Raw genomic sequence first — 1,141,406 nt, forward strand, 5'->3', positions numbered from 1 at the left:
CAGGGATGGTCTAGGAATTATTGGTCCTGTTTGAGCACTGGGAGCTGGACTAGATGACCTCTTGAGTTCCCTTCCAGCCCTGTATTTCTATGACTCTCTATAGAGCCTCGAGGTTTCCCTTGTATTTGGCATGCTGTAGTCAGACCTCAGAGCAGTGGGGAATGGATCTTTGTCTCTGTCTTTTGTAAGAGTTCATTAAAATAAGATGCTTTCCATAAATCAGTCTTTACTTTCTGTAAGCCCAGCAGCTTTACCACTGTGGAGGGAGAAAGCAGGCATTTTAGAACTTAGAGCCTGGCTCAGGAAAAAATGAGATCCATTTTCTGGGGTGTCATTCTACCTTTTTAATTCCCTGTGAACTAGGGTAGTACCTAAAGGTGTCCTTCAGCAATTCATATGCTCAAATAAATTTGTTAGTCTCTAAGGTGCCACAAGTACTCCTGTTCGTGTTGTTTTTTTTAAAATGGGATTGTGGAGTGCAATAGATCACAGTACCCAACCACAGCTATTAATCAGGCTGCAGCACTGGGGGAGCAGTAGCACTCTGCAGTTCTGAGCTCCATCCTGGACATGTTTGCCAGGCCACCAGCTGAAATCATGCCATGGAACACTCTAGATGCCTTTTTGAGTCGGTCAGATATCACTGTGGAGACCCTCACTTCCACTGTCGGATGTTAAATTATTTTCTTCCTTGGGTAGTGATTCCACCATAGAGAGGATATTCCTCTTGTCAATGGAAAGGACCATGTTTATTCAAAGAAAGAAAACAAAATAAGACTTCTCACCTGCCGAATTTCTGATGACATACAAGAGTTGTTTGTTAAGCCTGGCTATGATCCATGCTTTGACACATGCAAACAGTCAGTTTTGCAGACTATTGAGAGAGTTTTCACACTAATCAGAAGCCCACAGCCCATTAGCTTAAGCTCAGTTCCCTCGCATACATATTAATAATAACAGTACTATGTAACAAGATGCACTGTCTGGTGCCTGAAGAGGAATTGAAGTGATCTCTTTTCTACTTCCTCTTCTCCATATATCAGAAGGGCTGTTAAAGCATCCGCTTGAGAAAGAGGAGCGGAGAATGACTTTGGGAAGGACAGCCTTCACTGAGGGTCATAGGCCTGGGTAGAATGCCAAGCTGGAAAAACTTGGCTGTTTGCTGCTCATGATTTCTTAAGGAAGTTGCTTTCCTGATGGCAGCTCTTCTCTGCTGCCTCTTCATCACTTTAGTCCCATATGATACTGCAGGTGCCTAATTTTTGCATGCAAATATTATGACTACAGGCAGCAGTTGTATGCAAATGAGGTTTGTGTACATGTAAAGACTCTAATTATGCAGTTTTGAAAGTTAGCACACGAACAGAAAGGTTTGTATTATCACACATGTATATATTTGTGCAGTACTGGATATAACTGGGCAATAGGGCTGAAAGGGCATGTCAAAGGATTCTAAGTAGAACTTGGGAAAGGGAAAAGGGAACTTTGAAAATGCCTCCATGGTTTTGAAAACTAGGACCTAGGAATGTAGCAATATGTACTTGATGAGCCCATTTAAATGAAAGCTAATCATATATATCACCAATCCACCTTTTTGCAAATGAAATTATTGCACTCCCTGATCCATAGATCTGACATTAATACATATTTATACTATTCCTTAATGAATACCTAATTAAGGAATACAGCTGCCAAGTGAATGCATTTGTTGCTAATCAAATGGTACTATTAAGACAGATAATCAGACCTATTAGAATTTATACATTCAGCAGAGAAACCTTTATACCACAGTCTGTTAATACAATGTATAGTACAAATAAAATTAATCTGAAAAAGTGAAGTCCTGAGTTTGTCAGAGCTTTGCCAGGGTAAATAGTTTGCCCAGGGGTAGATTTCACCTCTGGGCAAAATCCTACAGTTCTTACAGAAGACCAGTAAACACTGTCCACTAAAGTCCTAGCTTAAAGGTGAATTTCATGTATAAGGCTGTGCAGTGGAGATTTCACTGGGGTATATAATTGCCCATCTTTTTTACTAGTGTATTTAATTCAGCTTTATATATTACAATGTTAAGTAGGTTGTTGGGGGTGAGGTGTACATTTTGTGATGTATTAATTCTAGAACTCCTATTCAGAAGAATTAACTGGCATTTACTGTTTATAAGCCATTTATAAACAGTAACAGCAAGGAAAATCTAACAGCAAAATTGGTCTAATTGCTTTTTTAAAGGATTACAACAGGCTGGAAATGACAAGGTAGCCTTTTGAATAACTGCAAAATTGTCTTTACAAGGGACCTACAAAATATTCACAATAATGTTCAAGAGCCTTGAAATGTTATAAGGCTCACTTTGATTTTAATTTTGCAAAAATTTACTTTTTTTTTTCTCTCAAGAGCAGGACCATTTGCATGCAAGCCTTAATGTGTAGCATTTTGAAATTCACAGTTGAAATATTGTTCTGATGAAGATTCACTTTCACATCGAGACATGAAGCATTTATGACTTTTGTGTGTCTCAGGCTGCAAACCATCATTTATGAAAGTTTTACACAGAGGAAATATGGGGCCATGAAATGGTCTATAATGAAAGGGCAAGAATTTTTCTCCAAAAGGCCCTGATTCAGCAAGGTACATAAGCATGGGAATAGTCCCACTGAAGCAATTAGTTACGCACATGCTTAAGTACTTTGCTGAATCGGGGTAATTTGATGAAAAATTCAGCATTTGCACACAGCCAAGTGTTAAGGGTTTTAAACTCAACATGTATCTCTTTATGCAACAAACCCTGTTCCCTTGCATAAACTATTGAATCAGGCAGAGGGGCCACTTTGCCTCCTACTCATCTCATACTCTTTCACCTGATATGTATTTGCTGATGGGAATAAAGGGAAATATTTATGCTTCAGAGTGTATTCACTGAACATGTCAGAATAAAGCAGCCCCTGCTGGGTTTACTTGCATCTGTCAAGCAGGACGAAAAACAGGAGGGGAAAAAAAGGAGAAGATATCTGCTTTTGAGAGTTTCAAGTTTGTGACTGATCAGTGCAAGATCTCATCTGACAGGGGATTTGAGTGGCTCTGCTCTCTGCTTTGCATCCGCTTAGCCAGTACCCACTCCACCAACCAAGTGTGAGACTAGGGATGGAGAAGGGCAGGAGTGGATGGAGCCTTGACTTCTTTTCTCTCCGCCTGTGGGGCTCAGCAGGTGAAAGGGAGGGCAGGAAAATTCAGATCCTTCCAGTGGAGGGTTGCAGTGAATTACTTACCCCCAGTGTAAATAGGGGAAGGAATCCTGTCTATCAGTTCTTTCCCACAGCTGCTCCGGGCATAAAATAGCAGGGCCACGCCTGTTCCACACAACAGAATATGAAGGCTTAATCAAGCCCACTAGGAACTGCATTTGACCCCCTCACCTGCAATCTGCCCATTAATCCATTGCTGCTGGATTAGTTCTAAGAAACCTCAGAGCAGCTTCAAAGACCTGCTTGGGAAATGTCTTCTCCATGTGCCCTTCCCAGACTGAAAATTTTCCTGAAATTATACTGGGTCTGAAGCACAGGATTTTAATCCTAGATCAATGATAGGTTTAATGTCCAATATCACACATCCCATAAGGGGCAGAAGTGGGAGCGTTATCCCATTGGCAAGTTAAGGTTCCCAGGGGGCCACACTGGCATGATGTATCAGACCCTTAAAAATCACAACATGATTCTGTAATGAAAAACTATTTGGAAGGATTTTTAAAGTGGGATCAAGTTATTTTCCCAACCCCCAACAGATCTGTACTATTGGACTCTCGGTAACTAAGGGAATCTCCCTTTGTGGGTAGAGGGCTAGGAAATATACTGTAACCCCCAGCTGAATATCCAGCCAGCAGAAGGCTCCATAATGCTGAGAGAACAGGGAAAAAGGAAGTAATGTCCTGCAGTCATAGAGACCATCCTCAGGAGAGAGCCAGAGGTTGCCTGAGCAACAGGCCAGAAACAGCCACCTGGGAGCTGGTTGCAGAGGGAGGGCTGGATAGCAGGCAGCCTGGAAGCCGAGACTGAGAGCCAGGTGGTGAAGCAGCCTTTTGCTGGCAGAAAGCAAGCAGTAGGACACAGAGTAGCAGACCAAGGAGGCCCCCCAGGATGCTGTTACCCTTACACTTTGTACTGGCCTGTCCTTAGGGGTTACGAATCCTTGGCTTGAGCTTATCTATAATTACTGAAGCAACTGTGCCTAGGGCATTTGCACCTTTTATTTCCTGGCCACCCGACTACAGCAATCATGTGTTACCGTAATGGAATGGAATTTTTATCATGGGCTTGCCCACCCCTGCCTTCTACAGGATTGAATCAGAACTGCTCACTTGTGTGTCATAATGGCTACCAGGGCCAAGCTAATATGTGGCGTGGGCCTGAATCTCTTGCCTCACTTTTCTGATGGCCTTGAAAGGAAGAAAATGCAAGTTGTTGCCTGGAGAATTTTCAGATTACGCTGTGTTGCCGCCAGCTCCAAGTACAGCTGCTCGTGTGCTCAGCAGGGGGCTGTGCAGGCTGTATGCTGCACCAGGAGCACTGTGGCAGGAACACTGAAGGCAGGTCAGCCATCTCTCCTGTGCTCTGAACGCTCTCCGTCCTAGCACCCACCAATTTGAAGCTGCCAGGGAGAGGAGGCGGTGATTGCAGCCAGTTACTTCAGGACCTTACCAACTGAGAGGTGAAACAGAGTGGGATGCAATGGGCAGGAATACAGGCAGGGGGTAGGTTGGTTTTCCTTGATCTTTTACTTCTCAGCCTTATCACTCTTGAGTGCACATGTGCTTCCCCCCACACTCTGTCTTTGATCCCCTTTGAGCTGCTGGGGATGCTCCCAGTGGTCACTCCCCAGTTGCAGTTTAGCTCAGTCATTCTACTCCTGGATAAACTCTGTGCACAGAAACAAGACACTTTGCAATAAGACAAATGGACAAGATAAGCCTTTCACATTCTAGCTGTTCATTAATCTCTGTGCCTGTTTCCTGTAGCACACATGAAGGAGGTGCCTATGGCAGGTCAGGATACTCTTCCCCATTAGCAGTAGAAGGCTTATGACACACAAGAGAGCAGTTCTGGTTCAATCCTGTAGAAGGCAGGGGTGGGCACTATCATGAGAACAATTCCGTTACTTAATGGCAACACATTATTGCTTCCCCCGATTCTCCCCAGTGAAATATTTTGTTTTTCAGGTTCAGTTGCTGAAAACCAAAATGTGTCCAGTTGCTGAAAACCTGAATGTCTGTCCTGACAAAATCCCAGAAGTTTAAGAAATATGGATTCTTCCGGTCCCTCCCCCCACTCCCAACTTTCAGTTTTTTGTCAGTCATTTTTCATTAAAAAAAAAAAACTGGCTCTATTTGGTTTGAGTACAGTGTGGCCTAATGGGAAGAGGTTTGGGAACCAATGCTTTAGCTCAAGTGTCACCGGTGGAACAGGAAGACCTGCATTCTGAAGGTGTAGGGAGAGGAGCAGAGGTTTTGTTCTTTAGAGAAGCTGGCAGAGGTTGAAAGAGAAAACACACAGGAACAAGCAGAGGAGTGAAAAACAGCACTAAAGAGGTTATAAATAGTTTTAAAATGTCTGAGCAAACAAGCTGTACTTATATCGTTAGGTTATGTAACACCAAGATATCATTACCCTCAGCCTCTCTCCTTTCCATTGGTTATGTCCACTTGTGCTGTCTTAAAGTAAATGCAAGCCCTTTGGGTCAGAGACTGCCTCTTGCTGTAGGTTTGTACAACACCTAGTACCATGAGGTGCAGATCCCAAATAGAGCCTTTGGCTGCTACTGTAATACAATTTCAGGCTCCATGTTCCAGTATGCTAGAGTCAATTTTCATATAGATTAGTGTTCTAGTTTTTCAGGAGAGTATATGCAATTAGAGAAGGTTAATAGTTTCAGTTCAATTTTCAGTTTCATTTTAGCTCAATCATTTGTTATCAGCAGGTCTCATTGTGCAGGATCATTACAACTGTCAGGTTACTAGATGAGCACAGATTTGTAATAACTCTCACACTCCTGGTCTGAGCAAATAGGTGCAGTTTTGCCTCCCTGGAGCCTACAGAGTGTATTTCAATTGGTTGTCTCCCATGGAGGAGAAACATGCAAGATAGGGCCTACAAAACTGCATAAGTAGCAACTTTGTGGAAGTTATTAAATCCAAAATGATGATCAGCACAGCTTTAGCAAAATGACTAAAATGAATGCACCATCTAAACAGTTTGCTCTGCTCTGCATTGACGCTCCTAACGTGAAATGAATCTCTGTAGACCTGAAGGCTATTTAGAAACAGCTGATGGTGCCAATAATGAGGCTTCCAATCTTAGTCTCCAAACTGAAATTAGACATATGTTTTGACATGTTGACATTAATTTGAACTGTTGTAGCTGCTAAAAGGGTTTATTTTTCAAGCATTTTTAATAGAATTTCGTGGGAGATGGTCTCTCCGGTTTCAGAAGAGCTAGAGAGGGGCTGCTGAGCAGCCGTCATGGCAAAGGTTAATTTGCAATTGCTTTTCTTGTCAGAACTTTTCCTGAATTGCATTGCTACTTGCAAACTAGATATTGCAATAGCTGATACTACACTGAGAGGTGGAGGGCTGGCTAATGCACTAGCTTTTCATTTTTGGAGAGCAATGTTCAAATCCTGTTCAGCTCAAAAGCAAATGAATGTAATGCTTTCATCCTAGACCCTGCATTACACATTTAGGCTTGTTAAAAAAGCCATTGCATAAAGTGCAGTTTCTGCGACAGACATCTTTGAACTCAAGCTAGAATAAAAGTGTTTGGCGTATTAACACAACTGCCCATATTTGTAGTGTTTTGTTCTAGCCAGTCCCTGACAGAAATGATTGCAAAATTCATCAGTATAAAGTAACTAGAATACAGTGGTGGATGCAGACACGAGCAATACAGTAGCTGCAAACTAGGGGGCTCTAGCTTGCTAACAGCACTACTTACTTGGTTCTACAAAAGGCCGGCACCAGCCGACCATGGGGCGGCACCTTGGGGCGGGGCGGCGCTTGGGTGTGTTGTTGTGTTTGGTTTTTTTGGGGTGGCAAAAAAGTGAGAGCCAGCCCTGGTTCTACAGTATGCCGGTGGGGCAGTTCATGGATGGATCCTGGGGAACCGAGTACTAGTAAATCCTCCAGTGTTATTTGAAATTCCACTTTGGCAGGGATTGGGTTGGAAAATATCCCACGAAGTGTTATGACCAGAGGATGGGCATCCCCTGCACTGAGCGGAGGCCAGCCTCACAGATGATCCCTGTCTGGCAGCATGAAGAGGGTGGGTGCAGCTAGATCACGAGACAGGGTCAGCAGATGCTCTGCTGCTTAGGCCTTCTGGATCTGCCTCCTGCAGCAGGGTTGCCAAGGGTTACTTCAGTCAGGGAGCTAGAGTAACCTCAGTGAAGGGGTTCCACTGCCACTCCATACTCTGGGGAGTTTGCCTCCCTGCCCTCAAAAGATGCCCACCCCACTGCTTGGGATGGAAGTGGAGTCTTGGGGACTTGATCTGATATGACTCACTCAGGCAGTTCAATAGTCAACAGCCAGACTCTGACATTTTTCCGTTGAGTTTCATAAGTTACATGCTACTGTTTTTGCTCCCTGACAGGCATAACTAACCAGCACTCTTAGGTTATAGGACAAACCTATCTTTCTCAAGCAACTGCTTAACTGATTAACCATACAACCTACCTTAGGGTTCCTTTAATTTTGATTGCTTAATGAAAGAAAAGGGCTCAAGATTTGAAATTAGTTTTATACCAAGCAGCAGAGACCCCCACCCAAAGCAAATACAGTACAGTACTGTGTTAAACATAAATTAAGAAAAAGGAAAGCGGCATTTTTCTTCGGCATAGTAAAGTTTCAAAGCTGTATTAAGTCAATGTTCAGTTGTAAACTTTTGAAAGAACAACCCTAACATTTTGTTCAGAGTTACAAACATTTCAGAGTTATGAACAACCTCCATTCCTGAGGTGTTTGCCCCTGCTCTGACCCTTGGTCCTGACTGCTTGTTTTGGGATCCTGACACGTATTCAGTTTTAAAGCTACTTTTCAACCATCTTGATTGGAACCTCTTCCAAAGACACTAACAGTAACTCTGTGACAATCTTTAGAGCCCATACACAAGCATGTACGCTTCCTTACTAATTAGGAACTCAGTTTCAGGAAGTGGTCAGTTGATTCATTTGGGTAATCACTCAAGAAAAAATCTGTGTGCCCCTTGTCACCAGATGTTTGCTCAGCTATTGTTCACAGCAGGAGCTGACATTGCAAACACAGGTGGAGCCAAGGATGGACATGACTCTAGTCTTTTCCTGGTGCACTAATGGGAACCCAAATTGCTGGTAAATAGAAAGAGACAGTTATCTCAGGCTGGCACCTTTAAGTACTCGATGTCACCAGTAGGAGTCCCAAGGAGCCAGCCCAGGACCTCAGTCTTCTACCTTCCGGGTATCTTTGTTTTCCGGAAATGATGTGTTGAAGAAGACAGGCTGCTTTATCCTATTCCTGCTATGAGGTCCAACTTAGGCCTGGTCTACACTAGGACTTTAATTCGAATTTAGCAGCGTTAATTCGAACTAACCGCTCAACCGTCCACACCAGGAAGCCATTTAATTCGAACTAGAGGGCTCTTTAGTTCGAATTTGGTACTCCACCCCGGCAGGTGGAGTAACGCTAAATTCGACATGGCTAGTTCGAATTAGGCTAGGTGTGGATGCAAATCGAACTTAGTAGCTCCGGGAGCTATCCCACACTGCACCACTCTGTTGACGCTCTGGACAGCAGCCCGAGCTTGGATTCTCTGCCCAGCCACACAGGAAATGACCCGCGAAAATTTGAATTCATTTTCCTGTCTGGGCGGTTTGAATCTGACGTTCTGGTTGCACATCGGGGCGAGCTCCGCAGCACCGGCAGCAATGCAGAGCTCTCCAGCAGAGGAGTTCATGTAATCTCTGAATAGAAAGAGGGACCCGGCATAGACTGACCGGGAACTCTTCGATCTGATCGGTGTGTGGGGCGAGGAGTCTGTGCTTTCGGAGCTGCGCTCCAACGAACGGAATGCAAAGACCTACGAGAAGGTCTCCAAAGCCATGATCCAGACAGAGGATACAGCCGTCATGCAACGCAGCGCCGCGTGAAAATCAAGGACCCCAGACAAGCCTACCAAAAAATCAAAGCGGCCAACGGACGCTACGGAGCCTGCCACCACTGCCCCACCAGTGACCATGGACTCTGATGATGGGACAGTGTCGACGGACAGTTCCTCGACGATGTTCACGGACGGGGAAGATGAGGAAGGGTTTGTGGAGGACGAGGCAGGCGATAGCGCTTACAACGCTGGTTTCCCCGACAGCCAGGATCTATTCATCACCGTCACGGAGATCCCCTACCAACCCTCCCCGGCCAGGAACCCGGATCCTGAATCAGGGGTAGGAGCAGTCGGTAAGTGCTTTAACCATGTTAACTTTTATTCTTAATATAACAGGAATCTGAAGTGTGTGAAAAGGAGGTCTCTGTATATATGGTGATAGAACAGAAATCCTCCTGGGAGAATGCCACGAAGCTCTCCTGCCGTTAATCGATAAGCATCAGCAGGAGGTTCCTGGGGAGAGCTGCCTTATTGGGTGCTCCGTGGTAGCACACTTTTCCGCGCGAGGCTTTCACGCGGTATTCAGGGAGCACTGCCTCCCAGAGCACGGCTGCATAGGTCCGTGGTTCGTGCTAGATTTCACGCAGCATGCGCTCTCTATCTCCTTCAGTGCCCGTCCTCACGGTGATCTCGCTCGGAGACTCCTGCATCTAAGTAGGGGAAGAAATGTTACGTTACGCCTGGTCCAAAGTATTTTTAATAAATAAACGGACAGACGGCATAGCACAGACTCAGCACGCAGCTGCGTGACGAGCGTAACGGAAAGCCAAAGAATCAAATGGACGCTCATGGAGGGAGGGGGGAACGAGGACGCAAGGTATCCCACAGTTCCTGCTGTCTCCGAAAAGCATTTGCATTCTTGGCTGATCTCCAAATGCTTCTAGGGTCAAACACAGTGTCCGCGGTGGGTCGGGGCATAGCTCGGCAATTTACGCAGCCCCCCGACCCCCAGAAGTTAAAGGGAAAACAATCCTCTGTTGACTCTTTTACATGTCACCGTATCTGTACTGAATGCTGCAGATAGACGCGATGGTGCAGCACTCAACACCAACATCCTTGCTCCCCCACGCTTTGGATGGCTGATGGTACAATAAGATGGAAATCCATCCTCATCATCAGCCTATTGGCACATGGGGCAGTGCAAAAGGACTGGTAACCATAACGACCGTACCAACTTGCTTGGAACAGGTCGGTCAAGGCCGCCTGTTGCTAATTTTTCATGGTAGATGGTGCAGTATGGCTGGTAACCGTCCTCATCATTGCAACAGGGGGCTGAGCTCCATCAGCCCCCACCCTTCATTGTAAAGAAAAGATTCAATTGCCCCTGGACTAGCAGAGGGATGAGTGGCTCCCTCCTCCACACCCCTTAATGTCATCTCTGGACTATCATTGCAGCTGGAGGCTTCCTTCCACTCATTTCTCACAAACGACTACCTGTGTCTTATTCATGCATTCTATATTACTTCATCACACAAGTGGGGGGACAATGGTATTGGAACCCAGGAAGGCTGGGGGAAGAACGGAATGAACAGCTGGGGTTGTTTCAGGAGCACACCCTGTGAATAGCGTTCAGCTCAAAATTTATGCAGGATTGGACAGAGAGCAGCTGTGGTCTCTGGTTGTATGATACAGTGGTTCTCTAGTACACTTGCCCATAATCTAGGCAGGACTGATTCTATTTTTAGATACCCAAAAAGGAGGGATTGACTCGGGGAGTCATTCCCAAATTTTGCTTTTGCGCCCCTGGCTGATCGACCAGGGGCACTTATGACAGCACCAAATGGCGCAGTGCAAAAGGACAGGTAACCATGACCATCTTATTACCGTCTTCTTACCAGTTCATGGTATGGTAGACGGTGCAGTATGCCTGGTAACCATCGCTGCTGTCATGCAAAAGCATAAGCATGCTGCTGTGTAGCGCTGCTGGTCCGCCTCTGTCAGCGGCATCCAGTACACATACGGTGACATATACAAAAGGCAAAATAGGGTCCATTGTTGCCACGCTATGGCGTGTGCCAGGGCATTTCATGGAAAACGTGCTCGAAATGATTGTCTGCCATTGCTTTCCCGGAGGAAGGAATGACTGGCGACATGTACCCAGAATCCACCGCGCAAATGATTTGTGCAACAGCAGGCACAGGGGTCTCAACAAAAAATTCACAGAGACAGCCTAGACTCAGTTAATTGTTCGCAAAAAAGTATCATTGCAAGGAATTAACTAACTGTTTCCCATCTCACAGCTTCCACTGTCTCCAGACCTGCCACAGCATCCACCTCGCAGAGGCTGGCGAAGATTAGGCGGCGAAAGAAAAAGACAAGGGACACGATTTTCGATGAATGTGTGGGCTGCTACCTAGCCGAGGCGGACCAGCAGAGGCAGTGGAGGGAGAAAGTCTCTCTGTACCAGCGCTCACACAGCGAATGGGAGGAGAGGTGGCGTGAGGAACACAAGCAGGCGACTCAAGCAATGCTTGTACTACTGAGGGAGCAAACGGACACGCTCCGGCGACTTGTGTATGTTCTGCAGGACCGCTGCAGGACAGAGCCCCCGGCAGTATCTCTGCAACTGCCCTCCCCCGCCACAAAGTCACATTCCCCCCTCACCTCAAATAACCAGGAGGATGCCCGCCCTGGGCCGTGAATACTGTCACTGCACCCCAGCAGAGTTCTCAAGTAACCAAAAGCTCTCCTACCCTACATTTGCATAAGTCCTTCCCTTCCGGACTCAAACAAGTCCCAATCCCAGTCCCATCCCATAACTGTGTACTTAAGTAATAAAAATACTTTGCTGTTAAGTACTGTTTCCGTCATGTTTCTTCACTGAAGACTGTGTTTGAATGGGGTGCGTGGGGAAGTGCGTTGCTAATTGCATAGGACAGGCACCTTTCGCAGGGTACAGACACGGGGGCCGGATCAGCAGCGGGTAACACACACAGTGCAGTCAGCAGGCACCGTGGTCGGTATGGGAGGTGGTTTCCAGGTTCTGTGTGGGCGGTGGGGATGTGACTTTTTAGCGGGGGAGGGCAGGTACAGATCTTATACAGCGGTCCTTGTCGTGGACCGCTGAGTCACGCAGCAGAGGAATCTGTATCCGTCCTCCTCCGCCACAAGGCCACATAGCCCCCCGCACACAGAATCCCAAAAAGGAGGGATGGCAGGCTCCGTTGAAACAAGCAGTCCGGCAATGCGGACCGCTGTAGGAGCAGGAGCCTGTCATTCCTTGAGTTTAGAGGCGGTCTTTACATCAGCGCACACCCTATCCATCGCAGTCTGCGTTCCAGTTTCGACCCTTTAACGAAAAGTCATGAATAAAGAAACCTCTCCTCAGTAACAGTGTGACATGTATTTTATTTTTACACGTGTCTTGGAAGTGGAGGAAACGGGGAGAACGGGGTATTTAACCGAAGAGGAGAGTCAACAGTAACTGGGTAAAGAAACAGGGGCAGGTTCAGCTTCTCTGTAAAGAAACTGAACAGTCACAGGTCACGCTGCTCGCTGGTATTTAAAGAGTTCCTTGTCGCTGTCCCAGGCACCTGTATAGGGCTTCATGAGCAAGTGCATTAGCGGGCAGGCTGGGTCACCGAGGATCACTATAGGCAAATGCACATCCACAACAGTTATTTCGTGGTACGGGAAGAAACTACCTTCCAGCAGGCGTCTGAGCAGCCCACAGTTCCTGAGAACACACGCATCAGGAACCTTGCCCGGCCATACGACGTTCATGTTGGTAAAACGTCCCCTATGGTCCCCCAGTGCTTGCAGAACCATTGAAAAGTAGCCCAATTTCTCAGCAGCTGAATGTGGAAGAGGTGGACGATAAAGTGCGAGGAGGAGAAAACGGCGAGGATCGCAGCGGGCTCCATGCTTGCAGTGCTGTGGCGTCCACGCTGTCACTGACCAGAAAAGTGCACGAACAGATTGCCCGCAGGCGCTTTCAGGGAGGGAGGGAGTGAGGGCGTGATTGACGGTTCAATGACGACAGTTACCCAAAACCACCCTCGACACATTTTTTCCCCCAGCAGGCATTGGGGGCTCTACCCAGCATTCCAATGGGCAGCGGGGACTGCGGGAACTGTGGGATAGCTTCCCACAGTGCACCGCTTCGAAAGTCGACGCCGGCCCCGTTAATGTGGACTCAGAAGTTCGAATTAGTGTATTTAGTATGGATACACAAATTCGACTTCATAAGGTCGAATCCACAAATTCGAATTAAGTAGATTCGAAATAGTCCTGTAGTGTAGACAAGGCCTTAGAATCATAGAACTTAAGATCAGAAGGGACCATTATGATCATCTAGTCTGACCTCCCGCAAGATGCAGGCCACAAAAGCTGACCCACCCACTCCTGAAATAATTCTCTCCCTTGACTCAGCTGTTGAAGTCCCCAAATCCTGATTTAAAGACTTCAAGTAGCAGATAATCCTCCAGCAAGCGACCCCTGCCCCATGCTGCGGAGGAAGGCGAAAAACCTCCAGGGCCACTGCCAATCTACCCTGGAGGAAAATTCCTTCCCGACCCCAAATATGGCGATCAGCTGAACCCCGAGCATGCGGGCAAGACTCTCCAGCCAGACACTCAGGAAAAAGACTTTCAATATCCCAACATTGACCCTCGGTACTAATTACCAGTGGTCGCACGTTATTGACCTATTGACTAAATCACGTTATCCTATCAAACCATTCCCTCCATAAACGTATCAAGCTTAATCTTAAAGCCAGAGAGGTCCTTTGCCCCCACTGTTTCCCTCGGTAGGCTGTTCCAGAATTTCACTCCCCTGATGGTTAGAAACCTTCGTCTAATTTCAAGCCTAAACTTCCCGACTGCCAATTTATATCCATTTGTTCTCGTGTCCACATTAGTACTGAGCTGAAATAATTCCTCTCCCTCCCTGGTATTTATCCCTCTGATATATTTAAAGAGAGCAATCATATCTCCTCTCAACCTTCTTTTGGTTAAGGAAAACAAACCGAGCTCCTCAAGTCTCCTTTCATACAACAGGCTTTCCATTCCTCGGATCATTCTAGTGGCCCTTCTTTGTACCCATTCCAGTTTGAATTCATCCTTCTTAAACATGGGAGACCAAAACTGCACACAGTACTCCAAATGAGGTCTCACCAACGCCTTGTATAACGGCACTAGCACCTCCTTATCTCTATTAGAAATACCTCACCTAATGCATCCCAAGACTGCATTAGCTTTTTTAACGGCCACATCACATTGCCGACTCATAGTCATCCTGCGATCAACCAGGACTCCGAGGTCCTTCTCCTCTTCCGTTACTTCCAACTGGTGCGTCCCCAGCTTATAACTAAAATTCCTGTTAGTCATCCCTAAATGCATAACCTTACACTTCTCACTATTGAATTTCATCCTGTTACTAATACTCCAGTTTACAAGGTCATCCAAATCTCCCTGGAGGATATCCTGATCCTTCTCCGAATTGGCAATACCTCCCAACTTCATGTCATCCGCAAACTTTATCAGCCCACTCTTACTTTTGGTTCCAAGGTCAGTGATAAATAGATTGAATAAGATTGGACCCAAAACCGAACATTGAGGAACTCCACTGGTAACCTCCCTCCAACCCGACAGATCACCTTTCAATACGACCCGCTGCAGTCTCCCCTTTAACCAGTTCCTTATCCACCTCTGGATTTTCATTTCGATCCCCATCTTTTCCAATTTAACCAGTAATTCTTCATGCGGTACCGTATCAAACGCCTTACTGAAATCAAGATATATTAGATCCACCACATTTCCCTTGTCTAAAAAATCTGTTACTTTCTCAAAGAAGGAGATCAGGTTGGTTTGGCACGATCTACCTTTCGTAAAACCATGTTGTAATTTGTCCCAATTGCCATTGACCTCAAGGTCACCATTGACTTGGTTCCTCTTCTTGGAGGTGCTGGCATGGACTAGTCAGATGGTGACTCATACCTTTGAAGTGTCCAACTGTAAGGATAAGGCCTTTGTCTGCAGCCATATTGTAAAGCCTAATACCTAAGGCCTTCGTCTGCAGTCAGATTAAAAGAGCAGCCAAGCAGCAGCCATTGGCTGAGAAGCAGGAAGTCACATCCTCACATTCCATCTAAATTACATTAAAACAATGTAATATCAGGCTGTTAAGAAGCAGACCCTGTCCTAATGGCACCCACTATCACTAGGTAAGGAAACAGATCTTAAGATGGTTAAAGAAAACTGTCAAGAAATCACTTATCAATAGTTGTGGTTGTGAAATCCTCATTTCTTTATTGTTTTGTCATTCTGGTCCCCACTTCCCTATTGTTTATCTGTATGTTCTCTGTCAGGTTCTTTAATTGTTTCTGTCTGCTGTAAAATTAATTTTGCTAGGTGTAAGTTAATTAGGGTAGTGGGATATAATTGGTTAGAGAATTATGTTAGGATTGGTTAGATAGATTTCAACCAATGATTGCTTAAGGTATAGCTAAGCAGGACTCAAGTTTCACTATATAAACTGGGGGTCCAAGAAGGAGAACAGTTGGGAAGAGAAGGAGAAGGAGGAAAGTCCTGGAAGAAGAACTCACCCCCAAGACTCAGCCTAAGATCAGAGCTGTTAAGAATCCTCCGCACGACCATGATGTGCAGCAACTAGGACCCAGAGGAGACCAGCCTTGCCTGGCCAACAGTTGGTTAAGGACTGGATGAGTAACCAGATAAAAAGGTGATTGAGCTAGTCAGCTGAGGACAGTTAGAAGAGAAGAGGAAAAAGAGGGAGGGGAAGGCCAGAGAAGTCCAGGCTCTTAGGGAAGTGAGATCTTGCATCCTATGCCTGTGGAGAAGGTAAAAGACTTATATGCAGTGGGATAGATGAGGAGTTTTATAGCACACTGTAAATAAAGCACTTGGTGTATGTGTGGACTGTTTGCAGAGAGGAATGCAGGATGAGGAAGGCTGCCCTGTGCACCCTCCATATTCTTTGATGCTCTTTAAGCTTGTTTTAACAGTCCATTTATATAATGCAAAGTTGTTTCAAGAACTGTTTTCTCCAGCAGGCCAGAACAGCTGTAAAATCTTCCATTTCTGTCCTTCTTGCTTTAACAACAATGGTGCAACCTTGGTATGTATGGCTGAGTTGAGTCTGCGTGTTAACCGAACACTCTGACTCTTTCCACTTTGTTGTCAAGTGTCCCTTAGAAACATGTATTTGGTTTCAGTTCCTTTTATTTACTGCTGCTTTCAGACCAAGTGAATTTCACTAACTTGATATGATAAGCATGTTTGATTGCAAACATTGACTTTACTACTTCACTTTAGCACTTAAACTAAAAGAAATCAATATGAACAGACCGCCTTTTTTTCTTAAAAGGATTGCCCATGGTTCGGATTTTTATTCTGTTAGACCTCTGTTTTATCTCTTCGAAAAGGCCTTGATGACTGGGCAATTCTCAAATATACTAACAGTTCATAACTGTAGGGCGTTAGTTACTACAACTACCTGAACTCCAAATACCTTTGTAAAATCTGCAGTTCAGCTTTGCTTCCAGCAATCAAGTATTTGCAGTTAAAACTCACTTTTCATTAGTATTTGTGCCAGTACGTGTCAGTGGGAAGCAAAAATGGTTGCGTACGTGGCTGAATTACATTTGTTTTAAATTTGAATATTTGTGGAATGTTGGTTTGACTTTCTCATGGGTCTAATAATGGCAGATAATTGGGTTTTTTAATTAGCAGTGCATAGCACTAAAGTTAAAGGGGGAAAAAGGGACTGAAAAGGAAGGGTTCTATCCTAGACCTGTCACCTTGCGCCCATGTGGAGCGCCATTGATTTCAATCTGAATCCACCCATGTGCAGGCATCTGCTTATGCAGATCAGATTGCAGGTTTGGGGCATATACTATTTGCCTGGATTGAAATTTCAGACATATGGCTCAAAATTCTCCAGCTAGAGCAGCAGCAGATTAGAGACAGCTTAGACCAATCATCTTTTTGGTCAGAGTGATGCAGGGTGCCGCTCTGACAGCTCTTAACACAATATAAGAATGGATTTATGTGAATGGGATTTGGCTCTTATTTTTGAAGTGTAAATTTCACCAAGTGAGGATTTTTAATCATATACAGTTCAGCACATGTTCAATAGCTTAACTATTCAATTATTTTGATTTTTTTATAGGTTAGACCACTAGATACTCTACATAAGTTAAGCAATACCCCATGCTTCAACTAAAACCAGTCACTTATTTATAGGAGTCCCAATACTCCCACAAAACAAGCACACTAGGTGACAATAAAACCTTACATCAAATTCCCCTGTGTCTCCATCCCCTCAACCTAGCTGATATTCTGGTGTATCTGTATTCTCAGACTTTACACCATAATCTGATTAATTCTGAAAAAGAAAAACAATCGTCTTGACCAAAGCATAGATGGATGAGCACTCCATAGGTGGATGTGAGTCACGCCTATACATAATATTGTAAAACCTAACACTGTTGAACAGGGTTCCCCGAGACACCATCTCTCTTTATGAGGGAGGGACTGGTCTGGCAGCATTTAGGTAATCTGCTGGTGTTCAATGGGCCAATTCTGCAGCAAGGCAAGAAGTATGTCAGGAGATCAAAGCCAAGCAGCAGTTTACCTTGGTGCTTTCACCAGCCCCATTAAGACTGCTAGGATTTTTTGGGAGTACTTGTAGCCAGTAGTCCTATTCCCTTCTGTACAGAGGCAGATGCTTGGGAGGCACTGTTCCTACATGGGTAGGTCGGGTGCTATTTTGTGGGGAAAGGGAGGGCATAGGCCAATCATTCCCTGTAGAGTACCCTTGAGAGAGGAGGGTGCACAAGTCTGTATACTTAATACAGAACTCTGGGAGGGGGTGGATCTTGATCCTGCCTGTCCCTCATTCTGGCAGTAGGGATCCCCCTGTTCTACTCTCCTTTGCGCCATAACTTCCCCATAGCTGTAGCCTCCTCCTCATACTGTTGTTGACCTTGCTTACCTCCTCTTAACAGCAATGCTAGTGCAACTTAGCTCTGTTGGTGCACCATGTTCCTTTTGGGATTGAAGGCTTTCAGATGGCAGATCAATGTGGAATTCTGCAGCTGGGAGCCAGGTCTGATACTAGCTCTGTTGAAGCGAGACTGCCTCAAACCTCTTCCCTTCTAACAGTTCCCTTTCCCGCTCCATCAGCCCCAAGACACCCTGAGAGTTTAATTTCGGGCTAGTAATACAAAGAATGATTCATATAATATCCTGCATTTCTAACAGTATTCATTATCCCCAAACACTTTACAAACATCACATACTCCTCTCCAGCTATATGCCGGGATCACTTAACCAATTAGTGATATACAGCCACCTCCATGTGGAATGGAACAGCTGGTCATTAGTGCATGACAACACTATACAAGGCCAGAAGGGACCATTATGATCATCTCATCTGGCCTCCTGCATAACAGGCCATAGGTTTCACCAAGTGACGATGCCAAGAATGCTATGTCCAATTAGTCCTAAACAGGAATTTGTGGAGAGGGAACGTGGTTGGCCAAGAGACAATTTAGGCAGGATTTCAGGGTTTATGCCTCTGCTTTGGCAGCAAAAATGTTGCAAGCGTCACTGCTCTTTCATTAAATGCTGCAAACAACTGAACTGTTTAGCTGTGTTCAGGACAACAGGTAATGCAGCATCTACCACTTTCTTGGTACTGCTTGGTTCAGTACTCAGAGCAGCAGCACCTACTAAATCATCTGCACCGCTTGTGATTTTTATGCCAAGTCTCTCAAACTTTTATGTTTTACCAAGTACCGAGCTTGTGATTCCCCTCAGTTTTCATGAGACTGGCTGGGATGGTCCCGGGCAACTAGACTGTGAATTGTTCTGCCCCACCTTACTGCCACACAAGCTCTGTCATGGCCTTTTCACATGCTGTATGTTTCTCTGCCCTTCCCTGTGTTCCCTGCATAACATTAATACGCTGGGCAGAGTAGAATGCATTACTGCTTGGTGTCCAGAGGTTAGGTCAAACCTGCAAGACTAGCAGCAGCAGCAGAGAGGTGGGGGAGAAATAACCACCCTTCTCCTGGCCAGGAAATTGAATAAACATGACTGGGAAGTGATAGGAGGAGAAATGAAAATAGATGCAACACAAATTGTCATTTTGCAAAATGACTTTTCACCAGGGGACTGCTCTGAATACATAGCGACACTGTGCAGATGATTCTTGGCCGGTTAAATAACAGTTTTCTTTATATTTATTGCTCTTGAGTTGAGCATGACCGTTTTATTGCGTGCAAACTGGCACAGTATGAAAAGAAAGTAAATAGGTCTATGGAATCATGGCCACTGTATTCCTGCTTAGGGGGAAAACAGCCTTTCGGTTTGCCACATGTCTGAAAAGAAGAGACAGTTCTCACTCAGTGTTTTAGGGCAGTTCTCCCTCCCCCCCCCCTCCACCTTAAACAGTCTGGATTTGTTTTGCTTGTACAATTAGGCAATCGCAGTTGATCAGATTTGCATCCAGGGGCGGCTCTACAAATTTGGCCGCCCCAAGCAGTCATGCCCGGGAGGCGCCCCCGAGCCGCGGGAGCAGCGGACCTCCCGCGGGCATGACTGCGGAGGGTCCGCTGGTCGCGCGGCTCGGCTGGACCTGCCGCAGCTGTGGGCGGTTCGCTGGTCCGGCGGCTCCGGTTGAGCTGCCGCAGGCATGCCTGCGGGAGGTCCAGCCGAGCCGCGGGACCAGCGAACTGTCCGCAGTCATGCCTGCGGGAGGTCCGCTGCTCCCGGGGCTCCGGTGGACCTCCCGCAGGCATGACTGCGGCAGGTCCGCCGGCCCAGCCTGCCGCCCCCCCGGGAAAGGGCCGCCCCAGGCGGGTGCTTGCACCGCTGGGCTCTGGAGCCGGCCCTGTTTGCATCAACTGCATGATATCTTCTAAAAGCTAACTCAATTGATGGACAAGGGAGGGAACAGCCTGTTTATCTGTAGAAGCTGTAAAATAGTCTGCCTGTGCCATACACGCTGAAAAAGTATATTCGAGTTGGCTTTTTTTTTTTTAAATTCTTTGAGAGTAGATATATGGCTAAGGCACTTGACATTATAATAGAGTTCAAGCTTCTGCTATTTTCTATTATCCTTGGGACAAAAGCAAACACAATCCCTTATATGGCCTCATGCAAGAATGTATTCCTCTGAAGTAATTGTGTGCATTTCTTCTATGTACCCCCCCCCCCGCCCCTCCAACCTATACAAATTAGAAGAACAATTGCCAAGGTTTCTATGGCATTTATTTAGACGAAGCCATTTCTTTCTTGACAAATAAATGCAATTATGGTCACAGCAGCATTGCAGAGGACCCATGTTACTGTCTTATTTACTTTGTTACAAATCCCTCAAGAACAGATAACACTATCTCCTTTTATTGGTTGTGATTTGAATTTAATGAGTTGGTTTTCCCCTCATTTCCTGTTGGTCAGTTAAGAGCAGAAGTGATTTTTTCCCCCCCTGATATATACTTGCCCTCAATTTTTTCTTTAATCTCCAGCTGTGAACTTCTTACAGCCAGTATTTCTCGGTAGGCCAATGAGTGCAAACAATATCCCTGTGATGGAAGTAGCCGGTAATGCTGCCAATCTAAAGAAGTGGAATCTCACAAAGCCAATACTTATCCATCATCTTACCAGCGGCTGAGTGGCACAGCTAGTTTGTGGATAAAAAGCCATTTCTAGTTCCAATGTGCCCTTTCCAACAACACAGTACTTTTGAGTCAGTCCTCTGAAAATCTTGTAGAACTAGGATGGAATTACCTGCGCGAAATACAGCAGCCAAGAGTATGGGGGACTTGCTAAGTAATAATAGCAAGACTATTTTCCCATCTGTGCTACTAATAGTCAACAAATTTAATTGATGAAAACCCTATCCCAGCTTTTAAAGCTAGATGATAGTCTGTAAGAGGTGAGGGTTTTCTCAGTAGCTATCTAGTTATGCAGATATTTGAACATGTTCCCTATTCTACACAGCTTCTCCTTTCTTCACAGGTCATTGCATGTCTATACACATAGCCCACATAACTAGAACGGGTGGGCAGAATGAAACACATCTTTGAAAGCAAGCTTCTGTGGGCCAGGTGGCACCATGGGTCAGCGTTCTTCTGTTTTATCTCTGGAGTCCTAGGTTCAAATTAGGGACGGCTCTAGGTATTTTGCCGCCCCAAGCACAGCAGGCAGGCTGCCTTCGGCGGCTTGCCTGAGGGAGGTCCCCGGTCCCACGGATTCGGCGGCGCGCCTGCGGGAGGTCAGTCGAAGCCGCGGGACCAGCGGACCCTCTGCAGGCATGCCGCCGAAGGCAACCTGCCTGCCGCCCTCGCGGCGACCAGCAGAGCGCCCCCCATGGCTTGCCGCCCCAGGCACGCGCTTGGCGTGCAGGTGCCTGGAGCCACCCCTGGTTCAAATGCTACTCTGGTCTCAATTAAAAATGATTTGATGGATCTTATCCAGGGGCGGCTCTAGGAATTTGGCCGCCCCAAGCACGCTGGTCCCGCGGCTCTGGGGAACCTCTTGCAGACGTGCCTGCAGAGGGTCCGCTTGTCTCGCGGCTCCGGTGGACCCTCCACAGTCATGCCTGCGGGAGGTCCACCCGAGCCGCGGGACAAGCGGACCCTCCGCAGTCATGCCTGCGGGAGGTCTGCTGGTCCCACGGCTCTGGTGGACCTCCCGCAGGCATGACTGCGGAAGGTCCGCCGGAGCCGCCTGCCGCCCTTCCAGCAAAATGCCGCCCCCAGCGCGCGCTTGGCCCGCTGGGGTCTGGAGCCGGCCCTGATCTTATCCTCATCTCTAGTTGGATACTTGCTCATATCCCTGAATAAGCTGGTACAACTGGCAGGCTGTACTCAGAAGAGGTTTGCAGGGCTTAGCTGGTAGGTGTGTGTCTCAGATCACTGACAAAATGCACTATGTGAGAGATACATGCAGGAAGGCAACATTTCTACAGGTTACATTACCAGCTACACACTGCCTGGTTTGAATGGGGCTCTTGGTCTCATTTTCATATGTCACCAGATCTATTGTGACATAGAGCAAGCATTTCTCTTGTGTCAGAAGAGGAAAAACCAATCCAAATAATAGCAGTCAGCTCAGGGGTCTCTTTCCAGTAGATTGTGAAAAAAGGCCATGTTGCCACACTTGTAAATATGAGTGAGAATACTATTTATTTATATTCTAGAAGCCCCTGTCCTGGATTTGGATCCCATTGTTCTAGGTGCTGTACAAAGACAAAACAAAAAGACAGTCCCTGCTGCAAATAGCCTGTGATCTAAGTATAAAAGACAGGAGGCAACAGATGGATACGGACAGGTTGAGGGGAGAGTGCAATGAGACAATATTGATCAGCAATTGTCTCAGCGCACCAGCAGCCCAACCAGGGTCAAATTTTCTGTAGACATCATGGGAGAGGAGAGTTTTAAGGAGGGCGATGAGTTAGTTTAGAGGCAAGGGGTAGTATATAGTGCTCACCAGCCTGTTTCAAAGTTTTGGTGCCTCTCAGTTTGCTGTCTTTCAATAACATTTGAGTTTATTTTCAGTCAAGAAAGAAAGGGAGCTCATTTTCCTTATCTCCTGACACATTACTTTCAATTATTTAAAACACGGTGTTTGCTTAAGAAAGGGTGATGCTGTAGCCAAAGGTATTACTTGAATAAGTATTTCGTCCTTTGTCTCACTGCATTAGTTGATTTTAAGGAGTAAAGGAAACTTCACCTTGATCTTTGCAGGGGCTAATGCAGGCTCATTTTGCTGCTTTTTATGCTATGACTTTTCTAACCTCTATTGCTATTTCTTGGCTTTAAAAAAATTACAGTATTACCAGCCCCAAACATTCAAAAGTCATGAAAGGCCCCCAAATAATGAGATTGATGGGATGTTTTAGAAAGTAATTTTTTTTTCTTTTATATGCTTCCTGGTTTGAGCCTTTTGGATGCACTTGGGATGCATTTCCAAGTACTCCTCAGCAATCATGAGGGCTAGAATCTTTTTACAATGAAAGCTGAGATTCTCATGCAGTCTGTCTCCAGGAACTGGGGATTGAAGTCAAATACCCATTATCATGGGGCTCAATAAAATCGAGACGGTTGGTACCACAAAATTATTTCCAGCTAGAGGCGAGATTCAGCATAGGTTTACACCAGTGTAGGGCTCCATGAAGAATAGACCATTGATAAGGGGGAGAAGTAAAGCAATTGCAATCCCCTTCTGCTTGTGGGGAGATTTAAGAGTTCAGGGATGCTCAAAGGGTAGGGGCCCTAACCAGCAAGGGCACGGCCATGTCAGCTGGGGGATGTGCCAAATTAGAACATCCTTTCATCAGCCTCTGCTATGGGCTTCTATAAAACTGCAGGTGAAAACTAAAGTTTGTACCACATCTGGCAGTAATAGCTTACAGTGACTCTACTCTAGGTCATGATGGACCTTGGTGGTGTGGAGAGGTGCAATTTGCATCTCCCCGAGCGACTACTAGAGAATCTGTTCCCAGATCTGCAGCTGTGTGGTATCAAAATAATGAATTAGTCAGTTCCTTTTGTTATCTGTGCAAGCACTTATTGAGGAAAGCGCTTCTGTCCCCAGAGAAAGGATCGTCCTGCTCTGCACAGGTCAGGCTGGGCAGGAGCAATTTAGAATTTCAGTCACATTGACGGAATCCAAGAGATCAAATCCAACAGCTTGCTGAAGGGATGCAGGGAAAACGCAAAAGCAACAGAAGACGGTCTGTTTCAGAATCCTCATCTATTTTCAGACCTGCTAGACAGGAAACATTCCAGGATAGAATTCTTCTCCCCTACATACTAGAGCTGCCATGGATTCATGGAGAGAGAGATTGTGGATGTGAGAAGAAGCGCAAAGAACAGAGTCCTAAAAGCCCATCATCCTTTCCTGCTGCTAGCTAGTGAATATGTTCTACTGCCTTCTAGACACTAGCCATCCCTGTTTCAGCATGAGACTCATTTTTTTCTGATCATTTTCAGCCACCTGTATTGCTGGATCTTTTTAGTTGTAGATTCAGTGCAATAGTAAGGGTGATGGTCTATAAATATTACTCAAGGGTAGAGTTTGACCCCAAGCACTCTGACGTTTATTTGGAATATTTTCCAAAAATAAAAGCGGATTAAAGCTATTGGGTGGGAATTTTGCAGGCCTTTACCTTAGCAAAGAATTAATCTGAAGGGAGGAAAAGGGAGTGTTGCCATTATCTCCTTTGTCCTCCTTACCCATTGCACATCCTGGTTTTGATACCAGTGCCCACAGTGTTGCCAACTCACAACTTTAAAAAAGACACCAAATTATTGTGAGACTCGCCATAAAGATCCAATCCCCAGAGTTTTGTGACAGTGAGAATTTCAGCTTGTATTTGAAGAAATACTGTTAGTTTCTACCCTCTTCGTAATGGAGAAAAACTGGAAAACGTGACTTGTGTACATCCTAAAGGTTCAAAAACCTGAAGGTAAATAAACTCAGTGTTGTTTGTTTGTGCGTGTGTGTTAAGTTTTCTCACAATTTTGTGAAATCTGACTCATGATTTTTTAATGCTTGCAGTTGGCAAAATAGTTGATCATACACCAGTAAAAACAAATAACACAACTTATATCAATCTTATCATTATGCGTATTCCAAAACAAGTATGTAACTCACATGCTTGTATTGCAGCAATTGTCTTGAGGTTTTCAGTCTAACAGGGAGAGAAACAGTGGGGAGGAGATGTGGATTTTTGTTGAATCCTGTGCCTCTCCATGTGTGCAGAGAGTGCGGCAGGACACTTAAAAGGGTCCTGAGGCATAGAATGGAGAGGGTGAGCGGGGTGAGGAAGAGGGTGATGATTACTGGGCATGCTCAGTTGCTGTTTCTGAAACTGCAGAGGGTTTCCAGTAAGGGTAACCAGTGTAGCAGGGATATAAATATAGAACAAATTGGAGACAGACCTGTGGACTCAGCAGCTGAACAATTCAAGACTAAGGTGTGTGTGCGGTGAGAGCTGTGTCCCAGAGCCTATGCTAATTTGGATACAGGTTACACACTCCTTATTTTACTGGATGCTGAGGAGATGACCAAGTATTGACTCTGGGACCAGAACTGATGCTGTCTGTAAGGCTCTTCAAACTGCTTTCACTGAGGAGGCTCTAAGGAGTTTGGAGGGGAAACTGTTGAACTGCCACTCTCTTCTGCATCTGAGCAGTCCAGGTGACACACATGCATTTTTGATGCCATGCTGCAGGGACTGAGGTCCTATCTGTGAAGATCAGAGAGGGGTGTGACTGTATGGATGCTAAGATGTACTTTGCACTGAAAGCTATGTAACAGCAACCAAATGAGAGAAGCTGTATGGGAAAACAGTGTTACCACATGAGCGTTTACAAGAACTTTTCCCAAGTATTCCAAGTGCTGGCTGCAGATGTTTGTGTAACTATAAGATGTTATTCCATAAGAAATTGTAGGCACTTCTCTTGGTGGCTCAACTCTGGGTAATACTATTTTTCAAGTCTGGAAAGGACTGAGCCCTGGGCTTCTCCGATTCAAGCCTGTGCTTCAACGGAGAGTAGGCTGAGGTGCATTAAAAAGGGGAGTGTATTAGTTATACGTTATTTACATTACCTTTTCACCCCGCAAACTCATTGTGTGCCCACTCAGACTTGCATCAAAATACGATTGCAGCCAATTTAGTTACTTTGCTTCCAGTTTCCATGTAGACAAGGTCATATCAAAGTGAGAGAAGTATATTGCTGAGATGTGTAGTATTGGAGCCTATAGAAGTTCTACACCAGCATAACTAAATTGATGTCACTGGAGTTACTGCTGATTATTCCCGTATAAAAAGGATGGATAATCAGGCTTCAAGTTTAACCAGTAGGGTCTGGACAATAAGTTTGCTGTATGAGCATTGAGTATAGGAATCTATATCCTGATCCTACGAGGAGATGGACTTAGTGATGCAGTAGATGTTCTCCACGTCTGCTATAATTTTATGTTCCAAGCTAAGAGCCAAATGCTCCTCCCATTTATGTAGTCGGTATTCCTCTATAAGACCATTATGTTGCTGTAATTTGATGAGTTCAGTACTGCTTATAGTGGAGTCTAGAGCAAAAGCTTGGAGAATCACAGGCTAATAGCTACTGCAGATCTGCTACAGATATTAAACTTACACCTGTCTGAGAGTGGATTTGCCTTCTGCAGGGTGGTAGATCTGTGGTAAAAATACTGAAACTAAAGGAGGTAAAGTCATCTTAGAACTCCTTGTCTGCAAGGGGAGTGTTCTTCTTGGCCAGCTCGGTGTTCCAGCAAAGAAGGAGATTATCTCCACAACCCCTATCCCTTGCAATACCCTATGGGATATCTGTGTCCTAGGGAGCACACTAAAACACAGACCTAGTTGTGGCCTGCTGTTATGCAGCCGGAAGAGGGAGTCTCCTTACACATGCTCTCTTATGCACCTGTGAAGCAGCCTGATGCTATCAAATCTTAAATGCAGAGTTTCAGAATGGATAGTGCACTGCCATTTCCAACTATAAATGTGGCTGGAGGGAAATGTGTGGCAGCTTATCATTATTGTGGGCAACTGTTTGGAAGATTTTAACTTTAACAACTATTAATACTGCAACAACTCCAGCCAGTCAGTGGGAGTAGCAGGTGCTCAGCACTTCTGGAAGTCAGGCCATTTAAAGCTCTTGAAGGACCTGATCTGAAGATCACTGAAGTCTGAGCGAGTCTTTCCATTGATTTCAATGAGCTTTGGCTCAGACCCAGAATCTGTAGCAAGAAAGGTACAGAACTTTACAGAAAAGACGCACCAATCAGATAGCTGTGAGCAAATAAAACTGCAAAGGAAAAAGGTAAACAAAAACCCAATGGCATGTCATTTGCATTGCCAAAATTATCACTGATTAATAGACTTGAGGATGCAGCAAATGCCCAGCAGTGTCAGAAACAGACTAAGATGCTTCAGACACATTTTGGATGCACTTGCTAGTGAGAAACCTAAAAGCAAGTCATATTATTGCTACAATGTGGGTGAGGTGGTAAGTGACACTGAGGATTCATTGCCCAGCCAAATTCTGGCAGGCATGGTCCCCCAGAGAAAGCCCTTAGTGTTTTGGCTGACCACTTCCCTCTCAAAAGCAATATATGGAATTTGGATCATTTATCTTCATGCAATCAAGACAGGCCCCAGATGAGACATTAAATGATTTTTATGCCGAATTAGGCCAAGTAGCACTGGCGTGCAATTTTTCTGACTTGGATCTTGAGAGCAAACCACAAATTGTGCAGTATTAATCAAATAAGCTCTGCAGAAGAGCTCTTAACAAGCCACATTGGGCGGACTTTTCAGCAGTAGGTGGGCATTGGATTCTCTGGTTTGCTACGGCCGCTCTGCACCAGTGGCAGAAGTTGGAGCAGCAGAGGGCCTATTTTGACCTCCAATGGGGAGGGGCTACCAAAGATCACCAAGCCACAGCCAATTCCCTGCAGCCACCATGCGCCACTATGGCTGTGTGAAGAAGCGTATCCGGAAAGTGACAGAGCCACGGGTCCTGCGCGTGGAGAGCTGCATACAGCCTGTGTACGCTAATTGGCACACAAACTTCCAGTCAGAGTAGACTAGACCTCATGAAGTAAAATTTGGGTTAGAAAATATTTGCTGAAAGTATAGTGGGATTGTGTCCCCCACCACCTGGGATATGGCTCATTTTATCCAGCAAGTTTGGGGGAGAGTCAAGTGTGCTGAGGAAAACCACATCATGGCACAATGCCTAATCTAGAGGACAGAATTCAAACCAAGACAGGAAAACTAACATCCATTCATCAGGAACTAACCAGATGCGCAGACATTGTGCTTGAACTCCCGGTTGGTTAGGCAACGGCTGTAAGAGATGGTGATACTCACTCTGAGGGAGCTTTTTGCCCCTACAGATTTGGAGGAGCTAGCCTGCAATCAAAACAGTACGGGCAGCAGCAGGTCAAGCATTTTCAAGTTAGAAAATGGCAGGATGAACATAGCTCATTCCCTCTGAAGCATCTGACACCGACCACTGTCAGGAGACAGGATATTGGGCTAGATGTACCATTGGTCTGACCTAATATTGCCATTCTTATGTTAAACTTAATTCAGACCCTTTCTGTATTATGATACTGCCTTTAATTATATGATCCCATAATCTTTTTTTACCACGAGACCCTTACCTCATTCAGGGCACAGGACTGATCTGCTCTTGGGATGAGTCAGGGTTGTATACAGAAGGAATTGGTTTTTATGCCTCATTTATTGCACAAGTTGGATGGTTTGTAGTGGATGAGGAAGGGGATGGTAGGAAGAGAAAGGATGGTCTTGTAGTTAGAGCATTTGAATGGATTCAGTCCCTGCTTCTATCATCAAGTTACTTCTGGGCAAGTCTTTTTCACCAAACTTTTCACAGGTAGACCCTTCACCATAATACATGCACATGAGGGGGCTGAATTAGGTTTGTGGATGGGCAACATTTAGTCCGGTATTTCCTAAATCGTGAGTGATTGGTTGGGGTTTTTTTTGTTTGGTTTTTTTTTGTGTGCGCAACTTTTTAATTCTTCAGAATCACTAAATTTGTATTTATATTTATATATATGTGTATGTATATATGTGTGTGTGTATGTATATATCTATCTATCTCAGATAAGTGGTGGTAGGTAGTTCATTTATTCTTGTGTATTTGTATGAGGAGATTTTGGCAAACCAATAAAGTGCCTGAAACCACTATTGCTTATTGCTAAAAGTAGCCAAGTCAGCAGGCCGTAAATTGGCTATGCAGCGGCCTTAGCTTAACCAAGACAAGAGAGGAGGGGGTTTTGGGTGCCACAGACAGGGCAGCTTAACCCCGCATCCTTCCTGCTAAGAATGTTGAAATTGCTGATATAGGTATTTTAGAAAAACAGGAAACGATCTATAATGTCCCCTTAGGAATGTGTCTGTCCGGGTCCCAAGGCATGCACACTCTGGAAGAAAAAATCTGGTTAATTGACGACCATAAGAAAACCTCTTGCTTGACCTTTAAAAACTGCTTGCTCAGCAAGTTTTCTTTATTATAATAGGATAATAATAGACTTTAAGGTCAGAAGGGACCATTATGATCATCTAGTCTGACCTCCTGCACAACGCAGGCCACAGAATCTCACCCATCCACTCCTATAATAAACCCCTAACCCAGTGCTTCTCAAGCTATCTGATGTGGGGGACCAGCAATTTTTTTTCCAATGTGACAGGGACCAGTCCCATATTATTATCCTATTCAATGCTCTTATAAGGAAACTCGCCGCAGACCGGCAGCCGATGGCTCGCGGACTGGCACTGGTCCGTGGACCACCACTTTGAGACGCACTGCCCTAACCTATGTCTGAGCTAATGGAAAACCTGTCTTATGAAAGGAGACTCAAAGAGCTTGGCTTGTTTAGCCTAACCAAAAGAAGGCTGAGGGGAGATATGATTGCCCTCTATAAATATATCAGAGGGATAAATACCAGGGAGGGAGAGGAATTATTTAAGTTCAGTACCAATGTGGACACAAGAACAAATGGATATAAACTGGCCATCAGGAATTTTAGACTTGAAATTAGACACAGGTTTCTAACCATCAGAGGAGTGAAGTTCTGGAACAGCCTTCCAAGGGGAGCAGTGGGGGCAAAAGACATATCTGCCTTCAAGATTAAGCTTGATAGGTTTTTGGAGGGGATGGTATGATGGGATAGCCTAATTTTGGCAATTAATTGATCTTTGACTATTAGCAGTAATAGATGGGGTAATAATTAGCGGGATGTTAGATGGGGTGGGGTCTGAGTTAATACAGAGAATTCCTTCCTGGGTGTCTGGCTGGTGAGTGTTGCCCACATGCTCAGGGTTTAGCTGATTGCCATATTTGGGATTGGGAAGGAATTTTCTTCCAGGGCAGATTGACAGAAGCCCTGGGTTTTTTTCTTTCCTCTGCAGCATGGGGCACTGTTCACTTGCTGAAGGATTCTCTATGCCTTGAAGTCTTTAAACCATGATTAAGTGATATTTATACATTAGTAATACGATGACATAAGGGGGAAAAGTTTGAGGTAGGTGGACTCTTCGGAGGGTTTCTTCAGGGATGTTCCCTTTGGACGCATCTTGGGGTCCCCACCGGCAGATTGAAGTTTGGCCAATGGAGGCCTGTTGCTGTGCCACTCGAGAGCCACACTCCGCTTCAGTAATTATCAAGGGTTGGAGGTATTTTACTAACCTGTTGCAGACGTGTGTAAGTGCTTGAGACTAAGTAAAGTTTAGCTTTAAGTGAAAGCTCTCTTGTGTTGTCCTGTTTGTGCCAGCCATCTATCGGTCAGACAGCCGTATCTCCCTTGATTTATTTCCTGACACCACCTCGCACAGAGTAAAAGTTACCAAGAGCTTTGGGTTGAAAGAACAGATTGGGAGTGCTTGTTTTTTAGGGCTAGTTTATTGAAATAGTTTAAATGTGACAATAGATCAGCTGTTTGGCAGGGTTATCAAAATATTCATTTCTTGATCTGATATGTGCTAAATATTGATCTTTCTTGATGTTATGGCGGCAGTAGTTTACATTATTCGCTATGGAAACAGAAATAACATCACGTCATTTTATGTAATAGAATACAACAATATGAATAGTGATTTTTAAAATCCAATTCACTTTTTAGTGACTAGCTCAGTAGACTTATGTCTTCTCTCATTCATGCATACTGAAAGTAATCAAAGCTGCTTTTGCACTCATTTTCTTTTTATGTTGAAGTTTAAAAGAGTTTTGGAGTGTAATTTACAGCACAGCTCCTATGCTCTATTCCAGTCTCAAATAATTAAGAGATTATTATGGTCAATATGACTGTACTATGATTGAATACATTTCTGTGGCTAGTTGCATTAGTGATTCTTTAAGGATTAGAAGCCTAATGAAATACATAGATCAGGGCTATGATTTAATCTTTTTCTTGTAAAAAAAATCTTAGGGTAGTAAACCTCAGAAACAAAATCATTTTGACAAACCTGACTAGCTCTCATATTGTGTTAAGTTTGAGACCATTATCTATGGGACACTGCTGTGATACTGGGGATAGTTGAAAAGGCACCTCTATATCTGAAGTTTAAGGCTTGGAACTGAGTAAGAAACTTTTCCTCTTTGTTTGTTTGAGTGCATCCCAAATGTACTAACTTCAGTAAATCTACCTGTTAACAAGTCAATTGAATCATCTGAGAATCTCTTTTATGAAGTCAGTGTACATCTGTCTCAGCCACTGTGCTGAAATGGATTAAGTTTGTGACTATCTTCCAGCTCTCACAATGGAATTACAGTATGCATCAGCACTTTTTTTCAAAAGAAACCAAAAAGTGATATTAGCAATAGAACTGAATTTGGGGTGAGGTATGGGGAGTGGAATCTTATGTCAGTGGCTGGGAAAGATCTTTAAAGCAGGTTTTTAATTAGGTCAGAAAAAATAGCCTTATCATTTCTAAGTTTCCTTCTTGAATCTGTCCAAGACTGGTAGCAATTGAAAGATCTTAACTGATAGCTTTTTTCAGTGGGCTATGTGAAATGAGTTGGTGGTCTCAGTCAAGTTCCTAATGGAGAGGTAGCTGCTACATACTGGTAAAGTCTTATGACCTCCTCTGGTGGCTTGGGAGATAAATCAACTCCTAACAAAGTTATCCCTTTAGCTCAGGAGTTAGGTGGTCTGAGCCATGGTGCTGCAAGTACAGGGTATGTACCTTGATAATGAGCCATGTGAAGAGTCATTAAATCAGTGGTACAAACCTGCTGTAATGTTTGTTACTAATTCACACTCTTATTGGTAGCCTCTTTTTTGAGGCTAAGGGTATGTCTACACTATGGGATTATTCCAATTTTACAGAAACCGTTTTTTAAAACATTGTATAAAGTTGAGTGCACGCGGCCACACTAAGCACATTAATTCGGCGGTGTGCATCCATGTACCGAGGCTAGTGTCGATTTCCGGAGTGTTGCACTGTGGGTAGCTATCCCATAGTTCCCGCCGTCTCCCTCGCCCATTGGAATTCTGGGTTGAGATCCCAATGCATGATGGGTCAAAAACAGTGTCGCGGGTGATTCTGGGTAAATGTTATCACTCAATCCTTCCTCTGTGAAAGCAATGGCAGACAATCATTTTGCGCCCTTTTTCCCTGGATTGCCCTGGCAGACGCCATAGCATGGCAACCATGGAGCCCATTTAGCCTTTTTTCACTCTCACCGTATGTGTACTGGATGCTGCTGACAGACGCAGTACTGCAGTGCTACACAGCAGCATTCATTTGCCTTTGCGAGGTAGCAGAGACGGTTATCAGCCCTATTGCACCATCTGCAGCTTTGGAAATTGGCGATGACAGTTACCAGTCCTATTGTACCGTCTGCTGCTGTCATGGGTGCTCCTGGCTGGCCTCGGCCAGGGGTGCATGGACAAAAATGGGAATGACTCCCCAGGTCATTCCCTTCTCTATGTTTTGTCTAAAAAGAGTCAGTCCTGCCTAGAATATGGGGCAAGCCTACTAGAGAACCAGAGAGCACAGCCGCTCTGGGTCAGAGCCCCAGAGATCCCGCAGAAATGATGAGCTGCATGCCATTCTAGGGGGTGCCCCTGCAACAACCCCACCCATTGCTTCCCTCCTCCCACACCCCTCCTGTGCTACCGTGGCAGTTATCCCCCCATTTGTGTGATGAAGTAATAAAGAATGCATGAATAAGAAACACTGACTTTTTAGTGAGATAAAATGAGGGGGAGGCAGCCTCCGGCTGCTATGATAGTCCAGGCAGGACAGAATCTCCATTACTCATTAAAGGGTGGGGGGGAGAGGAGCGCAGCCTCCTGCTGCTGTGATGATCCAGCCAGGACTGAATCTCCATTAGACATGAAGGCGGGGAGAGAGGCGCGCAGCCTCCAGCTGCTATGGTATTCCAGCCAGGACTGAATCTCCAAGAGACCAAGCTTAAAGAAGGGAATGACTGGGAGTCATTCTCATTTTTGCTCAGGCGCCCCCGGCCAACCTCACTGAGGCCAGCCAGGAGCACTCATGGGATGATGATGACGGTTATCAGTCCTATTGTACCGTCTGCCATCAGGGAGAGGAGGGGAGGGGATACTGCTATTTAGCGCTGAAGCACCTCGTCTACCAGCAGCATCCAGTAGACATACAGTGACATTGAAAAGAGGCGAGAAACAATTTTTTTTCCCTTTTCTTTCACGGGTGTGTGTGTGTAAATTGATGACACATACCCTGAACCACCCGCGACAATGTTTTTGACCCTTCAGGCATTGGGAGCTCAGCCAAGAATGCAAATGCTTTTCGGAGACTGGGAACCGTGGGATAGCTCGAGTCCTCAGTCCCCCCTCCCTCCATGAGCGTCCATCTGATTCTTTGGCTTTCCGTTACGCTTGTCATGCAGCACTGTGTTGAGTCCCTGCTGTGGCCTCTGCCTATCATAGCCTGGAGATTTTTTCAAATGCTTTGGCATTTTGTCTTCTGGAACAGAGCTCTAATAGAACAGATTTGTCTCCCCATACAGCGATCAGATCCAGTATCTCCCATACGGTCCATGCTGGAGCTCTTTTTGGATTTGGGACTGCATGGTCACCCGTGCTGATCAGCGCTCCACACTGGGCAAACAGGAAATGAAATTCAAAAGTTCGCGGGGCTTTTCCTGTCTACCTGGCCAGTGCATCTGAGTCCAGATTGCTGTCCAGAGCGGTCACAATGGTGCACTGTGGGACAGAGCCCAGAGGCCAATACCGTCAAATTACGGCCACACTAACCCTAATCCGACATGGCAATACCGATTTCAGTGCTACTCCCCTCATCAGGGAGGATTACAGATATTGGTATTAAGAGCCCTTTATATCGATATAAAGGGCTTCGTTGTGTGGACAGGTGCAGGGTTAATTCGGTTTAATGCTGCTAAATTCGGTATAAACGCGTACTGTAGACCAGGCTTAAGGTACAGAAACAAAACTGCCTTTTCCTACCCAAGAGGATCCCTCTGAGGCATGATGAGGACACTGGTAATGAGTGGTAGGGCACCTCTTGTAACTCTGCCTATGATGGCTGCCCTCTGGATACTGGGGTTCATTTTCCAGAGCTGTCTGGCAACTTTTACCAGTATTTAACTTGCCAGCACTGTTAGTTGGGGGAACTTGCTACCAAAAGGAAAAGGAAGCAGTATCTGTCCCAAAGGATTGAATTTCTAAACTCAAGACAACTTTCTCATGATGGCTTTGACGGTTTCTCTGGGGCTGGAGCCAGACTCTCACTTGATTGAGAAACTCCTGCCCTCTTGGGAATTTCAGATGTGCCTGAGGGGAAACCCTCCCTGAATGGCTGCCTTCCTCACTGTCCTGGCTTCTGGGGAAGAGAGCCCATCAGAGCTGCTGTAGGAAACAGGCAGAGATCTCTCCCCTCCCCTCAGGAACAGACACCATTGTCACAGGGAGAGAGGAAGTAGCAGAGGGAGGCCTGGGAAGGGGAAGAGAGAGGTGAAGAGGCCCTGGTGATGACCCCCAACCACATCACCAGCTGAAAGGGGAAGAAGGTAACCCTGCTGCAGCCCTCTCCTCCTGCCTCCTAGGTCTGGGAGAGGAGGGCGAAGAAACCTAGGAGAAACAGAGTGAATCTAGGGGCACAAAACTGACGTGCCGTTAGAATTAATTGCTGGGCAGGGGAACAATCAGATGTGGAGGAGAAAGTGTCTGCAGCAAGGGCCGAAATCACTTTAGTACATTTGGGAGCACTGGAAAAATGAATTGTCCCACATACTGGGGGTGGGCCAAAAATCAAGACAAACCAAATATACAATTTTTAAAAGTATGATTGGCGGGTGACAATCATGATTTTTGAGGTCCGTTTCCTGATATTTGAACCTTTGAGGTTGGCAATGCTGCAGACATGTCATTTTACTTATCCGTTTTGCCAAAGATAGAGTAGGGTTTCAATGAGGAGCTACCTCAAGCCTTGAATATGGAACAGTGCATGATGGCCCTGTCCCAGAGCAAAGCAAAAGCATCGTGCCTCAGTCACCATTTGGTCCCTGGTTCCCCTCTTGCTTGAAGGAAAAAATAATCTTTACATGCCCTTTACCTGGCACGGTTTTCTTTTCCTTTGTGTTGATAGAGTCACAGTTCTGCCCGCTCCATATCCTTGCTCCTCCACCTGTGTATGTGTGGTGAGAAAGCATAGCAGCCTCACAGGCCTGCCTCCCTACCAGGTTGTAACCCATGCTATGGACACATATGGTAAGCCATGATCTTACCTCATAATAAGGAACACTTACAGAAAAGAAAATAGACAGTAGACCCTAATCTATTGTTACTGAAGTAATTAATTGTCAAGATTCTACTGACTTCATCTGCAATAAGTTTGGACCAACAATCTAACGATTCTGAAGTAGAGCTGGGCACATAATGGATTTTCTCAGTTCATTTGCAGTTCTGGAGAAGAAAAAGTTTTGGAGCTAACAACCCTCCTCCCCCCCCAATTCAGAAAATCAAAGTCTGGTGGGGGGAACTGTTTCGGGTTGAATGAATCCTTCCATTCAAACAAACAAAATGTTATTTTGAGAGTGTAATTTCTAACAGAAAAAACAATTTTTTAAAAAAAATATAAAGCTTATTGTTAAAAAAAAAACCATAGGGGTGGATGTGGGGTAGTTTGTGCTTTATCTGGAACTAGTCAACAAAAGACACTGAAATGTTCTGGTGTAAGCCAATTCTGCCTTTTTTTTTTCCTCCAAAAAGTATTCTGTGAAAACTTTTTGCCCAGCTCTAGCCAAAATTGATAAATAAAAAAAATTCTAATCTGTAGAAAACTCTATTGAGCCAAAACACAATCAAACATTTAAAACATACACTAATGAGAGAGAGAGAGAGAGAATGAATTGCTGTATGGTATAATATATCCACACAGGAAAGCAAATATTGCACTGTGCACAACATACTGCAACATTAGGAGCTTGCAAGTCTTCTATTTCCAAGAAGCAGAGAGACAGTTAAATTTTACAAATAGATATATAAGGAAAATAAGAGATGGAATTAGTTTCTCATCAAATCTTCTTCTGAGCCTTGCACAGCGTTCCTCTTTTGGCCCTCCCTTTGACTCTCCTATTGGCACCAATGAATTGCTTTGAATGATTTTAAAAAGAGAAGTGCCCCTTGGACAGAAAATGTCATCTTGCCAAAGATAATATGGACACACAATTTAAGGGGAACATAATCAGTTTTTTACAGTTAAGTCTCTTCCTGAGTTTTTGTAGCTCTAGAAATATCAGGAAAGATAGGTAGCAGGAGTGTGGGGGGAAAGGAGGGAATCTACTCTTTCATTACCTCATTTTCTCATAGTGGCTACTTTTAAAGGATCTGGACTCTTAGTGGGTATGTGAGAAGGTTGAATACATCTTCAAGGCAGTTGAAATTTATTTCCTAATGGCAGTAATAAGACTTTTGAGACTTTCCTAGGGTGAGACCTAGCACCCGGAAGCTGTTCTCACATTTCTGTCTTCCTGGGTAGTGGGGTTTACCTTTTATCACTTCACATTTTAAGACTGTGGAGCTACCAAACATAGTCTGTAACATTTGAGTGTCCCTGGGGAATTTCAAATGGTCTTATTCACTATGCATGTCTGAAGTGTGCTTTAAATAAGGCAGACAAGTAACATATGAATCAATTTTTACCTCCAGCATCTGGATGGCTTGTAGAACGGACCCCACTTAGATATCAGTGTCTTCAGAGAGCCCTGAAGATGACTATCTCTTCCAGGGAACTGTGGGAGTATTTGAATATGCCACCATATTATTAACTTGCTGTTGTTACTTTGGCTCTACAAGAGGCTGCTAATGCAGTCTCATCTTAAGTTTCTCCTAAGGGTTCAGCACTTGGATATTATGGTAATGAAGTCCATCAAAGTACCTGGACCAGTAGATGATGGGATCAGCTTCTAACAGGCTCCAGCTGGCTTTCTTAGAGGTACTCCTTTGGAAAGAATAGCATCAGGTGTCAGAAATCGGCCTTGGCAAGCTCAGAGCTTTATTAATAAATGAAGACAAATCCACTGTTAAGAAAGCACATAGAAGGGGCAACACACAAGAGTGATAAGCAAACAGCAGGTGAGCTGATATAGACAGAGAGAGAGATTTAAATAGCATCAACCTAAGCAAATGGAAAAAGAAGCTTGTTTACACAGAGTGGGAGCCTAGCAGTAAAATCACACAAAAAGGCCAGCTTCCACCAAGCACCAAGGGGCAGATCCTTGGCTCCTCGTAAGTCCCCTCTGTGCCATTGCAGTGGTGACTTGAAGCTGCTTTACAACAGATTCCCCAAGCAGGACACAGGGCTGATGTTAGCTGCCCCAACTAGCCTCCCATGTCCCTGGTCTACTGTGTGGACTGGAGGGTGGGGGAAATTGTGCTGAGATGAGAGGGTACATGGCCAGAGTGCAATGGTGGGTAGCAGAGCAGCTTGTCCAGCACTTCTGAAGTCAGGCCGGTATTCCAGCTAAGTTGCTTGATGCACTGATCCAAGAAAAAACACTTCCAGGGAAGTAATTCCGATTTTGGTTGCCATCCACTATGGCACCACCTGCTGGTTTGAAATGCAGATCTGGTAGTAAGTCACATCATAACTCTCTGAAAAGTGGAGATGTCATGGGTTGGCTCCACCTAGAGCATCATCTTGCAGCAGGCTGCAGCATGACTGCTACATCTGCCTCTGTTTTCCCTTGGAGAGTTCCCAATAATTCCACCACAAGCTTTCTTGCCTTCATAATACCCCTCCTTGGGGTTCATTTATTACCAAAACATAATGTAAAGAGCTCAAAACATCATCCCCAACATAAAGTCTATTTATCACTCCTGTGAATATACTTCTTAAAATCCCAGAATATCAAGTTCCTCAGTACTTCACACTCCATTGTCTTCCACTAGCCCTGGCTTTTCACTGGTCCTCTGCCAGGACAGCCTCCCAAGTTCTACCAGCTAGATTACAATCCTGGGGGGGAACCGCTGGTCTCTCTGTTAAGAGATCATCCTCACCAAGGGAGCATCCACCACTCTATGTGCCCTCTAACTGTTCCCCTGGGTCCAGTGCTCTAATGTGGAGATGACAGCAGATAAATCCCTCTGCTGCTCCCCTGCCTTCAGCCCTTTCCAGTCCTTCGCTGCACCTCCAAAGTCAGACAACCCCCTCTGCTGCTCTCCTGCCTTCCCCAGGAACTTCCTACAGTTTCCTTCAGGAAATCCTCCAGTCTCCTGGCCTCTAGTAGCTCTGACCTGCCCATCTCCTGACTTTCTCCCCTGCCCATCTCCTGACTGACCAGACAGCTCTCACCTCCCTTTTTCCTGACCAACTCTGGCAACCCAGAACTGGGTCTCCCTTCCCTCGGGAGCACAGCTGGAGTGAGCCACTGGCCCTGCTCCCTCTTAAAGGGCCAGTGTCACCTTGTGACAGGAGGGTTACCTTTGCCAGCTGTTTTGAGTGTGTTGTAAGTGTGATTCAGTGTGGTGCACACTGACTTCAGTGCACAGTTCAGAGAGGAAAATTGAAGGCATGCTCTGATAGGTTTTTTTTCTTCTTCACCAGCGATTAAAAAAGTTTTCTACATTGATGGATGTCTCTATTCTGAAATATTGATTGGATGTGTTTAAAACAGTCAAATAAAATGAAGTAGCATTGGGTTTGGTACAGATTGAAAAATTTGTCTCTGTGATCAGATCACACTGCATTTTCTTTACCGTTTTGGTTTGACCTGGCATTTAAAACCCCTTAAATTCCTTGGCTAAAAGGCCAGAGCACATAGGCCAGATGTGTTCCTGAAAGTCTTTAAACAAACTATCACACATGGCAGGAAATAGGCATCGCAGATACCCTTCCATGATCAGAGGTGAAGTTGTCAGTGGAGAAAGGGATGTTGTCTCAAGAAAGTGGGGATCAAAATGTTTCTGGAGAATAAAAATGACCACCATTTCCTGAGAAATGTATCCTGTTTACAGAGCTCTTAATCTTTACCTTCACTCACACTCCTGAAATAATGTGTGTAACTTAAAGGAGGTGCCATTCCTAATGAAAGAGTTCCTGGGGAATTGGGTGAATAATAGTAACACTTCCCCGTATACTAATACCAGGGCTATGATGTAAAAGCATTTTACAAATATGAGAGAATTAGGACTCATAACATCCCTGAGAGAGGTATTATTCTTGCTCTACAGGTTAGCAAATTGAGGCATAAGAAGGTTAAATGACTTTGTCCAAGCTGGACTGTTAATGAAGAGGTGCCTTGTAAATAGGGTTGCCACCTTTGAAATGCAGCCTCCCCCCAAAAAACCCAACACCCATCCCTGCACAAGGCAAGCCAGCTGTAACCCAACCCCCAACCACAAAGCAACTGCACAACCTCCCCACCCCTTCAAAAGCCATTTATAATATGTAGAGAGAGAACCTATAGATAAGCTTGATAACATCATTTGATAACAAATGGGCATTTGTTTTAGCAGCACATTTTGCCAGCGAGTCTTTGTAGCCTGTTTTGTTTAGCCAGTTATCATCGAATGTGCAGTTTCTGATGCGAGTTGTGGTTTTTTTTTTTTTTACGGAGTGTAGTAGGGTCACTTGTGCCATCGCCCTCGTCGTCCATTATTTAATATGCCTCACACATCTCACTCTTGCATGACTCAAACCCTCTCTCACACAAATGCGTGATGCACTTGCATGTTGGTGGGCAGACTCTAGCTGCTGTATTTTCAACAGTTTTGATGTGTTGTCGCTTAAAGTATGGAAGTGGGAATAGTGCAGCCTCTTTAGCTGTACACAGAAACTTTTAATATTAGATATCCCAGTGTATTATGATAATAATGCAAATCTTTTGACCCATGTAAAAAAACCTGGCAGATCTAAATTATTTGTCTGGCAACTGGCAAATCCATAAAAAAAACAGCCAGGTGGTAACCCTACTCATAAAGTCCTGGCCCTTGAAGGCAAGGAATTTCTGGGAGTTGTGGTCCCCAAGTGGGTGAGGTTTTAGAATGACCCAGGAGAGGAGTGAAGCAGAAAAAAGAACCTGGGGCAATACTCCACGGGTGTAAGTAGGAAGTTGGTACCAGTCTCTGTTTAGTGGCTTCAAGCTGGGGATTGCAGCAAGGTATCCTGCCTTTAGTCCCCATATCAACAAGGGGAAGACTGGGGCAGATCCATAAGCTGGTGGGCTTCAAAGGACTATCAAGTGACCCTGCTTGGCCCATTGAAAAAACTCTCTAGCTTAGGAAGAGCAAATTCTTTCCCCAGTTGACACAGGACTGCTCAAATTGTTGAGCTGGGGTAGAGCGGATGAGTGCTGCTGAGAGAGGTAGTGTGGACACCTCTGCATCAAGAGGTTCAAAGAAACTTCTGGAATCCAAAGAGAGGAAAGACTGTTAAGCTCAAACCTCACTGGCCGGCTTTGTTTTTTTGTCAAAGGTTTGGAACTGTGTTTGCATTCTGTTGGCCTTGAACGGGAAGGACACTTACTGAGGTTTGGCTGCAGGGCTAAACCCCAAATCACCAAGCCATTGGCAGATACTTCAGACCACTAACCAAAGAAGGGGAAAGTGAGGCAGCAGTGCCAGAAAGATAAGAACCTGTTGCAGTCAGTTACTGGTACAGAACAATGGAGAACTGATTCCCATTTCCTGGCTGTTAATATTTAACCTATGGAATCCTTCTGTAGTATTGAGGCACTAGATACAGAAATAAGACTCATATAGCAAATTGTCCTCAAGGGACCCTACTTTCTTGATTCAGCTGCTGTTACTTAGTGGGTTAGAATGCATGTTGCTCTTTTTTCTATTCTGGCACACCAGACCACAGCCTCTGCAGAAGGCTCACCCTCAGAAGCCCATGTTGTTACCTGTGCTAGAAAGAAACAGGGGAAAAAAGTGCTGCTTTTTTTTTTAATGGAGCCTGAACTCTCTGCTTCAATAGCCTCTCTAGTTCACTCATGCTTGAAACATATAGGCACGGAGGAAAGGCAGGAGTCTGCACTGCTGCTATTCCTCTGCTGTGGCTCAGAGGACTCCAGGGCTGCCAGTCTGATGCCGTCTACCATTATTACTAACTCCACGCTGAAAACGCAATTAAATATTTTTGGCAAACATTTCATGTGAACACCAAAAGTTGCTAACAGTTATGAATTTTGATAAGGGAGGAATCCAGGGTGAAGGAGTGGGGTGCGGGACTCTGTCTATGCATACCTGTAACAAACGGAAAGGTACAACTTGTTGATGGAGCACCACAAATCATCATTCACACCCAGTGTTTTTTATACTAGATGGGATAGGTACTAGACAGCTAGGTGGCTGGACTGCTGACCTTCTTATCCCTCATTTGAGAAACAAGCACAACAGCAGAAATGGTCACTGGATGCTGAGCTTATGCTGCATAAATGCTGAGGCACACCCAGGATTTACTTACAAAAGGATGGATGTCTGGCATGCGTCTGACGAAGTGGGTATTCACCCACGAAAGCTTATGCTCCAATACACCTGTTAGTCTATAAGGTGCCACAGGACTCGTTGCTTTTTACAGATCCAGACTAACACGGCTACCCCTCTGATACTTTACAAAAGGAGTAACTGATCCTGTGCCATTGCAAAATGATTGTTTCTTGTGTATAAATTTAACTATAGTGGGGAATTGCAGGTAGGTGAAAAGTTTGTCATCAATAGCGTATTCATCATGGTTAACACTGCTACTCTTGCAAATAGTGCCTGGAATCTCTTATGGCCAGTGACGTGATCTCTCATTTGAAAGACTGCCAGTAGCACATTGCCTATTCATGTAACGCTAGGCTATCACTTCAGTACTGACTCCAAGGGAAGAATGTCCAACGCTATGGTAATTCCGATAGCACCTAAGAGTTCCTTTGAGATCTCATCCTAGCCTTGACCTGCCTACCCGTGATTAACCTGTAAATTGAGGGATCACAACATGTGGTGGCATGGCTGCACTTTATGTTAAAGAACAGAATTACTCTTTTCTAGTTACTTAGCACGTCGTGTAGCTTGACTAATCTTTCTATGGCAGCCAATACTGTAAATACAGCATTCCATTCCTCAGTGTGTGAAATAATTGAAGATTTGCCTTTAAGATTAGCTTCTTTGCTACAACAACGTGTAACGTTTTTCTTTCTAATGGCCATGATGTCCTTGGAATGGATCTTCTAGAATAAGCAAGGATCTGAAATTAATCAGCTGAAAAAAGTAAGATCTCCTGCAAACCTTTTAAAAGGAGTAGTTCACCAGTCCAGCTTTGGGGTGGATTTGTAAGACAGCAGAGGTTACTATCTGCAATAAGGGTATCTATATGTGCAACAGTCCATTATAGTCTTGAAATATGTCTGAATGTTGGCACAATAGTGACGATTCCTGATAGGTGAATTTATCCCATTGCAGAGAGTGCACTAGGCTCTAAGCCCTCCTTGAGCCCCACCTCAGGGCTTTGAATAGGACAGTGATCTCAGGCTTAACACAGCTGTATTCACAGAATGTTCCTGGAAACCATCAGTGGTCAGAACCTTGATTTTATACCACCTGCTAGTTACAGATTAAAAAAAATTTATCAAATACAACTTCATTTAATCAGCAACTTGGTTGTTCCTAATAGGCAAGTGTAGGATATAAACTGGACACTAGGAAGGTTAGACTTGAAATTAGATGAAGGTTTCTAACCATTAGAGGAGTGAAGTTCTGGAACAGCCTTCCAAGGGGAGTAGTGGGGGCAAAAGACATATCTGGCTTTAAGACTAAGCTTGATACGTTTATGGAGGTGATGGTCTGATGGGATAGCCTAATTTTGGCAATTAATTTGGCAATTGATCTTTGATTATCAGCAGGTAAGTATGCCCAGTGGTCTGTGATGGGATGTTAGATGGGGTGGGATCTGAGTTACTACAGAGAATTCTTTCCTGGGTGCTGGCTGGTGAGTCTTGGCCACATGCTCAGGGTTTAACTGATCGCCATATTTGGGGTCGGGAAGGAATTTTCCTCCAGGGCAGATTGGCAGAGGCTCTGGAGGTTTTTCGCCTTCCTCTGCAGCATGGGTCACAGGTCACTTGCTGGAGGATTCTCTGCAGCTTGAGGTCTTCAAACCACAATCTGAGGACTTCAATAACTCAGACATAGGTTAGGGGTTTGTTACAGGAGTGGATGGGTGAGATTCTGTGGCCTGCATTGTGCAGGAGGTCAGACTAGATGATCATAATGGTCCCTTCTGACCTTAAAGTCTATGAGTCTATAGTCCGCAGGCAGCAATGAGTGACTGTCTCTCTTCTGCACTGACAGTCGAATGACTGGCTCTACACTGCTTGTTTGCTCTAACATATTGTCATTGTAATAGGGCATTGTCACTAAAAACTCGTTCTTTAAAATAAATAGTTTGCCTTCACTGCAGCATTAACTTCCAACAACTTAGCACTTAAATAGTTGCAATTTTTTATCCAAGGCCCTCAACACAATGTACAGATACTAAAAGTAGTTCTTCAGCATTGGACAGGGGAAAGTAGTATAAGCATTTGACAGGAGAGTAAACTGAGGCAGGTATTAGCATCTATTACTTGTCCTGTCTCTGGCTCCTTGTGGCCTTAAACAAGCTAAGCATCCTGGCTGACACCTTGACCTCTGCTCACTCCATTTTCCCAGGCTAAATAGCAAGGTGGCCCTGTTCTTGACAGTGGGTTGGATTTAATAAAAATGATCTATAGGTGTGAGGAGCACCTGAATGGGCTGCAGGCCTTGAAACTTCCACCAAAGCCCTTGTGACAACGTTTTATGGATATGATCCCTTAACTATGGTGGGTTTAATACACCTACATGGAGAAATTAACAAATATGGATGAGGACTAAAGACTCATAACAAATTTGCAGAAGTGACTGATCCAGGAACAATAGATTTTTCTCTATCCAGTACAAACAATACAGTGTTAAGGCCAATGTTCGCTGACTTGGAGTTAATGTTAAATATGCAGCCACCACTCTGTTTATTAAGGAATCTGTTTTTATTCAGCAGTATTGTGTAAATGCTTGAGCTCCCATGGGCAAAGGGGTGGGGTGGGGAAAGCAGCATAATCCAGGTCAAGAGCTTTCTTGTTAAGTGCACTCCTTTACTTTTGTCATAATGAGAGGCAAACTGGCACATGCAGGTATCTTGAGTGCTTCAGTTACTCTTCAGATTCAAGTTGCCTGGAAAGAAAGTAGTTATAGCAGACAGAAATGTTCATCATCAATAACTTCCTGTAGTGTGCAAATCTCCTGATGGACTATTTGGTTGCATGGAGTGGAAAGTGTTTAGTTTTCCCCTCAGTTATGCAGCATCAAGTCACACAGGGGAAAGTGGCTACTCTATGTTCAGATCAGATGGATGTTGTTCATACCTCTACAGAGTTAGGCCTTGTCTACACAAAAAAGTCAAGATGCCCCAGCTCTATCACTCGGGGTGTAAAAAATCTGATTTACCCGTATCAAAACATCAGAAGGGAGCGCACACACACACACACACACCAGGGAAAATGAGTCGCAGGTCCACTGTATACAACAGTCTGCTACCCCTGCAATAGGCTGAACTCTGTTAAGTACACGTCTACTTTTTCACACCAGTTCGTTAGTGTGCTAAACTGACACTTTGATCAGCCCCCACCCCAAAAATTGGGGTGTGCTTGGTTCTGGATCTGAGTTTTACGGCTTGGGTCCATTTAAAAAATGGTCCTTTTTACTGCCTTTGGGGGGGTTTATCTATGTTCTCTGTGTTGCAATAATTGAGGTTGCACATTTGGTAGCAATTCACGATAGCAGGAGATAGAGCTATTCAAAATGATCGCAATGACATTTAAAATCAGGTGAAATTGACTCCACTTTCTCATTACAGCTAGAGATCAAGGCCCCACTCTTGAAAACAATAAGCACGTGCTTAACTTTATTTACATTAGTGGTTCTCATCTCAGGGGCACTATTTGGCTCACTTGTACAGGAGCAGGAATTAGGTGATAAACTTGTGTCAGAGACCGGAACTTGGGTAGTCATGCCTAGTGGTAGGGGATGGAGCAGGAGTCAACCAGGATTAGGAGCCCAGGATCAGAAATTAGAGCTAAGAGTCAAAAGCAGGTTACCTGGAGTGAGGCAAGGCAGAAGCAGAGCAAGAAACAAACAAGCATAGAAACTAATACAACCATGGGCAAATGCTTTAATCAGCCAGCCCCCTGCTGCTCGTCTGAAGAGCAGGTCTGCTGATCCCCCTCAGCCAGTTGGGTGGTCTGACCAATCAGGTGATTCTGCAGCAAGTCTTCAGTTGTGCACTAGGGAGGTGGAGCTAGCTGGTCCGAGGCTCAGCTGCAACCCCTGACTCCTGACCCATGAATGTTCTCAATCTTGTGTGCAGTTTAACTTTAGTTTCAACATGTAATAATCAATTAGATGATTTAGAGTGAAGCATCCATAGTGTGCTGTGTAAGACAGATATGTTCCCTGCCTCAAGGAACACACAACCTGAGTAAGATCCTACAGGATTTGAAAGAACTCTTCTTGTCCTGGCTGTCAGCTAGCAGCACTGTGTCACACCTCAGCCAGACAGACTAGATACACATTCTTCATATGTAGTACAGTAATAATTATCTTGTTGTAAGGAGCCCTGTGACAAATTGTATTTATCATGCACTGTTGACTTCCTCACTAGCATTCCACTGCCCAGTAATCCATTTCCACCCAAGCCATCTGTAACCTTCCAGAATATGTAGTTAGGTGTGTATTGTTGGACACCTACAAATTCTGTGGGTGCAAAAATTGCCTATGTCAATTGCTCCCATGAAATGGAGTTTGGCTTCTGAAAATGTAGGCCTGGGAGCATAAAATAAACAATCTGAACACCCCAGAACTTTTTGGGGGGGCAGGTTGAAAATTCAAATGTACCGAGAGTCCATGTCATCTCGTTCTAGGGTTCATCTAGGTCAAGGTTTCTCAAACAGGGGGTCGTCACTTGTGTAGGGAAAGCCCCTGGCGGGCCGGGCCAGGCCAGTGTGTTTACCTACCCCATCCGCAGGTCTGTTTCATCAGAAAGTTCCCGACCACCTCTAGGATCTACAGCCTTATTGCACACTGCTTACCCTCCCCTCTTCTATGGGCCTCCTCTTTTGTACTGAACTGTTGATCTTTCTCAGATGTTCCCAAGCTATAAATTATGGACTACTGGTGGTCCATGAAATGTTTGCTGATGGGATGTGGAGGGTTGCATGACCACATGCTACTGATTCCTTTTTTCCAGGGGTGATCAGTACCATTGGGAGTGGAAGGGAATGTGCCCCCATGCATCTCTATGTTAAATATGCTCCACACTATCCAAAGTTTGGGAACCCCAGTCGAGCTGTTTTCTGTACAGTAATTGGAACTAAATAACTGAGAGGGTTGTGGGAACTGTGCATGAGCCTTGTGGGCACAGGGGAATTCTCCAGAGTGAAAAATATTTTGACCTGTTGGTGCTTTCCAAAAGGCAAAAAATATTTTCAGAAGTACATTTATAAGTCAGATACTAATCCTCCTTGGAGGGGAAGGTTCATTTGTATGAAAGAGGGACACATGCTCTAAATTTTGAAGTGAAAAATGCATTACAAATGGGACTAAATGGCTGGTAAGATTATTCTCCCATCCCCCCTCAGTTTGAACTCTGTTAAGTACGCGTCTACTTTTTCACACCAGTTCGTTAGTGTGCTGCTTCCTTCTGACTGCTCAGAGGGCAAGGGAACCTGCCATGATTTCTAATGAGATCTCACATGATTAGAAAAAAATTACTTATTTGGGATACATACGTGAAATGGGGAAATAACACATTAGTGTTTCTAAAGATGTGAAATCATCAGGAAAGATCCAGTGATCAACCTATTCTTCTCTATCTTTTGTATAGTATATTTTTACCCAAAGGCACTCTAAAGAAATGTTAGTACCGTAGTCAGGTTTTACACTAGAGCAAGCAGTTGGAAACTTATACATTCCATTGCCATTTTCAATTAAAGGTAAGTTTCTTTCTGACTACCTCTGCCCATGGGGGAAAAGAGATTTACTATAACGAGATACTAGGAATCTTGTTTAATCTAATTAGACTTCCTTTAAAAAAAGCAAGAAAAGGTCTTTCAGTAGCATTAAAAAGAACTAAAAATGAAAATAGAACTATAGACCAAATTCAACGTCGGTGTAATGACATGTCACTTCACTGATGTCAAAGGAATTTCACCAAGGCTAAATTAGTCCCTCTGTCTTATATCCAGCAATACCTCCAATTAGTTATTGAGGAAGCAGTTGCAATTTCCCTACACTGCACGAGGCTGCTAAATGTCTAGATCACTGGGCTACCAAAGCTGAGATGAAGGTAGAGGAATTAGAATTGGACTGTCTGAAGTAGGACTGAGTGCCTCCATTAGTGCTGTATTATGGCAGTGTCTAGAAGCCCTGATCAGGAGTGGGGTCCTGTAATCCCGGGCACTGTACAAGCAAAGACATTCCTGGATAGGCAAATGTATCTAAGGGCTTGTCTACACTATCTGCGGGATCAGTGGGCAGCGATTGATCCAGTGGGGGTCGATTTATTGCGCCTAGTAGCGACCGCTGAGTGCTCTCCCGTTGACTCTCGTATTCCACCAGAACAAGAAGCACAAGTGGAGTCGATGGGAGAGTGTCAGCTGTCAACTTACCTCAGTGAAGACACCGCGGTAAGTAGATCTAAGTACATTGACTTCAGCTATGCTATTCATGTAGCTGAAGTTGCACATCTTAGATCGACCCCGCATGGTAGTGTAGACAAGCCCTAAGTTTGATTTATCTCTGCATAAGTGTATGGTGTTTGGATCTATATTGCATGCCTTTTATACAATGTTATGTCTCTTCTGTGGTTTTCTGCTAAGGGTACGTCCAGACTACCCACCAGATGGGCGGGTAGTGATCGATCTATCGGGGATTGATATATCCTGTCTCATCTAGACATGACATATCGATCCCTGAATGCACTCCCGTTGACTCCGGAACTCCACCAGGGCGAGTGGCAGAAGCGGAGTCGACGGGGGAGCTGTGGCCATCAATCCCGTGAGGACGGGAGGTAAGTCGAAATAAGATATGTGGACTTCAGCTACGCTATTCCCATAGCTGAAGTTGCATATCTTACATTGATACCCCCCCAGTGTAGACCAGGAATAAGTCTAATCAACAGTGTAATAGAATGCTAAACTGTATTATACTGTTCAGCCACTAGGTTATGCTGTGTGTAACATACCTTATTTAAGCTAACCTCAGCTTTGCCTGGCAGTACATTAAAAGATCTTATACTGAACACATCTGGCATATACTTCCCAGAGAAAGCAGCTCTGTAATCAGTCCATATCAAATACAGAAGCCTGATGTGCCAGTAACAGTCCTTCAACTTATTGTGTAGAAGGCATACATGACATGGTGTCAGGAGTAAACTAGTGCCAGAGAACAACAGAAACTGAAGGAACAAAGCAACAAAGGCTGCAGGATATCGTCAATATGTCACTCTTCAATGCCCCAATGAAAGTCAGCTTTGACAAATCTTCATAAGCAACAGATTGAAAGCCGTACTTTGCAAGATTTCAAATGGCTACAAAGCTCCATAAGGAAACTTAAGATATATAGGTATGCTTCTTCATTTATCCTATGGGGAACCACACAGAGTGTATCTTTAAATCCTTTACTGAAGTCAGTCCCAAAGATGACCATGAAAAGGTTCTGGCTACTTTTTATCTGAGTAATGTTGTTTTTGAAAATGTGTGTTTTCACTGGAGAATTCAAAGACCAGGGGGAAATGTGAAATATTTCTAAGAACTCTGCATGCATTGGCTGAAAACTGAGAATTTTTTTTTGAACTGCAAAACATGAAGATATCAGAGACAGGTTGGTTATTGGGTAATCTTTGACAGCAGCTACAATTAAAAACAGACTTAATCCTACACCCAGCTATTCAAGTAGCACAGCAGTCTGATCAGGTGAGACAGCAAAATCACAAGCAACTTGTCAAACCTGAAAAACAAGAAACTAACTTAGAAGCTGTTAACAGACACAGCATGAATGCTACTAGCCATTACCATAAAACCTCTGAAGCCAGAAGAGAGAACTCCTAGGCTAAAAGAGACAAATTCCAGTCAAATATCAAAACCTTTCAGTCTAAATTCACAAGGTGTGGAAAAACTCATAGTGCAAGAGATGTGTGTCCAGTCAAAGGTGAAAGGTGTACTAAATGCACAAAATATGCACATTATTGCAGCTGTTTGCCACACCAAAGCAGCCAAGGAATTGACTCATATTACAGACAATCAAGAGCCATTGATTCTGAGATCATCACATGTGATGAGACAGAGCCTACTTGAAGAGAGAAACTGAATATTCATGGAAAGACACAAACAACTGAGAAAAATAGAATCTATACATTTCAGGTGACTGAATCAAAGACCAACAACCTTCTAAGCTGCAGTGTGCTGCACTATATGCTGAATCATACAGTGTACAAACACCTCTACCAACAGAGCTTGGATGTGATTAGCTGCAGATTTATGCAAACTCAGAAGACATATTTACTTGATCATAATGGATGATTTTTCTGGGAAATAGTGAACTTGAAAGACATAACATGTCTGACGAAGTAGGAATATTCTGTAATTTTATTTAGTCCTGGTGGCTTTTTGGGTAGACTAAGAGACAGAGGTGTGAGTGTCACCTAGTTTTCTGGACCTTAATCCCCATGTCAATGAAGCATCTGAGAAGACAATGGCAAATCCAATCTCCCAGATGTTGACACCTAGCAACCAACAACCCAGAGAGATATGGACTTCACCACCTCTCCTTAGGGAGACTGAACAGCATTTCTCCAACTCGAGAAAAAAGGACTGGGAAGGTATGAGGTGGGGGAAATATGGCTGCTGCAAGGAGGCAGGGCTCTCACCTGGAGTCAGATGAAGGGGCAGATACAGCTTGAACCAAAGGGTTTGCTACAGCTTGGCTGTGTTCTTGGCTAACCAGAATGGACTCTCTCTAAATCAGTAGTTTTCAAATGGTGGTATGTGTACCCCTACGGGGTATGCAAGAAAATTTCTGTAATGGCAGACAGCATGCTTTATTTAGTAAGACTTGGTAATCTAATCATAGCTATATTAGATGGGAGTATGCGGTAGACTACATTATTTGGAAAGGGGTACACGGCCTAAAAAGTTTGAAAACCACTGTTCTGTACTACCCTAAGAAATTCCTATGCTGTCTTCCAGTTAACTAATAAACCTACTGTTTTGACAACGCTGTCTGAGTGACACTGCAAATGCTTGGCAAGGTGCATTAATCCCAGAACAGTGGACAAGTCTCCATTAGGAGTCTGTCTCAGATAGACTCACTGAACAGAGCTCAAGGTGTGAAGCAGGAGTGCTGCAGGCCTAGAGGTCCAGCCTAAGGAGGCAATGAAGCCATGTGGATTACCCTGGAGGAAAAGTGAGACCCCTAGGGCATCTGGCACACTGATGGGGTTTCTCCTAGGAACCGTTCCAAAGTAAGGGCCATAGCACCGATCCTGTGGATCTGTGATAACATGTTGCAGTGTTATCAAGAAACTGAAGCTCACTTTGTATTCCAAAACAACTAGTGATGGACAATGGACCACAATTCATTGCGGCAGAAATTGGCATTCTGAATTAAATATGATTTTGATCATATTACTAGCATCCCACAAGTGAATGGAGTGGGTCAGAGAGCTGTGCAGGCAGCTAAGAAAATCTTACAGCAGGAAGATTCATTCCTTTCTCTTCTGAGTTAGAGATCAATACCAACAGCAGCTACTGGATATGTCCAGCACAAATCCTGATGGGAAGACAATTCAAAATTACTGTTCTGACTCAGATTCTTTTCCAATCTCCAAGTGGTCAGACATGAAGAAAGTAGCCAAATTGGCACAAATAAGGCCCAAAGAGCTTATGAACACTTTTACAACAGATGATTCTCAGAGAACTGCTACGTCTAGAACTTGACAGTGTTTGTGTCAAAATGGTTTGAGAAAAAAGATGGACAACTCCATCTGTTATAAAGAAAAATTAATCACCCAAATCATATGTGAGCAAGACATATAGTGGAGAGTTTGACAGAAACCATCTACATCTACAGTTTTTTCCTCTGAAAGAACAATCAACAGAGCAAACTCTACAGATGGCAGATGAGGAACAAGAAGAAGACTCAAAGATGCCAGCCACAGCCAGTTGTTGCAATTAATGGACATCCAGATGACCAAGTTGCTACATGGTCAGGTTGTGTAATTAGAAAACTAGTACAAGCCAGAGACACTTAAGAGACCGAACTGTACTTTTCAGGGCTGATTCCTTACTCTGGCACTTCAAGTGCAGAAGGTGGGGGCCCGCAAGGACTTTAAAAATGAATACTGGCCACTCCAGGCTGGTATTAAACTCCCAAAGTCATAGCTTCTCTCTGACCTTGGTGGCAGCATTTATCCATCCACCCAAGTGCAAAGAACCCCACCCCCCCTTTGGGAACTCAGGAAGGAACACTTGGGAATTCCTTCCTGTGGGGTACCCTCAAGCCTTTCACCCCCCCTCTGGGGAAGAGCTGAGAAAAAAACAAAGGAAATCAGCTGTTGCCACCAGCTAATTAAACAACATATGCACAGACCTCTTAGGGACACAAAAATCCAATCCTGTTCTTCAAAAAGGTAAACTTTATTAAAAACAAAAAGAAAGGAAATACATTTGGAACTTAGGCTTTTGCTAGATTTTAAAAGAGCAATTCCAGAAATTAAGTACCCAAAATAGCTTTCTTGTGGGTTCAGCTTAAAGGTTACAAGCAAACAAAAGCATCTGGGGTTAGCACAGAGGAGTCCACAGCCAAGAAATAAACAGAAATAAATCTAATCGCGTCTTTCTAAACATTCCCTGTCCCAATGAATCCTTCTAGGTATGGATGATGAATTTTCATACCTGGTCCAAACTTTACACAGCATTTCAGCTGCCCCCTTCCCACGTCTCTTCAGCCCAGAGAGAGAGCAACAGAGAGACAAAGCGAAAGCCTTTTCCCCATTTAAAAGAGTTCTAGCCTTTCCACTGGCTCTCTTGGTCAGGTTCAGACTCCCTTTTCTTTGCCTGGGGACTTTTTAACCCTTTACAGGTAAAGCAAGCAGCCACCAAGAGGGACTTTAGAGCTACCTGACTGGCTGTGTGTCCATAAAAGGGAGCTCCCCACCCCTTCATTTATCACAGTACTGAACTTCAAACGATAGTGAACATTTGTAAATGGTAGGACTGTAGAACTTAATGGGGGAGATGTAATGAAGTGCTAAATTGTATTATGTTGTTTAGCCACTAGGTGGCACTGTAGGTATCATAACTTTTAAGTTACCTCAGCCATACCTGACAGTACATTAAAAGATCTTATACTGAGCACATCTGATGTGTGTCTATATCTCTGAGAAAGAAGGTCTGTATTCAGTCTGTATCCGCTAGTAGCAGTCCTCCACCTACCACGTACAAGGTGTAATGACAAACTGTGTGTGTGGTGGGGGGGAATACTTTTCGTATATTAATACTGGAAAGATTTAAAAAGTAATGATCACTTACCGGGGGCCAATCTAAAGCTTTTTGAAGTCAGTAGGAGACTTTCAGCTGACTTTAATGCGATCGGCATCCATCCCAACATCACAAACTTGACTGTGAGCTAAAAACTGAGTAACTACCTGCATTATTTGTCCAATGTTAATACGCTAAAATAGTAGGAGGCTCTCCTATGTCTGTTCTCTAGATGGATAATGCTCATGTGATCGTCAAACTTTTAGTTATAAATGATAATGTATCGTGTTTCTTTAGCAACGGAATCAGGCTATAATGCTGGTGGTGGAATACATACTCTGAATTATATGGATTGTATTTCAGCATCTCTTGTTTGTAATTATTAGGGCAGCTCAGTACTGGAGTACACCAATCCCTTACGGTACCAGTAGTGTGTCATCTGTGCCACAACATGGAGGCAAGGACTGTAGCTGCTTCAGCAGCTAGGCCTTTTAGGTGCTAATGCTGGTGGGTCCCAATAACACAGGGGTTCTCAAACTGGGGGTTGGGACCCCTCAGTGGGTCGCAAGGTTATTACATGGAGGGTCACGAGCTGTCAACCTCCACCCCAAACCCCGCTTTGCCTCCAACATTTATAATGGTGTTAAATATATTAAAAAAGTGTTTTAATTTATAAGGGGAGGGAGGGGTTGCACTCGGAGACTTGCTATGTGAAAAGGGTCACCAGTAAAAAAAGGTTTGAGAGCCACTGCAATAACTCAGACACAAAGGGAAAGGGTCTTTTACTAGGGCTGGCAGGAAAGGGAAGGATTGGGGTTGGGAAGGAATTTCCCCCAGGTCAGGCTGGCAGTGACCTGGGGCAGGGACGGGTGTTGCCTTTCTCTGCAGCATGTGGGCGCGGGTCACTTGCCAGGTTTATATGCATATATCTCACTTAATCATTTCCCTGCCATAACAGAGGCCTTAGGTGCTGGTGTATCACATCCCCTCCTACTCCCTCTTCCTGTGGCACATGTAAAGTCTCCTGTGGGCTGTAATACTTTGGTCTTATTTTGGTTGTTGGATTTAGTGTGCGGGTGCTGGGTAGGTTGGTGGCCTGTGATACAGGAAGTCAGACTGGATGATCTGGTGAGTCCTTCTGGCCTTCAACTCTGTGATAAATACCACAGATACAGAGATTTATACTGTTACAGTGTGAAATAGTGGTTCTTGGACCCCTGGAGCAGTCCAGTCGAGGTTTAGGGCTTTTCAGGCCTTGTGCATGATGTCCCCTCTCCATCTCAGTCTCTATTCAAGCTAATAGGAGCTTGTGAGTTTCCAGGCCAGGCTCAGTTTGAGTTTCTGTAGTCGACTACTTGGACTGCATCTACACTTGGAGCTGGGAGTGTGATTCCCAGCTTGCACAGACATACTCACACTAGCTGTCATCGAGCTAGCTCTCTAAAAATAGCAGTGTAGCCATGGCGACATGGGCAAGCTGCCCCGAGTACGTACCCACAAGACTAGGCAGATTTGTACTCAGGGTGGCTAGTCCATGTCACCGTTAGCCGCTACTCATGCTACTGCGGCTACACTACTCGGTTTAGCATACAAGCTCAATGAAAGCTAGCATCAGTGTGTCTGCTGATGCTCCAAGTGCAGATGTAGCCTTAGTTCATGGCAAGGTGGAGTGTAAATCTACCCCACACTAACCTGCCTGCACCATCCCACTTTGAAACTGGAACAAATAAAAGTACACTAGGGAACTTCTAGTGCGTGGCAGCAGAGTCCACACAGAAACGTAGTTAAGGCAGGCTACTGTGGAGAAGACTTATACCCCAACTTGCCACAAACTAAGTGTTTGTGTAGATAAGTGCTTAGTGTCTCTCACTGATGCCCCTCTGCACTGGCTCTCTGCCCTGTTGCTGCTGCTACCCCATAAACCGCACACAAAGCTCCATCCAACTGTAACATCCGTCAGTCACAGCCTGTTCCACATGTGGCTGTGTATGCAGCTTCTTGGGGTTCCTCTCTGCATCTGGCTTCTCTGCAGTTCCTGGCTAGTTATGCGGCTGCTGCTTTTCCAAACGTGCCCTAGTCATGCCGTGGTTCAGGACCCTTCCTTCTACTTTGCCAGGGGCAAAGACAAGAGCAGTGGGGCCCTGGCTGACAGAAAAGTTAGTCCCTGCTTAGCAGATCCATCCCACTCTGAGGGACACACAGAGCTCACTCACGGCAGCAGCAAAGGCTTTTCCAATTTTAACTGCTCAGAGTGGTGGGCTGTTTGGGGAATCTGACCTCATTAACTGCTGCAGAGCTATGTCTTTCTCTGCGGCATTGTCCGCCGTTTCAATTAGAATTCAGGCTGATATGCCGGTGGAGTTTTTGCACGGTTTCCTACTAGTTAAGATGGTATAGTTACCTATACTTGAGGATTAATTCCTGGTGATGGACATAAGGAAAATGCTCTCATGGCTTGTTAGACTTTTTCAGAGGCTTTATTGCTCTTGCCTAATATTTTGACGTGTGTGTTTCTTACTCTTAGAATTCCAAGAGGTGTGACTGGCTCATGGCTACTTGCTTGAGCAGTAATGACATTCTGCTTGGCACCATACAGTAGACAGATAGCTCTTGTGCTGAAGATTGTATTGTCAAAGCAGGCCCAGAAGATGGGACGCCCTGGGAAACCAAAGAGGGACGGCTGATGGGCAGGGTGGCTGATCTGTCCTTGAGTTAACAATCGACTCTTTTGTGGGCATTGCCAAAGAGATGAGATTTTAAGGACTTAATCAGAGGTTGCTAGTTTAGAGCTGGGGTGGTTTAAATAGCCTAGTCACACACAAGTGTTGTTTCGGCTCAACCAAAACTAGTCACAAATGCTGGTTGAATTCAGCAAAAATGTGAAAAAATATTATTATTTAAATCTACAAGCTTGGTTTTTACATTTTCATAACAAAATGTTTTGACTCTTCATCTGGAAATAATGTTTCATTTTGAAACTTAGCTGGGTTTATGTAAAAAACAAACAAACCCCAAAGCCACAAAAACACCTGGAACCTAAAGAGAAGGTTATGTGTGCATTCAAGCTGGAGGTGTAATTTCCAACTCTAGTAGCTGTCCATGTGTTTGCTTTATTCAAGTTACTGCCCTAAAAATAGAAGTGTAGCCGCCCCAAGTACAATCCCACTTGGGAGTCTAGGTACTTACTTGGGCAGCCAGCCCATCCTGCCATCTGCACCGCTGCAGCTACCCTGCAAAGGCAGTGCACATATACCTACCTGCATTGGGTTTTCTTTGTTTGTTTGCCCCAAATGAAAATGTTACCTGGCTCAATTCACATTGGAGACACAGGTAAACAAGTGAAAAAACATTCTTTTGTCTAGGACAGGCTGGGCTTATGCAAAGAAAAAATACTACAATAGGTTTTTTAGTTTGTTATAGAATTTAATCACACCTGTAATACTTCCATTAGAGAGTTAAGAATATGAAGGGTCCCAATTGGATGCTTTTTCTGAGGGACCCTAAATTTCAACCCTCAGAAATATGCATTCCTCTAAAGATATTGGTCCCAATTCTCTCCTGGGTTAAGGCTGCTGCGTGCCATTCTGTCAGGGTAAACACAGCCCTAAAGCTGGGGAAGCCAGCCACGAAGGAAGACCCCAGTGGAGGGGATCCTTTGACATAGATTGTGGAAAGTGAGCTAGAGAAGGTGATGTGGCCAGACTGTATCCAGGCTAAACTTGGCCGTCATAATGGTCGTTTGGGATCATTGGAGCTGGTCTAATTTAATAAGGCCTTCAGGCTGTGCTAAATTATGCCAGGGACTAGATCATTTTTCAGCTAGCCTACAATAAAGGTAGTGCAGTAGCAGAATCCTTGCACCTTTTTGCCGAGTTGAGCAGAGTGTGCCTCTGTGACAGCTAAAGATCTGGGCCATTGCTTGGTTGGCTTGTTCCCATTACCCTAGCCCCGTTTCCTGTATCATTTGATGTGAGTACCGAATGCTTCTTTAAAGTGACTCTAGCAAGCTTTGTTGTACACTGAAGGCAGACACCAGGTGTTATTTGAATGGATCTCTATACTTGATTTGCACTTGGACTAGTGCTGTTCCTGCATCCTGCCAGAGGGCAGCACAGGGCCGCTGAGATCTTTCTAGTACCCTTGAAACCAGGCATGAATGAGATCTCCATTCCTAATATTTATTAGTGTGCTCTATTCCAGAATATTTTATAGCCTTTCCATCAGATATGTTTCAAATGATTCTGCTTCAGCCAAACAAATTGTCCAGGCTTAATTTCCGAGAAATCATTGTCAAAATTGCTGAACCAGTTTAATTCTAAAGCATATATTTATACGGAGCTGCACAAATCACATCACCAAGTAAGATTACAAATGGGAGGGAGAAAAAAATTTAATCAGAAATGAGATTAGATTTGAAAATGGTAGTGTTAGTGATTGCTGCCGAGGCTCAGAGAGACTGTAAAGTCATATATTTTGTTAGCAGGTCTCAGAATAGTTAGCTTGAGGAAGCTCCAAAGAGCACATATGCCCTTGTGCTGAGGGTGGGAGAATGTGGAGGTGGCTGAATACTGGGAAGTTGTTATTTCTAGCAAGATGCTGATAAAATTGTGTCGCGGAGTGAAGCAGAGGCAAGAGCAAGGAATGACTCAAGGTGTGTTCTGGGGACAAGTGGGAAGATAGGATGGGATGGAGGGGGAGGAGTTAATTCATTTTAAGTGATGTGCCTGCATCTGGTGCTTGGGGGTGAAGATGGACTCTCTCCTCTTTTTATTAGTGAGTAGACTCCTGGTAAATGTGCCTCCAGGGTGACCAGCAGCGGGCCCTGCTTTCTGAACTGATGACTCTCCTCTGAGGGACAGGTGGCCTGCAGTAATAGAAGGAAAAGGGAGGTCTTAGCAAAAGGGTGTTTCACTACGCTTTTTTCAAGAAGAGTAGGGATACTTCAGTCCTGGCTAAATTCCAATAGTAAATCTGATCTATACCTAAAAGTCCCCAGGCAGTTTCAGTTGGACAGAGTCTTCTCCTTGACTTCCTGCTCTCAGCTGTTAATAACTTACATTGTGGCAGCACCCTCAGTTGCGTTTTGGAACCCTGTGTGGCTGGGCGGTGTACAAATGCATAGGAGCTCAAGGTCTCCTGCACATTGACCAGCCTGTATGGAGGAGGATGGTTGGCCTGATGCAGGAAGTGGGAGGGGACCTGCCCCCACGCTGATGTCGGGTGCTGTGGAGCAGCTAGGAATTAAGGAATTCATGTAAATGTGCTGCCCACTCTCACATCCTCCAAGGTTTATGATGCATCATGGAAAGATACAGTAACAGCTCAGAATGGAGAACTGAGCAGACTTTTTTCCTAAACACTTTCAAGCCAACGTCTAATTGATGTAAGCAGCAGAGGGGGAAGCAAGGCAGAGTAGCATGTCTTCTTACTATAGACGATTCGTGTGTGCTTGAAATGCACCCAGCCCCAGATCAGACCTGGCAGTCCTCTTTTACAATTACAGGATGGCTAAAAGCACAATCCAGGTGCAGAGCTGCCACCACCTAAGAGGTTTTGCCAGCCATTACCGAACCAGTAGTGTAGACTGTAGTCCAGATTGCGATGTGGATCAGGTGGTCAATTCTGAGGCTGAGTCTCCTCTTCTTCTACACCAACTTGATTCAACTTAAGCCAATGGAATCACTCCGGCTTTAGCCCTCTTGCGTATGCCTGGGTGCCCCAGTGTGTTAGCCCTGCTGGGATTACTTTCTCCTCCTTCCCTTCTATTTTGACCCTTTTTGTTTTCACCTCTCCTCTTGTCCTGAGTCCTTCAAGCCGCTCATTCGTTCTCTCCAATGACTGTTTCCCCTTACAAAATGGACTGTGCACAGAGAGAGAGAGAGTGAGGTCTACACTGAAAAGTCTATGGGCCTAATTTAAGGGGAATCCCCAGGTGGCATAGAGCCGCTACAGCACCAGTGTAGGGGGCATCCTCTGGAGAAAGGTCCCTGGGTAAGGCATCTTTATTGCTTGTTGATCCCTGCCTGCAGCAATGCCTTTTGGGCCTATGAGCAGCTGGGTGCAAGTTAGAATGTGAGAATATGAGTATGACCTGTGGTCCAACTAGTCGGTATCTTTTCTAAGGCTGTGGCCAGCAGCAGATGCCTGGGGGAAAGAGCCAAGAACCTTGCGAAGGTCAGATGTGGGATAATCTGGCCCCATGAAGTTCTCATCCTAATACTTAATAGTTATTTTGTCTTAAATCCTGAAGCATGAGGCTTTGCTCTTCCAAAGTGCAGCCCTGAGACAGCCCACGCTGTCGGATTGGACTTGCTCCAGGATCAGGGAAATGCAAAAATAGAGACACCTTTGCCTCAGCATCTCAGCTGAAGCTTGATGATTTAACACAAACCTAGATTTCAGCTCCCCCAAAATGTAGGGGTTCATCTTGGGCTAATCTCTAATATATAGATAGCATAGGGCTTGATTTAAAAAAAAAAGTTAGCCGTGCCAAATGTCTACAATTGCACACACAACCTGCTGATGCAGTTGCGTTGGTTGTGCATTAAAATAGGTAGTCTGCCACGCAGATGATCACAGTGCATACCAAGGTAACTGCATGCACAAATGAAGCATGCAATGGCATACTTAATATCTCTGAAAAATCAGGGTCATGGTATACATGATGATTGTGACAATTTGGGGACTCTGTCTATGTACGGCTTATGAATTCTATTTAATACTGGGAATCCACTGAGTCTCTGTGTCAGACTCTAAACTCCATTTTGAATGCGGGGCTTGTTTGCCTTGTCTGCCATGGGCCTCAAAGCTCCCTGTTGTAGACACGTCATCAGGCTGCTGTATTTGGGCCAATGTATCCTTTAAGCTTCCTTTGTCTGAGTAGGCTGAAGCACTGTCTCTTTCCTTGGCTTTTCTGGCACATTTCCTGGGAACATGCTCTCTGTTACCAGTTCACAGAAATGGGTTCTTCTGGTCCAGTGACCTCCTTCACCAATGTTGACTGCTAACCCAGACTTCCCAGTAGCTTAAGCTTGCTCTTTCCCAGAACTCCAGCCTTGTTAGTGCTCCTCTTCAGGGACATGGGATGATGCAAGCAAACAGACACATGGGCTTTGCAAGGGATCCAAAAACCAATAATTATTTACTGTAGTTAGCATGAGAAATATACTGATTTGGAGAAAACAATAGAACACCAACATGCATTTCCCTGCCTCAATTTCTTCATCACTCTTAAGTATTCTTTGGGCTTAGGTCAAAGCCCTGTAAGGAGGCCAGAATCCCCTCAACCTGCTTCTCCTCTCAATCATGGAGTGTCTCTTTCTCTGTCCTCTGCAACCAGTTTCCTTTTTCCTCAGCTGGACCTGCAGTTAAACATGACACCTCTGCTACAAAAATGTCTCTCGCTTTCCCCCTTTTCTGCCTTCCTGCACATGATTTCTCCTTCGGAAGATGGAGCCTCACTAGACTCTTCTCCCTGTCTTTCTACCTAAAATAGCTGGGGAGAGATCATTACGTTTATAATGGAGTGGCCAATACTGACCCTCCGAGCCTCATACAACAATCTTCAGAAGTTTGAGAACTGGGGAACATCTGCCGGGGCTCGGGCCTTCAACCCTGTGGGAAGCTCCTGCCTTGCTGAAGCCCTGAAACTCGCCCCCATCCCGCTGGGCAAAAGTCCCTAACCCACCAACCCACTACAAGGCAGAGGTCCCAAGACACGCCCCCCCCCCCCAGTCTGCTAAGTGGAGAATGGGTGAGATGGGGGGGGCAAGAGCTGCACTTTAGTGGTAAAAGAGCAGCATGTGGCTCATAAGTCACAGTTTGTCCACCCCTACTTTATAATCTCCAGACCCCTTTGCTAGACAACCCTCTGAGAAACCTCCTCAGATGATCAGTCCTGCACAAAGTGATCTGTTGCTTAGTTACCACCCTCCCCTACCTACAGAGTTCAGGGTTGGAAAAACTGGTTTGGCCTGGCCATTAGCTAGTGTTGCCAGGTGTCAATGGGAGCTGCGGCGGGGGGGGGGGGGGGGGCGGGGGGGTGTGCCTGCAGGTGCAAGGGCAGCATGCTGAGCATCCCTGGCTGCCCATGTGAATAGGAGCCACAGGGACCTGGTGGCCAGCTTCCTGGGAGTCACAGTAAGCACGGCCAGGATCCCGAATCCCATCCCATGCCCAAGCCTGGAGTCCCCTCCCGCACCCAAACTCCCTCCCGGAGCCCACCCGCTCCTACATTCCAAACCCCTCATCCCTGGCTTTCCTGCTGCTGTAAGCATTTAGTGGGTGGTATTCCCATTTAAAATGTTCCCCTATTTGCAAACACTTGTGTCTATATTTTGGTAGGAGGCAGATAAACCAGCTAGTTTGCTGATCTGCCATTAGGAATAAACATATTGCAGTGGGTCTTAGAAAACCCAAACAGGTTTTTTTAAATTATATTTACTGACTTTCAACGTAATAGAGTTAAAACCAATCCAAGGATTATATTGTCACTTGTACTTAACATGGGGTTATTTAGGCATTGAAGGACCAATACATCATGCAATAGACTTTGTGTTAGGCCACGAAGAGAGAGGTGCACATGAAGGTCTAGGTAGATTGGTTACAAGTAAACAAACCCAACTCTCAGCAGCAAAACTCAACACTAACAATGAACAATAGCTTCCAATTAGCGAGGGCTACAGCTCTTGTGGAGGAGAAGGAAACAGGCCAGCAGTAGCAGAACACAAGCTGTGGGAGGCAAGGGATATGGGTCCAGCAGATAGGAACTTGGAGATATGGGGGTAGAGCTACATTCGTCCCAAAGAGACCTATTAGGCCATAAACACTATTATACAGATGTCTTGCACTGGAAAAGTTGTGTGAGAGAAAATATGGGGCACTCATCTCCTTCACAGTGCAACTTTAAAGTCAATTATTGCTAAAGTTTTAAGGTAAGGTGCATAGCATTCGTTCTGATGTACCATATATACTTTCTCTGCAGCCGTAAAAAAGATGTACTGTCCACACACACACACAAAGGAAGAATTAAAATGTTACGGAAATTCTGAAGTGCTATTGCTTCTTAGTAAAATGAGTAGCTGTATGTTGATTGAAAGAGGAGATTTCTTCCATTGCATGAGAATGGACCCTTTCCCAGCTGTTGCCTTTGGCTCCCAAAAATAACACCACAGAAAGGTAGAACCAAATTCATCCCTATTTTCCACAGAGTTATAGCTGGTAGGAATTTGATGTCTAAGTGTGCAATATTGTGAAAGGGTGTCTACCCCACACAGGACTGAGCAGGGATAAGGTGCCAGGTAGGCCAGTTAATGCCACAGGCTGCATCTGGAGCAGGAGCCAGGGAGCAGGAGATTAATTAGGAACAGGTTCACCTGTGCAGAAACTGGCAGGGCCTATAAAGCCAGATAGCAAGCTACAGATTGGGCTGCCTCTGAGAAAAGGGCAGTCACTCCTTGGAAGATGGAGGAGCATTGGGGGGGCTGCTGGGAAAGGCTGAAGGAAAGTGGTCCGCAGTCACTCCCTGGGACGAGGGAAGAGGGTTTTGGAGCTAGGACACCCAGAGAGAGAAGGGGAACCAGGTATGGTAAGCAGGGGTGAGGGCTAAGAGAGAAAAGCCCAGAACTGCAGAGCTGAGGGTCCCTGGACTGGAACCTGGAATTGAAGGTGGGCCTGGGTTCCCCTGCCAGCCACTGAGGGAGTGGCATGAAGGGGCAGTGGAAGGGAAGATTGCCTAGGACTGCAAGGGTGAGGGAATTCTGCTACCTCGGAAGGAGGAACATTGAGTGAGCTGGCTGGAGGGCTTAATCACAAAGAGGACACTGCGGTTCCTGGGATGAGAGAGGAGCAGCAGATGAGTCAGAGTGTCGGTGTGCAAACATGGGTGGAGGTGTTGGCCGTGACAGCTAATCCCCACAGTGACCAAGAGGAGGCGCTAGACTGGTGGGACGTGGAGCACCCCAGGACAAATACAATTAAAAATCAGGCAGGAGTGAAATACCTGGCCTACTAGCGTTGGGTGTATATACTAATTGGTCATCCAAATCATTAAAAATTACGCTATGTGTCATGCTGCTAATCACTTAACAGGAAGGACATTTATCCAGTTGCCTTCTTCCATTCCTGTCTCCAGGAATATAGTGATGAAAAGAGGAGGAGTGAGACAAATCTTGTTAAGATGTTCTGGGGCTCTCACTTTCTTGGATCCTCTGCCTGTTCCCCCTAAACATTTTATTTTTAAAAATGACTTTTACCCCAGATCACTTTTTCAGTTACAAACAAACAGCACCACAGAGATGCATCCACCTCTGGGGGTAGAGAATGGTAACCCACCAACCAGTAGCCAGCCAGCTCTACAGAAGGAAAGGAAGTTTTGGCCAAGGATACCAAGATAAACCTTCATCTTTACAAAAATAAAACTAATACTTGGACCTCAAAGAATTCTACCAAGCAGGGTAAGGATAGTTATACCTATATTACAGATAGGCAAACTAAGGCACAAGGAGATGGAAGTGACTTGCCAAAGGCCACACCAAAAAATTACTGGTCGTCTGGTCAGGGCTCCTGATTTCCATATCAGTTCACTGGATCAAGTATCAGGGGATCTTTAAAATGCACACAGAACAGATAACCGCTCTTTTAAAACCTCATTAGGCAGACTCCAGCACATGAAATTATATGGAGCTCTGCTAATTTACCTTACAAGGAAGAAGTGCTGAATTGACCTGATGGGAATTGAATCTGTGGTTCCACAGAGACTAGCTATTTGAAAGCTAGATGGCTGGGCCACGCAGCTAACAGAACATAGTCTGTTCTGCAGATGAGTCACTACCAGCATCCTGCAAAGAGATGTGCTCTTGTGGCACAGAGTTCCCACTTATTTTTGTCAGGCAGCCAGAATGAGATTATTTTAAAGGCCCAAGAGACTGGACTCTGGGGTTTGTCATCAGTGTTGCTGTGTTTCTTTGTTTGGCAGCCAGCCACTAGCGCTGAAACTACACGGTTCCTCAGCTGGTGTTCTTCAGACGAATTAAACAGCAGGCAATGAGAGAGAAAGTAGAAGCAGCAGTATCAGGTAGGTGGCCCTCTGATTCTGGTTTGCTTGGTGAACCAGAAGATCCTACAGAGTCTTATGACAGTGGAAGTAGCTGTGATCAGCTCTGTTGAGACACTGTTTCTCCCCTCCCTCCCCCTTTCCCATTATGTTTGAGATGGGAACTGGGCTGTGTTCCAGACCTGTAGCCTGTGGCAATGGGCTGAGGAGATAAGAATTCACTGAAATATAAACACAACAAAGTGTGTAGGAAAAATTGAAATGACAAACTTCTTAAAGTGGAACTTTCATTATTGGAAACACTTCAAACTGTATCGTCTTTTCAGATAAATCCAGTCACTTTCCACACTCCTTTCCTATCTTCTCTTGGCATGTCTGCACTTATCAAAGATGTTTGTTTAAAAGCAAAGGTTTTCTTCTTCCTCAGCAAGTCCTCTCATTTTACTTGATTTTTTTCAGGAAAGTCTTAGAGCTAAACTTACAAACACAGTCACTAAGTATCCAGACTTCTGCATGCAGATGGCACCTGAGTTAGTTACTTAGAGCTCCCTTCTAAAATGTTTGCACGTCATACAAGTTGTTACCACTCCTATTGCACCATACATCTGCATGGTGTTTTACAGGCAAATGCCTTACTGTCCATATTTATGGTAACTGTATATGCATACATTAAATATGCAATTGTACTCATTTAAAAATGTGTTTGCACTGTTGTGGCTATGTTGGTCCCAGCCGGTTAGAGAGACAAGATGGGTGAGGTCATATCTTTTATTGGACCAACTTCTGCTGGTGAAAAAGACAAGCTTTTGAGCTACACAGAGGTCCCTGAAGCTCAACAGTTTAAGCTTGACAGTTTGTTTCTTTCATCAACAGAAGTTGGTCCAAGAAAAGATACTACCTCACCAATCTTGCATTAAAAATTTGGCATTTAGATACCTCACTTGCACATACAAATACTATTTGCAACTGCAGATTTGGGATTTTGCACATGCACATTATTTTGCATCTACAACAGCATGTTAAAGGTTCAATTAGTTGAGCTTTGAAAATTTCAGTGCTGAAAATGTGGTGTCACAACTGCTTCTAGGCCAACACTTTCATATCTACGATGAACAGAGAATTGGCTAGGTAAATGGTGAGCTGAGATCTCTGCTTATTTTATAAAAACTTGCTTGCTTTGTGTCCCCCCTCCTTCCCCATCCCTCCAATTTGTTTCTCTTCCAGCTATTTTGTCATAACCTTGATTGTGGGCTCTATGGGACAGAGATTGCGCAAGGTGCTGCACACAATGCAGCAGACAATGAGGACCTGATTTTTTTACTAGCACCTGCAGCCATGTAATAGCAATAGCAATGATGACTTCATTGCTAGGTACTTTGTGTTATAGGTACAGCCTTTTATGTAAGATCATCTATAGGGGCCCGAACTGGTAGGTGAGTCTGAGCATGCTTACCGGATCCGGTGAGTTAGGCAGAGGAACACTTATCTTTCCCCAGTTCATTAATCAATCCGGGGCATAGAAGTCTGGGTGCCTGGAGTAGGGCTACAGCACACACATGTAGAGGCAGAAACATCATGCATCTGACGAAGTGGGTATTCACCCACGAAAGCTCATGCTCCAATACATCTGTTAGTCTATAAAGTGCCACAGGACTCTTTGCTGCTTTTACAGATCCAGACTAACACGGCTACCCCTCTGATACTTGATCAACACCATGGGAACTTTTACTGCAAATATGGAAGTGCAAAGTGAGTTTGGGCACTTCTAGCATTCAGTGGCACCTGAGCTGGGCTTTCATGAATCCCGGAGGTGCCTAAAGTGGCAGTGAGGCACCTAAGCTCTTTTATCAGAGGGGTAGCCGTGTTAGTCTGGATCTGTAAAAGCAACAAAGAATCCTGTGGCACCTTATAGACTAACAGACGTTTTGCAGCATGAGCTTTCGTGGGTGAATACCCACTTCTTCAGATGCAAGTGGTGGAAATTTCCAGGGGCAGGTTTATATATGCAAGCAAGAAGCAAGCTAGAGATAACGAGGTTAGATCAATCAGGGAGGATGGGGCCCTGTTCTAGCAGTTGAGGTGTGAAAACCAAGGGAGGAGAAACTGGTTCTGTAATTGGCAAGCCATTCACAGTCTTTGTTTAATCCTGAGCTGATGGTGTCAAATTTGCAGATGAACTGGAGCTCAGCAGTTTCTCTTTGAAGTCTGGTCCTGAAGTTTTTTTGCTGCAGGATGGCCACCTTAAGATCTGCTATTGTGTGGCCAGGGAGGTTGAAGTGTTCTCCTACAGGTTTTTGTATATTGCCATTCCTAATATCTGATTTGTGTCCATTTATCCTTTTCCTTAGAGACTGTCCAGTTTGGCCGATGTACATAGCAGAGGGGCACTGCTGGCATATGATGGCATATATTACATTGGTGGACGTGCAGGTGAATGAACCAGTGATGGTGTGGCTGATCTGGTTAGGTCCTGTGATGGTGTTGCTGGTGTAGATATGTGGGCAGAGTTGGCATCGAGGTTTGTTGCATGGGTTGGTTCCTGAGCTGGAGTTACTATGGTGCGGTGTGCAGTTACTGGTGAGAATATGCTTCAGGTTGGCAGGTTGTCTGTGGGCGAGGACTGGCCTGCCACCCAAGGCCTGTGAAAGTGTGGGATCATTCTCCAGGATGGGTTGTAGATCCCTGATGATGCGCTGGAGGGGTTTGAGCTGGGGACTGTATGTGATGGCCAGTGGAGTCCTGTTGGTTTCTTTCTTGGGTTTGTCTTGCAGTAGGAGGCTTCTGGGTACACGTCTGGCTCTGTTGATCTGTCTCCTTATTTCCTCGTGCGGGTACTGTAGTTTTGAGAATGCTTGGTGGAGATTTTGTAGGTGTTGGTCTCTGTCTGTGGGGTTAGAGCAGATGCGGTTGTACCTCAGTGCTTGGCTGTAGACAATGGATCATAGCGGTCGGTAGGTTTTCGGTATAGGGTGGTGTTAATGTGACCATCAATTATTTGAAATCGTGGTGGATTTCAACAGCTTCCACCCCACCATCAACCTCAGCCTGGACCAATCTACACGGGAGGTCCACTTCCTAGACACTACGGTGCAAATAATTGATGGTCACATTAACACCACCCTATACCGAAAACCTACCGACCGCTATGCCTACCTTCATGCCTCCAGCTTCCATCCCGGGCACACCACAAGATACAGTCCCCAGCTCAAACCCCTCCAGCGCATCATCAGGGATCTACAACCCATCCTGGAGAATGATCCCACACTTTCACAGGCCTTGGGTGGCAGGCCAGTCCTCGCCCACAGACAACCTGCCAACCTGAAGCATATTCTCACCAGTAACTGCACACCGCACCATAGTAACTCCAGCTCAGGAACCAACCCATGCAACAAACCTCGATGCCAACTCTGCCCACATATCTACACCAGCAACACCATCACAGGACCTAACCAGATCAGCCACACCATCACTGGTTCATTCACCTGCACGTCCACCAATGTAATATATGCCATCATATGCCAGCAGTGCCCCTCTGCTATGTACATCGGCCAAACTGGACAGTCTCTAAGGAAAAGGATAAATGGACACAAATCAGATATTAGGAATGGCAATATACAAAAACCTGTAGGAGAACACTTCAACCTCCCTGGCCACACAATAGCAGATCTTAAGGTGGCCATCCTGCAGCAAAAAAACTTCAGGACCAGACTTCAAAGAGAAACTGCTGAGCTCCAGTTCATCTGCAAATTTGACACCATCAGCTCAGGATTAAACAAAGACTGTGAATGGCTTGCCAATTACAGAACCAGTTTCTCCTCCCTTGGTTTTCACACCTCAACTGCTAGAACAGGGCCCCATCCTCCCTGATTGATCTAACCTCGTTATCTCTAGCTTGCTTCTTGCTTGCATATATAAACCTGCCCCTGGAAATTTCCACCACTTGCATCCGAAGAAGTGGGTATTCACCCACGAAAGCTCATGCTGCAAAACGTCTGTTAGTCTATAAGGTGCCACAGGATTCTTTGTTGCTTCTAAGCTCTTTTGTGAATCTAGCCCTTAACCTCTCCATGCCTCAAATTTGCAATCTATCAAATAGGGTGGGTGGGTGATAATTTATCCACTTTTAACTATCCAAACTCTTTGCGGCTTATCCATACCTACTAACTACCCCTTTTTTTCCAGGTGGCCTGTACTGAAGAGAGCAAGCTTGTTCATACCGAAGTACCTCTTAAATATATTTTTTAAGTCTGGGAGTAGTTCATGTAATAAATATTCTCCCCTCCCCCCACCCCATATGCTTCTCCTTCAGGACTGGTTCAGATAAGCATCTCTGAAAACTACAGAACTCCATTAGGGCGGTGGCTGCAGCAGGACACAGAGAACAGAGTACTTTCCCTAGTCAAACATTGGAGATCCATATCCCTTAACTGGGATGTATTCACACGTCAGTTACCTCATTGCTGTTCCCTTGCATACCACCACATAGTGTTCAGTGGGATCAGAGGTGGTTGAGATGATTCACTTGTTCAAGAAAATTTATAATACACACCAACCAATGTTCTGTTGCTGGGGGGTGGGGGGATGGGGGGAAAGAGGTGTGAGTGTGTGTATTTGCTTGATCATGCTGATTTGATGGAACATCATCAGCCTGACAGAGTTCTTTATGACAAGTCAATAGCTGGAATAGATTCAGTAAATTTTCCAAGTCCTGTTGCCGAGAACGCATTATATACTCATCTATTGTTAGACTCTCCAGGTTGTAAGTATTGCCAGTTGTGCAAAGCAGGTGACCCTGTGTAGTTCTGTAATCTCATTCCATGCTGTTGCGATTTACATATACCAGGTGTAAGTGGTAATATCTGTTAGAGATACAATGCAATTTTTGCTTTTATATCAGAAGAAGAATAAATTTGACATCCATTAAAGGCTCTGTTACATATATACCTTGCCATTGTAGAGCAGGAAGGCACCTTATTTAAATTGTACAGAAATCATACAGCCCAGGTTCAGTAGGCACAGCCACATTTTTGTTGGGAGAGAAATGAGAGGGTGAAATAACACTGACATTTTATGAGTGGATAGACAGTAATAAATGTATGTTATAACAAGAGCACACTGATACTCTTCTCCTCTTGCTGACATTCAGCGATGCTTTGAAGACAGCAGAAAGCTTTGCTTTGAATCCCAAGCATATCAAAATTAGATAATTTTTTTTAAAAAAGCCTCCAGATATACCTTATCCTCAAGCAGTTTTTATTAAGGATGCTAATTGCCCAGACCTTGACTAATTCGGGCTGTGCTCAGCTGCCGGATTAGTCTCCTTTGCATCTTCTGAAGTAAAGCAAGGCAAAAATTAAAGCAGAAGATGTAAGTACTCCTTGAGTGCTTTATATTGCAAATGCCATTGGAAATCTGATATAGCCCCGAGTCATGGCATGGATGGATATTTACATATAATAGTGTTTGTAACTGTATGCTCATATTTGTACCTATGTATGTATGAGTCCATAGACACAGAACACATGTTTATATGATGTATACTGAGACGTTGCACTCCATATGATTCTATGAAAATATGCTAATGAGTGTGAATATAATGTAACTGGAATATGCTTCCTGCAAAAGGTCTCTTGTAAGGTATCATTACAAAGCTTATAATCTACTGAGTGTGGCCATCCAATTTGTATAAATGTATCATTCTTGTATCTGAAACTAGAAATATGAAATATAACTCTGAGGTCCTACTGTAATTATGCAAAGTGTGGGCCATTAATGGTGGTTTTGGAATCTTGATGGCTCCCATCAACTAGGACAACTGACTGTAGATGACTTTGTTTACTTGCAAGCCTTCTTGTGAGTCAGGCTGGGAAGAATGAAGGCTTGGGGGTCTCAAAGGACATGTGACCATGTCACCTGGTACTGGAATCCATCTTAAACCTGGGACTTTTCCATTTAGAAGGAGGGGTGGGGACCCAGAGAGACAAAAGATTTCCACCTTATACCAAAGAGGGTGGAACAGAACAAAGGGGGGTGCAGTCATGAGAAATCCCCTCGTTACCACCGGAGCTGGAACAAGGACTGTACCGCGGAAAGGATTGGGCCCAGACTAGAAAGAAGTCTACTCTGTGAAAGAAGCTTATTGGAACATCTCTGAGGGTAAGATTTCATCTGTATTCAGTTTCCTACTGTATTAGGCTTAGACTTGCATGTTTTATTTTATTTTGCTTGGTAATTTACTTTGTTCTGTCTGTTATTACTTTGAACCACTTAAATCCTACTTTTTATATTTAATAAAATCACTTTTTCCTTATTAATTAACCTGGGGGAGCAAACAGCTGTGCATATCTCTCTATCGGTGTTATGGAGGGTGGACAATTTATGAGTTTGCTGTATAAGCTTTATATAGAGTAAAATGGATTTATTTGGGGTTTGGACCCCATTGGGAACTGGGTATCTTGGTGCTGGAGACGGGAGCACCTCTTAAGCTGTTTTCAGTTAAGCCTGAAGCTTTTGGAGGACTTGGTTCAGACCTGGGTCTGTGTTTGCAGCAGGCTAGGGTGTCTGGCTCAACAAGACAGGGTACTGAAGTCCCAAGCTGGCAGGGAAAACAGGCTCAGAGGTATTCTCAGCACATCAGGTAGCAGTCCCAAGGGGGGTTTTGTGACCCAACCCGTCGCATATACAATTTATCTTTATGCCATATTGCAGCTTTGTATATCTCTCACATACAGATATCCATTATTCATACGTTTATATACAGTACATAGTTAACATAGGCATCACTGTACCTTTCAGTCTTACTACACTATATACATCTAAGTGTGTAAGTAAACCAACATAACCATTCTCTGATGTATGAATATGCAATGTCATCAATATGTACATGATATGTATATACTGGCAATTCTAGAATACACAAACTGCTTACTTGTGTGTAAAGTATATGTATGTGAACCTCAGATAAAAGGGACTCTTAAGTGTATATGACTCTCGCCAGATATTTTTCTTGCTTTATTTCCTTAAGGTAGCCTTCAGCCTCTACTATTAACATCTTTGATTGATTAGTGTCTTGCATTTCTATATCTAGTATTTTAATATAGAAGATTCATTTTCAGTTGATATTTCTCAGCCTCAAACCAAACCTGGTCACTATATAAACTTCCCTGGAGTCCTACAGCTTCAATTTTGGATCTGTTTCACATAATTTATTAAATGTTTCTTTGGAGAATAACCCTGACTACCAGACCCTTTTCAATTGCATTAGCCTTTAATGGAGGAGGAAATATCCTAGAAATCTTCAGCTGAAAACAGTCTCTTATTACCTCATGCAAATAATCCAAACCTGGATTCTGGAAAACCTTACAGTCACAGTCATTATAGAGATTACTAACTACTAACATATTGCTGGCCATGAATTTTATCCAGGTTTCTCTCTTCCTTGTTCTTTAAATGCTTATTTAAGTGGATAGTTTTTGGAAGACGACATGATTCCAGAGAATGTGCTATATATTATAAAGTTTTTGTAATTTATATTTCAATTTTAATTCTGCTCTAAGCTCTATCAATTTAACTGGTGGCATATATTGCTACTTTTTTTTTTATGGAGAAGGAACTAATTAAAGATACAGCACAAATTCAATTCATTGTCCACTGATCTGCACTAACTTTGCTGGGCACCCACAGCATCTAATCTGGATTCCATAGGCAATTTTGTCTCCTCACTGCTTGGATCAATGCCAGCTGTGGCACTTTTTATTTTCTGCAATCCTCAAAGGCATGTTTCTCTTCTCTTACTATTTGCAGTACACTGAGGTATCTCATCCACTTTAGCATCCTGGTGGCTTTGGGGAAGGGTCTGCAGGGGAGGAAATTCTGCTGTGTGATACATAATGCTGGGTATAACAGAGAGTAGAATTGATATGAAGGTGAAGATGTGAAAAGCCCTTAATATTTTGCCCTTGCAGGAGGATGGATTTGTAGCCCCCTGCATTAGAGGGCAAATACAGTTTCATCTTGTCTAAAAGCTCAGACATCCTCCCAAGTTAGGACGCAGGTGAATTATTGAAGAATAATTATCCTTATCCTCCTCCAATTCAGCAGCATATAGGAGAGTGTCTTACAAGCTTCAGGACATGATAGGCTGTTTAAAGGAAATATGGGCTCCTTATATTGCTTACTGAGGCACAGTGAGAGCTCACTGAGTTGATTTATTCTGAAGGGATTGTGAGGAAGATAAAAACATTAATGTCGTGCTTATTTGTACTGCCTCTGTGCATGTGTGCGGAGTGAGTGACTCATGGGAATGGAGAGCTGTCAATCTGATATACTAGAGTAGGTCCAGTGGGACAAGTTTACAGCCCAGCCCTAACAGCTCACCCATTTATGCAGGTGCAAATTTGCTCCTGCAGCTTGTCATTTTAGTCCCTGATTTGCTGATAGACATAAATGACTGAGAGGATATAGAGATATGGGTGTGCCCCTAGAGAGGTCCCAAAGCCATGATGCACCCTGCCTCTTGAGTGCCTATAGCCAAATGGTGAATTTTGGGGGGGAGCTTTTGAGTGAGTGCAGGATCACCATCTCTGCTGGGATGGACTCGTGTATTGTTGAGCTTGGTTATCTTCAGATCCATAAGAGGCCGAGCTACTGTGAGGAGAGTTCTACTCTGTGTATACTCAATAATTATACTGTAGTTGGTTCTGTTTGGTATTGCTAAACAATCTCCATGGAGGAATTGTCCTTCAGGACAGATGGACATTGGTATATTGGTTTTATGGCTGCAGAAGAACCCTACAGAAATAAACCTGGAAGCAGAGAGGCCTCCCTAACTGTTTGTTTCTGCATTTGTGCATGCCCTGGTTCTACCACAGTGACCTAGAGGGTATGACAACAGGTACCATTTTTTTTAGTCAAATTTATTTTTATGGGTGCAAATAGTTCAGTGTCACCTAGTTCATCTTCAGCTGGAGAGGCAGGTCGTGGCTTCTAATATGTAGTAACTGAAACCATTTTTTCAAGGAATACCCACCTGCTTTAATTGCCAAAACACACTTCTAAAAAATACCAATCTTCGATCAAACCTACTTCTGCCGCTAAAGAACCATGCAGGAAAGGGCCTCACAATTCTTGAGCATGGACACGTGCACGCAAGCGACAGTTTTCTCATATGTAAACGCCATTCATGCATGTAAGCTGACCAGCACACAAATGACAAAATCCATATCTGTGAACACCCAATGTCATAGGTGCACAGAGGCCACCTTTTGCAAACATGGTACTTAACGCTTGTATTTTATCAGCTTCACAAAAAAGATGAAAAGTGATCCTTTATCAGCAGCACAGTCTGTTGATGGCAAAAGATTGAAACAACTGCTTGTCTACAAGCTGAGAACAAACCTTGTGTAGTATCACAGCTGAGGGATGAGGGGTGAGAGGAGAAGTTGTTGTAGATCTGAGGCAAAATTCCATTAGGAGCACATTTTTACCCACTGAAATCTACTCCTGTTACAATGATCCCCTTCTTCAGTCCTGCTCAGAAAGGATAAGCGTTTAGGGAATGAGGGAACATGAATGGACATCTCTGAAATAATCCTTTGAGAAATTAATTAGTCAGTGTTTGTAATTCACTTGAGCCACTCTCAGATGAAAGGTGCCATGGAAGAGTAAAATATTATTATAGGAAATACCCTGCATGGAAAATATTGTGTATATAAATGACTGATTTACATTGATTTACATATGATTTGTTCCTTGTTTATTTAGTTTAAAGGCTGTTTAAGCCAAGATTTAAAAATCACTTTACATGTGTAAATTAGAGCTGACCAAAATATGCACTGAGAATAATTTATCCAATTAATTGAGTCCTTCCCCTTCCTTCCCCCGTTCATGGGTTATCTGTGAACAGACACTGGACTTTACAAATTTATCCATTCTTCATAATTAGCTGAACACCTTGGGATAGATCCTCAGTTGGTATAAATGTGTGTGGTTCCAGTGATGTCAATAGAGCAACACAATTAATACCAGCTTAGGATCGGTCCCTTTCTGCAAATAAATTTCAGCCTCTGGGTTTGAAAACTCTTACCTTCATCTCTTTGCCACTGGTTATTTACAAAGTGTGATTAGTTATCTAAGCCACTTGGTATTCTTCTGGCTCCTAGAGATTAGTCAATAACTAGAGGTGTTTTCTGGAATGGCTGAGGATGTCAGATGAGAAGGCCTGTGGAAAGGAAGAGGTCCAGAGTCAGGTGTTGCCTGGATTGAACCTCAAGATGGGGAATGAGCTTTTGAGTTTGGATCCCTGATTACTGCCATCTTACTTCTGGTGAGCCAGCCCCCAGTTTACCCAGGATTAGTTATCTACTTACAGCAGAGGAACACATTTCATTAGAGATAGGAATGAAACAAAAATGACTGTGGCCATGGAGCAGCAGCAATTGTACATAGAATATCAGAGTTGGAAGGGACCTCAGGAGGTCATCTAGTCCAACCCCCTACTCAAAGCAGGGCTAATCCCCAGACAGATTTTTGCCTCAGATCTTTAAATGGCCCCTTCAAGGATTGAACTCACAACCCTGCATTTAGCAGGCTAATGCTCAAACTACTGAGATATCCCTCCTCCCAAGATTGATGTTACAGAAGAGTAATTTTCAAACCCCACTTTCAGTTTCCCTTAATAAACATTGCATATCTCATCCCAGGGCATGATATCAAGTTTGGAAAATGTCTGTCTAGAAAGCAGTTTTAAGACCTCCTTTGGACCATTCCCCCGCTGCACTAGAAACTGGGTTCCATATGTTAGTTGCTTAAGACTGTAATTAATATAGTTCAAAATAACAAATTAACAAAGACTATTTATACTTAAATAAACCCACAGCACAATGTAATCAGCACTTTCCATAATACCAAACATATCAATCATTCCAGTTCTGTTCATAAAAATACTCACCACCAACACAAGCACACTGAGAAATATGTGCAACTGACACCTACCTCAGTAGTCCCAGGGACTATGTTCCTTTCAAAATCTTTAGTACACAGTTAACAAGAAATATACAACATCAACAGTGCACATCCAAAACTATATTTATATTACAGGAGACAATGAGGTGAGAGGTGGGTGGATGGCGCAAGTGTGGTGTGGTGATAGTTGGGGATAAAGAATATGCTTTCTCCTTAGGGCTTCTCCAGTGGGAGAGAAAGGGGAGAAAATACAGAGCCGTCCCGTTGCTCATTCCTTATCTCTGCAAGATGGCTATTGTCCTTTCAATCTGGTTTTCACTTTCTGTGCATTAAGACTCCCCTCTTTGGAATTATACACTTAATCTATGTGGTCCTTGCCCACATTTTCTCACGCTGTGCTAGTATAAACCCAAGTGCCTTTGAGCCAAACATTTGCCCTCTCTAGATGTTAGTAAAACTCCGTTGCTTTGGGATTTTGTAACTCTTCCTTTAAGTGATGGTAGGAAAATTTGGTGAAATACTTTTCATGTGACTAAAAATGTGGGTAAAATGGTAACATTAGTGAATGCAATATACTGTTCAGACCTGCAAGATTTTGATGAGGAAAGTGATCTTTCATAACAGGTCTGTATCACTTTAAAAACTAAACGTGAAGCTGGATTATGCCAGGAAGAATATAGAGGGGTTTGGTCTTCCTTTATATCAGTGTAAATAAGGAGTAGATCCATTGACATAATCCGGGTAAACTGGTATAAGGGAGACAAGACTGAAGCAGAGAAAGAGGGTGATATATGTGGTGCCAAACTGTAGTCACAAAGTTCAGAACCTGATCCAGGATCAGAACTTTTTTCAAAGTTTGGAACTGTTATGAGCTAAACCAAAACCAAATCCTCACAGATGGACTTAGCTGTGAATTTTGGATCTGAATCTCCCTGGTGTTTTTAAGCATATTTAGATCCAGAGTTCTGTTCCACCGCTACCAAACCATGTTTCTCTCTAATTAATAGATTCATAGAGTTTAAGGACAGAAGGGACCCTTAGATAATCTAATCTGGTCTCCTGTATATCACAGGCCATTACATTTCACCCAGTTGTCCCCATTTTGAGCCCCATAACTTGTATCGGATATTGGCATCCGATATTGATTAGCTTGTTCCAGAGGTTAATCATTCTCACTGTTAAAAATGTGTTCCTTATTTCTAACTTGAATTTGTCAGCTTTCAGTTTCCACCCATTGGTTCTTGCTATGCTTTTCTGCACTACGAGTCCTTTAGTACTGGTATTTTTCTCCCTGTGTAGGTACTTATACCCCATAATAAAGTCGCCACTCAATCTTCTTTTTATAAGCTAAACAGACTGAGCTATTTGTCTCTCACTATATAAGGCATTTTCTCCATCCCTCAAATCATTTTTGTAGCTCCTTTCCTGCACGCCCTCCACTTTTTTCAATATCCTTTTTAAAATGTGCAGACCAGACCTGGATGCAATATTCTAATATCTGTCTCACTAATGCTGTATGAAGAAATGACATCTCCTCCCTGCTCTACTCACTCCTCCCCTGTTTATGTATCCAACAATTCCATTAGGTCTTTTTGTCATGGTGTTAGTGTGCATTCATGTTCAGTTGCTTGTCCACTATAACCCCTAGATCCTTTGCCACAATTGCTTTCCAGGGCACAGTCCCCTGCATTTCTTCTACCTCATTGTATAACTTTGCATTCGACTGTATTCGGTTGCATTTAGTTTGAATGGGCCCACCTTACCAAGTGATCCCTCTGATGACTGCCCTGTCCTCATAATTAATTATCACTCCACCAGTCTTTGTACCACCCATGAATTTTCTTAGCAGTGTGTTTATATTTACTTCCAAATCACTAATGAAAATGATGAATAGCATTGGACCTAATATCCATCCCTGCAGAACCTCACTAAGGGAAAAAACCCTTTGATGATGATTCCCGATCAATGATTACTTTTTAAGATCTGTCAGTTAGCCAGTTCTTAATCCACTTAATGTCTGATTTACTGATAATGTGTAGCACCAATTTTTTAATCAATGTTGTGCAATACCAAGTCAAATGCCTTACAAAGTTCTAAGTATATTACATCTACCCAATTACCTTTATCAACCAAATTTGTAATCTCCTCAAAGAATGAAATCAGGTTTGTTTGACAAGACCTATTTTCCATAAAGCCTCATTAATTATATTCTTATCCTTTAATTCTGTTTTCAGTTGAATCCTACCAGCTTTTCCATTATCTTGCTTAGGATTGATGTCAGTCTAACCAGTCTGTAGTTACCCAGATCATCTTGTTTGCCCTTTTTGAATACTGGCTCAACAGTAAGGCCTGGCCTACACTAAGGGTGGGGGGTCGAACTAAGGTACGCAAGTTCAGCTACGCGAATAGCGTAGCTGAACTCGAACTACCTTAGTTTGAAGTACTCACCCGTCCAGACACTGCGGAATCGAAGTCCGCAGCTCCCCCGTCGACTCCGCCACCGCCGTTCGCGGTGGTGGAGTTCCAGAGTCGACGGAAGCGTGTTCGGAGTTCGATATATCGCGTCTAGATTAGACGTGATATATCGAACTCCGAGAAGTCGAACGCTAGCCGCCAACCCGGACGGTAAGTATAGACGTACCCTAAGACTCTCAATCTTCTGGAATTTCCCTGTGTCGTGGCTACAGGGAAACCTGCACCACAGACCCCTTTTAGTCCCTTTTGAGTACACCCCTTAGATGATCAGACTGGCTTCCTGTACCTCATTCTGCGTGAAATCATGTAATCTTAGACTGGATCTCTGCCCTCATTCTGGGTGGAATCATGTGGTCCAACCACTCTTAGGGTAGGTCCATATTTACCCGCCGGGTCGACGCGGAGAGTTCGACATCTCGGAGTTCGAACTATCGCGTCTAATCTAGATGCGATAGTTCGAACTCCGAACGCGCTCCTGTCGACTCCGGAACTCCACCACTGCAAACGGCGGTGGCGGAGTCGACGGGGGAGCCGCGGAGTTTGATCCCGCGGCGTCTGGACAGGTAAGAAATTCGAACTAAGGTAGTTCGACTTCAGCTACGCTATTCGCGTAGCTGAAGTCGCATACCTTAGTTTGACACACACACACACACACACACACACACCCCCCGTAGAGTAGACCAGGCCTTAGACTGGATCTCTGGCACCCTCCACCCCATTTCCCAGCCATGTTATCACAACAGATCCAAATATGTTGCATACCTGAAAACCCTTTCACGCCAGGGTTCTGTGACCAGTGAACTGATTAAAGTGACTCCAAAAAACAGCATCTTCATAACAACACATTATTTATTCATTTCCCTAAAGGTGCAAAGCCCACATAGCAAAGGGTAAAAACAATAAAAAGCCCAGATGCATAAGTCTAACTCTTTCTTGCCAGCTCTTGTAAGTTCCCCTTAGCCAGCCAACCCCCATCTCTGTCTGGGATAAGTAGAGTGTCATGTTCACAGCATCCTCTGTCTGTCTCTGTGTATCACTGCATGCCCCATATTCATAAAAATAAGACAGATATTTCCCAGTTTGTCACAGCCTGGCATTATAAGGTTTATTAATTCAGATCAGCAGACCAGATAGTGCCTCAGCTAACTGATTATCTCTAGTAGATGTTTAGCATTCTGGCAGGGTGGACTAGATCCGGTGGCCCCCTGCTGGAGGCTTCGTGGCCCAGCGTCACCCTGCCCCAGAATAGAAGTCCTCGAGGCAGCCTAGAGTGGCTACAGAGGAGTGGCCAATCACAGGGGCTGCTGGAGTAATCAATAAGGGGCCAGAAGTGCCAGATAAAAGGTAAGCCGTGGAGCAGAGCCTTCAGTTGATGTGTGGAGCTCAAGGCATGAAGACTGAGTGACTGACTGGCTGGCTGGAAGAGCAGCAGTACCACAGGCAGCTCACTGTGGAGCACTCACTGCAGGTAGGACTGAAGCCAGGTAAAGCTGCTGAAGACCCACGGAAGGGGAGGCAGAGGCCGAAGGAGGGCCAGAGACAGAAGTTGGGGGTGGAGGAGCACTCACAAGAGGTGAGTGCTGACCCCATTACAAGCATCCTCTTCGGTTATTAATGGACTGGCAAGTATTTCATCGTCCTCATGTGATAAGAGTACATCACCCTGCTTCTTTCCAAAAAAGAAATATTTATTGAACACTGCTGTCTCTTTTACATCATTATTAACAATTTTACCATTTCCATCTTGTAATGGACCTGTATCACTGCTAGGATTTATTTTGTTCCTAATACACTTTTTAAAAAGTTCTCAGTCCTGCCAGCCATGTCTTTTGCTTCCCTTACCAATTTTCTATACTTAAGCAATATAAAGTAGATGTTATCTGTTTTTCATATTTTTTTCACTTCTTCCATTGCTTTTTTATTTTTAATTTCTGTCTACACTGAAGAAGATGGACTTGTATGCAAAGTTCTCCTCTTTCTTGAATAATTTACAATGTAACCATGTGAAGGAAACTAATGAAGTCACTCATATGGGAGGGCAAGCAGAATATGGCCCAGTATCTATAAAGTATCTTGTACACTTAAGAGCTAAATATTGATAGGCACCATTGAAAATTTTACCCAATATCTGTAGTAATATGTGACCTAGGAACTTAAGGCTGGGATTTTGAAAGGAGACTAAAGGAGTCAAATGCCCAACTCCCATTGGAATTTGATGGACATTAGATGCTTAACTCCTTTGAAAAACTTGTCCTAAGTCCTATTTCTGGGTTCTAGTCACAATTCTGCCACTGACTCCTAGTGTGATCTTGGAGAAGGAACTTAACTTCTGACTGTCCCAGTTGCAGGGGAAGTACAATATACCTGCCCTACCAGGAGGTTGTGCAGCTTATTTCATTAATATTCCTAAAGTGCTTTGAGATCCTTGAATTTGGGGTGCTACATGAGTATAAAGTATTGCCCTAGATAACTAGATTTTTGCCCTCCATAAGAAGCGGCTCTATAAATGGACTAGTGGGAAGGAATCTCTCCCGCTGGCTGAGGCAGTGGGAACTGTGTGAAATATTCCTCAGCTGGAAGCCACTCTTACACCTATTACTGTAAGTTTGCAATGTTCCCAGCTGGGAGATCCCTGATTATACAGCTTTTGGATGTTGTGCTTTTACAACTTCACTTGCCAAGCTATCGATTTTTACCGCAGAGACATAACAACAGGTTTATTTTTGGCTTTAACTAAAAGCAATTACTGCAGCTACCAAAACACTGTGCACTGAATTCAAACATTCTACTTCAGCATTTGTGGGCTAAATTCATCCCCGGTGTAGCTGAAGTCAGTGGAGTTACACCACAGGTGAGTTTGACTATGTATGGTGGATGCCTGGTACCTGCGTTTGTGAGAGAAGGGGTGGGATGTTCTGCCTTGGGTGTGCACTGTAGCTCGTGCTTATTGCTTAGGAGATTCCAGTAACCGCATGTGTCTTTCATCCAGGGTGTCACGTTTACAGGACTAGATGCATCTCTGTCCCCTTCCTGCTCTTTCCAAATGTACCTACTCACATGCTGGGCTTTGTACCTTTACCTACCCTGAGATGGAATTCTGCAGTTATCCACTCTTGGACAAGGCCCTGGGTTACAGTACCTTGCGTACCAACCCTGCTTACTCAGCAGGTCCAGTTCTGGCACTTGTGGTTCTTCCCTTTGGGAGTCTGTGAGCACTGGTGTACAGTGACAAAGCAGTCTTCCTAACCAGTGTATCATTTTCTTTAACAGTAGGAACAAAACATTTAGAAAGGGAAGGATTTTAAAATGGTCCACATGTCTGTCTATCTTGCCTAAAGGGTCATCCTTGCCTGATGGTCATTTAGGCAGGTCTAACTTCTTCAGAACCCTCCAGTGGGGTGTGATGTGTAAAAGTAGGTTCCCTGAACGAAAGAGAGAGACAGAAACACCTTTTTTACCCCTGATGTAGTGCTTTTGATCTTGCATTCCCAGGCCTTTTCCTGTCCTTTCACTGTCTCTTCACAACTCATCTCTTTACAGAGAACAGGTTTCAGAATAGTAGCCGTGTTAGTCATGTACATTGGCCAAACCGAACAGTCTCTACGCAAAAGAATAAATGGACACAAATCAGACATCAAGAATTATAACGTTCAAAAACCAGTTGGAGAACACTTCAACCTCTCTGGTCACTCAATTACAGACCTAAAAATCGCAATACTCCAACAAAAAAACTTCAAAAACAGACTCCAACGAGAAACTGCAGAACTAGAATTAATTTGCAAACTGGACACCATTAAATTAGGTGTGAATAAAGACTGGGAGTGGATGAGTCATTACACAAACTAAAAACTATTTCCCCCATGTTAATTTCCCCCTACTGTTACTCACACCTTGTCAGCTGTTTGAAATGGGCCATCCTGATGATCACTACAAAAGTGTTTTTTCTCCTGCTGATAATAGCCCACCTTAATCAATTAGTCTCATTAGAGTTGGTATGACAACACCCATTTTTTCATGTTCTCTGTGTATATATATCTTTCTACTGTATTTTCCACTGCATGCATCTGATGAAGTGGGCTTTAGCCCATGAAAGCTTATGCTCAAATAAATTTGTTAGTCTCTAAGGTGCCACAAGTACTCCTCGTTCTTTTTGCTTTACAGAGAAGTAACTTATATGAAGCCATTCTCTTTTCTTCCTGCTTGTTTTTCCTTACAGCCCCCTCTTAAACTATCCCAATATATTCATACAGCAAACTATCTCAATAACGAGGTCAATGTTCAGTATTAATAAATGATTATGGAACAGCTCCAATGGCCAAGGATTCTTAAACGTCTTCATAATGTGGGCAGCCTCGTCAAAAAGAAATTGTCTTATGGACATTTCTCGTCCCATTAGCAATCACACGGACAACTTATTCATAGTACTCTATGATTTCTGTGGCAACTACAGCAGTCGCTTACATGGAAAACTATTGCTATATATTTTTATCTGTCTTGATGAAATTTAGCTGTTTTGGAAGAAAGGAAGGAAGGATGAGAGCCAGCACCCTGTGACCAGCTGGCCCTCTGTGGAAAGCCAACAAGTGCTGTGGGCCTCAGGTACTAAAATTATCTTCTGTAGGTTCTCACACTGCACTTATCACTATAGCACAGGGGTCTCAAACTCAAATGACCCCGAGGGCCGCATGAGGACTAGTGCATTGGCCCGAGGGCCGCATCACTGACACGCCCCCTTGCTGCCCCTGGCCCCACCCCCAATCCACCCCTTCCATGAGGCCCCACCCCTGCCCTGTCTCTTCTCCACCTCCTCCCCTAAGCGCGCGGCTCCCCGCTCCCCCCCCCCTCCTGGAAAGTGCTAAGCGCCACCAACAGCTGTTTGGTGGCTTGGTGGCGGGAAGCGCCTGGAGGTAGGCAGAAAAAAAATGAAGAGTAATATAGTAGTATAGTATTAAAATATAGTATGCTATTAAAAGTCAATTTATTAACTTTTTTATTAACTTCTTTAACTGTAATGTGAAACGTCAGTGCTAATTTTGACAGTCATTTCATTTTTGCCCACTTAGCTGGCAGCGTTTTGCATCAACCAGAGCATCAATATTAGGTTTGATATCCTGAGACTAAACCAATCTCAGTGTTGCTTGCAAATGTTCATCAGTGAGCCTTGACCTTAACACAGATTTGTTAATCTTCATGGAAGAGAAAAACTGTTCACATATATATGTACTTCCAAACATTGCCATTATCCTTGCAGAAGCAGAGAATAACATGGGAAATCTTTCTTGTGAAAGAAACCTGTAGAATTCTGGAATTCCAACATCTGTATACTTCTGCTTCAAAATCGTGTCACACTGAAGCTCCACTAACTCCATCTGCATTTCCTCTGCAACATTGTCAATTTCAACAGCAAATGGTGATGAAAAAAGTTGAAAATGTGGTTCAAGTGCCTTGAAATCTTTAAACCGCACATCAAACTGTTTGTGTAAGTTAGAAATGATCTCTGCATATTCTTTCAAGGATTTGGGTTCAACTTTTCCTAAGGAATTCAGAGTTGAGAAATGGACCAAATTGCCAGCAGTCAGCTGTTTCCCCCATAAAGTAAGCTTGACTTTGAATGACTTAATACTGTCATACATCTGTGTTATCACCTGTTTTCTACCCTGAAGTTTCAAGTTCAGTGCATTCAGGTGATCAGTTACATCTGTTAGAAAAGCAAGGCTGCAGATAAAAGTGGAATCAGCAAGCTGTGGAACCTCCTTGTTTTTCATTTTCATGAAGGAATCAATCTCCTCTTTAAGTGCAAAAAAACGCTTCAAAACATTTCCACGACTCAGCCATCTAACTTGAGTGTGATACAGAAGTTCCCCATATTCACTGTCCATACTTGCTAGAAAAGAAGTGAACTGTCTGTGATTCAGCCCTCGTGCACGTATAAAATTAACAGTTTTAACAACTACATCCATAACTTCTTTCATTTGTAGACTTTTACTACACAGGGCTTCTTGGTGCAAAATACAATGTATACTGGTGAAGCTAATTCCTGGTATATTGAGGCTGTTCAGTTTGGTCTTCAATAATCCAACCACACCAATGTTTTCAGAGCACATTGATGGCACACCGTCCATAGCCAAAGATACAAGTTTGTTCCATGACAGCGCAGCTTTTTCAATGCACTCTTTCAATCCTTGAAATATGTCACGTCCCATTGTGGTACCCTTCAGTGGCATTAAGTCTAGCAATTCTTCAGTTATATTCAAATTGCAGTCCACACTTCTAATGAACACTGCACACTGTGCGGTATCTGATACATCTGTACTCTCATCAAGAGCAATTGAAAATACTTCAAAGTCTTTTGCCATTTGAATCAATTGTTTTTGCACATTATCAGCTAAATCTGTTATCCTGCAGGCAACTGTATTTGCAGACAAGCTTATGCCTTCAAAAACTTTCTTCCTATCAGGACATAAAATTTCACTGGCCTTCATAAGACATTCTTTTATGAATAAGCCTTCTGTAAAAGGTCGCGATGATTTAGCTATCATTTCGCTTATCACAAAACTTGCTCTTACTGAATCTTCGCTAGACTTGTTAATCCCTGAAAATAAATTTCTTTGCTTGGCAAATGCTGCTTTAAGTTGCTGAACTTTTTCCTCTCGGATTTTTCCGGTGAATGCATCATATTTTTCACGGTGCATCGTGTCATAGTGCCGACGCACGTTATACTCCTTGGGAACAGCAATCGTTTGCTGACAAATAAGGCATTGAATTTTATCTTTTACCTCTGTGAAAAAATATAAATTCTCCCATTTGTCTTGGAAAACTCTCTTTTCTTCCATGAGTGTTCTTTTTTTTGACGAAGTCATTTCCAAGCAGTTTTAATAAATATATACACTCAGTAATGCACCTCACTCAAAGGACAAAACTCGCACTTAGATTTACTGCCTAAGGCTCTGGGAGGGAGTTTGGGTGGGGGAGGGGGTCTGGAGTGCAGGCTCTGTGCTCGGTGCAGGCTCCAGGCTGCAGCAGGGGGTGGGGGTGCAGGCTTTGGGACGGAGTTTGGGGATAGGAGGGGGTGCAGGGGTGAGGGCTGTGGGGCTGAGGGTGAGGGGTTTGAGGCATTGGAGAGGCTCGGGGCATTGGAGAGTCTCAGGACTAGGGCAGAAGTGCAGGGGAAGGGCAGCTTGCCCTGGCCCTAGTGTAGGGGGGCGCTAGGACCCTGTGGCAGCAGGTGATGCCGGAAGCCGGCATAGCGGAGGAGTGGAGTCAGCGTGAGCTCCCGGGCGGTGAGGGGGCAGCAAGAGGGGGCCGGGAGACACTGGGGGGAGGCGCGTGGGGGCGGCAGGTGGGGCCAGGAGAGAGACCCGGCCCCAAACATTGGGGAGCAGCGCGCGGGGAGCTTAGGCACAGAAAATAACTCGGGGAGGGGGGCGGGGGTGAGGGGAGTTTGGCGGGGACAGGAAGTAACTGGGGGAGCTCCGCGGGCCGCATGTTTGAGACCCCTGCTATAGCATCTGCATTCTTCTCTGGTGCACTCAGGACAGTTCACTCATGAAGTAAATGCATGAGAAGATGATAAGCATACCCAGCATGCATTCGTGCCCCTTTCTTTTTCCTTAGGCATCCAGTATGCAAGCATGTCCTTGCTCTGCTAGCACTTTGTAGGCAAATAGATATATTTTTCCACAGCCAGTTTCACTTCGCAAATGACCACCCAGGATATTCATGATATAGACTTCCTTTAATTGCAAGCTCCCTGCCCCCACCACACTTTGTTCAATCCCATCCTTTCTTATCCTAAAGCAGCTGTGGGTGCTGCACTTACCCTGCAGCCTTGAAGGAGGCTATTCCAGATTCGTCTAAGCGAACAGCCTTCTGCACAAGTTATGGTCTCTTCTGGTATCTCTGTAACACTAGCTACTGTATCCAACTTTCCCAGCCCTCTCGAATCCAAAACGCAAGAACTTGGAGGTCTCCCTTATCAAGATGGCATCATGTGAGGCCGGCCCTGATTCTTTCCCCTCTTCCCGTCTCACTGTTGGCATATCTGAGGTGGAACTGCTTCTAGAAAATACAGCAAGTAAAAGGAATTACCCCTACTCTCCACCTCCTGTTGCTGCTCTTATACTTGCCTGGATGTTTGCAGGCAACACTTGCATCATTTTGTAAAGGAGATGAGAATGTGACCTAGGCAGTTCCCAGTTTGCTTGATGATGGCACTGGTTTATGGTACTGAATTGACAACTCTCATGACTTTATTGTGATGTTTGCAGTGTTTGGTATCTTTGTTAAAGCCCCAGCTCCTGGGATCACGTGATGACCCCCCGGATCTGAGCTTGCTTGCTTGCTTTCTGTACACTTCTAGCTCAAGCCAGAAGAAATAAAATTGATCTTAAAATCATTTTAATAATAATCTTACCATTTGGAGGTCTGGCATGATTTTTGAAGGCTTGGAATTGGCAATACTGAGGGTATGTGTTTTTTGGACTCTGTGTGTGTGTAAGTGTAAATGTCTGATACACTAGTATGTAGTGTTCTTGCCCACGATGGCAGGAAGCCTGAAAGGATGTATCATTTTTTCTACTTCTGATGGCTACTTCTGGAGAATCAATGATAGCACTGTCACTTTTTGGATCAAAGTATCAGTGGTCAAATCCAAGGTGAGGGCACATTCTGTATCCTGGTGTCCCATTAGGACTCCATTCCATACTCATTGGTATCACTGGCAATACTCCCATTAACTTTTCTAGTGCAGACTCAAGCCCTTTGTGGTTTGAACTGCAGAGTAGCCTGAGGCTGCACACACAGGAATATACACATTGCTAATGTTTGTTGGAAGTCTTGAGAATTCATCCAACTTTATTTGCTGACATTTTTAAACAAACTGATTGAAGATTGCATTTGCAGTGTGACTGTTCCAGCTTATTGTTTCATTAAATATTCTAGTTTGCTGGAGTTGTCTGAGAAATAGCAAATTTTAAGCAATTGTTTATTTGCAAGAACCAAATTTTGAACTTGGCAGCAAGTATTCATACCTGCTGTGTGATTCAAATTATGTCCATCCGATCCAGGAATAAACACACTCTATGACCTCTATGCAATTAAAATTAACCAACGGAGTTGAACTTCAGATAGCCAAGACTCACAACAAGCTGCTCTCAAACAACCTGCAGAACTGTTATTGACAGAACTCACTCACTGAATAATTTAAAAGAACAAAATCCTGAAAATGGTCAGTTGCTCGTGGACAATTCAAACTGAGGCAGAATATTTCGAATTAGCTTGGCTCTGCTGGTCTTATGGCTTCAGAAGAAGAGAGAACTATAAGTGTGGTCAGTGGTTTGTGTGGGATTCTGGATTGGGAGAGAATTAATAGCACTGAAATAACTGAAGTTGTCATGCTTTCATTCTAACCACAATTTCATGGAATGGGGCACTGAGAGATCTTGGGAATATTTTCAGGTCTGCCACATACTTCATTGGTGACCTTAGGCAAGTCACTTAACACCCCCCCCCGCCTGTTTCCCCATGTAGCAGGGTGCTCCCCTGCTCCTGCCTTGAAGGGCTTAAAGCAGCCCAGGAGGAGGGCTGTGGCTGGAGCAAGAAGCCTGGGATGACTGGGGAAAGTAGGCTCATCTGGGGCCATGCCCCAATCAGGCCCAGCTGGCCCCTTTAAGAGGCTGTGAGCCAGAAGCCCCAAAAGTCTCCCTCTGCCTGTAGAGGGAGAAGGGCCTGGCTGCAGGGAGCTAGAGACTGGGTACCTGAGTGGAGCAGGGCTGGGGAAAGGCAGAGGAGCTGGGGCGCTCCAGCCTGGAAAGCCCCAGGCTGTGGCCTAGCACAAGGCCAACAGGTACTGGGGGTTGCCGAGGGCAGCCCAGGGGTAGGCCAAGGCAGCAGGTCCAGACCCAACCTTGCCAGTGATGAGTGGCTGATACTGCAGTCTGCCCCAGGGCGTGGGGGCTAGACGATGACTGGCAGTAGCCTGATACTGAGGCAAGGTGGGGATAGTGGGTGGGGGTTCCCCTAGGTAAAAGGGCACCGGATCCAGGGAGGGACACGGGGCCAGAGGACAGGCGGATCACCGGCCTGTAGAGGGTGCTCCGGAGCTGGAACCGAGCTAATTCCCAGAATTCACCAGCAGGCGGCGCCGCAGGGATGAGTCCGCTGCTCTACACCCCACCTTTGAGAAAGAGATAATAGTACCAAGTATCAGAGGGGTAGCCGTGTTAGTCTGGTTCTGTAAAAGCAGCAAAGAATCCTGTGGCACCTTATAGACTAACAGACGTTTTGCAGCATGAGCTTTCGTGGGTGAATACCCACTTCTTCGGATGCAAGAGATAATAGTACTTTTCTCTCCCAGGCAGGGTTATGGTGAGCATAAGGGCATTAATGTATGTCAAGGGCTTAAGTTCAGAGGAAGGTGATATATTAGTGCAAAAGACAGGTAGGTGGATATGCAAGGTAGGGTGCTGAAAGAGAATTTGAGTGCTTTGTTTAAAAAGGGGAAAGTGTAATGGTCACACCATCTAGTGGCTGGAGGCCTGAGAGAAGAGATCAGCTGCTGCTACAGAGAGCACATACAATTTATTTTCTATTAAGCCTGATGCTTTTGGATACAAAGATCTCTACTATGGTCCCAGTAGGAGACCGAATCTTCACACACCTTTTGAAAGCTCAGCTACTTAGTAACTTCCCCAGCTAAAATCTCTGCTTCCAACTTCCAACTGCTTAATTTCATTTTTAAAAAATGACCCTATGCAAATGATACAGAAATTTCACCAGTATCTGTGATTCACATCAAATTCCTGCGGCTAATTACATAGGCTTTTTGCTACAAGTTCTGATTAGGAATCATTCATACGTCCTTAGAGGTCTCAGAAACATTTAGTATTCATGGTAAATATATCAGTGTGCATTATGAAAGAATCATTTTAAAACAAAGTCCGGTCAGCTGTTTAATAATTTAGTGATAGCGAGGAGAATAGCTAATTACTAACGAGACTGGCTTTCAAATAGAAAATGAATTCAGGTAAGAGGAGTTTGGTTTTTTTAAATGAATCATAATTAAAATTAGAGAAACATTTGGTTATTATGGCAGTTCTGGATTGCTTTACAAGTACTTCTGAAGTCAGACTTTTTGTGTGATTCTTTAGTAAACTGTATAGCCCAACTCACTTATTACACAGCTCAGACTTAATATGAGCAATTCTCTTTCAATATTTGAATGGAGTCAGCCCTAAACCAAGTATGTTTTACAACTATTTCTTGGCCAAGTGAAGTGAGGTCTAACATGAAACTCAGTGGCATTTATCTCTGTGACTCTAATGCGAGAACTTTTGAAAACTGTCTGATCAATTCTAAATTGCAGGGCATGTCCCATGCATTGGTGGGAAGAATCCAATTGATTCTGGTAATAATTGGAGAACTAAAGAGGCTGGATTTCCACACAGTGACTATTGGGTGCTGCAGGAACATTGTAACATCAGAGGTAATTCAGCCAGTCATCATGCCCTCCCTCCATTTCATTTGCATACTTCAATTCCATTCGTTGAAATGAGTCAGCAAATGAAGCTGCAGGTCAGGACTGAGATGCTTTGACAGACTTGGTGGAGAGGCCCACAGGCATTCAGTGCTGGAATAGCAGTGGTTGCTTTAGATCAGCCGCTATATTGGCTGAGTGGGAGTGAGGAGGAAGATTTGCTCTGTGGCTCCCTCCATATTATTTCTGGCTCAGGCAATATCACTTTACCTTTGCCCAGTCAAAACCATGAACTCATCTAAACAGGCCCATTTGGCTCTGCAGGTAGAGAGATTCATCTGCCTGCAGCACAAATGGGCACTGTCAGTGGGGGAGAGATGACCAAGTGCCAGAGGGTGATTGTCCCTTTAAGGGGAGTAGAGGTCAGTCTACCCCAGTTCCATGGTGTGTCCCTTTAAGGTTCCCAGGACTTTTAGAGTGGACAAAGGTCTAGGGAAGGTATTTGCCCTTTTGACCCAAGCGGCTAATCAAAAATTCCAATCTAGTAGGTTGTTCCCATTAGGAAGAGAAATTGGTGATAGGCATTTCTTTGTTTTGTTTATTTACAAAGAATATACAAAGTTCTGTGTCTCTGAACACAGAAGTTATCAAATAGTGGGAAACAGCTTCTTTTGCTGACAGGCCCAAGCTGCTTGTCAGCCAGCATCCTTAACTCAAAAACCTCTCCCTGGATTCTTCCAGGGACATACACTGTGCTTTCAGCTGCTCCTTCGGGCTGTCTGTGTGGCTTTCTTGCTCTGCCCCTGAGTGTCTGTCTGGTCTGTCTCTGTTTCTGTGTGTTTTCCCTACATGCACACCCCTCAGCAAACCCTCACCCACCCACTCAGTCCAAAACTCCAGGATGGGTTCACAACCCCTTTTGTCTTAGCTGGGGGGCTTAGAATGAACTTAACCTGACAGTTATGGTAATTGAAGGGTGCATTCACATCCAGTGTCAGAGGTTTGTGGATCCATGCAGTCACCAGTTCCTCTCAGCATAACACAAGGGCAGAAGCAGGTGTTGCAATGGCTCAGGAGCGTGAGTACTAACCTCTGGGCAAACTGCTAAAAACCAGGGCACAAAACCCAAACTGGTTGTGAGTTCTGAACTGAGATTTCACCAACCAAGTATCAAGTGTGAACTCCTCAAGCTCTATTACAGCCTATTCCTGGAGTCACAGACAGTCCTCTTGGGCATTTCAGACTATCTTGCCACCCAGGCTAGCCTGTCTTTGTGATAGATGGTCCCTGACCCCCAAAATCACAATATTCAGGTTACTCCCAGACCCAAAGGGCTAATCAATTACCCCAGGTCAATTGCACCTTAGATCCTATACCAAAGACAACACATGTAGCCAATCCTGTAATAAAGTAACTAAAGATTTATTAACTAAGAAAAAGAAATGTGAATTGTTTACAAGTTTAAAGCAGATAAACACACACACACACACACACAGAGTTATAATCTTAGGTTCCAAAATGTAAGAGAGGCTGATATATCGAGCTTGTTTATTACATCCTGTAAGGGTAAGCCAGTCTAAGCAGCTGGGGATCCCTTGCTTATGCTTAGAAATCTTGCCCTCCCGAAATCCAAACAGCACAGAAATCCAGTTTCTTCCTGTCCTGGATTTTTATTCCCTTCCCCCAGAGTTCAGGCTGATGGGATGAATCCACATGCACTCCTCTTCATGAGTTTGGGGGGAACAATTAACAAAGTCTTTTGTTCTTTGATGTTTCACAATAGTTCGTTTGGTTTCAGCAGGCCTTCTTGGTGGGCAGGACCTAACTCCTTCTGTAGGAAGCCAGCATTTTACATCAATTAATGCTCCTTTCTTGTTTGTTTGACTTAAACATTTACAGAGGTTTATAATGCAAACACTCAATATAACCTTATACTATGGGTTACAGATGTTATAAGTGAGATTACTACATGCATTTCATAAAGTCTGAATATATTCTTATAAACCTAACATCTATTTTAACAATGCTTACACACAGGTGAGTCAGACCGGTTTCCAGCTACAAATTTTTCAGTGTTCAGTTGAGGTCTAGGAGGCCTTGGCATGAGCTGGTACCTGGTCTGCTAGTGTCATACCCACACAAGGGGGAATTCTGGTGTGGGAGTAAGTCATTGCAAGGAAGTCAGAAGGAACAGGGAGCAAGCTGCCTGCAGAGCTACCTCAAGTCACAGGGCAGCAGCCAGAGATGCTCTGGGGCAGCACCCATTGACACTAAGGCAGGCAGAAGGCTTAGGGCTTAAGGTTAGGGTTGTTGGAGGGAGTAAATGATGATTGGCTGAGTTGCCTCTGATGTCAAAATGCTACTACTCAAGCTCCTCTGTCTGTAGCATCAAATGGGCAACTGTCCAGCGGAAGTTGTTGATAAGAAACTGATAAAACAATAAAGAGAAGAAGGAAAGTGGGTTAGATGACTTGACAGTAATGTAGTAGGAAGAGGGCTTGAAACATAAGCTCATGAATCAGAGGCCTGGTATGAGGCCTGAGGCCTGAGCTAAAGTAGTCAAAAATTTGCTGATATAAAGCAAAGTTAAGTTGTGAGGAAGAGGCAGGCTCTGCTCACAGAATTTGGCAAGCAGAGGGCTGATACTGCAAAAACACATATTCCTAAGAGGTGCTAGGCATAAAGCACTCACGCAAGCACATCCCAGAAGGCTGGTACCAGAACACCCCGATAAACACATTCCCCAAGGATAGCAGGAACATTCTGACACATCTTAAGGATAAGGTCAGGATAACAGCATGATGAATAAAGATGTTTTGATTGAACCTACAATGTACGAGCCAATGGGTGGTGCCCTAATATGTCAGAGGGTGACACCCTGATATGTCCAGGGTGATACGTAACTTGTTTGTATTAGTGTATAAAGATGTAGCTCAGAGGGAGTGTCTTTGTCCAGGTGAGGGAGCAGTAGAAAGTCCTGCCACTGACTGAGCTGCATCCATTGTCACAGGCATACATGTGCTAGTGTATCTGTAACCATTGAGCCAGGGCATTAGCATTGTGCTTCGTTAGCAATAAACCTGGCCGGGTGCCATCACTACTACACCAAGTCTGGTGGTCTTATTGGGCAGTTTGATCAGAGCCTGCTGTACAGGCTATCTGGCCAGAGCCAGTGCAGCACGCAGCCGAACATCTAACCACAAGTAACCGTGCCGGAATCCTGCAAAATTGCTACAGAGGACTGAATTTCTGCCCCTCCCACCACCTGCCAACTCTGCCTGCCTAAGCAATAAAATATCTGATTCTCTAGTCCTCATAGGAAAATATGGCCCTGTTGGAATTTAAGTACACTGAAGTATCTTGTAAGCATATCACTAAATAATTCTTAAAAGGGAGGGTGAAGGGGGGAAGCAAATAACAATAATGCTGATGCATATGGTACTCTACAATTGCAAAGTGATGTATAAAGAGAATCTTGATCCTGTATAGAATATCAGTGTCTGTCAGAAGGGACCTGAGGAGGTCATCTAGTCCAACCCCCTGTTCAGGGCAGGACCAATCCCCAACTATTTTTTTTGCCCCAGATCCCTAAATGGCCCCCTCAAGGATTGGGCTCACAACCCTGGGTTTAGCAGGCCAATGCTCAAACCACTGAGCTATCCCTCTGAGGTCCTATATTAGTATACATTAAGAAAAACAAATATTTCATACCATGATGTCTACTTACAATAGATTCTATAGGGAAATTTACATCAGCTTTGGGAGTCTTCCATTAAAAATGGATCTTCTAGGATCCGGCAAGTCCCTTATAAGCATTCCCATATGCTCCTGCACTTTCTTGAATGTGTATATAATGTATGTGATACATTAGTCATAATTCACTGGCAAACTGTCATTCTAGGGTTGGTATTTAGCATGCTGTATAGTGGAGAAGACTTGAATCTCCTATGAAGAGTCAACTATGCCTTCCTTATGTAAAGCCAAAAAGTATAAGTATAAGGGATGTTTTAGAAATAGGCGAATCACCTAGAATAAAATAAAAGCTGACATGGGCCCTCACAATACATTTGAACAAGAATATTTTAGGTTTAAAAGGTGGAGTGTTTTGTTTGTTTGTTTTTTCATTTCACTAATGTCTTAGGGCTTGCACTTGACCACTACATTTCTTTTTTCCAGGCAAATCTAAAAAGCAGTAGCACAAAAATTTTGAACTTGTTTACATGGTATTTCCAGAGTGTCTGGAAACAGGAAGAAAGCCTGCTCTTGTATCTGAGAAACTGATCTCAAAAACTTGCAAGAGGATTGGACACTTTAAGGTAAGATTCAGAAGATCATCCAAAGTCTGTCTGGTGCTTCTCTGAACTATTCCAGTAAACCTTGATTTTGTGAATTTGGTAACTTGTGAATGTTAACACAATTTTTTGTGACCTACAATGTGCAGATATTACAATTTATCTTGAGTACCATCTACTGGTAGTTTTAATTCTTATCAGAACTGGAAATGTGTGAACTACGCCATACAGATGCCTTATCTGGAAGTTAGGTATGTGTGCTCAAAGAGTGAAAAATAAACCGTTGTTCACAGTTAGCTGCAAACCTCTAGGTTTTTGTCTTTCTTTTCCTTATATGAATGAGAATATCATCTTCAACTACAGTAGGTAGGACTAAAATTACCAGGATTCTTAATTCTCTTGCCTCAAAGAATAAAAAGGGGAGTAAGCTGGAAAATCCCCAATGACCTAGAGTTAACAATGAGATCCCCTATAGGGGTCTAGTCTGACAATCCTTAGGTCCTTGTGATCCTATATTTCTCCTGCTTCCTATTAAACGTCTGCCATACACAAACATGTTCTGATGTTGTCCTCCTAGTATTTGGCTTGTAGGAATGAGGACTTTGAGGAAGCTTTGCTGGTGCAATGGAGTACAAGTTGTAAGCACTGCATTAATGTGCAGCTGGTACCAGGCAGGAAGGATTCATCCTAGAAAAGGCTGGTGCTCCTCGTTCTCCTGTCCTACAGTGGTCTGCCAGATCCTGCAGGTTTTGAGCAGCTGTTTCCTATTTTGGGACCTTATTGCCCCCCTCACCATGGTATCTGAGTGCATCACATTGTTTAATGTAGTTGTCCTCATAGCCAGTCTTTGTGATAGGGGAACACCATTCCCATTTTACAGAGAGACTAATGTGACACAACACCCCATATTCTTCATAGAAATATTGTTAAGATATGAATATGGCATAACTAAGATATATTTTATGCAGGATGGGTCATGTAAGGTATCATTGGAAAGGTTATAATTTGCTGAATGTGATTATCCAATTTGTATACATATATCATTTCTGTATCTGAAGTTGGGAATATTGACTATGTAACAATTACAATTGTGTGTGTACTTGGGGAATGCCCACCAGACAGTAGGCAAACAGCCTAAATGGGCCATTTAAGAAAGACCATAGAACTTTGAAGATGCTAATCCCCCACCTTCCTGGAAGCTTTCTGGGTTGTTGCTTTGACACTGCAGGGTCATCTGATGATGTCACCTGTTAACGGAGTACCATCTTGGACAAAGTTGGTATTTTTCCACTGGAAACAAAGGATTCCTGCCTTATGTAAATCCTGCTTAAGGCTGGGAAATGAGTCAATCAGGGCTCTTTTCCATTGCCTCTCCGCCCAAGAATGAAGACTGCTGAAAGCACCTGAGGAGACAAAGGAACTAAACTGGAGAAGGGCAAGCACTGACTCCAGGCTGAGACAGGGGTCTAGTCTGTAAAGAGAAATAACTGGAACTGTAAGCTGCAGAAACTCTGAAACCTGTCTAAAACAACATTTAGGGTGAAAAAATTACACTTTGTAACCTGTTTCTTTAATGAATTAAGTTTAGGTTGCGTGTTTTATTTTATTTGCTCAGTAATCTGCTTTGTTCCGTTTGCTATTCCTTATAATCACTTAAGTTTATTAACTACAAAAGGTAAATTTTATTTCTTCTTTATATCAAAACCCAGCTTGTGCAATTCATATCTGGGGCTGGGGGTGGGGTTGGGGGGAAGCTGTGCATATCTCCATCCACATTGAGGGAAGGAGCAATTTTATGAGCTTACACTGTACAGATCTCTCTATACATTGCGAGACAATATAATTTTGGGTTTACACCCCAAAGGAGATGTGCACATGAGTGCTGGCTAAAGTCCCGAGATGAATCCTTCCACACAGCTGATTTCAGTCTGTTTCTGAAGCTGGGTGTGGCCTTACCTGTATGTGTGCACTAGAGAAGGCTTGAGGGCCTGGCACAGCAAGGACAGGGTGGGGAAGCCTCGTCTGGTGGAACAGATGGGCTCAGTGGAACGCCAGAACATCTGGTGGCAGCCCGAAAGGCCAACCCATCACAACTAAGACCCAGATCAGAAAGTTAGGAGCCTAAATACCTTTGAGGATGTGGGCCTCAATGACTTGCTAAAGGTCAGTCTGTGGTGCAGCAGACAACCTACACTTGTTTTTTCAAGTCCCAGGTTAGCATCCTAAATGCTGTATCATCCTTATATGGATGACCTCTGCCTATGGGCATGTCCTCTCTGGCTGCACACCTAGGGTCACCACAAACCCTGGGTAGAAAGTGGCATAACCCTGTACTAAACCAACCCATTCTGAGTTCCTGATGTTTGATTGATATTGTTGTGGCAGAGTTTGATATCAATTCACCATCTGTGCCCTACATAAAGCATTCAGATCAATAATTTTGGGCAGACAAAATTACTCTGAACTTTTTGGGCTCACAACACTCTTTTGAGCAGGTGCAGTCTAGTACAATTCTGAGAACAGCTATTTCTCCCAATTGTTCCACTGCCCACAGAACATTGTGATAGTTAATGTCCAGAAATGTCAAGCATGGCCTAGAAGGAAATGCATCATTCTAAGAGTTTGTGGCTGATAGAGAAGCTGCTAACAGCCCACACTGTTTTGGGATTGTGTCTTCACTGTACTAAGTCTTCAACAGCAGTTGATCAGGCTGAAGCATGGAGATGAAATTTCTCCTTAGGATTCCTGATGCAACAAGTGACTGAGGAGGAACCAGATCCTATCATGTTTGCTGAGCGTCCCGTGAGCATATGGCATTGTGCTGCCCATCTATCACCTCACAGGTGCAATGGCAGGAGGACCAGAGAGGGGACAGGATGAACGAACTATGAAGAACACAGGCACAAAGAAGTGCTTGGGCTGATGAGGAAGATCAGATATTCAAGAGAGAGTCTCATCTACAGATATGAAAACTATTCTACTCCTAAACAGGTGACTTCAGCATCCTGAGCTGCCACTGAATGTAAAAGGCCATCAGCTGTTTTAGTGAAAGCCATTTGACAATGAGTTGAAACGAAAAAATGAATGGCTGACATATTTAGTACCATCTGATATAATAAAGCTGAATAATTTTACCACTGCCAATAACATTTGTACTTACATGATCTGAGATAAGATAATCAAATCACATGCTTCAGGGCATAAACTGATCACCTGAGAAGCTTGGAGAAATTTATTCCCTTTTCCCAGCTACAGCATAGCATATTAGGTGTTGTAGGTGCATTATGGAGAGTTTCTACCTTCCTCTAAAGCAATGCTGAGCAGTTGCCAAGGGTAGATACTGAACTAGATGGGACAAATGGTCTGACCCAGTCATGCTAATCCTATTGCTCTAGTATGGGCCTAAGCTTTCTAATAGTAGAGTAAGCCTGGGCCTTAGATGGAACACAATTGCCAAGACAAAAATGTTTAATCTGAACAATAGACCCTTTTAATGATGGAAAAATGAGACAAAAGTCTCTCATCCATATACATCTAGAAGTGTGCATTAACCGCTATATCTACCAATAGGGACCCGCACAGGAATTCTGCTTTAGCTCCTAGGTAGCTAGGTCAGAATTCCCAGTTTTGAGATTGTTGTTCATATATGTGATGAAATCCAAGTATAAAAGGTTAGAAAACATGCCTTATAGTGACAGACTCAAGAAGCTCAATCTAGTTAGTTTAACAAAGAGAAGGTTGAGTGACTTGGTTACAGTCTATATGTATCTACTTGGGGAACAAATATTTAATAATGGGATCTTCAATCTAACAGGGACAGCTATAACACAATCCAGTGGCTAGAAGTTGAAGTAGACAAATTCAGACTGGATATAAGGCATAAAATGCTAACAGTGAGAATAATTAAGCATTGTAAAGATCTACCCAGGTTCAGGGTGGATCTTTCATCAGTGATCATTTTAAAATCAAGAGTGGATGTTTTTCTAAAAGATCTGCTCTGGGAATTATGTTGGAGAAGTTCTATGGTCTGTGTTATACAGGTCGGCCTCGTTGATAACAATTGGCCCTTCTGGCCTGGGAACCTATGAATATTTCCTCAGCTACCTGTTTGATTACATTGATACCAATACAGGTAAAGTTATTTTCAGTCTTCTCTCCGTGGTCTCAGTGATTCAATTTTGGGGGCAGTAGTGGTGTGAGGCAGACAGTGAGCAAACCAGGTTCATTACCTAGAGGTCCCCATTCCTTTTGGTTCAGGTCAAAGTGACCATGCATCCCAGTTTAACCCAGCTAGTCCCTATTTCACACTTGGTGACTCAGAAGCTTCTTTCAGAACACCTGAAATGTCGTGAGCTTACATTCTAATAATCTAAATTTTTATAGCTACAAAATGTCTGTTATATTGAGCAGAACTTGCTCAGCAGTCACCAGAAACCTAGCGTCCAGTGGGGTGAAGTTCAGTGATGAACAGTGCTTGGAGTAAGACATCAGCTGTGAAGAAGCAATCAAAGCTGTTGCTGACTTCCTCAACTCTTGCTCGGTGTTTTGTAAGGAATGCAATCTGAACTGTACAAACCTCTCCATAGCATATGAAGGTGAGATTGTAGCATGGATAAGCATACCCACATTAATTTACTCTAGCTAGCATGGGTACCAATAGTAATGAAAAGGTTGTGATATGGATTTTAGTGCAGGCTAGCAACTTGAGTACATACCTGGGGTCCCCAGAGGCTTGAATTGAACCAGCTAGCTCATGCTGTCATGTCTTCACTACTATTTTTACCTACCCTAGCTAAATTAAATCTAGCGTGGGTATGGCTACCACACTACGATCTCACCTTTATCTATGTACCCTAAGTTCCTGTGAAAAAATCCTCCATGCAAAGAAAAATGCACATGGCGGTGGTGGTAAGTCAGAAGATGGTAGCAATGATACCAACATGCATTTTTTAAATGTGTTTTTAAATGAATACTTTAAGTCATGGTTTTTGAGTTTGAAAATATGCTCTTCTGAATTAATTTTCTGACCTTAGCTTAAGTCAGGGGTCCCCAACGCGGTGCACGCGGGAGCCATGGTGCCTGCGGGGGCATCTAAATGCACCCGCATCCTGGCCGGCGGTGGAGCACCTGCCGAAATGCCGCAGAAATTCGGCGGCATTTCGGCAGGTTCTCCACCACCGCCACGGTCCTTCGTCTGGCGCCTGCCAGATGAAAAGGTTGGGGACCACTGGCTTAAGTGGAAGCACTTAGGGAGCGGTGCATTTTTTTCCCCTTTGCTTTTGCTAGTGTCACAGAACCACAAAGCTATGCAAGAGTAGATTGTTTTGTGCATCATCAAAAACATTAACCAAATTCCAGATGCAGAATCTTTATTATTTATTAATATGCAGGAACAATAATGAACCTACTCTAACATCCTGATCCCAGGATAAGTTTGTATGTGCCTGTGAATGGGATACCTGAACAATATTTCTCTACTTAGATCAAATTTTATCTGGAAATACTTGAGGGGCAATCACAGAACCCCTCAATGCTGTATGCACAGAGCCAGTATGCAAGAAGACCCTCTTTAAAGTCTTGAATTCACCACCTAGAAAAGAATTTAGATTCTGACACTTTGATTATTACCACTGAGTATTTTGCAACTAGCTAACTTAATTCTGGTTTGCCATGCATTAATCTATTGCTATTTCTGCTACACAGCATTGTCCAAGACTAATGACTAGATCTGAGTTATTTGGCATTCCATGTAAAGAGGCACTGTGTTACTCTAAAGGTGAACTTGTATTTCTGAATTATTGATGGTTGATTATTAACTCCGCCCTCCCCCCCCAAAAGGAACTTATTAATGAAAATGATACATAAAAGATCAATGCAATACGTCTGACATCTATTAATGATTTCATCTCAGATTAAAAGAGACAGCTGGTATCTGTATTTATGCACATAGCTGCAAACACGCTGACAACTGTGTGGGAGTGGAAGACAGAGAAGCAATGACTAGAAGGGTGGTGGTTGCAGGCAGCTGGTCAGAGGTCTTCTCCCTGTTGATATTCACACTGTTGGCTCCCTGTGAACTGTGTAATCGTGAGCTTTTCCTTTATATGGTGTGTGTATGTGTGCGTATGAACAGCTTAGCCTTTGAGATGCCTTGGAGAGTCTGAAGCCAATACTACATGGGGACCAGGATTTTCTGAATTTATTTTTAAGTTAAAAAAAAAAAGGAAAATAACTGTAATAAAAGCAAGTAGGAGTTTGGAATGTTACAACTGATGCAAGGGAAATGGTGCTGGGTTTAAACTCCCCAAAGAATATGCACAGGTAACATGCTAAATACAAGTGTGAAGAGACTCAACTTACAATTTATAGAAGGGGCCCAATGTCAGAAATTGTAGTGTACTCTGAACTCTTGCAGTGTGAGGGGAAGTCTGCCTACACCCTCCCCCCCCCCCCCAAAATCTAGTGATCTAGTTGAAAAAGAGACACTGGATGCAATATAGTGCAAAAATGAAAAATACAAGCTGTATCTATCTCTTTCAGTGCAAATAGGATGATACAGAGGATTCCACATCCTGAATCAGACAATGGTTAGAGGTCCAGTATACTGCCTTTAATGAATGCTACGTGCATCAGTGGAAGATGAAAACCTCTCTTCAAACACCTGGTCCAGTTTGCATTGTAAAGGTGGGACAGAATTCCTTTTTGGCATCTGGAATTTTGCCATGAGATCTGATTATCCTCTTACAAGGCAAAACCCAACTCTGTGATGTACTAGTTAAGGAACAGATAGGGAAGCCTTTCCCCTTTCTCTTGGCCATATAAAGTAATCAGCAGGGTGTCTCTCTAATACTGAAAATTATTAGGAAAAGGAACCATGTCCTGCAGTGGCTGGGAAACCAGTGTCCAGTCCCCTCCACCAGCCAGTTTGCACACATGTTGCTGCTTCACATCTGTTTGTAACACACAATATTTCGGATGAGATGAATCTGATAACATTTGAACAGACTTTGATTTTTGCAGACTTTAAAAAAAATATTAAATGTTTCATGCGAACACGTTTCAGGCACTGGGTTGCTTGCTAAATGTAGTGTCTGCCATGGATATTTTCTGTTACCTCCACTGTGTGAGAGTCCCTTCAATCACCTGGCATTGTGTCTGTTCCCTGAGCGTGTGCAAAGTGTGGGTGAGTAAGTTATGAAAAGAAGAGTGCCATCACATCCCTGGGACTTAGCTTCTCATGGAAAAGGCGGGAGCCATTTGTGGAGTCAAGGGGGGTTAAGCCAACAGGATCAGGAATATTTTAAGGACTTATTTTTAATCTTTTCCTTTTTGAGCTACTTAAGCAATCTCTTGCCTGAGCCATTGCTGCTAGAAAAGTTAGGCTAATGTAATATATTATGGCATGATAGGGTCAGATTTAAAACTACTATTTTGGGGGTCATAGTCACAATTTTAAATTTCCTGTATGGTAGGTCAAGACCCTAACTGCAAAGGATACAGTTGCATATCCTTATCTGTCTTGATGTTTTAGTCAGCATTAGCGGCAGGACTCTGCCCTGGGGCTTGGGAACATGACCTTTCACCTTGCACTTTAGTGGTAAGCACTGAGGTAGATCATCAGCTGGTGTAAACTGCTGCAGTTCCATTGACTCTAACGAGCTATGCCACTTTGCACTATCTTTTGATCAGTTTCTATGTTCCATTACATAGTAGACGTTGGTGTGCAAATACATTTACTGAATTTACTTACCTCCAATTTCCTTTCACATGTTACTGTGGAACATAACTTCCAGAATATTTGCCAAAAGAAAGAGGGAAGTGATACAACCTACCAGTAGACTCATAGACTTTAATTTCTGAAGGGACCATTATGATCATCTAGTCTGACCTCCTGCACAACGCAGGCCACAGAATCTCACCCACCCTCCTGTAATAAACCCCTAACCTATGTCTGAGCTATTGAAGTCCTCAAATCATGGTTTAAAGACTTCAGAGTGCAGAGAATCCTCCAGCAAGTGACCCGTGCCCCACGCTGCAGAGGAAGGCGAAAACCCCCCAGGGCCTCTGCCAATCTTCCTGGGAGGAAAATTCCCTCCCAACCCCAAATATGGCGATCAGTTAAACCCTGAGCATGGGGGCAAGACTCACCAGCCAGACACCCAGGAAAGAATTATCTGTAGTAACTCAGATCCCATCCCATCTAACATCCCATTACAGGCCACTGGGCATATTTACCACTAATAGTCAAAGATCTGGAACCGCGGGACCAGCGGACCCTCCGGCATGCTCCGGCAGAGTGTCCCCCGCGGCATGCTGCCCCAAGCACACGCTTGGCGTGCTGGGGCCTGGAGCCGCCCTTGCTTGTGAAAGTTGGGTTCAAATCCTCATTCTCCTTCAAACTTCCTGTGTGACTCGGAACAAGCTATTTATGCACCATTCAAGGACTTCAATTGAACTAATCACATGCTTAGTTCAACACTTGTTCATAGAATCTGGGCCTTAATCTCTCTCTGGGTCTCAGTGCCCCATCTGGAAGGTGGAAATAATACTTCCTTTGTTTGTTTTGTTACGTTAGACTGTAAAATCTCTGGGACAGGAACTGTCTCTTACTGGGCATATCTACAGCACCTACTACAATAGGGTCCTGTTCTTGGTTTCAGCCTTTGGCTGCTACTGTAATACAAACAATATGGATCTGTCAATAAATTGCCTATTTCTTCAGCCTATCGGCCTTCTTTAACTTTTAAAACAATTCTCTGAAAAGGTGACATTACTGAAATGTAGTAAACAATGTTTTTAACCATAAACTCTGGATGTCTTTAATGAAACACTGTAGAGTTTGGCAAAATGAAGGATTTTTTTTCTTTTTAAATTCTAAAGCATGAGACCAATAAAAATGTAACCTATTGAAAAATTCCAATGAGCATAACTATTCTTAAATGAACAAATGTTCCCTTGCAGCACTAATGAACCTAAAAGTGAAACTGACATCATGGAGTGTTTTCTTTAAAATGAGGAAAATGCAGAAAGTAAACAGCCTAAGCAATAACAAGAAAATTGGAGTTTTAAGATTTTCCTACTTAATCTAAAACTGCATTAGTGCTGGACAAATATGCCTGACAATATCTGAAATGGTCTCTGTAAAAAACATTTTCTAAATTATGTGGAAGTTTTGCATTTATTCAGCTACAACTGTACATAGACAATCACTACAATTATTTAAACATCCACTTTACTTCCTCCATGTAGGGGTTTTGCAACCTCAGAATAGTGGCATGACAAGTAGAATCACAGTGCTTCTTAAGCAGATCTTTACTAAAGAAAATATCTGTTGCTATAGGCAAACAGATTTCCACACAACTTGACTTCCAGCTTTGTCTTCCTTGCTTGCTAAGCACCACACTCTGATTTGAGCTCTGTGCAGCTGATAGTGGCCGAATAATATATGGCAAGAAAACAATCATTACAAGAAGGAATAGTTGGAGGTGAAGTTTGAGCTAGAGGGGGCTGGCTGCATTTCTTATTGCGCAAAGAGGTATGGTAATAGGAGAAGAGATGGCCTGGGAGAGAGAGAAAAGTACTGTCTACTTCCTAGGGAACTCCCCATGTCTCTTCCTCATTTAAAGCCAGGCTCTGGGCCAAGGAGCTCCTATTCCCCTAGATGCTGCTGCTATGGCTCTTCTTGCTGCTTTTCATCCTCTTACTACTGCTCCTAGTGCAGATGCTGCTCCCTCTCAGGCTGGGAGGCTTTCCCCATCAGCCTCTTCCGTTTCTGTGGTACTGAGGTGTCCACTCTATCCTCATCAGGAAGGTGGCTCACCTGCCTCTCACAGTAGTTCTGGCCCCTACCTCCCAGCATCTACCTATCTGTTAAAGCCATGAGTTTGGACACTAAATTATGGGGTGTCTTAATTTGCACATACATATGCATGCATTTCACTTACATAAAGCATGCTAGGAAATCCTTTAGTTCCTTGTTCCTCCTCCCTCCCAAAACCCCACTACTTCTGCCCTTGAATCTAGCCCCCATTCCGCTCCCAGTACTCTTTGAACTGGTGCCCCCAGGGACCTTCCCCCACAACCACCTCCCCATCTCTGTTCCCCAAGTTCTCCCTTCAGATGCTCGCCTTTGCTTTATGTACACCTCTGAGTTCCAAGTCAAGGGCAGCGTACCATTCTCCTGGATCCAGGGATGGGATAATCAGAGCCCAGTGTGCCATGCAGAACTTCATATCCTTGAGCTATTTGTTGAGTGTCTGGAGGTGGAGGGTGAGTCTGAGACCTGCCCTGGCTTTGGTATCTGAAAGTATCAGGAATAAAACTTGCACCAACTAGCGGAAGGGGATATGGGTAATTCTGCCAATGAGTTACATTTGCAAATATTCCCTGCCTGCCTTTTTGCCATCTTGCTTTGTAGCAGCGGAGGGCTCTCTACTTCACTCCCACTGCAAAGCCTTCTTCAATGAGGGCAGGATTTTCCCCTTCCTGTGCCCACAGCTTCCAATATGAGTCCTCGTGTAATTGTGCAGAAGCCTTTTAAACCCCAGATCCAGTATGTGACTCTCTCAGCCACCTGCTCTGAGTTCCTTACTATACCCTGCTGTGTCAGTTATGTCCTTTGAGTTGTTTAAAAGTTCACTGGTATCAATTCAATTGTTCGCTCCCTTTGTTCTCTTTTGGGATGGGCCAAAAAAGGAAAGATCATTTCGAGCTGTGCTCACCTGGGAAGATCCGGTACAATTAGCTAAAGCTATTGTGCCTTCTGTGCATTAAGGTATGTTGTTAATCCAGGTCCCTGGCTAAATGTCTGCAACCCTCCCAGAGAGGTGGCATGCAAGTGAATGGGGGTGAGGAGGGAGGCTACATAGAAATGTCACTACTGATGCAATTCTACCCCCTACTGGTTATCCATGGAGTGGTACAGCCTCTTGGCTGCTTGCCTGAGTATTTGATTAAAAGAGCTGTGTCAGAATCAAGAGAAAACAGGTTGTTCGGCAGGGGGAAACCAGAGAGGGGGATAAAGGACCTGGGGAGGGGGTAAGCTGAACAATTAACAGCATTCGTGGAAGCAGAGCTCGACTGAACCTGGAGTGTTTTGACTCCACGCGCACACACAGGCACCACACTGGAGTTTCTTGGGAAAGTTCAGTGACCATCCAAAGGACTCTCCTGTCGCGTGCGTGATAAAACAGTCACTTCACGACGGGCGCGACTCCTCATCGCTTTCATTTGCTTTGCCAAGCCCCGATCGGATGGAGGGTCAATAGCCACGTGTCTTTTAGGTCCCGTCTCCGCCGATGCAGGGGATCGGGGGAGGGGAGGAGACACCTACTTTTTTCATTTACAAAATGAAGGGAGACGGGGGAGGTAATTTGCAGAGTCATGTGGAAGCAGAGTCACCGTTTTAATTGCGTGTGTGTGTGTGTCTATAAAGCGCGTGTGTGCAGCAGTACGTGGTGTGATTAGGGATTTAGCAGCCAAGTCTATCCTAAGTTAAGTGAATAATGATGAAAATTACTGTTTCCAGCTGAAAATGCCTGTGAGGCATTCATAAGAGCTGATCCAATAATGGACCCCCTGAAACCTGCAGTTTTGCTCACTCTTCTCGCCCTAGCAGGGGGTCTCCTCTTCACTTCCCATCTCAGGGCTGGCTTCACGGTTAACCACCGTCCCAGTTCTTTTGCTCATGGGAGATATTTTGCATTAACCCCCAGAAACAATGCACGAGCTGGAAACCTAATTTGATTGCAACATGTTGCCCCTAAGTCCCTGCAAATAGGACACAGCTGAGCAGCAAAATGGATCAAACAGTTTGATTCAGGAAAAATACCCTCCGATTTCTCCTGCCCTGTATTTATTGTTGTCAATTCCTAACCCCGGGTTGGTGCAGGAGTTTTGCTGTTCCTTCAGGGCAGAAGGTTCTTAATTACACTGATTTCCCTGTGGGCAACCCTCCTATCAGAACAAGAGCCTGGAGTGCAGAATGGGTCTCGCTAGCCGAGGTCGGCTGAAGTCTGGTTAGTGACGGTCTGGAGATGTCTGAGAAAAGGAGAGGAAGAGGCAGGCGTTAGGACTCAGGGGAAATCTCTCGTCTCTGTCTCTCTCCCCCCTCCCCCTGCTCTCCCTCCCCCTTCTTCAATCAGTTTGTGCTACTCATCAGATCAGGATAGCAGCTTCAGCGTGGAGATACATCTCCAACTCTCTGATGTACCAATGCAGGGGATATTTGCCAGGCACACAGAGAGCCAGCTGCACTGCTACAGCGGGAAGGGAATGTGAACTCAAATAAAGAATGAACCGGATTGCCACTATTGTCTTTCTGGTGCAGCTGTTGCAAAAAGCAGAGGGGCAGGTCTTCCCAGGTGAGTTCATCCATTCTTCACTTGTTCTATAGGCAGCTCTCGCGAAGGCTTTCAACTTAACCGGGGGCAGGGAGTGAGCCCGCGATGAAGGGGTGGCAATGCGCTGCAATGTGTCTGCTGGGGGCTGGATTGTATGTGGACCTTCTGCCCGGGGTTAAGTTTGCCTTTTTGCAGTGATTTGCCAGCTTTGCTCTTCGCCTGCATCTTCTCGGTGTAGTGGGTTAAATACAAAAGCCGGAAGAGAGCTGGATGCAATATATTGAATTATGTGGGCTCTGCCCTACCCTTTCTTCTACCCTTTTCCACCTCGAGCTTTTTTTCTGAAGGATCTTGGGCTGCAAAGAATAGATTTGTCTCTTCAAAGCCCAATGGATGGCAAGGAAAAGAGCAATCTTATGAAAAGTCCTTTAGAATGAGGGTTGTCTTCAAAGTCATAATAGTGCCTCAGCACTAACTCGCCCTTTAAAGGGTTTATTTCGTTTGCTTGCGTCCACGGGAGATGTGGGTTCAATATACATGTGTATTTTCTCTCTCTCTCGGGGAGGGGTATGTTTCTTTAAAAGTTGTGGCTGGTGTGAAATGAAAGCCCCCCCCCTTCATGCTTGGAGTCAAGACAGTTGAGTCCTTTATATAGTAAACAGTTGTTCTGAATCAAAGGCAGGGGTGAGCCTTGGGGGGAAACGTGCCCCCTCGCTGTAAGGCACTAGACAGTACCTTTAAACCAAAGTCGGGCAACACTTTTAAGAAGTTCAATGGCAGCTTTGCTCCCTGCCCTGCAGAGTTTGAATAACTTTCTCTTGCTGGGTGAGGTACTTGGACTTCTTCTTTCACACTTATCAGGGATGTCGGTTATTTGAATCTGTAGGGAGAGTGTTTTAGAGCAGAGACTGTGTGTAGCCTAATAGTAGCTATCTATCTCCCCCGCCCCCAGTTCCTTAGGTACACCTGGAATTCCTTCAAGGTGATAGGTGTCCATTGAGCTAGTTTTCTGTCTCTTTCTCCATTTTGCAGGTGGATCAAAAGTGTGTGGGGGGGAGTGATTTCTGCTTTCCCTGGTGATGTGGAATCAAATTTCTTTGGCTTCGGTTAACAAATCTTTAAAACAAACGCGCACACCCTGCCCCTCACCCTGTGTTTACTCATCTTAAAGATTAAATACAACTTCCCTGCTCCTAATTGCCTGTGTGGACTGGAGATGATACATCTCACCCATTGAGGCTTGGCTATTTGCATTCCAACCCTTCGGCAGGGGTGCCCAGGACGCTGGGGTTTAGTACTCCTTACATGGTGAGGAATTAAGATGCTAAGAGAGATCAAATGACTTTTATCCGGCTGCTTTAAGATATAAATATTGGGCAGCTCAGCAAATGGGGCCGCTGCAATCAGACCCATGTGTAAAGCTGAAATGCATGGGTTTTTTTTCCACTGCGAAATCGTTTTAAAGAAAGTTTGGCGTGAGGGTGGGTGAGTCGGTAGAAGAGCTCCCATTCAGCTCTGAGGTACAGGAGCAAATCAATCCCATGCTGTTTAATAACAAATGTATATTTAGATTGCTAGGCAACGGCACATGTTATCAGATTTATTAAAAACCACTGGGAAATGTAACCCTGCTAAATAGCTCCTTTTATGAGTAAAACTATATATGGAGCTTATGGTATTTTTTCTGTTTTTGAAATACCCATTTTTAATGACTGTTCTGAATATGATATCAGGATATATAGGATTGGGGTTGACATAAACTGGGGCTAGACCCTAGGCTTGCGTTCCCCTTTGAATCACTTAGCTCCCATGCTTAGAAAAAAAATCCGTCTTTAAGTAAAATTGCAAACTTTTTCGTGGAAGGGAGACGTAGGTATTGGAGCGAGTACATTATACCATAAAAGGCGCAGAGCAAATGCAAGTGCACTGAAAGCAAATGGCTAATCCTTTCCAAAGCAGGATGGAAATATTCCATTATCATTGTTAGCTAAGTGGGGAAGCTAGTGTTTGATCTGCCTGATTGTTAATGTCAACTTTCACCTCTCACTTTAATGCCTGCCTTGCTGTTCAGAATGAGAAAATGATCTTATTTATACATAGAAATCTGACTGCCGAGCCACTTCTATGAATGAGGTTATATGGAAAGTGTTGCCTCTTTTTTGATTACATTTAACGGCTGAGTTCTTAATGCCCTGTAACCAATTTGCACAGCTAATATTCTGACAATAAAAGCAAATGTGCAGAATGTCCACGCACCCTGCCCCTCTGCTGGATTTCAATTAAGGATCAAGTTCTGTGAAAGATTCCGTCTGTTGTATCCAATGCACTTTTGCTGCCTTCCATCAGATGGTGCTGTCTTCATAACTATTCGGATGCAAATACCGCTTGACTACTAGCTGATGGAACGATTTTTTTAATGCTTAATGTGTTTATTCAGCAGCCTTTTGTTAAACATTCTGAAAAGTCATTGTGCAAGAAATGGGCAGCTTTTGTTTGTTTTCCTGTATGGGAACACATGTAAAAAGGGGGAAGCCAAGAGTCCAGTGTTCAAGGCAAAACAACACTGAATCCCTTCCTGTCGTGCCCACTTGCTTTCCAGTGCTGCACCATAAAACTTGGTATCAGAAATACTGGTGGAAATATAACACATGGTTACTGGTTTCCTGCTTGTCCACTTGTTTGATACTGAGGGACGTTTCAAATCCCTTTGTTGGCCCTTCTCCTTAATACAACTGTTGGGTTGCGCTATTTGTAACATTTTTCCTCCTCTTCTCTCGCCAATTATTTTTAGTTGCACACAATTTCGAACACATTATTTTATTTATAACACTGCAGATCTGCTCTTGAGGTTTTAAACTCTCTTCTTGCTATAGGTTCCAAATCTAATTAATTCTACCTACTTTTCACTAGAATACACAGCAGTAAAATCCCAAGTGTATCTAGCAACTGCTGATCCTCATTTCAGAAGATAAGGGACTTTCCTTATGGGGAAATACTTTCCCGTAAAATACCTGTGCGTGCATGGCACATTTTCTTCTTCCTTTTGACATAGGAATTATCTCTACAACTGTCTTGTGCTCTTTGATATACTCTTCTTATTGCCTGTGGAACCCTGCAGATTTACAACCTTGAAATAACATTCATGGAAAAACTGGGACAGTAGGTTGCATGGGGATTGTTCCCCTGAACACAATGGCCACATTAGTTTGACACTATTGTTTCTCTTGATGGCAATCTTGATTATATCACAGATGTCCTACCTTTTACCTTGCTTTGCTATAGTGGAGCTCTTGAGCATTTGGACATGTATGAGGTGGATGTTTGCAAAGATTGATGTCAGATCATAAAACCAAAACAACAAATGATGTATTAGAACATGGTGTATGTGGGGAAAGTGAAAAGGGGGGAGGCTGGAGAGAGATTTAGGGGTGATTAATTCATTTACTAGCAGATATGTAAGCAGATTAGTAAATTGGCAGCGAAAAATGGATTTTACAGCATAAGCTACTCTATGTGGCAATTGTTAACAATGTAGCCATTTAACTCACTAATCACTTCCCACTCCCCCTGGGGAACTGTTAGCAGCACAGTTCAACTTTATTTTCCTTCCTGCCTGGCTTGATTTCTCCCCCGCCCCCCATAAATGAACAATTTATATTAAACAAGGTGCTTTTTCTACAGCCACAATGAAAAGTCTTTGTGTGGTAAAGCCAAGCTAGTTCTCAACCTCCAGGTCAGAACCCATTGTTTCTTTTGCAAATGCCCAACCTCATCTACGCTCCACTCCAGCCTGTTTCATTCATTTTAAATTTTAATTGTGGAATCCTGCAGTGTCCTCTCTGTATAGTCCCAAATACCTACAGTTTACAGTAATGTTTTGGGAATGGTTTTGGACTATTACTGTAGAATACTGTAGTATCTTCTTTAAATAAGGCATTGTGATCTGCTACTCCCAAAACAATGGTGGTGCCGGAGATGTAGATATGAAGCTTTGTGGAATTTATAGAATGGGGTTGGGACAAGAATAGTTTCTTATGGGAACAAGTATTCATGTGGTGTATAAACCTGTTAACTAAAGAGAAGAAAGGAATATAAATTGATCTGTTCAGTCTACTTAGCCTTGAAGGATTATTCCCTAGATCAGTGTCTCTTCATAATTTTCCCTGTATTGTCTTTCAATGCTCATTATTTTTTTATTTATTATAATTATTAGGAGTGTAATGAGCTGTTCTGACTGGTATCTGCTTTGCTGCTGTGGTTATTTTATTATCTCATTAATAAAGAGATAATGAAAAGAACAATTGGTGAGTGTTGCTTTTGGGCTGAATAGGATGCACTGAATATAGGGAAGAGTGTGGTTTTATATGGCTCTGGATACTGATGTTTGAACATTTTAACCCTAGGGGCTAAGTAAACACCTTTAATTCTGTTTGAAGTCAGCATAATTTGGCATTTCTGAATATCCGGCAAAAGGTGTCTAAAATCAAGCACCCAAGATCTGAGGTGATTTGAATTAATTATCTCTGGGATTATTCACTCATCTGAAAAATAAGAATAATACTTGCCTACGATACTCCAGAGAGAGGTGTTCTGAGATCTGATCAATATTCCAATGCCTTCTGTAATCTGTGGCTGAAAGGAGGTTAGGGAGTGTGTATGCTTATGCAAAGTATTTGTACTATCTATAATAGGAAGCAAGGTGATGCATTTCCCTGTAATTCTTTGGATGCAAGCAGCTCCAAAACTGCTGCCTCAACTTTCTGTAATCAAGTGGTTTTGAAATCTTGCATGTCAGCATAACTGTAGATGAGGACTTTCTTACTGAAAATCTGAAGAAGAGGGCCAGGTTCTCAGTCCATGGAAGTCCGCACACAACTGAAGGTCTGGTCTGGATTGCCCAATGTGAGATTCCCTTCATATTTTTAATGCTGGCTTGGAAGTTGTGAGTTTCACCTCCGTGAAGTGTACAGCTCTTATATTGAATATGTTTGGCATTAGCCAGCCTTCAGTTCTAATTCCAGAGTAGACTGCAGTGTGTCCTGATTTTACTGTACATCATAACATTGATACTGGGCAGCACAGATTGGCTCATTTAAACTGGAGGACTTGAACCAAAGAATTCCTTTTCCCATTGAAGCATTCTTCTCCACCAGTTCTATAACCTTTGCTAAACTTTCCCTGTGGTAGCTTCTGACAGCACATCTCATCACCATTTAAACTCTACTTGGGTAGAATTTCACCTGGTTGGCACCTGCTCCTTTCAAGATGACATTACTTTTCCGTTTATGCATCCTCAGCCTTTCTGGATATAGGCCTTCATTTTCTAAATGCCATTCACCCTCCACCTCCTTGGTCACTGCCTTGAAACATTGTAGAGCCCATACTCTCGCTGGTGAAGACTTACATACATGGTGAATGGGTCTGTGCCCATGAGTAAGGGCATCACAATCTGTCCCTGTGTCAGGGTGTAATTATATGTGTGGTGTAATTCTATGATAAACTGCTGCTGTTCATTATTGCAAACTCTCGAGATTTGTTTCTTCATGGTAGTGAGACAATTCCTCTGTCTTAATCAGACCATAATTTTTTTTTAATTAGCCCCACTTGTTTTTTATGTCTGATCAATGCATGCTATCTATCATATTATTGTTCTGAAATATCGGATAGACTACGGTCTGGCTCTTGGGGCATTATGCATTTTAGAAGAGAGATTATGATGAATCAGTTAAGATATTTAAAGTCCTTTTGAAGATCTGAGGCACTAAAGAAGTAAAGTGTTATTTATTATCTAGCATAGCACTGGGGAACCAGAAAAGCAAGGGCAGCATGGACCTTTATGCACCTGTGAGGAAGGCTTAGCAAGCAGAGAGGCAGAAAACCCCAACGAGAACGAGCCCGACACCCAGTCTCCTCTGTGTTTCTCGTTCTTTTTTAATTAGTCCCTATAAATTAATCCAGGTCCAGCCACTTGGTTTCTTGTTTACTGCTGGGACAGTGGGCTTGGGACTACAAGTAGAATCCAAATGAATTGTCTCACAGTTCAGAATGGTGCAGTGGTTATAAAATGACTGAGATTCTGAACTAGTGCATGGATTATAAGAAGGTAGAGTCTGGCTCTATCCCTTGGTATTTTGAGTTCCATCTTCCAGAAAGGCTGTGGAATTTGATGGCTGATGATGTGTGTGGCATGTACAGTCCAGCGAGGCTGCCTGAACAGCCTACAGTTCCTGGCTGAATAAAGATGTTCGAGGATGTTACTTTGAGCGTTCTCCTTACAAAAAGTATCCCATGCTTTGTACTTCGCTGTCAGATGAAATTTCTTCAGATCTGACTTCACAAAGGAAACAGTGGAGTTTACCATGGCTGCTTCTCATTAACAGCCTTGTCATGATCTTGGATTCACACCAAGATAGTGACGGTATGTAAAATCTCAGGGAAGAGCTCCTGGCTGCAAGTGAGTTGGCGGCTGCAAGTGAGTTGGCTGCAACCGATGCTTTTAAAGGTGTACATGGAACAAAGGCAAATTGCTAGCCTGCCTGCCCTCCATAATGTTGTAACGCAAAGCTTACTGTACTGTTATCTTGGGCCCTGATCCTTCTCTCCTCTCCTTGAAGTTGGGGGCGGGGGAAGAGGGGAATTCCATTAATTTCAAGGGGAGCAGGCCTCTGAATGGTACTTTGGATATCTTTGCTGGAATTTCATGCTTTTGACTCTTGCAATCCCACAGGGTTAGGATTTGTTGTTATTTAATTGCCTCATGTCACAATTCACCAGAATTAAAGCCAGGCACTCTGGTAATGCCAGCAGAAGACCCACAGATGTGCAAACAGAGCAGCTATATTTTGCACATTCATGTTCAGGGTTGTCTCTTATTAGTCAAAGCAGTGGCGTTATTAACATTTTTTTTCTTTATTAAAGGAAAGGATGAAAGGGGTGAATTCTCATAGGGAGTGTGTGAATGGTTGAGTCACCTAGCGAAGGCAAGAGGAGAGGGGATTGAAGTAACTGACATCTCGTAGACGTATGTTGGATTGGCATCACAGCAACATTCACTATGTGAGCAAAGAGAGTGTTCCCATTAGCCAGATGGGAAATTGTTCTCCATGACACTTCATTTCTTCAGGACACGGATTTTCTGTCAACATTCACCCACTTACATGGTAACAGCGTAGAGTTTATTTTGTTTTTCCAATATGGTTTGACGTGAATTAAATGCTTTGATAGGAGTAATTATTACTTTCAAAGTTGTTTTGGAGGCCCTGTGACAGAGTCATGTACACCTGACACATCTGTTGTTCAAAAAAATCACTTGCTTCTTACTTTGAATCAAGGTATACAACCATCACTAAAGCCTAAAATATATTCTGTAGTTAGATGGTATCTGAATGTGCTAATCTAGCAAGTGGAGTTGCTACCTTCCTCTCAACACAGCATGTGTATGTGCATATCCCCACCCCATCCACAATAAGTTAATGCTCAAAAGTTTCCTTGCTGTGAGTTTTATTTTGCTGCTTAAGAACAATGGAGCACAAACATTACCTTAAACTGGCTATTTTTAGATTTTGCAGGAAAGCCTTCCTGACTTATTCACAAGCCCCTTTTGATTTGGAGAGTCATACAAATCGGTGGTTGGATCTAATGAGACCTACCTGCTCTACTTGACAGGCTGAGCCTAGTATCTCTTCCCCCCCCCCCCCCCAAGTCCTAGAACGTGACGTAATGACAGTACCATGTGATCGTCCCTCTCTTTTACAGCAAGAGCTGAGTGAACATTCATAGCAAATAACTTATTTGGTATACATCTCCTCTTTTTCTGTGCATGAATAAGTCACAAACAGAATGTAGTTGTCCATATTTATTTAATTATCCCAGAGTCATTGCTGGGGTCCCATTGTGTTAGGGGGCTGCAAAAACATGTAAGAAGACCCAGTCTCTGCCTTGAATTGTGTATGAGCTAAACATACATCAGAGACAAAATGCGGAAGAAGGAGGAGCAACGTACCAGAAAAACAATCTCTATCTTCTTCTTCCACATGGCAACTTGAAAAGCCACTTTAAAGGTCAATATACAGGTTTGTCATCCACTCTATGGCTTCCGGAGACATGGAATGAATCAAAGTGGTCCCTCTGAAGAAAGATCTTAGATGGCAGCAGTACTCTGGTTCGGCTATCTTCTCTGCATTGACATATCAGGCTGTCTTTCATTTTCCATTTATGTAGTAGGTAATTACAGTGTCCAGGTGAGGTTCTGATGTGGTTGGCTGTGATCCGTATCTTAGGTGGCATGGTAAAGCTAGATGGTTGGTTTGTAGGATCTGTAATCAGGTCTTAATTCTTGACTTTATTTTCCCAGAGGCTCCTACCATCACACATTTTTCCCTGTTAAGTGCTTCTGCACACCCAATGCCATCAACGTGGCAATTGAATGCTGATTGACAGCCTTGCAGTCTAAAAGGCATCTCAAGCAAAGTGATAAGGGAGGTTCATTGAGGAGATAACTAATAGGAAAATGGAAGGAGCAAAGGATACTGAATGTGGTGGTCTGGAAAGGAGCATAGAAGGCAGGGAGGATGAGGCTAGAAGCAGAGAGAATGTGAGGGAGGAACAGTCATACTGGATTAGACCAATGGTCCATCTAGCCCAGTATCCTGTCTTGACAGTGGCCAATACCAGGTGCCCCAGAGGGAATGGACAGAACAAGTAATCGTATTTGTTTGAATATTCATGAATGTTCATGACGAGCAAAGAAAAGAGCATCTCGAGCACCGCCAAAGCGAATTGGCTTCTTGTTTTTGTTTTGGTGTTTGCTCAGCTCTGTGAATACTCCTATACTTTACTCTGTAGTTGCATGATATTTATTTTCCAGGAATGATTAAGCATGAGCATGTAAACAGCAAGGAGTTGATTCAGTATTAGCACTCTTTGAAATTTGGTATTATCCAGTTCCTTTCTGTACCCAAGTAGGTCATTGTAATAGTAGCAGAATTGAAAACCTCAATGGATCTTCCTGTTCTGTTCTCTGAGGTCAATGCTAGGCAGCCCAGGTGTGGGCATATAGCATCGGACGGCAGCCCAATAAAATTGAACATCTAGAAGATGCTCTGCCTGTCACTGAGCTGAAGGGGACTGCTTTTTTCCTTCTCCCTAACCTCAGCCCCCACAAAATATCAAAATATTAACTTTGAGACAGACACTTTTGTTCCCTCCAGACCTTGGCTAACCAAGGGAAAACATTCTGATCAGAAACACCCATTGGTCAGTGACTTCTAGTTTTTTGCCCTCTGCCTCTGTGTCCTGACCGCTTGTTGCCAGCACTGACTCATTCTCTTTAGGGGGAATGGATGTTGCTGAAGCAGCGCTAAGCCTATTGCTTTGGTCCAGCTTGTGAAAGCACAGAAGGTAAACAGACAGCAATGGTTGTTTTGCTTGCTAGAAATCCAGACATATTGCATATGACACACACACACAGAGAATTATTGCCAGAGATGCTGTCTACTTGGACGCTTCCTAGTTAAAATGGACCCAGCGTTAAACTTTTGTGAAAAACAAGCTTTTATAAAAACCTAAGACCAATAGAAATGTTCCAGAAATGAAATAGTTTTCTTTTCACTGACATTTCCCCTGCAATGACTAAAATCAAAACATTACAGCACCAAGAATCTGACCCTTATGGAAAAAAGACCCTGTAGAATCTAGTAGGAAAAGATAAGCTTTCCTATTGATTTTATTTTAAGCTAGCCTATAGCAAGTCTTGAGAGAATTTGATTTGTATTTTTTTATAATTTTGATGGATAATATCAATGTTTATCGTTAAGTATTTTTTTAATTTTTATTTACATTTTCACAGTTGTGGGGAATTGTGGGGGGTCAGATAATTATTTAATGACCATATATGTTGAGATTTAAAAAGTTAAACCTTCATAATTGTTAAGACAGAAATTGTCAATATCATATGTCAAAATCTACATAAATCAAACTCTAATCAATTTTCAAGCAGCATTTTTTCTGACTTTGCCTAGCTGTAAATTTTGATGACTATCACAAGAAATATTTTTCTTTGGGTTGTGTGTGAATGGTGAAATCATCATTCACCAACAAAAATCTAATCCTTCCAAGCATACTTACAGAACTTATTAAGCAATTTCATCCTGCTATGAAACTCTGTGCTGGCTCAAAAACTTACACAAATGAAACAACATGAAGAGAAATGTCTATTACAGAAACCTATTAACTTTCTATAGAACCGTCTTGGGGTCACCACTACTAAACTCTGCAGGATTTAGTCCCATAACAGGAACTTGAAACTGATTATAAATTGTGCATAGTTTTATATGTAACTATGTTGGAGCCCTATTGGGCTAGGCCAGTGTTTCTCAAACTGGGGTCGCTGCTTGCGTAGGGAAAGCCCCTGGAGGGCCGGGCCGGTTTATTTACCTGTCCTGTGCGCAGGTCCGGCTGATCGCAGCTCCTACTGGCCGCGGTTCGCCGCTGCAGGCCAATGGGAGCTGATGGAAGCGGCGGCCAGTATGTCCCTTGGCCTGCACTGCTTCCAGCAGCTCCCATTGGCCTGCAGCAGCAAACCGCGGCCAGTGGGAGCCTCGATCGGCCGGACCGATGGACGGGGCAGGTAAATAAACCGGCCCGGCCCACCAGGGGCTTTCCCTACGCAAGCGGCGACCCCAGTTTGAGAAACATTGGGCTAGGCGCTGTTTTTTAAAAAATGACAGTCCAAGTCTTAGAGTCCAAGCTGAAAGAAATGCTAAGAGTAATCAAAGTGCATAAATGATGACAAGTAGATTGAATTTTAGATTATTTAGAAAATAAGGTCTTACGAGTAACAAGTAAAATATAGCTTTGTGTTTTACAACACCTGATTTTAAGCTGAAAATGTCTCTTTAAAGCAAATATACCATTTTATTTATTATTTTTTCCTGGTCAGTCTGACTCCTTAACGCCACTCTGTCAGCTCATTGAATTTTTTTTCCTTGTTACTGGTTCAGGTTTTGAACACTCTGGTTTGGATTCTGTGATTTCTCTGTCTATTAACATATGTCTCTCCTAAACTCCTTGCAAGGACTCAGATGGCATTCATATCTGGGGGTCACTGTGCATATTTGCAGAGGTCAGCACATGGTGGAAATCAGCAAAGGGGTGGCAAACTCACAAATAAGGAAACATGCTGGCCCTACTGACACAGATTAACCCTAGATGCTAAGAAAATCAGACATTATAGAGGGGAGAGGGAAATACTCTGCATAATTAATTGCCCTTAAATGAACTTACAAAGCAAAAAATATCCCTCCTAGAAGAATGTGTTGGGGTTTTTTAATATAACATTTACAGATGTTTTATGTGTGCAGTAATATTCCTAGTCTGAAATTACATGCTGTCAGGGTTCCCTCCCAACTCTGAACTTTAGGGTACAGATGTGGGGACCTGCATGAAGACCCCCTAAGTTTATTTCTACCAGTTTAGGTTAAAAACTCCCCTATTCCTTGGATTAAGTAACACTGCCACCACCAAGTGATTTAAACAAACATGTAGGGAGGGCCACTTGGAGCCCTACCTTCCCCAAATATCCCCCCAAGCCCCTACACTCTTTTTCCAGGGCAGGCTTGAGGATAATCCCCCAAGCCCCTACACCCCCTTTCCTGGGGAGGCTTGAGAATATCATCATCACAAATTGGTACAGGTGAACACAGACCCAAACTCTTGGATCTTAAAATGATGAAAAAACAATCAGGTTTTTAAAAGAAGAATTTTAATTAAAGAAAAGGTACAAGAATTACCTCTGTAAAATTGGGATGGTAAGTACTTTACAGAATAACAAAAGACTCAAGAACATAGAGGATCTCCCCTCTAGGCAAAACCTTAAAGTTACAAATCCAGGGATAAATCTCCCTCTAGACATGGAAAATCACAAGCCAAAATAAAATTAAGCTAGAACATTCCCTTATTATTACTTACTAATTCTAATTGAGTTGGATTGCTTGCCTTCTTGATCTGTCTCCGGCAAGTACACACAACAGACAGACAAAGAATAGACAAAACAAAGCCTTTTCCCCCTCCCCAGATTTCAAAGTATCTTGTCCCCTTATTGGTCCTTTTGGTCAGGTGCCAGCTAGGTTACCTGAGCTTCTTAACCCTTTACAGGTAAAAAGATTTTGTGCCTCTGGCCAGGAAGGATTTTATAGTACTGTATACAAAAAGGTGGTTACCCTTCCCTTTATGACACATGCACATTTAGTAGAACTACAAAAGTGAACAATGGGTACTGGGCTAGATGAACAATTAGTCTGACCCAGCATGGCCATTGTTATATTCTTGTTCATGATGCAGTTCTAGCAAATATACAAAATGTTTAGATGCATGCTCAAAAACAATACTGTGGGACACAGTATTGATGCTATTTGGAGGTTTGTCAGCATCTAAACAAGATCTCCCACTTTTTGAGGTTTACATAAGTCAGATGCTGTCTGTACTGATGAGAGGCACCGAAAGACTGGAGAAAAGCAAACATGGTACCAATTTTAAAAAATGAAAGAAGATTGATGCTCACAATTAACATCCCATAAAGCTAACTTCTATCCTCAGAATAATACTGAGAGGGGGAAAAAAATTCAGTGCTTTATTGTGCAAGGTACCGAGTTCTGCTGTGAGATGCTGACTGTACCCTCAGCTCTCACTGACTTCAATATAAATTTCGGGTACCTGCCACCTTGGAAGATTGAGCCCCTTGAGAGTATTAGCAATAAGCAGTGTGGGTTTTGAATAAATCTTGTAAGGCAAGCCTGATTGTCGACTTTTTTGTTTTAAAGTACAAAGGCAGCACAATAGGTGTATTTGGATTTTAGTGAAGAATTTGATTCTTTCCCCCATAACAATATTTTCAATTGTGTGAAGCTGTCTATTGGAATGCTGCAAAGAATACACATAGGTCCAGGTCCTATGTATCATCTTCGTTAATGCTCTGGAAGAAGTAAACAGCATGTTTCATTAATTTTGCCAGATACTTAATTGGGAGGGTTGCAAACACTGATGAGGATGGAGAAATAATAACAAGGTACCTAGAGAGGTTGGAATCATAGATAGAAAATAACTAAATTAGCTTTCATTTCCCCCAGCTAGAGCTACTGTAATGTATCCATGGGAAATAAACACACACTTATATTCAATGTGTGGGTGGGAACCTGAAAGGTGTTAGTGCTGGGACTTAGATGTGAGAGTGCACAGCAATTTAGACATGACTATGCAATTCAATTTAGCTGCAAAAAGCAGCCTATACAGTTTTAAGCTACATACCCAAGAGGGAAAAATAATCCTCTGCTACGTGATGGTTGTGTCACTGCCTCTGAAAACATTGCCTTCAGCACTGGGAACCATGTTACCATAATGAAATTGACAAATTAGAAGCTCGGAGTATGTCAAAATGATCAGGGGGCTAGACATTTGAGGAAAGAGTAAAGGAACTAACTGTGTTTAACCTGGCTAAGTAATAGCTGAGGGTGGGATGGAGGGGGAATAACTTGACAAATATTTGAAAGATCTGAATACCAAGGAGGGGGGGAGAGAGAGAGAGGAATTATTTAGTAGGCATGTAGAGTAATGGGAGAACATTAAACAAGGGAAAATTTACGCTGAGCATCAGGAAAACCTTGACACTGAGGTGGGTGACGCTGAGGTAGTGGCAACCCCATGGCTTGGGCCATTTAACTTTAGAGTGCTTGAAAGAGTAGAATACGTAATACAGGGAACAATTCTGCACTTACTGGGGAATTGGGCTGAAATATCTAATGGGTCTTTGTTTCTAACCTTATGCCTCTCTAATAATACTAGCTGGCCCCAATGCTAACCTGTCTTTTAGTCATATGTTTCCATGCTCTCTCTATGTCATTCTTCACATGCTCCCCCCAAAATAACAGCCACTCACCCTTCTTATTAAAAGAGCAAAACAAAATATAAATATAAAAGCATCCCTGTCTTCTTAATAATAACCCTACAATAACAAACTAGCATGGTTGAACCATGAATAGAGAAGGCAAATTTAATGAAGAACTCTTCAGTGTCATTCTGATGATTAAGGGGGATTAGGAACAGCAAGAAAACAAAATAGCATATAACAAATATGATGATGAACAACATCTTCCTGCTGTCATTTCAACTGTTTTAATTCACCTGATCTGAAGTCCACAGAGGGGACAGTGGGAGTGTGTCCTTTGACATCAGTAGATTTTGCATCAGGCCAACAATTTCCTCTGTTTATCCACTCATGCAATATGTATCCTACATACACAGACTATGTTAAGGGAACATGTACACCCTTAATTCAGCCCCCTTATGCATATGCATTATTACAATATCCTCTTAATTACATGAGTACATAGTATTTTTTCCCACAAGCCCCCTGCCTCATTCAGTGCATTGGATGGACCTACTGTAGCGATGAATCAGGGTTGTGTAGTGAAGGAGGCTATTGTCTGTAAGACCCGTTTCATTTGTTGCAAACCGTGAAAGCTGTGTAGTGAATGCGGCGATGATGGCAGGAAGAGAATGGAGAGTCCTTGTGTGATGCCTGGCAAGTCACTTAAACTAAACTTTCCATGGGTGGTCACTAATTGCGCGTTCCTCATTTTCTGGGTGCCTGGTTTGATACCTTGAGAGCTGATTTGCAGAAGTGCTGAGCACTCACAGCTGTAACTGAAGTCAATGGGAGCTGGGTTTGAACATATAAATGCTATATAATGCAAAGTCCTCTGAGGAAACCGAGGTGCTTCAAATTGGGGATCCAAAATTAGTGGACAGTTTTGACTTTTGTCTCTTTGTGCCTCAGTTCCCAGTCTGTAAAATGGGGATGGTAATGCCTCCCTCCTCAGAGGAGTGTCATGCAAATAAATTAGTGAATGCCTGTGAAGCAAGCACCCAGGATAAACCCAGGAGGAAACGAATTATTCTGTCTTCAGAGCAGGGTTTGAATGGTTTGCGATATATAAGGCACATTAAACAATGAGGATAAACCAAGATATTGAATAGCTGCTCTTTCAATGAGAACAGTCCATCCTGTACACTGAATGAGCAGGGCTCCTGTGGAAAAACTAGCAAGTGAGCATGTAATTAAGTACTGTATTAATGCTATGCATGTGGTGGGGATGGAGCAGGGGGGTGGTTTAATTAAGATGACATCTGAAATCTTAATTCTGGCATTTCCTAATTTTTGAGTGCTCAACTCTGCAGCCTTAACTTTCTTTTAACATAGTGTTTTTGTGTTTTTATTTATTTATAAATATATTTATAATATATGATACAGAAAGATCCTGTTTGTTCTTTAACTAAGAATTTTCTACATGACGCCTCATGGTGTGACCGTTTTATATCCTTTGCCAACATCTTGCATGTAATTAATGTCATCCTGTGTTTTGTTCACCTTCGCTGCAATTGTAGAAAGCTGTAGGGAGAAACCAGGGCTACTGCAATTAAATTGAGTAATTGATTATTCAAATCCCATTAAAGAACAAAAAAGAAGCAAGAAAACGGATTGTGTTGTTTCATCAACTAATTCAAGGGGACTCAGGTCTTCAGAAAATTAACTCTAATTCTATTCCTTTTCTGTTATTGTTTTGAGCATTTAAATTATTGCCACAGTAAGGAGTGCAAATAATGAGTTCTTTCCAAACTTGTTCTTTCTTTTTATATTCTCAGGCTCCCAATTTATTTCCTTTGTTCTCTTATTTTATTCTCTTTTACGACCAATATGTAATATCCATCCCTTCCTCCCTCCCTCATCCAGTGTGTTTCGTGTAATGCCCGTTGATTGCTACCATGTTATGTTCTAGAAAGGATCTGTGTTATAGCAGCAGTGGGATGTGCCTGGTACTCTTATCACACGTACCTAATAAATATATAAATAAGTCCATGTCCTAGGGCCATAAAGGTGGTTGAATTTATTTAAGTATCCCTTCAAATTCTCCTATTCGCTGCAACAACAGCAGGGGGGCTGGGGTTGGGGGAGGGAAGAGTAGAATGGATCTGAATTCAACAATTAAAGCATTTGTCTGTAACTCTTTTTTTTCCAAGCAAGATCTACTGCTAGATCTAATTTCTAGTGACTCCTTCACTAAAACCATATTTGTTCAGATGCTGGGCTGTGTTGTACCTCCTTTGTGCCACACTGTCAGTTCAAAGCGGCATTAAAGCTGGCATGACTAGCCATGGGAGGAGCCGCTGATGTCATAGAATTGCTGTAGCAGCTCTTACGCTGCTTCACTACTCCGTGTTGGACCTTAGCTGCCACAGTTGCTGCTTGGAGTTTTTGTTACAAGTTAGAGAACTCTCTAGTGAAGATGTGGGCCAGTAATTTTGGTAGCTTGTCTGATGCTTGCAATAGAGTAGATCACTAAGTGTATATCTACACTGCACTAAAAGATCTGCAGCTGGCCTGTGGCTTTAAAATTGCGGTGTAGATGTTCAGGCATGGGTACAAGCCTGGGCTCTGGAACTCTGCCAGGCAGTGGTGCAAGTAGATTTTTAACTCTTACTGGTACAATACCGCGCCCCCGCCCCCATCTCGCCTCAAAAAAAAAAAGTTCTGGGAATGTTCACAAAAAATGTTCCCTGTCATCCGGTGGGGCTGTACAGACTGCAGACAGGAGACGTAGCCGCGTGGAAGGGCTGGGGGGCGGGGCTGGTGGTGGTACAGCTGCGTCAGAGGAGCTGCCTGCATGGGGCGCTGGTTCCTGGGAGCAGCGGCCCCAAGCTCTGTTCCTTTCGCTGCTGGGGTTCCCGGGAGAGCCCTGCGGTTCAGTGGATACTGATTTCTATCTGCATCCGCAGGTATAAATTTGTATCTGTGCAGGGTTTTGCAATTAATTCTTGAAAATGTGTCTTTCTGGTATGATGTACCGGCAATAAATGTCTTAATGGTATGGAGTACCTGACGTACCAGCTTACTTGCACCACTGCTGCCATGTGGGAGTGTCCCAGAGCCCAGGCTCCAGCTCGAGTCTGAATGTCTATACTGGAATTTTATAGCCTTGTAGACTGAGCCTCCATGAGCCTGGGTCAGCTAGCACAGGCCAGCTGCCAGGTGTGTTGTGGTATAGGCATACTAAGAAATTGCAGTGGGGTAATGCAGTCTCACCTCCGCAGATCTGGATTCAGCTATGATTTAGGTCACAACAGAAATAAAGGATGTGGTGGTCTGGAGACTTGGCCACATCAGAACAAGGACAATGCAACAACATCCATTCCTATATGCTTGATTGTCTTTCCATTCTGGAGGCCCGGGGTTGAAACAGAGAATGGTGGTGACTGAGAGGTACTAGTAGTCTTACTCTGTGCCCTTGAGAGACAAAGGAATGGAATAGCGTGGGGAAACGCAAGTTAGGATAGGTGAAATTTGGGGCATTTATAGGGTGCTTGACCTTGACCCCCCCGTTTTAGTCTCATTATCAATACCTTTTATGTTTAATTTTAACAGAATAAATATTGACTTGCTTCTGCTGTATTAAAATATTGTGCACCATGAACACCTCTCTCTTTTAGACCAATTGCCTTAATTCCAAAGAGATCCTGGGGGAAGAAGGTAGCGTTTACACCAATATTATGTATCACAACTAATCAAGTTCAAGCACATTATCTATAATATATGTAATTACATGGGGGACAACGATTAAAGAGTAATGCATTCCAGATGATCATGAATCAAGATTCCTCCCCACCTCGCTTTTCCCAAGTCTCACTTTATAGTACTTCCCCATTAATTAGTCTTTCAGAATTAAGTCTATTACATCCTTCTCTGTGTTTCCAGTTTACTTAGGAGGATCAAAGATTTCTCTGACTTATAGTGCTTGGGTTTTTGTAATCTCACGGGTGAAAATGAAACCTGGTCTTTTTTAGCTGACTTCTTAGGTTTTGAAAAAGCAGCCTATTGAACATGGCATATACAAACTGGATGAGAAGCATGCTTCTTCATAAGACTTCCTGTTTAAAGGAGTTTCCACACTGTGTGAAGCAAACCACAGTTGCATAAAGGTAAGCAATGTTTAGAATTGGAAGCTCAAGTTTCTGCCAGTCTCATTACCTTCAGCAAGTAAATCTTTTTGCACCTTGGTTTAGCCTTTTGGAAATAGGATATGCATTGCTGGGACTTCTGTTTTTATTCTCCAACAGTGGAAAATGCTGCTTCTTCAGAAGAAGTTACAGGGTCTCTGCTGATGTCCATGGGCACAGATCCAATGAAATCAATGGCGCTGAATCCATTGTCACTAGTAGAAAATTTGGCTCATGAGACCCACACGGGCGGCTCTAGGAATTCTGCCACCCCAAGCAGGGCGGCGCGTCGTGCAGTGCGCTCTGGTGGTCGCCGGTCCCATGGCTCTGGGGGACCTCTTGCAGACATGCCTGCGGAGGGGCCGCTGGTCCCGCGGCTCTGGTGGATCTCCTGCAGGCATGCCTGCGGATGCTCCACTGGAGCCGCGGGACCAGCGGCCCCTCCGCAGGCATGTCTGCGGGAGGTCCACCGGAGCCGTGGGACCAGCGGACCCTCCACAGTCGTGCCTGCAGGAGGTCCGCCGGAGCCGCCTGCCACCCTCCCGGCAAAATGCCACCCCAAGCGTGCGCTTGGCACGCTGGGGTCTGGAGCCGGCCCTGGACCCATATAATGCATCTAATCGTGCCATATTTTGTGGTGATGTGGGTTGTTTTTTTTCCCTCATCTCAGCTGGTGATCAACTTATACATTGAAGCATGAAGGTCCTGTAACTCTGTCTTGGTGCTAGCATGGGCTGGAAGTTGTCTGCCCCAAACATGGTATCTATAAAACTACAGAGAACTGGGAGGGATGTTTGGGGCTCGTCCTGGAATTTGAGGGTGGTCTGTGTACTTTAGGAACATGCCAATAGTGCATGCACACATGGCTCCCCCTTGTCTCTGTGGCCCTCAGAAGGCCAAAGCATCTGAGGTCAGAGTGACAATGATGTCTGTCAGCTCTTGCTTTTCAGACAAGTGGAAGATGGAAGGGAGGAAAACAGCAAGAGCCACATTGGGAGCCACTGGGGGAGCAGTGGCAACTTCACAGGAAGCCTCATTGAATGGGGAGCAGTGGAAACCTGTTAAAGAGGGGGGTGAGCACAGGAGCTTCACTGAGGGAACTCTGTGGGGTGGGAGAGTTGAGCACAAGTGTTTTGGGTGGGAAAGTGGAGGAGGGGGACTGAAGGAAATGAAGCTCTCCCATCCCCAAGAGGGGATTCTTGCACTTCCTCTAACAATGTTAGACTGAGTTCTTATGCGTAGGACCCTGAACTGAGTGTGTTGTGTAGATGCATTCCCTCCCTCCCTCCCTTGGTGCAGAACTGTCATTCACTTTGTGGGTCTGGGCTGTATATGGCAACCGCTGCCTGCAGGAACAAGTTGAGTACAGGCTCATGCTGACTTTGCAACATGGATATATGCCCATGCTGGGGACACAGTTTGGGTAGGTGCTGGAGTCCATCTCATCCCAAGGATGATGTATAGCAGGCAGCAGATGTGTGTTGGCAGGGCAGATTTTGACTTTCAATAGGTTTGCAAGATGTCCTTTTAAGAAGGATGCTTTGATTGCAAGCACACGAGTGCTGGTAAATGGAAGTTTTGAAAGGCTGTTGAGAATGGATTTTAAGGTGAGACCATGCCTTTAATTTGTGCCTAACATACTTCTACTCTGCAGCCGAGAAAAAGGTTAATGCATTTCTTCTGGACGTTGGGGGCACTTATAATGGACCAAGGTTATTCTTCCCTGTTTTGTCACAAAATAAACATCTACCACTTTATTCAGAGACACTCCCCTTCAACTCTCCGAATAAATGAAGTGTTCATCTGACATCTGAGCTGCCTCCTTTCCCCTCCTCCCCCAAATAACTAGGTGGCTTCTGTTATCTCTATATTTCCATCATCTATATTTTATGTGGCGTGGTAGAGATGCCTATAATTAAAGCTGGCTAGTGCTTTCTAAAAGTACAGATCGCTAACATTTGTAAAGATAGCTATTTCTCTCAGGGTTGTTGGTAATAGAATATTTATATTTTATCTACACACACACATACACACACATGTACTTTTTTTTCCCTGTAGATCGATTGATCATGTATATTTAGTCGATATAAAAAAATATATATTTTTTCTCTTGGATTATAGTTGGAGACAGTCGATGTGCAGGACACTAATTCCCAGATGTTTCGTGTCTTGCTAGATTTCAGTGTGTTTTGTCAAATATTTGGCTTTGCTGAGCAAGTTGGCATATTCTATTAGCTCAAACTGATTTACTGTCTCAGTGCCGTCCGCTTGGCACAGAAAGGTAATATTCAGTGTGTCTGTGGGGATTATGTTAACATCTCAGGAAAAATACATTTCGTTTTTTGGTGGTGGTGGAAATAAACAGGAAGGAAAAACCATTTATTACTGAAATGCTGACATTTCTAGTCAATGTTAGTTCAGAGACCATAGGACAGATTTTCAAGAGAGCTGGGCACTCCCAGTCTGGGGGAGATTTTCAAAAGAGTTGAGTTTTTTTTTTGAAAATCTTACTCAGTTATGGATGCTCAACTCTTTTACCAATCTAGAGCTTAGTGTCCAGGTGGCTTTTGTTGGTGGAACTACATTGTGGATACATATGTGAAAATTCTGCAAACAGAAAAATTTAATCAACGATCTCAGCTGGTCTATGGAATGTTGAATTACTTAGTGTTGGCTGCCGTTCAGCTTCTTCACCACACTCTTTTATTGCAAGTGCTTCTACAAGGCAGGGGAGGTTATTTGCTACATACAAGGGGAAAAATTGTAGAAAAACGGTTTTGCTACAGTATTGCTGGGGTTTGCCTTTATTTTATTTGCTCATGACCTAGAAACAGTGGAGGGACTTTTAAAGGGGAAAAGGAGCATGTTCTTTCAGTCCCAGATTTAGAATTAATGAGGGTAAAACTTAGGGTACGTCTTCACTACCCGCCGGATCGGCGGGTAGCAATCGATTTCTCGGAGTTCGATATATCGCGTCTCATCTAGATGCGATATATCGAACCCCGAACGTGCTCCTGTCGACTCCGGAACTCCACCGGAGTGAGTGGCAGTAGCGGAGTTGATGGGAGAGCCGCAGACGTCGATCCCGCGCCGTGAGGACGGGTAAGTAATTCGAGCTAAGGTACTTTGACTTCAGCTACGCTATTCACGTAGCTGAAGTTGCGTACCTTAGATCGACCCCCCCCCCAGTGTAGACCAGGCCTTTGAAAGTGTAAATTACTCCATATTACCTATTGGCTGTCAATCCAAGACCATTTCTCTTCATCCCAGATCCAGCTTCCATATAGTTGCATTTGACTGCACCTTGTTCTATTCATGCATGACTTCGTTTGTACTTTTTGTTCCCCGTACTTTGTTTCTATTACATATTGTCTTTAATTGAAACCGGCTTTATTCTCTGAAACATCTGCAGTATCTTCTAGCTCTCGTCTGCTTCCCCTGCTTGATACTATTTTATTCAATTTTGGTTTGCTAAACTACAATCCTGCGAGCCGTGGTCTGCACAGAACACATTTAGTAATGCTTTTGCTATGCACATTGAACAGTGGGAAGGAAATCTATTTGAAGACCGGCCAGGCATTGGCCTAGCTTCACTGCTGCTACTGTGGCAAGCGTTGGGATCTGTACCGGTGATTCTTCTCTTTTTGTTGATGAGTGGGGTTGGGTGCCTCTGTGCAGGTCTGAATATATAGGAGCTGTCATATAATATCACATCAGCGGTCCATCTAGTCCAAAATCCTGCCTGTGAAAGTGGCCAGTATTGGATGCTTTAGAGCAGTGTTTCTCAACCTTTTTTTGATACCTGAGGCCACCTTGCTGCCTTCCTAAACTGTGTCGGGGACATGGACCAGCCGTTGAGAAACACTGCTTTAGAGGAAGGTGCAAGAAACCCTTAAGAAATTTTCTCACTGGAGTTAACGGAATATTCCAGGGCTTCCCAGAGTGGGGGGCACGTGGGGCAATTTGCCCTGGGCTCTGCAGGGGTCCCCTTGAGAATATAGTTTTCTATAGAATTGCAACTTTTTTTTAAGGAAGGGGCCCCCAAAATTGCTTTGCCCCAGGCCCCCTGAATCCTCTAGGCAGCCCTGGAATATTCTAGCTACAGTGCTACTCCTTCATCCCTGGAGCCTACCACACATTTATGAGTGTTCTTCAGGTGTTTGGTTTGTCACTTTTCCCTATATGTGATCAAGGACCCTGGCTAACCTGCTTCCAGTACTCTGGAAGAATTTAACACAACATCACAAGCTTTGTTCCTCACCCAAGTTTGAAGCATCTCCAAACCAGAGCTAAGCAAACTAGTCACTGTCAATAATTTATGCAATGAGTTTTGCCTTTTTTTTTCTGTTCACTGTTCATCTCCAAGCAGACTTAAATATTTTTTACAAAATAATTTCTATTTGTAATTGTTCGCCAAAGAGTTTATGCAAACAGATTTCAGCCTGTGGGTTGTTTGCAAGCAGTTAACTCTGATCCTTTTGGGGTGCTGTAGTTACCTTAGTCACATGCTATTGTTTCTGCTCTCTAATCGGATGACTAAGAAATATTAAATAAAACTCTTACTTGTGGGCAAATACCCTTGTTCACCTGTGAATATGGATACTTGTAGAAATAATAGTCATTCTGAAAACACTTATGCAAGCCAAAAGTTGCTGTAGGCCAGCTAGTAGACATAGGTCTGGACATGGTCAAAACCAACTGGAGTTTGAAATTTCAATAAATGTTTGCGATCACCATGTCACAGCTTGCACCTAGCTCTAGCCCAGATGTTGGCTACTCTCTATTTGTAACACTCTCCCCTTTCTATCACTCGCAGAATCAGAAAACAGCTTATCAGTATTTCCCAAACTGGGGGAGCTCCAGATTAGTCTAGGAGAAGCACAAAGCAGAAGAGGCCTGGGTCTGCATGGGCCTGGGTCTGTCCCTCTTCTGTGCAAGTATATGATCTTGGACCATGGGTAAAGCAGGAGGTGGCTCTTTAAACACTATCCACCTTCTGTCCCTGATTGCATTGGAGCACCTAATGAAGTTGGCCACAGAAGTATTTCATCTGTACAGGGCTGCAGGATCAGGAAGCAACCCATAGGCCCAAGCTGCTTCAGTTTTCTTTCATGGCTCTCTGCTCCCCTGGAAGAGCATGTGTTTGCTTCTCCATGCAGCCACCAATGGTGAGTGGTTTGTAGCTTCTTCCTGCATGGGGAAAATGGATGGGGCAACCACAAAACAAAGGATTAAATATTAGAAAGAGGAAATTGAGAGAAGCTGAGCAGAGGTAGAAAAGCACAGGAGAGAGTAAGTGAACAAGAAAATAATGATGGCAGCAGCTGAAGTGGGGCATAAGATGGGGAGACACTGACCCACCAGTCCATCCCAAAGGTTGGAAATCACTGCCGTACACTTTGGGCTGTGTGCTTTCATAAAGGGCCAGGAAAGGAATGGACTTTATATCTCTCTGAAATTGGAAGAGGGCTGGGACTAGCATTAGTTAACTGTGCTGCTTGGTGACTTGCTGCTCCATAGCTAATTTAAGACCTCCTCCTTCAAAGATTTGGTGCTGCAAGCAGCATTTGTACAGACTTTAAAGGAAATACTTTTCCTCAGTTGAAAACTGCTGTGCTGAGCATCTCACTTTTCCCTAAATGAGTTTTGAAAGCTGCCCTGGTTTTGCACCTCCTGTCCGAGCGGCGTGTTTGGCGATGTCCTCCTCGTTGATAAATGGACTGAGACTGAATTTATCTGTAAAGCCACTGCAGCGAATCCTAAATCTGGTGGTTGGTAGAGATGGAGGAGGTAGCAGGGAAACAGGAAAGGTTGTAAAAATGAGAGAGGAGGGAAAAAGCCAGAGGGAAACTAAATGTATTGGATGCACTGGATTGGATAATTGAGAACTGGAGAGCTATTTATTTGTGGTCTTGCTATTTTACTTTGTGATTCTGGTTGTTACTAGGAAGGGACATGAGTTGTGATTACCATTATATTAGGAGGAGGATAGTGCATGTCTTGCATCCAGTCTAAACATAAATTTGAGGTGTCTCTCGATTTTAACAGAGTAGAGGTAGAGAGTCAGTGCAAAGAATACACCTGGGGTGAAATTTTGACCCCATTGTGGTCAATAGGAATTTTGCCATAGACTTCAATAGGGCCAGGGTACGTCTATACTACCCCCATCAACCCTGATTGGTGGGTAGTGTTCGATGTATCGGGGATCGATTTATTGCATCTCGACGAGATGCAATAAATCGATTCCCGAATTGATGCCCGTACTCCACCTCAGCAGGAGGAGTAAGCGGAGTCGACGGGGGAGCCGTGGCGGTCACCTCGTCACCATGAGGATGGCTAGATAAGTCAAACTAAGATACTTTGACTTCAGCTATGCAAATAGCGTAGCTGAAGTTGCGTATCTTAGTTCGAACCCTCCCGCTAGTGTAGCCCAGGCCTCAAAGTGCTTTATACAGCACCACCTCCAAGGGATAGCTTTCCAAAGTATGGTGGTAGTCAATTCACCAGCTTTTAAAAGAAGGATTTACCACAGACTCTTCTTTTGTTTTTTTTTCCTCCTTCTGGTAGGTTTATTTCCTGTGGTTGTTGCAAAAGGTAGAGGAAAGTCTATCTTGTGTTTTTATCCACACAAGGTGTTGCAGCTTACTATGGCAGCATTCTTGAAAGCCAAATTCTGTAAGAATTATGTAGCAGTGTGATACCAGGTGATTATAATGGGCTATATCTTTTTTGTTTATAGGTCAGTGTGTCTGAGATTCCAGTTGTAAAATTGCTTTAAATTATTTTTGCCACTTCTTAATAAGAAGCCCAGAGATACAGTACTTTTGTTTAATGACCCCTGACCTCTGGTAATGCCCCTTTCCTGAATTAGGGGCTCATGTACATTCCCTGCAGTTCAGACTACGGGGATATGAATAGAAGTGCGCACCAAAGTACTGCGCTGTAACTCCTCCCTCTGGATGCTGCAGGTGCAAACTAAAAGATTCCTAGTTGTTGTCTTCTTCTAACAGGGTACTCTTATTCAAACAGTAGTCTGAACTCAGGGGCAGTGTAGACATACTCTAAATCTCTTTAGCAATTGATATAAATTGCTGCAACACTCTTTTGTGTGCATATGATCATTTTAGTTGGAGTGACTTATATCTAGAGCCAGTTGGAGAAATGTTGGCTGAACCATATTCTGTCAATTGCAAAGCTTAGTGAAATCAAATTGATTTCACTGGAATTTCATATTGGAAGAAAATGGGAGGGGGGAGGGAGGAGAGGCATTCCAATGATCTTGAAGCATCTCATTGAAATGTCTCGTTCCAAAAAGTTTGAGCTTTTGAACTTTGAAATGACTTTTGTATTATTATGTTTATATACAATAATACAATAGAAAATAAAAAGTTAAAATGAACATGAACCTATTTTGTCAAAATGAAATGGCTTGATTGACCTAAAACAATTTTTCTTTTCCAGAACTTCCCTTTGCATGGAATTCTGAAATTTTTGAGTTTTGTTCCGAATGGAACAAAGCCAGATTTTGAAATCTCAAAATCCTTTGCAAAAGGTAACTTCTGTCCTCTGCACAGCTCTGCTTATCTCAGGTTAGCTTAACTTGATAAGGAGTTCAAATCAGAATGCCCACAGAAGGGCTTGCACTGATTTAACTATATCAGTGTCTACACCAATTGAGTTAAATTGGTACAATTTTCACATGCAACTAAGGCATTAGATTTCTAGGGCTAAATTTTCAAAAGCACTCCTTAATTTTGTCCCCAACATTTTCAAGTGCATCTACTGCATGTCCAAAGCCTGAGAATGGGTAACTGGGCATGCAGATTGTTAAACTGGGTGATGTTACAGTTAACTGCTTTATGCATGCTAAATGGATATATTTGCATAAGCAAACAGACATATTTGTAAGTATGGCAGGTGCAGATAAATGACCTTTTGAAAGCGTGCCCTTGGAATGGGGAAATAGCCCCATAATAACAACAATAATAATAATAAAGAGCAGCACCCTATTTTTCAGATTCCTCAGTGGGTTTGGGGGCGGGCAGACTGAACTGGACACAAACTGGGCTTTAAAAACAACTTGGTTGTGAATTTTGGGTTGTTTCCTGAGACATCGCTCACCCCCCCCGCATTCTCATCTCTTACCCAAAAAGAAAAATTTTCAAATTCTGTGTAGAAAATCAAAAGTAGCAACTTTTAGTTTCTTTTTGTTGCTTGAGGATAGTATTCCACACTAATGAGCTTCTACATAAAAAATATCGATCCCCCTGCTCAGAAAACAAGGCCACAATTAAAAGAAACACCCTGTAGCCAATTCTGTGCTTCGTCTTTCTCATTCCCCTCCTTTCCCAAAAGCCAGAAGTGATTTGAACCAAATTTTCATTTTATTTTAATGTAATGAAATTTAAAATGCTTGGACTGTTCAGGATCCCCAGAATCAACTGTATTTATTTTCTTTGGCTTTTTTAAAATCCCCTTTGTCTTTGTTAATTTAGGAAAGAGAAAGCAAAGCTGTGATTTTGTGTGTGTACATAGTGTAATGCAGAACTGATTGTTGTGTTGAATGGGGGTGAAAGGGAGGGAAGGCACTGAAGCCCCTGGGAGGTTCTTAAGAGGTCATTTTAGTTCTAATGGAGTTTTTTAATTGATTTAAAGACCTCTTAAGTAAGCTAAATGACTGCATTTTGAATTCCTTTTATTATTAATTATTAAAGGTAAATTACAGTGCTTGAGAGGCTGTGGAGAGATAATTTAATGAAATAGACCAGAGTCATTTTGGGCAAGGTAATTATTTAAGGAGGTTGGGACACTTAGTTAGCATTCATTTAAAGTGGATTAATTAAACTGAAATCTGCCTTGGCCTGTCTTGCCCTTTTGGTATTGCTTGAAAATAAAACTCAAGTGGAACTTTGGGTAGGGTCAGCTAGTCTCATAGGAAGTGCTGGCCGGTCTCAGTTCGACTCATTTAAAGGTCTTATCTTTTTAGTTGCTGGGATGTTCAAGGGTTTGATCCAAAGCTCCTGTTGACTTGCATGAGCACAATCGGTGTGGATGCTACTACACCATTTGCGGCTTTGGTTAACATAGATGAGTCCTAGTAGTTTTTTTGTTTTGTTTTTCCAATCACTCTTTCAGGGTCTTCTATCATGAGCCTGGTGTCTTTGTTTAGAGACAGCAGCTGGAATTGTTATCAATAGCTGAACAGGTAGCCCGTGTGCTTCTCAATGTAAAGGTCTCCAGTTCAACTCCCAGCAAGAGATGCCTTGTAGTGTGTGGATTTGTGATTCCTCATGCTCTGTCAATATTTGTTTTTTTATTTTTCATCTGTTGGATTATCGGCTTTCTAAGAAAAATAAAGATTTGTTCTTCCACATGTGTGTTGTGAGAGCGGCTGTGATTGTTTTTTCAACCAAGCACCCTAAATGCATTCATCGGTGCTTTTCAATTCATTTGATGATACTTTTTGTATATTAAATACCAATGTATTACTAAGTGTTTGGATTTTGACAAGAGGGTATGGATTAAAGTGTAGGTGTTTCTACCACGTCTGTAACATATACTGATTTAGGCCCTGATTCTGCAAAGATTTAAGTATATGCTTAACTCTAACCATAAGAGCAATTTCATGGGTGTCATTGTGTCATCTGCTGGTTGTAAAGTTATGCATGTGCTTAAGTATTTGAAGGGCCTGAGGTTTATTTGGCAGCCACGATAATCCTATTTAGGCTATATTTATAGTCATTGCAAAAATGAAAAACTGTCAATATCTCTTGCTAACTACTATGGCAAGGAACTGATTATCCTGCACTGCTTCCATCCCCACATGTGCGCAATAACAAACACCCACTTAGCTATGACCCGATTCAACTCTAAGCTAGATGAAACAGATGTGTCCTACAGGCTGCCAGACTTGGACTGTAGTGAGCCTCACAATGACTTTGTTTATTTGGCTCTATTAAAGTGCCTAGCTAAGTCTGTAGGCATTTTACCTTTTTAAAAATATATAATACACTGCATGAGTTGTGAATTGTTCTGACTGCCCAAACCTTAACAGTATTTACCCACCTCATAAATAAGCCCTAAATTGACCACGATAAAAATCCTTAACCCTTTCTCTCCCCCAAATTGCTGGGCGTTGGTGCTGGTGGTGATGACCGAGACTGAATTCCAGAGCGGTGAGGTGCATGTATGTGTATATCCAACCTCTGCTACATGAAGCTACATATCCAAAACAGTGTCAGCCCTTCAGGACCAGTATTGGGCTTCGTGTGTGTGGAGGGGGGAAAGGAGGGAGACAGACAAAAGGAGCCTTCCTTTCCATTTGTTACCCCTATAATACTCAGGGTCTGGCAAAATCACAGACCCCATGGACTGCTGAGCACATGGACTACTCTATTCTAGTGCCTCCTTGAGTGTAAATCACCACAAAGCAGCTGTGAACGTGGAGAAGAGAGCCAATATTACTAAAGGGAGGGTACTGCATGAACACTCCTCTTGTCTGTCTGGGAGCTCCATGATGGTTTCTTGCCTCTCTGAGGCACAAGCCTTCTCACGGCTTTCCTAGGGGTATTACATTTTTGCCTGGCCCCAAATACAGGTCAGTGTCTGCAAGGCACAGCCAGGCTCTCAATGTCTATTAACTGATGAAGTTGCAGTAGAATTATCAGACCATGTCCCCTGTGCCATTTAGATACCCTAGGCCATGCTGTGTAGAATATTACTGTATATTGATTATTAGGGCTTGTCTTCACTACTGTGCTACATGTAGTGTGTCTAATGAAGATGTGCTATGTTGACAGGAGACCACTTTCCCGTTGACATAGCTTCCACCTCTTGTTGAGGAGGAGTGATTGTCAGTGAGAGAGCATGGTGTAAACAGTGCTTTAAGTAGATGTAACTTACATCACCTTGGAGTGTGTGTTTTCACACCCCCTGAGCATCATAAATAACATCGACCTAAGCGGTAGCATAAACAAGGCCATAGGAACACAGATTCAGCAGTTGATTAGTGTGCGTATGCATGTGTGCATGTTTGTATACATCACATTTAAATAAAGAATTAATGTCAGGTAATAACTTACCTTACTGATTCTGAGGATGGTAGATCTACTTTATATGGAGCCCATCACCGTGTCTCTGGGCACCGTGTTTACATTGTAAACAAATGTTTACAAATGACAATGATGTAAATTATGCTGGGCCCAAAGACCCAGAAATAGCAGCTGCTCCAGTAACAGAAAGGAAAAGCGAGAATCCAACATGGAAGATCTGTCAGGACAAGTGTAACCACAATGAAATAACACAGACAGGCCGTATCTTGGCAGCTACAAACAGTCTTCTCCCAATGTTAAGAATTTCCCTAGAATGAATATGAGAAATTTGGGGGTTGCTCTGGGGCTTGTGGGTCATGTTTGTCCTGAGGAACTCCTAGGTGATCTTAATATAAATACCACAAAAGGGAATGGGAACTAAGCAGCCAGGACCCACGCAGGCACTGCCTCCCTCAGCAGGTTGCCCTTTACCTGTAGTTGTCGTCTTCTGGGTTTAGGGGGCAGTGGAGGTATGCATAGGTACACATCATGTCTGGAAGGGCACTTGCTATCACAAGTCATTGAGAGCTTGAATCAATTGGATTTTTTCAATCTGTGCAGCTGTACAAAATCAGAACTTTTTCTCTTATTTGCAGATTATCAGTCTTCCCTCTTAGAAAATAGGGCCAAGATTAAAAGAAGCATGCGTGGAAAATATCTTTTTAGTACTCAATGGATACAAGTGAGTTCCAGGACTTTTTGTTTTTTAAATAGTGCAAGAGCTCAAGATGTTTCTACTACCCCACAGCTATTTTGCCCACAGTGGACTTCTCAGTTTGTACCTCTGGAGTAGCACTACTGTTCACCAAGTGAAGAGTTGCTTTTCAGTCCAGGACAAGACCACAGCCTGGAAGGACACAATTGTTCTCCAGACTTGGGATAAACAGTTGTGGCTACATACTTCAGAATGGAGAAAGCATTTCTGTGTATCTGCCTTGGAGTACAGCACAAGAATAGGTGTAATGAAAATTACAGCCCAAACACCGTGGCATAGTTAGGGGAGACACAGCACTGTTGGTACTTTCACTGCTGTTAATCCCAGTGGTTCCATTTTCTAGTGTAAACACAGTTTTGAGTCAGTAGTCTGAAGGTACCACACTTCATCCCCTTCTGGGCATCAGTTATTTGCTTAGAGCAGTTGTCACCGTGCCTCTGTGGGTCACAACTGAGAATACCAAATTCAGGACAAGCTGCTGGGAAATAGGGCAGACACACCTCAAAGCGGGTGGTTATTCTCTCATGAGATATACCAATCCAGCAAAAGTAAACTTCTGTCTCCCCTCATTGGCTAACAAGAAGTCAGAAATGCAGCCTCCTTAGGTATTCCAGTCCTGGATTCAGCACCCAGACACTAGATTTAATAAGTGGTTATTTAAAACCAATTTAATCAAACAAAAGGTTCTTCTGATCCCAAAGGACCAGCCACAAACCCAGGTCAATATATAACTCAGATCTTACCCAATAATCATGCTGTTGCCAATCCTTTAGTATCTAAAATCTAACAGTTTATTTAAAAAAGAAAAAAAGGTGAGAGTTGAAATTGTATGTATTTGATTCCTTAACCAATCAAGGCAAAGTTCTTGGATCAGGCTTGTATCAGTGATGAAATACATTGCTGGCTTGTTAAATCTCTGATTGCTTCCAAATCATTGGAAGGTCCTCAGTCCTTTGGTTAGAATGTTCCCGTTAGTATAAGTTCATAGTCCAGAGGTTTGAGCAGGAAAGAGGGAAAATGGAGATGTTTCCAGAGCCTTTTATAACTTCTGTGAAGTGAAGGAAAAACCATTGTTCTCACTGTGGAAAATGACAAGTGATAAGATGGTGTTTGGAGGATAGGCGTCTTCCATTGTAAATTAAGTGTCCATTGATGGGTCATTCAACTTGAATAGTTCCTTTACAGTGTGCTGGCTAAACACCTTGTTGGTGTTACCACAGGAGCAAACATTTGAAATACAGGTACATGGTTAATAATCATAACTTCAGATACAAGAATGATGCGTGCATACAAATAGCATAATATTCAGCAATCATAACCCCTCCATAGACACCTTACTTGGCGTACTTTGCACAAGATTTGTTGCAATTATATAACAGTGGTAGCAGCAATGATGTATATGGTCATATTTTAATCCAATAACGTCACAGCAGTCAAGAACAGGCATGCCCTTGTTTTATGTTTAGCATGTGTAGATGTTAACGGGAGTGATGCAGGAGTCTCTGCTGGAATAGGAAAGTGGGGCCTTGGAAGCAGAAAAGGCAGCTTCCCAGAGACAAAGTTGGAGATGTTAATACAGATGATGGCCTCCATTTTTAACCATGTGAATTCAGGCTGCTGCTGAGATGGAGGCGTTTTTAATTCATTCCCCAAAATAGGGAATCCATTGCTACAGAAAACCTAATTTGTTTAGAGAACATAGCAAATCTTGTTTAGACACATTTTGCTTTGAGTAGCAGATGAGAGAACTTTCTTTTTGTAGTTTTGGATGAAACTTCAGTGCTTTTAAAAGACTGAGAGCTCTCAATAGAGCCAAGGAGAAGGTGAAAAAGGGCAGTATACTTAGACTGTGATAACATTTCTGCCTCAGTGCTCTATTTATTCACCGTAATGCAGCCCTGTGTTTCATGGAGAGCTGGGTTAAAATCTACGTCTCTTGGCCTGCATTAGTTACCTAATGGATATGTAAAAACTAGTCCACAGAGTAACGTAAGGTTGGTGATCCTCCTCCAAACAATATCACCAGCCTTATTTTAGCATGTGGGGTAGTTTTTACACATCCATTAGGCAAGCAGTGCAGGGCAAGAGATGCATTACTCTTAAAAAATTTAATGTAGATTTTAACTCAGCTCTCCACAGAAGAAAAAATTGTGCTTTAACAATCTGACTCCATTTAGCACCTATATCCTTGGCATCTCAGCCAAAATCTAGTTTGTACAATCACATTCTGCTTGCACACATTCTGGTTTTTGATCAGATACGGTATTCCTCCTCAATCACTGTCCTACATTGGTGCAGCGTAGTTGTGCACTGTTAACTGCTGCTTTCCGCCCTAGATGTGGCTGCATTTTAGTAGAGGCTGAATTGATTCTATTGTGGCATGTTTTGTAAAATGCTTTGAGATATTTTGAGATAACTATTTAAAAATTGCCTGTCATTTTTTAGTCTAATTAAATCACAGACCTATTCAAATGTGTAACTGCTGCGCCAAAACTTCAGCTTTTAATAGGTTTACTCCTTTGATAAATTTGACGTTTGTTCTTTTTCATGGCATGTAGCGAAGGCCCTAAATTTTAATTTATATATTTATTTAAGGTTTTGTAAAAACCAATATTGATAAAAATGTTTTCCATGATTTTAAAAATGCATTCAATCGTAATTCTCCCCAACTCCCAAATTAGGCATTAAGCTTAAATTTAATTTAAGCATTAGCCCAAACACTGCACCTTTTATGTGAGCATTTGAAAGATGACTTGCTTCACTTTTGCAGTAAGGGCTTGTATTTGACTTAATATCTTGACTTCATGATGATTTGGCCATTGTAGGATTAGCCTGCTCTTGCTTCCCTTGGAATCGATAAGCCTTTTGCCACTGACTTTAATGGGAAGTAGGCCAGTGCATAAATACAGAACACCTGTTCCCTGATGTGTATCTATACTTATGAGAATATCAGTATCTTAAGGACTGCCTTCCTTTTGCTCCCCACTCTCCTCATTAATGTGAACAGAAGGTACAGTAATAACTAAAATTAGCAAGATTTAGTGAAAGGATTTTATCCTTTGCAGCCCCCTGGTCATACCCAGCAATCTCGCAGAGATCTAAATAGGAAAAAAGCAAAATGTTCTCTCTGTCCCAGCTGGACTCCTACAAAACAATGAAAGAGGTGAGGATATGCCCCCAACTGTCTCTGCTTCTGAAATCTACTTCTTTTAGAGGTTCACTCTCTCTTGTATTGTACCTTCTGGGGCACTGTAGGGTATATTTTACAACTTAGATTGTACGGTCCTTGGGCTGGGGCAAAGACTGGCTCTACACTTATCTTCAGTGTGCCAGGCTCACCCGGGTGCAGAAATAGCAGGAAGTATTGTAAGTGATGATTGCTTCCTGTAAGTTTTCAGAGCAACAGTGTGACGAGTGCTCCTGGTTTGTGATGTGGTTACCTAATTTCATTTCAATTTGGTAGGAACTAGTGGCCGCCTCCTTCTGTATAAAATGTTACTGGGTTTATGTCTTTATCAGGTGACCTTTTCAAAAAGCCTTAAAATTGTACTACTTCTCTGAAGGCCCCATCCTTCGGGGTGCCATGTACCCTCAACTTCTACTGACTTGGGTTGACTTCCATGGGAGTTTTGGAAGTGCCCAAGATTTCCCAGAAGGTGCTCAGCACCTAATGGAATCAGGCTTCAGTTAATTCCAGTAAAAACATATTGCTTTAAAAGGGAAGATTTTCTCAGGCTGCAGTCTGAAAATTGACAGGGCTGAGAGTACTTGTCACCATTTTTTTTTTAAAGTGAGATCTTGATTTAATCAGTGAAGTCAATCTGTCCTCTAGAACCTTGGTACCCAGAGATTGGCGTTCCAATCTCACTTGCTGCCTTGCTTCTTGAATGAGCAGGGCAGCATTTCTGGGTAAAGCTCAACTGTGCAGAGAGAGAGATTTCTCATGGGTAGATAGGGGAGGGGTGGGGCTGGTCATAGAGCTGTGGAACAAACTCCCACAGGAACTGAGGAACATCACAGACCTGACTAACTTCTGCCGCAAGTGCAAGGCAGGCTTATGCAACCTACCTTCTCTAATACAAAGATCCTTAAAAAAAAATCGCCCCCCCCCCAATGAAACCCTAACAAAACAGAACACGCTGCTGTATGCACAATTCTCCCCCTGGGGAGAAGCTGAGAGAGAACAAATCGTGCATAAGACGTTAGTCACATCACTTAATGCTCTATTGGAGGGTACTCAGACACTATGGTGATGCAGGCAGGGCATTATAAGAACCTATATAGAATATAATTGCTGAGAGGGGTGACGTACAGTATTTACATATTTATATTTATAATCCTGTTGAAAGATCTCTTCTAGACTGTGAGGAATGGCCTTATTTGGGTTCAGAAAGGAGCTTTGCTTGAGTGTCCCTGGCTTTGTGAGGTTTGTGGATGAAGATGGTTCATAAGACAGTGGGAGGTGGACAGAGCTTTATGAAAGGAGGAGGAAGCATCCCTCCTTCCCACATGTTCTGCTTAGGATCCTGGATTTTACAGTCTAACTAGTCTTGGGGGGTATAGAATAGAGTTGAAAGGTAGCTATGTAAAGTCTGGTGAAATCTTTTTTAACCTACCGTACACTGGCCAAAAATAAGGCAGGGATGGCTGTGCTAGAAGTGATTCAGCTGTATGCATGTATACAGCTGAGGCACAAACGGGATTCAGGTAGGTTAGCTCTGATTGTTCTGACTGTTTATATTGTAGTCTCTACGTTAAACACGGTAAACTAACATAATCTGCACATCTTTTGCACTGAGGGACACTTTATGGCATCACAGACAACTTGGTCAACAGAACAAGAAATGTGAAGAGATCAATAACTGTAGACAATTCTTCTGATCCAGGCAGAGGAAAGCATTGATTGTTTGTTTAAGAAGAAGAATATGGACACAGCAGTCGAGATATGCTCTGCTTATGCACATTAGATAATAAAGTAACGTGAAATGTCCTTTGCCTGAATCAAAGGCAAACAGTAAATCAACAAACTGTGGCATGAATCTCCTCTAAAGGAGGCTGTGAAGCATGCAAGTGAATATCGGAGTCATGCAAAATAAGCTGTCTACACAAGAGATAATAAAACCAGTGATCTTAATCAATCAAAGAAATGAAGTGTCTTCAATCTCCATTGTGTACTTGGCTTGCAAGATATCACATAGGAACCAGGAATGCCAGAGCATGACAGTGGGGGGGCGGGGGGAAGCATCTCCGCTAGTGCTGGGGCCACCTCAGAAGCATTGGCAGTTGAATGCAGACAAGTGCCTTACATTCTGGATGCTTATCAGGGCTACTTGGGCCTCTGATGTCTGCAAAATTCCATTAGAGGCTTTCTCCTGATGTTTGTGGTACATGGTGGTGCTTGTCAGGCTAGAGATACTACATGAGAGAGGCTATTTTCATAGGCTGTCATCATCCTGCCACTAAATCGGAGAATTTTGTAGTTGACTTAAGGACACGCAAGATCAGTTCCAATACTGTGACATTTCCATTTCCAGCTGGAAGTGGAGCAAGATAGAAGAGGACAGGAAGCAAATGCAGCTAACTGAAATTGTGTGTGAACATCTTAACATTTTTTGTTGTTTTGGTTTAGTTTTGCAGTTTGTTCTAGTCATCTTATATCAAAATTAGTTTGGCTATCCCATACAGAGCACAAATGCTTTGTCCCACCCAAACCAACATGTCAAAGTCTACTCTCAATGGGGATGTGAAGCAGAGGGACTCACAAAGAAGACCGATATTACAGAATCCAAACACCTGCCTTTAAAAATAAAGCAGGCAAGGGCAATATGGATGCTTTATGAAAGAAATCACAGCACCTGCTCTTACGCAGTGTTAAGGCACCACCTATGCCAGAGCTGCCAGTCCTGTGCTCTCATGCCAGTGCAACTAAATTCTGACCTGCAGCATCCTCTGGGCCTCTACTTAGTTAAACTGCATGGCATATTTTGTGGTGTGGACTGACATCCAGGAGGAGTTAGAATAAGCCCAACCTACTTATTTCCCTTTTTGGGGAAACAAAATTTGAACCCAGGTCTCTGGGCATCAGTACTGATCACTATTGGATCTTGGCCATAACTTTATCCCATTGCACCCATTGTAGTTGGATGTTGATGGTTAACAATCAAGTTCCATGTATACATTTGTGACTTTTAATGTTACTAGTTTGGTTTAGTTTAATTTTGAGGGCTTTTTGGAGGCAGGGTCTAGATAATCCCATCATGCCTACCTAAACTGCCTCTGCAACTTGACTTGAATATGGTATTTTTTACTTCCATATCTGTATAGTCATGTAGCGTTGCTGTGCACAAAACCAGGGGGTTTCCACTCCAGAGGCAGCTGTGCTTCTGTGATGGGCAAAGTGATTCTTATGTATGTGGCATATTTCTAGAGCTCTTTGTTATCCTCTGCAATGAAAAACACTATACATATATATTACTGTACTGTTATGTAGGTGTGTTATGCGGCACTATGTGTGTCTAATAGTATGACCCACCCAACCATATACTGCAGCCTTGGAAAAACATTCTATTTGCCCATTTGCTGAAGGCTAATGCGTTATTTTAAATAAAGCAAGAAAATAGGTATTTTCATTATTATTACCATCCATGGAAAAGACAGATGAGTAGATTTTGTTTGCGTTGACAATTTGTTGTGACATTTTGCATGGCTGATAGATGGCCCACTCCTGAAATCTTTACTCAACAAAACTTGAATAAGTGGAATGCTTGTCTACGTAGAAGTCTGGTACAGACTTGAGGATTTGGTCCACAGTATATAAGCATGTGCTGTTGTGTATTTACAGATATGAATGTGTATACTAGTGTGCAGGAAAAAAAACATTCCCAGATAGTTAAGTTTAGTGCTATATGATCTCACTCTGCATCTAAATGATTAGCTGTCAAAACTGATGATGTAGAGACAGGCTGCAGTGTAATAAAAATGTTGTTGAATTAAAACACAAGCAGGATTCAGCATGAGTCATTCTATAAATAACTTATTATGAAAGGTGCAAAGATGTTTCTCTTAGCAAATTTAAAATAATCATTAGAATCCTTCAACAGATTGCTGTTAATTGGATTGAGAATTAAACAGCTTTGTATGAGTGCAAAGTTAATTAATAGCTCATTACTTTTTTAATAAGGCAAATTCATTTGGAAATAAAAGAGATGCCATGGTGTTTATCACAGATTAGATGTTAGATTGGGAATATTACTCGTTTTGTCATGGGGTGTTTTTAACTAAAACTCATAAGGAGCGGACAGTGTCAAGGGAGACTAAAATAACCTCATCTCATCCAAACCCTCAAGGACACCGTGATGGGGGAGCGCATGCTCCTTAACACCATCTTTTGTTGATGGTGATTTTAGCACTTATGAAAGTGATACGCCGAAGAAGGCTGTGTGCATCTCCGAAAGCCGGACGTTTTGTGGCAGGTAAACTCTTGAAGAACAGATGCTTTCCCAAAACCCCATCCTGTTTGTTCGGTGCAAGTTCTTCTTTCTCCTTCCTTGACCAGTTGTTGTGCCCCTTCCCTATATTTCTAATATAGATAATACATTGTTGTCCCAACCCTCCTACCTAACAGGTCCTCTCATTGCCTGCTCCCTCTCCGCTCAGGGGTGCCTGATGGGAGATTTGGGAAGAGAAAGATGGGGATGGGGTTTGGTCTGAGATTTGGACTAAGCATCAAATCTTGATTGGCATTTTTGCTCAGTTGACCCACTCCTAAAGCTTCTGGCATTAGTTGATGTCAAGCAGACTGCAAGGGGAGGCTCTGTGCAAGCATATCCCATATAACTTTTTAAATGAACTTCTGTCCTAACCTGTGCAGTTCCTACTAATCGAGTTCTGGACTTCTCTAGGGAGGAATTTCATCAAATTGTGAAGTGAGAAATAGTCTTGTGACATGGATAAATGCCACCAATTGCTTAGGTATACAAAAGTGAATGATTGATTGTTGTGTTAACAATTGCACTTCCTACCTACTATAGATCAGACTTATTCTCAGTATTGTATGGGCTATGAGTTTTATTCAAGACACACAACCAACCCATACTCCCTAAAAGATGGGCATTTGCTTTGTGATGCAGAGATCTTGGTATGCATGTAACGTCTATTAACTGGAGATGAGTGTCACAGTTACAGGGAACTTCGTCTTTTTCCCCTCTCCATGGTCCATTCCAGGAGGGTCCAGTCAGGTCTCCAGCTCTCACCTGTCTCTGGGTAAGGACCATTGTTCCTCTCCCTGCTGACCGGGGTTTAAGGCTGCACAGCTCCCTGCCTTACACTGTGATATCCCCAGCAAGCCCGTCTATCGAAAGGTGAGCACCTGTCCTTTGCTTTCTCTCCAAGAAAAAGTATATTACCAGCAGTTAGAAGTTGCCACCCAGCTCTTAGTATCGTCGGCGATCCCTTGAGGTCGAGGATATTCTCTTTCACAGGTTTTATTTTTCATGGGTCCTTTGGTGACTGAGGAGTCCAATCCTTGAGCCACAGGCTGGTTGGCAGACATTGCAGGTGGTGGTGGAAGACAGGGTTGGTCCGCAATTGCTGCATGACCATTGTCTTTCCTTTCTTTTCTGATTTTTTTTTTGTGACCAGGGCAAGGCAATTTTCCTCAAAAGTGGACATTCCCTCTCTGACAAGTCTTCGCCAGTTACCCCTATCTTGGGGTTCCGTCTCTCTGTGTGTGTTGTGAATGCCACATCTCTTGATGTTTATCCTGAGCGTGTCTTTAAAGCACTTCTTTTGGCCTCCCCATTTCCTTTCTTCTGTGGTGAGTTGGGCATACGGCAATTGTTTTGGTAAGCGTACATCAGGGGTACACATACAGTGCCTGCCCCACCTCAGCTGGTGCTGGATAATCAGGGCCTCAACACTGAAGATGTTGGCCTCTGTGAGGACACTGACATTAGTGCGATGATCCTCCCCCTTTATGTTGAGGATCTTCTGAAGAAAGTGCTGGTGCTGGCTTTCCAGGTTTTTTAGGTGTTTTCTATAGGTCACCCAAGTCTCACAGCCATAGAGAAGAGTTGGGATTACCACTGCTTTATAAACTAAAAGTCTAGTATGTGTTCTGATGTTGTGATTGTTAAACTCCCAATGAGACAGTCTGCCAAAGGCTCAGTTTTAAGTCAGCCTTTTCATACCAAAAGCCCTTTCTTTGTTTGAATCTTTGGAAAACCCAGTTTGGGAATAGTACATGCAAATATCTGCAAGGAGTGGTACCTCTCTAGAATTTAATCTGTTACCTTAATTTTCCCCTCCATCCACCTTTTGGGTTTTTTTGGTTCCTGGAGGAGCTGTAGTAACCCTTCCCCTGGAGTACAAAATAGTTGTACCTAAACCATTCATAAATGTAATACAATGGCCCCCGAAGATACTGCATGGGGTTGCAATATTTCTCAATGACTCCATCTCAGAATCCTGGATCTGACCAACTCCAAGCTGTGGGTGGTTTTGCAGCATCTAGTTTTTAAGGCAACTAATAATAACTATTACACTTTAACTACTTTGTAATTCTGCCATAGCAGAGAGGAGTATATACTATCTAGCCTGGTGCCAAATGTCTTTCCATATGGGCAAAGTATTTTTTTTGGGGGTGGGTGGGGGGGAAGAAAGATTTTTAGATATACACCAGATCCAGAAACACCTGGATATTTCATTTCATGAGTGTCTTCATTTTCTTCTCTGGGTGTAGTTAGCAAAGTCAGTTTCCAGTCACGTTGAAAGATGCTTTGTATAATTCATTAATATTAGTTTGTTTTTTAAAATCCATTTTAATTCTTTTTTTCCCTAGTGAAGTCACAGATACAATCACCATCTGCTTTCTTCTTCCTATTTTTTTCCAGATTCCAAGAAATACAATACGCACAGAACCCAACCAGGTGAAAACTCCATTATGATAGTTTATTTATGGCCATTACCTCATGTCATCCTTGAGAGAAAGGAAATCCCCTTATGTCATCTTAACGTAGACTGCCCTACTGTCTCTTACTTCATGGGTTTCATCTACATAGCAGGAGCAACCAATCAGTTATAAAGTTGCTCTTCACAAATAATAAGTAGAAGTGGGCCGAGAGAGTGGCTACGGGTGCCCTATTGGAGAATAGCGCACATTTGGGTTCCAGGTTGATTGGGGCGGGAGAAGGGTTCTTGATCGCTGTATTTTGAGCATTCTTCTTGATGGCCAGTATACAGAATGGCACTGGCATCTGCCTTTGAGAGCACTGTCCCCTGGCTTTCCAGGATAAAGCATGGCCATGGGCTATGGCTTTTGGAAGGAGTGAGGCATTCAGTGGTGATGAATTAGAAGTGTTGGTGAAGGGTTGCAGGCCTAACATCTTTAAAGAGCAATAGGAGTCTAGGAGGAGAATAAGAAGCAGTGGCCAAAGAAACAAAGATCCTATTTTCATGCAAAAGTCTCAAGTAAAAACGAGAAAAGACATGCCCAAACAGAAAGAGATGCAGCTCTGTCCCTGTATTGACTCACACCTCATTGAAATCTCTAGAAAGACCATGGACCTTTCATTCTTGGAGTCCTATCAGCTGATAAACATGAGACACTATATGTTTAAAATGCTTTTGTCATCTGCACTATTCAGGATTTCCTCTGCCACAGATTTACTGCCTCCCAGAGTGAATCAATTTGTCCAGTGACCTCATAGCTCCCTAGTGACCAGTAGTTTGAATTTCAAACCTTGGCACTCAAAAACCCCTCAGACAGAACATTTACAAAGGAAACTTACAAAAAATACTCCTGAGATCTGGAGTTTAGTAGTTTAAAAGTGCTTAAAAACTCCCAAGACTTTCTTATTTTAATAAAAGAAAAAGAAAAGTCAGGAAAAGTGGCTGAAGCAAGGGCTCAATGATGTGGAATATAGTTTTCATACTTTCCTTTCCAAAGGAGAACGTCCACGCCTTTGCACTTTCCTATACTGGTCTAAGGCCTGCAGCACAAACCCGTCAGTATTGGAGGTGACCCTGATTGGGACTCTGAGTGTAGCGCATCAGAAATCTTAGCTGGGTTCGCATCCCAGTTTGATCCAGTATCATCACAGGCTACTAACCAGCGTTGATCTCAATGGCAGCAGGATCAGGGTTATAGGGAGGGTGATATGGCTTGAAGATCCAGATTCCTCCAGACTGGTGTTCAATCCCTCATAGTTTAAATGACCCCTGTAAACACAGTGTGTCCTTAACATCTTGAACTCTCTGGAATCCTTTGACTCATCACCCGCCACATAGTGGCCTGAGGAGCTGTGTTATATCCTGATATGATAATCCACAGGACTAATTGCCCTCTAATGTGGCTCCATTTTTACCCATTAATTTGTTTTACTTCACGGGTAGAGAAAGAAAATAGTTCAAAGAATTGAGATGCACCTTCAGGTATGACTGTCCAATTAGAGCAGGGAGGATTGCAGCTTGGAATTAAAAGTGAATGTATCCCTGATTGGTACTGGAGGCAATAGCAAAGCAAGCACCAAGGAGCTGGGTAATGCATTTCTTACTGCTTTAAGAGAGACAGTAAGGGGATCGAGATCATTTGAAGATTCAGATCTGGGCTTCAGTTAAACAATTTGCTTATTGCCATGAGACTTACAAACAAAACAGAATAAATCCTTTTGATTGGATGGTCCCATTCCAAGGTGCAGGGGTGGGATTTAAAGGAGTTTAAGCTGAAAGTATTGGTTTGTGTTAATGTTGTGAACGAAATCATTTGGGGGTGGAGTCTTGCATCTGGGAAAATGGTGGCCTTAAAATGGCCAGAGATAGCCACTGGAGAGTTTTCCTTGTGTGGGGAAACTCTGCTGGTAGAAAGCTGGTGAAAGAGGGTCTATTGTTTCCTATGCCAGCTGTACCTCATGCCCTAGTGCCAAGAGTGGGTAGGGGTTTGTCAGGTATTCTGGAAGTGGGCCGTACATGATGGTGTGGAGTTCTTCTATGCCTGATCCTCCATTGGCATAAGATCAATGGTCTTTACACCAGTGAAGGAAGTTAGATTAGGTCCCTGCTGCTTTGATGTCTGCCAGGGCCAGGTGGCTAAGGAAATGCAACAGGAAATTTCTGGTCCATTGGCTCCCAGCTGGCATGGCACTCGAGAGCATGCAGCATCCTCTCGGGAAGTGTTCGGCATGCCATGGGAACCACCCCTTTCCTCCTAGGAAACCAGGGGCTGTTTTAAGCAGAAATGAAAGTGACCTTTGTCCTGTTTCACTTTCTGACATGAGGCCTTGAAGGGAAGAAGGAAGCTAGACTCTGCCTAGGCAAGTTAACGGGTAAAGTAACTCTGATTGGCAGGAAAGTTGGAAAATACCTATACGGGGTGACCAGTCTGCTTCTGTGAAGTCTCCCACTACTGACTCATGATTGGAGAAGCAGCCTGAAATAAAAGTCTGAGTTGCAATCCAAGTAGCCTGTCAATTTAGGGTCCGAGAGAGACCTTCCCTTATGACATCTTAAAGGGCAAGATGATTACCGAAATAAGCAAAATATCATGGTGCAAAAACTATTTGCAGTAAAGTATCAGAGGGGTAGCCGTGTTAGTCTGGTTCTGTAGAAGCAGCAAAGAATCCTGTGGCACCTTATAGACTAACAGACGATTTGCAGCATGAGCTTTCATGGGTGAATACCCACTTCTTCAGATGCAAGCAGTGGATGCCACAGGATTCTTTGCTATTCTTACTGCAAATAGAAGCAGCAGATTTTTGTAAGGTTTTTTTTGTTTCTCTTGCATTTTGTAATTAAGAGTTAAAACTGTGTTCTAAGAGCAATACATTGGGTTCAATCCATCAATTCCTACATATGCAAAACTCCCATGGGTTTCAACAGGGCTAGAGACTGAAAAAAAGTGTGTGAAAATGTCGTCCTATAAGTGTAAATCACTTTAGTTGCATATGCTGTTTTTAAATGGGAAAATTGATGTATCCTATTTGAAAGTAGCAGCTAGTGTTTCCATTCTATGACTGCTGTACCCCATGGAACCTGTTGGAAGGGAGCAGATCTAAGCTGAGAGCATGTGTGTTTGTTTTTTGAAAAGCTGCTTGCTTTATGTATTTATTTATTTATTTGCACACAACTATATGACGTGTGTGCAGGCTCATATTCATAATATACGTTTTGTGTTGGTGCAGATACTGCAATATCTATTTCATTCCTTTTATTTGGGAGAATTTCATTTTCCAAATTTTGTTTCAACTTTTCAAGAGAAATTGGTAAAGAATTTGTAATGTATCTCTGTGCCCAGAGCAAGCATCTTTTAAGATGATGAATAACTGGGAAGATGAAATTTGCACCCTCTGCAGACTCTTCCGCCCACGTATCTCCAGCTGCACATAAATCTAAGCATATCTTCTCCCCCTCCAGCCTTGCTTCAAGATGATTTGGTAGTTTAGCTGGCATCTTTACCCTTTTTAGAAATGCTTTAAAACAATCCTATTTTATGTCGGTGAATGTAGCCAAAACATGGTTTGGTCATTAGGTAAAAGTTTTGCCCTCTGTCTCTCTGAATAGTTTTTTCACACACAGTCAAGGTCCATTCACAACTCCAGGGATTTATAATCTGCCGTTGAAAAGGAAGACCTAAAACTGTTGCTACTGTTGTCACATACACAGACAAAAACTCAGTGAATTTAAAGTAGGGCTGTGTCCTTACTTCACATCACAGAGGGAGTTAGAGGGGATGGGATCAAGTGTCGCTTTAACTTTGATTTCTCTAGTTTATTTTGTGTCACAAAGCAGATGCTATTTAAATGTACATTTTATTTATGGCAAATGTCTTTTTTTTTAAAGCAATAGTTTACAAAAGAAAGTAAAGAATAATAATTAGTGATGGATAATGATAGTGATCAGAGTTTCAACTTGGATAAGCAACCAAAAGTTCAAAGTTGAGATACTTTTCTGAAGGTTATCCCAATCTCTCAGGACTGCAAAATAGGACTGAATCAGTAGGCATAAATAACATTGGAAGTTGCCCCATGGCCCTTTTACGACATTATTACAAGTTCTAGCGAATGAACTATATAGGCCGTTAAATGTTGGAAATGTTTATCATCAGTTATGATGCTTTTGTTTTAGAAGAGGAGTATACTGCCAGTAAAGATGCTCTCTGTCTGAGCTGCCATCCTCTTCAGGTTATCACTGTGCAAGCAAACTAAAATGGTACACAGTGTCCAAACATTCTAGAGTAGACCTGATTGTCAGCAGTACGTCCGCGAGTGCTTGCAGGATTGAGCCAGAAGGTGACAATGGAGGGTGAAGGTTGTAGAATGGCATGCAAGCAAAAGTAAATTGTCAGTTCCATAATATGTGTTCTAAGCAGGGGCGGCTCTACACATTTCGCCGCCCCAAGCAGAGCGGCATGCCGCGGGAGGCACTCTGCAGATCGCCGGTCCGCGGCTCCGGTGGACCTCCCGCAGGTGTGCCTGTGGAGGGTCCGCTGGTCCCGCGGCTCCACCGGACCCTCCGCAAGCACGCCTGCGGGAGGTCCACCGGAGCTGCCTGCCACTCTCCCAGCGACCGGCAGAGCGCCCCCTGCGGCATGCCGCCCCAAGCACGCGCTTGGTGTGCTGGGGCCTGGAGCCACCCCTTGTTCTAAGATCTGTTTTGTTGCGGTGAGGGTTGATAGGCCCTGTGGAAGATTAAAACAAGTTGTATTTTCAAAGGGAATTAAATGGCTTAGAAGAGGGAGAGAGGCACTTTGCCTCAAGTAAATACTTATTTAGGTTTGGTTAGATACCAGCTTAAACATTTTTAAAAGATAAATTATTCAGCTGCTTAGCATACGTACTTTGGGATGTTTCAGATGCATATTTTAGTCTATATATTATTTACCTGATAAGTCACAACAGTTTAATAAGCATTTCAAAAACAAGTGCTATGCCTGCTCTTCCTGCACACAAGAGACTGTGTTTACTCTTTGAAAACACTTCTTCTGGTTTTGTCTAATATATATTTATTAGTTAGGCTTTTTTTTAAAGTATGGATTTTTTTTTTTAAAGGGAAAACATCTCATTGGTACCATGCAGATAGTCTGGACAGTGAAGTCTTTGATTAACAGGTATGGCCTGGGCACTTCTCGCTGCCTTGCCAATATGTCTCAGACATGAACTGGAGAAACATGAACTGTGGCCGAGTGGGGTATTAAGTCTATCAGATCCTTGGCCTCCCTTCTGAGGCTTACCAGCAAGTGTAGCGGATTTTGTGCTGTGGACCCTTGTCCACTAGAAAGTCAGCTGAGACCATCAACACTTCTCATGTAGGTCACCCATCAGCCCTTGGATGGCAGTAACTAATGACCTGAGTTGGATTTGAGCCTGAGATGAAAGGCTACAAAACCACTGCTAATCTTTTGATCATATCTACCTATTTAAGGTACTTACATGGCCCCATCCCTGTAGTAGCTGAGCAATTCACGATCTTTTCATTGTATTTATCCTCACAGCACTCTGTGAGGTGAGAATTACTATCCCCATCTGAACTAAACCACAGAGAAACTAAGTGACTTGCCCAAGGTCTCACAGGAAGCTTGATGTAGAGCAGGGACTTGAACCCAGGTCTCTTAAGTCCTAGACTAATACCCTAACCCCTGGACCATCTTTGATCTGAGAAACCTCTGTATAAAGATTTCCTTGTTTATGGATTATTGTCTGGCTTCTTCTTTCTGTCTGTATAGAACAGCAGACCTGCATGTTCGAAAGTCCTCACAAATTCTTGTGGGGGGAAGCAGAGGAGACTTCTATTTGTACTTTTTTTAAGTCACATTTTTACAATGAAATACTCCAGTCTGTTTTGGGGGGAAGGAGGAATATGGCAGTTCAGCTGTTTCTCCTTCTAAACATCTGCAAGTGAATTTCTGGTTTGTGTTTCCATTCTTTTAACTGAAAAGGAAATGTCTGTTTCTACCTCCTAGGTGTATTGTCACTTGATCTGTTGCTCAGCCATAACCATCTACTCGAAAGTCAGCTTCTATATGAGGCTTCTTCCAGTAAGGTTTCCCTGTGCCCGGGGCACAGAGTGAATAGAGGCACAAATGATGACATTAGTCCCTGCGCAGAGGGCTAGTGCAAAGCATCTGCACCACCCGAGACCTCAAGCCATGGCGTAAGTGGGACTGTAGTGATGCACAAGTTTTGCATAGGGTGAATTTCATGCAAATAGAAGAATTGTTCATGATATTATTCACGTTTGGCATTAGCACATCTTCAGTATCAAAAAGGCATTATGGTCTCCATTATGGATAGTGGCAGCTCTCAGTGAAAACTGTAGGTGGACACTATAACTTTGCAAATGCCCATTACCTTGTGCACTTTCAGAAGTGCCCCTCGGTGCTTGCAGATGCTGGCAGGCTGTTCAATTATGTCCTGCTACTGTTGCTACTTTGGAGTTGCTACCTGAACGTGAACATTTTATACTGTGCAATGAGGGCCACTGGACCAGCTGCTGTACATGGAAGAGCTATTGTGTTCAATTCTTATTTTTCTGAATGGGGCAGTGCCCAAGTGATGACAGAGCCTCAATGATTGTGGGCCAAACCCTGGACACATTGGAATTTAAGATAACGGATAAGAGAATTGCTTGATATACGTTTTACTTTGCTCCCTTAGAGAGTGTGTGGGGGAGAGGAGGGGGGAAGTGCTTCTCCTCCTTAAGAAAGTCACTCTGAAGGAAAACCCAGCCAAGCTTTTGCATGATAAGGTACAGCAAATTTGCATAACTGAGTTATAAAACTTCTGTAAAATAGGGGGCTGTATTGGAAAAGCTGGCATAAAGTTGGCCATAGCAAAGCAAGTGGTCTTGTCCAGGCATTGAGGGTGCTTGTAAAGAATTACTTATCCTTTCACAAGCTTTCTCTTTTCAATTTATCCTCAAAAATGTTTGCCATTTGGTGTAACAGGCCCTCATGGCTTCAGTCGTACAACCCTTCTCCTGTGTGATTTTTGTTTAAAATGCATTTGGGCGTTCAAAGCTGAGAACAAAACAGATGCTAATTTATCCCGTCTGGAAGGGGAACTGCCTCCCTCCCTCTTCTCCCACACTGAATTCCCCACACTGCTGTCTATGCCTGAGTGAACATGTGCATTTATACCTATTTAGTGCCACTGACAAGATGGCTAACCTGTGTTTGATGAATCTTTGACATTCTCTCTGCCCTCCGCAGGCATCCGGTTCCTTCTGGAGCATCGGATGATTTAGGGATTTAAGCTACCTTGTCTCTGCATCTGGAGAAGCTCCATTGCAATTCAGAGCAGGTGCAGCCAAGGCTCCCTGCATTTTTACAAATAGGAACTACACAGCTGAGTGGCACAAACAGGCCAATTGATATAAGGCAGCTCACAGCAGGGTGGTGGTGGTGGGGAGTGCTTAATGGTGTCGTCTTATGGAAACTATTTATTTCCGCACAGAGCAGATCTGATCACCTCATTATAAGATGGCTGATTTATTTATTTATTTTTCACATGGACTTTCTCAGGGTGGTTGCTGCAAAGCTTGTTTCAGCTTTGTATCTAGTTTCCAAAGGGTAATCTCTTGCAGCAACTTGACCACCTGCTGTGATCTTGTTCTGGAAAACACCAAGCTGCTTTATATGTCACTGAACAGTGAAGGTATCCTAAGCAAGCTTGCAGCCCTCGCTGTTCCAATAATGGGAGCAGTAAAAGGGAAATGTGTGTGCAGCGTTGGAGTTCCCAGGGGAAGGTTCAGTTCTATGGAGTGTGTGTCTGAGGGGGGCATACAGGTGCTAAGTAGATCTTGAATCCCGAGCTGCATTTCTGAGAAAACCCAGCTTACCTCTGACTAGGCCCAGACCCCTTGGTTCTCTCCTGTAACCTTTTGAGGAGGCAGGAGCTAACGCCAGAAGCAAATGCTGTGCTCAGCAATGAACCAAAACTATGATCTGAGTAGAGACAAACCTTTCAATCAGTAATGGGGGCGATTCAGGGCCCTCTGGGGAGTCACTCCTACCCACCACTAGCAATAGCACAATGCACCCAGCGCCAGACATCTAAACATATAGGTGAATACTCTCTAAACCAATCAGAGTCCAAACAGCCCCACAACCCGTCTCTCAGTCCCAAACAAGGCAGCTTCTGCCCCTCGTGCCAGGTGCCTGGTGCTTGAGCATGGCACAAGCTTAGCAATTGATCTTTGATTATCAGCAGGTAAGTATATGCCCAGTGGTCTGTTAGATGTTAGATGAGGTGGGATCTGAGTTACTACAGAGAATTCTTTCCTGGATGCTGGCTGGTGAGTCTTGCCCACATGCTCAGGGTTTAACTGATTGCCACATTTGGGGTCGGGAAGGAATTTTCCTCCAGGGCAGATTGGCAGAGACCCTGGAAGTTTTTCACCTTCCTCTGCAGCATGGGGCACGGGTCACTTGCTGGAGGATTCTCTGCAGCTTGAGGTCTTCAAACCACAATTTGAGGACTTCAGTAGCTCAGACATAGGTTAGGGGTTTGTTACAGGAGCGGGTGGGTGAGATTCTGTGGCCTGCATTGTGCAGGAGGTCAGACTAGATGATCATAATGGTCCCTCCTGACCTTAAAGTCTATGAGTCTATGAGCAGGGGAATCAGTTTCTGCTGCATTATTTGGCAACTGTCACTGGGCTAGTCAGGGCTCCTCTGCTCCATCAAGGATGCTCCTGTCGCCTGGCTGAGACTGTGCCCTGGGGCCGCTCCACTAACCCCAGATTCCTGCTGACCTTGGTCCTGCTCCTTCCAGCCATAGCAATGTTCCAGCTTCACCATGTGTGTCCTTTGCCTCGCCTCGACCCAGTCAGTGAGGGCCAGCTTCCATTTCTGCCCCGTTCCCCCATCAGTCATGGCTCCTGCGGGGAGAGCTGATCCCTCCACACTGTGGCTACTGAACATATGTAAGGACGATATTTTTTCAGGCAAATGTTCGACCTTTTAAACAACAGAAGTCTCACCAAGATGGCCTGGTGTGCTTTGGCCATCTTGATCAGCTTGGCTCACGTTTCACTGTGCAGGGGAGGAAGGGATGGTCTTGTAATTAAGGCTCGGGGCAGGGAGACAGAAGGTTTAGATTCTATAACTGGTTCTGACACTGACATGCCACATGCATTTGGGAAGTCACTCTTGCCCTAATTTTCAGCAGTGGCCTCTAATGCGAGTCTCTCTTCTCAGTGCTCAACTTTAGTCTCAGGTAGCCTGATTCAGGTTTATCTAGAACTAATGTAAGAAAAAATGTGAAACTTTTTTTGTTCTATTTGTTAAAATTCAGAGGTTTTTATGTGTGTTCAGACAGGCTTTAGGGTTTTCTGCTGATTTAACCTGACAATGTAGCGGTTCAGCACCTCTGAAGCTCAGGCTCTAAGGCCAACATATTTGGATTTGCTTTTGCTCCTGCATTTCGATGCCCAACTGGAAACTCCCTATTTTCATAGAATCCCAGGGTGGGAAGGGAACCTCAGGAGGCCATCTAGTCCAACCCCTTGTTCAAAACAGGACCAATCCCCAGACAGATTTTTGTCCCAGATCCCTAAATGGCCCTCTCAAGGATTGAGCTCACAACCTTGGGTTTAGCAGGCCAATGCTCAAACCACTGAGCTATCCCTCACTCCCTCCTTTTTTTTTAAAATAAGGAAAAGAAGAAACATTCCTGAAGCCAAACTTTACAAACGGGGGGCAGTGATCAAACATGGACAATTTCAGCCCAAAATATGAATATTTAGGACACTTCAAGCACATAGAAATGGGTTTCCAACTGAAATTCTTTTGCAACCTTATCTATAGCAGATGTTCAGAAGCCTACTCAGTAGAAGATCAAGCTTTAGTGTGATGTTTGCTGAGCAGTAATAAGAAATATTAGTAATGTCATCTTCTTCAATTATGGAGTGCACACGCATTCTCAATCAGAGAAGCCAATTTGATGAAAAAATCTTTACTTAAAAAAGGCCTCAGTAAAGTGCAATTCTCTTGTATTTAGATTTATTTCACATTGGCCCAAATCCTGCAAATACTTGTGCACTTTAGTACTGAGAGTGGTCCCATGAAATTAATGGGGCTGCTCATGGTAGCAAAATTAAGTGTGTGCGTAAGTGTTTATAGGACACTGGACATCCCTGGGGCCTAAGACCAGTCAACCACAGCTTTTGTCCTTCAGCAGAATTTGTAGTGGAGTAAATAGACTAAAGTCTGGGAAGTTAGATAGACTAATTGAGTCAGTTGCTGGCAGGGGCAGCTCCAGACCCCAGCACGCCAAGCGCGTGCTTGGGGCGGCATGCCGCGGGGGGCGCTCTGCCGATCGCTGGGAGGGCGGCAAGTGGCTCCAGAGGACCTCCCACAGGCGTCCCTGCGGAGGATCCGCTGGTCCCGCACGGCTTCGGTGGAGCCGCGGGACCAGCGGACCCTCCGCAGGCACGCCTGCGGGAGGTCCTCCGGAGCCACGGGACCAGCGACCGGCAGAGCGCCCCCCACGGCGTGCTGCCGTGCTTGGGGTGGCGAAATGTCTAGAGCCGCCCCTGGTTGCTGGGGATGCTGTGTCTTCTCTCACGCGAGAGTGTGTTGCTGCTTCTTTTGTTTGCCCCTTTTTTTTAACTGCAAACAAATTTCATCTGGAATTTTGGCTGCCAACTTATAAATAAATTAAAGATTATACTTATTTTAAAAATACTACTTATCTTTCTCCATCTATTGCTGTCTTAGAGTAAACTAAATTTATGAGGTTTATAGCCTTGCAGTTATAAAGCATCAATAATATTTCCCTTGCCAGACAAAAGTAGGGCAGAGCTTACTGTGTGTGTTGAGTGTGTGTGTGTGCGTGCATGTGTCTTGTGGATAGAGGGAAATGTAATCTTCACATTTTCAAACTGTTCTGTTGTGTTCTTCTGAACTGAGAAAAATCCAAAGGAATATTTATGCCCCTTCCACACCTTATTACTGCAAAATTATATGTACCGTATATTTTGTAGCTGAGGAAATAAGTTGTACTTTCTATATAATAAACAAAATAGAAATATGACACCTTATAATGGCTTTTTCATTAAATACTTTTGGGCTTGCTTCATCTGTATAGTTCTTTGCAGTGCTTTCCCCTCTTTTGCCATGTTCCTGACACTGGTACTGCTTAAACATTTCTTTAGGTCAATCTCTTTGTTTTTCTTCAGCTGCAGCATTGTGTAATTTGGATGCACCTGTTCAGTTCCTTTGCAGCGACCTCAGAGCTGTCGCTACAGCTGTGGATGTGTGTGAAAATAGATCGACCCTTAAAGAAAATACGCGGGTTAAGATAGAAAGAGAGCCAAGTGCTCTTTAATTTAATTAACAAATTTGGGGCCTGATTCGACAAAGTACCGAGCACCTTCAAATCCCAGAGACTTCACTGGGAATTGAAAGAGCTCACCATATCCTAGGGTCAAGCCCATAAACAGCCAATGCCTTGCATTTTTTTTTTTTTTGGCCAGGCTTTTCCTTCCTGAATCTATATATTTTTCTCTGTGTGTGGGTTTGTGTCTGTCAGTCTCTATATGGAAGGATGACCTAATAAGGAAGTCGCTAGCCTTGGACTTGTGGGAGCTGGGATCAGTTCCCTGATCTGTCATAGATTCCTTGTGTGACCTTGGGCACGTGTTTCTGTGCCTGAGTTTCCCCACCTATGAAATCACTTCCCTACCTCAGGAGTGTGGTGAGGATAAGCATAGCAAAGATTGTGAAGCACTCCGACATGCGTGGTCCTGCATTAGATAGATGCTGTATTCCATGTGTGGGGCATTGGCTAGCACCATGAGGGACAGGACTCAGAGGGACTGCGTATGTTATCTTTCACTTGTGATGTACACCAGAATAATTGAGATCAGGACCATGCTCTTGGAGATTGGGCTGTTGCCAGCCTAGAAGCTTCAGCTTGACAGGTCGGTGCCTGAAATGGCAACTCTATGCCAGTGGAAAGAGACATGAGCAGTCGATAGAGGTGTATAAATACACAGGTTCCCCTCTTCTTATTGGAGTGTCGCTGTTTGAAGTAAAAAGTGTATTTATAAAATTAGTGCAATGGCAGGGAAAAGCTATTTATTTATTAAGGCAGACCCCAGTGTTAACTTTCCCAGGTTTTAGAAAATATTCCTGCACTCAAAGGCAGTCATGGTTAATTGCATTTTTGTACCTGTGCAGGCGAGAGAGAAAATAAACACTCTATACTATCAAGTGAATGTGAGAAGCCATCAGAACACCTGACAGACAGATCCGAGTGGTGTTCCACTGCTCTAGCAGCTACACTGGGAAGTGCCTTTTTCCAGGGTCCTGGAAAACTGATACAATAGGGGTCTCTAGCACTTTGGACTGTTCCTTCCTTCATTGAGAAAACAGCAAGACACAGAACTCAGGCTGGCTGTAAGTTTCACAGGGCCTCATGCAAAATTAACATAAGGTATTTATTCCCTACCTATGACTGGGTTCCCCCAACTTGTGTGTATGCATCACATTGCCGCTTACCACCAACACTCTTACTTGCCTCTGCTCAGGCTGTTGTGATTGCCCAGCAATGCCTGTCTGAGGTGAGGGCCAAGTGGCAGAACTGAATTATAACTTGCCAAATTGGGGAAGTCACTGACTGGCTGGCACTGGAGTCTAGACACTATGCCTAGATATTACAGTGATTGGTACTTTGGAAACATTTGGTAGGTCCTCAGCTGTGGCCCAGGCAAGCACCTGACGGAGCGAGCAAGGTGATTTTTAAATTACCTTTGTGATATCTTGATCTAGGAGGCCTGCAAGCTATCTGCCTAGCAACTGGTGTAAAGTAGAGTAGCCTTGGGGCAGCTCTAAATTATACCCAGCTCTCGATGGCCCTCATGAATTCCTCTAGCAGTGAGAGATTACCTGCATTCACCCCCAGGAACACCCACCACTTGCTAGCTAAGACTCTCTCTACAAATCTTATTTTAAGCACCTTTCCTCCAAAGAATCCCCCAACACTTTACAAACTGCTGCATATATTTGTGAAGCTCACTTCGAGCATCACTGAAGTAGGAGCCATCTCTGAGTGAAACATAGCTCCTGTTTTGGCTACCTAGAGCAGCACTACCCAACTAACTAGGACAAGCAGATATGAACATGACAGCATAACTGAAACCATGGGGGGAGGGGGGATTTGAGGGGGTTGTATGTAGGGTTGGCACTGTCTGGGATTAACCCGGGCAGTGCGACTTTTGGCTTGTGTGTCAGGGTGCCATTGAGTGTGGCCAGGGGCCCAGTTTTCAACTGGAAAGTCCAGTAAAAAAGGGGACCTGGCAACCCTAACAAACCAAAAGTCTGGTTACCTCAGGGCAGAGGGAGGCACCAGGTCATTAACTTGTGCCAACTCCTCCTCAGTCAGGGCCGCTTCCGACCTGCAGGCAGGCTCCTTGAGATGATCCAGTGAGTGACAGGGGAAAGAAGGAGAGGAGGGATGAATAGAGGTGGTGGTCTTGGGGAGGGGGGCAGGGCCTTGGGGCAAAGAGGCAGGGCAAGGACAGGGGCCTCTAGGGTCTGGTTACTAACAATTAGAAAGGTGTCAACCCTCATTGTATGTAACTATTCAAATGAATTCAGCAAGGACTGACATGGTGGCTAACATCACTACTTTCCCAAAAGGAGAACTAGAGGATATTTTAATGGCTTCAAGTGATTAGGACCCCTGCCTTGCCACTCATCTGAAGTATGATGGTTCGGTCGTTTTAATTATGTGTTCCCTTACGACTGCCTTTTGCAATCTGCTTTCAAACTGCCTGCCCCAGCCATTGCATTGGCTAAATGTGTCCTTCCATATTCCCTTCTGTCCCGAGGCCCTCAGTCCCAGAGGCTGCACGTCTATGCAGTCATGTTAGCTGGGTGGCCTATGCTTACTGCATAGTGTGGGTGAGCGTGGATGCGAGTTCCAGAATTAAGTACTAATTAAGTTCCTGGACACGAATCACTTCACAAACTCCACTTAGAGGATTTGTCTAATTGACTGAGGAAATAGTTTGAAATGGAAGAACATTTCTTTTCATTAGTCTTCAAATGAAGTGCAAATTATAGAACTTTGAAGCCTCCATATTTCCTAAAGATAAAAGCTTTAAAAAAAAATTGGGAGCTGAACTTTGTTTTAAATTGGAAACAAATGCATTTTTACGTGGGGGAAAAAAGTTTGGGCAATTTTCTGCATGGATAATTTGAAAGTGGCCAACAACTGGTTTAGTGAAGGCAGGCGTTCACAATTCAAAGTCGCAGCCTGGGGAGTTTTCTTTTTTCTTCTTCTTTTTATGGAGATGGGCCTGACTCGGGAAGGGGGAAAAGAAACTCTCTGGACTCAGTAGACACCTTGGGAACTGAGCTGAGATTTGCAGCCCCGGGACTCTGCCAGCTCTGCCCTCCTTTCCATGTTGTGGGAGGGCCCTTTGCAGGGGATCTGTTGTGATACGAGTGTGGGGTGGTGGGTTTAGTGTGCAGGGCCACTGGTGATAGGCCAGTAGAAGAGCTAAATCAAATAGATGATGGGTGTGTATCCCGTGCGTGGCAACATGTCATACAAGCTGGAGAGTGGCTGGATATGGGTTGGCTGTAGAAAGGGTGGGGCAGGACCATCAGCTGCTGTGACTATTCCTGCCCCCCTGTTATCTTTCCCTCTCAGACATTGGAGAAGCATAGAAGACCCTCCAAAAGCTACTCATGTCATGGGGTTAAAGTAGTCTCCTTAGAGTTGCCTCATAGTCACTCTGCTACCTGGAAAATGGGTGGGTTCCCCCACCACCTTTTCATACCTCTTACATGTCTTCCCAGTCCCCATCCTAGTTATGTGGGTTGGGGTACTGGGTTCTGGACTTGACCCCTAATATAAATTCAGGATCGCACTGGCAGCTCTGTTGTGTAGTACTATCTGCCCTGTGCTTTGGGGCAGGTGTGTGCACACTTTTCCTTCCATGTGGGCAACTTGCCAAGAATCAGAGAACCATATCTAAATTTCATATATGTTCACTTCGATACTTTCCCTTGGATTAGAATTGTGTGTGCTTTCCCTCGGGTTATCTGTGTGCTTTTACATTATTAGAGCACCATCAGTGCTCTTTGCAAGGATCTTGCAATGTACATATTCCATAATGTGGTGGACATCAGGTAAGAAAAAGACACCACACTCAGTGGGTTCTCTTGTTAAGTTGTGTAACGTACTGGCTTGTACACTATTTGAATGGTAATCGACCTTGTGCTAATATATTCAGTACTACACCTGTTAATAATAAAGCACTTTCGATTAAAGGCACTGTACAAACAAATAGAATGCGTCATAACAGAACTAGCACAGTGAGGTTTATAAATTAATCCGATTTGTACAAAATGAATGAACAACAGGTGCATTTTCCTACAGTATTTACCTTTTCTCTCACATTTTGGCCATTGCACATGGAAGAGTCTCCTGAAACTGTTCGATCACAAAAGTATAATCAAGCCAAGCAGTGTGCAGGACTGAGCCTTGTTCATGAAGCTGTTTCTTAGCCCCAGGGATGAGATTAACAGTCCTGATCACAGCAGTAAAACCTTTAAATGAAAACCTGAGACCAAGGAGTGTGGTGAGGGAAGATACAGAGACCTCCTCTTGGAAGAATGAACTTTGAAGAGGAGTGAGCACCCTAAAAACTATTAATCCTTCTGAGGAAAGAGATCCAATAATATATATAGAAATATTTTGGGTCAAAATATCCGTTGATGTAACTCAGCTGATTTTTGTGGAGTGACTTCAGGGCTTAATTTTGGCTGTATACCTCTATCTCCCCACGATGTGCACGGTAATAGGGTGGCTTACCTGTAGACTGGAGAGCCTGGGGCTAAGCCGGTCCCGGTTACGGGATGACCCCCGCCTGAGTGGGATCAGGTGATGCCCATATGAAAAGAGCAGGAAGTACTGTAGAGTGACCTCTGGCCATGAGGGGGCACCCAGGTTGCAGCCAGCTGTATGACATGCACACACAGATCTAGTGCATACTTTAATAATATATTTTGAAAATACCATTCTTTGTGATAACGTCTCGTCCCCTTGTCCCCGATTCCCCTCCCTTGTGGCATGCTCGCAAAGAAGGAACTCAAACAAGAGAAGTCTGACATGTAAACGTTGGTCCATACAACAGGAGATGATCTTTGCTGACGGGTGGGGGTATATGCTTTCCCATTCCAAGACCATACTGCACAAGTGACAGAGTGAAGCTCTGTGAAAATAAATATTTTGCCACCTTCTGACTATCCCATTCCTGGCTTGAGATGCCATGTGCAGAGCATCCCAGGTGTAAACATTGTTTTTTCACCTGAAGTGTGTACATTTGGGTAACTGTAAAGATAATGATTTTTTTGCACCTTTAAATTTCCACAAGGAACAGTATGTTTGTTTGATTAAATCCCACAGACTCTGGAAAATCTGCATCCACCTTGGTAAAAGCCAGACTATCTGCTTACTGTATTGATGCATCCATTCCATACAAATTATATTTCTGTACAGTGCCATAATATGGTGCTGCATATGGAGTACATTTGTAACCTATAGCTAAACCTCTCGGGGGAGGATATAAATCCTGTGGGGTTTTTCTCCAGAAAATGATATAAATTGACACACTGATCATCTTTAATTTGCTACTCTCAGCAGCTGGAAACCTCAGCTGGTCTGACTTCACTGAACAATGCCAATATGACAAGCACAGGTGATGGGGGAGCCTTCTGAGTGGCACTGGTATTTTATGGAGGGAGGATCACTTTTGAAGTAGACTTGAACTTGGGGGCTGGGAGGTGAGTCTGGTAATCAACTTACAGAATAGCTTACAGAACCCAGGGCCTCCTAACAAATAAGTGCAGAAGCTGAAGATGGAGTATCATACTGTGCTTTCCAGCAACATTTGTTATCCTCCAAAGACTATGAAGCCCTCCTCCTGACTCTGGGCCCCATAATGTAACATGTTCATGGGCACTCAGCATTTGCACCAGCTCTCATGTATTGCCTTAAAGCAAAGATGAAAGGTACTTCCCATGGAGAACAGGGCTGCAATATTTGACTTGGCACAGATAAAAGGGAACACTTTGTTCTTTCCCCACACTGTGTGGTGCTGCTTTTTCTTGAAGAATGGTCAAGGAACCGAGCTGTTCAAAACAAGATCTTGGGAAAGGAAAAGCAATAGGGCCTGATTCACACTGCGTTTATACTGGTTTCACAGCACTGCTACTCCTTTGATTTCAATGGTGTTGCTGCTTCTGGTTTATGTCAGTTGCAATTGAGATCAGAATTAGGCCAATACGTTGTAAATCTGAAGTACATACTTAGTATGCGTCTTGTGATTTACTGTTAATTCTGTTGAGACCAAACATGATTTCAGTACTCTGATTCTAGGACTTCTCTTTTGTGATAATGACTTGCATTTATTAACTGCCTTGTATCCAAGAACTGGGTATGCCCGTTCACTATCTGTGGGTTAACTTCATTTCCACTGTCAGCTGGTGCAACTCTTTCAGTTTCTGCTGAGATAGATCTGTTTGCATCAGCACTGATTTAGTGCACACATGAGCACACACATCTATCATATAAAAATATACACCATATCTATGCAGGTGATAGCCATGTGATACATTTAACCAGGGCCGCCCAGAGGATTCAGGGGATCTGGGACAAAGCGGGAGAGTGGACATGTACTCACCGGGCGGCACTCCGAGTCAGCGGCGTGACGGCGGGTCCTTCACTCGCTCCGTGTCTTCGGCAGCACTGAAGGACCTGCCACCGAAGACCCGGAGCGACTGAAAGGCCCCTCGCCACCGAAATGCTGCCAAAGACCCGGACCGCTGCCGGGTGAGGAAAGGGATTCTTGGCCAGGGCTTGTGGGGCCAGGGCCTGGGGCAAATTGCCCCACTTGCCCCCCCTCCAGCCGGCCCTGCATTTAACACATGCCTGTGCAATGTGGCTCATAGCAGTGCAATTCATCACAAGTTATGTGACCTACTCCCGGGGACCTATTCTAATATTCCAAATCCCTGAGCAGCTCCAGGCAGCTGCCATTTAACAACAACAAAATTCCTCCTCCTTCAGTCCACCCAAAAATGGAATCTCCCTTGAATTACACCTAGCCTGAGACAGGCAAGATTCAATCCTGGGCCAATGACAGCTTTGGTAGAGATGATGATGTTACCCAGATTTGATATCCACATTTTAGGATGCTGTAGAGCTAGAAACAGCACAAGGGGGAGTCCTAGCTTCCTAACAGAACACCACACTTCATTCTAGCTCTGAAAGGGCCTGAGGTACCGGATTTGAAAGTTTGTCACCACTTCACCCATCAGTGACATGAAGTCACCCTGGGATGTAACATGGCAGCTATTCACCGGTGCCTAGTAATCCTAGTGCTAGAAGCTTTGTGGTATGTTTTGCAAGTCCCTTTGTACCCATTCCAAATGGGAAAGAGGGCCTCCAGTTTTTCACTTCTAGAGACTTTAGATTATGGTTAATTTTGCCACATTTCTCTAGCTGCATTGCTGGGTTACTCCTCAGACTAGATGTGACATAGCTGCTATAGGAGATTATGGGTGCTCTGTAGAGAGATGCAAGGGAGTAGCCTTTTGGTATGCACGTCTCAAATTGCAAGTAACGCCTTGTCTGGAGCAGGTTGCATATTGCATGTTGAGATGAAGATTTGTGGGCAGTTTTGTGATAGGCTAACAATCTGAAAACCAGCAGGGGAAAAACTCCATAGCTTGGGGATCAGCTTAATGCGACGACCCTGGGCATTGGAGCCTGACCTTCCTAAAGGCATTATCCTTCCTCTCCTATGCAGCTACTCATATAGTCCTTCCCCATAGCAGCTGAGGACAAAGTTGTGTTGGACTTGACTTAACTCATTCACCAGGAACCAGATAGCGTCATTGCATCCTGCCCGAGGGGTTTAATTAGGTACAGTGAAATAAAATAGAGCAAAGGACCGTTAAGACTGAATAGTAAGGGAAGAGCTGTCTGTGTTGAGACCTAGAGGTGGTGGACTAGTCTTCCAAGAGAAGTGTGGGGGAAGTCCTATTTCCTGAGTCATTTAACACTGAAGCAGTCAGAACACTACAATTTATTCTGTAGGGAAAACCCTGAGCATGTACAGAGATGGATTCTCAGTGTCCGGCATGTGTAATGTCTTTGGTTCATCCATCTCTCAAAGTGAAATGGATACCCCAGATCCCAAATGTCCTTATGAATCTTTGCTTAGTCTCTGCACAAGTACAAAAACCCCCTGACATTACAGCAGGGCTGTGGAAGAGAAGCCCAAATTATAAACTTGTGAAGATACTGTGAAGAGCTATTGATTGTCTTTTGGAGCGGTAACTTTTAAATAAAAAGTTGATGTTGAGGTTGAATTTTTATTTATTTTTCATATGAATTTAACTGACGCCAAACTCTTGTGTTCCTGAGAAGTAACAGATGATATGAAATGCCTGGGTCTTTCCATTCTATCCAATAAATATGCTATGGGTGTCTTAGGGCCTTTTCCAGCCTTGAGAGAGCAGCTGTTAGTCCTCTGTAGTGCCATGAAAATGTAACATGGTAAATGAGTGCTAATTGTTTGTTTATTTTATTTACAATTGGGCAAAAATTAGTAAGTTTTCATCCTATGATGATGCTATTCAGAGAGAGAAAACTGCTCTCAGAGGAACTCTTAAAGAAATAACTACTCCGTGCATTTTTGTTTCTCCTCTCATCATGCAGTCTTTAAAATATATGATCATATAACTCTGGGTAATGTGACATGTCATTGAACCACTAACATACTGTAATAAAGGAAAGTAAGTACCATTTTAAAATCTTCGGATGTCTATATGCAATATTGTGTATGTATATTGTGAGACTTTAAATGAAAGTGTGAATGCAGAGGAGAGGCAGAGTTAAGTTTGAGCATCTGGAGAATTTCTTCTTTATCCAAAGTGTATATTTCAGCATTGTGACATTACCCAATCTGGACTGATAAACAGCTGTGTTCCCTCAATTCTCCAATCTAGGGTGCTTCTAACACTGCTTCCGTGTCAGAGCAACCACTCCTGGTCTGCTTACACTCAGCCTCCATCATGCAAGTTACTCCCAGTTATATTGTATGGGTAATATAGCTAGCCACCATTGAATTACGCTGCAGAGTAACACCAGCAAAATCCCAGTCCCTGACTTTCCCCCAGAAATGTACATCTTGTACTGCCCAGCTCTCTCCTGGACAATACAAGCTCATACAAAGACTGTCATTTTATTAATGGGCAATGATATGCACAAATCCTGTGATCCCAAATGGAGTTTCCGAAACACTTCAGTTCAAACACGCTCGTTTAGATAAAACAATAAAACCAGTTTATTAATGACAAAAGTTCGATTTTTAAGTGACTACAAGTAATGAGGCATAAAAGTCAGAACCGGTTACAAGAAAATAAAAGTAAAATGTAACTAATGTCTAATTTAACAAGCTAAGTGAAGCCAAAGCAAAGGTCTCTCTCACCACGTGTTTCAGAAATCTTACTGACCGAACTTCTTTCAGTCAGGATCCCTCCCCTAGTCCAAAGCTGTTTCTTTTGTTCTTCAGGTGTTGTGGATGCCCTGGGTAGAGAGACGGGAGGAATAATTTGGGGCATCTCCTCTTATCGTTCTTTCTCTTCTTTGAGAATCTTCTCCAGCTGAGCTTCAGGAGATTAAAAACTTTGTGCATGGGAACCCCCAGATATTTTTGTCATGATGTAGATTTTCACCCACATCCTCCCTCCTGCCAGAGAATGGGCACCGTAACCAGGTGATGGTCATTTGATTTTGTTGCGAGCTGGCTGAGGCATTGGCTAACCTTTTGTCTCTGGGGAATTGGTTTGTGGCTGCTCCCCCCAGACTTGGAACATGTCTTAGTAATAACATACGGAAGAATCTTGTAACTTTACATGCAGTGTTGGCACACACATTTTACCAGGAAATTAATGATCAGCAAATTGAGCTTTCAAATGAAACCTCACAAGGCATACGTTGAACAAAATTTATCATAGTCTTGTAAAAAGGAATGAACATAAGGGTACAGACTGTCACAAGCATCCAAAAGGCCCGCAGTGGGGCCAGCTCGTGTGACTTTATCGCAAGCTGCATGATATTTCATAGTTTTTCTTAATTATATGGCTCCAAGAGCCATGGTTTCATTTGAGAATATCTGTTTTCGTAGTTTTTTTTCCTCCTATGCAAGTTTCTAGACCTCATGATTGTGGAGAAAAAAGCTTGAAAACATTACTCCTAAAGGTTTTCAAAACAGAAGACATATAGACATTTTAAAATAAATAAATAAAATAAAATATTTTAGACTGTAAGTTCTTTGTGGGCAGGAATTATTATGCTCTCTGGACAGTGCTCGGCTCCATGGGGCCTGACCAGGTGGAGTCCTCTGGGTTCTACCACAGTATAACTGTTATTAAATTTTAAAATGTGTTGTTGTTTGTTTAAGATAATCTCATTATTTTCGAGTGGGCTCACTCATGCTGTTTGAACACTTGGGGTTGGGAATATAGGGGTCTGTCTCAGTATAATAGAGAATAGGTGCCTTAAATTCAGCGACCTTTGCTGATTCAGTTGTAGGCAATGTGGAAAAATTAGGCCTTTGGACTTATTGTGATAGGAGTTCTGGAATCCTCTGGTGCCCATCTCTCCCTCACTCCCCTTGCATCTAGGGCTGCCAACTGTCTAATCGCACAAACCCAAACACCCTTGCCCTGCCCCGCCCCTTCTCCAAGGCCCCGCCCCACTCACTCCCAGCCCCCCTCCCTCCATCGCTCGCTCTCCCCCACCCTCACTCACTTTCAATGGGCAGGGGGTTGGGGTGCAGGAGGGAGTGCGGGCTCTGGGAGGGGGGTTCGGTGTGGGAGCGGGCTCCAGGCTGAGCCTGGGGCAGGGGTTTGGGATGTGCGAGGGGGTGTGGAGTGCGGGCTCTGGGAGGGAGTTTGGGTGCTGGAGGGGGCTGGGGCAGAGGGTTAGGGTGTGGGAAGAGGTTCGTTGTGCAGGCTCCGGACGGGTGGCACTTACCTTGGGTGGCTCATGGAAGCAGCAGCATGTCCAACAGCAGCTCCTAGACTCAGGGGTGGCCTGGTGGCTCTGCATGGCGTGTGCTGTCCTTGCCTAGGACCCACTGCCAGACATGCTGGCCGCTTCTGGGAGTGGTGCGGAACCAGTGCAGGTAGGGAGCCTGCCTTAGCCCCACTGCGCCACTGGACTTTTAGCAGACTAAAATCTCCCAGATTGGCTTCCGTTGCCTCCGGGAGATCAAGCCCAATTCTGGGAGGATTGGCAACCCTACGTGCATTGGCTTCAATGGGAGTTAATTATACTTTGTGAGTGGGAAAAATCAGGCACCAGAAGTTCAAATAATCATAACAATTAGATTGTAGACATATGTGCCTATAATTATATAATATTCAAAGGCAAACTGCATAAAGATGGAGTTCAGGTTGAATGCATGTATCAGTAACTTAGGGGTAAAACCCCATAAGGATGTAATTACCCTGACAAACCCTGGAAATTCAAACCCTGGAAATTACAAACCCTGGAAATTCAGAGTGAAGGTTGCACTTGAAAGAAATCCGGAAACGTTAAGGTGAAGAAATGCACAATTGCTGCACTGTAATGTTAGGTTCCTGGTGCTGTGTGTCTCATCAGTATAAGGCGAGATGAAAGAAACGCTAGTGTTCCTTTACCGAAATGTTCAACTGTCACTCTGTGTTCCAGCTTCTGCCCACTGAATGGCTAGATTGTTGCAAACAAACACTGCTTGTCTCCAAGCCATATTTTAAAGGGTAGCACTGGAAGCTCTCCTGACTTCTGGTAGCTGTGAGGAAATTGCAGTGAATTGCCTTCAGTTCCATTCAGACCGAGATAGGTTCTATAGGTGGTGCTTCATGTTCTGCTCTGGGGGCCTGGGTATGCAATTGCAGCAGGTTATGAATGGCCTTTGTTGATGTTACAATCTGCTTACATGGAGTCTGTCCTGTTAACAAGACATAATTACACATTTTGTTCTTGTATGGCTTCATGGCAGAAACTCAGTCCTTATTCGACACATGTCCTTTCTGTTTCCTTAGAAGCTCAAATCTTGTTTTTTCTTCTCTTATAATACAAAGAAGCTCTCCCTTTCTTTGGATCTACAACCAGAATGAGACGACTATAATGCAAAAACTACTGTGAGGTTGGATATGGGTGTATTTAATGTACAGAATTTACTTTAATCTTGCAAGGATTGGGTTAATTACAAGGGGGAAAAAATCCTTTAAAAATATTTGTACTTACAGTATGCACTACAGCACTTACGTTTTGCAGTAGCATAAAAATGTGACCATAATATTCCCACAGAGAAGCTGTTTTGTTTACTGTACATACAGTCAGAACATACAATGTAGGTGGCCGTATACCTACACAGACGCAACTGTTAATCACCTAACCCACGTACAGGAACATAACGTGAGACCTTCTGCTTTAGAAACACAGGCCTCTGCAATGTGAACTAAAGGAGACGCTCCATTAGTTGCTGGTAGTTTTAAAGTTTATGATGCTGTCTTTGTATGCCTGTAGCCATTGACAATCTCATTGATCAGACCTGATTCAGTGTGTGGCGTTAACACCATGAAGTTTGTGGTCCTCTGTAGGAATTGGAGGACCAATACGTGTAGCAAGATGCACTTTATTAAAGTTCCAAGTTTAGAGGCTCTTTCTATAAGTCTGGAGTCTGTCTATTGTTCTCTGCCTCCCAACATAACATCAGAAGTGCTTCAGGTCCCTTTCTGCAACATGTGAGTACAGAAAATTAAAAAAAAACAACAACAAAAAACACCCCATCATACTGTGAGGGGAGGTAAGTTAGTGGAAGTTTTGAAAATAAAGAAAGATTTCACTGATGGTAAAAACAAACAAAATATGAGCGATGAATCCAAGAAGCCTCACAGGGTTCAGAAGTTTACAGGGGAGTTACAAAATAAGACTGTTAACATCCACAACTCCCTTTGCATTCCTAGCTCCATGATGTGCCCTGATACCCTTGGTGGGGAAAGTGAAAGAAGAATAGAAGATGCGGGGATTATTTCTGACTGGTATGAAGTAATGGTTGTGATACCCAAGCCCAGTAGCAAAATTCTCATTGGTATGAACTTCACACAACTTAATTAGAAAGAACACATGGAGAAAGACGCATGCTTCCTGCAGTCAACAAGAAGTTAGTTTTACAATTCGGAGGCCAAAATATCCTCAAAGTTAGATGCCAAAGCAGGTTTCTAGCAAGTTTCTTCTGCAAAAGAAAAATAAAATTGTATAACTAACTATACTCTTCACCCTGGTTAGAGGGCACTGCTTTAATCTACTCCTATTTGGCATATCTTCAAACCCAGAATGCTTTCAAAATAAGATATATTTTATTGTATCTGGTTTGTCTGGAGTCCTTGCCATGCAGATAGAAGGTGGAGAAAAGAAGATGGAACATGATGAATTACTATGTGTGGTTCTGAGATGCTTCCAATAAGCTGACTTCACCCTGAAATGAGAGAGAAACAATCGGGAAGGAGCTGATAGTATTTGTAAGGAATAGACTTACCAACAGCAGATTCAGGCTGATCCAGATGAACTGAAGGGGCTGCCTGCTATACTTGTGCTCCAGGACATTTCCAGTTGAACACCATTCCTTTTACAAGTTAAAAGCATTGAGATCTTTTAAATGGTTATAATTACATCCCATGGAGTCCACAACAGAAAATCTTTGAGAAGAAAGAATTGGTGTCTTCACCTGTTTTGACTCAGTACACTCTCCAATAACAGTGGCAACTGGTGGATCTTCATTTTGGCTTAGGAGCATTGTTTCTACAGAAGCAACCAGTAGGAAACCAGACACCTGTTGCTTTTATAGCAAGAAGACTTGCAGAACAGAGCTATGGCCCAGAGTACATTATAGTAGTGAGTTGGGTCTGTGAATGGCTAAGGACATTTAGTTTAGGCTTCTTAAAATAGAAACAGACCATAAGCACATAGTGAATGGCCCTCTTGGGTTCATATCCCGCAAATGGTGGCCTTTCCCACTGCCACTCCCTCCTGAGACAAAGGTTATAATTGTCTGTTGCAATTTTCTTTCAAAGTCAAATACATCCCAGGAAAGGCACTTGCAGCAGCAGCAGGCATTGGGTCCAGAGCCCTGAATGAACTTTTCATTATCCTTGAGAGAGAGAAATCCAGGTCTACAATGACTTTGTGTAGACAACAATTCCAGCATCATCCAGACAACTTCAGCAAAGTAGAGATGCACAACTAAAGAGCCTTGCCTGAAATCTGTCTGACTCTGCCAAACAGGATGGAGTCAAAAGAAGAAACCTGGTACCATATAGTATTCTGGTGGTGATCAGATCAGTATCATGACACACACTCCTATTATGAACAGGAACTGTGTGCAGAAATATAGCAGTAACACTTCCTACTGCTCCGTATAGCTGTAGCCTGTGACTGTTCTGTCCTGGGCTTCCTTGTTTTTCCCCTAGCAGTAAGTGTGTCCCAGGAAACTGAAGACTGCATCTAGAGTGTACAGGATGTGTGGCATCTCTACACATCCTAACTTATTCTGTAGCATAGCAGCTACAGTGCCTGTCAGTTGAGCTCAAGCTGTAGAGACTTATGCTTCTATCTGTTCAATTGCTTTGTCTGCCAAGATACAGCTGTCACAAGAATGCTGCTTGGAAGACTGGTAATTCTGATTAAAATACATGATAGCCCCTTTTCTAACTATCTATATTCAAGCACTGAAGAGAGATAAGTTTAAATAGTTTTGAGAGCAAGATTTCATTGAAGCTGAAAATATCTATAAAGCCTTCGATCCTCCACCTGCTAGAGAAATTCAGGAAGCATTGTAATGAGGATTGGAACAAAAGTCTAGAGGGGGGAATGCTGGATTCAGGGGGTTTCTTTCCTAGGAGCCTGGTGCTGAGCCCATTGTTCTCCCTCGCCACCAAGGGAAGGGATAGCAATAGTACACAGGCCAGCACAGCTGGGCTGCACTGTATGAGTTGAGGACTTGGATATGTGCAGTCTCATTTCTCTTACTACAGGGTGAAGCAGCTTGCCTAGCTGATGCTTGTGACTTCGTAAGACAGGACATTAACCCCGAGGCCACACGTTGTTGTTAACAAAGACAAGGAGCCAATGTAATTTAAATACATTCCCAAGAGCACAGTGTGTTCAAATAAATGGTATCTAATAACATATAACATGCTTAAGCATAGCATGACCTTTATCTTCACTCCAAGCAAGCTTGCCTGCCCTATGGTTGTTCACTGTATTCCTTACTCGCCTCTCTTTCAGTCTTTCTTCCTATTGGCTTTTTTTAACATCCTCTCTAATTAGCATACACTTAACATAGAGAATAACATTCTCATTATAGTGCTGTAGCTGTGCATAGCACCTTATAGACAGAAAAAGACATGCTGCTACCCAGAGCAGCTTGCAATCCAAGTGACCATTAACAATGAACTCTTGGACATGCTTTTGTGCAAGATGACCCACAGAGTATTTGTCATCACTGAGAAAGGTGAGGGCTTAGCGGTCAGAATGGAAAAATGACATTGCCTAGAATAGAGTAACAGAGAGAGCACGGTACATGGGGCAAGGTTGAGCAAAAGAGCCCACATAGTACACCTGCATCAGATAGATTGCTAATTATGGTACTAAAGTAAGTGTGTGTGTGTGTGTTACCCACGCACACAATCAAATCTGCCAAAATTAAATCCAATCATTCTTCCAAAGTGATGTCTTGTCTTGCCTTCATTAGAGCTGTGAGATTTCCTAGTTGACTGGGAGCTGGTTGGTTTTTAAATGGGAGCTGAAAAAATATTTTATCCAAGCAGACATGACAGCCAGGCAGTGAGTTATTGAAGCATTTAGACAGCCACAGCAAAAGAGATGTGATCTTCCTGTCTGACACAGAGAAATGGCACTGCATGGTATGAAAGCAACTTGGCAATGTATAACGACTTAAAACCCTTGGTGTCAATGATATCAGTTTAGAGAACTAGTGCTGGCTTTTCCAGACCTTGGAAATCGCTAGTAGAAGTTGTTTTTCAGAAGGCCTATGTCAGGGGACTGTAAAGAAGTAATCTGTTTTGAATAAGCAGTTTTTGGATGGTCTCATAATGGCTGCACACCTGGGAAATGTTCTCTCTGTGCATATTGGAAGCTAGTCTGCCAATGCTTTTTACAGCAAATGATTCAACAACGTTAGGAACTATCAGGAAAGGGATAGAAAATAAGTAGTATAATGCCAATCTATAAATCTCTGGTGCACTCACACCTTGAACACTGTGTCCAGTTCTGGTTGCCCCCTCTCAAAAGGGGTATATTGGAATTGGAAAAGGTTCAGAGAAGGGCAACAAAGATGATCAAGTGTATGGAACGGCTTCCATATGAGGAGAGACTAAAACTAGGGCTGATCAGCTTAGAAAAGAGACGACTAAGGGGTGGATGTGGTAAAGTCTATAAAATCATGAATGGTGTGGAAAAGACAAATAGATCCGTGTTGTTTAGCTTTCGCCGTAATACAAAAAACAGGGGCATTCCAATGAAATTAAGTGGCAGCAGGTTTAATACAAACAAGAGCAAATACCTTTTCTCACCATGCACAATTAACCAGTGTAACTTATTTACATGGGATTTGGTGATGGCGAAAAGTATAACAGGGTTCAGAAAAGAACTGGATAAATACATGGAGGATAGGTCCATTAATGGCTATTAGCCAGGATAGGCAGGGATATAACACCGTGCTTGAGGCGATCCTAAAGGTGAATCACTCCAGGTGCCCTGTTGTATACCCTCTCCCTGAAGCTCTAGTACTGGCCACTGTAGGAGACAGGTTGCTGGGCCAGATGGACTATTGGTCTGGTTTAGTATGGCAGTTCGTGTATTCTCTCTTTGGTGGTGGTTGTGGAAAAGGGGTGAAAACCTCATTTTAACAATAGCTTTATGATCTTTTAGTGTTATGGGCTACGGGGCTGTAGGCCTGGCAAGCTGGATTTTAATGTCTATCAGAGGAATGGATTGAATCATCTAATAATACTTTCCCATCTCTAATAGCTATCATCCCACAGTGTTTTGTAAACACCTTTGTTTACAGTGGTTACCATTTTAAAAAAAAATCAACAGTTATCAACAATTAACACATTGTCTTCATCGTGAAGAGCTTATAATACAGTCTCTTACTATGTTTTTGTACAGCGCCTACCATAATGGGACTCCAATCTTGGTTGGGGGTTTTAGATGCTAACATAACACACACAAATAATGATGATAGTCACATTATTCTCTACACTCAAGTGGATAATAATTAGAGGCATCTCATGAAATTTGTTGCAAAACAATCTTTTTTTAAATAATAAGACCACCGTACAGCACATTCTTTAAAATAACTTGCATGCTGTATAAACTTAGCACTGAAGATTATCAGTTAATTTATTTCTTCTTCCTGCTTAAATATGCAAAGCTGCTAAAGACTATCTTTGCCTTAAATATCCCTGGGCTTCTTTTGTCCTAATTTATTCCATATTTTCAATTAGGCTGCAGGTTGTCAGAAGAGAAAGTTACATCTCTCTCTCTGCTCTGTTTAGGAGTAAAACAGCCTCCTTCCCCAGATCAGATAAAAGCCCCTATTGTGGCATGGCAAATCCCATAGGTTCTCATCTCACAGTTCTTACTGAGGCAAAACTTCCACTGACTTCAGCAGGGTAGCAGGATCAATCTCTGAGTAATGGGATGCATGAAGGGGCCCAGAGGGGTTAGCCACAGATGATCATGGGTATTTGGAATCCTGGGTTGTTTAGATTTTTTCAAGCAACAGAAAATACAATACCGAACCTGAGAGGGGCAAAATGAAAGAAGGAAGAGAAGAATAGAATACTGGGCTTGATTCCACTTGCTTATGCCAGTAACTCCACTGGAATCAGTGCAGTTAAACTGGGGTAAGTGAGCACAGAGTGAGACCCTTGCTATCGAGAGATCCCTTCAGCTCCCAGAAAGCCTGCTAAGAAATTCCAGTACAAGGAAACTGTTTTGCATTCTGGGAACTGAAGGAAGGATCAGTTTAAGGCACTAAGCCTGTCTTGGCCTTCAGATGTAACCCTACTGTGCATTATTTCAGGTTCACAACTCATTCATTATTGCTTAATCTTCTGTTTGAGTTGTAACTCTGGGAGATGAGGATTCATTCGAATTCTTGAAAAATCCTCATGGCTGATTCACTGTCACCCACACCAGCTATTGATGAATTAATTATAAGCTGAGATAATGGATAAGAACAGTGTGAAATGCAGGGATAGAGTCCCTAAGGGGGGCGGGGGAGGGGAGGGAAGAAAGGGAACAGGAAGCAAATGAAGACTGATATAAGATCTAGTCAGAAGTACAGGCCTATGTTAATTCCTGGATAGATATATTTCTTAAATTGAGTAGATCCCTAGTTCCCGATCCTACATGGTACTAAGTGCTCCCTTCTAGGCGTGGAGCGTTCTCAGTTCTCAGTGACTTCCAGGTGATGATACTCAGCCCTTAGCTGTTGATAAATGTCCAGTCATTGGAGAGCCAAGAAACTGCCTCTTCACAAGGGGCTGAATTTTTTCACTCTGCAGGCTGACTCTCATGATGTGTCTCTTGATATCTCTGCAGTGGCAGATATTCCCCTAATTTATATAGGTAAAGCATTCCCGTGAGATGCTAAGTGGCCTGGACTCTCAGTGATATGAGCAGGATTTGAGGGTAGTCAGCACTGCACAGAAGTACTCGGCATCTTGCAGAATCAGGCCTATAGGGAGCACAGAACAGACTCGAAGGCCAACATTTTCCATCAGGGCCACTGACTCCGAGTGCCTCACTTTTCAGGAACCCAACTTGAGACTTTTTAGATTTTTAGAAAGACTGAGCACTTTTGACTCCAGCTGAAGTCAGAGGGAGTGTCAGGTCCTTGGAAAATCAGGGATGCAGTCTAAAAACTGGACACTTAAAATTAGCAGCTACTTTTAGAAAATTTGTTCACAAGAGATCTGTGGAGAGGAGAATTTAGCCTTAAATTTAGTAGGCTTAAAATTTTTGTGGGTTTTTTTTTGTGGTGTTAAAGAGTGACCGTGAATGTCTTTTGTTTATATAGGCAGCAAATGGGGTTTCAGATCCTGGTGGGTCATGTATTATAACAAACTACCAAACATCTATATTCAGCCTTTAAAAATTAATTACCGCATATAGTATTTACTATGTGAAGGCAGGGAACTTGCATGGTAATCACAATATCACTGCAGAGTAAATGCATCTGTCTTTGGTGTACAGTACATTAATAACACTTGTTGAGCTATCTGCCTGCTGTACTTAGTTATTATTGCAGAAACTGTTGGGTTTTTTTTTTTGGTTTTTTTTTGAGGTGCTAGCATCAGGATATCCTGTGACTGCAACTGGAGTTGTGGGGACTCAACACCTCTGAAAATTAGTCCTGCAGTATCTAGAATTTAATAAACTGGTATATATATTTTCCCACCTCACTGAGGAGGTGTTGAATTCAGGAAATTGGGATAAAAGCAAAGCCCCTTTTGCAATCCCCTGCTCCATCAGACGGGGAGAGAAGCAGAGAACACAAATCTCCAGCTTGGGCTTTTGGTGCCAGGTTTTTTGACAGTTTAGTCATGACTCATAAATTCAACCGTTCTGATAAATAATTTACTGTGAGGACTCAGAGTCTAGCCTTGCTGCTCTGAAAGGGCGTGCTGCCTGGATTAAATTCTGAACATGTCACCGGAGGCACAAATAATCTCTCCCCTCTCTTCCTCCCTCCTGCCATTCTATTTTGAATGTTGCAGATGTCTGGTTTTCCAGATGTCAGAGCATGAGCCTTTACCATCTCTCTGTCCAGTCAGTAGTCACACTACATCTTTGTCAGTCAAAGTGACAGCAAGAGGCAGCTAGTGTGAGGAGCTTGCTGATTGCTACTGTTCTTAGATCTTGGGAAGAGAAGGAAAAAACCTTGCTCCTGTCTTTTCAGTGGTTTATATTTCTCTGTGCTGTCGTCTTCACTGACAGGGCCTGAAAGAGAATTGGACAAACTGCTATGGTCCACAAACAAGGACCTGTATTTCCTTTATTTTGCAATTTCTTTTTCCCTCCAATCATTCTCCTCCCCGCCCACACACACATTTTTGCTCCTAAATATCATCAGAGGTGCAGTTGAGAATGCCTTTAATGCTTTGGTGGCCAGGCTTGCGTGGGACTGTGAAACTTTGATGGTATTAATTAATATCATTAAGATGATATTGCCTCATCATTTTTAATGTTAAGCCTAAGGTAATAGTTAATGGTGCTGCACTGTATTTTCATAAAATTACTTGTAGTAATTAAGGAAGAAATGTGGAGTGTGTGGGGAGTTCAGATGTGGAAAGCTACAAAGAAATCCAAACCTAGCTTCAGTGCAATGACTCCGTTGGGGTTTGGTTTTTTTTTTGGTTGATCATCCTCTTCATCACCATTATCTTCATCCTTGGTCATGTGGTTTGATAAGTCTGTGCATTAGTGTTTTCTAGCTCTTACACCTTAGCCCAAGAGACCAATTCTGCACTTTAAGTACACAAGTGTCGCTCCAATCAACTCTGAGGCAGTAGCATTGATGTAACTGAGCACAGAATGGGTCTGTAGGTGTTAAAAAAGAGCAGAATGGGTCTGATTCCCCCTTCTCAAAGAACAATGAACCCTAACTTGTTTGCAGTATTTTGTTGTGGTGGTGAACAACACAAAAATCTGAGGATTGGTTTTCCATTCCCATCCCTCTTTCTCAGCAACTCTCTTATTTGCATACAGATGCTAATACAAGTGTGTGTGGGGGAAATGTCCCCCAGACTTGCAAGAGATATTGTGTATCATTCCTTTTTGGATCCATAATGAGAATGGAAACTCACATATGAGCTGTGGCATGAGATGGGAGGGAGGGGGCAAATTTTTGGCCTGAATCACATTTGAAATTATTTATGGAGCTATTTGCTTCTGGTCTTCCTCTTGCTATTCCAAAATTGGGTCATTGTAAAGATTGGATCATCACTTCCTCTTTGTAACACTGATCCCCATTCCTTCTACAGGCAGTTGCTGTAATTTTGCAGACTCCTAGACTGATCCGACGGTGAATGGCTTTGTCACACTGTACAGATTGGCCAGCAGGCAGCATATTTTTCTTTCCATATCATTTTCCTGCCAACGCATCCATGTTAGCAGCCATGCACACATCACTACCTTATCTATCTAGGTTGGATGTTACTATGCCCATGATTTCTTGTGCCACCTGCTCTGCATGAGGAATATTGGCTTCACTTTGGGTCACAATGCTACAAGGCAGCATGTACTAAAAAAACAGAGCATTTTTCCGAAGCCCTTGTTTATCCTGGGTCTGATCCTCCTCTTGCTTATGATGGGGTAAATCAGGAATAACTCAAGTCAATGGCATTAAGCTGGTATAAGTGCATATCTGACTCATGTATTTCTCTGCTGTGAAGCCTCTTTTTTTCACACTGGAAAGATCTATATGAAGTGGAGGAAGATGGGTAGAAAAAAGAAGATTCTCCAATTTGAATCAGGATAGTTAATACCAAGCAAGGAGGCCAGTGGAGATGGAAAGAGTCATATTCCCCTTCATTTCCGTCCCCACCCCAAATATTAATGCAAGTACCGCCACCTACTCCTTATCCCAAAGCTGGAGCTCTAACCATCCTGCTTCATTTCAGTGCTGGTGCCTCATAACAGAAGATGCACCTCTCCCAAAGTGATCTCTGCTCATTTGTGGGCACATAAGTTTAGGAAAGGAACATAAGGTCTCTCATGCCAGATCAAACCATTGCTTTCTCCAGTCCAGTATCTTGACAGAGTGTGGCCAAAATTTGAGGACATGAAGAGAGGCAAACAAACCTCAGTAAAAATTAGTCAGTTGTATAATATTGTATGTGCTTGGTATATGTTGTCCTGACTCCTCTTATAATCATCATGCCCTAAATGATGTCTCTGTTGGTATTTAATTGGAGGATATGGCACAGTCTCCATTGGTAGACACCACTCAGAGTTGCTCGGCCTTTTAGCTTAATTTTGGAAGCGTGAGATACTACTGGGCAAGGAATGGGTAGTTGTGCCTTTTGGATCTCTCCTCTTTTTAAAGTAGGATGTCTGCTTCAGAAAAACAAACTTTAACAAACTCCAATAGCTGGTAGATAAAGTCCTTGAGAAGAAAAATCTAAGGGAAAAATGTTTTCAGGAGAACTTGCAGTTTCTCAAGGACACAATATTAAAGGTACAACTGCAAACTATTTCAATGCAAAGGAAATATAAGAATAGTAAGAGGCCAATATGGTTCCATCAAGAGCTCTTTATTGACCTAAAATCAAAAATTAATCCTACAAAAGTGTAAATGTGGGTGAATTGCTAAAGACGAGTACAAACAAATAGTACATGCATGTATGGGGACAAAATCAGAAAGGTTAAGGCACAAAATGAGTTACACATAGCAAAGGACATGAAAGACAACGTTCTATAAGTACAATACACGCTTTTTTTAATCCGGCATGTTAGGGGAATGAAGGGTGCTGGTAAGTGGGAAAAATTCCGGTTAACTAAGAGGGAGCGAGTGTGGGTATGGGAGGGGGTGCAGGGTTGGGGCGTGGGAGGGGGTGTGGGAAGCAGACTCTGGGAGGGAGGGAGTTTGGGGTGCGAAGGGGCTCGAGGCAGGAGGTTGAGGCATGGGAGGGGTTTTGGAATGCCAGATCCAGGGGGCACTCACCTCACGCAACCTGTCCCTGCCGCTCCTAGGTGGATGCGCAGCAGACAGGTCTGTGCGCTGCCCCCACCCTGTCCCGAGCACTGGCTCCACAGCTCCCATTGGCTGGGAACCATGGCCAATGGGAGCTGCGGGGGCAGCACCTGTGGGTGGAGGCAGCACACAGAGCTGCCTGCTGCGCCTCTGTCGAGGAGCAGAAGAGACAGGTTGCCACTTGTGGGGAGCTGCCTGAGATGAGTGCCCCCTAGATCTGGTACCCCAAACCCACTCCTGCACCCAAACTCCCTCCCAGAGACTGTGCCCCACATACCCCCCCTCCTGCACTCGGAACCCCTCATGGCTGTTCCTCTGCCTAGAAGCAGCAGGGACATGCCGCCGCTTCCAGGGAGCCACGCAGAGCCAGGTAGGGAGCCTGCCAGCCCTGCGCCAACTGAACTATAAACCGGACTTCCTATGAAGATGAGAAAAGCTGGTTTATAGCTTTCTGGTTGGTACAGGGCTGGATAACACAGCTTTTACTGTACATTGGGAGCAACAGGATGATGAAGGAAAGTGTAGAGGTTCTTTATTTAGGGAGGAAAAGAGATCGTAACAGACATCTAGAAGGCAGATGTGTTTAATGCCTATTTTGCTTGTCTTCACTAAAAAAGGTAAATTGTGACCACATACTTACCCCAGTTAAGGTTAACAACAAGGAAGAAGGCCAATGGCAAGCCAAAATAGGGAAAACAGGTAAAAGAATATTTTGATAAGTTAAATGTATTCAAGTTGGCATGGTCTGATAAAATTCATTTAAAGGTGTGGAAGCAATCTTGAAACCATTAGCAATTATCTTTGAGAATTTATGAAGGATTTGTGAGGTTCCAGAAGACTGGAAAAGGGCCAACATAGTTCCTATCTTTAAAAAAGGGAACGAAGAGAACCCAGGGAGTTGTAAACTAGTCAGCTTAACTTCAGTCCTGGAAAGATAGTGGAACAAATGATTAAATAATCAGTGTGTAGGCACCTCGAGGATAATAGGGTGGTAAGTAATAGCCAATGTGGATTTGTCAAGAGCAAGTCATGTCACATCCAACTTAATTTTCTTCTTTGACAGGGTTACTGGCCTAAGGGATTGGGGGAAGCTGTAGAAGTAATGTATCTTGATTTATATAAGGCTAGTGACATTCTCATAAGCAACCATGGGAAATGTGGTCTGGATGAAATTACTATAAGTTAGGTGCAAAACTACACTTAAGAAGGAAAAATCAAAGGCACAGCTACAAAATGGGGAATAACTGGCTAGGCAGTAGTACTGCCGGAAAGGAGTTGAAGGTTAAAGTGGATCACAACTTGAATGTGTCAACCATGTGATGCTGTTATGAAAAAGACTAATGTTGTTTTAGGAGTGTTGTGTATAAGACATAGGAGGTCATTGTCCCACTCTACTCAGCACTAGTGAGGCCTCAGCTGGAGTATTGTGTCCAGTTCTGGGCACCAGACTTTAGGAAATATGTGGACAAATTTGAGAGAGTCCAGAGGAGAGCAACAAAAATATAATAGGTTTAGGAAAACTGACCTATGAGAAAAGGTTTTTAAAAAACAAACAAACAAAAAAAACCACACAACCCAACTCTGGGCAAGTTTAGTTGTGAGAAAAGATGACTGAAGAGGGACCTGATAATATTAAAATATGCTAAGAGCTGTTATAAAGAGAATGGTGATCAATTGTTCTCCATATCCACTGAAGGTAGGACAAGAAATAATAGGTTTAATCTTCAGCAAAAGAGATTCATATTAGAGATTAGGGGAAAAACTGTCTAATTATAAGGATAGTTAAGCACTGGAATAGACTTCCAAGGGATGGTGTGGAATCCAGCTCTTTAGAAGTTTTAAGAACAGGCTACACAAATACCTGTCAGGGATGGTCTAAATATATTTGGTCCTGCCTCAGTGGAGGGGGCTAGACTAGGTCCCTTACATCCATAATTTTTTATGATCCTGTGCCCTGGATTCCATGGGAATTATAAACCTGCAGTGTTGTACATCTCCTGTCCTCATTTCCTTTCAGCTTCCATTGTTCCCCATAATACATCACTGTGTACAGTAATAACTTTGAAAACTGCAATGGTTAAACAATATATTTACATTTACTGTGGAGGCTTTCTGGGTCAAGAATTTTCAATGCTCTGGAATGAGATTGCTCTTTTATCCTTCTGTAACAGGAAGGAGAAACAGGGAGCACCTGCCCAACCTTGAGAGAAACTGCACTTGTTGAATATTCAAACCTTGTCTCTTTGCTTTGTTTTGGAATCACTTATTGGTATTTACAGATTCATCAGATGTTCTCACTGGCTGCTTCAGCACTGACAGTTTTTGGAAGGGAGGGCAAAGAAGACAATGAAAGGCAATGTTGTCCTGCTTGGTGCATATCAACCAAAACAGGAACCAATATAATCATCAGAAAGGACATGGTCATTCAAAAGCAGCTTCCAAAATACAAGTTGTGACTGAGTGCCTGGGATAAACCACACTGATAATGGCAAAACTCAGGGCGCAGACAACAAGAAGTTGAGCAGACAATCCCCAGATCTGGTATTTTACTCTATAATTAGATTCACCAAACTGGTAACAAAAGAGTTTCTGCTGTACCACACTGGTGAACCAGAAGCCAAACACAGTCCCCTGTAGGTATTCTAGCCCTAGGCTCCCATCCAGGTAACCCAATCTAATATAGCAAGAGGTTATTGAAAATCCATTTCACCATATGTGAGGTTCTTTCTAATCCCAAAGGATCAGGAACATATCCCCAGATCACTATGAATCTCAGATCTTACCCAAATATTACGCTGTCAGCCAATCCTTAATAACTGATGAAAGATTTATTAATGAGAGAACAGAAGAGTTATAAATGGTTAATAGATCATATACCTACAAATGATTGTAAAGTCCTTGTATAAGATTTGTAGCAGTGATGGAATAGACTGCTGGCTTGTGAAGTCTCTCTCTGGTAACTTCCAAAAGATTGGAAGGTCTTCAGTCCATAGTTCAAGATGCTCCTTTCTGTTGTAAATCCACAGTCCAGAGCAGGAAAAGAGGCAAAATGGAGATGTTTCAGGTGTCTTTTGACATCCTCTGCCATGTACATAGAAATGTACTGTCCCAAACAAAGCCCACAGACCCTGTGGAAAGTTACTGGCCAAGAGAGAGTCCAGGGTCAGATGAGTATATCACATACCCCTACGTGTTTTGCCGAATCACAGGGGATGGCTATTGGTTTCTTGCTGTCTGAGGCATCTGCAGGAAGACCTACTGGGAGGGATGAGTTTCTTCAAGAGTCCATTGTGAGAGTGGAGTGTGACTGATAGGCCGTCAGCACATAGCTGTCTAGCCCTAATGAAAATTCTCTCTGGTGGGTGTCACTCAGGGATACAACACAGGTTTGAGATGTAAGTACATAGCCAATATTCATAACTTCAGATACAAAGATGATACATGGATTTAACCAGGATAATCGTACTTGATAGATTGTAACTTTTCCATTGACACCTTATATGATATACAATTACTGTAAATCTTGTAAAAAGTGTAACAGTGGTGTCACCTTTAATCAAACAGCGTCACCCAAGTTACTTTACGATTGTTATACTAGAGCTGGTCGGGGATTTTCTGTCAGAATGTTTTCTGGTGGAAAATGCAGTTTTTGCTCAATCAAATTGTTTGCTGGGGAAAATCTTAATTTTGCTAAAATCTTAAAATTTAAATTTAGGTTGGTTCAACCCATATTGGAATATTTCATTGTGTTGAACTGACATGAAACATTTAGTTTTTTAATCAGTTCAATAAGGCAATTAAATTGTATTTATCTAACAGCTTGCTGTCTTAAGGGAGTTGTAATTCAGGCTCCCATTTCCCCCTATGGGCTGAGCTCCATGGAGGATTACATCTTCCATAATGCAATGCATATTTCCCTGTGGTCAAGCTCTTCATAGAAATCACACAAGTGTCGGCCATTATGGGAGATGTTGTCTGACCAGGGAGCCAACCAATAGAGGAGAATGAGGCATCAAGCTCCAAAACTACAAGTCCCATGAGGTAATGTGCCACAATGGGGAAATGCTGTTTTAATGTTGAATTGACATGAAACAAAGCATTCTGAGTCAGTTTAACAAACCCAAATCAAACATTTTGATTTTGGGAATGTTTAAATGTTTCCTTTTTCAAAATCTCAAAATGTTTTGAAACTTATAAATTAGTGAGTTTTTTGTTTTGTTTTGTTTTTGGAAATTCAGTTTTTCATCCTGGCTTGGATGAAAACAAATTTTGAAATATTTAAATTTCCCATGGGATGGAAATTCCAAATTTCAATGAGTCCTACTTATAACCTGGCAGAAAATGCCCTCATCTTTGTCTGTCTGTTTTAAATAAACTCACATGATTAGTGAGAAAAGTAAACTAGAGATGAAAGTGGCCCCTTATTAAATGTTGATCCCACATAAATAAATAGGGAACAAACTCTGGCTTATTATTATTATTATTATTATTATTTTTTGAAAAAAGAGCCTCTTTCTTTTCAAACAGAAACCAAGTCTGAACATTTATCTGCATTTTTTTCAGAGCTTACTAAGTTTCCCTTTATTATCAGGAGTAATATGAGGAGAAGGCACCAGATTGAGAGGCACAAGAAGTGGGTTCTGTTACCAGCTCTGCTAGCGTATGCTGTTTGACTTTGGTCATGCTACTTCTTCATTTCCCTCCTCTATGAAATGGGATGATAGTACTTACCTCAGAGGAGTGCTAATTTGTTAATCTTTCTAAAGTGCTTTGAAATCTGCAAAATCTGCTGTTGAAGTAGAAGGAATGCTAGTGCAGTGTATTTGTTTCGGGTGGGATTTTCAAAAAGATTTAGCAGTGGCTTATTTCTGTTTCACTTTAAGAAGATAGCAGAACTCCCATTGACTTTAATGGGACTGGAATTCAGTGTATTTTGAGCTTTTAAAAAAAAAATTCCACCCCTAATTTCTATTAGATACACAATAAAATGTAATCTTTAACAAATAAGATAAGTGGAAGGGAAAAGCATTTTCATCTCAAGTTTCTAAGAGTATTTCACACACTAGAGGGTAAGGAATAATTGACAGTGTCCCTTTAAGTTTTTGAGTTGGCTTAGACATCAACAACACAGATGGGTCAGACTGGGTCAGGAAAATGCTGTCTAGGCATATTGGGAATGGTTTTAACATTCATTGCACTGATCACAAAGTCACATCTCCTGAAATTAACATAAAGGTAGAAAGCTGACCCAGACAGCCTCTCTTCACAGTCAGTGAGTCAATAGGTGAGTCAATAACAACGTGTCTGACACATCACCTCTGGCAGGTTTAAGCATGGCGATGGGATCTGTGAAGAGACAGATATGACTAATATTGCCATGCTTCCTGCTCCACATCTTGTCACACCCCCAGTTGCCTGGGGAATGGCCAAAGCCTTTGCCACGAGGCCAGGAAAAGTTCTGATTAGATTCCCCCTCCTGCCCCCCTGAAATGAATGATGCAGATGGCATAGGATGTAAATTAAAAGCCCATTGCCATCTCTCTTGATTACTGGCGAGTCTCATCTTATGCTGGGGTTATGTTCCACTGTCAGTGCGTAAAATGAAAATCGCATATAGTCAAAATTACATTGAGTGTAATGACGGGTGGAATTGCCCGCACTACAGATACAGTATTAAATTGTTGTTTTTCTCTTTTGTTGTTGTTGTTGTTGTTTTTGCTGACCGCGCAAAGCTGAATTCACGCATGTTAAATGTACTTAAGATGAGACTCGGCTGTATTGCAGCTGGGGATGAGATATGGAGACTTGTGTCTTTAAATTCAAAGTCTCTGTCTTGACTCTAGACTAGCTTGGTAACATCTGAAAGTCATTACAATCTGACAGCTCTCTGGTGGCCTATGCAAGAATTATTTATTGACTCATTTATTTTGATTTTAAAAAATGCACCTGTTCAATGCTCTGTTGTTCTGGTGCATTCACATGTAACTGCGAATTTTTTTCTTTTGTGCATATTGCACCTTTAAATTGCTAAGAACTCTGCTGTTTGTGGAAACAAGCAACAATTTTGAGAGGCAGAGTATCTGAATCCTATTACAAGGGGGAGAGAGAAGTACTGGTGCTCTTGTAACCCACTGGACAACGTGCATTGCAGGTCTCTTGCTGTGCCCAATCAGCAGAGGATGTGAGTTTCACAGTGCTAACTAGGGAGCTGTGGTTCTTTAGCTCCAGTTGTAGCAGTCCGTTCTCTTAGCTCTGGACGTCTCCAATTCAAGTCCTGGTGTTTCATCCATGATGGTGACTCTCTTATGGAGAATTTACTTCATTTATTTTTGTTGCTTCTCCTTTCATCTGAAACATGTCATTTTATATTGAAAGTAAGCTTTGCTCCTTGTGTGTGGTAACCTAACACAGACAAGTGATCATATCATATATCAACTGGAACTAATTGGCAGTGTCAAAGGAGATGTCATAGACTGAATAGACTCAGAGAGAGTAAACTCCAATATAAGTTTAACCTCAGTTGCAGGTCACAATTGAGACACATTGGTGAAGCTCCATGGAGGAGCTTGTACTGCCCTTTACGCTTCACGCCTTTTCAGCACGTAAGTAGAGGATGTTAGTGCTTAGGTTAGTCAGTGTCATCACAGCACCTTCCATCAGCACTAATTCATCTTGAGCAAAAATAGCCTGATATAGTTTTGTGTGTTTGCCTGTTGGATGCATCGTAAGTGTGGGTCATGTATAGTGAATAAATTTGGACAGGCCAGGATGATACTTACGCTAAACTGGCTGGCTTCAGCCTTGTCTTTGCTCATCATGGGTGTTGCCTTGCTGACTTCTCCTTATGTGAACGTGCTTAATAACGTTTACAGCTATTGTGTAGGATCAAGGTGAAGAGTTGTTCATGGAATGTACTGAGTTGAAGGCTATTACATAGATAACTTCCTTTTATCATTACAACAGACACACAAAAGATATGGCCAAAAAGTCTCTTTGGGAAAAACAGGAAAGCCCCTGCATTGAGTAAGGGATGAAAGGCCTGCTCAGTCATTATAAACCAGTTATGAAAAAGATGGAACGTGCAAACAGAGTGGGCAGCAAAAGTTAAGTAAACTGAAGCATGTGCATACTATACGGATTAGGTAAAACTTAATGCTGAATGTTGATTGGATGGTTATACAATGTGGAAAGTGCGTGTATGTCAGAGTGTAAGGGGATACTTGGACCCTTGTAGGAGAAACCTGTTGTGACCTGCCTATGCGTCAGGAGAAGGTAACTGATCACTATCTCTGCATATATCCGTCATTCATTGCTTTTATAGTAATAGTAACTGCAAGGCCATATTTTTAGTTCTAATAAAGGTTTAGATTAATAAACCTAAATATCTGAGCCCCGAGTGTGCAGTAAATCTCACTCAACATTTCTGAGAGGCCTGAAGTACAGATGCTCATTTCATTGGTAGCACATGACAGAATGCCAGGATGATGTCTGTAATACAAAATAAAGACAATGGGTCAAATCCTGGGGTGATTGTGTGAGATGGCTTTAAAAGTAATAGGAATCTAAACAGCTGTAACTGACACAATAAGTTGTTAAATGAATGTGTCTCAAGGTCATGGTCATGTTAAAAGTTAGCATGGATGTTCATTCCACAGACACCTAGCTCACGATTTTCACAATACTATAAATGATCAGTGTCATTAGTTTACTCCATATTTTTGCTTTTGGAAGGAAGGTAGGGTGAGGAACTCTACAGAACTAGTGAAAAACAGCAGAGAGTCCTGTGGCACCTTATAGACTAACAGACGTATTGGAGCATGAGCTTTCGTGGGTGAATACCCACTTCGTACATGCATCCGACGAAGTGGGTATTCACCCTCGAAAGCTCATGCTCCAATACGTCTGTTAGTCTATAAGGTACCACAGGACTCTTTGCTGCTTTTACAGATCCAGACTAACACGGCCACCCCTCTGATAGTGGAAAAACAGTCTTCCAAGTTCAGGAAAATCTTCCCCAAAAGCTTTCTCAGGAATTCTATAAATAGATTAAATCTGTTTAAAATATTCAAAACAAAAGTAAAAGCTCTCTCTTCTCTAAAAGTACTGTATAAATAAACCCAGAGTGTTGCAGAGCTGTGACATTGCTAAGAGATTTTAATGTATTATCTTCGTAACCTTTATGAGCTGTCATCAACTGAGGAGCACATATTCCCAAGGCATTATCTGTACAGTTCTTGAGGGCAAAAAAAGAAAAAGAAAATGAGGGGAAAAAATACAAAATAAGCCTAATCAGAATAAAGAGGAATATGTTAGATGAGTTATTGAATAAGTGCTGGAGCTGCCAGAAGTTCACTGTTAAGAGGAAAATACCCAAATGGAATTCATGTTTATTTTTAAGGAACCCTGCAACCTGTTTTCTTCTACAGTGCCGTACATACTGTACAGTACATATGCAGCATCTTGCTCTTCATCAAAAGTAGTCTATAACAGAGCCTCCTTTTAATACGTTGTGACTTTTTTCATATTAATTTCTGGTATGGTCCTAAAGTGTAAATTTCCCCTCTGCTGAGTTGTCCTCTCTTGACCCCTCCCAGGCCTGTCAATTTTTCAGATGAATTTAGTGCTAATTAAATGTGGTAGATTGAAGCCCTGGACACAGACAGACTGAAGGATCTGTTTGTCTGCATAACAGGTACAGCAGGGACAGAAGCACTGTTCTTCCCCACCAGACCAGTGTTACATCCACCCTGAGCTGGGTCACCCACGGCTGACCTGCTGTAATTGTGTTTAGTTGACTGTTCTATCTAGTGATTCGCTTGATGGCACAGAACAGGCAAAGTGTTTGTCACCTTCAGAACTGAACCAGGAACATTCTAAGAGTTTCTCTTTTTGTTTGCATGTACAACTTGCATGCTCAAAGCTAGCATTTGGGTGTGGAAATGGGCAGCTGCATGTGCAGTTAGGTAACACCAGAGCATCCAGTTTACTCTAACAAATGCTGCTTGTCATGCACAAATGTCGGTTATTCCCACTGGATAAATGCAGACCTATTCGGTGCTTGCAAAAAACAGAGACCCTTTAAACTATGGCCATCTATGTTATGCCACTTCACTGATCAACAAGTTTCCGTTTTATTTATTACTTGCTGTCTTGTCAATTGTATCTTAACCCAGGGATTCCCAAACTGTGGGCCATGGCCCAAAAGTGGGCTGTGAAACAGTCCCGAGCAGTCCGACAGCACAGTCATGGGTGGCTTGGGTGGGGGCATTGCAAAGCATACAGCAATGTAGTGTCAGCCAGCAATGGCCCTGCCCAGGGCCGGAGGAGCCTAGCGCCCCTGGAAGGTGCCAGAGGGTGAAGCAGAGCCACTAGGTGGGTGGTGAGTGAGGAGAAGGTGGTGGCTCCCAGGGTGGCTGGAAGGTTCACAACTGTTCCTGCTTCAAGTGGCTGCACCCCACCATCCATGGCTGTTAGGCCCTGTGATGACCCTCCCCCATTCCCCCAGGAACCGGTGCTCACTGGTGCTGCTCTGTTTCTGCCTGGACAATGCCGTGATCAGGACCACCTCTGCCCAGGACTGGGTGGCCCCTGAGCCCTTCCCTCGTTCCTGGGCAGGGTGTGCTTGGACGATGGGTGGGGCCGCAGGTGAAGAGCTCAAGGCACTCAGTGGGCTGCTGAGGTGGAGGGTGTCAGTGGGGGCTGGCTGTTCGCCCTCTTGCTGTCCCTGATCCCTGCTGAGGTGAGGAGCCATTCATGCCCGTACTACCCTGACAGATATGTGGCAGCTTGGCAGCAACTTGCCTGATTTCCCATTTGATCAGCCTGAGGGGGACGATAGCTCACCTGCCTGGTGGGCAAGTGGGAGGGGGCACTATGAAACTGTACACATTTTAGAGGTTTGGCTGCCCCCCCCACCCCGAACAACATGAGTTATGCCCCCATCCCTCCTAGGCAGACCCCCCTCTTTTATCCTCAGTCTCCCCTCCCGGAAAGCATTGGAAATAGTGGGCTGGAGAGCCTATTGCAGCTGCACAGGTGGGCCTCAGGGGAAAACATTTGGGAACCTTTGGGAAATTAACCTCCAAGTTCCAGGAGCCAAGAACAGCAACATCAGTAGCATCTAGCTGTGGGAAAAATAGACCCAAAGCAGAAACATAGTATTTGCCATAATACTTCTAATACACTAGAAGTCAATTGTGCAAAATAATTCTTCCCTAACCCTTCAGTGATCACTTTCTTCCCAAAACCATGAATAGACTTTTCTCAGTATATAGAACTATAAAATTTGATGGCCATAACATTATCCAACCCAGCCAAGGTATTAGACACAACCAATTATTTCACTTGATGGATTCACTTATTCTCTAGAAGGTACAGCTACTACTTTGATATCTTATAAAAGTACTTAGCACTTATAGCACTTTACATCTTCAAAGCCCTGTATAAACATTAATATGAAAGCCACTAAGGATGGAAAATAAATGAAGTACATACAAACTTTTACTTACAAGGGTAAAAAGCCTTTCATGGGCTGATGGAAAGTTAGGCTTATTTACTCAGTGCATCTTTTATGACAGCACAAGTTTGTCCCACACAGACAATTTGTAGGATAGTCTTTTCAAATAAGCAGAGATCCATGGATCAAACCTCTTTTTTTCCCTTTGGCAGTATTTGTAGGCTCTTTTCTGGTTGATCATCCTATACATGCTAACTCATTGTCAGTACCACCAAAATTTAATCTGATGGGGCAGGTGCCTATTTTGGAGAATGCCAGCTGTAACTAACAGAAACCAGAACTCAATTCTTATCATTCCATCAAAGGCCTTTGTTACTGAAGAAGAAAGGATAAGAATTGTGAGGTTGCTTGCTTTTTTAACGTTCAATGTCAAAGGAGGAGGCAGATGATGTTTCTCAATTACTCACAGATTATCCATCACAGTGGCTTGGCAGAGAGTTACATAATCTCCTTCTGGACCACTCTCTGTCATGAATCAGTTACTTCAGAGACTGTTGCCTTGGCATCATCCCAGAAAGTGAGATAGGCTGAGCTAGAGATCTCAGCCTAAGTCTGGAAGTTCACTTCATTCCAGTGCTGAGCCAGTGTTCTCTCAAAGGTTCTCCTTGAAAAGCCAAGCACCTCACAGAAGTCTTGGACTTTGCAAGCACCTAACAGTTCATAAATGCTGATCCAGTGATGTCCTGGTGGCCTGTACCTTGACATATGACAAGCAAGCTAAGGAGCTGATCTAGTCCTCTCGCAAAGACGTGTGCCATGGCATAAGCACATTGTGTGAACTGTGCATACAATTACAGGATCCAAGGAGACATCACTAGCCAGCTAAATCTAGGGGTTGTACTTGGAGACTATTGGTCATGGAGACCGCTACATCAGCTAGTTTATTTGCCTTTCTCCTGTTTGCAGGTCTCCCCATTGTCTTACAGAATGGCAGTTCTATAAATTCTTCATGGCACTAAAGGCTAATATACCCATCTAAGTGTTTTTACCTTGCACACCACTATGATAGATCATAAGTTCTCTGCCTTGACCATGAATCGTATGTGGGCCAGTTTTCTAATTCTTGTGGGTACAGACTCGGAATTTGAGGGCATAGGGTTTAGTTTGGGGGATGGAGGCTAAGTTCATGTGTGGTGCTAGGTTACATTGGTATTGCAGCTTAATAAGCACTATAGGTAAATAGTCCCTGCCCCATCAACCTTCCCTACCTATCTTCCATGGAGTTTTGAGCCATACCAAGTGTAATGTTGCCTTGTGTGTGATACATCTGAGAACGCCAAACTCAGAATAGACTGATAAAGACAGGACAGACACACCCAAAACTGGTGGTTATTCTAACATTAGATTCACCAAAGCAGTAACAAGAGTGAGCTCTTGTGTCACCACACTGGTTAACAAGCAGTCATAACACAGTCTCCCTTAGGCAATCCAGTCCTTCTCACCACCCAGACACTTGGTCTTTATGATGAGAGGTTATTGAAAACCAGAGTTGTCATGTGTAAACTTCTTCTAATCCCAAAGGATCAGCCACTTCCCTAAGTCAATGTATAACTCAGATCTTACCCCAAAATCACGCTTGTAACTAAAAGCTAAAGATCTAATTATATAAAAAGAAGAGCGTTATTAAACGGTTAAGAAATCTTATACATTACAATTGATTTTTAGAGTTTTCAGGTCAGGAGCATAGCAGTGGTGTTAAATCTGCTAGCTTTCAAAAAGTCTCTCTGGAAACTTCCCAAGATTGGAAGGTCCACAGTCCATTGTTCAAAATACTCCTTTTAGTTAAAAATCCACTGTCCAGAGGATTGAAGCAGTAATGAGGCAAAGCAGTGATATCACAGCTTGCAATTTATAGTTCAACTCATGTGCATGGAAAGTTACTGGCCAAGATGGAATCTTGGTTCTCATATCATCGTATGTCCTTACATGTTTTGCTGAATTACAGGGGTAGCCATTGTCTGCCCATTGTCTGAGGCATCTGTAGGAAGAGCTCACTGAAGAGCGGGTTTCCTTTCAGTGGCCCATAGTTACATGGATGGCCTGTCCACCAGTGATGGTTAGTCTGAAAGTAAATTTGGGTGGAGGGCTGGGAGGGGGGTGTCACCCAGGACAGTGTGTTTGAGATACAAATACATAGCTAATATTCATAACTTTAGATTCAAAGGTGATATATGCATGTAAACAGGATTATCATACTTAGCAGGGTACAACTTTTCCATTGATATCTTACATGACATACTTTTGTATCCATTTTAGTAAAACTTTGTAATATTGGTGGTACATTAATATATACAGTATCTGGTTATCGTTCCTTCTGTGCATAGTCACATCAAGTGCACTATCAACACTTTAACTAATAGGCCTTATTTAGTAAGAAACAGAGGCTTTTCCCTAACAGCACTCATAAGTTAATCATCACAGACTAAATTTGGTTGTCCCTTCATCCTCCCACACACTCTGTCATTCATAGAAATAGCTTCCAGCAATGTCTTGGGACTTCTAGAATGGCCAGAGCTATCCAATGTAGTATGATGTAAAGAGGGAAAGGGGTTAGAGAGGATATGGAGAGAGACACAAGCTGTGCAAAGTCCATAAGGTGGGGATCTGTAAGCTCTGTCCATCTCTGGCCACACCACTTTTGTTAACAGCAGGTCACAGAGAATGAAAGTGTTACACCAACTAGATTAATTAACTTATATCAAGGGATCTTGCCACCTGTGCAAACTTTTAAGAGCAGGGACCCTATATTTTTAGCCAATTCCTTATCACTTTTTACCTGGTGCCCATCCAAAGGTGTTATCTAATCCAAAGGATTTCACAGGAGTTAAATTAATGCCACCAAATCCTCCTGTGGATGACCCCGGTTCATGAATGCTGTCAGTCATGTTGCTTCACACCAACTGAGTTCCTGAGACATTTTTCACAGCTAAAGGTGGTCATGTTTAAAAGTGAATCAAGGAGGGTCAAGACATGCAGCTTTAAATCCACGGCCTGTGAACCTGACAGCACCAATACTACACACTGTTATTACCAATACACCCTGTTTTGCTGCCTTTGACTATCAGGGGTCATTTCCCCCAGCCTACTTAAGGTGTTCAAATGCTCATGATCCAGAAAGGAATTGAAATGTGTCTCTTCCCTTCCCAAATGCAACATATGCTGAATTCCTCATAGGTTTGTTTAGTTAAAAAACAAAACAAAATACAAATTAACTCATTAATCTTTCTTTAGTAAATACCACTGTAAAAGAAGCAAATAACATATTCACACATAGTTTCATTATTATGGTAATGACTTTCAATTTATAACTAATTAATGCTGCTCAGTACCTAACATACCCTTTATTAGCAGTAGCAAGTAGGGAATTGCTGAGTGTATGGTTGTTGCTGGTCCTGGTATTGACAGATGAACTACCTGGCAGCTGCTGTTTTGGTGGGGGCGGGAGGGGAAAAATGGGGGGATTGTCACATTTAGGGCTCTTCTAAGCTGCGATGGATATAGCAAGTCTCGTGTTGCTGTGATTTGTAGGGACGAATGTGGGTAGCACGAATGTCTGGTAGTAATTAAGAGTAACAAAATCTAACAGAGTGATCTGAATTGGAAACGGGACATGTGGAATGAAGAGGTTGAAAGGAAGGTGGGTGGGAGGGAGGAGGAAATATGATAATGCCATGCATAGACACTCTTTGATCTTGGGTATAATTCAAAGCAGGCTAGTCCCACTGCAGGTGGCATTAGATAAGAGCATCATATTCCCAGGGTGGATTTTACTGGCACTACAAAGTAATTAGCTTTTGCCTGTTTGTAATGTGAACATAAACAGGTACCCATTAATTAATTAATTAAAGATCCCTGTCTTCCTCCTGGATTAATTAGGGATTCATCTCCCTCCTGGATCAATTACAGACTCATCTGCCACTGGATTAGCTGAGGGGGGTTTCTTTTTTTCTTCTTTTTTCATCATTGAGATGTGCTTGAACTGAAATGTTTGGCATTGAATGTAGCTCGAAAGGCTTTGAGGCCCACTTTCATTCAAATGACAATCAGACATTTGGAAGATTATTGTTTAAGGGCTGGATGGTTCCTTCGAGGCACCAGCTGGTGTTGAGGGGCCTTCACACTGCCCTATGGAGAGATGCAGTAGACATTTGCATCAGGGATACGCAGTTGCTCCCTGGAGAGCAGAAAGTGGACATGCTTTGTCAACACTTGGAGGGTGAATGCCCATCTCTACTGGCTGGTGTAGAATGGGAATCCAGACTATAGCCACATTGGCATGGCTTGTGTCTCTGCAAGGCCCCAAGCAGAGAGCAATCATGCTCTCAGGAGAGCTCAGGGACTGTAATTGTACCTGTGTGCTGGGCGACAGCACAGGAAGATTTCATAAACTTGTCTGTCCACTCCTGCGCACCTGGACAAAGTTGGGCAAACTTGGCTCTAACGGTCCCTTGGCCACACTAAACTGGGTCAGAAATCTCCCATGAAAAGACTTGTTTCTGAGATTTTTTACTACTTGCTAATCATTTTTCAGCTGGACAATCAAGGCTGTACATGTTTCTGTAGATATGACTTGTTGAGAAGTGTCATGATTTCATTTGATTTGACACACTTTGCTTTACTTACTTGCCAGCATATTCTTGGCTGTCTTTGCTGTAGCCAATTGCTGTACTTCTAATGTTCTTTCCTGATACATTTTGTTAGAGTTCCTAAATGTGACTGTCCCTGTACAGTTTTGTGGCTGGAAAAACAACTTTAATCTTACACTAGTGGATTGTCATCTTGTATGTTTTCAAATACCAGCAGTGGTTTGGGAGGGAAATTGTCCCAAGCAACCAGGAGGAATAAAATGATGAAGGAAGAGGGGGGAGGTGGATTAAATAATCCACTAAAGGCCTTTCTGGATGTAACATAGGTTTTGACCCCCTGTGGCTACTTTTGGTAGGTGGAGACAAAGGAGGAAACATCGAGGGCAAAGCAGAGAAGAGAGAGAATGATAGAAAAGAGATGCGTCAAATCATTGTTCTGCAACAAAATGGCTATTTGTTCACATGCCGTGTTGAGAACCACTTGCTGTTGGCCACCCCTTGGGGTAAATGGAAATTCATCTGGGGGAATTGATTGCTGTATTGATGTGCCTTGGCCATTTGTTTGCAGGTGGCTGCTCTTGCTCTGTTATTTCAAAGGCTGTGCTGCAGGTGTCAGTAATAACGCCATTCCTTTTTTAGGGCTGTAATAATAGGCTAGTGGCCATTAAAACACTGAGTGGACTACATGCTAGCTTGGTAATAATTCACTAGAAGGAGCAAGCATGGCTCAGCGAGAATTGATGGATAGGTGAGAATTGATGGATAGATGCTTAGTGTGATTTCCTGGCATGTACCTTGTTTTGAAGTGTCAGAGTGTGACAGTAAGACTACAGAATGGGGCTCCTCTAACGGCTTTCTGAAATGCTTCTTTCTCGTGTGCGCACTTTCCCAACCAGTCACAAGATGGGGGATTATGGAATTATTGGGAAGTGGTGTGATTAATCTGGCTGGAAGGACGGCTAGGGAACTGATATAATCCTTGGTGTTTGATGTGGGGGATGCATGGATTAGAGGCCTTGGGGAAAACAGAAAGGGAATCAGAGAAGATGGCTCATTTGTCTCGTAATCCCCCCCAAACTCTTGGCCTCAAACGCACAGTCCTTGATTTTAGTTGCTCCTTCAGTCAAAATGATGATGCTCAATAGTGATATGTGTTGCTCTTAACTTTACAGCTTGTGCCATTGTAACACTAATGTAAAGTGTGTGTTGTGCTCTCCTCTAGAGGCTGATCTACACAGACAATTATAGCCTGCTACTGATGCCTCTTAATAGCACAAATAGTAGAGGTCTGTGCTATGATGCTGCAGGTCCTGTATTTAAATTAGGGCTGTCAATTAATCGCAGTTACCTCAAGCAAGTAACACAAAATAAATTAACTAGATTAAAAAAAAAGTCACAATTAATGACAGTTTTAATCTCACTGTTAATAGAATACCAATTTAAATTTATTATAAACATTTGAGGATGTTTTTCTACATTTTCATATATATTGATTTCAATTACAACACAGCATACAAAGTGTACAATGCTCACTTTACATTACATGCCATGCAAACGCCTGTTCTCACTTTCAGGTGACATTGTAAATAAGAAGTGGGCAGCATTATCTCCTGTAAATGTAAACAAACTTGTTTGTCTTACCGATTTGGCTGAAAAAGTAGGACTGAGTGGACTTGTTGACTCTAAAGTTTTACATTCTTTTGTTTTTGAGTGCAGTTCTGTAAAAAATAAATAAATAAATTCCACATTTGTAAGTTGTATTTTCATGGTAGAGATTTCACTACAGTACTTATTTGAGGTGAATTGAAAAATACTATTTCTTTTCTTTTTTTTTTTACAGTGCAAATATTTATAATAAAAATAATATAAAGTGAGCATGGTACACTTTGTATTCTGTATTGTAATTGAAATCAATATATTTGAAAAAATAAATAAAATTTAAATTGTTATTCTATTATTGTTTTGCCATGTTTATTACACTGTTATTGATCACAACTATTTTTTATTTCACAATTAATTGTGATTTTTTTAATCATCAAACACACCTAATTCAAATCCTACTGAAGATCTCTAGAGCGGAGAGATTTAAATTTGCACTGAAAAGTTACATCCACACAACACTCCCTAAACTCCCATAGTGCTGTCCCAGCAAGCCCCTAGGCTGATAGCAAAATCTGGCCAATCAGAGAAATATGGGGCTGGAAGGGACCTTGAGAAGTCAGCAACTCCAGCCCCCTGTGCTGAGGGAGGACCAAATTAACCTACGCTACTATCCTTGACAGATGTTGGTCCAATTGTTGTTTTTTTTTTAAACTTCAAGTGACTGGTATTCCAGAACCTCCCTTGGAAGCCTATTCCAGAGCTTAACTATCTTTATAACTCAGTTTTTTCCTAATATCTAACCTAAATCTTCCTTGTTGCAGATTAAGCCCATTACTACTTGTCCTACCTTCAGTGGACATGGAGATCGATCACCATCTTCTTTTGTAACAGCCCTTACTATAGACTCATAGAAGTGTAGGACTGGAAGGGACCTCAGCAGGTCATCTAGTCCAGTCCCCTGAACTGAGGCAGGACTAAGTAATAACTAGACAATTCCTCAGGTCTAATCTGTTCTTAAAAACCTCCAATGACAGAGATTCCACAGCCTCCCTAGGCAATTTGTTCCAGTGCTTAACTACCCTGACAGGAAGTTTTTCCTAATGTCCAACCTAAACGGTCCTTGCTGCAATTTAAGTCTATTGCTTCTTGTCTTGTTCTCAGAGGCTAATGAGAACAATTTTTCACCTTCCTCCTTGTAACAACCTTTTATGTACTTGAAAACTGTTATCAGGTCCACCCCTTAGTCATTTTTTCTCAAGAATAAACATGCCCAGTTTTTTAACCTTTCCTCCTAGCTCAGGGTTCTGGCAGTTAGGAGGCCAGAGTTGTAATCTCAGCTCTGGCAGGTGACTCTGGGCAAGTCATTTTACCCTCTCTGCCTGAACTTCGAGAGTTTGACTTTGATTTGATTCACGTTGGGGTGCATCCATCCGATTGCTCCCCCTCTTTCATCTTTGAGTTTGATTTGGGCTTGATAAATTTGGGCTAGAGTCACAAAAGATCTGATGCCTGGTGATGCTCAGTATCACTGTGCCTCACTTTTAGGCACCTAGAAAATCAAAGTGATTCACAAAGCCTGAGTTTGGTGCTTAGGCTTCCTATCCAGCGAAGGGGGAGTGAGACAGGTGCCCCAGAATGGGAATCCCAAAAGCCAGCATGTGACCCAGCTCTCTGCCTAAGCTAGACAATGGGATGCCAAGGTGCACTGTCTGTCCAAGGTGCCTATCCTGAGTCAAGGCTCCAGGGAGATACCTCCCTTTGCTTGGGATACCCAGCTCTAAATCCTCTCTTGGGCGCCTATGCTATTCTAGCAGCAGCAGCTCTTGTTCCCTCATAGCTTTTGGCCCAGTGATGAGAGTGCTCATGTGGGAAACCCCTGGTTCAAGTCCTTTCTGCGCCTCAGTGGGAGAAGCCATTTAGACAGGGATCTGCTCCATCTCAGTTGAATGCCTTAACCACTGGGCTGTGGCATATTCTGACCTGGGGTTCCCTTGGCCTCTCCTTTTGAAGCAACTCCACTGTGAATAAATAATGAAAGAATCACTCTGCAGCCTGGTGGTTGGAGCACTCACCTGGGAGGTGGGAGACCCAGGAGCTGCCCCTCTCCTCCCATAATTTTTGAAAAACATTTATCCACAGGGCAACAGCTTCAACAGGAGAGATTGAAGAAGCCCCCATTGGAATAGCCCAGTAGTTAGAGAACTCCCCTGAGAGGTGGCAGCTCCCTCTTACAATCCCTTCTCCCCCCTCAGGTGGAGGGGGGACAGGAACCAGGCACCTCCCACATCCCAGGTGTATACCCTATCCTCTTGGCTAAATGCTGAGGGAGCTCCTCTACCCTCACCTTGTTCCCACACAGCCACTTTGTGTTAGTTTGTCTGTAGGGGATTGACCTGATAGGCAAGCTGCAAGCATGCTTCACTGGATCAGGTCCTGCAGGTGAGTTAGATGGAGAGACACCTACCTTTCCTGGTTTGTGCAACACGCTGGGTCTTGGGCATCTGGCCTGGGGCTGCAGTGAGCATGCACTAGGGAACTCTTCCTGCCAAAATTTAGGCACCAAGTGAGTTTTGGGGCCTGACTTTGGGATTTAGGCATCTACAGTGAGAGTGAACATAGCCCATTGTCACTACTTCTCACTTGCTATTGAGGAGGGAGGAAGGGGAAAGGACTCTAAGTTGCAGGCTGAAAACTTTTAACAGAATGTCCTAAAGGAAGGCCAGGTTCCAGGACTCCTGACCTGGAGGTGGTGTGTGTCTCTTTAAGGCGCTGCATTTCAGATAAAGGAGAGGTTTCTTTTTCACACAATAAGATACAGAATTGGATGCATTGGAGTGGACCCAATTAACATGGCTCCTGGGATGAAAAGGCTGCCTTCTGAGCCAATCAAAGAAATCTGTTCTTACCGCAGTGTGTAGATCCAACTATCTGTTCCTTTATGCTCACTTCTGATGGAAAATCACAACACCTGGACTTGTGCACGTCAGAGATTCTGGAACAAATTCAGTTGTTGAAATGAAAGTGCTAATTGAGTGAACTTACTGGAAGCCATCTCTGAAGATTCTGCAATTATACTCGGCAAAGGAATCCTACTTAGAAAGGACACAGCCAAGGGTGGATAGGCCAGAAATTTGACTTATTTTACAGGGAGAGTGGTCCCATAATAATGCTTTTTTTTCCTTAACCTTGAAGAGAGTTTCACTAGTTACATCTTAATAGATTTCTTAATGCAAGTTGTATATTAGGATAAATGTCAGTTCATCTGAAGTGTAAGTGTAGCCTGAGTGTTGGTGTTCTTATCACTGTGTCACTTAACCCAGCTTAGAGGCAGTCTTGACCGCACTGTGAATGTGCCCTTTCCGTGGTAGTGCTACCACTGGTATAACAACAAGAATGGGAGAATTTTACAAAAGCTGGGTGTGAGCCAGGCACGAGATTGTGTGGCCAGGCACAATCTTGCAGTAGGGAAATGGGAAGTCAATGAGGTTGCTGCTGCTTCTCTTTTGTTGAGAAACCCCAAATGTTCTTTTTTTTACTTGTGACCTGATGTAATGAAGACATGAACCTAGGTATCCCAAGGTATAATGGCTATCAGGTTTAGGCCACTGTTTCACCCAGTTCCTGTGTGGCTGTATCTTGCAACATTTTTATCAAGGTATGTGAACAGGACCTTCTAGATCCCTATACACATACAAAGTGGTGTTGTCCTGGATTGACCTCTGGGAGTTTTTGACTTCACATTTGGAGTCGATGCTTGGCCAAGTTCTTATCTCCAGGAATTAATCTAACAAATCAGTTTTTGCAGGCTCCTTAGCCATTTGCTGCCTCACAGTGTAATTGTGCATGACTCTCCCTCATTAGACAGCAATATTTACCTCTGGGAAATGGGGCTTTGAAGCACAAGATGAATTAAATTGAAACTTTGGCAAATGTCACTGCGTTTAGCAGCTCTGAAATAAGAGCTCTTTTCTCCGTAACTAGGAGTGCATGTAAGTAATGGGCAACATCTGGGCTTTGTGTCATAGGCTTGATGCTGTGATTTACATCAGGAGGAAATGGCAGATTTGGCTGCAAGGATTTGAGGGAGGAAAGAGTTTGTTTCAATAAGAATTAAATAGAGTTTTAATAGCTGAGTTGCAGTCTACCATACAGGAGCTGCATAGCCCCGGCTGGGTGCTTTTGAGATGCAAAGAAGGTATTTTGGCAGGAAGATATAATAATGCTTGTTTGCAGGTCCAGACAGGCACCTGAGGTTGTGTTTTAAGGTGTACACATCTGTGATTCTGACTCCTACGTGACCAATGAGCTCATCTATGCATTAACCCAGGAAGAAATCTCTAATTTTAAACCTTCACGACACGGTTATAGTCTTTTCTCTACCCCAGCGTTGGAATAATAAAACGTAGTATTTGGAGGGGAAGGAAGGGAATTCCCCCTCCTCTAAAGTTTTGGAAAAGTCCTTGCTTTGCTCACCTCATGGCCTATTAATTTTGTTTTGCTGTCTCTGTATATTTCTCCTGCTTGACACACTGGGTTCCCATCTCCAGAGTCCAGGCCTGACAAGTTAATGAACCGTTTGAGCTCCAGTAACCAACTATCTCCGTTTAAGCTGAATAATGCAAGCCACAGCTGTCTGTGTTCCTGTAATCAGCGCAGATTGGGTGGGGAACTGGAGAAGTTAAATTTATAGAAATGAACAGGCCTAGCTTGTCAGCAGAAGGCTTGTAAGACTGATGGGTTTATGTACAAGAGTGTGACTGATAGTTCTTATATTCCAGTCTGTTAATACCTCTCTTCACCCTGAGCTGCTGTCTGTAACAGTGCTGGGGCTGTGGGCACTGGAGGGAGAATGGGACATGGAAAGAGGAGGAAATTTCCTCTGCAAGTCTAACAGCTGCTCCATGTTAGCGCTTCATATGCAGCTCTTGTGATGTTGGTTTTTATTTTATTTTTCCAACCCTGATATTTTTTTCCTGTCATCCGGAGTTGCCACATTTATCTAGGCGGGGAGAAATAAAAGCAGAAGGGCCATGGGTGAGCCCCTTTACAACTTACAAAAGAACTTACTGCTATAGGGGTGGGTGGATGTGGGGGGAAATACACTTTAAAAAAAGCAAGGATACATGGAGACAGGAGGTTTGAAGTGCAGCCTCCAAACTGGGGAGCTGCAAATATTCCGTTTTGACTATCTGCAGCGTGGTGTCTGTTCTCTGCCTCGAAACTGCGTGTTGTGGGACAGGTGCATGGAGATGTCCTGTTTAGTAGAAGCTGAACTCCGGTACCAACTTAATACTGTTTATTAGCAGAGTTAGAGTACCTAACAGCACGGGCATCCAGCGTACCATACTGTACTCTGTCATTGCTGGGGTTCTCAACATGGCTGTGGTCCTACAGCCGCACCCCACTGCAGAGGACTGGCCTTAAGGACTGATGGATAATGCATAAACAGATGCAAAAGTCTTCCTGATGGACGATGCATTCATTGATATGCAAGTCTACTGTGCACTGGGAGTGCTCTCTTTTTTTTTTAAGTCACTGGTACTAAATCTTTCAATTTAATCAAGGCAAAGATTTAGCTTCTGATTCCTATGGCTGGATGTTTAATCACATGTCTACTTCCCAATTAGAGAATTGCAACAGGATGCGCAAGCCCTTTGGAAACCCAAGTGGGGAACTCTCCTGGTCCAGAAACTCCTTCACTGTCTCTGATGACCCTATCCCCAAAGATGGGGAGGGGGAAAGAAGCCACCTGCAGAGGTTAACTGGACTCAGCTGCTTCCCTCCCTCTGCTCTGATTATGTGAGAAGGGAAGGCAGTTGGGCCTGTGGCTTTCTTGAGGAGGAGGAGTGTTGGGGAGAGAGACTGAGGAAGAAGACAGGTTTGTGTAGCTGGGTTACTTACTACTGGGGCAAATAATTCTGGTTTCTTATGTCTTATTCTTTATTTAGAGTTGAGGAAAACTGGGAATAGATTCTCTGAGCCATGCTCCAGCATCTGTGGGACCTTATTGTTGTTTTATTTGCAAAGCTGAGGTTGCTGTAAAGTAACTAAATAAAAACCAACCATGGAAAGGGATGTTTTACCTCTTATTCGTGGTAACATTCATCTCATTGATCCATTCCCCATCTTCACTCTTATCAGAACATTTCTAATTTGGGCAGACAAAGAACTGCAAGCTGCACTAACAAAACTTTCAGCTTTAGGCGCAATAGCTTGTCTGTCGGCCTGTAGATAAGTTACCTCAAGTCTTGTCATCTCACTTTTGCTTTCATGTATAGTACATAAAATTAATCAGGCAAATACTGTATTAGTATTAGTCACTGAACTGCCCTTGTGGGTCAGCAGACATCTCCATTTTGCTTTCAGTGTTCCAAAAACACTCTCTACCGGTATCAGCCACTCTCACTACCCTGCTAAGTTGAAGCCTAAGTGTGGTGCAAGGAGGCACTGTATAGTGGAAGAGGTTGGAGTTTGGATGGATATAAAATCGAGGCTCTGACTACAACTTCTGCCAATTGACATGGTTTCATTGAAGTCAATGGACCTATGCTGGTTTATAACAGCTGGTCTTTAAAGAACAGTGACAGTTTTCATGATAACTGAGTTGATGGATTTAATGCTTTGGCCAAATTTCAGTGTGAGTAAATAGATTTTTGCTACTGTAGGGTCCTGATCCCTGAGGTGCCTGTTCTTAAATGCCCTCAATACTCACTGAAGTCAATGGGATTCAAAGCACTCACCTTTTTGCAGGGACTGCTCAGCACTTCACAGGATCAAGCTTAATGTCCCTGCTGTTGATATGACAATCTTCTTCACTTCTTATCCTAAGCTGCTGTGGACTGTTAATAGATCATTTTATAAAGCACTCTGAGATCCTTTCAGGTGAAAAGCATTATCAGTGTGTACCACAATTGTAATGTAATATTTTACTGACGCAAGAAGGAAGCATAATTTGAAATTGAGATTTGAAGTGAGCCAGTGTCCACGAGGGATCCAGCATGCTTCAATAAATCAGCTTAAATATCTGAATATACTCACAAGTTTCTGAAGCTCTCACTTTGTTTGTTACACTCATTTTAACACTCTTCCAGGCCAATGTGCATTATTATGTTTCTTGCATTTTAGATGCAAAGCATCCTGTTTAAATACAAATTAGTCTGAACACAATCCTCTTTTACCCTTTTTAAAATGTTTAAAGCCCGGATTTGGAATTTAGGCTCATTAATATTCACAAACACTGCTTAGTTAAGCCTGCTTTAATTTCTCTGTGTGCTTTGTAAACACGGATTACAGTGATGTTTGAATTTGCATGCCAGATTTTTGAGTATTGTGTAAATTCTGGTCATTATCATGGAAAAATAAATAACTAAAAAATGCGTAATACCCACCTCACTTCCCCCCACCCCAACCTTTCCCCAAGCTCCTAGGCTTCATTATGGCATCGTGGGAATGTTTAATACCATTTTAGCAGGTGGGATTTCCGATTTCACTGTGCAGAGATATTTCTTGGTCTTGGAATCCCAAAGGAGGAGGAAGCTTTTTGGTCTCCAGGTAAGGCCTTTGGCAGGTTTTAATGATAGGGGAATGAAACCTTTTCAATATGGAAAGTGAAGCCAGCCTTGGAAAAGTCCCACGGTTGTTGAATCTTCCACTAAACTCTGTCACTTGTAGGTATTCATTACCAACCTCAGTTACCCTGGCCAAAAATGTAGCAGCCTTTTCTAATTACATTCTGATCCCAGAGGTCGTCTTTCAGCAAACACCTTTAGTCACAGCCAGTGTCTGGATGCAGACTCAGGTAAGCATTACAGACGGATAATCCGTAGTTCTTTTTCTGTTTAATTTTCAGTGAGTTGAGCGTTCCTGACAAGTGGCAGATTAAACAATCCTGGAGATTGCAGCCCACTATTTATCCTTAGAAAATGAGCAGCTTGGGCAGCTGGAGCACTGAGTCTGGGAGCTGCCCTGTTGATGTGCCTCAGACCAGGCCTGCTAAGTAAATCACCATGAAATAACTCTTTGGTCTTTGATTTCTCTCTTATGCTGCCAGCTGTGAAGTTGGGTATTTACCTTCTAGGAGAGGGACTGAGACTACTGGCTCATTTCAGATAGGCACCACCTCCAGATAGTGACCAAAAGCCATTACTGTTGATAGGGTGACCATACGTCCCATTTTGGCTGGGACAATCCCTTTTTTTTTTTTAAAGCCCTGTCCCGGCCATCATGACTTTTGGCAAAGGTGGGCTTTTGTCCTGTTTGCTCTTGCCCACATGATCAGTAGGGAAGAGCAAATGGGACAAATGTCCACTTTTAATAATAAAAAAAAGGGGTGTGTGTGGAGGAATGTGTGTGGGGTGAGCAGAGATGCCAGGGTTCCAGCACATGAGGGCAGGCAGGGTTCAAGTGACAGCCTCAAGAGTGGGGTCTTGGATGAGCAGCTGGGGCCAGCCCTGCGGAAGGGGCGGGGAGTGGCTCGGGCCAGCCCTGTGCGGTGTGCAGTTTTTTCCCTTTGGGAATTATGGTCACCCTAACTATTGATCCAGGCTGATTTGAACTCCTGATTGAAAGGTGTGAGGCTCTGAATCCATTTTTTACTCCCTATAACCATCTGGGCTCCCAAGCCGTAGCTTCAAGGAAAAACCATTTGTTTTTGACACTGGCTCACACATTGACCTGCAGAATTTCTCCCAAGTCAGATGTGTGTATGGCTTTAGTAATTCTGGCTTTTGGGCTTATGTTTAGTTTCCCATGTTCTGTCTCCTCTTTGCTAGAGATGTGGAGGCCCTAATATTGCATTTTATTCTTGGCAGGAAAGACAGTCCATGCCATTGCTAGTTTCCACAGGATTGGTCTGGAGACAGCTCTGTAAGGTTGAGCCACTCAGTAAACAGCCTTGCATTCTCTGATATAGCCAATATTTGTGATAGACTTCTGTGTCTTGGGAGTGTAGCATCTAGGAGACTCCCATAACCAGGTCAGCTGATGCTGAATAAACAGCAGAATTGGAATAGTTAATTTTGCTGGAACCAGACCAGATAGGCACCGTCTCGATTCCTTCCTCCCCATGCATGTCTTCCAGCATGGTTGTTATTCCAGTCAATAGTTCCCCAGCTGCATCACCACCCATGACCTACTAATAGACTCTCTACCTGCTCTGTGTCTTTCTAACAAATTTGTAGCACACTCTGCTGCTGACCGTTCAGTAGGTTTTTTTTCTCTCTCTCTCTCCTCTTCATGACCAACCTGAGTGTGAAAGCCAAATCATGGGGTTTAACCAAAGAACATTGTAAATGTTAATTCTACAGTGGTAGGACCCAGTAGACAGACTATTGGCACTGCTTGCCCTTGAAATGAGATCTTCATGGAGAATTTGGGAGGACAGTGACAGGAGAGCCATGGCATCGCAAAGAGCGAGCAGCAGGGAGCTACTTATACTCCAGCTCGAGAAAGGTTTGGATAAGTCCTTAGGGCCACATCTTGACCTAGCATAAGCTGATGTTCCTCCATTAATGTCATTGGAGCTGTGTTGATTTGCAGCAGAGGAGAAATCTGGCTTTGAAACTTCTAGATGCTTATGTGAACCTCTGTGCCCCTTGGAATTCACTTCTATGAGTCGTCAAAAACACTAAGCCTGCTACTGGACAGAATTCTGTACATTAAAAAATAACTCTCAGCCAGTCCTAGGAGAGGGTTCTTGTTCCTTCTCACTGGATGTCTCAGATGTATAAAATTGCACGTTCCTCTAAGAGCTTTGACAAGACAGCTCCTGTATCCCATAATTTCATGCATTTCCTGATTTATCTCTCAGCTGCATTTCAATTTAGCTAGCAGAGGTAAGGAACAAACCTGTAAAACAAGCCTAGCATCTTCCCAGACGATATTATTATGCCAGCATAATAATAAGCATCCATGTTTATTTTGTAATATGCTTTCAGAAAATAGTTGTGTATGTATATCTATATATAGATACATGTGCACACATAATGTGTAATTTTTCTAGCAATCAAGTATGGCAGCTGGTGCATTTAGACAATAGAAAACAATTCATAAGAACATATGAATTGCAGACCAGTAGTTCTAGTGCAGTATCCCGTCACTGAGATTGACCAGTGTCAGATTCATCAGAGGAACACGCAAGAAACTCTGAAGTGGGCAGTTATAAAATGAATCTGCCAATAGGGGAGGTTTCTGCCTGGCCCTTGTAAGTTAGAGATTGGTTAATGATTGTCCTGAAGCATCTGTGTGTATATATCTTTGAAATGTCTTAAAAATCCTATCTAATGGAACTATGGATTTTCTCATTATCCATGTAAGTATCTAATCTTGTTTAGAATCAATGGCAGTATTCAGTCTTTGTTCATATTCGGATTTAATAAATCATTGGGAATGGGAAAAAAAGCAATACCAGTTTATTTGAAGTGCATCTGCTCAGCATTAAGGCTTCCAAGTTTTTGTATTAAGGGATGCTCTCTCAAGATTGGTAAAGCAAAAATTTGGCCTGCTTTGAAAGTGAGGATAACTTGCATGCAGGGTTCTGATCATAACTTCATAGTTTTAAAGACAAAGAGTGAATACAAATAATTGACTTGTTGTAAAATAAGCCATGCACCAGTTAAACCCTAAGTGGCATGAAATTTGTTTCTCCAATCGCAGATGTTCTGCCATCCAAGAAATGGTGGTTGGGTTTTTTTGCTCACCCTGTCCACTTTGTTACTCTGAACAAATACATTTACAATGTATTCTGCTCCCTAGGGATTCCTGAAATACTCGAGTTCTTGTAAATTTCAATGCAATGTCTGTTCATATGAATGAAGAATGTGGGCACAAGTGGTGCACCTTGAGACCAATATTTCTGGTTATGTCCCTTAACAGATTTCCTTTTAAAGTGATTTGTTTTTTTGCTACTGGAAAATAATTGCCAATTTCTTCACTGGAGTCACCACTGAGACCCTAATCCTGCAAGCCACTCTGCAGAGGCAGACCTCCTGTGCCTGCATTGAGACCCACTGACTGCAATAGGGCCCTGTGGGCTACCCACGTGTTGCAACTTTAGGATCAGGGCCTAAATATGGAAAACAAAATACATTGAAAGGCAAATTCCCCATCTCTGATTATACAAAAACTCAGCCTCTCGAAGCTAGTCTCCGAGGGGTGAGCCATTGTGTGCTGATCACCCATTACATGAGGTCAAGACCAGTGACTCAAGGTGTATAAAGGAAAGAGTGGATTATTCATGGTGGTTCTGGTTCTGCATCTGAGTCAGTTATGAACTTATAACCATGGGGAAAACCCAGTTGTGGGTTTTGTAGAGTTGACACCCACCAGAGCCTGAGGCTAGAGTTAGGGTGACTTTGGGCAAGCTCTTTAGTATGTGTGTAGGTTCTTTTTTTTGATTTTTAATAGATTTCCCCTGTAATGCTTTCACCTTAAAGATAAATGTGCTTGCTCATAAAGAGCTGAGTGGTAACTTGTAGTTGCAGGTCATTATGGGTTTGTAACCTCTGCAGTGAAAGCAAAGGGCAGATGCAGTCTGGCTTGCTGGGCATATCACAGTGTAGGCAGAGAGCTGTGCATTCTGAAAAATCCCTGATCAGGAGGGAGAGATCTGTGGGTCTCTGCCTAAGAGAGGTGATGGCTGGGGAGCCGGGACTCTAGAGTAGGTGTCCTTGTGGGACCACAGAAGGATAATTCAGGTGCAGTTTCCATGAACTTCAACACTTACTTACAATCTAAGGTCCCAGTCCTACAAACACTTATAACTTAACTTTAAACATGTGAGTAACCCCATTGCCTTCAATAAGATTACTTACATGCTTAAAGTTAAGAGTGTGAATAAGTGTTTGCAGGCCGGGGGTGGATTCCTGCTCCTGCTGGTTGAACTCTAAGGCTTTGATGCTGCATTCTCACATGAGTGATTTCTGATGCTATATTCACCGAATATTGTGCAAGAGAAAATAAAGTTCAAGGAAAATGATTCCTATGGTTCTTATGGGATCATTGGCCATTCAGTCGCTTAGATGAGTGGGCTGTAATGCTGAACACAGTTTGCTTTTGAAACAACGATAGACCCTCCATATCCTCCCTCAGCTAAAGAAGATAAGAACTACTCAGTTAAGAAATACTTTTAACAGTGTTCTGCCAGGGCTTTTCTGGCAAAGTAGGACAGTAATTTCAGAACCAGACATTTGAGAGAACCCATTTTATTGATGACACCCCCCCCCTTTAGCTTAAGAACCACTCTTTGCCTTGGACGTACTTATATGTATTTATGCAAACCTCTTATTTTGAAAGTTTTAGTCCCCAGCCATCCTGATCCAGTTTGCTTGATTCACGTCTTGCAGCTTTAAACTAATGATGTCCCTTAAGATGGTCAGGCTTCCTAAACGCTATCATCAGAGCAGTATTTCTGCTCATGAATTCGCCTTATCGGGGATTGTCAAACCCTGACCAGGCTGCATTGGAGATGAGAATGTTGCCTGGATGGAGGGGAAGTTGGGAGGTGTGAGACTGAAGTGATTAATTTTTGCATGAGCCAGTCACAGAATCGTAAGACTGAAGGGCCCTTGAGAGGTCAACCAGGCCAGTCCCCTGCACTCATGGCAGGACTAAGTATTATCTAAACCATCCCTGACAGGTGTTTGTCTAACCTGCTCTTAAAAATCTCCAATAATGGAGATTCCACATCTCCCTAGACAATGTATTCCAGTGCTTAACTACACTAACAGGAAGTTTTTCCTAATGTCCAGCCTAAACTGCCCTTGCTGCAATTTAAGCCCATTGCTTCTTGTCCTATCCTCAGAAGTTAACAAGAACAATTTTTCTCCCTCCTCTTTGTAGCAACCTTTTATGTACTTGAAAACTATTAGCACATCCCCTCTCAATCTTCTTGTCTCCAGACTAAACAAACCCAGTTTTTTCAATCTTCCCTCATAGGTCACATTTTCTAGACCTTTAATAATTTTTGCTGCTCTCTTTTGGACTTTCTCCAATTTGCCCACATCTTTCCTGAAATGTGGCACCCAGAACTGGACACAATACTCCAACTGTGACCATATGAATGCAGAATAGAGCAGAAGAATTACTTCTGATGTCTTGCTTACAACACTCCTGCGAATACGTCCCAGAATGATTTTTGCATATTTTTTTTGGCAACAGTGTAACACCATTGACTCTCATTTAGCTTGTGATCTGCTATGCCCCTGCCCTCTCCCCCGCCATCCCTTTCTGCAGTACTCCTTCCTAGGCAGTCACTTCCCATTTTGTATGTGTGCAACTGATTTGTTTCTTCCTAAGTGGAGTATTTTGCATTTGTCCTATTGAATTTCAGACCGTTTCTCCAACTTCAACAGAAGTTGGTCCAATAAAAGATATTACCTCACCCACCTTGTCTCTCTAATATCCTGTTACCAACATGTCTACAACAATATTGGTAGAGTTATTCCTAGTCAATATGTTCCTAGTGATCAGTGTCACTCCAGTCAGTCAGTTGAGCCCAATTATTGCTTCATTAATGTTTCCTTTTCAAATAGGGTGACCAGATGTCCTGATTTTATAGGGACAGTCCCGATTTTTGAGTATTTTTTGTATATAGGCTCCTATTACCCCCCACCCCGATCCCGATTTTTCACATTTGCTGTCTGGTCACTCTATTCTCAAATGGCTGTCTTTCTCCTCCCAAGTCTTCTCACTAATACTCAAGTCTCAAGGAATCACTTATTTCTTTTTCTTTTCCTCTTCCCTCTACCATTCTACTTACCCATCATTTCTGTTAACTATGAACCTTTGTCTCAGGTTTTAAAAACTCCCCCTGCCCTTCTCTCTACCTGTTCAAGATTCCAACAAACTTCTTATTTTCTAGGTTTTACCAAACTCTGAGTATTTGCACTGTTGGCCATTGAAACTGTCTTTCCAAGTCCCTGTGGCTTTCCTAATATTTCTATCAAGAAATTGGATTGATGTCTTTCCCGAGCTTGTTGTTTTTAAACCTCAGTATTTTGTTTTATGATTTCACATGGATTCACACAAGGCATTGTGCTCAGCAGGTTGTCCTCTCTTTTTTTAATGCCCAGAATGTTTATAAATTGACAAATGGATTTGGGCACCAGAATAGTCACTATGAATTCATAGTTTAAGGCAAGAAGGGATGATTAGATCTAACCAGACCTCCTGCATATCACAGGCCTTGGTCCTACTTACATGTACTTCACAGAAATCTTGTTTTCACCCAGTTTACCCCTCCACTGAGCCCAAAAACTTGTTTGACTAAAACATAATCTGGGTTTGGCTAAAGCCTATCTTTCAGAAAAGCATCCTGTTTTGATGTGAAGATTCCAAAAAAATGGAGAATCCACCGCTTCCCTTGGTAGTTTGTTGCAGTAATCACCCTCACGGTTTAAAAAAAAAAATGGCGCATTACTTCTAATTTGAAATTGTCTGACATTCCAGTGAGCAGCAGCTGTGGACTTGACAGAATAGTGTTTCATGAGCTTTCCCTGAGGTGTTGCAATAGCATTTAACATCTGTGGACCACTCCAGGTTGCCAAGATCTTACAAGCACACAATGAGAGAGTGTGTATATAACGCATACGCCATTTTTGTACCAGAGTCGATGAATTGCATGACGATGGGGTTTTTTATAACATGGATATTTTGGTATCCCAGTAGGTAGCAGTTTTACTATGACTTAGAAATAAGAATGAACACTTATTATGGTTCCCCTTCTCTGATCTTTCTTTGCCCAGGCATCCAGTTGTGTATGTGTATAAATATACTGATGTAGGTTTGTTGCACCTTTCACTGCCTTTTCCATTCTGACTGACTGACTCAGCATCAGGCGATCATTCTGTGCTATGGCCCGGAAAAAGCGATTGGAGAAGTAGCACTAGACTCAGGCAAACGCTATGTGCACCTGTGGGTCCAAGAATGGAGGGACATAACTGAGCACTGATGGAATGTTAATTTAAAAGCTCGTTACAGAATTATTGACTTAATAAATGCAAAATCTGCAGTTGAGTGGCTTTGGGGGATCCTTTGGATTGTGCGTTAATTGTGTTAGATGCTAAAGCTGGTAAAATACTGGAAAAACCTGTGATAAAAAAGTTGTTTATTTTAATCACGTTTGTACTACTTTTTTTAATTTATGCACGTTTTTTTTTCTCTTATGCAATTTGAGGGACGGGTTGCTCTTCATACGACTGCCAAAATTTGGAGGCAGTCAAGGGGATTTTTGCAAGATTATTCACCTATCCTTTTTTCCATATGGTGGGGCTGAGAAATGCCCAGCAGAGCTACTGAGGAAAGCCAGTTAGTGCTGAAGGAAGGCAGTGAAGTGTTCACAACTCCTGTATTCTTTTTTGTAAGCAGCATCAGAAGTTGCAGGGGAGCCAGCAAGCTGGAGAAAAGAGCACCCTGATCCAAGTTCTGGGGGAGATGAGACAGCAGACCAGATGGGTGAAAAATGGTGCAAAAATTAGTCAAAAATTTTTTAAATTGAAATATTGGGGGAAAATATTTCAATCAGTTTAGGCAGCAGTGCCCGGGAGAAAGACAGGCCTGAACAGAGTGAGGGTGTGTGTGTGTGTGTGTGTGTGTGTATGTAATATGTTACAGAGTGATGTTTTGTTTTTATTTTCACAAAGTACAATAAGCACCTTATTCATGGGTGGCAGAACAAATTGATTCATATCATCATGATTATTGAAGAGAACGTCTACACTGCAGTCAGGAGGTGTGATTGCAGCAGGCGTGGCCAGACCCAAGCTAGCTTTAATCAGGCTACCTTGGGTACCAGTGGTAGGAAAGCTGCAGCAACATGGACATCAGCACAAACTAGCCACCTGAGTAAATTCCCGAGGTCCCAGCTGTGGGTGTACAGCCCATTCTGAGGCCTGTGCTGCCGTGGCTTCAATGCTATTCGTACTCATGCTTGTTTGTTTAATGCTAGCTCAGGTATGCCATCACGTGCTACCCATACACGCATTTGCAGTGTAGATATACCCTAGGAGGAAAAGGCAAGTTCTATGCCTACCTGCATGGTTGAACACTGACTAAGGTATAGGGGTCACAGCCCTGGTTGGGGCATTTGCATCCTGCTGCAATACAAATAATATCTTGAGGAACAGATAGGAGAGGGTAATGATTCCCCAAACCTTTGAAAGCTGAGCCCCCACTTCATGAAAGCAAAGCTACGGGGTTGTCTTAACTTGAGCTAACACTCGCTGTGATCTACACTCCTCTAGAGAGAACCTACCTCAAGTGAGAGCAGCCACACTGCAAAACAATATTCAAGCTGCAGAGCATTTGTATTAGCAGCCCAGAGTAGCTATGTCCCCACTGCATTACCAGCTTCAGTTTCAGCAGCAGTCACGCTTCACCTCCCACCCCCTGACAATGGTTAAGTTTAAAGCATTACTTAATTTGACTTCTATCAGAGGGGTAGCCGTGGTAGTCTGGATCTGTAAAAGCGGCAAAGAGTTCTGTGGCACCTTATAGACTAACAAATGTACTGGAGCATGAGGTTTTGTGGGTGAATACCCACTACGTCGGATGCATGTTGGATTAATTTGACTTGTGTGTGGACGGGAGTCAGATTAGGGGCAACACATGTTGTACCTTGAGCAAGCACTGCAGTGAAGACAAACCTGACAGTGCCCCTCCACAATCCTGCCATGTGCTACTAGGGTATATCTACAATGCATTGTGAACGTGGGTCTGCAGGGCATGGGCTTCTGGAATGTGTTTCCAAACTTGCCCTTGAGTGTCCACATTGCGTTGTAATACTGGGCTCACAATTTTGGGACCCAGGGCTCACAGCTTTGCTAATGAGTCCATACTGCACTACACAGATCTTCTGACTCAGGTCTGCAGGTTGTCATGCAGCTACACTGCCAAATGACAGCACTTTGGATGAGGATCACAGCAGAACTCAGGCTTTGATCCACTCTCCTAGCAGGGTTGTAGGATCTGAACCCTGAGTGATGCTGACTTGAGTTAGACTCATTTGTGTGTGAATGGAAGAGGGGATTTGGCTCAAACCTGATTTAGAGCCCAGGATTTATGTGCAGTGTAGACATACCCTTAAAGGCTAACCTGAAGTGAGTAGTCTCTCAGAGTAGATTGTATAGAGGTTCGCAGAATTTAAGGCCAGAAGGGCCATTGATTTCAATGGGAGTTAGGCACCTAGGTTCTTTTGAAAATCCCACTAGGTGCCATCTGTATCTTTAGACAACTAGTTCCCTGTAAAAATCTGACCCTTAGCCTTTCTGTGCTTCAGTTCCTCACTTGTAAATAGGGATAATGGCACTTCCTTACCTCACAGAGGTGTTCATAGGATAAAGAAAGTGTGAGATGGTGAAATACTACTGTAATGGGGGGCACTTGATGGAGCAGTTCACAATTCAGAGCTATTGTTTCAGGCTCTCTACAGACTCAAGCAGTCAACATCGCATTGGTCATACTTGGGCCATATTTTCCAGATTTTTTTCTGCAACCATCACAGCTAGAATCTTATTCATTTTTTAAAATGAGAGTTGAGATTCTGGAGAGAAATTGAGAGGTCTGTTTTCGCCATCCCTTCTGGGAGTGGACATGCCTCCCATTTTGTGAAACACTGGTATAGAGAATGTTTTTGAGGGATGGAGTCGGCATAGGAAAATACCCACAGAGTATAGAGCAGTTGGGCTTATTTTGTTTCATGGGAATGTATGTCACCATATCCTGCCCCACTGAAGTCATTGAGGGTTTGCCACAAACTTTACTGGGGACAGGATTGGAAGAATAGTAAGTAAAATCACCCTGTCCATTGAATAGTTGCATGTCCGTATGTACTCTGTATATGTCAACATTGTATTGTGCTCGTATCTTGTTGTATCTGACATACCCTGAGATGGGCTTCTCACTGTCCCACTAAAATAATTGGGAGCCACAGGGAGGTTCCCTCAATATCACAGACAAACTCAGTAATAGTCATTAGCTGCCTCTGTCTGTCATTTTGTTTGTGCATGAGACAGAATCTCTCTGTATGTTGGGTATGGGTGACAGCTGTGTATCTTATGTTACTGGCCTTTTCAGGAAATATTCTGGTCCATTCCTACTTTAAATCCTTCTTGATATTACCTGAAGCGGAAGTATATTTTTCAAACATTTTGAAAGCACTTCTCTTTGTTGGATATCAGCCCATAATGTGTTTAAGTTGAAGTTATGTTGAAGCTATCATCTCTATTTATATTTCACCTGTCAGTCAAATCAACATCCTTAATCTACTTGCCCATAGGAGGCAGAAAAAGGAATCAAATTGCTTCTGCGTAGGTGTTACTGACTTGATTGGCACATATAATGGAAACAGACAGGTGGTGTTCTTTTTCTGATAAAGAACTTTGCCAGTATGATCTCAGGTAGTTCACAGAACGATGCAATTTCCTCTTTCAAAGGGCACACACCCCATCAGATTTTATTTATTTTGTCGTTGTTATTGTCAGAAGCAACAAGAAGGTTGGCTCCTGTTAAAATACTTCAGGAGCAGATGCTACTGTTGCTATTTCAGTTGTCAGTCTTCCCGGTACTATCGTTGTAATGACACAGTTGACTTCTCTGGGAACTAAAAGGATGAGGTCTTTTCCGGAAAAGAAAAATTTCGTGTGGCCTAGAAGTTAGATCATATTACAGATATGAAAGAACGAATGCTTGTTCATTAGTAATCTTAAGAAACAAAGACAAAAGCAATTTCTTTTTAAAATCTTTATCTCCCTGTTGACTCAGTTTAAGACTTAAATGTGACAGTGATGAGTGCTACTGAAAACACTAAAATAGAGTGGAAACTAGGAAAAGACAACAGAGTGAAAATTGAATGTCTGGAGAATAGTTATAGTATGCCTTTCAACAGCCCTTCCTGTGCACCGAATGGAAATAGCAACCAGGGGTAGGATTTTCAAAAGCACCTAATACTGTCCTACTGAAATCCAGGATAAAACTTCCATTGGTCTTACTGAGAGTAGAGTCAGGCCAGTGATGAGCACTTTGAAAATCCCAGCCTGAAGGTCTCTGGGTATGTGGAGAAAGGAAATTTAAGCCCCTTGTTTTTATAGTGGTTCACTTTATTCAAAGGCATAACATCCGTTTCTCAATCCATCATACAGGCAACCAATTCTACAATGTTCTTCCTCTATCTGAAATCAATACCTGGCACAGATTCCTTATACAAAAGGTTCATTCTGAACTTCATTATTCTTCTTATTACATTCTTAAAAGGTCACTGTTATTCCTTATGTATCCAATATTATACCACAGAATAGGCACACAAATACAAAGAGTTGATCGTAAAACAGAACTTTTTTGAGTAGTGAAACCTAGACTGCCAGTTCTCAAAGTGTGCTCAATGGAGAGCAGTCCGTTCACATGGCATGCTCTCTCTCTCCTTGTTTTCATCTGCTAAACTATATTAACTAATAGAAAAGTGTTCAGTGGATTTTTCACTAACATTGACTTTCTGGTCCAGTATTGGACTGGCTGGCTGGGGTTCAATTCCTGGTTTCCTGTGTAGTCTTGGGGAAGTCAGGCCCAGATTTTGAAAGGTATTTAAGCTTTGCTCTGCTCAGTGTTGCAATGACTAGCAGATTTAGGAGCTTAAATCTAATTTTCAAAATGGATTTAAGCACTTGAGTCTAAATTCTATCCACAGCCTAGGTGCCTAGGTGCTTCTGAAAATCCCACTAAGTGCTTATCTGCATCTTTAGACACCTAAATACCTTTAAATTTGGTCCTTATTCTCTCTTTATCCGAGTCCCCCATCTGTAAAACGAGGATAATAGCACGTCCTCTGCCCCTCAAGGGGTGTGACGATAAATATATAGTGTAAGGCACCCAGGTACTAAGGTAATGGGAGCCATATAAATACCTACATATCATCAATAGATTCTGTGTATACAATGACTACAATGACTGCAAGCTGCCAGAGGAATGTGACTGGGTCATGAATGAGAGGAGGTGGTCTTCACAATCAGGAACTGGAGGAGAAGTGTCTATGAGACAAGCTTTCATTAGAATGTGATCCATGCTATGGAAAAGTTTGACAATCCTCTGCTCTAGGCAATCCTTGTGTTCATCCAGCTTCTGTTGCCTCCACTGTCTTGAGTAGAAAGACTAAGGTCCTGATCCTGCACTAAAAACTGCATGTGGCTAGACCACCTGTGCTTGAGTGGATCAGTCCCTGTAGTAACAGAGGTAGAGGTAGATACGACTCCGATCATATCCTTTATGAAGCTGCAATCCTTTCAGTGATGTCCAGTGGTGTAAGCTGACCCGTTAAGATGCAGTTTCTAACTTTACATTCCTTCAAAAAAATCCTTTACAAAATTGTTGCTTCTAGAATGAAGTTGCAGAACGTTAAAAATATCAGCAACACGATAAACATGAACATCCTCTTCCATAAGCCTCCAGTCAGCCAATCTCCATGAGTGCTTTGAAAGTAGGAAGAGGGTGACTTATTCAGGCTGTGAAAATGCAGACCAAGAAGTAGGAGGCAGAAGCTGGGGAACCGAGCTGCTAATGGGCAGGAGAATGAAGATTGCGTAGTTGGGGCCCAATCCAATTCCCACTGAAGTCAGTGGGAATCTTCATGCTGACTTGAGTGGAATTTTTGAATCAAGTCTTTACACAAGGGGTTATTTTCAAGAAGATGCTATAAAATTCCAGTTAACATAGGGTCTGATTTACTGGTCAACTTGCTTCTAGCAAGTAGTTCCATGTGCATTCCTGGGGCTACTTGCGTAGGCGAGATGAGCAGAATGAGTCTTCTAATCTTTTGAGAATATTCCCACTCCAAGGCTATCTTAATACACTAGGATGATTCCCATAAATGTGAAGCTGGAAAAAAGACATCAGTCTTTGATGGCTTGGGCTGTTAGTGAACCCCAACTGATTATACTTCTCCATCCTCTTATGCTAAGATTTTAAGGGGCAGGGGGAGGGATAGCTCAGTGGTTTGAGCATTGGCCTGCTAAACCCAGGGTTGTGAGTTCAATCCTTGAGGGGGCCATTTAGGGATTGGTCCTGCTTTGAGCAGGGGGTTGGACTAGATGATCTCTTGAGGTCCCATCCAACCCTAATAATCTATGATTCTATGAATGGCTTGGTTTTGTTTCTGCAAATTTTACATGGATATCTTAGCAGGTAAACCATAAAATTGTTTGATAACTTTATGGAATTTTTTACAAGTTAGAGAATGTGTGTCAGAAATCAAAGATGACCATGAGCACACTCAGAGGCTTGCTATGTGAAAGGGGTCACCAGTAAAAAAGTTTGAGAACCACTGAACTAGACTATCATCAGCCCTTTTACACTCTTTCTATGTTGGTAAATTTCTCCTATCAACCCACAATGCCTTTACTATACTATGTCCTCTAGTATGTTCTTAATATAAACCCACACTTTAGATTTCTTCCATTATTCCTGCATTTTCATTTTTTACAGGCTTCCTGATCATCACAAATCCGTCTTAGCCTAGTGTATTGTGAATACAGAAAACTTTTTTTAATGTTTCTGGATCAGTACGAACATAATTGTGTTTATCTATTTCATGAAAAAAACAGCTTTAACACCACATTAAATATGAGAAATCAAACATTTAGAAAATCCAATATTAAGGCTGAACAGTTAATCCAAATTCTGCACTTAGTGATACTCCAGTAGTCACCTACTGTTGACAATCCCTCCCCCGCCTCCCTTGTGATCTGATCAGCTCAACCTAAATGACTTTTCTTTGAACATTGCTACAAGCAGTTCTACTTTATTTCCTTCCCAAATTACTGTTCTGACTATGAGTCTGACCCTGTAATGAACTCTGCATGAGCAGATCCCTGCACCTGAGTGGAGTCTCATTGGCGTGAATGGATTCATTCATTGTGGGATCACGGCCTCTGCTGGGAACTTTCTTTGATGGGACCCTCTCTCATACTCCAGGTTCTAGAAGACTCTGGAAATACAAGCAATATATTGGCACAGATTGGATTCACCTACCGCATCCTATAAGAAATGAAAAAATTGACGTTACACATCACTGTCCCTTCTTTTTGAATACACTTCCTGCTCTTCCTATGCTGACATCAGTGTTCTTTTCACTATGGTTAAGTGTGCAGCTGTAATAAACTCTCAGATAAAACAAGACACACCAGCTGCTGCTAAGCGATACACTTTTCAGTGGATTTTTTTTTTAACAGAGAAACTGACTTAAGATGACTGTTGCCAGACCATAAATTTTAATCTAGACCAGCATTTCTCAAACCGGGGTCTGCAAAGGTACTCCAGGGGGTTCCTGGGAGCCTTCTGATCAACTCCTCCCCCTGCCTCCCTCAACTTCTCCCCCTCCCTCCCATGTCCGGCACTGGGAGGGAGAGGGAAGAGCGGTGATGGGGTGTGCTTAGGCAAGGGGGCAGAATCATGTCCGGGGCTGCCGTCCCTGGTGATGAATTCCTCCCCCATCCTCCCAGTGCCTCCTGCATGCTGGGGAACAACTGTTCAGCAGTGTGCTGGGAGAGAGTGGAGGAAAGAGGACGGGGCACACTTGGGGGAAGGGGTGGGAGGAGGGGGAGGGGTGGCGCAGGGACAGGAAGAGGTGGGTGGGGTTGGGGTCTTGGGGGAAGGGGTGAAGTGGGGGCAGGGCTTGGGGCTGAGCTGGGGGGCTTTGAGGTCTGAAAATTTTTAAATCAAAATGGGGGTCCTCAGCTTGCTCAAGTTTGAGAGCGGCTGATCTAGATTAAGTGCATCATTTTATACTCTGAAAAGCCAAATAGAATCCCAATACTTAACAGGATTGAACTGAATATACAGCGCTCATATTGGCTTTAGAAAGCTGGTGAATACCCAAACAGTTAAAAATAATTGCAAAACAATAGACCGATATTTTGCAGACGGACTCACAAAATCCTAACCAGCCACTGCTGATCCATAAATGCAAGTGCTGTCAAGGGTTGAGTTGAATGTTTAGTACAGCTGTGTATGTGTATATAGTCTAAAATATGTGTCAAGGAGCAGAGAGGTCTTACGAGATGTTACTGGGATCTCAGGCTCATGCAGGTGTTCCAGATTTTGGTGATAAAATGTACTCAGCTATTCTGGGAATGGGAAAAGGGAGACTGCCAGGAAGAAGACGATTGTCCAAACCCAGGGCTGCGCATCTGGGTGAGAAACCCTTCACGGTAGAATATTGTGGTGGTGGTGGTGTGTGTGACGGGTTGGATCACAGAAACCCCCTTGGGACTGCCACCTTATGTGCTGGGACTACCTCTGAGCCTGTTTTCCCTGCCAGCTTGGGACTCCAGTACCTTGACTTGTTTGATCCAGGCATGCTAGCCTGCTGCAAACACAGATCCAAGTCTGAACCACGTTCCCCACAAGTTGCAGGCTTAACTGAAAACAGCTTAAGAAGTGCTCCTGTCTCCAGCACTCAGATACTCAATCCCAATGGGGTCCAAACCCCAAATAAATCTGTTTTACCCTGTATAAAACTTATACAGGGTAAACTCATAAATTGTTCACCCTCTATACACTGATAGAGAGAGATGCACAGCTGTTTGCTCCCCCACGCCCAGGTATTAATACATACTCCAGGTGAATCAATAAGTAAAAAGTGATTTTAGTAATACAAAATGTAGGATTTAAGTGGTTCCAAGTAATAAAAGATAGAACAAAGTAAATTACCAAGCAAAATAAAACAAAAACACTCAAGTCTATGCCTAATACAGTAGGAAGCTAAATCTCACCCTTAGAGATGTTCCAATAAGCTTCTTTGACAGACTAGTCTCCTTCCTAGCCTGGGCCCAATCCTTTCCCCTGGTACAGTCCTTGTTCCAGCTCAGGTGGTAGCTAGGGGATTTCTCATGACTGCAGCCCCCTTTATTCTGTTCCACCCCCTTATATATCTTTTGCACAAGGCAGGAATCCTTTGTCCCACTCTGGGTTCCCACCCCTCCTTCTAAATGGAAAAGCACCAGGTTAAAGATGGATTCCAGTTCAGGTGACATGATCACATGCCACTGTAAGACTTCCTGTATACCTGTGTGCTGGCAAGTGGGTAGTGAAGACCTTACAAGTAAAACAGAACCATCTACAGTCACTTGTCCTGGTTAATGGGAGCCATCAAGATTCCAAACCATTAATGGCCCACACTTTGCATTATTACAATAGGACCTCAGAGTTATATTTCATATTTCTAGTTTCAGATACAAGAGTGATACATATATACAAATAGGATGAACACACTCAGTATATCATAACCTTTGCAAAGATATGTTACATGGCATATCTAGCATAAAACATATTCCAGTTATATCATATTTACACTCATAAGCAGATTTCTATAAAGCATTATGGGGTGCAACATCACAGTGTGTTTGTGTTGCAGTACTGCCCAGGACTCCATTATGCTAGGCACTGTACAAAGACAAAACAAAAAGAGGGCCCTTCCCCAAGGAGCTTACAATCTAAGTAGAAGACAACAGGTAGATGCAGACAGATGGGTGACACAAGGAAACAATAAGAAGTATTGGTCAATATTACATCTTAGTGTGTTATTTCTGTGACTGAGATAACAAGTTCTCCCTATCCCAGAGGATCTTGCAGGAGGCTGTCCTTCTCCTTTTTCTGCTGAACTGCTTAAGCAATGCATATGTGTGAATGAGTTTAAGATGCAGTGAGTGATGGGAAAAGTGCATGAAATTCTGTTCCCTGTGAAATTCCTATTTCATTTATCTGACTCTCTCTCTCTCAAGACTATGAATTTTATCTTTTCTGAAGACAATGTGTTTCTGTACAGGTTTGGGGAAAACAATAGGCCATGCCTGCCCCAGAATGTTTGTCTGGAAAGCTGTCCCTTTAACTGCAGATGCTTGTCTCTTCAGCCTTACAGTCAAGGTTAAGCAGCTAGTGAAACTCCCAGGGCTTCCCTGGCCATGAATGAATGTATCTGTACTTTCTGTGGCGGGTATATATTTTCTTTTGCTGTCACAGGCATGCCACTTCCTGCTTTATGTATAGCAAAGCTCCGGATGGTTATAGTGGGAGAAGGAGAGGAGGACAGGGAGGGATAAAGAGGACAGAAAACCAAAAGCAGCTAGAGTTCTCCTATTTCACATACCAGTTCTCTTCTTTGGGGAGAGCAGCACATTTTAAAATGTGCAATATGATATTCTTCTTATAACCATGTGAGCAGAATGCCATGTCACTGGGTCAGCTGCCATTTGACTGGTCCCATCCTCAAAATGGAATTCTATTTTGTTGTCACAGTTAATAAGGTATTAGTTAGAGATGGGTGAAGTGGCTTGGGGGGGGAAAATAACCCTGTTCCCTCTACATGTATAATCATTCTACCCCGGACCTGTTCCACATTCTTCATACAAACCTTTATGAAGTCAATAAGCTGTTTAGGTATCTGCTGTGACCCATTTCCCTCCTGCAATTATTTAAATTTTTTGGCTCTGCCTTTGCCCACTTCTGTGCCCCAAAGCCAAAATGCTCCAAGGCAAATTCACAAATAATACAAAAATATCTGTGGTGAAGGTGTTTCCTGGATGTGGGAGAACCTATCTCATAAAATTACCAGCTAAACTTCTGACTCAATAAATAGGTTTGCCAGATTCAGACACTTCACCAGTGACAGTCCCCTCAGGGAGGCTGGACTCAATTGTGTTTATTTCTAGAAGGTCACCTCAGCTTGACAACCTACCCTCTTGATTTGATTTCAGTAGCTTTACAAGGTGGGGTGCTTCTGTCTCATGGTTCTTTTGAAGACAAATACATTAGACCTTGTGAGGCACTTAAATACTATGGGAACAGGGTATTTCATCTGAAGAATGATACCAAGGGGTTTCTCCAGCTTGTGGAGCAGTTGTCTCAGCAGAAAATCCTCCTTTCCATATATTACAGATGATGGAAGATTGCTCTTAACAGTGTCTTGAAGCCAAATTCTTCTCTTTAGGTAGACCGGGTGCAAGATCCAGAGTTACTCTAGAAAAATGGAGTTATTCTGGAGTTGTAACAAAGAGCAGGGTTGGTCCCTCCCAATGTGTACAAGAAACTTACACATTTTAGACTTATTGTTGAAGTTTTATGATTTTGTTTTAAAGCAGCCATTTAACACAAGCCAACCATGAGGAAATGAGAGAGTGGCTGCTGTTTTTGTTTGGTTCCTAGGGAAAGAGTCCATTGACATGCAGGGAGAGCACTCGACAGCTCACCTCGAGACTTAGGAGCTCGCTAGTGCGGCATGTCTATAAACCCCCCAATAACTGTATCACACAGCTATCAAAAATGACTTTCACTCTTCTGGCTGCATTTTTGTCACTCATACTCTTTGAATCAAAGGCCTAGGGACTGAGAGCTGTCTGTATTGCTGCTGCTGCTATATCGCCTTACGTTTCGGTTTGATCTGATGCACTTTCTGTTCCCATTACATGGATTTCATGTCTGTTACGGACATGGGGGTAAGTGGAATAGAATTTACATAATATTGTGTTCAAGGGATTCTGCATTCTGATTCTTTGTGGTAAAGTTTGGATTTATTGGTGTTTAGAATAATAAATTGTGTATTAAAATAACAATGATAAATGTTGATACAGCAGCTCCCCTTTTAATTTCCTGCGCTTTTCTAGCAACCTCAGTGTCAAAGAATGCTCTTCCCCTTTGCCACACTGGTTCTTGACCTGAAGACCTTTCCCAATTACATTCTCTGCACCTGGATGTTCATAGTTTTCCCCTTGGTATTCTACACACACTGACAATGTTTCTTTCCAGTATTCAACCTCACTGCATTCTCCCACCTTGGCTAGGGTGCGTATTGATATACTTCCCAGGAGCATGATTCCAGGCTTGCTTGAGATTCAGCTAGCAAGAGGCTCTAACAAAGTGAAGGCCTTCCATTTGCACACTCAGGGTAAATGTCCATAGATCCTATGCAAAGCACGCTGAATTAAAATATTTCTCTGCAATATGAGATGAGCCTTCCTTTCTCTAATCCCCTGGCTCATTTATTCTCCTCTTTGGAGGTGTCCTAGTTCTCAGTGAGACTGTCTCTTGGACTCCTGTAAATTATGCCTCAAGTGTTGGGGACAGCTAGGATTATGTTAGGACTGTAGTCAGCAAGTTCTGTTGCTTTGGAGAGCACGGTCCCTTCCCTTACCTCTTCAGAACTCGTGTCTTCTATAGCATGTCCAGAATTCTCTGTTGCTCTGAAGAAGTCTTGAGGAGCAACCAGTCCTGGGCTTTTCTTTATTTCATCACATACAAACAAAAAAGTACAGCAGGAGACCACTGGAGATACAGGTACCTAATGAAACTCTGACAATTCCCCACCAAATATCACTCTGTGTCTCTGGGACTCAAACCCACCGCCAAATGGATCACGTGTGCTGTTCGTGCCTAGAAACCAGGCCATAAATAATTAATAAACAAAATGGATGACCTTTTTGAAATTTTGGAACTGCCAGTACTTTTTATATTGTAATTCTATAGCTGTGGGCTAGAGTGGAGACTAATGTTGAGGGAGGACTAGTTACTTTAAACAGCTGCTCAGCAGAATGTTCAAAACTAACTTTTCTCATGACCGGAATCGCTTTTTTTACATTGGAATGACCAGACACACCACCTGTCCTCAGTGTATTATCTCATAATGTCAAACAGCAGGTGAGACCATAACTTAGTGCATTTAACTGTGCTCCTTTGACATGTGATGGTATCTTTGACACTTTCCAAGCTCTAAGTATCCTTCAAGTGGTGTAACTTGTGTTGCTATTCCATTTCTCTTCCATTTAATTCGGAATGCCCAGAAATACTGGTTTGCTTTTTATTTTCCCTCTACCCACTGTTTTTTTGGGTGTGATGTAGGGTCTCAAGAAAATGAGGTCTCAATAACAGGAGACTAAAGTATAATAGAGGCTGAGAGGCCACCTATGCAGGTCTGTCAGTACATCTCAGTCACCACCTGCAACACGCTAGTTTCTACTCTCATTTTGGGCTTGATTTATCAAAAATGCTAAGCTCTGATTAAAGTCAATAAGAGCTTCAGGAGCTGATTTCCTTAGGAAATAAAGCTACCTGTGGATGTAGACTGTCCATGGTGCTGAATTGTCTGGGAGTTTTAGACTGCAGACCTATATATCCGGCAAAGCTAGGAACATCCAACTTGTTCTACCTGTGACTTCTCTCAGACCTATAGATGAGAGACTAATCCTTTAATAATTTTCTTAGCCTTTTAGCCCTCAGTAAATAAGGTTATTTATGTGACTTATGCAAACTCACTGGAGAAATTTTGCTTCAAGATGATGCAACAGGCATTTTGATTTCTGCTATTTTAAATCCTCCTTTTGAGATGAAGCAGCTCAACATATTGTGCCCTGGAACATAGCAAATATTATGAAGTAGCCACTGGGACATATTTGGGTGAAGACTTTCTGGCTTCAGTAACCATGTAAGGTTTTTTTTCTTTTCTTTTCTTTTTCTATTCTCTTTTATTTCAAGGCTTACTGAGTTTTTCAGTCAGTTTAGCCTAAAGCAGAAAATCTATTAATTTAAATTACTCAGTTTGGAAATAGAAGCTTGAATAATAATGTTGCCATTTAGAATTGCTTTGATTAACTACATCACCATTTTGCAGTTTGGGATATAAAAAAAATCACTTCTTTTGTGATGAGAATTTTAATTATTTTCTATCTCTTTGGGGAAAATGCTGTAAGTATTGGAGATCTGCCTGTCAGGTTACATGTACCTGGAAATACTCTGACAAAAGGCATAGGTGGGAGTTAAATATAGTTTTGGGGGAACATTTGTTTACACACTACCCATAAACATCATCTCATCCCAGAAAAAAAAATCCAGTTTGAGGTTTCTTTTGGACTGTAGAACAGTAGGGTTTAAATATTATGTTCTTTAGATTGTTGTATATTTTATATAAAACCTTCCTTCCCAAAGTGCCCTACAAAAATGTATTACATATAAGAGTTCTTTCACCCCCTACTGTGCTACCGGCACCCCTTGTGTTGAAAGCAGTATCCAAACAACAAATAGCAAGTGAGCGAGGGTTAAAGTTGGCCAGGGACACTGGAACAAAGCTGTACTCTTTCAAGATACACAGTGTTGATATTCAAGGACAAACTTGAGTCCTTCGCTCAGATTCTTTTTATGCCCATCTTTTTGCATTGGTTATGGAAAAGTTTTATGTGCAGTTGAATGCACATGCATCTTTTTGTCTGGAAATCAGGTGGTAGGGTACCCAACTCCCTGACGTCTGCACAGATGAAGATATTGCACGTAAAAAATAGGCATATGGCCATTTCTGCATGCATAGACTCTAATGCAGGCTAAAAACAATATGTTAATATCAATGCAGAACAAGCAGGATGGCTTTTAAGGTCTGAACTGGAAGTCACCCATGTAGTAAAACTGCACTGGACTCTCTTTAACTATTTCAAAAGATTCAGCACTGAAGCTGAATTGGACAAAACTTAAACTTCTGGTTTCTGGAATCTTAGACATTTCTCATCTAAAGCCATTCCCTCCAGTTTAATGAGATCTGTGCTACTTAAAAGTAAAGGACTCATTCACTAAGTGGATTTCATCATCTTGTATGAATGAGAATTGGTGGCATTACACTAAGCTAAGATGGAAATTTTGCATCCTCATTTCCTTGAGATCACTTCCTGTCATTTATATGCAGTTTCTGAAGTCAGGGACCAGAGTGTTCTCTTTTGCCATGTTTTTTTTTTCTTTTCAATTTTTCTTTTGTTGCCTGTACTGACATTTACAAACTGATGTCACGATCATGATTTTTTTTTCAGATTTGTCTGTATATGTGACTATAGTAGCAGTTCAAGAAAGCTGTAAATTTTCATCATCTCCCAAAATGTTTGGAGCAGACTTTTGCTCTGTCTTTCTGTTTTGTCCATTTCCACTGTTTACGTGTGTCAATGTGTTTGATCTTTCTTTTTGCTTACCTCTCAGTTCCCATGTTATACCTTTTTATTTAAGTAACTACATTGGCTACCTGTTTTCATCTAAAGATGATGTTTAAACTCTAATCACAATGTTCTTTATTCTACACCTCCCTCTTAACTTGACTCAAACTGCACAGGTTACGAGCTCACTCATTTCTGACTTTGGATCAGACTATCTTCCTTCTATGTCATCTGTGTCCTGTGCTATTTCCAGGAAAGGGCCTTTTTGCATCTGGCACCAAGCTGTTTGAATGACCTTTCTTTGGATCTTCATATACTCTTGTTATTTTTAGGGTCAGATTTGTAACTTTTCAGGAGTCCATATTAGGTGGTTGTCATACGTGTATCAGGTTTGCTGTTCGGCTTGTATAAGTCCCCAATCTTGCAAGTACTTTGATGTGCATTACTTAACTTCAGTGGGAACATGCACATGAATAAAGTTACATAAAAGATTGTGTTTGTAGGATCAGGCCTACTGCTGATTAATAATTTCCATAGGTAAGAGTTTGTGTGTGTGATTGGTCAGGTTATTTTTATTTGGATTACTGCAGCACCTGTAAGGCCCCAACCAAGATCAAGGCCCCAATGTGCTACACATAATGAGAAACAGTCCATCTCCTGAAGAGCTTCCAATCTAAGTAGACAAGACAGATAAAGAGTAAGAGGGGAAACTGAGTAGAATGACTTGCTAAAGGACACAGAGCAGATCTGGGAATAGAACCCAAGTCTCCTTTGTCTCAGCTGAGTCCCCTATCCCCTGGACCACACTGCTTCCTGTGAGAGCTCACTACCAGGTGAAACTAGATCTGGATTGATTCTGGACTCTTGTGAGGACACTGGCAGGAATAACCATTTGTGACATGCAATTGTTCTGAGGCAACCAACATAATGAAAGGTAGAGAGGATTTTCCCATTTCTGCAGATTGTGGAGCCTGAAGTAAGGCAGCAGGATTGGAGAAGGGGAATAATTTTACACTAAGTGTTACTTCTGCTGAATCTTCTGGAGTCTACCTAGCACTTAGAGAAAATCTAAAAGAAATCTTAAGTGGCAGTCATAGCATCTGCCAGAAAATAACACTGTTCACGAGGCACTCAAGAGGAAAAGCAAATATACTCCATGCTGCATTGTACTGGTGTGGAGTGAAAAGAACTGCAGGAGGCTTGTGGCTGTATCTTTCTGTAGAGTGAATAAGGATCTTTGATAAAAGGAAGGTGTGTGTGTATATAGAAATGTTACAGAATAAAATATTACCTGTGGAAGAGAACTTCTCCATTCTTTTTACAAAGGATTGCGGCTTGGGAGATGGATAGCAGCTCAGGCACTGAGGCATGGATTGGAAGGCTTCAGATGCAGCATTATTTGCCTCCAGCTGTATAACAGCCAGTGACCAAAGAAGAGTTCAGGGTTACCTTCCACTGAGGGTAGCATACATACAGGTTATACAAGTCAGCTGGCTCTTACTATAATGAGCATTCTTCTCTTTAGACTCATAATGTTCTCCAGCTTACACAGACCTTGATTTTTATCCTACTTTCATTGCATAACTTCTTTACGTGAGAAATGCTGCATTAAATTAAACTCTTGGAAAGTGCTATATATTTCAAAGAGAAATTCATCCCACCTTTGTTTTTAGCATCGAGCACTGTTATTGCTTTTCCTCATTTTGGGTCATAGGTAGTAGAGAGAGAGAGAGAGAGAGCACCTGTTGCTGTGGGTTATCTTCTCCATCCTGTGGCCAATACCAGATTGCTCTTTATATATTCTTCAGTGCTTTGTCCAGCCTAGTTTTAAACAACTTGAGCAATGGGGCTTCCACTATTTTCCTTTGGTGATCATTTTTAAGGTGCTGAGTCATCCCTTAACTAGAGCCTGATTAAGCCACGTGTGTTGATGAGCCACTTCTGTGCTAGACTCCAGCCAATCTACAAGCCAGGAGCTGGTCTGGTGACTGAAAGCAGGTATGAAAGTCCTCATAGAAAACACAGTAGCTCAGTCTTCTCAATGTCACTTTGTGGCTTGGAACTCTCCCCTGCCTAAGAGTGGCAACAGATGCCACAAGCCTTGGCCTGCTCCAGCCTTGCTCTTGCTCCAGCCATGTTCCTAGTCCTTGTTCCAACTCCACTCTGAACTCCTGATTTTTGGCTCTGGCAGCTGGCTCCGACCACTAGGCATGACCATCCCCATCACGGTTTCTGACACTGTTCCACAGTCTAACAGAACTTTCCTCTCCCTCCATAGTGTTCACACCTTTCCACATCTGTGTTGCAAAACAAAATTGTGCTGCAGGAGAGGATGACAGAAAGAGCAAAGCTCCCGTGGCAGATGGTGGTCACATCACTTAAGACACTACTGGAAGGTGCTCAGGTACTATGCTGATGAGAACAGTATAAGGTCCCATATAGACCAGAACATATTCTCCTCTCCGGACATCAGTGTGACTCATTGATCTCAGTGGGGGTGATTCCTGATTTACACTGATGTAACCAAGTAGAAAATCACACCCATTGTCACATTTAAAGCTTGGCAGGTTGAAAACCCCAATGTGACTATAACAGGGTTCAAAAAAGGCCTAGATAATTTTACAGGGGATAGGTCCATCAATAGCTATTAGCCAGGATGGTGTCCCAAGCCTGTGTTTGCCAGAAGCTGAGAATGGGTGACAAGGGGTGGATCACTGGATGATTACCTGTTCTGGTCATTCCCTCTGGGGCCCCTGGCATTGGCCACTGTTGGAAGTGAGGATACTGGGCTGGATGGACCTTTGGTCTGACCCTCTATGGCCGTTCTGATTTGTCACTGTAATGAGCAGCTGCGGCACCAAAGGGGAATCCTGAAGCTTCGTTGCCACTGCTTTGTCTCTCCCCCTCCCTTTTAAATGCACAGGAGTCTGTGAGGGGCCCTTTTGTCCCCTAATTGAAGCAAGAAAGCACTTTTTTGTTCTGAATTATCTAGCTTTGCTGTCTTAGTTTTCTGCTCCAGGCAAAAGTCTGTGTTATGCTCCATTAAGGACAAGCAACACTTCCTTCCTCCCTCCCTCCACCCACATTCAGGAGAAATCAGCAACAAACTTAAATTAGCCTGTTTTGCAACGCTCTACAAGTGGCTGGTGACTTGTCAGTTTCCATCCATATATTGTGTGAGAGAACTCCAGATAGAAACAAAAAATCTGTATTTCCCTATAGTGAATAACATACACATTTAGGGGGAGATTTTCAAATGAATCTAACAGAGATAAGCACCCAAATTCTTAACTGCCCGAACTCCCTTAGGTTCTATAGAAAATCTCCTCCTTTGGTTGTTGGGGAGATACAGACTGTACTCTATGGCCTCACCAGGATAAATTGTCTTCCTCTATAACCTTGTCTGCCTTCTAAAATGTTACCATAGCTGAACATATCTGTTGGCTGATATGATGCTGACCACATCTTACTGATCAGTGCAGATTAGGACAAATTGTGGTTAGCGTCATCTCAGTTAATAAGGGTTAGACCCATTTTAAACATGGAAATGTTTTGTAATGTAGACCAGGCCTAAAGCATCACAAATGAAAAGGGCTCTCTGTGTTTTTTTTGCATGGGGGGAGGAGGGAGAGAGAAATAATTATTTAAAGGACCAGCGGAGGTTGGTGTCCACCCCCACTGATAGCCACAGACTCAAAGTGATCTTATCATGCCCACACTGATAGGGTTGGGCTGGTGCATCAGACCCTTAAATTTCATCACGTCAGAGCTGTGAAGTCCTGCCAGATCTAAAAACCACCACTCGTATGTAATGCAGCTGGGAGGAAAGCATTCCTGTTTGGCTGACTGCTGAGAAGGCTTAATTAGCGCAATTTCTTTGTCAAGGCTGTTACTGCTTTCTGCACAACACATGCTCCATGCTCTCATAAATCATATTTGCAACAGCAGCATTTGCAGAGCTGGAATTGTTCTTCTGATGTCACAGAGCAGAAATTTCTCCCGAGGCGGGTTTCTTCTGCCAAACCTGCAAATAACCACAGTACAGGAAGACCAGATTTTCAGGCCATGCTCCTTCCTTTCACCAAGGTCCAGGAGGGCAGTGATGGGCAATCACTCCTTCCCATGAGTCATCATATGTAGGATCTTGCATGGTTCTTTCTGGGAGGAGAGTTGGGGTAGTAAACAGAAAATACCAGTAGAACTATGTCTACACCAGGGGAATGTACCACTTTAATCATATGGTATAGCTAAAGTGGTACGACTTGTATACATAGACAAAGCCTAATTATAACGCTATATTGAAGCAAACATGGCTTTAAGAGCCTAATTTTAGGGATCTTAGCCAGGTTTGAAAATGTTTGGCTATGATCTGTGTGCTATATATAGCCCAGTGTCTAGTTCCAGTGATTGTTTCATTTGCAGGCATGTGTGTGTGACGTTTCGGGCACTCTCATACTATGCATCCATCTCAATCTCTAGGCACATCTGCAGTTTGAAAACCACAACCAGTCCCGAAATCTGAACCATAATAAAAGGCTCCCTCCTCACCTTTCCACACACCCAAGCTTCACAAAAGCAAACCCTCCCTGCTCAGTCCCGCCCACCCAGGAAAAGGTGTAGCAAATGAATAAGCCATTTCGGGGGCAGCTGAACCATAGGAGATGTGAATTCCACAGCTGAGGACCTTAGCAGGAGAATGTTCGGCACTGTGCCCTTGATGTACACATCCATGGATTGTCAGTTTGATCGCCTTTGCTCATCTCAACTACCAGGTGACAGTCATGGCCGGCCTAAGAAAAAATGGCACACTGGATGAACTTGTATTTTGTCACCTCTGATCCCTCTGGGTACAGCACCTCCCCATTTCCCCTGGCACCTGTGGGTGCTCCTCATTGCCCCTGGCCCCATGAGCTCCCCAGGCTCCTCACCCCTCTTTGCCCCAGCCCCACACTGTGCCCCCTTTACCCCTAACCCCTGCACCTCCCCCCTCCTGTGCCCTCGTGGGGAAACTGACCTGGATCCATGGAGCAGCTGGAATTGTTGCTTGTTCCCCTCCTTGGAAGCTGCACCTTTGTGCACCCATAAGGGGCTGTGGGATGGGGAGCAAAGAGTGATGTCAGGGCTCTCTACATCTAGGTCACTTTCTGCACCTGGGCTGCATAAAGGGAGGACAGGAGAGCAGCAGCCCAGACAGGCACCCTGTCTCTGCATTACAAAAGAGGAACATGGTATTACTGAGAAATGAAGTGAGTTTTTATTAGTGTGGGGAATTCAGGCTCCTCCTTAAGGATTCTCCAATAGTGGAGTGGGCCCTTTGTCTTTGCTAGCAGGACACTCTCCTGAAGGTGATGGTTCTAGTCCTGTCCCAGATGTCTCCCTATAAATTAGATGGATAGTGTCTGGGCTTTTATTTATAGCTTTAATTTTCAATAAAATCCCTCTCTCCTGACCAGTTTAGCCCATTTCCATTTGGATGGTACTGATTTACTCCTCCCCTTTCCCGGCTCTTATTCTGTGACTTAGGGAGCACAAGAAAATGTGTCTGAGTTGTTTACTTTACCTTTGTGTGCCAGCTTCCTCAAGGAGAGAGCCTTGTCCAGAAATGAATGTCAGGCCTGCACAAAGTTCATTGCTTGTGGGTTTTTGAATGTTTTCCACTACCCCTCTAGAAGTATTTTTGAACAATATTTATAATGTATAGAATTCAGAGGATAGGATAGCTCTATGATGAGCAGTCTCTCTCTTTTTAGGGCTCCCATAGCCATGCCCCTTCTCCATTGCCCTGATATAATGAAATAGCATCAAACTAAACAGCGGGACAGAAAGGGCACCAGGGTTCAAGAAAATTGAGAGAAGGTAGAAGGATCCCACTGGAGCTTGATTTGCTGGTGGGAATTGCACTTGTAGCTAATGAAGGATTCTGTAGAAAGATGGCAGCGTCTGAGAGGAGAGGGTGCTGGAGAAAATGTTCTCCCTTTCTCCTGAAATTTGTGTGTGTTGGGTGGGAGGGTTCTCTTTCAGCAGTCTGTTTGGCTACTGTTTCGTTTACATTGGGTAGCCAGCACTGGGTTTGAATTCTGACAACTGGGTTTTATTTTGCTTTATGGATTTCCTGAACAATAAAAGTGGATTTTCATTGTGGCTTATTGGAACCTCTGCTGACCCGTGGGAGGGAACTGGAACCAGGAACTGGAACCTCTGGCATGTCTTCCCTACAACCTCTTCCTCTATGGCCTTCCTGGCTCTCATCTCTGTCCCCATCCAGTCTATTTAGATTGCTACCACAAAAGGCGACGTCTTCGCCTACTATTCTGACCAGATCAGACCTCTCTTCATAATCCCAATTGCCTTCTGCTTCAAACACAAGTTGCCAGGCCCATACCCCAGCTGATATTTTTGCATTCATTTCTCTTCCTTTCTTGTTGCCTACACTATTCCAAAGCTTCCTGTCAACCCCTTAGTCCTTTTCCTGCTTCCAGCATCACGCTTTTTCTGTATTATCCCATTCACTCACAACTCTCTCCCTAGCCCTGTTAACCAAGCATCGTCCCTGGCCTCATCCAGGTCCCTTCTTCAAACTCCTTTCTTCTGTGCACTCTTGTTACTGATTACACATTGATAAACCAATCCAGTATGAAAAAGCAAGCAAGTGATCTATTCTTTGTTTTACATATCTGAGTTGGAATACACAATGCAACATTGCGAATGGAAGGCACCATCTGTGCACTATTTAGTTCTTCATGAGCTGCTATTTACCACTACTCACTACAAGAACAAAGAGACAGCCACAAAAATTAGAAGGCAATGCATTTAGAACTGATGAAAGGAACATACAATTAGCTTGTGCAATGTCACAAGATATATTTGGGAAAGTGTTTACTAGGACTGAAAGGATTCAACATTTATATGAATATACAGAGTTAAAATATCTAGGATGAAATTCTATATGGAATATAAACCCTTTGTTCTTTAGGACATCAGCCAATCATTCGCTGCTTGGGGTTAGGAACAGACTTCTTCCCCATGGACCTGTTATTGCATAATTTTCCTTTGCAAGGTTTCCTACACCCTCCTCTGAAGCTGATCCCTGCTGGAGGCAGGATACTGGACTAAATGGTTCACTGGTCTGATACGCTTATTTTAGTTTACTTAAGTACATTAATTAATTGGTCATAAAATTACCTTTTCATCAGTAGGGAAACATGAGTGATTTACAATCCATTGGAATAATACATCACATGTACTATGGAATTTGATCTAGTTTCTCGCTTTCTGAATGACTCTCTATGGTTACGCCACTTGCATAGCAAAGAGCCCTTGGGGTAGCCTTTGCTATTCAGGGAGCACTATCCAAAGGGAATTTTTTAAACTCATTATGACGCATTTTCCTCTTTGGTCAGCAGCTGGGCCTCTTGCTGATTTTGATGAGGACACATGCCATATATATAAAACCCCTATTCTCACCTCACTCCCCCTCATTGTCATGGCAGCAAAGGGAGATTGCTGCTAAGAAGGGGTGAAGGTTACTAGATCACAGTGCTTATAAATATCAGATGAGACCAGAAGGGTAGGAATTGAAGCTGAGACTAAATAACACAAGGCCCGGCATGTGTGCTACGCGCACAACCCCCAAACATCAATCTTTGTACACTGACAGAATTTAATATTTTTTTTCGCTTTTCACTACAGTATTTCTGTTTCTATAGAAACCAGGGATTATGCAGGCCAATAAACTACCCTGGAGGGAATTGGAGACAGAACGAAGCTGGCGCTGACGGCACCATAAAACAAATTTGCATACGATTCTCGAGTTCTGCACTCTAGACTAGGATATTAGGCCTCAGTTCTACAGGTTACTCCATGCAGGTGGTTCCCTGCAATTAAGTAGGGTATCTTTAAAGTGTGGTTATTTCACTGTCTGGGTAACAAGTTCCATTGACCAAGAACCATGTCGCTTGGGATCTAAAGTAAGGTAATTGGTGCTTCTGCTTCGGAGTAAGCTGAATAAATGGAGGGGGGCAAAGAGCAGTGTCCTGTTAACCCTACGATATTGCACAAATGGTTAGGTCATTGGAGTGAAAGCGAGTGGGTGTTCTCTCCTGAAGCGCTAGCTATTACATACTATGGATGCAGACTTGGTCACAACTGTCTGCTCACTTATAGTAAATCTTATGTTCTTCAGACTGATCCTTTGATCAAAATCTAATAAATTATGCAAGGGCATCCGTTCCCTGCTAATGTTGCATATTAACACTGTCCTCAGGCCTTAAAAAGAGTAGAAGCAGGCTAAACCTAAAAAATTGTGCTCCCCGTTCCACCACTGCCGTCATCAGGGTCCCTGCCATTTACATCAGAGCTTCACCCTCCCAGATCAATGGATTCTTATGTTATCTGTTGAGCTAGGGGAAGGAAAATGGCTACACTTTTTCCTTCTGATGATTACTGTAGACAGCCAGCGAGGTGCTTTGCTGCTGATGTTGTTGAGGGGAAAACTTTTCATGAGAATGACTTTGTCAGCATTCAGACTGGGTATCACAACTGCCCCAGTAGATCTGGGCTGTCAGCATTGGGATATATTATCAGATTTTTTTCTCTCTCGCGCTCTCTCTCTCTCTGTTTGTTCTTCTTTGCATGTCTCCCTAGTGGTCTTAGCATTTCTTTCCAGCATCTCATCATCTTCCTGACAGTTCCTTTCAACAGGAGACTGGAAGAAAGGGAGAGGAATTTTAGAATGTGAAATCAACAAATTTTACCCTTGGCTCTCATATTATTCTGGAAAGAACATACAGCTCTGCTGTTTGTTTATAGCATGAAGGAGTGGCTGGGATTTTGCAAGTGGTGTGTTCTTATACTGATGCTGTATTTACAGATTGTAGTTTCCCCCATGTGATTGGGCGTGGCATCAAAAGTGGGATTTTCTTGTTTGGCTTTTGTTTTTATTGTCTGTGCATTGTGAATGAGGTGTAGAATGCAGTGCCTGGCACATTAGTCTGCCTGTAGACAGGAGACTGTGGTTTTGGTAGAAAATGAAAACCATGTCATGGTCAGGCTTTCCTGCTGAGGAAAGGAGGAAAAGAACCCAATTAGAGAGTGAGATGCAAAGATATGCTACCAGAAGCAAGATACAGTAGCAGATCTGAGAAGATGAGCTCACATGGTCTTCACAGCTTCACTACAGCAAAGCTGGCTACATAGCAGCACTGTCGCAACATGCCTCTGTATGTTATGTAGCATTAATCTTTCATTTTTTAGTGAGAGGTGAACCTCAGGAAGTTTTATTCTAGCTAAGCACCTGAAGTATTAGTGTAGTACCTGAATCTCTTCAAAGCTGGGCTACAAATTTCATGAGATCAGACTTCCTGGCTCTGGTGGAGCTGCAGATACCTTGAGAACCAAATTCATCAGGTAGAATTGGTTTGTCCGTTTCCAGTGCCAGACAAATTCTGAAGGCACAGAGGACAGTATGAAATGTCTCTAAGTAACACTACCAAACGAATAGAGATGGAGTGGTCGTGGGCAGTGGGGACCAGGGCAAAATCTCCTTACCCAACACTTGGGCAGACTTCATCTGTGAACACTTCTCTGCTACTGTTTCATTGTCCTGGGTCCAGACTAGATATTTGGGTTCCTTCCAAAACTAGCTAGAGCAACAGTCTCTGGCCCTCTGCTCATTTCTTCCTCTCAGGTGGGGGGGGGGGAAACCTTATTAGACTCCATATTCTGTCCTAGGGGCATGTTCTCCTAAGGCTACATCTACACTACAAGCTAAGGGTATGATTCCCAGCTTGCGTATGCGTACTATCACTAGCCCCATGAGAACTAGCGCAAGTATAAATAATAGTGTAGCCACGGTAGCACGGGCAGTGGCAGCAAAGGTACGGCTTACCTGTGCTGAGTACAAACCCTCCTCAGCACTGTGGGTACATACTCAGCAACCCTGCTATTGTGGCTACACTACTGTTAATACGTGCACTAGCTCTTACCGAGGCAGTGCATATCTGTGTATGCAAGCAGGGACTATCACCTTCTGTTTATGCTGCTTTGTCACATAACCATAGTATAAGGGGATAATGATTGACTTGAGCAAATGGTGGAAAACTTTGTGGTGAAGAAAAGAAATGGGAATCTGGTACTTTTCTAATTAGTGCAGGATCAGTTGACCAAATAACCCCTTTCACTGCCCACCTCTCCACCCCCACATGTTCAAGGCCTTGTGTATGGGTAAAGCTGACTATCATTGCTCTCAAAAGCAAGAGGTCACTGATCCAACAGAAGAGAGACATGCAGAGAAGTTACAGTTAAGTGAGTAAAAGGTGAAACAGTGTCTTAAATATTTACCTACGTCTCCACTATGTACTTGACAGTTCTCATGTGCTTTTTGACCCGTACTCAGCCGGAAAACCCCCTTTGCTGCCGGTTGAAAGTGACATGGTGTTGAAATGGCTGGAATGCCTTTGCAAGCGTTAGCTGTCCATGTGAATTTGGGAAACTTGTCTTATAAAAGGTCTTAAACTGTGCAGATTTTTTCAAGGTGCGGTATGGGCCTTAAATCTCTTGTGGATTACACAGTGAAAGTGACAGGCTAGGAGTAGACCGGATTGCTAAAATAGTGTGCTGAGATGAAGTGCTAAATGCCTTCTTTATCACTAGCCTCTCGAAAAGCCTTCTCTTTAAGCTGCTGGGAGATAAGTGCAGGTTATACCTGGGAAGCTATGATAAACGCTAATTAGGAATTTTTAAAATTTGCTGCTCTGTTTCTAATGCAAGAAGAGGAAAGCAGATTTGTGCTTGTTTAATAGAGGAGACTACTTTGCATGGTGATGGAGCCAGTAAGCAAAATGCAATATTAGTCTGCCTACAAGAGGGGGAGAAGTCTTTCCTTGCTTCCTAAAGGAGCTGTCTAAAATGTGCATCTCGCATTAACACACAAAAGCTTTGTTTAGCCACAGTTAAGGTTGCATCAGGATGCACTTTGCTCACCTACCTTCTGTAAGGCATGGAAAAGTCTCCGGCATTCTTTGCCACCTTCATGTTGCCTCCAACACTAAATTAATTCACCCTAGGAAGTGCACTCACCTCTGTCTCCAACACATACCAAAAAGCAAATACTTATGCCAACTTCATCCAATTCACTTCTTTGTGCAAATGCTTGGTGACCTCTGTCACAGTTCAGGGTGGACTGCACTGATGTCCCCTGTCTCGGTCTCTGCATTCCCATAGGAAACAAGCACCCAAGCTTCTGACCTCTTTTGGAACAAAATCCTGTGATTCTCTGACTCTTAGACCAAGCTCTGGATTACAGACCCCTGTGTACCTCAGCCAGCCCAATTTAGGTTCAGTACCTGCAGGTTTGCCCTCGGAGAGCTTTGACTAGTGGTATATACAGAGTGACCAAGCATTCTTTTCAAGGCAGTATTCTTTGTTGAAAGTTGAAGTGTTCTCCGACTGGTTTTTGAATGTTATAATTCTTGACGTCTGATTTGTGTCCATTTATTCTTTTGTGTAGAGACTGTCCGGTTTGGCCAAGGTACATGTACAAAAACCAGTCGGAGAACACTTCAACCTTCCTGGTCACTCAGTTACAGATCTCAAAGTCTCAATACTCCAACACAAAAATTTTGAAAACAGACTCCAACAAGAAACCGTAGAATTGGAATTAATTTGCAAACTAGACACCATTAAATTAGGCTTGAATAAAGACTGGGAGTGGATGGGTCATTATACAAAATAAAAACTGTTTCCCCATGCTATTTTCCCCTACTGTTACGCACACCTTCTTGTCAACTGTTGGAAATGAGCCATCTTGATTATCACTACAAAAGTTTTTTTCTCCTGCTGATAATAGCTCACCTTAATTAATTACTCTTGTTACAATTGGTATGCCAACACTCATTTTTTTCATGTTCTCCATGTATATATATCTTCCTACTGTATTTTCCACTGCATGCATCTGATAAAGTGGGTTTCAGCCCATGAAAGCTTATGCTCAGATAAATTTGTTAGTCTCTAAGGTGCCACAAATACTCCTCGTTCTTTTTGCTGGTACAAACTAACACTGCTACCACTCTGAAACCCGTTTTCATACAGTACATATTTCAATAACCTAAACATACTTATCACAGATCAGTTTCAGAAGAACAACCATTACTGTACAGGTAAGTAATCATTTTTTGTGATCTAGTGGCTTCACTGGGGCAAACAGCATCACTGTTTTAATGTTGGTTACAATTGTGTCATCTGGAAATCCTGGCTTGCAGCCTTTAGTATCTGATACATTGTCAAGATAATTCCATCACTATCCTTAGTTTGTCTTCAGCAACATTATGCTGACCTAACTCTTAGGCTACAATTATGCTTTGTGATCAGTTACAATATCAACCTTCTCAGGAACAGTGCAACAATATTGTTCAAAACTAACATCTTAAATCTTAAATAACTATTTATGCAAGCAGAGTTGCAACTTTTAACAAAAAATCTTTCCTAGGAGTAGACTGGAAGAATCACATGTATTTAATTTCATGCTTCAGACTGTCACGATGCTTTATGAAGGAAGACAACAGAAAAAAACCTAGTCAAAAGGCATGTTGAAATAGTCAAAACTGACTTATTTTATCAGATTGAATTCCCATAGAAAATTCAGGCAGTTCATAAACCACAATAGGCATTTGCAGTTGATCTTCTAATTCAAAATACCTTTTATAAACCTTTTACACCCCATTAAAATGGAAATCCTGCTCAGCCTCAATTTTGGCAGTGGTACCACCCACTATCATAAGGGAAGATTTTGTACAAACTGTCCCATCAAATGGTTTACTTTGGTGGAAAGTTTGGCCTTGACAGCTGGAGAACTGGATTAGGGCACAAGCTAATAGAGGAGCATTTGGAACATTTTCAATGTTTTGAAATTGACAAGATAGGGAGATTCCAAACTTCTCTCTCTCTCTCTCTCTCACTAAAAATGGGAGCAAGAATGACTCCTAAGAATATAATTTTGCTCTAGAATGCTAGGATGGTGCATATGTTCTGTTGCTCAGAACACACATTGAGATGGTTTTAAAAGCAGCTCCAGGAGCTGACATGTAACATCAACTGTTGTTGTTTATTATTATAGCAGATGCTGAATCCTCTTGATTTTTTTCATTAAAAAATGAGATATGAACGTATTTCTATAGCTTGGTTCCCAAAATCCAAATTACCCACTAATTTCACACTTTTCAATTCTACACTCAAAATCTCATGCAAAAAGACAATGAGCCATCTTTATATTCAAGGTTTTTGAGAACATAATGGCACTCTCACATAGTGGCACTCCTACATTATAATATAATCTATGCACATGAGGTTAGGCACCGAGAAGCCAGGTATAATACACAGTCTGAGTCCACCTACTGAAGGCTAATGGAGAACTACACCAGGTTCTGCACCTAAATCTACCACCGTGTGGTGCAGTCAGGGCACATGGCCAGCTGAAGGTGCCAAAGCATTGACAACTGCAGTTGTTTAGCATCAGGGAAGAACTGTCGTACCTTTATTAGAGCAGTGGTTGCTCTCCTTGAGCATAAATGGGTATCTGGAGGAGGGAAACATGAGCTGGCCCATGATGACTGAGCTCTTGCTGCTCATTGGGAGACAGGCTCATCCTGCTGATGTCCTGCATATGGTTGGGCTGCCTACAGAGGCAGCTGATGTTTGAACTTCTGCTGCTCCATAACAAGTGAGCACCCACTCTGACTTTACTATTGACCTTGCCAGGTTCTAGCATAACATTTCTGTGCAATTTCACATGTAAACTAGCTTAGATATAGCAAAACTGCAACAGGCTCTGTAGCCAGATACTTAGGGGACCTACTGGAGATTAGAGACCACCACTATTCCATGCAGCCTTCAGGCCCCATACACTCAGCCACCCAACAACCACCTCAAAGAGGTACCTCATGTTGTCTACTTATAGACAAGAGACTGTTCAATTGCTCCCTCCCTACAGTAAATGGTAGTGCTTGGTCTACGCTGGCATTTCCATCATTGCTACTGCTGATGGAGCATGACTGGTGTGATGCTGTGGAGGTTCACCCAGACCAGTAAGAGGTTGTCACCATCTGCCCTGTAATCCTGGGTGCGTCTATGCTGATCAGCTTTGTCTCAGAGGCCTGACACCAGTTGCCCACTTGCACAGCACAACAGCATCTCCCTGGCTTTCACCAGCCTGGTCACTACTTGCAGGGTGTCACCAACAGTCCTGTAGTGCCTACTCCCTCTCACTGGACCCTTACAGAAGTTATCTAGTTTGCTGCTTCCAAGGAGACAGTGTACACCAGCCTGCTAGATTAGGTGATGATTTTATCCTTTTATAAAACCAGCTCAGTGGTGTATATTAAAGTAAAACATATTTAATAACAATAAAACCTCAATGTAAGTGATAGGGAGTAGAAGGAACAGGGATAAAAATCGTTACAAACACACACAAGTAAAAATACCCTTCTAAGACTAAAGTCTAATTTAAAAAAACGAGAGTCTTTTGTTCAAAGTAGTTTTCTCAACACAGTCATTACTCCAGCATGGCTGGTCAGGCTTTAGCTAGGACCCAACACAGAGCCAAAAGCGTTTGGTTTCTTTGTCTCCTCGGGTGAAGGATGACGACAAACTTGGCTCCCCTTCCCCACACTTATATTTTCCCAAAGTTCATTGGTCTCATTTCAAGAGGCCGGAAGGCTTCCTGAGGGTGCAGTCTCCATCCCTCATGGAGATTAAGTGGTCATCTTCCCCCACTTGCTTGCCTGATGACTTCGTTTACCTTGAATGCAAATGTGCTTGTTTTTGTCTTAGATCCGCTGTACTTAATTTACACTGGAGAGACCATCAAGCCTGCAAAACAATAGTCCAGTGTTTCTCAAACTGGGGTTGCCGCTTGTGTAGGAAAAGCCCCTGGCGGGCTGGGCCGGTTTGTTTACCTGCCCTGTCCGCAGGTCCGGCCAATTGTTGCTCCCACTGGCTGCGGTTCGCTGCTGCAGGCCATTGGGAGCTGCTGGAAGCGGCGCGGGCCAAGAGCCATACTGGCTGCTGCTTCCAGCAGCTCCCATTGGCCTGCAGTGGCGAACTGCGGCCAGTGGGAGCCGCAATCAGCCGGACCTGCGGACGGGGTAGATAAACAAACTGGCCCGGCCCGCCAGGGGCTTTCCCTACACAAGCGGCGACCCTGGTTTGAGAAACACTGCAATAGTCCTTTGTCTAGGACAGGCTGTGCTTAGGCACTGGCTGCCAAACACATTTGAGGAACATATTTCCAGCACAAATCTATAATTCTTTATACACTGCCTGGACATATCCCACACTGCTCATGAGTATTATTGTGTGTTACCAGTTTGCACGAGACACACCTTACACAACACCTGGTAGATACAGATTATGATGGCACTGAGTTGAGGCAAATGAATGTGTCAGGCTCGATGAGAGTTATGGTGTGGGGCACCCTCTGCCAGTTGGCATTCAGGGGCTCCCTGGGTCACAACTAGTAATGTAGGGAATCTTTTGCTAGTGACTGCAGGCCCAAAGGTGCCGTAAATTTGTTAGGCTGGAACTAAGTGCTCTGCTGTCTGTAAGCTCCAGCACCCTTTTCATTTCAGTTGTGCTGCTTGAGTTTGAGAAACCACCTCCCACTTCAACAGCTGAGGTTATAGGATTGCAAAAATCAACATAGCTGCATGGTTGTCTCTCTATGGAGGTGCAATGTATCCTGTTTTCCAATGTACATGCTCCCTCCCGCATTTTTATATGGTTGTGAGTTTGCTTTTAAAACCATTTTTTCCCTCCCAAGCTTAACTGCATATTTACATGCTGAGCTTGTTTCAAAACTGAGCTGTTTAGGGGAGGAAGAAAAGGCTTTTAAGAACATCCTCCAACTGGATGGATTTTTGTACAAACTTTCCAACAGAGTTCATCTTTTGCTAGAACACAATTAGTAATACGTTTAGGCTGAGAAGTGACTGCTTTGAGTGCATGAAACTGTCATTTCAGAACTGAAAATGTTTTGAAACCTTAGTATTAAAAACCAGTGTGACCTCCAATATATGTGTGTTACTGGTAAAGCTCTTCTCTTTACGGGCCTGATCCAAAATTCACCAAAGGCAATGACAAATCAATGGAGTTTAAATCAGATTCTTGAATAAGATGTCTAACCTCTAGTAAATCATTGTTTTTCCCTTGAATTACACGATCCACAACCCACTGAAATCAATGGCAGTCCTACAGATGCAGTCTTTCTGTTGACATCAAAAGATTGGTGATTTAGTCCTTAAAAATGATTGAGGAGGGTTTCTGTAGCTCTCCTTTTCCTCTGCTGCATCTGCTGTTCCCTGGTGCTTCTGCTTTTCTGTTCTCCTTTCTTAGCGTGCCGGGCAGCTGCTGCTTTTGTTTTTGGTATATGGCTAATACAATCTTGCATTAGTGCTATGATCTATATCTAGTCTTTGTGCATATAATAGTACCATGGATATGAATAATTTTCTGTAACAACCTCAAGAAATACAAACAATAAAAATGCAGAGAATATCAGCTTTGTCAGAATGTTGTTGTTTGCAAGAGAGTGACCTTGATAGTCTTCGCTCATACAACTCCTGAATAATCCCACTGATTGGAGAGAGAGAGAGAGACTTTTAAAATTACAAGAAAAGTACTCAATTGACAACCTTGGAATAGGTCTGAGCACATGCTTTGCAACAAAAGTAGTTGATGAATTTTGTCTTTTTCTCTGAGTTGTCTACAAAGAGATCACAACATTCGCAATGTTTTTGCTTGAGAATTGGCATGTTTGTTCAGCTAAAAATTGTTGCCGGCCTATATTTCACAAAAGAAGTTTGTATTTGCAATCTTAAATTTTCACCAAGTTGATTAGTCACATGGTATTATTTCCCTGACTGAATGAAAACCAGTACAGCCAGTATTGTAAATTGAATTTTTATTTCAACTGAACATACATCCTGAAACAACATCCTTTCAGCAAATATTTGTGCATTAGAACTTAACATTTTCTTCTAATGAGCAAAGTGTGCCAGTGATAATAGGGTTAGACAATGCCATGCCTGGTATCAGTGAAATTAGAATCAATATTGCTGCCAAGATTTTACACAGTATATGACACTGTTTGCTTACTTGTTACAGTGGAGAACTCAGAAATATTTTATGTATTATAAATAACATATGCCCCTCATTATATCTGTTGGATATTACCTTGCCTGAATGCATAGAGCTAGATCAAAAGGGGTTGTTAAAGGAGCCACAAAAGGCAAAACTATGGCCTAGATAAGGAAGTCTCCTCAAACAATAGCCAGGTTTATAACCATGAAAAGTGATTCCTCAGCCCTGACTCTGGGCACAGTGCTGTTTGCAAAGGCTGAGACTCTGGACATCAAAAAGACATTGATCTGTTAAAGGTGCCCCTGGCAGAACAGGAGGGGGGAAGTTGTCGGCTCAGCTGGAAGCTGATATAGCGATACACACAGAGAGTAGGCTTCAGTCTGACCCAGAGACCGAGAAACATGGTTTGCAGGAAGCAGTTTACAGCTTGGTCCTAGAGAGAACGGGGCAGACATCAAGGCTAAGCCATGTCTACTTTGCGTTTGAGAGGCATAGGTAAGACAGTATGTGTGTAGGACTCCGTTACTTTTAAACAGAATGGTTGGACTGTGGGGCTCTGTCCCAAAGAGAAGTGGGGACACAGCCTGCCACTTGAAAGGGGTACACTTGGGGTTCTGGAAAAGGGGTGTCAGAAGGGGCAGCCTACCCAGGGACCATGACAGTTACCATGGTGGTAACAGTTTTGCTTTATTAAGTTTTAGTCTTAGTCTCTACAAGTCCTGATGAGCTGCTCTGGGAGGGTGCAGATTTTGCCTGGGTTCTCATTTCTCAATCAGGCAGGTCTAAATGCGCTGTTGAAATAATTAAGAGACAAATATAGAACATGCTGGTTTAACAACAAAAATTGTTCAAACAGTCCTCAGAGAATCCCCAGAATGAAGTCCACAACCATAACACAAGCTCAGACTCAGCCTGGTCCTTCTGCCACACACGGAGCTCTTCTTCTGTCCTAGTTTGTCCATCCAAAGCCACCAGACCCAGCCCTTTCTGGCTGGAGCTTGGAACCAGTCTTTTTTCTCCTATCACTGACACCCAACAGTTTCTGCAGCTCTTTATAAGGAATCTCCCGATCCAACACGGGGTATACACAGGTTCCAGAATTCAGGGCAGCTTTCCTTACCTTGATTATTGGCTCCAAGTCCTGTACTCCTTTCCATCTCCCCAATCCCTGTAGAGATGAAGGTAGATGGTGGCAGGTCCATTTCTTCCACTTTCCAGTAATTGGAGGTTGCAACTGCAGATTGTCTCATCCTCTCCTACCAGAGGGGATGTGGAGAGCTGGTTGGTGTATGCTCTCTTTTCACTCCCAAAGGTGCAGTATGCATTAAAGCCTTTATTCCCATCCATCCTCATGCCATCAGGAGCTGGCCCATTGGACTGAGTGATAGCATCCATTTGCAGATAGTAACTCTGCTAGTTTTTGCTACTCAGAACTGATGTTGGGCACCTCTCCAAACACATTATGGTGGAGCATTCACAAAGTATATTTTGGAGGGAATCAAGCAGAACTGAGTCATGGTAGCACTGACCAAACTTACCAGTGTCACTAGAAATATTTAAAGGGTTGCCATTAGTAGTGAAACCCATCACAGTGGCTTTATGCAAACACTTTTTTTAAAAAGTGTGTTGATTTAAATTTATTTTGGATGTATCAACAGTAGCAGTGCATGTCGATTTTTACCTCAGTGAGGTACCAAGTTGTGATGCTTACTACTTGGATTTGCTTGAGATTTCTGTGGATAATAGTAAAGTGGGACCAAAGATCATTTTGGGTTGCTTATATTTCCTGCACTACTGGAAAGAGATTTCCCCTATAAGCTACCCACAGGCCATGCCCAGCCTTGCCTCTGGTTCTCTTTAGGCTTAAAGAGCTTGAAGCTGTTTGCAAAACAGATGAGAGAAAAGCTGCTGATGCATATAGTTTTTCTTTCTTTTATGCAGACTGGGAAGGTTTCTAGTAGCATTTGGGTATTTGTAAAGAGCCCTCTGCTGCTGTGGAGGATTGCCAGAAACAATGCAATTCAGCTGAAAAACAAATTGGAGAATTTCCCCTTAACTTGTGTTTTTCTTTTGCATACAGGCAGAATACACCTGTGCAAACTGCTAAATCCTGAGCAGCACTTTGCAATTCTCACAAACCCAGAAATGAATGTTCTTGGTGCTTTCAGAGATCCTCAGAGCATTTTTCAAACTCTCATGTATTAAGTCTCAAAGCACCCCTTTTACAGGTGGGAAACAGAGGCAGAGAAGTCTTAAGTGATTTAACTGCAAGATTATCCTTCTTCTCAGCAACTTGCTATTTAATCTCTGGTTTTAGCAAACCAAACCATGTCAGAGATGTTGGGTTCAGGGCCGGTGCAACCATTTAGGCAACTAGGCAGTCGCCTAGGGCACTGGCATTTGGGGGGGCGTCATTATCTTCGGCAGCGACTGCGGCAGCCGGATCTTCGGCCACCCCGGTCGCTGCCGGCATTTAGGCGGAGGGCGCTGGGGCAGGGGAGTGCGGGGAGGGCTGCCTGCAGCAAGTAAGGGAGGTGGGCGGCATGCAGGGGAACTCTCCACCCCAGCTCACCCCTGCCCTGCCTCCTCCCCGAGCACGCCGTGGCTTAGGTGCCGCAAGCCTGGGAGGTGGGAGAAGTGAAGCAGCCACGGCGTGCTTGGGGTGCTCGTGCGCGGAGCAGGGGTGAGCTGGGGCGGGGGGGGGGTGCCTCAGGGTGGAGGATGGGGAGCTGCTGCGGGGTGGGGGGGAGGGTGCAAGGTGGAAGTTTCGCCTTGGGCGCAAAACATCCTTGCACCAGCCCTGGTGGGTTACTAGTTGATGTCTTCTTCAGAATGCACAGAATGTTTTAGTGAGAGTCTTTCCATACCAAGTGTTTTAGGAATCTTCATTTCTCTTTCATGACTTACTCGTAGTCACTGCACTAAGTAATCGACCCAGTCGTGCAAACCCTTGCTGACTTGAGCAGTTGCTACTCACGCACATAAAGATTTGCCGATTGGGAAAATGCAGTCTATAGCCACACTGCAGCTTGGAACACTTTTTCTGTTGCAACTTTATGCAGAATCACAGCAAAGTTTTTGCAAAAAGATTGTGCGGAGAAAAAACACTTTTGGGCATGCAGTCGTGCTTGCTTTCTATTTGGCAGTCGCTTGTTGACTTTTATCCCTTGCATAATATAGCAGATGAAACCTCACATAATATACCTTTCACAAACAAATAAGCTTCTCGACCATACCCTGGGATAGGTAAGTATTCTATTTTACACATGGATAATCTAAAGGCCCAGAAAGACTAAATGATTTGATCAGAGTTGTACAGCAAGCTAGTGGCAGAACCGTTCTCTCCATTCTAGAGGCAGACCACGGCATGGCATTGTTCATACATGCAGTGTTGTGACATTTTGTTTTCTGGGGGAGGAGGGGAAGAAATTACCCCTGCATCATACTTCCTGTGCTTTGGACTGGAGAGACATTGGCTGTACAATAATTCTCTGTAACACTCTGGATCAATTTCTTCCAGCCCGCTGGGGAAAACTGATGCTATTTAATTTGGAAGACGGTGGTTTAAGGTCACTTGTTTTCCTTCAGAACAATAAAGTTCCTCCTCAGAGAAATTCGTGAATCACAGGATCAACTCCTTGCTCGAGTGCTCCAAGTGTAGGGGAACATTTCTACAGATGCAAAGGCTTCATGTAGTCCAGGAATATAGGGGAGAGGAGGAGTAACTTGTTTCCATATTGCAGCTGGAGTAATTGTGGGGAGGTGATATGATATTCCTGAGAACTACAGTTTTCTTAATTTCATGCCGGGGCTGGGAATGGTGCACCGGGTGTGAATGGACAGTGATTATTTCCCAGCATCTCTCTCTCCCCCTCTTTTCTTTCCAACTGATGCTAAGAGTTGTAGGTGCCAGTGGCATGAAGTGAGCTCCCCTAGTAACGGCAACAGTCCAGATCAGTGTTTTACACTCATTCTATGTCTTTGCATCCCAGTACCACATGATGGATGTCTCCAGGGGGGTACTCACTGACAGCAGCTGTTAGTTGAAATTTTTATCGGGCCTTTGGTAATTAAAACTCAAGGATCGTCAGATATTTAAGATCCATTAAAATGAAGTAACAGATGTTTAGATTGGCGCAAGGCAGGGAAGAGGGAGCGTGAGAATTGTAAGTGAGCCAGTGTTGCAATAGGAGCAGAGGATGGTTCTGTTTCATACCACTGTCTCAATTACCTTCATGAGATTCACACTTGCATAGGATCTTCTCATTACAGCCCCAAATCTGGCCAGAGTCAGTTGTCCTCAGATTCACTACAAGAACCCTTAGTGCTGGTTCCCACAGCACATCCAAAGAGGTGCCAGTGGAATTGGTGCAGTGGTATTCTGGGCACTCTTGCAACCAGTTCCTCTACATATGTCAAGTCATTGAGCAAATCCACTTCAGAAGAACGGAGTTCATTCTCCAGCAGCTATCTTCCAAGGGCGGCTCTACCTTTCAAGTTTTACTGGCATAACTACGTGTGTTGGGGTATGAGTTTTTGCCAATAGTTATGCTCCTAAAAGCTGAATGTAGTTGCAGTTATCAGTATAGCTTATTTCAGTTTCTGAAGTCAATTAAGCTATGCCGGTATAACTGTCTACACAAGGGGGTATTGCTATTTTAATTAAAGTGCCAAGAAGTCCAAGTGTATGTAAGACCTAGGTATTTTTAGTGTGTGTAACACAGTGAGGACCAGATTCAGACTGGTGCTTCTGGACTCTTCTAAGATAGACTAAGTGACCGTGGAAGCTAGCACTGCATTGTCCTATGGACCAAGTGTTGGAAACTCCCTTAATACTTTGTTAGCGTTTATCTGACATGCCTAAAGTACTTTACCAATATCTTTAAGCACCATTAGCCCCATTTTATGGGCAGGGATACTAAGGATATGCAGGAAGTCTTAAGCAGAGCCAGAATAGAACCCAAGTCACCTGAGTCTCAGTTCAGTGCCCTGTATCCTCTGTACTATGCTAGAGCTGTTTGAAGCTGGAACACTTCCTCTACAACTTCTTGTAGAAATAGTTGATATTTCTGATTATTTTGCACCCCTTGAATAGGAATATCAGAAAGTATTGCTGTTCAGCAATGGAATACTGTGTGTGTGTGTGTGCGCGCGCGGGGCGAGGGGACAGCATACAGACAGCACATGTGGTTGAAGGTTAGGGTTCATGTCCATTAACTAAGCTGTATGGTCCAGGACTGGAATAGGGAGTTAGTGCTGCAGTTCAATCTCTGAAGTGCTTAGACAGCTGTGTGTGGGGAAACTCACAACACAGTGTGTGCCTGGCTTTCTACTACTAAACCACACTTTCCCAGGCATTGAAAGATCAAACTGAAACACCCTCCCCCCTGATTTTAAAGCAACAGCTCACAGAGTAGAAAAAATGCAATTAAACACCAATTTTTAGTAGGGCATGTGCACACTGGGAACATTTGTTCATTTACAGCAGTGACAAAGCCACTGGCCTCAAACTCACTGCAATCTAATTTCTTCCTCTATTAACTGTTTCTACAGTTGACTCTTCAGCTGAACTTTGCAGCTCCTTTCAATTACATTAAATTCATGGTCGTGATTTTGCAGCTGAGAAATGCCTGCTAGAAAATTGCAGCACACCCAAATGTGGCAGTTCACTGAAGTCTCACAGCTTGGCTTCTGCACTGTAGAGGGGTATTTGAGACAGACCAGATGGAGTATGGAAATCCAGGCCTTGGAGAGTGAGGAGCAGTGCATTGTCCCAAGAGCTCCCTCTCAGTGCAGATGTAGCAGGGGAGATGGAGGTTGTATGCTCTTGGGGCTAACAAAGAGAATAAGGGATGATGAAATCATTGTCATTTCAAGTTTCAGCCATAAGGGATCCCATCAAAAGTACATTAATTTAACTCTAAGTTCCAATAAGTCAGGTTAGAGTTATCCCTTCAGAAAATCCACCTAAAGAGTAAAAAGTCATCTGGCTGAAACCCTGGGGTTGAGATCTAAACAAACTACTCAGTTATGAAAGGGACTGAGCACTATAGCTCAGTTCTATGGTCACTGAGTTACCACTCACCCCTCTTCTTGCCAGATTTACACAAAGGGAGGAAGACTACCCTGTCCACTTCACTTCCTCTGGCCAGTAGCAAGTGAGAAGAAACCAAAAACCCCACATTAAAAACCAGACAGTATTTAGCGGTTTCCAATTCTTTAATGGAAAGCTCCCTTGCTACCTGTGTTGCAGTAGCATGTTCCTAATGCCAGACAATGCTATACAAATATATAAAAAACTACACTTATAAGCTCCTTTCATGTGACCTAAAATTGAGCCTGCTAGTGGCCAGAAGGGTCCTGTGACTACTTCTGATTCCAGAGAAAGTTTTTCCAGAAAAACTGCCCTGAGTTTAGAATAGCCAACTTTCTACTCTGAGACCAGGGAAACTGAAAGGAGGGAAGCAAGAAGTTAATTCTTCAGTGTGCGGCCTGTGGCTGGGTGTTTTTCTGTTGAGGTTTTGTATTAAAATACCTTATTGATTTACATGTAAGGATACATTTAAGTTAGCCTTCAAACATATCTATGTAACATAACATATGGTCAAACATACTCCCTGAGTTCCTGCATTGTGGTAGCTTGCTCCATTCTTCCTGTGTCTACCCTCTTCCTTTAAGGAATTTAATGTAAGCCACTAATCAGAGTTTTGTAGGTGCAAGCTCTAAACACTTGCTCACCTAGACAGAAATTGGCCTTTGAAGTGCGTGCATTTGTTTGCATCTGTATAATACAGGTGCATGTATGTACATCTGAAACTTTGCGGCAGGGCTGGATGCTGCATATGTACTCCTGTACACGTTAGATGTATGCAAATGGCTGCACATTATTTAGAAGCAAAGTTAGACCATATGTCTCACTCATGTGAGAATGACAGAAGCAGCAAGACAGCTTTACTGTTTTGGCACCTATTGGTGGGATGCTTTCGTGTAGTCTGAAGAAACCAGTGGTATATTTATACAAATGCACAGTTGAGCCTCATAAGGACAGAAATTGATACATCCTTCTATAAGACAGTTGATGTTTCCTAAGAAAAAGTTGGGAAAACTAACCAATATTGAATATGGGGTTAGAGTTCCTTTGACAGAAGGTGGATGTTTGCTACTTGGAAGAGGGGAAACAAAATCTGTGACCTCTGAGGTGTTTTTCTCTCTCTCTCTCTCTCTCTCTCTCTCCCCCCCCCACCCCCACCCCCGCGAATGTCTGTTCAGTGCAGCACATTAAACATTTGGGACACAAAGGGAAGGCAGTTTATCCATTAGCTTCTGATTTTTCTTCAACAAAACGACTTCCTATTACTGTTTTTCTAGCTCAGCTTTAGTGACATTATGGACCTTATTGTCAGCCTACTATTCAGCAATCCTTTTTAAAATCAAGTTTGGGTTGTAACAATTATTTGCTTAGTTATTAGGGGGCACAATGTCATCCTGACATCTGGATGTCTATTTTGAAGAGGTATTAAAATTCTTAGAGGCTTAAATGACATGAATTTTACCCAGTTCTCTGTGAGGGGAAAAGAGATGCCAGTCTGAAGGCCCTGTAGCAAAGCTGCAACTCCAGCATATAGTTCTGCAACAACTTCTGCTTCAGTTTTCCGCACAGTCCTTTGGCCTTCTCTGGTCACAGCAGTGACTTGGCCCTCTGGCTGGGCCACGTCACAAAGTCCAGCCTCTTTCTAGGGCCTTAGAGCCATTCACCAAAGTATAACAAATGTGTTTATAAAAATAATCCCCAACCTTCACCTAGGTAGGCTCAGCTGGCAGCCATCTTGTCGCAAGCCTGCCTCCACTGCTCTAGGCTGCCCTCCTGTCTAACCACAGACTTCCGTGCCTTGATCAGCTCCACAGTGCAGGACTGGCACACTCCTTGCCTCACTCACAGGTTCAGGCAGGCTACCGCACATCAGGGCTCCTGTCTCCAATCAGGCTTCCAACTCACCACTGGAGAAGCAGCTCTCCTCCGCTCTGGTCTCCTTCCTCCTTCTCAGCCTTCTTTCAAGCTGCTTCTTGGAGAGAGGGAACTCCCTGGCTCATCTCTTCTGGTGTGCCCCCTCCAAGTGGACACACTTCTGGTGTGCTCCCTCTTCTTTATGGAACATCCAACTACCCCCCAGCAGGGCTTTGCTTCTAATAATGCCTGGCCCACTTTCCTGGTGCCATCAGGCAGATTAATTGGTCTTTCAAGTTCATATTAACCCTTTCATGAGGTGTGTAGGATAAGCACCCCATCTCAGGTCCCTTAGTAGTTTATTAATCTGGGAAGGGTAATACTGCCCTTTAGTGCATCAATGTGCTTTGCAATGGACAGAGTGCAAGGAACAGGGGAGATCAGTTAGATCCATGCATTCGAGATTCCTGTGACGTTCTTGGATACCTGGGTGTGACACAGCTGATGGACAGTAAATTAAAAATGCATGCACACTTGTCAGCAATTTTCTGTGTATTCAGTATTGGTTTGCAGCTAACTCTAACTTTGGTTGTTTAGCTCCACCATTTTAGAATGCTGATGTACCAGTCATGGACTTCACTGTTAAAATTACATTTCATATTAGATTTTCTTTTAAATGGATTCCATCAACGTGCTACATAGCCTTATTACCGTAATAAGACAACCCTAGGGGGCCATTGTTGGGAATGTAATTGCAGAGCAGAGGCACTCTCATATTTGTGCATAACCTCTGGCTGGTTATCTGTGATCTCGTGCCCCATGGTGTACTATTGCTTTGCATAGAGCTGGCACAGAAACCTAACACACTGACATTGGTAGATTTGCTTTTCTGTATTTTGGCCGGTATAAGTCATTCAAGTATAGCTTCAAACATCTAGGCATATGTAGCCATTTGATGCACGAAGACAGATATTTTGCCTTTCTTTGCTCTTCTTGAATGGGGGTTTATTTCCATTTCACAGGGAGTGCCATGAGTAATGTTCCAAAATGTGTGAGGAAGGGGTTGTTCTTCTGAAAAGTTGATAAATCCTTAGCAATTCTCATAATTTCTCCCCTCCTTTTTGTCTAGCTGGTCCAAAGACTGTCCATGTGAAATGCTAGGAAAATATGCTATAAGAGACAATCCTACACAAGAAGTGGGATAGATTAGATGATCTCCCAGGGCTAATTTCTATGGATTTTCAAAAGGGCAGAAGGCCAGAATCATGTACTTAAACTGCAGTTTTTGCACAAGACATGTCTAGCTGTCTGTCTGGCCATTTGTGCCTATAAATATCCCATTTGCAAATGGTTACAGTATTTATGCAGGTGCTCCCAGGGAGACCTAGGATAAGACTGCTCTGTTTCCCAGAGATGTATATGCAAACTTGAGGGAAGGCAAAGGTGGCTTTAAGTAACTTTTGTGTGCTCTCTCTCTCCTGGATGGGTGCAGATCCAAGGATAATTTACAACAGATACTGATCTGTAGCCCTGAAGGCTTTCCCCCTCCCACTCTCAGCACTCCCCCACACCAGGGCTTGCGAGCCTGGGCATCTGGACAGCATATGTGCAACTCTTCCCCTGCTGGGGAAGCCCATCCCAGGGCTTGTATAATTTCCATGTGCTGCACCTGTTCACATTTATATAGTGCTCTTTATCTCAGTCAGTCTATAGCTCTCAGCCCTAGCAATAACTTTTCATTAGTGCAGAGTAGTATGTAGTTGTGCAAGTATGGGAGGAATTTGGAGGTACTCATCTGAAAATCATGAAATCAGCCTTTGGGGGAGTTCCATGTGGAATTGTCCACCCTAGGGTTCCCTTAAGAAACCAGCATTACAGTTGCCCAAAATTGTCTTAAGTACACTTCAGAGAACTTTTCATGAGAAGTGAAGTGTGCCTTGGTTTATTTGGGGATAGATTTTACAGCCATACCTTCTCACACACTTCACTCCAGAGGATTTTCTCTGTCTCAGAAGGATGAAGGGCTAAGTCAACATGGCTGGCATGCAAAGGTGTAGGTCCAAGAAGCATAGTTTGGGAGAGAAAGGAGACTTTTAAGTGCAAAGTGGATTTTATCCTGAAAATTTCTAAACACATTTGAGAAAATATGGAAGGGCTTAACCCCTTTTGTAAAAAGAGAACTCAATCTTAGATTAGCAACAAAATTCAGTTTAGAGGCTCTTTAAACTGGGATGCAGTCAATCTGCTGACACTTAACCAATATTGAAGGAACATATTCTGATCCTCAGTATAGTCACTAATACCACACCAGTATCTTTCATTATGAATTTTGCGTTTCCAGGAAATGCACGTTTTAATCACAACAATGTAAACTGTTTAAGGAATGCTCCCTATTTCGGGGCTTCCCTTGCAGGTGTCTGTGCTACTCTCAGTATCTCTATCTGTTATCATAGCTCTGGGCTTCTCTCAGCTCTGGTCTCCTCTGCTGTCTCTCCACAACTGAGTTCCTTCATTCTACTTATTGTGGCTAAGCTTTGCCCCCTCTGACCAGGTGCCAGTTAGCTACTCACCTCCCCACATGCAGAGCATGTCTAACTGGGTGCATTTGCTACCCTTGCATGTGATAGGGGTTAAGCCCCATCACAATTGGATGTAGGATTTTTGCTAAAGGTATGTAAATCCTGTTCAATCTATCATAGATACCTCTGCCCATTTCTACTTGGGTTATGTGACCCTAGCTAGTTTCTAGGAAATTCACTAACTAGATAATGATTGTTTCGAAAAAGGTCCAAGCAAGCTTCTTTTCTCTGTGAAGATCTCTGCTTTCAGATAAAGCTTTAATTAAATTAAAGGTAGTAGTAGAAATCTTTCAAATTTACTAATGGAAAATCTGTAATAATTAGAAACAAGATAGGATGGTTACTTATACAGAAATGTAGTCCTGGAATGCCAGAGTATATCACAGTTGGGAAGGTGTTATCTAAGGCACCAACGTTGTTAAATGTTGTGCCTGTCAAAAGAGGTTTTCTAAAAATTTAAATAGCTTATCCCTTTTTTGAAAACAGCAAGCATGTGAGCCAGCGTGATCTTGAGCTTAATGTACATGAACAGGATTGTAAAAATCTCTCAAGATTCAGTGGAGGCAAAGACAAGCTTGTAATAACCCATCATTAATTAGTTTTATTAGTAACTCATGTCTTCATCACTGAGGTTTCATGTCCACAATAGTTATTTTAAATCTGATCAAGTCAGCTGGAGACTTGCCTGAGGAAAGACTTTAGAGCCATTTATCCTGATTATATTTTTCTCATCCTTTCTTCTCTCTCTGTAAACACCATTTCTGTCTGCAAACACATTGGAGATCAAATCTAGTTTAATGATTGCCCAGTTTCATTAAACGGTCCTGATCTTAAACATTATCCGTGTGATACTGCAGTGATTGGTGCCCTTGTCTGGACATTAATATCAAAGTGCACTTTCTAGGAGAGGGGTGTGTGTGTGTGTGTGTGTGTGTGTAAAACAAAACAAACAAAAAACAAAGGGAAAATTGATCCCTATTTCAAATACACCCCCATTTTAATTATCCTTGAAGTACAGGACCAAGAGCTATAGCTGGCTTTTGGAAGAGTCCCTGCTATATTGCATTGTGTGCTGATAGGAGGGGATGAGTTCTAGAGCCAAGTTACTGTAGAATTTTTGCATCCACACTATGGAATAATGTAGGATTTGTAGCTGGGGCAATAGATGGGATTAGTTACAATCCAACATGTTTTTAATACATACGGAAATGGGCCCTGAGTGGGAGGGGGAATATGTTTTCACTTGGGCCAAAGCCCAACCTCTTAATTTGGCCAACAGATTGCTGGTAGCCAGCCCCACCTAACATGAGCTGTGTAGAATCCTAGAGTTAGACCAGTGGTTCCCAAACTTGTTCCCACCGCTTGTGCAGGGAAAACCCCTGGCGGGTCGGGCCGGTTTGTTTACCTGCCGTGTCCGCAGGTTCAGCCGATCGCGGCTCCCAGTGGCCACGGTTCGCTGCTCTAGGCCAGTTGGAGCTTCTGGAAGTGGTGCGGGCCGAGGGATGTACTGGTTGCCACTTCCAACAGCTCCCATTGGCCTGGAGCAGCAAACCTGCGGACGCAGCAGGTAAACAAACCGGCCCGGCCCGCCAGGGGCTTTCCCTGCACAAGCGGCGGAACAAGTTTGGGAACCAGTGAGTTAGAAGGTACCACAAGGGTCATCTAGTTTAATCCTCTGCCCAGATGCAGGATGACGCTTTCAGATTCTTTATAGCTTTTGGTGTAGAGCTAGGGAATAGAGGAGGGGAAGAATCGGAGCAGTGATGGGAGGTTGCAGCAGGGCAGGAGTTGGGAGAGTATTCTGCACCCTGTGCCAACCTTTGCCACTTAGGGCTGTATTCCCTGGCGGGAGGGTCCAAACAGGGAGGACTAGGCTGTGCCGGACAGACTGGGAGTGGATGCAGGGATAGGGAAGGGACTAACATGCAGCCAGTGCTGTCTCTGGCTGGTTAAATGATTGTCAAGGAGCCAGAGGCAGTGGAAGGGGGCGGGGGAGAGCAGGGCTGTAGAACCTGGGTGCTGTGAGAAATAATTTTAACAGAGGAAATAAACTGCATCAAAACTTCCTCAATGCAGAGTTCAGCTACACTCAAACCTTTGAAAACCAGGAAATGAAGAATTAAGGTACACACCAGCCCCGCAATGCAGCCTTAAAATTGTCCTATTTGAGTAATGCCTCAACTTTGCAATAACATGCCTGCTAACCTCTGTACCCTTATAGATGCTACAAGCCTCTCTGGGAACAGATCACATGAGCGCTGTAGGAAGAAGTCTGTCCTCATCTTTGCTATGGCTAAACTCAGGGTTAGGTCCAGATGTAGCGAACAGGAGATGCCCTGTGCCCCAACCCTGAGCCTACTCCACACAAATCACCTAAGACTTGTAAAATGGTACCACCCTTATTAGCCTTGCCTGGAGGCTTCCTCCTGAGACATTTTCTTCGATACCTCACTGACTCCAGACACCAGTCATATATACCACTGAGCCGACAGTCCCGTGACAAGATGATCCCTGTGTGCTGCTACTGACACAACCTACTTGCCACTGAAGTGAGGCCTTGATGGTACGAGTGCATCCTTTGTCATATCAGGGTCCCAGATCTGCCAGGCTGCTCCAACTGATTCCTCCCCCATTCAGTACAGCTACACTAACACAGCAAATGCAGCTGGAGTGCATGCAGATAAATGCTGCAGTTCAAATCTGTGGGACAACACAAACAATGGCATCTTCTCATAGTCCCCCATGTCTATTTATGAAACCAGCATAACTGGTTTCCCGGTGGCTATTGCCAACTCCAGGGGAAGAGTTGAGGTTGTGGTACTGGGGTGGCATATACCTTTATTTTCATTTCCTAGCATTCAGAGTTTGTGTAGCAGAAACCTCAGCACTGGAAGTAAATGAGCTTTAATGACTTTGTTAACCTAGAAAGGGGACCATTCCAAAAGAATGATTACTGAGATATATTTGGCCTGATTTTTATTTTAGAGGTTAGAATAACTAATGTATTCACTAAATCAATGTGCATACTTTTCTTGCATTTGAGTACAGACGAGTTGCTGTCTGCATATATTTTTCTTTCTCCTCCCTATCCTGAGGAAAAACTGAAATGGAAAGGGAAAATGTACCACTGAAGCAAAACCCGGGCTGCACAGTTTTCTCCAGGCTAAACTTAACAAAATATAACTCCCTTGCAGTTTTCCAGGTCTCTGTGTTTATTCTCTTTACTCCTTATGCTAACAAGATCAGAATTCCCAGTTAAGTATAGCCTTTCCTTTGTCCATATTCATCTTATTCACAGTTCTGAGAAATATGAATTCTTGTCACAGGTGAGTGTTTCCACATGCAATTAAATTAAAATTTTAACCCAACTGGGACCTGAGCTTCAGGTTTCTGTTCAGTTATCCTATTTATCTAATCTTAATATAATCCTAAAGGACTCTAATATCATCATGTGTACCACACTCATCTCTTTGGTATCAGATAAGAGAATGCTCACGTCTCCCACCCCTCAAATGAAATCCTAAAAAGAGTGGGGTTTCCTCACTAACATTTGGCTGTTCAGCATTCTTGGATGTGGTATTTCAGTCATTTAGCTTTTAGATTCTTCCCCTGTTTCCCTTCAAACCTACCACCGACACTAATACCTTGTCTACATTAGAGGGCTAAGCGAATGTAAGTTACGCAACTAAGTTACGCAACTTACATAGCTAAAGTCAATGTAGTTTATGTTGACTTAGTGCAGTTTAGACACCGCGTAATGTCGGTGGGAGATGCAGTCCTGTCAACATAGCTTCTGCCTCTTGTTGAGGTGGAGTACTGAAGTCAACGGGAGAGTGCTCTCTCATTGACTTATTGCATCTTCACCAGACCCACTAATGCTGCTGGATTGATTGCAGCAGTGCCGATTTAGCCTGTAGTGAAGACAAGCCCTGAGGCCCAGCTCCTCAAAGGTATTGAGGCTCCTAACTTCCATGAATTTCAGTTAGGCCTGTGGATTTCAATGAAAGTTAAGAGCCTCAGTACCTTTGAGGATCTAATTCTCCCAGTACGGATAATTTACATGCAAAGTTTCAAAGCTGACATTTTAAACTAAGATTTAAAATGGTGATCAGAAAATGTATTAAAAATTGTAGAATCCTAAAATCTTCCTTCAAAAGTCACTTTTTGGACTGAAATTTAGCATTAGAAATTTGAGGCCCAAAAGAAAAAATGCCCTAAAGTAGGGAATTTCAAATGGGAAACTTTTTGCAAGCTCGGCTATATATTTTGCTACCCAGTGTGTGTTGTAATACACATGCAGCATGGACAGAACTGTCATGATCAGTTTCTAAGTGAAGTCTAAGCTGAACATGAATTGTAAATAAGCAAATACATTTAAAAATGTGAATGACTTACTGTAAATTTAAAAACCTGAGCAGATAGTGTTGAGTTGTGCAAAACACACCAATTGATGGTTGCTTCTTGTCAGCATAAATGGATGAAGGCAAACATCCTCAAACTCCTTAATAACTGAACAGCAGGATTGCAGCTGTGAAATGGCTGGAATTAGCCTGACGGTCATGATTGTAAATTTGTCACTGGCCATAGCCAGCTGAGGGCATTTCAAATGGATGGATAGAAGGAACAGAGGGGAATAGAGGAAGCATGATCAAGACTATCTGGGTTTGAGCATGTGTCAGTAAACTGGGCAGAGGTGCAAATTGTTGCATCTTGCTCTGTCCATTGACAATACACCTTTACCCCGATATAACGCGACCCGATATAACATGAATTCAGATATAATGCAGTAAAGCAGCGCTTCGGGGGGGTGGGGGGGCTGCACACTCTGGTGGATCAAAGCAAGTTCTATATAACACGGTTTCACCTATAATGTGATAAGATTTTTTGACTCCCGAGGACAGCATTATATCAGGGTAGAGGTGTACAAATGTTTCCTCTACAGTTATTGGATTTTTTTTTCTTCCCATTGCAAATTTTGAGATGTCTCTATAGAAGTAATTGAATTTTTCTTAATGTTATAGTATGCTTTCCCCCCCTTTTTCTTCTCCCAGCTGCTGCCATGCTTTAATATAAAGTTTAAGATAAATTAGCATCCAGGTCTCTTCTGAACATGTGCCATGGATCAAACATTTTAGTGGGAGCTCCATGGTTGGTTGTACTTAAACACTCTCTGTTGCCTATCTGAGCTCACTTGCATATCACAAGCAGGGAAGTTTGTTCAACAGGAAAGAAGCTCGCTGTATTTTGAAGAGTTGATATCTACTGTTAGATTAGGATCTATTTCTTTTCTCTTGGCACATATTGTAGTTTGTTTGTTTGTTTTGCTACTTTCCCCGGGGAATTTGCAAACCATCCACAACACACAAGTCTGGAGGCCAAAAGTGAGCAGAGCTTTCCATCATTCCCATGTTCATGCCATGCTGCAGAAGTGACCTGGGCTCTCAGCTCACCCTACTTCTGCTGTGATCTCCGAAAAGCATTCTGGGTAGTGCCATGCAAATGGATGTTATGGGGAGCGAGGAGGCACAAATAATGAAAATATGATGGAACAAATGAGCTAAAAAAATCAGGATGCCAAGATAGCAGAGCTTGTCTCTGGCTCCTTTTTGGTCCCTCACTGTCTGACCTGCTGTGACCAGGTGGCATTCTAACTCCCTTAAGCTTTGCAACGTTTGCTGCAGAGCCTGGCCCTTGACCTGCTGCCAGTCCAAATTAGCCAGTGCATGCCCAGAGTCTCTGAAAACAAAACAGCTGGTAAACCAAAATCCTTTCAGGGTCGACTTTCTCTTTGTACATTGAATAAAGATCCTAGCTTACTTGAGAACACTTAAAAATGTGTCTTTAAATACCCTTCAGGCTGTACTTAATGTAAATTCAATAGCAAATGTTAGATAAGTACCAGCAATGAGTACAGGAATATTTACAGAGGCTTAACAACCCTGTAATAAATAAATGTACAAACCTGTAGCTATAACAGTTGTTAAACTTCAATAAATATATTTTATACAGCCACCCACTAGGATTAGCTTGCAATAACCACTTTATTAAATCGAACAAGATGCAATAAACATCGCAACTCTGTGTGTGTTATTAAAAACTAATTGACTAATAAAATCACATTGTTGATATTCAACAACGGATGCTGGTTATATTTTTAAACAGGCTTCAGACATTCGACTGGTACGTAGCTAATATTTGATATTTGCATTACTACAGCTCAAACTCAGTCTGTTGAGACTTGTACAGTGCTGGAGCCCTAATGACACCTGCTCTTCTGAATTTAATTATTTTTAAACCCTCAATATTATTCAGTGGATTTCAATTTGCGGTATGGAAGTCTTCATCAGGAAGAATTTAAGGCATTAGGATGGCAAGTTAAGTGTGGCTGAGTTATTGGCTGTGTTGCGAGCTGCCATTCACCCAGAGCAATTCAGTCAAGTTCAAGAGAGACTAGGTGGATTTTAACCTTTCGTTGAAAACCACAAGAGAATCCATAAACTCACTCCCTTCTCACTCTCTGCTGGGTGGTCCAGCAAGACAGACCAGTTGCAGGAAGATAAATCTTTCTTCCTGTTTACAGTCCACCAACAGAGAAGCTCTTAACATTCCCTTCTATACGCTAGGCTATTCATGCACCCTGTGACATGCATGTACACAGCATGTCCAGACAGGCCCAACAATGGCTCCCCCATTGCCTACTGGAGAGCCCCGAGACAGGCCCACACCCTTAGATGTTCCTGTGTCCCCAGGGTGAGGCACATCTAAGGGTGTGGGCCTGTATCGGGGCTCTCCAGTAGGAGTAGGTGACAAGGATCATCAAGGATCTTACATTTTTACTTCCCTTCTGCAAACCTCTGGATCTTTTTGTGAGCAAAAGTACAGAATTGTATTGCTAGCATGGGGAACAGCCATGTTAGTATGGATTTAACTATGCTAATACCGTTGTTTAAACTTCAGGGAATGCTCAGTCTAAGCTAGAGGTTTCCAAAAACCTGAGCAGACAAAGGCTGAGTGGAAACCTCCTGAAATAAATGGGTGGCTTTTTCTAAAGGCCTCACCATATTGGACTAACCCTGCTCATGTTGACATTAATGGGAGCAGAGTTAAGCCCATGCTGTGCACTTTTGAGAGAGCCACAAAGCACTGTGCTTCTCTGCTAAGAAACCTAACTAGATCCCTTGTGAAGCTTTCATGTCAGAAGATAAGACCTCAAAAGAAGAGAACTTGTTTCTACCATGTCTACTAGATTTCCAGAAAAGCCTCCTGGAAATGCCCCCATTTTAAGCAATCAACTGCATGCTCTTCTCTGAAGCCCCCATGGTAAAGCACAACTAATACAAGAAAGACTGTTTTCCATGTGGCAGCCCTGGCTGCGTTGCAAGAATACTGCTTTTTAAAGGTGAGAAGAAAGAAGGTAGAGCTGTGACAGGTTGATGCATACGTTTTGGAATCACTGAAAGTGTTCCTTATGAGAGAATTTATTTTATTCATAATCAAGGGCTATATGAATACATCAACACCAGGGCGTCTTGCTTAAAGTTCAACCAGGTAATTTTGTTGCTCCTAACTAAAATAAATATAATGTATAGAAACCTCAGAGCGGTAAATCTAGCTATGGGAAGTTGGTTTAACAGCAGCCCAACTCAAGGAAATTAGCAAGAATGATAGTTGGGATTTAAATGACAGTGCAGAAGGGGCAGCTAGCTCATGTAGCATCATTACATAAAGCGAAAATGAAGAATTACCATAGGAAATATTGGCAAAGATCCCTGTGCACCAGATGCTGTCAAAAAGTCCTTCTGCATTTGGTCGAAAACACCACAAGTGTAATGTGGTAAAATTATCATTTCTAGGGTATGTTGCACCGTCAAAGCCAAAAGTTTCCACATCTTTAGAGAAGAGCAAAGCTTGGGTGCAGATCTTGTAGGTACAGTGACTGTGCAGCAAACTGCTTTGGTTAGGCCAATACAGTCAAACATTAATTGGCAACTCTATTTAAACATAAAAACTATAAAGTGGATACTAGAGCACAGTCCAGCATTATTCCAAGAAAAGTATGTATAGTAATATTATAACTAAGGAAAGGATACAGAAATGTAAGGAAAGCAAGACTTATTCTCATAGTTAGGGCATAAGAATAGTAGTAAGCAACTGGTGTAAAGTTTTTTAAAACCACTATTATTTGACTATCCATTTAGTAAATGCAGAAGTACCACCTCTTTTAGAGAACACGTTTGCTAGCTGTAAAATGTTACAGAATCAAATGGAGACTGTTAGGGAGAATTCTCAGATGTTTTCCAAGACCCAGGATGGCTGGATGGAGGCCACCAGATTGGGATGGACAAGTCAGTAACTTTAGTTGTCCATCTACCAACAAAATTCCATTTGCTTTAATAGTTAAAGTGAAAACTGATCTTAATATGGAAAAATAGGTTCTACCTTTTCAGTAATCCTACCACTGAGTTATATGGATGTGCATAAATCCCCACATTTAAATAAAGCAATAAGATGTTACCATTGAACCACTAAGGCAGTGACAGCTAAGCTGTCAGAAGCAAAGATATTCTTAGTATTAGAAGCAGGGCGTGCATTCTGGCAAGTGAAGTAAGATGAGTCGTGCTCTAAGTTTGTCACTTGGACATTATACATTTAAACAAATGACATTTAGTATTATGCTCCTGAGGTGTTTGAAAGTAATTTGATAGATTCTTGATGGATTACTAGGTACTGGAGTTGTAATGGATAATGATTCAATTTGAACTAGGACTCTCAAAGAATACAATGAAAGACCTAGGGAAGCTTTGCAGAGAAAGAGAGTGAGACCCCTAACAATGAATTGAAGAATTAAAAATTGGTCTAACCAGACATAAACGGAGCATAGCTTAATTGCTTGTTCAAATATAACAATAATAGCTATAAAGTGGATCTACATAGATTTGATGACGATCAACATTTTGGCAAAATCCATTCCAAATCTGTGGTCAATAAGCTCTCAAGGGAACTGCTGGAATAGGACCTTGCCTGTCATTGGGAAGACAAAAAACAGGCATTTGAGCAGGTCAAACACTGTTTGACAATACACTAGTTTTAAAATAAGATTTAACTAAGCCAGGCACCATATCAGTAGATGCATCATTCACTAGGTCAGGGGTTGGCAACCTCTAGTACGTGGCTCGCCAGGGTAAGCACCCTGGCAGGCCGGGACGGTTTGTTTACCTGCCGTGTTGGCAGGTTCGGCCAATCATGGCTCCCACTGGCTGCGGTTCACTGTCTCAGGCCAATGGGGATGGCGGGAAGCAGCGCGGGCCGAGAGATGTGCTGGCTGCGGCTTCCCGCCACCCACATTGGCCTGGGACGGTGAACTACAGCCAGTTGGAGCCGCGATCAGCCCGAACCTGCCGACGCAGCAGGTAAACAAACTTAAGTCCCCTAGTTCCCTTCTGAAAATTTCAGCCTAAATTATGGATGGCTTCCTATTAATAAACCATGCAATAAATGGGTGATTATGACCCATAGCAAATTGCTGGGCATGGAAGACCAGATTTCTGATCGTTGACATCAAACCCTTGTTTGTAAGTGTGGAATGTCATGAACATGCCAATACCTGTGGTACGAGTTTGAGCACATAATTTCCTCATCAAAATAGTCTGAGCAATATGATGGCCAAAAGAGTTCTTCCGACAGCAAAAACAACAAAACCTATTACATTAAGCTAACTGTGTGACAATAAAAATACATATCTAGCCTAGTGGTAGTTCTAGAAACACATCAGGAGGACTGCCTCATCACTGACTCTGGACAGTTGAAGAGTTTTACTTCTTACATTCCCTCAGTCATACAAGCCTACACTCCATATCTGGCTTAAAAAAAAACAAATGAAAGAGAGGCAAACGAAACAAAGTTTACTAAGGCAGACAGGCAAACCGTGACCAGACTGACAGCTGGGCAACCAGTCCCGCTGAGAACTAGTGATCGCAGCCAAGAGCCAGCAAGAGTCATCACTGCCAAAGAAGAGCCATGATCAGACTTTATCATAAGTGGATGGTCAGGGGTACTGGAGAAACCATTGAGATTTACTTCAAACATCATAGTGTACTGGATACCTGGAGAAACAGGTGACTGCTAAATTCATCAAGGAACAAGTAGTGAGGGAGGCAACAGGTATCTGTTTCTTTGGGACGATTGTGGACTCCAGAATTGTTGAGATCACCAAATGCAGAAAGATTGGAGACTACATCAATGCTTAATTTGCCAAATAGCCCAGCCAAAGCTTCAGTATAATTTGCCTAAAATGAGCCATTAACGTGGCCAGAAAACCAGCTAGATACCTACGGGGCTTAGATAGACAGATCTTGAAACAGAGTTCAAAGTACATCAGAGGATGTAAGAATAGATATCTGGTTACTACTAGGGAACTGATTGCTGATATCTATGTTAAGCCTGTGAGCATGCCAGTGAACTAGATGTGTCCACACATCTGAACAGACTCTCATCTGAGTGCTTTTTGCAGCCCACCTGCAGCCCATGTGCTTCCTGAATAGTTATGCCTGGAATTTTCAGAACAGATTAAGGGCGGTTAAGTGCCCAGCTCTCACTACGTCTCACTGGGAATTGGATATCTAACTGCTTTAGGTCCCCTTGAAAATCCCAGCCCCTGGTGTCAAGCTGAGGAGGGCTGGATAGAACACATCAATTCTGTATTTAGGGCACTATTTGAGAATAACAACCCCTTTCCCCCCATCCCTAGATGCTTAGTGTATTCACTGCAGTATCATGATCATCAAGAACTGAGCCTAAACCTATATGAACTGGTCTAGCAACAGCAAAAACAAGTTAGAACCATTTTGAACCAACCTTTGGAAGTTTGCATTGTCTTTGGAAATCTTTTTGCATAAATTGCTGTATAAAATACATGGTTTCCTGAAGGTGCTTTGATACCATACAAAAACATGACATGCTCTTACTTAGGGTATTTAAAATAAATTTAAAAACAAAACTGCCATTAATGACCTTAATATTAACCTACTGCTACCTGGATTGTTCTCCCATTTGATAGCTCTTGAGTCAAATTCCCCTTATAAAACTTTTGATTTTGGGGAAATCACTGCTACTATAAATGGCTGCTGCTTCTCTAGCTTGTTGGTAAGATGCCTTTTATCCTCTCCAGGAAGTCGGCAGATCTTCCTTGTCCCTACCTTGACCCTGCCTCTACTGAAACTTTTGTTTTGAAATTTTTGTTTTTGAGGGAAAATTCCCACTCACTCCTCCTTATGAACTTCAAAATAGGAGGCAAGAGAAAGTGTTTCACTAAAACAAAATGTTCCTGTTCCATCTCTACAGAACTCCGCACGCCCCATTCTCAGATAGTTGCTCATTAATTTCTTTAAACCTCTTCCCTTAAAAGCCTTGCTGTTTGTTTTAAGCTGTGACTGACTGTACTTTGAATCCAACTCCCCCACTATTGCTGACTTTCGTTCTCCTTGTGACGTTACTCTTCAAGAAATGAAGACTTCCTTTCGGCATCAACTCAGTAATGTACGTGTTCGCTCAATCGGTCCATGAAGATAAACTTACTAACAATACTTTATTTACCTGCCAAAAAAAAGTCCATTAGCTGTGATGAGTAAACAAGTAGAATTATGCAAGAATGAGTCGCCAGCCTATTTTAAAATCTTAGTACTGTTTGCAGGAACATAAAATTTTCCTCTCTGACTTCGGTCACAGGTGCATCAGATCTCATATTTTGTCCTTGCAGTGGCCATTATGTGACTTTTTAGAATGAGATGAGTGCCTGCCCCTGCCCTATAACACACTTGGGGCCTGAACCAAACCCTTTAAAATTCAGTGGAAATCTTTCTATTGATTTCAATGGGCTTTGCATCCAGCACTTAGCCTATTGGTCTGACTCTGTATAGTGGTGTCAAAGGGGAAAATAAAACATTCATCCTGATGCCAGCAGTCATAGGTACACTCTGGTTTTCTTCTTCTTCCTGAATGGAAGGAGAGGACAATAAGGTCAATTTTCCCATCCCTGGTGGAATCCATCCCCCTTTCTGGATATGGTAAGTCATCTGTGCTCAAGAAAGATATTACCAGAGAGAATACTTTGTTTGGGAACTGGAGATGCAAGTCAGATCGACATTCTGAACATGCCCAGACTTTAGGTATGTTCAGATGTAGGTTTCTGGCTCAGGTCCATCTCTTTTTGGAGTACCCTAGAATGCATATGCAGGATTAATTACTCTTCCTAGAGGAGGATACACTGGGCTCTCCTCCAGGGATTTGTCCCGTATATGCTCTAAGTGACTTAGGTCAAACACTCTATCCATAGTTCCAAATTCAACTCTTTTAAAGCCTCTTCTTTATTCTACAATCCTATGGCTGTCTATGTTGCATGAAGGATTCTGTATCAAATATAAATTGTCTAAAGTCCCTGAAGTGACTCATGGAATAAATTTGTATATATTAAAAATAACAAAAATCTCTTCCAATAGACGTTATTGCTCTAATAGCCCAAGTACATCTCCTCTGGCTCTGTGAACATGAGCATGTTGGGAGGAGACAAGAATTAATGGTTAAGGAGAACAATCCTATTCTTGTTCTAAAAGTCCTATGGTACATCAGCAGTACCTCCCTGCTACAGGATTCACCCCTTCCTCTATCCTCATCCTCTATGCTCTTGCAAAGCTGTGGAGAGCAAAAATCCCATTTTCCTCTAGGGAAAGCTTAACACTTGTACTCCAGGTAAATTGTTCCCTTTTAGATCTGCTCTGTGCATTCATATACTCTTAATATTTTTTTAAAAGGAGGAAAAAATAAAGTAAATAAGTGTTTATCCCCAAGAGGAAAGACTTGAAGCAGGAACAACGAGACTGCTGATGCTCTTTCTTTCTTTCTCCACTGGGGATGATGCAAATGCTTGATCAAGTGATGCCTGATCCCGTGTTATTCCTGTGTGCATTAAGATACCCTGTAGATCCAATGAGCCTTCCCCTTGGCTTTTTTTTTTAATCCCTTTTAAAAGTATTGTTTCTATCTGGCGAGTCCATGACTGACATTGGATGACTTTATAAAACATTCCACTAATTGGATTTGTTAAAATAAATAAATCAAACACTAATTGGAATGTGCCCTGCCATTATTTTTGCTTACTGAATTAGATATAATGGCGTGAAGTCCTTTTTATCGTATTTGTGCACTTATTTAAACACCCCCCTGGCACACACTTCTGCAAATTCAATTATATATTCAAAGAAAGCATTCAATTTATGCAAGGCTGGTTTACATTTAATCCAGAGGCAAGACTCAGTAACTGATGATAGGTCTGCTCAAAATTAATTAGCATCACTCAGATGAGCAGTGGCATTGTTACTAGCCTGCAGTGTAAAACAAGGGGTTATTTTATCCTTCCTGTGTGTGCCATTATTTGCTTCAATATGACCCCTTTTGAATCAGGAAGGCTGTTTCATTGCTTGTTTGGGTTTCTATTTTTGCTAGCAAGCGGTCACTCATTGCACATGTTGCATCTGGCCAAGTTGAAATCATCTCAGTTTCCTTTTCCCCTGTCCCACTTTTGAGCCACAACCTCCAGTGTTACTTTTTAGCTGATTGGAAGAAGGGACGGGTAGAACCAAAAGCTGCCTTTGCTCTTCCTGAAATCCTCACCATTTTTACCACTTGGCATGAGCTTTCTGTCCACGTGGATATTTTCACCTTTTGTGAAATTACTTTGTGGGGTTTAGCCCTGTATCATAGTTAAATTCTTACTTGGATAATTCTGACTTTCTAAATTCCTCTCTCAATGTGGTGAATCTAATATTCTCCACTTTAGCTGTTCACTTGTGTGATTAATTTCACTGTGGCTGTTAGGGAGATGCTCTGTTTCACCTCTGAGCTAGTTACACTTCAGTGAAGGGTGACAGTGTGTCTATAGAGGGATCATGCCTGTATGTGGCCTTATAGACCAATGTATTTAGATGTGGCTAGCTGAAGTCCATGTTTAGGTGCTTACACAATTGGCCTGGTTTTCAGAAGTGCTGTGTTCAGAACTCCCACTGACACCTGTATAAATCAGGGCTGAAATTGGTCTGCAGCCTGCATTTCCATGGAAGAGTCCTAATCTGGGCAGAGATTTTTACCCTTCTCTTCCCTCAACCTTTTCTCTAGGAAACCCAAGCATATTATTCTTTCTGTGGTATAATGCTGAAACCCACCACCAGTGGGGTTTGTTGCCAGGGGATTTAACCTGCAGATAGTGGGTTGGTGTATATATTGTGGCAACTCCAAGAACCACTCACGTCAGCACTATGTCTGTTATGCTTATCTAACAGGATTTTTAAAAAATCATCTTATTCTCTATTATTTTAAATCATGGAAACGTACTGTATAATCCTGCATCCGACGAAGTGGGTATTCAGCCACGAAAGCTCACGCTCCAATACGTTTGTTAGTCTATAAGGTGCCACAGAACTCTTTGCCGCTTGTATAACAGGTTTATTTCCTTTGCTTAGGCACACATATTCAAGACCACTTTAATCTATTGGGGAAGTATACAAAACCTCACAAAATAATAATAAGAAGAATAAAATGCTTTTATATAGCACTTTTCACCAGTAAACTCAAAGTGTTTTAACAAAGGAATTAAGCATCATTATCCCCATTTTACAGATGGGGAAACCAAAGCAGAGGCAGGAAGTGACTCATCCACAGTCACTCAGCAGACCAAGCCAGGAATAGATCCCAGTCAAGTGTTCTGTCCACTAGGCCACCCTGCCTCCACTCTCCCAGTACATTATTCCAAGCCTCCTTCCTTTCCCCCTCACCCAAGAGGTCTTTTCCTTTAGGACAGGTATTTTGAGGGTCTGATTCTATTCCGAGGATTGAGGATTGACCACATGAAAATTCTTATTCAGAGCTGCTTCCTGTCTGTAATGTTCACCACTGTAGTTATGAAAGTTATTTTATTGATTTTTGGGGCTATAAAGCCAACACCAGTAGGAGAGCGTGAGCTGGACTGTTTTGTCAAAGGCAATGCAGTTACAGAGCTGTCATGGGGGGCATAAGTTGAATGTTCTAAGGTTGTATTGGCATAACTGAGGATATCATTTAGCGTGTGGAATTTTTATTTCAAGTGATTGCATGGGAAATGAAAGCCAGCTAGATTCCAATCTCAGGTTGAATGTGCAGGGCTGGCAGTTAGAAAAAGACATTTGTACTTGTAAAGAACATATTGAATCTGGAATTACTGAGCTGCAATAAGCGTCATGCCACTTTCCAGTCATGGTTCAGAGATTTGAGTTGCAATGTAGTTCCACACACAGAATTCTCTCTTTCAGACAAGGAAGCCCCACCCTCTAACTTGCAGATCTAAACTAGGACAGCTACAACTATTAAATACTGCAGTGTTCTATGGTGACTGGTCCCAACATTTTAGCATCCCTCTCCTCATTCTCTGGCTGTGGGATTGCTCCTTCATCCCTTTCATTCAATGGATTCTCCTTTCCTCCCTTTGGTTCAGTGGGAGTACCAGAAGGCTCTGTCCTTGTTTTCCTCCTCTTCTCCCTTTACAAGCCATATCTGGATAGTTTAGTCACAGAAACAGTTCTATCAACTTTATGCTGATCACAAAGCTGCTTTTTTACCTGAAATCTGCCTTCCTCCTTCCAAACCAAAACTACAGTCTGTTTTTCTGACTCCTCTTGGATGTTCAGTCACCAACTGAAATTTAAACGTAAATGGTCAAAGTGGAACCTCGTGATCTTTTGCCCAACAGCCCTCTGCTCTCTCTTCTCTAACATACTGGACCCCACCAACCTCTGTCACTCAGATCCATAGTCTTTGCTCCATCTTTGACCTTACCCTGTTTTGACCCATACATACAGACTGTCTCTGTCTTGCCATTTCTTCCTGTGGAAGATCTCCAAGATCCAATCTTTCTTCTCTACCCATACTGCCAATCTCTAGTCCAAGTCCTGATCTTGCACATTGATTACCGTAATATCTCCTCTGGCCTCATTGCCTGGAAATTCACCCCGTGAAGTCCATTCAAGATGCTTCTACTGCTAAATTAATCTTCCTCACTCATTTTAGCAATCTATGTTATGTTATCCCATCTTTTCAGATCCCTGCAGGAGCATCTGCCTCTTCAAACACAAATGTCTTATCACCCTTACCTATCCAACTAGCACTTTCAAATGTCCTCTCATGCTGCTGTTTGAGTGGAAAAGTTCCTAGTTAATTTCTGAGAAGTCATCACCTTATCCTCCTTGGAGTTCCTCCTCAAAGTTCACCTCTTCCACAATACATACAGTCAGATACAGCCTGATCATGACAAGGCAGTTAGGCAAATTGGAACTATTGCTCCTGTTGAGTAAAACTTGCACACATCGTGTTTTGCACCTTCTCCCATCCTCCCTCCCTGAGCTTTCTCATTTGCCTTATCTACATGCCGTCTTTTTGGATTTTGGGGCAGCAACTGTCTTTTTTTTTTGTATGTATGTATTTGTACAGCACCTGATAAAATAGAGTCTATGCTGATTGAGGGATCTAGGCAATATTGAAATAACTGTCTAGCAACACCATTGCTATTTTAAGATTTCAATCAGCTTGGACAGTGAAATGAGACCAGTAAGTTTCTCCTTGTGCTCCTCTTTTGCTAGCACAGTGCTGCTGTGTTTGAGATGCCCTATGCTATAGGAGAGTTCTAATTGCTCCCCTTCCCCCATCATAAAAAAGTAATTGGTTCATATTAGGTTTTGTAGATTTTTTTTTTAATTACAAAACATGTTACCCCTTAACATACTTTGGTCCTTTAATACAAAATAATGGGTTGATGCTCATTATAGTCTGTCATCAAGATCAACAAAGATGAAAATCAACAAGATGAAATTCAGGAAAGACAAGTGCAAAGTACTATGCTTAGGAAGGAAAAATCAAGGAAGGAAGGAGTCAGGGAACATCTCTATGTAACAAATTCTTCCAGGCGAGGTAGGGTACAACTGGCGGGTTGTCTTGCAGAACAAGTTTAATATGGTTCTGAATAGCACTGGGTTACTCTACACATCCTCTGAACTACAGAGGTGTCAAAGGAGCACAGCTGACTGGAAGACCAATGTCAGCATAGCAACAAAGCCAGCCTTGCTTGCCTGTGTGGTAGAGAAAGCCAAAGCAGTGCAGAGTCAATGTTACTATGGGTAAGGCCTACAATCCATGGGACGTTCTAATGGATTCATTGCTGACACATATTTGGCAGGCCAAGTAGGGCGTGGGTTCTGAGAAGGGGATGTGCATGGGAGCAATGTAACTGGGACAAAATAAAGCTCACGCTCCAATATGTCTGTTAGTCTATAAGGGGCCACAGGACTCTTTGCTGCTTTTTTTGGGACAAAATAGTGATTCTCTAATAAGGTGGGAATTCTCCATCAGGACCTCATCAGGGCTGGCCTCTGCTTGATCCTTCTGCAGCTGACAGCTGTCAGGTATACAAATCAGGAAGATGCTGCACAACTGTAGCCTTTCCTAACATTCAAATTCTTTCCTCTTGCATACCTCTATGAATATGGGGAAATATGGCTCTTTGTTTACTCGTCATTAAATAGTTAATTTTGCAGCTACATCTAAGCTATTCTCTCCATTATTCTTTCTTGTTGAAGGGTTCACATGTTTTCATATTTTCATGTTACCTTTTCAATGGGAGAATGGTTGGCTGATTTGTACAATGACTGTCCAGCTCTTCTGGTATATAGAAAGAGAAGAAGCTCAATTGAGGGAGATCTGGGAATTGCTGTAATTAACCAGAACAGATGTAGCATTCCCAGAGAGAGAACCTTGATGAGTGGAAAGATAATATTCTGTTGAATGTGGAGTCCTTCTTGTAGGTATAAATTGCCTATTTGTTCATAGAAATCTAAGGAATGAATACGCTTTTTGCCTAAATAGAATATATGCTAATTAAAGTCTAAGTGATTATTTTCAGAGTGGTAAGTGATTATTGTGAGTCATGATCTGTAGGCCATCTAGAAGCCTCCTCTTCATAAATTCATTCCCAGCATTTCATTTTGCAATGCTGGCTAGTGCTGGTCAAATACCACACATGTTATTTCTGTTCAGGCGTGGCAAGTTCATTCCATTATTCATGGGGGTCTTTTTAATTCACAAGTGTTCAGACAGCTGCCAATTTATTTACGACAGTTAGCCAATTCCAAGAATTTTACAGATTGCACTATAAATGATCATTCAGCCAAATGTTTGCACTGGATCATCTGCTATTTGCTTGTTGTTTGTTTGCCATTTTCTGTTTGTTGTTCTCTCATTTTTAAAAAGTTTCAGTCCATCAGGAAGTAGAAATACTTGTGACTTAAATGATGAGTAATAACATGCCGCAAACAACAGAATGCAAATAATCCAAGTGAACAATTCAAAGAGGAAGGCTGGACTTGTATATATGGCACCAGACTGAGGTTTTGGAGATCTGGGTTCTGTTCCTGGCACTGCCACCTAGGGCTGAGCGTTAAGAGAAGCCAGTTTGCTGAAGCTGTGAGTGTGCCATGTGCCAACAGCTTTATAAGTGAATGCAGAGATCAAGGACCGCATAAAGACACAATACGATAAGAAAACTATATTCTCTATAAAAGATAGAGAAACTGGAAATCAAGAATTTATATTATTTTTATTCAAATGCAAAATTTGAAATGGATTCTTCTGAAGGTTACCCCCCAAAGGAAAATTAATTCATGCTGTGAGGATGATGAACTGGTGAAGGAAGCCTCATGCTGGTTTATTCCCCTGCTGGTGTTTGTTTAAATGCAAATTGATCTGTTTCCTGTAATCTCTTCCCCTTGCCATGATGCTGAGTGATTATCTCCTCCCCTTGTTGGCCTTATACTCCTATTTACCTTCTGTGTAAATTGCATTCCCATTGTCTCTTAATGTACCTTCAAAATATCTTCCAGAAACCACATTCCTTTGTCTTGGGTGAGGTAACTTTAGCCCTGCGTGGCGGACACACTTTGATAACATAATGTCGAATATGTGTGTAATTTTGAATTTCTCCTCCATCCGTGATGCAATAATTAAGGCTGAGAATTTGTCACAGAGGTCACAGAAGTCAAGGATTCCGGATTCCTGCACCAGGAGCACTGTCCGCTGCTGGGGCAGTCTCAGGTCCCCACACCTCCACTGCATGACCCCACCGGAGGCATGGCCAGGCAGCTCTGTGCGCTGCCTCTGCCCAGAGCACTGGCTTTGCAGCTCCCATTGGCCAGGAACCACGGAGCCTGCAGGCGGAGGCAGCACACAGAGCTGCTTGGCCACACTTCCACCTAGCAACTGAGCAAGGGGGATGTCGCTGCTTCTGAGGAGCCCCCCAAAGTAAGCGCTGCCCAGAGCCTGCTTCACCCTGTGCCATGCCTCAACCCCCTGCCCCTCCCACACCCAAACTCTGCTGCTGCTGGGGCGGGAGGGGAGGCGCGGAGCCAGGTAGGGAGCCTGTTGGCCGCTGCCCTGCCCCCGCTCCCCCAGCACCAGCGGGGGTCTCGGGCCGCGCACTGCCATCCTCCCCAAGCAGCCATGCCACCCTCCCCCAGCACCTGCCAGGACCCTGGGCAGTCCCCCGTCCCCCCCGCCAAGTTTTATTCATTGGTATTTTTAGTAAAAGTCATGGACAGGGTCATGGGCCGTGCTTTTTTGTTTACTGCCCATGGCCTGTCCCTGACTTTTCCTAAAAATATCCATGGCTGAAACATAGCCTTAACAATAATATCAGTGATCAGTATGGTGTTAGCTTTCTATGTATATCTTACATGACACCTTCTAGATACAGGTTATGACATTAGTGAGTTGGGATACATTGAATGGGTCGGACCAGCTGAAATTCAGTACCAAATAACAGTGAGTCCCTTGCCCTCTTGCACTGGGATGCTGTTAAGGTCACAGTATGCTGCAGCAACAACAACAAAAAATGTGAAATTTACAATGGTAATACCTTGCTGCAGCAAAGAGGGGATATACCAGGGGTAGGCAACCTATGGCACGTGTGCCGAAGGCGGCACACAAGCTGATTTTCGTGGCACTCACACTGCCCGGGTCCTGGCCACTGGTCCTGGGGGCTCTGCATTTTAATTTAATTTTAAATGAAGCTTCTTAAACATTTAAAAAACCTTATTTGCTTTACATACAACAGTAGTTTAGTTATATATTATAGACTTAGAGAAAGAGACCTTCTTAAAAATGTTAACATGTATTACTGGCACGTGAAACCTTAAATTAGAGTGAATAAATAAAGATCCGGCACACCACTTCTGAAAGGTTGCTGACCCCTGTATTATACTGTGCCATGGTAAGGGTTGACTTTCATGGGCTCCCACTATACAAATTGTTACTTCTTGGTATTGGGTCAAACAATTGACTCATCACATCCTTACCTATGGCACTAGAAAGTTGAAAAGTAAGTGACTGTGAGAGATGTAGTCGTGAAATCATCTATTAACCTTGTACTACTGAATGTTTTTAAAAGTGTAAATGAAGGGAGGGCTTGAGAGTTTGCACAGTGAAGCCATGGTTAACATTTGCCATATGAATTTCTATTCCTCCCTCCTATCTGAACATCTGGTTTTCAAGCTCTGTAGCTAGGAAACAGTTACTGTGGTTCAGACCTGAATCCTCATGCTCATGCCTGAAATGCCAGACTGCGGTTTAAATTCTTAAGTCATGAGACTGAATCTAAGGTAATAGCCCTAACTAACAGCAGCACAATCAGAGAGAGAGAAAATAAGATCTCCCCTCCCCCCCCCCCCAAAAAAAGTGGGTGTTTGATATCCAGAAGTCTTTCCTGGATATCCTAAAGCAAATACAGAAATCTAATGTGCCAGAAATTCATTTTGCATTTTGTTTTTCCTTCCAGAGTTTATGTAAAAGCACTGATGTAAATGAAATAACATAATGAGACAGAAGTAATTAATAGACAGAAGTATTTATTCAGCTCTCTTGCCCTCAGGTGGTTGTTCCTTTGATGAACACTACAGTAACTGTGGTTATAGCGTGGCACTGGGGACCAATGGATTTACCTGGGAGCAGCTCAACACCTGGGAAAAGCCAACGATGGATCCTGCTGTCCCAACTGGTATGTATGGAGCATGCAGAACAGGGAAGGCCATTAACAGAGTGTTCGTATTTGGATGGGATTTCCTGTGAGAATTTTTCTACATGTGAGCTCTGTGCTGACTTGTATGGGTTGGAATTCATCCATTTATATGCAACTGGCTTTTGTGTTAAAAGTAACCAAGTAGAGAAATGCATAACAATTAGAAATGGGAAAAAAACTGGGGCAACTTGGCAAAACATAGACATTTGCCATTATTTTGTCAGACCATGAGTGAAGTGCGTTGGATCCATTTTATTTCAACCCTCACTTGTGGAGAGAGGTGAGTTTCAGGAAAAAAAATGGCCCAGGTTTGGCCAGTCTTTGGACCTGCTCTGGAGAGATGCAAAGTGCTTTTTTTTCCAGGTGAAGCCAGGGGAGATGAAAGTGCTGAACATGTCACTGGAGGTGCTTAACACCTTGCAGGATTGGTCTCTTCGGGAAGTTCAGGGATGTCAGACTTTCTGACAGCTCATTACACTTTAATGTCAGTGCTGTGAACTAGCAATCTGTGGTGTTTGGGTATACAGTATAAAGGTGACAAATGCTGGTTCCCTGTGAAGAATGAACTAATGGGAGAAACTGGACCTGGACCCACCCTTACTAGTCTTGGGTTCCAGGAGACAAATTATGTTCCAGTATTTGAGAATACCTGCAGAGATAGAGACTAATAACATAAGTTAATGATTTATTAGTGGGTACAGACATTTAAGTCCGCTGTTTTTGAGGATATCTAAACTGGAAGTTCTTCTCTGGAAAGTTGTCTGATGCTTCAGCATCACTCCCAGAAGTACTGCTTCCTCTTGGCAGTTAGAATCTGGTAAGCTAGGCTGTCAAATAAGTACTTTCCCAGGTACTAGTGATTTTGAGTGTTCAAATAGACATTTATAAAGGTACCTGATTTTCAGGGAGTGTTCTGCAGCCACCTTCTGAAAATCAGCCATGTTAGAGGTGTAACACTTGACACCCAAAATCACTGGTCACTTTTGATGATTTTGGTCTCTGATCCATTTTGCCAACACAAGAGGTCGTTGTTTCCACTTACTGCATTGTGTTGTGACAAGGTAGGCATGAGGAAAATGGGCAAAACTAATCCAGAATGTTGTCCAATAGGGATTTTTATCCCTGCCGTGATTAGAATGAGGGGGACCACTGCTCCCACTCCTCTGCTAGGGGAAGAGCAAGGTCCTCACCAGCTCTTTTGCTGTTTGGTACAGTCCTAGTGCCTCATCCTGTTTCAGTCTACTTCAGTCATTGGTGCTGAGGCCAGTTCTCATCTCTGTGCACCGCTATTGCCATTAGAAAGTAAACATGCCACAGCAGCCCCAATGACTGAGCAATTCCTCCGTTGCTTCTAGTTTTCATTTATGCCCTGGTTGCGTCTTGTTTACAGTTTAGATTTAGTGTCTGTACAGCACTCACCACACCTGACCTGGGCATGCTACTGTAGTACAAATAAATTGTGATACCAGATACAGCAGTTCTCCCATTCTAACTGCAAGGAAATATTGCTTTATTTGGATATGACTATGCATAATTGTTAGTAAAAGTAGTTAGTAACTTTCTCCTGGTAAGCATGCTATGCAATCATGCAAGACCTATTTTCAATCTGGGACGCTTAAGCTTTGACACCCGAAGTGGGACATCTTGTTCTGTACTCATGCTGGAAAAGTTGGGCCAAGTATCTCTCTACATTTAGACTTATACACATTGGGGTCCTATATAAATCTATTTATAGATAACATAACCCTCAATGGTGCATGTGTGTCCATGCACACATACAAACTAAACCATGGTATTTTTAATAGCAGAAGAAAAATTAGTACTACATCATTGTATTTTTTGTTACCATGATGGTATTTTAGGCTATATCCTAGCTTTACAGCAGGAGGAACCACATTGTGCAATCTTTGGTGGCATCCAGAGTCCATGGAAAGAGTGACTTTTACCAGATGGGTATAAGATTTGTTCATCAATAGTACTTTTTATGTCTGCTCTCATGCAGTGGCAAGGTGTAGCACCACTCTAGTGCAGCCTGCATCAGCATTTCCGTGATCAATACTGTTTTTATGTACAATCTGTGTCTGGTTTCCCAAACACCAGCAGACCCCACTGACTTCAGCTGGAGCTGCGAGTGCTCTTCTGAAACAGATGCTTAATCTATTGTGATTTTTATTTCCATGCTGAGACTCTGCTACAAGGATCTCCATCCAAGGACAACTTTCTGCTCTTTATTCTTTGAATCAAAATGCCTGAAAAGATTCAAACACTCCATCATCAACATTAAAGATTGTGGACATTTTATTTTTGATCATTACTAGCAAATAATATTGTTTGCCATGAATTCTGTGATAAATTGCCCAGGACAGGAAACAAAGGGCTAAGGTAATTGGAGAATTAAGATCCCAGATGTCAGTTGTTTTATTAAATAAATAAATGTTATCTTTTAAAAATCTGACAGAGATAAGTCATGGGCTACCCATCCACTGATTTAGGTAGGACTTCTAGTCCACCTCCTTGCGTTGTAGCAGGAGAGATTATAACAGAATCTTCCTTAACAGATGGATGTCTAATCGAGCCTTAATATCCCCAGTGAGGGGGATTTTGCTACCTATTTGAGTTATAATTTTTTTTCCTACTTCTTACCTTCAGTTTTACATTTTGTGTCTCCATCACATTATTTCTTCTTCTGTTCTTGTTGACTAGTGAGAACAATCAGTTGCTGCCCTCTTTATAACCTCCCTTTATGTACTATAGACAGTTAAGCCTTGTTTCTCAGGACTCAATGTGACCCAGTCCTTTTAATCTTTCCTCACACGGTATGTCTTATTTCCCTCTCTATGCCCCCAAGCCTGTTTCCATTGCTCTTGCTTTCCTCTCAGCTCTCTCCAGTGTCTGTGATGTCTTTTTGGAGTCGATGCCCAAAACTGAACCCTGCATTTACCAGGCATTGATTCAATACCCCATAGGGGAGCACTGGCAGGACAATGGTTTCAACTCTATTCTACGTGAACTGGCCACAGAAAACAAGCCTATTAAATTGCTTCTCCTTCTCCTCCAATACAGGGTGACATGCAGTCTGGAGGAATACAGTCCTTGAGCTTATGAGACGCATGTGTACACCTCTCTGTGTGTGTTTCTTAGAGGCAAACATTTCTGTAAGAAAAGTATCCTGCATTATGGTCAGCCAGGCAAAAATAAAAGCCTTTTACCAGACTGCGACACTTGCAGCATTCCCAGCACCTTGGACATGTCTGGCCTAGTAGCAGCCGAATCATCATCATAATGAAAGTATTTAACATTTTGTGGGTTCAAAGCGCTTTACAAGCATTAACTAATTAACTCCAGAGAAAACCTAACCAGGGCTGATTAGAGTGGAGTAATTACTTTAATTGTATTACATACGATTCCACTATGAATACAAAATCAATACGGCATGCACTTTTTGCAGCAGTGTCACATTGTTGACACTGATTAAGTGTTAGATTTGCTATTACCTCCGGTTCATTCTGTGGAGCTACTGCATTCTCCTTTGAGTGATTGTGCACATATGCATTCCAGTACTGGTGTGTGTGTGCACCCAATGCACAGGTCAGAGACTTTTGCCAGAAGTACCAGTAGGCGGTATGTGCCCCAATCTCTTCGTGTGCCCATCTGAGGGCATAAATGGACAAGTTTGCCACCTTCTTCTCAGTTCCTTCCCACTGCCTATTACAAGAGCTGGAGTTCCCCATGGCGTTTGCTTCAATTAGCCAGCATTTCAAATTTCCCCACCAGGACTAAAAATCAGAGGGATTTATGCCTGAAAATTCCCCTTCTGAAAGAGGCGTTGCATCCCATGTCAGAACTGAGTCCTAACCATGAGGTAGCGGATTCTGAGTCCATGACAAGCACCCCCCCACAACTTCCTACAATTCAAAGTGACAGTTTGATGCTGACAAGCACTTAAAGCCTGGGTCTTCTCCTATCAAGACTTCCAGTAAGCCCTCTCGTACCTTTTCAAGGCACCACAGACAGCATTCGCCAGGCCTGTCTGAGGTTTCACTGTAGACTCAGGCTCCTTCGGGGCTATCAAGACCAGTTTATTCACCTTTATCAGATACTTCATCATCATTCCAGCCAATCGAGTCTATTTCAGCATCACCAGATGAACACTTATCTGTTTTGGTGCTCTCTACTCTGTGGGCTTTCTTGCTTGCAAGAGATCTTCTGTGCCTTCCCCTACCAGACTCTCCATTGCTACGATCGACTTTGGTTAGGGGAACGTCAGTGTCTTCGGCACCGCCTGCGTGAGCAGCACCTTTGGCACACGTGTGTTGCTGGCGTCTTTGGCATCATCCGCAGCTGACTGCTTCGACCTTTGCTTTCTTTGGATCCCTGGGTGTCTCCCAAAGCCATATCACCTCAGAACCATAAGGGGACCTCTCCTCCCTTTTCTGAAGAAACTTACATTTCTTCTTTGGACTCTGAAAGGGAGGAATCTGCATCACCTTCATGATCTTTTAAATCCTCTTACAGATCTCGTACCCAGGTTACAGGTCCTAAGGATCACTGTGGGTGTCTCAGAATTGCACTATCCCCCATGGCCTTATTGGTTTTGGGTTGCGCCGAGGCTTTCTAGACCTCCATCACAATTTCAGTCTAGGAGGAGGTTTCCTCCTTGGGTTCAGATTTCTGCCATCATTCCTCCACCCACTGAATTGGATCCTGTGGAGGAAGGAGAAATAATGGAGGAACCCCTAGAGGTTCCCCCCTGTAATTTTATCTTGGACAAGTGAAGCTCTCACCCTAGAATTGACATCTGCCCTCCAGAGGACTTCAGCGTTTTTCAGGACCTGATGCGGAGAGTGGCCACTTCTCAGCCTGCGCTCTTAGGGCTTGTGCAAGAAAACCTGCACAGCTTCTGTGTTGTTGTACAGATCCCTGCCCTGGGAAGGGTTGCCCACCCCATTAATAAAGCTTTGTTAAAGCTGGTGAAAAGTCTCTGACCCCAACCTCTGTACCACCTATGGCCAAGTAGGTGGACACAAGTTGCTCAGCAGCACTTTGATTTTTAACCAATCAGTTTCTGATTTCTTGGTGGTTACAGCTGCTAATGAGTGATCTGAACAGTTCTATCCTAAAGCTGCTCCCAAAGACAAGGCTTACAACAGACTGGATTTACATGGCCAAAAGGCATATTCCACCACAGCTTTTCAAAGAAGAGTGGCCAACATCAAGTAGTCTTGTCTAAATATACCTTTTATTAATTTCTTTGCAATTTCTAAACATGCTGAGACATGTTGAGAAGAATGTAGGGAACAGTTCCTGGCTCTGGTTTTGGAAGGGCACCTGACAGCCTGAACATCCCTTCAGGCAGCTATTGACAACACTGATACCAGGGAGGGAGAGGAATTGAATTATTTAAGCTCAGTACCAATATGGACACAAGAACAAATGGATATAAACTGGCCATCAGGAAGTTTAGACTTTAAATTAGATGAAGGTTTCTAACCATCAGTGGAGAGAAGTTCTGGAATAGCCTTCCAAGAGGAGCAGTGGAGGCAAAAGACGTATCTAACTTCAAGACTAAGCTTGATAAGTTTATGGAAGGGATGGTATGATGGGATAGCCTAATTTTGGCAATTAATTGATTTTTGACTATTAGCGGTAAATATGCCCAATGGCCTGCGATGGGACGCTAGATAGGGTGGGATCTGAGTTACTACAGATGATTCTTTCCTGGGTGTCTGGCTGGTGAGTCTTGCCCACATGCTAATCATCATATTTGGGGTCGGGAAGGAATTTTCCTCCAGGGCAGATTGGCAGGCTTTTTTGCCTTCCTCTGCAGTGTGGGGCATGGGCCACTTGTTGTAGGATTCTCTACACCTTGAAGTCTTTAAACCACAAGCTGAGGACTTCAATAGCTCAGACATAGGTCAGGGGTTTGTTACAGGAGCGGGTGAGTGAGATTTTGTGGCCTGCATTGTACAGGAGATCAGACTAGAAGATCATAATGGTCCATTCTGACCTTAAAGTCTATAAGTCTATGATATGACTTTGCATTCAGAGGCCACCACCGTCTTCATGGGCTTGGAGCTGCAACTGCAAAAATGTTTTAATTTCTTTTTGTCACACTGCAAAAATAGTGAGCTGTTTTGTTGTCTGTCACTTCTGCTCCACGCTGGGCTTCATTCATCACATTAGTGCAGAGTGAGTCCCCCTACAGCAGTGGCAGCTGCTTCACCCAAGGGGCAGATTCATCCCCATAGAACAGCACATAGTGTTTGCTGTGCCATCTTCCCCTTTGGATCCTGATGGAGAAGGTAGCTTTAACGTGAGACTAGGTCTCTGTAGAAATGCTATTATTGGGAGCTGCCTGGAGGATACTCTGATTCGCTGCAGGACTAGCTTAAGGCAAGCTAGGGTACGGCTATGCTGCAGTTAAAAACCTGCAGCGCTAAGTCTCAGAGCCCAGGTCAGCTGACTCCGGTTTATGGAGTTTGGGCAACGGGGCTAAAACTTGCAGTGAAGATGTTGCAAGGTGTCAGAGCCAGGGCTTCAGCCCAAGCCCAAATGTCTACACTGAAATTTTAGAGCCCTGCAGCCTGAGGCCTGAGAGCCAGAGTCATCTTACTTGGGCCAGCTACAGCCATGCTGCAAGTCTTTTACTGCCATGTAGTGTACCCCTAGGTACATCATCATATGAGCCCCCTATGCTTCGCGCCTCGTTTGGAGCGGCAGAGGCCACCCAAACAAGCTGCTGTGTGGCACAGCCTGCCACTGTTCCTCTTTGGTCAGATTGGGCCTCTCTTCTGTGAGAGGTAGAGACCGGAGAAAGAGCTTCCTCTCCTCAGGTGTGGCAAAGATAGGGCAGGGGTACCTCTCTCCTCCCAGAAGGACAGTTCTCCCATTTGAGTGACAATAGATGACTTTCTGGGCTTCCACAGGGAAAGCACACATCAGGGCGATCATTCATTATTGCTGCTTGAGTGATTAATCACCCAGTCTGAACACTCAAATGTGCATCTCACACATGTGATTACATACCATCACATGCATGATTTAGAGCCAGCAGAGAAAATTTTCCATTGACTTAAACTCCACTGGCTTCACTAGCACTGAGTGAGGTTTAATTTAGGAGAGGGTTTGGCCCACTAAGTCGTCATGCCTATCCCCTTGTAGAAAGTCCAATCCATTGGATTCTGGTGGAATATACCATATCTTTTGAAAGCTCCCAGCCAGCCCTTCCTGCTGAGGTTATCACTTCACACTGGTGTCCACTGTCAGATGAGGAGGATGTTCTTCAGTGGATGAGAAACTGGTGCTAGGCAAACTAAACACATTGTACCTCTAAGCATAGTTCATGCATTTGTTTTTGCCTTTTTTCTTCAGGCTGGATTGGATGCCAACAGGAGTTCGACACAACATTTGTACTTTTCAAAAGCAATGCAATATAAATTTACATTTTTTCATGTATTAATTCTTGCTTACAAGGAATTACACAAACAAACTTGTTAAAAGAACAAATTAGAATCCTACTGTGTATATGATGAATCATGATGCAATTTCTCATCTGCAATGGAGAAAGAAATCTGCCTCAGCTGTCTGTATGTGGTGTGTTTTTTATTATTATTATTATTTATCTTTTTCAAGGGAAATTACTCAGAATGAGTCAATTTTCCCCCTACCAAGTAAATAGATTAGTTTACAGTTTTGATATTGAAATAAAAATTCTCAGCCTTGGAATTCCAAGCTGAATGAGATTTTTCTGGAAGCACACAGCATTCACTAATAAAGGGACAAATTCTCTGCTGAAGTAATTTGGCACAGCTCCATCTAAATGGATGGAATTGTGGCAATTTACTTCAACAGATAATTTGCATTGTACTGTCTGTTACCGGAGTCCCATCACTCTCCCTGTAAACCTTGTTTGTTTTCTCTTAGTGCCCCACCTCCCTTTACTTCCAGCTGGGAATAAAAACAAGTGGCATTTAATTCACAAACATCTTCATTAGCTAACATTAATGGGTTGTCTTAAAATTTCAGAAGGAAAATCCTCTTGTCTCTTCATCCTGTTGTGTTTAAGCATTACAGACATTCCGAATGAATGCCTGCTGAGCCCTTTCTCTTTCGTACTGTGTGCGCTGCAATAAGTACAACGGGCCAAATTCACAGCTGGCATTTAAGTCATTGGCAGTGTGCATGTTCTTGCCAGCAGTGAGTTTAGTTCAGTGAGTGCCTGAGAGAATGAGCAAACGTGATTGTGTGCGGTGTTAAAGGCTTTACTGGCATGGATTTCAGATGACCAAAGGAGTTTCAATAAAAATTTGTGTGCCAGTTTACCAGACATTCTATTTTGCATCTCTTGGAAAAAATACATCTTTACGATGTTTTTAGATATCTCCCCCTAAATACTGGTACTTTATGTATTCTTCACTCTCTAAAGCCAGGCTCTTCTAATACGTAGAGTTCAGTAGTGCAGATCCTAGAGGAAAGGAAAAAAACCTACAATATATTGTAGAAACAATATTGTTTGATTAACTCTCAACCACATTAATGGGATAATATTATACCCAGCGAGCAGATATGTAACCATAACTCATGAATGAGCGGCCCTCCAACTATGCTGTTTTAGGACATTGCCACTGAGGCACGTGTACACAATTCAGAGAGAGAAATTAGCATGAAAGATATTTCTGTATTTAAAAGGTATGTGGGGTACATTTGTACAAATGTATTGCACTGTTAGCTAGTATTTTTAGTAGTTCTGTTTACACATTTGCTTCTAGTGAGAGTATCTTGTATAATAATTGTGGTAACTATGTCTCCTTCACTAAACAAAAGCTGTTTTTTTACATAAATGTAATTTGCATATGCTAATGTATTTGTGGGGTAATCCTCAGGAGCATACACATTACAATAAATCATGGATTAGTGGCCATCCAACTCGCTGCTTTAGCACATTGCATATATTAATTGATAATGCATTGCGGTGACAGTGCTTGCTGCATACAGTCACCCTAAGGTACAAGGTACTCCAGAGAGCTTGGTACCTTAAAATCCAGGCTTGTTAAGTCTTGCTGCATCTCTTGCCTAATATTCTTGAAGGGATTTTCTATCTAGATATTGTGCTCCAAACACTGCAGATGCAGGAGACTCTTAAGGGGATTTGCAGTGTTGCACAATTCAAGATGACAAACAGGCACAAGATTCTGCTTCTGACCTTATAAAAATGATTTGCTGTTCTGAAAGTGAGTCATCCTGTAATGACAACGAATTGGATGATAGTGACTTTGTGCTAGATCATGTTGAGAGTTGCTTTGAGAAGTAAGACCATGTTTCCATTGATTGTTCATCTTCAATAATGAGGAGCTCATATTACCAGCACAGTAGCTACGTGGAGTAAATGTATCCTGCGGCCTTCATAGAGTAAGGAGGACATGCGGCGGCAGGAAGCATAGCACTGCAGTACTGGGTGAACTGAACCAACTTGCCACTGTCCCCAGCATGGACTGTGATTCCATGAGTGGCAAGAGTGGTAGAATGTGGGGTTTGTCTCTGCGAGCGGTTCATTGCAGACCATGCCGGGACGTTATCCATGAACAGTCAGGAGTAAGAGGTGATGCTCAAAAAGATACATTGGTAAAAACATTGGCACTTTTCCTCACAGAATACATTTTCCACATTGTGATGAGAGAGATTTAAAGAGGCAGATTGCATATGCTGAGAATGGAATGACGGCAATCCAGACAAAAACAAGGAATGGAAACTGCTCAACAAAACCAAGGTGAAAGCCTACACTGACCTCCTAATTCTGGCTGATGTGTATCAGGGAATCATAAAGGCCTGGAGGGATTATGGAATCCGCACTCAGAACCCTTTCTTCCGGGCAACAATGAGCCTGTAGCTATTCAGACTATCGCTTGACACCTGCAATTTGACAACAAAAACATGAGAGAAAAATGGAGATCATCAGCCAATCTGGCTACATTTTGTGATGTATAGAGAGTGTCTGTACAGCAATTGATAAAGTTTTATACTCCTGGAGCAGACATAACTGTTGATGAGTACCTGGTGCCAAAAAAGGACATTGATGTCTAAAACATAGTATATACCAACATGGCAAAATGTGGTATCAAGACCTAGTGGTGGTGTGATACTGTGACATTGTATCCTCTGAATGGAGAGGTATTCCTTGGAAACAACCTACATCACAAAGAGAAATGACCTAGGTGACTGCATTATGAAGGAGATGGTTTAGCCCTGATTTAAGACTGGAAGAAACATGGTTGCGTATACCTTCTTCACCACTATTTAGCTTGCTAAAGATCTACTCAACGAAAAATGTGACCAATGTTGGAATACTGTGATGAAAGAAGTCAGTATGTTCAGTGAGATGCAGACACATTGAAGCTGAGAAAAATTGTCATCAGTGTTTGGGTATGTGGGCCATTCACCTGGTTTCCTGTGTTCCAAAGAAGGGGAAGTCAGTGGTAATGCTATCAATGATGCATCATGACAAGATTGTAGAAGGAGACAAAAAGAATCCCCACATAATTCTCCACTACAATGACACTAAAAGTGGTGTCAATAACATGTACCATCTTGCAAGAACGTACTCCTGAGGGGCATGATGAGTAGATGCCCAATGGCTCTTTACTTCAACATACTTAATGTTGCTGGCATTGCAAGTTGTATCGTCTGAGTCAACAACAATCCTGCTTGGCACCATGTTGACCAAGACAAACAAGGCTCTTGTTCCTTGTCAATCTAGGAAAAAGACTCATAGATGCACATATAAAGAGAAGAATCCTTGATACCCATCATCTCACCAAGCCAACAAAGTAGCACTCAAATCCTTCGGCTACCATCGAAAACCAGCCACCATGGGACCATTTAGCCAACTTGGCAGTGGATGTTGCTACATTTTCCCAAGGTCAGCTGACTGGAAGGAACCACAAGCAATGTGGAGAATGCAATGAATCAGTATGCACTGACCATTTCACATTGATACTGGTGTGCAAAAATTGAATATAGGCTCTCACTGAATGATACTTCTGCTAGTTCTTTCAATTTGCTAGTTAGTTTTTTTTCATCTAAAAACATAAAATAATTTGTTCTTGGTTTCTTAATGCATTTGGGATACAAACTTCCCTCACAACACAATAAATGGAACTTTTTTCTTGACACTGGATGAAGGTTAAGGTATTTTATCTCATATATAAGTGTTTAAAAGCCTATACCAATGGAAGAGGCAATTCCTCATTTTGTTTCTAGGCCGATAGGTTGAGAAATTAGATCTTAAATTTTTTTACTGGTCCAGGATCATGGGTGGCAAGTTTGTAAAAATTTTGGTGGGGCCCAGAACCCGCCCCCAACTCCGCCCCCCCAACTCCGCCCCCACCTGCCTACGGCTCTGGGAGGGGGCTCGGCGGGGGAGGTCTGGGGTGCAGATCCTGGGCTGGGGATTAGGGTGCAGGAAGGGTGCTGGGTGCAGGCTCTGGGCTGGGGCAGGGGGTGGGTGTGCAGGAGGAGGTGAAGGGTGCAGGCTTTGGGATGGAGTTTGGGGTTGGGAAGGGGTGTGGGATGGGGGAGGGAGTGCAGGGTGAGGACTGTGGGGCTGAGGATGAGGGGTACATGATGCAGGAGGGGGCTCAGGGCTAGGGAAGAGGGTTGGGCTGTGGGGTGAGGGCTGTGGATGAGGGGTTCATGATGCGAGGGGGCTCAGGGCTAGGGAAGAGGGTTGGGCTGTGGGTGAGGGCTGTGGATGAGGGGTTCATGATGCAGGAGGGGGCTCAGGGCTAGGGCAGAGGTTTGGAGTGTGGGGTGAGGGCTGTGGATGAGGGGTTCATGATGTGGGGGCGCTCAGGGCTGGGGCAGAGGATTAGGGTGCAGGGGGATGAGGGCTCTGGCTGGGGCTGAGGATTAGGGTGCAGGGGGATGAGGGCTCTGGCTGGGGCTGAGGATTAGGGTGCAGGGGGATGAGGGGTTCATGATGTGGGGGCGCTCAGGGCTGGGGCAGAGGATTAGGGTGCGGGGGGATGAGGGGTTCATGATGTGGGGGCGCTCAGGGCTGGGGCAGAGGATTAGGGTGCGGGGGGATGAGGGCTCTGGCTGGGGCTGAGGATTAGGGTGCAGGGGGATGAGGGGTTCATGATGTGGGGGCGCTCAGGGCTGGGGCAGAGGATTAGGGTGCGGGGGGATGAGGGCTCTGGCTGGGGCTGAGGATTAGGGTGCAGGGGGATGAGGGGTTCATGATGTGGGGGCGCTCAGGGCTGGGGCAGAGGATTAGGGTGCGGGGGGATGAGGGCTCTGGCTGGGGCTGAGGATTAGGGTGCAGGGGGATGAGGGGTTCATGATGTGGGGGTGCTCAGGGCTGGGGCTGAGGATTAGGGTGCGGGGGGAATGAGGGCTCTGGCTGGGGCTGAGGGTTTGGGGTTGGAGAGGCTCAGGGTAAGGGCAGCCTGCCTTGCCAGTACTGGCGGAGGGCAGGCACTAGGACCCTGCGGCAGCAGACAGCAAATCTGCTGGGAGCCCTCCGGGCAGCAGGCAGGGGAGAGGCGCGCTGCGTTCTGTCAGGCAGGGACGCAACACAATGCGGCGGAGGGGGGGGAACACGCGGAGGGGGGGTGGCAGGCGGGGGCTGGGACCTGCTCCAGGCAGGGTCGCGGTGGCGGGGGGAGACCTGCGGTGGCCGGGGCCGATCCAGGCAGGACCGGGGGGGCGGGAAGAGACCCAGCTCCAACTATTGCTGGAGCAGGGCGCCCAGCCCTGAATATTGCTGGGGCCCGGGCCCCACACAAATATATAACCTGCCGCCCATGTCCAGGATTGAATATTTTTTCTGGGTCTTGGACCAGTGTAAATTTAGAGCGAAATTCCATAATTTGGGAAAGGTGAGAAGTGGTAAATAATTCACTGGTAGTTTGCAGCTATCAGGCACTTTCTTAACTGTATTGCCTTCACTCTGCTCAATGAGCAATCTCATCAGGACTGTTCCAAAACTCTGAGCAGATCTCACCAACCTGTTTTTTTTTTCTACAGAAAGACCAGCTCACATCACATAAGTTGAGGGGGATGTCCATGTGCTAGATCAGTGGTTCTCAAAGCTGGTCCGCCACTTGTTCAGGGAAAGCCCCTGGCAGGCTGGGCCAGTTTGTTTACCTGTCGTGTTCACAGATTTGGCCAATCGTGGCAGCGGTTCGCCGCTCCAGGCCAACGGGGGCTGCGGGAAGGGCGGCCAGCACATCCCTCAGCCTGTGCCACTTCCCACAGCCCCCATTGGCCTGGAGCGGCGAACCACGGCTAGTGGGAGCCACATGCGGATGCGGCAGGTAAACAAATTGGCCTGGCCCACCAGGGGCTTTCACTGAACAAGCAGCGGACCGGCTTTGAGAACCACTGATCTAGCACATGGACATCCCCCTCAACTTATGTGATGTGAGCTGGTCTTTCTGTAGACGGTCCAGTGTTCTCTACCCCCATACAAGCGAAGGTCTTCTATGCTCTAGTCACACCCCTCCCCTTTGCTTTTTGTGTACAATTAAAGATGTTTTAGTTTATTTGTTTTTTAACTTTACAGATTCATGAGTGAGTGTAGTGCTACACAGGGAACATAATGACAGGTTTCAGAGTAGCAGCCATGTTAGTCTGTATCCGCAAAAAGAATAGGAGTACTTGTGGCACCTTATAGACTAACACATTTATTTGAGCATAAGCTTTCGTGGGCTACAGCCCACTTCATTGGATGCATGCAGTGGAAAATACAGTAGGAAGATTATATATACACAGAGGACATGAAACAATGGGTGTTACCATACACACTCTAACGAGAATGATCAGTTAAGGTGAGCTATTACCAGCAGGAGAGAGAGAAACTTTTTGTAGTGGTAATCAAAATGGTCCATTTGCAGCAGTTGACAAGAAGGTGTGAGGAACAGTGTGTGTGTGTGTGTGTGGGGGGGGGGAATAAACATGGGGAAATAGTTTTACTTTGTGTAATGACCCATCCACTCCCAGTCTTTATTCAAGCCTAATTTAATGGTGTCCATTTTGCAAATTAATTCCAATTCAGCAGTCTCTCGTTGGAGTCTGTTTTTGAAGTTTTTTTGTTGTAATATTGCAACTTTTAGGTCTGTAATCGAGTGACCAGGGAGATTGAAGTGTTTTCCAACTGGTTTTTGAATGTTATAATTCAAATCAGACTCACCTTAACGGATGACTCTCGTTAGAGTGTGTATGGTAACACCCATCGTTTCATGTTCTCTGTGTATATATAATCTTCCTATTGTATTTTCCACTGCATGCATCCAATGAAGTGGGCTGTAGCCTGTGAAAGCTTATGCTCAAATAAATCTGTTAGTCTCTCTTAAGGTACCACAAGTACTCCTGTTCTTTTTACAGGGAACATAGGAGGTTTTTTAATGTTATGTCAGGCATTACCAGGTGGCACTCTTACACATATTCTTCCAAGTTTTTCTTAATGTGTGAGCAAGTTTTGATGGTTGGGAAGACGAGCTGTGTTAGTTTTGGATTATGCAGAGTTATGTGTCAAAGCAGCTTTTGGGGAGAGGCTGCTTTGTGAGCAGCAAGAGAATTTGCTGTATTCCTCAGGCTCTGATTGTCTCAGCTGACCAGAGTTGCCCATGGGAAACCCAGCTTTAGTGTTAGGCTGATATTCCTTTAAGAATAGATTGTCCTGCATGCTCTTTGAACATCTCTTGTCAGAACTGGTGTATCCATCAATAAAACAAATTACATGCAGAGCATTCCCAGATTGTCACTGATTTCCCTTGAACTAAAAAGCCAACATGCAAATCCCCAAACCTCAGCTACTGCCCTGAAGAGCAACACTGGTGTCAGAACTGAACAGTGGTGTTAGAGGAAGGGGAAACATCTTCATATGGACCAAGCTTAGATTTATATAGGAGCTAACTTTGCCCAGACCCCTCACTCCCACCAAGTAATACCTTATTCTGCAAATAAGCCAGTTGATATTAAACAAACTATCCACAGAGTAACATAATACTTGACATGAGTGAGGGTGTTAGACCCTTTAGGGTACATCTACACTGCAATAAAACCCCTCAACACTGAGTCTCAGAACTTGGGTCAGCTGGCTCATGGGGCTCGGGCTGTGGGGCTAAAAGATGCAGCATAGACATCTGGGCTCGGACTGGCACCTAGGCTCTGAGACCCTCCTCCTGGGCTCGAGCCTGAGCCTGAACATCTAAATTACAACTTTTAGCCCCATGTGCCCAACTCAGCTTTCCTGGGCCAGCCACAGGTCTTCTACTGTAGTTTAGACATACCCTTAGATTTTTTTGTGAGTGTCTCATAGGAGCTTCCAGTATTAAAGGCAGACATTTATTACAGAAGATGAGATATCAGAAGAGCTGGCCATTAATATTTCAGTGCATTTAAGATGCACTCTGGTGAAGAAGGGGAATTACATTTGAATTTTCACTAGTTTGCAGTTCTCACACTAATTGTAAAATTAAAATGTCCTCTTACACTCCCTGAAGAGAGGTCAAGGTCAATACATGTCCTGTGTATACTTCAATGGCACTTTGGTAATTAAGTCATACTTCACCCAGAGTACTGTGCAGACACTCAATCAGTCTGCCCACTGATAATCTCCCAGAATGTGTGGGAGATACAGAGATGTATTGTCAAAGGAGTCTGAAAGAAAGGCTTCTGGGGAGGTTTTAATGGCCCAAATGAATTGCTGTCCTCAGGGGTCCATACAAGCACCATATCCTAGCTGTGCTAAATGGTGCATTTGAACTATTGTCAGTCTGTTTCTTCCCTCCTCCTCTGTGAACACTATCAGGAACCCAGCACCCCTGGCTGTGAACATTAACACCTTACCATTATCACTATTAGCCAGACCCTAACACTCTGAGGGGCACTGCTGTAATGACATGACAGGGCTGGGAGAGAAGACATGAAAGCCACACACCCCATATATTGTTCCTTTATGGGTCCAGTCCTTTAAGGTGCCAGTTTCCCTCAAAAAGAACAGGAGTACTTGTGGCACCTTAGAGACTAACAAATTTATTTCAGCATGAGCTTTCGTGAGCTACAGCTCACTTCTTCGGATGCGCAGAATGGAACACACAAGCAGAAGATATTTATACATACAGAGAACATGAAAAGGTGGAGGTATGCATACCAACTGGAAGAGTCCAATCAATTGAGATGAGCTATCATCTGCAGGAGAAAAAAAACCCTCAACATCCATTGACTCCAGTGGGAGCTGAGGGCTTTCAGCACGTCACAGGCTAACCTCTGCACCTCTCTAAAGCAAGCTCCATGAATCTAATAGCAGCTATTTCACTGTCCCAATCCCAATGCTCCTTTGGAAGAGCTTGAGTTTGCTGTATATATAGAACCAAGAAATGGTGTCATTCAGGCATATAGAGAGGTGTGAACACTTTGGGTTTCTAATTAAATTCTCCATAAATGATTTGGGGTGGTGTGTGTGTGGAGGGTGGGGGGGGCTGGGATGAGAGAAGCCTTTTGTTTTATTTCCATATGAAGAAATTATTTTAAGAATCTTCAGCAAAGTAGACCTGATTTGCCACTTTTATTCTAGCACTAAACCTATGTAATTGCATTGAAATGAATAGGGTTTCTCTGGTATAACACTGAAGCAACATATCAGTGAATGAGGCCTCTCTTTTAAATACTTATCCCCAAAGTCCCTTTACAATAGAGGTAAGGTTGAGAATAGTATTGCCCTTTTGCACACATTAATATATTATCATTGACAGCAACAGAAACCTTAGCTGCTGGAAACTCAGGTAATTCACAATTCATTTAGCAATGGTGGCCTCAGTTCTGCCTGTAGACACTTTCATCTATAGTCTGGAGATTTCTCCAGTTACCAGGTTAAGGGCCTGATTTTGGTATCAGCTGCATACCCACAACTCCAACTGAAGACAACAGAAGCTCAGCACTATTGAAAATCAGTACCCAAGCTTGCATGTTTGAGTGCATGAATTACTGTACTCTATTCTCTATGTATTTATTTATTATCAAGTCATTTATAGTGTACAGACCAGAGAGGTTCCCTTTTCTGAAGGGATTCTAATCTGATCTGGATGTTGTCCTAGATCATCCTGACTAAGGGAAGTTGAGAGAACTGTTGATGAGAAGGAAGAAAGTGCTATTGGAGGCAATGGGCCTGAAGGAGGAGTATGCAAGGCAGACATGGCCTGGTGGATGAGGGCAGTTGACCGTTCGTTGACAAAGCTGTAAAGCAAGAGGGCTGGAAAGAGTGTAAAGAACAAAAGAGGGAGTAGATGCAAATGAGACTTTAGCTAGAGCAGCAAGAGGAGGACCATTTACTTAGCTAAAACATGTTGGATAGACTTGAAGAGGTAGAGTGGAGAGGCAGGAAGGCCAGGGAGAGGAGAAGGTTATAGTTGTTCATGCAAGTAATGACTACGGGAAGGATAAGGGTTTTAGCAATGAGGAACAGGCAGATTCTAGTGATATTGAAGAGGAGGAGTCAACAAGAAGGGGAAGAAAGAGAGAGCATCAAAGGTAACCAGAGGCTGTAACCTCAGAAAATAGAGAAGTGGATTTGGATAGAGAATACAAGTAGGAGGAATAAGCAGCTGAGTTATGGAGGAGATGTCAGTGTTGGAGATACATACCTGACAGAGGCATGGCTGAAAATAGAGGTCTGGGGGATATCTGTACAACGGTGGTTGCTAAAACAAAGGCAGCAGATCAGGTTTTTGATAAAGTAAAGTGAGGAGAGAATCCTGGGGGACACTACCAGATAAAGGGGGAGAGGAGGATGAGGAGCCGTGAAAGGAGATGCTGAAGAAACAGTCAGTAGGGTCATAGGCGGCAGGTTTGTATAATTTTTGGTGGGGCCCAAAATGGTGGTGCCCCCCCGCTCCCGCCCTGTAAGCCGATATAAAATGAAGCTACAACGCGTCAGTGCCACAAGATTACAAGGGTCAATTAAAAGTGGAAAGTCAGAAGCAGCACTTGCCTACTTCAATATACAGTATTATATTTTGTTGCATCTGTTGTGATGAAGTGGGAATGTTCTTAATATTTTCTCTGAATACTGTGTGGGTGCCTCAGTTTCCCCTGCAAGATGCCAACTGAAGGTGTTGGGGACAAAGAGATCAGGTGGCCTCCTTGTCCAGAAGAGACACAGAGGCCAGAGGAGGGAGTGTCAGTTTGGAGCTGGCTGGGGAAATGGGGAGAGACCCAGAACTTGGTTCTGGGCTCCCTACCCCCCAAGATGGACCTGACAGAGGGGTTCTGTTTTCTGTACCAACAAGCTCTGTTTAAACTGTGTTCCCGTCATCTAATAAACCTTCTGTTTTACTGTCTGGCTGAGAGTCACATCTGACTGCAGAGTTGGGGTGCAGCGACCTCTGGTTGCCCCAGGACCAGCCTGGGCAGACTCACTTTGGAAAGTGCATGATGTGGAAGGGCATGCTGAATGCTCCGAGGTCAGACCCAGGAAGGTGTAAACTTCTTGCCCTGGAGACAGTATGCTCCGAGAGAGGAGGCTCCCCCAGAGTCCTGACTGGCTTTGTATGGAGATGTTCCAAAGCATCACAGCATCCCCTTCCACACCGTGCACTTCCCAGAAGTCCGCACAGGCACTGACACTCCCTCCTCCGGCCTTTGTCTCTTTTCCAGGCATTAGGAGGCCACCTGATCTCTCTGTTCTCCAACACCTTCAGTTGGCACCTTGCAGGGGAAACTGATTTGGGAGAAATGAAGTAAAAGCTGCCCAAACCGAGCTTGAGCACTCCTGAATTTTGAGGTGTTCAAATCTGGAAGGCAGGTGCTGGGGGTGGGAGAGGGCTGTGGGCTCCATGGGGGAGCATGGCAGCAACTGTCTGGAGCTGCATGGAGCCAGATACGCTGGTCTGAGTGGCACAGTAAGCGGTTTGGGGGTTGGTGAAGAGGTAGGGAGTTCCGGGGGGCAGTCAAGGGACAAGGAGCAGGGGGAGTTGGATGGGGCAGAGGTTCGAAGGGGCAGTCAGGGGACAGGCAGCAATTGGATAGGCATGGGAGTCTAAGGTTTATCAGGGGACAGGTAGGGGGTGCGGTCCTGGGGGGGGGGAAGTTGGGTGGGGTCTCAGGAGGGGGCAGTTGGGGACAAGGAGAAGGGAGGCTTAGATAGGGGCTGAGGTCCCAAGGGGCAGTTAGGGGCAGGGGTCTCGGGAGGGGGTAATTGGGAAACAAGGACCAGTGGGGCTTAGATAGGGGGTGGAGGTTCTGGGGGGCAGTTGGGGCAGGGGTCTGGGGAGGGGGCAATCAGCGGACAGAGGCTGGGATTCAAAGGGCTCTGGGCTGCTGGCAGCCGCGGGGATCCCAGAGCCCTTTAAATCCCAGCCCCGGCTGGGAGTCAGAGGACTCTGGGCTGCCTGCAACCGCAGGGAGCCCAGAGCCTTTTAAATCCCAGCCGGGGCCGGGAATCAGAGGGCTCTGGGCTGCCCGCTGCGGCGGGGAGCCCAGAACCCTTTAAATCTCAGCCGCGGCCGGGAATCAGAGGGCTCTGGGCTGCCTGCAACCGCGGGGAGCCCAGAGCCTTTTAAATCCCAGCCGGGGCCGGGAATCAGAGGGCTCTGGGCTGCCCGCTGCGGCGGGGAGCCCAGAACCCTTTAAATCTCAGCCGCGGCCGGGAATCAGAGGGCTCTGGGCTGCCTGCAACCGCGGGGAGCCCAGAGCCTTTTAAATCCCAGCCGCGGCCGGGAATCAGAGGGCTCTGGGCTTCCCGCTGCAGCAGGCAGCCCAGAGCCCTCTGATTCCCGGCCGCGGCTGGGATTTAAAGGGCTCTGGGCTGCCTGCAACCGCGGGGAGCCCAGAGCCTTTTAAATCCCAGCTGCAGCCGGGAATCAGAGGGCTCTGGGCTTCCCGCTGCGGCGGGGAGCCCAGAGCCCTTTAAATCCCAGCCGCGGCCGGGAATCAGAGGGCTCTGGGCTGCCTGCAACCGCGGGGAGCCCAGAGCCTTTTAAATCTCAGCCGCTGCTGGGATTTAAAGGGCTCTGGGCTGCCTGCAACCGCGGGGAGCCCAGAGCCTTTTAAATCCCAGCCGCGGCCGGGAATCAGAGGGCTCTGGGCTGCCTGCAACCGCGGGGAGCCCAGAGCCTTTTAAATCTCAGCCGCTGCTGGGATTTAAAGGGCTCTGGGCTGCCTGCAACCGCGGGGAGCCCAGAGCCTTTTAAATCCCAGCCGCAGCCGGGAATCAGAGGGCTCTGGGCTTCCCGCTGCAGCAGGCAGCCCAGAGCCCTCTGATTCCCGGCCGCGGCTGGGATTTAAAGGGCTCTGGGCTGCCTGCAACCGCGGGGAGCGCAGAGCCTTTTAAATCCCAGCCGCGGCTGGGATTTAAAGGGCTCTGGGCTGCCTGCAAACGCGGGGAGCCCAGAGCCTTTTAAATCCCAGCCGCAGCCGGGAATCAGAGGGCTCTGGGCTGTCTGCTGCGGCGGGGAGCCCAGAGCCCTTTAAATCCCAGCCGCGGCGGGGAATCAGAGGGCTCTGGGCTTCCCGCTGCCGCCGGCAGCCCAGAGCCCTCTGATTCCCGGCCGCGGCTGGGATTTAAAGGGCTCTGGGCTGCCTGCAACCGCGGGGAGCCCAGAGCCTTTTAAATCCCAGCTGCAGCCGGGAATCAGAGGGCTCTGGGCTTCCCGCTGCGGCGGGGAGCCTAGAGCCCTTTAAATCCCAGCCGCGGCCGGGAATCAGAGGGCTCTGGGCTGCCTGCAACCGCGGGGAGCCCAGAGCCTTTTAAATCTCAGCCGCTGCTGGGATTTAAAGGGCTCTGGGCTGCCTGCAACCGCGGGGAGCCCAGAGCCTTTTAAATCCCAGCCGCAGCCGGGAATCAGAGGGCTCTGGGCTTCCCGCTGCAGCAGGCAGCCCAGAGCCCTCTGATTCCCGGCCGCGGCTGGGATTTAAAGGGCTCTGGGCTGCCTGCAACTGCGGGGAGCGCAGAGCCTTTTAAATCCCAGCCGCGGCTGGGATTTAAAGGGCTCTGGGCTGCCTGCAAACGCGGGGAGCCCAGAGCCTTTTAAATCCCAGCCGCAGCCGGGAATCAGAGGGCTCTGGGCTGTCTGCTGCGGCGGGGAGCCCAGAGCCCTTTAAATCCCAGCCGCGGCCGGGAATCAGAGGGCTCTGGGCTTCCCGCTGCAGCAGGCAGCCCAGAGCCCTCTGATTCCCGGCCGCGGCTGGGATTTAAAGGGCTCTGGGCTGCCTGCAACGCAGAGCCTTTTAAATCCCAGACGCGGCTGGGATTTAAAGGGCTCTGGGCTGCCTGCAAACGCGGGGAGCCCAGAGCCTTTTAAATCCCAGCCGCAGCCGGGAATCAGAGGGCTCTGGGCTGTCTGCTGCGGCGGGGAGCCCAGAGCCCTTTAAATCCCAGCCGCGGCCGGGAATCAGAGGGCTCTGGGCTGCCTGCAACCGCGGGGAGCCCAGAGCCTTTTAAATCTCAGCCGCTGCTGGGATTTAAAGGGCTCTGGGCTGCCTGCAACCGCGGGGAGCCCAGAGCCTTTTTAATCCCAGCCGCAGCCGGGAATCAGAGGGCTCTGGGCTTCCCGCTGCAGCAGGCAGCCCAGAGCCCTCTGATTCCCGGCCGCGGCTGGGATTTAAAGGGCTCTGGGCAGCCCCGGCGGCAGCGGCGGGGGGCGCTCCAAGCAGGGGAGAAAAAATATTGGTGGGGCAGAGCCCCTGCTTGGGATTTATTCATGGGGCTAAAGCCCCAGAGCCCCATAGCCCCATATAAGTCGGCGCCTATGAGTAGGGTGAGAACCACCAGGAACAGTCGTGGAAGGCCAGGGAAGAGAGCATCTGAGGAAGACAGAGTATTTAACAGAATTGAAAGCAGTAGTTGGACAGAAATGCAAGGTCCACAAAGTGCTCCTTGGCTATAGCTAGGCACCCCATTAATTTCATTGGGTGTTAACTCTGAGCCTAATGACAACACTTGAAGTATCACCATTAGCCACTTCATTGCTTATCATTTTAGCAGATAGGATGGGGAACGGGATGAGTATGAAAACAGGGATGAGTTGGGAGTTGCTGTGGGGAATGAAATGTAAAAGGGGGAAAGTGGAGAGAAAAAAGTTGACAGGACAGGGAGAGTAACAGGCCAGGAATGCTGAGTGTGATAAAGAGGAGCACATTTTTCCCACTGAGATGCTGAATGTGACAATAAGGTACATGCATAGCTAAGTTTAGTTACTGCATAAAGAGCTTATTCTATCCTTGGCCTCATGCAAGGTTCACATTGACATATGTGGGAGATGAGTTTTGGATTACATAATGTCTTCAATCAGAATTATTTGCTGTAGACCACATGCAAAAGTGGAATTTACCCCTGTACAAGTGTCTGACATCATGGACCAGAAGACAATGCAATCATCTGTTTCATATCATACATGATCTTGAGAAGTTACTAAGCATGCTTTAAAGCGTCATATGAAACTATCAATGGCACTTTAATATAAAGGAAGGTAACGTTTCCATGTCATCTGTATGAGATCTTCTCTGCTTTGGATCTTTAGTACATTGGAGAAAAACTTAGCTGCACGAGAGAGCCCTATGCTCAGGATATGCTGTGTTATTTTCACTTTTCCACCGATGCCCTTGTGGCTGTCGGTACTCTCTGCAAAACAAGCTTCATGATGTGAGGTTTACATGTTGTTTCATGGGAGCTATGCAGGAGCAGGGCTTATAGGAAGGAGTGATGAAGGCAACTACTTTGCAAATTGTCACCCCTGTGACTTTGGGGCCAGAGTGTTGTGGTTTAAATTCACATTTCTCTTGGCAATGGAAAAAGTGCTGCTGCTGCTTAACTGGCAGTGACAGGATTATTGGCTTCCCAAAGACCAGGGATTCTGGGATAACAGCGCAGGCTGCACAGGACCAGGGAACAGGAATCCACATCCCAGGTCTTGTAGGAGAAACTGGGATTCTTTCAATGTCTACAGTACTAAATTCACTGCAGTACCTCAAGTCTGTTCGTATCTGTAATATTTATAGCATAACTTGCACCAAGGATTAAGTAACACGCCTCACCATAAAAGAGTAAAATCTTCCTAGTACGTAGGGGCAAATTTCAACACCCTTAGCAGATAGCATTTATATTTAGAAGCCCATTAAAGTCACTGGAAGCCCACAGAAACCCTTTGACTTCAATGGGAGCTGGATCTGGCCTCGAACAAGAACTCTTTCCTGCAATGGACTGGTTTGGTTAATAATGTAGATCTTTTCCCCTCTGGAGATGAGAGATGACCCTGTGACCTGCATCAAAACCACCACTCAATTTGGCAGCATGATGCCAATTAGGACTGGTGTAGTGGCAAGTGCTGTAGTACCTAACTGAGATGCAAGCTTTACACAATATTTATCCTGGCACTATAACTTCCTCACTATAGAATTGATTCAATGTCAACTGAAGTCAATGGGAGTCTTCATTGACTTCAAAATGCATTGGATTGGGGTCTGTAACAAGCCCAAAGTTTTCAAACACTCCATTATTTATTTAAAAGGATTCGTTTTGGCCTGATTTCAGTGGTACTGAGCGCTCTCAGCTCTTTGATTGCACAAGGAAACTGTTCAGAACCTCTGAAAAATCAGGTCAGTTGCAAATAGCAAACTAAAATATTTCCTATGCTAGATACTTAGTTTACAAGTCTTCATTGTATTTGTGCATGTTTCTTTTGGGCATATGGAAGATATATTGTTTTAGCAAGACTGTTTTCCAGGAGTTATTGGTATGTGTAGGAAAAAAAGCTTATAGCAACAATGCTCCTATTTCCTCAAGGGAAAAAAAAATTGTATGAGTTTCCTGCAGTAGGCAACCTACCCACTTCTTAACCGTGCACCCCTTTCATAAGTGTTCTGGAACTGTTGTGGCTATAATCCTCTGAGATGGAGGTTGTAATATAGTAAATTATCACTTATTTTGCAGTCTTGACTAGAAAAATAAATGCAATTATGTGTGTGAATGTTGAAAAATGAAGCCAAGTAAAGCAATTCTGTATATTTGAGGGGAGTTTTCAAATGAAAAGCTGTATTCAATGAATTCCAATGGACTCTTTCTCTAGCATATGTTTCATTATGTGATCTTTCTGAATTAAGTGAACAGCTGTAGCAAATGGCACTAGCCAAATGAGAGATGGAATTTAAAGGCAAGGCACATTTTCAGGCTGTGAGCATAATCCCAAGTGGAGCTGCTGGCTGTGCCTCATTTTCACTGGTTGATTGTTCTGGAGTCTTGTAGCAGTTTGTGTAGCATGTGACTCATGCAGAGGGTTGATGTCACAGGCCATCACTATTAATTATTTATTTGTATTAGCATAGCACCTAGATGTCCTGATTATGGCCTCTGACCCCATTGTGCTAGGCTCTGTACAAACACAGAACGAAAAGGCTGTCCCTTCCCCAGAGAGGTTACAGTTTAAATCCAGGGAAGCAGCATTTTCTTCTGGTCACTTCAGCATTATTTGCAGCTTTGGTATAGATCTGGTAAAGTCTCTCATATATTCCTTTTGCAAGGGATGCTGTGACTAAATGCTTCATGTCCTGCCTGAGTTAGACTAAACAAAACAAACTGTTCAACATCTTTTAAAAGCCAACTTTATATTTTTTGTGAAGTTTGCTCAGAAAAATTATGAAATTCCACTCCTGAAACAACACCTGGTGACCGTTTATTAGTATTTTCCTTGCCTTTTGCACACTGGAGATGAAATCATTTTAGCAGAACCAAGTTTAAATATGAGCCAGGTAAGCAGTGTTTTATCCCTGTCTGAACCATTTGGAAACTAGCATAGGTTTAAGACTTTATGCAATGTAATCTTAAAATGGTTTAACTCAGTTTCTGTTAACACAGTTTAATCCCCAATGTAGATAATTCAGGATTCTGGGTAATATATGTAAAAGTTTCATATAAAGGTTTGTCTCATATTTCTTATGTGGTATTACTATTGGTTCATTCTATGCATTTCCCAAAGATCAGGATTTTGTAATTATTATAGAGATTTTTCTTTAGTTAATTATAGCTGATAGGGCTGCTTTGAAATGTTTGTACGTGTGCAATATGGAGAAAGATTGGTGTGAACATTAGAGGTCCGGTAAAAGTTTACTTGCAGCTTTGCATTTGTATGTTTCCTCCTCTCCTACTTCACAGCTGTGACTGTGTAGAAACCTCATCCACCACTCTGTGCCTGAAATCACCCTTCATCCTCCACAACATGTGATGCCCCTGTTTTGGGAGTCAGTGGTTTCTGCACTCAGCTGCTGGAAATACCCCCTGGGGGCCACAGGAATCCCCACACTGTCTTCCTCACTTTTCAAAATATGCTGATCACTCTGAGTGTAACAGGTCTGCGCTAGCACAATCAAAAGGTTAGAATGGAGCTACTGGAGTAAATGCCAGCATATACCATGTAGAATACACAATGGAGAGAAAAGACCTCCTGGTTCATACAGCCTCTCTTGCTTAAATGCAGGACTATCCTTGCACTGAGAGCCTAACCAAATTCCCCTTGGATCACTGCAAAGACTCCCACTGACTTTTATTGGTGTAGGTTTGGGCCCTGAGGTGTTTTATCTAGTCTGCTCTTCAACACCTTTAGTATGGACACATCGGAGGATGGGCGGGGAGAACAAAATTAAAGGCAGGTGCCCCTCCTGGAAAGTCTGGATTTAACGGATGTAATTCTTGCACTTCAGTGTATTTTAAGATGTATCAGAACAAGTGCTTTATACATTGAACATTAGTGTGTTTGGAATTCTGCTACACTATCCTATATGTGTTCTTTTACCACGTTCATCACCATGGTATCTGAGGCCCAGATCCTCAAAGGCAGAGTCACCCAGCTCTCTGATTTCAATGGGATTTAAGTGCCAAAATACTGTTTAGGGTGTGGGCCCAAGTGCCTTCCAGAGTTGCAGTAAGCAAAGTGACTAACATTTCCATTGGGTAATTGCCAATGGCAAGTTACCTCCCCTTAAAGTAAACAAGTGTGCCCCATAACCCAAAGGATTTACACATGTTTGTAGATTCCCGCTTCTGACACACGGGAAAACTGTGATTTTTTTTTTTCTGTTTCCAATGTCCTGCTCACTCTTTTCTCCTTTCTTTCTAAAGTATATCTTGATAACTTTCATTCTTGTGTTTTCCATGCCTTTAGTTTTTGTCTCTTAATCTGCACCAGTGATCTGTGCCAGCGACCAGGCCTCAGATGCTAAGCATTGAGAGTCTACACCTAAAACTTAAATCAACTTACCTATGCTGTTCAGAGGTGTGAAAAATTCACCCCCCTGAGAGACATAGTTAAGCCGACCTAAGTCCTAGTATAGAAACCGCTGGGTCCACAAAAGAACCCATTCCTTGGCAGTAATAGAGTGTCTATACTACAGCGACGCAGCTGTACCTGTGCCACTACAGTGTTGCTAGTGTAGCCATAACCTGAGAAATTAAACTTGATTGCCACACTAGCCACACTGGGGTGTGGGCAACAGACATTAGTTTTTACAATAGTTTTAAAAAGTGATTGTTTCCACTAAATCCCTTTGTGGATTCTGGGATTGTTGGAGACACCTCAGAGTTCAGATCATAGAATCATAGGACTGGAAGGGACCTCAAGAGGTCATCTAGTCGAGTGCCCGGCACTCAAGGCAGGACTAAATATTCTCTAGACCATCGCTGACAGGTGTTTGTCTAACCTGCTCTTAAAAATCTTCAATGATGGAGAGTCCACAACCTCCCTGGGAAATTTATTTCAGTGCTTAACCACCCTGACAGTTAAGAAGTTTTTCCTAATGTGCAACCTAAACAGTCCTGGATGCAATTTAAACCCATTGCTTCCTGTCCTATCCTCAAAGATTAATGACAACGCTTTTTCTCCCTCCTCCTTGTAACAACATTTTATGTATTTGAAAAGTGTTCTCATGTCCCCTCTCAATCTTTTCTTCTTCAGGCTAAACAAACTCAATTGTTTCAATCTTCCCTCATAGGTCATGTTTTCTAGATCTTTAATCATTTTTGTAGCTCTTCTCTAGACTTTATCCAGTTTATCCACATCTGAAATGCAGTGCCCAGAACTGGACACAATACTCCAGCTGAAGCCTAATCAGTGCAGAGTAGAGCAGAAAAATTACTTCTCATGTCTTGCTTAACACTCCTGCTAATACACCCCACAATTATGTTTGCTTTTTTTTGTAACACTATCACACTGTTCACTCATATTTAGCTTGTGATCCACTATAACCCCCAGACCCTCTGCCGCAGTACTCCTTCCTAGACAGTTATTTCCTATTTGTATGTGTGAAACTGATTGTTCCTTCCTAAAAGTGGAGTACTTTATATTTGTCCTTATTGAATTTCATCTTATTTTCATCAGACCATTTCTCCAGTTTGTCCAGATCATTTTGAGTCTTAATCCTATCCTCCAACAATTGCAAACCCTCCCAGCTTGGTATCATCTGCAAACTTTATAAGTATACTCTCTATGCCATTATCTAAATCATTGATGAAGATATTGAACAGAACTGGACCCAGAACCGATCTCTTCAAGACCCCACTCAATATGCCCTTCCAGCATGATTGTGAACCACTGATAACTACTCTCTGGGAATGATTTTCTAACTAGTTATGCACCCCCTTGTAGTAGCTCCAACTAGGTTGTATTTTTCCCTAATTTGTTTAAAAGAAGGTCATGTGAGGCAGTATCAAAAGCCTTATACTAAAGTCAAGATATACCACATCTACCGCTTCTACCCATCCACAAGGCTTGTTACCCTGTCAAAGAAAGCTATCAGGTCGGTTTGACATGATTTGTTCTGGACAAATCCATACTGATGGTTACTTATCTTCCAGGTGTTTACAAATTGATTGTTTAATTATTTGCTCCATTATTTTTCCAGGTACTGAAGTTAAGCTGACTCATCTGTAATTCCCTCATGTTGTCTTTATTTCCCTTTTTATAGACTATACTTCCCCTTTTCCAATCCCGTGGAATCTCTCCTGTCTTCCATGACTTTTGGAAGATAATCACTAGTGGCTCAGATATCGCCTCAGTCTGCTCCCTGAGTATTCTAGGATGTATTTCATCAGGCCCTGGTGACTTGAAGACATCTAACTTGTCTAAGTAATTTTAACTAGTTAGATGTCTAACTGCAATATTGCAGTCCATATCAGACATTCCTGACTTCCCCCACTGCCACGTCTATTTTGTTGGTTTAAGTTTGTTCTTGTTTAAATTTATAACCTTATGGGATATTTGAAAAAGGCGCCACAATCAGAAAAAGTGTTTTATGTAAGCCCTTACGAGTCAGAATGCCTCATTTTGGAGAACCTATAGTTATCCAACATGGAGACTGATGGGGGACAGATTTTTTATAAGGTGTTTAAATTAATTTGTGCTGACTGACTGACTCTACAGCTTGGTGAGTGGGGCTCTTATGCCCGCAGTCCTCAGTTTCTAAGTCACCTTTTAAATGTCTCATGTTACTCTTAGTCCATTTTATGATTTTATATGGCAGCTGCTATCGTTGTGGTATCTAAGCCTAACATCCTTCCCCCTCTCCCATTCATGTCTCTGTGTTCTCCTTCAGTCAGCTTTTCCTTTTCTATTCAGCCCTGTTTGCTCCTTCCTCCCCTTTTCCCTATGCCCTTTCCTTCTCATTCCCCATCACTTTGTGCCTCAGCTGCTGCCTCTCATTTACTGTACACATCTTTCTTCCTATTTCTTCTGTATGTCAGGAACCCAGTTTCTTCCTCTAGTCCACAGGAACTAACAGCTAGCAACCAATGGCCAGATTTTCAAGATTGCTCAGTGCCTGGATGCCCCATCAACTCCCATTGGGAAGCCCCATCTCTCCTTCCTTCCTCATACTTCAAGATCCTTTCTGCCTCGTTTCCTCTAACCCCTCATTCCCCTCATCTTCACGAGTTCCATCCCTCATGAATCTCTTTCCCACTCATTTCCAAGTCTTTGCTCCCCAGTCTCAGGAGAGACATTAAGGGGAGGATAATCATATTTATCTCAAGTTTCCAAGAAATCATAATCATACCATTATAGTGCAGCTGCATTGGTGCAGAAGGCATCCTTTAAATGAGTAATAGAACCAGGATTTCAAAGTCAGTTTGCTTGTTTTCATAACATGATCTTAATTCTACAAGGGGGAAGAAAAGATGATTTAATCTAATTTAATTTTGCTCTTTGAGAGAAAAAAAAGAGAGATCACTTGGCCAGCTGCTGCTCTGAGCAAACACTGGAGCATGCAGGCTACAAGATAAGCTTTGAACTTTATCAAATCTCTTGGCCGTGCATGCTAATGAGTGCTGCTGGGAGACTTCTGAAACTTTTGCCCCTGATTGTATTAATTAGTGTGCTGCTTCCCAAGTAGCAAAGCCTTTGAGTGAGCTGTAACTACAAAATTAAATAAGTACAATTACACAGAGGGCCTCCTGCAACCCCACTGCTATTGTTGTATTATAGAGCAATGTGGACTCCAAGGTTACGAGTCTGGCCTAGCTAAGGCTTTGTGCAAATGAAAGTAGTTCCAAGGTTTTCTAAAAATCTTGTAGCAGTGGGAAATCTCTTCTGTTCTGTCTGCTTATTTGTAATAGGAGGAGAGAGCTTTGAAAAGAGGGCTTCTGCTCAGTATACAGGAGCCTCTCTCACAAAAGAGAGGTCCTTCAGGCTTGGGGATTCCCTCAGTGCATCAGTCTTCATGAGACTTCCTCCTGTCGCGATTTATTTTTGTTTTACAGAAGAATTCTGCCAAAACCCAGCCCAGTCCCCCTCTCTGGAAAAAGAGAGCAGCATGAATCCAACCGCTGGATGCCATCTTAAGCCAACCACATCTAGGCAGAGCTAGGTCATTTGGGCACACTCCCAGGCCCAGGTGCAGGTCCTCCCTATATCTGACACCCTTTGGGGGCAGTGGACCCCTGCAGTCTGGCCATCTCTACCCTGGAGTCAGTGCCTCAGCTCTCCTGAGCCCCCAGTTGTTTACACAACAGAGTCCACCTGCCTGTGGGAGCTCTGGTTTCTAGTTCACTCCTTCAGGGACAATGGCAGGAAAGCAATGAGCACAGGCTTAGTAAAGGAGTTTCTTAAGAAGGCACACTGAAGTGTCTGACTCAGAGTAGCGTTACAAATCTATGGAAAACAACCAACTCTTGAATGCACCCCTCTGATCTTACCCACTCTGGGAGTCCTGGGCTTGGTCAGCATCCTTAGGCTAGGCCCTTCCTGCCTTATTCCTCCTTAGCCTGGACTTCTTGCGTGTGAGAGTGATTTGGCTCATTTCTCCGACAAGCACCACCTTTTAAACCAGTCCGTTCCTTTGGTGCCCATTTGCTTTAGCTGGGAAATCCAGACTCTAGCCCATGTCGTCAGGCTTCAAGAGGGTCATTCAGAGTCAATGGTCCTATCAGTAGAAAACCCATTGGTCAGCAGGGGTGAGTCATTCTACCTTGACGCCTTTCATTGTTAGCCCTCTTCAAGCTGTCTCATACCCCAACATGAGCAGGACAGTGTCCAGAAGAGATTGGCCTCGTCAGGGCCGACTCTAGGTTGTTTGCCACCCCAAGCAAAAAAAAAATTGGCTACTCCCCACCCCAGCCCTGGGCTCTCACCCCCCTCACTCCCTGCTGCCCCAGCCCTGGGCTCTCTCTTCCTCCCCCAACCTGCACCCAAACAGTTGCCTTCTGGACATTGGGAATAGACTCTTTTTTTACTCTGATACAGAATTTGAACCAGAGAAAAGGAGAAAAACCTTACTATCAAGGTGAAAAAAATACCATTTTTGCTGGACATTTCCTTCAAATTCATTCATCGATTCCAGGGCCAGAAGGGACCATTGTGATCATCTAGTCTGACCATCTGTATGACACGGGCCAGAGACCTTTCATCAAATAATTCCTAGAGCAGCTCTTTAATAAAACTTGTCAGTGATGGTAAATTGTTGCAATAATTAATTACTCTCACTGTTAAAAATATACACCTTATTTCCAGTCTGAATTTGTCTAGCTTCCATTTCTAGCCACTGGATCATGTTATACCATTTTCTGCTACATCGAACAGCCAATTATTAAATATTTATTCTGCATGTAGGAGATACTTAGACTGTAATCATGTCACCCCTTAAACTTTTCTTTGTTAAGCTAAATAGATTGAGTCTATCACTATAAGGAATGTTTTTGGGTTTTTTTTTTTCAAATCCTTAAACCATTCTCATGCCTCTTCTCTGAACCCTCTTCAATTTATCAACATCCTTCTTGAGTTGTGGACACCAGAACTGGACACAGTAGTCCAGCAGTGGTTGCACCAGTGCCAAATAGAGGTAAAATAACCTCTCGACTCCTACTTGAGATTCCCCATTTTATGCATCCAAGGGCATTAGCCCTTTTGGCCATAGCACTGGGAACCTGTGTTCAGATGATTATTCACCACAACCCCCAAATCTTTTTTCAGAGCACAGCTTCACAGGAGAGAGTCCTCCATCATGTAAGTATGGCCTACATTCTTTGTTCCTAGATGTGTACATTTACCCATGTTAAAATGCATATTGATTGGTTGCAGTGAGTTTGAGCGCAATCTAGATTGCTTGGTAATCTGTGACGTGTGCTCTCCATTATTTACCAATCCCTGGATTTTGTGTCATCTTCAAACTTCAGAGATTATTTTATGATTTCTTCCAAGTCATTAATGAAAGTGTTCTATAGCAAAGGGCCTGGAACCGATCATTGCTGGACCAGACTACAAATGCACCTGATCAGTGATGATTCCCCATTTACAATTACATTTAGACCTCTCAGTTAGTCATCTTTTAATCCATTTAACGTGTGCCACGCTAATTTTATATCTTTCTAGGTTTTTTAATCAAAATGTCATGCGGTATTAAGTCAAATGACTTACAGAGTCTAAGTATATTACATCAATATTATTACCTTGATCAACCAAAATTGCAATTTCAGCAAAAGAAATATTGTTAGTTTGACAGGATCTACTTTGCATAAACTCAGGTTGATTGGCATTAATTATATTACCCTCCTTTTAATTCTTTATTAATTGAGTCCCATATCGGCCGCTGCATTATCTCGCCTGGGACTGATGTCAAGCTGTGACAGGCCTATAATTGTCCAAGTCATCCTGCTTGCCCTTTTAAATATTGGCACATTAGCTTTCTTCCAGTCTTCTGGAACTTCCCCAGTGTTCCAAGACTTTTTGAAAATCAAGAGTAATGGCCCTGCAAGTTCCTCTGCCACCTTTTAAAATTCTTGGATGCAAGTTATCTGGACCTGCTGATTTAAAAATGTCTGTGACATTATTGATATAATCTGGGACCATATAGAACATGGTTGCAACCAAGCTCCTGTAGTGGCACCAAATCTTATGTAAAGGGAGTCATGTAAGGTGTCTAAGACCAGGTTCTGGGTTGCTGGTTATGATTATGGTGTCTGTATGCATGTGTCATTTTTTAGTTGAAGTTATTGGCTCTATACTGTCTGTATTTCAAACTTATGCTATGCTTCTGAGTGACATCCAGACAAGTTGGTGTTAGCTCTGCCTAGCCTGCTTGATGGCCCATTAAGGGCCATCAGCTATACAATTGACCCATTGAGAGAAGGCAGATATGCCTTGTAACTCAGCAAAGTATGCAGGAACTTGCCCATGTGACTCCAGACTCCATTTTGCTGTAATTTTCCACAGTAAGAACAAATAGGTGTTCTTACACCTGGAAAAGACTATAAAAGGCTGATGCCTCATCTCCATCTTGTCTTCAATCCTGCTTCTTACCTCTGGAGGGACTTTGCTACAAGCTGAAACTCTGAACAAAGGACTGAGGACCCATCCCAGTGGGGGTTGTACTCCAGAAACTTGATATGAACCTGCAGTTTACTCCATCACTGCTATAAGCCTGAACTAAGAACTTTGCCATTACTGTATGTAATTGATTCCATTTAACCAATTTTAGCTCTCATATCCTTTTCCTTTTATGAATAAACCTTTAGATTTTAGATTCTAAAGGATTGGCAACAGTGTGATTTGTGGGTAAGATCTAATTTGTATATTGACCTGGGTCTGGGGCTCGATTCTTTGGGATCGAGAGAACCTTTTTCTTTTATTGGGGTGTTGGTTTTCATAACCATTCATCCCCATGACGAGTGGCACTGGTGGTGATACTGGGAAACTGGAGTGTGTAAGGAAATTGCTTGTGTGACATGGGGTGAGACCAAAGTCCTCTTTGTCTGGCTGGTTTGGTTTGCCTTAGAGGTGGAAAAACACCAGCCTTGAGCTGTAACTGCCCTGTTTAAGCAATTTGTCCTGAATTGGCACTCTCAGCTGGGTCCTGCCAGAACCGGCTTCGTTACAGTCTCTCTTTGCTGTTTCTTCTTCAAGTGTGTGCTCATGTGTATTCCATTCTAGGTGTGCGCATGCCCACATGTGTGGCTGTCAGAGATTTTTGCCTTAGCAGTATCTGTAGGGTGGGCTGTGGTGCCCTCTTGAGTGCCGTGCTCATGCGACGGTCTGTTAGGCACTGCCAGCCCTCTCAGTTCCTTCTTACTGCCCCTGGTGGTTAACTGCAGTGCCTTTCCCTTGCGTTGTAAGGGCTAATGGCTCTTCTACTTTGTTCTTCCGAGCCTTAAGGCCCTGTAAATTGTTTACTGTAGTTAGTAAGTAGTTAAGTAGTGTCGTTAGCAGGGGCGGCTCCAGGCCCCAGCACGCCAAGCGCGCGCTTGGGGCGGCATGCCGCGGGGGGCGCTCTGCCGCTCACGCCTGCGGGAGGTCCACCGGAGCCGCCTTCCGCCCTCCTGGCGACCGGCAGAGCGCCCCCGCGGCATGCCGCTGTGCTTGGGGTGGCGAAATGTGTAGGGCCGCCCCTGGTCGTTAGAGATAGAGTCCCTGCTGGGACTCTGCCCCAGGCAGGGCATTCCCCAGTCTCCGGGTTTTGAGCCTTGCTCTGACTGTAACAGGCCTATGCCTGTTAGTGACCCCCAGAGCAGCTGCCTCAAATGCTTGGGGGTATCACATGTGATGGAGATGTGTCGCATCTGTAAAAACTTTCATCCCAGAATGCAGAAAGAGCAAGACTTCTGTTTGAGAGCCCTCTTCATGGAGGCTGCTCTCTGCCCGCTGTCCCAGCCAGACTCTGCCCCTAGCACCTTGGCCTCGGTGCTCAGTACACTCCCAGCACCGGGCTTTACCCAGCAGCGCTCCCCTTTTTCGGTGCCCAAGAAGAGGTAGAAGAAGAGTGACTCCCCGGCACCGAGCAAGGAAGGCAAATGACTCTGTTCAGGCCGACAGCCCACACCGGAGTCACATGGGGCTCCATAGCCCCCCAGTGGTCTGCCACCAATTCCAGGGAGCAGTAGGGGTCCCAGCCTGTTGGCAGTGCCGATGCCTTCCCAGGCTTTCCGGGTGTCCAGAAAGCAGAGGCCTCTACCGGTGCTGCCAGCACCATGAGTGTTGCAGGTCACAGCAAAGGCTCGCAGTGAGGGCCAGCCAGCCGTAAAGTCATCATTACTATAGTATGATCCTACTGTACTTCTTTCAGGAATGTGGATGAGAATAAAACACCTTTTTCCTTTTAAAAGCTCCAGCTCATTTAATTAATTGAATTAATCTTCAAGGTGCTGTCTTGATCCATTGCAGGAATAAGCAATGGGAGAGGAAAAAAGTAAAATCTGTAAATTTCATCAGTAGTCACAAGAGATAGTGGTTTACTAATTGCCCTTTGCTGTTTCCTGACAGTTTGCATCACTTATTAGCAACACAATCTGTCTCGAGACACTAGCGCTGTTTGTATGTAAAGAGGTTGTAACAAGAATGCAGTGACAGCAAATAAATCATCAATAATAAAGATGTTTCCTATGACACCTGGAACTTTTGAATATATTTTTGTTATCGAGCAGACCTTATATTCCTGCCTCCCTTCCTCACCACGTTTTGGATTACAATGTGTACTGAGAAAGGAGATTTTAAGTACTAATCCATTAGAATAAAATGCAATGTGGAAAAAGGTCTGTAGTGGTACTGGATGGAACAGAATAGAGTAATGCCACAGGGTAGCTAGTGTCTGAAGATACTGAAGATAGTGTCTGGGCCTGAGCAGGTGAGTCCAATCCAGCCATTTGATGAGGGCTTGGCTACATCTGGGCCTACAAAGGTTTGCTGAGGTTAGTTGGAAGGAGGGATTGATTGAGACAGGTTGTGCTTGGGGAAATAAAGGAATAGTGGAGTGGAGGTAACTCCTGTGGTGTCTCCCCTGTAGCCAGGTGATAGCCCTGAGGCTGCTGCAGAGCCGGCCAGAACTGGGAACCTGGCAGAAGCCCCTGATGGGGGGGTGGAGCTGAAACCTGAAAGTAAGGACTGAGTTAAAAGATGGGGTTTTTTTTGTTTGTTTTCTGGCTTCTGTCAAGAAAATAAATCTCCTTGCAAGACTGGGTGTGGTAGCTTCTATTTTGGAGCTGCGGAGAAGCTAGGCTCGGTGACCAGTAGTGTTGGGTTTTCTTTCTGTCATGTTTCTAGCTCCAGAATATTGTTTAAAAAAGGCAGTGGTAAAGGCCAGTCATGCCATGAGCGTGTAGGCAGCAGCTGCAGGCTCAGTATTTATTTATACAGTTTAGGACACTAGAAGCCGTGTGGTTGCCTTTAGTTAGGGTCTCTGCTCCTAGCCTGTGTAAAGATTGGTTGTAATTCTAGCAGCCCCTCTGCTTGAGGGAGAACAAGGGTTGCTTCTAACTTGCAACTATAGGATACATCCACCCCAAACAGGAAGGGAAGAGGGCATGATACTTGGAAAGATACTGGAACCTATTATTAAAGAATCAGTTTGTAAGCACCTAGAAGATAATAAGGTTAAACAGAGTAGCTAGCATGGATTTGTCAAAAATAAATCATGCTAAACCAGTTGTTCTCAAACTGTGGGTTGGGGATCCCAAAGTGGGTCATGACTCTGTTTTAATGGGGTCACCAGGGCTGGTGTTAGACTTGCTGGGGTCCGGTGCCCAAGCTGAAGCCAAGCCCCACCGTCCAGGGCCGAAGCCTTTGGTATGATACATTCATGATGCCACAGTATTCCAGGGTCACGGGGCTCAGGCTTCAGTCCCTCCTCCTGGAGTCATGTAGTAAATTTTGTTGTCAGAAAGGGGTAATGGTGCAATGAAGTTTGAGAACCCTTGTGCTAAACTACCCTAATGACAGGGTTACTGGCTAGTGGAGGGGGATGATGAGATTTCAGTAAGGCTCTTGACAGTCCCATATGACATTCTCATAATCAAATGAGGGAAATGAAGTCTACATGAAATTACTGTAAAGTGGGTGCACAACTGGTGAAAGATTGTATTCAGAGAGTAGTTATCAATGGTTTGTCGAACTAGGAGGCCATATCTAGTGGGGTGCTGCAGGGGTCAGTCCTGGCTCTGGTACTGTTCAATATTCCCATTAATGATTTGGACAATGAAGTGGAGAGTATGCTTATAAAAATTGTGGATGACACCAAACTGGGAGGGGTTGCAAGTACTTTGGAGGGTGGGATTAGGATTCAAAACCACCTTGACAAATTGGAAAATGGGTCTGAATTCAACAAGATGAAATTCTATAAAGACAAGTCAAAATACTACACTTATGAAGGAAAAATCAAATTCACAACTACAAAACGGGGAATGGCAGGCTAGGTGACAGTACTGCTGAAGAAGATCTGGGGGTTATAAGGGCTCACAAACTGAATATGAGTCAACCATGTGAAACAACTGCGAAAAGGGCCAATATCATTGAGGCGTGTTAACAGGAGTGTTGTATGTAAGACATGGGCGGTAATTGTCCTGATCTATTTGTTGCTGGTGAGGCCTCGGCAGGAATATTCTGTCCAATTCTGGGCACCATACTTTAGGAAAGTGTGTGTAAATTTGGGGAGTCCAGAGGAGAGCAACAAAAATGATAGGTTTAGAAACTTGACCTATGAGGAAAGCTTAAGAAAACTAGGAAAGTTTAGACTGGAGAGAAGAAGACTAAGGTGGGACCCAGTAAGTCTTCAAATATGTTTAAGGGCTGTTATAAAGAGGATGGTGATCAATTATTCTTCATATCCATGGAAGGTAGGACAAGAAATCATGGGCTTAATCTGCAGCAAGGGAGATTTAGGTTAGGTATTAGGAAAATCCTTCTAAATATAAGGGCAGTTTAAGCTCTGGAATAGGTTTCCAAGGAAGGTTTTGGAATCCCCATAGGTTGGACAAACACTTGTCAGGGATGGTCTAGGTTTACTGGGTCCTGCCACAATGCATGGGGCTGGACTTGATGTTTTCTCAAGATCCCTTCCAGTCTGACATTTCTATGACTATGCACCACTCCTGCGTTGACTCCTGGAGAGGAAACAACACTCATAGTAGCACCTATCTCCTTTGGGGACACAGCAAGCTGGGAAGTGCCAACATAATTTCTGTATTCCTGAAGTAGAATTCTTCCCAATCCTCATGCCCCTCAGGACAGTGTGGCTTCACGTCACCCATGTGGTTTGACAAGAACACTAGTCTAAACACACAATACTGTGGGATTTATAACTTCCACCCTGTCACCCCTCTTCTCCCCAGAGACAAATGGACAAGATCTTAGCTAAGAATATCACGTGTAGTGCTTGATTTTTCTCATATCACGTAGTAGGAGGAGCACGGGGCCTGTGACTCCCATCCTGCAATGGAATTTAACTCCCACAGTCTGTAGTGTCGATATCAAATGAATGCATCACCAGCAGAGGCATGCTGATGTGGCCAAGATTTTTTAGACATAGGTGCCTAAAGGTCAGCTTCTCAATGAGTTGCTTGATTTTCAAGAGTGCTGAGCCCCCAACAATTTCAAAGTCAATGGGAGCTTCTGGGTGCTCAGCATTTTGTAAAACAGGCCACTTATGTAAAGCCTAAATGTGGCTTGAGGCTTCTATTTTTGCCAGCCTTCACCTAAAGCTCAGGCTTTAGGAGGGCAAGCGAGATTGACAGAGAAGAGAGAGAAGACAAAGCTCACTATCACCGAACTGAGAATATTTGCAGCTGGAGTTCTAAGGACATTCTCTGGATTTATTTTGTACACCATGCCAGTTTTGGCGCACAGAGCCAGTAAGGCAAATACGGTATATTTCTTTATCTCTGCACAGAGCCATAGTGGAATGAAATAAATGGAGAAAAATTGTTATTGCTTTATAGCTACGTGGTAAGCCACAAAATGAGTCAGGATGCCAGCCCTACCCAGTACCTAACTGAGAAGAGTACAGCAAATTTGTTCTTTGCTATGCAGGTGTGCTTATTATACAAGCAGACACTGTTACATGTCATAGAGTCTATCTCCAAGTGCTTAGCAGTAAAATCATTATTGCTTTCCCCTCCTTTTTTTTGTCCCTTAAGAGTCTACACACGTTTTCAAACAGAAAAGCTTTTACCTGCAATTCTCCAATATGTTACCTTATTCAAGGCTCTGAGGATAGCACCCTCTGTTCTGTAGCTATTTTCTCCACTACTAACAGAGACAGAAGAGCCTGTGTTATATAGCCCCCCAGACTCCAACCATTCTCCCAGCATGGCCTCCTAAAAGGTAATAAAGAGCCCTGCTTCCCCTTATTTAATTGTTTCAGTGGGACAGGTCTGCGTTACCCCATGTAATAGCCTCTGTTTTTCTTTGAAGTAAAGAGGAACTTTTTAAGGTCTCTCTCTTTCTTTTCTGGTTTTAGTTTTCTTGAAAGAAATGTTATGTGAAATTAAAGACAGGAGTTGTGATTTTTCCTGTTTGTTGGTTGGCTGGTGTGTGGAGGTTTTTTTGGTGGTTTTTTGGTGGGGGGGGCAGGGGGGGAAAGGGGCATTCTAGCCTTGGAACCTTAACAATTAGTGAATAAATCCAGCTCTTTAAAGTATATGGGCTTTCTTTCCCTGAGGCTCTTTCCTTTCCGTTTGGTGCATTGGAGCCTAGCATTTTATCAGTTTATTTTCCATTAAAAATCACTGAACATATTGATTGCAAGCAAGTGCAGAAAGTTCTGCCTGTCCTGGTTGTTAATGGCTGAAGGTATTACCACAGGGTTGTTTGACTATGTATTGGTTGTCATACTCTAATTCCTAGCAGCTAAGTGTTGTCATCATAGTTTTGCATGTAAGCAGTTGTATCTTGATCCAGAGTTGAGATGTATCTCTGGGATAATGAGGGAGAAACTCTGCCTTACTGCTGACTGTGCTATAATTAAGCAGAGAACTTTAGTCCTCCTGGCTCTTAGTTCAGCAGTTTTCACTAGTTCATAAGAGACCACTAAAATATAGATAGCAAAGGGATGCCAGCTAGTTTTCCAGCTTTCTTTACCGTGATCTCCATTTGCTGTTGCCTGTCATTGCCCACTACCAGTTGTTTTTTTACAGAAGGATTGGGTTATTCATTTTATTGTTTAAAAACTAAAAAAGTTTTTAGATCTTCCACTGAACCAGCAAATAGAAGCGACTTTTTTTTTCTTTTTCTTTTTTTTTTAAACTGGTCCCAGCTGTAAATAACTTTAATTGCCAGCCAACATTCAATAAATGCTGGAGGAGGTGATACCCTACATGGAGACTTTAATCCAATCCAAGAGTTTACAGGCTGTGTGGATGCCTTATTTAAGTGACACTCACTGCCTGATCTTAAGGTCATAAAAGCAAGTTATAAAAATCCAAATCTGCAGAGACTGATTTTATTACAGCTAACCTTGTATTCTTGAAAAGTTCTACCTCTGAGTTTATAAGGTTTTGAAAAGCACCTTTAGGAACAAGAGAAATTCTGAGAGCTCAGCTTATAGCAGGTTTTCTGAAGTGTTTGCTTTTCTGTATCTTAATACAACCGGGCTGGCCTAGCTACAAAACATAACTGACAATTCTCCACTTCCTTGCACCTTTTTGTAGTCACTTGCACTTGTGCAAAGTCAGTGTAAAACACCAGCATGGTAGCCCTGTGCATACATTTTGCACAGGGATAAATGACAACACAAAATGTGAGGCAGTGGAGAATTAGGGTCTACATGTACAACACAAGAGATCCTCTTTTTGGGAATGATCCTGAGGTTACTACAGGCAATAGGAGTTTTGTTATCAATTCCATTGAGCATAGGATCAGTCACCTAAAGAATAGCCATTGTGAATGAGCTGCATGAGGTTTAAGGACATAATGCTCAGATCCTCAAAAGGAGTTAGGTTCCTAACTTTCACTGATTTCAGTGGAAGTTCTGAGCCTACATACCTATGAGGATCTGGGCCTATAGTCTCTTGCCAGTAGAGTTCTATTCTGTGGCCATTTCAATTTTAACATAGTTTAAATATATGTGTGTGTGTATATATATATATATATATATATATATATATATATTTGATGTTTAACCTTTGCAAAGAAACACGTTAAGAATTAGTAATAGTGCTTTGCAATTCTATAATGTTTCCCATCAAAGGAGTACAAACGAATTTACATACAATAATACTGCAGCAGAAGAATTTCATTTTACATAGTCCCCTTCCATCAAGGCACTCAGGTGGCCATGCAAGAGAATAACAGGAAATCCATTATAATTAAACACATCCCTGTACAGTAGAATTACACAAACCAGGGAAGGCATCAAGTTGTTAAAAAGGTAAAGGAACTGAATAAAAAGAGAAGATGGTAAACATAGGGTCAGCAATGGCCGAGAAGGGAATAAAGGAGTTTAAAAAAAATAATTAAATGAATTAGATTTTAAGGGGCAGGCATAGTTCCATGCTTAAAACTTCACAAACAAAACATTTACGGTTCCTGTTAGTAGGCAGGCTTTTGGGGATGTGGCCAGTCTTTTTGTTCTGTGCTTGTTCAGTGCCTAGCGCAACGTGGTCCTGGTCTGTGGCTAGGGCTGCTAGCCAGGGGCGGCTCTAGCAATTTCGCTGCCCCAAGCATGGTGGCACGCCGCGGGGGGTGCTCTGCCGGTCGCCAGTCCCGCGGCTCCGGTGGACCTCCTGCAGACGTGCCTGCGGAGGGTCCACTGGTCCCGCGGCTCCCATGGACCTCCCACAGGCATGCCTGTGGATGTTCCACGGGACCAGCGGACCCTCCACAGGCACACCTGCGGGAGGTCCACCGGAGCCACCTGCCACCCTCCTGGCGACCGGCAGAGCGCCCCCCGCGGCGTGCCACCCCAAGCACGCGCTTGGCGTGCTGGAGCCTGGAGCTGCCCCTGCTGCTAGCTGCTACAACAATACAAATATTAAATAACTGGTTTCACATATGCAAGTAATAACAGTATTGTCCCTATTACGGCTGAAGAGACTGAGGAAGGGGGAGGTTAAATAACTTGCCTATGAGCCTCACATCTCCTAACTCCTATTACTGTGGCTAAACCTCAAGACCATCCTTCCTAGCATTTACTAGACAAAACTGAAAATAAAAGATTAAGATCTTTTTATTTATTGATGGGAAATTAGCAAGATCACAGAGAGACTGACCATAGCATCAGAATGCCAATCATGGAACTCAAAAGATACAAAAATTAAAGACAGGAAAAAGCTATATGGTGAGGATAATTTTACTTAGCATGTGTATTTCAGGTTAAGGATTAGCATTTCAGTGTGTGTCAAATTTTCCAGGTTAAGCTGTTGGAGTAACAGCAGGTTTTAGTTTGGGGGAAGAACTAAATTTGAGTTTGGAATGAGATGAGCCGAGTAACTAAGGGACAGCTGAGATGTACTAGTGAGTCTCCGACTTCAATGCCCTCCGGCAACTAAGTTTCATACACACATGGAAAATGTGTGGTTGGCCTAGCGACCTGAATGCATTGGCAGCTTTGGATCTGTGATCTGATGGAGTCACTGAGGCAGAGACACCCTGCTAGTGTCAGCAGCAACCCAATTCCAGGGCGCTTGACAAAGCACAACAGGGGCCTCTAGGAAACATCAGTAGATAAACAGAAAATATCAAATACTGAATTGAGAATGAAGGGATGGACAGTGTGAGGGAAAAGATCACAAGCTGCACTAGTCGGCCTACTGAGGCTTAAATCATTCCCTTGGTCTGACTCCGCTCCGGGCTGTCGGAGACAATACTGCGTACTACAGGACTGGTTATTTCTGCAGTAAAAAAACCCCATTCTCTCGGTTCTTTCCTTAAAGATTTTTTAAACTAAGATCAATACAAACAGGCAAACAAGCATAGCAGTAACGGCCATTAAATGAGGGAGCACTGGGTAACAGTAAAAAGATCTGTGCAGATGTCAAGTCTGCCTCTATATACCTAGAATAATGGTAATAACAGGCTACATTTCTATAGTGGCTTTCATCTCAAATTATCTCACAATGCTTTGGAAATGGTACAGTAATAAATACTGAGGATTTCTAAACATCAGAGTGATTTCACAACAAATCCTCACAGCCACTTTGTAGCATACCTAAGTATTTTCATTCCCATTTAGAGAAGGGGAAACTGAGGCAGGAGAGGCTAAGGGATTTGCCCAAGGATATAGGACTGAGATGGGAGCTAATACACTTCGATAAGTTTGACTTGCTCTTCATGTGCCAGTGATTTCTCCTAGCATTCCAAACTTCTGAATGCAGTGGCTATTAAACAAAGACACCAAACAACCAAGAAACAGCCTCCAAAATAAGTATATCCCCTGAAATTAACACTAATCTGAGCTGTAGGATGCACAGGACTCAAATGTTAAAATAGATGGCCATTGTCTTGAATTAGTCCCTTCTTTGCAATGTTTGTATCCTTTATATTTTCAGAAATGTTCTGGCTAGGCACTTGGTCTCATTTAGTTGTAACTGGTACAATGAGTCACATATTTCTTCTACCTGACAGAGGGGGAAAATCAAGACATCCTTGTGAGGGTATTTGAGTGACTTGGGGGTCAATGGGATGTATGTATAGAGTGGACATAGTTCGTTTCTGGTCTGTATGTGGGGCATGAAGGGGTCTCTTACCGAGGGTGAATGGGAGTATTCAGCTCATAGTGGGCGATGTCATTGTGCTGACTTCCCTCCCCCCACCCCCCATGTTCAAACAATAATCCACATGGGCATTTCAACCCAAGTGCACATTGGTTATATACCATACTCCTTGGCTTTTCAAACTCTTTTTTCTGTTTGAAGTTTAGTTTCCAGAGCCATAACGCAGCATGCTTATGTGAGAATTGACGGGGCCTGGAGATGGAGTGTGGAGCCTGCAGGCTCTGAAGTTGTCTTCTTTGGAGGCTTTGATCCTCTTCTCCACCTCCCCGCTACCACCTTCAAACAGGAGAGAGAATTTCCCCCTAGTAAATCTTAAGATACTGAGTGTGTTTTATTTTCATGTTTACAGTCAGTGCACTTTAAACTAGAGAAATTGGAATAAAAAAATGGATTATTTTGATGAGAATATAAATTCTAGGAAGCAGAGGGTAGGGGATCGGAATATTAAAATCCAAGGGACTGTATAGTCGCCTTCCTCAGGGGAAAGGAATCTAGTGGATCTGGATTAGGAGATCAGGGAAGGAAGTGAGACCTCAACTTCAAAAGTATTTAGGCACCTAACTCCCATTGGGAATTACTTCCTGCCTCTGCAATATTGTTTCCCCACTTATCAGCTCTTCCATGTTGACTCTGTGGGGTTTGAAATGCACGAAGAGGGTGGGGAGGAGAGTAGTTACACTCCATGATATCTATCAGAGTTTCTCCAACTTGTGGAACTTTGGTAGGTAAATTAATGCTGACACCTGTAATATTAACTTACCCATTTCACACCTGTTCCCTGGAATCACCCCCGGGTGGCTGTCCCAAGGGAAGCATTTCGTAGGGGATCTTTTCTGTAAAGAGGTAAGGCGGGCTAGGAGCTATTGTAGAGGTCTGGGGCCTCTGTACAGATGACTCTGCTTTCACGGATACCTAGGGAAAGCTCCTTGCTCTCAGAGCTGATAACCCTATTAATTCTGCATGTGGCAAACTTGCAATGCTTCCCGTCCTCTCCATGTGAGTGGCCTGTGCCAGTGTTGGGCCGCACAATTGGGACGCATGCGCTCAATTAATTCAAGGAAATGTGAGCCCTTATTCTGTAAGGTTCTGAGCACCTTCCAGTTCCATCCAAGTCTATAGCACCAAAGGGCCCCTTTACATCCCCGAAGAGACGTAGTCCGTATTAAGCACTAGTACTGTGTACTCTAAATAGGAGTTCCTGAGAAATGAGTACAGCAGTAGTGTGACTGCTTCGGACTATCAAACTACAGCTGAAGGGATTGTTTTGCCACAGACTTGTTGAGAGAAACCCTGGGAAAGAGCTCTGCAATAATAGTACTTTGCATTCCCTGCTAAAAGGGAGACTGGCAAGCAAGGAAAAAAGTATAGATGCTAAAGCATGAAAATTGGGTGCATTCATGGGGTTGTTTCTGCTCTAAGTCTAAGGCAAAACTTTCATTGATTTAAGTGGGTGAAAGATTAAGCCCATAATCTCTCCAGCTATCAATTCACAGAGATTTTGCTATCTCCAAGGTAAAGCAGATTTTGAAAAAAAAGTGATTTATCAAGGGTATAGAAGACATTAATTCCTTGATCTAGTTCAGGTCACTCAATTGTGTCAAAGATTTATGCATTTGAAAAAGGAATTCAAAGGATGAAAGTGGCATTGCTTCTACTCTTCACCCTGCTTAATTGTGGTTTCAGATTTTTCTTGTCCTGATTGTGATGAGGCAGAGGTCAGGGAGCTATCTGATCCAGTTCACAGAGAATGAGACTGTTCACGAATCCCTTTCAATTGATCTGCATGCAATAAAGTCTGTCTAATCCTCTGGTAGTTGTTTAGACTCTGGGTTAGAATTTTTTTTCTCCCCCGTCTTGTTCTCAACATAGAACGCAAGGACTTCACAAGAAGTCTATTTATAATCTGATATCAATTGATTCTTCATTTTTGAATAGCTGTATTGTAACATTGAATTTGTCTGTAGCTTTGCTTTAGCACCTTTGAGGAAGTTAGAAAGGAGGTCAAAATTAGACTTGCCTGTTAACATTTCCAACAGTGCTTAAGTGATGTGGGCTCTTAAATCCCATTTTCAAAGGTCACTTAGGTCCTTAAGAATTTAAGCCAGAATCATGTAGGTACTCTTGAAAAATCTTACCCATAAAGTAGAGATTTAAAACCCTATGGAATCTGTGTTGAGGGGCTGAGCACATCCAGCGAGGTGTAGGCATTACAGCAAGAGGATACTAAAGGTGTTCACCATGTCACAGGCCTAGGCTAACAGACAACAACCCTGGGATTAAGCTCCGCAAGTTGATTTCAATAGTTTGATGTAGAAGAGAGCAGTAGATACAAAAGCAAAATATCTGGAGGTAACAATAATGAGTAGATTCCTTCCCCCACCCACATTAAGTGGATGAGTAAATCAAGCATCGAGTTTGGCGTTAAATCTAGATGGATTCATTAGGCAACAGAAAATTTTTATTTAAATTGAATTTAGTGATTTTGTATTAAACTACAATGGGTTAAGCTCCTGTTGCTACAGTTTCAAGTGAAAATCGCATCTATTGCTTTTCTCAAATTTGGAGACTCCAGGAACACAGGAAGAACAAGGATAGAGACCGCAGATACAATCGCAAGTACAAAGTCTTATCTGTACTACACATTTTATTAAAGCAATAAGTAAAGTTTCAATCACCCATACATATAGAAATCCTACAAAAAACAATGCAATGACTATTATGGTAGTTATAGTCACAGCCTCAAAGATATTCTAGGATAGATCTCTCAACAGATGATCATTGATAGAAGGGTGGTTCCTGCTGGGGTTTCCTGTGGGTCTTCCCTTGGGGCAGTGGTCTCCAAACTTTTCAAGGTCATGTCCCCCTCCCCCCTTACCCTTGGGGCCAGGAGTGGGGCTATGGCTGGGGGTGGGGTTGGGGCTGGGAACAGAGCCATGGCCAGGGGCCAAGGCTGGGACCAGGGCCAGGAGTGGAGCTGCAATCGGGCTGTGGTCAGGGGCCGGGGCTGAGGGCAGGGCCAGAGCAGACTTGGTAGTGGAGTGGGGCTAGTTGGTGCTCTCTCTCTGCCCCCTGTGGGGGCTGGCCCAGGCCCTGCTGTGCTCCCCGAATGTTCCTCCGTGCCCCCCTAGGGAGGCGTGCCCCCACAGTTTGGGGATCTCTGCCTTGGGGTCTTCTCATTTTACCCAGACAGGGAACCTCTTTTATATTGTTGTTCTGACCACACCGAACACCTTGTGCAAATACGTGAGGGTTTCAACCCTCTTTTCCTTATCTGTACTTCCACGCGTCATGAATGTTACGGTGCCCCATTTTTTTTCATAAGTTGTTTTCTTAGTTCACCTTCTCATTAGCATGTGTGCACAATACATGTCCATGGTAGCGTGCGGTCAAAGCAGAACTTTCCATGATGTTATAATCTGGTGCTTTATGGTCTATTGCAGTCCATTTTTCCGTAACATCACCTATTGGCACATTCTTTCCAGTAGTATTCCAACCTTAACAGCATAGGGTTATGCCTAGGTCACCCATTCACATCACACATTTTTAAGCCTATGGCCTAACATGACTAAACTAAACTCTTACAGGCCTCAGCCCATAGGCCTTGTATTTCATTCTGTGCTTTACTTATATACCTAATAAACACTCATCAATCCTACATACTTGTCAATCTTATACTGCTATATATAAAATAGCATGTGAGTTGACCAAAGCACTAAATAACACAATGATAAATGGATGATAAAATGAACTAATTGGCTACATAAGAGAACCAAGGATACTACCCCCTGAGAACAGAGATGATATTTGCATTGCTATGAAGAGCTATTTTAACATCTACATTTATGAAGGGATCCATATGAAGTCTTTAAAATATAGACCTGTAAAAAAAATCTGCAGGGTCGGAAATGATTGTTAGGTGAACTAGTAAAGAACAGACTTTGATATCAAAGACAGTGTCTAAATATACATAGTATCAGAGGGGTAGCCGTGTTAGTCTGGTTCTGTAGAAGCAGCAAAGAATCCTGTGGCACCTTATAGACTAACAGACGTTTTGCAGCATGAGCTTTCGTGGGTGAATACCCACTTCTTCGGATGCAAGCAGTGAAGAAGTGCTTGCATCCGAAGAAGTGGGTATTCACCCAAAGCTCATGCTGCAAAACGTCTGTTAGTCTATAAGGTGCCACAGGATTCTTTGCTGCTTAAATATACATAGAAGCAGTTTGGGATGAAAGGAGATGATTACTGTGGTGTCACAAGGAACATTCTGAGGACTGATTGTCCGATTTTTGTAAAGCAGTGACTCAGATGAGAAAAATCTGTAGCTAGGTGATGAAAATACAAAATTTAGATTTCAGGGGACAGGCAGTAAAATCAAAGGAGGAAAAACAAAATAACTTGTGTAGATGAGCAAATGACTTGGACAATTCTAGAGAAAGAAATGTAAGAGAATAAGGCTGTAACAAACAGAAAAGCAAACAAGAGGATACAATCTTAGTTGTACAGTAAAAAAAAAAAAAAAAAAAAAAGGTTTTCAGTGCATTGTTTGGCACCATTAAACCATAATACAAAGCCAGCATTCTGGAATGAATGAACAGATCTAGCGAACATAAGCTGAGGGTGGTTATTCTAGGTCTGTCTACAGGGCTGTTGAAGTCACTGTGATCAGTTGTGCTCACTCTTATGTAGAAGGGCTACTGTAGAAGCGGGGATAGAATGGAATGATTTAGGGTCTTGAGGATCTAAGGTTATTTGGGAAGGTTAGGGAACTTCTTCATAGTGGCTTAGGTGGAAGCTGAGAGGACAACCAAAAACATAGGGAAAGTATTCTAAAGAGAGGGTAGAAGTGGTAGCATTTGCACTAGAAAACCAGAACGTGCAATGGAAGAATCCCAGTGACCAAGGACTAATTGTGAGCCCCCTGCACCAAGGTGTGAAGATTTGTTTGGGACACAGGTGAAATTCTCTCTCAGCTCCAGCACTTCTGTGCAGGGTAAGAGGGCTGGAATAGTGTAAACAGCCTCTAAAATCCCTGGATCCAGCTAGGGGAGAATCCTCCCAGCTCATGCGTTAAGGAAGACATGAGGACCCCTTGCAAGCCCTGGTGTGGTGGTGCTGCTACCCACAGGTAGGTAGGAAGAGGCTGCTGTGATTTACATAGCCTTGAGGGATTATCCAAGGCTGTGTCTGCACTTTGAACTGAGATTGCAATTCCCAGATTGAGGAGAAATACTCATGGAGTCCGTGCTTGGGATGCAAAGACCCCCTGGACACACCTCCTCCTAGGAGCCGCTGCTGGACATGTCGGTGCTTCCGGGAGCGGCATGGGCCAGGGCAGGTACTAGGAAGCCTGCCTTAGCCCCACTGTGCTGCTGGACTTTTAGTGGCCTAAAGTCTCCCGGATTGGCTTCAGTAGCCTCCAGGAGATAGGGCCTGATTCTGGGAGACTCCCAGCCAAACCGGGAGGGTTGGCAACCCTACCCTGCAGCCAAAGGGGTAGACTTAATCCAGGGTGGGGTATGAACTGGTAGCAACCCCTGTGGTCCTGGGAAACTTGGGGAGGGTTGAAGATTCTTGTTTGAGACTCTTGTTTGTCCTGGAAGGCCCAGGAGAGACCGTCTTTTAGGGTAACAAAGGCAGTGATTACATCCTGGTTGTGGATCAGTTTTTTAAACGTCTGCTAGACTTATGCTGACTGACTTCTTGTTATAAGGGATAGGCCAGATCCTCAGCTGGTGTTAATTGGTGTAGCTCCACTGATTCCTTTAGATCCATGCCAGCTTACATAAACTGAGGATTCAATCTGTCGTTCTTTAAGAGCATGATTTTGCTGACTGCAACTGTATTTTCACCCTCAGGGAAGTTGTTGCCCCAGCTTTGCACCCCTTTCTCCATCTTGCTGTTCAGAGGCCATCACTTTCTAAAATACAAGCAAATAACTTAAATAATGATACCACTTCACTATATAGTACATAACAAACAACTGTTCTAAACATATAAACAACTCTAAACCAACTGTATGACATGGTCAAGCCAAAAAGTAAATAAAGAAAAATAGTTTATTTAAAAAGTGGAGTTAGTGAAATAGTAAGATGAAGAAAACAAATGCAGTTTAAATATTTGTATCAAATGATTTGACTGATTGCATTGCCCAAGAGAAATTAATGACTTTAGTGGTCAGCATATGTCCCAGTTTTACTTAACTTTGTGTAATCTGCTGCTTTGTTATGTTTGTTTGTGTTTAATATCTACATATACTATATGTAATATACAGTGATTGGAACTGATCCTTAAATAATTAATTTGGTAGTACTATGTGCACATTCAGAAGACAACCCATGATTCAATTGTTTGTGGTCAAAGACCCTTTCATAGACTCATAGACTTTAAGGTCAGAAGCAACCATTATGATCATCTAGTCTGACCTCCTGCACAACGCAGGCCACAGAATCTCACCCACCCACTCATGTAACAAACCCCTAACCTATGTCTGAGTTATTGAAGTCCTCAAATCGTGACTTAAAGACCTCAAGGTGCAGAGAATCCTCCAGCAAGTGACCCGGGCCCCAAGCTGCAGAGGAAGGCGAAAAACCTCCAGGGCCTTTGTCAATCTGCCCTGGAGGAAAATTCCTTCCTGACTCCAAATATGGCAATCAGTTAAACCCTGAGCATGTGGGCTAGAAAGTTAGAGGGGGAAAGAGAGTTTCCTTTCCTTTACCCAGAATACTTTTACTCTAAATAGAAGGGATTATTCATTAAGCACTCAAACATAAGAGTGAATTACTTGGGGCTAGTTTGTGCGACACATTCTCTTCAGTGGGGCTATTTTTGTTAGAATATCTAATCCTTACTCAGTTTGGTAAGCAGTATTTAGTCCTTACATTGTTATCATTTATTTATTAAATAAAAAAAATCTTTACAATTTCTACTTTTGCTATAATTTGAGGGACCAGTATTTCTAATTACCTTTCTGAACTGTGCCCTGAGGATTTGACTGAAAAAATCCACATTGCACAAATGCTCCCTGGAGTGTGCCACAGAGACCTGGGATTTGTGAGCACAGCTGAGTGCTCTTGCACATTTGCCATGGATAGTTTAAGAGGTTGCTATGAAAATTTGTTCCAAGTGTGGAAAAAGTCTCAGAGGAGTACTGGGACTGTGTTTAAGCAACCTGTGGTGATGGAGTATGTTATAGGGTGAGACCACCAAATTCCCATTTGCTTGCAACCCACTGCAGGTGTGTGGAGTTAAATAAGCTAGTACCCTGATTTACTGAGCCACCTGGCCACTCTGACTTTATATTTTCAATGGAAAATATTTCATTATTTGGAGCTCTTTGTCCTCCAGATCTGTGTTGCACCAGAAACTGCACAATAAGATGTCCAAGATAATGACTTGGATGTGTGCTGTACTGGATTTGTATATTCAGCTGAATGTCCTTTTACTTAACTTGTGACTTTTTATTGCTCCAATCAGAGCAGTATTCACTTTCTTGCAATTCTGCACAAAAGGTAGAAATGCGGTGTGTAGTTCCTCTTAATCATCTCATCCGTTCAGCCTGTTGAAGTAAGCTATCAAAGGCTGAATTCCATTTCCAGCGGCAGGAATTAAGTTTCTTTAGGGGTTATGGTTTACCACACACAAGTACGCTATATTGCTTCATTCAGATTAGACTTGCATAGATTTAATTGAACTATGTTGCTCTTGGGGTTTTCCTGTGCTGTTTGATATCACGTTATTGGGAACTCAAGCTACAATAAAAAAAATCTCCAAACGTTGAGTGGAAAAACAGTTGCATCAGAAAAATAAAATGTTACATATGAGATGATACATTCTATGAGTTTTTCTGAAAGTGGGAGTTGGAAGTTACTAATTAATCCTTTAGAGCCAGCTGGGATATTATGGAGGCATTGGTAGTATCTCTACCAATGGAAATAAGGTGGAAACTTAACAGTGATTATAATTTACCATTGGAACAACTTACCAAAGGTTGTGGTGAATTCTCCACCACTGGCAATTTTTAAATCAAGGTTGGATGTTTTTCTAAAACATATTTTCTAGGAATTATTTTTGGGATGTTCTCTGGCCTGTGTTATCCAGGAGATCAGACTAGATGATCGTAGTAGTCCCTTCTGACCTTGGAATCTCTGATCTATAGCTAAAGTTGGATTCAGTTTTTCACTTAAAATAGACATGAAATCACAATGACATCATTGTCTCTAAGGGTAGAGATTTAGTCCTGGACTGAGACATTTGGCTTAGAACTTAAGTAACGTGTACAGTAACTGTGCTTCCCTGGGAAAGAATCGTCACCAAGAAGTAAAGCCCTGCTGTAGCAGATAGTGTGCTAAAGTTAACAGAAAATCACCTCCTATTCAGCATATCTCCTAAAATGAGCAGGAGAGCAGCTAATGCGGGATCAAAGAGACATTAAACTGTTGTTAACCCTAGCCTGGAGAGGAAGAGGGTGAGCAGACAACAGTGACTGGACACTGTGAATGCTTCAAGGGCTGTCTGTTTCTTCCAGGCCAGGAGCAGGGGTGTCTGGGTTGAGTAGAATTTACAAGGACTTTCAAGGAAATAAAGTTTAGGTAAGACCTAGGCGAACAGCTCTGTAGTGGGGCTCTGCCCCAAAGCATGTCCTCTTGTATCTCTGCAGGTGCATTTTGCTCAGCATCCGCTCAGGTTCTTTCAGTCAATTACCCATGCCACATTGGTTCAAAACACATGTGTCCTTTGTTGAGGGCCTAGTTCATTAACTCTTTCCACAGAGTGTAAACTAACCTCTTTAGCTGCTCAAGTTTATGCCCACTGTGGGTCAGTATTAAGACTCCTGGTAGGCTTTCCTTGCACCAGCCCTCCTCCCAGAGCTGAGTTTTACTTCTGAGAATCCCTGTCTCTTAAAACAGGAATCTCCAGTTTTCCTCCTTGGAGCTAGAGTTGTAACTTAGGCTAGCTGTAGAGCCTCAGACAGGTCTTCCTACTGCTGTGTCTCTTCCCCAATTAGGGCTTTCACCTTCCATCTAGGAGAATGCAGCAAACAGACCTTCTGCAGAAGCAGCAAAGAATCCTGTGGCACCTTATAGACTAACAGAAGTTTTGCAGCATGAGCTTTCGTGGGTGAATACCCACTTCTTCGGATGCAAGCATCCGAAGAAGTGGGTATTCACCCACGAAAGCTCATGCTGCAAAACTTCTGTTAGTCTATAAGGTGCCACAGGATTCTTTGCTGCTTCTACAGAACCAGACTAACACGGCTACCCCTCTGATACTTGAGACCTTCTGCAGGCATTTCTCCCTAATATAAAAGATGAAGCAACATATATGCTGGTCCTCTTCTCAAAGCTCATTCTGGTTGGCTGGGAGAGTGTGGAACATTGCCCCATCCACTCTGTAAGGATCCTGATCATGGGCCTTTAAAGAAACAATACTGGGTTTTCCTTCCAAGCACTACGTATTCCTGGGACCGCTTCTGCTCTACCAATGCCTTCTATTTCCTAGGTCCTTCCTTACTCCTAAACTCTTGAAGGGGCCACACTTTGTGGGTGAATACATAAATTGTGTTTTGAAGAGGCTGTTTGTGAGTCGCTTTAATCAGCTACTGGTCATAGGCTCCTGGAGGGAAAATTGTTCACAGGTGCCAGGTGGAGTTGGACCTATCATGTTATTGAGGTTGGTAAATAGGGGGACTGCAGCCCAAAGATCTGGTCAGAGTGGTAAGACCACCTGCTTCCATCCAGAGAGGTGTGAGGGTAGCAAAACTGGTCACCAGAGGGGTGTACTGAGAGAGATAAAAGGAGTCTAAAGCACAGCTTACCCTGTAGCCATGACACAGGTAAATGGCTACGAGACTCAAGAACCAGGTAGCTACTGGTTCTCGTCTTAATGTCATGTTAGTGTCAGACATTGATGGGACAGATGCTACGATTTCAACATGCTATGGGCCAAACTCTCAAAAGGGACCCAAACATGCTCTCCAGTTTTACAAGTACAGTGACTTGCAGGTGTGAATGTTAGTTTTCAGAATGTTAGCTGCCTGCTTCAGTGACTTGCAAAAGCACTTGTAGTAGGCCATGTTTTGAGTTTAGGCAGTTAAACATAATTTCAGTGATACCAAGTAATATTTTTATTTACTTCTGCAGGCACTATTGCCATATACTACCAGCTTCCAGGCATTCCACTGAGTAATATGAACAGGTCTCCTGGCAAGAAGACCTTAGCAGCTCATTGGCCTCTCAGATACCTCCAGGTGGTATATAGGGTGCACCAGTGCAAAGAGGACAGTATGGAGAGGTTTAAAGGGGTTCTGTAAAGGAGGTTTTAGACCCAACATGTTAACCTATATTAAGGTAGTGGGGAATATTCTCCAAATATGACATTTTTAAAAAGCCAGTCAAAGCACCAGTCTGATCCAGAATTTTTAGTTAAAAAAAAAATATCCTTAAAGGCAACTTCATACAGTCAAACATCGCAATAATGCGCCCCGCCATAACGTGAAATCGCATATAACGCGATCATAAGCTGGCTCCCCTTTAAGGCCTAATACCAGTGGTCCCCAATACCATGGCGCCCGCTGGGACATTGATGTGCCCCCGCCTAGCCCCCAGCAGGGGATAGTGAGCACCGCGCCTGCCGGGGACAGTGAGCACCGGCACCTGCACTCTTAGAGTTCTCTGTCCCCGGCAGACGCGGGGCCGCTGCTTCTCTTCCCTGCTGGGCACTAGGCAGCGCACATCAATGCACCACGTTGGGGACCACTGACTTAAACTGACCAGCTTGAAACCCTGCTATACCGCAACCCCGCATTTATCGCGATGGAAATTTTGGACCCCAAACATCACGTTATAGAGGGGTTTCACTGTATGTGATGTCCAAGTGATACATTTGATGTGCCTTTGTTTTCTGTGCAGCAGTAGTTAACTCCCTGTACATATTAGTCCTAGAGCAGGGCCAGTATCTATGATGGTGTTGATATACAGTACAAGAAAGAAAGAAAGCCATGCCTATTTCACACATGGAAGCATACTCCTAACTCCTGTGAGCATCTGTTGCAGTTATGGTACACATATGTATAGAAAGAAAAACATATCTAGAGTGTCCACTGTCCAAATATTTCTGTGGTCACTCTTGTGTCAGTGACCCTGCATTTGACCTGTATACAGTTTCTGTAATGTTAATCACTTTTGGTGTATATGGAATATCATCAAATTGGGGTGCTGTCAAAGTGTAAATATCAGAACTAGAGATGGGTAGACAGTGGGAAATTATTCACAGCCATTTTTCTTGAGTATTCATTCATTTTTTATTTTTTTTTTATTTCACCCTGATCAAGCAAATAAGGTGCATATTCATGGACATTTGCAACAATGAGTTTATCTTTGCCGGAAGGCTGCATAATGGCTTTTTCTTCAAAAATAATTCCTCTACTTGCATTTGAATATCAGTATTTGCTATTCATCCTAGAAGTAATTGTCCCTTGCTCATAAAGGTTGCATCATCCAATCGGAGCAGGAATTATATTTTGTTACTTAGGTAACCAGACACTCACCACCCTGACTAACAGAAACAAACAGTTATAAGCAGCCTCTGGGCTGAAACATATACAGGATTCAAACTACTACAAACGCCAGATAAATTCACAAATGTCAGTCTGGCATAGTGGATAATTCACAAATGGGGAAAGCCTGCATTTGTTGGATAAACAGTTGGCTATGAGTAGCTTGCCCAGTTCTAGTCACAACACACTCACAATCTTGTATAATTATCTCTTTTTTAAAAATTTTTTTAAAACAAATGACCTTTTTTTTGTTTTCATTTAATTGAACAGACAAGTCAGGAATTCAGCTGGCAGTGGCACTCCTCTGCCAGTATTTTACAAAGAATAGAAACGCTGACCGCTGCTCTGTTTTGTTCAACAGATGGTGTAACATCAACAACAACAACAAAAAAGGAGATAGTTAATGTCACTGTAGCCATTGACGTTGGTTCACCAAGATCCTGCTTCCATATGTGCAGATGAAAAGGAATGCAAAGCATTTGCAAACCGATTCATTACAAGAGTCTGTGGCGCAATATGGCATGGAAAGCCAATCTGGCATGGATAACGGGGCAGACTGCAGACTTTTTAATGCTTAAATGCTTTTCTGTGCAAGTTGTTTCTCTCAGCAGAGAGAATCAATACAGACTGTTCCGACCAGGAAAGATACACATAATTTATTCATCTTTCCAGGTGTGGGCTCCTTCTAGCCAAGGACATCAATGCCTCTATAAAATCTGAAGTGGCTACGAGCTATGTTTGTTCTTTGCACTCATTGTGACAAGCAGAAGGATGGAAGCCTGGAGGAAGAAGAAAAGCAGCTGTCAGCAGAGAGCATAGAACTAGCAGGAGTATTCAGGTGGCTGAAGCATTTCTAATGCCTTACCACATGCTTTATGTTATTATATCAGAGTATTTATCAAGATAGAAGGGCCCAGGGTTTTTTTTTTTCCCCCTAAGTCTCCTTTGAGCTGCATCTGTGGTACAAACCAGACTTGCATTCCATACCAGCAGAGGGGGCATGATGGCGCAGAGCTGGAGGACAGTGTGCTCTGAAGTCTCTGGCATATGGCTCCGGCCAGTGTAAATTAGAGCAGTCACACACCTGTTCTAATTTACAACAGGGGCCAGTTTGAGCCCAGGATCGAGCATGGTGGAAAAGCAGTTTGGAAATGCCTTTACCACTCCACATTCACCAAGTATGAACACAGTGCATGTGAGGATGCAGCCCTAGGTATTGGAGAGGGACCACATTAACATATGACTTGTGTAGGGCAAAATGCTGAGGAACAATCTGGTGTATTAATTTGGTTGGAATAAATAGACTCAAAGAGTTAAAGACCCTATCACTGTACAGGACTACACAGTTCAACGTGGTTGGGATTTTGGGTATAGAAACCTTGACCTGCTTAGAATCATAGAATATCAGGGTTGGAAGGGACCTCAGGAGGTCATCTAGTCCAACCCCCTGCTCAAAGCAGGACCAATCCCCAACTAAATCATCCCAGCCAGGACTTTGTCAAACCTGACCTTTAAAAACCTCTAAGGAAGGAGATTCTACCACCTCCCTAGGTAACCCATTCCAGTGCTTCACCACTCTCCTAGTGAAAAAGTTTTTCCTAATATCTAACCTAAACCTTCCCCACTGCAACTTGAGACCATTACTCCTTGTTCTTTCATCTGCTACCAGTGAGAACAGTCTAGATCCATCCTCTTTGCAACCGTCTTCCAGGTAGTTGAAAGCAGCTATCAAATCCTCCCTCATTCTTCTCTTCTGCAGACTAAACAATCCCAGTTCCCTCAGCCTCTCCTCATAAGTCATGTGCTCCAGCCCTCTAATAACTTTTGTTGCCCTCCGCTGAACTCTTTCCAATTTTTCCACATCCTTCTTGTAGTGTGGAGCCCAAAACTGGACACAGTACTCCAGATGAGGCCTCACCAATGTTGAATAGAGGGGAATAATCACATCCCTCGATCTGCTGGCAAAGCCCCTACTTATACAGCCCAAAATTCCATTAGCTTTCTTGGCAACAAGGGCACACTGTTGACTCATATCCAGCTTCTCATCCACTGTAACCCCTAGGTCCTTTCCTGCAGAACTGCTGCCTAGCCATTCGGTCCCTAGTTTGTAGCAGTGCATGGGATTCTTCCGTCCTAAGAGCAGAACTCTGCACTTGTCCTTGTTGAACCTCATCAGATTTCTTTTGGCCCAATCCTGTAATTTGTCTAGGTCCCTCTGTATCCTATCCCTACCGTCCAGCGTATCTACCACTCCTCCCAGTTTAGTGTCATCTGCAAACTTGCTGAGGGTACAGTCCACGCCATCCTCCAGATCATTAATGAAGATATTGAACAAAACTGGCCCCAGGACTGATCCTTGGGGCACTCTGCTTGATACCGTCTGCCAGCTAGACATGAAGCTTAGCTCCATAACAATTGCCATTAAAAAAATTATTAAAGATACCTTTCAATAAAGATACACCAAAAGAAGAAAACCTGTTAGAGCATTTAAAATGTAAAGTATTAAGTAAGGCTTTTCTTTTAACAATATTCCTTATTCCTTTTAGCTGTAGAATTATGAGAAGGGAAAATCCTCTGTTTGACAGTCTTTTAGATGGTATTAACTGAGATTTTGGGGTAAAAAAGAAAGTAATTTGAGATGGACAGGAGCTGTTGTTGATTTGTCTTCAAGAAAATGGGATTGGACTTTAACAACAACAAGACAAACACACACAAGGGGACAAAAATTTAGCGAAGAGAGAAAATGTAGTTTCTGTGTTTGGTGCTGACCCTTACTTGTAGCTTCCTGCTGGAGAAACTTTGCGACCTGGCAAACTTGTACCAACATCGGGCTGTTTAGGACATTGCTTTATCAGCCTTTTTGGTCAAGGACTCATAGCAGTGTTGCAAAATATGCAGTCTTGGATGGCTAAGCCAAACTGTTTACTGAACAAGAGAAAAAAGAGAGAAAATCAGGTGAGGAAGACACACAAGGGAGGGGGTGATAGCATGAACCCAAGTCTCACATTCTGGGTGCTGTGTGAGACCTAGCTTAAGCCAGTGGAAGTGGTGGTTTCACTGGTTTCCTCTTTCTGATCCAGTGTGGTCAGGATGCCTTTTAATATCAGGATGGATGGTGTTATGGTGGATCCTGAAGTATCAGAAGATGGTGACAGACATGATGGTGAAGCTCACTCCCTCCATTCAGCTCATCTCTACCATTTTGACCCCCTCCCCCGCAGCAACTTTTTTAAAGACCCCAAAAGGGGTCTTCCCTTCATCGCTCGCTCTTATTTCCGACACACCAATTTTGATTCTTTAATTTTTTATTCTGTTCTCCTTTTGTTTACTAGACATGATTTTAGTACAGTCCTCGGGATGTATCGATTAACCTTTTACTTTGGACTAATTCAGTTTTTTTGCAACTTTTGCTGATTTTTATAAACAATTTTACATAACTGCTAAATTGGACTTCTGTTACTTTGGACAACTTGGAGCCCAGGTCTCTGTGCAACAAATCCCACATATGATGTTAGAATTGGTGTATTGATATTCCAGTGGCATCCTTGACCAGGATATTCTATTGCTAATCTAAAGCAGCTTTGTTGCCACTATTACTAACAGCCCTGTTCTCCAAATATGTAAAAATCCCCATAAACACAACAAGACCAACATCTATACCTACACAAACCTTCACTGCAGCACATACTTGAAAAAAAAAACCAATACCAATACTCATACTAATTATGCCTGTAAATTCAACCCTGGGGTAATGTGCATGGGCAATTCTGACTCTCGAACACTGGTCCTGCCACACAGTCTCCATTATTTAAGGCACCAGAAATGTACACTAGGTGTAAATGTACATTTAGGGCAACTGTACACTGCATCACCTAGCTTACGGTCAGTGAAGTTCCCATGTACTGTTGGATGATTTTAGGTGGAAGAGACAGTGTTTTGTGGTGAACGTGTTGTCTGTTTGCTTGCTATTTTTAGGGCATTTACTGATAGCGGAAAGGCTGTCCCCTTAAATGATGTACCAGCACAATAAACCATCAGGGAAACATCTCTAACTGCATATTAGAGGAAAGGAAATGCTGAAGTTTATGGGGATCCAGGTGGCCTTCAGACTCTCTGCTCATTTAAAACATGTTGCAGCAACAAATTGTCCAGTGCTGCATCTTCAGAAAGGTGGCAAATCTATGCTGAATACTCAGTAACTACTCAGTTTCTCTCTCTTAGGAATACCACTCTCTAATTGCACATAAGGGATATAAATCCTCATGTTTCAGATGGTACCATTAGCCACCTTGCTTTAAGAAAAAATGTCTTCCTAAGAGCAATTTATTCTATGTTTGTTATAAAGTTTCTTGTACTTTCTTTGGAAGTATCCGGGATTGATCATTTCCATTGGTCTAATCTGGTATGGCAATTCCTGTGTTACCACATTAATGTAGGTAGAGTGTAACTGTAGCAGCTTTAAATGGAGTAAAAATAATTCTCACCTGGTCTTAATACTCACCCCGTCTTTTTCTCATATACATTGCATTTAAACCTTTGCAGCTTACAGAAGAATAAAGTTATCAGGGGACTTCCAGGAATGGACACCAATGGTGTGTCCTTCAGCTTTGTGATTTATACGTTATAATCTGAGGGACTTGCATTGCTAAAATGACAAGCTTTGTGCCTAATGCATGAAATAGTTTTAACATTTCAGGTAACTAAAAGCTCTGTATCTCAGCTTTCCATATCTGGAGAGGCCCACATCCCCCCAGACGAGGGTACGCACTCCTACCACGTTTAGAAGGTAAGAGTGGAAATTAGAAAGAGAACTGTAGGCTCTATTTTTTTTTCTGCATGCAAACCTGAACACACTTCAGTTTCCCCCTAGAAACAGACAGACGTTTAGTTCACTAGAATGCATTGATTCAAAAATATAAGTTGTGTAATGCACTCTTTTAGAGTGGTCTTTGTGCAATTTATGTCATGCACAGTGTCTGTCTTTCAGTGTCTTTATTTCCTCCTTTTTTGAATAATTTGTGGTCCACTTCTGTTTTGATACCAGATACATAAGTAAAGAAAGTGGATATTTTTATGTGTGTGAGCCCTGTAGCTAGAATTTTATAAATCCTCTTAGATTTCCTCTACATTGTATCCTTACGTGCCTATACAGCACCAGGAATATCAGTGGTATTAAATATTAATATCAGCACAGTTGAGTATAGATTTAGGATTTGATTTTGAAAAATGCACTCTAATTTTACAAGTGCAAATATGCACTTACAAGTAATTGGTTTATTTTTGCACATATTTTGAGCACAATTGGTGGGATTTTTGCCATCTAATTATCTGATTATGTGTATTAATTGGGCATATGGCCGAACCCTATCATGCTCCATTTGCCCCCCAATTAACTGAAGGAGCAGAAATGTGGAGACAACTGACCACAGCGTCAATTTTTTGTGCTTGCAAAACTAGAACTGGGTTGAAGACCTCTGCATAATTGAAATAGAATAGAAGCCATATTTAAAGATAATTCTTGTCCTGCTCTAAATAGTATTTGGCAAAGGCTTTGGGTCAGTGTGGCTAGAACCACAGGAAGTACACCCCTGCAATCAGTTCTGAGTTCCATCCCAGCATCAGTGCATGTGCATTGTCTGACTGCCTAGATATTTATTCTACCTCTTTGTGAAATGTGGTGGAGCTTTCCAGTTACTGGTACCTGTGTTTTCCAGCTTCCTGAATGTTTGATCTCTAACATTGATATATTTATGAAGTGGACCCGTCATCCTTTTGGGTTCCTAAACCAGATAAACAGCAGTTGGGTTGAGGAAATGTGTTTTACACTGAACAAATACTAAGTGGAAGTATGTAGGAGAAACTAAGTACTCTAATGACCCAGATAATTCAGATAAGATTAAGGATATACCACTTGGTAGAAACCTGGGTCTTGCATAGTAATTTGATGGGCAAACTGCTGCATGTGGAGTCTAAACCATTCTGCAAACAATATATCTGTACTCTGCTGTTCCTCCAAATTAGTCCCCCTGATATTAGCTGTGAGACAGGAGAATAAAAACTGTTTAACAGGGGAAAAATTACCTCTGTCTTTGTTCAGTTCCTGAACACTGAGCTGACTAAAAAGTCTGCATGGCTGCTTAAAATAAAATTGTTCTAATGCTGGATCTGAAATTTGTAGGAAGAGATTAGAATATCATAAAAAGTCTGAAGAGATCTGGGAAAATCTTTTTTGGTGTTGTATTTAGAGTGTACAACACTTTAAGACCAGGTCTAATAAGGAAGTCCATGTTGAAAATACAACCCCAGTGAATGTTACCAGCCTTTTTAGTGGAATATTCTGAGCCTTTGCCATACCAAGAAGAAGCATAATTGGATGTGCTCTAAGCACGAGCCTCAAGCAGCGAGTGTTTAAAATGGAACGATGCATTTTAAATGGACTGCCTGTAGGTTTGGAAATTGGATTTTTCCTCACAGTATAAGGAGGCAAATTTACAAAGTAAATTGTGAAAAGGAGCCTGCTCAAATTCTATCCCTCCAGTGGCTTGTATCATGATGCCCCATATGGCAAAAGTAATAAACGAAATGAAGGGAGAAGAGCTTTGGTTTTTTAAATGTAAAAATTACATTTATATCTACAACCAACAGTGATCCACCCTGAGTAAATCCCCTACTCAACCACTGATAGTGTTGTGTTTTTATAGAGCCATTCAGGGGTTATGATTTAGAACATTAATATTTCAATTATACTAGACAAAGCATCTCTCAGCATGTTGTGTATAATATTTGAGTGTATTGTGAACAATGTAGCTGATTGCTCACAGAAAGGGAATTTTCCATCCATATACAGAACATCATTGCCTGGTTAGCTATGGGTATTGTATTGGGTTTATTTTATCCACCTTCCTGGGAAGTTCAAAGGATCAGTGACCTGGTTCAGGGAGCAGGTTCCTTGTTCCTATGCAGCCTGCCACTTCATAAAATAACTCTATTAACTGAAGATAGCATATGTTTCCTTATGTTGTCTTTGTAGGAAACATTTGAATTGTCCCAAACGCTGGATTGTGTCACCACTGAATCTGACAGGCTGATTGTTAAGGTGGATGTGATACAGCATCCTATTATTATTATCCACTCACATTCATTTAGGGCCTGTGTGATGGGTGAGGTGGAATAAAGGCGTTATCACAATCAATCTGGAATGATTGCATTCCTCAAGGGCCAAAGCCATGAATCAGCTATGCAGGAAATCCCAAACCAGTGCCTATAAAGCGTCTAAGAAACAACACTTTACCATATTCTCAATGTGCCACAGATGCTGCAAGGAGTTGGGCAGGGGAGAGGAACAACAAAACAAAACATCACCTTTAGGAATTGTTTAGGTTTAAATTTTCTAATTTGGGGTTTATTATACCTTCCTCCACCTGTTGTTAAACCTGGTTCCTTATTCCCCCCAGCAATTCTGGTGCTGACAGCAAGGATCCTGGCCCTAATGTGATAATGTAGCTGGAGCTTTGTTATTAGCAATTAACAAACCTGATAAAGTGGACACCATTTAAAAGGTCAACACTAGTCTTTTTAGAGTCCTCGGTTAGTTCTCTAAACTGTGTGACTAACAGGAAATACTTGGGTGGACAATCTATGGTTATACAATGGCTAACTCTTTACTGGTGACCAATCTACATGTATCTCTAACCAATTCCCAATCAATAAAATGATTTGAAATGAATGTATTTAATTGACAGACACTAGCTACATCATGAAATCTAATTGTCTCAAATATACATTCAATTCTCATCATTTCCTCTGACTTCTTGTCTCCAAGGCTGCCTTGTTGCATGTGATCAGAAAATGAAAGCAGTGCTAAGTCTGGCTTAAGATATGGATGTGGGACATTCTGAGCGGCTTTCCCTAGGCAAAGGTGGTTCAGGTTAAAGTAACCTGCTGATGCTAGTGTTACCTATCTTCTGCGGAGAGCAGGAAATATTGCTGAACAGAGATATTTGACAAATGCTTTAAAGATTTTGGTTTTTTAATCTGAATTTTGCTGGATAGCTTTTGCATGAAGAAGTCTCAAGGCTATAATTACTCTGGGGAAATATCAGCAAATCCATCTGTATGATTTACATTTTTTAATAAATAAAGCTATATTTGCGCTACATTATACTAACAAGTTGGGTATCTTTTTTGTTTAATATTTGGTTTAAAATGGAGAGGACAACTTCAAAATGTTAAAGGAACTAATGTCAGCAATTTACAGATTCCATCAGCAACAGTAGAGGTAGGATATTAAAGAAACCCAGTCTCCCTTCACATGTAGAGAGAATGTGATCTCAGTGTAAATCTGGAGTAACTCCACTGAGGTCCAGTGATTCCAGAACTCTTGCATCTTCAGAACTGGACCGGAAACCTTGTAAACAGGATACCCAATTTTCTGCTTCCACTTCTAGCTGGGACCCAAAATGAAAAGCCAAACAAAATCTTTCCCAACTTGTCAGAGCCCCGATCAGTTGTTTGAATAGGGTTCCAGAAGTGGACAAATATTCAAGATTGGGGAGGTGGGACTTAATTGGGACTAATGATAAATTATTTGTTCCCCTGGTGTCAAATTTACAATAATATGTTACATGAGAGCCTAACTCCAAAATCTGAGTCAGAATATCTTTGGCCGTGGGAGCTATCTGCAATGCAGACATGGATTTCACAGGTAGCTTCTGATTTTTTTATAACAGGATAACAAAACTCTAGATTTGAAAACTTTAAGGGGAGTTGAAATCTGAATCCCAGTCTAGACTTTACCACTAAGGCTTCTCTGTAACACAAGCGTATGAGTAAATGGAAAGATTGCTGCCAGAGATTCAGAAAGTTAGTCATGGTCTACATGAATTATTGATGTTTTCTAATTAATCAGAAACAAAACATATACAATGAATACTAGTTTATTCGAAGAATGTAAAGGATGTGTTTTACTCAAATATAGTTAATCCTGGTGGGGAACACTTGGATTTCTCTCATTTGGCATCACTCTGGAACTAATGGGAGCTTTATCAGTTGGTTTCAATGAGAGCAGGAGCAGGCTCCGAGAAAGCCATTCCCTGTGAGTATTTTAGTTTGAGCTCATTCTACTCAAACTGTTTATGAACTTGTCTCAAATGCAGCATCTCATAAAATAGTGGGGAAAAGTCTGACTACATGATTGCTTTCCTTGGGATACCCCCCTGCCCATTCCTTTTTTGAATCTGTCGTAATTCTGATTCCAAAAACACTACTGAAGTTCTTGAGTTTACCCGTTAGCCATCTTTCATTCTTATCTTTAATTACCTCAAAACCCCACTCAAGTATTCTGTAGTTTAAATTGTTATGAAACATCATAGTTGGAATTATAATGTTTGTGCCAGAGCGTACAATGAATATGGATCATCAAATATTTCTTATCTGATTGTGATTAAAATGTATAACCTCCAAAAGATGTCTAACAACTGTTTATTAAATGAGTAAGTGTCCAGACAGCGAGCGTCTTACCACTGGCTTCAGTGGAAGCGGAATTGGGCCTGTACAATAACTTTGACCAGGGTCCCAGGGGGGCCACACTGAAATTGCTCAATTAGGACAAACTGCAAAGAATGGGGCAGACAATCCCCAGAACTGATGGTTATTCTAATACTTAGATCCCACCAAGTTAGTGACAAAACAGCTTCTACAATACCTTACTGGTTACACAGAAGCCAAAACACAGTTCCCTTAAAGCAACCCAGACTATGGGCTTCCACCCAGACAGCCAAGTCAAATGTAATGAGGATTATTGAAAATCTTGTTTCTCATATAAAAGGTTCTACCAACCACGAAAGATTGGACACTTTACCCACCAAGTTAACGAATATGCCAGATTTTACCTAAAAACATGCTTACGGCCCCTCCTTTAGTATATAATAACTAAAGGTTTATTTATAAAAAGAAAGAGGTGAGAGTTAAAATTGGTTAAAGGAATCAAATACATACAATAATTACAAACTTCTTGGATCCGTCTTGAAGCAGTGATGGCATAAATTGCATAAATCTGGTTAAGTGTCTGGTTGCTCCCAGTTAATTGGAAGGTCCTAAGTCCCTTAGTTAGAATGCTCCCATTAGTATAAGTCCATAGTCCAGAAATCGGAGCATGAAAGAGACAAAATGGAGATGTTTCCAGGGCCTTTTATAGCTTCTGCCATGTGGAGGGAAACTCATTGTCCCAAACAAAGCCCTTAGCATAGTTTGTGGAAAAAGTACAGACACACAAGATGGAGTTTGTGTCGCAGGGTCTAATCACATGCCCTTACATGCTTTGATGAGTCAGGGCAACCATACCCATACTCTGGCTAGAACATCCTCAGGAAGGTCCATCAAGTCTGGATAAGCTTCTTTCATTTCCATTGTGAGTTAAGTGTTCTTTGATGGGCCATTCAACTTGAATAGTCCCTTCACAATGTGCTGGCCAGACTAGAAGCAAGCTGCCTTGTGGGTGTAACCACAAGCAAATACATTTGAAATACAGGTACGGAGCCAATATTCAAAACTCCAGATACAAAAAGGATACATGCATACAAATAGGATAATCATATTCGGCAAATATAACTTTTCCAAAGACATCTTACATGACATACTTTTTGTACAAGATTTGTTGCAATTATATAACAGTGGTAGCAACAGTGACTTACATGGTCATATTTTAACTAGATAATGTGACAACAATACAAGGGAATCCACACTATGATATGAGATCGAGGCCAGGATTAGATGCCTTGTGTGGCTGATCTAGGAAGCACAAGCTTTTTATCCATCTGTGAGCTAAAGAGCCAGAGCTGCATTAGCTGCTTATGTCCTGAAGCTTCATTCAAGGCTGTAGAGAGCTGCACCGCAAGAGGGACCTCTTGGGAGAGATTTCATGGTCCATAAAGGGTGACTAATGGGAGTTCATTTTGGGGGGAGAGACCTGTATTCTAGCCAAATAAGTGTCATTTGAAATATGAAAATTCAGTCCAAGTGAAGCTGATACAAGAGGATGTAAAGTGAGCTTGAAACGGGGGCTAAGAGGTAATATGAGGAGCAAATGAGACCCAAACATTAAGGCACTCCTAAGTATATTGGAAACATGAAACCCGCAAGAGAATTGGTGGGTCAACAGGACCATCAGGGAATAAGGATCCATGAGCAAGAATATGGATTCTGAAGGAAAGTGAACTGTTATTCATCACTGAGAGTGTTAGTCCTACCCTGGACCTACTCTTTTAAGGCTGTCAGGGTGAGGCACTGTCAGACTGAGGTGTCACGATGTTCTTTAATACAATGGTAAAGAACAGCAAGTCACTGGAACCAGATGTTTTATATGAGTTCTGAAAGAACTTTAAAAGAAGTGGCTGAACTGCTAACTGAGATAAATCATTAATCTGCTGCTAAATGAGAGGGTTGGTGGGTAGTGAATGTTGGCCCTAACTTAAAAAAAAAAAAAAAAAAAAAAGTGTGATCCTGGGAATTGCTAGCCTGTAAATCTTACTTCAGGAGCAGGTGAATTGGTTGAAACACTGTAGTATCATACAATGATATGAAAGACTAACTAGCACAACTTCTGTAAAAGGAAAATCATGCTTCTCTAATCTGCTAAAATTATTTGAATGTCAGTAACATAGTGGATAGAGAACTAATAGATTTATTTTGGACTTCTAGAAAGTCTTTGAAGTCCCTCACAAGAAGCGATTAAACAAAGTAGTCATGGGGTAAAAGGTAAAACTCTGTTCAGGATTAGAAACTGCTTAAGAGACAGCAAACAGTCAGACAGGAAGTAGTCAAATTTTAACCTGGCAAAAGATTAACAGTTGGTGCCATGGAACATCAGCTCCATACTAGAGCTGATGTTTCATACGTTAAACAATGATGTGGGAAAAGATAATCAGCAGTGAGGGGGGAGATTTTGCAGCTAATGCCAAATTACTTGAGAGTTACTCTCAAGTTCCTCAAAGACTTGCATCTCTAGTGCAATAAAAAGCATAAAGGTGTTGATATTGGAAGGAATATGTTGAGCGGCTCGTACACACTGCTAGGTTCTAAATTAACTGCAGCCACTCAGGAAAAAAGATTTATGTGGACAGCTGAGTGAAAATCTCTGTTCAATGCCCAGTGATGTTCAAAAAACAAACAATGTTAGGATCTTCTTATAGAGAGAGGAAAAAAATGGGGCTATTTAATTTGAAAAAGTCTGAGGGAACATTATAAAAATAGGCAAAATTAACATATAGAGAAGGCAAATTGGGTACACCTGTTTATGTATCATACTAAAACAAGGGGATAGACCATGGATCTGAAAGGCTACAGATTTAAAGCCAGCTAAAAAAAATACTTTTTCATAGCACATACATAACTTTGGGAATTTATTGCTCCCAGTTTTCACTGACTAAATGTATGTAGATAGCAATTGGATATATGAATGATAATGGATTTATATGATCACTTACAACTGAATAGATTTTAAAAAACAATAAAGTTAAGGGATATAAATTCATATTTTTAAGGGCTTAAGCCTATTGCTAAATGACTTGATAGTGTGGGGAAAAACAAACCCGATGGCAACATTGGCTTAGTCTCTTATTTTTAAAAAAGTGATTTTCCTTATCGGGGATGTGGAATTGTTAGTACTGATCAGAGCTGGTAAATATGTGAGCAGATACTATGGAAGCTTCTTCCTCTCGTGATTTTGCAATGCAAGTAGCCCTGGCCTGCTTTAGCCTCTGCTTTTGCGGCCCTGGGTTGCTCTTCTGAAGAAATTGCTAGTCATGTCATGTTGTGAGGTGGCTTGTTCTGCAGACTACTAAAGGTGATGGATGAGAGCTCTGTCTTCCTGGAGCCAAATGCTGTTCTCTGTTACGCTGTTGTAAATTCAGAAAGCTACAGTTGACTTCAAGGGCGACCGAGATAATGCTTTGGCCCATTTTCACTTTAACTGAGCTCAGCAGAGTTGAGACCCTGATTTGGACACTTTGATGTATAGCCCCCCTCTTCGTTTTGAATTTTGGGCCTTTATGCTGTTCTGTTAAATGTGGTAAAATATCCGTGACCCATAGCTGCAAAATCTGAATCAGATTTAAGAGGTAAAATCTGTTTCCTTTTATGAGACTTGGCCTGTTATAGTTTCCTTTTGCCATGTTTAATATGCTCTCCTGTCACAAACATAAAAGTAAGAATCCATCCAGCATTTTGTATAAAGCACATAAAGTGCTCCAGTATGACAGATTTGAGCATTTTGCAAGGGAAAATGGACTCATAAATGTAACTCCTCAAAATAGCATTGTGCCATCAACAAATATGTAAAAATACCTGAGAAATCTGCAATTTTATCATTAAAATACTCATTCCATTTTAGTTTGACTTTCTAAAGGAGGTCCAATATGTTGACAAAAACTTGGGAACTGAACAAATTGCAGTCCGGCTGTGGTATTTTCCACTGTCACAGGATCATAAACAACTATAAGGTAAAATTTGCACCACAATCCACCTCTGGTAGGCATCCCCTATCACTAATGACTACTTTTGAGGTATTCCTGTACTTCAGAGTACAAATTAGTTCAACCTTTAGGGACAGTATCAGGTCTAATCTAGCTGCACAACTTCAGTTTTAAATTTGTTTAAGTGTAAAGTCAGTAATAAGGTAACCATGTTTTCCTGTAACTTTGGGAGGAGAGAGAAATTTTAAGAAACACCGTTTGTGCAACAACTAAACATTCCAGTGCACTGTTTGACACACAAGCATTCTAGAATTCTACTAGTGAACAAGAACCTAAAACTGAATTTGAGTATGAATTGCTTATAAACAGTGAATCTTAATAGCCTTATTTTCATCATTTAAGTTGGGGAAAATGAAAAAGGGAAGCTCAATAAAACAGAGAGCATAGATTTTTTAAATTAACTTTAACCTCAAGAGGTATTAAAATAGGTTAAGTAATTTATTTGTTTCTTTAACAAAATTATCAGTGCCTTTAAAGGCCACTTCTTATTAACTAATTCTTTATAGTTAACGACTTGTCATATAAACTGGATGTTACTATAGCATCTTGTCTTTATATTGAGCTCACCACAGCACTATTTGAGTATTTTGATCCCAAATGTCCTAAATTTTTCACAGTCTGTATTCTGCTGGGTATGTACACAAACCAATCACTTCACCAACCACTGAAATGCTGCCACTTCTGCTGTCAGCTGATGTTTTCCACCATGGCACTACACAACAGTTTAGGGCAGGTGATACAGATCACCAAAGGAAATGTCACTCTTTTGAATCATCTTTCCAATTAAACATCCAAAAAATTACACATAATTATTATGGAGCTATGGGTTGTCAGAAGCTGTGAAAGGAGACTGAGTCAATACCTATCCATCTCACTTGTGTCAGCCTACCCTTTATGGCCCAGGTTCAACAAAGCACTTAAATATGCTAAGCATATGAGTAGCCCATTGACTGTAATGGAACTTGTAATGTCTCTAAAGTTGTGTGTGCTTAATGTGTAAGTTATTTTCAGGATGAGGGCCACAGTTCCAATATTTTGTTTGCTTTATGGTTTCATCACCTGGACAATATTTAAATGTAGTTTTTGTTGTGTGAATTAAAAAAAAAACTATTTAGGCAGCATAAAATTTTCAGAAAATGATTGATAAGGCAAATAACTGTTTACCTACTGGAATCAAATAGCAACAAAACTGTACAGGACTTTCATGGTTCAGTATGCACTTTATCCTTTTTTAAAGCACCACTAATCTATAATTAAAGCAACTAAGCTGTTCTGGTCTATTGGGTAGAAAGAGACTATGTTTTTTTATAATGATACTTTACCTGATAGACCGGAATAGGTCCTTGGCTAATGAAGACATTAGTCTATTATGTAAGCCTCTCTTTAGCACTGTATTTATCAATCTGAAGTAAGGACAGTCGAAGTACAGTTCCTTCGTGACCAGGGTATCATTAACTGCACTTAGTGAGTGCAGCAGAGCTTTATTTAAAAGTTCTTCGTTGCTGAGATCGGTAGAATTATTGGTCATTACAGCTACCCATTGGAGCTCTTTCAGTAACCCCCCTTCTTATTGCTGTGGTATAGAGGAGAGACTTGCAGTGAAGAGAGAGGGAGAGGGTAAAGTCTAGATGTATCTGGTGCCTATGGAAACGTTAGCATATGCTGCATGGAGCCAGTGCCAGTACTATTAGCTATTTGAGTATTGGAAGCTATTCAGAGAATCAGAGAATCGTAGGACTGGAAGGGGCCTTGAGAGATCTTCTAATTCAGTCCCTGCACTCAAGCCAGGACTTAGTATTGTTGATCCCTCTTCTGAGACTTTTTGGGCTGTAAACTTTGTTTTGCAAATCAAGGAATATGTGTGAGATGGTGAGTGAGAGGAAGAGGAGTGGGGACTGGCCATTAGTGTTGTCCAAACAAATATTATTCTCAGACATGCTCAGATGCATTAGATCATTTATATGGACAAAGAGGGCAATACTGTACATGGGCATGCATTCCTATTGTTGGACAGGGGTGATATGTCCTGATTAGTGACTCACATTGGCTCTGAACCTGCACTGCTGAAGTCAGCGTGGAATTTTTTTCATTGACTTTGAGTCAGATATTGTTCAGATTGAAGTCCTACCTCCTTGCAGATACTCAGCACCTGTCAGGATTTTGTGTAGTGCAAGTGACATTCACCCCTCGACAGAGGGCCATCACAAGCCATTTTGGGAATTTAAGTGAGTTATGCATAGTTGTGGGCTGACCCTCTCTTCAGTGCTGAACTAAACCCTATATGAATAGATCATCTGAATGAACCCTAATGGAAGCTACACATGTACATTGAGATGAGGCCATTAGTGACATCCTAGGGTATTCACTGAATGGTAGCACACATCAGAGGGCAAGCTTTTCCTGTGCTGAACATCCTAGCTACTTTGCTTCTGCCATCTTTTACTAGGCACCAGAGCTTCCTGCTGCTATTTCTGCCTTTAAACTCCACTTTTATTTTCTTTAGATCTACCCTTCAATGTCATTGATAAAATTATTACCATGTTAGACCTTGATATTACACATTTGCCTTAAACCGCAAATGTCAACCAATAGTGCTGTCTATCCTAGGTAAACACTACTAGAAACACAACCTCTAGCATTGCCTGGATGATGTAACAGTAAAAGATAAATACTTATTACTTGAGGATTTCCACACAACTCACATTCTATTTTTGTAAGGCTCAGAGCTGTCTCCATGTGAGGTAGAGACACACCTCCATTGTATAGGTAAGAAAACTAGGCTATAGAAATGTAGGGGCTGATCCAGTCAGACCCATGTGTGTGCCTGTTTTGTGGGCCCTCACATTGTCGTGTGTGTGTGAGAGAGAGCAGAAAAGCAGGGAAATGTTTTGGATCACACATCACATAAACCACATCTTGCAGAAAATCTGTCAATCAAAAAGTGAGTCTGGGTCTCCAGGCTACAAGTCCTGTGCCTCAGCCAGACCATTCTGTCATTAAGAATGCCCATGATTTCGCTCTTTTGGAATGGATAATATCTTTGTGATGTCATTGACAATGCTTGATGTTCCCTTTTGGTCACAGTAAGTCATTCCCATCTGTGGAAAGCCTTTGAGAACATCCACATGCTGGATCACAGGAAATTTGTCAAAATGACTTATCTGAATACACATCCTCTGTTGTGTCCCATTGTACACTTCTAGCCAGTGACTGTAATGCTTGTTCTTTCTGTCTGGTTATTCTTGCCCATGGTGCAGACAGACCCCCTGCACTAGACATTATTTAGTTCAAGACTTAGTGAAGGGAAACTATCAGTTGGGTGGAAGCCATTGAAAGATGCTGATAATCTAACAGTATCTGTGGGCCACCATTATCCAACCCTTGTAAACCATTTAAAAAAGGAGTATAGTTTAATAATACCTGTGATTTACCACTGTCTAGTCCTGGGATATCATTGAAAATTTCTGCAGTCAGCTATTGCACAAGCAGCAGAATCTAACTGAAGAAGTCTATGGTTCACAATTAGGAAACTGGGGAAATCTTCATTCCTAGTTCTGGGTATTGCATCCCATAATTCTTTGGGTTTATATAATGCAAGATAGCTGCTGACATTTTTCCCCCCAAAGGACACTGGTATACAAACTGGAACTGGTACAAATAGTTGTCACAAATTTAATCCTTACTTTCTTCAAATATTTAGTTCAGATATCTGGTATTTGTATCATAGGGTTGGTAATTTAAATAATATGGTATCAAGTCCTTCTTCCTGATAGAATTTCTGGAACAGGAGAAAAATGAATCACACTTTTCATGGTATAAATTTACACAAGAATAATTGTTTTCTAAAATTATGATACTCCTTAAATTTCTTGTGTGACTCTCTGGAAGTCATCCAAATGAATGAATATGACCCCATGAATCCAAATGAACTGAAGTTGCTGTTTATATGCATGGAAATGTTTGTGACTCTAGCTTTTTTCTTACTTGACTAGTTCAATAAAATGCATGCTTGCCAAATAAAACACATGGGCCTGTTTTTGCCCTAACAATTGTCAGGGGAATAGTAACTGTAAGAAATGTCTCAAATAACTTTGAATTTCTATGTGCACACCTGCCTTCATTCCCCCAGCCAGAGGGGAGCAGATTTCTGAGGATGTGCACAAGTTCTACATGGTGTAGTAAAAAACCAGTTTAGATTATTTTCATTTTCCAATACCATGTGTCGTCATGCTCACCATAGACTGTTTCTTAAATGATGATTTGTAACTGTGTGCCCTACTAAGATACGTGCAAACAACATGGCATTTGAGGCACATACCTAAAATAACCAGGGCAGGTTAAAATACATGATTGGTTTGCTCTACTTTGGTGTAGAAGAAATGTACTGCAGTTCATACTTTCCTTCACTAGTGTTAACCTCCAGATCATGTCACAAGGTCAATTTGTTCTTCCAGACTTCTTTGTTAGAGGGAAAGAGTGGCTTGGTTTGGATGATGGGAGAATTTTGATGGGAGGAGGCACAGGTGAAATTTGAGTCCATACTGTGTATCAGGTGCATTGAGAGAAATTCGAGGCCCCACTCCTCCCATTTAACTTTATTTACACAGATGTGACAGATGTTTTGAGCTCAGGGCCCCAGTACAATTGTCCCCATTTCTCCTCCCCTCTCATCATGGACATTGGCCCAAGTTGTTGCTGTTCAATATTTTTATATATGCCCACATGTTGGGAGGAATGTTTTTCCGAATAACAACCTACAACCCTGTTCCCCTTAACCTTACTCTATTTTGCACATTATCCTCAGCCCCCACATTACAAGCCTGCCCCACTTTCTTGTGTAAAATTACCATCAAATTTTAGAACACACTTTCTCCTATACATATTCCCTTGCAAACCCCACATATGCATATTCATTCTCATCTGTTGATTACGTTATAATTCCCTGTTAGAATATTTAAAATAACTATCTTCCCAAAAATATTTAACTTTCCTATCCAGTTGGACAAACATTGCTTTCCCCCCCCCATACTTTCTGATCAGATTTGAAATTAGCATTGCTCTTTTTATACCCTGCTTGCACATCATTGATGCTAGTGCTGCAGACCTGTTGGCTACTGATGCAGGACAAAACTTTGTACATGTGTAGGTTCTATTTCAAGTGTTTTGTCTTTTAATTTCACATTGTGGTGTGCTTTTTTTCCTCTTTGAAATGGTTTCGGGCAAAATTCTGCCCAGGAACATGTGCACAGAGCTTCTGCTGGTGCTACTGGAAGGTACATTCATGTGTTCAGGGATTGAACTTGGCCCTAAGAACAACATTCCCATTGGATTATAATACCTTTAATGTCAGACTTTGCAATCAAGCAATTTCTTAGAATCATAGAATATCAGGGTTGGAAGGAACCTCAGGAGATCATGTAGTCCAACCCCCTGCTCAAAGCAGGACTAGTCCCCAGACAGATTTTTGCCCCAGTTCCCTATATGGCCCCCTCAAGGATTGAACTCATAACCCTGGGTTTAGCAGGCCAATGCTCAAACCACCGAGCTATCCTTCCCTCTATCGGTTTATTTTGCACTCATTCTTTATTGACAGCAATATTTTTCACTTCTAAACAGCGTGATTGTACAAAGCCAGCAGTGAAATGGCATTAATGGAGGTCTTACTCTAGTGATCACGAGGGGCTGTCAGTGGCTCATTTCTTCAGCTGTCATTTGTCAGAACACACTCATGTAATCTTAATGAACAGTGTGCAAAGCCATTAAAAACTCAATTACTTCTTTCTTTTTACTGCAGACGTGAGACAATGCAATCATAAAGTGCTGATGTGTAAACACAATAGCCACCATCTGCTACATAGTAGCATTTCAGCTCTGCAAAGAGGATATACGTTGCAGATGCATCAATAATAGGAGGCTTATCAAGGCATCATTATACACCAAGAGGGGAATTTTTTTTTCAATTTTATGGCCAGCTAGAGAGCACTTCATTGTTTAACTCACCAATTTTCAGTGGTATAGTTGTTAACTATGAAAGAGTGTTCAGTGTTTATGTTCACTGTTATTCTAGTGGATTTTTTAAAAATCATTTCATTTACCACCTTCCTTTCCTACTTGTTCCTGACTGATCTGAACATAAGTTCATTTTGTGATTTTTCAGGACACTAGCAGTAACAGAAAGATATTGTTTAAGATAACCTGTTGATCAAAGAATATTAAATTAAGTTCAAGCTTGTTTAGCAAACACTCGTATCTGATAAGTATGAAGACATGTTCTTTTGCACCACCCACAAAACTTTTTCTTGAGCTCTTGGTGTACAGTTCACTACATATTTTTTGTTGCTGTCTTAAGATGTTTAATTTCCCACAAGAAAGTAGAAAACTGGGAGTGTGAGTGGTATGATTTTTATTTTTCACAACCAGATATACAGTGGTCAAGTTAAAAAAAAAAAAAAAAAAAAAAAAAAACTTGCCAGTTTTACCTAAGATTAATACCGTTTTTAGTTATGTTTTTTATACCATTGTAGCTGTATGTCTTTCAATGATTTGTTGAACAATGTGGCTTGTATGTCCTACATGTTAGTTCCTTCTATGTTTCTCTGACCTCTGATCAGTGTCGTGTCTCCTAACCATGGATGAGCCCAAGTCACGAAGCTTGAATCCAGGTTTAAACTTCCCCAAATATAGGATTGTTTGAGTGGGATTTTCAAAGGGATTCAGCATTGGCTTCATTCTGCTCTCATTTCACTCAATGAGAGATTTACTCTCAGGGTGGATATGATTTAAATCAAATTGATTTAAATCATGATTTAAATCACTAGTCAGGGAGACTCAAATTAATCATGGATTTCTACATAAAAGTGCATTATTGTTGGTTGCTATAACCTTAACATATATTCTTCACAAATCAGAGATAGATAGATACACACTATACATTTTTAAGTGATTTGTTTTGAAAACTTTTCAGATTAGTTTTATAGCTATATCAGAAAATGAATGATTGTTTGGTTATTGCATTTACCAAAGATAATTGAAACAGATAGTTCACCTCCCAGTGGTTTCATAAATATCTCCAATTCAACAAGTTAATCATTACTATTTGGAGGATTTTCCTGCCATGCTGTATTAGGAGGAGAACATCACCATACAGACATTTAAATTGTTTTATTTAACTAAAACAACAATGTTATGTATTCTGGATTTTTTTCTTCAACAGTAAACATATAATATTTTAACAAAACAAGCATACAATTTTTTGAATTTAGTCAAAGATTCAAGTTTTTAAAATCAGATTTGTTTTTGCTAAAAAATTTAACTAAAATAGTTAAATGAAATGTTAAAAAAAATTAAATCGACTGTCAGCCAGGTCAACATGAGAAACTTAAAATATTAGTTTCTGCAGCTAACTCAGTCATCTTTACCTTCATTTTCCTGTTTGTTCATAATCTGGAAAAGAAAAACAAGCTTTCCTGCTTTTTCAGGTCCCAAATGATTTCTCAATTTGGAATGAATTAGTCCAAAGGAAGAAAATATTCTTTCTACACCGGCAGAAGAAGCTACTGCTGTTAAAAGTGAGATTATTACTTCAACAGTCTCTGAATCCAAGTGCTTAAGTGATTTCCACCAGTTCGCTGGTATGACTTTCTTTAAAACATCATCAGTAAACATATATTTCTTGAATGATTTACTCTTAGCTCTGAAGTTTATTATATTTGGCATTATGGAGGGATGGTTGCTGGATGTCCATGTCATAGCCAACTCCTCTTCTTCAGCTGTTAAGGTTTGACCCTGGTACCGAGTATTGAAAATACCTGCAAGAAAATGAGCTGGAGATAGTGCTTGTCCCATTCGGTTTTTTTTAATGCTTGTAATTTAACTCTGTCATTGACTATTTCTCTTTTTTTAAGATCTCACTCAGTTCTGTCCAAATTTCAACAGTGTCAGCAATAAAACAGCTATTTCCCTGCACTTTGTTCAAGGCTACAGAAATAAGCTTCAGGGTACTCGGCATGTGTGTAGCATTTCTCTTAAGCCCAATGTTGAGAACTTTGGCTGTGATAATGCCATCTATTTTTTCATTATTTTGTTCACAAACTGTCATCAAGTTAGGCCAATTCTTGATATACTGCTCAAAACAGTCCACTACTGAGTTCCATCGCACGTCTTATGGGAGAGTGAGCTTGGTTCCTCCCACCTTTTTCAGAGCAGCTGCTGCAAAGTGGTTGTTATGGAAGTATTTTGCATTTTCAACAATATTAGCCTTTATTTCTGGAACGCTGAAGTCTATAGGCTAGGAGGTGTATCAAATGAGCACTGCAACCATATATTATTAGCTTGAGACTCTCTCTTCTAAATTTCTTCTCATCTTGGATACATTTGCAGCATTGTCTGTGACCAAACTGCATACTAGACATTTAATTTTTTTTCACAGTTTGTTATAGCTTTTACTGCTACTTTTTGTAAGTATTCTGCTGTGTGTGCATTTCCTGATGTGTCAATTGTTTCTGTAAGGAAGACATTCCCTTCTTTGGTTATCACACAAGCACATACAACAGGAGCATTGTGGACATTGCTCCACCCATCAAGACTCCGGTTAACAATTTCACTCTCTAGATCTTTTGCACACTGCTCAATTTTTCTTTCATACACTTTATCCAGCAATTTGCCTGCGACATCTGCTCTGTTGAGTGGACTCTATTCTGGTCTTAATGACTGAACCATGTTAATGATGTGTGGGTTCTCAATCACATGGAAAGAAGAGTTTTTGCATAACCAAACCAGGCAATTTTTTCATCAATTACCTCTTTTTGTAATCTGCTGGTTCTTGTCACAAATTTATCTATGGTTATTTCTGGATGTTGGAGATTTTTTTTCTTTTTGATACAGGTGATATACTATGACTGTAGCCATGTTAGTCAGGATCTGTAAAAGCGGCAAAGAGTCCTGTGGCACCTTATAGACTATCAGACGTATTGGAGCATGAGCTTTCATGGGTGAATACCCACTACTTCGGATGTGACTGTGACATACATGATGTGACTGAAACACTATCTTTGGCAGATAACTCTGAAACTATAGAAAATGATGGTGATCTTGAAGGTGGATAATCTTCAGAATCCTGTATGTTGAGGATGGATTCTCCTAAACAAAATTAAGTCAATGCAGTTATTTAATTATTATTACCATACTGCTCATTTAGTATTACTCATTGCATTCACCGACTCTCAGTACTATTTTAAAAGTGAAATTGTAAATGGAAGATCTGCCTATTTCAGCTATTTATTTTTTATCACAACTGCATCTAAAATGATAGTACCACAGAGTAACAACTATGTTTTTTGCTCAAACATGAGAATTCAAGAATAGTCCAGAAGGAAGACAGGCAGTCCTTAAGAAAAACTATGAAATAAAAAAGTTTACCAGCCTGAGGATCCTGCATGTTCAGACCTGTTCCTTTCATCATTTTCAGCACAGCTTGCTCCTTAGAAGGCACACTTCTCATGATGTTGTTTCATACTGGTAAGGAGGCCTTACATTTCTTTGTTGCACTGTTTGCATTTTGCACACATGCCTGTCTTACCCACAGGTAGAGGAACTTCATTAAAATATTCCCAAACTGGGTCTCTTTTACGGACTGCTGACATTATAGGTTTTCCCTTCTAGTGACAGAATAGTATGGTAGATCTCAAATCAATGAAGGCTACACTCAGAAAGACCTCAAGACTTCTAGAGTATGCTGCTCAAACAGTTTAACTTTTGTTGCTACTGCCTGTCCCTCCCTTCTCATATTTATCTCCAGACTTCTGCTTCTTGTCCAAATCTATTCCACCCCCAACAATCTTCTATTCATTGAACTTTTTGAAACTGTGCACTTTTAGAGAGAGGTACGGGATTAACTCTGTGTACACACATTGCTGAGGGACAATAGAGTTGAGGTCTGTTATTTCTCACCACTATATATTATTTATTTATTTATTTGAAAACATTGTTTTGCTGTTAACAAGCATGTTATCTCTGGAGACACAAATCCACAGTTTGAGAACTGCAAAACTAAGTATCTCTGATGGTATCTTCTAGACTGAGCACTGAACCCCATTGGTTAGATAGAAAGATTAACCTAAATAATCTATACAAAAGCTCCTGGAACCCAATAAGATTGGGTCCCTAATCCATGAATTATTGGATCACATTTACAAAACTTTTCTTAAATGTTACATTAATAGATTGTCTCATACTGTAGAATTAGAATTTATAATCCCTATTCCATGATGATATATCTTTGAGCTATAATGTATCTTAGTTTTTTCCTCAAAAAGCATCTGATTTAAATAAAAAAGAGTTGATTTTTTTTTTTAAATTATGGATTTTTATCCAGCCTGTTTACTATTACATTTGGTGGGAGCAGAACTGGGTCAACAGTGAACACTTTTTAAAATCCCAGCATTTGACCTTGTGCTTTGGCATGGTCTTCCGATTGTAGAGAGGGATCAGCTGCAAAGTTTGGATTCAGATCTAAAATTTCTGAAAGTCCAAGGGTGCTTGAATTTGAAGTTTTCTTAGGTAACATCCATTTCTATTTCTACCACATTGACATGTAGGTTAGAATAGCCCTGAAAGGATCTGCCTGTCACTTTTCTTGTTGCTCAGTGCAATCGTTTTCTCATCTTTACTTATATTGTGGTTGAATTTCCTAAAGTCTCGAGACTTTTTTTTCCCCTTTAGTATAAAAGACTTACTTCCTTCTGCATCCTTGCCTCTCTTGATCCTTTATTGAGAGAGAGAGAGAGAGAGACTGCGTATGAACATGGCGGGGAGGGGGAAGGTTTTGTGGGAGAATGCTGCCCAGTGTCCGTTGATTATAAATTTATAGCATATGGCTGTTCACTGAGCAGACTTGATCAAAATGTTTATCTGGCTCATCTGGGTGTCTGTCACACTGTTGCAGCGTGGTTTAGAAAGGAAAAGGGAACTTCTATAGGTTAGAACTGAAGTGAGCCTTTCCAAACTCAATCTTCTGTGAACTGCAAAAGGCCAGCAGAGAAATACATTTGTAGCATGACTTGGCAGCAGTATCAGAACTGAGAATGTCAAGAGGGTTGCGTTTGATTAAAAATTATCATGCCTGGCTGCTGAAACACAGAGATTACTTTCCTCCTCTCGATAGTTTTTTTTCCAATTTTCCTGCGTGTGCCCACACTGAAAGTTGATTCTTTGAATAGAATCGAACCAAATAACTCCCTTAACGGCTTTCTCATTGCTAATGTGTTTTGTCACCTTGATGCATCTGTGAAGAGACAAGTTTTAAACCAATGTGTCTCAAAATAAAATGCTTGGTGTAGCAAGCTGTGGGTTCCTCAACACCCACTGCTGTGGTTTATATAAGGTAAGCTCCAGGGTAAACAAGCTCATTAATCCCTTCTAATCTTACACCACTTCCCACTCCAGCATTTTCACTCTGAATGCTACTTGTGTCCAGTTCCTCCCATGAGTGGTTTAACTGTCCTTATTGCATTGTTTCTAGCTGGGATGTCACTGTTACACTCACGCGTTTAATTCTTCTGGGCTCTGGCAACCGGGGGTGCTGTTAATGCAGGGGAGTGTTTAGAGGCTTACTATGCAGAGATGTTGGGTTGTATCTTATGCTGGTGTAAGCTGGCACAGGTCTGCAATGGTGCTACACTAACTTATGGCAACTGGGGGCCTCACCCACTGCATCTTTTTATTTTGGGCATGCCATAGGGGGAGCCAGGTATGCAAGGGTGTACACACATTGTGTAGGGCTGGTTACTACATGAATATGGTACTACCAAATTCATGGTCCATTTTGGTAAATTTCATGTTCATAGGATTTAAAAAATCTTAAATTTCACAGTTTCAGATATTTAAATCTGAAATTTCATAGTTCTGTAACTGGGGGGGTCCCGACCCAAAAGGAGGTGGTGGGGCGTTCACAGGGCTATTGTTGGGGGGTTGTGGCATTGCCACCCTTACTTCTGTGCGGCTGCTAGTGGTGGCACTGCTTTCAGAGCTGGGTGCCCAGCCGGCAGTGGCCGCTCTCCAGCAGCCCACCTCTGAAGGCAGTGCAGAAGTAAGGGTAGCAATACCGTGACCCACTTACAATTGCCAGATTTCATGGGGGAGTCCGTATTTCATGGTCCATGATGAGTTTTTCATGGCCATGAATTTGGTAAGTCCCTGTACATGAAACCTGGACCAAAAAGATGTATGTTAATTTTAACTCCGAAGGAATATTTCCGTCTCCTGTTATATAAAATGAGATTCACAGAAGAAAATTCAAAAATAAGAACTCTTATAATACTCTGGTGTTATCAGGCCCAAAATCTACTTGTATCTCTACCTAGTAAGTTTAATATCCATAAAATAGGAGGCTTCAGCTCCATGAAATGAACATTTTGTTTTCTGACTGCTGCGGATCATGTAGAATCATTTACTTTTCTGATACAATTTCTCTGAAAACCCAAAACCAAACCCCCTCTTCTCTTCCCTTCCCCTTTTCCCTTCTTTCTCTCTAGGTTCCTTCATGATGGTGAATAGCTCTGGCCGGGCCTCTGGGCAGAAAGCTCACTTGCTGTTGCCCACCTTGAAGGAAAATGACACTCACTGCATCGACTTTCACTACTACCTGTCTAGCAGAGACCGCTCCAGCCCTGGCTCGTTGAATGTCTACGTCAAGGTTAATGGTGGACCACAGGGCAACCCCATCTGGAATGTGTCGGGGATTGTTACTGAAGGTTGGGTGAAGGCAGAGCTTGCCATCAGTACATTCTGGCCACACTTTTATCAGGTATGTGTTTGTAATATTTCCTCCACCAAAGATTTGCTCTGTTGCTCTGAGTTTGGGGCTGGGCTATTGTTAGCCAAGGAGGTCATGAATGTTAGTTCTGAAATAACAATACTTACATTTTTTTCCTGTACAATATTGGAGCAATTGTGATAATATGTCATGAGCTGTCACCCCATCACAGGCAAGAAAGGGTTGAAGTCCCAGTTAGTCATTCACTTCACCTGGGTGGTAATGAGGTAGTTTCTTGTCAGTCAGCGGAGGTGGGACTAGGGAAGGATCAGGTAATAACCGGCATCTGGGCCTTACAAATAGGTTGAGAATCAAGCAGAGAGAAGCTTCTGGCTGACTGGCTTGCTCGCTCCCGTGAAGGGGTAAGGTGCTGGAGGCCTCAGGAAGACTTTAGCTGGGCAGAGCAATACTCAATAGCAGAGCTGGAGAAAGGCAAGGGGATGAACACAGGGTCCAGAGGATAGTTACTGAGTCTTTGGGACTACACCTGGACATTTTGTCACCTTGGAAGTGAGCTGAAATATCCACTTTTCAGCTGGAGAGCTGACTGGCATGTAAAGGCAGATGGCCTAAAGGTGGCACAAGAGAAGAAGAAACTCTGCAACACTGCATGCAGACATGAAGGGAGAGATTGATAGGACCTGCTGGCAAGAGACAGTTTATTCTAGCTGTTTGACTGAGGGACAGGATTCCTGGATCCTGGTCCTGCCTCTGCTCCTTGGTCTCTTTCTGAATCTCTTTGGGGCAACCTCTCTGCCTTAGTTTCCCCATCTGTAAAATGGGGGTAAACACTTACCTACCCAATTAGTGCTGTGAGGCTTCCTTTGCTGATAGCTGATATGCTTTGATATCCTCTTATGAGTGGTGCTTATACAAGTAAAGAGTCTTAGTTTTAGAACTGGGCTTGTATGTGGTGATTTTGTATGGTGGGAGCCTCCAGGTATCTTGAAGCATGCTTCTTTCTTAAGAACATACGAATGGCCCTACTGAGTCAGACCTAAGGTCCATCTAGCCCAGTATCCTTTCTTCCGACAGTGGCCACTGCCAGGTGCCCCAGAAGGAATGAACAGAACAGGTAATCATCAAGTGATTCATCCTCTGTCGCTCATTCCTAGCTTCTGGCAAACAGAGGCCAGGGACACCATTCCTGCCCATCCTGGCTAATAGCCATTGATGGACCTATCCATGAATTGATGGACCTATCCTCCATGAATTTCTTCAGCACTCTTGCTTCTAGAAGGCTTTCAGCTTCTGGAGGGAGGGCTTTATTGAGCCAGTTGGTGGTCAGCACTTATGTGTTCTGAGAATAAGGATGTGTAAACCCTTCCACTTGCATTTACCATGGCTCTGCATAAAAATGGGTAAATATAAATTTATCTAGACATTTAACTAACTATCTGCACATACTTAACCCAGTCTGCCCATGCACCCCAACTGATTGCATGAGCAAGAGCGCTTGACATTTGTTCACTCACCTTTGCATTTGGGCGGTTGCTCTGTTTTTGAAAGCTTGGCCCAGATTCCTAATCCGAGTGGGCTCTTCATCTGTTTGCTTTTTCTCCTGAGTCCTCCCTTCCCCTGCTGGAGTTACTGAGTTGAACTTAACACCAGCAGCCTGGCATCTAATAGGGCATCTTTGGATCGATTTTTGCCATCTTGTAAGCTTGCTAAATAAATTGGAATATGTTTAGAGTAAGGGTTGCTCGTGGAACAGTTTTGCCTCTGCTGCCTAGCTGACTCCTTCCCTGAGTCTTAGAGTAACTTCCTCTCTGGTGTCTCAAGCTCTTCTCCCTTTCCCCCAAGAGCGGGAAGTAGGTCAGAACTACATCCGCTGGAACTGCACCAGCCCCCACCAAGATTGATAGTCCTGCTAGTTTAAAAGCCCAGGCCCCTTTCAGATTGGAGGGCATGCTGAATGAAAGTTAGCCCATCTGAATTCCAGTGAGTGCCGATGATGGTGATTTCTGTGGTATGGACACCTGTTCACTTGGAACAGGACTAAGAGCAGCAAGCCCATTGCATCCTGTCTCAGTCCTGGTTTCTGAAAAGAGTAAGAACAGACCCTTCCCAGCAGTCAGCCTCAAATGGGCAGGGAAGGAATTAGTGCTAGGGAAGAATAGTCAAGTTTCTTAAGTCTTAGACTGTGAGGTGCTTCATATACCAATCCTGAACTGAAACTACATGCTTTGACCTTCCGGCATTCCATGCAGATTGTGGACATAACAGTGGGCACTCCTAGCACAAGGAGCAAGCGGACAATCTCGTTCTGCTGCTGTTCAAGTTCCTGAATCAATTTCACTCAAGTAGGAGCACATGACAGTAGCCTAATCTGGGCCATGGCCCTTTCATATAGTGCTGAGCACTCATTCAAGAGCATCCCCACCAGGAGCTACTGTCTTGTTGCCAACATCTGAGTGTATCCAGGGGTACTGGGGGATTTAATGTAGTTTTTGTTTGCTGCCAGCAGGACGTCATCAACCGTTAATCAGGGGTTTTTCAGTGACATCAGCGAGTTGCCTCAGTGAAAGATGTTAGAAATGCCGATCAAGTCCAGATGTGGCTGGAATGTCATAGTGGTTGTCTCATTATTAGTCTTTCCCAAACAGAGGCTGGGCTTCAGTTAGCTAAGCCGGATTTCACACCAAGAGGACTATTTTTAAGCAGCAGATAAATTCTAAATACTCAAGTGCAGGTAGCACTCTACTCTTCTGGAATGGTTCCCTAGAGGAAGAAGGGAGGTGGGTGGTTCAGGACTATTTAGCCTGAAGAAACTGTTCATCCAAAGAAGGGAGGCAGATGTAGAGAGCAGCTGCAGTGCTGTCTGGTGGGGAGTTGGGAGTCAGCTGGCTTTGTGAGATCAGGGAGTAGCTGTGCTGTGCAAAGGGACCGCTGCAATTTTATTTATGCAGAAGCACTACTATGCCACTTTAGGGGCTAAGTGAAGTGAAACTTTATTAGGAATGTGCATACCATGCTTTGGGCTCTTGCTGACTTTTCCAGGAGAAACTCATTATAGTTGAAGGTTTCAATTATATTTTACTACATTAATTTTGCAGCCACCTGTTTACTGCACCATCATGTGGCCTGTTCCAAACTCCTTTCTATGCACTTTCTTGGTCTTAATTCAGTAAATGAGTGCACTTTCTTTTCATGCAGGACACTTTTACTGTTCTATTAGAGACAAAAAGGAATGGCAAGGAACTGCCCACTACACATTGTAGGAGAGGTGCATAAATTGCTGATCAGAGGCACAAATGGGATAGGAATTACTGTGGATGACATTCCACAGCTGAGTGGAATTTCTCTCCCGCCCCCCCTCACCCCCCTGCTTTTAATAACTGGATGGGATTTTTGTTTTTTTTTTTAAATCTGAACCATGGTGACTCCTTCCCTTCCTGCCAAAAGCACTTTGGTTCTTGTCCTGTTTTTTTCTTTCTTTCTTTTTGTTTTCTCCTGGTGGTTGGTCCTTCCAGACGTTCCCACTCTGCTCAAACTTTCATTTTTCTAAAGGTGGCTTTTAAACCTGACAGATTCACCAGTCTCTAACTGTATAAACTGTCTCCGTATGATGGCCTGTAAACCAATGGTCATCCCAGGTCTTGCTACATTCAACCAAGACAGTGGGGAACAGACTGAGGGAAATTTGCGAGAAACTTTTGTCCCCATTCACTCTTGTTGGTGACCTCATGGAATACCTGAGGCTATGGGCAGACTGAGCTCAAAGATGGCTGTAATCTGGGTACCTAGATGCCTGGTGGGCTCCTCATCTCCCAATTGTCAGGAGGTGGCACATCTTGATCCTGAGCCATAGAAATATTCCTGGTTTTAAAAGCCTTTACACTCTGTCAATTTTAATCTAGTAGTGAATGCCAGGGAAATGCAGACTGATTCACTGAGGCCTGGAAGCATGTTCAGTGTTTCACAATGAACTCTTAAGATAGTGTTTCAAAAGTAATGGACAACCAGGAAAATTTGTCTCCACATCAAAACAAAGAATTCGTGTCGGACAAAATGTGGAGGATGTTCTTGATGCACAGATGCGCCTCCGGAGTCGTCAGCAGGAACAGTGTTGTGTTATTAGGCTGGGAAATTGGGCCTCTAACTCCTCTAGATGCTTTTCAAAATCCCACTGTTAAGAAATAAATGTCCAGAAACATCTGTCTTGTTGCCTGACCCTCCCAGGAAGCTTCAGCTACTACTCAAAGCTATATAGAGTCTGGCTATCTGAATACTGGTAACCCAGCCAATTTCCTGAGGTCATGTTTGCAATGCTGGCAATCCTGCACAAGATTCACATGAGTTATCCAGTTATAGAGGCATTCTGTTGAGACATATATATATATGGATGATGGAGATTTATAATGGCTACCCCAGAATTTGTCACACTTGGATTCCCAGCCTGAATAGGTGTTTAGCATAGTGAGGAAAAGCGGTAAAAGGACTGGGAGAGAGTTTATACATGTAATCACTGAATTATTGTGTGCCATAAAGATGAGCTAAGCTCCAGAATGCACCAAGCGCAGTACTGGAGTCTGCCAGTAAAAGTTAGTGTGATGTACAGCAAGGAACATTATTGATCTGTGCCTTAAGAAAACAGTTGTAGTACAACAGATGAAGCAGGCTACTTTGCTAACACAGACACTGTTTGTATAAAGTAGCAGTAACATGTAAGGGTTGTTTGTTGGGAAAGAAACATGAAATGGCTTGGATTTTACTATTCTCAAAGGTGTTTAAGAAGGTTCCAAAAGTGTAAAGCTTTGCATTTTCTCTGTTTCCCTGTTAAGCTTTGAGCGGTTTGTTAAAATGCAGAACAGTATTAAGGGCCGAAATCTGCAACTTTCAGAATGAGTAAGGAGTCCCATTGGAGTAAAACATGAGCGTCACATATATAGAATTGGGCCTTTAAATTAGCATACATCTCAGCTTCCTCCAGGCCCTGAGCCCCAATTCTCTGCCTCCCAGAAAATCTGGTCTGCTGTCATGGTGCTGGGGTCTAGGTTGGTGCAATGCAAAGGGAGAAGGAAGTTCTGTGAGCTTGGATTGATGGAAGAAATTAGAGCATGAAGAGTTCAGGGTGGCAAGGAGGCAGAGCGTGAGACGTCTTCTGAAGCAGGCTTGCCTACAACTGTTCTGCAGATTCAGATAATTGAGAGGAGTGGAAAACATGGGGCCGAGGGCAGTTCGTGTGGGGCTGATTCTCATCTACTAACTCAGTTAGCAGTGGTTGCCCTGAGCCATCTGTCTCAGTCCTTGTCAGTCCAGTATGCCATAAAGGACATTACATTACACATTAGATAGTCAACTGAAGTGAACAGAAGCTTCTGTGGTCTAGCATTTGCTTTTGCCAGCTACTGATAGTTAAGGGCAATGCCTAACCCTTCTCAGAAGAGTTCTCTTGAAGGTGAGAAGTCTGGGCTCTGAAGAAATTTCCTTGAGTGGAAGATATGGAAGCTGATAACATGGTTTAAGATGCCTTTTGGGCAGACTATTTTCCAACTGAACCTTCCTTCCTCATGTATTCAAAAATTAAAACAATATTAAGGTTACAGTTTGCAACCTAAGTTTGAAAGGAGCTGCAGCAGTAATTTCTCAAATCATCTTCCTGATCTCTGCAATGTGTTTCTCGAACGACTCGCTCATTTTAAAGACCGTAAGCAAGAGGTTCCTTACATGACACTATAGCACTAGAAAGCAAGTAGGTGGCTCATGAAGAACCCTTTCCTTTTTCAAAGCTGCATGTGGTTTTCTTTCTCAGATATTCGCCTAACTCTTCAGTAACTGGTTTACCAGTTTCTCCTGTTGCTGCTGTACCTTGGGTAGTCTGTTCCTTAACTGCTCTCCTATGTATTTAAATTCCATTCCTAACTTTATTCAGTACTTGATCTTTCCTTATCTTAAATCCTTTTCCCCCTTTGTTCTTCTATTTCACACAATTTCCAATGCTTTTGCTGAATCTATCTTTTCAGGACTCATTTCAAAAGGTCTAATTTTTGTGTGTTCTTGGTATACTAGGAGTAGTACAACTTCAGGGTTTTCTTCCATAAAAAAAGGAAGTAGATAAACTTGAGTAGAAATAAAGTTTTGGAAACCCAGATGCAACACAAACCAACCCTGTTTGATTACAGAAAGTCTCTTGCTTTAATTGACTGTCTTGGGTGTTGCCAGTGCATAGAGACCAAGTATTGACCAAATGGGGTAGTTTATCTTTCTATCAATAAAACTGTTCTCTGTGGGTGAACTTTAGCTCTGTGCAGGGAGCCAGCTGAACGGCCACTGATATTCTGCCTGCATTTTCCTTTATCTTTATCCCAGTCGTACCATGCTAAATTTCTCCTTATCCTTATTGTTTGCACCATCCAAATATTTCCAAGCAGTTCTGTTCTGCCCACCCCCATCCTTTAGCAGTTTGTTACACAAATTGCACATATTCAGTTCTTCTCTCTAAACAATTGCATTGGCTTGTTTTTCTTTTCTGGAGCTTTTCTCTGAGCTCCTAGTCTCTCTATCCTTCTCTGATAATGAGGTGCCCAAAACTGAGAACAGTATTCCAGGAGCAATCTCTGCGTTACAGCAAAAGCCCATTATTGCTCTGCTGTGTAACTTGATGTCTGTGTGTGTGCAGCCCCAGATTGCTTGGGCATGTTCACTGCCATACGGTATAGCACTCTTAAACAGCTCTTCTGAATACATCCGCTCCTCCATGAGGATAGATTTTTTAAAAAAAATTAACATACAACACGTGTAGAGATACTACATATCATATTTTTTTAGAACAGTATTTCATTCTCCATTTCTGTTGGTTTGATTCAGAAAGGGTAGAAACTATCCTGTATAGAAGACTCTTCTTGAAATCCAGCAACTGGAGACTGGGATGCATTGCTGTGATTTTACAGCGGTCTTGCTTGCACAGATATTGTATGCAGGGCCGCCCGGGGAGGGGCAAGTGGGGCAATTTGCCCTGGGCCCTGCAGGGGCCCCGCGAGCCCTGGCCCAGCGGCGGTCCGGCTCTTTGGTAGCATTTCGGCAGCAGGGGGCCCTTCAGTCACTCCAGGTCTTTGGTGGCATTTCAGCGGCGGGGGGCCCTTCAGTGCTGTTGAAGACGTGGAGCGACTGAAGGTCCCCCCGCCGCCGAAATGCCGCCGAAGACCCGGACCGCCACCAGGTGAGTACAAGCGCGGCAGCTCCCCTGTTTTGCCCCAGGCCCCCTGAATCCTTTGGGCAGCCCTGACTGTATGTAAGCCATTCCCCAGCTGTGGTGCATATGAAAGACAAGGTGTCAACTGTGTGCTGTGTCTTAATTGGGACTCTGTACAATTTATGAATTCTGGTTGAAATGGTGATCTTGTATTTTGAAAAACTGCTGTATCATGAATGCCTCTATGTTTGTGGATCTACCATTGCAGACAGGTCCCATAGCAGGTAGTCACCCCAGACAATGTGGGTGCTTAGGGCTCAGTGACCCTATTCAGATGCAAACACTTGGGAACAATGGGTGACCTGAAGCCTTGGAAATCCAGTCCAGTTTATCCCTCAGAAGGGAGCAAGGAGGCTAGGAGCAATGGAAACTTACCAGGACAAAAGAGGCCCAATGACCAGGAGGGGTTTAAATAGAGAAACACACAGGAACAGGTAAGCCAGACAGGAAGAGGAAGCGTGGATCAGGAGAGAGCAAGGTCCTGCAAGCTGGATGAAGGAATCCATGAGGGAGAGAGGCCAGTCAGTATGGAACAGCCTGAATAAGGCATGAGATGCTCTGTTTGCCTTCCTGGACCCAGATAACATAAGAACATAATGCTGATGATGAAATGCTAAGGGAAATTAGAGAGGCTATCAAAATTAAGAACCCAATAATAGTGGGGGATTTCAATTATCCCCATATTGACTGGGAACATTTCACTTCAGGACGAAATGCAGAGATACAATTTCTCGATACTTTAAATGACTGCTTCATGGAGCAGCTGGTACGGGAACCCACAAGGGGAGAGGCGACTCTAGATTTAATCCTGAGTGGAGCGCAGGAGCTGGTCCAAGAGGTAACTATAGCAGGACCGCTTGGAAATAGTGACCATAATACAATAGCATTCAACATCCCTGTGGTGGGAAGAACATCTCAACTGCCCAACACTGTGGCCTTTAATTTCAAAAGGGGGAACTATACAAAAATGAGGGGGTTAGTTAGACAGAAGTTAAAAGGTACAGTGACTAAAGTGAAATCCCTGCAAGTTGCGTGGGCCCTTTTTAAAGACACCATAATAGAGGCCCAACTTCAATGTATACCCCAAATTAAGAAAAACAGTAAAAGAACTAAAAAAGAGCCACCGTGGCTTAACAACCATGTAAAAGAAGCAGTGAGAGATAAAAAGACTTCCTTTAAAAAGTGGAAGTCAAATCCTAGTGAGGCAAATAGAAAGGAGCACAAACACTGCCAACTTAAGTGCAAGAGTGTAATAAGAAAAGCCAAAGAGGAGTTTGAAGAACGGCTAGCCAAAAACTCCAAAGGTAATAACAAAATGTTTTTTAAGTACATCAGAAGCAGGAAACCTGCTAAACAACCAGTGGGGCCCCTTGATGATCAAAATACAAAAGGAGCGCTTAAAGATGATAAAGTCATTGCGGAGAAACTAAATGGATTCTTTGCTTCAGTCTTCACGGCTGAGGATGTTAGGGAGATTCCCAAACCTGAGCTGGCTTTTGTAGGTGACAAATCTGAGGAACTGTCACAGATTGAAATGTCACTAGAGGAGGTTTTGGAATTAATTGATAAACTCAACATTAACAAGTCACCGGGACCAGATGACATTCACCCAAGAGTTCTGAAAGAACTCAAATGTGAAGTTGCGGAACTATTAACTAAGGTTTGTAACCTGTCCTTTAAATCGGCTTCGGTACCCAATGACTGGAAGTTAGCTAATGTAACGCCAATATTTACAAAGGGCTCTAGGGGTGATCCCGGCAATTACAGACCGGTAAGTCTAACGTCGGTACCGGGCAAATTAGTTGAAACAATAGTAAAGAATAAAATTGTCAGACACATAGAAAAACATAAACTCTTGAGCAATAGTCAACATGGTTTCTGTAAAGGGAAATCGTGTCTTACTAATCTATTAGAGTTCTTTGAAGGGGTCAACAAACATGTGGACAAGGGGGATCCGGTGGACATAGTGTACTTAGATTTCCAGAAAGCCTTTGACAAGGTCCCTCACCAAAGGCTCTTACGTAAATTAAGCTGTCATGGGATAAAAGGAAGGTCCTTTCATGGATTGAGAACTGGTTAAAGGACAGGGAACAAAGGGTAGGAATTAATGGTAAATTCTCAGAATGGAGAGGGGTAACTAGTGGTGTTCCCCAAGGGTCAGTCCTAGGACCAATCCTATTCAATTTATTCATAAATGATCTGGAGAAAGGGGTAAACAGTGAGGTGGCAAAGTTTGCAGATGATACTAAACTACTCAAGATAGTTAAGACCAAAGCAGATTGTGAAGAACTTCAAAAAGATCTCACAAAACTAAGTGATTGGGCAACAAAATGGCAAATGAAATTTAATGTGGATAAATGTAAAGTAATGCACATTGGAAAAAATAACCCCAACTATACATACAACATGATGGGGGCTAATTTAGCTACAACGAGTCAGGAAAAAGATCTTGGAGTTATCGTGGATAGTTCTCTGAAGATGTCCACGCAGTGTGCAGAGGCGGTCAAAAAAGCAAACAGGATGTTAGGAATCATTAAAAAGGGGATAGAGAATAAGACTGAGAATATATTATTGCCCTTATATAAATCCATGGTACGCCCACATCTCGAATACTGTGTACAGATGTGGTCTCCTCACCTCAAAAAAGATATTCTAGCACTAGAAAAGGTTCAGAAAAGGGCAACTAAAATGATTAGGGGTTTGGAGAGGGTCCCATACGAGGAAAGATTAAAGAGGCTAGGACTCTTCAGTTTGGAAAAGAGAAGACTAAGAGGGGACATGATAGAGGTATATAAAATCATGAGTGATGTTGAGAAAGTGGATAAGGAAAAGTTATTTACTTATTCCCATAATACAAGAACTAGGGGTCACCAAATGAAATTAATAGGCAGCAGGTTTAAAACAAATAAAAGGAAGTTCTTCTTCACGCAGCGCACAGTCAACTTGTGGAACTCCTTACCTGAGGAGGTTGTGAAGGCTAGGACTATAACAATGTTTAAAAGGGGACTGGATAAATTCATGGTGGCTAAGTCCATAAATGGCTATTAGCCAGGATGGGTAAGAATGGTGTCCCTAGCCTCTGTTCGTCAGAGGATGGAGATGGATGGCAGGAGAGAGATCACTTGATCATTGCCTGTTAGGTTCACTCCCTCAGGGGCACCTGGCATTGGCCACTGTCGGTGGACAGATACTGGGCTAGATGGACCTTTGGTCTGACCCGGTACGGCCTTTCTTATGTTCTTATGACCCAGATGGTCCCCCAAGGGCTTACAACGGAAGGATGAGCTAATGAGGCACCATGTGGTTTAAGAGGCTGCTTGTTGTGTATGATCTGTACTTTTGTGCTTTACAGGATGAAGTATAAAAGAGCAAATGTGTTAGACTCAGTGCAAGGAGTAAGTGTGTTGACTGCTTCATAACTGCTGCATATCCACACAACTCAGAAGTTTCACAGCTCTGAGGTGGAGTTCTGGGAGAGGGTGTGTTTTAAGGATGAGAGAGTCTGAGGGGTGACTTCTGTTCCCAGATGGGCTAGGCGGCTGGACAGTGGGTTCCAGTTCTCAGGGTGGGCTTCTAGACGACAGATCTGTGCCCTGAGAGTAAGTCTAGGGACCTCGAGATAGGGGAAGTGGATGGACTCTGTTCAGGATCTAGGGGTTTAAAACAACCCTGGGAATCCAGACCACAGAGGGTTGGATTCCCCTCACATCAGTCCTAGTGAGTAGTCATGAGGGGCCACTTAATAGGATCTGTAACAGGCTCATAGAATCATAGAATATTAGGGTTGGAAGAGACCTCAGGAGGTCCAATCTCCTGCTCAAATCAGGACCAACACCAACTAAATCATCCCAGACAAGGCTTTGCCAAGCCGGGCCTTAAATACCGTAAGGATGGAGATTCCACCATCTCCCTAGGTAACCCATTCCAGTGCTTCACCACCCTCCTAGTGAAATAGTGCTTCCTAATATCCAACCTAGACCTCCCCCACTGCAACTTGAGACCATTACTCCTTGTTCTGTCATCTGCCACCACTGAGAACAGCCGAGCTCCATCCTCTTTGGAACCCCCCTTCAGGTAGTTGAAAGCAGCTATCAAATCCCCCCTCACTCTACTCTTCTCCAGACTAACACCCTCCACTTCTATTGACTTCCCAGAGTGGGCCTCAGATCAGCACAGAATTTCAGCTCAGGTGGGTCTTTATTCTAAATAAAAGGGTTCTCTGTTCCTGGTAACAAGGTAAATTAGGTTATCACAAATCTCTAGCAATTTCTGTACCAAGTGGAGTTGAAATTCAATCCAAAACCTAGTTGAGAGAACATCTTGATATGCGTGCACACACTTGAACAGATCTTTAGTCCCCACAAGAATGACAGAATCGTAGAATCCTGAATGATTCAGGCACTTGGGTTGGGTGGGAGGGGGCAAACGTTAAAATGATTCCTGCAGCTAGTGTTTGTAAGAAAGGCTTTTCTCACTGTGTTTCAGGTGATATTTGAATCCGTGTCTTTGAAGGGACATCCGGGGTACATAGCTGTGGATGAAGTCAGAGTCCTTGCCCATCCATGCAGTAAGCACTCTTTCTTTCTCTAGCCATGTTAATGTGTTATACCAGGCTTTGCAGTCTGAAGGAGCAATTCACCCAATTCAATCAGCTCTAAAACATCATCTTTTATCCTTCCAAAATGCTTACAGTGTGAAGGCAATCAGCCTGGAATAAATACATAATTTTGCAAGTCGTGCAACAGGCAGCAAAGCTCTGAATCTACAGCCAGTGCCAAAATGTCTGTTTAAATCTTTCTCTATTATTAAAGCAATATAAAGCTCTGATTGTTTGTTAGCTCTTATTCAGACCATTCAAGGAGGAAGAATGAAAGGTTTTTTTGATAGTACAGTTAACTTTTAAAAAGTTCATTTGCACACATTAGTGCAACATTCCCAAATACCCCAAAGCTATCGTCTTTAACAGAGTGTAAATCCACTCAGCAGTTCCATGAAAGTATTTAAAAAATATGTATCATTTTTCAAAACGTTCAACTTCCTGTGGACTGGAGACAAGGTGGGTGAGGTCATATCTTTTACTGGACCAGCTTGTTGGTGAGAGAGACAAGCTTACACAGAGAGTTTAATACAAGTCCATTTCACTGTGCAAGCTGGCTAGTGCTGTATTTGTTCCCCCCAGTTTTATCTATATGTGATGTGTCCTATTTGGATTTTTCGACTGGATCTGAACTTTCCCCATGTTTGTATAGATCCGGGGTTTTAGTTTGGCTATTTAAGTGAAATACAGTTTTTAAAAATCGCTTTTTTAAACATTGTAAGAGACTTCATGCCCTTTAATGAGTCTAGCCGTGCCTCGTGCTCTTCCCCTTCAATCAATTCAGTTACCTGAGCTGAGAGTCATGCTCTCCTGAGCAATCCTCAGCTGCTCCCAGGCCCTTTAGAGTTTCAGTAAATGAAGAGTTTGGGATTGAATTGCACTGTGGGGTGACACCTCAGGTCTGTTAGTCATGATCTAATGTTGCATATACAGCACCTACGGTAGTGTCTTCTATCTGCCCAGTCATACTTGGAAAGGCAGCAAACCATCCACTCCATTTACTGTGCTTTACATCTCTCCGCTCACCAATTCACAGCTCCAGGTATATTAGTACAGCTGCTACACTTCCCGAAATTACATTGATCATGTATCTATTTACTGTAACCTCAGTGAGCTGCATACAACAGGGATTAATTACAACTTTTAAATAGTGGCTTCCTACAGTTAACATTTAATGTGATAGACGTCAGGGGACATGAACCAGTTTAATATAACAGGGCAGTTCTGATAACTGAGGTATGGATAATCACCATTATTACTTTATTATATGTATATTTATGACATGTGCCCATTGTCTATGCCTTTGGGTGCATTTACCTCATTAAGATATAATTACTATCAATATTAACCACATGCTGCAGCTGATTGGCAGCATCCAAACAAATCCCCCAAATGGTGTGCTTACGTGGAGTAACACTTTAGCTGATACCTCTCGGTAGCAAGGATTCTGCTTACCCAGTCACGAGGCAGCGACTGGGCAAGAAAGTTATTGGCTGTAAAAAGGGAAAAAGAGGACACCGGCTCTGGATGAAATTCAGGAAAGCATTTAAAGTGGTGCCTAATCCCATTAATCCCATTTCTTGAGTATGTGTGCATGCCCCAAATTGAAGTTCAGCACATGCCTAAGTATTTTTTATTGAATAGGGATGATTTCCTGATTTGACACCATTATGTATGAAATCTATGTAGAGAAACAGCAATGCTGCTAATATCACACTTCACTGATCTGACTCATGTATTAAGCATCAGAACTTCAAAAAGGCACAGCTCCAATTCTCCGTGGGAATTGCTGCCTGCTGAGCAGCTTGGAGAATCTGGCCCTAAAAGCTTAATCACTTTCTGAGCCTTCTATTCCCCTCATATTCTGGAAACTTATTTATTGTCCACAACTGACTGCTAAAGCACTTTGTGCCTTGAGAAATGTAGAAGGGAAAAAAATTCCTTAGAAATATTCAGAAAGAATTGGACTTCAGCTGCCTCCTTCCTTTTAACTTTAAACAGAGCAGTATAGTTACCATGCATCACAACTTGGCTAGTACCAGTTGACAAATCCTGGGTTCTTAATTGGAGAACTCCCATTCCTTTCAGTAATTGTAGGATCTGGCTGCTAGAATTGTATTGATGGAGTTGAGCTTGTATGGCAACCTGTTCTCTGGGTTTCCCTAAACCCCTAACTGCAAAAAGCTGGGACTAGACGATGGGGCATGGATCACTCAAAATTGCCCTGTTCTGTTCATTCTCACTGAAACATCTTGCACTGTCCGAGGTCAGAAGATGGGGTACTGGACTAGATGGACCATTGGTCTGACCCAGTATGGCTATCCGTGTGTTTTTAAGTTTTCCATACAGCTCAAGCTTAAAAAGGAGACTGATAGCAGTATAAAGTGGCCCAAACCATGTGCATCATACCCTGTTTTGGGGGACTTTTTCAACCTGTGTGGTATAGTGTTCCATATAAACTATAAATCCCCTGTAGTCTTTCCTAATGCTTCACCCCTCTACTGCTGAGGGTCCCATGCAGAGGTCCAAGAATGAAAGCCACCTTGAAATATCAGTGACTTGTTATGTGAACTTTTATGGCTTTCACCCCTCACATTCATTTTACAATAGTGATTACTAAGAACACTGCTGGGAAACTCGTGCTGAGGAGGGGTTTGACATTATTAGCCCTTATTTTCACCTAATTTTTGCTTTTTTCATAGCTTAAGTGTGGCAGACAAGCTTAAAAATCAGTAGACGTGCAAAGAATTGGCCCCTACGGACGCACAAAAGGGAAAACTAGATGTCTCAGTTCTCCAGCCACTTCAGCTGTTATAACTTCTGCTGCAGCACATTGTTCATTTGTGCTCAGGCCTCTGTTTCAGGTAACAGGGCTGCATAATCCACCTTCAGCCAAAGGCTGGTTTCTCAATAGATTTTGCTAGAACTACTGACCAGCTATAAAGATCATAGTATAGGGATACGTTAGGTCAGCTGGTTGGGCTGTTTGCAATCCAAGTGAATGGCAAACACTATATTATACAGTACAGACATGTACATAAATTGGACCAACTTTTCAACTTGCCTCTGTTAATGTCCGCCAAACTTGTTTGCACCAGCATATGTGCATGTAAATAGGTGTCTAGACGCTGTTACCTGTTCTGCATATATAAAGGCTTTCTAGGTACTTAATGGCGGTTGCCTGGGAATATAGTTGGATATAGTCTATGGCTTTGGCTACACTTACACTTCAAAGCGCTGCCGCGGCAGCGCTTTGAAGCGCTAAGTGTAGTCAAAGCGCCAGCGCTGGGAGAAAGCTCTCCCAGCGCTGTCCGTACTCCACCTCCCTGTGGGGAATAACGGACAGCGCTGGGAGCCGCGCTCCCAGCGCTGGGGCTTTGACCACACTGGCGCTTTGCAGCGCCGCAATTTGCAGCGCTGGAGAGGGTGTGTTTTCACACCCTGCTGCAGCGCTGCAAATTTGTAAGTGTAGCCAAGCCCTATGAAATGACATGGCCCATTGACGGTCTAGTCATAATAATGTGCACTGATCTGTCAGGATTTTTTTAAAATCGTCCTAAATCTAGTAATAAACTCAGAATAAAATTCAAAACAGCACAAGGCCTAGGGATAGAAGTAGCATATACACCTTGTGCTGGCAACCTGCACAGGTGAATTTCACTTAAAAATGGTCAGCTGGATATTATAAAGTTCATAGCCTTGTATGCTCATCTTGTAATGCTTTATTTTCCTCTCAGTTAATTCTCAGACATGAAACAGCCTGGCTTTGTTGCTTAGTTCTAAAAGTCAATGGTCTGTTGTGGTATGTGTGTGCATGGTATGTTTGTTTTGTTTTTGGTGAATGCGGGAATGGACATTTAAAATCTAACAACAAAATGATATAGAACTGAAACTCCAGGGTTTTGCTTCACAATCAGTGAACCTGAAAAAGCCTTAGGAAAACTTGTGTCTATCACTCACTGCAAATTCACTATTTGAATGTTTGACCCTTTAAATTGTGACATTTTCCCATTCCACAGAATAAAATTGTTCTTTGCTTATAGCAAACAGTAATGAAACTGTGCTGGTTAGAAATAACTGTGAACTTCTGTTGTACAGCTGATACTTAGCACACTTTCTTATTGTGCCAAAGGGTTACATGAGCCATCTGGCCTTCCCGCATAAGATCAATCTCCCCATGTTAAATAATTAAACAATACTGCTTGGCTTTGCTTTGTGAAGTCACTGTGTCAATGGGGAAGCCTGGCATTCTCCTCTGATCTGCTGAGCCTGGATCTTCCCGTGGCTACATGACACCATCAAATACTATCATGCTCTACCTGGGTAATACTTTGAATTTTTTTTTTTTAGGAAAAGCGCCTCACTTCCTGCGGCTGCAGAATGTGGAGGTCAATGTGGGACAGAATGCAACATTCCAGTGCATCGCCGGGGGGAAGTGGTCTCAGCACGACAAACTCTGGCTCCAGGTAAAGTACCATGAAGCTTGGGCTGGTGGTCTTTCCTTCTAACCATCTGTCAGGTTCCTTCCCCACTCTGAACTCTAGGGTACAGATGTGGGGACCCGCATGAAAGCCCCCTAAGCTTATTTCTACCTTCTTAGGTTAAAACCTGGTACGCTGCCACCACCAAGTGATTTAACAAGAAACAGGGAAAGGCCCACTTGGAGTTCCTCTTCCCCCAAAATATCTCCCCAAGCCCTTACACCTCCTTTCCTGGGAAGGCTTGAGAATAATATCCTAACCTATTGGTTACAAAGTGATCAAAGACCCAAACCCCTGGGTCTTTGGACTATGGAAAAATCAGTCAGGTTCTTAAAAGAAGGATTTTATTAAAAAAGAAAATGTAAAAATCATCTCTGTAAAATCAGGATGGAAAATAACTTTACAGGGTAATCAGATTCAAAGAGCCCAGAGGAATCCCCTCTAGCCTTAGTTTCAAAGTTACAACCAAACAGGGATACCTCCCTCTAGCAAAGGTGAAATTCACAAGTTGAGAAAACGAAGATAAACTAATACCCCTTGCCTGGCTGTTACTTACAAGTTTGAAATAAGAGAGACTGGTTCAGAAAGATTTGAGAACATGGATTGATGTCCGGTCCCTCTTAGTCCCAAGAGCGAACACCACCACCAAAGAAAGAGCACAAACAAAAGCCCGCCCCCCGCCCCCCGCGCCAAGATTTGAAAGTATCTTGTCCCCTTATTGGTCCTTTGGGTCAGGTGTCAGCCAGGTTACCTGAGCTTCTTAACCCTTTCCAGGTAAAAGGATGTTGGTGCCTCTGGCCAGGAGGGATTTTATAGTATTGTATACAGGAGGGTTGTTACCCTTCCCTTTATAGTTATGACACCATTCATAGTCAAAATGAATAGCGGTGAGGAAGAAGGGATTCCAAACTGCTTTGTTTAAAGTTGCAGTTCAGAGTTCAAGGTAACTGTGTGGGGCCACCATAGAAAATGTAACAAATCTGTTATGTTCATAGTAAACCTGTAGCCTGATTCTGCAACCTTTATTTGTATGAGTAGTACTTATTCACATTAGTCAAAGGTTGCATGACTGAGCCCTAATACTAACCTCTAGGCATTTCCACAACACTAAGCATAAATCATAATCATGCACCTTTGATCATCTCACTTGCCCTTTGCCCCCTAGCAGACTCGCCTGAAAGTTATCCTACCAGATCGAATGCCCAAGCTGCTTCAAACACCTGCCATTATAATACATCCATTTTAAAAAATCAAGAATGTTTCCACCTTGTGTGGAATCATCTCTTCCCTCCCACTCCCCCAAAGCACATTGATCTCAGGCTCAGGACCGGCAGACAAAGCAGTTGGAAAAATGCCCTAAAGAGGCAGCTAGTGATTTTCCTTAGGTTGAATACCCAGGTGGTACAAAGCTGGCTACACCTTTTGCTCCAACCCCTCCCCCCACTTGCCAACTCCCCATTGCTCTGTGTTACTGTGGGGTTGAGCCAGTCCACAATTGGCTCTAGGATCAGGGGAGCAAAAGGTCTTATTCCTCCATATGTCCTGCACCATAGCACGGCTTGCCTGCACCAGAAGTCTGGGTACAGTAACAGACTTAAGATCTGAGCTTCACAACCTTATAGGGTTAGAAATGGAAGCTTTAACAAACTGGAAAGGGGAGACTTCCAGCTTCTCATTGAGGGACACTAATTTTTTCTAGCCCTCAAAGTGCTCCAGATCTTAAAATTACAACTTTTTTGTGCATAGAGGCTTTAAATACTATAATTCTTCTCTTCCTTTAAACTCTGTAGTGTTAAACTACTAAGTTCCCAATGAAGCCAATAAGACTTCCTTTTGCTGTATGTACTTCAAATGCACACAGGGTCAAAATCTGCTTTTGTACTTACGTTAAGTCTGAGCAAGGCAACTGTACTTAAAAATGAGTTGTACACTGGTGCAACTGAGGTCTGGATTCAGCAAATCACGTGTGTAAGGTCCATCAGTGGCTATTAGACCGAGTGGGCAGGGATGGTGTCCCTAGCCTCTCTTAGCCAGAAGCTTGGAATGGGTGAGGGGATGGATCACTTGATGATTACCTGCTCTGTTCATTCCCTCTGAAGCATCTAGCATTGTCCACTGTTGGAAGACAGGATACTGGGCTTGATGGGCCTTTGGTTTGACCCAGTATAGCTGTTCTTATGCAAGGCTCATTTAAGACAACTGAACTTAAACTTTGCTGCATTAGGGTTTTAAGAGCAAAATTTAGTCCCTATTCTTTATTATTATAAAGCCTACAGAGAACAATATTTCTAGAACCTTCTGCTTCTGCAGACAGGTACGCACCATTGCCAGAATTGCCGTGATATTCGTGATTTAATAACAATGGGGTTTTGGTAGCCTAAGGAATTAAGTTAAAACTTTTAAAACAAATTTAAATACCAATTTCATTCTAAACATGGGAAAGAGATGGGGATAGGAATCAGTTTGTCTAATGCTGAAAAGATGAAAATCAGTATGGGAGAAACTTGTAATGTTTTATACAAAATAACTTAAATCTCTTTAACTGTGCTGCTGTCACACACCTTCATAGCCTAGCAGTTCTATTTTGTCTGAATTTTTTTTATGTTGTAATCTAGCCACCCTCTGAGATGTGTAATTGCTTAAGCATTAACTTGCTTGGATTCTTGCTGCCAAATGCATCTGCCATTATGATTAGAGGTGTGGAAAAATGTTTCTGACCTAAGTAATGTGAGAATATGCCCACCCGCCCCAGATTCAAGGGTTTAGGGGGATGCATTTTTATTGCTAGTGAGAAATTGTTTACCACTCTTCAAACTTGGAGCATTTCATGAAAGTAACATCACCCAGAATGTCTGGAATCACCCAGAATCACTGCTGGAAATTGGCAAAATGACACTACATTTTCACAGCCTTACTCTCATATCTTACTCTCATAGTTCTTTCGCCTACCTCAGTTCCAGTTGTTGTGGAGAATAGGTAATCCAGATTAGCCAAAATGAATGTTAACCAAAATCCAGGAAGGTCTGAACATCTTCAAAAATTGGAAGTGTTCAAAATCTAAATGTGGATCTCAACCCAAATTTTGCAAATGGTCTGTCTTCAAATTAGTCTGAAACAAACTGCCACATCTGAACATCCACAAATAAAAGGCTGTACAATACCTGTTCATTTGTAGTAGTTGCACATGCTAATTAAGCATGCAAATACATTGTATATGAACATCTCTGGAAGTCTGGATCATCTTCCTACCTAGACATTGCTGTATGTATAATGAGTCAAACTGTTAGATGCAATCCAGAAACATACCCGCAAAACTTGAAAGCATATACAACCCCCCACATCAGTATGCAAGGGTACTAGTGCATGTCAGTGCACACAAACAGGTATCCAGTACATTTTGTGGGTACACATTTGGAGGTTTGTTGGAAACTTGCACCCATGTAAATTCTATCATGGTAGATTCAGGTAAATAAAAAAGTGTAACTGTGTTACTATGAAATATAATAACAAAAATTGGTCAGTAGCTTTAAAAAAAGCCATGTTTTACAGCCACATCCTCATCACTTGTTTTATTCTTGATTTCCCTGGCAGCAGTGGAATGGAAGGGACACCGCGTTAATGGTCACCAGGGTGGTCAACCACAGACGGTTTTCTGCTACAGTCAGCGTAGCAGACACGTCTCAGCGCAGCATCAGCAAATACCGGTGTGTCATTCGCTCGGATGGTGGCTCTGGCGTTTCAAACTATGCGGAATTAATTGTGAAAGGTAGGTGGCAAGAACCCAACAACACATATATCATGCAGTGTGTGTGTGTGTGTGTGTGTGTGTGTATATAGATATTGTACCTTTTTCTCCCAAATGGCAGCTGTTCTGTGTGTAATATTTACAATCTTAAATATCTGCCTCCTTCATTAGTTTATAGCACTTTAAAGTTAAGCAAAATATAGGGTATAAACTACAGAAGAGTTTGTCCTCTTTTTAAAAACTGAATGAAGAAGGGAAACTTTCTCTGGCTACCACCCTGTTTATCAGTCCTTTAATTATGTCTATTATACATAGGTATATCTCCATATTTATCTCATGGAACTGGAAGGAATCCTGAAAGGTCATCAAGTCCAAGTCTATCCCCCTGCCTTCAGTAAGCAGGACCAAGTTCTGATTTTGCCCCAGATCCTTATGGGGCCCCCTCAAGGATTGAACTTATAACCCTGGGTTTAGCAGGCCAATGCTCAAACCACTGAGCTATTCCTCCCCTTAAAATTTATAAGTATTTTTAATGATACTTAAATTTTTTCCATGAAACAGTTTGACCACCTCTAGATTGAAGCTTTGTTCCCTAACAGTATTTTATAAGGTACAAATAATCCTGTCAAGGTGCCATAGTGTGTTCTATGCTGCTATGTAAATGGCGTCAGGGTGGGCTCTTCTGCTGCCCTGAGATGCCAAGTGAGCAACAATACTAACTGAGGAGGATTGCAGCTAGGTCTTTGTTCCAGTGCTATCTATTATCACTCCTGTGTCAGTGTGGCTGAAACTGCCCAAGAATTATTTTTTTTTTTTTGCAACTACCAAAAAAATAGTCAGCCTTTGCCCAAAAAGCTTGGAACGGGGTAGGTTCAGAGCGCACAGGATTCACTGAGTGAACTGTCATTTATCATGCAAACTTATTTTTTTAACAAACTCCCAAATCATTAATTGTCTATTCGATTTTAACTTACTTCGACGAGGGAAAGGGGGTTTCTAGTCAGGCTCAGATCTTGAGCGGCACCTGAGGAGAGATCAGGAGGGGAGAGTTCAAAGTTGTCTTTAAGTCACCTTTATTGTCCCCTGAATCTGGGTTGATTGCACTGATCTGACCACAGCTACAATATACTACAGATCGACACATGTCTTCAGTCTTTGGCAGTGTGATGTGTAGGAAGGTAAGATGATTGGAAGAGCAAGTTGTAAATACCGATGGATGAAGTGTCCAGCAGAAGAGCTGTTGATAAATTTGTTGCTAGGGTTACACAGGTACCTAGACACCTAGATCATGAGATAGTAGAAGAACTAATAAAGAGAGATAGTTAAGCGTTAATAAAGTATTATTTTGCCAAATCTTGCTCCTTTTTTTTAAACAGGTACATTTTTCAGTGGTTGATTTGAGATTAGTCCCATGCACCAGTGGTGTCACTTTGGGATTGCACGGATCAGTGCTTCTGAAAGAATCTGACTAATTTTGGTGTGGATAATAACAAATTCTAAATGCGTGCACACAGCTGAAATGAAAGCAAATTGGAATCGTTTATTTCTAAAGAGATGTTTATTGAATTGCAATAATGTACTTGGGTCTACATTAAATTAGTCTGTAATTGAAGTTTTGCTCAATTGACCGTCTCGTCCCTAAACTCGCTAGATTTGGGCTAATGCTCTGTCTCTCGTTCTTTCTCTTTCACACGCAGTCATGTGGTGTTGCTTGAACAAAGAGCAAGATTTAAAAGTTGTTTTTTTTCTTCTGGCAGGACTCAATTTACCTCCCTATGAATAAGATTTGTCAGATTGTTTTGGCAAGGAAAAGAAGAACTCATGTTTCTCTGCAGCATATGCATGTAATCTGATAAATACAGAAGGACAGATTCTGTTTTTGAATACATTTACTAACCCCATTGACTAAAATGGGAATGGCAGGCTTTCATCTAAGGAAATAAATTGGCCAATGAAATTAAATAAAACACTCTGTGTGATATAAGAACTCTTGCAATCCCAGGTATCTAACAAAATTAGAACAACAGTAAAATAGTTGCAATCCTTAGTGATAAGCTTATGAAACAAATGTCTGAGTTTAAAATTATGGCAATAATTTTATACTCAGATGATACCTTGCTTTTACTCATAAAAACCCTTTCTGCAATCCCATCACTGATTATGCTAATACTTGTAGAGATATCCCAGGCTTCTGTATCAGTTGGCATAAGTCTTGGGTAACTGACAAAACACATACATGCTCTCTTCACAGAAACAAAACAATCGAAGAAGGCTAACGTATATCATTCCATTATACACCTTTTATGGAGTGTTGGTGTTTCCATGGGATTAGGGTGCTCTTCTAGTTCTTAACTCAAGGTCTATCACTGTTACACATGTAATATATTGCTAGAATTTAATTGCCTTGTATATTTACTCTGAATGGAATAGAAGCAAAACTAACGAAAGGAAAATGAAGTCAGTGGGAGTTTTGCCTGAGTACGGCAAATTTGGTGGTGGTGCGATTATTTTTCCTTGGGTCTTGTACAGCAGAATATGAATAATTTTATAGCGCATAAAACATACATGGCAGAACAGTTTGATACAGATTTCTCCTAAAATCTTAAGGACCTACAAAATTTTGCATAAGCTGGTAGCTATGTTGGAAAGACACTTAAACTACATTGTTACCACTTACCTTAAATAGTGTGAATTTTGGCCAGTTTCATAATATTTCAAATACCCCGTATTTTTCTGTATATAAGACGCCCCCATGTATAAGATGCCCCCAACTTTTCTAACCCCAAATTCAGGTTTTTTGTTTTGTTTTGTTTCCTTTGCCGCTCCAGCCGCGCTTCAGCTGTCCCCCCCCCCCAACTTTGCCGCTCAGGCACAGGAAGAGAACGCCGAGGTAGGGGTAGAGGGGCCGAGGAGGGCCATGCGCCCCGGCTGGTCTCCGGCGGCGGCCCTGCCCGGCTCCTGCCACATCCCTCCCCGGCCGCCCGGCTCCTGCCCTGGCCCCGCGTCCCCGGCCGCCCGGCTCCTGCCCTGGCCCCGCGTCCCCGACCCCCCGGCTCCTGCCCTGGCCCCGCGTCCCCGACCCCCCGGCTCCTGCCCCGCGTCCCCGGCTCCCCGCGTCCCCGACCCCCCGGCTCCCCAGCCCCCCGGCCCCAGCCGCCCAGCTCCCCGCGTCCCCAGCCGCCCGCTCACCGGCCGCCCAGCCCTGCGTCGCCGGCCCCCCAGCCCCGGCTCCCCGCGTCCCCGACCCACCGTGTCCCCAGCCACCCGCTCCCCAGCCGCGCGGTTCCCCGGCCGCCCGGCTCCCCGGCTCCCCAGCCCCGCATCCCCAGCCGCCCGGCCCCGCTTCCCCAGTCCCGCCCCGCCGCCCGCCCGCCTGTCCCCGCTTCCCCGGCCCCGCCCGGCCGCCCGCCCGGCCCCGCTTCCCCGGCCCCGCTTCGCCGGCCGCCCGCCCGGCCCCGTTTCCCCGGCCCCGCTTCGCCGGCCGCCCGCCCGGCCCCGCTTCCCCGGTCCCGCTTCGCCGGCCGTCCGCCCGGCCCCGCTTCCCCGGTCCCGCTTCGCCGGCCGCCCGCCCGGCCCCGCTTCCCCGGCCCCGCTTCGCCGGCCGCCCGCCCGGCCCCGCTTCCCCGGCCCCGCTTCCCTGGCTGCCCGGCCCCGGGTCCCCGTCCACGGCTGCCCGGCCCCGCTTCCCCGGTCCCGCTTCGCCGGATCCAGCCACGTGCAGGCAGCGCGGTAAGGGGGCAGGGAGGGGGTGTTGGAGAGAGGGCAGGGGAGTTCAGGGGTGGGGGGGTGGATAGGGATTGGGGGGGTCAGAAGGCAGGGAACAGGGGGCTTACTTCCGTGTATAAGACTACCCGCAATTTTTAGTCTAAGGATTTTAGGAAAAAGTATAGTCTTATACACGGAAAAATACGGTAGTCTGTATGTATTATGTACAGTTAGAACAAAAGTACAGCATAATACAGCCCAGCTGTCCATGGACTATTGTCATACCTGCAGTACCAGGAAGACAACTTTCATTCTTTGAGCTTGATCCTGTTTTAAGCACTAACCAGAGGCATGGAACACTAAGCAGAGGTGTCACACTTGTTCTTAAAGTTAAGCACGTGCTTAGGTGTTTTGCTGTGCTGGGCACTTTGATTCCATAGATCTATACTTAAGGAACTAAAGAAGCAGCTCTTTTGATATAGGGAGCCTCTGCACGTGAACAAACCAGGACTATTCCATCCAGTAGAGGATGTTCATACATAACATAATGTGTTTTATAAACAGCTGTCACCACTATATGGAAAATACATTACTTTTTTTCTTTGGTTGTGTGATTGCTATCTGAATGCTGTTGAGTGTGTGCAGTCTAGAAATGACTTGAGAGGTTCAGGATAAGTATCTTCTAGCTTTTCTTCAGATTGGCAATGTTTGTTAGAACCAGGGATGAGAAATCAGGACTCGTGGGTTCGATTTTCAGCTCTGTCTGACAAGCCGGGTGGCCTTGTTAACCACTCCATTAATTTTACTTAGCCTCTCTGTGCCTCAGCTTTAGAGCTGTGTGGAAGCTGGAAGTCTTGCTCCGCATGGATTTAGGCAAGCATATTTTTTGGGTTTGTTCTATCTGGGTTTGCACACTTGCTATTCATTGTGTCAGTACCACATTTTAGGTAATTCTGCTGCAAAACCACAAATAGCTATAGGTTTGCTCAAGTCACAAACTACATAGAAGATTATTGTTGAAAAACATGAGAAACCCACAGCTAAACCTCTCAAAAAAGTCCGATTAGGGGTTATTGGTTTCTGTATAAAACACCTTTCAGATCCATTCCAGACTCCTGTATGCAGCTGCGAGTCACTGTACCAAAAGATAGCTTGTACTGTTTTGGTTAGGGTGGAGTGTAGAGTAAATAAGAGCCCCTAGGGGGAAATCTCTAAGCTTTGAGGAAAAGTCGATGGAGTAGGGCTTATTCTCAGTTCAAAAATCAGTGTTTCTGAATTGTTACACCCTTCCCTCCTGCACTCCCCCAAAGCCCCATGACTACTTCTCTGGAGTAACTTGGTATGAGGGGCTCAGAACATCTGATAATGAATAATCAGGAAATACTGCAGTGAATATAGATTAGCTTGCTCTAACCAATTCTCCTTTGAATGTTGCTCTCCATAAAGTTCCCTCATTATATTGCCTCTGTTTGATGTTAATTGTCTCAATTCACAGGGCGTTAATTTCTCCTAAAATCTCTATTCCCCATCTACTAGAACATGTGTAGAGAGGTTTGACAAAGCTCTTTACATACCACCTAGGGTGTTTTCTGGTTCCCCTCCTACTTCCCCTAGTTGCTTTTCCAAGGGTTTGGTTAGTCAACACAGATATAAAGTCTGTAATCTCGGATGTGATATTTGGGACAGCTCTATGTTTATCATTCAGTTATATTTTGAGTTCTCAGGCACTTGGGGCTGATGCCTTCGGTATAGCAAGAAGCCGAGGTGGTTTCTTTTTAGGGGCTTTGCTTGCTGTTTCCTCTCATGCCCTTTTCAGTGGTGCTGCTTGTTACTCTTTAATTCATCCTAAATTTATTAACTCATCGTCAACCACTCAGAGAAGACTGTACTGATGACCTGAGCCAGTAAGTCTTCTCTGTACACTACATGCAGGAAAAAAAAAATAGAGGCAGAATCAAGAGCTTCTATTGTGAAAAGCATGGCAATTATTTAAACACCTTAAAAGAAATCTGTACTCTTATGAAGAGCTGGTTGTAGACATAAAATGCACACGCAGGACCACATGACAGAGGAAACTGTCACTGGGGGGAAAGAGGCAAGGGAAAACCCAAGATAGCGAAGAAGCTAGATTTACCAAGAAGTAGCTGTACAAAGTTTGATTACTCCAGGAAATAGAACTAGGGTGTGTCCAGATGACTCCAATTAACTACTGATCTTTAGCTAAGCCTGCCTGGGAGTAGGAGGGATCTAGGGTGCTGGTATAACACAGGCCCAGCTTATTCTAGATGCGGCGGGAGGAGAGGGAACTCCAAATTAGGATGCCCTGCTGGGGGAAGAGAAACTGCTCCAGAGAACAGACCCAGTCACAGAATATGGGCAGAGAGGAAAAGCAGGTGCTGAATTTAGCAGAGTTTGGGCATAGGCTGGGGTCTGCCTCCTATAAGTACTTTGATCACACTTGGAGGACACTGAGAACTGGTAGGAAAGTGGGACTTTTACTCGTAAAGTAAATCGGTGTAGATGCTGGTAAAATAATGATGCACCTTTTTTAAAGAACTGACCCAACTCTGGGCTTCCTTCCCACCTCCCCTTTCTGTGGTGTTCGAGTCATCCTGGCCATCAGGGAGTAACTGGTAACAGGCCAGATCCTCAGGTGTGGTTGAGCTGTATTTGGAACAGGAACTGAATTGAGGTGGTAGTGAGAGATGGCTGTACACCTTTGCACTGCCCTGATTCATGGAGCTGTCAGGATCCAGGAGCTTGGAATTGGTGTAGCACAAGGATGCTGTCTGTGCTCCATACCTAACCCTGCCCTGCTAAGTCTCTGATACTGGGGCAGAGAGGGTGGTAGTCATTTGTCAGCCGTATGTCAGCCAGGGAATTCCTAGGAAGGTGGATTAAGCTGCCTTTTTATGGTCCTCTTGCACTACCAGAGCTGTTCAAAGACACCATACCTGGAGCTATAAGTATGATTTCTTTTTAAAGAATATCACTCCCCTCTGTTATTGAGATCTTATTTGTGCTATACGTGAACCTACAAATGTATCATATATAACCGTCCTCAAATATTTTCTTGAGATATGCAGACAAACTATAAGCATAACATGCCAGGGTATATGGCGTAGAGCAATGACAGCAGGGCATGCGTGTCCTGGAGGCCAACATGGGTAAATTGTGTAGCACAAAAAAGAAGGCTTAATGTCCTTGATAATTACAGCACGCGCCATCATCTAGGATGCCCACAAATTTCCAATCATTTTATATGTAATAAAAGGCTTAGGTGGAGATAATGGAATTGAAAATAACTCTTCTCTTTTCAGTTCTTTGGTGAAAGGATAGTTCTGCACCCCAGTTATTCAGGTTTAAGATAGTCATTACAACTGGCTTGCTATCCCCATGATTGCACAATAATACAACAGATTAAGAACTGCAAGTGCACCAAGAAAATGACATTGGAATCCATGTATCTCAGGGATGACTATGGAAGTGAAATGAGGTATTGAAAAATTTTATAGCAATGTATTGCATCACTTCTATAGTTTGGAAAACCCAATCCAGTCACCAATAAACCATCCAGGTGATGAGGTCAGCCCTGCTCAGGAATACATGCATTTTAAGTTTTAATATTCTTCTTCAAATATTTTTTCTATGAGGCATAATAAAGTTCAGTTAAGTAAGTGAAATACATGAAAATTCCTATCTGAGTCACCCAGACTGCAAAAGCTGCTGGATAGATTTGGATTTGTCTGTCTGAGTAAAGCATATTAATCAAGATCTTCAAAATTACCACCTTGGGAACAGGAAAAAGTCTCTTGGGCTGGCACTACCTGCAGTATCAGTTGAGCTGTGATAATGAGGGTTCCCCCTAGGGTTGGCTGCTATCTCTCTCTGTATATTTTCCTGTATGTGAAATTAGATTCAGTCTTAGAATTTGCATGCTTGGCACCATGAGAAGTGTAGATTTGATACAGTTTGTAATGAGATTGCTTCATCTAAGCTCCTCGCACAGACACAGGTAATGTGTTTTGTGTGAACTGTCTGTAAAGGTTTTGCTGTGTCAGAAATTACTCTCACAAGTGAGAACAGCTCTGCTGCTGCTGACTGGCTGAAGAAAGCCACTTCAGCTCATTTATCAGCTTCCTCAACGGATTTGGGGAAATACAGTGCTCACTTCCTTGAGCTCTGGGTCTAACTGCTAATTGCTTAGATTCTTCATTTCACAGACTGTTTTAATGGTCTAGTTAATGGAGTACACAGTTTTACTCATTAGGTGGGTATGCGATGGTGTGACGGGGAAGAAGAGATTTCAGCCTCTCACCATTTTGCCACATCTGAACTTTCTTACACATGGTTTTTCCCTTCTTTCATTCCAGCTAATGATTCTACAAACTGGTCTGGGAGGAGAGAATCCACCATTCCGGACTGAACCGGCTTCCCTGGGGGTGATTTCAAGGGCCCAGTGCTCCAGCGGCTGCGGGGAGCCCTGGGCCCTTTAAATCACCCCCGGAGCTCTGGCAGCGGGGCTCGGGCGGGGATTTAAAGGGCCTGGGGCTCCCCTCTGATTTACCACGTTATATCCAAATTCATGTTATATCAAATCGCATTCTATTGGGGTAGAGGTGTATATATTACTATTGCCTTATTACTGTGTCTAAAATATTGGACCAAGTGGGAGGAATACATGTCAGTTAATTTAATACAATAGGGCAGGAAGGTCTGAAACTATGTTGAATGGCGTCACAGAAACTCTGGGAGATGCCCAATGGTTTCTTTGTGACCAGATGAAGAGATTCATCCCCTTGCCCCGCGGCAACCCCATGCTAAGCCTGTCTACTCAGGCTTGGGGCAAAGTAGGAATCATGGTATTTCTGATCTGATGCAAAGTAGAAATTTCATGAGCCCATTCTTGGGAGTTCTTGTGCCCAACTCCATTGTTCCAAATAGTGCATGCTGCTCAAAGAAAGCCCAGATGAGTGCCTGCAATTCAGGGTGCTTTACCATACAGAACCACAACTTTTTCTATCTACCTTTTACAGCCCTCGTCATCAATCTGTGTCTTCCTTTACAGCCTATAGTAGAAATAAAATAATTACTTTATATGGCTGTTTGTCTGTGTGTAATTTGAGGGAAAGCTAAATCAAATGAGTTTTGTGTTTAGTTATGAATACAGCGATGTCTCTGGCCAGTGTCTTTTGCAGGACTGAGTTCCGTAGCGCTCAAGAGCTGGAACTAGACTATTTCCCACACATCTGAGCTATCCCTGATTGGGTGAGTTTCATTATTCATGTGAAAAGAACAGGAGTACTTGTGGCACCTTAGAGACTAACACATTTATTTGAGCATAAGCTTTCCTGGGCTACAGCGCACTTCTTCGGATGCATGTGGAAATTTGGGTTATTTGTGTGGAAATCATGGCAGCTGTTTGAGAAATCCTGGTCACGGAGGGAGGGGTGTTTTCATGTAGCTGGGGCCGTCCATGTGCAGGGTTTTGAATATCAGTGTGTCCCTGGTGTGATGTGTTCACAATGACCTGTGCCGCCAAGAAAACAAGCTGGTGTGTTTTGTACCCGTTGGAACTCTTTCAGGGTGTGGCTTCATTCCTAGATAGGAGTTGCAATAAAGCCTAGAGGTGATGGATTTGTGGGATTACTGTGGCAAGGTCTGTCGGCTGGGGTGGGGCACAATCTTGCCAAGTCAGACATGGAAATGAGATTCTTGGTCACTGTGGCTATTTGGACATCTGATAGCACTAAATGCAAAAGGGCCCCAAAGATACAGACAGACTTAATAAACCTCTTGGCATATGCCTCCAATAGCAGGGGATGTTAGAGAGAGGCAAGTTATTCCATGCATTTCCTTTGTCCTATCAGCATCACCTTCATCTTGTTTGGACTGAGCTTTAGACAGCTGATTTCGATTAGGCATTGAGAAAGCTGGGAGAGGAGTCAGGTCACACGATATAAATCCCTAGTTTATGCATTCATGGAGACAGCAGCAAAACTCTGAGGAAAATAAATGGTAAAAAATAATAAACTTTTTGCTCTGACTAACCCGAGCGAGGATGCCAGTAGGCATGGCAGGACAAGAGAACTTCTGTCACTTTGGCAAGGCAGTTGGTATTTCCAGTCCTGACCCCTGGTTTTCGTTTTGTTTTGTTTTTATAATTAAAGCCTTGTATTTTAAGGATAACTTGAGTAGAGTTCAAACCAGGCCAGTGGAAACCAGAGTTTGCCAGGTGGGAGATTTCAGGCTTCCAATTTTTTTCTGTTACAAAATGTGACTTTATCTTTGGAACGGAAGTGTTTGAAAAATACCCTGTTTGGTTTCCATTGAAACTTTGGACACTGACATATACCTATGAAAATTTAGATTCTCTTGAATTAGCATTTTTTTCACAGAAAATTGTTCCTTTGGAAAAATTTTGATCAACTTTTAAGTAGAGTCTCTTTGCCAGCTGAAAACCTTCCTGGAGTGTGTTGCTCAGAAATGAATTTCAGCAGTATTGTCATTCTTTAAAATATGTCAGGGAGTTTGATTTAATTGCACCTTTCTAATTATTTTTCATTATTTCATATGGTGGCTTGTTTGCTTCTGATACTGGCAGGGGTGTTGAAAAGACACCAGTTGTGGTGTTTTTGTCTTTGGGCTTTAACTAAAAGGAAGAAGACACAGCATGAGAATTAAAATTGCATACATTAAATCATTTAGTCTCATTCGTGTCTGCCTCACTAGTGCTTTTCTAGTCTTGTGAGAATATGCCAAAGTATATGACAAGCATCTTCCATCCAGGTATAGAATAGATTGCCAGCACAGGGCTGCAGTCCTTCGAAGTTTAGATAATTAGGGACAGACTTTTTGAGTTTTATCTGTCACTAATCTTGGTATCAGTGAAGGTTCTGCTCTGATTTATGCCAACTTTGCAACAGTTGTGAGATGTAACTGCTGGGTGGTAGCCTAACCCATGTGTACTGTTCCTGTAAAGGAAAGGATACCTTATGTGCTTCAGTGCATTACTGCTGTGAAAAGCTGAAAAATGGCATGTCAGCTGAGACATCAGATTCCTTCTCTCTGAATGCTGCATTCTGTAGCTGCCTGCTCGCAAGAACAGATCAAGCAGACAAAGCAAGGCAAACGTGCTAGAGCTGGTGTGTGTGTGTGTGTGTGTGTGTGTGTGTGTGTGTGTGCGCGCGCGCGCTCCTAGGGGAAATCACAGCTGGCATCTCATTTTTGGCCAGACCTCCTTGCTGGTGTCCCTCCCACATCAGCACAACTTCTTGCTCTTGAATATTTTGGTTTGGTCCCTGGTTTATTCTGAATTACAGAGGGGGAGCAGCAGGTTTCTAAAGTGTGCATAAGAAAAATCAGTAAGAGAGACTGGCATAAGAATAAACCAGCTAAACTAAGAATGAATTTACTGTGTAGTGAGCTCTGCAGATCTCATCTGTATGGAGAAAGCAAATGAAATTCCAATCAAATGTTTGCAATACATCTGTTTTTATGAATACAAATCCCACAGACCTCTATGATTATTGGGGCTTTTAAGAATCCTGCAGTGCTAGACAAAGTGGGTAGAGAGACAATTACTTATACCTCTCAGAAGTACACAAGCCACTTCAGCTAGTGGACTTTCTCCAAAGGCATGTCATTGATTTCAGGAGAACTGAAGTAAGGAGTTTAAAAATAGCTCCTGGAAGGTGGACAGCCTGTTGACTTGAGGAAGGTGCTAATGAGTTCCCTAGATATCTTAGATCTGACCGAAGTGTTCTGAGCCAAAAGACCTAAGCTTCCCTCTCTGCTGGCAGTGTGTGTGTGCCGGGGGGGGGGAGGAGGGGGGGAGGGGAGGAACGGAGCTGATGAATGCACAGCTGCCCTTCTTGAGGTGAATAAGCTATTTACCCAACTCTATTTTCCCATAGGTGTGTAAACCATGATTAGGCTGACCAGATAGCAAGTGTGAAAAATCAGGACAGGGTTTGGGGGGGTAATAGGAGCCTATATAAGAAAAAGCCCCAAATATTGGGACTGTCCCTATAAAATTGGGACATCTGGTCACCCTAATCAGGATACAGGATGGCCAAGAGCCATGTGCTAGTTCTTGGAAAGCTATCCCTCAGTTCTAGCCCTAGAGAGGATGGTCCCTTTAAGAAATTTCAGGGTCTATGCTCATTCAGTTGTTGCCTTTTCTAATGCATCTTGGCACACCTAGGATGCTCTGGTAGCCTTCCATTTAAGCTGATTTAGGCAACCCACCCTCCATTGTGTGCCCAGCGTTGCATGGTGAATTTTGCATCTCTCAAGGTGACTAACTGGAAAAGACTTGAAATTAGCAGAAATTGGGCTGGATTTGTGCAGATAACTTTGATTTTTTTTTTAAAGATAACCCTAGCAATAACTACTTCATAGTTGCTGTCATTCCACTGTAAAGTAGGTATAGAAAATTAGCCCAGTATAGTTTTATATTCAGTATCCAGGTATTTTCAGTTCTTTATCGGAATCTAGCTAAGCTATTATAAATATATGTTGGTTTCAACCAGTTTAGAAATGTAATGATCATTGCAATAGGTGTCTATCTGCCAGTGATGAATCTGCCAGATATTCAGATAATGTAAAACAGATACCAATCCATTGACTTCAGTAGAGCTATGTTGATGCACACAGTTGAGAATATAGCTGATAGAGTTGTAGCTTTTAAAATGAGCTTAAAACGACAATGGGAGAGACTGATCCATCTCTGACTCTTTGATAAATCCAGTCCTTGTCAGGAGAATTTCTACCAGTGATACAAAGATTTGCAAAGATGTTTTGCTTCCTGGCACCTTTGAGAGAGGTTGTCTTATGTTCTCCTTCTCTTCCTATCCTGCAGCATTGTGGTTTGAAAGATGACATCCATTTAGTGATGGCTAGAACTCAAGAAATTTAGTTTAAAAAATGCTCAGAAGTTTGGATGTTTCTGTGTTATCCAAGCTATTTTATACTGCAAAACTGAACTGGCAATTGGATGAGAACAGACATCTGTAAGATGTAAGATTTTCTGTTCTTGTTCCAGATGGATTCAAAATATCACAGGGTGAGCCTTTCCCTTGATACTTGAGCCTGTCTTTGGAATAGATTTTTTTTTTTTAAGACTTTGCAGTTTAACAAGAAGCTGTCAGAGACTTTCAGAAACTATGGTTTTCTAGAGATGTGAGGATGCTGCTTACATGACTCAGAATTGGACCTGGGAAAAGATGGAGTTGTGACCATTTCTTGTAATAAAATAAACTGCATTCTATAGTGCCTTTCAGCTAACCATCTCAAAGTGCTTTCAGATAGGGAAGCAGTACATCATCTAGCCTTATAGAGGTTAAGGACAACATTTTAAAAAATGGCCTCTGATTCTGGTGCTTCAATTTCTGAGTGCCCAATTTGAGACAATTTAGGCCTGATTTTTCTGAGGTACGGAGTACGTACAGCTTGTTGGGGCTAACCACAAGTTACCTTGGCCTGTTATTACAGGATGGGCCAGGTGGCGCTAGTAATAAACTGGCCAGGCTGGATTGCACCCACTCTGACTAAATAAACAAGTAAAAAAATAAGCGGGGCCCCAAAGTGTTAAGTATAAAAATAAAAAGCAATAGTGTTTCCTGCCAGAGCCTGCTTGTGAATGTATACGCCCCCTAAAAAATAATAATAATAAAAACGGCTATAAAAATTGCTTTAAACAAACAGTCTCACCTGCAGACCTTGGCCTTTTGGGTGCCCAGGAACTCCCCACGCTGGAGCAGCGCCTGCTAGGAGCCCTCAAGGATGAGGCTGGAGGGTCCGGGACTGTCCATAGCAGAAGGACTGTAAGCATTCATTCTTGCTTACCTGCTTGGTTGCTGGAAAGCACATATTTAGTAACGCGTAAAGGCTGGGAAGCTTATTACACTTTGGCAATAAAATTGGTTATCCTTATACACCTGGTGTGGCTTCCTTAAGTGTATCCAAGGTCCCCTTGAGTGTGACACCGCTTTGACTGACTTATCTGAAGGTAGTGTTCTGAGTGAGAGACGCCCACACTAGAGCTAGCTGGAGAAATTTGGAGGGGGGAGGGGGTATTCTCTCCTGTTTTTTTTTTTAACTCAGTTTTTTTTAAAACCTCTTTTTGATGCACTGTAACCTAAAATTGGGGGCCATGCTTGCCAAAGTCATACAAGTAGGGTGACCAGATAGAAAGTATCAGAGGGACAGCCGTGTTAGTCTGGATCTGTAAAAGCAGCAAAGAGTCCTGTGGCACCTTGTTAGTCTATAAGGTATCACAGGACTCTTTGCTGCTTTTACAGATAGAAAGTGTGAAAGCTGTGGCAGGGGCATAATAGGTGCCTGTATAAGAAAAAAGCCCTGAATATCAGGACTGTCCCTATAAAATCAGGACATCTGGTCACACTACATACAAGTTAGTGACAGAACTTGGGATTAGCACCCAACTGTCCTTTCTGCTAGGTCCCTTGTTTAACTTCTAGAAAATGTATATCCCTTCATACCATCTGGGACTATATGCGTGATTAACAGTAATATTATTACTATGGTTAACGTGGCTTTAGTTTGTTTTGATGGAAGAGAGTGACTTCCAGTTGCTGAACAGAGTTACTACACTTGACCAATTTGTGGTAATGTGGCTGTTAATTAGTCTTGATGAACTCTGCTACAGTATATTTGGTAACACCTAGTGAGTCTTAAAAGAAATTTAGTTTGCAGCTGCTTGGCCTGAGAAATTCCCAGTATCTTCAATGAACCCTTTAATATGCACTGACTGCAATAACCGGCCTAAATGCATAGTGCATGCTCTACTGACTCCTTCTTCTGGCATCCTACAATTCCGTTTCCCTGTTGCTTTGTGTTTAAGAGTCTGCAAACAATTAGCCCATAAAAGTAGTACTTTCACGACAAGTAGATCTCTCCATAACCTCTACTTAGCTGAATGATGTGGAAGCCCTTGTAGAAAGCTCAAATAAAATTAGGCACAATTAAACTCATTTGAAAAGAATGGTGGTAGGGCCTGCGTGTGACATATCAGGCCTTCTTGCCATTATGCACTCTGTAGGTGCATGCTGTGAAATGGAGATTCGAAGTGAAACCAGGTGTATGTGAACACTTTCCAAAAGTGCCAGTCCTTTACTGGTTAGAAGCAATATATGGCCATTTGAAAGTAAATTTTGGCCACCAAAAGATTTAACTTTTGATAGGAATTGGAAATGAGAGTCGTTTGAGTTTTGGGGTGTGTATGAACATTGATCCACTGATATATGAGGAGTTATTAAACTGAACTGCTGTTTGGTTACAGGAACTTAAATGCTGAGGCTGCACTTCTAATCTCAAGAGCTGGCAAGCTTTGGTGAAAGGATGATGTAGCTTGTAAACTGCACAAACTAGTCACTGTGCTCAAAACGAAGGAGATTAGCACTGGCAGCTCCAGAATCCCATTAGTTTCAAAGTAAGGAATTGAGAAGATCTGTTGGAGCCTGTCAGATGTGCCGCCTAGTAGCTGTACAAGAAGCTACTGTTAGAGGCAGATCAAAGTCAGAAGACAGGAATTAGAGCTGAGGGTCAGAGATGGATTACGTGGAGTGAGGGAAGGAAGGAGCAGGACTGGCTCCAAGGCTGGAAACCAGGTGGGGGCCACGCTGGGAACAAGCAGGTGCAGGAGCTATCACAATCATGGGCAAATGCTTTGAGCAGCGGGCAAACTGGTGGTGGTGCTGCAGCTGGGCATAAGAGCTGGTCTGCTGACTCTTCACGCCAGTCAGGCAGTGTAATCAGCCAGGTAACTTACTACAAGTCACTTGTGCTCATAAGGTTTCCTGGAGACTGGCTCTGTTGCAGGCCCTGACTCCTGGCGGAATTTAATTTTCATCTTTTAATAATTTCTATGGATATTATCCTGGTCTATTTTTAAGCTTTTGTTCTCTTTATCAATTTAAATTTTCATAATTGCCGGAAATTGGTAGTGGAGGTGGGGTGTCAGAAAATAACTATTTCATGACAGTAGACTTTGATTTAAAAAAGTTAGAGCTTTTTAACCATTAAAACACAAAATGTCAACCTTGCATGTCAAAATATGCAAAATAAATATCCTTAAATCAATCTCTAAGTTCTCAAGCAACATTTTTCTTATTTTGCCGAGCTGCGAATTTATATGATCAATGGCGATATTATTTTTGCTGGTGTGTGTATGTACAGTGAACTTGATTTTTACTGATGAAAATCTAATACTTCCATGTCTGAGTACAGAATCATACAAATGTTGGGGCTGGAAGGGACGATGAGAGGTCATCAAGCCCAGACACCTCATTCTGAGGCAGGACCAAGTAAACCTAGTCCATCGGTGATAGGTGTTAGTCCAACCTGCTCTTGATAACCTCCAATGATGGGGATTCTGCAGCCTCCCTTGGTAACCTGTCCCATTGCTTAACTATACTTATAGTTAGAAAGATTTTCCTAATATCTAAACTAATTCTTCCTTGCTGCAGGTTAAGCCCATTGATCATCATCTTCTTTGTAAAAACTCTTAACATATTTGAAGACTCTCCCTATTTCCATTGATTTCCTCCCTTTATTATGACTCAGTGGTTTTCCACCTGTTGTCCGTGGACCCCTGGGGCTCTGCAGACTATGTCTAAGATTTCCAAAGAGGTCTGCACCTCCGTTTGCAATTTTGTAGAGGTCCATAAATGAAAAAAGGTTGAAAACCACTGTTATGAATAATGACTACAGCAGTAGCACCCAGGAACCCCAATCATAGTCCAGTACCCCACTGTGTTAGGCAACAAACACAGCAGTCCCTGCCTCAAGGAGCTGTACCAGTCTGCCAACTCCTCTTTCTCTCCTGTCCTTTTTACCTTTTCTCAAGCCTTCCTCCCACCCAGCTCTCATGTCTCTTTTCTGTTTCCCTTGCACAGCAAGTTCACAGCAGGAAACTTTCCATCAGATGGGATGTGTGTATGTGAGGGAGATGCAAATTGCTGCAAGATCTTAGGTACTCTCTTTTTGGATCCCATAACTCGGTGTTAGCATGTGCTTTACCGTCCTGTTTGTTAGCCTGCAGCTAATATTGAGTCTCATGATGGAACACTATTTGAGAATTGTTTGTTGCACAGCAGGATACAAAGTCAAATTAAATAGAAATAGGCCGGATTTCTAGTTTCCTTCGTTTTCTTCCCTTCCCCACCCCCACTGCCCAATTTACAGCAGATGCAGAATTTTAAAATCCTTTTTTTTCTTTTGCAGCTTCTGGTGTGGTTTAAATCAGTTGGGTGTTTCTGGTAACCTCATCAGTTTTTAACACGCAAGTACAGTGCTATTTGGTCTGTAAACCTGAGCTGCTCTTGGGTAGTCAGTGGGCTCTCACTGTCTTACCTGCTTTTGGGCCTGAGGCTTTCTGAGCACAAAGCACTCCTGTACTTGCATTTCTATCCTTTCCTGCCATCTTTCCACCTTTTTTTTCCCTTCTGTCCTGCACCCAAGCTCTACCCTAAGTCTCATGAAAATCATTCCCTCCTACACATACACCTCCTTCCCCCATTATGAGCAAATGCAGAAGAATTTCAAACTTAACTCTTTGGCTGATGTCAAGGGTGTGGTGCTAGGGCAGTATCTCCAGGGCTATTGACACTATTTCTATCAAGTGCTGGTTAGACAGTTAGGACTATGCCATCCAATTTCAGTCCGCCAGTTAGAAGAAGGCCATGTGATAGTGATAGCCATGGCCTTATGTACTCCTCAGAAAATCGCACCTATATTCTGTTGTGTCACAGACCAGAAATTCTACAGAAGCTTCAGATATTTTTCAGAAGGGAGGGTATCTAAATTAAATGTGAAAATTCATAAGTCAATGCAATACCACCTGTGTCTATATCAGGGGTCGGCAACTTTTCAGAAGTACTGTGCCGAGTCTTCATTTATTCACTGTAATTTAAGGTTTTGCGTGCCAGTCATACATTTTAATGTTTTTAGAAGGTCTCTTTCTAGAAGTCTATAATATATAACTAAACTATTGTTGTAGGTAAAGTTAATAAGGTTTCAAAATGTTTACAAAGCTTCATTTAAAATTAAATAAAATGCAGAGCCCCCCAGACTGGTAGCCAGGACCCAGGCAGTGTAAGTGCCACTGAAAATCAGCTCGCGTGCCGCAGGTTGCCTACCCCTGGTCTATATTAAAGCAAATGTACCTTATGCTGCCTCAATTTTCAATCTTTATCATGCTGTATATTTTATATACATGCATAAAACTCTGGAAACTTGTGAAAATTGAATGCACTATTCATTGTGCACTTCCTATTAGTGAAGGACAAGAAGACGTTAAAGGCTTTGTGTATCACATGGAGCATGTCCAAAACATGCAAGGCTTACCTCTGTCTTCCAGTGTTAGTGTGCACTGAGGGCAATGGGCAGAAAGATCTTCTATGCCTCCCAGATATGCAAGATGGTCACTTGGTCCTATGGCTGCACCTGCTGGAAGTTCTGCAAATTGTGTAAGCATTTGTAGACACTGCATTTGGCAGAAGGGTGTGAGAAAGTTAACTCTAAATACTGTATGCATATATGGCAATTTCTTTCCCTATTTCTCCCCCTGGAGCCAGATAGGTGATTGAAACCTCAGCGTTAAGATCTGTGGACTGTTCTGTGCAAAAAGGAAACTTAACTGTGCTTACCTGGAAATGTTCATTCTTCAAGTAGGAAGGTCTACAAGCTCAACCCACCCTCCATGAAATGATTTTAAATAGGATCTGAATTTTCACCAGACTTCAGCAGAGATACACTGATAAGCAAGTTAGCACATTGCTTTACATATAACTACTCCGATTAACAGAAAGTACAGTTGTGATCAGCTAATGTGACCATCTGCATAATACAGACCACAGAATTTCAACCAGTCTTTCCTGCACTAAGCTCAATAACTTGTGAATGCAATGGTGGAGAACCCACTGCACCCTGAGGCAAGTTGTTCGGGTAGTGATCAATGGTTCCGGGAAGTGATCAATGGTTCCATGTCTAGTTGGCAGCTGGTATCAAGTGGAGTGCCCCAAGGGTCGGTGCTGGGGCCGGTTTTGTTCAATATCTTCATTAACGATCTAGAGGATGGTGTGGACTGCACCCTTAGCAAGTTTGCAGATGACACTAAACTGGGAGGAGTGGTTGATACGCTGGAGGGTAGGGATAGGATACAGAGGGACCTAGACAAATTAGAGGATTGGGCCAAAAGAAATATGATGAGGTTCAACAAGGACAAGTGCAGAGTCCTGCATTTAGGACGGAAGAATCCCATGCACTGCTACAGGCTAGGGACCGAATGGCTGGGCAGCAGTTCTGCAGAAAAGGACCTAGGGGTTACGGTGGACGAAAAGCTGAATATGAGTCAACAGTGTGCCCTTGTTGCCAAGAAGGCTAATGGCATTTTGGGTTGTATAAGTAGGGGCATTTCCAGCAGATCGAGGGATGTGATCATTCCCCTCTATTCAGCACTGGTGAGGCCTCATTTGGAGTACTGTGTCCAGTTTTGGGCCCCACACTACAAGAAGGATGTGGATAAATTGGAGAGAGTCCAGCGGAGGGCAACAAAAATGATTAGGGGGCTGGAGCACATGACTTACGAGGAGAGGCTGAGGGAACTGAGATTGTTTAGCCTGCAGAAGAGAAGAATGAGGGGGGATTTGATAGCTGCTTTCAACTACCTGAAAGGGGGTTCCAAAGAGGATGGATCTAGACTGTTCTCAGTGGTAGAAGATGACAGAACAAGGAGTAATAGTCTCAAGTTGCAGAGGGGGAGGTTTAGGCTGGACATTAGGAAAGACTTTTTCACTAGTAGGGTGGTGAAGCACTGGAATGGGTTACCTAGGGAGGTAGTGGAATCTCCTTCCTTAGAGGTTTTTAAGGTCAGGCTTGACAAAGCCCTGGCTGGGATGATTTAGTTGGGTTTGGTCCTGCTTTGAGCAGGGGGTTGGACTAGATGACCTCCTGAGGTCCCTTCCAACCCTGAGATTCTATGATTCTAATGGTTAATTACCTGCAATTAAGTATATGTACCTTATTTCCAGTCCAAATATTTCTAACTGCTACATCCAACTACTGGATCTTGTTACATCTTTGACTGCTAGATTAAACTACCTTCTAGTACTGGATGTCTTCTCCTTGTGTAGGAACTTATATAGACCATGATCTTAATTTTCTCTTTTTTTCTTAGACTGTGAACTCTTTGGGGCAGATGTATAGAGATTGATTGTGGAGTACAAAGAAACAGTGATACAACATTGTCTATATCAGGGATCGGCAACCTTTGGCATGCGGCCCATCAGGGAAATCCGCTAGTGGGCCGGGATGGTTTGTTTACCTGCGGCATCTGCAGGTTCTGCTGATCGCATCTCCCACTGGCCACGGTTCACTGTTCAAGGCCAATGGGGGCTGCAGGAAGTGGTGCGGGCTGAGAGATGTGCTGGCTGCCATTTCCTGCAGCCCTCATTGGCCTGGAACAGTGAACCACGGCCAGTGGGAGCTGCGATTGGTCAAACCTGTGGACGCTGCAGGTAAACAATCTGTCCTAGCCCACCAGTGGATTTCCCTGATGGGCCATGTGCCAAAGGTTGACAATCCCTGGTATAAGCAGAGCAAATAATTTAATGGCAGGAAATGTCATGTTAGTGCAATGAGGTGTTTGGGTTTTTTTAGAGGGGATCTACTAAATGGAAAGGGGGGGAAAAGGGATGAGGGGAGGGGAGGGGAGGAAAGGATAGACGAGCCAGGTGTGGAGAGAGGCTATGGTGAAGAGACTGTGAGGGATGGGGAGGGCTGGAGCAGAGCCAACCATCACAGGTCTCTTAGCAAACATTCTGCAGTTTTGACTGGAATTGCCAGAGGTCCCTGCTTAGGCTGCTTCTGCTCGAACCTGCAGGAGTCTTGCTGGCTGCTCTCTGCCATTCTCCCCCAAGGCCACATGGCAGGAGGGAGGGGAGGCACCACCTAGGTGCCCCCAAAGTGTGGGTGGGGGTTCTGCCCTCCACAGTTCTGGGCCTGGGGGTAAGCTGGGGCAGGGGTAGACTTGGCTGGGGCCTCTTTTCCCTCCTCCCCCAGTGCAGGAATCCCTACCTTGGCTAGTTCTGGTCCTACTGGCTGGTTTGATTACCTAGTGAGATCCTTTTAAGATTCTGATGTTGAAACACTGTTGCCTGTCCCGTGGAAAGTATCTCAGACTGGACTCTCCAGGGCTGTGACACTCTTCTGTCTATGATTGCCAGCTCTGGTTTTGCCAACCAAGTTATAAGGAGGCTGAAGATACTTTGCTAGCTTCTGTTCCTTTTCCTATTAGAAGAAAAGCATTTTGTAGGCAAGCATGGATACATTTTCCAAGTTTCACCTTTCAGCAGTGACTAATGCACTAAGGAAGGAAATAAAGGGCATGCAGCATATATCCGAAAGAAACAGCTTTGTTGCCAAACAGAACCTTTCCGACCTTTCTGTGCAGCACTAACTCCATCTTACTTTATGGCACTTTCCTGCAGAGAGACTTTCTTTGCCTGTGTGACAGCTTATCTGGAGTCAATACAATGTCAGCACACACGTCTTAAAAGTTTTTATTGTTCAACAAAAAAATGCACAGAATGTTTAGGCTGCAGGTTAAGGAGCCTGTCTCTGTTCGCTTGCTGGTTTAAATTCAGCCCCAGCGGTAGTAAGTGAATGTTTATGTCAGATACCTGTTCAGTGTCCTGTGCAAAATTAGCTGGTCTCTCTAGTTCCTAAAAGGAGCCCTCATCACAATTTGCATGAGACATCAGGAATTAATTGGCCATCGAGACTGAACCCTCTGAACTTAGAGGGTGGTCCCCCAAGACAGATTTGAAACATCTTTACAAGGCGTGGAAGCTTGTGCAGCTGCTGCCCCTGCTAAACCTGAGAATAAATGGGAGTCTGCTTCTGGAGCCATCTAACACCTTTCACCCAGCATTAAGCTCCCTAATGAATATAAATGAAACAACATGAATGGAGAGCTGCGGCTTGGGTCTAGCTCAATCCCCAACAAAGTCAGAACTTCTGTCACTCTCATAGTTGTTCCCTAAAACTGCAGCTTGTAGTTCAGCATCTTATCAGTGATCCTCTGCAGTACCTGTATGCCAGGGAAGAAAATTAGTAGTGGCATACAGGTTTAAATTATTGCTCAGAATGTCTTGAGTTTACATAGGTTTAAAATTAGGCCCGGAGGTGGCAGGGAGGAGGTAGGTGTTGCTTCAATTGCAATTCAGTGTGCTGGGATTTAGCTGCAGCAGTTCAAAATTCCTTGAAATATTATTCCCTCCAGACCTGCACATATCAAACTCTGCAGAAATACAGGCACAGAGGGGATTTTATTTTATTTTTTAACATTGGCAACAGCTTAGTCACCAGCAACCAGCAGAACTGGTAGGTTGGGTTTAATGTAAAGCAAAGAAATACTGCATGCTTTCAGAATAAATATAACCAGGATATAACTTGGTGCCAGCTCTCCCACTCCTTTCTTGTTCTTGGCCATAGTGCGTGTGGTAAATTCAGCTTCCCCCTCTTGCCTCCAAGTCTCTAGAATCCCATTTGTGAAATACCAAGACCTATCACTCACCATTACAGCTATCATTTTACACACACACACACACACACACACACACACACACACACACACACACACACACACACACACACACACACACACACGATATTTGACTTTCTAGCATTTATGACTGCTTCAGTATGCATTCCGTGAGGAAATTCAACAAAATTGATCTTTTGCTGAAGTGCTTTGGATTCTCTTGTGGCTGGGGCACAGTGTAAATTAAGAAGCATGTTTTAAGGCTTAGTTTTAAACTGAAAATAAGCACTTTGTACAACCCAGCCAAGGACGGAGATGGAGAAAGGGCTTTGCGCTCTGAAACGATCTGCAGCACATCCTGAAATACTGCATATGTATTTAAAAAAAAATCCACCTAGGTTTGAGATAATTCAAGTAGGCTAGAAACCCTTTTGGTAACACTTTCACCATGCTGAGCTCATTGTTATATTAGTTTAAGTGCTATTTTATCACCAGGCTGTTGAGTCTAAGAAATAGCAGTATCTTTTGGGGAATTTTGCAGAGCTGCAACCTGTAGTATGCTCCTCAGCCATCATTTATCAGTGGCAGACTGACAGAAATTAGGAGTTCCCTAGACATCACAGAGGACATTGGCGTCTGCTTCAGCTTATAAAAAGCTGTTTGCTTACAGCCAGGCAAGCTTTAAAATATATGCAAAAAGAACAGGAGTACTTGTGGCACCTTAGAGACTAACAAATTTATTTGAGCATTTGTTCCCTTCCCGCCTCCCCCACCAACTTTGCTTGCATATTTCAGATCACTCAGGTTTGAAAAATTGTCCTGAAACCTTGAGAGAACAGGTTCTCTCATGAGATTTATAATACTTACTAATATTAGTTGGGTTAGAAATACTGCCTTACATAGCGGTTCTCCCCACACACCTCTATCCAGAACCTGGAAATGAGAAGGTGCTCAAAACTGGACGAAATGGGAAAAGCCATTAGCCAATGTTTATCCTCACTTCTAAAACCGGGCTAAAGAATAAAAGGTTTGTTTTGGTGCATACTGTCTGAACTGGTTTGCCTAGCGAATGCCTTGAATTTCCTATGGAAACTACACATGCAAAACACTGTGGTGGTATGGTGTGTTGCATGACCTTTGAAATGTGGACATACAAAGTATTATCCAGAGGATGGTTTCCCACTATCTACTACTTGCTCAGTGTTACAATGCCCTAAGGACTCTCAGCACCCATTGAGTTTAGTGAGAATTCAATCCTCTGCTTTCTGTAGGATCCTAGTCCTTAATGAGCGCTCCCTGCAAGGGAGGAGGGAGGAGCCCTTCTGAGGTATAGCATGTGGGGAATATCAGTGTCATTGAACAAATGTTTTCAGTTCATGAAAATGCATTAACATCTTCAACACTGGGTCATGACTTCAAAAGCAGTTTAGCAATAAGATGTGGTTATGATGGAGCGGATGTCTCTAAGGTACCAGCATGACAAATAAGGGATATTATTGAGGCAAGTAGCTTAGCAATGGATTAGACATTTGTATGCATAAGAATAGCCTCTGCAGTAACTCTGCCAGTAGCTAAGAAAAAAACACAATGGCTGACAATCCTCCCACTTCAGGGCATAAGCTGAACACCACCTGAGACTGTGAATAATATCCTTCTAAGGTATAACATTGCACAGTTGGCAAGGTACATTATAATTAAATTCTTTTGGGCCTACTTCTAGAGTATCGTGTAGGCTGCTCTTTACTGGTCTCATTCCTCAACCACGGCCTTAAAGGCTACAACATACACTAGTGTGATGTTGGTTGGATCAAAGTTGCCCATTTTAATAAGGGAGCTATGACCATTCTGGGGTACAATCCAGACTACGGAGGGGTTGGGTCACCACCTGCCCTGAACCTGGGGTGCCTCTCAATGCTTTGCTGCTGTAGCTCTCAAGCTGGGCCCCTCACAAACAGCATGCAAGTACATCCTGAGTGTCTGTGTATAACAGGGTGGGCAGAGTATGGGCGAGGGGCCACATCCAGCCCTTCAGATGGTTTAATCCAGTCCTCGAGATACTGCCAGCGAGTGGGGTCTGGGGTCAGGGGCTTGCCCTGCTCCACATGTGCTGTGCCTCTGCATGGTTCCCAGAAACAGCGGCATGTCCCCGCTCCAGCTCCTACATGTAGGGGCAACCAGGGGGTTCCGCACGCTGCCCCTGCCCTAAGTGCTGCCACTGCAGCTCCCATTGGCTAGGAACTGCGGCCAATGGGAGCTGTAGGGGCAGCACCTGCGGACCAGACAGGGTGCAGAGGTGCATGGTCGCACCTCCGCCTAGGAGCCAGAAGGGGGACATGCCTCTGCTTCTTGGAGCTTCTTGACGTAAGCACTACCCAGAGCCTGCACCCCAGCCCCAGTCCTGAACCCCCTCCTGCCCTCCGAACCCCTCACACCCAGCCCGGAACACCCTCCTGCACCCCCAACCAGTCATCCCTAACTCCATCCCAGAGCTCACCCTCTCAGCCAGAGCCCTCACATCCCAACCCCCTGCCCCAGCCCTGATCCCCCTTCCACCCTCTAAACCCCTTGATCCCAGCCTGGAGCACCCTCCTGCACTCCAAACCCCTCGTCCCCAGCCCCACCCCAAAGCTTGCACACCTAGCTGGAGTCCTCCCTCCCCCGCACTCCAACCCACTGCACCACCCCAGAGCTCTCTCCAGCACCATGAAGTCCATTTCTGGCCCCACCCCAGAGCCTGCACCCCCTGCTGGAGCACACACCCCCTCCCGCACTCCAACCCCCAATTTTGTGAGCATTCATGACCTGCCATACAATTTCCATACCCAGATGTAGCTCTTGGGCCAAAAAGTTTGCCCACCCCTGGTGTATAGCTGCAATCTGCCAGCACGCTCCAGACACACTCTGGTTTCCACCAGCCTTGATTACCACTTGCAGGATGACCCCAACGCACTCCCAGTCCCATATTTTCCTCCAAAACATGTGTTTGGCACTGCCCAGTCCTCTCCTGAACAGTTCAGATATTTTAGGCCTATTGCTCCTCCAAAGGGATAAATATCTGACAGTTTTGCTACTTTAAATGAAATTATCAACACAATTTAGTTTAAGCACAACACTGGATAAGTTTTGATTCAAGAATAAAACAAGTTTATTTAATTACAAAGAGAGACGTTTAAGTGAGTACAAGTATAAAGCATTTAAGTCAGAAATGATTACAAGAGAAATAAAGATAAAACACTTTCCAGTAACTAAAACTTAACAAACTAGACTTGGTTCAAGGTAAAATCCCTTACCATATGTTCCCGGTAACATTGCTGACCAAATTCTCAGGCCAGGATCTGTTCCCAAAGGCTTCTTGTGTCGTCTTAGCTGAGAGAGAGAGAAATGGATAGGGAGGGAGAACTTGGACTGTTTTTGCCCCTGACATTTATAGTCCAGTCCCTCTTTAAAATGCATTTTCTTGAGGGTTACTCCTAGATAAATATTCCCGCCATGAGGATGGAGACAAGGAGTCTTGTGGTTAAAGAGGCTTCATACTGTTGTTTGCTGAGATGCAGGTCTGTTTGTTCCTGCCCCTCTTCCTTGCCAAAGAATGGCCTCCTGATAGGTGATGGCACATCAACTTTGGTGACACCTGGCTAGAGGCATCAGCTTGTCCTTTGTCTTTGAGAAACTGGTTTATCCAGACGTGTCTGGTAAACACATTTCAGACCTGATTTCAGCTTAAGTTTATAACTTTACAAATAATATTGCTACACCCATTTCATCATGGTATTATTGACCAGTGAGGAGGAGTTTTTCAAATCATACCTCACAAGGCATATTTTGTACAAAAATTGTTACAATAATATGTAGGGTGTGAATATAGAGGTGCATTTAGGCACAAGAGGAATCCCTGATACATCTCAGTTGTATAGAAATATAGGAACTGCTACATGTCTGCTCATTCTCTTCCCCATCAGCTGCTCTTTAGAGCAGCCACTTGAGTGACAGGCCATAAAGTTATCCACGCCTCAGCAGGTCTGTCTGCATCTAAGCGTTTTGTCACAGATAAGGTGATAATTTTCCTTGCATCTCTTAAGACTTTGTGCCTCTTTGGTTTCTGCAAGGCACACTTGATCTTCTTTCCAGTTTAAACAAACAAAAATGCTGTGCATCTTCCTTGTAGAGCTTGAAAATAAACATAATTGGATAATGGAAAGATTGAGTTGCTAGTATCACTCAAAATAGCAGTAGTTTATTTTTAAATATAACAGCGCTGGTCCTTCCATGGGACTGCATTGCTGACAGCTGTTGCTTTTGGTTTGTGTATGCATATGTGAACACCTTTTAAAGGGGTAAAGCAGGAGAGCCAATTTATTTAAAGGGACTAAAGGAGGAGGCTAAACACTAAATTCTGCTCTTACACCCTGTGCACTTCTATGAAGGTGGAGTTGCATAGGTATAACGGAGAAGAATTTGACCCAAACTCTGAACCAAATCTATTTCTTGGGTATGATCTACACTGAAGTTAGGTCAACATAGCCTTAGCACTTATGGATGTGAAATATCCATGCCTCATGGGTACCGTAGCTATACTGACCTAACTCATAGTATAAATACAGCTAGGTTGACAGAGGAATGTTTTTGTTGACTTAGTTATCAATGCTCAGGGAGGTAGAGTTTCTAAAGTGACAGGAAAACACTTTCCATCATTGTAGGAAGCATCCACCATTGTGGTGCTACAACGCCATAGTTGTGCTGCTGTAGTGGCTGTATTGTAAGTCATATATCTTCCTCCTCTGGCCTCTTGTCTGCTGAACATGTGAGTGTCCTGGATAGCTCTTTCTGTTATGAAGTTAGGATGAAAGTTTGACTCGTTACTGTATGTGTGTTGTGGGGGGAAGGCTGGATGTACATTTGTGTCCCAAAGGAGCTTTGCATCAGTGTTACTTTTGAGAAGATACAAAAGAACCCAGGAAGCAATGAGTGAATTAGTCTCTCTGATGGAATAATCACCCATACCTGCATGAATTCCTCTCATCTCCTTCCACCTTTATGGACCTAAATGAACCAGTGGCCACTCAGCCTGGAAATTGCTCCAGTAAATTTTCTTATCCCATGATGTACATGTAGACGGTCTGGTCTACAGCTTCTGCCTGAAAGCAGAGTTCAGCTTGTCCCCTTTCCTACCATCCCCTGTAGCTACTGGGCAGTGGATACCAGATTTGTACATCTTTTGTCCTTGTTTGGAGATGTCTGTGACCTAACTAATCTTTTTTTTTTTTTTTAATGGGATCTGTCCATAGTGTTTCATATGAGTTAAGTCCAGAGGCAAATTGGAAAGTTATTAAACCTTGTAATGAATACAATTAATTCAGCTCAGTTGACACTGCATGGGGAGATAAGAATTCCAGGTTTGAGTCCACAGAAATCTCACTTCTACTGAATTAAAACTTTCAGCAACTTGTCAAGATGGAGGCATGGTATCATTAGAACTAACTTCCACTGACCCTATTTTAATGAAAACATGACACAGTTACTATCTGTTTGATTGGTGTCCCATTAGGTCACAACCAGTCACTACTCTGAGCCAAATCTAGCAGTCTTTAATCAGCTTTCAGCCCTTAGTCTTGAAGACTAAGTTGGGTGCAACCCCCCTAGGGAGGGCACAGAGGAATGTTGGGGGGGGGGCGGTGACGTGAGGTGCCAGGCAGCAGGTTTCAGGGGCTGACCCCACCCCAGCCCTGGGTGGCGTGGAGGTGGGGTAGTTCAGCCCCAGTTGTGGGTGGCATTGAGGTTGGGTGGGGGTCAGCCACAGGGGGCATGGAGCTCCGGGGGGCCATCCCCAGCCGTGGGAGGCACAGGGCTTGGGTGGTCAGCTCCAGCTTCAGGCAGCACAGGGTTCAGGTGTTCAGTCCCAGTCGTCGGCATCATGGAGCTTGGTGGGGATCAGCCCAGCCGTGGGTAGCAGGGAGCTCAGGTGCTCAGCCCCAGCCATGGGTGGTGGGGGAGGAGGGTGTCTCTGGCGAGCCCTGCTGGGGGGGAGGGGCAGGGCTCGGCTCAGGTGATCCCCAGCCATCCTGTTTTTACTTTAGGAAATATGGTCACCCTATCCCATAGAAAGGCAGAACTGTCACTGAAATACTAGAGAAATGCTGAGTTGTATCTGAGGAAGGACTAAAGATGAACTGCATAAGGGCTTCAGCTCACAGCCTTACATATTTTGAAAAATAAAACTAGCGTGGACAAAATCCGTTTGATTTATGCTGGTGTTTTGATCACTCAGTCCAAAAATCGAGGCTGTTCTTTGTATTCAGGTCCCAATGTGGATTAGTAATGGTTTGGAATTTAGGATTGGTTCAGCTAGGCGTACAGACGTTTGCATGCTGATATGAACATCTTGTATTTTCAGATTGGAAATGGAGTGTATGTATGTGTGTGTGTGGGGGGAGGATTCTTATAGTGCTTTGGCAATTCTGCTTCCAATCCTGGCTGGATCAAGGAAATGTAGACATGTAAAAATGAGGAGGGGGCTTAATGACAGTTGGCATTTTTGGCACACCTTCAAAGTGATTGTTCTTTTGCAACTGCTTCGCACAGCCCTAATATGAGCGCACACAAACATTTCCGGCAGAAATTTGTAAAATAGCTGTTGGGCCTTATCCACATCCATGTCCAGCTGCGATTCAGACTAGACTGTAGAAATGGAAGATTTGCTGTGGTGAAAGAATTCCTTTTTGCCTGACCAAAAAAAGTAACAATGCCTGTTAAGTCTAGGAAAAGGCAGGCACGTGAAACTTCCATAGGAGCAGTGTGCTCTTTTGCACACCTTGCTTAGTCTAGTGATAGATGTTCATCTGCTGATGGCTACTTAGGAGGACACTCAGTACAGTGCCCAGACAGCCAGATTATTTTAAGAAATAAAGACAGTGAGCTTTTTCCCCCTCTAATCCCTTGATTATTTTTGTAAGGTTCTCTTCATCAAAGGAGAAACGAACTATACATGGAAACGATGAAACTGACTGCAGTAGGCATTTGACAGTCCTGTGTATAAACAGACTGGGGGGAAGAGGGAAGTGGGTGGGATTAATCCTGGCTGACATATAACTATATCAGGCACACAATTTTCATACAAAAGATATCCAGTTGATGATGTCTTTTTCAAGAGCCTACACAGTATTATGCTCAGAGGGCTAAAATACCCCTCACTCTACCACCATGGGACTAGTAAATCCTGCCATCCAAGGGTTAAAGCATAGACTATATAAATGCATTTGTAGATATCCCATGTGTAAAACAAAACATTTATTCCGTTACACCGCCCTCTACGCTGATATTTGTTAATTTTCATGAAAAAGTGAACCCAGGGGCCTTTTAGACATTGTCTAATTAAATGATTGTATTTGGGACCCTGAGGCTCATGGTATTAAAGGCTGAGTTGCATTAGGAACGCTCACCTGAAATAGCATTTCAGACAATTGATATGTAAAATGAGTTTTCATGTATTCAGCTCATTTCTGCAGAAATGAAGCCTGGTTTTCATTATATAAATTATTATACTCATGTTTGAAATCATCAGTAAACTAAGCAGCAGCAAAAACCCCGCTGGGTTCAATTTTCAGGAAAATTAACAAATGCAAACTTAATTAGAGTAATAAAATTGGGGAGGGGTGGGGTGGGTAATATTGCGGGAAATATTCATCCAAGAAGGAAAGCAAAAATCATTTTTATATAGGGGTCTGATAATGTATTGCAAAGTTATGTCAAGTATGTTTTCTGATCCTTGAACTGCCGGGATGTATTGTAGAGCAGTGGCAATCTAGTCTTCCTTGTATAAATCTTTGCTTTCTTTGTGTGACTCTGATTACTGATGTAAATCCCCATATTAATTAAATTAAATTGAAATTGAAATTTAAATTAATGGAGATATACCTATCTCCTAGAACTTGAACCATACTAACATGAGCTGGGGTAGTGCAAACACTGTATTCAGATTTTACCTTAGCACTGTCCTATCTGTGCACCTCAGTCCATTTGATCTGCGTGTCTAAAGGTGAAGATGTTAATTTTATGAATTAAAGCTGCTTTTGGGTAAGATCTGGACAAATGTCAAAGGACTAAGACTACCTGCCTGACTTTCACATATGATCTGAGTGAGCATCTGAACCCCCACCCCTCAATCTTTAGAGGTGAAAGGCAAGCAAATCATTAACACACTGCCTCTGAGATCTGTTGTGTGTGCATCACTTTTGACCAATTAGCATTTCATTTCCTGACTGCAGAAGGAATTGCAGATTCAATTAGTCAACAAATGCCTTTCCTGTTCTTTCAAGGGAGCCTTAGGGGGGAGCTGTTTTTCACTTAAGTTAAAATTAGATTCATTTCTTTAATAAGGTCAGCTTGAATGTTGAAACAAGGTTTATTTTAATGGAAGACATTATTCTGAATGGTTTTAAAAAAGTAACTCATTGAAATTATAGCTTTTCATTGCTAGATTTTGGGGGGGGCAGGGAGAATGATTTAAAATGTACAGTAAACACCATCACCATCTGTTCTCTCTTTCGGAAACTTTGGGTTGAGAGTATCTTTAGGAAAACTCAAATACCCATCAAGGTTTTTTTTTAGTAATTAAAAATGAGGAAACGTGTGGAGTTTTTGTCTAATTTTTGGATGATTTGATTGCAGTTAACCAGATGTTAAAAAAACAACAACAATAAATCACAAAGCCTGTAACAAATTATATTATGCATATAACATAGATATGACAAAATATCAGGCTAGAGCTGGTGAATATAAATGAGCTGGAGGCATGACAGCACAGAAAGACAGATCTTAGCACTTAGAGGAACATGCAGACCTTCTATAGTACCTAAAAGGAATGAACTTATTCATGAGACAGATTTTATATTGACATTTCAGGCAATTTGTGCATCCATCTCCTATCTTACTCAGTGTATTCATTGTCTATGTACACATAGCAACAGCCTTGATCCCACAAGTCCCTTGCACACTGTGCACTAGCAAGTTCAGGTGTTTTTGTGCTCCAGCATGAGTGGGATTGAAGCATAGTCCTCAGTGCTAAATGGAAGTTGCAGATCTAATTACAAATGATTTTACACAGCTGGAAATTGGGTGGCCTCTAAAAGCTTGCTAACATTACCTTAAATAGGTAACTTGAACATCAGAGGTATTCTCTGCACTTCTCCTGCACCTCTGTAGGAAACACTGCCTTTTCAGTAATCAAGGCATCTAACTGCAAATACTTACTTGGTTATCTAAAGCTTGGCGCGCTGGGGTCTGGAGCCGGCCCTGAGCAAGAGGTGGCTGCCAGGGAGGCAGAGGGATTGCAGAGAGGACACCAGCAGACAGTCATTACCAAGCAATGCCCTTCAGCTCCATTGAAGAATAGGTGTCTGCTTGGTGTCAGCACAGAGGCAAAGTAGGGGGAAGAGGGTATATGGGACCAATTTTCTTTAAACTGGCTCTTCCTTCCCAACCCCCAGGGCCAGTCCTTGCCCCTCCAGCTCTAGCACTCCTTGCAAGCACCACCATCCCCACTTGAACTTGGGCACTGTCTCCTTTCAGTACCCATAACCACCATAGCCATCTCCCTCAACAGACCAGGATCAGCATCTCCCCTCATTGCTCACATCATGAAACCATTACCTCCAGTCAGGTATAAGTGTATTTAACAAAGCAAAGAGATTCAAGTAGTAGCAAATAGAAGGATTGGAAACAAGTGGTTATATAACATGTATTCTATAGCCTAGTATTCTATAGCCTAGACTTCATTAACAAGACTTCATGTCTTGTACGGTCTTGCTCACCCAAAATCCATGCAGTACTTTTCAGGCAGGCTGGCTATGACTCTCCTTTCATGAGAAAAGCACGCTATCAATTTGCCTTTTAAGAGAAGGATTCAGTGTGTCTCTTTGCATTCCCAGGTATGCCAGAATAATCCCTTGTAATTCATAAACAAGACGCTCCCCTGTCTGTTTCTCCCTGTAGATTTCCTCTCTTGTAGATTTTGCAATCTCTTAATTTGCATCTGACTCAATATGAAAACAAGCCTGTGTTATGAAACATATAGTAAACAATGGCCCAAACAGGGAGTAGGTATCAGTCACCTCCTGATGACCTGCCTTGAGACAATAATTTTCAACATAGATATGTAACTCCTTAAATATTATCCATACATACATTTCACAATGATTATGATAACCCAGGGTTTCTCAAACAGGGATCACAGCTTGTGTAGGGAAAGCCCCTGGTGGTCCGGGCCGGTGTGTTTACCTGCCCCATCCGCAGGTCCAGCCGATCGTGTCTCCCACTGGCCGCGGATCACTGCTCCAGGCCAATGGAAGCTGCTAGAAGTGGCACGGGCCGAGGGACTTACTGGCCGCCGCTTCCAGCAGCCCTCATTGGCCTGGAGCAGCGAACCACGGCCAGTGGGAGCCGCAACTGGCTGGACCTGCAGACGGGGCAGATAAACACACCAGTCCGGCCTGCCAGGGGCTTTCCCTACACAAGCGGCAACCCCTGTTTGAGAAACCCTGTGATAACCAGTGGGCTGCTGGGTCTCTGTAGAGACCTCAGATGCCACCCTCTGATTGACTTTTATGCTGATATCCAGCCCAAGAGTTCCCTATTGTGCCCTCTGCCAATTGGCACAATAGGATTCCTGGGTCACAGTGTTTTTTTTCTATTTTAAAGTCCCAGCTGCTGGAAACAAGAGATTACATGAGAATCTCAGCTTTCATTTTATAGAAAGGTAGATTTCTGTCTCTCATGGTTTGAGATAAGCTTGAAAAAGTGAAGAGAGTGAATACTAAAGACTCAACCCAGATGCGTAAAAAAAACACCACATGTATTTTAAGCCAATTCCTGTATGTTGGGGAGTCTGACTCATGATTTTTGAACACTTAGAGTTGGCAATACTGTGGCTTAGTACCCTGGAGGGGGAAATCTGCAACTGGGAGGAGGCTTGTCTTCTGGGGCATATCCTTGTCATGTCCTAGCCAGGGCACTACTTTTGAAGCCTTCTCTAGGGCCCAGTTCTAATAGGAAAAAACACCCCCTGCAATTATCAGCATGTTTCATGCAACATTTACTTAAAATGCCCCTCTACTAGGCTTCTACGCTTGCTTGGTAGAGGGGTTAACTTGATGGGCTTCATTGTGTATGAACAGCAACAATATCTGCAGTTACAAGAACATGCTATCCAATAAAATAACAAAGGCCATCTATCCTCCTGCTGAAGGGGTGAGCTGCTCAGATAGGGCCAGGTAAAATCCCTTCCCCTGCTCACCCATGTCACCTTGTGGTCACACAAATAGGAAGGGGACTATGTTGTCTTCTTACGTAGCTAGCCACCTGCCAAGATTGGAGGCAGGATCCCGGAATGGATACACAGCTGGGCAATTCCTATTTTACTATACGCTGAGTATTGTCTTGGAGAAAAGTAGAGAGTGTATGAAGAGCAATGTGTTTTACTTCATACACACCTGTCAGTAGCAGGTTCCAAGGATACCAGTCCTGTTTGTCCATGTCTACTTACAAAGGAGACAGAGATGCGAGCAGAGAGAAATAAGCGTCATCAGAACCTAAGCAATGAAGATGAGAAAGTGATTCCCTGTCCAATTACCCTTTATCCAGACAGTTGTTTCTGTTTCTTACATCTCCACCTGGCAGTGACATGCCGACTGGCAGGGAGATGCAGACAATATAAAAATGAATTTGTCAGTAATGCACAGCATTTTCTCTCATAGTGTCCACTGAACAGTGAAGACCTTTGCTTCTTCCAAAGCCCAGTCAACCTGTTGTTTGTTCCCACCTGCTCTTTCCTTCAACAACCACTGACCTGATCTGGTATTTACTTTTGTAGAGTTTACCTCTCGGCCTGTCACTGTCCCTTCCTAATCTCCTGAAATAATGCTTCAGGTACCTGAATCTTTTTGAACGGATGCATAGGCAGGAACACACATGAGATTTTTATCCTACAGAGAAGAGGAGTTCTGATTATCTGAATGCCCTCCACAAGCTTCCCCCTACATGTAGTGCTCCTGAAGCTCGTTCTTGAGTTTTATCCTCCCTTAAGGCACCATGGGCCCTGCCCTGTGAAATTCTACGCCCTTACAAAGCCACGAAGTCAATGGGACTCAAAGGAGCTCAGTTCCTGAGAGGATTGAACCATGGCTGTAGGAATAGTAATTTCCCTACCTGCCAGCATCTAGTTATAAGTTACAGATCACAAGATCGGTACAGATATGCAGAAAATGGTGTTGATATTTAAAGTAGTTTGTGCTGTTGTCATGTATGACATATGGTATGATATAAGGGGCAGTGACTTTGGTGCCCTGAATTATTTTTTAAAAAATAAAATCCTAAAAGGGGGCATTTCTGATGCTTTAGCTCTTTGGTCTTTTCTCCAACTTCATTCCTTTAGCCTATTTTCCTGATGGATTGCACAGGAGGTGAGCTCCTGCAGGGAGCATAGAGGGAGTATTAGCTCCTGGGAAGTTTGTTGCTGTTCTCCTTTACCTAGCTCAGACTTGGAAATGTATCATTATAGAGGTTGTGTGGTTTGCTCTGTGTTCTCCTTCCCCAGACGCTTTGTTCCCCATTTCATATCTCCACAGGACAGGAATCATCTCTCCTTCCCTCTTTCTGCTTGGAGAATTAATACTCGGGGTGGGGAGGTGAGTGGGTTAAAAATTCACAGGTTTGTGAAATGAGCCCTCTGGGCCATCTTGTCTGCTCATAGACAAAAATGTCGAAAACAAACTTTGAATAAAGTTGAACCAAAAAAGTTTCTAACCCTTAGAGGATGGAGGTTCTGGAACAGCTTCCCAATAGCAGTAGTGGGAGCAAACAGCTTAACTGAGTTTAAGATGGAGTTTGATAAATTTGTGAATGGGATTATATGATGGGGTTGCCTGCTATACAGGGGACTGGACTCAATGATCCAGAAAGGCCCTTCCAGTCCTGTCTGTGTATAATTTTACAGGATTTCTCATGACCACAAGGTATTTCAGGCAGCCTGAATTCTCTCTTTGACAGTTACCCCACTTAGGCAAAAGCTCAAGGGAATAACAGGACCTTATACCAAGTCTTGAAGGTTAATGGGCAAAGGTGCCTCAGACTGTTTGTGTAAATATATCTATAGTGAATTTCTATGGTGTCCATTGCGATAGTGTCTGGGTCCTTCATATTAAATTGAACAAAGCAGCTATTTCCAGTACCTGTTACTGTTGTTGCCCAATGGCTGTATCTAATGGGTGCTTGCATTCACTGCCATTCTGGGAATTTAACTGAAAGCCTTCCTAAACCATGTTTTTTCCACTGTGGTATGAAGATCACCAAACTCTGGATAACCACCAGAAGAAGTAACTTTAATGAATAAGGATCTTCTAACAATCCAGCTGTCTTGCTGGTCCTAGGAAAAACTGTCTGAGGCACAGACAGCAGGGTGCCCCAGCCAGTCTTAACTTCCACATACGGACAGAAGGGGAGAAGGACACAGATCATTCATAATCTGCACCTTGTATTGCATCCCAGAACAAATGGACAAGCAATGCAGAGTACAGAGCACAAGTTATATAATCTACTTAGGTAGACAACATCATTGCACATGTCATCACCTCAAGGATGGCCTTAAATATATCACATTGGGTAGCATTCTATTCTGAAGTGGAATATGGAGGTACTGTTAATGAAACATGTCCAGTCTGGAGCTCTCTGCTGATCCATGCCTGCCTCTTGATCAGTCATATATGGAGAAAGCAACGATGGACCACTGCAGCTTCCTGACCATACGTGAACAGTAATGGATCCAATAAGACAGGGGAGCTCAACCTTTTTCTTGCTGAGGCCCCCCCTCAACATGCTATAAAAAGGCCAGGGCCCATTTGGGGATGGGAGGGGGAACTCGATCCTGGCAGGGGGGGAACCCCTGGGCACAGGCATAGTTTTACTTCTGTTTTGTGGGGGAAAGAGCTGGAAGGGCTTGAGCCAACTCTGCACAGTGGGGTCCAGGGAGGGAGGCTGATGCTTCGGGGATTAGGTGCGCTGTAGGGGTGGGGGTGGGGTTCCAATACCAAAAACAGCATGGCGGAGCCTGGGCACTGTGGCTCTGCATACGGGAAGATGGTGCTCATCAAGGAATTGTGAGTTGGGCTGGGGAGCGTCAGGTGGGCGGAGCAGGGCAAGCCCCCAACCCCACTCCCTGTGGGGAGCTCAAGGGCCACATTAAAAAGTCTGGCAGGCCGTACGTGGCCTGTGGGCAGTAGTTTGCCTACCCTCATTTAGCTTAACAAAGAGAAGGTTAATGGGTGACTCAATTACAGTTTGTAAGTATATATGTGGGGAACAAATATTCTCTTTGATCTAGCAGATAAAGATATAACACGATCTAGTGATTTGAAGTTGAAGCTAGACAAATTGAAATTGGAAGTAAGGCATAAATTTTTATGGTGAGTGTAATTAATCATTGAAAAAAATTACCAAGTATTGTGGTAGATTCTCAATCACTGACCATTTTTAAATCAAGATTGAAAGTTTCTCTAAAAGATCTGCTCTAAGGAATTATTTTGGGGAAGTTCTCTGGTCAGTGCTACTCAGGAGGAGAGACTAGATAATCACAGTGATCCCATCTGGCCTTAGAATCTATGAACAATTGAGTCTTAGTTCACAGGCACCTTAAGCTGGACCACAAAAGCTGATAAATTTGCTTGGAGATAATGCCTCACTGAGACCTCTCTCTCTTAGTCCTGGTGAATTTAAAAGCAATATATGCTTCCCAGAGGCAAGTGAACTGAAACTTGCTCTGAGCATATAGATCGGCTGCTGTCTTACCTTACCCCAATTAGAGGAGGGTTTTTTTATTAATAAGGTATTAGGTGTGTAGATTTTCATTACTCTATGCCTTTGATGTCCGGTTAATACTTTTCATCTGGATGATGCTGATGCACCAGCTTAGCATCATAGCTCTGTGTGCTATGATTTCAGAGGGAAAGAGCTGTGTGCAATTCAGTGATGAATTAATCTAGCCAAGTAATTAAGTTTATCAGATGGAATTTCATAAAACTGATGCTTTCATGTGGCTACTGTAGGTCTCTTGAGGTTGTGTTGATTGAAGAGATAGATGCTGCTGTTATTAAATGTCTGGAGGTGGCATTGAACTTAACAAATCAAACAGAAATGTATAGGTTCATAACTTGGCATTCAAGTAAAAACACTTTAAAGACACTTGCAAAGGCCATTTGGGTCAAGATGGCTAATTATAAATGTTAGCTGATGGAGTGTTGTCTGACCAATGAACAGAGTACTGACTTGGATATCTGTGGGAGTGTGCCAAACCAACCTTCTGCTCTCTTCATCCCGTGGTGTATTCTGTCAGCAGTCGGATTGTCCATTTGTTTCAAGGCTTGCAAAAACCTTTCTGTGGACTAGATTGGGAAAATGAACTTTGTGTGCTGAGACATGTTAAATTCCATCAGAATGTTTTTTGCTTGGATTCCAAGAGGTTGAACTAGGAAACCTAATTGATCTTTTTCTCCTGATTGTTCAGGCAACCTGAGGCCCAAATTTACTTTTTGTCAAGTTCAGACTGCTTCCACTGAATTAATTGCAGGCACAAATCCAAGTCCTGACAACTCAAGCTGCCTGGTTTGTGCCTGTGATTAAAATAGAGGAAGTTGTAGATGTAAAATTTGGAGGTATGAATTACACTTGCAAAAACAAGGCTGTCCTGAAAAGTTTTGGCCTTTGAGTTCAAATCTCAGTGATCCTTTTGCTGTGAGCAAACTGAAAGCAGAGAACTGTGTGAGAACTAAAGATGAACAGTTACAATTAAATTGACTCCATTGGGACCACTTTTAGACATGCTAGAATTGTATTTTGCCTACCTAATTCCCTGCAGTTTCAGCTGGCTGTATTCTTCACTTGTCCTGTAACACAGTATATTGTTGAGGTATATTCTGTCCTTGATGTAGTATCTATATTGCACATATGACTGGGGTATCTAAGCATGCACTAAAAGTATTATAATATACAGTAGCCTGAGCACTGTAATCCTCCTGCTTTGCCTACTGGTGTGTCAAGACTGTTCTGCCATTTTCAGAAGGTATTGGGAGAAGGTTAATGTTATAAGAAGAATCTTGCATCTGACAGTAAGATCCATGGTTATTCTAATATCTAGTGGAAGGTAGGTCCGTAGCTGTAAGCCTGCTGTTCAGAAAATGAAATCTGTGTTCGCTTTATAACTCGTGTCTGTAGTGGGTGAATTGAATTGTGTAGATTGATCTCCATATTATGCCCTCAGAAGAAAGAAGTCGTCTTTCAGTTTGGAAACCACTGTGGAAGTTTTGGGGAGGCAAGATTGAAAGTGTGAGAACGTTAAACACATTTCACACAGCTAATCCTTTGGCCTGACTCTCTTGCTGTCCCCAGATTATGTTGAAAAATAGCGACCCTCTAATTGCTTTACCACCCAGACTGCAGGAGAGAGTCCAGGTAGGGCAAAAACCCTTCTTTGTGATGGAATAGTGCCTATTTGCTGTTGTTTGTGTGTTCTCTGTGTCATCCATCATGCTGACATTATAAAATACCAGGCATCCTTCCATTGTAAACACACATTTACTTACAAGATGGTGTGAAGTATTAATGCTGTGGTTGCCCCACGGTAACCAAATGGCCTTAGTACGTGGTATCTTGGACTATAAGAACTGTGAACGAAAATGATGCACATTGGTGCAACAGGCAGTCATGAGTGATAAACTAACATTGCAAATGATAGAATAATGTGTCTTCCGTTAAAATTCTACATGCAGTTTCTTTGAAGTTTACATGCACAATAAATCTCAAAGAGGTTCGTATGCACCCCTTAAAAAAAAGGAAAATGTGTGTGCACCTCTTGTTGCTTCTTCAGTCCTTTCTAGTCATGTGTATATCTTCTATTTATATTGATGGGGAATATTTTAATGAGTATAAAGAGGGGATACTCCAGGGTGAATTACAGGCATCTCAGTCAGGATGTCAGATTAGATGGACCGCTGGTCTGTTCTGGTATTGCAGCTCCTATGTTCCTATGTACAGTATACAGGGGAGGCAACCCATGTCAATTGCTCAGTTACATGGAAATATAGTGATACTTTGTGTTAAAAAGGAAGCGAGAGCGTGATAATTCCATGGCAGATCATGTTCCAACTAGCAGTTTATCACCAAATGTGTATGTAATGGTTATATATCATGTGGGTTCACTATACTCTGTGTTTTACTCAAACAACTTTCAACAAAGCAGTTATACAGCAGTCAAAATGATCACTGGAGGAAATTCCAGATACAGAAACATGACATGTTAAAGAGCTGCTGATGCCTCTTTGGAAACTTTGGTTTGCAAATGGAATGAATATATTTCAGTCTGCTGCTTTATTTGGTCTTATGAATTTCTCTTCACTTGTTAATTATCAAGAACACTTGTAATCAAGCTGACTCTTGGCTTCTGAAGAGTTCTGTTATAGTTACAGGGCTAGCTTGCACCTCTGTTCCCTTTTTGGTCTCTCTGAGGGTACCCCTTCATGTGTCGAGTCTCATGACTTTATTTCTCTGGGGGGATGGCATATCACAGTTCTTCCACTCTTAGACCAACCCTAGGCTATAGTATGTTGTGGATCAACCACACTTAACCAACAAGTCCAAGAGGGTTTGGCACCTGCAGTTCAGCCCTTCAGGAGTCTTTGACCAGTGGTGAATACAGTGACCACACAGCCTCTGTAAAACCAAAATATTGTTTAATCTTAATGGTAGGAATAAAACACTTAAAGAAAAAAATTTTAAAACAGTCTGCTGGAGTGTTCTGGCTTGCCTAAAGTCCTGTCATCCTGTGATGGTGATCCAGGCAGGCCTACCTTCTTCAGACATCCCTAAAGGGTGCCTGTGTCAGTCTGACCAACTCCCCAGCAACCCATTTCCTCCTAGAGATAATGACTTTCTATCCAGCTCTTTGGAGTCTGATCTCAGCTGTTGGACCTGGTTACCCAAAACCAGTTTGGTGGGCTCAGTGAGTGTCATGCCAGATCTCTTTGAGCCATGGCTTTCCCATTGTCCTGTAACAACGCTCAGGTATTTGCTGAGGGGTGTTATATTTTGAGCCATTATTTTGTCTTCCTGTTTGTTTCTCAGGATTTGCACAAATATAGTCACATTATTCATAAATGTATTACAGAGAAGCTCCATGTCTCTCGTCAGTTCGTCTGTTCATGCCCCACTTGCACTCCTGGTCATTGCAGTATTGCCACAGCAACAATTTACAAGAACATTCATGATTGGGGTGCTTGGAATCTGTTTACTAGAGTCCAGAGAACCATGCTTTCTGTAGTTGTTTAAACATGGCTTTTGCTAGCAGGTTTCTAGCACAATTACCTGGTAGACAGGGATTGGTTTTCCTCTTGAGAACACTGATAGCTAAATTATTCTGTAGCCTAAATTCTTCGTTTCTTTTTAATCCTGTCTGGTAGACTGGGGAGCTGTGCTAGGGTCTTACTCAGCAGGAAATGCTTTCAAAGCAAGCACAGTTCACAGTCTGTGAATTATTTCCCTCTCGAGTTGGTTCCTATCAATTAGTTCATGTGGGATAAGAAGTTATTGCTATTTCAGGTTACTCAAGAATTGAGGAGCAGACTCATGGCTCATTTGCCTTACTGTGTTATCTTCATTTACTCTGCTGGAATTGACCTGGATTTTGAGCAGTATTTGGTAGAGCAGGAGGCGGCACAGAGTTAACTGTTCTTTGAATGTTCGTGAATAAACAAATCACCAGGGCCACAAGGAATCAGCAGCATTGTTTGAAATGTTGAGATCCATTTGAAATCTGAGTGCTTCAGTAGGAACATATCAAGGTTAGAGGTGAGTTTTGACCTCCATGTTTTGGCAATCTAACTCATTTTTTGCATAAAGTGTATGTGACTGTAAAATGAAAAAAAAATATTTTGTGGAGTGTTTTCAAATCTCTGCCAGTCTGTATCAGTGGGAGTTCCACATATACACAACAGTGGGAGAATAGACCCCTATGTGTTTTAATATCTCCAGAGTGTGTGCTAAATGTAAAGCTAATACATGTTGCTTTTGGTATTTGTTTTAGAGGATTCAAAGGGCACAAATGTTCAGGGTTCCAAGCCAAATCTTCAGTTTAGTAACCCAGCCTCTGCTGGATCTGTCACTACTGACCTTCTTCACTCAGAGACTCCTCAGACACAAGCACAGGGAAATTGAATCTAAGGGAATGGCTGCTGCCTTGAGTTGGGAAGCAGAATCCTCACACATAGTGATAATCCTTCCTGCAGGGCATGATTCGAAATGTCTGTGCAACCTGATTCAGGGAGACATCTTGTCATTTTTGACATGTCCCTAACCACCAATAAGAACAGCATGTGCTGGATCTCTGGTAGATGCTCAATAAATAACACAAAGGGACCCAAACTATTTAAGGAACTTTCATCCCATTAAGTCAGCACCTCAACTGCGATCTGAAAGTGCATTAAAAACCCATGGGCAACATTCACACCACTAGATGGAGTAATAACGCACTCAACATTAACCTGTAGGGTGGGCAGAGAAAAGTGCTTTGGCAGAGAAACTGCAAAGCAGGTACTAGGTCAAAAGTATGCACGTTGACTGGGCATCTGCACATTCATCTTTCAGAATAAGAGTGTTCAAAGCTGTAGTTCCTTTCCCCCTTCCCTATACTCTGCTTTTCTCTTCCCCTTCCGCTCATATCTCTGCATTTCCCTCCCAAACTGGTCTCCCTGTGGGATGTTGCCATGTGTAATGGTCAATAGGCACATTCCCTTTAAAGATGGAAAGGAAAAGCTTCCTCTAAGACAAGCATGTCCACCAGTCAAACTTCCTATGATTCCTTCCCCCACTTCTGTGGTGGAGAAATGATCATATATCAAAACTAGTTTCTCCAAGTTTGGGATGGTGTATTCCCACTGCACATTTTCTTAAAATTGCACATTTGTTCTTTGCTTTTACAACACTATTGTTTAATCTTAAAATGCAGTTAGTGGTTGGGTTCCAGATGCATGGCTATCACCTCACTGAAAGCTCTAGAGGTGTTTATTAAAGGGGACCTGACTTGTATAGGGATGAAGGAGATGACCATCTATCAAGCTCTGTTCTCCCTCCTGCAGAATCCTCTTCGGAATAAGAAGCAATTCACAAGGCAGTGACATGATTTGGTCTTAACTACTTTAAGCCACTTTCTTATTTGATGTAATGCCATGGAAGTAGTTATATCAAAGTGCAATCTGGGTCCCTGGTGTTGAATTTTGGCCCCAAGTTAAGCTAATGTGCTTAGTGTGAGCAGAGAAAAAGGAGCGGAATGTTACAGAAAGCTGATACATGAGCTGAGTTGTTAAAGCAGGCAGACTTTTGCAGCTATCTGGGCACTGTCAGATGTTTTTAAAGCAGTGCTTTAGTGTGAGGAAATTCAGGGACTACAGGCCTATTCACGGTATGTTCACATAAACCAAAATGGACAGAAAAAGCATTTTAAAAAATGCCTGCTGGACCTGGAGAATGGTGAGGGCTAACAGGGCTGATGCTCAGGTATTCTCCAAATGGCACTTGGAGGCAGAAGTTGTGGAAAGCTTTGATTTTTCATTGGGGGGAGGGGGAGAACTTGGTGGAATTCATGACTGTCAGTGTAAAAAATCAAGTTAAAGAGTAGTCTGGTATCCTGGCACATTATGGAGAATATTCTCCCTTTTTTTTCTGTACGCCAAGCTCTCATTTACATTATACTGGAGAAACATGCATGTCATGACAGGAAATTAGACCCCTGTATATTGGTAAAGCCACCATGTAATTTCAAGACACTCAGCTAGAAAATGTGATTCCATTTGCAGAAGTAACAATCCTAACATTCACTATGCTCTGCTCTTATCAGCTTGCTGATTGTTTACATTGATGTATAAACTATTGGCTAAAGAATAGGCATCCGGAACGATTCAGCTATATTTCTGGCTGTGCTGCTTATTTGCTGTCTGCATAATGGGGAAACATAATTAACTGCTGTAAAGTGCTTTTAGATTCCTGGATGAAATGCACTCCATAGACGTAAATTATAATGCAAGTAACGTCAGTCTGAGAGTAGATGGGGATGTTCTGGTACATAAGGAATATTAAATGGCCTGGATATTGTACTAGTTGGAAACTTTCTTTAGAACTGCTAGCATTTGGGTCCATCTCCACATCCAAGCTTGCTGCAAACTTCAGAGGTTTCCCCCAGGTCTCTGTCATTTTCCCCCTCCCGTAATATCCTACCTCTAAGAGAAGTTCATTAGGAAGGTTCTCCCCTTTCTCAGGGTCTGGAGGTGGTCAGCCGCTCTTATGTAGGTCTGCTGCTGGAGCTTCCCAGTTGGTGCGCAGTGCACTTTGGGGAAGCGCCAGATAAAACATGATAGGAATAACTTTGATGAATAGTAAGTGCTTGAAAGGAGCTTTGGAGCCCCCTGGTTTAAGCATGGGTTTGGGGTGAGTGGAAGAGCAGTGGTAGATAAAACTGGACCGTAAATCTGCTGGAGACCTGGGTTAGCAAAGGGTTTATTGGGTTTTCAATTTTTGTTTTATCCATTCTAATTGAAACAGAAGAAGAATAAGACAGGCAAGGACCTGTCCATACTCCCAATGCTTTAAATTCCAATATAATTTAAGTATCGGGGGTAGCCGTGTTAATCTGTATCCACAAAAACAACAAGGAGTCCGATGGCATCTGAAGAAGTGGGTTTTTTACCCATGAAAGCTTATGCCTAAATAAATCTGTTAGTCTTTAAGGTGCCACCAGACTCCTTGTTGTTTTTTAGTATAATTTAAGAATGGCTTTTGGAAGGCATTGTCCAGGCTTCTAGGCAGGCAGCCTCTGTCTCTTGTTTTCTGTTTGCTTTTGTTTCCCTCCACCCCACCACATCAAGGTTTTGAGCCTAATTAGACTCAGCTGCACCTGATTAAGGAATAAATAGGGTAGGATTCCAAGGTTTCTCCCCTTTCCCCCCCCCCTCCCCCCCCGGTTACCCTCAATTAAGGGAAGTACTCCCAGGCAGGAATAGGAAAACTCAGGAGTCCCTGCTGAGGCCTAACATCCCAATCCTCCATGCTACTGTCTGTTTTGGTGGAGCTCATTGTAAGGACACAGTTGTGGAGTGTATTGTTTGTGCCACCACCTGAAGGGCCTATGTACCCCCTTATCAGTCTGTGCACCGCTTTTGAGGTCATGGAGAGAAGGACGAGACAAAGAAACCTTCAATTCCAAACCCCCCTGCCTCAAGAAAATCTTAATTGTAAAAACTGTGAGTCATAGAAGGTGAATGAAATGGGGCTGTGATAAGTATCAAAGCCTGTTCTTGCCTTCTGCATTGAGCACGTTCCTCACCCCCATGTAAATATTAGTGTAAGAGCTGCAGAGTGACTTCCAGCAGAGACAAGCTAAGCCCAATTCCTGCCAGAAAGGCTCCCTTCTGACTCAGCTGGCAGAGCTGCTTCATACAAATTGAGCAATCCCAACTGGATTCTTGCCCATGACAATGTGAGGGATGCATATGCATGGGTTGTCCTGCCATATCAAAGTTCTGCTAAGCGGTTACAACTTTGCTGCTGCCTCTTGTAGTGTAGACACATCCATTCAATTCCTTCAGTGCTGACCCGACATTCTAGGTACATCATGCTGTCATGTTGTGACTTCAGTGGGCAACCAGAACATCAAAAGATGTTTGCTATGCATCACTATGCAAACACCACTACTCCTGATCTTCTCTGTCCTTCAGTGGCTAAATGTGACAAAAAGGGTCTTCTGCAAAAGGGGTCTCCCTCCTTGCAGGGAAAAGTCCTGTTGGCTTAAATTTTAGTTTTGTCATTTTACAGACTAAAAAATCCCTAAACCTGTAACACCATCCCCACAATTTCCTTTTGCTAAGGAGGTGGTACAGTCTAATAGGGGAGGCTGGATTCTACTCCCAGCTCTGCTGCTGGCCTGGCTGGGTGACCTTGGGCAAGTCACATCACTGCTCTGTGCCTCTGTTTCCTCATCTGTAAAATGGGGATAATGATACCAACCCCCTTTGTAAAGCTCTTTGAGATTTAATTTTAAAAAGTGCCATATACGAGTTAAGTGGTGGCATTATAATTTATTATTACTTTATTAGTGACGAGAGCAGAGTCCTTCTTTGTGACCCTAAGGCCATACCTTAATTGTTTGTTTTCATGTGTTTCAGATGGGATTATTATACTTGCTTTACCAGGGTGTTGTAAGTATGGGTGGCAGGTATAATAGGCCAGGGAAGGCTAAGCCTCCCCGGGCAGAGCCACTGCTGTGGGACACCATGTTGCGGGTTTTTGCTTCTTATTATGCGCTATGCAGGTTCTGAGGCAGCTGGGGTGGTGGTATCTGCTATTCAGCTTCCTGGGTTCATCAGTAATCTCCCTGGACTCTAGAGAGATTACTGATGAACCCAGGAAGCTGAGTAACAGATAATGCCTCCTCAGCCACCCCGGAACCTGCATGGCACATATCAAATGCACAGCAGTCTTCTGCTGGACGTCTGTGGGTCCTGGGAGGTGAGGTGCACTGCCTTTCCCATTCTCTGGCCTGGGGCTCGGGTCAGTCCGGGGCTCAGGTTAGTAGACTGGCCAGCCAGAGTGCAACTGAGACTGGCCTCAGGCTCGGGTCGGTCAGCCAGCACAGCCGGGGCCAGCCCAGTGCTCCTCCAGTGGCAGGGGGGGACAGCTTGAGGTTCTGCCAGCCCAGGGCTTCTCCAGCCATGGGAGGGGGGTGGGAGGGCTTAGGGCTCCTGTGGGGGGAGTGAGGCCTCATCTGGAAGTGATGGGGCTGCGGGGCTAGCCTCCCCAAAGTGGGAGTCCTCCTGCCGCCCATGGTTGTGAGGATTAACTAGATAGTGCATACAGAGCGCTTTGAAAAGCACTGCACGTGTGTATGGTAGTCCTGTGGACTGGTGCTGTGATATCAGGATGGTGGGTATGTTAGAAAATATTGCGGTTAGAAGTGAGAGCAGAGCCAGCAGTGAAATGGTGGGTCTGACGCCATTGTGTCTGGAATTTCTTCTGCATTGTTGGCCTTTCATTTTCAAACCCCATTCTAATCATTGTGTCTGTTCCACTGATTTCTCTGCATCTGTTCCCTGTACCCTAGATGGCTGGTTGTGGGGAGGCGGACTGCAGTGCACGTTTAATTCCCCACTTTTCCTTAAATGAAATGAAAAATCCTGCCTTAGGCTCTCACTGCAAACCTAGCCGGCCGCTATGGATTAAGTTACTTAATCAATCCAGACAAACCATTCCACGCTGCTCAGAGTAGCTGGTACCTCCAGTCACTTGCCATTTCAGCAGTTTACAGACTAGCGATCCTTTTTTCTGCAGACAGGGATGTGCCACAAAGCAAAAGTTGCTAAATAGCCTCTATAGGCGAAGCTATAAAACCTCATCGCCTTCATCCTTTTCCAATTCATAAGCTGGTAGCATAGCAACTGATGAAGCTGCTTGAACTTGAGTTGACCCAAAATTACATGTTTCACAGCTTCTACATTTCCTTTCCTTTCCTTTTTTTTTTTTTAACCCCCTTTTCTTTTTTCCGGTTGAGTTTGTCATCCATCCTGTGGGAGATTAGCAGCTTGCTCATGCAGAAAGATGAAATGGATTTAATAACACATGGTAGATGAGCCCAAGCAGTTCATGGAGTTAAGAACATGAGCCATAACTAAAGCTGGGCCAAACTACTTTTTGAAGGGACCTGCCTTTTTGATGGACGGCAAGTGTCGTTGGCATTATAAATGTGCACTATGATGTACCAGGTGCAGCCTCACAGAGTAACAGGCTTCCCTAGCCTTAGTCTGACATAGAGTCTTAGTTGGATATTGCAGACTGATATGATAGATCATTAAAGGAGCAAAATTTATAGTGTAGAAGATTCATAAACTATAATAATCTCCAGTATTCTGAAAGGAGAGAACCAATTTAGAATTCCAAGGGACCAGTTCTGAAGCAGGAAAGGGGAAACTTCTGGTTTGTGTACACTGTTGCAATAGTTTCGAGTGAAAAGACAGCATTTGCTCACTGTGGCATATGGGATACTGCCATTCTGTGTATGTTCTTAGATAAATTAAAAACTGGGCTTTCTAATAGCAGTGTTTTCTCCCAGTTGGGCTTTTGTAGCAATGATTTCAAGTCTAATAAAGATTTTAAATTGACAGTATGCCTTGTTTGACATATCGGAAAACGTCAATGTCATCACTAAGGATGAAACACAAAATAATGAAAAATGACCGCCCAGTTCAGGGAAGAAAAGGAAGGGAAAAAAGCATATGGATTTAGGTTGCCCGGTAGAAGGGCAAATCTTTTGCCAAGTGCAATGGGCCTGGTTGGTTGAGCCAGCTTCGCTGAATGTAGCCCAGTGCTGTGAAATTTTAAGATCCCATCAGGCATGGGGCTCACCAGTAGTTGAATCAGTGAGACCGTAGATGGCACACTCATGACCCCATTATTTGACAGATGAAAACTTCTTTTCTGCCACTGTGCTCCTTTGAAAAGGCCAGGTTCAATTATGTTAAGTTAGGCAGCATGGGCTAGATTCATGAAGGTACTTAGGCAGCTACGGTCCAAGTTTTAGGCTTCACTGCCATCCACAAAGCTCCCACTTAACTCTGTAGGTGCTTAACTCACTCTGGGCCTTTCAGGGTAAAAGTGCCACCAGCCCCTAAATTTCTGCCTCTAGGCATGTGCACTGCTGCCTCACTCTAGGTATCCAGACACCTCATTCTCCCTTAGGCCCCAGACTAATGAACTGGGGAAGGTAGGCGGTCACCCATCTATTTTGTGCAGGGCCTGATCCTAGTAGGCATGCTCAAAGGCCACCTATCAGATCAGGTTGCATTAAAAAACCATATGAAGATGGCGGTGGTGCCCATCTTAGAACTTTTCACCCAGTGGTTAGAGCACTCACCTGGGATGTGGGAGATCCAGGTTCAAATGCCCCTTCTGTTGGAGCAGGCGAAGGAAGACCTCTCTTCAAATCCTACCCCACAGATGTGTGCTCAGAGTACAGAACTATGGGATTTTCTGATGTGGAGCTCTCTCTCCTGTTGAAGCTATTCCATTGCTGATAAATACTTAGGCCTGGTCTACACTAAGGCGGGGGGGGGGGGGGTCGAACTAAGGTACGCAAGTTCAGCTACGCGAATAGCATAGCTGAACTCGAAGTACCCTAGTTCGAACTACTCACCCGTCCAGACACCGCGGGATCGAAGTCCGCGGCGCCAAGGTTGACTCCACCACCGCCATTCGCAGTGGTGGAGTTCCGGAGTCGACCGGAGCGCGGCGGGAGTTTGAACTATCGTGTCTTGATTAGACGCGATAGTTCAAACTCCGAGAAGTTGAATTCTCCGCGTCGACCCGCGCGGTAAGTATAGACCTACCCTTAGTTGTTGGGCCAGAGAGAGAATGGCTCTGTAGCCTGGTGCTTAGAGTATCCACATAGGAGGTAGGAGACCCAGAGTCCCATATCCCTGCTCCCATGACTCTAACATTTATGTACAGTGGCACAGCTTCAACAGGAGAGATTGAGGGAGACCTACATCAGAATATCCCATAAGCCAGTGGTTAGGTCTCGTTCAAGTCTTTTCTCTCCCTACAACAGAGGAGGAAATTGAATCTGAGTCCCCACATCCCAGTTGAGATTTCTAACCACTTGACTAAAAGTTGAATAAGGTAGATACCATCACCTCTCTTCTCCCCCACGTTTTGTGTGTCATTAGGTGCCTGCCTAAGTCATTCTTACAAAACGCGTCTCAGGCGCCTAAGCTGCCTGACTCCAGAAGAGGGGTTCCTGTCTGTGGATCACTAAACAGAGCTACACTGCTCCCTGCAGCCTGGATTTAGGCACCTATCTCCATGAGAGTGGTGGGGATCAGCACACCCACCTCCTGTCAGCATCTCCTATTCACTAGCTTAGGCAGTTCCTCCCCTAGTGTGCTGGCTTTTGTGAATTGCATTCTTGGGCATGCATCTCTTCCAGTGTGTTGTACAGGGACCCTCAGGGTCTAACCCAGACTTTGTGAATCAGTGTTGTTCCTGTGCTTTTTCTAGGCACCTAAAAGTTAGGCACTGCAAGACTGAGGCTATGTCTACACAACAGCACTTACAGTGGTGCACCGATGAAGATCTCTCCCATCGGCTGAATAACTTATGCGTCTGTGAGAAGCTCTCCCACAAACATAGTGCTGTCCACACCAATGCTTAGGTTGGTATAACCTGTGTCGCTCCGGGAGGTGGATTATTCACACCATGAGTGACATAAATTATACCAAAGTAATTTCTTATGTAGACATAGCCTCAGTATCACAGCAGATGAGACTATGTTGCTCCCATTTGAAGTGTTTTTTAACCATCAAAGGTGTTTGTGCCTGCATTTTTGTGCATATATATATTCATGTGACTGCTATTACCCAATATGTACATCTGGGCTGGTTATCATTTGCACTCACAGATTGTACATGCATTGCCTAGGCCAGTCCTCCATCACAGGCGAAGAATGGTCATTCTGCAGTACTCCCAGGCTCAGAGTCCAGGGAATGAGATTTGTTCCAGGATTGGAGGCTCCTGTGTGGTAACATTTCATGCCAACAGCGAGCCATTGGGAGACTCTGCAATTTTCTTCTTTTAAAGTACAAATCAAGACTCAAAGAAGAGCATTCAGTTCTAATCTGTGTGAGCTCTTGTAATAAGGTTCACAATTAAAGCACAGAATCTCCCATCTAATTCACTTAATTTACACTGGGAAATGAGATACAATTCTACTAATCCAATTCTATTTAATTCTTTATTAAAGAATGAAAGCATCCTCTGACGCTCTGGTGGGATTCATACTAAAGCTTCTGAGCACAAATAGTATGAAAAGCTAATGAAATAGAATGCCATGGTAATTCTCTCTTTTGCTGTTTGATGCCCATACATTTTAACCTATAAGACAATTAAAGCAAGAGTTGGCAGGAGCTAATGGTTCTGTATTGACTCTTTTTGGTGTCAGGGTGGCTTTGTCAATTTTTGTTTAATAAAACGTTATTAATATAGATGAACTTTCTGCGCTTGGTAGTTGTTTCTTCTATGTAACATGGGAAATGCACGTGCTTTCAGAACTGGGTCAAGAAGTTTTCTGCTTTGTTGCAGTTTTTGTAAGCATTGCTGTATTGTCTACTTTCAGCATGAGCTGCCTGGTGCCTAAATGAAACTATGCTCCTTGGTGATTTGGATTAGGCATTGCATCTCAGAGTGGAAATACACCTCTACCCCGATATAATGCGGTCGTGGGGAGCCAAAAATCCCTACCGTGTTATAGGTGAAACGCCGTTATATCGGGGTAGCGGTGACAGGGATCCAGCGGTGATTTAAAGAGCTCTGGGCTCCAGCCACTGCGAGGAGCTCGGGCCCTTTAAATCGCTGGCCGAGCCCCACTGCCGCAGCCCCAGGGTAGCAGCAGCAGGGCTCCAGCAGTGATTTAAAGGGCCCGGGGCTCCCCGCAGCAGCCGGAGCCCTGGATCCTTGAAAGTGCTGCCGGAGCCCCGCTGCTACCGGGCTATATGCGAACCCGTGTTACATCGGGTCGCGTTATAGCGGGGTAGAGGTGTACCGAGTGGAATGAATGTATTGTTCATTTTACTTCAGTAGTGGAAATACCCAAATTTCTCATAGGGCTTCGCTAAGAGTTCGACCTCTTCAGCGCTGACACTCAATAGATTTACAGTTAGGGCTAAAGTTTCAAACTACTCTACATGCTGGAGGTGTAATTCCCAGATCGAGGAGACAAATCTGCACTAGCTCTGATCCAATAGGATGTTTAATAGTGTGTAGCGGTTGTGGTATGAGCGGCGGGAGGGGCTAGCTGCCCCTAGTATGTCCCCATCGGAGATGGTAGGCATATGCTTGGGGAGGCCAGCTCCTCCCACCAACGTTGCCACTGCTCACGCCACTGGGGCTGCACACTATTTTTAGGGTGCTCATTCGATCAGAGCTAGTGCAGGTGCTTCTCCTTGAGCTGGGAATTACACCACCAGCTTGAAGTGTCATCATATTCTCAGGGGCAAAGTGAGTCAACACAATTCCTTTGTGCTCTCAGTCCCTATTTGTAAGCACAGAAGGTAACTGCAAGTGAGATCAAGTGGTAGGTATTTATGTACATGACACACAAGTACAGGATTCTGGAGTGCAAAGGGGATGCCCAGATTCATCATGTGCGCTGTGGATCCTGAATTTTTGAAAGTTGAGGCTTTAGGCATGAATAGCTGAACAAAGGTTACCTGTTATATATAGGGGCCCTGCTCCATCCTTACTAATCTCTGGACTTCCTATGACAAAGATGATCAATCCTTCTTGAAATCTTCTCCTTTGCTTTTCACAGCCACCTTCTACTGGCTCTTGTCCTACCTCCCTAATTGTTCCTTCTGCATCTATTTGGCTGGGTCATCTTCTCTGCCCCACTTCCTGTGGGAGTTCCACAGGGCTTTCTTTGAACCATTCTTCACCTTCTCTCCCTTTTCTCTAGGTGATCTCATTTGCTAGTGCCACCTCAGCAAACCTCTCTATGCCAATGACTCACAAATCTACCTCTCCTCAGCTGTCTCCCTCCATTCAATTTTGCATCTCGATCTAACAAATCCTCTTTGGAGGTCTTGCAGCAAACTAAAATTTAACATGACAAAAACTTGAACCACTTGTCTTCGCTCTCTCTCCCCGACTTTTCCATCATTAGAGACCCCAACACTCCCTGTCATGCCTGGGGTCATCTTTGACTGCGTCCTCTCAAGACCCTTCTCATCCAGTCCATGTTCAGTTATTGATTTTTTTTTAATCCATAACATCTCTAAGTCCAGTCTTTTTTTTTCTGTAAGTACTGCTAAAATTCTCATCTAGATCCTTGTTATTTCCTGTCTTAACTCCTTCAGCTCCTTCCTTTGTCACACCCTCTAACACAATGATCTTCATCCTGGTCAGTCATTTAGCCTGCTCCCCTTTTTTCTACTGCATCAAATACACTCTTCTACTCCTTAACTTCTAAAGGCCTTTCTCAACTTACCCTACAATCCATTCTTTTGTCTTATCACCTCTCCTGCTGTCTCCTCCATTCCATCAATACAAGTTTCCATTGCCTGTACTTTAAACAGTTATTGCACAGCTGAATCAACTAAAACATCTATTCTCAAAACCATTGGGAAGAAAATCCTATCCCTATAAAGCATCACAACTAGCGATATTATGCAATTTCTTTTGGTTTTGCTTTTAAAATGTTAAGGGAGGTAAAATTAGACATCTGGCAAGCTTCGAGTAGAGGCAGGTGTAAACTATGAAGAATGTCAGACTCAAAAGTTGGAGGGTCACATTGTTCATTCACAGAGCAGGCACAGCGTGGGGCCCCTTAGCACAAACTTCTCACACTGCTCATATGTCACAGCTGTAATCTGTTGCAACCATGTCTAAGGGCAGAAAAGGCATTTTAGTCTCCTTGCCTTTTCAATCTTTGGCCCCTCTGCTGAGACTGCTATTGAGGCTCAGGGGGGCAATTCTGGTGGCTTGTGCCAGGGCCACCCAGAGGATTCAGGGGGCCTGGGGCAAAGCAATTTCGGGGGGCCCCTTCCATAAAAAAAAGTTGCAATACTATAGAATATTATATTCTCCTGGGGCTCCCTGAGGCAAATTGCCCCATTTGCCCCCCCTTCTGAGCAGCCCTGGCTTGTGCAATGGTGATACTTCCCCAGTAAGACCAGCTCAATTCACGTAGGTCACTAAAACAGCATCCTATGTTACTGGCTTTGCAGCCCTATCTATGAACAGGCATCTTCCCTATCTGTTCTCCAAATGCAGTCCATACGCTATGTAAAGTCCAGCCCTTCCTCATTGTCCCTTCCTGGGGTTTGGCTTTAACCAAGAAATCAATAATAAAAAAACTTAGTTCAAAATTTCTTCCTCAGCATGGCAGTTTCCCAGAATCCTTCCTTGGGATTGTTCAGCAGACACCCTAGATTTTCTCCCAGAGGCACTCCCCATTACTTGTATGTCCAGATGGGTTGATGAGGCACTTGCAGTAGTGAGTTGGCAGAATCCTCTTAAACTTGTCCCAGAACAATCAACACTCTCCTTCTGGGTATGATGTTTAGGCAAATGCTGTCAGACTGTTACAGATATGCTCTTAGGCCAGATTTGAACTTCTGACTTTGAGGCAAAAGGCCCTATAGCAGTCTATTGCTACCTTAGTGACCCAGCCCTCTACTGGATGTTGTAAAATCCTTATAGCATTTTTTGGGAGATTAAAACAATTGGAGGCTCAGGCAATCACCCACTAACAAACCACCTCATATTTATAATGCACACTGCAAAATAGTCTTGTAAGCAATGCCAGTATAGTATAAATACTATGATTCAGCATTCAGGCTGCTCTTTACGGAGGTGTAAAACCGGGAGCGATAACTTACGCGAATACAGTTCAGACAGCAGTGTGAAACATTAACAGCAGGTTATAGTCATAAACAGAGTGAATGAAATAGTAAGTGAAATGGTGACAAACTGTTTAAGGGAGGGGGAGAGAATCGGAACACAGGAGCTTTAACACATTCTCATTCTTCTTTGAAAAGCAGTTGGCTTTTAAAATCCAAATTAAAGTACATGTGTTCATTGCAGTTCTTCATTTGTAATACACCCTGCAGCTATTGGGAAGGAGGCCATGCAAACATGCTTTGTTCTTTATTATTTATAATACCCTCTGAGAAGCCTGAAATTAAGTTTTCTTACCTCCCAACTCCATCCTTATCCATTTGGCAAACATTGATCAGTTCCACGGTCTTAGACTAGATATCACAAGCAGAGGCTTGCGATTCCCATTAGCTGGAGAATGCGCAGCAGTGGGTGATGTCTTTGGAAACGCAGATCCTGTTTTTCATATACATACCTTTGATTGTAAAGAAAACAGGGAAGATAGATAAAGATTCCTCCTGACTTTATTGGTGGAAACTATGCTGTGTGCATGAGGCAGAGCTGTGCTGGCTGTGTGCCTGTTGTAGGTGTAGAATTTGCTGGCTGGCCATGCAAGGGGTATGCACAGCTAATGCTTTTATAAGTGTAGAGCCTCCAAACTAGTTCAGGGATGTGAGCTGGATAACTTAGCTGGGAGTGATCTGGTGTTCTCAAGTGCTAGGTTGCATTCCTGTCTTGCTGCTGCAAAGAGGGATGTTGAGAAGCTTCTCTTGCTGGCATGATTGCACAGCACAGAATGAGGGCGTGATCTGGCTCTTTGGTGGCAGATTTGTATAACCTAGAGTATTTTCCAAAGCTTTCCATATGGCATCGGTGGCTCTTTATATGTGGACATCTTCAGCTAAAAAAATTAAAGGCAGCAAGAGATCACCTCTTTGCTTGTGCATTACCTGAGATGGACCCGTTATGAACTACAGTAGTAATGAAGATTGAAAAGATTCAGAAGCTTAATTCAGATAAGCACCTGTCATTTAGAATGCTTATCCAGAGACCTTGGGCTGGAAATCTCATGAGTAGCTTTTTCTCCTGGACTCTCTGGCAGGATATTTTCTCCTGCTAATCAAGGACACACTGAGAACAGATTTTTTTAATATTCCGGGACTTCTGGTCATATATGAAAATGCAGACGCAAAAAAGGCCTAAAAAATGCTGGTGTTGGCAGGAGGTGGGGGAAGTTATGTGAGCTTCTGGTCTCAGATGTTCTAGTTCATGTTATTTTTAGAGGTTCAAGTGGATTATTTTATCTGCACAAGTCCATCCATCGCTAAGGATGGGGCAAACTGAGAAACTGCTGTGCATATTAGTTGTCCCCAGAAGACTGAACAAGGTTCTGTTTTCTCTTGGAGGGGACATTTTCTCTCCTCGCTGGTACTCAGGAGAATTTAATTTTTCATAATTCTGATCTTGATGCTTTAATCTTTTTTTATAAAAGACAGTCATACAAACCACAGACCAGCTGTTCTTCCCCCGCCTTTCGCCACCCTTGGGGCATTTTATGAAAGCTTAAAAAAAAAAAAAACCCTCTATAAAAACAGTTTGACAGGTAACATTTTTCACCATATTGTGAGAGTGTCAGAAGTATCGAGAGCAGGAGGCTATTGCTGCCAAGACTAATTTCAAGAGCTGAGTAGTGCACTGACCGTTAAAGTCACTTCTCTCCATTCCCACACGTCTGTCTTAACCAGTTAGTGCTCACGAGAGTTTGACGGGTCGAGTGCCTGAATATTGATTATTGAACTGGGACAAAGGTGCTCTTGGATGGTAGCATGATGCAATGCTCCCAGGGCCCGTACTGAAAGAGGTCTGGATTATCTTCTCAGCTCTTCCTTCATGACCTTGGGAAAGTCATTTGACCTGTTTGCACCTTAGTTTCTTGATTTATAGAATGATAATGTATCTACTCAATTTTGTAAAGCACTTTGGGATCTACCAATGAGAGGAAGTTGGAGTGAAGGGCCTGTTCTGATGATTCACCCTCCCAAAGGAAACCAGAGTGCCTCCAGAAACATCTCAGAGATAAACTTGTGTTCTGAGAGACCACTCTGACCATCCACTCTGTGGATGGATTGTTGGACTCAACAATCTTCTTCCACAATTGATATGGTGACTTCCCAGTTGTCTCCTTCCACCGCTTTGTCCTCCCATGTCACCTTGGTTTATTGATGATGAGCAACAGATGAAGTGAGAGGGGAGATAGTTGGAGTGCTAGGTGTGGGGTGCAAGGCTGCAGATGGTTGACAAAGGTTTCTTTAGATCCTACACCATGGGGCTACCAAATGTATTTGAAGCAGGTGAGATCAACATACTCCTTTAGTATGTAAGAGAGCGAAGCTGGCAGAGTTCTCCATGAGGGCTCCTCAGTTTTGGAATTCGGTCCCCAACATCTGCTGCTGCTTTGTGTAAATGGGCCAGCCACCTCCTGAGCATCCACGTGTGGGCTGAGATCATTCTGCAGGCACCCTACCACAGTTTCTCTCTTCTTCAGCTCAGGGCCCCGTAAATCAAACTATCAGAACAACTCTGTTTTGGTGCAGCATGCCCTCCTTTGGGGCTAGATTTATTAACATTAAAGTCAGTTCCAAAATAAAGTTCTCAAAAAGCCCCATCAAGTCCATATTCCCAGTTTCTTTCTCCCTTGCATGGAGCCCTGTTCCCTGAAGACTCAGGGTTCACTGCTGGAGCCTATTCACTCCTAGTGAACTTGTCTGTCCCTCCCTCTAAGCATCCCCCCCTGTCCTGGAGCTTCCTGCTGCTCTTTGTAGAAGAATCAGATCCTCCATACCAAACCAGCTGGGCTAATTGTATGGGACTGACTGCTCCAGGCCCCTGACCCTTAAAGGTGCAGGTCATCCCATTACAGTTTGAAATAGTCCATTTTTTATTTGTTTGTTTACTTATAGGTCATGCTGCAAACCCCATCTATTTGAAACAGACCTTTGGGTAATGTAGTGGTGTGGATTTTCAGGAATCTATAATGGTGAAGAATTTCAGTTTTCTGCCTGGATTCTTTTGAGAAGAAAAATTATTTGCATTTTTAATTTTGTCATATGTGCCCAGTCCCTGGAACTAGGTGTTTTTGATGTTTCATACTTTGAAATAAATATAAACATCAGAGCAATCACTATTGCATCTAATTGGAAATGTTAGTCTCTGTTGGTGTAGACATGCGATAGCTACTGCAAAAAATGATTTTGTCTAATACAAAAAATGCATGGGAGAGAGAATGGTAGATCATTGAACACTTTCTGGTGAGCATAACAAAAAAAGAGGTAAGAACTTTTAACCAGATCTAACATACAATGCTTTCCTGTAGTACCAGATTGCTGCAGTATATCATTGTACAAAGATGGAGGGCAACAACTGAAATTACTTTCTGTGTCACAGTAGTACTTCAAGACCCCATTGTGATGGGCACGTTCATAGATACAGCCCCAAAGAGATTAATGTAAATTGGCAGGACAGAGAGAGGGAAGTATTATCCCCATTCCAGAGATGAGGAACCAGGTTATCCAAGGTCATATAAGAAGTTAGTAGTAGAACTGGGGCTTCAAACCAGATCTGAGTTACAGTCAATACTTTAACCATAATGCCATCCTTCATCATCCATTGGAAAGAAATGGTCTGTAATGTAAAAGCAGCAAAGAGTCCTGTGGCACCTTATAGACTAACAGACGTATTGGAGCATGAGCTTTCGTGGGTGAAATACCACTTTGTCTAATGTGTGAACATTATGTACAAATGCTCATTAAAGCTGAAGGGCCTTTTTTCACTTGACTCCCCTTCTGTCCTTGGTGTCTCCAGCCATTTCCAACTTCAGATGAAAGCTGCTAACATAGTGGCTGCTTTTAAAAGTTCACTGGCTTGGAAGATTCAACCATTTCTATTAAATTACCTATTTTAAAGACATGAGATGTTTCTGAAATGGATAGTCTTTTAATCCGGTGAAATTTTAAAGCAGGCACGCTCAAAAAGTTAATATAGAGACAAATTAATGCAAGTGATATCATCTGAGGCATTTCAGTACTAAGTTAGTTCTTCCAGTGAAAAGAGTTTTTATGTCCTAGTCTCTCAAACAGCTACTGATCTCAAGCAAGGGACTCTGTTTGTATAGTTGATAATCTAAGAATAAAAATTCACAGCTAACTTTCCAGTTACATTAGGGTTGAAATAGATTTGATGTCTACCACCAGGCTGTGTCCACAGCCTATTATATGACTGTAGATGCTAAAATGCAAGTATTTTTCACCCTGTTTGATCCTTCACTGTATTACCTGCTGCCTACAGGGAAATTCATCCCAGTCCCATGACTCTGTAATTTTTTGAGCAATCATAGTCCATTGTAATCACATCTTACTGTTCACAGCACTGACAGGAGTTCCAGATATGTGCGGGTATGTTGGATTAAAGCTGCAAAAACATAAGGTCCCTATAGAGAATTGGTATCTGCTAGGATGATACTGTTATAGCTATGTATTTCTAGTTATGAAACCTATTGCTCATGGGACTACTATTAGGGGGAAATGTACCATATAGATTATCTCCGTTTGGGAAGGAGTTTAGTGTAATCCATTTTTGTGATTTTATAAATGCTTACGGTTTACTGATCTATTCACAGGATTACCCAGCGCCTCTTTAAAAGACAATCACATTAGCTATTTCCCAGCCTTCCCACATAGTTTAAAGTGAAATTGTGTATTTATCAGGAGCTTGGCCATTTGATTTTAAAATTTCTTTGGAACTCTGGTGTGAATACCATCTGGTCCTAGGGACTTAAACTGATTAAACAGAATCATCCCAAACCACCTCTCTCTCTTTTTTTTTCTTTTTTTTGACACCCCAATTTCTGAAAGTTTCACAGGGGTAGCCATGTTAGTCTGGATCTGTAAAAGCAGCAAAGAGTCCTGTGGCACCTTACAGATTAACAGACATATTGGTGCATGAGCTTTCGTGGGTGAATACCTGCTTCAACGGATGCATGTCACATCCGACGAAGTGGGTATTCACCCACAAAAGCTCATGCTCCAATATGTCTGTTAGTCTGTAAGGTGCCACAGGATTCTTTGCTGCTTTTACAATCTCTGAAAGTGCATCATCCTTACCTACCCTGAACCTGTTCTCTTCCAGATATCTCCCCAACAATGTTGTAAATGAAGACTGATGCAAAGAAAAAATTTAGCCTCTGTAATGGACATATTTTCTTCAGAACTGCTTTACTCTGGGAATTAGCAGATCTGCTGATTTCCCACTTTTGATATGTGTAATGTCTTGTTTTGTTTGTCTCTTTGGCTACTTCTCTTCACATGCTCTCAATTCCATTCTTCTCTTGGCTTCACTTAGGTGGGGTTTCCATTTTCTTAATACATTTTTGGGTCCTTCCTTCATGTTTCTTCCTTCTTTGTCTGCCTTTCTGGATCATTTGGTTAGATTGTGGCTAATTCCCTTACTGGCAGGTTTGTTGACCCTCAGGGGTTTGCCATTGCGCTTCCCCCATGCTGTATTGCCCCATACATGAATGCTATTTCAGGCTATGTGGATGTAGTTTGGTTTCTGTTTGAAGGTATTTGGTTTTAAAAACACTGTATAGAGAGCTGGGTCTGAATCCCTCACTGTGGGAGAGTTGAGATTCTGATACAAATTAGGTTTAATTCTAGTTTAGATTTAGATTTAATGGGTCTGGGCCTGATGCCCATTAGAATAGAAGGATGGTCATATGATTAAAATACCGGACTGAGAGTTAAGAGATCTGGGTGGTATTCACAGCTTGGCCATAAGAATCTTCTAATTTTGGGTGAGTCAGTTAAACTTCTTGTGCCTCAGTTTCCCCATCTGTAAAATGGGTATCGGTCTGTATAAATTCTTTTGACATCTTTGAAAATCTCTCTGGAAGTGCAGTGTTATCTTCAGGCCTCCACTTTTGAGTTATACAACACTCAGATGCTTTGTGATAGTCTCCCTACAGAAAGGTTAAATGTTCCTTTTATTTTGTATGTCTTTGCCCTTTCCTTAGTGTCCTTCCATTTTCTCTTTTTAAAGTCTATTAGTCGCTATGGAAACAATGTCACTGGTATAGGTGGGGCCTGAATTGCATTCCCAAGAGCAGTGTACAGGCAGTTAATATAATAGCATGAAACTCATACAATGCTTTGTGAATTAAAGGAGTTGGGTGGGGTTTTTTTGATGACCTTGTCAAATCAGCTGTCATGTTGCAGGGGGTGATGTTTGTCACAACCTGTCCCAGTCTCCATCTCCAAACAGGTGCCCATATGTTGTGAATGGATCCCACTTGCTTCTAAGTCATCTGGGCCTGGGTATTAACTGGTCACTGTTCCCAGCTCTGGGGGTCTCGTGCACATTCCCAGGTGCAGACCTCATGTCTGACATTCTTCTTGGGCAGTAGGATCTTGCAGTCTCGCTGACTTAAACCCCAGAGCTATAAGCCTTTCTGAATCCCCCATTGCTTCTGCATGTTCCCACAGTTCCACTTTTCTGTGGGCATGCCGAGCTTCTGATTAACCCCTTGAAGGACAACATGGCAGGCAAATAAGGAACACAGGCTTAGCAAAGTAATTTCCTAGACATAGGCACTATGGCCCAGATTTTGAAGGTATATAGGTGTTGCAGCACTTAGCATCTCATCACCCAACCTATTTGGGACCTTAAATCTCATTTTCTAACGAGATTTAGGCACTTAAGTGTCTAAATCCCATTGGCTGTTGATAGACTTCAGATTCTTAAGTCAATAAATTCCTTTTGAACATGAGATTTAGGCTCCCAAATCAGTTAGGCTTTGAGACACTGAGCACAGCAACACCTAAATACCTTTAAAAATCTGGTAGCTTCTCAAAGCACACTAGATTTACTTACCTTTGAAAAACAAGTTTATGAACAGCACTCCTCCACTTAAGTCTGAACACATGCCTTCCACGAGTCCTGGGTTTGTTCAGTGTCCTTAGGTGCTAGACAGCCCTTCCTACCTTCTCTTTCTCCTTAAGCTGCTCTGTTTTTATTTGGTGGTGGTCACCCCTCCTCCTCCTAACTCAGAGAAATGCCTCATCCCCTGTTGGCTTCTGTGTAGCCCTTGAAAGTTGATAGCCTACCAGAAAAAAACCCATTGTTCCAGGGCTGCCCAGAGGATTCAGGGGGCCTGGGGTCTTGGGCGGCGGGGGGCCCCCGCTTCGGCGGTAATTCGGCGGTGGGGGGGGGGTCCTTCCGCTCAGGGAACTGCTGCCGAACTGCCCCGAAGACCCGCGGTGGGGCCCCCCCTGCCACCGGATTACTGCCGAAGCGGGACCCGCCATCGAAGTGCCGGGTCTTCGGCGGTAATTCGGCAGCGGTGGGTCCTTCCACCGCCGAAGACCCAGAGCGGAAGAAGCTTCGTGGGCCCGGGCCCCGTGAGAGTTTTCCAGGGCCCCCAGAGCGAGTGAAGGACCCCGCTCCAGGAAAAACTCTCATAGGGGCCCCTGCGTGGCCTGGGGCAAATTGCCCCACTTCTCCCCCCCCCCCCCCGCGGCCCTGCATTATTCTAGTAGGAGAATCATTCAACACTGATGACCCTTGATTGCTCTGTCACAGCTTCTCAGACATAATCTTTCCACTAGGTGTCAAGCTCCTACTATAAAATGGATGTTCTAATCCACTAAGGAGAACATGATGTAATACAACATGAAGGTCACACACCCAAACAAAGGTTTTGTTATAAGGTAGGGCCCCTGGAATAAAATAGGGTTCATAAAAATAAAATAGAGTTCACAATTTGACACGGATATATCCTCAGTCTGTCACCACCCCATTTAATAAGCATTTAGAATCACTGATAAGATCACATAAACGTTAATTAGAATCGCCAGCTCATAACAGCATCAGGCAGGCAATTTGTAATGGTTACAAGTGCAGTTTATTTGCATAGGTCACAACAAATATACTGCTCCTGCTCCAAGTGCTTGCTCTGATAAATAATGGCTTAATTCTTTAAGGTGAAATATTTTCAATGTTTAGGTCCAGAATGAGTTAAGGTCTTGGTCCTAGTCCTATTTAAGGTGATGGAAAAGCTCCTGTTGCCTTCAGTGGTGCAGGATTGAGGCCAAAATAATTAGTTCAACTAAGGTTCATTCAAGTTCCTTGAATCTTTAGAATTGGGTTTGACAGTCTTAAGCAGTTTTCATCATTTTCTTGTGATGTTTTGGCACTTCTGCTCCTAGTCAGAACCTGAAAGGGCAGAAATACATGGAAACAAGAAAACATTGGACAACCCTTCAGAAAGGTTTGTGTTGATCCAGGGTTGAGATGAAAGGGAATGGAGGTGAGCACTGTGGATTTCTTATTCTGATGCAGTTCGCTAATCCTTAGAGTATCTAAACTTGCTTTGAATGTGTAGAGAAGATGGAGCTCTACTAATTTAACTGTTCTACCGGTAAATCTTTTTTCTAATCCTCAACCAAATCCCAAAGTAATTTACATAATGTTGCTATTATACTATGTGATACCCAGGAGTTTGGGGCTTAATATTTCATTTGTCTCCTAACTTGGGATGTAACTTGACTTATAAGATGCCGTCGTCTTTTTTGGCATCAAAAAATAAATCTGTAAGATCTTCTTTTAATTATGGTGCAGAGGGGAAAAATCAATATTAAGCAGTTTGTGATGCTCATATTGTTAATGAAAATCTAGCTACCCCTGGTTGAATTTTTGTTTTTTGAAAATAGATTTGGAGACGTCCCTAATGTAAGCCACTAGGTTTTTGACACTAAAAAGTTTCTGGCTGGAGTTTGGAGAAAGGGGCAAAAACTAAATTTGCAAACATTTGTTTGAATTTTAAACAAACTATGGCTCACACTGTTTTGTTTGCTTTTGGGGGATATCTACAACTCCAATTAGAATTGTGATGATAAGAGTTGCTCATTCTTCCAGGGAACAAATAGTGTGATTTCTATGGTTGATCCCAATGAAGCAACACAGCTCAGACTTTGAATAGCAAGCCACAGAGTAAATAACATTCACCATAAATTTTGTTGAGTAACTTTGAATAATGGATTAATCGGAGAAAATTATCTTACGCTAACAAACCACAAATAGGGCTGGAATTTACTGAATTACTTATTCATTAGATTATTTGTTCAGCTCTTTATTACTTATTTATGTATCACCATGCTAGTTCTACTTGCTTTACAGACAAGGGCTTGGATGCACAAAAGGAGTTAAACACCTAGAAAATTGCTGTACTTCACAAAGCCAAACTCAGGCACCTAGGCTCCTCTACAATGAATGGGGAGAGACAGGCGCCTTAGTCTGCAAATCACAAAAGCAAGTATGCTAGGCAGGGAGCCCTCCTAGGCTAGCTAATGGGAGATGCTGACCAGAAGGGGAAGGTCCATGGACACTTGAGGATCCACACACTGTCTAAGATTTTCAAAGGGGTCTGCCCCTCCATTTGAAAATTTTAGGGTCCCCAAATGAAAAAAAGGTTGAAAACCACTGATCTACACCATTTTAACAAGAAGCCATGAGGGAGGAGGAGGAGGAGGAGGAGGACCTCCCTCATAAATTTCAGCCAAGTGGTTAGGGTGCCCATATGTACTAAACGTTCTGAGGGACATCCTCCTTCTCCCTTCCTTCAGCTGTTTTGTGTGAACTCATCTGAGGGGCCCTACCCGGTAGCTGTGCCCAGAGGGCACCTATAGGATTGGGCCCCGCACATGACTTAGGTGGCCAAATGCCTGTCTTCCCCTGGTTTGTGAATCACTTTGTGGCTTAAGTGGAAGATAGGTATCTGGGTGCCTAGAGGGAAGCAGCAGCGCACATGTCCAGAGGCAGAAACATAGGCACTGAGGGAACTTGTACCCTGAAAAGCTGGTGTCAGCTGAGTCTAGGTGCCAGCAGAGTTCAGCAGGAGTTTTGTTCATTACAGCGGTCTCCAAACTGGGATTTAGGGTGTCTACGCTGCAATAAAACACTCATGGTTGGCCCATGTCAGCTCACTCAGGCTTGTGGGGCTATAGAAAATTACACTGTTCGGGCGGTGTGGGCATACCCTTAGGTGCCTAAAACAGAGACTTAAGCACCTAATTCCTTTTGTGCATCCAGGCCCAGGTGTCTTGCTAGAGGGTTTTTAATCTAAGGCCCTGATGCTCTTCAGAATTTAAGCTCAGAGTAAATCCCCCTGGGCTAGGAAGGCTTGTCAATGGAGTTGGGATTTTTTCTCCATCAAAACTTTCAAGTGGTGAATTGCAGGATCTCCTCAGACTTTGGGTAACCTCCATGCCCCTACAATGAACCTTGTAAATTATGGAATGGGGGACTACGGTGCTTCCTAAGGTTCAGTGGGGCATTTCCACACTTGCAGGAATGTTCTGCACACCCCAATGTTTGTTCTCATTCCCCATCAATGCATATCTCTTGAGCTCCTCTGTGATTTGCAGCCAAGGCATTCATTCCTTTAACTAATCACAGGAGGAAAGCTTATCATTCTAGTCAATTCAAAAGGGTTTTTAGAGTAACTCTTACAGAAATCTATTTCTAAGACTTAAAAGGCTCTGTGTCACTAACTTCTATAGGACTTCTTTCCTTATGAAAAAAGGTGTCTGCTGTGTCTGTCTCCTTAGTTTCACAAGCAAAGAGAATTTCTGTGTCCTCTGGGCTGAGGGCAAACCAAATTAGAGGGGTGGAAAACAGACCAGATGTGATTAAAGAAATCGCTCAGAATCTTGCACACTTCAGTTCAGGTTTTCAAAACCACAAGGCATACGGTATTCATGTGGCTTCCAATATGCCAGTGTTATGTATACAGGGATAGTACAAAAAAATGAGGCAGGCTGCCAGGCCCCTGTAGACTTTTTGAGGATTAAATCAAAGGGTGCTGGAGAGCCATCTTGCTGACTTGCTCTCCTTTTTATCACAGAGGTAATCTGCACCCGTCTGGTTCCTGCCTCCTGATGATGCTTCTCAGACTTCTTCAAGGCAGTCTTCAAGTCTCACGCAGACTTGGCTTTAGTGCCATCACTCATGAAGTTAAACATATTTTGCTCTGGAACACCATGGAGTCCGTTAATTCACTCTCTTAGTTTCTCTTTTAGCCCCACCATAGCTGTAATGTAGTTACATTGAACTTCAGCAGCATTCTGTTTGTGTTACTATTAAACAAGCAAAGACCCTTCAGGCATTTAAATACATTTTCGATTGTATTTTTAAAGACACTGTCAACAAATTTGGTCTAAAAATGTATCCAATTTTAAAACTACAGCTTCTTGTTAAAATGGCCTTTTGAATTTCCTAAATACAGTGGTCACCGATAAAAGCATGGTCTTTGCCCACAGCTATACAGTGCCATTTGATTCATTGCATTTTCTCCTCTTAGAGTAGGAAATAACTGTGGGAACAGTGTTGAACTTTTCAAGTTACTGTATTTTATTTTAATAATCACTCTATGGTAAATTACTCAGGAGATGGGTTCTCTATTTTGAGATGAGTACATGGGATGGGCTAAGGTCAGGAGCTGTATTTCGTGAGGATATTTCTAAATAGATAAAACTTATTTTTCTTTCATATTATGTGGCTCCTCGTTTTCCATAAAGGGTAGGACTTTCTGCCTCCTGGAGTCTGTTATAGCACCTAGTTAGAAATAAATATATTAAGCCAAATTATGCTCAAGTTCCATGGAATTCAATCTCATGTAAGGTATTGTCAGGTGCGTATTCGTGAGAAGTGCACCTGGGTAACAGAGCAGAGTTTGGACCAGCCTTTCTGCTGAACATGGTGTATTGTTACAGTCCAGTCAAGTTAAGCATTATTAACACATTTCACAAGCATCTTCTAATTTTTTGTTGCTTGCAGAACCTCCCACGCCCATTGCGCCCCCTGAACTGCTGGCTGTCGGCGCCACCTATCTGTGGATCAAACCCAACGCCAATTCTATCATCGGAGATGGGCCTATAATACTGAAGGAGGTGGAATACCGTACAACCACTGGGAACTGGGCAGAAACCCACATCGTAGACTCCCCAAATTACAAACTGTGGCACCTGGACCCTGATGTGGAGTATGAGATCAGAGTGCTCCTCACCCGCCCTGGTGAAGGGGGCACGGGGCCCCCTGGGCCTCCACTGACGACAAGAACAAAATGTGCAGGTAGGGGAATCTTATGCTTTATAAACAGCACTGTAGTTTTGGTTTAAATGTTTTGTGACTGAAACCTGAACAAAGCTGCATTACAGTGCAAGCTGTATCTAGCTCTACTCTTATTTCTATGCACCAGTGAGTTACTGACCCAATAACAGCCAATACTCCCACCCCTCTTTTGATGTATTGTCTGGAGCACTCTTTGAATTCAGGATATGGATTGATTGTGGTATGTGTTTTTTCTTACATTCATTTTTCTGTTCAGGTGGCATGCTTTTAATAGGCACAGGCAGCTGTTTAGACATCTACAATGCATTCCCACTCACGGTATTAGTGGGAAACCCAAGAAGATAAGAAGAAGACAAGCCAATGATAATCTTTCAAACTAGTTCTCTGAGGGTCACATTGACCCTAAGACAAGCCGATTATCAATGTTTCCATTTCTTAAGTGCATAGTAAATACATACTTTTCCTCTTAGGTAACTTTTGCAGTGTCAGCCACAAAACAGAAAGCTTTCGGCACTTTGTACAAACTTCAGAAATATTTTTATAATATGTAATTCTGTGATTGTTTCAAAATGTCTTGTTTTGTTTTGTCTTTAATTTCCTCCCCAGACTTATTTTTTTCTTCAGAACAGTGCAAATCTCCACCTACTAATACCTATATGGCTAGTTTTGCTCTGCATGAAATTTTATACACAGCTGAATTTATCAACCATGACTTTTGACTTACAGAATCAAATCAGACCTTAAATTCATGGGGACTCCACCATAAAACTTCCTGATGTGGACAAATCTGAATGAACATACAATTAATTTAGTTGTTTATAGTTAGCAGCTAGACTTTATATTGCATATTATTGGAAAAATCTGACATTTCCTCTTATGGAATTGTGCTATAGTAAAATATGGACTGTCCATGTAATTGAAAAGCTTTCTCACCAACTACCCAGCCAGCAAGTCAGAATCTTTAGCCAGATTCTTTGACTATTAACCTGATGTTCATTCAGCAAAGTTACAACAAATCATTATATAATGTGTAGTATGTTATAATGATTTGTTGTAACTTTGCCTTAATAAAAAGTTCCAACAAATCAATAGCATTAATGGCAAGTGTTACAAAGTGTGGGACGGGTACGTTTTTGTCCTCCACTCAAGGAGGCTGAATAACTCCTCTCTTTACCTGTGGCAGCATTTAGTGCTATCTGAATGTTGCAGGATATTGTGCTTTGTTCCTTCATGTTTGCATGGAGGAATTTTGAAGAAGGGGGTGGAGGAGGCCAGTTCTGTAATCCAGTTTTAACTTTCCTGGTGAAAGATGAGCCCTTTCTTGGTGTTCTGAATATGCTGTGTATTTGTCACTTGCCAAGGCAAATCAAGCTTGTTGCACAGCAATGGAGTGGGTTAGGCATCCCACTGTAAGTTCCTTCCTTCCATAATGCTTTCTTCTCAAGGTTTGGATCACATTTCATCTGCAAATTTCTAGATGTCTCTTGCAATAGTTTAAACAAAGGAGAAAAGTTGATAGAGGATGTATCTCTCTTCCTTCCACTAGGGTAATATAGCAAGTGGACGTTAGTGAGCTCGTACAAAATATCTGATTCCAAATATCCATGTTGATGAAGTAAACCAACCAACCAACCTGATGTCTGCAAGGGGGGTTAAAGTATTTTAAGCAGTAACTACATTTGGCCAAATGTTTTCCTATGATTGGATTAAGTCTTGATGCATTAATATTCATCACATACTGTCACAGCATGACAACCCTCGTCAACCCTCCTTCCCTCTCCAAATGGGGAAAAGTAGGGAGTTGAGTGCAACGTGAAGGAAAAAGGAAGCTTCCTAACTATATTCTGTTCTCTTTGAAATGGACATGTAAAGCACTTGGCATGCAGTGTTTTCTTGAGACAAATCAGCAGTGACATTCATGCAAACTGTGCAGATCTGGCACACAGGTGTTTGATGTTGCATGGTATCTGTCAGACAGGCAGGAGCTGGCAGATGGTTGGAGGGTTTTCCACAGTTGTTGCACATAGAGGGAAAGAACAAGGATACTGATGCCAGCATTCCAACACACTCAGTATTTCAGCAAGTGCCACTGTGCGCATCCTCTTGCCTTCCTGCAACTCTCTGAACACCAGAATCACTGTCAGATTCTCTAGTCTTCAGCACAAATCACAGTCTGATCGATCGTCTTAAGGGGCTAAGATGGAAACTAGTGTTGCACTAGTAATGATGAAGGTCAAAGTTTGAGATTTGGCACGTGATTGGGACCTGTAAACCCAGATTTCTGCCTACAGACACCTGTACACTCAGGAACTGCAACACTCCCAAGGAGGCATAATCCCTCAAGCTCCTGAGCCCTGTAGAGGGAGTGCACATACTACACCAGTCCTTACAAGGTACAACATGAGCCCTTGTGTCCAGCCAGCTCAACATGATGGCGAAGAGGGGGAAATGGACAACTCAGTCCTGCTTTCTCACTGCTCCTTTTTGCAGTAGTTTATGCCTTCCAGGAGCTACTGAAGGAAACAGTCTCCATAACTCTCCAATGCAGGAACTCCGATTGTGCCATGGCAAGACTTGGTTTGCCCTGTAATTTCCTAATTTGTATTTGCAAATAAAAACTTGCACAAGTTAGGTGTCTTAAACAATGGGTGCAATCACACTTTTGCAGGAGCAACAAAAACCAGCATCTGCAAACTTGTGCATTTCATCTCTGTAAAGAACACTTGCTTTAAATTAAAGCTTACTTCACTGGAGGAGGAGGAAGGGAGGCTAGTGCTGTCCCCAATGATCTCTTGTACTGTGCCCCAGATCACTGGGTTTTCCTTTACTTCATATGGCATTGACTAACATCACGAATGATGATGTAGATAATCGGACCAATTTGGCTAACCAATGTCACTCTATTTTTTTTCCAGTTGTAATTTACTAATGAAATCTAACTGTGGAGAAGGTCACCGCGTTAATGTTAATTGTCATACAGAGGTTGTTGAGATTGATAGTGATGACATTTATACTTTGTCAAAAGCACCAGGTTGGAGAGATTCTAATGATCTAAATGTTGCCTCTAAGGAGGGAGGGAAGATACTTAGCCAATATCTGAAGATTTTATATAATATCCTCATAATGGTAACTCAGATAATAGACTGGAGAATTTAAATCATTATCCCGATTTTTCATACCGGGTGGTACAACCTCTTCAAATATCTTATTACTAGGATAATTACATCAGACTTATACAGTAAGTCTTTCAAGACTGTTCTGAACAAAGAAGAAAGTGACACCATTTAACTCAATTTTTTTTTAAACTGGCTAATGAAAAAAATCAGTTTATGATGGAGCATCTTTTTAGTCAGTACTGATTTGTGTGTATGTTTTCTGCTCCTCTATTTGCAAGGCCATCTCAGCAATGGGAAAACAGCAAACGTTTACACATGTATGTGGCTTTGTTCATGTAAATAGCTCTGTTTTGTGGTCAGGTCCTAAATGACTATACAGCACAAATAGCAAAACTGACTACAGAACTGGTTTCCAAGTGCACCATGTAAACTGAAAAATGATCACTAATATATTTGTTGCAGAAACCATAGGTGGTGGTTGTAAGTATAATAGATCCACAACTTTCAGAAAGGTGACTTAGTTTGATGGTATCCTGTGAAATACTCTCCAGTACCCCTTTGATATAGGCATCTTCTACAGAGATAGGGAAACTGGGCCACAAGATTTTCAGAGGGTAGCCGTCAGAGTTGTTTCTGAGACTGTGGATGGTGGTGTATTCTGCACTGCTAAGGTTATGGGGCAAGTGATGCTGCTTTTCCACAATCTCAGCCCGTGCACAGCTTGCTGAAGCCAACAGGAGCTGCTGGTGCTTATTGCCTCTGCTTTGGGCAACATCTTATAGCTTGATTTTCAGTGTCATGCTCAGAGTCAGCTTTAGAACTCAGGCTCCTAGTCTTGTTTCTGGACCACTGAATCACTCTGCCCTCCCTCTTCATGTGAAGCTATGGAAAATAACTTTCAAAGTTCAAATGATCTAACTTTCTTTACCGCAGGCCTTGCATCCAACTGAAGCGTGACCGAGACTATCTTAGCATGAGTTTAGAAAGTTACTGCACCATAAGACAATTCTTATCAAAATCATCCATGATTTGTCAAATTATTGATCAGAATGAGGGAAAGCTGTTTTCATGGACTTCAGAAAGGTTTTTGATTAAATAAATCCCCTATCAAAAACTGATTATTCAATGCCCTGCTTTAAATAACCATCAAGGGATTTTATTGAAGTGGATAATATCTTATCTAAACTTTCCCAATCAGTATGTAGCCATACAAAAAGGTTTCGTATACCACTGATACGGTGGCTGGTTTTCCGCAGGGCAGCCTTTTTAGGATGGCAGCTGCATTTGATAAGTCTAAATTATATTCAAAATAAATTAAGTCCCTGCATGGTTTTTTACTGACTCTTTACAGGCTGGAAAATGCCATATGCCCCAAACTCATGGCAAGCACTATCTTGGCAAGTGAGTGATAGTGTTTTTTGGCCTATTGGACAGTGACAACAGGTGAAGTGGGGGCAACTGAGTGAGCTCAGGCCTGGCAGCAGTAAGCTGTCAGCCAGAGGGAAGGATTACTTAAGGAGAGTGGAGAGACGGGAGCTGAGCCGCTTCTGGGTAGGAGCAGAGCCATAGCACAGAGCTGCAATTAGAGGAGAACAAGCTGGATGTCATTGATGTCAGCCACAAAAGCAATAGTTTAGGAGAGAAGAACAGGATCAGGGATGAGCACGTCTATGAAAGGTCTCAGTCGGATCATGTACATCTTAGTGCTCTGATCAGAGATCTCTCCGGGCACTGGGTGTGCGCTTTTCAGCAATCCTTGGGTAGCTTGAAGTGGAGCTAGGTAAATATTTCAGAGTTTTTGTTCCACGGGTTTCAAAAGAATGTTTTTTGTTTGAATTTTTTTCACCCAAATTTTGCAAACTGAAAATGTGTGGTTTTAAGTTTCCCTGTTTTGCCACTGGAAAGGGGTAGGAGAGAAGAGATGCTCCTTTTAGATTTTACTGGGGGGAAAGGGAAACTTATGCCTGTTTAGTTTTCCAGCCACGAGAGCTCTTACAGATGGAGTTGGATTGTAAATTCAGATTAATATGAGGACAACGCTAAATTTATAAGACCAAGTGAGATTCAGATGCTAAAAGCAAGAGAGGGAAGAAAAAAAAGGCCCAAGACCCCAAATTAGTAAGGCCCTACCAAATTCATGGTCCATTTTGGTCAATTTCATGGTCATAGGGTTTTAAAAATCATAAATTTCATGATTTCAGCTTTTTAAATCTGAAATTTCAAGGTGTGGTAAGTGTAGGGGTCCTGACCCCAAAAAGGAGTTGTGGGTGGGGTGCGGTACTGCTACCCTTACGTCTGCACTGCTGCTGGTGGCGGCGCTGCCTTCAGAGCTGGGCAGGTAGAGGGCAGTGGCTGCTGGCTGGGATCCCAGCTCTGAAGGCAGAGCTGCTGCCAGCTGCAGCACAGAACTAAGGATGACATGGTATGGTATTGCCACCCTTACTTCTGCGGGACCCGGCCAACAGCTGACACCTCTGGCCACCCAGCTCTGAAGGCAGCACAGAAGTAAGGGTGGCAATACTGCGACCTCCCTGAAACTCCCTTTTGGGGCAGGACCCCCATTTTGAGAAATGATGGTCTCGCCTGTGAAATCTGTATCGGATAGGGTAAAAGTACACAAAAGACAGATTTCATGGGAGGAGACCAGATTTCACAGTCCGTGATACATTTTTCATGGCCGTGAATTTGGTAGGGCCCTAAAAATGAGAGACACTGCTGTAATGATCCTTCACAGGGCCAGCCTGTGAAATGGGATATAGGGGCTTTCAATTCCTTTGATAAGATAAATTAATAAAAGAAACGTTAAAGGGGTCACATCCCCTGTATTCAGCAGATATGGAGACTGGGTGTAACCAGCTGGAGGATGTGAGTTAGCTCCTGGAGAATGGAACAATGGCACAGATCAAGAGTTTAAGAAAATGGCAGTTAGTCTTGACCTATTATTGTTGAAATATTACTTCAAAAAAAAAAGTTGAAGCAACTGTTACAACTTCAACTGATCTATGCCTGCTGAAGTCTGGTGTGTGTGTATTATACACAGAGTGAAGGGGCAGGGGCGATACTTCACCTGTGTGTATGGGTAGGTGGAATTTAAAGGCAAACTATTGCCATGAAATAGAGTGAAGTTCAAAAGTTAGAAGTAGTGTCAATACTACCCATGTCTCTGAGTCTCAGAAATTAAGGCCAGAAGGGACCATCACATCATCTAGTCTGGTCTCCTGTGTAACCCAGGCCACCAACACCTGAAAACTAAACCCAGCAACTTATATTAGACCAGGGGTTGGCAACTTTTCAGAAGTGGTGAGCCGAGTCTTCATTTATTCACTCTAATTTAAGGTTTTGCATTCCGGTAATACATTTTAACGTTTTTAGAAGGTCTCTCTCTCTGTAAGTCTAAACTATTGTTGTATGTAAACAAGTTTTAAAAAATGTTTAAGAAGCTTCATTTAAAATTAAATTAAAATGCAGATCTTATCAATTTAGTGCAGTGGTTCTTAACCTGGGGTGCACGCACCCCCTGGGGCAGGACCGGTGCAAGGATATTTTGCCACCTAGGCGAAACTTCCACCTTGCGCATCGGTTCATTGAGGGGCAAATCCTCAACAAGCCTTTATAGATCCCGGGGGCCAGCCATGCCCAGGGGCTCCTCTCTAGACCAGGTTTCTCCCTCCCCACCCCCTGAACTCCCCTGGAGGCTGCACAGCCCCCCTGCGAGACCTCCCAACCCTACCCAGGTGGCCCCCGCCCCGAGTCCACTCACTGGCTTTGCCGGGCTTGGGCCACTGCAGCAGCTTGGCAGGGAGGAGCCACCTTCTGGAGGCACCAGAGAGCCAGTGCATCCCGCTTGCCGCAGCAGCGAGCCCCGGCCATGGAGGAGCTGGTGTGGTGCAGGGAGGCAGCAGCCCTGCAAAGGCAGCAGTGGCACCGCTAGCGGGGAGCAGCTGCGCCCCCCCCCTCCTGCCCAGGCTTCGGCCCGGCGCCCCTCCCGCCCCCGGGGGCGCCTGTAGGCTGTAGTGGATGTATGCGGGCGCCAGCCTCCATGCGTCCCCTGGCTTCCCCCTCACCTAGGGTTACCATATTTCAACAATCAAAAAAGAGCGAAGAGTCCTGCCCTAGCCCCCATCCACTCCCTCCCACTTCCCACCCCGATTGCCCTGGTCAGAACCCCCAACCCCACCCTGCTCCTTGTCCCCTGACTGCCCCCTCCTAAGACCCTCCCACGCTAACTGCCCCCCTAGGACTCTACCCCCTACCTGTCCCCTGACTGCCCCAATCCTTATGAACACTCCCGCCCCCAGACAGACCCCCGGGGACTCCCACGCCCCATCCAACCACTCCCCACCCCCTGACAGGACCCCCAGAACTCCCAACCTATCCAGCCCTCCCCCTGCTCCCTGACTGCCCCCCGGGATTCCCCTTACCAGGCCCATGCTGGTGAGACGCTGGCTCCACGTGCTGAGGCAGTGAGACGGAGGGAGCTGCGGGAGGGGCAGTGGCAGCAGCGACTCACACTTCTGGGAGTTGCAGACCCGAGCGTGGTGAGGGGGGAGCCGGGGGGTGCGCCTGCCCAGGATGCGGCCCGGTGCCCCCCCCCGGGGGGGGGGCTCCTGCAGTGGATGCATGCGGGCAGCGGGCCTCATGCACCCTCCGGCTTCCCCCTCACCGTGCTCGGGCTCTGCAGCTCCCGGGAGTGTGAGCTGCCTCCACTGCCCCTCCAGCAGCAGGCTCAGGGCCCTGTGCCCTGGCGGCTCGCACTCCCGGGAGCCGCAGAACCCGAGCGCGGTGAGGGGGAACCCAGGGGGGCGCGCCTGCCACCAGTCTGGGGTCTCAACAAGCGTCCCCGCTTCACTCAGCTGGTCGCGCACGCTGGCAGCTGTGTGCCAGGCAAAATCGGCTTGCATGCCAAAGGTGGCACGTGTGCCATAGGTTGCCGACCCCTGAATTAGACCAATGTGTTACAGTCTTCAGAAGACTAAACTATTGTGATTCCACAGGCAGAGAATAGGAGGGACTGAGGTGCACCAACGCCTGAGGCCCCTGCAATGGCAGCGGATTGATTAAGTGAGATATACCCAGATTATTCTGGAAAGTGACCCTGCACCCCTTGCCCCAGAGGAAGGTGAAACCTGACCCCAAGGTCACTGTCAATATGATCTGGGGTAAAATTCCTTCCTGACCCCACATGTGGTGATAAATTAGACCCTGAGCATGTGAGCAAATACCAGGCAGCCAAGCACTGGGAGACAGAATGCTTGGGGCCACCTCAGAGTCCTGGCCCTCCCCGTCCAGTGTCCCATCTCCAGCTCTGGCCATCTCTGATGCTTCAGAAGTGTGTGTGTGTGGGAAGCCCACCATAATACACTGGGGTGGGGTGCGGGGGGGGGTGTTCCCTTGCTGACCCTTGCAGAGTCACTTTGCCAACTTTTGAGAGTTTGGAAGTACATTTTCATATTCTATAAAAACATTTTTCTGTGGTTACTGTCACACAGAAGGAAAAATGACTGTAATGAACTCATGAAAATGGCTGTAGAGAGAACTATCAAGTGCACAAAAAAGGAACAAACTGGGAAAACAATTATTTTTCTCTAATCTCTCTGTTACTCATTAGGCATATGTTGTAACAATAATGGGTTTTAAAAGGGCTTCGGATAGGAGAATTATCTTTCAAGAGGATGGTGTCGCTTTAAAATTTAATGGAAAAAACATTTTGTATGTAAAGTTGATGCTAAAATATAAGATTTAGGATCCTTATATTGATATAATTAATATTTGATTTTTCACACATGCACATAAAAGCCTGAAATATTTGCTGTAAATAACCAGTAGTCAAAAGAGATTATAAGTAGCATATTAAATGATTTTAGATGGAACTCTCTGCAGCTGAGACATAAGTGTATTAGCCTAAAATCTCCTTTTGAACATTATACTGTAATCAGAATTAATGGGGCTACTTACTGTAGTTACCCATTCCCCATCTTGCTTGCTCGCTCTCTCTCTATATACCCTTAAGAGTAGATAATTGTAAAATAGGTTCCTATTCAACAGAAACTGATTTTTTTTTAACCGTGTTTTTTTTAATGCATGCTAGTGAGTGGAACTTATTACCTGGATTTCTTTTTCTTTCTGATTTGTTGATAAATGTTGGGGGGCGGGGGCGTTATTTCTTTAATTTACGTAAGAACATCTTTTCTTTGTGCTCAGGCTTGCTGAAACACTTGAAATAAAAGACTGCATAGTATAATGACAAAGAACTCTTCTTTGCAGGTATTCTTTTGGCAGCAAGAGGCCCCCAGAGTGAGTGGGCATAGCAGGTGACTTGTTATGTATGGCAGGATGTTGTCTGAGCATTATTTGATGTCTTGGATTGTGCTAAGCCTGTGGGGATGGCAACCACTCTAGTGACTGTCCATTAACTTCAGCATTTTGTTGGTGCTTGAGACTCTGCTTTTGTTCCAGCCCAGTAGCCTCTGGCAAGTGAACTGGAGAGATAAGGCTAAGTTACAGGAATTCTATGCTCCTCATTTTGGTCCTTTATCCTCAAATTCTGTGTCTGGGAATTGACAGCTACACTCACCAAAGCGAGGGGCTTCAACCATAACATATCCTTGGGGCTTAATCCCTTTAAATATCAGAGGATGATTTTCCCCATCAATGACAAAATTGACCAAACAGGTAATAAAAGTTTCCTGAGCCTCATATCTCCTCTTTGCCTTGTTACAAGTGGGAAGCAGCGTGCATTCTATTACCAAGCAGGTGACATATCTTCTGGAAGTAAAGTGGCAGCTTTGATGATCAAATATGCTATGTGCCCTGGAGCATGTTCTGATGGAATCTTGACAATGGTGCATTTGATCTGGTGCTCTCTTCTTCTCTCTTTCCCTCAATCTTTTCACCTCTCTCAGCTCAAAAAAATTCACATGTCCAAACTACCATGGAAAAATACAAGACCTTGCTGCAATTTATGGCCAGTTAAACTTTGCAGTTTAATAGTTCGATTTTGATTTTTAAAAGGACACTGCCAAATATCTGTCCAGTTTCTCTGCAAGGGAACAAGTGTAGTCAGTTGCCACATCTAGCTGCATTTCGGGGGAAAAGCTGCCTCTTTCTGTAACTGTTGACTGTGAACTAGAATGATAGTGCTGTAAGTGTTTGCTGTAGACATCTGCTTGGTGCCAAGTGGAGAGATCTAGTGGAGAGAACAAATGGTGTATTATGTGCAACTGCGAACTCCAAGGAGAATGAAAAGGGAATGAACACAGAAGTTAATTTGCCAGTGGGCTGGTTCAGTCACAAGAAGTGGTGATATATGGAACCGAATGAATTTGGGAGCAGAGAGGGACACAAGTGAGAGATGGAAATGCAAGCTGAAAGTTCTGTGTAGGATCTGAGTGGCTCTGTTTGAGACCAGAACATGTTAAAGATCCAACCCTGCAAGTTGTGACTCCCTTCAACTCAAGGGAAGTTGAGGGAGCACAGCACATTCTAGGATCAGGCCCTAATTGTGGTGCCATGGAAAGGCCTTCATTCTTTTGTGTATAGAATAAGACCATACAATTTACTGTACTGAAGCAGATCATTGCTCCATAAAGTCTGATGTTTGTTTCCAACTCTGGTCAGTACCAGCTAACTCAAGAGTAAGGCATAGCATGATCAGAATGCCTCTAACCAATTGAACAGCGAGATGCATATGGCGAGAAAATTCCTTTATCCTGACCCCAGCAGGAGATCAGCTGATGCCCTGAATCATGAGATATGATCTCTTATCTTAGCCTGCATAAATACAGTTATTTTTAATATTAGAGTGAGGCTGTCATGACAGTGTTTTAGTCTGGTTGTTTTTTAGAGGAATTTTGTTAATGGTGGATTTAAGTCCCTAGTTTTCCTCACACACAGAGTTTGATTTTTATTTATTAGCATGAGATCTATTTATGCATTTCCACATCAGGCCGCTTCTATTGATTTTGTTAAAATGTTTAATTATATGTAGCATAGTTCAAATTTAGCATTATGTTCTGAGCAGCAAGCGGGTAAGTAATTAGCAGGACACCTTTCATGGAGGCACTAGGGGCTCTCACTGTGGAAATAAACAATGTGTTGCTAACTATTGGCTTTTGTGAACTCCTTTGGGAGAGGAGAACCTGCCTAGTTTCTGCTTTTATACTGTCTGGACAGAAGATGATTGTCCTTTTCGATCTTTCTACTAGCTCCCGAGTGCTGTCTTCAATTTGCATTCCAGAAAGCTGAACATATGGGTGCCCTTCTCTGTGCCTATTCAAGGCTGTTAGCTCTGTATTCTTAGTGTGGGGAAAACTAGCTGGAATGTAGTATCTGAGGATGTGTGCCTTCCTTCCACATCTGCCCCAAGACTCCTTTCACAAACTAGTAAAAAAATCTTACATTGCTGGCTCTAGATCCTCGGCTTGTGCAAATCAGCATTGTTCCATTCACTTCCATGACGTTACGCAGATTTACACCAGCTGAGGACTGGGCCCGTGAACTGTAATTCTTAAATCAGGAAGGTCTTTGTACCAAAACCACAAATCCAAACCCTGCCAAAAATTTGAATCCATCTCTGGATTTAAAAAGGGCCTGATTCTCCTCTCGTTTCCACTAGTTGTCATGCCATTGACTCCAAGGGAGTGTGTTTACTCCTTGTTTATATGGATGCCAGTGATAAGAGAATCAGGCCCAAGTTTCTGCAATGGGCTCAACTCTAACTTGAAACTGTGACTTAATGGGGATTTTTTTTTCTTTGCATATGTGGCACTTTAATTATATGGGTTGTTCCATGTGTAAACAGACAGGAATTCTAATTAGGGGTCTGATTTCCCTTTCTCGTTACATAGTGAAATATGCATCATGATTGTTATCTGGAGTTTGTTGCACACATCCAGGTGGTAATCAGACAAACTCTTTGTGTTTGTGTCTCAGATGCAAAACCCCCTTTTTGGGGGGGGGGGAGGGGGCATTGTACAGGTCATGGCACCAATTTGAAGGCAGAATTTCTCACTTTGTATATGCAGCGCTCTTTTGTAGCTCTCAACCTAGTATATGTTTTTGTGAATGTGGCCCTGAAAATAAAATGCATATAGGACCGGATCCTCAGCTGTTGTAAATTGGCACAACTGAAGTCAACAATTTATGATTTATAGAAGTCTTTTTATTTATTTATTTTTAACAGAAGCAGACCAGATGCTTCTTCTCAATTGTCACGCAGTCCCCCGCTAAAAGCAATTTACTCAAATTGCATGGTGTCTTTTTAGTCTTCAGTTAAGTGGGATCTTTCATAAAACTTCATCCTTTATTACCATATTATTATTATTGCTTCTGTTATTTTTTGGGAGTGTCAGATGAGATGTCAGATGAGATGATGTTAGAAGATGTTGTTGCTTTATGCTACCATGAAAAGCTTAACTAGCAGTAGGAGACTGGAGAGGATAATGCTAGGTATGTGTTTTTGCTAAGCATGAGTTAAGCATTGAACTTTCACCCAGGAGCAACTCAAGAAAGAGTTTCTTTCTCTATTTTCTATAACTTACAAGGCACAAACATGCTTATGGACCCAATCCTTTAGGATTTACACAGGAAAAGCTCTCTCTGCGCTCAATGGAGCTACATAAACCGGATCTTGTCTCTCCCCAGAGCTATCATTTCATTCCCCTGCCCCTAATGCCCTCTCCATCTGTTCCCTATGCTCTGCCTCCTTCCCCAATGTAATGGAACTACACAGCCCAAGGAAACAGCATCTCTTGCTTGCCGACCAATCAGAAATACCTAACTCAGTAATTCTTAAAATGGGAGTTCTACCTAAGGACTTGACATGGAAATAATTACTGCAGATTATTTGAAAATTACACTTCAGTCCAAGTATACCTAAAATACTATGCATTTCAGTTTGAAGGATAGAGATAATCAAGTTTTTTCCTCCTTTACTTACAGTGGTCCTGCCCTTATGGCAGGTAGGCCCTATAGAATTTAATATAGCAAAATAGCCTAATGGGCTTTATATTAGGAGACTCAGGTGTACTTTGAGGCACGTGGCTGGGGGCGGGGGGGATTTATTCCACATATCCTTCCTACAGGAGGTAGTTTTTACTAAGAGGATAAAAGAAAATGATAGAGAAGTTAATTAAAAAAATGGCATATTCTGTGGCTTCTGACTTTGAACGTCTAATGGATCTTTATTAACTGTCTAGGTTTGCTGTTGTGTTTTGGTGCTTTTAGGATTAGTTTCTTTCAGGTACTAATTTAAAAGGACTTTGTATTGTAGATGTCTTGGTTTTGTTCAAAGGCATAAATAATTCCAAGTGGTCTGCTCTGCTAGCTGTCTCTATGGTACTCTTACTCTGTTTCAAAGAGTAAGTATGAAAAGGCTTTCCTGTGTATAGTTCTTCTTGGCCCGATCTCAGCTGGTGTAAATTGATATAGTTCTATTGATTTAATGAGAACTACACCAGTTGAGACTCTTCCCCGTGTGTGTTTGAAATAACGCATGTGTTCCTATGAGTACTTGTGAACCTCTGAACATATGGTGCCCCTGATCCATAAGCATGGGGAGAGAACATCCCTAGTATGGCAAGAAAAAGTGGTGTGGCTAACTTAATGTTGACTTGTGCTTTGAGATCTTTGGATGGAAGGCATAATGCAAAGTGGTTTTTTTGTTTGTTTTTAATATTAGGGTTGGAAGGGACCTCAGGAGGTCATCTAGTCCAACCCCTGCTTAAAGCAGGACCAATCTCTAGACAGATTTTTACCCCAGTTCCCTAAATGGCCGCCCTCAAGGATTGAACTGTCAACCCTGGGTTTAGCAGGCCAGTGCTCAAACCACTGAGATACCCCTCCTTCCACTTCATTTAGGAAGTGATATTTCAGAAATGACATTTACTTCAGTGCCAGGTAAGCTGATTTGCTGTTGATGAAAGACTCTTCCTGTATGCCCCTGTTTGGAGGTAATGAGTGATGTATCCAAGTCCTTTGTATCAGTGCAGATGATGGATAGAAGGTTAGGGATTGAAAGGAGAGAGTCACATAAACGTTTCCAACTCTGCTTTTTCATGGATACATTTGTGATTTATAATTAAAGAAAAAATGAGTAAGAAAGTCAACTTTTACTGGTTATTATATTATAATGGAATCCAAATCCTCTAATATTAGACATCACAGTCTCCTCCGGAGTCCTTTACACACTGTGCTGATAATGTGTGTCTTATCAGAATTTTCACTTTTGTCACCTTTTATTTAAAAACAAAAACAAACAAACCAAGAACCCCATATCCCTCCTGGCCCCACCCCCCAAAAAAATCCTGCTGGATTGTCCAACAAATGCCAGAATTTTTAAGCAAAATGATTAACTTATTTTCAAAGTGTCGCTGCTGAGTTGATAAGGACTATGCCAGTGCCACCATTGCCTCACAGTTGCGTTAAAGATCTATTGATCTAATCTAACTGGGTAGGCACCATTATCATGTAAAAAACTGAGGTGCTGTTTGAACTGTTATTGAGAAAGTGGTGACAAACCATTTCCCAGGAATGGAAGTCAGGTGGATAAATGCTTCAAGTCCCTGCCTTGTCTGATAGATGAGTTGACCCGGCCATAAGGAGTGTATCTTCAACATGAGGGGATGCGGTCTGACTCGCATGGGGCAGTGGGTTTTCATCTCCTTTTCCTGCATGCAGCTTTTCCTGCATGACAGCTGCAGTGTTGGGTGTAGGTGCTTCTGTCTCTTCTGTTACGCTGCTGCTGTAGTGAGGCCATTCCAAGAGTTATTGGGGGAGAAGGAGGCATGAAGGATGATGATGATGATTTAAGGTGAGTGGTGTCTGAGTTTGGTCATCGTTATCTGGACTGACTACCCAAGGCAGTTCAACCGTGGACTTGCTATGGTGGAAGAGGAAGAAGTTTTTCATGGCAGCTTTCCCCTGCTGCCCATCCCCCCCCCGCACACACACACACACACTCTTATAGGTATTTATGAGCTCAAAGGAATACACAGGATAGTTCCAGCCGAACTTGGTGTTGCCCCTGCTTTAGTCCTCTGCCCTCATGTTTCATCTGCCACTGAGCCATGAATATCTCCTTACATGGTGTTCTGGAAGGAGTGTTTCTGAACTACTGGTTGTGTTTATACTAGGTGAAGGGTGTGACCCTGGTGAACAAATTACCACTTTAGTGGTGAAATTAATCCCAGGGGCGCAGTCTAGGAGCCATGAGGGTGGGTTCAGAGGTGGGGGAGTAGAGAGGGGAGAGATGTGATGTGAAAGACCCATTCTGTAGTGGAACTGGTGAAGGTGGAGTGTGCCAGGAAAGTAGTGCTGGTAGTAACGATGGGGTCCATGAACTCTAGGGATCACTGATGCTAATCTCTGCATACAGGAGATGCTATGCACTTTGGTTGCCTCTACTTACAGGCTGCAGTAGAGGAGTGGAATGGCTGCACAGATGACCTGCACCACAGATCTTTCACCACTGAAAAATTCCAGTTTTCTTGGGCAATGTATAGTGGGCTAGGGAATTCAGGTGCTTTGGGAAGCTTCTGAATTTTTTTAAACTAATTTATCTGCAAGATGGTTCAAAATAGAACCACCTTTAGTGATGAATTTGAGGATGAATTAAAGGGATTCTCTCTGGTCATTTAAAACACAAAATTTAATTTACTTTAAAATTGTTATATATTGATTACACTTTGGGTTTTTTTCTGTGTTTAAAAATACCTCCTGTTAATAATGAATAAATAAGTTAGAATGAAATAGAAGTTTAATAAAATAAGTTAGAAATTAAATACTACTCTTAAAGTCTTACTTCTAGGAATTTTTGCAACCAATTCAAAAAAAAGTGTGACGGGCAAAATCACATGATTTTTTTAAAATACGGATTTGTGAATTTGCTTTTCAGTTAACACACTTACCTGGAGGAAAGTGACAAACACCGCTGTCCAATTTCCTGCTTATGTGTTTGTTCCTTTTCATTTTTCCATAGACAGCTGAAATCTAAATGTCTCTTTCATTTTCAAATGCATTTTTAATGTGCACAACTCTGCATTAAAAAGCACTCAAATAATAAGAGGCATTTAGGTTTACACACTTAAAGTGCCCAATTTTAAACATTACGAAGAATAAAGTGCACTTTAATTGGCTTTTTGGAAGCTCTAACGTGTAATACAGAAGGCAAGGCATGAGCCAAATTTAAAGGGACACTGTTAAATGCATTTTTGATCACTTTATGTTTTAACCCTCCAATGTTTGTAAGACATTTAGGAGCAATTTCTTCTCTTAAGACTTCAGTTGTTTTACATGTTGTCAAATGAATACTTCCCCCCATCCTCCCTTTAGAGCTTGAAATATTGGCATGAACATGGCCTTTTGTTTAATGCCTTTCCCGCATACCCACAGCACCAGAGTCACTGCTTGGGGTACTATGGTGTTGATTTTAAAATGCTGCCACAGAAACAGCAGATGGAGCATGAGAGCACAAAATACCAAATACTGTTTTTTTTGTGTAGGCCTTAAATAAATAGCGCTTGTTTCTTTAATTTCACAGCAACAGGGAGAGTTTTTTCTTTTTTGTAATTTCGTCACTATTTCTTCTCCAGACAGTTAGCAGCCTACCGGAGTCCATAAGTTCCTGAAGTACTTGGATTTTTTTGAGTACCATCTTGCAAAGCTCTCCATATACTGTAGTGCAGTGGTTCCCAAACTTGTTCCGCCGCTTGTGCAGGGAAAGCCCTTGGCGGGCCAGTTTGTGTACCTGCTGCATCGCAGGTTTGGCCGATCATGGCTCCCAGTGGAGAGTAATATAATTAATGCTAGTAAATGTGGTTTATGGGAAATAGATCCTATCACACTACTGTATATACTCGTTCATAAGCAGAATTTCTTTAGTAAAAAAGGGAAGCATCAGAGAAGGGGGTCGGCTTATGAACGGGTATAGAGAGGCAGAGGTGGGACACAGCCCCTCCCCCCAACAGAGGGGGCAAGGAGAGGCAGCACAGCCAGCAGAGCCAGAAGGGAAGAGGCAAGGCCAGAGTCTCTCCGCTTCTGGCCATGCTGCTCTCCCCCCAGCCTCCAAAGTAGCTGCAGCTCTGGGGCTGGCAGGCTGCGGCTGCGCTGCCCGGCCCCGCCTGCCAGAGCATGCTGTGGCCATGCCACCTGCTCCGCCCGCCGGAGCATGCTGCGGCCGCTGGAGCAGGCTGCGGCCGTGCTGCCTGGCAGCCCGCCGGACTAGGCTGCGGCCGCGCCACCCAGCCTGCTGAAGCCTCACCCGGCCCACCCCAGCTAAGGTGGGAAGGGATGGGAGGCGGAGAGTGTGGGGGTCCAAGGATAGGGGTGGGGTCATGGTCACAGGGGTTACTCACAGGGGTTTCTCCCCTGACCCTCAGCTTCTCTCCTCCCCTCCAGTTGCTGTCCTGGCCCATCAGGGTAAGCCGCTGGTGGGCCGGGACACTTTGTTTACTTAGGTTTACCTCCGTGCCTGCGGACGCTCAACGTAAGCAAACCGTCTCAGCCTGCCAGCAGCTTATCCTGATGGCCCAGGAGCCGAAGTTTGCTGACCCCTGAATTAGAGGGTCGGCTTATGAGTGGGTCATAAAACATTTCCATTTTTACGTATCCATTTTGCATGGGTTGGCTTATAAACAAACCGGCTTATGACCGAGTGTAAACGGTAACTGGATATCTTTTTTTTTTTAATGAGATTACAATTTATTCTGCTAAAGGTAATAGTGTTGATGCAATATACTTAGACTTCTGCAAGGCATTTGATATGGTACCACATGACATTTTGATGAAAAAGAACTGGAACAGTATAAAGTTAACATGACACACATTAAATGGATTAAAAACTGGCTACCTGACAGGCCTCAAAATGTAATTGTTAATCATAGACTCATAGAACTGGAAGGGACCTCAAGAGGTCATCTAGTCCAGTCCCCTGCATTCAAGGCAGGACTAAATATTATCTAGACCATCCCTGACAGGTGTTTGTCCAACCTGCTCTTAAAAATCCCCAGTGATGGAGATTCCACAATGGGGGATCATCATCGAGATGGTGTGTTTCTAGTAGGGTTACAGGGATCAGTTTGTGTTCTGTGCTATTTAACATTTTTATCAACCACCTGGCAGAAAATATAAAATCATCACTGATAAAAATTTTCAGATGGCACAAAGGTTGGAGAAGTGGTAAATAATGGAGAGGACAAGTCACTGTTACAGAGCAATAAGGGTCTCTGGGTAAACTGGGTGGAAGCAAACAATATGTGTTTCACTATAGTCAAATGTAAAGTTATGCATCTAGGAACAAAGAGTGTAGGCCATACTTACAGGATGGGGGCCTCTAGCCAGGAATGCAGGGACTCTGGAGAATGATTTGGGTTTCATGTGGGATGATCAGCTGAATGTTAGCTTCCAGTTCGATGCGGTGACCAAGAGGACTAATGTGATCCTGGGGTGTATAAACAGGGAAATCGTGAGGAGGGTCTATTACCTCTGTATTTGGCACTTGTGTGACCACTACTGGAATACCGTGTCCAATTCTGGTGTCCACAATTGAAGAAAGATATTGATAAATTGGAGACGGTTCAGAGAAGAGCCACAAGAATGATTAAAGGACTAGAAAACCTGCCCTTCCAATGCCAGACTCAAGGAGCTCACTTTGTTTATTTTAACACAGAGAAAGTGAAGGGGAAACTTGATCACGGTTTATAAGTACCTACTTGAGTAATGAAAAATTGATAATTCAGGGCTCGTTAATCTACCAGAGAAAGAAATACTAAAATCCAGTGGCTGGAAATTGAAGCTAGACAAATTCAAACTGGAAATAAGGTGCAAATTCTTACCAGGCAGAGTAATTTAACCATTGGAACAATTTACCAAGGATTGTGGTGGATTCTCCTTCAATGACAATTTATAAATCAAGATGGATGTTTTTAGAAAAGATCTGCTCTAGTTCAAACAGAAATTAATTCAAGGAAGTCCTATGTGCTGCGTTATACAGGTCAGACTAGATGATCACAGTGGTCCCTTTTGGCTTTATAATCTATGAAACATTTGGTTCGGTTTTCTTCAGACTGATTATTTGTTAACCTAATACGTGCAGTAGGTCTTTCCAGTTCTGTTATGTTGTTCTTTTTGGTCTCATTTCTATAATGCGTGTTTATTTTTGCACTTATAACATGCTCTCCTGCAAAAGAATCCACAAGCATGGATTCTTGTTCCTGGGCAAAATCCCACGGTGGCTAATGGAACTCTGCCTGGGAGTAAGCATCTAGGTTTATGGGTTGTTGTTTTGTGTGTGTGTGTGTGTGTGTTGCATTGAAGCCATAATATGCCAGTTCAGATAATATTGCTGACCCTCTGTTATATGGAACCCCAATGTCATTAGGGCCCTACCCAATGTGGGATAGATTGAAATGCTGGTATACATTTCTGCACATGCTCCAGAGTTGCATGTAATGGTGTATTATTTGCTTTGTGTTGATTGAGAGTTTCTCTCTCTCTCTCTGTGGCCCTGGCTGAGATTCCATCCATTATTCTACTTCACTCCACAAACATTCTCTCACATCAGGTCTGCATGCAAGACCTTTTCCTTCCTTCTCCTTTCCCCCAACCCCTGTACACTCACTCATTCTCTCTCCCCTGCTACTGAACAAACAGTGGTTCCCTTTCCCCACCTCCAAATAAATCAGGAGTGAGGGAGCTAAATATGTGAACTTTGCAACACCAGGAGTAAATCACATATGGTAAAAGATTGTTTTGCATCTAGTGTATGCTGTATTCTTATTTCTGTCCTGATGCTCTTTCCAAGTAGGTGTTGGTTCTAATTAGTGCTGTGCATTTGAACCCCTGATAGGCACCTTCTGCCAGTCTTCTCAGTTGTTGTCTATGTAAAGCTCAGCCAGGCAATTTGTAGCTTTCTCCTGATCCAGCTGGCAATACACAGCAAATATTTACTTATTCTCACAGAGGAGCAAATTTCTCACTGTAAAAGAATTGGAATAGCATTTTATGCAAACAGGTGTTTCATATATTATTAGTACTTTAAGCTGTAGTTAGTCAGGGACTCATCCGAACCCTCTAAACTTCTTATACTCATTGGACCCTGGTTTACAATTCCAGCATGGCAGCCTGCCTTATGTGACTAGAGCTGGTTCATTAGTGTAAACAATTGTCCATCTTTGTTCATCTGTATGTGTATGTGTCTAAACTCAACAGATATGTTCAATCATACTAAAATAGTCTCCAAATCAGATCATGGAGACCCATGCTGAAAGGAATATCGTCTTGGTAAATTACACTTTAGCTTGTGCAAATACACCTGCGTGCTGAAGACATAATCAATAGCTTATTATTTCTGCTTTCCTTCCATGGCAAAGATGTCCCTTTGCCACTAAAACACTTCAGAATCTTGCTATAAATTCTGCTGATAAAAAGGAGATAGAGCATTGCTGTTTAATAAAGCTAACAGTGCGTACTAAAAGCAGAGTTTGACAGGAGAACTTAGTCTCAATGGCCCAGATTCACAAAGATACTTAAGAGCCTAAACCCCAGATTTAGGCACTTAAATCCCGGTTTTAGGCTACACTGCAGTTCACAAAACTCCTGCCAAATCTTGTAGGTGCCCAAACCTGTTTGGTACCTAAATTTTCAGGATAAAAGTTCCCTCGGTGCTTATGTTTCTGCCTCTGGGTATGCGCAGTGCTGCCTTACTCTTGGGGTCCAGATGCAGCTGACAAAGTGGGGGAGGGATAGCTCAGTGGTTTGAGCCTTGGCCTGCTAAACCCAGGGTTGTAAGTTCAATCCTTGAGGGGGCCACCTAGGGATCTGGGGCAAAAAATTGGTCCTGCTAGTGAAGGCAGGGGGCTGGCCTCAATGACCTTTCAAGGTCCCTTCCAGTTCTAGGAGATTGGTATATCTCCAATTATTATTTTTATTTATTAATGGCTAGCTTAGGTGGCTCCCTGCCTAGTATGCTAGTTTTTGTGAATCCCATTCTGAGGCTTCTGTGCCTCCCCATTCACTATATAGGGCTCTTAGGCTGCTAATTTAGGCTTTGGAATCACTGTGTGTTCTTGTGATTTTTCTAGGCACCTAAAAGTCAGGCATTGCAATGCTCAGCATCACGACACCCAAGTATCTTTGTGAATCCAGGCCAATGAACCTACCTCACCCCAAATGATCTCAAGATCTTCTAAATAAAATCCTGTTTTATTTGGGGAATTTTGTTAACACTCTGATGTGGTTTGGAGCTGTGTTCTTTCTTGGCACGTGAGAAAGGTGTGTTTTCTTAAGATAATTTCTTATGCAAAAAGAGTCATTGACTTAAAGCTAAGGCCACTCCAGTGCATTTACCTTTTGTAGTCATTAAAAATGAAGGAAAGTCTGCTAACATGCTCACCATAGGCGGCAGGTTTGTATAATTTTTGGTGGGGCCCAGAATGGGTGTAATCTCCCTCTCCCCCCCCCCGCCCTGTAAGATGATATATATATTTTATTAAATAGTGTAAAAATGGATTGGAAGCCATAAGCGTTTAAGTTTCTTTTTATTGCATAATATCACTATAATAAAAAATTATTTAACTAAGAATATCAGTAATTAATACTCTTTTGAATATGGAAACGACCATACACTGTTTATTCAATAATCCTCAAAACAAATACTTTCTAAAATTGCAACAAATATAGCCCCTTCTTTTGTGATGTGCTTTAGGAGGCAGCAAACACTTTTTGTCGTTGTTTGGTTCTTGAAATGAAGTCATCCAGGAGACTTGCAATGTCCAATTCAGAGGTAAAGTTTTTATGAACGTGCAGAAATGTCAAGTGATTTAGACGTTCTTGGCTCATTGTTGTTCGCAAATAATTTTTCAGTCGGCGCAAGCAACTGAATGATCGCTCAGCGGTGCAGGTTGTAGTCGGAATTGTGTAGAATAATTTCAGGAGAATTGTAACTTCTGACAACAGGTCACTTAAGCCTTCATTTTGTTTTAGAAATTGCTTCACTTCACTCACTGAAGTGAGCTGGCAATTTCTCAATCTGCAAATATCACTCAACATTTCTAAATGAAGAAATAGTTTCTCCATGTTGATGTCACCATGGAATGCTTCACTTATTTGGACAATGTCCTGTTTTGAGCCATTTGCTGCCTCAGTTATAAGCTTCTCCAATTTTACTGCGAATGTAAAGCTTTCTGTTGAAAACCTCTGTTCAATTGCAACTTTGCAAGCATCAATGATCTCAACATATTTTTTATGAAAATAATCTTTAGGGTCACTGAAGGTGTGAGGAAGGCTTCCATGGTCGAGCCATCTTGGAGGTTTGCGTTTTCTTGGGAGTGTAGGCTCATCTAAATAAAGATTTCTTGCCTTCTCTACCGTTGTTTCCCAAAAGCGATTGTATGATGAGTCAGTACGCATCCCACTCAACACCTCTTGCAATAGGCCAACTTTCTTCATAACGCTTGTCAATGACACATTTGGGCTTTGAATTTGTGCATTAGCTTCTTCTACCGGACCCATGGCTTTCACAAGAACTGTTAGTATAAAGTATGTTGAAAAAGATTGAAGTTGCTTTGAGAATCCACTACATTTTAAGCCAAATTCATCAGAAGAGTAACTAAGTTCATCTAGGCAGTTCATCATGGCCTTGTAGTTTTGGAGCAGTGATTTAATGCTACTAATCCTTAGTGTCCATCTTGTTGGGCACAATGGTCGTAAAGAAGGTTCTCCTTCACTCTGAAACTCTCTGAATGCTGCCATACGTTTTGGTGACTCCCTGAAGGCATTGATGAGATCTTTCACCATAAAAAACATATAACGACACTCTTGAATATTATGCAGGGCATCCTGCGTGGCAAGGTTAAGAGAATGTGCAGCACAATGCACAAATTCTGCTCTCGGCTCTCGTTCCTTCACTCTGGCTTGGACCCCAGTAAATTTGCCAGACACATTACTGGCTCCGTCGTAACACTGCCCCCGGCAATCAGAAAAGGGCAAATCACACCTGAGAAGTGTATCTTCCACAATTTTGAAAAGAGAAGCAGCATCCATTGTGTCAGTTTGGTAAAACCCAATAAACTCCTCATAAATCTCCCAGTCTTCACTAGAAAAGAACCTTAAAGAAAAACTTACTTGTTCTTTTCTTGACAAATCGGTAGTCTCATCCATTACAATGGCATAAAACTTAGAAGCCTTTATCTTTTGCACAATTTTTCTTAGCGCCATCATTGCCATCATTTCGATTATTTCATTAATAACCTCATGTGATATCCACTTGTATTTTGTGCGATTGAGCCACTGTCTCAGTTCCTCAGAATCTGTACTGCATAGCAACAAGAGCTGCATCAAATTTGAATCACTGTCATTATGTCCACGTAGTGCTATTCCTTGTTGAGCTAGGTACTGAACACTGGTAAAAATGTTGTGCAGTGCAATCCTAGCTGACTGCGATTCTTTTCTGTAACTGGCTGACACTAGTGCAGAAACATTTACCTGTGATTGCAGAGCAGCATATTTCATTACTGCTTCCTTGTGACAGGAGGATTTTTCGTGTGATGTAAAACCATGCAATGCATGTTTCCAATTTTGAAATCAAGATGAAATAAATGTTGGTTCAGCCTTCGTAGAAAATATTAAGATCTTCTTTTCAGAACAGTTTTTGCAGACTGAGCAAAAAGCTCTGTTTAATTTGATATTGTACTCCAACCACTTAAATCTTGATAGCCAAGATTGCTGAAAACTCCTTTTCTTATCATCTTGTGGATTTGCCACTTCTTTCTTTTGTATAACTTCAGTTTCAAAGCTGGGTGTTGAACTCAGGCCATCACTTGATGAATTACCCTTTTCTTCTTTTTCTCTGGGTAACTTTATTAAGAATTTATCCATTGTTGATCATTAATGGTCCTACAAATCAAGAATTTGTTGTTGGGATAAAATGAAGCTACAACACGTCGGTGCCACAAGATTACAAGGGTCAATTAAAAGTGGAAAGTCAGAAGCAGCACTTGCCTGCTTCAATATATTATACTTTGTTGTACCTGTTGTGATGAAGTGGGAATGTTCTTAATGTTTTCTCTGAATACTGTGTGAGTGCCTCAATTTCCCCCGCAAGGTGCCAACTGAAGGTGTTGGGATAAAGAAATCAGGTGGCCTCCTGGTCTGGAAGAGACACAAAGGCCAGAGGAGGGGCTAGAGGGACTGTCAGTTTGGAGCTGGCTGGGGAAAGAGAGAGGCACCCAGAACTTGGGGCTGGGGAACCCAGCCCCAGAAGTGGATCTGACTGAGGGTTCCTGTTTTCTGTACCTACAAGCTCTGTTTTAGACTGTGTTCCTGTCATCTAATAAGCCTCCTGTATTACCAACTGACTGAGAGTCACGTCTGACTGTGGAGTTGGGGTGCAGGACCCTCTAGCTTACCTAGGAGCCCCACCTGTGCGGACAGCACATGCTGAATGCTCCGAGGACAGACCCAGGAAGGTGTAAGCTTCTTGCCCTGGAGACAGTATGCTCAGAGAGAGGAGGCTCCCCCAGAGTCCTGACTGTCTTTGTATGGAGTAGTTCTAGAGCAGGGGTCACCAACCTTTCAGCAGTGGTGTGCTGAGTTTTCATGCATACGCTTTAATTTAAGGTTTCATGTGCCAGTAATAATAGATTATTAGGGTTTGAAGGGATCTCAGGAGGTTATCTAGTCCAATCCCCTGCTTATGGCAGGACCAATCCCCCAATGGCCCCCTCAAGGATTGAACTCACAACCCTCCGTTTAGCAGGCTAATAATCAACCCACTAAACTACGACCCCAACCCTCCCCCCAATACATTTGACTGTTTTTAGAAGGTATCTCTATAAGTCTATAATATATAACAACTACTGTTGTATGTAAAGTAAACAAGGCTTTCAAAATGTTTCAGAAGCTATATTTAAAATTAAATTAAAATGCAGATCTTATTAGTTTACTGTGATCCTTGCCTTTGCTTTTCCTTGTTGAGTTTTCCAATGTCTGGTGGCACCTATTTAGATACTTTAAGTTGCACACAGGCTTCTGAGTTATAATTTGATAACTGGCTGGCAGGAGGTCAGAGGCTGGAACCCCAGATTGGCAGCTGCGGTGAGTGGAGTTGGTGGCTGGTAGGGCTGAGCAGGGCAGGGGGCCTGCGCTGAAACTCCAACTGGAAGCAAGGTGAGTGGGGTTGCGGGAACTCTGGCTAGTAAGGGCCAGCAGAGGGAACCCCAGAACGAGGTTGGGCTGAGCAGCTCAGCCTGCACCACATGCCATGAAAAATCAGCTTGCGGCCAACCCCTGTTCTAGAGCATCCCGGCATCCTCTTCTACACCATGCGCTTCCCGAAAGTCTGCACAGTGCACTGACTCTCCCTCCTCTCTGGCCTTTGTCTTTTTTCCAGGCATTAGGAGGCCACCTGATCTCTTTGTTCTCCAACACCTTCAGTTGGCACCTTGCAGGAGAGTGGCCCAGGCCATCAGTTGCCTGGAGGCAGGGTTGCAGCCCTTCTCTGTGCAGACACCATCACACTGGCCCTCTAGGGCTTTACAACAATCATACCCCTTTATCCCACCATCTAGAGCCTTAAGAAATACATTGGGGAAACTGAGGCACACAGACAGTATTCAGAGAAAACATCTGTATACGACCAGTTACATACTTTGAAGGGTGTAAAATAATCAAATATTGTGCTAAATACAATGATACTCCAAACACCTTCAGTTGGCACCTTGCAGGAGAGTGGCCCAGGCCATCAGTTGCCTGGAGACAGGGTGTTGGCCATTCTCTGTGCAGACAGCATCACACTGGCCCTCTAGGGCTTTACAACAATCACACCCCCTTATCCCACCATCTAGAGCCTTAAGAAATGCATTGGGGAAACTGAGGCACACAGACAGTATTCAGAGAAAACACCTGTATACGACCAGTTACATACTTTGAAGGGTGTAAAATAATCAAATATTGTGCTAAATACAATGATACTCCAAACTGACCACCAAATTTAAGTTGCATGTTTTTCCCCTCAGGTGAGGGTTCTGGGGTGGGGCTGGGGATGAGGGGTTCACAGTGCAGGAGCGTGCTCGGTGCTGGGGGTGCAGGCTTTGGGGTGAGGCAGGGCTGAGGATGAGGAACTTGGGGTGCAGACAGGCTGCCCCAGGGCTAGGGCCAGAGAGGACTCCCCATCACCACCACTGGCAGCAGCAAGCTCCAGGGGAGGGACCCCTCCTCTCCCCCCTGCCCCCCACAGCACACTCACTCTGCACCACAGTCACTGCATATGTTCCTTCCTAGGGCCCCTCAGGTCCAGAAAGCCCACTCACCTCCCCTGTGATGGGTACTAGGGGGTGGGGGTTGCCATCACAGGTAGCCTTCCATGTTGCTGCCCCTCACCATAACTTCACTGTGGATGGGGCTGCCCCTTGCCCAGCATGGGGCAGAAGTGGGGTCTGCATGGTGATGGCTATGGGGCAGGGGAGCAGGGTGTCATAAAATTCACCCAAGCCCCAGCTGCTCAGGTAGGTCTATGAATCCCCCTCCCCCATCTGCCCTGTGGTGGGTGGATGCTGGAGGGGAGGGGCACTGCCTTCACATATGGCTTCCTGCCTCCCTGACCCCTGCTGCAGCCTGCAGCCCCTCACCGTAGCTTCAGTGGGGGGGGGGACGAACGGTGGGAGGGGATGGCATGGGGCTGCCCCTTCCCCAGCGTTGGGCAGGAGTGGGGGCTGGGGGGGAATCATAGGGTCAAACACTCACGGAAGCCCAGGACCTGCTCAGGTGGGTGAGGTCAGTCTCCGAGTCCTGGCCGGAAGTGCCCTTTGCATCTCCTGCAGGTAGGGGGAGGGGAGGGCTGCCAAGCATGGCACAGCCCCCTCCCCTCCCCCGGCCAGTGCTCCAGCAAGCAACAGCAGCCAGCAGCAGCAGAGGCAACAGGCAAGGCAAGGGAGAGAGACATGCCTGCGTTTAAGCCTCCAGCCTCCGGGGTGGGGTAGAGGAGAGGGCTGCCACCAGCATGGCGGGCCCCCCTCCCCCTCCCCCTCACTCGGAGATGGTACAGTCAGCAGCAGCTTGCTGTTGCTGAGACACACAGACGCAGCTGCCTGCGTTCAAGCAGTTAAGCTCTCTGGGGCCGGGCGGGGAGGGGAGGGGGGAAGCTCTCCAGCCCTGGCGGCGGCGGCGGCGAACATTGGTGGGGCAGAGCCCCTGCTTGGGATTTATTCATGGGGCTAAAGCCCCAGAGCCCCATGTAAGTCAGCGCCTATGATGCTCACTAATATCAGTTCACGTGCTGTAATATTCCTGTGTGCTCAGACTCCACTCCATCGTTTCCAACAGACGACTATACGATTTTTTCTCACTTTTTGTTGTCTGTTAAGCTCTTTGTGACAGGAACTGTCGTGACACTTCCCTGGGTACCCAGGGCTGTGGGGCACCTCACTTCCATCTGCCCTTTGCATGAGGAAGCCTCATCTGTGCCTGCTGTGGATCAGCAACCTGATTCCATCGGCCACGGACAACACAATCCCTCCCCTCTGAGCCCACGTAGGCTCTGCTGTCCCTCTGCAGGTTAACAATAGGTACACTCCAACCCTTGAGCTCCCCGAGCATCCACTCAAGGGTGCAGCCATGTTCCACTGGACACTTGCTGTACTCAGATTCACTGCTCCCAAAGGAACAATACATCCCAGCTTCCAGTTATACCTAAGATTGCTGCTTTGCTTAACAAACAGCTCTCAGATAAGTTTATAGTGAAAACAAGTATAAGTTTATTTAACAAAGGACAGAGGTTCAAAGAACAGCAAACAGAACAATTAGAAACAAATGGTTAGACATAAAATAAAAGCATAACACACATTGTAGAGCCTACACTTAATTAATGAGATACTCTCATCTTTGGTAAATTATTGTCACATTCACTTTTCAGTCAGGCAGGCTGTGATCCCTTTTTCATGAGACAAGCCACACTATCAGCTTGTCCCCTAGGCCTAGGTGATATATACCCTGTGTCTCCTTGCGTTCCCCTGATAAACTGGACTAATCCTTTGATCTTAGTCATAAACAGGACATCCTCCTGCTGTGTGTTCCTTCCTGTAGATTTTGTGATCTCTTGTCGACTTTGCAATCTTGATTAGGTGGCAGCTCAGTGTGCAAATAGTTACATTGTGAGGTACACAATAATCAGACATAGAGATAAATATGTGTCACCCCCTGCCTGAACAGAACCCGTTCAAGGCATGTCGCATCCTGCTGACCTGCCTTTAACTTTAAGGCTTTAAGAATATAAATTCCAATATAGATACAAACTTCTTAAATATTGTATGTATGTATGTACATTGCTCAGTGATTAAGACAACCAGGGCCCTGGGCTCTTGGTAAACACCCTGTACCCTTTGGAGAATTATTGTTCATATACTTAATCAAGAGGATCCCTGTAAAACTCCAGTCCCCTCTGTGCCCTCTGCCTGTTGGCAGAAAGAGGTTCATAAGTCATAATTCTCTCTCCCTTTGTCTCTGCATATTGCCTAGTCAAGTCGGTCCCTGATTTTCATTTGAGACATTTAGGTGCCACTGTAATATAAATAACCAACTACAGAGTTCCTGATAGTTGCCCTCAAAAACACAGCCTGAATTCTGAGCTCATGCTTTTTAAATCTACAAATAGGCGAACTAGAGTTTGGCAACTAAATCCATATTCTGGCATCCATTTCCCTCCTTGACGCTGATCGAGGAAGATACTGGGCACCCCCTTCAGGACGTCAAGTGTGTCCTCCCACTTACAGAATGCCCTCGAATCCCTTTGAAATCAGTGGGGGTTGAGTGCACTCAGCACCTGTCTGGATCTGACCCCCCATTACTATCCAAAAGTGATGACATAATCCATTAACATAGAAATGATTGTGATGCATGCTGTAAAATGTAGTGTTCATTTCAAAATTAGCTGTGCACAATATCTGATCTGGTGCACAATAACCAGTTTGCAAGCTCATGTTGGTTATCTGCACACATAAGTTAGGTGCACACAGCTGCATGTGCCAGACTGAAAATTTGTCCACAAGTCCTTTGCATTTAAAAGGATCAACAGCTAATAGACTGAATGAAGAATAATCTTAATGTAAATATCTTACAGCATATGTAGCTATTTTCATCATTGAAATCTACTCAAATCTGCAAATATTTTACAAAGTCACTAGTGATTTTGAGCGTGTAAGGTTTTTTTTCTGCATGCCATACTTGAGGCCCCTTGCAGGACCTTGATTTTAAGAAAAGATTGAGTGCTCACTCTCTGAAATTTATGCCTCTTAAAGATGTCTTAAGCTGGGCATCCCAAAACTGAGTTGCACAAAATCACTAGTCCGTTCTGAAAAACATGTCCATTAGCTAATTCATCCTCATAGCACCCCTCTCAGGCAGATTAAATATGAGCCCCATTTTACAAAAATGGGGAACCTCTGGCTTAATATTGCTGTCATCCTTGCCAGAGCAGAAATTGGCACCTCATCCTATACTAAAACCATTTTACTATGCCTGATCTTCAGTAGCACTGTAACTGTGCCTGACTCATTAATTAGAACTACAAGACTGGTTCATTAACTTCTCGTTTGACTTTTGAAAGAGTCCTTTCCTCATCCTTACTTTAAAAGCCATATTTTACCCAAAGTCCATGGACTCTTGTCATCTAAGTCTGCATCTCCTTTCCCTTCATTGCTACCATTTGTTGTAAGCAAAAGCCACTTCCATCATTAGCTGACTCCGACTCTGGCCCAACTGCTTCATTGCCATTCCCAAGCAAGTGCGTGTGAAGCCGCAGTTCAAAGCACCAGCATCCCATGCTCTGATTTATAAGGAAGGAAACTATTACTTATTTGCAGATGTGTCGGTCAAGTACAGCGATGGAGAAGGAAGGACAAAACCTCATATTGTATATGATGTTTAAATGGGAGTCGTCAAATACCAATATGATTCAGACAATGGCTTTGAATGTGTTGAAAGGAGAAAGGGATGCTTTTTAAAGACCAAATACAAGCAGCTTTTAAGAGTTTATGAAACAAATCTTACTTTGTCAGAGCCATGTGATACTCTCCCAGGGTAAGGACACAGTTTACTGGGAGTATATCACTGGCTTTATCCCCTTTAAATGCTGTCTTCCTGAAAGGAATCAGAACTGAAATAGCAAAATGTTGCCTGCAGCATTCCATCTGTTCCCATCTGAGAGTGTGAGGACAAGAGTGAGATGTGCAGTATGCCCCTTCCAACACTCCCCTTCGGGTTGCCTAATTAATTGTGTATTCAGAGCACCAGGGCTCTGTCCCTTAAGAATGCACGGGGCAAACCCTGTCCTGCAGGCAGCTGCTACAGTTGCTGCCTGCTGCACAAGGGACACTAGCATCTCCTGGGCAAAACAGGTAACTGCAGGTGGCTCAGACAAAATTGCTGAGCTGCTGGTTGTTTTTTGCAAGGGATCTCCAGAAAAAAATTGCACTTTCAATAAGGTTATTAGTGTGGGAAACACTACAATTAGCACAGACTACCTAGAGAGCCTGGCTTTGTAAATGACTGCAGGGGGGCGGGGGGGGAAATGGGCATTTGGATGGATTTGTTACCTTAGTTCTGAAACTTTTAGTTTGCCTTCATTAATATGTCCACAAAACATTCAAGGCTATCTATTTGCATGATCAAAAATCTGTTTCCCCATGTGCAAACAGACAGTTGCAGACATCTGGGTATTTGCAAACTCAGCTACCTGTTATGTATGCACAAATACAGATGTTTGGGTACTGCATTACTAGAGACTGGTTGAAAATTAGTCTTTAGATCAGTAGCCATATTTAATGGTTTCCTTTCTATTTTGATCTTTTCCAGCACATAACTTGGTTTCAAAGTTGTGATACCTTAAGTTGCATTGAAATATGGCAAGGTTTTATGTGACATTATGTTGCATCCCAGAAGCAAAGCCACATGAATCATGCCAGTCAATGTGGTTTGAAAAGCTGTATATTTCACGGATGGTTGACACAATATATGGGTGCCAAGATGTACCGTACTAAGGAGACACTTATAAGTGGAGATTTGACATGATGTTTCAGAACAGCACAGCTTGTTGGCAGCCTTCATCCTATAGTGTATCATCCTTCTTGTATGAAGGCATTATGATATTAATATGCAGCACTAAATGTAGGAGAAATCTTCTGTAGTGCTATTGAGCTCATTGTGGATATGGTGAAGCTGGAATGCGTGCTTTTGAGAACGTCAGTCACACCTTGAAATTGCCTGCTTTCGTTCCTGTTTTCTTTCATAATGTATATTTTTAAGCTTGTATTATTTATTTTTGTTGTCCTATTTTATTTCTTGTTCGAGTGAAAAAGAAACCTTTGAATTCCAGAGCATGCTGTTACTTAATTCCTGCTGGAATAAAGTGTGCTCAGCTCCTGCTCCATCGAAGCACAGTTTCAAATCTCAGCTCCCTTTTAAGTTCTGTTCCCGAATTCTGCTATGGAGTGTCAGGTCACTTTGACTGGTATAAGATGGGTGTTTAAGCCTTAAAATTCTCCCCATCACTCTAGCAGTGTTAGTACCTGTTAGTAAATAGTAATACCTTTAGTTCTTTCTTTCTGTATATTTGATTTATATATATTAACTATTCGTTAGAATCTTTATCTTCAACAAAGAGGATGTCTGAATTCTAAGGGCTAGAACACTGGTCTTGCCCAATAAGTAACCTTACTCAGGAATGTATTCATTATGCTGTATTTAATAACTCTAGGGCACTTACATGTCTATAAAATTTTAGATATTCTTGGAAACTATCTCCTTATCGCATATATAAAATGCTGACATAAGCATATCTAGACTTGGGAAACTAATAGGAGATTGGTTTCAGAGAGGTAGCCGTGTTGGTCTGTATCAGCAAAAATGACGAGGAGTCCTTGTGGCACCTTAGAGACTAACAAATTTATTTGGGCATAAGTTTTGTGGGCTAAAACCCACTTCATCAGATGCATAAGAGATAAGATAACCATAAGAGATTATTGTTATAGCAGATGTTTTCTGTTGGGGAAACCAACGTGGAAGAATCATTGTGGGCAAGAAAGACGCTCTGAGAGATATTAACGTAACAAATTGTTAGTCCTCTCAGCTGTAAATAATCATCCTTCTCACATGAGTCAGGTATACTGAGACTGTATAGAAATGATATCACAACATATGTTTCTGAGATAATATTCTTGGCAACTAGGTTTCCTTTGTCTGAAACCCTATATAATGATAGTGATATGAAAACTTAGGTTGGGGGAATGAAAACTGCACGTTCCTTCCAGATGCAGGAAAGAGACACATCCAGCTCTTAATCTGACACCAAAGGGTGGTAATGTGTCTATTTATTTCTGTATTCTATACAGTGCTGTACTAATCTCTGATTCATAATCTAATATAAATAATTTCAATGGAGACTGTTATTTTGACAATCTCAAGTCGTTAACTCAGACATGCAACAGCAGGGTGTGTCATCATTGAAAGTTATTCAGTGTCCGTCATCCTCTAAGATAGGTGGGATTGTGGGGCTCCTGGGTTGTAATTACATTTCCTTTTAAAAACGTGTATGATGTAGTATTTGCCACAGTCTTCAAATATTAATTCAGAAACTTCAGAGGAGGGGGAGAAATGCTACCTGGGATTTAATACCATGAAGAAAAAATGTCTGCAAAACTTGATTTTTAAACAAATGTAACATCCTCTTATTTAAAAGTTTCTGAGCTAAATGTCTGATCAATGTCACCTGCTTAGGAGCAGGTGGGAAGAAAATCCCCTCCAGCATCTAGACACTCTGATACCACAGTAGTGATTGCAGTATAAAAATCTAAACTGGAGACAAGTTGTACCTCCAATGTGTCACTTGGAAATCCCCTCCACATGGAGTGGGGGGTAGAGTGTGTTTACAATGTAAGCACTTTGGTCCAGGAACAGTCTTTTTATTGATATTTATACAGTGCCTAGCACAATGGTGAGCTGATTCCTAATTGAGGCCCGTAGGCGCTATCTGTGATGAAGTGGGAATTTGTTTGTAATATTATGAATATTTTGTGTGCCTCAGTTTCCCCCTGTACTTTGGACTGCTGCCCTGTGGGAGAAACAGGATTAAGCCTGCTCTCAGGGCAGACCAAGAGACACAGGTATGTTTTTGTCACCTGGCTCTGAGCTGACTGAGTGGGTTGTTAAAAGGATTGGCTGAGGTCCTACATTAAAAACCACTTTTCTATGGTCACAACAACCTTTTGTGGACTCCATACACATTATAAGGAGAGTGATCAGTTAAGGTGAGCTGTTGTCAGCAGGAGAGAAAAATAACTGTTTGTAGTGGTAATGAAAATGGCCCTTTTCCAGCACTTGACAAGGAGATATAAGGAACTGTAGGGTGGTGGGAGAGGGGGAGAGATAAGCATGGGGAAATAGTTTTACTTTGTGTAATGGCCCATCCACTCCCAGTCTTTATTCAAACCTAATTTAATGGTGTCCAATTTGCAAATTAATTCCAATTCAGCAGTCTCTCATTGGAGTCTGTTTTTGAAGTTTTTGTTGTTGTAATATTGCGACTTTTAGGTCTGTAATAGAGGGACCAGGGAGGTTGAAGTTTTCTCCAACTGGTTTTTGAATGTTATAATTCTTGACGTCTGATTTGTGTCCATTTATTCTTTTACATAGAGACTGTCCGGTTTGGCCAATGTACATAGCAGAGGGGCATTGCTGGTACATGATGGCATATATCACATTGGTAGATGTGCAGGTGAATGAGCCTCTGACAGTGTGGCTGATGTGATTAGGTCCTATGATGGTATCCCCTGAATAGATATGTGGACGGAGTTGGCAACAGGCTTTGTTGCAAGGATAGGTTCCTGGGTTAGTGTTTTTGTTGTGTGGTGCCTTGTGTGTCTCCTTCCCTAGGCTCCTTCCCTCTAGCCAGCACATGGAAGTCTACTGACTATAGGTAGCTTAAGATAAATGCTGAAGCTGCCCTCCTATTCCAGTCTCTTGAGCTGAGAAGTGAACCCCAGGCTCTAGTGTCTGACTAGTGGTAGATGGGTTTATAACCTTGTAGCACTGAAATTCCAACCGTCATCCTGGAAGGAAGATCCTTTTGTACAGAATGTCTGTGCCCCAGCTGGAGGAGAATGCCACTGAGTGGTTGTAGCTACAGCACTTCCACGCTCCCGGAGGAGGAGGAGGTGGGTGCAAGTGAAGAGAGACTGCAAAGTGAGGAAGTGTGGATGGAAATGGAGAGAGGTATGGTTTTGGGGAGGGGGAGATGTGTGAAAGAAGAGGAGTGGAGACAGTTTGGAGGGGAAACCCAATTTAACACTCTCGCAGGCCCCTTAGTTCCAGAGTCTGTCGCTGGGGTGGATGGATTATCTCTTCTGGGTCCTTTGGCATCTCTAATCCATGCAATGGATATTAATAGTTGTATAGTACTAAGCTACTGGGCACTGGAATCCCTCGATTTCGAACACTCTCCTCCTCTTTGGACAGAGAAGGAAGAGCTGGGACGTGCTGAGCCCAGGCACCCAGTGCCAGGGCAAGGTTCAGCCCAGAGAGGACAGGGGAAAGTACCATGCAGTCCCCGCACTCCCTGCTGCTGCCCTATCTAGGGCAGGGGGTTCAGGGGAGTACTGCTGACTCCAGCTCACTCAGTGTCAAATGCAGAAAGGAGGTTTATTAAGCGCTCTGCATTTCATTTGCGTTTAAAGCCAGATGCTAATAGAGAAGGTTAAATGAATAGAAGGAACCTCTTTTTTTTTCCTTTCCCTCCTCGATTGTGCCTATAATTGTATATTGCTTATTAAATAGCCAAAGGCCTTTGAAAACTCTCTTCATTTGAGAAAGATGCGAGGCAGAGCTCTTCGTGAAATAATTATAGAAAATGAGTGTTGATGCATGTTTTGACTTTGCTGCAAAAGTAATTCTGTCTCTTCTAGTTGAAGTAATTACATTTGTTTCTAAATAGAGCAAAAGAAACGGTAATTGTAAAAAAAAAAAAAAAAAAAAGGCATAGATCTGACTTGTACATTTATATAGTGGCAGATAGATGGGAAGCAAAAACTAATTATTATATTAGTATAGTCATTATGGCATGTTGTACATTCATTCAAGGAAAATCGTACTGTTAAACACATTGTGAATCATTCAAGATTTGCAGTTTATAGAATAGTTTGCCTGATAAGTACTTTTTTAAGCATTGTGATGAATGTGGATATTGCAGCATGTCTTGTTTATATTGGGTTTGTTGAAGGAGGTCAATGTGTGAATTCACCAGCCTTTTGTTACTTTTACTTTTTTAATTCAGTGTTCCTGGAAGGAAACATTTTTACCAGTGGAAACTAAAGTCATCTCACTTTTTTTTTTTCTTAGTCCTTATTTGAGATGACCAAGAAGGGTAAAATGGTGCTGGCAGCAGTTTGGTGGTATAGGTACTTGTCGACTGCAAAAAGGATTGAAACCACTATGTTATTTGACCTGGGTCATTGGATAGTCTTCACATAGCAACAACTTTCAATCACCACCATCCAGGGCTGAATTTGGGAAGGCAAGCTAGAGCTGAAAGACCTCGGGGCCCAGTCCACTCAGTCATTAATTTCCCCAAGTGACAATGATTTTATTGATCTGCTTAATCTCCCACGGGCTTAGTTGCTCAGTGTCACGTATTTGGTCACAATTTGATTCTAGTGGCCACCTTACAAGACCAGGACACTATGTTGTTGGCAGTGTTCAGTGTGGAGAAACTTACTTTGTGCCTTATTGCTCAAACTTGCTCTTGTCAGTGTTATTAGTTCCTCTCTGTCATGATATTCACATGGTCATATGAGATGATCTGGAGTCCCCCTGGCCTTAAACTTCGTCTGTGGGCATTGGAAATCCCCAGATTCACCTGTATTCTAGTCTTTCAAATATGCTGAGACTCCTTATGTTCCTGGATATGTAGGTAAAGCTACAGTGAACTTGCCAGCTATATTCTTCTCCAGCTAGCAGGGTTGCTATCTGTTTACTAAGGCAGAAAACAATGTCTATCAAAATGCAGTGGTCACAGAAATTATTTTGTGCAATTGTGCATGCCTGAATTAGTAGATCACAGCACTGTAGGAGATCCATGTGCCCTCCTGATAATTTGTAAAGGAATAATGGCTAAGTCATATGTTCAGCTCTGGCTCCCTCATTCCAAAATACTTCTGCCAACCATGGTGTTTAGCAAAGCCTTGATGAGCACAGTGCTGATGGCTCTCAGGTGTGCTGGCTACTGAATTTTCCCTTTCTTGCTTCACTGTAGTACCTACTCTTCCTGATTTTTACCTAGTATCTTGCCATAGTATAGAGACAGAAGTCTGCCCTCTGCTACACTCCATGCAATTCCAGTGACTTCACTGTGGTTGCATTAGGGTGAGAGTGAGGGCAAAATGTGGACCCTAGCATTTTTTTATTCCCCTGTGACTACTTAACAGTTATGTGGTCTTGCATTATCTGAGGCCAGTCTCTGGAGAAGAAAAAATACCTTGAACCCCATGTAAGTATGTAGCAAGTGTTGCCCAGATGAAAGGAGAAGTAAACAAATGGGCAGTTCTCTTGACACTAAAGCAATGATTCTACCATCTTCTGGTTCATCTCTTTTCCTTTTGGGAAGTCTTTAAGGCCTATATTTAATAGTTTTGAAGTCTTTCCCAAAGCATAGGCCTTTAGGGACACATTTTTGAAGAGTGGAAAAATGGTTGCACTCACAAAAATGTGGATGTACCTGTGAGATCCAAACATGGCCGTCGAACAGATGAAGCAAAAGGTGGGGTGAAGCCATATTTGCCCTTCCTATTGGGTGCTGTGCCAAGTGGTGCTTAAATACAGAAATTGGACCCATGAAATCTACACATGTAGATTGTTCACCTGCTATTGTGTATACAGTTATTGCAATTGTGTGTACAAACTGGTTAACTTTAGAGGTATTTACCTGATTTGTGCACATAACTGTAGTAGCTATGGGTGTGCTTCTGCAGGAGGATGTTCCTTTGGAAAATGTGGTTCTTACTGTTTAGCTCATCCTTTTGACCTTATAAAATTAGGTGATTCCTGCTGGAGAGCTTGGAGAAACATTCTTGCTAGAAACAATTGTGCTGATGCATCATGTTGTCTTGCTTCACTTTCTACTACCTCTGCTACGTAAATGACAACAGAAGCTTTGTTTGATCAAAATTAACCCTCTCCTGTTCTTTGTGTCCATGAAGTGATCCACTGTTAATGGGTATGTCAACACAGCAAAGAAAAACCTGCGGCTGGCCTGTGCCAACTGATTTGGGCTTGGGGTACGGGGCTGTTGCATTTCTGTGTAGACTTCCAGGCTCTGGCTGGTGCCCAGACTCTAGGACCCTAATTTGCTGCATAGACATATCCAGGGACATCAAACATCAGTCATTTCCATATCAACCATCTGTGACGCTACAAATGGAGAGTTAAGATTGGCTGCTGGTGGGAATAAACAATGGGATTAGTTAGTTTCTTTGGGCCAAATTCTACCTTGGGATAAACATATACAGCTCACATCAGATAGCAGAGTTGCCCTCTAAAACACAAATTTGGTGTTCCTGAGAATGTTGTTATAAATATAGACATTAGAGGGAAAGAGAAGTACAGAACAGAATATTGTCCTGAATTCATCATGATCCATCTTGACTTTTTTTTCTAATCTTAGCTAACTTTCCAATTTCCTACAAAGGTCACTTAATCTCCTTGTCTTTCTACTGTGTTTTTTCAGTCACCAGGAACTGAGGGGTCACATTAGGACATGAGGAAAAACTTCCTAACTGTCAGGGTGTTTAAGCACTGGAATAAATTACCAAGGGAGTTTGTGGAATCTCCATCTCTGGAGATTTTTTAGAGCAGGTTAGACAAACACCTGTCAGGAATGGTTTAGATAATACTTAGTCCTGCCATGAATGCAGGGGACTGGACTAGATGACCTAACAAGGTCCCTTCCAGTCATATCATTCTAAACTGGTGTAAACGAATGTGACTCCATTGACTTCAAGGGGAAGGAATAGCTCAGTGGTTTGAACATTGGCCTGCTAAACCCAGGGTTGTGAGTTCAATCTTTGAGGGGGCCACTTAGAGATCTGGGACAAAAACCAGTACTTGGTCCTGCTAGTGAAGGCAGGGAGCTGGCCTCAATGACTTTTCAAGATCCCTTCCAGTTCTAGGAGATAGGTATATCTCCAATTATTTTTTTTATTTTTTATCCAGACTTTTGGCAGTTGTGCATCTGGGTCTTGCACCGTCTGGTTTCTGACAGAATGTGATGTTTGGAAGCCACTGTACCAGCCAGGCCCTCTCAGAGGTCCAAAGAGGCCTAGGCCACTTCCAGATTTTGAGGCCCCTAGCCATAATAAAAATAAAAAATGACGACACATGAAAACTAAATAAGGCACCAAAAAAGAGTGAGACATAATTTGAATATTTTATTATTTAACAAATGTTTTTCTAGCATTTTTCTGTGCAAATGCACTAATTATTGAGGAAAAATCTAGCTTTCGTGCAATGTCACAGTTGATATTAAGCATGGCGAGCCCATTCAACGTTCTTGTCCCATAGTTGAATGGTGATAGTTCTTTACCTGCTTCAACACATTGAAGGTGTGTTCACCTGAAGCCACTGATGCAGGCAAACATACAAAAATACGCAATGAATTGTGATATTAGGAAACACCCCAGAGAGTCCAAGTTTGAATATTTCTTGAAGCAATTCCATTGGCAATCCAATTTAAAGCTCATGGAATATATTCTTTTGAGGAAGATGACCACATCACTGAGATTTTTTGAGATTTCTTTGTTGTACTGTTGCTGAAGTTGTTCAGCTGCAGAACTGCCAAAGAAACTCAAAAAGGGTACAAATTAGTCGCAGTGACTCAAATCGACGTGTAAGGTCCTTGGGGCATTCCACTTGATACCGGCTGCCAACTAGACATGGAGCCATTGATCACTACCCGCTGAGCCTGATGATCTAGCCAGCTTTCAATCCACCTTATAGTGCATTCATCCAGCCCATACTTCTTTAACTTGCTGGCAAGAACACTGTAGGAGACCGTATCAAAAGCTTTGCTAAAGTCAAGGAATAACACATCCACTGTTTTCCCCTCATCCACAGACCCAGTTATCTCCTCATAGAAGGCAATTAGGTTAGTCAGGCATGACTTGCCCTTGGTGAATCCATGCTGACTGTTCCTGATCACTTTCCTCTCCTCTAAGTGCTTCAGAATTGATTCCTTGAGGACCTGCTCCATGATTTTTCCAGGGACTGAGGTAAGGCTGACTGGCCTGTAGTTCCCCGGATCCTCCTCCTTCCCTTTTTTAGAGATGGGCACTACATTAGCCTTTTTTCAGTCATCCGGGACCTCCCCCGATCGCCATGTTTTTTCAAAGATAATGGCCAATGGCTCTGCAATCACATCTGCCAACTCCTTTAGCACCCTCGGATGCAGCGCATCTGGCCCCGTGGATTTGTGCTCATCCAGCTTCTCTAAATAGTCCCAAACCACTTCTTTCTCCACAGAGGGCTGGTCACCTCCTCCCTATGCTGTGCTGCCCAGTGCAGCAGTCTGGGAGCTGACTTTCTTTGTGAAGACAGAGGCAAAAAAACCATTGAGTACATTAGCTTTTTCCACATTCTCTGTCACTAGGTTGCCACCCTCATTCAGTAAGGGGCCTCTAGGGTGGTCATGTAAAATTACTCAGATTAGTTCCAGGATCAATGTTCTGAGATAGCTTTGTGATTTAACATGCTCTCCAACGGGCACCATGTTTGTTTCCTGGCAGTTCGTTCTTCACATGAACTGAGCATCCAAGTAGCCAACAAACCTCTCTATTCCAGAATACCTGCCAGCCTTGGGTGGGCTCTTAAACAAACATCTTTGTTCATTTCCAGTGGCATTTTCTCTCTCTCAAAGGATTGATCCGTTTTACAAGGAGGACACGCTGGGGTTTTCCATCCTTTGTTTTTTGAGAGATAGAACTAGGGTGACCAGATAGCAAGTGTGAAAAATTGGGACGGGGGTTGGGGGTAATGGGAGCCTATGTAAGAAAAATCCCCCAAATATCAGGACTGTCCCTATAAAATCGGAACATCTGCTCACCATAGGTAGAACAATGCTTAAAAAGGCACAAGCGACCTTCCTTCTGTGGGAGAGAGCAAAAGGACAGAGAGGAATTAGTCATTACAGGTTTGGTCAGCATCACTTTTTCCTGAATTAACCAAACATTGTGCAGATTTGCAAACAGCTTGTCCCTCAGTGATTCATGAGGACACTCAATTTCCTTTTTCTTCTTGCTTGTTCTGAGGGCTTTAGAAGCCACACAGTGTTGCGAAGATTGTCAAAATGTCATACACAGTCAATTTTAGCTGGGGGGTAGGGAACCACAATGTGAACAAGAGGCTGGAGAAACTGGTAAGCTCTTTGTGATGACTAAAAAGGTTGAGATGCCCCTTCTCCAAGACCAGAGGCAACAGAGGATCAACCTGTTTCTCCATTACTCTTCCCTTTGTTCATGTATTTCCAAGTGTTGGAAAGAAAATATAGAGTGTAATTCCTGATGGTACTTGGAAGTGAATATTTAGGGTTGTAAAGATAAAAAACCTCATGTTGTAGTTGGCTCCAAGTCATGGTGACCCCACTTAACTAGGGGCCTGGCTGAAATCCCAGGGAGAAATGCTTCAATGGAGTGTCATACTGGCTTAGGCTACGTCTTCACTACCCGCCGTATCGGCGGGTAGCAATCGATTTCTCGGGGATCGATATATTGCGTCTCATCTAAACGCGATATATCGATCCCCGAATGAGCTCCTGTCGACTCCGGAACTCCACCAACCCGAACAGCGGTAGCGGAGTCGACATGGGGAGCCACGGACATCGAGCCCGTGCCGTGAGGACGGTAGGTAATTCGATCTAAGATACTTCGACTTCAGCTACGTTATTCACGTAACTGAAGTTGCGTATCTTAGATCGATTTCCCCCCGTAGTGTAGACCAGCCCTAAGAGTGATAACTTTAGCCCCCTGGAAAAATAGGATGTTTCATCCTCCCTTGTCATTACCATCACTGGGGTATGTCACAGATTCTCCACCCCCCGCCCACCTTTCTCATTTTAACAAATACATCCTGGATCTGGACAGTTGTCTTCTCCCATAACCCCTTGGGACTGTTACCCTCATTTATCCACGCCAGCTGAGATGGTAGAGGGGAGAAGTTATTGTGGGAAGAGAAAGTTGCAATCTGATTCTAGGCTTTACAGACAATAAGGCTCAATCAAATGGCTTTGGAGGGGGGGGGGGGCTCAAATATACTCCGCCTAGGGCTATTGGCTCCTCTGCCTCTTCTCCACCTCTGTGCTCCAGACACACTAATCGCTCACTCCCCTTTGGGTGCTAGGAAAGGGAAGGGCCCTTGTGATGCCAATACCCTGTTGCAAAGGTGACCATTAAATAGTTTCTCCATGCTGCTGTTCTTTAATATTTCTCCATAAAGCTTTGTGTTGTGCTTTTAACTCTGAGAGAGTGGTGCTTCATCTTAACGCCATAAACTCCATTAAGGCACCTTTATAAATCACCCGAGCCATTGCATGGATCCTGTAATGCAGGGTTGTTGCCCAAAACCAGCCATATGAGGGGGAGTGCAGTGATTTTGCTCAGTGGGTAGTTGCTTACACCAGACTTAACAAAAAACTCCATTTAGGTGAAAAAGGGATCTTCAAAGCTGGCATTTTTCAAGTAAATAACTCTTTAGCTTTGATATGCCTGTTTCATGTTGCCTTGTCAGGCTTGAGGGAAGACGTATCTTAAATCAAAGTGGACAACTGAGAATAAAAGCACATAAAAGATTACAATAAAAGAAAGGAATCATTGTCATAAAAAACCGCAAGACATGGTTTTATATCTGTCACAGCAAGCACCCTTAGGAGTGAATTTCTAACGTGCAGTCTAGACTCAGATGCTTTTGTGAACTTTTATCATTGTTTATTTAAAACTCTTCAGGGCAACATGAAAAATAATAAAAAATCCCCAACCACAGGTTTTCTGTCACCCTGAGTATCAGGCTTTAGAACAGGGCCATTATGAAAGGAGGAATCTAATTGGTTGATAGTAGTTCTGCTGACTGGGCAGGTGCCTATCCTGCATAAACACATGGGACAGGATTCCTTAGCCAAATGCTTTAACTGTGAAATTGACATGATTAATGTTGAAGCAGCACAATAAGTCATTTGAACTAATTCAGTTCTGGAGGTAGCATTAAGAGGTCGATCACGCAAGGGGCTGATCACATTCAATTTTCAGTGACTTAATTGGGAGTTGAGGGCATTCAGCACCTTGCAGAGGTGGAGCTTAGATCAGCCCCTTAGGCACTTGGCTTCCAGGCCGCAACTAGAAATAGGTAAAACCAGGGCTGTCTTTGTAGATCAGCTGTTTATCAAAACCCATTCCAAATGTGGTTTGGAACCTGATCCCAGTTAATGTTCAGAGTTGATAGGTGTGTTCGGATAAATGTTTCTAGAATTGGCCCATCTCTAGGATTGTCACTTTCTCAGTGGTGTGTTTGAGGCAATTGTTTTGATCTGTTATATGCAGATGCTGCTGCATTTGGGAAGCAATGGTGTGAAACAATGTTTGATCAGCTCCCAAACCATCATTGCTTAGTAGTTGTTCCCTGCTAGTGTCTCTGTATGGGAAGAATCTCAGAGACTTCTCCGAGGCAGCTTTCTACGCACCCAAGGCATCAGTGGAGGTGTGTGTTTTGCCTAACATGCCTGGGTATATTGAGAACAACTGTGTGTCAGTTGAATAATTGAAGCGTGTGTGTGTGTGTGGCAAGGGGGGTGATGGGAGCTAACAGAGCAGGGTGAGCGCAGAGATCTCTAAACTAAATAGAGAAACCTTGGAATGACTTCCTCATGCACCAGGCTTTCTAGCACCTGTGCTGGGACAACTAGACTATGCTGCTTCTCCCTCATGAATAGAACAAGGGGCAGTATAGATGTCCCTTCCCATCTTTTTGGTTTTGTTTGATAGCTCAGTGGTTTGAGCATTGGCCTGCTAAACCCAGGGTTGTGAGTTCAATCCTTGAGGGGGCCACTTAGGGATCTGGGGCAAAAATTGGTCCTGCTAGTGAAGGCAGGGGGCTGGCCTCAATGACCTTTCAAGGTCCCTTCCAGTTCTAGGAGATTGGTATATCTCCAATTATTACCTTTACCTTTTTCCCTAAAATCCCCTGCATTATCCTTTGGGAACAATTGTTTGCAGTAATGCAGTCTATTGCAAGGTCTCATAGAAATCACATGGGATAACTTGTCACTGACATTCTCTTCAGCATACACTAACATTTGAACCTGGGTTTGCAATGCATGAAATGTTTCTTCTGAGACTTGGGTTAATTTTAGTGGCATTTTAGATGTGTAGCATGTATTTAAAATACAATTTTCTTGACCTGTAACAGTCTTTAAATTGAAATACATACACTGTCCTGCAACATACAGTGTACTAAAGATTGACTGGCCTAGGGATGCTTTAAACATTTGGTCAATTTTAGAAGTAACATTAAGAAACAAAACAGACATATGGGAGAGGTAGACTAACAATAAATAAAAAGTTTGCCGTTTTTAATGCCTTGACAATAGCACTTATTAATTCCTGATGCTCAGTCAGTGCTTTTTAACTAGAAGGATCCTGAAATGTTTTACCTACTGTAAATTCAATATAAGGTTAAACCAGCTATCGCTGAAATGCAGCCACCACTGAAGTTGGCACCGCAGCCACATGACACCATTATGAGATGCACCAACATCATACAAGTTAAAAATAAACCCTCCAGCTGAAACTACAGATGGAAATTTAGTTTTAGGTAATTTAGTCCTGACTTTAGTACCCTCACTCATGTGAAAGATACTACAGCTTCTTGAATGTTTTCAGGTGGTTAGGAATTTGGTTTTAAGTCTCTTCCAGAAGGCTGATATGTGCATATATGAATTACATATTGTATGTGCAATTGAATTTTATGAATCACAATATATTTTGCCAAATGAGAACTATTCAGAACTTTAGTCAGGTAGCCTGGATGATATATTTTAATCTTGGAAAAACCAGTGGCTCACGTGAAGCTGGCACATCTCACTTGACCTCTTTGTACCACAGCCGATGGTGCCAAAAAAATACATGAAATATACCTCCTTCACACCCAAACAGTAGCCGCTGTGTTGGAGCTGAATTTTCCTAGATAGATAGATTACAAAGGAATATAAATGCTTCACTGCCCAGGGCCCTATGGCATGTGCTCAGAGTAGGAGAGTTTGTCAGCAAACAATGCAGCATATTCCAAGAGAGCAGTAAAAGCAATTATCTTCCTTGGCACCCTCACCTTGAAAAACAGCAGTGTTGTGGGGCAGGGAGCTAATTGCTCCATCTGTTGCTTTGCGTCTCTCTGAGGAAAAAAGTGCTTTCTGCCACATTGTGTAACATGTGACATGCCCAACATGGAGGGATCTATTCAGGCAGGCTTTGGCTTTGAAGCAGGCAAGAGTGGATGCAAAGTATAAGGTTGGGGAAAGCTAGCTGGCTTCTCTAAGTGCATTTACTATTATTTCATTGGAACTATAATATCCTTAATGATTTTTGGATCTATTGTGCCTATAGTCAAAATTGCATCTTCAAGTAAAGAGTGTCTGTTACATTGAAGGCAGTGATGACTAGCGGTTGCTCAAGTATATGTCCTTATGAGTGCTCCACCGTAGGATGTGCATGCATGCCTGTATGCGCTCGGTCAGAGATTTTAACTAGCAGTGTCCACTGGTCTGTGCGTGCAAACTATACAACTACGTGTTCTAGTGTGAGGGTTCTTAGAGAGGTGACAACTCACTGCCACCCCAGTACCTTCTCAATTGATCTCAACTCGAGACCGTTCAGGCTGGTGCCTGCTGCTTTCATAGCTCTGTTGTTGTTTTTCTTATTGATATATATATTCTTTCCTTTTCTCTGTTTCATTTGCTTAATTTTTTCCTTTGTTACGCACATTTGCGGTTCTGAGGGGTTTCCCACCATTGAATTCCTCTTTTTTCTGCAGCCAGGGACTCCTGCCCTCTACCATTCTCTCTGGAGCTTTCCTACTCAGGGTATACAAGGACTCTCGGCTTCAAGACTTGTCAGACCTGCTGCAGGACTTTCCCCCTCAGCGACAGGCATTCCAGCTATCTCTGCTGCCTTTAAGAGTCCCACATCCCATCTAAATGCAAGAACTGCACCAGTTTTAAAAGCTGATCTTGCAAGCTAAAGGAGTTGGCGGATGTGATTGCAGAGCCATTGGCCATTATCTTTGAAAAATCATGGCTAATGTAGTGCCCATCTTTAAAAAAGGGAAGGAGGATGATCCAGGGAACTATAGGCCAGTCAGCATCACCTCAGTCCCTGGAAAAATCATGGAGCAGGTCCTCAAGGAATCAATTCTGAAGCACTTAGAGGAGAGGAAAGTGATCAGGAACAGTCAGCATGGATTCACCAAGGGCAAGTCATGCCTGACTAACCTAATTGCCTTCTATGAGGAGATAACTGGGTCTGTGGATGAGGGGAAAGTAGTGGATGTGTTATTCCTTGACTTCAGCAAAGTTTTTGATACTGTCTCCCACAGTATTCTTGCCGGCAAGTTAAAGTAGTATGGGCTGGATGAATGGACTATAAGGTGGATTGAAAGCTGGCTAGATTGTCAGGCTCAATGGGTAGTTATCAATGGCTCCATGTCTAGTTGGCAGCCAGTATCAAGCAGAGTGCCCCAAGGATCGGTCCTGGGGCTGGTTTTGTTCAATATCTTCATTAATGATCTGGAGGATGGCATGGACTGGACTCTCAGCAAGTTTGCAGATGACACTAAACTGGGAGGAGTGGTAGATATGCTGGAGGGTAGGGATAGGATACAGAGGGACCTAGACAAATTAGAGAATTGGGCCAAAAGAAATCTGAGGAGGTTCAACAAGGACAAGTGCAGAGTCCTGCTCTTAGGATGGAAGAATCCCATGCACTGCTATGGACTAGGGACCGAATGGCTGGGCAGCAGTTCTGCAGGAAAGGACCTAGGGATTTCAGTGGATGAGAAGCTGGATATGAGTTGACAGTGTGTCCTTGTTGCCAAGAAGGCTAATGGCATTTTGAGCTGTATAAGTAGGGGCATTGCCAGCAGATCAAGGGACGTGATCATTCCCCTCTATTCGACACTGGTGAGGCCTCATTTGGAGTACTGTGACCAGTTTTGGGCCCCACACTACAAAAAGGATGTGGAAAAATTGGAAAGATTCCAGCGCAGGGCAACAAAAATTATTAGGGGGCTGGAGCACATGACATCTGAGGAGAGGCTGAGGGAACTGGGATTGTTTAATCTGCAGAAGAGAAGAATGAGGGGGGATTTGATAGCTGCTTTCAACTACCTGAAAGGGGGTTCCAAAAAGGATGGATCTAGACTGGTCTCAGTGGTAGCAGATGACAGAACAAGGAGTAATGGTCTCAAGTTGCAGTGGGGGAGGTTTACGTTGGCTATTAGGAAAAACTTTTTCACTAGGAGGGTGGTGGAGCACTGGAATGGGTTACCTAGGGCGGTGGTGGAATCTCCTTCCTTAGAGGTTTTTAAGGTCAGGCTTGACAAAGCCCTGGCTGGGATGATTTAGTTGGGAATTGGTCCTGCTTTGAGCAGGGGGTTGGACTAGATGATCTCCTGAGGTTCCTTTCAACCCTGATATTCTATGATTCTAAGCTGAAGAAGGAAAGGCTGAAGTGTCTTCTCATGGAGCACTTTTGGAATCAAAGCTCTTCTGCAGAAAGAGGCCTTGTACTCTGGAGAAAGAATCCAAGAAGAATGGGAAGTCATCTTCAAGGTCAGGACTTAGGGAGAGCTCGCCTGCCTGGCACAGGTGCTCTTGAGGCTTCCGTGGGCCCTGGTACTGATGCATTGGCAGACAATTAAGAAAACTCCCAGCTCATGCACCAAAGGGTCGTCTAACTGAGGGACTCTGAAGTTGGTACTGGAATATGAGCCCTCCACAGGTAAAAGGACTCTAGAGCTAGGGACTCCTCTAAAATGTCTACTTCAGCCTCAGTACCACATCGATCTCTCGAGGTTGCAGCTGCAAGGATCACCTTGATCATACACTGGTACTCTCCTCAGCCCGCATCCCCAGGGTCCACATGGACTGCACCTCTGTACTGTGCCCAGGCTATTATGGAGCATCCCCACAGGCTCTCTGGTACCAACTATTTTCTTCTCCCTTGAGGACCTTTTCATCTCTTCTAAGGGGCACTGAGCAGGATCCTTCCCTGGTACTGTCCGACTGGTCAGAGCTGAAGCCTCCAGCTGTTGTGTTACACCCCAGCACAAAATATTATCTATCACCTGCCTCTCCTCAGGCTCCAGGATCATACGAGTTCCAATACTGATGTTGGAGACTTCTCCTCTGGATACAGGAGAGGATACATCCTTGGATTTGGATATCTCTGTCCAGGACTTTGCCTCTTTGACCCTCCCAACATTCTCTGTAGGTATCTGGATGGCAAGACCTGATCTGTAACCAGCAAATGTTCTCACTGTCCTTGTCCAGGAACAACTTGTGGAGTCATGTGCCTTTCCCCTGTGCACCACCACAGTGGGCTTATTGGAATCCTTGGGCCCTAGAAAATGATCACTACAGACTGCCACCAACAAAAACCATGTACCAAAAATCACCTCCAGTACTGCAGTAGCTGTTGGTATGTCAACAACTTCTGATACAGCAGGACCCACCACCTCATGAGGAGACTCCTGGGGAACAAGAGCAGGTAGCTGAGGAGAAGATGCCGCCATCCTCCTACTCACTCCAGGAGGACATCATATCTCTCCTGCCAGCTTATGCCAACAACTTCTGATCCTTTCAGGACCTGATAAAGAGAATTACAGAGTCACCCCAGATTCCCCTAGAAGAAATCCAGGAAATTCAGCATTCTCTGGCAGACACTTTACACTTTCCCCATGGTAAAATTGCTCTGTGTATCAGTAAGACAGTACTGTCTCCATACTGTATGGTAGAAGGGCGGACTGTTGCCAAGGCTTCTGTGTCAGCTTCTGTGTATGCAGCCGATACAGCCTCTTGATCAGTGGCAACTACAGCTGTTTTGTACAGAACCTCATGGCTCCAAACATCCAGTCTTCCAAGAGAGGTTCAGAAGATGTTGAGGATCTCCCTTTTGAAGGGCCAAAGCTCTTTGGTAGTGATGCTGACACTTCTCTCTGCATCCTAGAGGACTCTAGGGTGACTCTGTGATCCCTCAGCATACACATGCCTGCAATGAAAAGGCAGTTCAGTAAAATTTTGATAACTCAGCGTTGCAGGCCTAGTTAGTGCCATGCTTACACAAGGCCTGCAGAACCCCCTTAAAGAGGACCAGACCTCACAAGAAAGGGCCCTCCTTGACTGTCACATCGCAGTTAGCAAATTCAATCAAATGGCAGTTTTGATGGCCTAGTTGAGGGTCAAGAACCAACCCCATCCCTGCTCAAGAAAGGATGGAAGTTTGGGATGGATTGTGTACCCCACACCAGCCCTGACAGGGTTAATGTGGGCCTGAGATGCCAGTTAGGCTACCGAGTGTCACTTGTGAGCGGGAAGGCCAGGGTTAATTGAGAGTGAAGTCCAGCTGGGGAAGGGCTGGGCCAGCTCTACAAAGCCAGGAATCTGAGAATAGTGGGGTGCTGCAGGGGAAGGAGACTGCAGTCACCTCCTGAGATGAGGGAGGTCAGCAGGGACTTGGAGTACATCCAGGGGGAAAGTGAGCCCTGAGATCCTGAGAGGAGTAAGGAGCCTGGCAAGAGGCTAGGAAGGGTGAGGTAGATACAGGGAGTAGAATAAGTTCAAGCGGTAAACGCAGAAAGAGGCAAGGACATAGAGGGGCTGGATAGAAAGGAGCCCAGGGAAACAACAGCTGCTGGGGCTGAGCAAACCTGGATTGTTGGTTGTAGGGTCCGTGGGCTGGAGTCTGGTATAATGAGCAGGCTGTTCCTCTGCCAGCCACTAGTGCTAGTGGTGAGTGGGAACCCTGTTACAGGGTCATATTCCCATTCAGACCCCTTTCCATCAGCTTCCATATGTGTGTTATTGCAGGCGTTAAGTGACTGCTTTAGCTGTCTGTTGTGGAGAATAAAAAGTGCTGAGAGTGCATGGGGAATAAGTGTTAAATTGTGAGTTTTGGCATCGATCAAAGAACAATAGAGGAAGTGTTAAACTGATAACCAATTTTCATATGGCATTTATCTTTAGTTATCTTGTGAGATGGGACAACATCAGAAAGATAATGACATATCAGAGATCTGTCCCGATAGACTTTATCTGTCAACAAAAGAATAAGCAAACATCTAATAAAATAAGGCTGCTCTGTATGCCAAAGGAAGGAAGGAAGGAAATACATGTTAATTTTATTAGACTTTCTATAAATAACCTTTTTTTAGAAAAATGTCATAACGGTCCGAGGTTTGTTCTATGTAAAATCATTTAAAATATTTCAGCTGTGCATATCAACTTTAAAACTACAGAGCCATCTAGAAATGAGCCCAAGTCCCCAGCATCCAAATATTTGTAAACGTTGGGGTAACTGAAACACAAACTTTACTCATGGCCCTTACCATTGTGCTAGACTGACAAATCAAGGTCTGTATTGGAATATCCCTGGTCTTCAGAAAGTTCAGATTTGGACTTAGAGTTTGCATCTCTCACCCTTCTCTAACACCATTAACCTGAAAACATTATAAATGGAGTTTATAATGAGAATCTGGAGATAATTTTATCCTCTGTTGGTGTAAACTTGTGCAGCTTCGTTGGCTTTAGGGGAGTGGTGCCAATGTACACCAGCAGAAAATTTGGCCGATCATCGTCACATGTTTCATTACTGAAGTTAATTGTAACTCCAGTGAGATTCACCTGGTTTGGATTTCAAGTTTGGATACAATGCCAAATCCTGGGCCAGTTCTGTGGATTAACTCATCAAATGTATATATTTGTGAGGAATCCTGGACCAAATTTCAAGTGACCCTTGCTGACTTTACCCAGACAAGACTTCACTCAGATTCATATAGAAATTCTGAGGAACCTGAAACTCTGATTAAAACCTATGTGGACATCTTCCCCTCTTCCCCGCCCCCCCCCCCAAAGTTCCCATGAGCCCCAGGTTCTATTTATGATTATATTTACTTTTTAATATGCTGTAGTATTTGGATATTTCTATTAGAAATATTGCCTATTTATATTATTTATTCCAACCAAACTGATATTAATATCAAATAGAACTGAAGTAGGGGGTGGGGGATGGTTTAATTAGGAATCTATGCCCAAACCTTAACCCATCACACTTACACCAAATGGACTTTTGTGAGATTCAAAAATGTTGTGTTAAAGACATTCCCAATATAGTTTCTGTGGCTCCCTTCTGTCTGTCCCTTATGATGGGATGTCTGCTCCAGGGATGATGGTGGGGAATTCATTGGTTTGCTGTTCCCCTTCAGCATCAGGATCTCATCTCACTGGGAATAGTTTGGTCCCTGTGTCAGTCTCTAGAGAGAAAAAGCCAGATCCTGTTATTACTCATGCAGCTACTGCTATTGAAGTCAATGGGAATGCTTGCCTGAGTAGGGTAACCTCTAATGAAAAATCCTATGTGATTGCATTTTCGTGATGAAAGCAAAGGGGCTTTACAGAAATTTGTTCTCTTACATTCTGTAGATTTTAAGAACAGAGTTTCCATTGGTTGTGTTTTTAACTGTCCTATAAAGTTTAAATGCAAGGATATAGTTTTCTCTTAAATTCTGTAGCACAGCACGGGATATACCGTAATGTTTCAACTGTTAACAATTCTTTGTTGATGTGGTCTATGAGAATTGCCTGACACTACATGCTGGCAGCACTGTGCATCTCTGTAAACTGAACGTGCACATAGAGAGGAATCAAAACCCAGTATAGGTAAACCCCAGTTATCTGGAGCTCTACGTTATCCAAGTTTCATATAGAAGCTGAAATTTATTTTTATGAAACTTTCTTTATCCTTAGATTTAGGATGTCCCCTGAGACATTTGCCCCACCAGGATTTATCTGTACTGCCAAATGTACTGCATCCCAAAAGCTTTTAGTAGCATCATTTTAAATAAATTCCTAAAAACAAAAAACACCTCATAATATTTGCTGTAAAGTCAAACTTACTGCATGTAATCACTATTTGAATAGATGTAAAATGTACACTTAGAAATTCTAATGCATGTGAATACCCCCACAAGCCTATGTGATTTTTGTGAACATGTTTATCTCCCTATCTTAGATCATTACTTAGCCATGTCTTACAAAACCTAACTTACCCAATCTCACAAACTGCCTTAAAGAGTAAAAAAAAATAAAAAAAATCATAATTACAACTCCTAGGCTTTCAAGAGAAGAAGAGGGCTACCTCAAATCTGTGCTTCTCAAGTGCATGTTTGTGGAAAATCAAAGATAGTGTTTTTATTGTATTTGATGGTTTTCTCTTACTTTTTTGTGGGTGTGACATAGGTATGTCTGAAGGAATATAATGCCGATACCAGATTGTCAGCCCCGTAAACCAATGTCCTTCATTTTGCCACAGAATAAGAACCTCATGAGTAATAGTAGGGCAAGTTCTCCCAGCCCCTACTACCTTCTTAATGTGCTTTAGCTTTGCTCTGTAAGACATCTTCGCTCGAGGTTACAGGGGAGTTTGGTCTCTAGGATCTATTCCTCTTTGGCCTTCCTCTGATACTGTCAGTAAGAATGCCAAAATAGGCATGGTGGTAATGTGGGATTTTAATTGTTGTTGTTCTGTATTTGTTTTGTTTTTGTTTGTTTCTAGCAGGACCTGGGTGGAACCCACCAAATTCACTTTATGTAGGGAAAAACTATTAGATGGTAACAACTTTCAATCCCTACTGACTTGGACTAGACTTGAAATGGAACCTCCAGGTGAAAGGTGCTTTATTCAGACCCTTGAGCCATCAAATACCAATATTGACTGGTTTCGAGAGGAGAGACAGCAAAGTATTGTGCACAAGTAAAATCCACTCCTGATATTGAAAGGCAATTATTCTGTGGGTGAGAGAACCCCCGGGCATTGCACTCTGTGTGGTTTTGCTGTGCAAAGCAATGGGTGCACTAGATCCACAGTTCTTTTCATCCCGTGGAAGAGGGCAAATTGGGACTGGTGGGGAGACCAGGGATAGGCCTATTACATCCTCAGGACTTCTCTGGCTGGGGAAGGGGATTCTTTTCCTCTTGGCCAGTCCCAGTGAAAGTACCCAGCATGCAACTAGATATTTTGGCCTTTGTATTGGGGAACAGAATTTGCACCCGACTGCATGAAGCTTGAAGGATTAGGCCATTCTTGTACAATTGAGGTCATTGTGTGCAAGCCAAGGGAACATAGTTAATATTTAAAAAACATACTGTCACTGTTTTATTATAGGTGGACACTGGTTAGCAGCCACTTTTCATTTTCTCAGCTAATGCTGAATTCATATTTATTCCTTGAAGTTCAGGATCAGATTTAAATGGAAAATGAATATGTTGCTGGCTGATAAATAGATGAGAGAAAAAAGGACAGCAGAGGGATAAATAGATTGAATGTGTCAATACAGGCAAATGTATGGCACTGTAATATGAATACAGTGCAGTGACGAAGCTGATAACTGGAATGCACAGGGGAACATGACTAGGAAACTGAAAAGTATTTTTCCCTATTACACCTATAAACCTTTAAACTATTGCAGGTTAAGGTTAGAAAATAAAACATTCTCAAATGTTGCATTTTGTGGCAGTGACAATGGCAATATAGTGAAACTGTGGACTGAGGTATATAGGGGCATATGGAAGCCTGAAACCCCTGTAAAATACAGGAGTAAAGGTTGAAAATACTAGGGCTTACCCTCAGACCACCAGTTAATGCTGGGGCTGCCTGTTTCTCCCCCCACCCCCGCCACAATCCCCCTTACCTTTCCTTTTCCTGTGTACTTAGTCCAGGGGCTGGCAACCTTTCAGAAGCGGTGTGCCGAGTCTTCATTTATTCACTCTAATTTAAGGTTTTGCATGTCAGTAATACATTTTAATGTTTTTAGAAGGTCTCTTTCTATAAGTCTATAATATATAACTAAACTATTGTTGTATGTAAAGTAAATAAGGTTTTTAAAATGTTTAAGAAGCTTCATTTAAAATTAAATTAAAATGCAGAGCCCCTCGGACCAGTGGCCAGGACCCGGGCAGTGTGAGTGCCACTGAAAATCAGCTCACGTGCCGCCTTCGGTTGTGCCATAGGTTGCCTACCCCTGATTTAGTCTCATGACAGTCCTCCCTCCAATTCTCCAGTATAGAGAACCAACGTGTCAGCTGTGAAGGGTTTGTTGCAATGTGGATATATATCCACTGGGAACTGAATGGAGACCATCACACTTTTCACTAACTGAAGGGCACATTAATGTGTGATGTAGAAACATATTTTGGTAACTACATTACTGATTGTAGGTAATCTTGAACATACTATTTTGGTGCCAAAAAGCCCATTACCAATCATCTTCAGCCATCCTGTTCCCCAGAAAAGGGATCAAAACCCAATAATTGATTTTTGTTGTTGTTGTTGAAATAGCCAGTATACCAACTGTCCCTGCAGGTTAGCGTTAGAGGCTGATTTACTTTTCCATTTATTCCTTACAGATCGGTGCAGTTTTAAGCAAAGTTTTTTTCCTTTTTTCCAGTATTACACAGTAAATTACCAATTACAGTTAGGTTAGAGATTTTTTTTTTCTATAAAGGTTCTCCTAGAGGTTGCATTTCTAACTGAATTCTGATGAGAAAAGGCACATCACTCAATTTCAGAGGAATTACTGACGGGTGGGAAGAGGAAAAGAGAATTGGAGAAGGCTGAATTATTCGAAGTGAGTAACTTGTCTAATGAATTTAGCCCTTTTTTCTGTTGGTAAATTGTCTGCCACCAAACCCTGACTCCTGCAAATGCTGTTGTTTATAAATTTTCACTGAAAAGTTTGGATGGACTATTTTCAGTGAATGTGTATCTCACTTCCTAAGCAAATATCAAGCCCCTGCTATATTTGACTTTTTTGATAACCCTATGACAAAGGCACTAGGAGGAAATAGAAATTGTATTTCTTTGAGGGATGGTGCCTGCAGTTCAATCTATGCAAATTACCGCACGCTTTTCTTTGGTGGTACTGATTGTTTTTATCTGTCTTTCACCATGATGGATAACTCATTTAAACCAAATCTCAGTACATCAAAAAGTGCAACACATAAAACAGAGACAGTTGTTCTTAATGCGATACAAATAAATAACATTCAGTATGCTGTACATCAAAATAATGTGAAACGGAAGCATTATTGAAATGCTTGTGAACTCCCATCATTAGAAACATTTTCCAGTTGGCGTAGGGGACACTCAGCCTCTCATTTGAGTCACTAGATTGTATTCAGTGCACATCGGCTGTGAGTGAATGATTTAACCATGTGATTTCTGTTCAGTTTCCAACGTGAAATAAGTTGGTGGTTTCGCTGCTTTTCCTGTTCAGAGATAACACTAATTGGGTTCTTTTTTGATAGCCTCAGCAGACAGGCCAGGAACTGAATGAGCATGGCTATATAATGTGGACACCTCTAATGGCTGCCCTTCTATTTCAGAGTTGTGGAGAGCTCCTACCTGTGCTGTAGCTAGTCTGTGGATCTTTGTGGAATAGGCCTATAGAATTCAATAGGGATACAACCAATAATGTTATACAGGAATTAATTTAAAAATCAGTGGAATTTAAGAAAGATTTATGCCCATCATAAAAGATTTTTAAGACCATCCAAAACTATTCTACAGCAGGAATAAAAATTCTCCATTAAATTCTATAGGATAATATAAAAATCCTACAGAAAGCATTTAATTTTCAATAGGACTTTTCCCATAAAGGGATAAGTGGAGAAATTTCCGATTATCTGGACCTTTAATCAATATTAAACTTGGTTTTAGAGAGAATAAATGTTAACAGATGTTCTGCAAAGAGAAAATGGCAATATACAAAGCATATATCACAGTCAAGGAAGCATTCACAGTTTGAAAGTGTAGAAGAAAATAAAAATGTGAGTAGCAAAAAACTATAGGGAAAAACACTCACTAAAATTGCATTTGGGCCCAAGAAAAGAACTGTAGGCAGGGTACTGAAGTTTTTGATGGAGATGGTGAAGACATCAAGCATTTGGAATGTGAAATGAAGGAAGGCCAGCCTCTATTATTTCTAGCGTCAAATAATATGTGACTTCATTTTTTTCCCCCAAATGGCCTCAATAAGTTTTACTGGTGTTCCTTATTCGGTAGCAATACAATGACTAGCATTCCACATGGCTGCACTCAGACAGCTCTAGAATGGGGAATAATTCAAAGCATCAGTACCACAATCAGAGACTGCGAAGAGGTAAAGGACAGTTTAAATGCCATCATTGTTCTTTATGGAAGAGAATAGCTTCTCATTATATTCCAAAGACTGCTGATCACATTCCCTACTTATTAGGGGGCCGGGGCAGGTCTGAGATCTGAGGTATTTTTATCTTTTTCTCCCCCCACCCTTTAAAGATCTCACCTTAAAAATAAAAACCAGAAACTGCATTATAAGCTATACTCAAATTTGAGACCTATATATGTGTATGTGGTTAGGTGCAAATGTCACTGTTGGGGAAACACTAACCCGGTGTCTAATTCAGAGGTGGGCGAACTATGGCCTGCGGGCCACATCCAGCCCGCGAGACCCTCCTGCCCGGTCCCATAGCTCCTCGGCTAGCCCCCGGCCCCTCCCCCACTGTCCTCCCTCCCCCACAGCCTCAGGTCACTCCGGCACAATGATCTGGGTGGCAGGGCTGCGAGCTTCTGGGGCAGCGCAGCTGCAGAGCCCGGCCTCTGTGCTGTGGCAATGGCGGGCTGGCTCCAGCCGGGCGGTGTGGCTGTAGCACCGCCAGCCACTGGTGCTCCAGGCTGCGCAGTAAAGGGGCAGGGGAGGGGTTGTATAGAGGGCAAGGGATTTGGGGGTGGTGGTCGGGGGTGGAGGTATGGATAGGGGTCGGGGAGATCAGAGGGTGGGGAACAGGGGGGTTGAAAGGGGGCAGGGGTCCCAGGGTGGCAGTCAGGAATGAGAGGAGAGGTTGGATGGGGTGGCAGGGGACAGTCAGGGGCAGGGGTTCCGGAGGCAGTCAGGGGACAGGGAGAAGGGGTGGTTGGATGGGGCAGAGGTCGCCGGGGGGGCAGTCAGGAAGGAGGGGGGAGTTGATAGGGTGGTGGGGAGCAGTCAGGGGACAGGGAGAAGGGATGGTTGGATGGGGCATGGGTCCGGGGGGGGGGGGACAATCAGGAATGGGGGGGGGGGTGGATGGAGCGGCAGGGGGCAGTCAGGGGCAGAGGTTCCTGGGGCAGTCAGGGGACAGGGAGAAGGGGTGGTTGGATGGGGCAGGAGTCCCGGGGGGGTGGATAGTGGGTGGGGGGGTCGGGCAACAATCCCCTCCCCTAACCAGCCCTCCATACAATTTCCGAAATCCAATGCGGCCGTCAGGCCAAAAAGTTTGCCCACCCCTGGTCTAATTATATCCCAATGATCTCTATATTGTGACAATGGAGTACCTTGCACACTAAGAATTTAAACGATAGCAGAAAATTTCAGTTTGTTATATTTTAGCTGTTCAGTGGATGCCATCAAAACATTTCTACCAGTGTGAAAGTTTCACTGATTCTAGCAGTATTCCCTATTAATGTAAAAAAATGTGTCAAACAATGAAAACTCTTTCAATTGTGCTCAACGAAAATGCAATTAAAAATAGTCAAGATTCCTTCCAGCTACAAAATGAAGACCTCTTCACTTAAGATCTGCAGCAGGTTTTTCTGATTGATAAAGTGTGACCCAAAAAGGCCCATATGTGGATGGAAGATACATGGGTAAACAATACTGTACATTGGTAGAGCTGTAGAAAACTGATGTCTAGATGTTTGAAGACTGGAACAGATGGACCTCAAAAAAATGCACTTATGCCTGTAGCAAGCTGTGTTTGCACGTCTTAAAGAACATTTATGCCACACAACAGGTAATTGTATGAGCAAGTGGGTACTTTCACACAATTATTCCTTTGTTGTATAGACATGACACTTTAGCATACTTGAACATGGGGTTTTGGGTGTGCTCTGGTGTGCATGTACACTATTGCAGATGTAGTGGATGTGCATGTATTTTGGCCTAGGAGTTATCCTTATTTGAAAACTAGGTTCTAAAGGTTGCTTGCTGTTGCTGAAATTCATAACCAGGGATGGGTGAGGGGGTTCTCAAATTCTCTTTCATAGTGAGGTCCACATTATAATAATATTGTATAGAAACCTCACAACCCATTCATGATCACATAGATCAGTGTTTCCCAAACTTGGGACACCGCTTGTGTAGGGAAAACCCCTGGCGGGCCGGACCAGTTTTTTTACCTGCCGCGTCCGCAGGTCCGGCTGATCGCGGCTCCCAGTAGCCGCAGTTCACCGCTCCAGGCCAATGGGGGCTGTGGGAAGTGGCGCGGGCCAAGGGATTTGCTGGCCTCTGCTTCCAGCAGCTCCCATTGGCCTGGAGCAGCAAACTGCGGCCTGTGGGAGCGGCGATCGGCCAGACCTGCGGACGTAAACAAACTGTCCCAGCCCGCCAGGGGCTTTCCCTAAACAAGTGGTGTCCCAAGTTTGGGAAACAATGATATAGATCATTTCTCCCCCTCTCCCCACCCCATATTCACAATCTGACATCCCTGTGGCAACTGCAGCAATTGCTTCCATGGCAATACAACAGTACAGCATTCAATAGCCAAGATTTTCAAAAGCGACAAGGGATTTTGTTGGCACCTCACTTTTAAGCTACCCAGCTTGAGACATCTTCAAAAGGCGTCTGATTTTCCTCTCAAGGACCCAGGGATCTGATTTTCATCTCAAGTTGGACACCCAGAATGGATAATCACTTTTGAAACTCTTGACCCATATAATTTTTTTAGCTGCTTCTTTCAGTTTGAGCTTAGCAAGGCTGTTTTGGGGCAAAACTCAGACTTTGATTTTAGCTGTAAACCTTTCATTTTTTTCCCGTATATATTTCACACAACCATAGTTAGCCCATCAGATACTCATGCTGTCCATTGCTGCTGCTTAGCAGATAGCTGAACTTTCTACAAACATGCTAAGGCCATAGCTATCTTCAAACATAGCTGGACAGCAAAGCAGTAATGAAGTACTCCTTATTCTCACACAATGTTTATATCTCTGCATTTGTGCTACACTATAGCAGGACTATGTAGGTTGGCTGTTTTATCAAGCAGAAATCTAATTGAAGTTTCTGATCCAATGCAGTTTCCAACTATATAGAATAGATGGACTGACATTGTAAAAGTTTTTCTTCATTCTAATACAAGTTTTTAAAAAAAAATTAACCAAACAGTACTGAAGAAACCAAGGGGGAAAATCTATCTATTTTATAGCTGTAGCCTTTGGCAAGAACAATGTATGCTTCTATAAATTCTGTTTGAAACTGTGGAACCTTTCATGTGGTAGCAGTGTTTTAAATTAAACAATATTATGCTAGAGAATCCAAGCACAAATAACATGTTCAACATCCCAGAGCAGTGGGGTGCAGTGGGAAGAAGATAGGAAGGTAGCCAGAAGATGGAAAAGCAAGCTCCCTCCATCCTCCCCACCCCTGCACTCCACTCCCTACTAGCATCCTGGTAGAGAGAAATTAGCAGGCTGCCCGGAATCACCAGATAATTTGGACATTTGTGCAGCCTTCATTGTGTTTTTGTTTTCCTTTTTTTTTTCCTCCCCAACCTGCAAGGAGAAAACCAGGCTGGAAAAGCTGTGTTTTTAGATATCTTTGAAGAAATAAAAATAGACAACAGAACCTGTAGTGGTATAAACATCAGAGACCAAGCCAAGAAAATCAAAAGATTTCTTTGCTAAGTATATCATACAAGTACTATAGGCTCTCACTATAACTTTGATGTTATTCAAACATTAGAATAATAGAATCTCAGGGTTGGAAGGGAACTCAGGAGGTCATCTAGTCCAACCCCCTGCTCAAAGCAGGACCAAATCCCAACTAACTCATCCCAGCCAGGGCTTTGTCAAGCCTGACCTTAAAAACCTCTAAGGAAGGAGATTCCACCACCTCCCTAGCTAACCTATTCCAGTGCTTCACCACTCTCCTAGTGAAAAAGTTTTTCCTAATAGCCAACCTAACTTCCCCCACTGCAACTTGAGACCATTACTCCTTGTTCTGTCATCTGAGACCAGTCTAGATCCATCCTCTTTGGACCCCCCCCTTCAGGTAGTTGAAAGCAGCTATCAAATCCCCCCTCATTCTTCTCTTCTGCAGACTAAACAATTCCAGTTCCCTCATAAGTCATGTGCTCCAGCATCCTAATCATTATTGTTGCCCTCCCCTGGACTCTTTCCAATTTTTCCACATCCTTCTTGTAGTGTGGGGCCCAAAACTGGACACAGTACTCCAGATGAGGCCTCACCAATGTCAAATTGAGGGGAATGATCATGTCCCTAGATCTGCTGGCAATTCCCCTACTTATACATCCCAAAATGCCGTTAGCCTTCTTAGCTGAAGAAACCCTTCTTGTTACTCTTAACATCTCTTGCTAGCTGCAACTCCAAGTGTGCTTTGGCCTTCCTGATTTCACTCCTGCATGCCTGAGCAATATTTTTATACCCCTCCCTGGTCATTTGTCCAAGCTTCCACTTCTTATAAGCTGCTTTTTTGTGTTTAAGATCATTAAAGGCTCTGCAGTAGAAAACTACTGTTTTCCAGTAGAGTTCTATGCCCCAATCCCACAATATAGTCCTGGCAATCCCTGTCATCTTTTTCTTTTTTTAATCCCCATTTTGTGAGATTTAGTGCTGCAGCCAGCATGCCCTCCAGCTCCAAAGGACTGAAATACATTGAGGGAGTCATTGTTGTACCTGAATTGGGCAATAGATGTCATTCCCAAGCAATGAGTCTCTACTGTCAGGTTAGCTGGATAGTTCTGTAGGTCTCCCAGATCCAGCTAGACTGGACAGTGGGGGGGAGGGGGGAAGTATGAAGATTCAGGCCTTGTCTACACTAAAGGGAAAAGTCAATCTAAGCTATGCAATTTGAGTTATGTGAATAGCGCAACTCAAATCGATGTAGATGAGATCTACTTACCGTGGGGTCCACGCTACGTTGACTCCCCTTACTCTTCTCGATCAGGTGGAGTACAGGAGTCAACGGGAGAGCGATTGGCAGTTGATTTAGTGGGTCTTCACTTGACCCACCTAATCTACTGCTGATGCATTGATTGCCGCCTTGTTGATCCTCCGTTAAGTGTAGACAAGCCCTCAGTAATGAAATAGCAGCTGCTTTGGATCAGGAGCTGTATTGGTTGAGGAGAAGTCAGGCTGGAGATTTACACTGCAGTTCCCGTCATACCTTTGCCCAGTCAGAACAGTTTCAGTTCATCTAAAAAGTGCTCATTTGGTGCTGCAGGTAGAGAAGTTCTTCTGCTCACAGCACTAAATTGGTACTGTGAAGAGGTAGTTGCAGTTGATACAAAACAGCAAAGAGAAGAAGAAGGGCAGCTTAGATGATGTCATGATAACATTTAGGTTTAATTGCTACAAGTTCAGGGATGGAGATTGTGTTTCTGCCCCTCCTACCATCTCAGGCTGCTTAAGCAATGAACTGCGGGAGCAGCTATTGCTAGTTCTTTTATAAATTAGACAGTTCTCATTTTTTCCCCTTCACCTCACCCTGAAGCCACTCAATCTAGTTAACACCTCTGAAATGGCATTAATGGAGTCAGGGAAGGGGTGATAAACGGAAAGCATAAATTTGTTTATTTCCTTTCTACTCTTGCAGTCACCCAGGAATGACCCATTCCTGTGGTTCCTTTTGTCTAGAAGCAGCCATGTGAGTGCTAGCAGATTTGTTAGGCTCTCGATCTAGCTATATTTCTCATTGTCTGAATTGGAAAAATCCCATTTCCTCCCTCACCCCAGAAGCTTTTCTCTGTTCCTCGAAAGATTTCATCACTTGCAGCCAAGACAGAGAAGTAATATCCTTTCCCATGGGGTCAAAAGTAGTGGAGAGTATTTAAAAGTGATTGATTTGGGGAAAGAGAATAGATTGCTCGAGATTGGCTGCCTCTGCCCAGGCAGAATAATTGGAAATATCTTTCCAAATGAGCTGACGCAGGCTGTAGGATTACTTCACTGGGCTCCCGCTGCTCCTTGCAGTGCTTGTGCTGTTTTACAAGTTTTTTTTAATGCTTTTCCTTCCTTGTCTTAAAAGAGTTAGTGAGGAGTAGCCTCATACCAACAAGTGGTATGGCAGATATATCATTTAAAATAGTGTCGTCCGCAGATGAGAATGGCCAGGCAAACCAACCTACACTGGATCTTAATTAGAAGTGCTCATATTGCCCAGGGAGCAAACTAGGGCAGCGGCTTTCAACCTTTCCAGACTCCTGTCCCCCTTTCAGGAGTCAGATTTGTCTTGCATGCCCCAAGTTTCACTGAAAAACAACTTTCTTACAAAACCAGACATAAAAATATAAAAGTGTCACTGCACATTGTTACCGAAAAATGACTGACTTTCTCATTTGTACCATATTATTGTAAAATAAATCAACTGGAATATAAAGATTGTACTTGCGTTTCGGTGTATAGTCTATAGAGCAGTTCAAACAAGTCATTGCATGAAATTGTAGTTTGTACTGACTTCACTAGTGCTGTTTATGTAGCCTGTTGTAAAACTAGGCCAATATTTAAGTGAGCTGATGTACCCCCCTGGAAGAACTCTGCGTACCCCCAGGGGTACATGTACCCCTCGTTGAGAACCATTGGACAAGGGCATCAAGGTGTGAGAGGTGTAAAATGTTGAAGTTCCATGCTCTCAAGTACTCTATTCAGTCCTGTGTAGTCTTGTCAGGAGGCTGCCTCCACAATCCTTTAATCTAGGAATCCCCAGTCTCTCTTCATGCTGCCCAGTATCCCCACCCCTGAAGTTCCTTTCAGCCATCCCAGTGAAGAGTCTTAACCTCCTCCAATGAACCTTGATGAGAATCCTTTCTCCCAGAATTCAATTCCGTTTCTAGGGCAGTAATCCCACATGGGTATATCTTCCCACAGTGCTGAAACTCACTATTGCTAGCTCTGTTGTAACCTACTCTTACCCCCTCTGACCATCTGTGTGTCAAATCAGGGATGGCCATCTGTAAAGCTGGAGGTGAGGAATAAGACACTAAATGTTTCTAATTGAAATGTGAATCTGCTGTTGATCAAAGGTGCCCCATAAAGAAGCACCTGGATGAGGAATCACTTTGGCTTTTCAGAGTATATCATCATGTCCTTTCCTTGGTCAGACCAATGGGTATATTTAAAAGAAAGTGGTTATTAAAGGTGTGTAACAAACCTGAGGAACTCCTTAGTGTGATGTGTGACATAGGAGACAGTTGCCTCATGACCTCAATAAATGTATACTTGGGATGGTAGGTGAACTTGCATCTATTTCCAAAGTCTCTGCAGTAGATCATTGTTTGCTGATGTCGCCCATCTTGTTGAAAACACTCATTCCACAATACTAAAAACTGTGTGACTCTGAAGAGCCCCTTGCTAACATGCTGACCTATTATGTAGTTTAAAAGATATTTGATGATGATGATTACATTGTGTATAGCAGCATAAACATGCTTGGTGCTAAAAGGTGTGTAGAGAAAAGGGCATGCTCTGAATGCAGACATGATATGAAGATCATGGTAAAATTTGAGATCATGCAAATCTATGGCAATTTGCTTTTCTTACTTTTTTAATAATATGACATGAGCTGAAACATCTAATAATTTAATTCAAATCCATCTGTATGCACTCATTTAGAATCTCCAAATTTATAGCTATATTAATCTGTAATACACTCTTCTTCCTAAACATACATACACACACACCCCATCGGTTTGTGTGTGTATGTATGTACGTGTGTAAAGGGAGGAGCAGGCAGGATATGGGAATGTTGAACTAAAACCAGATCTTTCCAAACTTATAATTTGCACACAACAACTTGGTGAGTTTGGGGGATGTGTATTCATTTTACAAACAAAACAATTTTTGCTGACTGTCATTCATGATATATGCAGTGTTCATGATATAGTCAGCAATCACCCCTCAAGAGAGAATTCAGTGATGGATAGCAGCTGGACTGCTTTTGAGATGGAAAAAAGTCACAGGACCCAGAATAAACTTATTTCTTTTGGAATATTTGTGTGTTTTATCTTTGCCCTGGAGGAGATTCTATTTGCTTTTTCTATTGCCAAGTCCCTGTGAACATTCTTCTTTCAGCAAGCAGCCAGAAAGGACAATTTTGCAAGTTAAATTTTGCTACACAAAATTAGAAGAGCAAATTCCCAGTAACAGTCATGAACATGATGCATCTAATTCAGGCACTTATTGTTTAAAAATATACAGTGAATCCATGAGACCATCCAATGAGTGCTTCAAAGGATGCCTGCTGGGTCATAAACAATGGAGCATGTATCCTAAAGCAATGCAAGAATTACATGTGTAATTGTTGAAAGATCAAACTCTGTGTTATTCATGTCTAACTGCAGTAATTTGAGCCATTCCAAGAATGAAGTTTTCTTTACACTTAGGCCTGGTCTACACTAGGACTTTAATTCGAATTTAGCAGCGTTAATTCGAATTAACCGCGCACCCGTCCACACCAGGAAGCCATTTAATTCGACCTAGAGGGCTCTTTAGTTCGAATTCGGTACTCCACCCCGACGAGGGGAGTAGCGCTAAATTCGACATGGCTATGTCGAATTAGGCTAGGTGTGGATGCAAATCGAACTTAGTAGCTCCGGGAGCTATCCCACAGTGCACCACCGTGTTGACGCTCTGGACAGCAGTCCGAGCTCAGATGTTCTGATCAGCCATACAGGAAAAGCCCCGGGAAAATTTGAATTCCTTTTCCTGTCTGGCCAGTTGGAATCTCAATTCCTGGTTGGACATCGTGGCGAGCTCAGCAGCACTGGCAGCGATGCAGAGCTCTCCAGCAGAGGAGTCCATGCAATCTCAGAGTAGAAAGAGGGCCCCAGCATGGACTGACCGGGAAGTCTTGGATCTGATCGCTGTGTGGGGCGATGAGTCTGTGCTTTCGGAGCTGCGCTCCAAAAAACGGAATGCAAAGACCTACGAGAAGGTCTCCAAAGCCATGGCACTCAGAGGATACAGCCGGGATGCAACGCAGTGCCGCGTGAAAATCAAGGACCTGAGACAAGGCTACCAAAAAATCAAAGCGGCAAACGGACGCTCCGGAGCCCAGCCCCAGACATGCCGCTTCTACGAGGCACTGCATGCCATTCTCGGTGGGTCTGTCACCACTGCCCCACCAGTGACCGTGGACTCTGAGGATGGGATAGTGTCGAGGGGCAGTTTCTCGACGATGTTCGCCGATGGGGAAGATGAGGAAGGGTTTGTGGAGGACGAGGCAGGCGACAGCGGTTACAATACTGCTTTCCCCGACAGCCAGGATCTCTTCACCACCCTCACAGAGATCCCCTACCAACCCTCCCCGGCCGTTAACCCGGACTCCGAATCAGGGGAAGGATCAGTCGGTAAGTGCTATAAACATGTAAACATTTATTTTTTAACAAAACATGAATTAAAACTATATGAATAGAAGGTCAATGCATATAGGGATCGAACAGAAATCCTCTTGGGACAGTTCTACGAAGCTCCGGAGAGGTACTCGAAAAGCCTCCGCAGGAGGTTCCTGGGGAGAGGTGCCTTATTGGGTGCTCCGTGGAAGCACACTCTTCCGCGCCAGGCCATCCTGAGGTATAGTGGTAGCATTGCCTCGACCAGCATGGCAGCATAGGGCCCTGGTCTGTTCAGGGATTCACGCAGCATGCGCTCTCTGTTTCTCCTGGAGACCCGCCTCAGGGTGATCTCGCTCGGCGACTGCTGCATCTAATTAGGGGAATTACTTTAATGTTACTATTGTGAATGCTTGACTTTTCCTTTGCATAACAATGACCGTCGTTTAACAGCCACGTGTTGGAGGCTGCAGAGGAAAAGCATACAGGGATCTTTCCCGGGGACAGCCGCGAGGGGCTGGAACAGGGTCAGACTTTATGCTTTCCAGATTGCCTGCAGCAGGAGGGCACTGCTATCCATTAACTGTTAAACAGCCTAAAGTTTACGGCTTACCAGGCCTGGCTGCTACACGGATTCTGCTGTCCTGCCCCACTTGTCCAATCTCCAGTGCAAGACCCCAGGCAATGAAAGCAAATGCCGAAAATTCGAACTTGTCCTGAGAGCACATGAGATTAGTTGCCCTGTATGGTCTTGTTCACAGAAACTGAGTAGACTGTGTTCAGTGTTCGCAAACATCTATCTTTGCAAGGAAATCACTTCCTTTTTCACATCACACAGCTGCGGCTCTTTCCCGAACTGCCCCGGCATCCCCCTCACAGAGGCTGGCGCAGATTAGGCGGCGAAAGAAAAAGACTCGGGATGAGATGTTCGCTGAACTGATGGCCTGCTCCAGAGCCGAGGCGGCCCAGCAGAGCCAGTGGAGGGAGACCCTCTCTCAGCAGCAGCGCTCACACAGCGAACGGGAGGACAGGTGGCGGCAGGAAGACCAGCAGGCGACTCAAACGCTGCTTGGACTAATGAGGGAGCAAACGGACACGCTCCGGCGCCTTGTGGATGTTCTGCAGGACCGCAGGCAGGAACAGAGAGCCCCCCTGAACTGTATCTGCAACCGCCCTCCCCTGCCACAAAGTCCTGTCCCCCCCTCACCCAAAATCACAAGAAGGAGGGGTGCTAGGGGCCGTGAAAACTGTCACTCTACCCCAGCAGAGCGCTCATGTACCAAACAGCTCTCATTCCCTAAAGTATGAGAATTGCTTGCCTTCCTGGCTCACCCGATCCCAAATCCCAGTTTCATCCCCCAACTGTGTAGTTGAGTATTAAAAGTAGTTTGCTGTTCATTACTGTTTCCGTCATGTTTCTTTGCAGAAGACTTTGTGTGACGGGGGGGAGGGGTTTGTTAATTGCATAGGACAGCCACCATTAACAGGGTACAGACATGGGGGCAGGATCAACAGCAGGTCACACACAGAATGCAGTCACTAGGCACCCGGGTCACTCTGCGAGGTGTCTGCTGCCCCAGGTCAGTCTGGGAGGTGTATGTTGCCCCAGGGTCCGAGCGCCTGGCATCCACAAATGGCAAGGCAGGCTGCTCTTACCATGCCCTTCCACCCTAGCCATGAACCTCTCCAATGCCCTGAGCCCCAGCCAGAGCCATCATCCCCCCACACCTACTCACCCTTCCCACACACCCCTCACCCCTTCCTGCAAACCCACCCCTTCCTGCACACCCTCCGGTAACCGTCCTCCCCCCAGAGACCGCTGTAGGAGCAGGAGCCTGTCAGTCCTCGAGTGTAGAAGCGGTCTGTACATCACTGCACACCGTACCCACCACAGTCTGCATCCCTGTTGGAACCCTTGAACGAGAATTCGTTAGTAAAGAAAACTTTGTTAATTAAAAATGTTCCAATAACTTTATTTTTAAACGTCTGTTGGAAGGGGGGAAACCTGGTGAACGGGGTATGTAACTGCTGAAAAAAGTCAATAGTAACTGAAACGGGCAGGTTCAGCTTCTCTGTAAAGAGACTGGACAGTCATAGGTTACCCTGCTCTCTGAGGAACCTAGCTTTCAAAGCCTCCCGGATGCACAGCGCTTCCCGCTGGGCTCTTCTAATCGCACGGGTGTCTGGCTGAGCATAATCAGCAGCCATGCGATTTGCCTCAACCTCCCATCCCGCCATAAAGGTCTCCCCCTTGCTCTCACAGAGATTGTGGAGCACACAGCAAGCTGCAATAACAATGGGGATATTGGTTTCGCTGAGATCCGAGCGAGTGAGTAAGCTCCTCCATCTCCCCTTGAGACATCCGAAAGCACACTCCACCACCATTCTGCACTTGCTCAGCCGGTAGTTGAAGAGCTCCTTGTCACTGTCCAGGGCGCCTGTATAGGGCTTCATGAGCCAGGGCATTAGCGGGTAGGCTGGGTCCCCGAGGATCACTGTAGGCATCTCCACATCCCCAACACTTACTTTGTGGTCCAGGAAGAAACTACCTTCCTGCAGGCGTCTAAACAGACCAGAGTTCCTGAACACACGCGCGTCATGAACCTTGCCCGGCCACCCGACGTAGATGTTGGTAAAACGTCCCCTATGGTCCACCAGTGCTTGCAGCACCATTGAAAAGTAGCCCTTTCGGTTAATATACTGGCTGGCCTGGTGGGCCGGTCCCAGGATAGGGATGTGAGTGCCATCTATAGCCCCACCGGAGTTTGGGAATCCCATCGCGGCGAAGCCATCTATGACGACCTGGACGTTTCCCAGGGTCACTACCTTTGAGAACAGTAGGTCAACGATTGCGTGGGCTACTTGCATCACAGCAACCCCCACGGTAGATTTGCCCACGCCAAAGTGGTTCGCTACTGAACGGTAGCTGTCTGGCGTTGCAAGTTTCCAGAGGGCTATGGCCACTCGCTTCTGCACACTCAGGGCTGCTCGCATCCGGGTGTCCTGGCGCTTCAGGGCAGGGGCCAGCAAGTCACACAGTTCAAGGAAAGTGCCCTTACGCATCCTGAAGTTTCGCAGCCACTGTGATTCATCCCAGACCTGCAGCACTATGCGGTCCCACCAGTCCATGCTTGTTTCCCGGGCCCAGAATCGCCGTCCCATAGCATGAACGTGATCCATTGCCACCATGATCTCCGTGTCGCGGGATCCCATTCTTTGTGAGAGGTCTGTGTCACTCTCACACTTCATGTCCTCACCGCGCTGCCGGAGCCTCCTCGCCCGATTTCTCAGCAGCTGACTGTGGAAGAGGTGTTCGATAAGATGCGAGGAGTTGACAACGGCCATAAGTGCAGCGATGATCGCAGCGGGCTCCATGCTCGCAGTGCTGTGGCGTCCGCGCTGTCACTGACCAGAAAAGTGCGCGAACAGAGTTCCCGCCGGCGCTTTCAAGGAGAGAGGGCGGGAGTGACGGTTGAATGACGACAGTTACCCAAAACCACCCTCGACACATTTTTCCCCCAGCAGGCATTGGGGGCTCTACCCAGTATTCCAATGGGAAGCGGGGACTGCGGGAACTGTGGGATAGCTGCCCAGAATGCACCGCTTCCAATGTCGACGCTTGCCCCGTTAGTGTGGACTCACAAAGTCGAATTAGTGTCCTTAGTGTGGATACACAAATTCGAATTCATCAGGTCGAATCCACAAATTCGACCTAAGTTAAATCGAACTACTTTTATAGTGTAGACATACCCTTTCTGCAGTTCATTTCATGAAAACCTTTTTTTAAAAGTTTTTAAAAATTCCTTGGCCCAAATATTATTATACCTTTTCATTGCTTGAGATAAAATTAAAAATATATAAGTTAAAAGGATGTTTCAAATGTTTGACTCGTAGGTCTTAATTTACTCCAGTTTGAATACAGTAATCTTCTACACTCTCTGATGCAGTGCATCTAATGGTGCTTTACTGCCCACAAAGCAAACCCTCTTTTGACTAAACAAGACAGAGTTGCAAATTCAAGAGTTTCTACAGCTAAAACTCATGACCCAGAGATCTTGAGCTTATTTCTGATACTCTGCATGGCTAGTCTTTGGAGACCTGACTGATGTATAAAAATGTCAAGAGGTCACTGAGATTCACAGGGCCAGAATGATGAAGAGCTGTAAATATCAACAAGGCCCTTTTGTTAAGAGATGACATTTTTATGGGGTGAGTGCAAAAAACTGCAATTCTGGAAAACTGAGTAATCCAAGTGTGTAAAAGGATCTTGATGGTAGAATGTGCTAAAAATTAGCGTGTTGTGTCTCCTGTTGCATGAAACAGGCTGCAGTAATCCATCTTTGCCATTAGTTTGCATTACAGGAAGTTAAGAAATACACAAAATAGCAACTCTACTTTAGCCCATCTCATCTCTGCCTTAAGACTACTCCTGTAAAAACTCCCTTCTGGTAGAAGCTGTGGCCTATTAGAATTAAAGTAGCACATTACGTTTATTTTTAGTAGGTAAGGATCTACTTAACAAAATAAACCCTATTTTTTTTCCTGTATATATGATACCGTGTTGTGCAATTGTTATGGGTAAAGACACAAAGCGACAAACTTCAAACATACTCCACAATTCAACAGCCCAAATAAGATCATAGCTGTTGCCTCCAAAATAAAATAACAGCATCCCCGTTCTGAACACTGCAATTCAATGTATCAAAAGCCTTGAGGGACAAATAGCTTTGCCTCATGGATAACCAATTTTGGCAATGGCATAGTGGGCCTGCGGGGCGGGGGTAGATGATTTGAGCTGAGGACGCTTCAAGCAGTCCACCCCACTTAAAACTGGAAGAGCGAAAGGGGAGTTCAGAGCAAGTGTTTTTACCAATTGCAACCAACTGCAGCACCATGGCATGGGGAGAGGTTACCTAGGTCCAAACCATGCCGAGCCTTAACTGGCACCTGTGACAATGTGGGGGACCTGTTTATGTACAGGTTATGAATTCTGTTGGGAATTGTTGGGAGTCCTTTATGTGTATCTGTGTCGGATTGTACGGTCTTTTTGAATATGGGGTTTGGTTGCCTTCACTGTTGTCCTTTTACCTCCAGGTTGGATTGGAATTCCAAGGGGTGGTTGAACAGGGCTAACAAAGGGTCTTTAATGTCAGTGCCCTTCTGTTAAAATGAAACCACCCTAGACAACTTGCTTGCTCCTCTCTACAAGAACAGGCTTATCAGCGGAGAGGTCTCCTAGCAATGAAGCCACCTGGTGGGAGATCTGTGTTCATTTATTGAGGCTGATCAAGAGTTAAAGCATTTGCTAAGCCTGTGGCTGTTTGCTTTTGCTGCCTGTCATGGACAGGGATGTGGGCAGTCAGGCCTACCGGTCAGAGCTGGAGCAAGGCTGGGAACAAGGCAGGCACAGCAATGATCGCAGTTGCAGATAAGGGTTGAGCAGCTCTTGTCTTGATGCTGCTGCTGGGCTTAAGAGCATGTCTGCTGATTCCTCCAGACAATTGGGTGGTCTGGCCAATTAGGTGATTCTGTTGCAAGCCACCTGAGATTCATCTGAGAGTCCTCTATAGCTCACTAGGGAGTAGAACGATCTGGTTCCAGGCACAGCCTAATTCTTGATGCTGCCATGAGCCCTGAAGAGGTAAATTGTAAAACTAGAAGGCTCACAACTTTGGTGGGATTCTGGGGAATGTGCCAGAGCTTCTAATGAGGCTTAGCAGAAACAGCACTTGTGTCAGGGCCTAGGTCATTGGACTGTTGGGCCCTCACTGTCAAGGGGGAGTCACTGTCAGGCATGAGGTGTACACATGCAGTCATGCCTGGAATCCCAAAGCCAAAGATAGTGACTCAACTCTGCACAGCCCCAGCAAGGTAAGGGCGCATGGGATTCAGCGATTGGATCCCTCACAGCAGCCTGAGTGTCTGGTAGGGGGAGCTTAGCCAGATCTGTGGCAGTAACCTTGTTAGGAGTCTCAGTAGATAAGTGAAGGATAGAACAGCATAGAGATAGAACTGCCCTCTCTCCCCTAGAGGTTCCCTCCATAGGTCATGTTTGGCGCACAGTAATAAGGCTGCGCAAGGGAAATGTTTTCTGTTTTTTCCCCATGTAGAAGAATACAGTCCCGTTTTGTAGGATAGTGGCTTTATTTTCCCAAAGTTATCAACTTTTGGCGTTGAGCACTAAAGCTGTTTCCCTTACTTTGCATGATAGGTCAGATCGTCTGTTTCACAATCTTCAACAAAATGAAGCAGTATTTGTATTGCTATAGCCAGTCAGGACCAGGGCTTCATTGTGCTAGATGCTGTGCAAATGCACTGCAAGGCTCACTCCCTGTCCTCAGGAGCTGACTGAAGGACTGTCGTGATTTGCCTAAGTCGAGCATGTGAATTAAATTTTCAGTAACTGGAGAATCTGTTTCAGTGCCATGCTGCCTGGGCAGATGTATTCGAGGAATATTCATTCTTTGTCCAATCCATAAATTATGTAATAATAAAACAAATCTCTCATTTATTTTTTTAAAGGCAGGGCTATCAACTAAATCAGCCAGGAGAAGTCAAATAACTATATAGCAGGAATTCCATAAGGCAGAGAGTCCAGTAATATTTGGAATTCTTCATGGCTACATTTCCTGCATACCAAATGGTAATGTGTTTTATATGGTAAACCCCTTAGAGGAAAGCTCTTTGACCTGTTCCAGTCAAATGTATAGTATGATGTTTTAAGGGGTTTCCGAAGACACAACATTACTGAGCCTGTTATACCACAGGATTTTTTTTTAATGTCCTTTAAATGCAATGTGAAGACACCCCTCTCCCTATTATCTGGCCTACGGATGTTCTAGGAGCAAAAGAAAATTGCTAAAAATTGAATTATCCATCCCCCAAAACTTCCCATGTATCATTTTAGTTTCAGCTGTCATTTCTAGGCACACTTCCATCTTTCAACAGCTATTGTTTAAAAGGTAAATATGCTGTATAGGTAGTGCAGTGAGGTGTACATCTATTTGAGTCTCCATCTTTTGGTTGAAATGTAAGAGGTTCTGCCCACCTGTGGTTATTGAAGGTCCCATGGCATTTTTTTGCAGCAACAAAGGAGTTCAGCCTGGTGTGCTGGCTAATGTCCTATAATGACAGCTACATTGTGTCTACTTTAATTCCCATCACTCTCTATTACATCATGGGGTTATTAACTTTCTGACACTAAAACTGTTGTGCACAGTTACAGGCAACATTATCTTTGCTGCATGCAGCCTTCTAATGGTGGGTGAGGCCATGTGATCCATAGGTTACAGTTGTGAGTAGTTCTGTAAAGTGCATTGAAATTTTTGGAAAACATTGAATAAATGTATTACATTTTGGTAGCACTGGAATGTGCGACGTATTGTGAACATGTAGGAAGAGTTAAGTTCTTGCTCTAATTAATTTACAACCAAATATAACAAGCAACATATAAAAGGTGAGAAGGTTAAGGAACTCAGTCGGAATGTGAAACTTATGCATATGTTGTGTACATTTTTATGTACGTTCTTTTTCGCTGAACAATAATAATTAAACCCTAGGCTAAATTCTCCAACACCAGCAGATAGGAACTTATACCTGAAAGAGCCTAACATTAGCCAGTGTATAATAAATCACATCTTAAAGTCCTTACTAATTTTTTTTTAAAATAACATTGGCAAAGACCCATTCACTTCAGTGGGAGTTTACTCAAAGTAAAGACTGAATAACAACCTCAGAATTTGTTATAGTACAAACAGGTGGAAACATAACTTGACTTTTTTTCCCTCCTCTATGAGATCCATGAAGCGAGGTTAACTACAGTACACTGAAGTATAATTTAATAGCATGAAGAACAGAGTAATGAAAAAGACAAAGGATATTATTTAGCTAAGTAAACTTTTTGGTAGTAATGGTAAGAGATGTGTGTGTTTATGATTAAACACCTAATTAAATATGAGCATCTCACCTTGATAATTAAGCAATAAAGACACATCAGGCAATGAATTTCTGGGTGATTATAGCCTGCCTTGGGTGTTACTATAAGGCATGGGGCCAAAGATTAAATGGTTTAAACCATGTGAGAAATTCATAATTGCCCTGAAATTTGCTTCCTGGAGGGTTTAAGAAATAGAACTCATACATATAAAAAAAAGACAAGAAAAACAGTCAGACCCTGCTAATAGGCATTTTGGCAATATGGCTAGAACAGCACTGGAAGCTCCAGCTGTGCTCCAACTTGTAAAGGCTTGTATATACCTAACACTGTCAGAAGATTGTGCTAAGCCCTGTGCTCCTCTTATCATACCACTCACATGGGGAGAAATCCCAAGGGAACTGTGCTGTTTCTCAGGGTGATTAAGGAAGGTGACAAGTATCAGAGACTGGCTCAGCAGATGGCTCAAGATAGAGTCGTGCAAAGTCTGGTGGTCTTAAATTGCAAGCTGTGAGGGTTTGCGGTTTTTTAAAACCCTTTTCCTGTGGATTCACACTCCCCAGATTTCCTTTGGAGATTTTTGGAAATTCAGCTGAAATCACTGAGTTATCTAGGGGTTCCACCAAAAGTATCGCTCTCCTTGTATAGACTATGAAAATGTATGTACACATTATATATGTATTTATTGCATCCCGGTCTCTAACTCTTCCTATCACTCTCATCTTCATATATTGTAAGCTCTTGGGCAGGAGCCATATCATCCAATGGGTTTAATCCTGATTGAGGACTCTGAATGCTACCACAACATAAATATTAAACAATAAAATACTGCAGCTGCTGTTAAATAGTGAAAAAATGTGTTTTAATAGCTCCCTCTGTAATTTTATGCATTTCAATTTCAGAAAACATCTTTTGCCAGATTCTCCTTTGTCTCACTCCCCATTTCATACCAGTGCACTGATGCCCACAGAGTTACTTTGGATGTATAGCCATACACGTGAAAGGAGAATTCGGGCCATTTAGTATAATTTTGTTTTTGAGTTTTTCCTTGTGGTCACGTTTCAAGGTGTTTGCTTTCCTGACTCTTTTTCGTATGGAATGAGCTATTTTAGAATTCTAAGGGTATGTCTACACTACAAAATTGGGTCAATTTAATAGAAATTGATTTGATTTGATACAGTTGATTGTGTGTGTCCCCACTAAGCGCATTAAGTCGGCGATGTGCATCCACAGTACCAAGGCTAGCGTTGGCTTTCGGAGCGTTGCACTGTGGTAGCTATCCCACAGTTCCCGCAGTCTCCGCTGCCCGTTGGAATTCTGGGGCAAAACATTGTCGCGGGTGGTTCTGGGTACATGTCGTCAGGCCCCCCTCCCTTCCTCCATGAAAGCAATGGCAAAAAATCGTTTCTCGCCTTTTATCCTGGGTTATCCGTGCAGATGAAATACCATGGCAAGCATGGAGCCTGCTCAGCTCACTGTCACCGTATGTCTTCTGAGTGCTGCTGCAGTGCTACACAGCAGCATCCCCTTGCCTTGCCTTGCGGACGGCAGATGGTACAATATGACTGCTAACCGTCGTCATCGTCCCATGCGTGCTCCTGGCTGACCTTGGTTAGGTTGGTCGGGGGCGCCTGGGCAGACATGGGTGCTCCTGGCCAGCCTCGGTGAGGTCGGTCGGGGTGCCTGGACAAAAACGGGAATGGCTTTAGGTCATTCTCTTCTTTAAGTTTCATCTAATGGAGATTCAGTCCTGCCTGGAATATCATGCCAGCTGGAGGTTTCTGCCTCAGGCTGCTCTCCCAGTTGGCAGCACCGTGCGGTTGCACCTACCCCAGCCTATCCCTTGCTCCCATGGCTCATGAAGCCTGGACAGTAGTAAGGAGCAGTTCAACTATAGGCTGAGCAAGTGCATAATGGTGGTAGAATGTGCCTTTGGACATTTAAAAGCTCACTGGCGCAGTTTACTGACTCGGATAGACCTCAGCGAAACCAGTATTCCCATCGTTATTACTGCTTGCTGTGTGCTCCACAATATCTGTGAGAGTAAGGGGGAGACATTTATGGCGGGGTGGGATGTTGAGGCAGATCGCCTGGCCGCTGATTACGCACAGCCAGACACCAGGGCAGTTAGAAGAGCACAGCAGTGTGCACTGTGAAAACCAGTTTCATGACTGGCCAGGCTATGGTGTGAAAGTTCCATTTGTTTCTCCTTGATGAAAACCCATCCCCTTGGTTCACTCTACTTCCCTGTAAGCCAACCACCCACCCCTCTCCCCTTTGATCTCTACTTGCAGAGGCAATAAAGTCATCATTGTTTCAAATTCATGCATTATTTATTAATTAATCATACAAATGGGGGGATAACGGCCAAGGTAGCCTGGGAGGGTTGGGGGAGGAGGTAAGCACAGGGGTGGGGTAGTTGTAGGGGCACCCCCCGAATGGCATGCAGCTCATCATAGAAACGGCATGTCTGGGGCTCTGACCTGGAGCGGCCACTTGCCTCTCTGGTTCTTTGGTAGGCTTGCCTGAGCTCCTTAAGTTTCATGCGGCACTGCTGTGTGTCCCTGTTATAACCTCTGTCCTTCATGCCTTTGGAGATTTTTTTCAAATATTCCAGCATTTCGTCTTTTGGAACGGAGTTCGGATAGTGCGGATTTGTCTCCCCATACAGTGATCAGATCCAGTACCTCCCGTTCGGTCCATGCTGGAGCTCTTTTGCGATTCTGGGACTCCATGGTCACCTGTGCTGATCAGCTCGCCATGCTGGCCAAACAGGAAATGAAATTCAAAAGTTCGCGGGGCTTTTCCTGTCTACCTGTCCAATGCATCAGAGCTGAGAATACTGTCCAGAGTGGTCACAATGGAGCACTCTGGGATAGCTCCTGGAGGCCAATACCGTCAAATCGTGTCCACACTACCCCAAATTCGACCCAGCAAGATCTATTTCAACACTAATCCCCTCATCGAGGAGGAGTACTGAAATCAATTTTAAGAGCCCTTTAAGTCAACAAAAATGGCTTCGTCGTGTGGACAGGTGCAGGGTTAAATCTAATACTAATACTGCTACATTCGACCTAAACTTGTAGTGTAGACCAGGGCTAAATTCTGATTATTCCTCCATAACACCTTTCTTTTCCTCTCTCAAGTACAGATGCCCATGCACAATCCCACCTCAATGAGGACTTGATGAGAACTGATGTACAGATGCAGAAGATAGTTTTGCCAGTCATCTAAGATATGATGCCTGTCATCTGTTTGTTTCTGGTTGGATGAAATATAATTGCTCCTGTAGTTGACATTGATAAATGGCGTTGAGTGGAGTGTGCTACTTTGATTGCTTTGATGAATGATATGCATCCCATGTTGATTTCTGACTGATGTTAAAGAAATTCGTTCCTTAGAAGTAAGCAGACGATTAACCTCTAAACAATGGTAATTAGGGTATTGAAAGTATAGGGGTTCTCTGGTGTGTATCTGTGTCCACAATTCTGATGTCCCTTGGTTTAGCAATTCTTAGGTTCATATTAGCTGGGTATGGGCATAATACAGACCCATCACCTTGGATGATCTCACGAAGACTTTATGGAGCAAAGAACAGTTGTCAAAGATATTAGAGATGAGCCAAAACTAGACTCTTTTATGCACAACTATCTGAACTTTGGTGGGTCAGATAAGATGGAATGTGAATCCACCCAGAGTTTTGATTTTGTAAAAACAAAACATGAACAATGAGGTTTTGCAAAAACAAAACCATGCTACCTCAGCCCATGTGTAATTCTTAGAATCATAGAAATTTAGGGCTGGAAGGGAATTTAGGAGGTCATCTAGTCCATCCTCCTGAGCTATTGCAGGATTAAGCATACTTAGCCTATCCCTGACAGGTATTTGTCTAACCTGCCCCAGTCATGGGTATTCTACAACCTTCTTGGTGTAACTTGTTTTGGTGCTTAACTATCCTTATAGTTAGAACGTTTTCCCAACTATGTAACCTGAACGTCCTTTCTGCAAATTTAAGCTGATTACTTCTTGTCCTACTCTTGGTGGACATGAAGAACAACTGATCACCATCGTCTTTATAACTGCCTTTTATATATGTGAAGCCTGCTATTATGTCCTCCCCCAGCCTTCTCTTCTGTAGATTAAACATGCCCAGTTTTTTTCAATATAGGGTGTATTTTCTAACTCTTATACTGTTTGTTGCTCTGCACTTTGTCTACAACCTTCTCACAGTGTGGTTCCTGGACATCTACACTACAATTAAACAGCCCCGCAGCTCAAGCCCCACAAGCCTGAGTCAGCGGGCATAGGCCAGCCGCAGGTGTGTAATTGCAGTGTAGACATATCCTAAGTGTCCTTTGTGCCTTTGAAAAAGCTCCCTCTCATGCATGCACCCTCACCTATATGTGCTGACTCCATAGGTGCTCTGGGGCTGGAGAGCCCAGAGACAAAAAATAGCAGGTGCTCAGCACCCACCAGCAGCCCTGCTATCAGCTTCTTCCCCTCACTGTCCTGCCAACCGGCGGGCTCTGTCAAACAGCTCCTCTCCCTCCTAGCACCTCCTACCCGCCCCGATCAGCTGTTCAGTGGCATTCAGGAGGTGCTGGAGGGGGAGGGGGAAGAGCAGGGGGGTCGGAAGCAGTGGGGGTGTCATAGAGTGTGGGGGAATCAGGGCCCTTCACCCCCCCACTTCCTGCGATTCACCGTGACACTCAGCCAGCCAGTAAAACAGAAGGTTTATTAGAAGACAAGAACACAGTCCCAAGCAGGGCTTGTAGGTACAACCAGAACCCCTCAGCCAGGTCCCTCTGGGGGGCAAAGATCTTAGAGTCCAGACTTGGGGTTCCTTGCCTCTTCCCAGCCAGCCCAAAACTGAACCAAAAACCCTGCCAGCAGACTCTCACCCCCTCCTTCTCTCCCCCTCTCCCTTTGTCCAGTTTCCCAGGCAAAGGTGTCGACTCGCCCCACCCCCATTCCTGGTTCAGGTTACAGCATAGTTGGCAACCTTTCAGAAGTGGTGAGCCGAGTCTTCTTTTATTCACTCTAATTTAAGGTTTCATGTGCCAGTAATACATTTTAACATTTTTAGAAGGTCTCTTTCTATAAGTCTATAATATATAACTAAACTACTGTTGTATGTAAAGTAAATAAGGTTTTTAAAATGTTTAAGAAGCTTAATTTAAAATTAAATTAAAATGCAGAGCTCCCTGGACTGGTGGCCAGGACCTGGGCAGTGTGAGTGCCACTGAAAATCAGCTTACATGCCACCTTTGGCACACATGCCATAGGTTGCCTACCCCTGGGTTACAGGCTCAGGTACCGTCCCTCACCTAAAGTCATCCCTTGCTCTCCCATCCCGCATGCAGACAGTCCCGGTAAAACTAAACAACATTCTCAGGTCAATCCACCCCGCTCCCTACTGCATCACAGCGGGTAGGAAGAGGCAGGGTGGGAGCTTGGGGGAAGAGGTAGAGTGGGGCGGGGTCTGGGGAGAAGTGGGAGTTGAGTGCCCCTCCGCCTGGGAAGTCAGTACCTCTGCCCTCACCCATATGTAAAAATTGTTTGAATCACATTGTAAGCTTCATGGGGCAAGAAGCAAGTCGTCTACTGTGAATCCTATTTAAATAGCTTTCCAGTTTTGCTTCAATTACATCGCTTCATTTGGAGTGTTCTCTTTACTTAGCATGGAGAGTACCCTGGGGATACTCAAATAACATGTTACTTATCCAAGGGACAGTGTTGGTGCTCAGCAAATGATAATTTATTTTTCAGGATTGTATTTGTTGCTTATTTTCACATTACACGCTTGGTATGTTTCTTTCATTTTGAATTTTTCTTCATGTCTGCTCACGAGGCACTCGAGGTACAATTTCTGGCCCTACTAAAGCCCCGGTATGATAGGCTGAGTCTGCAGAAATTTCTAACATTCTGGTTCAAGGTTGATTCAGGAAGTAGATATATGTTCTCCACCTCGCTATATTGAATCAGTACCTCTCTTTCTTCAAGATACTGACAAAGGGAATTTGGAGCAAAAAAATAGATTGCGTCTAATTGACCTCACCTCCAGGATGTTTGCCAGCCACATTTCCTGAGACACTTAAATCTAGATTGAAAAATACATAGTAGCAAACCATCTCGCAAAGACAGAAATATGGTCTTCATGCCTTAATACTGTAGATTTGTATATCAAAGTTCTGGGAACATATGATTAACAGGCAGGGGTGGCTCTAGCAATTGCGCCGCCCCAAGCACGGCGGCACGCTGCAGGGGGCACTCTGGCGGTCGCCAGTCCCGCAGCTCCGGTGGACCTCCTGCAGACGTGCCTGCGGAGGGTCCGCTGGTCCCGCGGCTCCGGTGGAGCATCTGCAGGCATGCCTGCGGCAGGTCCACCGGAGCCGCTGGACGACCGGACCCTCCGCAGGCACGCCTGCGGGAGGTCCACTGGAGCCGCCTGCCGCCCTCCCGGCGGCATGCCGCCCCAAGCGCGCGCTTGGCGCGCTGGGGTCTAGAGCCGGCCCTGTTAACAGGGCTTTTTTCTATCTGAAAGTCATATTCTGCAATATTACTTGACGTCCAGCAGTAAATTTTGAAATGAGTTTTGTGCTTGCAGATGAGGTGGTTGATAGACCAAATCCTGCTCCTACCAAATTTAGTGGCAAAGCTCCTATTGACATTAGTGGTTGTAGGATTGAATCCAGGATTCACTAGTATACTAAGTAAGGAGGACAATTTGAGGAGCATGGTGGTAGGTGACTACATTTATTGTGTAGGAGACCTTGCAGGTTAACCAGTACAGTTCTGTGTGGTTGTCATTGGATTAAAAGGTTAAGGGAAATGGGTGGCCAAAAAGGTAAAGAAAAGCAAACTTTAAAGAGATGGCAGTTTTACAGCAGGCTGAGATTTGGGGGCTATCGATCGTGATGTGTGATTGATTTCTTTGGTAACTTCAGTGGCATTCAGAACATTTCTGCTTGAATTATTTGACAGCGCCTGGAAAGATTTTTGAAATTTCCCTTCTCTCCTGCCAAGAATTTACCATCTTAAATCTTATCATCTCTAGTATTATCTACTCTGTCATTGATCACTGAGTGAAAGCCAATCACAGGTCAGCAGTTACTAATTTACAAATACCATCGCTGTCTCTAGAACTGTTGAAATTCTTACTAATCTATTAGAGTTCTTTGAAGGGGTCAACAAACATGTGGACAAGGGGGATCCAGTGGACATAGTATACTTAGATTTCCAGAAAGCCTTTGACAAGGTCCTTCACCAAAGGCTGTTACATAAATTAAGCTGTCATGGGATAAAAGGGAAGGTCCTTTCATGGATTGAGAACTAGTTAAAAGACGGGGAACAAAGGGTAGGAATTAATGGTAAATTCTCAGAATGGAGAGGGGTAACTAGTGGTGTTCCCCAAGGGTCAGTCCTAGGACCAATCCTATTCAATTTATTCATAAATGATCTGGAGAAAGGGGTAAACAGTGAATTGGCAAGGTTTGCAGATGACACTAAACTGCTCAAGATAGTTAAGACCAAAGCAGACTGTGAAGAACTTCAAAAAGATCTCACAAAACTAAGTGATTGGGCTACAAAATGGCAAATGAAATTTAATGTGGATAAATGTGAAGTAATGCACATTGGAAAAAATAACCCCAACTATACATACAATATGATGGGGGCTAATTTAGCTACAACGTGTCAGGAAAAAGATCTTGGAGTCATCGTGGACAGTTCTCTGAAGATGTCCACGCAGTGTGCAGAGGTGGTCAAAAAAACAAACAGGATGTTAGGAATCATTAAAAAGGGGATAGAGAATAAGACTGAGAATATATTATTGCCCTTATATAAATCCATGGTATGCCCACATCTCGAATACTGCATACAGATGTGGTCTCCTCACCTCAAAAAAGATATGCTGGCACGAGAAAAAGTTCAGAAAAGGGCAACTAAAATGATTAGGGGTTTGGAGAGGGTCCCATATGAGGAAAGATTAAAGAGGCTAGGACTCTTCAGCTTGGAAAAGATGAGACTACGAGGGGATATGATAGAGGTATATAAAATCATGAGTGATGTGGAGAAAGTGGATAAGGAAAAGTTATTTACTTATTCCCATAATACAAGAACTAGGGGTCACCAAATGAAATTAATAGGCAACAGGTTTAAAACAAATAAAAGGAAGTTCTTCTTCATGCAGCGCACAGTCAACTTGTGGAACTCCTTACCTGAGGAGGTTGTGAAGGCTAGGACTATAACAGCGTTTAAAAGAGAACTGGATAAATTCATGGTGGTTAAGTCCATAAATGGCTATTAGCCAGGATGGGTAAGGAATGGTGTCCCTAGCCTCTGTTTGCCAGAGGATGGAGATGGATGGCAGGAGAGAGATCACTTGATCATTGCCTGTTAGATTCACTCCCTCTGGGGGCACCTGGCATTGGCCACTGTCGGTAGACAGGTACTGGGCTTTATGGACCTTTGGTCTGACCCAGTACGGCCGCTCTTATGGATGAATTAGACAATTATCAAAGCTCAATGCCTATGCTTGGATTAGAAAAGGGAGATCACCAAAATGTGGGCACCAGGATCATCTGAATGGACACAGCCACGTGCTCTAAGGGAGAGGCTATGTGAGAGATCATGCTTTACATTAACCCCTTTTCTTACATTACAATGGTGAGCTGCTTGTATGGGATGTGTTTTTAAATTTCAGGCCCATTCAGTGAAGAAATAGACTCAATGTCTTATTTCCCTAATGCATAGTTTTCTGGTATGTCTATTTAGTCTTCCACTCATTTCCAATGCAACCATCTCAGCACTACCTGTGTAGTATATATCTAGCCATGGACCTTTTCATACACCTAAAGAGAGTGCTGTCGCAAACCTATTTCTTGATTTAGACATCTGATATATTCAAGCACACGCTTCATTTACATTGTTTAGTCTTTAGCATAATATGTCTACAAGTTTCTGTTATTTGAATGCAAAATAACTCATGAAAGTAGATGGACATAATTGCGTTCAGTTTGTATTAAAGCACAAAAGAAAACCTATTCAAAGACTAACACTGTACCACAAATTTCATACAAACAAACGAAACATATTCTTGCCTGGTTAGGAAGATTTCAGTGTTTGTGTAACTCTGCCTACCATAGCAGGGCAATTACACAGCAGCTAACAACCCAGCCTTGAGGTTTTGTTCTGATCCTAACCATGTAATTGAAAAAGCCACAAGTATACCTAAGAGCCAGCTGTTTCCTCTTGGGATTATGTAAGGATGTAAATATCTCATCTCTCGCAATCATAAGGACACAGGCAAGTGTTTGCTCATTCAAGAACAGTTCATCTCCAAGGTTACCTACCCCAGAAAAAATATAGCGCCAACACTAAAATACATTTGAAATATTGTGTAGGCAGACTGGAGACCTCAGAAAATTAATAAAGGCAAATGCTCCCATTTCTGCCTCCTGTACCCACTTCAGTCCCCTATACACACTTGTATGCACTCTCCATCCATCCCCTGACCCCCTCCCCTCCAAAAACCCTTCCTTTTCCTCCTCCTTGCTCCCATACAGTGAACATTTCTGTCTCCTGTTTCCATATGGGCAGCCATCTTCCCTGAGAGTAGCTTGGTTTCACTCCAGCTGTGAAAAAATGAGAGAGGCTGGCCATTGTTACCTAAGTCATCCTAAACTTCCTCTTGCACAGGCCGAAGGAAAATGATGGCCATCTTAACTGGGGAGGGCCAGTGTCCTCAGTCCTACTGAGAAAAGTGGAAGAGTGCAGACATTTTGAAAGAAGGTAATTTTCCTGGAGTTTCTCTGAAAAAGCTTTTATAAGAATAAATGTGTTTATGAAGAATAGTGTAAAAAATGGCCCTTAATGTCTTTCAAAATGACCCATTGCAGTAGATTATTCACCTCTCTGCCAATTTTTGTATAGACAGACAATGCTGTTTTAAAGTTATCAAGTTGACAGAAATCTGCCCCAGACAAACTCCAGCCAGAGACTAATTTCAGATTCTTCCTATTAAAAATTATAAAGAGAAACCATGGAAAAAGTGTGTAGAAAATTCAGAGGCCATGAAAATTATGTGAAATGTCGCACTAAAAGGCCACCTACATGGCCACAGGAATTTATGCTCTATTTAAAGCCTGTTTCAGAGCACAACATTAACTATGGAGCACCTCCATATTGAGTGCAAAATCTGACTCATTAATAATAAAATACCTTCTCAGCTTTAAAGTTGGTACCTCCCAGGATGCGCTTTATGGCAAAATAAGGAGAAGCATACACTGCCTTTCTCTTCACTATACATGCCTTTGTGTTAGTAGAGATGTTCACTTGCCTATTCAGTAGCCTTCCATCAGCCTGATATTCACATAAAAGGAAACCTCTTCTATTCCCATTTGATTAATAATCAAATTCTGCACTGGGCCCAGAAACTTCCAGTTTCAGGAGAAGAGAAGAATATTGCTGATGGATGAGTTTTCATCTCTTCATTTTGGTTGGCTGTCAGTGATAATCTCCTTGAGCTCTGGTGCTTGAGTGGCTGACTTAACTTGTTTACTGGACCTCTTCTGCCTCGTGCTCCTAGATGGGCTCCCAGAGTACAGGTTATTTATAGTAGCTTCTTCCCAGTGCCAGCCACAAATTTCCTCTCATCAGTTTTAATGACCTCTTGCTTTCGCTCATCTTTGTGACCTGAACCTAGAACCTTCATTGCTACAACCGTGAGTTACTACTCCATCAGCTGGTAGCTGAGGCAGAATCTTTGCCTGTCATGTGGACCAGCCACTCGAAGGGGTAAATACCCACAACTGGCCACTGTAGATTATATAGGATTCTGGATGGTCTCTAAGAGAACAGGTCTCTCTGTAGTAGCTGCTTTCCCATACTGGCTAACCATTACTGCCATCCATACTTCTGTTGGGCCCATGCACTGTAGGTTATTCTGAGTTGCCATAATATGATTTTAGTCATAGTGTCATTAACTTGAAACAGATGTCATCAAGTTGCAACACTGCTCAGGCCAGGTTGAATTTGGGGCAGCTTAACTGTGACTAGAATGATTATCGTCTCTAGAAGGTATTTGGATTCTCTCAACCCTACATATATCATATTGAGAGAGTACAATCTTTTCCCATTACCTTCTAAGAATTTTTTTTTTTTACTGTTCTTCTCTTAAGTGAAATTTTAAACCATTTGTATTTTCCTTCTTTGCATTCCATGCTCACACTCTTCTGTTATCTTAGGGCCACTCATTAATGGTGGGCTTCTGTTATGTATTATTGTACTTCGATGTATTAAATTTTAAAACTGATTTTAAAAAGATAACTTTTGGCAAAAAAAATCAAATTTCATCCATCAGAGCATCAGACACTGGCCCGATGAGACCTGGTATCTACCTCCCCCATATACAATATCTCACAACTGGCCCAATACACTGAGTTTTTCACCTTCCTTTGAAACATTAAATAGATGCCACTCCCAAAAAGAAGTTACTGGAAAAATCCAATCTGTTTGTGTTGGATGTTACATCCTGTCATTCAGATTCCAAGCCTACCAAATTTGATAGTCCCTTTTATTGTAGGGGTTTGATTTTAAGCAGAGTCTTAATGAATTCCAGACACACACATGTGGACAGTGTTTTTCAGGGCATAATTATTATTTAACCCAAAATTTCTTCCCTGGGAAACTATATTTGTCCACTAACGTATTATATAATGTGCATCACTGTAGTACTTAGATCCTGATCGTACAGCCACTTATGCACATGTAAAAGTTTAGTCATGTGAGTAGTCCCATTGAAAGCATGTTCACGGGATCAGGCCCTAAGTGCTGAGCTGGTAAATTGGCTCTGCCTTGTGCTTGTCCATCGCTATCTACCTATAGGATAGGACTCTTTATCCTTCCCAGGTTCTGGGACAGGGACAAATAGACACATACATTTAAACTAGAACTCTTTCCCAAAGTGTTGTTTCTAAAATGTGAACAGTTGGATGCAAGCCCCCGCTTCTCGAATTTCCATCTATCCTCAATTAGCAAACCTGGATTAACTGGCAGGGCTGGCTTTATATCATAAAGTATAAGCTTGGAAATGCCAAAAATGTGTTCTTATATAAAGGCTGCTGGTATTTCATCTGATGGACTAAGTAACACTGACTTGTGGTTATTTCTATGTTGGTATTAATTTCCATTTATAGTAGAAGCACCAGACATGTTCCATCCACTGCTGCTGAATACAGCTTTATTTCTCTTCTCAAAGCCATCTAGGAAGCTGGCTTTGTCACATCTTGGGTAGGAGGATTAGCTTCAGGAGAATATTAACCCTGTAGCTAATGATTTCTCATGCTTCTCTGTTACTTAGGATTTTTTCCTTCTCTTTGTACTGAAGAAGTACTGCTTACAATACAACATTCACATTGTTGGGCTCTGTCAATATAAGACATGCATGCTGCTTCATCCTCTTATTCCTAAAGATGAAAACCTTTTCCCTTTGGGAGAGGAGGGGAAGACTCAATCCTCTTCATTAGCATGCCATTAGATTTGCATATTGTGATAATGTCTTTGTATTGACAATGTGACTTACTACACAAGAGGAAGGTCTTCCCTGCTTTGTAGTTTTTCCCAGGGATTCTGACAGGAGGCTGTTGCGGTGTATCAATACTTCCCTTTTATGCCACATTGGTTTAGGTATAAATTAAGTGATAACATGAATTGAAATGTTCTACAAAGAGAATGTTATGCGGTAAGAGAAATATTTGCAAGTCCATTGTGGCATAATTACGCCTTATGCCTGTAATGCAGTAGATTTGACTCTTGGACAAATGTGCTCTAGTACTGGTAACAGACTGGTTTATTTAAGGGGAAGAAGGAGTGTCCGCAGACCATACCATTTTTGAGGAGTCCAGCTAGAGAGAATACTCTTCTAAGTAAAGAGGTTATGTTTACACTCTAGTTTCCATCTGGGAGGAGTACTAGATGGATGGGTTCCCCCTGTAATGTGCTATTATTGAGACTGACTCTTAAGAATGTACTCCTAACAACCATAGCCTTGTTGCAATATTTGACACAGGCTTGAGATGTGAATTTGAAGGAATGTTATGCAGGTCCGGCTCCAGGTTTTCTGCCGCCCCAAGCGGCCGGGGAGGGAAGCCAATCGGTGGCACTTCAGCAGCAGCTCAATCGCACCACTCCATTCTTCGGTAGCACTTTGGTGGCGGGTCCTTCGCTCCCTCTCTTCCTCTTCGGCAGCACTTCGGCAGCAGCTCAAAGAGGAAGAGAGGGACTGAGGGACCCGCCGTCAAATTCCTGCCGAAGACCCGGACGTGCCGCCCCAATAGCAGACGGAGTGCTGCCCCTTTGTATTGGCCTCCTCAAGCACCTGCTTCCTTAGCTGGTGCCTGGAGCCGGCCCTGATGTTATGTATTAGCTTCAGAAATCTGGACAAAATAGTGCTGTCAAGTGATTTTTCTACATACCGTACTGCAGCGAAGTGACGACTCACCGGTGCTGTGCTGCCTGCTGGTCATCCTGGGAATTAGCTCTTTTCCAGCTCCAGAGCACCCTCTGCTGGCCAGTGGCTCACCTGCCTCAGAGTTATGCCCCAGAAGTGGCTTGCCTTACCTCAGAGTTATGCCCGAGAAGTACCCCCACACTCTGGGTATCCCCTCCCAGGGGAACCCCCCACCCTCTAAACCCACCTTGCCTCAGTGGCTACTGCCAGTTGTCATCTAGCCCCCACTCACTGGGGCAGACTATAGTCTGTAATGGCCACTCATCATTGGCAAGGGGTTAGGACCAGCTGCCTCTGCCTAACCCCAGACTGCACCTCTTCAGCTCCAGTACCTTTGTAGGCCTTCACGGCCTGCAGCCTGGGGTTTTACCAGGCTGGAGCTCCCCAGCTTCCTTTGCCCTTCCCCAGCACTGCTCCACCTCAGGTACCTTGCTCCCAGACAGCTAGCCCTTCCCACTCCATGTAGATAAGCCCTAATATATCACATAGGAAATCTAGATCAAATCTCGAATGGTAACTGTTGAGGTTTTTTCCACTTATTTTTTTAAGTGTGTATAAACTACAGGCTGTATACTTGCCACAGTCAGGTGGTACATACTTTTTTTAGTTTAAAGCATAATATTAGAATGAGAATCCTTTATATTAGAGAAACAAGGTGGTTGAGGTAATATCTTGTCTCACACCAGCAGAAGTTGGTCCAATAAAAGATATTACCTCTCCCACCTTGTCTCTCTAATATCCTGGGATCAACACGGCTGCAACAACACTGCATACAATCTTTTATATAGCATTCATTAATATCGGGAACGTTGTGCACCAAGTACTTTTGAGTTTTAGATGTACACTAGACCGCCGTTTGAGGACAATAGCACCAGAATATGCTTCTATAAATTGCAATACATGTTTCCTTTATCTTTATGTATATTTTCTTAAATTCATAATTTTATGATGGTAATCTGATGGGCAAGATATCACAGTTCTAGACAAATTCATTTCATTTCCCTGGCATTTCATGACATGAAAACTGAGTCTCTGGTGTGGCAACATAAAAACACTTGGCTTATTTTGAGCAACACTTGCTAATCCCATTTCCAGTTACCAGTAGAGCCAATGGTTTCACTTAGGGGGTCTGTGTGAACATTTTCCTAGTTGATCTATGTGGTGCTTGTAGCTCCTAAATTTCACTTTATTTTTTGGGCTTTGCAGCAGAACTACTGAGTTTCATTTGGCATTGCATAAAAAATATTATTGCATAAAATTGTGTAGCATTCAAACTTGAAACCACAAATGGGAACAGATTAACTTGAAACTTGGCTCAGACTCCCATCTCTCAAATCTTATGAAGGCCTTGGTTTGAACTTTGAGTTTGTAACAAACCCCCAGACCAGATGTGTGGTGTGGTTTTCATAGTTTTAGTTAACAACCTTGGTGTGATTCCATAGGTATAACTCCTCATTGACTATATTGTGTCTTAGTAGCTGTTTGAGTTGCCATTTCCATCAGTACGTTAATTGTTCATATTATGTGATGTGTTTGGCATTAAAACTGGATCTGATCAGGTATATACAACTTATTTAAAATAAAAGGAGGGGACATCATTTTATCCCACATATCAATCGTATGAATTTTCTGAAATGTATGAACAAGCCATTTTGCTTTTTCATTATGCATATGTGAAAAGAGTGATTTATCTTCCAGGGTGGTTATAAAAACTGTTCAGTGGATCATAAAGAAAACTCTACTAGATACCAGTGTGTGTTTGCCTACACATTTCTGCATGCATTTGGAAGAAAATAGTATTGTTTTTGCATTGTGTTGATCAGTAATGGTTCTTCAAGTTCAAGGGGAAATGTTTTGGGTACATACCTCTTTCTTCATTGCCCTTCATCCTCCAGCTGCCTTCCGTTTCATTCATGCTCCAGCCACTAGACCGTTTTAGTTCCTTCCTATTTAAACAAGAAAAATGTCATTCTTGTGCTTCAGCCACCAATAGATGTTATTGGTTAGTGGACACAACATGTGACCACCCAGATCACAACCCTTGGACCAGTTCAAGTTGTGGGGGAAAGATATCACAATATGTGAATTTGCCCTTTCTGTCTGATCTTATACATTCACCTTCTGAGGATTTGCGAGTCTGTCTGTTTATATTTTATGAATTCTGTCTGAGATCATGAACTTTCAGTATGTGTGTTTACCAAGCTGCAAACTCAATTTTGAATGTGAGGGTCAGTTGTTTTCTCTGTGGTCTCTCTTAGCCTCTATATTGGACTGAAATTCCAACGTGTAGTGATATAGGGCTGACAATAGCCAATTATTAAGGACTATTAGAGCCTGAATAGGCCTCACCTGGGAAGAACAAAAGAGTAAATGCATCCTAGGAGAAACCAGTTCTCTCCAATGTCCCTCAACAGGAGGCTGGGGATGTGGAGTGTAGAAGTTCGCCAAGCAGGACTGAGAAGTGATTAAGCAGGAGATTATAAAAGGATTCAGAGGAGTCAGACAGAGAGACAGAGACGCAGAAAGTTTGGGAAGGGGATGAACCCAGCCAAGGATCAGAGTAGCCAAGCTGGGGGAAGAAGGCTTCATGTTTCAGCACCCAAGCCATACACTGCCATAGAAGGATGCTAGAAGGCCCCAGATGACCCTGATTCAGCCCAAAGAATGCTCTGGAGTGGTGAGGAAATGGAGGAAGGGAAATGTAGGTGGGGTGTATTATTGCATAGGTCTGTGTATTCCTTGTGTGACTAAGGGCAATGGTGCATGCGAGTCTTGTGTCAAGTCTGTGTGTGTTATGTACCACACCTTATGTGCCCCTGAGATAGCTCATCTATAACCCAGAAGGCCCAGAAGGTGGAATTCTGAGAGGGTATGGGGGAATCTGAAGACTCAGCACTCACTGTAGGGGCTAGGCAGGGGACTGAGCTGAAGGTTTCAGGAGATGGTGCAAGATGGAAGATCTGAGGCCTAAGTATGCGCCCAGTGGCAGTGCCTGGACTCTGTTCAGACTCTAGAGGCTTAAAAGACACAAAAACAACAAGGAGTCCGGTGACACCTTAAAGACTAACAGATTTATGTGGGCATAAGCTTTCGTGGGAAAAAAAACCTCTGAAGAAGTGGGTTTTTTACTCACGAAAGCTTATGCCCAAATAAATCTGTTAGTCTTTAAGGTGCCACCGGACTCCTTGTTGTTTTTGTGGATATAGACTAATACAGCTACCCCTGATACTTAAAAGACACAGGGTCCAGTGACTGGATCTCTTTGTGGCAGTCTGGTCAGTGGCCAAGAGGGGACACTTGACTGGACCTGTGACAGGAAGTTGTTAGCGGGTTGGTTACATTTCTTGCTATGGGGAAAAACTTTTCCTGTCCCTGAATGAGGTGGGGGCGGGGGTGTAAGACGAGGAGTGCTAGCTGCATGAATAGTACATGATTCCCCCTGTAGGTTCAGGGCAGCCTGTGGGAGATCCCTTGCTGGCTGCATTTAGCTTATCATTTGAACAGCAGAAACGCATGAAGGCTGCAGACCCCACAGCATTATAAACTAGCCTGCTGAGGGCTGATCACATCTTCTAGTCACTTTCATGAGGCTATGGAAGGTCAGCCAGACAGAAGTCCACGTACTCCTTCAGCAACACTTGAGCACTAAGAAGAGAACCTACCATGCTGCTTCTGTGCAAGGGCAAGATTTCTTATATCTAGTCACCTGCAAGAGCAGCTCATGGCTGGATTTCTCCCTATAGAAATTCGAGCTCCCTGTTCATTTGGGTTTGATTCTTTTGCAAAATGAATAAACCCAAATATTTGAAAATGCAACTCCTAATGTTGTGAATTTTTTTAAAAATTGGCATCTAAATTTCATCTGCAGAAAATACCCATTGATATTCTTCATGTAGCAAACTCCATATTTCCCTGTGCATAGTACATAGTTAGCATTCATATACCCAATACTGGGTTTGTACAATCCAAGGTTTCACATACAGTTGTGTTTTATTTATTTGTTTTTTGTGGAGGCAGATCAGACACTACTATCCCAGTTTTCTCCTCTGTAGGAGAAGAAATTGTCTGTAATTGCATCAGCCAATGAAGAAATTGTGGTAAAATACAGGCTGATTTAGAAAGTTATGGGTTTTTTTTACATTTTTCTGTATCCTGTTTTCAGATAGTTTCCCTTCACATAATTTCTAAATAAAATAATTCCCTTTGAGTGATTGACTCTAGGAAGTTGGCTGTCATATCCAAAGCATGACACTTGAAATCACATACTAATGGACGTTAAATGTGCAGCTGCAAGTTTTAAAGTGGGGGTTTTTGGGTTTTTTTGTTTTTTGGTGTTGTGGTAGGGCACTATTATTTCTGTGGGTAAAATCTATTATCCCTAGACCCAGTATTCTAAAGTTCAAGAATATTCATGACTGATTTCTATTGCAGTTACATAACTAAAGAAAGCCAATGTAGTTTACAGGTTTCAGAGTGGTAGCCGTGTTAGTCTTTATCAGCAAAAACAATGAGGAGTTCTTGTGGCAATTTAGAGACTAACAAATTTATTTGGGCATAAGCTTTCGTGGGTTAAAACCCACTTCATCAGATACATGGAGTGAAAAATACAGTAAGCAGTATATATATCAGCACATGAAAAGATGGTAGTTGCCTTACCAAGTAGGGGGTCAGTGCTAACGAGGCCAATTCAATCAAGGTGGAACTGGCCTATTGTCAACAGTTGACAGGAAGGGGTGAATGTCAAGAGAGGGAAAATTACTTTTTGCAGTGCTAATGAGGGCAATTAAATCAAGGTAGACATCGCCCACTCCTAACAGTTGACAAGAAGGTGTGAGTATCAACAGAGGCTCGCCTTAAGGTCATGATTTTATGTAAGTCTGTTGCTAATGGGAAAAAAATGGTACCATGTAAATAGTGCAATTACAGGAGAAGACTAGCTGCTGTGGGTTTGATTTTTTTCCATACTCCCTTAAAGTCCCCCCTTAAAGTTTCTTTGTCAAACCAATAGATACATCTCCTTCTTCTGTGTCATCCAAAAAGAGTTTCTGTTCCTATGTACACAAGTTGTTTATTCAGCCCTAAGAGGTGACCTTCTGCAGCTAAGTAGCCTTAAAGAAACATAAATAGTGGGTCATGTGGTCTGAACACTTTGGGCTTGGCTACACTTACAAATTTGCAGCGCTGCAGCAGGGTGTGAAAACACACCCTCTCCAGCGCTGCAAATTGCGGCGCTGCAAAGCGCCAGTGTAGTCGCGGCTCCCAGTGCTGTCCGTTATTCCCCACAGAGAGGTGGAGTACGGACAGCGCTGGGAGAGCTTTCTCCCAGCGCTGGCGCTTTGACTACACTTAGCGCTTCAAAGCGCTGCTGCGGCAGCGCTTTGAAGTGTAAGTGTAGCCAAAGCCTTTGTGTTACAACAGGTTACTTTGTCTATGTAGATGAGGAAATTCCTATTAATCAAATACGCAAACCAGGACAATCATTTATTTGGCTACAATGGCAGATTTCTGGACGGTCAGCCTTAACAGATCTATATCATGATGGTGCCAACTGGCAGTGTGCCCTATGTCGAGGCCATACTCAAACAGGGGTAATCACATTCTCCTGATCTACATTCCCCCATACAAGAGTTCTAATTGTGTATAGATGACTGAAGTTTTGTGGAAATTTGCTATACCCCGTTAAACAGTTGCTGCATTTCTCCCCATCGATGGTTGGAGTTCAGAAGTGGACTAAATAATTTTCAGTTCTTTTGATAATCATTTAATACACAATCTGTTACTAAAACTTGAGACCCTTTGGATAGGAAGGCATATGATTATATATAAGGTCAGTTTTGAAATTGTAGAATTTAGCCCTACATATTTTTGTAATTGAATCCATTTAGTTTGCTGACAAAAAAACCCTAAGACAGCTGTCAGTCCTGCAGAGGCAAATACTTATGGAAGAGGAAACTGCATTTAGTCTCAGTTCATTCTTAACAAACTAGATAACAGCATTCTGATTCCAGATGCTGGTGGTCATGATGCATGGAACACAAAGAAAACAGCTTGATTTTTATCTAGTAGGTGGAGCCAGCAGGGCTGGCAGTTGGCCAAAAGCACAAAATTTTGTTTTGACTTTTAAGCAAAGTGCAGAAGGCTTTTAGTGGAGACTAAATACTGAACAACAAAATGTCATTTCTATAGTCTCTTTCCTGACCACAACCACACTTTAGACTCTCTAATGGGGTTATAGGTTAGTACTGTGAATGATACACACTGCAAAATGTTTACAAGTGGTGTATTAATTGACTAATTGAATCAACAATTAGCAAGTGCTCACCTGATTAATGGGGCTGTGGTCAAGTGGTTCTTGCACATTGTCATCTGCTCAGGAATAAATCTGTGCTTTGTTGAGAAGACGTTAATTTCAGCCAGAGGAGTAGGAGAGAAGTAGATTAGCAGTGTGGCGGATGAAGTTTACCCTCTGCTGTTGCTCTCATGCTGCTCTCTTGAAAATCAGATCTGTAAAGGATATTATGCAGATTTGAAAGAAAAATTGAAACATGTGACTTTTTATCTGCGTTTGATGTTACATTCAGTTACTTTCATCTCAGAGGATAAAAGTAATTGAACAATAATCCCAAAGAGAGTGAAATATATAAATCAATAAACCGCTCTCACAGGAGAATTTTATTTTGATATGTCTACTGCTACCTAACTCTTCCCAAAGCTGTTGGGATTTCATTAGATGCTCTTGTGCTATTTCACATGGCTGGTGACATCTAGACTAGAGAAAAGGCTGCTATATCCTGAGACTGAATGTCTCAAAACAAGAGCAGCTCTTTCCCGTTTTGCTCTACATCCTACATTCTGGTTGGGTACTGAGAGCAGTCAGTGGTGTGGTGTGTGGGTGTGTATAATATATATTTGTAGGTCCTGTATGTGTGAATGTGAGGTGCATAAAAATAAAGGGTTAGTACTCCCATTGGAACCAGGGATAATGTAATCCGTTATTATGCAAGCTCTGCCATATAGCTTCGTTATACCACAGTTCTGACATGCAATGGCACTTGTGTCTTACAATGCTTCGCAGTCCTGGGTTCCCAGTGCACTTCAGTCTTGTATTTTAACTACTTGTTTTACAGTCATGTGTAGATACACCAACCAGTATTAGGGCACCATGGTGTTAGGCGTTGCATACTCATAGTAAGGCTGTGTCTACACTTATGGTAGTGTATAGATGATGAGGGTTTACTTAGGTGAATAGAGTAAAGACACACCAAGACCCTAGGATATATACTCTACATTGCTCTGTACATGCCCAAAGTACTCTCTCCCCATCTATACTGCTATTTTTATCAGTGTAGTGCTACCCTGCCTCCCCAGTGTTAAGCCTTTCACTGTCACGTGTAGCTACACACTGCAGTGTGGACTCAGCCTGCAATGTACCGCGCACATAGCTACACATACCCTACACACCACCGCCAGTGTAGACAAGGACAACATATTCCAAGTCCCTGTCCAGGGCCTTAACCACAAGAACATGCTACACGCAGAAGCTGGCGAACAACCTATTATATTAAGTTCTGTTAAGGTTTCCTGATGACTGCCATTATAAGATCCTGTTTCCAATGGCTTATAACTTGGAGAAACTTTAACCATTTGGGCTAAATTTTTCCATTCCCTCAGGCTAAATGTTTTTGAAAAATTTCAGCCAAAATCTTTCAGGCTTCTGGGAACAAGGCTGGAGACAGATGAGTTTTGTCTATGGGTTTAAAAAAAGACAACACTTTCTTTGAACATGCCTTGAGCCTCTGTGCTTTGGAGCAGGGACTTGAAATTTGGCTTGGGTGGCCTTTGTGTCAGGGATGATGTGCCTTTTGTTGTCTACATGAATATCCACCCATATTTGGCCAAATTGTAAGCCTGTGAAAAATCACAGTTCACACATGCTCAGATTTCTTAGATTTTTAGCAGCTACATTTCCTGAAGGTTGTGTCTGCACTGGAAATGCTCTTGCCTAGGGCTGAGCAGGACTTGCCCTGCAATTACAGCTCTGGGCTGCTGCACACCTTGCTGAGTCCAGGTCCAGGCACCTGAATTGAAAGCAGAGAACCTTTCTCTCCCTTGCTCTTGATGACACCCTACTGGGCTCAGCCGGTAGGAAGGAAGAAGCTGTCAGATTCAGGTGTGGAGGTGACAAGAGCTAGACCTGCTGAGGTGTGCAGTGGGGGGAGAAGCTAGACTGGGAGAAGGAGCCTGGGACAAAGGAGGGTAGGAGGCAATGGAGAATATGAGAATTTTAAGGTGTGGTAGAGACTTGGACTGGCTGGGCAAGGAAACTAGGAGCGGGGGAGGGAAATGGGGTTGGGAAGAAGCCAGTAGGTGGAGGATATTAAGACTTGCTGGGCAGGGAGACTCAGACTGAAAACCAGTGGTGGAGAAGGGGAGACAGATCTGATGAGGAGCCAGGGTGCGGGGGTAGAACTGGGAATGAGTAGACAAGGAGACTTGCATCCGAAGAAGTGGGTATTCACCCACGAAAGCTCATGCTGCAAAAACATCTGTTAGTCTATAAGGTGCCACAGGATTCTTTGCTGCTTCGACAAGGAGACTTGGAGTTTAAGGTGGGGAGACTGGGATCCTGAGGGGTGAGACTAGTACTTGCTGGGCACAGAGACTGGGGTAAGGAGCCAGGGGTGTGGAAGAGCTAGGACTGGAAGAGGAACAGCTTGGAGGGGATGTGGTAGACTTTGGCACACTTGGGTGGGGAATGGGCAGAAGAGTCTGTGGCCACTAGAGCACACTCAACTTCACAGCCTAGAATGGACCATAAGATTCACAAGTCTCGCTCTTTCTCTGCTGTCAGCAAATGTTATAAAACCACTGGCAGTATCTCATCTCCCTCTAGTGCTGCTCTGGATAGAGGATGACAACCTACTACCACTATCTCTTATTCCATTAATTTAAATGGCAATCTCCTTCATTATACATACCTTATTCTATCCAAGAGCAGGTCCATCTTGTACATTGTATGAGAAACAGGGCCTATTGAAACGGTGGCATTTGATCATATAATTAAGGACTATATTATAATGCATACACATGAGAGAGATAAATTAAGGTTGTACAGACAATCTTAATTTTGCCATTTCTTAATTTCTGAGTGCTTGACTTTGCAACCATACGAATGTTCTTTTAATGTGTGTGATTTTCTGTACCTTGAAGAATAAAGAGCTATGTTCACTCTGCCAGCATTTGAAACTTCCAGCTGTAGAGCGTCCCCACATTTCAAACCTTATTCTACTGCTTGAGATAAATTACAGCCATCTATGGAACAAATGCTGAAGCACCTCTAGTGGGATATTGTTATTTTAATACGCTAAGCCTTTTCTCTGCCCTCCTCCATCACAGTCTGCTCTGAATGCAATGAAATCACAAGCAGCTGGAGGACAACTAGCCTTCAAATTGACCCTTTGCTCTTTTTCCAGGTGAACAGTTGGAAGGAAAAAGAAGTAACTAGGGCCAGATTATTTTCTTTGTATTAATTCATTGATATTTGGAATCCTAACAAAAAAGGAGGAAGTACAAGTCTCTCAGCGAGGGCTGCTTGGACTGCAAGTGAAGGAAGTGAGCTGTGGGGGTAGTCGCTGAAGCATTGGGTCATCATGTCATTTCTCAGAGACCATAAGCTTTCCCCACATCTGTTGAGCAAAGCGGTTCCTAATCAGAATCTGCTGCTTCCTTCTTTCTCTACAACTTTCAAGACACAGTCATCCATTGGTGCGTGGTGCATCCGTGTGAAAACTGCCTTCTTGAGAAATTTAAAGGCAGAATCTGGATCAGTTCCCTGCACAAGCTTTGCAATATCCCTGGAAATTGTCACAATCTGGACTTGGAGCCCAGAGCATCGCTTAAGCCACTGAGGGGAAAACTAATCTCTTATGCTTTCATTGGTAGGCCTGTCTCATTGACTGATCCTAATGAGGTGGAAATGAGCTCAGCTGCCTAATTCTATTAAAAACATTGCCTGTTTTTGAACATGGATGCTCATCTGCTGCCTTGTAGCCTCATTGCTAAAGCCATGGTAGAACAGAAGCAGGTCACAGTTGCCCAAAACAAAACACGCTACTTTTCTCCAGATTTGATTTCTTTTTATCCACTAAGAAACGGCCCAGCACCAGAGGCAGTGTTCATCCAGAAAAGCTACACAGACTATAAAGCCCTTGATGTGGAGGAGTGGAATCTCCATAGCTTACAACTCATGAGTAACTGATTGCACGATAATATGCTAGCTACTGCACTCCAATATAACGGATCAGGTTCTCTTCTGTGGTTAAGATCACTTCAGTGCTGGGTTGTGTGCATGTGTGTGCGTGCACGCAACAGTTATGGCTCCCTAATTCTCTGCCCAGCTTTGTCCCAGTGTCAGCCAGTGGTTCCAAAGAGATCTTCTACCAGCTGGAGATAGCCAGCATGCAGTCTATTTAAGTTATGTCCTTCCTGATCCTCCCTGGCACTTGGGCAAGGTCGTTGGGTGGTTACTAGCTTAGGAGCTGGCTCTCTGCACGCTGGGGAATGAATCCCTAGCTAGGGAGGTAAGTTCCAAGGGACATAAATAAAATACCTTGTGATTTTCTCTCTGTCACAGTGACTGCCCCTTCAAGGGCTGTCAGGGACCAGCCTACCTGTGACAAGCTGCTGGTTAGTAGAAGGAGCCAACTCAGGCCCACCTGGAAGTAATTAAATCTCTAGGTGTCTGGTTGGCAGCCAGTTAGCTAATGAGTCTAATAAAGGGCTACCAGGACTCAGCTGGAGGTTGAGCAGGAAGTTCCAGAGGAGAAAAGTTTCTGGAGGAAGCTGAACAGGAGAACACTTGAGAACACAGGGCCTGGAAGATGTGCTCTGTGGGATGGGGAACTCCCAAACAGTGGCAGGAAGCCCAGCCTGAGAGGACCTACATGCTGCCCTGGAGAAGAGCTGCAGCTGAGACAGCTCCATAGATCCCTGGCTCCATGGAAAGATTCTTCCCAGGCAGTGGCAAGAGGCTTGTCTCCAGGGAAGGGACCTAAACCAAGAGAGCACTGCTGCAGGGGAGTGCTGAGCCCAGGTGGGAACAAATAAACTGAGACTAACTCTGTCTCCCAGCTAAGGTGCTAGGGTGAAGACTTACTTGTATTTTCATTGGGTCTTTGGTTAAGAGACTAGACCCCCTCAGAAGGGTCATTGTTCCCTACATAAAGCCTCATTGAACTGATTGATGATAGGGGAAACTGAGGCAGGGTGCCCCGCACTTGGCCAGATGAGGGTGCTGTAGTTAAGGTACACAGCCTGTGATGCTCTTTGTAGGAATGTTGTATAAGAACATAAAAGCTGAGCTCCAGTCTGCTTTATAAGGAAAATAAGCCTCCTAAGACTCTCTTCCCCCGCAAAATCTATAGAGGTTTTCCCTCTGGTTGTTTCAATTTCCCTTCTCTGCAGCATGCTGACAACTGACTGGTTGCCATTCTCCTCCACAAAAGTGGCTGTATTTCAAGTGTGTGTGTGTGTACAGGTGTGTAAATGTCTCCCATTTGGTGTTCTTTACTTGTCATCACTGCTTTTGTGGCCACCAAGTAAAATGTTGCATGTCTTTAGTAAGTCAGAGGATGCTGCTTGTGTCTGCTTTGCCAACCAAATGAGCAGCATAACACATCTGGAGGATGGCCACAGGCAAAACACAGTAGACAGAGGGTTAAGAAATGATAAACAGTTACAGCTCCCTATTGTAACAGAGAAGCAGTTGAGATCAGGCAAAAGAAAACAGTTTGATGGAATAATCCTGTTTTAAAAAAACACCTCTGAGTTTGTGAAGCAGGCAATGCAGAATTCATCTGTTAGCTCGCCCGAGATGAAATCAGCTCTACAGTGAGCCTGGTGGAGATTTCATCTGTTTTTCAGCCTTCCTTTAGGAGCAGCGCCTGACTCACTCAGCATGTGAGTCATGCACAAATCCGTGCCTCCTGCTATGCTGAATGTTACACTGTGAACGAACCCAGAGCGTGCCCTGATAATAGAAACTTTCAATAATACATGTGGTGCCACGTGACAGTGGAAAGATTACAGGTATTAAAGGCAATTTAGAATAATTTAGAATCAAGCCATTTTCTGAGCAGGCAATTAATCCAGTTGTATTTTTTTAAAAAAGCTGCTGTGTTTGAACAAAATATACTTGGGTTAAGAGAGAGACTTGGAATTAAGTGAGACTTTTAAAAAAATAAAGGATTTTAGCAAGGCTGTTGTAATCCTGCCACTCTTGCCTGCATATTCAGATTATATTATGTGCTAGAAGCTGTGCTTTTTTCCCACTCAAGGGGCTCAGTACACTTGAAGGAAGACAAGTTAAAAATCTATATTCTTTCTCTTACAAAATCACTGTTACTTGAGTTCAATACCCTATAAGTGAGTGGGTTTTTTGGCTGGGGGAGAGTTAATGGGGTAAAAGAAGGCTGGTTAGACACAAGGTGCTGTCTGATGGTAGCTGTTACAGCAGGGTGACTGGGGTGTCACAGCTCCTGGGTTCATTCCCATTTCTGCTCATGATTTGTTTTGAAACATAGGCCAATTCTCTTAATTGCCTCGTTCCTCAATTTACCCATTTGTAAAATTGGTATAAACAAGGCTCACCCATTTCTAAGGGATTTTGTTCATCTTAATTGTTGAACATTCATTGATTTGTTTTAAAGTGCTTTGAGACCCTTGGATAAAAGGAGCTGCTTAAGTAGTATGGTTGGACATGACGTAAGGTACATCAGAAAGCTGCTTGCTCAGATTTACCAAGAGATAAATCTGTTTCAAGAAGCTAAGAATTTATGCACCGATGTTAGCCAACTGGAAGACTTTTAACTTGGTTGGAATACAACAATCTTTGTCTCTGATTTTGACATCAGTGTGGCAAAAATTGGCTCTTTCAGAGGTAAAAGAATTTGTATACAATGCAAGTAGTAGCCACATGTTCCAAAGGTTGTATTTGAGCTGTGCACACAGATGCCCTGGTTTGGATTAGTGTATTGGGTAATTTTTATGCTCACATGTGGCTCTACAGACACACATGGGGTTTGCATGTATGCAGGTTGAGGTGGCTCAAAAGTATGTATTTAGTTCTGTACTCAGTTTTCTGATGACTGCCTGTTCAAATAAATGCAGCACAAGGAGCACAGTATGATGTTGTAAATGATCTCAAAGAAGTTCCAAGTCTGGCATTACAGCAGTCTCCCAGCATTTTCATTCTCTGTCATTCTTTTTGCTTTGCTTTCCCTTCCAATCACTGATCTGTTGTTCCCTGCTCCTGATATTAGAGACAGGACTGACTGCTGTGCTCACTGTATTGAGTAACAGTCATGGCACATTCAGCAACAGTTATGACCTCATCAACTACTGGCCTGGCTATGAGGTCTTAAGAGTGAGAGAGAGAGTGTGTGTGTGTGCATAGGCGGCAGGTTTGTATAATTTTTGGTGGGGCCCAAAATGGTGGTGCCCCCCCGCTCCCGCCCTGTAAGCCGATATAAAATGAAGCTACAACGCGTCAGCGCCACAAGATTACAAGGGTCAATTAAAAGTGGAAAGTCAGAAGCAGCACTTGCCTACTTCAATATACGGTATTATATTTTGTTGCATCTGTTGTGATGAAGTGGGAATGTTCTTAATATTTTCTCTGAATACTGTGTGGGTGCCTCAGTTTCCCCTGCAAGATGCCAACTGAAGGTGTTGGGGACAAAGAGATCAGGTGGCCTCCTTGTCCAGAAGAGACACAGAGGCCAGAGGAGGGAGTGTCAGTTTGGAGCTGGCTGGGGAAATTGGGAGAGACCCAGAACTTGGTTCTGGGCTCCCCACCCCTCAAGATGGACCTGACAGAGGGGTTCTGTTTTCTGTACCAACAAGCTCTGTTTAAACTGTGTTCCCGTCATCTAATAAACCTTCTGTTTTACTGTCTGGCTGAGAGTCACATCTGACTGCAGAGTTGGGGTGCAGCGACCTCTGGTTGCCCCAGGACCAGCCTGGGCAGACTCACTTTGGAAAGTGCATGACGTGGAAGGGCATGCTGAATGCTCCGAGGTCAGACCCAGGAAGGTGTAAGCTTCTTGCCCTGGAGACAGTATGCTCCGAGAGAGGAGGCTCCCCCAGAGTCCTGACTGGCTTTGTATGGAGATGTTCCAAAGCATCACAGCATCCCCTTCCACACCGTGCACTTCCCAGAAGTCCGCACAGGCACTGACACTCCCTCCTCCGGCCTTTGTCTCTTTTCCAGGCATTAGGAGGCCACCTGATCTCTCTGTTCTCCAACACCTTCAGTTGGCACCTTGCAGGGGAAACTGATTTGGGAGAAATGAAGTAAAAGCTGCCCAAACCGAGCTTGAGCACTCCTGAATTTTGAGGTGTTCAAATCTGGAAGGCAGGTGCTGGGGGTGGGAGAGGGCTGTGGGCTCCATGGGGGAGCATGGCAGCAACTGTCTGGAGCTGCATGGAGCCAGATACGCTGGTCTGAGTGGCACAGTAAGCGGTTTGGGGGTTGGAGAAGAGGTAGGGAGTTCCGGGGGGCAGTCAAGGGACAAGGAGCAGGGGGAGTTGGATGGGGCAGAGGTTCGAAGGGGCAGTCAGGGGACAGGCAGCAATTGGATAGGCATGGGAGTCTAAGAGGTTTATCAGGGGACAGGTAGGGGGTGCGGTCCTGCGGGGGGGAAGTTGGGTGGGGTCTCAGGAGGGGGCAGTTGGGGACAAGGAGAAGGGAGGCTTAGATAGGGGCTGAGGTCCCAAGGGGCAGTTAGGGGCAGGGGTCTCGGGAGGGGGTAATTGGGGAACAAGGACCAGTGGGGCTTAGATAGGGGGTGGAGGTTCTGGGGGGCAGTTGGGGCAGGGGTCTGGGGAGGGGGCAATCAGCGGACAGAGGCTGGGATTCAAAGGGCTCTGGGCTGCTGGCAGCCGCGGGGATCCCAGAGCCCTTTGAATCCCAGCCCCGGCTGGGAGTCAGAGGACTCTGGGCTGCCTGCAACCGCAGGGAGCCCAGAGCCTTTTAAATCCCAGCCGGGGCGGGAATCAGAGGGCTCTGGGCTGCCCGCTGCGGCAGGGAGCCCAGAACCCTTTAAATCTCAGCCGCTGCTGGGATTTAAAGGGCTCTGGGCTGCCTGCAACCGCGGGGAGCCCGCAGCCCTTAAAAACTCAGCCGCGGCAGGGATTTAAAGGGCTCTGGGCTGCCTGCAACCGGGGGGAGCTGAGACCCTTTTAAATCCCAGCCGCAGCCGGGAATCAGAGGGCTCTGCGCTGCCCGCTGCGGCGGGGAGCCCAGAGCCCTTTAAATCTCAGCCGCGGCTGGGATTTAAAGGGCTCTGGGCTGCCTGCACCGCGGGGAGCACAGAGCTTTTAAAATCCCAGCCGCGGCCGGGAATCAGAGGGCTCTGGGCTCCCCGCCGCAGCAGGCAGCCCAGAGCCCTCTGATCCCCGGCCGCGGCTGGGATTTAAAAGGCTCTGGGCTGCCTGCAGCGGCGGGGAGCCCAGAGCCCTCTGATTCCCGGCCGCGGCTCGGATTTAAAAGGCTCTGGGCTCCCCGCGGTTGCAGGCAGCCCAGAGCCCTTTAAATCCCAGCCGCGGCCGGGAATCAGAGGGCTCTGGGCTGCCTGCTGCAGCGGGAAGCCCAGAGCCCTCTGATTCCCGGCCGCGGCTGGGATTTAAAAGGCTCTGGGCTGCCCGCCGCAGCAGACAGCCCAGAGCCCTCTGATTCCCGGCCGCGGCTGGGATTTAAAGGGCTCTGGGCTCCCCGCCGCAGCGGGGAGCGCAGAGCCCTTTAAATCCCAGCCGCGGCTGGGATTTAAAAGGCTCTGCGCTCCCCGCGTTTGCAGGCAGCCCAGAGCCCTTTAAATCCCAGCCGCGGCCGGGAATCAGAGGGCTCTGGGCTGCCTGCTGCAGCGGGAAGCCCAGAGCCCTCTGATTCCCGGCCGCGGCTGGGATTTAAAAGGCTCTGGGCTGCCCGCCGCAGCAGACAGCCCAGAGCCCTCTGATTCCCGGCCGCGGCTGGGATTTAAAAGGCTCTGCGCTCCCCGCGTTTGCAGGCAGCCCAGAGCCCTTTAAATCCCAGCCGCCGCTGGGATTTAAAAGGCTCTGCGCTCCCCGCGGTTGCAGGCAGCCCAGAGCCCTTTAAATCCCAGCCGCCGCCGGGAATCAGAGGGCTCTGGGCTGTCTGCTGCGGCGGGCAGCCCAGAGCCTTTTAAATCCCAGCCGCCGCCGGGAATCAGAGGGCTCTGGGCTGCCTGCAACCGCGGGGAGCCCAGAGCCTTTTAAATCTCAGCCGCGGCTGGGATTTAAAAGGCTCTGCGCTCCCCGCGTTTGCAGGCAGCCCAGAGCCCTTTAAATCCCAGCCGCGGCCGGGAATCAGAGGGCTCTGGGCTGCCTGCTGCAGCGGGAAGCCCAGAGCCCTCTGATTCCCGGCCGCGGCTGGGATTTAAAAGGCTCTGGGCTGCCCGCCGCAGCAGACAGCCCAGAGCCCTCTGATTCCCGGCCGCGGCTGGGATTTAAAAGGCTCTGCGCTCCCCGCGTTTGCAGGCAGCCCAGAGCCCTTTAAATCCCAGCCGCCGCTGGGATTTAAAAGGCTCTGCGCTCCCCGCGGGTGCAGGCAGCCCAGAGCCCTTTAAATCCCAGCCGCCGCCGGGAATCAGAGGGCTCTGGGCTGTCTGCTGCGGCGGGCAGCCCAGAGCCCTTTAAATCCCAGCCGTCGCCGGGAATCAGAGGGCTCTGGGCTGCCTGCTGCAGCGGGAAGCCCAGAGCCTTTTAAATCTCAGCCGCGGCTGGGATTTAAAAGGCTCTGCGCTCCCCGCGTTTGCAGGCAGCCCAGAGCCCTTTAAATCCCAGCCGCGGCTGGGATTTAAAAGGCTCTGCGCTCCCCGCGGTTGCAGGCAGCCCAGAGCCCGTTAAATACCAGCCGCAGCCGGGAAACAGAGGGCTCTGGGCTGTCTGCTGCGGCGGGCAGCCCAGAGCCCTTTAAATCCCAGCCGCCGCCGGGAATCAGAGGGCTCTGGGCTGCCTGCAACCGCGGGGAGCCCAGAGCCTTTTAAATCCCAGCCGCAGCCGGGAATCAGAGGGCTCTGGGCTTCCCGCTGCAGCAGGCAGCCCAGAGCCCTCTGATTCCCAGCCGCGGCTGGGATTTAAAGGGCTCTGGGCAGCCCTGGCGGCAGCGGCGGCGGCAGCGGCGGGGGGGGGGGGGGGGCGCTCCAAGCAGGGGAGAAAAAACATTGGTGGGGCAGAGCCCCTGCTTGGGATTTATTCATGGGGCTAAAGCCCCAGAGCCCCATATAAGTCGGCGCCTATGTGTGTGTGCACACGCTTGGCCTGGTCTAGGGCACAGTGCCAACTGTCCTGTTCTAAGTTTATTCTCTATCAGGTGTATCCAGGTGCATGATCAGATCTGCTATGCTCTCAGCAATTAGATAGTGAAGATGCATATTGATGTTGGAGACTGATGATATTTCAGAGCAAATAGGCAAAGCTGAGCAATGAAGGTGCTTACAGCAAATCTACAGTAAGGGGAAATGTCACAATAGCCTCTGACTCAACACTGGCTAAACAGCATCTACAGTAACAAGTTAGCAGGGCTCTTCTGTTATCCCACCCTGTTAGCAAGTGTTGAAAGGCTGCAGGGGAGATGATGCTGGATTCTTGGGCCGTGAGCACGGGCGTGTACTTGGCGCGGTTTACCCCTGTCCCAGACACCTGCCCCTTCTGCGGCGTGAGGGAGACCCTGGCGCACGTTTACATAGAGTGCGCCAGGCTGCAGCCCCTATACCGGCTCCTCACTAATCTCCTATTGCGTTTCTGGCTGCACTTTTCCCCCCACCTCCTTCTCCATGCACTCCCTATCTGTGGCCCCACGAAGTCGCGGGACCTCCCGGTCAACCTCCTCCTCGCCCTGGCAAAAATGGCCATCTACGTGACCAGGGAGAGGCGGTTGGCCAATGGAGACTCCTGCGACTGTGGGGCTTGTTTCCGATCCTTAGTCCGTTCACGTCTCCGGGCGGAGTTCCTCTGGGCGGCGTCCGCTGGCTCCCTTGACGCCTTCGAGGAGCAGTGGGCGCTGTCCGGGGTTCTCTGCTCAGTGTCCCCGTCAGGCTCCCTTCTTATGACCCTTTGACTGCACTCCTGTCCCTGTTCTTTTATTAGTTGTCCCCCGTACTTAGTGGGTTTCTGAGGCTCTGTGGCACCTCCCCTTAGGCTGGGGGGGGTTCCGTTAGCATGGGGCGGGCTTTGCCCGCCCCGTTTCCTGGAAACCCAATAGAGACTCTGTGGCAAGTGGGGTTAATTAACTCAGCCAGAGAAAAAAGGGTGTGGCAGTGGCTCTTTAGTCAGGGATACACAGGTCTCTGCAGGGAAATCTGAGGAGCAGCCTAGTTTAGGGAGAAAACTTAATCTGAGGTTTGTTTTTGTTTGTTACCCGCTTACTGTATTGGTAAGTAGAGGACTTACTGCACTGTGTGTAGACTCTGTTCAGAGTAGAAACTCCACTTGCCGTATACACACCCTGAGGAGTGTCCATGGCGCATTGAAATTCATACTCATTGAACTATATATATGCACACTCATAAAATAATATATTCCTGTCCAGTAAAGTATTATGTTTCCGTGTTCTGTTACACAATAAGCTTTTTAATAAAATGATGCATTATTTTCTATCACTGCTAACTGAAAATAACTGACTTCATTTTTTTCCTTTAGAAGTGTTTATTTTTGTGATGAAGGAGCCACATAAGTAATTCATGCAAGAAGCTTTGTAGATTTGTAAGGAGTTGAAATGAAAATCATTTAAAAACAATTCCGTATCCTATTACTAATACCACTGCTATAAAAATTGAAACAATGTAATAAAAACAGAAATTCCAACAGCATGTGAAAATGTGCACTCTGATTTGCACAACTGATTTATGAACATAATCGTGACCATGTGCAGTTGCAGCAATTCTGAATGAAAATGTCCATTTCTGTTCCCAAGAGGCCACTTGTGTGCACATTTAGAATTTGTTCAAGTAACTGTCTCTGAGATTCGAAAAATCTGGGCTATACTTTTGATTACTGTGTCTGCTTTCTTTATATTCTTTTCATTGCTTTTTGTTTACATGATGAAACGAGATTGGCAATTACACTTCGAATCTAATCTTACTCATCTCTGTTAGTTAGAACTCAAGATAAAGTCACTGGTCTTTAGTGAGACTTGGACTCTGTGTCCCCCCCTTGGTAATAAAACCAAATATAAATTTGATCTTCCACTCACGATCCTTCCCAGCACACTTCTTTCAAGGGTAATAAGATGGAAATAATAAACATTTAAGTAAATTGAATGGTCACACAATAGAACTGATTCTCCCTTCACATTACACCAATGTAAATATGGAATAAATCTACTGATCATGATGACTCAAAACCTGTGTAAGTGAGATCAGTATCCAATCCAGTAAGTGCATGCTATGCTAAGGGGGATTTTAATCAAAGCAAAGAAATAGCAGTGGGGTTTTTTTACTAGGGATTTGGGGAAAAAAATCCTTTATTTTCTAAAAATTTGTTCTTATTGAGTGTTAGACTTATAGAAGAACAAGTGTTTTCTCCTTGCAGATTTCACAATGACAAAGAACAAAGCTGTAGCAATAACACAGAGAGCCTACCTTAAAAAAAAATGCTTTTCTTTGTTTTTCCAGAGTAATTAAACAGAACAATGATTATGAGTAAGAAACTCCACCACTTACACTGTTTCCACAGCTACCATTTTGATACCTCATTTATTCTTATACATACAAAATGTCTTTAACAAAATCTGTAGGGTTTTTTTATTTCTGACTCCACTCTTGTCCACCCAGTCCATTAGAAGGAGATGGACTAACCTGTCCCCAAACAACGATACATCCAGGGAGAGATCGTAAAGATAAAATATGTTGCAAACAAACACATTCTGCCTTTGCTTGCTAGAAATCTACTGATCTACCTGCGATGTAGTTCCACTTTCATTAACCTCTTTAATCATGTACTTGTATTTAATCATCAAAATGCTTAATAATGTACATTCTGTTCCCAGCCCTGGAATAACACCCAGTTATATGAATCCATGATAGATTATTTTAATAAAATCAGTAATTGCCTTTTATTGTTTTAAATTATGATCTTGACGTTTGTTGAGTAACAATAGTGTCTTAGGTATAGCAGGACTAAAGATCTTTTTATCATTACATAATCTAACATAAAGTGGATTTAGCAAATGCTAATGCACATGCTTTTTTTTAATATAGTGCTTAATTATCATGAAGTTTGTTTATGAGTTAAGATTCAGCAGTTTGGCTAAATATAGACGTGAGAGTAGGGATGGTCTTGTATGCAAGTACAGGCCTGGCAGTCTGTACATGCTGGATTCTTTTTCTCTCTTACCAGTAGGCTTTGCTTTCTGTGTTTGTTTGGTAGGATGAGCACTAACATGTGGCATTTCAGCCAGTGCTTGTGGTAGATGGCTGCAGATGCCCACTGCCCCAGTGGGAGATCTCTGCCGTTGGGAGCTGAGTGGAGTACAATGGCACCAGGAACTCTGTCCTTGGTGGTCCCTGCTACTCCCCATGAAAGGGGCTGGAGGAGCTGTCCCTGTGCAAGTGCTGTTCTACTTGTTGGTCATGACCCTGCCTTCACCCTCCTCACCCATGAAAGGTTAGCCCAGCTGTCAGATCTGGCTTCATCCAGCATTTGTATTTGGGCAGGGTGAGGGCTGGGGTTGAGACAACCTGTGGAGGGATGCGGAGAGTGGATGTTAATTGCACACACTCTCCATCCTGCAGAGGAGTCAAAATCCAGGTACTAATCCATCCTAATCAGTCTGTTTCTTGACTTGTCCACCTCCCTGTGATGTATTTTAGTTGACAGGCTTAAACCATTGTAAAGAGATCCCAGGATGGAAGACACCAGAGTATTGATAGCGGGGTACATATGGGCTCCCTTTCAGTTGTACACTAAATCCATTTGAGGTGTTAACTACCCTACAAGGGAAGAAAACTTGTAGAGCTTCTTAAAATGTTTGACAGAGACTGAATCCACAGAAAATTCACCTGGTTCCAGGGTTTGTTATAAATTCGTTTAATTAAAACACGGAGGTTCACAAACATCTAACAAATCTGGGCCTAGTTTCAAATGAATTTGAATTGATTTTTGGTTTTGCTGCCAGATCATGCAAGAGTTGGGGTTTAACATGCTTTTGGCAAGGAACCAGGGGATGCTTGATGGCTTCCATAGAGTTTTGGTTGTGTTTTGAATGCAGAAATCAAAGTAAAACTTGGGGAATGGGAATAAACCCAGAGAAACCAAAAACTTAAGGAATGTATTTATGAACTGTCAAGTTAACAATCCAAGGAGCTCAGTTCCACTCTGACCCGGATGCACACTGGTTAAATCGCATATTTCACCTGTAGGTATTCATAGAGGAAATCACATGGCAGGATTCTTCCCTAAAAATACCCTTATAAAGGTCTTATTTTAGTTCTGAGACTTATTCAGACATTATCTTAATAGGTAAGTATAGGGATCTCATTATCAGTAACATATTGTTTGATCAGCAATCAGTTGCCTATCTTTCTGTCTTCTCTCTAAAACCTACTTTCCACTATAATCTCCTTCCTTCAGTCTTTTCCATGCTATCCGTTAAGAGCAGCGACAGCCGAACTGGCTTAAAATACTTTTTAAACACAAAATAGGGCTGTGACATATTATACCTTGGGGGAGTGCCCTGTAACCCCCATATTCCTCATCTGTATATAATTGTGATATTGCATATAAAACATGCCATGTGAGGTATCAGGGAAAAGGTCGATTGGCTGAAAGTCACTGTTCTGTCTAAATATGTATATCTTTAGTGCATATGAAGTTATGAGGTGGTGTTGTAGGGTTGTCACTTAGGGCTTGGCTACACTTACAAGTTGCAGCGCTGGTGGAGGCTTTCCAGCGCTGCAATTACACCCTGTCCACACTTGCAGGGCACAACCAGCGCTGCAACTCCCTGGTTGCAGCGCTGGCTGAAAACCCATCCGGGTTGGGGTATAAGGAGTGCAGCGCTGGTGATCCAGCGCTGCTCATCAGGTGTGGACACTCACCAGCGCTTTAATTGTCCTCCAGGGAATAAGGAGTTATCCCAGAATTCCTGTTCAGCCACTCTGCTCATCAGTTTGCACTCTACTGCTCTTGCCTCAGGTGACCCGCCCTTTAAATGCCCCGGGAAATTTAAAAATCTCCTTCCTGTTTTTTGCTGCAGCCAAGTGTGGAGTGCAATCAGTTAATCTTTACAGGTGACCATGCCTCCACGCGGCAAACGAGCCCCAGCATGGAGCACTGGCGAATTGCAGGACCTCATTAGTGTTTGGGGGGAGGAAGCTGTGCAGTCCCAGCTGCGCTGCAGCCGTAGGAATTACGATATCTTTGAGCAGGTATCAAGGTCCATGCTGGATAGGGGCCATGATCGGGACGCACTACAATGCAGGATTAAAGTGAAAGAGCTGCGGAGTGCCTATTACAAAGCCCGCGAGGGGAATCGCCGATCCGGAGCTGCCCCCACGACCTGCCATTTTTACAGGGAGATGGACGCGATACTTGGGGGTGACCCCACTGCCAATCCCAGGACCACGATGGACACTTCTGAGCCGGGTGGGGGACAGGAGGAGGAGGCGGAGGCAGAGGCGGAGGCGGCGGCGGGGGGGGAGGAAAACGCGAGTGAAGCTACTGGGATGGGGGAAGACACCCCAGAGTCCCAGGAGGCATGCAGCCAGGAGCTCTTCTCAAGCCAGGAGGAAAGTACCCAATCGCAGCAGCCAGCAGTTGCAGAAGGACAAGCAGAGCAGCGGGTTACCGGTAAGCGGCTTTTATTTTCTGGGTGGAAATGTTTCTGGAGAGGAAGGGGGGTTAGGGCTGCATGCATGCCAGCCTAGATGTGGAATAGCCCATTGATGTGGTCTATCACGTCGCGGTAATCGGCTGCAGTAATCTCCTCAAAAGTTTCAGCCAGAGCATGGGCAATATGCCTGCGCAGGTTTATAGGGAGAGCCACTGTGGTCCTTGTGCCAGTCAGGCTAACGCGTCCGCGCCACTGTGCCACGAGGGGAAGTGGGACCATTGCTGCACACAGGCAACCCGCATAGGGTCCAGGGCGGAATCCACATTGCTGTAGAAGAGCCTCCCGCTCTTCCCTAGTGACCCGCAGCAGGGAGATATCTTCCAGGAGTAACTCCTGTGAAAAATGTTGGGAGACTCTTTAGTGAAGATAGTGATTAGGAGATAATGAAGATCACCCCTGCAGCTGCATCTTCACTCAACCCCTCTATCACTGCAGCTGTTCGGTGCACTTCCCTGAAGCAACCAGCACCCCTCTATCACTCAAGCCCCACTTCTCCCTCTATGCAGCACCCCTCACTCACCATTTCGTGTCTTCTGTTGTGTTATATGTGTGGTAAAAGAATGCTAAAGTGAGGACTAAGAACTCCTTCAGTGTGTGGGAATTACTGTCTGGATGAGATAATGAAAACAATGCTACCCTGTTAAATGTTGTCATTTCTGCCTTTCTAAAGTGACCTTGACTGCTGGACTGACCAGATGTACCACAGCACAGAATTTGAGGAAAAATCCCCGAAAGAGCAAGGAGGACATGCTGAAAACTGTTATTGCTCACTCTGCTAGAGAGAGTAAAAACTTGCAGGAGCGGAGAGAAAAGGAAAGCAGGATCCGCCATAGGGAAAGCAGGACCCGGCAGAGAAATGCAGTGGCCAAGAGGAAAAGCACAGAGCAGCTGCTAAGCATCCTGTCGCGCCAAGCGGACTCTATCGAGTCACTCGTAGCCATGCAAGCAGAGCACTACCGTGCTACTCCCCCACCCGCCCCGTCCTTTTTGCCTTGTGCCCCAATGTCAGCTCAAACCCCCTTTCCCCAGCATCCAGGTTCTTACCACTACCTGCTGCTTCCAACACCTGTACGTTCACCAACCAGCCCTGATACCTACCACCACCCTTACCCTCTGCACTCAACCCCCATCACCATGCAGTATATGCACCCTGAAGTGCAGGATTCATTGCACAGCACTCCAGACAGGACATATGCAAACTTGTGACTGTACAGTTCACCAACCCACACCCCTGCCCTCTTGTGTTCATGAAATGTTGTGTGTCTGTCTGTCTGTCAAGGAAGTTTTTTTCTTTTCAATAAAACAATTCTTGGCTTTGAAAACAGTCTTTATTATAGCAGATAGTTAAAGATACCTTAGCCCAGTAAAGAAAGAGGCACTGCAAATCATTTTAGGGATAATAGAATAACAGTGTAAACAGTGCACTTCACTCCCATGCAAGGCAGCAAACATTACTGTTGGCTTTCAGCCTCAAATTCTTCCCTCAAGGCATCCCTAATCCTTGAAGCCCTGTGCTGGGCCTCTCTATTAGCCCTGCTCTCTGGCTGTGCATATTCAGCCTCCAGGACTTGAACCTCGGTGGTCCATGCCTGACTGAATGTTTCACCCTTCCCTTCACAAATATTATGGAGGGTACAGCAAGCGGATATAACCACGGGGATGCTGCTTTCCCCCAAGTCTAGCTTCCCATACAAGGATCTCCAGCACCCTTTTAAACGCCCAAAAGCACACTCCACAGTCATTCAGCACCGGCTCAGCCTGTAGTTGAACCGGTCCTTGCTCCTGTCAAGCTTCCCTGTATAGGGTTTCATGAGCCAAGGCAGTAACAGGTAAGCGGGGTCTCCAAGGATCACAATGGGCATTTTGACGTCCCCTACTGTGATCTTCCTGTCTGGGAAAAAAGTCCCTGCCTGCATCTTCCTGAACAGGCCACTGTTCCGAAAGATGCGTGCATCATGCACCTTTCCAGGCCAGCCAGTGTAAATGTCAATGAAACGCCCACGGTGATCCACAAGCGCCTGGAGAACCATAGAGAAATACCCCTTACGATTAACGTACTCTGATGCCAGGTGGGGGGGGCCAGAATAGGAATATGCGTCCCATCTATCGCCCCTCCACAGTTAGGGAAACCCATTTGTGCAAAGCCATCCACAATGTCCTGCATGCTCCCCAGAGTTACGGTCTTTCTTAGCAGGATGCGATTAATTGCCTTGCAAACTTGCATCAAAACGATTCCAACAGTCGACTTTCCCACTCCAAACTGGTTCCCGACCGACCGGTAGCTGTCTGGAGTTGCCAGCTTCCAGATTGCAATAGCCACCCGCTTTTCCACCGTCAGGGCAGCTCTCAATCTTGTGTCCTTGCGCCGCAGAGTGGGGGCGAGCTCAGCACACAGTCCCATGAAAGTGGCTTTTCTCATACGAAAGTTCTGCAGCCACTGCTCGTCATCCCAGACTTCCATGACGATGTGATACCACCAGTCAGTGCTTGTTTCCCGAGCCCAAAAGCGGCGTTCAACGGTGCTGAGCATTTCCGTGAATGCCACAAGCACTGTAGTGTCACACGCGGCAGGCAAATCGATATCGATATCATCGTCAGACTCCTCACTGTCACTTTGGAGCTGAAGGAATAGCTCGACTGCCAAACGTGTTGTGCTGGCGACACTCATCAGCACAGTCCTCAGCAGCTCGGGCTCCATTTCCCACAGAAATCGCGATTCACACACAGTAACAGAAAGACACTCACAATGGTGCCAAAGGTTGCCGGAAAGACTGAATGCTGGGATGTGAAGCGATGCACCACGGGGCGTTGGCACAGGAAGCGGAATGACCCACACACTTCCTTCCCCTTCCCACAATACTCAGCGCCAAAATGGGACAAGGTGCTCTGTGGGATAGCTGCCCACAATGCACCTCTCAATACAGCGCTGGAAAGTGCTGCAAGTGTGGCCACACTGCAGCGCTGGTAGCTGTCAGTGTGGCCACACTCCAGCGCTGGCCCTACACAGCTGCATGACCAGCGCTGTAACTCCCAGCGCTGCAACTTGTAAGTGTAGCCAAGCCCTTAAACATGCTGTAAATTGGGGAATCGGCCAGATATTAGCTCCCCAGAAGCAACAGCAAGGAAAGTAACCAACACCCGGGCGGGATGTCAAACAACCCATCAACAGCCATTGTCCAGCAAGGGAGCTACAATTCAATGACTCACTTGCATAAGGCCACACCAGAGGAATTGCTCAGCCTTGCCTGGGGACTCAGCAATGCCCCCCAGGCATGTCTGGATTTGTGTTCTCCAAGCACATGGGACTGAGGGTATAAAACAGAACACAAGGGCCCCATGCTTGGCCTTTCTTCTGCCCCACCTATGCTGCAAGCAACAAGGACACTGAGAAGACTTAAGACTCCAACAGAGGAGACTGGCCCAGATTTCAAGGGTGAAATCTGTGTACTGTGAACTACAATATCCAGTAGGGTGAGAAAAACTTCTTAATCTAGATGTTGCCCAGTCTAACAGTCTCAGGCTGCAGTCTAATAGGGTTGAGAGAGTTTAAACTGGATGCTTATATTTTATTTTATTTTATTTTGGTAACTAACTCTGACTTTTTGCCTATTACCTATAATCACTTAAAATCTATCTTTTTGTAGTCAATACATTTATTTAACTGCTTATCTTTACCAGTGAGTTTGCCAGACGTGTTTGGTAAGGGTGCTTGCTCAGGTTTGCAAAGGGAGGTGTATATCCACTTTCCATTGATGAAGTGGTGAACCAATTAATAAATTTGCACTTCTCATCTTGGGCAGTGCAAGACAGTATATTCCTGAGGTACAGTGCTGGGAGGGATTTGACTGGTGCCTTTCTCTGTGTGATTCATGAGTGGTTCTGGGAACATTCATGCAATCTAGCTGGCAGGGGGGCTCCACGTGCGTTTGTGCTGAGTGATAACAGGACCTGGAGAGATTTGCTGCTTGTCGGTAGCAAAGCATTGTCCCACAGTCCCAGGCTGCACCCCAGAGATCTCATCACAAGGGCTAAATCCTATTCCAGCCAAATTCTCTTCCTATGTCTTCCTGCTCTCAGAAGAGGACAGAGCCAAGAGACTACAGTACTATTTAAACATTGTCTATCTCCTTCTGTTTAATCTCAGTTTTGTCTATCTAATCTATCAAGGCATTTATACCTCATTTTTGCTGACGAGGCATTAAAATGTGATGGGCAGAGCTTCAGGGATGAACACAGTTGTCTGTCAGACTGACATGTCCACATTGTCAGAGAAAGAGAGAGAGAGAGACCACTGTCAGTTAGAACAAGCTGTCTGTGATGATTTGTCTTATTGGCTAAGAAATGAACTGTGGAGTTGAATGAACAAACCCCCACCAAGCTGTACATATAGTCCATGCTACTTAAATGCTCTTGCTTTTTGTTTCTTCAGTAGTTTTCTGAGTAGCGGTTGGGGTCCCACTTCCATCAGCCCAGGAATATGCCAAAGGGGGCTTTCATTGTCTTCAGGACGTCTTCAGGATGTTTGATCTGTTGGAACAGGAATCATTGAAGACAGTGTGGTTTAGTGCATAGGCATGAAATCCAGGAGACCTTTCCTCAGGCACTAACTCACTGGGACCTTGGGCAAATCACTTTACCTCTATCAGTTTTCCCATCTGTAAAATGAGAATAATGATCCCTTCCTTTGTAAAACATTTTGAGATCTACAAATGAAAAGTCCTTTACAGGTTAACTCTTCCATTGTTCACATGGAAATGTTGTACTGTCTCTATTTGGTAACAGAACTATACATTTCATGCAGTTCTCAAGTGTATCAGGTTTTGCAAAACATGCTATCTTTAGAGGTGAACGATACTGGCCATTGCATAGTGCCACCAAATCAGTGTTCTGCAGATGGGAAAACCAAGCCAGATATCTGTAGTATAGTGGAACTGGTATTAGGATCTCCTGACTTCCAGCTTGAGTTCTTCTCTTACCACTGACTGCTATTTTATGTCTGTGCACCCCCTAGTCCTTATTACCAGTTATGATCATACAGAATCCTAGAAGGCAGGTAATTATTAGTGTTGCCAGTCAAGGAGCTGCTTAGCTTATGTATGGGACCATTGCAGCCCCCACTTGCCTTCAGAATCTGAGTGATGCAAACAGCCCAACATTCATTTCTGTTTACCTCTATTAAGGGGCTATCGAGCCCTACTGATTTAATCCCTTTCACATTTTGTAGGACATCTCTGTAAGGGATATACATCAAGAAGGTAAAACTACACTGTTCATTAGATTTCTTAATATAGGTTGATGACTCTGAAGTTCAGGCTTTCAGTGTCTGCAAGTGAAATCCAGGAAACTTAAGAGCTAGCACTAAATTTTGCAGCTAGAACTCATTCTTCATAATAGAAAACGGACACAGAGGTTAACTGACTCATGCAAGGCCACATTTAAGTTTGTGTCAGTATCCAAGATATTGGATGTAAAATCAGCTCTGCTATGTAAACTGAAGAGTGAAGCTGCCTATGACAGAAAAATGTTTTCTGATCATCAGCCTTGGGGTTACCACCAGGCTGGGAAGGGCAGACATTTTCCAATTTGCTAAGCCAGCAATAATATTTAGACTGGCATTATTCTGATGCTTATTTGAAGTGACATAAATTTCCAGCCTCTAAAGGTTTGGAGATGAGGTGAAGTTTGGTTTGGCCGAACACAGTAAATCCTCCTTGATGCTTATGCAGAGCTCATCTGAACTGTTTTAACTGAACAAAGAACGAGATACTGCTCTTGAACGCCTGGGGCTCAACAATGCCTATACAGCTTCTCTCTTGCTTTGGTTTCAATTTAGCTGACTAACAAGCTATTTTTCCTGTGCCCTCTTACCCATTCTCCTCTCCCACTGGAGAGCTGTATTAAGTTACTGACTACATGGGTGAATTTAGTGGCCTCAACTCAACACCTGTGGAATTGTTTCAGGGTGCTGGTCCTGGGCACTGTTTGCTCAAGTGTCTTCCCTGCATCCTACTCTAAGGCTTGCCCCTTTAAGACTGAGAAGCGTGAGTGAAGGAGCAAGTTGACAATGGTCCTGTGACTGCAAGCTGCAAGTAGTGTCTCCGGACATGGAAACCGCCTGCTGTAAAGGAAACTGCATATCCTTGATAGGAAGAGATTTGGCCTCCAAGGGGCTCTCCATAGTATCCAGGAAGGGCTACATAGTAGGGGAAGGAAGTGATCTCTCAATTTCCCAGCTGACAGGAGACAGAAAAGTGTTTCTTGCTAGGCATTTTGTGTTATTTTACACCAGGTGTTGATCCTGCTTTGAGCGGGGGGTTGGACTAGATGACCTCCAGAGGTTTCTTCCAACCCTAATCTTCTATGATTTATACTGTCTATTATTTAACATAAACTACCCCGAAGAAAGGGACATGGAACCTGATTTAAGTGCTTTGATGTTATCTAGGCTTTTTTGACTTACATGCATTTATCCAGAGCAGAAAGCCAATGAAATGCTGTGGTCACAAGTCAGTGTGCTTGAGCTGTTCAGCCTAGTCTGGAATAACAGGGAATGTGAAAGAAGCAAGGGCATTAATCTCCATCCCTCTCTAACACACGTGCCCACAAGTTTTCCTTACTCTTTTTCTTTTTTAAGAGAACTTAAACAAAACTCTTGGAAAGCTGCTGCACCTGTCACACTAATTTTTCTTCCCTTTGGGCTCTGTGTCTGTGTAACCTACCACTGGGAAACAGAATGTAATCAGTGGACATCTGCACTGTTAATAAACTCTGCTTCACGTCCTCTGTAGGGTCAGGAGACATGGGCAATGGTGCCTCAGAGCAATACGGACACCTTCTGCTTCATGCCGCGTCATTACTGACAGCACCAATTTCTTGCAATTAGGCTCCTGCAGCAGGTAGTTAACCTGAAGGGCAACAACTGATTGTCTCAATTTAGCTTTGCTGCTCAGTTCTAGCTTCATATTCAGAACATGGTGTTTTATTTTAAGCTTCCCCTCCCCGCCATCTTCCATGGGAGGGGTTTAAAGCAGACATCTGCTATTAACAACCTACATCGACCTTCCTATTCCTATGGCTCACCTTGAGCCATTGAAGAGGGAAAGAAATCATATCATCTGCACCACTCAAGAAGGAATGACAAAAACAGCCACCAAAATGGACCATCTATTCATGGTGGCAGCATGAGATACATACTGTGAACATGTCAGATGATACTTACAAGTAGAGAGTAGCTTGCTGCCTGGTCCTGGGACCAAGACCACATCTGAAGATTTGTGGACCAAGCTGTTTTCTTTTCTAGACATTTGTCCAGAGCTAGTGCTTAGAAAAAGTTATTAGTCTGGAAAACCGCCTGCTGTAGCGGTAGGTCACAGCAGCCTACCAAAGCATAGGTGACACTGAACTTATTAAAATATTTTTTTTAATCCTTTGTTATTGAATGAATCATTCATTAGCACTTAATAGTTCCACAGAACTTAAATAAAAGTTAGCAATTGTAACTCTGTTGTGGTTCCCCCTCCGAGTGAATCCCAAAGACTGGATTGCTTTGCTTGGCTTTAAGAGCAGTTACAGTAGCCCTATTATACTTGTTTCTTTGGTATTTTCTCCCTTAAATTTCACAGAGCCGTTTGAAGTCCATGTGAGCATGAAAGCTTCAGTTCATGGAAATTGTATAAATATATTAATAAATTAGGTAACACCCAGATAGTCAAATTAGATTATTCTGATTGCTATCTTTCTATGTTTGTTTGTTTTTTCCCTCTGCTCCAATTCAAACATACAGTTAGCAGCCTCTCTTTCAAACACCAAGTGCTAGGTTAATGCTTTATAGGCTTGACATGCTTCATTTGAAAGCTAAGATTTAGGCTTTTAGATGGCATGAATCAGTTTGCTTCTAGCTGTGGTGGTTTTTGTGATAGCGGCCACTTAAGCCATGTTGAAAAATTAAAGCAAGATATAATCAGTGTGGCATCATTTTAAGGACTGATATCTTGCAAACACTATGCTAGAAACAAGCGCCCCATGCCAATGAAATGCAAAGGTTTCTCAGAGGAATTAAGGAAAAGCAAGGAGAGAAATCTTAGCCTCCTAGTAGTTCAAAGCACATGTATAAGCTCAGGTGGTTTGCGAGATCAGACATTAAAACCATCTCTAGTCCTTAGGATCAGGAGGGATTTTTAGCACTGGCCCAGAACACAATATATAGCAGGTCTCAGACCTTGAACCACTGTACTTCTCTATGCCCTGAAAGGGCTCACAAAACATTTGGCATTCCTTTCAGTAGCAAGACAGAGAAGTACAACAGAATGGAGCCATCTCATTTCAAATTTTGCATTAACATCACTCTGTTCTTCTATGGCCCTTTTCGTCTGAGGCTTTAGTCACCTCACATACAAACATTAACTAATTAAAACTTGATTCCTGTGAGGTGGGTACTTTATCTTAAAAAGGGCCAGCTTTTTAAAAAATGACACTGCACCCCATATTCTTCACAGTGGTATTATGATAGGATTATGGCACAATTACGATGCATTTTGCACAAGATAAGTCATGTGAGGTGTCATTAGAAGAGTCATGATTTGCTGAATATGATTATCGTAGCTGTATGCATGTATAATTTCTGTATCTGAAGTTAGGAATATTGACTATGTATCAATTGCAAAAGTGTTTACACCTGGGGAACACCCATCACATAAAATGCAACCAGTCTGGCTGGTTAGTCAATAAACCATTAGGGAGAACAATAGGGAGAGTCTTTGAAGATTCTAATCTCCCACCGTCTTGAGAAGCTTTCTGGGATGCTGCTTTGACACTGCAGGGTCATGTGATCATGTCACCTGGTACTGGACACCATCTTGGACTGCTGATATTTTTCCACTGGTATGGGGCGGGGATCAAACTGGGAAACAAAGGATTCCCCCCTATATAAATCCTATTTAAGGCTGGCGAGTGAGTTAATCCTAACTGGGGAAGAATTGGACCCAGGCTAGAAGGTGTCTGCCCTGCGAAAGATATCTGGAATTCTAAGCTGCAGGCAAAATAAATTTGTCTCTGCAACTTGCTTAAAACAACATTTAGGGTGAGAAATTACTACTTGCAGCCAGTTTCTTTAGTGTATTAAGCTTAGTTTGCGTGTTTGCTTTTATTTGCTCAGTAATCTACCTTGATCTGTTTGCTATTGCTTATAATCACTTTAATCTATCCTTTGTAGTTAATATACTTGTTTTGTTTTCTAAAACGCAGTTTGTGCAGTTCATAACGGGGTAGGGGAGGGGAAGCTGTGCATATCTTCCTCCACATTGAGGGAGGGGGCAATTTTCATGAGCTTAATGCTGTACAGTTCTCTGTGCAGTGCAAGACAATACAATTTTGGGTTTACACTCCAGAGGGGGTGTGCACTTGAGTACTGAGAAATTCCCAAACTGAGTCTTCCCACACAGAGCTGATTTCAGTGTTTGTCTTTTTCTGCAGCTGGGTGTGCGTGTGTGTGTGTGTGTGTGTGTGCTGGAGGAGGCTTGAGGGCCTGGCTCAGCAGGACAGGGTGAGGGAGCCCAGGCTGGTGGAACCGATTGGGTTCAGAGAGACCGCAGTGTATCAGGTGGCATCCCGGAGTGAGGGGTAACCCATCACACCCGCCATATGCAAAAGCTATATAAGGCAGGTAATGACATCATCTGTGGTTCTTCACTACCCTCATAAGAGGACTCCTGGAAACACCTGAGGAACAAAGACTGAACTAGGGGAAGTGCTGGGCCCAGGCTAAAGGGATTTCTATCCTGTGTATGAAACACCTGGGGATTCCAAGCTGTAAAGCAAGTGTAGATCCCTTAAGGATCTGCAGCCTGCTTGTGTCATTTCTCAGGGTGACAATCTAATTCATATCCAATCTATCTAGTATATTAAGCTTAGTTTTCACTTTTGTTTATTTGCTAGGTAATCTGCTTTGATCTGTCTGCTATCCCTTATAATCACTTAAAATCTATTTTTTGTAGTTAATAAACTTGTTTTTGTTTTTAATCTAACCTAGTGAGCTTTGACTGGAGAGGTTGGGGAAAATCTCTGCTTGCTTACCACAAGTGTGCATTGTTCTCTTCGCACTGAGGGAGAGGCAGACCAGGTATTAAATCCAATACTGGCCAGATTTGAGTAGGGGAGGATGGTACAGCTCTGGGGTCCCAGGCTGGGAAGCTGGTGGTTAGAGAGCCTGTGTGTAACTGCAGCTGGGTGTGTCCCTACCTGTATGGATGCTGGTGAAAGTGCAGGCTGGAGGGCTTTGCAGCTTGTCACAGCAGTACAGTGTGAGAGGGAGCCCAAGCTGGTGGGTCGGGGGGCTCAGTGGTTCCCCATAGGTGGCACCCATCACAGGTACTTTTTTCTTTAAAAAGGGTCAGTTTTTTTAAAACTGAGCAGAAGCTCAGGGCTGTGCACAAAAATGCTGGTGTAGTCAAATGCTTAATCTCTGCGCAATAACCATGCGCTGATCCAGGTTGTAGCCATCTGCCCTTTTGGAAATCAGGCCTTAATAGACTCGACTAAGGTCATACAGGAAATTAATAGGCGAGCTAGGAATGAACTCAGATTTCCCAACTTTCAGCCGCATGACTTGACTGCCAGACCGCCCTTCTGCTATGTAACAAACACCCCCCAGGTCAAGTCGGTGAGGGAAGTCTACCAGTGGTAGCCCTGCAAGAGACCTGGTGAGGTCCTTCACTCCAAGCCTTCCAGCATCGATGGGCAGGGAACATTTGGGAGGCTGCTCACTGTCCCGAAGGGGAACAAAGACCAAGCAGGTGCTTGCTGTCAGCCAATAGGGACCATGTCAACTAAATATGGAGCAGAATTATTGAGTCAGAGCCCAAATCCACCACCTCTGTTTCCTCTCCTCTCCTTTCTTCCTTAAATGCTGGGAAGGTGAATAGCATGAATATGAAGCCACCCAGAACGTGTCAGTATCGTTGATGGCTTATGATCGACTGTATCATACATTATTTAATAGACTGTGGGTCATGGGATGTATTAGGATTTGATATCTCCATTCCAAGACTATAGAAATTTAAACTGATTGACTACTCATCAGACGTTTACTGGTGGTAAATTGACTACTGATTGATTAGAAATACTATCATTTTTCTTGTTTGTTCTCAGCTTGCTCTTGGGTGGGGGGAATAATTCATTACCACATTACAAAAAGTGAGTGGAGGTGATGCAATAGATTCCGCTGTGCATGGATACCACTGAACATCTGGTAATAAGACTGCAGCATAGAGAAGTATATTTAAGAAACTGAAACTGCTGAAGGAATAAATAGACAAGAGACTGGGACTGCTGTCCTTTAAGAACAACAAACCATTCCTGGCTTTAAAATGTGTAAAAAAAATGGTTTGTGCTGCTGAGGAAATGAGACTGGAAACAGAAGAGCATTTTCTAAATTATATGGTTTTGGCTCTCAGAGAAATTGAGACTGAGAGAAGAGGGTGAGAGGGGAATATAAAACCTTCAGTGTTTACTTCAATTCACTGACTTAATTCCAGGCAGGTTTCTTGTTCTTCAAACCTAGAGCTTGAATAGTTGTATTTGTTTTCCCTCCCACAAGAAACTAAAAGGCCATTTGATGGCCAATACCAACCCCCCTGGCCAGACTGCAGATAAATCTGAAAGCTGCAGCCCATTCCCAAGTTTTCACCATCGCTGCAGTATCTTCATTTCCTTTTGCTGGACTCAGAAAGTAGGAGACAGATCAACTGGAGATTGGGTACCCTAAAATAGTTGTTAGAAGGACACTGCATGATGCATCATGTAGTGCAGATTGTTAGTAGAGAGAGGGCTCTATGTTTGGGTTACAGATTTAGCCTAAACCCTTTATTTTGTGACTTCTCGGACCCACATCTGTAGTTAATAGGCAGGCGACCCTAATGAAAGATTAAGGAAAGGCCTAAGGGCTGCATCTCAGAGAATCTACAGAAAAATGCTAAGTATCTGTTGGAAACTGGGGTGGAGATCTCACAGAAGTGGGGTTCTGACATTTCTGTTCCTGGTAGGAACTACAAAGTGCAGAGGTGAGCAAGGAAATTAGAGGGAAAGTTAAAGTCAAACTTCAGAACATTTTGTTTAATTCAGGTTTGGGGTGAAAGTCTGGGCGGGGTTACATTAAAATCAGAACCAGTCCTTACCCATTGCCCCAATGCACTGACCAAATCTGACACCAGTATACAGGGGCGGCTCTAGGAAAACCGCTGCCCCAAGCACGGCGGCACGCTGCGGGGGACGCGCTGGCGGTCGCCAGTCCCGTGGCTCCAGGGGACCTTTTGCAGACGTGCCTGCGGGCGGTCCATCGGAGCCGCGGGACCAGCGGACCCTCCGCAGTCGTGCCTGCGGGAGGTCCACCGGAGCCGCCTGCCGCCCTCCCGGCAAAATGCCGCCCCAAGCACGCTGGGGTCTGGAGCCGGCCCTGCCAGTATACCAGCCACCCCCAAGTTAATTATTCATTCCATAACATGAATAATGTAAAGACAATAACTATAATTAAATCACCATTTTAAATGTCACGGTGTTTTTAAATTGTCATCTGCAGCTGCCTGGGTTTCTCCAAGCATCAATGTTTTTGCTTTTGCCTTGCTGCGTTCTGAGGCCTCAAGTCTCCTAGTGATTATGTGGAGTCTGAATAAAGGGGGGCGCTGAAGGAAGAACCACCTTTATCTTTTGTTATTTTGATATTCTTTCCCTTAGATGCAGCCTGAAAAGACGTGCGCCTGTCTTTGCAATTTCAGGGGCTGGTGTTTTTCACAGACGCATTCTTTTGGTTCCTTTAATTGCCTGCGGTGGTGATCCACTGTAGAAAAGTTCATTTTTCACATTCTGTAAACCCCTGTTGACAAAACATCTATGGTAAGAGTAGGGGTAGGGAGCGATCACTAATGCTGACTGGGAAGGAAGATATTTTTTCTCACATCTTTTCTATTCCAGAAATGTCAGATTAATGGTTGTGTCCCAAATACAGTTTGATTGTTTTATATGCTGCATCCATTTCTGCCTGTGGAGATGTATCCTGTCTGACGATCAGGATTACGATGTTGGAAACAAAATAGTTTGGCTAACATCACACCATATCAACGAGGAATAGAATTAATGGGCTCTTTGTTCCCATCTCTAAACACTAGAGCACCCTTCCTCACATCGAAAGGTGAAGGCAGTTGCCTAGCTGATTTTTTTTTTAACTTGTGTCTTAAACATTCCCAACGTTTCGCTATTACAAAGCCACACAACAGTGAGACACTGCAGTGATGGATGTTCCATATAGATATCCTAGCCTGTTAGGAGCCCATCATTATCTTCAGAAACCCATAACTTTTGAACTGTATAGTTATGGCAGGACCACACACACACAGACCATTCTCCACTGCCTGCCCCTGTGTCAAAACACTAATATCACTGATGTAAAGGGAAACAACATTTTCTCACGAACAAAAATAACCCAGAAACTTGAGTGAGGAAGCTGTTCTTATACATCACTCCTTCTAAAACCTTCGCTGCTAGACAATATCCTTCAGTTAATGAGGCATTATATCCTAAATGATTGTGCATGGAATCTGAAGTTGGGAGCATTTGATTCTAATCTTGTCTCTAATGCTTGCTGTATGTCCTCAGGCAGGTTAAGAATATCTACATTTTCCCAAGTTTTCTCTGACTTTTAGGGTGCTTCAGTTTTTTGGTGCTCAACTGATGTCCCTAGCAGCCTGGTTTTTCAGAGGTATTAGAGGAGAAAAGGGGCAGATAGACAGAGAGGAATTACTACAGGGTGGCAAAGGCCAGCACAAGGTCTGGTAATAAGGAGGCTAAGCCATGAAGAACTGGAACTAGAAATAAGCATCTCTAAATGTAGGAGCATAGGTGCTGGAACTGGGGGTGCTGCTACATCCTCTGGTTTGAAATGGTTTCCATTATATACAGAGTTTACAGTTTGGTTCAATGACTCTTAGCACCCCCACTATACAAATTGTTCCAGCACTCTTCCGTAGAAGCCTTCATTAAAACTAACTGGGGGCAGGAGCAGCCAATGTATTCATTGGCTTTTCTTATGAAAATCGGCGATTGGCTACTAGTCTGCACAAAGCATGAATGCTCAGGTGCGATTCCTCCACACAGTGCTCAGCTAGTGTGCCCAAATCCTTCCTGCCCCTTCTGAGAGTAAAAATAGTCTCTTCCTGCGCATGCTTACTTTTTCTACCTCTCACCCGCCCCTTTGAAAGGAGGTATGGTTGTATCACATGTGGCTCTTCAGAAGTAAAGATGCTTCATTTATCAAAATTATTTGGAGTGATCTCAGCTTTTTAGGGCTCCATCTCAGGGGAAATGTGTGGAGTTCTCAGCTTGTCACTAATGGCTTTCAAACTCCTGCAGTTTCATATCCAGTTTAGTAAAGCTCTTGGATGATTGGTAAGACTTCCACCTCCCATGTCTCAACATCCTCTTCACTTTCCTGACAGGTCTCCAGGAACACGAGACTGCTTGGCTACAGTGTGGAATTGTCTATCTCCCCCTTTCCCAGTCTATCCACCTGGAGAGGCCAGCAGCACTTGTTAACTTAAAAATAGGAATTGTACCAAATGCCTTGGTAAATAGTAACTAAATGAATAGAGATCACAGATTGGTAGTAAGGGGGAGGGGACTAGTCCAAAGACAGTTCAGGATGAGACCACACTGAACCTAAACCCCATCAGTGTGTTAAGCAGTGCTGTGCTGGGACAGGCATCATCTTTGAGTGAGAAATTCTGTTGAGGGCCTGGCCATTTGTCATTTTAAATTTCTGTAGTCCCTTCTGCATAGTTGCTTTTAGATCCCAGTGGCCTCACTACATTCGGGTCTAGGTAATTGTTTTGCCTGCCTGTATCTCCCGTGATAGTTTCAGCTAGGTATAAGATTTTTTCATTCTCCCCCTCAAATCGCACTCTCAGTTGTGTTGCTGTATCCTGGTGACTAGTTACCAGCTTTCACCTCAGAAATAGCTGTTGTTGTTAAATGTAAAGTGTTAAATATGTTTTCTAGGGAAAGTGTTATATAATGGCTGGAGCAGGAACTAGGTGTCAGTTCTAAAGTTCTGCGGTGGACTGTGTGTGTTTCTGGACAAGCCGCTTAAATCTCTCTGTGCCTCCGTTTATTCCTCTTTAAAATGAGAATAAAGCCTCCCTCACAATATGGGGATTGAGGCTTCATTGTTTGTAAGGAGTCCGGCAACCAGTCATTGAATATGCTATGGAAGTGCCAAGAATGATTATAAAAAATGGAATACAATAGCAATTACTGTCCGAGAGATTTGAAATTCTAAACCATAGTTGCCTGCTGTAAATCACCTAGTTTTAGTGTCCTATTTTTAAAGTGCACACATGTTTTAATATATATGAAATGTTCATTCCTGAAGTAGTTATTGACCCATTGTTAATTGTTACAGATTTTGCCGTGAGATGTCTCACCGACCATTAGTATATTCTCTGTTCTTACATTAGCAGAAGAGGAGATGCTTTGTTTGTTGTTCTTCAATTCATAACAAATTCTAGAGGGCATTTCCCCCCCTCTTTATTTCTCTCTCTCTTTCTTTCTAAAACTATTTTGTTTTCCTTATGACTGTTTTTGTTTTTTAAAAAAGTAGTAGTCTTTCTGTGGTTTGAAATTGAGAGGGGACAGAATTTGGGGGTAAAATATTTTAAATTATGCTCTAAGAAGAAGTTGCAGATGAAAATTACATGTATTTCACTAATTTTCTCTCCTGCATTTCATACATGTGCACTCTTGTAGCATTGACTGAGGGATGATTAATTAAAACTTTAAAATACCATACAATTTTGAGAAATACCCACTCAAAAGTGTGTGTGTTTGTGTGTGTGTGTGTGTGTGTTTGTATACATAGTATACTTCCCACCTAATGCATCTCAATCATTCACTCATTCATCCCTCAATCTTTGTGTAAAATACAATTATATACTCTCACACTCACTTTTTAAAGTGGTCAAAGCTATGCTGTAAACATAAATAGGCAACACCAAGTGAAAATTATTCTTACACATGCATCTTTACCTCAAGCTGAGTGTGTAGAAAAAATAATAAATGAACTTCATTAGGACTTTAGATTACCTCTGTCGCTGTGGTATTCATCTCATAAATGGTACTTATATGACCACTTCTCTCTTGAACCAAAAATTAACCTCTGCTGCGGCCTCTATGAATGTTCCAGATCCATGGGCCCTTTCAAATAGCCACCATTTAAAAAGAAAAAAAATTTACCAGAGGAATGTTTCCTATATTCACTCCAAACTTGCACTGGCCTAAGGTACAGAAATATACAGTTCTATACCCATGACATGTTTAAAATGTGATAACATGTGACTCATTAGGGCTAGAAATGTGGGAAAGGGAGATTCCTAACTGTCCAGTGCGGATACACAGCAGTTCATTTATTATATAGTATCTATTATAATTTTTACAGCATGTATCCATAGCATTAGGTGCTAGTACTGGCTTTGGAAGGTCCTGTTATATTGGACATTAAAATCATGATATTAATCTGTATTTGGAAAAAAAAAGTATGAAATTCTAAAACATTACTTTCAATATTTTTCCTCTTTCTCTGAGAAATTTCCCAGTAGTGTGGGATTTTGGATATTAAAGTAGACTGGTTTTACAGATGGAGGAACACAAAAAAATAGCCTCATCCAGTCAATATGTATTTCTAAAATAGCTGTTCTATAAACGTGTGGTGCATGAAGAATGTATGATGGTCTGGTGAGATGTTACTCTAATAACTCACTCAAGGCTTTGGCAATAGGGCACAGGAGTAGACTAGATCAAGTGTCTGAGTGACTCCCAAAAAGAGAGAACAATAGCACTGGTGAGGTGCGGTGGTGTTCCTAAACTCATTCTCATAAACCTCCACACTGCACCCTCATGTTCTCATTCTCTGTGCAGGGAGGATGTGCAGTGGTTAGGGCATTAGCTTAGGATGTGAGAGAATTGGGTTTAGTTACTGCTCAACCTCAGATCTCTTGGGCAGGACATTTAGTCTCTCTATGCCTCAGTTCCCTGTCTGCAGAACAGCGATAATAACACTTTTTCTTACCTCACTGGGGTGTTGTGAGGACAAATTCATTAAAGATAGCCAGGCGCTCGGTTACTATAGCAAGTTGGGCCATAAGTACTATAGATAGAGATCCACAGATGCCTGCCTCCTTTAAAGCCTTTTCATTTCTTTCACTTGTTGCACAGATCCAGTCCATGGACCACAGAGTGTGGAAGTTGTTGACATCCGCTCCCGGCAGCTGACCTTGCAATGGGAGCCCTTTGGTTATGCAGTGACCCGTTGCCACAGCTACAACCTAACGGTCCAGTATCAGTACGTGTTTAACCAGCAGAAGTACGAGGCAGAGGAACTCATCCAGACATCCTCACATTATACCTTGCGAGGCCTTCGGCCATTCATGACCATCCGGTTGAGGCTAGCACTGTCTAATCCAGAGGGCAAAATGGAAAGTGAGGAGCTGGTGGTACAGACTGAAGAGGATGGTAAGAAATTTTTTTTTTTCATGGTTCAAAGTTCTGATTAAATGTTTGGGGGAAAAATGACTTGGTAAAAATGGTATTGTGGGCTTGGAGGTGGTGTCTCACCAACTCCATATCAGATTTCCTTGGAATGCAAGTAAAACAGGGATTATATATACTTACCTACTTTTCGTGGCGTGGATAATGTCTGTAAAGCACTGTGAAGCTGCAAGTAATATTCATGTCTGCCAGTCAGCAGCAAAGGGCCCAGTTCTGGGAAGTGTTGTATGCTAAATTCCCAGTGCCCCCCCGCCACGCCCATCCCCCTGAGACAAACTTCTGATTTTATTTATTGTAGGGGAAGCTGGTTAATCTAATAGCTCAAATAGTAGAAATGTGTGCTGCAGTGCCAAAGACTCAGCGTTCAAACCCTGCTGATACCTGCGCTTGTTACGAGTTTACATAACAGAATTTTACTGTCTTCCCTTAACCAAAAAAACCGAAAACAAACAAAAAACAACACTGTAGGAAATTACATACCAAATGTGATAAAGAACGTTATTTAGGTTGTAGAGTCAGGCAAGTTAGGAAATTTGAGATTTATGGTTGCGTGTCCAACCTTAATTCTGCCACTTTGTGCATATGCCTTATAATGCAGCCTTTAATTAGAGGATCACACGCTGTCTTTTCCACAGGGGTCTGCCCTCGTTCAGCGCAGAGGTTGGCGGTGTATGGGGACCAGAATGAAGGTTCCATAGGCAACTGCAATTCTGACACATGCAAACTTTTGAGTGCTTAACTTTCCAACCCAAATAACATTTTAATATAGCTTTTTGTACATAATTTAATTTCCAGAATGCACCTTTTTCCATAATTCAAGTCACACAGTATCCTAACATATCATGTACACCTATTATGCTAAATTAACGAGGCCAGATTCTGCCACTCTTGTTCCATAAGAAGTGCTTTGAGGATGTATTGTTATTTATTAATATTTGTATTATCATGTCACTTAGGTAGAGTGACCAGATGTCCCCATTTTATAGGGACAGTCCCGATATTCGGGACTTTTCCTTATATAGGCACCTATTTCTCCCCCCTCCCGATTTTTCACACTTGCTATCTGGTCACCCAGGGCATCCCAGGACCCCAATGTGTGAGGCTCTGTACAAACACAGAACATAAAAGACAGTATTGGTCAGAATGGGAAGCCGTGGTCTCAGCACACCAGCGACCAATCATTGTCTAGTTTTTTTGTAGGCCTCAGACAAAGGAGAATTTGTCCGGTCAGTGGTGCAGCAAGGCTAAGGCAGGCTCCCTGTCAGTTGTGGCTCTGAGCGGTGCCCGGAAGCAGCAGCATGTCCCCCCTTCTGCTTGTAGTCATAGGGGCAGCCAGGGGGCACTGCATGCTGCCCCCACCCCAAGCGCCAGCTCCGGCACTACCATTGGCCAGGAACCACAGCCAATGGAAGCTGCGGGAGTGGTGCCTGCAGACGGGGCAGCGCACAGAGCCACCTGGCTGCGCCTCTGCGTAGAACCGCCATGAGGACATGCTGCTGCTTCCAGGAGCTGCTTGAGGTAAGCACCACCCGGAGCCTGCACCCCTGATCCCCTCCTGTGCCCCAACCCCCTGCCACAGCCCTGATCCCCCTCCCACCCTCCGAATCCCTCGATCCCAGTCTGGAGCACCCTCCTACCCCCAAACCCCTCATCCCTCGCCCCATGCCACAGCTCAACCCCCAGCTAGAGCACTCACCCACCACACACACCCCAAGCCCCTGCCCTAGCCCAGAGCCCCTTCCTGCACCCTGAACCCCTCATTTCTGGCCCCACCCCAGAACCCACACCCCCAGCCCAGAGCCCATACCCCCTGCCTCAGCCCGGAACCCTCTCCCATACTTTGAACCCCTTGGTTCTGCCCCCCCAGCCCAGAGCCCCCTCCTGTACCTCAAACCTATCATCCCCGGCCCCACACCAGAGCCCTCAGCTAGAACCCTCACCCACATCCCAACTCACTGCTTCAGCCCGGAGCCCCCTCCCGCACCCTGAATTCCTCATTTCTGGCCTCACCCCGGAGCCCACACCCCTTACCAACCCCCCAAGCCAGCCTGGTGAAAATGAGCGAGCGACAGAGGGAGGGGGCGGAGGATGGAGTGAGTGGGGACAGGGCCTTGTAGGAGGGGTGGGGCAAGGTTGTTCGGTTTTGTGCAAGTAGAAAGTTGGCAACCGTAGGCAGGAGTCAACTTTTCATTACTGAGTGAGTGAGGATAGGTTATGAAGGGCCTTGAAAGTGAAAACAAGCAGCTTATATTTGATACAATAGAAGAGAGAGACTCATAGAATTTAAGGCCAGAAAGGACCATCATGATCATCTATTTTGATCTTCTGCACATCACAGGCCATAGAACTTCACCCACCCACTGTCAATGAATTACTGAAGTCCTCAAATCATGATGTAAAGGCTTTAAATTACAGAGAATCCACCATAAGAGATGGTGCCAGTAAAGGGATTCAAAAAGAAGGATGACATGTCCCAGCGATAGGCTAGGAAAATTATCACTAAATTATTAAGCCTGTCACAGTTCAGGGTATTGGCACCTGTACTTCTCCTCAGTGGTCAAGCAAGGGCACCCACCCTCAGGCTTCTGGATCCCTGGGTTGTCACCTGTCTTGTGTGGAGAGATGTGTCTCTCTCCTTTGTGACCAGGCTGAACAGTTCCCTGCCTTCACTGTGTTATTCCCAGCAAAAGATAGACTGCCTAAGTAGACCTGCTTACTTTCTCTTCATAGACTAACAGTATAAATCCTCACAGGTACACTACTACACAGCTTTTCTGTGCAACCACATTTACACGTAGGTTAAAAGCATCACAGAGAAAACAATAAAAGAACCTACCCGCATGCTAATAAGCTTTTCAGAGATCACCCCCAAATATACTATGGCCATTAGTCCTTTCAGACTCTACAGAGGGATCTCTGTTGTGATCACAAGTTCATAAGAGCCTGAGTTCAGAACTCATGAAAAGTTTAGGCCCTCCTTTATACAGTGGAAGGTATTCTTTGATCTGGAGTTTCCAGGAACAGGTGATCAGTAGGCAATGGGTTTTCCAGGCATCACTTCAAAAGGCCTTACAAGGACCTCCTAGGAAACCCACTTCACACATTGTCCCAAACAGTTCTTTAAAGTTCCTAGCATTTCCACAAGCTTTCCATTAATCAGTCTCCTTGAAAAGTTAGACCCAATTCTACAGTGCCACATAAACAATTGTATTTTTACTACAGTGGATCCCAAAGGTATTAAACAATTCAATAAGGTTTAACTTAATTCAGTAAGGTTTGTCCAGGATATTGCAGGGAATTGCCCTCTGTCACAAAGCCATGTTAGCTGAGACTCAAACTAAGAGTCCTTATGGGCTACAAACATCCACTCTATCTAATGGGATATAAGGAAGCATCATTATAGTATAGGCATTACAGTATATCACACAGGGAAGTACACGAAATGGCAGACCTTTCTGTTAATTCAGGGAAATGATCAGAGTTTTTGTCAGACAGGACTGGGAGTGAATTTGGTTAGTTATCTTTCACAGCATTATAATTTTGCTTGAGTAGGTGGATTTTTCATGGCTTTGTAATCATAATGAAAGATAAGTCTTAGATTGTTACTCTGCTGGGGAAATCAGCCTTTCGTATCGATAAAGGCAAACAGCCCTGGAGTAGCTCTAGCTATCAGGGTGCAATCTAGCTATCTGTGTAGGGTGAAAGAGGAGGGTACAGTAAATTCTCCACTGGATTTTATTATTCCTTGATGATGTAACCAGAATCTTAGAACATTGGTGCTATTTAACTCATTCCTCTCCTCTTTTCCCTTGTAGGGTTCTATATAGGGTACATTTCCCTGCACAGACTTGTTAACTCACCATATTTGATGGCACAGTGGTAAATGCACAAGACCTACACTAAAGGAAAATACAAACACCCTGTACTGCAGACTGCTAACCTTAGGGAGAAAATATAGTGGGCCCCTAAATATGAGGGTCTGGTGCCTCTGCCATTGTTTTCTGCAGTGTCTGTGCTAGCCACTTCATGTAGCATCCTAAGATATTGTGCATTCCATCTCTATTGCTCCTGGACAGAGGTTATGAGCTGTGGTGATGGTCAGTAGGTCTGGGAGATCAATGGATCTTTGAAAAGGTATTGGGAGAATTGGCCTTCCTTTGTTTAGCCTCTTTACAACATCTTATACTTAAATCATGACCCTACTAGTCAATAGGCTGCAGCTTTGCAATGTGAGCCAAATGGGAATCTCTCTCTTACTCTTGAATACGGCAAATCTTAATCTTCCTTCTGGGGAATCTTCACCACAGCAGAAAGGAGTGGCTCTTGAATGTGTTCTCCATTGCCTGGCTGTCATCGGTAACTGCATTACTTGTGCACCAAGCTGAAGACAGTTTAATTTTTCTGAAGCCAGAGCTGATCCTCAAATACTGACTGTAGCAAAAAAACAAAACAAAATGAAAACACTTCCTGTTGCTAGTACATAAACAAAGATGTCCATCAATTAAAGAAGAGAAAGATACAGCTGCGCAATATCAGTCCTTCAAACTGGGCATTTCCTTCCATCATAGCTTCACTCAGTGATTGGAAAGTGCCTGGTTTAATTATACGTCAATGTCCAAAAGACAAGGAAGATTGTAGTAGTTAGCATTCTGCCTGTAAATACATTTTAAGAATAAAATTATGACGTGGATAACTTTATTCCTAGAACTCAACCAGAAAGTGAACACAGAGCAAAAGGGGAAGAAAAGGAACCCATTAAAGAATTGTTTGTGATGATGATGATGGAAGATTACCTCAGACAGGAAACAGGCGATAAGATAGGGAATAAAATTATCCAAAAGGCTGGGAAGAAAAGAATATTTGGCTTAGCTCATTTATAAGACCTCTTAAAGGAGGTCTTCATGGCTCAATCCCTAGTTATTTTATGTTGGTTTTGCTTGTACACAAAACAGAACTTTTGTGCTATTTTAAACTCAGTGTCATACCAAAAAAAAATAAAGCATGAATCCTGTTATATCTGATGCTTTAAACACAAATCCATTACACTTTTGAGACAAATGACTCCTACAGAGTACTTAAGCAAATCTTATATAAACGTTTACTGGCACTGTCATCTAAGGTTTAAGACAATGTGCTGTTGAAGTAAAGCTTGAAAGGTTAGATCAGTATGTGTTGACCCAGCAACAACAGTAGTGGTGTTTATTGTTGTGCCTCCTGAATTATGGGTCAACTAGTCCAGTAAATAGAGTACCAAACTGGGGTTTGTTCTCAGCTCCATCACTGATTTTCTATGTGACTTAGTCATTCAGCTTCCAATTCTGCAATGGATCCATGTGAGCAGTATTGAAAACTAAGCATGTTTGTGCCTCAGTAACCGCTTCTGTGAAGTGCGGATAATATTGTTTAATCACTTTTGTAGAGAGAGTTTTGGTGAAAGTACTTTGTAAGAGCTAAATATTACTACAGTAGAACCTCAGAGTTACAAACACCAGAGTTACAAACTGACCAGTCAACCACATACCTCATTTGGAAACAGAAGTACTACACCAGGGGTGGGAAAACTACGGCACTCGGACCAGATCTGGCCCCTAAGGGCTTTGGATCTGGCCTGTGGGATTGCCCCCGTGGCATCGTGGGCCCCGCGCCGCTCTCAGAAGCAGCCGGCACCACATCCCTGCGGCCCCCGGGCAGGGGGAGCAGAGGGCTCCGTGCATTGCCCTTGCCTCCAGGCACCACCCCCTGCAGCTCCCATTGGCTGGGAACAGGGAACCGTGGCCAATGGGAGCTTTGGGGGAGGTACCTGGAGGCGCGGCAAGGGCAGCACACATGGAGCCCTCCTCCCCTCACCTACTCCCCCAGGGGCCGCAGCGCTTCCTAGAGTGGCACGGGGCTGGGGACAGGGCAGGCATGCAGGAAGCCTGCCCTGGCCCCAGTGCACACCGCTGCCACCCTGGAGCTGCTTTAGGTAAGTGGTGCCAGGCTGAAGCCCGAACCCCTCCTGCACCCCGCCCCCAACTCCTTGCCTTGAGCCCCCTTGTACAGCCCACACCACAACCCCCGCCCTGAATCCCCACTGCACCCTACACCCCTGTGTACCCCAACCCCGTGCCCTGAGCCCCCTCCTGCAGTCTGCACCCCTCCTGCACACCTCCCCTGAGCCCCCTCCTGCACTCCATGCCCCTTCAGCACCGCAACCCACTTCTGAACCCCCTCATACACCCCACACCCCTCCTGCACCCCTGCCCTGAGCCCCTCCTGCACTCCGCACCCCTCCTGCATCCCAACCCTCTTCCCTGAGCCCCCCCTCATACACCTTGCACCCCTCCTCTACCCCAATCCCTTGCCCTTAGCCCCTTCCTGCACACCGCACCCCCTCCCACACTCCGCACATCCTACCGCACCCCAACCCTAACCCCCTGCCCCAGCCCTCCATACAATTTCCCCACCCAGATGTGGCCCTTTGTCCGAAAAGTTTGCGCACTCCTGTACTACACAATCAGGAAGCAGCAGAGACAAACAAAACAAAACAAACAAAACACAGTATGGTACTGTGTTAAACGTAAACTACTACAAAAAATAAAAGGAAAGCACCATTTCTATCCCACATAGTAAAGTTTCAAAGCTGTATTAAATCAATGTTCAGTTGTAAACTTTTGAAAGAATCATAACATTTTGTTGAGAGTTGTGAACATTTCAGAGTTACGAACAACCTCTCAAGGATTTGTAACTCTGAGGTTATATGTATTATGATTGTATGACACAAGTTGCTATATTTGAGGCTATGTTAAATCATGCACACTTGTTCAATTTATTTTTATTTAAGAAATGTATTTGTATTGTCTTAATATATAAAAGGAATGAGGTAAGTTGGAAAATAAAAAATACACATTTAATAACAAAATGAAATATCTATAGATACCTGGATATGTGATAAATGGTACAATTATAAATGCATAATTTCTTGGCAATAGAAGTAGTCAGTTTCTTGCATGATCATATTGGGGATGGGAAACCTGGGGTGTGTGCAGATATACAAACAAAGCACTAGCTGGTAATACATTAAGTTGCTTTTTGTATCTTCTATAACCTCTGATTCTGTGATAAATACTCTCAATAAGTTGCCTCTGTCATGCCAGTGGAGCTAGGTATGGTGGATCACTGAAACATTGGAAGATAGCAGCGACTTTACATGAGAGTGTGTTTGTTGTTAATATTCAGTATGTGAGTTTTCATGTTTGGACCCCAAGGTCCAGAATGGACCTATAGTAATGGGTACTAAAACCTTTTTAAATGTTCCCGTTTGGCCCACAGTGTATGTTTTCTCTGCTCTGGAGCACCAGCCATTGCTGGAAGACTTCAGTCTCTCTGGGGATACACATGAGACTGTTGTGGAGAGTTACTGACTTTCCACTCTTTTCCTTTATAGTTCCTGGACCTGTTCCCCTAGAATCTATCCAAGGAGGACCCTTTGAAGAAAAGATCTATGTTCAGTGGAAGCCTCCAAATGAGACCAATGGTATCATTACACTCTATGAGGTAAGGAGAACAGATTGCTGTGAAAGAGTATCTACCAGAGGACCTGTTCCATGTGTGCGCAAGTGTATTGGTCAGCATAGCCATGATGTTTCAGAGATTTCAGTAGGTGTTTAAAGGAGACCTAAATAAAATTGTGAGAATCTTCATGGTACCTTGCTGCTGCCACTGAAATGTGTGGTCTAGTAAATAGCTGCACTTTAAATCACGTCCAAATGTGACCCTTTACTATCTCCATTGCCCCACATCCAGGTCATCGAAAATTCTGCCATTTATTCCTCCACAGCATTTCCAAGATATACTTTCCTTCCTTTCTGCCCCTAGAGCTATAATGCTTTCAGGCATTCATTATCTCCCATCTGGAATACTGCAGCCACTTCCTTTCTCTGCCATATAGTTTCCTTCCGGTTTTCACAAAATGAAGCCAATAAGCACCTTCCTTATTAAGTACTCTCACCCTGTCAGCCCCCTCATGGAATTTGGTTTAATCCATATGTCTAATAAAAATGTGTTATCCAAAGCTTTAGCTATGTCTTCATAATACAGTCTTCACTCTGATTGCTTCACTTGTGTGGTATACCTATCCTTTGTCTTCAGGAGGTAAACTTGTTGGGGGAGGGGATATGCATCTTTTGTTTGTGCTGTGCCTAGCGTAATGGGAAGGAACCTATCAAAGGATGTATGCCATTAATCTGAAATCTGGTGCCTCATCTGTAAAGTGATGGGACATCCTATGACAGAAATAACAATATTCTGCAATATCTTGGACAAACCTTACTGAAATATTACTGAATTGGTTTAGACCTTATTGAAATGAGTTTCATGCCTTTGGGGTACATTTTATTAAAAATTCAATTGTTTATTATGGTGAGATTGTATGCCACTTCTCTAGGAGGAGCAGGTATGCTAATGTAATTCCTCCAGTTATCAGCCCTTTGAAGCCACCTCTGGAGAGTTTTTCATATACTAGTTCAGACTGGATTCTTCAGGGACCAACAGACAAAGAGAGGATTTTTTGATAAATAGCCTGGTTTTCAACAGGGCTTTTTGTTCTGATCCAGCAAATTATCAGCAGGTCCACGGAGGACCCCAATCCTTAAGGAAGGGTTGGGAGGACTGATGCTGACCTTGTGGAGATTGGGTAGGGGTGGGGATTATTCTCTGGTAAGATTATTGGCATACTTGTAGGTTCCTTTTATTGTTTTAAATATGTTTTTTTCCCTGTAGTTTGTTTACCTTAAGAATACAATAGGCTTCCTGAGAGAGAACTGTGTGTTAACTTATAACTGAGGGAAGTTAGGCTATTATTAGAGTTTTGCTGGGAATAACACGCTGAAGGCAGGGAACTGTTCAACCTGGAAATATCTCAGTCAGAAGGGAGAGAGACAATGATTTTCCACCCAGAGAGATAATGATGGGGTGGGTGGGGGGAATCCTGAGCGTGGGTGCCCTTGGTGACATGAAGGGGAAATATAGATGCAGTTTACCTAGAGAGTGACATATCTTTTCCAGAAGTTCTCTGAAAGATGCACTTAGAGTATGGATTTTAAAAGTTAGGCACACAGATGGAGTAAATGTGCAAATGGTCAGAATTGCCCATTTGTACATGCAATTGCTCAGTTTGTCCATTCATTCATATTAATCACATATGCAAATTAAGGGGCAGATTCCTGAATCTTGTTGTGCTTCATTAACCATCTTTCCATTCTACCAGTCCTGGAACCAGCCAGGGACTGTTGCAGCCTTTAGCATTAATGAGAGCAGTATATAAACTGCTCTGTGTTATAGAGGCCAGACTGAACCCTTAGGGACTATTGCACTGTAGCTATACCGCTTCCTATCCAGGAATGCCGTTAGAGCAGTTTTCACTGCCTGAGAGAGCAGGATCTGATCTTGTTTGGTATGAGGTTGTGCACCTAACCTGTTTGAAAGAAGGCAACTGTGTTACAGACTCTGAACTGACAATCTCATGACTTAAAGGGCTAACCTGTGAGCAGACACTGCACTGGATGAATGTACTAATTGTCACCTTTTGGAGCCCGTAAGGCAGGGTTTCTCAAACAAGGGTTGCCGCTTGTGTAGAGAGAGCCGCTGGCGGGCCGGGCAGGTGTGTTTACCTGCCCCGTCTACAGGTCCAGCTGATCGCGGCTCCCACTGGCTGCGGTTCGCTGCTCCGGGCCAATGGGAGCTGCTGGAAGTGGCGCAGGCCGAGGGACTTACTGGCCACCATTTCCAGAGGCAAGAAACAGGAACAATTTACAAAATAGTATCGGTAAGGCACTTTAGTAAAAAGGAGGAGTTAATAGCATTCGACGTGTTAAGGTACAGTCCAGAGCTGACTTTCAAGCCCTGTGATACCCCCTGCTGCAATCCCTCCTGCTTTTTGGAAACCAGAAATGTGAGGTGAGATCCCAGCTTTCACTTAAAAAAAGAGAGTAAAGCCTCTTTCCTTGAAAAGATAGTTTTGAAGGCCTAAATGGATGTAAAACAATTGTTAGGGTTGCAAAGAACAATGGTGGTCTCCATTTCTGCTGCAGGATGTTGAGTGAGCTAAAGAATGAGCACATAGTTTATATAAATAAATCTGTTATGTTGAGGTATAACACAAAGAATTATCCTGCTTATTACTCTAAAATCTTGCTGGCTCTCTTCAGAGTGGGGTGATATAGCGGGATGGGAACCATTTACAGTTTGGTTTCTTTTTTCATAGTGGAGGAACGCACAAAATTATTTTGGGGCAAGCATGCAGATGGTAAACCGTTACACAGCCCAACAGAGTCTATGCAGATTTCCTTCCCATAACATTCCCACTTCCCCTCAGTTCTGACCAGCAGACCACCAGCTTTCTCGTCCTAAGGCCAGTGCCAGTGATGTCAAACAGGGTTTGTTTTTAGAGTGAACAAACGAAGACTAGTTTGAGACCACCAAACTCTTATACATTGCAGCCAAAGTAAGTTCTGTAGTCTGCTGTCCAGAGGTTAAATATGATTTCATAAAGTATTACGTCATCTTGCCTCACGTCTATTAAAAATGTAGATTGAGTTGATACAGTAAAAAGACTGCATATGAAAGATGTTCCTCTTGATAAATGTGTGCTATTTCAGCCAGGTCTGTAACTATAGCAATGCTACCAGATGCCTCTCTAATAAAAAACAGATTTCAGACGGCTGGGTGTTACAGTGAGGTTAATGCACTAAGCCTTTCACATCTGGAAACCTGATTTTTAGAAGTGACCTGGGTCAAAAAAGAAATTGAGTTTGGTGGCTTCAGCCTAATCTCTGGAGGAGGGGTTGTGTATATTGCTAAACTCCTTCACAATTCTCTATGACTAACAATCTTCATTCAGGGAAAGTCCTAAACTAAAATAAGCGATAGGGTTGTAGATGACAATTGAGACACATTGGCAAAACTGTGGGGGCTGGGCAAGATTTCACCTCACCTGTCTAGACTGTAGCTGGACCTAGCCAGTATTATTATCCATTTTTATGAGCTCCAAATGCACGTTCTGAAAGGTACACTACAGGGTCTTACATGCACACAGATGATAAATTGTATAACAGCCCTTGTTTATGCTGCTTAGGAACTGCCCCGGACGGTATAAGTTGCAAATTAATTATTTTCTGAGAACACAAATGACCTATAGGAAAGTGAATATAAAAATAAATTGGGGAGTGTAAATGATTAAAAAAACCCTCCTTTTAATTCTTAAAGAGACTTGCTGCTAAACACGACCTGTGGGCACAGCTCATTGAAAGGACTTTATTAACCTGAGTTGCTTTTCTGACTGAGCAACTGTGTAGAGGGGGGGGATGCATCATAACAGTGACTTTGCCTCTTAAGTCAGATCATTTCTTGTATCTCATTGGAGGTGGGCATACACAAATCTCCCTTCCTGATAATGACTCAGTGCACATTTGATGGTTGCACCAGTAAGGGGGGGGGGGTCAAGGTGAATTCCAACTGTTCCTCTCCCTCTAGTCTCTTCAATAAAGGGGAAACCTAAGCACTAAAACATCCAGAGAATTAAAATGGAACACACAAACATCTCTCTAAGCAGAGATGCTTCCTACTGGGTATGGGGGAATTTGCAAACTGACATGGAGGTATTACCTCAGATAGCCTCATCCTCCATAGCCCTCCAAGACAAGTACTCTCAGCATGAATGATGCAGTTAGAGCCAGCCTTGTATAGATATTCAGGTGTGCTTAGTTTAGTGAGGCAATCAGAGTATTCTCAGGTGTAGATTTCAAGTCTTGAAACTCCATAACACAAGAGATCAATCTAAACCCAGGGCTCTCTGTGTTTAGAGGGAAAGTGGAGATACATCCTTTCAACAATGCCCATTGAAATAAAGCACAGTTCTTTGCACATATAGATATATGCCTCACCTTGCTGCCTGAGGGAATTAGGTAGCAATTGACCTCTATGCTCCCTAATTGTTTAGTGCCTTTGTGCAAAGGTACCTCTCACCTATGCATCATCTAAGATATGGATAGATCTGCTTAATCTCAAATTCAGCTGTATGGGTAGTTAGTACCCATCAGTTTTGTCTACAGTGGTATTTATCCTTAAAATTTCACATCGTGAGTGTAGCACTAGTGTAGTTCCATCAGTACAAGCAACAGATGAAGTGCTATTTTAGGCAGAATTAAGGAATCTTTACCACAGCATTGTCTTGACCTGCTCTCAATGGATTCTGCTGATGCCTTGGTTAAAATGTCGGTGGGTGGTCTGTGCTGCTACTTGTTTCCTGTCACCAGTGGCCTGCGCTAGCAGTATTGCAGTGGTGGGAGGTTTTGAAGAAATACTGCCAATAACGAAAACATCCCTAATCTATGAACTAGAGTGATTGTGTTTTTAAGAACAAGAAGCACCTTTCCTAAAAATAGTACCTATTATAAATAAATAAGTTGGGTATCCCACTAACATTCCATTTACTTTACCTCAAGGCAGATTTTTCACATTAAGCCTCTCTATTTTTCTCACAATTGTCTGGCAGACAGGTGTCCGCGTATCACAAATTGCCATCGCAATTTGCACATGCAGATTTCACATGAAGAATTGGGTTAAAATTCAGCAGCAAAATCTCCAGTAAGCAATTTGTTTAGCAGTCAAAAATCATAAGTTTGTAATGACTATGTATAACTTGAAAGAGCTTAAACAGAATGAAAGGACCATAATGAGCCTCTCTGACTATTCAAGTCGCAACTGATTGACATTTATCCTTCATATTGCTCTTGGGGTCTGGCATTGAATGTTAAATAACACACAGCTACAGCTTTGCTTTTAAGACTGACTAAAAAAAAGTACAATAGGTTTGAGAATTGTTTCACTGGATACAGACACAGCTGGATTTTAAAGAAAGAACCCTACAGATCTGCAAATCAGAATGCAACTAGATTCTATTCTCAGGAAGCAGAAAGCTCCTGTCCAAGGCACTAGGATAGCTCAGGATTGAAATTATGATTAGCAGGATGCTGAAAATATTAAGACACCAGTTATGTGGAGAGAGAGGCAAAGACATTACAGTATATCTTACAGAAGTTAGTGAAGGGTGGTAATGGGTGAATGGGTGAGCAGGTAGGCAGTTAATATAATGAGCATGTGAAGAGATGGTAGGTGCAGATATATGGTAAACCGTAGGGGAGATGCATAGATTGATATAAAAGTAAGTAACAGAATGGAGATTAAGCTCAACAGCTCTATAGCTGGGTTAACGGGTAGCTAGGTATACAGGTGCGCATAACAGACAGGCAGATCGATAGGTTTTCTAGGAAGTGTTCAGGCAAACAAGAAGAATAATGGATTGTGCTGGTATGTTGGTTAGGTAAGAAAAACTTTATAGAGAGGTGTGTGAATGTGACATTAATAAAAGAGGCCACATTACAGCTCTCTCTCTTAACTTGTTGTGATTGGCAAGATCTAATACAACTGCTTTAAGGACTCCCTCCCTCCCCCCATTTAAAAGCAGCACAGCTGTTCAGTAATTTTACCAGTCCTGTGAAAGCTGCTATACTATATATTGGAAGCTTAAAATGCATGTTAAGAATCAAACTCATTGTGATTAAGCCAATAATATAATAGTTTCTATACAGCGTGGAAGCATCAGCATCAGCAAAGATTGTGTATGAATGTGTATATAAACATCACTGTTGCCCTAAATAAGTGGCAACATCAATCCAGCATTACACAATACAAAGGCTTATGCTGTTGTGGATCACAGAGACATATGACCTGATTCAAGTTCACTGATCAGTTTTGTGCTGGAGTTTTTCTATTTTAGGCTATACACATCCAGTTATCATTTTTAAGCTATCTAAATGCTTAATGAAACATCCACGTACAGCAGTTTTGGCATCCAACTTTGAAAAGTGTTCCCTTTGGGTATAATGGTCTTCTGGGAATTGTTGATTTTAGAGGTTCACAGTACTTCCTAGGTGGTCAAGGAGGGAAACAAGAAGAAAGACCCAGCAATCCTCTGTGTAAAATATTCCTCATGTTACTTGACTGAAGATAGAAGGCATTGTTATGATGCATTTAAATCCTAGAGGCATTTAAACAATATCTACAGTATATTCATCTGCTCAGCTAAATAAAAAAATAAAAAAAAAGTCTCAGACTGGAAAAGTCCATCGACTGAGCCATGTCTAGACGCATTGTCTAAGTAACAAACTATCTCTTAAAGCACTACAAGGTGTATTCTTTTTTTGACATATGCTCTTAATTTATTATCAAGTCCTCTATAGGTTGTGTATGGTCCTTAGGGAAAAAATGATTTTGTAACTTCTAACTATCTAGCTTTCTTAGTCACAGTTTTCAAATGAATCAGATCTTTGTATTAGGATGCCTGGAATAAAAGTGTATGGGGCTTTCAGGCTATTTCAGACTCTTTAATAGGATGTGTGGAGTCTAGTTTCTCTAATCCCAGTAGATTTGAGTTCAAATTGTACTTCAGAGGTTACAGATCTTTTTGTTTGTCATGTAAAATTGTGATCTGCCTTCCATCATCTCTTAAATTGTCAAAGCACCATTTCACCTGTGTCACTTTGCTCAGTTTTTCTCCACAGGAGAGGTAGTTACATGAAAAAAGCCACTGAATTAGAGGGTCATATATCAGGCCAATGTTTGTGGGGTGCATTTCCTGGATTTAAAATAGAGTAGGACTAAATTTCTCCCAAGCTGAGCCCCTGAAACCACAACCCATTATAATACAAAGCATAAGAGCAGTAGAATAAGAACAATTGAATTTAAAAAAAAAGCAAAACAGATTTTACCTATCTATTCTTTGAGTTTGTTCACGTCCCATGGAAAGAAAATTTATGGGAAAAGGGAATGCAGGACATCTGGCAATTTTTCAAGGAGACAATATTAAAGGCACAACTGGAAACTATCCTGACATGAAGGAAAGATAGGAAGAATAGTAAGAGGCCACTAATGACCTGAAAATCAAAAAGGAATCCTGCAAAAAGAGGGAAACATGGATGAATTGCTAATGAGGAATACAAAAGAATAGCCTAAGCACATTGGGACAAAAAGGCTGAGGCACAAAATGAGTTACACCTTGCAAGGTACATAAAAGGCAATAAAAAAAGGTTTTTTAATTACTGGTATATTATGAGTAAGAGAAAGGTGAAGGAAAGTATAGGTTCTCTACTTAACAGGGAGGGAGAGCTAATAACAGACAATATCAAGAAGATTGAGGGAACTAATTTTCCTGCTCTACTTGGCACTGGTGAGGCCTCAGTAGGTGTACTGAGTCCAGTTCTGGGGGGCACACTTTAGGAAACATGGACAAATTGGAGTCCAGAGGAGAGCAACAAAAATGATAAGAGGTTTAGAAAACCTGACCTTTGAAGAAAGGTTAAAAAATACTCTGGGCATGTTTAATCTTGAGAAAAGAAGGCTGAGGGGGGACCTTATAATAGTCTTCAAATAAATTGATGTCTGTTAATAAAGAGGACTGCGATCAGCTGTTCTCCATGTCTACTAAAGGTAGGACAAAAAAATCCTGGAAAACTTGTTTTTCCCTAGAAAACTTGAGGGGAAAAATAGTTTCATCATTTTTGGTTGAGGAAAGCAATTATTTCTCATTCCCCATATCAAATAATAAAAAATTGCAACCATTTTGTGTGCTGCTCTGTAGTTGAAATTGTAGAAATATTAACGTTATCAGAAATAGAACCTCAGTGGGGAAGTGGTTTTGGATGTTCCCATGAAAATCTGCAGCAAGGGAGAGTTAGGTTAGATATTAAGAAAAACTTAACTATAATGGCAGTTAAGCACTAGAATGATGTTTGTTCATCCTTTGGGTTCGAAGATGACCATGACATCACTTGATGTCATGACTAGCACGTGAATTGTATTTAAGTGAGGGAAAGTTGTGCAGAGACACCTTCAGTCATTCATCCAGGCCTGTCTAAATCCAGTGGCACGACAATGTCAAGATGTCTGGAGACAAGTCTGGATGCAGTAGATGGGCCATTAGGTCCTGCTGCACCCAAATTGATTTCCTAGGCCATTCACACAGCTCTCACCATCCATCCATCCATCTTCACAACCAGGGAGATGAGCATGTCTGCTTGGCCACCTGGTATGCCACAGAGGACTTTCTGGTGCGAGACAGGTGTAGCTATCCACTCTCGTCAACAGTCACAGGCCTGGCCTGTCTTGTAAAGTTTGGACCGTGCTTCATCTAGAACCTTACCTTAGACCTGTTCGCCAAGGGTGGTCCTACCAAGAGTACAAGACTCCACACAACATGGTTCTGAGAGTCAGTGGGACACACAGTCCTCTCCACCACAAGGTAAATGGTCCAAGGAGAGGAAGCACTGGAATAGACTGTCAAGGGAAGTTGTGGAATCCCCATCTTTAGAGGTTTTTAAGAACAGGTTGGACAAACACCTGCCAGGGATGGTTTAGGGAAGGGCGGCCACCACATCCCTCGGCCCACGCCGCTTCCTGCAACCTCCAGTGGCCTGGGACAGCAAACTGCAGCCAGTGGGAGCTGTGATCAGCCAAACCTGTGGATGCTGCAGGTAAACAAACCAGCCCACTCTGCCAGTGGCTTTCCCTGGCGGGCCGCGGGCCAAAGGTTGCCAATCCCTGGTCTAGGTTTACTTGATCCTGCCTCAGTGCAGGAGGACTTGACTTGATGACTTCTCGAGGTCCCTTCCAGCCCTACATTTCCGTGATTAGCTGGTATTATAGCCACAACCAGGGGATCAAATTCATGGTTACACATGTATTTCTGTTTCCTGATTTTTCAACCATTCATCACTTTTTGGAATGTTGTCATTTCAGGCTGACATTTTTCCAGGCCAAGTTTTGTAAGATTTTTTTTTTCCCTGGAAAATTTGAGGGGGGGAAATAGTTTAATCATTTTTGGTTGAGGAAAGCAATTAATGTTCATTCCCCTCATAAAATAAAATGAAAAATTGCAACTATTTTGTGTGTTGCTCTACAGTTGAAATTGTAGAAAGATAAAAATTGTGAGAAATAAAACCTCAGCAGGGAAGAGGTTTTGGATGTTCCCATGAAAATCTCTTTTGATCAAGTTATGGTCACTGTTATATTCTGTGCATGTGTGATACACGTTGTATGAAGCTTTCTCACTGAACATACTGAGTGTTGATTGAAGGAAGTTTATGCTGTACATACCTGGTTGGCTAACTTAGCTTAGCAGCAAGAGCATGAAGGATACATGGTTCAGCATCCTAAATCCACAGGAAATAAGTTTAAGATGGTATGTACAACCTTAAATCTAACCACTTGTGTTAGGTTTTACTGCATTGTAATACATTATTTCCCTATGCTAATTGTTTTCCCCTACTGTTACTCACACCTTCTTGTCAACTGTTGGAAATGGGCCATCCTGATTATCACTACAAAAGTTTTTTTTTCTCATACTGATACCACACCTTCACTTATTACTTTCATTATAGTTAGTATGGCTACACCCATTTTTTCACATCCTCTGTGTATATATATCTTCCTACTGTATTTTCCACTGCATGCATCTGATAAAGTGGGTTTTAACCCATGAAAGCTCATGCTCAAATAAATTTGTTAGTCTCTAAGGTATCACAAGTACTCCTCATTCTTAATGCAGTCTTCGTATGCCAACATACTATTCCTCTAATACATATAATGTTTTGCTTTGACATTAGATATGTATGGGTAGCATCTTGGACTGTGATATATTATTCTGTCTGAGTCCATGCAACTCAGTTATATGAAGTGTGTTATACTTAATCTTGCTGTGAAGGCCGTAATAATGCAGACGAGCCGTGAAAATTTGCAGACGTGTAGTCTACTTACATTTGCAGCTATGTCAACTCCAAAGTTGACTGTTTTATCCTCTGAATTGCATTTAAGGTAAGCTTTGTGTATATGTGCACGTAAATTAGCCTTGCAGTTAACTGTTTCACCTGCAGAATTGCATCAAGAAAGAGCTGGGCTGTTGAAAATAAATTATTTACTATATGGCTGCCGACTGTAATGTTCAGTGAGTTCTCAGGAAGCAGACTGGTTGGACACTGCCAATATCCTGGACCCCTCCTAGTCAGGCTTCAGGCCAGAACTTGGAAAATAGATGGTGCGGGTGGCACTGATGAATGATCTTTTCTTGGCAATTGACAAGGGCAATAAATCCAAACAAATTTCTGGACCTCTCTACAGCATTTGTTGCTATTGGCCATAGAATCCTGCTGTCCTGTCCCCAAGATACAACAGGGGTTAATGAGATTGCTTTCTGGGTCCAGTCTGAGAGCAACACTTAGACATGATAAACACCTGCTCTTGCAATTTAATGTCCCTTGCCAGCAGAATCCCACAGGGATCCCAGCTCTCACCCATTATGTTATCTAGATGAAGCTGATATAATTCCTAGAAATGCCAGTGCATAAATGAAAAAGACTCTTTTGTCACACAATGGGGATCTTGGTCAGTTTCTCTGCTGCTGCAAAAAGAAGGCTAATATGTGTGGGATTGTGTTTTGGTTATCTCTTGCCTCTGAAGCAGGGATGCAGGGCTCTGAGGTGACACCAAGCATTCTCTCTCTCAGGTGCTTGGGCTGGATGGTTCTTGCTCACATTTTTGGGTCTAACTGATTGCCGTATTTAGGGTGGGAAGTAATTTTTCCCCGGGTTAGATTGGCAGTGGAGGTTGGGGGGAGGTTGCCTTCCTCTGAAGTATGGGGTGCAGGTCACCTGCCAGGCTTATCTGGCTATGTCTCACTTAGTCATTAACCTGCCATTGCCTGGTTCAGGAAAGCATTTAAGCACATGCTTAATGCTGAGGTGTATGTAAGAGCTTTCCTGAGAAGGTGTAGACCTCTAAGGATTTAGGCATCTGTGTAAACCGAACTGACTTCAGTGGGATTTAGCACATGCTTAAAATTAAGCCAGTGTTTAATGATACCCTAATTAGGAGCCTTAAAGAACTTTTGAGCAAACTTCACTGCAGTGTATAGAATTCTTAATCACGCTCCCCTCATTGCTACTTGAAGACATCCATAACTTGGAAGCAGAGAAATGCAGCTTTGGTCATCTCCTCAATCATTTGTTAATTATGCTCTTTTAAATCTGAAATGCAAACTGATTGATTGATTTGAAAAACTAACTTAAATTACTGTAATTGTTTAAAATCTGACAACCAGGTAAACTGCACGGAGTGGCTATAAATGCCATGTAGTGTTTAAAAACAAAATAAAAAAGTTTAAAATGATTAAACTTAAAAAAAAAAGTGAAACATGAGCCACTTGAGCCCATTTTTCTGAATTTCTCTCGCTATTGTTCTGTTGAAGCCAGCGGATTTACAGTGATGTACATTCAGCGTAAGAGAAAAGATTTAGGCCCAGTGTCTGCAACAGAAAAGAATATTTTTAGTGAATTGATTTTGGGAGCTTAATTTTATATTGTGCTCATATGTTTCTTTCTGAGCCAAAGAGAATTTTAAGACGACGTTTGAAAGCTCTATATTCTTCACTTATGAGCTAGTGTGCAGTTTAAAAAATATCTTTGGCAGCATCTAATCTGTTCATTCATAAACCCATGTACTTCTGCTTCTGCCTGCCAGTGATTTATTCCCTATGCTGGATAGAATATGGTTTTGGTCAGTTCTTGTTCCTCTTTTGTGTATCTGTTTCTCTCTTCTTGATTCTTAATCCCATTTCTTCTGTCTAATCTTTTTAAAGCATCAATCTGCTGGTGCAGCTATGGTAATATAGATAAACCTGCTGAGCAGCTTCATATTTGGACCTTGCTGTATGACATCCTCCAGTTCCAAAAATAAAGCAGTTGAGTAACATGAAAATAAGCTACACATATATATCTCCTTTCCAGATAGTTATTTTCATTCCATGTAGACTTTAAGGAAAAGCAAAGGAATGATTAAAAAGTGAAAGAAAGGTTGCTACTCTGAGCCAAATAAACAAATGGTAAAAATCTACTTTTGAGGATCATGTAGGGTGACCAGATCACAACACTAAAATATCGGGACACTGGGGTGCCGTCAGCCCCGCCCACAGTCCACCCCTGCTCCTCCCAGGCTCCGCCCCCACTCTGCCCCAGATCCCGCCCCTCCCCTTCCTCATCCCCCAGTCCCCTGCTGGCTTTCTCCATCCCTCCTCAGTCCCCCACCCACCGCTCGCCTCCTCACCCCCCCTGCACACCTACCCACCGCTTGCTCACCTCTTCACCCTCCCCGCCCGCCACTCACCCCTGTGGCGCCGACTTCCCCTCTGATGGGTGGGTGCTCGCCCACCCCCCACCTCTTCCCACCCCAGCATCTGCCCTCACTCTGCCCCCATTCCACCCCCTTCCCCCAAATCCCCACCCCTGCCCTGCCTCTTCTCCATCTCCTCCCCTGAGCGCACCATGTCCCCCCTCTTTCCCCCTCCCTCCTGGAAAGTGCTAAGTGCCGGCAAACAACTGTTAGGTGGCGGGAAGCACTGGGGCGGGGGGAGGTGCGGGGATGTGGTGCTCGGGAGAGGAGGGGAGAAAAAAGCGAGGAGGGAGGAGCTTGGCTGCAATTTTTCCCCATGGGTGCTCCAACCCTGGAGCATCCACAGAGTCGGCGCCTCCCTCCCGCTTGCCTCCTTACCTGAATGTCGGAACAAATGGCGTCCCGATCATATGTTGATTGGGACGTGGGACAAAGGGTTAAATATTTGGACAGTCCCAATTTTATTGGGACATCTGGTCACCCTAGGACCATGTTCCACAGCTGTGTCACGGTCAGTGGAACTGCAGTCAGAGGGCCCATGTTCTGGAGCGGCTGTTATTAATAAGTTTCAGAGTAGCAGCCGTGTTAGTCTGTATCTGCAAAAAAACAGGAGTACTTGTGGCACCTTAGAGACTAACAAATTTATTTCAGCATAAGCTTTTGTGAGCTACAGCTCATTTCTTCGGATGCATAGAATGGAACACACAGACAGGAGATATTTATACATACAGAGAACATGAAAAGGTGGAAGTATGCATACCAACAGGAAGAGTCTAATCAATTGAGATGAGCTATCATCAGCAGGAGAAAAAAAAACCTTTGAAGTGATAATCAAGATGACCCATAGAAGGTGTGAGGAGAACTTAACATGGGGAAATAGATTCAATTAGTGTAATGACCCAACCATTCCCAGTCTCTGTTTAAACCTAAGTTAATTGTATTTAATTTGCATATTAATTTGAGTTCAGCAGTCTCTCTTTGGAGTCTGTTTTTGAAGTTTTTTGTTGCAAAATTGCCACCTTCAAGTCTGTCACTGAATGGTTAGAGAGGTGTGAGTTCTCTGAATGACAGCAGCTAGCAGAGGGAGCCCTGGAACTCTGTCTGAAGCCCCCACCAAGCCCTGGATTTTGCAATCACATACCTAGCTCCTCAATGGACTCAGTGGAAGAAGAAGTTTGAGCTGTTCACAGACCTGTCCATGCAGGAGGAAGAGAACAACAACATCAGGAAAGTAAAACTGTTCTTTTACCTGAGAGCTCTGCAGTACTCGGAATCTCCCCACTGCCTCAGACCTCACAGAAGTCCTAGGAGCCCTGGGGACCTATTGCTTCCCAAAGCAAATGAAACTGTGGAGTCACACCAGCTTTTCACTAGAGACCAATCCAAAGGGAAGGGGATTGACCCATATTTTACAGCCATGGGCTGTGGGTGAACCCCCTTTGGGGAAGCTAGCCTACCGGTCATGCCCCTTCCACCTGAGGCAATTCCTGCTCTGTGACCGGAGGAGCCCCGAGACCCTCAACACCAACAGCTGGAGGAGCCCTGGCCCACCCACCGCAGCTGCGCTGCCTGATCCCCTCAAGCACTGGGCTGGCCCCAGCGCCAGGCCAAGCTGGTGGCCCCCACTTGTGCTCAGAGTAGCCCTGGACAAGCCGCTGCACCCTCCTCCCCCTTCCTCCCAGACAGAGGAGGCTGGGCCAGCCCCAGTGCTGGGCTGAGCCATCCCCCCACCCCAGCAGCTGGAGTAGCCTTTGCCCACCCGCCTCAGCTGTGCCAGTTGCCCCCCGCCAAGCACCAGGGCCCAGCAGAGCCACCGGCTTCAGAGTAGAGGGGAAGGGAGGGAGAGGTCACCTGAGGGAACATAGGCGGGACCACAGCCTTGGTCAGGGGAGGCTTAGCTTGCCCTGGCTTTTAATACCCTGTAGTGGGGCGGACTGCCCCACTCCCTGTGAGAATGGGCTGTGGCAGGCCAGGGCGCCTGCTCAGACAGGGAGCCAATCAAAGAAGGGCTTATTGTGAGCAAATCAGGGCCCAGTTTGGAGACAGCCAATCAGGGCCAGGCTCAGACGTATATAAAGGCTGCTCAGGAAGGGAGCAGACAGTCTGTCCCAGGCCTTCGTGAGGGGAAGGTCAGTCTCCAAGGGTGGAGACTAGCACCATGGACAGCGCAGTGCTGGCCAGGGCTCGGGGAGGCTAGAGAGCTTGAGCCCATAGCCGCCAGGCTGCAGGCCCTGAAGGGAAGGGCCTAGCGGGTGCAAGGGGCCATAGGGGAAGCGGCCCAGGGAAGCAGACAGATGAGGGGAGAGAAGGAGGACAGCGAGGCTGCCACCAGAGGGTCCTGGGCCGGGACCCAGAGAAGAGGGTGGGCCTGGGTCCCCCCCTTCACTCCTTGCAGTACACCCAGCCATTGGCCGGAGGGAGCGGCCATTATACTACGCCAGATCCCTGACAAGAGGGATTGGACTCAAAGGGTGTGGTTGGACATAGTGGCTGGGGTGTGAGACTGCTGATCACCAACCCCCGGAAGGGGGTGCAGATGGACTAAGGGGCACTGCTGGAGGGCAGTGGCCTCGAAGAGGACGCCACCGAGCAGGCAGCAATGCGGGTCCAGAGACAGCAACAGAGGGAAGAATGACGGATGGGACACCACCAGGAGGGGGTGCTCCACTGGACAGAGCTAAATCCTGGAGTCACCAGCAGTAGGTGCCAGGTGGTGAGTCCCACCCCATTACATACCCCCCCACCCCGCCGATTGTAGCTTTCTACACACAGGTAGTACATGCAATTTGGGGGATACATGCAGCAGAAGCTCAAGAGAGAGGATGAAAGCCTTAGGAAGCACCGCACCCCCAGAAGTATGTGCTCTGGGACAACAGCAAAGAAGAGAAGGTGGCCAGGATTCCATACCCACAGTGAGATGCATTCACTGTGAAGCTAACTTGAGCGGGTAAGGGAGAGGTGCCCCTCACTAGCAGAGCGTTGCAAGGAAAGTGGCAAGGTTCACTATTTTAGCAAAGTGTGAAAGAGCAGAGGAGGTTTCCAGAAAGATTAATCCAGACTTTTACAAGAGGGGGATGGCACATCAGACAGCAGTGATAACATCATGACTCTCACCTTGAGCCTGAGAACTATCAGGTTCAGGCTGTTGGAACAGAAAATTAATGAAGGACAATACCAACCTTCAGGCATGCAACAATGTAAATAAGGAAACATCCTCTGCAATTTTAGCTGGATAGTGGGGTCTCCTGCAGAGTGATTCCTTGGGGTGAATTGGACTTGTGCACAATCATTACAGAGAGCAGGCACACTCTAATAATGTACAATAAGAGCATAATGTAGCCCATAGGAAAATGTGACCTCATAGTAACGAACCCCAAAATTTACAAGACAGTACCAACTAAAGTTGATGGTGATGGATGGTAGCTCCACAGATCCCTATTGGGGAATAAAGCCATATAAGCCAGGGATCTGTGAAGGATGCAGCATCAGGATGTTATAGCTGCAGTGCAAGACGCATAAGAGGGAGTTCCATGGACAACGGAGACAATCTTAAAAGCATATGGGGATGTTTTCAAAGGCGATGGGTGACTCAAAAGAAAGCAGTGGCTGCGAGTAGACCCTACCGTGGATCCTGTGTGCTTATCAGGAAGGAAAATTCCAGTGGTACTACACAATCAGTACATAAGGAGCTTGAACGTTTGCAGAACAGGGATATCATAGCACTTGTAGAGGCCAGTACATCCTGGGTAAGTAGCATAGTGGTGGTAAAGAAGTCATCCAGCAAATTATACATCTGCATAGACCCAAAGCCATTGAACTGGGCATTGATAAGATCTCATCACATGCAGGCAGTACCTGGTGGAATCTTGCCAGAAGTTTTCAAAGCAAGTCTGTGCTGGGAGGAATGGGTTTTGGCACTTGGGTAAGGAGTCCAGCATACTGACAATTTTTGCAACACCATTTGGTTGCTACAGGTGGCTGCACATGCCAGTGGACATAAACCCAGCACCAGAGGTGTTGCAGAGAAGACTAAAAGTGCTGCCTGGGATAACAATAACTGTAGATGATATCAGCATTGTAGGGAAAGGGAGCAATGATACAGAAGCTGAAGGAAACCATGAAGCTTTTCTGACAGAAAACTAAAAGCTTTTTTACAGCAATGCTGGGACCAGAACCGAATATAGGAAAAATACAACTCAAACAGCAGGAGGTGAAATACATTGGACATCTACTCTCTGCAGAGGGAGTGAAAGCAGAAAACAACAGATCAAGGATGTCAGAGTCATGCCAGCTACCGTAGATTGGACAGGGGTACAGCACTTTATAGGAATGATAAATTTTCTGTCAACTTCTGTCCACACCTACCTGCAGGAGTGGAATCCCTATGTCAGCTCACAAGGCAAGATGTTGAATGGGACTGGGCAGGTCCCCAATGGAAAACATTTGACATGTTGAAATAAATGATAATTAATGTCCCTGTCCTGAAGTACTACCAGCCAGGAGAACCACTGACACTCCAGTGTGATGCATTACAGAAGGATTGGGTGCTACTATTTTGCAGGAACAGCTGGTTGCTTATGCCAGCAGAGCCCTGTCAGAGACTGAACAAGGGTATACCCAAATAGAAAGAGTTTCTGTCTGTGGTATTTGGAACCAGAGGGACTCCATCAAGTTCACCTATGGCCACTCAATAACAGATCAAGCAGCCCACAAACCCCTAGAGACAATCACAGCTATCAAAAAGAGATCAGATATTGTGCAAGATTATTACTGGTGTTAGCTGACACCATGAGCAGGGCATATAGACTCAGCATGAGTGAGTTTGTGGAAGGGGATCAGGACACAGTGCAGCATGTTAATGGATTCAGTCTCCCAATTTCAATAGTAAAGCTGATGGAAATCAAAAAGGCTACGAAAAAGAACACTCAGCTGCAGGCAGCCAACAAAGCAAGACCACTGCAGGGTGGTCAGAAGACAAAACCAAGTACTGGTAGGACCAGAATGATACTTTCAAATTAAACATGAGCTAAGTGTCCAGGATGGAATAATATTTCAAGGACAGAGAGCTGTTGTCCTTGCCTCATTAGGTAAGCATGTCATGCAAAAAATACACGCCTCATACCTAGGCATTGACAGCTATCTTAGGCTCGAGAGTGTGTTTACTGGGCTGGGAATAAATACACAACTCCACTCCCTGATAGAAGGGTGTGACATCTGCCAGTTGTGCGATAACCAACCGCAAAAGGAGACTCAGCTACTATGCGAATTGCTCACCCAATCATAGGAAAAGATGGGAATAGATTTATTTACCTCCAAGGAAAAGCAGTACTTGATTACAGTGGACTACTGTTCAAACATTTGGGAGGTCACTGCCTTGCCTCATACACAAAGCAAGTCACTGCAAACCCACTTTGTGAGATAAGGCATTCCAGACACAGTATTTATGCACAATGAACCCCAGTTTGTCTTGGAAGAATTCAGAGAATTTGTGTGCAAATGGAAGTTTGACCACTATGCCTCCTCCCCAGCATACCCACAAAGTAATGATCAGGTGGAATCAGCAGTGAAAACAGCAAAGAGACTGTTACACAAGGCTGTTTCTTCTGATTTCAGACCTCTTGTTAGCAAACCTCACCACAGGGGTGCCGAAACCTTCCACTATAGGCACTGATGGGACAAAGGACCAAAACTCTACTACCAATGAGGGGGAGGCCTGTTGCATCCAGATGGATGGGGACACCGGCAAGAGGAGAGAGAGGCAGCAATCAGAAAAAGCAGGCAGGTCAGACATTCCGGTGAGGGTTCAGCCATTAAAGAAACACTAGAAGGAACGGACTAATGGAGTCGCAAGGGGTGCTGTGGCACCTACATCATACAACACGACTGCATTAAAAGAAAGTTATTATGGTTGCAAAGTAAAAACTCAGTTCAGGAACTGCCAGAATTGAGTTTCCTTAATTTTATTGATCCCCTTGTATGTGTATATTATGGTACATGCAGTGTAGCCGTGTGAGTCCCAGGATGCTGGAGACACAAGGTAGGTGAAGTAATATATTTTATTGGACCAATTTCTGTTGGTGAGAGACAGAGCTCTTCTTCAGGTCTGTGAGGCATGAAAGTGTCTCTCTCACCAACAGAAGTTTGTCGAATAAAGATATTGCCTCACCCACCTTGTGTCTCCACATTATGGCACAGTCTTTAATTACATAACATACTATTTTTCCCATGGGTCTTCTACCTCATTCAGTGCACAAGACTGACATGCTTGAAGTCCCAGTTTCCTCCACCCCCACCTTCCATTTACAGTCTCTTTGCCCAGTCGCTCCCAGTCTGCCACCCCCCATCTCCCTTAGGTTCTTCGTCCAATTCTAATGCCCATGTGCCTCAACCGTAGGTCTGGCATTTGTCTCCTTTGTATTCAATTTAGGCAGCTTCCTCCACCACACTGCCTGACCCCAGCAAGGGGACTCATTACGAGCACAGGAGAGAGAGGTTCTCTGCTTTTAGTTCTGATGCCCATCCCTGGCACAGCCTGGAGAAGCTGCGAATTGCAGTTTTAGGGAAAGTCCTGCTCAGCCCCAGACTGGAGCATGCTCAGTGTGGAAGGACTCTTCAGGGAATTAAGCTGAGAAGCTCTAGCAAGTGTAAAATCACGTGTGAACTGCATTTTCTTCTTAAGGTTGATAATTTGGCCAAATTTGCATAGCTGTTTATACAGACAGCAAAAGGCACATCCCTGACACACAGCCTACAAGGCTGCCCCTTCCAAAATTTCCTGATCCAAAATGTAGGGGCACTAGAGCTTCTCAAAAAGTTGCCAGAATTTAACATGGGCAAAACAATGTATTTTTCCCTTGCTTCATTCCTGGAAATGGCTGACCCATTTTGGCTGAATTTTTCCAGAAACATTCAGCCTGAGACAGACACCCAGCATGGAAGCTATCAGAGTGAGTTGGCAATGTCTGACAGAGTTATAAGCAACTGAAAACAGAGTCATATAATGGGAAGTGTCAGAGTACCTTAATAGATGTGGCTGAAACTGTACCTATAAATGTGACACATACATATTATATATACTCATAAGCCATATTTCTCCATTTGTTTTGTGGATCATAGCAGAGAGCAGTTTACATTCTTAGGGTACTACTCTGCAGCTGGGAGCTTGGTTCCCAGGGAGCTTGGTTCCCAGCTCAGGTAGACAGACACGCACTAGCTCTGCTCGAGTTAGCAGTGTAGTCAGGGGTACCCGAATACCTATCCAGAGGGTCTAGGTGGGTTTGTACTCAGCCAGTTAGTCAGAGCTGCCCCCGCCCCTCGTTCTCCCTGACTACATTGCTATTTTTAACATGCTAGCTTGAGCAGTGCTAGTGCATCTCTCTACCTGATATGAGAAGCACTCTCCCAGCTACAGTGTAGGTAGTCCCGTATATGGACACAGCTAGTGCCCCTTTGTTTTTAATCCTAACCACCATTGCTACTTCCGAGGCAACTACTCTGCATATTGAGGAGTATTCTCAGCATCAAGAACTGACTGGGATACAGTACTGGAGACTGAGTAACCCACTCACTGCTTGTGTCTTATCAAAGCAATTTCTATAGTTGTCATTTTATGTGCTATTAAACTGAACAATGCTGCTCTCCAATAAAATCATTTGGAATAACAGCTCATTAAAAGGACTCTTTAATATATGGCATGCTAATTTAAGTCAATGTAGGTGCAGAGCTTGCATAGCAGAATTGACTATAATGTTTGGAAAGTAGGTAAAATGAAAAAAGGATATTTTATCATTAACAACCTATTAGCAAACCTAATGAAATCCTTGATGGCCGGAATACATTGCAGAGGAACTCACAGTTGCTTTACCTACTTTATTTCCCGTCCCCTGCTTCTCTTACATGTTACATTTAGTTTCATGTACAGGAAATGAAAAGAGTAAAATACCCAAGGAAGCATCAATAGGAAAATTATGGCCAAGAACTGAGAAAAAAAGAGATTGCCCATGGTTCTTATTGGTCTAGGGTCCCTGTTCCTGAGCATGGGAAATACTGGGCATAGGACCATGTAGTACCTTCAGTCTCTAGGGATATATCTCCACAGCAAAAATAAAACCTGTGGCAACGAGTCTCAGAGCATGGGTCAACTGGCTTGAACTTGTTGGGTTTGTGCTGTGGGGCTAAAAATAACTGTGTTGATGTTCAGGCTTGGGCTAGAGCCCAGGCTCTGAGACCCTGCCCACCCCCACCCCACACCAGTTTCAGAGCCATAGCTGCAGCCTGGGTCCAAATGTCTACACTGCTGTTTCTAACCCTGCAGCATGAGCCAGAGTCAGTTGACCCAGGCTCTGAGATTTGCTGCTGCTGGCCCCCTTTTCCCCGCGCCTGTGTTATGTCAAGTATTAAGGGTTAATGAGCTCTGTATTTATTATTCTCAGTAGATAGGCCAGGAAGTGAATGGACCCCCTATTCTTGAAGTGGTTTCAGAAGGTTAATCTTGAGATGCATTTTGGGGGCGGGGAGTGCAGGGGGAGAGCATGAAGGCAGGTTGCACTGCTGCCCTCACTGTGCCGATTCTATAGCTTAAATAAAGGAATTCACTCTCCAGCGCTGTCAATCTGGCCCCTGTTATCAGCATTAAATATACTTGCAACAAATTCAGTTAAGAAAAGAATATGACGGTGAGAACACCAGATAAAAATCTTTTGTCTCCCTGCCCTCTGGATATCAGTTATTGGCAGGAGAAAATGTAGGAATAGCAATAACTCTAGCCCAGACTCATCTCCCAGGCCACAAGTACTCTTACTTTTCAGGCCATAAAACATTCTCTTTAGCTCTGAACTGAGGTCCAGTGCTGGCAGGAGGGGATTCACTGACCCGCCATGTCCTGTTCATTAGAAGATAACTCTTTCAAAAGACTCTCTTTGTGTAACACTTGGTGCAATTAACTTCTGTCTTGTACCCGAAAATGTCTGAAACTCTCTGATAAGATTGAAAGTTACATCCATCCCAGCTCCACTTTGAATTCACCTATAGTAGCAATTGTTCCTGGGAAACTCAGGCAGCCAGCAAGCCTTAGGAAAAAAAGAGCCCCTGGCTAGCTGTGTAATCATGTTTCAATCAGCTTTATAGAATCGTGAAATGGATTGTCCCCCTGACGTTCTGTACACTTTGGAGCAGATACAGTGCTAGACTGGTTAATTCCCTATTTGGCTCCAAGCACACGCAATAAAAGAGATTTCTGCTTTCCCTCCCACTGTCAAGAACCAAGGAGGAAGGGAGCTCAAATCGCCTTGAAATCACAATTTGGGAGCCTAGCAGCATCAACCAGCTGTATGCTGTTTTCCTAATCATCCAGCGAAAGTCAGAGTGATTGAGAAGAGGATGCCCAGTCTGCTGGCTGTGCACTGGGGAGTGTAGATGAATGACAAAACCACTGGAGATGATGACCAGGTAATCAAGAGCCATAGAAAATTGTAAGGTCTGACAAGAGGGAGAGACAGCCCAAATGTCTTGGTGATAGTGACCTGTCCTTTGGAACCATCTAAGTTTGAGTCCCATGTTTTTTCTCCTAAGCTGGAAACAGCTGGCAGTGCTTTGGAAACATACACTACGCAAGCAGCCAACTAACATCACTAGACAGGCACTGCGGTGGAACCCCCAAGGCAAGCGGAAAAGAGGCCGTCCAAGAAACACCTGGCGACGCGACCTTCAGGCTGATAGCAAAAAAATGGGCTATACCTGGAACCAGCTAGAGCGAATGGCCCAGGATAGAGGACTCTGGAGATCTGTGGCTGGCGGCCCATACCCTGATTGGGGTGACGGGCATGAGTGAGTGAGTGAGACGGAGGGATATTGCTCAACAGGGACATCTGAAGAGGAGCTTATCTTGTCTGCATGAAACTGCCTCACTTCCCTTAATTTTCTAAGTAGTTTAGCCTTCCAGCAAACCAAAAACTCCACCCCATGTGAGAGAAACAAAAGTCCAAAGTAAACTTGCCAACAATAATTCCAACAGCTGTTTGTTTTCTCTGTCTGCTCGTGTCTTGTATCGAACTCATCCACCCACTGCATCTGAATGCTTCTGTTCTGGGTCACAGTTTAGTCTGAAGCCTTTCTCCTTTGCTACAACTTCCATCCACCTTTCTACTGTCTCTAAAGACCACAACCTTCTTTCAAGGGTTAGTTCTTGTCTCTTTTCCAGAGTCTGACATCAGTGCCCCTCAATGGTCCCCTAAAGCCATTGGTGAGTTCAATCATCCCCTCTTTCATGAGTTATAGCCCAGGGACCCTAAACATGATGACTGTCTGTTCCAACCACTGATGATCCTTGCTTCACATCCTCTAGGATATTTTCTGCATTCTTCCTTCTCTCTGAAAAGGTCCAGGAAACTCTCCTCTTAGCAGCCACTCAGGTCCCTCTTTCAGGTTTTCTCAACAGGGAAAATCACCACAGTTCCTGCCATCTGTCTGGTCAATGCAGATTAATTGGCTCAAGGTTTGACCTTCCTTTGTCCAAGCTGTTTAAGTTTATTTACCTAGATGATACTCTGAATCTGACATCCATTTTAGGAGAATCTGCTCACTGTGCCCTAACTAAGCAAATAGTGTTGCTTCCTACATCCAAGATGATCATTTTCCTTGATAATATAAACACCAGATATATGTTTTCTTTGTACCACTTCACTTTGCTCTTTCCCACTCTCCATGGACAGTAAACCAGATTTCCAGCTAAATAAAACTTCTGGCTACTGCACCAGAGCAACAGAGGCAAGAGGCAAGGCCCATCATCCAGCTAATGTGCAATGTTCTATCAGGCTTGGCTTGGTCAGGAATAATGAGACATAGCCCTGGGCTATAAATCACACTGACTTGGGAACTGTGGGAACTCATTCTGCTTCGCCTGAGGCAAAGGTCTGCACTGCTGTCAGCAAGTTTCTTAGACTCCTGGCCTCCTTGTGATGGTAATCAAGCACCAAGAAAGCTGCTCATGAAAGAGTTTTGAGGAAGTCCCCGGTTGCCTGCTACTAGTTTAACTTCTATAATCCCAGCAGCAACACGCTCGCAGCAGCAGGGAAGGTGAATCTATTCTTAGCTGCTTTATTGAGAGATTTATACCAAGAAAGGAAGGCATTATAGACCTTTGCAAAAGCCTGCCTAGACTAAGAGAAATCCCCTACAGGTAGAGTGGGTTGCTAATAGTCTTCAAATGAAGAAGTTGTATTGATGAGCTGCAGTCTCTCCTTGTAAATGGATAGCTCAGTGTTTGCTTTGGTTACTCTGTGTTCTTTGGTGGAATAGGAGGGATAATGGGATAACGATGTAAAAACATTTGAAACGTCTAATGGGGAAGCATGGTATTGATACTTTCTTAAAATATAGAGTCTGAGATAAAAGGAATCCTCGGAGAAGTCTCATTCCCTAAGAAGCAGCAGAGAGAGATGCAATTATCCCCACTCTTCTATGTCATGCACATTTGTGTATTAGAAGCTCTGCTCCACACTGAAGGGACCTCTGCAGGTCTCCAAGACCAGACTGTTTGCTGAGGCTTAATCTGCAATTCTATCATAACCAAGTATCTGTGACTGCATTCTTTGATAACATACTCGGTGTACCTGGTCCTTTGCCTGTGATAGGCCATTTGCCTGTGTGAGAAGGACAAAAGTATTTTTCATTTTAATGGGTGATTCTGAACTGTACGGGAGTCAAACATATATCTGTAGTTGCATGTGTCACAGTCCCTGGATAACCATCCTTTTCCCCTCACCTTGGGGAATTTTGCATTTCAGCCAATGTAATAGATGGCTGCTTCCCCCCACCCCCCATCCTTGGAATGTACTGCTTATAAATATTTCTGCTTATAAAATGTATTGCTTATAAATATTGCTAACAGCTAAACACACTGCAATCTGCTACAGCCCATTCTGCCTCTGCTGCCCCTCAAAGAGCTGTCATTTTGTTGCGGAAGGTAACAGCTGATGTAGCAGAGCTCTTCTCTAAGGTGGCAATTGTTTTCTCCACCCCTTGCCACCAAAGCAGGCATGCCCCCGGATTAATGTGTAAGTGAAGACATGTTGCCTTCTGTTCAATAGCATTTCCTCTCCACACTCAAGTCCCCGGAGTGCACTGTGCTTTTACTGTGTGGGATTCCATTAATATGTAATAACAGTCTTTTGCTTTGAAATGGAGCTTAACATTGCTGCTGAGAAGACTTAACATTAACAAACCAATTACATTCTCCTAGTGGAGAGGGAAAGAGAAGACCCATGAGATGACCAGCTAACCCCAAAAGATTTGGAGGGTCAGTTGGATTCAGATTTTTATGCAAACATCTTGAATCTCTGTGGATTTTAAATTATACTCAAAATTATGCTCTTTCTGAGATTTCTGGGGCTGTCTGGCTCCATTCAGATTAGATGTACTGTAGGAACACTGTTTGCCATGGTATTTTTGTTACATCCTGTTTTTGAGCTAAAGGGAAATATATGGGGCATTGGCAAAAACTGCCATTCACCCAAATGTTTTCAGTAACATTGCAGAGGGAAAGGATGATCTAGTAGTTAGAGTGCTAACCTGGAATTTGGGTTCCATTCCATGCTCTGCCGCAAATGTCCTGTGTGACCTTGGGCAACTCCTTTAATCTTTCTGTGTTTCACTTCCCTATCTGTAAAATGGGGCTAAAAGCATTTTTCTGCCTCACAGGGATGCTGTGAGGATAAATTCATTAAAGACTGTGAGGCACTCAGATACTGTGGTAATAGAGCTATATAGGTACCCAAGAGAGACTTGGGCATAGGTTTTGGTTGGCTTTTAATTTAAATGAGAAACTTGTTTTCCTCACTTAACACCTTCATTACTAATTTCCTACTGTGACCGTTGTACAGAGTTTATCCCTTTCAAGCATTAACACTCCATTACAGAAACAAGGTGGGTGAGGTAATATTTTTTATTGGACCAACTTCTGCTGGTGACAGAACTTATACAGAGCTGCTCTTTAGGTGTGGGAAATTTACTCAGAATGAGAAAGAGGAGAAGGTCTGGGATATGCACATTAACTCACTTAAAACCACCTTCAGTACACGAGGACATGTCACCAGCGAAATAGATCACATCATGGAGTGAGCCACCCAAATACCCCAAGAGAACCTGCTTCAATACAGAAATACCCCTCCCCCCGCAACTGTGCACCCCTAGTTGTCACTATCACCCCACACTGGAAACCCATACTCAATGGGGACCACATACTGAAAAAAATAAACTTTCCTGAACCCCCTCTTCTGGCCTTCAAACAACCCCCCAATTTCTTCCTCCGAAACAAAGTCCCCCATAGACCAGGATGCACCAACTCAAAGTAACATCAGAGTGTGCCAGAACAATATGCGCAAAACCTGTAGACATAACTCTGCTGCTACAAACACCCCACCCGCAACAAAACACCTTTCAAGATCCATGGATTCTACACATGCCTATCACAGCATATGGTGTACCACACCAGAACACTAAATACCCCAGTAACAACTATGTGGGTGAAACTCACACAGAAAAATGATAAAAGATGGCATCACTTTATCCCCTGTGGGTGAACACTTTTCACAAAGTGAGCATATCTGACCTTTCTGTCCTCGTCCTCAAGAAAACCTGTACAACACCTTCAAAAGATGAGCCTAAGAGCTTAAATTCATAATTTTCCTTGACATTAAAAATTATAGACCGAATGGAGACATTGGATTTATGGCTTATTACAGTAATCTATAAACCACTAACCCACCCACCCCCAGCTTTTTTTATATGCTCTTTCCCCCTATGACTGGTGAGGTGTTAACTGACCACTTCAAGTTGAATGATTCCTTGAAATATGTGTATGCTAAACAATCTGTTCCACCTTTAGCTGTGACACTCTGAGTGCATGCCCCAGACCTGAAGAAGAGCCCTATGTAAGCTCGAAAGTTTTTTTTTTTTCTCTCCAACAGAATCTGGCCTAATAAAAGATTTTACCTTACCCATCTTCTCTTTCTAATATCCTGGCACCAGCAAGGCTACAACAACACTGCATTTAACACTGCACTGGCACTTTTTAGTGCTCTACTAAATACAGGAAGAAGAACAGGAGTACTTGTGGCACCTTAGAGACTAACACATTTATTTGAGCATAAGCTTCGTGGGCTACAGCACACTTCTTCGGATGCATAGAATGGAACACATAGTAAGAAATATATATATACATACAAGTATCAGAGGGATAGCCGTGTTAGTCTGGATCTGTAAAAGCAGCAAAGAATCCTGTGGCACCTTATAGACTGGCACCTTATTCACCTGCACGTCCACCAATGTAATATATGCCATCATATGCCAGCAATGCCCCTCTGCTATGTACATCGGCCAAACTGGACAGTCTCTAAGGAAAAGGATAAATGGACACAAATCAGATATTAGGAATGGCAATATACAAAAACCTGTAGGAGAACACTTCAACCTCCCTGGCCACACAATAGCAGATCTTAAGGTGGCCGTCCTGCAGCAAAAAAACTTCAGGACCAGACTTCAAAGAGAAACTGCTGAGCTCCAGTTCATCTGCAAATTTGACACCATCAGCTCAGGATTAAACAAAGACTGTGAATGGCTTGCCAACTACAGAACCAGTTTCTCCTCTCTTGGTTTTCACTCAACTGCTAGAACAGGGCCTCATCCTCCCTGATTGAACTAACCTCGTTATCTCTAGCTTGCTTCTTGCTTGCATATATAAACCTGCCCCTGGAAATTTCCACCACTTGCATCTGAAGAAGTGGTATTCACCCACGAAAGCTCATGCTGCAAAACGTCTGTTAGTCTATAAGGTGCCACAGGATTCTTTGCTGCATATATACATACAGAGAACATGAAAAGGTAGAAGTAGCCATACCAACTGTAGGAGGCTAATTAAGATGAGCTATTATCAGCAGGAGAAAAAAAAACTTTTGTAGTGATAATCAAGATGGCCCATTTTAGGCAGTTGACAAGAAGGTGAGAGGATACTTAACATGGGGAAATAGATTCAATATGTATAATGACCCAGCCACTCCCAGTCTCTATTCAAACCCAAGTTAATGTTATCTAGTTTGCATAATACTGGAGGCAGCACCTGAGGTGCATCTTCTCTCAAGCTCCAACTATAGTCAACAGCTATCAGGTCATTGATCTGTGTTGATATTTGTAGCACAGTCAATAAATGACTGGGAGTGGGGGAAAAAAAGGATAGAAGCAAAACAGAGACAAAGCAAAGCAGGCTACAGAGACCTAAACTAAGCAGTAGAGATGAGTGAATTTTTTTAATGAATAGTAAATTTGCCCAAAGATTGCATTTTTCAGGACACCAAAACTATTTGTGAATTCAGGTCAAAATTAACAAATAGTTTTTGGGGTTTTTTTTGAGGGGGGGGGAAGGGGAGAGGCATTTCAGAAATATCAGAATGGATTATTTAGAAATTGTTGAAATGAACCAATTTGGCATTTCATTTCAAATCAACTTTTTGTTTCAGAAATGCCATTTTGATGCAACAGCACCAAAGAATCAATTATTCACTCCACTCTACTAAGCAGTTTATTCTTGTAAGAGTGGAAAGAGAACTCTCTCTCCAGACTTCTCTGCTCCTTTTTTTTAAAATTTTGAGTAGCCAAAAAAATAATGATTTCATGGCAGATTGTTGTTTTATGCTTTGGCACTCAGACCCCATCCCTTCCTCTTTCCCCTCCTTCCACATACAGAGTACTCTCTGTACCATACTCCTAATAATGTAATGAACATCATCATAATGGGAACGTTTAGCTACATGTTATGTTAGCCTAATTACAGGTACTCAGTCTCTTATTTTGGGAAGCTTCAGGATATGACGACGCAGTGAATTAATGTAAAAAATCCTTTACCTTTAAAGCGTTGGGTTGAAATTCTAATTTAGATCATAATTGTCAATGATTTGGTTTCAGTCTAGTTCCATCATGGGCACTTTTCCACATCACACTAACCATTATGTAATCTGGTACACCTGGCTCAGGGCAGGCAATAGCACAGGAATGTAGCACGTCAGGATTGAGATCCATAGGCAGGGTTGTGGAACAAGGTGAAGAGTTGACTAGCTCCTACCTGCCCAATGTCTGACTTTGTTGTGTGCATTCTTTCTCTTACTTCCAAAAGCATAAGGGAACTCTCCAGACTTGGAAAGGAGGAGAAGAAAAAAACGTATTCTGACTGTGAGGGCTTGGTACAACTTGGCTTCAAAAAAAGAATTAGATAAGTTTCTGGAGGAGATATTCATCAATGGTTATTAACCAAGATGGTCAAGGCCACAACCCCATATTCTGGAGGTCCCTAAACTTCCAATTGCCACATGCTGGGACTGGATGACAGAGGATGGATCACTTGATAATTGCCCTGTTCTGTTCATTCCCTCTGAAGTATCTGGCACCAGCCACTGTCGCAAGAATGGATACTGGTTTAGATGGACTATTTGTCTGACCCAGTATGGCCATTCTTATGTTCTTATATTTTTACTAATGAAAATGAGTGAAGCTTAAAATATCAGGTATCCAAATACTCCTTCAGGATATTAGTGTGGATATTATTTATCAAGCTTTATGTTCTCTTGACTTGAAACCTTGAAAAGCAAGTTAACAAGCTTTTGCTCTGTTGGCTGCTCTTCCTTTTGCTCTAAACTGCATATACTTCTGTCCTAGAAGTGAGTATTTGTTCTGCTTCATTCATATCCCACACTAAGGAAAGTTGGACTGTTTTTGAATATGTGCCATAGCCAGAATGATGTTAAAGGAAGCTGGGAATAAGATTCTAGTTGTGTGCGACTCCAGGGCAACTGTTTACACAAGGATATTATAGCAACCCAAATGTGTTGCAGCTGAAAGTCATTTGCAAGCAGATTATGGTTGAGATCAGAAGAGAACTGACTCCACTTTCTGATTCTAACAGGCTCTGAAAACCTAGTTCTGCAAAGCACTGGGCATAGATTATAGATGGCTCCAGGTAGGCCACACTTGGCAGCACTGTGTGACTAAACCCATGTATAATGAATGGACATGAACTGAAAAGTTTGGTGTGACTGTGTAAAAATAGCACCTTCATAGAGAGCGGATCAACTCCCAAAGTAGAAGTGTCTCATCTACTTCCTGTACATATAAGGAGCAAAAACTTACCTTGTTAGCCCTGCAGAGTCAACACAAGTAGACTTCAGCTCATTTTCTCCTTGATATCTTGTGCTTCCTCAACTATTTGCTATGTATCAATCACTTCGGTCTGGGAAACTTAATTGAAAGCAATGGTACCTGCACAGGAACACTTGGGGCAGAATTTAGCCTGCAGAACAATTATTGATATGTGAGAAGAAAGATGCCCAGCTTGGACGCAGGATGAGTTTGTAAGGCTGGCAGTTTGGAGGGAAAAACAAAACAAAACACAAACATTTAGCAGATAATCATCTAGTATAAATGGCATCGCTCCTCTGACTTCCATGGTGCTGTGTCCATTTACACCAACTGAGCATCTGGCCCCTCTTGTATTTATCAGCTGTAAAATGATATTATGGAAATTTCATATGGAAATTCTCAAGCCACTAAATATGGAACCACACAATGCCTTTTTTTTTTTTTTTTTTACAATTGCTTATTAGAGTAGAGCCATGCTTCAATCAGCAGGAGGGAAAAGTGCTTTGAATTTGTTAAAAGTAGTGAGAATGAATAGAAAGTTGGTGCAGTAATTGAACTGCACAGCAGGTCTGTTTAGCCACGCCACTCCTCATGAGAAATGTCCTCCTGGTTGACATTTCCTTCTGGTTGCTTACATTATTCCCCTAGAGCTTTCAGTTTAAAATGTTGCAGCTACAATAAAACACAATGTTGGGGTGGGAGGAGCAATATAAATGTTTATTCCAATTCTGGTTGGTTTGTACAATGAATTGTATCCTTCATCAAGACCAAGGGAATACATTTTCTTCCTGCCATTTGATCCGTGGGATTATCATCTACTAACAGAAATTTGGGATTTTGTTCTCTATTCTGGAGCCCTGTTGCCCAGTATTATTAAGTTGACCTCCTCTGCCCACACCCAACATTTCAGTTCTCCGTTATATTTTACATCTTCTCTAGCCCTATTGATCACAGTTTCCTTGCAAATTGGGTTTTATGTACGGTAATCTGTTGTACTATTTTGCCATTTGTGAGATTCTTAATCTCTGGCATTTCAGGCTATTTTCCTAATCTTCTCAGAGCAGATGTATTATAGGTTTATTTAGTTAATTATAAATTATATTAGGCCATGCATTCTGATAAGGTATCCATAAAAGGAATTTATTTCAAAAAAATACAGCAATTTTTTAAAAAAGTGGTCTCACTTTTGTGCTTGGTTGCTCTTCTAGCATTAACAGTAGTGCACACAGATGATAGATGATGTAGACATGCAAGGCTCTTGAGTCTTTTTTTTTAAGTAGAAGACAGAATTTTATGAACCACATGAATGTTCAAAATGTGTGTGGGCAATGAAGTCCAGTTTGAGGCTCCTTTTAAAAGTTTGGCCCATGGAGAGTAATAATTTACTTGGAGATACTTGTCCCATGTTACATGAGAAGCAATTGGTGTCTGAATGCTAATAGGAATCAGGTCTCAGATGTAATTTTGCTGGATGAGGATAGCTAAGAAATACCTCATTGTCATTCACATTATCATTATTACTTAGTTGCTCATTCTGTTTGGGTCAAATCTGCTGATAAGCCAAAACCCCACATAGGTGTCTATTGAAGATCTCCCGGTGATAAATAATTTAAGAAATCGTATAAATTGAAAGGCTAAGGGAATGCCAACTTCTACAATCGGTTGGTCAACAGAACAATAGAGCCAGATGTGATATAATGAGAGTAGGAACAAACTGTGAAGCTCCTCTCTTGGAATGGCTGAATGCCAGAGCAGGATAGAGGCAGTGTCCTTGTTCTCCATAGCTAGGGTTGGCTTGCATTACTTGTACAGGTGGTGACTCTTAGTAGTTGCAGCCTGCTGCCATGTTCCAAAGACTACAGCTGTAGTGGACACAGCACTGAAAGGAAGACAGGGAATTTTAGGCTAGAAAATGTTGGCCTCCCAGAATGATGGGTGGTATATGAGTGCCCTAAAACCTTTCTGAAGGTAATCTGTCTCTGGGGTAGTGAGAATTGTCTAGTTCTATTGCCTAGGTCCATGTGTAGTAGTCAGTGAGAGAACACCCAGCCTGAAAGAGCTACAACAGTAAAGAAAAGGCTCTTATCAACCCATGCCTATGTAAGCGGGGGAATAGTCCCTCTATTGTGGGGAACTTTCCTGGCTTCTGCACTACCCAGGTGAAATGGGCTAGTGGAAATATCTGAGTCTTCGCTCACACTTCCTTTACCCAGAGGCCTCCCTGCCCTCGCGGACTCCTCTTGCACTCTCCTGTCTGGCAGAGTCCTTGTAGCCCACTCCAGGTTACTCTCTCTGCACTGGGCACTTCCCTGACCTACTGATAATTACATATGATTTAAAGCAAATACAATATATTTAATCAGCAATTAGTTTTAAAAGGAATAAGGAAAAATGGGAAAGGTTAAAGGAAAACACATCACCCCGCTCTGTGGCAGGGAACATTACAAACAGTCTCTCTGGAACATCAGGGCAGTTCACAGTCTGTTCCTTGTAGGTCCCAGGCTTCCTTCTCAGGCCCTTGCTGTGCTGCAGGGATGCTGTGGGTTGGACACTTGCTCTGGCGGTGGCCACACACTCTCAGGTTCTAGGTGGCAGGACTCTGTCAGGGTTACGATCCCCCTCCAAGTCTGTCCTGCAGAGCCTCTTGGCTGAGGTGTCTCCCTGTGCTGGGCCCACTGCCCAGGGTCCCCCTTGCTCTCTCCAGCTGCTCACCGCACCCAGTCCACCACTCTGTCTCAGCCCCAGCTCCACTCTGCCTCAGCACTGCTGCTGCTGCTCTGCCTCCAGCTCCCTGGGCTGCTTCTCTGGCCCCTCTACAGCTCTCCTCCCAGGACAGGCCTGCTCTGCAGGCTGCTTCTGTGACTCTGCTCCTAGCACTGACCTGCTTCGTGAGCTGCTTTTCTGGCCCCTCTGGCTCTGGTTGCTGCAGCTCTCCTCCCGGGGCAGGTCTGCTCTCTCTGGGCTGTGCTCTGGCTTTGGGGGCTGCAGCTCTGCTCCCAGCACAGGGCTGCTTTTTCTGGCCCCTCTGGATCTGGCACAGCTCTGTTCCCAAGCTCAGCTTGGGCCCCTGCTCTCCCCTTACCTCGACCCCACTCTGGCTGACCCAGGCAATTCCAGCTCACAGGGAGGACGGGACCCAACCTGGCCTCCTTTCTCCTTGATTAGCCTGCCCGCCCTGTCAATCAGGCTGACCTGGAGCATTGGCCTCTCCCCACTGTTCCTGGAGACTATCAGTCTCAGGGTCCTGATTTCTCATTGGCCCTTCCCCTTTCTTTAGGTATTGGCCAACCAAAACACCCCCACTGAATGTTAGTAACTTACAGCTATATCAATTATTGGTAGTGTTTTATATGGGGAAATACCAGCACCTTTTAGGGCTCAGATGCATACCAGAAGCCTTTCAGTGACAGCCATGACACTTGAGTCATTCCACTAACCAGTGCTAAGAATTCTGAGACAAGGGCCCACTGACTAGTTCATGGAACTTCCCATTAGGCGCAGGGGCAGCTGACCAGGAAATTTCTATGACTAGGGTGACCAGATGTCCCGATTTTATAGGGACAGTCCTGATATTTGGGGCTTTTTTTTATATATGGGCTCCTAGTACCCCCCACCCCCGTCCCGAATTTCACACTTGCTCTCCGGTCACCCTATCTGTGACACATTGAATCCCCAAATGTGCTTGCTTTCATTGCTCAGGAAGTGTGCAAAAGCTGAGAAGTAGGGTCAGGTTTTGCCACTAATTTTAAAATACTAGAGGAGAATGACACTTCTTGGGTTATGTTTACATTATAAGTGAGCAGCGTGATTCCCGTGCTCATGTGCGTATCCTCACACTAGGTCTCCTCAAGCTAGAGTGAGTAAAAATCGCAGTGTGGCTGCTGAAGCATGGGTAGTGGCAATGGAGGCACGGCTGAGTTGTGCCAAGTACAAATGAGCTAGTGTGAATATGTGCATATGAGCAGGGGAATCACACCCCAGCTCATAATGTAGACAGCCAGAGTGAGTAACAGTTCAGTTGCCTGCAAGTGAGGTCCCGTGATTCTGTTTAGATTATTGTGCTGGTCAGTAATCATATAAAGAAACTATTGCAGGGCAATAACGCTAAATTATTTAAAGTCAATCAGCTGGATTGCATCTGACAGCATAAGGGTGTATGTATATATAAAAAATATATCAAAGCTCATTTCAACTGCTGTGTCTTTAGGCAATGTCTTTCATGCAACTCATGGGTTTTTTTTCAATAAATTACCCTTAATTTGAATCAATAAAATTCTGCCTTTTCCATTACGGTGTGATTACTCTTTTCAGTTCCTCTGTGAATTTATAAATCTGTTTTGCTTTCAAGCCTCCAAATTATTTTAATAGGAGATAAGGAGAAGCTGTACAAACCAAGTTCCCCGCATGACTTTTCAGCACACACATCCATGAGCAAGCGATTTATTATTACCATCTGGCCACCCCTGAATGGTTTGCTATGGACCAATAGCAATTTGGCATGTGAAGATCAACCTTTGGGGCCATTGTCATGCATGGTGTGATACCATGGAAAAGGAAATTTGCACTGGGTGATAAAGTTTGCTAATGTTCAGGAGGTTATCGTGCTTTTGCATGCATGGGATTCCCAAACTGTATTGGGCCCCATGTGGCTGTGGTTCACACCCTCCCCAAAAGGGCTCAGAATTTATAAACAAAATGGGGTATTTCTGCACAGTGCTCCAAGGGCTTGTTGATCAGCAGGATACAGATTTACAGACATAAATGCAGAGTGTTCTGAGTGGGTCCATGATGCTAGGGTATTTCAGAACTCAGTTCTATTTAATTTAGTGGAAAATGGACTGTTTGCCAACTAGCACTATGGACAACAATGGTGCGGACATTGCTTCAGTTATCCTGGGATACCCATCTTACTCTCTGCTTCTCTAGCTAAAGAAGCCATTCACAGCCATTGGACAGAAGAAAGGAATCATTTAACTACCTTGTAGTGGTTGCAGAGTGACAGTGGAGTGTGTGTGTGTGGCCATTCAAAAGGAAGGTGGAGCTGTTTGTGGAATAGGTTGGAAGCAGCAGGAAAAAAACCCTGAACATTATAGCAACATGTTGTGTTCGGCACAGTATTTGTGAGAGTTAAGGGATAAAACCTTTGTGATGGGCGGGACGCTGAGTCATTTAAGCTGGCAGCAAGGCATCCAATACAAAATACAAATAACCAGGGCAAAATTGTTAGAGATGCCTGTGACAGTGGCAGACCAAGTGCCAGCTCATTGATAGGTCCCCGTGCCTCAAAGGAGCCTGGACAAATGCATAGCTGGAATCAGTCTGGCTCACTTGTGTTAGTATTGTTAAAATAGGTAATTGAATTATAAGAATTCAAATGGGTTTAGTGTTTAGATTTTGTTAAATGCTTGTGAGTTACTGAATGCATTAATCTCACTTACAATATCTGCATCCCATATTGTAAGGTAATATCTGAGCGGTTGTATTGTAAGCCTCTCTGAGTGAGTAAATCACCAGATAGAAAAGAGACATTAACTCGTGTGAGGTTTTTGTCTCCAACAAAATGTGTTATGTCCTGCCCAACAGGAAAAGGTCCATCAATACCAAATGGACTATTGTGGAATGATAAAGCGGACAAAAGATGTTTGTTGTCTCTCCCCCAACCCCGTGAAGAAAAGTCATGCAAATGGATTCTTCCCAACCACTGAGTTTACAGCTGAGAGCACAAGGGAGGAGGGGGATAAAATCCCCTAACAAGAAGGAACTGTGTCTCTGTGCGGCTTGGACTCTGTGGGGCAAGTTTCCCAGCAAGAGGTCCCCAGCTGCTTAGCCTCGGTCAACCCTAAAGGACATATAAAGCTTGCTTATTAGAGAAGCTTTGATCGCCTTTTGAAACTTCAGGTTGTAACTTGTTTGGGTATCTATGTTTTCTTGTTTAATCTTGTAAATAACTCATTTCCTTTTCCTGTTTAATACGTCATTGTATAGTTTATTATGGTATTAGCTATAAACATTGCCTTTGGTGTGAGATCTAAGGTGCAGTTGACCTAGAGTAAGTGACTGGTCCTTTGGGACTGGGAGCAACCTGACTATTGTTGTGATTCTTGATGTAAGAGACCATCTATCACAAAGGTCTGCTCACCTGGGTGGCAAGATAGGTCAGAGTACCCAAGGGGACTCTCTGTGACTTCATGTTTAGGCTGTTGTAGTTAATGAGGAGTTTACATTTGATAATTGGTTGGTGAAATCCAAGTCTAGAACTCAGCCAATTTGAGGGTTTTGCCCTGTTTCCTGACAGTCTGCCCAGAGGTTGGTACTCACACTCTTGAGTCACTGCAGGCAGCTTTACAATGCCTATTGCTCTAATTTTGAGTCTCAGGCATGAAATTGTGCAGCTGTACATCCAGCTGCTAGCCTGTGGGTGGGGGGTGGGGGGAATTATTTTTGCATTTGGGTGGTGTTTGTGGGCAGTAGAAGTGGAATGTTATGGCAATCCCCATGGCACTGTGTGTCTTTGCCTTCATGTGTTTGTAAAACCTCATCAGTTAGTGCAAACACAATTATTTTCTGTGTAAAGTGCGCCGTTGACGCCTCATGAATGATGTTTTAAAAGTTTTTGTTATTAAATAACCTATAGTGTAACAAACAGAAGTGAACGTTCAACTAAAATGAAACAGTGGCTTTTCATTGTGACACAGCATATTTTAAAAATCAATCTGTCCTCTAACTACAAAGAACTTTTTCATTGAACCAGCAGAGAAGTGCACCAGTGCAGCTCAGGGCACAACGCAAGGAGTTGGGGGGCTTAAAGGCACAGGTGAGTGCTGCCACCTCTCTGCATTTTTCAGGTGTTTGGGGGGCACTTTGTGATCACGTCTGCCAACATTTCTTCAGGAGATTTCTAGGTTCTTCCCTTCATGGTTTGTCATCCATTCTGCTGTTGTTAAGAGCCCCGTCTTTGAGGGTCTGTCCAGTGCAGGTGCCATAGCTGTTGGGGTATTTTAAAAAAATTACAAGTGGTTATTGTTTATATTCTAGGGAGGCTGTGATAGCTTTTTTTTTTAACATACATTTCTGCTTTTACCTCCCCAAGTGTCTTTCCAGTCTTGGGGAACCTGGTAGATGGAAAGTGGTGTGTGCATTGGGATTTTTGTCTGTTGTGCAGCTTTGCCACTGTGCCTTGGAGGTTAGGGGCGGGGCTGCCTGGGGGGGGGAAGTGGGGCAATTTGCCCCAGGCCCCGGGCCCTGCAGGGGCCACCACGAGAGTTTTTCGGGGTCCCTGGAGCAGGGTCCTTCACTCGCTCCGGGGGCCCCGAAAAACTCTCGCAGGGACCGGGCCCCTGGAGCTTCTTCGCTCCGGGTCTTCGGCGGCAATTCAGCGGCGGGGGGTCCTTCCGCTCCGGGACCCGCCGCCAAAGTGCCCCGAAGACCCCAGGCCCCCTGAATCCTGTGGCCAGCCCTGGTTAGGGGTGAGGATGCGATTGTGAATTATGTTCCTGGTCTGGCTTTTCAGTTTTTCTGTGCCTTGGAGGTACTTATGTGGTGTCAGAGGGGTTAGCAGGATGAATACGGGGGTGATCTGGAGGGTAAATCCCCTTTACATCCCTCTTAGCTGTCCTGACTTTGAATGACGTTACATTGAGGTGGGTGACGAGGAAGCAAAAAATGGCCTTATTCAAAAAAAGAAAGGGCAGATAAGTGAGATACACTGTGAAGTTATTCACAAAGATGGTGACCCCTCCCCCCCCAAAAAAGTGTCAGGAGTGGAAAGGTGCTGTGAGCTGGGGGGTTGGGGGGTGGCAGAAAATAATATTTTCCGTATTTGACTGGCACACGACAGTAGACATGGGGCCTGTGTCACACTCCTGGCCATCATCTTGTGGTGGCGAGCAATGTTCTGATGGGTGTGGGGGAGGTAGTGACAGTGTTCACCAAGCAGGACAGCTGAGGAAAGGGGAAAGGAAAGGAGGTAGATGGGCACATGCTTTCCTTGGAATGGGCCTAAAAATGGGGTCAGTATTCATGGCTGTAGCATGAGACACAGGCTGATTTCCCAACCAAAGTAGCTGCTGTGTAGGAAAGATATACATGGCAGGGGGGCAGACAGACAGGGTGGGTGTCATATTCCAGGTGCAATTCAGACCAGTGAGGGGTTGTATCATGCCTGCTGTGTAACCTTGGGTGCCTCACAATGCTTTGCTGTTGTAGCTCACAACCTGGACTGCTCACAACCAGCCCACCAACATGTGGGTGACACCTTGAGTATCTGTGTGCTAGACAGCTCTGGTTGAGCAGCTCTGACTCTGGCAGACTGTCTGCAGCCCCATTCTGGCTTCCACCAGCCTGGGTTACTATTTGTAGGGTGACCCTAACATGCTCCCAGTCCAAAATTTTCGTGTGCTCTGCAATGTCCAGCCCTCTCCTGGACAGTTCCAAGAAATAATATCGTTTGTTTGTTCCTCTAAAGATGCAAAAACGCATCACAGCTTATTAACTTAATGGTGGGTAAATACACCCTTCCCTTTAAATACAGCACTGAGTTGGTTTATGGTAAAAAATAAAAATAAAAAAATTATCAACAAAAATATACATAGTCAGTTCAAGTGTAAGGAATGAAGATAGAAAGAATTATAAGTAAAATAAAATAAAATATGTTTCTGAAAGTTGTCTAAAACTTAATCTAGCAAGTTTTGGTTCAAGACTTTTGTTCAAGTTAGCCTTACTCACCCATTGTCTTGTAGCAACATAGTGACTGACCCTTTCCTCAGTCAGGATCTCTCCCCGGGGCCCAAAGGTGCTGGTGCCTTTGTCTTCATAAGTGCAAGAGATCTTTGCGTAAGCAGGCTTCTCACCTGTAATCAGTTCCAGAGACTTCAATATCTGCACACACACCCCTTGGTTGAAGGACCCATCTTTCTCAGCTTCCAAGATGTCTGGCTTCTTGTCTGTCTAGCGATAGATGCCAAAGATGGCTTCTGTTCTTGCTTATATCTCCCAAAGTTCAATGACCTTGCTTCAGGAGGCAGGAAGCCCTCCTCAGCTGGCTGTGCCCACCAGGAAGCTAAGCTAATGCTGTTCTTCCCTTCCTGTGGGCTTCCCATCCCCCCTGTATGTAAATTGGGCTTCCGTTGTTTTGATTCTGCCATGCTTAATTTACATAGGAGACAGGAAAATAGCTGACCCCCTCCTGTCGGGTTGGAATTGTTCCTTCCTTTGTTCGCTCATGCACTTTAAAACACAATATCAACGAGTATTCATAATTCCTCCTATAGCATTAATACAGACATTTCACAGTGAAATTAATCACCAGTGTGTCATTTAGCTTTCAGAAACGACCTGACTCTATACACTTGTATAATACAGTGATATTATATACAAGCAGTTGATTCAGTTTCTTATCACTTGAGGTTCAGCCTCCCTGTCTTTATAGACGAGTAAACCTTTGAAATGCATTCTTCTGAAAAGTAAAACCCAGCCCAAGTTTCTCTCTCCTGCTGGGTGTAGATATCATGCTGTTTTCTCCCCCAGTTGATGGGTCTGTTTACTGCTTATATATAAATTGAGGCAAATACACATTCCTTTGTTTAGGATAAGCCCGTTTAGCAAGTCCCCCTGACACACCTGGTTTACACACCCTTTAGTTACACATCCAGTGTATATTCACAACTCTTAATATCCATTGTGTACATACATCACACAAGAATGCTAATGGTCAGTGAGTTATTAGTTTTCAAATAATATCTCTCAAAGCATATTTTGTACAAAGATTACTACAATAGCATGTAGAGTGTGAATACAGGCTTGCTTAGTGTCACAGTGGGTCAATGGAGGGAGGCAGGGACCCCAGCCTCGGAAAGGCTTCTAGCTTACATCTGCACACAATGGCTGCAGCCATGGGGCACCTGGAACAGAAGCTAGCACGGCAGCATAACATAATAATAACACAATGCATGTTAAACGGTAAACTATTTTTAAAAGTACTTACCAAGGTTCCCTCCATAGGATCAGCCTCAGATCCAGTCTGTGTTTTTGCTGAGGATTTGGGGTTGGTTGCTGTGGGGCAGGAAATAGGCTTGCCTTCTACCTGGCTGACTTCAGAATCCTGAGTCCTGAATAGATCCTGGCTTCCTGGAGAGATGTCTTCATTGGCCTTCTTGCACTCATCCCCAATGAATCTTGCTGGTCATCTTTGGAGGATAGAGGGGAGAAGGCGTCCAGCCAACTCCACAAATGTCTTGGACTGGGTGGTTGTGTAGTTATGTAAAATCCTGTCCAGTTCTTCAAAAAAGGAACAAGTGATATGTGCCCTGCTGGATTTCTTTCCTGTTATCCCTCATTTTAATGTAGGTACTCCTGAGCTGTTTGCTCTTTATCCAGCACTGTGCAGCAGCCCAGTCATAGCCCTTCACATACATCCTCCTAGCTATGTCTACAAAAAGATCTTTATTAAGGGGGCTGGCCACAAGAGTGTCCTACACAGATGCTTCTCCTCAGATGGCAATGAGCGCTCGGGTCTTGATGTGGCTCCAAGTGGCTGCTTGAAGAATGTTGTAGGACTTCTGGGACATTATCACAGGTGTGGTGATAAACTGGAATCCAGGAGTGAATGGACAAAATCTGGGTGTGCACCAGTTTATAAACTGGGGAGGGGACATCTGGTCAACTTGATGCGAGAGCAGAGAAGGGCACAGAGGCAAACAAGACTGGTAACCCACAAAGCAGTATGATAGCTACTGGAATACCACCAGTGCAGTGCTCAGGAGCATTGCATGCACACAGACAATAGACCAGATTAATTTGCTTTGCCGTAAAGTTAATTTGCTTTGAAACAGGACTCCAGAGTTTGCGATAAATGTAGAGTCAGTGAGCTACAATGAATTGTGTGGTGTGTATGCAAGCATTTTCAAAGTGGATTAACTCAAAAGATGTGGCTTAGTCCCCCCAACCTCGGGTACACAAGCCCTCAGTAGAATCCAAAAATGTCTACCATTTATTAGCTGTTGAATGATCAATGTGAATGGAGTCATTCACATCACAAAAGCTGGGGCTAATTGGAAACTTCTGAGCAGAGAGCGACTGGGTCTTGAAGACTGAACTACCTTATTTCCAGTAGAAGTTGGTCTCTTCAGGTTGTGGCTGATGCACATTGTTGGGGCAGAGTGAGGGAATTTTTGTACTATTTCTGCCTTAATTCTATCAGAAATGTGGATAAATAAGAGGACTCTACTCTAAAGGCCAGTGTATTTCAATAGGACAAAAAGCATGACACCATCCCAGAGTAGATTCCAGGTTTGAACACAATCATTATTTGAACTGTGAGAAATTTTAGTTTCCAAGGATACCTGTGTATCTTATTTATTAAAGGTCAAATTTGTATCCCCTGAGTTTCACATTGAATGAAACCAAAAATTTAAAGCAAAACTAAAATGAAACTCCCATTCTTTGACCTAGTTTAGGGTTGAGCCTCCATATGCTTTCAGGTTTAAGCTATAATCAAGGCAGGTTTGCTGAAGAATCAGCTTATGCTGACTGAAAGTTTTCTAAAATCTTAGAGAACTTTGCAGTGAAGCCACTATCGCTCAAGTTCTGGGTCTGAAGGTGACATTGCACAGATTTTAGGCCTGATGAGAGTAGGTCCTTGACACTGAGGACATAAGAACAGCAGTACTGGATCAGACCAATGGTCCATCAAGCCCAATAGCCTGTCTTCTCATAGTGGCCAATGTCAGGGGCTTTGGAGAGAATGAACATGACAGACAATCATTGAGTGATCATTCCCCCGTCGTCCACTCCCAGCTTCTGGCAATCAGAGGGTAAGGGCACCCTGTGCCCTGATCATATTGGATAATAGCCATTGTCATAGGACCTTTGTCATTACTCCCAGAAGCACCCTCCATTGGACCATGGCAGCCATCCTGTACCAGCGTGGGGTAGTTTAGAATTGGGATCAAGCTTTTGGAAGATGTGCTTTTGTATGGTGGGGGACAAAAAGAACTAGAAACAAATCCTGACCCGTCAAGAGCGGGAGAGAACAAATTCATCAAAGAAAAAGAAAATATTTTTCCTTCAGGGAAGGTAACACACCAGTGCTTCCTTCTCCTAGCACTCCTATTTTGCTTTGCCATTGAATTCTAATGAGGTATAATTTTCAAAGAACTGCCTAAGCCTTTCAAAATCAGTTTAATTCTGCGATTCCCAGCATGGAAAGCTTAAGCCTACGTCCTCAGCAATTAACTTTGTTCACCTCTTTGCCATTAGAAGTTCAAAACAATTCGATTCCTCTGGGTTACTCATCAAGGTGATTCTGCTGCTACTATGGCTCTGCCACCCACTTTAGATTGTGTCCAGGCCTCTGTTGCTGTGAACAGCATCATATTAGTGCCCCTGAGAAGCCAATTTGTTTTTTCCCCCTTTATCTCTTCTCCCTCTCTCCTCCCCTCCCATGCCCCTCCCGAATAAGGTACAGGATATGATGGGGGAGAGTTAATTTCAGATATCAGCTTAGTGGAACTTCTCTCTGGAGTTAATGGAGGCCAGGAAATATGCTTGACAGAGTGGGTAGCTTCTACGTGTTGTGAGACTGAAGAGTCAAAGGGCAATTTATTAAGGTTTCCCTTTTTGTTTGTAGGGCAAGGAGGGAACCAATTTGGTACTCGCACTTCCTGCTCGTTAGTGCAAGGTAAAGAAGGGGCTGAGGCAAAGATTCACAATGGGGAGTTAAAAGCATAAACCATAAGATTATTTTTAACTTTGTTTATGTTTGTGCATCTCGATTATTGTGATCTCTTTTTAATACATTTAAACCAACCTGATGATCCATAGGAGGAGCATCTCCAAAGAACTCAGCTAAAAGGAGGAGGGATAAGGGTCCTCCATTGAAGATTCCCTGCAATATTCCGAGTTACGTGGAGAAAGATAAAGCAAGAGAAATCTAGTGTGTGTGTTGGTGTGCATTGAACTCACTGAATGTGAGTTAAGGATCTTGGTTGGTGGGAAGTCTTACCCCTGGAGATGAAATAAAAAAAAACAAAACAAAAAAAACAGTAATTAATTAAAAATGGAATAGAAAACTTATCTTTCCCTTTTCTTTCTTTTTGATTTGAATTGCCAAGGTTAACAGATGGAATGGGAGCGCAGTAGGCATACTATACCTGAAATTTTAGCAAAACTTTTGAAGTAGTTGGGAAAATTAATTTTAATTGATCTGGTTGTAAGCACTGTTATGTGGGCTAAAAATTGGCTGCAGAACCATAAAGATAAAATTTGAGTTGAGAGAGGTGTCTTGTGAGGCACTACAGAGAGCAGTTATAGGTCTGTGCTAGGAAGACAAGATGATACAGCCTCCAAAAGCATACTGTGTAAGATATACAACATATGTTGGGTAGGCGAGAGGCATACAATCAAAATGTCATTTTTTTTTAATGTATGTGACATATGCTCTGGGTCTTATTTCAGTAAAAGAAAAAAATTACAAAGACTATACCCAATTGCTCCTCTCCATATAGGATGCTCGCTTAATATTTTGATTGAAAGAGAGGGTAAAAAGCAAATGAACTGAATTTTATAAATGACATTCAGGCCAGATTCCCACACCGATACTGCTGTTTAATAGTCCCTTGCTCCATGACTAGTCCCAGTGGCTTCAGCGGGGCTATTGACAAAGTGAATTACTGCTCAGTATTGGTAAGGGTGACAGAAATTCATCTCTTAGCTGGGAGATGGTATAGAATGTAGTGAAGGCAAAGACCATTAATACAAAGACAGATCCGAAGTGTCAGGAAGTAAAATTAAAGCTTGTGAAATACACCTGGATTCCATGACACACTGCATTGTTCTAGTGTGTGTATGTGTGTATAGAATGAAGATGACCTGCTCTTCATGTATGGGTGAACAAATCAAGAAAGACTATATGCAAAACTCAGGAAATATTGCGGATGAAAGGTGTAGATAATCTTTTCTGCATGACTCAATAATGCTTACAATATAATGCAATCATCTCTATTCAAATTTCAGACAAACTCTTGTATATTTATACATTGGGACAGAAAAATAGAGCACACTGTGGGGAAAAAAATATCCCAGCCTGGCTTCAGAGTTTGTCCACCCATTGTGACACATGCAGCTGCTTGCATGAGCAAAAGTTTTACTGGTTTCTCATTGTCCTGCTCAACAAAGCATTGCATGTATTCCATTTGTTATCGGCTCATTCATAAACCGTTTTCTTCTAATGTAGCCTTCTATCATTCTAGATCCCTTTCCAGTTCGTACTTGTCTTCACAGCACAGCATAATATTGTTGGTAGGAAAATGTTCCATGAAGACTCCTGTGATGTTGCACCCCATAATGCTTTATAAAAATATGCTTATGAATGTAAATATGACATAACTGGAATAGGTTTTGTGCTAGATATGCCATGGGACTGTCCCTGTGGTATACTTGCACCAGTTTGCTATGTTTCCTTTGCTCAGTTGATTGGCAGCTCCTGTAGGTACCCACCCTGACAGTTACAAGTTGTTTCTAAAACATCCTTAAAGGGGGGGATCACTTCTGGTTTTCAGGGGCACCCTAGGAGGCACTTTCTGGGGCACTCCTGGATCCACTGTTGTGGATTTCAGATAATCCACACAGACTATCCTTTTCTCAAGCTTCTGGGAGTTCCCTTCTCCAATCAGCATGCCCAACTGACTGGTTGTGATGCCATGGGTCCCCTGACCTACGCGTTGGTCTCCAATTTCTGCTGAGTTCTCCACTAGTTTCTGAGGGATCACAGACTGCCTGGATGAGCCTGGACCCATATATTTTCATGACAGTTTTGCATGGCTGATATACAGCGTTTCCCCCCCACCACCCCCCGCCTCCTAGTTTCTCCTACAGTGAAGCTGTTGTACCAAGATGGGGCCAGCAGGAGTATTCTTATTCAGATTAAAACCATACGAACAGCTAAATAATATTCATGGCTTCAACCTTGTCTCCCTTCATGTAGCTACTCAGGAAAATGTGTTCCATCTTGCTATAAATACCAATATGTGAGACAGCTCTTAACCACTAAATCCCAAGCAAAAATTTACATATAGAGATTTATTTTCTTCACTCCACATTATCTAGTTGCCAAAGCTGACCATTTCTCTGCTAGAGTAGAGCAGAAACAAACGTGGCTTGCTTGCTGGGAAAGGCAGTTTGGGAGAGTTTATTTGCTAATCATAGAACAATAAAATAAGGATTTTTACTGTGGCATGAGAAGGAAGTGGTCCTCCTCCTATTTATGACAAGGGTGTGTTTGTGGGTTTGGTTTGGTTTTCTTTGTCTTCCCTTCTCTTACTTAGAGCTGAATTTGAATGGATTGGCTTGCAGCAGTTTTCAAACTCTTTGCAACCAGCAAGCCTATACTTCAGGGAATTATCCTTAGATGGGAAGTATGTAGGTATAAATTTGTAAAAAAATTGAAAAATGGGATTGGGAAATTACAGAGTCTATTTCAGTCCTTCACTTGCTCTGAACAGCTTCTTTTCAATCTTTCTTATGGCAAGGAGAACCCAAATATGGCACAGCTTGATGGTATAACTTGAGAGGCAGCTGTACAAACAGCAAACAGAATTATTGTTTTGAGCAGACAGTGCCAGGAAATTATCACTTTTATGCACTTGACTATTCCATCATCCTGGGACAAACTCAGCATCAGAACATAATTGTACATGAAGCATTTGTAGATGTTCAAACCAGTCAGATAACTTGACGATTAGCAAAATATGCCTAATCTTGCATATTTCAGTCATGGATGCTAGAGATGCCAGTGTTTCATTTTCAGTCTGTGCGTCTGGAAAGGGAAACCTCATTTATCTGAAAGAAATTAGAGCAGGATAAAAGGTTAATGTGAAAATGAGTTTTGGGATAACAGACATCAGCGTGGCAGGCAGTATATGGTCCAAAGAATGGAGTTCCAGACTGAGTCAGGAAAACTGTGCTCTATTTCTAGCTCTGCCATGGACTTGCTGTGTGAATTTTGGATAAAGGTTGGGTTTTTACATCAGTTTCCACAGGGGCAAAATGGGGATAGTGGTGCTTACCAACCTCAGCAAAGTCCTTTGTCTACAGATGAAAGATGCTGTATGGCCCTGATTCAGTCAAAGCACTTAATGCTTTGCTGGATAGCAATGGATTTGGGCTTAAATGCTTTGTTTAGTTGGGATCTCCTGAATGCCCAGCTTGGACGCAGGGTGAGTTTGTAAGGCTGGCAGTTTGGAGGGAAAAACAAAACAAAACACAAACATTTAGCAGGAGCATTTATTGCTAGCAAGGAAAGTTGTGATACATTTAATCAGATGAAGTATGACCAAACTCCACACAATTTGTGTTCATTAAAGATCTCCACAGCACTTTTTGGGAGGAAAATAGGGGACCTGGCCAAATTCTAATGAGGAATAATTGTGTTCTTCCTATTGAAAAATCCACTGTAGTTGTAACTTTTATGTGAACAAATCTGATGTGTGATCTTGCTGTACTGTACTGGGCTTGATTCTGTGAGGTACTGAGTGGTTATGAAGGTGTTCTGTACCTTACAGAGTTGTGCTGTTAAACAAATGCCACTTTCTGCCTCATGAGGAAACTGCATTTCAGTGATGGGTAGAGGGATTCCTATGTCATTTTAAAACCAGTTTGTAAAGTTCACTGGAATCTCTCTAGGAATGAGAGATTCTTTTTCTGACTCAAAATTTGTCACTCTCGGGGATTGTCTCTTAGAGGCCAGGAGTGGGACATGGGGATTGCCTCACCCGACCATTTTGTGTGACAGCCCATTTCAGTACAAGTGAGGGGAACTCTGGCAAAGTGGGCTGGTGTTTTAATTCATTTTATAAAATATGCATTATGGGCTCGATGGACTGTGGTTTTACCAGCCATTGCTGTATCATGGAATGTCTAGAGGGACTCCTGCCTAGGGGCAGTAGCTGGAGTGATGCTGCCTATTGTGATTGGCTCTAAGGAGAATGTGCCCAGGGACTATGGGGGAGTGGAGGCAGGCAGCCTCTTCTCACTTTAAAGGGGCACAGTCACTGTGTCAGCCCCCGGCTGTTGCAGGAAAAGGGTGGGGTGTCTCTGCTCTACCCCTTTTGGAGTGACTAGCATTGCTCAGAGCACAAGGGAGGATGCGGGGGGGGGGAAGAGCTCCCTGCATCCTCTTCCCATGCTGTGAAAGAGGTCAGAATTTAACTCTATGAATGGAGGTGAAGTAAATAAGGGCTTGTCTACATGAACATTGAGTGCATGGCAAGCTGGGATGTGAGTCTACCCTGCACTAGCCTTCCGGGGGACTAACTGTCCATGTGCACCCTGCTGACACTCGTTAACAGTTTGTTAATGCACTTGGAGCCAGTCCTTTTTGAAATGGCACTAGATCAGTGGTTCTGAACCCACGGCCCAATCAGCAAACAGCAGTGGCCCATGTGACATCCATGGACTAGATCAAAGCCATGGACTAGATCGAAGCCCACAAATTAACTGTTAATGTATGTCAGCAGGGTGCACATGGACAGGTAGGGCACGGCAGGCTAGAGTGGTGTAGATTTACACCCCACCTTGCCATGGACTAATTGTTCATGCAGACAAGCACTCAGTATTTGCCTGCCTTAGAAGAATATAGGGCTGAGCCCTACCCCTACCACTCCAGGAATGGAACCTGTGGCTACAGGAACTTGATGTTTGTTAAATCTGATGTGTAGTCCACACCCAGAGCCTTTTGATATCTTACTGGTTATTTATAATCCCCTCCCTCCCTCAGTGGGTACACTTCACTCGTTATGATCCTAGCTGTGAGGACCTGAGTGTTAAATGTTAGGAGGTGGTGTTATGGTGAAGAGAGTGATGCTACGGGGAGCACAAGGGCAGAAGTTATATACAGGAGGAGGTGAGAGCCCAACAAAGAAAATGACACTTATAGCAAAGTGGTGTTAAAATATAATATGTATGAAATGTGTGTGCATGAGTGTGTACTCTATAGAAGTTAGGAGGAGAGCCATAATTATCTGCTAAAACTGTTACTTTGCCAAGATGAGATGTGGAATTTATAGCCAAAAGATGTAAAATTAATACAATAAATCAGTATCACAAAAGCTGTGGATCTGTCTCATTAGTTTGTAATCGTTCTTTGCTGTTGAGTTGCAGCTGGCACTTATATTACTTTGTTTGCCTAAATCTACTTGATTTTCCTCTCTGTATTACTTTAATCTCCTCCAAAGAGTTTAATAGTCTGTGCCCTGGTGTTTCACCAAGAAAGCGAAGTGTGGAGAAAAGCCATGAGTGAGAATCTGTCTAGTAGATGTGAGTAGGTTTTCATTTCTTAATTAAATGTCAGACTGATGAAGGGTGTTGGAAACAGAAGCTTTCTCTTTTAATCCGGAGAACAGGTAGTGCACAGGCATTGCTTCGCAAATATTCCTCATTCTACTGTGTTAATGTGCCTTGATCCCAGCCTTTAGGGGGATGTCACTAGGGAAGGAAGGGTAAGTCAGACTCCAGGGCCTAGTCCATTCTCCTGAGATCAGCTAGGAACCAGCTAGTGCTAATTGTGGTGGTGGTCTTTGGGGTGTGGATATCTGTGGATTCAGAACTGATCTAAATCTCCCGGAGTGTGTTCAGTTTTATCTAGCATCTTGTGATAGCACCCCTGCCAAGCCTATTGCTGCCCACTGTCCTGAGGGTCCAGCCTGTAAGAGGAAAGGGAAGGCAGCCCTTTGGGAAATAACTAATGCTTTGGGTGGTTTACCATGAAACCTGAAGTTCATTTTTTTCTTAGGAATGCTTTTCAATGTTGCAAACTCAGCTCAGGTTCTCCAAAAGTGTTGCTAAAGTTCTGGAGTCTTGTGAGATACCCAGCCTGGTTCATATGCCAGTGTTAACTCTATGGCAAAACATATGGATTCATCTGGTTTCATTGTGAAATTAGATGAAGCTCTGAAGTTTTGCCTGCCTCCCACACTTGGGTTTATGGGTTCATTGGAACCTGAAATTTGCTGTTGAAGGGGGATGTGCAGACAAACTGAATTCAAAGGAAATTCCCCACAAAAGTGATACCACAGAGTTTCACTCAGATGTAGAAAAGTCACTTACACCGTTAAATCATGCCACACGTTAGTCTGCCCAAGAAATGCTGCATTCCCAATACAGGGACACGTCTAACTTCATGCAAAAGAAAGGAACTATATTTTGTCACCTTCAAGTTCAAGGATTTTTCTCTCAGGCTTCCAAAACTCAATTTATTTTTATTTATTTATATTTGGGGGATGTCACGTAGGGATTGGTTTATAGGATTTATTACAGCGTGGAATGGAATATGTGAAGCAAGATTAACAATTAATAGCCTTATTGTTGACTAGGGTCTTCTCAGTTAAGAGGTTCTGCAGAACTTAGGTGAGTTGGAAAGATATAGGTTGTCCTATGTAGAAGGCTTGGTTAGTTTTTGCAGTCCCTGTGCAACATAGCACATGTGGCTCCATCCAGCTCTCTGCCACTGATATCCAGGTCCCCAAATCTCCATGCCTATGACATATGTACCCTAAAGAGTCTCCTACCTACATGAACCCAGGCTTAGGCTGTGAAAACCTTCCTACTCACCTGCTTCTAAGACTTTGTGGACACTGACCCCATTGCATGGAGTGAGAAGCCATGGAGAGGCACTAAAGCATGTAGCGTAGGAAAGGGCTTGGGGAAATTATTGATGGTTGTAGTCTGTGAGCACTGGAGTCAGGTGTGACCACAAGCTTGGAAGTGAGGGGAGTGCTCTGCCTGGCAGAGGATAGCTGTGTTGGTGCTGGGCCCTGGAGGGCCCTGTACCTTCATAGCTCACATAGCTAAGGTTGCCAATTATCCTTCTGGCAAGATAGAGTTGATTCCAATAGGGAAAAGATGGCACCTGCAGTTGGAAGCAGCAGCATCGTGCAGTTCTCTGGTCAGCAGGGTCTCAGAATGAGAGACACCTTTATTTAAAAAAAGAGAGAGAGAGAGAAAGAGAAGCTATGACTGTTGTGCAGTTCACTTTGGGCTTGTCTACACTGTGGTTTTAAACTGGATCAAAATTTGAAAACACTTGCATACACACAACCCAATCCATCACCGTCTGCTAACTCCATGTTTATCATGAACTCTGCAATCCTCTTCTAAAGTGGACTACAGATGCTCGGAATTGAATTAGTTTGATCTATTGTTCGTGTGGACACAATTGCTGCGCACGCCTTTTTGCATGCTTCCACTTGCTATCCCACAGTGTTTGCAAATTGACCCATTGCTGGCCTGTGTGTTTACCTGTGGGCCCTCTGAGCTCTGGTGAGTTCCCAGGATGACCCTCCCGCCATTTAAAAGCTGACACGGAGCCAGATTTTATCCATTTGCTTCTGGATCCCAGTGTATTGGCATTCTTGCAATACAAGTGCAACCCCACAACATGCTTTGCACAGATGCTTGGAGCAATGCTGAAACCCTGGATCTCATCACTATCTAGAGAGAAGCATCAGTCCAGGAAGCTTCTGTGGCCAGCCACTGAAATAAAGACCTCTTTGTGGACATTGCAAAGCAGATGCCTGCAAGGTATCATGACTGGGATGCCAACCAATGCCCAATAAAGAGCAAGCAGCTCAGGGGAAAGTACATTGTAATAAGGGTGAAAAGGAGACAATCTGGCTTGGGACATGTGACCTGTATATTTTTTGGATAAGATTCTACACAATTATAGCACACCCCATCTGAGACACCAGTCAGAGCCTGCACACAACAAAGCAAAATGCCCTAGAATACCCCTGAGAATTCTATGCTCTCAATTCTCAGCAAACTACTGCAGTGTGTTCACACAATGCAAATTGAAAATAGAACAGGTGTTCCGTGCACATCCTTTTGGGGTGAGTTGTGTACTGCAAGTTACCTGATGCATATCAAAAAGCTTTGGAATAACTGCCCCCTCCCCATGAAGATACACTCTTCATATGACATCATCAGTGATTTCCTTAGCATCATTTTCATGTTTCAGTGTTTCTGTTTCCATCAGTTATGGCAGGCTACCTGCAGGTGTGTCTGTTTCTCTGTGTGTTGGAGGTATCCAATTTCCAGAGGGGACTGTGGAGGTGAGTCCAGCATTCAGTGCTGGGAGAGGTGTGTGAATGTGTGAGCTAACAAGCTGTTCTATCTGAATTAAAAGGTTTCCTTCTTCCTGTCTGATGCTAGCAGAGTGTGATAGTGAAAGAACTGACACCCTGACAGTCATCAGAGGATCTTTATTCCCTATGCCTCTTCTACAGGGAGTCCGTCACCACAACTATTCCACCAGTGCCTCTGCATGTACAATGATATTAAAATAAAAACAGTGTATAAACTAGTCCTGTTTCCAGTGTCTTGACTCTTGGTACACATGAGAGGAGTATTTTCAAAAACAGCTACAAGTCAGGAATTGGTTTATTTTCTCCCAACTCAGTAAAGTGAAAGGAAGTCCCTGGAGACTTGAGTTTGGATCCTGGCAAGGTAGTCTCCCTAGTCCCAACTCCTCAATTGTCCATGTCACAAAATGATGTCACTCTTGGGGCATTAATAAAAATTTGCTCCTCACTTTCAGTTCAACGGTGCTCTCGGAAGTCAAGAAGTCTGTTGTTTTAGTGGGGAACAGAAGGTTTGGCTGGGCTGTATTTAAAAAAAAGATGCACATAAAACTTGCAGGAGACATGGGGCGTAGTTAATGGATTTACATAGTTCAGATGTGCTACAGCTTCGCATAAATTGTTACACCGGGTGCCAGTTAAACAGCAGAACTATTTTAAAATTGTACTGTGTATCTACAAAACAATGTTTCATTTAAGGTGGCGATATTTAAGAGCTCTGCTAACTGGTTTGCATTTCTGTGTTCAGGAACCGCACTTTGGTGGGAAGCTTAAGATCCTAACAGTTGATATTTAATATGTTTTGAGAAAATATATGCCTTGTAAAATTCTGTTTTCTGGGTTTGTTTAATGTTGTTTAACAAAGGAATTGAAATATAGCACTGGTAATTTTTAGAAAAGGATAGATGAGTAGAATTTGTGACTGGGCAGGTACATTTTCATGACGGTTTTGCAGAGCTTGTTTGAAAGAGTTCACTGTGTTTTGGTTTTCAGGTAAACTACTAGGTGAAATCCCGAAATCTCATTGTGATGGGTTGGGTCACAGAAACTCCCTTGGAGCTGCCAACTGATGTGCCAAGACTACTTCTGCACCCTATCTTGTTGAGCCAGAAACACCAGTCCGCTCCAACACAGACCCAGGGTCTGAACCACGTGCCCCAAAACTGTAGACTTAACTGAAAGCAACTTAAGAAGTGTTCCTGCCCTTAACACTCAGATGCCCAACTCCCAGTGGGGGTCCAAACCCCAAATAAATCTGTTTTACTCTGTATAAAGCTTATACAGGGTAAACTCATAAATTGGCCACCCTCTATAACACTGATAGAGAGATATGCACAGCTGTTTGCTCCCCCAGGTACTAATCACTTACTCTGGGTTTACTAATAAACAAAAGTGATTTTATTAAGTATAAAAAGTAGGACTTAAGTGGTTCCAAGTAATAACAGATAGAACAAAGTAAGTCACCAAGCAAAATAAAGTAAAAACATGCAAGTCTAAGCCTAATACATTAAGAAACTGTTTACAGGTAAAATCTCACCCTCAGAGATGTTCCAATAAGCTTCTTTCACAGACTATACTCCATCCTAGTTTGGGCCCAATTCTTTCCCTGGTACAGTCCTTGTTTGTTCCAGGGGACATCTTAAGTGGAAAGCAGGGGTATTCTCATGATTGGCAGCCCCTTTGTTTGTTCCACCCCCTTTTATAGCTTTGGCACAAAGCAGGAATCTTTTGTCTCTCTGGGTCCCCACCCCTCCTTCTAAATGGAAAAGCACCAGTTTTAACATGGATTCCAGTATCGGGTGACATGTTCACATGTCCTGTGAGACCCCAGCCTCCATTCTTCCAGGATTGGCCTGCATGTACCCAGGAAGGTTTGCTAGTAAACAGGCCCATTTACAGGTCATTGATTCTGAAGCACCCTTAATGGCTTCCACATAATATGTTTACATCAGTAATACAAGTTTAAATCTTATTCTCCTAACTCCAGACATAGAAATAATACATGCAAACAAATGGGATCAACACACTCAGTACATCATAAGCTTTGTAATGATACCTTACAAGAGACCTTTTGCATAAAGCATATTCCAGTTACATCATATTCACACTCATAAGTGTATTTCTATAAAACATTATGGAGTGCAACGTCACACCTTGGGTCATGAATTGACTCTGGCTTGTACCTTCCTTCCCTGGGGGATTCTGGGTCTGAGCCCCAGGTTGTTGAGATTTGTGTATAGACAGAAGAGGGTTAGAACCCTGGGCTTACATTGCAGTGTAGACATACACAGTGTGTGTTCCAAGCTTTGTACGTGACAAAATGGATTTGTTTGTTTAGATAAATAGAAGTGTACATGTACAGGGAGCTGCTACTTGGTTCCAAGGGACAGCACTAAGGTTCTAAGGCAATGGGAAGATGGATTATAAGGAATAGTGCACAATAGCATCTAATTTGATTGTACTATACAGAGGAAAACCTTGAATTTTAATTGAAAGCCTACAGATATATCAAGAAAGCACACCACTCATGGAGTCACGGATGATGAAGTCAGATTGCAAGAAAGGATCAAATGTTCCACCATAAGTCAGCATGTTATGTTTTAAAGCTAGGAATGATAATACTTGCTGTTTCTGTAGCACTTAGTGTTTGAAGGATGGTGCAGACATTAACTAATCTTCACAAAAGTTGTGTGTTGTAAGTGGAATAAAAGTGAAAATCCTTTGTACATTCTAAGTAGCTTGTACAGTTTGTAAACAGATTTGGCGTTGTTTGCATGAAATGCATTATAGAAAAGTAAGATAATATTATAGCCTATCTTCTGTTTGCAACACGAACCCATCACACAATGTCACACACTTTGAAGTCTCTGAACAGGAAACACCCAGGACTGCAATAGCAGGAAGCTGCATGGCATGAGTGATGTATGCTTCCGAGTTGTATGAGGATAGACTACTACTGGAGTTGAAGGGTAGGCTGCTGGTGAGGACTGATGTATGCTGACAGAGCTGTGTAGAGGACCAGGACTGGAACAGAAACTACAGGTGAGATGGAAGATTCTTTGGATAGCAGCGTAGAGAGCTGAGACACCAATTGCAGGAGATTTGAGGTGCAGTAGCAGAGCCATGTGGGAAAGTTGTTGTGCAGTGCCTTCCAGCATTATGTCGGACTCTGCCTTAGTGCTAGCATTCTGTCGCTTACTTTAAAAGACAGAAGTCACATTTCCTAGGACTGAAAAGTTGCTGATCTGCCTGAGATGGGAGAGGAGTTGTGTCTCATTCAAATCAAACAGAGCCTTATTTTCAGAGTTACATTTACCTCATTGCTCACCATTGAGTTTGCTGCTTAAATATCAATATTTAGCCATGATATAATCCTATTCACCCATCGATCTCGAACATTTTAAAAGGTGTGGATCATAACCCCCATTTTACAAAAGACAAAACTGAGGTATAAAGAGAAGTGACTTTCCCAGGGTCCCACAACAAATCTGTGGCAGAACTGTGAATAGAAACTGGGCCCTCTGGTTCTCAGTTTCGTGCCTTATATGCATTTCTAACCCACTCCCATAATTCAAGGTTCTTAGTGTAGAAAGCAGAGAGGGGTTTAAACCTAACTCAACTGACAATAGGTAGGCAGATGTCGAGCCATATCTACTGATGCTATTATATTTACTTATCATTCAAATAATGCTACCTACAAATTGTGCCCATAGCTCACCTCTGCAGAAACATATTTGCATTACTATTACCCTGTACTCCCTCTCTGTCTTCAGTTTGTTGGAGCAGGGATTGGTTCCTCTGTATGTTTGTACAGAGCCTTGCACAATGCGGCCTTTCCCCTGTGGGTCCTACAGTAATACCAAGAATAATCCCCTTTCCCCACCCCACCCCAAAAAGCTCACACTTCTGAGAAACTTCAGATTCTGATCTGGATCAAAACTTTTGTTGATAGGGCTTCTTTCTCTAATTTGCCTGAACTGCAACCCTGAATCTGAAACAGGCCCTCCCTCTTGAATGCTGCTTACTCCCTACCAAAACTGTGGTGACTGTTGGATTCAACTCTGAATCAAGGTTCCAGACTTCACAAGTTGAGTTCCTCTGTAGTTTGTGTGCCCCCCATGCAAGTCTTCTGTGCAGAATCTAATGAGCAGACTGTGACTTGTAAAGCTCCATAACTTACTTTTTATCGAAAATATTGCTGGAGTTTCATTTGCCTTAAGTATCTGATTTCTTTTGTTGTTTTGTTTGTTAATTTTTAAAAATGAAGATTGATGGATTATTGATGAGTAGCCTCTTCTATTTATCCATAGATGAAGGACAGTTGTAGTGCAAGATTCCTCCACTTCTCCTCTGTGGTCTCCCTGCTAATGATATTGAAAGTCAATACCATCTGATGGAAATGTGATGGTCTGTGGGAATTGAATTGTTGCACTCAGTCAGTCTGCTAAGACCTGTACTGAGCCAACTAACTGAATTCACATAGGATACTGGCTGGCCATCATATGGGCATGATTTTCAGTGACCTAGAGCTGGAAATTTCCTTATCCTATTCCCAATTTCCTGATCCCTGAACTCCTACCCAGCCCCTTAAGACCATTCTAAAAATGCTGTTTCTACATTTTATTAGTACAAACACAGCATGCAGGTTCCAAGAGGAACCGTAGGGGTGGAAAATAAACACGGGGAAATATTTTTACTTTGTGTAATGACCCATCCACTCCCAGTCTTTATTCAAGCCTAATTTAATGGTGTCCAATTTTCAAATTAATTCCAATTCAGCAGTCTCTCGTTGGAGTCTGTTTTTGAAGTTTTTTTGTTGCTTGTGACTCAAAACTAAACACTGAATGAATACATTTTATTTTTTTAAATTTGCCTCATCTGGGCTATGATCTTTTCCTCAGAACCTAACTGTGTTTTACCTAAAGTTCTCTTCCTCTTTGAAAATGTTTTGTTAAGGCAGCTGCAATTGTTCCCTCTGTGCTGCCCCCAAAGGTGAATGAAGTGTTCTGCTTCCACGTGTTTGTGGTTTTTTTAATGACCTTTGTCCTGAGATCTGACTCTGTATAGCCAGCTGCTGGGAAGTAGCAACAAATTAAATTGCAATGTATAGTTCCTTGGGAAAATAGTGAGTTTAAATTGAAAATACTGACAAGCTGATTTAATAGAGCTGCTTTTGAGGGTGCCACTCTCCTCAGTTCTTGCTGCTCTATATCATTATGGACCCTGGTGGAATTCACTCTTCTTCCCTGTAATCCAACCTATTCTCTGTGTATCAGCTCTCTCTTTTGTGATCTGCCTCTGTCTAAATAAAAGTGTGATTTGCTGCTCCTGCATGGTGCCAGTAAGAATTGGCCTCTGTCTGTTTTCAAGCCTGTTACAAGATATTCCTTTTTTAACATTATATATTTGTTTTTTCTTCAAAATGCAACATTTTCCTCCTGTCATAATACAAGGGACTTAGAATTTTCAAAGCCTTTTTCTGGCAAATCCAGGAATTAGATTCTCGTGAAGACCTTCATAAAACATTGAAGACTTGCTATATTAACATACATTGATTTATTCATAGTGTTTCATTACAAATAAGCGAGGATCCTGTAATATCAGGATATGTTAGGGGAGCAGTAGAGTACAGTATATTATATTGACAGTTCAGTTGAAACTGAGTCACCGTTGGATTGAATTTGAAACATAGGGAAGGAATCAGCTGGTAAATAAGTCATGAGTTTTACCTCCAATGTCTGTATATCCACAGACTTGCCACTGGTAGGCATAATGGAACTCAGACAGAATTTCAAAGGTGTGCTTTGGGCTTGTATTTCTCTAAAGGTGTGTTATCACTAGCAATATGTGTACTCATGAATATCTGTCTGGATCCATACCTTTCTGCCAACACTCTGAGGTGGAAATCAGGGACAGCACTCATACACAAACCCTCAAAACCAAGGACAAAGCCAGAAAAAAAAATCAGTCTGAAACAGTCTCAAAAACACAGGCAAAGAGAGGAGGGAATTTGTGTAATGCCTTCACGGTATTTATTTCATGTTCTTAAAAGAATATTCTCTCTGGGTCAAGAATTCTTTCTGTTTTAGAACCTGATCCAAAGCCAATTGAAGTCAATAGAAGGACTCCCATTAACTTCAATTGGCTTTCGATCAGGCCACTAGCTGGCAGGAAAAATAATTTATGGGAAATTTTCCCACAAGTCTTTTCACATCACAGGGAGAAGGGTGAGGGGAAGGAATTACTCCAGAAATAGTCAACTTTAATTTGGCTGAAGAAATTAACAGATTTCTTTTAAAAAAAAATTGGTCATCCACTTCTTAAATCAGTTTATGCTGCAGTCTGAGCCTGTTGGTAATGGAAGTGAAAAATGAGACCCTCTATTAAGTGCAACTTTGGATGAAAGATCATGCTTGGATCTCCAGCATCCAAGTAAAAACCCATTCACGGAAGATAATGAAACTGGATCTGTTTTTTTGCCTGACAATCCTGATGTCAGCACAACCACCCTGACTCTCTCTGTTCTTTATTTGCAGATTACATACAAAGCTGTTGGGTCCTTGGATCCCAGTGCTGACTTGTCCAGCCAGAGGGGAAAGATCTTCAAACTAAGGAATGAAACTCACCACCTCTTTGTAGGGTTATATCCAGGGACTACCTATTCGTTCACCATCAAAGCCAGCACAGTGAAGGGCTTCGGACCTCCCATCACAACACGTATCGCAACTAAAATTTCAGGTACGGCACTGGGGGAGAAGGGAAGAGGCATGCCCTTGGTTTGTCCTTTGTAGATCCGAAGTCAGCAAACTAATAAAGCAAGAAAAAACAACTTGGCATAGTATCTCTGTCTGCAGGATAAGATAGCTCCATAAAGGGTTGTTAGCTTGACTGAAGAATATATATGATCTGCAGTCTGTGTAAATACAGGATGGAAATCTTTGAAGAAAAGCCCCAATGATCAAAGATGGTTCTAACAAGTTTCAGCAAAGAAAAGAATTCAAGAAGCAGTGACAATTGTCCCACAGGTTCTGATAGATAAGCTATAGAAGTGTGGACTCTTAAAGGGTTCATTGCTAATTACTTGCCTATCCAGCTGGACCCAGGCAACATGGTTTTGGGCATCCCAGGTCTAGTGCTGTTGTAAGTGCCTGATCAATGCCTATAACTGCATATTACTGTATGAGTGTGTTGAGTGCTTAGGCATTTTAAAGTAAGTTTGGAGCAACTGTGTAAATACCATTTGTCTTTTGGATGTAATAAGGGAATTTATGGTTGTATCCCATATTAATAATGATGATAATTTCAATACCATACAAACTCTGTGGGGCAAATTTTTAAAGTGGGCTTCCCCCAGCATCCACATTTGATGGGTGTGTGTGAAAATAGTACCTAATAATAAATATCTGATTTATGGATGCCGACAATGTGTTAGATGACATCATTTGTTTCCCCCCCCTGCAACTGACTATGAGTGTACATTTACACCAGGTGCCTAGTTTTAGAGAATCCTTTGAAAATGTGGTCTCTATATCTTCAAAATGCTCCACAGGGAGTGATAATAGAGCTAGTTAAATAATCAGAAGGATAGCGCAATGGAGAGGTCTGAACAAGGAGAAAGGTAATTGTTTTTCCAAATGGGACTGGAGAAAAGATGGAGAATCCAAGGCAGGTATGTCCAGGAAGGCTGTTAAAGACCGCAGGAGCTGCAGAGAAGAAGGCTCTTGCACCTGCAGAGAAAGAGGAGGCTATTGCTAGATGAGTTTCAGAGGAGGGTAGAGGAATTGGATAGGGAAGAACCAAGTGCTGGATTAGATTTATGGAAAGGTTTTACAATTAAAATGACAGCATTGGGATAACGTGTTATTCACCTGGTTCATTTTTTCACCTCTTTGATAACAGTGAATAATAGGAATACCTTTGGCTTTGCTTTATATCTTTGCCCAGCAGAGGAAAGCTTAAGGCAAACCTTGAGTGCAGAATTTTAGTGTGCAGATGTCCTCAGACAATTGTGATGCCCCAAATCATAGCCAACTGCCTTATAAAACAGTGCACTGCAAGGCATTTTTCTGCTTTGTTTTTAACAACAAATTTTGAAAGAGGACAATGTGGCCAATGCACTAGACATAAATGAGAGAATAAGCATCAAATAACCATTCCTTCCACTAATCATCAGCAGGGTTTGAACTTCTGACTTTTAGCACAAAAGTGCAGATCTCCATACTTGCGCTAAAGAAGTAACTCCATTAGCTAATATCAGCCACATAGACTGTTAGCCTCCATGTAGACCTACCACTAGAAGGAGACGGCGCATACTCTGCACACTTGTAACATAACAAAGATACAATTGCACAATAATGCTAGTACCTTTCCCTCTCTGATTCCATTTGCTTTTATTTTAGCATTCCGTGAATATTCAGAAATCAAGTTAGAGTAACCCCCGCACTTGACTGCACATGAGCAATCAGCTCAGTCTGTCCTCACAGGCTTCTGAAACATCTGGTTCATAGTAGGTAGGCTCAGAGGCTTCACACAGGCAATAGCATAGTCACTAACACTAGATCATCACATTGCATGGCCACTCCTGTGTTCATAACTTGAAAGCTCTCATTATGCTTGTCATAAAACCAATGCCCAAGAAGGCAGTGTTCAGGAATAAGGATTTTTGTGTTGGGCTTTTGATTACAATAGGTGGAAACATGTTAGTAGTGCTTTTATGGGACTTTTTGGTAATTATTTTTAATGACCAGGCATGCCTATCTTGCCGCAATGTGCATGTATATGTTTATAATCATAATCTCTTGGTAACTATTAAGGGCCCAATTCTGCTCCTGCTGAAGTCACTGACAAAACTCCTGTTGACTTCAGTGGGCCCTAAAGTAGTAAACACCATGCAGTTGTATAGTAATTATGTTACTATTCAGTGGTTGCCAAAAAGCCAACCTTTGCCGAGCTATCACTTAGCTTTTTCATATTTTAAGTGTAAGGGAAAACTGGTATGTTCCATATACGTGCATGGTAACTAATGCAAATACTGATCACTGAATTACACTCCTTATTATTGTTATCCAGTCCTTCCACCAGGTGTGTTTCATTCACCAGTTTTGTCTTGTCTTAAAGTATGATTGTAAACTCTTTGAGGCCAGCATAGTCTTTTACTATGCCTATAATGCATCTGGCACAATAGGCTGTGCATCTCTAGAAAATATTGAAATACAAATAATACTTCATAGTTAAGGTAATTGTCCTATAACGAGCTTTTTTATTTAAAAGCTTCCTTAATATAGAGTTTCTTATATAAAGATTTCAGAGATTCATTTCCCCCATAAAATCATCACCATTTTATAGATGGGAGGATGTTAAAGGAATAGGGAAGTTAAGTGACTTGCACAAGGCCTCAAAATAAGTCAGTGGCAGAACTACTAATAGAAACCAGGATCTTGACAGTTTTCAGTTTCTGAGACATCATCAACTTGTAAACAGGCTGATTTGACCTGGAAGTCATGGTAGAGAAATATAGGACCTCCCACAATGCAGTTTTACTAAGTCACTTTTCTGAGTTATAGCTGCACTGAGTGGAACTAAGCTGTTCATATAACATATTTTCTGCATTTAATCCCTCCATGTTCTTTTTAGCTAAAGGCACTTGCATGAAACCTGGATCTTTGCGCCTTATGGGATTCATCTGCTGCTCCTGCTTGTTTCCCACCCAAAATCCTAATGCTGTTTGTGGTATCTGCACTTCTTCCACAGCAAAAAAATGGTGTTGTCCCAAACAGGAGTCTGATTTCAAGTGGGGAAGCAAGAAGGGGAGATAAGTAGCAGAAAAACTAACTTATAAGAAAGTCAGTATCTTGTTTTCCTGAAAATGTCCCCAGTACTAATTAGTGGGTAGACTTAATACCAAAAATACAGACTATGTAGTTCTGTGTGTGTGTGTGACAGTACTATGGAGCTAAGTGTGAGATAACCTGGCTAATTCCCACACCTCCCTAAGCATCTTCTGGTCCAAAATTTATCTTACAGCTCACAAATGTTCAGCTTAGCTCAGGCCTAAACAGTGAAAGTTGCATCTCAGGTGTAGGAAGTGTAATCTAGTGATAAATGCTGGAGAGTAAGAGTTGGGACTCCTGGCTTCTATCTCAGCTCTACTGTTGACATACTATATGACCTTAAGCCAAGATAAGACTTAACCTCTGTGTAGCTCGCCATGTGAAAATGTAGAAAATGAGGCCATTTTCACAGGAGTGCTGAGGCTTAACTAATTAGAGAGAGATTTTCAAAGCCATCTAGGAAATTTTGAGTCCAATTCCCATTATTTTTTTAAAGGGAAGTGGGTGTCCAAATCTTTTAAACAGCTTTGAAAATTCCACCCTGAATGCTTGTAAAGTATTTCAACATCTCAGATGAAAAATGCTACCCAGGCTCCAAGAGTGATTCATGTTATTTTGCCATAGCTCCCGAAAACAAAAACTAGTGGATAATTTACACATTGGTCTCTGTTCTGCCACAGCACCATCTATGCCTGAATACGACACGGACTCCCCCTTGAATGAGACTGACACTACCATCACAGTCATGTTGAAGCCTGCTCAGTCCCGTGGAGCACCTGTCAGGTAAAAGGTTCCCTCTTCTCATTTCTCTTTGCTTTTTCTTTCCATGCCCCAAGCCACGCACACACCTGTCATTCATGTCTGAGAATGTGGCTGCTCTGGACTTATGCTCAATAAAAGGCAGCTGTGCTGTAGATTCTTCCTCTCAGATCTCTTTACAAACACCCTCACCTATTTGCATTCTGAAGTTAACCTTAGGAAGAGATTGATGATACAGTGGCACTGGTTATTGACCTTACAGTATCCCCTCCAGATGTATTTGCAGGGTTGGAGCAACCATACGCAGAATCATGAACTGGGAAGCTGGGTCTTTAGCATCGCCTCGCCAAGGTTAACTAGTAAGAGCGTAGTTGTAAAAAAGGTCTTTTTGTATATTATGATTTTGTAAATAATGCTAGAAATACCCCAAGGACCCTTAAAACTTGTCTCTGTCCTAGTTCAGCATCTGGACCCAGCTAAACTCCTCAGGCCTTCATGTTATAATCTCAACCGCTGCTCCCAGTTCACCAGCTAAGATAAGCACAGATTCTGACCCCAACATCTGAGTGAGGTCAGACTGCAATGAGGCTCGGCTTATACTCCAAGTCTGCTGTTTTAGGCAAAATGGGATTCTGCTCACAAAGGTATTTGTGGGCAGGAAACCACACTCATGCCCTTGTTCTGGAGCTGTGACATTGCAGATCACGTTTCCAGAAGTCCCTGAGAAGGAGGAAACTTGCATTGGTGAGATGAGCAATGTTGGAATTTAGAATGTGTGTGTGCAAATGGCATATTGCCTTTTAAAAAGTGTGTTCTTTAAGGGAATTTCATGATGAAAGGTGTCAGCACAGAAGACTAAAGTTTTCTTTTTAGTCTTTACTGATGGCAGTAGGACAAGCTTCTCTAACTCCCCCACTGCATCATATTCTGGAGAAATCTCATTTAGTTCACTCTCCATGCCTACTTAGTCCTTGCCAAGGTTGTCTAAGATGTGAGTTAGTGCTGCTTGTGATGGTGGCTGTTGTGATATTTTCCCAGAAAGAACTGAGCTACACCCACCAAAACACTTCTCTAAGCCACCCGACCGCCATTAGCTTCCCCTCTCCTCTCATAACTGCCTTTGATCTGGAGCTCTCACATGCCTGTCGTTATACCATTGAAAATAGACTCGAGGAGTAAAATTTCAAAAATGCCAGTCTCATTTTCTCAAGTGACTTTAGGATCATAAGTCCCATTGACAGGTTGTTTTGAAAAGTTGATCCCATATCTGCTCCAACAGAGCTAAACTGAACCAGTTTGCAAATTCTACAGTTACTTGGTTTAATTAAATGTGTTTTATAAATCGGTGGTCAAGTCTATAATGAGTAGCAATTTACCCTGACAAACTCTTGGATACTCCTAAATAAAAGAGCCAGTTAGACTTAGGGCAGATCCTTTCTTTATATTTCACTTGTTCATCTGGTCGCCACTAACCTTTTCAATTTTCCAGTAGTACCCATTTTAAAGTTCTAACTCTCATTTCTTGTACTCCCAACATGACTAGAATTAAGATCCCATTATCTGAATCCCTTAGAAAGGTTGCTATGCTGGAGGAGAGCAGTAAATGTTCACAGTTTGGGGGGGTTTTATTCAGGGGAACTTTCCTATATTTCATTTTACCTCCTGCTGCCTGAAGAATGTTGCTATTTTGTCTTTTTATTGAACAGCCTTGCAATTTTTTCCAAAGCCCAATTCACTACATTTTTACCACATTCTGTGAATAATGTCTTTTTTTCAGAAAATAAGTCCATTATGAAAATTTTCCCATGGCATTTCTATGAATTTTCAGTCAGGTTTCTATTATATTGTAGTCTCTATTATACATTCATTTGCAATGAGAAAAATATTTACATGCTACACCTAAGTGATAGGCTTACCTGCTGTAATGACCCTCATTTTCTTGACTTATAGATCGGTTTAAGAAAAGGGGAATGGGGGTTGAGTCCCTGGGGAGATTCTAGCTTTATATTAACTTTTGGAAGCAGGCTGGGTGTGGGTATCTTTCAGTGCTTAGCCATGTGCACCTCTGTGTGTGTTTCCTGCTTGAAAGGTATTTTCAGTACAATAAGGAATTGGAACTTAAAGGAGATACGTTGTAAGCAATTTTAGAACAAAGACTCTCTCTTCCTGTTTGTATGTACAGCACCTAGCACAGCAGGGCCCCGATCTCATTTGGGGCCCCTATTGTTTATTTGCCTGCCAATAGTGCCTAATCAAGTGAAATGCTGCTGTTTAATAATTTGGGGTTTGATTGTGCCAGACTTCTGCATTGGGATATAAGGCTCCTTCCCTTCCTGCACCTGCAGCACAATCACTCCTGTTGTTTGGAAGGCACAAGGTGCATGCGAAGCTTGTCCAAAGGAGCAGAGTTATGGGCTCACTTCTTCACCACTAGTCAGTGAGGCAGTCTGAGTGGATCCTGTGCCATGTAACAGGCTGGCAAGGTGGCTATGCTTGTTGGCTCTCCAGTAGGCATTGTGCCACCTACCCAAGTCACAGTGCCCCCTGGAACACCCACTCTCCACACCCACCTCTTACCCAGAATGGTCCTTAAAAGCATAACTACCTGGGTTAGGAAGAAACTTCCCCTAAGTGGTGGTAACTCATAATGGTGCATAATGGGGTTCCATACACCTTCCTCTGAAGCTTCTGGTACTGACTACTTCCAGGGCACAGGAATAGATGGTTCATTGGTTGAACCAGTAGAACAGTTTTTACTGCGCCTTTTATATATAGGACCTTTTCTCCGGGTTTAAAGATTTCTGTTGCAATATTTTTCTATTGTGGAGGTATAAGTAGTAACTACACAGTTATGGTTACAGACATAATCATTCTTATTATCGTTGCTTCTCTGGCTTTTGAGAGGAAGCATATGAGTATATAATTAAAACTAATACATGCATACGATACAGCCGCATAAATTACTCTGTGTTTAAGTCTGGTCTGCTGTAGTTTATCTGGGGTATAGACAGTACAGTGTAGCCTAAAGAGTCATACTTAGGTTATTGCTGTAGGATATTTCAAACAAGGGTTCATTGTATATCAGTTTCATTTAGAATTAAACTAAACTAAACCCAAGTCACTTTCAATATTAGGACATGACTGATGTCCGGTGTTGCTGTATTTTTCCTCATGGTGAGTAGCTAAAGGGAGGTTGTTTAGCAGACACAAAAGCTTGAACTTTTCAGTACTCACGATCTGTAGCTAGCAATAACAGAGACAGGGTGCTCTGATACCAGGGGCGACTCTAGGAATTCCGCCGCCCCAAGCAGGGCGGCGCGGTCTGGCGGTCGCCGGTCCCGCGGCTCCGGGGGACCTCTTGCAGATGTGCCTGCGGAGGGTCCGCTGATCCCGTGGCTCTGGTGGACCTCTTGCAGACGTGCCTGCGGGAGGTCCACCGGAGCTGCGGGACCAGCTGCCCCTCCACAGTCATGCCTGCGGGAGGTCCGCGGGAGCCGCCTGCTGCCCTCCCGGCAAAATGCCGCCCCAAGCGCGTGCTTGGCGCGCTGGGGTCTGGAGCTGGCCCTGTCTGATACTATGGAAATGAGGACAGTGTAAAAACTTAGATAATATTTTTGAAGAATTTCTCAAAATGGCAGCAATTATGAAGTATCTGTGTTGCCCCAGAAGCCCAAGCCAGCAGCCTTAAAATGTTGGATTAGTTGAGATCCAGGAGAATCCTTTGAAAATGCTGCCTGCAAACTTCTCAGTGACACAAAGTGTCAGGGGTTCCAGGAGATAGTGCTACACAAGAAGTGCCGGGCTCCATGCAAAACTTCTGCTGGTTGGAAATTGGAATTGTATTGGTGTGATCGGCTTTCTATCTGAAAGGCATCAGTGGAGAAGCAAGAGACTCCTGGGGAAGGAAATGGGGAACATTAAGTCAGCTGAAACCAAAATTAAAAATTCTTCCTAATCTTTAACTCTTGAGTCCTGATGTCACCCCTCTTGGGATTTAACAACAACAAAAATCTTACAGTAATGAGAGGCAAGGAGAAAACCTCTGGGAGCTGCAGCTCAGGGTCGGCAAAGGATGCATCCAATGAAGTGGGTACTCACCCACGAAAGCTCATGCTCCAATACATCTGTTAGTCTATAAGGTGCCACAGGACTCTTTGCTGCTTTTACAGATCCAGACTAACACGGCTATCCCTCTGCTACTTTTTGTGTTGATGTTTTCCCTAAGTTTAATATTGAAGAATGAAACTTTGGCCTGAAAAATATTTGAGTTATGACAGAGAGTCCTTCCTGGGCTGGGCAGCCTATACTACCCCTAGGAGTTGCAGGGTCCTTCCACTTCTATACTTATTTGAACCTCTGCTGAGTAAAGCTGAGTCAATAACTCTTACCGAATAATCTAGCTGACATATTTAGACATTCTATTGGTGAATTTTCCAGGAGCAGCCTATCACTATCTTGATTTCATTCTCTCCTTGAAATTATTCCTAGGAACAATTCTGCATCTTTGAAATGTCCATAAGAAGTTTCTTACGAGAGTTGGATGTTTGAAAGTCAAGCGGGGTTGTTAACTTTTGGCTGGAGGCATAGATCGCTTAGTGGTATTTCTTTTCCGTGACTGGGGAACTTGAAATCCTCTCTCAGGCCATATTCCTCTCCCCTGGTCCATTCACCTCTGTGTCGTCTTTGATTCTTGGACTGTAACTCCCCATCACTACTCTTCTATTACTTTCTCTTTCAAACCATCCTTTTCTCTCCTTTTCTCAGTCCACTCTCTTCTCTCTATCTCACAAACTCTTGAGAACAGAGGTCTTCAAGTGCTGGTTGGCAAGTGTTGGTGTTATGCTCTTGTTCTGGTAGCTGCTCACTTCCTCTGTTTTTGCCACTGGCGTTCTTTTTTATGTACCTGTGTTTCTAATGCACCGTATGTATTTCTGTTTTCATGGAACACTGTTTGCAAGCCTGATCAGCTTGATTTTGGCATGAGGGAAGAATGAAATGAATAAAGAAAGAGGTATAAAGCTAAGAGCTTTACTGGGGTTCTCTTTTTTTGTCCCAGTTGGTGGTTTTGGCGCATACATCATGGCAGCTGCACCACGACCTGTGCTATTCAGTTCATTGCCTTGAGACTTCTTAATGGATTTTTACTGGCTACATGTGAGCTTGTCTGTCTTTTTAGTTGATAATGAATTCATTAATTTCATGCAAAAGGTTACAGTTTATTGTTTTTAAAGTGACAGAGCCCTTGCATAGCATAAACACATTACACCTTGTATAAATGCTTGAAAATAAATAAGAGAATCAAAGATAATTGACACAGCAAAAAGGACCTGATGTTTAAATCATGCTCCTAGTAGTCTTGATGACTCGGTTGTGATACAGCAATAGGCGCATACATGCCTTGACTTACAGAGTTCTGGTTGGCTTTTTGTAAGCTAGTATTCAAACGCAGAATGTATGCATCACATGACTTGGTTGATGGGATGGAGGGGAAACAGTTATCATACTAGATCTATTAGCTTTATATTATCTAATAATAAATAAACATTATCAATTTTGTCTGTTTTTATTAACATCTCCCATAATACACCTTAGGACACGTATTCTGAACTCACCTGAGCTTGGGTTTCTCCTACATAGTATTCTGCTTAATTTAGGAAAGAGTTTGAGGGTAAACTAACAGGAGGTGTTTTCTGCTAAACACAGGCAAGATTTGTTTGTTTGCTTTTTCTTTAATGTTTTTGTGAATTGAAGTGCTGGTGAAGAGTGTCTGCTGCAGAGACTGATGTCATCTCTGTAACACAGAAAAGATAGACTGTGAATGGCTTGCCAATTACAGAACCAGTTTCTCCTCCCTTGGTTTTCACACCTCAGCTGCTGGAACAGGGCCTCATCCTCCCTGATTGATCTAACCTCATTATCTCTAGCTTGCTTCTTGCTTGCTTATATATACACACCTGCCCCTGAAATTTCCACTGCTTGCATCCGAAGAAGTGGGTATTCACCCACGAAAGCTCATGCTGCAAAACGTCTGTTAGTCTATAAGGTGCCACAGGATTCTTTGCTGCTTCTACAGAAAAGATACAGCACCGGCAGAAGCATTACAAGCTTCCCTGAGCCATCCTATTAATGTGCCTTAACCCTGACGAGAAGAGCTGCAAGCCTTGATCATAGGCTCCAGCTCTGCCACTGTCATAATGGGGCTGGTTTTTAAATTATACCGGATGATTTTATCACCAGTAATAAGAGATGTAATTATCAGAATAATTAAATGTCATGCTTCAGGGCACAAGGGGATCACTATAAGGGTCAGGAAGAACTATTTAATCCTTTGTGTATATATAGGCTTGGCAGAACTTGATTTTTATTTTTTATCAGTTCGATGGATAATATTGATGTTTATTTTTAATCACTTGTTTCATTATTTTTCTATTCAGTTTTTCACAGTTGTGCAAAATTATGGACTGTAACCATTTTTCCAATTTTTCTTGAGTCAAATGTTCACAGTGGTGGGGAATTATAGGGGACAGACAATAATTTATTTAATGACAATAGACATGATTCAAAAAGTTGAGGATATATAATCATCAAAACACAAATTGTCAACATCCCATGTCAAAATATGCAAGGTAAATATCCTTCTATCAAACTCTGATAAGTTCACAAGCAGCATTTTTCTTAATTTGCTTATCTGTAAATTATGTTTGTTATCAATAGAAATATTTCTCATTGGCTTGTGTGAGAATGGTGAAATCGACATTTACCAAATAAATCTAATGCTCCCAAGCCTATACATACAGTATTGCATAATTGAGTAGGTTCTTGTGGGTTTTTTAACTTCCTCTGAAGCATTAGATTTTGACCACAGAAAGTCTGGATACTAAACTCTGATCTGAGAGTGGGTATTCCAGGAGGCATTGTGACTTGGGTAGGTGGCACAATGCCTACTGGAGAGCCAATGAGCACAGCCACCTTGCCAGCCTGTTACATGGCACAGGATCTACTAAACTCTCATCTGAGTACATTGTCTCTTAACAAGTCATGTAACTGCCTTAACCTATTTACTAGTCTTCATAAATATAGCTTCTTTGACACTGCATGCCCTGCTGTACCATACCATCTCTTCCGTAGGGAGCTATGAATGTGGTTAGAAAATCAGAGGGGGAAGTTAGGAATTTGTACACATACAGATATATAGATAGATAGATATTACAATATTTTAACAATTAAATCAATGGTTCTCAACCAGGGTACATGTAGCCCTGGGGCTATGCAAAGGTCTTCCAGGAGGTACATCAACTCATCTAGATATTTGCCTAGTTTTACAACAAGTGACATAAAAACAACAAATGAAGTCAGTATAAATTAAAATTTCATACAGACACTGATGTGTTTATACTGTGGTATATACTATACGCTGAAGTGTAAGCACAATATTTGTATTCCAATTGATTTATTTTATAATTATATGGCACAAATGAGAAAGTCAGCAATTTTTCAGTAGTAGTGAGCTGTGACGCTTTTGTATTTTGATGTCTGATTTTGTAAGCAAGTAGTTTTTAAGTGAGGTGTAACTTGAGGGTACGCAAGACAAATCACTTCTGAAAAGGGTACAGTAGTCTGGAAAGGTTGAGAGCCACTGAATTAAATCCCACAGAAGTGATCTTATATGTCAAAATCTGTTTTATTAACTGCACATTGAAGCTTTGTTAGCATAGTAATTTGTAGTGGCTTTTATAAAGGCTGAAGAATGATATGAGATGAGTTTTTGGCATAAATCTTTCATGTTGCCCAGGTGAGCTGTCAGGTTAAAGTCCAGCAATCAAAAGGTTAATGAAGTCTGAACTTTAAGATGAGAATCACAGATTGGTGATCATTTTCTCATGTTCAGTTGTCAATTGGTAAAACAAGGAGGGTGTAGGGAAAAGAACTACAACTGCCGATTTGAGAGGCTTCTCTTTAAAAGCAGTTTCTACTGTTGTTTCGTGTTCCTAGCTCAAACAAACTCTCCATTATCCCAAATGGGGGAATCCCATCGCCTATTGTGGTCCTTTAGCCCTTGGCAGATATTCCCATCTCAGAAATGGTGCATAGGCTTGGTACAACAGGCAGATTCTGCTTTAAATCAAGAAACAGGGCTACAACTAGATATGGGGTGTGGGCTTTAGTCTGAGCTACCTTGAGTTCCTCTGACCCCAGGCAGGTGGGACTGGACACTGTGATAACAGCAGGTGCCCCCTCGATGTCTGTTAGTAGCACATGAATGCAAATGAAAGACGAGTAAGCTTTGCTCTGCTCTGTTGTTGTAGATTTTAAAATGTCAGGACTTAATTATGCCACAGGTCTATAAATTCCAGAAACACATTAATGCTCCCGTGATTAAAATTATAGAGGGCATAATTGAAAAAGCATAAACACAACTGAAGAATTCCTAATTCTAGTTTGCTTTGAGGTGTTAATTTCCTCCACAATGAATGTGTAATTTTTTTGGAACCAGTAAAAAGGGGCTGTTCTACCGGTGCGTGGCTGGAGGTGGAATGAGGGGATTATCATAAACACACTCAGACAATACAAAAGGAAGCCTCGGCAGCCATGACACCATATCAGATGCCTGTCCTCCCTCTGCAGCACATCTTGAGAGCAAAGGGGAGGGTCGGTGGAGAGATGACGAATGAGAAAGGGCTGATTTAATTAAAAGGAGATACCGTACCAGTGAGAAAGGAAGGAGGGGAGAAAATAGGGCAATGCGCAGAAGGTGCAGGCACAAAAGGCAATATCATGAGTGCTGAAGAAAGAGAACAAAAGGCAATGGATGGGTGGGGAGGGCCGCTGGATCAGCCAGGAATGAAGCTGGCTGTGACTTCCCTCAGTGCCAGCCAGCACACATCCCTGTGCAGCTGGAGAAGTTGATATTGGTGCAAGATGCTGTTTCCCTCAAAAGGGTGAATATTCTGTCCTGAGTCCTCCCTTGTGCCAAAATAGGCTGGACATGGTGAGGCCACGATCCAGCACTGGGAGCCAAGTCCGGCTTCCTGCTTTTGAAGTCGCCCTAGCCTTGGTGCATGTTAGACTAGACCGTGAATGTCTATATGCCAGCTGAGAATTGGCAGAGTGCAGGCATGCACTGTCCTGCCGCCAGCGCTCCTCCTTTGACCCCTGGCACACCCACTCCTGCCAGTGTGTAGGAGCCAGCTACACCAGCTGAGAGCTCCCTACTGCAGGGGAATTCATAGCTGGCCAGCTGAAGCGAGATGGCAGGGTAATTTTGCACTGTCTGGACAGTGCAATGTGCTCAAAAGGGGTAGGTAATCTAGCTTGATGTTCTCAGCACTCCTATCCCTCGCACATCCTGGGAAAAAGTGATTGGGATCATAGGTTATTTTACCGTGGCCTGCCAAGGGATTATGCAATTGGAAGGCTTTGACATCATCTGCCTGCTCCTGGTCCAGTTACCAAATGGTGAGAGTCCGTATCTCCTTTATACCTTTGCCCTGTTCAGAAACGTGGCTTATGCTGAGCAATGTCGAGAGAGGGGCATGGGAATCGGTGGGCTGTGGAGATGGAACTCCTTCCCTCCCCCAGGTGCTTCCTGCCACTCAGTTTTGAAGCATGTTGATGGGACAGTTGTGGGCAGTAGTTTACAATATATCTGGCCATGATGTACCTGTTCTGTGGGTAGAAACCTTCATTGTATTATGTTATCGATCTCGTGCTCTTCTCGAGCATTAAGTTAACTAAATTCTTGTAAAATAGTAAATGCTTTTTCATGCAGCTCCAACTCTGTACAGTGGAGAGGGGAAGGAGGAGTGGGAGTTCTTAAATACAGACCAGATTCTCTGCTGCTATAAAGCTGCATTGTTTACCTGAAGCCAATGGAGCTACTCCAGTTTACGCTGGCTGACGATAGGGCTCTATGTATCCATACCTTTGCCTATCCCACTGCTTTTATGAAGAGGATTGAAGAGCTTAGGTGCAGCAGCCCCAGAATTGTGCCCTGTCTCTTAAAATACCACCAGAGCCCCTTCTTGTCCTGTGCCTTGCCTAAAGAACAACACGGCTCTTGTTGTCCTTGAAACTTACTTCTTGTCTCGAAAGAAACCACTGAGCATGCCAACAAGACCCCAGTCTAATGCCTAATGCTAAGTGACATTAACAGTTTTTCTTTGCTTTTGTTTTTTATTTGTTTTTGCAGATTAAACAGATGGCAGGTGGTTCAGGAGGGAAAACACACCTCTGAAGCCACTAACATTAGCTCCTGTCACAGTGAAAGCCGTATCTGTCTGCAGTCATTATCTTTAATCTGCCAGCATGGAACAACATTGAACTGGAGAGATAGGGACCAAGCTTTCCACTGGGGAATATCAGCTATTATATCTAATTTGTGTTGCAAGCCAGGTCAGGCTTATGGATATGGCTAAGACAAAGGAGTGTACAGTTTTGAAATGCCCTCTGTTGGGTTTCTTTCCAGGCAGATTAGATACAGACGAGTAAGCAATTTAAATCACGATGCATATATAATCCAAATAACATAAATATGTTCATAGCTTCCTGCTCAATCTCCCAACCAGGTTCCTTTCTAGAACCAGCTCATGTTTTCTGGATTTAGATTTTTCTTTGCAGTCCACAGACATTACCCTAGTTACAAGGTCTTCCAAACACTATTTGGAAATGTTGCGGTTGTACAGTTCTGACTATAACTATCCACCCTGGTGAGATCTCAATCACCAGCTATTGTAAAAATTAGTGATGAGTAAAACACAAGAGATTTGGAGGATTGGTTTAAGAACCCAAATACATGAATGTTTGTTCAGACCCACAGAGTCTGCCAAACGACACTGGGAATGCCATGAAGAGGGGGATGCTTCCCTTGTGAGGTTTCCCATATTTCTTGCGTCCATTTGGGATGGGGAAGCCATGGTGGGTGACTAGTTCCACTGCCTGACCCCACTGGAACCAGAGGGTGCCAATTTGTTGCAATTCTCACAAGAGAAAGAAAAAAGAGAGCATCTGAACTTCCTTAAATCACAAAAAATGTTCAGGGTTTGGGTTTTAGCCTTAGCGGCGTGCCTTTTTTTTTTTTTTTTTTTAAATCCAAACCCATCTCTGGAAACAGTGGAACAATAAAATATCCCATAAAAGCAACAGACCATGTCAAGAAGTGCGGCTCGATCAAATGCACACACTTCATGGGACAATTTTGAAGGTCATTGACCCTGCTGCTCATGATGCACACAAGGCATCTATCTGCTACATTTATGTATGATTACTCACAGTTAATGGTGTTTGGAGGAAAATACCAGTCGGCTATTACTTGTATAGAGAGACAATTTAAGAAAGAGATCGAGCCCTGGCATGTTTTAACTGTGATATTTGGCAAGTTCTCCTATAAGTAGCTACTGCTGGTTATTTTGCCAGGGTTCTAAGGAGAGACGCTTTCATAGTGGTGTGGTGGATGAGCAACACATAGGCAGACTGTTCCAGGTGCATTTTGTGGAAGTCACCGTTGTGCTCTGGAATGTCTCCAGAACGTTGTCTCTCCCTGCCTGTGAAAGACCATGCAGTCATTATTTGCCCTCCCTTCATCTCCCTGTGGAATATACCCTTGGATAATGTCCAGGGGAAGTTGCACAATCCCACTATATCCCAGCATTTACCTGCTGGTTTTTTTGTTAGTGAGTATTGCTCGGTGTACTCAGAATAGAAGACTCCCAGCTGCATTAGAGAGGTAGTGTTCTCTGGTAGTTGGGGCTTGGATATAGGGGCCGAGAATACTGGGTTCCTTTTCAAGTTCCGTCAGTGATATACTGTGTGATCTTAGGTAAATCACTCGTAACTGTAACTTCCCTGTGCCTGACTTTACCCATCCATAAAATGGGGATAATACCTACTGTGCCTGGCAGAGGTGTGAGGATTAATTAGCGTGTTTTCTTTTTCTATTCAGGTTCTCATACTGTCTCATGACCCTGGTATGTGAGCACCTTGAGATCATTGATGAAGGGCAAATTATCACTTTTATTGTAAACACAGAGCAGGTAGTTTTTGACAGATTCCTGCATTTTAGAGAGACAAGGTAGGTGAGGTAATATCTTTTATTGGAGGAACCTGTGTTGGTGAAGGAGACAAGGTTTCAAGCTTACACAGAGCTCTTCTTCAGGTCTGGGAAAGGTACTCTGAGTGTTACCGCTAAATACAAGGGTGGAACAGATAAGGAGTTACCCCAATGATACTCAGACCTCAGTAGCTCAGGAGCCAAATTAGTGATCAACATTGCCCAAAAGAGCCACAGTCATGTGAATTCACTGTTTCATTTACTCTATCCAATCTAATCTAAATTATTCTTACAGCAGAATGACCGACCAAATAGTCACATACTAAAAGCATCCCAACCGGTTAATAACTTAGACTGATTAATAATTAAATAACACGATGCTTTAATATAAAGAGCTGCAAGAGACACAATAAAAAGCTACTTGGGGCTCTGAGCCTGGCTCCCAGTATCACTGAGTTTACATGTTGCAAGCGACCATTCAAGGTGAAAAGGACAGTTAACACCTCGTTGTAGGAAAAAGGAGGGTCGGTGGTTACAAATTGTAGTAATGAGCCATAAATCCAGTCTCTTTATTTTTGATGTCTCGCAAAGTTATGAATTTAGGTTCCCAAGCTCGTCTTTTTAAGGTGTTGTGGAGGTTTCCACTGAGGATGGGGACTGAAAGGTCAGATATCTCAGTCTTCTGCTTGGGCAAAATGCTTCCTTTTACATCCCCCTGGCCCTGTACCACCCCCTGCAATGACCTGCTGCCACAGTGTGTATTTTGGTGCCAAAAGTAAATTAATGCTGCTGTATTTTTTACATGGAAATGTAAAATGCATTAAAGGTACTCTAGAAGGGGAGCATATTATGGGTCAAATTTTAAAATATATGAAATTACTCCCCTTTAGAGGCATAAATTACACCTGCACAATGTGCAGGCATACTTTGTATCCACAAACAGACTGCAATTGGAAATCTGAATGCCTGAGCCTCTAGCTATCTAATTATAGCTATAGCTGGAGAAGCAAGTACTTGGGAGCTGGACCTACAGTTTGGTTGTAGGCTTACATTTTGCAGATGCAATTTATGCTCAGAAAAGTAAGTTCTTGCTTCCGGCTTTTTGACTCTCATGCATTTAATTCTTGTAGTTTTTTAACGGGCAAAATGCTAACCTTTCTATAGGTTTATTAACCATCCTATAGAATTTATTGGAGCACCCTTCTGTGAAGTTGCATGGGATGGTTAAAAAGCACACTGTAGGATGGATATAATTTGTTAATGAAATCTGTAGGATTTTAGAGTGAATTCTATAAAACCCTGCCACATTCTTACAGAATCCAGTTGGTTTTATCCCGTTACATTCCATCAGACTTTCTACAAGGGGAAAATGTATACCTATGTATTAAATTGTTAATGGCTATGCAATCAAATTTCCATTGCCTGGATCCCACTGCATGTCCCTAATCTTTGTTTTAGTACAAGGCTGCCAGAAGGTTTGCTTTTTGCGGGCTCAGTTATTTGTTTACCCCGTCCCCTGTGCCAGGATTTTATATGTGCTTTAGAAAACCAAAATAAAGATACAGGGCAGAATTTTCAAATTCTGGGGCCTTAATCTCCTGTCCAAATCAATATTTAATCATAAAATAGGCATGTATATGTTCAAGTACCAGTCTGAGTATTTATATGCGAGTTTGGACATCACATAAAAGCCCTCTTATTTTGAAAGTTGGGCCACAGTATCAGAATAAAAAAGGCTCAACCAAATTTAATGTCAGGAGTTAAATGGAAAACAAAGCATCAATAACAAGATTTGTGCAAACTAATACACAAATAGCTGCTACCTAGACACCCTAATTTCTCTGTCAGATTGCAGCAGGGTCATATGTTTTCTGTTTTGTTTTTTTGGCTACTATAACTACTGCAGAGTTTGGAATCTGAGCTGACATATTTAAGCAGTAGCAGGGCAAAATTATTTTAAGGTACAATGATCTGATGGGCAGGCCTATTACCTGATGATCTATGTTCATGTCTGTCCAGGGCCGGTGCAAGGATGTTTCGCGCCCTAGGCAAAACTTCCACCTTGCGCCCGACCCGCCCCGCACCCCCGCCCTGAGGCACCTTCCCCCATGGCAACTCCCCACCCTCTGCCCTGAGGCACCACCCGCCCGCCCCAGCTCACCCCTGCCCTGCCTCCTCCACGAGCACAATGTCTCTGCTTCACTTCTCCCGCCTCCCAGGCTTGCGGCGCCTAAGCTGATTGGTGCCGCAAGCCTGGGAGGCAGGAGAAGTGAAGCAGTTCACCCCTGCCCCGCCTCCTCCCCGAGCACGCCGTGGCCGCTTCACTTCTCCCGCCTGCCAGGCTTGCGGCGCCAATCAGCTTAGGCACTGCAAGCCTGGGAGGCGGGAGAAGTGAAGCAGCCACGGCGTGCTCGGGGAGGAGGCGGGGCAGGGGTGAGCTGGGGCAGGGAGTTCCCCTGCGTGCCGCCCCCCTCCCCTTACTTGCTGCAGGCAGCCCTCCCCGCGCTCCCCTGCCCCAGCTCCCTCCGCCTAAATGCCGGCGGCGACCGGGGCGGCCGAAGATCTGGCCTCCGTGGTTGCTGCCGAAGAAAATGGTGCCCCCCAAATCTCAGCGCCCTACGCGACCGCCTAGGTCGCCTAAATGGTTGCACCGGCCTTATGTCTGTCTACAGCCACTTTAACTACACTTTACCATGTGAAATCAACAGTAGATGTTGAGTCCCTTCATGGTGCTTCCTGAAGATACCTGTGAGCAAATGTTCTAAGCATACCACAAACCAAAATGCCTTTTCAGTTCCCTTAACCTTAAGGGGACCTTAAGAGGAAGGTTCACAAAAAGTTTGTATATTTCAAATAAAAGGACAGAGTTTAGTTCCTGGCCCTTTGTGTGCAATCTCATGAATGTTTGATGCCTTCCCCACAAAAGTGGCTCTTCTGTGAGCGCTACTGCTGCTTCAGTGCTACCAGCTGGATGAGTCTTTGATTTCTGATAGCATTCCCAAGAGTACCATAATTGTGGTGTCCACAGAATGGAGACAGCAAAGATGAAGGCAATGCTTCCTGCATGGCATTTCAGCTGGCCCTAATGATGCCATTGTCCATTAGTGCCTGGTGACATTTGGGGATGGGGAGAGAGGGAGTGTAGTGATGTGGGGATCTGTCCATTGTGAGACGACTGACACCATCATCCTTTTTCTCATTGCCCACTAAACAGCTGTTTGGATGGTAATGACTTCTGCATACTGGTAATTTGGACCACAGCTAGAGGTGAAAGTTTCCAGATTCTCTTTCCAATCCTGGGCTCATTCTATCCATCCCAGAATAAAAAAAAAAGTCCCTACTGAAGTCAGGACTGCAGAATCGGCTATGTCTACTGCCACCTTTCTTGTCTTGTCCCCTGGGGGAATAATGTTGTTGGAGATAATAAACACACTTGTATTATTTAAGGAAAAGTAGATACTAAAATGTTGCTTGTTGTAAACGTTAGTAAGTCAGGCAAGGGCATCAGTGTAGGGTCAGGAAGGAATAACTCTCTGTGATGGGTATACAAACCCCATGCTGGAGAGCAAGGTATTAAGGAACAGCCCTGGGCCCAGGTGGCCTCATCCTGCTGCATCTGCAAGGCCTGCATAAGCTGGAGATGGAGTTTAAAAAGGGAAGCAGACATGCTCAGAGGAGGCAGGCAGTGGAAGGGAGCAACCTTCCAGTGGAAGGGATAACTCAGTGGTTTGAGCATTGGCCTGCTAAACCCAGGGTTGTGAGTTCAATCCTTGAGGGGGCCACTTAGGGATCTGGGGCAAAAATTGGTCCTGCTAGTGAAGGCAGGGGGCTGGACTTGATGACCTTTCAAGGTCCCTTCCAGTTCTAGGAGATTAGCATATCTCCAATTAAAAAAAAAAAAAAAAAAAAAACCTCTGCTCTAAGCTCTGGGGAAGTGCTGCCTAGGAGCTCTCACTGCCTGAGACCTGGCAACACAGACCTGATGAAGCCTGCAAAGGAGAGACTGGTGACTGACTGTAAAGTCAGAAACTTTATTTGTGATTCTTTAATTTATCCCGTGGGGGGAAAGGTGATATAGGTAGGAAGTGATCCAGGGAAGCAGCAGCTTAGCACCCTAAGGTGCAGAATTTAGCTGCCCAGCATCGGGCCTTGGATAGGAGCCCGCTGAAGAGGATGGCCCGGGCTCCCCTATCAGCTCCAAAACAGGTGACAGAAATATGCGGCTTTACCTCGGTGGAGAGTCCAGCTGGGGAAGACCCTGATTGTTAAAGGGCCCATACCTCAAACTTGCTGCCCCCCTGGTGTTGGCCACTAGATGGTTACCAGGTGCATTCTGGGGATTTTTACCTTTCAGGGAAGCAGTAAGAGTTAGGACACCAGAGTGGATGGACAGATGGTCTGATGCAGTTTGGCAGGTGTTCTGTGACAGCTATTTCCTTTCACCCGATGCCCATCCCAAATCTATCAGAGCCAGACTCAAGCCCCTGTGAATGGCTCTCTTTCTGGACAACTGCTCCCCAGCTCGGCTCCCCAGTTGTTCTGCATACAATGTGGAAGGAAAGCTAGAGCAGGGAAAGAGGCTTGCCAGAGTCCCAAGATCTCACAGTAGTGGGGAAACAAGGCTGTGATTTGGAATGACGATCATCCATTCTCATGCTTGCACATCGACTGGAGAACATGTTGTTTAAAAGATTACCTTGTAGATGATGATAAGAGCACATTTTCTCCCTCTGCACACAGTGTTTATACTGTGGCGACCATAATGGCTGGTGCTTTTATCAGTGATTTAGAACAGAGCTGTCAAAAACTTTAAATCGCTTCTATTAAAGTAAAGTAATGTGGTTTTATCTGTATAAAACCTATAAAATTGATCAAGGAATCCAATTTTGCCCCCCCCCCTTTTAATGAAAGACCTTGCAGTTACATAGCAGGGCAGTTTCGCCTCCCAAAAAGTCAGACCCTTAACTAATGTGCCATGTCTGACAAGCCTCAGGGAGCTCTTTTTGGAGAGCAGAGCTTTTTCGGTATTTGGAAGACCATGTTTTCCCATTGCTTGTTGGGCTTATGAAGATGTCTGGTGGGTGAGAATTGGTTGGATTGGTTGCTCTGTGAACAGTGTTGGTTGATACTGACTGAGAACAATAACTATGGTGTGTGTTACTGTCCACCTGGTAACCTGACTAAGAGCCAGTAAATTTCCTGGGGGAGATTTCTTTATGGACTCCTCACCTTCCTTCCCTGTAGTTCTCTTTCTAAGAGAAACACACCTTCCTTCCTTCCTTATCCTGTATTCTTCATCCAATCTGTGAACTTGTGAGATCTGACAAGCTGCAAACGGTTGGCCCTGCTCAGTCCTAGGACAGGGGGAACCTCCAAGGAATAAACTGGTGCTGCAATGTTGAATGTTTTTGGTGAATCAGCAGGTGCATCTCTTTCCACGAGTCAGCACTGCAATAGTGGCATTACTTAGTTCTCATATAACACGTTCTATCAGTAGACCTCCCAGCACTTCGCAAAGCAGGTCAGGTTTATCACCTGCATTTTACGGATGGGTAAACTGAGGCACGGAGAGGCGATGTCACTTTTCCATGGTCACCCAGGAGGCAAGTGGCAGAGCCAGGAATAGAATCTAAGAAATAGGTCTTCTGAGTGCCACTCCTTTGTTTTCTCTGCAAGGCCACACTACTTGCTGTGGACCAGTGCCTTGCCACATAGCTGGCAGGGCATTGTGCAGCTTGGAGGTGTCATCTACTACATCTCCTGAGTGAAGCAAAGTGGCATAACTGTGTTTGATTTGTGGTATAAACCCAGATGTGCTGGCCAGATTCCAGTGTGGGTGGTTACATAGTCAACCTAAAATTCTCACAGTAGTTTCATTTGGATACAGGATAGCTATTTACGTCCTCTCATTCTGTGCCAGCAGTGATTGCATTTGAGTGGTAGTTGAAGTGATTTGCAAAGTGCCTTTGAATCATTGGAGATTAAAGGTGCTACAGTGAATGTACTGGCTCATTACGTTCCACTCACCCCAAAAGGTAGGGAGCGGACCAAGCCAGCAGAGGACATTGTTACCCAGCGCAACATCTTGCAGCAGAAGGTCCCATAAGGTGGAGAGAACATGGAAAGGAAGTAACATTTAGAGTACGTCTACACAGCTGGTGGCAGTGAGTCTCCCAGCTCAGGTCGATAGAGCTAGCTAGTGCTCTAAAAATAGCTGTGTAGACAGCTCTTTGAAGTGGCAGCTCAGGCCCTGAAGTCCAGGAAGGGGGGTTGGCTTCAGAGTCTGAGCCGCAACTTCAAAGCACTGTGTACACAACTATTTTTAGAGCAGTAACACAAACCCTGCTGGCCTCAAGATGGGCTAGGAGACTTGCTGCCATGGGCTGTGTAGATGCATTCTCAGAAGCTAGAGGGGGTCGAGTTCTGTGGCGAGCCAGAGGCTATGTATGAGCAGGAGCAGCAGGCTCTGGAAGGAAGACCAGGCAACGCGCAGTCTGATAGCCAGGCAAGGAAGGAGCCTGTTTCTGAGAGGGGATCAGCAGGCATGAGGCACAGGACAATGGCACATGGCATAAGGACAATGCAGAGGAGCCCCACCATGGTCTGGGATAAAATCAATAAGCTGTGGCACAGAAGGGACAGAAGTTTGGTCTGCAGGCTGGCACGTGCTTTGCCTCCAGGACAGGGTGGACTGAAGGGAGTTTCAGACACTAACCTGTGGAGCCCCATAGCACACAGGTACCTTTATATCCCACTACTGGACTCTGCCCCATGGTCTGGTTAGGAACTATTGAGTCCATCTCTTATTGTAACTGTTCAAGCTATTGTGCACCCTTTATGTGTCACCCTTCATTTTGCTCTTTGTAGGGGAATAATCCTGTGTTGCTCATTCAGAATGGGAGTGTTTTGAGGGGGTGCATGAAGGTTCTTGGAGTGTGTATGGCATGTGGCTCTGAGCAGAGGTGACAGTACCTGCCAATACTGGGGGAGGGAGGCAGAGTGAGGGCAGCGACTTCAGCAGATGGTACTGAGTATGCTCAGTTGTTTGAACATGTTCAGTACAAGCCAAGCAGCAAATCTGGGGAGGCACCTGACCCTTTGTGCCTCCTCCCCGCCCCCCCCCCCCACACTTTGCCTCTGCCTCTGAGTTGTTTTGCACCTGGAGTGCTACCGAACACTGGGTTGGTGTACCACAGCATTCACACTGATAACTGTAGTGCTAAATACATGTCATTCATATTCTCTGTGATCATCTCCTACCAAGTCCATCATTAGGAGCCTTTTCCATAGCTTTTCAGCATTTGTCTGATGGCTTTCTTTCCCATGGGAGTGGTGTTAGGTATCTCCAGAAATTAGTTGGTGATTAATCTAAATGTGCAGGTTAGCCGTTTGATCTCTCTGGCCTGCTTTATTGGTCCCACCAGTGTTTCCTGTGGAAGTGCTGATGCATGTTGGTGTGTTAAGTTTTTCAGACCAATATTTCTGCAACAATAACCCTCTGAAAGCCACTGGAACGATGCTGGCTGTTTCTAATCTTTGCATCGATCTCTCCTGTCTAACTAGACAAAGAACTAGCCTCATGTAGACAGGTGAGGGCAGCATATGTGAATACCCTGACAAAAAGTGAAATGACTGCAGTGGTATCTCTTTCTTTGTCAAATGGGTGAGTAGTATTAAGCAGTCAGTATGCCTGTCACAGTTGTAGCAGTGCTGAACTTAAGGCTTTGTTAACTGTTTGTGACAGAAAACAAAGCCAAGTGTATCTGGATGCTGTGCAACCCTACTTGGGTCTGCAAAATTGTGCTAGAAGCATCAAGAATTCCTACAAGGTATCACTGAGATCAAGAGTTTAATGGGATACAAATTGGGATTAGACTTTTATATAGATAGAATATCCAGAATTGCTTTAATATTCAAACAAAGTGTTGCAAGGGATAGAAACCCACGTCATTGGAGTCATTGTGGATAGTTCTCTGATGACGTTCATGCAGTATGCAGCAGCAGTCAAAAAAGCAAACGATGTTAGGAATCATTAAAAAGGGGATAGAGAATAAGATGGAGAATATCTTATTGTCCTTCTATAAATCCATGGTATGCCCACATCTTGAATACTGTGTACAGATGTGGTCTCCTCATCTCCAAAAAGTTATACTGGCATTAGAAAAGGTTCAGAGAAGGGCAACTAAAATGATTAGGGATTTGGAACGGGTCCTATATGAGGAGAGATTAAAGAGGCTAGGACTTTTCATCTTGGAAAAGAGGAGACTAAGTGGGGATATGATAGAGATATATAAAATCATGAGTGATGTGGAGAAAGTGAATAAGGAAAAGTTATTTACTTGTTCCCATAATATAAGAACTAGGGGCACCAAATGAAATTTAATGGGCAGCAGGTTTAAAACAAATAAAAGGAAGTTCTTTTTCACACAGCGCACAGTCAACTTGTGGAACTCCTTGCCTGAGGAGGTTGTGAAGGCTAGGACTAAATAGGGTTTAAAAGAGAACTGGATAAATTCATGGAGGTTAAGTCCATTAATGGCTGTTAGCCAGGGTGAGTAAGGAATGGTGTCCCTAGTGTCTGTTTGTCAGAGTGTGGTGATGGATGGCAGGAGAGAGATCACTTGATCATTACCTGTTAGGTTCACTCCCTCTGGGGCACCTGGCATTGGCCACTGTCGGTAGACAGGATACTGGGCTGGATGGACCTTTGGTCTGACCCAGTACGGCCATTCTTATGTTCTTTTGTTCTTCAATGTGAATGCCAATTTTAGCTATTTGGGGGGTTAGGAGGAGACTCTTCATGGAGGAATTAATGTGAGAGCCTTTCTCCTATTGTTTCAGAAGTTCTGCTCCAGGAGAGAACCCAAAAGAACAGAGGTAGCAGCAAATATATAATATGCACAAGTACATATTATGCCAAATTATGAATCTGTTATTTTATTCAAACTAGTTCATATATCCTTAGCATAAATTGTTTAAAAAGCCATTCATCATCACCACTTCCAACCACCACCATCTCATTTGGTGCATAGTGGGATGAAAGTCATGGGTACCTCCTACCATACAATTCTATCTTATGAATTCCCCTAATGCATCTCTCTACCTTTGTTACTGGAGCCTGTTGCTGCAATTACTACAATTCATTGTTCATATTAATTTCGCCATATACATGTAATATTTTGTAAGATAATGTTACACATTTATGCACTTTTTGACCTAAAAGAATCCCAGAGTGCTTTAGAAACAGCATACATAAGACTGAAATCTGTTCTCATTTTCACCAAGGCATATCGGGAATAAATCCACTGAATTCAGTGGAATTACTGCAGACTAAATTATCAGAATCTGGTCCACAGAGCACCAGCGGAATGCAGCTATTAGTGTGGAGAAAGGCCTATATACAGCATAACTGTGAAGGGGGTCCCATTGAATGGCATTTTTTTCAGTGCTACATTTTCCTGTCTCAGTATTACTTTAGCTTTGCCTTTTTTCTTTCCTTATTGGTGAGCTTCTTGGTATTCTAACCTTGTCTTCATCTCTCTTTCTCCCTCCCCCCCTCCTCTCCCTCCTAGTGTCTATCAGCTTGTTGTCAAGGAAGAGAGGCTGCAGAAAGCACGAAGGGCTGCAGACATCATTGAGTGCTTCTCTGTTCCAGTGAGCTACAAGAATGCTTCCAGCCTTGACTCACCCCATTACTTTGCGGCCGAGCTGAAGCCCATCAATCTGCCCATCACGCAGCCCTTTACAGTGGGCGACAACAAGACCTACAATGGCTATTGGAATGCTCCACTCTCACCACTGAAAAGCTACAGCATCTACTTCCAGGCTCTCAGCAAAGCGAATGGAGTAAGTGCAGTAAGAACTGAGACTGGATTTGTGCACATATGGCCACCTCCATCCCCCCACCTCCTAAAAATGCACACTTTTTTTCCTTAGAAAGCCTGAGGAAAATTAAACACTTCACTACTAGTCCTCTGCTGTGGCCTCTGGTGCATTGTTCCATTGAAAACTGCAAGAGAACATTAAGTTGTACATGGTGCATCTGGTGTTACTGGAGATGTGTTTTACTGAAATACCCAGAACAAAGGGGGTTGGTTATATTTTACTGCAATATGCTCCTTTCTGTGGTGTATTCTTTTCCTTTTAGTTGCACTAACTCCAGGGAAGGGGCTTATAGGACAGACCTACTACTTCCAGATAATCTTCACTTCCAAATTTGTCATTACTGGGGGAGAAATTATGAAACAAGAGAAATGCAAAAAGCTATGAAGGAGGATTAGCCTCTAGTCTTGAATCTGGCTGTATCCTAGTTCAGCAGTTACAGCTGGGATTTTCAGATGAAGCGAAATTTAAGAAGTGCCTCAGTCTTTCAATGGGAAATGAGTGTCTTACTCCCCTGCAGCCTTTTGAAAAGCCCAACCTGCATGGCTAGAAATATTTATCCTGTGTTGGGGAAAGGTTGAGAATGGAGAAAACACAGGTACAAAATATTCCTTACTACTTCCAGCTCCTGAGTACTACCCTTACCATGCTGAAATATTATTCGTATCATAGGAACAAGAGATGGAAAAGGCCATCTAGTTTATCTTCCAGCTTATTAGCATTTTTACTGCATTCTGCCAGTGTCCAATGTATTCTTAGTACTTTTACCAGTGCTCTATTCAGTCCTCTTTTCCATTAATAAATCCATGCAAGTTTTTCCTCTGAAAGAGCAAGACAATACTATATACCAAACCGTATTGCAAAGGTAAACTACCTACTTAGGCTTTAGATGCCACTTTAAGTATCCATCCAGTGTCTTCCCCATTACACTGAAAACACACCCACAGTCACACAAAGCGTTGGGCTTGATTTAATAGACTAGCAAGGCTAATGAGCATTTATAACGTTCCACTTTTACTGCCAGCATTTATCACCATTCCAGTTGCAAGGTATCTGCAGCATAACTTACGAGCAGCAAAACTCTTTAATGTTGTGATGTTTCCTTGCCTTGGCTTTCTCGCCAGCTGATATCTTCTCCTTCCAGCATTATTCATGTAATTCAGTATTAGATTTGCCTTTATAAAGAAAAGAGTGAAATATATGTACATGTTTGTCTGTGTCTAGTTAGTTACCGCTTGCATGATAGTTGATTGCTTGTGAATGGGTCCCCAGGGAAAAAAAAGCTTTATTTGCTGAAGTACAAAATAATATGCCATAAATAGATAATATGAATGGAAATGTAGGCTTCACCTGGCATGCTGGATTAATGCAGCAATGTGTGGCTTGTGTTTTTTCCCTGAAACCCTGCAGCTGGAAGGCTTCATATGCTCTGTGTACTCTGAGTTTACAAGCCAATGCAGGGACATGAGGGGTCTGACTTGACTGTACAGTATTAATGCATGTCACTGTGTCACCACGATTATTCTGCACCTTTTAGGTATAGGCAGAAATATATGGGCTGCAGGTGGTACTTACTTACTTAATGAATCTGGGATTTTAGGTCTAAATATTCAAAAGGTCTATCTTCAAATACATGTAGGACCATTCTGCATGTGTAAAATATATTTGCATGCACAGCAAGTAATTTTGATGCAAATTCCCCTTGGAGTATGCAGTTAGTTGCCTCTTGTATGCATACATTTAATTGGCACAGCAGGTGAATGGGTGTTTTCAGGGTGCAACTTAAGGGTGAGCATAAAGAAAGTGTCCAATAAGTTTAAAGTGTGATAGACTGCCCTCTGCTGTGTGCAGCTCCAAAAGCAGAATTTGGATCTTCAGGTGAATATCCACATTCTATCTTGTTTCAGGACAAAGTACTTTGGGCCAGATTTTCAAACATTGGCCTGTGTTTTGCAGACATCATTTTTCAAACACCACTAAATACAGGTTCACCGTTGTTCCCAGAATTGTTTGCAGGCATGATTTTTTATTTACAGTTGTAAGTACCCAAATGCATCCACAAATGAAGCAGATCATTGACTGTGATGTTATCAGAGCCTGCAAATAATTGTGGGTGAAAAATTACACCCTTGGTTATTTATGCCTGCAAAGTTTCAGATGCAATAATAAAAATGTCCCATTTAAGGTAGGGCCAAAAATTGGCCATATGTCACACCTGGATGTGTAAACCTCCCAGTGGGGTATTTTCCACTCATGTTAAACCAAGGTGTTCTATAACTTCATTAATCACTCACAATTTTGAAATGACAAAACATCTTTCCTCACCTGGAACCTTGAATGAGAAATCACCTTTGCCCATCTCCCTCTGGAAACACAGGGACTCTAGTAGGAGTTTAATTTGAAGAAACTTTCTGAATAGAGTCAAAAAGCAGCTTTAGCAGAAGGGGTGCCAATAGAATGGCATTGTTTCCGCTTCACACTCCATGGCGAGCTGTGCTCAGTCGATGTTCTTGTCTGCTCTGTTACCATTAGCCACGATTGTTGTGTTGAAAAGAACATAATTAACAGCTGGATACAAAACAAGTGTGGCAAATTGCAGCAAAATCAGATCATGAGCTTTCCTGCCTTCTGTTGTGTAATGCTGTATTTGTTTTCATAGAGTTTGAATAATATCGCCGTTGTTCATTGAATTCCTTTCTCTGGGCTGTCACAGGAGATTTGGTCTATGTGATGCTGCTGCCAGACAAGGGTGTCAAAGGAACACGTGGAAAACAGAATAGACTTTGGCTTTGTTGTACAAAACACCTGCTTCCAAACTGTGTGAATTTCCCTCCAAGTGATTGTCAAAAGCCAGATGCTGAACTGAAATATGTCAAAGAGTTTTAAGTTTAAAAAAAACAAAAAAACAAAAACAAAACCAAGCTGGGCTTTTGTGGTCATGGGAGTGTGAGCGCGAGAAGCAATTAACCACTGTTTGTTCCACGGAAATGGTTGCATACATGATATGACACAAGGAGCTGTGGGCAATAAAAAGGAAACTCACGTGGTTGGCTCTGGCAGAGCGGCTTCCTTAACACATCGTGTAGAGCCTTCATCTGAAGATCAGAGTTTTATTTTCACCTCTGGCTTCAAGGTATCATTCAGGTAGTTAATTGTTATGTGCTGTGTGACATTGTGCCACTGGCTTCGAAGCATGTTCCTTTCTCTCTATGAAGCATGAGGGAATTTGCCACATGAAGCCATTCTTTATCTAGCAATATCATCTGCAGGGCCGGCGCTTTCATTTAGGCGACCTAGGCAGTCGTCTAGGGTGCCAGGATTTGGGGGGGGCGGCATTTTGCCGGGAGGGCGGCAGGCGGCTTCAGTGGACCTCCCGCGGGCGTGCCTGCGGAGGGTCCGCTGGTCCCGTGGCTCCAGTGGAGCATCCGCAGGCATGCCTGTGGCAGGTCCACTGGAGCCCCAGGACCAGCGGACCCTCCGCAGGAACGCCTGCAGGAGGTCCACCAGAGCCGCGGGACCGGCGGGGAAATGGGTAGAGCTGGCCCTGCGCCTAGGGCACCAAAAACCCTGGCACCACCCCTGATCATCTGTTCTCACCCTTGAGAAGACACAGGGCCTCTGTCAAAGGTGAGGCCTCTGTCAAAAGGTGAGGCCAGTGCAACTGGGCAATATTGTGCTTTTGTGACTCTCTTCTATCTCCCCACTAACTTTCACATAAGGAAACTGCTTTGTCAGAGTTGTTGCTGACTGTCTCCAGAGCCTGATCCAGCTAATACATCCAAAGGTGGAGACTTTCCTGGCTGCAATCAATCCTGCCTGACGAGTTTTTATCCAGCATAGAAACTAGGGTTTCTTAGAATGATTTCATGCAGTCGCTGTGTTTCACTTCTGAAATACAGAGTTCACTTTAGTTTTTAAACTGTAGAGTTCAATATTCTGGGCCATTCTTCCTCTGAATAGGAGTCTTCATAACTTAATCAGAGATAAAACAGGAGACAATGTTGGCTTGTTACTGCAACCTGGTGGTCCAACAAGTGAATGATGTTTTTAGGTCATGAGTGTGAAAAGTAGCACCTCAGCAATCAATGGGAATATCATTTTTGAAGGAATGATGGACTCTGCAGAGTTTCTTATTGATTTTTTTTTTTGCCTTAATGATTTGTACTACATGCATGTTCATGCAATTCGTGATGCTGGATTTCTGGCTACTGACAGTTCTGATCACAGTATAACATGGTTTTTTACTGCTCTTGGAAGATTTTGGGGGTGCAGGCATAGCTGCCAGCACTTAATTTGAGAGTAAATCCATAAAAGGCCAATGAACTACTTTAAGTCCTATTTTAAGAACTGAAGTGGTGTCTAGGCCTGAAGTGACTCTTCTTCTCAGGGGTGAATTTCAACTTTAAAAAGCTCTACATGCCGTAAATAAATCATTCCATTGGCGATATTACTGCATAAAGGGCTTTTCACAACTTGGAATAGTTGTGTCAGAAATGACACGACCCTACTCCAACATATGCCTGTGGGATTTTCAGTACACATTTGCATCTAATCATGTTTGCTACGTGCAAACCTTGTGCCAACCTTGCCTTGGAATATTAGGGTGAGCTCTGGTCAGCCCTGCAGTACAGAGACTGTTTTGCAGCCTCAGTAGTCCCTTGTTTTCATACATGGATAACTTTCTGAAATATTGGGGCTGAATCTTTCCTTGGTAGCTTTTTGCCTGAGGATTTTTTATTTATTTATTTAGGTTGAGCAAAATTCCTTAATCGGTGTTCAAGTTATGGGAGAGTGAGAGAAAATATTTTTTTTCCAATTGTAAATAACAATAATAAAATAAAATTCCAAGTACTCTTTTATTTAAATTACATCAAAAATAGCTGACGTTGGAAAGCTGCAATTTGGGGTGGACCTAATCCTCCTTGAGGACTGGAACTTTGCCTGGGTTGGTGAGGGGAATTAAAAATCATTGCCCTGACCTTCCAAAGACTTGTGCACATGGTTCATTTTACACACAGATGATTCAGTTGGCTTCAATTACAGGTTAAAGTTAAGCACATGTGTAAATCTTTCCAAGATCAGGGCATAAACCGTAGGGATTTGAAAGGTAATTCTCAGCCTGCTCAGTTGGTACCTACTAGTATTTTAGTAGTCTAATGAAGCTCCACCCATTTTCCCCTCTACCTTACTTGACAGGCCTAAGGGCAGCTGCTCTCAGGCTCCTGATAGGGTATTCTACATGTGAGAGATGGTAAATACCTTATAGACCCAGAGCAAAAACTGGTAATATTAATAGGATGGAAAATATGAGGCTGTAAAGGGGAAAACAGTAGTAGAAGCTGTTTGAAGGGGTCTCCCTATTTTTTTTTACTGCATCTGTAGTCTGTCAATTTTCAGGTGTTCATTTTTTTTTCTTTTTAAATAAGTTTTTTGTCTCTTTCTGTTGCAGATACAACTGCCAAATTAAATATATGTTTTGCCCTGGTACCCTTTTCTGCAGAATTGTCCCCATCCAAATAGCAGCAGCCAGTGACGGCAGAACTTGCCTCTTCATCACCCAGTGCACTTCAGTGAGATGTGAACTTGAAAACCTAAGTGGAATCATTTAAAAGTTCATAGTATTAAGCCAGACAAATTATCTTTATCTTTAAAGGGGGTAGGGGGGTGAGAGAGAACAAGAAAATGATAAAGCCAAGAAATTCAGAACAGTGTTAACTTAATCCAATTGCACATATGTGCTATAGTATTTTCTTCTTCTTGGTTTTCTGGTTAAAATATGTGTACCTTAATATACTATTGCTTGCATTATAAAATGTCTACAGTAAAATAAACTGGATGTACACACAGCCAAATTAACCCTGCTGTCAGAACCTCATTTTGGCACCTCCTGAGTTTGACTAACTTTCCAATCATAATCTTTTCACATTTAAAATAATAAAACTGTGCTCTACACACTAAAATATAGGATCTTGCATATGGAGATCACTAAGATCTTTACAAGTATTAAGTAAGTTTCACATCACTTCTATGAGGCTGGAAAGTAGAACTTAACTCCAATTATCTCAATAGCTTAAATAACTGTATCCAGAATTCAGAAAACTGAAATTTTAGAAGATGGTTTTCATTTTTCTGAAATTCTTCATTTTTTTCTGATGCTTCTATTTTGTGATTTTGTGTGTGTGTGTGTGTCCCTTGAGCCATCTGGATTATTGGGGTTTACCTCTGTGTATTCTCATTTTACTGGTGTGTAAACTGAGGGACGGAGGTCTAGAACTATCTGTGGTCACATAAAAAAGTTTGGCTGACTAAGTTATAGAGCTGATCAGAATTTCTTTTATTAAACAAGGAAAATATTAACTTTTTATTGGAAAAAAAATTGGGGGGGGGGGGTTTACAGGAAAGTTTTTGACAGACTCTCAATTCTCGATGGGTAACCGACACTTTTCAGGAAGAAATAGTTTTCTTGAAAATACAATTTTCTGTCAGAAAGCAACCTAGATGGAAATTTTTTGACCAATCCTAACAAGAATAAGACCAAGGGTCCTGTCTCCCAGACCTTCCACTTCAACCATTAAATCCCAGAGCCTGTCTGTAGGTTGTCCTCTCAGGCTGCAGTTGCACTTCGTTCCTTGGATGAAGTATTTTGGAGTATAGTTCCGAAGTCCAGATGTCTTGTTTCTGGAGTGATTGCCCTTGCTCTTGGCAATACCAAAGTGTTGTCTTTTAATAAGTGCAATTCGTCTGTGTTAAATATAGCAATTAGCAGATGTAAATGCAAACAGCGTACACTATATTCTGTCTTCTCAAATTACCCTGTGCAAGGGATATGCACATGCTCAGATGAGATCAGTTACGGCATCATTAACAAGCTTCCCTCTTTGGTTTCTCACCTATTCTTTTTCTTAACTTTGATTAATTTTTCCAGCTGGCTGTTGTACTTGATAGCTAACAAGGAGCTACAGAAACATACGAAAACATTCAAGACCAAATTTGGGACTTTGTATATTAATTGTGGACTGCCACAATGCTACTTTTATATCCCATGTCCAAGCTCCATCAATGACTTTTCCGGTCCCATTTGCTCAACTTATAAGTCACAACAATATTTCATTTTTTATTGCGCCCATTGTTGCAATGAGTATAATCTCTGAAAATAAAACGGTGTTCATTCTACTTCATATTTCATCACTGACAATAAAGATTCTGGAATTGCACAGTAGCTTGCCATTCTAGGTGATGATGCATGAGGCATAACTGAATACAGCTCTCCCTTCTGCAACTATATTGGCTCTGCGAGGCTGACAGTTGTACTATTTTTTGTGGGGTCAGTTAACCAAGCAGATATGACTCAAGGATAAACTCGGGCACAAGCTTGCATGGCAGGGTGGAGGTAGGGGTAGGGGCAGTGTGTAGGCACAATGGGAGTTTTGGGAGGGGTTATCCCTTAGAAAGCACAAGTGTTTCCCATGCAGGTCAACAAGCTGCACCACCCCACAGACTGTTTCATGGGGAGGTGCTTTGGCTACGGGTGAATCACCACCTTCCTCGCTCTTTGCAGAGCACAAGAACTGTGGTTGTCTCTTGTCTTTGTGCAAAGTATGTATGGAGGTAAAGGTACTTCGCCATCTTCCCACCCTATGGCCATGCGCCTATGCTAGGGCCAAGGATTGTCTGTGCCATGCTTTTCCATAAGAAAGTGCCATTTGAACAAAGTTACTCTTTGAAAATGTGTGTATTGTTACTGTAGGAGGGAGCAAGATACATACTGTCACTTCCAGAACACACATACCATACATATTAATGCAGCATTGTTGCATATGGTAATTTATGCAATATTCATTACACTTGAGACATGTACAAGATTATTTAAAGACATAAGCGCTAAGAAAACTCTGCAGCAGATGACTGTCTCACAAAGTCACTCTACTGACCACAGCAACATGTTAAGATATGTAAGGCAGTCATGTGTTACAAGCATAATTTGCCAGTAATGACTGTAGCGTAGAGTGAGGTACTTGGAATGCTGGTGATGGTATGTATTCAGTGGACATGGGCTAAAAAGGTGGCTTGGTTTTGGTTTCTAGAAAAAACAAACACAGAACTATGGTTAGTTCAGATCTCCTCCCCCTGCAAATAATCAGAATCCAAGAGGAATCAGATAAAAGGTGTGTGTCTTGTCCCAGCTCTGTACTGAATGACCTGGGATGGTTTGGATTGTGGGTCAATCTGTTTGGTAGAGCTGATCATTTAGCATGCAGTTTGTTTCACACACACATCAGATAGTTGCATGTGCAAATAGCTAGTTAGGTATCTCTGTAGCCATGTGTGTATGGAAATGCCCAATTTGCAGGAATTGTAGCAATTATTATTATTACATCTTTCTTAAGCCAATGTTGATGCGTTAACGCTATCATTAGCTGCTGCTTCCATCTGCTCTGTGATGTTGAGTTTGACTGTTCCGCCCTCCCTTCTAAAGGTTCTTAAGGGTTTCTTTGGGCTCCCTCATTCCTGTTGACAGCTACATGTGAGAGTGAATCTGTGTGTTGGCATCCCATGCCTCAGATACGTAAAGAACTTCCTTCTGATTCTAGTGGAAACAAGCTGCTGGTTGTTGTTTTCTCAGATCTCTTTTTTGGTGATAAAGTCTCTGTCCAATGCCCAGAATCTTTCATAGGCACTTATTTTCAAAGGCATCTAGTTTTCTATCTAATGTTTAAATAGCTCTCTAGTTCTTGCGGCCACATGCTAGCACTGAGATTACATTGGCATTGAAAATTCTCAGTTTTGTTTTGTTACTGTACATCTTTGAGTTCCATGGTTGAGTTTAGTGAATGCTATGGATGCCTTTCCTATCCTTGAGGTCTCTATTGGCTAATATGGGGCTACCCAGGTAAATGAACAGTTCTACTTTTTTTATATCTTTACCTTCTAATATCATGCTATTTTTGACATACAGGTTTCAGGGATGTTTGTTTTGGCATAACTGATTTTGGGCCCTTTTTGGCCTGCTGTTTTTGCCAAGGTGTCTGTTTTGTTTGTAGTTTTTTTGGGGTGTTGCTCAACAGCACGATATCATACCAAAGTCTAGGTCTTCTAGGCGTTTACCAACTACCCATACTATGCCAGTATTTGTGTTGCTAATACACTTCTTCATTATCCAGTCTATGGCAGTGTCAAACAACTGTAGAGCTAGAATGCAGCCTTGTTTCATTCCAGTGTCCACATTGAATCACTTTGATGTCTTGTTGTTCACTCTTACAGCTCACTTTTCATTTCTGTACATAGATTTGATGATGATGATAAAGACTTCGGCTGGAATTCCATGAGATTGTGGAGTATGCCACAATGTATGCTTATACAGGCAGATGATAAAGACTTCGGCTGGAATTCCATGAGATTGTGGAGTATGCCACAATGTATGCTTATACAGGCAGTCAAATGCCTTTTGAAAATCCATGAAATTGATAAGAAGGGAAGCCTGCCATTCTACACATTCTTCTATGATGGTCTTTAATGTGAATATCTGATCTCCGCAGGATCTCTTGAGCCTGAATCCAGCCTGTTCTTCCCTAGGTGTAGCATCCACTGCCTCTCTCATCCTATGTAGTATCACACTACAGACAACTTTCACTACAACCAAGAATAGTGTGACACCTCTTCAGTGGCTGCAGTTAGTAAGATCACCCTTTTTGGATATCCTGAGATTTATTCCAGGTCTTCATGGGTTAGGTTGGGGTATCTGTTTCCCAGGCTTCATTGAACAGCTCTGCCAGTTTCATTAGGATGGTAGGGTCAAGAGCTTTTAGCATTTCTGCTGTGATTTGATCATCTCTTGCCGTTTTGTTTTTTTCAGCTTCTTGACTTCAGCCTGTACTTCTGACATCTCTGTTCGAGCGATGTTGATATCAAGTTGGTCAGGTTCGCGTATTTCATCAAACTCTGGTGCTGAGGTAGGGCTGGGTCTGTTGAGGACTTCTTTGAAATGCGCTGCCCATCTGTTGTTCTGTTCTACCTGAGTTGTCAGCATTTTTCCATCTTTACTTTTTATTGGTCCATTTCCTGTTTTGAAGTTTCCTCACAGGATTTTAGTCACTTGGTAAACTGCTCTGTGATTTCCTATCATAGCAGCAGCTTCAGCTGCTGGGTCTTCAACATATCTTTGCTTTTCACTGCTTTGTCTGCTTTCTTGTACTCTCCCTTTGTGTTTTTCAATATCTCATTGGTCTTAGCATTCAGGAGTTTTCCGTTCAGTGCTTGTCTTTTCTCAATAAGACACCACATACTTGGCTTGTCCAATTCTTGCTCTGTGTACTAGGACTGCTGCAGCTTGAATCTCATTGTCTCTGAGCACTGCCCATTTTTCTTCAGGTCCAGTCAGTGTCACACCTTCTTCGGCCTCTGGCAGTGCCTCAGCTCTGTTCCTTAGCTCAAGGTTGAATTTCTCACGGTACTCTTTTATTTTCCACTCTGTGCAATTGATTTTCTTGGCTGCTTTCTGTTTAAAGTTGATCTGTCTCCATTTGAATTTTATGTTGGCAATGCAAAGATTCTGGTCATTGCTGTCATCTGCTACTCAGTTAGCCTTTGCCTCTTGGACAGATGACCTGCCTCTTGAGCTGATGCAGATGTGATCAGTCTGGTTTTTGTTTTGCTATCTGGTGAATTCCATGTTTCTTTATGTTTGTCTTTATGAGGGAACAGGGTGCTTGCAAGAGCTAGATCGGACACCAAGTACGATTCAATGAGACTCTTGCCATTTTGCTTAATGATCTCTAACCAGGGCTTCCCCATTGCTCTTTCCCTTCCATGGTTACTGCATTCTACATTAGCATTAAAATCACCTATCACAAGAAGTAAATCCGGTTTTGGTATTCTATCAAGCATACTTTGTAGGCAGTTATAGAACCTACCTTTATCCTCATCGCTGTGTTCCTCTGTCAGCGCATATCACTGTATGATTGACATCGTTACGATTCTGGTTTGGAATGTGGCGCATATAATGGTTGGTTGATAGGTTTCCGGTTCATAGGTGTTTTTTCCACCGAGTCTATCATAGTGAGCGTTACTCCGTTTGAGAGTGTGTTGTCACTATGACTTGAATAAATGAGATGTTTGAAGCGCTTCCTATCTTTGTCTGTCAGTCTGCTGTCACTGCTGCCCAGGATTCAAGTCCATAGTTGTCCATCTGCCTCATAATCTGCAAGGTCTTTGCTGTTTGAAACATTGTTCTCACATTCCTGTAGCAACTTTGAAATGTTTTCTTGCTCCTGGCATTAAACTTTTTGGGGTCTTGGCTTCCAGAGACTGGATTTCCCTAGGAACCTTCATGCAACATGTGGAGTTGGCAGTACTCTCTGCTGAGCAGCCATTTTTACCAGAATGGTAGCCTGGTTCCATTTTTATAATGAAAATGAGAGAGGGTATTTGTGTTTTATAAGGCTACATAGTTAGCCTTGCGCTCCATCCTTCCCACTTTACCTGGCTTGGGACCAGCAGCCACATCAAAGTGCAGCAGATGGGGTTAATTGTAGCAATTGTGCATGAAAATTAGGTGTATAATTGCATGCATTTTTGTGTGTGACTGTAGGGATTCTCTGCCTGTTATCAAATTAGGCTGTTAAACTGGTAAAGCCCATTAGTCGATCAACCCACTATGTTCCCTCACACATGCAGCAGAAGAAAAATTGCACATGTGTTGTCCCTGTAACTTTCTAACAGTTACTTAGTGGAGCAACTGTCCACAAATTGATTAGTACAAAGTGTTTAATAGAAAAGGAAGAAGGTGCAAAATTTTCAGAGATGACATGTAAGGAAAAAGCGACTTTATTTTATTATTGTATTTTTAAAACTTGTTCTAAATGGAGAAATAACAAAACACCCTGATGATCTCCTATATTTTATTATTTTCAGGAGACCAAAATCAACTGTGTCCGACTGGCGACAAAAGGTATGTGAGACTCTTCCTCCTGGTTGCAAGCTTATGCCGATATGGTGAAAGCTACAATGGTGACACAACTTAATTACAATTATCACTCAAATAGTGGTCCTCATTTAAAGCAGGTGTGGGTTGTCCAGGCAAAATGCCTGTTTCCAAAACCACTTTCCTGTATGTAGGGTCTGATCAAGTTAGCCTCCTAAAATACCAGTGTAGCTGCAGCAGCCCAGGCAGTGGCTTGGGCTAGCTGCCTTAGTGCAAAGGTCCTTGGTATGTATTTAGGTGGTTAGCCCCAGCTGCCCCTGTGATACTGCAACCACACTGCTATTTTTAGCATGCAAACTCAATCAGAGCTAGCATGTGTAGGTCTACCCAAGCTGGGATTTACTCCTTCCAGCTGTTTGTTAGACGTATCCACAGAGTCACTTTGAGGGGGGTGGGGGTGTTTCTCTGCCAACATCTGGTGTGGTAAACAGCTTGTGTCACCATTGTAAACCCAAAGAGGATGAGCCATTTCCCCCTCATTTGCTTGTGGCTCTGCTGTTGTGTAATGTCCCCTACCCCTTCTTGTTGCTTCCCTCTGTAGAGGTTCCTCATCAAACCATCATCTTAATTCCTATCTCTGGGTTCCAAACATTCTGTGTGTCTCAAAATCTCTCTCCTCCCTACCCCATCACTTTATCTAAACCTTGAGTTACACGTCCATTTCAGATCACTCTCTTGGCTTTCTGGTGGTAGGAGGAGGTTTGGATGAGAGAGGGAGATAGGGTAGAACCAGAAGCTATACATACGTTTTGCCCAGAATGTGACTGGGGTATCTTCTGAGGTTTAGAAAAGTCAAGATAACTTCATTTTTCAAAAGCCATAATTACATTCTTTTATCTCTGTAGTTCCTAGTTCTGGGACCGGGTGTGGAAGTGCTGCATTACTGTGTTTATGGTCTAGCCAAAAGCAGGGAGTAGCACACATCTGGCAAGGAAGCAAGAATTCCTGTTCTTGTAACTTCTCCTGGTTAGGATGGTCTGGTTAGGTTTGGATAGTTCACAGTAGGTTTAAATAAGCATTTGAAGATTGAGATAGTTTTCCAAATGGATCGTGTTTTATTAGCCCAGTAGGCTATCAAAAGAGCCACCAGCTTACTTGTATTCTATCATTCTTGAATGTTTGTGCCCTTTTAGCATGAGAAATCTCAGATGATCTACACTAGTGACAGATATAATAAGAATGGGTAGAGCCACCCAAGACTCTAAAAGTCATTGTCTCATGGTAAACACTGTCCTCAGCGCTGTTCTTGGTTGGCATGAATGGAAAAGAGCAGGAATTTATGAAAGTAATGTATAGAGCAAGTGTTCATTTTCTCACTCGTGTGTGCACGCATGCTCATTCGCTCTCAGTGGGCATTACTTTTGATTTACAGGAAAGTGTCTTGTGTCTTCATTATCTTGAGGGTTGGTGTTTTTTGGTGTTCTCTTTTTTTCCCTTTTTTGTTACATGTACTTTTCAATATGTGCTTTTTTCTTTCCTTTTTTTTTCTTTGGCATGAAATGCAACTGTACATGTTTGAATGTCTGATCACAAGCTAGGGCACTGGAATAAATATATCTATGGGGTAACTTTATGCCATACTGCTTTGGCATATCCAAAGATACAATGTTGACTAGGACACTCAGGGATTATGTTGCCGCAGCATTAGTATTCCCAATGATACAACATTTGTTCATGTCTACAAATGGCACCTCTGCAAATAGCAGGTGAAAAGGGGGATTGCTCAATCTGGGGAAGTTGAGCATACAGCAAAATATTCCCTGTCTATGATCTAGAATCTTTCTTGTTATAAGGTACCCAAATATCATGCAGCTGTTTCTCCTCCTAGTAGTAACTTTTTACAAGTCAATAGAACCATGCCACTATCCAGCCATCTGTAAGAAGGGAGTCACGCCCCAGGTCTGTAAACATATTGCTCTAGTAGCAGAGATGTGCAATAGCCAGGTGTACTTGCATAACTATAGTTACATTGTGATTAGGGTCAAAAAATTATTCTCTTAGAATGGCGCCATCTTACCCAATGTATCCCATCCTTATCTTGAGCATCATCAGCAAAGCTGCCTGCTAATGTGTGACTATGATGCCTTTATAAGAGGCTGACAGAGTAAAGCTTTCAAATTCCTGGCTGGTCTACCAGCACTGGCAATTAGAAAGTCCACTTTTGACTTGTGTCATAGAATGACCACAGTTTGTTTGGGAGCTGGTGAGAGAGAATAAATGTGGGACTCTTTAATGTCCTTTTATAAACTCCCTTTTCAGTCTACGGGCCTGATCTTACTTACATGTTTTACCCCAGAGTAATCCCATCAGCTTCAGTTGAGTTACTCCTGATTTACACTGGTGAAAGTGAGGTTAGAATCAAGACCATTAACTGTGCTTAAGTCTGGCAGATATTCTCTTAAACTGTCATTAACATGGGCAGTAAACTTGAATGTGAGAATAATTAAGCAATAAGACTTGACAGGTAGTGTGTTACTGGGAGATTATAGCACATTATAGCTGTGAGGCACCAGACAAAAAGCTGAGTAACTTTAATTACTTGAGAAGTTCAACAAACCATTCCATTGTCACTGTTCCAGCCGGACGGGGAGGGCATTTGCCTTTAAATTCAGTTCTCTCAGAAAATTAGACAACCCTTCTTAAACTGCTTTAGTTTAATAAATAAATAAATAGGGGCAGTCAAGTTGCTTCACAGCAGACTAGTTTTGCCTAATCATATTATGATGTCATTGAAATCTCTTGTTTAGCATAAAGATGTTCAGACTGGCCCTTCATTTTCATTTCAGCTAAGCTCTGTCCAGGGATTCCTTACTCGGAAAGATGGACTTCTCTAGAGCACTAGCTACTAAAGGGCAAAGGCAGCTTGTGAATGGGGTGCGGGTGGGAGGGGGGGGGTCCAGCCCCTCACCATCTCACTTGCATGCTGTGTTCTGCAGCATACTCTTCCTGAGCATGCACACTGCTCCTTGTTGGGTGAAATTGACCCCAAACAGAGGTCCAGTACAAGGCCTGTGCACCTGTAATGTCCCGAATGGCTTAAGTGGGACTTAAGTGGTGCAAAGGTTTTAGGCTAACACACTGCATTGGGATCAGTTTCACCAGTTAGTGCAATCAGCAGCACATTCTCTAAGATACAACTGGTGGAATTCTACTATGGAAGGCAGAATTTCTAGAGTGCATCTGTCTCCTACTTACAGCACTGTCCGGGGCAAGATTTGGCCCATCCCATAAATAGTGGGACAGGGGAGGTTAGACTCTCACTGGGCATTATAGTCAGATTTTGCCATGATATTGATGATCCATCAGAAAGCTTGGTGCATTTGTCTCATCTCCTGTAGCTATTTCATAATTCACTAATCTGTTTTAGCTCACTAATTAACACCATTACCCTGATATATGCATGTATTTGCTTTCAGTGGTGTTGGCCTCAAATCTCTTACCTCAGCCATTCATAAATGTCTCTCCACAGACAGGTTACTCCTCTTTTTAAATTGCTGTGGAAAAAAAAAGAGAGAGAGAAAGAAAGAAAGAAAATTATAAAAGTGTTAGTCACCTTGGATGACATTTAAAAATAAGCATGAAATTAAACCCCAATTTACCAGCTCTCTGCCATACCATTTTAATTCAAAGAGTTTATTTATTCAGTTTGCTACTTAGTTTCTTTGATGGCATTCATTTTTTTTTATTTATTTTAATTTGATCCATTCTTTTGGAATTAACTGATCTCTCTCCTCCCCAGCACCCAGTGCATATTTATATTGACACTTTCTTTGAGAAAACTGCAACCTCTTCCTGAGAAGAAAAGATTACCTCTTTTACTCTCAGAATGCAATAAATACATTTCAACACCTAATTGTGCCCAAGGCAAAGGGCTTGTTAATGGCGCTTCTTGATATTAATATCTTGATATTCATTTCTTTTTTCTTTTAAATGTGAGTTCTTGCAAATTAAAAAAATGCAATTTTAATCATTAAGTGGTACATTTTTATTTTTATTTTCCTTTTTTTTTCTTGTGCATGCTGCCTGGGAACTGTTTTCCTTGTTCTTAGCAGTACTAGGTAGGCAACAGGTGACCACACGAAATCCTCCCAGCCTCTTGAGCACAGGTGATTATCAATTCAGGACAAGGAAGATCATTAAAAACTTGAAGGAGTTGAGCAGTTTCTTGATTTTTTTTTTGTTTCGTATTTTGCATGCATGGGGAACCCAATTTTGAAGTTACTCTATTATTTAAAGGAGGGTTTTCTCTGACATGCCACTCTTTTGCACAGAGGGTGAAATTCACCACTGTGCAGAGGGCCAGCAGAAGTCCAAAGCAACAGTTGTCCTCAAAATAGCACTCAGGTAGGACGTAAGTGGTGCACTGACTTCATGTTGGCCCTCTCCAGCTGGTGAATGTCACCCTGAGTGTACCTGGAGATATTCTCACATTGCTGCCCGCAGTGCACTCAAAGTGACTGTGGCACTTCCTGGTGCTGGGTTAATGCACTCACTTTTTACTTTGGGTTCCATTACTAAGTAGTGGGCAAGAAAAAAACAAAGACCAGATCCTACAAGCAGTGTGCCAAACTTCCATTGAAATCAGTGGGAGTTTCACAGCACAGAGCTTTGCAGAATCAAACCCTCAAACTGATGGTCTTAAACTAGTTCATGTCACAAAAATTACCACAGACAGCCACAGGAGAAGCTCAGAACTTGGCATGTGTTTGGCAACCTGATTCTGATTGCATTTTCAGAGCTGTGTGTAATAAACTTGTACCCTCATGCCAGTGTTGTGTCCAGTGCTATCAGTGCTTTTTTGCACCCAGCAACATTTAATTTTATCCAGAAAGTTTAAATGTAGGGGGGGGGGAATCCAGTTTCCTTCAACTTAACTTAAAAGACATGGGATTCAATATACAGGGGTGTGACGTGCAGTTATTTGAGTTGAATGAAATCCTCGTAGGGATGTGTTCCACTTTCAGTGCTGTAAGGTCATTCTTAAATTGGCTTCATTCCCCTTCCCAAATGAATATTGACTTTGCAAGATGGCAGCTCTGAGAAGATAGAACAGACAGGATACCAGGCTTGGTACCTGAATGCCTTGCAGGCTCAGAAGCATGAAATGCAGAGTGAGGATCTTCAGTCCTTTTCTAGTGCATCATCAAGCAAAAGGAATTTTGTCATTCAACAGAAGTAGCTGCCTGGGAGAGTTGAGTGTATATCAATCATGAGAGCTCAGAAATGAACCCAAGTCTTAAAAGTGACCAATGGAATATTGTGGAAGAAAAATATTTGTTACAAAAATAATGCCAGTAAAAATGGCAATAGAAAGTCAGGGGAAATAAATCCTACTACCCACATAATCTTGTTTCATGAGAAAACTGTTCCTCTAATAGGTCTTGTTCTTTCAACTTCATTTAAGAGAGTCCCATTGTTTTCTTAAATATATTCTGGTTTGGTAGACAGATAATGTATTCTTTAAACAAATCTAATCCCACATCAAGTCTGTTTGTTATTGCATTTTGTCTTTTGATGCACTTGAATGTTATTCTTTTGACAGGTTTATTCCATTCTGTGCTATTTTTTTCAAAAACCTTCATTGCATTGCTTAGGTTAGATGCACGAAAATGTTTTTCCTTAACATGTCTCTCCCTTCCAAAAGTTATTTTAAGTATAGCTTCCCGTAGCACCATAATTAAATGTTAATAACAGCAACACTTACGTCACTCTTTATGAAAAATATTCCCCACTGGGAAAACAAATCAAGCTTCCTAATATTCAGATGTCCATCTGGCTGGTGAGCATCCTTATTTTCGTCAAATTTTGTAGCTTGATATAACTAAATTGATTTAAAATGTGTATTGTGGAGGGTTCCTGACTCAGTGAGATAATGCACTAACCTTTATTTGTTAGAGAACTCAGTTCAAATGAAATTAATTAATGACCTCAGCCCACTTCCTAGTGGACATCGGTCTGCCCCCTGGCACTTCTACACTGCTTGGTGTGATTGTTGGTCTCTAACCAAGAAAGGCCCCATGCTGGAACAGCAGGAACAATGTTGAAGGTCAGGACTGGGATGAATTGGTAGAATTGTGTTGAGGAACCTAGCTTCCAGCTCCATGACAGAATCCTGCCCCCGGCCAGTTCTGTGACTCTGCGGCAGGCATTCCTTGCACCATTGGCTAAAGGCCACCACTTGGCCCCAAGTATGGGAGTCACTCCACAGAAGAACAGAGAAGGAAGCTGAGAGGCAGCAGGGTATGACTGGTTATCACCATGGAAGCTGAAATCTCCTAGAAGGAAAGTTAGCAGGATGAGTAAGGAAAGAGGTGTGACAGTCAGGCATCAAAGCCAGAGAGGAAGGTGCAAGCAGAACCAGGGAAGAGTATGCAGGAGGAAGTGGATGACAGCTACCTGGAGAAAACCAGATTGCTGGCCTTTCAATGGTAGGATGGGAAGAAAGGGTTTGTAAGAGAGAGGAGCAGTCTAATGCCACTCAACAGCCTCCTGGTTTTGGCATCAGAGATGTAATTCGAGCCAAAGGCAGAACAGCTGCAGATGAAGAGCAGCAGGAAGATAATTTGTGAAATAGAGGTCATAGTGGTGTCACATGTTCATAATTTACATATTGTGCCATCAATACATGGGGTTATCAATATTCCTTGGCCTTTTCACTATAGGTGAAGATTCTTCAGTGGATGTTCATGAATTACCATTGCTCCTCTACCGTGGATGGCTTTAAAAGGTTATCATGAATATATTATCATTGTCAATGTCCTGAAATAGAGCTTCCAAAGGCATGACAAACCCAAAGCTGCTATTAATACATTATGCCTCTGTTTCCTTAAATTGTTTCTCAACTAGCCCACAGTCAGAAACAGATTATTATTAATACATTAAGGTTCTCAGTTTCCTTCAGGAACAGTCTAAAAAACCCCATAATGGCAGTAGAATGTTTAAGATGGTTACAAGAGAGCCAGGTGTGGAGAGGGCCATTAGTAATACCACAACACAAGTGAATTAAAAGTCTTCAGTTCAGTAGTGTCCGAAAGTATGACTTGAAAGGCCTGGAAATCTTTCACACAATCATGAACTCCATTCTGCCCAAGTAATACAGTGTGGGTAGATACACTCCCTAAAACAGTTTGTACTGGGGACTGTATGTGTCCCTATCATGTTGCCCATGCTGTAGGGTGGACTGCATCCTGCCTTCTGATACGCCTGTTTCAGTGGGTTATGATGAAGAATTTTTATTGGTTCGTTGTGTCTCTACTCTCACATGTAACCTGTAAGACCTTTGAATGGTCAGATTGAAAGTTAGCCTTGTTTCACTGTTGTACCAGCCTCTGGCCTTTGCTGAATATGTTGCAGTTTTCTCTGCTTAGCCAGTCAACAGGCGTTTGACGGTAATTGTGATGAGAGTAAAAGCAAGTGCTTAAAAACGCACTAATCTTCATTAAGGCATCAATCCTTCAGCTCTGAAACCACAGCTCCTGCATGTAGGGTATCAGATCCTGAAAAAAGAGAACTGTTGTTAAGTCAAAGGCTCCACTGAGCCTAATATGATGGTTAGTGTACCACAAAAGCTGTGATTTTAGGGTTAGACCTAAATATCCAGTTATGAATGCAATGAGTATACTAACAAAAGCCCACATTAGTGCAATGCAGCATTTTGCTGCATCCACAAATATGGACTTTTACAGACTTAAGGTATGTATGGACATTTTTATGGACATTGAGTCTCATCTATTCAAATATGAGTGCTACTCAACAGTGTAATTCCAGGCTCCATACTGTCATAGCTTTATATTTAAAAATACAAAATGTATTTTTTCAGAATAATTCCATGTAGGTGCTAGGTTGTGTGCAGTGAAGGTGGAATGCAGAGTCTCATCAATTTACAGTAATGACTGGGAGAGCCATGATGAATTACTGAATTTTGTGAATTAGCAAATAAGTGCTGGATTCTGATGCCTTGCTCACGTTGAGCACTAACTTAGGGGAAATTGATGGGAATGCTCAAAGAATAAGGCATTGCTGAGAGGCTGAAATTCAACTCTGTGCCAGTGGGCCAACACAAAGCCTGTGTTAAGTCCCACTTAAGAGCTATTTTGAAGGCTTCATTGGACTTAAACAGTGCATAGGATTGTGCTGCCCTCTCTACAGGGGTGAATTCCATGCAGTATGTATAAGGATATCAAAATCTGTCCCTTACAGGTGAACAAACAAAGAGCAGAAAGCCAAGTATGAGACATCCCAAATAGGCTGGCTGTTAGACAGTCCTAATTAGCGTTTGAGCAGGTGAGTTTTGGTGGATTGTTCCACTTTTTAAAAAAAACCCTGTCCCGCTAGCCTCACTGAAAAGTGTACCGTATTATCCAATAATAGAGAGGGGATGGGGAAATAAAAAACACTTATCTTACCTTCGGTTATATACTCCCAGTTTCTGCCAGTACCTTGAACGCAGCTGCTCTTCTTCAGTTCTCATTTAAAAAATAAGGATATTATTTACTTACCTCCTGGGTATAGTGAAGGTTAATTAGTTGCTATTTAGTAGTATAACATATGATGTGTTTATTGTATTATGATAAGTGTATAATGTTTTCTCATTCGTGCTACAAGTACCAGTGGTTCTCACATCCACACCACTCAAAAGCTTGACACTCTTTATAATATACAAAGAGGAATATGGAAAAGGTTAGAATAAGTTTCTACATAAGAGCCCTGATCTGGGCTGTGCTATTTTGGATCCATGATATGAAAGGCACAGATAAAAATCCTTGAGAGAGATGGAGCGCAAGCAAGCTTGGACACTTGAAAATTCACTTGTATTTACCTGGATATTCACACCAATTAATACCTCTTTGTAAATTTGGCCTTGTGGCAGTGTGGCTGCCTCCTTATAATTTACAACTAACCTATTAATCCCTCCACATAAGCAAAGAATTATAATGGAGAAATGCTGTCACCATCTTAACTACAGCATCGCTTGCACTCATCCTCATAGGACCTTTTAATAATATCACTGTTACCTGTGATTGTCTGTCCAAGTGAACACAATAACCTCTTCGATCCTTGGGCGTAAAGATCCGCTGCTAGCAGAAATTAAATGTTTCTGTTTTGATGGACGGGGTGAGAGCAAAGAGAAGAGAAGAAAAGCCTCCATGGTAGATTTGCCTGGAATCTCAAGAATCATTGATTCTCATTGCTTCTTTTTCATTATTCTTGCTCAGTTTAGTAACACTAATCATATCTCCTCGCTGTGTGTTTATCTCATCCACCCACTGATTTCATATGCATCCCTGATCATCCTTTTTACAGAGGCCCATCTTTCTCCCCTGCCTCCCCCTCCAGACACTACCACGCCTACAGTGTGCTGCTGCTTTCTCTGCATTTATCTTTTGGCTGAAAGTTGTTGGCACCTGGCAACAGGTTACTCTCTCTGTCCCTTTTAAACCTTTTGTTTAGGTGAAAGTGTAGCACTGAGTCCTCATTTATGAGGCATTAGGCCTCTGGTATTTACGTTCTTCAATAACTGTCGACAGAAAAGACACTACATTTTTACCTCAAGGAGAGGGTGGTTTTTTTTGTTTTTGTTTTTTAATGAATTGTTCCAGTTCCAGAAATGACCTCTGTGAAATCTTTCTGGTTTTAATATATTGTTTTATTTGGTTTCTACTTCATGGAAGGAAAGATCAGCATTTTACGTGCCTTGCTGAAGTCCTCACACTTGGGTACATTGTTGAAGATTATATTTTTATATTTGCAAACCACTCTTCTCTAGCACAACCAGTGAATTCAAGCCTACTAAAACAATGCTTGTGTGTGCTCTCTTGTTGATAAACAAATAGATCCTTAGTCTAACATGGTTGTTGACAGTCTGTTTCAAGGTAGCCAGAGAAACTAGTCTACACAAGATTTTACTGTTATTGTCTTCATTTATAACAAACTATAAATATCTTCTGAGTAAATTGCATGGCCAAATTTTCAGAGGTGCTAAGCAGGTGTACCTCCATTAGAGCTTTAAACTTCAGGATATTAATCCATAGGATAACTTTGGAAACCCTCTTCCAAATCCTCAGAGGCCTTAGTCCCTTGTTGGCCAGTAGCATAACAAACAGCACCTAAAGTTATTAGGTTAAGAGTAAAATGCTCAAGTGATTTGGGAACCTATGTCTCTTTTGAAAGTGGGTCTTATGTACTTTTGGAAGTGTCATACTCAGTGTACAGTCTATCCATTACTTGCAGCAAATAAAGATATAGCTCTTGTAGCAAAGCGACAACTTACCACTGCGGCGCTTCCTGCTGGTCAGCCAGGGAATTAGCTTTTCCAGCCTTGGAGCATCCTCTGCCGGCCGATGTCCCGCTTGTCGCTGGCCCCGTGTCCCTCCTGGACACTGGTACCCCTTTACCTTGTGTGCTGCCCCCTGGCAGTACCCCCAAAGATCTGGGTCTCCCCTCCCCAGGGAACCCCCAACCCTCTATCCCCACCTCGCCTCAGTCTAGAGCAGGGGTCTCAAACTCAAATGACCACGAGGGCCGCATGAGGACTAGTGCATTGGCCCGAGGGCCACGTCACTGACACCCCCCCCTTGCTGCCCCTGGCCCCGCCCCCACTCCACCCCTTCCATGAGGCCCTGTCCCTACCCCGTCTCTTCTCCAGGAGGGAGTGGGGAGGAGCGGGGAAAGTGCTAAGAGCCACCAACAGCTGTTTGGCGGTAGGAAGCGCCTGGAGGTAGGCAGAAAAAAAAAAGGAGAGTAATATAGTAGTATAGTATTAAAATATAGTATGCTATTAAAAGTCAATTTATTAACTTTTTTTATTAACTTTAACTGTAATGTGAAAAGTCAGTGCTAATTTTGACAGTCATTTCATTTTTGGCCACTTAGCTGGCAGCATTTTGCATCAACCAGAGCCTCAGTATTAGGTTTGATATCCTGAGACGAAACCAATCTCAGTGTTGCTTTCAAATGTTCATCAGTGAGCCTTGACCTTAACACAGATTTGTTAAAATTCATGGAAGAGAAAAACTCTTCACATATATATGTACTTCCAAACATTGCCATTATCCTTGTGGAAGCAGAGAATAACATGGGAAATCTTTCTTGTGAAAGAAACCTGTAGAATTCTGGAATTCCAACATCTGTATACTTCTGCTTCAAAATGGTGTCACACTGAAGTTCCACTAAGTCCATCTGCATTTCCTCTTCAACATAGTCAATTTCAACAGCAAATGGTGAGGAAAAAAGTTGAAAATGTGGTTCAAGTGCCTTGAAATCTTTAAACCGCACATCAAACCGTTTGTGTAAGTTAGAAATGATCTCTGCATATTCTTTCAAGGATTTGGGTTCAACTTTTCCTAAGGAATTCAGAGTCGAGAAATGAACCAAATTGCCAGCAGTCAGCTGTTTCCCCCACAAAGTAAGTTTGACTTTGAATGAGTTAACGCTGTCATACATCTGTGTTATCACCAGTTTTCTACCCTGAAGTTTCAAGTTCAGTGCATTCAGGTGATCAGTTACATCTGATAGAAAAGCAAGGTTGCAGATAAAAGTGGAATCAGCAAGCTGTGGAACCTCCTTGTTTTTCATTTTCATGAAGGAATCAATCTCCTCTCTAAGTGCAAAAAAACGCTTCAAAACATTTCCACAACTCAGCCATCTAACTTGAGTGTGATACAAAGTTCCCCATATTCGCTGTCCATACTTGCTAGAAAAGAAGTAAACTGTCTGTAATTCAGCCCTCGTGCACGTATAAAATTAACATTGTTTTAACAACTACATCCATAACTTCCTTCCTTTGTAGACTTTTACTACACAGGGCTTCTTGGTGCAAAATACAATGTATACTGGTGAAGCTAATTCCTGGTATATTGAGGCTGTTGAGTTTGGTCTTCAGTAATCCAACTACACCAACATTTTCAGAGCACACTGATGGCACACCGTCCGTAGCCAAAGATACGAGTTTGTTCCATGGCAGCACAGCTTTTTCAATGCACTCTTCCAGTCCTTGAAATATGTCATGTCCCGTTGTGGTACCCTTCAGTGGCATTAAGTCTAGCAATTCTTCAGTTATATTCAAATTGCAATCCACACCTCTAATGAACACTGCACACTGTGCGGTATCTGATACATCTGTACTCTCATCAAGAGCAATTGAAAATGCTTCGAAGTCTTTTGCCATTTGAATCAATTGTTTTTGCACATTATCAGCTAAATCTGTTATCCTGCAGGCAACTGTATTGGCAGACAAGCTTATGCCTTCAAAACCTTTCTTCCTATCAGGACATAAAATTTCACTGGCCTTCATAAGACATTCTTTTATGAATAAGCCTTCTGTAAAAGGTCGCGATGATTTAGCTATCATTTCGTTTATCACAAAACTTGCTCTTACTGAATCTTCGCTAGACTTGTTAATCCCTGAAAAGAAATTTCTTTGCTTGGCAAATGCTGCTTTAAGTTGCTGAACTTTTTCCTCTCGGATTTTTCCAGTGAATGCATCATATTTTTCACGGTGCATTGTGTCATAGCACCGATGCATGTTACACTCCTTGGGAACAGCAATCGTTAGCTGACAAATAAGGCACTGAATTTTATCTTTTATCTCTGTGAAAAAATATAAATTCTCCCATTTGTCTTGAAAAACTCTATTTTCTTCCATAAGTGTTCTTTTTTTCAACAGTCATTTCCAAGCGGTTTTAATAAAATACATACACTCAGTAAAGCCCCGCCACTGCACTGGGCTGCACCACCACTCCACTCCTGCTCTACCTCTTCCAGGGGTGGCAGGTTTGTAGAAATGTTGGTGGTGCCCAGAACCTGCCCTCCCCCAAACTCTGCCCCCACCTGCCCTAAGGCTCTGGGAGGGAGTTTGGGTGGGAGAGGGGGTCTGGGGTGCAGACTCTGGGATGGAGTTTGGGTGCTGGGTGCAGACTCTGGGCTGGGGCAGGCGGTGAGGGTGCAGGCTCTGGGATGGAGTTTGGGGCTAGGAGGGGTGCAAGGGTGAGGGCTGTGGGGCTGGGGATGAGGGGTTTAGGGCATTGGAGAGGCTCAGGACTAGGGCACAAGGGCAGGGGAAGGACAGCCTGCCCTGGCCTTAGTGGAGGGGGGCACTAGGATGCTAGAAGCCCTGCCGAGTGGAGTCAGCATGAGCTGCAGGCTCCGAGCAGTGAGGGGGCAGCAAGTGAGGCTGGGGGACACTCGGGGGAGGTGCGTGGGGGTGGCAGGCGGGGCCGGGGGAGAGACCCGGCCCCAAACATTGGGGAGCAGCGCACGGGGAGCTTACCCTCCATATAAAATAACTCAGGGAGGGGCGGGGGTAAGGGGAGTTTGGCAGCCACAGAAAGTAACTAGGGGGGGGGCGCAGGGAGCTTGGCGGGCCATGGGAAAAGCTCCACAGGCCGCGTGTTTGAGACCCCTGGTCTAGAGCTACTTCCAGTCTCCATCTAGCCCCCGCTCACTGGGGCAGACTGCAGTGTACAAGCCATTCATCATTGGCAAAGGGAGGTTTGGACCTGCTGCCTTTGCCTAACCCCTGGGCTGCAGCCTCTGCAACCGCAATACCTGCTTTGGCCTTGCACAGGGCCTGCAGCCTGGGGAGTTGCCAGGCGGGAGCTCCCCAGCTCCTCTCGCCTTTCCCCAGCCCTGCTCTGTTGCCTGCACCCTCAGCTCCCAGGCAGCTAGGTCCTTCTCCCTCTGAAGCTGGAGGGAGAGTGTGTCTCGCTCCTGGCTCATAGCCCTTTTATCAGGGCCAGCTGAGGTCTGATTGGAGCGTGGCCCAGCTGTGGCTGCTTCCCCAGTCAGCCAGGCTGTTAGTTCGCAGCCCCAGTCCTCTCTCCGGGCTGGCTGTGACCCTTTCAGACCAGGGAGTGGGGGACCACCTCACTACATTCTACTTAACAGACTAAGGCTTGTCTACACTGGCAAGTTTTGTCTCCAAAAACTGCCATTTGGTGACAAAACAGCAATGGGATACACTGCAATGGGACATTTTGTAGAAAAAAAGATGCCCAGTTTTGGCAACAAACTACTTCCCCCGCTGCGAGAGACTTTTGTCTTTTCTCCTCCCTTTATTGTTGAATAACAGCCATTGCAGACATCACGCCTTATTTTTTTTAATTTTATTGGCCCCCAGAAAGTGTCCCACAATTCCCATGCTGCCGCTCTGGTCAGCAGTTTGAACTCCACTGCCCTGCAGCCAACCCACCCGTCCCCCTTGCAAGCTGTGGGAATTTTAAATTCCATTTCCTGCTTGCTGGCTTCCCAGGTGAGCCTGGCTGGCTATTGGACCAAACACGCTCCCGCTTGGACCATCGCTGAGCTTTTGGATCTGATCAATATATGGGGAGAGGAGTCTCTTCAGTTGCAGCTGCGAGTCCCCCATAGGAATTGGGACACATATGGGCAAATTTCTTGAGGCTTGTGCAGAAAGGGCTATGATCGGGACACGCAGCAGTGCAGAGTGAAGATAAAGGAGCTAAGGCAGGCATACCATAAGGTGCGGGAGGCAAACCATGGCTCAGGTGGTGCACCTAAGACCTGCTGCTTCTATAAGGAGCTGAATGCTATCCTCGGTGGTGACTCCACTTCCATCGCCGATAGCCCTGTGGATACTTCGGAGGCAGCAGAAAGAGGGGGTAACCCAGAGACTGAAATTCTGGATGAAGAAGTGGAGCTCCCAGTGGGCAGGCAGCCAGGAACATTTCTCCACTCCAGAAGTGCTCTACGGGGAGCAGGAAGCAGATGAGATGCCAGGTAAGTTGCTGTGGCAGGGAATCAAAAAGTGGGAGGCAGGTAGTGTTTTATGTGAGCTGGACATTGCCCTGTGTAGCTAACATGGCCAAGCAGGGTGTCAATGGACATCGAGACCTGCATGGAATCCTCCAGAGAGAGGCTCTGGAAAGTTTCCAAGAGGTACTTGCTAATCCTCTGCTGCAGATTCCAAGAGATTGCAGCCTTGTTAGTTCCCCCATTGTAGGAAACTGTACCATGCCATTTAGCAATCACTGAGCTGGGACCAAAGCGGCACATAACTGAGCTGCATATAGACCGGGGTGAAAGCTGCAAGCATGCAGTAGTTGTGCCCTGGTTTCCCTGCTTACCTGCAGCAGTGAAGTATCAGCCAGCAGGTTGGCCGCCTGTGAAAAAGTGTGTGATAATTTTAGAATGAGTTCCCTGCAAATCTGCCCTGCAAGCCGTGACAGTTTTGTCCATAAGCACAACCACCTTCCCCCCACTCCCGACACTCACCATGATTGGGGTGCTCGCGGAGCTGTGTGCCTGCCTAGAGTCAGCGAGAAAGTGATTGCTGCTAGTTGCAAAAGGCCCTCGTTACTGAAATGTTTCAGTCGTTTTCTGGAATGTAACAATCCCTCTTCTGTGCATTGTCCACAGCAGCCGAGACCTTGAGGAACACACCACGCACCCCTGATGACTGGCTTCGGCAGATAAGGAAGAAGCCGAGACACAGCAAAGAAGACATGGTCAGGGAGGTGTTGCAGCGCAATGAGAGACAAACCAGGGAACCCAAAGAGTGCTGGGAAGCTGCTAGGCAAGTGACAGAGCGGATGATAAAAGTTATGGAGGATCAGACAGAGATGCTCAAGTCTTTGATATAACTGCAGACTGAGCAGATCCGTGGTCGACCTCCACTGCAGCACATACACATGCACAATTCTTTGCCAACCCCACCCCCCTCTATGACCACACATTCCTTTTCACTTCACAGCACTCCACCCCTCTCACGGCTTGCACAAGGATAGCTGGAGCTACACACAGTTGTGAGGTTTTACCCTTTTAAATAATAAATAAAGGCTAAGGTATTTAATGGTACAGCGTTTTTATTCTGTGTTCTACATAAGTGTATAGCAATCAATTCACTCACGGGAACAAGCTTCTAAAGCATTTTGTTGCATGGATCTTGGGCCCCAAAATTGTACATGGATGCACCAGGGAAGCAACTCCAAATATCCAAAGCAGACATGTGTTAGTGCCCATCATTGTCAAAGTGGTTCCACAAAGCCTCTCTGATGTTAATAGCAGCCCTCTGGACTCCTCTGACAGCCCTAGCATCTGGCTGTTCAAACTGTGCAGCCAAGCACTCTGCCTCAGTTCTCCACACCTGAGCAAACATTTCACCCTTAGATTCACACAGATTATGCAAAGTGCAGCACATGGCTGTGACCACGGGAATATTATCCTTGGTAAGGTCTAGCCTGCCACTGAGACACCTCCAGCGAGCTTTCATACGGCCAAAGGCACATTGGACTACCATGTGGCACCTGCTCAGCCTGTTGTTAAAATGCTCCTTGCTGCTGTCCAAGTGCCCCGTGTAAGGTTTCATGAGCTAGGGCTGTAAGGGGTAAGCTGGGTCTCCCAGGATTTCTGTGGGTATTTCCACATCTCCCACTATGATCTTGTGGTCTGGAAAGAAAGTCCCCGCCTGCAGCTTTCTGTACAGGCCACTGTTCCTGAAGATGCGTGCATCATGCACCTTTCCAGACCAGCCTGCACTGATGTCCGTGAAATGCCCCCGGTGATCCACAAGTGCCTGCAACACCATGGAGAAGTATCCCTTCCTGTTGATGTGTTCTGAGGCAAGGTGGTCTGGCGCTAAAATTGGAATGTGTGAGCCATCAATCACCCTGCCACAGTCAGGGAAACCCATCTCTGCAAAGCCATCCACTATTTCATGCACGTTTCCCAGAATCACAGTCCTCCGCGATTTATTGCCCTGCACACTTGGAGTAATACAGCCCCAACAGTAGACGTCCCCGCTCCAAATTGATTTGCAATTGACTGGTAGCAGTCTGGATTCGCCAGCTTCCACACAGCGATTGCAAAATGCTTCCCTACCAAAAGGGCAGCTCTCATTCTGGTGTCCTTGCGCCGCAGGTCGGGGGCCAGCTCAGCACGTAGCTCCAGGAAGGCTGCTTTAGACATCCTAAAGTTCTGTACCCACTGGTCTTCATCCCACACCTGCATGACAATGCGATCCCACCAATCAGTGCTTGTTTCCCTAGCCCAAAAGTGACGCTCTACCGTGTGCAGCTGCTCTGTGAATGCCAAAAGCACTGATAAGTTGCTGCTGTCCATATCACACTTGGGTGCCTGCGATTCATCCTATCAGTAACTTTGCAACTAATTCTGCTGCCATGCGCGATGTTCTCACGACAATTAAAGGCGCATAGGAGAGAAGTGCAGGATCCATCCTCTCTCACTGCAGATGCTGGCGCACACTACAAAGACTGACAGTTGGAAAAATGGCACAAAAGGAAAGCCAGAACAGCGTGAAAGGAAGCCAGAAACCATTGGAGGGCTGGGACACAAAGCGGTGCATGAAGGCACATTTTGCACATCCCAGGATGCGCCATGCTCTGTTTCCGCCTTCCCACACCTAGCAATACATACCCACAGTGCATTGCTCATGCTGTCGACAATGGTGCTCTGAATGTGGATACAAGCTGTTGACAGAGGGAGTAAATGTAGACTCGCTTTGGTGACTTTGCTTCTGTCAATTTTTTTCATGCCAACATTAGTTTAATCGACAAAACTTGCCAGGCTAGACAAGCCCTTACTCATGCTAACTCCATAGTTAGCTGAACTGGTCAGAAGAGAGGGAAGTGGGTTAAACAATAGTCTTCTTTTTATTTTTATTTTTTTTAAGTCAGGTTTGTTTTGAAGGAAATTTTCTGATGCTATGATAGCAAGGGTAGCTTTTTTAAAAGAGAAAACTTAGTGTCCTGTCTGTGTAGTAAGGGATGCGGCATGTCTACTAAAAACTCTTCTCAGCATAAACCTGAGCCTTTTCCGTTCAGACCTATCTTTTTGGATGCCTTCTCCTTTTCATAAGCCATGACAGTCTCTTCTAACTGTTTCCCACATCTAGTCTGATCAGTGTCCCCTGTGTTGAGGACAGCCCCATAGGGGCTCCGCGGCTTGAGCACCCATGGGGAAAAATTGGTGGGTGCTCTGCACCCACCAGCAGTTCTCTGGCTCCCCACCCCAGCTCGCCTCCGCTCCGCCTCCACCTCCTCTCCTGAGCATGTCACGTGCCTGCTTTTTCCCCCTAGCTCCCCAGTGCTTGCCGCCATGAAACAGTTGTTTCACGCAGCAAGCACTGGGAGGGAACGGGAGAGGGGTGAATGCAGCGCACTTAGGGAAGAGGCGGGGCTGGGATTTGGGGAAGGGGTCCAAATGGGGCAGGGAGGGGGTGGAGTTAGGGTAGGGACTTTGGGGATGGGGTTGGAATGGGGGCGGGGCAGGGATGGGGACGGGGTGGAGTTGGGGCTGGGGTGGGGCGTGAGCACCCACCAGCGCTGGGGAAAGTTGGCGCCTATGGACAGCCCTGCTTGCTTATAAAACAGTCCATGCACTTGAACAAGCCTTCCTCATGATCCATTTCATTTGCTCACTCTTCTGCACTCATGTAGCAGCAGCCACTTCTCTGTCCTTCCATGCTGTGTGGTTATTGTTGAGGGAAGAGCTTCAGTCCCTCTCGGCATTCCACTGTCGGGTACGCATGCACACCATATGCCTGGAGTTGGAGAATTTGAAAGCAGTGGACGCATGTGCCCTGGCTAACCTCATGCCTCTGACCGAGGGAATAAAGTGCAGGGTGGACTGCCTGCCTCTACAGTTCCTTCTCGCTGTTGCATGGTCCAAGTCAGATCCTTTAGTGTCCTCAGCTTCGGCTTCGTTCTACAAAATAAGAATCATCTAGTTTGTAAATAGTTTAATAGTTTTTAATAGTTTTTACTATTTAGCATTACATTAGTCTCCCAAGGGGACCTCCCCACCCTGTACCCTGTCCAGGCACCAAGCTATGCCCACTACTCCATGCATCAAACTCTGTGCTTCCTGCCCATGATCCTCTGTCAGCGATGACCAGAAATGCTGCCTGTACTGCCTTGGGGAAACTCACATCGTGGCGAGGTGCAATTTCTACTGATCTTTCCTCACCCTACCTGAGAAGGGAAGTAACTTTGTCTCTACAAACACCTCATGGAGAAGGCCATGAGACCCCAATCAGACATAGGCCAGAGAACCCCCACTGTACATTGGCCTGATTCAGTAAGGAGTGCACCTTCTGCTGTGAAGTCAGACTCTGGTGTGGGAGAATCCCCCTTTACAAACCCCCACAGCTGGGTCTTGGCAGGAAGTTAGGAAGCATTCTCATAAGCATGAGACTAAGTCTTCCTTTGAGTCCACTGGTAAGCAAGCCCACCACCTTGGCCCAGGAGGACTTAGTATGTCCTAAGTCCCAGAGGCATGACAAGAAAGCCTATAAGCATTGGGCTCCATTGGCTCCTCCCAAACCCCGGGAATCCATCAGAACCGACAAAGTCTGATCACTGCCAGCTTCTGATTCCACCCTCCTCGCCAGTTTCAAAGGCGGAACCCACCTCCCTTTAGGGAGAGCTGAACCTGTTGCTGCTCCCAAATGACATTTTCACTCTCCCGGATCCGGAATCCCCTCCTCCGTGGGGGCCTCTGTTTCCAGGGAGATAATATCACCTCCGAGAGAATTGACTGCTGGAAGTCACTTATCACCCATCCCATACACATCTCCCCTCCAATGGCACCGCTGGCACTGCTGCTGGAACTGGAATCAGCCTTCTCCTCATTGAGAGATTCTGAGGCATCTGATGAACTGCTCTTCCCTTACCCTACATATCCTCATCACCCAAAAGACCCACACAGGTTTGGGACCAACCTCTGCCTCATCTAACTTGGAACCACTCATCCCCCATGCCACGAGGGCCCCTGTGATCACCTATTGACCCCCTCTTACTGGCCATATTGGGGGCATTGGGACTAATACCCCCCTACAGCGTTGATCTGATCTTTCTCCTCTCTAAGGGGATGCTCAGATCAGCTCCCTGATCTGACAGAGGAGGAGATACACTATGCTCCCAATCTGGCAGTTCTGCCAGAACCAGCAAGACTGCCATCATCATCCCCAGATGAAGCGGTGACTTCTACATCCCCTCCCCACCCCAATGACTTCAGGCAGTTACAGGATCTTCTCTGCAGAGTTACTAGAGAGCTTCAGATTCCTCTCAAGGAAATCCAAGACTCCAAGCAAACTCCTAGACATCCTGCATGTTTTGGACCCAACAGAATAGCTCTCCTTGTTAATGAAGTCATACTGGAGCCAGCTAGGACAGTTTGGCACATCCCTGCCACCTGTGCTCCTACCTCCAAAGGGGAAGAGAAGTTTTATTACATGCCGGCCAAGAGTGCAGGATTTTTGTTTTCTCACCCTGCTGCCAATTCACTGGTGGTCCATGCCCCTTCTGAAAGGACTAGACAGCAACATCCCCACTCTGCTTCTGCTGATAAAAACAGAAAATGCCTGGATCTGATGGGGGAAAAAAGGTCTTCTCATCATCCAGCCTCCAGTTCAGAAGAGCCAATTACCAGGTGCTACTAACTAAGTATGATTTCCTGAATTACGCTAAGTTTGCAGAGTTTGCTGACAGCCTTCCACAACAGGACAGAGCTTGTTTTCAAACTCTGATAGATGAAGGCAAACTGATAACCAGGACCACCCTCCAATCTGCAGTCGATGCTGCTGATATCTCCTCTAGAGCTGTGGCTATTCCCATCATCATGTACAGGAAGTCATGGCTCCATGTGTCAGGGTTCCCTCAAGATGTCCAGAATACCACTGAGGACCTCCCCTTCAATGAATCACACCTCTTCAACCAAAAGTCAGACAAGTCCTTTCATATCCTGAAGGATTCCAGGGCTACCCTGCACGCACTGGGTATACACACATCAGCCCCGAAGAGGAAATTTCACCATCCATTGGTCAAATGTATGGCTCAACCGTTTTTCCAGCAGAGGCCCTATGAACCACCACACAAGAGACAGAGGATTCAAAAGCCCTGCTTCCCTACACCCTCTGCAACAAGCGGGTTGACGAGAGCTTGAGAGCCACAAAACACTAAGCTCAACACCTCCCAACTCCCCCACACCATTTGGGGGTCATCTAGCACTCTCTTTCAACACCTGGGGTGCGATAAGAAAGGACAAGCAGGTGCTAAGCATCATCCACTCTGGTTATATGATAGAGTTTTCATCTCTACCTCCCCCAAAACTCCCCTCACTATCCCTCTTCGGGGACCACTCTCAGAAGAGTATTCTCAAACAAGAGGTGAACTTCTTACTGCAGTGAGGAGCAATAGAACATGTCCCTCCTCAATACCAAGAGAGAGGGTTTTATTTGGCGTACTTCCTGATATCCAAAAAGAAGGGAGTCCTCAGCCTCCACCATCTCAGCCACTTCACTCACAAACTCAGACTGCCTGGTCATGTTGGCAGCCATAATTCCATCTTTATAAAAGGGCATGTCGTTCCCGGTTCTTGATATGAAGGATGCCTACTTTCACATTGACATTCATCCCACCCACAGATTCATGGTAGGCACCAATCATCTTCAGTACAGAGTACTCCCCTTCAGAATAGCTATCATCCCCAGCATCTTTACCAAGATTTTTTCGGTAGTAGCGGCCCACATCTGAGGTCATGGTCTCATTGTCTTTCCCTACTTCAATGACTGGCTCCTTGTTCTCAAGTCCTGCCAGGAAGCCTACATGCCAACTTCCATGATGCTACACCTCCTCTCTTCACTGGGAATCACCTCCACACAATTTCTGGATCTCATCGAGGGAACTTTAAATTCTATCACTGCAAGAGCATATCAGCCCAAGGACAGGTTCCAGACCATGCACAATATCATAACTCATGTCACAAAGCAACCCCCATGTACCAGTCAAGACATGTCTGTCACTCCTAGGTCATATGGCCTCCTGCACCTTCGTCACTCCGTTCACAAGATTCCACTTTAATTGCCTTCAAATTTGGCTGCAGTTAATATACTCCCTAAGCTGTCATTCCATGAACCTCCTGATGACAGTTCCAGACAGTTCCCTCCTGTGGTTGACAAATCCTCATCAGGTATGCGTCGCCGTGCCCTTTCTCCCTTCCTCTCTGGACAGAGCCGTTATTACAGATGCTTCCCTATTAGGCTGGGAGCCCACATGAAGAGTCACACAGCACAAGGTGCCTGGATATCTCAAGAGTCGAGGATGCACATCAATATCCTGGAGTTGCGAGCAGTACAGAGGAACGTGAATCCTTTCTTCCATTCATCTATGCTTACAGTGTCCTTATAATGTCAGACAACGTTATGACTGTCTCTACATCAACAAGCAGGGGGGAGTGAGATCTGCCTCCCTGGGTGCAGAAGCAGTCAGCCTCTGGGACTGGAGTATGGAACTGGTGTAATCAAAGCACCCTATCAACAGCTTACCATCCTGGGAAACAAAATGTGCTTGCAGATTCCCTCAGCAGACATTTTGCAGTTGACTATGAGTGTGAACTCCATGATTCGGTACTGCACAATATTTTCACTCTATGGGGGACCCCAACCAGGGATCTGTTTCCCCCACAAGCAGACCGGAAATGCACTATGTATTGCTGCAGAGGAGCCCTAGATCCCTCCCAGAGCAATGCTCTGCCTCTTCTTTGCTTGGACCAGTTCCTTTCCTCTGCTACCACTCCTGCCACAAGTTCTACTCAAAATCTGGCAGGACAGAGCACGAGTCATCCTGATTTCTCCATTTTGGCTCAGACAGTTCTAGTTTCCTAACCTCCTATGCATGTCATCCCGACCACCAATCTTCCTTCTAACGTTCCTCGAGCTCCTGACCCAGTGAAACAGCAAGATCAAGTACCTGAATCTGTGTCCCTCTCTCCACCTCATGGCTTGGTATTTGGATGGACATTATCCTTAGAATGTTCGTGCTCTACAATGTATGAGAAATCCTCTGTAACATTAGAAAGGACTGTACTAGAAAATGTTACCTAGCTAATTGGAAGCGCTTATTTTTCTGGGCACACTGAAGAGGCATTCTCCCAGAGACTAGATATTCCTCTCATCTTGGACTATATCCTATCTTTGCAGACATCAGGTTTGTCCATCAGTTCCTTGCGAGTCTACTTGGCAGTGATCAGAGCATACCATCCACCATCTCAGAACTTCTCGGTCTTTGCACATCCACTGATAATAGATTCTGGAAAGACCTAATCAGAATCTTCCCACCTACACAGAAGCCTACTCCCCAGTGGCACACAAATCTTGTTCTCTCAGCACTCAGAAGGCCCCCTTTGAGCCTTTAGCTGCTTGCTTCCATGTCCCTCCATTCATGAAGGTTGCTTTCCTTGTAGCCATCACCTCAGCAAGAAGGGTTGGAGAACCTGGAGTGATGATGACAGATGCTCCATACGCTATATTCCATGGGGATAAAATTTCTGTATGCGTACACCGCAAATTCACCCTTAAAGTAGTTTTGGGATTTCACCTTAGCCAATCAGTTCGCTTACCTGTGTTGTTCCCAAAACAGCATGCTTCTGCAGAGGAACAAAGACTCCACTCCCTCAGTGTTCAGCGGGCCATGGCTTTCTACCTACAGAGAACAAAACCAATCAGGAAACCCCTGAGGCTGTTCGTCGCAATAGCAGAAAGAGTCAGATTTTGAAATGGATCTCTGGTTGCATTCTACTCTGCTTTCAGCTTTCAAACCTCTCCCTCCACCATGGGGTAAGAGTTTATTCCACCAGAGTGCAAGTAGCAACTATGACATCACTTCAGGCAGTACCTCTCGTGGACACCTGTAAAGCAGACATGTGGGGCTCCTTTCACATATTTACAAGACATTATGCCCTGTTGCAGTACTCTTCTGCCGATGCCTTCTTTGGAATGGTGGTGCCTTGCTCAGTCACACTGTCTACAACCTCACACCCTCCTCCTACTTCGGTACTGCTTGTCAATCACACACAGTGGAATACAATAGGGACCATCACTTGAAGAAGAAGAAGAGGAGGATACTTACCTGTAGCTGGAGGTTCTTTGAGGTGTATGGTCCCTATCAATTCCACTTCTCACCCTCCTTCCCCTTTACTTCATATCTTATCTGATTCACAGTGGGGAAGGAACCGGAGAGATGGTCAGTCTACCCCAACCTTTATCCTCTTGGTCAGAGGCAAGAGGTGAGCCAGGGCTCATGCATGAACCTATGGATTCTGATTTCAAATTCTCCACCTCTGGATGCATGATTCGCATGCATAACCCACAGCGGAATACAGATAGGGACCACAAATCTCAAAGAACTTTCAGTTACAGGTAAGTAAACCACCACTTTTCTTTTGTCTATGGCTCTTCATATCTTTCTCTCAAATTTCCCGTTTTAATTCAGCTTTGTAACTGGTATTTTAAATATGGAGCATTTAAATGTGGAGCATGGTTTGTGTGACATGCCCTACACAGAGTAAACTTGTATTTTAAATTATGTTGACTCTCCTTTTCAGCTCCATCCCTTCAATTACCTATATTTTAAGTATATTTTTCATGTGAACCATCACCTCAATTTTTTTACCTGCTGGCTTCTCATTCTCAGTTTTTATTCCTGCCTGTAAATTTTCCAAGTTAAAATTTTAATTAGTGTTGTCTTGTCATGTGACCGGGACATGGGTGGTCATTCTTAGAGGTCTGATCAAGAGTTTGGTCTAGTGGTCTGAACAGGAGTCAAGCATAGGGGTTAGACCAGGAGTCAGTAGCCAGGAATCTGAGCCCAGTGTCATAGCTAGAGGGGTTAGAGTCCAGGATTAGAAGTGAAGTCAGAAGTCAGAAATTGGAGCAGACACTCAGAACCAGGTTACCTGAAGTGGGGCAAGGCTGGGTCCAAAACAGGAGCAAGACTGGGAACAAGCAGGCACAGGAGCTATCACAGCCAGGGCAAATGCTTTGAGCAGCTGATGAGCTTGAGAGCCAGTCTGGCGACTCTTCCAACCAATCAGGCAATGTGGCCAATCAGCCAACCTACTTTAGCTCAGCTCCGCTCATTAGGTTTCCCAGAGACTGGTTCTGCTGCAAGCCTGATTCCAGATGCTACTTTCACTTCAGGACTTTCAGTCTCTAGCAAGTTGGTGACTCATCTGCCATTCCTGTACCTAGCTTACAACTCCTTCATTTCTGCGAACTGCTCAAGTTTTTACTAGCATTGCTTGAAAGGCCGTGTGATTTGATGGAATAGGCACAGGACTCAGGAAATCTGAGGTTTAGGTCCTGGGCAAGTCTCTGAATCCCTGTGGACCCTATTTCCTGATCTGTAAAATGAGGATAAGAATAATTAACTACCTATCTTGCATGGTTGTTATGATGATTTAATCAGTGTATGAACAGCACTTTGAACTAATAAAGTACTAAGTATTAATGATTAGTAGGATTTTGGGTATCTCAGGGATACCATCTAAGTTCACACTATTCTGATTAATTAGCTTAGATCAAAATCAGGATTTTAAGACAGCAGTTCAGATTGGAGCCATCTGCATTGTATAACAAGAGGTTCATTAAATCTTTTCTGATGCAACTTCCTGTTCTATGAATCCAAGCAATCTAGTTACTGTTCCCTGTTGACAGAAATCCCTTCAACTCAGAGGCCCAAGAGAAATCTTCTAAAAGATTTAGTTTATTGAAATAAACAATGCAGCTCAGATACAGTGAAACTCATTTTGGATTTTAAAGTTCCTTTTCCCAAAGAATGGATTGTTAATTTACCAGTCACCATAGTGCCAGCTTTGTTCATGTTCTGAAGCAGAGGAGGATTGAGTTAGAAAGGTCAGATGCTCCAGAGAGCCTTAAGAAACTAACAATTCTGTCACAATTTAAGATCAGTTTTCCAATAGTTGCACATTACAGAAAAGCAGAGTCTAATGGGATTTATCTCTTTATGAATTGCAGTCATAATTAAGGATAGATGGATTAGAACCTTCGGTGCCTGTGGGTACATTATTAAAGACGGCATTGATTGATGACTCACAAACGTGACTTTTGTGGGATGGTCAGGGTCATGGCTTTGGAAAAGAACCCATTCCCCCACTCTGCGTTCTTTACAGCTCTGCAGTGTGATGTAGGCTGTATCTTATCCTGTATCTTATCCTGGGACCATGCATTTTCTGCACTGCAGATTGCCTGTATGCACACCAGTGAGAGGCAAGGTCACCTCATGGGGATAATGTACTAGACTGGGAGTCAGGAGACCTGGTTTCTATTTCTGACTCTGCCACTGATCTATAAGAGCTTGGGCAAGACACTTCACTTTGTTGCCTGTGTTTCCTCCTCATCCTTTGTCTTGTCTGTTTAGAAAATAAACTCAGGGCAGATGACTGTTGCAAGATGGGGACTTGATCTCAGCTGTGGTCTTTCAAGATTATAGTAATATAAATAATAAAATGGTAACCCTCTCGTGCCCCCCCCAAACCTACACCTTACTATTCCAGAATTATGCTTTATTTAAGAGAAATAATTTCTTGTACCAAACATGGTGGAAATCTCCACTAGGAACTAGAAGCATAGTAACTACAAAACTCATTCTTTCTTGTGATCTCCACACAGTTCAGCTCTCCAGAAGGGAAAGTGTGGTCATTTAAATAGAGTTGTAAAAGTCTTTCAGCTGTTTGGGGTGATATATCTGTGAAACCTCCCATTTGAACTATTTTACAAGCTTCCAAACCCATTGATCTTGAAAGGAGAGAAACAAAACCTAACTCAGAAAAGGGGTGGAGTGGAATGCTGAAATCAAGGAGATGCATGCACCCATGGCTGAAAGGCACGTGTTACAGCAGCAACAGTTGTTTTATGAATATACAATATTATTTGCCTTATGGGCCCCATGCTGCTAGAATAAAGATGACGCCAGGCACTAATAGCTGGTTGAATTCCATCTGGCAATACTAGTGATCATGGGGAATGCCTCCAACAGGAAAACACACACACACATGACTTCTGATGCAGCAAGAGAACTCTGATCTATTTCAAGTGACTGTTTCCTTGCAATGTTATAGCAATGTGAGGCTTAGGAATTATTGATACTGTCAAATTATCAATTCCAAGACAGTTAGCTGAGGCAGATTGACTCTCTTAACATGGCTCAGAGAATTTGCAAAATGCAGCCTCTTCTTCTGAAAAACCAAGTCAAAAACAGCTTTTGCTGTATCTCCTGAGCGCTTGGAGTAAACTCAACCAATCAGGTGACTAAAAAAAATAGTATGAGACTCAAACTGTATAATTTCCATCACGTAACCTCTCTCAGTCAAATGCTGAAATTTGATGAATGAAATTTGTAATATCAGTGTCAGAAACTGTCTCAAAATATTTGAGGACATCCAGATGGGGCAAAAACTGTTGTGTCCAATTTCAAACATGTGGCAGATGTTCTAACACCATTTTCGAACACCACTGTGTGTTCATGGATACAGTTGGCACTTAAATGAAAACTGATTAGGAGTACTTTTGAGTTTCAAGTCAAACACTTTTGACAGCTCAAGTATTAACCCTCCGCAGCAAGAAAGCTGCACTATTATCATATATTCTGCTCTGTCAGAGAATCAGGATTGTCCAGCTGATGGGATGTTCTGTAACTCGTGACCAACCTCACTCCAAGACCTGAAGAGGCAAAATGCAAATGGAAATTATGTAAATCCTGTTATACATGTTCTATTTTCAATTCTTTATTTTTTTCTATTACTTTTCATACTGAAGGATCCCAAAATGTTTTTCAACTGTATGTACACAGGAATTATTTCTTACACTAATCAACTCTGCTGGAAAGCGCAATAGGGTCTTCATAATTGCAAGTGGTGAGGCCCTCAATTTTAATTCTCATCTGAAATATGGACACTTCTAAGCACAATATTCCCTGACAATGTGCCGGACTGAAAGTGAAGAATGCCATCTCCTGAGTATGCTTCACTGCTTCCTGTAACGGCATAGGTTTTCCTTTAGATAACTGCTCTTATGCCTGTTAAAGCAGATGTGATTACAGCCTCAAAGGTGTATTATAGCATATAACTGATTGATTGATTTATACAGATATATAGGTGGGTCTATGATAACTGCAAAGACTGTCAGAAGACTTCAAAGAAGCCTCATAATCTCACCTTGAATCTTCAGCACTTCTCTGGCAGATGGCACTATATATGACAAATTGATATGGCAATACATAAGCTCTGTTCAAAATATTGCTACTGTAAATGGATAGCTTTTATAAATGTTTGTTTTCAGACATCAGATGGTTTTGAACTCTTGACATAACACAATAAGGTATTTTAACTAAAAAGAAATAGTATGAGACTCCAACTTTGTAACGTCCGTCATGCAACCAGTCTCAGCCAAGTGCTGAAATTTGATGAATGAAATTTGAAATACCAGCATCCAAAACTGTCTCATAATACTTGAGGACATCCAAATGAGGCAAAAAGATGAGAAGTAATTCTTCCACTCTACTCCACACTGACAAGGCCTCAGCTGAAGTATTGTGTCCAGTTCTGAGTGCCACTTTCAGGAAAGATGTTGACAAACTGGAGAAAGTCTGGAGGAGATCAACAAAAATTATTAAAGATCTAGAAAACTTATGTGGAAAGCTTCAGCTTATGAGGAAAGATTGGGAAAAAAGGGTTTATTTAGTATGGAGAAGAGAACACTGAGGAGGGACATGATGACGTTTCTCAAGTACATAAAAGGTTGTTACAAGAAGGAGGGTGAAAAATTGTTCTCGTTAATCTCTGAGCATAGGACAAAAAGCAATGGGCTTAAATTGCAGGAAGGGAGGTTTGGGTTGGACAGTAGGAAAAACTTCCTAACTGTCAGGGTAGTTAAGCACTGGAACAAATTGCCTAGGGAGGTTGTGGACTCTCCGTTATTGTGGGTTTTTAAGTACAGTTTAGACAAACACCTGTCAGGAATGGTCTAGTTATTACATAGTCCTACCTTGAATACAGGGGACTGGACTGGACCAGGTCCCTTCCAGTCCTACTCTTCTATCAGTCTATGAAAAGTCAACATCACCCATTGGTAACTAGAAAGAGGCTGCGGGGGGAAAGATGTGTCTTTCTATAAGTGATTCACAGAAACATACTCAGCCTCACCGGGTAGGATGCGTGTGATGGGGTGTATAAATGCGACACTGCAACTAAAAGAGTTAATTAAGGAGCAACTCTGGAACAGGTGACCCCACCCAGCTGCACCTGAAGAGCATGCTCCAGCTAGTGGTGGAGCTTAATAGGGAGCCAGACAGCTCCGAATGGACCTGACAAGGCAGAGAGAAGGCCCTACCTGAGAGCTCCAAAGAAAGGGCAATGCAGAAACCTCCTCCTGGAGAGGAAGAACCTGTTGGCTGAGCCCAGTGGGGCTGAAGGTTCAACTAGTCCCTCTTCTCTCACTACTGTGAGACAGACTGCAAGACTTTGACAACAGAGTGAGTGGTAGGAAGGAGCCCAGGGAGGCAACTGTAAGGCAGTCATGTGTACTGGACATTTGATAACCCTCACATGGTCCTTCAGGGAGATAAGACTGAGTGATAACCTGACCTGAGGGTCAAGTCAAGCCCCAATAAAAGACAGACCCCCATCCGGTATGAAAGTGTCCCAGTGGAAAGACTAGAGGCATGGCAAACAAAGATCTAGCCCCCTAACCACCAGACAGCACCACCAGCAAGCTCCGTCCATCACAGTGTGTCATGTGGACTCTCTCTAGCGATTGGCCAGTTCGCATTATTAAGGCAGTGTGGGGATGAATTTTAAAGAAGAACTTTCAAACATAAAAGAAAAAAAATCCCCTCCAGGCTACTACAGTGTGAAATAAAGAGAGTTTCACATCAGAACTCTGGTTCTAAGCATTCTTGAATTTTGGGGGCCAGTCTGGCTTCACATCAAATTTTAGGCTATTAGCCCATTAGTGTGGAATTTGAAATTTGCATGCATGTCTGAAAACAAAATGTCTGGAAATTAGTTTTTTCCTTTATTTACTTGTCATTGCTCCATGTTTGCCCTTCAACAGCTGACGAGAACAAAACAGCCTCTTGAAACACCATCTCCTGTTTGTTTTAGGGCCACATCCTCATCCCATTGAAGTCCATCAGTTTGGACAGGGTTTGATCAGTAGGAACTTATTTACATCCTGTGTGTTCTTTATTTGTTTTATTTAGGCAGATGTATCCATTGTGATTCATATTGGCCAGTACAACCTTTTAAAGCAGATGACAAAATAATAAAATGACAACAATTAATCAATGAGACTCCCAACTGTGTCTCAGAAAGTTGATTCAAACACTAACTAGTCTTGGTGAACAGAGAATCCATTCAACCTTCTTTGAAGGTCAGCACACTTGGGCTTTGTCAGACCAATCAGGGAAGCAAACTTCAGAGCCTTCTAATGAGAACAATTTGCTTTCCACCCTTGCTCTCCTTTCCCAACCTATAAGTGTTCAACTTTGAGGGCTGCAAGTATGAGGACCCAGTTGACTTACAGACAAGATGGCTCATGCAGTCAGGTTGTGATCTCGGTTGTAAATTCATGTAGCCACAATGAAGTCAGATATTCTATCAGTAGCTAAATAAATAATAGCAACAATGCAGCAGCTATCATCATTTGTCCTGTAGTCTCTAAGGCAACCAAGGTTCAAAATGTGACATTACCCAGGGTACAATCTGGACTGTTGAACAGCCGTGTCACCTTAATTCTCTAGCCTGGGTTGTCTTTTATGCTGCTATGCTGTCAGAACACCCAGTCCTGGCCTGTTCACACAGCCATCAGCATGCAAATTCACTCCCAGAGCACTCTGACCAGTCACTCATTAATTATGTACAGGGCGATAGCTGCAAGCTCTTAGTCCCAACCTTGTTCCCCCAGCAATATGTGTCTTGTACTGTCCAGAAAACTATTGAACAATGCAAGCTCATAGAAAGACCGTCATTTCATCAAAGGAAAATGATATATGCACCAGCATTGTTATCCCAAAAGGAGTTTCCCACACATTGGTTAATCCAAACACACTGGTTAAGATAAAACAATAAGATAAGTTTATTAACTGCAGAAAGATAGATTTTAAATGATTACAAGTGATGATGAATAAGTCAGGACTGATTACAAAAGAAAATAAGAGTAATATGCAAGCTAATACCTAACTTAACAAGCTAAGTGAATGTAAAAGCAAAGTCTTTGTCTCACCATATACGCTGTTGTAAATTTCACAGACTGGGTGTCATTTCAGCCTGGGACCACTCTGTCAAATGTTTTCCTCCTCCTTTATAATTCAGTCTCTTGTGCTAGAAACATCTGTGCTGAGTCATGGTGATGCACAGTCCATTGTGGATGTGAGCTTTGAATCATCTCTGTGATGAACTGTAAATTTCTTGTTTACACCTCCAATCTGCTGAAGGATGGTCGCTTAAGTAGGTGATGCCCCTCTAACACAAGTCTGGGGTGCTAGTGTATTTTTGTCTCTGAAAAATTGGTATGTAGGACCCAGAAGTACTATGTATTTCAGTAACAATCATACAGTAGAATCTTATAACCTCGCATGTAGTGCCACTACACATATTTTAACAGAATAATGATATTCAGCAGATTATGACTTTTCAAATGATACCTTACAAGGCATACTTTGTACAAAATTTATCATAGTCTTGTAAAAATGATGACCATAATAGTATAGACTATCACACACAACCTTTAGGCTTTCTGGATCAAACTCAACACATTTACATTTTATCTGGGAGGAAATCAATGCAGTAGCTAGTGAAGTCTACATGACATAGGTGTAATAGGCTTCCCATGAGTAGCACCGCTAAATAATTGAGCAGCCACATTCTACAAAGTGATCAACTATTGGAGGGGAAACAGAACCTTGAAGTCAGACCTTGGCAAGTAAGTGAAAGAGGAAATGCTTTTCAAAGAGTAAGTTTATAAATATATTTTATTTTTAAATGCCCATGGTGTACATTTTCTGTTGAGATGAAAATTGTGTTGCCTTGCCAAAGACAGAAGAACTCATACATGGAACAAAATAGATAATTTGAGGAGGTGAAGGGGTAGTTTTGTGCGTTTGGATTAATGTTTGTTGAATGTGTAATCAGTGTAGTGACAAATACATATTTGTTCTGACTGCAGAAGAAAAAATGTTGCTACAAAACTGTTATGGGGATGCTTCACTGTAAACTTTGTGCTGTTTGCTGTTTTTGTCCCTAAGATTAGCACCTGCAGCTAAACTATGTAGAATTAAAGTTATAACTGCTATTAATTCTCCTGCTTCTGAGTATAAGCTGATTGCTATCTGAAAAAGACATTTTCCCCTATAGTATCATATTGTAAAATTAATCAGGTGTGTTATACCTGGGCTTTACATCTCCCTCTGAAACATCTGGTACTAGCCACTGCTGAAAGCAGAAGATCAGGCTAGATGGACAATTTGTCTGCTGCAATTTGTTTATATGTATATCATTAGGTTTTAACTATTAAAATCTGATCACTGTGGGATATTTTCTACAAGTTCTAATTTTTATTTCCTTCCTCCCTCCACCTTTTAAGGAGCTTCCACCCAGAATTCCAATGCAGTGGAGCCCGAAAAGCAAGCTGACAACACAGTGAAAATGGCTGGGGTTATAGCTGGCCTTCTGATGTTTGTTATTATCCTCTTAGGAGCAATGCTCACCATCAAAAGGAGGTAAGTCTCTGCTTTGCTTCCATTGTAGAGGTACTGGCTGGGACTGCTTGTATTTTACTAAAGCTGTTACCTCAGTAGAGATAAAACACTCCGCTTGTGTTCATGTGGTGGAAAGGATATGTGTGGTGGTGGTAGTGGTGATTTATTTGTATCAACGTAGCACCTACGAGCCAGGGCCCCATTGTGCTGGGCACTATACAAACCCAGAACAAAAAGACAGTCCATGTCCCAAAGACAAGGGACAACAGATGGAGACAGACATTTGGAAGAATAGAAGGAAACAATGAGATAATATTGGCCAGCCTGACAGACAGTGGTCTCAGCCCATCAGCAGCTTAACCATTGTCAAGTGTTTTGGTGGCATCACGAGAAAAGAGTTTTGAGGAGGGTGTTGGAGGATAGTGTGTCAGTTTTTTGGATATTTACAGGGAGCTCCTCCCAAATGAGGGACAGCATGGGAGAAAGCACAAAGCGGCTTGTTTGAAATATTAACAACTGGGCAATAGAGGCTGACATCATGAGGCAGGAGTCAAGATCTCCAAAGTGACTGAGAGATGATAGGTAGGGCAGGAGTAGGCTATGAAAGGCCTTGAACATGAATACAAGTAGCTTATATTTGATGTGATAGAAAATGGGGAGCCAGTGGAAGGACGTAAAGAGAGGAGTGACATGGTCAAAGTGACAAGCTAGGAAAATCTTTGCAGCACCATACTGAATGGATACCAGTGGGGCAAGGTTGCATTTATCAAGGCCAGAGAGAAAGATGCAAGATGATGAGAGCATGGACAAAGAGTTTTAGCTGTGTGTGTGGATAGAAAAGGCCCTATCATAGAGATGTTATGCAAAAAGAATCAGCAAGATGTAGACATAGTCTAGGTGTGTGGACCTAGAGAGAGGGCTGAGCTGAAGAAGGCAGATAGAATGGGGATGCTGTCCACAGCAATTGAGAAAGGAGGTAGCAGGGAGAGACAGCGGGGAGATTAGAAGGAAATAGGTCTGGAGAAGGAGATCTGTAAGTTGTCAGAATGGATATGGTAGTTGAATTTGCATTTGTGGATGACATTATCCAGAAATAAGGTGTGGAGAAAGAAGAGGACCAAGGACAGAGTCCTGTGGAATCTCCCACAGAAAACTGGTGGGAGGATGAGGACCCTCCAGAGGACACACTGGAGCGATTATAGAGGTAGGGGAGAATCAGGAGAAGACTGAGTCCTGGAAGCCAGTGGAGGACAGGATTTCAAGAAGAGGAGCATAGTCAAGTGTGTTGAAGGTGGATGACAGGTAAAGGAGTATGGGGACGGAGTACTGATTCTAAGTTTTGGTGAAGATGATGTCATTAGAAACTGGTGAGAGTGGTTTCAGTGGAGTCCTAGGGGTGGAGGCTGGATTGGGAAGGTCTGGGACAGAACTGAAGGGTGAGGAACTTCAGAAAGTGATTATCGACAGCGTGTTCAATGATGTTAGCGACTAAAAGGGAGATGGGGCAAGTGGGGGTCATTGATGGGTTTTTGTAAGATGGGACAAAGTAAAGCATGTTTGTAGTGTGAGGGGAAAGAGCTAGAGAGAGTGAGAAGTTAAAAAGAAGAGTAAGAATGGAGACAAGAATGGGCCCAGGGCACTGGGACAAGTAAAGAGGTTAGAGGAGGAAAGCAGACAAGAAACGTTCTAGCTTTGAGATTTTGTCCCAGGGAGTTAGAGGGCTATGTGAATCCCACTACAATAGTAAATCTGGTGGAATTGTCTGGTTTTGACTTGTCTGTATGAAGGAGGATCTTGTGGTTAGAGCATGGACCTAAAACCTGGAGTGCTGGGTTCCAGACCAGATTCTGCAAGTCACTGCATAACCATGGGAAAGTCACTTTCCCTGTCTGAAAAAAAGGGTAACAATACCTCAAAGATTTGTTGAGAGCTTATTTTGTAAAGCATTTTCAGATCCTCAGATGAATGATGCTATATATGTGCAAAGTAGTGTTATTAAAATGAAATTTGAGCTGTTTTGCAGTTTGGAATTTTACTCTGTTTTGCACATTTCTTAAACTTGTCATTATTTTACAATTATCCTTCATTGTGCCTTTGGAGAGAGAGAAGATGTGATTTTGCAGATACATGCGGCATTCCCATGTGATTTCTAAATGACTGGCTGTGAAATGTGGCAGAGATTTCAGAAGAAAATTACTTTATTTTATTTTATTTTTATTTTTTTTTATGTGAGGGGGTGAGGATGCTGGAGTGGCTTATTATAGGGTGATTGTTACCTTGCCGAGCATGGTGTGTTTGTGCTTGCTTAGAGACAGCCATTTCCTTTGGAATGTGAGTTCACCTGGACAGAGCGTTAAAATCCTGTAGTGGGGAGAAATGATTTCTGAGAGTTTCATTTTGTTCATGTTTGGCTGAAACAGTCTGAAATTGTTGCTGCTGTGGATAGAATCAAAGTTTTCAAGCAGTTCGTTGTGTGCGACTGTGTGCTTTCTTTGTGAACCGTTGGTTCTCAAACTTTGAAATAGAGCATAGCTTGTAGCTGGTTTTTCTGTTATCATTTTAAGAGCTCCTACCGTGTAACATACAGACATGATTCAGAAAACAGATAGGACAGAGATCAGTTTCGTACCAAGGAGGGATTTTGCATGTGTTGGCTTTTTTTGACAGTTACTTTTCTGATGCTAACTCTACTTTTCAACATGATTGGTGCGGTCAGTTGTTGGCTGCGTACATGTTTATTCAGTGTGCTGTCCCAGCTCTGCTCAGATAACGGAGATAGCAAACCTTAATTAAACTGCCTAATAAATTTACACATTTGGTTTTTAGCAAAGGCACCTGGCTAGGTTTATTGTTGGCGAAGCACAGTAACAGCATCTGGCAGACTACGAAGATATGTAGGCTCGTGACAGTGGACACAGCTTAGGTAGTGGTGGGACTTTCCACTGCTCCCTAGGCTGGCCAGAGATACTCCCTTTGAGATACATTTTTATACCCCAATACAAACAAGTTAGTACTGCCCCTTTGACATAGTTAGTTACTTCTCCCTGACATCGCTAGTTATTACCCATTATTTTGTACATGTTGGTTTAATTAAAACATCTTTATTACGTGATCTCATCCTAAGCTTATCTTTTAAAAGGGGTCAGTGTGTTCCTGTTATCCGTGGGAAATATTTTTGTACCATCCTTAGTATCAAAATGCTCTGGTACCTTAGTATTGGGCTGTGTTTGCGTAAGCGCTCTGTAACTAGCACTTCTTAGGAATGTGTATTTCTGCAATATCAGACCTGTTCTTGCCAAATTCTGTAAGGAGGTCCTGTCTCATACCACGCCTCTAATACAAGGGCTTATGTCTCAGTCTCTCTTCCTACTACATTTCTGATCCTAGATGAAACCTGAGCTGCCTGATCCAACACAGTCTTAGTTAGACAGCTACCATTTACATATTTGAGTAGCCCCATTGACTTTGGTGGTCTACTAGCATGAGTGAGAACTACTCATGTGACTGAGGGGATGCAGGGTAAGGCACTCATTCCCAGACAGTATTAAAACTTTCCTTCAGCTTATTTGCCCCTTTTTGTAGTGCACACTGCTGAAAAGTCAAAGAAGGGCACACAAGATATACCCACAAAAATGCATGTTCATTCATTGCACCCATTGACACATGCAAATAAAATAATACTTGAGCATATAAATTATCTGTTAATTATATCACTACTGAGTGCCTTAAAAACTCATTAGCGAGACAAAGTGGGTGATGTAATATTTTTTTGGACCAACTTCTGTTGGGGAGAGATACGAGCTTTGGAGCCACACAGAGCTCTCCTTCAGGTCTGGGAAAGGTGCTCCCAGCTTCACAGTAAAATGCAAGGTGGGGCATACTGCTTGGCATAAGTAATTAGCACATATTCAAAAGGCCCGTTAACACTTCTGTAGTCATAGGACAAAAAGATGCGGTCGGTGGGTTATAGATTATTGTAAGAAGAAGTGGGCTGTAGCCCATGAAAGCTTATGCTCAAATAAATTTGTTAGTCTCTAAGGTGCTACAAGTACACCTGTTCTTTTTGCGGATACAGACTAACATGGCTGCTACTCTGAAATCCAGTATGTTTGTTCAGTCCATGCTTTTTAGTGTCCAGTAATGAAATTAAGTTCCCAGGCTCATCTTTTGAAAGTGTTGTCCAGGTTTCCTTTGAGGCTGAGGACTAATAGGTCAGATATAGTGTGATTGTTTTGTGAATAGCATTCACCCACTGGTGATGGGGTTGATTGTATTTGAACAGGGATCTGCCATAACTCAAGTGAGTGCCCTAACCACTGGGCTATGGGATATTCTGATGTGAAGCTCCCTCAATCTCTTCTATTAAAGCTGTTGCACTTTGGATAAGTAATTTGAGTCATTGTAACAGGGGGACTGGATCCCGGCTCTCCCCATCTTGGGTGGGTGCTCTAACCACCAGGCTACAGAGTCATTCTCATGCTTGTGTGTGTGCGTGTGCTCTCTCTCACTCTGAGTCATTCCTCCCACCGCACACCTTCTTGCTAAAACAGCATAAGGCCAGTAAGTCTAAAGAGGATTCCTGGATCTGAATCACAAGATAATATAGACACCTTGCTGTAGCCCACACTTAGGTATCTATATCTATGTGTCTTAGTGCACACCCCTCTAGATGGCATCTTCCACTGGCTAGCTTAGACAGCTCCCTGCCTAGCACGCTAGCTTTTGTTAATTGCAGTCTAAGGTGCTTATCTCTCTCCATTCGTTGTACAAGAGCTTAGGTGCCTAACTCAGACGTTGTGTATCGCAGTTATTTTACCAAATGCCTAAAAGTTAGGCAGTGTGACGCAGTAGTGTCACAATGCCTAATTCTTTTTGTGCATCCCAGTCCTGGTTCCTTTCAGCATTGATAGCCTCTCTCATAATTCTGTTGACCTGTGGTGTCTTGTTATACGTTATATATGTTGCTGTGAAGAAAACAAACACATCTTTCTCCAATTTGTCCACATCTTTCCCAAAGTGTGATGCCCAGAACTGGACACGATACTCCAGAGCAGGTCTCATCAGTGCTAAGTAGAGTGGAAGAATTAATTCTCGTGTTTTGCTTACCATGTTTGGGCTAATACATCCCAGAATGATGTTTGCTTTTTTAGCAATGGTATTCCATTATTAACTTTTATTTAGTTTGTGATTCACTATAAACCCCAGATCCTTTTCTGCAGTATTCCTTCCTAGGCAATCATTTCCCATTTTGTATACGTGCAATTGATTAGTCTTTCCTAAGTGTAGTACTTTGCATTTGTCCTTATTGAATGTCATCCTATTTATTTCGGATCATTTCTCCAGTTTGTCAAGATCATATTGAATTCTAATACTGTCCTTCAGAGTGCTTGCTATCCCCCTCAGCTTGATATTGTCTGCAAACTTTATAAGTGTACTCCCTATTCCATTATCCAAATAATTTATGAAGATATTGTATAGAATTGGATCCAGGACTGATCCTTGCAGGACCCCACCCAATATGCCCTTCCAGCTTGACTCTGAACCATTGATAACTACTCTCTGAGTATGGTTTTCCAACCAGTTGTGCACCCACCTTATCATAGGTTCATCTAGGCTATATTTCTCTAGTTTACTTACGAGAAGATCATGTGATACAGTCTCAGAAGCCTTCCTAAAGTCAAGATATATCACATCTACTGCTCCCCACATCCACAAGACTTGTTACCTTATCAAATAAGGATATTAGGTTGGTGGGAAATGATTTGTTCTTGACAAATCCATGTTGACTGTTACTATTATTGTTGTGTATTTGGTTGGCGTGGAAGGTTTGCAGCTCTCTGTGTCTCCAGTGATTTCTTCCTAAAACTGTTGCCCCCAAGGATGTAACAGTTATCACCTTATTATCTTCTAGGTGCTTACAGATTGACTGAATATTTGCTCATTATGTTCCCAGGTACTGAAGTTAAGATGATTGGTCTATAATTCCCTGGGTTGTCCTTGTTCCCTTTGTATATATAGTTATTTGACCTTTTCCAGTCCTCTGGGATCTCATCCATCCTCCACAAATTCTCAAAGATAATCATTAATGGCTCAGAGATCTCTTCAGTCTGTTCCTTAGGTATTCTAGGATTTATTTAATCAGGCCTGCATGCATGCTCACAAATAGGTTCCACAGATTAGGATCTCTCCATCATTAACCCTTCAGTCTTTTCCCTGGTCCCTTTCTTGGTCCCAACTTTGTGCCGTTTCTTATGCTGTTCCTTGTGCTTGGTAGAGGCTCACATATCTTTGTTTTCCAACCACCCCTATCTCTTCTGTCAACTCCCTCTGTAAAATCCACTTGTTCCATGAAGTTTTCCTGCATTGGTCCACTCTTTGGTCTGCATATTTTTAAAAATATCCATGCTGGATTCTTACTCACTGCTGATCTGACCTGTCACTGCTTCTCCAGCTCCCAACTCAAGATTTTGAGAATATCATTATAGAGGATTATCGGAAGTGGAATTGCAGGGAGGTAGTTTTATTTCTTCAAAGAAACTGAGCCAGATCCTCAGCTGGTGTAAATCAGCTTGCATCCATCGCCATCACTGATCGCAGTGGAGCTGTGCTGATCTACACCATCTGCGGATTTGGTCCATCATCACTGTGTAATCCTTGCTCTTGAATTGTAAGCTGGAGAGCCAGCAAAAGGCTAGGTGACCAAGGAGTAAGATTCCTAAGAAGCAGAGGTAAGTAATTGGTTGCGTCCAAGTTAGATTCTAAGCTTTTTCAAAGCAGAAATTGTCATCAACTTTGTTTTGTAAAGTGCTTATGCACGGTTACTACACCATATAAATAATAATTCCTTAGTGACCAGGAGGAAACTCAGGGGCTACTTTATAGAGTTAACAGGTTGTTTATGTGGTATGTATATACAGTCACTGGATTATTGTCCTTTTTCACATCCTTTTAGTTGAGGTGAGAAGAGTAGGCAATGTTCGGACCCATACCTGTGTGACAGGTTGGACCCCTTGGGAAGCCACCTGAGGTGCTGAAGATACCACTGAGTTTACCTGTTCTGCCAGCATGGGCCCCCTTTACTCTCTTAAAACCTCCTCTAACACACACACAGGCAGGGCCACACCCAGCTGCAGATCAGCTCTGGGAAGACTCAGCAGAAGGGACTTGCTCCACCACTCAGATGTCCACCTCCCTTGGAGTTACAGACGCAAAGGTATATTATGAAATTCGCCTCTTCCCTCAATGTGGAAGGGAGATGTGCACACTTCTTGCCCACCCCCCAGTTAGAAATTGCATAAACTGGGTTATATTGTAAACCAGAAATAAATGTATTAACTATAATAGGTGCATTTTAAGTAGTTAAGGAGGAAGCAGACAGAACAAGGCAGATTACTAAGAAAATAAAACGGAGCACACAAACTAAACTTAATACACTAAAGAAACTGGTTATATGGAAAGCCTCACCCTAAATTTGGTTTTAATAATCTTCTTCATAGGCCAGATGTCCTTCTAGCCTGGGCCCAGTTCTTTCCCTCAGTTCAGTCTTAGTTGTTTCCAGCAGTCATCTTCGGTGGGGTAGCAGGGGAGAACTGACGACCTGGATTACCTCACTCCCACCCTTACATAGGATTTACATAAGGTGGGAGTCCTTTGTTTCATAGTTTGATCTCCCTCCTCCCCACCCTCACCCCAGCGTCTCGTGGAAAAGTACAGAATTCAAGATGGGTTCCAATATCGGGTGACATGGTTACATGCCTCTGTAGGGCCCTTGTAGCCATTCTTCACAGGCTGACTCACCAGGAAGACTAAGCTCTTTTACAGTCCATTGGCCTTGTTGATGAGCCATCCGCCCTGTCTGGCTTTTCCATTGTTGTACCTGAAGTGTTAACAGTGGGTGTCACCCAAAGTAGCATAGTTGAACTACAGATACATAGTCAATATTCCTAATTTCAGATACAGAAATGATACATGCATACAAATAGGACAATCACATTCAGTAAATCATAACCTTTCCAATGATATCTCACAATAGCCATCTTGCATAAAGTATATCTCAGTTATGTCCTATTCATATCATAAGCATATTTTCATAAGAAATATGGAATGACATATCACAACCTGGTCCATACCTAGAGCCCTGTGCAGGGACAAAGTTTGTGTCTGCATCCAATCCTCAAAAATGGTCTGCGGATTCAGATATCCATGGATATAAAGAGGATATCCACAGATTTTCATGGCTCTATTTATAGCTTTCTGAGATCCAATTTGGTGATATTTCAGCTATCATGAATGGTGAAATTCTTGCAAGGTGAGCTGTTCTTGTGAGATTTCCACCATTTCATTCTGAAACTTTGCAAGAACAGTGACCACATTCAAATTAGATGCAGAATCAAAAAACTATTCACAATATAGGAACAGATGGGGAATTAGAATCTGAACCTTCTGGAAATTTAAAGAGAGTGGAAATTGAAGTTTCAGTTTCAGGTCACCTCTACTTCCTAGAGCTTGGAAATGAAACTTCTTTTTCTACTCATTTTCCCCCTTTTGGCTGCATGCAAATGAAATCGTTGTGTTCTGTTTTCCCCTGTGTACCTCTTTGGCTGTGCACCATCATCAACAATGTTGTGAGCCAGCCAGGGTGGGCATAATTCTCTGAGAACAATTGGCTAGTGTATAGGTGACTCTTTTCCCCTTTTAGAGGCAAGAAGAGTGTACAAAAGTGTTTTGGAGCCACTAACTTTGATCTTCCTTCAAACACACCTCTTGTATTAGTTCTGGACTTCTTTTGAATGGACACAGCCAGTCATGTCAAATTGAGGTTGAGAGTGGGAGTTCATGTGGGCAAGTGTCCATTAGAGATGGCATTGAACCTACCCAACAAATTTCACTTGTAAACTAAGGCAGATTGGGACCAGATCTTGTTATGGGAAACACCATCCGGGGCCATAGATTGATATGAATATCTTGTGATGTTTGGCTTAAAAAAACAACAGCAGCATACCACACACACCCACACCACTGGCTGATAAGTCTTTTCATAACAGATTTGTTCTCTCGTTGTACAAACAAAAACACAAGCAGCTTAACCTCTTTGAATTCAAACCTACTTAAAGGAATCATCTCTCAGCCTGCAGAGGCACTTGTACAAGATAGTCTTGTCTTTCTAGGCAATGATGCAGAAAATAAGTTATTTAATTAGACAAACTTGAGGCACTGCCTTCACATGGAGCTGGAAGATACCACAGTAACATATGTTCATGGCTCAGGGCATTATAGCTAATCAGTAATAGACACAATCAATCTGATTTTTACTGAATGAAGTATTTTGTTAACCCGTGTACAGAGTTGAAGGATGAAGAGAGATTGAGAACCCCTCACTGCCAAAATAAGGACACTTGAATTGTCAAAAGTTACTCCTGGTTCTTATAAACACCTCCAAATTAGGATGCTTCTCTGAACCTTATCTACATAGACTTGGACAAAGACCCTGGCAATCAGTTTGGTTTGGATGTGTTCAAACCCTTTTAGCTTGGCAAATGTGTGAAGCTACCAAACTTGTCTGCATGACTCGGTTAAATACCCGTATTTGAAGTTGAATAACCATATCAAACCAGCTTGAGTTTTTTTCTATAGGGGAAAAATGAATGATGGGCTTACATGTGTCAATTTAAATCTGCAGTCACCCAGGACTAGCTAACATGTTTTTAAATAGGACTGTCTTTGCCTACACCAGATACTAAGGGCTTGTCTATACAAACTTTTAGTTTGCAGCAAGTTGGGGTGTGAATATAACCCGTAGTTGCCTGCTGCATACACACTGCCCATGTGGATCCTGCTCACACACATAAACACTTAGTTAATGCGCTTTTATCTCATCCTCTTTGAAACCAGAGTAGATTTTTGTCTTTGTCTACACAAGTACTTAAAAACATACTCATTTAAGCCCATTCATTTTCCCAATGTTGACAAACATCTAGTGTGTGGGAGTCCGAACTTCAAAATACAGAATGCCAACATCTGATGCTGTCCCAATATTCTATAGAAGATAGTTTGTTCACTTGTGATATTAGTTGAATATTGCCTAACATAAAAAGTATAATCAAATAATACGGTTGGTTACTAAATGCTCCTTGAAGCCAGAGACACTTTGGTGTAACTTTTTATTGTGCAGATACTTTTTCACTGTTTTGGACCCCTTAATAGTTTGGATGTTGGCCAGTTCTTATTTTATCTTAATAGTTTTAACTCCTCCAAAATTGTGACTTACATTTCCCTAGAGAGTCAATAATGTGATGCTCTTCGGTGTTACACGTTTGTGAGGACAGAGCCTCTAGTGACCCCTGGAAGTGTGAGACTGAATAAATAGGATCAGACAGCCTGTCGCTGTCTACTGTAAATAAGTTCCTCAAAGTCCTCTTGTTGCAAAATGAAGGTGGGATGGGGGGTATAAATCTAGAATTAGTTCCTTTTAAGAAAATTAGCTCTTTATTCTGGATTAAGGTTGAAATCTGAAACTAATTAATTAAAACCCAACTGCCTGTTACAATGTGACAAAGACTTGGGTTATGGGAAGGAGCTGCTCAGTGGGTACTTGTACATTCAGTGGTGAAACACCCACCTCCCCTTCTGTATTGGTGTTTAAGAAAAACATTCTGTGTCTATTATAGGTGAGGCTGGTAGCAGTGCCTGTTATTAAGATTGCCTGAAACTTCCCATTATAAGACCCTGTTTCCAGTTGCTTATAACTTTGCCAAACTTTAACCATGTGGCTGAAATTTTCCATGTCAGCTGTCTGCCTCAAGCTGAATTTTTTGGGAAAATTTAAGACAAAATGGTACAGCCATTTCCAAGGATTATAGGGGGAAAATATGTTGTTTTGACAATGTTAAATTGTGATGACCCTTTCTTTGAAAATGTTTAGCACCCCTGTGCTTGACGTCCTCGTGAAAATCCACACAAATTTGGCCACGTTATAATTCCTTGGAAAATCATTTTACCCATGCTCAGCAGAGATTTTCTAGGGCTTTGCAGTTTAAAAGTTCCATCCACACTGAGCATGCTCCAGTCTGGATGAGCAGAACTGTCCTTTCAATTACTGCTCTGAGCTACTGCATGCCTTGCTGGGTCTGGGTTCAGGCACCAGAACTGAAAGAAAGAACTACTATCTCTCCTGAGCTCTAAATGTCCCCCTTCCCTCTGATGCTTAACTCAGGCAGCATGGAAGAGAAATTTCTCTGATTTAAATGCAGATGGGACACTCGGGGTGGGGGTAGATTGAAACAAGAAGCCGGGACAGCGGGTGGGGGGAAGGAGACTGAGAATGCCAGCTGCCACTAGGAGGAAAATGGACTGGGAATTGGGGTGGGGGAGATTGGGAGTGGCTGGCCAAGAAGACTGGGACTAGGAGCCAGAAACAGTAGGCACCATTCACTCTATGAATATATATATATATATATATTTCTCTCTGATATTACTTATATAGAGATGGTAAATATGGCTATATCTAGTCCCTAAGAAACACAGACTATGGGATATGCTCAGTTTCAGCTGTCTGACTTTCACTATCAAATGGTTAGGGCCAGTCAAACAGCATAACTAGAAGTCTGATCTAACTCCTTCCACCTCCATCTCTGGAGCCAGATGTTCTGCAGTAGGAAACAGGGATTTAGCTTTGCAAAAAGCCCCAAAACCCAGTTCAAGTTAGTCACCATGTTTCAATGACTGGATTTAGGTAGTTAAGAGGTCAGCTGTATTGGATGTTTAAAAGGAAATCCTTGACTGAATTAGAGTGGGCTTTACAGAAAATAATTCTGGTTACATCCTCAGTAGGTAAGAAGAAGAGACTGAGCAAATGACACATGGAGAAACTTCTGCACATGAATAAAAATGAAAGGCACCTCCTTGGATTCCAGCACTTTTATTTATTTATTTATTTATGTATGCATTTATTTTTGGTAATCTTTGGGGAACTTTAAGTTATTCTCCACCTTTCCTAGACCCTGTCTTTTAGAGAGTCACTATGATGATATTAAAAGAAAAGAGAGTTTGGGAGTCATAGAGCTGTGTGGAACGTAGCCAGCCCCAAGCATGCAAAAATAATTAATCAGGCCCTCAAAAATCATTAGGTGGGCTTAAAACTAATGGGCCTTTAAAAAAAAATTCTGCCTTCTGGTTTGCCCTGCAACCTTGAGGGCTGGAAACTTTTTTTTTTTTAAATGAAAGATGAAATTCTCATGAAGTCACACAATTTCAGAAGCTGGGACTTCAAGAAAAACACAAAATATGGCGAGAGTCACAATTAAAATCACTAGAGTTGACAACAGTGTGAAAATCGTAGTACTTGCACTTCACTTTTTGGAATATTGCTTTTGTCTTTTGTCTACATGGGCTCTCACTTCTCAAATCCCTCCTCATAAGAACATAATGGCCATACTGGGTCAGACTAATGATTCATCTTGCCCAGTATCCTGTCTCTGACAATGGCCCAGAGCTTCAAGGGGAGTTTACAGAACAGGGCAATTATGGAGTGATCCATCCCTGTCTTCCCCTCCTGGCTTCTGGCAGTCAGAGGTTTGGAGTTGCCTGGAGCAGGGGTTGTATCCCTGACCATCTTGGTGAAGCCAGTTCTACTTTTAGCCGTCACAACATCTCATGGCAACACGTTCCACAGGTTAGTTGTGCGTTATGTGAAAAAGTATTTCCTCTTGTTTGTATTAAACCTGCTGCCTATTAATTTCATTGGGTGACCTCTGGGTTTTGTATTGTGGCAAAGGGTAAATAAACCTTCTCTATTCACTTTTTCCACATTATTCATGATTTTATAGATGTCTATCATATCCCCTTTAGTCATCTCTCTTGTAAACTGAACAACCCTAATCTTTTTACTCTTTTTTTTAAAATCGTTCCATACCCTTGATTATCTTTGTTGCCCTCCTCTGAACTTTTTCCAGTTCGCTATATCCTTTCAGAGATGGGTAGGGCCCTACCAAATTCACGGTCCATTTTGATCAATTTCACGGGCAGAGGGTTTTTTAATTGGCCAATTTCACATTTTCAGCTGTTTACATCTGAAATTTCAGTGTTCTAACCATGGAGGTCCCAACCCAGAAGTGGGTCTGATCTTACCACCACCCTGCCCCAGCTGCCATGCAAGGGAAGGACAAGTCCTGTCCTCTCCCAGTCCAGCAGGGGCTCACAGCTAGGAGCTTCCCTAGCTGGGGCACTCTCAGGAGCAGGGGGATATCAGACCCACCTCCACAAATCTCCCCCAGCTGCAGAAACCTTGGAGGCTGGAGCTTTCTGCAGCAGGGGCAGGCACTGGGAGGTGGGTCTGATCTTCCCCTGAGAGCGAGGGTGCAGGAGAAGGACAAGGCCTCTCTCTCCTCAGCTCAGCTGGGACTTGCAGCTAGGAGCCCCCTGACTGGGGTGTTCATAGCAGCAAGGGGGAGATCAGATTTCATAGGGAAGGGCTTATTTCATGGGCCGTGACACATTTTTCACAATCATGAAATTGGTAGGGCCCTAGAGATGGGGCAACCAGAACAGAACACAGTATTCAAAGTGTGGGCACACCATGGATTAATGTAGTGGCATTGTGATATTTTCAGTCCTATTTTCTATCCCTTTCCTAATAGTTCCTACCATTCAGGTAGCATTTTTGATTGCTGCTTCCCACTGAGCTGAAGTTTTCAGAGAACTATCCACAGTGACTCCCAGAACTCTTTCTTGAATGGTAACAGCTAATTTAGATCCCTTCATTATATACGTGTAGTTGGGATTATTTTTTTCAGTGTGCATTACTTTGCGTTCATCAATCTCGAATTTCATCTGACATTTTGTTGTCCAGTCACCAAGTTTTGTGAGATCTCCCATAACTCTTCATAGTCAGCTTTGGACTTAACTATCTTGAATAATTTTGTATCATCTGCAAACTTTTCTACTTTACTGTATCTTTTAAACAGAACCTTCCCCGTTATCCCATGACTGCTTAGTTTCCTCAAGAGCCCTTGCTAAGGGACCTTCTCAAAGGCTTTCTAAAAATCCAAGTACACTGTATCAGCTTGGTCACCCTTATTCATATGCTCGTTGACATCCTCAAATAATTCTAGTAGCTTGGTGAACCATGACTTCCCTTTACAAAAGCCATGCTGACTTTTCCCCAACAAATCATGTTTGTGTCTGATAATTCTCAAGGTTCTCTTTGATGTTGGGTTCAAATGAACTCAGAATCTCATAATGAAACTCAGTGAAAATGGCTCCATTTCATTTGATTCAGTGTCAAAATCATGTGGAACCCTGAATTTCATGTGATTTCCTAAATGAGGCCAGATGCGCTTAGCTATGCATTCCAGAGTCACTCAAAAGGTTTGGGAACCTTTGGGATTCTGGCCTGCATTTTAAGTTTTTAACAAGATCCATTATGAGGCAAAACATGTAGTTTCAATGTAATAATTTTGCACATCTGTAATTAGCTGTACTTCCCCTGAGGAAATCTCTTTGTAGGCAGCAGATTGTACATGAGTGAGAAAATGAAGCAGATCATATTTGCAACAAGAAAAGGAATACCAAATGCATGTGTGATGGTATGCCCAATCTCTGAGCACCAATTACTGTGACTGCATACACAAAATGGGTAATTGTGTATGCAAATATGACAAATTAACCATGTATATGCCCAGCTGCTAGGTTTCCATGTGAAGCCGTGGTAATTGTATGTGCAGATTAAACATACAATTGTACTTTAATGTCACATGTCTACATCTGGAAAGTCTGTGCCAGGATGGGTAGTGGCCAAAACAACAAAGGTCAAGTTGTAGAATACGTTGAAGTTTGTGTTCTTTCATCCCTCCTTTTCTGTTGTGACTCAGCTTGTCACCTGTGATGATCAGCATTTCATGTTTGTCAAGATGCAGTACAGTACTTTGTGTTGCAGGACATTGTGCCGTATCTTGTGGCGTAACCTATGATAAGAGGCTCTTTGCTTCCCCAGCGTTGGCCAGTGGGGAAAACCCCATGCCCTATGCTATACGTGTTTGCCATAACATATTTCCTTGTGATACAATGTATCAAAATCTTCTGAAGCCTGTCATAGAGAATTTGTAATAGGAAATCCTTAACAATTATCCATGGTTAATTAGTGACATAGAACACTAATGAGTAACCATCTACCCACCATCCTTTTGTGCTACCTGAATCAATAAACAATTTAGAGTTTCATGAGACGTGATTATTCAGTGCTTTGTTTATTCAGACATGTAGATATCGAAAAGATGCACAATATTTACTCATCTCATTCTGTTTCATATAATAATTAGCTTTTATAAAATGCTTTTCATCCAAAGATCTCAAAGTACTTTACAGAGATAGGTAAGTATCTTCCTCCACATTTTTCAGATGGGGAAATTGAGTCACAGAAAGATGAATTGAGTTGTCCAAGGGGACACAGCAAGTCAGCAGCAGAACTGGGAACAGAGCCCAAATCTCCTGACCCCAAATCCAGCATGCTATCCAGTGGGCCATGCTGTTTCTCAGGAAAAACTTGGGAAAAGAAGCAAGTAACTCAGTATAAGTGATGGCACTGAAATACTGTGTACATTTCAAATAAAGAAGATTTCATATAAGTCTAATTATGGTTTTTTTTTCTTCTTCTCCCCTTTTGGACATTTTCTTCATCTGACTGCCCATCAATGTTTAGAAGAAATGCATATTCCTACTCCTATTACTTGTAAGTACCTAGCTGGAGATGACTTTTCTTGAGCATGCTCATTATAGTGGTACTGGGGTGGGGGAGAGTGTTTATGTGATTTTCTCCTTTATCAGTTGGGTTGTTTTTTTTTACCATTTCACTGATCTGTGTTCTTCAGACAGCCTGCATTTTTATTTCTTCATTTTCATACTATTTTTTTCATTGTTTCACGCATTGTACCTACACACGTCTCTTCAGAACAAGTAAGTGTGGGCACAGAAATGTCAGTTTACAATTGCAACGCTCCAAATGCAGGTGTGCAAGTGGAGAAGACCTGCATTGCCTCTGTCGTTTTGATAGTTCAGCCCTCTGTATCCAGATTCTTGGAAATTCACATCTAAGAACTGTTGGTTGGAATTGCTTTGTCTTGGGGACAAACTACTTAAAATATAATCAATTTCCAAGGGGGCCTCCCCTTGTCTTTGTTTACATTTCCGATTTAGGGTATCAGGGTCAGACTTTAAACCAGCAAATATTCCAATCTTAGGCCAGACCTGTAACATGCTGGGTTTCAATCTAGATCATTTGATGTTTACATGGTTCAGATTTTTAATCCAAGCCTGCTGCTTAGCCCCAGTGACTTCAGTGTACACTGAAGTCAGTTGTTAATGCAAGTGAAAATGGTTCATGCACAGGTGCCACACATCCAGGGAATACCTGTGTGGCAGTTTTTGGGTATGTCAAAGGAGTCTCACTTGCACAAACTATTTGCCTTCTTTGACATCAGTGAGAGTTAGTCTCTTTGATACATGAGCTGAATTTGACCCTCAGGGGCTAGATTCTGCTCTCGGATATTTAGGTGTAAATCCAGAGTAACAAAATCGACTCTAGAGCTAATTGAGTTGCACACAGGTGTAACTGAGAATAGAATTTGATCCAATGCATTAAGAATTATGGGCATAAATTAAAGTGGGATGGGGGCTGCTTTATCTTACAACTTCCAGCTAGTTTTAGTCCTTGCTAAAGCCCCTCCTCTTCACCAGGTAAGTTACTCACTTAGCATACCTTTAGAATGTCAGAAAAGCACACGTTGCACTATTTTGCTGCTTTCACCTATTTATACCCAATTTATGATCAACAGACACCACTGGCTATGAATTTGACCCGTGGCCTTCAATGAAAGCTGTACCCTCTTACTCCAGACTACATATGACAGAAATTTGCCCATTTCATAAACTGAGTTTTACATATTCAGAAATCATGTCAGGGGTGTGTTCAGAAACAGGAGAAGTATCAAGCACAGCTGCTGGAACAGCCCCTTGGGCCCATGGTAGCTGGCACAATTTAGAGCAACCTCAAGGTTGCCCTAACTTGCAGCAAGGGCAGAAACAGGCACCAGGAAACTGCAAAGGTAGCTTAGTCCTGCCTCTCCAACCTCAATTTTCAGCTCCACCAAACAGAGCTTGATGACATCTGAGGATTAAACCTCACATATTAATGTATGAGTGACAGTGTGGCACACAGGAGGTGGTGAGAGAAGTTAGGCTTCTCTCCTCCACAACTCAAATCTGAGAACAGTAGGAATGGCTTGAAGCATCATAGACTATCAAGTCAGCATAGACTGCTATGTATTAGGCTCCCTTTTGGGGGCTTCAAATCCCCTGAATTTCACTTTTGGTTCAAAATGAAACTTGGCCAAAACAAGGTGGTCTTGTTGTTAGTCACCATTGTTATTTGAACAGTGCAAAGGGCATGGAGGATACTTTATAGAAAAAGGCGACTCTTTCGGTACCTTAAGGCTCATACAGTTTTTACCTGGTTTCAGATTTCAAGTTAAAGCCACGTGAAAGGGTGAGTTTTGCATGGATACCGAATAGGATCATAAATCAACCAGGGTTTGCGCAGTACTGAGCCCAGCCTCTTACAAATCACAACACATGTTTTGACAAATTTAGTATGAATTTCATATCTGGATCCCAAGCTGACCAAGTTTCACCTGTTTGGGGGTTTCATTGACAATATTCTGTTTCAGCTCTAGTGGAGTTGTGTGGGTTCCAAATAATGGTCCCACTACTGGATAACCCTAAACTCACTTCCCTGGATATAGAAGCTGTTGTACTGATAGCACCTTCCAGACTCCAGTAAACCAGAGTTAAGCCCTGGGGATCATCTTTCTTCCAGTAAAATGCTGTGGAATATCTTGGTGCCACAAATATGCACATTTCTCATGGAAATCCATAGCTCCTTTTTAAAGTGAATACAATTGTTATGGTACATTTTAATTTTTCTTTTTGACAAATTATCCAAAAGCATGAAAGCAAGTCTTTGGAGGAATAGCTATGGGCTCCAGGTGGACAAAGACTGCCTGAAAGGACTGCACTTCATTTGACTGACTATTTTACCTCTTGGACAGCTTACGAAGAAAATAGTTTAGAGAAAACAAACAAACAACATTTTTTTAAATAAAACTGGTTCCTATTCAAGACCTTGTGTGCCAAGTTTTAACCCTGAAGCAAATTTTAATTGGATGAGTTATCACTCCTGAAAAACAGATTTTCAAATAAATCTGCTGACAGATCCTTAAATTCAACTGCATTGACTGGGTTTCTGAAAAATACATTATTTGTGGTTTCTGTTTCTCGAATTCACCTTTGTGCTTCTTGGAATAATTCTTTTCTTTTTCTTTTAAATCATTGTTTTAACCCTTCCTCAGCTACTTGCCTGAAGTTTCTTTTCACTAAGGCCCTGAATCCACAGCCCACCTCATGCTGGGTAGTACTTCCTCACCAGTGTAGTCTCACAGAAGTCACCGAAGAACTGATGCTTACTGTGAACTTTTGCAGAATTGGGCCATAAGTGTTGCAATAGCTATTAAAGGCCAGTCTCTGGCCTTGGATTCTAACAGATCTTACTGCAGTCAACAGCTAAAGAACCTGATTCTGCAAGGTGGCCAAATACCTTCAATTCCCATTGAAGCCAATGATAGTTGAAGGTACTCATTCCTTTGCAGGAGGAGCTTTGCATGTCATGGAATAGGGTCCTAGTGAGCTGGGGGGAAAGAGTAACAGTAAGGAGACTCAGAAATGACACATTCTTTCTTTATGCATCTGAACATTATTACTCCTTATCGGTTGAGTGCTGACTCTGTGTTAAACTGGGCAGTTTATGGTAAACTGGGTTTTTTGTATGGCAACACCTCATTGAAAGACCAGACAGAACAAGTTGAGTGGGATACTCTATTGTTCTAAAGGGGAGGCCACCTGAACTAAACAGAGGACTCAAAGCAGGAGACCTGGGTCTGTTCCACATTCTGCTACTCTGGGTGATCTTGGAAGAATCACTTACTTTTTCTGTATCTCAATTTTCCCTTCTGTCAAATAGTTAGTTATTGCAGATGCTTTGAGATCAATGGATATATGGTGCTCCATGAATGGAAAATAGTAATAATATGTTCTCACCTTTTCATGAGGGGAAGGGAAAGATAAAGGGTTGTGAACTCCTGCCTTCTTGATGATTGAATCACTGAATACATCATTGCTACCCACATGATCCATGCAATATTTCAAAGGAGTTACTCTAGATTTATATCAATATACATTAGAAGAATTTGTCTCAAGGCTCTTAGAGCATTGCTAGCTCTGTCACACTGCATATATGTAGTGGGGGTTTTTTTTGGTCTTGTTAAATATATAATGTATTGTTGTGCTGTTTGTTTTGAATATATACCCATGACATACCTGAGGGGTGCCATGCGGCTTAGTTAACATTGCAATAGAAGCCCTACATTTTTCATTTCTTTACTTTCTACCGTTTTAGTTAAACAGTCTTAATATTGCATTAATGTAGGTTGTGTATTTAAAACCAGGCACCTGCTTTAATCATTTATTCATCATACAGTTGTTTTCACTGCATGAACTTTTATAAAGGTTTTATTTATACCCAAACTAGTGAAAAGAATAAAGGTGTTGATTTTGTTGTGTCTTCTTTCCAGTGACTGTGTGTAGTGTGTTACCTAGGTAAGAGCTGCAGGGTGAAAGTTGATTGGCAGTGATGACATATGTGATGGGAAGTATTTCTTGTGATAGGTGGATGCAGGTGATAATATCACCCAGAGCTTGGCTACACTTGAGAGTTACAGCGCTGGTGGTGGCTTTACAGCGCTGTAACTTACTCCCCGTCCACACTGGCAAGGCACTTACAGCGCTGTATCTCCCTGGCTACAGCGCTGCATGTACTCCACCTCGACAAGAGGAATAAAGAGAACAGCGCTGCTGTTGCAGCACTGGGGTGCCAGTGTAAACAGTGATTAATCTTACTACGCTGTAACTGACCTCTGGAACCTTCCCATAATGCTTTTAAGTAAAGATAACACTCTTTGTTTTGTTATGATGCCTCTGTTTGTTTTGTTGTGAACTCAGGGCTCCTGGAGCTGCTTATCTAAAAAACAAACACAGCTACTGTTTACAGTGAATGAGTAGAGGCAGGCAGGGGGATCCCTTTGGAATGTCCACAGCTGGTGTTTGCTTGAGGAGAGAAGCAGCACGGCGGGTGTGGGGGGGTCCATTTCAGAGCAGCTACTTATCTGGTCTGTGAGGAAAAAACAAAGAAGGCTATTTGCATTTAGTGAATGAGAGAGGGGTGGGGGACGGGGTCGGAACTTGCAAGGCAGAGAGCTGACACAGTGTCAGCTCCAAAAATCCACTCTCTCTGTCTCCCCCATGCTCCCTGTCACACTCCACCCCACCCCCCTCTTTTGAATTCTGGGATAGCTGCCCATAATGCACCACTCCCAACAGCGCTGCAAATGTGGCCACACTGCAGCACTGGTAGCTGTCAGTATGGCCACACTGCAGCACTTTCCCTTCACAGTTGTACGAAGACAGCTTTAACTCCCAGCGCTGTACAGCTGCAAGTGTAGCCAAACCCCCAGATAGTGTACTATGTTGTTTTCTACAGTTAAAGAGAAACTCAGCAGCAGATAAGTAGCTTTCGTTTACTCCTGATCCAGAAAAAGTGCCAAGCACCTTCTGCTCGGGGCTGAGCACTTTAAACTCCCGTTGTAATTGGATATGTAGGGTTACAGTTGCAGTAATTGATCTAGGAGTGTTTTTTATGTTTTTTTTATTTCCAGTAGTGATTCCACTGAAGGTGTTAGGATACATTTTTACCAACAATTTTCAAAATAACAGTGTTTATGTGCAGAATTTATTTCCATCTTCTGTGGGGCGTGTGCAAAGAATTAAAACAGCAACTGCATTTTTGTATGTACTTGTCTATAACACGTGCTCACACACACACTTATCTCCATGGATGCAGGGATCTACCTGCACAGGCCAAACTGCAGGATCAGAGTCTTTGCAGAGTAAACTTATTTCCCTTTAGTTTCAGGAAAACCAGGGTCATGATTATGCCATCCTAATAAGGGTAAATAAAATGTTTTCCCAGTCAACAGGTGCCCTGTTTTATTTACTGCATGTTTGTGGGATGTTGGTTTTACACCAGCATTTTGTTCTTTCCGATATTGCTCATGCACTTGACTGTTTTATAAAGTGGATGCTGTTCTGTTTGTAAATACTTTCAGGGAGCCCAGAGACTAATGAAGTCACTAGGAAATGTGGCCAAGAATCTGATGCAGCATTTGCAAATGACTAGTGATTGTCTTTTTTAAAAAGAGCTAAACCCTGAGATCCTTCTGACTTAGGGCTACATTCTGCCACCCTTCCTCATGTTGAGTAGTTGAGTAACAGTTTATTGTATGAGTATGGGAGGCAGAATTGGGCCTTCAGTTTTTATTCAGTCTTTACTCAGGCAAATTCCCAGTAGTATTATTTCACATTTATATTGTGGTAGCACCTAAAGCCAACATTGGGGTTGAGGCCCACTGTGGTAGGCACTACACTGTATGGACACTGTGCAAACACATAATAATGACAGTCCCTACTCTGGAGAACTTATGAACAAGTGGGAGTTTTGCCTGAGTAAGGACTAAATGAGCTTTGAGTAATGTAGGTCCCCCAAAAGTGAGTAACTGAAGAATACTGTATATACAAGAACAACTTCTATGTATGCTCCAGGGCAAGTATTATCTCTATTCTGTGTTTGTGCAGCACCTTATACAATAAAGTCCTAGACTCGATTTAGGTCCTGGGTCAATACCATAATATTATTTTTTTTGTAAATATTTATAATTTAATAACTGCATTTGTGTAACTACTGCAATAAATGATATGTGTCTCGCTTACAGTGTAGTGCGCACAAATATCTAAGTTTAATTCACATTATGTGACCTTTTGATGTGTTGTCTATTAGATATTGGGACTTTTAAATTTCCAATTTTTTACACGTAGGCATTTGGAGGTAATTTATTTTTTAGAAGGTGTGGTTTATTTTCTGGTGGCGAGAGGGTTGAGTGTCCTGGATTTGTGTGCACAGATTGAGTAGTTAGATGTTGAGTGCAAATCATGTAAACTAGGCTTCTATCTACATGTACAAGTGCTGTTCTTGTATGAAGACCCCACCTTTAAGGTGCATAAATAATCCTCCATGCAAAATTGCAGCAAAAACTTAGAGGAGGTTTTGAGGCTTGTGGTAGGTGGTGGCCCCTTGAGACCACAGTTTGTGTTGCTTCCCTTCTCTGGTTCTTACAGAGTCCAACCGCTGCTCAGGGTATATCTGAGTCTCTCCAAACAAAACAAAAATCTTTCTCCTTCCTCGAGGTCAGGGAGGATCAAAGGAAAAAGAAGGCGCTCAGACTCCTGGGCATTCTCTTGGTCACCCCTTTGGGGCCTGTCTTATCTGTAGGGCTTTTAGTGTCCCGATCAGGGTTGGAGTCCATCTTTGGAACTCCACACCCCCTTTTTTGTAACTTCCATTCTGTGCCTGGTTTGGCAGTCTCTGGAACAGCAGAGTCCATGACTGACTCTCTCTTCACTGATCCCACCTTGCAACAAGTTGTCTTGAAGGACCAACTGTCTTTGCCTGGTTGCTACCCCTTTCTCTGGCAGGCTCTCTTTTTTTAAGCTTCTTCCCTCCAGGCAGAGCAAGCCCTGCAGTTGTGTCTGGTGTGTGTTAGCTAAGACCAGAAGAGCTTGTTAGCTTCCTTCTTAATAAGGCGAGGGCATGCCTCCTCACAAAGCTCTGCAAAACTGGAATTTGATCCCACAAACACTGATCACTGGGCATGGTGCTTGACTTCAGTGGGGTTACTTATGGTAATAAGCAGAGTGTACCCCTACTTCCATGATCTGGCTTTTAAACTGGAAATCCTGTGACAAAAATTGTCCTGTAGTATTTCAGCATTTGCACTTCTAATCCCCACCAGAAGCTCAGAACAATGGGAAAACCAAACTAACCCCATTTTTCAAATCTCAAAGTTCAGTTTGACTCTGGATCAAGACTAACAGGGAAGTTCTCGGTTTACTGTAACCAGTTGGACCGTCCCCACTGTCCATCCATTTTGTTCAGGGCAGATAATTTCATTCTGCCTGGTAGGTCCACCTTTGAGCACTATTCCTGTCTCACCTCCCCGTCATGTACAGTGCCCACACATATGCTTTGCCCCATATTTTTTAAACAACTCCTTTCTCCTGAACCTTAAAGAGCAGCCTGATAAACTGCCTTTGTGAATTCTTGTTTTCTTCTTGGCACCTTTCCCTTGCACTTAAAAGTAAAGCAGCCATTAATTCCTTCTTATTGACACTTTGACATTTCAATCACTTCATCACATGTTGATTGTATCAGTCTTTTCCTCCAAGTATCTGTCCAGTTATTTTTTTCCCCTTTTTCAACTGCATAATGCATGAGACAAAAAGCTTCTTCTCAATGCCTAGTGACAGACTGTGCAGTTTGATGCTGGTTACACATTCTTGACAGCCCGCAGTCCACCCATGATTGACACTAATGTGCTGATAGCATTTCATCTGGATGTTCCAGCGGTTCTGTGGATGGGAAGCTGGTCAGTGAGGAGAGCAGGCGCTTTGTCACTGATAGGACCTGTCAGTGATTCAGGGAGATCATTTCAAGAGCTCTGTATTTAGAATCAGAGCATTTTCAGATAAACACTTTTACCGTTGCAAAGACATCTCGACATATTGGCAGATAAGCCACTACCCAGCTGTTGGTTAAGTTACATCCCTCACACTTTAGCTTGTGCTAAAATCATTTGATGTTTTGTAATTCTTTTATTAATTGATTTTGGAGGATAGAGCTAACACTCAAAAGGATCTTGAGAATTTGGAGAACTGAGCTATAGACAACAAAATGAAATTCAACAGAGACAAATGTAAGGTGCTACACTTTGGGAAGGAAAACCAAATGAACAAATACAGAATGGGGGATAACTGGCTTGGCGGCAGCACTGCTGAGAAGGATCTCGGAGTTGTGGTGGATTACATCCTCCACATGAGTCAACAATGCAATGCTGTCAGGGGGGAAAAATGCAATTTTGTGTTGCATTAATAGAGGCATAGCGTGTAAGTCACGGGAGGCTCTGGGTAGTCCTCAGCCAGAGTACTGTGTCCAATTTTGGTCACCAATGTATAAAAAGGATGTAGAAAAATGGAAAGGATCCAGAGGTGAGTGACAAAGATTATCAAAGGGATGGAATGCCAGCCATATGAGTAAAGGCTGAAGAACTGGGTATGTTTAGTTTGGAAAAGAGGAGATTAATGGAGGACATGACAGCAGTCCTCAAATACTTGAAAGCCTGCCATAAAAATGGAGAAAAATTGTTTTCTCTTGCCACAGAGGGCAGGACAAGAGGCAATGAGTTCAAGCTACAGCAGAGCAGATTTAGATTAAATCTCAGGAAAAACTTCCCAGCTGTAAGAACAGTGGGACAATAGAACAAATTGCATCGGGAAGTCATGGGAGCTCTTTCACTGGAGGTTTTCAAAAAGAGGCTGGGTAGCCATCTGTCTTGGATGGTTTAGACACAACAGATCCTGCATCTTGGCAGAGGGTTAGACTAGATGACTCTTGCAGGCCCCTGTATGATTCTATTGTTCTAAATGCGATGATAGTGAGGACTGACTAGGTCTATTCCTGAGCTGCTATTCTGCCCAGACACACCAACCAAGGAAGAAGGGAAGGTGGTAGCAAGAAGCTCCTTGAAAGCTTAGCTCCAAAATCCTCAAAAGAGAACATCTCTCTCTCCTTACCCTCTCTTCATTTGCTCTGTGAATTTTTGTGCTCTTGATGGGTGGGGGAGGGAGCACCTATGACCCCCTTGTACGAGCAATACACCACAATTACTAAGGAATTCTTGCCCTTGTTGACTCATCATTTTTAAGCTGTCAGATTTTGTGCAACTTCCCCACCACGGTTCTCCCAATACACTTGTATCCTAATTTGCCACATCTTTAGCTAAACCACCTCTGTGCTTCCTACGAGGAGAGGTTGCCATTTGCTTGTTCTGCTTCTGTGACTTGAGCTACGTTGGGAACATTAAATATATGCCATCCTTTCCTTTTAACTGCTCAAGCCAGTGTTTAAGGGCCCTCTGTGTCTCCTGCACGACAGTGTAGAAGTGCTTTACATAGGGCTTCCGTCAGCGTTCCTTTGGGACTCTGGTTTCCATTGTGCACAGGCCGTTCAGAAACACTATTGTTCATTCACTGAAAAGGAAAACGAGTTTGCCGGTTCCAACTCTTTGTAGCTTATTGGCCTGTCTCAAAAGACATCTAGCAGTGGGACTTCTAGGCAATTATTGCCAGGAATAATTTAATCTGGAATTAATAAGGAATTCTTGCCCTTATTGACTCACCATTTTTAAGCTTCAATAATGGGAATCGGTAATGGTTCGCCCCAGCAGTCCAGAGTGCTTGTTATTAAAGACTTATGTATTTGGGATTAGTGTTTCCCACTGAGAAATCATAGTTCCTGTTGCCAAACAACTCACATAGCCACGCACTATTATTAGCAAATCCAAAGGATTAACGTAACTCCATCCCAGGGTTAATAAATCATAAGGTTAATGTTGCTGCAGACAGGGTATAGCAGAATATAGGGTAACATGGTATACCAAAACAGAGGGTTCACATGCCCACATACTACAGTTAGTAAATCCAGATGTGTGTTAGCATTGCCATATATCACAATAGGCACAGCTTTTAATTTCATTCATTATCAAGATATGAGCTTCCTCATAACAGAGCACTGTAATACTATTTGTCAAGTTACTGTAGAGTGTAAGTGAGAGACTTTATTGAAAGAGTTTGATAGAGCTGGGAAGATAGGCTACCTGGGCTGTTCTGGTTCTGCCACTGGCTTGTTGAATGATGTTGGGCAAGTCACGCAACCTCTGTGCCTCAGTTTCTCACTTCTGTAAAATGAAGCTCTATACATCACACAGGTGCTGTGAGGCCTTATTGCGGTAAATGCTTTGCCACTGTGCAGATGACCCAACCGGGCATATCGTTAAAGTTTGAACCCAGGACCTCTAAATGTAAAAGGCTGATTCTCTACTGCCTGAGCTAAAGGAGCAAGTATTCACTTGTAGCCGTAGTAGAAAAGTCTTTGACATGCTCCAACCACTGGAGGAAGACAGACACAGTTTTCCCTTGTGTAACATAAGAACGTACTAAATTGCATTATTCGATGATTGAGCAAAAGTGGAACAAATGATTATGTGATGTACATATTTAAAGAATGAAAAATATATTTCTGTCTCGCGGAGAGGGAGCGATGCTCTTTCTCTAAAACTAGACCTCAACTGGGGGAAAAAATCTGTAAATAAAACCCCCACATCTTGATTATTTTATTGTACTGAAAGAGTTACAGGGGTCAAATTGAAGTTTTTCACTTCAACCCGCACTGCCAATGGTTGGTTGTTTTGATTGTACGCCAGGTGAATAATTACAAAAAATCCAAGGCACTGGCATGAATTTCACAATCCAAAATGCATTCAAAAGTTTGCATTGACCATGACAGATGTCATGAGGATTATAGTTTCACACAGATCTAAGTTTAGTGTCACTCCTATCCTCTCCCTGCACATGAGTTTATTAACTGGCCTACACAGCATAGACTCATGGGAGAGTCTTGAGCATTTGTGATCCCTTAGTGCAGTAAATGCCACTCAGACTTTATTCCCTGTGAAGTAAACACAGCTAATTGAAACATATAGCAGAAGATATGGTTCTAAGAGTCAACTGAATGTTTAGTTAGTCAAAAAGAGGGGGCAGGGGAGAGAAATTAGTCAGGCACCTTTTTACCATAAGGAAATCAGTTTAGTGAAGAAAAACCTCTTCACATAATAATTTAGTTGTTAGGATTTCTTCTGTAGGGGAAAAAAGAACACTAAAGCCCCTACTTATGGTAATCTTTCTTTCTCTCTTTTATTTTGTTTTATTTGCTTATCTATGGAGCCCATGTAAGCAAAGTTCTTTGCTGGTGCTAGGGATTTGTAGTGCATCTTTTGAAGCTGCTGGTTGTAGAATGTCATGTATTCATTTTTAAATAGTTTTACTCTCTGATATGAATGAAGCATAAAACAGGCAAATGTCAGTGGAAGCTTAGCTGGTAGCTTTCTTCCTTCTCCCTCCTCCTCTTCATTTTCTTATTGTTAGATGTGGGAGCAAGAGAGGGACCTTGTGTTCATGGGTTCTTGGTAATAGTGACCATAATATAATTAAATGTAATATCCCTGTGGCACGAAAAACACCACAGTGGCCCAACACTGTATCATTTAATTTCAGAAAGGGGAACTACACAAAAATGAGGAGGTTAGTTAAACAAAAATTACAGGGTACCGTACCAAAAGTGAAATCTCTGCAAGCTGCGTGGAAGCTTTTTAAAGACACCATAATAGAGGCTCAACTGAAATGTATACCCCAAATTAAAAAAACATAGTAAGAGAACCGGAAAAGAGCCACCGTAGCTAAACAACAAAGTAGAAGAAGCAGTGAGAGGCAAAAAGGCATCCTTTAAAAAGTGGAAGTTAAATCCTAGTGAGGAAAATAGAAAGGAGCATAAACACTGGAAAATGAAATGTAAACATACAATTAGGAAGGCCAAAAAAGAATTTGAGGAACAGCTAGCCAAAGACTCAAAAAGTAATAGCTAATTTTCTTCCAAGTCCATCAGAAGCAGGGAGCCTGCTAAACAGCCAGTGGGGTCACTAGATGATCGAGGTGATAGAGGAGCACTCAAGGACAATATGGCCATTGCAGAGAAACTAAATGAATTCTTTGAATTAGTCTTCACGGCTGAGGATGTGAGGGAGATTTGCAAACCTGAGCCATTCTTTTTAGGTGACAGATCTGAGGAACTGCCCCAGGTATCATTAGAGGAGGTTTTGGAACAAATTGATAAATTAAACAGCAATAAGTCACCAGGACCAGATGGTATTCACCCAAGAGTTCTGAAGGAACTCAAATGTGAAATTGCAGAACTACTAATTGTAGTCTGTAACCTATCATTTAAATCAGCTTCTGTACCAGATGACTGGAGGATAGCTAAGGTGATGACAATTTTTACAAAGGGTTCCAGAGGTGATCCCAGCAATTACAGGCCTGTAAGCCTGACTTCAGTACCGGGCAAACTGGTTGAAACTATAATAAAGAACAATATTGTCAGACATATAGATGAACATAATTTGTTGAGAAGAGTCAACATGGTTTTAGTAAAGGGAAATCATGCCTCGCCAATCTACTAGAATTCTTTGAGGGGGGTCAACAAGCATGTGGACCAAGGGGATCCAGTGGATATAGTGTACTTAGATTTTCAGAAAGCTTTCAGCAAGGTCCCTCACCTTAATAAGACTGGCACGTTTCATCTTGGAAAAGAGACGGCTAAAGGGAGATATTATTGAGGTCTATAAAATCGTGACTGGTGTAGAGAAAGTAGTTAAGGAAGTGTTGTTTACTACTTCTCATAACACAAGAACTAGGGGTCTCCAAATGAAATTAATAGGCAGCAGGTTTAAAACAAATAAAAGGAAGTTTTTCTTCACACAATGCACAGTCAACCTGTGCAACTCCTTGCCAGAGGATGTTGTGAAGGCCAAGACCATAATAGCGTTCAAAAAAGAACTAGATAAATTCATGGAGTATAGGTTCATCAATGGCTATTAGCCAGGATGGGCAGAAATGGTGTCCCTATCCTGTTTGCCAGAAGCTGGGAATGACCAACAAGGGATGGATCACTTGATGATTACCCATTCTGTTCATTCCCTCTGGGACAGCTGGCACTGACCACTGTCGGAAGACAGGATACTGGACAAGATGAACTTTTGGTCTGACCCAGTAGGGCCATTCTTATGTTCTTATAGGTTTGTCACTGAGTGTTCACAGCTGGCGCTAGTTTGCTTTATGCCAGTGGCTTTGTCATCTCCTTGGACTCAGAAAAGATACAGACACTATGGTAGCATAGACATAGCTGGAGATAGTGATTTTTAAAATGGCTTCTACTTCTCACAGGTCACATTCTTTAATGTCTGTCTTGTCCTGAGCCCATTTCAGGTAAGTACTTAAGTCCAGGACAGGTTCCTGGGTGCACAAAGAAACTCCTCCTCTTCCTATCAGACACTAATGTGGACTTCATGTTACGTCCCACTTTTCAGTGGGGACAATCAAAGGGAAATTCCAGACTGAATTTAGGTGCCCACCTAACATGGATTCTGGCAACCCCCTGTCCCCAAATGGAGCTGCATAAACCATTGCCCCATTTTGATGCCTTCTGTTCTTCCTTGCATGAACTGACATCAGTTCCAGAGGACTTATTAAATTGCCCTTGTAACTACATTGTTGGTTTGAGTAAGATCAGTCTCTCCTTTGCTAGTGTTTACTGTGGGGATGTGTTGTATGTGGTTTCAAAGGCTTAGGTCTTTGTATTTATCACACTCCCTTCAGCTATTTTAAAGCAGAATCTTTCACTTTCTTGCCCTTTGCAATGAGTCCTGTATGTCAGTCCAAGAAGAAAAGGTAAAAAGGATATTTTTCTCTCTCTTTTGCTTTGTTGTTAATGAAAGAAACTGACCATAATTTCTCCCCTCTTCAAAACACCTTAAAGGAAACTAGCGAAGAAGCAGAAGGAGACTCAAAGCAGCACTCAGAGAGAGATGGGTCCCGTTGCTACTTCAGACAAGAACACCACCAAACTCAGTGCAGTTCACAATGAAGAAGCTTTTTCTTCCAGCTGTCAAGATGTTAATGGATTCAGTAAGTTTAACTTGCGTGCAATGGATACCTCCCTTTTTGAGAGCTGTAGATCCTTAAAAGGATCTATTTCCATGGGCACAAGATGTACCGTAAGTATTAGAAATGAAAAGGGTACAGTTAATGGCTGGAGTGCTGCTAGAAAGAGGTCTGACACTCCAGTCTGAGATTTCTCTGTGACTGCCCCAAGTTAAATGTCAGACAGTTGGAGAGGACTCCCTCCGACTCTAAATCTACTTGAAAGAATTTACAAGAGATGTTTAAATAATTATACCGCACAATAGATAAGGGGAATGGCTGTTTGGTCTAGTGGAATAATTCTTGCTCATGTTGGGATATTGAGATCAAATCCCCAAGTAGACCTTAGAGTGAAACAGTTTTTGCTGCACTAAATTGTTATGTGAGAAAGGCTGATCTTGAAGTTAAGGAAGAGAGTTGGGACTAAGGAGGTCTGCGTTTTGCTCTTTTCCTCATTCCATTCCTCAGAAGGGTGCAGTAAACTTTAGTTAGTTGATGTTAGTAAACCACGCCGAGCCATTTAGATGGAAAACTCTATATAGATGCAAAGCATGATAAGCAACCACTTCTCAGAAGCAATAGTTCCAGGTGAAGCCATAGCACGTCCAAAAACTCTTGTTCTTAAATCAGTTTTCAAGTTGTGTGTTAGGAATGTCATTTAAAATCTTTGACCTTTCACCTATTAGTTTGAATAGGGTCCAGTTTGGGTACCAACAGCCACTGAAACTGTCGGATAATTCTTCAGTAACCTTAAGTGGAATGTTTTAGTGGTTTCCCTCTAGTTCTTACAGAACAAGTGTCCATATTACCACCACCAACAAAAAGTCTATGCTTGACACTCTTTTTTGCAGTCTCAGACTGAACAGGCTAGAGAGACAATTCCTCTTCCACCCACAACTGTGGTCTCTCCAAGGCGGGTCATATTTGCCTGCACTGCCACTGTCTGCAATATACCTGCAATAATTAGAGGACTTCAGACTCCAAAACTGGCAATGCAGTGATTCTCCAATACTAATATTCACTTTGAATATATGACCTGATTTTTCAAAGAAGATGACTACCTCTATCTTACATTGAAGTCAAAGGGTCCTGATGGTGCTGAGCATCTTTGTAAATCAGGCAAGGAGAGGATAACTTGGTGGTAGTCATCTTAGTAAGATGGATAGGAGGGTTGCCAATTAATCGCAGTTAACTCACTCAATTAAGTCAAAAATTAATTGTGATTAGAAAAATTATTTGTGATTAATTGCAGTTTTAATCACACTATTAAACAATAGAATACCAATTGAAATTTATTAAATATTTTGGATGTGTTTCTCCATTCTCGTATATATTGTATTCTGTGTTGTAATTGAAATCAAAGTGTATATTTTAATTACAAAAATTTGCACTGTAAAAATGATAAATAAAAGAAATAGTATTTTTCACTCACACTCATTCACCTCATACAAGTACCATAGTGAAGTCTCTTTGTTGTGAAAGTGCAACTTACAAATGTAGATTTTTGTTTGTTTGTTTGTTACATAATTGCACTCAAAAACAAAATAATGTAAAACTTCGGAGTCTACAAATCCACCCAGTCCTACTTCTTGTTCGGCCAATCGCTAAGACAAACAAGTTTGTTTACATTTACAGGAAATAATGCTGCCTTCTTCTTGTTTACAATGTCACCAGAAAGTGAGATCAGGCATTTGCATGGCACTGTTGCAGCTGGCATTGAAAGGTATTCACGTGCCAGATATGCTAAACATTTGTATGCCCCTTCATGCTTCGGCCACCATTCCAGGGGACATGCTTCCATGTGGATGAAAAAAATAATGTGTTAATTAAATTTGTGACTGAACTCCTTAGGAGAGAATATTATGTCCCCTGCTCTGTTTTACCACCGTTCAGCATATATTTCCTGCTGTAGCAGTCTCAGATGATGACCCAGCACATGTTCATTTTAAGAACACTTTCACTGTAGATTTGACAAAACGTAAAGAAGGTACCAATGTAAGCTTTCTAAAGATAGCTACAGCACTCAACCTAAGGTTTAAGAATCTGAAGTGCCTTCCAAAATCTGAGAGGAACAAGGTGTGGAGAATGCTTTCAGAAGTCTTAAAAGAGCAACACTCTGATATGGGAACTATAGAACCCGAACCACCAAAAAAGAAAATCAACCTTGTGCTGGTGGCATCTGACTCAGATAATGAAAATGAACATCCATCAGTCTGCATTTGCTTTGGATTGTTATCGAGCAGAACCTGTCATCAGCATGGACACATGTCCCCTGGAATGGTGGTTGAAGCATGAAGGGAATATGAATCTTTAGCACAGCTGGCATGTAAATATCTTGCCACCCTGACTACAACAGTGCCATGAGAATGCCTGTTCACACCGTCAGGTGACGTTGTAAACAAGAAGCGGGCAGCATTATCTCCTGAAAATGTAAACAAACTTGTTTGTCTGAGCAATTGGCTGAACAAGAAGTAGGACTGAGTGGACTTGCAGGCTCTAAATTTTACATGGTTTTGTTTTTGAATGCAGTTTTTTTGGTATATAATTCTACATTTATAAGTTAAACTTTCATGATAAAGAGATGGCACTACAGGACTTGTATTAGGTGAATTGAAAAATACTATTTCTTGTGTTTTTTTACAGTGCAAATACTTGTAATAAAAAATAACTGTAAACTATAAAGTAGACTTTGTATTCTGTATTGTAATTGAAATCAATGTATTTGAAAATGTAGAAAACATCCAAAAATATTTAAACAAATAGCATTCTATTATTGTTTAACAATGTGCTTAATCGGGATCAATATTTTTAATCGCACAATTAATCGCGATTAATTTTTTAATCACTTGACAGCCCTAATGGATAGTATAAAAATATTGGAAATTTACCAGTTTTTAATGCTTTCCCCTCAACTGTGAATATTAAAACCTATTTCTGGCCAGCACATGAGATATAGTAAGAACTGAGTCTGTAATATGGTCTCATCACTTTTGGGTATTTTGAAAAAAACAATTAAAGCTGCGGAATCATTCATCTGTAGAAATGGCTATAGAGAATGCACTGTGACTAATTTTGCAAAGAACGTTCCTAAAGATTTTTATCACTTATAATCACTGAGTCCTCGACTTGTCTGACATCATTGCAAGTTTAGCCAATACCTATTCTTTGGCACAGTTCCATGTAAATATTGAGCTGGATTTTTTTCCGGACCATCAGAAATAATTATCAGTAAGGTTCATAATCTCTTAACACTCTTCTTTGCCAAGTCTGGGATGCTGAGGCATCCTGGCTTGTTGATAGAGGCAAATTGTGCCCTGTGTAGTTGAGTGCCCATGCTAAAGTAGGTAATTTATGGTTCTGGCTCGGATAACATGGATGAGGAAAAAAATCCTCCTTTCAAAAATTGGCTTAGTAGAAGTTAATACTTAAAGACACCTGTAGAAGCCTGTACTAAATCATGTTAATTTTGAAGTAGCACAAATAGGATTACGTTGCCATTCTTCCTAATAGGACTAATAGGTTTCAAAACATTGTCTGAGGTTTGAGAGCTGCAGTCTTTTGTACCCCCTCTCTCATGCCCCCTGAAGACATTTTTCTTTTTTCCTCTTTTGCCTAACACAAACAGAAGTGGCTACTAATGCTTTATGGTAGGTAGCCACCCAGCTTGTTTAGAGAAGCCCTGCCCAACAGTGTATGTTCAAAATGGAAGGTAGGGGACTTGATTTGCCAAGGAGGATACAAAATCTTCCACCCCATAGACTGTGGAGCCAGGCCAACCTGGGCCCTGGCTTGGACCCAACCATTTTTTGGCCTGCCACAGCCCAGGTGGAGGCAGGTGATCTAGCAGCAACAGGAAGGTGTGAGACAGGGCAAGGTATTGTTGGGGGAGGCCTCACCTGCACACTGAGGCAACAGCTGATAGGCCAGAGTGAGAAGACAGGCCAGCTCCACAGGACAGGAGCTGCTGTAGGGTGAGTGCAGGGCAGTCTTGCTTTCCAAGGCAACTGGAGAGGCAACTGAGGCAACACCTGACCCCTTCCCGGGGATGGGGCCTCCCAAGCCATGGGGACAGCACAGCACCCAACCAACCCTGAGGGCAAGAGCTGACATCCCCCATGTCACACCCCTGAGGGCAGGACTCACCCTCCCCCATGTGGCCCTCCCACTTTAAATGGCGCTCCTCAGCCCCTGGTTCACTCACCAATATGTTTCTTCACCTACTGCCTCTGAGAGGAAGAACATTTCTATGCACAGTTCCAGTAATTGAGCATGTAAATGGGTAGTTAGGTTTGCAATTGTCCCATCTGTGTCTGCAAATGTGGGGTTTTGCAGATTTGGAGAATGGTGGAGACAGCTAGGCAAGTGCTTCTGCTCTTTTCTCCTCCTACCTTTAGCCCCAAGTGTCCACCTGAACTTTGCTTTTGCTTTTGTGAGTTTAAACCTGGTCCTTAATATTCTTTTGATCACAAAGAAAAAAGTCTTGTTAGATTAAATCCATCCCTATGCAACGGCAGGATAGTAACCCACTGGACGTGTCAGCTATTAAACTGATACAACACTGTAACTTTGGGCTAGTCTACACTTACCGTCCGGGTCGACGTGGTGAGTTCGACTTCTCTGAGTTCGAACTATCGCGTCTGATCTAGACGCGATAGTTCGAACTCCGGAAGCGCCGCGGTCGACTCCGGTACTCCACCACTGCAAAAGGCGGTGGCGGAGTCGACCTTGGAGCCGCGGACTTCGATCCCGCGGCGTCTGGACGGGTAAGTAGTTCGAACTAGGGTACTTCGAGTTCAGCTACGCTATTCACGTAGCTGAACTTGCGTACCCTAGTTCGACCCCCGCCCTTAGTGTAGACCTGCCCTTAATCAACTGTGCCTTCACTACAACATCTGTGCTCCACACTCCTTTGCCATTACATAGAAATCACAGTGGATTGTCACAACACATCCTGATGCATTTTCCTTAGCAGCCATGGCATTTCACACAGCAGCAAAGTGTTTACTTACTTTTTGAATGCAAGTTTGTATTCGAGGTGGTGCCACCTGATTCAGCCGAACATAGCCGCACTCCTCAGCAAAAGGTATATTTGGTGTAACTTAATTTCTTGGGCTCATCTTCCATCATTCTGTAGAAATGCATATCTCCCAACACCAAGTCTCAGTGCTCTAGATACAAGTGTTTTTAAAGCTCCCAGATGATACTTATAAAAGTGGGTTTTCCCTTTAAAGTGTCGGTTTCATACATGAGCGAGAAAGTGCATTTCCTTAAGTATATATCTTCTTGGGGTGAAACAGCCCTGTGCAGAGGGCCAACACAAGCCCTATGCACTGGTTAGTAGCACATGGTCCCAGAGCGAGGAAACAGGTCAGCTCCACATGACAGGTGGTGGCCGTCTGGCCAGGGCTGAGTTTTGCCCTTGGACAGGGATGTTTTATGTACCCTTGTTATCAAGAATATTTCTGTTTCAATAAGGGCTGGAAGAGGCAGTGCAGGATCTGCTGAAAGAGCAGCAGAAGATGGGCTATTATTAGATTGCTTACTCCTTTTAGTGTTGTTGCTTAACCATACAGCCCTTTTGCAGGCGTAACTCCTGTTGAAATTAATGGGAGGCTTAACTAGGTAAGGACTTAGAGAACTGACCTGTTTACTCAGCCCCATAGGAGAGCATAAATAAAACTTAGTTGAAAGAAAAAATACAACAGGCTAGACTGACTGTAGTATTATTCCAGCTGTTCCAGGTTTATATTGGAATAATACAGAGGTGATTCAGGCCATTCATCTTCTATTTATTGCCCAAATGTGTAAAGGAAAGTTTTATGCTAATCCCAGGAAAAGGAACTGATTGAGTCTGTTTATATTTGAGACTGCTCCTTACTATGAAAGATCATCCTGAAAGTGCCATTTTCCTCTGTGAAACACAGCACAAGGTATCAGCTCAGTGCAGGGGTGCTGCTGAAAAGAAGTGACAAGGAAGAACAGACATGGTGGGAGCTAAAATTATCCCCTAGCATCTGTGAAGTGTCCAACAAGATGCACACTGGGTTATTACTGAGAGGGTATCTCATGTAGTCTGGCAGTCCCATCAATGTGACAGGGCAGGCAGCACATCATCTGAACAATGATATACTAATAATACATCCTTCACAAAGGCACCACTTTTCTGACACTACAATGAAGGAATGTCACAGTATCATAGATTATGCAGGGCTGGTCCAGAGGTATATGCTACATCACCAGGGCAACCAGCTTGGCCTTGACATCCAGGGACTAGATGACTAAAAAATGAGATATTTGTGTGAAGGCCGACAGTTTGTTAAGGTTTGTTTAACTATTCAAGCATCTAATTTAGGGAGCAAAGTGGCATTCAGTTGAATATCCAGGTTTTGAAACCTATACATCACCCACAAGGAGCATGTAAAAGTACAAAGTGAGAAGCAATGAGCAGGATGGGAGAGCACAGTGGAACCCTGACTTGTGTTAATGATTTCTGGTGTGGTCATAAAATTATCCTGTCTAATAGCAAGAGCAAGGCCATGAAAGGAGCATATAGGTAAGTGCCTCAGAGGATGTTAAGGACTATCTTTCATCCCGGGTCTAGTCAGACATGCTTATTCTCTGCTTACACCTCACTTGTGTTTTTCCTTTGTGAACTTATAAGGAAGCAGATCCAAGGGAACTTGAGACATACTGTCAATCAAAGTAGACTATGACATCAAAATTTAATCCTTATCTGTGCCCATATGCAACTTCTACTTCCAGTTGGGTGCATCCTGCTACACATAACGCAGTGACTTACAGGAAAATGGAAACTATTTAAAATAAATAAATAAAGCTGTGTATTCATGGAAACCATTGTGGAGACAGAAGAATACCCAGAGTGAAGGGGTGCTGGCAAGTTTGATTAGGCCACAATATCAGCTGCCTTTTAATTATTCTGAAAATTCTCTGCAAAATCCATGTCATTTTTTGGGACAAGATTTTCAAACATCTCTAAACTGGCTGTGAAATTGACCCCCATGTAATGATCCAGTACAAGGTCCACACACCACCTTGGAGGGCTTAACAGGATTTAGCTGGTGCATATGCTTTTGTGCTGGCCCTCTGCATTGGGTTGAAATTCATCTGGATGAGCTTCGTGAAATATGTACATATCAGTTGTGCCTGTAAAACCCCTCTGGTTGGATAATTGTGCACATAACTCTCTGGTTATGCAAGCGACTGCTTGACTGATTTGTGCCAATGCCCAAGTGTTCCCTGCAGATCTTCCATTGAAAAAGAGTTTTGAAAATCTGGCCTTTTGTTGTTTGTTTCCTCCCTCCACGCCCAAAAGAATTAACCTCTCCTTCTTGCCACTTTGCTCTGTTTCACTGAACATAAATGAGTAAATGTTTTTGTTAAATTTACTTAAATATTTATTAGGCTTCTATCCGTAGATATGTAAGTACCTTATGCTGAACTAATGCAAAGGCAGTGTGATCCAGTGATTTTACATAGGCTCTTGGATCTTAGAAAACTTGAGTTCCACTCCCCAGTTTGCTACTGACTTGCTGCATGATCTTAAGAAAGTCACATAAACTTTCTACACCTCAGTTTCCCTTCCGTAGAAGTGGATGCTTCCCAGTTAACATATGAGGATGAATAGGGATAGCAAAATACAACAGCCAGACAGCAGGGGTAGGAGTCCGAAAAAAGAGTCATGCATCATATCCTAAAGGTAGCTGGTGAAGAACTTCAGGAGACCAATGTGTGAGACAGTTCACTTACCCCCCCATTATGTCAGCTGGTATGTTATAAGCTGCAGATGTTGATGAACAACACAGCAACAGAAAAGTGTTATATTGAGAAAACTGCAGGCGCTTTCACTAGGTGATGTAATCTGTTTAGTAGGCAATTCTACAAATTCCACTTGAAATTCTCTAGACTAGTGAATACTTATATTCACCCCATGGAAAAATTTTGATGAGTGTTTATAAATTTGTCAGTAATGTTTACTCTGGAGATGTAGAAATTGCATCTGAAATTTACTTTGATGCGTATTGAATTTTATCTACTTTTATTGTATTATGGAATAGTTATTTCTATTTAATCTATTGGCATCTTTTTGATGTACTAAGATTTTGTATTTGTTTCCCATCACAGTGAAAAGGAAGTCATTATTTGTCACTATAGGAATAAATGACAGAGGATTACAAAAAAAATGCCCTTAGAAATGATTGGTTGCCATAAATATTCACATTTAAACTGACCCATGTATAAGCCAGCTCCATAAATTGACTGTCTAAAAAGTGAGTGTGCCACATGAATGCTGATCCCTGCCCCTTTCCTTGATCTGTTTTGATTAGCAAGGAAATGATCTGTTGATCCTTGCCCAGAGAAACTCGTCCCTTGAGTGAGAGAAGATAGGCACCACTTGTCATCTCCAGGGAGCCCATCCTCCAGCTGCAGCTAACACCATTTGTGTGCTATTAGATACGCAGCAGGCATGTGTGATACAGTGTGCATGCTTCCTAGGCTTAGTCCCAAAAGCACGTTCTCTGTAAGATGCGCACTTAGGGTGGCTGCCTCTTTTGCCACCAAGCCGAGGTGCCACTTTAGGGATCTGATGCTAAACCAGCAGCCCCTAGCTTTCCTGCCCTGTTCTACTCCTGGAGAGAGTTCATCTCTTTCCAAAATGTCTCATGTAGAAGCTACCCACCCCTCCATTCTTCTACAGAAAGATTGCCTTCAAATTGTATCTTCGTGTCTTAGTTTATAAGTAATGTATATATCACATTTAGCGAGCAGGCTTATTTTACTATTTGTAGTCCACTCAACTTTGGGTGGCTTGTATTTCTGGGAGTTGTTTTTAGGAATCCATCTCTTTGAAACAAAAACAAATTTATTTCTTGTGTAACAACAAATACAACTCTTATTAAAAAAAAAAAAATAGTATTCTACAGTGTTCCCAAATCTTATACGTTACAATAGCAGTACTTCAATGTTTGGGGCCAGTAGTATTATAGTAGTGAAATAAAGTTAATATGCGTGCTCAGGTGAACAACTGATTTAATTTTGATAAGCCCTATGTATTCAATATTGCCATGTTCTTTGAGGAACTTTCTCCCTGTTCTGTCTCTCTAAATATATATGTTTCTAAAGTCTTTTCCTTGTGTCTTTCCTACCTAGCATCATCCTCTCCTTGTTCATTTTCTGTCCAAAGCAAAACCCTTCAGAGCAAATCTTTGTTGAATTCCTACTACTCAGGTACTAGTGCCAGATTTTATTTTATTTTTCTAGTTTTCTTTGTTTTTTTTACATTTCCCGATATGACATATGGACTGAGTCTTCTGAATGTTGGATACGGCTAACCTTGTTTTCATTTTTTTAATTTGTTTTCCTCGTTGATCTTCTGTTGATTTCCATTGATCCGTGTCGTGTGGGTGACCGGAATTCCATCTCAAAGTATCATCAGACACTGTTCCATCGACTGCGCTGCTAGGTAAGAAGACAGGTATGGTGCACTGTACTCCAGTGGAGGGAAAACATTTATAGCATCTGAAAATGACTCTAAGGGACACTGTCAAATGGTTTAGGCTCCAATAGTACAACCCTCCTTTGGATTGACCACCATTTTGTTATTGCGGAAACTGAAGCAATTCTAAGGTTAAGTGTAGTCCTACAACCAAAACAGAAATGTGACTTCCCCTTAGAGCTGCTGTTTGCCATTATGCTGGAATAACGTGATGTGGATGCTTAAATAAAAAGTAGGCCCAAATCATTGTATATTTCAGTTCCATTCAAAATGCACACAAACATTAAAATTAGTGAAATCTTGGAAAGTGGACAAAATTGATCAGGAAAAAAAATTGCACTATCTTCCTTATTAAAAGGAGAATAAAAGACAAAATTTGAGAACCTGAGGGGTGTCAGGTGCCTCTTTTATGTGTAGGGTGTGATATGATGGGCCAAATTTCCATCCATTCTCCAATTTTGGAAACCATTTTGGCTCATGTAAGTGATTGTGTCTACAAAGCTGACACACACATGCTTTGTATGTGAAGATCAGATCTGAGATCCCTAGCTCATGTGTGTAAATGTGTTTGCATATTCAAAATTGGTTGGAGCCTGCTTCTTTGGATGCAATCAGTTATGAGTGCAACAGGTTCCATGCAGAAATCAGGGGCTGAGCTTGGGAAAGGGAGACTTTCATACTGAGTACATTGAGAACTGTAAAAGCAAGAAAAAAACTTCTCCACTTGTAATACATTACCCTACTCTGTCTGTCATGCACAAAACTCCCATTGATCAACACTTGGATACCATGGTGCTATACATAAACCTGAAGAAAACCGAGATTAATGTCAATGGGAATTTGGTACAAAACGAGTACTGAATATGCAGTAGAAAGTGCAGATCACAGAGGAGAATTTTGCCTATGTTAAGAGAGTTTGCACTGAGTTAAAGCCAAGGGAAAATGCATAATGGTAATTTTATTTTATGAAAGGAGACTCCTATAGGCCAAAGTTTTCAAAATTGGATGTTAGATATTACCTTTCAAATCCCCTGTTTCAGCACCTGAATAAAAGTGACCTTGTAAATGTCAGAGTAGTTGAGTGTGCCATGACTCATTTTGACTTTAATAGAAATTGTCAGTGCTCAGCACCTCTGAAAATCAAGCCACTTTTATTTAGGTGCCTAAATACCAATCTAAGTAGTCTAGCTTCAGGTATCCAACTCTGAAACTTTCATTCTTTGGAGTTTTAAAAAGAATATGCTGCCCCATCAAATTAACAAAGAGACAGCAGAATGGGCAGAAGAAACTTTTAAGCTGGCTAAAGGAGAAAGAACTATTCAGAAACTTATTACAGGTGTACCCTTGAATACAACAGTAGTAATAGCCTACCAGTTTTGGATCTCCCTTGAGGACGCCTGTACTTACTGTGTGTGGAATTTGAAAAAGGCAATTCCCCTGCTATGAATTAGAAAACAGATATGTGGAAGATCAGAATCTACCCAGTGGTATTTATCAGACCTGTCATTTTGGATTATCTGCAGTAACTTTTCCCTTCCAGACACAGTAATCTACTGCAGCTTTCTTAAACGTTACCCTGAGCAGGTAGCAGCCCAGTAGTTAGACCAGGAAAAAATGACACACAAGCACATGAGTGCCCTGTATTACACGGTAACAGCAAAGGAACAAAGACAAAGAGAGGCTGGAAGAGACTGTTGCAGTACATACATTTCTCATGCAATCTGTCACAATACTGACTTTGGGAAGAGAGGGTTCTTTTTCCAGGGGGAGAATGTGTCCATTTTCCAGTAGGGTTGTATTTCTTAGTTTCCCAAAAACGAAGTGTTGTCTAAGGGCTGGTCCACACTAGCTCTTTAAATCGAATTTAGCAGCGTTAAATCGAATTAAGCGCGCACCCGTCCACACCAGGAAGCCATTTAATTCAACATAGAGGGCTCCTTAGTTCGACTTCGGTACTCCACCTTGACAAGGGGAGTAGCGCTAAATTCGACATGGCTATGTCGAATTAGGCTAGGTGTGGATGCTAATCGATCTTAGTAGCTCTGGGAGCTATCCCACAGTGCAACACTCTGTTGACGCTCTGGACGCCAGTCGGAGCTTGGATGCTCTGACCAGCCACACAGGAAATGCCCCGGGAAAATTTGAATTCCTTTTCCTGTCTGGACAGTTTGAATCCCATTTCCTGGTTGCTCATCGGGGCGAGCTCAGCAGCACCGGCAACGATGCAGAGCTCTCCAGCAGAGGAGTCCAGGCAATCTCAGACTAGAAAGAGGTCCCCAGCATGGACTGACCGGGAAGTCTCAGATCTGATCGCTGTGTGGGGCGATGTGTCTGTGCTTTCGGAGCTGCGCTCCAGCAAACGGAATGCAAAGACCTTCGAGAAGGTCTCCAAAGCCATGAGAGACAGAGGATACAGCCGGGATACAACGCAGTGCCGCGTGAAAGTCAAGGAGCTGAGACAAGGCTACCAGAAACTCAGAGCAGCAAACGGACGCTCCGGAGCCCAGCCCCAGACATGCCGCTTTACGAGGCACTGCATGCCATTCTCGGTGGGTCTGCCACCATTGCCCCACCAGTGTGCGTGGACTCTGAGGATGGGATAGTGTCGACGGACTGTTCCTCGGAGATGTTCGCGGACGGGGAAGATGAGGAGGACGAGGCAGTCGATGGCGCTTTCCCCGACAGCCAGAATCTCTTCCTCACCCTCACTGAGATCCCCTACCAACCCTCCCCAGCCGTTACCACGGACCCTGAATCGGGAGAAGGATCAGTCCGTAAGTGCTTTAAACAAGTTAACATTTATTTATTAAAAGCAGCTAAGACCAACAAGTTAACATTTTTTTAGTAACTAAACAGGGAGAGACATTAGGAGAACAGAAGGTCTACATACAGGGGGATGGAACTTTTATCTTCATAAGAGATCTCCAGGAAACTCTCCTGGAGGTAATCTGAAAGTCTATGCAGGAGGTTCCTTGGCAGAGCTAGCTTATCGTGTGCCCCGAGGTAGCACACTTTGCTGTGCCATGCTATAAGCTGGAACTCCGGGACCATTGCCCTCACGAGCATGGCAGAGTAGGCCCCTGGGTTGTGGTGGCTTTCTTCAAGCATGCGCGCTCTCTCTGCCCGTGAGACTCTCCTCAGGGTGATCTCTCTCGCACACTCCTGCATGAAATTAGACTAATTGGGGTACTATTAGTAATGGGAGCGCTTAACTGTTCCTTTGCATAACAAGAAGCCTCACTTAACAGCCACGTGCTGCAGTCTACAGAGTGGCAGCATACAGGGATCTTTCCCAGTGAACAGCCACGAGGGGGTGCAACAGGGGCCGAGTTTATGCTTTCAGGATTGCCTGCATCAAGAGGACAGAGCTGTACATTCACTTCTATGAATCCAAAAGTGTTTGGCTTACCATGCCTTGCTGCTACATGAATTCTTCTTTCCTGCAAAGGTTTTCTGATCTGCAGCCCAATACCCCAGGCAATGAAAGCGCATTCAGAGAACTCGAACTTTCCATTAGTGAGTACGCATGAGACAGGTGCTGTGCATACTCTTGTTCACAGACACCGAGTAGACTATGTTTCTTTGTTTTAAAAATGTATCATTGTAAGAAATTCACTACCTTTTTGACATCACACAGGTGCAACTGTATCACGACCTGATGCACCATGCCCCTCACAGATGATGGCGTAAACTAGAAGGCGTAAGAAAAAGACAAGGGACGAGATGTTTGCTGAACTTATGGGCTGCTCCAGAGCCAAGGCGGACCAGCAGAGCCAGTGGAGGGAGAACCTCACTCAGCAGCTCCGCTCACTCTGCGAACGGGAGGACAGGTGGCGTCAGGAGGACCAGCAGGTGACTCAAACGCTGCTTGGACTAATGAGGGAGCAAACGGACACGCTCAGGCGCCTTGTCGATGTTCTGCAGGACCGCAGGCAGGAAGACAGAGCCCCCCTGCACTGTATCTGCAACCGCCCACCCCCGCCTCAAACTCCAATCCCCCCCTCATCAAAAATAACAAGGAGGGTCACCAGGGGCCGTGAAAACTGTCACTGCACCACAGGACAGTGTTAAATTACCCAAAAGCTATCAGTCACTACATTTTGAAAAGTCCTTCCCTTACTGTGTTGTTGATTATTAAAAGTAGTTTTCTGTTACTTACTTTTTCCGTCATGGTTTTTTACACAACGCTGTGTTAGATGTCTTGGGTGGGTCGTTGGGTGGTTGAGGGGGTAGTGTAATGCATAGGACAGTCACCTTTAGCAGGGTACAGAGACAGGGGCTGGATCAGCAGCATGTCACACACACAGTGCAGTCAGTAGGCGGTTAGCTGGTATGGGAGGTGGTTTGCAGGTTTTCTGTCGTTGGGGGTGGTACGTGCATTTGTAGTGGGGGAGGGGGGTTACAGATGTCATGCAACGGTCCCTGTAATGGACTGCAGAGCCACGCAGCAGTGGAATCTGTATCCGTCCTCCCCCGCAACAAGGCCACATAGCCCCCGCACACAGAGTCCAAAAAAGGAGGGATGGCAGGATTCGTTGAAACAACCAGTCCGGCACTGCTGACTGGTCTGGGAGCGGGAGCATGTCAAACCTCGACTTTAGAGGCGGTCTTTACATGACCACACACCCTACCCAGCACAGTGTGCGTCCCAGTTTCAACCCTTTAACGCAAAGTCATCAATAAAGACACCGTTGTAAAGCTACAGTGGAGCACGTACTTTAATTTTTAAATGTGTGTTAGAAGTTGGGGAAGCGGGGTGGACGGGGTATGTAACTGCAGAGGCTAGTCAACAGTAACTTGGTAAAGAAACGGGCAGGTTCAGCTTCTCTGTGAAGAAACTGAACAGTCACAGTTCATGCTGCTCGCTGCTCGCTGGTACTTGAAGACTTCCTTGTCGCTGTGCAAGGTGCCTGCATAGGGCGTGACGAGCCAGAGCATTAGCGGGTAGGCTGGGTCCCCTAAGATCAGTATGGGCATCTGCACATCCCAAGCGTTATTTTGTGGTCCGGGAAGAAACTACCTTCCTGCAGGCGTCTAAGCAGACCAGAGTTCCTGAAAACACGCGCGTCATGAACTTTGCCTGGCCACCCGACGTTGATGTTGGTAAAACATCCCCCATGGTCCACCACTGCTCGCAGCACCATTGAAAATTAGCCAAATTTCTCAGCAGTTGACTGCGGAAGAGGTGGACGATAAGTTGCGAGGAGCTGACAGCGGCCACAACTGCAGCGGGATCCGTGCTTGCAGTGCTGTGGCGCCCGCGCTGTCACTGAGAAGAAAAGTGCACGAACAGATTGCCAGCTGGCGCTTTCAGGGAGGGATGCTGGGCGTGATTGACGGTTCAATGATGACAGTTACCAAAAACCACCCTCCACACAATTTCCCCCCCCCCAGCATGCATTGGTGGGAAATCCCAGCATTCCAATGGGCGGCGGGGAGTGCGGGAACTGTGGGATAGCTTCCCACAGTGCACCGCTTCAAAAGTCGACGCTTCGCCCGTTACTGTGGACTCACACAGTCGAATTAGTGTATTTATTGTGGATACACAACTTCGACTTCATTAGGTCGATTCCAGAAATTCGAATTAAGATGAATCGAAATAGTCTTGTAGTGTAGACGTACCCTAAGAGAGATCTAAATGTGGATTCATATCACAGCTGTACTCCCTACACAACGCAAGGCCTATTGCTGCAGTATGCTGGGAGGTGCTGTCCACCCTCAGCTCTGCATTTCGCATCTGTCAGAACAGAGGCCCCTATTTTGCTGGAGCTGTTTTCACACCTGTATTCTGGGTAGTGAGCACAGTGGTCTTATTAGGACAGCTAAATCGCTGTGCGAACTGTACACTTCTTAATTTGAGGCTAAAGGGAAGATTATATATGACTTGATCCAGACTTCCTACAGGAAAAAAAAACAAAGGCTTTCAAAATCCCACCGTTTAGAGAAAAGCAATAATAATTATTAGGAATCAAATTGATTTTCAGAGATGCTTTGCAGCCACAGTTCCAGCTGAAGTTAAGAGCCACAGGTAGTCAACCCCTCTGAAAAGAAAACCTTTAGCAACTTGCTCAAGGCTGCCTGGTGAATTGCAGACAAAACCAGAATCACAACCCAGGAGCAGTTCTTCAAGTGTGTCAGTGTGGTATGCCACAGTAGGTGTGTATGTGCCCCAGGCACATGAGACCAGATATTTTTGAATAGCAGTGTCAGGCCCATGCATGCACCCTGTGCTACCTCATGCTCCTCTATGAGAGCACAAAAGGTGGGGTGACCTTGACCCTCTCACAGTTCCCTCTTACTGCCCATTGCAGCAAGAAGGAAACTAGTGAGTATCCAGTCTGCTATATGATTGCTTTGGCTAAATTTCCCAAAAGCTTATTCCACTTCTCTGAGATACCTCTGAACTACCTTCATTCATTTATTCTTCCTAGGCAGGTCTGTTCTGATGTTTGTCAAACTAAAAACTGCTTGCAAACCCCTCTGTATAGCTCCCCCTATACAAGTTGTTAGAATGGTGCACTCAAACCCTACAGACTTCAAGCCTTCTCCATCCTGTGATGAGCTAATTGCACTGAAAGACAGGCACAGCAAATGCCTATTCTTCTTGGGAGAGTCTCATGTCCCAAGCAGTTGCTCGATCTGCCTCTCCTTCTCTGCAAGAACCTGCAACTTGAGAGATGCGATGCTGTACCTCCATCTTCTGAAGCAGTGTGTGGAAATGGTATTGGAGCCAGGAGATTTGACCTCAAATTGTCTGTAGAGCAAGTGGCACAGAAGCCATCAACATCCCCAAATTTGACATCTCACAAGTTGGATGCAGTAGGCTGAAAAGGGCTGTCCTGCTCCTTATAAATGAGTCATCCTAGACCCAGCAAGAACCTCGTGGCAAATGCCAGACACTATTCCAGCAATAGCTAAATGTGCCAAAACCTGGTACCAGGGAACACTTCCAGTTTTGATTACTTTGACTCCCAACCCCGACTCCCTGAGGGTCTCAACTGCTCAGGGAGTCAAGACCCACCAAAAACATGCTGAAGGACAAAGATCCCAAAGGCTATGATCCATCTGGATGAAAGCCATACTCACCAGCCTCGCTCCAATTGAGAGTGGCCAGCTGTCAGGCATTGCTGGCAAAATATGACTTTTTTATATGGAATAGGGTGACATCCTTCTTGGCCAAACACCTTCACAAAAACAGAGGAGCTGAAACACATTATAAAAGACCAGCTCATAGCCATCTACAGGCAGTGATGGAGGCCTCTGACACCAAGGCCAAGTCTGTGACCACTGTAGTGGACATTTGTAGAGCGTCATGGTGCCAAGCTTCAGGTATCCCTCCTAAAGTATGAGCCAGGATTGAAGACTTGCCCTTCGAGGGGTCAGAGAAGTTCAGTGAATGGACTGGTAGGGCCCTACATGCATGGAAATATTCCAAAGCAGCCCAGTGCTTTCTGGGGATCTACATTCCTCCACCCTATCGAAGGGCATACCACCCTCAGACATTGCGTCATCAGAGACTGCGCACAGCAGGGTACCATGGACAAATGTAGGTACCTGGCCAGGAAATGCTCTGGGTAAAACAAAGGGCATTGATCCCCCTCCACCTTCTGGGATGACCCATCAGCAAATTTGATGGGATGGTGGACAGCTGTATAGAAACCTTTCCAGAGAGCATGACCTTGGGAAGCTGCCTCATGCCATACCACCAGGCATTGTCTATTATAACATCAGACAGATGGCTTCCCACTGAATGTAATGAAAGGGTTACCCTTCTCAGTCTCTTCCCCAACAACAACACTGGTCACAGACACATCGGGGCAGGGTGGAGCCACTTGCAAATGCAAGGACAATCTATAATTACATATGAACATCTCGGTACTGAGAGCCATCAGACTGGCTTGCATGGCATTCTTACCCATCTTTAAAATGTCACAATGAAGATCCTGATTGTCAACGCATCAGCAAAGCACTATATAGACAAGCAGGGAGGCACTCAATCATTCCCTCTCTGCCTGGAGGCAATCAATTTCTGGGAATGACGCCATCAGCATTGAGTCATTCCAATAACTCTGCACCTACCAAGGGTCAACAATTACCCGATAGACTTCCTAAGCAGGAATGTGATAACAGCCACAAGTGGTCATTGTGGACATCCATTCTAGAACCAATATTCTGCTGGTGGGGAACTCCCACCGTAGACCTGTTTGCCAGGCTGGACAATGCCAGTGCAAGGACTTCTGTTCCAGGGAAAGTGTGAGGCTCAGCTCCTGTCTGGACACCTTTGTGCTTTGTTGGTCTTGAGGACTACTCTGTGCCTTCTACGCAATCCCCCGATCCCCAGGATCATATCCAATATTAGACAGAACAAAATAGCCTCTTAATAGCAGAGGCAATTTTGGCTGTTGGATCACCTACAGGTATCCAGCCAGCTCTCCATATGCCTTCACACCAGTCCAGACATGCTCTCACAAAACCAGGGTCAAATATTGCACCAGGACCCTCAATTGTTATGTCTGACAGCCTGGATATTTACTATGAGCAAGCCCAACAGAGAGTGATCCCTACAAGTCTATCAGATCCTTCTATAGCATTGGAAACCTTCCACCAGGAAGACTTACTCTTTGAAGTGGAAAAAAAATTCCATTTGGGCAATGCAGAACTTTGTGAACCCAGTTGAGATCCCAATACCAAAAATTCTGGATTACATGCTGCTCCTGTAGCATCGGGGTTACCCTTAAGGTCCATCTGGCTGTAATAGCCGCATGCCATGCTCCGATATGGTCACATACGGCCTTTTTACACCTTGCAGTATCAAGATTATTCAAGGGCCTTCTCTGTACTTCCCCTGCAGCCAAAGACCCTACTCTCATATGGGACCTTAATGTGGTTCTCCTGTTGTTTAAGGAGCCTTCATTGAAAGCGTTGTTGGAATGCTTCTGTTATAATCTCACCATCAAGATGGTCTTTCCTGTAGCCATCATGAAGAGTCAAGAGAACCACAAGCTTGCATGGTTGGACCATCATATACATCCTTCCACAGGGATAAAGTGGTGAATTAACGACACCCTAAATTCGTCCCTAAAGTGGTCTCAGAATTCCACCTGAATCAGTCTGTCACCTTAGTAGTCTTCTTTCTGAAGCCCCATATGTTGCCAAAAGAAACAAAACTTTGTACTATGGATGTTGTCCAGGGCCCTGGTTTATTACATCAACAGGACCAAACCTTTCAGATTTTCTCCCTACCTCTTCGTGGCCATTTCTGACATCAAAGGCCCAATCTGTCTCATCCCAGAGAATCTCAGTGGATTACACAATTCATTTCCACTTGCTATAAATTGGCTAGCAAACCTGTACCCCCAAATATGAAAGCACACTCCGGTAGGGTTCAGGAAACATCTTTGGACTGCTTCAGATCTATACCTATCTCTGAGATTAGTAAGGCAGCCACATGGAGCACTCCACTGAGCTTTGTGAAACTGTGTACTTGACATGGATGCCAAGTTTGGAAGAGCAGTACTTCAATCTCCATTTGACGGATATAGCTGAACCACCTCACTCCCACCTTCCGGGGATGATACTGATTGCCAGTCACCTACAGTGGGATCCATACTCAAAGTATGGTTACTTATCCTACAGTAACCTTGGTTCTTCGAGAAGTTATAGTCAGTGAGGATCCCACAACCTACCCTCCATCTCTGCTGTTTGGGCTTTGAGTTGCAAGGGAACTGAAGGAGTGTCATGGCAGTCCTGCCCTTCATGACCTTGTCTGAGAGCTTAAAGAGGACAGGGCACATGTGCGGCCCTAATGGACACTGTTACTCAAAAGAGGTTTTAAGGTGAGGCTTGACAAAGCCCTGGTTAGGATGATTTAGTTGGGGATTGGTCCTGCTTTGAGCAGGGGGTTGGACTAGATGACCTCCTGAGGTCCCTTCCAACCCTGATATTCTATGATTCTATGGGTGTAGGGGGCGGGGAATCCAGTGGAGCATGCATACCTGGAATGAGATGAACACTGATGACACCATGTCAAAGAACTACACTTACTATAAGGTAAGTAACTGTATTTTCCTGACTTTCCAATCCCATTGTCCAGACACTGGACAAAGCTGCATCTGCAAAACAGTTTGATGGTAAAACTGGTTTATGTAAAATATGGGAGAAAGAGCATCAGCCACCTCAGAAACCAATATCCATCACACGGTGCTACCTGCAGCTTGGCATATTTGTTCCCATCTGTTACGCCTTCTGCTAATAAATGTGCAGTGTTTGGAATACTAGATGACTCACCAGACTCAGTTGTGACATGATTTGTTGATAGAAAGACACACGGGATGGGTTTTTTTGGCTTCCATCCCACCCTTTGCTTGATTAATACTTTTATAATGCATTTCTTTAGCTGCTTAACTTTCTGGTATGAAACATCCCTGGATTCAGGCACTATGTTTGCAAGTGTCTGTGCTGGGAAATTTAATACTTAGCTGAAAGCAAGAGAGGCGGGAGAGGCCTGTGTCCTGGCTGTTTCATTATGGCCCAGCTTGGACCACGAAGGCGCAGCCCTGATCAGGGCTGATTTAGAACTGTATTGTGTCAGGGGCTATTTTGGAAGGCATTGCAAATTGCTGCTATCTCCCAGCATTCCCCAGTGAATGGAGGTGGAGGGGTGCAGCATGTTGTTCCCGTTGCACCTAGCTAGCTGCCATTCCTAGTGTGTAGAATGAACTTTGGCCATGGCTCCAATTCCCCCTGCTCTTGTCCACACTGCACCCGAGAGGGTGCTAGCCCGAAGCAACCGCAGCCCTCAGGGGAGCACAGGAACTTTAACTCTGCCTTGTCCCTGCACATGGGGAACAAGACAGCGAAAGGTTCCTTGCACCTTTCTTTCCTCCGTGCACTTATGCAGAAACCACACACAATCTGGCCTGTATTTAAACACGTGGAGAAATTTGCCCTAGATTTTTGCATTTCTTGGTTGGTGCTGTGCAATTACACACGTGCCCTGGGTTTATCTACAGTATATCTCTGAGCAGCTTAAAGGTGAAGATTATGATGATATTGTTTCATTAGTGAGCTGCATCATCATTGACTACTTAATCTGAAGGATGGGTTATGTTTTATATTTTTAAGCTGTTAGAGGTTTAAAAATTGGTGGCTCACATACTCTTTGTGGCCTCCCAGCAGCAGCCCAATTTACTAAATGTCACTTGCAGTGGAATAAGCAGCTGTGAAATAACCTGCGTTAGGAGGTTGAAGGTTGTTGCTTGATGAGACTCTCTGATGACATTCCTGTGAGACTGACTACATGGCTACATGCAGTCAGTGCAGAAGACTTCCTGCTTCAGTGGCTAATGAGGCAATCCAAGGTGGGGGCAAAGTTTTCCTTGGAAATATCAGACGGTTGGGCATGGGGAGATGCAGGTGTGTATGGTATTCTGAGGTTCTCAGCGTTTAGCCTCGTTTTACACGAGGCACAGAAATACTGAGCTGATCAGGGCCACGCAGTTAATCAGTGGCAGAGCTGGGGCTCGAACTGAAGAGTCCCAGGTCCAAGTCCACTGTAGCAGTGCATTCTCCCTCCTTATTTAAGCACGTATCCCATTTGTTAGTGAAGCTGGGAAAGGAAATGCTCAAAAACTTCAGTCGAGGTTAGTATATGCAGTATTAAATGTTTGCTAGAATGTGGCAGTGGTGTTTTTAAGACCAAGGGGAATTGATTTTCTGCAGCCTTGTTTTTTATCCATCATGAGCCAGCATGGCTAACGCATGAGCTGCTGCTCATTGTCTTTCCCACAAAAGAAAGATGAATGAAGGATGCACTCTCCAGACTGCCTCTAACATGGCTAGGAAATCAAACCATGCTTCCAGTTGGCTCATCTCTAATTAATGTGCCCAGTTTGGCTAAATCCATATCATTAGTCAAATGATAATTTTTACTCATGTTTGTCATAGCACCATGCATATAGCGCATCACCTTCGAGTTGGGTATTTGTCATATAATAAAGCCTATGCACATAAAAAAGTGAGCTAATTTTACTAAGTGCCACCGTATCAGTAGCATAATGCAGAGAGATATTAGCCATGCCACACCAGTCCTTAAGAGATGTCAAGTAATTGACAACCCTAACTCTAGTAGACAGAGATTGTATATGTGTGTAATTAAATCCATCACAAACCCCACTCAAAATCTAATTTATTTTGTGCAACGGAAGTCTTATCGCGTTACCCACTTGCCAACATTAAGAGAAAAAAATATAAATAGAGATGATTGCATTTATGTAGCCTATCATTTCAGAAGCAGAAAGAGCTGGTGGATATTAAAGGAAAAGATTCTAAGCAAACTTCTCTGTGTACTCAGGACACACATTAGTGCAGTAAGGCTGGAGTCATTTGAAGCTTAGTTAGGTTTTCTTGTCTGCAGACACCCTCCGTGTGTATGTTCTTCCTCTATGTGTTATCTCACAGTAACAAAACTAAGTTGTGAACCAAGATAACATTTAAAAAAGAGGAATCTGAGGTTTCTATGCTATAAACAGTTCTGGGTGGACAGGGCTTCTGCCTGTAGCCCTACTGGAATACTTGTTCAGGGATTTGCTCATGCTGAGCCGCTTGTAGGGTCGGGGAGCTAATTTTTCAGGTGCTTCCTATAACGTACATGACATCTGCCAGAGAATTTACCAGCTGTCATGAGGATGACAATTATTTATGTATTTTGTTTGTTTAGTTATATAGCAACAAAAGTATGCTACAGTAAGTATTTTAGTAACAATCAGGCAATAATTTCCTGCCTTTGGGATTACTCATCAGACACTGGAAGATACTTCTATTTTGCGTTTCATTGGTAGAGGGATTTTCATCACATAATATCCTGTTGCAATAACTTTAGTTTGAAACGCATAGAGCTGGAACTCACTGATACTCCAGCTCACGTAGGCAAGTTATACTCTGCTACTCCCCAAATGAGAGTGTTATAGTGAATTCATAAACATCTTCCCCCAAATTCTCCTTTATGTTGATCCATTGTTCTTGTGGGGAGTCACATAAAGCACTAGTAAGTGACTCAGACTGGATTTTGAGCTTGTGAGGTGCTGAACACCCTAGAGTCCCACTGATTTCTGTGGGAGCTGAGAGCAGTCTGTCTAAGGCCTGGTCTACACTGGGGGGGGTCGATCTAAGGTACGCAACTTCAGCTACGTGAATAGCGTAGCTGAAGTCGAAGTACCTTAGCTCGAATTACTTACCCATCCTCACGGCGCGGGATCGACGTCCGCGGCTGCCCCGTCGACTCTGCTACCGCCACTCGCTCTGGTGGAGTTCTGGAGTCGACGGGATTGCGTTCGGGGTTCGATATATCGCGTCTAGATGAGACGCGATATATCGAACTCCGAGAAATCGATTGCTACCCGCCGATCTGGCGGGTAGTGAAGACGTACCCTTAGGGGCATGGTGACAAATTGCTATAGCCCATGTTAAGTGTAACAATGACAATCAGAAGTGTGAATTTGCAGAGCGAATGTTATTTTTGTTGCTTTTTTCTCGTAATTACGGTGCCACAAGCAATGCAGCACGTTTTATTTCTGCAACCTCCAGGAAAAGGAAAGCTTGTCTAAAATGTGCTTTGAAGACCCTTTGGGTTGATTGCCCTAGTTAGAGATGAGAGTTTGCTTGCTACCTCTCCTCCATTCCAGGGCATATTGAATTGTTCATAAAATTGCTGCAAACAGCACATCTTGAGAGATGGTGTAGTGCCTTGCTTGAGTGCTTCATTAACCATGCTTAGGCTCAGACTCAAGGGGTGATTAGACAGAGAGGGAACAATATGTTTCATAAGGCATTATTAGCAGAACATCTGAACATTTGACTCACCTCATACACAGCAATTCGTGTGCATGAAGAAGATTCAAGTTCCTTTTTTTTTTTTTCCCCCGCTTGGTACAAAACAAAATGTCTGTGGATGCAGCCATGGACCATTCTATGTTCACATAAATAACCAGATCAGCTGCTCCTCCCAGTGGTGGACATGGAATCCACTCAAAGTGCTGCAGGCACAGAAAACCCAAGTTAGGCCGTCTTCACCCCAGTTAGTTCCCACAGCTTGTTCTGAGTGAGCATGGAAAGCTCATCATTGCCTGATGCTAGGAGTATATCGCAGTGTGCTAGGGAACTTCCTGTGTCCAGTAGCAGGGTCCACATGGCTAATTAGTGCATGGCACTCTGGCATGCTGTAGATTTACACCCCTACTTGGTGCTCACTAACTCTCCAGCTAGACAAGCCCTTAGGAAATGCATTTCAGTTGAGACAAACACCTTGTAATGTAGTTGTCCACATCACAGAAACCTCTAGTTTAAGATTTCAGCACATTGGTGGCCCAGTGTGGAGGAGGTGATTTAAAAGAGAAGTGGGTAAAAATTATTAATAGAACTGCACATTAGTTTTAAGGCTGCCTCTGAAAGAGGGACATCATAATGTTTTCTAATTGGGGCTGATAAAAATGTAGCATTACTTGTAGGCTCCTCAGAGAAGCCAGTTGTGAAATTGGGTTTGTATTAAACCTAATAATGGAAAATTAAGCATAGTATGTCTGTCGGAAATGGCCTGTCATAAAAATAGTCTCCTCTCCATTATGGGACATTAATAGGGAATAGGTAAGGAAAGATGCATTGGGGAAACAAAGCCAACTAGGAGAATTAATAAGCCTTGAAATTCCCTCTGTTCAGAGTTCTCACATTGTAATTAGTAACAGTATTAGAATTACTGTACAAATGCTTAGATGTTACTCTTCCTTAAATTCCCCATTTATTGATGTTATATGTGTTGGTGGTTTTGCTAAAGCCAAATTCATATTTATTTGTGTGTGTCGCATGCATGTTGCTTTATTGAAGCCTGGATTTTGAAAAATAACTTAACACCAGTGACTTGGTGGAAGAGATGCCAATCACCTGTAACTCCAGTTGATTTCAGAATGAGTGGAAGGTGATCAATATCTCTGATAATTGGATAAGTCAAAACTCCGTAGTGTTTTCTGCAAGAGGAGGAGTGTTCACCCTGCTGCTATAGCCAAAATTCAGCTTGAGCAGTTATAGTCCATCTCCCTAAAATTACCCTCAAGTTTCAGCTGGATTAGTTTGTTCTCTTTGCCCCTCCTAAAAGACCGTAGTAGAGCTGCTGACAAGTAATAGCTTCTAGTTTCTAGCCCTTTCCAATAGTGAGCAAGTAATCGCTTTGTATACAATCTCCAGTCACTTTGGGTCATTCTGGATAGAAGAAGATATATATTGGATATGTGAATGTGGTGATAGTGGTTAGTAACTAATGCAATGAGCATTAAGAGCCCTAGGAGATCCCTAACGAAGTGCCAAGACAAAGACTCACTTGATCAAATGCTTGAATTAAGTTAGCTCATTTGGAAAGAAACCAGAACTAGCAACTAGATGTTGCATCTAAGCAGAGCTTTTGTAGTTAAATAGAAGAATCCTGGTTGGTGATCATGTGTTGCCAGAAGTGCTTTCTGTTCTGTTGTCTATTAGGAGTATTGTGCCATACAGTTAGGGTTCTGCCTGAATATATGAAGCTACAGTCTTCATTCACCTAGTGCTAGAGATGCTTTCTAAATCTGTATCTTTTGAAAAGATACATTTTTTTCTGATACATTTACATTTCTGAAATATAAGTGCAAGGTAGCCATATTTCTGTGCAGTTTTGTTGTTCTTTCAGATGACATTACATTTCTTAAACTGAAATATATACGTTAGGCCTAAACTTTACTTCATAAGTGACTGACAATTTTGGGTTTCCAAATTTCTGGGTGCCCAACTTGAGATGCTGAGCTCTCACTCTCTGAAAATCAGTCCTAGCTATGGTTGAGCACCCAAAAATCACTAGTCGCTTTTGAAAACCTTGTTCTTTCATATGTGTAGGACAGTCATGCTTTGTGAATAGAAGTATATAATTCCATTGGGGTTGCCATGCAGATTTCATGATTGTAACGTGCATTATTTCTTGAGATATGCCATTTACTTCTGTCACTGTTGTGCCTGTTTGGCTATCCACATCTGTTCCTGTCTCCTTCTGATTGCCTCACTGACTGATTACACTACAAATATTTGAGCGTGCCTTAGTCTTTCTGGATGGTTTGGGCATGCGTGGTTTTGCACTTGCTTCTCTTCTTTATTTTACCTGCACCGACCTTTGGGGAGACGCGGGGGAGAGGGGGGGGGAAATGGCAAACAGCACAGGAATGAGACCAGAAATAATGGATAGGTAAAAGCTTGTTTTGTCTCCCTGTCTTTAAAACAGAGAGCAGCCACGGGGAGATGACCCAGCCAACTCTGACCATCCAGACCCATCCGTACAGGAGCTGTGAGCCAGTGGAAATGTCCTACCCCAGGGGGCAGTTCCAACCAGCCATCCGAGTGGCCGACTTGCTACAGCACATCACCCAGATGAAACGAGGACAAGGCTATGGATTTAAAGAGGAGTATGAGGTGAGAGGAACATTTGTTCACAGAAGTAAATAGAGAAGTTGCAGCAACTCTCAAGTCAGGATGGAGGCTCAGGAGTAGAGAATGATCGTTTTAAGAGGCTTTTTTTATTAATTGAATTAACTGTGATCATGTCCCCCTTTTTGCATTTCTGTGGCTAGGATTATAACCATATTCCTTTACCTTCTGTAGTGGCTCCAAGCCCACGTCTCCTATAGTGACAGTGATTATTGGGGGCTATCTGCTTCGTAGGTCCATGTAACAGGATTCTAGCATTGTAAGAGGAGATGGAGAACAGTTACAAGACCATTGGATCCATTCCTTTGTGAGTGTGGATTATAATTTAGAGTCCAAGGCTACCCTTTCCCCAAAAGAGCGGGTATAGCAGAGACTGAACAGGTGAAACAGGGAAAGAATCAGAGCTCCCTTCTCCCATTATCATTGGTTTAGTATAACTAAAGTAATGCAAGCCAAGTCTGGATAAGCAAAGTAAGCTTTTTCTTTTGATTTCTACTCCATTGCAGTCCCAAATGCTTTGTAGCAGTTGATCAAATTAAAGCACAAATTCACGAGCTGCATGTGGAACAGTAAACTCAAAGCAAGAGATACCTTTAAAGAATTACTGGCTTTTCCATTGTGCTAGAACCTCTGGCTCAGAAGTGAGAGATAAGAAGCTAGTTATTAAAAAGAGGGCCAAAAACCCAACAGGGTGGTGAGAATTAGAGAACATCAGAGAAAAAGATGGTAGAAAGAAAGATAACAAGAGACCAAGGAGGATATGAAAGAGAACTATGCAGCACCTATATGGAGAGGGGTAGGAATGAGGAAGAGAAGGAACCAGCACAATCAATCAATGAAATTCAGTTCTGGCAAGCTGTAATGGTAATGAGTGAAATAAGCTTTGTGGGGTGGCCATAAGGTGATATGTTGCAGCTTCTTTAAAATGATTCATAAATAACAGCAGCTGTGAGAAATGTGCAACTTAATGAAAGCAGTTTATTTTTAAATACTGTGAGTAAGAGTGCATTGGGCATGTAGCACTTGTGCTGGCTTATATTGTTATAAAAAGAGTATGGGAATTACCTTTCTGTGCAAGCCAAATAGCCCTGTTTTGATCTGACGACATTATAGACTCATAAGGGTGAATGTTTCTAGTTACTATAGGACAGCAGAGAGCAGATAGGGCTCAATAAGTAGCATCTCCACTATCCTGCATGCTAGGTTGACAATTAATCGATGGGCTTTGCTTAATATTGAAACAATGGGGTCTATTCTCTTATAGGTCCAAAGGGGATTTACTCAAGCAGCTCCTTGCCCCCATGAACAGTAATCAAGTTTGCACGTCACTCTCCTGCAGATGCTCCAAAGATTTAGGTCTTGATGCTAAAAGAGAAAATAAACAGTCTCTAGAGTGCATGTGGCTCTTGGCACTGGGGTTGGTAATTCTCAAAATAACCCATCAGCATAAAAAACATTAATGCAACTCCAGCTCCACGAGATAGGCCTCTCCCCAGAAAGTGCTAACCATGTGTATATATAATGATAACAATATACTGTAGATTTACATAATCCATTTCACTCCAAGAGATACCACTGGGTATTCTGCAGGTTCACAAATCACATGCAAAATCTTGCCCTGGATTAAAGGGGCACAACTGCTCTGAAGTCATCTAGATTTGCTTGATCTGTTAGACAGAAGAATTTGGCTTTCAGTACACAGTATGTAAGGAATGCTTCACTCACTGCCAAAATGCAGCCACAGCTACCACCACCAATACTACAAAGTTAGGGAGGGTGACCATATCCTATTGAAGCTACTAAGGGTTATTTCAAATTGACAGAATATATTGTCCCAAATTGGAATTTGGCTGAACAGAAGGCTAACAACTTTATTTTGCAAAAAGCACTCCAAGATCTTTAATCACAAATGGGCTAGACCTCTGTTTTATGCCTCTTCCATATATTGTGTTTTTATATATTATATAGTTTAGTACCTGTGTCACCTACAAATACATTTCTCCTTTAAAGAGCTGATTTTCTACCTTACTTTGCCATCAGGGCTCATAAATTACAATCTATTTAGTGATGTGATATCAAATAATTTTACTATTATGAAACATCTGTTTGAGCCAGGATCATCCCTCATCCATGGCAGTCTCTTATCTCTGCAAATTTTCTCCCCATGCTACTGCTGGGAAATTGAATCACAGATTTATTTTAAAGGTACCTCTCTCCCTCATAAGTTTGTAATAATGGCAAAGTTTTAAGCCAAGTGTGCTGCTAAAACGTACATGCCTGTTAGGTGTGCAGAAAGCAGGATCTGTGTGCGCGTTTGGTGTTGTGTGAGCACTCGGTTTACACTTTGAATGCAGGGATTTGTCAGCAAACAAGGAGCAGGTGCATTTTGGCTGAGTGTTTGACCTGGCCCTTCACGAGTGCTGTTGTTATTTAATAAATATATAAAATGTGACACTAACGACAGGGATTGATAACATTGATCAGAATGAGGCACAACGTGGGCATGGCTTGTTTAAATGTCACTCATTCAACCTTCAGTACCCTTTAGTTCTAACTTGCATCACCCCAATCCTAGTCTAAGGTTCCTATGAGCAAAGACTGCCAGTGTGGAAGGTGAGGAAGACAGATGGCCAAATTCATTTTCATTTGTGGTTGAGGACAACATTGATACAGCTCCCCAGAAGTGAATAGCTTACTGCATACCCATGCTGCACTACTGGGGTATTTTATTTATTTTGGATTTTGTGGCTGGTACTTAAGGCATTTCAGGATGGACTTCTCGCTGCCTATTATTGAGTGTGAAGTCTGGCTTTTATCCCATTCATAAAATCATAGAATCTCAGGGTTGGAAGAGACCTTAGGAGGTCATCTAGTCCAACCCCCTGCTCAAAGAAGGACCAACCCCAACTAAATCATCCCAGCCAGGGCTTTGTCAAGCCAGGCTTTAAAAACCTCTAAGGATGGAGATTTCACCACTCCCTAGGTAACCCATTCCAGTGCTTCACCACCCTCCTAGTGAAATAGTTTTTCCTAATATCCAACCTAGATTTCCCCCACTGCAACTTGAGACCATTGCTCCTTGTTCTGTCATCTGCCACCACTGAGAACAGCCTATCTCCATCCTCTTTTGAACCCTCCCCACTTCAGGTGAATGAAAACTGCTATCAAATCCCCCCTCACTCTTCTCTTCTGCAGACTAAATAAGCCCAGTTCCCTCAGCCTCTCCTGATAAGTCATGTGCACAAGCCCCCTAAACATTTTCATTGCCCTCTGCTGGACTCTCTGCAATTTGTTCACAGTCTTTCTGTACGTGGGGCCCAAAACTGGATGGAGTACTCCAGGTGTGGCCTCACCTGTGCCACATAGATGAGAACAATCACTTCCCTCATTCTGCTGGCAGCACGCCTACTAATGCAGCCCAATATCCCATTAGCCTTCTTGACAACAAGGGCACACTGTTGACTCATATCCGGCTCCTCGTCCACTGTAATCCCCAGGTCCTTTTCTGCAGAACTGCTGCCTAGCCATTCGGTCTCTAGTCTGTAGCAGTGCATGGGATTCTTCCATCCTAAGTGCAGGATTCTGCACTTGTCCTTGTTGAACCTCATCAGATTTCTTTTGGCCCAATCCTCCAATTTGTCTAGGTCATTCTGGACCCTATCTCTACCCTCCATCTTATCTACCTCTCCTCCAGCTTAGTGTCATCCATGAATTTGCTGAGGGTGCAATTAATCCCATCATCCAGATCATTGATAAAGATGTTGAACAAAACCGGCCCCAGGACCAACCCCTGGGGCACTCCACTTGATACTGGCTGCCAACTACACATTGAGCCATTGACCACTACCTGTTGAGCCTGACAATTTAGCCAGCTTTCTATCCACCTTATAGTCCATTCATCCAATCTACACTACTTTAACTTGCTGGCAAGAATACTGTGGGAGACCTTATCAAAAGCTTTGCTAAAGTCAAGGTATATCACGTCCACCACTTTCCCCATATCCACAGAACCAGTTATCTCAACATAGAAGGCAATCAGGTAAATCCATGACTGCTTCTGATCACCTTCCTCTCCTCCAAGTGCTTCAAATGGATTCCTTGAGGACCTGCTCCATTATTTTTCCAGGGACTGAGGTGAGGCTGACTGGTCTGTAGTTCCCCAGATTCTCCTTCTTCCCTTTTTAAAAGATGGGCACTATATTTGCCTCTTTCCAGTTGTCTGAGGCTGCCACAAATTTTCAAAGATAATGGCTCTGCAATCACATTAGCCAGCTCCCTCAGCACTCTTGGATGCATTACAACCAGCCCCATGAACTTGTGTATGTCCAACTTTTCTAAATAGTCCTGAACCTCTTCTTCCACCACTGAGGGCTGCGCATCTCCTCCCCATACTGTGTTGCCCAGTGCAGCAGTCTGGGAGCTGACCTTGTCTGTGAAGATTGAGGGGAAAAAAAAGCATTGAGTACTTCAGCTTTTTCCACATCATCTGTCACTAGGTTGCCTCCCCTATTCAGTAAGGGTCCCACACTTTCCCTGACCTTCTTTTTGTTGTTAACATATCTGTAGAAACCCTTTTTGTTACCCTTCACATGCCTTGCTAGCCACAGCTCCAATTGTGCTTTGGCCTTCCTGATTACACCCCTGCATGCTCTAGAAATATTTTTATACTCCTCCCGACTCATTTGTCCAGGTTTCCACTTCTTGTAAGCTTCCTTTTTGTGTTTAAGCTCACTGAAGATTTCTCTGTTAAGCCAAGCTGGTCGCCTGCCATATTTGCTATTCTTTGTGCACATCAGGATGGTTTGTTCCTGCTCCCTCAGTAAGGCTTCTTTAAAATACAGCCAGCTCTCCTGGACTCCTTTCCCCCTCATATTAGCCTCCCTGGGGATCCTGCTCATCAGTTCCCTGAGTGAGTCAAAGTCTGCTTTTCTGAAGTCTAGGGTCTGTATTCTGCTGCTCTCCTTTCTTCCTTGTGTCAGGATCCTGAATTCGACCATTTCATGGTCACTGCTGCCCAGGTTTCCATCCCCTACCAATTCTTCCCTGTTTGTGAGCAGCAGGCCAAAAGGAGCACGGCCCCAGTTGGTTCCTGCAGCACCTGCACCAGAAAGTTGTCCCTGACACTCTCCAAAAATTTCCGCCGAAGCGGGACCCGGAGCGGAAGGACCCCCCGCCGCTGAATTACCGCCAAAAACCCGGCTGCACTTCAGCGGTGGGTCCCACTTTGGCGGTAATTCAGCAGTGGGGGGTCCTTTTGCCCCGGAGCAGAAGGACCCCCCGCCGGCGAAGACCAAGAGCAGAAGAAGCTCCGGGGGCCCGGGCCCTGCAAGAGTTTTCCGGGGCCCCCGGAGCAAGTGAAGGACCCCGCTTCAGGGCCCCTGAAAAACTCTCATTTTGCCCCACTTCCCCCCCCCCGGTGGCCCTGCCCCGTCTGTCCTTCCTGAACAGTTTATACCCATCCATGACAGTGCTCCAGTCATGTGAGTTACCCCACCAAGTCTCTGTTATTCCAGTCACATCATAGATCCTTGACTGTGCCAGGACTTCGAGTTCTCCCTGCTTGTTTCCCAGGCTTCTTGCATTCGTGTACAGGCACCTAAGATAACTAGCCGACTGCCCTACTTTCTCAGTAGGAATGAGGAGGCCTCCCCTGTTACATCCTTCTTCTTGTGTTTCCTCCTGGTATCCCACTTCCCCACTTACCTCCGGGCTTAGGTCTCCATCCCCCGGAGAACCTAGTTTAAAGCCCTCCTCACTAGGTTAGCAAACCTACCTGCAAAGATGCTCTTCCCTCTCTTCATTAGGTGGATCCCATCTCTTCCTAGCAATCCTTCTTCCTGGAACAGCATCCCATGGTTGAAGAATCCAAATCCCTCTTTCCGACACCACCTGCGCAACCACGCATTTACCTCCACAGTTTGATGGTCCCTACCTGAGCCTTTTCCTTCAACAGGGAGGATGGACAAGAACGAGACTTGCGCCTCAAACTCCTTTATCCTTCTTCCCAGAGCTACGTAGTCTGCAGTGACCCGCTCAAGGTCATTCTTGGTGCCCACATGGAGTATCACTGGTGCCCACATGGAAAAGTAAGAAGGGATAGTGGTCCAAAGGCTTGATCAATCTCGGCAGACATTCCGTCACATCCTGAATTCTAGCTCCACGCAAGCAGCACGTTTCTCGAGTTTCCAGGTCTGGACAGCAGATGGATGACACCGTCCCCCTTACGAGGGAATCCCTGACCACCATCACCTGTCTCCTCCTCTTGGGAGTGGTGGTCGTGGAACCCCCATCCCTAGGACAATGCATCCCATGCCTTCTGGTCGATGGGGTCTCCTCCTTATCTCTTCCCTCAGATGACTCTTCCAAACCATTCTCTGCTGTAGTACTTGTGCAGAGAGCCTGAAAATGATTTCTTACCTCTATCCGCATTGGGGGTACATGGGTTCTCCTCTTTCTTCTTCTGGAGGTCACATGCTGCCAATTTTCTTCCCCGTTCTGCACTGCCCTCTCTGATTCTTTAGTATACTGTGCCTGCAGTACCAAACGCTGACTTCTATCCAGAAAGTCTTCATTTTCTCTGATGCACCACAGGGTTGATACTTGGGTCTCTAGTCCTTTAACCTTCTCTTCCAATATGAAGACCAGCTTGTACTTCATACAGATGAAGTCACTTCTGTACTCTGGGAGAAAGACAAACATGGCACATCCTGTGCAGGTCACAACAGCTGATCGCTCACTATCCATATTGTCTTCCTTCTAAGAGCCTCTTCAGATGTTGTATTTACTGCTCACAGAAGCCTGAAAGGCAAAAACTCTGTGGGAACTCCCCACTGCAGGCAAACTCCCAGGCAAACTCTCTCTGATGGCTTCTCTGTTCGCCGCTCACTCGGTTCACAGTCCTTACTTCCAGCTACAAATTCCATGTACATCTGAGGGAACAGAATCCTTTTGTTATCTATAAATTATATAATAAATTATAAATACTGTTTGTTTCCTAACTGGTAGAGATCTTATTTACATTTTACAAAAACTTCTGTAGGAAAAGAGCATTGAAAATTAAGACCCAGATCTTGTGAACACTGAAATTCTACAAACGACCAGAAAGCACTTAACTAAATAAACAAGTGCAGAATAGTCACTCTTGATCATAAAATGAGGAAAAAGTAAAGAGCTAGCAACACATAAATAAAACATCTGATTTAAATTTGAACAATCGTTTTGATTTTTTTTAATCATGACTTTTATCTACCCTGCTTTAAATAATAAAATTATTTTGATTTTCAAACTAGCAGAATGAAAACTAGTTACAAGTTTTTTATATTGCACCAGAAACAGAAATCCTGTCTCATCTCAGCAGTGTGGAAATGCTTGTTATATAAATAAAACTTCTAGGGTAGAATTTCAGATGTGGTCTCCCTTTTGTGGATGCAGTTTAATTTGTGCCTGTTACTTTTGCACTTCTGAGAGAGTTTGTGCCTCTGCTTACCGGGCAATGTGGCCTAGTGGCCAGAGTCCCTAGAACCACCCCTGGTTACAGGGCAGTACGGCCTAGTGGCCAGAGGCTCTCCCACTCCACTGGGTCCCAGCCTCTGGCCCTAACCATGGTGTAGGACCTTGCCCTGGCTCAGCGTGGAGGGTCCTGCCAAAACATGTTGAGGCTTGCCGGGGCAAGGTACCAGTCCATAATCCGCCCCCACCCCAGGTCGCTTCCTACTGGCTTGAGTGTTGACGTCTCCCACGAGTCTCTAGGTTCCCTATGGGCCTCCGGGTCAGTCACTTCCCTGAGTTCCTTCTGTGGTAGGGCTTCAAGCCAGCCTGGAGAGGCTTTAGATCCCAGTGCCTCTGCCTGCAGTAGCTGGTCCTCCTCAGGAGCTTCCCAGTCAGGTCATAGAATATCAGGGTTGGAAGGGACCTCAGGAGGTCATCTAGTCCAACCCCCTGCTCAAAGCAGGACCAATCTCCAGATAGATTTTTGCCCCAGATCCCTAAATGGCCCCCTCAAGGATTGAACTCACAACCCTGGGTTTAGCAGGCCAATGCTCAAACGACTGAGCTATCCCTCCCCCGCAGGTCCTTCCCTTGTGGCTGCCAGCCCAGACTGAGCTGGGCTCCCTCCTTTTATACTCCCAGAGCACTTGGAGCATGCCCAGTAAGGATAGGGCGGGACTTCTGCCATCAGTGCTACCAGCCTGACACTGCTGGGGCTGGTGCGGGGCGGTGCTGCCCCATCACAACTTCCATTTCAGCTGTAGATGCAAATATTAACAGCCACACCTCTACCTACCTCATTGCCGATCAGAGATCCAGAGGTTAGTGATGCAGTTACTCCAATTTGTTCATCTTGCTAATGAAAAAGCATTTGCACAAATGGTACCCTCAAACAGGGAATCTGTGCCTTCCATTCAAACAGAGATTGATATCTTAGTATAGTGTAAAATAACTCAGTGTTCAGTGAGAAGAACAATCATCAGCTTCCTCTTGAATCTTCTGAGGTCGTATCAGGCCAGTGGTTTCTTTCAGCAGAAAGCCTCATCAATTTATATGGGAAGTTTCATGCTCAAATCAATGGCAGGATAGAGTTATTTGAACATAAGAACAGCCATGCTGAGTCAGACCAATGGACTGTCTAGCCCAGTATCCTGTCTTCCAACAGTGGCCACTGGTGGTGCGTCAGAGGGAATGAACAGAACAGGTAATCATTAAGTGATCCATCCCCTGTCACCCATTCCCACCTTCTGGCAAACAGAGGCTAGGGACACTTCAGAGCATGGTTTTGCATCCTTGCCCATTTTGGCCATTGATGGACCTATCCTCCATGAACTTATCCCATTCTTTTTTGAAGCCTGTTATAGTCTTGGCCTTCACAACATCCTCTGGCAAAGAGTTCCACAGGTTGACTGTGCATTGCATGAAGAAATACTTCCTTTTGTTTGTTTTAAGCCAGCTGCCTATTAATTTCATTTGGTGACCCCTAGTCCTTGTGTGATATGAATGAGTAAATAACACGTCCTAATTTACTTTCTCCACACTCGTCATGATTGTATAGATCTCTATCATATCCCCCCCTTAGTCGTCTCTTTTCCAAGCTGAAAAGTCTCAGTCTTATTAATTTCTCCTCATATGGAAGCTGTCCCATACCCCTAATAATTTTTGTTGCCCTTTTCTGTACCTTTTCCAATTGCAATATATCTTTTTTGAGATGGGGCGACCAGAACTGCACACAGTATTCAAGATGTGGGCATACCATAGATTTATATAAAGGCAATATGATATTTTCTTTCTTATTATCAATCTCTTTCTTAATGATATGGGTTTTATTGGATCTGACTGCATCCCCTTTGGCTGGACAGGACACCATCACCCTGGTATAAATATGATGAGGTGGGATTTTTTTTCTTCTCAAAAGTTTATGATTAGATTGCTAATGACTATTGCCGTGCTCTGGTCAATCTACTGTAACTAGATCCTAATGTAAAAATAAGGCACCTTTTTCCCTTCTCTTTGAAGATGAAAATGAGCCTCCCACACCCACTTTGTTATGCTTATTTTTTTGCCCAGGAGATTAGCTGCTGTTATGTAGCAATTCTCTGTAAAAGGAAATAGAAGTGTGATCAAAGCCCTCACCAATTACTGTTATCACCTCTTGCTCCTGGGCTTTTGAACTGGGTCTTGCCTTCGCTGTTGTCAACAGCATTCATAGGTGTACCTGACATTATCTGTCCTGGAACTGTATGAGAGGAAATTCAAGATCTGCCAGAAAGTTGCTCAGATCACGTTTTATTGCAATGTCAGGTTTGTAGATCCTAGTTATTATGTCTCTCTTCCATCCCCACTCAGACACAATAATAGACCTGGATGGCTTGTGAAGATGCATGTGAGTTTATTTTCAGATTTGGGCTATTGCAAACCACCCGCTGCAGTGAAGGCAAAATAAAGTCTCCAAGGGTTAAATTAAAAGAACCATTATTTCCTAAGACTCCTAAATAATATAGTTTGTAACACTGCTATTATTCTCTTGGAACACTGCATTTGCTTACAAGTCGTGCTTGGGGATGACAAAGTGACAGAAAATCTCAGGGGAAGGTATGTAGGGTGGCCATTTACATTCCCAACACTGAGCAAAGCCAGGATGGTGCTACAGCTGAGAGTTCATGTTTGTGGTTTTCTGTCTCAGCTGTGAGAAGCTATGCAAGTGGCACTAAGAGAAGGTTAGTACCAGCTGTGTCCCAAAAGGGAACGCTGCTCCTACTTCTCTGAACTGCCTATGCTGAAGTTTCCCTGGCTATGTCTTGAGTGATCATCCCAATTTACAGACACTTCAAGCCACGTTGCAAAGAGGGGAAAGTCTGCCTACCGGGCCATGTCCCAGGAGATGTGCCTTTTTCCTGGCTATTTCCATAAGAACCTTCATTTTGGAAAATGGTCCATATGATTATATCCAAAGGGACTCATGTGACCAAGTCAGAGGGTGGTTCAAATGTGAGGAGTGGGATGTGGGACCTCCCCCTCCAAGAAACAAATCCCAGGTTTATAACTGTGGCCATGTCCTTCAGCTGTGTGTCTGGATGTACATTTTATGCAGCATTTGATTCTCAATCCCTGTGTAGTACAAAGACAATGGCTATAATATCCTTCTGTGTGGGCAAGGTGGGAAAGCCTTGCAGGACTTCCTTTAAGAAAACTAGCAGAAGGTATTGTGTAGTTACTGAAGACTGGCATCCCACTGTTGTTAATCCAGAAATAGGAGAAACCACCTTATATACTTTCCATTTAAATATCCTACAAGACTGAGTTCTGCATTTCAGCCATCTGGTCTTTCTCAGGAGTATATGTGTGTGAAACCCTCACAGACCCTGCACTGCAGGGGGAACATCGCTCACTCTATAAATATGCCGCCAGAAGCAAATGCTCTTCCCCATTACCTTTAGGTCCATACTTGCATGAGGAAAATGATTCTTAGCCAGCATAAGCCAAAGGTGCTAATGGTCTCTGCAGAGCTGGGCCTTTTGCATAATCCAATTTGCCTTTTTCTCTTTGAGAACAGCTGGTTGGTTGGTTGAGTACTGAATTATGCATCGCCTTTATTTTTGCCCAGCTTTGTCATGTTAAACCACCTGAAGGCATTGACCGCTGTTTTTATAAACCCTCTTCCACTGTTTATTTTTCAGGCTCTACCCGAGGGGCAGACGGCATCTTGGGATACGGCCAAGGAAGATGAAAACCGCAATAAGAATAGATATGGGAACATCATCTCCTGTAGGTGCAAATTCAAATTAAATTGAGCTTACTGTATGTGTTTGTCAGCATCTGGACAGATGTTCGAGAGCCTAAATAAAGAAAAATGGCTCAAAATGCCCAGCCTTTGAACAGTTTGATTAGTTAGTTGCAGGCTAAGGTTCTTGTTATGATTTCTCTCCCCTCTCCCTCCACCCCCACCCCACACTGTGCGTTTCAGATTTTGTACTTAAGGGCAAAATCCTGCTGTCAGATTTTCACAGTGGACTGTGATGCCAATAGTCTGTTCTGTCTCTACATACACAGAGCTTTCAATACCACAAATGGGAGTTCAAGGGGCAACTAGGAATATCAGAGCTGAGATGTGGATCAGAGAACAGAATTTTTACCTTAGACTAGAAGTTGATAGACTCTAGTCTGTAGAGCACTTACTGGTGGTCTCCAGAGAGCTGGTTGCTTATATGGAGTAAGCTCTGTTCCTGTTTCCTCTTAAATCACATTGACAGCTAAAATAACATTAAACACTTCCCAATCCTACCTGCTCAAGTAAGCAATTGGTGTAGTTGCTACAGGGATGTTATGGGATTGTAAATGAGATGGGAGGTGTGTGAGACCCTCTCTCTCTATTGAGATATGTTCAGCAGCATGGAAGCTATTTTAGAACCCATGTATTAGATCATTGATATAAGAAATTGACCCAGGAACACAAACGGACACTTTTTGAGAGTTCCATTGAAGTCAGGAGAGTCATGCTAGTGTAAATGAGGGGGAAATTAGACACCATGCATTTATATATTTTATGTTGACCAGAGAAAAAATACCTTTTTGCAAACAAAGAATGGTCTTATGGTTAAGCCACTCGACTCTGACTCATCAGATTTAGAATTCGTTCTTGGATCTGGCCCAGCTTTCTGGGTGACTTGGGAGAAGTCACCGTCTGCCTGTCTGCCTTAGATCACCATTCATAAAATGAGGCTAATAATACTGCTTATGTCACATCTTTTCTCTGTTTTGACAGTTTAGATTGAGTTCCTACTCTGGAGAATTTACAGTGTTCTACTATGTGTTTATAGGGTGCCTAGCACAATGCGATGTATAAAATAATAATAATTAGTCAGGATGGGCAAACTGTGCGGGATAAAATAAGCTCTTCCTCTGCCTAGACACTTGGTCAATACCCAAACCAAATCTTTTAATTTTATTTAGTTTGAACAAGTTTGCACATTTTGGTTAGTTGGGATTTTTTGCTTTTGTTTTTTTGTTTGGTTTGTCTGTGTTCCAGCTGGACGTGGTTTAACCTGCATAATCTGATGAAGCAACAGAATTAAACAATGGGTCTGAGCCAAAACCCTGGATCTAGATAGTTTCCATCTGCCTGCAGGGAAGATCTAGATTTGGATCCTAAGTTTATGGCTCCGGCTCATGTCTAAACAGAATGAAATCACTATAACAAATGAAAAAAGAAACTGAACTAATTCTGTAGCATTAGGAGCCTACCTAATCATGAACTGAGATCCACTAATACATTTTGAGTATAATTTATTTTCCAGTTTCCAGATCTGTGGCACCAGTGATATAAAAACAACAACTCAAGCAACAGGCTATTGGGCATGGTGTAGAATGGCTAGAAACCTTTTGATCTAGAGGAATAATGATGGGATTGAAAGTAAATCAGGAATTCCTTAATTTTAATCCCAATTTTGCAACTGATTTACTTTGTGGCATCGGGCAGGTCACTTAACCTCCTTGCTTCTGTTTCTCCATCTGTAAAATGGAGATGGTAGTACTGGAGTGAATACTTGTCCAGTGTGTTTGAAGAAGAAAGTGTCCTGTATTTATGAGTGGTGTATGTAATGAGGAAAATATGTGAGATGATTTTTTCAGGTAGTTTTGAGTAAGCAGAGGACATGACTGAAGATGGAGGACAGAAGCAACTAAGCTATAGTTACTGTCCAATTTAGGACTCGGAAAAATACACATAGTGAAATCAAACAAGGTGAATGGGAAATGACACAGTGGGGAACTGTCCATAATGTTGCGTGCTTGAAGTTAATTACTTGAGATTTTTAAATAGACTCAAATGGAATTATTTAATCAAAGATTAACTATCTGAGATTAGTAGAGCGCTATACAGAATACAGAAATAATAGATACATTCTGACCCTTAATATAAGGTAAAAACCTGGCCTCTGTGTCTCTCTCATCTGTAAATGATGAGATTCAAGCAGATAGTACTCACCGATCTGACTTTCAAATCCCTTGTCTTTTATAGAGCATGAGTCAGAGAAACTCCTTTTTGTAAAGGAAAATTGCTTTCCTGCGATTAATTTCACTATGTGTCTTGTTTTGACATTTTTGTTTTACCTAATTACTTATGGAATTTCTTTTACGGAATTTTTAGGTTACATGATCAATAAACTAAAGGGAATTCTAATCTGATCATTATTACTGACAGCTGTTATAACCGGCAGTTTTACGGAGTTAAAAACATCTTTCAATGGGTCATTGTTTCATCCATTACAGAACCCATCTGTAATAACAATGATTCCTTATCAATCACACAGTCCATTACAGAAAACATCTGCCATAACATGAATCCCTTATCAGTCACACGGTTTTGTTTATAACTTACTTCTATAGACTTTTTTTATCAGTTTGATGAGTCTTTTCCCTGACATGTATAATCCCACAGATTTGGAGGCACCAACCATAATGAAGTAAAGCCCAATACTTGATCACATGAAGTTCCTGAATCCAGGTCACTTACAGATCAAGAACCAACACTCTGGCCTTAGAATTCAAACATACTCTTTTCTAATATCTTAAAGAGTCTGGCACAATAGTTAATATGTGAAGGAGTTTAATCTACAATAAAAAGAGGATTTAAGGGGTTAATATTTATTAACAGGTACTAACAACTAGGATGAATTGTTGTCTGACAAAGTGTTGTGCTGCCTTTTGGCTATAAATATAAATACAGTAGGAATCAAGAGGGAGGAGGTGATGTTTTTGAATATGGAAATCCAAAATGTAATCAAAGCTAAGGAAGAGGTGTTTGCAAGGTCTAAAACATCGTAATATAAGGTCAGGTCCAGAGGCAGAGAGGGTGAAAAGGCATAGATAAGAAAAGTGGAGGTAGAGAAGGAGACGAAGGATGCACACAAGCATAAGATAAATAACAAGATTGAGTTTTTTCCCCTCAAATACATATTGAATCAAGAGTACAGAGGAGGAGACAATAGACCTTCTAAGAGACAGGAAGGAGAGTTTAGTAACAGAAGAGATAGGAACAGATAAATGGAATGAAATTCTTTGCCTCACAATTTCCAAGGTGTCTCAGGATGGATGCTATTAAAGGGAAAGAAAGTGTCCAAGGAAGAAAGGAGATATCTGAAGAGCCTATGGGCCTGTTCCAACATCCATTGAAATCAATGGAAGTCTTTGCCGTGACTTGAAGGACTGACCATTGGATCTGGCCTTATACATGTCCCTCCTGTGCAAAAATGCCTGGAGAGGAACAAAAAAAATTCAAAATGTTGACTCCAGTGGAGTCTACATAATTTCCCTGCTGGGACACGGGACCAGGAGAGTATGCACTAGCCAGGAGGCCAGGCCAGAAATCAAGCAGAATTCAGGTATCAAAAGGAATCTTTTCTCCCAGACTCAGGGGTCCTGGGCAGCAGTGTAGCATCCCCTTTCTTACTCTTCTTGAGCCCAAACCAGGAGGCATGATGCTATTAGCTGGACTCTGTGATCCCTCTGAGTGTGACTCTCAAAGCACATAGCAGGAGTTAATGATGCTTCCAACAGTTCATAGAATCATAGAATATCAGGATTAGAAGGGACCTCAGGAGGTCATCTAGTCCAACCCCTGCTCAAAGCAGGACAATCCCCAACTAAATCATCCCAGCCAGGGCTTTGTCAAGCCTGACCTTAAAAACCTCTAAGGAAGGAGATTCCACCACCTCGTTCCAGTGCTTCACCACTCTCCTAGTGAAAACGTTTTTCCTAATATCCAACCTAAACCTCCCCCACTGCAACTTGAGACCATTGCTCCTTGTTCTGTCATCTGCTACCACCAAGAACAGTCTAGATCCAGCCTCTTTGGAACCCCCTTTCAGGTAGTTGAAAGCAGCTATCAAATCCCCCCTCATTCTTCTCTTCTGCAGACTAAACAATCCCAGTTCCCTCAGCCTCTCCTCATAAATCATGTGCTCCAGCCCCCTAATCATTTTTGTTGCCCTCCACTGGACTCTTTCCAATTTTTCCATATCCTCCTTGTAGTGTGGGGCCCAAAACTGGACACAGTACTCCAGATGAGGCTTCACCAATGTTGAATAGAAGGGAATGATCACATCCCTCAGTCTGCTGACAATGCCCCTACTTATATAGCCCAAAATGCCATTAGCCTTCTTGGCAACAAGGGCACACTGTTAACTCATATCCATCTTTTTGTCCACTGTAACCCCTAGGTACTTTTCTGAAGAACTGCTGCTTAGCCATTCGGTCCCTAGTCTGTAGCAGTGCATGGGATTCTTCTGTCCTAAGTGCAGGACTCTGCACTTGTTCTCGTTGAACCTCATCAGATTTCTTTTGGCCCAGTCCTCTAATTTGTCTAGGTCCCTCTGTATCCTATCTGTACCCTCCAGCGTATCTACCACTCCTCCCAGTTTAGTGTCATCTGCAAACTTGCTGAGGGTGCAGTTCCAACTCCAGTATCTGCTGGGGCTTTATTCTCCAGCCACATAAAATGAATAGCTCCCATTGATGACAGTGGGAGTTATCCATATGCTGGTTTGGGAGAACCAGGCCCCTGGGAGAGAATAAAAGGGATTTTCACCACATAGTGTGGCTTCTCTGTTGGTCCTGTCAGCCTGTCTGATGATTGATTTCATTGGGAATTATGCCTAAGTGAAGACAAGAAGATCAGGCTCAGAAAAATGACAGCAGACCTGGAAATAGAACCCAGGAGTCCTGACTCCCTATAGGCCAATCATGAGAAGGAGATGTGTCCTCATTGAGTACATGCTACAAAATTCTGAGCAAACGGTATCTTGGGAAATGGTGAATGAAACCACTGCACCTTTAACAAACTGCATAATTGTGGTTCAAATGCAATTGCTGGCAAAAGCCAGAGTCTGCACTGATTAGTTTTACAATTTTACTTATTAAAAGGCTACAGATGCCAATTAAGATGGTTTGCTAAATATTTCTATTACTGTTTCACCGCTCCAGGAACAGGAACCACAGGTCCCCATGGGAAGGGCATTGAAGGGCTTTCTGATTTTGCTGTAATTTCTGTAAGTGCCTCTGTTGTAACCTCTCACAGTAGCACCACTCCATGAATCACAGCACAGCTTATCCTTACACTCCTTTGGGTAATGATACAGTATGAGGACTATCTTTCCCGGCTCACTCCTCCTTCTCAGCACTGTGTTAAAACAGGGCACTGACCTTTCTGTGCAGATACCAGTAGGTCTTTCTCCCAATCCCAACTCTTGCAGTTGCAAACAGCCCAAACTGCATTGGAAGAGGTCAAGTTCCACTGCACATGGGGAAAGGATGCAGAGACTCAGCACAGTGGGTCCTGGTTCCCTTGAGTGTTGTGAAGCTCTGCTTTGTGGGGCTCCCTGCAAACCAGTACACAGAGGTGTTTTGGGGGAGCCGGGGAGTTGATTAGAGGTCATGTCTTCATAACCACACAGATCCTTCAGCTTTCTTGCTGCGGCGGTGGAATGTGTCTTCTGTGCGGGAATTACTTTAGCCTTGAGGTTTCCTCAATGCTGGGGGGGATATCCTAGCAGAACTCAGTACAGTGCCAAGATACATGGGCTGTGTGTCTGGGTTTAGGATTTAGCCTTTAATGTAAAGATCTGAAAAAGCAAGCAAAGACTGGGGGAATAAATGAAGAGTCCTCTTTGTAGACCAGGGACCAGTGAGGAAGCAGGAATCTGTTTGCCTGTATATGGACAAATCAAAATGTGCCTAGGGTGAAACAATTTAGAATAATTTTGAGGCCTGGGTTTTTAGTCCTCCAAAATGTTTGGGGGTGTCTGGTGTTGAGGTTTTGGTTTGTCCCATTATATAGATAAGAAAACATGGCAACTGTTGTTGGACTTTTGGTCCAGATTTTCACTGCATCTCCCCCTAGCCATTCAAAGTCAGGGATGCTGAGATCTGAGACCGTCTCTGGGTGATGGGGTCGGGGGGAAGAGGGAATGCAGAAGTAAATTGCAACTTGGATCTGTGAGGCAAAAACCTTAACTTGTTTCAAGACTGAGTTTGATAAATTTATGGAGGGGATGGTCTGATGAGACTGCCTATAAGGGCACGTAGCCGATCTGCCACCGCTAGCAGCAAATATCTCCAATGGTTGGTGATAGGATATGAGATGGGGAGGGCCCTGAATTACTACAGCAAATTCTTTCCCATGTGTCTGGCTGGTGGGTCTTGCTCACATGCTCAGGGTCAATTGATTGCGGTATATGGGGCTGTGAAGGAATTTCCCCCTGGGTCAGATCAGCAGAGAGACTGGGTTTTTTTGCCTTCCTCTGCATTATGGGTCACTTGCAGGTTTAAACTAGTGTACAGGTGGATTCTCTGCAACTTTAAATCTTTAAATCATGATCTGAGGGCTTCAGTAACATAGCCAGAGATTAGGAGTCTATTACAGGAGTGGGAGGGTGAGGTTCTGTGGCCTGTATGTGCAGGAGGTCAGACTAGATGATCATGATGGTGCCTTCTGGCTTTAAAGTCTGATAGTCTAAGACAGGACAACAAGTCTTTCCCTCTTCTTTTCCCCTGGGCTGAGCACTGTCCCCAGCATGGAGTGGGATGCCTGCTGTCAAAGGGAAGTGCTGTTCCTAGTACCCCAGGAGTAATTACAGCTGAGTCAGCCAGAATTCTCCCAGGGTTCCTGCTGCAGTGCAGTCCCTCAAGCCTCCAAAACAGACCAGGACTTGAAAGCCATGATTTGGGCCATAGAAATAGAAAATACAGAACAGAAGGCAAAGAGAATCCTACAGGGAAACTTTAAAAAAAAAGAAAATGTTTTGAAATATCCTTTGGGATGGAGAAAATTGTGAGGGAACATCATTGACGTATATAAAATTATGGAAAGTGCAGAAAGGACAGCTTTTGCAAGGGCATTTGAGCTACTGTCAAAGAGCACAAATGAAGCATAAATAATTCAGTCAGAATTTTCTTACATGGAGAAAAACATAGAATTGAGTCAGTACCATGGACAGCAACACAGACAGCTCATAAAAATAAAAACTGTGTGTCAGGGATGGGTACAGAATAAAAACCCTTCAAAGTCCAAGGAGAAGGAGTGAGCTTAGTTTATGTTCCTGACTTCCTCATTGAACAATATCCTGTTCCTGGCTACTGTCTTCACCTCACGGAAAATGTTGCCTCATGCCTCTGCATAGCTTCCATTTCATGGGATAACTCTAGTGTCAAAATGAGATATGGAAATAATCACACTGATATTCACAATTATTCAAAAATGGGAATTTTGACACAAGTTTGAAATGATGAATTTGGTGTGCTAGAATGGAACTATTTTCAGTGAAATTCTTGTCACTTTGGAGTTGGTATTAAAATCGGTTTACAAACAAATTGTAATTTTTTCTAGTTGTGTTAATTCACAACGGTAGAAGATGATATGGCAAAATAAAATGATAAAAAATGTCATTACATGTAGTTTCTCACAGCCTTGGATTTTGTAGGCATGAGCTTGCTCTTAAGCAGATGCTCCCACTCAGGCTAAAATGTGTGGTGATTTTGTGATGTGAACTGAATTCACCCACAGTCTTTAACTTCCGATTTGAATTTGAGCTTAGCTTGACAGAGATTAGAGGCTTCTGAGATAGTGTGATCCAGCAATGGAAAGTTCTAAGAATCAGGAGACCCAGGTTCTAATCTCATCTCTAGTACAGACCTGTTGTGTGACCTTGGGCAGGTTACCTCATCTCTGTGTGTCTCAGTTTTCCCATTTAAAAAAAAAAGGATATTTGCCTTCCTTTGTAAAGTATTTTAAAATCTATAGATGCTTTATGAGAGAACTAGTGTTACAATTAGTTATTATAAGTGCATCAATGTACTGTGTACCTTCTCCCATAAGGTACATTCCTAACAGCTTTGCAAAGCATTGGGAAAATCTGATTTAAAAGATAAGTTATTTCATGAACTTTTATCTAGCCAGTTCCCCTAAAAATATGAACTAGATTAAAGGCCCCAGTCCCTCCTGAAAGGTAAGACATCATTAATATTTGCTCTGTTTACTGTATATACAGAGGCTGTCTGTCACACCTATGGACAAAATATTTCTCCCATGAGAAATAAAATCTCATTTCTATAAAAAGTGCGATGAGATATTATGACTCCGATCCCACAGAAGAAAAACTGAGCTCCCAGTATATTTCAGTTGGTCCAAAAACAGAATTGGACCTCATCCTAAATGCCTCCTCTGTTTTTAAGTTTTCCATATTTCATTTCAAATGATTGTTTCTTCATAGCTTAGTTTGCATTACAGATAAAGCAGCATTTTTTTTCCTTTAAAGAAAAATATTATTCTCTGTGAGAACAAAAGTGTTGCCTTCTCGGTCCTTCTCCAGGTATAAATGTCTACAAGTGATAGTCTTCTCCTGCCACCACCTTCTTAGACATCTTTTTAGGATAGTCCCTTAGAGGTTCAATTTGTGATTCTTTATAGCTGGGCGGGAACATTTGTTGTTTCTTTTCAATTACATTGTTGCAATAAACTAGACATTCTTAAGGTTCTGATCTCCTTGTGACATCACTATAGAGGATTGTTGTCTTTTTCCCCCCTTACATCTAAGATCGTTTTAATTTCTGATCCATAGAATTCTCACTAGCTTGGCTCCATACCTTGCGAGCAATTGTCTGCAGTAAATTTTGTGTGTTGCCTCCATACATGCAATCTAATCAGCTCTCTGGCTGTCTTTGTAAATTACGCTTAGCATACATTCTTTTGTCTGTCTAACCATTTGGTTAAGTAAAATTCCCAATGTACTGGTTTAAGTACAGCTAACTTTCTAAGGGCTTGGCTACACTTGGGAGTTACAGCACAATAAAGCAGCCCCGGGTGCCCTAGCTCACTCCCCGTCCACACTGGCAAGGCACGTAGAGCGCTCTGACTCTGCAGCTATACAGCGCTGCCAATACTCCACCTCAGCGAGTGGAATAACGTTTGCTGCGCCCCTACTGGAGCACCACAGCGCCAGTGTGAACGAGGTGTTGTGTTACTGCACTGTGATCAGCCTCCAGAAACATCCCATAATCCCCTTAAGTCAAGTGGTCACTCTTTTCATTGCTGTGAAATCGGTTGCAGGAATGCGGAAATGCCCTTTCAAAGCTCCTTTTCAGAGCTGCTTATCAGCTCTGAGAAAAGCAAACATTTACTGTTTGCTTTGAGTGAGTGAGAGAGAAGCAGGGGGAGGGTGGAAGGGGGGTCTGAACTTACAAGACAGCATGCTCACACTCTCAGCATCCCAAAAACCCACTCTTTCTCTCCCCACATTCACACAAATACTCCCTGTCACACTCCCCCCTCCCCCCCATTTGAAAGGCACGTTGCAGTCACTTGCATGCTGGGATTGCTACCCATAATGCACTGACCCAATGCCGCTGCAAATGTGGCCACGCCAGTGCACTTGAAGCTGTCAGTGTGGACAGACTGCAGTGCTTTCCCTACTGCACTCTATGAAGGCGGGTTTAACACACAGCTCTCTACATCTGCAAGTGTAGCCATGCCCTAAAACTGGGAGCAATGGGTGCACCTGCAGAAATACACATGTACTCACTACAGCCACAAAACCCATATCTGTGAACCCAAATGATATAACAAAACTCCTGTCTGCCTGACCAGCATAACCATTTTGAGCACAATTGTGGGGTGTTGTGGCCATCACAGTGTGCCTACATTTTCAGGTTCATCCATTGCATTTGGGTTAAAACACCTGACCCATAAAGTCAAGAGACTATTGGGATTTGTGCCTCTCCCTTAGGAAAATTAATTGCAATACACGTCCATATGCATCTGGTCCCTGGTTTCCAGAACTGATGCACATAAATCTGCCCGCTTATAACCTGAGCCTGTTTCCATTAAAGTCAGTGGCAAAACATCTCTTGACTTCAGTGGTATGGGATCAGGCCTCTAGTTTGCATGTGATTATGTGTTTAATCATGATGATAGTGTTCAAATGACCGGTTAGATATTTGGGGCCAAATTTTCATAAGTGCCTCTAAATTCTTGGTGCCTTAGTCCTTGGGTGCTGATTTTTAGATAGCTAGTTCATAGGAATTAAAGTGAATGGAATCTCTGGATCCTCAGCACCTTTAAAAAAAATCAGACCTAAGGGGTCTAGTATTGAGCACTCAAAACAGAAGCTATTTTTCAGCAGTTGATCCTTACTGAGGCGTTTCTGTACATAATAACATAGAAACACTGGAGATGCCAGACCAGATCAGATCAGTGGTCCAGCTAGCCCAGTATCTTGTCTCTGACAGCAGCCAGCACCAGTTGCTCCAGAGAAAGGTGCAAGAATCCTCAAGTGCAAAATTCGGGAATAATCCACCCATGGAGAAGTTTGTTCATAACTTCAGGCAGAGATTGGTTTATGCTTTTTTACCCTATCTAAAGTAAATGAATACTGCTAAGCTCTTGGCCTCAATATGGTCTTGTTGCAATGAGATATATAGGTTTATTGTGCTGTGTACATTCCCGTGTAAACAGAATGTTCCTTGGTATCAGTTTTAAATTTTGTATTCTTCAGTTCTATTGAAAACTGAAAAATTTGTTTTTTGAGACAGACAAGGTCGGTGAGGTAATAACTTTTATTGGATCAACTTCTCTTGGTAGAAGGGATAAGCTTTCAAGCTTCACAGAGCTCTTCTCTGTATGATGAAAGAGGAAAAATAGAAGTGACTGTTTTACCACCTTGATATTCAGTATTTTACTTACCTCTGTTGTGACCTCATTTATTTTTCTCTTCTGTAACAATCCTAATCTCAACTCTCACCTCAGTTTCCATACTCCTGTCAATCCTTGGCCCCTCTCTGAGCAGACCAGGAAAGCTACTATTTAGTTCTAAGCGTAGTGTTGGCGTTTGTGATCTGGATATTTCCCTAAAAGGATGAAAGCTGAAATCCAGAAAATGAAGAATGTTCATGTTATGTGTCAAGTATCAGAGGGGTAGCCATGTTAGTCTGGATCTGTAAAAGCAGCAAAGAGTCCTGTGGCACCTCATAGACTAATAGACGTATTGGAGCATGAGCTTTCGTGGGTGAATACCCACTTGGTTGGATGCATGTAGTGCATGTCATGTGTAAATCTCGTAACAGACTATGTTAACTTCAGTGAATAATGAATGCCTACTATAAATAAAAGGTAACCCCAGGATGTAAAGGTAACACCTTAAATACCAAAAGGAAGTCATGGACAAATTTATGGATAGCACCATGATGGTCTTGATACAGCTGTATGTGTTCAATCAGCCAGTTACAAAAAGCAGCAAGTGGAAAGCTCCGTTACAGTACATCTGCCCTCTTGTGTTTTCCACTGCCTTAGGACAGCCATATTCTTCTCCATTTAACCACACATGAAACACTTAGCACTTTTATTTATCTTTAACTTTACTGTTTTTCTTTTCATCTTTCAGATGATCATTCAAGAGTGAGACTACAGCTGTTGGATGGAGACCCTCACTCAGACTACATAAACGCCAACTACATAGATGTAAGGGCCGTGGATATACCTTGTGTGACGGAGAACCATATCATCATATCTGCTTGTGGGCGTGGTACTTCTTAGGCTAGCGCTACACTAAGAGCTGGGGGGAGTTTCACACCTTGAGGCGACATACTGACCCTAGCTCTCATTGAGCTAGTGGGCTAAACAGACAATGAAGCCATGTCAGTGTGAGCAGCGGGATGGGTTCACTGCCTTGAGTACACACCTGCGGTCTCTTACGGGCGTGTACTTGGGGCAGCTAGCCCCTCACATCACTCTCACTGCCATGACTATGTTCTATTTTTAGTGCACCAACCTGATGAGAGCTAGTGGGGGTATGTCCCCTTGGGCTGGGGCTCATACCTCTCCGCTCCAAGTGTAGAAATACTCTTAGAGAGAGATTCACTGCAAATGTGATTGGGCTGATAAAGTTTATCCCAGCTCTGTGCTGTGTTGGGGAGGGTGGTTTGTCTCTCTCTCTCTCTTTGAGCCACCTACTTACATGAGATTTCTGGATTTGATAGTTACACACACACACACACACACCAGTAGAATATAAGATGCATGCACTGTGGATACAGAAATCAATATCACCCCTCTCACAATAACATTAATATAGACCTGTGGCTTCTTGATTGTTTACATGGTTGCAGCGTGGGAGGCATATATGTGTACTGGTATTTTTTTAAGCAGTAAGAAATATCTTTTTTAACATAGTGTGACAAAGTTCCTCCTCTACCTTGGCGGATTTGCTCACCTCAGTGATCTTCCTCTCTGGTGGAACCCACAGTCTGGGTCAACTCCTCCTGTGTCTGATCAGGAGTTGGGAGGTTTGGGGGGAACCCAGGCCCACCCTCTACTCCGGGTTCCAGCCCAGGGCCCTGTGGATCACAACTGTCTATAGTGCCTCCTGTAACAGCTGCGTGACAGCTACAACTCCCTGAGCTACTTCCCCATGGCCTCCTCCCAACACCTTCTTTATCCTCACCACAGGACCTTCCTCCTAGTATCTGATAATTTTTGTACTCCTCAATCCTCCAGAAGCACACCCTCACCCTCTCACTCTCAGCTCCTTGCGCCTCTTGCTCCCAGCTCCTCACACCCAAAACTCACTGACTAACTGAGAGGCTTTTAACTAGTTCCAGCCAGCCCTTGATTGGCTTCAGGTGGCCCAATCAATGTAGCTATCTCCACTGCCTTCTAGAAGGATCTTAATTGGCCCCAGGTGTCTTGATTAACCTGGAGCAACTGCCATTTGGTTACCATGGTACTAGGGATTTGGTTAGCCTGGGGCTAATATGCCTGTTCCTTACTACTTTACTGTAGCCATCTGGCCTTGCCCCATCACAATAGCCACCCTCCCAGACACACACACTGTGGTCAAAGGAATACACATTTTCTTGTATGCATCTCTTAATCCTTAATAACATTTTTTGAAGAGATCCCTCAATGGAGGAAACTGAAAATATACTTAATCACTGATGGTTGAGTCCGTTCTGTAGAAGCAGGTGTGTGCATTTCAGACCAGAAGGCACAGATTTTTGCTTGTTAATTTCTAATCTAAGTAGTGAAGCAGGTTTCCCAGGGTGCCTCCAGTTTAGCTGCAGGACTTGCTGTTTCTTTGAGAAAATGTGAAAAATGCCTCATTCTTGTTTTCCCTCTGGTACCATCAAATCCATGCTATGAAAACTCCAAACATTTCATGGTAGTTGAATTATTAAAGAGGACTAAAGCAGTTCCTGCCATTTGTAATTCCTCAACGGGACCCTGTGTCTCATGTAGGGTTTCTATGTGCCTCATTCACAGCACAAGAGCTGATTCTACCCGGAAGAAGTAAAATGCATGCCTGTTTGCTCACTCTGACATGTGATTTTTATGGACCTTCCTGATTGTTTTCCCTTCTCTTATATTTTCCCAGGGATACCACCGGCCTCGTCACTACATTGCAACTCAAGGCAAGTGACAGTCTCCTACAACTAACTATTTCTTTAAAGACAATGATGTGTTAAGCTGATCCAAGAGCCACTCTCAGAGTAAATCTCCTGTGTTTTAATACCTGTAAGCTTAGAGTGGTATTCATGTACAGAAAATAAAATCAGGGATATTCCAGTCCACTGCTTGTGAGGATATTTGAAACATACTCAAATGCACAACCAGAGCTAGATTAACATAAAGAACATCTAAACCTACGTGTAGTAGTAAAGTCAATAATGAGTAATTTGTCCAGGAAGAATGAGGTCAGAGTAAGTTGTGCACTGGCATGTGATTGAGGAATTGGTTGTGTATTAAGGTGGGTCAGAATTGAAAGGGAGTTCGTTATGGAGCTGAAGAATCGGAGAATGTGCTTAATTATGATGTTTGCATGGTCAGGCCTGTGGGAGGAGGTTGGTGTGTTTACGACTCTATCCATAACTGGTGTCTTCCTGGATTTGCAGTGGACTAAGTTGATAGAAAATGTAATTGAGCAGCCTCGCCTGTAAGTTGGTGAAGATTTTGTGGGGGAGTTTCCCACCACTTAAACATACTAGCAACATGAAGATTCATGTTGTTAGCGATCAACATTGATATCGATTTCTCCATGCTTCCCCTCTATACATCCCAGATGTCTCTACTGCCCTCCCACTCCCTCCTACATCATTACCAGCCACACCCCTTTGCCAGGACCCCATCCCTCACCACCGGTTATGCTCACTCCCTCCTACTGTGCACCTATGCCACCCCTTGAACTGGTGTGATCCCAGGCCCCTTCCATGTCTACGCAATGATACATTTTAATATGTAAAAGCAGACTAGAGATGGGTGTAGGGAGTGCAGCTTTACAGGGAATCTGGAGGCATAGGGACAGTGAGGGTAGACAGAGGGTTGGGGTAGGAAACAGGCTTTCACCTGCAAAGTATGGGAGGAGGGAGAAGCAAGCTCAGAGAAGCTCCGATCTAATAAACCTGCTGTGGTGACTTAACCCCAGAACCACAGGGGCACATCCAGAATGTATTGGATTGATCATATGTATCTATTTGTGTACTGTATCTCTCTCTAGTACTTATAATGCATCCGTCACCACAGTTTCTGCAGTCCTGGATCCTTAAAATCTCGCCCGCCCTGCTGGAAAGAGTATCTGTTTTATTAAAGAAGTCAATATTGTTCAGTGGATGTCACTTTGAAGAGCAAGGAAATATCCTGTAAGAAGGGTGGGATTTAATGTGAACAGGGCTGTAGGCAAAGAACAGCTGAAATGGATTGCTGATGTTAAATGTACCCTTTTAAGATGTCCTTTTTTTCTCTCTTCTCCTGCCTCAGGTCCTATGCAAGAGACGGTTAAGGATTTCTGGAGAATGATTTGGCAGGAGAATTCTGCAAGTGTTGTCATGGTCACCAACCTGGTGGAAGTTGGCAGGGTAAGGAGGCTGTATTCCCAGTGCTCTCCACCACTTCCTCACCAGATGCAGCCAAACTAGCTGCAGATGTAGTAACATTTTACTGTTCTAAGTATCTTGTAAATATCTCTCACTTACTGCACTTTGAAGAACAAGAGACTAGATTAAACTACTCAGGTTTCTTCTTTAAAACTGTACTGTAATTTTCTTATTTCCTAGCTGCTTCCCCTCATCTCTGATAAGCACCTTTCGCCATCGTGTTTTTGCTTCCTTTAGATGGAAATATATTGGGTCAGATCCTCAGCTGGTATAAATCAGTTTAACTCTTGAATTCAGTGGAGTTACAACAATTTGTACCAGCTGAGAAACTGACCCTTTTACTACAGAAACAAAGTAGAGTTCTGTGTAATGTATGTGATTTATTCTTTATCTGCAAAGTTCACATGAGCAAGAATATGGGAGGTTTCTTTAATCTGGTCTCAGTGACTGTTGAATGATCACTGTATCAATGGCGAATAGCAGAGGTGCTAGGTTCTGAAGGTTCAGACTTTTTCCCCACTCAGGGGCCATGTACAAAAAGAATGGCAGAAACAAGGACCAGGGGTATAAAGAGTCAGGATAGGAGAACTTATCATGGCAACTCTAGGCTTTTAAAGATAACCAAGACGCTAGCGGCTCCAGGGAATGGGTTTGGAAGGTGCCACATAGCTGGGTCAGTCAGATTGTTTCTGAGGATCCTAGCAAGCCTAACTAAGGCTAAGGTTTGCTCTTCCTCAGCAATTCAGAGGGAATATTCCCTATTCAAATTGCATGGCCTTGAAATGTCTTTTCCTTCTCCTTTTCTTAACTCCTTACAATGTCTTCTATCTCATAGTTCCCATCTCCTTCATCCCACCCTTGTTCCTACCCTGCTCCCCTATGTTCCCCCCTTCCCAGCTCCTCTAGCCTCAATGTCCAGGTCTCTCTCCCCACCCCCTTTTTCAGTAATTTTACTTGTTTGAGGTTTTAGAAATCCTTCCTTCAGAAAATTTATTTGGGCCACAATGTTGAGAGCATTATCTCCATATCCCACTTCCTCTGGATGCTGGTTCCTTGCACGCTGAAGTAATCTCTTCAGAAATGCCAATTACTACATGGGAAGCTCCTTTCTAGAAACTGCTCATTTACTGACACTGAGGGGCAGACGGCTGACACAGAAGGGGTTGACCAGATTGAGGCTACCACTGGCATGAGGGTGGTATTTGAGCTGTTAGTTTCTCTGCTGTACTGCAGGTGCTTTGTGATTAGGACACACAACAGATGTAGCCACGTGAGTCAGAGCAGCTGCTGTCAGACTTGTTCAGTGTCTCTGTTTCAAGTAGCCACCAGGTTACTGAAGCGCGTTGGTACCAATGGGCAAAACTCAAAAGGTTGTGTCCTTTTTCTGATGAGTACTCAGATATTTGATGCTGCTCTGAATTGGTCAAAACAATTATGTCTGCAAAACTGGACTGAGAAATTTGTGAGAACAGACTCACTTACAGTATATCAGTGCTCCAGATTTCAGTCCTAGTCACAATGTTAGAAATAATTACAAATGTAAAAACATTTTTATGCAGTTAAGTGAACTTCTTTGAATGTTTGTTTATTAAAGATCCAGTTTTTTGGATTGGACTTGAATTACACAATCCATTATCCCATCCATCCCTACAGTCTACTTTTTCTTCTTGTAGGTGAAATGTGTTAGATACTGGCCAGATGACACAGAGATCTACGGAGATATTAAAGTCACATTAATTGAGACAGAGCCATTGGCAGAGTACGTCATACGTACGTTTACTGTACAAAAGGTAAGGAAGTCCCCAGTCAATTTTACTTCAGACATAACATCTCACTTGGGATCTGAAGCATGGTTCCACACAGACATAACCAGGAAGCTTGTAGGTATGGGAGTGTTAAATTTTGACTTGTTTTCTACCTTACTAATCCGATGTGTATGAAGCATCTTCCAAGTTCATATCAGCAATTAGATGGAAGCAAAAATAACTGTAGATACAATTCATAACACTCAAATGTCTAAATGCATCTATGACTCCAGTAGGTAGATGTTTACATGCCATGAACAGTGACTATAGTTATTCACACTGGCAAATTGCAGGGGGGGCGGAGCACCAGTAAAATTAGATCCCAGGCAGAGGTCCTTTTTAAAAACAAATAAAAATAATAATCAGGGCCTAACTATGTGTATTTTCAAAAAATCTGCAGTTTAGTGGAAGGTTTTGTTAAGCGGGGGGGGAGGGATAGCTCAGTGGTTTGAGCATTGGCCTGCTAAACCCAGGGTTATAAATTCAATCCTTGAGGAGGTCATTTAGGGATCTGGAGCAAAAATCTGGGGATTGGTCCTGCTTTGAGCAGGGGGTTGGACTAGATGACCTCCTGAGGTCCCTTCCAACCCTGATATTCTAAATTGGAAGCCTAAATAGCAGACCATTGCAGGTCTTCCCAAATCGTACCTCACACACTTGCTAAGTGATTTTAAAGCTTTGTAAGAAAACTACACCATTCATTAAACCTCATCACAGCTACACTGGAATATGTTCCAGTTTCTAGTGCCCTGATTTCATATTTTGTTGAACCACTGAGCTGTTTGGCAAGAAATAACCAAAGGCAGGTTTGGCAGATCAAAGGGCTTGGTAGTGGAATATGGAACCCTGCACTCTCTGTGCCACAGACCAAAATGTCAGTGACAAAATGGTGTAACTAAGTGGAAGCTCTTTGGCAGCCTTTGTGTGGAGTAAACTGGTGATGTTGGTCCAATTCTTAGAGAACAAGTACCTGTATCAGAACAGACAGTGGCTGATGCCCTAGTTGTTCGTAGTCTCACCAGAGGCCAAGGATGGGTATGAAAACAACATAACTACTCTCTCAGCACTAGATGCAATCCCACCTTCATAGGGTTGAAATGCATTGATGGGTGATTATAGAATCATAGACTCATAGACTTTAAGGTCAGAAGCAGGGGCGGCTCTAGATGTTTTGCCGCTCCAAGCATGGCGTCATGCCATGGGGGGCGCTCTGCTGCTCGCCGGTCCCGCGGCTCCGGTGGACCTCCCGCAGGCATGCCAGCGGAGGGTCCGCTGGTCCCGCGCTGCTTCGGTGGAGCCGCGGGACCAGCAGACCCTCCGCAGGCACGCCTGCGGGAGGTCCACCGAAGCTGCAGGACCAGTGGACCCTCCGCAAGCACGCTGCCGAAGGCACCCTGCCTGCCGCCCTCCCGGCGACCGGCAGAGCGCCCCCCGCGGCATGCCGCCCCAAGCACGCGCTTGGCGTGCTGGGGCCTGGAGCCGCCCCTGGTCAGAAGGGACCATTATGATCGTCTAGTCTGACCGCCTGCACAATGCAGGCCACAGAATCTCACCCACCCACTCCTGTATCAAACCTGTATCTGAGCCATTGAAGTCTTCACATCATGGTTTAAATACTTCAAGGTGCAGAGAATCCTCCAGCAAGTGACCCATGCCCCACGCTGCAGAGGAAGGTGAAAACTCCCCAGGGCTTCTGCCAATTGGCCCTGGAGGAAAATTCCTTCCCCACCCCAAATATGGCGATCAGCTAAACCCTGAGCATGTGGGCAAGACTCACCAGCCAGACATCCAGGAAAAAATTCTCGGTAGTAACTCAGATCCCACCCCATCTAACATCCCATCACAGGCCATTGGGCACATTTACCGCTAGTAATCAAAGACTAATTAATTGCCAAAATTAGGCTATCCCATCATACCATCCCCTCCGTAAACTTATGAAGCTTAGTCTTGAAGCCAGATATGTCTTTTGCCCCCACTACTCCCCTTGGAAGACTGTACCAGAACTTCACTCCTCTGACGGTTAGAAAGCTTGCTCTTTTGCAGCCTGTGCCTTAACGGCTCTATGGCCTTCACGTTCCAGACCTGTCAGTCATTAGCACTACATTCACTTCATCAGAAAAAAATTAATGGAACAGACTGGATTCTAGAGTGGAAATGAGCTGGGAATTTGTACCACCAGTAGTCTCTCTTCGCAGGTGTGGTTGTGCAAAGGTGCGCTAGCACTGAAGTTACCCCATAATGTTACTGATCAGCTAATTTTAAATTTCATTTAAGACAGTACACTGTGAATGAGAGCTGGTAACCACTTTCATAATCCTCAGGCTTATGTGATACACTTCAAGAGATTACATCTTCCACTACAACTGATCTTTCACCTTGAAATCTCCAGAAGTGAGAAGTGGTATATGAAATGTGGCTTTATATAATTATATTTAAATGGTAGTTCAGCCCTCTGAATGGGTAAAGAATGCAGTGAAATATGATGATTGTGACATGAAGAGAGAAAAATAGAGGTTGCATTGTCTCCTCAGAAAGGCTACCATGAGATCCGAGAGATTCGGCAGTTCCACTTTACCAGCTGGCCAGACCATGGGGTTCCTTGCTATGCCACAGGCCTCTTGGGCTTTGTTCGGCAGGTGAAGTTCCTCAATCCGCCTGAGGCGGGGCCTATAGTTGTGCATTGCAGGTATGCAATCTGTCTGTCTACTTGTCTGTCGTCGCTCATTTCTCTCCCAGTCAGTTTTCTTGCGTTTTTCCTGTTTCTTTCAACCTAGTGACCACCTAGCTACCTTTTGTGTTAACGGTATAGTTTGCCGGCTTTCAAGGTGAACTTGCCCACAGTGGAACAGGTTCTCCATTGTGCAGTGTCTGCTTTATGCTTCATTGCTGGTGTAAACTGGCCCTGGAGCTGGCATCATTGGACCAGAGAGGATCACTCCAATGCTCTGGTGCTATAGGGCTCTTAACCCAGTGCCCTTCATGCTGCTGGTGTAGCAGGGGAAAGTGGTGCATGGCTGCGATACCCATCCTTGGCTGCAATTTTCATCCTCCTGTGGCAACTGGCATAATTTAGAGCAGCATCAAGTGAGGAGCTCAGGGCGGGCAGAAGGGAACTTTCAACCACCTTTGCACGTACACACATGCACCCCAGCTTCTACTTTGTGCTCTTCAGCCTTTGGCAAGACTGGGTCCAGGATATCAGTCTTCCTGCTCTCCTGCCCAGTGGGAGATGCCAACTATTGTATATAATTTTTAGCCTTCACTTAGCCCAGAGCCTGGGAGTTTAATTTCATTCTGGAAATCTGCCATGTAGCTTCCTAAGAGCAACTTTAACCAAAGTGTACCAGGAGCACCTGCTTGTTTAAGAAGAGGGAAGACTCAAACCATTGGAGCACATGCTCACTAACTCTGAGCATTAGTCAGGTTATTGTTATAATTACGACAAGTATTACAGTAGTCGCTAGAGTCCCCAGCTGAGACTGAGGCCCCCTTGAGCTAGGCACTGTACAGACATTTGAGAAAACAGTCCCTGACTGGAAGAGTGAACAAGTTTAAATGTGTGAGACAGACAAAGGGCAGGGGTCACAGAGAGGTAATGTGAGTCGGGCAAGGTCATACAGCCAGTCAGTGGCAAAGCCAGAACCGAGGTCTCCTGACTGACTCCAGTGTGCTATCCACTCACCCATTCTGCCTCTCAGGTACAGCTTCCTGCTGACAGACCTGACAGTCCTGCCCCTTCCCCAAGTTAGAAAATGGCTCCTGGTAAGTATTTGTATTGGGGAACCTAGTGAAGTCCTTGCAGCATAGGAACACTGGTTTTGTTCATTTGGATCAGACTAGTGAGCCATCAAATCCAGTATGAGTCCAGTGCCAGATGCATTAGAGCAGGGGTGACCAACCTGAACCTGAGAAGGAGCCAGAATTTACCAATGTACATTGCCAAAGAGCCACAGTACTACATCAGCAGCTCCCCTCCCCCTGCTCCCAGTGCTTTCTGCCCACTGGCAGCCCTGCCAATCAGCGCCTCCCCCTCCCTCCTCGCACCTCCTGGTCAGCTGTTTTGTGGCGTGCAGGAGGCGGTGGGGGGGAGCAAGGGCATGGCAGGCTCAGGGGAGGGGGCGGGAAGGGGTGGAGTGGGGGCAGGGCCTATGGCAAAGCATTGGTTGAGCAGTGAGCCACCCCTCCCCCGGCACATGGGAAAGTTGGCGCCTGTAGCTCCAGCCCCAGAGTCGGTGCCTATACAAGGAGTCACATATTAACGTCTGAAGAGCCGCATGTGGCTCCGGAGCCACAAGTTGGCCACCCATGCATTACAGAGAGGCACCAGACTTCCAAAATTCACATAACCAGTTACATAATGTCTGATAGGGTGAAAAGTCTCAACTGTTCCTCAACTGTGTGACGATGAGCTGATTTCTTGGTAACCCCGCATAGTGAGGACAGCTGCAAGTGGTAGTCAAAAAATTATCCTTTTTTTTTTTTAAATTGAGCTGCATTTGATTTTGTATTTTCATTAATATATGCATATAATAGCACTGTGGCCTCCAACCACTGAACAAGAGTTGCCAATATCCCATTACAAGAAAGACATTACCAGAACAGAGAACTAGTATATAGCAGCTGTTTCCCGAATGCTTCCACTCCACCAAAACACGCAAACATATCTATTTATAGAAGAGGCATAGATGAAAAGCTAGCAAGGTCAGAGAACACAATTGCTGTTCCATGCTTTCCCCTCCAAACCAAATCAATCGTAAGCCAGTTACAACTGTTGTCCCATACCTCTTAGGGCGTGCATGTATGAGGCGAGGGGGAAGAGAGAATGAATTCCAAGATCACCCCAAAAAGGGAAATAAGTTAATCCCTCTGTCTTTAGCAGGCAGGCAGATTTATAATAAAATACAAATGAAACCTCAGGAGCTGGCAGGTAGTAGCTCTTTTCCACAACTCTGGGTTTCTATCTGCTACTTCAGAGTTGTGACCCAGGCCTGGCCTTCAAAAAGAACTGGTCCTGATTCAGCAATGCTGAGAAAGAGGGGAGAGATTTTTCATCCTTCACATTTTAATGAATAAATGCCATTCACTCTCTGTTATTTATCTGCTTTTGAATTTTAATGACTAGCTCTAAGTGGTAATTACCAAATTCTCCCTACCAATGCCTTGCTGGATAATATCACTGCTCGATATTTATGGACTGCCAGTGACCTCTAAATATAGAAATGTTATAACTATTTGTTAAAATTTTGAAAAGCAGAGCGAGAAAGAGAGAAGAAATGCCACTTATTCATTAAAATTCTGCAAATGAAAAATATCTTTCCCCTGTTCAGCTCTTGATTAATCTGGCACATTAATTCATGTTCATTCATATCTCTCTGCTTTACAGCACCATTTGGAGTTTCATACATCAAAAGTTTTCTTGGCTCTAGCTGAGTTTGCCCCTTCCCTCTAGGATAATGGGGAGAGACTTCCTCCTCTCTTTATCCGTCACACTTAGACAAGTTGGATGACTTCCCCAGGGGGAGAGGGGACTCATTGACAACACCATTCATGTGAGATGTTTCAAGTCTTGCAAGCAGTGGGGGTTCTAAATTTAAGCACTTGAGTAGCCCAAAGCTCCCTTCTCTACAGTCTCACAACCCCCACCCCTGATTCTCCCCACCCCAGGCCAGTTCTCCATGTACCGAATGTAACTCCCACCAACTAAAATGGGAGAAGGATCTTGCAGAGCCTCCCTTCCAACATGTGCACGTAACTAAGGCAGAGTGCTCTTAAAAGTCACATGGGAAAACCTCTTCCAAAATATATTTTCTTAAACTGCCTCTAATTACAAGAGCCTGAGTTTCCTCTCTGTCTCAGTTCACAACAGAGTCAGATGTTCTGTAGCTCAGGTGCTTATGGAAGTATTGCTGGACAGGGCTAGAATATCATTTTTCATAGATCTTCCTACTAGTGTCTGAGAAATAGTTTTTCTTCTTACCCCTCTCACTTTTCCCCTTCCCAAGAAAACCACCTAGCCTCACTCTCCTATGTCTCATGCTGTTTCAGCAACACAGAAGACCAGCCCTTCAGTACAGAGGGGCAGCTAATGAAGGAAGACAACTGTGCCTGCAACACACAGATGTTTTTTCTCCTCTTGACAGCCCTTCCGCTTCATGGTCTATTGATCAGGGTTTCGTTCTTTTTTGCAGCGCTGGTGCTGGAAGGACAGGGTGCTTTATTGCCATTGACATCATGCTTGACATGGCGGAGAATGAAGGTGTCGTAGACATATTTAACTGTGTGCGAGAGCTACGATCCCAGAGGGTCAATTTGGTACAGACAGAGGTAGGTGCCAGCAGCTATTTTCTCTTGTTTTACAGCCCTCCTGTCAGCCTCTGCTCAAGAGGAGCCTATGAGCGAGTTAGGTCAATGCCTGTTTCCACCACCAGCTTGTTATATGGAATTCTTTGTAGCTAAACTTGAATAGACATGTATTAAATGCTCCCATGTACAGGCACATATTGAGTGTACTCAAGGCATGAGGATAAATCATGTACCCAGTTACTCATCTGTTGGTGCCTTGTTCAATTTTTGTCTTGCATTGTATCAAACTATCTCATGAGTCCTGGTGTGTACCAGGTTTCTACATATTGCAGCATGCATTGACCCATCAAAATCCCTATGCCTTATGTTCTTCTATTATATTGCACTTATCACCGTAATATCTGAACCCTTACATAATGCTCATTTGATATCAATCAATTACATGTAGCTAAACAAGTATGTGAAATATACCACAAAATACATTTCCCTAATCAATCCAAAGAATGAAAGAGTCTGATTCAGCAAGCTACCTAAGTACATGCACATATTTGAAGCACATACATGGACCCATTGATTTCAGTAGAACTAGTCACTTGATTGAAGTTGGATATGTACTTAATTACCCTGCTGAAACAGGACAATAGAGCATAGAAAAAAGGGGAACAATTATAATTCTGCTGGACTCCATTCCCAGGATATGGTCTCTGTAAAGAACATTCTGTTTATCCTGTGGAAAACCATGTATCTTTCAAATTACCAGTAATCAGAAGTCCATTACAGAAGAGAGAGATGGAACAGAGCTGTTCGTGCATCTTGTTTTTACTGCAATAGCACCACCAGCGTATAATTGCTCCTAAACTATTTGTGGGGTACTGATTTTTTTTCCTCCATTATGCCACTGGGGTCCAGAGGCTTCGCATTTTATGTTTAAATTTGAAAGGGGTTATACAAGCTACATTTTTAATGGTGGGCAAAACAGGTTCACCCACAAAATGCTGCTGTGCTTGCTAACTGCACATCTTGTGACACATCTGCAAGCAGAATTTCCTAGTTTAAATCCGCAAACTGCCCATTTACATGCACAAATGTAGAATTTTATGGGCATAATGAGTACACTTGAATTTTGTCCTGCTTGAACATTTGTGCTGATGAGGCACTTTCTGCACAAATCTGTGGCACAGGGAGTGGTCTACGGATCTCTGTCTTTTGTTGCTCACTGGAAACATTGCTGCAGTAGTGTCATCTACTCCTGTCTCTCAGGTTATTATAACTGAATTAAGGGATGCAGTCACCCATAAGGAGCAGAGAACTGGTTCCAACTATAAGATCCAGATTTTCTTTTTATATGGTAAAATTATTTTGTAAAAAGAACAATGCTAACCAGGCCATCTTGGCAGAAGGAGCTCAGGGCCAAGAACAGCCTCTCATCAGCAGTAGCACTCAGCAACTGGTGTAGGGAGTTCTTCAAGTTGTATCTTCCACAACATGCATCCATGTGCGCGCACACACTCACATTTAAAAATCTGTAGTGAGCACAATTTACACAAAATCAGCATTGACAGTTCCATGTATTTAAGTTTACTGTGAAGTTTTGTGATGTTTATTTAGAACGGGGTTAATTTGCAATATCTTGTCTCTGTGCAGGAGCAGTATGTCTTTGTACATGATGCCATTCTAGAGGCATGTCTCTGTGGCAACACAGCAATTCCAGTTTGTGAGTTCCGATCCATATATTACAACATCAGCAGACTGGATCCACAGACAAATTCCAGCCAGATAAAAGATGAATTTCAGGTAAGAGCACAGGCCCCTTTTCATGTCCGCACCAATAGCAGTTGGTGTTTGGGGTATGTGTTTTATCAATTGTTTTATATTATTTCATGATTGCCAGTAGCCCAAAGGTGGGTATAATATTCACTGCTAATATTGCACTTTGCTCCATTTGTGACCCAATCCTAATTTCAACAAATATTGTTGTTCCTACTTTCACTACATAGTTTATGTGAAAAAATGTCAGTTTATGGGTCATTTATTAACTGTTCACTTTGACTCTCTGCTGTTCATGAGTGACTGTCCAAGTCACATGGGAGTCTTTCTCCATCCTGATTGGATGACTGAAATTTCGTACAAAGGAGAATCACAAGCCAGGAGTAGTGCACTTTCCAGTGCAGATTTTCAGGTGCAGAATCATTTGTGCTAAAATGGAATAAACTTTGAGGCTGCACAAACATTTTCACAAATACCTGGTGGCTACTCAGCAACAATGAATAATGACCCTACCAGAACGGTGGACTGAACACGCTGCTCTTAGTCCCTGGAATATTTGTCAATCACTTTTTGTGTGTTCATGGGAAAGGCAAGTCTTTGAAAAGCTTTTTTGAAAGAAAAGAGGGAGGGAGGGAGGGAGGGACTTTGGCATTCATTAATTCAGAAGTTATCCTGACTAGCCATTAACAGCAAAGTACAGAACTCTCTACCTGCAGCAAATCTCCACTGCAATGTAGTGGCTCGACCAGCACCAACCTACAGTAATAATACTCTGCACTTTTTAATGATGGCTACTGTGGTACCAGACTGGAATTACCGGTAGATGGTTTTCTTCCTTCCCAGCTCTCAACCCCCTATACACAAAGTGAGACCGTATCCTTTCTATTAATACATGGCATATATTTACCAAGATTTGGATACAGGGAAACTGTCATTTGAATCCCAATGACTGGCAATGCCATTAATGCATCTGATTTTCACAAGTGGCCTGTGCTTTGTAAAGCATTTCTGGTTCTGGACACCTTACTTGTCAAACGAACCAAAGCCCAGTTTCCTGAAATGTAGTGCTTTTAAACAATGACACCACCGTTTATGCTTATTTTGGCAGGATAGGAGTGAGACAGATTTGTGTCCTGCTCACTTGCTTTACAAGCTGTGGGAGGCTGGCAGCTCCTGTGGGAAGGGAATTCTTTAGTTTGCTTAAGAGCTTCCTTCTCCATCTATTTGTAGAAAGCTGTGTTTACAGGACATCACTTATACACAGCATTCTTCTCAGCCCTAATTGTGCGCACTTAGTGAAGAACAGGGAGGGATGCCAAAAAATATATAAGTAGCTGCCATCTTTATGAACCAATTGTGGTAGCTATAGATTTTTATTAATAATAATAATAATTTTTAATTCAATAGCACCCAGAGTTTTCTGGATGGAACCTCACTATCTGAGCCACTGTATAAATATATCAAAACATCAGGCACTGCCTCAAGTAGCTTTAATTGTCTGAATGGGAGTAAGATGCAATGAGGGGATGAGGGAAAGGGTTTGAACACAATGAGGGGGATAGCAGGGGAAGACCATACTAATAACAGGAATACAGGGTTGCAGATATCCTTAGCTGAGTTTACAGTTTGGAGGCTTAAACATATTTATTTGTTTATTGGACAAGTGAAAGAGATACTGATGAATTGCTAACAGGGCTCCTGCCGTGGCATTCATTACTCAGCTTACCAGGGGCATCCCGGCAGAGGTGTGTTTTCATAAGGGATTTGAGATTTCACATTGTTCTTTCTGCCACCCCGTCTAGAAATGGAAATCCATCGTGGACAGTTGTACAGGCCTGAGTGATCTTTTGAATTTAGGACAAACAGTAACATTTCATGTAAGTTACTGATGGGATCACGGATTCAGACATCCCTGCATTTGCAGATGATTTGAAGTTCATGGTCCAGATCTAAGTTTGCTGCGGTAATGTCCCACTGTGGCATTCGTGCAACTCCTCTGCAATAATTCATGAATACTATGTCTTCTGGGAGTTATTTTGATAGTCATAAGGGGGGTTAACTGGGTGAATATATCAGGCTAATTCGAGAAAAGGTTGTCTGCATGCAAGCAGGAAAAAGAACTATAGCTTCAGATAGCCATCCACCTACCAACACTTAAGAAAATAGTGCAAAAGGCATCCACTTTGATGTTCTACCTTCAACCCCCTACTGAGCTCATGGGACTAGTTTGTCAGCAGAGGGGAAGGTTGTGAATACAGGCGAATAAAGACACTGTCTAGGGCCTGGTCTACACTACGCGTTTAAACCGGTTTTAGGAGTGTAAAACCGATTTAACGCCACAACCGTCCACACTAGGAGGCACCTTATATCGATTTTAATGGCTCTTTAAACCGGTTTCTGTACTCCTCCCTAACGAGAGGAGTAGCGCTAGTATCGGTATTACCATATCGGATTAGGGTTAGTGTGGCCGCTGATCGATGGTATTGGCCTCCGGGCGGTATCCCACAGTGCACCACTGACCGCTCTGGACAGCAATCTGAACTCGGATGCAGTGGCCAGGTAGACAGCAAAAGCCCCGCGAACTTTTGAATATTTCCTGTTTGCCCAGCGTGGAGCTCCGATCACCACGGGTGGTGATGCAGTTAAAAATCAAAATAAAGAAAGAGCTCCAGCATGGACGATGCGGACGTGATCGCTGTAAGGGCAGGCAAATCTGTTCTATCAGCGCTCCGTTACAGAAGACGAAATTCAAAATCATTTTTTAAATATCTCCAGACAGACGCCATAGCAGGGACTCAGCGCACTGCTGCGTGGCAAGCGTAACGGAAAGCCAAAGAATCAAATGGACGCTCATGGACTGGAGGACTCAAGCTATCCCACAGTTCCTGCAGTCTCTGAAAAGCATTTGCATTCTTGGCTGAGCGCCAAATGCTTCTAGGGTCAAAAACAGTGTCCGCGGTGGGTCAGGGCATAGCTAGGCAATTTACGCACCCCCCCACCCACCCCCAGAAGTGAAAGGGAAAACAATCCTGTCTTGACTCTTACATGTCACCCTATCTTTACTGAATGCTGCAGATAGATGGGATGGTGCAGCACTCAACACCAACATCCTTGCTCCCCCCGCCATGGGTGGCTGATGGTACAATAAGATTGATACCCATCATCATCATCAGCCTATTGGCACATGGGGCAGTGCAAAAGGACTGGTAACCATGCGTACTAGCATCTGTCAGGTCGATCAAGGGTGCCTGGTCCTAATTTTTCCTGGTAGATGGTGCAGTATGGCTGATATCCATCATCGTCATAGCAACAGGGGGCTGAGCTCCATCAGCACCCACCCTTCATGTGTAAAGAAAAGATTCAAGTGCCCCTGAACTAGCAGAGGGATGCACTCCTTACTGTCCTGTCTGGACTATCATAGCAGCTGGAGGCTGCCTTCACTAACAAGTCACTGTGTCTTATTCCTGCATTCTTTATTACTTCATCACACAAGTGGGGGGACAATGCTACGGTAGCCCATGAAGGCTGGGGGAAGAATGAAATGAACAGGTGGGGTTGTTGCAGGAGCACCCCCTGTGAATAGCATACAGCTCATAATTTCTGCAGGATCTGACACAGAGCAGCTGTGCTCTCTGGTTCTCTGATACAGTGGTTCTCTAGTACACTTGCCCATATTCTAGGCAGGACTGATTCTATTTTTAGATACCAAAAAGGAGGGATTGACTCAGGGAGTCATTCCCAATTTTGGCTTTTGCGCCCCTGGCTAAGAGCAGCCAGGGGCACTTATGACAGCAGCAAATGGAACAGTGCAAAAGGACTGGTAGCCATGATCATCTTATTACCAATTTATGGATTGGTAGATGGTGCAGTATGGCTGATAACCATCTCTGCTGTCATGCAAAAGCAAAAGCATGCTGCTGTGTAGCGCTGCTGAATCGCCTCTGTCAGCGGCATCTAGTACACATACGGTGACAGGCACAAAAGGCAAAACAGGCTCCATGATTGCCATGCTATGGCATCTGCCAGGGCAATCCAGGGAAAAAAGGCGCGAAATGCTTGTCTGCCGTTGCTTTCCCAGAGGAAGGAGTGACTGACGATATTTACCCAGAACCACCCGCGACAATGATTTTTGCCCCATCAGGCACTGGGATCTCAACCCGGAAATGCCAAGGGGCGGGGGAGGCTGCGGGAACTATGGGATAGCTACGGGATAGCTACCCACAGTGCAACACTCCAGAAATCGACGCTAGCCTCGGACCATGGACGCACACCACCGATTTAATGTGTTTAGTGTGGCCGCGCGCACTCGATTTTATAAAATCTGTTTTACAAAACCGGTTTATGCAAATTCGGAATAATCCCGTAGTGTAGACGTACCCTAGGTTTCAAAGGACATACTCCCTCCAGCAGGGTGAGAGACAGCTAAGAGGAAAAGAGTGACCCCCAGACCCAGACATTAGGGGTGCCTGTGAACGAGAGACCTGCTTAGGGTCTCTACCAGAGGATGGCAAGATCCTAGCTAATATCAACATGCATGTAGACCTTTTGTTGCTTCAAAATCCTTGTTCGCTCATGTTACGCTTTATTCCTACTATTAAGATAAAACAATATTTTGATTTAAGAAGCTGTCTGCTCACTATATTCACCACTGGTCACTGACTGCCAAGGCAAAGAACCACAGGTTCCAAACCCATTTGGACCTGCCGGGAAGACGTGCAGGTTCTGAGCCTAGCTATACCTGTTGGGTAAGCACCAACAAGATACCATAGCCCAGGATGACAGATACGTGTGAGAATCATGATTCCAGCCCCAGGGAAGGTAAAGGCACAAGGCCTGACACCAGTGGGGTACACTCAGGCAGTGGGTCAGAAGTACATCCAGCCCTGTAACCGACACAGCACCTGTAATCTAAATGAGACAACAGAAAAGTTTCATTAAACCTGGTCTGGTGTCTTAGAATTGGATGGTTAATTGTGAAGATGAACATCAGAAGGAGGAAGCTTGCCAAACACGCACTGGAGCCACTAGATGACAAAGGCATTAAAAGGACACTCAAGGAAGACAAAGAGAATTCTTTGCATCAGTCTTCACTGCAGGGGATGTTGGGGAGATACCCATGTCAGAACTAGTCTTTTTTGGGGGGAGGGGCAAATCTGAAGTACTGCCCCAAATTGATGTGTCAGTGGAAGAGGTTTTAGAACAAATTGATCAGTTAAAAAGTAGTAGGTCACCAGGACCAGATGGTATTCACCCAAGGGTTCTGAAGGAACTCAAATGTGAAATTGCAAAGTCAAAGTCTGAGGTGGATCCAAGCTAAAATCCTGGTTTCCGACACCTCCGAACTTTGGGGAAGTTTGGCTATAGATCCAAGCTTAAATAGGTGACCCCAACCTAGCTCTGTAATGGGCCATTCTAAAGTCCTGCATCCAAAAAGGTCCATACTTGGGGAAGCTTCACATCTGGATCTCAGCTTTTTGGGTCTTTTTAGAATTGAAAGTAAAGGCTACAGAGCATGTTGAGTATCTATATTTGATGTTTAAGGGCCTCCCTTTTGGAAATAAACTCTAAGAGGCTTTGCCTGTACCTCTCTCTCCTCCAATTACAGACCCTCAACATTGTGACGCCGCGTGTTCGGCCAGAAGATTGCAGCATTGGCCTCTTACCCAGAAACCATGACAAAAATCGCTGCATGGATGTGCTGCCCTTGGACCGGTGCCTCCCTTTCCTTATCTCTGTGGATGGCGAATCGAGCAACTACATCAGCGCTGCACTCATGGATGTAAGCACAACCTACAGGCACTGTTAGCAATGGCACCAGTCTCAATTTGTGTCAGGTTTGTTAGGCCTCAGTTTGTTTCCATGTTTGTGAGAAATCAGTCAAACACAAGACATGCTTGTTTTTCAGGGCTCCAATATCTTGCAACTAGAGCAGCGCCAGGCTGATTGCCTCATGTTCACATAGGCGCCAACTCCATGGGAGCTCCAAGGCTGGGTGCTGAGCACCAACCAGTAGCCAGTTCCTCTCCTCCGCACCAGTGATGGCCTCACCAATCAACTCCTCCCTCCCAGTACCTCCCACGCATTGCAATCAGCTGTTCCACGGCGTGCAGGAGGTTCTGGCAAGGCGGGGGAGGAGTGGATATAGGATGCACTTGGGGGAGGGGGTGGAACTGGGCGGGAAGAGATTGGGCAGTAAGAGGCAGGGCAGGGGTGGGGGCTTGGGAGAAGGAGTGGGGTGGGGGAGGACGAGGCAGGGAGGGGGTGGAGGCTTGAGGGAAAGCATGGGGTGGGGACGGGGCCTGGGGCGGAGCAGGGGGTTGAGCACTCCCCGGGCCCGGAGGAAGCCAGTGCCTGTGTATGTTCATACACATGCAGGAATGCATCAGTGGCGTTCTGAGGATATTTTTGATTTCTTAATGTTTCCTTTATTGGCAGAGATCTTTATTGACCAATAGGCCCATGGAAGAAAAGCCTGGGGTGCTATCATGAAGGGGCAGGCAGTCAGGTGGAGAATCTTCATAGGAAACAGTATAAAAAAAAGTTACAATGTGCCAGGAGTCCAACAGCCCTTTGATCTGAGCGTATAGAGTTAAGAGTATTGGCAGAGGAATCAGATGTGTGCAACATTTCAGAGCCTAAGGGCCTGTGTCAGGTTGTAGTGAACCGGTGTCTGGGGCTGTTTTCCCTCTTCCCCTCACTTTGTTTGCACAGTAGAATCTAGTTGGGCAGGTCACTTCTTTATTGTAAATAATAGTGATGGTTTCCATTTGCTAAGTTACCCCGAAAGGAGAGGACATTGCTATCGGAGTATTTGTAAATCTGACACACGGTGAAGAGTTACCAGTTCTTCCAACCAATATAGGGGGTTTGTTTTTGTTTTGGATAGTGATGTTCCTGTCTTTTAAGGGATTAAGTTGAGAATTTGGCAAATCTGCAGAACCACAATGGGTTTTTCTCTGGTTTTGGAGTTGTCTGATGTCAAGGGCCCTCCATGCCAGCACCTAAAACATAACAACATCTTGCATTTCTGTGGCACCTTTTGTGCCAATGCACTGTTTCATCTGCCACTGAAATCAATCCATTCAGCTGATGTTTTTTCCCTTTCTTTATTTACCACTTTACAGAGAGAGCAAGTCAGTGCTCTTAGGATAAACACAGCCCGAAACAACCAGAATCCCATATCACTAATGGGGGAGATGGACCCTTGGGTGGAATTCCTTCCTTTCTCCACTAGCCTATTGTTTCCAGTCTTGAACACATCATGGATCCTAGTGTCACTGTTTAGAGTGGTTCTGTCAGAATCCAAACAGCAAAAAAGAAATGAAAAATCTTCTTGTTCACCAGTCTTTATTTCCTTCTTCCAGAATTCAAGCTGATGAGAGGAGACTTTTTTTGCATGTAACCTCTTCAATTAACAGTCTTTGTATTGTGATGTCTCACAATGGCCCATTTAGTTGATAGCCTTCTTAATGAGCAGGAGATAATCCCTTCTGACAATTGATAGCTTCAGGCAAACTTTTTTTTTTATAGTTGTAAGACAAAAAACTTAAATATTACCTTATAGCATGTGATAAAGATATTATAGGTGAGATTAACACATGCAGCAATTTACAAACATTTCATAAAGTCTAAACACATGATTATAAATCCAATCCCCATCTTAACTGTACCAACACACAGGTGAAACAGACTGGTTTCCAGCAATGAATTTGTCAGTGCTCAGCTGAGGCCTAAAGCCTAGGCAAAAGCTGGCACCTGGTTTGCCAGTGTCGCACCTAGAATAGCCAATCCATCCCATCTTCCCTTTATATGAGTCACTAGTTCTTTCCATGTGTTGTGAAGCCTGGCAGACTGCCTGCCTTGCTCTAAGGGGGGAAGGGGTCACATGATCTCAATGATGCTCATTTTTACTTCTCCCATCATTCATTATTATTTTTTTAGTTATTACTATTTTTCCTCTCATCTGAGTTTCAGCATGCTCTGTGTATTATCACAAGGTCGCAGCAACTTTCCTCCAACTGGAGGAGAAAAAAAATCCAATTGTTGGGGTAATGTTGAATGTTTATCTTGATAGAAGGGGTGATGTTCTCCTTGGAATGGGTGGCTGATTGAGTTCTGGAGGCACAAACCTCCAACTTCTTTGACAATAAGGATCTATCAGACCTGTCACTGTGTTAGAGAATGGACCCAAATCTGGTCTAGTACAGACGCAAGGGACCATGCCCAAGTCTCAAACTCAGACCTTTGAGAAGCTGTCACAGTCTTGTGGTTCAGGCAGAGGACTTGGAATCAATAGACCTTCGTCCTCCTCCCTGCTCTGCCCCAGGCTTCCTGAATAACTACTTAATGTCTCTGTGCTTCGGCTTCCTCAACTGAAATGGAGCTAACAACAATGACTCCCCATCTCTACTCAGGATCCGGGGGGGGGGAGGGGGCTGCAATTTATTAACTTGCCCTCCCAGCACCACAATTTCCCACCTTTCAGCCTCCATCAAATGGATCTGTCTTATAACAACTGTTAAATTGAATGGATTGTACAACTGGTGGTACAATCTATGGACTTGCTCTGGCACAAAATAAGCCTAGAAATGGGATCAGATACAATATCCAGGTTTGTCCAAGTGAATTGGAGACACTGTCATCGAAGACACATTATCTAATAGCAGAGAGCGAGAGAACGCGGGGCTTGCTTCTTCACCCACCAGAAGCTGTTTTGTGTCTAACATGCAGTTCAAGCAGCAGCCTCCACAAAAGAGAGAATGGAAGGGATCTGTGCTATTTAGGATAGCAGAATGTGAAACTGTTGCATCATTTTAGACTTAGTTAGAATACAAATAAATTCCTGCCCTCTACCCTCTGCTTTTTGAATGCTCTTGCCTCTGCTGGTCTGGTCTCTACAACAGGGTCGGTGCAACCACTAGGTGAACTAGGTAGTCAACTAGGGCGCCAAGTGGTTGGGGGCGCGAAAAAGTGGTGCCCTGGCTCGGCAGGGAGGAGCCGCCTTCCGGAGGAACGGAGAGCCAGACCGTCAGCTTGCGGGGGCAGCAAGCCCCAGCCATGGAGGAGCCGGCGTGGTGCAGGGGGGGCAGCAGCCCTGCAAAGGCAGTGGCGCCACTAGTGGGGAGTAGCCGTGCCCCCCGCCCCTTCTGTCCAGGCTGCAGCCTGGCACCCCCCCAGGGTCTCCTGCAGGCTGCAGCAGATGCATGCAGGCAGTGGTCCCCACGTGCCCCCCGCTCCTCCATTGCCGCACTAGGGCTTTGTGGCTCCAGGCATGTGAGTTGCCGCCGCTGCCCCTCGGCTTAGGGCCCCGTGCCCCGGCAGCAGCTCACACTCCCGGGAGCCTCAGAGCCTGAGAGCGGTGAGGGGGGAGCCGGGGGGTGCACGGGGGCCACTGCCTGCATGCATCTGCTGCAGGAGCTCCCAGGGCGGGGGAGGTGTCGGGCCGCAGACTGGACAGGCACGTCCCCCAGCTCCCCACTCACCACCTTGGGGTCTGTGGCTCCAGGGTGTAGGAGAAGGACGGCTGTAGGCGGGAAGCAGCAGCAGCAGCACGGCCTCTCCTGCCCCATGGCGGGCTACGCTCCCCGCCTGCCCCTGCTGTTGCGGAAGCTGCCACCACCCTGGGCTCAGGCCGCCCGGCTCCCCCAAGTGGTGCCCAGTTTCTGCTGCTCTCAGCCAGCAGGTGCGGGGCCCCAGCTGAGCCTGGCCCCTTGTGTCTGCTCCGCGGCGGTGCCTCCCGCCCGCTTCCTCCTGGGCGGCGGCGGTGGCAGCGGCCGGGGAGCTTGAGAGGAGGAATGGGCCCCCGGGCCAGCAGAGGGAGACTCTGAGGTGAAGAGGCTGTTGGCGCAGCCTGAGCGCTGGAGACTGACAGGTACCTGCCCCTACCCCATCCCGGCACCACCTGCCCCAGTAGCCTCAGTGCCCTGCCCCATACTGTCAGCCACCTCAAGCTCACTGTGACACCAGCACCCCTTGGCAAAGGGCCCCCTGATCTTCACAAAGAGCTGTCACCGCAGGCCTGACAAACTCACTGCACCCCACACGTGTCTCACGGGGCACTTACCCACAGAGAGCAACGTGGAAGGGATCTACACAGGGCTGGTAACTTGTCAAGAGTGAGAATCTTTGGGAGATGTGTGCATGGGTAATATTGAAGGAATAATGTATTTACCTTAAAAGTCTGCTTTATAGACGGAGTAGAAATGAGTCACCAGGGAATAATGGCCCTTTGGGGCAAGGGGGATTTGTCACCCTGCCTAACCTGGCTGGTGATGCAATGCAAGGCTCAATTGTTTAGCTTTGCACAACAGTAAGACTTTGAATGGGACACTATCAGAGGCAATGGCAAACAATTGAAACACCCTAAAGGTAAAAAAGAAACATTACAAAGCCCTTACCCATTCTGACAGGCTGTTTATAATGCTAAGTTTACTAGTTTTCAGAGGTTGGGGGGAAGGAGGAGGAGGAGGGAGGGTGCACGCAAGGTGGAAGTTTCACCTAGGGCACAAAATATCCTTGCACCAGCCCTGCTCTCCAATACCATAAGCTGCAAACTGGCTTTACAACCCCTCCCCAAATCAGCAAGGCATAGGCTTGCCCGTGCCCATGTTCCTGAGTCATGAAATGCAGACTCTGAGAAAGAAGAGGATCCATTTCATATCTGTAACTTCAGGAAATCTCTCTTCTTTTACTCTTCTCTCTGCCTCCTCCCCACCCTCCCCCGCACACACTTGGTGGAACTGTGGCTCATCCAGCCCCCAAGAGAGTTAGCCAGGAGACTGAGGGATTGTCTACACTTACACAGCAGCTGCGCCACTGTAGCGCTTAGTGAAGACGCTGCCTATGCTGAGGGGAGACCTCCCTTCGGCGTATGTACTCCATCTCCCTGAGAGGTGGTAAGCAAAATCCTATAGTTTATGGGTTCACCTAGGCACTGTCTGCTGGCCCCAAAGAGGAATAGTAGTTTGCATTTGTAATCTCCTTTCATTCTGTGATCTCAAAGTACTTAATGAACATCCATTAAGCCTCTCAACACTCTTGAGAGGGAGGGAAGTATCATTCTAACCATTTTACACATGCTGAGGTCAAGTGACTTATACAAAAGTCACAGAACAGCATCAGGAAGAGCGCTCCAGAGCCCAGTGCTCGGACCACTTCCCCATGTTCCGTCCCTGAGAGGATGCTCTCAAATCTGAATGTGCCAACTCTTTAGTTTTCTGCTCCCAGGAAACAAAATCAGAGTGAGGGAGAGTGCCCTGACTGGTCTCTAACATCTACTGCCATGAAAAGAAGCAACATTCTGCTTCCAGCAGTTGTCTTTCTTCATTTTTATTAATATTATTGTTATTTGCTAACCCCCAAAACATAAATAATTTATTTGCATAATTCCTGTTCTTGTGCCACTTCTCTAATGAAATGTGTTTGTTGGGAGCAGAAGGATCCCATTATGAGGACTTCATTCATTGCACCGTGATAACAAGGAAGAGGGGGTGTGATCTGTCTAATCTGGTTAAATGGCTCAGATTGCATAGCCTTAGCCTCCCAGGTGTAATAATCATCTGAATAAAAGTGGATTGATTTTTGTAACTAATCTTATTCTTTTGTTAGAGCCACAAGCAACCCGCTGCCTTTATTGTTACCCAGCACCCTTTGCCCAACACCGTACCAGATTTCTGGAGGCTGGTGTTTGATTACAACTGCTCCTCCATAGTGATGCTGAACGAGATGGATGCTGCACAGGTAGGTGGATTTCTAATAGCTCTGTCAAGCAGCCTTATTCACAGATCAAAGCAGCTTCAGATGTCCCCAGTTACTATTCAAGACAGGCAGAAAAGTTGTGAGGCAAAAGGGAAAGTGTATAGGAATGGAGAAACAACTGTAAGTACAATCTAGAGTGAATCTTCACCCAAAACCAGGAGTGCCAGAATGGGGGAGGGGAAGGAGAGGGGGCAGGAGGCCACGCCCCCCCCCCTTTTTAAAGTGAGAGGGCACTTTTTATGGGCCATAAGGATGAGCAATGGGGGGGGTGGAGAGGAGCAAGCAAGGGCAGGGTCTGTGGGGGAAGAGGCGACATGGGAGCAGGGCCTCAGGGGCAGTGGGGAGGGGCCTCAGGGGCAGCATGGCACTGGGGGGCAGGGCCACGGTTCAGACGCCTGTGGGCCCCCCCCACACACTTTTAGGGTGCTTCCGCCACTCCTGCCAAAACTCAAGCTAAACTTTGTGGCTCAGAAGAGCCTAGTTCAATACTTTTACACATTGTTCTTCATCTTCGCCCATGGCTTTCCACTTGCAACCAGACCTGTAAATGCTAAAACACTCTCAACAAGCCTGATCTTGTGGTATTGCCGGGTGACTGGAAGTAGGACATATGTGAAATCGTATGACGGGTCTTTTTTTCTTGAGATCCCCAGTCCAGTTTTGCAGAGTTGGGAAGTTTGGATAATTTGCATGAGATTGTAGAAAAACACCTGATGTTTTGGGTGCTTTAATCAAAGTGAAACACCAAAGCTTTTGAACGATCACCCATTATGAGAAACTATTTACAGTCAGCAAAAAGGGAAGAGGGGAGTGGATACTTACTGCACAATTTATTTTTTCTCCTTTTTATGTAAATTGTTTAGTTGGTTGGCAGACCTAAAATAATTTTCAGTATTACAGTTTGCAAGGTGAAGAGTGGTTACTCTTGCTAGTGCATTGGCATTTGCAGTCAGTCTCATGATGGGTAGCATCAGAAAGGGATGGGTGATCACACATTGTGCAGGAAATTTGCGCTATGACATTGCTACTTCACCCATTGTAGTTCTTGCTAAACAGCAGAAGTGGCCTCGGGCACTTTGCACTTTATAACTTAATTTTTCATCAGCTCCTCACTCTTTTCAAAATATTTCCCCCTGAAGGCAGCAGTTATGATGCTGCCTTTATTAGTGCTAATGGAAAAACCGATCACATTCTCATCAGGGGGATTCTCCAAGCAGAATGAAAGATGTGGGAGCTGATTCACTTCTGCTCCTCTCTGCATTAAGGTACCTCCAGTTCAGCCTTTCTAAAGACCGAGCTGTTGGTGTGACCAGTTTTTCTGAGTCCTAAGTGTCTGAAATCTCAAATACGATTTATCTAGGATCCCTGGTCCTTCAGGACTCGTTATGTTCCATCTGATTCCTCAAACCTGATTTTATGTCCTGGGAATGAATCCAAAGTAGTTTTTAATCTTGTTGGTTGCCCAACAAACTGGAAAGAAACAGTCCTGCACATTCTCTGGAAATACAAAACCTCTTTTCATGGTTATTTTACATTTAGAGTCCGGGAAAATGAAATCCTCCAGCATTAGCACTCCAGTATTGTTGCTGGCCACCTTTCATCAGCAATGCCATATCATGCTTTGCTTTTCCTTGTTGCACTTTAAGGGGAAGGAGAGGAGATCTGGTGATTAATTATGAACTGAAAATTACACTGTCCTGAGATCTGGTGTCTGCCAAACTAAGTCCTGGACCAGTGCCAAAAAGCACTGCTAGATCAAGGGACAAATGACAGTTTTAAAGTTACACATCTTGTAAGCCATCAGCACAAGGAATTAGTTTTCTATCACTTAAGAGAGTGAGATTTCTGCAAGGAAAAATCAATTGTATCAGGCTGTTGCACTCACCACACTAGCTTTGTATGTTGTACTTCTCTATCTGTCCATAGTTATCTAATCTAAGCATTTATGCTACAATCGTCACCATATTATCAGAGAGACTAACCGTTTTAAAATGTAATTATGAAGACCAGCATGTGGTGTGATGATGACCTTACAACATCCCGGAACCATTCTGCAGAAGCTTCAACAATTCTACGGCCATCCTGGCAAGACAGAAACGCCCTTCGCTGGTTGGGTTGATAATGCAGGATCCCAGATGGGTGGCAACTTTCATAGCTCCTATATTCCTATATTGAAATGAGGACATCCAACAGTCAATCATTATATATTAATAAAAACAAAACACATAAAAGGTTCAGTTGTGATTTAATTTGAGGTGTGAGATGTGAGAGTTTTTAAACCAATCTGGCTTGTCCCCTTCCTAGATGCTAGTAAACTGAGAATATAAAAAAGTTGGCTGCACAGAGAAATAAAAGTTCCACTTGGGTTGAACAAAGATTAATCTTCTTGGTATTGAGTGTTTCCTGATTAACTCACAACACAAAACCTCTGTGCTTCATATTAAATTCACTAACAGACACTAATCTATTAACACTCCTTTTCAATCTATATTCCTGCAGAAACTTTGTCTGCCAGCCACTGTAAAGGCCAGGGCTTCCATATCCTCTGTAATGCTGGCTTTAGATTACAGTTCCTGAACTGGGTGTAAGGTTAGAAGAAGAAAAGAGGATTGATAGTTTCCTAGCCTGTACATGACCTGCTTTCTATTTGTCTTCCACCTTGACTAGCTCTGCATGCAGTACTGGCCAGAGAAAACGTCCTGTTGTTATGGTCCAATCCAGGTGGAGTTTGTTTCAGCAGACATTGATGAGGATATCATCAATAGGATATTCCGGATCTGCAACATGGCCAGGGTAAGATCGGTGACATCCCAGATGATCCATTTATTCATTCATCGGTCCTGTTCTGTCAAATACTTGCTCAAACAGACAAGGGGCAAGGGTGCCACCAAATCCCAAGGCCAGGTAAAAAATTCCATTGCAAGATTTTCTTGCCACTGCTACAGGTGGAATCTTGTAGCTGCACCCCCCCTCTCAGTAAAATCACAAGGTGAATAATGTGAACTGGATTTCTGTCCTTAACTGGAAAGCGTTTTCTGTATGTCCTGGAGGGCACGTTACCTTAATCAACTAGCAGTCAATGTAAAATCATCATTAATTCTATTAGCTAAACTAGGATATTGTTATCCCCACTCCATCTCTGCCAACCATTTGTGCTGAAGGGTATAGGAGCTCTTATTTCTGAAGTTCGGTGCAGTGCTGCTTGGCTAAACTGTTGAGGTTCCCAGTTGCCACTGTGCCCCTATTAATAAGGAGCTGTCATCTTTGTAAAATCTTTTCACTCGGCATCCATTAACCCCAACCCTACAGATGGGAGGAAACAGCCCCAACCGTGCTCACAAACCAGGTTTATTTGTATAATGGACCCAAGCACGGTTATTGCACTGCTGCAGTGGATAACCTTGATATTTACTGTGTTGTTTCAGTACAGATTTCCCACTCAGTTAGCTACTATCCCCATATTTCCTGTTCCTCTCACTGTTAGAAATGGAGATGCCAACTGGCCTTTGAAAATAATCCCAGTGCCCCATGTATCTGCCTCTGAGTTTGATCTTACGCAACAGCTTGGTTATGCCATTAAAGAGGCAATTGTGGGCTGGTCTGTGCTACGGGTAAAATCACCATGAGGATCTTATACCCGCTCTTTTCCCCCATTGGTTTTTTTGAATGACTGCTTTGTCTCCTCTCCATATGGTATCACCAACCTCCAAAACAGGCGAGAGGGGAAGAGAAGAAATATTGTATTCATTCTTCCACCATGAGATGACTTTATTCCCGAATAAAAACAGCTATTTTCAGAGCCCCATTTCCTTCCGGGCATTTTAGCAGTCTCAACTAAAGCCTTTCCACAAAAACCTTCCTTTTCCTCAAAACCTGAAACCACCCCAATTCTCTGGATTTATTTATTTTTTTTGGAAAGAGATGAAGGCCTTGCACCCAGCTACAGTGTGCTTCCTTCTAGCCTGTAGCCTAGTTGTACTCATATTGTTGTTATTAAGTTATACACTGATTAGTAGGAATAATTACATATTTTGGTGATGTTAAACAGTGCATATGTAACCTGTGACTACTACTCTCTCGCATACCCCTGCTCTTCCTCACCACCTTTCTGATGGTATAATGGAAGTGGATAACAATTTGTTTTAGCCCCAGGATGGATATCGTATAGTACAGCATTTGCAGTACATTGGCTGGCCAGCATACCGGGACACACCTCCATCCAAACGCTCCCTCCTGAAGGTGGTCAGACGGCTAGAGAAATGGCAGGAGCAGTACGATGGGAGAGATGGACGCACTGTTGTCCACTGCCTGTAAGTATGGCTGGGAATACTTCCTAACCTATGGTGCAGGGCAAAACGAATTGATTACAGATGTGGAAATCAGATGGCCAGCCCATACTTGAGCTGGGAAAATTAGGTTAAATTGCAATCAAGACACTGTGAATAAAGACCATGTGCCACTATTTCCACTGTAAGTAGGGAGTGGTCACAAAAACACTGCTGCTTATAGCATTGGGAGCTCCACTTGAAGCCCTCTATTGACCCTTTGAACGGAGACTGTCTACTTCTGTCTGTTCAGAGGCCCCAATCCTGATTGGGGTCTCAATGCACTATTGTAATACAAATAATGATTGGTTACAATTAATTGATTAGATACTGAATAGTTTTGAGCATACATCATAAAGGTGGCAAGACATTTCCATGATGGTCAGTGCAACGTTTATTAGTTAATTCTTAATTCTTGTATAACACTTTCCATGTGACTATCTAAAAAAAGCCCTGTGCAGACTTCAATGAATGATTTCAAGTGACTTCTGTATTATTCCTGTTTCATAGATGAGAAAACTGAGGCATGGGGCGGTGAAGTGACTTGCCCAAGGTCACTAAGTTTGACAGTGTCTTTCAAGTCACATTCCTATATTCTAATCTCTAGACTGTTGTCTTGCTCATCTTCAAACCCTCTGAAGCTTCCTGCCTGCACGGGGCCTGCACGTGGTACCTCCAGTGATGCATGCTTTTGAATCCGGGAAAGCACTGCCCTTTGCAGGATGCTTGCCTCCATGCGCCAGTCCCCTGCATCCCTTTATAAATGATCTCTTTTCTTCCATGCCTAGGAATGGTGGTGGACGCAGTGGCACCTTCTGTGCCATCTGCAGCGTGTGTGAAATGATTCAGCAGCAAAATATCATTGACGTGTTCCACATAGTGAAGACGTTACGGAATAACAAATCCAATATGGTGGAGTCACTGGTGAGTGTCCCTCCCTTACACACCTCCGTAGGGTGCAGTGAGTAAAGAACGAGTTTAAAAAAAAAGTGCTTCAGAGTACTGCTCAATATGAATTAAATTAGATCAGTCAATTAGAGTGAATGATTTTCCACAAGTGTGTGTGAGAGTTGCAGTAAGGACATGCATGAAATGATGAATATTCAGTATTGTGACTGTATGGGTGTGTCTTTTTCTTCCAGTGTCTTGGTACCCTTTTTGTGCTCTGCCAGTGCCAGAGAAGTGCAATTGGGTCTACAAGTTATTAAATGTTTAACTCTTGGAGCCCGATCATGCCAAGTGGAGTGGAAATGGGAATGAAGGGTTCTCGGCACCTTGCAGAATCAGGCTGTTAAGAACTCACTGCTGCCATTTTACCACTGGCTTTTTCTTTCTCTTTCAGGAACAATATAAATTTGTATATGAGGTTGCACTGGAATATTTGAGTTCATTTTAGCCTAGCAGAGACGGGGGCCTATTGGATTCTAGACCCCCAAGTCCGAAGAACACTTTTTTCCCCGCACTAAAGGGCAGTAATGGGTGTGGGGAGAGCCAGGCTCTCCACACTGAAGCAAGGGTCAGAGTGTACTGACCTCAATGCCATTGGGAGGACGAGGTGATCCCTGTGTTTGCTGCTGCCTGCTTTCTATTGGAGCATCTACTGCTTCTTCCTAGCGTACAAATTGGCTAAACAGGAGACGGGCTGGAAGACTCTGCTTTCTAATTCCCTCCAACCTCTTCTCTACCACTTTGGATGTGTATTTTTCCTCTCCTTGATACAAAGGAAAAAAATACTGGAATATTCTGTCTTTTAAACAGCTCGTTTTTCTGTTCTCAAATCCCACCCTTTAATTTTTGAATGTCATGCATCTGCCATTTGGAAAAATGAGAGAACCACAGGGATCATGTGAGACTTTTGGTTACAATTAATCCACCTGACCTATTTTTTTCAAGTGAAAATGCCATCAACGAGAAGTTGAAATTCTCTTCCCCTTTCCTGTTCTCCCTAGACATAAGACTAGGTGGTGGAACTGGGAAGCTGTTCATGGATTTGCTGCACCAACACTACACAAGCTTTTCCTTCCAGATCCTGCTTGACTTCCAAGACTGTGCATGAACTGGTTACATCTCTCTGATTCATGTTAGTGTCCCGGCTGGTGAAGCAAATAATAAAAAAATGGCTTTCACAGCCATTTGAGCAAACAAACCCTCCATCAAACCAATTGTGTTTGGTTTGTAAATTTGGTGCATTGTCTCTTTAAAAAGAAGAATATAAAGTAGATACCTGTTGACGATGATATACTATAGATCATTATTATTTAAATCACTGTAGCACTTAGGAGACCTAGTCATGGACCAGGATCCCATTGTGCCAGGTACAGACACAGAATAGAAAGAATAATTCCTTCCTCTGAGTTTACAGTCTAAGTGTATGTCTCTAATGCAGAGTTAATCTGGATTTTTACCTGAGTTTTAGCCCAACTCCTCTCCCCACCATCCACACAGGAAAACTTCAGACCTGATTATGGAAAGGCTTTGGCTGTGGATTAGAATGCAGGCTCCTCTTTAACTCTGTCCAGAACCTGATCATTTTGCAGAGAGGATGCAGGCTAAATCACTCCAATGCCCTGCCCACAATTCCTCCCTAAGGACAGAAAATCTTCTGCAATTGACTGGGAAAGAATCTTAGAGCACCTCACAACAAATAACATGGGATATGCCTCCAGGCACACACGGGTGAGTGCAGAAACAGTGAGAATACACTAGCATGACTAGGTCTTTGTAGTGGGGATGCTCACAACTGGGTGTGCAGATCCAGGTGCTGATCACCTGGGTTAACTGTGCATTGTAGACATAGCAACCATATGATTTTAATTTGGGGATTGACTAAGCTTTCTGTGCTGTCTGTTCCCAAGCTGTTGTACAATCAGACCTAATTGTGTGATTATCCAGCTCTCCAGGCCATGAGATTTCTAAATGGTAACCCATTCAGGCTGTAAGAAAGGTTATGCACATTAAACACAAAACTAGTTTGGTATTTTCTGGTTTTGTGAAAAGGTAAGAAAAATGTTTCAGCAGCACAGGAAACTTTACATCACAAGCAAAAAGGTATTTGCTTTGCTCTGCAAAAAAATTCTGCATTAAAATTTCCATTAATTCTTTGAAACAAGCCCTGGATATGTGTTGCCCAGTCTTATCTCTTTGTAGCTATAGAAAAGTGTGTTAACTGGTTAATCAGAAAAAGGTTAGATTTTAATCTCAGAGTGTAAATTGATTTAGATGAACCAGATCTTTCAGTATTCAGGATTTTTATTTATTTAGCTATCTATCTTAAGGCAGCAGAGATAAGAGGTGGTTGTCTGCATTTGACTAGATTCTGGGAAATGCAGGCTTTTTAAAATCTAGACTTTCCATCAAAGCTTGACAGAAGAAAAGAGTTTAATAAAACTGTAACTCCTCATCCCTCAACAGAGTTTTCCCACCCTTTTGTCAGTACCCAGATCCTTCAACCCCAGAGCCTGTGGGTGGACCCTTTGTCGCATTGATTTTCCACATATGGAAAGCAGTGTAACTATGTCTAGTTTCAGCTTTCAGTCACTGGATTGCATTACACTGTTGACAACCAAGCAGACAAAGGTATAACACAGTCCAATGGCTGGAAGGTGAAGTTAGACAAATTCAGACTGGAAATAAAGTGTAAATTTTTAACAGTGAAGGTAATTAACCAGTAGAACTATTTACCCAAGGTGTGGTGGGCTTTCCATCGCTGGCCATTTTTAAATCACGATTGGATTTGCTGTAGTTCAAAGATAATTTTATTTTGGGAGAAGTTCTGTGGCCAGACTAGATGATCACCAGGGCTCTTTTTGGCCTTAGAATCTATGAATCAGTATTATTTTTCTTGAAAAATATATTACCATGTATCTTAGTTCAAAAGGCACCCCTGAGTAGTTACCACTCGTTAGACCTCCCACGTTAACAAGAGACTTTGGATTTTAGGCTTGTCTTTACAAGTGAGTGTCCTGAAATAAGGTAGCAAGTAAGTCCGGTTTTGTCCCAAAGTATCCTGCATGCCGTACAGTACCTGTGTCCACCCACACCCATTCCCTTGTGCCCTTTTTGGGCTGGTTCCTTCTACTGTTTGCAACAAAAACACAAGATGATGTTGTGTAACTGGAGAGGAGTGTTTAGTGCGTGTGTGCCATTTTATGAAAACAGAACTTCTCTTTTTGCCATTCATCCATGCAAAGAATCCTGAAAGAATATAAGAAGAGTGGAGAAACTGTTGTGCAGGGAATGAAAAGGCAGGTATGAAAATTAGTGGTTAAATGACAGGTAGCATGTTGTAACTATGTGGTGCAACAAGTGTGCTGCTAAATTCCACTTGAACGGAGGAGGAAAGGAAGCACTATATAGCAGGCCAGGATTTTTCTCCAATTGCAGAAATTAAATTAGGTTATGTCTAAACTGGCACCTTCATTGCTAAAACTTTTGTTGCTCAGGGGTGTGAAAAAACACCCCCCTGAACAACAAAAGTTTTAGCAACGAAAAGCATTGGTGTGGACAGCGCTTCTTTGGTGGGAGACGTGCTCCTGTTGACATGCTACTGCTGCTCGTTGGGGGTGGTTTTATTTTGTCGCCAAGAGAGCTCTCTCCTGGCAATAAAGAGCGGCAACGCAGCGCATCTTACGGTGGCGTGACTGCAGCGGCACAGCCGCGCCATTGTAAGGGTCGCAGTGTAGACGTTGCCTTAGTGTCAGTTCACTCAGTCCATCAAGTTAAAGGGAATCATTCCCACCCGCCTAAATCCTTTGCAAAGAAAAAGTGCTGTGTGTTTGAATTCAGTTCACTCATCTTCAGCCAGGCTATTTAAAAAGAATTGCCTTCTCTTCCTTGAATTATTCCTGTTTGGGGGCCTTGGTTGTGTGTTTGTCGGTTTGGGGGTTTATTATTATTTTGTTAATCCTTTCTTAGGACCTCATTCACTGCTTACAGTCAAGTTAATATCTTGAAAACATCAACTAATATTCAATGTGTGCTATAGTTGTATGTGGAAATTCACAGGACCATACTAGCAATTGAGGTCTCTGTCTAAATCAGAAATAGGACACACTGGATAATAGTTCAAACAAAAAGGGGCAGAGAGTGGGCAATGAGATCTGTCAGTGGCAGAAAGGAAGATAAACAGGAATGTGAGAAGCAGGGGCAGCTCCAGGCTTAGGGGTAGCATGAAAGAAAGTGGATAAAAAGACAAAAGTAGCAGCTACAAAGGAGGCTTGGGTGGAGAGAAGTAGGTGTCAGACTTGAGACCAGAGCATAGTTGGGAGTAGAGTTGTGTGAGGAACTCAAAGGTTTGAGTTCATTGATTTGGTACTCAACACATGACTCAATCTAAACAGATAAAAGAGGTGATGGGAATTGTGTAGAGGGTCAGGGGGAAGAAACAGTACCAGCCAACATACAGCATAAAGTTGCTTATTAAATCCTATTTGAAATAGTGTATGCAGTCCTGGTCACCCTACCATAGGAAGGCTATTAATGCCTTAGAGAGTGCAGCACACAGCAAAAAAGATACCACCAGGTTAGAAGAATGAAATATGAGTTGGGTTTATTCTTCTTAGAGAAAAATAGAAGCTTTGAAGTGAGCTTAAGAGAGGCTTTATCAATCCTGAAAAGGATTACTAGTAGTGGGGAGTGGAATTGGCCTATAGTAAGGCTTTTGATATAGTCCCCAATGACATTCTCATAAGCAAGCCAGGGAAATATAGACTAAATATAACTACTATAGGATGGGTGCATAACAAGTTGAAAGACCATTCTCAAGGAGTAGTCATCAATGGTTCACTGTCAAACTCTAGTGGGGTGCTGCAAGGATCTGTCCTGGGTACACTACTTTCACTGAAGACTTGGATGATGGAGTGGAGGGTATGCTTATAAAATTTTCAGATGTCACCAACCTTGGAGGAGTTACTAGCACTTTGGAGACAAGGATAAGGATCCAAAATTATTTTGATAAATTGGAGAATTGGGCTGAAATCAGTGAGATGAAATTCAATAAAGACAAGTGCAAAGTACTGTAATTAGCAAGGAACAATCAAATGCACAAATACATAACTGTATAACTAGCAAGGCAACAGCAGTGCAGAAAAGGATCTGGGGGGTGTAGTGGATCACAAGTTGACTCTGTGGCAACAGTGTGATGCTGTTGTGAAAAAGGCAAATGCTATTCTGGGATGTATTAGTGTAATATATAAGACACAAGTGGTAATTGTTCTGCTCTGTGTGGCACTGGTAAAGCCCCAGCTGGAGTACTGTTCAAGTTCTGGGCACCATATTCAAGAAAAATGTGGAGAAATTGGAGATAGTCCAAAGTTAAGCAACAAACTGATAGGACATTTAGAAAGCATGACTTGAAAGAACTGGGCATGTTCACTTTAGAGAATAGAAGGTTGGGAGGGGGGGAAAGGCATCATGTCTTCAAATGTATAAAAGAGGGATGGTGATCAATTGATTTCCATGTCCACTGAGGATAGGACAAGAAGTAATTGGCTTTCCAGCAAGGGAGATTCAGGTTAGAGATTAGGAAAATCTAGGGACAGGTAAGCACTAGAACACTTTACTAGGGAGGCTGCGGAATCCCCATCAGTTGTGATTTTAAGAACCGGTTAGACACATACCTGTCAAGGATAGTCAGGCATACTTAATCCTGACTCCGTGCAGGGATATGGACTAGATGACCTCCTGAGGTCCATTCTAGTCCTACATCTCTATGATTCTTTGAAAAACACTAAAGGAATTTAATTGAGGAATCAATTTTTTCATTTGAAATATAGGAAAATTTGATATTGACAATATTTGACCAATTCTAATGAAGAGTCTTTATCCTAGTTTACAACCGCTCCTCAGTGTCTATAGTGTGTGCTTATGAATGGCACAATACTGGTCCTGGTGATAAGCTAAACTTCAAGAAACTAGGAACAATTAAGGAAACAGGAAGAACTACCTCATGCAAAGGGTAATTAATATGTGGGATAAATTGCTCAGAGGATACTGAAGCAAAGAATCCAAGGGATAACTCGATGATTTGCTGTAGATGAAAGAGACTAAGGGTTTGTTTAGATGAGCAGTTAGTGCACAGCAAACTGGGGTGTGAATCTACAGTGCAATAGCCTGCTGTGTGCTAGGTGTTTGTGGCAACCCTGCTACCACACACTAAAAGTTCCCTAGTGCACTTTGAGCTACCCTGCTTTGAAACAGGAGGAGATGAAAGTACAGTAGGGGACTTTTAGCATGAGGCAGCAGGGTCCACATGGACAGTTAATGCATGATACGCTAGTGATCTGTAACTTTAGGCCTTAGCTTTCCGTGCATGAACTGTTTGTATAGACAAGCCCTGAGTGGTTCAATCATGGGGATTTGGGGGAGAGGGGGAGCTTTAAAAAAAAGAAGCAGGTGTATTAGAGCAGCAGGTCTTCTCATAATTTTTTTACCTTCATATAATATCTTCAAAATTAGATCATGGGCCAGTTATTTATTATTTTCAAATCTCTTTTGGTGTGGAACAGTGCACATTATATAGTGTATATGGACCTGCAGCGCTAAATGCATGGCAAATCGTGAACAGTTTCTCCATTCGTGGGTGCGTTATCACATCCACATCATTTGTGAGATTCAGCCAAATAACAAGTGTCGTCAAGCTGCCACCACAAAGAGTAGACACTAGTAGTTCCATTGAACTCACTTTGGAGACCTCTGGACAAATTCTACCTTCAAGTACTCTAGTGCAAGCTCAGTGGAGTGTAAATGAGGCCAAAATATGGTCCTCGGAGTCTAATTCTAACTTAAGGCCCAACTCCTCCACCTTCACTCACATTCAATACTACCTCCCACAGGTGAGTAGTCCTGTTGAAGTCTGTGGGACTACTTACAGGAGTAACATATGTAAATAAGCATGGCAGAACTGAGTCCTTGGGTAGCAAATAAAGGTGATTTTGGTGATCTCATTCTTGTCCACAATTTGACATGACCAGTCTGCTCAAGAGAAACTTTGGACTGAACTAACAAGAAGTGCTTCAGTTCATGACTGAAGTGCTTTGGCAGAGTTGTACAGAACAACTATATGGAACATAGTGTCTCTTTGCACCATACCTTGTTCCAGCCATTTTTTTGTGCTCTGCTGGGTATCACTCTAATCAAGTTTTAAGCATTTAAGTTTGTAATATTTACCCCTTGTTCTGTGTGCATGAGCCATTCGGCCAAATAAAAGATTTTCACATCTATAGAAAAGCTGTAGTCTCTGGCTGTTCCCAGTACACCGAGGCATTCTTACGTGTCCCATAACATCGGCACTCAACGTATCTTAGTTTTTTGAGCCATGTATTGTGTGTACATTTGTACACACATAAATGTACACCCATACTAATACAGGGAGATGTGATTTACAGACCAACATTTAATATCTAGCGACAACTAGAAGTGATAATTTATATCTTTAGCTATATAACTGAACCGAAAATAGCAAATGCTGTCACTGTTCTTCACACACAAACCCTCAAAAAGAATGACCAAACAAAACACAGAATGTTACATAGAAATTTTGGGGACCACCCAGGCCCCTATAAATCTGGTATTTTTAACCCTTCCCAAACATCAATGTTTCATGCTTTTGGAACAGAAGGGGAGGCCTACTATTCTTTCTATTCCGGGAGGTTGAGTCGGGGAAATGGACAACACTGGAAAGAGATGTTTAAGTGGAAACTCTCATCATGTTCTTTCTCTGTGTTATTCTCATTCATAACCCTTTACATTATGTGCTGCTGTGTTCATGCTAAGATCAGAAGAATGCAGGTAATACCAAATTCCAAAGTTTGAAGCCCCCCTACCCACCCGAGGGCCCAAATGGAGAGGTCAGGGCATAGCAGAAGGAAGAGAAGGTTTGGGAGATAGTACACCAAGAAACAAATTAAAGAAGGGGTGCTCAAGCTGAGGTCTTTGAAATTTGAAGTATCCTTGTTTGTAAAACCGAGAACATGATCAAATGCTTTCCCAGGCATGCATGTCACCTCTATATTCATATATGGGGTATGGGGGTAGGGGTGGGGACGAGTAAGTTGTCTGCCAGGAAAATGTAATTGCCTTGCAATTAATTTAAAGAGATCAGCATTATCTGGTGGTAAAATTCCTGTGCTACAATTACTCTTGATGATGTCCCTGTGCTACATCCACAGACAGTAGTTCAAACACTGCCAGGGTCATCTCAGAAGCTTGCTGGGGGCCTGCTGTGCTTCCAAGGGTTCTTTCAGTCTCTTTAGTTTGGAACAGATGTGCTGTGTGTGAGGGTGTGTGGATGGGGATGACAAGGAGGCAGATGTGCCATCTGATATATGGTACTTTGCATAGATGCAAATCTCAGAATGGCCATTGGCTGTGCATTAGCCCACTAACGGCTGCCAGAGGGCTTTGGATATTGTTTCTCCTAGAAGATCCTGGAGCATCTTGTAGAATAAAATGTTGTTAGCCTCTCTTCTCCTCCCCCTCACCCCCACAATTTGTTAGCCCAGACTGGGTGCCCAGCTAATCAAAAGGTAAACATTAGGCATTCGATACATCAGTGATAGTCATGCTGTTAATTCCCATATGTGTTATTTATTTAGATGTTGGTCTTCTACAAATTCCTGACATACATTTAACAAGACACGAGTGTCACCTCTTTCTTGAAGTTTTATCTCCAAAAGAACCCGGTACTTCTTTCTCCAGGTACAGGGCCAGGTTTATTAGCCAGCAGCATCAGTGGTGGGCTGCTTCAGTTATTGGGGGTGCCACTGGAAACAACCACCATGCTCTATCTTTTATTAACCTAGCATATCAGAATTTGTCCTGCTCTTCCAGGGTTTTACCAGTTATACATATATACTAGAAGAATGTAACATTTTCCATGATTTAAAACAGGAATGTGGGGTAGGTCTATTTTAGATTACAGCATGTTTCAACAGAGAAGCTGAATTTGGACCTCTCAGATGTGAAAACCCATTGAGGCCAGAAAGTAAGTTAAGCAAAATAATGTTCTTACCATAAGGCCAAATGTTGGTGCCACTGAAGTTAATGACAAAACCCTTGCTGACATCAAAGGGCCCCTAGTCTTGAGACTTTCTTTGCTGAGTGAGGAGATTTGCCTCTATCTGTAAAAAGCCTCCATTGTACTTAGTAAACTACAAAGATTAACCCACAATTTCATGTTAAGCTGAAACTTTTGGCAGCACCTTCAGTTTGTAAAAGCCTTGCAGTTCTCAGTTCCCCCTCCTCTGCACCATCTCAAAGCATCTAACAGATTCTCTGATCCACATTACCCTTAATGCATCCTGATCCTCTGGAAACAGAAAACTATGCACTAGAATGAAAGACTTGGATTTACCATTAGGCACAGGGAATTCCGGATGGCTGCATTTGTAATGTAAACTATTAATGTGCAAGGGAATGGGAAGATTCTGCACTAAAATGAATGATAAATGCTGGTGATTGTAGGGGCTTTCCTGGAAGAACAAATGGCTGAAATAGAGAAAAGAATCAAATGCACCAAATTGGGAACCACAAGGCCTCTATAATTCTGGTATTTATAACCATTACCCAACACCCAGCTGTATCATGCTTTTGGAACAGAAGGAGAGGTACAAATAAAAGTGTGTACTTGCTAGGATCAGTTCTGATCTCATGTACACAGGATTTCCATCAACATAGCAGTTAACGGAAGTTACCAGTGTGAGATCAGAATCAGGTCCTAGGACTATACCAAACATTTGTTTATACTATAGCAGATATATCTCTAATGTGTAGTACCATGGAGGACTATTTGCTGGTTATATCCATGAGCCAGTGGTTTCTGACTGGAGGCCTCTGAAACGCACGTTTTTCATGTGGAGTTGCTGAAGCGGCTGTGTTTGCAGAATGCAGAGCTAAGCACATGGGAGCACTGCCACCATACAGCATGCTTTTATGAGTTCAGCTACTCTAAAAATCACCCCAAAGCAAATGGTGAAGTTAAAAGCTTTGAACAATATCAAATGATATCTCTAGTGTGTGCAAAACAGAACCGACATTACCCTCTCACCCGTCTCAGCCATTCTTACTTCTCCAGCACTGATGCTCTCCTTTATGCCAAAAGATTTAGCTGCAATCTCACTGTGTTCAGCTCATGCAAACTAAATCCACCTCCCCATTGACCTTTTCACCATCCTGCTGAAACCGAAATGTATGAGCCTCGCTCAAAGGTTCTTTACTAGACTTGTTGCCACTTGACCCAGCAATGCTGAGGGAACATCTGGGTAAGCAGCATCCTGTATCAGCTGCTAGATTCCTGTTTCAGTGCCCTGGATGCAACTATTTTGCTGGCTGGGAGAAGTGTGGCATGAGAACTAAAATCTCTTTTCTGTTGCGGTTTCCCCGAGTCGTCATGATTACCAGTAAAGTTCTCTTGTACAGTTTGGATGTTTGATAGATAAAGCACGGTACAATAAAAATGAAAAAAATAAATAAATACAAAAAAACTCAGCACTGTGCATTCAGTGTTTTTTTCCTTTCTGGCTTAAAAGAAGGAAGGTAAATAATGTCAAGTCAATGAATATCAGATATATTTTTTGACTGTACATTACAGTGAAGTGTAATTTTTTTTTACGACTGCGAGTCCATCTTATTTATTCTTGTAAATTTTCCCAGACAATGTTTGTAATATGGGCTGTGTTGCAAATCCATACAATAAAGCTGTGATCCAAGATGAATGGTTTACTAAGAGACTCTTGCATTGGTGCCTTTTTTGTGGGGGTGGGGGGGGCTGGAGATCTGCCAGCGTATGTGGTGGAAAGATTGTGAAGAAAAGCTAGGAAGGATCATGAGAGACCTGCTTGTTGTAGTGCTGATGGACACATGACTTTGCATGATTGTTAAGGCTCACAACAGAAGCAAAGAGAAGGGTCAACATACCAGCCACCCTATTCTGGTTAACATGTTTACATCTGCTGTTAGTTTTGGATCTTGCTTTATAGGGGAACTCAGTATTTGTGAAAGTTAGGAACTTGATAAACACCTGCTGAAGCCAACCAAAGTGTTCCAAAGCTTTCCCATCATTAGCTCACTGTTTGCAATACCTCCCTGCTATTCAAGTTTTCGATCTCTCCTGAATAGCAACTGCTAATACTGTGGTCATTTTTTTTCTGGCATCTGCTATGGAATAGAACAATGGCTCTCAAACTTTTGTACTGATGATCCCTTTTACATAACAAGTTTCTGAGTGTGCCCCCCCACTTATGAATTAAAAACACTTTTTAATATATTTAACACCATTAGAAATGCTGGAGGCAAAGTGGGGTTTGGGGTGGACAGTTCGCGATCCCCCCCCACATGCAATAATCACACGGCTCCCTGAAGGATCCCAACCCCCCGTTTGAGAACCCCTGGAATAGAATGACACCACGCAGGGCCGTCCCTAGAGATTGTGGTGCCCTATGCAGCCCCCCTATGGGGGGACCAGCCCTGGACCTCCAAGGGGGTGGTGTCCCAGGCCTGCGGGGGAGGGGGGTGCTTTGGGAGGCAGGAGCAGCCAGTGCAGGAAGGCAGCAGGGGTCGGGCTTGTCCCTGCACTCACTGGGCGGTGGGAAGTGAAGCAACCCAGCCCCAGCCTGCTCCGCTCTGCTCCCCTGGCTCCCAAGCATGGGGGAAGGAGGGGAAGCGCCCCCCAGCACTCACCAGCGGCGCGGCTGGGAGCTGGTGTAGTGGAGTGGGCTGGGGCTGGGTCACTCCACTTATGGCCACCTGGTGAGTGCAGGGCGGGCCTGACCTCTGCTGAAGTCCCCCGGGATGTATAGCTCAGGGGATGGGGTGGGGGTGGGTCTGGGGCAGAGCAGGGGTGGGAAGGGGTGGAGCAGGGGCGGGGGCTGAGGGGAAGGGTTGGGGCAGCATTCCTGGGCCCTGCGGTGTGCAGCCAATGAGGGGCCAGCTCAGCTGTCCGGGGGATCGGGCTGGCCACTGGAGCTGGATGCAGCACGCAGTTGTGTAGAGCAGCAGGAAATCTGGGGCAATTTGGTGCCCCACATTTCCTGGTGCCCTACGCAGCTGCGTAGTTTGCGTATGGGTAGGGATGGCCCTGACAAAGAAAACTTTGGAGATAAATAAGACAATGCTTTCAACCATTCTCCAACCAGGTGCAGGCTTATGGTTTTCCCCACTGTAAACCAACAAAACTTAGGGGCTTGCACCTCTCTGTATGATTCTGTTAGTCCAAATGGAGGGCAAACTATCACTCCCAGACTAGAAAGGACCCACTGTTTTCCAGAATGCAAACAGAACAGTGCACCATGCATAGCTGTTTTGTATTTCCTGCTGCAACACTATAGAGTTTCAATATCTTGACCTATATAAATTTGCTACAATTACACAGGGAGGGTTCATGTTAAAATGACTATCACAATAGACTGGAAGAAGGAAACCAAAAAACCCATTTACCACAACTCTGGCTTGAGTTTGTGGGAGGAAGCCTTGCTGAAACAGGCCACTCTGTGCTTGGTGGAGACACCTAGCTGATCATAATGACTGACATTTCATTTAACTCATCCTGTATCTAAGGATCTCAAAATATTTTACAAGCACTGATTATTAACAAATCTTTGTATTTAAATCTAATTAGATAATAAGGCTATTCAAGGTTCTAGGCATTCTAACATGTTTTGTTAGGAATATAACAAAATCCCATCAGCAGTCGTCAAAATCATTCAGATACTCAGCCAGGAAATCACCTACAAAAAACAAAAACAGAAATCTCCTTTCCATCCCTGCATTACCTATCTACCAGCTTTCACCTGGAGTTATTGGTCCTTTTAAATGATGATCCCATTTTACAGGTGGGGAAACCGACACACAGATAGATGAAGCAATTTCCCCAGTATACTGGTGGTAGACCTGAAATTAGAACCCACAAATCCTAGCACCCAGTCAGATGCTCCAAATATTAAGCATGCTGCTGCTTGACATCTGTAGCAGGTGGTGAGATGTCTAACGCAAGAACTAAAAGGCTACAATGAATTTCAAGATTGCTCATTGTCATCCCATTCAGCCATCAGCTGTAGACCTTCCCCCAATGCTAGTGCGTATGATAACCTATATGTTTATATGGTAACATTTAGAGATCTGTTACATATGGCAGGTACTTGATTCTGAGTTGGGGCTATCATCTTCACAAGAGAAAACAGAGCCTTGCGTTTTATATATCTGGAGGTGTGCTGGGTGTGGTTTTTTCTAATACTAGCTAACTTGACATTGTGTGTGTACATACAAGGTCAATGGTCTCAGTATTCTATTTACCAGCTGTTACATGCAGCAGCTGTTTCTCATGAATTCTTGGGAGTTCCCCATTTGAAGAATCTAATTCTGACAGTTTCAAATGCCAGAATGCTACTCTCTTTTGCCAAACTCTAGATTAACCTCTCGCTCTCACTGTGTGTGGGTGTGTGTATACAGTGGTTGTGTTAGTGTTGAGAGTGGTTAGCCTTGTGTTGTAAGCTTTTCTCTGTATTGAAATAAACACAACAGTAACATCTAAGAAAACAGCTAAATGCTTATAACAGATGTTGCAATATGTTTTTCACTTTCAAGAGATCTTCCCTCCTGCTGATAATAGCCCACTTTAATTTATTTGTCTCATTAGAGTTGGTAAGGCAACCCCCATCTTTTCATGTTCCTTGTATATATACACATCTTCCTACTGTATTTTCCACTCCATGCAGCTGATGAAGTGGGTTTTAGCCCATGAAAGCTTATGCCCAAATAAATTTGTTAGTCTCTAAGGTGCCACAAGGACTCCTCTTTCTTTTTGCTGATACAGACTAACACTCTGAAACCTCAATATAAAGTGTAACATTGTGGAGCTTTCCTTCAGCTGAGAGAAATAATGAAAGAGCCTCCTTCAATACAGATCTTGGGGTTCTCTAAAATGGTGGTGAGAGAAGGCCCAGGGTGTAAAGAAGACTGACTAACCATGCAGAATATTGTTTTGAAACCAGACCAAGAGAAACTCATTGACTTCAGTGTGCTCACACCAGGGATGGATTCAGTCCATGGTATTTTATGTGGCGTCAGAAGTTTGCACTAAATGGCCCCTCTGTTTTGACTCTCAAGTTTACATGAGTAGTTCTTCAATCCAGATTCAGGCTCTCATCAAGTCTCTATAGGCCCTCTCAAAGAATCTCACCTCGGGTCTCCATTCCCTCACTAGACCCACATCTGGCTCACATAGAATCACCACCATTTACAGCCTTAGAAAATGGAACAATTAACCATGACACTTCAGAAGCTGGCAACTATCTAGACTTTCAGTAGCGTCATAGTTTTAATTACATCACAAGCCACAGGGACCATAACCTAACACTGTGGAACACTAAGAATAAGTACGATAATGATCTACCCACATCTCTGTATAATGAGACAGCATAATTTCTCTGTTTCAGCTAAAGTATTAACAGCCTTATGTTGAGGAGGATGCATCCATTTCACATGACTGCACCAACCAAGTTTGTTTTGTTTTGCCAAATCCTCCTCCTAACAACTGCAGACATGACAAAAATGTCCTTTTTAAGAACCAAGCTACTGGATGGTTGTGTGTGTCAAGGTTTATACAGCCCACGGCACTGACAATGAAAAAAAGAGGCTGTCTAGCAAAACGCTGCTGACATGCAAAGAACTGAAATTATTGTTTATTTTGGTGCTATGGAGCTATCTAGTGAGAAAAATAGGCTTTGACAGAGGAGGTAATGAACCACCCTAGTTTTGTATGCGTGCGTCCCTGTATATAATTATCCTGCGCTGATAAAAATGCTAATATACCTATTATAATACATAAACAGCCTAGTTTACACATGTTTGTACGACATATGTACCATCACAATAAGCAGAACAAATTCCTATGTTCCTCGCGGTATAAATTTCAGACTAGATACAAGCCCCCGTCAAAACTAATAACACACAAAAGCCAAACAGCTTTGGTTCTAGATCTAACTGCTGTAGCTCATTCTCACTTGCTTTTAGCCTTTCCAGACATGACTAAGCTTGTCCCAAACCAATGGCAATATTATTTGCATAGTAACTAATACATTTCAAAGCAGAGACAGATTGTTTTAGAATCATATACTTCAAAAAAAAATTCTTCTGTGTTTTTTTTAACCCCAGTTTTCTGTGGGTCTCTCCCTACGCGCCTCCTGCTGCAATCTGCTGTTTATGAAAAGAAGCTATGGGCCTGATTCACCGCTGCCTCATGCTACTTGTAGTCATTTGCATGAGAGCAAAAAAATCAGTATAAACTGCATCCTTCCTGATTGGATAGCACGTTGCACCAAGGCTCTGCACCTGCAAGCATTTGCACACCTGTTTGGCTTTGAGCATGTGAGTAGTCTTAGTAATGTCAGTGGGACCTGCTCACGCTTAAAGTTAAGCATGTGCTTCAGAATTTGCAGGACTGGGACCTAATTTTGCACATGCGCAAATGACTAAACAAGGTGCAACAGAGTGGAGAATCAGGCTGTGTGTGACTATGCTAGTACAGGCAAGCTACTAATGTAATACCTACGAATGACACACTGATCGTACCAGACAGAACAACTTTTAGATAGAATGTTTCACACAGAAGTGTGTTTAGTAATATGTCAGAATTTTACTCTCTCAGATCTGGGGAAGGCAGAGTTAACTTTTTTTTTTTCAGTGTTATGTTTATTTTGTAGTTTTGGCTGCTGCTAATTCTTGCCTTTAAAATAACGATCCCATTGTGGAGTCAAACTGGGACACTGAATGCAACTTGGTGAGTAGTGGCTTGGGATGTAATTTTCTCTACTAACTGGGGAGCACAACTTGATCTGAGAGCAGCATGTATTCCTAGGAATCTAATCATATTTTCATGCTGATAACTCCATCACTGCAGGATGCAATTATTTGCAGTTTGCTTCTCCTTCCCTCTCTCATATAGCCTCGTGAAACAGGGTAGCCTGAAGAGTTATCAGTCCCAAAACTTTGAGGGACTGAAAAGAGCATGCTCTGCCTTCTGAACTAAGAGAGAACATTAAATATTTTTAAAATGAAGACACACAGCATGGAGAGATCAGAATTAAGCATTTGGGTAACACATTCCATCCAGTCAGAAAAAAACATGCACTAAAACAACTTTTTTCAGCAGTTTTGCTGTAATATTTAATGATCTTTGTTTACAATTTCCTCTTTTCGTCACCTACTCCAGGGCACTCCGAGCCAGGGGCGGCTCCAGACCCCAGCATGCCAAGCGCGTGCTTGGGGCGGCACGCCGCGGGGGGCGCTCTGCCGGTCGCCGGGAGGGCGGCAGGCGGCTCCGGTAGACCTCCCGCAGGCATGCCTGCGGAGGGTCCGCTGGTCCTGCGGCTTCAGTGGAGCATCCTCAGGCACGCCTGCGGGAGGTCCACCAGAGCCGCGGGACCGGCGACCGGCAGAGCGCCCCCCGCAGCGTGCCACCGTGCTTGGGGCGGCAAAATGGCTAGAGCCGCCCCTGTTCCGAGCCTACACAATCCGCTCCCTGATTTCTTAAATTACAATCTCTACATACTGGGATCCACCAATCTGGTGCTCTGGACAAGGGAGCTATGGCACTCAACTGGATTAAAGTCCTCTTCAGTCTTGCTAGCAGTTGAGCTCACCCCTTTGTGGACAGCAAATTGAAATATGTTGTAGGAAATCTGCTTTGATTTGTGTGTCTATGCCAGGATGCACATTTGTGTAGTGTGTCTAGTTTGTTTTGTGGTATCAGTGATGGTAGTGGAGCTCGGGAGCATGTATGTTGGTGCCAGGGAAGGAGCATTTATGATGGGTTTAGGAACATTGAAATGGGTACATGAGTGGGATCTGAATAGGGGCATATGTGGTATTGCACGGTTAGTAAAGTCTGAACAGCTTTAATTTCTCAGGAATAACTTTATTTTTTTGTAACTCAACTGAAAACTTGCTCTTTATTTTAACACAGTTATGGCTGAATGTGATGTGTCTCCTCCCCAAGCTTTGCTAGGACACAGCAACTCCAGCTGCCAGCCCCTCCCCTTCATTTTCTCACTTCATTTACTCACAATTTAACTCAGTTTCTTTTGTGCTCAACATGGGAAATTACAGTCCTAAAGCCATTTTTTAATCCTACTAGGTTCATCCATTTGATGAAGAGAGGTTCTGAAATCAGCTAATGCATCATCCAAACACCACCCCCGCCCCCATTTCCTTGGTTAACACTCTTCTTAATTTAGCTGGCTGAGGTCAACCTTAGGTTCTACCTCAACCAGCTAAATTGAAGTAGACAGAGTGGACCTGAATCTACGCTAGGAAAAGGTCATGTTAATCCCAACCTCATCTCAACCTCTCTTCCTAATCTAGACAAATCCTCAGTGACATTTTGTCATGTCTAATAGGCAAAAGAGATCACCCTTGGCTTTTTTCGCACTGGTAGACCAGGGCCTTGTCCAGTCAGACACATTTTATCAATACATGTGCAAATGCAAAGAAGACAACTCACTATGGAAGGGTTGTCGGGGGCTCAGCCCCCTGGAGCAAAGTACTCTGCTCACCACAGCTGTACTGACCAGGTCGGAACAAGAGTGTTTTACCCACTGTTCAATATATAGGCTTGGAAGGATTTGATTTGTATGTCAGTTTCACCATACACACACAAACCTATGAAAAAATATTTCCATTGATGATCATTGAAATTTACATATAGGCAAAGTTAGAAAAATACTGCTTGAGAACGTATTAGAGTTTGCTTGAAGGCTAAAATTTTGATGTGATGTTGACAGTTGGTGTTTTACCAGTTATAAAGCTTTAACTGTTTGAACTTCAGCATCTACTGTCGTTAAAGAATTACTGTCTGGCACTCTATAATTTAAATTGATAATCTAAATAAGTGCCTAAAACCCATAATTTTGCACAACTGTGAAAATATAAATAAATAATAAAAAAAATGCTTACACATAAAAATTGACATCCATTGAAATAGTAAAAAATAAATAAAAATTGAATTCTGCCCAGCCTGTCTATAACAAATATCTATCAAAAGGCTGCATGGAAACTGAAATATTGCAGTGCATAATCTCACTTTTTAGTGCTATACTTTCACTCCAGTTCTTCTTTCTCCTGACTCTGTATTGCTTATTTTTTTCCTTTGCTTTAAATGTCCTGCCTTCATTTATAATTTCCATTTAAAGAGACGGTCCCATCCCTGGAGTAAACCAAGTTACATTTACATCCAATTAACAAAACTCATTAAGTTCAATCATTTTAAATTTGTAGTAGTTTGTATTTTCCCAGAGCAATCCACTGGGTTGTGAAAGAGGAGCATTAGAGTAGGAGTGTGATGGGAGTGAGGTGTTTTTGTGAATGTTGAGGGGAGTCTGTGTGTGGTGAGGAGAGGGTGTGTGTGGGGGGAACATGTATGTCAGATTATATAAACATGTCAGGAAAGGATATTAAATATAGAAGTCCACTTTTGAATTTCTGTAAGCCTTTTTAAACCCGTTCACATCTCTGTGCTGTGTAGATAAGGCCGTGCTGTTGTGTGAGCTGCCATTCCAGGAGCAAACTTTTGGCATGTACACAGCAGTGGAGCATTAGCATTGTAAAGCTCTGTTTCTTCATCAAGGTGGGATGAAAAATGAAAGGACGAGTTGTGTTGTGTGAGGTTTTAGTTACCAGTGGAAAAAGTCAAGAGGCAATAGAGGGCAAGCAAAGAGACTAACAGGGCCAGCCCTCTCTAAGCAACCTGGCTTGGCTACCTAAGATGTCAGCATTAGTTTCCCTCAAATACCCCTCCATTTCAGGACATTACAAGTTTTTAATGCCCTTAAGATGTGTAAGGCTACTCGTTGACAGAATGCTTCCTTCTAGGAAGTGTTAACCTAAACTCTGGGCCTAAAATGACCTTTTCCAACCAACTTGGGGATAAGAATTTACAAGCATAAGCTTGGTGGATTTGTCTTTCTGTTTAGAGATTCCCCCCCCCCCCCCCAATCGACATGAGCAAGTGACACAGCAGGAGGCCTGGAGGTTCTGACAAACTTTGATTCAACTGAGCACAGTGACTTTGTGAACTAATCATCTGACTAGAGGGCAAGGGTAAAACGAGATGGGTTAATTCCATCCAAGGAAAACAAACATGAGTTTTAAGGTTTTTCATTTCTTCCGGTCTTAAACACCCCCCCCCCCACACACACACACCCCTACCTCTCTACCTGCTTATTGCAAAACAGAGAAACTGCATACTACTTTATCAACCTATAAACAGGGGCGGCTCTAGCAATTGCGCCGCCCCAAGCAGGGCGGCACGCAGTGGGGGGCGCTCTGGCGGTCGCCAGTCCCACAACTCCAGTGTACCTCCTGCAGACGTGCCTGCGGAGGGTCCGCTGGTCCCGCGGCTCCGGTGGAGCATCTGCAGGCCGGAGCCGCCGGACGACCAGACCGTCCGCAGGCACGCCAGGGCACGCTTGGCACGCTGGGGTCTAGAGCCGGCCCTGCCTATAAACAACCTCTTTGTAACTAGGTTCAATTCTGGCTTTGGGTGTAGAGGTATAAACAAGGGGAGAATTTTACCATAAGAGTTTAGGGTTTTTTTGTTTATTTTTAGCTTGACTAACAGCTGCATTGTTTAATCAAATGGAGATTCAAGTATAACATAGACACTTGGAAAATTATGAGAAATGCACCAACTCAAAGTGTTAAGTTGCCATGAAAGCCACTTGGGAAAAAAATGGCAAATGTACGAGACTGAGAGAGCCAAGTGCACTGTTAAGAATACATTCCTAGCCCCATGTGTAGGGGGCAGTCCAGAGCAGGATGGGGAAAGAAGGGGCAGATCAGGTACAAGAGGTACTATGTTTAGACTGGTCCGAAATTCCCTACTGTCACAAGGTCCATAGGAGCTGTGGCAATCAAACCAGGCCCTGAATGGGGAAGGCACAAGTTCCCTCCCCTCTAATCTTGCACCAGCCAGAGTGTCAAAACAGGGATGAATGAGGAATGAGATCAAATGAATGAGTTCTTATGTGCCTATCACCTCTGTTGAGAGTCATCTCTGTGGTATTGCTGCCTCACTGTTTCTGACCTGCTGAAAACAATAGGAGAGTCTGTGCCAGGCTGAAATAACCTGCTTCTCAAAATGGTGGTTATTAGCCTGCAAGAGACAGACCACATGATGATCCTGTATTATACCATCCACACAAGAGACATGAAGAACATTCATCACATGTGCTGTGAAGAATTTCTCAGCAGCTCACCATGCCTTTGAGTGCATTTTCAGTGCTGCTGGGGTCATTGTCACTGACTGTGGTGTACGTTATCCATAGGGTGACCAGATGTCCTGATTTTATAGGGACAGTCCCGGAATTTGGGGCTTTTTCTTATATAGGCACCTATTACCCCCCACCCCAGTCCCAATTGTTTTGCTATCTGGTCACCCTAGTTATCCACCACTACTAATGTGGCAAGACTGCTGTTCGTGGGAATTAACCTCTTTTCTCTAGTTTTGAAGTTGAGGGAAATACTTGAGCTAAGCATGGAGGAGAAAGAGAATGCTGATGGGTCCTTTTGTCACTAAATTACAGTGGCAGAGAAGGATGTTAAAATGGAATAATAATTATCATCATAATAAACTTGCTGCCCTATACAGGATTTCAATAACTTCAATTTCTTCTCTTTCAGTTCAGCATACAGCGTAAATGGTGATTAAAGCAGAAATGTTTCAGGGGCGTTTTTGGTTTGTTTTGCTTTGGTTTTAAATCTAGACACTAGTACTATACAGGTTCTGCTTTGTCCAGGAGGCACTGGGTTTTGGCTACTTATGCCAAAAATGTGTGTCCAACTAATTTCTAACCATCATAACCCCCATTTTAATCCTACTATTATGGTACCTTATGACTGTTTTTGTTTCTATATTCACTTACCAGTGTAGACGTGAAGAACAATTAGAGATGGGAGGATTTGTTTTGTTGGCTTTAGAATTCACTTGACACTCCTGGTCTGACAAGAGCTGAGGACGCTGCTTGGTGAAAACTAAACAAAAGGTTAAACCCAGCTCAACTTTCTCCTAGCACAGGTGTTCATACTAATACTATCCAGAGACTAGAGATTCACAGGACTCTGCTAACCCATATCTTGGAAAGTTTTCGGTTTCCTTTTCTGCTTGTGTTAACTTACTTTGTTTTATTGTTGTAAACATGACCCTTTGAGAACAGAACCTTACTGACACAAACTGCCATTTCTTCTGCTGATTTATTCCACCAGTTTGTACCCGAGTTCCAGATTTAGAAGAAAATGTGATATTCCCATTCCATTTGGCTCTCTCAAAACACTAATTCTGAATAGCAGCCTCCTTAGAGACTGGAGTGATGGGAATGATAGTTTGGTTGTGAGAAAAGAGCGACTCGGGTGGGGGGAACCTGATAAGTCTTCAAATGCATTAAGAACTGTTACAAAAGGAGGGGGTGCTCAATTGTTCTTCATGTCCATTGAAAGTAGGACAAGCAGTAACTGGCTTACTCTGTAGCATGGAAGATTTTGGTTAGGTATTAGGAAAATTTTCTAACTATAGGAGTGTTACGTGCAGTCTATATGGTTTCATAAAAATTAATAAGAAGTGAATATAATGTAACTGAAATATGCTTCATGCAAAAGGTCTCTTGTAAGGTATCATTACAAAGCTTATAATCTACTAAGTGTAATCATCCTATTGTATAAGTGTATCACTCTTGTATCTGAAACTAGAAATATGAAATATAACTCTGAGGGCCTATTGTAATTATGTAAAGTGTGGGCCATTAATGGTGGTTTGGAATCTTGATGACTCCCATTAACCAGGACCATTGTCTGCAAATGGCTGTGTTTTACCTGTAAGTCTTCCTGTTTATGTGTGTGCTGGCAAGTGGGCAATGAAGTCTTGCAGTGACATGTGATCATGTCACCTGAACTGGAATCCATCTTTAACCTGGTGGTTTTCCATTGAGAAAGAGGGACAAAGGGATTCCCGCCTTATGCAAAAGATATATAAAGGGGTGGAAGAGAACAAGGGGAGAGGAGCCATCATGAAGAATCCCCTAGCTACCACCTAAGCTGGGGCAAGAGCTGTACCGGGGAAAGAATTGTGCCCAGGCCCGGAAGGTGACCAGTCTGAGAAAAAACTTACTGAAACATCTCTGAGGGTGAGATTATCTGTATTCAGTTTGATTAGACATAGATTTGCGCATTTTATTTTATTTTGCTTGGTGAGTTACTTACTTCTGTCTGTTACTACTTGGAGCCACTTAAATTCTACTTTCTTTATTTAATAAAATCAGTTTTTACTTATTAGTTAACTCAGAGTATGTGTTAATACCTGGGGGTGCAAACAACTGTGCATGTCTCTCTATCAGTGTATAGAGGGCGAACAATTTATGAGTTTACCCTGCATACGCTTTATACAAGGTAAAACGGATTTATTTGGGTTTAGCTCCCATTGGGAGTTGGGCATCTGGGTGTTAAAGACAAGCATACTTCTGTGAGCTGTTTTCAGGTAAATCTGCAGCTTTGAGGCAAGTAATTCACACCCTGGGTCTTTGTTGGAGCAGACGGGTGTGTCTGGCTCAACAAGACAGGGTGCTGGAGTCCTGAGCTGGCATGAAAAACAGGAGCAGAGGTAGTCTTGGTACATCAGGTGGCAGTTCCCAAGGGGGTTTCTGTGATCCAACCCATCACAAGGGGCAGTTAAGTGTTGGACCAGGCTTCCAAGGGAGGTTGTGGAATCTCCATGATAGGAGGTTTTTAAGAACAGGTTGGAGAAACACCTGTAAGGGATTATCTTAGTCCTGCTTCAGCAGAGGTGGCTGGACTCGATGACTTTTCAATGTTCCTTCCATCCTACATGTCAATGACACTCTGATAGAATACTGGGAAATAAATAGGTAGCAAGAATGACTTTCCAACTAAATTCTTTGTTTGTACTGCAAGTTTCCAATGCATTTGAAATAACTTTTTTGTTTTGAAATTACATTTCCCCTGGAAAAATACTAGCCTAATCTACAGGGAACTGGTAGAGGGGAATGGGAATGTTTTTTGCAGAATTCAGTTTTGACTATCAAGACTATCAAGCAAAAAACGTTCTAGGTGTGTCACAAAACCCCAAACACAGGACATTTCCCTTCCATTGACTTCACTTGGAGCACATAGCAAGCTTTCATTCTGGGTGTCATGGAATTGATGCAGTTCTACAAACCTTTCTCCCTGCCAAGTTCGGATGTGAACTGGGGAACTGTAGGGATGTCTACAAAGTCTGTGCATTTTGCAAAATATTCTTATACTGCTCCTCTCAAAAGGCTTACTTCTGCTCTGAATATGCAAGGAAACCTGGTGCTCACAAAGAAATAATTGCAGCAAAGAGTCCTGTGGCACCTTATAGACTAACAGATGTATTGGAGCATGAGCTTTCATGGGTGAATACCCACTTCATCGGATGCATTCACTCACGAAAGCTCATGCTCCAATACGTCTGTTAGTCTATAAGGTGAAACAGAACTCTTTGCTGCTTTTACAGATCCAGACTAACACGGCTACCACTCTGACACAAAGAAATAATTAGTAACAATAAGCAAGACTCCTCAATTGTTCTTCCTCCACATCTCCCCTGACCTGATGGAAGGTGGGAGCAATCACAAATAGGTTATAAAATAATTGTGCTCCAAACAGGAGTTTTGTCCCTCTGGGCAGTACTTAGTCCCATTTTCAATAGCCCTCCCTCTTTGAGTTTTCAGCTGTTGAGCAAGAGCCTTGAGTGAAAACTACAAGCCATTTGGCACCGGGACACAGTTGGCAGGAGTGTTCACAGAAGCAGCTCACGCACATGGCATGGGCTGCAGCCTGCAGGAATGAAAAATCCCAGATGGCCAGTAGCAAACCTGGAGCTCTTCTTTGTGCTCAGGTGGACTGGAGCCATTCTCTGCTGTAGCCAAAAGATTTTGTTTGTTTTAAATCCCTTTTGTGTAATCTTCTCAAGAGTGGCACATGCATCCAGGTACCAGGGAGCTCTATATTACAATATAAACCAGAAATGATGAGACAGAAAATAGGCTGTAATCTTTATCCATAAACAAAGCACCATGCAGGCATAAAATTAGGGATCTGGTTTAAACCAAAACACAAGCAAACTTAGAGCAATAAGTGAAAGTCTATCAGTAAGTCGGCCAAATGTAAGGATGAGGCATTATAAGTTAGATTCCCTTATGTTCACTTATTGCCCTGCTTCCACCGCTGTAATTTATACTGAGGAGCTGGAAGAAGTGAGAATCTGTAAATAAAGTAGGGTAAGGGCTGCTCTAACTTGCACATTCTTGCACCCCTTCCTGCTGCTGTTGCTGCTTTTCTCTTCCAGCCCTGCAGCAAGCAAGGTGCCTTTATACCAGCAAACAGACAAATGAGAGCACATAAGTAGATATATGGGAAATGAAAGGTTTGGCTACACAGCGACTCCGAGTGTGGCAAACCAGAGTGTGAATGTACAGCACCGTAGCCTGCTGTGCACTAAGTCACCTTGTGGACCCTGCTGTCACGCACTAGAGGTTCCGCAGAGCGCTTTGATTTTAGTGCACAGTAGCAGGGTCCCCATGACATTCTGGGAAGTAGCAAGTGAGGGCGCTATCGATTAACACCCTGGCTTCCTGCATGCTAAATCACCCTGTAGACAAGCCCTAAATGAATGTAAGGGAATCTAACGTATGTTACCTTCCACATCACCATTGAATTTGGTTTGTTTTCTTTCTTCCACACCCTTGCCCAAACCAGGAGCTGCCCTAACACTACTAGGCAGTCTCTTCTCCATCCCACCCCAACGCAAAGATACCATGGTTTGTCCAGATTTACTTTGAGGAGACCCACTTCAGTGGCATTGCTGGACACGCAGGCAGTCGCTGTCTGTCTCGCTGCTTGATGCAGGCAGTCAGCTTGTGGAATCCAAGATCACAGTGATGCCATCCTATGATCCTGGAGTTTGGAGCCCTAGATGTGAGTTCATGGATTGCAGTGGAGCCACAACTGGAACTTAGGTGCCTAAGCCTGACTCTTAGGCCTGTTCTACACTAGGACTTTAATTCGAATTTAGCAGTGTTAATTCGAATTAACCGTGCACCCGTCCACACCAGGAAGCCATTTAATTCGACCTTGAAGGCTCTTTAGTTCGAATTCGGTACTCCACCCCGACGAGGGGAGTAGCGCTAAATTCGACATGGCTATGTCGAATTAGGCTAGGTGTGGATGCAAATCGAACTTACTAGCTCCGGGAGCTATCCCACACTGCACCACTCTGTTGATGCTCTGGACAGCAGTCCGAGCTTAGATGTTCTGATCAGCCATACAGGAAAAGCACCGGGAAAATTTGAATTCCTTTTCCTGTCTGGCCACTTTGAATCTCATTTCCTGTGTGGACGTCATGGCGAGCTCAGCAGCACTGGCAGCGATGCAGAGCTCTCCAGCAGAGGAGTCCATGCAATCTCAGAGTAGAAAGAGGGCCCCAGCATGGACTGACCGGGAAGTCTTGGATCTGATCGCTGTGTGGGGCGATGAGTCTGTGCTTTCGGAGCTGCGCTCCAAAAAACGGAATGCAAAGACCTACGAGAAGGTCTCCAAAGCCATGGCACTCAGAGGATACAGCCGGGATGCAACGCAGTGCCGCGTGAAAATCAAGGACCTGAGACAAGGCTACCAAAAAAATCAAAGCGGCAAACGGATGCTCCGGAGCCCAGCCCCAGACATCCCGCTTCTACGAGGCACTGCATGCCATTCTCGGTGGGTCTGCCACCACTGCCCCACCAGTGACCGTGGACTCTGAGGATGGGATAGTGTCGAGGGGCAGTTATTCGGCGATGTTCGCCGATGGGGAAGATGAGGAAGGGTTTGTGGAGGACGAGGCAGGCGACAGCGGTTACAATACTGCTTTCCCCGACAGCCAGGATCTCTTCATCACCCTCACAGAGATCCCCTACCAACCCTCCCCGGCCGTTAACCCGGACTCCGAATCAGGGGAAGGATCAGTCGGTAAGTGCTATAAACATGTAAACATTTATTTTTTAACAAAACAGGAATAAAAACTATATAAAAAGAAGTTCAATGCATATAGGGATCGAACAGAAATCCTCCTGGGACAGTTCTACGAAGCTCTCTGAGAGGTATTCGAAAAGCCTCCGCAGGAGGTTCCTGGGGAGAGGTGCCTTGTTGGGTGCTCCATGGAAGCACACTCTTCCGCACCAGGCCATCCTGAGGTATAGTGGTAGCATTGCCTCGACCAGCATGGCAGCATAGGGCCCTGGTCTGTGCAGGGATTCACGCAGCATTCGCTCTCTGTTTCTCCTGGAGACCTGCCTCAGGGTGATCTCGCTCGGTGACTGCTGCATCTAATTAGGGGAATTACTTTAAAGTTACTATTGTGAATGCTTGACTTTTCCTTTGCATAACAATGACCGTCGTTTAACAGCCACGTGTTGTAGGCTGCAGAGGAAAAGCATACAGGGATCTTTCCCGGGGACAGCCGCGAGGGGCTGGAACAGGGTCAGACTTTATGCTTTCCAGATTGCCTGCAGCAGGAGGGCACTGCTATCCATTAACTGTTAAGCAGCCTAAAGTTTACGGCTTACCAGGCCTGGCTGCTACACGGATTCTGCTGTCCTGTCCCGCTTGTCCGATCTCCAGTGCAAGACCCCAGGCAATGAAAGCGAATGCCGAAAATTCGAACTTGTCCTGAGAGCACATGAGATTAGGTGCCCTGTATGGTCTTGTTCACAGAAACTGAGTAGACTGTGTTCAGTGTTCGCAAACATGTATCTTTGGAAGGAAATCACTTCCTTTTTCCCATCACACAGCTGCGGCTCTTTCCCGAACTGCCCTGGCATCCCCCTCACAGAGGCTGGCGCAGATTAGGCGGTGAAAGAAAAAGACTCGGGATGAGATGTTTGCTGAACTGATGGCCTGCTCCAGAGCCGAGGCGGCCCAGCAGAGCCAGTGGAGGGAGACCATCTCTCAGCAGCAGCGCTCACACAGCGAACGGGAGGACAGGTGGCAGCAGGAAGACCAGCAGGCGACTCAAACGCTGCTTGGACTAATGAGGGAGCAAACGGACACGCTCCGGCGCCTTGTGGATGTTCTGCAGGACCGCAGGCAGGAGCAGATAGCCCCCCTGAACTGTATCTGCAATCGCCCTCCCCCGCCACAAAGTCCTGTCCCCCCCTCACCCAAAATCACAAGAAGGAGGGGCGCTAGGGGCCGTGAAAACTGTCACTCCACCCCAGCAGAGCGCTCATGTACCAAACAGCTCTCATTCCCTAAAGTATAAGAATTGCTTGCCTTCCTGGCTCACCCGATCCCAAATCCCAGTTTCATCCCCCAACTGTGTAGTTGAGTATTAAAAATAGTTTGCTGTTCATTACTGTTTCCGTCATGTTTCTTTGCAGAAGACTTTGTGTGAAGGGGGGGGAGGGGTTTGTTAATTGCATAGGACAGCCACCATTAACAGGGTACAGACATGGGGGCAGGATCAACAGCAGGTCACACACAGAGTGCAGTCACTAGGCACCCGGGTCATTCTGCGAGGTGTCTGCTGCCCCAGGTCAGTCTGGGAGGTGTATGTTGCCCCAGGGTCCGAGCGCCTGGCATCCACAAATGGCAAGGCAGGCTGCCCTTACCATGCCCTTCCACCCTAGCCATGAACCTCTCCGATGCCCTGAGCCCCAGCCAGAGCCATCATCCCCCCACACCTACTCACCCTTCCCACACACCCCTCACCCCTTCCTGCAAACCCACCCCTTCCTGCACACCCTCCGGTAACCGTCCTCCCCCCAGAGACCGCTGTAGGAGCAGGAGCCTGTCAGTCCTCGAGTGTAGAAGCGGTCTGTACATCACTGCACACCATACCCACCACAGTCTGCGTCCCTGTTGGAACCCTTGAACGCGAATTCGTTAGTAAAGAAAACTTTGTTAATTAAAAATGTTCCAATAACTTTATTTTTAAACGTCTGTTGGAAGGGGGGAAACCTGGTGAACGGGGTATGTAACCACTGAAAAAAGTCAATAGTTACTGAAACAGGGGCAGGTTCATCTTCTCTGTAAAGAGACTGGACAGTCATAGGTTACCCTGCTCTCTGAGGAACCTAGCTTTCAAAGCCTCCCGGATGCACAGCGCTTCCCGCTGGGCTCTTCTAATCGCACGGGTGTCTGGCTAAGCGTAATCAGCAGCCATGCGATTTGCCTCAACCTCCCATCCCGCCATAAAGGTCTCCCCCTTGCTCTCACAGGGATTGTGGAGCACACAGCAAGCTGCAATAACAATGGGGATATTGGTTTCGCTGAGATCCGAGCGAGTGAGTAAGCTCCTCCATCTCCCCTTGAGACGTCCGAAAGCACACTCCACCACCATTCTGCACTTGCTCAGCCGGTAGTTGAAGAGCTCCTTGTCACTGTCCAGGGTGCCTGTATAGGGCTTCATGAGCCAGGGCATTAGTGGGTAGGCTGGGTCCCCGAGGATCACTGTAGGCATCTCCACATCCCCAACACTTACTTTGTGGTCCAGGAAGAAACTACCTTCCTGCAGGCGTCTAAACAGACCAGAGTTCCTAAACACACGTGCGTCATGAACCTTGCCCGGCCACCCAACGTAGATGTTGGTAAAACGTCCCCTATGGTCCACCAGTGCTTGCAGCACCATTGAAAAGTAGCCCTTTTGGTTAATATACTGGCTGGCCTGGTGGGCCGGTCCCAGGATAGGGATGTGAGTGCCATCTAGAGCCCCACCACAGTTTGGGAATCCCATCGCGGCGAAGCCATCTATGACGACCTGGACGTTTCCCAGGGTCACCACCTTTGAGAGCAGTAGGTCAACGATTGCGTGGGCTACTTGCATCACAGCAACTCCCACGGTAGATTTGCCCACGCCAAAGTGGTTCGCTACTGACCGGTAGCTGTCTGGCGTGGCAAGTTTCCAGAGGGCTATGGCCACTCGCTCCTGCACACTCAGGGCTGCTCGCATCCGGGTGTCCTGGCGCTTCAGGGCAGGAGCCAGCAAGTCACACAGTTCAAGGAAAGTGCCCTTACGCATCCTGAAGTTTCGCAGCCACTGTGATTCATCCCAGACCTGCAGCACTATGCGGTCCCACCAGTCCGTGCTTGTTTCCCGGGCCCAGAATCGCCGTCCCATAGCATGAACGTGACCCATTGCCACCATGATCTCCGTGGCGCGGGATCCCGTGCTTTGTGAGAGGTCTGTGCCACTCTCACACTTCATGTCCTCACCGCGCTGCCGGAGCCTCCTCGCCCGATTTCTCAGCAGCTGACTGTGGAAGAGGTGTTCGATAAGGTGCGAGGAGTTGACAACGGCCATAAGTGCAGCGATGATCGCAGCGGGCTCCATGCTCGCAGTGCTGTGGCATCCGCGCTGTCACTGACCAGAAAAGTGCGCGAACAGAGTTCCCGCCAGCGCTTTCAAGAAGAGAGAGGGCGGGAGTGACGGTTGAATGACGACAGTTACCCAAAACCACCCTCGACACATTTTTCCCCCAGAAGGCATTGGGGGCTCTACCCAGCATTCCAATGGGAAGCGGGGACTGCGGGAACTGTGGGATAGCTGCCCAGAATGCACCGCTTCCAATGTCGACGCTTGCCCCATTAGTGTGGACTCACAAAGTCGAATTAGTGTCCTTAGTGTGGATACACAAATTCGACTTCATAAGGTCGAATCCACAAATTCGACCTAAGTTAAATCGAACTACTCTTGTAGTGTAGACATACCCTTAGGTGTCCAAGCACCTTTGTGAATCTGGGCCTAAGCTCTTAGGAGCTGGGATCCTGTCATCTTGCTGTTCTGAAGGTGTTCAGCACATCTTTGGATGCTGATTGAAATAATAAATCACAATTATTCAGGAGTTCAGAGTGATATATATTTCTATGGTAGGAACACAGTCCTGTTTACAACCTTATCTTTTATTGGCAATAGTGCTATCTTGTTTTTAATTGCAGTCATTAAGATCTTTGTCTCTTAAGCAACCATGTGTCAATACTATGTTGGCTTTGTCTTTTCTGAGCAATGTTTTGCGTCATACTTCGCTCAGTTGTGATTAGCTGCAGGGCATTGATTTCATCCCTTTTTTAAAAATAATTCCTTTTCCTTTGCACTTATTTTGCATTGCTTTTACATTAATTACAGTAGAACCTCAGAGTTACAAACACCTCTGGAATGGAGATTGTTCGTAACTCTGAAATGTTCATAACTCTAAACAAAATGCTATAGTGGGTGTTTCAAAAATTTACAATTTAATATTGGCTTAATATAGCTTTGAAACTTTACTATGCAGAAGAAAAATGCTGCTTTTAACCATCTTAATTTAAGTGAAACATCACAGAAATAGTTTCCTTACCTTGCTCAATCTTTTAGTGGTTTAACACGGTACTGTACTGTATTTGCCCTTTTAAAAATATTTATTTTATTTATTTTTTGTCTTTGCTGCTGTCTGATTGCATACTTCCAGTTCCAAGTGAGGTGCATGGTTGACCGGATCAGTTCATAACTCTGGTGTTCGTAACTCGGAGGTTCTACTGTATGTTTGTCTCCTACTTATTTTAAATAGATGCTATTTGCTTGTGGCAGAAAACAATTAAGGTGATCTCTGGCCCAAAAGTAGCCTCACCTGCAGCCAGACGGTTTTGCAAAATACTGCAAAAAGATGATTTGCTAATAGCTAGTTTCACTCACTGTATCAATTATGTTGATTTAATTTATTACTTCCTCATTCTGCAAGAGCAGTCTGCTGACTTCTGTATTAGATGATACTTAGATCTATTTAAACTAATATAAAGGGTGACTGATGTATGATCTGTTATAGTAACATAGCCTATGCCACAATTAACAATATTTTCCACATGACACTTATTATTGGCCTTGATCCTACAATAGGATTTACATGGATAGAATCTTGTTTCTGCACAGATCACTTGTAGTCAACAGGGTTTTGCACAGGAAAAAGGCTTTGCTCGCATAGATCTAATTGCAGAATCGGCGCATAGCTCTATCCTGGAATGTGTCCGGTGACAGAACGCGAAAAGAAATGTATTGTCCATTGGTGAGGTTTCTTACATTTCCAGACATCTACCAGAGTCACAATGACTGTCTTTTTGTTCTCTGTTTGGATAGAGCCTAGCACATGGCTGCATGTACAGCAGTATAAATAATACATAAGAGGTTTTTGAACATTTAGAAAATTATACTAGGAGCTCCAAATTATCTCCAAGAGCACTAACACCATTAAGATTTCCTGCTACTATACAATTATATCTTTAGGCGTTTAAAGTATCTCCACAAATATTTTCTTTACATGTACGAGCCCCAACTAGACTGAAATAACCCTCTTTATCTTTTTTAGCTGTTACATATTTAACTCTGCTCTTATGGAAATAACTACTCATTTCTTTGAATTACAGAGGAATAGACAAGATTATAATGGGCTTCCCTCCCCACCCTTGAGCTGAACTGCAGGTGGATGTCATGTGAGATAGGATGGAGGAGGGGGAAATGATGGTGTTAGGTGATGCAGCCTATTGCCAGCTGTAGGAGAAACAGGCACAGCTGTGTGAGGGCTTGAGTGGCATTAAAGAATTGTCAAATTTTATGACAATGAGGTTGTCATAAGTCTCACCCCCACTCTGAACTTTAGGGTACAGATGTGGGGACCTGCATGAATACCTCTAAGCTTAACTACCAGCTTAGATCTGGTCTCGCTGCCACCATCCAGATTTCTGAGTACCTGGAACACTCTCTTTCCCCCCCAAAACCTTCCCCTCCCTGGGTAGCCTTGAGAGACTCCTCCACCGATTCCCTGGTGAGTCCAGATCCAATTCCCTTAGATCTAAAAAAACAGGGAAAAAAATCAATCAGGTTCTTAAAAAGAAGGCTTTTAATTAAAGAAAAGAAAGGTAAAAGAAAGAAAAAAAAAACCTCTGGGAGACAGCATACCAGCTAATCTCACAGACAATAGATTGAAAACACAGGATGTTCCCCTGGGCAAAAACCTTAATACACACAAGAATACCCAATTTGATAATTCCCCTAATTGCACCAAGACAAGTTACAAAAGAAAATAAACATAAACCTATTTATTCCTTTCTAAAACTTACTACTCTGATAAGAGGCTGGTTCCTTGATCTTTTCCACTCTGGCTGAAACTGAAACTCACTCTAAACAAAGGAAACTTCCCTCCTTCCTTTTGAAACATCTTGCTCCCCCATTGGTTCCTCTGGTCAGGTGTCAGCTAGGCTAGGTGAACTTCTTAACCCTTTACAGGTAAAAGAGGCATTAACCCTTAACTATCTGTTTATGACAGAGGTCTTGCAATTGCAACCTGCATTTAGATACACCTGATGTTATAATATCATCAATCTAGCCTCCCTTTTATGTCTGCCTTCACCTTTGTCAAATATGACTAGCTCTTTTCCCCTTTACTGCATGATTCATTCAGCCCTTTTATCTTTAATTTGATCATTTTAAGTATTTCATAGTCATGTCCAAACATTATTTTGCACAGCAAAATCCAGATTAACATAAAAGCCCATAATTTGAGATTTAATATTCACTGTAATAGCATATCAAGTAACTTGTGACAATAATGGTCCTAGACATGATATTAGAGGAGACAGAGCTGGTGTCTAAATTCAATAAAAAGAAAAGATCCCCGTAAATTAGATAATAAAGTAAAAATAAAAAAATATAAATTAATAGAACGTAAAGACAAGTTTTGTGCAAATCACATACAAGTTTTAGGCTACAAAATTGTTTGTCCAATGCAATAGGACACCGATCTTGATTGGGGTCTCTGGACAATACTGTAATAAAAATACACATTTTTTTAGAAAGTGACAATATATATTTTAATAAGGGCCAATTAAACTCAACTATTATGATTTTAAAATATTCCTGCTTAAAATTTTAATGTGACAATATGACAACCTCTTAAAGTTTTCTCAAGTATGTTCTAAAAGTAGAAGCACTTGAGAGCCAGGGATCTGTCAGTGGAAAAAAGACCAGAGGAGAATGGAAAAATCCAGAGTTGTACCACTTTTTAAAATCACTGCAAGACCTTCCTCTCCGATAAAACTCATCCACCATAACAAGAATGAACTTCATGACATCAGCTACGCCTTCTTTTGCACCTTTACCAAACCCCCTCTTCCCCCCAAAAGGTTCCCCAAGCAGAACTTTCTATAAACCAAAAATGGAGAAGAGCCTGACATCCCATAGGGACTTTGCTTTTGTCAATCTATTTTACATGGAAGGTGGTCAGATTGATACTATGGTGGTGGGCAGCAGTATAAAACCCTAATAGTACAAGTGGTTTCAACGGTTTTATCTCCCATCAAGGGCACTTCATACTAATATTTGAAACTCCTTGATTTGTGTCTCTCCCCCACACTCCTTCAAATATAAATTGTCTAGTACTTAAAAGGTCATTTTGGAGAACTTTGTTTGTAAATTACTGGACCTTGTGAAAACACTCAATATAAGTGACAAGTTCTTGTCTGTCTATATTTAGCTCTTTATTTTTAGTCTCCTAAAAGAAAGCCTTTTTCCAATTTCTAAAAAGGTGGGATGGGAAAACATGCTACTGTAGAAAATAATTTTCCCCTTTTTATATTTTCCATATTGAAGAAGAAAAGAATTATTTAAAATTATCTATATAAGACAATAAAGGAGACTGAGACAAGACTTATCTGCTGGGGAAAAAATCCCAATGTTTTCTCCCTGGAATTTCAAGATGGTGACACAAGCTGATTCCAATCTATTGCGAATGATGCTTTCCAATAGACTTTTTCAGATCTTTTGGAGCTGTGAACAAATCTTGTATTGCTCCGTAGACAGAGGTGAATTTTGTCTGGCCCTGGTTTTGCTCAGTGGCACTATAGGGGTTCGGCTGGGGCTTGTCACCCTCCGGGAGGCTGGGAACCAGGCTGCCTTACTACTTAGATCCATTGAATTGGGGGAGTTAGCCTGGCTGGGTGGCAAACAGCCAGCACCTCAGGCCCTCCGGTAGGGGCTGAGTGAACAGTTTAATATTAGCAAGCCCCGACCCTGGATCAGAGCGGGGCAACAAATAGTCAGTGGCTCAGGCCCCCAGGCAGAGGCTGAGTGAACAGTTCAGTAACAGGCCCAGGTCTGAGCTCCGAAGGACCAGGGAGAGGGGAGATGGCCACCCGCACATTGGGTGGCAGGGGGGACGCAGGCCCTCCCACTCCAGCCCGGGATCCTAGCAGCGGTAGACGACCCGCTGCTGCGTCAGTGGGGATCCTGACCGCAACACACTGACATTGGCTCTGGGTGTGCTGCTGCCAGACTAGGGTCGGCTGCCCCCGGGCTACTTCCTACCTCCCCCTCTAGTGGTACCTGTGTCTGGACAGAGTCTTCCAAGGAGTCAAGCACCATGGGCTCCTCTGGGTACCCGGTGGGCGGTAGGCTTGGCAGCTCCTCTGGGTAACTTGCCAGCGGCAGATTTACCAGCTTCTCCGGGGTCTGGTCGGCATCGGGCCAGTCCTCGGTTCAGCCACAAGCTGCAGGAGTCTCCCAACCGGGAGCTAGGCCACAGGCGTCTGGCTTCTCTGGCGGCTGGGTCTCTAGTGAGCTCTGGGGTTGGGCTTTTGTACTTCCAGTCATGCAACCTGACTTCTGGGGGGCGGGCACAAGCTCCACTGGCTCCACTCCCTTTGGCATCCAGAGGGGCTCGTCCTCCTCCGGGCGGCTGGGAACCAGGCCTCCTCACTACAGGCACCAAGTCAGTTATTTGGAGGGAGGGCAAATTCCAGTCCTCACTCCCCACCAGCAGACACCCAGTTCTGGCCCCCCACTCATGCCCACACACACAAAGATGCTGGATCTCCCTCAGCCAGAAAGTCTGCCCTCTTTCTTACAAACGCAGTGCATGTTCACGGGCTACCAGCAGTTGAGTTCTGGGTGCGTTCTCTGCGTTCTTCCATACAGGAACAAATCCCCAGTGCACCAGGTCACAATACCATTTGGTCCAGCTGTCCCCGCATCTGGATGGAAGGGCAGCCTGGCCAAATTTGAGTGGTGTAGCGGTTCCGTGCACCATCTTGCAATGCCATTCACTGAAATGTAACCCAGCTACCCCTCCAACTGAATGGAGGAATGGCTCGGTCAAATTTCAATGGTGTTGAGAACATATGGGTATAGCAACTCTCCAGACCACTCCAGCAGTAGCTCTACTCATTTAGTATGGGACTCCTGCTTGAAAGTATAACTGTAAGTAATTGCCAAAACCCTGATCCTGCAAAGACTCATACATGTTTAACTTCAGGCACATGAGCAGTCTCTTTAAAGTCAAAGGGATTATTCCTATGTATCGGGTTAAGGATGTGGGTAAATCTTTGCAGGATTAGATTTTATGGAAGTATTTTACAGATTTTTAACCCCTCACAGCACAGCACTTTGTGTTCGATTAAACACATAGACAACAATTCTACATTATTTGACCTATTAACATGAATTAAGTTATAAAGGGAACATTTCACAAATAACATCTAAATGTCTTCATCATTATTCAAATTACTATTTATAGCAGATAATATTTAGACAAGATCAGAGTATATGTCCTTGAGATTTAGTCTAAAACTGCTACACTCTAAAGCTTCACTTCTAAATAAATATGCCTCTTCACATTTGCTTTGTACACTAATTACTTTTAAGGGGGTACTAAATCTATCAGAATTTTTCCCTCTTCGCAATCATCTCTTTCCTACATCTCAGACGGCTTCGACCCTTGGTACTTGTTCTCAACCACCACTCCAACCACCAAGCCTGACTGTCTAGAACCCAGAGCTGACACCTGTCTCTTAAGCAGATTTTTCCTACACAGGGAACAATCTGACCACTTGTTACTACTGTCTGTCTTCCTCTCTCACACACACAGCAGACACATTGATTAAACATTTTTTTAAAAAACAGTGATGGCAAACACTTGCAAACAAACATTGCCAGTTCCCAAAACAATACTTTATGAGCATTACCCAGTGGCTGCCATTTAAACTTTGTAATGCTAGGAGCTAGGTGACACCTTATACTGGGTCAAGTAAAACTTTATTCAAACTGATGTGTGAACAAGTCCTTCATTTAGGATAGTTAGAATAGACAGTTAAGGGACCACACCTAAAACAAAGCTTAACTGAGCTTGTCCAGAAACTGGCACGATGTGGGTGGAGGCGAGTATTGTGATGAGGGGGGAAGGGGAGAGCAGGGGACACACTGAAACTGAAGACAGACAAGAACAGAGAAAGAAGCAAGAAAACCTAGCACTAGTATGCGAGTTGGAACAAACAAGAGATGGGGTCTGCTGACCAAAGAGGCTTGGGGCCATAGGCGCCGACTCCATGAGTGTTCCAGGGCAGGGCACCCACTGGCAGGTCCTCCTGCCCACCACTGGGCCTCGCCAATCAGCACCTGAGACATCTGAGATGATCCTACCTGTCCACCACATGGCTTCTCCCTCTTTGCTGCACCCCCAGAGCTCTGCTCTATAGCTCCTCCCTCTTGTGTCCCCTTGCCCTCCTCTGGGAGGGGAGCAGAAATTGTTGCCCCAGTCAGCACCACTCCTTCATATCCCAGCCAAAGTCCTGAACGCTCTGAGACCCAGGAAGGGGCCAGACAAGGCACGAGCAGAGCTAGCTACTGGTTGGTGCCACAGGTACTTGCTCCTTGACCACTTTGCAAGGGTCATAGCAGACCCTGCCATCAGGAGATTACAGTTGCAGTTTCTATTGCTTATTGAGCTTACAAGTGGGGGGTAGCAGTTAGTTGGAGGAGTGGGGAGAACCTGCTCAGTGCTGTTGCCCAAGGAGTCTCAGTATTGCCAAACTCGTGTGTTCAGAAAACATGAGTCATGAGCCTCCTCCCCCACAAAAAATATAATTTTTAAAAAATATTTGGGTTATTTTTATTTGTCTGTCTGATCATTCAGGGTGCACTTAGGTCACATTTAGGAGAGGGAGGGGGTTCCCACAATCACGGGGGCTAAAAATTTCCTTTTCTTTTTTTTTTTCTTTTCTTGACATGCATGTTTCCCTCCATCCCCCACTTATATGGTTGCTTCCAGCAGCTGGGTTTAAGAAAAATACCAAATGTTGTGAGACTTGCCATCCAATTGTGAGAGTTGAAAAGGCTGGAATTCTCCTTGTCTTCCCTTCTCTGCTGCCTTTCCTGCCAGCCAATTTAGGTGTCATTCCCCGTTCCTAAACTCATCCCTACCATCTCTCCCTGTCCCTCTGTAATTATGTCTGTGCATAGAACATTCTTTTAAAGGCAGTATTTAAACTCAGAGCATGTTGGTGTCATTGCGTGCTAAAGCAACATTCTGCACGCCACAGGTGGATTCAGCCTCTTGCAGGATCAGGTCTTTTACCTGGAAACCATAATGCTTTTACTCTCAGTATTCTAGATCAGTGGTTCCCAAACTTGTTCCGCTGCTTGTGCACGAAAAGCCCCAGGCGGGCCGGGCCGGTTTTTTTACTTGCTGCGTCCGCAGGTTCGGCCGATCATGGCTCCCAATAGCAGTGGTTCACTGCTCCAGGCCAATGGGAGCTGCTGGAAGCGGTGGCCAATACGTCCCTTGGCCTGCGTGGCTTTCAGGAGCTCTCACTGGCCTGGAGCAGCGAACTGCAGCCACTGGGAGCCATGATCAGCCAAACCTGCGGATGTGGCAGGTAAAGAAACTGGCCTGGCACGCCAGGGGCTTTCCCTGCACAAGCGATGGAACAAGTTTGGGAACCACTGTTCTAGATGCTTCACCTTATTTTGAGCCTGTTTTAATGCCCAGTGAGCCTACTCTATGGCAATATTTAGTTGCCTCCTGGTCATAGTTTAAAGTTGGTTTTTCTGTACGAAAGTGGTTTTCCTGTATTCCAGTAATTCTAACAGTCCTTCTTCATTTTCTGGTTTGAGCTCTTCCGTTTTGTCAGTATAAATCCCATCGTTGTACCAAAAAATGACACTTCATGGGGCAGATCCACTTCTCAGCATTATTGATTCTTCTGCAGAAAATGCTTTTTTGCATAACTCCGTGGTTCTCAAATTGTGGCCCCCTTTCAGTCTTCAGCAGACTTGCTGGCAATCTTCAGAGAGCCAGCTGGTTGCATGGTGCTGGTTCCTTCTCCTCGTTCTTCCAGCTGCTAAATCCCAATAAATGACGAATAAAACTACACTGAATACTTTTCTATGAAAGTTGCCAAAGGGATTTTATGAAATCACAAATTGGTGGGGAGAAGAGCAAAAGGACGAGGCGGTGTCCATGGGCCAAATCCTTTATTAGGAGCTAGTCCACATGGAGGGGAAAATGGAGAGTTGCTGGTTTCATTTATATTTAACTTCTGCCAAATCAGTTTTGTTTTTCAGTTCTTCCATTAAAGACAGGAACAGCATTATGGGAGCTCTTAATGTCTTGGGGCATCATTGCCGCACTGCTTTGGGATTCCTTCATTTCTGATGTTGCTGAGGATGAGGATAAGTTGTCTTAAGGGAACTCAGACTCACTCAACATGCTGAAAGAATATTTTCCACCTCATAATAGTCTTTGATTGTCCTCCAAGTTTTTAAAGACTTTCATCTACAGCTCATCCTTCATCATAACACTGCAGAAAAAATAGTGGGGCTTTAAGGGCCTCAATTAAAGCCCACTGGACTCTTCCTACTGCTTTGAATGGACTTTGGATCAGGCATTACCATGGTGAAATTTGTGGGTATGGGACAGACTGTCTAGAAACAGATTTTCATGCAGTTCTTGCCCATTCAGTCTCGCCTCTCAAATATAAAAGAGCTTTATTTTAGCAGTGAAAAGAATAAAATAAATGGAACCTGAAATAAAATGAAGTAGAGAAATAGGAAGAAAACTAGCATGTAAAATTAAGGCTAAATCCAGCAGATCTTAAAGGAGTTTGGCCTGAGTGATGACTGAGTAATTACTGAGGTACTTACTATATTCTCACTCCTGCTTTGGATAGATTAAGCCAGAAAGCACCATATAAGTGCTGGATTCTGCTATCCCTACTTATGGAGGGAGGAGTACCACCTTACTCCTTGAATCATCCCATTGAGTTTAATAGAATTGTTTGCAGATTCAGTTGCAATTTGCTGTGACTAAGGGTAGCACAACCTCGCTCCAAGCTGTGGTTGCTGTCCATATCTGCATCAGTTTACTTCATTCAGCTCAGGCAGCATCACATATGCGCTTCAGTAGTCTGAAACCACTGATTGCTGCATTGCAAAAGAAGAGGACTCTCTTCCTTCCTAGTTCTCTGATGTTGCTTGCAGCTAGCATTGAGACACAGCAGACAGAAGAAAAGCGATGCAGCATGCTAGCGCGTTTAGCCACAGAAGAAAGAGAAAAAGCAATTGAACACACAATCCCCCTCCCCCCCCGCCCTTTCCTGCTCCTTCTTCCTCAGGGCTGGAAATCTTTCTGCCGGTATATTTCACAAGATGACATATTTGTAATCGATTAATTCTGCACTGGAAGCAAACCCATCATTCCTGGGAACATATGGCAATTAATCTGTCCTTAAGCGGTTAATTAGGCACCATTTGTATGCACGCATCAGATTTTACTCACCGAATCAGATGCAATTTCTGTAGGAAGCTGTTTGTGTTAGTTCTTATCTCCCTTTCCTTTGTTTGGAAAAGTAAATGATCTCTTACAAAGTCTACATATTTATTTATTTAGTTAGTTCCCTTTAAAGAATAATTATTCTTCAAATATCAAGGTGAAGAGCTTGTCTGTGGACTGCATGAGAACAAAGCTGGGGAGGAAGGATGCTCTTATTGCTAAGGCATTAGACTGAGATTCAGAAGATTTGGGGTTCAGTTCTTGACTCTGCTACATACTGAGTATGTAACCTTGGGCAAGTCACTTAATCTATCTATGTCTTAGTTCCTCCTCTGTTAATTGATGTTAGATACTTCTCTATCTCGATGGGGTTTGTATGGATAAATCCATTAATGTTTGTATGGTGCTTATTTTCCATGGTTAAGGGGGACACATAAGTACTTAGGTAGATGTATATATGTGTGACAAAGTAATGCATATAGTATAACTCAGATGGTTTTATAGAATCAGCACCATGGGGCAAAGATCTAAAGGATGACATTGTTTGCTAAAAGGTCTAAAGTCCACTATATGAGAGAGAGAGTGTGTGAGGTAATATCTTTTATTGGACCAACTTCTGTTGGTGTAAGGTACAAGCTTTCAAGGTACATAGAACTCTTCTTTGGGTCTTCATAGAGCTCATTATGAAATGCATGAAGTTAAAATAACCTTGACTACTTATGGGTAGACACCCCCAACCAAACCCCTGAATCCAAACACTGGGGATTTTCAAATGTGAAGCCCACATCCAGATCCAAATTTTACAAATGGCCCTTATTTTTATAATGGGCCCAAATCCTGAATTCCAACATACCTTAACTTTGGGTTATTCCAAACTTAGATCTAGACTCTGGCTTTTGTCCATCTGTCTTTAAGTGAAAATCACTTCCATGATCTTAATGAATAATCTCTTAAATATGTATCTATAACATTCAATTTAACTTGAATGGCCACCTCTGCTCTGGGCATTAAAGTATAGCAGGGATGTTGCAGAGCGAGGAATGAAGTGTGCTTTGACAAAGCTGAGCAGAAGCATTTGGTCAGCAATGGCTTAGATCATAAATACAGCTGCCAGTGCTATTGATTTCTAACTTTCATCAACACCAATTCACTCAATTTACAATTTAAAAGATTTCAGTGACTAGTAATTGGAAAAAAATGCACTATACTAGCCACATGTATTCTTCTCTCTTTTACAGCCCTCACTTATCAGCTCATAGCTCACAGTGCTGATCCTGGATCCAAGGCACTGTGTGAGTCTATTTCACACAGAGAGAAACACATGCAATTATTGTCACAGATTGAAAAGTGCCTCAAACATTTTTTTTTAAGAACCACAGATCCTGCTGAGACAGGGAGGTGGACTGGATGACACAGGAATTGCCACACCAGCAGTTCATCTATGATCATTTGTCTTAGAGTTGTGCCTAAAGGCCCCAGCTGAGATCAAGGCCCTATTGTTATGTCAAGCACTTTACTAACATTACACCAACATGGGCCCTACCATGGAGAGCTTGTAGTCTAAATAGATAAGGCGGACAGAGTGTAGGAGATAGGAAGTATTATCCTCATTTTGTGCATGGGGAGCAGAAACACAGTGAGGTTTAAATGGTGTGAACAATGTCTCCCAGATAGCTTGTGCTACAGCTGGAAACTGGACCCATATCTCTTGTCTCAGTCCACTGCCTTAACCATAAGACTACCCTTCCTCCTTCATTGGCGTTTAGTGTCCTATCTCTCATAGTGGCCAGTACGTAATGCTTCAGAATGCCCCATAATGGACAATCAGTTAATACGCTACTGCAGAAGCTTCATCCTAACCAAATTCTGGAGATCAGAGACAGACAAGACCTATAAAGAGATTTCACTGTGTTTGGTCTCCCCCCAGTGGAAATGGAGAATTCCGTTGATCCTACTGCCGCAGTGTGCTTGCTGTCTGGGTTGGTTCGAAGAGTCGAGACTCAAAAGTGCATGTTGTTCTATCGCCTCCAACTTTGGTAAACTACTTGTAAGCCTGTGATAAATGACTAAGCACGCCGTAATTTTTCATACCTGTCTTGTCTCTGTTTTGTTGTGCTCTAGTAGGATTACTGCATATTCTATCTCTCAGCATCTTGTAAATGATATATCAAGCTTATTGCACACAGTGTTACCTCCTGCATTTTACGAGCTAAATCCAGCATCAGATAGTCATATGCAACTCTCAGTGGAGTCAATGGGAGTTGCATGTTTGTATCTGAGGGCTGAATTTATCCCATTAACTGTACAGCTTGAGACAAAAAGCTGTCTTACACATCGTTTCGGGCTTTTTTCAGCTCTTACTTTTTGACTGTGTCCTATTAGATTTAATACCTTTCCTTCGAGGCCAGTAATGTATTAACTGGGATAGGATTGGTTTGCTTAACCTGTCTTGAATGCCAATGGAAGGAACAATTCCTCTTTCTCCCCTGCCTCTCTGAATCCCATTAACCCACCTAAACTTGGTCTCCCTCCCACCAGGATCATCTCATTGTGGTGTATATAGCTGTAAAACCATTTGCTTTCAGTGTACTGCACCTTTTACACGTCTGAGAATTCTACCAGTGTAAAAAATATTCCTCAGCCTGCACTGAAGAAATGGCCTGTGCCAGGGATGCTCCCCTGGCAAGGATGTCCCATCTGAGAGGCTGTGGGGGGTTCCTGCTGGGAAGAGCAGAGTGGCACACTGGTTGGAAGCGCTGGGGTGGCTGTCCAAGGCCAGAGGAACAGAAGAGGACTGACAGAGGGTCCAGGCCTGGCTGAAGGTGCTCGTGTGTGGTATGTGGGGCATCAAGGGATGAGCTTTCTTGAGTTTGCTCTGGGTTTGGGACATGGACTATGTTTGGGACTTTTGCTGGGGACTATTTTAAACCATGTTGATGGACAAAAGAATAAGGTTGCATAGAGTTACTAGGGACTCTGAAGGGGGAAACTGATGCCGGTGTGTCTGTCATGCCACGTTCTGCTGCAGGAGGGTGGTCTGGGTGGATCCAACCCCCCCCAATCCCACCCACCCTATGACGTCCCCAAAGCAGATAATTTAAAATGCTTATGGTTTGTAAGACAATCTCACGAATTGGGGGGGATCTCATTCATGATCTGAACTTTTGGCATGTCCTCCGCCCAGACTGAATGTCACAGAGGAATGGTCTGTGAGCGCATTTTACACCCCCAGAAGCCCTAGTGCTGTCTGCTGAGCAGGCAGCCAGATTCCCTCTGTCTTGCTGCTCCCCCTGCTGGGTCTGAGGTGGGGAAAAGCTGCTGGGAGGGGGCAGGCAACCAGTGGCAAAAGATGAGAGTGGCCCAGGCTCCCTCATCCAGCAACCAGCTAGCTCCCTCTCCCCAGATACTCCTTTCCACCCTTCCAGCTCCTCCATCTACTCCTGGTACCCCCATCGCCCTCCAGTCACCCTTCACAAACTCAGGTGCAATACTGCCAACCCCAAAGGTTTCAAAATCATGTCAACCCCCCACCCCCCCAACAATCATGAGATTGGCCCATAAAATGGGAGGTTTGACTTTAGCGCTCCCTCCCCACCCCGTGTGTGTGACACTTTCCCAGATTTACTCAGTGAGGTGATTTGGGGCCTGGCTGCAGGAGCTCTTACCCCCACATCTGTCCTCCCACCCAGCAATTAATTCTGCCTCCCCAACCTTCAAATCAGTCCTGTCCCTGCATCAGTTCTGCCCTCACACCAGTTCTGTCCACCTCCCTCGCCCCCCAATCTTTCTACTCCCCACTAAATTCTGTTCCCCCCTAGGCCTGGGAACAGAGGCCTTCTCCCTCTTCTCCCCCTTGTTCCCTTCCCAGGCCTTGTGTTGCAGGGGTGGAGAGGGTTGGGACAGGTGGGAGCAGAGGGGTCCTGAGCTTGCTAGGCTCTCATGCTCTGTCTTCCTCTCATAACCCATTCTGTGAGAATGGCGTCAGGTTGTGGGAGGGTAGGGGGAAGAGAGAGAGCAAAAGAGCTCTGCCAGCTTTCTGCAGCAGCCCTGATTGGCTGCTCTATCCTAGGAGGCGAGGCAGTGGGCAGGCAGGTAATCTGGGGGTGGGTTTCCCTAGGGCTGGAGCTTCTCACAATATGGCCAGCCCTGGTCAAAATCCGATCGCTCCTGAAGAAATCATGGGAGTTGGCAACAGTGCACTTGTCTCATGCTACCCACCTGGATGCCCCTGTGGGCCTTGCTATTCTCCAGCTTCACCCTGCCATTGAGTTTTCCCCCATCGTCCACTTCCCATCTACACAGCCCACAAAACCAGCTCTCTTAGTTACTGGCCAGCCACCTCCATCAACCACCATCTTCTGGATTTGTTGGTGTGTCAGGGCAGCTGCTGTGGCCTCACCCACCTGGGAATCACCTATTCCCCAGATACCCTCCAGCAACACTCAGCTGCCAGGTTTCATTCAGCTCCACTGCTTGGGGCATGGTCTATTTATTGGTCCTCAGCTGAAGTTCAGGGTCACAGACAAGGATTTGCAAACAGACACATTACTAAACCAGCTAATTTGGGGATTTGCAAATAAATGTCACACATGGAGCTGCACAAAACTTTGCAGTTACATTTCTTAATGTTCTACATGTTAATCTAAAATAAGTATCTTACCTATCTAAGGCTCCTGTTAAAGGCCCCCCTGTCCTGTAGCACCCCAGTGTGGCCCTGCCTCCATTTCTCCTCCTAGAGTCTCTTTAAATGAACTTCACACAGGCTTTTTTTGGTCCAAGAATACCCCTTTGCCCTGCGTGTAATTTATTGGCAACAATTCTCAAGTCTGGAGCTTCTCTTCTCCGCTGAGTCCACTATCCCTGCTCTCCAGCCTTCTCCGGCTAGAATTGTTTCTACTCTGCTGCAGTGTGTGCTTCCTGGTCCCCAGCCTCCTGCCACTGAGGCCCAAGCCCTTCCCTCTGGTCAAGGGTCTTGCAGGAGACATGTATAACTCCTGCTCACAGCAGCTCTTGCAAAGTCTCTGCCACAGCTTCCTTTGGTTGTTTTCCCTGGAACATCTCCCCCTTTCTCTGTAGCTTCCTGCTGATCTCACAAGAGACTCACCTGATCCCTACTCAGGTGTGCCTACATAATAATTAGGGTTGGCTGGCCCCAGGTCTCTAGTGCTTAAAGGGACAAGCCACCCTATTACAGCCCCCCTTTGCCGTAGTGTCTGATCACCTCACCATCTTTAATGTGTTTATCCTCACACCTTCCCTGGTAAGGGCAAGGCTATTATCACCATTGAACAGAAGGGGAATTGAGGCAAAGAGAGACTAAGTGACTTGCCTAAGGTCACAAAGGAAGGCGGTGGCAAAAGAAGGAATCAAACCTAAGTCTCCCAGGGGCCCAGACTAGTAAGAACTGCCCCATCCCTTCCTCACTGCTCTGAGTATATGGTTACTTGTCATGTATCGAAAAACTTAACACTGAGTGATGGACCAATTTGAAAAGGGTTGTGGATTATATGTGGACAAACACTCCAAACTATCTGAGCCTTTGTGTTGGCAAAATTCAGTGGGAAATCTCACAAGAATGGGATTTTTTTAAATTGAAATTTCCAGTGCTAATTGCTCCTGGTCCAGCCACAGAGATTGTCACGTCCTTATGGTGATTCAGCAGTGCCACTTTTAGGCCTGGGTGATAAAAGTACAAATAAGGTGAAAAACAATTTCCACCCCCGCAAAGAAGTTGAAACTTTACTAAAGGTTCGGTCTAAGTTTCTGTAGGTTTCTCGACTAGAGAGCCAAACCCTGGTTCTTCAGCTACCCTACAATCATCCCTTGATTGAAAGATGTTTTTCTTCTATTGTCTCTTCAAATGACCTAGACTCCAGTTCAGATTTTCATACTGTCTTAACTTTTACCCATTTATTTATTTAATTTTCTAAATAATGCTGAATTTCTCCTTTTACCTCAGTCCTTAGCTATGGCCACCGATAATCCCACTTTATAGTTAATTATGTATTCGACTACTGTGGAAGGAGAAATGGGGACAAGTTGCCTCCATACATATGTAGATGATCATGAGCTAATAAAGTTACCTGATTCAAGATCCAGCATGATGAGAAATCTCAACCCCCTGTTCCATTAAAACTAGCATGTAGATGTCACCATTCCCTTCTAGTGCATAGAATATTAGACTCTTTCAAGTGTATGTGATTCCAGTTTGCTCTGTAGCCTGGCCCACAGTGGATATAACCCTTAATAACAATAGAGCTAATGGAGATTCTCTTTAAGCTCAATGACTTGGAGCTGCCATTCTGGAAAAAGTCCTAAATTCTGTTGCCATTTATAACTTAATGACTGTGAAGTTCCATGTACCCATGGAATTGTTACAACTTCCTACCCATCCCTCATGAGCAAAGATGGACTTTCTTTATATACTCCAATTTGCCTTCACCCCACACAGACTTGTTGTTAATTATTTACAATCAGAAATGCTAGATCATGGGGAATTGAGATTATATTAAGAAATGCTGGTAATGTCAAAAATATTGATCTTGCATAATTTAAAGCCCTTCTGCACTACTATTCATTTCACATCTCTTATTTCAGGTCTTTGTCCCAAATATGGGCCTTGCCAGGTTGAGAGCCATGTATCTGTCAGAACATTAAAGCTATCTCATTCTTCATTTTTGGCTTCCTTGACCTTGCTTGCTGCACGTCTTATTTTGTTAGAACAGCTCTTCAAAACTTCTGACAAAGTGATGTATTCCTCCTCCTTGATGCCCTTCTTCACTTAATCTACTAGTACTTCAAATGTCTCTTTCAAGTTGTAGCAACACCTTCATACTTCTCTGGGTTTTTTTCTGTTTGTTTCTCCCCACCCCCACCCCACCTCTCTTTGGCTGACACTCAAACTCTCTGTCATGCTTAAGCTTCCAGTCTGTCAGTTTTGTCCCTGTGTCACTTTAGTTTCTCAGATAAGGCATTATTATGTTTTCCTGTCTGACTCTTTCTTCGGCTTGGCGCTGGTCCGCTTCCAAAATCCTCCCTCTGACTCTTCATCCTTGCAATACTGTGGCAAGTTAGAGTTATTTCAATGCTCTGGCTGCAAGTGCTGTCACACAGTATCCTTAGCTAAGGACTTCATTTATTTTCCAGTGCTCCTTTCTGAAACTTGCATTACCCTCATTTTGCCCATTTGTCCTATTTTGGAGTACAGGCGTATTTTGGATCCCCATTTTTGGGTACAATAAGCTACTGCTGAGCCTGTGGCCTTTTTTTGCCAAGTGAAATTGTTTCACTTTTATGTTCTGTGTCTCTGCTTTCAGTGGTATTGTCTCTTCACAGACCACCCTGGAAGGAAGTCACCAAAGCTATGCTGTTTTTGGCTGGTTAGTTTTTTGCACTTCCTGGTCATTGTACATCACTTAAAATTAAGTGTGTGGCTTATATAGGACTTCTTTGGCTTCAGAATGTCATATCAGCATCCAGCAGGGAAAGTCCTTAAAGGAGGACAGCCTTGGAATGTATCACTGAAATGTACCAAACCTGTCCCATTCTCTGGAGCTTTGCTAGCTGGTATAGCAAACCAGAAACTCCACCCACAGTAAGGAGATGCTCCAAAGGTGAGATGTACAAAATGATTTTTACCTCGTTTATCTGTCTCTAGTGCATGAAGAAGCTTTGTAAAAGTGGTTTGTAGCTAGCTGCTTTTTCTCTTTTCCATCATTTGTAACTCACGACCTTAGAAACTTCAAAATAATTGGCCCTGACAAGTATCCCTTTCAATTTGTCTCTTCTCTGCTCTTTCTCTGACTTGTCAATTCCAACTGTAAGTACTTTGCAGAAGTGGCCATGCCTCCCTATGTGTGTATAGTGCCTAATAAAATGGGGCCCTGATCCAGATCGGAGCCTGTGAGTGCTTCTGCGGTATGATAACAATGGAAACTCCATTACTTCACCGCCATCCTCATCACAGCTTATGTATCCGATGGAGCAGAAGCTAATATATGGACCCTTGTGTTTATTTTTCTGCCTGTGCATCAACATCACTGATGATGTCTTCTTGAACATGTCCAGCTCAGGCAGTATTGTTTACTAATTAATGGTATGTGGCCGAGCAGTGAGAAGGAGCATACATAGAGGGGTGAATGGGCCATGCAGGTCTTGGTTGGGTGGGCTAGACAAACCATGTGCGGTCTGTTTGAATGCCAAGAGGGCTGGCAGATGCAGAGCTCAAACCCTCACCTTGTGCTCCCTCACCCTAGTTGTGCTTTTCCTGAGATCCTCTCCTCCCCAACAATACCTTTGTCTTCCACATGTGAAGTGGTGGTCTGAACCCACTCCTTCCCCACATACTTTCCTCCCCTTGGTACACAGCAGGTACAGGGCCAGATTAAGTTTATGAAGGGCCTAAGTATGAATTACATATTGCAAAAAAAAATTATGAAGTCATCAAACATTTATCTACATACATATTTACATATTTAGTTATGTAAAATTAACAAGTTTATTCTACTCTCACTACACTCAATTCTTCAAACAGATACTTCTGAGTAAGAGGTAGCACGAGGGATGCTATGCTGTCCTTCTCTTAGGCCTCCTTTCTCCTAGGTAGTTGGGGGCTCATCTGTATGAGGATGAACACTGCAACATTCCCCATCCTGCTCAGCTCTTTCAACCTTGTGCTTCTACCCTCAGCTCTCCACATGGCACAGTGCAAAGCCAAGCCCTGCAGGTGTTTCCCCCACGCTATGGACTCTACGCCGCATGCCCTATCTCACTCTGACTGTAGTCTGGGAGGCAGCCAGCTTTTATTATGTAAAAGAAAACCACTCTGGTGTAAAATCCACTGACGTAAAGGAAGTAGTAGTGGGAAAATTACATTGGGTGGCATTGTATTTTAGGCTGTCTTGCTCTGAAAGCTGCCTCCCAGTGTTCCACTGGCTGAGGGCAATGAATTACTGTTTTCACATTGAACCCAAATATTATTTGTCGGATGATACCCAGTTCGTGTAGTTAATCTCCAGTGATTCACCACATCAGGCCATTCTGTAACCAAGCTCTTCCACAATTAGAATCATAGAATAGAATCATAGGACTGGAAGGGACGTCAAGAGGTCATCTAGTCCGGTCCCCCTGCACTCATGGCAGGACTAAGTATTATCTGTTCTAGAATGTGTGATCAGCAGCTCTGACCTGAGGTTTTTTAAGCATGAGTTCTGTGTACACCAGCCCCCTACGGTTTGCATTTGTTTGTTTTAAGCTTTCTGTAAGAAAACGGTAACAGCTAGAAGTGACACAGATCTTTAGATGGTTGCCCAGTCATGATATTTAGCACTTCTGTACTATGTTAGCTCTTCAGAATCACTGTACAAACATTAAACAAACTTAATCTAAAGCCTTTCAGCTTTTGAATGACTAGGAGTTGACAAAACAGAGCTATTCCCTGTTGTGTTCTCTGCCCCCCTGAACAAAAAGACTTCACTGAAAATCAGCATCTTAAAAGAACCATTAAAGATCTTTTTTTCCTTAAAGTGCTCAGAGTTTAGGGGAGAAAAGTGAATGAGATTCTGCTTATGCCAGGTATGACAAAGCAGAAGAGACCAACATCTATTCTTGTGCAAAAATCTGTTCTCCCTGAAGTCAACAATGCTACTCAGGTGTAACTGTCAGCAGGAATTGGCCTGTGTTCTCATTCCCTTCTCAAATCACACACATTCCATGCTTACCCAACATTTTCCACTTGGGAAAGAAGTTCGTTTGAGTTGGGTAAGAAAAATGAGGACTAACTTCAGGTTTATTTAGCTTTAAGTTTTTGGAATGAAGCTCAAAAGAAATCAAATGCGAGGCACTTTTATGATGGATTGAACTGCTAGAGAACCAGCAAATGGACAGAACTTGCCTTTAGCCTATTCAGCCAGTCATTCTAAGCCTGCTAAGAAAGTGGATTTAAAATCCTTGAGGGAGAGGGGAGGGAGAAACCTACAATATTGTGTGTTGAGCTTCTTCCAGTGCTTTTGCAACCCCTTAAAAGTACAAAGATGTGTTGGCCTGTGGAACTAGGCTGAGCATAAGGAAAGAACTGGTTCCCTGTGCATCCCAGTTCAGAAAAATACATCAAAGATCTCTTTGATTTTTAGTACAGTTCAATACAATATTGAACACAGTGCATCATACATCTGAAGCCCCTTGATGGAAGGTTCTGTAAAAGTTCAAGTACTGGTACCCGGAGAGGAATGTTTTGTTTTTCCTACAAATGTGTGAGAATTCATTCCTGATACACGGAAGGGGCAGTCGTTCTGGCTGGAGCTGGATAGTGTGTGTGCAGGTTCTGTGCAAGCTTCCAACCCTACCGCTCTGGTACAGCTTCTTCCCCCCGAGACCCCCTTGCCCTGCCCCCAGGAACTAACCAGTCGTCCAGAACTGGGACCCAGCACACATAGAAGATGACGATGATGAGCACCAGGACCCAGGAGGCAGCATCATGGAGCTGCCTGCCAGCCTCAGCTAAGGAAGGGGACAGAGGGAGCTTCTTCCTTCCCTGACAGCTAAGCAGAGCTCTGGAGAAATCAGGGTGGTGGAGGATGGGGGTGGGCATGACAATGCCTGCTCAAACTACACCCACGGCTGGCATGGGTTCCATGGTAACTGGATTTTTAGTGCCCAGTCCCCAGTGTTACCTGGCAGTGTGTTCCTGCGGCGCGGGGTGATGCAGCAGGCTACCGGCTGAGCTCCTTCCAAGCCACAGGGGGCTGCTTTGCCTTTACTGCTGGTAGGACCACTCCAGCAGAGCTGCTTGAGCAAGCTTGCTCCCCCTCACCCAGCCCTGGAAGAGCCCCTTGCCTGACCATTAGGGCCTGAAAAATAGGAGGGCCTAAGGCTATAGCCCAGGGATGGCCAACCTGTGGCTCTGGAGCCGCATGCGGCTCTTCAGAAGTTAATATGTGGCTCCTTGTATAGGTGCTGACTCCAGGGCTGGAGCTACAGGCACTAATTTTCCCATGTGCCAGTGGTGCTCACTGCTCAACCCTTGGCTCTGCCCCAGGTCCTGACCCCACTCCACCCCTTACTCCAAGGCTCCTGCCCTTTCCCCAGAGCCTGCCATGACCTTGCTCTTCCCTCTCCCCCCGCCCCCCACCCCGAGCCTCCTGCTCCCTGGGAAATAGCTGATTGTGGTGGGTGGGAGGCATGGGGAGGGAGAGGGAGGTGCTGATCAGTGGGGCTGCCAGTGGGTGGGAGGCATTCGGGGAGGGAGTGGGGGAGCTGATGGGGAGGCTGCTGACATATTACTGTGGCTCTTTGGCAGGGTACGTTGGTAAATTCTGGCTCCTTAGGCTCAGGTTGGCCACCCCTGCTATAGCCTTATTAGCCTAATGGTTAATCCGGGCCTGAGTGGGTATCAGGCAGCCACACTATCTTGCAGCTCTGTTGGGCTACCAAGTAAAGAACTGAAGGCCCTCATGGATTCTGGAACTCCAGGGAAGCAGGGAGCATTTGATGCTCCCCTTTCCCTACAGGGACCCCAATATTCAAAGGAGGAACTTGGAAATAGTCTCACTACAGGCCTGCTGCCCTGTTGCTCTGCTGGCTACCGGGGCATAAACACTGCACAATTCTGAGCATGGTTGAGTGGAACCTTCAGTATTTATTGTATCTAATCAGGACCCTGCTGAGGTTTGGCTCTGAGCAAGGTTGTGTGAGGTATGAACTGGTGATTATTTGCACCCTGGCCCTTTCCAGAATGGAATCCGCTGCCCTTAGTTCTGCTGCTGAATTCAATGGATAGCGCATCCAAGGGACTTGTGATGGGGTGTGTACTCCTCACACCAGCCCTGAAAGAGTTGATTTAGGCCAGGTGGCCTCAATTGGCCAATTAAGCTGCAAAGGGGGGAGATATAAGCTGAGTACAAGGCTAATTAGAAGGAAGCTTAATTGTGAGAGTACAGGTGGGGCTTCTATAAAGCCAGGAGGCCAGCAACAGTGTGGAAGGTGGCAGAGAGGAAGTCTTCAGTCTCTCTCCCTGAGATAAGGGAAGGGACCCTTGTGAAAAGGAATAGGAACCCATGAAAAAGGGTTTACCTAGTAGCCCTAAGAGAGAAGGGGTTGACTGGGAAGGCTGAAGAAGTTTAAAGAAGCATGGTAGGAAGTAGTCCAGGGAAGAGAGCGATTAAGGTTGGTGAAGACCCAGACCTTAACTGCTTACTCTAGGGCTCTGGACTGGAACCCAGAGTAGAGGGCAGGCCTGGGTTTCCCTGCCATCCGCTGCAGAGTGGTATTGCTTGGGGCAGTGAAAGGGAAGACTGCCTGAGTCACTGTGAGAAAGACATAGTCAGGGCAGTGGGTGTGAGCCTGCCTCACACTGTTGGTGGGAGAGACTTGGAAAGACACACACCACCATCCTCCTTCCCCTTCCCCCCTAGAAGGGGAAATCACAGAGTGACCTGGCCTGAGGGCTCAGTCATGAAGCAGCTGTACTGCGACTCTATGAGTGGGAGGAGAGCTGCAATGGTGGAAGAGAAGAACTGAACCCAACAGAGCTAATCCCCAGAATTGCCAGTAGGAGGCACCAGCCAGCGATGAGTAGAGCACACTGGGACAGGGATACTTGTTGAAACACATACAGTACTGACCTGAGCCTCCAGTTACATCTCTGTTCAGAAGCCTCCAGCCTTGCTCAAAGTGCCTTAGACTCACCTAAGCAGTCCAGAAGTGTGTCCCTGCAACGATTAATACTATTTAAACTTATCCAGAAAGGCAACACATTATTGTTTACACTGCTTCAAAGAGAGAGAGAGATTTAAAAGCCGTGAGAAACCAAATCTCTCCACCTGCCTGAAAAGCCCAGGAAGGTTGGCTGATTCAGAGAAATATATGCAAGTTGCTCATTTACCCCAATGTTGTTTTGATCGGGAGCACTATGGGGTCAGGAAACCACACAAGCGCTGATGCGGCTCATGGGGGTGGCCACGCACATAGCGCCCAGGGGTGTGTCTGAGGTCGGAAGTCACAGCTGCTTTCCCACAAGTTGAGTTCAGAATGCTGGCATGTCCAAGCGACTGTTTGTAGGCAGATGACCTCCTCGGAGGAGGTGAGGGAAGGATGAGAACTAGAAAGGATGAGATTTTTCTGTCATGGTTTATCACGTACAGCCACAAAAAATGAAGGGGGAAACAATCACCCGCTGCTCTTTAACGCTGTAATGAAACCCAAATAATTTCATTTTTCCCTTCATTTTACAACATTAGCTGCAAGTTCCTTAATGAGTCTTTTTTATGAAACCTTATTTCAGCATGGGGGGAAGTTATTAATTCTCCTACAAAGGGATTTTATTATTTAATTATAAACAGGTAATGGAGTCTATGTAAAAATTACATTTTTGCTTCACAGTAAAAGCCCATTTCCCCTCCAGCTAAGAACTCCATAAAAAGAAAGAGAGCAGTGTGGCAAAGTGATGGCGAAGGCCGCTGTGAAATCAAAGGAAGGCCTACATATTAGCAGTACTGGGTTTACAATGGCGCAACTAGTGCCATGGCGCCGGCCCCAGGCTCCAAAGCGGGCCCGGCCCGGCCCGCTATGCTTGGGCTGCAGTCCAAGGCCCCGCCAGCTCTTCTCTGCCTCCTGCCTCTGTCCTGCAGCCCAGCTCCCCACTCTCCCACCTCTTCTCCGCCTCCTCCCCCAGAATGCTGCGTTCCCACTCCTCCCCCTCCCTCCCAGCACGTCCCCTGCTGCCAAACAGCTGTTTGCCGCTGCTCCGGGAGGGAAGGGGAGGAACGGGGTCACAGCACGCTTGGGGGAGGAGGCGGAGAAGAGGCGGGGGGGCGTTGGGGTGGGGGGGTGGAATTGGGGCAGGGTGGAGCAAAGGTGGGGCCTCCGCACTCTCCCTACACACACCCTCCCTGCTGTGAGCTGCTCAGGGCAGGAGGCAGGGTGGGGGGCTGGGAGCACCCCCACGACCCCACCCCCACGGCCCCTGTCCTGACTCATGCACCCCCCCTCATGCACCCCTAACCCCCTGCCCTGACCCCTGCACCCCGCACACATACCCGGCACCCCCACACCCTCTGCCCTGACTCCTGCACCCACCCACATCCCCACCATGAGCATCAAACTGGAACTCCTGCACCTCCCTCCCCCACATTCCCACCTGCACCCCTCGCACCAAATAGGAGCTGCCACAAGTAAGTGGTCCACACCCCAACCTCCTGCCCCAGCCCTGAGCCTCCTCCTGCATCCTAACTCCCGGGCAGAACCTGCATCCCAGCTCGCTCCTGCAACCCCCTCACACGCTCCCTGCCCCCCTCACTCCTGCACCCCCTCACACACACTCATCCCTGACTCCTGCACCCCCACACACAATCCCAGCCCTGACTCCTGCACCCATCTCACACACACCCAGCCCCCGCCCTCCCTGACACCTGCAACCCCCCAGGCCCCTGCCCTCCCTGACTCTTGCACCCCCCATCTGCACCCCTCACACCTAATGGGAGCTGCCCCAGGTAAGCGTTCCACACCCCAACCTCCTGTCCCAACCCTGAGCCCCCTCCCTTACTCTAACTCCTAGCCAGACCCTGCACCCCCAGCCAGGAGCCCCCTCCTGCACCCTAAGTCCTGGCCAGACCCCACACCGCAACATTTTTTTACATTTTTTTTATAAAGCATTCTTATCCAAAGCACTTTACCGTTAGCTAACGGTACAAAGAATATTTGGAAAGATCATTAAGTGGTCCGCCGAGACCCTCAGTGATTTTCAAGTGGTCTGTGGAAAAATACGTTGGCCTACAAAAACAATCAAGGTACCTCACTTTATTTTCATTTACTTCCTATTACTTGGAGGAGGAGGATGAAGAAAAAAAGAATGACAAACAGGGGCAGCAGGGGATAAGAGAGACTGTTCTTTTTCTTGGCTGGGTCCCAAGGAGGGGTCCCAAAAATGAAGCTGAGCACAGGGCCCCACCAACTCTAAATCCGCCACTGGGACTGACCCCTCCCCCTCAGCTCCCCACGCCACAGCCAGGGGCTGACTCCCCACTCCCCGAGCTCTGCATGCCGCTGCCAGGACAGGGGCTGGCCCCTCCCTCGCCCCAGCTTCCCACACCACTGCCAGGAGCTGGGGCTGGCCCCTAACACACCCAAGCTCCATGCTACTTGGGGCTGGAGCTGACCCCCGCAAGCCCTGCTGCCTGACACCTCACGTCGCCACCCCCCCCCCACACACACACACATTCCTCCACAGCCCACTAGGGGGGCACACCGGACTTTTTTGGTAAACTGGGCATTTGTTCATTTGCTCTTGCCAACTGATCAGTTGACAAGAGCAAACGGGATAAATGCCCATTTTTGTCAAAAAAGTCAGGATGGCCAGGACAGAGCTTAAAAAGGGAATTGTCCTGGCCAAACAGGGATGAATGGTCACCCTATCTCCAGGCAAGTGGATCCTGAGGGAGTCCGGCCAGGGCAGGGGAAGACCCTGACCTGGCTAATCGTGCCACTCCTGAGAGGCCGGAGTGATTCCCTGCCCTGGCACTGGACCGGCCCCGGCCGCGCTGCAAGCTCACCCTGGCAGATGCTGTCACCTTCCAGCAGGGCAGGTGAGTGTGGCCAGGGGGCAGGGCATGAGGGAGTGGGTCTCTGGAGGTGGTGGTGGGGGGCTGCTGGCCAGTGGGGAGGCTCTGGAAGTGTGGGGAGGTCTGTATGTTGGGATGCTGGGCAGTGGGGAGGGGGGGTCTGAGTGGGCTGCTGTGTAGTTGTGGTGGTGGTCTGTGGGGAAGTGCATTGGGTAGTAGTGGTGCAGCTGTGTGGGGGGGTGCTGGGCAGGGGTGGTGGTGTGCAGGCCGCTGTGCATTTCTGGTAGAGGGTCTGTGTGGTGGGCAGTTCCAGGGGATGCTGGCCATAGGAAGTCAGGGGCTGTGTGGCACGGCATGGGCCCACCCTTGATGGAAGGGGCACACTGGCAGCACAGGGCTGGGTGGGCCAGTGTGTGCGTCTGGCACTGCCAGTTTGTATACAGTTCCCTTGCACTGGGCTGGGTGGAGAGGGGCCGGTCCCACCATACTATGCCCCATTGCTCCTGGCTGGCCCCTTGCTCTGGGGACCGATCTCCCCATGCCAGCTCCTTTGCCCCCATGGGGGGCCACAAATATGTTTGGCACCAAGCCCACAAAAGGTTAATCCAGCCCTGCATATCAGCATCTTCTGAGGAGCGTTAGAAAAGCACCAGGCTGGGCCTATGGAATCAGTCTGTCTCAGTGTTTTGATTTCTATTGAATCAAGCTGAACTGCTCACGTTACAGGCCTGAATTGCTGCAGAGGCGGTAAAAAGCTCTCAGGTTATGTAGGCTGCAGAACCAATTATCATGTGTTAAGTTAGAGCAATATCAGGAGAGAAATTCCCACATCAGGCTATGGCACCAGATCTAGATTCAAGTCCCTGCCTTGCCTAATTCAAAGTAGGGATTTGAACCTGGGTCTTCTGCATCCCAGAAGAGTAGCCGGGGTATGGACTATTCTGGAATGTCTCTTTCGCTCTTGACCAGAAATTCCATCCTGGCCCCTGAGCAACCAGGCCAATTAAAGGTTCATTGAAACTGATACATGTCTATGAAAAGTTTTGGTTTTGATCTATTGAGATTTTTTGGTTCAAAAAACATTTTTAAAAATCCACTAGTTCTAATTGCTACAGCATGGCCCTTTGCGCTGCACTGATCTTCCCAAGGCTGTGTGTGCTGGGTGTAGAGGAGAGTTGGGACTACCACCGCTTTATAACTAGGGCCCTACCAAATTCATGGCCATGAAAAACACATCACAGACCATGAAATCTGGTCTTTTGTGTGCTTTTACCATATACTATACAGATTTAATGGGGAAGACCAGCATTTCTCAAATTGGGGGTCCTAACCCAAAAAGGGAGTTGCAGGGGGGTCACAAGTTTATTTTAGGGAAGTTGCAGTATTGTCACCTTTACTTCTGCGCTGCTTTCAGAACTGGGTGGCGAGGAGAGTGGCGGCTGTTGGCCAGGGTGCACAACTTTGAAGGCAGCAGGGCAGAAGTAAGGGTGGCAATGCCATACCATGCTAGCCTTACTTCTGTGCTGCTGCTGGCAGCAGCTCTGCTTTCAGAGCTGGGCACCTGGCCTGGAGCTGCTTCTCTCCAGCTGCCCAGCTCTGAAGGCAGTGCCTCCACCAGTAGCAGCACAGAAGTAAGGGTAGCAGTGCCACAACCCTCCTACAATAACCTTGCGACTCCCCCACAATTCCTTTTTGGGTCAGGACTCCTATAATTACAACACCATGAAATTTCAGATTTAAAGAGCTGAAATCATTAAATTTACAATTTTTAAAATCCTATGATCATGAAATTGACCAAAATGGACTGTGAATTTGGCAGGGCCCTATTTATAAACTAAAAGTCTAGTGTGTTGTCTGATGTTGTGATTGTCAAACACCCGGCAAGACACTCTGCCAAAGGCAAGGCTGGCACAACAGATTCTGTGCTGAATCTCAACGTCTGTGTCTGCCCTCTGTAAGAGATGGCTGCCAACATATGCAAAATATTCTACATTTTCCTGTTCTTCTTTGTCAATGTAGATCTTCCTTGCTGGGTCTGATGATTGACCAGGGACTGGCTGGTGGAGAGCTTTTGTTTTGCTGATGTTCAGAGTTAGCCCTAGGCTTTTGTAAGCTTCAGAGAAGCAATTAAGGGCTCTTTGTAGATCCTCCTTCGAGTGCGCAACTATAGCACAATCATCCACATATTGGAGTTTGGTTATTGTTGCCGATATTACTTTAGTTCTGGCACGGAGATGAGAAAGGTTGAAGAGGTTGCTGTCAGTCCGATATTGGATGCCAATGCCCTGTGGCAAACGGTCTTGGGTTAGTGTTTTCACAGCTGCTAAGAAAATGGAGAAAAGGGTGGTGTTTTACACCAGTTTGAATGACAAAGGGCTCAGAGGTAGAGCCACTGCACAGAGTGGAAGCAGTCATTTGGTCATGGCGGAGTCTTACAATGGTGATAAATTTGGTTGGGCAGCCAAACTTTGACATTATTTTCAACAGAGCCTCATGGCTGACAGATTCAAAGGCTTTGGTCAAATCGATAAAGGCCATATACGGCTCCTGGTGTTATTAACATATTTCCTTGATCTGCCTGGCTGTGAAAATCATGTCGGTGGTGTCACATGATGGTCTGAAGCCGCACTGGGACTCTGGGAGTACTTCTTCTTCAGGCGATTCAATAAGATTCTAGCAAGAATCTTCTCAGCGATGGAGAGAAGGGCAATGCCTCAATAGTTGCTGATGTTAGCATTACGTAAATCCACAGGGATTTCTTCGGTGTGCCAGATTTTGCGGAGCAGCAAATGAAGCTTGTTATCGGACACCTCAGTCATCAAAGGACCCATAAAAAATAAACGCCTGTGAAAGAGATCATGCTCGACCTTGAGGGATCGCCGACACACACACATGCTGGGTGTACAGCCAGTTTCCATCCACCCTGCATCTCAGAGTTGCTGCCCCTCAGCCATGAATTGGGACCACTGTGTTGAGAATCTGTCTTCTCTCAGGCCTTGTCTACACTAAAGGGAAAAGTCGATCTAAGCCATGCAATTTGAGTTACATGAACAGCATAACTCAAGTCAACATAGCTTAGATCTACTTACCTCAGGGTCTACACTACATGACACTGACCGCCGATCACTCTCCCATTGACTCCCCTTACTCTTCTCGATCAGGGGGAGTTAAGGTGTCAACGGGACAGCGATCGGCGGTTGATTTAGTGGGTCTTCATTAGACCCACTACATTGACCACCGATGCATCAATCGCCGCAGCCTCGATCCTCTGTTAAGTGTAGACAAGCCCTGTCTATTTTTCTCTTTAGAGGAGCTGTAAGCTACATACCAAGCCATCCTTCTAAGCACCACATTAACTGTGAAACCCCTGCATGAGCTGACAAAGAACAGCTAATGCATTTTTCACACCTCTTGATGCCTTCTGTCTTCTTGTCACCACTGTGCTCTGTGCCTGGCCTGGCACTATGCACCTCCCATGTGCCTGAGTATAATTTACAGCAGATGCTGTGTGTGTGTGTGCATGTGCGTGAAGAATGAATTATGTCAGAGGCTAGAGGAAGGGTTCACACTTGAGAACCTCAGTTTTCAAATAACGTGTGAAAGGAGGAAGAACAAAGACCCTGCAATGCAAAAATATCTTTACCGAGTAGAAATCTCTCCTGCAACAGCAGAGTCCATTTCAGGACTCTTAGGAGTCCAATTCATACTCCCTTCCCTCTTTAAGCTAAGTGCAGTAGTAGAATGATTGAATCCTCTGACGGTCTTGCACTAAGGCCCCTGTTCCAATCTCTGATAAATCCTACACTGGATTTTTATAACCAGCTGCCCACCTTGAAATTAAATGTATCCTGTCTTATGCCCCCTATTACCACCTCCCTATAACTCACCCACCCCAACAAAGTTCAGAGTTGCATGATCCTAAGCAAGAACAGGGACTGGACTGACCATGTGAGGAACTGGGCCATATAGTCTCCCCCTCCTCCAGTCCTATTGCTGAAGGCCAGTGTCACTGTCAGAGAGCGACTATCCTCTTTCCATTGTGCCATTGCTGGAGAAAAAGATTAGGCTTTGAGCTGCCAGGTAAGCACAAGGCCAGGAGCCTGCTCGCCCTTCAAAACATGACCCTGTCCATTTCCATTGTGCTCATTTGTGTGGCTTGTGTGAAAAAGGTTAGTCCTCCCTCCCCAAGTGAAATTAGTCTCTTTGATTTTTAGAGAGGAAGGATCTTCTTGTGGTTAAAGCTCTGACTTGGGACTCAGATCTGAATTTGACTTCTGGTTCTGCCACAGACTTTCTATGTGACTTTGATCAAGTCACTTAATTGCTCCTTTCCTCTATTCCCTTACCTGTCCCATGGAGTGAAAATAATTCCTTTGTCTGTCTTGTCCATTTAGAGTGTAAACTCTTTGGGGCCTGGTATCTGTCTTAGCACATGTATGTACAGCACCTAGCACGATGGGGTCCTGATTTCAGGGAGGGCCTCTAGACAACACCACAATATACATGATGATAATTTGGTCCAAGACAGGAATCCACTCAGGCTACAAAGTGGCTGAATCTAGTTTTTGTTAAGATAGAAGAAGCCTTTCTTGATGTAGCAAAGTTAATTTATAGGTGGTCAATATGCATTTTAATTACATGCTTTTTGCTGGAGGATTGATAGCAAGAGATGAACTGGGCGAAAGGAGTTTGCAGTGGGAGAGTATAATTAGTTTCCACTTGGTTCCCACTGTAAACCATTTATAAACATATACCAACTGCTATAGCTTGTCAATATAACTTCTAATAGTTAATGAGATGTCTTTCCATGCTCTGGAGTTAATGCAATAAAAGCAAGTGTGTTTTCTACTCCATGCGGGTCTTTTTTCATTCTTTGTACAAATGCCCTGCCCCCGTATTCTTTTGTAATGCATTTGCTATAAATCTTGACAGTATTATTTTGTTTCTTGACCCTAATGCAGCACTAAGTGAGAATGGCCATTTCCCTACATTGGATGTTATCTATCGCTATTTTTAAAGTGAATCTATTGTCTGAGCATGGTGCTGGGTTGACAGCCCTAGAGATGGAATCCCTTTTGCCCACAGCAGGGGCCGCAGCAAGCCAAACTTCCTCTTCCATTGCTCCATCAGTGTGTGCGGGAACTGAACAGAGAGAACTAGCTCTTAAGTAGGGATAGAAGGTCAGTATGCCCATTCAAACCTTGGGCTGCCCACTGATAATGCCAACACAGGCACCAGGTGCAGTGGCAGTTCTTGTGATTATGGAGAAGTGGTTGGAGATCACAGACATATTTTATATAGACCAGTTACCAGCTAGAACCACGTTCCTGTGATATATTTCTTGGTTTCTCTCATTTGTCTTTCCTGAATGTATTTTTTGTGAGCTGAGTCTTTTTCTATTTGTATTTTAAACAGCACCAACTAGGTAAAATGCCATTCAGAATGTGTCTAAAGATTTATCCCAAACATTATTGGTTTAACTAGCTGTGTGTGTATGCAATATGATGATTTCAGATGTCACTGCATACTTCTGTTTACACTCAAAGGGCGTTTACACACCCAAGGATCTGAAAGTAATTTACAGTGTTAAGGAAAACTTGCACGATCCCCTTTTGAGAGCTGCAGGTCTTAGGGTCCTTGCAGGGGAAAATGAAGCCAAAAAAGTTTAGCTCATCACTTTCCTAAGGTCTTATAACAAGCCAATGCAGAACTGGGACAAGAACCAGTCTTCAACTGGGTTGAAGTTCTGTTGTTCTAACTACTAGACTCCTCTTTGCTTTGAAAAGGGCATGGGTGGCAGGTGAGCCCTCCTCCCCCCACCTTTGGGGAGGCTAGCCCACAACCTCACCCCTTCTGCCTGAGGCCCTGCCTCCACAGCCAGAGGAGCCCCGGCCTCCCGGTCCCAGCCACACTGGCTCAATCCCTGGGCTGGCCTGGCCACCGGCCTGGCCATGCACTGGGAGGAGCACTGGACCGCCGGCTGGAGCAGAGCCCATACCAGCTTCTGGGGAGAGTGGCAGCAAGGGTGGGACCATGGCTTCAGTTAGGGGAGATTTAGCTTCCCCTGGCCTTTAATACCCGCCACCCATGGACATTAGCAGGGCCATAGCCTCAGTCAGGAGATATAGGGTAGTGCCATTGTCCTGGTAATTTCTTCCCTTGAGTATTTGAAAACAAAACACAGCAGAGTTGAATGCAGAGCTGTTACCTCCCTCAACAAATTTCCTTCCTTTTTGAGAAGGTTTCCCTTGATGGTGTCAGCCTTGGTTAGACTAAAAAAAGTCCATAGAGTGATGCTGCCTTGTACCCTTGCAGCTGTTAGAGGAGATAATGGAGTGGGATAGTTGGTAGCTTAGTGAGCTATCATAGTGGGAAGTTCATTGAGAAAACCCATGAGGATGTATATGGAGCGTCTGAGCTGCGTGAAATGCAGGTGCTCTTTATAACTGATATTTCTTCACCACAGCCTTTATTTTCGGGTGAGAAATGGAATCAGCTACCCAAATACATATGTAAATCACTTGCGGCAGAGAGCGGAAAATCAACCAAAAGAAAATGGAGCTTAGAGAGAGCTTTTTGAATTAATGTTTTTCTCCCCTTCTAAAAGCTGTGACTCTCAAAGACAGGAATGTTTAGCTCAGCCCTACCTCATCTTTATGGAAGTATAAGGATCTCTTTAAACCTTGACTGTCCAGGATGCCTTTTCCAAACAGTTTGTGGTTGTCTATTTAGATGGAGTTGATATGTAATCTCTCTCACTGGCACACAACTTCTTCCTTTATGATGATGCTTTTTTTTTTTAAACAAAGATCTATCATAAACACTTTTAGGGTCTGATCCAAAATCCATTGTAGTCAATGGGAGTCTTTCTACTGAGGCCAATGAGCTTTGGATCTGACTCTTATTCCTTATTTTAGAACAGATTTATTTCCCCCTTAAGGATTTCATCTGAAGATCTCAAAGCACGTTTACAAACATAAATGGATCAAGCCTCACAACACTGCCTGTGAAGTAAGAGGCTATTCTTAGCATTAGCCTCATATTACAGAGGGGTAAACTGAGTCAGAGAGCGGCAAAGTGATTTAACAGGTCTTGTAACAAAGTCCCTGTGTCAACAAAGCACTTAAACACCTGCACAAATCCTGTGATTTCAATAGATATTATGGACATGCTTATCAAGCATATTGCTGAATCAGGGCCAAAATGGAGATATCAGTATTCCCATTTTAACCATTAGCAAAGGATTTCTCTCCTTTCAATACAGTTGCCTAAAGTTTTTAAAAGTTGGTCACTGAGTTGTATGTATGTAAATTCCAGTGTGTTTGTATAAGGGAGTCACATAGTTGGAACCCTATTTTGGAAAGTACTCATATATTATATTAAACATAAATGGATACAGTATATGCCTTATACCAACCTGCCCTCCTCCTCCTTTTACTTTTTCTTTGCTTCCCAAGTCTGCAAAAGCATTAGGCTGCTGATCCTCTTTGCAGCTACTGGTTCAAAGAAATGTAGATTGGATTGTTCCTTTACTTCAAAGGCTCCAGCAGGCATACAGGAGGAAAGGTACTTCAAATTATTCCTGGGGAATTGTGTTACCAGGAAAATGCTTCAGTATTTCAGAAAACATTTTGCACTGCAAATCTTTCTACCTCCAAAATGTATTTATCCATTTTGATCTTGGCAATTAAGCACCACAAAGGATTTTTATGTTTGTACAGAGTTAAAAATACAATAGCAAAATGTCTTTTGTAGAATAAAGCATTCAAAGATAGATGCTTTTCCTCATTTCCCCCTGCCAATGACAACCACAAAAGCTGTTCAAGAACCACGCCTCTTACAAAACATGAGACCCCCAGAAACCCTATCCATATGTTCTATTCAGAAGCAAATCTGCTTAGCCAGCATCCACGTTCTCTTTCCCTTTCGCCCTCCTCATTATGAAGGGACTTAAGTACACGCATAGAAACAAAATAATTGGTTCTCTTGAATTCAGCTGTTTCTGCCGCTTTCCACCCGCCACCAAAAGTATGTCTAAAACCCCATAATTTCATAAATATAGAATCTTGCTATTAACAGTGCGCAGGTTTCTATGCATGTGTAAACTCAGTCATTTTGTTATAGATGTAGAATTGTTGTGCGGGAGACAGAACCTTCTCTGGGGGTGGTCTGAGACTGTCGTATGAACTCCTGCAGGAACTGCAGGCCATCCAAGACCTCATCCCTTTCCACTCCAAGTGCATAGTGCCTGTCTTTGACCTTGCCATCTCTAACACCAACACATAACAGGCACACTTTATATTAAAAACAAAAGACACGCCCTACTAAAAGAGGATGCTCCACTGCACAGGCTTCTCCCGCTGGGGAGGGGGTGAGAGAACAAACAATGTATGACAGTTCTGTAGTCACATTACATAATGCACCACTGGAAGGCACTCAGATACAACGGTGATGAGTGGGGTATAAGAACCTATATAAAATAAAACAGAATTTTCACAGGAGCTGCTCAAAATGTTGCCACTTTATCAGCATGCAGCAGTCAGTAATGTCAATCTTGCTCTTTAATATTTTAAAATATAAAGACAGTCTCAATCTGTGATCTATGAGATGAATCTGGTGCAATGCTCTGGCACTGGAGCTGTGATAATATTGCATTTCTATATTCTTTATATTCTTTGGATTTATAAAACAGTGTTAAGACACAACAAATCCTGCATCTTGGCAGGGGGCTTAGACTAGATGACCCTTGCAGTCCCTTCTAAGCCTATGATTAACAAGAGGCACCTCTCTAAATAACTTAGATGCCTCTGAAACAGACTTAAAAATATAATACACCATCATTGTATATGATATCTTGCATCTAAGTGGATCCCAAAGCATGTTACAAACTTTTCTAACCGGCTACACTCTGAAGTGTTGTCCAATGGCTAGATCAAGGGACTGGCAGTCTAGTTTTTAGGTTCTTTTGTTGATCTTGTCACTGGCCTCTGGCAACTCTCCTAATCATTATAATTCCATTTATCCATGAGAAAAATGGATATTTTCCGATAGTGTCTGGTCACAATTTAAAATGTCTGTATTTGCCCACTTGTACCACTTAGTGGTACCTAAGCTAATCACAATTCTTTCCTGTTCTAAGTAAATCTGGTAGTTATTGGCACATACTGACTTAATGGTGATTGCTATACTTCAGTGTTGTAAGGCTTTAGACCAGGGGTGAGCAATAATTTTCACGGGGGGGGCCATTTCATGAACGTTGGTAAGTCATCACGGGCCATATGTTTCTACTATATTAATGGAGGGGGTGCAGGGTCTGGGAGGGAGTTTGGTGCAGGAGGGGGCTCCGGGCTGGGTCAGAGGATTGGGGTGCAAGGTGGAGGCTGTGGCTGGTAGGCGCTTACCACAGGCAGCTCCCGGCCAGTGGCACAGCAGGGCTCAGGCAGGCTGCCTGCCTACCATAGCCCCACACCGCTCCTGGAAATGGCTGCAGCAGCTGGTTGCTGCTGGCATGTCTCTGTGTGCCCCTGGGAGGTAGGGTGACCAGATGTCCTGATTTTATTGGGACAGTCCCAATTTTGGGGGCTTTTTCTTATATCGGCACCTATTACCCCCCACCCCCATCCCAATTTTTTACATTTGCTATCTGGTCACCCTACTTGGAAGGAGGGGGGCAGCAGGTCTCCGTGCACTGCCTGCACTCACAAGCAGCGCACTGCCCTCACAGCTCCCATTGGCTGGTTTCCAGCCAATGGGAGCTGTGAGGACAGTGCCAGGGGTGGGGCCAGCACGCAGAGCCACCTGCCTGAGCACCCCACTGCATCATGGGACTTTCAGCGGCCCGGACTCAGAGATTGCGAGGGGGCAGAGGAGGCCAGACAGAAATGTTAGATGGGCCAGATCTGGCCCGCGGGCTGTATTTTGTCCACCCCTGCTTTAGACTATGGCAATTGAGAACCATGGATAGAAGGCTGCATACAAATATGAAGTATCATTAGATACCATATATTATAAACTGTAATTTCTGATATATGTAAATACTGATTTTACACCCCAATTTCTTCATTGTCCCCTAAATAAGAGAGAGCTGCTTGGTTTATGCATGAAAATGCTTGCACCTCAATTTTCCTTAATCAAATCAACTAAAATTAGAAAGTCTGAGAGTTCACCCGGTATTTCTTACACCTGGATGTACTCTAGAATTCATTATGGACCTGATCCAATCTTTGATGTCAGTGGCAGTGTTATACAGTACTGATCATAATGAACTTTGGTATCTTAAACTTGCTGATTAACCCTCTGATTTATTTTAAATCACCTCTTTTATGTAAAATTTAAAGTGTTTATATCAGGGTATTACTGTGTAGTGTGGTTGTGTTGATTAAATGAAATTCATATCAACAAATTATATTAGTGTTCCACATTAAAGCACATACATTTTAATAGCAGGAGCAGATGGCCCAGCAGTATAGTTCCTCCAGTTGTTCCTCTCCAGCAGAGCTCAGAGAGTAACTGCTCCTACTCGCTGAAGACCAACACCTGATGGAATCCATAATATCCTCTCTTCTCTCCCAGTGGTTTCATGTAGATATTGAGGAGCTATTGAGATGCCATAGACTCAGCTGCCAGCAGTGTGCTGATGACACTTGTCTTATTCTCAACTGATGCAACCACCACTGCTGAAAAGTCAGAAGTCCTACAGAAATTCTCTTTAGGATGAAGAGCAGCTGGCTCAAGCTGAACCCAGGCAAAACCACAATCATGTTTGCTGGAAAGGGGAATGCTTCAAGGAGCTGGACATTGCCTCCACCTTCCAGCCCCTATTCATCAAAATGGTGTGAATTCTCTGTCTTCTCTTTTCAGGGGTGAAAGTAACTTAAATTTTTTACTGGTGCACAGGGATTCTGAGCTCCTGGGCAAGGTGAGGGGGTGCCTGGCTCCAGGCCTGCAGAAAGGGCAGGGCCTCGGGCAGAAGGGGAGGGGCCAGTGGCGCTGGAACAATTTTTAGGGTGGGGGTGCTGAGCTGTGCACCCCCCCTTGCCCCTGTCCGTGACCCTCACCACACCAGGCTAGGCCCACAGCTGGGGGCGGCTGCAGAGTCCCGGGCCAGGGCCAGAAGCGGAGTCCTGCGGCCAGGACTCTGGGCGGTGGCTGGGACCCTGGGGCCAGCGGCAGAGCCCCCAGTTCTGGCGGCTGGGACCTCAGGCAGAAGCAGAGGGGCCAGCAGCCAGGACCCCAGGCAAGGGGACAGAGGCCCGGACTCTGGGCAGCAGCGGGGCCCCCAGGCATGGGGTGGTGGTTGGGACCCTGGCGTGGGGGCCACGCTGGGCGCAAAGCCTGGGATGCTGCAACATCCCCCGCACCCCTACTTTCCATGCCTATGGGCGGGGCTGGGGCAGCAATTTAAAGGGCCCAGGGCTCTGGCTGCTGGTGCGGTGACAGCGGTGGCTGGGAACCCCAGACCCTTTTAAATCTCCGGCCCTAAGGGCAGCTGCCCCTTTTGCTGCCCCCCCCGACGGCAGCTGTGCTGGTATGGTCCTTACAATGCTGCTATGGTCGCTTTAATGTTGGCTAAATACTAGCCCATACCCGCAGCCACTTTCTTACTGGTACGCCGTACTGGTTTACTTTAATGTTGGCCTCTTTGACTCCTCACTAAGTTCAGATGTGTTTTTCACCTCCAGCTTCCTAGGAAACTTCATCCTTTCCTCCTGGACAAGGACCATGCAGTAATCCATACATTTGTCACCTCCAGGCTGGATTACTGTAACTTCTTGTATCTGAAGCTGAATGTGAAGATGAGGCACAGGCTCCAGCTAGTACAGAATCCAGCCGCCCACCTTCTCCATATCTCAGGTCTGCACTCAAGTCCCTACGTTGGCTCCCAGTCAGCTTCTGATGTCAGTTTCAGGTCCTGGTCCTAACTTTCAAAGCAATTAACGGATCAAGACCCAGCTATGTTAAAGACCAAATTTCAATGTATGAATCCCTGTGACAGCTCCTTTGGGACAAGGCAGATCACTAAACAAAGACAAAGCATGGAGAGCTGGGGACAAAGTATTCTCTGATGTGGTGCCTGAAGCTTGGCATGTAGCTAAAGGTGGACTTCGCGCTGTCACACATGGGCTGCATCTTGCCAGAGTCGAGGGCTCTCCTGCAGCCTTTTGGCCACTCCTGGCTCACCCGTGAGATCATTTCGGATTTTGCAGAGGGGGGTGGGGAGTTGGGAGGAAACTTTAACCATGATTCCAGGGACTACTTAGGCACCTGGAAACTCTAGGGTTTTTGCAGATAATAACTTAGGTATTAGCTGACAGGAGCTCTGTATCTAATTGTTATATAAAGAGAGAAAAAATATCTACAAACACCAATTAAAGCCACGTTTAAAGTTTATATGTAAATTTAGAACAATCAGGAGATAATACGGCAAGATATTCCCAATCCCAAGCCTTCAGGTATCAGTTCTGGAGCTTTAACGGAGATATCAGAAACACGTTTGATACTTTGTACACTATATTTAGTAGAGATAAATAAAAATAAATACAATCTGCTTACTTTCTCTAACAGACACACTGTGTTACTGCCATTATCTCCTCTATTTTAGTCAATTGTTTTTCACTAAAAACATAATTTTAACATATGTGATTAAGGTTTGTTTTTTTTCTCTTAAGAAATGGAATGTATTTTTCTAATTATTTTGGCATTTGTTAATTATCACAATCACATATATGACTCACTAACATTGACTCCATAATTGCTATTAGTATCATAGATGGAACTGCATTTATTTTCAGGCAAATTTTAAGTTATTTTACAGATATAACTAAAAATATTATTTGAAAATAAGTGACCTTCATCTGCAGTGTCTATAGTTATGTGTTTAGCTAATGTTTTTTAAACTGGCATTGCTAAGGTGAGTGCAAGCTAAAGTTACATTCTAGGAGGATACAATTATCTGATTGTACCACTTTAAATAATGAATGGCAAAGCACAATATGATGATGAGTGTGAAAGAGACATTGTGTGAGAGCTTGGGGAGTGTGAGAGCTGGGGGAGTGTGTGCAAGACCGCGTGCCGCCCCTTTAAGAGAGCGGCACTCACCAGCCTGAAGGAAAACTCCTTCAGACACAGCAGCAGTCGCCATCCCTCTCTTGGTGAGCCCTGTCCCTCCTCCCCACCACCCGCTGTGCAGAGACGGGGTACATGGGAAGGGGGGCAGAGGACACCCTGACATCAGCATCCCTCCTGCCCCCGCTCCCTCCCTCCTGTACACAGCAAATGGGAAGCTCCCAGGAGCAGTTGGCAGGAGCCACGGGGCTGTAGATACCAACCAAGCAGCAGGAGGAGAGGCACCCCTGCTCCGGAGGTGCCCCATTTGTAATGGCGCCCTGGGCTTTTGCCCCCTTTGCCTGTTTCTAAGGCCGGCCCTGTGGTGATACACAGCAGCCTAACGCTCTAGGGGACACCGTGCTTGCTTTATGAAAGTGAAGAATGAAGCCATGGCTTGGAACAATACATGGCTATTTGTACTCTAAGGGAACTCCCATTCCTTTTCTTTTCCTGACTCTTTTTTTAAAGTTTAGAAGCATCTAAAGCAACCTCTTTCCCATCAGCACAGTATATGTTCTCTGTAACATGCTGTATCTGAACTGAATTCAAAATGGAAGCTGCCTCCAGAAAGCAGCAAACTCCAGGAAATGCAAAGGTGCAGGGCATAGAAAACAAAATTAACAGTTATATAGCTATATACACCGCGCATGGTACTGAACTCTAAATAGTAGAATCCAGATTCTTTCATTCTATGTGCGATGGGGTGACTACCCCACGCTCACCCTGCAGGTTTAATGCAGGCCAGATGGTGCAATTAACCCAATAGGCAGCGGATTAAGGAGGCTCAGCTGGGCAGGAATCAGTGGGGCCTACAAAGCCCAGGAACTGAAAGGAGAAGGGGCTGCTGGGAAAAGGCAGACACTCCCAGGAGACGGGAAAGAGGGAGTGGAGACTGCAGCGGTGGTCACTCCCTGAGACGAGGGAGGAGGCTTTGGGAACCAACAGGCTCAGGAAGAAGAGGGGAGCCAGTGGTAGGAAGAAGCCCAGGGATGGAGTAGTGAGGCCAGAGGGAGAAGGCCCAGATTACTGAGCTGCGGATCCCTGGGCTGGAACCCAGAGTAGAGGGTGGGCCTAGTTTCCCCTACCAGCCACTGGGTGAATGGCACTGAGGCAGCGACTGAAAGGATTGCCTAGGACTATTGAGGGCTAAACCTCATCTGGAAGGGGGGAATGTGGACAGTGACATGGCCTGGAAGACCAAGCCACAAAGAGGACACTGCAGTTCCTGAGGCTGAGGGAGGAGCAGCAGGCAGATGGAGTGATGGAGGCAGATGGGGAGGCATTGGCCTCGAGCTAATCCCTAGCGTACCAGGAGGAGGCACCAGTCTGGTGGTGAGTGGTGCGCCCCATGACGCTACATGGGGCAGACTCTGACCTCAGTCTCTTGGGGGGTGATTCCTGCAGTCTTCAAATTTTGTTATTTTATAGTTTTGTGTTCAATGACTAGTGCTCCTGCAAGGTTTGACGGCCTGTAAAATGAAAGTCTTCCATTTAACCACTGAACAGATTAACCACAGATATTTACACTGCCACCTTTTTCTGTGCCACTGGGCTAATATAGCTTAATCTTGACTTGGAGGGAACTCTTCTTGAACTGAAACAGCACTTCAGTCTTCATTCCCTATCACCCCTCAGTCTCTTTGCTGAGACTGACTGCAAAGGGGCCATCAATGGTTGTGATTTGTTGATGCGGACACTTGTTCATTAGGAACCGGAGGGAGATCGCCAGCTCACACTTAGGTAGAACATTGAACCACCATCATAACCACAACATGTGGGGAAGGTGAAATCTAAGGGAGAAAGGAGTTCAGGTGAGAAGACAATTTCTCAAAGAGAAACTATTAAAGGCACAACTACAATCTATCCTGATGTGAAGGAAAGGTAGGAAGAGACCAATATATCTCCATCAGGAGCTCTTTAATGACCTGAAAATCAGGAAGGAATCCTACAAAAAGGAAACATGGATGAATTGCTAAGGAGGCGTACAAAAGAATAACACAAGCATATAGTGACAAAATCAGAAAGGCTAAGGCACAAAATGAGTTACACTAGCAAGGGACATAAAAGGCAATAAGAAGAGGTTTTTAAAATACATTAAGACCAAAGGTACATCTACACTACCTGCCGGATCAACGGGTAGCTATCAATCTATCGGGCATCGATTTATCGCGTGTAGTGTAGAAGTGATAAATCGATCCCCGATCACCCTTCCGTCGACTGCTGAACTCCAGCTCGGTGAGAGGCGGAAGGAAAGTCAACGGGGGAGCGGCAGCCATCGATCCTGCACCACGAGGGGATCTAAGATACGTGATTCTAAGTCGCTCTAAGATATGTCGACTTCAGCTGTGCTATTCTCGTAGCTGAAGTTGCGTATCTTAGATCGAGCTCTCCCCGCCACCCCCAGTGTAGACCAGGCCCAAGAGAGAGAATAAAAGATATGTAGGTCACCTACTTAACAGGAAAGAAAAGCTAATGACTTATGACATCAGGAAGGCTGAGGTATTTAATACCTATTTTGCTTCAGTCTTCACTAAAAATGTTAATGGTGACCAGATGCTCAACACAATATTAAAAACAAGGGGGAAGGAATGCAAGCCAACATAGGAAAAGAACAATTAAAGAATCTTTAGAGAAGTTAGATGTATTCAAGTTGACAAGATCTGATGAAATTCATCATAAGATACTTAAGGAACTAGCTGAAGCAATCTCAGAACAGTCAGCAATTATCTTCAAGAACTCATGGAGGACAGGTGAGATCCCACAAGACTGGAGAAGGGCAAGCATAGTACCTATCATTAAAAAGGGAAACACAATCACCCAGAGAAGCAGTCAACCTAGTTTTGTTACCTGAAAAGATACTGGAACAAATTATTAAACAATCAATTTGTAAGCACCTAGGGGAAAATAGGGTTATAAGGAATAGCCAGCATAGATATAACAAGCACACATCATGCCAAATCAACCTAATTTCCTTCTTTAACAGGGTTACTGGCCTACTGCATAGGGAGAAAGCAATAGACATGATATATCTTGATTTTAGTATGGCTGTTGGCCTTACTAAAAGGCCCCCATGATATTCTCACAAGCAAACCGGGGAAATGTGGTCTAGATTACTTTTCCTTCTTTAACAGGGTTACTGGCCTACTGCATAGGGAGAAAGCAATAGACATGATATATCTTGATTTTAGTATGGCTGTTGGCCTTACTAAAAGGCCCTCATGATATTCTCACAAGCAAACCGGGGAAATGTGGTCTAGATTACTTTACTATGAAGTGAGGGCCCAACTATTTAAAAGACCGTACTTCAAGAGTAGTTATCAATGGCTTGCTGCCAAACTGGGTGGCCTTATATTGTGGGGTCCCACAGGCTCAGTCATGTGTCTGGTACTAATCAATATTTTCCTTAATGATTTTTAAAATGGAGTGGAGCACGTGCTTATAAAAAGTCCACATGACATCAACCTGGGAGGGGTTGCAAGTACTTTGGAGGACAGGTCTAGAATTCAAAATGACCATGGAAATTTGGTCTTTCCAACAAGAGGAAATTCAATAAAGATCAGTGTAAAGTATAGTAATTAGGAAGAAAAAATCAAATGCACAACCACAAAATGAAGAATAACTGCCTCTGGGTAGTACTACTGAAAAGGCTCTAGGGGTTATAGTGGATCACAAATTGAATATGAGTCAACAATGTGATGCAGTTTCAAAAATGGCTAATGTAAGTCTAGAGCAGGGGTGGGCAAACTTTTTAGCTCGAGGGCCACATCGGGGAATAGAAATTGTATGGAGGGCCATGAATGCTCACGAAATTGGGTGCGGGAGGAAGTGTGAGCTCTGGGGTGGGGCTAGGGATTAGGAGTTTGGAGTGTAGGAGGGTGCTCTGGGCTGGGACTGAGGGGGTTCGGAGAGCAGGAGGGGGATCAAGACTGGGGCAGGGGTGCAGGAAGGGGTGCAGTTTCCAGCTGGGGGTGCGGGATCTGGGGTGGAGCTGGGGATGAGATGTTTGGGGTGCAGGAGAGTGCTCTGGGCAGAGTGTTGGGACATGGGGAGAGGTTCAGGGGTGCAGGCTCTGCGAGGCGCTTACCTCAAGTGGGTCCCGGAAGCAGTGGCATGTCCCTTCTTCAGCTTCTACGTGGAGGCACGCCCAGGCAGCTCTGCACATTGCCCCATCCGCAAGCACTGACCCTGCAGCTCCCATTGGAGCACATAGGAGCCGGAGCGGGGCCATGCCACAACTTCCGGGGCCGCATGGTGTGACCCCTGACCCTGCACCCCGGCTCAAGTGCTGGAGCAGGGCCGAGCCACGTGGTGCGGCTCACGGGCCAGCTGAAAACGGCTCGCGGGCTGCAGTTTGCCCACCCCTGGCCTGGAGGATATTAACAGGAGTGTTGAATGTAAGACAGCGGATGTTATTGTCCTGCTGTACTCAGAACTGGTGAGGTCTCAGCTGGAGTAGTGTGTCCAATTGGGCACCACACCTCAAGAAATATGGGGACAAATTAGAGAGAGTTCAGAGGAGAGCAACAAAAATGATACAAGGTTTAGAAAAGCTGACCCACGAGGAAAGGTTAAAAAGACTGGGCACATTTAGTCTTGAAAAAAGAAGACTGAGGGGAGCCCTGGTAAGTCTTCAAATGTGTTGAGAGCTATTACAAAGAGGAGAGTGATCAACTGTTCTCCATGTCCACTGAAGGTAGGACAAGAAATCATGGGCTTAATCTTCAGCAAAGGACACTTAGGTTAGATATTAGGAAAATCTTTGTAACTCTATGGGTAGTTAAGCTCTGGAACAGGCTTTCAAGCAAGGTTGTGGAGTCCCCATCATTGGAGGTTTTTAAAAACAGGTTGGACAAACACCTGTCAAGGATGATCTAGGTTTACTTGGTCCTGCCTCAGCCTAAGGGGTTCGACTTGATGACATCTCAAGGTCCCTTCAAGCCCTACATTTTTATGATTCTATGTTATGGTTATTATTACTTATTTGTGTTGTGGTAGTACAGGAGCCTCAGTCATGGACCCAGTACCCTATTGTGCTAGTTGCTTGTACCAACGCAGAACAAAAAGATGGTCTCTGAACCCTAAAGCTTAAACTGTCAGTGATGATCAACTTCATGGGGGCCTAGAGATGGAAAGCTTCATACCCAACACCCTGATTCCTGTAGTGTCCACCCCAATTTTTTGTGGTTTATTTTAGTGGGCCCCATAGTCACTGTGTGGAGCAGCTGTGGTGTAAAGGACATAGGGTCTGACTGTAGAGTCACCCTCTGTATTGGAAAACAGGACTCTGCACTGCAGGGATAGTGAGCTGCCTGCAGTGAACAGCAGAATCTGGTCTCAGTTGTATTTGGAGTTATGTAGTCTTTAAATACAACATAATTTAGTTGTTAAATACAAGCTCTCTTTGCTTTAAAACAACAAACAGCCTTGTAAGTAAGCTGTGGATAATGGCAGTAAGAAGGAATTGCAAAAGAAGAGTCTGAGGCCATGTTATTTCCAGTAAAATTTTATGGGGAAAATCTATTTATGTTAAGATTATGAAACTGCATATTTTTTCCAAAAACTGGCTTTCAGCAGAAGAGGATAAATGGAGATGAGTGACTGATTCAGGTATTGAGAAATTAGCACTGAGGTTTTCTGTTGCACCCTGTCATATCCCTATAGACTTACTGCAACAGGAAAATGTGAAAGCATTAAGTGAAGAAGTTGTTGGAGTGAAGTGTTCTGTTCTAAGGGCTAAAGACCAGCTTGTTTTTGTTGGCCCCTTATTTTGCTGTTCACCTCTTGTTATGCATGGCAGAGCTCCCCAGGGAAAGAAAAAAACAGACCTATGGAAAAACCATCAACTTGTGCCTGCCACTTATTCTTGCACTACTGTGGTACACGGATTTAGTATACAATACTAAATGGTATACAAATATCTTGCATTTATTTTGCATCTTTTTATTTCCAAAGATTCCAAAACACTTTGAAAACTATGGGATTTGATTGTCCTCTCGCATAAGTTTTACACTCCATTGATTTCATTGGAGTGACTCCTGATTTACACTGGTGGAGTGAAATCACAATTAGGCCTTTGATATGTACAAATTACTTATCTTGCCCACTGAAGCACAACTGAGAAGAAGTGTGCCAGGGGAACAGCAGTCAGTAGCATTGCAAAACTGTTTAGGACAGGAAGTGAAATGAATTCTATGTTCCATAGAAAATGTTGGGTGCTTTTAGAAAGGTAGAATGCAATAAGCCACAACTGCAATTTTACTAGGATACCTAGGTTTACACACACACACACACACACACACACACATACACACACACACACACCATTGTTCAAAGTGTCCCTTGGAATCTCAGGTATCAGGTCCTTTGCTTAACATCTCATATAAAAGAGGGCACTTCTATCACAGTGCTGGAAATGACCGCCACTTATAAAAGCACCATCCTGCAGCCACTAGCCTTCTTTGGAATTTGGCCATGCAAGTAGTGATGACCCTGTATGTTCTTTGTGAGGCTTAAATTCTGAACTCTTGTGGTTCCTCTTTGACAAAAGTAAAACCCCTTCAAAACAGAGGCAAGGTAATATTTTTCCTTGTATTTATTTATGAAAGATACATTAACTATGAATTATGTCTACTAATAATAGTGTGATAAGTGGTTTAAGTTATCCTGTGCTGACATTTTGCTGTTCTAGTTCAATGTCTGCTATTCATAGCCAATCAGGAACCAGTTCCTCCTCTTTCTACTTCAGGTAAACATCACAGGGCTTATTTAGGAGCAGGGGAAAAGTAGGTGTTGGTTCCTGAGGGACAGTTTTGATAGAAGCGTCAGTCAACTAACCATCTGTGGTTTAGCAACTGTGTCTCTTTCTTGTGAATCATAAATGGTTCTTTAAAGTTAGTCTTGTAATGGGGACAGTGAAAGAATGAGGAGGCAATTTTAAACGTGACAGTTGGTCTCAATGTTGTCTTTCCAGTACCTTCAGTTTTGTTTAGGTTAAAATAGGGAAATTCAAACAACATAAAATGGTGATGAATGCTAAGGGAAAATGGGGTGACAGTTTTCTTATGGGATGATTCTTCATTTCCTAATTTGTGTGGTTTTGATTTGGGCATGGTTTGCCCTTGAGAATGATATCCATTTTTAAGTTTACTTTGGTATTTGTGCAATGCTGAAGATATGAACTATATTATGTTACTAGATCTTTTTAGAAAAAACATCCAGTCTTGATTTAAAAATTGCCATTGATAGAGAATCCACCACAACTCTTGCAATGTGCATTGGGCACCGGTGGAAGAACTTCTCTTGCTCATGCTTTCACTCCTATTTTGGGAACTGGGCAGAGCATCTGTGAGAGGCTGGCAGACATTTTGACAGATTTATCAGTCCTATTGAAGGTACCTCTCGGCGGATAGGTGCAGATGTGGCATCTGCAACTCGACTCATGGCTCAACTCTTGGCATAACCACAGATTCCCCCTATCGAGGCTGGTACTGCTGCAGCAGGGCCACAAGCACAGACTGGTGGATCTCATCATCATGCAGACCGGGGATGGTCAGACAGCTACAGGTCCGTAGTTAACTAGTTTGGCAAATCAACTGTGGAAGAATGTCTGAGGCATTCAGGACTGTGATGCATCCACAGGTGGGGGGCATAAACAATATTCCTGAAATAATTGTTAGCTTTGGGATAATGTGCTTTTCAGACTGTGCTGGGGCTATCATGGGACTCATGTGCCCATAGTTTGCCGTCCACAAGGAACCATCAGTATATAAACTGTAAGGGGTACTACTCCATCATTTTTCAGGCTCTGGTCAACCACAGAGGCAGGTTCAGGGACACCAGCATTGAATGTACCGGTTTGGTGAATGATGCCATGGTTTTTCGGAGTTCTGGATTTTTCCTTCATGGACAATCTGGGACATAATTCCCTCCAAATGATGTGGTCAAAATTAAGTCACTGTCCTCACTGTTATTCTAGGGGACCCTGCGTACCTCCTTGTACCATGGCATATGAAACCATACCCTGATCTCAGAGGGTCTGGCTTAAACTAAATGTTCAGTAGCTGTAGGATGGTAATGGATTGTGAGCTTGGTGGATTGAAATCCAGGTGGCGCTGCCTTTGGAACCATTTGAGACAAGGAGCTGCATGATTCCCAGAGGAAATCATGAAAGAACAGCAAAGCTACTGTGCAACAAATGAGAGCAACAGAGGGCTGGGTGGGAGAAAGAAGCACTTGCTACTTGTGCTAGTGCTGTACAGGGAAATAAAATGAGGATGAGACAACAGTAATGACTGTTGTGGCAAGTGAATAGCTGACTTCCCAGGAGAACATTTAGGAGCCCCACCGATGCACGAAGGCATTGCATATCATTCGGTGTTATCAGTCTCGCTCTAATAAAAGTGGCCTTGTAATGGCTGGATGCGAATAAGAGGCAACTCCTGGATGGACTAATCAAGTGCTCACTCAGCTCTCCTGGGAGAGCTTGGCCCTGGTGGGGTCTCTGTTTAAATATATGTCTTCCCTCTCTGCTGCTTATTAATCTCTATGGAGAAGTCTCCATTCTGGGTTTTCAGGGTTATTACTCAATGGGGCTGTCTAAGTGCAGATGGTGGAATACCATGAGAGGAAAGATCTGATTCTGAGAAGCTCTAGAAGTTAAAATCAGATCATACGTTGCAGCCTTTGAATGGTGCTCTTCTCAGGCCTGATGTAAGCAGGTGGAACACACTTGAGTCAGGGAAGTTGCCCATGTTTGTGCCAGGTTGGAAATAAGACCATAAAGTCCATATGTGAGATTTAGGTAATTGTATAAACGACCTGATATCTGAATGTGATGAACAAAAGCCAAAACAAAAGTGACACTTGGAGGTACTAGACATAAGAATTTGACTCCTACTCCAAATCTTTTTATACATTGGATTCTGGCCATGTCAGTTTCTGAAGATGCAGTGAAGAAAACAGCATTGTATTATACAGTGGGCTTGCATTTAAATGATATGGTCAGAAGGTAAGTATGTAAAAATGATACCTCTTTGTTCAATGTATATGCTCCCTGTGTATTTTTGAAAAATATCAGCTCATTAAACCATACAAAACTTGGTATTCAGTCCTATAGAGTGTGAGCTAGATTCAATTCTGCCTCTCGTGTGTTACATGAGTAATACTATTAGCTGAGGTCTGACTGCATAATCTGTATCACTGGTGATGATACAGAACCAGGAAAAACCCAGCTTGATTTTTCAGAACCCAGAAGAAAGTAACTTGAGGGCCTTATCTAAAGCCCAGTGAAGTTTTTGGGAGTATTTCCATTGACTTTAATGGGCCCTTGGAGAATGAATATAAAACCCTAGAGTGACATTTTTACAGTCACTTCTTCTGACTACAGCCACACTTTGCATTTTGTGTATGGGGATGGGGGAAGATAATGCTCCTTTAATCTCTGTAAGGCACCAAAACACAATTAATTCCGAATACCCTTGAGCTTCGAAAAGGTTATATCCAGATCTGGGTGTATTGGTTCAGGTATAGCTCTAGTTACTGAGTGAGTCCTGCCATATAAAAAGGGTCCTGAGGTGTCCTTGAAAGAGGCCCTGTGAATTGGAGGGAATTCTTGCCCATAAGAAGTACAATAGTATTTTCAGTAATAGCAGCAATCACTGAAAATTATGGTAGCATTACAATTTAGCTACTTTTATGGCCTCCATCACTGTACTATCTGAGTACCTCACAAACATTAACATTAACATATTATTCCCACAACACCCATGCAAAGTAGGAAGGTGCTGTTATCCTACAAAGAAGAGCTGAAACACAGGGAGACTGAGTGAGTGACTTAAGATTGCACAGAGGAATTTGTGAAAAATCCAGGACTTAAATACAAGTTTCCTGAGAGAGCTGTGGGAACAACTTATTTTTCAGTTTGCTGGTCATTCTGAGACTTAGAATCATAGAAGATTAGGGTTGGAAGAGACCTCAGGAGGTCATCTAGTCCAATCCCCTGCTCAAAGCAGGACCAACACCAACTAACTCATCCCAGCCAGGGCTTTGTCAAGCTGAGCCATAAAAACCCCTAAGGATGGAGATTCCACCACCTCTCTAATTAACCCATTCCAGTGCTTCACCACTCTCCGAGTGAAATAGTTTTTCCTAATATCCAATAGACCTCCCCCACTGCAACTTGAGACCATTGCTTCTTGTTCTGCCAACTGCCATCACTGAGAACAGCCTAGCTCCATCTTCTTTGGAACCCCCCATCAGGTAGTTGAAGGTTACTATCAAATCCCCCCCTCACTCTGCTCTTCTGCAGACTAAATAAGTCCAGTTCCCTCATCCTGTTTTCAGCAAGCCAAAACATTGTGTGTGGAGGGGGGGATTGTTTTGGAATGAACAATATGTTTTGTTTTTGTTTTGAGGTTTTAAAAAAAATTGCTTAATAAAATTGAAGTAAATTTCCAAATGAAGAGTTGTTCCAATTAAAAAAAAAAGTAAATGTTTTGTTTAAAAAATGTCAAACCAAAACATTTAATTTTGGGGGAGGGGAGGGTGGTTTTAGTATTATATGGTTATGTAGGCTTTTTTACACATTTCAGTTGACCTGAATCAGCATTTTTGGCACAAAAAAAAAAAAGTTTTAAATGAAAAATGTTCACTCCTGAGTCCCAGCCTGCCTCCTCCTTCCCTATAGTGCAGGGATCGGCAATCTTCGGCACGCAGTGGAAGGATGGTAGTCATTTGTTGCTGGTCCATACCTACCACAGCAAATTAATATCCCCACCTCTGTGCTGCCCATCATGTTGGGGGAGGGGCCAAGGCTCAGCTAATTCCCTGCCCCCTCCACATGCTCCGGGGAAGACATGCCTGCTTATTCCTGTACCCAATTCATCCATGCAGGGTTGTAAAGAGTGCTCTCTTGTGTCTCAAATGTGGAAACACTTTAAGCATACTAGGTACAAATAAGAAGATAGTGGAACTGCTTATATGAATAGCTGCTGCGCAACTTGAGTAAGCATTGTGGATTTGGCCCTTGGCCATGAAAAGACTTCTTACTGGCCTTTCATGCTGTGTAATTTAGGACATATTTTCCTTAATAAAAATACTTCAGAAAGGTTTGTAAATGAACTTAAAAGGTGGCAAAAGGTGCCAGATTGAGAATTTTATGGGGCACTTCCTCCACAGGTCCTGGCAGCAGTAGGGCAAGCTTCACCACTCTGTGTACCAATGTGTGTCAATCCTGACATGGAGAGACCATTTCTCAGTTTAAAACAATAGTAGAGTCTCCTACAGCCATTGATTCCTTGGGCCCTCTGCTGAGACTTCCAGCAAAGGTGCCATATATAATGGTGATTTTTATGCCTGGGCACTTGGTCTGAGATCTCCAACTGGTGTTATGTAAACCCTTCCACAGCTTGACAAAAGAGGTCGATTTTCAAAAGGGCACATGGGGATTTAACCTTGTGATTCCCACCACTATCGCTGCAAACCACTGTGCTCAATCCTTGTTCACCACTGAAGGAATGCAGCAGGAAATCAATATATCCTAATGACTCCACACATTTGTGCATCTGAGATTTTGCTGGTGCCCTGCAGTGAATCTTCATTCCCATATCCCATTGTACAATTTTTTTCTCCTCAAAGTCCGCATTGCGGACAATTCTCTTTGGGGCATAGGGTACTAATCCTTGACGTCCCAGTTCTTTTCACTGGCAGAGAGCACCATCCATTCCATTTTAAAACCATTTGTGATTTAGTTGTTTCCACCTTTGTGTTCCTTGTCCCATAGTCTTTACGGCTGGGTATTTATGCACTCATCACACCCATTGATCATGTCAATAATAACTTTATCTTTGGCATGGCAGAGAGTCTCAAGGCATTCATGGTGCTATTGCTTAATGTACCAAACACAGTGGGCATTCCTTCCTCCTCTGACTTTTTGTCCTTTCTGCATGAGCATTTTGTGTGAAAAGTGCTGAGCAACAAAAAAAAGGCTCCAGGTCACCTATTTGCCATGTAGCAACACTAACATCCTTGAATGGCACAGTGAGATGATGGCATTCATTCCGTTTGCTCTCTTCCTGAGCAAACTGACTTGGAGGACAGTAGATCTCTCTTTTTCCCCCTGTGACTTTCTCACTGTGGCATTTGGCATGCCCAGGGCATGAAGGAAGACTGATGTATCCTCAAAGACTATTGGGAAGGAATTACAGCTTGAATGGTCTGTTCATGGCTAGTATTAATAGCCAGGGAGATAAACCAGGGTTTGGTTTAAAATACTTTGTTGTTGTTTGTTTGTTTGTTCTTTGGATGGGGCTCTTGGTATTTACCACACCTCTTCCCCCATCAGCCTACTGAGAATTCACTGTGGTGTTAAAAATGAAGAAGCACAAGTTCATTCCTGTTACAACTCAGTCAAAGCCAGTGGAATTACACCACAGAGGACTTTGGCCCAGCAAGCCTGATTGTCAAACTTTATTTGCTGTATCTGAATTTAGGAGCCCCAAACAGGTACTTGGGCATCGAAGTGCCACTCTGAGTTCCCATCTCCAGAAATTATGTTGGTGCAGGTGGGCCTCTAGATAGATAAATGCAGTAATGGGGGTCCTGACTTAGGCACCCAACTGTGAAAACTGGGCCCACAGACTGGTTTGAAACAAGGTCTGGGTGTTTCAGTTTGTGCAAGCTGAGATATGGATAATCAAATCTCCTGGTTCAGGATGCCTTTGTCAGATTTTTACTTTGGTGAATGGAAGCCATGCAATCATCCAGTTTTTCTCATCTGTCCTTTGGTGGTGGGACAGGCCATTTACTGAGATAGCCCTGAACTGCTGGAACATAGAGATACTGAGTTTAAACAGTAAAGGCCAAGAAAGCTATTTGTTGATTCCACTGAAACCATATTATAAACTACTTATAAACATACTGTAATCATCTCCCAAACACATCCATGGTTTGGGATAGAGATAAGTACATTTTAATGCAAAAATCAGTAATGCTATGTAAATTGCTTTAAGGGCAACGAGTCTGCCTTTTTAAAAGCAGTGGCAATGCCAAAAAATACAGACTAACATAATTACCCAGTACACAGCATCATGATTTTACTTTCAAAACTAGACACAAAGAAAGGCAGGCATACACAATGCATGAAAAGGAAAAGTGCACAACCAAGAGGAAAATAAAATTAAAAAGAAAGGCGAGAGGAAGGCAAAACGGCAGAAGGTACAGTAATCAACAACAGAAAAGAATGGGTACAAAAGGGAGAAGAGACAATATTATCAGAAACAGGCTGGAGACAATAATATAAAAGAGAGGGGTGGGAGGAGTGGGAAAGGAAATGGTTTTGCATTTGCGATGGCTTAAAACCAAAACTCTCAGGGCCTGATCCTGTATTTCTTGCTTATCCACAGTCTGATCCAATATCCACTGTAATCAATGGGAGTCTTTCTTCAGTGCTCAGGAAAGGCAAGATCTGGTGCTAGGGCTGAACATTCTGAACTGTGAGGTCATGTGGATCCTGATCTGAACTTTGCACTTCAGCCTGCATCTTCGGTTTGGGTGATGATTCCAAGTCAGATGAAAATAAATATCTGGTCACCTCCATCCCCCACATGCACACAGAAGGATCTGTTAAAACTGATTAAAAACAAACACAAATGAACAAATCCCTATGACCCATCCTAATTTGTTAAGAAAAGAACCAGGATCTTTACATGAGAGATAGGATAAGTCTGGCACTGTAGATGCTGATAAAGATTTTGAACAAGGACACATTGCTCATACAGTCTGATAGAGTTGTGAGGTTTCTTTGCTCGTTGTCAGCTTCTAAGAAAGTGCTTAATAAAGATGTCAGACCCTTTTCAGTTTCTGTTTGGGAACAGAAATAGCTAGACAAGGCTGACACTTTGCCGGGCTGGAGTGAGACAGGAAGGCTGTATCTTTCATAGACACATGTAGAAAGCTTGGAAATTCTTGATTCCTCCAAAATTCCAAGAATCCAGAGCAGAGTGTCAGGGTGCGTAATGGAGTTTACAAACCCAATACTGAACATAGGCAGAGGAGACTCTTCCCAGCTCACAGGAAACCAGACTGACCACACCCCAGCATAGCTGCCAGAATTAGCAATTATGGAGGCAGGCACCCACAGCTGGTGTCAATAAGGAAAACAAGCCCAGTTATAAGGGCAGAGAACAGCATGAAATGAGCCCTATGCTAGGCTACCTCTTAGAAAGGAAGAGGGAGATAGAGGATGAGTGCAAGCCCTGGAGTTTTAAGGCTGTTTGACTTATTTTGGGGTTAAGTTGATAGATTGGGCTGTCTTGAGGTGACTAGAGAGAGACCAGTTTAGGAGAAAGCTGAGACCTCTAGTTGTCCCAGGAGCAACTGACAGGGTGTCATTGTAAAACTGTGATTCAGCCACCAGGACAATCCTGCACAAGAGATTCTTGGGTTGCTCAGGTAAATGAGCCACAATGGGGGTTTTTAGTCTATTTGCCTCCTGGGACTGCATGTTATCAACCAAGGTCAATACTGTACATGGAGTCTAACATTTATACTCAGTATTGATGTACAGTGCTGCTGTATCCTAGCTTACTGGGAGTTCCTTATAGCCTAGCACTGAGACTTTATGGCAAGGAGCATAAGTTAACTATGAGTTTTATGGATCATGTCTACCCTGTGTGTGCAAATAGCACTGACACAAAAACCCTCGAGTCCTGACCCAGTACATAACATGGCCTCAATATAAAACTAGGGATGGGTTCTCAGAGGGTGAAGCAGTCCTACTGTTTTTACAAAGTCCTCATGGAGAATCGGGTCTTTGTTTCAGCAAAGCTCTTAAGCACATGTGTAGTCCTTTTGACTTCAGTGGCACTACTTGCATGCTTAATGTTAAGCATATGTTGAAATGCCTTGGTAGATCAGGACCCAGATTCCTAACCAGGACTAATAAACATGTTGAGTTTACTGAAACTATACATGCAGGAAGCTAACACACATTGGTGGAAGGGTATTCTCCAGGACATTACAGCTGCTAATTAAACATAGAATATGAAAGACATTAACATCTATGATTTCCTCCTCCCATCACCCAGCACAAATCTCAAGCTAGTAAGCTTCCAGCTTTAGCTGGCCTCTGGTTGCACCCCTCCACCCCCATGCACACACAAACATACAAATAATGTTATTTATTAGGAGACTTTTCATCACAGGCAAAACAGACCCCAAGCTTGCCTGTGACTTTGAATTTTAAAAGCTACTTGCTGAAAGCAGAGGGGGAAAGCTGTGTACAGCGCATTGGAAGCAGATCAACCAGCTAAGTATACATGAGAGGTGCTCTTTGACTCCTGCTTAAGCAGGTGTTTTGTATTATTTTTTTCCTCCACCTTTCATTTGATCTCTGTTCTTTTTAGGCACCAGGAGTTAATCGTTTATACCAAAAGTAAGGAAAATGAGTGGTAGCTGTTCCCGGTATTTTTTGTACAACCCCAGAGAAACAGAGCACCAAGGAGACCTACAGAAAGAGCTCCACTTACATGTGTGCATTGTATCAAGGGTGACATTTTGATTTATTGATACTTGGGTTACATCTCTTTGAGCAAAAGGGCCTGTCTCTGCCAGGTGGGACGGAAAGGCAGAGGCAATTATGAGATGTGCGGGGTGCATTGTGTGGAGTGACATTTTGCTTTATAGCTACACGGCATTGTATCACGGGGAACAAAAGGTTAGAATGTGGCAGGACTGACTCAGGGAACAATTGGACATGACTGAGAATGCAAGGAGCTGCCCTTTCACTAAGCAGACACTAATACGTGGAGATACTGAGATTTCTTTCAAGCTCATGCAACAAAGGCATTAATTATACAGTCCCTGTGTAAGCAGAGTCAGTGGAGATACAGCTTATTCTGATACTGAGGTACTCAGACCATGTCTACATGGGGACACATGAAAGTTAAGACAAATCAACTGATGGTGTGAAGTTTATTACACATAAATTGAAGTGTGTTAAATCCACTGTGTGGATGGTTTCATTCAAGGAGGAAAGTGGTCTTTGTTCACTCTAGCTTACTGATGAGCACGGTAGGAATGTTTAGACTCAGATTTTCGATTCTCTCTTCTTCCCTGATTATTAATCTCCAACCTCCAAGTATCCTGGTAATTAACATGAGAGCTGGCTCGTGGCTTTACCAGCCACTGCCATCAGGGCCGCCCAGAGGGGGGGGCAAAGGGGGCAATTTGCCCCGGGCTCTGCAGGGGCCCCCAAGAGAAGAGCGGAGGCTCCCGCCTCCGCCCCTCTCCTGGAGCCTCGGCGCATCAAGCGCCGGGACTCCGGCCGAGCCCCTGAGCCCCGCCCCGATCCGAGCCTTGTGGTGAGGGGGCGGGGCTGGGAGCTCCAACGGGGCCTGAGCCCCGCCCCGCTCAGAGCGGCGTGGGGAGGGGGCGGGGCAGCTCCCTCCGCTCGGCGTGGAGCTCCCAGCCCCGCCCCCTCCCCACGCGGCTCTGAGTGGGAGGGAGCTCAGGCCCCGCCCGCGACGCGCTCGGTAAGAGGCCGAGGCTGGGGCTGGGGCCGGGGCCGGCCGGGCGGGGTGGGGGAGAAGCGGGACCCGCCACCGCCGCCGAAGCGCAGCCTGGTCTTCGGCGGCGGGGGGCCCCTTCTGTTCCGGGACCCGCCGCCGAAGTGCCCCGAAGGCCCGCAGCGGGGACCCCCCCCCCGCCACCGAATTACCGCCGAAGACCGGGCTGCGCTTCGGCGGCGGGTCCCGCTTCGGCGGTAATTCAGCGGCGGGGGACTCCCGCCGCGGGTCTTCGGGGCACTTCGGCGGCGGGTCCCGGAACGGAAGGGCCCCCCGCCGCCGAAGACCCCGGGCCCCCGGAATCCTCTGGGCGGCCCTGACTGCCATAGAAGGTGGGGGCAGAGCAACCTTGAGAGGAAGGATGGTCTTTTGGCTAACACGTTGGGACACAAAAAGAGCTGGGTTTAGTTCCTTGCTTGGCCATGGACTTCCTGGTGCCCAGAACTGGACACAATACTCCAGTTGAGGCCTGAGTAGAGCAGAAGAATTACTTTTGTATATCTTGCATACAACACTCTGACAAATACAGTTGCTTTTTTTTTTTGCAACAGTGTTTCACTGTTGACTCATATTTAGCTTGTGATCCACTATGACCCCCAGATCCTTTTCCGCAGTACTACTTCCTAGGGAGTCATTTCCCATTTTGTATGTGTGCAACTGATTCTCCTTTCCTAAGCAGAGTACTTTGCCCTTATTAAATTTCATCCTATTTACTTCAGACCATTTCTCCAGTTTGTCCAGGTCATTTTGAATTTTAATCCTATCCTCCAAAGCACTTGCAGCCTCTCCGAGCTTGGTATCATCCACAAACGTTGAGTGTACGCTCTATGCCATTATTTAAATAATTGATGACGATATTGAACAGAGTTGGACCCAGAAGAGATCCCTGTGGGATCCCATTCAATATGTCCTTCCAGCTTGACTGTGAAGCACTGATAACTACTTTCTGGGAATGGTTTTCCAACAACTTATGCATCCACCTTATAGTAGTTCCATCTAGGTTGTATTTCCCTAGTTTGTTTATGAGAAGGTCATGTAAGACATTATCAAAAACCTTACTAAAGTCAAGATATACCACATCTACTGCTCCCCCACCCCTGCATCATCCACAAGGCTTGTTACCCTCTCAAAGAAAGCTTAGGTTGGTTTGATGTGATTTTGTTTTTGACAAATCCATGCTGACTATTACTTATCACCTTAATATCCTCTAGGTGTCTGCAAATTGATTGCTTAATTTCTTGCTCCATTATCTTTCTGGTTACTGAAGTTAAGCTGACTGGTCAGTAATTCTCTCTAGTTGTCCTTATTATAGATTGGCACTATAGAATATCAGGGTTGGAAGGGACCTGAGGAGGTCATCTAGTCCAACCCCCTGCTCAGAGCAAGCCTACTCCCCAATTTTTGCCTTAGATCCCTAAATGGCCCTCTCAAGGATTGAGCTCACAATCCTGGATTTAGCAAGGCAATGCTCAAACCACTGAGCTATCATATTTGCCCTTTTTCTAGTCCTCTGGAATCTCAACAGTTTCCCATGACTTTTTGAAGCTAATTGCAGATAGCTCAGATCTCTCCTCAGTCAGCTCCTGTATTTCATCAGCCCCTGGTGACTTGAAAACATCTAACTTATCTAAGCAATTTTTGTCAGACTGGAATAGAACATCCTCATTCTCCTAGCCTTCACTTAAACTTGGAATTGTAGCACAGGCAGTAACAGTAGCAGCATGGACTAGGTGCCTCAAGTATCTACCCATTGGGTCTGGGTAGGTTTGTACTCAGGGCAGCTAACTTGTGCTACCATTACCGCTGCCTTTACTACTGCAGCCACACTGCTGTCTTTAGTGTGCTGGCTTGATGAGAGCTGGCCAGAGTATGTCCAATCAAGCTGGGAATTACTGCTAGTTCCAAGTGTGGACATACGGCTAGTGTGGTTCCTGTGACTTGATTTATGAGCCCACCTGTGAAGTGACTCTATGGTGGTGCTGCTTGACAGGAATTTAAAATTAGATGGCCTCTTAGAAAGGAAAGTCCAGCAAGTCCAAACTGAAGGATGAGTGATTCTTTGTACCATGTACTGACTGGACTGGGCTTCCAGGGATTAAAATGGCAGTGTTCATACCAACAGCCTACTTTGGGTTCTCTTTGAACCTTTCAGCTTCTCTGGAAATATATTTTCAAGGACATTTTGCTTTTGTGTCTGTGAACAGCTGTATCTCTGGGCAAATACGCAAATGTATGTCTTCCTTTGTTGCCACAGTCTGAGTAGTCACCTGAAGCAAGAGGAGGAAGATGTGGGGAGGAAAGAACATATAAAGTCCTGTTATGTGCTGGTCAAAATTCCAGAGTGCAAATATTTGAGTAACCTGCTGACTAAGTGTGTTGTGTCCTTCTCTAAGAGTTAGTCCAGACAGAGGACAAGAACTTGCTACAGCTGCCAGCTGGCAGAGTTACTCCTTTAGCGCAAGTGGTAGGGGCTTGTGATAGTTCCAAATTGGCGCCCTGCTGACAATCTATGGTGGAGGTCACTGCACTGGAATAGAAAGCAATTTAAATAACACATTGTACTAATTAAAACTTAGCTCCTTCCATGAAGCCTTTCCTCTAATCCTCTGAAAAGATGTCACTTACACATAGATAAATGAATGCAATACAGCCTGCACCGCAACAGTGTTTACTCTTCTGACCCTGGTCCTATGTGCCTGATTATAAGCTAGACTGCAGCTACCCCTTGCAGCCGCACAATGGTGATAGGAGGCAAAAAGAAGCTCTGGTGCCTCCTGGAAAGCTAGATACAGTCTCAGTCCTGGTGCTCTCTGTGCAAGGCTAATGTTAAAACTGATGCTAGTGTAATATACAGGCTTGAAAAATAGGATCATGTTTCCCTCTAGGGGCAGGCTTAGGGTTGCCAAACCTCCAGGATTGTCCTGGAATCTCCAGGAATTAAAGATTTTATCTTTCATTAAAGATAATGTCATGTGATGAAGCCTCCAGGAATTCATCCAACCAAAGTTGCCAACCCTAGGCAGGCCCCAGGGAGGATAAGATTTGATTACTGATGTTACTCCTTTAGCTCAAATGATAGCAGCTTTTGCTGCTGGAAGTCATGGGTTTGATCCCTGTTGACGACTCTAAATTTGTAGAGGTGGCTTGTTATCCTGGCTTCCGCAAGTGGGGTGGAAAAGGTGCCTTTAATTCATATTGGCCAGCAGAGCAGTAGATATCCTGGAGGCAGGCACTGTGGCTCATGGTCCCAGGGACTCCCTCCATCACTCCGCAGGATATCTTCATACCTCAGCTAACATAAGTAGTGGCTAAGACCACAATGTCGTCCTTAGAATGCAAATTCCTTGGAGCAGGGAGTGTGTCTTGTATAGAACACTGAGCCATGGGTCAGTAGCCCTCAGTGAGCCATGTTTATAGCAGCTTAGTTCAAAGGTCTGACAGAACTTTTCAGAGGGGTGTAATTAGAGTGAATTAGTGGCAATTTGGGGAATAGAACCCTGATCTCCAGACTCCTGCTCTAGGACATGCTGCCTCTTCCAGGAATGAAGATGGCACTCTCCTCTGGAATTACACAAACTGCTTAGATCTCTTTCCATTCCCATGCGGAACGAAAACGCTGACATGCCAGGCAGTAAACTGCTTAGATTTCTGCTGATTTGTTTCCAGGCCATTACCTGCCATTGTATTACTCTGTCTTCCCTATGTGAGTATGGAGAGCACAGATGGAATACTTAGGGATTTGGAACAAGGTCACCAAATGGTAACATGGACTAATATCTGTAGAAAGTCAATCCAGGTGAACACAGAGGCTCCAGCACCAAGCTCCACTCTGTTGTAACAGCTCATGCTTTACTGTCTGATCCTTCTAACAGCAGTAGGATTCTTGGGCTTACAGATAAAGCTGTCTCAATCCTTAAAGCTGAGTTCACAGTTTTCATTTGAAAATCACCTTGAGTAGGTTCAGAGGGTCTGGGGTACAACACTGTTCAGGTTAACCTGATTTTTCTCATGGTTGATTCTCATTGTGAATCCATTAGCAAGGACTCAGGTTGGTGGTTTCCTAGATGAGGCTTGCCTTGAAGCTGAGTCCCTCACATGCACTGAGTTACTCCAGTCCTATTACTGGAGAAGGAGGGCTTTATTTCTGAGAGTTTCTTACCCTTCCCACTCTCTGGGTATCCCAAAGACCTTATGCAAGGAGAAAAAAAATGATTTCTTCCCCCCCCCCCTTCCATTTTTTTGCTGTCAATTAAATTGAATTTATGGCATTTTCTCTGTTCTGTAATTATCCCCTGAGATTTATTTCAGATTGTTCAAGAAGCCAATTTGCCTCCAGAAGTTGCTGGCTGCTCAGTGGAGTTATTGCTGCAGATTCTGATTTGCTAGGAGAAACAACACATTTCATTTTCTCGTTTTGTTTATATTTATTGAGCCAGGTGAGGGATCCAGGGAAATTACAATCTCTCTTTCCAAGATATATGTGACCAAATTTGTCCTGGACCTGCCAAGTGCAGTGGTCCATTAGGACAAACTTCATCATAGATCACTTACAGCATTAATTAGCCCATGTGCATGTCACAGTTTGAGAGCTCTCCTGTGGGGCTAGACTGCATAACAACAAGTTTGCATCAAACTGAAACCAGCAATGGTCAATAGATGTCTGCTGTTATGAATATGCATGAGGAGTTCAGGTACCTTATCTGAGTGCTGTTTTCAAATAGGTCAGACCAGAGAAAGATCAAAGCGAATACACTGAAGTTCAGCATTCATATATTAGGTGGTCAGAGCAGGGGAAGCGGGGTTACAAACTAAATGAGGTGCAATCGATCCTGGACTTAGTAACATGCTCAGAAGGGATGATATTGTCCTGTAAAAGGACTCAAGCATATTTTCGCTCTATTATTTTAAATGACCTTGTTAAGGTGAGGGACTAATAGAACCAGCCAGTAGTGGGAAAAATGAACCATATCTATCTCCCTTTGAAATCACGGGTGACTTCAATGGGAGTAGGAGTAGGCTCAGCATCAACAGATTTCTGAAAGCTCCCACATGCAGCTTGGCAAATACAGTGCATTGTGGATTTGCAGTGAGCTCTATTGTTCCACTGTGCCCCCTACCCCACTCCTTACAGCTCTGCCAGTGCATCTCTTTCCTGCCTTTGTTTGATCGCATTTCCGAAGGAGATCTGTGCAGGCTGCAAAATTTGGATCAGGATCTCATGTTTGTACCACCCCAAAGTGTGGGGTCTTCTGATCCAGGAATGTGAGGGTTTGGCCACTGTAAAGACCAGGGCCCCTTGCAAGATTTAAATTCAATTTTGGGTTGGGATTTTGAACAATCCCATAGTTTGGCTCTTGGGATTTTGGTTCAGGTGCATATGTAATTTCCAGAGGTCAGGCCAATTTAACTCCTTCCCTTTTTCCTATGGGTTTTTCTTATTCCACCAGTCCTGTGAAAAGTGAGTTCTTGGTACAGGAGATCATTGTTGTTCCATCCACTAAATGGGGATCATCTATTCCATAGTCTGTCTGATTTTGCTCATCATTGCAGAAGTTCCCGTGGTCTCTGTGAAGACTGCAGGCTGGAGCTCTGATTCAGACGTCTCTGTTGAGCAATGAGGACAGATAGTCCTGCAGCCTTGCCATTCCATGTTTGCAGCGGTAATGGGGAGGGTTTTTATTTATTTATTTTTCATACAGGACACAGTGTTACTCAATGGAGTTCATGCTGCAAATCAGAACACACCATACGCAATACATAGTGTTCACTATAAGAGACCAGCTTAGTTTCTCTCATTATCATCTGCATTTTTTCTTTGCAGAATGAGGTTTATGTATTTTTCCTCACATTGGGGAAAATGTAGTCTTTTTGATTTACAGAGGTGCGATGGTGGCAGATCAGGTGCCAGCACTTGCCAACGCTCCTAGGCCTCACTAAAAACTGACAAATGCATAGCCAGAAACCAGTTTGGCTCACCTGTGTGTTCACGTTAAAAATAGACATTAGGTTTATGAGCATGTGTTCAGTGTTTGGACTTTATGAAATGCTTGTGATTGGCTGCATTGCATTTATCTCACTTATAACATCATATCCCATGTTATAAGGTACAATTTAAGGGTCTGCTTTGTAACTATAAAAGTGTTTGCTATGAAACTGGAAACCCCCACAGTCAAGAGAGAAGCATTACCAAGTGTGAAATACTAGTTTACTATGAGAGGTGTCATCTCCCACCCAACAAAAGAAGGCCTGTAGATGCCACACAAACCACTGTGGAACACTGGTAGACAAAAGACCTTGTTGATTGCTCCCCCAATACCCATGAAAAATGGACATGCACAAACCCTCATCGCATCACAATGTTTGAACTCTGGGGAAAGGGAATAAAAATACTTGACCAGAAGGCACTGTATTCCTATGCTGGTTGGACTTCAAGGAGAGGGCAAGACTTCTAAGTATAAGCAAGGGATCCCCAGCTGTTTAGCTTGGGTTAGCCCTATAGGACATGAGGCACTTGCATGTTACAGCAGCTTCTTTACTTTTTGGAATCTAAGACCATAACTAATTTGTGTGTGCGTTTACCTGCTTTAACTTTGTAAATAACTCTTGTTTACTTTTCTTGGTTAATAAATCTTTAGTTAGTTTATTACAGGACTGTTGTTATTACAAGTGTTGTCTTTGGGGTGTGATCTGAGGTGCAATTCACCTGAAGTAAGTGACTGGTCTTTTGGGACCTGGAGTAAACTGAATATTGTTGTGAATTTTGGTGTAAGGGAACCATCTGTCACAAAGGTAGTCCTTCCTGGATGGCAAGTTAGACCGGAGTGCCCAGTACGACACTCATGGGCTGCTATACTGTTAGGCACACCAATGAAAGAGGTGGCAAACCAAAGTCCCTTGTATCTGTTTCTGGTGGTGATAACCTAATTGTCTCAGCCAAAATACTTGTGTTCGGTAAAACAGGTCGTGTTGTCCAAGGCAGAGTGTAAAGTATTACAGAGCACATAATGGCTTCTCTGTTTGCCTGCAGTTAAGATATATATAAGAATATATGGCTGCAGTTATTTCTCAAGGCACTTTGCTATACCTTGGTGTAAACGGGCGGTACTCACCCCTGCCGTGCCTCCTGCTGGTTGGCCTCGGAATTTCCCGCAGTCCAGCCCTGGAGCGCCCTCGGCAGGCTGGTGATCCCCCTGTTCGCAGGCCCCCGTGTCCCTCCCTGGACCCGGTGCCCCTTTCTATAATTGGGTCTCCCCCTCCCAGGGGAACCCCCACCCTACTATCCCCACTTTGCCTCAGTAATGGCCACTGACAGTCATGGTCTAGCCCCACACCCTGGGGCAGACTGCAGTATCAGCCTACTCATCACAGGCAATAGGGGTTTGGACCTGCTGCCTTGTCCTACCCCTGGGCTGCCCTCTGCAACTCCCAGTACCTTTGGCCCTTTGCTAGGCCGCAGCCTGGGGCTCTCCAGGCTGGAGCTTCCCTAGCTCCTCAGCCTGTCCCCCAGCCCTGCTTCACTCAGGTATCTAGTCTCAAGCCCTAAGCAGCCAGGCCCATCTCTCTCTGAAGGCAGAGAGAGACTGTCTGGGCTCTGGCTTCCCTGCTTCTTATAAGCCCCAGGGCTTCAGTTTGGGGCGTGGCCCCCAGCTGCAACCACTTCCCCAATCAGCCCAGCTCTGTCAGGCCACTTTTAACCCCTTAAACCCCCGGAGCAGGGTCCACCCTGCTACACACCCTCCCCCTCAAGAACCCCTCCAGGGGGGGGCAGGCGGGGTGTTCTACCGGCCCAGCATTCGTCTCAGCTGGGACCGCAGGGAGTCTCTTTCTCGCCGCAGGCCCTCCATGGTGTGGAGCAGCCTGCTGACTTGCCCCTGGCTCCGGGTCCCCACCATAGACCTCCCTGGTCCTCGGTGGGTTCTCCCCTCAGTTTGGGTCCCCTGGTTACGGCAGGGCCGTTTTGCCCCAGCCCCTTTCTGTTTAGGGGCCTCGGTCCGGACTACCCCTTCCTGGCGGGGGGTCCCAGACCGAGCCTCCGTTACAGGCACGCCCCCTTTCTGCCGCAGGGGGTATTGTCTTATGGTGTGGCCCTCGGGGTGGCCGTGGAAGCACGCTCGAGGCCTCCCCCCTGCCCCGGCCCCAGTTTTGTGGGCCTCAGCCCTCCTTTCTGGGCTTGGCTGGGCCCTGCGAGTTCCGTGGGGGCACTCCCGCTTCAAGTGCCCCGGTTCCCCACAGGCCCAACAGTTCCTTGGCCTGGGCCCTGGCCTCCTCTGCCGCCGCCGAAGCAGCCCCGCTTGCTGCTTGGCGAGCCGGGCTCGACAGGCCCTCCAATAGTAGTCTCTGTCCTGTCTCTCCCCCATTTTGGGAACAGCTAGGCTCTGAGTGCCCGGTCCCGGATTCGGGGCCCGGGCGGCCGGTCCTATAGGGGCCTCGGCCTCGAGAAAGTCCTCCATAAGCCTAACGGCCGTGCTCAGCATTTGCGGGCGGTGCCGCAATACCCACGCCCTCCCAGGAGTCGGGAGGATGTGGACGAACTGTTCAAGGACTATCTGCTCCATAATGTCAGCGGAGGCTCTATGCTCCGGCTGTAGCCATCGGGTCGCTGCATCCCTTAACTCCTGGGCCACCGCCCGGGGCCGGACGCTCGGAGGATAAAACTTTCCCCGAAACCGTCGCCGAAAGGCCTCCGGGGTGACCTCAAAGGCATCCAGGATGGCCGCCTTCACTCGGGCGTAAATCCGGGCCTCATCGTCGGGGAGGCCCCGATAGGCCCTCTGAGCTGCCCCCGTCAGGTAGGGGGCGAGAAGGATCGCCCACTGGTCTGGTGCCCACCCGGCAACTGCCGCCACCCTTTCAAAGGTTACCAGATAGGCCTCAGGGTCATCCTCGGGCCCCATCTTGGTCAGACGCACGGGTGGCGCAGGGGGTGCAGGTGAAGCGGCCCCCCCGGTGTGCCGCCACCGGGGCTCGGCCACAGAGTGGCGAGCTGCTGGAGACATTGGGTCTGTTGCTCCAGATGCTGGACCCCCAAGGCCTGAAGTAGCTGCTGCTGGTGGGCCCCCAGCTGCTCCACGAGCTGCTGCTGCTGCTGCTGCTGCTGGCTTTCGGCCAGGAGTTTAATAAGAGTCTCTGTCTCCATTCCTTATCTACGGCCGTCGTCCTCTGGGCGACTGTCCCACAGTTCTCGCCCTAGCCCTTTGTATCAGGGGCGATTCTTGTCCCTGGTCAGGTGCCACTGTAAACGGGCGGTACTCACCCCTGCCGTGCCTCCTGCTGGTTGGCCTCGGAATTTCCCGCAGTCCAGCCCTGGAGCGCCCTCGGCAGGCTGGTGATCCCCCGGTTCGCAGGCCCCCGTGTCCCTCCCTGGACCCGGTGCCCCTTTCTATAATTGGGTCTCCCCCTCCCAGGGGAACCCCCACCCTACTGTCCCCACTTTGCCTCAGTAATGGCCACTGACAGTCATGGTCTAGCCCCACACCCTGGGGCAGACTGCAGTATCAGCCCACTCATCACAGGCAATAGGGGTTTGGACCTGCTGCCTTGTCCTACCCCTGGGCTGCCCTCTGCAACTCCCAGTACCTTTGGCCCTTTGCTAGGCCGCAGCCTGGGGCTCTCCAGGCTGGAGCTTCCCTAGCTCCTCAGCCTGTCCCCCAGCCCTGCTTCACTCAGGTATCTAGTCTCAAGCCCTAAGCAGCCAGGCCCATCTCTCTCTGAAGGCAGAGAGAGACTGTCTGGGCTCTGGCTTCCCTGCTTCTTATAAGCCCCAGGGCTTCAGTTTGGGGCGTGGCCCCCAGCTGCAACCACTTCCCCAATCAGCCCAGCTCTGTCAGGCCACTTTTAACCCCTTAAACCCCCGGAGCAGGGTCCACCCTGCTACACTTGGGTATGAAAGGCACAAAATAAAACCAAACACTCTTCTTTTTATAAGCAATTACAATAGTGGTCAGTTAACATGCAGACACTAAACCCTAGGTTCACCCACCAGCACTTATTTTAGATTGAACATGAATTCTTAAAGGTGATGTTGGACAGTCCCGTGATCAACACTGCTCTTTCCTTTTTCATGCTTCCTCTCTCTTCTCCTTCTGTGTCTTTTGCATGCTCACTTCTTTCTACCTCTCATCTTTGTTCTTTTCCTCTTCCACAGTTTTGAAAGTCACTACCATTGTCTTTGAAGGGGAGGAGAATGTGGGGTGTCAGCAGAACAAGGAATCTGACTAGTCAGTGAATGAGGTAGGCTACAAAGGAAACAAGGGCTCACTTTCTGTCTCAAGGTGCTTCATACAAGCCCTGGGGGGGACTTCCTCCCTGTAATTTATGCCCGTTTGTTGCTTGCTGCTACTGCTGCTTGCTTCCATCAGATGAGTAGCCTCATGAGGAGTTAGCCAGCATACAGGGTCTGTCATCCTCCAGTGCTCCAAAGGTTACTTTCACCATTCAAAAATGCTATCCTTGGGGACTAAGTCATCTGGCCAGTCTTTGCTTAACTTTCCTATCTGTTAATCACAATTCCACACAAGGAAACAAAAAGATGCCCACATCAGATGAGATGGTGGGTGTGGCTCAGACCACAGCCTCCTGCTATCAGAGTGTTTTTTATTTATTTAAATAAATTAGCGCTCCCAGTGGGACTGGGGCCCATCATAGAGAGAAACAAAAATCAACTTCTCACTTGGAAAGTTTTTTAAAAAGGTATAAATTAGGGCAGCATGTTTTTCTTTTCGTTAAAGTCCTCCCCATAACAATGAGCTCTGCATCACAATCCACATTCCAGCTGCCTCTACAAGGAGCTCCATCTTTTGTCATAGACACAATGCTTGTACTGTTAGTGTCTGCTTACGGAAAATGCCTGAGACTCTTCCATGAAAGCATCTTAACTCACAGTTATTCCTGACACTGTCAACAAGATAATTAGTTCTTCTTACATTTCATCTTTTTCTCTGTACTTGCAAATAACTACCAACCATCCTGGAATAGTACCACCTTTGAAATCAGTCAGCACCATACTGGCAGTCTTCAAGCCATTTTTAAGCTGCTCACTTTTATCTTCATTCATATGTTAGACTATGAGCCCAATTCCTTGGTGTCCTGCACTTTGCACAATTGCTTACACCAGTGCAGAAGTGGAGATAATCAGAATAGTAGCGTCTGATACTCACTTTGCAGTCACTGCAGTCACTCCCTGGCCACACAATAGCAGATCTTAAGGTGGCCATCCTGCAGCAAAAAAACTTCACGACCAGACTTCAAAGAGAAACTGCTGAGCTTCAGTTCATCTGCAAATTTGACACCATCAGCTCAGGATTAAACAAAGACTGTGAATGGCTTGCCAACTACAGAACCAGTTTCTCCTCCCTTGGTTTTCACACCTCTACTGCTAGAACAGGGCCTCATCCTCCCTGATTGAACTAACCTCGTTATCTCTAGCTTGCTTCTTGCTTGCATATATATACCTGCCCCTGGAAATTTCCACTACTTGCATCCGACAAAGTGGGTATTCACCCACGAAAGCTCATGCTGCAAAACGTCTGTTAGTCTATAAGGTGCCACAGGATTCTTTGCTGCTTTTGCAGAAATATAGTGAACTGATCCTCTCAGTTAACCATGTGTCTGGTATACAGAAACGTTTTAATGAATTGTGTGATTGTTCTTTTTGCTTAGAAAATTTTAAAACAAATATGGGCAGAAGACAGCATTGCTTCCTTAAAATAATCAGCAGCAGAGAGTGGCCTCCCATGCTGTGTCGTGCAACATGACACTCGAAAACTTACAGAAACAAGATTGTTTGATGTGTGAACAAACTGTGAAAAGGCACTTGACTGGTTCTGGAACTTCCACAGCTCTCTTGTCAAATGTTCCTTTTGTTGATCGGAGCAAGGCTTCCTAGGTTATGTTTGAAGTTGACTTTTAACATTGAATGGTTGGGAATCTAGGCAGGCTGAACAAAAAAACCCACATTTAAGTATCTACCAGTTATGAAAGTGTCTTCCATAGCCTTGAGCTTTACCTTATTAAGTAAACAGAAATCAAATATTCATGGGCCGATTCTGGCTTCACTCCAGTAGTATATAGGGGCTCGAATTGAGTCATAAGGGGTAGGAAAGAATTTCCCTGGTGCCAAAGCAGCATAGGCCTGATGTGAGCAGACCTACACTCTCTCCCTCATATGCTCTGGTGTAGGTGGCACGCTGTTTGTGAGACTGTACATGGAAGGAGACATATCAGGGACGCTCAATACTGTGGAGATTCTGGGCCATAACATACATCAGAGTAAGCCCAGGCAAGGCTGTTGTATGGCCATCTGTGATGGGGTATCTACCCACACAGGTAGTGAAAAGGTTGTTGCAGCTGGGGAGGTGAAGGCATAACTCAAGATGAAGCCCAGCTGGGGAGAGCTGCGGGGTGTTATAAAGAGAGGAAGTTTTGGAGCAGAAGGGGCTGCAGGGATAGAGGTAAGAACTCTGCAGTTACTTTCTTGCCATTGAAGAGTGGAGAGACCTGTAGGGAACAGGCAGGATCTTGTAGGGTGAAGAGGAAGCCCAGGGAGGGAAGATACCTAGAAGAGACAGGATTGGAACAAGCTCCTGTGGCTGATCCTGAGGGAAAAGAACCAGATCCCCAGGGAAAAAGCCCTGGGAGATGTTACTTGTTACAAAGAGCCAAGGAAGGGACTGGGGAAAAGGTCTGAAGCAAAAAAGGTAGGAAGGAGTCTGTGGATGCAGCAGCAAAATATCTGGCAGAACCTTTGGAACAGGTGCAGAAAAGGGCTACCAGCATGGGGATCAAGTATCACAGGCCTAGGCAGGCTAAGCCTCCCCTGACCCAAGCTGTGATCCCGCCCATGTTGTGCCCTGACGTCCCGGGGTGGGGGGGTTGGGCCAGTGGATCAGCTTGGTGCTCAGGGGGGCCGTCAGCTTGGCCCGGTGCTGGGGCCAGCCCGGTGCTTGGAGGGGGGGGGACTCCTCTGGCCATGAGGGGGAAGTGCTTGGGGCTCTAGTGAGGGGCGGGGCCTCAGGTGGAAGTGGGGCAGCTTGCTTCTCCGAAGGGGGGGGGTTCGCCTGCCATCCATGGCTACCAGGATGATCTGAGGAATGGAATACCTCCCTTATGAGAGAAGACTCGGAGAGTTTGGCTTGTTTAGCCTAACCAAAAGAAGGCTGAGGGGAGATATGATTGCTTTCTATAAATATATCAGAAGGAGAAATACCAGGGGGGGAGAAGAGTTATTTAAGTTAAGTGCCAATGTGGACACAAGAACAAATGGATATAAACTGGCCATCAGCAAGTTTAGGCTTGAAATTAGATAAAGATTTCTAACCATCAGAGGAGTGAAGTTCTGGAACAGCCTTCCAAGGGGAGCAGTGGGGGCAAAAAACCTAACTAGCTTCAAGACTGAGCTTTATAAGTTTATGGAGGGGAGAGTATGATGAGACTGCCTACAATGGCATGTAGCCGATCTGCGACTGCTAGCAACAAATATCTCCAACAGCTGGTGATGGGACACTGGATGGAGAGGGCTCTGAATTACTACAGAGAATTATTTCGCAGGTGTCTGGCTGGTGGGTCTTGCCCACATACTCAGGATCTAACTGATTTCCATATTTGGGGTCAGGAAGGAATTTCCCCCAGAGTCAGATTGGCAGAGACCCTGTGAGGTTTTCACCTGCCTCTGAAGCATGGGATATGGGTCACTTGCACATTTAAACTAGTGTAAATGGTGGATTCGCTGTAACTTGCAGTCTTTAAACCATGATTTGAGGACTTCAGTAACTAAGTCAGAGGCTAGGGGTCTATTACAGGAGTGGGTGGGTGAGGTTCTGTAGCCTGCATGTGCAGGAGGCCAGACTAGATGAACATGATGGTCCCTTCTGATTTTAAGTCTATGAGGCTGCTAATCCTAGGGTCCCTGGACTGGAACCCCATGTCGAGGGTGGGCCTGGGTTCACCTATCTGCTATGGGGGACGGTGGTGTGAAGCCCTCCTGACATAAGGGGATAAGAATTATTTAAAACCCTGAAACAAAGATGTAAAGGCCTCTGGGCCCAGAGTCAGGGGATGGACACCTGACACAAGGTCTTGGAATTATTTGTTGGACTCTTGTTCATTGGACTTTGTTATCCCGGAAGGAGTGGATCTAAAATGTGTGAACTGTCTGGAACGCCAAAGAGGCAAGAGCGGGGTGACTGTCATCCTGGGGTGCTAGGTTTCTGTCCCCTCTGGTCATCTTCAGCACTTCATTTAGCTGGGAAGCCCCCTTGGAGTCCAAAAAGGGAAAACCAGTTTCCTTCAGCCTGACCACTCCCTGTAGCAAACCCATTGTTCTGGGGGTGGACCTCTTTGACTGGGAAGACAATCCTAGTTGATTACTCTTGTGTTAGTCCTGCAGGAAGTTCTCAGGCATTGCAATACTCTGTCCTTGACATCTCTAGGTAGGTACAATTGCATACTCAAAACACAGGTCAGATTCTTGACAATGGCGGTTACAACATCAGTGGAAGGTCACAGTTTTACAGGTATATACCAAATAATCTCTCACAGCAGCTGAGACCACATAGAGGCCTTGTATCCAGAGGCTTATAGCAAAGAGGGCCCTAAAGGATACTCTTGAGGACACAAAGCCAGCGGCTAGCTCAGGCCCTTTCACTGGACAGGAGCTTGAAGAAGACTATTGCAGACAGAGTGCCCTAGACATTAGGGATTTGTCTTTTGTGCTCTGTCGAGGTGTTGGACCCATGAGAAGGGACTAATGTCTGTGGAAAGAACAACTATGTACAGCTCTGTTGGGGAAGGCATGGGGCCTTGTAGCCTAGCTAACACTATGTCTGGAGGAGCAGGCTAACAGGAGCTGGGCAGGAAGTGCTGCTGCAGCAGCAGGATGACAACACGAAGGGGTCCTCGGTGAGATATACCACAGCTTCCAGCTCCTTCACAATCTTCCCATCCCTCTTTCACAGTGTGTCTGCAGCTCCTCACAGTCCCTGTATCCTGTCTGAACCATAGAGTGGCAGCCATTTTACTTGTGGGCTACAGTGCAAGGTGACAGCCAACTTTTAAGGAAGCCTCACTTCCACATGCGGATAGACCGTAAGGAAATCATGGCCATCTTGCTTCCTTTTGACTCAGGGAAAATGAGTGAATTGGTGCCTTTCATTGTTTTTTCATGAGGCAGGTAAAAAAAAACCCCAAAATTGCTAAAGTGGCAAGGAAATCATGAGTTGGCAAAACTGAGGAGTCTGCAGGCCGTAAGCTTGAGAAGCTCTGTGACAGGGCACCATCTGCTCCTGTCCTCTTTGGACCACAAGATACCTTCCCTTGTGTATGTACCACCAGGCAGTTTATTTACAGTGTTTCACTCCACCATCTTCAACATACTAGTGCAGTCACAGTATTTACAATGTCTTTGAGCTTTACCCCTTCTACAGTTTGGGAAGAAAAGCAGGGCCGCCCAGAGGATTCCGGGGGCCTGGGGTCTTCGGTGGTGGGGGGCCCCAGCTTCGGCGGTAATTCGGTGGCGGGGGGCCCCTTCCATTCCGGGACCCGCTGCCGAAGTGCCCCGAAGACCCGCGGCAGGGGCCCCCTGCCGCCGAAGCAGGACCCGCCGCCGAAGTGCAGCCGGGTCTTCGGCGGTAATTCAGCGGCGGGGGGCCCCCGCCGTGGGTCTTCGGGGCACTTCGGCAGCAGGTCCCGGAACAGAAGGGCCCCCCGCCGCCGAATTACCGCCGAAGACCCGGCTGCATTTTGGCGGCGGGTCCCACTTCGGCGGTAATTCGCCGGCGGGGGGCCCTTCCGCCCCGGAGCGGAAGGACCCCCCGACGGTGAAGACCGGGAGCGGAAGAAGCTTCGGGGGCCCGGGCCCTGCAAGAGTTTTCCGGGCCCCCCAGAGCGAGTGAAGGATCCTGCTCCAGGGACCCCGAAAAACTCTCGTGGGGGCCCCTCTTGCCCCCCCCCTCTGGGCGGCCCTGGAGAAAAGGTGTCTCCTCCCAGAGAACTCCCTTTTGTCAAGCCCTACTGGCCTTTCTCTCTGTTCTGCTTCTCTCCCCTGACCCCTTCCTGTGCTCTTCCATCCAGTCTCCTTGTTACATGACTAATTAGCTCATTAGCTATTCAGCCCCAATCTGATGGGTAATCAGGAACTCCTTTCTTTAACAGACCCTTCCTGGGATGGCCTAGTTGGTTAAATAGTGACCAGAGTGCTGGTTCTATTGCTGATTCTCAGCACTCTGTCACAAGCCCTAACCATCCATTGGACTGTGCCATGGGGCTAAACCAGGAACTACTGTTTGAACTTAACTATAGCTGCTTAAGCCACTGTACCTAGGGCATTTTCAACCTTTCCGTTTTCTGTTAGCCCCAGTGAAGTGCCCATGCACTTCACTCATGGGTCTGAGTGCTCATGGGGACCCAGCAGAGCAATAGCCTATAGGCCTAATGGCTGGAAAGCCTCCAGTGCTCGCCTCTCTCGTGATATACCAGACATGATACCAAAATTGTTACAAGGTTTGATGTATCAAAGTGCTGAACAGCTGTAATCTGTTCTGTGATCTGTTCACACAATTCATGAACAGGATGAAAGATGAAATTAATCAAACAAATTATTCATTGCAAATTACTCATTCAATTCTACACCACTCTCTTTAATCACCACAAGTGGTCAGGACATCAGCTGGAATATAGACCCTCTGCTGAAGGAAGAGTGCCACCTACTGGATTGCCATCACCATATACTGACCAGCATCAACATGGCTCCACTGTTTAGATGTAAGATGATGACAGCTCAAGGTGGTCTGGCCCAAAGACTGGTGATGGCCCCTCCCAGATTGCAGAACAGATCCATAATGGGGCAGAGACCCTTGCTTTCTAAATTCCTGGTAGAGAAGTAGTCATCATGGCAGGATGTGATGTTAGTGGCTGCTGCTTACACCTCTGGTTTATCTGCTTCTGCTTAGTCTGGCGGGTGCATGCAGAATCGATTCATATCTCAACCCTGGGATCATTAGGTTAGCCCACCTCTGCAGCAAGGAAAGAAGGGATTAGTTTGCAAAGACAAGGTCTCTGCCATTTGTGTGAAATATTAACACAATTTGCAGGAGGCAACCTCACTGAATCACTCATGCAGCTGATTCTCTTAGACTGGATGTAGGGCCGTAACTGTGGCAAGATTAATGCAGAGCATCCATCATTCCCATTAATAGATGGCAGTGCTGTGTAGATACATCGTGTGGTCTGGCTTTAATTACTTTTTAAGGAGGTCCCTGTATGTTTCTTTTCAGCAAAGGGTGAAATGGAGAATTGAGATTAGAGCTCTAGACTGACTGATTGAAACTGCCCATGGCAACTTTTGTTTACAGATTTTTCCAACAAGCGCTTATAGTCAAAGAAATAATTGGGAAAGATTCAGTGGAATGGCTTCTACCTACAAGAATCTGAGATCTTGCATAGACTTTTTTTTAGTCTTGGGGATGAGCAGTTTTTGTATCCCTAAAGGGGCCTTGAGAATACCCAATATTCTCTCTTGAGACCCTAAAGCACAATTGCACTCAAGAAGGAATGCACAGCCATGTCTTGGAGCCTATAACTACCAGCCATTAAATGGCCAGAAGTAGTCACTGTTGAGCAATGTAAAAAACAAACAAATGTATAATATTATTCACCCTTATAGAGCTCTTTATAATTTTAAGTGCTGTACGTTCACTGACTTTTATTTATTTATTTATTTATAGTACAAAGACCTTGAATCTCTTCTTACTCTCTTTTATGCCGGCATATCCCAAATAACCGCGATGTGTTTAATTTCTGGTATAACTGAATGGGGAATCAGGCCTTGCTTTCTTTTGTTGCTGTAAGGCTTCACAGTAACCTTGACTTGCCTGTCTGCCTCACACATGACCCATTTCTGCCTTCATATATCAGTACAATTCCCACTAAGAGGGAATTGTTTGTGGAGGATTGGGCCCAATGTATATAAGTGTTATATGTCACAACAAAACAAATTAGTCAAGAGAGTGAATTTATGCAGCTACTACCAGGAAAACGTTCTGGATAGGACAGGGAATGTGAGTAGGTGAATAAAAAACTATACACCCATAGGGCAAGGCCCCTGGCATATAAGGAAGAGAATACAGGAATTCCTGCAAGGCCTACCCTGCTCTCAGGTCTAAAGAAAAGATCAGGGGTCAAATCCAAGTTTCTATCTATAGTACTTACACCGCCACCATTAGTACAGTATCTGACAGCCTCAGAGTCTTCAATATATTTATCCTCCTATCACCTGTGAAGTAAGGAAGTGCTGTCGTCTGCATTTTCAGATAAGGAACTGAGGCACAGAGAGACCAAGGGCCAGGTTCACAAAGGGCATTTTGGCCTTGCAATGCCTAACTCCTTGGTGTCCTGCTGCCCAGTGGAATTCACAGCTCTGAGTTAGGCACCCAGGCTACCCATGTATTGTGTGGAGAGAATTATGGACATATGCATTACGGCTGGAGCCCAGGTTCTGAAATATGGTGTGGGGGATGGGTCTCAAAGCCTGGGCTCCAACCTGAGCTGGAACATCTACATGTTATTTTTAGCCCCATAGCATGAGTCCTGTGAGCCTAAGTCAGTTTACCTGGGCTCTGAGACTCACAGTCACTTTTTCTTTATTTTGCAGGGTAGACGTACCCGTTAGCACCTAAGAAGGGGATTCTCAGATGCTAGCAAGCTGAGTGCCAATGCTAGCCAGGAAAGAAATGCAGAGGAAAAGGGCAGGAATTAGGGACCAGATCCCTAACTACCATTGATCCGGGTGATAGGTGACTGGCTAGAGGTGGTGCTTACCATGGCTTGGGATTCTCACTCGCGAACCCTTTCCTGGAGTTAGGTGCCAAAGCTAGGTTGGGCCTTTCTTTCAGAGAGAGAGAGAGAGAGAGAGTGAGCACCCTACCCCACCCCATTACAATCAATTGGTTTGGGCACTTGTGTATCCAAAGAAGACCTGTTTTCAAGTCCCTGCTTTGCCTGACTTGGAGCAGAGACTTGAACCCAAATTGCCCAAATTCCAAGCGAGTGCCCTTAACTAGAGCTTGGCAAAAATTAAAAATGCACTTTTTCGGACACTGAGACTATCCACAAATTCAGGTTGGAGTTGGCAAAAAAACACTTGAAAACAAACATTTTGGAAATGTCGAAAAGGTTTGTTTTGAAAATGTTGAAACACATCATTTTGTTTCAAATCAACGTCTTCTACATGAAATATCAGCTTCAAATTGATATTCAAAATGTTTCATTTGACCTGAACAAAATAGTGTCGGTATTTTATTTTGACAAGGACAACCAGAAAAAAATCAGCTTCACTTCAAAACTAAGCACATTTTTGTTCTGATTTGGGGTGGGGGTTGGGGGGTTCAGCCGCTGAACCAAAAAATCAAATATTTGCTCAGCTTTAGCCCTAATCACCAGACTATTGGATATTCTGGGTCACTCCTTCCTCAGTCACTCCTGTTTGAAGCTGTTCTACTTTGTATAATAATCATTTGTGGAGGAGAGAAAGAGTGCAGTTTTATAACTTGGTGGTTATGGAACTCACCTGGGATATGGCATAGTGAGATTCATTTCCTTGCTCCAATGAACAGTTAATTCTTTATACAAAGTGGAACACACTTTTCTGAACTCTATACACCCCATACTGTAAAGGGCTTTGTGTTAAAGGTTTCTGTCTTGCCACATCTCTTAGAGCAGGGGTATGCAACCTATGGCACACATGCCGAAGGCGGCATGCGAGCTGATTTTTCAGTGGCACTCACACTGCCTGGGTCCTGGCCACTGGTCTGGGGGACTCTGCATTTTAACTTAATTTTAAATGAAGCATCTTAAACATTTAAAAAACCTTATTTACTTTACATACAACAATAGTTTAGTTATATATTATAGACTTATAGAAAGAGACCTTCTAAAAACGTTAAAATGTATGACTGGCACATGAAACCTTAAATTAGAGTGAATAAATGAAGACTCGGCACAGCACTTCTGAAAGGTTGCCAGCCCCTGTCTTAGAGTAACACCAATGGTTATTAAAAATGAAAGTCACATTTATTTTTTTATCCTTCATGGTGTCTATTTACTTTTCATTCAGTTTGTTCATTGGAAGTAGGTTTCTTCTGATCAGTTTCACTTTCTGGTTCTTATGCGTTAGCCCAGTACTCTAAAATAGGGTTCCAAATCACAATGGAGAATTTTTACATCAAAACAAACACAAATACCGGTAATATGAAAACTTTTCTGTTGCTCTTGGGCTCTGGAAAATCATTTACAAACTGTATATTTGTGGGCTAAATAAAGCAGCCAGTAGCTCATTTATATTTTCTTTTCTCTAGGTGTGAGACAGTTGGTACTGTGTGCAGTCACAGGGCCAATTTCTGGTCTCATTTAAATCAATGGGATTTTTGGCATAGATTTCAGTGGAGCTGGGATTTGGCCTACTCTCATTCTGCAAACTTCAGGCTTTCTGTGATGTTTGTTCAGTGCAGCTTTGGTGTATGATCAGGGCTGCTGAACACTACTGTAATACAAATAATAACAATAAGAATAATGTCCATAGTGTAAATGAACAAGTGGGGCCAATTTGTTCCCTGATTTCCACTCTATGGGATCCTGTAGGCTTCAGCTGTATTTAAATTTGCACTGGAAAGTGTAAATACTCAGGTTTGTAGCTGCAGTTCAATCATGGGCACAAACTGCCTCTGACATTCATTGTGGAGTGATGAATATATGATGTTTGAGACTGTGTCCCAGACTGTTGCTTCTGTATATCGAGGGTGAAATCCTGGCTCTTTTGGAGCCAATGACAAAACTCTAATTGACTTCAGTGGGACCAGGATTTCAGTCTTGTCTCTAATCCCGATTAAGCTGCAAATTATACGATCTGTTGATGTAAAATAAGCTGCTGGGAGGCATGTAGCATCAGATGCTGTGATGCGTATGTGAGCGCATGACACACAAGCTGTGCTCTCTGATGTTTAAAAAGGCAGAAAACTATCTAAATCTTTATGAATGGAAGTTAGGGTGACCAGACAGCAAGTGTGACATATCAGGACGGGGGTGGAGGGTACTATGCACCTATATAAAACAAAGTCCTGAATATCAGGACTGTCCCTATAAAATCGGGACACCTGGTCACCATAATGAAAGTGCAGTTTGTTTTGCCATGTTCCGGCTTACTTTAACTGCTGGGCATTGCAAGCTAGGACTATCCTGCACCGTGGAGGAAGCTTGCATGACACCTGTCAACTTCAGTGCTCTAACAAGCACAACTCATCATCCATTTGCATGAGCACTGAGATCCAACCCAAAATGAGCATGATAATTACAAGGGGTCATTAAAATTCCTTTCTTCTCCCAGTCATTAAACAAACCCTAAGAGAAGCAGACTTCATACCTGGAAAAAGTGGCATGTTAATGGAGATGCACCCAGCGTAATTACTGTCATCCATCACCTTCTGCCCCTCTGATGTTGACAATGTGCAGCTCAATATTTAAATAAGCCATTTCTCTTCAGAAGCTGAGGGATTAGACGCAGTCAAATTTCTCAGTCTAGCCAGCAAATGATACAAATCCACAGATTAAAAAGGATTTGCTGGAGTGAATTAGATCTGCTGTTGCATTGTGCCTTATAAAAAATTCTTTGCTCCCTAGACCATTGCTTGGGGCTATTAGAGAGGAAGGGAAAGAGAATTCTTTCTTATTGGAGGGAAGCAAAATAAAATTAGTTCCCCTTTACTCAATATTGTTGATTTACTTTAAAGGTGCAGTTCCCAAGACCCATTAGATACCTACTGTATGTTCCTCTGCAAACAATAGATTTGAAATGAAGCTGACAAAGTTATACAGCTGAGCACAGTTACCTCTGTTTTGCTCCAGCATTAGCTTTTCAGAAGACTGGCCAGGTTATGTTAAGTGGAAGGAAAATATTCACTGAAGTCGTTTTTAATCTGGATGCACATTTGTATGCAGCTCTTTTCCCCATTTGCTAGCAAGGAACATTTAGCTTTTTCTGGGTTCTCAGTGAGCCATAGGAGGCACTTCCAGAGTAAACAGAAAAGGTTGCAGACACATCAAGAAATGGTCACATCAGCACTATTTTGGCAGCTGTAGGAAAGTGTTGGTTGGTTGGTTTGTTTTTGTCCTGCACTGTGACGATGAAAGGTACACGAATTAGAGCACTGGAGGCTGAAGTTCTTTGACCACAGAACAGATTCAAAATTGGCAATAACAGTGCACGTGGTGCCCCACCAATATGGACATAGGTAGGAACTGGATCCACTCAGCATTTTTAATGTGTGAGCCTAGTGCTGTTAATATGACTAGGCTGGAGCCTGAGCAGAAGTCCTGCTCATGACCTTTGACAAGGCATGATTCTGCAAAAGAGCATCCAGAATTACTGTATGCGATTGGGGCAGAATTATTCCACTTATCTATATTGTCCACAGAGTCCATTTCCACCAGTGCTCTGCTTTTTTGTGCATATTCATAATGCTTCTTTTAGAATGTGCACTTGGGGACTTCTTAAAAGAACACTGTTCATGGTCACTAGGTCCAAAAAGTGTCCTGCTTTAGTACCTTACGTGCCTAATTAAATGATTGAGAAATATAAATACTAGATAATAATGCAATAAGAACTTAGTAAATGTATATTGGACCCGATTCTGGTCTGAATTATCCCCTGGGTACTTCCAATGACTTTAGTAGAGTGGTGTCACATGCATGCTGGTGTACCTTAGACTGGATTTTGACCCATTATATTCACAGTTTTATATAATAGAATTATAGCTGAAGGAGAGTAAAACTGGGAGGTAGGGAATGGAGAAAAGTTAGATTTTCTTTTTCCAGCTGAAGTCGTAAAAAAGACAGAGTCTATAAGGCACGCACACACAGAAAGATGTTCCAGATGGCAGGAGCTGAAGAGAAGGATTCTCTCACCAACACTGGCTACAGTACAGAAAGGGAGGAGGCAAATGCGAATTCCAAGGGCTACAGCCTTGAATCTGAGTGGAAAGTCTCTTTTACATATCCCCTCCTGGAACGTATGCTCCTCTCTGATATGCTGAGATATTCCCTTGAGAAGCAGTCGATGCTTTTTCAAACCAGGGCTGTCTATGCAGCCTCACACAGGAGCCAGATATTCTAATGTTCATTTATTGAAGATTCAACACTCCTTTAAAGCTTTATATTGAAAGAAAGCCTGCCTGCTTCCCCGCATCCCTGTTTGGCTTAGCACAGCCTCCTAAAGCACATCCCACTGTGTATAAACAGCAAACTACAGCTGAGACTAAAGATATTACCCTCTATGCCCAGTGATGGCAGCCATCTTGCTAAAAAGAGACCTCCAGCAGTATAGAAGAAGCCAATAGTCAGAGGTTGTAAATTACTTCTCCTTGTGGTTTGTTCATAAACACAAAGTTGTGAACAAGTGACATCAATCAATGCAACTAAATCCTTTCATTGTTCTGAAAATATCGAAAAGAAAATTATCAGTTCTGTGACTGTTTTGCTGTGATGCCTGGATTGGGTATAAACCCTCATGTTTTGTGGCATGGGGCAACCTCTAATGAATGAGGAATAGGAAAACTTTCCTTATGGCTGGGTTATAACATAACCACCTACTATAGTTTCTTGCACCTTTTTCTGCAGCAACTGTCACAGGCGGGATCCTGGACTAAGTCACTCACTGGTCTGATTCATTATAGCAATTCTCGTGTTCTTATATGTAGGTGCACCATTATATTCTACTGGACAATCTGGCAGGCCTGCTGCTGTGTGTATTTGCTTCTCTTTGTAGAACAAGTGGCACAGATCCTTTACCTTGCCAGGTAGATGCCTGCATGTTTGGAACTATTGGTCAAGTGTCTTATTCCTGAAGCTACTGGTACGTGGTTAGCTACCAGTATTGCCTATGGGACCACTGCAGTATTGCCAAAACCCCAAGTGTTCAAAAATCATGAGATTGGCTTGAAAAATGAGAAATTTTTATTTTTTTTAATGAATGCTGGGTTCTTTGCTTTCTGAGCCTTTGGAGTACATTTGCTTCACATTTTTACCCTTTTTTCTGCAACAATGAGCGTTAAAGTTACTTTTATTTTAACATGAAGGTGAGTTTCTTATGCGATCCTTTGATTCCAGGATCTGGGTCTTTAAGAAAAACACCAACTGCTGTAAGATTTGCAACAAAATTGTGAGAACTGGTAACTTTGTCACTAAATTATCAGTTCTCCAGTGAGTCGGCCATTTTTCCAGTGGAATTAAGCCTAGATGATTTAGGTATGCATTGTAGTTGGCGTATGTTTGAGTATGGCAAACTATGGGGAGAATGCAAGCAACAATGCCCTTCCATGGCAGATGGCTCTCTGTTAATGCTTCCACAGGCACCAGCCACCCAAGAGAAGGTGAGGAGGCTGTGGACAGTGAAATCATAGCTCCACCCAAACCTCCTGTTCCTGGCTAGGAGAACAGGTCAACCACAGAGGAGAGTGCATGGTGCAGCCCTCAGTGGTGCAGCAGCAGGTGAGCACCATCGCCGGGCAGCCCTGGGAACTCTAGGAATCATGTGTCTGCTTGAGGCACAATGCCTTCCGGAGCTCCCTCTAAAGTGAGGCAACTCCATGCCATCCTCAATGTGGGCCAATGCCTAACAGCCACAAATGAGCATTGTTGTCATGCCAGTCAAATGCCAGAGGAGTAATGTGATTAGACAGTAAATATTTTGTCACAGCATTAAATGATAACATTCATCTTCTGCTATTATTAAATCAGGCTGGAGACCAGTTTTCCATCCTTGGCACTGGGCTTCCCCACAACTGCTGGGACTCGTGTTACTATTATTATTGTTATTTTATTTTGCAAGATGGCTGCTACCAGCAGTATGCTTCAGGAGGCCAATGGGGATGAATTTCCACCTTGATGCATGTCAGAGAGTGTAGGGGTCGCTGGTGCACTCTTTGAGGATTCTTTGCTTAGGAAAATGGCGTTTTTTTCATTTTCAATAACGGGGAATAGTAACGAATGTGCACACAGAAATAAATAAATCATTTCCATTTGCTCTGTGCCTTACAGCCCTGGTCATTAATATTATTATTTCAAAGCCTCGTGTGACAAGCTGAACAGGATCATGCTATAAGGTATGCAAAAAGCTGTTTAAAGGCCATATAATTATTGCTATTGATGAAAAGTTCTTTCAGCAGCAGTTCTGGTTCTTGCAGGTTAAAGAAGGCTTTGCAAATAGACCATCACCCATTCACAATTAACTCAGTTATTGATGGCACTCCATAAATGTTTAAAAACACTGAAGGAGAAGTAATAAGTAGTTGATTTGTTTTCTTGACTGCAGCTGCTGCGGGCTTGTGCTTGTTTGTGTACAATTCTTTATTCCACTTAAAACCAGTGGATATATCTTTTTATTTTTTCCTAAACTAGGCTAATTAGATATCGTCTGTGTTTACTCTGGGCGAAGGGGAACTGATTGCCGCTCGGCACTGATAAAAAGCCAGCAGGTCAGCACTGAACATCAATTCTTAGCTGCTGCGTGGACTTCAGTCCCCAGTCAAGATCCACCCCTGGAAATTTAGGGTTATTGTTCAGCAACAGCATGCCCCAGCATATGATTTTTTAAAAGTGCTTTAGCACAGAAGTTTATAATATCTCCTTGAAATCTGTCTGCAGGATCTTTCCTACCCGCTGTGCTTAATTTCAGCATCTAGAATAATAATTAACAGAAACTGTTTGCTCTTTCATTTGTGGGCTTCCTAGCACCAATTCTAATTAAATAGCACAGATGTATTACCCTCCCTTAATATAAGATTTCTTGGCCCTTTCTATTTGTCTGTCTGTCGCATATGGGCATTTATCTCCCTCGTCCCTATGGTATCTGAGTGCAATAGCTTTCACAAACTGATCCAAGTTTCCAGACCTTAAAGGTTAGTGTACTGACCCACTGCTCACATCTAGCTTTCTTTTTTGGTGCCCATTGCAAATGATTCACAGGACACATTAGAACTCTGACCATGGATTTGGAAAGATGCAAAAATAACTGCGTGGTCAACAAGAAATATAATTTTGATGCCATACGAGCAGCAGGCAATACCACTACATCACTCACAACTTAAAAATAGCCGTCCTTGCGCCTGGTCCTTTTTCCCTTGCAGCAATAGTTTCAGACTCTTCTAATCACTCAGTTTTCTTTAGTGTTGGCTGGCAGGGGCGTCAGCTACCATAACAAATAGGCCTTTCAGTGAAATATATCTCCTCCAACAGACAGGATTTGTCAAAAATAATAATAATAAAAAAGGCAGCAGAAAGAAAAAATGTTTGCTACATTTCTCCTCAAAGTTACAAAATGTTGATTGCAGTTGGGTTGTTTTATAACTAGTTTTCCCTTCCCCTATGCCCCAGGGAATTAAAGACCCTGCACACCTTTTATCAGAAGCAAAGAAAATGAATAAAATGCAGGTAATAAATGCTATGGTTTGTAGTAAACACTTTCACATGCGTATATGAAGAACTGTCAGGGTGGTTAAGCACTGGAATAAATTGCCTAGGGAGGTTGTGGAGTCTTCATCATTGGAGATTTTTAAGAGCAGGTTAGATAAACACCTGCCAGGGATGATCTAGATAATACTTAGTCCTGCCATGAGTGCAGGGGACTGGACTAGATGACCTCTCAAGGTCCCTTCCAGTCCTATGATTCTATCTATATGGCTAAATTCTCCTTTGACTTACCTATTGTACAAGCCCACTAACAAGGTGACTGCATGAGATGTGTACCAGCACAGAATTTGGCCTATGCATTTTGTATGGCCAAAGTCACAGACAGACACACACATTAGACATGGGCTCAAAAAAATTCCAAGATCCAAACACCCTGAACTTTGGGAAAGACTGGACATGGGGAAGGAACCAAATCCTGAGCAGAACGAGGCCACTGGTGATTGAAGGAGGTTTTGTTGGCAAAGGTTGCTGCAATGGATATTAATAAGTTTTTTCATGGAAGAAATCAACAGTTATTTGTATTTGTGGGGGAAAAGGGAGATGGTGGAACATGGAAGGGGCGTTGGGGAAGTGGAGACTCTTTTAAAAACTGCTTATTATTTTTTATTTCTCACAAAAACTATGTGTTAGACATTTGTCTATGAAATCCCGTAGTGGGAATCAAGGGCACCTCCACTGAAGTCCATAGAGCTACAATGGTGTAAAACTGGTGTGATGAGATGAGAATCATATAGCCTATGTGCCAGTCACTATGCCCCACATCTTGCTGCAAGCCTAGCATGCTACATGCCCATCCTATCTTGGATATCAGAATACCACAGTTACCTATTTAATGTAAAAGGATAAAAAATCCTTTAGCTTTCCTCTCAGTGAGAGATGCAGTCCTGATGTAGAGGCATTCCCAAAGAAGGTATGTTATCCTATAAATTACAATAACAAAGCTGATCTCAGGTATGAATGTCTGTCGTATAAACTGAATCTTGACGTCAACACCAAGCTACTATATATTTTTTTCTGGTATATATTGAGATGTAATTTCCTGCCCAAGGAGCCTGTTGTCTCTGTTAGTATAAATGTTGAAAATGCTCAATAAAAGGGAGAATTTCAAAAATGCCCAGCAGGTTTAGAAGCACAAATCTCCACTGATTTTTCAATGGGGTTTTTGTTCCATAGGGCCTTTTGAAAGTCTCCTCCTAAAAACTATTTAAAAACACACAGTCTATAAAGACATCATTTCTACATTGATAGACAGTGCTGCCCTCAGACAGCTCCTCATTCAGGGTTTCCCATGGCTGTATCCCATTCCAAGCCTTCTCTCCCAATTTTTTTCTTTCCTCAATGGTGCTGGCACTATTGAGGCGGGGGGCAGATGCATCTAATGTGGTTGAGTTCATGCCATGAGCAGTGCTGTAGGAAATGAAGTTGAGGGCAAAATACTTTCTGAAAGAACTTGGTCTTCTATTGCTGCAGGATCTGAGCCTCAAATCATTAGTGGACTTTATCCCCCACAACTGCTGAAAAGTATCATTCCTCTATTACAGATGGGGAGCTGAAGCACATGGTAGATTAGGTGACTTTTCTAAGGTCACAGAAATGTATGGTTGGGCTGGAAATTGAACTTGTGTCCATCCAGTGCTTGGTCTATTTATGCCATCCATCCTTTCCCCTAGTGACCAAACAGCAAAGATTGTGCCAATATATGTGAATATTCCCAAATGTGCTCCGGTACCTGAGGGCTCAAAACAACCTTCTTACCTTCTTTCACATCTTGCAAATTTAATTCATGTGTAATCCAAGCAATGTTAAGTCATTATTCTGTGGTAGCACTAAGCCACGCTGGGCAAAAGAAATTGAGAATAAATAAAGGGTATTACCTGAGTAGCAAAACACCTTGAGCCAAATACTTCAATTCAGCCCCTTGCTTGAGCTAGTGGTAATGGGTAGAGATATAGCAGAGGTATCTACTTTAACTTAACCATTTCATTTCAAAGCAGAAAATATCTTCTCCTTTAGGGGGAAAATGCAGCTTTTTTTTTTTTTTCATTTCAGTCTGTGTTTTCTTTCTTTCCTGCCACTTCTTGACTTTCCTAGCCACTTAGCTATAGTAAATATTCTGTATCAATGCCTTCAATTGAATTCCCCCCGGATGCATTTGGCCCATTATTTTAAGTACCCTCTTTCTTTTTTGTTATCTGCTGTCATGTGTGTGCTATTAAAAAAAAAAAGGCTTCATTAGAGTAAAAGGTGCCTGATCTAGTCAACATAGGCCTTTGTATGTGACCGTGGAAAGGAACATGGTGAGAGTTAATGGTGGACTCCAGGGGACTTCACTGTGCCAACGATAATTGAAATAAGCAGACCTCAGTGGCCTGAATCAATTTGGTGGAGCTATATTCCTCTTCCTTTTGTATTATACTTTTGCTAGTTTAGCACTCCTCGCTTCCCCACTGTCAGGAAGAGGCACTTACAGCTGCTCTCATCTCCCTAATAACAGCACTTCATAGAGTTAATGTTGGACTCTATGAGACTGAAGAAATAATGTAGCACCGTGAGCATGTCAGCCACAGAACTTGCCATCTGCCTGGGGAATTTCACCTCTGTTTAGAGTCAATTCAGCAGAATCTCCCAAGGTGAAATTCCATTTAGGTTAGTGCAGTTCCACTCTAACAATTATAGTTATGTGTTGAGCACTTTCTTTTATTTCTGTTGGTTCAGTTTCTGTTGTATAGAACAAGACACATTTCCACTTTTCACCCCTGCCGTGGTGACCGCAATTACAGAATGAGGAAGGAAATTGAGATTTAAATTGGGAAACTTTGGTTATAATAAAGCCCTCTAAAACCTTTAGCACTGTCTAAGTCTCTTAAAACTCTGACTAGAAGTCTCAGAGAATGTTGACGGAACATTTAGAGTGTCATAATCCGCAGTCACTTACATTGGTGTAACTCTAGAATAACCTCATTAATGACAATAGATTTATTCTGTTTTTAAAGCATTGCAACTGACAGCAGAATCTGGTCCAGTCTCCGTTAATTAGTATTGGCATCAATGGCCAAATAAATAAGAAAGTATCAGCAGAAGGGGAAATAGTGACCTCTAAGTACCAAGTAAAATACAGCTAACCAGAGAATCCATGAATGAAACAGTCCTATTGTCCTCATTGGTTTATCTATTGACTTCTATGGAGCTACTCCTAATTTACATGGATATGAGATCAGAATTGGGCACACTGGGTCTACCAGGAGAACAGATTCCATGGCTGATTCAAACCTCAGCTTGCTGGAGAGGATGATCAAAAAAGGTGCCAATTGTCATAGGTTTTTTTGGATGCTGACACCTGCTTGTGAGGAACAGGATGGAGACCACTGATGTGTTGTGGTGCAGATAGGAGCACTGAGAGGCATGTTGGGTTCCCAGATATGTCACTGCTTTGTTAAAGATAATCTGGAAGAGACATGGAGTCAGCATTGCTTTCACCTGGAGCCAGGGCTGGAGAAAGGCAATATGGAGCCCTACAAAATGAGGCTTCCATGACTCCATCCCCATGCCATGATCCTGCTCCCCACCTAAAGCAGCAGTATTGTGAATGGTCCTCACTTCCCAGAGAAGTGAGACAATGGCTTGGGGCCTACTTCTTCCTTCCACCCAGGAGTGGCAGTCAGACCCCAGACCCCCTCTCTACTCAAGGGCAGCATCAAAAGCAAGGAGAACTTCCAGCATTTATCCCAGCAGCCAGAATGTATCTGGACCCGCTGCACTCTTCTGCTACACATACGGACACCTCTTGGGGTGGTACTGGTGGGATACCTGGAGCAGTTCGTCTTGGAGTTAACCCCCTGTGGAGATGAATATTGCTCTACACTGAACCTTGTTGCTGTTAGTCCTTCATTCCATCTGCTGTCACCTCCTTTTGACATTCAGTTGGGATCAGAGGAATAGCAAAGGTGATAACTTAAGCAAAGGGAGAAAGGAAGGAAGGTAGGTACAAAAAGCCATTAGTGATTCACCATGAGCTAGATAGTTCTCAGCCATACTTGAAGTGCACTAGGGAAAAAAATAAAACTTGAGTGTGTGCATGTGACCTTCCCCACCTGCTGTAAAATGTAGTCCACACAATGTGTAGAGTTAAAATTTATCCCTTCCTGGGGTTTCATATGATTAACAAAGACATTAACAACGCACCATGATGTTCAGCTCAAAACCTGTCTCTAGGTTTGGCTGCTCATGAAGTTCCTCCCTCAGGACTGCTCAGTCCATGCTCTAGGTCTTGTTTATCTAGACAGCTACTCCTACCTAGGCACAGAAGAACTAGATTTTTATGGATAAATGTCGGGAAACATTGATTTCACTATACACAGACCAACAAAATCAAAACAATTGAAAGTATAGATAAGCAAAGTATGAAAAACACAGCTTGAGAACTTAGAGTTTAAAGAACTTTAAGGATAATTACTTTGTATATTTTGACATGTGATGTTGACAATTTATGTTATAAAGCTTTAACTTTTTGAATCTCTATATCTACTGCCTTTAAATAATTGTTGTCTTATCCCCGCACCATTATCTGACTCCACATAATTTCCCACAATTGTGAAAATTTAAATAGCTAAAAATAGGGAAAAAACATAAAATCCATAATTTTATGTAACTGTGAACATTTAAATAGATAAAAAATAAAAAGCTTAAAAATAAATATCAATATTATCAATCAAAATTATATTAAACATCTAATTCTGCCAAGCCTATTTATACCCAGGAGGGCTAATAAATCACTTTGCTCAATGAGTCAGCCACGCACATTTAACTCTGTCCCAGTAGGGTCAACATGATAGCAGGAAAGATTTTTTTCCAGGCAAATACTGACAGCCTGGTACAGAGTGCAAGAAGTCAACCCATTCACTTTGGCCCTGCTAAGGGACTGGCACTATCTCAGACCTTGCACTCCTCACATGCAAGAATCCCAGGTCTCTAGTGCTGAATATAACATTAGAAACCCCATATAGAAGCTCAGCTCTCATAAATATCTGACCCAGTTGTGGATGCTGAGAATTTGAAAATCTGGCCCTGAGCACTTGAAAAGCTGAGCCTTTAAGTGTGTAATTTCCATCATTTGAGTCTGAAATTAATTGCTGCTGCATTTGTGTGACCCAGTTAATTGTGGGTGCAAAACTGCTCTCACAAAATAGAAAAGCCTTTTTAAATAACATGCCCTATAAATCTAAAATGTATCACATAGAGTATTCCTTAATGTGAAAGATAAAGGACCATTATCTTGCATATCTTGCATGTGGAAAAACTAGTGTTTATGTGTGAAAATACTGATTTGTGTGCATGGACATTTATACATGTACATTCCTATTTTGCATGCCCAAATGCACAAAATTGATGGTTTGCAGTTTTTGCAAAAGCAGTTAGGAAGGGCTGCTAAAAATGTGGTGCAATAGGCATGTTTATTGCTTTCATCTGTATTTCTTTTGCACAGAAGGGGCAGGTATTTATCAAATAGTTTCTGCTGAGATGCTGCACATATGCAATTATCTTCCCCTACAGCTTCAAGTTCAATGTAGTTTTGTACCACAGGTAGCTACTTTTAAATATAATTACTTTCTTCTGTAGTGTGTATTGTAAAGGTTCATAGAGAAAGGTGCAGTTACTAATCTAAGACAGTTTCTAAGTCCCTGGTTCAGCAGTTCATCCTTATTCATCAAAACATATTGACTGGAGCAGGGCTTAAGCATCTATCCAAGTGCTTTGCTAAAGAGGCATGTTCCCCCTGCCAAATTATACTTTATTTATGGAAACAGAAAAGATTTACCAGTTTAAACATGAGATACCCACTATAAATTAAAAAAGAGTAAATTCCTCCCTTTCTGAGGTCTGGCAAAGCCTTTCTTTAAAGAAAGAGCTCCAGGAAAATGCAGCCATTGTCTAGGGACGCAGAGTGATGTTTCCAATTTCTGTACTAGGTGCTTCCCTTGGGTGTAGTGTAAGTGATATTATTGCTGTCCATGGCCCCAGCAAAGGGGTGTGAAAGCTGAAAGAAGCCTGAGTTATGCTGAAGATTTCATAGTACAATAGTTGTTAAAGAGGGAACATACCAGATATAAAAATGATTCCACATTTGATCTCAGATAGCAACTGCTCAATAATTGATAGATTTAAAATGATGCGGAAATGCTTTGCTATATATAGAATCATGTTGCTTGATTCTTCCTCCACTTTCACTGGTGTAAATCAGTAGCAAAGTTTTACTAAAATGATCACCTGTAGTTCTGCTTTAAAAATTACCCTCTCAGCAGCAACAGTATGGCCCGTTAGCCATTCCATTAGCCCATATCTCCTTTCCAAAAAGATGTGTTAGAATGTTCACACAATCAAGTTATCATGTCTGAGCATCCTTCAGAGTTAATATGCAATAATATGACTATCACTTTGTGCCTAATGTTTCATAAAAATGCTGTATATAATGCTATCTTTGTGGCTTCCTATTTCCTTTAATGAAAGGTTGCAGGATTTTTGTTTCCAAATGGTTACTCTACCAATCATGAAAAAAATTATCCAGAAAGCTATTGCAAATGCTCAATAATTGTGTATAGGGAGGCGGGAAATGAGCTTTCCTTTGCCTATAGTACTCAAAAGCTCTAATATAATGAATGTGTTATCAACTGCAGTAATCATCAGGTCTCTTTTTGCAATTACATATTATCTCAGTGTTTATGTTCAGCATTTCTGCCACCTCTGTCTCCAGCGTGTGGATGTGTGGGGGAGGCCAGGCTTTGGGCAGCCATAGTAAACCCAGTGAGCCATTGACTTCAGTGGAATTGCCCCAGGATGAATTTGCACACATTTTTTTTTTAAATTCAGTGCCTCTATTTTTCCTGTGAAATCTAGGCACATATGGAAAGTGATGTACAAATTTCTTGTGCTAACAGACAAAGACCATATGTGTGCATTGAATTACCTCTGTGCACATGCCATTATTTCTTGGACATTCAAATATTTTGTAGACACGATAACTTTTTTGTGCAATGCGTATTGCAAGGGCAAATTAGGTCCCATTTTCTGAAAATTAGGCTCAAGCAGGGCCTGAGTTTCAACTATTTCTGGACCTGGCCTCCCTTTTTGTCTTTGCAATTTTGTGGGCTTGAATAATTGAGGCTTTGCAAATATTTATACTCACCACTTTTCTTGTTTGGACATCTGGCCCATAGATAGCAAGTAGGTAGACATGTAAGTGGTTGCTCAGAATTTTCTGGGCACATGAAGAAGGGATTTGAAAATCCATACTGTTAGGTTTAGCCTTTTGTTTTTAGGCAATACAATAATTTTCAAGAGTAGCATGGCCCTTTGTTTATGTTCCTTTAGGGGGACACGTGGATTCTGTGTATTCCCCCCTGAATCACTCACAGAGCAAAGCATACTAGAGATTTTTCCTCCTTCTTATATTTCACACATCAGTTAGATATTCTGGTATGATATTATTTAAGGTCTGATGGAAACCCATATGCTTAACATGTCACATTAATCATGTGACAGGAGGAGGGTTGTGGTCATAGGTACATATAGTACCTAATTCTTTTCTCTCACACAGTTTTACATCAATGTAACTCCACTGACTTCACTGGGAATAGTCCTGTTTTACACCATTGTAATTGGATGCCATTCAGCAAAGCATGGAAGCATGTGCTTAATATGAAGCACGGGCATCAAACCATCGTTATCCAAGAAAGAAATTAAGCACATGCTTAACTTTTAGTGCATGTGCTTTAATCCTATGCAGAATAAGGATGGAGTCTGGCAGATGCTTAAGTGCTTTTCTGAATTGGGGCCAAAATGAGAGTAGAATCATAGGAATAGGGTGTCCTGGAGCATTCCCTTTCAGTAACTAGACTAGACAACAGTGTCATATCTGCACTTCCCCTGGAAATTCTCAAACCACATCTCATTTCAATAAGTGGAGTAAGGAGCATCAGAGTTATGGGCTTGTGCAGGGGTGGGGTTATTAAATCCCCGTCATTGTCTTTTTGGAAACGCCCTACCTTTGATCACATTTCCAAAATGGCTTGGCCTCCAAACTCCAAGTGTATAATGACTTGTCTTTGCCGAAGAGTTCTGTCTTTTTGTGCTTTGTGGGGAGTTGGAGACGGACTTGCAAAGATATAAAGACTTTGGGATAAGATGTACATACCGCACACAAGGCTAAGGGCAGGTCTACACTTAAAATGCTGCAGCGGCGCAGCTGCATTGCTGTAGCGCTTCAGTGAAGATGCTATTATGCCAGCAGGAGAGCTTCTCCCGTCAGCGTAGTTAATCCACCTCCACAAGAGGCAGTAACTATGTTGATGGGAGAAGTGCTCCTGTTGACATAGCACTATCTATACTGGGGGTTAGGTATAACTGCATCGCTCAAAGGTGTGCATTTTTCACACCCATGTGCAACGTCATTATACCAATGGACATTTTTATAGTGTAGATCTGGCCTAAGAAAGGAAGGGGCTACAAATAGAAGGCTGATTTAAAAAACAAAAAGGACATTATCTTCTATTCTGCAAAGAGGAATTGGGAAACTGACTGTCTTAATTACATAGAGCAGGAAACTCCCTAGTTCTCACATCTGTCAATGCACTTTATTTGTGACCCATAGCATCCCTGGTTTTCCAGTCCCAAGCTTCCATGCAGCTTGGTCAAGTCACCTCAATTCTGCACTTCATCACCTGCAATTCTAATCCTGAGCTCACTCAGCTCTGTCAAAGCACCTCACTGCTGACAAGCCACACCCATTGCTCTTTCAACAGGAGGTGCAAAACTCTCAGCTACAGAAAAGCTTAAGGTCCTGATTCTTTTCTCAGACCTCCAATCAAATACATACCCTTGCAGACACGCCAGCCTCACCTAATATAATCTGGAAGGGTAAGTGCAGCAATAGATCCTACGGTTGTAATTGATATATGCCAGAGAGAAGACTCCAGTCTGTTTTATGTGCAGTTTCCAATCTGCAAAATTCAGTAGTTTGTGCTGGCTACTTTGTGCTGCTCCAGTGAACCAAAGCAGCTGGAGGGCACCCGTGAATCTGGCCCTCAGTTTTTAAATGCAACACATCCTCTATCAAATTGAACTTGCTTCTCTGAACCCTCTGCCTCCTTTATCTTAAACTTGATGCTTATAAACATTGCAGACATTCAGTGGCTCTTTCTTTCATCAGATACTAGGGGTTGTGCCCTTGTTTCAGATAATCAGAGTAATCACTTAAGCAAGTTTGTGCTGTATTTAAAAATGGGGGACAAAACCTGAGAAGTGCTAAAGCCATGCAGCTCCTGTTAATTTGTGGATTGTTTATAAGAGAAGCAGATGGGACGGTGCATGGGGGCAGAGAGCAGCACTGTCATTGGGGGCGTCCAGGTACCTTATGTAGGATTAGGAAAAACAGTATTCAGTAAACATAAGGTTCCTGATATCCAATGTGATGGAGGAGTGAGAGTGGGAATGCCTTGGCTTGATCATATCTGAGGATAAACATCCTTGCTGATCCTTTCTTAGCCCTGCAAGCAGTCTCTGATCTGTGGGATTTATGCTACACATGATTAGGTCTGAAATGGACAGGAAGCTTTATTGCGAAGCACTGGCATGGTGTTGGAAAGTAAATTGATAAAGACGACTTGTTCATTGTCAAGTTGAGTGTTCTTAATTTATAGAAACATTGAGAGCTCCATTACTCAGGTCCGCCCACCCTTACTCTGCATGGCTTCCCCTGCCAATTTATACTTTATTTATGGCAGTACAAAGGATTTACTGGTTCAAAAATGAGACATCTACTATATATATATATATATATAAAAGTAAATTCCTCCACTTCTGAGGTCTGGCAGAGCTTCTCTTTAAAGGGCAATCTCCACAAAAACGCAGCCCATTGTCTGGAGACGCAGAGCGATGTTTTCAATTTTGGTATGAGGTGCCTCTCTTGGGTGTACTGTAGGTGATGCTCTTGCTGCCAACAGCCGCTGTGTGAAAGCTGAAAGAAGAATTCATTACATTTAAGATTTCATAGGCCTCTAGTTCTTAAAATGGGGACATACTGGATATTAAAGTGATTCCACCCTTGTTCTCAGTTAGCACCTGCTTGCTAATGGATAGCATGTTCGACTGAGGGCCTGATTCTAATCTACCACACTGGACCTTGGTGCAGTTCCCACTTTGGGCGCAAAGAGCTCCCCTGGGTACGGCACACACAAACTTCAGCACAAAGCTGGGCCTGCCAGCTCTGCAAAATCCCCACAGACTCACAGGTGGTATTCTGTGGTGGGCTGGAGGTGAGGTGGGGCGAAGGAGGGGTCGGTCATAGGGACTGTGTCAGGGCTAGGAGAAGGCTGGGGTTGACCTGTGCCTCGTTGATTCTTTGCTACTGCAAGCCCGAGAGTAGCCATGGCAGGATAAGGCACAAGTCAGAGCAGCCTCAGAGCTTGCCTGCACCTTGGACCCCAGCAGCAGGTCAGGAGGAGCGCAAATAGCCTCCTCTCTGTCCTCGTGCTGCTGCAAAGATAAACGTGACCCACTAAATTTAATGAAGTTACTCTAGATTTATAGCAGTGGAGCTGAGAGCAGAATATAGCCCATGTGCCTAAGCTGCAGCCACAAAATGTGTATTACTGTGCAGTCAAATATTGGAGGTGTCAAATACACACATGGTTATGCCAGGTGTACTTGCATGTACCGTGCTACTGACACAGCATGTACAGAGCAGCTGTCTTCCAAAGATCTCGGTCTTCCAGAGTCTAGATTCGATGAATGTCAGGACATTCTGCAAAATGCCCTCTTTTCCTGGCTTTTTGGGGAAGGAGTTGAGTGTGGAGTGAGCTTTAAGGGTTGATAGGCTGGGATGGTAACTTTATTGGCACGGAACCATCCTGCAACAATTTTTGTCTAATGGTTGTTTCAAATTTTGTACATGAGCTAACGTTCTTGTGATTAGCTCATGGTCAAAATCTAAATAACGTGCTTAACAAAGGGAGGAGGGGAAGTAGGATTATTCTCATTTTAAACCCATGGGGTAAAATCCTAGCCTCTGGGAAGTCACTGGGAGAATTCCAGTTGATCTCCGCAGGTCAGAGAAAAACTCAGGCAACAAAGGCCTAGATTCTGATACCCTTATCCTGAGCAGTGCCTTACTCTATGGGAAGTCCTGTCTGGAATAAGGTGCTACTCAGCATAAACAAGGCTATTAAAATCTGTCCCTAACGTTCCCTGGGAGTCAGCTTTACTGTGTGGAACAGCACTCTGGCCTCTTGCTCCCCAGTCCCTTTCTCTAAGGAATGGGCAAATCTGCTTCCCAAGCACCCCTTGACACATACCACATTTAGTGGGGGAGTTTATTTGAAAAAGGAGCCCCGAATATCATCTCCCCTCTTTCTCTCGCCAGTCTCCTTCACTCCAAGGTAGACACTTCAGAGGCACTTAGAAGAAGACACTGTCCATGGTAGCTTTGTTTTTCATTATTAAGGGTTACATTTAATTGGTCATGATAATTCTCCTGCTCACATGTCAGTTTCCATTAATCCTGGAATGGAACATCCTGCCTAATGCCCTGTATCTGCTCCCTTTCTCCTTCATGTCGCAGAGCATGCTGCATCAAAATGCAGTGCAAATGCTTTCTTGCTTATTTTGTTGTTGCTCTAAATTTAATCAAATTTTTTGAACTACTCAGAAGTGTTTGTTGTAAGGCATTAAGAGGCAAATTCTGCCTCTTTGGCTCACAAGCGTAGTCCAGTTGAAGAAAAGGGGCTTTAGGAGGATTTAGCACTAGGTGCCTGCATATTAAAATTAGCTGAACAGTTCTAATAACCTCTGGTTCTGGCTGGATGCAGTGAGATTGCTCAGTGCTGACCAGGTGCATAGAAAGAAGATATATGGTTGCTGTGCTGTTGAGAAGCAGTGTTATCTAGTGTTTAATATAGAGAAATGAATTCAGCACTCACAGGTTCTGGCCTGGGTTCTGCCCCTCACTTACTGTGTGACCTTGGACAAATTACTTAACTTTTCTGTGCCTTTGTTTCTCCTGTATAAATGTATTAGTGTGCTGGGAGGGTTAATTAGCCAGTATGTGCAAAGTGCTGTGAAAGGCACTAGAGCAATGTACCTTATTGTATCATTGGTCATGTCATGTGTGCCATGGAGGGTCTTTAACTAAAGGGGATGAGCCACTGCTTTTGAATCCTGCAATCCTTGATCCAAGTCCCGGTACAAGACTGGATTCCTTGCGTGAACATGACAGGTTCTGGATTACAATGACCATTTGGATTGAGAACCCTGACCTCTTAGTGTATGGATGCTCCTCAGTAATTCATTCCGCATGGCTCCTCTTTAAACAAAGATATTCCTTACACGTCCCCAAAAGCCACATCTTCTGGAAAGCATGTGTTGTGTCCCTTCATATATGATCATAATAACATCATGAGTGTTTGGGAAGCTACTGTTGTTTGAACTCCACCGCCAAGCTCTCTTCACAGCTGCAGGACCGACTTGTTCTCCTTTGCCGTAGCTTTCATATTTCATATTTCAAAGGAGGACTAATTCCACTCTCTGTATCATGGACAAACAGGTGCCATTCTCCTAATGGTCTGATTTCACAGACCACATAGCAAATACTTCAGGCACAGATGCTGACTTTGATTTTTCCCGATAGGTGCTCCACCCCTTCCCCAAGATTCCACCCCCAATCCTCCTCTTCCCACCTTCGCTCCGCCCCCTTCACCAAGCCCCCCTCCACCTGCTGCTTGCTGCCCTCCGCCAGTGCCTCCCAGCAGCTGCTGAACAGCTGAGCTGTGGCTGGTGGGTGCTGAGCACCCACTATATTTTTTCTGTGGGTGCTTGAGCCCCAGAGCACCCACAGAGTCTGTGCCTATGCCTTCATGTACTGTCTCCCTCCCTCCCCAACCTGTAGATTTTTGACAGAGTTCAACCACTGTCCCTACCTAGAAGGCCATGCAGTGAAATACGATGAAATCTGACTTCTGGTGGGGGAGCAGGACATGCTGTCTGGTTCCCTGTGATATGGAGAAAGAACCAGTCACCCTTTGATGTGCAGAAACAACAGAGAAGAAAAACCATTTCATGCTTTGAAGTGTTGTTTTAGTGGTTTTCTTTTTTTTTTTTTTTTGGCAGCGGAACTAAAACACTGATATCTCTGCAATGGGAGCTCAGGCTTGGGACTGTTCAAAAGCCCAGCGACTGGAGCCGAAATGTACAGGGGTTTGGAGTGTGGGCTGTACATGCTTCTAAGTGTTCAAAGGAGTGAACTTGGTGGCAGTGGAGTTGGAGAGAAGCAAAACCTCGTGTTCGCTGGCCAGTGTGCAAGCGAAACGGAGAGTCAGCAGCTGCTAAATGCACCGCCTCTCCATTCCCAGAGCATTTGATGTAAAAATTAAACATCAGCAGCTGTTTGGGAGCGAATAGCTAGCAATTCCTCATCTGACAGAACAGCCCTGGAGGACTAGTAAACGTGAATCTGCTCCATGCAGTGACATTATCAGGCTGACACAGAGCCGAGTAGGGGCAGAAGAGGCAGGGACAGGAAACATTATAATTAGGGATTTATTGATTGCATTTTTTTAAAAAAATAAATAAAAGGTTTTGCTCAGTGGAAATATGGCCATCAAGGCAACCATTAGATTAGTCAGCCTGACAGAGGGTTGTGTTCCTTCTCCTGAGTGGAAGAAATCCGATGCTGCATCAGGGGATAGAAAAGCAGGAGGTGGCAGAAGCAGAATTATGTGTATGGAGCTCAGAATTACTTAGCACCGCCTGCCTCAATCCTCCCTTCCTTAACTGCTTCACCCCCCCTCCAGTCTCTTCCCCCAATCCCCTGGTACAGCGCAGTCAGGTTTGGATCCCAATTTACTTATGTATTTTAATAGCAAATTTAATTAACTTTACTCCCAATATTCCACCTGATGGTGAGCCCATGCACTGATAAAAATGCATCCACATTGCAGACATAGTGGAATGGAGGTGGTGTACAGCTGGAGGTTTTTACAGCTGGACAGAATTAGCTACAGTTTTGGACATTCAGGAAGGCCTGGGAGTCAGTTGTGTTTTTTGCAGCTAGGAGACATACACAGCTTTTAATGCCAGACAGGGGGAATGTACCCATTCTTTCCTTCCCCCTTTTGGCCAGGGATTCCGATGACTTTACATTTCATAGACAGGAGGGGAGTTGGTTAAATTCCAAATTCCGCACCCCAGCTAACCTTGACAACAGCTATTTACATCAGTCCACCCCTCCACGCCCCCACCCCCCAAATATCTGCCACTCTGGCCAATGGTGATGAAGAATCTGGATGTCTTTTTTAAAAGGGCCAGCAGAGAACAAATTAAAAATAGAGACATTGAAAGTATCCTCATTGGACTTCACAGCTAACACCCTGCTAAAGAAGAATAAGGCCATTCACACCCTTCGATGCTCATGTTTCAGACAGTTTGCAGACTCAGGCTGAGGTCATTGGTACACTCCGTTCACATATTGAAGTTTTTCTTTGTATCCATGACATAGGCCAAACACTTTCCAGCCTGGGTGTCCTGAACCTGTGCTTAAGCACTGTCATAAATATAAAGGAAAGGGTAACGACCTTTATGTATGCAGTAACATAAAATCCCTCCTAGCCAGAGGTACAGAATCCACTTTCCTATAAGGGGTTTATCAGTTCAATTGACCTAGTTGGCATCTGACCAGAAGGACCAATGGGGAAAGAATATTTCGTTTGTGCTCTCTTTGTTCCCTCTCGGGACAGAGAGCAAGACCAAGCAGGTAAATCAGCTCCTAAAAAGATACCAGAAATAATATATATAAAATTACAGAAATTGTAAGTAAAGACAAGGAAATGCATTAGATTATCTTTTGTTCTAGCTTGTGAATTTTCCCTATGCTAAGAGGTAGTTTTATTCCTGTTTTTTGTAACTATGAAATTGAGTTCAGAGGGGAGTTACCTTCCATCCTGATTTTTCAGGTGTGATTCCTTTACTTTTTTCTTTATAATAAAGTCTTCTTTTAAGAACTGGATTGATTTTTAGTGTCCTAAAAACCAAAGGGTTTGGTCTGTGCTCACTTTGTTAACCTATTGGTTAGTATATTATTCTCAAGCCTCCCCAGGAAAGGGGGCGAAGAGGCTTGGGGGGATATTTTGGGGAAATAGGGACTCCAAGTGGTCCTTTTCCTGATTCTTGTCTAAATCACTTGGTGGTGGCAGCAATACTGTCCAAGGTCAAGGAAAGGACTTGTGCTTTGGGGAAGTTTTTAACCTACGCTGGTACTTATAAGCTTAGGGGGTCTTTCATGCGGGTCCCCACATCTGTACCCCAGAGTACAGAGTGGGGAAGAAACCCTGACAGGGACCTCAGTAAAAATGGCCTGATTGCCAGAGGTGCAGAACGCCCACAAACCCCATTGTAATCAATGGGAGCTGCAGGATGTTGGTGGTCTGTGTTAACCACTCTAGAACATGATTTGTGGTGAAAGAAGAAGCCCTTAGAGCCCATTTTCTCTTCCCTTGTATATGAGGTAGTAGCGGAGTATTTTCTAGCTCAAGCTGTGTATGCCAAAAAGTTCTTCCTGGAGTCTCTGTTCACATCAGTGCATCCATGTTCTCTCCCCTGGGTGGCTGTGCTCATGCACTTGATAGGGATCTCCTCAGTCCCCTGGGCAGTTGTGTTCATGTGCTTCAAGCCTGTTGATGAGTGTGGCTGGCTCCTCTCTCATAGTGGATGAGTTCATAAACCTAATCTCTCCTGTTACTGTGTCTTTCTCCTTTCTCTCCTCTGTATCTGTATTCAGCAAATTATCTTCCTTGTCCCCCTTCCTCCCTCCCGCTTGGTGACAGAGTTCAGGACACAATCTCTCTCCATCAGCGTATCCCTGGGTTGTTGTGTTCATTACTTTATCTCCATCTCCATTATGAGTATCTCTCTCCCACTTCTAGGTGGCTATATTAGGTACCAGCGGTCTCTCCAACGCCAGGCTACTGAAACAAAATAACCCCATCAAAGGATGGTATTTTTTTAATGTTTTGGTTTTATAAGATCTGATTCCCCCTCCCCTCAGATGTTTTGAGCAATAGGAGAGTCAATAATTCCTGCCAGATTTTCTGCTCTTCATATGTATGTGTGGGGCCAGATCCTCAGGTGGTGTAAATCAGCCTAATTCCACTAAAGTTAAGTTGAGACTCTGGACCTTACTTAAATTTGTCTTGGGACAAGGTGTTTTGGGGGAGGTGGGTTTGGTCTGTAGGGAAATCATACATATCCCTGACAGATCTTGGAGGTCCCTCCACTTCCCCCTTCTTATCCAGCTCATCCTTTGCCAATGCACAACCAAGAAGAGCAGGTGGTGCAGAGGTGAGGCAGCCTTTGGCACCTTCCAGGAAAAAAAGGGTAACTAGGAAAGCTGTAGAGCAGAAGGCCAGCTGACCAATATGCTGGGAGACAAATTCAGAGGTTATGTCAATGGTGACCTAGTGGGGAGGCTGAAGATGGAACAGGAGGATCAGCCCAAAGGAGGGGGGAAGCATGTGCAACACAAAACAAGCCCCTCCACTACATTTTTCATTCTCCTGTTGGTTGCTTTCCCTGCTATATCCCCACTTCCAATCTGGTACATCAATTACATCCATTCACAGCATGACACTCTCAATCGGGTACAGATGTCACCATTTATGGGGATTCTGAGTTGGTCCCAGGTTAAAGTTGTCAAGAATTAATTCAGAGACACTTAGCTGACACTTTTCTTCTCTCTTGAGTTAGTTGACAGAGCTGGGGCCAGCAAAAGTTGTGCTGGCTCAGATTTTTCCTAGCACAGGTAGGCAATGGAGAAAAGTATGCAAGGGGCCTACTTGTACCCATTACATGGCCCCTGTGGCAGAATTGCATTCCTCCACTGGCAAAGCACAGTAAAGCCACAGAATCAAAGTCTGATGGGAAAGGAATAGAATGGAGAACTAATGAAAATGTGGGTCATGGAAACTTCTTCAAAAGAACAGTGCAACAAACTATAATAATTGCCAGAATGTGAGAGATCCAGTATCTCGTTCATGCGATAACAATTATCAGAAGAACAAGAAATAGCTTGCAGTTAACAAACTCCTGGGCAGAAGATTAAGAGGAGGAATGGAAATGGTAACATGGTAATTTTGGACCTATATTTAAACGTATAGGCCCTGGTAGCATCAGAGTAGAAAAAGGGCCAGAACTTCTGATGTAACACTGCCTTTTGTGGCACTCCCTTACTGGTAAATGTTCAAAAATGTGTACACGGCTCATGAAAGCATCATGCACTGAAAATGTAAGTGTGTCCTTAATGGAGCATGATCCTTGCATTAAACCTTGAGTAATTGATCCCTGTATCATCCATTTAAAGCCTTTGTACTTGAGTTGGTTTGGGAAGGTATGAGCTGTTTCACCACTGGGGAAAGAGAATAAGTGGTCCAGGTGTACTGTTAGTGTGGAAAGCATAGGGATCTCTGTTGTAATTTTTTAAGGGGGAGTGCTGCAGTAAATCCCAAACAAGTATTTCAGAAGGCATTTACAGGCGCTCCAGTGAAGCTAGGCAAATGTTTCAATCCATTTATCAAAGAACATGCAGTTCTCATTTCAAGGCAGGTGAGGCATGATGATAACTTCTGAGTGAAGAAACTCAGTTTTTATTGAGAGCATTTTTAAGTAAAGCAGCTATCAGAGGGTGAAACTGGCACAATATTTGTAAATTTGGTGTTGGTTCTTGGATGATTCCAGACTGGCTTTTTCTAAAGTTATAATTGTTTCTCCCTTGACCCTTCCAACAATTGTTTTTTGTTAATGAAAGTTAATGAATGCAAGTTACTAAACTGACTTGTGACTGATTTTGCTGTTCATATATTCTTTGCAGGGCAATGGTGCGAAAACATATGCCAGAGATTATGGCCTTCACTTTACTCCCATTTGGGCTGCTTCATTGCCACATCAAGTGCTAAACTTTCTCTCTCATAGCTCAGGGGACAGTGGTGAGCATGTAATTGCATAATTTACAAAATGGGGGAAAGCGAGAGAGGGGAAAAAACGTTAAATGATCTCTTCCTCCCAAGCCTTAATGGAAATGAATCTAGGCTGTTAGCTAGCTCAGGAAGGCAATTACAGGGAAATAATCTAAACTGTTACTGAAGCGTTGATGAGGGGCATGCCAAACGTGATGGATGCTGGCTGCTATTTCCAGTTAATAATAATGCACTTTTTAAAAAGCTTGTGCTGCATATGTTTGTTCTTTTGTGTGTCTGTTACACACAGCTTATGGTGTTTGGCCCTGCTTCCTGCTGCTGGAGTAGCTGCAACAGTGCAAGCTCTTTCTTTAGGCAGGCAAAGTCTCTGTAAGCCAGAATTTGCATTGGCACATTTTAGCCCTGTTTCAAGCAGAGTTCAGCTGCATCAGTTCAAATAATAGTTGAGTGCAGTTTTGCTTCCTTACACTAGGAATTGCCTTCATGCGGTGACAAGGCCACTTACGGCTGAAATCCCTAGTGTAGACAAGGCCTAAAGATTCAACTTAAAAAATTCACACACTTGGAAAAATGTAACCACTGTTTGTACCAAGCCTCTCCTTTTCTCAACTCTCCCACTCCCTTTGCTGACCTCGCTGCTCAAAGGATGCAGGATCCAGTTGCAATAAAATAAGAACTGACCCTGAGCTTTTAAAAGCAAAAGACACTAACCAACCCTGCTCTATGTTTGCAATTTAGAAAAGGTAACTCTTTTATTTCTTCCCCGCCCTGCGCTTCTTAGTTTCAGCTGAAAGCAGAAGACCGGCTTCTGCAGTGTGTGAGTATAGAGGTATGCAAGTGCTGAAGAGAAAAAACACACGGGTTTTCATAACTAAACAGCCCCTTCACTGTTATAGCTCAGTTACAGGGAACACATAGGGCCTGGATTTGCATTGACGCTATGGTCGATTCACACCACCCTGCCAATATAAAGGAGCTTTGTGTTGGGTACATTTTAAGGCCTTTCCCACTGACAGAGTGGCACAGAGCAGTGGTTCTCAACCTTTTTGGGCTCAAGACCCATTTGTAAACCTCAGTGGCCTGTTGCAACCCAGTAAATAGCTTTAGTGCAAAAACCCACTAGCTTACTAAATATTTCATAACCACGACATATAATATACACATTACCACACTCAGTAGTAAAGAAGTATACCAGTGGTGGCCTGTGTCCCAGGGGGCTGGCTGGGCTCTGTTTCCTGCTAAGGCATTGTGACCCTGGAGTTGGAGCACTGCTCAGGTTTGTCCCAGCCTCCTTTAAGGAGAGGTGGTGGTGGCGGTGGGGGAGTCGGGCCAAATTTGTGAGAGAGGCATTATGATCTGGTGCATGCAGCCCCAGTACCACTCACTCAAATTTGGCCTGGCCGGTCCCCCCCATCATGACGACAGGGAGTGGCTGAGCCAAACCTGAGCAGTGCTATGACCCTGTGTGCCAGGTCACAATGCCTGGAACAGGGGGCCCAGCCTACCCAGGCCTATGGGACCAGAACTGCAGGAGCCACCACTGTGGAGTAAATGTGGGGCTGCCTTTGAACCCTACCCCAGACCCTCCACCAAGATCTCCCACCTCATGCCCGAAGGCAAGACCTGACTATGCCCCTCCCCCCGGGCCTCCCACATGACCCTTTGACACATTCTAGCAACCCAATTTTGGGTAGCAACCCACAGGTTGAAAAACACTGGTGTAAAGGAGCCTTAATGTGACTGAGAATCAGGCCCAATGACTCTGCATGTGTAGCACACAACTCCTACAAACTCAATCCTCCAGTTTCCTCCTTCCCACCTTGTTTCCCTGATGGCTAACTCCTATGTGATTATTTCTCCTAACACCAGGCCTTGTCAAACAATTGATTACAAGTAATATTCATTACTGGCTAAGCCTCTGTTTGCTTAGTAAATACATCACAAAGTGATCCAGACTCTCTGAGAATGTGTTAAGTTATTGGTAAGCATTTGCCAATTAGTTCAGAAGAATAATTCTCTGCCCATGGATTGTTTATGCACTGTTTGTTTCAATTTGATAATCCTCATTTGTACTATGTGGTTGGTCACCTAGGTCACATCATGTTCTATCTGCTCCATGACTGAATGAAGGACTGAATGCAGTAGAACAGGCACTGATTTAAAAAAGCACTGAAGTATATGCTTAATTAATTATGTGCTATAGTCCCATTAAATTCAATGGGATTTAAGCATATGCTTAGATTAAGTACATGCATAAATGTTTTCCTAAATTAGATCCATAAGAAATAGTGAGTGAAGAACTTACTGATATACATTTTTGGACAAATAATCACTTATGTTAAAAGCCCTGAAATGTCCAGCTCTGCAAACAATTTTGTGAATACTCACCTGTTTGTCCTAATCCATGTGAATTACAAATGACGTGACACAGTGAATCATAGCAAACTGAACTGGGTGCTTTTATTTGCAAATTGATTATTTCTTTCTGCTCACATAAATCTAACATACACAACACTGGTCCTCTGTCATCGACCAGTGCACTGATCTTGCATTATGTCTGATGCAGCAAACAACAAGAAGCATTGTAAATCTTGCAAGAAAGCCTAGCCTTCCAAAATTCATAGCCAAAGATGTTTTCCAGCCCAAAATGTTAGAATAACCTCAGACAAGAGAAATAAGAATAAATATTTTAAAACGTTTATCAACAAATGAACTGACCAAAACTCCCAAACATCACCTGTTGCAAAGGATTTGGTAATAAATCAGTCTGATGCAGGTTGACAATAAAACATTTGTCCTGCCACATGGGTTTAGGCATATGTATTACACTAGTTATTGTATAAATGACTCCTCTCTATCTAATCACTAATAGTTTCCTGGAAATCCACTCGGATGGGCAGGGGGAATTAAAAGAAGAAGCCATTGAGGGCATTTTCACCGGATAGTGAAATTGGATAATGTGATAAACTGTTTTCAGAATGAGCAACACCAGCAGTGCATTGAAGACAATTAGAAATACATACTTTCCAGAGATTATTGTGAGTTACTGTGCCAGTGGTCACAGGGGTATTGCGTCATTGTGAATGGGAGAAGAAATGTCCATAAAAAAAGTGTTAACGTGGTCCACGCTAGCCCAATTGACATGCTGGTCAGTGAGTCTACGGGAGTCTACACTGATAAGTTGGTGTGATTCTAAGATTATTTGAAACACATATGGGGTCAGAAGCTGGAAGAAATTGTAAATTACACCAAGTTAAACTCCATATAGAATCCCTTTAGACTCCCCTCTGAATTTTCAATCAGTCCCTGGAGTCACACATTCCCCATCAGCACCTGCTTCCAAAACAAGTACAGTATTTAACAAGCTGGAATAGGGGGTGGCTGGTAATGAGGCCTAGCATCCATGTCTTTCTGAGTGGCTATCATGCATTCTCAGCATAGATAATCATCAACTCCAGTTTTCATTTCCAAGTCATCATTGCTACAAGTGGGGTGGAATAATTGTGCCATTAATGACTGCAATTTTGATTACAGGATGCAATTGTCATTATTGTGGGAAGTCAATCAATGTGTTGTGAGAGGAAACCCGCTGGTGCTTTCCAATGGTCCTTGATTAAAAAGGAAGCTCTTGGCTAGCTCCAAGCAGCAGGAACGGAAACGGTGAGGATGGAGGTGGGACAGAATATGCCAGACTTTCTGCCCCAATGGGTTGCACCTCTCTCCTTTACATTAGTTTTATTGCACAACTTCCTCACTTCTTCGTTCAAAGGCCCCTTCCCTTCCTCTTAACCTTCCCCAGTTTTCTCCAATGAGCTCGTTCCCAGCACAACCTCTTCCTCAAGCTGGGAATGCCTAGGAGGTTAGTAGTCTGCTCTGAAGGATAGAGGATTTTTTTTCCTGTTTATAACCCACATTTCACTTACATAGGCCTTTTGGCCACTTTCTAAGCACCGGTATATGATATCATGGCAAAAAAATTGAAGGTGTCACTGAGCCCCAGGGTATAAATAGGTTTAAGCTCAAACTGGATCAGTTTTAAAAACATTGGTTTAGTCCAACAAGTCACCATTTAAAGTGAGGGCTTAACCTCAAAATGTTCAGCTGCTCAATTCAGATCGGTACCCAAAATGTGGCCACTTATACAAAATATCTGAAAATTGGGCTGAAAATTTCACAGAAACAGGTGATCTCCTGATACGTCAGGGCTTTCCCTTCCCATCCCAGGCAGAACCAGGAAGGAAATATTAGATACTTGTAAGTTAACTTAAGTCTTCCTAACAACAAGAATAGTTTAGCTTGAGTTTAGGATGCTGATGTGGGTGGTTTTTCTTATTTAATTTGAGCCATTTCACTCAGAACTAAACTTTCTGAGGTTTGGGGCTCGGTTAATGGGGGGATTTTTCAAAAGTGCTCAGTCTTTCAAACTTGGGTACCTACAGTGAGTCACCTAAATCTATAATGAGGCATCTAATATGTGGCCTGATTTTTAGAGGTGCGAAACTTCCATAACCCTCATTACCTTTCAACCGGCAGCACTTCTGGAAATCAGGCCAGGTATTTAGGTACCTAAATATACTAGGTGCCTACCTATATGCATGTATGATCAGCCACATTGGCCTGCCACAAGAAACAGAAGAGCCACAAGGAAAAAGTAAAAGTCTTAGTTTCTCATTGTTTCATATTACATGAAACATGGCTTGATTAATGGTTATAGGTTTCAGCTACTTGCTGCTCTGTGTCCCGTATATCTCACCTCTTTAAATGGGCTCTGAATACTAATTAATTAGGCCTTCTGGGCCTCTTAGATTGAGCTCAAGGCTTTAGATCTCTCACCTTTACACAAGAACATAGGGCAGGATTTACTATGTCAAATGAGATCACTGGTATATTTTGATGTACCACTAGTGCAGTGGTTCTCAACCTATTTACCACTGTGGGCGCATAGGCAGCTCTCTATGTGTTAAATGGGCCGCATCCATACAATATATATACTACCTGTATGGCCCTGAGCATGTCACATGGGCCGCAGCTGTGTGCTGACTAGGCCGCAAATAGCCCATGTGCCGCAGGCTGAGAATCACTTCACTAGTGCATCGAAACAGGTGTTCTGCCTGTTACAGAGGCTAATATTCCATGCTTTAGAGATAGAGGACCTCTCTCCAACCCTACATAGTGTATCCAAACAATTTTGTGGAAAATGGATGCCCGCTAGAATCAGGCAAATTCTTTATTTGGTGTGAGAGTTAGCTGCTATTTTTATTTTGTTATAGCCAGATTTAAGTGAAGATGTTATTTGGTTTTGGTGACTAGTGCTGTGGAGTTATCACTTTGTTACATTCTTTATTAATGGGCTGAATTGGATGTGTTGCAGGATAGGTGCGATGTAAGAGAGTGGCCTGATGCTGTATCACAGGGATCGGCAACCTTTGGCATGCGGCTCGCCAGGGTAAGCACCCTGGCGGGCCGGGCCGGTTTGTTTACCTTCCACGTCGGCAGGTTCGGGCGATCATGACTTCCACTGGCCGTGGTTCGCCGCTCCAGGCCAATGGGGGCGGTGGGAAGCGGTGGCCAACACATCCCTTGGCCCGCGCTGCTTCCTGCAGTCCCCATTGGCTCAGAGCAGCAAACCGCAGCCAGTGGGAGCTATGATCACCCGAATCTGCCGACGCGACAGGTAAACAAACCGGCCCGGCCCGTCGGGGTGCTTACCCTGGCGAGCCGTGTGCCCAAGGTTGTCAATCCCTGCTGTATTATGTTAATTATACATGCACCAGAGTTAGGGCAAACAATACAAGGGTGAAAATAAACTTTAAATGGTGACTCAAAGTAAATGAGCTCGTTGCATGTTTGCAGGACCCATCACTGCTATGTGATCCCATCTGTAAACTATTAAACCCTTCTCCCCTTTGGAAGCCCTGCTAATGCATCCACCTTTTTAGCTTGGTAAACATGGGATGAGGCTATAAGGTAAACACTCAGATGCAACTGTCATAAGAACAAATAAAAAATCTTTCGGGCTCTTGTGATTTCAGAAATAATTACATGCCTCTGGTAACAGGTCTCAGGCTGTTTTTCTATACCCTTTCATTAACCAATGTGACAAAGCAACCCACTCATTGCTAAAATACTCTGAAAAAGCATTCACTCATGGGTTAGAGTTGATAGCTAGAATGCAAAGAGGTGGCATCTTTCCTTATTAATAATGCCCTAGTTATAATTACATGGGGCGTGGATTGCAGCAGATCACAGACAAATTCGTCAAAGTTTGAAAACATGGGCCAGAGTTTTTTCAGCTCAGCAGTACTGGGCAGTGTGATGGAAACAATGGATGTCATATTTGTGTGCTGCACCAGAATTGCCACAGGCTAAGATAATAGAGAACAGTTCTGATGTTAGGTGTCCAGGTGGCTGCATAGGATCTGAAACTAGCTGTTGAAAAGGAGAGGGTTGGAATGTCTCTTGGGGCTCTCTCCCAATGTCATTAAAGACAACAGAAAGACTCCCATTGACTTTGATGGGCTTTGAATCAGTGCCTAGAGCTGGATGTCCTCATAGGAAGGGACCCCTCTCAGAAAGCAACATCCCCAGAGGGAAGGAAGCTTTCTAATAGGCAGCAGGTTTAAAACAAATAAAAGGAAGTTCTTCTTCATACAGCACACGGTCAACTTGTGGAACTCCTTACCTGAGGAGGTTGTGAAGGCTAGGACTTTAACAGCGTTTAAAAGGGAAGTGGATAAATTCATGGTGGTGAAGTCCATAAATGGCTATTAGCCAGAATGAGTAAGGAATGGTGTCTCTAGCCTCTGTTTGTCAGAGGATGGAGATGGATGGCAGGGGAGAGATCACTTGATCATTGCCTGTTAGGTTCACTCCCTCTGGGGCACCTGGCATTGGCCACTGTCGGTAGACAGGATACTGGGCTAGATGGACCTTTGGTCTGACCCGGTACGGCCGTTCTTATGTTCTTATGTTCTCCCTTGGCTCAGAACTTGTCTAGGATACTACAACTCCGCACATTGTCTATATCTGCCAGAGAGATCTATGTATGTAGCAGTTGGGTAGAATTATTTCCTATCTGCACTGATGTAGTCAAAGAGAAATTGGTTGTCATATGTAATTCATTTCTAATATTAATGAGACAGCTTCAGAGAAGCACATCTTGACTGAACACCCACTGGAGTTCTGTACCTGACTACCTTGCAGGAAAAGGATAGGGCGAGGGGGGATGGGTGTCTGTTCAACAAAATCTCATATACAGAATGAAAATGCTGACAGGAATAAAATTACATACATGAACCGGGAGGGGGGGAGGATGGTTGTGATGGAGAATGCTATTTATAACTGATTAGACAGGCTATCCATTTAACTAGTCAAAGTCCTACTGTAGACCAGCTATACAGTACCCTGGTGGTTTTTCCATTGTAGTCAGCCATTGCTCAGCCCAACAGCTCAGAGGTCCATATGGATAACAATGCAGAGGCATTGTGAAATGTACATTGGCTTAACCCGATTGGCTAATTCAGAGCCATGGTGTTTGAGAGACGGTATTTGAGAGGTAGCTCCATGTTTGCTCCAATTTCCTTTTTTAATTTTTTGTTATCTTTATGAAAAAAATGCTTTAGAATTTTATATGGTTAAAGCCAACAGGGTTCTATTGAAATTAAACAGAGTTCTATTGAAATTAAACAGGGTTCTATTGAAATTGTGTTAAGATTCTATAGAATTTGATAGAGGATGAGAACTTATGATCCTAAAACTATCTAGGCACTTATATTGCCCCCAATACCATAGTGTCTGAGCACTTCACCACCTTTACAGTATTTATCCTCCAACACCCCTGTGAGATAAGGAAATGGTATTATTGCCATTTAACAGACGGGGGTGCGAGGGGCTGAGCGACAAAGGGTTCACCTACACTGTGTATATACACCCACAGCTGACCCAGGCCAGCTGACTCAGGCTCATGGGGCTTGGACTAAGGGGCTGTTTAATTGCTGTGTAGACATTCAGCCTCGGGACTCTGGGACCCTCCCGCCTCTCAGAGTTCTATAGCTGCAAGTGTCTAATTGTAGTGTAGACAGTCCCTAAATGACCTACCCAGGGGGAGACACAGAACACCCACTAAAAGTCTGGTCGGAGGCGCAGCGGGGCTAAGGCAGGCTCCCTGCCTGCCCTGCCTCCGCGTGGCTCCCAGAAGCGGCTCCCAGAAGTGGCTCCTAAGTGCAGGGGCAGCCAGGGAGGCTCCGCGCTCTACCCCCACCCCGAGCGCCAGCTCTGCAGCTTCCATTGGCTGGGAACTCCCTCCTAGAGCCTGCACCCCTCACCCTAACCCCCTGCTCCAGCCCTGAGCCCCCTCCCAGAGCCTGCATTCCACACCCACTCCCCAACCTCCTGCCCCAGCCCTGAACCCACTCCCACACTCTGACCCCCTAGGCCCCAACCTGGAACCCCCTCCCACACGCTGAACCCCTCATTTCTGGCCCCTCCCCGCCCTCATTTATGGCCCCACCTTGAGGCCCACACCCCCAGCCCGAGCCCTCCTGTATCCCAACCCCCTGCCAAAGCCTGGCGAAAGTGAATGAGAGTGGGGGAGAGCAAGCGACGGAGGGAGGGGGGATGGAGTGAGTGAGGGCGGGGCCTCGGAGAAGGGGCAGGGCCTCGGAGAAGGGGTGGGGCTGGGGGCAGGGCAGGGGCAAGGGTGTTTGGTTTTATGTGATAAGAAAGTTGGCAACCGTACTACAGGCGAATGTATCACTAAAGAGTTTCACTCCAGTTGCCCCATGGGGACACTGCTGGTGCGAACTAAAAGGTATCTAGTTTGGTTTAACATAGTCCTGTTTGAAAGAGGATTATGTTAATGCAAACTGGGTACATGGCAGCAGCAGCTACATGGGGCAGTTAGAGCACAACGCCTTGGCACATTCTGCATTTCACATTATGGCACAATCTGGACAAAGCCTGAGCTATGGGTAGAGAAGTGGAAAAGTGGGATTTGACTAGGACTGCCAAACTCATTTCACTGCTGATGTAAGAGAGCATGATTCTTAGCAAGATTCAAGGGAGAATTAGACACTCAGATGGACCGTTAGACTAGCCAGAGGTGTACTGGTTAATACAAAAAGAGTTCTGGAAGGAATAAAAGCCTCAGGGCTTAAATCAGTTTTGAACTCTTGGAGATTGGGACAAGACCTTCATGAGTGGCAGATTATCCTACATCAGTCTACTGTGTGATTCTTGCACATTCCTCTGAAGCATCCAGTGCTGGCCACTGTCTGAGAGAGGATACTGGGTGAGCTGGACCTTGGGTGTGATCCAATCTGGCAATTTCTGTGTTCCTATGAGAGGTTTTGAATCAAAATACGTCACCCCATGGACCCAGCAGCCCTCCCTTCCCACAGTGACCTTCAAGTAGTATTCAGAGGAGCTGGAATACAAAGGGGTTGTGCTCCACCACCCCATCTTTTTCAACAGAAAAGAAATCGAGCTCTTTAAAAAGTTTCTCATCTTTTCATTTGAACAGGAAAACGGATGTATAGTCTGAAAGAAAAAAAGCAGGAGGTTGAATAGAAACATCAAGTATCAGTATGAAAAAGAGAAGAAAGGCCACGGTGAGTGTCTGACCTGTTCTGTAGTGATGCCCACCCTGCAGTACTAATTCTTTCGTGTGCTCCACTCCCAAGTGCAGAGCAGTGCTACAGCATTAGACGAATTCCCACTCCCTCCTGCATTTCCCCGCTGCAGTTCAGCATGGTGTCCAAGTCCCTGGTTTTTTCTTTGTTGTTACTTCTGCACTGACTGTTAGTCCATTGGCTCATACCCAAACCTCTACAGTGAGAGCCTTCTTCATTAATTGTATATAGTTTTGTGGTTGTGATATGTGCTATATCCCAATTATCACATACCTCTGGCCACCTCACCTGCTGCCCACTAACACAGCGGTATAGGACTACTTCTCACAGCTATCTTTTAAACAGCTGTCATTTTTTTAAAAGGAGTGACCCTCTCACAAACATGCTTCCTTCTTTCCCCTGCCAAATATGTAATTCGGTGCCCCCTTTCCCAAATTAAACTGATCCAAGAAAGTATTGGCCTGCTGCCAGGCAGTAGCAGATGTCTGGGCTTTGCAGGTCAGCTTCCCGCTGGAGGAGAAATCAGCGATGCAGTGTCTGCTTTTATCCACACTATATACATCAGTTCTTGAACAGAGGCGGTCACCAACAGTATGCGGCCTCCAGGCCCCTCTTTCAGGAATTTCAGCCCACACACTAGTTCCTAAGAAGCAGCTTTGCTCTAAGACTTTACGCTGTTAGAGAGAATAAGGCAGAGATCAAACTCTCTTGCTCTTTGCCACAGCTTCCTTAAAAAGAAACTATATCCCAAAACTAATAGTGCAGCCTTTCTTCAGAGACTGTACACAGCTTACAGGCTACCATAATCAGACTGTAAGCCTCTGGGCTTTTTTATATACACAGGGGCACTCAGGAAAGTTCATCTGAATGAACTAAAGCTGTGAATTTAAAGCAGTTTAGTTAAATTACAGTGAGCCCCAGTCAGGACACTCTTATTCAGAATTACTGTCCTTGGGTCACAGAGTTTAAGGTCAGAAGGGCTCAGCAGATCGTGCAGTCTGACCACTTCTATAATACAGGCCACCAACAGCACCTGGCAGACACACACTCAATCCAACAACCAGAATTAGACCGAAGTATTACAGCCCCCAGGAGCTTAAACAATTCTGTGCCACAGGCAGTAAATAAGAAGGACCAAGGTGCATCAATGCTCAAGGCCCCTGCAATGGCAGGGAAATGATTGTGAGATTGTAATGGGGTGTACTCTCTCTTTAAGAGTAGAGGGGGCCAGAAGACCTCATTCCTAGGAGTTGGACTGAACAAAGGCCCAGGAAATGGTCTGGTAGCAGATGAGGGGTCTCAGGGAATTAGGAATTGAAAGGGGGGGAATATCTTCTGTCTGATAGATTCTGTATCATAGAAGAGATGGAAAAATGGATTTCCTAAGAACGTATTTTCAATATACAAGTGTAACTCCTTACGTAGTGACTGTACATACATTTCACAATGACTGTGTGGTCCTGGCTTTCATTTAAGGCTTCACATGACTTGCTTTGGTGAATCAGAACGTACATACCAGAATCAGGATATTCTTGTAACCCCCTTGCCAGTTGGCAGTGAGGGGGTTCCTGGCTCACAATGACCCGCACCTCCAGGCTTCCAAGAAAGGTGACTACCTCCCCCACCCCCAATTCACTGCCAATCTCACCCAAGGGAAAATTCCTTTCCAACTCCAAATAGGGTGACCAGTTAGCATGTGAGCAAGTACCAGGCAGCTAAGCAGGGGAGAGAGAATTCTTGGTGCCACCTCAGAGCACTGACTCTCCCTGTCCACCGTCCCATCTCCAGCTGTGGCCATCTCTGATGCTTCAAAGGAAGGAAGGAAACAAACCAGAATACAGGGGGAGAGAAGCGAGAAGGTGTCTTCCTGACCCCTACAGCAGACCATCTGAATCCCTGAAGCATGAGCTTTAGGAACAGAAAGCATAAACCAGCCTTAATTCTGTTTAGTTTAATTCTCTTTGGAAGTACACTGGGCAAATGTAGCTCTGCTGTGCCCTGATGTACCAAGTTATCAACTTTGAAGTGCCAGTGCTTGATTGTGCGGAAGTGGTGGTAGGAATAGAGGTGTGTGGGAAATGGTTTTCCTGTCCTATGAAAAAAATTTGAGATTCAAAAAAAAAATGAAAAAAAAAATCCCAGTCTAGATTGGGACAAAACCAAGACCTTTCCGTGTGTTTTTTTTGGGGGGTGGGGGGGAAAGGAGGGTAGTAATGGAGAGTGAAAGAGACAGAGAGATCAGCTTAGCCAATAATATAGCAGTCAGGGTGCTCACCTAGGACTCTGCCTGATCTGGAACGAGAATTTAAATAGTGTCTTCCAGATGAGTGCCCTCACCACAAGACTATTGGCTAATCTGAGGTGTTGGTTCCTCTGTGGTTTTGACAAGAAATGCCATTCTGGACATGAGAAACCTCTTATGATGAAAATGTCATTGAAACGCATACATTCCTGTGAACAGTTTCAGGTGCAATGAATCAGTGTTTTCCAATGAAAAAACACCTTGTCAAAAAATTCCCAACCAGCTACACAGAAACCAGCAATGAAGAGGTTAGTCCAGGGCTAAATTCCAAGCCCCACTTCTCTATCATCCTCTTCTTTGTCCTAAGGGTTAATTCTTTCTTTAAAAAAAGAGAGAGAGAGAGAGAGAGAGGATGGATAGACCCGTGTGTGTGTGTGTGTGTTTAACAGATTAAGTTAAAAACAATCTTTATCGCTTCATTTAACTAAAGCATTTTTCCAGACAAGTTCCTCTGCTCGAATGTTCCTTCTAATTACCATTTTCCCTTTACAATATGTTGTGGCATGCTGCTCAGGAGAAAGCTCATAGCGAGAGAGAGCACCGGGGTTGCGAAGGAAATATGTCCTGGCTATTAGAAAGTTCAATGAAGCGCTGACTTTTTATATCATCATGTAGGGATGGGTGAAACGGTCCAGAAAAAATACCCCCAACTGAGCACCGGTGTGGGGGCTGTGAAAACCTTAGACTCTCAACTGTTTTTTAAGGTTTCTCCATCAGTTACAAAATGTGGTGTGTGGGGTGGGGCGGGGGAGTTTCTTTTTTCCCCATTATCATGTTTTTATTCTACCTGGACTGGCCCCAGTGGTGGTTTGTTGGGATGTAAAAAAAGTTATAGCTACTGTCACAGACCCATCCAGTCTGACTGCTTCATGCCCTGACCCAGGGTGGTTCTGCCCTGCTGTCTGGGCATATGGGGCCCAACCTCACTCAGGAGAAATGGATTTGGAGTAACACCAATTTCCTTTCATCCCGATTCCGTGAGCCATTCACAGCTGTTAATTTAACAGTTTAGTGCTTCCATCTTCCACAGACAGCGGCAAATGCTCCCGTGCCTTGGAAGATGTAGCATGGTTTCCAGCGAAGCAGCAACAGGACTTCAAGGAATGGGATGCTTGCATGCCAGTAAACAGGAAGAGGTTCAGTAGTGGATTGAGAGGCGCTATCTAAAATTACCCTAATTACTATAAGCTGTAGTATGACTCCAGCAGCCAGAGCCGTATGGGGAGGAAGGACTAGGGGGAGAACCATGCGAGCAGGGCCATCTGGATGCCAGTGCAGCAGAGGAGCAGGCATAATGCCTCGGCAGTCCTGGAGGGAGCACATTGCAATTAAAGATGCTCTGCAATTGTGGACTGGTCCGTATCTCTGAGTCGAGAAGAACGTCACATTTTCCATACTCGCACATACTAAAACTGTGTTTAGCCCCAGATCCTGTCCCTAATGGTGACAAAAACGACATGCTTCAGAGGAAAGAGTAAAACTCCCGTAAGGTATCTAATTGTCCAGTATCACAGGAGGAAATTGATTCCCATGTTATGCCTTCCCAAGGACTGATAATCCTTGAGGCCACATCCTGAAGTCCTTGCCAGAAAAAGACCACTCCGGAGCCAACTCCTACTGAAATCAATAGGATTATTTTTATTGACTTCAATGGGAGATTTTTTGCCCATTGTTGATAGAAAGATGGATATTTTTTGTCTTCCTGTCTCTGTATGAACTTGTCAGATCTATTGTCTATGCCAGTGTGAAGCGCTCTGAAAGCTTATTATTTTTAATTACTGTATTTATTTACTTTTGGGGTCAAAAGTCCTTTTATTTCACAAGAAGGAGTTCACTCTTTAACACGGATACTGTTTTCCTAACACTGCATTTTCCATTTCAAACACCAACCTACACATACCACACACTGCTCTCCTTTTCAGCACAACCATTATATTGCTCTGTCATTTTGCACTGTTGTGCACCCCACCACCAAAAAAATAAAATGCCCTTTAACTTTATCCTGATTTCAGTATTAGTCATGACGTTTTTAGTTTCTCCTAATTATAAAACATTTTACAGGACTTTGAAAAAAAAAATGTGCAATTAATTGTTACTTGTGTCAGCCATCAAAACCCTTTTTCAGTTTGGGGGATTGTGTAAAGGTTGTCTTGGGTATAGTTCTAGGTTTTGTACTCATCTAGGGTGATTATAGGATAATTGTACTAATCTTTCTATTCTGGACATCTGGGTCTTAATATGTGTGTGCATACACATACATGTATACATGCACACTGTACCATCTAAGTGAACACTATAGCGTGTGCTACTGAAAAAAGACCACATCTTTAAATGCAACCGTCAGACATATGTACTAGCCTCCGCTCCTCTCTAGCTGGCTATGTGAGATTCTGGCACTATCAAAAACAAACCTGTACAGAGCTTGTGTTGAATTATTTGCATTGAAACATTACATAACACGGTAATGAGAACCTGCTGTAAGCTGCAGCCAACCCCTGTCTCTCCTGACCTTTGCAGCTCCGAACCCCGCTTCCCCACGTGGAGGATAACATTTCTTCCCTGCAGTCTCAGCTCCCATCCAGTACTGCTCTCAGAACCTGCTCTCTGGATCGGCCTCAGACTTACATTCCAAGCCCTGCTCCAACCCCATATGCTGCCACCTAGGTGCCACCTCTGCTTCATTTTGACCATGCATTTTCTGTGCTTCATCACCAGGCTCTGCCTACCTAATAGACATGTGACTATTTTGTGCAGCCTGGGCACAAGTAACACCCAACTTTCTCCAGAGAGTGCCTAGAGGATATGGGCATGTCCTCTGCTAGTAGGGCTCTGATATCTTCGAATGTTCATGTATCCTCTGCTATGATTGATGGGGCACTGTCTGTGGTGGCTGGGTGTGATAGTTCTCAGAGCTTTATAATTCCCCTGATATATGAATCTGCTGGTCTCCATCTTAGTCCTTAGACGGGACTTTCATTGCCCACAAAACAAAACATAAAAACCCAAAACACCATCAACACATACTTTAGCTCTGCCTTATGGGGAGCCATATCTGGAAAAGCTGGGTCAGGATAGAATTAATTGGTAAGAGCTCCGGGACTAGTTCATTGGGCAGTTGAGCTGCAAAACGTTTTCCATGACTATTGTCTCAGGAAATCCATGTGGACTGGACTGGACTGGTGGTTGGGGACCTGCTGTACTGAGATGATATAATTTTAGGAACGCAGTATGTGACCTGGTCAGTAAGGTAAAATTATTGTGTAACTGTGGTTGGTTATTATAATTTCCTGTGTGACTAAGGCTGTGAGAAAATTGTGGAGTTTGTTATTGTTCAAAATTTGTGGCCATACTTTGTTAAAATTGCAGTTTTGCCGCGGTCGGTTCAAGGGCCATAAAAGGTAGCGTGTGTGTGCAGGGGGCGGGGGACACACACACACATGTTGGACCATACCTCTTATTTTGTAACTGTCTAGATATCATGTTGGTGGCAGCAGGGTCCTTCACCCTCCAACAGAGGCTAAATAACCCCTTCCCATTTCTCCTCTGGGGAGATGGATCTGAGCTCTTGTGCCCTAGAGCCAGACCCAGCTCATGGACAGCTGGTGGCCTTGTGGGGGAGCTGGCACAGTTGAGGCTCCCCTGTCCCAATCCCATGCCCTGTAGCAGGCACAAGGCCCAGCCCCCCTCACCGGGGCCTCCCCATTATTGAGTAATGGTGCTTGGGGGAACTGTGAGCAGGGGTGAGCAGAAGGGTTCGGGGTGTAGGGCTATGGGCAGTGGAGGGAGAGTTTTGGCAGGGTGATGTTTTATGGGGGTTGTGTAATGGGGTGGGGTTATTTGGTGCAATGGATGTTGGTGTGGTGGGGAGGTGGGATGAGTGGGGGACTGCCATCATCATCACCATCATACCAGGGACAGGGCTGGTTGCCTGTGCACTGCCTGCCCTTGGGACAGACTCTGCCAACAGCATCATGCCAGGACCCCGTGGACTCCCCTGGCCACCTGCCACTGGGCTCTTTGGAGCTCATCAGTAGTGAGCCACCTCAGCACCTTGCTAGCCCTGGTGCTGCCAGAAGTGGGGATTTCCCTGATAAATTGCGGTGTGCACTCGGATGGAGAGGGGCTGATTCAGATTTGGGGAGGGGCTGCACCCCCTTTAGCCCTAGTTACCCACCACCTGTGGTGAACTCCCTGGGGAGCCCAGTTTTGAGCTGCCTGGGTCCTCAACCCCGTCCTCCTCCTCATCCACGGCTGCCACTGCGTGTGCCAGGTCACAACACTGCTCACTGAAATTTGGCAGGTCTGATGCTTCATCATGACAGAGGGGTGGCCAGGCCAGGTCTGAACGAGTGACATTTCAACCTCATGCACAGGGTTGCAACACCACTGACTGAAAAAAAAAAATAAAGATTACAAGAATTGGCAACACTGCAATAATAATAAAGCTGCACATTTGTGTATTTGCAGGATCAGGGCTGAATGCAACAGAGTTGAGAGCTTATTGCCCACCAGTTTTTCAATTTAACATAAAATATTTCCCCCCATAAAATGACTAGTCCAGGCAGTGGGAGTGTTGCCTGTCTATGGAATGCAGTATTAGGCCCTATATATATTTGGCCAAATATACATACAAATGTAGTCCACACATACAAATACCAATTTTAACAATTCCTGCCATGTGCTTTATGTTTGCACAGTGCCTCTCACAATGGAGCCCTGACTTTTTTAGTTCCTACTGCAATAGAAATGTTAAATAATAATTTAGCAGTCTCATAGGTTATATCCATTAGATTAATCAAATATTATAGTCAGAATATTTTGGCTAAGGTACATAAGGTTGCTGGTCAAAAGAAAACTCCCAGAGTCATTTTTTTTCACGTCCAGAACAGTGTTCTGATGGGGCACAACATACATTTGAAATTCTTAGGAAAAAATGGGTTGTGGCTTTTAAGCCACTTTGTTATATTGCCTTAGTCAAGTACATATTTTTCATGAAAGTAGAATTAAAAAATGCCAGAGATTCTGCTTGCTTAGTTTAAGGGTTTTTTCTATGCTTAAAAGCGGCAATGATAAATAAAGAGGTAACACATCCATTGTGGCGGCAAGGAGATGAGCCAAAACGGATGTTGCTTGATTTTTAATGTTAACATTTCAGCAGATTTTTGTTCTGCCTTTTTTTTATCTTTACAAGCGAGCTATTCGGTATTTTTGTTTTTGGTTTTTTTAACCCCTTTTTCTGCAGGGAAGATGTATTAAAAATACAGCAAAAGATTTCAGTGTTGAGATTTTAGGTTTTATTAAATAAAGTTTCATTTGTTTGGCTTTTCTTTTATAGTCACTTCTCTTTGTTGCCAGGAATTGGAGGGTGACAAATGACTATGTGAAGGGATGAGCGAGAGAGCGTGTTTCCACGATGACATTTAAATTGGAATCCATGTTTGATGGCATCCAGATGATTTAAATACATGTCATCAATACAAAGTTATAAAGGGAAGATTTTTAAAATACTCTAGCCTCCTTTATTGTTGCCTTAACACATACCTGGAGTCTTTGATCCATGGAGTCTTTGTAAATAAGCTGCAATAGTTGTCGTTCGAGGCCTTTACTGTACTTGTGTTCCTAAGGTGAAAACAATGGGTCTGCAAATTATTATTGCAATACGAACAACTGTGTGTGCAAACAGAACTGTCAGTGTTAAAATCACTCCTCCATAGTAAGCACTCCTGCCCCCCCATGTTTAGGTTTCCTTTGAAGTATAGGGTCATGGTGTGTCACATTCACATAATGCAGAAAGCAAAAACATACTGGCAGCAAAAATGTTCATTCTTTCTCTAACCTTGTGCAAGGAGCATAAGAGGATGCTACCACACATCCGAATGAAGGTGTCCTCAACCTTACTGCACTTACGACGAAGTGGGTATTCACCCATGAAAGCGCATGCTCCAAAACGTCTGTTAGTCTATAAGGTGCCACAGGATTCTTTGCTGCTTTTACTCAACCTTACTGAAATCAAGGAAATGATCTACTGCAATCAGTTCCAACCTGACCCTCAATCAGATTTTTCAGAAATTTCTACTTCACCCTCTGCTGTTATTTTCTAGCATCTCCATCTAAATTGAGGAGTGTTCCTTTAATAGCCTCTTTCTTTTCTGGTAGAGGTAAGCTTGAATCAAATCCATGGATATGAGCACACCCTGAAAATTTGGATGCAAATGTCTTGGCTTCAACTTTTAATTACTGGAGAAGGAGAAAAAAAAATTTAAGTGTGAGAGACGGTGAGTGTTTTTGTTCTATAATAGTGCACCCAAAAAAAGACCTCTAAATTGAAAATATCCAGGGCTGCTGGCAGAGAAGTGACATGACAAACGTCTCAGCTGCCTTGTGGTACATGATATGATATGGGATGTGTGACCTTCTGTAGATTCACTGGTTGAGTTCAGAGAAGACCGCAGAAGTGTAGAGGTTTCTCTGAACCTTTTTTTGAACTGTTCACACCACTTGAATCTGGGAAATTAGCCTGGAAATTTCATGAGAAGAGACTTTCCCATGCAATATCTGGTACTTCCACCTTCCAGTCAAGCTGGAAATACTAATAGGAGAGCTTTTCTTTCTTGTGATATTTTAGCATTTGTTCTGCGTCTACCCTCTCCCCCGCCACAACCAGATAGTGCAGAGGTTTTGGAAAATGAGGGGTTGGGAGAAAATGTCAGTGAAAAATGTTTCTAACCTCTATAAATCTTTGGTTTGGATTTGAATTTAGGGTCGAGTGTCTGTACTGGCTGTGACTAGATTACTGTTATTTGTGCCGTGTTATATATTTAACACCAGAGCCATTCCAAAAATGAAGGAACAGTTCTAAACCCCCCCAAAAAAACACCTTTTCTTTTTGACAAAAAAGCAAGTTGAATTTTCAAAATGTGAAAATATTCAACTGCTAGTTCTGTTTAACATCCTATATCCATTCTTCCCCTGTATCCCCGTTACTGAAACGCTTGTCTGCACCTTGGCCATCTCCCTTCTTCAGTACTTTCTGCTTTGCCTGTTTGAGACTCTTGGTTTTTGCTTCTCCCCCGGCTCCCAGGCAGTCACTGCTAGCCTCATCTTTGTTTACCAACCCTATCCTTGAATCTAGTCATTGGTTTCTTGCCTCTTACTGTATCAGACTTGCATTGCTCACTCTTACCTGCATAATCCAGCCCTCCCTAAATCGTTGTTCTTCCTTACATTTGTGTTCCCATACTCTTTCCAGCCCTTTTGCCTTTCTATTCCCTCAGTGTCTTGGTCCCATTCTCAGTTTCATACCCCCTCTCATGCTGCCTCACTAGCCTTTGAACACTCCTCTTCTTGCCACCAAATAGCCAAAGCATTTTGTCCCCTCTCCTTCAAATTTATCTTTAAAATTCCCCACAATCCTTCCTGCACCTTCCCATACCTTTACTGTTATCTGGTGTCTTCTGTAGTGGTTTTGTTTGGCTTGTCTAGCTTATACATAAACATCTGTGGGGCATGAAGCCAATCTTACTCCAGGCTACCAACATGGTGGAGACCCCCCAATGGAAATGAGGAATTTCTGGTCTCTAGGACTGTACCTCAGAAGTACAGTGTCATCACTTCTTCTCATACCTGAGACAGACTCGATATATTCCAGCCGTCTTCAGTTTTCCAATTAGTAGCGGAGTGTAGCATGGTTGTGGGAGGCATGCTTGTCTCCTTTCATGGAAGGGTTATTTTTGCTGGAGATGAATTCACTATTGCATATCAGAGCCAACTGGAACCAGTGCAGGCCATCTAGATTAAGGCGGAAGCAAAATCAGCCTGAGTGGAATGAGAGAGGATCCTGGAATCTTTGGATCCAAGTTCCATGGGTAGAGGGTTCTGGGGTGAGGATTTGATTCTGCCATAAGACAAGGAGAACAGTGTCTGGTCCACAGGTAATTGATGGAGTCTGACAGCTGGCTGGCCTGCCTCGCTTTGGAGGAGTGTTGTAATAAACCAGCAGATAGCACCTAAGTGCAGGCAGCCAAGTCCTGGGTGATCAATGGCCTGGAGAGGAAGAAGCTTGGAGAATGTGGGGAGGTGCTGGAAGGTAGGGGTGCCATCTTGGTTGCAGTGTGTGTATGGGGTAGTGGGCTTCTGTGGAAGGAAGGAAGGAAGGAAGGAAGGAAGGAAGGAAGACTGTGTTGCTCTAGGTTTAGGCATATGTGAGCCTGGGGTAAAGACACTGCTAGACACTGCTAGACTGGAGCTGAAAGGTGTCCCGATGGCAGGTGATGGCAAGGAGCAACATACCCCTCCCAGGTTAGCATAGTATGGGATTAGAGGCCTGGGGGGAGGGGGAGGTGAAGGTTTGGCGCACTCCGGAGGCAGGAGAAAGGATTGTGCTATTGTTTCACTGTTGCTGTTGAATTTCAGCCCATTGGTTAGTATCCATTCGCTTGTCTAATATTTCATATAAATGGTTGCAAAACTCCTGTGTGTGTAACTGGGTTTTGTGTCAGGAGTTTCCAGATCCAGATAAGCAAAGGAAACACATGCCCGACCACAGAGGACTAGGTACCTGCTCGCTGCCTTAGAACATCTACCAGTACCAGCATCCAGCATGGTGTGAGAGTGGCACAACACGATTTAATCAGGAATGGGAGGAAGACGAGAGTTAGTCTGCGAGGATGAGTCCAAACTGGGATGAGCTGATAGGAAGAGTCTGTTTAGAGAAGAGGAGGAGCAGGGAAACCCCAAAGAGTCTTAATCTACTCTGAAATCTACAGTACCAGGAGCATATGTGAGTGCTGCTGGGAGGGAAGCATAGGAGATAATTTCAGAGCAGTTGAGTGAGGGATGCATAGATTCCAAGGCCAGAAGGGACCACTGTGATCATCTGGGCTGATCTCCTGTATAGCACAGGCCAGTGAACCCACCCAGTGGTTTCTGCATCAAGCGTGTAACTTCTGTTTGATTTGTAGTTTCTCTTAAGAAAGATACATAGTCCTGAGTTAGACTTCAAGTGATAGAGAATCCGCCACATCCCTGGGCAAATTGTTTCAAAGGTTAATTACCCTCTCTGTGAAAAATGCATGCCTTATTTCCAGTCTGAAATAATTGTCTATCTTCAGCTTCCAACTGTTGTCTCTCACTATGCCTTTTTCTGCTAGATTAAAGAGTCACCCACTATCAGAAATCTCATCACCATGTAGGTACTTGTAGACCGTGATCAAGTCACCTCTTATCTTTCTCTTGGATAAACAAATTAACTAACCCATTAGAGTCAATGGGGAGTCATGCAGCTCAAACCCCAAGCAACTCTCTTTAGTAATCAGTCCTTCAGCACAGCAGCATTTGCTCACCGTTCCAAGCTTTTCCCAGCCATGCAGATGTTCTGAATTCAGCAGAGGGGGTGGTTTATGAATACAGTCGTGAACCTGAAACTATTACCTACTCATCTCAGAGTTGTGGAGCCTGGTGATGGTTGTGGAAGAAAACAGTAAGTCACAAGGTGAAATTATTCAGAATAACAGTTTAAATCAGGGAGGATCAAGCCAGATCAGAGAAAATAAGGACCAGTCTGAACACATCTGCCCAGACCCAGGGCCAGCTCAGGCTTTTTTGCTGCCCCAAGCAGCAAAGTGTGTGTGTGGGAGGGAGCTGCGATCAGCGGCACTTCGGCAGCTGAACTGCGCCGCTTCGTTCCTTAGCGGCAATTCGGCAGCGGGTCCTTCGGTCCGAGAGGGACTGAGGGACCCGCTGCCGAATTGCCGACAAAGACCCAGACGTGCCGCCCCTTCCCATTGGCCACCCTAAGCACCTGCTTCGTTTGCTGGTGCCTGGAGCCGGCCCTGCCCAGACTTGAGACTGAATTAAAAGACTTAACTTTTGCTAAGGGTCAGGAAATCTTCCTCCCACTCCTCATTTTCTCATGCCTCCGAGCTCCTTCATTCTGGATAATTAATTATTAATTACTTTGTGGTACCTCCAGTAGTGCCAAGCTCAAGCATTCAAAAAGGAGTGGCTTAAAAATCATGAGATTTTTAATAAATATTGGGTTCACTTTATCTAGTTTCTGACCATTTGGATTCATGTTTTCCAGCTTTTCTTTGTAGCCATGAGGACTAGCAATTAACTTAAAGAGAATCTCACGCAAAGCTCTCGATTACAGGAGCTAGGGCTTTACTTAATATACCAACAATTGGGAGGCTTATGCTCAAATTAAGATTTCCAGACCAGATGTGCTGAGCCAAGGGGTGAAGATAGTTCAGTTAAGCATCCAAACACTGCGGTCTTTACCTGGCCTGAAACCCAGCTTCTATTTTAAATTCATCCATCAGTAGTCCAGAGGCACCAGGAGCCACAGATTTAAGAAACACAAAAGGGAATGCATGAAAGGTTAATAGATGCTGATGTGGGAGTAACCAGTACTGTCAGGGAGCGATTAAGCTGCCGAATAATCTTCCACCTAGAGCTGTCAGGGCAGAGTCTAATGTTTCATTCAAAGACAGCGCGCTACATTCCTGACGAGTAAATGACAGAGAAGATTTCAATTAGAGCTATGCTGGGACTGAAATACTGACACATCCTGACGGTTTACTCTAAATTCTCCTGCTGTTCTGTCAGAGATGCCGACCCATTAATAACACACTTATAGGTTCAGATTAGGGGTGTGCTACTGCAATCTATTAGCAGGTAACCATCCACAGGAGGGAGTGTGCACCCTTCTGGAGGTATGAGTTACCTTTACTATATATACTTGAATGGTGCATGGAAGGATTTTAAGGTTCTTATGGGGGGAGACCCAGCATTATGCTATGTAACTATGGTTACATCCATGCATAGCAGAGGCAGACCCTGACTGATTACCTCCACACGGCTCCATTCATCCACCTCCATCCTGACCTGTAATACCCACTGCTAATCTAGACCCGAGTCCACCTATAATGCTGTCAATGCATTGTCATCCCAACCTGCAGTTACCAAAAGAAGCCTGCCGTGCCCCTTATGTGAGGTCTTGGCTATATAAAAAAGTAGTTTGTAAGCACCCACTGGGTAAATCCCTGTGATGGCCTCTCCTCTCTGAGAGACCAGGAGAGAGTGAGGGTGAGCGCACTGAACAGGGTAGGCCAAATTTTGGTGGCAGCTAACTCCATTGACTTGTGGATTTACACCAGTGCAAATGGGATCATACTCTGGGCCAGAGGTTTTTCTGTGTAAGAAAAAAAAATATATTAAACATCCAGGTACAAATGGAAAACAGATGACTGGTCAAATTGGGATGAGCTTCAGAGCTGAATACCTGCGTGGAGCCCATGAACTTTGAGTGTTTGAAATGTGGATCCCTGACTTATGAAGGGCTGAGCCAAACAACCCATATGACCCAACCAAGACTTTTTTTGGGGGGGTGAGGGGGGTTAATCCAGAAGCAAATTTTGCATCTTGTGTCCATCTCTGCTCTCCTTGTATTTTGATTCTTAGACAGTGCCATTGAATTAGTTTCATTAGAATTCCTTTTCTTCAGCCTCAGCATTCATGTCCTGTTCTAGGTCTGGTTCTGTTCAATATTTTCATCAAAGATTTAGATAATGGCATAGAGCGTACTCTCATAAAGTCTGTGGACAATACCAAGCTGGGAGGGGTTGCAGCTGCTTTGTAGGATACGATTAAAATTCTAAATGCTCTGGACAAACTGGAGAAATGGTCTGAAGTGAACAGGATGAAATTCAATAAGGACAAATGCAAAGTACTCCACATAGGAAGGAACAATCAGTGGCACACATACAAAAGGGGAAATGACTGACTAGGAAGTAGTACTGCGGAAAAGGGATCTGGGGGTCATAGTGGATCGCAAGCTAAATATGAGTCAGCAGTGTAACACTGTTGCAAAAAAAAAAAGGGCAAACATTGTTCTGGGATGTATTAGCAGGAGTGTGTTGTAAGCAAGACATGAGAAGTAATTCTTCCACTCTGCTATGCTCTGATTAGGCCTCAACTGGAGTATTGTGTCCAGTTCTGGGCACTACATTTCAGAAAAGATATGGAGAAAGTCTAGAGAAAAGCAACACAAACGATGTAAAGGTCTAGAAAACATAACCTATGAGAGAGGATTGAAAAAATTGGGCTTGTTTAGTTTGGAGAGGAGAAGATGGAGAGAGGACATGACAACAGTTTTCAAGTTTTTAAGTACATAAAAGGTTGTTATGAGGAAGAGGGAGAAAAATTGTTCTCCTTAACCTCTGATGATAGGACAAGCAGCAATGGGCTTAAATTGCAGCAAGGGTAGTTTAGGTTGGACATTAGGAAAAACTTATTAATTGTCAGGGTAGTTAAGCACTGGAATAAATTGCCTGGGGAGGTTGTGGAATTTCCATAATTGGAAATTTTAAAGAGCAGGTTAGACAAACACCTGTCGCAAATGGTCTAGATAATACTTAGTCCTGCCTTGAGTGCAGGGGACTGGACTAGATGACCTCTCAAGGGATTTAATGAGGGAGTCCTACGATTCTATGATTCTGTGCTCAGGAGAGGGAAAAGGCGCTCTCTTATTAGCACCTCCTGTGCTTCCCTTTCCTGTTAACTTTTCTATATACAGTCCAGAGCAATCCCAAAACATCAATGATTTCTTTAAACCCCTAGGGAACATCAGATTTCCCATCCTCAAGGATTGAGATCAAGACAAAGCCATTCTGCATGGGCATGCCACTGGCAGCTAGGGTGACCAGATGTCCTGATTTTATAGGGACAGTCCTGATTTTTGGGGCTTTTTCTTATATAGGCTCCTATTACCCTCACCCCCACCTTCATCCTGATTTTTTCACACTTGCTGTCTGGTCATCCTATTGGCAGCACTTAAAAGCTGGGGAATGCAGCATTGCCTAGCTGCCCTGCTGAGCCAGGATCAGAACACAGCACCGATGATGAACACAAGGATATAGCAACAGGCTATTAATTCCACTGCCAATTGATACAATGGGGGTTTTTATTTACTTTAATTTTATTGGTTTTTTTATCTGAAAACTAAATATTAAAAATACCCCAGCACAATGAGCCAAAGCATGTGCATATGCCACACATGTCTGGCTGCCCCTTCAGTATATATATATATATGGTTGTGACTTCAATATGTGTAGAGTCAATATAAACCATTTATGGTACATTAAGTTGAAATAAAAGCGGTACTTTACTAAAGTAATCTATCTCATGTAATCCCCTGGAGCATGAAGAGAGAGCTTCTGCCAGACTGCCTACCTCCATCCTCTGCATTCCAGAGACTGCATAGCCCTCTGTTCTTGCCTCTCTTTGAATCTGAGCTATTTCAGGCTGGAAGGAATTCAGCGTCTCAGGGCATGTCTACACTACAAAGTCAAGTCAACTTAATATAAATCGGCATCCAGCTACCACAATAATTAAGTCACTCCTGCATGTCCACACCATGCTCGTGCTAGTGGAGTGCATCCTCACTAGTAGCACTTGCATTGATGCACAGAGCAGTGCAACTAGCTGCAGTGGGGTTTGGGAACAGTTTGCAATGCCTCAAACAGTGCTGCAGGGGAAATGGGAACATGGCTTTGGCCTCCCATGATGCAGTTTCCTCCCCCCCCCTCCCCGCCCCGTGATATCAATGGCAAACAACCCATATTTTCTCTGGCCTTTTTTCAAAAGCCTGGCTTAGCCACGCCATAGCCCAAGAAGTATGGACCCCGGTCATCTGTGCACTCTTCTTGTGAGCATTACAAACACCTTGCGTCTTATCCTGTAGTATTTCCAGAGCCGAGGCAGGAGCTGCTGTGCGAAACATTACGATGTCATTCAAGCAGCCCTGCTGCAAGCCATAGAATGAAACAATTACCAGCAGCTGAACATAGTGGAGAACCATTTCTGGTCCTGGGAAACAAGCACTGACTGGTGAGATCTCATCATTATGTACCTGTGAGGATGACAAGCAGTGGCTGCAGAACTTTCAAATGTGGAAGGCCACTTTCCAGGAACTTTGCCACTCACTTCTCCACTGTCGGAGCAGGTCTCATTTTAGTGTTGCTGCACTTCAGGGCTGGGGTACGCTCTGCACAATCATTCTGTGGAAGCTTACAATGCCAGCCTGCTACCAGTTGGTGGGGAAGCAATTCAGAGTTGGTAAATCCAGCATGGGAGCTGTTGTGATTCAAGGGTACAGGGGCATTAATCAGCTTCTGCTACAAAGGGTAGTGACTCTGGGCAATGTGCAGGACATAGTGGATGGTTTTGCTGTGATGGGGTTTCCTAACTGCGATGGTGGCGATAGATGGCACGCATATCCCTATCTTGGCACCAGACCACCTAGCCAAAACCTACATAAACCATAAGGGATACTTTTCAATGGTGTTGCAAGTGCTGCTGTATCACAAGGGCCATTTCACCAACATCAATGTGGGATGGTCAGGAAAGGTGCATGATGCGCATATCTTTAGGAACACAGGTCTGTTCAGAAAGCTGTAATCAAGGACTTTCTTTCCAGATCGCAGAATAACTATTGATTATGTTGAAATGCCAATAGCTATCCTGGGAGCCCAGCCCGTGCCTTGCTCCCATCGCTCATGAAGCTGGACACCAGCCACTTGGACAGCAGTAAAGGGCGGGGGGTTCAACAATAGGTTGAGCAAGTGCAGAATGGTGGTGGAATAAGCGTTGGATATTTAAAGGGTCGCTGGTGCAGTTTGCTTATTAGGTTAGACCTCAGTGAAAGCAATATTCCCATTGTTATTGCTACCTGCTGTGTGCTCCATAATATCTGTGAGGCAAAGGGAGCGAAGTTTCCGCAGGGGTGAGGTGTGGAGGCGGAGAGGTTGGCAGCTAATTTTGAACAGCCAGATACCAGGGCAATAAGAAGAGCCCAGCAAGGAACGCTGGAGCTCTGCATCTCCATGAGGCTTTGAAAACCCATTTCAGTAATGAGCCACAGTAATGTGCACTACTTATCTGTGTTGTGCCTTCCCATACCATCTCCTCCATTGCATCAGTTTCCCTGTACCCTGCTCCCCCTCCCAAACTCCCATGATTGGAATAAAGAGCATTTCATTCTCGAAACATTGACATTTATTCCACAAACGTAAAGAAACTGGAAGAATAGGAAAATAATGTAACCTTGGGCAAATGGTGTGATAAAATTGGGAGGGGAGAAACCGTCATCTTGTTTGTGAAAGCACAATAGTCTTGCCCATCAAAGGTCTTTTGTTCTTAGTACCCGCTCCCAGTGTTGAGTGGAAGGGATGCTGAACCCGCCCCCCCCCCCCCCACCCCACACACACACACTTCCTGGAATATTTGGGTGAGGGGAATTGGGAAAAGGGGCTGCAGAGGGAATCTAGACTCCAGCCAAAAGAACAGGAATACTTGTGGCACTTTAGAGACTAACAAATTTATTTGAGCATAAGCTTTCGTGGGCTACAGCCCACTTCATCGGATGCATAGAATGGAACATATAGTGAGGAGATATATATACATACAGAGAACATGAAAAGGTGGGAGTTGCCCAGCCAACTCTAAGAGGCTAATTAATTAAGATAAGCTATTGTCAGCAGGAGAAAAAAATCTTTTGTAGTGATAATCAAGATAGCTCATTTAAGACAGTTTGACAAGAAGGTGTGAGGATACTTAACAGGGGAAATAGCTTCATTGTGTGTAATGGTTTTTCTGGAAGCTCAACTAGATGCCTCAACATGTCTGATTGGGCCTTCATAATCTGCAGCATCTCATGCTGTGTGGCCCAGACGCTCATGCTCCTGGGATGCTCTCCTGCTCTTCATATCCACGGCCAGTTCTTCAGACAATGAAATTCTCCACATCATCTGTCCCAGGGCCATTCATTAGCTCGCTGAACATGTCATCACAGGTCTCTTTTTCCATCTTCTAATCTGTGAAAGCCAGTCTGCCGGTGTGGAGAAAGTGCTCATGGCCAACCTTTCCACTGAAAGGCATGCAAAGCCCAAGGCAACCATTGTCAGTGCATACCCTGGGTCTAGTGCAAGGTTGCTATTTAAAAAAAACAGGTTTGCTGTTCCAGCCATGGGTGATGGGCCTTGTGCTGCAACTCGTGGGAAACCCACATAAGGAGCCCAGGTGGACAATGACCCTTTCCTCTAGCACCATGGACTTTGAGGCCAGGGACCAGTGGTAAGGCTCCCAAATTGCAGTCTTTGCCTGAGGTGGCTCTGGGGCAGGAAGGTTTGCAGCCAGGAGAGAACACAGGAAATGCCAACTCCCTTTCCTCTGCCTTCCTTTAACACTGCTGGAAATAGTTGCCCTGGACTTGCAGAGTCTGAGGTCAACGCCGATCCCTTCTAACCAAACCACCAGCATGTTAGGGAAAGCATAGTTGAGGGACCCAGAAGTCACCATGGGTGGTGGATCACATGTTCCATTCTTTGCAGTACAAGCACTTATAATGAAAACTTCCACTGTCTCACCTGATACCAGTCTCCTGAGGGTAACAAAGGCAGATCTGGTCCTCATGCTGCTAGGCTGTGAACTGCAATGTTGCCAGCAGAGTTAATATTGGAGTGGCATGGGAAAGTGTCCTACCATAGTGGAAGAAAATAAGGCAGCCCTCCCTAGAAACCTTCTGCAAAGGATTGCAGACTGCCTCCATGAAAGTTTCCTAGAGAGCTCCATGGAGGATTCCTGGACCATCCCTGTGCACATACATAGTCTTTTCAGGGTGGGGGGGACCCTCTGCATAGCTGGAGCAGCCTCTGGGAAGCAGATACCCACTGCACCTCATTTCTTCTTCAGATTAAACATAAAATATAAGAGCATGTAACCCCAACAGTTTGACTGGACTTTCATATGCACCAAACGTGCATGAAACCCAGCATCATGCTCGACCACCATGCTGTCTTATACATGAGGCTCTACGAAATTCACGGCTGTGAAAAATGTGTCACAGACCATGAAATCTGATCTACCCTGTGTTATCTGGCTATTGTAGAGGAGGAGCAGGGCTGGGGGACACCCAGTCAGGGGCTCCTACTGTGCACCGGGCTCCAGCTGCTAGTCCTGGGGAGGGACGTGACTTTCTCTTTCCCTGCAGGGGTCGCTCCTGGAGATGGGCCAGACTCACCTCCAGGAACCTCCCCTGGCTATAGGACGCTCCGTGGCTGCTGGCTGGAAGCCCAGCTCTGAAGTCAAGGCCAAAGTGAGGGCGGCTGTCAACTCCCGAGCCAGGTGGGAGGCTGCAGCTCCAGTTTTCTGTTCCCAACCCGGGCGGGAGGCTTCCAAGAAAACTGGACCTGCCGCCACGTCCGCCTACCCTGCGACCCCCCAACTTCTGCAGTATCACTGGCTTTAGAGCTTGGTGCCTGACCAGCAGCTGTTGGTCTCTGGCTGCCCAGCTCTAAAGGCAGTGCCCCTGCCAGCAGCAGTGCCGAACTAAGGCTGGAAATCCCACAACATTCCCCTCCACCACAAGCCCCAAACAGCCTTGCAGCCCCCGCCTCCCACAATCCCCTTTTGGATTCGGACCCCCCACGATTACAACACTGTGAAATTTCAGATGTAAAGATCTGAAACAATGACTTTGACTATTTTAAAAATCCTATGCCCCTAATATGGACCATGAATTTGATAGGTCCCTACTTATACATGTAGGGGTAAAATCCTGACTAGCTTGAAATCAGTGAAAGTTTTACCATTGACTGTGTTGGCATTGGGATTTCAGGCTAGTGATTTATCCCTAGTGGCCTGACAAATTCCAACATGGTTAATTGTATTCTAACAATCTAACTTCCTCCCTGAGAAATGGTGGCATTCTTCACCCACATTCTTAAAATCTTGTGTATTGAAAGGACAAGATGAGGATTTTCCCCAACCTCCCCATAGGGCTGTGAAAAGTAATGAAAACTTTCAGGTGTTAATTTCATGTAAGACAAGTTTTTGTCTCTAAATTTTGTGTGTGTGTGTGTGTGAGAGAGAGAGAGAGAGTTTGTGGGGTACCCAGGACTCTGCCTCCAGGGTAAGGGAGATTTGCTTGTGCTTCATAGGCTGTCAGCTATCTGACACCCCCTCCTTGTTAGCCACCTGGGCACACACCTGTGGGCTATGCCAGGCCTTCCTTTGTCTTCCAGGTTAACAATGGGAGCACTGCCGTCCTGAGTCCCTTTGAAGCATTCCCTTGTAGAGCCCAGTCCCATCTCCCCAAGGCTCAGAGTCTTGTATAATTCCAGAGCACTGACCTATATTTCTAGTGACAACGCCACTACGTTTATTATCAATGATTCAAGAGATAGGGAACCTTTGTCTGTATACAGGTGAGCCAAAGTGAAAAGAGCCTGTCCTGCAGAGTTCTCCCACAGGAACAGAGCTAAGTTTGCCAGCAGAACCCAGTCTTCAAGCTAGAGGGCTGCTGGCAAAGTACTGTTCCTCCCGTTAAAATGCTGTGGGGAAATCAATTGATTTTCATGGGTTTGACAGCATTAACCACAGCATCACTATGGCCCTTCAATGGAAACACACAGACACACACCAGCTCACTTGTTTTCCACCAGCTCTATGCGTTCCTCCTGATTGCCAGCCCTTGCCTACAGTAAATTTCTGTAAACAGTGAGCTAATGGATGAGGGCTTTGTTTTCCCAATTGTTTACTCTGCGCTCACAGAGCTGGGTAAAGGGACACAAGTCGGTTCTGAACCTCATGAATTGTGGCCGTGGGAGGCAGAGCATCTGGGCCTACTCTTTCTTCAGCTGTGCTCTGTCCCACAGGCTGGGACATGGAGTTGTGGCCTTGTTCTTTTTTTATAGCCTGGGCTTCACTGTAATGAGTGCTCAGAGGGCAATGCAGTGTTACTTTGCTGCTTAATGGGGCACAACGGCAGTAAAGACTGCAATTCCCCTGCCCCAGGGCTCCCCCCAGCCGTACCTTGTAATCTTTGTATGGCACAAAGTATAAAACCCTGTAAAGAAAAATAAGGTTTTTTTTCTAGTCATAACACTGTACCTGTAGGTGCAAAACTAGTCCATGGTGCTTAAAACGCATACGAGGCTAGATTCATCACTAGGGCTAACGGGGAGCTCTTTCTAAAACGGGAATGAATATAAAATGGAGGTGGTGTTGGATTTGCAAACCCTAATCAATTGCAGTTCTGTAACCAGCGATGGTTTGGATCTGGTTTCCATTTGATTCATGCCGGCAGTGGCTGGAGAGAAGAACTGGATGAGTGGGTTCGGGTTTACACATAGGGTTGGCCTGTGTGTAATAACTGCCTTTTGTTTTCACTGGCATTTGAAAGGTGCTGAACTAGTTGTAGAGATAATTGTTGAGTTTCTGTAGTCATAGACAGCTAGTCACAGAACAGAGACAGAGGTGAACATTTCTTCCTCACAGGGTCCTAGCGCCTTTATTTTATTGTAACGAGCACGTATGCTGCAAAGTTCCCCTGTCCATTTCTGCTTATTTCACATCAATACTGCCCTGAAAGCCCTGATTTTTTTTACAATCCATGTGATTCTGCCAATGTATCTGTGTCCTGAAATGCAGCACTTCTTGCTATTCCAGTCTTGAGTCAGGCTTGTTTTCCTCCTGTGTCTATGACTGATTCACTCTATTGTACTTAGGAGGGGAGCATCATATCAGACGTAATGAAGGTTTGCTGTATCTAGTTATTTCATTCTGTCACCCTGTCTCCCGCGCTCTTTGTGTCAGCAGAGGCAAAGGCAGGATTTACATTTGCTTCCTGTGCAGCTGGAGACAAGGATCCCATATTCTGTGTAACACGCAACCTACATTTAACAGGGGATCTTACATCAGCCCTGAAAAATGAAGCTTCGCTAAACGGGGCCGATTTTTAATAAACTTGCAAATAAAGTGTGAGAGAGAAAGCAAAGGGGCTGAGAGGGGGAGACAGAGAGAGTAAGTGATTTCCCAGTGATCATTAACTGGTGGACTCTCTTTGACATGCAGGTCTCAGTGAATGTGCTTGTTGAAAGTTTAGTGGTGGAGACAGCACACCTAATGGGATCTCGGGGGAGGCAGCCTCGTGCTGTCAGATTGTTCCGATTTACTTCTCCTCTTGCAGCCGGGAGATAAAAGTTCACATATCGTGTAGCAAAGCTGGCAATGCAGCACCTTGCGGCAACACTGCGTTAACCCCCTTCCCCAAAAGGTACAAGTAACTTGTGCCAGACAGGCTGGGGTGGGGGGGAAGAGAGTGAAAAATAAACAAAACAAAATGCCTTATTTGCTATGCTGAGAATTTTCTCAGTACATTAGATCCATTTGCTTACAGGGCCGCCTGTGCTTCTGTTGCTCACCTGAATACACGCATATTTTCCAAAAAGGGATGGTTTACAGATAAAATCTTAATATGAACAAATAGTATAATATATAAATATGTGAGATAGGCTGAGCCTATGGAATTCCTTATACTTGGGTTATATAGGGAGGATGTTTGGCCTCTGCTTTGGAAGTCTAGATTCAATTCCCTCCTCTTCCATGTGTTACCTTGAGCAAGTCACTTAGGCCTTTTTAAAGGTTTTAAGGTGTTGCTTTGTCAGCATTGTCAAAACCTAAGTCTCATTTTCAAACAGGCATTAGGAACTGAGGAGCCAAAATCGAATTAACTATCAGTGGGATTTAGTCTCCTAAGCACCTAAAGCCCTTTTTAAAATAAGATGTAGGCTGCTAAATCACTAAGGCGTTGCAGTGTTGAATGCAGCAATGCCTAAATACCTTTAAAAATTCAGGGCCCTAGGCCTAGAGCCTCAGCGGTATTTAGGCACCTGACTCCCATTGAAATTGAGGCCCTTGGCTTTAGTCTCGCTGTTCCTCAGCTCCCCCAAAATGGGGCAATAGCATTCCCCTGCCTAACAGGGGTGTTGTGAGGAGAAATATCTTAAAACCCTGTGACGGGCTCAGCTACTATGGTAATGGAGCCATAGAAATACTTCAGGATGAAATGTAAATCTATAATACAATGTGCCAATGTCACTTGGTTGGTTTTTGATGTGTGGTAAATTGGTAAGTGTGGGTGACAGTTACCCTCATATAGAAGGACTAGCTCAAGTCTGAGGCCATAAGCAGTGTCCTAAGGCTACTGCTGGCCCTCTGCACAGAGCTCCCTTTCACGCTATTGGGCACCATTGTTTCAGGCACATGGCCACGCTGAGACCTAGTGTGTGAGCATGCAGCCACTTACACTAGGTTTGAGCTTGACCCTTTGACTCTAAATTTACATTTTAATTGTGTATTTCTTGAGAAAGCTCAGTCTGGACTGTAACAAAATTAGAAGGTAGCTGCTAGGAGCAGAAGGGAGAAGGCTGGGGTTGAGGTGGTAAGATACACGTGCAACATATCTGTTCTCCTCACATACACACACATAACACGCACTATCGCACTTTACCCAGCTTTTCATGAGGCACTTTCTGTTTCACACAACTGTGAGAACTGTGTATTTCCTTCAGTTGGCAGGAAATCAGAAGAAAGCAATGGGGAAAAGCTGTGCCTGACCCTGGAAGTAGACAAAAATGGTGCCATGCAACATGCCTCCAAAACAGGAATGGCTGCTGCTGACATCTAAACACCATGGATTGAACCGCAAACACAACGTGTAACCCTACCCTGGCTGGATCTTACCCACCCCTGACAAATAGACACTTGTGCAACACTTGTATAGCTTCTCATGCCCATGAAGTGTCAGTGTCATTGAACAAAAGTGAGTGGAATGCACCTCCTGCTGCACTGCAGAGTCCTTCATGGGTGAGCTCTCAGAAGAAGCCATCAGTATGGGGCGTCCTGCAACATGATGCTGATGGAACTGAGGTGCCATGGAGATGGCGGAAGGGTGAGGAAACCCTGTTCCTTATTGGAGGCAAATCCACAAGGGAACCTGGCAGAATTTCCTCCCTAAGACTCACCCTGTGAGAGAATGAAAGGACAGGTAATATCTAGCGCTGACAAAGCACTGCAGGAGTTGGGCCATCCCGTGTTGTTAATATTCACTGGGAAAGGTCACTGAAATTATACTCTGTGCAGGAGGCCCCCTCCCTGAGAGGTTGCACTGCTCTTTGCTCAGGATTTCAGTATGCATGAGCCTGGCACAACCCAAGGCTTCTGTGATTATTAATTTTTTGGTCATTTAATTTTTAAAATGGTGGCAAGAGAGGACTCTATACAAATAGAGCCACCATGAAATTGGCATGCAAAGACAAACGAGGATGGTGGAGTTCTTTTCTCCTTAATGTCATTCTGGAGCTTGCTATTTATCATCAGTTTCTCAGTCCATAAGATGATGGGTTCTGATCAAATGGGGAGATAAGCTTGCACCAGAAGGAGAGCTATCAACAGACCTATTGATTTATCACCCTTCTGAGCTCAGGTGGGTTCCAGAGAGGAGGATAAATCTCTCCCCCTTTCTCCCCCACCCCTGCTCTTTTTTTGCTGCTGTTAGCTAACCATCATCTCTCCATGGACCATGACTTTCATTTCCTATAAACACTGAATTACTCAGTCTTGGGCTGAGCTGAAAGGTAATTTAAAAATGAAGGGGGGGGGGAACCTTTTGATTGGGACAGCTTAAATCCTCCCATTTATCAGGGCTTAAATCAAGAGCTGTGTTAGAGAGGAATGCTGCCCTGTGCCAGGGCAGCTCGCAGAGCACCTGCAACGTTAAGATGACCCATTATAATGCTGACTACACAAAGGGCTCAGTCCTGCAAGGTGCTGAACGAAGTGCTAGAGGTGCCGAGAGCCCTTCGCTGCCAGTGGGCAAAGGTCCATTTGCAAAGTCTACTGAGTAACTATGACTCAATTCTGCAAGGAAGTGAGCAACTCCAGAAGGACAATAGGGCTTGGAATAGATTAACACAGAGTAACTTGCAGGGGTGGAGCTTTCGTATGTAAGCCCAGCACCGTGTGTAACAAATGGAACACGGAAGGTATTATGGTATTTGCTGGGAAATTCTACAGCAAGCAGTGAAAGTCATCAAATTGCACTTTTTTCTAAGGTTGTAAGCATCATAAACCCTTATACCAAGACAGCTTTTGTGTGTTTTTAATTCCCCTCCCAAACGCCTTCCACTCCTTTCCTCTCTCTCCAAAAGGATTAAATAATACATTAAAGAAAGGGAAATAATCATGGAAAGGAAGGAAAGATTCCATACCCATACTATCATCTTGGGAGTGAGAAACCTCTCTCATTACTTCCATAAACTTGCTATGGGCTGTTTGGTGTTCTGGGCTAATTCCTCATCCCTGACTCTGCCACCTTCTGAGTTCTCGCAGGAAGAGCATTCAGAAAGGGTCCCCAGCCCCCATAAACACAGTCAATTTCCAGTTTAATTCTTGCCGGGGCTTTTTCTACAATAACAGACACAAAATTCTGTATCGCTGTTTGATATCCTCACTGCTCTGTGCAAACTGGCATCCATGGCATATGTTTAACAATGAGACATAGCCCTTGTATGGTTGGTTAGTAATGGAGAGCTCCCCCAGCTTACAATGGGCCCCCTCTCTGGGCACTTATGAAAGTATTTTCTCAGATACAGAAAATGCCAAAACGTCAAGATGTGCTGATTTAAACAGCAATAAAAATAAAATAAGCAAACAAAACAGCCCACGGGCTAGATTGTCTTGTAGCGGGAGTAGATATTCCTGGCTGCTCGTGGTGGCGCTAGGTCAAACTTTTAGATGAGGCCTTATAATTTAATGTACCTCAACCTGTGTTTATTAGCTAGTGCACTTTGGAAAGTGCCCATCAGTGATTTGCAGTGGCTGATAGATTGTTCAGTGAAATTATGTATCTGTTGTTAGTTTGTACACACCCTTGCTGGTTCTTTCTTTCTTTTTCTTTTGGTCCACACCAATCAAGGACTTTGAGCACCTCAACAACAACTGTTCAAGCTCCCTCAAAGGGAGGCAGGCTGGCCTCCAAATTATTACCCCGAGATACTGTCTGGTAGTTTGTCTGAGGAGATTGAGCCAGACTGTGGTTTGCCAGATGCTTCCTGAAGGAAGAGAGGCTCATAGCATATTTGGGACTGTTTGTTTTTCCTTTGCTTTGTGGTTTTCCTTCTGTGGAGCCCTGGAAGGGACATGCTCCAGTGGAACCCAGCCAGAGCCTGAGTTTCCATTCCTGGACATGTACTGCTCACTGCCTGGACCTGGACAACAAAAGGTTGGGTGAGTATAGGACCTGTCACACCCCTAAGGGGAGCTGTGGAAAAACCAAGCACATGACAGTGGGTCAGTATCCATTAGCAGAGCATCCACCACTGGCATTTCCCTAGCGTACCTAGCAAAGCTCCATGAATTGCTAAGAGCGGGTAAATAAAATTCAGGAGAAACCAAGCAGGCCACAGCCAGTTTAGGTAACAAATCTGCTAAGCAGCCTTCTAGGGTAAATGTATTCTGAAGCAGAGCTCTGTGTGGCTTGACAGCTTGTCTCTCTCACCAACAGAAGTTGATACAATGAAAGCTATTAACTCACCCACCTTGCCTATTTAGGGTAAACAACTGTTGCGAGGCCCAAGTGAATAAAACAGAACAAACCTGTAAAGAAAGCAGAGATAAATGAAGATAGCAAATGAAACTTGGTGTGTCAAGGAAAAGAGGCTGTTAACTGGTAAAACAGAGCTCTCGGATTCAGAAACTTGACTTTACTATGCTTACTAAATAGCCTGGGAGAGGTTCTTGTTGCATTACGGGGGTGGAAGGGTGGGGGGGAGGTGTGCTAGCTCCCCAGGAGATGGAAGTAGAAGTCATAATGAAAGCCTGTTTGTGAAATGCACACCACACTTAAGCCTCACATAACCCCTACTTTGAAGACTTAAGCATAGGCCTCTTGCTGGCCCTCTGCATAGGGCTGAATTCTGCCCAATGTGAATAAAAAGAGCACACAGTCACTTACCAGGCTCTGATTTCTGATTCTTGAGGCAGGCGCCTGATACATGGAAACCTTAAACGAAAGCAAGACCAATTTGCTTTCCTCAAATGTTGGGCCTTTAAAACAGGCACAGGTGCCTATTTGAAAAGAACCTTTCCTCCAAAGAAACGTTGAAGTTTTGTTACTCCATTCATCTGAACTAAGGATTCGTGATAGTGGAAAGCAATATCTTTTCTGTCATGAAGCAAAGACTAATAACCCGACTGGATTTTATCACTGGAAATCAGCTCTCATCCACCTCAGAAACTGAGTCGGAATATGATTCATGCATACCTGGTATAAGAAGGACTTAGATTTGATACATATTTTGGGTATAATAAAACAAAGCTTCTGTTATCCTGGCACTCCCAGGGTTTCGCATTGTTTGAGATCATGGGCAGTCGTTGGCATGGGGGAACTAGAAGTCAAGGCTCCTCAGTTTCTCCTGAGCCAGCAAAAGGCTTATGTACCACTTAAGTCCTCAAAATAGGGTTGTGTGGGAGTCTTGCTCTGCCATTCTTGTATTATGTGACTTTAGGCAAGTCACTGATATCTTTGAGTTCCTCTTTGTATTTTCCTGCCTCATAGGGGGCCAGGGCTTGTAAGAATTAATTACTGTGTGTAAAAATGCTTTGAGAACCTTGCATGATACCATAGGTGCTACGTAAGTGCCAAGCAATATTATTCCGTTTTAAATATTAAGTGCTATTTTCCCTTGTTTCCTCCTTCCCAGTTTTAAAGGTGGCTTCAAAAATATTCCCAAAGTGTCTGGCCATGGGAATATCAGATGAGGAAGCTGCTGGGGGATTTGGGCTTTATCACAACCTGGCATTACACGTGGGACTCTCTTAGACTGCTATGATCTAATCCTGATGCAGTCTGACCATTCATTTTAATTGAAGTATAATCCATCATGCCCCTGATTGCAGAAAACATTAGCGGTTGACAAATGCGGTGTTTACAGTGGTAATAACAGACTGATTGATGGCTAGGGGTGGAGAATTACAGCTGGCAACTCTCTTTCTTGTGAGGAAAAGGGTATGAAGGCAAGATGTCAGTGTCTGCAGCACAGAGGCTAAAGCTTAGCATCCAATGCTGGCAGCAGGGGGAGCAAACTCATATGCAATCAACTTTTACAAAGGGGGTTCCTGAGACAGAATCCCCTGGGCTTTTGTTTTCGTGAGGCAACTTTATACCAATTTCCTGGTCTTCTACAGCAGCAGCAGCAGAGATGGTAAGATGGAGGGTGTCACCTTTTGCTATTCTAGAAACGCTCAGGCATTTCTCCCCCTTCACAAAATAAGCTGGTTACTGACGTTTTTCAGTTATGTAAACCACATAAGAAAAAAAAAACTGGAAGGATGCAGTGGTCCATTCTTTATCCATAGCACAGGGCCAGTTAACATGAGGATGGACACCCTTAAATAAACCTAGATAGATATACAGTAAACTATCTTTCATTAGGATTTTTCTCTCTCTCGCTCACTCTCTGTTCCTTTTCCCATATTCACTGGATTGTGCATTTATGTGCATAATGGTAATATCCAGTCATGTTAGATAGGATTTTAAAAAATGAGGAAACACATCTTCATGATACTAGTGGTCAGGATTAGGAAGATATTTCCCCTTTGGGTATGTTACTCTATAATTGCCATTTATGGAGTTTCTTGCAACTTCCTTTGAAGCATCTGGTCCTGGTCACTGTCAGAGAAATGGCATTGAACTAGGCTATCTGATCTGCTCTGGCAAGCCCCCATTCCTACGTTACTCCCAATAATTGTGTGAAACTTGCCAACTGTGATGTTTGAATGGGTTTGAAATTAGACAGTGGCCATACATTTCAGGGGTTGCCTTCAGTAATTGCATTGCTGGCCTTTGTCTATCCCCAGAAGAGGAGGGGAGTCCAGAATACCCTCCTTGTAGCAAAAATTGACTAGGGGATATGAATTTCTACATTTCAGCACGTTATTAAAGCTGTCCTTCCGGGCCCACATGTAGATTCTTCCCTTTAAACATTTCTGATGAATCTGTCCCAAAGCAGTAGATAAGGAAGTGTCCAGGTGTGGAAACAGGTAGATTTTCCATATATCTGGTAAACTGTGTAGGCCAGCTTGCGTCCATCCCCTGCATTGGTGTGCAAGGGAGGGAGAGGGCACAAAAATCCTCTCTCTGTAGCCACTAACATAGACCAAGGAGTCAGCTGGGCTGTCACTCTGCAGGGAGAGGCCATGGTTCTGACCCTGCCCTTCAGTGCCCTGTAGCACCTAAAGGATAGTGCAGCCTTCTATGTGCACTGGGGCCAGTCCCCTTCACAGGTCAGTGAAGAGGAGGGCAAGCATCCTAAATGATGCTCATCAGGTGGCTCAGGGAGGGATTGTGGCTCCTGAAGCTCTGCAGGGGGCTGTGTGGCTCTGCACTGCCCCTATCCAGGCCTCAATGGTGCACTTAATGTTTTAAACACGTCCTACATAATGTCACACATAGCCATGAAGCTCAGAGGCATTGAGCGCCTGCAACCCCTAACGGAGTCAGTGATGGTCTTGGTTGAGGAAGGACTACAGGGTTTGACCATTTAGCTTTATAACGCATCAGAGGAGATGCTGGGAGGGAAATAATGCTTCAATGACATTAAATAAGCCATCAGTTCATTAGACCTCCAGCTCATGGACCCCCAAAGTGCACTACAAACACCAGGCCAGGCCATCTTTGATACCAGGACCACAGTGGAGGATGTGAACTTAAATACTAGCCAGCAGAGGGGGAGAAGGGGAGAGTGTCTAAGAGGAGCTTAATGGAATCACATTTCCTTCTGAGTGAGCCCCTCAGTATGAACAGCCCCGTGCTCAAGAGCTTTCAGGAAACTAGATGCATAAAGGAACTGAAGGACTCTACAAGGCATCTTGTATGCATGGGGTTAATGCCCATATTAGCATTAACAATTTCCATGGGTTCCCCCTACCTCACTTTTCCAGCCCTCTGTCCTTGATTAAGAGGCCAGAACATTGGGATTAACATTTATGAAAAAATATTTGCTCATTATGGATCAGGGACTCAGTTTTATAGCTCATCCAGAGATGAGAACTCACAGTGGGACCGGTCCAGAGCCCACTGAAGTCTGTTTATTTATCTTGGGCATTTACACATCCCCATCAACATAGTGTCTGAGCACCTCCCACTCTTTCAGGTGTTTATCACAACAATCCTGTGAGGGAGGGAAACCATCCCATTTTACAGATAGGGTGCTGACACACAGAAAGACTTGCCCAATGCCAGACAGAAAATCTTTGGCAGGGCAGGAAATTGAATCTCCTGCATCTCAGGCAAGCGCCTTAAGCACAAGACCTCCCTTCCTTGGTCAGGGGGAGATTTTTCGTTGACTCCAGTGGGTTTTATATCACGCTATTTTATTTATTATAAAAAACGTTGTCAAGGACACATGGTAGAATTACTTGGCAATGCACAAGCCTGGGCCTAATTCTCCTCCCAGACTAGTGAAAGTCCCAGGGTTTACCAATTTTTCATGCTTTCCAATGGTGAGAACAAACCAGATACTGAGAGCACAATATGAGCTGGAACATAAGCCTTGCAACTCCAAAGGAACCAAAGCATGAAGCTCTTGAAAAACTACCACTAAAAATATAAATTTAAACCCTAAAAGAATGGCTTGGAAGTAGATTTAATTGCCTCAGTAAAGGGGTAACCTGAGGATTATGGTGGCAGAGAAGATTAAATGCTCCTCAGAAAAAGCCAGACAAACCACTATTACAGTAATGCAATTAAGGAGACAGTGTTGTCTAGCGGTCAATAGGCATCTGGAACTGCTGTGAGTTCTGTTCTAGACTGACATTGACTCACTGTGTGCCCTTGGGCAAGCCCAGTAAATAGTGTTGTCGTTACTGAGAAATGACTAAAGCACGCAAGTAAGTCTTGGTGGCAGGTTCCATCTATATGATAACATATAATACTTCCCAGTTTCCGAGCATTTTTCATCTTCAGTGTGCTTTAGGAACATTAACCAGTGAATCACAGCATCCCTGTGAGGTAGGTGGTTATTACCATCATCGCTATTTCTAATGTGGTGCATCTTTGAGCCCTAGTCCTGGACTAGGACCCCCACTGTGTTAGGTGCTGTACACAGAGAGAATAAAAAGATGGTCTCTGCCCCAAAGACTACACAATCTAAGTATTGTTTTCATTTTACAGCTCAGGAAACTGAGAAACAGAAGGCACAAAACTATTTACTTACAGTTTAAATCCAGAGTAATCCCAGGGATTTCAGTGGAGCTGCTCCCAATTTACACTGGTGAAGTACAGAGCAGAAGTTGGCATCAGGGGTTTAAGTGACTTGCCACAGCAGGCTGGTGTCAGTGCTTTGTGACACTTTCCTACGGAGATAGGATTACTGAGCCATACCTGGTTTGGCTGGTCCTCCTCCCTTCCAGCTCGGTATGATGGGACATCCCAAAGCACATCGGCCTATGTTCTTCTGGTGCCTCTCTGTGTAAATGCCCTCTGGACTCTCCATCGGCTGCTGAGGATAGCTGTCTGGATTTTCTCAGAATGCACATGATCAACTACAGGCAAGAAGCATGGTGCCTGTGGATGCACTAACACACTTGCAGTATCATGGCTGTGTGTGTTGTGAAAAGGCTGCTGTATGAAACAAGAACTCAATTGTGGTTGGTGCACCTGGGTCACATGAGGGTGTCATGCCCTCGTTACAAACACACTGTTGTGCTTATAGTGTAAATGAGGCCTTACTGACACAGGAAATGGCCCATTAAGACCTTTGAAATGCTGAACTCAGAAATAAATGGGCAAACTCTTCTAGTATCACAAAGGAGGTGTACTAGGGTGAAGGCTCCAGGGCCGGTATTTGGGAAAGGATGTTAGTCACCAGTGACTCTCTGAAATTACAAGGGACTGACTGCAGCACTTAGTCAATAGTAAATGACAGAGGTTCCCAGAACTGATTAGGTGTCACTATGCGGGAAGACAGGGGCAGATAAATGAATGCCTTTGAAATAAAATACAGTCACCAGATCGTTAGCAATTTTTCTGATAAGGTCACGGCCAGCAGTAGAAGCATCAGAGAAAACCTTTGATGCGCACAGAAAGTTTTTCGAGTTGTCTGCCAATTTCCAGAAGCTGGTCAGTGCAGCCATCAGCAATGATTCTCTGATTTTCACTGGCCCCAGGAAATCATCAGTTTAAATATCAATTTCACACCCTGCTGCAGCGCTGCAAATTTGTAAGTGTAGCCAAGCCCTCAGACTATGGATGGATGAACTAGAAACATATGGCTATACAGTGGGGCAGGGTTACTGTAACCCAGGGAGTGTAACATTTTGTACTGCTAGGCATGAAAACTAGTGGCTAGAAGGATGGGTTCTGTTTCTACCTCTGCCACAGATTTGCTCTGTGACCTTAGCCAAGTTATTTAATGCACTCAATTATCTATATTTGAGGATTAATCAATCAGTTTTTGTGAAGCACTTGGAGACTGTCAAAAACAAAGAATGATGCCGTGTAAATGGAAAAATATTATTTTGAATAGATTTATTATACAAATTCTCAGTGACACTATAGAACCAAAGGATCCAAAAGAATTCAGTCTTACTGTCTGTTGGTTTCATAATCCTCACATAAAAATTTTCTCTGCAATGGGTCCATGAATTAGCAAATGCTTGCAAATGGAATCTGACCCAAGTCGATAAAAAATGCCATCCAGAGAGTTACGCTATCTGCTTCGTGATCTGTGCCCAGATAAAGAAGCTCATGAGCAATCTGATGCATTGCCAAGTGAACCTGGACCATAGACAAATGACTCTGTAGCCTTGCCCTCACCTCCCACTTTCTAGACAAGGCTTCATCTTCCTTTGGCTTCTTTGCTTTCACTTTGTGGCTAATCCCATGAAGTGACGGTCCCCTTAATTCCTACTAAAGTCAATAGATTCAGGACCTTTTTGACAGAGAGTCAGCTTGCAAACATTCTCAATCATGCTGAGTAATACTTACTCCATGGACAGGTCCCCTGAAACCAATGGGATTACTTGTGGAGCAGCAAGATGCTCAATAAAAGGATATCAGAATCTTAATAAGAACCAACCAACCAAACACCCCACCCAAAAAGTTTCTTCCTTTGTTGTAGTTTCAGGGTAAGTGCATCTGTATGCCCCCTCTGTGGTCACACAATTAAAGGTTTCCAGATCCCAGCCATCAGCTCTCTTGGTTTACCTGTGGATCTGTCCACAATCTTTGTTGCAATGGTGCGTTTGGTCTGGATGGAGCAAGGGTGCTACCTTTGTCAGCCTCTTCCCTTCAGGGAGTTGGTGCCAACATCCCCATCAAGCAGCTTATCTTTCTTCAAAAGCAGCAAAGAGTCCTGTGGCACCTTATAGACTAACAGACGTATTGGAGCATGAGCTTTCGTGGGTGAATACCCACTTCGTCGGATGCATGTCTTTCTTTCTTCACCTGTTCATAACTCATTTCCCCCTTTTCTCTTTTTGCTAGTCCTTTTCAAAAATAACTGTGAAACTTTTTCCTATGCACTTTTTTCTTCTATAGTACTTGGTTTCCCTGCTATTGGTACTTTTGGCAATTCACAGTATCATAGTTCCCACCATAGGTCCCGACTCTGTGGGTGCTCTGGGGCTGGAGCACCCACAGAAAAAAAATAGTGGGTGCTCAGCACCCACCAGCAGCCCTGTGGATCAGCTCCTTCCCCTCCCAACCCAGCCCTCCCGTCCACCGTGTTCAGTTGCTCAGCAGCATTCTGGAGGCGTGGGGAGGGGAGAGGGAAGAGCGGGGACAGGAAGAAACAGGGGAGAGGGTGGACTGAGGCAGGAAGAGGCAGAGCCGGGGTGTGACAAGGCTGTACATGGGTGGGGTTTGGGGGAAGGGGCGGAGTGGGGCAGGGCCTGTGGTGGATCAGGGGGTCGAGCACCCCCTGGGAACACAGAAATTCAGCATCTCTGGCTCTCACTGCTGCCATCACATGTGTGTCAGTTTCAGTGTAACTGCACCTATATTCTGCCCTCCAGGGTCCCTCAAGGACACACACACACACACACAAAGGTTTCCAGCTCCCTGCCATCACCTCTCTTGTGTAGGGACCACCCCCCCCCCCCGACTGGGGGTTTTAATGCGGCATATCTCCCTGTCTTCTACTATAATATCCCCAGAAAGCCAGTATGTCAAAAAAGGCCAGTGGTTATACTTTACTTGCTCTCCAAGGGCTATGACCAGCCAGAAGTTACAAGTTACCACACAGCTCTCTCTAAGCAAGCACATTTATTCTTAAGGTAAAAGCATTACAAAGAAAAGATATACCGGGAAAAAAAACACTAAACATTCCTATATGCATGCTGACAGCTTTCCAGAAATCAGCCCTCAATGTTATGGAACCCCCAGTAAGCCAAAGTCCTTCTGCAGGGCTTGGGGGGTCCCCCTTGGACAGCAGGACCTGTCTGTTTGCTGGAGCAGAAGGAAGGCCTGAGTCAGTTTATACACAGGCTATTTAAGTTAAAAGGTCTTCTTTTGTCTGTTGGTCCCTGGAGAATTCAGTTTGAAGTTTGAGAATTCAGTATGCAAGTGGTACCTCTCTGGGGCGGTGGTTTACAATCTGGCTGAATTGCCTTAATCACCACCCATTGTTTTTAGTTCTGGAGAAGCTATGATAATCCTCCCTCATGGAGTAGAAAAGACTCACACATAAACCATGCATTTAAAACAATGGACCCCAAAGATATTGCATGGTGCTGCAATATCTGTCACACCTTAACCACACAAATTGGCATGTAAACACAGGCACCTGTATGCAAAGGGTGTGTACAAAACCCAGAGTATATCTTGAAGACCGTCTTTTCTCTCATGCATATATCACCTATACACTTTGGGGAAATTCTCTGATCTTTGCCAACTCTCTTCCCCACTTATTTGTGCCATTCCTGGCTTACATAATGCCAGTTGTCAGCATTAAATCCACAGTTACTAAATCTGTGGATTTCATGTGATCTTCTGCCTCATAAAGTCAGTTGAAAAAGTTACCTTATTTAAAAGACGCGCAGGCAGTTATAATCTAGGATGTTTTTAGAGCTGCTCAGTTTTTCTGCCCACTGCCATGCCTCACAACTAGAACTGCTGGAATTACTCATTGCAAGTAAAATATTTGATGAATGTAGCCATAGTAATTATTATTAATTTGCATTGTAGTAGCACTATCTGAGCCCATCAGGGCTTTGGACTTCATTGTGCTAGGCATGTACATGACACACACACACACACACATTGAACTGTATAATCTAAATATAGGACAAGGGGTAGATAGAACAAAAAATTGAGGGAGTACTAGGTAACTGAGATGATTGATTGGAGTAGCAAACAGTTATAACTGTGCACACACTGAGTAGCAATTGTAAAGTATTTTGTAGGCATCATGGATATATTGAGAAATTTGAAGGTCAGCGAGGCTTTGCAGATTGTTACAGGGAGCATCCTCCATGGTCAAGGGGTAGCATGGGAGACAGCACAAAGGTATTTGCTGGGCAATAAAGACTGGCATAAGTAGCAAGCAGAGTAGGGGGGACAATGGCTTGTTTTACTCTGTGTGTGTGGCATAGATGCAAACCAGTTGTATTTTTTGGTTGATCTGTCCATTACACACAATTGTTCGATAAATACTGAGCGCACACATTTTAGCCTATAGACTATTTGCAAAATGAGCATTGTGCGTATTTACACTTGGTTATTTATCCCATGGGATTGATCAACTAAGTAAAATGGCATTGTTTCTGTTCCCTGATTGGTCGATGTTAACTTTATGCACAGAGTCCCTTTTTTATTCATGAATTATCCACCGATATTTGTAATATTTGCTCGACAAATCGCTCTTGAGAATAATAAAAGGAACTTCTCAAGATGTCAGTTGGGATCTTTAGTTTGAATATTCCTGGCAGTAGTTTGGAGGCTTTTGCTTTCCATGAACACTTGTTTGTGAATAAAATTCTGCTCACCTGAAGGTTCACAGATAAGGCGCTGACTCAGCAAGGCATATAAACATGTACCTTATTTTAAGCACACTGGTAGTCCTGCTGAAGTGAATTGCACTATGCACATGTTTAAAGTTAGACCTGTACCTAGGTACTTGCTGAATCAGGACTTTGGAAAATTAAAAAAGATTGTGAAGGCGAGCAAATTGGCAGGTCTTAGTCAAACAACATTCAGGAGTAGTTTATACTAGTTGCATTTACCTTTGCTCACAGCTGATGAGCAGATCACTGGTATAGCCACACAAGTTACATTTTGTTTTATTGTCTCCACAATGACCCTCTGACATACTGAATACAATAGTGTGGATTTCAGATAGTCCAAAGACACAAAGTTTGGATCCAAACTTCAACTTCCCTAAACTTTGGGGGGGGTTCAGTGCCATGATTTGGGCTGAGTCTCATCTATCTTTGAATTATGGACAGACCCAGGGGAAACTGGCTGCACATTTTTTATGAAATTTCACCCCCTGACCCATTTTTTTCCATCTGGATATTTCACCACACAAGAATGTTGTCGCATGACATTCTTACTGAAATGGACATTATCTGTCCATTTGTCATCTATGTGGCCATCCATATAGGCATTTATAAGGTGTCTATCACCATGGTCGCTAGCCACCAGACAAGCATATAAAATTCAGAATTTTAATGCAAAGAGATTTTCATCCAGAAGAAGTTTTGAATTTCAATATTTTTAAGATGCCATATATTTTGCTTGAAAATAGGTTGTGGCACTTCTGAAATTTTAAAATTTCAATTTGGGTTTTTGCACTGCTTTCTTTACAAACAGTTGGACTCTTTCCATTGAGTTCAGCCAGACTTTTAGACTCTGATTGAGGAAGACACCACCTACGCATGTGCTTAGTTTTAAGATCATTGATGTCAATAGGCCTTAAGAGGGTGCTTACAGTTAACAATAACATGTTTAGACGATGGAGGTCCATATTGCCCAGTGTGCATGATGACATTGTACAGCTTTATTCCAGGTGTCTGAGATGTCCACAATATTATTGCTGATCTGGTGCCAGTCCATTGTGTGACACTGACCTGATGCTTCCTGACCTCCAGTCCAATCTTCAGAGCTCAGTGTGCTGGGACTTTGTCTCCAAGGCAGGCAACAGGGCCAAAAAGGGCAAGCCAACCGAGGCCAATGAGGACTTCAGGTCTCTCCAGGCCAGTTCTCAATGATACATGCCTATTACTAATAAAGTCAAACCCTCTTATACCCAGTAATCATCTCTGGCAATGCACGTGAGATGTCTCCAGCTTCCTGCTTGTTTAAGCAAGGTCCATGTTTCAGAGCCATATAAGAGAATAGAGATATGCAGGCTTGATAAAGCTGTACTTTAATATATAGTTTCATTTTCTTTTAGCTCCAGACTTTATGCAAGTGCTTTGTGGCTGAGGCTGCTAAACCAATTTTCCCCAGGATGTCTGGCTTGCTGCACCCTTTTGATGACAGTTTAGGTAGATTAAAGTCTAGGTAGATTAAAGTCATCCAGTATTTACATAGTTTGTCCAGAAGCATAGGTGTCTATCACAACGTTTGCATGGAAACTCTGGATTTTTGTTTTTACCCAAGAAACCCTTAGCCCAAGAGCAGCTGCCTCATGCTGGAAGCTGTCGAGAGAATCTTTGAGATCGATTGCAAACTGACCCAGGAGGGTGACATCATCTGAATAATCCAGGTCAGTAAAAGAAATTGAACTGAAAGTTATACCAGTATGTTCAAGGAGCCAATCCACTGCACCACAGAACAGAGCTGGTGTCAAGACACAACATTGCTTCACACCAGATCTAATGTGGAACCTATTAGACCTATGGATTCCCCAATGCATCCATGCTCCTGAGTTATTATGTAGAGCTTGAATTAATCTCAGCAGGAGTTGCTTATAGGTAAGTACCTGATTAAATGCTGCTCTGAATGGAGATGGGTTTCAGTATGCACTGACGGTCTTTCCTGAATCAGAGCCTACATGCTACAAATACCCAGGCATTCTGATTCATAGATTCATAGACTCTAGGACTGGAAGGGACCTCGAGAGGTCATCGAGTCCAGTCCCCTGCCCTCATGGTAGGACCAATGATGCAGTATTAAAGACATGTTGACAGTTTTGAGATAATTTTCCCTTGAAGTTGGAGATTTATAGCTGAAACATAACATTTTAGCATAGGTTTTTGTTTTGTGTGTACACGTTTTCTAAACTGTAGAGTTTATTAAAGTTCAAATAGTATATATGAAGAGGTGTAAAATACAAGAGCTGTGTATATTTACTATGTAGTTAAGGACCAGCCAGAAATAACTCTGACCAAAACTTGCCCTTGAAAATTGAGTGAAAATAGCTAGATGAAATATAATTCTGTAGTATCTGTTCTCCTGCTGACCAGCAACCACCCTAATTGAAAGTAGAGTAGTGGGAGAGAGGAAAGAGGAAGGCTATTTGGAAAGGCAGCTTACTTCAGTTCATGATTATTCCTATGATAATCTTACAATCACAATTTCTTAAGGGTGAAATAAAAGATGCTGAACTTGCTGGTAAAAGATGGTTTATTATTAGGCTTGGAAAGGTGAGATTTTTATGGCGAATGTCAATTTCACTGTACACACACAAACTAACAAAAAATATTTCCATCAGTACATTGAAATTTGCAGATAGGCAAAGAAAAATGCTGCATGAGGCCTTAGAGTTTGATGGAAGGATATTTATTTGTATATTTTTGACATGTGGTGTTGACAGTTTTTGTTTTAAGATTTATAAAGCTTTAACTTTTTGATTCTCAACACCTACTGTCGTTAATTATTGTCGGCACCTGCATAATTTCCCGCAAGTGTGAAAATGTAAATGGATAAAAATAAAAAAGTGAAAAATAAACATTGATAATACACATCAAAATTATAAAAAAAAATTGAATTCTGTTAAGCCTACCTATTATATTTTGACTCTTGGCAATTTTCTAACATTGTTCCTGGGCAGGGGAGTGTGAGAATACTTAGCAGGGAACAGCTCAAGGATTTCATGCTGAGTGGTGAATGCCCTTCTGAAGGGGAAGATTGGGGGTGGGGGAAGGGGAGGAAGGAAGATACATGAGTTTTCAGTTAATGGGAAACTGTGGGATGAAATATTTACAAAAATATGCTATCACTATCTAGTTACTAAGAAAAAATCAGCATGTTGAAAAGTGGCTTAAATGTAATAGAAAGGAACAATATTAAACCTTCAGGGCATAAGCCAATTGCTAACTCTTACAGATCAAGTTGAGACCTACATTGAGAGCAGATTATCCCACAACTGTCATTGCAAGATTTTACACCTTCCTCTGAAGCGTTGGGTACTGGCCACTGTCAGAGTCAGCGTATTGGTCTAGATGGACATTAGATCTGAGTCTGGCAATTCCATGTTCCTAATTAACAGTTAATGTAGAATAGGCTTTTTGGAATTGGACTACCCTTTGAATGCATAAGAATATTGTGACACTCTGTAACCCATGTTTACCACTTTTATACGGTTATGTTATATTTTTTACAAAGTATACCATGTGAGGTAGCATTTGAAAACTCATAATCTGCTGAATGTTATTATCCTGTTGAAATGTGTGTAACAACAGTGCATGTAGAATCATAAGAATTTGCTATATGACTGTTACTGAAACATGCTGTAGTTGGGTAATGCCCACAAAATCCATTTTTCAGAGACAAAGACACACTGGCAACTGGTATCAACAAAGTCAAGTGAGCTATCACTTACTTACACAACCATTCTTCAGCAACAGGGAAGTGTAAACAAGAAGTTTACATTTCTTCCCTGCTACGGTATGACTCTCATATACACAGGGGACTGTTTGTCTACACCCCGGTGAGGGGGTAATCCTCAGAGAGAGGAGTAGAGTATAAAAATAAAGGACAGTGACCTCAACAGGTCCCATCTCTTTTGCTTCCATCTCTCCATTTATGATAATGACTCTCAAAGAACTGAACAAACAAGGGAGTAGTAATCCCAGGCTTTAAAGGGATGCAGCCTGTGAAATGTATTGCAGCTCATGGTGAGACACACCTTTTGCTTTTAAGACTATTTAGTCTGGTAAAGTTAGGAATTAGCTTGCGGTTTTATTGTTTTATCTCTTTTGTAACCAGTTCTGACATTTGTGTCTTACCACTTGTAATCACTTAAAATCTATCTTTCTCTAGTTAATAAACTGTTTTATCTAAACCAGTGTGTTTGATTGAAGTGTTTGGGAAATCTCTACTCAGGCCAACACAGCTGGTGCATATGCATTACTCATTGCTGGAATGATAGACTGTTTATGAACTTGTACTGTCCAGCGGCTACTGAGCAGTACAAGATGCACATTTCTGGGGGCCAAGGCTGGGACTGATGGATATGTGGGTGTAGGTAATTTCTAGATGTATTGGCATAGGATTCATATATTCAGCTTGGAGTGGTTCATGTTGCACCCTGGAGAATGTCACAAATACAGGAAACTTTAAAAGTTGCTGTAAGTGCCTCTAAAATCAATCAATAGTTTATTTGACTCGTGGGAGCTATTAATCAAAAAGTTGCTAACTATAGAACTCCCTTGTAACAGCTTGGAAAGTCCCTTCTGTTTCTTGCACTCATATGGGACCTGAATTCGATGAGTCAAACTCTGCATCATGGAACTGATCAAGTAGACAGAAGCAAACATGCTCCAACATACCATCTGTTTACTTGATCTTCACCTAGCTCTCAGGCTAACATTTTACCCTGCATATTTTTAAAGAAATAAGGCAGGTGGATAAAGACGTATGCTTTGGATTTTGGATGTAGTTGAAGGTGTTCACAATGCTTCCTACCAATTCCAGATCTATTTCCTGGCTCCTAACCAACCTGTTCAGAAGCCAAGCAAAATGCTTGCCGAAGCACAGCATGATTCTCTGATATCTTGGATCATCATCTAGATCTGTGCAAACTGCTGCCACGCTGATTTGGTAATGTTTAACACTCTGCATATGTGTCAGTGACTACACAACAGGTAAGGCAGTGGAGAGGCAAACTCTTTGCACTTAATTTACCTATTATGGTCTGATTGGTTGGATCTTCCATCTCCCTATCCTCATTGTAATATTACCAATCATTGTTATTAGGGCTGATTGAAAATTTTCAATTCAAACTTTTTTCTAACAGCAAATTGGATTTAACTAAATGATTTTTGTTTTCTTCAAAAAAGGTATTTACTTTCTGTGGAAAAATTATTTTTTTTAAACTGACCTCTCCAAAATAATGATGAAAACAAAAATACTTTGATTTGGATATGCTGCTGCAGTGCCTCATGGAAGATGTAGTTCAGTGGCCACATGTCCATGTTCTCTTCTATGGGCTGGGCTCGCCACCTGAACATCATCTCCAATGAGTCACTGCAGACTTATGACTCACAGTATACGGTTGCCTCCCTCACCAAATGGGGAGATAGTAGTGCATCATGGGAGATATAGTCCAACCAGGAGAGCCCAGCCTAAGAAGAGAATAGGAGTACAAGGCACCTGAAGTACAAATTCTATGTGGTGTCATGGCAGCATTTCAGAATCTAAATATTTTGTCATTTGGCTGAAATATTTTGGCTTTTTATTTTATTTATTTTTGCCAAAAGTCAACATTTTCAGTGGGAAAAAAAAACAAAAACACCATTTTCCAGTCAGCCCTTGTTCTTATCCTGGATCAAGATTGCTTATGCATTGGATGATTGATTATGCATAGAAAGAGACTACTGTACAGTGTGTCAGCTATAGACCTAAAGGCATTACAGATAAGTTCAGGTCAAATGGAGCAATCAGCTTTGCCTAACACTCCAGAACTCTCAGAGCAGTTCATATCTCCAGCACCTGTATGCATCACCCTGTGCATCAAATCCCCTTGCTAAATTAGAAGCAGTAACAGAGCCTTGGAAGTGTTTTACTAGCTGATCCTTGGTCTGTTCTTTTACTTCCTAAATATTAGTTCAACACCTTCCTTTAGACTAAGCTGTGCTTAGAAGCAAAAGCTACTATAATTAGACATCATCAGGATAATGATTTCATTAAAACTTATTGGATGGATTAAGTCATGTACGAGGCAGGGTGTTAGAAGACATAGTCAAACTATTTATCACGCCAGTATAATTGGAGTTGTAGGGATTACAGTAAAAGATCACCAAAAGGTAATTTCCAATTTGGCCAAAGCTCTCGCTGATTCCCTCTGGCTTCCAATTATCATATTTCTTCTCTGAATCAGATCTCCTCTACATTCTCAAGCTGCTGTAAGCTCAAAGCTATTACAGCAAACTCTAATCCTCACACGGAGCACTGAAGTTCTCATTTGCTCTTTACACAAGCTCATCTGTCAGATATTTACTGCTGAGAACTAGGTTTGTGGTTCAACTCAGGTGATAAATAGCCATGGCAAGACTTTCTGAGCAGAAAGACAAATAAACATTTGAAACTGATTAATCTAAAAGACACTTTGATCAAATAATGTTACTGGGCTGATTCAAACGCACAAAGGTAAGAAACAGAGAAGCTCAGGCACCAGCCTATGGGGTCTAGGTGTTGCATTAATGTGTGCACACTTAGCTGGTCTGAAAGCAGACCCCAGTGTATGGTATGGCACAATGCATTATATAAGTAGTGTTATGCAGTATTCAGCAATAATGAAACAGGAAAAGGCATTCATTTAGAACAAGTATTTACTTTTAACTCAGAGGTGGGGCATCTGATTAAATATATTTCAGTGAAAGTTAATCATCATTAAGACCCCAATTCAGCAAGCTACTCAAGCATATGGCTAAATTTAAACATGTGAGACTTTTCATTGACATCAGTGAGGCTACTCACATTTTCAAAGTAAGACATGAATTAAAGTATCTGCTGAATGGGGCCTAATTCACTTAGCTTCTCTTTTCTTCAGTTTGCCTATCTGTAAAAGTGGGCTAGTGTTTCCGATACCACAGTGTTAGCTCGTAGTAGTGGCAATTGTATGGGACATTTTATGTGAGCATTTCAAAGTCCATTATAAAAAAGGACAAGGACTGTTCTAATTTTACATACGGGGAAAATGAAGCACAGGAAGGTTAAGTGACCTGATCAAGCCCATGCAGTGAGTCAGTAGCAATGCTGGGTATAGTGCCCAGGTTTTCTGACACTCAGTTCAATTCACTGGGTCATGCTGCCGCTCATGCATTCTGTCTTAAAGGGTGAAATTCTCCCCATGCACAAGGCAAGCACAATGCACATGTGGTGCATGGGTCTTGCATTGGTCCCATAGCACAGGGGGAAATTTCACCCCAAATGCCTGGCAACGAGGGTTTTTTCCCCTGTATTTTTAATGGATTGTTCCATTCCAGATTATTAGCAATACATCCAAGTTAGTACATTTGTGGCTGTTTATTGCCCCCTTCTGGGGAGGTAAAAGTCACTCATCCTTTGTTCCCCATTCCTTCAAGTACCCTTAAAGCATACTATAGTTGCCCAGAAATACATTCAGTACCAGTCATGTCTGATTATATACTTAAAAAAACCTATTCTACATTGATCGTTTAATACATCTTCAAGGGCTTCATTGATGACTTTCCAAAAGGAACGTACAAGAAAGAACTACTGAAATTTAAGCTGCTCTGAACTGGGCAGTACTTTAGAACCCAAATCAGATCCAATATATCACCAGGAAAAGAAAAGCCACTAGATAAAGAACACTTTCTCCACAGGAGGATGTGATATGTGTAATAAGAGCCACCTTACAAAAAAGAACAGTTCAAAAATGCCCCACTACAAAAGACATGATTAGAGCTTGGTTGCTCCTCTCTTCAGTTTAAAGCTCCCATGTGCAACTTAATAAACACAAAAGGAGATGCCAAGTTAGCCCTAAGTGTACATTGCTTGTCTTGACAATTCATGCAACTAACCCCTTGCAAGCATATTTTTAGAGACAGCACGTTATGTGGCAGCTGTGTTCCTTTCTGAGTTCAGCTTTTTTTCCAAGCGAAATGTTTTGTATCAGATGTAATTTATTTTCTTTAAAAAAGAGGTCCGAATTAATCTACAATTGCATTGATACAAAAAGCTAATAGATGCTATATTAGCCACAGGAGGGTTCCTCATTTGTTCTCTGAACAGAACAGAAACATAATGACAATTACAAGATAAAAATCATTAAAAAGAAATTGGAACTCGCAGCCTATAAAGTTCAAACAAGATACATTCTCTACTTTATACCAACATCTGCTTGCATGCAAAATGTCCAGAAAATTACATTTTATACTGTGTATTATGCTTTGCTGCTGCTGCTTCAAGAATTGAATACACCGTTGTTAAGGTAAAACTAATATGGGGCAAGGTTCTCAAAGAGTTTAGGAACTTGATTATCCCCTGCCTTACACTTTGTGGTGTTCTTTATGTTTCATGTCCCGTGTGCTCAATAACATCATAAGAGGACTGCCTATCTATAAAATTAAACCAGCTATTTAATAATAGAACTATTTATAGAGGTGCTACAACTGAAGCTAGCATTCCAGCCAGGGACACACAAACTGGCTTCCTGGTGCCTCCTCCAAACTCTTTCCTCCTGCAACCTGTGCTCCTCCCTCCAAGTTTCATGCAAGTTGCTACACCTTTCTTTTTAAGAATTTTTGTTGCTGATGTGTCTTTAGTGTCACTGATACAAAGCCTACCATAGGGATATGGCCTTTACTGACAGCTCAATGTGGCCTGTTAGGCCTCATATTTCTTCATTGGGGCTGGTCTTCAAACCAGTCTCCTTCTTCTCATTTGTGATTGCTGTTGGTGGGGGAACTTGGTTACGTGCTGTTGCTGCCTTCATTCTGTTGGGAGGCATCCTGCTGGACCTCTGTGCGCCTCATTACCTTGTTCCTTCTGACACTGTGTCAGGCCAGTTGATGACTGAGGCTCTTTCTAAGTCCTCCTAATCCAGGTCTTGATTCCATTTGTCTGGATGTGCCGCTGTTTGCTGCTACTCTTCAGCTATTTTCTCCTCAGCTGTCCTGAGTCTGTAGTTACTTCACATGACCTGTGCCCCTCTGCAGTTGGGATTGTTGCCTTTTGCCATTGCTTTATTTGATGCTTAGACCCAGACACACTCATTTGTGTTTAGTGGCCTCAGGCCCTTGGCTCCTTTGTTGTAGCAGGCTGCCTGCCTAGCTTGGTGTTCTCTAATCTGCCTCTATATTCTGTCTTTCATTCCTCTGTTGGGTTGCAGCAGACTATCCCTCATCGGAAGCAGAGTCTTGGGTCTCTGGCCCACCAGTTCCTGCACTAGGCTACTATCTAATCCGGGGCGGGGGGCGTGTTCCAATGGGATCCTTTCCTGTCTGTTTTGCCTTTGCCTTCAGTCTCTTGGGTGGCTTTATGGCTGCCTTTGCCTTCCCATTGTTGTGTTGTTTAGCTCGACTATTTAAACTGTTAGCCCTTAATGTGGCCATTTTCATAGATTCTTACCCTGTGAATCCTTGAACTGTTAAATTTCTAATTTAGCTTTAGCTCCTTGTCAATGAAACAGCTGTTAGCAGTCAGCTCTTCTGCAGTGGCATCATGTGAGCTGCTGTTCCAACAGCATAAGAAAGCGCAGCAGTTATGCATGGCCACTAATCACCACGCTGTCAAAGATGTGGTTAGAGAATCCAAGAGCCACCCATTCATTCTGCATCTGAATGTCCGCTGACACTTGCAGTTCCCAGAGTCTTCTCAAGAGCAGTAAAATCAGCTCCCCAAGCCCTCATATTTGTGATGAGCAGAAAATCAAAGGAGCCTGCGTTGGATTTAGAAGAAAAATCAGAATTCTGCTAAAGCAACAGTGCCTTGACAACACTCAGGGCTGCAAACATCACTTAACTTGACAAACAACCTGTAATAGCTACAATGAAAATACAGAGTTAGGCAGGTAGAGAGATAAAGAACCAAAAACATGCTGAGCAAATAACTGCCTTTTGAGAATCAACATTAGCATAATTACTAAACATATGTAACTGCTGAAATAATGTTTGCTGGCATCATTTTTATTTCTAAATGGAACATTTTCTCCCTCCCCCCAACAAACTTCCTCTATGACTATGAGGGCTGATAACATTCAGCTTTTAGCTAAGAGAACGATGGCATGGAAATTGGCATAATCTGAAAGCCGAGGGCACCAAGAGGAACGAACAGGTTTAACACTTTGGAGGCCAACCATCCTTTTGAAACCAGGTTGTCACATCGAGGGCTATGTGCCCTGTTAAAACCCAGGCACTGTACCATCAGCTCAGCATCTGTCCCAGAATCACAGTTGCTTCTTGATCAGGTTGGACATTTTCAAATCAATTCCTATTGATTTCCTTCTGCTGCAATAGGTTAAGAATGTGACAGATACAATGAGCATTTAGTACAGTGTATTGAGCCATTCCAGCAATAGGCAGTGAGTTGGCTGTAAAACAACAGTAGCAAATGCAATAACATGCAGGGCATAAGCAGAGGCCCTGGCTACAATCGCCAGCATTTTCCAGGCCTTATTAAAAAGGCATTTGGCTATGGTGCTGATGGAAGGGTGGATGAAATATAAAAATGAAACAAATGAGGTTACATCTGTGAAGGACATGGGGCTGAGCTGTAATAAATTATGAATACCGTATGTGACCTGGTTATTGAGATAGCTACACAGTAGCTATACTGGGTGATTGGAAAACTTACCGTATGCATATGTTGATTTAGTTTAATAGCAGGGCTGTTAAGAAGCTATCAGTAAAGCAGCACAATCTCTCTAGATAAGTAACCTCCTGATAAACATGGTAAGGTCATTAAGAAAGAGTGCCAATCTATTAACAGTGAACATCCCAATTCCTTGGTTCCAGCCCAAAGCTTTGCCAGGAGTAGTAATGGACAGATCATAATGACTTGAAATGGCTGAAAAAACCCCACCAAAAACCATTCTCTAGAAAGAGGGGGAGCACTTGTCAGGGGCTGTTTGCAAGACACAGGCCCTGCAGAGGTGGTCTTACACAGCTGGACCTTCCTCATCTTCCAGCAGGACAGTAAGCCTTAGGTGAGATACACTTGGGTATAGACTGTCACATTGTTTTAAAATCCTCTCGCTTTTATGCTGTGTTCCCACCATTAAGATAAAACAATACTTTGTTTTAAGAATGCTGTCTGGTCACTCCGTGACAGATATGATATATGCAGGTATATTTTGAGATGATTGTATCCACGTGTAGAAGGGCTCGGCCGAGGCTCGTCCCCCCACAGGTCTGTGGGGGATCCCACCACCTCGCAATAGTTCACTATGGGCCCCGGCCCTGGGTCCGGGCAGGGCAGTAAACAAACAGTCTGGAGCTCAGGCCTTTAGGCAGGGGCTGAGCCAAGAGTTCAAGAGAAGCCCAGGCCCTGGGTCAGGGCGGAGCAGCAAACACACGGTCAGGAGCTCAGGCCTCTGAGCGTCTGGTGCGAGGGGGAGATGCCACCCGTGAGTGAGGTGGCAGGGGGGATTCAGGCCCACCCACTCCACTGCGTCCCAGCCCAAGGCCCTAGCAGCGGCAGGAGACTCACTGCTGTGTCAGTGGGGATTCTGACCGCAACACACTGACATGGGTTCTGGCTGAGCTGCGGCCAGACTAGGGTCGATTGCCCCAGGGCTTCTTCCGGACTCCCCCTCGTAGGGTACCTGGGTTAGGGCAGTGTCCTCTGAGGTTTCCAGCTCCATCGGTTCCTCCGGGTAGCGGGCAAGGGGCAGACTGGGCTGCTCCTCAGAGTAGGCGGCAAGGGGTAGGCTTGGGTGGCCCGGCCAGTCCTCGTGTCGGCCACAGCCTGCCAGCATGTCCCAACCTGGAGCTAGGCCACAGGCATCTGGCCTCTCCGGCAGCTGGCTTTCAAGTAAGCTCTGCAGTTGGGCTTTTCTACTTCCTGTCCTGCACCCTGCCCTCAGGGGGGTGGGCGCAAGACCTGCTGGCTCCACCCACGTTGGTGCTGTGGGAGGCTCATCCCTCCGCGGGGCTGTGGGGTATCCCACCGCCTTGCTACACCACTTTATAAATGTTATCTGTGTGTTTGAAGTTTCCATGCTTCCAAGGGCTGGCTCACAAAGACTATGGTATTGAGATGTGCCAGATGATATGGGTCCATAGAATATTCATAGACTATTTCAACAAGTGTTATATATATTTGTGTGTTCTTGGCTAACTGGGTGGATGTCCTGTGGAATGTGAAATAGCTAGGATGAATAATGCAAAATTCCAATGCTGGTTATGCAGATACCCAGCCTTTGAAGCTTCACTCCCTGCTGGGAAGAGGATCAGTAATTGGTTTTACCCATTTCAGGAGGCCTAGGAAACAAAGAAATGCTTTTGGGTATAAAGGTCCATTTAGACCCACAGCTGTACACTGTGTGCAAAAGCTGAGGGCTTGAATCTCCAAGTAAATGACTGTGAACACAGACTAGAGGCACAAGTACTGACACATGCAATCTATTTTAGGGGTATAAAAAAGCAACAACCCAGGCACAAATTTTGTGGGGTGCAAATTGCCAACCCTCTAAAAACTCACCCAAACATCAAAAGATTATTTCCCCTGAAGACACTCAAATGCAGTGAGCAAAACGGGAGATCACTGGGCAACACAAATAACTAAATACAAATATAAAAACTGTAGAAACATAAAAAATAAGGAAAAGGCCTTGTCTTTCCTAACTGTGCAAATGACAGCTTTTAGAAAGACATTTCTTTAAGCAAGGAAATCACTTTTTCACTGTCATTCATTAAGGATTTACCAGTTTTGAATTGATTTTTTTTGTGGCCTTCTATGTACTTTAATTGCTGCAATAGAAAAACAAGTTGCTATACATGACATTTCCTTTCCGAGAAGATGGCAACAGAAGTGTAGGAACCACCAGTAGACTCACTGATTTCCCCAGTGTGCCTGTAATAAAGTGATGACTGAAATGGCTTGTCCCTTTTGCTATTCTAAAACAGCTATTTTTGCAAGAATTCTCACTTACTGTGGATTTAAAAATCCCCGAATTATTAATTAATGTGGCCAACATTTCAATAGTTCTTCACTATTACTAGGTATGCTGTGTGTGCATGTGCCCGCACACCCTGATTTACCAGATATTAGGTTATTATATGGGAAAAAAGACAGCATGAGAAAACAGAGAAAAATGCCCCTGAATTCCTGGAGTGGGTTAACAACCTGAGAATAAGAGTGAACTTTTTGTATGATCAGCATGCGACTTTCACATTGACATGCTACCATCTCAAATCCTGATACTGCATTTGGATCCTCAAATGGATCTGATGCCAGGATCAGGGCCTAAAAATCTGACTCATGCAGCCCAGTTTACATATGTGTTATTTATGACAATGGCACAGGTTCATAGGCTCTCTCTCCTAGGAAATTCAGAACATCTGGTCACCCATGTGATATGAGAGGCAGGAAAAAAAGATGTTAAATTTAGAATTGGGAGAGTAACTGATTGTTTTTTCACTTCATTGGATGTTCTGAAAAAAAAGTCATTTCAGGTCAACAGGAAATTAAAATGTTTTTAATTTTTCACCAGACTAAAAAGTAGACAATTTGTTTTGGGTCAAATGAAATATTTTGTTCAACCCCCCCAAAAAAATGTATTTAGTTTTCAAGTTGTTTTACGATGCTTGTAAATAAAATCAAAGTAAAATTTCAAAATAAAAAGCTGTTTCGAAAATGTGGCAACAAAATGTTTCAGTTTGGGGGGATATTTTGGGGTTTTTTTCCAACTGAAACAATTAAGCAAATAAAACATAAATTTGCAAAAATGTTTTGGACAACCTGAATCTGCATCTTTTGGCAGAAAAAAATTTGTCTAAATCACAAATTTTGCCCAGCTCTGGTACTAATATGTGCATAGAACCCTAATAATTAGCGATGGAGAAAACCTATTAAGTTATGTAGGCCATCTCCTTGGCCAGTGCAGGATTTGCTCATGCTTTGTCCGGGCCAGTTTTAACGGTCTCAAGCAATGTGGTTTTCACCCTTTCCTTTGGAAGTTGCAAGGCTTGGTACAGAGTAACTTCCTGAGGCTGACATATGACAAGTGCTTCCATCTTTCCCAGCATAGGCGCTGACTCTGTGGGAGCTCCGGGGCTGGAGCACCCATGGGGAAAAAATAATGGGTGCTCTGCATCCACTGGCAGCCAAGCTCCCCTCACGCCCTGCCCCACCTCCTCCTCCGTCACCTCTTTCTCCCCCCTGAGCGCGCTGCGTCCCTGCTCCTCCATCTACCTCCCAGCGCTTCCCCCCCGGCCGCCTCCAAACAGCTGTTTGGCAGTGTGCTGGGAGGGAGGGGGAGGAGCGTGAACGTGGTGCACTCAGGGGAGGAGCTGGGGAAGAGGTGGGGCCGGGCGGGGATTTTGTGAAGGGGTTGGAATGGGGGCAGGGGTGGGGCCAGATGTAGAGGGGTGTGAACACCCAGGGGAAAGTGGGGAAGTCAGCGCCTATGTTTCCCAGTGCTTTTCTGTCCCATCTTTTAATACCATAGTCCCTCCTCTTTCCTTATTTACTAATGTCTGTGTATGCCTATCTGGCTGGGATGATCTGAGGAAGCAGTTTTACTATCGTCTTTTATTTGCAAATTCTAAATCCCTTATTCAGGTTTTGTTCACTTCTGCCTCAGGCAAAGCTCCCATTACTTTCAATGGGAGTTTTTGCTTAAGTAAGAACTGAGAAGGGACACCAAGAACTGACCTGTTGACAGTAGTTTTAAAAAAGCGTGTGCATCCCAAGCAGAATCTCCTTTACCCCTGAAGAAGTCCACCAGGGACAATACCATACGTATCTAATTATCCAATAATGAAGTGCTTTGCTATTATTTATTACAATAGCACCTAAAGCCTTCAACTTAGTTGGGGCCCCACTGTGTTAGGCACTCTACAAATATATAGTACATGAGAGTCCTTGCCCCAAAGAGCTTACATTGTAGTCTACAAGCTTAGCTACAATAGTGATGGCACAACAGAAACCCATAGATAAAGAAAAGTATGCACGTAATACCTTGCACTTATGTCACTCTTCATCCAAGGGTCACAAAGGGCTTACCTCAATGAAATTCCCTTAGTGGTAGAGCTCTGGTTGGAATGACAATTGTCTAGAAGTATTTTGCCATGTTGTTGTAGCCATGTTGGTCCCAGGATATAAGGGAGCAAGGTGGGTGAGTTAATATCTTTTATTGGACCAGCTTCTGTTGGTGAAAGAGAGAAGCTTTTGAGTTACACAGAGCTCATCTTCAGGTCTAGGAAAGATAATCAGAGTATCACAGCTAAATACAAGATGGAACGGATTGTTAAGCACGGAGTTAACACACGTTGCAAGAAACCATTCAAAATGAAGTGGACAATTAACACTTCTACAGTCATTAGAAAAAGGAGAGTTAGCGTATTACAGATTGTTGTAGAGACATAAAAACAGGGTCTCTATTGAGTCCATGAATTGATGGCAAAAAATGGAGGAGAGGAATTGTTTAGGGCAATACAATAGGGGGTAGAACTAGGATTAATTGCATGAAATTAAGCAAAGGAAAATGTCAGCGTGATTATCCTGAGAGAGAGAGAGACGGAGACCAACCAGCACATAAAGGACTAGATTCTCTAGTGTGACCAAACTGCTCTCAGTTCAAGATCAGGGATGGGAACAAATATAGCTTTAAGCCACACTGCTGATCCTGAGGCTGTCTTGGAGTCAGTCCACTCTCGAGTTCAGCTCTATCCTGCACCACTTGCCCATGGACCTAAGGAGGCTATTCAAGCAGCTAGGGGCTAGTGAGTACAGGGATAGTCCAGTCACAGCCCCTTTTACTCAGGCAGACCCCGAGCACCAGAACCCAGGCTGGAGGTAGTATGGAGCTGGAGTGATGGATCTGTGCCCCCCACAGATTCTCCTATACCAGCCTCAGATGCCAGTTAAGCAATGCTCTCAGCTGTTTTGGACCAGCAGGCCAGCACATTTAGTTAGGGCATACCAGTGAATCTGTCCCAACGTTTGTAGATGGAAAAAGTCATGCTCCAAGAAAAACAGAACACAAAAAAGTCTGGGTATATTATTCCATCTGTGTCAAGGTACCTCATTAAAAAATGTAAACAAAACCCACCTGGTGATGAGAAATATGTCAATCAATGTGCTGATGAACTTTCTGGAGTTTGTTATCATTAGATGTTTTGACTAACTGTCTGAGAGCTCATGCTATCAGGAAATTTCCCAATGGATTTTAAAATAATGTTTAAACCATTGGCTTCTCAGTTAGCTGGTCCCTGTGTTGGCATACATGGATGGGAACCTGAGGACGGCTAATTATTTATATGTAAGAGGCACGCTTCATAAAATATATGCTACATTCTTCAGAAGGCAAGATAGATTCCTTTGTACTATAGGAGCATTTATCAGTGCTGTTTATTAAGGACAGGCAAAGGTTCAGACAAATTTAAACAAGTGTCATAGCCATCTACCTCTTAAACAGAACTGAATCAAAAAGGTTGAGTAACTCTGAGCTTATTTTCACACACTTTGGTATTTAATTTTTCTGGTCAAAACTGGAAATTGAAAGTACCAGAAATCTGTGAGAGAGCCTGTTTTCCAAGATGTCCAGCATGATTAACAGAGCCAAGGATAGTGGGATAAGGTTTGATCAGTCAAGCAGTCAGTCTGGGTGATGATCTCTAAACCAAACACAACCTCCACGTTTTTGAGGACCCCCGCCCCAACACTACTGTCCTTTCCCCCAGAATGACGCAGAAGTCCTGACTCAGGATTTAATCAGGCAAACTCCCACTGGTTTCAGGTCTGCCTTGGTCTTCAATCAGGCAGAAGAGTTAATGGGAGGTGTGCTTGAGAAAGTACTGAGCAAGGATTCAGAACTTAAAAGAAGTTAAGCACTAACTGCCATGTGGCTACTGAAGTCTCTGCTGTTTGCTTGTCTACATAAATATTTTAAAATTGGCTCATTTTGGGTCAGCTTCATCATGATCCACTGATTTCCTCCAAAAATGTGAGTATTCACCTACCAAGACAGCCAATGCAGTGGTAAGTATTGGAAGAGCCAATGATTAACTTGGCGTCCATACAGTGGGATGACTTGGGACAATAGAAGATTTACTAACAAAAATACCACTTTTCTCTAAATGGAAACGTTCTCTTTCTTTCTTTCCTTTTTTAATCTGTTAAACACAGTTATGCCTCTAAGGGAAGGGGGAATGAGCACTTGTGAAATAAATCACAAAGGGGTGAAAAACAAAGGAAAGAAGCATCACGTATGAATGACTGATATTGGGTTGGGAAGAAGTGTAAAGGAACAAAGCATCTGGGAGGAGGAAGTCTTAGGTCAATCACAGCTGGTGGTGGCTAAGAAAAACAGATTAGTATGGGCCTTTCATCTGAAAAAATGTGTGGAAAGTGAGTATGTGTTCATTTAAAAGTCAGATATGGGCCCACATTAAAGCCCCTGTCATGGCTTTCCCTGCCTTAGAGTTAATCCTTTAGAATCCTCTTGACATGTAATTGATGTAGCACTGGTTACATTGTAACCAATTCACAGTAACCTAGGCCTTCAGGGCATGCTACCAAGAGGAGAGTTGCAGGGGTATTCTGGCAAGCTGGCTTACTGTCTATTGTCTTGTTGTGTTGATGGGCTACTGTTAGGGACTGATTTTGGAAGCTAGTATAATAATTGTACCATTAAAAATTCTTATGGGTGCCTAGAACTATGTACAGGAGTTTTGTTTTCATTTATTATTTAGCATTCATTTTAATTGTTATGAAATAAGAAAACCGTAAAGTTTGACTCTCTTAGGCACTCACAGACTAATCCTGTGACTTGCAATCTAGTCAGTATTTGAAAAGATTCAATCATTATTAGAAGCAAATAAATGGCAGCCTGCAGGTTATTAGCAAATACCTCCTGTTGGTGTTCAGGCTTCAGAATTAAATCAGTCACATAACTAGGAGGCTTAATACACTCATCTGAATCACAGAGCCCAGATTCTAAGTTTTATGTGTTCATAAATGCTAGGCCATATGTTCAAATCAAATAAAAGCATTAGCATTTGTGAAATATTTGTTAACACTTTTTTCTAGTAATTAGCCGGCCGTGTTAATAAGTACTAAACCTTTGGTAGATTCAGCTGAGTAACACAGAAATGATAAGCCCCATAGTCCTTTACTAGTCCCCTAAGAACACATCTGAGGAATTACATGAATCATACAGCAGGTATAAAGAAGGTCACATTTTAGGCCATATATATTCAATTGGACAATGTCCCTTTTAAAAAAAAAAAAGTAAGAAACACAGTTCCGAGCAGATTACTTGTCCTGTGACTTCTGACATTAAAACCTCTGGGTGATAATGAGTTAGTGATTAGTTCAGGAATCAAAAGAGAGGGAGTCAGAAGCCATGAAAAGTGTCATCGCAGAGATTATTTATACAGCAATAATAGCTACACATAAGGAGAGAACAGCTTGATACAGGGCGCTAAGTCATTAAAAGGTTTAGATGATGTGGATAAATATTGATGGCTTGACAACTCTGTGCATACTATGTTACCAAATGGAAGTAGGAAAGGGGCAAAACTAATAACCAATGAGTGCTACATGTTAAAGCCTGGAGCATGCATCCAATGTGTGCACCTTTAGCTGCATTACACCTTGTTTACACTGAGATTTATACTGGTGGAGTAGCTTCACCAGTGATTAGATCAGTGATTTTCAAAGCCGGTCTGCTGCTTGTTCAGGGAAATGTAATGGGAGCTGCGGGAAGGGCGGCCAGTACATCCCTCGGCCCGCGCCGCTTCTCGCAGCCCCCATTGCCCCGGAGCCACGATTGGCCGAACCTGTGGACGTAGCAGGTAAACAAACCAGCCCGGCCCAGCAGGGGCTTTCACTGAACAAGCAGCGGACCGGCTTTGAGAACCACTGCACTAGATGCATTGTACCAGTGTCACTTGCGCTAGGGCAGCTTATGCATACCTACACCTCCACACAGAATAATTTGAAATGGCAATGAATTAAATGTGTATGTATAGCCATATCCAGAACATTATATAAATATACATATATGCACACATATTAATTAATATATACACATTTACTTAATTGCCATTTAAAATGGTCATCTCCTAAAATTCTATTGGTAGTTTGAAAAAAGTATGGAAAATTAATATAGTTCTGAAATGCCATATTCCTTCCTGAGTAACGTAGTTCAGTTTTATGTAGCAGCACTAAGTGTGTATCTTGGTTATACCATTAATATTACATTAAATTGTTCTGTTTTCCATTCTGCTGAAATATGTCTGGCATTTTTCTACAATACAAAATGACAGAGATCAATTATTAAACTATTAAATGTCAATTAGCATCTTTGGAAACTGAATCCAAAATTAACTTTCTGAAGCTACTTTATTATATGTCACCTGTATGTGGAAATGCTGATTAAATGTTTAATGAGTAATTAAAAAATAATTACCTATTTACTACTTACATAATGGTAAGGTCATCCCACCACAGGTAAGGTGTGTCCCTTAGAAAAGTAAGCCAGAATTGGCAAACTTGGGTGTCTAAAGTTAGGCTCCTACATACATATTAGGCTCCCAAATAAAAATAGCCTGATTTTAGAGGTGTTCTATACCTGCATCTTCCATTAATCCAAACATTTTTATTAAGAACCCTAAATATAAACGTCAGAGTCTAACTTTAGGCAATTAAATATAAACATTTTGGCTTTATTAAACCTCCTTTTGGGGGGGGGTAGGGAGGGTTATAGTGATGCCCATCATGGTAGTGCCTATGGCCCATAGGCCCATACAGCAACTATGAAGCATTGAGCATTTCTGTAAAGGTCATAATCTCAACAAAAAACAACAAAAGTAATGTTCAAGCAATAATTTAGGATGAATTGTACTCAGCACAACAACATTAATAGGTCTATTCTTATGACAAGTTAGTCATTGCACTTGGGATGAAACCTCTCCTTTTACAGAATATTTAAAAAGGGATCTTTGCTACAAGTAATCAAGACTTTGGCATCTCAGCCAAAGGACATCACTGTGACGAGTTTGGTCACAGAGACCCCCTTGGGGCTGTCACCTGATGTGCTGAAATTACCTCTGAGCCTGTTTTCCCTGCCAGCTTGGGACTCTAGAATCCTGCCTTGTTGAGCCAGACATGCTAGCCTGCTGCAACACAGCCTCAGGGTCTGGGCCACACCCCCGAAAGCTGCAGACTTTAATCAAAACCAGCTCAGCAGGTTACCTCTCCAGCACCCAGACACCCAGTTCCCAATGGGATCCAAACCCCAAATAAATCCATTTTACTCTGTATAAAGCTTATGCAGGGTAAACTCATACATTTTCTCATGACTGACCACCCCCTTTGTCCTGCTCCATTCCCTTTTATAGCTTTGGCACAAGGCGGGAATCTTTTGTCTCTCTGGGTCCCCCACCCCTCCTTCTAAATGGAAAAGTACCAGATTTAAGATGGATTTCATTATTAGGCGACATGGTCATATGTCATTGTAAGACCCCATGTCCATTCCCCATGGGCTGACCCACACGTACACAGGAACGCTTTCAAGTAACGACGGCCATTTACAACTGATTGTTTCTGGAGCACCCTTAATGGTCTCCACTTAATATGTTTACATCAGTGATACAAGTTTATATCTTATTCTTCTAATGGCAGATAAACAAATAGGATGAACACACTTAGTAGATTACAAGCTTTCTAATGACACCATAAAAGGGGTATTTAGCATAAAGCATATTCCAGTTATGTCATATTCATAAGCATATTTCCATAAAATATATGGAGTGCAACGTCACAATCACCTCTAGCAACATAGCTCCTGTAACAACAGCCGGTGTAATAGTTCAGACCCAACTCAGAGGAAAAGCACCTGCTGATTGACCAAAACCACATCCTATAAGCACCTCTATATTCCTTGGAAGTCTCCCATGTCAACACTGGCTGTTCCCCTCTTAGCCCTTGAGACCTCATAGGCTCACAGCATGAAGTAGAATGGAAGCACAAATTAATACAGCTGATGCGTTGAGACCACTGACTGATAGTCTCATTGGCTCCTTGTGCTCCCTTATCCAACTGTATCCAGCTGTATCCATTTGTTGTTTCTTATCCTATATAGCTTATAGATGTGATGGGTTTGGGCCCTTTGGGGTATCACCTGATGTGATGGGATGCCACTGAGTCAGCCTATTCTGCCAGCCTGGGTTCCCTTTACTTGGCCTTGCTGGGCTAGGTTAGCCTCTTCCAGTCAAGCACACAGGCAGGGCCACACCCCACTGCACAGAGAGCCAGAGATCCACTCTGGAAGATTCAGCCTTAAGGGCTTGCCCCAACACTCTGGTGACCACTCCCTTTATGGGGTACAAACCTGAAGGTTTTATGAAATTCACCCCCGCCCTCAATGTGGAGGGAGATATGCACAATTTCTTGCCTCCCCAGTTAGAATAAACAAGAAATAAGTTTATTAACTACAAAAGGTGAATTTTAAGTGAATATAAGAGATAACAGACAGAACAAAGCAGATTAGTGAGCAAAGTATGCAAGCTAAGCTCAATATACTTAAGAAACAGGTTACAAAATGCAATTTCTTACCCTAAATGTTATTTTAGGCAGGTTGCAAAGTTTCTGTGGTTCACAGTGCCAGTTATATTTCTTTTCAGACTGGACCCCTGTCTCAGTCTGGACTCCTCTACCCCCTTCCCCCTCCACCTTCCCTTCAGGCGGTGTTAGCAGCAGTCTCTCTTCTTGGGCAGACAGGCCATGGAGAGGAGGAGTCCTGTTTGCCTTCCTCCCCACCCTTAAATAGGATTTACATAAGGCAGGAACCCTTTGTTTCCCAAACCCCTCCCCCCTTCCCTTCCTGTGGAAAGTTATAAGAAATCCCAGGTAATGGTTAGTATCAGGTGACAAGACCACCTGACTCTGTAGTATCACAGCGTCCATCAGTCAGTGGCACTATGGAGGGTCCGCAGGAAGGCCAAGCATTTTCATAGTCCATTTTCATCGCTGACGGGCCATCAGCCCTGTCTGGCTTTTCCATTGTTGTACCTCAAGTGTTAGCAGTGGGTATCACCCAAAGAATCAAAGTTGAAATACAGATACATAGTCAATATTCCTAACTTCAGATACAGAAATGATACAGGCATACAAATTGGATAATCGCATTCAGTAAATTATAACCTTTCCAATGATAGCTTACAAGACCCATCTTGTAAAAAGTATATCTCGGTTATGTCGTATTCATATCATAAGCATATTTTCATAAAGAATATGGAGTGAAACATCACAGTAGGTTCTTTGTGTCAAAGACTGTCCTTTTCAGTCTGTGTTTGTACAGCACCTAGCACAATGGGGTCCTGGTCCAGGACTGGGGCTCCTAGGTGCTACCACAGTACAAGTAATAAATACATGTGTTTGTTTGCCCTCCACATTCTGATAGGTGGGCTCTGCTTTCTTGACCCAGCTCCCTTGTTTTCTGGACCATGTTGGAGATAAACACATGAGGTGAGATTCTTTGAAAGCCTCCTAGGCGACTTGATCAGCTAATTCTCATTACAGTGAATCCACAGTGCACATCCAGCCTCCATGCTGTGGCTTTGAAAATCCAAGATTCAGTTTTTCCTCTCCTCTTTGTACCAGTGACCTCCAATGGTGGCCATTAGCATGAAATTGTACTGCAAAGGGATCTTCCCAAGTAACCAAAGCTTGACCTTGGCCAGCAGATTGCTTCATCCACAAGAGTAATAAACTCCTGCCACTGAGTAAACTGAAACCAAACTTCTGTATTAGTCTTTAGCAAAATGCAGCAGCAAACACAGGGGTGACTGCTCTTGAAAAATGGGAGAATCCGGGGAGTGAGGTTTTCATACACTAAGGGCATTGTTAACAAGGAGGTCTCCATTGGGGAGAATTTTCTCCAGTATCCCTATTCTGCATGAGTGCTAAGCCAGAGTCATTGCAGTACCTAAAAATGACAGCAAATGCCTCAACATAATTCACAGGGGAAAATGCTGGGTGTTCCCCACCTCCCCATTAAATAGCAGTAGTAGAAAGAGGGAGTTTTGTTTGGTTGGATGTTTTAGGAACATAATTTTGGTAATTCAGTTGCTTCTCTGATAAATGTCTGCCCTCTGAACCCAGCTACAAAAGATGGAATTAAATGTAACTAGCTTTGACAGACAGAATTTGTTTGCAGAGTTTGAAGCACATTTAAGCAGCCCCAGGAAAAAAAATTACAGCAAATTCTATTTTCTTATCTCCCCATTCTAGCAATGCAGCAGTAGCGCAGGGCTGTGAATGATCAGGCCCTAAACAGAACAGCCCCTGAGAAGCTTGCATTATGGAAAATAAAGTTTAAAAAATTCTATGGAAAGGCAACATGGTCTAGTAGATAGGACACTGGACTGCGAGCCAGGAGACCTGCATTTGAATTATGTGAGATATGGAGTAAATCACTTTCCCTATTTGTGCCTGTTTCCCTCACCATTTGTCTGTTGCGTATATAGACTGTAAGCTCTTTGGTGGAAGAAGTGGTAACTTACAATGTGTATGTGCAGTGTCTAGCACAGGGATCGGCAACCTTTGGCCCGTGGCCCGCCAGGGTAAGCCCCCTGGCGGGCCAGGCCAGTTTGTTTACCTGCTGCAGCCACAGGTTCGGCTGATCGCAGCTCCCACTGGCCGCGGTTCGCCATTCCAGGCCAATGGGGGCTGCCAGCAAATTCTTCGGCTACGCCGCTTCATGCAGCCCTCATTGGCCTGGAACGGTGAACTGCGGCCAGTGGGAGCCGCAATCAGCTGAACCTGTGGACGTGCCAGGTAAACAAACCGGCCCAGCCCACCAGGGGGCTTACCCTGCCGAGCCGTGTGCCGAAGGTTGCTAATCCCTGGCCTAGCATAATGGGACCCTGATCTTAGCTGGGGCACTGGGTGCTGCTAGAATATAAAGCATCATCACCACCACCCTCATCACTTTGCTTGTATGTTGTATCCTTTATTCCTACCTGTTTGTTTGTTTAGACTGCAAGCTCCTGAGGCAAGACTTGCATCTTTCTCTGGTTGGAATATGCCCAGCACATTTTTGAGTACTATCACAAAGTTATAGATGCACATGAAGGTGGGCACAATTTTGCAAATGCAATTATTGTATCTTGGACATCTATTTAGCTGGCTGGGATTGCAAATCGGGTACTTAGACATTCAGGTAACAGTAATTATGCCTGAAAGAAGTGCAGATGCTATATTCTGCCTCAAGTTTTTTATGCACACAAATTTGCAGGTTCAAAAACAGAGACAAATTTATGAAAAATCTTACTTGTTGGGACCCTTTAATTCTTATACTCTTGAAAATGCCAACAAGGATGCCTGTTAGTGCCAGTGTGTTTTTGTCATGCAGACACATCTACTACGAACTGGTCTGATGCTACTAACTTAGTTAACATCCATCAATGAACAGCACTCAAACAGAAATGCCTTTCAACCACCACTAGGCTGACATTGCTTTGAACTAATGATCTAGAGAGGTTAAAGGTTCCAGATCTCATTCCCAGTCCCTGGAACCAATATAATAGCATGCAGGGTCTTTCAGGGACTTAAACTCCCAAATGTGTGGCACAGCCAGCACTAAAAGCATGCAACATCCAGAAGAGACCCCAGATCAGCATTATGTTAGAGAAGGCTTCTGGGAGCCATTTGCTAAAATTCCCTGCCAAACTGTAGCGAGGCTCAGAGTAATTTCTCTGCCTCTGATGGACTCATTCTCTGGATATTACTGAATCATCTCTGAGAGAGATGACTTATCCCTGGAGCTTATCAAAATACTTCAGAAAGGAGGGAGAGCAAACTCAAGCACAGAGAAGTGACAGGCCAAATAGACACGGTACACAAAGGATGGGAGACCAGAAGATGCAGATGCACGAAATCCAATTCATAGGGGCACAAACCAAGTGTCTTGCCCAAAGTCAACCAGGGAGGCTGTGATGGAGACAGGAATTTGACCCTGGTCTCTTGCATCCCAGTCCACAAAACCCATCAGCGGTCTGGGGTCTTTTTTTGTTTATCAGTGCTGTAACTGCTCTGCCTCTTCAAAGAACGTAGGAAAAGGGAGCCATTTTTATCCATATCCAGAACCTGGACCACAGATATGGCATCTGACAAGACTTCTTCTGTTCCTCCTCTTTGGAGCCCCCGCCCCAAACATCTGACTCTAGTGTGGCTCCTCCCTTGGTCTGGAGCTTTCCTCCCTGCCTGCCTCATGGACAATCATTAAACTCATTACACTTTCCACAGGCTGAGGATCTAAGTGATCCCTTTTTAAATGTGAAAAGCCGAGAGGGAGAGCAAGAAAGAGAGCGAGTCTGTCTGCCAAGCGAACAGGCTGATTACGTCAAGGGACAGGAAGAGCAGCAGTTGGGAATCAATACGGATGAGGCTTTGAAAAGGTTGACTGACTGCACTGGATTAGCTATTGATTTTTGTCATTTTCACAGCTAGTGCTCTGCTCTCCACCCGCTGAGGCCATTAAGCTCGGAGGCCTTAAACTTCTAATCCCTCGCTAATAACAAACAAGACAATGGCCCTGCAAGCGTCGTATCTAACAGAATGTCCAATAGTTTCAGAGCTGTATTGAGTGTCCCAGTGCCTAGAAAGCAATCCAAAGCAGCCCAGGGACATGAGATACAAACAAATACAGACACAAATTGAGACATGGATCATCACACTCAAAGGCCAACTAAAAATTGAAGCTTATTGCTAAGCACCTCCGGTCTGCTTCCCTGCCATGTAGTGCTGACAGAGTGTAATGTACCCAGCTCACTGCAGAGATCTTTCTATCCTTGGCGTCATTAAAACAAGGGTTTGCTTGGCTGCCCCTTTTTTTTCTTTCGTGAGGGGCGGGGGGAGGGGAGCTTAGATTTCATAAAACAAGGTAAATGTGCCAGGCTAGCTTAAACCATTGATCTCTCTTTCTTCAGTGAGACGGTCAAAGAGTCCAGTTTCTGCCAGCTGTGCAGGGATCACCATGTTACTGGAATCCGGACTGTGACCCAGCAAACTCATGGCACATAGCTAAACAGCCTTTGGGTGGTAACTTACAGTCACTAGCCCCTATCAACCTGCCCCACATTACACCCAGTGAGTCACAGGAGAAGGTATTCTCAGCCCAGGAGCACTCCTCTGAGCCATCCAGGGCTTCTGCTGGCTGTACAGAGCAATGTGAACAGGCCTGAAAAAATGTGCAGGCACTAGTACACCAAAACTTCAATCCCACGACACAGAGCGTGTGACAGTCACGGGACATTTCCCCTGTATTCCATCGTGTGACATGGCCCCCATGGCTGGCCAGGTAAGGCTGTTCACAAACCCTCTTCTTTGGCTGAGTCTGGTCTTATAGGGGTTGATTGACCCTTGGAGTCAATGGGAGGTTTGCCATTAACTTCATTGGGTGCAGGTTTGGGGGAGGCCATTAAAAAAAAAAAAGGCAGACCTCTCGTTATAATTTCTCACTTTCTCAGCTCCATGTACAATAAGGCCCAAATCTCTAGAAACGCTTACATGTGGAATTGCATGTACAAACTGGGAGTGCAAATGGCTGATTGTGGCCACTTGCGGGTACGTGTTAAGTAGACTGTTACATGTATATTTTGTACACATCACGAGTGCCCAACTTTTCTGAGTCTTGTATCTGGTATTTACTTGAAGGTCCTTTGTGGTGCTAGGCAACTGCAGAATTATTGTCAATATACAAAACTAATGGGCTCTTCCCGAATTCATCCCTTTGGCATAAGGGGAGCTAATGCCTTTGGAATAGCAATCACCCTCACCCACTCAAGTGAAGGGCAGACAAAAGCAAGAGGAATGTGCTAAGCAGCAGACATAACTTTGCCATTCAGAAATCACTTGCAAATCAAGCCAATGCCATGCTACCATGTCCCTCGATGTTTTATTCAGGCAGACAGAGAGCAGAAGTGAGTCAAATTGAACCATTCTCTTCTATTGTTTAATTAAGGTTTAATTCTTTTTCAATAGTGGCATCACAATGCTGGCTAAAGAACATAAGAAGATACATAAGAATGGCCGTACTGGGTCAGACCAAAGGTCCATCCAGCCCAGTATCCTGTCTACTGACAGTGGCCAATGCCAAGTGCCCCAGAGGGAGTGAACCTAACAGGTAATGATCAAGTGAGCTCTCTCCTGCCATCCATCTCCACCCTCTGACAAACAGAGGCTAGGGACACCATTCTTTACCCATCCTGGCTAATAGCCATTAACAGACTTAACCTCCATGAATTTAACTAGTTCTCTTTTAAACCCTGTTATAGTCCTAGCCTCCTCAGGCAAGGAGTTCCACAGGTTGACTGTGCGCTGTGTGAAGATGAAAAATAATTAACATAGTTAAAAAAAAAGATGGGGGGTCAAACTGTTCTCTCTTACCTTTGTGTAAATATGGAGTAACTCCAATGAACTGAATTGATTTGAAGCTAATTGAGAACAGAATCTTTAAGGTGGGCCTAACCCGTGTGACATAAATACGTGCCAAATTGTGTGGTCATGGCATACCCATTCCTACCCATAAAGAAAAACTGCAGTGCCTGAGATTTTCTTTCTTGGATCAACATTCACTCCTCCCCCCTGCTGCCCCTCCCTCCCATAGACATGGTTTCTGTCTTCAATTTAAAGGGGGCGGGGGGAAGACATTTAACAATTTCATTTTATTTGTTTTAAGTCATGAAAACAATCGTCCCCTGGCTTTGGACCAGCTCCTCAGCCAGTGTAAGTCAATGTAGCCATCAGAGACGCCCCATACCTGCCAATAGTGGGGAGGACAAAATGAGGGCAGTGGCTTCAGCGGATGTTACTGAGCATGCTCAGACCATGTGCGCATGCTCAGTACAAGCCAAGGAGTAGCTGGAGGTGGGGGGGTAGAGGGGAGGCATGTAATCCCGCATGCCCCTCCACGCATCACTTCTGGTAGCCACACTTCAGTGGCACTGCACCAGTTGAGGAACAGGCCCTTTTTCAGCAGCGAGGGAAGATGACGCGATGAGCTAGATTTTGTTCTCATTCATGCTGGCGTACATCTCTGTACATGAAGGAGTGTCTCTGGGTTCACACCAGTGAGACTGAGATCAGACTTTGTCTTGGTGCCTGTGATGGGGTATACAAATCCCACACCGGGTTAATAAGCCATTGCAAGCTCAACCAGTCCCCTCCTGCCACACCTGTGAGAGATGCCAGACTTGCAGGAAGGAGCTTAAAAGGGACAAACAGCGAACAGCTGGGGGCAGAATGCAGAGGAAAGCAGGCCCCTAGTCCTCAGCACCTGGAGATGGGCAGGTGCTTCTTGAACAACTGTTGCCTGATGCTGAACCACTACTGGGGGAGTATTATTATAGACTAGTCTGACTGGGGGCCTCTCTGAGGAAAGAGTCTCCTATCACATCTGTTTCCTTTTGTGCACCGACAACACTGGAAGGGGTGGACTAGCTTGGACACGGCTGGAGAGCTGAGTCTCCCACAACTGGAGCTGGGCAGTAAGCCACACTGATGTTGCCAAACAGGAGTGGGTGAGCACAAATTCCCTCATTTTGGGCCAGATCCTCACCCGATGTAAATCACTGGTGCCCCATTGCCCTTTGAAAATATTTTGTTAGCAGGTTTATGTAAACATTGGTAAGGATAAGTAGATGATGATGATTTCCTTGGGTAGAAAACAGGCCCATAAGTCTCTTGTTTGAACAAGCTGGCTTGCCTCATCGCCTACACCTTTGATGCATGTTCTGTCATGTTGCTTTGTTAAATAACTGTGTTAATTTTTAAGTAACAATAATTGTCTGTAACAGACACAGAAACAGGGAGATGCCAGAGGCAAAAGTGACAGGAAATCATCCAGTTCCTTAGAGAATGCACATGCCTGGCTGAAGGTGCTATATATTCAAGTTAAATCACAGCCAGATTTGGAAATGGGTAACTTATATTAATAGGCCCTTCACTGTCACTGCTTCGGGGTAGGTGGTTCAGTGGATAAATACATGTGTGTTTCATCTCTGACTACCTGGATTCTGATTCTATTTGCAGTAGATGGGAGGGTGGGGGCAGAGTTTTACTTAGCCTAGTTCTTCTTGGGCATGATTGACCAGCTATTGCTCTGGGACCTGATCCAAAGCCCACTGAAGTCGAGAGAGGCACTCACTGATGGGCTTTGGCTCAAGGCACTGAATAGACCCACCACCAGAATTACAGGGGATGTTGAGGTCAGGAATGAGGTGGACTGGCATAGCTGTGGGGACCCCAGGCTGGAACAAGGGAGGTGGCTGCCAGCCACAACAGAGGTGTAATGGCAGTTGTGTAAGGAGCTTAGCTGAGGCATCTATATATGGCTACATCTACGCAGACTAGCTTGATGGGAGCTAGCATGAGTATGTCTACATAAGCTGGGAATCTCACACAGCCTATGTCTCCAAACTATCATCCTGCTCATGTGTTATATCCCATCCCATTACCCTTAAGCCTGGTCTACACTATGGGGTTAGGGCAAATTTAGCTGCGTTAGGTCGATTTAAAAATGACTGCGTCCACACAACCAACCCCGTTCTGTCGACCTAAAGGGTTCTTAAAATTGACTTCTGTACTCCTCCCTGGCGAGGGGAGTAGCACTAAAATCAACTTTGCTGGGTTGAATTTGGGGTAATGAAGACGCAAATCGATGGTATTGGCCTCCAGGAGCTATCCCAGAGTGCTCCATTGTGATCGCTCTCGACAGCACTTTGAATTCCGATGCACTAGCCAGGTACACAGGAAAAGCTCTGGGAACTTTTGAATTTTATTTCCTGTTTGGTCAGCGTGGTGAACTCAGCAGCACAGATGACCATGCAGTCCCCCCAGAATTGTAGAGCGTAGAATGTTTCTTCGCTCCCCCTATCATCTTTGTCCCTGAGGTTATCGCAGATTAGAAGGTGAAAAAAAACCGCACTCGCGATGACATGTTTTCCGAGCTCATGCAGTCCTCCTGCATTGATAGGGCACAGCTTAATGCATGGAGGCATTCAGTGGCAGAGGCCAGGAAAGGACATGATGAAGTGTCTGTTGGGGGAGCAAACGGACATGATGACGAAGCGTCTGTTGGAGCTGCAAGAAAGCCAACAAGAGCACAGACTCCTGCTGCATCCACTGTATAACCGCCTACCCTCATCCCCATGTTCCATAGCCTCCTCACCCAAATGCCCAAGGATGTGTGTGGGAGCCCTCCGGGCACCCAGCCACTCCACTGCAGAGGATGGCCAAAACAACAGAAAGCTGTCATTCAAGCAATTTGATTTTTAGTATAGCTACAATAAGCAGTGTGGCCTTGTCCTTCCCTCCTCCCCCACCTTGTCCATTAGCTCTTTTTTTTTTAATTAATAAAGAAAGAATGCATGGTTTCAAAATAATAGTTACTTTATTTTGAAGGGGGGAGGGTGGCTGGCTTACAAGGAATTAAAATCAACAAAGGGGTTGGGTTTGCATCAAGGAGAAACACAATTGTCGCACCGAAGCCTGGCCAGTCATTAAACTGGGTTTCAAAGCCTCTCTGATGCACAGCGCACCTTCCTCTGCTCTTCTAATCGCCCTGGTGTCTGGCACAAAACAATTGTCTGCTGTTGCTTTCACGGAGGGAGAGGCGACTGACGAAATGTACCCCAAACCACCCGCGACAATGTTTTTTGTCCTATCAGGCTTTGGGAGCTTAACCCAGAATTCCAATGGGCAGCAGAGACTGCGGGAACTGTGGGATAGCTACCCACAGTGCACCGCTCCATAAGTCGATGCTAGGCATGGTAGTGAGGACGCACTCCGCCGACTTAATGCGCTTAGTGTGGATATACGCAATCGACTGTATAAAATTGATTTCTAAAAAGCAACTTCTATAAAATCGACCTAATTTCGTAGTGTAGACATACCCTTAGTCTGTCTTCCCTAGTAAGTCGGTGAACTTTTTGGGACAAGATCTGTGTTTGCACGGCACCTAGCCCTTTGGGGTCCTGATGGTCCTACTGTGCTAACCATACCAGACCTTACCATAATAAACATAATAATGTCTATCTAGATCTTTCATCGCCATAGTATCTGAATGCCTATCTTGCCACATGTCAAATCTGAGACACCTGGCTGTCTCTCTCACTTTGGTGATCAATATATTCACGCCTCTTTGGGCAGCGGGATCTCTGCAGAGTTCTATGCTTGGCTAGCTCCAATGTGCCTGTTTCTCTGCCCACCTTTCTGCGGAGCCTGTCCTCTGCCTGTGTTTGTGAGTGCAGCTCTGAGAACCACAAGGTAATGGGAATGTGCAGCTCACTCTTTATTTCACGGGAGGCAGAACACATTTTTGTTTTATCTCTTTCCAGACAGTTGGCTTGGTTTAATGGACTGTCTTTCAGCATTCTGCATAATTCTTCTCCAAATTAAATTCTCTTAGAAGCCCAACATAATGCACACAGGGTTGTCAGCTCATTACTTTTACATCCTTTCTTGTTCTGTTTATGTGAACAGAGGTTTAATTAACTATAATCTACTGTGTAGGCAACAGGAAAAAAAAACGTACCTGAAGGTATGTATTTATGTCCTGTTATATTTTGAAGCTCTTTTTTGGGGGAGGTAATTTTTTTTCTGCAGCCAGGCCAGCGTTCATGTCCAAGCAGATCCAAGGTAGCCTCAGGTGGCTGCTTCCTTCCAAGAGTGAACTGTGGGTTAGTGTGCTAAAGTCTTAAGTCTGCAGTAGATCCGGGTTTAAATGTCTCCGGAGTGAAATGAGAGGGTTGGCCTCAACCTAGGCCTAGCTTGCCTCACCACACTGCCCTGAAATTTGTCATAATTGATTGTCTCTGCCTATGGGCCCTAGTTTTAGGATTGCATGCACCAAATAACAATGCTTAGTTAACAACATGATTTCAGAATAAGCCCTTTGAATGACTCATTCTTCAAACTATGCAACAAAAATGTTAGATGTCTCTCCTATATATGCTTGCAAAATCTATCGGGTCAGCCCTTAAATTGCATAAATGTTGCATTTACCCAAGACAAGTTGCATGAACAAATGGGCATATATAGGTGCAAAATTGATAACTGAAGGTGTAAGTGCTCATTTATGCCAAATGCCAGTTTATATGTGTAAATGTGCGGGGGCTGCATGTGCAAATGGATGCACTCACAAGTATAGTGGGTGCAGATTTGGAGGTCACTTGGCCCTAAATGAGTTTCACTGAGTTTTTTTTAAAAGGGACAAAACTAATTGGACTGTGATTCTCTCAGATGACAGCAATCTGCTTAACGCAAGGGGAACCTGCCAAAACTTGATCTGGGCTAACATGATTAATCGATTTATAGTGGTTGCCATTTCATCTTCAGCGAGTGTCAATCAGTGCAGCGCCGGTGACCTCAAGGGATCTAGTCAGTGCTGATTTATATCTGCTGGGGATGTACCCCCCCCAGCTGCCTTGCACATTCTGCAGGTACTTCCTATTGCACGCTCAGGATAATAATAACTACACTCTTTCAGACAGTGCCATGTGATAACTGTGGATAAAGGTTGGCTGTCTATTGCTTACCACTAGTTTTCCATTTGGTAAATAATAGGCCAGATTCTGAGCTGCGATCTGGCTCCTTTGCACCCCCATCGTGGTGCAAAGGGGCTGGTCAACACTGGCCTCTGCCAAGTTGGGGATTCTGTGGAAGCAGAGCAGGCCCCAGCTGTCACAAACCTGATGCAGAGCCAGAAGGGTTGACTCCTTCACCATCCCTCAAGAAGTCCCCAGTGTGGGGACATGGCTAAAGCCCTGCTGTGTTCTGGCCTCAGCTGCCCCCTTATCAAATATCAACAGCTGGCATTGCTGACAGTATGCCAGGCCAAGGCCAGTGTAGAACTAGTCTCAGAATCGGGGAGCAGTAAGCAGCTCCTTTGGGAATGTTCCTCTCGGCTGTGTGCTGTAGATCCCAAACACAACTGCGTATGTGGTTCACTGTCTCGTGTCTTTTGCTATTAAATCATGATGAGGAAGAAAATAATGACAAATATTAAGTGAATTTATCCTTTCTGCTCACCAATAGCCATGAGCAGAACATGTTTTCCTTGTTTCTCAGATTTATTTAATCACCTTCCTCTAGGGTGACCAGACAGCAAGTATGAAAAATCGGGACGAGGGTGGGGAAGGGTGGTAATAGGAGCCTATATAAGAAAAAGACCCAAAAATGGGGACTGTCCCTATAAAATAGGGACATCTGGTCACCCTACTTGTTCTCATTTTGGTGGACTGATTATGAACCTGCATTCAATATTCAAGCTCTTTTAATTATTGTGACTAGCCACATAAGTCACATGGTACCAGTTTCTGTTCCCTGATTGGGAGAGAGTGATTGTGGTGGGCATTTCCAATGCAACTGCTCACCCATGGAAGTTTTAAGTTTGCATTCGTGTTTGCACAATCCAGTTTGAATTGTGCTTTCTGTGAGTATTCATATGAGTAAAAATGATCCCTCTCCAACTCACGGGGCCCATTCCTACTCCCACTGAAGTGCAAAGCTCCACTGATGTCAGTGGGTGCACGACTGAAACCAAAAGGAGCAATACCTGAGTTTGGCTGTCACCTTGTCATGCAAATTTGTTTCTGTGGCATTTCCTCTGCTCTACTATTAATCAAGGACTCTTACTTTCTCTTTAAATTTGCATCTGCAGTGAATCAAGACAGTTAGGCTTGGTTCTTCAGTCACACTCACCCATGTAAACTCTGACTTTGGTGGATTTATTCCTTGTAAGCAAGACGCAAATCAGACCCACTGTGTTTTGTGGTTAAAACACAAACACGGCAGTGTAAGGGGGTCCACTCATCACTAAGGGCACCTCCTCCTGGTGGCTCTGGGGATTAGCTCTTTCCAGGTGTTAAGCCCTTCTCTACCCATTGCCCTCTCTCACACTGCAGCCCAGGGGCTGTGGTTTCCTCTGCATGATGTGGCCTCCCAGTTAGGTCACCATGAACCTCCCCTTCTAGTATCAAAGTATTTCAAGGCAAACTGTCCCAAGCAGTCCACTCCCCCTGTAGCTGATAAGGGAACCCGAGCCTGCCCTCTGCTCTGGGACTCTCTGATCAGCATCTAAGGCCCGTTGCCTCCTGGATCTTACTATCTTTCTCCTGAGCCCTTTCTTTACCGTCAGGCTTCTCCTTCCCTGCTGGGTTTGCCAGCCTCACCACTCCCTCCTCCCAGGAGTAACTGTAGGCTACCCAATTTCTGTGGCCTCAAAACACACCTCCCTTCTCCCACGGAGTGACGACAGCCTGCTTCCTTGCCATATTCCTCTGATATCAGATCCCTGGATTTATAACAGTCGCACCTGTTCATGCACAGGTGAGCTTCCCCTAATTAAGGCTTTCCTCTCAGCCTTAATTCTCCCAGTTTACAGCCTAATAAGTTAATTGGCCCATCTGGCCTCAATTATCCCCTATGGGGCAAGTGTGGGACCAACACCCTATGACCAGAAGCTGAATTCTATTTCCCACTCTGTCAGACATCCTGTGTGACCTTGGCAAAGTCCCGTAACCTCTCCATTCTCAGTTCCTCCACCTATAACAGGTTAGCAGAACACTCCCCCGCCTCACAAAAGGTTTGTGAGGTTTAATGCATTAATGTTGGTAAAGCACTTAGCAGAGATTTCTTGTGGGAGTTAAGGGACCAAATCCTAATAAGGACCTAACTTCCTGAGTAGCTTTGAAAATCCCAGTTTTAGAGATTATGAAATGGAAGTGTCTGTAGAATCAGAATCAACCTAAATGCCCTCCACAGTTAATGAGGGCAGCACAGAAAAAAATCATAGCAATGTAAATTGCGTTTTGTGAGGGTTTTCAAGTTTCCCCTCAAGAGTCCCTATTAAAGGTTTCCCCACATCTGTGCACAGCTAGGATTTATTTTCTCAGCACTGAACGACAAGGTTTAATGCAAAATGCATCAGCCCCTGCAGGCAGAACCTGTTCCTGGCTAACCCCTAAGGGGTTAGCCGTGTTGACTCACAGTCAGATTTTCAAGGACAACATGACTTGCCAGCAACAGACATGCCACAAGTGAAAGTGTCAGGCACTGCCTCCTCTGTATGTCTCTGCTGCATCACACAAACACAGGGGGAAAACCTTCATCTGGCATTACAAATTAACTGAAGAGGAAATATTCATTTGTCCTTTGTGCCCTTTATTTCGCTATTACAATATATAAATACAGTTGTGACACTGGCAGGTCAGATGCCAGCCTTGCCCAGGCTGCAGGCATTAGCTAAGGACTGACAAACTCATAGCTGGAGCCCAGACCACTTCAGCTATACGTTAGTTTTGATCAAAGCAGGTATTTGTCTTATAAAAGTGTATTTAGTGTTTAGACCAGGGGTCGGCAACCTTTCAGAAGTGGTGTGCTGAGTCTTCATTTATTCACTCTAATTTAAGGTTTTGCGTGCCACTAATACATTTTAACATTTTTAGAAGGTCTCTTTCTATAAGCCAGGACCAGGACAGTGAGAGCGCCACTGAAAATCAGCTCACGTACTGCCTTCGGCACGCATGCCATAGGTTGCCTACCCCTGGTTTAGACTCTATGAAATGCTTGTAAATTGCTTCCGGCATTAATCTCACTTGTAATGTCAGTATTCCATCCTATAAGAAAATATGTAAGTTTTGCTTTATAGCTTTGAAATTGATTGTTCTTGAACTTGTGAACCCAGGCATGGGAATTGCAGGGGGGCCATTTCAGATTTGGAAGAGGTGTGTGTGTGTGTGTGTGTGTGTGTGTGTGTGTGTGTGTGTGTGTGTGTGTGTGTGTGTGTGTGTGTGTGTGTGTGTGTGTGTGTGTACCTTTAACCATGATTCCAAGGGCTACTTAGGCACCTGAAAACTCTAGGGGATTTTTTTGTTGCAGATAATAACTTAGAAATTAGCTGATAGGAGCATTGTATCTAATTCCTATATTAAAAAAGAGGATTTAATAAATATTAAACTCACTCAGCTCTAATGCTAATATGTTCTCACATCTTGTGTCAAGTCACTTAAGGAACACTGGTTAGGTTTAAAATTTTAATGTATATTCTTTCTTTCTAACTCTTGAATACAGCAATTGAAACAATTGTAGAAAAATCTAGATGACTTTCTGTCACTGTTTTTCGCAGTTCACCAAGCTTGGAATAGATCACTTAACTTTGGAAACATCCTACTAGGGCAAGGCCCTACCAGTTTATACTGCACCTGCCTGGGGCTCTAGAGGTGTTATCGCACTACAATAGACTAGAAACTAACCTTAAAACAGGAGTGAAACTGACACTTGCAAGTCACTTTCACAGTATTGCCAATCCCAAATGTTCAAAAATCATGAATCAGGCTCTCCAAAAATCATGAGACTGGATTTAAAATCATGATATTATGTAAAAATAACAGATTTGGGTTTCTTTATATTTGCCGTCTGCCTTTTGAGCCTTTAGGGTGTACTGGGGGCACATCGTGAAGCTTTCTCCACCACCACAAGGACTAGAAACTTCATTTTTCTTTAAGAATGAAGGCTGAAATCATTGCATATCCACTTGACTCCAGGAGGTGGGGCTTTAAGGAAAACAATAATCACGAGACTCGTGACAAAATCCTGAGAGTTGACAACACTGCTTCTACTTCTGTTTAAAGACTAGTTACTTTCCAGAAGGCTCTTAAACACAGCATTACAATAATTGAGTTGCAGTTCTCACAGGAGAATATTTAAAACCAAAACACCAAGAAAATTCTATCTTTTAAAGATGAGAAAAAAATGAGACTTCCGAGGTATATGAAGGCCACTGCAAGCAGAAAAGGAAAATAAACAGTCACGGAAAGAAAGTTGGAGGGTCAAATCTTCTAGTCCTTAATCAACTAAAACGTCTATTGTCATCAGTGTCTTTGTTCTGGAATAGGCCTGAATAGAACTGAAACCTTAAGAATTTGAGGCATAAACACATCTGATACTTATGACATTTTCTCATTCCTTCATTTTCTCAAATTCAGAACAAAAACTGACTGAACAAAATGGTTTTCAGTAGGGCTGTCAATTAATGACAGTTAACTCATGTGATTAACTCAAAAATTAGTAATGATTTAAAAAATTAATCACAATTAATCGCACTGTTAAACAATAGAATACCAATTTAAATTTATTAAATATTTTTGGATGTTTTTCTACATTTTCAAATATGTTGATTTTTATTACAAAACAGAATACAAAGTATACAGTGCTCACTTTATATTATTTTTATTATAAAATATTTGCACTGTAAAAATATGACAAACAAAAGAAATAGGATTTTTCAATTCACCACATACAAGTACTGTAGTGCAATCTCTTTATCATGAAAGTGCAACTTACAATTTTTTTTGTTTTTGTTTGTTATATAACTGCACTCAAAAACAAAAGAATGTAAAACTTTAGAGCCTACAAGTCCACTCAGTCTTACTTCTTGTTCAGCCAATTGCTAAGACAAACAAGTTTGTTTACATTTACAGGAAATTCTGCTGCCTGCTTCTTATTTACAATGTCACCTGAACGTGAGAACAGGTATTCACATGGCACTTTTGTAACTGGCATTGCCAGGTATTTATGTGCCAGATATCTAAACATTCATATGCCCCTTCACGCTTCGGCCACTATTCCAGAGGATATGCTAACATGCTGATTATGCTTGTTAAAAAATAATGCATTAATTAAATTTATGACTGAACTCCTTGGGGGAGAACTATATGTCTTTGGCTCTGTTTTACCCACATTCTGCCATATATTTCATGTTATAGCAGTTTTGGATGATGACCCAGCACATTTGTTTTAATAACACTTTCACTGCAGATTTGACAAAATGCAAAGAAGATACCAATGTGAGATTTCTAAAAATAGCTACAGCACTTGACCCAAGGTTTAAGAATAAGAAATGCCTTCCAAAATCTGAGATGTAGAAAACATCCAAAAATACTTAAATAAATGGTATTCCATTATTTTTAACATGATTAATCACAATTATTTTTTTAATCACTTGACAGCTCTAGTTTTCAGTTAAAATGTAAAATTGCACAGCAGCCATTGCTGTACAACCCAGCATGGGACAGAACCTGCCACCACTTGGGAGTTAACTGAGCTCCTCTATCTGACTCTCATTCTTCATCCTTCCTAAACTCTATGCTGCTTTTCATGCTGTCAGCCATGACATCTATCCTGGGACTGTTTGCTAGCAGCTCATAGAACTGACCACCTTGGTTTTGCTCCCATATCTCAGAGTCCTTCCCCCCACAGCATGGAGCAGAGGGAGAGAGGCTGGTCTGCTGGATAGGGAGCTAGCCCTGAAAGACCTGGGTTTTACTCCCCCCATGGATTTCCTGTCTGACCTTAGGCCAGTGCTTTAAGGACAGAATTTCAAATGTTTTTAGGCACCCAAAGATGCAGCTAGATATCTAGTGGGGTTTACAAAGCACCAAACCTTTTAAGTGCACTTGAAAATTTCACTAGGTGCCTAAATAGATTTGAAAGTCAAGCCTTTAATCTGTGTGTGCCTCAGTGCCCCGTCTGTACAATGGGCATAACAGCATTGCTCTGTCTCCCGGAGGGGATGGGAGGAGAAATAGGTTAGAGATTGTGAGTACTATGCAGCTTCAGGTACTATGGTGATGGAGCCACATAAGTACCACAGGTAAAGTGGGAACTTCTCTAGACACTGCTAGCCCTTCCCTAGGTTTGACCCCTTCTTTTCACCTACACCCCCAAATCACCCCCTTTTCTGAATGTAACCTAGGTTCTCTAGGTTAGAAGATTGCAGTTACAGGATAAAAGTTACAGGATTGCTGTTTGAACACTCATGGGGCCAGAGAAACCAAATTGAAGCCAGAGATCCCCCGGGGCTGCCTCCTGGGTCTGCCCTGAAAGACACTTTGAATTGACAGATCACTACAACTCTGTCACTCTTAGGATCTAGAACTCATTTGTGTGTATATGTTTGCTTGCTATAACCTGTTGTATTTTGTTGTATTTTTTTTATGAGTCCCATGTTCTCTCTAAAACAACCCCTCCCCCTCCTCCTCCACAGAGGAATTCCTCTTTTACAGGATAAACTTTCATATCCTTAATTTAATCACCAGCCCTTTTTTATCTTAATCACCCTGCCTCTGTTTGTAAACAAAATACTGACTCCCCGCCCCAGGGACACCTCTCCTCTGCAGAACTTACATTTCACACTAATGCTGTGCTGTAGTTAAGAGCTCCACCCGGGAGCTTGCACATCTCCTGTATGAAACTGGGGGAGAAGACTCCTGCCTTCCCTAATTGGTGCCCTTGGGGAATTGTCCCCCCCACACACACACACATCCAGAAGAACTATCCAAATCAGATGGGCCATCAAGGAACATCACAATACAAAGGATTGGTTAACGCCCTATCACACGTTGGAAATGCTACATGCAAGGAAGCTCATCCTGTGGACTTGGAAGCTGAATGAAGGAAATAAAATAAAGTTACAGGATTGCTGTTTGAACACTCATGGGGCCAGAGAAACCAAATTGAAGCCAGAGATCCCCCGGGGCTGCCTCCTGGGTCTGCCCTGAAAGACACTTTGAATTGACAGATCACTACAACTCTGTCACTCTTAGGATCTAGAACTCATTTGTGTGTATATGTTTGCTTGCTATAACCTGTAAGTAATGCTCATTTCTTTTTCCTAGTTAATAAACCTTTAGATTGTTTATTACAGGATTGGCTACAGGCATTGTCTTTGGTATGAGATCTAGGAGTACCAATTGATCTGGGGTAAGGGACTCATCTCTTGGGACTGGAAGCAACCTGAATATGGTGTGATTTTTGGCATAAGTGACCATTTATCACTAAGTTCCATTTGTCTGGGTGGCAAGATAGACCGGAGAGCCTAAGCAGACTGTCTGTGGCTCCATGGCAAGCCTGTTACAGTCATCCAGGAGTTCACATTTGTTACTGGCTTGGTGAAGTCAAATTATAGACCACACCACCAGTTTGGGGTGTCTTTCCTGAGGTAGCTACTCCAGACCATGTGACAACAGCTTCTGTAAGTTTGGCTGGTGCATTAATAAAGTCTTTTTCCTGATTGATTTCACTGTAGAACATTGGAAATATGGAGTCTCGTCTCATCTTGCTGGAGGACCCACTGGAAAAATGGGGTGGGAAGCTTTACTGGCCCTTGATTGAAAGAGTAGGAAGTGGGCTCTTTCACGCAGAGAGAGCTTGTTGCCCACGTGTTTGTCAGGAGTGTGAGTTAAACAAGAGTCAAGAAAAACTCAGAAAGCAAAGAATTTTAAAACATCTGATGAACCCCTGCTCACCCTCTCAAATGTTCAGGTTTTGGTGTCTCATCTCTAATGATGGTAATGCTGGTATCTCTTGAGCCTTCCAGGGGGTCTTCTTGCCAAAATCTTGCAAGGACAGCTATTTTCATGAGATTTCCATCATTTGAGGGGATAAATTTTCATGAGACAAGATTGTGAGTTTTGGGTGCAACTGAACCCAACCCCCTACCTAAACATGCTTTACAAAGGAGGTCAGTATCACTTTCCCCATTTTACAGATGGGGAAACAGAGGCAGGGAGCTGATAGGCCCAAAGTCACCCAGCAGGCCAAGGGCAGAGCTGGGGTTAGAACCCAGATCTCTCAAGTTCTACTCTGATGCTCTAGCCTCTGCACTCCTTTAATACTGACTCCTTTAATCTGGATCTGAACCCACCCCTCTCCTTAACCCATCAGTAGTTATGCTAGGTACTGACATTCCAGATATACCACGAGTGAATTCAGAAGGTAATTCTTGGACTGCTACTGTATGTAATGTCTCCTGGGAGAACAGCTTTGCGTGGAATGGTTCTAACAACGACGGCTTCAAATCGATGTTCTGATCTGTAAATTGATAGCATAAATTCACAGGGGGATCCATAGTTATTGTCTCTCTGTGACTCCCTATAAAATATATGTCCAGTCCATTTAGAAGTAACAATTTTTGTTTCTTAATTACCAGCTCTGACAATTCTCTTTGGGCCAAGGGAGTCAGACTGGGGGGTCTTTCCTTTTCAGTCACAACCCCCAGGAATAAAGCTTCTGTGGGCCAGTGTATATCGCCCAGTGACTCCAAACACAACACGCTGCCATCTATGGATTTGCACAGGGTGACACTGACTGGAACACAGCAAACAAGTCTGTTGGTGCTACAAAAGCAGGAACAGAATCCCGCTGACTCTCCTCGCTATATTGGCTCTGCAGGGCTAACAGCGGTCAAAGAAAAACAAACAGGTTTTTTGTCACCGGGGAACACAGACAGAAGCTGAATACACAGAAGGAGCCAAGCTCTCCAGTCAGAAAGTGCCAGTTTTAACATGGCCAATTCCAGAGCAGCACGTTCAAATATTAAGACTGTCATGAGCTACATATAGTGTGATGCTGTGGGGCTAGATTCTGACACCTTTACTCCATGAATAGTCCCTCTGCAGTCAGGAGTAAGGGGGTCCGATATTAAATATGGATTGTTATTGCTGGGCTAAATACTGCAGACAATACTCGGAGCACAGACTGAGTAAAGAACTGCAGGGCCTGGCTCTGTTTTATTGCCTCTGCAGCACCTTCAATATCTTGGGACTGAAGGCACAAGGCAGAGCATCTTTGACTTTGTCACCTCATGAGCCACAGTCACAGGATTTGCAAACCACCTTGTAATCTTGGACCATTTTTACTCATGCTCTACCATTCACCAAGATTAGGATCAGTATTCAGGAAGGCTGGAGGTCAGATCCTCAGAATCCTCACTGAAGTCAATGGGAGTTTTGTGTCATCACCCCCTGGCAGAAGATGCTCAGAATCTTGCAGGATCGGGACATAAATTCCAGGCCAAGGTGGATATTTTTGATCAGCAAGACCAAATGGGGCACGAATTTACCTTCTTGACTTACGAGTTATTAAGTGTAAGGCCAAAGACTGAAAGTACTCTCACCACAACAAGGCTGGAGTTAATAAACCATAATTCAGGCACTGGAGTGTCTGACTGCAAAACCGAAACAGCATTAGGAAGTGCATTTTTTTTTCAAAATATAGTCATATATGTTAATAAAGTGAGGATGTTCGTCAGTTCTGAGCAGTAAATTATCTTGTGTTACATTCACTGCCTCTGGTTCTCATTAGTCAATCTGATCACTTGATTTCTCCTGCCCGCAGACAGCGTCAGCGCAGCCTTGAATAGAATGCAGAACTGTGCAATTTATGTATGTATTCCCCCTCCACACAGAGTATCAGAAAGGCTTTTGTAGAGCAAGTCAATCAAACAGAAAAAGGAAGGTTGCAAACCAAGTTTAAAGTGGGGCAGTGATTCAGGACCAGATTTTCATCCAGCCTCAATTAACCTTTTCTGAGTTTGCTCACCTACTTTTATTCTCCCCTCCCCCTTTTACAGCCATCTCTTCCTGATTCAAAGGGATCGCTACAGGGAGACACAGATGGTACCTATGGTTATACAAGCAAACAAGGTATGAAGAATACACATGCAGTTATGCAAGCTAATGATGCAGTGAGCTAGTAACACAGGCATATTAGCTGTCCAAATGGCTCTGCCACAAAATCAGGGTTGCATCCATTTTGCATGCACAGCTGCCCATAGCTGCATACTTAAATCTAGCAGCTGTGTATCAAAATGCCCAATTCACCAGCACAAATGGACCAAACCTCCAAGATCAGAAGAGTTGGAGAGAAGATGGACATGAAGTCAGAGAAGCAGAGCTCAGTGAGTACAGGAAAGGTGTGTGTCTGTTCTTGCCATGAGTTCTATGATGACTCTTATTATCAGTAGCTGAAATTACACAAATGTGTCAAGGGGAGAATACACCCCAAAATATTTTCCTTTGCCTTCATTGCAGTGAGACTGCCAAGCTTTCTAACTGAATGCTTCTGGACCACACTGAGAATGCCACACTCAGGGCAGACTGCAAGAAACAGGGCAGGTACACTCCAAAAACTGGGGGTTATTCTATAATTAGGTTTACCAAACCAGTAACAAAAGGGATATTGTAGCAATGCACTGGTTAACAAGAAGCTGAATACAGTCCCCTTTACTTATAGAATCATAGATTATTAGGGTTGGAAAGGACCTCAGGAGGTCATCCAGACCTTGGTTCCCATCCAGCCAAACTGGTCTAATATAGTGAGAGGTTACTGAAAACCCAGTTTATCATATGTGAGGTTCTACCAATCCCAAAGGATCAGACACTTATCCCCAGGTCAATATGTATTTCAGATCTTACCCAGATATCACACTGTCAGCCAGTCTTTCACAGACTAGCTAAAGATTTATTAATAAAAGAAAGAATTGAATTATAAATGGTTAAAAGATCATATACATACAGATGATTGCAGAATCCTTAGATCAGGTTTGTAGCAGTGATGGAATAGTCTGCTAACTTGTAAAAAGTGTCTCTGGAATCACCCAAACAGACTGGGGGTCATGAGTCTTTGTTCAAAGCTTCCTTGCTAGAAATCCAGTCCGGAGATATAAAGCAAGAAATGAAGACAGAGAAGTGATGTCACAGTCTCCACTTATATACCTTCAGCCCAGGTGTATGCAAAGTTACTGGCCCAAAATGGAGCCTTGGATCACATGTCTCTACATGCTTTGCTGACTCACAAAGGCGGCCATTGGTTCCACGCTGTCTGAGGGATCCACAGGAAGGCTCATTGGGCAGGATGAGTTTCTACAATGACCCATTGTGTGAGTAGTGTCCTTAATAGGTCATCAACACGTAGATTTATGTGAGGACTAGGCAGCTATATGGGGTAGCATGAAGGAACATAATATATACTTGAGGTACAAATGCAAAGCCAATATTCATCACTTTAGATACAAAGATAATACATGCATATAAACAGGATTATCATACTTCGCTTTCCCATTGATGTCTTACATGACATACTTTGTACAAGATTTATTGCAACTTTGTAACAATAGTGACTGTAATAGTGCAACTAGTCATATTTCTTTGTATGCAGTATCAGTGACAATCCTGAACAGGCATCCTAATCTCTCTAGTTTCTTCCATACGTTTCCAGCATTTAGTGTAGCTGAAATCACCCTGCCTTTTTCCTCTTAGTTCACATGATACATGCCCTGAATCCTGGCAGTAGAGAGCAGGTGAGCGTTTAATATTAATCCAATATTGCTTGATATTTTATAACCAGGATTTTTAGCTACTTCTTCTTGAACCTACACAAGCATGGTTTTAATGCGCTGTTGATGTTCTCAAAGATACTGAAAAAAGATCCCCCAACATGCTGAGAGTTTTAAAAACATTCCCAATCACTGTCTGTCACAGGGGCTTTGAAGTTTTCATGCTTATGCAGAAATCTAATTTTTGCAATTAGAGATAAATTCAGATTTTCTTCCGCCTGACAGTAACTGTGTTGTACAGCAGTTTTTCAGTGTGCATTAACCACATCAGAAAGAAAGAAAGGAATCTTACAGTTATGGGCTGTCTCTAGAAGCAAATTATACTTTTGAATATGAAACTAGTTTATTAAAGATCTTTAGTGTCAAATCCTATGAGGGACTGAGTGCCTTCATTAACATCAGTGGGAATTTAGGGCACCCAGAACCACATAGATATAGGCCCTAAACTGGAACTAATCAAGCTTATTATCCCATGTTTTAATGTGATCATAAACAGCAGATACAGACTACATATTTGTTTTCCCTTATGTCCTGACTTACAGTGATCAATTTATATTGTGTAAATCTTTTTTGCCTAGGGGTAACAGTCGAAGACTACGTGTTTGAAGAGTCTAAATGCCTTTGAGAATCTAGGCCTAAATCCCATGCAGCAGGGAATGTCTCTGGGTTGTTTGTGCAGTGCTGAGCCCGGATTGGGCTTCTTTAGGTCCTACTGCAATAGAAATAATAAATAATAATAGATTAAGTTCTTCACAGGTAGAAACCATATTTTTATGCACTATGTAATATGCCATGCACATTTATGGTATGATGTTATATATGAATATTAAATAATACATATTTTATATTATTGCAAATTATATATATATATATACATACACCCTGTACCTAAACATACACAGATATAAATAAAATGATGTGAGCAAAGCTATACTATGAAAAGAGATAGTGTAGCAATTCTCCTGGCATCAATTATAATTCCAGGCAATTCTAAAATGAAATTAGCACAACATAATGACAGACAAAATATGGTAATTGATGTGATTTACTCTGGTTGCTATAGAAATATGACCAAAAACAAGCAGAAGTTACAGACAAGTTCAAGGTGAACCAGAAATGTAAGTGGTTGGCAGGGTGTTATTTCTTTAGCTGATTAGGAGTTTAGCTCTTCTGTCTGGCAACCAGTTATCAACAGGATTTAATCCATTTAATAATCCAGTAATCACGTTAATCCAGTTGGCAGGAAAACATCGCGCAACTGGTTGCACAGTTGATTAACAACTGTCTTGAAGAAAAACTAGAAGCTATCTGTTCACTGCATATGCAGCAGCAGCATTTAGGAAGGAATTGGTTTCTGCTGTAGGAAATTGAAGGCGTAACAAATCGAAGTACTTTACAAATGCATAACCTCAGTGCACAAAGTAATCCACTCTTTTAAACTCATTTTCTTTCTTCAATAGGTACAAGTATTCCTTTATTGTTGAACCACAGCTGCTACCTGTGTATACCAGGTATGTCACTTTTAGGCACTGATGTGCCCATATGATATCAGAAGGCCAACAATATGGGAGAATGTTACTGTTAATGAGCTAACGTGCAGTGTAGTCTACTGGATAGCACACTATACTAGAACTCAGAAAACCTGGGTTATACTCCTACTTCTGCCAATGAACTGCTGGGTGAGTTTAGGAAAGTCACTTCACAATTCTGTACCTCAGTTTCCACATCTGTATAATGGGAATAATGATGCTGAAGTGCTTTGAAATTTAATAAAGAAAAATGCTAGGTGATATTAATTATGATGTTGCTGAAGAGGGGTTGGGTTAAACCATAGAATCATAGAATCTCAGGGTTGGAAGGGACCTCAGGAGGTCATCTAGTCCAACCCCCTGCTCAAAGCAGGACCAACCCCAACTAAATCATCCCAGCCAGGGCTTTGTCAAGCCTGACCTTAAAGACCTCTAAGGAAGGAGATTCCACCACCTCCCTAGGTATCCTCCTCACCACCCTACTAGTGAAAAAGTTTTTCCTAATGGCCAACCTAAACCTCCCCCTCTGCAACTTGAGACCATTACTCCTTGTTCTGTCATCTTCTACCACTGAGAACAGTCTAGATCCATCCTCCTTGGAACCCCCTTTCAGGTAGTTGAAAGCAGCTATCAAATCCCCCCTCATTCTTCTCTTCTGCAGGCTAAACAATCCCAGTTCCCTCAGCCTCTCCTCATAAGTCATGTGCTCCAGCCTCCTAATCATTTTTGTGGCCCTCTGCTGGACTCTCTCCAATTTATCCACATCCTTCTTGTAGTGTGGGGCCCAAAACTGGACACAGTACTCCAAATGGAGGTAATGAAGAGGGGGGGGGATGGATACTAGACCAATAGGTCATACTGGTGGTACTGTGTCCCTACCAAATTGGGTAACAAAGGTGAGAGAAGCCAAACAGCAAAAATTAGGATGTTTGTTCACCAATGCGAGAAGCCTAGGTAACAAAATGGAGGAATTGGAGCTCCTGGTCCGAGAATTGAAACCAGACATCGTAGGAATAACCGAAACATGGTGGAATGGTAGTCACGACTGGAGTACAGGTATGGAAGGGTATGTGCTGTTTAGGAAAGACCGAAACAAAGGTAAAGGTGGGGGAGTAGCATTGTATGTCAATAATGAGGTAAACTGTAATGAAATAACTAGTAATGGAATGGATAATACGGAGTCTGTTTGGGCAATGGTCACAGTAGGGAAGAAAACTACTAGAGCCTCCCCTGGGATAGTGATTGGGGTGTGCTATAGACCGCCAGGATCTAGCCTGGATATGGATAGAGAACTCTTTAATGTTTTTAAGGAGGTAAATACTAATAGGAACTGTATGATCATGGGAGACTTTAACTTCCCGGATATAGATTGGGGAACAAATGCTAGTAATAATAATAGGGCTCAGCTTTTCCTAGACGTGATAGCTGATGAATTCCTTCATCAAGTAGTTACTGAACCGACGAGGGGGGATGCCATTTTAGATTTGGTTTTGGTGAGTAGTGAGGACCTTGTTGAAGAAATGGTTGTAGGGGACAACCTTGGCTCGAGTGATCATGAGCTAATTCGGTTCAAAATAAATGGAAGGATAAACACAATTGCATCTGAGACTAAGGTTTACGATTTCAAAAGGGCTAACTTTACGAAATTAAGGCGACTAGTTAGGGAAGTGGATTGGACTAACATATTTAGGGATCTAAAGGCGGAAGACACCTGGGATTATTTCAGGTTGAAGTTGCAGGAGCTGTCAGAGGCCTGTATCCCGAGAAAGGGAAAACGGTTCATAGGTAGCAGTTTTAGACCGAGCTGGATGAGCAAGCGTCTCAGAGGGGTGATTAAGAAAAAACAGAAAGTGTACAGGGAGTCGAAGATGGGAGGGATCAGCAAAGAAACCTACCTTAATGAGGTCAGGGGGTGTAGGGATGCAGTGAGAAAAGCCAAAAGCCGGGTAGAGATGGACCTTGCGAAGGGAACTAAAACCAATAGTAAAAGGTTTTTTAGCCATATAAATTGGAAGAAAACTAAGAAAGAAGAAGTGGGACCGCTTAAAACTGTAAATGGAGTGGAGATCAAGGATAAGCTAGGCATGGCACAATATCTAAACGAATATTTCGCCTCGGTCTTTAATAAGGATAATGAAGGGCTTAGGAATAGTGACAGAGTGACTGATGGGAATGAAGGTACGGGGTTGGAAATTACAGTATCCGAGGTAGAAGCCAAACTTGAACAGCTTAACGGTAGTAAATCAGGCGGCCCGGATAATCTTCATCCTAGAATATTAAAGGAATTGGCGAGTGAAATTGCAAGCCCGTTAGCGATAATTTTTAATGAATCTCTGAACTCGGGGGTTGTACCGTTTGACTGGAGATTAGCTAATATAGTTCCTATTTTCAAGAAGGGGAAAAAAAGTGACGCGGGTAACTACAGGCCTGTTAGTTTAACATCTGTAGTATGCAAAGTCATGGAAAAAATATTAAAGGAGAGAGTACTTACGGACCTTGAGGTCAATGGCAATTGGGACAAATTACAACATGGTTTTACGAAAGGTAGATCGTGCCAAACCAACCGGATCTCCTTCTTTGAGAAAGTAACAGATTTTTCAGACAAGGGAAATACGGTGGATCTAATATATCTTGATTTCAGTAAGGCGTTTGATACGGTACCGCATGAAGAATTACTGGTTAAATTGGAAAAGATGGGGATCGAAATGAAAATCCAGAGGTGGATAAGGAACTGGTTAAAGGGGAGACTGCAGCGGGTCGTATTGAAAGGTGATCTGTCGGGTTGGAGAGAGGTTACCAGTGGAGTTCCTCAAGGTTAGGTTTTGGGTCCGATCTTATTCAGTCTATTTATCACTGACCTCGGAACCAAAAGTAGGAGCGGGCTGATAAAGTTTGCGGATGACACGAAGTTGGGAGGTATTGCCAATTCGGAGAAGGATCAGGATATCCTCCAGGGAGATTTGGATGACCTTGTAAACTGGAGTATTAGTAATAGGATGAAATTCAATAGTGAGAAGTGTAAGGTTATGCATTTAGGGATGACTAACAGGAATTTTAGTTATAAGCTGGGGACGCACCAGTTGGAAGTAACGGAAGAGGAGAAGGACCTCGGAGTCCTGGTTGATCGCAGGATGACTATGAGTCGGAATTTGATGTGGCCGTTAAAAAACCTAATGCGGTCTTGGGATGCATTAGGCGAGGTATTTCTAGTAGAGATAAGGAGGTGCTAGTCCCGTTATACAAGGCGTTGGTGAGACCTCATTTGGAGTACTGTGTGCAGTTTTGGTCTCCCATGTTTAAGAAGGATGAATTCAAACTGGAATGGGTACAAAGAAGGGCCACTAGAATGATCCGAGGAATGGAAAGCCTGTCGTATGAAAAGAGATTTGAGGAGCTCGGTTTGTTTTCCTTAACCAAAAGAAGGTTGAGAGGAGATATGATTGCTCTCTTTAAATATATCAGAGGGATAAATACCAGGGAGGGAGAGGAATTATTTCAGCTCAGTACTAATGTGGACACGAGAACAAATGGATATAAATTGGCAGTCGGGAAGTTTAGGCTTGAAATTAGACGAAGGTTTCTAACCATCAGGGGAGTGAAATTCTGGAACAGCCTACCGAGGGAAACAGTGGGGGCGAAGGACCTCTCTGGCTTTAAGATTAAGCTTGATAAGTTTATGGAGGGAATGGTTTGATAGGATAACACTATTTAGTCAATAGGTCAATAACGTTCTGCCACTGGTAATTAGTACCGAGAGTCAATGTTGGGATATTGAAAGTCTTTTTCCTGAGTGTCTGGCTGGAGAGTCTTGCCTGCATGCTCGGGGTTCAGCTGATCGCCATATTTGGGGTCGGGAAGGAATTTTCCTCCAGGGTAGATTGGCAGTGGCCCTGGAGGTTTTTCGCCTTCCTCCGCAGCATGGGGCAGGGGTCGCTTGCTGGAGGATTACCTGCTACTTGAAGTCTTTAAACCAGGATTTGGGGACTTCAACAGCTGAGTCAAGGGAGAGAATTATTTCAAGAGTGGGTGGGTCAGCTTTTGTGGCCTGCATTTTGCGGGAGGTCAGACTAGATGATCATAATGGTCCCTTCTGATCTTAAGTTCTATGATTCTATGAAATGAGGCCTCACCAGTGCTGAGTAGAGGGGAATGATCACATCCCTCGATCTGCTGGAAATGCCCCTACTTATACAACTCAAAATGCCATTAGCCTTCTTGGCAACAAGGGCACACTGCTGACTCATATTCAGCTTTTCGTCCACCATAACCCCTAGGTCCTTTTCTGCAGAACTGCTGCCCAGCCATTCGGTCCCTAGTCTGTAGCAGTGCATGGGATTCTGCCGTCCTAAGTGCAGGACTCTGCACTTGTCCTTGTTGAACCTCATCATATTTCTTTTGGCCCAATCCTCTAATTTGTCTAGGTCCCTCTGTATCCTATTCCTACCCTCCAGCGTATCAACCACTCCTCCCAGTTTAGTGTCATCTGCAAACTTGCTGAGGGTGCAGTCCACACCATCCTCCAGATCATTAATGAAGATATTGAACAAAACTGGCCCCAGCACCGACCCTTGGGGCACTCCACTTGATACCGGCTGCCAACTAGACATGGAACCATTGATCACTACCCGTTGAGCCCGACCATCTAGCCAGTTTTCTATCCACCTTACCGTCCATTCATCCAGCCCAGACTTCTTTAACTTGCTGGCAAGAATACTGTGGGAGACTGTATCAAAAGCTTTGCTAAAGTCCAGAAATAGCACATCCACTGCTTTCCCCTCATCCACAGAGCCGGTTATCTCATCATAGAAGGCAATTAGGTTAGTCAGGCATGACTTGCCCTTGGTGAATCCATGCTGACTGTTCCTGATCGCTTTCCCCTCCTTTAAGTGGTTCAAAATTGGTTCTTTTATTGAAATAAAAGAAATAAAACCTTTTTATTCAATAAAAGGGTTCTTTTATTGAAATAAGATGTCCACACAGGGAGTTATTTCTGTATAAGTAACCATACATGTATAACTGATCAAAACACAGAATTTCCATTTCACAGGAAGTTTGACATTTTAAAATTTGTTTTCAATCCAAACAAACAAAAATAGTTTCAATGTGTAATTTATTTGATGGTTTTAATTTTAGATTTGTATTATTTGTACATTATTTCATGACTTTGGTAGCAGTAGTGCATAATGTAATTTGTCTATTTTGTCAATACAGCATTTTCCCATAGAAAACTCCTTTGATTAAAGTTTTCTGACTAGCTCTAATACACTTTGTGAAATGCTTTGATATCTACTGATGAAAATCACTATATAAGAGCTAGTATCAAATTGTTTCATTACAACATAAACAAGAGACACTTTGAGCTAGAAAATAATTTAATTTGTTTCAATCAATACTAAGTAGCAGCTGCCCTTAATTATTTTTTAAAATAGAATATAAAATTATTTATAAACTACGAACAGTCAATTCTGGTAGTGCACAGAGTAACTGCTATGCCCTAATGACAATTTGATATGATGTGTGATTTTAGATAAAATATCAAACAGATTTATTAACTACAAAAAGATAGATTTTAAGTTATTATAAATAGCAAGCATAGAGATCAAATTTGGTTACCTAAAAAATAAAAGTAAATTTGCAGTCTGAGTTCTATAAAATAACAGGATACGAATCAAGCAGTGTTTCACCGTGACAGATGTTATAGTTCCTCAATACACAGGCTGGGACTCTTTTCCAGCCTGGGACCACCCTCCCCAGTTCAAAGTCTTTGTCCTCCAGACGCGTTTCCAGGTGCTGAGTTTTGGGGGGAGTGAGGCCAAGTCATGCTGTCACTTCTCCTCTTTTAAAGTTTCTTCCAGCTTGCTGAAAAGATCTTTTGATATGGGGATCAGGCAGTCCCCACTGGTCAAGCAGTCTCCATTGTCTACGTGTTCTCTCTGAGAAGTCTTCTGGGATGGCCGTCGAGAGTGCATTGCCTTTAATAGGCCATCAGCATGTCTGGCTACTCCATTGTTGTACCTGAAAGGCTGGTTGTGGGTGTTCCCAACCTCACAACACATTTCAGTAACACACACATCGCAAAATTTCATAACCGCACATACAATGATAGCACATAGAATCCAACAGGATATTAATGTTCAACAGATCAAGACTTTTAAAATGATACCTCATAAGGCATACTTTGTATTAAACATATCATAATTATATGACAGTGGTGAATCTGGAGGTTCCAGGGTATTGCTTTGAGGTATAGAGTGCCACAGGCCATTTCAAAAATATACTCAAAGGAACACAGTCTTTAGTTTACAGTCTTAAAGGCGCATTAACTCTGCTACATAGTCCCCCTATCAGAATCTGAAACTATTCATTCTGACCAGAACAATGAAAACTTAGGCCCTTTTGGTTTACAGGAGTTTTTTGCAAACTATAGAGGGGCCTGAGCCACTGAGTTCAGATCCAGATCTGGATCCAAATTTCTCCAAAGTTCATGGAGGCTTAGATCCATCTTGTAGAGATGGACCCAGTCCATGAAACACAGGTCTGGAGCTGAACTTTACCAAAGACTAAAGGTCTTTGGATTCATTTGTTCAAGTTCAGGCACATCTCAAGTGTGAACCATTTTAAAAAAATGGTTTTGGGCCATTCCGTAAATTTCAGTGGGCTCAAATGAATCTACATCATAAAGTCAAACTTGGCCCAAACTGCCACCTTTTGCAGGGACTGAGGTCAACCCACGTAAAACCTCATGGTTTTACAGGCTTTCCATTTGAAATTATAAATCAGCTCTGTGGGCCAAGGATCACTTGGTACTGATATACAGACTTGAATTTGGATTCCAGGCGCATTTGAAATGTGGACCCAAGCTTGATTCACTCAAATCATTGGCTTCACTCATCCCAAACTCCAGCCCTATTTACTCAAAGCTGAATTAAATATGAAAATTCCCACAGCTCTGAACAAAAACTGGTCATCAATCTGCTTTCTCCTTACTGTTTTTTGTTTGTTTCAACCTGCAAGAGCCAGCACCTTACTCTTTTTTGTTTGTTTCAACCTGCAAGAGCCAGCATATGAAGAGGAAGTCTGGGGAAGGCTCTTCTGGCAAATCACAAAGAAGAATCACAAGAGTGAAATGCCTGCAAGCTGCATGAAAGGATAAGAAAAATTATGAGAGGTATGGAATAGCTTCCATATGAGGCGAGTTTAAAAAACCAGGACCGTTCATTGTAGAAGAGAGACAACTAAGGGGGGGGGGGAAGAATATGATAAAAATCTATAAAATCAAGAATGGTTTGGAGAAAGTGAATGAGGAAATGTTATTTACTCCTTCATATAACACAAGAACCAGGGACCACCCAACAAAATTAATAGGCATCAGGCAACCTAAGTACTTCTTCACACAGTGCACCAGTGGAACTCATTGCCAGGGATATTGTGAAGTCCAAAAGTATAACTGGGTTCAAAAAGGAATTAGACAAGTTCATGGAGGATAGGTCCATCAATGGCTATTAGCCAAGATGGTCAGGGATGAAACCCATGCTCTGGGTATCCCTAAACCTCTGACTGCCAGAAACTGGGAGTGGATGACAGGAGATGGATCACTGGATAAATTGCACTGTTCTGTTCATTCTCTCTGAAGCATCTGGCATTGGCCAATGTCAGAAGACAGGATAATGGGCTAGATGGACCATTGGTCTGCCCAGCATGGCCATTCTTGTGTTCTCATGTAGAAATGCGCCTTACCTTGATTCCCAAGCTGAGCGCCAGAAACTCAGGTGAAGTATCTTCTGGCAAATCAAATCAAACCAGACATCTTTCCATGTTGCCCTTGATGCCAGACATCCCCGGGCAACAAATGCAATTAGAAAAATGTTAACTCCAGCAAATATATTTGGAGCTTTTTATTTAAAGGCTTTAAACAATATCAACATCACAAATTGCCAGAGAAATGCTTGGCATCTATCAGGTGCAATGCACCTTAGCTTTTGGACTCACTGGCCTCTGGTGATGTCATTGAACCTGAGGGTTGCAAACCAGAACACATGGATCCTGGACCTGATGGTCTTCTCTTATTCCCCATGCCCTGAGCTATCAAGTATTAATAATATAAGTAAAGAACTTAAGTTCTAATTTTTTTCATGGGAAATGTAATCACACAATCAACACTGATAAATTTTTTTGGGGGGGGGGGAGGGTTATCAGTTTCTGACCCCTTCTGTTCTCTTCATCCATCCCTAGAAATGATGACATCCCTCAGGAGAAAGGATGGGCATAGCTTTTATCCAGAGTTTGTGTTTCTAAATTTGCCACATCGGGATAAAATTATTCCCCATACCAACTCTCCACTCTGCTTCTGCCATGTACCATTTATGCAAAGATTCAGCAATAAGTTTTCTAACAGAAGGAGACTTAAGGTCATTACACATGAAAGAGTGCACACAGTTGCTACATTGCCCATGCAATTATTATGATTGCCTACGCAAATCAAGCTGTTGGGTATGCAAATGGTGAGTAATGTCTAACTGGTGACTTACATTTGCAAATACTTGAATTTAATTTTGCAATCAGTAATAGCATATATAAACGTATATAAAAATGTGTATGCGTATTATTGTCTGACAATCTTAGACCTCCTTTTCAAACATTTTTGGCTCATGTCTATTAAAAACTATGTGGGTACCATATCCAACTGCTTACAAGTGAATAATGGCTCATCTAAAACCAATGATCACTGTGAACGCCCAATCAGTATAATGCTTCCAGATATGGTAGGAGGCTTAGACCCAATAATTAGTAATTAGCAGTAACTGTTTTATGGAGCAGAAAAGAGTTGATTACAGTTGTTCAATCAGCTGGCATAATAACAGGAAAGTGCTGGTTTCAGAAAGGGGAGACAGAGGGATGATTTTGGGAGATAGGCTCTCACTTGCTAATGGTCCATCATCGGAACAGCAGCTTCAGGGATGAGAAGTGATTGATTTCAAGGGGATTAACTCTCAGCTACAAGTAGTTCAGTTCTGGGGCATCATTTTCAATGAGATCTGCAATCATAAGCAGTCCAGCACCGGGGGCCTGATCCAAAACCCACTGAAGTAAATGGGAACCCGAAGATGGCAATTTCAGGGACTTCCCTTGGTTAATCAGAGTCCAGCACTTGGACAACAGTTTCAGAGTGATTTCAATTTGCAGAGACTCTAGCACAAGCAAGATTCTCAGTTACAATCTATCCAAGACTCAAGAAAAGTGGTTTTGAGAATCAGAAAGGGATTTCTCCCAGGAAAGGTAGCTCTGGGGATTGCATCTAGCATATACTAATTCCATCATGGCTGCTCTCCTCCTTTCATGCCAGCAGAGAAAATACTAATAGGTAAACAGCCTCTGCTGACACTGAACTCCACCTTCTGCTACTCACAATGTTAATTAACTTTTGCTCAATTTGATTTGACATTCAGACCTGTGAATTTGTTTATCCTCCTAATGGGCACTTCTCCCTTTTCCTGCGTTCCTTTGAAAGGTTTAGTAAATGACAGTGACTTTTTGAAGAGGCTAATGAGCCTTTAATTTTGTACTTATTTATCTATTCCTTCATTTAGCTTCAATGCTATCTCAAAAAGCAACCAATCCAAAGGGCATGTCTGTGCAATGTGTCCCTGTTCTTGGTTTTAAAAAATGATGCATATTTACGGCCAGCGTGAGGTCTCTGGTCCATGTGTCTGTGTAGAACCATGCCAGGGCTATCTCAAAAAGACTACATCACACTCTGTAACCAAAACCTACATCAGACCTCAATACTCAGAGAAACAGATGAGCCATACAGTTATGGACAACTCCATGGCCCATTCCATCCTTGATCGCGCTGCTAGGACTGCCATCAAGGGTACCTAACAGGGCTAATTGTGATGGTGATTTCTGTGATGTGGACACTTGCGTGCTAGGAACTGGACAGAGCCCCTCCCCATCTCCTCATTTTCTACAGGCCACCACAAACCTGCAAGATGGTACTTTCCTGTTACTCAGCACCTGTGCTAGATAGAGGACCTAGAGCTGAAAGGGTCCACATCTTGTTACCCATCCCCATGAACCATCCAGCATTATCAGAGGTACTGTTTTAAACGACTCCTGGCATATGTTTGATAGTGCTGGACAGAGATATGGAAAGGAGCTGTGACGTGGAACATGTGAGGAGGGGAATGGAGGTAGACCATAAAAGAGACAGGTGAGTAGGAAAAAGACAACGAGGGAGGAGAAGGACAATTGAACAGGTAGGTGAGAAAGCAAACAAGGAGGGGAAAAGAAGACAGTGGAAGGAAATAAGGAAAAAACAGACAAGTGCCAGACTTATGAAGTGTTTTGCTCTAGCCATGGTCAGAGACAGGCTCCTGGACTAGATGGACCATGGGTCTGATCTGGGCTGGCAATTCCTTTGAAGTTAAGGCAGGCCTCCAAAACAATTTCTGCCCAAGTGGAGTTAGCATTTGACTTTGTTTCCCCAGGGAAGGGGAGGAGGCATGGATCTTAGCTGATACTCCCTGTCTGCATACATTCAGGGAGCAACTCAGAAGGATCCAGACACTTCTAGACTAGAGTGTGGCGGTTTCCTCACAGCTGAGCCAGAGTGTGAAGGGGCAGGGGAGGTTATAAATACAGGAGTTACAGCCTTGTGGATTCAGCAACAGCAACGCAGGACCTAGAGATGTGTCTGCTGCTAGGACTGGCTCCAAATCCCTGTACCAAGCTGGATACAGGGTGCTGCTATTCTAGCTTCACTTACTAGGGAAGCCTTCCATTAGGAGAACTTTTGGTCCATTGTGGTGTGTTTTATGGACCTAGATGGAGAGTTGGGAGGGGAGCATTTGTCACCCCTAGCGGCTACAGAGCCTGGAGAACGTACATTGAACTATCAGCTAACTGCTCTGGACTGGGATTTTGGCTCAGTTAAAGAGAGACTGAGGCAGCACTTAGTGAGAGGAGAGGTTGTGAGTTCTTTCCCGGGCTTATAGGGAGAAGATGGTGCCCTATAGCTTGAGAGCCTTATAGAGACCCAGAGAGTGGATATTTTATAGGCTGATCCCAGTCCCTAATCCATTTTGGATACAGTATAGATTTCTGTCTCACCAGCAACTGAAAGGAGTGGCATTCCAAGGGCTGGAATGCTGCTAACCGTAATGATCCCAGACTGTTTGTTTGCTGACAGGGTTCTGAAGTGCTTGAAAGGACTGAGATGCTGCCATTTCTCGAGCTCTGAAATGTGCAGGTGACACATTGCACTCTACGGTCATGCCATAAAGACTGAGACATTATCTCAGAGAAAATCCGAAGGGGGATGTGTTTTGATGTGTGTGCTAAAACAAAGAAAATGTTATGTTGAAACCTTATAACTGAATGTAAATAACAGAAACAAAAGGGGCAAACTCTGTTAGGGAACACCAGTAACTATACTGTTTATTCGCTTTGTTAAAAATTATTCATAGTATTGCAAATATTATTTACAGTATTTAGTACTATTTGCAGTATGTCTTGTGTGCATCAAATGCTTGTTTTGCTAAGAAATTGTATGGTTTTCTCTCTTTAAAAATTGACTAGGAATTATTAACATCCATTTATCCGGGTTTTATATGCGATAGCCCTGAGGCTTAAATGCTTTCTGAAAAAATCCTGAAAAGACCAAACTATGGCCTGTGCTTCAGCAAAGGGTTAAGCTGAGGTGCTGGAGGAAAGGGAGTGTATGATGCAGAACTTTGCTTGATCATTCCCTCCCCGTCACATTAAAACACCCAGACATTCTGCCACAAATACAAACTAGCCAGGGTTTAATGAGCCAGGAAGAGACATACGTAGACACCTCCGATTAGAGCTAGTTGAGAAATTGTGTGTGTGTGCGAGAGAGAGAGAGAGAGAACAAATGTCAATAAAAATACATTTTTGAATTTTTTTAATTTTCAAAAGAAAATGAAATTTTTGGGAGAAAAAACTCCATTTCCACCTATAGCTATGTTAAAAAAAACAGTTTGAAGTTTGTTTTGTTTTTTTTTTACTAGCTTTAGCCCTGAGCACTGGCTATATTTCTGCTAGCCAGCAGCCTAACAAGCCCTGTGTCATGGGCCCGGAGGTCACAAACCCTCATTCCTATCAAACACAAAATCCTCAGTGGTAATCTTTAGAAACCTACTCAGGTAACGCTGCTAAGCAGTTGTGTTCTGACTCCTTCTGAACAACTGGCATCTGGGCACTTCCCTGTGGCTTTCTTTTGACTTTTGGTAGCAGAAAGCCTGCACATGTATGTGTGTCTTCAAATAGATGACCTAGTAGCTGCTGGTGTCAAGCACTGCAACCTGAAAACCATGTGCTTTGATGAACAAGCCTGCTACCATTGGAAATGTCTTTTATCTCCCTCCAGCAGAGACTCAATAGGCATTTTCTGCCTGCAGAACTAAACAATACAATATAAGGGTGCAAGAAAAAAAAATCAGTCATCTTTATGGAATTTTCTCCCAAAGCCCTCCCCCGCAATTGACTTAATAGCCTAGTGATAAATTTTCTGCACAATCACCTAAAGCTGATTCAATGGGACTTTTACTCTTTAGCCAGTTAAACACTTTTGAAAAATATTACCCAGAATGCTCAGCTTCTGAAGGGGCAAACAAACAAACAAACAAAAACTACTCTTGTGCCACCCAGCAGTGACCAAGAAGCCTGTTATCCTTGTAGACGCTGGGTCTTCCACATCTCCTGCTGTCCTGAGGCTTTTACATTGCCATAGAGCACTGATGGGTTCTACTTGGCTGTGCCTATATCATTAGAAAGCAGGTAAGGAATGGCACAGATGAGCCCTAAAACAATGGGGAAGGGTTTGGGAAGGTATTAGCATGGGGGCGGAGGGAAGGGCTGGGCTCTGGCCAGAATGTAAAAGCTCCTTAGGCCAGAAAAGAAAAAAAATGTGCAATAAAGAATAGTGTCCAGAGTGAAAGAGAAAGCTTGGCTGCCTCAAAAGGCTACACCAGGCTTAGCAAACAGAGAACATCCTCCTTCTCCCTGTGTGTTGCGTGTCGGGGGTTCACCCTCAGACAGATAAGGCTTTATCGCATGGGCCCCACTGCTCTGATACATTCAAGGGCCAAATACTGATCCTGCAAAGTAAATAGGAGTTTTTCTGTTCATTAATACTGAACCAGGATATTTTTTGAAGTAACGTATTGGAAGGAGGGAAGGAGGGGGAAAGGAGGCATGGGGACTGACAAGGGACCAGGTTCTGACTCCTGCAAAATCTGCTTTGCTGCACTCTATCAGCACAAAGCAGACTTAAGTGGCCAGGTGAGGAGTCCACTTTGCCAGGGGGATTTCCTCATCACACCTAGTAGACCCTGGTGTAGGAGGCATACTGGGGTCATGGTTGATTGGAAGATGGTACGGGTGAAGTGCTGCTGCACTTTAGTGATGCAGGGCTGCTGGAATGGCCCCTCAGGGCCATTAAAACTAGTCACTTTATTGCTATTCTAAGTAGCTCCAAGGAATGAAACAAGTATCTTTGCCCCCCAGGTCAGGTGCTGGGTTGAGCAGATCATGGCCAGAATGGAGGTTCTAGCCCCAGATGTTCAGACAGTGTTGAGAAAGAACGTTAGCGGATATGATCTTACACAGCATGAAGGAATGTTCAACCAAACGGTTCTACACTTTGCTGTGAGCAGCATTTGGCTCTGGTCATGTTCTGAGGCAGGATACTAGAAGAGTAACATTAAGATGATGGGATTTGTGGTTTAAGTGGTACCCAATGTTGTACTAAGGCCTTTTGAGATGTATTATAAGACAGGCCCCGAGGAGAACCGTGCAATGTAATTTCTGACAATAAAGGCCCTAGAACAGTCCCTTGGCATCTGAGGCATTAAACTAAACCTCTGTTTGAGCATAACCTCAGAAGGGGACAACCTGAAGTGAATGTTATGCTGCTCCCTTTGAGAGGCACCTGCCATCCACCAACAGTTAAAACTAATAACCTCACAGTTTTTGCCTGAATGGGCATATTGCCACACCCATTGACCTTGTGGTCAAAGGCAACCACCCAACTGTACATCCTCTCTCTAACTCTCAGCCAATCCCCAGCCTTGACATCAGGCCTGTGGATGGTAGGAGATGATGGCTCACTCTGTGACTCCATCAGAGAGAGGTCTGGGGTGGAGGAGCAGGTGCTCATCCTAATTCTCCGGGTGAAGCCCAAGAAGCAGAGTTGGAGCCATATAAGCATGCACCTTCTGCTCCATGCCATGTCTGAGATAGGACTGATGTAGGATCAATGATCTTATCAAATGCTGCAGAGGTCCCGTAAGACAAGTATGGATGTGTGTTCCTTGTCCATGGCTAGGAGGCGGCTAATCATCAGTGAACTCAGTGAACTCTCTGTTCTGTATCTTGGCATAAAGCCTGACTGTGAAGCAACTAGGATGTCAGCAGTTCCTAAGCAGAGGTGGAAGTGACTCTTTGTGAGCTTCTCAGTGAGCTTGCACAGGAAATGCAGGTTAGATACTGGAAGGCAGATGGAAAGGATGGTTGCACTGAGTGATGGTTTCTTAAGTGCCAGATGGATTCTGGTGTGCATTGATGGGGTGTTGATGATCTCACTTAGCAGGGGGTCTTCTTTCACTAGCCAAGAAGGGCATTGATCAGAGTGGCAGCTGGTGCCTCAGTTTCTCTGCAGTGATTCCTTGGGTGTGAATTGGCTGAATTCATAGGGGAAAAGTGGTGTTGTATCCTCTGCCCAAAAGACCAGGTTGGATGGGGTTGGGTTTCTCTCAGAAGCCAACAGGCAGTTCTTTGTAGCAGGACATGCTGGGTCCTGGTGGTTGAGTGGAAACATTCAGGGTTAAATAAAAAAGAAATTAGGGACTGCAGTAGTTCACTAAGATGCAAACTAGTGGCTGCTAAGGAGGAGAAAAGTAGGTATTTCTTTGCTTCTCCCATAGCCAGAGGTTGCCTGGCAGGAATCCTTCATACCAGACCTTTTCTGTGTCTACCTTTGTTTTTTTGCCACTGACACTAAGCTTACACTACATGAGATGGTGAATGAAGTTCTGTGATTAGCACGCATAAGATCGTCCCACCAGTAAGTCCATTTCACAGCTGAAGTGAAAGCCATCGGATTGCTCAGGAACAATCCTGAGACTCCAGCAGGGCTCTATTTTAAGACGTGAAATTGGTCCATAATGGTGCTGTATCTTGCTTGAATAGAAAACAATGCTTTGCTGAATTACAGGGTTACAAAGGGCTCAGAGCAGTGGCAGAGAGAGAAAAAGGCTCACCTAAGGTCATTGATACAAGATTGCACATACACACACCCCCAGTCGCACACCCCATCCCTCTTTTGGAACTGCAATAATTCCATTAGCCTGAGTGTTATCAAGCAGTACTTGTGAGGTCTGATCTCCCTGGGGATTGATAATAACATATGGCATGTGCCCTTTGATAGGATGAACTCTAACAGAGGAGAGAATTGGTTCCGATGAGTGTCAGGGCTTGGCTGGTTTTCACTTTGTATTATGATAATTTTGTTAGGCTTGACTCTGGAGGCGTAGTGGGACTTCTCAGGTGTGTCTGAATATGGCTGGCTGGCCGGCTGCTCCTAACTGACTCAGAGTGATTCTGAGAGTGGAGAGGTGGCAATAAAGAACACAGGGACTGGAACGAATGAAGCAGATGAGGGACTGAAAGAATCAAGAGGTGGCTAGAGTGAGGGAAAGGAGAGTAAGACAGGGAGGGAATGAGAGTGGGAAATGTACCTGGTAGGCTGGGATTTTCAGAGTCTGGAGGGAAATGGGCACTAAATCCTCTTAAAATCCAATGAGAGTGGCACACCTAACTCCCTTAGGCATCTTTGCAAACCCCAGGAATGTCTTGAAGCTTGAGCTTGGACAGTCATACGTTGTACACACAGAAAAGCCAAATGAGAGGGCACCTTATTTGGCAGCACTCTGCTCTCCTTCACACCTTTCCTCCCTCTTTTGGATTCTTCCACCCTTTACTATTTTCCTCCCTTTTCAGACCCTTTTTCCTCCTTTGTTCCCTTGACTCACCTTTGCCCATCTTCTTCCCACTTCCCTTCTCCTACATCTTGAGAGCAGGGTGCTTCCTGCATGATGCTTTTGAAAGTATTCTGCTTCCAGCACCCCATATGTATGCAGCGCTATCACCAAAGGGCTGATGTACCTTCCATTCGGTGCCATCTGAAATACGTACTTTCCTGTTTCACTGAAAAGCACTTAGGGGTATTCAGCTCGTCGACTGATGCACACTCCTGATCCTAACACTATAATTTCGTGGAGTGGGTGTCTCAGGCATGGCTGACAGCAACAGGAAGAAACATAATGTTATGATTGCTAATTGTTTCCTGGAATGTTGCATTTTACAGTTAAATCTGGATCTGCCAGTACATTTTGTGTCTGATTTGTGTTGTCTGCTTATTAGAGCAAAAAATTAACGCACAAATTAAGGCTTTTTGCTGTTCACAAGGCATCTGTGGAGTAAACCTGATTTCTCTGGCTGTATTTGTTATTTGGATGCATCAGATAATGTATGGGACCAGCTCATTTTGAGTAACTTTGCATTATATAGTGTACGATTGGTCACTCAAGTGACATAGTGCATCTCCCTGATTGGATGACTCACACTTTTAAAAACAGGAGGGAGACAAATGACAGATAACGAATAATCAGTAGGGAATACTCCGGTTTGCAGAGAAACAGCCTGGTTGGCAAGTGGCAATAAAGGTAAAGAATGGCTCTTCCCGCCCCCCCGCCCCCCGCCCCACTACATACCCGCAGAACTCTCCAGGACCATGGGAGCAAAGAATGTGTAATCTTGATACCATCCCCCATCTCCCCAGCCAGCATAACTGAGCCAATGAGGGGGTATTAATCTGCTACATGTCACGGCTATGGTATGGGGGCACTGCTTTTAAGGGCTGAGCTTCCCAGATGGAGAGTCTGGGCAGGCGCTGTGATGCTCTGGCCATTCTGCACAGCCTGCTGGAATCAAACACAGAATAAAGCAGAACTCTAGCAACCACCTTAAGCAATGAGCGATCACTGAACACCTCAGGGGCCAATAGCAGATTACTAACTGCTAGGAGCAAGGGAGAAGCACACGTCTTCCTCCTGGGATGGCACAGCTACACACCTCCCCTTAAACAAGGCAGTGTGCAAAGGCATACTTCATCCCTGTGTTTGCAGTGGCCAACTAGTTCTCATTATTTCCAACCTGATCCTTCCTTCCCACTCAGGCTGGGAGATGCCTGGCTGCATGAGCAATCCCACCCACATCAATGTGTGCAGCAAGGTACGGCCCAGTATGTGTGTGTATGGGGGGAGTGGATCTATTGTAAGCTCTGTGGGGCAGTGTGTGCAGTTGCCACATGAGGAATACAAGGCTGGATCACAGAATGAGAAGCAGAAACTGCTCCTGTGACTCGTGACATCCAGAGGTGAGTCCCAAAGAAGTCCAGCGGGGGTCTAAGTTGGTGTCTCTTACACTTGCTTCCAGCCCCCTCCATGTGTATGTTACAGCAGCTTTGAGTGCCTTAGACACTTATCCCACTTACCAAAGCATAACATGCTGTTGGCCTGGCTTGACATGAATCACTGGACATGGGTGAAGTCTCATTTCTTGGGATACAGGATTAGAGAAATAAATGGATCAGAAGGCTGGAAACAGAATGTCTGTACTAGCTAAGATAAGGGGTAAAATGCCGGGAACCTCTGACAGTGGACAAGATAACAATGGCTAAAGTATGCCTGAAACATAGGATGAGATAAAGAGACCATCGTGACTAGATGACGCATGCTGTACGGGGATTGGTTCCTACAAAGTGACCCAAATGTGCCATGCAATGTACAGTAAATGCAATGTAATGTGTGAATGTACATAAAGGAAGAGGTTTGCTGTGCAACTTTGGATGTGTGGTATGCCCTATACCCACCCCCTACACGTAAGTCTGATTAACTCAGTCAATCTTTGCTATGTGCCAAAAAAAACCCAAGGAACCTGAGTGACAAGATTGAAGTCGAACTGAGTTATTGGAGAACCAAGTGGGAAAAAATCTCAGGGAAACCCCAACACATATAAACCCCTCTCCCCCACACCACCTCCACATTTGGCTGACTGGATCTAACTTTGCATTAAGGAAACTAAGTTGGGGTAGCACCCACCTCTGAATTTGTCTTCTAGAACCTAGAGATAGAAAAACACCCATTAGGTCACCATTCTCCATCCCAGTGATGGTCAGGGGGTGTTTCTCCTGTACATTTGCAAACTATCTTTGTCCAGTCTAGACTATGTCATCCCCAGTTTATGTTCAGAGTGATGTTTACAGGTTCTGAGGGGAGATATGTCAACTGTCTATCTTACAAAGCACCCATCACCATAGTATCTGAGTGCCTCACAATCAATATATTTACCCACAAAGTACCTTGAAAGGCAGGGCAGTGTTATTATCCCCATGGTATAGATGGAGAGCTAAGGCAGAGAGATATGGGGCCAGATTTTCAAAAGGTATTTAGGTACCTAAAGGTGCAGATATGCAACCAGTGGGATTTTCAAAAGTACCTAAGCCCCTATATGCATCTTTAGTCACCTAAATACCTTTGAAAATCTGGTCTTGCATGATTTGCCCAGAGTCACACAGGAAGTCTGTTGCAGAGCTTGGAATATAATCACACTCTTCCAGTTCCCAGGTTAGCACTGTAACTATCAGACAATCCTTCCTCTCAATATTTCCACTGAGTGGGGCTGTGGCTAAAAAAAATATAAATAGACTGTCACCTTCAGTGGACCCTCCCTTCAAATTCCTCCAAGTTCTATTCCCTCTTCACGCAGACCTCAAAGGTCTCACCACACACTGGGATGGCCAACTTTTCAAAAGGCAAAAGCAGGACACATGCAGGAGTCCTGCCCCCTGTTCCTCCAATCCCCCCTGAGGCCCTGCCCCCTGGCCAACTTCTCATGAGATGGCTCCCCCACTAGCTGGTTCCCGACAGGACTTTGCTGGAACTTTCCAGCTGCATCAGATGCCCCCCTGCTGACATTACCACAGCTCTGTACCGGCTGCCTAAAGAAGCATCAGGAAAGCATATTTGTGTTCACTCAGTGTAGCAGAGAATAATAAAGGGGGGGGGGGGAAAGAGATGCCGTCTGAATATTATGCCTGAATTTTCTATTATTATTATATCACTATGTCAAAATTGAAAGCAATGTAAGATTTCTCAAGAGGGGCCATCAATAATGCATGGCAGAGCTGTGTGTAGGTGTTTTATGAAATGCTTTTTATTCAGACCAGTATATACAACACTAACATTATTGAAAGAAATTGAAGGCCCAGTCTGCTCTCCTTAATATATTCATTATTCATGTTATAGTCTTTTAACAAAAACTAAAGCCAAATACATATTCAATTTAATTTTTTTTCTTTCAAACTTACCCACTATTCATCTCTGGTGTCCAACGAAGATGAAATGTCCTCTTATTATTCCTGTATTAGTTTCTGACAGTTCAATTTCTCTGAGTGCTGTGCCTGAGACAATCCCTAACGAATAGCCACATAGGTAATTGCTTTGATCCAAATTTCGTGCCAAATCTTTTAGATCTAATGTAGATCGCAAGAGGCAGAATGTTGACACATTCTGATTCAGCCCAGGCAGCTGATGCTGTGGGGATTTTTTCTTCTGCTAAATATTATTGGAAAAGGTTGCAACACAGAAAACATTCCCCAGTCCCCTTGCCCAGTAAGACATTGCAAAGATATTTTGCCATCTACGCTTTAAATCTATGCTTCTATCTTCATCCTGCATTGATAGAAATTAAATGGCATAGATCTATTAGTGCATCTAGACTGGTGGTTCTAAATCTAAACCTTAATTATTCTTCATGCTACTTCACAGGAGAGAGAGCCAGTCATGGATTCGTATCACCTTCCAAAACCTTGAACTCTTATTTGGTGCGCAAAAGGTTCTGTGGATTGCTGATCTAAGTCATCTTCCTACCAGTGAATGATTGTTCCCTACAGAGGGCTCAGTGTTTTATTCTGACTAGTTTCAAAGGACTTCAAAGGGTTTCTCTTGCACTTATCTTGCCTTTCAGGAATATTTCAGATTACATTTTCCTTTACTTATTATTAGTTATTTACACAATGGTAACACCTAGATGCACCAGGGGAGATCAGAGCCCCAAAGAGCTAAGTGCTATGTAAAGAGAGATTGTTCATCATGCCAACAGACAGGGAACAGAATAAGATGATCAAGAAATTCTTTTCCACTGGGAACAGTATTTAGAATTAGCCCTTATTGTCGGTTTCCAAAGGAAAAAAGCTAATGCACTAAACCATAGCACAAACGAGACTCCCTCAAAGTACTTTTAAAAAAAGTCAATTTCATACCTAATCTACACATGCTTATTTGCAACTAAGATCTGTTTGTAAGTATCTTGACAAGATCTATGTATCCATTCCTCCTCTTCTCCCTGGGGAATTACATTGCCATGCATGCCCACCAGAATGTGGGCACCAGAAATTTCAGTCTGTAACAAACTGCAATGTAGATTTGAAAAAAATATTAAACTAGTAAAAAAATAGTGCTCGCCGATGGGTGACCCAGTTCAACAAAGTGCAGATGGTTGAGAATTCAGCACTGTTTGCAGATCACCCATTGCCCTTGCAGGTAGAGAGGCTGGTGGTTGTACAAAGGTATCTTTACACTGTCTTTGTGGCCTCCTAATCCTAAAGCTGCTTTCAGGGCTGCTGTGCTTTATGCCTGACTGCATAACTATGAGTTGCTATGTCATCCAGGGATGGCCAGGACATACAGATGACCCAGCCATGACCCTTTTCCCCTGGCCACACCCTCTATACGGAGGCCTGGAGTGGGATAGTGTGGGAGTCACTATAGCAGTCCTCCAATTTCCCTGCAAAAGGAGAATCATCCACTGGCCAATTAGCAGCTTCAAAGGACCAGAGAATCTGGCCAGGGAATGTTGGTCCCCAGAGTGAACTTGGTGAGTTCCCTACTTTCTCCAGAGCGGGGGGGAAAAAAGGTATTTTCAGGAATGAGAGTACAGCCACCAAGGAGGCCAACTCAGTGACATCATTTCAAGCTTCATTGCCTTCCATAAGTAGCTCTTATTGAGTGTGGCACTGCAGCACCTGCTACATAGGATTGCCCTGTGGGTGATGATTCGGTACAGTGTCAAGCCTATCAAATCGCTGCTCAAGGGAAGGGCATGTATTTTGGGTACACCTGCAAGCAATGGCAGGTAACAAAACTCTCCCTCTGTCAACTCATGTGCCAAATGGAGGAGATCGACTTTTCCACCCAATCCCGTCTAAGGGTTAAAGAGAGCAAGAGAGAGAGAGCGCGCGTGAAGGAGAGAGAGTGTGTGTGTATATTTATTTATTTCAGGACAGAGCTACCTGGGTTCTGGGTTCTGTGGAAGCAATTTTACTGAACATCAAAGGCTCCAATTCTGCACCCTACACTTGTGGAGTTACACCTCATTAATGCATTTGTGAGAGCAGAACCAAGCTTAGAAACCATGTGATCTCACTGAAAGAAATAAAGCAGTGGAGCTTTAAAAAATAATTAGGATTCTCTGCAAATGGCTTGTCTACCACAGCATTTCATAACAGTTTCATTACGATCAAATGAATGACCCACACTTGAGGCTATTACCACAACTGAAATAGAAGAGCAGTCACCTCTTGTAGACAGTTTTCTAAATGTGGATTCAGCAGAGACACAGCAACTCCTGCGTTACTCCTGAAGCACAATGGCACCTGAGCACGGCGTTTGGGATCCACAGTTCTGATGCCATGCTCAGCAGGGATGTGATTACATATTTAATGACTTCTATGGGCACTGTATGAGCTGAGTTCCATTAGCAATGCCTCTTGGCAGAGTTAATCCAGTGACTTAGCGCTGACACTTTATATACAAACAAAATATGGCTTTGGAAATACATCTTAAAAGAATGACTAACTCAAATTAATCACTTTGGTTCCCATCCTGCACCACTGGCCAAAGCAAAACTGTTGAAGTCATCAGGAATTTAGCCTGTCATCAGATAGGTGGGACTGGGCCCATCCAACTAACTGTAGTGAGCATTATCCATCTCCGTGTTGCTTACCCTATCATCTATTCTATAGAACAGAAAGCCAACACTTGACTGCACAACTAATGCCACATCGACTAAATGTACGAGCTGAGTCACACCTGGAATAGTGCTAACAATCTTCCCAAATACACAGCCCTACTCTGTATTTAATAACAATATGTTGTTGTTCCATCCAAGGATCTCAAAGTTCTTGTGGTGGGGCACCGCGGTTTTGTTAAGTGGATCTCAAATCCCTAGCCACATGCTTGAGGGAATCCCACTAGCTCCTCACTAGGCCCAAAGCCCTTGGTTCCCTTTCACCACCTTTGAGGAGGCATGAATTAACCTCAGATCAGATATAAACCAAAGACTATCATCTGGGCAGACAACCCCTTTGTAAAAGGGGCCCTTCAGGATGCAGTGCGAGCTCAGACAAGTGAATCTCAATCTCTGCTGCATTGCCTGGCATCTGTCCCCCTGGTCATTGCACTGGTCAGGACTCCTGGGCTGACTCAAGGCTGCCTTCCCAGCCTGACTGCAGCTCTGCCCCCAGCCCGCTCCCTGGGCTGATACCTAGTCCCCAGGTTTGGGCTGCATCTGAGACTGCTCCCTCCAGCCACCAGATGTAGCACAGGCTCTCACCTCAGTGTCTCATCTCTCCAGCCTCACCCTCTGGCCAACCATTGGCCAGAGCCAGTGAGATGGCCTGAAACCAATCCCCCGGCCCCACTTGGGTAGGGCTGAACTACTGCTTTGGAGGGAATTCCCTCTTCCAGTGCAGAGGCATGGTATCAGGGTTAGGATGTCCTTCTAGTTCTCTAGCCAGCCAGTGGCCAGGCACCAGCTCCCCTCTCTGTCTACCCCCTAATCAGGGCTCATGGGGGTACAGCTAGCCCATGCACACTGTGGCCTGGAGCACAGGGGAACCTACTCCTGTTGTACAGCCATGAATTTATTTCACACTAATATCAAGAGTCAGCATGCAGGTAAGTGTCTCTTTAGGGTGCTGATTAAATCCACATCCTGAGACACTCCCATGCCCTACCTACATCCGAGTCCTCTTGCTTTGGTGCTGTGCTCTTACTAAGGAGAGTGAGCATACCAGTGTGCTGTTCACTGCAGAACTATGTCTAGTGCTTGTAATAGGCTTACTTGCAGCTCTGTAGAGTTCCAGGCAGGGTGTGAATTTTGGTAAACAAAGGAGACAAAGCTGGAACTCAAGCTGTATTGCTTTTTAATAGATGCATGCAGTTTAGAAAGAGTTGTGATTTCACATATCATATCCTTGCCTTTCCTTGTGCCTAATATCTGTGCTCACTTAAAGACTTGCAGGATCTAGGACTGTATCGCTAATGCACCAACTATCTCTGTGTATACAATATACCACATGAGCATAAGCAGTTAGAGAAAATCCCCATTCATATTCTCTTTGCAGTAGCTTTTTTTTACTGCTGCCAACTGAACATTTTAAAAAGCAGGATCAACCAGGTGTGTCGTGATTTCCTGATAAAAGCCCTGATCCCAATCTTCTTGCTAACTATTGTGCGGTGTTCCCTGTATTTCAACCACCTACTTTAATGTGATCTCTGCATGCAGCATGAGGGTCCGAATGCTTTAGCTGTGTCAGCCTAGCACACACACCAAAGGAAATTCAAATAGACTCCTAATAAATAAAGTATAGGATGACATGGAGGCCAGTCTAATCGCTCCCCAGTAAATAAAACTGTAAATAAATGTGTCTCTAGTGTTTTCTCCAGATTTCAAACAAGATGGTACGGGGAAAGGACACACATCCTTCAGTCTTATGAGACTCAACTGCTGAGAAGTCATAAAATCAAGTTATATATGTTGCATCTTCCTTAAGCACCAAACAGTATGGAAACATATATAGGGACCTAAAATAACTTGCCTATTCAGCTTTAAATTAAAACAAAAAATCACAGACATTGTGGCAGCCTACTCAAGGGTAATTGATGTGCTTGATTTGGGTGAATCACCAGCAGTAATCATATTATCATTTCTATTAGTTTTTTTCCCCTCTCTTCCACAGTTTTTATAACTCAAGTGATTCATCCAGTAGATAAATAGATAGAAACAGACAAATACTTCAAATTGTTTTCTGCCGGGTGAGGAGCTGTTTATGTTCAATTTGCCACATAAAAAGCCTAACTCACCTAATTTTCCACAAGCTGAGGCTGTTATTAAAAACATAAAAAATGCCACAATCACAGTGGAGTATAAGAGAGAAGAGAGATTTTGAGGGTTGATCTTGGGGGAGAGGGAGAGGATAATAAGGAATAATGATGCACACAATAGCCATCTAGAGGAAAGGATGCACAACTGCTATCCAGCGTTCTGTAATAGAGAGGGGAGAATCTGTGTTCTATAATAGAGATGGAGAAAAAGCAAGTTCATGCATTTCACAGCCATTGAATGAATTGGGAATGATATACCATAGACAAGGTAATAATGACTGATAGGCTCATTGTTTTCAAGATGGGGATTCTGAATGAACAGTTGGACACGAACTCTACCTAGACTATTAGGAGTTGAAGGTCATGCAGTATGTCATCCACATGGTAATTTTCCCTCCATTGGCAATAAAATCTGAGCTTTTACTTTATGTCAAAAGCTATTGATGGTCTCCAGCACTGAAAAGGGGATATACAGGCAAACAAACAATTCTTTTATTTTTGATAGATTTGCCAGATTATTATTAATTTACAAGGATAAAAGGAATCAGTAGAACTCAGTCATTTTTAAAGTGTTGCTTATTTGCAGTGAACCTCAGCTTTCGTTAAAAGAAAAGTATGTTTCTAGCCTTCATGGCTGTGGAGAAAAGCCTGAAAACATGACCCAACTGACCCGTAAAAGGCTCAAAAGGCAAAAAAAACCACATCAAATATATCATTTAAAAAAAAAATCTCATGCTTTTCTAAGTCAAATGTATAATTTGGGGGGTCTGACTCATTTTTTAACACATAGGATTGGCAATATTATACTTCCCGGCATGGGCATGCAGGAGGGCTCAGGACTACACCCTTTGTATGGGATTTAGAACTGTTTACCCTCACCCGTCATACAATGTATTTACACTGGTTAATTTCTGCATTTTTTTTTTGGTGGTTCATAATAATAAAAAAAATCCTTTATTTTTGAAGGTCATTATTGGCCACTGATAAATTGTCAGTTGCAAGAGGCACTAAATCACTTGAAATTTGCATAATGTCTTCACTAGACATTCAGTTATGCTGTATATCATAGTAAGCTTTAAGTGTTATGTTTTTTATTATCTATTAAGCTTCTGATAATATGAACCTGCCACGACCACCTGCACACTTTCTATTTCCTGAAATAAAATTGTGTGCAGGCCTAGGCAGTTCATAAGCAGCAATAGTTATCATAGGGATAGAGAGTGGATTATATTGGATCACAGAAGCATTAAATAAAATGGACAAGTCTTAATGCCAGTAGGTATCCCTGGAACAAAGTCACGGGGAAGAGTTCCAGGTGTTGACCAAAGAATGGCCCAACCTTAAGAGCAAAGTTCAAAGACCTGACTTGGAGCTCAGTTGTGCCTTATAGGCATTGGTCCGCGTGGGGAGCGATACAGGTACGCACCACCCCAGAGGGATTTCCTCCCAGAACTTCCCAATGGTCAGTGGGAGTGAAACGCTGCTACACGTTGCAGCATACTATCCCACGCACAGCCAGCCAGCCCGCCCAGTGCTGAGGGGGGCACCCAGGACTGCAGTTGTACAGGGGACCAAGTCAGAAGAGGCTTTGTGGGCCCTCCCCTTCTTTTGTGAGCCTCTGAATCACCCTGGTGAATTAGCTAGTTGGGACAATTGCAGTGCTCTGTAGTCCCTTAGGCCCAGATACTCAATGGGAGCTAGGTGCCTAAATACCATTGATGATCCGGGCTGTAGGGTCTGATTCAAGTCATTGAAGTCAATGGAAAAAGTGGGCTTTAAATCAGACCCCCCAGGTCATTTCTAGCTTACGTTTACCTGGCAGTGTGATTTTACACTCCTGTAACTAAATGAATTCGGTAACAACTGCTTGACTATCATCTACCAGCTGCACTGCTTAAATTAAGTTGCTCAGCTGGACTTCCAAATAAAGCCATTTTAAGAGTGCAATGTACCATAGAAAGCAATTTGTTTCTCTAAGATTTAGTACCAAATGTCTAGATCGATTTTGATTTTAAAGACGGCAGCTTCTGGCAAGGTGAGTAATTTGAAACTTAACATAGTTCTCCTCCCTATGATCTGAACATATTGAAATTAGGTGTAAAGTGCTTCTAATTTGTCAATCATTATGTATATAATTCTATTCCTACATTACCAAGAAAATTGCCCAGGAGAATTTTTCTGCTTCCCTTCATCTCCTTTTCACTCCACTGTTCATTTGACTTGATCACAATTATGCAGGCAAACAACGCCCCCACACCCACCTACATGCCTTCTCCCATCATGCCAATTGTTGCTTTCAGACCACATATTTCCAGTGCCATCTGTAACAGTGATGGGTAAATGGGTCCAGATAAAATGAGAACAAGATTGAACCACAAACTCAAACCAGTGTCTGAATCAGATCTAAAATTAAAAAATGTTTGGTAGATTAGGAAGTGAAAAAATACAAATATCTGAAGATAAATGAATCCTGTGATATTTCAAATCAGAAACCTGTGCTAGAAATGTCATGAGAGAACCTGTTCTTGCAAGGTGCCCAGCTGATCTCTAGATCAAAGAAGGGTTCTGAGAATATTCTGATTTAGAGCTGTGAAAAAATTACGCCATGAAAGCTGAACCACACAAAATTTGTTGGTGTCAGATATTGTTATAAACTCCAAAGTTGCATAACACTTTTTCAGCATAGAAAAAGTTCTTAGAGCCTAAGTTTATGGATTTGCATAAAAATTGTGCCAATATTTGCAAAGTTTCAGCCGGAAACCAGGTGAAGATGAGGAGTTTGAGCTATATTTCATTTTCAATTTGGTTTCAGGTCAAAATAAAACTAAATCATGTGCGTGTACATATGCCCATACAGCTCAAAAATCACAAAATACATTCACACAAATCCCTGCAAAGTACAATGCTGTGCTTTGCACTGATCGGCATCTTATCAATAAATGTGTGAAGTAATGAGTGCTTAGCTGAACCAATCCTCCTGAACCATGACAAGCTTGCCCATCATTAATCTGTAGTGTTGGGCAAGAATGTCACTTCTTACTGCTGGAGAGGACGGATGGATTTAGGATCCAGGTCCTCTAATCCAAGTACAAACTGCTCTGATACTTTGAGCGGAGCTTTCTTTTGCAGAATGCAGGAACATTTCCTTTGCTGTATCGGATCAATACATGATGCTTCAGAAAAAGGCACAAACCCCCTCCCCCCGCCCCATTCTGCTACTATTGCATCAATTGTGCAGTGCTGTGCATGGGAGTGGAACAGCAGGATAGATTCCTTCCCAGAGCTCTGCACTCTGAGATCTCAACACTCTTAACACATAAAACTACACATATTATGCTTGGTAATAATATTAGCCACTGTTTTTTCTAAAGTCTATTTATAGTGCTTGACTCCATGACCCCCCTTTAGCAGTGACTATCACAGGCTGATTACATGCTGTATGAGGAAATGTTCCTTTTTTCATTGTCCTAAAAGTACCTGCCACTAATACCATTAAGTGACCTCATGTTTCTTACATTATGGAACAGCAAAAAAACCATGAAAATGCCAAAAACAAATCAGTTTGCAATATACCCTTCAGAATCCAAAGTTAAGCCCTTTTAAACTCTCCTGAAGCAAGGCAGAAGATACAGGTGAATAAATACAGAGCTATAAAGAGGCTTGCTATGAAGTAACATGCAAACATTTCACCCATAAGATGACAAGACTTTCCTAAGCCTGAATGTGATATGTGCTCTACTGTATCTGGAACCCATTGTTTTAATCTTCCTCCATTTCTGGGGCTGGTTACTTCCCCCATAAATTAGCAATTTGGAATATCAGTTTCAGCCTTTTGAGTTTGATAAGAATGATGCACAAGCACAATCAGAGTGATTCTTCCCTTCACTAGGTCTGCTGCAGTGCTGCTGGTGTTCCATGAACATCCCGTTGAAATCAGAGGCCTGCTAGCACCTCTCTGGTGAGTTCAGCAGCACAATCAGGTGCCTTCTGTCAGACATACCTAGAATTCTTTTCAAATTTATAAATATTGAAAAAACTTGGCAATAAAAAAATTGGGAAAACTTTTGGCAAAAGTTGTCCACGAATTTCCCACTCCCACTTCACCTTATTTTCCGATTACAGCGCTGGTTGACATTTTCAAAAATAGGTGCCGAAGTTGTGGCCACAAAATATTCCCTCATGAGCTCACACAAGTAATTTATTTTGCAAACGAGGCAGTTGTCCAGTTTAAGCAGGTGCCTGCTTGTGCAAATATATATCCACATTAATTTTTCACATGCCACAGCCTCATTCGCATTTATAACTACCTATCTGAACATTCACATGTATACTTGGTTTGTATATAGATGCATGTTTTTGGAAAGCTGGCTATGTCTCCTGGGTCCTGCTGGTGAAGTCATTAAAGCAGGGGGCTAGGAGACAAAAGGATTGGGGTTATAATCCCAATGCTCCCACAATGTGACCTTGAACATGCCTGAGTTGCCTATTTCCCCATCTGTAAAGTGTGGATAACGATATTGACTCACCTTTGGAAAGTACTGGAGTTACTCAGCCCTGGTCTACACTACGAGTTTAGGTCGAATTTAGCAGCATTAGATCGATTTAACCCTGCACCCGTCCACACGATGAAGCCATTTTTGTCGATTTAAAGGGCTCTTAAAATTGATTTCTGTACTCCTCCCCGATGAGGGGATTAGCGCTGAAATCGACCCTGCTGGGTTGAATTTGGGGTAGTGTGGACGCAATTCGACGGTATTGGCCTCCAGGAGCTATCCCAGAGTGCTCCATTGTGACCGCTCTGGACAGCACTCTCACTCAACTCAGATGCACTGGCCAGGTAGGTAGGAAAAGCCCTGTGAACTTTTGAATTTCATTTCCTGTTTGGCCAGCGTGGCGAGCTGAACAGCACAGGTGACCATGGAGTCCCAGAATCGCAAAAGAGCTCCAGCATAGACCGAAAGGGAGGTACTGGATCTGATCGCTGTATGGGGAGACGAACCCGTGCTATCTGAACTCTGTTCCAAAATGCCGGAATATTTGAAAAAAATCTCCAAAGGCATGAAGGACAGAGGTTATAACAGGGACCCACAGCAGTGCCGCGTGAAACTTAAGGAGCTCAGGCAAGCCGACCAAAGAACCAGAGAGGCAAACGGTCGCTCCAGGTCACAGCCCCAGACATGCCGCTTCTATGATGAGCTGCATGCCATTCAAGGGAGTGCCCCTGCAACTACCCCACCCCGTGCTTCCCTCCTCCCCCGCCCCTCCCGGGCTACCTTGGCAGTTATCCCCCCATTTGAGTGACGAATTAATAAAGAATGCATGAATTTTAAACAATGACTTTATTCCCTCTGCAAGTGGAGATCAAAGGCGGGAGGGGAGGGCAGTTGTCTTACAGGGAAGTAGAGTGAACCAATGGGGTGGGTTTTCATCAAGGAGAAACAAACAGAACTTTCACACCGTAGCCTGGCCAGTCATGAAACTGGTTTTCAAAGCTTCTCTGATGCACAGCGTGTCCTGCTGTGCTCTTCTAACTGCCTTGGTGTCTGGCTGCGCGTAATCAGATATTGTGGAGCACATAGCAAGCAGTAATAACGATGGGAATATTGGTTTTGCTGAGGTCTAACCGAGTCAGTAAATTGCACCAGCGAGCTTTTAAACGTCCAAAGGCACATTCTACCACCATTATACACTTGCTCAGCCTATACTTGAACTGCTCCTTACTACTGTCTAGGCTTCATGAGCCGTGGGAGCAAGGGGTAGGCTGGGGTAGGTGTGACCGCGCGGTGCTGCTGACTGGGAGAGCAGCCTGAGGCAGAAGCCTACAGCTGGCATGATATTCCAGGCAGAACTGAATCTCCATTAGACGAAACTTAAAGAAGAGAATGACCTGGAGTCATTCCCATTTCTATCCAGGCGCCCCCGACCGACCTCACCGACCCCGACCAACCTAACTGAGGTTGGCCAGGAGCACCCATGGGATGACGATGACAGTTAGCAGCTGTATTGCACCATCTGCCGTTCGCAAGGCAAGGCAAGGGGGCTGCTGCTGTGTAGCACTGCAGTACCGCATCTAGGGTGACCAGATGAGAGGAAGAAAATATTGGGACACATTGAGGGGGCTGCCAGCGGAGAAAAAAAAACAGAGTGTGAAATATCGGGACAAATTGCCTAAATATCGGGACAGTCCTGATTTTATTAGGATGCCTGGTCACCCTAAACGCGCCTGCCAGTAGCACCCAGGAGACATACGGTGACAGTGAGCTGAGCAGGCTCCATGCTTGCCATGGTATGTCGTCTGCACAGGTAACCCAGGAAAAAAGGCGAGAAACTATTTTTTGCCGTTGCTTTCATGGAGGGAGGGAGGGGGGCCTGACGACATGTACCCAGAACCACCCGCGACAATGTTTTTGCCCCATCAGGCATTGGGAGCTCAACCCAGGATTCCAATGGGCGGCGAGACTGCGGGAACTATGGGATAGCTACCACGGTGCAACGCTCCGAAAGTCGACACTAGCCTCGGTACTGTGTACACACACCGCGACTTAATGCGCTTAGTGGGGACACACACAATTGACTATCAAATCGATTTCTAAAAAAACTGACTTCTATTAAATTGACCTAATTTCGTAGTATAGACATACCCTCAGATGAAAGGTGCTATAAACAGTGCAAATTACAATTGTTACTGTCACATGGAACATACCACTCTAAACGGATTTATATCTTTTGCCCAACAGGATGGACTAGAGATGCTTAGATACAGAAATGGTGGGTACTATAAGAACCTGACTAGACTAGAACCTCCTAGGTCTCTTCCACCTCTAACTTCTAGAATTCCTCTATAATTTGGCTGAGAAAGGAAGGTCACTCCAGGGAATTTCTAGGCCACAGTCCCTTCCCCCTTGCATTGCACATGTAACCTATCAACAAAAACAAAATTTAACTACTGCCCACGAGCTGCATTCTATCATGCCTCATGCACCACCAGCAAAATCACCAGCTGAATCCAGACTCCAGCCTTTATTGATAGTGACGATTTATGAGGCAGAAAGAAGAACAGAGTTTGGTTTTCACACATCGGGTTGAGCCTGCAGTCCTGGCAGAGAGAGAGAGAGAGAGAGAATATCTAGTTTTGATTTGTAAACTGAGCAAATTGATATGGAAGTCACAGATGGTGAATAAATATGTGGTAAGGAGATGTCATTTTGCAGTCATTTTTCCTGACCAGTTTAAGAGGAATGTGTTGTATTCTAGTTTGGTTCAGTGAAAATGTATTCTGTGCAGCAGTTACTCATTTAAGAGGCCTTCATTGTTTCATGAAATATATTGGGGTTTGGTGCAAACACAATGAATTCAGCCTTCTAATATTGTGTCTTACTTTTCGGTGCTTATTCTTTTATGGCATTTATTCGTTCATCATTCTTCTCTCAGGGCATTAGTTTAAAAAAGCTTTGCACAGCAAAAGAAGAACATTTGAGAAATCTTAACTGATGTAAAACTCTATCCTAGGACACTGCTCTGAGCTCTGCCTCCAAATAATCTGACAAAGGATATATTCTGTACTAAGTCATTTGTTACGTGGGCCTTTTTATAGCACTGATCATGGTAGTATCTAAGCACTGCAGTGTGTTTGATACATTACTATCTTGTTACATTTTTGGAACCTGATGTCTTCATATATAAAAGTAAAATAAACTAATGGGCTGGTGGAGTAGAGGTGTCTAGTGAGTAGAGTAAGGACGGGGAATCATGCCTGGCAAGAATCTTCGGTTCTAACACCAGCTCTGCCAGTTGAATAACTGTAAACTTGGGCAAATCACTTAAGTCAGCAGTGCTTCAGTTTCCCCATTTATAAAGAACAGCAGCACTCCACCCCCAGGTTGAGGAATCAAGGATGTGGTGTAATATGATCCTACCCTAGCCATGACCATTGACACAGCAGATACCAAATGGCTCATATGGGCAGCTGAAAAGAAAGGAAGGATCTCCTTGGTCTTCTGATGCCCTGTGTCCGATGGGGGGCGGGGGAAAGAATGGAAACTTGAATTCCATCAGTGGTGGAAAACAAAGGATGGGACTGGTAGGCTGAAACAGAATATTTCTCTAAGACTATGCCAAAGTTACATCACAGGTCAAGAGAATTTACCTCTTGTCTCACTCTCCCCAGAACCTTGCCCGAAGTACCTTTTCAGGGGGTACATGGATTCTTCGATCCAGACTGCCTGTAGTCAACAGCAGTATTCAGCACCAAGCACTGTGAAGATTGAACATCCTACTTTGCAGAAGAGATCTCTCATATTTGGGAAAGTGTCTCAGGTTGCAGGGATCTAACCGCTGTCCCCCTGCTGGCCAACAAACAACTCACCTTCATTCTATAAATACAGCACATTTACACTACTGAAAGGACAAGGCACCTGACCCAAGATCTTCCAATCTGAGCCCTGCCCTTCCTGACTGGTCAAAGGGAGTCATGAACAACTAGTGCCCAACTTGGCCATAATCGACTATATTTGCCAGAGGCTGGGAATGGGGGGCAGGAGATGAATCACTTGATTACCTGTTCTGTTCATTCCCTCTGGAACACCTGGCACTGGCCACTGTTGGAAGACAGGATACTGGGCTAGATGGAGCTTTGGTCTGACCCAGTATGGCCGGTCTTATGTTCTTAATAACCAATGCCCTCTTCCTTCAAACATGCCGTATCCTGATTAACACTTAAGAAATCCAATTTTGATGCATTAGAGCTAATCCGTTACCACCTAGTGTCAAATCTTCCATTCCTGAATGAGCTCAGAGAAGCTAGCTGGCTAGCAGTTAAATGAGACTGTCTCATTTAACTGAAACCAATATCTTAGGCCCAACACAATATGGACTTAAGCCAGGACGTGGAACAGAAACTGTATTAGTGGCTCTGCTGGATGATCTGCTGGTGTTGATGAATGGAAGGCAGATGTCCAGTCTCATTTTCCTGGCTCTTCTTGCGGCATTTGAGACAATAGATCATGAGATATTGCTGTCCTATCTGAAGGACATTGCAGAGATCCAAGAGAACACACTGAAATGGTTTGAGTCCTTCCTGGAAGGATGCAGCCAAAGAATTATGATGGGAAACTGCACCTCCACCTCCAGACCCATCATCTGCAAAATCCTACATGGCTCATTTCTCTTTCAGGTCTTTTTCAGCATTTCCATGCAACCACAGGATGAACAACTAAGACAGCAGGCATTCAAGTGCCAACAATATGAAGCTGACGCACAGCTCTACTTATCCCTCATCACATACAGCTGTCTCATTACCACTAAAATGGTGGTTGGTGATTGGATGAGATTAGTTCATGGATTAATAACTGAAGCCAAAAGCGAACAAGATGGCAGTGATGCTTGTTGGCACAGGACAGCACTTTGAGGACTTTTCAGCCATGGTGCAGTCTCCACCTTTGTTGAAGGCACACACCACTAATTGGTCCATTTAGTCCAGAGTTTAGAAGTCCCAGATTCCTCGCTGACACTAAGTACCCAGGAAAAATTGCTTTCTGCTCTCTCCACTTGGTTAGGAGACTCTGTCTCAACCTGATGGATGATGGCTGGACTTGTTTATACACACCATCATCTCCTGGCTGGACCACAGTAATGCAGTATACTTGGGTGTGAAGTCACTGGCCCTTAGGAAATCCCAGTAGTACATACACTACAGGGGTATCTCCTCAGCAACATGGGCTCCTGCAAGCCCATCAGAGCTGTCCTCCACTCTCCCCAGAGAGTCAAATTCAACATCTCTGTCCTTATCTTCAACACACTCAATGCCCTGGGCCCAAGATATCTAAACTATCACCTAAAGCTCCGGGACGAGGACTAGGATGGACCACTTCACTCTTCAGGACAAGGCACCTCTCAAGTGCCAGAGGAATGCTTATTTGTGAGGGAGGCATATCGTTCTCAGGGGCCTATCCAAGGCTGTACAAACAACTCCCACAGGCACAGAGGACCCTCAGAAACCTCATCACCTTCTGCTACAAGTCTAAGGTGCGCTTCTTCATCCTGCCTTCCCCAATATAAATACAAAGTATAGCAGACATCCAATTAAAAGGATTTAAAAATCCATATAATTTCCCCTTTGTGAGAAAAAGGATGAAAAGGAAAAAGACAACCATATGTGATAAATGCACTACTGGAAGGTGCTCAGATGTGATGATGAGGAGGAGGAGGAGGAGGAGGAGGAGGGTTGCAGAAGAACCCGCATAACATAGAACAAGTGTAGTAGTGAGTTGCTGGAAGGTCTCACTGGGCTGTGGGAAGACTTTATTATAGGTTAACTTCACTGATCCACAACCACGGATTCCCTAAATTCCAATAACTGAAAGCTGAAGCTTAAAAATTCAGACTAGAAATAAGGCACAAATTTTAATGGTGAAAGTAATGAACCGTTGGAACAACCTACATACGGATATGGTGGATTCTCCATCATTTGAAGTCTTTAAAATAAAAACAAACAAACAATCTCTTTCTAACAATTATTCTGTAGTTCAAAACAGAAGTTACAGGCTTGATGCAGAAATCACTGGGTGATTTTGGTCTGTGTTATGCAGAGGTTAGATTGGATGATCATAAAGGTCCCTTAAGTCTTTATAATCTATGAATCTGAATAAAATCTCAGTGGCTCCACCCCACTTCTCAGCAAAGGATTAACAGCTGAGTGCTGCAGTGAAATAATTATCCTTATAACATACAGAACACTAAACTATGCTTCATAGCGCACAGTGGCAGATCTAGGCCAAAACTTCAAGTGGAAGAAAGTAAAATTGCTTAGCAGCTCCTTTACTGCATATATGTGCTCATTAAAGCCCCTATCCTGCAAAGGTGGAACTTCTGCCCATGCACAATGCCTTTGAAGTCAACAGAATTCTGTGTGGGTGGATGTTTTTGCAGGATAGGGACACAATTAAGAGCATTGGCCATCCCCTGTAACAACTAGGCCGTTATAATGAATTGCAAATGCCCCCTCCCTGCAGCTCTGCTAATGTTGTGGAGCAGCCTCTAGAGTTTGGGGACCTGGAGCAGCTGCTCCCAAATGTATGCTTTATCTGGAGGATGGCAGTGCTGTGCTCTTCAATAAACAGCTGTGAAAAGCTGGATTCGGGAATAGTCAGTTCTTTAGTCTTTGCTTCCATGTTTCTGAATGGGGCAGTGGCCCAATGGTAGACATAAGATTAGCACTAATCACTGAAACAAGAGATAGGTCAGAGCTGGAAAAATTCAGATCCAGATCTGGAGTTTGAATCCCCCCTCATACCTTTCAAAATTTGGGGTATTTAGAAACTGATGGGCTTTGACCCTTATTTAGATGGAAGTGCCACAAATAATTCAGTCTGGGGTTCAACCAATCGTAGAGTTTGGGGATATTTGGATCTGTAATTTTTTGTCAGACCCATCTCTATAATAAAACAAAACTAGACTTGTCAAAACAAATGAACAACGTACAGTTTGCAATACAGTATCCTTGATTCATTTCCGAATCACAACTGTTCACTTAGTGCTAATTAGCAAGATTCTCATTGTAATTAATGGTCACACAGCACTTTGAGATTCTCAGATAAAAAGAGCTATGCAAGGTCAGAGCATCATTATTATATGCTTTGGTTACAGAGTATGAAGAGAATATTCTTTTAATACCTCTGTTTTCACTTACCAGGTAGTTCAGCAAATGAACTCCACTGCACATCCGCTCCTACAAACACAAGAATGCACCAGAGGAGCTTGTTTGAAGTTCCTCTACAGTTATTCCCCTGTTATGAGTAATCCTGCAGGGGAGAGGAAAATGTATTGTTAACAAGTTTCAAAATATAAATATGAACTGGAGCGATTAGAGCTTTCAGAGAAGTCATCCAATCAGAATCTTTGCAAAGCCCGAGATACATATCTGCACGGAGGGGTTATTAAATAGCTCCAGAGATGAAAGCAACATGTGATGGTATCTTCTTTAGTCACCGCATTATCATATCACTGATTAAAAAATGGCAGCCAAATGTTGTGGCTTAGAAGCTGATAATACAATAATTAGCATTTGTCCTTTTCTTTGCTGGTATCTGTATGAAGGAAGAGGAGAGAAGGCAACTAGGAGGGAAAAAATGAAAATTCCTGGAATGCTAGTGTCTGTCCATTCTGCTCTATTTTGTATCAATGTATCTGTTATAAATTGAGATCTAAAAAACCTTGCTCAGAAAAGGAGGCCTTTGGTCTTCAGTTTACCAGGCTGCAGTTAAGGAGAACATGCAATGCACAGTGCTGGCAGTATGCTTCATATAACACACTGTAGCTACCAGGATGGAGATAGTGAATGGTACAGTACCTCATACAAAGACATATTTAGCCTCAAAAAGCACAGCACTGAATGTCCTGTGAGGCTGCACTGACCCACACTGGCAAGGTATGTTTGTATCTTGCAGCATTAACAGGCCTTCTGAAGTTTATCTCATTCACGAAGTAACTAAGGAAGCCATGTCAAGGAACTGCTATCATATCAAATTTTGTCAATCTCCTCTGCATGATGTGGAGAAGTAGGAAAATCTGATACCCATCCACATGATGCCGGGATATGCATCTCTGGCGGCTTCAGCAATACAAGGTGTGAAAAGTGCCTTCTACAATAACAGTAGGAATAATTAATGATTTCCATCCTAAGTTTCTTTGGCCACATTCCCAAAGAAACTTAGCTGTTGTTTATGGGGCCCAATCCTGTATGTGTGCTCTGAGCATGCCTACAGACCCTGTTGGCAAGATAGGTTCAGAAACACCAAGTTTGAGAATCCCGCTCTGGGGTTTCTAGGACTTTGGCTTGTGCTAGGACTTCAGGCAGCTCATTACAAAATGGGAAATGACTGCCTAGGAAGGAGTACAGTAGAATAGGATCTGAGGGTTATAGTGGACCACAATTTAAATATAAGCCAACTATGGAATGCTGTTGCAAAAAAAGCAAACATCATTCTGGGATGTATTAGCAGGAGTGTTGTAAGCAAGACATGATAAGTAATTCTTCCACTCTACTCAGCATTGATAACTGAACTGGAGTATTGTGTTCCATTCTGGACACCATGCTTTGGGAAAGATGGGGACAAATTGGAAAAAGTCCAGAGAAGAGCAATAAAAATGATTAAAGGTCTAGAAAACAAGACCTATGAGGAAAGACTGAAAAAAAATGAGTTGTTTAGTCTGGAGAAGAGAAGACTGATGGGGGATAACACTCTTCAAGTATGTAAAAGGTTGTTGTAAAGAGGAGGGTGAGAAATTGTTCTCCTTATCCACTGAAGATAGAACAAGAAGTAATGGGCTTAAGTTGCAGTAAGGGAGATGTAGTTTAGACATTCAGAAAAACGGCCTACCAGTAAGGGTAGTTAAGCACTGGAACAAATTACCTAGGGAGGTAGTGGAGTCTCCATCTAGCCTTTTAATGAGCAGATTAAAAAAATACCTGTCAGGGATTGTTGAGATAATAGTTAGTCTTGCCTCAGTGCAGGGGACTGGACTGGATAACATCTTGAGGACCCTTCCATCCCTCCATTTTTATGAGTTTACCATTAACTGTGGGGTCGTGTCAAGACTTAGGCGGCTCCTATTCGCTGGTTTTGAGAATCTCATTGGCACCAAAATGTTGGACTTAGGAACCGAAGTACTTTTGTGACTCTGGCCCCCAGTGCTTACAAAAAATTGTTAGTGTCATTATTCCCATTTTACGGATGGGGAAAAAAAAGTGAAAAAGGAATGGAGAGCCTTGGCCAAAGCCACCCATCAGGATGGATAAAAAAATTGATGGACTTTTAAAAAATAAAATAATTTTAAAAAAATCAGATTTTTAAATTTTTTTTAATTCAATACATTTTCCTTTTTTTTTTAAATAAACACATTTAAAACTGAATTTGAAATTATAACAACCTGTGTTAAGGTCTAAACTTACTATAATCTATAAAATGCAGTGTATCTGTAGCCATGTCAATGCCAGGATATTAGAGAGACAAGGTGAGTGAGGTAATATCTTTTATTGGACCAACTTCTGTTGGTGAGACAGAGAGAAGACAAGAAGTTGGTCCAATAGAATATATTACCTCATCCACCTTGTCTCTCTATAAGCTATTAAAATAATTTACAATTAATTATTTCAATTCAATTACTTCAGTTTTAATATTTCAAACAGTGTATTTGCTGCCAGAGTTTTAAAGAAAGACAAATGACTGAGTCACTGACTAACACTGAAACTGGAGTTTGTTGAAGTGCTAAGGCAACTTTCGACAGCTGCAGTCTCTACTGCAGGTACAGAGGGAATATTTTCTTCATTTCAGTTTATTCAAAGTTGAGAAACCAATTGGGAACTCAAAATGCAGGAAAGCTTGTTTTCCTCGTCCAATTTGTGAATCAAAACGAGTGGGGGAGAGGTTGAGATTTATTTTTTCTAAAACCTTGAAAAAGACAGAGACCTGAAAATCAGTTCAATTCACCGACGACACTACACTTCCTTTGTTTAATAAATTAGTTATGCTTTAAAACATTTTTGATAAACTTATTTTTCTTATATACCCAGCATATTTAAAGTGATTTTATTTAACTAATAATAAATTGTAAAATGTAGTTTTTATTAGGGCTGTCAAATTATTTTAAAAATTAATCGTGATTAATCACTGTTTTAATTGCACTGTTAAACAATAATAGAATACCAATTTAAATTTATTATAAAATATTTTGAATGTTTTTCTACATTTCCAAATATATTTATTTCAATTACAACACAGAACACAAAGTGTAGAGTACTCACATCTATGGCAGGTAAATACCTTGCAATGCTGGCTACAGTAAATGCCTGTTCTAACTTTCAGGTGACCTTGTAAATACGAAGTGGGCAGCATTATCTCCCATAAATGTAAACAAACTTGTGATTGGCTTAACAAGAAGTAGGACTCAATGGACTTCTCTAAAGTTTTACATTGCTTTGGTTTTGAGTGCAGTTATGTAAAAAAAATTGTACATTTGTAAATTGCACTTTCACGATAAAGAGATTGCATTACAGTACTTGTACAAGGCAAAATGAAAAATACTATTTCTTTTGTTTATCTTTTTTTTCAGTGCAAGTATTTGTAATAAAAAATAATATGAAGTGAGCACTGTACACTTTGTATTCTGTTATAACTGAAATAAATATGTTTGAAAATGTAGAAAAACAACCAAAATATGTATAATAAATTTAAATTGGTATTCTGTTATTGTTTAACAGTGATTAAAATTGCGATTAATCGCGATTAATTTTTTAATTGAGTTAATTTGTTTTGAGTTAATAATTTGCGTTAACTGTGATTAATTGACAGCCCTAGTTTTATATATCACTGAATTCCAATTTCCATCTAAATGAAGTGTGACACAAATCATGAGTAAAAAAATTAATCTAGTAAATAACAAATGAGGCATTTGAAACATAATAAATGTAAAAGTTAAGAATTTGAATAAATGTATGTAAGATGTGTAACTGCTTAAATAGATATGTATAGCTATAGTGTGTCCTCCTGGTTAGCAAAATTGTACCAAATTTTATGGAAAGGCTATATTTAGTAGTTGAAAATCAGCATGTTTAATGGTTATACCAACCGATAAGAACATACCTTTCTTTAGGAAAATAACAAAGGTCCACATGCAAAAAATCAACAATTTAAATCAAGGCTTCCTGCTTGCTGACTTAAATCTTGATTAAAATCACTTCAAATCACCCTACCACACACTGAGTCCACAGAAGAGATAAGATTAGAGCCAAGCCTCCTGATTTCCATTCCAAGTTCTGATCACAGGTGAGTCGGATGACAGTGAGCCCCATGACAAAGCAAACACCCCAATAGCCAGATCATGTTTGCATGTGATTGGCATATTAGGCTGATGAGAAATCTGGAATGGAGTTAGCAGTAGTGTTCATAAAACTGGGGAGTCCATGAGAGCAGAAAGAAGGGCTAAACTGGCTGACTTTTAATGGCCACATGGCACCAGATTCAAGAGAGCACTGGAGTGTAAAGGCTTCTTTGAGATTCAAATATTCTAAATCAACAATACTATTATTTGTATAACAGTAGCAGCCCCTAAGTAAGATCAGAGCCCCACTGTGCTGGACACTATACAAACACATAATGAGGAACAGGGCCCTCCCCTAGGAACTTACAAGCTAACTAGACATGGCAGACAATGATGGGAGGGGTGGGGGGAAGAATTATTATTCCCATTTTACAGATGGAGAAACTGAGGCACACAGCAGGGAATTGACTTTGCCCAAGGTCGGAATTAAACTCAGATCTCCTTGAAATCATGAGATGAATTCTATTTACTGGTCCACAGTTTTTAACTGATAGGCTGGATTTACTGCAGCTTTAAGGTAACCTGAATGCTACATAGAAAAGGCATTGATCCCAGGTTTACTGTTTTTAAAAAGGGCCAGATTTCAAAACATTTACTCAATTTGATAGTTCCTGTGAAAATGACACACACCTTAGTCCCAAGACGTCGCTGGGACTATTTGTGGAGTTAGGTGGTATTTAGCATGAGAAGCTGGCCCAAAATGGAGGTTACATAACCATGCATCTTCCCAGTTTTTAGCAAGAGATCAGCATCAGGGAAGCAGAGGACACAGATGACCGCTGAGCTAGCCCTCTGTAGCACTGCATTTTGATTGGATGACATTCATGAGTACTGCAGAGGAATACTTCTCAGTTTATAATGAAACAAAGGATGCCACATCACTGTTTGTGCACAATTCTGGCAATAAAAAATAAAATGCTGAGGTCATCAACATTGAGTGAGTGTTAGAAAGGTTCTGGTGCAAACATAAGCAACGTCTCCTCATTGAAAAATGTTGTGTTGGCTGCTACCCCTAGAGAAAGCCTGACAAATTTCAGGCGCAATACAGTCAGTGCAGGCTACTCAATAATAATATGCTCAGCCTGCAAAGATACTTAAATGGCACGTCTCACAGGGAACAGATTTGAAACTGATTCCTCATAGAAATAACTACTCCTTAACAAGGATTTTAATTCCACTTAGGGGATACTATTGCTTAGGTCTTTTGTGTATCTCCTGCCCTCACTGGTTCTGTTTGTTCCTCTTATGTAGCTTCCTAGCTGTGATATGTAACAAAAGTGTTATTATTATTACACATTTAAAGACACCCATCGTTGTGGCACCCGACTTCCTTTCACATGACCTAAACAGAGACGCAAGACCTGGCCAGTTGGCTGGGTTCCCAAGATTCCATAGCTCACAATGGGTGGATGGCTTTAGCACAGAGATGCATCTTGCAACTCTTTAAATGTGACCAGGCTTCTGCTTAAAAGTGTTTCCAGTGAGACTGAGCGGCAGAAGAGTCAACCCACTAATAAAAGTGCCTTGCCTCAGCTCCTGTGAGATTCTCCCTTGGACAGTCAGTTCCAGCATTCCAGCTGAGCATAGACCAGGCAGGTCCTTGATGTAAGCTGTCTTTCCATTGGCTTCAACAAGCTTTGAAGCAGGCCCTAAATGATTAACTTTGATTGAAATCAATGGGAAGCACTTATAACCTGAGGTGTGGGAATGGGTGAACAGGGACTTGAGACTCTAAGAGCAGTGATGGGTCTAGTGAGACCCAAAGACTATTGACTGTAGAACAGTTATGGATTTTGCAAGTTCTTACAGTGCTTCCTCATGCTGATCAGCATCACCTGACTTTTCTGGGGTAAGCGTCATCCAGCTGGCTGTCATTTAGGGCCAAATTTTGTGCCAGACATTCCAAGAGTCCAGCAATACCTTTGGTGGTTAAGGAAGAACAAAAGTAAAGTCTCCATGAGAAAGCATACAGTGTATACGTGTGCATCTCCTCTGACAGTCCACACTGGACTGGTAACAAAATGGTTGTTAATCTCTGTGGACAGCAGAACCATTCGAGATTTAAAGGTACAGAGTCAGTAAAGGGAGAAGAAGATGACAAAGAACATTTAAGAGAGGGCGGAGGGCAGAGTGTGTGTCAGAGGAAACAAGACCTGAGCTACAAAGATAGGATCCTTGAAGGTGGAGACAAGGAGTTTGAAAGAGAGAAGCCAGTGGAAGGATCTGAAGATAGGGATGATGTGTCTGGAGCTGCGAGTTCTTTAAATTTCATTTCTATATGGTATTACTTTCTATGGATACATTAATTTGTATGTGCTCTAGAGCTTCCTGGCTTAGTGTTATCAAAAAGGGCTCGTAGGCCGTCTTTGTCAAAGAAATATTACAAATTAGTCCAGATAAGTAATGGAACTAAAGACCTTTAAAACTAATTGGCCATTATACAATCTCCTTAATGCCATTTCTTGTATAACGAAAAATGGGAAGGCAATTAAGGGCAAGTACCAGTAGTCCAGTCAAGGGTAAACAGAGTTCACTTCTCATTTGGGGAATATGGAGTTTGCCACTGCCCTGCCTGGAACACCAAAAAGGTTAGTTTACCCCTTCATTTTTTACCACTATACCACTGGCAAGTACCAAAAAAATCAGCAGCCGGCCTGTTGCATTAATGTATGATTAATATGCCCTGGGCTTTTCTTCTCAAGAGAGCAAAAAGATCACCCTTCAGTAGCCAATATGGTTAAGAAAAAACACACCCACTGAATTAGCCTCCAGCTTGTGACTGATAGTAAAGGAACATCTTTAAGAATAATTCTTTCAGAACCCTGTCTGGGAAATGAGGTGTTTTTATGGGTGTCTCCTTACCGACTGGAGAAAGCCTATATTTATTTAAGTTTTGATAAACCAGTGCTGAGCTCCTGCTGGGGAAGGGTTCTTGCTGACAGTTCATGGAATCATAGAAATATAAGACTGGAAGGGACCTTGGTAGGTCATTTAGTCCAGTTCCTGCACTGAGGCAGGACCAAGTATTATCCAGACCAGTGGTTCTCAACCTTTTTTAGACCAGGACCCAATTGTAAACATTGATAGCCAGTCCCAACCTGGTGAATAGCTTACGTAGAAAACATACAGTACAAGTAATTTGGCCCCAAAATACTTATTACCCACTACGCAGCACCATCATCCCCCTCCCGCCCACTGCCTTGCACACGCAGCCTTAGCCCTGTAATGGACACTGCAATCAAAGCAGAATCACTCCCTCACATTTACTTCCTCACCCATCGCTTGGCTCCATACAGCCTCCCCAGGAGCATGGTACCAGCCCGCAGTGGAGCTCAGTCTCTGCCCTTGGCACTGTGTGGGGCACTGTGCCCGGCTGTCCCCAAGCTGCCCAACTCTGCCAACTTCTCAGGAAAGGCCGAGCAGGGCATGCCCAGTGCCTGACCCCCGTGCAAGCCCCATGGTGCGACCAGTGGGTCTGCGGTGTACACAGCCAGCCCCAGCCCCACTGTGAGTGCTCATCAAGCTGGGCAAAGTTTGCATGGGCACATGCGAGCTGCCATGGGACCCAGCTGCTTGCGGAGCACCCCAGGTGTTCTGGCTTCAAAGGTGCCCCATGGGGACTCTTCCTTTCCCACCGCTCCCTGGGACTCTGGTATCTGCCACTACTTTGTGAGGCAGGAATAATCCCCCTTTCTACTCCCCCAGTGCTTACCAGCTCCTGGGTCAGAAAGGGGCTGCTTGAAGGCATCCTCCCTCTTGGGGCTGCTGCAGCCCAAGCCTGGGTGATGAACCTGAGGCACTGAAAGCCCCCAGAGGCACCTGGGGATGGTGCAGGGGCTAGGCACCTTGACAGGTGTTTGTCTAACCTGTTCTTAAAAATCTCCAGTGATGAGGATTCCACAACCTTCTGAGGTAACCGGTTCCAGTGTTTAACTATCCTTATAGTTAGAAAGGATTTCTAATATCCAACCTCAATCTCCCTTGCTGCAAAATAAACTGATTTTTTCTTTTCCTACCCTTGAGAGACATGGAGAACCATTGAGCACTGTCCTCTTTCACCTATTTGAAGACTTATGTCCCCCCATAGTCTTCTCCTCTCTAGACTGAACACCAAATTCTTTCAAGCTTTCCCCATGGGTCACACTTTCTATGCCTATTCTCCTCGTGTTTGCTTCTCTCCTCTGGACTTTCTCCAATTTGACAACATCTTTCTTAAAGTGTGGTGCCCAGAACTGGACACGGTACTCCAGCTGAGGCCTCCCTAGTGATGAGGAGGGAGGAACATGGGCTAGGATCAGGGAGAAATCAGTTCCACAAGCCCTCTGTATTCAGGCTACAATTGCTTAGAAAGGGTCAGAAGAGAGAAGTCAGAGGCAAGAGGATAGGAAAAGTGCTCTCAGACCTTTACCGACTCTCACTTGCCCTTAAACCAGTGGTCTTCTAGTTACAGCTCAATTATATGAATACCTAGTATAATCAGTGCTTGTATAATATCACTACATACAACCTTTCACTAGCTCTAAATGCCCTTAACATTGCTTTAAAAAAAACACACACAAACAAACAAAAAAACCCCCAACAACAACAGAGAATAGCCACAACACAGAAGAATCTTCAAGCACTGCAGAGCTGCCATAGCAGCTGCTACTTGGCAGGAGGAAGGTCTGTGGAGGCTGCTCCTAATTGACTTGAGGTTAGACATAAAAGGTGGAAAACATGGCTTATACTCATAGACTTTAAGGTCAGAAGGAACCATTGTGATCATCTAGTCTGACCTCCTGTGCATCCCAGGCCACAGAACCTCAAACCCCCGCACACACCCCACTACCCTAATAGATTCCTAACCTCTGGCTGAGTTACTGAAGTCCTCAAATCGTGGTTTAAAGACTTCAAGTTACAGAGAATTCACCATTTACACCTGCAAGTGACCCATGTTCCATGCTGCAGAGGAAGGGTTGAGACTACTCAGTAAAATCTTAGGACCAGATCCTCAACTTGTGCACATTTTGTAGCTCTATTGAAGTCAATGAGTTATTTACACCGGCTGGGAATCTGGCCTCTAGTGCCAAATCCTGCAGTTTTTACTCAGTCTTTTCTCAGGCAAAATTACCATTCGAGTCACCAGGAATCACTTATGTTTGGATGGCAGGATATGGATTCATAAAGTTACCCTAAAATGATAATACTGGCTCTCCTGTATGATAATACACATTCCTCCTTTGCTTCTGTATCTCTGTCTTATCAGTAATTCTGTGCAGCTCAATTAGGTATGCAGTCACAATAACTTTTAACATCATTATAAGGGCAAACAAACACGCCACACATTATGAAACGCTTGCTGCTGTTCAGAAGCCCAGGTGGCCATTTACTGCTAAAGATGTACTTTTTCATTAATGAGTTATTGCTTTTTTATCAGGCTGCACTTTCCATACGAGAAAGAATCTTCCACCCCAGGTAAAACGGATCTTGGGAAATCTCATTTAAATTTCAAGGACCTCTTAGGGATAGTCGCTAATGGTTATGCTAATTGGCAGAGGGTCTGAGTGACAGTTATGTCCGGGAATGATTTGCAAATCACATTTTCTTGGAGCTTATTAGCAGACTCATTAACTGTACAACAGTACATTACTTTCAGAAATTCAGATCTAAGCAGAAAATTAAAATTATTTGCTAAATGACCTAATAAAATTGAATAAAATGTGCTGAGAAAATGAAAACTAAAGCGAATCAAGGCTTCAGAATTTGGCCAGAAATGATTTCCATTTACAGTTGACATTCACCTCCATGTGGGAGAACTTGCACACTATATATAGTACATTAAAGGTCTATTTGGAGATCACGTCAACAGTGACAACAACAAAAGCAGCACATCACACCCACAGTCACTGTTAAGATTTAGAGTGAGTGAGTGAGTGAGTGTGTGTGTGTGTGTGTGTGTGTGTGTGTGTGTGTGTGTGTGTGTGTGTGTGTGTGTGTGGACAGACAATGGGGGACCATGATGTTATTCTTGCAAGGCATCTCTCATCTCTTTCAATCTGCCCCTGCAATTCCTCTACATCCCTCCTCTCCCCTCCCAGCCTCCACATCAGCTGATGAATGCATTCAGAGAAACAGCAGCCCCCTGGTTCCATGTTCTTCAGGGGAATCCACCTGTGGAGTCCACTGGAGTCAAAGGGATTCTGTGCAGGTAAAGGGTCCAAGTGGGCAGCTCTTTTGCAGGTCAGGGCTTTACATTTTTGTACTTTTCAAAATATTCACCCCCCTCTTCACTCAGCCATGGATTTTGAGGGTCTTGCAAGCCCGTTCTGGTCGCGCTCTATTAGCAGATCTCCTGGGAAGGGATGGAATGTGCTTTGGAGTCTCCCACAGATACATCAAATAACATGGTTTCCAAGCTGCAGTGCAGTAAATTTATCTGAAATCCAGTTTATTTGCCCATATGTTTAAAATGTTACAAACCTGATAGGATGCTATTCAAAACACAGGATGCGACTCGATGTATGTTCCCCCTTATCTTTAGAATATACTGCATTGTACCAAACTACTTGGTGCCAAGTTGTCAAAGGGGGAATCTAAGGGGTCAACCATAAAAACAATGTATACAAGCATGACTCGTTCAAAGAACACGCTAACAAACATCTCCTTACACTTGCCAGGTAATTGCACACCTACTGGAGACACCCAGCTCTGTAGTTTTGCCTCACAGAGGCTCATGCAGATATTTCCCCTCATTTCTGTCCAGAAAGCAACAATTCTGTTTGGATTTCAGGTTCAAAGTCTCCAACTAAGGGCTAGTTTACCCAGCCACGTAGTTCAGATTATGGGGGTGTGAATCGTTGCATGCACTGGTGTGCTGTGCCATAACTCCCGCAGGGGAATGCTGGGGGTGTGAACTAAACAATACCTAGTTCATGTAAACTTAGTCCTATTTAGAGAGGACTATGCTAATAAAAACTAGGATCTTTTCGTTCATGCCTACAGCATCCACATGGGGAGTTACAGCATAGCACTTTAGTGCGCACTGCTAGTCACACCTCCATAATCGGAACTGCAGGGCAATGTAGACAAAGCCAAAATTCAGTTGCATTCACCTGATTGTGTCCTAGGCCAGTGTGAAACAATGCATTTCCCATGATTTGAATGCAAAACCATACAGTGAGCCAAGATCACTCATACCCCAGGTCCATTTAACACCGAAGGACTTCATTGGGAGTTAGATGCCTCAATACCTTTAAGTATCTGGAACATTGTGCCTTGCTTTGAAGATCTGGCTCTAAATGATATTGAAGTGGTCTAGTTTTAATGTGTTCCGTGCTCCAAGTTTCCCAGCATGTTAAGTGTCCTGTTAATCTATTTGGCACACCTGCAACCTGTTTTATGAAACATAAGATATACACTGCAGCGGTTATTTCCCAGTATGCGCAAACAGCCATGTTGAACATTTAAGGGGGAGAGAGGGAAACCATCTGAGATATTTTACCTTGAAGAAAAAAGAATCCCTTGAGAAATGTTCAGTTTTCCAAACAGTAGGTCTCTGTGCTAGTCTACAATTTGCAAGTGTGTTACTTAAACAAATCCTCTGATTTCCAGTTCTATTCTGTTCCCGGCTCTGCCTGCTGTATCTTTAATATCATCCAAAAATACCTTAGGGGGGCTGGGGAAATACAATGGTGCTCCCAGGTGCAGTAGCTGTCCAAAGTTCAAAGTGACTTGCACTGACATGACAAGGAAACAGCCAGTGTTCCAGGCTGCCGAGTGCTCTAGATGGAATCAATGCGCCACCAGATGAATCTGCAAGTTATGCTGTTGGGCATGCCTCGCTTTTAAAACTGTCTATATTAATATATGTGAATTTAGTGCTAGTGAATGGCGCTGGATCGGCAGCTCTAGAGAACATGATCCTCCCTGTAACTGGAGCATAACTGTGAACAAGCAAAGTGGCAATGCAACCTTCGTCACTCCGCCCCCACCAATATGCCTCAGTCCAGACCTGGAGTCACCACCCAGAGCGTGAGAGGGTAAATCACTTGGTCCTTGGCTTCTCTCCTTAGAACAGGGTGATAATTTTATGCTATGGTTTTCTGTCATCTAGGAACTGGGAAGATGCCATCAAATCTGTTCACAGGGAACACTGAGCCGGCACCGGATGGGAATAGCTTTTGGCGACTGCTAACCTGATCCAAACTCAAAATGCAGGCCGACAGGTGATAGGAAACTGTATTGCTGTAGAGCTCTCTTATCCTCACCACAGGTTTGGAGGTTTGACTGCCACTGCTGTCGGGAATCGGATCTCTCTGTGAGTTCAGTTTCCCCCAGCCTACACACTCAGAAGATTCAGTTTTCCTGGGACTTATGCAAACAAGGCGCTGTTGAAGTGATTGAACGGGATGTGTGCCTTTTCCTTCTTCAAACGTCTTGTGTCAATTATGGTGCGGGCCTTTTCCACCAACTCGGTTCCCAGAATGTTTGATTCAGTGTGAGGGAAGGTAAACCAGACCCTGTACCTCAGGGCAGGGATGGGCATATCTACTGACACACAGGCTGCAGGCTACAGCAAAAGTACTGGAGTAGTTCTGATTGGCTGCTGAGCATTTAAAGAGGGAGCTTTAACCACCATGAGCCACGCAGTTTAGTTGAACCTGCTCCTCATTCTAAATTGCCAACTTGTACCTTAGAAATACCCACTGTCTCCCTCTTTCAGCAACCGAAATAGCTCATGTCACTGAATGGACAAGGCAAAAAGGAGAACTATCAGGGAAAATGTGCCCCACTCCTATGGAAAGCACGTATTTTCCCAACATGGGACAGTGCGTAATAGGCACAATTGAGCTCCCTCTATGGAAAAAAAGATAGATTTGTTATTTTCATCTCAATGGTTTTGCTGGAAGCTTTCGCCCTCTGAGTATAATGATGTTATTGTAATGTATACATTGCTTTTCACTTTAATATCATCCAAATTTATGCTGCTCATAAGCTGGTAAACAACTCCCCAAGTGAGAGTAAAAGAGACCAGTTTATTCAACGGCACTGGTGGCAAGGGGAAGAAAAATCTGTTTCAAGGGAGTTTTACTAGCTAAAAAAAGGTGCTGCATGTTCCATAATCTAAGTTTCTCATCCCTTCCTATTAGTAAAATGTAGGAGGAAGGCATCTGTAATGCAGACCCTGGGGAGATTGCTGTCATTGCAACATAACATACGGTGCTGCAGCAAATCAATAGAATTTGCATCACAATATGTAGTTTCCTAGCAGCATACTGCAAAACATTGCACTGTTGTTAATAATTATTTGATTACAGTAACACCTAGAGTTTTCACCCAAGAGTGGGAGCTCACTGAGTTCTGCAGACAGTGTTTCCAGTCTCAGAAGAAAAAGCCTTGGGAGACAGGAAGTAGTATCCCCATTTTACAGACAGGGAACTGGTGAACAAAAACATGTAATTATTTCAGTCAGAGTTTCAGGGTATTTGGCCTATCCAAAACGAAGCCATATATTTATGAGCCTAAATATGAATTTTGGAGACTAATTTCAGCCTCCACTTTTTTTAAATCTTGGCCCAGGGCTCTAATCTTGTTTCTGACATGGATTTAATTATGCCCTTGGGCAACTTACTAACCTTCCTATAAAATGGGGATGTTGAGATCTATTTTATAGGGATTTTTGTGAGGCCTAATTAAATAAGGAGTGTACAGAGCTAGGTAAGTGCCAAGTATCAAGGTCAGTGAGTGGAAAGAATGGAACTCAGAAGTCGCCAGCACCCAGCCATGTGCCCATTACTTAAGATCATGCAGCCATGGGACCACATACTCATCTGCTCAAGGAACAATTGCTTTGCTTTCACAGAAGTTTTGTGAACTTGAAAAGAAGCAAATTTTAACTGAAGCCCCCTTCAAGATCACTAGATCAGCTAGCTCCCATCCCTATAAACTAAATCCCTACAGCAAGTTGGAGCTTTTCCAATGCTTTAAGATAGCTTATCTGGTTTCTAACCTTGGCTGTTTTGAAATTTTGGGGCAGATCCTTGGCTGATGTAAATCAATGTCACTCCCAACCAATGGAACTGATTCAATTTACACCAGCTGAGGATCTGATACCTTTTACTGATCTAAGTGAGAGAGGTCTTGAAGTTCTGTATTAAACAAATTCGTATCCTCAAGGAATGAGGAAGAGTAATGTACAAGAGAACACCCTTTCCCTCCTCTTTTAGCCCCTCTTCCCCCAGTTTTATTGTTTTTTTTCTCCCAAAGTGGGTGTGGGAAAGTTTAGGCACATCTGGAATCTCTAAAGTGCTAAGGATCTCCCAGGACCCTGGGCTGAAGACTTAAAAATTCACCATGTTTTAGAAAAGACACTCAGAGCATCATAATCGTGGAATCAGACAAAAAGAAGGGAAAACAAAAAGGACTGAGCATGTTCAGTAACACTTAATTGCCTATAAAATCTAGCAGCTACTTGTCTTTTAAATTTCTTTACATCTTCTTGATTTTCAGAAGTGAAAAACCGGTGACATTTGGATAGCACTCCATATGGTGGATTCAGAAACTAAATTACATTTAGGACTGGTGTGCACTAGGTATGGGGGGTACAAAGACCCTCTGCACAGAGGTCAGGCACAATCTCAGTTCATGTGCTCCCATCCACAAGCACCAGGAGACCCTCATGCTGAGAGCAATGCTAAAGCCTCCGTAAGTAACAGGGCAGCCAAAGGACCTGCTCCCCCACCTGCATTGGCCAGGGGAGTTCAGTCAGCATGGCAGGAAAGAAAGCGCATGTTGCAATCAATAAAATGCAGGGAGGAGGGATGACAGTAGTCATCTAAGCACTCACTCCCCCAGAGTCACCACAGCAATGGCTCCATAATGAAGTCTGCATGGAGATTTGCACTTGACACAGGACTAAAATCCCTTTTTCACCATTTAGCTATTCTGTTTTGCTCCAAATATAGCCCAACAGCTCTTTAAATGGTTCATCATAGCTTAGCGGCTCTCTTCTCTGCTTCTTCTTCCCTATACTCACTGCCAACTCAAGCTCTACTTTCCTTCCTCACCACATAGCCCCATTCACCCAACATGTTCCTCAACCGTGAATGTACCTTCCCTAGCCTCTACTGCTCCCTGACATTCCACAGGTCCTCCCTGGCTCTCCTCCCACAATCCTGCTTCCTCTAGGTCACCCACCCAGATCCCTCCTAGGCTCCCCAAAACTCCCATGTCCCCCACATATTGCCTACATGTGCTCCCACTCAACATGTTTCCCCACAAGCAGCCATAGTCCCCACTGTACCCCCTAACTCCTCCTCCACATTCAGTTTTGAACTTTGATTCTCTATCAACATTTAGAGGCAACAGCATTGCAATGTATAATACTGATACATCTCAATTCTGTTGCAGGTTGAAGATGGTCGGAACAAGAAAAGTAGGAAGCATGGATAGTGATATAGAGGGGGCAGTGGATGAGGGGGTGTGACGTTATTGATATAAATGGGGACCATATAGAACATGGGTTGCAACCAAGGTCCTGTAGTGGCACCAAATCCTAAGTAAAAGGGGTCATATGAGGTGTCTAAGACCAACGGTTTCTCAGGGTATGCTGATTTATAATTATGCTGTCTATATGTCTGTATCATTTTTAGTTGAAGTTATGAATGTTGGCTCTATGCTGTCTGTATTTCAAGTTTGTTGCTGTGCCTTCTGGGGGAAGCCTCCCAGACAAGCTGTGTTAGCTCTGCCTAGCCTGTTTGATGGCCCATTAAGGACACAATGGACCCCATGGAAGAGAAGGCAGACACGCCTTGTGACCTGCGGCAAAGTATGCAGGGACTGGCCCATGTGACTCCAGGCTCCATCTTGCTGTAAATTTCCACAGTGAAGACAAAGAGATTCTTACACCCTGAAAAGCCTATATAAGGCGATGCTGCATCTCCATCTTGTCATTCAATCCTGCTTCTGCTCTGCTGACCTCTGGAAGGACTATGCTACAAAACTGAAGCTCTGCACGAAGGACTGTTGACCCATCCCAGCGGGGTATGTTCCAGAGAGACTTATAATCTGAACCTGCAGTTGACTCCAGCACTGCTGCAAGCCTGAACTAAGAACTTTTGCCATTACTGTATGTAATTGATTCCATTTTAACCAATTCTACCTCTCTTCTCTACCACTCGTTCCCTTTGTAAATTAAACCTTTAGATTTTAGATTCTAAAGGATTGGCAACAGCGTGATTTGTGGGTAAGATCTGATGTGGTATATTGACCTGGGTCTGGGGCTTGGTCCATTTGGGATCGAGGGAACCTTTTTCTTTATTGGGGTGTTTGGTTTTCATAACCATTCATCCCCAGGACGAGTGCACAGGTGGTGATGCTGGGAGACTGGAGTGTCTAAGGAAATTGCTTGTGTGACTTGTGGTTAGCCAGTGGGGTGAGACCAAAGTCCTTTTTGTCTGGCTGGTTTGGTTTGCCTTAGAGGTGGAAAAACCCCAGCCTATGGGCTGTGACCTGCCCAGTTTAAGCAATTGGTCCTGATTTGGCACTCTCAGTTGGGTCCCCCCGCCAGAATCGCTCCGTCACAGTGGCGTAGTCGTGCTAGGATCCACAGAACCAGTCAATTAAGCTTTGGGTCAGAACCCCACCCAACCTAAATCCAAATTTTAACTTTGGAATTGAGAGTTTTGGTTGGTTAAAGATCAGTGACCATGCGACAGAGAAGCATCAGGGAAAAGCAAGGAAACTGCAAGCCTTGAGAGACAGTCTGCAGTTTGATTTATGAGCAAGAACTGGCAGAAATTCGAATGGAGAAAGAGGCTGATGAAGAGAAAGAAAGAAGTTGCTAGGAGAGAAGAAAAAGCTCGGTAAGAGGCTCTGGAGCTGCCTGGCAGCTGCTGAGGAGAAAAACTCGACAGATGCAACAGGAGACAGCTAGACTCCAACTCCAAGTCAAAAAAGCAAGGGAGAAGAACGGCAGAAACTGTATCCTCTGAAAGTCCAGTTTGTAACAATGTTTGATATGTTGTATAACTCTGAGCAGTTGTCTGGGGTGGTAATCCAAATGGTACCCCAACAATGCCACCTTTTATGTCAATGCTGTTACTGTGGGTTCAATAGGGGGTGGCCCCCATAAATATGGTGCCAGTGCTATGGATGGTGGAATGGTAATGGAAAATTCATAGAGTGAGTAAAAGTCAATGGTAAAAGCAACAGCTGTTTAGGCAAATTATGGCTTCTAACATCACTCTTGTTAAAGCAGATCTGGTCAAAGAGGAAGATTATTTACCAAATTCAGAGTGTGAATGTTGTGATCCTCTGTGAGTTTACTGTCCGTGATGCCTTTAGCTAGAATCCACCATGAGTGGAATGGGCTCAGCAAGAAGTAATAGCTGGCGTCAGGAAGTTATTGCCTAAAGATCTTTTTAATTGGGGAGAATGTTACAGCTTTGTTCAGTCCAGGTAGCCAGTCACAGGAGAGGAATGATCTTAAAACCTGTGTCTATTGTGGGCAATGATTTGCCTGAGGAGGGTTGCTCCAAAGGTTTGTCCTGTGCAAAAAAAAGCAGTAATTTTCTGGGAATGAAAATTTCTGAATGTCTGTCTGATGTCTCAGAAGGAAAAAAATCTGGAGTTAGATCAAGAGCAGAAAAATCTCAGTCTCAGTGGTCCGGTGGGGGAAAAGGTTTTGGAGCCCTCAGGAGACAGATTAAAAGTAAATGGTCCAGGTTTAAAGAAGCCCTAACTGAGGTTAAGGAAAGGGTAAATTTGTAATGGGTAATGGATTGGTGGCTAGTGCAGCTTGTAGAAGTAAACCTTGAAATGGGTAACTGTGATTTTGCTAAAAGTAGCTCATTGAGTAGTGAAAAGAGCAGCAGCTTATCTGTTGGGAGTGGCAATGTGCCTGGTAGGGAAAGTTTGGAGGAGGCCTAGGCAGCCTTAGTGAGCTGATGGCTTTGTCTAATCAACCGCAGTTTTGGGAAGGGAGGGATAGTGGAAGAAGAGTGTCCATATCCCTTACCTGTGTTTCCTCCTGTGTGGGAGAAATGTGACAGTGGAGGAATGTGCCTGTCTCTGTCAGGAGAGTATTGACTTGCCTATGAAAGGAAGCTACCCAGTCTCCAAGCAGTTGTCTGTGAACAGCCCTGTGTGCTGGGACGAGGGAAATGAAATCCCAAGCTGTGTGTCTGGTGAAGGAAGAATGTGTCTCCGGCTCTTCTGTGTCTGTGGAGCAAACAGAAGGGGCCTGTCACAGCTGTGATGGTTGAGAGGGTGATTCAGTTGTCTTGAAAGTTGGTTGTAAATACAGCTAAAGCCCAGGAAGGGAAATGGTCCTGGAGTTTGGGTCTGCTGGGGAGAATGGCACTGTGACTAGGTTGCATCCAGTTAGTGTCTTAGCAAAATCCCAGAGAACAGACAATTCTGTGCTTGTGGTTTGCCAGTTGCTAATAGAGTGGTTGAAAAGGTGCAGCAACTCTGTCTGATCAGGGTGATACCCCAGCCAGGGCACAAGGAGAGCATAAAGGTGATTTAAAACAGTGTTGTTACCGACTGACAGTTTGACAACTTGTAGCAAGAAGGAAAAGATTCCTGAACTTGTTCATGGCCAAGGAAAGGAGACTGCTTCTGACCTGTTATCTAGAAAGTCTGTAGGTGTGCCTAAAAGGGGATTGTGTAGAAATCCGCCTGTGGGGCCTGAAGTGAGTCTAAGTGTAAGTGAGATCCAGTGTGGGCAGCTTTGAAAAGGTCTCAGGTGAAGTAGAAGCTGTTAAGGAAGTGGAGCAGCCCTATAACCACCTGGCTGTGTGTAGCCAGCTTGCTGGGGAGACAATGGTGGTGGGACAGGAATGTCTCCATGCTGAATCTGTAAGTGAGCAGTCTGTGCTTCAGGATCTAAGGACAGATTCAGTTACTGGCATTTCAAGGCAGAACAGTTTTATGGCTGAATGCTTGAGGAGGCAGGGGAGAGCAAGCCAGCTTTCACCCTCAGACTCTTTGGATTTATGTGGTATCTCTGTAAGACAAAGTCCAGCCGTGGAATCCATAGCAGCTAAGAAGTTAAAAGCTAAGTGTCTGTAGTTGATGCAAAATTACTTGGCTGGCAGGGAGAAGAAAGACTGCTAATAGCTGTTAGCACAGAGGGCCCACCCCGTCAGCGCAGGTGATCTCTGTTAAGCAAGAGGAATCAGGTTTAATCCTGCAGGACAAGAAGGAAAGAGAAGACTGAATTTTGCAAAGGGAACCCACAGGTTAACCCTAAAAGGCCCAAACTACCAATGGTATTGAAGCCAAGGGTTGTGGCATGACAAACATGTTTTTGTAGATGGACACTTGCAATCAATTTGTTGTTATTGCTAATGCCCTAACTGTAACAATGTATAATGTGCCTAATCTTTTTGGAAAATCCCTTGAACATGTTGAAATCGAATACATGAAAACACACTTTATGTTAAAGGGCCTTGCTATACTGATGTTATCACAGTTAATGCCTTTAAACCAGTGTTGGGAACTTTTCACAGGGAAAAATACATTCACAGACCTGATATGTGCTGTATGAAAGGGGAAACTGAGGCACACTACCATATTGCGTTTCATGGCTAAATGCCAAAAGTCCTGTACTATGAACAACACAATATCTACATTGGTTTAATGTTAATTGGGGGGGTTCAAAACATTGGCCAAAGCTGGTATGTGCGATAAAGTAGCTGTTTTCTTTAGCTCTTGGCAAGATCACCTGAAACATACAGGAACCATGCTGCAAAAAGCTAACCAAGTTATACCTTAAGTTTTGTAAAGAGATCCATTCATGTTATTGAACAGGACTTTGATAAAACCATTCGGTTATACACTGGTACGCGCCCCTCTAGCCCAACACTAGCTGTAGTGAGACAGACCCAAGGAAAGGGGGCTCTTGGGATGCAGTCTGCGATGTTTTGTCATCCCTTCCTGCATCAATTTTGCGTTGGGGGTGTGACGTTATTGATATAAATGGGGACCATATAGAACATGGGTTGCAACCATGGTCGGTAGGTTTTCGGTATAGGGTGGTGTTGATGTGACCATCACTTATTTGCACCGTGGTGTCTAGGAAGTGGACCTCCCATGTAGATTGGTCCAGGCTGAGGTTGATGGAGGGGTGGAAGCTGTTGAAATCGTGGTGGAATTTTTCCAGAGTCTCCTTCCCATGGGTCCAGATGATGAAGATGTCATCGATGTAGCGTAGGTAGAGAAGGGGCGTGAGTGGACGGGAGCTGTATAGGAACACCACCCTATACCGAAAACCTACCGACCGCTATGCCTACCTTCATGCCTCCAGCTTCCATCCCGGACACACCACAAGATCCATTGTCTACAGCCAAGCACTGAGGTACAACCGTATCTGCTCTAACCCCCGCAGACAGAGACCAACACCTAGAAAATCTCCACCAAGCATTCTCAAGACTACAGTAACCCACACGAGGAAATAAGGAAACAGATCAACAGAGCCCAACGTGTACCCAGAAGCCTCCTACTGGAAGACAAACCCAAGAAAAGAAACCAACAGACTCCACTGCCATCACATACAGTCCCCAGCTAAAACCCCTACAACGCATCATCAGGATCTACAACCCATCCTGGACAATGATCCCACACTTTCACAGGCCTTAGGGTGGCAGACCAGTTCTCTCCAGGCCCACAGACAACCTGCCAACCTGAAGCATATTCTCACCAGCAACTGCACACCCGCACCAAAGTAACTCTAGCTCAGGAACCAATCCATGTAACAAACCTCGATGTCCATAACTCTGCCCACATATCTACACCAGCAACACCATCACAGGACCAAACCAGATCAGCCACAACATCACCGTTCATTCACCTGCACTTCCACCAATGTAATTATATACCCATCATATTCCAGCAATGCCCCTCTGCTATGTACAATCGGTAGCCAAACTGGACAGTCTCTAAGGAAAAGGATAAATGGACACAAATCATAACATTAGGAATGGCAATATACAAAAACCTGTAGGAGAACACTTCAAAACCTCCCTGGCCACACAATAGCAGATCTTAAGGTGGCCATCCTACAGCAAAAAAACTTTAGTGACCACAGACTTCAAAGAGAAACTGCTGAGCTCCAGTTCATCTGCAAATTTTTATTAATTTTGACACCATCAGCTCAGGACTAAACAAAGACTGTGAATGGCTTGCCATTACAGAACTAAGTTTTCTCCCTCCCCTTGGTTTTCACACCTCAACTGCTAGAACAGGGCCTCATCCACCCTGATTGATCTAACCTTGTTATCTCTAGCTTGCTTCTTGCTTGCGTATATATACCTGCCCCAGGAAATTTCCACCACTTGCATCCGAAGAAGTGGGTATTCACCCACGAAAGCTCATGCTGCAAAACGTCTGTTAGTCTATAAGGTGCCACAGGATTCTCTGCTGCTATAAGGTGTTTAGACACCTAACTCCCATTGATTTCAGTGAGAGTTCGGTGCATAAATGCTTTTGAGGATCTGGGCCTTCGTGCCTGCATTGGTGGCACACAGCGGCCACAGGGCAACCATGAATTGTGCCCATTGAGAAAAACATCCTGGGGCACGTTGACTGCAGTCATTGCTATTTACAATTCTGTCCCACCCCAGAATCTAGAGAAGTTTTGAGCCTCTCGATCTAGCTGAAGTGTGGACTCAGGATGGAACTGAACCAGTTCAGAATATTTGGTACAGTAGCAACTCTTCAGATCTTTAACTAATTAATGTTAGCATGGTAATAAATACTGCAGTAGCATTAATTGCTTGCTAACAGCACATACTACATTTTAAATAAAAATACATAATATTTTACTAAAATGTAATATCATCTTATAAATACCATGGAACAGCAGATATGCTGCAAAAATGGAAATAATTTACCATTGTAATAATTTTCACAATAAAGTGTGTACTAATGTAATGATAGAGTAATAAAATGTAATACTATATACCATATAAACATTGTGAATGCCATGGTGATGTTAATGGGCATACACTGCTAATCAGGATCACCTACCATCTGCTCTTTGATGTAAGTTTAACATACTGATCCTCAAACACCTATGCACATGAAGCCAATATATATTTATGCCTGTATCTGTAATTCTCACTCCATACGTCTGAAGAAGTGGGTTTTTACCCACGAAGGCTTATGCCCGAATAAATCTGCTAGTCTTTACGGTGCCACCGGACTCCTCGTTATTTTTGTGGATACAGACTAACACAGCTACCCCTCTGTTACTATTTTCAGGCAGTCACACTGAGCCCAGCGGGATTACTTGTCCAGTGGGGTTGCTCACAGGGGTAAAGTTACATATAGGTGGGAGTGCTGGCAGGATCAGGGTTAAGGCTGCAGTTTCCAATTGCAAGGGATGGGCATATACCATATCTGCTGGTTCATCAGGTAGCAAGAACGAACTACAAGTCCCCAATTTTTTAAAAATCTTGCTACAGATCTCATCCTGCCCCCAAACGCTCTCACACATGTTTTGTTTGTGTTTCCCCCTCCCCCCAAAGCATTTTCCTGGTCTATTAGCATCCTTGATGCTCCTGTGCAGAGGTGCATTACCTCTAATATGCTAGAATGACAAGAAGCAAAAGCAGTTTGATGTCCCGATGGTTTAATCCATAGGAGACCTATAGTGTTTAATGAATCCCCTATGGAGAACTCCACATTAGCCATGGTTTAATGCTCCATAATGGCAGTGAGTAATTTATCCACGAGCAATAGAAACTCCTAGTTCTCTGTGCATTAAGAGTTATTTATGAGGTAATTTTAACAGTTTCACACTGGCTGGTCATTATGTTACTGGATGTTTACTGATGGCAGTTGTAGCAGAGGAGGAAAAATACTTTCCTTGTCACTGGCTTAGTAGTAAACAATGATACAGTGGCACTTTGTGTGTTGGCGTGGCTGTTTAGAAAGAGGGCAGAGGCAACAGCTGTATGGAACAGATCATGAATCCTCTGACCTTAGGGCAGTTCTGCATCGGTATGGCTCCATCGACATCAGTGGAAATACTCATTTATGCCTGTATTAGAGGCGAGTCTGGGCCTTGAGGTCTGAGCTCAAGACACTTGTTGGGAAGTGACCCTGCCTTGGCTTGAAAGTAGTGCTGGGTAAATGCTGCAATAAACAAACAAATCTTTCTTCCATGTTTTCAAATGAATTTGCTTCTTCTGTGGTTGCACTTGCTTCTCAAATGTTAGCAAACTGATTTGCAGGCAGGAAGAAAAACAGCACATTTATTCTGGTGCTGCTGAATATTGTGGGAAGTGAATGTTTAAATTCCTAATTGCAAGCATTCCCACTGGAAACAGAGGCCTAAATTTATACCTATACTGGAGTTAGAAGGCATAATGTCCTGCTCTAGTAGATGTACCTGTGCTAGCTCTGAATGAACTAGTGCTCTAAAAGTAGAGGTGTAGCCACAGCAGTGCGAGTGGCCGCAGAGACTAGCAGCCTGAGTACATACCTATGGTTTCAGATAACTGTACTCGGGGCTGCTAGCTCCTGCCACCCCTCGGGCTGCTGCAGCTACACTGCTATTTTTAGCATGGGCGCTTGATCGGTGCTAGTTCATGCATGTCTATTCAAGCTGGAAATTACACCTTCCAGCTCAAGTAGACTGCAGTCCCAGGATGCGACAGCAACTCAAGTAGACATACCTGAGCTAGCTTTGATCTAGCTAGCTCAGGTACAGGAGCAGGGACCTGCAGCAGCGCTAGCTTTGGTGCAGGCTGTATAAGTCCACCCAGGACCCTGGGAAATTACCTGCAGGGTTAGCTTGTGATGAAGCCTATGCTGCTGCAGCTTCATGGCTCCAGTATCCAAGCCAGGTTGGTCAGAACTAGTGCTGGTAAGTCTCCTCGAGCTGCAACAGTAACCCATGACCGCAAGGCAGACATATCCTAAGAGTTACACCTATCCAGTCAGGAAGCAGAACCGTAACATGTGACCTCACCATAAAATCCTCACTTAAGAGCAGATGGTACCTGGCCCTCATATGAGTGAGCAGCACTGTGGGAGGGCATAAGGAAATTTCACCCTGGCCTTGTACAGTCTGTGTAAGGGCCAGGCAGAACTGCAACCCTGTGATCCAGGGTGTGCAGGAGCAACTTTCTACCTATGCCCCAGGGTGCACAAGGGCAGGATGGAGCCCTGGCTCCAACACCCACCCAACGTGCTGGTCAGCAGAGCTAGCCAGTTATCAAGGCATTTCAAAGGGCATGCTGGCCCTTTAAGGTGGGTTCCAGATCCAGCTGTAATCTGTTCCCAGCTCCTGCCCAGAGCAGGGGGATTCTGAGGAACAGAGGAATGCTGGGAAAGGGTAGGGTTACCATACATCTGGATTATCCCAGACATGTCCGGATTTGGGGGGTTTAAATAGCCATCCGGGAGGACTTTGTAAAAATCTAAAAAGGTCCAGGATTTCCCTCCCAGTGCAGAGCACAGCACGGCTGACAGAGCGGCTGGGCCAGATTGAACTGCTCGCATTGGGGCCTCCAGCAGCCAGAGCCCCTCCCCTGCTCCTCCTTCCCCGCAGCCTCAGCGCACCATGCCGGTAGCGCTCTGGGGGGGCGGGGCTGTGCGCTCCATGGGGGAACGCGGCAGCGTGTCTGCGGCAGCATGTGACACACTGGTCTGAGCGATACAGTAAGGAGGCTTGGGGGTTGGAGAAGGGGCAGGGGGTCCCGGGGGACAGTCAGGGGACAGGGAGCGGGGGGGGGGCATTGGATGGGTCGGGAGTTCCTGGGGGGGGGCTGTCAGGGGGAGGGGTGTGGAGAGGGGTCAGGGCAGTCAGGGGACAGGGAGAAGGGGAGGTTGGATGGCCGGGGGGTTCTGGGAGGGCCTGTCAGGGGGCGGGGGTGTGGATAGGAGTCAGAGAAGTCAGGGGACAGGTAGGGCATGGGGTTTCTAGGGGGGAAGTTAGGGTGGGGGGGATCTCAGGACGGAGCAGTCAGGGACAAGAAGAAGGGAAGCTTAGATAGGGGGTGGGGTCCCGGGGGCGGTTAGGGGCAGGGGTCCTGGAGGAGGCGATCAGGGGACAAGGAGCAGGGGAGATTGGATGGGTTGGGGATTCTACGGGGGGCAGTCAGGGGGCAGGAAGTGGGAGGGAGTGGATAGGGGCAGGGCTACCCCTCCCCCATGGAGTGTCCTCTTTTTTGAAAGTTCAAATATGGTAACCCTAGGAAAGGGCACATCTCTATATAATCTCTACTTCCCTGTCACAGAACAAGTTTAAGAGGAGATTGTTGGAAAGACCCACAAACAGTCACCAAGCATCCTCATCAGGAGCATGAAAAGCTGCAGAGAGAGCGGGCTGGTTGGATGAAGAAAAGCCTAGAAAGAAACATTTCTGTATTTTGATGCTGCTGCTTGGAGGGATCCTGGAGAGGGCAGAATCCTGGGAGTCAGCAAAAGAAGAGGCCTTGGGCAAGGAGCCGAAGAGGGGCTTGGAGACCTGAACTAGGCACTTGTGTCCTTTTCCAGACTCCAGCAAAAGTGTTGGAGGAAGCTCCCTGCACTCCGCTGACCAAGGAGAGGCAGATCACTGGGACTTTGTTCCGTTTGTTTCTATGTGAGAGGTCATCTGAGGCTGTGGCCACGCCTATTGGCAGAAAGCCAAGCCATGCTACGGGGAGCATGCTGTACTCCCTAAAGAGGGTAGTAGCAGAGCAGAGGGGCGCCGCACCTGGGAGTTCCTGGAGGCATTCTGGTTCTCAGTGGTCCCCTGCAGGCATACAGGCTCTGCATCACCCCAGCACAGGGCTGTACCAAAATGGCACACTATAGCCATCTGTGTTTGTTCTGGTCTCACTCAGGCAGATCCAGTGGAAGTCTTGTTTGAGTAAAACCTAAGTAAGGCTCTCAGGGAATGTCTGTAAGAGCAGCCCCTGTCTAAAATATCCACCTTGGCCCAGGTCAGAGTGTCATTTTCTCCTTACCTCGTTCAGCAGAGCTGCGGGCTCCCCTGTGCATGGTGACTGTTGCTGCATACACAGTATGCTGAGCCCTAGGCAAGGTCCTGTGTACACTGCCGCCAGTTCCCTACATACAATGGCATTCCAGTACTGAATGCTGGGGCAAAGTGGAAGTGAGCATGAACAGGACTTTTATTCCCAAAAGCTGTTTTGCTGTTGATGTGCAAACCAGAATAGATTCCAGCCTGCTTTCCCAGAGCTCTGGGGGCTCTGCCAAATTAGAGCTGAGCTGGCTCTGAATGTAGTCAGGGAGCAGATCTGCGGAGTAGGTGTTTGCATGACACATCCCCATTTTCAGAGGAGAATTGCATCAGAGGTAGTTTAATGCCCTCCCACCTCTGCTTCCATATATACACTCCTTGGCCATCCACATGGATTTGCTGAAATCTGATGCAAACCTCACCCATGAGAAGGAGTATCATCTGGCTCTTTGGATTCAGTTCAGCTGGAAACCTAAAAATAAACCTCCCATCTCCAGCCATTTCTCTGACCTGTTGGTTTTTGCCCGAGGGGTTCTTTCTTTTGAATTCTTTCCCTTCCCTCTGGTGCTAGGCTTCCAGAATTGAAAGTCAGCCAGAGGAGGAGGCTGCAGCTGCTGAACAGTTGGGAGCTGTGAGGAGACAACCACCAGAAAGGAGTGGGTAAGGCTGGCTGGCATGGGGGTGCGCCCAGGATGAGCCAGTACATCACACTAACAGTCTACATGGGCTCATATGAAGCCCCTCTCCTCGGCGAGCCTCCGGAGGGTGATTGTGGTAACTGACTGCTCATTCCCACAGCATATCCCCTTTGGGCTGGACATGGATAGAAAGGGGTAACTTACAACTCCCTGTTCCAGCTCCAGTGAATCTGGACCATTATCTAATTTATTGGATAGGTTAGGGTGATTTTAGCAGCCCAGGCCTCACCCAGACAGTGCAATTTACGACTCTCTTTTGAAACCTGGTCCTATGTATCCTGCTCAACTTGTACGCCAGAGATGGGATGCACCCCATTGGTTTACCCAGTGTGTAAGAACTGAACTGACCACTGAGAAGAAACCACTGAGCACTGGCACTCATCTCTTTGGAAAATCTCATGGCAGAGGCCTTCTATGTTGTGGAGAATGAGGGAGATATTTATAAAAAAAAGTTCTGGCTATCATACGGAACTCAGTTTATCTGCATGATATTATTCTGTCTGACCTCACAAAGTTAAAGGCACTGTTAGGAATAGGAAACAAAACAATGGTAGAGATAAGACACCTAAGGTAAATAAATTAAAGAGAATTAAGATAACAGTGGCTAGGCCATTAATTGGGAAGATACTGTCTTCCAGGTGCCAGCAGGTTAAACTACTGTTTTCCCAGGTCAGGGCCTAGAAATGAAGGACAGGCATGTCTAGGCTGAGAGAAACCTACCCAAAACTTACAAGGAAACAATAAAGTAGATAAGATCCAGGCACACAGACCTTTGGTTGTTTTATCCCTTTTCTCTGCTTCCTATGTATCGTTAGGTGAATAAATTTGTTTTGAAGAAGCTGTTTGTGAGTCACTTTAATCATGTTCTGGTAACAGGCTTCTGAAGGAAAAGGCCCGACATGTGTCAGACACAGGTGGGCCCACGCCGCTTCCCACAGCTCCCATTGACCAGGAACAGCAAACCAAAGCCACTGTGGGGAGCCGCGGGCAGCCGTGGAAATGTAAACAAACAGTCTGGTGGCCACTGTGGTGAACAGAGAGCGGAGCTCTGGGCTGCAGCCCACGATAGCACTGTGTGGTCCCACCCAGGGAGGAGTGAAGGTAGCAAACCCAGGTACCAGAGGGGTGCATTTGATTGGTGGTGCACGAAGGTCTAACAATGTAGCTTGGCCTGTAACAGTAACATCTGTGGATTCGATATTTGCTCCAGGACTAAAACAGTCATGTGTATAGCACGGCTGTCGTGGCCATTTTAGAAACCCAGGTATCCATTCAGGATGCAGTGGTCAGAGGAAGCTTAAGTGATGATGGTGACAAATACTGCAGTTATTTCAGATGATTTCTCAATGTGAAGAAGCCAAATTAATGACCCCTTTTGAAAACAGTAGCCTAAGCCAACTGATTCCACCCTCTCCCCCCTTTCCATTTCCTCTACTCATTTTCTTTTGTCTTGTAACTGTACTTCACCCAGGAAAGCTCAGCATGGATACAGCATCTACTACTGTTTCTTCTGTCACCATGTTTTCTAACTGAGGTTTGATAGGCACAAGAACAGACAGAAAACTCAGAGTGCAGATGGATAATTCAGTAGCTAGGTCATGACTAGAAATCAGGATGCACCTGGCTTCTCTCAATCCTTTTCCAGGGACTACTACACTGTGCCGTCTTCCTGACGGCCCACGATAGCTTTTCTAATGGTCTTCTGATCTCCCACTACTGCCTTGGCTCACCATAGCAACAGCATTGGCAGAACTAACTGTCCCATTGGGGTGCCTCAGATGTGTTCTGAAGAGCCTCTAGTGCCAATTAGTGCAAAAGTGGCAGTGGATTTTTCTCCTTTATCTGCAGGGTATGAACTGAAGTGAGATCACCAACTCCAAGCATGCAGTTTAACAGCCATCAGGCAGTAAGAACTTTCAGTCACTATAGACCTGAGCATCATTGGAGCCGGTAACCTAGAGATAAAAGGCTTTCATTACCAGTGTCCTTGGAGACATCCATTATCATAGGATCAAAGGTTTGATTTAAAACATGGTACTAGGCCTGAGGTGAAAGAGTCCTCTACCTGGGCCTCACTAAGAGGGGAATAAAACTTGATTAAAGTACAGACTCTGGGACCACTTTCAAGACTGTTCCATCCTGTAATGATTTGAGTATTGTCACATACACTACTATTTTTCACCAAGAAAAAAAAAGTTAGGCACATGGCTCTATGTTGAGTGTATATACACAAGAAACTGACCAATGCTGGTTATTCATGACACAATTAACCAATCTGTGTGCACTGAGAACAGGTGCACACCTGTGTGTGTACTTTGCAGACTTGGTTATGGTTAAAAGCGGCAAAGTCAGGCACTCAAAAACTCACTAAGGTTGCAGAAATCAAACATTCAGAAGTTAGCAAATGCCAGAATTAAAGTTACCTGTGTTACCTTGATGTGTCCCCCTTGGGCAAATGCAGTATGAGAGTCTTTAGTTACATAGTCACATATTACTTTTCCACTGGCCCCTTGTCTTTTTCAGTGCACAGCATTGACAGTGCTCACTGTTCAGCACTGAACAATGAGGATAAAACAATGTCTGTTTTCCAGGCCTTATTTACTGCCCACTATTCAAACTGTGCTAAAAAACAGAATTATTAAATTTCCTCACGGGGTGTTTTATGGCACTCATCACTGTAATAGCCAAGTGCTTCACCCACTAATGCACGTGTCTTCATTTTCCAGATGGGGAACGGAGGTAAAAATTAATTTCAAATGCATCCACTAATGTCGGGTGCCCAATCTCAGAGGCCTATGGTCTGATTTTTCCGGGTATGTTGCTTTCAACATGTAATATGGTATATAATGCACAGCTCCTATTCACTTCAGTTGCAGCTGTGAGTGCTCAGCACTTTGGCAGATCAGATCCTAGGGTCTCACATTGGGCACCCAGAAAAATAAGCAAGACAGTTAGTGGCCAATTCCTCAACCCTGACTCCTCATTCCATACCCCAACCTGCTCATCTTAGTACCAGTCTCTTTCCACCCTCACTCAGAAACTAGTTCCAGTCTCCCCGCCTTGCCATCCTCCTCATCCCTATTCACTCCAGCCAGCTTCCTCCTCCTTGCTGCCTGGGCCCAGCAGGTGGCTCATTGAGAGCATGGGAGAGTGTCTGCTTTATCAGTTCCTGTGCCCAGTGGTATGCAGAATCTGGGATGAGCAATTACAGGGTAAGTCCTGCTCAGCCCCTGCAGCCCTGGGATGGCTTGTAACTTGGCCAAATATGGGTGGATTTTCACAGGAGCAGCAAAAAGCACATCCCTGACACCAGGGTGACCTCTTTCCCAAATTTCCAGGCCGTGCTCCAAATCATGTGGGCACTAGAGAGTCTCAAAAGAATATTTAACAGTTAAAACAATATATTTTCCCCTAATCTTGTTCTTGGAAATGGCTAAATGATTGTTGTTGAAATCTTAAACACACAAAAATGACTCTCAGACTGAGCCAAGCACCCCCGACATGGAAAATTCCAGCCTAAGCAGTTAAAGTTTGGCAGAGATTTAAGGAACTGAAAACAAGGTCTTACCATGGAAGTCTGCCTATCTATTCAATGTGAACTTGTCTCACAGCCCATTTAAATCAATGGAGACACTCCCACTAACAGGAAGGAGCTTTGGATCGGTACATATATGCTATGAAGTGTACTGTAAGCGTAGGGAGACATTTTATACTTCAGGGTGGATACTAACTCCCATGACTGGATCTATGTGAAACTCCGTGGCTTTGAAGTTCATGGGGTAGATCCATATATCCTGAGAGGAACTCTGGAAAGTCAAAGTAACTAACAAGTGTCACTTTCTTTGGCTATGAAGTCATAAGCCAGTCTAGAAGTCCATATATTTGCTATATGAAAAGAAGGTCATTATGATATCCCGGAGACACCTATCCAGCCTGACAAAGATTTTGGAAAAACTAAACTCCCAAATCACTTCAACAATAATATGCCTGAATAAGGACTGTCAGGGCTAGATTCCAGCATTGTAAAATAATTGAATTTAATAGATCAGAGAAAGATTGTAGGAGGAACTTTACCTCATTTGCTTTGCTTCTCCAATCACAATGATCTCTTGATTGTGCTGAATCAGTTATAAGCGTGAACATACTAATTCTATCACTCCATTCAGCTGCCTACCCAGCCAATTCCATATAAAACACACTAGCATGCTCTACACTAATGGTCATTAACGCTGCAGTTTCCAATAGTGTTAATCCAGCATTTTTGAGCATTAGCAAGGTCCCCCAAGTTGTGCTACAAAGCAGTTTTCTTGGAGGTCACAACATAGTCTAGAAGCTGTGGTTTTATACTTCCGGACCTGAGCCTTATCCTGATCTCACACCAATATAAATCAGGAGTAGATCAACTGAAGTCAGTGGAGCTGCACTGATGTAAACCTGGTTTCTGAGAGTTCAGAGTCGGGACATGTGTGTGCAGCTTCTGTTTGTAAAAAAAAAAAGACTTTCAGAGCTTGCTTCTCCTATCACTACCCCAGAAAAGAAGCACTTTATTCTGATTTTTCACAGGCATAAATGACTACACAAAGTGCAAGGCTGGGGAGGGAAAAGGTCTGGTATATGAAAACTCTTAATATAAAATGTTTTTGCCCAGGTTGTTGGTTTTTCCCAAGAACTGAATGTAACAGGATGTCTCCTATTCTAGCCATTTCCATATGTCCCCTGCAGAACTAACAATACTCCTTTTATTGATTCCCTCCAGCCTTTCTGCTCCAATTCAAGATGACCACCGAGTACATCGGTAAGCAAGTGGACCAAACCTTGACATCATGATAATAGAGGAGAGAGACGATGAATGGCTCATACACTCAGGACTATGCCTGTCAGCAGGATACCTGGAACAGACTTACTGGGAAAAACAGCTATTTGAAAGCATTGTCTAGTCAAATTCACTCAGAAGTAATCTATGAACAATTAGATGTTGCAAGGCACTGATAACCTTGGAATAGCTTCAATAAACTATTTTCTTGACAGCCCAAATAATATCAATTTGCCATTTCTAGTTTTAAATGTATAAGTGGACCAAGGGTACGTCTTCACTACCCGCCGTATCGGAGGGTCATCTAGACGCGATATATCGATCCCCGAACGCGCTCCTGTCGACTCCGGAACTCCACCAACCCAAACGGTGGTAGCGGAGTCGACATGGGGAGCCGCGGACATCGATCCCGTGCCGTGAGGACGGTAGGTAATTTGATATAAGATACTTCGACTTCAGCTACGTTATTCATGTAGCTGAAGTTGCGTATCTTATATCGATTTTCCCCCGTAGTGTAGACCTGCCCCAAGATACAGAGGCTAAGTCTCTGAATATTCTTTCATAGGGGCCCCATTAACTACAATCAATGATTTCTGGGGCCCCAAACTTTGTACTTATGCCTGTAGCTTGTGTAGCTTATGAAGGGTTAATAAATGACCAACAGATGTTGGGTAACATTTTCAAAGTTGCCTGAGTGACTTCGGAGCTTATGTCTTATTTTCAAATGTGACTTAGACACCTAACTCCCAAAGTGCCTAATCTGCTTAAATGCTTTTGAAAATCTCACCAAGCACCTGTCTGCCTCTTCAGACACCTAAATACCTTTGAAAATATTGCCTTAAGTCACTTGGGTAAAGTTTTCAATAGCACCTCTCATAGGCATGAGACAGACAAGAGCAATATTTGTTATAAGCATATCTGTAGACAGTATTATAAATTATTATAAGACTTAGTTATAAACAACCTATTGCATTCATCTGATATTACAACAAATGCCTAACGATCTATTAAGACACATTAAGCACCTATATTATGTACTACTTAGAAGTAATATAAGCATGGGCAAAAATCTTGCTGAAATTTTTCTCAACTCTTATGACTAGAGCAATATTGTAGTAAAGCAAGGTGTAAAATAATTCCATCTGCATATACAACATAGCCTCCCTGCTCCATTCAACACAAACATCTGCAATATAACCTCATCTGACACAAAGTTTCAGCCTTATGATTAGGTGCAGAATACTGAAAGACTGCAATTGTTTAGACAGTGCTCAGGGGATCTGTAATGGAATACAGAGCTTCTAATCTCCAGGTCACCAGTTTGGATCTAGCACAAGCTGCTAGTGATTTAAAGTCCATGATCTATCATTGGCTAGTCTTCTACTCATTTCACATAGGGGTTCTCAGAACAGTTCTTTGTGGACAGGCAGCCACATAATTAAAAACACTTCCACAATGACACCTTTGGCACCTCTATGGGCAGACTGAGTAGCTGTAATACTTGAACGGGGCATTGGTATCAGTGAATCGCTCACTGAATGAAGTCCATTCAGATCAAAGTTGGAAGGCTCCCAGCTGGTGGAAGCACATATGGGGCAGATTAAAATGACACTATCTGTGCTCTCCCTCTTCCACGATTAGGTGGAGCTTTTGTTTTGTTTGTTGTCAATGTGTTAGCATGACACTTAAAAAACCAAAACATCTCTGATTTTGCGTTGACCTTCATAACAGGAGGCAGAACACCACAAGCAGCTAATGAATACGGCAGCTTCCTTTAAACTGGTGACTCTTTTGACCTCTGGAACAGATCTAGGTTATGCACTGCCCATCGCCAGCTGACGTACACAGGGTCAGAAACCATCGAGAGGAAGCAGGGAACAGTACGAGCATGTGTTTGTTTGACCTTACCTTTCTAATTGCAGTGGAGTGAAGGCCAGTGGAAACGTTTCCTGTTTCTGATCTCAGCGATTTGAAACTAGTCAACAAGGTGCTATATACTGCGCACTAAAACAAAACAAAAATACAGTTAAAGAAAAATCAGATCAGAGGGGATTTGCTATGGTATACATGTTGCAGAAGACTAGTTGTACAGGGGAACAGGAATGATATATGAAACTTTTCACTCCTAATTTGAATTAACCCAGCTCAGTAGTTACAGTTATTGTTAAGTATCTTTTGCATAGTACTGTAAAGGTACACAGCTCTGTGCAGGTTAGGTCATTGCCTAACATCCCTACCCTGATGAGTTTACGTTAAAAGCAGAGGCAATACAGACAGGACAAGAGGAATGTCAACCATATGGGGTAAGGCTATTTGAATGCAAGTAGTTCACTTGTGAGGCAAAGTTTATTAACAGAGGGCCTATGTAAAATGTGCTGGTATTTAGGAGTGTGTTATTTCCTTTGCAGGAGAGTGAAAATGCCAACAATACACGGTAGCGTCTCCTAGTCTAATACCTTTAAAATACATACACTTTTTAAAAGTAATTGAAAGTTTATAACCCTCAGACATAAAAGACCATTGCCAGTATTGCAATAAACAGCTCCAGTTACTATGCTTGTAAGTCCGGCATTCATTTGTATTTGCTTTTTTGGATGCAGTTATGCACTCAGTGTGTTGGAAGCCAGGCCTTGTGTGTTTAAATCAACCTTCAGAATATAAAATCCCCAACAGGATTCCTCTCTCGAGTTCTTACACTACTATTCCAATCTCACTATCACTTGCTACTTTTCTGCCCCTCGGCCCAGCCATCTCCCTTTATTTTCTCAATTCAAAGCAAAACCAGTTGCTCTATCACTTTATTTCACACACAGCAACACGATTCAATAATTCTCTTCCCGTGTAAGCACTTGGTGCTCATGGCAGAGGCTCATCCCATTGCTCATGGCTGCTCCTCACTCTGGAAAACTGTACAACTCTTGCCTGACTTTTTGTTTTGGCCACTGACAGTTCTAGTACCAGAGGAAAATGAATATTTATGTTTGCAGCACTAGTTATCCCACTTGATTATCCCTCCCACCTAGAGTTGCCAACTTTCAAATTGCACAAAACTGAACACCCTTGCCCCGCCCCCTGTCCCCCACTCACTACATTCCCCCACCTTCACTGGGCTGGAGCAGGGGCAGGGGCTTGGGGTGCGGGAGGGGGGGAAGGCTCTGGCTGGAGGTGTGGGCTCTGGGGTGGGGCTGAGGATGAGGGGTTTGGGTGCAGGAGGGGGCTCTGGGTTTGGGACCCTCAGGGCTGGGGCAGGAGATTGGGCTGTGGGAAAGGGTATGGGCTATGGGCTGGGGGTGCGGGCTCTTGGGTGGGACCGGGAATGAGGACCTTCAGGTGCAGGAGGGGGCTCTGGGTTGGGGGAGGGCTCAGCACTGGGGCAGGGGGTTGGGTCTCGGGCAGCTTCCGGTCAGCGGCGCAGTGGGGCTAAGGCAGGCTGCCTGCATGTCCTGACACTGCACTGCATGCACCCCAGAAAAGCCAGCAGGTTCAGTGCTAGTAGGCAGGGGAGGCGGGGGGGGGCAGGAGGCTCCGCGCGCTGCTCTCGCCCGCAGGCACTGCCCCCCCCCAGCTCCCATTGGCCGAGTGCGGAGCCGGTGCTCAGGGCAGGGGCAGTGCGTGGAGGCCCATGGGCCCTGCACCTAGGAGCCGGACCTGCTGGCTGCTTCTGGGGTGCACGCAGTGCAGTGTCAGGACAGGTAGGGACTAGGCTGCCTTAGTGCCACAGCACTGCCAACCGGACCTTTAACTGTCCAGTCGGTGGTGCTGACTGGAGCTGCCAGAGTCCCTTTTCAACCAGGTGTTCTGGTTGAAAACCAGATTCCTGGTCACCCTACTCCCATCCCCCAGCATGTAGGGTGACCAGACATCCTGATATTAGGGGCTTTGTCTTATATATGCAACTATTTCCCTCCTCCCCCCCCAAAAAATGTGTCCCAATTTTTGACACTTGCTATGTGGTCACCCTGGCTGCACCTCCATTGGTATGACTTCTGCCCCCACATTCCTCTGACTCCTCATAGCTTCCTGCCCTGCCTCCTAACTCATTCCACCTCTGCCTCATTTTCTGCACCTCCATATTCTCCTGTTCCTCACCTGACCTCCCCATGGGACACCATCCCTGAGGGCAGCCTAGGTTCAGCCCCATTTGAAAGGCTGGCAAATGGGGACCATCTTTGCTAGGGGCAGCTTCACTCTCAGCTGCAAAGGTTGTAGAGAAATGGCAGCCTCCTTGCTGAGCTCAGCCTGTGTCTTCACTCTTATTTCCAGCAATGGAAGGGAGGGGCCATTTTGTATAAGGGCAAAACTTGGCAAGTTGTAGGAATCAAATCAGAAAATCATGAGAGCCTTTTAAGAAAAAGGCAAATATCATGGCTAAGGGGCAATGCTTGGGAAATGATTGTTAATTTGTTTCAAATCAGGGAGTACCACCACTCGGTACGTCCATACTACTCACCCGGATCGGCGGGTAGCAATCGACTTCTCGGAGTTTGATATATCGCGTCTCATCTAGACGCGATATATCGAACTCCGAATGCGCTCCCGTCGACTCCGGAACTCCACCACCGTGAACGGTGGTGGCGGAGTCGACGGGGGAGCCGTGGACGTCGATCCCGCGCAGTGAGGACGGGTAAGTAGTTCAAACTAAGGTAGTTCGACTTCAGCTACGCTATTCGCGTAGCTGAAGTTGCGTACCTTAGTTCGACTCCCCCCCACCCCAGTGTAGACCAGGCCTAAGTGAATACGGTGCTGGTTTCAGAGACATCCCTTTGGCTACTGTTTATTAATAACGTAATGTGGTTCTCAGTTTCGTAAGACAATGGAACTCAGCACCCTCTCTTCCTCACATTCTCTCCATGAGGCACTCCTCAGCCACCACCTGCTCCCATCTTTGTCCCTCTCCCTAACACTTAGCTCATGCCTCAACTAGCCTCCCAGTCATTACCCAAATTCAGAGTAAAAGCCCAAATGATTTTTCCAGCACTGTTTTACCATAAAGAAATTCTCGTGATAATTTCTCAATGACTTCAGCCTCAGCCCTGCACTGAGTACTGCACAGGCACACCCCTGCAAGCTCTGCTGCCTTTAATGGGGCTGCCTGTCTGTACAGAGGTCCACCAACATAGTTCTCCATTCTGGCCCTTAATGGCCCACATGAAAAGCACTGGTGGCTGAGGTTTGCAGCTCTAGAGTTCTGTGGTCAGAGAACTCAAGCTGTTAATTGACAGAAATACAGAAGGGAAGACCCTGAATGAGATTTCTGTGCCTCCCAATAGTAATGAATCCTCTTAAGAAGCTTACATGTAGGGAAGTAGCACTGACTTCCTAGAGCCCAGGCATGGTGGGTTTCTTCACAGAAACAGGAATGCTTCCTCTGCTGAGTTGAGGTGGGGGAAGCCAGAGAGAAAAGGTCACATCCAGGCAGCCATATTTTGTAACAGTACCCTCTCTCCACCAGTTACAACTGGACTATTGGAAGGTGGGTAAAGGAATATATTTTATTGGGCCAACTTCTGTTGGTGACAGACAAGCTTTTGAATTTACACATATCTCATATCCTGGGACCAACACAGGTACAACACCACTGCCAGGCAGGTGAATGTGCAGTTGCCTGTTTTGTTCACATAGATGCCCCTCTATGCAACCCAATGTAACTCTGAGCAAACTCATTTGCCCGTAAAGCATTGCCATCATATTTCCAAAGGCTCTATAAAAATTTAGCCCATGATTCATTGCAAAAGGAGTCTGCATTCCTCCCTGTGCCAGGATATGATCATATCTAAGGAGTACACGGGGGACCCTGAAGTTCCCATCCCACTCCAGTAGCAAAGGGGTTAAAGAACTCGTATCACCTGGCTTTAATAAGGTTTACTTTTCAAGGGGGCCTAAGGGAGTTAGGCACTCAACTCCTACAGAGAGTTTTATTGAGCATTTCAATGGGATTTGGGTGCCCATGGTGCTGGGTGCAGGAGAACTAAAGATCAATAGGTTTAGCTTTCCTTCCCCCTGCAACTCCTTTGCTCCCAGCTGAACTGGCTCTTTCTAAGCAAAAACTGCACCATTTCCTCCAACAACATTGGAGAGATGAGGAACAGACAAGTGCAACCCTAACAGAAAAGGTTTTATATCCCACTTAAGATAAAATATGTGCCTGTGTCACCAGGTGATTACCTGGTGGGCCAGGATGGCATGACCACCACCGAAATAGGGGGGAAAGGGAGTTAGAGAATGTAGCATTTCTTATAAAAGGTACATCAGTATTTATTTGTTATCTTCTACACCCATTTACTTCAGTGCCATTTCCCCATGACTCCTCTGTGCCCAGAGCACTTACAGGAAGGCAGGCCCACCCTGTACCCAAATTCTCCCAGGTTTAATATTTGCTTTCCCAAGGTGTTGCTTTTCCTCAGACACTGATCTAACATGCTCCTTAGAGCACCCTTCTAGCACTATCCCCAACATTCCTTCAGCAGCACCTCTCACCCCTTGCAAGGGGCTGGGATTGACTTATATAGGCTCCAGACTCCTCCCATTCCCAGCAGCTCTGAAAGGACTAGTGGTTAAGTGGAGCCAGCTGGGCAACTCCCCAGTTCTTGTGTTCAGAGACAGTCCATTACCTACTGCCGCTTGGTTTTTTCCCCCCATGCATATGACAGTTCACTTTGTCCCAGCCTCTCTTTTCCACAGCATGGGCTTCACTTATGTAAATGACAGCAGGATCCATGAGGAGCCCTCTGGAGGGGAAATCAATCACACCCACAGTAAATAAAAGGCTGCCATTTGTATGTTAGAGAAGATCAGCTCAAGCCTGTTGCATTAATGATCCATAAAACCAAAATCACACAGGCACAGGGTTTTATTGGCACTGGGATTTATACCTCAATGGCTAGACCTCTGTTGATTCGTAAATAATGGGAACTCGTGCTGTTTTTCTTCTTTGCATTAAAACTACTGTTAGCTGTTCAGGGTTTGGAAAAAAAACAGGTGTTCATTAGTATTCTGGTATTGTGCTTCTGTGCCTCAAAGAAATAATATCTCCATCTTAAAAGACATTACCTCAGAACTGTGATTGCCATTAGAAAGGTAACACTGCTAAAAGTTGCCACCACACAGTGATATATGAGGTACCAGACTAACTCTGTGCTTTGCACAATAGCAGAAAGATGCTAACATCTTTTCTGGCTGGAGTGCAACATTCTCTGCTCTGTGGAGTTCAGTGGTCATGATTGCCATGTGTCACAACTCATCATCAGGGCCCTGTGGAAGACCCAGCTTCAGAGAAACTCCTCAGGTTAGAGATGGATAGGAGACACCATACGCATTTTCCTACATACTTCAGCGGTGTTAAAGCAGAATCACTTCCCAAACACATGCAATGCGTGATAGTCTGAAGTGCTGATCTGTTGCTATAAAAGCATATGAGGTCACTGATAAGGCTTTGCGTTGGAGGGCCAGTTTGAAGAAGCTGGGGTACATACTGCTTTTTGGTATCTGTTAGAGATGGAAGAATAAGCCTTATGTCATGTTAGAGTGTGGTCCTGATAGCATTGCAGGCAGCATGAAAGTGGAAAGGAATATGCTAGTCTTTCCCTTTTATTTCTTAGTCCCATTCTTTTCATTTTGGGGGAATGGATGGAAGGAATATGTCATGCTGCCCCTTTAGGTGCCACTAAACATAGATTTTGTTTGCTAAAATAATAGCAAGAGTTCCTACGATTAAAATAATATCTTAGCCAGGGTAAGAGATGGATTCTGATCTGTTACACCTGCATAAATCAGTTGAAGACAATAGAGTTACTTTGAAAATACACTGTAAGTGTAAGCAGCTGTAACACTTGTGGAAACAGCAGAGAGGAGATAAACACCACAGAAATACTTCCTGAAGACTTTTTATAAGCAACCAAAGAACAAACTACATTATAAATCTGGAACAAACAAATGCCCACGAGTCATTTTTATTTTTACCTTGTGTGCATTAAAATACATAGCAAGGCTTTATGAGATGGGCTGTAGATTTTTTCCTCCAGACATTCCTAATGTGTAATATGGTTAATTTGAATTGAAAAACAGAACAACCTTGGAATCATTTGAGACATAATCTTGGGGATCTTCCAGTGAATTCAATTTATTTTGGCCTTTGCATATGGGACTGAATAAACACAGGAAATTATTGGAGGCATTTTTGGAATTTGTGAACCAGACAATACTCTCAGTCACACCAGTGTAAGTCTGGAACGATTACATTTAAGTCAATAGAGGTCCTCTGGATTTACACCAGCGTGAGATCAGATTCTGGCTGCATCCCTACCTTTTGCTTTTTGAATGTAGATGAGAGAAAGTAATAGGGCTCAACATGTCTATTTTAGAAACACATTTACATTCATAAAATGAGCATCTAGGAAAATGTTTCCTCTTCTATTTAATTTTAACAATAATGGCTAGTTTCAGATTTTCAAACATTCCAAAAGCTACTCGAGGTCATTAAATTGCGTGGCACTTTTTGCAAGAGTAGGGACATTATATTCCAGTGTTCTGGTCAAATTCTAATTTGACTAGTTACATTCTGCCACCTAAATCCCCCCATTTTAAATGGATGTTTCACTTCCAGCCCTAAACTGCTATTCCCCTGTGCACTATTTAATAGCTGTGTCTTTCCACCCCAGAGGTAGCTGCATGTCAACAACACGACATGATTTTTCTATGTATATATGTGTATATATATATATATATATATATATATAATATGTGCCTATGTATATATATGCCACACATCAGAGTAAGGAATAAAGGATTGGACATTTAAAAAGTGCTTTAGGATCAAATGGGATTAAAGTGGCTTATAAAAATGTAAAATATTACTATTATTGAAGTTGATTGAGATTGTTTAATTAAAGATGGTGCTTTTAAAGGTTTCAGTGCTGATACTGAGAGCATGAGGCCGAGTCATGGCTCAGACACCCAACAGTCAGACAGCCAGTAAGAGCACAATGAAAAATGCCTGGGAGAACTATTAAAATCTGATTGATTAAGAGAGTTGGGCTGGGATTTTCAAAGGCTACCAAGAGAACCAGGGGCTCAAATTCTCATTGAAAGTCCAGTGAAGACTGGACAAAGCATCCAGTCAATGGATGCTATTTCTAGGATTACTTGCTCCGTTGGGCAGGTTTTGCTTTAACCACATGGGCAGGCAGAGAATTTCTTCTCTGAAAGTTTGTCAGTAAACTGATCCATTGCCATGAAATGAGAGTGTGTCTGAGCATCTCTCAGCCGTGAGTGAGCTGCAGTTCTTTCCTGTGTTGGATTTATTTTTATTTTGGCCATTCGATTTTTATTCTGGTTGAAAGTTTTGACTGGCTGCCCTATTTTCTGTATTTATCCTAAAAGCCCCCAAGCTCCCTCTAAGATGGTAGTTTTGTGGCACCTTTAAACTCTCCACTGGGTGCCTTTTGACAAATGTAATTGCTTTACCAGCAGGGAGGCTGTCAGAGAGGTAGGACTGTCTGTCAGGTGTCTGAAGATCTGAATACATTGCCAAGGCTAAAAACTGATGTGATTATGCAAATTAATCTCTCTTTCTCTCTCTCTCTCTCAATGGAACACAGTAGCTTTCCCTGAACTTTGATGGTTGTTTTTAAGATGGTAAAAGATTTGTCTTGTCAAAGAAATGCTTGCAGAGTAAGAAAGGGAAGTGTTGAGAGGAGTCAGAGTGGAAATTAAGGTTCAACAGGACTGCACAGGCCAGATCATTAGCTGGTGTAAAGTGGTGACTATAATGATGCTATGATGATTTCTGTTCTAGTTTAGTCAGGTTCTTACCTTGTTCCCAATGAGGCAGCATCTGAGCTAACTTGCCCAAATGGAGGACATAGCTAATCGTAACTCCAGGCATTTGCCATAAAACTGCCTTTTGAAAACGTCATTTTCAAAAGGGATTTAGGAGGTTCAGTCCCACCAACTGTCAATGGGATATTGCCTCCTTAGTGCCTTAATCCCTTTTGAAAATGAGATAGAGGGCTGATCTACACCACAGGAGTTATGTGGACATAAGGCAGCTTATGTCCACCTAACTCTGTCAGTGTCTTCATTACAATGGCGCCCCCACTGATGTAAGATGCCCACTACACATTCACTCCACCTCCACGAGAGGCGTAGTGCTTAGGTCGGTGTAGTTAGGGCAGTGTAGAGCCTACAAAGTTACTTACATTGACTGTTGGCTGTCAGCCCCATGCGGGCTGTGAGCCCGCAACTCTGCTGCCACATCCTCATGCGGGATTGGCTGGGAGGGGAGGAGCTCCTGAGCCTGGCCACCGCCCAGGATCAGGCTATCCTCGTCCCCCAGTCCCTAACTGGGAGGGGCAGCAGGGCTCCACGCTGTCAGCCTGGCCGGGCTCCAGCTGTCAATCTCAATGGCGGGGGGAGTTGTCCAGCTGTCAGTGCCCACAATGCCACACTTCAGTCAGTGGAAGCACTCCTGGTGAGAACGCACACTGCCGACAGAGGGGGCATAGTGTGGACATGAAAAACTGCAGTAATTACTGCAATGGCTGTACATCAGCCTAATTTCGGTCGACTTAATTTTGTTGTGTAGACAAGGCCTGAGGCTCCTAAATCAGTTTGGTTTTGCACCACTGAGCGCAGAAATGCCTAAATACCTTTAAAAAACTGGGCCATAAGGTTTTGCATTCAAAGACCTGGATTCAGCACAAGCTGAAGGCACCTACCACCTTCCAGGAGAGTCTCAGCATCTCCCACAATCTAAAATTAGCAAGGGCAGATTTCAAATGAAGTATAACTAGCCTCTCTTTCCCCCCATGGAATAAAGACAGTGCCATAGACTCAGGAAATAAATAGTGTCAGAAAGCTAATAATAATTAGAGTAAAATGGTGAGAGTCAGAACAACATGTGACGAGGAGGTGAACCCATAGAGCGGGCTATAGCAGACTCGTCTCGGTAGCGGTGCTTTGAATAAGCAGCTGTCAAAAACCTCTCCATTGGTGGAACAGACGTAATTCAAGCTAGTGGATGTGACAGCCCATGAAAATGAAAGTGAAGGGAGAAGCGAGAGAAGCTGTGAGATCAGGAACAGCAGCAGTTTAACAGGTGTAAAGTGAATGAGGAGCGGGGGGGAATGGTTGAGATGCATTGGAATATTTTATTATTCAAACAAGCATTCACTTCCCATTACAACCACACACTGGTGCGGGGACAATTATAGCACCCAGCAATTTTTTTATGCGAGGGGAAAAGATAGAGCCAGAGTAGGACAGTGTCACGGATACATGTCAGCTATGCTCACTGGGCAGCAGGCGTGACATGAATGGGAAGGTGGCGGAGAGACACAGGCAATATTTCACTCCAGCAGAGTTTCATGCCACTAAAAGCGTAACACTTCATGGACGTGAAGAAAGCAAGGGAAATGGAAACAATGTGTCAGGGATGTCTGGGGACGTGAAAGCAACCAGGTTACCAGCAGCTCATTCTCAAGAAGGGGTAGGAATGCTGTGGAACATAGGGTATATCTACACTCCAATCAGAGCATTAGCTTTGACCTAGCTAGCTCCAATAACAGCAGCGAAGCTGTGGCCATATGGGCTACCCAGATGAGTATAAATTCAGGGCCTCAAATCAGGTTTGCATAGCTATTGTTATTGGAACTGATTAGATCTAAACATACTGCAGTCACATTTCTGAGTGCCATATAGACATAGCCAGAGAGAGCATCTTCAAAGTGTAGCAACACACCCACACTTGAGATGTCATTGGGTTAAAGGGCTGCTGTCTAGTGCAGGGATTGGCAACCTTTGGCATGTGACCCGTCAGGGAAATCCACTGGCGGGCCGGGACGGTTTGTTTACCTGCAGCGTCCGCAGGTTCGGCCAATCGCAGCTCTCACTGTTCTAGGCCAATGGAGGCTGTGAGAAGTGGCGCGGGCCGAGGGAATGTGCTGGCCGCCGCTTCCCGCTGCCCCCATTGGCCTGGAACAGCGAACTGCGGCCAGTGGGAGATGTGATTGGCCGAACCTGCGGACACTGTAGGTAAACATAAGAACATAAGAAAGGCCGTACCGGGTCAGACCAAAGGTCCATCTAGCCCAGTATCTGTCTACCGACTGGCCAATGCCAGGTGCCCCAGAGGGAGTGAATCTAACAGGCAATGATCAAGTGATCTCTCTCCTGCCATCCATCTCCATCCTCTGACGAACAAACCAGCCCAGCTCGCCAGCGGATTTCCCTGACGGGCCACATGCCAAAAGGTTGCTGATCCCTGGTCTAGTCAATTTAGACCCAACATTAAGGTTTTATAAAAACAGATATGGGGGGGGGAGCTTAAGGGCCACAATTTTTAAAAATTGGGGATCAAAGTTAGACTCTAAAGTCCATCTTTAGACACCTTAATCAATGGCCGGATATTCAAAAATACTGAGCCCTCAGCAGCTCCTATTATCAATAATGGGAGTTACAGGATACTCTGCACTTTTGAGTATCTGGCCACTGACTCAGAAGCCTAACTTTAAGCATTCGGTTTTGGAAATCTTGGCCATGGTCAACAGAAAAACATTAAATGAAAAACATTTTGGGTGAAATAAAAAGTCTTGCCTTTGACTTCAATGGAGCCAGGATTCCATCCATTATTTTTATGGCTGCAAATATGTTTGTAACCCAAACATTGTCCTGTTGGGCTAATGCACGATAGCCAGAAAATGAAGCTTACTATAAAGTGACTATAAATAAAAGTGAAGGTAACAAGTCTGTTTTCATGAGATTTGAGCAAATGATTCATAGCAACTCACCGAATTGAGCCTCTTGTCTGCTCACAAAATATCAGTATCACATTAATTGAAATTATTCCTTTTTGTGCAAATGTTGTTTGCTCTGTGGTTTGCAACTGAAAACTGGAGACGTGTCACTTTGCTGCAGTTGATCCCCTAACGTTGTAGTGTTCCTCTCCCGACTGAATGAGCTTGACTCTAGATATTTTTGGTATTAATGAATATATGTAGAGAGAGAATTTAAAAATTCATTTTCCACTAGTATGTACCTGGGGGAGCTTAACATTTGCTTTCCTTGAACGTTTGTTCAATTGCTCAAATGTCTGCAACATGGAGGGAAACATGGAAGGAGGTCAAACCTGAGGGAAGTGAATACCTTTAAAATGCAAACAAATATCTACACACTTTTGCTCTCCCTTATAAATATACAACCCCACTGACTTCAGCATTTGAGCTGGCTGTATTTCAAAGAAACTTTATTGAGGTTGCAGGAACAAACCATCCCGATGTGTAGGAAGAAAAGTAAATATGGCAGGCGACCAGCTTGGCTTAACAGTGAAATCCTTGCTCGTCTTAAACACAAAAGAACAGCTTACAAGAAGTGGAAGATTGGACAAATAACCAGGGAGGAGTATAAAAGTATTGTTCAGGTATGCAGGTGTGAAATCAGGAAGGCCAAATCACACTTGGAGTTGCAGCTAGCCGGAGATGTTAGGAGTAACAAGAAGGGTTTCTTTAGGTATGTTAGCAACAGGAAGAAAGTCAAGGAAAGTGTGGGCCCCTTGCTGAATGAGGGAGGGAACCTAGTGACAGAGGTTGTGGAGAAAGCTAGTGTACTCAATGCTTTTTTTGCCTATGTCTTCACAGACAAGGTCAGCTCCCAGACAGCTGCACTCTGCAGCACGGTATGGGGAGGAGGTGACCAGCTCTCTGTGGAGAAAGAAGTAGTTCGGGGCTATTTAGGAAAGCTGGACGAGCACAAGTCCATGGGGCCGGATGCGCTGCATCCGAGGGTGCTAAAGGAGTTGGCCGATGAGATTGCAGAGCCATTGGCCATTATCTTTGAAAAATCATGGCGATCGGGGGAGGTCCCGGATGACTGGAAAAAAGCTAATGTAGTGCACATCTTTAAAAAAGGGAAGAAGGAAGATCCAGGGAACTACAGGCCAGTCAGTCTCACCTCAGTCCCTGGAAAAATCATGGAACAGGTCCTCAAGGAATCAATCCTGAACCACTTAAAGGAGGGGAAAGTGATCAGGAACAGTCAGCATGGATTCACCAAGGGCAAGTCATGCCTGACTAACCTAATTGCCTTCTATGACGAGATAACCGGCTCTGTGGATGAGGGGAAAGCAGTGGATGTGCTATTTCTGGACTTTAGCAAAGCTTTTGATACAGTCTCCCACAGTATTCTTGCCAGCAAGTTAAAGAAGTATGGACTGGATGAATGGACGGTAAGGTGGATAGAAAACTGGCTGGATGGTCGGGCTCAACGGGTAGTGATCAATGGTTCCATGTCTAGTTGGCAGCCGGTATCAAGTGGAGTGCCCCAAGGGTCGGTGCTGGGGCCGGTTTTATTCAATATTTTCATTAACGATCTGGAGGATGGTGTGGACTGCACCCTTAGCAAGTTTGCAGATGACACTAAACTGGGAGGAGTGGTTGATACGCTGGAGGGTAGGGATAGGATACAGAGGGACCTAGACACATTAGAGGATTGGGCCAAAAGAAATATGATGAGGTTCAACAAGGACAAGTACAGAGTCCTGCACTTAGGACAGAAGAATCCCATGCACTGCTACAGACTAGGGACCGAATGGCTGGGCAGCAGTTCTGCAGAAAAGGACCTAGGGGTTACGGTGGACGAAAAGCTGAATATGAGTCAACAGTGTGCCCTTGTTGCCAAGAAGGCTAATGGCATTTTGGGTTGTATAAGTAGGGGCATTTCCAGCAGATCGAGGGATGTGATCATTCCCCTCTACTCAGCACTGGTGAGGCCTCATTTGGAGTACTGTGTCCAGTTTTGGGCCCCACACTACAAGAAGGATGTGGATAAATTGGAGAGAGTCCAGCGGAGGGCAACAAAAATGATTAGGGGGCTGGAGCACATGACTTATGAGGAGAGGCTGAGGGAACTGGGATTGTTTAGCCTGCAGAAGAGAAGAATGAGGGGGGATTTGATAGCTGCTTTCAACTATCTGAAAGGGGGTTCCAAAGAGGATGGATCTAGACTGTTCTCAGTGGTAGAAGATGATAGAACAAGGAGTAATGGTCTCAAGTTGCAGAAGGGGAGGTTTAGGCTGGATATTAGGAAAAACTTTTTCACTAGTAGGGTGGTGAAGCACTGGAATGGGTTACCTAGGGAGGTAGTGGAATCTCCTTCCTTAGAGGTTTTTAAGGTCAGGCTTGACAAAGCCCTGGCTGGGATGATTTAGTTGGGTTTGGTCCTGCTTTGACCAGGGGGTTGGACTAGATGACCTCCTGAGGTCCCTTCCAACCCTGAGATTCTATGATTCTATGATTTGGCAGCTAGAATGCTAAGGGATATTGGAAAAAAAACACACATATGTTCTTAAGCATACCTTTCATCAAAGGATCTCAAAGCACTTTATATACGTTAATTAATTATGCTTCACAGCACCCCCTGTGAGGTAGGTAGTCTCATCACATCTATTTTATGGAGGGTTATACTGAGGCATCAAATGGTTAAATGATACCCACAAGGTGACAGATTCATTCAGCAGCAGAGAATCCGGAATGCCTTGCTTCAAGTCCCAAGTAATTTATTAACCGCAAAATTTAAATTTTAACATGGTGCATCCAAGTATTAGACTTTTGCTAAAGGTACTGTATTAGCTAACAGATAAAAATGCACATCATACTATTGGCCAAACGCTTGGCTGGTGTAAACTGGAGCAGCTTCACTGACTTTAATTTACACCTGCAGAGAATTTGGCCCTAAGTTTCTAAAAGGAGCATAATTAAAGGAGGAATTTAATTAGCTGACAAAAGTTCAGCCTGTTCTCCTTTTGATATAGGTCGAGACTCAACCAATTTAGTTATTAGCTAGTTTATATATGAAACTACTGAGCTTCAAGACAATAACACAGAGGGGCTGCAAGGGAAGAAGAGGAGAGATAATAGAAAACATTGATGGGTAAAGACAAGCAATTAATAGCCTGAAGATTTCTTTTAAACCTGCTATCTCGTAAACAATTAAATGTACTCCAGTATGTTTTTAAATTAGATCCACCATTGTGCCTTAAAGTTTCATAAATTCCAAGGCCAGAAGGGACCATTGAGAGCAGCTAGTCTAACCTCCTAGAGAATATAAAACAAAACAAACAAACAAACCACCCCACTCTTGATTTAAAAATGGCCAGTGATGGAAAATCCATCATGACCCCTGGCAAATTGTTCCCAGGGTTAATGACCCTCACTGTTAAGTTCTAGGTCCCTATTCAAGAATGCAATTAAAAGTCCATCCCTCTTCAGAAAAGCAATTACATACACATGAAGTTAAGCATGTACTTAAGTCTTTTCCTGAATCAGGGCCCTAGTGACATAAAAACCTGCATAAAAACCTTGGGCCTGACTCTCTATTATCTCGCAGTGTGTGTAGTTATTCACAGTAGTGCAAAATCAGTGCAGGGTGGTCATAATATGGTACCATTCTGACTCAACCTCATTTTACACTCTAGGCTGGTGTAAATGATTATAAAAGGTGTCCCAACTTCCAGCCCCAGTCAGTCCCCAAATCCCACTTGCCCCACCCCGCCAGCCTCCAATCCCAGCTGTGCATCCACCCACCCAGGGTCTTTGTCCCAATCTATCCCCTCGGCGGACCCCCTCAGGTGTGGCTCTTATCTCCTCAGCATTAAAATTAGGCAGCTTTCTCTTCCACACTTCATAGGCATCCACAGGGGGAGCATTCAGAACACAGGAGAAACCAGCTCCGTGCTCTCAGTTCTGGTACCTAACCTGAGCACAGACTACAGCAACCCAGAGCTGCGCTTGCACAGAAAGAAAGTCTTTCTCAGTCCTCTACAGTCCAGAGCTTTAGCATGCTCCGTGCAGACAGAATCTTCAGAGTTTTTAGCAGCAGAGCGCTAGCAAGCCTCTACAGAGCATGTTCAAACTGTGATTTTTCAAAGACTTATAACTTGGCCAAATTTGGGCGCATTTTCATGGGGATGGTAAAAGGCACACCCTTGACATAAACGCCATTCCTCCAACTCTGTCAAATTTCAAACCACTGCTCCTGTGGTAGAGTTTTCCAAAGAAAAGGTCACCAGAATTTTTTAAAATGGGCATAACAATGTATTTTCAACTAGCCTTGTTTTTAGAAATGTTTGAATTGTTTTGGTTGAAATTTTCTAAACATCATTCAGCCCAAATGGTTAATGTTTGGTAAAGTTATAAGCAATCAAAAACAGGCTCTTATAATGGGAAGTGTCAGGCAACCTTAGGTTATAATAAGTAATAATAGTATTAAGCCCTGCATGGGTGGTTGATCTGGCAAGGCACCCCCCTCATTTCAATGTGTGTGGTTACAACAAGCAAAATAGCAGAATTAATACAGTATCTGATTGCTACATGGAAAAAAATAACCTTAAACTGAGCCTGCTCTCAACGGTGACTGTGTTGGAATTGTCAAGTGATAACTAAAACTGTCAATAAATTTTGTTCACAAGTTTCCATTTTTGGTACTAATTTCAACCCAAAGATCAACTCTGACAGTTAATTATCTGAACATAAGAAAGGTCATACCGGGTCAGACCAATGGTCCATCTAGCCCAATACCTTGTCTTCTGGAAGTTGGGTGCTGAAATATCTTTAAGGGTCTGAGCCTTCACTGCTGCTATTTAATAAGGTAATAAAACATCCAAGGAGCTAAGTCCAGGATTGCAAGAAGGTTGGGAAAAGGAAACAAGATTCACATGGATATTCAGATAGTAAAAACTGTTGGGTGCACAACTCATTCAACTGGACATGAAAATAGATAATTCAGCACGCACACGGTGTAAAGGTTTGGAAAATCTGGCCTGCTATGTAATCATACATGACAATGGCATTCAATTCCAATGGTTAGGATTAGCTATTGGGAATAAAACAACACCAACACTGTGTCATGTACATAGTGCTTTTTATCCATCAAATGCAATGTGCTTTCAGAGAGGCTGGGGCAAAGCTCTCTTCTCCCCCCAACTAGCCGGGGATGAGTTGAGAGAATGGGACTAAAGTAAATGCAGCCTCCTCCCTCATAGCAGGACAGGTGCCTGCTGATACTAGGAAGGCCCCGTGTTAGCAGGGAGAAGACCATAGCAGGGGAACTCTGCCTGCTGACCCCTCCCAGCTTGAGAGTGGAACGACTGACTGGGAAAAGGGCTGGCTGGGGGAGAAGCTGCCACTACAGCTGGCCTAAAGTACAACCTGTCTCCAAGACAGAGAGATAAGGGGTTCCTGCCTTAAGAAGAGGGACAGAGGGATTGTCCAAAGTACAACCCAGCTCCAGGAGGAGAGCTGGGGCTTCTTGAACAGGCAAAGGAATCTGATCAAGACTCATACGTGGATCCAGAGTAGGTGTGAACTTAAGTGGCTAAATAAGCAAGTTATCTCCATAGAATGAGTAAATAAAACTAGACACGGCAAAGGAGTATTTTTGTTTAATTTTGTTTTGTTTGTTTTTAATTAATCTGATCTGGGTAATTGTCGCTAGAACCTGAGTGGGGTGTTGAGTGCAATGCACCTGCATGGCCATGTGATGCCACAAGAGGGCATGCTTGAGAGAATCACTCCTTGACATCCTGCTTCTGACTGCTTATCTTGCTACCTATGTACTTACGCAACACCCGTCTCCATTGTATCTAAGCATTCTGCTGTCTGATGACAAATGGAGCCAGATCCTTAAAGAAAGTGTGTATCTACATACACAACTTACCATTTCATGCACACAACCATGGTAACTTCACATGCAAAATAGGCTTGAAATTACACGGGTCTCTTTGCATGCTCAATTGTGTGGCTATTTTGTTTGAAAATCCGGCCCATCAGTTCTGGATGCAAAGCAGCGGTTGCCACCAGTTCTGTCAGCAAGAGACAAAAAAGATTTGAAATAAGAAAAAAAGAAATAATACGCTGGAGGTGAGAAAGTGAGGCCACCAAGTCCTAAAAACAGCCTCTGACTAGAAATGCCAGTGACTTAAATTTGAGGATTGCTTCATAATCACACATAATTAATGTTTTCTATCTTTCTGGAAACTGCCAGATTATTATTATCTCATCTTTTGTGTTTCCAGGAGAAACACACTAGCCAGCGAGTGAAGCATTAGGAAATTATTTACAATTATGCTGTTCAGAGGAGTTGGCTAATTCCATCTGCTAATTACCACCACTTCTTGAAGTATAGGTGGAGTGCTATAAATAACATTAATGTGTGCCATGATGGTGCCAGGCTATTAGACCCTGCATGGAGTGTTGGAACAACCTCTCTGGCAGCCTCTTCATGGGTCTTTAGGGAGTGAACCTAACAGGCAATGATCAAGTGATCTCTCTCCTGCCATCCATCTCCATCATCTGACGAACAGAGGCTAGGGACACCATTCTTACCCATCCTGGCTAATAGCCATTTATGGACTTAGCCACCATGAATTTATCCAGTCCCCTTTTAAACATTGTTAGAGTCCTAGCCTTCACAACCTCCTCAGGTAAGGAGTTCCACAAGTTGACTGTGCATTGCGTGAAGAAGAACTTCCTTTTATTTGTTTTAAACCTGCTGCCTATTAATGTCATTTGGTGACCCCTAGTTCTTGTATTATGGGAATAAGTAAATAACTTTTCCTTATCCACTTTCTCAACATCACTCATGATTTTATATACCTCTATCATGTCCCCCCTTAGTCTTCTCTTTTCCAAACTGAAGAGTCCTAGCCTCTTTAATCTTTCCTCATATGGGACCCTCTCTAAACCCCTAATCATTTTAGTTGCTCTTTTCTGAACCTTTTCTAGTGCTAGAATATCTTTTTTGAGGTGAGGAGACCACATCTGTACACAGTATTTGAGATGTGGGCGTACCATGGATTTATATAAGGGCAATAATATATTCTCAGTCTTATTCTCTATCCCCTTTTTAATGATTCCTAACATCCTGTTTGCTTTTTTGACCGCCTCTGCACACTGCGTGGACATCTTCAGAGAACTATCCACGATAACTCCAAGATCTTTTTCCTGACTCGTTGTAGCTAAATTAGCCCCCATCATGTTGTATGTATAGTTGGGATTATTTTTTCCAATGTGCATTACTTTACATTTATCCACATTAAATTTCATTTGCCATTTTGTTGCCCAATCACTTAGTTTTGTGAGATCTTTTTGAAGTTCTTCACAATCTGCTTTGGTCTTAACTATCTTGAGTAGTTTAGTATCATCTGCAAACTTTGCCACCTCACTGTTTACCCCTTTCTCCAGATCATTTATGAATAAATTGAATAGGATTGGTCCTAGGACTGACCCTTGGGGAACACCACTAGTTACCCCTCTCCATTCTGAGAATTTACCATTAATTCCTACCCTTTGTTCCGTGTCCTTTAACCAGTTCTCAATCCATGAAAGGACCTTTCCTTTTATCCCATGACAGCTTAATTTATGTAAGAGCCTTTGGTGAGGGACCTTGTCAAAGGCTTTCTGGAAATCTAAGTACACTATGTCCACCGGATCCCCCTTGTCCACATGTTTGTTGACCCCTTCAAAGAACTCTAATAGATTAGTATGACACGATTTCCCTTTACAGAAACCATGTTGACTATTGCTCAAGAGTTTATGTTTTTCTATGTGTCTGACAATTTTATTCTTTACTATTGTTTCAACTAATTTGCCCGGTACCAACGTTAGACTTACCGGTCTGTAATTGCTGGGATCACCCCTAGAGCCCTTTTTAAATATTGGCGTTACATTAGCTAACTTCCAGTCATTGGGTACCGAAGCCGATTTAAAGGACAGGTTACAAACCTTAGTTAATAGTTCCGCAACTTCACATTTGAGTTCTTTCAGAACTCTTGGGTGAATGCCATCTGGTCCCGGTGACTTGTTAATGTTGAGTTTATCAATTAATTCCAAAACCTCCTCTAGTGATACTTCAATCTGTGACAGTTCCTCAGATTTGTCACCTACAGAAGCCAGCTCAGGTTTGGGAATCTCCCTAACATCCTCAGCCGTGAAGACTGAAGCAAAGAATCCATTTAGTTTCTCTGCAATGACTATCATCTTTAAGCGCTCCTTTTGTATTTTCATCGTCAAGGGGCCCCACTGGTTGTTTAGCAGGCTTCCTGCTTCTGATGTACTTAAAAAACATTTTGTTATTACCTTTGGAGTTTTTGGCTAGCCGTTCTTCAAACTCCTCTTTGGCTTTTCTTGCACTTAAGTTGGCAGTGTTTGTGCTCCTTTCTATTCTATTCTATTCTCTTTAAGTACAGGGCCTATCTGTATAGCAAAAACAGACAAGAGCTCTTGTGTAATTCAGTTTATTGGCACAGCAGTGTTCCTCCACTCCTGCAGAAAGGAAAAAGAGCCCCTCTACTATGCTACTGTAGGACACATAAGGTTCTTTTATGGGCTTCATTGGGAAGCAGGGTTAAGAAGTTATGAAATCCCATTTCAGCAGAGGATACATGGGCACTTACAGAAGTGAGAGGGGTAACTAGCCTGCCTTACCATGCATTTTCCAGTGCGCTGGCAATTTTTGTTGCAGGGTAGGTGAAACTAATATACTTGTGAACATAGTAAGGGAGCCTAATTCCATCCTCAGTTCCTCTAATGGAATCCCATTCAGTCATACCGTGCTAGTGGAAGTGAGGGTGCAAATGAGTGTACTAATTCTCAACTCCGGAGGATTTCATAAAAGAAAAGATCTGTTAAAATCTCTCTGTAGAAGACTTGTTGAGTAACATTTTCAAAAGTGCCGAAGGGCCAGGTTTTCAAATGTATTTAGGCACCTGAAGATGCAGACAGGTGCCTAGGGGGATTTGTAAAAGCACATAATTGCCATTGAATGGGAGTTAGGCACCTTGGCAAAATCCTAGTCGATGCCTAAATACCTTTAAAAGTCTGGCTCTAGGACCCAGATCCTCAAAAGGTTTCAATGAGAGTTAGGCATCTAAACACATTTGGGGATTTGGGCCCACCTCGTACTGAAAACAGGACTTTGGTGATTCTGAAAATTTTACCCTTTAACCCTCTCCGATTCTTATTTTCCTTGTAGTGTCTTTTATAAATGGCTTCAGGGAAATCTGGAGCATCATGGGATGTGTTTGCATGGAGTAGCATTACAAATTCATACCCTGAAATAGAGCACCCCAGAGTTAAACCCAAGGCAGTGTGTTGCAGATGCAATGTTCCCGAGGAAGCTGGAGTATAAGGAGATTAACAACTGCCACTCTACTGTGCTTTAAGTATTACTGAAGTAATAAAACAGTTCTTTTCATTGCATTGTATGCTTTTGCTGTTTGTACACTCAATCACAGCCTGTGTTTCCTGCCTAAGTGCAGGGAATTGGCCAGTAAACTCAGCCAAACAGTCTCAGATTTAGAATCCTTAATAAAATGTTCTTTAGTACCAACTGCCTGGAACCTTTTTACAAAGATGAAATTGCAGATTGAAGGACACATACAATCAACATTCTCCTTTGTTCTGGGGAAACGTAGCTTATCTCCAGCATAAAGCAGGGGAAGGTGCTTGAGACAGGAGTTCCATGTTCCAGTATCAATGTAGATTCAATTAGAAATATAGGAGTTGCCTGAATGGATCAGGTCTTAATATGGGTGAAGAAAGAAGGCACAAGAATTACTGAATGGGGAGGAAAGGACACCTGGTTTATTACCAAAGAATTAGAGATCAGAGGTGGAAATGGGTTCTGTAATGAGCACTTACACTGGGACATTTTCAGATGCCCTTTGCATATTTACTCCCATTGGGTTCATTTTGTCAATTTTCCTGTCAACCCTGGCGTGTTCCCTACAGTTTACTCCCAGTGATTTACCCAGCCTGGTTTTCAGTGACTCATTGCAGACCATTGCAATATTTCCTGAGTAACTTTCCTAAAAAAGGTAACTTCAGTCTATACAATGGGCTCAACGAACGTTCATTTGCAAAATAAAATAAAATAAAAAAAAATCTTCACTAAACTGCCTTCCAGAATTAAAAGAAAAAAGCACCAAAAAGATACGTTTTTGTTGATATTTTTAAATAACATCTATTGTTTCCAACTCAGTGCTCCCCGTTCTCCTCCTCCTCCTCCTCAAGTGTCATTCTTCTAGAAGAGGAAGTTTCTTCTTTATCCCTTCCCCCGTCAGTGAGTCTCAGGGGTTTCTTACTGTTTGCTACCTGCCCACTCTTTGATTCTGCCTCACTTTTGATCAAGAATCATATTCAGCATTTAGCACATACGGTACCATCTAAAGAAGCCTCACAGCCCTCTGGACTACTGCTCCCATGGGGTATCTGAGATGCAGAGTGGGTTACATGATATTTTTTCCTTCGGCCCCCTAGCAAGTTATGAGCAGCACTTACATTAGAATTTAGGAGTTCCTGGCTCCTAGTCCTGAGTCCACTAGGCCCTGCTGACTCATGCTAAACTGGACTGCCAATTGCACCTCTTTTATCTGCTCTAGCATACTCTTTCCCTGGTAGCATCCTCTCTTCTAGACTGTCTAAAACTGCATCCTGGAAAGATGCCTGAAATATCCCAAATTTTTCCTTGGAATTTCCCTCTATCCCTTGTTTTGGGCAGGTCCCGCTTGTCTGTTATGTCAGTGAGGCCACATTTTCTGGAGTCTCCCAGTTTTTCATTCTCCATCCGTTCCCATATGTCACCTGGAGTATTCAGCATTTGGGGGTCACAAAGAACCTCATTCCTGCTGCTGAGGCATTCACACTGCCTGAAAGTGAAAACAACCCCCAATGAGCTAAATCTGTACTATGAGGATTATCTATGGAGCGTTGCAAAAGACATCCAAGTCAGCACCAGATACTAAGTTTGAGTCTCAACAGAGGCTGGCATTTCAGCCCAGGAGTTACAGGATGCAGGACAACAAACTGTCTGCTAACAATCCTCAGGGAAGGGCATCCAGACACTAAAAAGTGTCTGTGTGCGTGTGTGTGCATGTGTGTTTATATTCTGTCTTGATAAGTCAAAGGCAGAAATGACTCTGATATGATCCTACTTGCAGCATCTCCTCTGGGCCAGTGGATACCAAGAATATGCAATGTGACCATCATGAAGGAGGAAAGTCTGGACTCTGAAAGTTACCTGTTCTCTATATTTTAATTGGAGTATTCTCCAGGCAAGCTTTAAAGTCATCACAACACTTTTTATGTCCCTGATTTAAAGGGCCAAAGTTTGCTAGTGTTTTATTTTTATTCCCTTTTATTTGATTTGATATTTTCAACGTGTTGTAAGAGAGGATAGATCAGCAAATCACAGCCTTGCAACAGGACGCAAGCGATAAAGTATCGCCTCATTACACACACAAGTGCTTGGGATTAAAATTATAGGCTAGTAGCACATATGAGACAGGATTATAATTAGGATCTAGACTCATGAGCGATGAATCACAACAGAGCATTAACTATGCCAACCGCCTTATAGTGTGGAGTGGGTCAAAAGCCAAGGATTTAAGAAAAGCAATTCATCAGAGAGCAGCTACAGGAATTGTATGCATCTCTCAGTGCTAAAGGGTGACTTCCCTCTCCTGCTAAATTTTCTTAAAGTCCAGTTAGTTTTTAATGGAATGAGGCTGGATTGACAGCCCTAGAGCATAAAGACGTGTCTAAGAGGTTTTGATTCCTTGGAGACCAGGTTTGGAGTGTTGTAACTTTAAGGGAAGAGATGAGCAGGATAGGCACTAAAGAGAACCTGATCCTATATTAATAGGAGTGCTACTATGCAGCCACCAAAGTTATTCATGGTCAGGAGCCACAGTGAAACCAGAATGGGGAATGTTTCGCTAAGCATTTAGTTAGCATGATGAGCATCATGTGTAAGCCCTTCTTCAGGACTTGCCAATTCTCTGATATCTAGCTATCTATCTATATATTTTTTTTTACCCTGAGCACTTAAGAATAAGGAAACAAAGGGGATTGAGACTTTCTGCCACCCAGAGTAGAGCACACTTCGTGCTTCCCATGCATTTATACATAGTGTCCACTCGTGTCTGATGGGGGTGCAGTGGGGGTGGCCATATTGTGCTTTGTTTGGACAAGTGCAGGATGTTCATGAAAACATTTGCACATCCTCAAAATATCAGGAATTTTAATACAAATGATCATTTGTCCAGAAATTGGTAGCGGAGTGAGTTTTCATTAGTCACTATTTGTTATTCATTAGTCTCTTGTTGAATTGTTTCAGTCATACATTTAGAAAGTAGAAAGTATATCATGTGAATTAGAAGACCAGTCACACCCCATGAATATAAATAGTCAACTACAGATGAACTAGGTATTCAGATATAACCTTATAAAGGTCAGATTCACAATAATCCCAACAAGGAAAGTCAAAGTATAGTGATAACAATTAACCCTTAATTCTCTGCATCTGTCATACACATTGATAGAGTTTATATAAGAACACTAGCTCTCTCCATTGTATATAGCTAGAACAATATATTAGTACCAGTGTGATTCCAGGTGCTAACAGTCTAATTCATTGTCTTTTTCAAATATTTTTCAGGAACTCTGCAAGTCACATTATCTTTCAGTCTGTGCAAAGCTGACTAAACTTTTATGCACACTCAAATATGTGCAAATTCTAGGTGAGTGAACATTTCCCTATTCTGATGCAACCTGCCTGCAGCACTTACTCTCCCTTTTCATTACATTTATATGTAATAAAGTCTCTCATTTTATTATATATATATAATATATATACACACACACACACACACACACACAAACTGCACCTTTCAATTACAGAAACACCCTGCATCTTAACATTAGGTAATTCTGCTGTCCACGCAGAGGTAAGTGCTGACAGTGCGACAGCTTGGAGAATGATTGCGCTTTGGAATGTATTGTTCCTCCGTTCAATAGCACTGATTGGCTGTGGTGATTAAGTGAATCAGGTGAGGGGGAAGTGGTATTCATGGACTGACCAGGGGGATCAGGGATGCAATCAGTTTAAGCATCTGAGAATAAGTGCTCATTTAGTTCTTTAAGGGTACTACACTTCAGCAGGATGACTATTTGTTTGAGTTTCTAAGGAACTGGGGGAAGAATTTCTATACTGTGTGTTCAGGCCAATAACATTGCCTTCCAATTTTCTACCTCCTGATTGCTCTACTGGGTGGCATGGGCATATCCGCTTCTGAATATAGCAAAGCCCAAAAGGAAGTAAAGGAGAGCAAATAGTGACTTATGGTTGGGGTGAAAGTAACTTACAGGATTTACCGGTACTGCCAGAGTTCTGAGGGAGCGTAGCCTCATCCGGAAGAGGTGGGGCCTCCTAAGATTTAAAGGCCCTGGGGCACCGGCTGTGGCTGGGAGCCCCTGGGGCTCACGGGGCAAATTAAAGGGCTCGGGGCTCCCCACAGCCACGGGAGCTCTAAGCCCTTTAAATCTCGGCCCCAGCCCGGCTGCCGGAGGTGCAGGGGGGGGGGGATTTAAAGGACTCTGGGCTCCCTGCAGCTGCGGGAGCTCCGAGCCCTTTAAATCCCGGCCCCAGCCTGGGCACCGAGCTGCGGGGGGGATTTAAAGGGCTCTGGGCTCCCCGCCGGGAAGCCGGTACCATCTGGCACGGCGTACTGGCTCTTGCCGGTATGCCGTACCGGACCGTACCAGCTTACTTTCACCTCTGCTTATGGTCAAAGTTCTCCATTCTAGTCTGTGATCTGGAGGCAGAGGGCTGAGACTCAGCATTCTATTCCCAGCTGAGTCACCGCCTCTGTTTTCTTTTTCTTTTGCCCCATCTAAAGTGCCTGATTCCTACGGAAACAGCAGTGATACCAATACAGCTGAAGTTTAGAGATGTCCACATAAGCAGTATAACGTCTGTGGAACCAGATGCTCATGTGCAAAAATAGCGTAGTGTCATTGACTTCAATGGGGCTACGCTGATTTACACCCACTGAGCGTGTGACCCCCATTTAGTGATTTGGACTATAAACCATGATGAGAGAGAGAGGAGGTTAGGTGATGGTTATCATGACACCATGCAATATTTGGTATAAATTATACAAAGATGATACTCTATTGTGTTCTGTACACCATTCTATTGCATAATCTAATAGCTAGATATCTGACATGGGTAGAGGAATATGGCCCAAATCCTGCAGGTTTTACATGGTTCGGGGCTAACTGCACCTTTGACCCTTCCTTGGTCTCTCTCCGAGTGCAAACCTTCCAGGTTTTAGATCCTGACCCTTTCTCTCTCTGGGGTGGAATCCCACACTTCTTCCCCAGCTTACAGAACCCTGTACCAACGGCACTTATTCAGCAGGTCCGACTGGACCGGCTACCTGTGACTCTTCCCTTGGGAGGCCAGTGGTGACTACAGTGAGCCAAAATGGCTCCTTAAAACAAAGCGTTGTCTAATCTTAACAGCAGCAGCAGCAAAGCGGAAGAGAGAAGGTTTTCATAACAACAAAAAGCCGACCATGCATGCTTGTCTCACCTAGAGTCTGACCATCCTGAAATGGAGACTTAGGCAGGTTAAGCTGGGAGGGGAGGGATAGCTCAGTGGTTTGAGCATTGGCCTGCTAAACCCAGAATTGTGAGTTCAATCCTTGAGGGGGTCACTTAGGGATCTGGGGCAAAATCAGTACTTGGTCCTGCTAGTGGACTCAATGACCTTTCAGGGTCCATTCCAGTTCTATGAGATAAATAATATATGGAGATATACCTATTTTATTATTATAAGCTTCCTCAATACACCCATAACTGCTGGAGGGGGGTCTGTTTCTCTCTCTTAGCCATCTGTACCTCTTCTCAAGAGAGCATGTGCAACTTTAAACCTTCCTGAGGCATTTTTTATCCTCTCCCTTTCTCGGGGCCTGAGTCCCTCCTAGGGAAAAGCTGTCTGGCAGGCCCAGCCAGGGAACAGAGCCAGGGCATCTAAGTGAATTGCTCCGCATTGTCCTGTATCCCTTGAAGTGTTTGTCAGGAGATGTGAATATCAGGAACTATCAACCCCCAGCCCCCTTCCAGGGCACATTTCTTGCCAAACCCACAAGTGAATCAACACAATATCTGAACACAGTAAACAGCACAACGGTCTGGTCAAGATGCATTAGTCATAAATTATTACAGACAGCTCCAAATCAGTGGGAGAGGTGCCAGGGTAAGGATGGCAGGATTGGGCCCCGCACACACAGCTGTGCCAGTGTGACATGGAATGGCTAGGAAGGCAAAGCCCTTTCTCAAATGAAGCTGCTGTTTTCCATGTCCCCCCTACTCCTGTCAATCAAATCTAATCAACCCAGCCACGGGAGGCCTGGCCAACCTGCCTTCAAGCTCACTTTTTTCTTCTGATTGTTGCTCTCCCACACGTAGACATGCTTGCCACATACAGTGGGGTCACAAAAACGTCCCTCCTTAAACATTTCAATTAACAGAATGTGCTGCACTCTCACCAGGCCTGCCTCCTCCATGGGACCTTGCTTTGCCATTCACTGCAGGGCTCAGGGCTGTGTGTGTTGCTGCTGACAGTCACTGCCGGATCTCTGTAGCAAGCATGGCTCTTGTACATCAACGCGCGTGACAGGCAGCCTTGTGGGTCACCTTCCACAGCACTGTCCAGCAAACTTGAGACGCAGCTCCGCCGCCAGACTTTTCCCAACTATACAGTGACACAAGGCTTCGTAGGTTGGTTAGTGAACCCTAGAAGACACAGCAAGAAACTACAGTGGGACCAAATGAAGCTAGGTGAATGGGCAGCATGATGGCTGATGAAATTCAGCATTGACAAAAGGGAGTGAAGCACACTGGAAAGAATCATTTGAGCTACCCAGAATCACTGCTAGGCTGAGGTGGTTGAAAGGAAAGAGGAAGCAGGTGATTTCCCCCATTAAAAAAAAAAATGAAGTGTCACACACCTATCTAAACTAGGAGCAATGTATCTGAGCACTCTTCCCTAGTATTTCTTTCTAGTTTGAAAAAATGTTGACCAGCTTTACTGCTGCATTTAAAATTACAACTAACTGTAACCATTCAGGGAAAAGAATTGTGTGTCATTGTGGGCAGCTCAGAGAAAATCTCTGCTCAGTGGGAATAAAAAAAAGCAAACAAAATATGTTAGGATGCATATAGAATGTGAATGAAAACAACACTGAAAGTATTGTACACATTGCCATTGTGTAAACTGATCACACGTCCTCACTGGGAAAACTGTGTTCACTGATGATCACCCTATCTCAAAATAGTGTTACACCCTGATGGACCCCAGAACAGCAATCCCAAAACACACAAAGGAATGAGGCAAGACATGCGGGTAGGTTGTCAATCAAAACAGGTAATAACCAGGAGCTTGTTAGATCAGCAGCAGGCTGAACAAAAGCACATAAAGGTTCAAATAGCAGATGTGTAGCAGCAAGCTCTGAGTAGCTACATGCGCGTGTACACACACACACACACACACACAGTCCAGGGAACGGGAAGGCAACACACACACACACACACACACCAGTCATCACAAATGGATGCAGGAAAAATCTCTGTTTCAGAGATGGGCAAGAGCAATGATTAGGGACACTGAAAAAGTCTATATGAAAGCTAAAGAAAGGATTGGGACTGTGTGGCCTAATAGACAGAGCACTGACCCTGGACTGAGGGGGAGACCTGGATTTTAGTCCTTGCTGTGCCTCCGGCCTGCGTGATAACCTTGGGTAAGTAATTGTGCCTCCTTGCCTCAGTTTCCCCTTCCATAAATAATTATATTGGCCTCCTTTGTAAAGTGTTTTGAGCTGTGAGTGTGAAAAGCACTGTATAAAAACCTGGGTATTGTTATAATTTATTATTGGTATTATGGTAGTGCCCACCATCTTGTGTTAAGAGCTGTACAGGCATATCTGTTTAGTATAGGAAGGATAGAATTAAGACACGATGTGACAGACGTACAGAAAATAACAAATAGTACAAAGTAAATTAAGAACTCTGCTTACCCCTTTCCATAATACAAGAACAAGGGGAATAAGTGAATTTAAAATGAATACAAGGAAATACCAGTTCACAGAATGCATGATTGTCCTGTAGAACTTCCTTCCACTAGATATCATTGAGGCCAAGAGTGTGGCAGAATTATTAACAAAAAAAGAATTAGACATTTATATGGACAATGGGAACATCCAGAGCTACATTAAATAGGGTTTTAAAATAAATAAGAAGGATATCAGACCATCACGCTTCAGGGCATAATAAAAACTAATAATACATAGATCTTAGAGATCCACTGATGAACAGCTAAAGTCAGTAGTATTATCCCTGCATTTAACAGATGGGGAAACTGAGGCACAGAGCAGTGAATTGACTTGCCCAAGTCACTGCATATTAGTGGCAGAGCTGGGAACCCAACTCTCCTGAGTAACAATCCAATGCTCTAGAAACTAGGCAACACTATCTTCCTAATCTCTAACGGATGGGGATTAGATAGAAACTTCCCCTATGGACAGGTTATTCCATAACTGCCCACTAAGGGGGTTTCTTGCACCTTCTTCTGAAGCATGTGGCAGTGGTTGCCATCATACATGGCACATTGTCCTAGATAGACCAACAGTCAGATCCAGAGTAGTGATTCCTATGTTCCCACTGGGCATAAATCACTGCTGCAGATGGGATACCAGCCCACAGGAGCCATTACTCTGCTGGTGCATAGGAAATATAATATCATAAGAGAGTTGAAAGCTTGATACCTCAAGGAATATTCAGCCAAATAGAGTTTTAATTTTAGAATCACTATGAAATGGCTGGTAGGGCTAGCGTCCTGTGCATCTGATTTCCCTGCTCTGGGTTTGGATGCATTATTCCTCCAAAAGGTACAAAGGAGAGACAGTACTTTTAAAATTAAATATAATTAGATCATCATAATCTCAGCATTTAACAGCACTCTCAGCTTCTCCCTGGGCCTTAGGACTCCTATCAGAGTTAATTATCTAAGTGCAGGGATGACTTGCTTGTGGTCCCCGGGGAAGGGTACCAGCAGCACTGCCTTGTACTCACCTTCCTCATGAGAGAAGGTAGGTAGATATCAGAGTTTGGAGAGGTTACAAGGGAGGACTTTTCAACAATCAGACCTTGAAGAGCGAATTTCAGTGTTTCAGGGAAATTATTTTGCTCTTTCTGTTCCCTAAACCCTGTGGCAACAGGTGACACCATCATTGCCATTAATTATTATATTGTGATAGCATCTAGGAGCCCCAGCCATGGACTATTTTGCCAGTCACTGTTCAGACAGAGAAAAAAAAAAAAAGACAGTCTCTGCCCCAAACAGCTTAGAATCTAAGTGTAACACAAGACTCAACAGGTGGATACAGAGAGAGATGGGGACCACATGGAGACAATGGACAGTGGGGCAGAAAGTGGTCTCAACACACCAGCTGTCTAATTATTGCCAATGTTTTTTGTAGGCACAATGACACAAGGGAGTTTCAAGCAGAGATCTGAAGGAGGATAATAATGTGGCTAGTATCTACTTCAAAGGAAGATCCAGGTCTTTCCAGCAGGAGTTAAAATCTCCACCAATCACAGGATAATAGTAAGACGGAAGAGAATGAGCTTGCTAGGCCTTTTTGCCAAAAAAGATCTACTCCAGTGGTCCCCAACGCAGTGCCCACGGGCACCATGGCTCCCACCGGGGCATTTATGCGCTCCCGCCTAGTGCTCAGCAGGGGAAAGAAGCCACGGCCCTGTGGTTGCCAGGGACAGAGAACTCCAGGGCTGCAGGCGCTGGTGCTCTCTGTCCCCGGCAGGCACAGGGCTTCTCTCCGGCTTCAAGAAGAGAAGCCGCGGCCCCACGCCTGCCAGGCACAGAGAACTCCGGGGCTGCAGAGAAGCCACGGCCCCGTGCCTGCCAGGCACAGAGAACTCCAGGGCTGCAGGCGCCGGTGTTCTCTGTCCCCGGCAGGAGCAGGGCCCGCCTAGTGCCCAGCAGGGGAGAGATGTCAGGGCCTCCTGCCTGCTGGGAACAGAGCACTCTGGGGTTGCAGGCTGCGCAGCTTCTCTCATGCTTCTCGCTGCACTGCCCAGAACTGCCACCGAACCCCCCCCCCCCCCCAAAACGCTCCACCTCTGCAGAATGGACCGAATGCTGCCCTGTAGCATGTGCTGAAACAGGCACCTGCTTGCTCCACTGGTGCCTGGAGCCGGCCCTGTATTTGAGTATTCTTCCTGTACTGATACTGCCGTTTTCTTGTGCTTTGCAATTTATTATTATTTTTTTTAACATTTTGCTCCAAAATGAGTGGTTCAAATAAGAGACAACGTTCATATTATTTCAACCCAGAGTGGGAAGAATATTAAATATGATGTACAAATACAAAATAAGCCTTGAAAAATTGTTGGCACCCGCCACACTCTTCTGAAAACATGAATGTGCTACTGGCCACAAAAAGGTTGGGGACCACTGATCTACTCTATGCGGATGTATTGTGCCTTTGAGTTTGCAACTCAAATCCCTCAATGCTGGTGCTTTGCTCTAGAGAGCCACAAACTAAGTTTCCTTTCATGTATATCGTGCCCCCTGGGTCTCAAACTCCGATCACTGCCCTGATGGTCACACGTCATAGCCATTCCTCATGCTCGGGTCCATCTCACTAAGCCTTGGTTCTTGAACTAGGGCCGACAGCACTGTGCCACAGCATCTCCAATACAACAGATTCCTTCTAGAGTGGCATACTGGGCAGCTGCTTCTCACAAGCAGATTCACCTTATCAAACTACTGATTCTTGAACTCAGATCTCTCACATGCTGGCTAGAGCTAGACAGAAAATTTTCATCAAGACAGTTTTCCGTGAGAAAAATGCCATTTCAAAGAATCCCGCCCCATGAAATCATACCATTTTCAAAAGATGAAATTTTGTGAAAGATGGAAAAGGTTTTGAAAATGGCTCAACATCCCGTTTTGACATTTTCAGAATGAAAAATTCTTAAGTTTTCATTTCACAATTACTTTTCATTTCAAAGTTCACTTTGTTTTATATTTAAGTGAAATATTTCAATTGATTCACAACGTTTTTCGGAATTTAATTTAATGTAAATTTTTGATCATGTGTCTTTGTCCCGATTCAGGACTAATTTTTGTTTAATCAAAATTTTTCATGTGATGGAAAAAAAATCTGTTCTGACCAGCTCCAGTGTAGGTACCGCATTGCACTACAAAATCTTGAACTTGGACACTTTGATGAGTGACACATTGTGGCATTAAATTTCAAACTCTGAGCATTTGTTTAGAACTGTATTTAGCCATCCCTGGATGCCCGGTGATGTAGTGCATTGGGTCCCTGTTACTCCATCCTAGTCACCCTGCATTGTGCAAGCATCACTCTTTGGTTTTGAAGGATCTTACACATGAGACTTCACTTTCCCCAGCAGCCAACAAATTAATCAATTCCTCCTTGGCATAGAAATAGATTCTTTCTTTCTGCTAGGCGGGTCAAAAATGCACAATCTATTTCAGCTGTTCTGTTCTCATGAATTCTATTACAATATGTTGCAAAGGGGAAGATAACAGGGAAGTTAGAGTGAATGGCATGCATTGCTTTCTGAGGGGGGAAAAACACACACACAATTTATTTTTCATTGCTTTATGATGAATATGAATTCAATTACATGCAGAGGAGAACTGTAGCAGTCAGTCAGAATTACACTCAGCTAGTAGCGACTATAATGGCTTTTAACAAGGAGAGCTTATCATCAAGGTTCAGACAAGCCCGATTCTGTGTTGCACCTGATGAACCTGCACAAGGAGACGATGACAATCAAGGCTGGGAATTAATCTTGCATTCCCACAGCTTGTGGAGGGAAGAGGTAGAGAGATGCTAATGGAGCCCTCTGGACTTCGCGCATCCGCTATACCAAGCATACAAAGACAGCAGAGATTTAGTGACAGTCAACATAATATATGCAAAAAATGCATCCATGCCCCTTCCTGTCCCTATCATTTCACCAATCAAAACCCCACCTCTCACTGTGCATTTTGAAGAACATTTGCAAACAGGCTGTTTAAATTGCACCCATAAAGCCTGCAAACTCAGCAGTCACAAATACATAGCAAAGGACACAGCTGCCTATGCAAATATATATTAGCCCAGGCAGATGGTAAATAAAATGTGTAAATCAGGTAACTACCCCAAAGCAGCCTTGTGAGCAATGAAGCGCGTATGTCCGTCTAGCTGGATATTTTATAAAGCTCCTGATTGCCATAAGATCCAACTGCAAACTGCAGACTGTGCACTTTGGGCACAGCCCTGAGAAAGGGATGCTGTGTAGGCTCATGGCTTCAGGGGGTGCTCTGAGAGGTATTGTGCCTCTGGGACACCCCTCAAAAGCACAATCCCTCTTAAGATTTCTCTGCAGTGTTGAGGGGGCCCCGTGCCCATTTGGAGCATTGCTTGTGCCCAGTGCCACCCCTGTGCCCCCTCAAGTGCCAGGACTGGACTGGGATTGGAGAAGACAATGCAAAGAGGAAGGAGATCCTCACTTTCCCCTACTGTCCAGCATGGCTGCATTAGATCTAAGTACAGTCTAGCCCTTCGGTTCAACCCAGTGGCAGGTGCATCATCAGGTTTGTCCTGACTCTCTCTTGGTCTTAGGGAGCTATCTACACAGCTTAGGTATTTCTAAAGGTGCATTATCCTAACATCTGAGCATGTGATGTTAATGGACCACGCAATGCAGCCACACACCTGGCAGCATCCAGGACCAGCAGCAAAACGGTACGCATATTAATTAATTTAGTAAAACAATCTTAACCAACTGGCCACTCCAACTTGGAGTAGTTTCCCTCTAGAGTGAAACCGTGGAAATTTCAAAACTGCGTGTGCAAAATAGATAGAAGTGGCTTTCCTCCTGCCAAAGTGACTGCTGAGTCCGACAACTTCCCACTGCCTTCCCCATATCCGATCTTTCCACCAGGCAAATGGGTGTGTGTGTGATGAGAATGATCGGGCAGTGACCAAGCAGTAAGACTGGAAATACCCATGCAGAGTTAGGACTAGATCTAATATAAGGTATTTCATAGAGGCTGAGCATGGGACAGCACCAGAGGCATTCTCTGAGAGAGAGAGGGAATGCCTCCGACCGCTACTCGGTGCACAGTGGGAGCATGCGTGTGGCACCACTCCTTGAAGAGGTACGGTACTCCTCCTTGTGCAGCTGACTAGTGCAGGGGCACTGATGGGACCATGGTTCTATCTATTCTCTTCCTGTGCTTTCCCCTTTGGGTGCCACCTTCTTTCAGGGAACTCATTAGGGAGCAGTGCCTGCCTCCCCCAGCATGCAGGACCTGTGATTCTGCCCTGCCCTTATATGTACCTACCCTTCCTTCCCTCTCCCAGCCACTGTGTACCCACATGTAAGGCATGTAGAAAACAGACCATTAACAATAGTTTCAGGCTTCTAAAGCACCTTTCATCCAAGGCTTTGAAAACACTTTAGACATTAATGGGTTAAACTTCACAACATCCCCTGTGTATTGTTATCCCCATTTTACAGAAAGGGAAACTGAGGCACAGGGGAGCCAAATGACTTACCCACGTTTATGGTTCAAGTCGGTGTCAGAGCTTCATTCAAACGGAGGGGTCATGACCCTGTTCTAGCTTCTAGACCACGCTCCCTCCCAGCGACGTAGGTGCTAGTAGAGCAGTATTTGTGACTCAGTGACCCATGTGCTCAGCAGTAGCTGACATGCAGCTTTGGAATCTGTTTAATGGAAGCAGCAATGTTGGTCAAACCCATGACCAGTGGGGATTCTTAACTGACTTTTGGGTAGCAAGCAGAAAGACTAAGTTTAAGGTCTCGTCCTGAGCACCTTTAACAACCTACTGCCAGATCTGCCCATCAACCCCAGTGCCAGTTAACCCAAGAATCTCTGATCCTCAGGTGAGATTGCTACCAGATGAACTATATTGCTCTGTGCTGCTACTAGAAAAACTACAGCATTGCTGTGTACCACTGCGTATCTTCAAAGTGCGCTCTACCCACACAGAAATACATGGGGAGGTGGCACCAGTACTTCAGCAAAGAGCTAGGTATCGGTTAAACACAGACACATTCACTTGGGTGAGTCAGACAGTCACAGCTGTTTCATTCCCTATAGAAAAGTCTTATACAATTTAGTTGGAAAAATGTAATTTTTGGACCACCCTTATGGAATTTAATAGAAAATTCTGTCGTTACTATAAAATGATGTTAAAAAAACAATATAAAGGAGTTAGCAGTGTTGTTGTAACCGTGCTGGTCCCAGGATATTACAGAGACAAGGTGGGTGAGGTAATACCTTTTACTGAACCAAGTTGGTGAAAGAGAAAATCTTTTGAGCTATGCAGAAGAGCTGTGTGTAGCTCAAAAGTTTGTCTCTTTCACCAACAGGATCTGGTCCAATAAAAGATAGTACCTTGCCCACCTTGTCTCTCCATAGAAAGGGGATCATTGTGGATCAAATTCTATAGGTAGGATTTCTATAACATCTTATTGGTTTCATCCCTATTCAGTCCTTGACGAAGTCCTCCTTTCAGAAAGGTGTGAGACCCATGTGTTCTCTCTTCTGGGCTCCCCTACCCCACAACTATTTTAATTTGGTTGCATCGATGCCCGGAATATGAGAATACTCTGGCAACATGAGGGTAGGAGTGAGATCTGGAAACAGGATGCATCATTAGACAAAACCTACAGGCTTAATTCTGCCATCTGCTCACCAGGCTTGATTGAAAGTATAGGAATTACAGTAAATTACCTGATTATGTAAAGGCTGCAAATCATAGTAGCTATTAGAGCCAAGTCTGAACAAGAGCATGACCATCTCTCTCTGTACAGGGGGAGTGGGAGTTTTGCCCTGACAATAAAACACCACTAACTTCCTTCTCTTTATAGATTCTTTTTTAATGAAGAGAGACAAGAAAACATACAAATTACAGTTAATAAAGGAAACACACAACAAGATGCCAGAAGTACAGGTAGAAAATGAAGGAGCAATAATACAACCATAGATGCTTGTCTATTTTCTTTTCCCATGGCCTAAGCCAACAGTAATACACATATAACTAGATAGTGTGAACCAATTACCATTATATAGCATTAGTAATGCTAAATCCTTTTCAATATCCCGTTAACTACGCCTTATCAGACAAAACCACCATTGGGTCCAGGACCAAAGTCCATACTCACTTCTACCTCAGGAAATCAATGGGCATTTTGCTTGTGTATGTTTTGAATAAAAAGCTGGCCAAATTACCCAGAGCAAATGATTTATACAATGAATTTAGGCCTTTCCCTGTTTGCACATTCTCTGGGAACCGAATTTAATTTTTACTGTTTTTTCCATTTTTCATATTTGCTCAATGTATACATGGCATCTGATTCACCCACTGTGCTACTCCAGTTTTATGTTGCTATAACTCCACTGAAATACGGTTATACTCGCATAAAACTGGAGTAATGCACTGATGAATCTGACCCTATTAGCCTCTGAGATGATCATAAACTATTGGTAGAGACTATTTGCTATTTTTTATTTGTGGTGTATGAATGATTGGTCTGGGCTTAAGAAGTGCATAGACGGTGTGCCGGCCTTCTCCACAGGCTGGCATTCCAACCTTTCCCTGTACATTAATGCAAACAAGACCCTGACCCTGTGACTGCAAACATAAAAGTGATTCATAACTTAAAATAAGTCTCTCTGTTTGCAAGTGTTCTCTCCATATTTACCCAGTACTAGTTCTGAGTAAGAGACTGCTGGATTTGGCACAATGGGTATTCTTACTGAGTAAAAGGTGAGTGAGAACTGTTAAATAGGGACATAGGGAATTATTACCAGAGCTGCTTGAAAAAAAAAATCAGAATTTGTCCCCCAGAAGATTCCAGTATTTTAAAAAAAAATTGTCCCAAATTTTGATTGGAGACATTTCAACATTCCCGACAAGTTTCATTTTGGCTTCCTGAATGTCATTTTGGTTTACTTTGACAGTAATCAGTGTCCCTTCCTGAGCTGCCAGGGTGCTTCATGGGAGGTGTAGTTCAAGTGCCTCTCACCTCTATTCTCCTCTATGCATTGGGCTCCTCAGCAGCACTACATCTCCCCTAATGCACTGTAGTTGCCATGGTTTATCATGGGAGTTGTAGTCCAGCCAGAGAACAAAGCCCATAGAGAAGAATAGGGGTATAAGGCACTCCAACTACAACTCCCATGAGGCACTGCAGCAGCTCAGGTGGACACAGATTAATGTTGAACCGAGTTGAAATGAAACATTCAACAAACCAATATCTATTGATTCCAGTCTATCCAACCAACAATGAAATATTTCAATTTGATTTTCCTAACAGAAAATAGGAAAAGCTTCACTTGCAAAAACTGCATTATCTGTTTAAAAACCAGACTGAACAAAAGCAAAACAAAAACAAGTCCTAATTACTATGGAAAATTCCCAACAAGTCCTAATTACTATGTACCCTGAAGCTTGGTAACAGGCTTTTATATGCGCTACCAGGCCTGGTTCTTATTCACAGCTAAGACCACTTTACACCACTCTGGCAGTATGCAGGGGTCATAACGTGGCTATAAATTACCATTACTGAACAGTATAAAGGGACTTGAATGTAAATGAGAACTGGCACAGGGAATGGATTTAAAAGTAAGAAGACATGCACTGATAACTTTGTGCAATTAGGACCCAGTCCTGTTCCCACTGATTTTAACATGAGAAGAACTGGTCAGTATGGTACAATCCATTAACCTTGTGAACGATCACATCAAACAAATAGCTGCATCATATTGTCCTTAAAGTATTTCTTAGTGTCTGTGAATACCTTCAAATCTTGTTTGTTTGCTTCCTAACTTCCTTCTTTTTTTTGTTTTCCATTTAGGTGTCAACACATAGTTCAGAAGAAGTACCCAAACTGAGAAAAAAGATAAGTATGTCTTGGGGTGCAAAAGTAAACTTTCCTAGTCTCATGATGTGCCATATACTTGGTGACCTGTCTTTATGGGAAGCTGGTAAAGATTTCCAAAAAGGACACATTTCCCAACAAGGAAGAACATTTTAACCAATTTTTTTGAACTTTAACATTATTGATAGAAAGGATTATCAGAGTCCAGAATAACCTGGTGTGGGAGAAAATTGAATTCTGGCTTGTGAATAATTTATTTTACAATCTTTATAATCCTATTCCAAAAAGCACATATTCTACAACAGTAAATATGTACCAAGGGCTCTTCTTGTTTACATTCCCTACAACATTATTTGGACTTCGTTACTTTCATAGCCCTAGGCTGCTTTGGGGCATAGTGTAATTTTATACTGTACCTACATATGACTATAGGCCATCAAACAGCTTCTATTAGGCTCATATATAGTACAAGATATTGGCTTCCAGCTCTATGTTGAGTGCTCTTTCCCTTTCTAAAGGATGGGTGTAAACATTCTAATTTGGGATGCATTCAGCCTGTCATTTACTTCCAGTTTCAAATAAAATTATTTCTAATCCTAATAAGTCTCAAACATTTTTGATTCCCCAATTTATCTCTATGGTAGCAAAGCCCTGTAAGTGAAAGTATAAAGGCAGTGAATGTTTCAGAAGCACTGTTTCATCATTAATAATGGCTAGGATTAGAGAGAAAATGAACAGGAGTGCTGTGAACTGATATGGGGTGAAATCCAGTCTTCAAAATAAGGCTTAAGTAATGCAAAGGCTTTGAGTTAGCTCTTTGTACAATACCCATAGTGCTTTTCATGTATAAATATCAATACACTCTACAAAGGTGGGTGAGCAGTATTACCATATCTATACAGATGTGGAAACTGAGGCAGAGAATGGGTAAGGCCCAGATCCTCAAAGGTATTTAGGTACTTATGTCCACCATTTAGGCACCACTGAAGTTTTCAAAACCACCACTAAGCTGCTACCTAACCCCATAGGCATCTAAGTTTCTACCAGTTGGCA

The 1,141,406-nt window shown here is 43.7% G+C and overlaps 2 protein-coding genes and 4 long non-coding RNA genes across 12 annotated transcripts; 2 read left to right on the forward strand and 4 right to left on the reverse strand.

The window, feature by feature from the left end:
- Positions 1-104,607: 104,607 nt before the first annotated feature.
- Positions 104,608-814,011, forward strand: PTPRT (protein tyrosine phosphatase receptor type T). Of its 6 annotated transcripts, none has more exons than XM_044985246.1 (33): positions 104,608-105,366; positions 274,336-274,461; positions 355,042-355,313; positions 367,003-367,084; positions 371,465-371,580; positions 375,187-375,361; positions 441,003-441,296; positions 567,717-568,013; positions 575,476-575,585; positions 633,151-633,352; positions 637,125-637,227; positions 658,822-659,095; positions 671,042-671,078; positions 703,525-703,660; positions 719,334-719,363; positions 733,335-733,483; positions 742,667-742,744; positions 742,944-742,979; positions 759,304-759,491; positions 770,675-770,762; positions 782,426-782,502; positions 784,415-784,451; positions 785,794-785,891; positions 787,583-787,699; positions 790,246-790,400; positions 793,903-794,038; positions 795,662-795,811; positions 801,390-801,563; positions 807,392-807,523; positions 810,209-810,334; positions 811,688-811,851; positions 812,655-812,790; positions 813,209-814,011. In XM_044985246.1, exons 1-33 carry the CDS (start codon positions 105,297-105,299, stop codon positions 813,260-813,262), a joined length of 4,419 nt encoding a protein of 1,472 aa, XP_044841181.1. In that variant the 5' UTR covers positions 104,608-105,296; the 3' UTR covers positions 813,263-814,011. The 6 variants fall into 6 exon arrangements, with proteins under 6 accessions (XP_044841181.1, XP_044841182.1, XP_044841183.1 ...); XM_044985248.1 differs by lacking the exon at positions 104,608-105,366 and adding an exon at positions 272,595-272,711 and having other exon boundaries at positions 742,944-742,991; XM_044985249.1 differs by lacking the exon at positions 104,608-105,366 and adding an exon at positions 329,344-329,820 and having other exon boundaries at positions 274,363-274,461; positions 742,944-742,991.
- Positions 262,283-272,364, reverse strand: LOC123348022. Its single transcript, XR_006573148.1, has 3 exons — positions 272,276-272,364; positions 268,985-269,060; positions 262,283-262,364 (listed from the first exon to the last, which is right to left on the reverse strand). It is a non-coding gene; the product is annotated as an uncharacterized LOC123348022 (long non-coding RNA).
- On the reverse strand, positions 462,944-468,207 carry LOC123348020 (zinc finger MYM-type protein 1-like). Its single transcript, XM_044985252.1, has 2 exons — positions 468,149-468,207; positions 462,944-465,301 (listed from the first exon to the last, which is right to left on the reverse strand). Exon 2 carries the CDS (start codon positions 464,915-464,917, stop codon positions 463,109-463,111), a length of 1,809 nt encoding a protein of 602 aa, XP_044841187.1. The 5' UTR covers positions 464,918-465,301; positions 468,149-468,207; the 3' UTR covers positions 462,944-463,108.
- Positions 554,677-590,292, reverse strand: LOC123348021. Its single transcript, XR_006573147.1, has 5 exons — positions 590,157-590,292; positions 589,447-589,497; positions 572,307-572,480; positions 556,924-556,998; positions 554,677-554,990 (listed from the first exon to the last, which is right to left on the reverse strand). It is a non-coding gene; the product is annotated as an uncharacterized LOC123348021 (long non-coding RNA).
- Positions 814,012-933,022: 119,011 nt separating the features above from the next.
- LOC123347947 lies at positions 933,023-992,179 on the forward strand. 2 transcript variants are annotated; one of them, XR_006573123.1, is made up of 4 exons: positions 933,023-933,129; positions 951,751-951,838; positions 989,665-989,770; positions 991,333-992,179. It is a non-coding gene; the product is annotated as an uncharacterized LOC123347947 (long non-coding RNA). The 2 variants fall into 2 exon arrangements; XR_006573122.1 differs by lacking the exons at positions 933,023-933,129; positions 951,751-951,838 and adding an exon at positions 977,970-978,287.
- On the reverse strand, positions 934,085-943,634 carry LOC123347948. The gene is made up of 3 exons (XR_006573124.1): positions 943,398-943,634; positions 937,185-937,256; positions 934,085-934,228 (listed from the first exon to the last, which is right to left on the reverse strand). It is a non-coding gene; the product is annotated as an uncharacterized LOC123347948 (long non-coding RNA).
- Positions 992,180-1,141,406: the final 149,227 nt, after the last annotated feature.

The sequence above is a fragment of the Mauremys mutica genome, chromosome 13, assembly GCF_020497125.1.
Source record: "Mauremys mutica isolate MM-2020 ecotype Southern chromosome 13, ASM2049712v1, whole genome shotgun sequence".
NCBI classification, from domain to species: Eukaryota; Metazoa; Chordata; order Testudines; family Geoemydidae; genus Mauremys; species Mauremys mutica.

Excerpts from the sequence above, each read along its gene's own strand:
- PTPRT (XM_044985246.1), top strand. The coding sequence starts at position 105,297 with ATGAACCGGATTGCCACTATTGTCTTTCTGGTGCAGCTGTTGCAAAAA. Across the intron at positions 810,335-811,687 it reads GGATCTGCAACATGGCCAGG|CCCCAGGATGGATATCGTAT; the intron begins GTAAGATCGGTG and ends AATTTGTTTTAG. Across the intron at positions 811,852-812,654 it reads CGCACTGTTGTCCACTGCCT|GAATGGTGGTGGACGCAGTG; the intron begins GTAAGTATGGCT and ends TTCCATGCCTAG.
- LOC123348020 (XM_044985252.1), bottom strand. The coding sequence starts at position 464,917 with ATGAAATATGCTGCTCTGCAATCACAGGTAAATGTTTCTGCACTAGTG.